General features: G+C 37.2%; 3 protein-coding genes, 1 non-coding gene and 2 pseudogenes across 5 annotated transcripts; 2 read left to right on the plus strand and 4 right to left on the minus strand.

The window, feature by feature from the left end:
- Positions 1-231: 231 nt before the first annotated feature.
- On the plus strand, positions 232-125,429 carry PAWR (pro-apoptotic WT1 regulator). Its single transcript, XM_066257598.1, has 7 exons — positions 232-371; positions 850-1,469; positions 80,200-80,331; positions 93,669-93,703; positions 115,286-115,433; positions 119,051-119,155; positions 121,874-125,429. Exons 2-7 carry the CDS (start codon positions 954-956, stop codon positions 121,958-121,960), a joined length of 1,023 nt encoding a protein of 340 aa, XP_066113695.1. The 5' UTR covers positions 232-371; positions 850-953; the 3' UTR covers positions 121,961-125,429.
- On the minus strand, positions 37,647-37,782 carry LOC136327738 (U2 spliceosomal RNA; annotated as a pseudogene).
- A 20,514-nt stretch (positions 125,430-145,943) lies between the features above and the next one.
- LOC136322291 (uncharacterized) lies at positions 145,944-148,451 on the plus strand. Its single transcript, XM_066254378.1, has one exon. It carries the CDS (start codon positions 145,944-145,946, stop codon positions 148,449-148,451), a length of 2,508 nt encoding a protein of 835 aa, XP_066110475.1.
- A 104,443-nt stretch (positions 148,452-252,894) lies between these two features.
- SYT1 (synaptotagmin 1) lies at positions 252,895-839,391 on the minus strand. 2 transcript variants are annotated; one of them, XM_066257602.1, is made up of 11 exons: positions 839,063-839,391; positions 732,919-733,026; positions 662,737-662,801; positions 468,861-469,043; positions 412,254-412,438; positions 406,334-406,447; positions 402,705-402,872; positions 397,626-397,793; positions 357,895-358,012; positions 260,527-260,660; positions 252,895-256,025 (listed from the first exon to the last, which is right to left on the minus strand). In XM_066257602.1, exons 4-11 carry the CDS (start codon positions 469,024-469,026, stop codon positions 255,819-255,821), a joined length of 1,260 nt encoding a protein of 419 aa, XP_066113699.1. In that variant the 5' UTR covers positions 469,027-469,043; positions 662,737-662,801; positions 732,919-733,026; positions 839,063-839,391; the 3' UTR covers positions 252,895-255,818. The 2 variants fall into 2 exon arrangements, with proteins under 2 accessions (XP_066113699.1, XP_066113697.1); XM_066257600.1 differs by having other exon boundaries at positions 406,334-406,456.
- On the minus strand, positions 827,101-827,176 carry TRNAP-AGG (transfer RNA proline (anticodon AGG)). The gene has a single exon. It is a non-coding gene; the product is annotated as a tRNA-Pro (tRNA).
- Positions 839,392-1,091,332: 251,941 nt separating the features above from the next.
- LOC136327441 (small nucleolar RNA SNORA57) lies at positions 1,091,333-1,091,464 on the minus strand (annotated as a pseudogene).
- Between the last annotated feature and the right edge of the window lie 61,969 nt (positions 1,091,465-1,153,433).

Here is a 1,153,433-nt window from a genome sequence, read left to right on the forward strand (position 1 = left end):
CCCCGGGACTGAGGCGCCGAGGCCCGACGCCGCGCGGCCGCGAGCCCAGGAATGCGCCGTCCGACCGGCGGGCTGGCCGCGGCGCCGCGCACCTGAGCGCCGGGGGCGGGGCAGCGACGGGCGCGACCCCCCCTCCCAACACCGCCGCGCCCCTCCGCGCCTTCTCGGCCCTTTCCGCCCCGCTTCGGCGTCGCTCGGCTCCCCTCCCGCCCCGCGCTCCCTCCCTCTTTTCCCGCTTTCCTCCCTCCGGGCCGGGTAGAGTTGAGCTCCGGCCGGGGAGCTGGCAGCGGCTCCTTTGGTGCGGCCGCTCGGGTTTACCTGTGCGCTCGGCCCAGCCCCGCGCCGCGCCGCGTCCCCCAGGCTTCTCCCAGGTAAGGGGCCGTCCGCACCCCGGTCCCTCCCCGCATCGACCGGACCGTTGGGGTCTGCGCGTCCCCCTCCTCCGCGAGCGGCTGGGGCCCCGCGGCGAGCCCGGGAATGGGAGTGTCGGTGGCGGGGACCAGGGACCGGCAGTGGCCGGAGCGAGGGGCAGGAGATGCGGCGGGCCGACAGGTGGCGGGGTCCGGCCGATCCCCCGACCGCCGCAGGCGCGACCCCGGTGTGGATGGGCGGGGGCCGGGGGTGGGGACAGTCCCTCTCTCCTCCCCTCGAGGGGCGGCGATCGTCCGGCCGCTGTGTAGGTGCGCCGGAGAAACTTTGCAGGTTGGGGACTCGGCAGCTACTCGCCGGCCGGGACGGTGGTCGCACTCCGGGTGCGGGGCTCCGCGGGGCGCGGCCGCGGGGCAGACCTCCAGGCCGGGCGAGGACCTCACGCTTCCCTTCCCCGCCCCCTTTTGTGTTTCCCCGCAGACCGCGGGCGGCTGGGCAGCCGCCGTGCGCCCGTCTCCTCGGGGCCGGAGAAGGAGGAGCCGGTGGACGGCCTGAGGTGAGAGCCCGACCGGCCCGCTGGGAATATGGCGACCGGTGGCTACCGGACCGGCGGCGGCGGCGGCGGCAGCACCACCGACTTCCTGGAGGAGTGGAAGGCGAAGCGCGAGAAGCTGCGCGCCAAGCAGAACCCCCCGGGCTCGGCCGCCCCGAGCGCGGGCGGGAGCGACGCGGCCGGAAAGCCCCCGCCCGGGGCTCTGGGCACCTCGGCGACCGCCGCGGCCAACGAGCTCAACAACAACCTCCCGGGCGTCGCGGCCGCACCTGCCGCCCCCGGGGGCGTGAACTGCGCGGCGGGCCCCGCGGCGCTGACCCGGGCGGCCCCCGGCCCGCGGCGGTCGGAGGAAGAGCCCCCCGCCGGCGCCGCCGCCGGCGCCTCGGGGCCACCGCCGGCCCGGGGCGACGAGGAGGAGCCGGACGGCGCTCCGGAGAAGGGCAAGAGCTCGGGCCCCAGTGCCAGGAAGGGCAAGGGACAGATCGAGAAGAGGAAGCTGCGGGAGAAGCGGCGCTCCACCGGCGTGGTCAACATCCCCGCGGCAGAGGTGAGCTGGGCGGGCGGCGGCGGGACCTGGGGGTGGGGCTGCTGCCTCCGGTGTCTGCCTCCTTCCCGTGTCTGCCTCCCGGCCGCTCTCGAGCCCAGAGTTTGCCCACAGTAGCCTCGTACTCCTTATCCTTTCAGGCAGGCGGAGCGTGATGGAGTTTTACTCCTAACAAATGCTTTCTGGGAAGTTCCCCAAACCCAAAGCCGGACACGTGCTTTTCAGGCTTCCTGGCTAAGGTTTCAGATCCAGGATACATATTTGCAGTGGTGGAAAGGCAGCTCCTGGCTCCAGAACTTGCTCACTGACTTGTTTTTCTATGCTTGATCAGTTAGGAAAATTGATTAATGGTGATGACGACATACTCTATTTAGTTTCCCACGTGTCCATTTCAAGTTATCAGATTGTTTATCTCCTCTTCTCTCTTAACAGTGTTTAATAGCACCTGCAAAGGAAACGTGGTTAGAGCACTGTCCAGGGCAGTTTTATCTTTCAGTGAACCCAAGATAAATATATCCAAATGAATGTGTGTCCTATTTCATATATGAACCAACTTTTGGAAATAACGCTCCCCAACACACACACACACACACACACACACACGCACGCACGCTTTTTTCTGAGTCATATTTAGGACAATAGGAACGCTGTGGCAGCTCACAATTTTTGCCAAGACAACTTTTCCTCATATATAAATATTTGGTTCTGTGTATTCTGGAAAAACATTTGTGGTAGGGTTTTTTGTTTGTTTGTTTGTTTGTTTTAGTAGTTTCAAAACATTTCTGCAGCCAGTAGTACCTTCTTGTTAGAGTGATCCGTGAAACATATTTGCTTAGTGTATAACTGCAACCACTTTACCCACAACAGAACAAAACAATCCTAAACAAGCTTTGGTTACTTTAATAGTAGCTCACCGGTTTTGGGAAGTGATTCAACAACCTTGTTTCACCCAAAGTAGTTGCATCTTTTTTTCATTGGCTCTTTATGTTTGCCCTTTTTTTTTCTGCCTCCTGGTCTTTAGTTTATTCAACTTTGACACCAAGAAAATGATAAGAATTTGCTAATGTTAATTGTGGGTCAAGTAAAAGCATTGGCAATAAGTTAGTGTGTATGTCAAACATTCCCAAAATTTTAAGTATTAACATGATTTCCGTACCTGGGAAATCAGTTTGTCTTTGAAGGATGTATTTTTATGAGTGTTTCAGAGAGATTTTTATCAGCCAGCAAAACTGTCTGCTGTGGTTTGCTACTTGCACAAAAGATCTGTTATTCATTAAACTGCTTTAGAAGGGATTCTTAAGAGTGGTAATCGAATTTCTAGGTTTTTTTTTGTTGTTGTTGTTTGGTTAAAAAATATGAAGATTAAGGGAAAACAAGGCTTTGTAAAAACTACATTTCTCAACTTAATTTTTAAATGTTGCTAGTGGTCCAAATAAAAGAATTTGTCATTTTTCAGTCTTTTCCTCATTATTCATCTGACAGGGCTCTTATTTTGGGAGGTATTTTGGCAGATGTTAAGCTTCATTATTTGGCTGCTTGTGCTGAAGTTGTTATTTCTAAAATACCTTTTTGTTTTTATTTTTTAGTAAGGGTAATGTTTACTGGGGGAAATAAGTAGGGTGTATCTTGTGAGAGCCTAAGAAACATCCTTTGTTAATCCTTCTGCTCTGGGTAAGGAACATAGTGCTGAGAATGTAGATGACTCCCCACTACAATTGAGTTTAATACTCTGGAATGTTTTTCATTTGGGTGTTGGCAACTCCTAAATTTAATCTTCCTCAAAAACAAACAACCCAGGGTACCATTTTTGTCTGTGGAATTTGAACCCTTTTTATTGAATAGGGAATTGAGAACTGCTTTCTTTTTGTGGTTACAATGGCTCTGTTTCATGCTGTAGGACCCAACAAAACATGGTAATGTTTTACCATAGTATCTAATTAGCAGTCATGCTTCTTGCGTGCCTCCTCCCAATGTTTTGTTTTTTAAAAAACAATTTACATCTTAGATTATTTTATTTCATTTATTTATTATTTATTTATTTTGGGTGACAGAGACAGAGAGAGGGACAGATTGGGATAGACAGACAGGAAGGGAGAGAGATGAGAAACATCAATTCTTCGTTGCGGCACCATATCTGTTCATTGATTGCTTTCTCATATGTGCCTTGACCCCGGTGCGGGGGGCTGGGGGCGCTACAGCAGACTGAGTAACCCCTTGCTCAAGCCAGCGACCTTGGGCTCAAGCTGGTGAACCTTGATCAGACCAGATGAGCCCGTGCCGAAGCTGGTGACCTCGGGATTTCAAACTTGGGTCCTCCACGTCCCAATTTGATACTCTCTTCACTGTGCCACTGCCTGTTCAGGCTCGGATTATTTTAGTAGTGGTAAAATATATGACTCAGAACTTTGAAGGTGAACCATTTTCATATCTTTTGGTTGTTGCTTTTATAGGATTGCGTGTCATTCATTGCTATTAGTAGTTCGACATTGAGAATGGCAGTTGCTGTGGGGCTTCTTGTGTAATACTACTGGTAATACTATTTAGCATTCCTGTTTTAAAAAGTCATGTAATATTTTACAGACTTTTCAGGTAGAAAATATTATGAAAGCAGAAAATCACCAACCTGTCAATATTAAAAAGTTGACTTGTGTTGTATTTCTTGTTGAATAAGGCTTATTTTCAGACCCTATTCCCAACCAGATTTATATTAGATTAGCATGTAATTTGTATGCAAAGAGCCTGTTTTAGTGGTTGATAAACAGTAAGTTCCTTGAAGAATTATTCATATGTATGATACATGCATTGTGACTTTTCATTAACTTATTATACTAATTACCAAGTATTATAAAATTGTTATAACGGTACCTGACAGCAGCTAAGATATCAAAAGTAGCTAGAAGGTAGTTTTAGGAAGGAAGCAGGTCAAAAACTAAAAGTGGTGGAAGAGGGTAAAATACTTTGTGGATACAGATGCAAATATACAGATGCTTATTAGTGAGATAAACTTTAATTCTCATTTACAAAGTTAGTCTTTTTTAAAGCTTTTTTTCTAAATGTTTATTTTTTTACATTTTTTTGGGGGAAATAGCTCAAATTGGATATTGGATAAAACATACTTTCTGCCAGTAATTACTGTGTGTTTATTAGTTGAGTTAAATATTTACTGTGTGTTTGAATTGAAGGTACTATGGTAAGTGCTGTGAAGAAAACAAGAAGAATAGGAGCAAGACTGGAATCTAGGAAGAAAGCTAAGACATAATTATTGATACATGAAAAAACTTAAGTTAACAGTTTAAAAGCCATCCTAACAGCTTGTAATTAATTGTTTACTAGGAATATTGTTGTATTTAAAGGGGGCAGATGATTGGGCTGAGAGAGATTGTTGAAGATTAGGGTCTTGAGCTAAGGCTTATCTTTCTATACCTATATATTCACACATACATGTATACATACCTATTTGTATAGTATTTTTTTCTTTTTTTCTTTTTCCCTTTTTCCGAAGTTAGAAGCGAGGAAGCAGTCAGACTCCCGCATGTGCCCTGACCGGGATCCACATGGCATGCCCACCAGGGGGCGATGCTCTGCCCTTCTGGGGCATTGTTCCATTGTGGCCGGTTCTATTAAGGCTGGAGCCATTCTAGCACCAGAGGCGGAGGCCATGGAGCCATCCTCAGCTCCCGGGCCAACCACCTTTGCTCCAGTGGAGCCTTGGCTGCAGGAGGGGAAGAGAGAGATAGAAAGGGGGAAGGGTGGAGAAGCAGGGACACTTCTCCTGTGTGCCCTGGCCAGGAATCCAACCCTGGACTTCCACACATGGGGCTGACGCTTTACTGCTGAGCCAATCAGTCAAGGCTGTATAGTATTTTATTATTATTATTATTATTATTATTTTTTACAGAGACAGAGACAGAGACAGAGAGAGTCAGAGTGAGGGATAGACAGGGACAGAGAGATGAGAAGCATCAATCATTAGTTTTTCGTTGCGCATTGCGACACCTTAGTTGTTCATTGATTGCTTTCTCATATGTGCCTTGACCGTGGGCCTTCAGCAGACTGAATAACCCCTTGCTGGAGCCAGTGACCTTGGGTCCAAGCTGGCGAGCCTTTTTTTTTTTTTTGCTCAAGCCAGATGAGTCCGCGCTCAAACTGGCGACCTCGGGGTCTCAAACCTGGGTCCTTCCGCATCCCAGTCTGACGCTGTATCCACTGCGCCACCGCCTGGTCAGGCGGCTGTATAGTATTTTAAATGTCAGAGTATAGTGGTTTTAACTGTGGTGGCACATTATTATCATGTGAGGATCTTTTTTTTTTTTTCTTCCATTTTTCCGAAGCTGGAAATGGGGAGGCAGTCAGACAGACTCCCGCATGCGCCCCAGTGGGTTCCACCCGGCATGCCCACCAGGGGGTGATGTTCTGCCCCTCTGGGGCGTCGCTCTGTTGCATCCAGAGCCATTGTAGCGCCTGAGGCAGAGGCCACAGAGCCATCCCCAGCGCCCAGGCCATCTTTGCTCCAATGGAGCCTCGCTGCGGGAGGGGAAGAGAGAGACAGAGAGGAAGGAGAGGGGGAGGGGTGGAGAAGCAGATGGGCGCTTCTCCTGTGTGCCCTGGCCGGGAATTGAACCCGGGACTCCTGCACGCCAGGCCGGTGCTCTACCGCTGAGCCAACTGGCCAGGGCTCATGTGAGGATCTTAAAAAAATACTTCCCCATGCTGAAGTATTTTTATACTTGTTGTCTTCCTCCCTGACCCCCTTATGATTTAGTGGGTTTGGGATGGCTCCCAGGCAATAATATTTTGACAAGCTCCTCATGTGATTCTAATGTGAGTCAGGGTTAAGAATTATTGAGCTGCAGTCTGGGGTACAGAAGTGAATAGGACACAGGCCTTGCCCACAGTGGGCTCTCAGGTAATATAGGCAATTATGCTAAGTAGAGTGTTGAAATACAGCCTATCCTCTGCCCACCAACAGGATACCTAACTCAAGGAGGAGGGGATAGTTGAGGAGGCTTGTAGATACTCTAGTTATATACTCCTGTTTTCAGAGTGCTTGTAAAGTCACTGCTATTTAGTAGGTTTGCATGAATGGGTTAACAGAAATGGTTAATAAACAGATGGAAAATAACCTCTTTCAATAGGTAGAACTCAAATGACACTGTGGTTTTAATTTAAATAGAAAAGTTAATTCACTGATTATTAAACTTACTGATTTTATAGTGGTTGGCTCAAGTACTTGACGTGTTGTCTTAATTAGTTGCTTACAGCAAACCCATGTGGTAGTTATGTTTACTCTTTTTTTACATATATATAATGCTTGGGTATTTTTTAAAATAATTGTTATTTATTGATTTTAGAGAGGAAGAGAGAGAGACAGAGAGATAGGAGCATTGATCTATTACTATGTTTGCCCTGACCAGGTATTGAACTGGCAGCTTCTGTGCTTTGGGATAACGCTCTAAGCCAGTAGTTCTCAAAGTGTGTGCCAGGGTGCACTGGTGTGCCCTAGAAGATTTCCAGGTGCACCCTGTGGTATTCCAGAGAAATATGTGCCTGTTAGGGACCAAAAAACCAACAGGGTTTTTGGAGTTTAGATTTTTGAGGGACAGAGATGTGGGGAATTGGCTGTAAGCTGACAGTCTGCCCAACCCCCCACCTCACTTGCCTGATTAGGTTGCAAAAGGCTGTTAAGCTGTGGTGCTGGATTGTTTACACTACCCCCCATGTTCCCCGGAAAGACTGGAGGCAAGTTTCTTCTATCCTTTGTTTGATGTAAAGTTATGATGATATGTATGGTGGGGGTTTTGGATTGATGATTAAACATAAGGAATTGCCTCTTGAAGCCTTTTGGATTTCTATAAAAGAAGAATATGTGGCAATATCTAAAAAAGCTTTGAACATTTTACTACAATTTTCGACATCCTATTTATGTGAGTTAGGATTTTCTACCCCTCAACACAATTAAGAGTAAAAAGAGAAGAATTTTTCAATGTATTGATGAGGAAATGAGAATTTGCCTTTCAAATACATATATGCCCAAACATTGAAGAAATCACTAGGACACATCAGGCTCATGTTTCTCATAAACACAAGAATAAAAAAAACTTAACACATTCATGCTGGAACCTGCCGAATTTACTAAATCTTACTAAGAATGCGTCTATATATATAAAAAGATAACTTTTTTGTCATTTTTTTATTTTTTAATCCCTCTTTTTTACAAATTCTAAAAAGCATAATTCAAAAAATGTAACAAAAATGTTTTTTAATGTCAGAATAAATTTAATTTTGTCATATTTATTTTGTTTACCATAAAAGCACGCTTGGACTTGATATTTTTTTCTTTACTATTTGACTTAATTATTATAACATATTTCTCAGAAATTTGTATATAGTGCGCCTACAATTATTTGTAGGATTTTAAATGTGCCCCAACTTCAAAAAGTTTGAGAACGGCCCTGGCCGGTTGGCTCAGTGGTAGAGCATCGGCCTGGCGTGCGGGAGTTTCGGGTTCGATTCCCGGCCAGGACACACAGGAGAGGCGCCCATCTGCTTCTCCACCCCTCCCCCTCTCCTTCCTCTCTGTCTCTCTCTTCCCCTCCTGCAGCCAAGGCTCCATTGGAGCAAAGTTGGCCTGGGCGCTGAGGATGGCTCTATGGCCTCTGCCTCAGGCGCTAGAATGGCTCTGGTTGTAGCAGAGCAATGCCTCAGATGGGCAGAGCATCACCCCTTGGTGGGCGTGCCAGGTGGATCCCGGTCGGGCGCATGTAGGAGTCTGTCTGACTGCCTCCTCGTTTCCAACTTCAGAAAAATACAAAAAAAAAAAAGTTTGAGAACCATTCCTCTAAGGAACTGAGCTGTCCTGCTTTTTTTTTTAATCCCCATTTCCAGAGGAGAAAATGGAGGTTTAGAGAGTTTAAAATGACTCAAGATCACACGGACAGTGAATCGGTGATAGAACAATATTTTAAATGTTTTTGTGTGTGTGTCTTTGTGTGTGTGTGTGTGTGTGTGTGTGTGTGTGTGTGTCTAGGGAAGGGGAGTTTTAAAGGAGTAACATACTTGGCGTTATTTAGCTTATTTCCCTAGATCAGGGGTTCTCAACCTATGGGTCGCGACGAGTCGCGACCCACAGGTTGAGAACAGCTCGCTGCCCTAGATGTTTAAAATAACTTTTTACTACAGGGTATCTTCAATAATTTACATCTAAATGGGGAAAATAGTGGAAGTATGAAACTGAATGGAATTTAAAGTCATGTTGGTAGGTTTAGAGATTGCTTCTGACTCTCTAATCTAGATTTTGCTTAACAAAATTTTGAATACTAGGCCATCAGCAAAAAGGTAAATCTACTTTTGGCTATTAGTCAGGAAATGTGAGTCTTTGATTTTAATTTAGTGATGTCTTGTTTTTCTGTCAAGATGGGGTTTTAAGACCTACTCCATAGTTTGAAGGAACACGTGATACATAGAAAGCATTTTTAAGTGAACAAAATTTAAGTCATAATTATTCAGCATACTTGTTGGACATGATATAGGACAAGTTCCACTTAGTAAACCTTGTAAATCCAGGTAGATTAAGAAATGCCTTTTGGTATGCCCATTATATTCCAGACTGTCTACCTTTCTGTGTGATGACTCAGGGAAGGAACAAACAAGTAGTGACTCAAGAGTTGGAAAAATTGGATGTGTGGATAGGGTGATAAGCCTAAGCTCAGCTCTGAAGCTGCTTAATAAGGTATTAAGTCAGAATTTCCTAAATGTTTGAGTTCATTGATAAAGTAAATAAAAACTTTAATATTATCATGATTTGTGATGAGTTGTCTAAGGTGAGATGCTTTTTTCCATAAAAATAATGATTATATAATTAAAGTAGATGACATATATGGCATGCTTAGTAGGTGGCAGGCCACTATTCTAAGCACTTCACATAAGTTGGTGCAGTATCCCTATGGGAAAATGGGTCAGGGAGGGTCAGTTACTTACTTGTCTGAGGTTATGTATGCCTATGGTAGGTAGCAGAGTAGAGATAGTTGGCCTTCACAGCCTGGTGCTTAATACCTATCTTACTATATTTTAGTGTATTACATAATATATACCCAATTTAAGAAATGCAGTGATACAGGTAAAATATAGGATACTAATACATTGCTGTAGAATATGAAAATAGCCTGTTGTAAAAGGCAGATGAAGTGAGACTCCATTAGAAAGATTTGAGCAAATAAACATAAAAACATTGGCATTAAAATTCTTATTTAAAATTATTAGTAAGCTAGTGGCCTTATTTGTGCTTTTTAAAATTATTTCTACATTGTTTTTACCATCTGTGAAATAGGCTGGAAAGTAATTACGTTACCTAATAGTAATGCTGATGCCCTGGCCGGATAGCTTGGATGGTTGGAGTTTGGTTCCGAAATGCAGAGATTGCTGGTTCGATCCTCAGTGAGGGCACATAGAGGAGCAGGTTGGTGTCCCTGTATCTCTCCCTCTTTCTCCCTTCCTGTCTCTAAAATTAATAAAATAAACAAAAAAATACTTTAAAAAATAGTAATGCTGATGGAATGTCTTAGAAGTTTAAAAGTATAAAATTTGGGGGAAATTAACTAGAGTTTGAAATTTCCTAAGTGCTTATTTTCCTTTTTAAAAGTAAGATATTTAATTAACATACCATTTTAAATATTTTATTTTAAATATTTTACTTATTGGTTTTTTAGAGAAAGAGAGAGAGAGAGAGAGAGAGAGAGAGAGAGAGAGAGAAGGGGGGTGGGGAAGGAGCAGGAAGCAGTAGTCACTCCTTGTATGTGCCCTGACCAGGCAAGCCTGGGGTTTTGGACTGGGGATCTCAGCCCTCCAGGTTGACGCTTCATTCACTGTGCCACCACAGGCCAGGCTTTTAAAGTGTTTGATGGTTTTTAGTATAGTCACAGATTTGTTCTCTAAGTGCTTTTGTACTTTCATCTTAATTTTTTATTACGTTCCTAGAACCTAAGGTACTTAAGTTATTGCTCCCCACTCAGTAAAGAGCAACAGTTTTCAAACTATGAAAAGCTATTAAAATAATTTAATTAGATTTTCACAGAGAAAATCAGCATTTTACAGAGAAAATGAAATTAATGGTAGAATCTACTTAGTTTTAAGTTATTCATAACTTGGTCACCTACTATCATTTGTTTGTACTGTAGTTTAGTGTAAGGTATTTAATTCAACTGAGTGTAATATTTTATTTAAAATTTTATACATCTTTCATGGAGATTTGCAAAGCTCTGTTGTCTAAACCAGCGATTTTCAACCTTTTTCATCTCATGGCACATATTAATTAATAAAATTCTGTGGCATGACAAAAATATATTTTTTGCTGATATGACCAAAAAAAATAGATATAATTTGATCTGAGTTACAAAAAATAATACTAATAGTAATTTCCTCCTTTTTATTTTTATTTTTTATTCCAAAGTGACTTTTTTTTTTTTTTTATTAAAATTTTTGTATTTTTCTGAAGCTGGAAACGGGGAAGAGACAATCAGACAGACTCCCGCATGCGCCAGACCGGGATCCACCCGGCACGCCCACCAGGGGCGATGCTCTGCCCCTCCAGGGCGTCGCTCTGCCCCCGACCAGAGCCACTCCAGCGCCTGGGGCAGAGGCCAAGGAGCCATCCCCAGTGCCCGGGCCATCTTTGCTCCAATGGAGCCTTGGCTGCGGGAGGGGAAGAGAGAGACAGAGAGGAAGGAGGGGGTGGGGGTGGAGAAGCAAATGGGCGCTTCTCCTATGTGCCCTGGCCGGGAATCGAACCCGGGTCCCCCCACACGCCAGGCCAGTGCTCTACCACTGAGCCAACTGGCCAGGGCCTATTCCAAAGTGACTTTTTAAGAAATCAGGTACCTGTACTTGTACTACTGGTACCAAGATTTAACCAATCAGACACAATCTTATCCTGTGATGTGACCAATACGGTGAAACTCTATATATATATTGATATATATATATATATATATATCAATCACACACATGATTCAAGACAGGGCTGTCACATGGGAAGGCTGTTGTTGTGTTGGCTGTTACCATTTTTTTACTTGATAATCAAAGAGAAAAGAGGTCAGTGCCCCTGACCAAATAGTCAGGTATTGCGTGTTTAAAAAATTCTTATGGCACACTGGTTGAAAATTGCTGATCTAAACGTTTGGGAACTGTAATTCAGTGTACAAATGGCGTTTCAGACCACTTACAGCGTTAGTGTGTTACTTAGCTCATTGTCCTAAAAGCTGTGTCTGGGTGGGGAGGAAACCACCTGTACCAGTATTTAAATATTGGCTGTTTACTTAAAATGCTGATTTCTGAGATTCGTCTCAGTCTAGTGATGGGTAGTGTTTACTTGAGACTGCATTTTAACATATTCTCAAGTAATTCTTGTACACACTAAGTTTTGGGAAGAACTGACTTAAATGCTCTATACTCGTTTACTGATATCTCAAATGAAATTGATACTGATTCTCTAACAGGATTGTCATATGAATCAAATAAAATAATATTTGTAAAATGTTCTAAATGACCAAATGATAAAGTATAGTTACTGTATAGGTTACATTGATAGCTGGTTCTTGATTAATGGAAATTTCTTATTGGGATATTAAGCATTCTCATATTTTTCCTTCTAATTAAACCTTTATAGATATATATTTTTTAATTTATAAAGTAAATTTAATGGGGTGACATTGATCAATAAGAGGACAGTACATATGTTTTAGTAAACATTTCTATGGCATGTGAACTGTTGATCGCATTGTGTGCCCATCCCCAAAGTCAGATCATTTTCCATCACCATATACTTGTTCCTCTTTACTTCCCTCGACCACTTCACTTTTATCTATGCCCATGTGTCTCAGTTTTATATAGATATTTTATAATATTTTAAAATATAGATATTTAAACAGGCAACTTGATCTACTTGGAAATTCCAACTCCCTTATAAGCATTTATATAATGTCATATATTTCGTGTAAAATGTTAAGTTTACCTTGTTTCTTGTCTAGAATTTGTTAGAAGCTTTGACTACTGAAAAAAGCCTCTAACACTTAATGTGTAATTTGAACTTTATTTTCACTTTTATATATCTTTAAGAGAAAGTGTATAATTATATTTATAAAATTATTTGTTGGGTAAACAAATGTTTTTTAAATTTGCTCACTCTATTGGGGCAGTGCCTTGTGTATATACTAACTAGTCTATGGAAATGTGTGGGTGCTTGCCCTCAGGGCGGCAGATTGCAAATTGTGGATTGCCTTCCTGCTTGGGAGGGGCGGTTATTTGCTGGAGAAAGGGTTTTGTACCCCAGCCGGTTTTGCTGGGAGAGCAGAGAGAGAAGGAAAGAGAGCTTAGGGGCTTGGGAACCCTGCAGAGGACCTGTGAGTCCATCTGAGTCTGGCTAAGTCCAGAGTGCTGAGGAGCTTGGGAGCCCTAAGAGAAAGAGAAGTGGTCTTCCCTGCCTGTTTGTCCGCCATTAGGAGACTAATAAACGGAATGGCTCACCATTTTCTGGTTCCACAGTTCCTTTACTGTCTGCCTGAATCCAATGTGCACCTGCACGGCCATGGTGGTGGCCCCTGGCCCTACAGCATTTACTAATTAGAAGTTCAAAATCTTAAGACAAGTTTTGTTCATCTTATCAGAATATGTATTTTTAAGTGCAAGAGTTTTTCTGTATTTTTTTTTTTTTTTAAGATTTTACTTATTGACTTTACATAGAGAAGAGAGAGATGGTGGGGGGGACGGGAAGTATCAACTTATAGTTGCTTTACTTTAGTTGTTCATTGATTGCTTGTCCTACGTGCCTTGACCAGGCAAGCCCAGGATTTTGAACTAGTGGCCTCAGGGTTCCAAGTCAGTGTTCTATCTACTGCGCGCTACCACAGGTCATGCTTAAGTGCAAGAGTTTTTTTCCTTTTGTTTACTGTCACATATTAGATCTACAGCTGTCCTTGACAAGCCAATTGATTTTTTTTTTTTTTTTTTTTAGAGAGAGACAGTGAGAGGGACAGATAGGGACAGGTAGACAGGAAGGGAGAGAGATGAGAAGCACCAGCTCTTTGTTGCAGCACCTTAATTGTTCATGGATTGCTTCCTCCTATGTGCCTTGACCAGGGGCTATAGCAGACCGAGTGACCCTCGCTCAAACCAGTGATCTTGGGCTCAGGCGCAGTGACCTTGGGCTTTAAGCCAGTGACCTTTGGGCTCAAGCCAGCAATGCAGCCTCATGTCTATGATCCCTCACTCAAGCTGGTGAGCCTGCACTCAAGCCAGATGAGCCCATGCTCAAACCCGTGATCTTGGAGTTTTGAACCTGGGTTTTCTGAGTCCCAGGAAGACGCTCTATCCACTGTGCCACTGCCTGGTCAGGATTGACTAGCCAATTGATTCTTAACATGTTTGATTTCTGCTGAGGCAACTTTCAGTTTGAATCCTAGACATTTGTGTTTATAGTCATACCTGCTGGTATAGAGTCAAACCTCAGCCCAATTCTCCTTAGGTTACTTAATTCACTAAGCACCATGAAATGTAATGAAATTGTAAGAATATGTAATTTCTAAAAGCAGTAAGAGTATTTTCTTCCAAGGTAGAGATAGCTCCAATAAGATCAAAACTTAGCTTGTGATTGGCTGATATTTATTTTGTGATAGTCTTTAGAAATTTTCTTTAACAAATTTTTATTGGTCACGATGTATGCTTTTTAAAAATATTTTCAAAAAAATTTTAATTATTGTCATACAGTTTTGTATTAGTTTCCGATGTACAACGTAGTGATTAGACATTTATGTAACTTATGAAGTGATCACCCCAATAAGTCTAGAACCTATCCTACACCATACATACTTACTACAGTGTTATTGACGATGTTCCCTATGCTGCTCTTTATATCCGTGTGACTATTTTTATAACTGGCAATTTGTATACCTTAAATCTTCTTACTTTTTACCCCTCTCTCTATCTGGCAGCCATAAAAATGTTCTTAGTACCTGTGAGCTTGTTTCTGTTTTGTTTGCTTGTTTGTTTTGTTTTTGTTTTGGATTCCACATACATGTGAAATCATATGGTATTTATTTTTCTCTGATTTATTTCACTTAGCATACTTCCTTCTAGGTTCATCACTGTTGTTACCAATGGCAAGATTTCATACTTTTTTTTTATCACTAATATTTTTTTGTATATATGCAGCATTTCTTTATTCATTTGTTTATCAATAGATACTTAGATTGCTTCCCTATCTTGGCTATTGTAAATAATGCTTAAGTGAACCTAGGGGTGCATATACCGGTATTCTTTTGAATTTCTGTTTTGGGTTTCTTTGGACATACACCCAGAAGTGGAATCACTGGGCCATAGGCAGTTCCATTTTTAGTTTTTTGAGGACTCTCCATACTGTTTTTCACAGTTACTGCATGAGTCTGCAGTCCCACCAGCAGTGTATCTTGAAGGATTCTTCAAGAAAATTATTTGGGTCATTCATAATATCTCACAGGTATTAGGTCCTTCAGATAATTGTGAAAAACTCCCAGAGGTTATTTTTGGTCCTTTTATTACCTCTCCCCACCCTTTTTTTAACATGAGAGAGAGATGGGGCAGGACAGACAGGAAGGAGAGAAATGAGAGGCATCAGTTCTTCGTTGTGGCACCTTAGTTGTTCATTGATTGCTTTCTCATATGTGCCTTGACTAGGGGGCTCCAGCTGAGCCAATGACCCTGCGCTCAAGCCAATGACCCTGCGCTCAAGCCACTGACCCCATGCTCAAGCTGGTGACCCTGCGCTCAAGCCACTGACCCCATGCTCAAGCTGGTGACCCTGCGCTCAAGCCACTGACCCCATGCTCAAGCTGGCAACCCTGCACTCAAGCCAGAGGCCTTGGGGTTTCGAACCTGGGTCCTCAGTGTCCCAGGTAGATGCTCTTTCCACTGCACCACCGCCTGGGCAGGCTGTCCTTTATACCTTTGATTTTGGTAGAAAATTGGTCATCAGAGTTTCAATAAATAAAAGTATAGGTAAGCTATAACTCAACATCAAGTTTCTAAAACTCACTGTGGCATGCAGAATCACACAGTAAAAACCGTAGGGTACCCTGGCCAGTTAGCTAAGTGGATTAAGAGCATGATCCCAAAACAAAAAGATTGCAAGTCTGATCTCCAGTCAGATCACACAAGGGAAGCAACCAAAAAATGCACAACTGAGTGAAACAACAAATGCTTCCCTTCCCTTCCTCCTCCCCTTTCTCTTCCTTCCTCCCCTCTCTCTCCCTTCCTCCCCCCCCTCCCTTCCTCTCTTTATCTCTCTAATAATTAATAAAATCTAAGCCCTGGCTGGATAGCTTGGTTGGTTGGAGTGTCATCTTGGAGTACAGAGGTTGCCGGTTTGATTCCCCGGTCAGGGCACATACAGGAGCAGCTCTATGTGTCTCTCAAAAACAAACAAAGCAAACAAACAAACACAAAAACCATAGGACCTATGGAAAAATAGGGCTTAGGTGCATAACACTGGAAAAACTTTGACATGTAAAAAGGATAGATACCTAACAAAGACCAATACAATTTTACACATTAAATTGTGAAGAAATATGTAAATACTGTAATAAATATGACGACCTCAAAAAAGACATAAAATTTGCTTGTAGAAGTGTGTGTCAAAAGAGTTTCAACTTGTGATGTGGTTGAGAAAGGGTTATCTGAAATTGGATGGAAAGTGGAGCACCGGATATGGATGGGTGTGGCTCACAACACATGCAGTGAACTGTGCTACCTGGCAGATACTTGAGGCATGTGCATTTTGTATCTTTCTGTGTGGCTGGATTGCATTTTCTGTGCTTACTTACTATTTCTTGCACTTGTGCATGAGCAAATAAGAAATATGTCTTAGGCTCAGCATGCTTCCTAATATATTAGTTGCCTTGAAACAAACCCAGTTTTCTAAACAAGTTAAAGTATTACAAATATATACCCACATATATACATCTCATATGCACATCTATATTCATTTATCTGAAATACATGAAACAGTGGCTTGGGAGAGGTCAGTTCAGGTAATGAAATGGTAAAAGGGCTAGGGAGCAGACAGTGATTAGAGATGACAATACTGTTTATTTAAGAGTGTATTAATCCTGATGGCTTGGGCAGTGGCAGTTGGAAAGGGAAGGAATAGGTAGATTTGAGAGGTATTTCATTGGTAATAGAAGGTTATGTAACTGCATGTTTTGAGCTGGAAAGATCTTTAGAAATCATTTAGTTCATTATAAAAAAGTATTAACTTGGTTTTCTCAGACTACGTCTATCTCAAAATTTAAGTTGTATCTCTTCAACCTTCTTACCTTTAGCTAAGTGTAGTATACCCCCCGCGACTCCCAACCCTAGCCAACTTGCCTGAGTCCTACCAGGAATCTTTGTTATTTTATTCCTTCTTTTAAAAATATTTGTCCTTTCCTTTTTGGTTCATCTTGCATAAATAAATGTTCCCTTAATTCTGCCTCACTTTCAACTTACTCTTTTCCTTAATTGCTCAATTTAGAGGCACTGTTTTCACCTGCTAACTCCCATGTCACTGCTCAGTTCCTGCTACTTATTGAAATTGATTTCTCCAGGGCTGCTTTTGACTTAAATGCCAAATGTGACAGCATCTTTTGTATTTTCATCCTAGTTGACTTTCCTGTGCCATTTGCTCTTCTCTCTCTTGGACATGATAACAGTTTTGTTAGTTTTTTTTTATTGTGATTGGTTTATTCAGAAACATTTGAGTGCTCTAATCTTAGTGCTAGATGATAATACAAAAATGAATTACAGGCCCTGGCCGGTTGGCTCAGCGGTAGAGCGTCGGCCTAGCGTGCGGAGGACCCGGGTTCGATTCCCGGCCAGGGCACACAGGAGAAGCGCCCATTTGCTTCTCCACCCCTCCGCCGTGCTTTCCTCTCTGTCTCTCTCTTCCCCTCCCAAAGCCAAGGCTCCATTGGAGCAAAGATGGCCCAGGCGCTGGGGATGGCTCTGTGGCCGCTGCCTCAGGCGCTAGAGTGGCTCTGGTCGCAACATGGCGACGCCCAGGATGGGCAGAGCATCGCCCCATGGTGGGCGTGCCGGGTGCATCCCGGTCGGGCGCATGCGGGAGTCTGTCTGACTGTCTCTCCCTGTTTCCAGCTTCAGAAAAATGGAAAAAAAAAAAAAAAATGAATTACAAACTCGCCAGTCTTTAAGGAACTTCCAGTCTACATTCAGAGAAGATAATCTTTCTAGTTCAGGCTACTATAACAGAATCCCATAGACTGGGTGTTCATCAACAGCAGCAGTTTATTTCTTAGTGTTCTGGAGAATGGGAAGTTGAAGATGAAGGCAGCAGCAGAATTGCTGTCCAGTGAGGGTTTGCTTCCTAGTTCACTGTGTGTCCTTCCGTGGTGGAAGGTGTGAAGATCTCTGGGCTCTTGTTTATCAGGGCAGTATCCCATTCATGAGGACACCACCCTTGTGTCCTAACCTTCTCCCAAAGGCCCAACCTTCTCTAATACTGTCACACAGGAATGTGTGGGAGGCACAAATATTCAGGCCATAATGGGTAACAAATAGAATTTAGTGTAATAAGTACTATGGTGGAGAAAAGAACAACATGCTGAACTAACTCAGAAAAGGAAGCTACCAGTAACATAAGGGAGTCAAGGAAGGTTTATATAAGAGAAAGTACTAAGCCCTGCATCTTGACTAATAAGTATTTCCCTAGTGGAGAGGGGGCACAGTAACATCCTAGATAGAACAGAAAGCATGTGTGAGGGCACAGAGCCAGGAGATAATAGATTCTATTGCATGCCAGCTGTAGGCTTTCCATGCCTTATTTCTATTCTCATTAACTCACAAGGTAGATTTTTTTATTCTTCATTTTACAGCATGAGGAAGTTGAGCCTCAAAGAAGTTGTAACTTGCCCAAAAGCCATACTGGCAGAACTTCGATTTGACTACAGATTTGTGTGGCTGCCAGTTGGTGCCCCGACATTGGTTATCATCGTTGGAAAGAGGGAGGGATATTGTAACAGGAAACTTTGATGTGCAGAGACTTTATAGTGGAAATGAATGGAGAACAGCTAAAGAGGAATGATACAAACCAGCTGTGATGGATCTAAATGTTATGCCAAAGAATTCAGACTTTGTTCTACTGTTCTTTGTTAGTGTTGTTGGCTGGGCATTTCCTTCTGTCCATACCTGTTTATACAGTAACTTTGACAGCTTCTGGAATAGAAACAGTTTTGCCTGCCTAACTTGAAATCATTAAGAGGATTTTCTTATTCAGAATCAGGTATCTCTTCAAGAATAGTAAATAATACAAAATCCTGTAAAAATAAAATACATAGAATAAATAAATCTGAAATTCCACCTGAGTTAAAATGGATCGAGAGAATTAGCCTTTAAACAAAGTTGTATCAAGTGATTCTTTTTATTACAAACGTAATTCTGTATTGAAGATCAGTTTGGAAATGACTTTTTTGGAGGAGCAGGAGCGTGTAGAGATGGTGATATTAACTTGCCAGATTCTGTTCTGGGAGTAACCATGGAGAAATCTGTAGCTCAATGTTATCCCTGGGTTTAGATTTTGCCCTGTACTTGATATAAAAGCAAGTGTTTATTCCATTTCCAGATTCTCTCAGTTCATCTTGGAATACAGGTGCTGAAAGATTGGCATTGCCTTTGAACCTTTTTCCACATACTTGTTTAACTTCCCCACAGGTTCCACCCCTCCCTTCTTTCTGCTCTCTATTATCTTAGAGAAAGTCAAGTGCTTCTCCAAAGCATGTTTTAGAAATGGCATTTGTTTATGTTTGATCATATAAAGGTAATGCTTCTTACTGTAGAAAATTTAAAACAAATACCAAAAATAGGATTGTGCAAAAAAAAAAAAAAGGGTTGTACAAAGATCAGCTATAGATTTTATCAATTGAAATACATGCTTCCATTTTTTAAACTTTTTATTTATTTATTTAAAGTGGGAAGAGGGTAAATAGAGAGATTCCTGCATACACCCTGAGCCCCGACCAGGATCCATCTGGCAACCCTCGTCTGGGGCTGATGCTTGAATCAACCAAGCTATCTTCAGCACCTGAAGCCAGTGCTCAGACCAACTGAGCTGCCAGAGGGAAAGAGAGAGAGATGGGGGAGAGGCAGGGGAAGAGAGCATTTGATCACCTCTCATGTGTGCCCTGACCGGGGATCGAACCTGGGATGTCTACATACTGGGCCGATGTTCCAGCCACTGAACCAATCTGCCAGGGCCAATTTTTATGCATGGGGATTATATTCTCTGCATTTTTAAAATCTCCCTTTTAACTTGATGTTATGATAAATATTATTTCCTTTTAAACCTTTTTTGAAAGTAGAGCTGTTAATTGCTGCATATTTTTGTTTCATTAACATAATTCTCATTATTCAGTGATATAACTATTGTAGTTTCAATATGCAACTCTTTTTGTTTTTTCTAAGTGGGAGGCAGGAGGCAGATAGACTACCGCTAGTGCCCTGACTGGGACCCACCCAGCAAGCCTTCTATGGGGCATGCTCTGCCAATCTGGGGCTTGCTCAGCAACTGAGCTGTTTTAGCTCCTGAGGTGAGGCCATGGAGCTACCCTTCGTGCTCAAGGCCAACATGCTCAAACCATTGGAGCCATGGCTGTGGGAGAGGAATAGAGAGAGTGAGAGAGAAGTGGGAGGGGTGGAGAAGCAGGTGGCCACTTCTCCTGTGTGCTCTGATTGGGAATCAAACTTGGGACTTCCACATCCCAGGCCAATACTATACCATTGAGCCATCCGGCCAGGGCCTCGGCATAGAATTCTTAAGGATATTTCTTGACACATAGATATACAATAAGTATATTTACATCCAGAAATTTAATTGTCTTACAAATATTATAACCTTTTTGTTGTTAATATCTTATGAACATCTTTATATATCAGTAAATATAGTTGTGTTGTAATTTTTAATGACTACAGAATATTCATAATTTGGATATTCCAGTAATATTACAATACATTTACTAGCTTCTTATTAGTACATGTTGGATGTTAGACACTGAACTGGGCCTTTTAGGCATTGGAGTTGCTATATCTGTTCTGGTACCAGCACTGTCAGGATTTGGACAAACTCATATTTTTGTCTTTGAGCAATTTATAACCTAATTTGGGGAAGTAAGACAATTTTAAAAATTTAATAAATGTATAATAATGTGTTAAATGTTATGCCATACTGTGAGTACAGTGAGAGATCCTTGGACTACTGAATAGTCCAGGAAATTTTGTGGAGAGATTGTGAGGTTTGAGCTGATCATGAAAGACTGATAAATGGACAGATGAATAAGAGACTCATATTGCAGACTGAGAGAGCAGAGTGGTCAGTGACACAAATGTGAGAGCAACCTGATTGGGATAGAGGGTTTATATTAGGAAATAATCGTAATAGGTAGACTTGGGGAGCAGAATTGTGAAGGACCTTAAAAACTAGGTTGAGATTGTAGGCTTGATGTGACAGCCTTTAGGAGGACTTGAGCAGAATATTTGTGAAATCATAATTTTAGCGAGATCAGCATTTTGGCAGTGGTGTGCAGAATAGGATAGAGGAAGGAGAGAACAGAGGCAGAGATGAGTTGGGAGGTTGTCACACACTAGTTAGGGAGACATATAAAGTCATTAGAACACCATGGTAGAATATAGTTCATTAGCATGTTTTTGGTTTTCTGTCTTGTTTAATTGACTTTGTGTCCTCACTTGCAATGCTTTGGGGATCTTATCTGAATGACATAATTTCAAAGACCAGAAATCACTTATACTATAAGCTGGCTTTTAGAATATTTTATTATTTTGATTATGGGTGAAAAAGGGTTGTCTTTCAGGATAAGCAAGCCATATTCATAAATAGATAACATCTGCATGCTTACTTGGCCTGGCACTCTCCTAATATCTTTACGGGTATTAACACATTACATTTTAGAAAAACTCTTAAGGAGGCCAGTGCTCTTCCTACTTCCTTCACAGATGAGAAGAGTGAGGCACAGAGAGGATAAGCCATATTGAATATCTGATCTGAGCAATTAGCTATCAATTTTGCTCTTGCTTCTTGATATTTTCCCCTTATGCTTCTAACTTCACATTGGGAAACTAGTACCACATTGTCTTGATTACTGTAGCTTTAAAGTCCTGAAGTTGGATAGTATCTTCCAGCATTGTTTTCCTTCAGTATTATGTGGGCTCTTCTGGGTCTCTTGCCTCTCCATGTAGATTTTAGAATCAGTTTGTCAATATCCACCAAATAACTTGCTGGGATTTTGGTTGGGTTTTCATTGAATCCTAAAATTGGGAACTATTGACATCTTGACAGTCTTCCTAGCCATGAACAGGTAATGTTTATTTTTTAGTTCTTCTGTGTTATCTTCAAAGTTTTATATATTCCCTCACATAAATGTTTTACATATTTTGTTAGATTTAAAACCAAGTGTTTCATTTTTGGAGGGTGGTAATGTAAATATATTTTGTTTTTAATTTTAAATTCCACTTGTTTATTCTTGTATTATAGATAGGAAAACGATTGATTTTTAAAAATTAATCATGTAGCCTGACCAGGTGGTGGCGCAGTGGATAGAGCGTCGGACTGGGATACGGAAGCACCCAGGTTCGAGACCCCAAGGTTGCCAGCTTGAGCGCGGGCTCATCTGGCTTGAGCAAAAAAGCTCACCAGCTTAGACCCAAGGTCACTGGCTCGAGCGGGGGGTTACTCGGTCTGCTGAAGGCCCGTGGTCATGGCACATATGAGAAAGCAATCAATGAACAACTATGGTGTCGCAAGGAAAAACTGATGATTGATGCTTCTCATCTCTCTCCGTTCCTGTCTGTCTGTCCCTGTCTATCCCTCTCTCTGTCTCTGTAAAAAAACAAACAAAAAAACCCCCCAAAAAACTATCTACTTTATAATTTAGGAACCTTACCTATATTTTTCTTTTAGTTCTTACTTAATTCTTTAAAACATTTTGTTGCTGTTAAAACAGTTTACATTATTATTATTTTTTTTTTTCTTTTCCATTTTTCTGAAGCTGGAAACAGGGAGAGACAGTCAGACAGACTCCCGCATGCGCCCGACCGGGATCCACCCGGCACGCCCACCAGGGGCGATGCTCTACCCACCAGGGGGCGATGCTCTGCCCATCCTGGGCGTCGCCATGTTGCGACCCTCCTGGGCGTCGCCATGTTGCGACCAGAGCCACTCTAGCGCCTGAGGCAGAGGCCACAGAGCCATCCCCAGCGCCCGGGCCATCTTTGCTCCAATGGAGCCTTGGCTGCGGGAGGGGAAGAGAGAGACAGAGAGGAAAGCGCGGCGGAGGGATGGAGAAGCAAATGGGCGCTTCTCCTGTGTGCCCTGGCCGGGAATCGAACCCGGGTCCTCCGCACGCTAGGCCGACGCTCTACCGCTGAGCCAACCGGCCAGGGCAGTTTACATTATTAAAATGGGGAAAAATTATAATTTGCTCTGGTGCAGGGAATGAAACAATGTGATTAACAACCTTATTTCTTTCCTATTTGAACAAATACCCATCCATAGTTTCTCTGTGTACCTGTAAGTTAAAAATAATTAACTTTTTTCCTTAGAGAAGTAATCTATTAAAAACAAAGAATAACTGCTAACAATATAGAATAACATTTAATAGCATCAGTATATTTCCATTTATTATTATTTTTAAAAGAACATGAGATTTACTTAACTAAGTATAGATTATCAAGGTTTTTATTTGTTAGAGTTGTTCCATTTTGAGGACTTGAATAATGTATACTTGAAGTATAATTTAAGATGAATATTAGGTGGGAAGATATTATTATACTTAAATATGTTTCTTAGGCCTGACCAGGCGGTGGCGCAGTGGATAGAGCGTCAGACTGGGATGCAGAGGACCCAGGTTCGAGACCCCGAGGTCGCCAGCTTGAGCGCGGGCTCATCTGGTTTGAGCAAAGCTCACCAGATTGGACCACAGGTCACTGGCTTGAGCAAGGGGTTACTTGGTCTGCTGAAGGCCCATGGTCAAGGCACATATGAGAAAGCAATCAATGAACAACTAAAGTGTCGCAATGAAAAACTGATGATTGATGCTTCTCATCTTTCTCTGTCCCTGTCTGTCCCTCTGTCTGACTCTCAGTCTCTGTAAAAAAAAAAAAAAAAAAGTTTCTTAGTTGCTTCAATTTTATGCATATGATAACTATATTTCCCAAACCAATAGATATTTGGCTAATAGATGATCCTGGGAGAATAGACATGGCCCCACTGTAGTGTATAGCTTACCCTTTCCTGCCATGCAGGGATAATTCTGAGACCTCTGTGATTCATAAATCTGTTATGCAAGTTACTTAAAAATTCTATTAAGATCATTTTGCAAGAAATTTTCAATTTAAGTTTATAGGTTTTATATCCTTAATCTTTTCATAGCCTTTATTTGATGGGGAATCCTGTATAAGCTCAGGACATAAATTTTAGGGCTAGTCTTTCAACATCAAACTGAAATGTGAGGACCAAAGTCTTTGATGTATCTGAAATAGGACAAGACAGGAGTGAAATTATTTTAGTTTTTTAATTTATTGATTGAATTTTAAGGGAGAGGAAGGGGAGAGACGAGAGAGAAAAAGAAAGATTGACTTGTTTCATTTATTTATTTCTTCATTGATTGATTCTTGTGTGTACACTGACTGGATAGTGAACCCACAACCGTGGCATATTGGGATGACACTCTAACCAAATGAGCTACCCAGCCAGAGCCAGGAGCGAAATTATTTTAAGATGCAGTCATTCCTTCCTTCTCTCAACTTGTTTTGAACTTTTCCTTCATTTCAGGGTCTGGGCCAGATCACACACTCAAAAGTGCATGTGTGGAAGCATGCTGTTTGCTCTATTGGAATGAGACTATATTTCCTTCTAGTGTGAAGTCCCCAACTTGTCATGATTTCTCTCCTTATGTTTGACCTTTCTATAACCTTCCTTTGTTACTGGTTTTTCTGCCCCCCCCCCCCCTTTTTTTTTAACATTCTTGGAGGCGAAGAGTTTAGAAGTAAGATGCTGGAATAACCAAAGACATATTGCTCAGGCCTGCCTTGTGAAGCAGAAATAACACATCGTGAGTTAGCTTAATCGAAGGAAACATGGTAATAATGCCCTTTGGCATTATATGAACTGGCTGGGCAGCTTAATTGGTTAGAGCGTCCTCCTGATACACCAAGGTTATGGGTTTGATCCCCTGTCAGGGCACATACAAGAATCAACCAATAAATGCATAAATAAGTGAAACAGCAAATCAGTGTCCCTTTTTTTCTCTCTTCCTCTCTCTGTAATATATAAATAAACATTTAAAAAACTTTAATTACAGAAAAATCAAAAGAACAAAGGTGAAATAGTATAATGAATCCTGTATTACCAGTGTTCAGTCATCATCAATTGTGGCCAATCTTATTTCATCTAGTTCCCCCAATCCCTATTATTTGAGGTAATCCTAGAATTATATAGGTTTGTTTGTAAATAGTATAAATTTATAAAAAATAAGGGAGCTTTTAATGATAACCATACCACTATTACATGTAAATCATAATTCCTTAATATCAAATATCCAGTGTTTGGGTTTCCTTGATTGTCTCATACGTGTTTTTTCTATTTAACCCAAATAAATTCTGTTCACTGTATTTGGTTGCTCTGTCTCTTTAACCTTTACATTAATCTTTTTCTCTCTTTTTTATTTGTAATTTGTTTGTTAAATAAAGCTGACTGCTTGTTGTCTACTTTCCTATAGTCTGGCTTTTGCTGATTGGATCCCAGTGGTGGTGTTTAATATAGTCCTCTGATTTCTGTATTTCCTGTAACTTGATAGAATTTGCTTTAATCTAGAAGTTTCATCAGATTAATGTTCCATTTGGGGGGAGAGTAAGAATACTTCATATGGAGAAATACTTCCACTAGGAGAAAGAAATGTCTGGACAGCTTTTTCTACGGTTTTAGCAGTTATTGATAATTGCCTAGATTAGCTATCCTCAAATTTTTTAGTATATCTATTGGTGTTTACCTTATGAGAAAATAAAACTAAGAAATTTTAGAAATATTTATTTTAAAATAGTGATAAACCCATTGCATGTTTATATAAATGACATTTTTGTGAAAACTATTTTTTATTTTATTTATTTATTTTTAACTGAGAAGAGGGGAGATAGTGAGACAAAGTCCCGCATGCACCCTAACTGGGATCCACCCAGCAACTCTGTCTGGGGCTGGTGCTCAAATCAGCCAAGCTGTCCTCAGAGCCCAGGGCCAATGCTCTAACCAGTTGAGCCACTGGCTGTGAGAGGAGGAGGAGAGAAGGGGAAGAGAAGCAGATGGTCACTTCTCATGTGTCCCTTGACTGGGATTGAACCCTGACTCCACACGCTGGGCCTACGCTCTATCCACCAAGTTAGCTGACCAGGGTGAAAACTGTTTTTCAAAAGAAAAACTTAGATATAAGATTGCATGGTTTTATGTCTTTGTAAATCTTTTTATTGTCCAGCTTAAAGGAGGACAGCTGGATTATCTGTCTGCTTTATCATTTAGTTTGTTAAAATGTTGTATGTCATGTAGCCTCTGGAAACTTCATGGACTCTCATGAAAACATGAGAGGGAAATAAAAAGCAAAATGCTTTTTGTAAAATAGTTTTGACTTTGCAAATTCTCTAAAGGGTTTTTGGGGACTCAGGGGTGCCTGGACCATGCTTTGGGAACTGGTAGTCTTGATGCATTTTATTAGGGGTTACATAATGATGATATTCTAATTCTGTCATTCTCTTGTAATTTATTAGCCAGTGTGTTTTATAAAGACAACTTTTCTTTTATCAACTATTTAGTTACTCTGAGATATGGTTTGTACCAACAAGGTAGGCTAAACACTTGATTCTTTCCCTTTAGGGAGATAGAAGAGAGGACAGGGGAAGGGGGGGAAGCCCCTTTGTACTAATTGAAACCACTTCCTGTTAGAGACTGCTACAAAGAAAAGGAAGCTCTCTGCTAATATGCTTGAGTTGCCTTCTTAAATTATTAAGATGCAGTTTGTATCTTACAGGTTGCTTATTTTAGTAGTATATCAAATAACATTGCAATCTCTTTAAGAAACTGTTGAGGAGCGTAAAAAGGATTGGAAGCTTCTTGGTTATCAGATGCTTTTACCTGTCTACTTCCTCATAGAAATTTTGTGAAGATTAACAAGATAATGTCTGCTGGTAGTTTCAAGCTCTTTTATGTTGTGAGATACATTTTTGTTTACTCCATAGAAAGAAAACTCTGGCTCTGTTGTGGGTTGTTAAGTTTTGCTGCGTTTGATTTTAGAAAACAACTGTCTAATCTACTTCCAGAATTGCTTCCAAATTTGAATATTCTTGAAGCAAGACTGGAAGTTGTAAGCTGTCATAAATGATAAAACCCAGAGACTTAAACTTGGAATGGAATGAAGTCTGGAGAGAGGAGATGTGTGTCAGAGTAGTGTAAGCAATAGATTAATTAGGCATAATAAAAATTTAAGTCTTGTTCCTAAACACCAACAGAACGAGGAGGTCGAAATAATTCCTTACTTGTGTATACTTGAGATGAAATGTTGAATCAATATTCCTGTTCTTAACAGTTTTTATTTTAAATGACTTTTGGAATTTTTATGATACAATAGAAATATGTTGAGATGAGTTTATTGAGCCAACTATCTATAGATCTTAAACTATTTGACAGTTTAAATAGTTATTTAATGTGAGTTAGAAGTGAGAAGGATATGAGTTGAAAGATGGAAGGAAGCTGAACCAGATAGAATAATCTGTCAGCAAAATAAATCTTTTCCAGTTAGACTTAATCTCTTATTGTTTTTGGACCTGATGAAAATTATTTTGGAGATTAGAATTTAATAGCATAGTTATAGTTTGACAGTATCTGTTTTAGTGTTGTATTTGTAGACTATAAGAACAACAAAAAATTTAAATAATTACTGCCTTTATAAAATTTCTTTTAAAAATATATTTTTGCCTGACCTGTGGGGGCGCAGTGGGTAGAGCATTCACTTGGAACGCTGAGGTCGCTTCTTTGAAGCCCTGGGCTTGCCCAGTCAAGGCACATATGAGAAACAATCAATTAAGAACTAAAGTGAAGCAGTTAAGAATTGATGCTTCTCACCTTCTCACTCTCCCTCCTTGTCTTTCTCAATATCAGTCAATAAAGTCTTTTAAAAATATCGTTATTTTTTGAGAATTTTATGAGTAACCACCATCATTCTTTCTTTTTATTTTTTTTCAGATTTATTTAGGGGTATATATCAACCCTTTACAGTTGAAGCTTAAAATATAAGTATTGTCGATTTTTGGAAAATTTAGTGAACTACCTCTTCTTCCTTAACCCTCTATGAGCTGATTTTTTTCCCCATGACTATAAAAAAATTTATATAACATGATATCAACAAATATCAACCTATAAATACAAATTAGTGAATTCAGCAGTTTCAACGATTTATTATGACGAATATGTTTTGTAACTTTGAACAGCTTACAACATTTGGACTTGTGTGTATAAAAGCTAAAGGGTAAAATTCCATAAAACAGTTTGTACTTGGAGGTAAACATCTCTTTTCTGAGGTTGATGAAAAAAACTATTTTTTTCATGCGGGATATTAATGGCCAAGAAATTTTTTTGTGGTCCTGAATTTTCCCAACCTGATGATGATTTACCATTAGATTCATTATCGCTGTCAATAATATTAATGTATCGTCGGGTAGATACTATTGGATGATCTTTGTCCAAGTCAGATTCTAATGAAGAATCTTTGGATCTGTTACCGCTAATGCTTTTTATTCTTACTGCTCTTTTATTTTTGTAGGCTTTTGTTTTCATATCGTAGGACTCTGTATGTAAAACTAAAGAGCAAAGAAAACATAAGCGTTAATGTTAACGCAAATACACTGACCCCTACCATTATAGCTCATTGTGACTTCAAAGTCACAAAGCTATATTGAATGAAAATAATAACAAAATGACCATTGAAATGCAATAAAAAAGAGATTATTGATATATAAACCAAGAGCTATTATGTAGGCTTTTTCTTGTTTACCAAATACCAATAGAAGAAAAAATAATGACAATTGCACAAGATGGTTCCTGTGGCCTCTATCTACAGACAGCTTGCAAAAGCACTCACTTTGATGCCTTTTGGTAGTTGAAAAATACCAAAGTATTATTAGTTACTAAGAAGACATTATATTACAAGGTGTATACACCATCTTGTGGTAAAAAATAAATAAATTAATAAGGCCCTGGCTGGTTGGCTCAGTGCTAGAGCATCAGCCCTGCGTGTGGTTGTCCCGGGTTTGATTCCCAGTCAGGGCAAGTACAGGAGAAGGGATCACCTGCTTCTCCACCCTCCTTTCTCTCTCTTTGTTTTTCTTTTCCCCTCCTGCAGCCATGGCTCAAAAAGTTCGAGCAAGTTGGCCCGGGGGCTGAGGATGGCTCCATGGCCTTGCTTCAGGTGTTGAAATAGCTCGGTTGCTGAGCAACAGAGCAGTGGCTATAGGTAGGTAGAGCATCACGCTGTAGGGGGCTTGCCGGGTAGATCCTGGTCAGGGCGCATGTGGTAGTCTGTCTGCCTCCCTGCCTCTCACTTAATTAAAAAAAAATAATAAAATATTGATATATTAGTATGTGACTTGAAAGTTATACAGGCTCATAGAGGGTTAAATTGAAGAGAATCTGTCTACTTGTAAATGATGAATGTAGTGACTGAAAGTTCACTACAGAGTTAAAAATTGGTTTATTTAAGTAATAACGGCTACATATTAACTATGCTTACATAGTTATCAGCAAGCTTTCAGATAAAAATGTCTTGAAATAATTTGGTATCACATTTAGGACTCCTTTTTAATGTTTCATTTAAAAATGTTGACTTTTGCCTGACCAGGCAGGCGGTGGCACAGTGGATAGAGCGTCAGACTGGGATGTGGAGGACCCAGGTTCGAGACCCCGAGGTCGCCAGCTTGTGCGTGGGCTCATCTGGTTTGAGCAAAGCTCACCAGCTTGGACCCAAGGTCACTGGCTTGAGCAAGGGGTTACTCAGTCTGCTGAAGGCCCCGCAGTCAAGGCACATATGAGAAAGCAATCAATGAACAACTAAAGTGTCGCAATGAAAAACTGATGATTGATGCTTCTCATCTCTCTCCGTTCCTGTCTGTCTGTCCCTATCTGTCCCTCTCTCTGACTCTCTGTCTCTGTAAAAAAAGTAAATAAATAAAAAAATGTTGACTTTCCAGAAAATAATATATGACCAGGCTAATGCCATTGACTTAAAAACATAAAAAAAAAAAATACTCCCAGGGCATGTTCTAGTACATATGGTTTAGTGTTAAACTTGGTTATTGTCGTTTATGGTAATTAATATAAAAGCATGATATGATTCTAGCCCTGGCCAGTTAGCTCAGTGGTAGAACGTCAGCCTGGTGTGCAGGAGTCCTGGGTTCGATTCCTGGCCAGGGCACACAGGAGAAGCGCCCATCTGCTTTTCCACCCCTCCCCCTCTCCTTCCTCTCAGTCTCTCTCTTCCCCTCCTGCAGCCAAGGCTCCATTGGAGCAAAGTTGACCCGGACGCTGGGGATGGCTCTATGGCCTCTGCCTCAGGCGCTAGAATGGCTCTGGTTGCAGCAGAGCGATGCCCCAGATGGGTGGGGCATTGCCCCCTGGTGGGCATGCCGGGTGGATCCCGATCAGACACATGGCGGGAGTCTGTCTAAACAGCCAAAATTTAGAGAACACAATAGAGAAATCTTTTTTTGGATTGCTTAATTTATTACATAATTTTTTTTTAATTGAGGAAGGGTTTTGCAGAGGTGTAGTGAAAGAAAAGAGCATTCTGATCTTCCCGTCCTTTTTTTAATCTTTCAATTTTTTTTAGCAATGAAAACCAAAAAAGGAGGGATGTTGCTAGTGGCAGCCCCCAACTCTTGAAATGGGGGGGTCTCTGGAACTGTTTTAAGGAGACTGGCTTTATATAGCTCTTTAGAAAATAATTTATGAAAAGTAGGTAAATAGTTCTAACTTTTCCACTAAGTCTGGTTATTTTATTTATTTTTAAACTTGGGAACAATTGAAGATAAAGTGTTTTATTTTTCATTTAACTTTTTTAGCGAGAGAGAGAGAAGAGAGAGACTGACAGACACGTAGGGAGATGAGAAGCATCAACTCATAGTTGCACCTTAGTTGTTCATTGATTGCTTTTCATATGTGCCTTGATGGAAGGGGGGCTCAGCTGAACAAGTGACTCCTTGCTCAGGCCTGCAACCTTGGGGTCATGTCTATGATCCCATGCTCAAGTTAGTGACCCTGAGCTCAAGATAGCAACTTTCGGGTTTTGAGCCAGCGTCCAAAGCTGAAGCTCTATCCACTGTGCCACTGCTGGTCAGACAGGTGTGGTATTTTTAATGAGCAATTTTTTGTTTAGAACATAAAATGAACTACTTTATTAAAAGCTGCTGTAAAGTAAATGTTGAAACCCGATCCCCAGTGTGTTGGTATTTGGAGGTAGGGGGTCTTTGGGAGGTAATTAGGTCATGAGGGAGAAGCCTAAGGAATGAGATTAATGCCCTTATAAGTGGGTCTCAGTGAGCAGAGCAAGACTTCCATCAGTGAACCAGGAAGTGGGCTCTCACCAGATTCCCAGTCTCTCATTGATCTTGGACTTCTAGACTCCAGAACTGTGAGAAATAAATTCCTGTTGCTTATAAGCCATGTAGCCTGTGGTGTTTTGTTAAAGAAGACCAATGGGACTAAGACATGAGCTGTTACTCCAGTTGACAATTTCATGTTTGCCAATGCTTAGTACTTTAACTGGGATGTGTTTTGCATATGTTTTGTCGTTAGATTTATTTTTGTCAATTACTACATTATAAACACAAAGCCTAGTTAATCATAATATTCTTAAGTTAACTAGGATGTTAGTAAATCACTACATGTAGTATAACTTTTATTTCTTGTAAATAAGTTGCTATATCAGAACTTCACAGCAGTCTATTTAAAGCAAATGTTATTAAACTTTAATTGCCAAAGAATCACAAATGGAGATTTAGTAAGTCTAGGATAGGACCCATGAATTTGTATTTTAAAGAGATCAGTAGATGATTGATGAAAGTGGACCATCAACAGTACCTTTCAGAAACATTGATTTCAGAGAATTTATTAATAGCTTTCTTTGTTTTAGCTAAAAAAAGATAACTCAAATTAAGGCTGGCTTATTTCTCTTGACTTTCATTTTAAAAATTCTATTTTCTCTTAGAGTTTTTAAGCTTTTGGTATTTGACATGTGATGGATGGAATGAGAAAGCATTGAGAAAATACTATTTAAAAAACGCTTATCACTAATCATGAGTAAGTAATGAAATAAAAATGTGTTGTCATTGTTAAGTAAAAATAGCTACCACTTTTCTTAGATTGCTGAAATGACAGGTAATTTGAAGAAGCCCTTTTAATTTATTTAATCCTGAATCTAAAGATAGGTGCATGAGTGTCATTTTACTAATGAGAAACCTGTGCACCTGTTCCATTTGCACACCTAATAACTGATGATGCTGAGAGGGAGATCCCGGTGTATTGCACTCCCAAGCCCATCCTTCTTAATAATTCAGATCATGAGTAATTAAGAATATTTAATAATAATTAATAATGTAAAGGATAAAATGAGAATGAATAATTCTTAATGACATTAAATTAACAGTAATTTGTGTAATGGGCACATGAGGAGTGGATAGGTGTTTAGTAATGTGAGGCTTGCCTCCTGGTGTTGCCAGGACCCCAGTCACTCTGTATTTACTGTTTTTTTCACGTGGAATATAGAGATCTTCTGAGACTCTTGGACTATTTTTCTTAACTCTCTTATGTTTTTAAGTGTTGATTCACTCATTTTAGAACTATTTCTGTATCTTTTCTTCTCTCCCCTGTAGGAATAGACTGATGAGTATGGGTGCCATTTTATGACTTAAGAGTTGGCAGATGTGTTAATGTACTTTATGTGATTTGGTTTAAACCTTTGTGGGTTTCATAGTCTGGAATCCATAAGAGCTGGGAACTTCCTTTGGTCTTTATGTGTGAATGATACTTTTACCTTGCAGAAGGGATAAAGGGAAGCAAGCTGACCTAAATTTTACTTCCAACTTGGCAGCGTGGTCCATTAGTGAGTGGCAGAAAAAGGATGTGAATGGAAATGAGAGAGATGTAATCTAAGGCTGTCTGTGTGTGTTACATGCCCACTGAACTGGCTCTGACTCCTAGCAATCCTGTAAATGAGTGATGTCCACAATGTCCTGTCTTGTCCTCAGCAGCTCTGCTCATATGCTGTAGACTCAAGCCTCTACTTCTTTTATGGGGTTAATCTGTTTCACTTGGTCTTCCTCTGTTCCTGCCTTCTATTTTTCTCACAGTTGTTTTTCCAAGGAACCCTGCCTTCTCATGATGTAGGATATGATGAAGTAGGATAGCTTTAGTTTTGTCATTTTTGCCTTCAATGATGTTTTGGGTCTTAATTTTCTCTAGGACCTATCTTTCTGGTGGTCTCTGGGGTATACGTAGAGTACCTCCCCAACACTGTGTTGCAAACGAATCTTTTTTTTTCCTTTTAACCTTCTTTACTGTCCAACTTTTTGTGCATAGTATTTGGGACTACAAGGGTGTGGATGATCTTAGCCTTGGTCCCTAACGACACATCTTTGCTCTTGATAATCTTTCCTCATTCTTCCACTGATGCCCTTCGGAGTCTCAGCCTTTTCTTCTTGGCCAGAGTCTCCATTGAACTGATAACAGAATTAATGTAAGCAAAATCTTTAATAGGCTATCTAGGTTTCCGCATATGGAGATACAAAATCTTGTACAGGCTCTCTGTATTTCTCCATACAGAGCTACAGTAGAAAGTCAGAGGCTAAGTTTTATTTAACATTCTAATCTTTAATTTATTTGTTAGAATATGTCATAGTCCAGTTGTTCTGATATCACACCCTATTTATAGGATGTGAGAATCAAATGTAAGCTTATCTTTTAAAACTGTTTTGTCAATGAAAAGTATTATCCCTATAAATGATTTTTTATCACTATTCCTTTCCTGAATGTCTGGATCTTTTAAACTTTACTATACTTATTGAGATTTTTCTGTAATTCACGTAACATTTCCTGCATTACAATAGGGTTTTTCTGTGAATCTTTTTTTGCTTTTTCTTTTCAAGTGTCAACTTTGAAATGTTGTTTGAGGTGCTTTTATTTTATTTTATTTTTTTTACTTAAATTGCTTTTTTCTATTTTACTTTCTGAATATGATTAAACAGGTTGTAATTCTCTATTATAATTCCCAGAGTCTCATAGTCTTTGAGCCCTGCTTAAGGTATGGCACTACCTGATCATACTAATTTTTACTGATGACAGATGGGCTTTTCATAGATACTTATGAAAAGAGTGTTTATAAGGGTGAGGGGAACATGGTCATGGGGAGGAGGCTTTGGTTTAACCTACATGATTATGCAAAGGCAGGATCAAGCTTTGGAGTTGACAACTTTTACAATTTTAATAGGACTTGAAATTAATATTACTAAAATAAAAAGATTTTAGGCAGTAAATAAGAAAACTGTGTTTTTATAACTAGAAGTGAAATAGTATGTAATATTACATTAACTGTAATACATTAACTTTTATAAGTTATATGCCTATGATAAAATTTCAGATGGTAGAGATGACCTCTGATATTTTCTTTTTTTTTCTTTCAGGGACAGAGAGAGAGTCAGAGAGAGGGGTAGATAGGGACAGACAGACAGGAACGGAGAGAGATGAGAAGCATCAATTATCAGTTTTTTGTTGTAACACCTTAGTTGTTCATTGATTGCTTTCTCATATGTGCCTTGATCGTGGGCCTTCAGCAGACCGAGTAACCCCTTGCTCAAGCCAGCGACCTTGGATCTAAGCTGGTGAGCTTTTTGCTTAAGCCAGATGAGCCTGTGCTCAAGCTGGCGATCTTGGGGTCTCGAACCTGGGTCCTCTGCATCCCAGATCGATGCTCTTATCCAGTGCGCCACCGCCTGGTCAGGCTGATATTTTCTTGTGTACCTTCTACAGGTATTCTCTGCTTTTACCAGCAGATACTTATGGCTATCCCTCCAGATCCTTTTAAGGCTGTCAATGAACACTAATGAATTTGATATCTTTTGTTAATAAGTTTCCTAGTTCAAAATGTATTATGGTTGAGAGTTTAAAATATAGCCTGACCTGTGGTGGTGCAGTGGATAAAGCATCAACCTGGAATGCTGAGGTTGCCAGTTCAAAACCCTGGGCTTGCCTGGTCAAAGCACATATGGGAGTTGATGCTTCCTGCTCCTCCACTTTCTCTCTCTCTCTCAAAATGAAATAAAAAATCTTTTTTAAAAAGTTCATTAAGTGCTGATAAAAATATTTTTTCCATTGATGGAAGGAGAAGGGGAGAAGGAAGCATCAACTTGTTCCACTTAGTTGTACCATTTAGTTGTACACTCATTGATTGCTTCTTGAGCCCTGACTGGGGATCAAACCCGTGACTTTGGTGCATTGGGACGATGCTTAATCCACTGAGCACCTGACCATGGCCTTAAAGGGAAGATTTTTTCATTAAGTATAAGTATATATTTACTATTTACATTCTTTTATTGTTTGATTTTATCCCTTTTTTTCATGTACAATAAAATGCTTTTTGGTTGTCCTGTTAGAGAGGCTGAGTCTGGATTTTAGCAAAGAGTTCTGGTCTAGAGACAACAGTTTACAAGTCAGTCTATGGTAATGGTTCTCAAACTTGAGCACACATCACCATCACTTGAAGGGCTTGTTATGACACACATTGCTGGGGTTCACCCGGTTTTTGATTCAGTAGGTCTGGGTTAGTGTCTAAGAATTTGCATTTCTAATAATGTTCCCAAGTGATGCTGATGCTATTCTGGGGACCACATTTTGTGAACTAATGGGCTGTGCTTTTCTAAAACCATGTGAAAGTAGTTATATCACCTGGGGAGGTAGCTTAGCTGTAAAAGAGCAGAGGTCGGAGGATTGAGCACGTTTAGCTAATGGAGGCAAAGGGTTAGTTAGGTAGGGTGAGGCCCTTGCCAGGAGGAGAAAAGTTCATATAGTCAGATAAAATGATTTGGAAAACTTTTCATTTTATGTCTTTTTCTTGGAAGTTTCAGAATCTACACAAACATGATAAAAGCTTTAAGAAATTACTGAGAAAAAGGATGATGTATTTTAAAGAAAAGTTCTGTGTGCATGCCTTTAGGGCAGGAAGGAAGGGGTTGCATTGGAGACCACACAGACCTCCCCGGCCTGCCTGGAAAGGGACAGGCTCCGGTGTAACCCCTTCTTTCTTTGAAGTCTCCTGTTCTGTCTTCAGCACTGCTCTCCTGCCCGTCTCTGAGTACATTGTGTGCTCTAAGAGTAGGCGTGTCTGTACTGGGCACCCGCCTGCTGCAGTATAGTCTGTATTTTCAGGAAGGGTATATGTATGCTGAAATGAGAAGTACAGCTTTTAAGAAAGTGGAAACTTATCAGATCAAATATATATATTTTTTGTTTTTTTTAAAAAAATACTATTGAATTTATTGGGGTAACATTGACTAATAAAATTACATAGGTTTTAGGTGTACGATTCTATAATACACCATCTGTATAATATTTTATTGTGTGTTTGCCACCTGCAGTCAAATCTCCTTTCATCACTTTATCCCCCCTTTACTCTCTATCTCCTTTCCCCTCACCCCCTTCCCTCCTGTAATCACCATACTGTTGTCTGTGTCTTTGAATTGTTTTCTTTTTTTCCCTTAATCCCTTAACCTTTTCCACCCAGCCCCCCCATTCCTCTTCCCTCTGACAGCTGTCACTGATCTCTGTATCTATGAGTCAGTTTCTGTTTTGTTTGTTTATTTTGTTGGTTAGATTCCACAATCAGTGATATCATGGGACTTGTCTGTCTTTGACTGGCTTATTTCACTTAGGATTCCTAATACTCTTCAGGTCTATCCATGCTGTTGGGAAAGGTAAGGTTTTCTTTTTATGGCTGAGTAGTATTCCATTGTGTAAATGTATCACAGCTTTTTTTTTTTTATCCACTTACCTACTCATGAGCACTTGGACTGCTCCCAAATCTTTTTTTTTTTTTTTTGTATTTTTCTGAAGCTGGAAACGGGGAGGCAGACAAACTCCCGCATGCGCCTGACCGGGATCCACCCGGCATGCCCACCAGGGGGCGATGCTCTGCCCATCTGGGGCGTCACTCTGCTGCAATCAGAGCCACTCTAGTGCCTGAGGAAGAGGCCACAGAGCCATCCTCAGTGCCCGGACCAACTTGGCTCCAATGGAGCCTTGGCTGCGGGAGGGGAAGAGAGAGACAGAGAGGAAGGAGAGGGGGAGGGGTGGAGAAGCAGATGGGCGCTTCTCCTGTGTGCCCTGGTTGGGAATCGAACCCGGACTCTCGCACGCCAGGCCGATGCTCTACCACTGAGCCAACCGGCCAGGGTCCCAAATCTTGACTATTGTAAATAATGCTGCTATGAATGTTGGGGTTCATACATTCTTTTGAATTAGTACTTAAGGTTTCTTTGGATATATTCCTAGAAGTGAAATCGCTGGGCCATAAGGCAGTTCCATTTTTAATTTTTTGAGGAGTCTCCGTACTGTTTCGTACAGAGGCTGCACCAGTCTGCATTCCTACCAGCAGTGCAGGAGGGTTCACTTTTCTCCACATCCTTGTCAGCACTTGTTGTTTGTTGATTTATTGATTATAGTCCTTTCGACAGGTGTGAGGTGATATCTCATTGTGGTTTTAATTTGCAGTTCTTTGATGATTGGTGACATTGAACATCCTTTCATATATCTACTGGCCATCTGTTTGACCTCTTTGGAGAAGTGTCTATTCAGGACCTTTGCCAATTTTTAAATTGGATTTTTGTTATTTTGGTGTTCAGTTATATAAGTTCTTTATAAGTTTTAGATATTAAACTCCTTATCAGATGTATCATTGGCAAATATATTCTTCCATTCAGGGAATTGTCCTTTTATTTTGTTGATGGTTTCCTTTGCTTTGCAATAAGTATTTGGTTTGTTAAACCCTCACCTTTATGATCAATTAATATTTGGCAAAGGAGACAAGAATATGCAGTAGGGTAAAGACAGTCTGTCTGCTCAATAAATGATGTTGGTACAATTCAACAGATACATGCGAAAAAAAGAAACCTTCTACACTTGATCTTAGCCAAAAGGCCAAGAAGTGATCTCTAAACTACTTTCTTACACCGTACACAAGAATAAACTCAAAATGGATTATAAAGACTTAAATATAAGACTTGGAGCATAAAAATTCTGGAAGGTAACATAGGTAGTAAAATCTTGGACATTTCTCATAGCAGTATGTTTTATGATACATCTCCTCAGGCAAGGGAAACAAAAGAAACAAATGAGATCAGATCAAGTATATCTTGAGGGCCTATTTTATGAGTTCTGGACATAACATAGGAGCCATTGCCCTTTGCTTTCTTTTCTCCTTTACACTGCCTATCTAACTGTAATTCTGCGGAGGTTAATTCTGTTGATGTCTCTCCCCTTGCCCTCCATCACATATACACAGTCTTTTCTTATAAATGAGAAGACTCAATACTGTAAGGTTTATATATAAATTGCCACTGTCATAAACAAAATTTTAATTAACAAAACTTTGAGTATAGATAAAATAACCAAATTCAATAAATATTTAAACTCAATAGATTAGTTAATTACAGATATCAGGCCCTAATCTATTTTAGCTTCAATTTCCTCACTGGTCAAATGGTAATAATATTCATCTCTGTGTTTGGTATATGGGTTAGTAGGAGTAATGATGGTAATGAATAGAAGCTAGGTTTTATTGCTAGCCTGAATGCCCTTGACTACTATGTTACTTAGCACACAGGGTACTCATTAAATTGTAGGTTAAAAATAAACACAAAACAAAACAACTATAACAAAAGGCTGACTTACTGGAAAGAGTAATAATAGTTAAGCAAGAGATTAAAAAGCTGAAATATTTGCTTAAGGTCATTCTACTACAAGATGAGGTAGGAAAAACTAGGATTCAAGCCTAGCTAGCTCCATCATACTTCAAAGGCAAATGATTGCAACACTTATAGCCCAGTTTACTTATTTGTAAAATGTAGAGAATAGCTATCTGGGGTGGTTGACTAAATGTAACTGCTTAATGTAACATCTAACTCATAGATATTTATTTCATGAATTTTAGTGATGATGATGATAAGTATGATAGATGGTAGTATATTCATAACAAATTCTCTTCTCCACTTGAATTTACTATGCTATTTTTAAAATATCCTTTTAATGATATAAAATACTCTTTTTTTTTTTTTCCTGAAGCTGGAAACGGGGAGGCAGACAGACTCCCGCATGTGCCCGACCGGGATCCACCCGGCATGCCCACCAGGGGGCGATGCTCTGTCCATCCGGGGTGTCGCTCTGTCGCATCCAGAGCCATTCCAGCGCCTGGGGCAGAGGCCATAGAGCCATCCTCAGTGCCCGGGCCATCTCTTGCTCCAAAGGAGCCTCAGCTGCGGGAGAGGAAGAGAGAGACAGAGAGGAAGGAGATGGGGAGGGGTGGAGAAGCAGATGGACGCCTCTCCTGTGTGCCCTGGCCGGGAATCGAACCCAGACCTCCGCACGCCAGGCCAACGCTCTACCAGGCTGACGCTCTACCACTGAGCCAACCAGCCAGGGCCCATTTTTTTTTTTTTTTCATTTATTTCTAACTTTTTTTGTTTTTGGTACCTCATTGTTCCTGGGTTTTGTACACACATTTCCCTGGTTTATGACCTCCTTGTGAAATTATATTATATCCGGTTACTGTCATTCTAATTAAGATCCAGGCAGTTCCTGTAAATACTTATAAATTTATATTGTGCTTCTCTTTTATGTCTCTGTACTTTTGTTTCTTTTTTTAGTGCCCCTCCCCTCCCTCACCACATTCACTGCTGCTCTGTGTATATTCCATGTTTTTCACAGGTCTTTATTCAGTAACTGTTCAGAGACTATGATGTATCAGGCAGTGTGCTTGCTAGGTGATAGGCATACAGGTATTTTCCCCGCTGAGGAAGAAGGAAGGGGCGTAGCCACGAAATGTGGATAAGCAAAAGCTTTATTGAGTACAGAACGCTTCCTGGACGATGTTCCCTGGTCCGGAGGACACGGGCCAGGGAAGTCGCATGGGGTGATCCGCGTGGGGGTATTTAAAGGGTCTCTAGGGTGGTTGAGCTAATATGACGTGGTGAAATCTCACTGGCTGGCAAATAATTGCTCTTTTCCAAAGGACTCCTGGGAAGTTTCTTTTGGCACTCATGGATGTGGGCGGCTCCAGCCAAAGTTCCTGGGTCTGGGTTCCTCACGTGACCTTCCCCCATTGCTGACCACCTTACACAAATAGTGATGGATCTAACAGCGTCTTTCCCCTCCTAGACAACAGATATCATGTAAGTGGTCATGAGTGTGATGAGTGTTATAAAAGGGATAAGTACTGAGCATTGCTTCTTAAAGTGTGGCTTTGAGTTTAGCAGTATTATCACCTAGTCCTAGTACTTTATTAGAAGTGCAAAATCTTGGTCTTCACCCCTGACCTACTGTTTTATCAAGTTCTCCAGGTAATGTTGAATGAATGCTAGAGCTTGAGGAGTTTTGGTATAGGCTACAATGAAAGTATGTAACAGAGACAAGTATTTTTGTCTTGTGAAGTGGTGATGGTGGTGGTTGTGGTGTGTGTATGTGAAGGTTATCCCCAGGAAATGTTTTTAAAGCTTATTCTTTCTCTTTCCTCCTTTTCTCAAGGCATCCTCCTAGCACTTCTGATCTTGAGTTGTCCTGTGGTATTTAATAACTGCTTGTATTCTCTGTCTCATAACATGTTCAGTTGATCAGTAAAGGACCACGTTCCTGTCAAAGACACTTTTAAGTTTACCCTAGGAATAAACATTTTATCTGTGTTGTTTCCTATTTGCCTCATTTCATTTCCCCTGGCTGCTGGCTGCTTCTGATCAGGGTGAATTCATTGGAGACTTTGGGCTGCTAAACTGGAGCTGATTGTAAAGCTGCAAGCACTTGTATTTATAATCCACTGTGTCTGTGATAGACTTACTTTTAATGCCCACTTATGTCTGCCAAACTGTTAACCTGGGTTTAGCACTAAACATAAGGAGGAATAGCTTGTTTTCAGCATTTTAAAAAAACTTATTTCTTGCAGCTTTGTCTAATAAGTTAGTTGGTAAAGAAGAGTGGATCTGTTTGAAATTTCCATGTCTTATCCTGACCCTCCCCATCCCCCACTTGAATGTTTCTTTTGAATAATTTGTAAAACTGCTTTTGGGAGTATGCAGTTTTTTAAACACAAATATTTTTATTTGATAAATGTCAGAAAGGAAAATGGAAACAGGCTGGGCCACAGAAGTAATCCTTTCTAAGTATTACAAAAAACGAGTTTTAAAAAGTTTCGATATTTGTCTTTATCATTGACAAGTTTTAAATCAATGTCTAGCCTCAAGCTATGATACCTTATTTTCCTCTGTAACGAATATTGTGAGTGATTGCAGACAGAAAGTACTCATGATTGTAAGATGGAATTTACTTTAGTCTTATTTTGGGGTTGGTTGGTCTGGACAGTACGTGAACTGATGGGCTTTCTCCAGTTATGAATTATTACTGTGGTATGGAGATGTAATGGAGATGAGATTTCTAAGAGGAAGGAAGTGTTTTTAATCACAAGAACAAATAAAGCCTGTCCATATTTGTGAATATACATGCCTGTATTTGGCTTACTTTATCTACTATATCTAAAATGCCCCTACTAAAAAATATTGTAAGATTTTAGGTTTAGATATATATTTTAAAATGTGTGTCGAGTCAAGAGACTTAACAAATAGAAACTATTTCATAACTTCTTAAAAAAATTGGAATATTTAGTTAATTGAATGTGTAAATATTTAGAAGAGGCATTTAAACATAACTGCTTTTTGGTATTTACGTTGAAGGATAGCTAGTTTATTCTTTTGGAATTTTAGTGTTATATAACAGATAAATCTGCATTTGTTTTGAATATTCACTAAATTTGCTGAATTAAATTCTTATGAGTACTGATGATGTGTATCTGTATGTAAACAAATTTTCTAAGATGAGGCAAAAACAATTTATCATTTGGCTGGCTGGTAGAAAGAACATAAATAACTCTAGTACTCATTAAAAAAGAAAAACTGGAAGAATTTCAAGTATTTAGTTTCCTATTAAATTTAGATTAGAAGATAGACCTCCAAATTGGAGTTTTCCTCATGCTTAATGAGTATGTGTATTCATAGTTCTTAGCTTGATTCTGATTTAGTTTCCTTTAAAGACTCAGTTAAGGACATTATTGTCATTATGTTGAATATAGCTTTTTAGTTAAAAGGGTGCCAATGTCAGATGCAAGAATCTGTTGGCATGTAGGTGTAGGAGTCATGGTTTTTCTCCACTGACAAATGTTAAGTAAAAATTTCACTGTATGTATTTTAATCTTTCTGGTTAAAAATAATACAAATTATTGGATAAAGAGTGACTGTCATGGTACCCTTTCTGCTACAACATACTTATTTCCTGCCTCATAATCTTCCTCTTTTGTACACTGCACGTTTTTCAGGCCTTATTTTAGATTTGAAAATGTAGACTGCTTCTTTCCTTGAAAGAGTCTATGAAAGCAAACACTCTTTCCTTCGCATTAATAATGACACGCTTTCCAGTTTTTATCCTTTGATTCTCTGGACACTCCTTCAGAATCTCTCTGCTTTATAACTTCTTTAAGTGTTAGTACTCTTTATGGTCCTATCCTAGGCCACCTTCTGGACCTCTGTGTGATTGCTCAGCAATCTCTACCACTCCCATAGCTTCCCTTTCTGTGTGTATGCCAGTAGTCTATTTTACTGAGATATAACTGACGTACAATAAACTGCATAAGTTTGAAGAGTACAATTTGACATGTATACACCCACAAAACTGTCACAGCACTCAGGATATTGAACCTCTTACCCTCAAAGGTTCACCTATACTCCTTTGTAATTTCACCCCCAATCAGGGCAACCCCTGATCTGTTCTCTGTGACAATAGATTATTTGGCATTTTCTAGAATTTTACATAAATGTAATCATACAGTACGGACTCTTTAAAATCTGGCTTCTTTCAGCACATTGTGTTGCCTGTATCACCTTTATATAGATTTGTTTCGCGTAACCCTTTCAAATGGTTCACACCCCAGCTTTGAGGTGCTTCCTTATATGCATGCAGTGGGCAATGCTTAGTTTAAATCTAGGGAGGGGACCCTTTCACATCTGGGGAGAGCTCTGTGCGGTGTTCTGTTCAGAATTCTGCCCTGCAGACTCTAGCTCCGCTGGCCTTCCTGGACTTCCACATCAATTTGATCAATTCAGGGAGATTTCTGGGCCCTGCCAACGTTCTGCATTTGGGAATGACTGTTGGCAGTAGTTGTAGAGCTCACCTTGTTTTCTGTCTCTCGGGTCGTTATTGTGTGCTGCCTTCTGTTCATTGTCTGAAAACCATTATTTCATATGTTTGATCTATTCTGTTGTTTCAGGCACTAAGGTAAATCTGGTCCCTATTACTCTAATTGGCCTGAAGTGGGATGTCATTATTGTTATTTATGAGTCTCTGTTTCTAGTGTCTGCTTTCCTCTTGAGCTTGAGACTTGTGTGCCAGACTGCCTACTGAACATGTTTTTTTCTAAAAATCATAATTTTTTCATGCTAAACTTCATTGTTCTTGTATTCGCTAACTTGTGACTAGTGCAGCCTAGTTTTTCCAAGTTATTGATATAAATGTTTTTGGTTTTTTTTAAATTTTTTTATTTATTTATTCATTTTTAGAGAGGAGAGAGACAGAGAGGGAGAGAGAGGAGAGAGAGACAGAGAGAGAGAAGGGGGAGGAGCTGGAAGCATCAACTCCCATATGTGCCTTGACCAGGCAAGCCCAGGGTTTCGAACTGGCAACCTCAGCATTTCCAGGTCGACACTTTATCCACTGCGCCACCACAGGTCAGGCTAAATGTTCTGAATTGAAGTATTTTCCATGCTTCAGTTCTGTCTCCATATTACATCCATTCATTCACACGTTACCAACTTTAGTTCCTAGATATTGCTTAGATTCATCTATGTACTTCTTTCCCATCCTTATTATTACTTCACTAGTTCAGACTCCCAATATTACTTTCTTGGATCACTGTAGTAGCTCCTCATTAATTTACCTGCTTCCAGTATGCTCTCCATCTTGTAGTCAGAGCTGGATATCAAAACATACCTATTCATACAATTTTCCTGTTGGAAAGGAGTTGGAAAAGTCCAAACTCCTTAAGGCAGTTAGTTACAAGATTCTTTATATTTTGGCCTTTGCTCACTTGCCCCCTCAGGCTCATCTCTCAGATCCACTGTCCTTCACACTGGGCCCCTGACTGATGATGGTTTTTCAACTTAGGATTTTTCAACTTTACAGTGGTGCAAAGGATATTCATTAAGTAGAAACTGTACTTCAGATTTTTAATTCTGCTCTTTCCCCGGGCCAGCAGTGAGCTGTCCGACGCTCTCGTGATGCCAGGCTGCTGCAGCCCGTGGCAGCTCCCCGTCAGCCCCCCGTCACATTCTCTGCACTGTGTTGCCAAGTGTTTTCTGGGTATTGTGTTCTGAGCATGTTTAAAGTAGGCTAGGCTAAGCTATGGTGTTTGGTAGGTTAGATGTATTAAATGCTTTGTCAATTTAGGGTGGATTTTTCGGGATGGAATTGCACAAGTTGAGGAGCATCTCTAGTGAATACTGGGTTCCTCAACTGTGGAATGCTGTCCACCTTCAGACCTTCACATATTGCCTTCCGCTTCTGAAGGAATTCCATCCCAAATGTGCTCACCTCTTTTATATGTTACTTAAGAAAACTTCCTCTGTCTCAGGTCTAGGTTAGGTAGTTCCATTAGCATTCTATTTTAATTACTGGTCTCCTTCATATATTAGATGGTATGTTCCATGGGGTGGGAGTTTTATGTATTTTGTTAATATTTGGATTGGCTTTTTCTCAGAAAACATCTGATCTGTGTGAATATTCTGAATTGGAGACCATATTCACATTTGACTATTGAGAAAAAGTCAAGAGCAAAATACTCAAACTCTGTTTCTGACAACCTGTTCCTCTGTTTTTAGATCAGGCGGACAGAAATGCAGTGTTTTAGGCCTCAGTTCAGACTTACTGAGACTCTGCGTTTTCACATACCCACAGGTGATGTACATGGGCGCATTAACCTGTGAGAAGTCAAGCTCTAGTTTATTGATGATCTTTTTCAGCATATGTTAGAATGACATAGGGAACTCTGATGCTCAGTGTTTAATCATGTGACGTGGGTGCTAGGCATAGGTATTTTGTCACACCACCTAGAGATCCTAAGGAGAGCCAGGAAAACAACTTACACTTTCAGTTCATGTCCTCTCTTATTTTGGTTTAATACAGGAAAAAGTGTCAGTTCACATTTAGGTTTTGAGCTGCTTTCAAAATTTTAATTTAAAGCTTAAAAAACGTGTAATTATGTCCTGGAACAAAGAAAGGAAAGTAGGAAAACACTGAGGAAATCTGAATCAGGTATGGACTTTAGTAGACAGTAGTGCGTCTCTACTGGTTCATTAACTGTGACAATTGCACGATTCTAATGTAAGACATGAAGAAGAGTAAACTGGTTGTGGGGTGATTCAAGTACTCTATTGTCTTCCTAATTCTGTAATCCAAAACTGCTGTAAAGTTTCTAAAGATTAAATGTAGGTTATTTAACTATCTCATATTAAAAATGATTAAAGGGTTTAAATTATTTTCTTTACTCATTGGGGTGCATTATTGTGGATTTCTTCTCACTGATCAGTTAGCTAGAAAATGTTACTGATTTTTCTGAGTTCACAGAGAGGAAACTCTCCCTGCTTCTCCATCCCTCTCCCCTGCCTCTCTCTCTCTTCCCCTGCCTCTCCCTTCCCCTTCCTCTTTCTCTCTCTCTCTCTCTCTCTCTCTCACTCACTCAATCATTGGAAAATTTTTTAAAAAAAGTTTGGAGACTAGTGATAGGTAATTAGGCCTAGAGCTAATCAGGGCTGTAAGGTTGGCAGATGTGGTTGACCTGTCTACCAAAGACTTTAATATGCATGCCAATCCCCTGAGGCTTTTGTAAGATGCAGATTTTTGTTGAAAGAATCTGGGATGAGGCCTGAGATTCTGCATTTTTAGCAAGATGAAATGCATTAGAAAACTAATAGAGATGTTAAGTAACTTTAATAAGAACAATCTCTTCAAAACCTGGGCTTTGTTCAGTCAAGGCACATATGAGAAGCAACGACTTAAGAGTTAGTTGATGCTCCTCCTCCCCATCTGTCCTCTCTCTAAAATCAGTAAATCAAAAAATTAAAAAAAAAAAAAAAAGGAACAAACTCATACTTCTACTTCCTTAGGATTTCCGTCAGGATATAGTAGCAGGACTTTACAAACTGAAAGATTCCTTGATTGTTATTGAACGGAAGAAAGGGCATTTAAGTGCCAGCCATTCCCAGTACCCCAGCGGTAACTGCTCCTCCTGAGAGGTGGGAAAGACCACCCGAGCTAGGCTTCTGCAGTAGCTTTCCAAGTTAAGAGGAGAAGCAAACTCTCCCAGAGCCTCCCTTCCTTTGTTGGTTGATTTATGGGAAGGAGAAACACAAACACAATGATGTTGCACAGAGGTTTATTTTTTGAGCTATTGTCTTAGAATTGATGCAAAACTTAATTACATGGTAACATATCCCCTCCTTTCAATATATTGATCACAGATGCAACATTATAATATTATTGGTTGTACTATGGAGTTGACTAGTTCATGTCTCTTCCCCTATGCACACACATTTTGCTGGTGCTTTAGTGGAACAGTATTTGTAATTAAGATTACAGTCATTTTTAACCAACTATGTTATTTATACAAATGAAGTGTGCTGTTACTGTGAGTAGACTTTCATCCAATTCTAATCAATTTTGTCGTGCCAGTAAGGATGCTACATTCTTGAGTCAAGGACCTGGAATGTTTTTCCAGTGTTGTCACAAGGACGTTTCGGTTTTTCCCTTGTCCTGTAAGAACTGTTGGTTCATTTTTGTTAATCGTTTTATCTCGTTTAGTCAGGTTTACAGCAGTTGTTGTAACATGTTTGGCTGCTTAAATTAAGCTGATCTGTCAATTTGGCTTTTAAAGGAAGATGTCAGATCCTTCAGATAGTTCTACTACTTGATTTTCTATAATTTACAGCACTACAAATAATGATCATTTAGAGCAGTTTAAATTCTTTAGGCCTAAACTAAAAGTTGCAGAATTAAATGGGTGGCTATTGTCTACAAACATAATTTGTTAAACTAACTTTTTTAACAAATAAGAATTTGAAATTTCGAGGGTGAATTTATTTTTAATGAGCATTGATATATTCCAATGGAAAGAGTTTAAGGAGATTGAACATTTCATCAATGAAAAAAGTTATCCTGCTTTCTAGTAGAGAATATCTGTTCTCTCTACTTCAAAAATAGATCAGTTTAGAGTTTTTAAATTATGCGATTGACACAGGATTTCCTGCAGTTGGAATATTTAATTTCGGTGTTTTGTTTTTGTGTGTGTGTGTGTGTGTGTGTGTTTTGTTTTTTTGTTTTTGCTTATAATAAAAATATGGTTTTAAATACTGCAGTATTGTAGACAGAAAAAGCTAGTACACTAATGTGGAGAAAACTATAAAATATAATTTTAATTAAAATTTTATATTTTATTTCTTTATTAGTGATGGAGAACATAAATGGGAAAACTCACAACAGAACATTTTAACTTCTTCAGAAAAGAAACTCTTTGTCAAGTGCTAAATCCAGTGCTTTGCTTTAAAGCCAGGTTTCACACTCTCTCTCACTAATTTAAATCCTCTCAAGAATGCACAGTGTCCCTGCCAAAGGTTTTCACACGGTGATTGATGAAAAGATTTCCAGCAGAATATGCATTCTTTGTAAATACACATTAGGAACAGGTTAATAGAGAGTTTGGAAACTGAAGTGCATGGTAGTCCATTTTTTTTATCTTATTTTATAATTGAACTTTTTCCAAAGAGCTTTTGAAAAGATGTTCTCTCCAGCATCACAAATCTGAAGCTTTGTCATGTGAAAGATTGAAAGTGACTTGTATTGAAAGCCTTTCTTTAATCAGCTGAAATCCTCACATTCACCAGGTTGTGGTTGAGATATATTTAGCTAATGAGTATCTTTGTATTACTTCAGTAAGTTAAATATTTCAATTCCATGAATGCTGTTGAAAGTCTTTTAGGGTCTTTGCAATTGTGAACTTAATTGTTTTTCATCTTTTCCTATCCCTTTTTTTTTAATTGTGGTAAAATGTACATAATGTAAAATTTACCATTTTAATTACCTTAAAGTGTACAGTTCATTGGCATTAAGTACATTTACATTGTTGAGAAACCACTTTTTCATTTTACCAAACTAAAATGCCATTAAACAGTAATTCCCTGCCTCCTTCCCCGCCAGCTACCACCATTCTAGTTTCTCTCTCTCTGAATTAGACAAGTAGGTACTTCATAGAAGTGGAATCATACTACTGTGTATTTGTCCTCTTGTTATTGGCTTATTTCATTTAGCATAATGTATTCAGAGGTTTATCTATGTCAGTAGTGTGTGTCAGAGAATTTTATTTTTAGGGCTGATACATAGTGTGTGCACACACACAACCGACTTGTTTAACCATTTATTGATCAAATGACACTGAGTTGCTTTTTTTTAATGGCATACATTTTAAATACTGATTTTATTAGTATCTTCTAGTGTTTTACAAATGGTTCAGAAATCCACTGTAGTAGAAGGTACTAAGGGACTTGAGCCTTAGGACTATTTCTTGATTTTCCTCGTTGTTATTTAAGTCTTCGTTAGACCACTAGGCTCTGAGACTAGCCTGATCCTCTGGTCAGTTCTAACCTGAGATACCACATGAGGCAGCTATATTGACAGACTGAGCCAAGTTATGGAAGACTGTAATCTGGGATCCAGGTTTCAAGTTCGTAAGGGAAAGCTTCAAAAGCAAATTATGTGCCACAATTTCTGTAGCCAGTTCTCCCTTTTGGTTATAATTTGCTTTTCTTAGAGATTGTACATATTTATACTGGGTGTTTTATTTTTATTTTTTTGAATTACCTGTTCATGTTTATGTTGTATCTTCTGTTTAGTCACTTAAGAGTAAAAATTTAAGTGTGAAGAAAAAAATACAGTAAATTGGACTGGCTAGGTAGCTCAGTTTGTTAGAGCATTGTCCACATACGCCGATGTTGTGGGTTCAATCCCTGGTTAGGCCACATACAAGAATCAGCTAACGAATGGATAAACAAGTGAACAAAAAAATCGTTTCTCTCTCTCTCTTCCTCTCTCTAAATCAATCAATAAAAAAATTATGTTAAATTTCAGAAATGTAGTATTTATATATTTCCTAGACACCTAGTTCCTTTTGTTCTAGATTATTTATTCCAGCATCCAAGTAGATTTACTGATTGCAGATCTATTTATTACTACATACGGGGTTTGTATAGAGTTACTCCTGCCCATCTCACTGGCCTTATTCATACTGCTGTTCTGCAATCCAGTGAAAGATTGATATGACATTCAAGTTTTGGATTGGGTCTCAATTGTCATCAGCATAGAAAACAGCTTTTTGTAGTACTCACACTAGAGAACTAACATCTAAGCCTGTTGACTACTACTAGTTCAGCTAAATCTTAATTCTGAGTAGGGACTCAGTTGGAAACAGTAAAAAAGGAGCTGATGGTGATGTTTAAAGTATTAGTTCAATCCTTGAGTTGTATGTGAAAGGATAACTGAGATAGCAGTCTCTCATTGCTCTATGTAACAAGGGGATTTTTAAAGTTAGATTGTGATTGCCTTCTAGTTAGGAAGAATGTTCATAGAGCCAGTGGTATTTACCAACTGCGCCTGTGAAAACATTCCTTTTTACCCTCAGATACTTACTCAGCCTTCTGTTTTCCAAGTGACATTATTATAGTCTTTAGTAGTCAGGGAAATTAAAAGCACATTTTAAAAGGATGAATAGCAGTCTTCCTTCAGTTGCACAAAATTACTACTTTTTATGATCATATGAATATGGAGGATTTCTGAAACTTAGAGAATTTTAAGTTTAACTGCTAAACATCCTTTGACATTTTAAGGGTACAATCATTGAAGGAGAAAATATATGACAAGTTTTTTGTTGTTGTTTATTGAGCTGCTTAATATCTTCTGACTTTGTTATGTGGAAATGTGACTATTTAAAGAAGTTTGGGGCATTCTTTTTGCTATGACTCTTCATTGGCTGAGCCAGCAATGTAATTAAGTCCTCAGCCAGGATAAGATACATTTAAAATTGCATTGAATTACCTTTTTACTTATTGCCTAAAGGAGCCCTGAGGATGATAATCTAACCTCTAAAAATAATTCCCCTTTTTTCTCCTTTTCTCTTTTTTGTGTAAACTTGAACATAATAAAATCTTTTTTTTAATAGTGAAATATGGCTTTTTTTGTTGTTGTTGTTTTTTTTGTATTTTTCTGAAGCTGGAAATGGGGAGAGAGACAGATTCCCGCATGCGCCCGACCGGGATCCACCCGGCGAAATATGGCTTTTTTATGAATAAGAACCATTATTGTATGTAGCATATCTGATGTTTCAAAAATATGGGGAATACTTATTTGTTACACGTTTCTTCATTTTAATGTTTGGGATTGTGTGGGGTCAAGAGACTAAGAATACCGTGATTTTATATGTAGACGTTCACTTCTTGTTCCTTACCTCATATTCAGGCACCTTTTTGTTTCAATATTTGTAGAGAATAAATCTTGTCTGTGGGTATAAAATATACTGCTTACAAAAATTAGGGGATATTCCATCACTTTATATTCATTTTGAAATATCCCCTAATTTTTGTGAGCAGTATAGTTGCCTGACTGAGGAGGGTAGGAAGTCAGATGTTAATAACTTTCTTTTCTATATACTCTTCATTATTCCTCCTTTGTTCTTGCCTTTAGGGATTTCTGATACTTTCAATTCCTAAGCCTTTCCTCCAATTCCTTGGTATACTTTTTTTTTCTTTTTTCTTTTTTCTGGTTAACATGTAGCTTTCAACTTTCTCTGGTCTGCTAAATCAGCAATTGTCCATCTGCTTTCTATATTCTAAAGTTTTGTTGCCATCTCCTATTCTGTTACTTCAGTTTTTTTTGGGGGGGGGTTATTATGTGCTAGTTTCTTTTTAACATTTCTTCATTTTTATTTTAATGGAAGAGGACTGAGATTAAATATAATAATTATTTCCCCAATTAGAATTGAAGTACCATGAGGGGAGAGATGATGTCTGTCTTGTTTATTGGGGTGTAACTCCATTTACTCATGCAGTGCTTGGCAGATAAATATAAATATTTGAAAGAATGATGTAGCTATTAAGTTGTGTAACAAGTAACATAGTTTCATTGGAACATCACTAAATGTGGTTATATAAAAATGACCCTTTTTATGGTTAGGATACTGGGAGTCAGAGCACTAGCTTCATGTTAAGACTTAGCAGAACTTGACTGCAACCCACATGTTTTTACTGAGATCATGGGCTTGGTTCTGAAAGCTGCTGCCTCTTTGAATTGCTATAACAAAATCAACATTGAGCTGGTTCTGTGGGCCTTCCAATCATACAAAGAAACTTTATAGGTGGGATAACGAGGATAGTGATATTTTCGGATACGGCTCTGAAAGTATTTTGGAGAAGTTCTGTATAATTAATATTAACGTTACCACTATTCTTGTATATGTTGTTACCAATACCTGTGTTCATTTGTTGAAGAATTTTGGTCTGGCCTGACCTGTGGTGGCGCAGTGGATAAAGCGTCGACCTGGAAATGCTGAGGTCGCCGGTTCGAAACCCTGGGCTTGCCTGGTCAAGGCACATATGGGAATTGATGCTTCCTGCTCCTCCCCCCTTCTCTCTCTCTCTCTGTCTCTCTCTCCTTTCTAAAATGAATAAATAAAATAAAAATAAGATATATTCTTTAAAAAAAAAAAGAATTTTGGTCTGTATCATAAGAATGCTGGTTGTTTTACCTAAGTACCGAAAGAGGAAGATGAATTTGTGCAAGCCCAAATAATGACAGAGAAGTGTTTTCCCCTGCAAGAGGGAGGAGGGATGGAGAATGTTCTCTGAAAAGGTGAGGACTTCACACGTTTCTCTACAGGGGGTCCTCAGGCTAGGACACAGTTCTGTTTCTACAACAGTGACGTAATCAGAGTGTTGGTGTAAGTCAAAACACCCTAGCCTAAGTCACTTACTAATCATAACTCAGTTGTAAAATCATAATCTAGAATGTAAAAACACAAACAGGTCGCGTTACTGTGTATTCCACCACGCACAACCAAACTAGTTGGCTCATGTAGTCCATAGTAAGTATAGCGCTAATGCCGTAAGCTGACACATTCATGTCTCAGTTTTTTAAAGTTTTTATGGGAGGGAGCATCATAAACTCAAAACATTGTATGTAGAGACTGTGTCGTAACCCAAAGACCCCCTGTACAGAGTATGTCGGAGCTTACACAGTAACTTGAGTGTATGTGGTCTTTTGATGATAATGTAAGCCAAAGTGACCAAAGTGGTTAGTTAATGTTTTACTAAGTTTAGTGACAGCCCCTTTGGTATTTTAGTTTATACTCATATCCAAAGGTTCCCAAACTTTCTCAATTCACCAAACTCTTAGTGTGCCACTAATTTTTTCATGACAGCCTTAGATCCAAAGAAACTAAATAATTCCCTTTTCTTAGCAGTTAGGGCCAGACAATTTAAGTATTTATGTTCTAACAACTTGAATAAATAATGCATATGAATTCTTTGACTTCTCTTCTTGAAAACTATTATATTTTGTCCTTAAGTGACTACATTTTTTTTTCTAATGGAATATGTGCATCTCTTGGGTACTGCACAACTTCTTTAATCTTGGAATCAGATGGGAACTTCTTACTGTCATTTTGTATTCCACACTGATTTTTTGACCTTTTAAAAAATTACAGACTTAGTTTTACAAAGATATGATGGCCTAAAAAAGAATTCAGCAGAGTCTAAATTTGAAACTGACCTACCGTGAGCTGTAGTGGCTTATGCAGTGTCTGCAGGTGTCAGAAGTCACTTGTGGCCCTGAGGTCAGTGCACCTGGGTGCATTGTTTGGGAACTATTGTCCTTATTTTAGAAGTGTTATGGATAGAATGTATAAATTCAAATCTATTTGAAGTCTAAGAGAATTTTAATCCTAGTTTTAGTTTAGACTTCAAGTAAGTTGTTTTTTCACCTGTGTTTTTAATCTTTAAAGTGACAGTATTTTTACAAATAAAATAAAAATACGAGCTTCCTTTCTTTGTATATAGAGCTCACAGACTTCTAAAAAGTGAATCATTGATTTAAATAAAAGTGTTTTTTTAAACTCTCTGAAGAAAAGCATTGTCTCAGTGCCAGTTATTTGATAAAGGGAATAGAAAAACAACTAAGGTATGGAGAAGTGGAATCTTTGTTACCTAGTGTCCTATTTAAATCTTTCACGTAAGCAATTTAGTCAACAGTAAACATGTTCTAAACACGGAAGGAAGGTATGTAAATGAATGTTTCATGCTTGTAATTGTTAGGCATATAATTTGATCTGAACTATGTAATGGGAAAGGCATATTATTATCATTCTTTAAATTTTTTTTTAATTGAATTTATTGCGGTGACATTGGTTTGCAAAGCCATACAGGTTTTAAGTGTACAATTATCATCATTCCTTAAAAGGCGGTGAAAAGTATGCTACTCGATTGAGCATTTTTCAGTAAATGTCAGAATTAAGACACAATTAACTTGCCATTTTCTGTAGATATTTTATTTTTGCCTTCATTATGAAAGTCTTGTACAGTTCTTCTGACACATGAGATCAAGAACTTTGGATCCTTTTCAGTTAAAGTAAAACTTAATAAGGGATTTTGGAAATTTCAACAAATCTTAAATTTCAATCACAAAGAAAAGAAACCACATCATAAGCACATTTGTACGGAAGGAATGTTTTCCTTTCTAAGTATCTATTTTGCATTAACGTTCATTGGTTCAGATGTGTCACATCAGAGTAGTGTTACTTATCCTACCATTTGCTTTTATATTGTATTGTCTCAATGTATAGAGAAGCATGGACGCAAATCAAATATTAGGCCAAAAATTGCCCACTTTTATTCATGTACTGTTAATCAGTACAGTGCCATTGAAATATTTTTCATGTGTTTGAGACCGCAGTCAGATATTTAGACCTTGCCTAGTTTTTGCTGTGTCCTGACACTCCTTGACAGCTGAGAAAAGCAGACGCCTATTTAGCTTACTCAGTGCTTCCACTTTTCTCTCTGGAGATTGCAGCCACAAAGATGATAAACCCTGAATGAGTTGACCACCTGGATGATTTTTGAATATGTAGGGGTTAGAAGACGTATTCATATAAATGCTGTTTTTTATGAAGCCTTTTTTGGGGGAGGGAGATAGAATTTTATAAAAATTTGTTTTAATAGTAGAATCAGCTGGCTTCAAAAGCCTGTTTTTGAACTATTAGACTTCCTGGCAATTACACAGGCCCCATAAGCTTTGAAAGGTTTTTAAAACTATGTCGGTTTTCTGCTTTCGAGGACCATTTAAGTGCTTCTTCAGGGGGAGCTAGACATTTTGTTTATAAGATATCCTTGCTTTCTACTTTTATGAGCTGTGACATGAAGCTAAGAACCAGGCAAACTCTATGTTAGTTCTTAAACTTGCTGTGTATATCTTTATACCTTCTTTGAATGTTAAGTATTTTGGTTCAAATAATCTGCAGGGTATCAAACTAAAAGCAGATAAGAGTTTGGAGTGCTATATCCTGAACTAATAAATATCTAACTTACTCTTTCCTTCTTCTCTCCCTCCACTGTCTCCCTCTCATATTTGTTGAGCAGCCACTATATGCCAGATACTGTGAGGTGCCGGTGAGTCAGGTGAACAGTGGTGGTTCTTATTCTTAAGTAATACAGAGAATAATGTGCAAAAATTGCCTGAAAACAAAACTTCCCTTTATAATATAAAATGTGTATTGATTCTAGTATAAGAATATAGCAAGAGCCTGATCTTTGGTGGCGCAGTGGATAAGGGCATGGACCTGGAACACTGGGGTCGCCAGTTCGAAACTCATAGGCACATGTGGGAGTTGATGCTCTTTGCTCCTTCCCCTTTTCTCTCTTTCTGTCTCCTCTCTCCCTAAAAATGAATAAGTAAAATTAAAAAAATAAAGAATATAGCAAGAGCTAAAAAATAAGGGTTTTCTTGAGCCTTAAACAACTTTTAAAAATTCCATAGAGTAATTTCATGTTAGTCTCAAGTGAAGACTTTTTTTTGGAGTTGTTGATCCTAATGTAGAGATGACTGTATTGAATACTTTTAACTCAGTAGTAGCTTACTGTAACAAGATATGATGTTTTTGTATTCTAGGAATTGGTGCTAGTAAGATCAGCTAGTGTATGATTGTATTTGGAGATAGGACCTTTAAGGAGATAATTAAAGTTAAATGATATCCTAAGAGTGGGACACTAATCCGACATGCGTGGTGTCCTTATAAAACAGTGATGGGCAATCTTTTGAGCTTGGTGTGTCAGAATTCACCAAAAAACTGAGCATAACTCGGGTGGTGTGTCACTTCAAGAAAAAAACCCATAATTTCGCAATATTTATAGTTTAAATAACAAAAATGAATAATTGTAATATATAACTGTATTTAATAAACCAAAAACTAATTATTTAATTTACCTGCTTAGTGACTTTGTTCATCTGTCAGTCCGTTTCTTTTGTTGGTCTTGATATTATTTAACTTGTGTGGGGAGCCGTGAACTAAGATAAGTGAGGGGGAGGGGGAATTCTTTAACTAACCTGCCTATTAGTGACTTTTTTGTTGCTGAATTTCACTGGCTAAATTCTTCAATGGAAGGTTGGTATTTTGTACACTTCAAGCCCAAGCAAGCGCTACTAACTTCATCTGTCCATCTGTTTCTTTTGTTGGTTTTGATATTATTTAGCACTGAGAATAAGGTCTCACAAAAGTACGTAGAGGGAAAAATTGTGAGTAAAGCCATTGCTATATTTTTCAGGGTGCTAAAAGTGTCTGGTAATCGGTTCCAGGCACTCCAAATTTCCTGTTTGTAGTGGCACTCCTCTGGATTCTCCAAGCGGCACCTTTCCACCTTTCCGGATTCTCAAGCTTTGACCTCAAGTCGACAAACACCTGAGCCCAGATGCTTTCTTGAAATTCTGCAAGTTGCATCTAATGTAAATTAAGATGGCTGCCACTATTTCTAATGGTGGGAAATGGCACCCATAGCACAGGCCCTCGCCTCTCCCAGCCTCCCCCTCACTTATCTTAGTAATGATGCTCAATTAGAAATCCATGACACCCAGAACAGTAGATTGGATGATGGTTGCTGTGGTTATGTGGTTGCTGGTAATGGTGATCACAGGGCCCTCAGAGATGCATCCCCCACAGCATTCCACTACTCCCTGCTCCGCCAGCTGGAAGTGAGGTCAAAGATCCCCTAACGGCCTAGCCGGAAATCCCAGAACTAGACGTTCTGTGCTGGAGTTCTGTTGTTTTGGCCTATAGACCTCTGGCACAGTGTCTACACTACAGCAAATGTTTTATCCTCGGCTACTGCACCTGGCCATGCAGGAGCCGAGGATGAAACGTACTTCTCGGCATGCAGCCCCATACCTCTCTGGTATGCGGCCGTGTGTCATTGAAAATGGCTACGCATGTCAGTGTCATAGGCTCGCCATCATGGTTATAAGAAGAAAGAGACACCAGGGATGTGCACACCTGGAGAAAAGGTCTGTGAGGGCACAGTGCGAAGGCAGCTGCCTGCAAAGCAAGGACAGAGGCCTCAGTAGAAACTAAACCTGCTGTCACCGTGGTTGTCGACTTCTAACCTTTAGAACTGTGAGAAAATAAATTTCTGTAGTTTAAGTTGCCCAGTCTGTGGTGTTTGTTATGGCAGCCCCAGCAAACTAATGCACGTGCCCTAAGCTAGGTGTGTGTTTGGTAAACCAATTTCTAGTGTTGTATTGAAGTTCTCTACAACCAAGATTTTTAAACCCCAGTCTTAGGTTCTCAAGTGTTTACTTTTTTCCGAATACACAGATTTCCAGAATTGTATAGCAGATTTCAAGAAAGGCTAATTTTCTTTTACTTGGTCTCATCTATTAAGCAGCCATATATTGAAGGGATCCTTGATAAGTGACTATAGTTCATTGACTTAGTTTTACTTTTGTTTATTATTTTACTTCAGTTCTGTTTTAAAATGAGACAGTATTTTCTTTATCAGTAGCACATGAAATAATTATGTTTTCAATCCGTGGCATCTTAGATTCAATGAGATATCTTTTCTCATTATTACTATGCCCTCCCCTATGCTGTTTGGCATCTTGGGTATTTATGATTCTTCAAAATGCTTAGGAAAGGAGTTTAATATGCCTTTTCCCTTGGTAAGTCATTAGACTTTCTTAATCCTGTTAATAAATATTGCATAAAACATCCACACTATTTAAGACCCTTCTTATATCAACAAAAGCAGAGGACAGACTAATCACCGCAGAGTAGTAAACGTGGCCTCTTAACCATGGGCTGTGTAACCAGATTGTCAGAATTCAACTTATAGTCCCATCACTTGTTAGCTGTATGACATTAGGCAGGTTGCTTATTTTTAAGTTTGTAAAGTAGGGATAATAATAGTACCTATAAGTAGGGTTATTGTGAAGGTTAAAAGAATTATGCTCTAAAAAGCACATAGAACAGTGTCTGGCACATAAATGCTATTATATATTGTTAGCTGCTGTTGTTACTATATTTGCGTTAACATGAGTAGTGTTCGCTCTAAATTTTTCTTTTAAATACCAGTTAACTATCTTTGTGTAATCAAAAAAACCCCTGAGAATTAGGGGCACACATATATTTTAATGTTATCTAATAAAAGTTAAAGTAAAATGAATCTACCATTTAGATAGGTATTACATAGTAGATAAAATGGAGATTAAATTTAGTTATCTTTACTTTCTATACTGTCTAGCCACCACCAGTACAGTTGCTTATTCCCTTTAACCTCAGACTCTCGGATACCCATGTACATGCCATTAAGATCTTACCAAAATCCCTTCCCTTCAGACTATTCTGCCGTTGAGTTCCTTTAAGCTGCATTCCTGTGCTCTGAACTAATCCATTTTCTTCTAGGTTCTTTCTCTTTCATACCCAAGATGTGCGTATCCAGATTATTAGCTTGAGAAGCAGACTGTCTCTTGGTCATCCAGATTGAATTGCCTACTTGGGTCACACTGTGAAGCATGTCCAGATAGACGAAGAAGGTACAGCATATAGGAACGCGTCACGGAATTTTGGAACTGAGAAGTGGAGGATTTAGGACTAAGGGAGTGCTAAGGAAAGATCCTTGGTGGGTGGGAACATGCTAGGCTAAAGTAGATTAAGTAGTTTACTTGTTAAATTATTCATTCATTTCCTTAATATTTAGGTACCTTTAGTGTGCCAGCCTCTGTGCTAAATGCTAGCTTATATTCGAAAGCGGGTTTAGTTTGTTTTATGTAACTAAAAAATTTTTATTTTTTGTGAGAGGAACTATTCTTAAAAATGAAAGTCTGTATTAATATGAATGATTTTTTTTTTTTTTTTGAGAGAGAGAGAGAGAGAGAGACAGGAACATGGAGGGCCCTGACCAGGAGATTGAACTGGTAGCCTCCATGCTCTGGGATGACGCTCCAGCCGACTGAGCTATCTGGCCAGGGCTTATTTTATTTTATTTTATTTTTTTTGAGAGAGGGGAAGGGATAGAGAAGGGGAAGCATTCATCTGTTGTTCCACTCAACGAGTCGTGTACTCGTTGGCTGCTTCCCATGTGTGCAGCGATCGGGAATTGAACTGCAACCTTGTTGTTTCGGGAAGATGCTCTTAACTGACTGAGCTAACTGACCAGAGCCTAATACGAACTTTTATGATAAGTTCAAAATAAATTATTTTTGGAATGACTGTATGAGGTGTAGGGGAAAAGATGTGCATGAGGACAAGGAAGTTTAAACAGAAATGTAGCCTGACTATGGTGGCACAGTGGATAAAGCGTTGACCTGGAACGCTGAGGTTGCCAATTCGAAACCGTGGACTTGCCTGGTCAAGGCACATATGGGATTTGATGCTTCTTGCTCCTACTCCCTTCTCCCCCCCCCCACACCTTTATTCCTCCTCTCTAAAATGAATAAATAAAAAATAAATCTTTAAAACAGAATGTAAAGTTTTTTGAGAAGGGCTAGATGGATGTTTCTAAGGGGGAAAAGCAATGAAGATGAACTTTTCAGCCACTAAACCAAAAAAGGTAGTGCTCTGCTGAACCTCTACAGACCTTTGGGCTGTGCTGGTGGAAACCTTAGCGGAACTCTGACTCATACTGCTCTTCTCTGGGATCCCATTTCCTGTAACCCTCCCTAATTTAGTACTTTCTTTGTAGTACTGGTGACCATGTCCTTTGGCCAGAATTTTCAATAGAGAGTGATACTCTCTATTGAAAATTCTGGCCAAAGGACACAGAAACTGTTTGGTGGTTTTGTTTCTCCAAGTATAAAACAGATTCCAGAATAACTTCTCAGTTCCAAAGGATTCGTTGCTACCATAGCTTTTGTTCAAGTATGCACATAAATCATTCTGTCATTGTGTTTATCCCTATATTTCTGAATTCTCAAAAAAAAGTATATTGCATTGGAGAAATTTAAACGTACAGTCGATTGCTGTTTGTTCTAGAGTCTTCTCTCTCCCTGCCACCTCTAATCTCAATAGGTAGTTTGAATACATATAGGAAAGTCTGTGTTTTTATAAACAGGTATTTCCACAAAAAAATGGCAAGACATAACTTATTTAAGGAGGCCCTGGCTGGTTGGCTCAGTGGTAGAGCGTCAGTTTGGCGTGTGGATGTCCCAGGTTCGATTCCCGGCCAGAGCACACAGGAGAAGTGTCCATCTGCTTCTCCACCCCTCCCACTCTCCTTTCTATCTCTCTCTTCCCCTCCTGCTGCCAAGGCTCCATTGGAGCAAAGTTGGCCTGAGCACTGAGGATGGCTCTATGGCCTCTGCCTCAGGCACTAGAATGGCTCCGATTGCAATGGAATATCCCCCCAGATGGGTAGAGTGTCGCCTCCTTGTTGGCTTGCCCTGTGGATTCTGGTAGGGCACATGCAGGAGTGTGCCTCCCTGCTTCTCACTTCAGAAAATACCAAAAAAAAAGAAAAAGTTTCCGGGCTTTTGCCTGCAATCCTTGTAGTCTTGACTTAATTTCAGATTTTCTGGATTTATTAATTATGGCTTTTCATTATTTGGGGGGGGGATTTTGGAATTGAGGGTCATCTACGTCAATTACTTAAGACATAGAAAAGTTTTATTTGTTTAGTACTGAAGAAACGAGACCTTACTGCATTTATAGAGTGTTTCTGAAAACATGCTACATGTGCGAGTTCAAAATCCTCTGTTTCTCACCCTGGCCAGATAGCTCAATTGGGTAGAGCTTTGCTAAAGCTCAGTGCTTGCCAGTGGTTGCCAGTTTGGTCCCCCAGTCAGGGCACATACAGGAGCAGGTGGATGTTGCTACCTCTCTCCCTCCCACCCTCTCTCCCTCCCACCCTCTCTCCCTCACTCTCCCTCCCTCACTCTCTCTCCCTCTCTCCTTCTCTCTCTTCCTCCCTCTCTCTCACTCTCACTCTCTCTCCCTCACTCCCCCTCTCCTTCCCTCTTCCTCTCCTATTTGAAACCAATTTTTTTTCCTGTATTTTTCTGAAGCTGGAAACGGGGAGAGACAGTCAGACAGACTCCCACATGCGCCCGACCGGGACCCACCCGGCACGCCCACCAGGGGGCGATGCTCTGCCCCTCCGGGGCGTCGTTCTGTTGTGACCAGAGCCACTCTAGCGCCTGGGGCAGAGGCCAAGGAGCCATCCCCAGTGCCCGGGCCATCTTTGCTCCAGTGGAGCCTTGGCTGCAGGAGGGGAAGAGAGAGACAGAGAGGAAGGAGAGGGGGAGGGGTGGAGAAGCAGACGGGCACTTCTCCTGTGTGCCCTGGCCGGGAATCGAACCTGGGACTTCTGCACGCCAGGCTGACGCTCTACCACTGAGCCAACTGGCCAGGGCTTGAAAACAATTTTTAAAAATCCACATTTCTCATTTAGAAACTATAGTGAAATCGGGATAAAATAGGAAATAGGAGTTAACAGAAGTTATTTCTATGTATGAGAGGAATTTTTTTTCAGCTTCAAATTTTTTGCTTAAATATTTGATTTTCTTTTTGTTTTTCCTATCTTTAAAAAGAAATGTATTTTTCAATTACAGTTTATATTTAATATCATTTTGTATTAGTTTCAGGTGTACTGTGTAGTGGTTAGACAATCATATATGATACTTTACAGATTATTCTCTTGATATCCCCAGTACCCATTTAGCACCATGCCTGGTTATTACAATATGATTGACTATATTCCCTATGCTGTACTTTATATTTTCATGACTATTTTCTAACTACCAATCTTGTTTTCTTAATCCTTTCACCTTTTCCACCCAATCCCCCAACACTTCTTTTCTTTATCAACCATCAGTCTGTTCTCTATATCTGTGAGTTGGTTTCAGTTTGTTCCTTCATTTATTTTTCTCTTTAAATTTCACTTAGCATAATTCCCAGAGGTGTCTTTTTGTTCTGTTTTATCATCAATAACTGTCTTTCAAATGGTGGGCAACAGAGTTTGCCACTCCAGAAATTTGCTTCTTTGGGGATATTGATTATTTTAGGGTGGTTATATTTAAGAAAGAGCAGATGAGCCTGACCAGGCAGTGGGGAAGTGGATAGCATGTCAGCTCGGGATGCTGAGAACCCAGGTTCAAAACCCTGAGGTTGCTGACTAAAGCATGGGCTCAAAACAACTAAGGTGCTGCAATGAAGAACTGATGCTTCTCATCTCTCTCTTCCTGTCTTTCTGTCTCTGTCTCTGTCTCTCTCGTGCTTAAAAAAAATAGATGAGGGAGAAGCTCTCTGAAAGTCAAGTAGTAATTATGCTTTGTAAAAGGATGTTTACATTCTTTTTATTACATTTATTTTATTTTTAATTTCTTATTTTTATTATTACTCAAATGCATCCCATAAAAGACTGAGAATTGTGTTTGCTCCTGTGCTTTTGTACTGGGATAAGCTCACTCAAAAATATTTGCAGTGTGTAGGCTAGACCAGTGCTTCTCAAACTTTAATTATCAATTATCACTTTTTATTTCAATTATAGTTGACATACATTATTCTGTTAGTTTCAGCTATATACCCCAGTGATTAGACATTACATAACTTACTAAGTGATCATCCTGATAATTCTTGCACCCATCTGACATAGTTATAGTTATTAAAGGATTATTGACTATATTCCCTATGCTGTACTTTACATCCCTATGACTGTTCTGTAATGACCAATTTGTGCTCCTTAATCCCTTCTTTTTCACCCAGCCATGTTCCGCAGAACCATCAAAACATCCTATGTATGAGTCTATTTCTGTTCTGCTTGCTTATTTTGTTTTTTTAGATTCATTGTTGATGGCTATATATTTATTGCCATTTTATTGTTCATTTTTTTCTTCTTTTTTCTTTTTCCTTCCTTCTTCTTTTTTCTTCATCCTTTAACATTTTACATAATACTGGTTTGGTTTTGAAGAATTCTTTCAGGTTTTCCTTGACTGGGAAGCTCTTTATATGTCCTTCAATTCTGAATGATAGCTTTGCTGGGTAGAGTAATCTTAAGCTTTTTACCAGTTTGAATATTTCTTGCCAGTTTCTTGTGGCCTGCAGAGTTTCTGTTGAGAAATCAGCTGACAGTCTTATGGGAGCTTCTTTGATTGCTGTTGGCATGTCAGTGGAAGGGGTTTACCCTCAGGCTGATCAGCTGCAAGGACTGGCTTGGAACACTGACCACTGACCATCGACCTCTGAGCAATGTGGAAGATCAGCTGTGCAGGGCCCACCCCACAGTAGAGGGTTCACTTCAGCAAGGCTCTGGTTCCTGCTCCATCCACCCTGCTCCGACACCTGAGTGTGTCGTTTGTGAAGGTGGTTGAGTTGTGGTGCTTTGACATGGTCTGAAGCTGTCCACTGGGTATGCTGGCTCTGGGGCCTTCTGCGAGGTGTAGGCCAAGGTCAGCTGCCACCTGCGTTTTTACCTGGGGCCAGTTCGCATGAGTTACAAAGTAATCTGCAAATGGCTGCTGCTAGTGCTGGGTTTGAGCACACTTAGTGAGACGTACAGGGCGCGCTGAGGCCAGGTGCTGCTTGTTTGAGAGATTTTAGGAAAATCTGAAACATGAGCCAAGGCAGACCATTCGTGTGGAAAAGCCACTTGAAACAGCTTGGGTGGGGCCACAAGGTGATTGGAGCCGGGCCTCGGAATCACCAGGGTGGGACAAACAGTGTGAACCAGGTTGATGTAGTCTCAGGTGTGGCGCCTGTCCGCTGACTCTGGGGTGGGGAGGCCTCGTCAGTGGAACAGTGGCCTCTGCCAGCCCTCTGGGAGAAAGCTGCCCCTCCAAGTTCTTGTGCCGATGCTCTACAGTCCAGTTCCTCCCCATATGTCTTGGGTGCCTTTTGAGCTGCTGCCCCAGTGCAGTAACTTAGACTAGAGAATGGGCCCGAATAAATCTGTGCATCGACTTTTCAAGAGGAACTGCTTGCGACTCTAGCATTCCTGTGTCTCACTCAGCCTCAGTACCTGCTTGTTTTACAGCTGAAAGTTATGGTGACTTCTCTTCCTGGCACTGGAACCCTGAGCTGGGGGCCTGGTGTGGGCCTGGGACCCCTCACTCCTCAGGGGGGACCTCTGCAGCCAAGATTGTCCTCCCGATTTTTACCCACCAAACTTGGGTGTAGACCAGCTTGTCCCCATCTCTGCTCCTTTTACCAGTCCTGATGTGGCTTCTTCTTTAATTCCCTAGTTGTAGGACATTCGTTCAGCCAGATTTCAGGAGACTGAATGACAGTTGTCCTGTAGCTGTAATTTTGATGTTGTGGGAGGAGGTGAGGACTGCGTTTAGCCACGCTGCCATCTTGACCGGAAGTCCTGATTATATTTCAAGTTGTATTTTTAAGCAGAAGGAATGTTTTTGATTAAGTGAATAAATTTGGTTTTGAAATTGTTTAACTGACCTGTGGTGGCGCAGTAGATAAAGCGTCGACCTGGAAATGCTGAGGTCGCCGGTTCGAAACCCTGGGCTTGCCTGGTCAAGGCACATATGGGAGTTGATGCTTCCAGCTCCTCACCCCCTGTCTCTCTCTCCTCTCTCTCTGTCTCTCTCTCTCCTTCTCTCCCTCTCTCTCTCCTCTCTAAAGTGAATAAATAAAATAAAATAAAAATAAAATAAAAAATAAAAAAAAGAAATTGTTTAAAATTTTACAGCTTTAGGAAATGTTAAATTAGGGAGCATTCATTTGTATTTATTAAGTTTGCTTTGTGTAGGTATTACTGATAAAAAATGGAAGGATACATGAGCACTGGTGGATGAGGTTTCTGCCTTTGGGAACCATAAAATCTAATTAAGTAGGTGAGATTTGCAGACATAAAAGAGGGAGGCAATGCTATGTACTGTGTAAAAATGAGAATGAATTAAAGATTAAAAAATTGAGAATTTATAGTCTGAGTTTTATATTTGAAATAATCAAATAAGGTTTCATTCAATAAATAGTCAATAAATTCAGAGTAGCTACTATGTGGAAGAATTGGATACTTGTGTTTGGATTTATATAGAGAAGTAAGGAAAAAATTATTCCACTTGAAACATTGACCAAATTATCTATAGACGTACCTATGTGTGGATTAAATGAAATAATCCAAATAAGGTATTAGAATAATGCCTAGTACATAGCATGTAGTAGAAGTTAGCTGTTATTAGCATGCCTATATGTGCATGTGAATGTTCTTTGATGTAATAATGATAATACACCATTTACTAAGTGCTGTGTGCACCAGTGTTATTTTTGCATATGCTTCTTAGAATTTTATGGAGCCATAACTATTATCCTCATTTTACAGATGAGAAAAGTGAAGTATAGAGTGGTTAAATAAATAAATAAATTTTATTTTATTCATTTTTTAGAGAGGGGGAGGGGGGGAGGAGCTAGAAGCATCAGATCCCACATGTGCTGTGACCAGGCAAGCCCAGGATTTCAAACCGGTTATCTAGTGTTCCAGGTCAATGTTTTATCCACTGTGCCACCGCAGGTCAGGTGAGTGGTTAAATATATTTATTGCCCAAGCATCTAGTTGAAGAATAATTATCATCAAATTGATTGTATCATGGGTGTAGCTAAAGAAAGGCTTTAAATACTGGATTGTTTAAATCTGATAGCAGTTGAAAGCTACTAAATGTAGATAGTTCGGGTGGTTTGCATTGATTATTTATATCATTGCATTTCTAGGAGTATATAATAAATAATTTGTGAAGTATTGAGCTGAAGGGGGGGTGATGTTTATATTTATAACTTCAATACCTTATGCTTAAGAGTCATCATTGATAACATTGAAGATAGAATATATTTGTCTATTTTGATAGTTCTTTCTGAAGATAGTCTTTACCCTTATACTGATGCTTAGTTTGTTTCCCTAGCACTAATTTTGTGATTCATGTTGAGGAATTTTTATGTTATAAATACCCCGGCCTACTACTACCAAATGCTTAAGTGTAAAAACAAGTCTAATTAGTTGGAACCTGGCTTGTACTTAATAAAGTATAATATATAAAACTGTGGAAAGAATGTTCATCTAAAACTAGTATGATCCTGGAACCTTTCTTAGGAAGTTTTTAGTAATTTAAAAATTCCAGAAGGAGAATAATTTTAACATAGTTATTATGATCAAGTATAATTGCACAATTAAAATCCTGCTGGTCAGGACTTGCTTCTGAGTTACCTGTTTGAACAATTAAGTAAGGTGTATGGGAAAACCCTCCTCCACACTCATTCCAAAAATAGGCAGCTTGATGGAAATATTAATGAATTAGTTTTCATAGTAGAATTGGACTCACGCAATAATGAACTCTAAATTAGTAACAGCTGTTATTTCAGATTGGCATCATTTTGAAGTTAGGGTCTTAATTCTTAGCGAGATCCTTAGCACTTGTCTGGAAATCCTTTACATTTTCACTCACTTTTATATTTCCTGAAATATGTAATTGAAACTTTTAATCTGCCTTACACCCATTAGCTCGTCCTAAATTTCTACTCAGAATTGGCAGTAGAAGAGCACAATTATTTCTCAGAAAAACTAAAACCCTTAGAACTCTCAATTTCTGTTTGCCTGTAGACTGAGGGTGGGGCAACAGTAGGTTTACAGTGAGTAAGTGAAACATAGTTTACTCTTGTATTATTTATTTACTACTATATTTTTTCATATGAACAACTGTAAACCTACTTTTGTTCCTCCCCAAACTTACCTGTATTTTGAGCCATCCTCAGAACCTCCCTACAGTGTTAGGAAAAGAGATTTAGCCTTTGATCTGTATGTAGGTCCTTTCTTTCCTCTTGTATTCTCGCAAGTAATTTAAATGCTTAACACGAAATTCCTCATTATTTTTATTCTTTTTAAACTGTCTGTGTATGTGAATTATACCATGAGCTAGAAAACTAGGAATCGTTGTAACTGCTGTTGCCTTACTATATAGTTGGCTCTCCCCAATCCAATTAGATTCCACCTCTGTTTGCTGTCTATTCACAGTCCATGCCAACTTTCCTTTTCTTAGTTCTGCCTCATTGCTAACCTGTATATCAACAGTTCTTTTATGTGGGTACTGCTGTTGTCCCCATGTTGCAAAGCCATACAGCTAATAAATGTCAGTAGTTTTTCTCCAAAAAATTTATACATTAATTTAAATTTTCTGAAATAATTAGTCTTGACTGGGAATGGCCAAGAGAGCTTTAAAAATGAATAATATTGAAGGGAACTGTGGATATTACTGAATCTACTGTTAACTTATAATGATGAAAATAATATGATTTGGGCATTATATGGATAGATGAGTAGAACATAAAGCTAAAAATGTAGCCATATACTATAATAAAGAGCATTTTGGATTGGTGGTGGGAAGCTTTGCTCAGACCCCTGGATACTGCTCCTAGAAAAGGGTGCTGACCTCCCGGGAGCCGACCCTCCCACAACCCAGTGCCGGGGTTGCAGTTCTGAATTTTTTCCTTGTATGTTGCTAGAACATGTGGCTATTTTTTAAAGAAATCATCAGATTCGAACCTTAATATACAATAAATTAAATATGAAATGAGTTACAAAGTTATCAATGAGATAGTAAAAATTAGAAAGTCTATATGTTTATTAGATCTTAGAGTAGAAAAGATATTTTCTTAACATAAAACCACAGGGAGAAAAATCTCAAAAAGAAGACATTTTTAAATAGAATTAAAAGAAAAAAATGGCAATATATGATAACAAAAGTTACCATCTTACTTTATAAAGAGCTTTTAGAAATACTAAGGAAACCATTATAAAAATTGAGAGAGGACATCAGTGAAGAAAATGAAGATAGAAAGAAACCCTACCCCCAATAAAAAAGTAACACAAGTTTATTCTGATGCTAGGATTCAGTGAAATCATATTTGTCTAATATGGTTAAGGAGAGCTAGAAAGTAATTAATAAGGGTAGAACAACCTTTTTGGAGGAAAACGTGGCAGTGTTTTTAAAGAGCATTAAAAATAGAGGTGTATACAAAAATTTATAGTATATGAAAGACTATTTTATTTAGCTTATAATATGTATATGTCCCCCACAAAGATCCAATTAAATAAATTATGCTTTATTAAGCTGATACCATACTGTACAGCCACTAAAAGTTTTGTTGAAAACAAAGAGATGATACAAGTTGAAACTCAAAACAGGATGCCTGCAATTACCTGAATTAAAGTTCTAGCAGAAGGTTTTTGTACCAAACTGGTAACAGTTGTTTAAGATTAGGAGGCTTTCTTATTTTTCTTTCTCTATTTTAAAAGTTTTTTTTCATGTACATTAATTTTGTAATTAGGGAAAAATACCATTTTCTGTTTAAATAAAAAATTCTGTCCCTGGACAGTTGGCTCAGCTATAGAGCATCAACCCGGTGTGTGGAAGTTGTGGGTTCTATTCCCAGTCAGGGCACACAGGAGAGGTGACTATATGCTTCTCCTCTCTCTCTCTTCTCTCTTCTACTTCTCTCTCTCTCTTCTACTTCTCTCTCTCTCTCTCTCTCTCTCTCTCTCTCTCTCTCTCATCCCCTTCTTTCTCTCATCCCCTTTTCTATTTCTCTTCCTCTCCTGCAGCCATGGCTCGATTTATTTGAGCATGTTGGCCCCTAGAGCTGAGGATGGCTCCCTCAAACTTCTGCCTCAGGTGCTAAAAAGAAAAAGAGCTCAGTTGCAAGTGGTTGTGGTGGCCCCAGATGGCCAGAGCATCAGGTCCACATCAGCCTCAGACGGGGGGTGCTGGGTGGATCTTGGTCAGGCACATGCAGGAGTCTGTCTCTATTTTCCCTGCTCTCACTTAAAAAAAAATTCCAGACTAGTTTGTAAATTATTATATTGTTTGAAATGGCTGAAATAAGAGTGCTTGACTTTTGCTTGAGAATTTGACACCACTTAGCTCTCAAATCTGATGGGATCCTTACACAAGGTTGTATGGTTGGACCTGACCATGATTGAGCTATTTCTTATTGTATTGGTGTAGAATTTTAATGGTGGGAAGGTGCTATAAAATTGTGGGGAAAAAATGAAATTCTGTTTTTATTTCCTGTCTTTGGAGGGTTATCTTTTCAGATTCTTTAAAAATAAGATACTTTTTGCGATCTAAAATGCTAATTTTATTGCAGACTCAGCTTTTGAAACCATGAAATCAGAGTACTTACACTAGTACGTTACCAAGTTGTTAGTAGGTGTAATTTATTCAGTATGATAGCCAGACCAAGCGGAGGTGCAATTTATTCAGTATGATAGCCAGACCAAGCGGAGGTGCAGTGGATAGAGCGTTGGACTGGGATGTAGAAGGACTCAGGTTCAAGATCCCGAAGTCGCCAGCTTGAGCGTGGGCTCATCTGGTTTGAGCAAAGCTCACCAGCTTGGACCCAAGGTCGATGGCTCGAGCAAGGGGTTACTCAGTCTGCTGAAGGCCCACAGTCAAGGCACATATGAAAAAACAATCAATGAACAACTAAGGTGTAGCAACGGAAAAACTAATGATTGATCCTTCTCATCTCTCTCCATTCCTCTCTGTCTATCCCTCTCTCTGACTCTGTCTCTGTTAAAAAAGAACCCCAAAAAACTTGTCAGTACAAATTGTGTTTAAATTGGCAAATGGTATGTTGATTGCTTTTACTGAACTAAGTGTAATTCTTTATAAAATTAATAGGGAAAAGCAATCATTAAATGGATCCTTTTTAATGATATCAGTAAACTTGTTAATTGTTGATATATTAGAAACCTTTGAACTGTAGTAATAGAAATTTTAGTAGTAGGAAACTACTACTATATGATTTCCAAGCCATGTTTATTTGCATATATATATTTTAATATATATTTTATTGATTTGAGCGTGGGGGGCATTAATCTGTTTCTGCATGTGTCCTGACCAGGATTGGGGATCAAACCGGTAACTTTTGTATTTGGAAACAGTGCTCTAACCATCTTAGCTATACGGCCATGGCTATTTTTATATCTTACATGCATATCACCCTAAGCCTAGTCTTTCAGAAGCAGTATGTTATGTCTCTCATTTTTTTCAAAAAATTAAATGGTTGGATTTTTTTCTTTGTATGTAGGACATCCAGTCCCAATTCCTTCTTAGCCTCAGTGTTCTTTGGAGTCTGGTCCAGTCAGTCTAGTCTCTCCGTTGTACATCCCAGTATTTAGTTCAGCATCCATTTATTGACTGTGTACTGTGGAGGCCATGTTTTGTAATAAAAGTATGGTGTACTGTGGTAATGCTACTGTTGTGTTGTGCAGCCTGTTGCTTCAAGCAAGGTCTTAGACTATGAAACAGAGTACAGTGACTTTCAAACTTTATTTGGATTGATAAAAGTGCGCTCAAATAACATGAATAGTTTTGCTATTAGTGACACATTCTTCAAAATGTTGAGCAACATTTTATGCAATTACTAACAACCAAAATATTGTAGTATTTCCTGGAATTACAGGATAGTTGTCTTCTTAGAAAAATCTGTGTATATTTAAAAACCCTGGAACCAGCCCTCCCCTTATGTTCGTTAACTGTAATATGTGTTTAGGCTCAGATAAGTATAGATTTTTCATCTGCATGACTATTTAGTGTTACAATTTATATTTGAATAGGGTGTGAGTAAGTTCTTTCTTAAGGGGATTAATTTTTCATGTTGCAAGATATCCATTCATGCTTTTGATCCATAAACCAGTAGCATCCTTTAGTCAGCGGTGTTACCAAAAGTGCGTCCAGAAATCCCACGCCTTGTAGAGAGTGGCATTTGACTGAATGGGAGTCATTGGGCTGGAGCATAGTGGCCAGAAGAGAAAGTAGGTAGCCAGAGAAGACATTAACCTTACCACCAGGCTCTAAGGTTTGGGAGAAATTTAAAAACAACTTCCTGTTGAGGGGACTACAGGGGAAAAAGCTTTTTCTAGGTGCTAGCTAGGTTTCATTTTGTCGCTGAGGAGAACAAAAATGTTAATCAGCAAGGAATTCCAGGGGGCAGCATGGAATGATTAGGAAGGGAGAGAGAAAGTGTGCAGGATTGGGTCACACTAGGAAATGTACAGAGCTATATGGAAGTGAGGGTGTGCACAGTGATGGCTGAGACTGGGAAATCGTGGTCTGCTGTCAGAGACAGAAAACATGGAAATAAGACCTGATAGAATCCCTGTGGAAAATCTCTTTAAAAAAGAAAGAAGTAAAAATGTTAACATACACAGAACTACAGTGCAGATGAACCCTTACATAACTGTTCTCTAGCCACAAGTCATCACCTCATGGTCACTCTTCTCTTCCTGCAACTTCCAGTAATTCTGTGTCCGACAAAGTGACTCAGTACACTCAACATAATGTGAAACAAAAGTGCTCACTGGTATTTTCTTTTGTTTCTTTTCTTTTTTCTTTTTTAATTTATTGATGTGTGTGTGTGTGTGTGAGAGAGAGAGAGAGAGAGAGAGAGAGAGAGAGAAACAGACATCGATTTGTTGTTCCACTTTCTTATACATTCATTGATTGATTCTTGTGTGTGTTCCCTGACCAGTGATTGAACCCACAACCTTGGGGTATTGGGATGATGCTCTAACCAACTGACCTACCTGGCCAGAGTTGTTTTTTTTTTTTGTTTGTTTGTTTTTTATAAAAATTTAGTGTACTAAAGAATTCAAACAACTTTAACACCAGAAAACACAACCCAATTAAAAAGAGGGTAGAAGATCTGAATAGGCACTTCTCCAAGACATACAGATGGTCAATAGACAAGAAAAGTTGCTCAACATTTCTAATTCTCAGAGAAATGCAAATCAAAACCACATTGAGAGAACACCTCTCACCTGTCAGAATGGCTATCAACAATAAATCAACAAGTGTTGGCAAGGATGTGTAGAAAAGAGAACCCTTGTGTACTTTTTGTTGGTGGGAATGCAGACTGGTGCAGAATGGAGCTTCCTCAGAAAATTGAAAATGGAATTGTCTTAAGACCCAGTGATTCTACTTCTGGTAATGTATCTGAGGAAACCCAAAACTAATTCAGAAGACTATATGCACCTCCATCTTCATTGCAGTGTTATTTACAATAGCCAAGATTTGAAAGCCACCCAAGAGCCCATCAGTAGATGAGTAGCTAAAATAGCTGTGTACTTTTACACAATGGTGGAATACTACTTAGCTGTAAAAGAGAAGGAAATTTCACCCTTTGCCACAGCATGGGTGGACCTGGAGAGCATTATGCTAAGTGAAATAAGCAAGTCAGAGAAAGACAGTACCATATGATTTTACTTATGTGTGGAATCTAATGAACAAAATAGAAACAGACTCTCAGATACAGAGAACAGACTGACAGCTGTCAGGGGAAGGGCTTGGAGGTCTGGGTGAAAAAGGTGATGGGATTAAGCAATACAAATTGGTAGTTGCAGAATAGCTACAGAGATGTGTATCGCAACATAGAAAACATAGTCCATAGTGTCAAGATAACAGTGTATGGGGCCAGAGGGGTGCTTGGTCTTCCAGCCAGTTTGCGGGTGCACAGGAAGCTGGTGCAGAGTGGTATTGAATGTAAAGTGTGGTTGAGAAAAAAAAATTGTTGCACACGGATCTCATGACTGATGACTGTGTTGTACCTGGCAGTTGGGAAATTGAATTTAGGATTTGTCGTTACACTCCTTAGGTTGTAGTGCTGACTTTGCCCCTCAACAACTTTGTATCCTTAAATTAAGCCTGTTACTTAAATCTAATCCTCAAATCCCTCTCTATGAAGTAGGTAGCGCTTAAGGTTTTTATGAGAATTATATGGAGTACTAGGTGTTAGTGCTTAGCAGTGCCCTACCCTCCTAGAAAACAATTAATCGTAGTTGCTATTACTATTTTAAGTGACAGAACTGGGGTTTGACTCTTTGATTCCAAAGTCTGAGTTTTTAGCTTTTAATTTTCTAATATAATGCACACAGGTATGAAGAAAAAAAGAAATCAGTCTAGAGATATTTAATTTGCATTTTCTGTCATTCATACATAGTTTTTTTTTTCACTTTACATGAAATTACAAACATTTCCTATTTCTTTGAAAACAGTTTTCAAATAATATTCCAACACTTTGTTCTCTAGAGTTAGAAGTGTCAGGCTACTTAGAATAAGATACATATCTAGTTCTAGATTTAGTCAATACACAGTTAAATTTTATTGCTATTTTAAAAACTTTATGACGGGAATTTCAGTCATGTACAAAGGAGAAGAGTGTGCTGAAGTTCCCCATGGGGCCCATCCATTATGTCCAACAGCTGACGACAACTATCCAGTTTTGTCCGTGGCAGCAAACGCTGCCCATTCTGTGTCATTTTGAAGCAAATCTCAGATGACATACTATTCATTCTTAAATATTTCAGTATATATCTCTGAAAGAGGAGGAACCTTTTTTTTTTTAACTAAAGGACAGTATAACTGTCACACCTAAAAAAGTTAAAAGTAATTTCTTAATCTCATGAAACTCTTAAGGGCTTAATTTCATCATATATTCATTGTTCAAACTGTCTCTTAAATTTTAAAAAAAGTTTTAAAGTAGTTTCATTGACTAAGGACACAAATGAGGTCAGTATGTCGGTATTAGTACCCTTGTCCTCTTAAGTTTCAGATTTGTTAGTTGTATAAGCTAGCTGTTTGTCTTTTATAGCAGAAGCTTGGTTCTATATGAAGGAGAACTAAAAACTGTTCTTATATCTTAAAAGGCAGTCCTACGTAGCTTCAGAAGACTAAATATTTGCTCCATGGTCTTTTACAGTTTTTTGAGCCAGGCTTATAGTTTCTCAGTCTGGGTCTCCGTGCTTACACGCCATGGTGTTGTCTCAGACCTTCTTCCCTGCCCTCTGTTTCCTATGATCAGTAGTTGCAGCTAGAGGCCTAATCCGTTTTAGAGTTAGTTGTCTTTTTTCTTTTTTTTAACTCATTTCATTTGTTCAGTATCTCCATTATATTTTTTTCATATTTATTGTGATGTTATTTACATATAGAACATGCTACTGTTTGAAGAATACAGTTTGATAAATTTTGACAAATGTGCACAACTGGGGAAACTGTGAGAATCAGGATTAAATTTCCATCGCTCCTTCCATCCGTTTCCAGTCGGTTCCCCCCTCACACCCAGCTCCTGAGAACCAGTGGTCTGCTTTCTGGCATTGGGATTTCACTTGCTTTAGAATTTTATATAAGTGGGCTTATATAGTAGATAGACTTCATTTTCTGGTGTTTTTCTTGTAGCATAACACTTTCAAGATTCATTCATTTTGTTACTGAGTAGTAGTACTCCACTACATGGCTATACTAATATTTGTTAATCTGTTTACCAAATGATGGACATTTGGACTATTTCTAGTTTTTGACTATTAGGAAAAAGCAGAATTTTTTTTTTTTTGGTACAAGTTTTCAGTGAACATATTTCATTTCTCTTGTAATAATAGGAGTAGAATGCTGGGCCATGTGCTAAGTGTATACATATTTAAAAGTATAAGAAAGTGCCAAACTCTTCTCCTACACGGTTGTGCCATTTTTACTTCCCACCAGCAGTCGATTCTAATCTTCGTTCCCACTTAGTATTCCAGTACCTGTGTAGTGATAGCTCATTATGATTTTAATTTGCATTTCCCTAATAACTAATGATAATGAGCCTCTTTTCTGGTATATTTTTGCCATTCCTATATTTTCTTTGGTGGAATGTCTTCAAACTTCTGGTTATTTTTAATGACACACTGACATTTTTTCTGGTAAGTGGTGTGTGGAATAAATCCAATGTCATTTTTTTAATACAGCTATCCAGTTATCCCCAAACCACATATTAAAAAAGTCCATCTTTTCCCACTGATGTGAGTTTCCACTTTTACTGTAAACTCAGTTTGTCTGTGTATTTGGATATATTTCTAAAATTTTTATCCTATTCCTATGAATTAATAGTTTTTTCAGTCCTAACTGATAGGACCTTAACAATATCCTAATTTCCTTTTTATTTGGTTACTTTCTCAGATCTATAGCAGTGATCTGAATAATTTTTGTAGCGTATCTATTTTCTCCAACATTAGTTATTAGCAATCAAAATCTTTTTCTTGGGTCAGGGGTTTTACTTCTTAGAATATTAATGCTCTAGAATACAATTTTGGGCAAAGCAGAGCTTAGTGAAATTCTGATGCTTATTACCATCTCTGTCTAAAAGATGTTACTTCATAACTTCTGACTGCATTTCTTTTTCAAATACATGTTAACCTAGTTCTCATGCAATTTTCTAATCCATGTGAAAGGAGAGAAAAACTTTTAGATGTTTACATTTATTTAGAAATGAGAGCAGGGAAGAGAAGAAATTCATTCTCACGTCATTGATATCAGTATAATATAAAATCAGTATCTGTTTTCATTTTTTCCCCTTAGATATAAAAAAGTTTTCAATTCATTAAAAGAAATTTTAGAAAATATTTAGATTTCTTTATTGCTAGTACTTATTTAAAAACAATTCTCTCTTCCTTAAGGATACCTATCAGCTATGTGCATAGAGAATTATTAACCTTTGACAGAAACAGAAGTAGAAAATGTCTGCTCACCTTTGTCCATTAATTCAATTTCTTTTTGCTTTCATTCTTTTCTTATTTCTCACTTTTTCTACCAAATCATTTATCGAGGTGTATTTATAGCTTTAAAGAGTTTTAGAATGCTTGTTGGTGAAAAGAACTGTACTGGTTGCTGGAGAATCTTCAGAGGGAAGTTGTGACTTATCAAGTAATTCCTACTCGGAAGGCTGCCTGGAACGTAAGATGCACCCTCTCTGCAGAGATAGTGTGTATGATGAATAGCTTCCAGGTCAGTGGGTAGTGGTGTTGCCATGGAAAAGGACATTCAGAATTTTAACTTGGGGTGCCACAATCCATCTCCCTTGATTTCTCTCATCTTAGTCACTTATTCATTCATTTATCAAACATTTACTGAAGAGTTTTTTTCTTTCTTTAAATGTGCTGGTAAGGGAGTCTGCATTTACTGAAGGTGTGAAGAGGGAAGGTTACTTTTGAAGGGCTGGAAATTAATTTCTGAGGAGATGAAAACAAAGATAAACAACATCCCAATTCTCTGGGAGTTCATGGCTACCTGCCTCAACTTATTTTTAAAAAATTTAATTTAGAAAATTTAATTGAATGGGGTGACATTGATCAATAAGGGTACATAGTTTCAGGTGAACATCTCTATAGCATTTGAACTGTTGATTGTGTTGCATACCCAGTACCCAAAGTCAAATCATTTTCCGTCACCGTATATTTGTCTCTCTTTACTCCCCCTTGCCCACAACCTCCTCTCCCTGGTAACCACTTCATTTTTAGCTATGTCCATGAGTCTCGGTTTTATATCCTACCTATGTGTGAAATCATATAGTTCTTAGCTTTTTCTGATTTACTTATTTCCCTCAATATAATGTTCTCAAGATCCATCCATGTTGTTTTAAGTGGTGATATGTCATCATTTCTTAGGGCTGAGTAGTATTCCATTGTATAAATGTACCACATCTTCTTTATCCAGTCTTCTATTGAAGGACATTTTGATTATTTCCATGTCTTGGCCACTGTGAACTTTTCTTTTTATCAATACTATTCCATGATTTAAGAATTCTGGCTTTATGCTACTGACATGCGATCCTGCAGTCAGAGATTTCGGCAGTCCTGGTGTTGAAGGAAGAGGGATGATTGCTTTCATAGAGTAGAAGACTGGAGCTGAGACCACTCTTTACTTTTTCTAGGTTTTGTACTCTTGCACCTCAGCCCCTACTGTACATTGAATGGCTCTCATCTTCATACAATGTACTTAAGAACTTTGTTACTTAATTTTGTTTTCTATTCTAGGACCTCTGTCCTACCATATTCATTATTGTGGTTTTATACATTTTAATGTTAACCAGTGAGTGTTCTGCCACAACTCCTTTTTTTTAAGTGATTTTTTTGAATGTCTTATGCATTTGTGCATTCAGTTAATCCATCCTGCCTTCCAAATAAGTTTCCTTAAGATTTTGATTGACATTTTAATTTAATTTATAAATTGATTTACAGATTACTGACACCTTCACAATATTAAGTTCTCAATATAAGAATAGGTTTTAATTTCTATTTTTCAGTAAGGTTTTATAGTTCTTTTCATAAAGTGTTTTATGAAAGTTTATTTTATTTTATTTATTTATTTTTTAATAAATTTTTATTAATGGTAATGGGATGACATTAATAAATCAGGGTACATATATTCAAAGAAAACATGTCTAGGTTATTTTGTCATCAAATTATGTTGCAAACCCCTCGCCCAAAGTCAGATTGTCCTCCGTCACCCTCTATCTAGTTCTCTGTGCCCCTCCCCCTCTCCCTAACTCTCTCCCTCCCTCCCTCCCTCCCTCCCATGTCCTCCCTCCCCCCCCACCCTTGGTAACCACCACACTCTTGTCCATGTCTCTTAGTCTCATTTTTATGTTCCACCAATGTATGGAATCATGTAGTTCTTGTTTTTTTCTGATTTACTTATTTCACTCCTTATAATGTTATCAAGATCCCACCATTTTGCTGTAAATGATCTGATGTCATCATTTCTTATGGCTGAGTAGTATTCCATAGTGTATATGTGCCACATCTTCTTTATCCAGTCTTCTATCGAAGGGCTTTTTGGTTGTTTCCATGTCTTGGCCACTGTGAACAGTGCTGCAATGAACATGGGGCTACATGTGTCTTCACGTATCAATGTTTCTGAGGTTTTGGTGTATATACCCAGTAGAGGGATTGCTGGGTCATAAGGTAGTTCTATTTGCAGTTTTTTGAGGAACCACCATACTTTCCTCCATAATGGTTGTACTACTTTACAGTCCCACCAACAGTGAATGAGGGTTCCTTTTTCTCCACAGCCTCTCCAACATTTGCTATTACCCGTCTTGTTGATAATAGCTAATCTAACAGGGGTGAGGTGGTATCTCATTGTAGTTTTGATTTGCATTTCTCTAATAACTAATGAAGCTGAGCATCTTTTCATATATCTGTTGGCCATTTGTATCTCTTCCTGGGAGAAGTGTCTGTTCATGTCCTCTTCCCATTTTTTTATTGGATTGTTTGTTTGTTTGTTGTTGAGTTTTATGAGTTCTTTGTAAATTTTGGATATTAGGCCCTTATCTGAGCTGTCGTTTGAAAATATCAGTTCCCATATAGTTGGCTGTCTGTTTATTTTGATATCAGTTTCTCTTGCTGAGCAAAAACTTTTAATTCTGATGTAGTCCCATTCATTTATCTTTGCCTTCACTTCTCTTGCCATTGGAGTCAAGTTCATAAAATGTTCTTTAAAACCCAGGTCCATGATTTTAGTACCTATGTCTTCTTCTATGTACTTTATTGTTTCAGGTCTTATATTTAGGTCTTTGATCCATTTTGAATTAATTTTAGTACACGGGGACAGGCTGTAGTCGAGTTTCATTCTTTTGCATGTGGCTTTCCAGTTTTCCCAACACCATTTGTTGAAGAGGCTTTCTTTTCTCCATTGTGTGTTGTTGGCCCCTTTATCAAAGATTATTTGACCATATATATGTGGTTTTATTTCTGGGCTTTCTATTCTGTTCCATTGGTCTGAGTGTCTATTTTTCTGCCAATACCATGCTGTTTTGATTATCGTGGCCCTATAATATAGTTTAAAGTCAGGTATTGTAATGCCCCCAGCTTCATTCTTTTTCCTTAGGATTGTTTTGGCTGAAAGTTTATTTTAAATGCTTAGTTTTAAAATTATATAATCAAATTGGCTATTGATGTTCCTTTGGGAAGCTATTTTTTTTTCTTATTGAAAAACCATCTTAAGGAACTCTTGATTTCTAAAATAGTTTTGGGTTATATTATTGACAAAATCATGTTATCTGAAGAGATGGAGTTTTGCATTCTTTCTATTGATAATATGGAAATCTTTTATTTTTCTTAACTAGTTTAACAACTATTGATTGTGTGACATTTGTGTCTTAAATCTGATTTGGTTTTTAAATTTTGTTGGTACTTTACCATTAAACATGATACTTGATTGGTTTGAAAAGGTTTTTAAAGAAGTCCCAAGAGAGTTTCTTTGACTAATCAGGACTGATTTCCTAAACTGTCTTTTATTGATTCTGTTCTCCACCTGGGAAATACCACTTTCATAGGATCAAATTAACTACTATGTTGTTTGACTGGTCTCTCCACCTTTGGTCCTTGTCTCTGTTAATCTGGATTGTGAGTTGCTGTATACAGGTTGTATTTTCAAAGTCAGTTTGATCATGTTTTACTTGTATTCCAGGAAATTGTAGCCCTATTACATCTTTCCATATTAGGTAGTGAAAAGTCCAGACTTCTCAGACTACTTATCCTATTATTTATGCTTTTGGGCTCAGAGCACATGCCTTTCCAGTCTTCACCTTTGTCAAAAACTGTGAAGGATCTGAGATCTTACCCTTCTGCAGGCGAACAAGTTAGCCTGCTCTACAGTTTTATGGATCTTGGCAGAAGATGTGAGTTGCCTGCGTCAGTCAAGGACATTACTCATAGCAATTGCAGTAGCCACAGTGTCATTTTTCTTGAACTGGTTACCCTAGCCCCAGTTCCCACAAGGTTACACGACTAGGGCCAGGTGACACCAGTACACACAGCTTCATTACAGCAGAGGACCCTGAACATTCTCTGGAATCTCAGCCTTCTTGTTTCTTTAATTTGCCCTTCCTGTTATTTCCTGACTCCTCCCCCCCCCCCCCAATCATCCCTATTTAAGACTCTATCTAAGCTTCTATACCCCTCATCGTGGACCTTGTGTCTTTGAATGTACTGCGTGTGTACTAGGTTTCTCCTATTCCAGACACTCCAGTGATTCTTCTTGGTTTGCACAGTGGCCTCAGTGCCTCTCTCTCTCTCTCTCACTCGCTCTCTCTCTCTCTTTGGAGAATTTGTAAGGTCTGCTGTCTTTCCTGCCATTCTTTGCTTTGGTCAGTGTTTTAGTGTTTGCAGAGTGCCTGCAGGGACATTTTAAATTTATTTTTTGTCTCACAGAACCCTTTAGGGTCGTGTATTGGTTGGGAATGCGATCAGCTTCAAGGAACAGATAACCCGTTTTTACAGTGGGTGTAATGGATAGAGTTTTGTTTCTGGGTATGGATGGTTTGTTTTGTTGTGTTTTTAATGTAAAAAGTCTGGAGATAGATAATGCTGGTGTTGATTCAGCTTTTTGCAACACCCTTTCCTGTAAGTTTTTCCATGTGCTTTTTCCGCCATCTGAAATTCTCTCTTTACTGTATCTGCAGTTCCAAATTCTATCTTTCCTTTAAGTTATAATCTCTTCTACGGAGTCTTTGTAGAAGAGTTACTCCAAAGAGGAAAAAACTCTTCTTGTATATACTCACAGGTACTAATAAGCTAGAAAAATGGCCTTTATCATAGTTTTATATGCTGCGTCTTTTGTTACCCTATAAAAGGTGCCTTGTTTAAGGCAGACACAGTTGTCACTTGAATGAATGAGAATGAGTAAACCCTATCTTTAAGGACACCTTGAGGGAAGATACTGGCAGGGGTGTGAATGTGGGCATTTGGGTTTTATTTATGCAGGTGATTTAATTTATAGGAATTGAATATGTTTGTTCCTGAAAAGAACACCCTTATTGTGTAAATTAGTTTCTGAATGAACAAATGTATACTTAATATCAAATATATCTTCATATACTATCAAAACATTGTCATATTACATGAGATAAAATGCAGACTGTCCTTTCTCCAGTGCTTAGATGAGTACGAGGACGATGAAGCGGGGCAGAAGGAGCGCCAGCGCGAGGATGCAGTGACCCAGCAGAACACCATGCAGAACGAGGCCGCCAGCGTGCCCGAGCCAGGCGGCTCCTATCTGCAGCAAGTGAGTGTTTACAAGTGCTTGGCTGTCACTAGCTATTTTAATGATAATTTGTAAGTTACTCTTAATCATTTTTTTTAGTATCACTTTGGCTCCATCAGCTGCACTGAAATATTTTCAATGGATTTTACCACTGATTTTCCTTATACCTAAATGTTTTTGACTTAGCAGTGTTTGGTCTTTATTTCCTGATTGATGACTATTTCCTGACTGACTAATCAGGTGTAAGAAGTATCAAGTGTAAAGACAACAAAGAACGATAATTACCTATTTGCTTTTAAAAAGTAAGAAGCTTAAGTGTAGAGTTCAGTTTTATGTTGATACTTGTTTTAGAATTCCTATAGCAAATAAAGAGTTGAACAAGTTTCTATGAAGTCAAATGCTTCAACATTTTATTACTAAAATAATAGAAAAGTTATGAATTACTAGAAACATCTGTATTTCTGTGTAATTATAAATACTTTTTAAAATAAAATTTAACTCAGTTTTAAATTGTTATTTTTAATTCTTATGATACCGAAAATTGAGTTGATTATATTGGGATGCCTCAGTATAAAGCAGATCACTTCGCAGAATCATTTAATATAAGCTGTAATTTGGGAATGACCTTGATATAATCTAATCTTAAATTAATTTGATAACATTTTGAGATCTTAAGCTACTGAGTTGTATTTTCAAAGTTTCAGTTTTAAGTTTTTAAATGAATTTTTTAACGATACCGCTTTAAAAGGAGTTTCCAAGCAGTACTACACAGCTCCCCATTTTATTAATGGAAAAAATGAAATATAACTTGTGTATTAATTTACAAGGTTATGCTATAAAGGCATTTGGCAGAGAGAGGCCAAATTTTGAAGTGGTGGAATGCTGTTACAAAACTTCTTTCTCCTCTGCTCTTTGAGGCAAGTATATTGACATGAAGAATTGTAGAGTGACACTGGTTTTTCTGTTCCCCTGCACCCAAATTGCTGCTACTAGACAAATAGCACTCATTATAAATAAAATGGTGTAAACAAACAGCAGTGTTTCTGCATCTCTGTGACTGTTGGTAATCTAAAATATCTTTGTATCCTTTGTCTAATAAAATTAAATCTGGGCCTGTTCCACCTGGAGAGTATTATGCTAAGTGAAATAAGCCAGTCAGAGAAAGACATGTACCATATGCTCTCACTTATATGTGGAATCTAATGAACCAAATTAACAAACAAACAAAATAGAAACAGACTCATAGATGCAGAGAACAGATTGACAGTTGTCAGGGGGTGGGGTGGGAGTTGGATGAAAAAAGTGAAGGGATTAAGGAAAAATAAAAGAAAAAACGTGTAGATACAGCCAATAGTGTGGAGATTACCACAGGGAAGGGAGTTGGGGGAGGTAGATGGGTAAAGCGGGAATAAATGGTAATGGAGTCAGACTTGACTTAAATGGTAAACACCCAGTTTTTAGAATGGAGCAGTGATGAAAAAATACATGAAACATGAGGTGAGGATGAGAACACTAATCTGGGAACAAAAAAGCTTCATTTGTTGGGATAGAGACAATATAGCATTTTAAGACCCAGTTTGATTTCTTGGTTATGCCACTTACTCTGGCATATTCAGATAACATCAGGCAGCAGCTTATAGAAAGAGAGTTGATGTCTTTCTGCAGAATGAAGCCCTTAGCCCATCAAAGCTGGGGTGCCTTGTGTTAGAACACAGAGCTTGTTCCCAGCTATATAACCTCATATGGAACGGTCTCAGCTTTCCACCTCACACAGTTTGTCTTTTTTTCCTGTAGCTATTCTAATCTCTTCTCAGGCCCACTCTTTATTTTTTTCATTTTTCTTTGCGTATTTCATTAGCAGTTAGGATGTGACTCGCTTTTTACCTTGGTTCCAAGTGTCTGTTTTGCCAGTCTGGGTGCTGAGGATGAAAGAAGGCGGGTCTCTCTTTCATGAAGCCCAGATTGCCTCCGTGAAGCTGGAGGGGGACAGGACTTCTGACGACCACATGGTTGACTTCTCTCTGAGTTACTACCTAAAGTCACATGTTTTGCTACTTATAGAAGATATTTATTTGCAACTCCAACTTGAAAAAACAAAACAAATGTTTTGATTGGTTGGCATCATTGGTTGATTTAAGGTTCTTTTGATGGGACAGAGAGACTTTGTTTCTTAGCTTTTTTCTGTGAGTCTGAGCTATTCAGTGAAACAAATCTTCAAACATGAAGAATAAAATAGGGCCAGCAATGTGGCTTATTAATATGCTTTGGAAAAGTTTAGAGTATTTTAATTTTCTATTTGACACTTTTCAGATAATGTGTAGTAGTGGTAATAAAAATAATTTTAATAGTTTTAGTTATGATTTTACACATACTTAACCATATTGACTTCTATAATCATACCAGTTTTTGTGTTTTTTTAAAAAAAGATTTTATTTATTAGAGAGAGGAAAGAGAGAGAGAAAAGGAGTAGGGGAGGAACAGGAAGCATCGACTCGTAGTAGTTGCTTCTGTATGTGCCTTGACTGGGGCAAGCTGGGGTTTTGAACTAGCGACCTCAGCATTCCAGGTTGAGGTTTTATCCACTGTGCCACCACAGATTAGGCCAGTTTTTAAAGTAATATAATTATTTGATTAAATAATACATGATCAATGGAAAATTTGAAAAGTAATAAAAATGTAAAGAAAGGAAAAATTACTTAATTGGTTTGTTTCGTTACTCGGCATGTTTTTATGAACTTGTTTATTAAATTTTAAACTTTAAGCTCTATTTATTTTAAAAATACGGTACAGGGTAAAAAAATATAGAAGGGTATATGGAAAAAATCTCCCTTAGCTACCTGGTTACCTTCCTTGGAGGCAACTAGTGCATTCTTTTCTTGTCTATTCTTCCAGAGGTATCCATATGTGTATATGTGTACACGTGCTTCTGACTTTAAGCACACTGTTCTGCATCTTGCCCTTTTCACTTACTACTGTGGAGAGACCTCCATAATAGGATGTAATAAAGAGCTGCCCTGTCATATTTAGCAAATGCAGAATATTCTACTTTATATGTGTACCACAATTTTTCTGATTTTTCTAATTTCTGTTGATGGTCGTAAAATCTTTGCTATTATAAACTGTGGTAGTGAAAAACTTTCAGTACGTTGTTTTGCTTACAAAAGAAAATCCAAGCACTTAATATTCTGGGTGCAAAGGAAAGGTACATTTGCAATTTTGATATTTCCAAGATATTCTTTGTAGATGTTGCCACATGAACTTTTTTTCATGTTATTTAAAAACGCTTTGTACTATTTTCAGAGGTATAGAAGTTTCTTTTTTAATATGTATAATAGCTAACAAATTTCCCATTAATAAAAATTCTGGGTGGTTAAAGTTTTTTATTAATTGTAAATAATACTGAAATTAACATCTGTATAGAGTAAACATTTTGTGTTTGAATTATTTTTTTTGGTCATACTTTCAGAAGTAAATTTATTGGGCCAAAAAACAAAGCATTGTAAGGATTTTTAAAAGTTTCTGATATGTATTATCTAAATTACTTATGAAAAATGTTTGTCAGTTTATATAATCAATGTCATTTTGTGAGAGGGCATTTATGAGTTTTATGTTCCTTCTCTGAAACAGTCTCAAGCTTACTGAAAAGTGGCAAGTACTGCACAGAGAACTTTCCTCCCCAGAACCTTGAGAATAAGTGCTTATCTGATGTCCTGGTAACCCCCATACTTTTACTGTGTGTTTTCTCCAAACATGATCTAAAAAAATTTCTTTTAAAAATGGGAAATTAAAATTGACACATTTTTACCATCTAATATTCAAGTTGTTATTTGAGTTTTGCCAATTTTCCCAATCATGTCCTAATTATAGCAAGAGGATCTAATTCAGAAATGTGAATTGCATTTTGTTGCCATATCTCTTTGGTTTCTTCAATATGAAACAGCTCCACAGTTTTTCCTTAACTTTCTTAATCTTAACACTTTCAAAGATTACAGGTCAGTTATTTGTGATTTGTCCTTCTATTTGGGTTATCTAGGGTTTACTTATATTAGATTAAGGTTATAATATTTGTCAGGAATGTCAAGGAATAGATGCTATGTTCTTCTCATTGCTTGTCCTATAAGGCAGCACTTGATTTTAATTTGCCCCATTGCTGATGATGGTCATCCTGGTCATGTGATTAAGGTGGTATTTATCAGGCTTCACTTCCTCTTTTTTTTTTTTTTTTTTTTCTTCCATTTTTCTGAAGCTAGAAACGGGGAGGCAGGCAGACAGACTCCCGCATGCGCCCGACCGGGATCCACCCGGCATGCCCACCAGGAGGTGATGCTCTGCCCCTCTGGGGCATCGCTCTGTTGCATCCAGAGCCATTGTAGTGCCTGAGGTAGAGGCCACAGAGCCATCCTCAGCGCCCGGGCCATCTTTGCTCCAATGGAGCCTTGGCTGCGGGAGGGGAAGAGAGAGACAGAGAGGAAGGAGAGGGGGAGGGGTGGAGAAGCAGATGGGCGCTTCTCCTGTGTGCCCTGGCCTGGAATCCTGCACGCCAGGCTGACACTCTACCACTGCGCCAACCATCCAGGGCTGGCTTCACTTCCTCTTAATAAGCATTTTGTGAAATTAAAAATGGATCTGCCAATGACCTAGCTATCTTTTGGAGATTTATCTGAAGAAACCCAAAACATTAATATGAAAGAATATATGTACCCCTGTGTTCATTACAGTGTTTACAATAGCCAAGCTATGGCAGCACCCCAAGTGCCCTTCAGTGATAAAAATGTCATGGTACATTTACACAATGGAATATTAGTTGGCCGTAAAAGAGAAAGATCTGGCCCTGGCTGGAGACTCAATAGATAGAGCATTGACCCAGTGCACCAATTAAATGGAACAACTAAGTGAAACGATAAGTTGATGCTTCTCTTTCTGTCTCTCTCAAATTCGGGGGGAGGGAGAATGAGATCTTACCTCCTGTGACAGCACGGATGGACCTAGAGAGCATTATGCTCAGTGAAATAGCAGTCAGAGAATGACAAATTCCATATGATTTCACATATATCTAGAATCTACAGAACAAAGTAAATGAACAAACAAAATTAAAGCAGATTTCATAAATACAGAAAATGGACTGGTGGTTGCCAGAGGGGAAGGAGATTGGGGGACTGTGTGAAAGAGGTGAAGGGATTAAGAATTACCCCCATCAAAGTTTTCATTTATCTATTATATGTCTATTGATATCTATATATCTTGATCAAGTCACTGTTGCCTAGTTTATCTGATGGGTCATACCCTGTTACCATCTGTATTAGTTTTTATTGCTACTGTAACAAATTACCACAAACTTGGTTTCCTAAAACAACACATTTATCATCTTTTGGTTGTATAAGTTGTAAGTACTATGAGGGTCTCATTGGGCTAAAATCAAGTAATGAAATCATAGTCTAATGTCAAGGCTGAATTCATTTTTGGAGGCTCTAGGGGAGAATCTATTTGCTTTCCAGCTCTTAGTGGCTGGCTACCCCGTATTCTCTGGGCAGTTGTCCTCTTGGTCAGCAGTGCTGAGTTTTTACATCATGTCATTCTGACCTTTCTTCTTCATCATATCTACCTGTGTCTCTCTCCCAGTTTTTTTTTTCTGAAGCTGGAGACGGGGAGAGACAGTCAGACAGACTCCGCATGCGCCCGACCGGGATTCACCCGGCACGCCCACCAGGGGCGATGCTCTGCCCACCAGGGGGCGATGCTCTGCCCCTCCAGGGCGTCACTCTGCTGCGACCAGAGCCACTCTAGCGCCTGGGGCAGAGGCCAAGGAGCCATCCCCAGCGCCCGGGCCATCTTCGCTCCAATGGAGCCTTGGCTGCTGGAGGGGAAGAGAGAGACAGAGAGGAAGGGGGGGTGGTGGAGAAGCAAATGTGCGCTTCTCCTATGTGCCCTGGCCGGGAATCGAACCCGGGTCCCCCGCACGCCAGGCCGACGCTCTACTGCTGAGCTCTCTCCCACTTTTAATAACCATTTTGGTTTCATTGGACCTATCAAATAATCCAAGATAATCTCCGTATTTAGTTGTTGTTTACAACCTTAACTTCCCTTTGCCATGTAACCTAACGTGGTTGAAGGTTTTAGGGATTAGGATGTGGACAATCTTTGAAGGTTATTTTGCCTACTACCACACTATCATTATTTACTCTGATATTCAAATTATCTGAGATTTGGCCAGTGGAAACCCCTTTAAACTTTTGTATACTTTGGTACATTTCCATTATTCTTGTAATAATTCTTTATATTCTGGTATAATAAGATGTTACAGGCTCATCTTTAACTTTCTTACTTACAGCTGTTTCTCTAAGGAGACTTGATTCCTTTTACTGGAAAGTGATATTTGAAGCCAAGATCAGGGCTGTAGGTAACACATACATCTTGTTATTGAGATGTCACTTCCTCTCTATTTGCAGACTACATATAGACATACATATATATCTATCTGTCTGACTCCCTGTCTACATCTATACCCAGCTACATCCACTATGCATAGATATTGAAACTAATTTATACTGATACTTCCAATTCTAATTCTAGCATTTGTAACTCCCTTTTATGGCACTGAGAAACCTGTTTCCATTATTCTTAGTATGTTTTATTATTTAATCCCCCTGTATGTAAGCTCTCTCATTGCCAGTCTTTCCCCACACTTATGCCCTCCTCACCCCAACTGGGTCTGACACCCCCGTTCACTCTCCCTGTGAACACTTTCCTCCCTGTCCTCAGGCGTGGACAGCCCATGAGAGCCTGCAGTATTCTCTCCTTACCCTGCTTGGAGTATGACTCCTCACATCAAGTCACCCTGCTGTGGGGATTCCTGTACCCTGCTTAGCTTCTGTTTCCCTGTGACAGACAGGCTGCTCTTCCCTAGGGTCTTTTTCTTTGTTTCTTCTCAGACTCAGACCTCATGCTGGGTTCCATGGTGACTTCTTGTCAGCCTGATTGGGTTTTGATACCCCCTAGGCCAGGGTGCCACTCTGTGGGCACTCTTTACCTTGGTCGGGTTCTGGCACGTCACTGTGGTCCTCCCTCTGCAGAGATGTTCTCTGCACCCAGCAGGGGCTGTGAATTCCCCACACCAGGCTGCCTCTTAGAGGGTATGCCCTTCTCGGGCTCTAGCACTCTATTCTGGGCCACCTTCCTAAATGGGTGACCATCACACTCTGCTTGGGGTTCTTGATGTCCCTTCATGTGACTCCCTCTCAGGCTGAAAACCTGCCTTCCCTTTCCGGCTTTGTAGACACCCTCCTTTTTGATCAGCCTATGATTTCTCAGGCCAGGCACGTGTACCCTGCTGTGCGACACCCCTCAGTGAGCTCGGACCCGACTCTGCCAGGCACTCTTCCTCACAAAGGATTTCAGCACGCCGATGCCTAGGTTGGGGTCACTGTGCTTCCTCCCCACCTTGCTCGGCCCCTCCTCATGGCTTTAACTCTGAATTGTTCAGGAAAGGAAGGGGAATTAAACGTTTTTTCCTATTTAATCCTTGTTAATTTGATAATAAAGTTATTGTTTTACTTTTCATTTTCTTTTTTTTAAAGATTTTATTTATTGATTTTAGAGAGAGAAGAGAGAGACAGGGTGGGCGGAGGAGTGGGAAACATCCATTTGTAGTAGTTGCTTTTCAGTTGTGCCTCAACCAGGCAGGCCCGGGGTTTTGAACCAGTGACCCCAGCATTCCAGTCAACATTCCATGTGCTGCACCACTACAGGTCAGGCAATAAATGTTCCTTAATCTGAATTTCTCTGCAGACTTCTTGACCAGATGTTACTGTGAAGGGGCACTCAAATAATAATTCCTTTTTGTAAAACTTTGGGGGAGACACATCCCCTCCCTGAGCCTCTCTGTAAAGTTACTGTGTTAGATTAGACTAGAGCAACTCTTCAGATTAGACTAGAGCAACTCGACGGTGTAATTAAGAGCCTAGAACAGGGGTCCCCAAACTACGGCCCCACGGGCTGCATGCGGCCCCCTGAGGCCATTTATCCGGCCCCCGCCGCACTTCCAGAGGGGGCACCTCTTTCATTGGTGGTCAGTGAGAGGAGCATAGTTCCCATTGAAATACGGGTCAGTTTGTTGATTTAAATTTACTTGTTCTTTATTTTAAATATTGTATTTGTTTCCGTTTTGTTTTTTTTACTTTAAAATAAGATATGTGCAGTGTGCACAGGGATTTGTTCATAGTTTTTTTTATAGTCTGGCCCTCCAACGGTCTGAGGGATAGTGAACTGGCCCCCTGTGTAAAAAGTTTGGGGACCCCTGGCCTAGAGCATTGACTTTGGCCTCAGGAGTCCTGGCTCCTGACCTTTATGTCCTTGCAAGTTTTCACCTTTGTCTCCTCTACAAAATAGGGATAACCCTCCACTCCCCCATGGGGCTTCTATGAGGATTAAATGAGATAATACAGACAAAGTATCTGTCCCAACACCCATGCAGAGTAAGTTTTAAGAAACATTTTCTGCTTTTAACTGCCATTATCTGTATCCCTCAGTCTTTATCTGTGATGGCCTGGGATTCTATGATTCTGATCTCAGACCCCCACTTCTTTATGTCTGGGCTCAACCACCAAAGCTCTTTTTTCTACATGTCTCAGACTGTACTTTGTGTAGTATTTTTCATTTGACTTTCTAATCTGTCATATTCAGGAAAAGGCAGGCTCTTTGTTTTTGTTATTTTTAAAATTTATTTTAGAAATAAAGAAAGGGAGAGAGAGAAACATTGATATGTTGTTCCACTTATCTACACATTTATTGGTTGATTCCTCTATGTGCCCTGACCAGGGATCTAACCTGCAACCTTGGCATATAGGGACAAAGCTGTAACCAAATGAACTCCCGGCCAGGGCAGGGCAGGCTCTTTGAGGCATTCTGTACACACCACTTGGAGGCTGAAGGAGCTACCCAATTAATGAGTGTCCTCCAAGTGCTGATGCCAACATTATGAGATTTACATACTTACTACTTTTCATTTTCTTAGTTATTTTATCAGTTACGTACCTCACAGATATTTGTTCTGTATTTCTCTTCAAAAATCTGTCTTGCTACCTTTGTATAACAGTATATGTATTTTAAATTCGTCTGGAGGGCCAGTTAGCATGTTACCCTATAATTTTGCTAAGGGCTCTGGCTTTGTTGCTGATTAGTTCATTTTAATAACTTAAGTACTATTTGGTTACATTCTGTTGAGCCTTTATTTGTCTGATGTTATGTCACATGTGCTTTTGTATTTGTTTATACTTGACTTGTTCTGATCAGCCACTGCACCTGTAAAGACAGTGTTTATGGGATTTTCTTACTGACCATTCTCAGCTTGAATATAATGGAATGTTTTGTTTCAACTTACACAAAACAGCCTGTACTTCGCCAACATCTTCTAAGCCCTACATATGTCTTTTCCCTCTCCTGTTAGTAATATAAACCATTCTACTGCAAGGAAGATTGTTTCAGGAAAAGTATATTTTAAATCAATTGTATAACAGGCTTTGGGGTTATTTGAAGGTCTAATAGTCTTTGAAACAAAATTTTAAGACCAATATCAGTCTTAGCAATTGTATTTTTTACAAAGAGTTTCAGCAATTCTGGCACCACCACCCCCACTCCCATTTAGAATCAGATTAACTTGAATAGTAATTATAAGTTGTCACTCTTTGCTTGGAAATCTTTGTGGCCACAGAAATATAGAGGCTTCTAGTTTTAAAATATAGTGTTATATTTCTATAGAATTGTGTAGAAACCATGCATTTTCCTTCTTAAAATTATAAATAAGGACTTTTTTGCTGCACTTAGAGATTGATTTTGTTTTTATTTAACATTTCTTATTCAAGATGTGCCCAGCTTTCTCTTTTTAGAAAGGGTATAGAGATCATTTTAAACTTCAGCTGTAATTGTTGATTTTGAAAACACATGATAAACAAACTACTACCCCTTTCAATCTCTACTAATATTAATAAATACTTATATTAATACTAATATAGTCTATACAATTTAGTGAACATTTCATTGTTAATGTAATTTAATTATAAGAATCACTGAAGTAACATTGAACTGTAAAATGGATAATTTAATGGAAGATTATATTCAAATCTGCCAATAAAGAAGAAACTCTGTTGTCTGCTTGCATCAAAATTTTAACTATTGAAGTATTAGTTATATAGAAATAAGCTTAAATTCTAATTGTTTTCACATCTTGGACATGGGCATGGAGTGACTTGATTAAGCGTGTTAGAGTTCTAACTTGTAGGTCTATAGAAAATACAGTATAAAATTTAATTGAAATATGTTGTAAGTGACCAGTTTTTTGTTTGTTTTTGTTTTTTAAGCTGTAGGAAATGTAGAAAACTGATATATCTAACTTTCTATTGGTATACTTAACTGGAAATCTGTCTGATAAAGACTTTCATTCACAATTGTGCCAAAGTATAACATTAGTACAATGCCACTATAGTTTAAATGTTGCTGAAAATGCCCTCCATTTCACATTTCTATATTTGTTAAAATTCTACTCTAAAACTGTATCCGTCCAAGTTTTACCACATTAGGGACAATACCTATACTTCAGTAACCCACAAGTCAGTACGTCCAAGAAGGCTATTTTCATCAGCAGCTCTGCTTCCTACATTTCAGTAAGATGTGATCAGGGTAGTCAGGGTGATACCGTGCTTTGAAATATTTCAGTTGTAATTAAAACGAGATATATACAGTGTTTTGGAATTTAGGGCATTAGTAGCATTTTTTTCTAATGCTTATTTAGACAAGTATCAGTTAAGGTATATGCCCTTGTTTTAGTTTATACAGAAGAAGATTAGGGAGTTTTATCAAAGAAAATTTTTATAAAATGTTAGTTGAACTACTGTTTGTGAAACTTTAGGGAAGTAAGTTCCACATGAAATCATTGTCATCAGTGTTCTGTGAAATTTTGAGTGGATACACTTAAGCTCAGCTCAGTATTTCTTTCTGCTTTATCTGAATAACCAGTGGTTAAACATTTTAATCTAGTTACTATGGTTTCAAAATAATTTGAAAATTAAATTTTATAAAGTATATTCTTTGTTGGTATTCACTAGAGATTTTATATTTTCAGAAATAGGAGATCTACTTTACATGTTTGGTATACAAAGCTCCAGGATTCATCTGCCTTACCTTTAGGGGCTGCCACATCAATGACGGGCAGAGAAAGCAACTCTGACACAGCAATTTTCAACCTTGTTCATCTCATGGCACATATAATCTAATTACTGTGATTCTGTGGCACACCAAAAAATATGTAAATATCTTTTGCCGATCTAACAAAAACAGATAGGTGTAGTTTTGATTGATTCACACTGGACAGCTATTGTTGTGTTGGCTTTGTCATATTTTTATTTGACAATCTAAGGGAAAGGCGATCAGTGCCCTTGACTAAATATACTGCTCACAAAAATTAAGGGATATTTCAAAATGAATATGAAGCTATGAAATATCTGGTCACCTGGCTACTTCCCATAATTGGTTCATTACAAAGGAGTTGTGCTAATTGTTTTACTTAGGTAATTTAATTTTCATAACAATACAGTAAAATAGACACGGCTGTTACTCATTTTTGAAAATGAGGAAACTGAGACTGATAGGAATCAGATAACTTACCCGTAGTACTGGAACTTGGGGCTGAGTCTTACTCTTAGCCACAAGGTTTGCTGTACTGTTTCCCCACATTGGTATGTCTTTTATTGCCCCAGGGAGTCATTATTTTCTGTGACAGTCTGTAACCTGATGATTTTATAAAGGTAGATTATTCTCTGACTTTAATCATATCAGAAATTCTTTAATTGTAGGGTCTCTCTTGCAGGCGTCTAATGATAAACTAGGAAGAAAAGTTATTAGTGTTTAAAAGGACTCACTGGCCTGACCAGGCGGTGGCACAGTGGATAGAGCGTTGGACTGGGATGTGGAAGGACCCAGGTTCTAGACCCCAGGGTTGCCAGCTTGAGCGCGGGCTCATCTGGCTTGAGCAAAAAGCTCGCCAGCTTGGACCCAAGGTCACTGGCTTGAGCAAGGGGTTACTCAGTCTGCTGAAGGCCCGTGGTTATGGCACATATGAGAAAGCAATCAATGAACAACTAAGGTGTTGCAATGAAAAACTGATGGTTGATGCTTCTCATCTCTCTCCGTTCCTGTCTGTCTGTCCCTATCTATCTATCCCTCTATCTGACTCTCTCTCTGTCTGTTGGGCAGATAAAATGTATTATGCTCACTTTGTTAAAGATGACACAGGGAGGCCGTCGCCCAGGTGATATTAATGTGTGTTGGGGGCAGGCAGGATTGTTGTAGCCTGGGGCTTGGTTTTGGGATTAAGCCTTTCCCACCCTTTTTGATGTGGGGCGGTACAATCCAATCATGCCTCAGAGAAGTGACTTTGTATTAGAGACTTCCCTATTTTGTATATTGGATTAGAGGTTGTGAAGCTACAGTATAAAGTGGGGGCAAAACGGGAGTTTGGGCTCTTGGTTCCTGAGATTAGCATGAGAGAGCAGAGAAAGTAGAGCCAGCAGCAGAAGGAGGCCACGTGGAGTAGGCCAGGAGAGGCAGCCAAGATGGTGGAGTGCTGAGTGAGATGCTAGTTTGTGTAGAGTTTGTATCTGGGATAAGGAAGGAGATGGGGAACTGAGGAGAATAAGGCTTGTGAGCTAGAAACCTTTGATTCTAGGAAACTCGGATAAGTCAGTGGCTTTGTGAGCACTGAATGTGATTGGGTTTGGAGCCCAGTGTGTATTTTTACTTGCCCGCCGAGTGCAAGCTAGAATTAAAGACTATGGCCCACCAGTTTTTGGCTCCGCTTTTTTCTTTACCGACTGTCCGAATCCAATGCGAACCTGCATGGGCCGGGTGGCTGCTGTGATAGTGGCCCTGGCCGTGCCTCCTGGCTTTACAGCTATCCTGAACAATAAACAATGTTTATTTTTGTATATGTGCTAAATTGTTGGGAGTTTTTTAAATTGAGGGCATTAAAAGGACTGGAAGGGATTATACTTGTTGTGTATTTTAATGTTCATTGACTATCAAAAATATATAAGGCTGATGGTTGATTAACAGTGCTTCCTTTGTCCATTTTCTTAGCTTTAAATATACTTTTAAAAATACAGTTTTTAAAAAGTGATTGGTTTTGTCTGAAATATTAGATGTAGGTTTGTTTTGTTTGACCAGCAGAGCGAAATTGTAAAAGTGTAGTGGTAATTATTCCAAATTATTTCTTTCAAAATTAGATATTCTGTATGAACTGTTTTATATAATCTGGAATTATGTACTTGCACACACTCCCAAGCTGATATGTCATTATCTTTACTTCACAGGAGCCATCTAGAACAGTTTCAGGCAGATACAAAAGGTAAGAATCCTTAAGTTATGACTTATATTGTAGATATGAATGTAATGTCTGTCTCCATGGCTTAACTAACTAGAACTGTTTCCAGCAGCTTTTTGAAAAATAAGAAACCTTTATATTGTGTTCTTAAAAAGAAATTACACTGTAGGCAGGAGTGTAATGTCTTTCTATCCGTGACATAGTCTGACGTACCTTTCAGTTTTTGAAACTGCACATGCACACCGTGAATTTGTAGGGGCCTGATGAACATAGCAAAATAAAAATTTAGACTCTTTTTCCTTTATATATTTAAACGTTGAAAATACCAGCAGCTTGGGCTGCCATAATAAAATACTACAGACCAGATGACTTAACCAGAAATTTATTTTCTTACAGTTGTGGAGGGCTGTAGTGTCCCAAGATCAGAATGCCAGCATGGTCAGGTTCTGATGAGGGTTTTCTTCCTGACTTTCAGATAGCTGCCTTCTTTCTGTGTCCTGTTACAGAGGGGTTGGGGGGGTTCTCCTGACTCTCTTTTGATAAGGGCACTAATCCATTGTGAGGGCCCCACCCTAAAGACCTTACCTAAACTTAATTACCTCCCAAAGGCTTTGCTTTCAAATACACCATTACATCGAGGGTTATGGCCTCAGCATATAAACTTTGGGGTTGCAAAGCTCAGTTAGTTTGTTCACGCCCCTCTAACAGAAGTACCACAGACTGGTTAGCTTACAGACAACAAATTTATTTCTTGTAGTTTGGAGGCAGGAAGTTAGAGATCGGAGTGCTATTTTGGTCAGGTTCTGGTCAAGGCCCTTTTCTGGGTTGCTGACTGACAACTTCTTGCTCTGTCTACACATGGTGGAAAGGGCTTGAAGAGCTCTGTATGGTCTCTTTTATAAGAGCACTAATTCCCATTCATGAGGACTCCACCTTCATGACCTAAATACCTCCCAAAGACCCTACCTCCTAACACCATCACACTGGGTATTAGGATTTTGACATACGAATTTTGGGCGGAGGATGGGAACACATATTCAGACCATACAAATTCATAGCCCCACCTCTGCACAATGAGTAATGCTTTTACCAGAAAATATGTTTGAGTGCATGTGCACATGTATAGGAAGAAAATCAGAATTAGGTATGTGAAGTTTAATGGTGATGCCTAGGATATTAGCTTCCTTTTGCCCTGCTGAAGCTGTAAAGGTTGTAGAACCATGTGATCATATTTGTGCTAATAATTACAGAATAATCGTAAATCTTATCAAGTACTTATAATGCCCAAAGTAATTTAGATAGAGATCTCATTCAATTCTCATGATTATCTTATAAGGTGCAATATTTACTTTCACGGATGAGGGGTTAAAGAGGTAGAATAATTTTCCTGGGATTACAAAGCTAGTCAGCAGGAGAATATAGATTTGAACTCAGGCAACCTGACTCCAAACCCTCATGCTTTACACCATCTCTCTAGATTTATACACGTGACACCTTGGTTTTCCTCTATTTGCATGTTAACATTTTTTAAAATGTTTGGTAAAAGTTTTAATTATTATACTCCATCTAAAATTGAAACAATGGTTAAAAGGAACTCTAATTTTAATACTAAGTTATATATAAGTAAAATATAATTTTGAATTTTTACCATGGACCATACATAATATCTATTAGTGGTAGAAAGATATAAGAAGACCAAGGTAACTAAATAACTAGGTCTGAAACCATTGCCATTGAACACTTAATATGCTTGTTTCTGCTACCACTTTTTATTTTCATTTCTGAGTAATTTTGATTTAGGTATAACTAAACCTGGGGCACTTTTAAGCTTCTCACATTGATTTGATACATTGCTTGGTAATTTTTACATAACATGAATAGTTTTAAATTGGAAAGAATCTCTTTCCTTTTGCAAGGTATTATTGCCAATCAAATAGCTTTGATTTGTCCTTTTTGCAGTCATATTCTCTCAGAAATTTTTATCAGTTTTGTTTTGAGGAAGAAAGAATAAATTTCAGTAACTTACCGAGTTTGTTATATGAATTGTATACATATTTAGTTCTTATCAAATAATAAATTTTAAGTTGTGATTGGCACTCTTCAGATTTGTATTCTCTTTATAAAAAATTTATTTTTCAATTAAGTTGACATATTAATATATAGTGTGTGTATATAATATATATATATATATTTCCCCCCCTTCTGTATTTTTCTGAAGCCGGAAATGGGGAGAGACAGATTCCCGCATGCGCCCGACTGGGATCCACCCGTCACGCCCACCAGGGGGCGACGCTCTGCCGCGACCAGAGCCACTCTAGCTCCTGGGGCAGAGGCCAAGGAGCCATCCCCAGCGCCCCGGCCATCTTTGCTCCAGTGGAGCCTCGGCCGGAGGGGAAGAGAGAGACGGAGAGGAAGGAGAGGGGGAGGGGTGGAGAAGCAGATGGGCGCTTCTCCTGTGTGCCCTGGCCGGGAATCGAACCCAGGACTTCTGCATGCCAGGCCGACACTCTACCACTGAGCCAACCGGCCAGGACCAATATATAGTATATTTTTAATTGAAAAATTTATTTTTCAATTAAGTTGTCATATAATATATTAGTTTCAGTGTATACTACAGTGATTAGACATTTGTCTACCTAACAGAGTGATCTGACACTAAACATCAGATTTGTGTTTGTTAGTTGGAATCAGTACGGGAATAATTTTCTTATAAATCTCATCAGAATCTTTATTTATATATTAAGGTATCAAATCAGGAAGAAAATTGGTTTCCAGTGGTGTATGTTTTTGTTTTTAAGCTTTTTTTTTTTTTTTTTTTTTAAAGACCATCATTTTACTTGTGACCTGTTTGTATACCCTTTTTTTAAAGATTTTATTTATTTATTTTAGAGAGGGGAGAGAAGGGAGGGGGAGGAGCAGGAAGCATCAACTCCCATATGTGCCTTGACCAGGCAAGCCCAGAATTCAAACCGGCAACCTCAGCATGCCAGGTTGGTGCTTTATCCACTGTGCCACCACAGGTCAGGCCCTGTTTGTATACTTTTGCTTTATATTTTTGTAGCTTAGAGTATATGGTTACTTTTCAGCTTTCAAAGGTTTAGCCCTATTTAATACTGTTAAAAAAACAAAAGAATTTTTAAAGTTTCTAGTCAGTGTTCATATGATTCACAGCAACTCATAGTTGGAATACTGTCTAAAAAGAAAAAAAGGACGCTGAAAAAAAGATAAAACCTAGAATCTAGATCTGAAATGATCAATTCCTTATCCGAAGAATTTGTTATATCGTATATCCAGTAGCTTATTATTTTTATTAATCCCTCAGCAAGTTGTAGCAATGACTAACACATGGATATTTTTTGGTGAGGTGTATACTGAGTAATGAGGATCAAAAAATGGAGAAATGGGCTAAAGAATTAGAAATTTGGCATTTTATGTTAGAAAATATTATCATTAAACCAAATAGCATATATACAACTAAACTAAGTTAAAAACTCATTAGAAGGGTACAAACATCCAAAGACTAGTTTGTGTGTGTGCTGTTATGAATTAAATATTTAATATTTCTTACAAATACTAAGAATGTACTTTTTGAGCATTGAGTCTGTTAAGCACTCACTCTAGTTATGCTGTTCAGTCGCTCATTCCCCGCCTCTCTGGCTGCAGGGGTTATATTCCAGGGCCCCCAGTGGATGCCTGAAACCATGGGTACTGAATCTTATATGTACTGTGTTCCTCCTATACTTACATACCTGTGATACAGTTTAACTTGTAAATTAGGCACAATAAGAGACTAACAGTAATAAACTGGAACAACTAATGTACTATAATAAAAGTTATGTGAATATAGTCTCTCAAAATATCTTACAGTTTTATACTTATCCTTCTGTGATAATGTGAGATTACATTGTTTATATTACATGTTGAGATGGGTGAATGATGTAGGTATTATGACATAATATTAGGCTGCTATTGACCTTCTGACGATTGGTAACAATTACTCTAGAGCTTCTCTTTGGTACATCTGAATTGTCATTCTCACTTCTCTTGCACTTTGGGGCCATTATTAGGTAAAACAAGAGTTACTAGAACACAAGTGCTGTGATACCTCAGTAGTCAATCTGATAACTGAGATGACTACTAAGTGACAGGGCAGGTAGTGTGAATACACAGGACAAAGGGATGAGTCACATCCTGGAGGGCGCAAGATTTCATCACAGTACTAGGAATGGCTTGAAATTTAAAACTTATGAACTGTTTATTTCTAGAGTTTTCCATTTAATATTTTCAGAACACGGTTGACTGTGGGTAACTGAAACTGGAAGTGAAATGTTAGAGGTAAAATCCTGTATTTTATTGAATCTACTTTTCTCCAGAGCATCTCTCACATTCACTTTTTAAAATATGTTTAAATAACTTTGAGGAACTACAGTCATCTCTCGGTATACTCAGTGGATTGATGCCAGGACCCTACTCAAATACCAATATTTGGAATGCTCAACTCCCTTATACAAACCTGTGTACATTTTGCTGAATACATTAAATCATCTTTAGATTATTTATAATGGCTAATATACAATGTAAATGCTATGTAAGTAGTTGTTATCCTGTATCATTTAGGGAATATTGACAAGAAGTCTATACATATTTAGTATAGATAAAACCAGCATGGATCTAACTATGGTACCTAGTACACATCAGCAACAGCATAACATGTTTTTCCTGAATATTTTCTACCCATGGTTGGTTGAATTTGCGGATGTGGAACCCTTGGATGTGGAAGGCCCCTCTGTATTTTGAAGTGTGGTGGTGGTGGTGGCAGCGGGGGTGGGGGTGGGGGTGGGGGTGTTGTGAAATTTCTGAAGCTTCAAGGCTTAGGAAAGATGGATTAATGTTATATAATTGTAGTATTTTTTTCCAATGTGTAATTTTCTTAATAGATTGTTTACTTGCTTAAGTTTATAATGCATTGGTTGGTTAAATTTTAAAAAAAATATTTAAAGGCCAACACAGATTGTTAAATGTGTGGCTATGGATATCCTGCTTGATGTAGTACCTAAGTAAAACCTTCATACATTTATAAAAAAAAAAAAAGGCAAGACCGTCTGAATGACTTGCAAAAGGGTAGAATTAGCCAGGGTGTATAATTTACAGTTCTCATTTAAGTATGTAATTTAACCGTTAGGAATGGCACTGATTAAAACACAGGGGGAGCAAGTTATGACAGATACTGAGTTTTATCGTTCTCACATAGTAATTACGGGCCCTTTTGTTTTCACAAATATTTTTAATGCAGTATTAATTATTTTATTAAGTAACATGTTTGCAAAGTCGTAAGTGTGCTTCTAAGTCATCTTCCGCCCTGGCCGGTTGGCTCAGCGGTAGAGCGTCGGCCTAGCGTGCGGAGGACCCGGGTTCGATTCCCGGCCAGGGCACACAGGAGAAGCGCCCATTTGCTTCTCCACCCCTCCGCCGCACCTTCCTCTCTGTCTCTCTCTTCCCCTCCCGCAGCCAAGGCTCCATTGGAGCAAAGATGGCCCGGGCGCTGGGGATGGCTCTGTGGCCTCTGCCCCAGGCGCTAGAGTGACTCTGGTCGCAACATGGCGACGCCCAGGATGGGCAGAGCATTGCCCCCTGGTGGGCAGAGTGTCGCCCCATGGTGGGCGTGCCGGGTGGATCCCGGTCGGGCGCATGCGGGAGTCTGTCTGACTGTCTCTCCCTGTTTCCAGCTTCAGAAAAATGAAAAAAAAAAAAACAAAAAAAAAACTAAGTCATCCTCCCCTCCAGTTACATTAATAGGTAACATTTATGTAGCTTTTAATGACATGTAGAGCACCTTCATGTACCTTATGCAACAATAACCTCATCAAGGAGCCGGGATAGGCATCTTCTTTCTAAAATGAGGAAAAAGGTGTTCCATGAATTCTTTATTATGCAGCATTCCCTCTGAGCAGAAATTAGTTAAGTTACAAGAGAGGAAATTTTTTTAAGCTATAAAAAAGGGAAATTTTTGTTTGTATAAAGAGCATTGGACACATCAGGCTATAATGTTAGGAAAAATTAACATCTTAACTAAAATTTAGGTGCAAAATTCTGTTTTATATCTGTAATGTTTCATATTATTACTGTGTTTCTATAGCAATAATTCATGTAGCTTTTTCAGGACTTTTGTTCCCTTATAACTTTTTTGCAATTATTGAAAATGATCAGGGCTAGAATTTTTATACAACTTAAAAATTGTTTATTTTAAAAGCAACTCTCACTATTGAATATCTGGATTAGAAAAATCCACTCAAAACCCTACTACCCAAATTAATCACTATTAACATTTTTATTTTTTACTTTTAATTTATTTCATAGGCTTTTTCTTTGTACAACTGGACATAATGGACAATTTTGCATTCTGTTTTGCTCCTTAGTTAATATAAGACAGGTATCTTCAATTTTCATTTTAAATTGTATATAGAGTGACTGTTATCAACTGAGGAGTCTCTGCTTCTCTCCTTTTCAAATGAAGAGTAGCAAAAATCTACCAGAGACCCTCACTGTAACTCTTTGGGGGACCTGTACTTTTTTTTTTTTTTGGTCTGATTTTGTTTTTCCATAATTTCTTTATTTTGATATAATGTGATGATGAATCTTTTCCTTAAGGGTCAGCATTCCCTTTCAAAGTCAATTCTGCTAAAATGTTTATTTTGATAACTTGAATTTGTCCCAATTGCTATATTAGGAATTTGTCCCAATTGAATAATGTGACCATAACACAAATTTTGAGTTTGCTAATGCAGTTATGTTCATGAGAGAGAGTTGGTACACCTGGAAAGCTGCACCTAGCTCAGCCAAGCCGCACAGATGTTTGAGGCGTGCATTTTGTATACTTTCCGCCACCTTACCTCAGTGTGAACCACAGCTGTCTACATGTGGTACTAAAAGAAATTCCTGTCCAATATCAGATAACCTTCCTTTTTATGCTTAACTGAGTATGTAAGAAAAAGACAAGAGTCTTTTAAAAGATACTGTATATCTTGAATTATGTCAGATTATTGTTTTTTTTTTTTTTTTTTTCTGAAGCTGGAAACAGGGAGAGACAGTCAGACAGACTCCCGCATGCGCCCGACCGGGATCCACCCGGCACGCCCACCATGGGGCGACGCTCTGCCCACCAGGGGGCGATGCTCTGCCCATCCTGGGCGTCGCCATGTTGCGACCAGAGCCACTCTAGCGCCTGGGGCGGAGGCCACAGAGCCATCCCCAGCGCCCGGGCCATCTTTGCTCCAATGGAGCCTTGGCTGCGGGAGGGGAAGAGAGAGACAGAGAGGAAGGCGCGGCGGAGGGGTGGAGAAGCAAATGGGCGCTTCTCCTGTGTGCCCTGGCCGGGAATCGAACCCGGGTCCTCCGCACGCTAGGCCGACGCTCTACCGCTGAGCCAACCGGCCAGGGCCAGATTATTGTTTTTAATATACAGAGAAGTTTAGACCTTTAATTGTCACTTGTTTCTTAAGCTCTTTCTTAGGTAATTGAGTAGACTCTATTTAAGTTTGGGAAGTGAATATTTTATTTAGAAGCATAATCATACCTACATTTAAGATGTTGTAACATGACTATTAGCTTTTTTTCGAAATTGACGTTTCTTTATAACTACAGTTTTAAAAACAGTCATTCTTATTTTATTTGCACATGTGTTTAGGGAACCGCTTAGTCACAAGAAGCTTCCTTGACTTGTAGGTCAGGGGTCAAACAGAAAAAATCATCCAAATTCTTGAAAGGCAAGAAATGTCAAACTAAAGACCAATGTATCTTCCAGTTTTTTGGGCTGTGACTTTTCTAAAAAGGTCTATTTCTTCTCAAGATATTTTATGTATATATTAGCATACTCTGTATTATCAAATGCTATAATGCATGCAATAGCTGTGGCTCTTCCGGTTAATGGATTTTGCAGATTGACATGAAAGTCACAAAAGGATAATTTAAAAATTATCCTGGTACATATGTGGACTGAATTCTTCTTTGGTGGCTTTGTGAATTTTTTTCTGTGTTGTAAATATTAGCTAAGATTTATATGGTACTTATTATGAACCAGACACTATTCAAACTACTTGCCATATATGTTAATTCAGTCAAATTCTCCTATAAGAACTTCATGAGGGTGGTGTCTTATTATCTCCATTTTACAGTTGAGGAAACTGAAGCACAGTGAAGTTTAACAACTTATGTGAGATTGACAGATACTAATTGGCTGATTTTGTCAGCATCTTTCTTTACTCAAAGTAATAGTAATTTGCCTGGTATGGGTAGGATGTAGAATGTTTGATTTACAGTTTAATTCAGCTTATTTTGACTTCACGTATCTTGGAAAGTACCAGTAACTGGATTTGTTTGTTTAAAATGGAGTTTTTTGTTTTTTTGTTTTTTGTTGGTTTTTTGGGGGGGGGAACCAACCACAAAAACTAATATGTGGCCATAGAGTCTACTCATCTGTCTTTCCTTTGCTTTAGCTACAGTACAGTATCAGAAAATAACTTTTGTTTTTGTGATCTTGAGGTCCAACAGATTAAAGTATCTTCATAATTATGAAAAAAGAATTTATATTAATATTTGGTATAATTATTTTTAAGTACATTTTATGTATTTTCTTGGAAATTAACCACTGATCTGAACATGCAATTGTATATTCTTTTTTAAAGAACATTATTGAGATGTAATACAGATATCATAAAATTAATCCTTTGAAAATGTATAATTCACCAGTTTATAGTACATTGACAGTGTTATGCAACCGTCACCACTGTCTAGATCCAGAACTACCCCTGCCCCCAGCCCTTGAGCAACCTGTCTTTATGGATTTGCCTGTGTTGGATAATTCATATAAATGGAGTCATACAATTTGTGGCCTTTTGATCTGGCTTGTTTCATGTAGCGTAATGTTTTCAAGGTTTATCCATTGTAAGGCCAGAGGCTGCTGCCGTGGCCATGCAGGCTCTCATTGGATTCGGGCAGATGGTGAAGAACAGTGGAGCCAGAAAATGGCGGGCCATTCCATTTATTAAAGTCTCTTAATGGCAGATGAGCAAACAGGCAGGGAAGACCACTTCCCTTTCACTCAAGGCTTCCAAAACCCTGCCTCATTCTCCGGTTCCACAACCTGGACTCATTTACCTACTCACTCTCAGGACTGACTTGACTCTCTCTGCACGCTCCAGCAAAAACAGGCTGGAGAGAAAAACCCTTCTCCAGCAAACAATAGCAAACAACGGCCCCTCCCAGCAGGAAGGCAATCCACAATTTGCAATCTGCCGCCCTGAGGGCAAGCACCCACAGCCATAGACTGTACACATGTGGCGCTGCCCCGTGCCAAAGCAACAATTAGGCAAAATATAAGCGAGCAACCCTAACATACATGTTTTATACTTGAAACACATTGGTTTGCCCAACATCCATGTTTTACCATTCCTGGATATACCACATTGTGTTCAGTCATTCACCAGTTGATGGACATTGGGTTGTTTCCACCTTTTGGCTAATATGAATTATTATATTAGAATACAGAACATAATATGCTATGAATATGCATGTGTAAATTTTTATGTGATTCCTATTTTTATATTGCTTAGGTGAAGGTCTTTCTGAAAAAAGAAAATGGATGTTTTATGTTAAATATTTATTGAATAGTTCTGAGGCGCAGGGTACTATGTTTGACTGTCTAAGAGATGCATGTTAAGACAATAATGAGGTGTGTATAATTTTGGCTCTTTTTACCAAATACAGTGACCTAAATCTGGAAGAATGTTTTGTTTTCTGCATTTGTTTTGTCTAGGTTTCAGGTAGTGAAATTTGAAGAACTGGATATACAGTGTGTTTGTAAAGTCATGGTGCACTTTTGACCGGCCACAGGAAAGCAACAAAAGACGATAGAAATGTGAAATCTGCACCAAATAAAAGGAAAACTCTCCCAGTTTCATACCTATTCAGTGCAGTTTGATGTGGGCTCATGCACAGATTTTTTAGGGCTCCTTAGGTAGCTATCCCATAAAGCCTCTACACACTCGTCACTGACTGATGGCCTACCAGAACGGGGTTTCTCCACCAAACTGCCAGTTTCCTTCAACTGCTTATCCCACCGAGTAATGTTATTCCTATGTGGTGGCGCTTCGTTATAAACGTGCCGATATTCACGTTGCACTTTGGTCACGGATTCGAATTTAGCGAGCCACAGAACACGCTGAACTTTCCTCTGTACCGTTCATATCTCCACTGGCATGGCCGTGGGCTGCTCCGCTGTATACACGGTGTCATGTCATCATCTGCGCATGCGCACATGCTGCCACATCATCCTACAGAAACTGGGAAGGTTTTCCTTTTATTTGGTGCAGATTTCACATTTCTATCATCTTTTGTTGCTTTCCTGTGACTAGTCAAAAGTGAACCAGGACTTTATGGACACACTGTATTTGAAGAGATAACTATGGTATTTGATCTCTTTAGGATAATTTACTATACTGTATTCATTATACCAGAAATGACCATATACGATAGCCCCTAACTGGAAAAACTTAAATTCTTAATGAGATAAGCTGTAAACTATAACATTAATATAAACTGTTCTGGTGCAGACATTAAACTATAATTTTTACAGTAGAAAATCATTAATTATATAGGAAAATTGTTACCTATTTATGTTAAGTGGGGATGAAGGAAAGCATATTACAAAAAATATAATATTGAAACAAGGTCTAACTTAATATCCTAAAGTGTTCTTAACTTGAAATCTATTGATGACCTGTGAAAATTCTATTTAAAGGAATATAATTATCTTGGAAAAGAGCTGTATTTTTCATTTTTAAAAAGGTCTGCAATCCAAAAAGGTGAAGAACTGCTAAAATTTTACAGTAAAATGTATTGGCAGTTATCTCTGGGTTGGTGGGATTAATGATGATATTGATTCATATTTTTTGTTTCTTAAACAAGAATTGCAATTTTAATAAAGACTCAGCTGATTTTAATCTTTAGTTCTTGCTCTTTGTGGGGGGGGGATTGTGTGTGCATTTAAAGGAAGAAGAGAAAGAAGGCTTATGCTGAGTTAGGGACCGTTTTGAGGAGTGGGAGTGGTTGTGGCAAACAAGGTAATAAAACATTAAAATTATGACTGACCATTATGTACTTGTCGGTTACTTAGGAATTTCATGATTCATCCAGCACTCCTAAATATTTGATATTTATTCTAAAAGTAGGACTTTACTCATGAGTCTTGTATTTCTTCTAATTGCTAAGCTTTAAAATATCTATTTTAGTGGAAAATTCCTCTAGCTGTAATCTCATAATGCTGCCAATCTTGTTCTTATGATAGCTTTAGAAGAACAGTGTTTTATTCCCACACACAACACCTCCTCTTTCCACAGAAGATGTGAAAATTCCCAGGGAGGGAAAACTTTCAGTAAATGGTAGTATTTATCGTTAATGATACTGTTTATTCTTTTTCTTTTCCCTGACATTATAGTTAATATTTTGTAGCCACGGGCAGGGTGGTGGTTCTTTTTTGGGATAGTATTATACTTTTTTGTTAACGTTCCTGAATAGAATGTTATAAACTTTTTGGAATAATGAAACAATCATTTATTCTAAATATTTTGTAATGAACTGGCCCTCAAAATAGGTTAAAAACATTTCTGTTTCTAGAATAAACAAAGCTAAATTTAGCAAATAAAATTAAGTAACACAATTATTCACAATTCTGACAGTATTCTCTACAAACCTAATCTGGAAGGGGGTAGAGCACTAATTTGGTTTTCCAATAATGATTATTCTTTATTTTTTAGTTTGTATATAGTATCATTTATGTATCAGCAAACTTAATATGAAAAAATTTTAAATTAATATTCTAAATTTTAAAAGATACTGTTTTCAGCTGGAACGTGAAGCAAATACAACACTGTTAAGGATATCCATATTTCTATATCTTTGTTTGCATTGTCAACATTGTGGTTTTTAGTTGACTGATCTTGTGGTTGATGCATATAATTGGGCTTTTTTTTTTTTAAGTGAAAAGAGATCCTTTAAAATGATTCTAATACTCTTACATGTAGTACTCAGCTCTCTTGGTTTTTTTCCTGCCATTTGGTTGGCATTTCCCAGTCTCGTTTGTGCTTCTTCCTTTCCTGTACTTGTTCTTTCTGTGTTGGTATAAGCTCTCTTGGAGGTTATTCTCTCTTTTTCTATATAGCTTTGTACATTTTATTTTCTTTAGTCTTTTACTGTATTATATTTAATAGCAACAAAGTATGTACCAAAATTAATTGAGCAGTCTTAACTTGTATTACACATGTAGATTTTCCCCAGTTTTTGATTTAAAAATGCTGGATCATAATCTTTGTAGGTAAGTAATTGTACAGTCTTGATTATTTCTTTTTTTTTCTAATTTAGAAAATTAAATTTAACAGGGTGACATTGGTCAACAAGAGTATTGATTATTTCTTTAGAATAAGTTCAACATTGGCCAGTTTCATAGTTGGAAACAAGCAAAATGACTTCCCTTTTTGTTCTGTATTTCTGCCAGAAGTGTCATTTACTCCAATGACGTCATTGATTATCTATAAATACTCTAATGGTTTGAAATTATTAGCTCTGTATAACCAACAACTTTCTTAATTATATTAAACTCAGCATGTTCTAAAAAATAAGTTTGTGAAATTTGATGGATATCAGTAGTTGGCATGAAAATCCACTCTTGCTCAAGCCAGAAACCTGGATGTTCATTATGACCCCTTTTTTCACTACTTCACCTGTATCTAGGACACCATCATCTTTTACATAGATGATACCATAGCCTCCAAACTGTCCTCTCTGCCTCCAGATTGCTCATCCCCAGTGCATTTTGTTAAATGATTGTCACTTTTCTTGCTTTAATGGCTCTCATGACCTTTAAAAGATTTCATGTCTCCAAAGCATGTCTCCACTGCTCTCCAAAGTACGGTGATACACAAGATAATGTATAAAACTTCTATTTGTATTTACCATTTAATCTAAAAAAACTCTTAAGACATTAATAGCTAGTACTGTGCACTAGTGTACTGTGTACTAGTTATTTATTCATTACCCTTGCTCTGTATGTAAGATGGTCATTTGGTCCTGGAGGTATCCTAAGGGAAGCATGCTTTGTTCACTTTCTGAATGTTGCACCGTACTGTAATTCGAAAGTTAAATGGATTTGTGAATTCTTTCGTTTAACTAATAGCGGAAAATTGGTAAGTATGAGGGGAATTTAAGGAGAATATCAACCAAGTATATAAAGACAGAGATGATCACATGGTTGTTAGCTGACAAGATATACAAAATTAGATCTCTTCTTAAAAATTAGCAGAAAAGCCTGACCGTGCGGTGGTGCAGTGGATAGAGTCAGACTGGGATGTGGAGGACCCAGGTTCGAGACCCTGAGGTCTCCAGCTTGAGCGCGGGTTCATCTGGTTTGAGAAAAGCTCACCAGTTTGGACCCAAGGTCGCTGGCTCAAGCAAGGGGTTACTCAGTCTGCTGTAGCCCCACGGTCAAGGCACATATGAGAAAGCAATCAATGAGCAACTAAGGTGTCGCAACGAAAAACTAATGATAGATGCTTCTCATCTCTCTCTGTTCCTGTCTGTCTGTTCCTATCTGTCCCTCTCTCTGACTCTCTGTCACTGTAAAAAAAAAAAAATGTCTAGTCAATTTTTTGTGAAAACAAAATTTTTTTACCATAAATAATTAAAACATAAGCTTTAAGTTCTTTGTATCCCTTTATATTCTATTTTTGTGATACAGATATTTATTACTTTACTAATATGATTATTATATTATAAAATTGATTTATATGTATGAAATATATATTACATATATTTGTATAATAATGTGTATATAATATATAGTCATATAATATGGTGTATAATATACATATGGTTATATTGTAAGTCATAATAATAGTGGATAAATAAACATGCATTCAATATGGGAATGTATGCATAAAATTTGAAGACTATTTAAATTCTTTTATAACAGAACTTTCAAGTTTCTCGCTTGCTTTTCCAGTTTCATGTCATATCACTTCTGTTTCTCAAATACGCCACATGCTCTTTGTTAGATGTTTGCACATTCGTATTTCTCTTCTGAGTATAAATGTTCTCTAGCAGAACTGCTGTTCAAATGGTCCTTGAACTGTTGTTGGTTATTACCAATCCATAACTGGATAAAAACTAGAGAGTAAATATTTAGATGGTTGAATTGCATTTTGATATTGTCATCACCACATCCAGCTGCATGACCAGTGGATTCTTTTCTGAACACAGTATTTACTAGACCAAGTACATGGTACATGTGCAAATTTTTATAAGTTTAATTTTTAGAGCAGTTTAAAGTTCATAGCAAAATTGAGGGGAAAGGTATAAAGAATTTTCACATATCCCTTGTTCCCATTCATGCATAGCCTCCCCCATTATTAACATTCCCCGACAGAGAGGCATGTTTGTTACAGTTGATGAACTTACACTGACACATTATCACCCAAAAGTCCATAGTGTTCACTATGGTTTACTCTTTTTTTTGTATTTTTGTATTTTTCTGAAGTTGGAAACCGGGAGGCAGTCAGACAGACTCCCGCATGCACCCGACCGGGATCCACCCGGCATGCCCACCAGGGGGTGATGCTCTGCCCATCTGGGGCGTTGCTCTGTTGCAACCAGAGCCATTCTAGCACCTGAGGCAGAGGCCACAGAGCCATCCTCAGCGCCCAAGCCAACTTTGCTCCAGTGGAGCCTTGGCTGCGGGAGGGGAAGAGAGAGACAGAGAGGAAGCAGAGAGGGAAGGGTGGAGAAACAGATGGGCACTTCTCCTGTGTGCCCTGGCCTGGAATCGAGCCCAGGACTCCTGCACACCAGGCCAATGCTCTACCACTGAGCCAACTGGCCAGGGCCTGGTTTACTCTTACTGTGGTACATTCTATGGGTTTAGATGAATGTATAACGGTGTGCATCTATCTCTATAGTATCATACAGAGTAGTTTCACTGCCCTAGACATCCTCTTTGCTCCACCTATTTATTCCTCCCCCCATTATCTCACACTCTAACCCCTGGCAACTACTGATCTTTTTATTCTCTCCATAGTTCTTTTTCTACCATGTCTTGCTGTTGAAATCTGTGTCCTTTTTTTTTCTTAGTTAGCCTGGGTAGGGGCCTGTTGATTTTATTCTTCTTTCCAAAGAAATAGCTTTTGGTTTTACTGATTTAGATATATAAATATAAAGTTTATCAACTACATACTTAAATCAATGAAACCAAAAACTTTTATATATAAATGTATTTATGTATATGTTTCCTATTTCCAATTTCATTGATTTCTGTTCTCATTCTTTTTCTTTTTTGTTTTCTTGCTTTGGATTTAATTTGCTTTTCCTTTTTTAATTTTAAAAGGTTGAAACTTAGAATATTGACTTTAGATCTTTTGTCTTTTCTGATACATACATTCTGTGCTATAAATTTCCCTCTAATCACTGCTTTCACTGCATCCCACAAATTTTAAGTTGTGGATTCATTTTCATTTAGTTCAAAATATTTAAAAATTTCTCTTGAGATTTCTTCTGTGATCCACAAGTAATTTAGAAGTGTGTTGTTTAATCTCTATGTATTTTAAGATTTTCCAATTATCCTGTTACTGATTTCCAGTTTAATCCTGTTGTGGTCTGAGAGTAGGCATTGAATGATTTTTCTTTTAAATTGTGAAGATGTGTTTTATGGCCAAGAATTTGCTCTCTGTTGGTGATTGTACCACCTGGGCTTGAGAAGAGTTCACATTCTGGTGTGCATGTGTTACTTTTATATTAGTCATTTGTAACCCAAAATGTTTAAGAACTGAAGAAAGTGTAAAAATTTATTTACTTTAAAAATATTGTGTCAGATTTAATGAGATTTAGTCTTGTTTCATGAGTAAAATAATTTAAAAACAAATATATAATTAAATAAAACAAAAAGTTTAAAAAAAAAAACCACACCTGTTTTCAATTTTTGCTTTTGTTAGTATTATCTAAACTCAGGGAGTAAATTTTATGTTTTTTATTTTAACCTTAATTTATTTAAGATAAAACAAGCATTGCCTGACCAGGCGGTGGTGCAGTGGATAGAGCATCGGACTGTGATGTGGAAGACCCAGGTTCGAGACCCCGAGGTCACCAGCTTGAGTATGGGCTCATCTGGTTGGAGCAAAAGCTCACCAGCTTGGACCCAAGGTCGCTGGCTTGAGCAAGGGGTTACTCAGTCTGCTGAAGGCCTGCGGTCAAGGCACATATGAGAAAGCAATCAGTGAACAATTAAGGTGTCACAACGAAAAACTGAGGATTGATGCTTCTCATTTCTCTCCGTTCCCATCTGTCTGTCCCTATCTATCTCTTTCTCTGACTCTCTCTCTGTCTCTGTAAAACAAAAACAAAAACAAAAAACAAAAAAAACCACCAAGCATTAATGGACTTAAAATTTTTTTTTATTGATTGATTTTAGAGAAAGAAAAGGAGACACACACACATATAACACACACACAGACAGAAACATTGATCTCTTCCTATATGTATGTGCCCTGATCAGGAATTGAACAGTCAACCTTCATATTTTGGGATGATGTTCTAACCAACTGAGTTATCCAGCCAGGGCTAATAAAGTTTTTTTGATAAGAAAAGATATACTTTTTTTGAATGTGACAGGACTAGTAAACCAAGTAATGATGATGGAAGTCATTTCAAAGAGATACAGAACAAAAAACTTTGTGCTGGTTTTGTTGGGAAGTATTACTTTTCCTATACTGAGTTCAGTTTTTAGTTTGTAATTGACAGAGAAGTGCTAAAACCACAGTGGATTTTTGCAGTGATGTCCTGTCTACTAAAACAATAAAACCATCAAAATTTCAGTGGCATTTATAATAGGCATAATCTAACTCACAACCACAAATGGATTATTATTATTAATTTTAAGTGAGATGAGGGGAGATAGTGAGACAGACTCCCACATGCGCCCCAACCGGGATCCATCCAGCAACCCCATCTGGGGTGGATGTTTGAATAAACTGAACTATGTATTTTTAGTGCCTGAGGCTGATGCTTGGACAAACTGAGCTATCTCAGCCACTGGCTGCAGGAAGGGAACAGGGAGAGAGAGGGGAGACAAATGCATTTTTTGAAAGACTATTACATTTAAGAAGCTGACAGAGGCAGATCTTCAGGATTTCATATGTAGTCATTAATGCTTTGTTAATTTCTTTTAAAGTCTCACTCCAGGTGGCTAATATTTAAAAACTACACACAAATGACAAGACAAAAGATATTTGCTTGGAGATGTTAGATGAATCTGTAGCAAATAAGGTAGTTTATGTAATACTTCCCAGCAACACCGAACTTGGTATATTTAGGAATAGTGTAGTGCTATAGAAAACTAATTCTTCAACAAATAAGATAGCAAAGGAATTTTTGTTAATATTTGATGGACACATGTACTTTTCCTAACATGACAGTGATATGAAAGAATAATTTATTTTTTACCTTCCTTGCTGACTTAACAACTTGCTCTGAAGTATATAAAACTTTAAAGGGTTAACAAACCAAATGTAGTTTGGAGTTTAGCTTTTATTTTGTAGGAGTATATTCTAATTATATGACACAGTGACAGGGGAAACATGCTGGAACTTGTATCAGAATAGAAATTAATGTCCAGCTTCTTTCTTTGAAAAAATCTTGCTACCTCAGCTGAATTAAATAGTATATTTGTTATATCAGCTAAATTAACAGTGGGTCACTAAAAGTGTGAATTACTTAAACACTAATGCATTAAATTTGAGATTAAGGCCCTGGCCGGTTGGCTCAGTGGTAGAGCGTTGGCCTGGCGTGCAAGGGGCCCCGGGTTCGATTCCCGGCCAGGGCACACAGGAGAAGCGCCCATCTGCTTCACCACCCCTCCCCCTCTCCTTCCTCTCTGTCTCTCTCTTCCCCTCCCGCAGCGAGGCTCCCTTGGAGCAAAGATGGCCGGGGTGCTGGGGATGGCTCCTTGGCCTCTGCCCCAGGCGCTAGAGTCTAGGCTCTGGTTGCGACAGAGCGATGCCCCGGAGGGGCAAAGCATCGCCCCCTGGTGGGCAGAGCATCGCCCCCTGGTGGGCGTGCCAGGTGGATCCTGGTGGGGCGCATGCGGGAGTCTGTCTGACTGTCTCTCCCCTTTTCCAGCTTCGGAAAAAAAAAATACAAAAAAAAAATTTTGAGATTAAAAAACAGCAAATGATAATTGGAAAGCTGAACCAATCAACTGTTAATCATATGGTTAGGTAAACAATAATTTTCAAAGGGAAATTTTTAGACAAAAATATTTGAACTTTGAGATGAACTCGGTGTTTTTGCAACCAGGTTGGTCCTCAGGTTTTGTTTTTTAGATTTTACAGGGGTTGGGGGAAGTGGGAAGTATTAACTCATAGTTGGTTCACTTTAATTGTTCATTGGTTGCTTGTTGTATGTCTTGACCTAGCAAACCCAGGGTTTTGAACCATGACCTCAGCATTCCAGGTCGATGCTCCATCTACTGCACGACCACAGGTCAGGTGGGTCACCGTTTTTTATATAGTGTGTCCGTAAAGTCATGGTGCACTTTTGACCGGTCACAGGAAAGCAACAAAAGACGATAGAAATGTGAAATCTGCACCAAATAAAAGGAAAACTCTCCCAGTTTCATACCTATTCAGTGCAGTTTGATGTGGGCTCATGCACAGATTTTTTAGGGCTCCTTAGGTAGCTATCCCGTATAGCCTCTACAGACTCGTCACTGACTGATGGCCTACCAGAACGGGGTTTCTTCACCAAACTGCCAGTTTCCTTCAATTGCTTATCCCACCAAGTAATGTTATTCCTATGTGGTGGCGCTTTGTTATAAACGCGCTGATATTTATGTTGCACTTTGGTCACGGATTCGAATTTATTTATTTATTTTTATTTTTATTTTTTTGTATTTTTGTATTTTTCTGAAGCTGGAAACGGGGAGAGACAGTCAGACAGACTCCCGCATGCACCCGACGGATTCGAATTTAGCGAGCCCAGAACACACTGAACTTGCCTCTGTATAGTCCACATCTCGACTGGCATGGCTGTGGGCTGCTCCACTGTATACACAGTGTTATGTCATCATCTGCGCATGCGCACATGCTGCCACATCATCCTACAGAAACTGGGAGGGTTTTCTTTTTATTTGGTGCAGATTTCACATTTCTATCGTCTTTTGTTGCTTTCCTGTGACTGGTCAAAAGTGCACCATGACTTTAAGGACACACTGTATATGTGAATTATGCCCTGGCCAGATAGCTCGGTTAGTTAGAGTGTCATCCCAAAACGCCGAGGTTGCTGGTTCGATCCTTGGTATGGGCATATACAGGAACAGATTAATGTTCCTCTTATTTTCTCTCTCCCTTCCCTCCTTCCCTCCCTACCTTCCCCTCTTCTTCTCTTTGTAAAATTAATATATATATATATATATATGTAAATTAGACTTATTTCTTTGATAGATTTGTATATGTGTGAGATCTCAGTCTTCCATGCAGGGGAGGAATGTAAAATGGTTTCACTGTTATATGAGACCAAAGGACAAAAATGAATGTAGAAATTCTGGGGGAAAGTTCTACAAATTATGAGTTCCACCGTATAAGTAATAATTATCCACAAAGTTAGTGATTTTAGTATTGTACATTTGCATAATGTAATCGAATACCATTTGCTAAGACACGCTTTAAGTTTTATTTTCTATCAGAAGAAAACCCATGTGTAAGAAATTACTAGATCAGGAATCCTTTTTCTTTTTTTTTTCCATCAAAAACTACTTCAGATTAAACTGTAATTTTGATGAATAAATGATTGGAACTGACTACTAATGAAGGATCTGAAGACCTTTTGAAAAGCATCGTTCTCTGGCCTGATCTGTGGTGGCACAGCGGATAAAGCGTGGACCTGGAACACTGAGGTCGCCGGTTCAGAACCCTGGGCTTACCTGGTTAAGGCACCTGTGGGAGTTGATGCTTCCTGCTCCTCCTTCCTCTCTCTCACTCACTCACTCACTCACTCACTCACTCTCCTCTCTAAAATGAATATCCCGAGCTTGCTGGAATTGCTTTAAAATATCTTCTGTTCCTGTCAGCATACTTCTATGAAACTAAGTTTCTCTGTTATGAGTACTATTTAAACAAAACATACATGTAGTTTAGAGATCCCTTATCTCTTGTGAGCAGCTTAATCATCAGTCCAACCTAGTATAGGTAAATTAACATTTAAGGGAGCCAGCCTCCAAGAGAGCCTTCAGGAAGCTCTACCTCCTGGTATTCACACCTATGTAATCCCCTTCCCCATTGCAACCCAGGTTGGTGTGATAGTACGTCATTTCTGAGATTGGGGCAGAACAGCTCCTTGGTTGCTATGTCACTTTCTCTCTGGAAGACAGCTACCATATGGTGAACAGCCCAGTGGAGAGGCCCACATACTGAGGAGCTGAGGCTTCTGGCCAGCAGACATGTGAGTGAGCTTAGAGGCAAGGTGTCCAGTCCAGTCAAGCCTTCAGGTGACTCACTAATGCGATGGCCTATTATTGCCTATGTGCATGCTTCCAATGAAAAACATGGGATTTTATATAATTCTTTCCTTTTTGTTCTAATTATATTATTGAAATATAATTTTATGAGTCTGAATCTAATAAAACATTTGGATTTGGATTTTTATGGCCTTTTTATTTTTATTTTTCTAATAGTTATTTATATTATAAAATATTCATCTAAGCCTGACCAGGCAGGCGGTGGCACAGTGGATAGAGCATCAGACTGGGATGCCCAGGACCCAGGTTTGAGACCCCGAGGTCGTCAGCTTGAGCGTGGGCTCAGCTGGTTTGAGCAAAAGCTCACTGGCTTGGACCCAAGGTCACTGGCTCGAGCAAGGGGTTACTCAGTCTGCTGAAGGCCCATGGTCAAGGCACATATGAGAAAGCAATCAATGAACAACTAAGGTGTTGCAATGCGCAACAAAAAGCTAATGATTGATGCTTCTCATCTCTCCGTTCCTGTCTGTCTGTCCCTGTTTATCCCTCTCTCTAACTCTCTCTGTCTCTGTAAAAAAAAAAAAAAAAATCATCTAAGATGAATTAGATTTTTTTTTTAAATATATAAAGGGGGGGGAGGTGATTCTTCAGCATTGATAGTCTATATTTGGTCCCTGTCACAGTACCCTATACTTACCTTACTGTAATGATTGTCTTGCTTGGTTATGATTACTTATACTTTCTTTTCAGTCGAAGGGCAGAGGCCATATCTGTATTTGCTGTTACATTTTTCAGTACCCAGAACAGTGTCTGGTGCTTAGCAGCTACCCTTTATATATTAGTCAAAGGAATTAACTAGTGTTTCTCATTGTGTTGAATGAAAAGTTTTTTATTATGTTGGAATAATGGTTACCTTCTTGAGTTATGAATAAGTTCATTACTATGACCATGTGTCCTCAGGGGAATGGTAATTGTTTATGGTGAATAGAAATTATTTTTGGAATTCTTGCTGAATATATCAGGTATTTTAAAAAATGCATTTTTTTTTATTTCCACAGCACAACCACTGCCTCTGAAGAAGATATCTCAAGTAGATATCCCCGAACAGATCGAAGTGGGTTCAGCAGATATACTAGGGATGCAAATGCTTCAGGTAATTTGGCCTCAAGTAGCACATTGGAAAAGAAAATTGAAGAACTTGAAAAGGTATGAATTACAAATTATTTAAGATTGATAAAATTTCCTTTTTACTTGCATAGCAGCTGAGAGAAAATAAACTGAAATTTATAGAGAGAGACGGTGCCAAAAAAGGGAAAAGAATGAGGCACTAAATGGAAGATATCATTAGTGTTAATTGCTATTTCCATATGGAGTCAAATAGCAGCTTTGAAGCACTGTCTTAAGTATATTGTCTAGCTGTATAGTGGCTAGGCATTTTCTGATTTTCTTAATACTTTCTGTATCCAGTTCTATTGATGTTAAAACTTTTAGAAGTAGAGCCAATTCTTGTGTTTTTCTTTTTTAAATTTTATTTAGACAGTTAATTTTAATGTCTAGCTGACATTGGTCAGCTAGAGTACATAGATTTAGATAAAACATCCTCAGAATTGTATTTCTTAATATTTAATATTCTCCCATTCTGCCAAGTGCTTTAATATATTGAAAATAGTCCTTGCCTTTGAAATAGTTAGAAGTGTGTACTATTCGGTGTTTATCATATCACTTATACAGATTGTCACTTGTAGACTTTCTTCTGGGTTCTGAGTTAGAGCCCAGAGCCATCCTTGCTGTTTGAAACAACTTTCTAAAATTCTTTAAATTATATTTATTGAGGTGACATTGGTTAATAAGTACAATGCAATACACAGATGATGCTTGAAATAATTTTAAGAATACTGTAAATCTATTTAGTAGTATCTTTGAGAACAACTCAGAGGATATTGGCATAAATTATTAACTATAGCAGTGGTAGTCAACCTGGTCCCTACCACCCACAAGTGAGCGTTCCAGCTTTCATGGTGGGCAGTAGTGGAACAACCAAAGTATAAATAAAAAGATAGATTTAACTATAGTAAGTTGTCTCATAAAGATTTATTCTGCCAAACTTAGCAAAAATCTGACATAAAGCACTTAGTAAGTAATTATTATTATATGCTTTAACTTGCTGCTTTATAAATTTTATAAAGTAAAGTTACTTCCCTACTTTATAAATCACCATTACTGTGGAACCGGTGGGTGGTTAGAAAATTTTACTACTAACAGAGATACAAAAGTGGGCGGTAGGTATAAAAAGGTTGACTACCCCTGAACTATAGGGTTTCAGGTTTGTTCTGTAGACATTCAACCTCTAAAATTGATTATGGTACTAAATTACTATCTTATTGTTGCAAAAATGTTTTGTTTTGCTGAACTGAAATTATTACCCCTGATATAAAGTGCTTTTAGTAAAGATTTACTTTTTAAATGTGTTTATAACATTATCATGACTTTTAGTTTACATCTGAGTTTTCACACTTGTTTCTGTAGTTCTAAATTAAAAACTTGAAGGAATATATATATATATATATATATAGTCTACCAGAAAGTTCTCTCCGTTTCTATCACAACAAGTTTCGACACGTAAGCACGTTTATTTGATGCATGTGTGCCTCTCTATTTTTATCACTTAATGTATACATACTGACATAGCAAATTAACTAAAACAAAGTTGATTCACGTTAGTCTTATGTGTGAAGCCATAGTGTACCCATGGCTACTGATAAAGTTCATTTACGCCACTGTATTGTATACGAATTTCAACAAGGAAGAAATGCTACAGAAGCATGTAGAAATTTATCAAAAGTGTTTGGTGAAGGTACAGTTTCTGATAGGACATGCAGAAGATGTTTCGAAAAATTCGAAACAGATGATTTCGACCTTTCTGATAAGCCACGTTCTGGGCAACCATCTTTGATCGATGACGATGTTGTTAAGACCATGTTGGAGTAAGATTCTTTTCTGACAACATCGGAGATCGCAGAAAGGCTTAATTCAGCTCAGCAAACCATTTTGGACTATATTCGGAAGATAGGATTGGTGTGGAAATATATTACTTAATAATAAAGTTTATTGATGGTAAGAAAAATTTGTATTTTGTTTTATTCCAAAAACGGACAGAACTTTCCGGTAGACCTTATATATATATATACACATACTTCTGTAGGTTTAAATGGGGATCTTCCGAAAGGCTTTTGGAGTACCATAAGAGTCTAGATTGGCTTGCTGGCTGACAGCAGCTGGTTAATGATACTGAGGTTAGGAGGGAAGAAGCCTCATTCTGAGTAAGACCTTTCCATTCTGCTTCTCTTTTTGCTACTGGGTCCCTTGATTTTAAATGTTTTCTTTGAAAAAGGTGTTGCATCATTTTTTGTGTGTGTATGTGTTTTGTTTGTTTGTTTTTTATTCAGTGAGAGGAGGCAGACAGACTCCTGCATGCGGCCTATTGGGATCCCCTAGCAAGCCCATTAGGAGGCGATGCTCGGCCCATCTGGAGTGTTGCTCCATTGCTTGGCAACCAAACTCCTCTTAGCACCTGAGGCATAGGCCATGGAGACATCCTCAGTGCCTGGGGCCAACTTGTTCCAATCAAGCCATGGCTGCAAGAGGAAAAGATAGAGAGAGAAGGAAGAAGGGGAGGGATGGAGAAGCAGATGGGCGCTTCTCCTGTGTGCCCTGACTAGGAATCAAACCTAGGACATCCACACACTGAGTTGACTCTCTACCACTAAGCCAAGTGGCCAGGGCTGGTTTTTTGTTTGTTTGTTTTTTAAAGCTTAAAAACCAATAATCTATTTTAGTTCTTTTATTTTATCCATTGTCAGTCAACTAACAGAGCCAGAAGTAAAACTGAGAGGGCTGGTCTTTATTTTTCTGTTTATACATTTTCATAGAATTATTTCCTTTCCTTTTTTATTAAAAAATATTATTTTTTTAATTTTTCTTTTTTTTTCTTTTGTATTTTTCTGAAGCTGGAAACAGGGAGAGACAGTCAGACTCCTTCATGCGCCCGACCGGGATCCACCTGGCACGCCCACCAGGGGTGATGCTCTGCTCACCAGGGGGTGATGCTCTGCCCCTCCAGGGCGTCGCTCTGCCGTGACCAGAGCCACTCTAGCGCCTGGGGCAGAGGCCAAGGAGCCATCCCCAGCGCCTGGGCCATCCCTGCTCTAATGGAGCCTCAGCTGCGGGAGGGGAAGAGAGAGACAGAGAGGAAGGAGGGGGGGAGTGGAGAAGCAAATGGGTGCCTCTCCTATGTGCCCTGGCCGGGAATTGAACCCGGGTCCCCCGCATGCCAGGCCAACGCTCTACCGCTGAGCCAACGGCCAGGGCCTAAAAAATATTATTTAAAAATCAATTTATTTTTCAGTTACAGTTGACGTACAACATTATATTAATTTCAGGTACACAACAAAGTAAATTTCTTAAACTTTGTATTTTTAATAAATTTGAATTTCCTCAAACAGATATTACCATTAAAAGTATTTTATTACTAACTGGTGATAAGCTAAAGAGGGACTTCATTGCATTGAATATTAGTATTTGTCAAAGATTTGTATAAATTTAGAGTTAATCAGGTACATACCTTGTAACTCCTGTATTCTTCTGATTCTCTGGTTCTTTTCTGGGATGGGAAAAAACCCATCCCAGAAAAGTGGCATAAGAAAATTAATTGGAAAGCTTTATATATCTAAGGTTCTTCAACAAATTTGGTAGATATATGCCACTAAAGTTTATAAGCCACCAATTATTTTCCAATTAATAAACTTTGTAATTCTGTTTACCAGGAAGTATTAAGAGAAAGGCAAGAAAACTTACGACTTGTGAGACTAATGCAAGATAAAGAGGAAATGATTGGAAAACTCAAAGAAGAAATTGATTTGTTAAATAGAGTGAGTATTTATATAGTTCAGTTTTATGGTTTCCTTTTTTCTGGCAATTGGATGAAATATATAAATATGCAGAAATTATTTAATTTGATTCTTTAGTTCATTTTTTTGTTAATGGGATAGTAATTTGTGGTAGTAAGAACTATCATTTCATTCTGTAAATTGATTTCCTCTGCCCAGTTATCAGTTGTATTCACTTAATATTATTCTTTTGGAAATAGACTGAGGAATGGGTTTGCTTGTGTTTTGTTAGTCCAGAGGTGAGAAGCAACTTAATCACCTCTACATAAAAAAGGAACGTAATTTCCTCAGTGAAGACCAACAGTTGCTGCTTTCTTGCCATAGGAAATTCCAAATTTCTTTGTATTTTCACTCCTTCTTTTTCTTCAATTGTATATATGTATCCTCCACTTTAGATTTAACCTTATCCCAAGAAATTATTTGTAGCAACTTTTTACCCCCTGTGTGTTTAGTCCTTGAATTTACTTCCTGCTTAAGAAACAGGTCTTAATGCTAGACCATACTTAGGTAATGGTGATGAGCAGAGATTCCATAGTTTTGCTTTTTAGATGACTTTAGATAAAAGACAGAGGAAGGAAATGTTTGCCTCGGGGACAAATGGAACAGATTTCTAAACAATCTTAACTCTTAAGAAAGAAGAGAAAATGGAGTCTTGATTTTGTGCAGAATACTAAAACGGTAGGGCATAACTACAGGTTACAGATGTGGACTCTGAAACTCAGAGTTTATCTTGTTCAAGGTCATATTAGTAATCACATAGTAACCCCCTGAGCCAGTATTTGACCTCAGGTATTCGAGAATCCTAATTCTAAGTAAGTTCTTTCATTCCTGTAAACTGTCTTTCATCTTTGTTTAGAAACAAGCATTATCTATTGAATCTGGACTATGCTTTAATAAAATCTGCCAACATTTTTGGTGTTTTTTTTTCTTTCTCTTCTCTGAAGCTAGAAACGGGGAGAGACAGTCAGACTCCCACATGAGCCCGACCAGGATCCACCCGGCACGCCCACCAGGGGCGATGCTCTGCCCCTCCGGGGTGTCGCTTTGTCATGACCAGAGCCACTCTAGCGCCTGGGGCAGAGGCCAAGGAGCCATCCCCAGCGCCCGGGCCATCTTTGCTCCAATGGAGCCTTGGCTGCGGGAGGGGAAGAGAGAGACAGAGAGGAAAGAGAGGGGGAGGGGTGGAGAAGCAGATGGGCGCTTCTCCTATGTGCCCTGGCCGGGAATTGAACCCGGGACTTCTGCACACCAGGCCGACGCTTTACCACTGAGCAAACCAGCCAGGGCACATTTTTGGTGTTGATGATGTATTAGCATTTTCTTAGGCACTGTGAGCATTAAAGAGAATAAGACACTTGCACTTACAGAGTTCATAATCTAGTGATGATATATAATATATAAATCATTTACTTCTAAATCTTAGGTAAGTCTCAGTTACAGTAATTTAGGAATCATGTATATTTATTTATTGTTCTCAACAGATTAGTTTTTTAACATCATTCAGTTTGTGAGTAAATATAAATTTTGTTTTTGTAGATTTTTAAATCATGTACCTAATTGTCCAGATACACAGTACAGTATATTGAATTTATCCAAATGCTGCTATCCAATAGCACACATAATATATATATTGACTGCTCCAAATTTTAAGTATTTTGAATTTCAAGGATAAACCTGTAAATATTTGCTTTCCAACCACTAGTAAATAGTCTGCCTTGAAATAGTATTTCTTCTAACTAAAATTTAGAGTAGATGGTCTTCATATTTACGGAATGGTTGTATGTAAGGCACTAGGGTTAATGTAGGGAACATAGAGCCAGAATCACATAACTTGAAAGTTGGATGCTGATTACCTAGTTTAGTGACTTTCATTTTTTACTTTTAAGCTGTGAAGTCTTTCACTCAAACAAAATGTCACAAAGAAGCCTAACGTATAAATTGCCCCAGATCCACTCTTCTGTAAGCCTCTGTCTGTCAGCCCCTCAGATTGCCACTCCACTACATGCACACTGGCAAAGATCACATGGTCGTAGGAGTCTGTCTGGAACTGGACCTGGATCTATTGATGCCTAATTTTACACAGGTTTTAATCTGAACCCCTGAACCGCATATTGCCCCCAGGTGTATTGTTTTGGGGGAAAGAGGGATTTGTTTTTAAATAAAAAATTAAGTTATCCTGACCAGTAGTGCCAGAATGGATAGAGATGTTTGAAATCCCGAAGCTGCTGGCTTGAGGGCGGGCTCATCCGGCTTGAGCACAGGCCCATCAGCTTGAGTCTGGGATCATTGACATGACCCCAAGGTCTCTGGCTTGAGCAAGGGGTCACTGGCTTGGCTGGAGTCTCCTTGTTCTAAGCACGTATGAGAAAGCAATCTATGAACAGCTAAAGTGCTGCAATTGTGAGTTGATGCTTCCCTTCTCTCTCCATTCCTGTCTGTCTTGCTTGCTAAAATAATGTAATCTCTGTAAAAACAGAAAGATCTGGCAAGAGTTGACTCAGATTATTGTGTTAACAATGAGAAGGAGCTGAGAAGTGGAGCTCCATTCAGGAAGGACATATTCTATGTAAAGCTGGTTTCAAAACTTGCTCTTATTTCCAAATTAATTGCTTGTATGAACTAATTGCTTGTATGTATAAATTAGAATAACTTAAAGTATTTTAAAAACTCACACATTATTTTCCTTTTTGTTTTCTTAAGGACCTAGATGACATAGAAGATGAAAATGAACAACTAAAGCAGGAGAATAAAACTCTTTTGAAAGTTGTTGGGCAGCTAACAAGGTAGAAGATTCAAGGCTCAGTTGGAAAAATACTTTAAAACTACTGATTGAATGTTACGGTTAATGCTAGGACAATATTCCTATGCTGCAATACATTAAGTATGTATATTTATTTCTAGGAAACAGTGGATGTTTATTTTAAAAACATTTCTTTTTCATTATTGGTTTCTAAAAGTATCTACTTTTTATTTCACAAATAAGTAACATTTTTCAGTTATTAAAAAGATAGGATATGTCTCTTTGGTTTTGTGTGGTATTCAAATAATATATGGTTTAAAGTCATAACCGTTTGAATATATTTTATCTATGGTAGTGTATTTTCTCCCTAAAGGAATATACATATGCTTTGTTTACATGAATTCAGATACTTTTGGGGAGTTACCTGCAAATGCCTTGTTACTGAGGTGTGCAGCCTTCATGTGTAGATGATTTAATCTTAAAGGTCTTTGTCTGCTGTCACTTGTTCTTTCAACTTAATCTAAGCAATTCAGAGTAATACAGAGTCACACTATTTTGTATAAGTCTTCTTTAAAAAGGAAAGCTATTATATAAAGTCATAAAGTCACTTAATATCATGTTCTAGTTGGCTAATTACAGAATTTAAGAGAATACTTGAACTGTGCTATAATAAATTAAAATGTACTATTTTGTATTTGAATATTGAAAAGCATTTAAAATCACTTTAGCTTCTGAAGAGCATACATTTGTAATTTTAATATAAAATTTCTTATGTAGGTACTACCTTTTAAGGTTTATAAGTGAACATGGGATATTTAAAAAGTTGCTTATTCATTAAGCCTGGAGACAGTGTACGATATAGTGTGTAAGAAAAAAAAAATTCATATTTTTAATTATCATATACATTAAAATGAAAATCAAAATATTTATCCACACTTAAAACATTTATTACTTACATTACAAAAGCATACATAAATAGAGCTAGTACTGAAATGCTTTGCTTATTTTCTAACTTGGAGAATAACACTGACACAGTTATTTCACTAGAGAGAATTACTGCCCTACCTCAAATTTAAGGGATTTTCCTCCTAACATTGGATTTTTAAAATAGAATTATTTTGAAGAATTATACAAATTTCATTTTGTCATTATTAGTGACAAACATTATTAGTGTTTAGGGTTGTTTTATATTACATTTGTGTGTTGAATAGGAAACCCCTTTCTTTAAAATAATACTAAGAAATGTCTACTTGATAGCTGAATCCCAACAGTATACTGATACCCATTTATCTGGTTAATATACTAAGTGGTTTGAACATTGTAAAATGTATTTTGGGTACCCCGCTCGTTCTTTTTTCTTCACTTGCCAAGCCCCTTCATTATTCACTGTTAGAAAAAATAGGAAGGGTGGGACAGTTGGAAAAAATGTAGACTAAATGATAAAAATCAGATGCTGAATTCTAAAACTATCTGTATGACTTAGATTGCCCCTCTCCACCCACCACTTTGTGCTTCAGAAGTTTCAACCTTAGTTGATCATCAGAATCACTTGGGTTGCTTAAAAAGAATTCCATGGCTATAGATTCTAGAGGGGTTTCTATTGAGACCCTGGACAGAATTTTTAAAGCTCTCCATCGATGTTTCTGATCATAACGTAAGTTTGGAAACAGCTGCTGTTGCCTCTTTTCCTTCTACATCTTCCATTGGAGACTCTGGACTTAACATAATTTAGCTAATAGCATTTCCCCCCTCTTAGTCTATTTAATACTCTGGTCTCCGGGAAAGTTTTCATATGTCCATATATACCTACCAACAAGTTCAGTGTTAGGTTACCAAAATTGATTCAGTTGCGTAAAGACTGCATAAGGGCATCCTTTTTTGGAGACTATTCCCAGCATGAGAACAGTGATCCACTACCCACACGGTGGGTGATTTGCTGGGTTCAGTTTCTGCCTTTGGCTGGGAGGTATGCATCTCCCTTTAGTTACCCTTAGGTATGTGGCAAAAAAATCAGTATTGCCTTGTTTCCCATTCACACTTTGGATGTTATGAAAAAGCTGTCATAGGTATCTAGATTTAAAATGTATGATTGTATTGGTTTTTCAGTAAAAAGGTATTTTGAATTTTCTATTTAATCTGAATGTAAGTAAAGGAATATTCCATTTCCCTTTTTAAAATTATACCAGTTTTTAATACTTTTAAAGATTCAGCTGTTTTAAATTGCTTTCTTTTGTTTAGTTTATCAGAACATTTCTAACAATGATATTTTATATAATAGTACCTAGAGCAAATGCAGCGCCTGAGAACTTGGCAAAGCCTTCACATGCAGTTCTTTAAAATACAAATTTATATCACATATAGATTTTTACACTGAATATTAAATATAAAGTAGGATCTCCAACATCCCTTTAAAATTTGTAAAAAAAACCCCAGTATTTTTGAAAAAATAGCTTAAATATATGTATCCCACCTTAGAAAACCTGGCTATTGTCAATAAAGTCCTAGTATTTGTGAAAGTATTAGTTCTCCTCAGAAGTAATATTTCTTATTGTTCCTGAGAATTTGTGGCATAATAAAACACATCCAAATTTGTTATGTGTATATGATATTATTTTCAAAACAATAGGTTATGAACTTTAAAACGAACATGACTTAACTCCCTGATTTTTGACATGTATTAATGAATTAATGACATGTAGAATTAATGAAGTAATCTTTTTCATTTTTCTAGACTTGTTATTAATTTTATTGCACTACAGTTACCTTTAGAGAGGAAAAGGAAGGTGTTAGGGTGTTTATTTCTAAGGGAATTTACTAAATATAGTAGGTTAGCATTGTCACACTTGATCAAGTAGTTTAAAACATAGAAAATTTAAGTTTCAGGGGCAGATACATGAAACAATGTATTCTTTTTTAAAATAACTAATTGTGGTAGAAACAATGCATTCTTAAGGTAAAACCTACCTCAATTATATGTGTTTTATGTTTTCTGGATTAATCTGGATTTTTATAATTAGATTTTAAAAAGCAAGACTTTGCATCCACTAATATTTTGTTAAATATAATACAAGTCAGTGTATTAGCCATGTCCATATATATGTTCAACACCATGAGTCAAAATTGGAAGGACCTTGCATTTGATAATTGATCTGATGTTCTTGACAATACTCACATATACAGTGATAGTCTTTCATCCTGTTTGTAGATTTATGGTCTTGAGTCTGTGTCCAGTAAGTTTCATGCAATGTTGGCACTCACATGTTTTTGTTAATAATCTGTTACAAGATTCAGGCAGATATTTTTATTTTGTAATATTAGACACCAAATATACCAGGATTTCATTGGGGGGAGTATGTGAAGTGAGAAAGAACTAGCATTCAGGAGTCTGAACTAAAAACATTTTTAGCGTCAGTTCTAAACATTCTGTTATTGTATCTAAACCATTCCTAATATGTAACAGTAAACTTCTTCTGTATTGGAATTATGCTTGGTCTCAAATAAAGGACATCCCATCAACTAAGATTGTGATTTAAATTACTTAGAACTTAGTGACACTTTTTCTTTTGTTGTTCCATTAAAGTGAAAGCATAATACTAATAAACTGAACATTTTGCTCATCATCAACAAAGGCACTTCCACCATGCCAATAACTTTCTCAGTGATGTTTCTAAGTTGGTTGTTTGGTGGTTTTATTAAGGCCTTAGCTGGGTGGTCCAGTGGATAAAGCGCCGACCTGGTACACCAGAGGTTGCAGGTTTGACCCTAGTCAGGGCACATAGGAGAGCAGTCAATGAGTCAGTACCCAACTGAGTGGAACAATGAAGTGAAATGAGTTGATGCTTCTCTTTCTCTCGCCCTACTACTTCTCCCCCTCTTATTTTCTCTCTCAAATCAATAGAAAAAATTTAAAAGGACTTAAATGATTACCCAAGAAAACCTTAGCCCATAGTTTTGTTTTTTTCTTTTTGGTTTTTTTTTTTAGGTAGAATCTCATATCATGTTAAGGTCATATCCTCATCCCCAAAATGCTTATGAGTAGTGAATGTGTGAGAAGAATATTGATAAGAGGGTTGCATTAAATCGTCATACCCATTTTTTCAGCAACTGTTTGTTAGTCAACTGGATTTACAGTTAGAGATACTACAAAAGTTTTTTAAAAAATGGTCATGGACCAGCCCTTTCATCCAGCAGTGTACAAGCTATGCAGTGTGGGTCAGCACAAAGTGCAGTCTTAAGTAGCTATAACTAGTCTTACCTGAATAGGTCATTCAGAAGTATTTTTTGTACTTCTTACTCAGTCATTGTCTTTTAGGTCTAGTTAATAGGTATGGTTTAATGTGTGCAGCATTTGCTGAATGTTGGAGCAGAAGGCCTGCTGCATATTGAGAAGGATCTTACCATATTTCTTTCAGATAATTACATATTGTGAAAAGAACATTTTAAAGGAACTTATAGCAATAATGAAGTAAAAGACTTCCATGTATGTCAGATACATCAAACTGTTGATGTATTCAAACATAATTTTAAGTTAGTTTTTCTTTTATGATATTATTGATTACTGGTTTATTTTAGGTATTTAAGTCTAAGAAACAGTTGTCGTATGGGCAGTCAACTGTGGTAATAATAAAATGTTAGTGATGATCAACTGATGGACTTTTACTGTATGTGTTTTGTTTCCTTCCTGACTCTGGATCCCAAATATGTGTTTAGTACTTCTTTTGGGTGAACTTTTTTCTTGAAAGATTTAGCTATGCTATTTAGTTATTTTATTATTTTTTTTCTAAATTTAAGTGTCAGATATCTGCTGCTACCAGCAAAGACCATGTGAACGCTAAAATTTACTGTTGAAAAATCAGCTAATTTAGGTAATCCAAATATTTGTAGGAAAACATCTGGATAATTTATTGATCACATTAGTATTGTATAGACAACTTTCACAATTTCCATTCCATAAATTTTCATTGTGGAGTAGTCAACTTAATTCACTTTAATATGCTTTGCATGTAAAATAAATACTCAATAAAAAAGTAAATTTTCATTTATTATACACTGGTTAATTATTTTTTTTCTGTACTGTCAGTAAAAACCTTGACCATGAATTTTACTTTTGAAATTAAAAGCTAATATTTTAATTAACTTACATGCTTCTTACTGAAACAGTATATAGTACATTATAATATTTAGTATATTACTGTAGAAGGAATAATGTTTAAAAAACAGAAATATAGTGGGCATAAAATTTGAATAGATTAATGGTAAGGCTTCTTGAATAAGTGAGGAAGTATACACATATTTAACCTGACTGAAATTTTTAATTATTATTTTTTAAACTACACAGTAATTTCTTAATTCAAAATTAGAACTGTTATCAACTTAATCTGATGTGTTCAAAGAATTTCAGGCCTTTTATAATCTGAAAAAGATAAGGAGAGGTCTGAGAATGTTAAAATCCAGTCTTTGTTTTTTTAGTAAATGGTTGACATAACTTTTTGCTAGTGTGCTGTTCCTCATACACCTGTACAAGCTAATTGGTCTACTTGTAGAACTCTAAATTAATCTTTTCAGTAATTTCATACATGTCTAACAAGTGAACAAGCGTCCTTCAGTCAGAATGTTTAGATAATGTCTCAAGTCCTTTCATAAGAACATACTCCATTACTGGAGCAAACTTACTAAAAAATTTGCAAGGTCTCTTAGTCTTAATTGACACTGGAGCCATTTGTCTTAGACTTCATCAAATAACTTTTATTAATTCTAGATTTACTCTGTGTGTACACACAATCCTATCATAGGCTGTAAGATACCCACATATTTTCTTAATCTCATGCTTCAAGTTTCTGTCTTTTCCTCTACAAGAGGTTTTATTTCTGGTGAGTTTCTTGGAAAGAATTTATGTAATGTTGGACCTTCATGTAAAGAGATAAAAAGATATGTTTTACAATCCATTCATTTTATTTTGATGTCTAACCTGATAAAGTTAAAAAGGAAGCCAGAGACCGACACTTTCCTCTTAACACTGGGCCAAAGGTACAATTTTACCTTTCAAAAAACATTTGTAACTGAAAAAAGATGCTTTTAAAAGGAAAAAAGCTCTTGATTTGGTGTCAGATAGTTGAGCAATTGAAGAAAATTAAGATGAGCCATCTGGAAAGGTAGATTGGACTTTGACTTTATATATGTAAAAGAATAAAAAAGACTTTTGCCTACTATATATTTTTTTTCACATTAAAGTATGCAATATTATTCAGTATAAGTTACGGTAATAATTCATATATCATTGGTTGCTATCCTTGTTTAGATATATCATTGGCCATGAAATTCACAATCTTTATATAATGTTGCAGACTTATCCAGAGAAATATTTGTATTCCTTTAAAGTGTGAACTATCACTGTGGTTATCATCAACAGACATTTTAGTTTTATGGAAGCAAATTTAAAATCACTTTTTGATAAGGATACTTTCATTTGATAATGTGCTAAAAAAATTGGCCAATTATTGGCTTTCCATAGCAGATTGAAAGTTTCATGTACAAATGATTCAGGACAGTGAACAACATCACTAAATCTATAGTAAAATTATGCCAGTAATTTTTATATTAGCTGTGTTATTTACTGTTTTAAGTAAACTAGAGGATCAACAAAAATTGTAATGGGATGAGTAAATGGGAGATTTCAGAAATGCTCATTGATGATCATAGGAGGCTGATAAGTGCCTCTTATTTCTTGTAACACTTTAAAGACCAATATATCTTAAGAGGTAGAGCTAAGCATAGCGACTCGTTTGGTTAACTATTTGAGTATAATAACTCTAACCCTACTTTGGCATAGCATCAAAACATTCAATAGTGCCAGCACTGTTAAGTGCTTTAAATACGGTTTTTATTTGATTCTTTAGAACTTATGCGAGGTACAGATTGGGAAGGGTAATTTGCTCAGTAATTTGTTACGCTATGACATACTTCTGTGACATAGTCATTGTCCTAATAAATACTTTGCCAATGGTTCTCAAAGTGTGGTCCCCATACTAGTAACTTTGGCTTCTCTTACAAACCTGTTAGAAATACAAATTCCTGTGAACAACCCAACACCTGAAGGAAGTGAGGCCCAGCTATCACCGTTTGAACAAGCTTGTAATTGATCCTGATGCAGGACCAAGCCTGCAGATTTGCATTATGCATTTTTATTTTTTTTAAGCAAAGATTTTGGTTTTTCTTTTTGGACATCATATGAATAATATAACATGAACTTGTAAAAAAAAAAAGATAAGTGATCTTTTTATTGTTGCTTACATTGCAAAAGATTGTATCAGGAAAATCCTCAGCATGGATACTGGCAATTTGACATAAACCCATTAGTTTAGTATTATCTCTGGAACGCAAATGAATTCTTAAGTCCAAGAGGCTATGAAATGAAATCTTTGTTTTTCTGTTGAGGTCGATCTCTGTTATTGTCTGAAGGCTTTTGCTAACAAGAATGCATTTTGTTAAAATTTAAAACTATTAAAACAAATAAATATGTTTCATCGGAGTTATAGTTTTGTTTATTTGTTTGTATTTGCATGTATGGACACTGGGTGGTCCATGGATAGATTGAATCTTCATAGTTTACTCTCTGTGAACTCAGAAAATCAATAACCTTTTCTAGCTAATTAATCAGTGAGGAGAAATCCACAGTAATGCATCCCAATGAGTAAAGAAAAAATTTAAGTCTTTTTGTCACTTTTGTAATAAAATGAAAAAATAAGGTGATTTTTAGTCTTTAAAAACTTTAGAACAGTTTTAGATTATATAATTATTATGGACATAACACAGAGTACTTGAATAACCCCACAACCAGTTTACTATTATTAGCATCTTACATTACAGTCGTGCATTTGTCATAATTAACCAATATAGATACACTATTATCTACTGAAAACCATACTTGATTCACATTTCCTCATTGTTTTCCTACTGTCCTTTCTCTGTTCCATGATTCAATCAAAGGTACCACATTACATTTAGAAGGGATATCTCCTCCTAGTGATGACCTATGTCAAGATCATCAAAGACCTTGACAGTTTTGAAGATTACTTGTCAGGTATTTTCCACTCATGAACATTTTCAGATGTGCAAAAATTAGAAAAAAATATCCTTATCTTGCTAATCTTATTTTATCCCTCCTTTTTCTTTCTTTTTTTCAAATCCTCTCCCCCCCTTTTTTGGGCTGGAATATTTTAAAGTTAAATTCCAACTATTCTACCATTTAATTTGTAAATACTTGTTTATGTATCTCTAATAAAGACTTAAAAATAACCACAATATTATCATACCTAACAAACTAATGCCAATTTCTTAATATCTGTTTAGTTCAGTTTCTCCTGAGAGGCAGGCGTGCCTGAGATTTATTGGGAGAGAGCACCTGTGAGGAAAAATGAGGCAGGAGCTGGGGGAGGTGGGAGACCTCAATACAGGTCTGGTGATTGGAAAGACAGGGGAGGGGAGGTTGCACAGCAGTCTGCATTCACAGAACAGTTCAAAGAAGGTTTTAGCAAGGCTGTCAAAGTCCTCACACCAAAAGTGCCAGTTCCCAAGAGACACCCACATCTTGCAGAAGTGGGCGTCTTTGTATTCCTGCTCTCTCCTTGGTTGGCAGGAGCAGCCAGTGGGTAGTAGCGCCTCCGCTGGACACTGGTGGTGGATTCAGACCCCAGCAGCCGCACTGTCGGCTGAACGACAGAGAATAGAGGGGCTCATTTTTATGACTGCCACATCATGTAATCCTTTGTATTCGAATTCTCTTGCATACCTCAAAGATGCCCTTTTACTGTAAGTTTACTTGAGTAAACATCCAAATAAGAGTCATTTATTACATTTGGTTAACATGCCCCTTAAGTCTTTTATTAAGCCTATAAGTCAGTGTTTTCCAGCTGCCGGGAACATTGCTATAAGTGTCAGGCACCCTAGTTTTAATGCCATTTTTCAAATTGAAGAAATTAGATTATTTGCTCTGTAGAATTTCCTATATTTTGCATGTGACTGATTGCATCTTTATGGTTTAACTTATCCCTCTACAGCCCCCCCCCCCAATATTTTGTGTAAGTTGTTCATTTCATATAAAGGCTATTAGATTCAATATTTCGTAGTTGGTTTGTATGTACTTTCAGTTGAATCACATCAGAAGGTACATAATGTCTGGTTGTCTAATGATACGATTGATTAACAGATTCGGTGCTATTAGCTTGATTGCTCTATTCTAAAGTTTCCCTTCAGCCATTGTAATGGTGTTAGCAAACATTGATAATTATTGCCCAGATTCAATACATCATTAGGTATTGAAAGTGATAGTTTTCTAATTCTATCATTCTCTTTACACTGGTAGTTGGAATTCTTTCAAGAGAAACTTTCCTTCATCGATTACTTGGTTTCCTTAAGATACAAGGAATCATAAGATCATGCTGATTCTTTCCCTTTATTTACCAATTTTGCAATAATGAACCAGAGCCCAAGCAGCCTCCAAATGTAAGTCATACATTTGTTTTATGTATTTAATTTGTTTCTCTTTGCAGTCACTATTTTTTTATGCACAAATTGTCACAGGTTTTGGCCAGTGGAAGCACCCTCCAAGTTGGCTCTTGTGTCCTTCCATTCATAGATAGCATCCTTGTTTTCTGGCATCAGGTGTTTCAGCCTCATCTCGTGTATTTCCTTTTCAGGACCCGGAATCAAGAGTTACCTTCCTTTGTAGAAAGTTAAAGCTTTGACAGCCATCTAAATGATCAGATGCCATAAAAACCAGACGGCGGTTATAGAGTTCTCTTTAACTGTGAAAGCTAATAACATTTTCCAGCTAGTAGCTTTACCAGAAGTTTTTAAGGAGATGACAGAAATCTGCTTGTTTCTTTGCTACTTCTCGTTTATTTTCTGACTCGTTTTCTGTGCAAATGGTAGACAGAGCTTAGATGTATCCACATATTTTGGGGGGAGGGGGAATTTTAACTATGTATGCTAATTGAGAAACTCAGGAGGTTGGTTATACAAGTCAAGATTTTTCTTTTGAGGGATTAAATCGCTTTAACGCGGTGTTCAAATTAGAACGCAGCCACTTGAACTATGGGAAATGTGTAGGCATTCCTGGGTTGGATGTGAACAGATATCAGAGCTCATGTAATAAGGTAATTAAGCTAAATTCATAATACAAAAAATAAAAAGAGGTTCCCAAATTATCTCTGCCCCTACCCATTAAAATTTGACCCAAACTCACAGTATGGATTTTAATAGAGATGAGACACTTCCACTTCCAGTCACACCTGAATGAGGGTCGATGCAGAGGCACCAGCCACTGGTAAGTTTTCACAGCTGCTTGCGAGGCAGTCCAGGACTGCACGCAGACCTGGGTGTGAGGAGGAGGAGGAGTGCTCAGTGACAGCACATTGTGAAGTTGCCCTGTGACTAAACCACCAAGAGTTCTTGCGGTGGTTAGTATAAAGCCCAATTGCTGGTAGCCTTTACTTAGGTCAGTGGTCGGCAAACTCATTAGTCAACGGAGCCAAATATCAACAGTACTAGGATTGAAATTTCTTTTGAAAGCCAAAGTTTTTAAACTTATACAGGTAGGTGCATTCCTTATCGAGGTAGCACCCGCATGTGGTATTTTGTGGAAGAGCTACACTCAAGGGGCCAAAGAGCCGCATGTGGCTCACGAGCCACAGTTTGCCGACCAATGGTAGGGGACCACCTGATGATTAATATTGGCAACAACTGTTCCTCTACTCCTGCCAATACCTCCATGTGGAAGGAATACCAGCCCTTTTCTCCTAGAATATAAAAACCAGCTTTAGCTTAGAATTCTTGTGTTTTGTGTCTTGTATTGGTTTACAAATACTTGTTATATATTATTTTGTGCTGGGCTTTGTTCTAGGTACTGGGGACATAGGGAATGAAAAGACAATTCTATAATACACCCCTTTTATTCTTTGTTGCCCCATAAAAGAGTGTTGACATAGAGTTGAGGCGTGGTAGCTGTTCACACTGCCCTTTGGACCTATCCAAAAGATGAAAAGTGAAATTCACTTAGCTTTTGACAGAGATAGTAACCTCAATACATATCATAGGCTATAGTTTGTGTTATAAAAGTCATGCTGATAGGTCTAGTGTTTGAAAAAAGTCTATTTTTCTTACTCTTTTTTTTCTTTTAGTGAAAGGAAGGGAGGCAGAGAGACTCCCACATGTGCCCCAACCGGGATCTACCGGGAAAACCCACTAGAGGGCGATGCTCTGCCTACCTGGGGCTGTTGCTTCATTGCTCAGCAATGGAGCCATTTTAGCGCCTGATGTGAGGCCATGGAGCCATTGTCAGCGTGAGGCCAACTTGCTTAAACTAGTCAAGCCATGGCTGTGACAGAGGAAGAGAGAGAGAAGGGAGAGGGGTGGAGAGAAGCAGATGGTCACTTCTGTGTGCCCTGATCAGGAATCGAACCCGGGACATCCACAGGCCAGGCCAACACTACCTCTGAGCTACCTGGCCAGGACCAGGTCTATTTTTCTTTTTTTTTTTCTTTTTTCTTTTTTTCATTTTTTCAAAGCTGGAAACGGGGAGGCAGTCAGACAGACTCCCGCATGCGCCTGACTGGGATCCACCTGGCATGCCCACCAGGGGGTGATGCTCTGCCCCTCTGGGGCGTCACTCTGTTGCATCCAGAGCCATTCTAGCACCTGAGGCAGAGGCCACAGAGCCATTCCTAGCGCCCGGGCCATCTTTGCTCCAATGGAGCCTTGGCTGCGGGAGGGGAAGAGAGAGAGAGGAAGGAGAGGGGGGTGGAGAAGCAGATGGGCGCTTCTCCTGTGTGCCCTGGCCGGAAATCGAACCCGGGACTCCTGCACGCCAGGCTGACGCTCTACTGCTGAGCCAACCGGCCAGGGCCTATTTTTCTAATCTTGAGAAATTGGGAGGAATTGGCGATTTAGAGCATAAATTATTTTCATTAGTTTGTAACATGATTTTTTTTTTTTTGCCCCAAAATATATTCTTCTGGGCAGTGCTACTATATCCTCAATAGGGGTCAGGGCCTCAGATGCTTAGTAGTTTCTGATAATTAGAAGCATTTGTGATTATTCACAGTATCAATGCTTATTTGTAAAATGGATCTCCAAATATCTGTATTTCTATAGCTCATAAAATTCTCAGTCTTCCATGGTTAAATAAAACTATTCCTGTGTTTTTCTTTGCTCTGTCTCTGCAGTTGAGGTGGAACTAGGCACAGCGTGCTGTACAAGCTCCTGGTGTGACTTACTTGAGAGACACTCCCCTGTGGGGAGAGTGTCGTCCATTCACTTTTCTTTTTCTGTGTAATTGAGTCATCAGAACACTTCTTTCTTTTCTTGTGATTCTTGCCTAAAGATTTATTTTGTTTGGGAAGGATATATGTGGAAGAATTCGATCCAGTTTTGAGGCTTTACCCCTTATAAACTTAAGAGTAGCATTTAGCCTTTTATACTTAGTTGAAAGACACTCTTAAGTTGGTAAAAGCTGTCTCCCCTCCCCAGGATACTTGAGAAGGTTCTCTTGGCCTCAGATGGGTTTATAACATCTTTCTAACTTTTAAAAAGTTGCCTGTCTCTATTTAGATGGGGAAATAAGAATGGGAGGGTGTCTTATTTACTCAGAGGTCTCATGGCAATATAAATGGAATCTGATCTCTTGCCAGTACCTGAAAATTGAAGTGTTCAACCACTAATGACATTGGTCTGTAATAGGTTTGATTAGAGGGAAGGTTACGGATTACCAAATTCCATGAAACCATAAGATGTAGGATGTTATAAAATTATTTTTTGAGCCTGAGCAGGTGGTGGCGCAGTGGATAGAACATCAGACTGGGACATGGAGGACCCAGGTTTGAACCCAAGGTTGCCAGCTTGAGCGCGGGCTCATCTGGTTTGAGCAAGGCTCACCAGCTTGAGCCCAAGGTCACTGGCTTGAGAAAGGGGTCACTCGGTCTGCTGTAGCCCCCCAGTCAAGGCACATATGAGAAAGCAAGCAATGAACAACTAAGGAGCTGCAGCGAAGAATTGATGCTTCTCATCTCTCTCCCTTCCTGTCTGTCCCTATCTGTTTTTCTTTCTGTCTCTCTTATGTACACACAAAAAATTATTTTTTGAATGGAGCATGGAAATTTTCACTTTTATTCTTGCCTTTCTAGAACATGGTTTCAGTTCAGTGTTGCAGTTGGGGCAGTGTTTCTTTAAGGGTGTGAGCCCTTCTACCCCTAAGTCAGAACCACCCAGATCCAGAGCAGCACTCAGGTGAGCCAGGCTGTTTCTGCTCCCAAACAGCTTACATATGGTTAAAGAATAGACAGAATGTGCAAAGAGGAGAGAGATTAATTCCTTAAAGGACGGAGGAAGTCTCTAGGACCTATCTTTTAAGGCAAGCTTTGAAGGAATTGCGGAAGAAGGGTTGGTATCCGTCATAGTCAGAAATATTTAGGAAAATCTATTCAATGTCTGATGAACTATGGTATTTCGCCTGAGGGCTACAGGCTCTTCTACACATCACAGCCTGATGGTGTGGTGGCTTCCAGGTTAGACTCACCTGAGCCTCGAGTCCCAAGCTAGACCAATGTGAGTTCAGATCCTGGCTGTACCACTCACTATAAGCTCTCTGACCCTGGACAAGTTGCTTTATACTTTCCTCATCTGCATCAAGGACAAACCAGTGCCTAACTGTGTTGGATTATTGTGGAGAATAAATGAGATAACGCATGTAAAATGTGTGACACAGTGTCGGTTTTTAGCTGTGATGGGAGGAGAATTGAAAAGATGGACCTTTTATACTGTGATTTGTACCAACGAAGAACTTGAGAAAATTATAATGGTTTTCTTTTCTTCCCTGAAATTAAAAAGAAAGTTATCAGGAAGCTCTGTATACATCATAAAACCACCATCCTGTCTTATATTCCCACTTTTCTGGTGAGGCTCTGTCCTTCGAAGTCTGGCTGCAGCAAGTCAGAGCTCTGGCTTAAAAATAACGCAGTGTCTGTACAAATGCCATGTTATGGCTGTAGCCCCTGCTAAATTGTGGCTATTCAAGAAACATTGAACAGCCGTGGCCAGGTAGCTCAGTAAGAGCAGGATCCTGATATGCCAAGGTTTTGGGTTCAATCCCTGGTTAGGGCACATACAGGAATCAACCAATGAAAGCCTAAGTAAGCGGAACAACAACATCAGTCTCCTCACGCTCTTACCCTCCCCCAATCAATAAGTAAAAAAATTTTAAAAAGAAACATTGAACAAAGCTTTGGGTAAAGGAAAACATCTTTTACAAAGAAAGAGCTTCTTGAGTTAGTTTACTTGAGAAGCTCAAAATACTTCCCTGTGAGGTCTCTCTTCCTCTCAAATCACTGGGCTCAACCTGGGCCTGTTTTCCAACCAAGAAATGTCTGTGCCTGAACTCCTGAGCAAATATATTCCATGGCAGTATCATTAACCAAGGTGATACGGGAGCTAAACAAACACGGTGAATCAGCTTGAATTCATGAAGGTTGGCAGCCAGTCAATTTCTTTCTCTACTTCTCCATTTGTTTTTTCAGTGTACCTGATTTCTAGTGACCCGTATGTCCTGATAGCAGAGAACAGGAAGCGTATCAAAGCAAGAGGTTGTTTGTCTACTGACCTGTTCCTGTGTAACAAGAAGCAGTTCTTGTTGATTCAGATACTATAAGGCAGCAAAACAGAGGATGGCAATTGTAGGTGTTGGTAGCAGGGGATGATTTTTCTATTACTGGGACAGAATGCCACAGTAGTACTTCAAAGGCTAGAACAAAACATTTTTACTCTTGAATTGCGCAAGTTTTAAAGTAATGTTTGTTTTTTGACCGAGAAAAAGAATATTAACTAGAATGTGGACTTTTATTTGTCCAATTACATGTATTAGTTGAAATTGCACACACAGTCTAACTCTTTTTGTTGTATTGTCTCAGATAGCATACTGAATCATATATTAGTTCATTCCTAGACCTTACATATCAGCTTGAATGTGGGATTTACTTGTAACTATATAGAATTTGTAGAATATAAGAAAGAACGTTTAATTTCTCTTTTAAATAAGGTTAGCAATAGTAGCATCCTTTTCTCCCATGAGTGAGATTGATGAGAAAGGTTAAAGTAGATAATAGACTCTTCAACTAAAAATATTTGGGGCCTCAATTTAAATTGGTGGGGGGATACCAATAGTAATATAGACTTAAGGAGATATATGTATTTTCTTAACATCTAAAAGATGGTAAGTTGAGCCACTGAATAGAGAAGAAGAGATGAAATGATACCTTTTAAAATATATTCCTCTGGCCCTGGCTGGTTGGCTAAGTGGATAGAGCATTGGCCTGGCGTATGGATGTCCCAGGTTTGATTCCCAGTCAGGGCAAACAGGTGAAACAACCATCTGCCTCTTTCTCTCTTCTCCTTCTGCAGCCAGTGGCTCAATTGGTTCGAGCATGGCCTCGGTGCTGAGGATAGCTCTGTTGGTCTGAGCACTTGAGTCTCATGTGCTAAAAAGAGGGTGTTTGGTTCGAGCATGGACCTCAGCCCCAGACGGGGTTGCCAGGTGGATCCCAGTTGTAGCACATGTAGGAGTTTGTCTCACTCCTGTCACTTAAAAATATTTAGTGTACAGAGAAAAGAGCTATTTCTAAAATAAATACTATCTCTAGAAATAAAACTAGAGCAACCCCTTTCTAGATAGGCACCCTTTATGATGGCTATTTCAGGACTACATTGATTGGAGGAAGCTTTTCCATGCAGAATAATTGGCATTTGGTGTCTTGTGCGTTTCCTTTTGAAAGCCCATAGGAGGTTTTCAAATACCTGTTGAATATAAGAATGAATGAGTGAATGGAAGACACTGGTTGCTACTTTGGCCTAACCCTGACTCTTACTTACTATAACTTACTCCATACACACACACACACACACACACACACACACACTCTCTCTCTCTCTTATTTATTAGTGTGTGTGTGTATATATACATAAACTCTTATTTATTATTGTGACCTTTAGCGGGCTACCTCGGCTCTGTTTCTTTGTAAAGTGGATTTAATAACACCTATCACATAAAGTACTTAATACATGTTTGTTGAATATCTGAATTAATCACTAAATTTAAATCAAATAGAATGAGTCAAATTTTCTAGGGTCTGGGGATTTGCCCTTTTGACTCTTAACCCAAAGTTTGAAAAACACTCATTTAAACTCTACTATTTATTGGGCAGGGCCGAAGGCAGTAATAATAACCTTTGAAGGATAGACATAATGTAAATGGGCACAGAGAAAGGAGAGATTAATGCCCTTAAAGGACTGGTGAAATTCTGAAGGATCTAGCATTTGTAAGAATTAAGATTTTTTAAATACTCAGATCAATATGTGTTACATGGTAAATGCAGAACTGTTGGCCTTGTTATTTCCACATATTCTTTGCCCACTCCATACATTTCTTCCTAATCTGTAAGGACTGTGTCTATATTTTTCAGAGATCTCCAGCCAATTTAGAAAATTCTTTGGGTCAGTCCTGGCCAGTTGACTCAGGGATAGAGAATCTGCCCAGCATGTGGAAGTCCTGGGTTCAATTCCTGGTCAAGGCACAAAGGAGAAGTGACCGTCTGCTTCTCCACCCCTCCCCATCCCCATCTTTCTCTCTCTCTCTCTCTCTCTCTCTCTCTCTCTCTCTTTCTTTCTCTCTCTCTCCCCCCCCCTCCTCCCTCTCCTTTTCCCTCTCCTCTTCCCACAGCCATGGCTCAAATGGTTGGAACAGATTGGCCCCGGGTGCTGAGGATGGCTATGGCCTCACCTCAGGTGCTAAAATAGCTCAGTTGCCGAGCAACAGCAGTGGTCCAGACTGGCAGATCTCTCATAGGAGGTTTGCCAGGTGGATCCCAGTCAGGGCTCACGCAGGAGTCTGTCTCTCTGCCTCCCTGCCTCTCACTTAATAAAAAAAATTTTTTTTTCTTTGACTATCTTTTCTGATAACAGGCTTCCAGCAGGTGCTTCTTCTTTCCTTTTATTTAAATAAATTTATGCATTTTCTCATTTCCATTTTGTGACTCCATGAAAAAATTTTTATGAAAATAAAATTTTATTTCAAACTCATATTGTACCTTTTTCTGTATACCCTGAGACTCATTATATGATTTAAGAAAATTTACTTTCTAAACTGTAGGAAAACCCATTTGATTAACTCTCAGGTTTTTCTGGTTTGTGGGTTATTCAGGTTCTTTGCTCTACACTTACAGCTTTCTTTATAGCCGTTTCTTTGCTTTTTAGGCATAAGTAGAGAAAGAGAAAGTCTGGTAAAAAGACTTAGGATGGGAATTGAAAGGAACCGATGGCCAAAGTCAGTCTTGGTTTCGAGAATTCGGATGATACTGAGAGAGGGTTACAATTCTATCTGGTTAGCGGAGGTATAACCTAATGATCTTGGCATGGCTAGGGCATCGACCAGAGATTTTTGACCCTTGATCACTAGTATAATATGTACTTATACAAACCAGTCTGTCTATTCCTGCAATCAAGAGAATGCCTACATAACTTTATATTCATGGTCCAAAGGGATATCAGTAGAAGGAATTTAAAGAATTCACTGAATGTGAAAACAATATTCTAGATACTAAACAAGAAACCTCAGAAGAAGGGATCTTTTTCTCTTTAAGGGGCTGCATGAGATGAAAATGGAAATGACTTTTTTTTCTCTTTTCGGAATTTGTATACCGGTAGCATTGAGTAATGTACAAAATATTTTAGACAGTAGTAGAATATTTATGTACACAGTAGTGTACATAACTGTGGCCAGAGTGTGAGGTACTTGCCCACGGTTAACTAGGTAAATAATGCTAAAATGGGTACGAAAATAGTTTTTCTGGTTTTTCTATTCACCAAAATGACCTGCTCTAAGAAGTGAACATTTTTGTTTTATTGATGGAAGTCTGATATATCTATAGTCGGCTATTATCATGTGTTTAAGTTTTGTTTTTAAACAATGTGGACAAATGTTATATTATCCAAGCAAAACTGAAGCTTTAGGAATGAGGCAGGAATGCTTTGAATAATGAGGAGAAATTTTCAGTGTGTTTGTAACCAAACGGAGTACCACTCCCTGACGTAAAGGAGATGGAAGCTTTACACTGGACGCAAAATTTAAATTGAGGGAAAGTACAAAAGAACACTAATCAGATAGTGATAATATCTCTCTTCCTATAACATCAAGGTGATTTTGAGGAACGAAGATATTGTGGAAGTTTGCAACATTAACTATGACAATATTTAGTACCCTGTCACTAGTATAAAACCCTATATATAGCTATTATAGGATTACCTCTTATACTGTTAGCAAATGAAATTGATTTTATCCTTTAGAGGTAAATTTTGACTTTAAAAGAAGGTTTAAAATCAAGGGCCAAAATTTTTTTGGATTAAAAGAATCCCAAAACTGTTGGTGGTCAGAATCAAAAGGGGAGGGGGGAGGTTATTTCAGCTTCTAAATTATCAAAAGATAAAAGTAGATAAAAAGTAAAGTTTATGGGCACAGATTGCACAATACACAAAAAATCCCGGAGGCCAAGGGGAGACAGGCTTTTGTGCAGAACTGGGGACCGGAAAAGCAAATCCTCTCCCGAAGTCCATCCTACTTTTCTGGTGTCTGAATGCGCCAGGTCTGATTGTAAAATAGGTGGTCAGTAGCTGTTTGTTGAACGAATGAATGATGAGCAAACACAAATGCATCTGCTTCTCTGCTAGCTGCTTTTCCAGTGGGAAGACTTGATCTTTTATCACTTGAATTCCACAAGAAACATTTTAACCAAGTCATGTCTTTGAGCCAATCTGTTTCCAAGCTTGTTTGTGTTTTTCACATTCTTTTTTTGACCTGCTGTATTATTCTGTGACCTCTTTCATGAATTCCAGTAGGTCATTCAGTTGGGACCCAAGGAAGTCAGTAAATTAAACTTGATTTGGAATGGAATACATAGGGTGGGTGGCTTGGATTCAAATCAAATTAGGTCTGGTTAATCTTATTTTGGTTTAATCTATGTGGGAAAAAATAGAAATAGAAGAAAAACAAATAAACAAGAAATAGGGGAAACTATTCTTGTATGATGATAAACAGTTTCTGTAAAAAATAGTTCTAAGGGCCAAAACCTAAATTATTTTTTAAAATTATTTTTATAAGAATTTGGGGACAAGACTCAAGGAAAAATTAACTTCCCCACTCATCACAGTTGCTGTTTACTTTTCCAGCTTTCCCAAGGCAGACTCTGTCAGCTTTTAAACTGTGGGTGCTTCACAAACAAGTCGTGTTACTTAATGAAGGTTATGTGTTGTCATCTTCTCCAGGGCTCTGGAAATGGCTAAACCCAATCTTTGAGAAGCCTCAGCTACTAGGGAGACAAAACAAGTTTCTGACACTGAGTTTATAGGCAAGTCATCTAGTTTTCAGTTTCTTATGAAGTCCTGTGGAGGAGAAATGCTGAAGGTCAGTTAATTTCTTTAAGCTGATATTTTCCCCTCTTCAATTCCAATATGCAATGTATTGACCACCGAAGACTTAACCTTGGTGCTCAGAGTTCAGGAAATCCCCTTTTTGAGCTGTCTGAGAGCATTTGAATAAAATGGGGAGTTTCTGCAAAGCTAGAAGGAAGGAGCAAGTGAAGCCATCAGAGTGAGCCCTTCTATTCGGAGTTTTGACTGGGACCTGGGGCATTGTGAATGGGATTGTTTCTTGAAGAGAATTTCGTGCAATTACCTACTACGTTCTTACAAAGAAGAGAACCAACCAAGACTTACCATTCTGGAGTTTATGGAATGTAATAATGTTTATTCCTGACAAATCCTCCCATGGGAGAGTACTCTGCTCATTTAATTGAGCAGATTAAGCTGAATAGCTCAGTTGGTTAGAGCAGTGGTCCCCATCCCCTGGGCCGCGGACCGGTACCGGTTCGTGGGCCATTTGGTACCGGTCCGCAGAGAAAGAATAAATAACTTACATTATTTCCGTTTTATTTATATTTGAGTCTGAACGATGTTTTATTTTTAAGAAATGACCAGATTCCCTCTGTTACATCCGTCTAAGACTCACTCTTGACGCTCGTCTCGGTCACGTGATACATTTATCCATCCCACCCTAAAGGCCAGTCCATGAAAATATTTTCTGACATTAAACCGGTCCGTGGCCCAAAAAAGGTTGGGGACCACTGGGTTAGAGCATTGTCATGAGGTGCAGAGGTTGCCTGTTTGATCCCCAGTCAGGGCACATACAGGAGCAGATCCATGTTTCTGTCTCTCCTCATCCCCCTCTCTCTAAAATTAATACATTAAAAACTTTTTTAAACAGGAAGAGTCTTCATATTTCTAATTTCTCATATTTGACCTGTGGATATAAGGTATAAATTACGGTACTGAATCATGGGACAATCTGGAGTTTCCCACTGCTTGCTGCAGGAATCGAAGTGTCCTGTCTTCCACGCGATCTCTCCCCTGGTGTTGGTGCAGGCTTCACCTGCCGGAACAGAGGGGAACAGTAATGTTTGTTTGGACCAAATGATTTTGTTCAGTTCTTTTTAGCATTCAGATTAATGATTCCAAAACAGCAAATGAATTTTGGCTTTGGTTAATTTTCCAGAAGCAAATCTAGTTAGTGGTGATTTTCTAAAAATATAAATGACTTTTGCCTGCTTTAGCAATACTTAAGTATTTAAAAAATAATTTGTCATGTAATGTTTTCTTTTTTTTTTTTAAAGAATGACATGTCTTTTTATTTATTTATTTTTTACAGAGACAGAGAGTGAGTCAGAGAGAGGGATAGACAGGGACAGACAGACGGGAATGGAGAGAGATGAGAAGCATCAATTATTAGTTTTTCATTGTGTGGTACAACACCTTAGTTGTTCATTGATTACTTTCTCATATGGGCCTTGACTATAGGCCTTCAGCAGACTGAGTAACCCCTTGCTGGAGCCAGCGACCTTGGGTCCAAGCTGGTGGGCTTTTGCTCAAACCAGATGAGCCTGCGCTCAAGCTGGTGACCTGGGGGTCTTGAACCTGGGTCTTCCGCATTCCAGTCCGACGCTCTATCCACTGCGCCACCGCATGGTCAGGCTGTAATGTTTTCTATGTATTATATAAAATGATATATATATATGTATACAATTATACACAAACGAAATATATACTATAATACATACACATGTATTATATACATCATACATATAGTATAGGTACAGGTTTGGAAAATGAGAAAATGAAGATCCCAAGTATATGCTCAAGGAATATATTCTGTTTTTTAAATTTTATTTGAGTTGCAAAAGGCTTAGAGTGAATGCTCTTTGAACAGAAAGGACGTCTTCATTTTGTTCTGTATTAGAAAAAAGGGGAAAATGGTTACCATTTCATTGTTCAGTTCTGATTCTCTTTGATAAATGGCTTTTTTGTTTCTATTTTTGGAAGTGGCATCTTAAAAACATAAATTTACTGCTTTAGACACTATTGATAATGTTTCACCTAATGTAAGTGTTGCTAAAAGAAAAATCTCTAGATTAAATAAGCCATATTCCAATAAATGATCTTTTTAAAGGTTTTATAAAACTATGGACACCTGTAAATGCCTGAAATGTGTTTTGAAACAAGAAGATGTATGTATAAACAATGTAAATTTTGGGAGTGGGGACAGTACTTTGAAGGTGCTCCCAATTTGCTAAAGTTTAAATTTTTCTTTAATTGATTTTAGAGAGAAAGGAAGGGAGATTTGCTGTTTCACTTATTTATACATTCATTGCTGTATCAAGACAATGTTCTAAGCAATTGAGCTACCTGGCCGGGGCTCAGCTTATTAAAGTTTAAAAAGGAGGATATAAAGTTGCAATCTAGTATAATCACAACCACTAATCATGGAAGAAAATGAGCAACATTTCCCCAAATCTATGGGGAATAGAATTCTCTTTCCTGTTTCTACTGTTCTATTTTCTTAACTTCATTAAGCATATCTGTTCTTATCATGGAAAAGTCTCTCTTATTCTTATTTAAGAAAAAAAAAATAGATTGTCCCTGCAGTTTCCACACTGGCCACTAGCTTATTTCAGTTTCATTTCTAGCATGCTTCTGCCACCGTGTGCTTTCTGAAACCCATTACAGAGACCAGCGAAGAACAGCCTGTAGGAAGGTGGTTTTTCTTTTGGAGAGAAATTCTCATCGTGTAGGAGCAGGGTGAGAGGGAGACACATTTCAGATGCATGGAAGATACGTGTGTGTGTGTGTGTGTGTGTGAGAGAGAGAGAGAGAGAGAGAGAGAGAGAGAGAGAGGGAGAGAGGGAGAGAGGGAGAAGAGGAAGAGAACTTTTCCAAAGGTTTGGGGCTGACATGTTGACTAGATTACATCAGAATTAAAATGACGCTTTATCATTGGGAGAGAGAAAGACCTTGGTTTTAGTGCTGGTAGCAATAGGCTCCTGAGGTAAAATTTTAAAACCCCTTGATACTGTCTATCCTTGCCTGTGCTTTAAATGTGTTCTTTTCTGCATTAAAATCCTCGACCAGATCCTTGTGCCTAGAAGGCTGTAGGGGGCTTGTTAAATGTGTTTCTTTAAATTAAATTGCCTGCTGTGTTTACAGGAACTGTTTTTCTCTTTCCACATTATCATTCCAGACAACATTCCGATTGTTCAGTGCCTCGAACTATTTCTCCGGTCTGCTGCCTGGGAGTTATGTGAGCTCCGGAAAGGAGGGTTTTTACCTGGGACTTCGGCCTTCCCCTCCCGCTTGAGCGTACATAGGCTTCATTTGATGACTTGTCTGAGCAGCTCCTCGGGTCTTTCTCTTTAGGAATTAATTTAAATACATTTGACTTCGAAGTGGTATTTGGGGAGCCTTGTTTGTCATCTGGGCAAATGCCTGTTTCCAGGCTGGTAGTGGAAGCTCTTCCCCAGCTTGCTGAAATGTTGACAGCCCGGGCCAGAGGCATACTTACCTGTCCTTTGGCATGCCCTGAAGAATTGTGACTGTGACTTTTAACTACAGACTTACAACCTTGGAGGGCTTGAATAGTACAGAAACCACATTTATGGAGTACCCACTACAGGGCAGGCCTGTTACAAGGCTTTTTTTTTTTTTTCCAAGTGAGAGGAGGGAAGATAGTGAGGGAAGATCCCCCACATGCACCCTGACTGGGATCCACCTGGCAACCCCATCTGGGGCCGGTGCTTTAATCAGCCGAGTCATCCTCAGGTCCCGGGAATGGAGATGCCTGGACCAGCCAAGCCTCTGGCTGTGGGACAGGAAGAAGGAGGGGAGAGGAAGGGGAGAGAAGAAGATGGGCCCTTCTCTTGTGTGCCCTGACTGGGAATCTTAACGGGGGACATCCATACAGGTGACATGCCATGCACCAAGCCAACTGGCCAGGGCCTTTTTTTTCTTTTTTTTAAACATCCATAGTCACATGTAGCCCCTCAGTAAAAACTGAGATCCGTACTTTCTGCCTTATTTCATCTCTGAGAAAACTGAGATCAGAGATTAAATGGCTCACCCAAGCAAGGTCACATATCTTGGAAATGGCAGAGGAGAAATTTGAACTCCTGAGCTCTGAAAAGGGAAGCCGATTCTAGAGGGAACTGATAATAAAGTTCAGACAAAAGGCAGGAGGAGGGCCTGCGGGACGGTGTGCTGGCCCCTCAGCACTGGGACCACCTCCTCACTAGCTGTGCCTGGTTTCCGGTGGTGCTGGGTGGGCGCTGTGAGGGCTGGCAGAGCGCACACGGAGCCGGGAGGCACTTCCCTGTGCCGGCCCATCCTCCCTGTTTGAGCAGTTCTGACTTGAATGAGTGAAGTAAACTCCTAATTAATCTCCAGACTTCTATTTTTGATCCACTTCCAGTCCGTTCTTCACACTGCATTTGGAACAACCTTTGTGAAGAACAAGTCAGGTTTTGTTGCTCCTGAGTGTTAACCCTTTCAAGGGTTTCCTGTTATTATTGGGATAAAGTCCAAATTATTTCGCCTAGCTGATTAGCCTCTGACATGCCCACAGCAGACACTGCGTTAGCTCAGCAGGACTCCTCCGGTGCCCCAGTGTCCCGGTGTCCACTCCTCTCAGCAGGACTCCTCCGGGTGGGTGCCCCAGTGTCCCGGTGTCCACTCCTCTCAGCAGGACTCCTCCGGTGCCCCAGTGTACCGATGTCCACTCCTCTCAGCAGGACTCCTCCGGTGCCCCAGTGTACCGATGTCCACTCCTCTCAGCAGGACTCCTCCGGTGCCCCAGTGTACCGATGTCCACTCCTCTCAGCAGGACTCCTCCGGTGCCCCAGTGTCCCGGTGTCCACTCCTCTCAGCAGGACTCCTCCGGGTGGGTGCCCCAGTGTCCCGGTGTCCACTCCTCTCAGCAGGACTCCTCCGGTGCCCCAGTGTACCGATGTCCACTCCTCTCAGCAGGACTCCTCCGGTGCCCCAGTGTACCGATGTCCACTCCTCTCAGCAGGACTCCTCCGGTGCCCCAGTGTACCGGTGTCCACTCCTCTCAGCAGGACCCCTCCAGGTGGGTGCCCCAGTGTCCCGGTGTCCACTCCTCTCAGCAGGACTCCTCCGGTGCCCCAGTGTACCGATGTCCACTCCTCTCAGCAGGACTCCTCCGGTGCCCCAGTGTACCGATGTCCACTCCTCTCAGCAGGACTCTTCCGGTGCCCAGTGTACCGGTGTCCACTCCTCTCAGCAGGACTCCTCCGGTGCCCCAGTGTACCGATGTCCACTCCTCTCAGCAGGACCCCTCCAGGTGCCCCAGTGTACCGATGTCCACTCCTCTCAGCAGGACTCCTCCGGTGCCCCAGTGTACCGGTGTCCACTCCTCTCAGCAGGACTCCTCCGGGTGGGTGCCCCAGTGTCCCGGTGTCCACTCCTCTCAGCAGGACTCCTCCGGTGCCCCAGTGTACCGGTGTCCACTCCTCTCAGCAGGACTCCTCCGGTGCCCCAGTGTACCGATGTCCACTCCTCTCAGCAGGACTCCTCTGGGTGGGTGCCCCAGTGTCCCGGTGTCCACTCCTCTCAGCAGGACCCCTCCCAGTGCCCCAGTGTCCCGGTGTCCACTCCTCTCAGCAGGACCCCTCCCGGTGCCCCAGTGTCCCGGTGTCCACTCCTCTCAGCAGGACCCCTCCCGGTGCCCCAGTGTCCCGGTGTCCACTCCTCTCAGCAGGACCCCTCCCGGTGCCCCAGTGTCCCGGTGTCCACTCCTCTCAGCAGGACCCCTCCCGGTGCCCCAGTGTCCCGGTGTCCTCTCCTCTCAGCAGGACTCCTCCAGGTGGGTGCCCCAGTGTCCCGGTGTCCACTCCTCTCAGCAGGACCCCTCCGGTGCCCCAGTGTACCGGTGTCCTCTCCTCTCAGCAGGACTCCTCCGGTGCCCCAGTGTCCCGGTGTCCACTCCTCTCAGCAGGACTCCTCCGGTGCCCCAGTGTACCGATGTCCACTCCTCTCAGCAGGACTCCTCCAGGTGGGTGCCCCAGTGTCCCAGTGTGCACTCCTCTCAGCAGGACTCCTCCGGTGCCCCAGTGTACCGATGTCCACTCCTCTCAGCAGGACTCCTCCGGTGCCCCAGTGTACCGATGTCCATTCCTCTCAGCAGGACTCCTCCGGTGCCCCAGTGTACCGATGTCCACTCCTCTCTGCAGGACTCCTCCGGGTGGGTGCCCCAGTGTCCCGGTGTCCACTCCTCTCAGCAGGACTCCTCCGGTGCCCCAGTGTACCGATGTCCACTCCTCTCAGCAGGACTCCTCCGGGTGGGTGCCCCAGTGTCCCGGTGTCCACTCCTCTCAGCAGGACTCCTCCGGTGCCCCAGTGTACCAATGTCCACTCCTCTCAGCAGGACCCCTCCCGGTGCCCCAGTGTCCCGGTGTCCACTCCTCTCAGCAGGACCCCTCCCAGTGCCCCAGTGTCCCGGTGTCCACTCCTCTCAGCAGGACTCCTCCCGGTGCCCCAGTGTACCGATGTCCACTCCTCTCAGCAGGACCCCTCCAGGTGCCCCAGTGTACCGATGTCCACTCCTCTCAGCAGGACCCCTCCGGTGCCCCAGTGTACCGATGTCCACTCCTCTCAGCAGGACTCCTCCGGTGCCCCAGTGTACCGGTGTCCACTCCTCTCAGCAGGACCCCTCCGGTGCCCCAGTGTACCGGTGTCCACTCCTCTCAGCAGGACCCCTCCGGTGCCCCAGTGTACCGGTGTCCACTCCTCTCAGCAGGACCCCTCCGGTGCCCCAGTGTACCGGTGTCCACTCCTCTCAGCAGGACCCCTCCAGGTGCCCCAGTGTACCGATGTCCACTCCTCTCAGCAGGACTCCTCCGGTGCCCCAGTGTACCGGTGTCCACTCCTCTCAGCAGGACTCCTCCGGTGCCCCAGTGTACCGGTGTCCACTCCTCTCAGCAGGAGTCCTCCGGGTGGGTGTCCCAGTGTACCGGTGCCCACTCCTCTCAGCACCTGCTTTTAGCACTGGGCATTCTCCCCCATTTGTTCTTCTTACTCTTTTATTTTATGGGATCTGCTTAAAGGTCACTTCTTTCAGAAGGCCTTTCTGAACCCCTTCTTCATCCAGCTCCCAATGTGTCAAACAGCTCTCTGTTCTAAACTGGCACTTATTCCACTGACTTATAATGACCTCATTTTATTGAGGTACACATCACATGCCATTAAATTCACCCCTTTAAAGTGCATCATCCAGTGGTTTTCAGTAGACTCACAAAGCTATGCAGCCATTGTCACTAGATAATTTCAGCACATTTTCATTGCCCCCCAAAAACCACACGCCCATTAATAGCCCACGCCCCTATACCCCCATCCACTGGCAACTGCTAATTTAATTACTACCTCCATGGATCTCCCTATTCTGGGCGTTTACTATAAGTGGACTCACAGTTTTTGTCCTTTTGTGTTTGACTTCTTTAAGCATAATGTTTTCAAGGTTTATCCACGGTTTAGCATGTATCAGCACCCTATTTCTTTTCATGACTGACTGATATTCCATTGAATGTATATACCACATTTTGTTTATCCATGCATCAGATGATGGACATTTGAGTTGTTAGTTGCTGTTGGTTTTTGCTACTACGAGTAATGCTTCTATGAACATTTGTGGACAAGTTTCTGAATGATTATGTGTTTTCAGTGCTCTTGGATATGGATGTAAGAACAGAATTGCTGGGTCATATGGCAACTGTTTTCCACAGCAGCCTCACCATTTTACATTCTCACCAATAGTGTCTGAGGGTTCTAAATGCTCCGCATCTTGCCAACACTTACTACTTTCTGAAAGTTTCATTTTTATGATAACCATCCTAGTGGATGTGAAGTTGTAATTGTCTTACAACTGGCCCTCATGACACTAAACTCGGCGAAGGCAAAGACTTTGCTAGATCTTGTTGATTATTTTACTCCAGCGCCATGTACATTGAGTAGGTGCTCAATTAACATCTGCAAAAAACAAACAAAAACCAAAAAACAATGCCTCACCTTTCTTATTACCTTTGCTTCTGTAAATCCAGGAGATAACAGGGGCTGGAGTGTGGGAAGGTGTTCTGGCGGCCAGTCCACACTGCTCTGCAGCGTGCCGCAGGATTTTAATAACCACACTAAGTGGATGGCCCCGTGGCTTTAATAGTCTCACCTGAGAAGTTTCCTGCACGGACACCGGCATGCGTTCTCACTTAGCTTGCTCAGAACAGGGAAGACTGGGCTCATCTCGGCTGGCATTTTAATCTGCGATTCCAGGGAGTCTTTCTATTCTAAACACATTTTCTCAGGGCATGTGAACATTGCCTAATGAGAAAGCCATTCATTCTGAGTGAAAGTGGGGAAGAAAAAAAAGCAAAACAACAAGTTCCTTTGCTGGAAACAGACGGGCCACATAGATTATTCATTCGGAATAATACGGATGGAAGCCAAGTTGTCATGTTCTGAAACAACTCTGTTTAGCCAAGTTCTAGCTGGGCTCTGTCTCATCTGCTCTCTCTCCTTTCCTGGCTCTCTGTTTTTATCTGCCCCGCTGTGCCTAGAGCTTGTCTTTGTGAAGGTGAACTGGATGGGAAGAGGTGCTTCTTTCCCGATTTCCTGGGCACCGAGTCCAGTAAAGGAGGTGCCCATACAAGGAGAGGCCGCGACGCCTCTGGGCGTGACGCCCTCCTGGGGCTGGGAGGTGGGTGGATGTCATGAGCGCCATCTGCTGAGCTCCTGTCCATCTCCGCCCTTTGTCAACACTCCCCCTAGTCAGAGTCTGCTCCGGCAGGAGTATAATCTGTCTTTGTGTTTCTGTACTTTTTTCTCTCTTCACCTGCTGTGAAACACACTGTTGGCCCAGCCCTGGGAGCCTCCTGTTGAAACGGAATCGTTAGGCCTCGGAACTCATTTTCCGTCCGTCGTAGCCTCAGTGAAGGTGGGTTTGCTGAGCTACCACAGACTCATTTCAGTGAGCTCTTCCGCTCTTTTATCTTTCCCCTTAAAAGGATAGTGTGTCCTCCTGCCTGACCTGTGGTGGCACAGTGGGTAAAGTATTCAACCTGGAATGCTGAGGTCACTGGTTCAAGGCCCTGGGCTTGCCCAGTTGAGGCACATGTGGGAAGCAGCTGCTACCAGTTGATGCTTCCTGTTTCTCCCCCCCCCCTTCTCCCTATCTCTCGCCCCTCTCTCTAAAAATCTATAAATAAAATATTTTTTAAAAAAATAAAAGCATAGTGTGTACTCCTGATTCTTGAGGGGAGTAGATAGGAAAGGAGGAGAGGCCTGTGGGAAAGCCTTAGGTAAATAATACGGACCTTGTGTAAAGAGCTCTAATGTTATATCTAATGTTATATACCAGTGAAAATGCAAAAGATAGGAAAAATAACGTAGCAGTCTTTGTCCAAATACGGCCCACTTGAACTCAGGATAGTGTGGCACTGTAGGAAAATTCCAGAAATCTCTGGCTGCAAATGTTTCCCTCGCCTTATCTGCCTCTGCTGATAAACAGAGGATGAGCTTGCTATCAGCAGGTGTCAGCGGTTTGAAGAAGGCCAGCACCAGAGTTGTGGGGGCAGCAATATCCATGCCTGTGTTCTGTCCTTGACCTGATTTCTTTAATACTCCCTGATGTATAATTTCACCCAGGCCTTGAGTCAGTAGGTGAGTTTGCATGGCTTCTTAAAATACCAATCTTTGAGAAATCGCGTACCAGCCTGCCTCTGGACAAGGGGCAAGATCTCTGCCTAGGAACGCTAGTTGAACTCACAGGAAGAGGACTTAAGCCAAAATGTGCCCAAAGCTTCTAGTAACTTTGCTTTCTTTGGCATACTAACGAGGACCAAGTTTACACTCCCAGTCCTCCAGTGGACAGAAATATGGGGCTTTGGGTCCCCGTGTTTGCACACATAACTCATCTACTGATAGCTTTTGACCAGTCGGTTCACCCTGCATTTGAGCAAGCCAAACATTTGTAAGTTGAACATGGAAACAAAACAAAACAGAATCTGTACAAACAGGCTATACTGGATTATTTACCTCCTGGAAAAGATCCTTTAGCTTTTGAGGATAGCATATGAGAGAATTTCCAAAATTCAGGCAGAAAGACAAAAATGCAGGTTTAAAAACTCTGGATTCTGAACTGTGCTACAAAACTGAGCAAGATTGTTATACCAGAAACTTGGCCTGGGCAATTCATGCTGCTCTGTGATGTGCATCTGGCTGTACCCACCTTGGGTTTGTTTATTGACAATGAGAACTGAAGGGGAAATTATGAGACATCCTGCCACTGAACGTGCAGATGGGCCTGCCTGAACACAAAGCCAGCAGAAATCAGTTTACATGATTAGTGATGACGCTGCCCTCTAGTGGTTAGTCTGAGGCTTAAATCAATTAATTGCAGGTGTCCCAGTTCTCCTAAACACTTGGATAAAATTCCCAGATTGTGTGTGGGAAGGAGAAATGGAGAAGGATGGAGGGAGAGAGGGAGAGAGGAAAAAGAAAGAGGATTCTTGCTGACCGACGTAGCTCATCTCAGACTCAGACAATAGTGATGAGGCTTTCTAGACAGGGTCCCTGAGATCCAGTTAGGGCCTCAGTGAAAAGCCCCCCCACACACACCACCATCCCAGGATTCCGGCGAGTGATGCTAGCTACAAGGCTCCATTGAGCACTTGTACAAAGCTCTGTACCAGCTTCCCCTGGCCCACAGTCCTTTTTGAGGTAAGTCACTGACGGTGCTGAGTGGGGGAACCATGTGTTGCAAGTTTTTCTTGCACCTCCACGTTTTTTGTGTTCCCAAGAGGCCTTGTTGTTATTTTTTCAAACAGTGTTGCTGCCCTTTGCACTTTACTTCCCCCTGCCTTCCTGCTAAGAACGCTGGGCCTAATTCCTCAGGTGTTTGTGGGCAAGAATGTTTAGAGAGCTGCCTCAGCCCTTAGGGAATGACAGGAATGCTGAGAATTCCAGGCGCTACTTTGCAGACCAAGGGAAAGAAAGTTTTAGCGGGGGTGGGGGGTTGGGGGGGGGTGGACCTTTAAAATGCCTCAGATCAGGGTTCCCTCAGGCTAAGGAGCTGGCCCTGGAGCCAGAGTCTCATCTGGCAGTCCTTCCTTGCCCCTGACCTGGGTACAGAGGCCTCTGGGAAAGGTAGTTGTTGTGTAGCAAACTACAGATGTGCAGAATGTGAGTCATTTGTTTAGTTGTATTCAACATAACTGGCAAACAAAGTAAGGCAATTTTGTAGCCGTATCAGTCCTTTCAGGGTTGAATTGGACATCAGTTCCTGGGTTTGCTGTATCCTGGAGCTTCTGGAGTCTTATGTCACTGCAGGAAACAAGGGGAAATGGCAAGGATTTGACTCAGGACTGTCACCCGAGTCCCTCTGGCTTTGTCCACATTAACTTTTTCATTTGGTTATTTTTTAATTTTTGCATTTCACTCACATGATTATAAGGGTGACCACTGAACCCCCCCCCCCCCACACACACACATATAACCCTTGTGACATTTAGGGGAATCTCACATGGTGACATTTAGAATAATCTCACATGGGGAACATTATTTAATTGGTTCAGTTAATGTGAGGCTCCTGTTTTGGATCATTTATCTGTTACCTGAAGCACGTCTATGTAGAAATATGCTGTAAAGACTTGCAGAGTCTTAAGACTCAGTAATGTCACCAAAGGAACGTCCAGCCTAAGAAAAAGTCTTAGAGTTTATTTGAGCCAGAATTGTCAAATTCTGGGAAGCAGAATCTCAATAGATTGAGAAAATGCCCTGGAGAAGGACAGTCTTATAGCTTCTTTTATAAACCAGACGCAGAGGAGAAGACGTAAGGGGGTTACATGAAACCCACTGGTGGCAGGTCAGGGAGGTGGGAGAGCAACACGGGGAGATCTCTGGATTGAATTAAGGTGAGACAGCCACACCCTCTTTCACATGGGTGGGTGCAGGAGCGTGCCCAGATACAGCTCCTAGAGGTGGTACACAGGGGACACGCTAACAAGGATGGGTTCTGCGCTCTCTCCAGTACTGATTTCATATTGATTCAGCTGCTCCAGTGGGAGAGTGTGCCCTGAGAAGTCTGGAAAAAGGAGATTACTCTGACGTTCATTCCAAAGGTACACTATCTTAGATGCAAAAAGACAATAGACAAGTTCACTTAAAGATTGACCTTTGCCTGACCAGGCAGTGGTGCAGTGGATAGAGCGTTAGACTGGGATGCGGAGGACCCAGGTTTGAGACCCCGAGGTCGCCAGCTTGAGCGCAGGCTCATCTGGTTTGAGCAAAGCTCACCAGCTTGAACCCAAGGTCGCTGGCTTGAGCAAGGGGTTACTCGGTCTGCTGAAGGCCCGCGGTCAAGGCACATATGAGAAAGCAATCAATGAACAACTAAGGTGTTGCAACAAAAAACTGATGATTGATGCTTCTCATCTTTCTCTGTCCCTGTCTGTCCCTCTGGCTGACTCTCTGTCTCTGTAAAAAAAAAAAAAAAAAAAAAAAAGATTGAGCTTTGTCAAGAAAGCTGCTGACCTAGGACGTGACTGCCATGACTCGTTTTTAGGTCCAAATTTTTATGTTCAGATCCTATGTTGTTATTTTTGGTCTCTGAGTTTGTAAGACCTACCATGCAGGCTTCCCCTGGGCTTGTCATGTGCATTTTTTATTTTAAAAAATATATTTTTTAAATTTATCAATTGATTTTAGAGAGAGAGGAATGGAGAGAGAGAGAGAGAGAAACATCGATCTGTTGTTTCACGTATTTATGCATTCACTGGTTGATTCTTGTATGTGCCCTGACCAGGGATGGAACCCGCAACCTTGGCGTATCGGGATGATATTCTAGCCAGCTGAGCTACCCAGTCAGGACCTTTGTCAGGTTCAGTATATGCCCCCCCCCCTTTTTTTTTGCCCACGGTAGTGTTTGCTTTAGTTTAAAAACTATTTTCTATTCAAAGGTCTTCTTCCTTCTCTTGTGCACCCCCAGAAAAACGAGCAGTTGTAGGTGCTGGAGGGTGGGATGGGGGTCTTTTTTTAAAGCGGGTGTGTGTGGGGGCAGACAGACAAGAAGGGAGAGAGATGAGAAGCATCAATTCTTCATTGTGGCATCTTAGTTGTTCATGGATTCCTTTCTCATATGTGCCTTGACTGGGGGGCTACAGCTGAGCCAGTGACCCCTTGCTTAAGACAGTGACCCCACGCTCAAGCTGCTGAACCCGCACTCAAGCAGGCGACCTCAGGTTTTTGAACCTGGGCCCTTAGCTCCCCAGGCTATCCACTGTGCCAATGCCTCGTCAGATGGGATGGGGGGTCTTGATGTATTCCCTCTCATCCCACCCCCTCTCTCCATGCTTACCCTCTGATGTAGGGGATGAAGCCAGCACTGACTTCTGTTACTTGCCTGCTTCTAATGAGGGTCTTATACTCAACTCTTTTTTTCTGTGGCTGCTTATCTGGCCAACACTATCCTTTGCTTACTTCTCTGTGGAAGGAACCTGGATGCCGTTGTGGGGGCACACACGCTGGGTCTTCAGGGGGCTCTCCGGGGGGCTCCTGGCCGGGCTCCAGGTGGCGCTCTCTCAGTGCTGCATTCCCCTTATGCTGTGGCACTCACTGCTCCGCGGGAGGCACGGTGGCTGCTGCCCAGCACCTTCCTTGCAGAGCCCTGTGACAGCCTGTGTTCTTGCTACTCCAAAGAGTGCCGATGTGACCTGCCTTCTAGCACTTCTACCAGTTCTGCAGCTCTGCTCCCATGGCCCTCGGGGCTGTGCCGGACCTGGGAGGGGCTGCCATCCAGCCAGAGTTCCTCTCTAATCCTCCACGGGGCTGCTGCTGGGAACAACATTGTAGTCTCAGTCTTCCTGTGTAGGGGGCCCTGCTCGGATTCTCACCTACACAGTGAGGGCCAGTGCCAGGGAGAGTTCCCACTCTGCAGAAGGCTCCCCGCCACGAGGTGAGACAGCCCTTCCATCCTGCCTCTCCTGAGAGGAGTGAGCCCGCTGACACATGGACCCTCTCCGAGTCCTGCATGAAGGTGCCTGTCTCCTGCACCTGTACCTTGTCCAGATGTGGAATGTGGAGCTTCGTTCTCAGCCTTGGCCTTCCTCAACAATCCTTGACATTTAGCACCCAGCGGATTCCTATTATTTAGTGATGTCATGGTCAACAATCCTTGACATTTGGCACCCAGTGGATTCCTATTATTTAGTGATGTCATGGTCCTCGGCCCTGGCTTCATGTTAGGTCCAGTCTAGAAGTGAGGCCTGGGCCTTGGTAGCTAAAAAAACATCTAGTGGTTTTGGTACACAGCCGGGGTTAATAAGTTTACATGACTAGTGGAGGGCTGAATGTAGCCCTGAAGGGACAGCTGTTAGAAGGAATTCTGCGGTGAGCGGCAAGTTAGTACAAGAGAACTGTGGCCCCTGGCACGCAGCCAGCCAATGCTGCGTGGACGGTCTGAGGAATGAAGACTTGGTGTAGGGGACCCTGGAATAGTTCTAGGCCCCCAACCCAACTTTCCTTTGTAATCATTTTATTTTTCTCACCATCAAATACCCAATCTCCTTGAGATAGATTTACTGGGATTTTTGCTCTTGGACTAAAAATAATTTTTTTTTTAAAACTGACGTTAGAGAGAGAAAGAAAGGGAGAGAAAAAAAAAAAGAGACAGAAATATTGGTCTGTTCCTGTGTGGACCCCAACCGGGGATTGAACCTGCAACCCTTTGCACTTTGGGACGATGCTCTAACCAACTGAACCACCACATGGCTAGGGTTTGGAGTTTTTCTTTACACTGCTTGTTGGGCTACACATGGGCACTGTGCCCGAGCCCTTGTTTAAGATGTAGTCCTTGTCCCAGAACCTCGTAGAGACCAGAGGGGTAGGATGAGCTCTCCACAAATAGTTATCATGCAAAGCAGCTGACTGGTTTAAGAGGCTTAGCTCTTGGCTGTGAGGAACAATGCCCGAGTACTTAAGTCTCTCTACTCAGATATCTAGCTTTTTTTTTCTTTCCAGCCTTCTTTTCACCTGTTAACATAGTGCCTAGTGCCTGAAGGTAAGCCCACTGGGTAGAGGGTTGACCCCCCAACGCCCAGAGGAGGAAAAGGAGCATCTCTTTTTCTGTTTCTTTTTTAAGAGTGAGAAAACTTTTCACTTCTTTCTGTGGCTCGGTGACTAAGATTGATCTCATGTCTATTTTAAAACCAATGACCAGTGAGGTCATTGGGATTCTCATGGGTGGATGAGATTATTTAACGGAGTAGAATCAATATCAGAGAGTCGGCCACCCAGGGCCTGCACGCTGCTTGTTCCTCTCCTAGGACTGCTCTCGCTCTTCTCAGTGTTCCCTTCACCTGGCTGTTTTCTCTAAGGGGCCAGAAGCTTGTCTTCTTTTATTTTTTTGTTTTGTTTTTTAGATTTTATTTATTCATTTTAGAGAGTAGAGACAGAGAGACAGAGACAGAGAGAGAGAAGGGGGGAGGAGCAGGAAGCATCAACTCCTGTGTGTGCCCTATGACCAAGCAAGCCCGGGGTTTTGAACCGGAACCTCAGCATTTCCAGGTTGACGCTTTACCCACTGCACCACCACAGGTCAGGCTCTTCTTTTAACCTTAAAAAAAAAATTTTCCCATTGATTTGAGAGAGAAAGAGGTAGGGAAGGAGGGAGGGAGTGAGCAAGAGGGAGAGGTAAGGAGGTAAGAGGGTGAAAGTGAGAGACAGGGGAAGGGAAAGACAGAGAGAGAGAGAGAGAGAGAGAGAGAGAAGCATCAACTTGTTGTTCCACTTAGTTGTGCACTTATTGATTGCTTCTTGTGTGTGCCCTGACCAGGGATCGAACCTATGATCTCGGTGCTCTGGGGTGAGGCTTTATCCATTGTTGTCAAATAAGTTTGTAAATATGATATATCTGTTTGCTTGCTTATAGTTTGCATTGGGTGTGGGGGACAGGCTGTAAGCAGGCAGGGTGGTTATAGCCTAAGGCTTAGGTTTAAGACTAAACTTTTCCCTACATCCTTGACTGTTGCATGATGTGGGTGGTGCACTCTCATGAGGGATCCCATTATGCCTCAGATAAGTGACTTTGTATCAGAGACTTCCTTGTTTGTATATTGGATTAAAGGTTTTGATTTCTACACTATAAAATGGGGCAGAGGAGCCCATGCTGTAGGAGAGCAGAGAAAAGCCATGTGGAGGAGAGGAGAAGCAGCCAAGATGGCGGAATGCTGAAGGAGAAGCCAGTTTGTGCAGAGAGAAGGAGATGAAAAACAGAGGTGAATAAAGCTGGTGAGGTACAAACCTTTAATTCTAGGAAAACTCGGATAAGTCAGTGGCTTTGGGAGCCTTGAATGGAAAGGGAAGTATTTTCCCTTTGTGTATTTCTTGCCCACCGGGTGCAAGCTAGGATTAAAGATAATGGCCCACCAGTTCTTGGCTCTGTTGTTTCATTACCGTCTGTCCGAATCAAATGCGAACCTGCACGGGCCAGGCGGCTGTGACGATGGCCATGGCTACTGGTTCTACATCCACTTTGCTACCCAGCCAGGACAAGGAGCTTGTCTCATTCATCTTTTCTTTCTATGTCCTCCAGAAGTTTATAATCTGGTTAGAGATATGATATTACCCCACAAATGAAACATATACACACATACATATTTTAAGATGTATACCATGGCCCTGGCTGGTTGGCTCAGCAGTAGAGCACTGGACTGGCATGTGGAAGTCCCAGGTTCAATTCAGGGCACACAAGAGAAGCTACCATCTGCTTCTCCACTCCTCCCCCTTCCCTTCTCTCTCTCCCCCACCCCATCTCCCCTACCACAGCCATGGATTGAAAGGTTTGAGCAAGTTGGCCCCTGATGCTGGCACTAAAATAGCTTGATTGCAAAGCAATAGAGCAGATGGGAAGAACATTGCCTGGTAGGGGGTTTGTCCGCTCCCTCAGACACATGAAGGAGTCTGTCTCTGCCTCCCAGCCTCTCACTTAAAGAAAAATAAAAAATAAAAAGGGATGCATACTGCACTTAGTGATATCATTGTGTTCTTGAATTTGGGTGCTCTCACTGAATCAGCATTATAAAAGGCTGTTATAGGAAAGTCCCCTGGAAATGCAATTCTACTTAGTAGATTATCAATAACTTTTTTTGGTCCCTTTAGACCCCTTGAAGTCCAGCTGTGTCTTTTATTGTTGATCAATCTGCTCTAGATGCAGTAATGCTTATGAGGCTTTTTATAGAGTCAAAGGATTTCTATGAGTCTCCTACTGCTTCTAAGGGACTTTATTTTGTTTCCTAGAAGGTGCCTAGAGCTGCAATAAAACAGACATTTGCAGGTTTCCTGCGGCCCTCTTCCTTGTTCCTCTGGCAGGTACAGCACCACCATTTGAACAGCTTTTGTCAGGCATCATTGATCAGAACTGTTTACAGATCACAAGATAAATGGAGAGAGACCACATTGGAATAAACAAGACACTTCACTCAGGGCAGCGTGGCCGAGCTCTCAGTGGCTGAATGTGTGGTGCACACGGCTGCACTCAGGGCCGAGGGGAAAATAGATGCCCATTAGTTATGGGGAAAACACACATAGGCAATCATAAGATGCTTTCAGCAAATTATTCGGAGAAATACTCTAAAAGGGAGTAGATGCTCCATGGAATGATGTGTGAAAAGGCATCTGTGTGCTGATACATTAAATGGGCATACGGTGAACTAGCTTGGGGCTCCTGCTCTGCCTGTATTTCTCTTTTCAGAGGGAACCCTACAGTCCCTGCTAAAAGGCTGGGTCTAGGTGGCCAGGCTTAAACCATGGGACCCATATATGCAACCCTGTCCTCACAGATTGTGCTGCGGATATGGAAACCTGATCTCAGCTAAAATATATTCTCTTTCTTAGCTCCTAATGACCCCAAAACAACGGCCATGTGATGTTGAGTTAGGCCCAGTGCCCCAGATGGATGTTAGTTAGGATTAGGTTTGGCTTTGAGAGGTGTAAAGTAAAAATTAGGATGCCAAAACAAAATGGAAACTCATTTTCTCTCCTATAAACTTGGGCAGTGCAGGGTTTGCATGGCAGGCTGTTTTACGGCCACTGGGGATACAGACCCAATGTACTGTTGCTCTGCCATTTTCTTTTCTTTTTTTTCTTTTTACGGGGGGGGGGGGGGGAGAGGAGAGAGAGACAGAGAGAGAAGGGGGAGAGGAGCAGGAAGCATCAACTCCCATATGTGCCTTGACCAGGCAAGCCCCGGGTTTCGAACCGGTGACCTCAGCATTTCCAGGTCAATGCTTTATCCACTGCGCCACCACAGGTCAGGCCTGCTCTGCCATTTTCAACATGTACTTCCATCTAGTAGTGTGCTGGTAAACTGACTGTCTGTGGTGGGGGTGGGGGTCGGGTGGGATTTGCCTGATTCCTACAGTGAAAATATTCCCACTAGGGCCAATTTCAAGCTACCAGTGGTTGAATAACCAGCTTGCAAAATTCCTGAACATTTAACAATCTGCTGCCCTGAGCCTTTAGGAGCCGGCTCCGTCTAGCATACCCTGCTTCTGCGTCATGGTCCAAAATGGCTGCCGCAGCTCCAGACATTCGAACTGTATTTCAGCTACTAGGAAGGAGGAGAGTGAAAGAGAACTGCAAACTCCTCCCCTTTTCGGATATCTTCTAGAAGTTGTGCATAGCGACTTAAACTCCACTGGACATAGAACTTAATCACATGACCACATCTATTTGGGAAATATATTTTTTCTTCTGGGCTCCCTTTACCCAACTAAGATTTGGGTCTTCTTTTGCTAAAAAAAAAAAGAAAAAAAAAAGAAAGGGGGGTTGTGTGTGGAGTACACTTGGGGAAAAATTAGCAGTCTCTGTAACTAACGGTAAAAGCCAGTTCCACATAAATGCCCACATTAATGAGGAGGCAGAGCCCAAATTAAAAAGAAGTTTTCAGAGTGAGAAGACTTGGAGTGGATTTCTAGCATGGATGATAAATATGCAGCCTCAGACAAAGAGAGAGATGAGCTGCCAATTATTTAAATTTTAGGGTGACTAATGATAATACCCCTTCTTTCTCTCCTGAGTTGGAACGAACTGCGGGACAGAGAAATAAGTCAGGCAGACGGAGATCAAAGTGTCAACCTGATTGCTGCTTCATCTGTTGGGGGGAGAGGGGGAAACTTCAACCCTGCATAACAAGGGACTCACTAACTTCAGTCCTGAAAGGAACTTACCCGCCCAGGGAGGGCAGAATTGGAAACTGCAGCTGCCCCTCCCACCCCTGTCTTTCCCTGCCATGGGCACTGCCCTTTAATGCTTCCACAGAAGGAAACTGGTGCATAATCTTCTTCCAAGCTCACTAATATTCCTGATCAAAATTAACTGAGGCCTAGAAGGTGAGGCCAGGCTATGTCCATCCATATTGAAACATGCAAAATGGGTGTTTATTTCTAATGGACTTGTGACCTTTCACACCTGTTGAGGTTAGCTAGTCATGCTGCAGCTATGTTATAGGAGATGCCTCTGAATCCTTACAGCTCTCCATTTGTTTAAATGGACGCTGATGGTTTGTCTTACAACTGAAGGGTCTCTGACTCAGAAATGAAATGAAGGGCTGTGTTGTATGAGTCAGGCACTGGATGCTGTAGGATCGCAGAAAAGTTTGTAAGAGGTTTGTTGGAGACAACGGAGTTTTCACAGAATTGGTAAAACTTGAGCTTGATCTTAAAGTCTAGGCAGTATTTTTGATGGGCTGAGGGAATAAAAGTGTTTAATCAAGGGGAACTTGATGGGTGTAATGAGAATGGGGGCTGGGCATGGTAGGGGCACGGCACACAGAGGCGGCCACAAAGACTAGCTGAGCTGCCTATTGAGCAGTAGAAAGGGAAGTTAGACAGACAGGTGGTTTGAGACACCGTATGGATAACCCTAACAGAGTTGTATGTGGTTAGCAGAGATGGAAATTTGTAGCCATTAGAGAAAAGCAAAACGTGTTTTCACAGATTATTCTGGAGAAAGTATCACTCCCTGGACTTTTCAGTTGCAAGGACCCACAGATCCCCTTTTGTGTTTAATTTAGTTAAAATAAATAGCCCTAACTCATACATTCCACTTATCGGCTGTAGAAATATGATTTTCAAGCTTTTGCATGCATTAGAACAACCTGGAAGGCTTGTTAAAATACAGATTGCTGGGATCTGCCTCAGAAAGTTCCTGATGCTGTAGGTTTGTGATGGGACTCAAGAGTTTCCTATTTAGAAGATCCCTGGTGAGGCTGTTGTTGTTGGTCCTGAGACCACACTTAGAAGATCATGGGAATTAATGCTGGCTTGGGATCAATCCTCTGCAGTTCTGAATGAACGAGTAAATGAGAATGAATTCACCGAATCATAAAATGAGAGAGGAGATGAGACGGGCACTGACGTCTTCTTGAGTCTACGCTTCTATGCCTCTAAACTGCCAGAAACCTCATTCATTTCTTTATCTGTATAATAAGGCTCTCAGTGCTTACTGAGGTTGCTTTCATATCCCATCCGTGCATTCCTTGTACCTTGAGGGCTCATGTCATTAGGTGGGAATCTGAAGGCGTGTGTTTGGACTTGAGATGCTTTCTCAAGGGGCAAGACCCTCTTAGCATGGGCCTTCCATACTCACTCCAGAAAAAAAAAAGCCCATTCAAGTACAAAGAAAAGGGATGAGACATTTTCTTCAAAGCAAGAGTGCTGCTGGCCCAGCACCTGAAACTTTGGAGAGCATCCACTTAAACTGTTCAAAATGTTCAGCCTTAAGAAAATATTTACCCAATTCATAACTGTCTAAAAACAATCAGCTGGATGTCTGGCCACAGGGATCAGAGGCCTCCTAGTGACCTCACGCTCGGCACAGAGGACAGGGCAGGCTGACCTAGTCACGGGGAGAGCTGAGTCAGAGCCTGCGCCGTCAGCAGCCTCTCTTTGCCCCAGGTGGCCTGTGGACTGTGGGCCACGTGAAGGCTGGCCTCGGCAGAGATGGCGTCTGGCAGCTGTACAGAGAGCTGTGCTTGAGACTGGGGTTTCCGGAATTTCATTCTGAGTGATCTCTAGATGCAGTTCCACACCACGGAGACGAGGCAGGGAGGTGATGCGTCCAAGGCAGCCAGGTGACAGGGACATGCAGCCCTTAGCAGCGGAGGCAAGGTTTTGAAGTATCAGCAGGATGTTGAGGTTTCATCTCTTTCTTCAAGTAAATGGGTTTTGTGGTTAAAGCAAGCAAGGAAGTGGTTGCCCTCTTCACTGAGTTCACTGAGAACACTCGCGCATGATATGTGCCATCGGTGAATTCTCCCACGATCAAGAGTTCTTCCACGATAAGTTACTAGATATGGAAAATGCAAACTCTTCAGTCTCTGTCCTTAGCTGAGATAACTTGATCTTTGGAAGTCAGGTTTATCCAACAAACTGGAAAAACAAGGCAGTGGAGCAGAAAGCAACCATTTCCACCTACCCCGTCTCTCCAACTCAGGCTGGCTTTGTAACATTCACTTCACCACTTGATAGGATTTTATTTTATTTTTTATTTTTTTTTACAGAGACAGAGAGAGAGGGAAAGGGATAGATAGGGACAGACAGACAGGAACGAAGAGAGATGAGAAGCATCAATCATCAGTTTTTCGTTGCAACACAGTTGTTCATTGATTGCTTTCTCATATGTGCCTTGACCGCGGGCCTTCAGCAGACCGAGTAACCCCTTGCTTGAGCCAGCGACCTTGGGTCCAAGCTGGTGAGCTTTGCTCAAACCAGATGAACCCATGCTCAAGCTGGCGACCTCGGGGTCTCGAACCTGGGTCCTCCGCATCCCAGTCTAACGCTCTATCCACTGCGCCACCACCTGGTCAGGCTCAATAGGATTTTAAATGATCTATGCATCTATGCACCATTATTCCTGATTTGGAAGCTACTGAATGATAAACTTTATATCCAGTTCATGCTACATTCTCTCTTCCTCCTGGTCAGTCTTTATTGTCTTATGTTACATGCATACATTTCTATCTAAACCCATGATATTGTAAATTGGTTGGTAATTGGTCAGTGTCTCTCTCATCATTATATTCCACATAGGGAATATCCATCAATAATAATCTCAGTACCTATCTTTTTTTTAAGACTGAGTGCCGATAATTGTGAATAGAGTTCATAATCCCTAAAGTTAGGTCTTCTGGAGGTGAGAGAGGTGTTTAGAAACTACACTACTCCTCTAGTGCTTTAACTCGCTCATTGCTTACAGTGTCCTTTGACTTCAACTGCTGACAAATTCTTACTCATCCTTGAGAACCAAACTCAGTCACTGTGCAACTTTGCAACTGTGAAATGGTCCTTGATGGAACTTTCCATTTTATGTATAATCCTATCCTTCAGGTATTCTTGTAATTATTTCATGAATGAAAATGAATTATTTGCATATTTGTTAGCTATGAACTAATGGAAGGAAGGGTCTATTTTTGACATTTTTAACTAAAATCGATATAGGCAAAGTGGGCAGCTGCTGTGTGGTCCAATTTCATGAATTCAGAAAGAGCTCCGTAGCCTCCCTACCTGTTCCCTGGAACAGGTCATGAAAACAGTGTAATTCAAAGCTTTGATTCCTGTTTCTTCCCTTAGTTCCTTGATAAAGGTTATCCTTGAAGCTTCTAGCAGTGGTTTCCTTAGAGGACAACCTCTGATAAGGAAAGAACTAAGGAGAGACAGGAGGATGGGGAGAGTGGAGATGAAGTGTGTATCTTGAGTCACTAAAGAGAAACTGTGCCCAGTTTCTAATTTCAGTGAAGCTTGAAGCCTCCTAATGAGTTAGCCCAATGAAAAAAGCCCAGTGTGTAGCAAAGCTCGAATTCAACTCATTGAAGGCAGAGAAGGGGAGATTAATGCTGTAGACATCTATCATATATGGAAAATGGGTCTGAAATGGTTTTAAATTTTTAGAGAGTAAAGTGGTGGGATGGGTGTGGCTCCTGTTTGAGTGTTGCTGTGTCACTAAAAATCAGACTGCTTTGATGCCTTGGACAGTTCAAGTTGCAATGTCTTAAATGCTAAGAAATATTAAAAATATTTCTGATTTTTTTTCTAGGAGAGATCATTAACTCATTTCTGCATCTGGTCTAAAAGCTGAGCCAGTTGGATGTGGATTTGGTCTTGCTTCTATGTTGCTTATAAGTACTGGCAGCTTCATAAAAGACCTTTTTCCTACACAAGGGTCAAGGGATGCTAGTTAGTGAATAACATTTTCATTTTAACAACAAGCAGTGCTGCGTTTGCTAGTTTCCATGGCTCCATCTCTGGACATCCGGATAAAGGAAATCATTTGCTTTTAATTCTCTCATTTCTCCTTCTGACCAGAATAAACTTTGTGTTGTGGACCTGTGTTTTTCTACATGTCACAGAGTCTACTGACAGAGACGCATCACCTTGAAGAGAAAGTTAGGAGCAGTTTCAAGCCCGATCTGGAAATCAAAGGTTGGAAGATGGGGAAGAGAGCAAGTCAATCATCGAATATCAATAGGTCATGATTCCTATTCAATTTCTAGAGATTGCCATATCCAATCTAAAATAAGAATAAAATACACTTTATCATTCTGATATTTTGTGCATGCTTTTACATGCTGTAGCATAGCTCCCCAGACTTCCTCGGTGGTCCTGGAGGGTAACGTACCTGTGTTGATGGCTTGTCTTCCCTGTTTTTCCACAGAGTGGAGCTGTGACTGCACAGAGAGGAAGCACACAGCATCCCAAAGATCAGACAGAGATTGAGTACATGACAGGGAGAATGACCAGAAGTTTCTGTTTAGCAATTGACAGGCGAGGGGAAATAACTCATCAGGTTTCATTGAAAGATCTCAGGCTGTTGAAATCAGACTTTTAGATCTTAATCCAATGAGAATGAAAGATGAACTTACCTCTAGTGTCTGCTCCTGACAAGTTATTCCTTTACTCCAAGATATGAATCTCATCGCATAGTGGTCTGAAATATTCCTTTCAATGTTGTTTGTTTTTTCAAACTGTAGTGCTTTCCAGGTGTGCTAATTCTGGCAGAACACCAGCATCTGGTATGTGGACAAGATTATCCTGTGTGTGTGTGTGTGTGTGTGTGTGTGTGTGTGTGTGTGTGTGTGTGACTCATATTTATTAATGCATACTGTGAGGCAGGAACTGTTCAAGGGAGATCTGTCCTCGAGGATACAGCAGAGAGCAAAGCAGGAGGGTCTCTGTCCTAAGGAGCTTCCGCTTTAGCGGAAGGACACCGATAATAAAAGTCTAACCATGAAAGAAATGCGAAGGTTGGAGATTGGCGAGGGAGATGGGGAGGCAGAGGAGGCAGAGGAGGCAGAGGCTGGGTCCCTGGAAGCTTTGTGGGCCTTCGTTGGGAGTTTGGAGTTTACTCGTGTTGTAGTGAGAGGCCACGGAGAGAGTTTCATGCTGGGAAGGGATGAGGGCTGATGGAACTAGAAAGGTGAACTTGGCTGCTGTGGAGAGAATGGACAGATGGGGCGCGTGCGGTGGCGATGGACACCTGTAAGTGCGCTCACACTAGGGGGTAGCAGTGAAGGGATAGGTGGTCAGTTTAGAGCTATTTACTGTCCTCAGAGCTATCAGGGCTGTGGTCGGACTGGGTGTGGAATATGAGAGAGGCGCATCAGGGGTGGCTACCATGTTCTCATCCTGAGCAATGAGTAAGGATTGGTGCTGCTGACTAGGGCCTCTGGCGTTGGGAGGGGGGATTGGATGGAAAAAATTAGGTTCCGAGAGGGGACCATTCAGATTGGTATGAAGGAATCAGGCATTCTGTGCCACACTGCTCTCTGGGTGTATTATGGAAGCTGCAGTAACACTTCTAGCTAGTGATGTCCACAGGGAACGTTCTTAGGTGACAGTGTGCTTCCCAATATGCAGTGGCCTGTGATTTGTGTCCTGGGTGAAGCAGTAATCCCAGTAACCTGTGATTTCTTTAGTTAGGTTTTCCTCCAGACTAACAGGGTACTGAGGAAGTGAGTTGGGAGTCTAATTAAAGCTCCAGGCAATAGAGAACCAGGTTATAATTTTATTTTCAATCAGATGGTTTGCTTATTAGCTTCATGGGCTTTTGGAATGTTAAGGGAGTGATAAAAATTAGCTTTGAAGATAAAGAAGTGAAGGAACATAAGTAAATCCCTCCCTTTGTTGGGCTCAACAACCCCCACTGAAGAGTGCAACCATACTTCACCTAAAATGCCTAATTTTGTTGGGCTATCAAATATATATGGATATATGGATATGTATGCATGTATATTTATATATACACATGTACAAAAAACACCAACACTTCACTCATTGCTCAGGACAAAAATGTAGTGGCATGTTTGTACACACACATGTACATATAAACATGCATGCATGTGTATACATGTGTGTGTGTATGTAGAATGAGAGAGATCTTTCTTTTTGTGCCAATATTCACAGAAAAAATAATTTCTCTACCCCCGCCATCTGCAACCTTTAATATTGAAGGCAGGAACATTCACAATTTTGGATCAAAACATCTGGACAGAATCTTATAAGAATTATATCTAATTTGTTCATTTGTTTCTTCTTTTATTCATTAATTCATCCATTAGTCAACAAGCATCTACTATAGTCTAAGCATTATCTTAGACTGTGTAGATAGATACAAAGACTTTTTATTTATTGGCAATTAATGTTAACCATTTTTTATAGTTAAAATGAGTAATAGCCACAAGTTTAGTTTGATTAGGTCCTAGATGAATAATCTGTGCCGGGTCCTGAAAGGCTGTGTATGTCATGTGAAGGGAGATCTCTTGAGGGCAATGGGGAGCCATTGATGAATGTTATATGTGGGAGTGCCTTCGGCTAGCTTTGCATATTAGAAAGCAACAGCCTGGAAATGAAATGTAAATAAACAGGAGTACCCTTCACCTGTCCCCCAGACCTCTGCCTTCCCTCCCAGGCCCCTCCGTACACATAGGCTTGTTACTAAGCCACCACTGATGTATTCAGTGCTTCTTAAAAAAAAATAGATTCAAAATATGTGCCTTCTTGAAATTTCATAAGCAAATACTTCTAGACCACAGTAGGAAAAATACAAAACCAGTTAATCCTAGTAGGTTTTTAATCTCATCGTAATGTACTTGCTTTACTATATGTGATCACTATGTTGTTTTCCAATTCAAGGACATTCCAACGAAGTACATGGCTGACCTTTCACCTCACCAGCCAGCCTCTTCTTTTCATTCCTCTAAACCCTTTCTTATGAAGTCAAGCAAATGAGGTAAGCTAGGGAGGGCTTATCCCTCTAAGTAGTACAAACATTCATGTACATCTTTGTGCCTCCTGACCATCCAGAGTATGATTGATTTATTTTAAAAATGTGTAAGGCAGCCTGACCTGTGGTGGCGCAGTGGATAAAGCGTGAACCTGGAACTCTGAGGTTGCTGGTTTGAAACCCTGGCTTCCCTGGTCAAGGCACGTATAGGAGTTGATGTTTCCTGCTCCTCCCCCCTTCTCTCTCTCTCTCTCTCTCTCTCTCTTCTCTAAAAAAAAAAAATGAATAAATAAAATTATTTTTTAAAATGTGTAAGGCAACATTAAAAAAAGGCAAATGTGTGTTCTTTTTGTTTCCATAACTTGGTTATCAAACAAACATGATTTTAAGTTAATAAAACTGTAACTGGAACTAATTTTATTTTTTGAAAAAAAAAAACTCACTCCCAGGGGTCAGTGAGCATGAAGAAAACTCACTACTCAAAGGGTTATTACCATTGCAACTGTGAAGACTTGTAATAGAATTCAAGTGAGATTTCTCCCATGGTTTAAAAAATTCTTTCTAAATTAACTGTATCTATACTTTGGGGTGCACCTCTTGGTTTTTGTTTTGTTTTGTTTGTTTGTTTGTTTGTTATATTTTTGTTCTTTTTTGGAAATATCTTAGAAGCAGCCCACTGAATTTTCTCTCCAATGGGTTATGTATCCTTCTATTTGTAGGCTGTATAAACACTATGACTCAGGTAGTAGTGGGTCCAGGCAGATAAATTAAAAAGTTAATAAAGAGAGCAGGTATAAGTTTGCAACTTGTATTCCATGGAACTTATATAATACCATCAGGAAAAAGAATGAGATACCAAGAAAGTGAATGAGAATAACTCATTATGGTAATCCAGCTTGACATTCATTTCCTCAGCAGATTTTATAGGAGTGCTATATGCCAGGCAATGCCAGATACGGCTCCTCCCCTCATGGTTATTTTTGGCACAGGCTTGGGAAAAGTTAGTTGTGCTATCAACAGTTCAAATGCTATAGAAATGTTTACCTGAAGCTTATGTCCTCTTATTAATCAATGTCACCCCATTAAACTTAATTTTCTAAATAAAACAAAACACAAATTAATTTCTTAAAACCTTAAAATCATTAGCTTTTTACTTTGCTAGTTTATTTAAAAATGTATTTATTAATTTATTCAGCAGATACATTTCTTTTGGTTAATTATGGTAAGAAAGACTATGCTAGATTTTAGGATTCATGGAAAAAACAAATAGAGATGCAATTTTCAAAGAGCTACGGAGACCACTGCATTACGGGGGTGCCTGTGCATCAGGAGAGTTAAATCCAATATACTAACCAGCAGTGGATTGAAACACTCGTTTGAGATATCCTGGGGCTAGAATAAATAATGAGTCATTATTATGAAGTGCGAGGTCCCTGGGGAGTATGATCTTTGGGCCAGCCGGAGATGGGAAGAAAGAACTTTCAGGTCACTGAGACTGGGTGAGAATATGTAATCAGAGATAAACCCAGCTGTGTGTTGGGGTACACAACAGGAGACAGAGCCACTGCTCTCCAATGTCTATTGTATTTGCCCATTTTCTATTTACTATGCCTTGCGTTATCTAAACCCCACCGAGCTTTCCTCTCTGGCTCTAATGAACATTTCCCTCTAAAAGTTGTTGACCACCATCCCTCCCACAGAGCTAACAAATAGTCCAAATTCAAGGCCAGGAACAGCAACCCATGTGCAAGTAGAGCTGAAAAAGGTATATGAGTCAAGTGATTGTGAGTCTGCAGTATCTTTGTTTTTGTTAATGTAGAAAACATAAGACCAGGCCTGCACGTTATGGGGATTTATGAGTAAAATCTTAGCTTTTAGAAGCTGTGAGATAATCTTCAGCATTGAAGATATCTTGTTCAGATTTCAGTTCTAGAGAAAATTAGAGAATTTGGAGAGCTCTCACTGAGAATTAATTTGCAAAATCGGCTAACAGTAGAAGATAGAGCTAGGAGGGGTTTTGAGTACCAGTAGACATAGTGGCTTGCGAACCACAGTTTTTTTTTAGGAGGGAATTGTTGGGCCTCTCTCCTTTGATTCTTTTGGAACAACTCTAAGAGGTAGGTTTTTAAACTCCCATAGTATCAGTAGTCCCCCTTATCCTTGGGGAATATGTTTCAAGACCCCCAGTAGATGCCCTCAACTGCGGAGAATACCAAACCCTATATACAGGATGAGGCAAAAGTAGATTTACAGTCGTTTCTATGGAAAAGACAAAATGAATAGACAATAATACACAAATAAGCTGTTTCATGTACTCATAACTGTAAACCTGCTTTTGCACAGCCAGTGTACTATGTTTTCTCCTATACATACAAACTTTGGTAAAGTTTAATTTGTATATTAGGCAAGTCCATGCATAGATTTGTTTTTATTGTAGACCTTAGCAACCTCAGTATATGATTTTTTTTTTCTTGCCTTATTGAGAACTTTCACCTTTTCATTTAAAGGAAGCACTTTATGGCTTCTCCGTGGCATGCCTGAGTTGCCAGCATCACTGCTCCTGCACTTCGGGGCTGTTAAGTAAAAGAAGGGTTATCTGCACACAAACCCTGCAGTATTGCAACAGTAGACCCGATAATCAAGACAGCTAAGGGGTGGGTAACGTACACAACACAGAGCTGGGCGAAGGGATGATTTACAGCCTGGCTGGGTCAGAGCAGGACTCACTCATCACGCTAATCAGAACGCTGTGTAGTTTAAAACTTATCAGTTGTTCATTTCCGGAATTTTTGATTAAATATTTTTAGACCATGGTTAACTGCAGGTAGCTGAAACCGCAGATAAAGGAGGACTACTGGGTACTTTGTCCATTTACGAAAGTAGCTGAATTTGAAGTAAGGTAATTTAACTAAGATGCACGTGCTTAATAAATATGGTGCAGTAGTAGGAAGAAAACAAACTCTCCAGTTGGATCTGCTCTGGGATCCTAAGGAGGCTGCTTATTGCATTTGCATGATCTTGTTTAGTTATTTTGTTTTCTCACCTGTAGAATGGGCCTAACAAAGCTCATCTTGTTACTGAAAGATTAGGTAAGTACGTATCTTGTGAACTTGCTACCATATCAGGTATGTCTTTCAATAAGTGGGAACTACTGTTATGTCAAAGTTGTAGAAGAAGGTTACAAAATCTCTGTTCCTGAAGGTATTGACAAGCTGGAAAGATTGTCATTAAAGTGTTATATCAGGTGTGGTCCTGGAAAAGGGAGTTTGATAACTAACCCTCCCCATTCCCAAGGAAGAAATTTTATGTTGTTTTTCCCTCAATACAAAAGAATGCATGGCTGATAGGACAATTCAAAATATTTACTAGTATATAAAGTAAAACTCTCTTCTCTAATTCCAAGACCTGGAGGATCCCCATGAAGAGTTTGATGTATACCCTTTCCTATTCTTCCCGTTACATGGAAAAAAACAAATGCATACCTATAAATATATACACACACCTTTTTTGGGGGATAAATATGGCATTATATTGTGCCTATATTTCTGCAACGTGCTTTTTTATATAACAGTGCATCATGGACATCTCCCTATGAAAATTCACAGAGTTCTATTTAATTGCTATTTTTGTTATAATAGCTATATGATATTCCACAGAATGGATATGGCATGATTATTCCATCCTGCTGTTTGACTTTTAGATTTTTTTTTCTGTTACAAACAGTGCTGCAGTACACAACCTTCTGTGTTTTATTTCTGTAGGATATAGTCCTAGAAATATGCATGGCCAGGTCAATGCATATTTAATATTGCAATAGGTTAGTTTTAAAAAGACTACTAGACTCAGGTTAGAATCTATTTTAATCAATTTCAAAATAATATGTATGGCTTATATTCCTAAGAAACAGCTTTTTAAAAAAGTGGCCTATTGACCACCAGTTCAGTGAGACATTAGGTGAATAAGATTAAAAACAAATGTTTATTTCTCTCGGACTCTGGAAATGATAAGATTGTAGTCTTCCTAAAATTTAACTCTTATCCCCTGGAATAAAATTGTAGCTTTGAAGTTTTGTGATTTGTTGGAAAGGAATGTCCGTAGCTGTTAAAGCCATGTGGTTCAAGTTGTGTCATTGGGCCCTTTTAGTCAACAGCGTCCAAGAAGTGTGGGAGACGGCAGTTTGAAGCGCGTGACCCTTGTTCATATCCGTGAGGAGGCTGTCAGGATAACCAAGGCAATTTTCTTGGGGACTTTTAAGAGTAGAATCAGCATGGAGAAAACTTGTCTTAACTATTGTGGGAGGAATTCAGCATGCTGAGTGATCCAAGTCATATAGCTGCTCCTAGGTTTAACAAGATGGCATGGGGGCATCTACGTTGTTCTGTCATCGTCATTTGCATTGTTTGGAGGCAGAGGAGAGCTGGCTGCCCTGTGGCTGGAGGATTTGTCCCTTTCTTCACCCTCCAGGCAATCTTATTGTCTCCTATTTCAAACACTTTTGCTGCCAAAAGCCTAATCCACACCTGCAGAAAGAGAACACCCCTCGCAGACAGCACACGGAGAACACTAGGGCCTTGGGAACCCTCCCTGGGCGGAAAGTGTGCTATTAACTTGCTGATTTGTCTCCAAGAAAAAATCTTATTTTTTCTTCAGTGCCTCCAAAAGAAGAAATTAATTTCTAGTTTTGATTTTGAATTCATTTTCTCTTTTATGTAAATTTTTAAACTTTTAATAAAAAATAACACATGCATATAGTTTAAAAATAATGCACATGGATGTATAATGAAAAGTAGTATTTACCTACCTCTTTCCTCCTCAGCTCAGTTCCTTTTTTTTTTTTTTTTTTTAGTGAGAGGAGGGGAGGCAGGACAGACTCCCACATGTGCCCCGCTGGGATCAACCCAGTATGCCCATTAGGAGGGATGCTCTGCCCATCTGGGGAGTTGCTCTGTTGCCCAGCAACAGAGCTATTTTAGTACCTGAGGTAGAGGCCATGGAGCCATCCTCAGTGCTGGGGACTAACTCCCTTCAATCAAGCCACGGATGCAAAAGGGGAAAAGAGAAAGAGAAAGAGAGAGAGAGAGAGAGAGAGAGAGAGAGAGAGAAGAGGTAGGGATGGAGAAGCAGATGGGTACTTCTCCTGTGTGCCCTGGCCAGAAATTGAATCTGGAACATCCACACACTGAGCCAACATTCTACCACTGAGCCAACTGGCCAGGGCCTCAGTTCCCATTTTTAACTTGTTTCTTCTGATGATTACCTCCAGCTGTCTAAAGAGAATTCTTATGTTGCTACTTCCTTTCTGCTTTAAAAAAATTAATTTTATACATATATATAATCTATTGACCTGCTATTATATGTGAGAACTATTTCACTTATATTTCCTCCTCCCTTCCTTTTTCCTTCCATCCAGAACAGTTAAATCATCATTTTAAATTCCTTAGTGGGTGGCCTGACCAGGCAGTGGTGCAGTGGATAGAGCATCGGACTGGGATGCAGAAGACCCAGGTTCAAAGCTCCGAGGTCACCGGCTTGAGCACAGGCTCATCTGGTTTGAGCAAGGCTCACCAGCTTGGATCCAAGGTCCTTGGCTTGAGCAAGGAGTCACTCGGTCTGCTATTGCCCCCCGGTCGAGGTACATATGAGAAAGCAATCAATGAACAACTAAGGTGCCACAATGAAGAATTGATGCTTCTCATCTCTCTCCCTTCCTGTCTGTCTGTCCCTATCTGCCTCTCTCTGTGTCTCTGTCACACACACACAAAATTCCTTAATGGGTAATTGCACATTAGGTTGTTTTTACTTCTAGTAGGAGAAAATCAATTCCAAATATTTGAGCAGTAAGAAAAATGTATTTTCCCACAATAAGATGTCCTAAGATAGATCAGCTATAAGGTTAATTAATTCAGATAATGTCTAAAATAATGTGGGAGGCTGTTCTTCCTTTATATCTCTCCCTGGAGTCCAGTGCAGACCTCTCCCCATGCCTCCTTGGCTAAAACCAGCCACAAACCTACTACTAATGACTGACAGGGGGTGTAGTTACCACAATTTAGATTAATCGTGATTTACCCTTGATCGTTCCTGAGCACATGGTTCCAAAGAATAATGTGGACAAGGAAATATAATCTGGGCTCTGCTAACAAGTAAAAGCAGGGGGGCGGGGAGGTTAGGGGAGGTGGCTGCAGGTGAGACCCCAGGGATGTTCACTATAATAACTCGGTAGCTTTAGTTTATTTATACTTTTTAAAGTCTTCTACAGACTCTATTATTTCTTGAGTCCTCAATTCTTCCCCTCAGCAATCTTCCTTCCCTTTCATTGCCCAATATTTGTCATCTGTGCTTTTACATCATCTCTTTGTCCTCCATTCACATTCTGCTCTGTTCATCAACAGTCAGTGTTTATATTTTGTGGGTATATGGTCAGTGGCCGCCACTGTCATGGCCATGCAGGTTCACAGTGAAGTCGGACAGATGGTAAAGAAACAGTGGAGACAAAAAATGATGGGCCATTTCTTTATTAAAGTCTTGCACTGGCCGATGAGCAAACAGGCAGGGAAAACATTTCCCTTTCATTCAGGACTCCCAAAGCCCTAACACATTCTCTGGTTCTACAACCTGGAGAATCTTCTCTGGTTCCTCCCAGAATCAAAGGCCCCACCAGTCTCAGAGGAGCTTGCAAAGCCCCTCAGCTCTGGTTCCCCATCTGCATACCTTCTTTCTCTCTGCAAAACTGTCTTCTTCTTCAGCATTCTGCATTCTTTCCACTCTCTCTGTAAAACTGTCTGGGGCCACAAAGACCCCTCCTCTAGCTAACAATGGTGTTGGGCAAATGAGTTTGTAAAATATGATTTTTGAGTTTGCTCACTTTTATTGTTAAAAATGGTGCTGGAGAGAGTGGACAACCCTGTCTTGTTCCTGATTTAAGGGGGAAAGCCTTCAGTTTAGTGCCATTTAATATGATGTTAGCTGATGGTTTATCATATATGGCCTTTATCATGTTGAGATATTTTCCTTCTATACCCATTTTGTTGAGAGTCTTAAACATAAAATTGTGTTGTATTTTATCGAAAGCCTTTTCTGCGTCTATTGATAAGATCATGTGGTTTTTGTTCTTTGTTTTGTTGATATGGTGTATTACATTAACCGTTTTACGTATGTTGAACCATCCTTGAGAATCTGGGATGAATCCCACTTGATCATGATGTATTATTTTTTTAATATGTTGTTGTATTCGATTTGCTAGTATTTTGTTTAGTATTTTAGCATCTGTATTCATTAGAGATATTGGTCTGTAGTTTTCTTTTTTTGTGCCATCCTTGCCTGGTTTTGGTATGAGGGTTATGTTGGCCTCATAAAATGTGTTTGGAAGTATTGCTTCTTCTTCAATTTTTTTGAAGACTTTGAGTAGAATAGGAACCAAGTCTTCTTTGAATGTTTGATAAAATTCGCTGGTATAGCCGTCAGGGCCTGGACTTTTATTTTTGGGGAGGTTTTTAATGGTTTTTTCTATTTCTTCTCTACTGATAGATCTGTTTAGGCTTTCTGCTTCTTCTTGACTCAGTCTAGGAAGGTTGTATTGTTCTAGGAATTTATCCATTTCTTCTAGGTTGTTGAATTTAGTGGCATAAAGTTTTTCATAGTATTCTACAATAATTCTTTGTATATCTACGGTGTCCGTGGTGATTTCTCCTCTTTCATTTTGGATTTTGTTTATATGAGTTCTTTCTCTTTTTTCCTTGGTAAGTCTTGCCAAGGGTTTGTCAATTTTGTTGATCTTTTCAAAGAACCAGCTCCTTGTTCTATTAATTTTTTCTATAGTTTTTCTGTTCTCTAATTCATTTATTTCTGCTCTGATTTTTATTATCTCCTTTCTTCGGCTGGTTTTGGGTTGTCTTTGTTCTTCTTTTTCTAGTTCCTTAAGGTGTGAAGTTAAGTGGTTCACTTGGGCTCTCTCTTGTTTGTTCATATATGCCTGAAGAGATATGAACTTCCCTCTTATCACTGCTTTTGCTGCATCCCATAGATTCTGATATGTCGTATTGTCATTTTCATTAGTCTGTATATATCTTTTGATCTCTGCACTTATTTCTTCTTTGACCCATTCATTTTTTAAAAGTATGTTGTTTAGTTTCCACATTTTTGTGGGATTTTTTTCCTCTTTTTTGCAGTTGAATTCTAGTTTCAAGGCTTTATGATCAGAAAATATGCTTGGTACAACTTCAATATTTCTGAATTTGCTGATATTGTTTTTGTGGCCCAACATATGGTCAATTCTTGAGAATGATCCATGTACACTGGAGAAAAATGTATACTCAGTCACTTTGGGATGAAATGTCCTGTAGATGTCTATCATATCCAGGTGCTCTAGTGTTTTGTTTAAGGCCACTATGTCTTTGTTGATTCTCTGTTTGGATGACAGATCTAGAGCCGTCAGCGGTGTATTGAGGTCTCCAAGTATGATTGTATTTTTGTCAGTTTTTGTTTTAAGATCAATAAGTAGCTGTCTTATATATTTTGGTGCTCCTTGGTTTGGTGCATATATATTAAGAATTGTTATGTCTTCTTGATTCAGTGTCCCCTTAGCCATTATGAAATGGCCATTTTTGTCTCTAAGTACTTTTCCTGTCTTGTAGTCAGCATTATCCGATATGAGTATTGCTACACCTGCTTTTTTTTGGATGTTATTTGCTTGGAGTATTGTTTTCCAGCCTTTCACTTTGAATTTGTTTTTATCCTTGTTATTTAATGTGGTACTAGAGGTTCTAGCCAGAGCAATCAGACAAGACAAAGAAATAAAAGGCATCCATATCGGAAAAGAAGAAGTAAAGGTATCACTTTTTGCAGATGATATGATCCTATACATCGAAAACCCCAAAGAATCCACAAAAAGACTACTAGAAACAATAAGCCAATACAGTAAGGTCGCAGGATACAAAATTAACATACAGAAGTCAATAGCCTTTCTATATGCCAACAATGAAACAACTGAGAAGGAACTCAAAAGAATAATCCCCTTCACGATTGCAACAAAAAAAATAAAATACTTAGGAATAAACATAACAAAGAATGTAAAGGACTTATATAATGAAAACTATAAACCATTGTTAAGGGAAATCAAAAAAGATATAATGAGATGGAAGAATATACCTTGTTCTTGGCTAGGAAGAATAAATATAATCAAGATGGCTATATTACCCAAAGCAATATACAAATTTAATGCAATTCCCATCAAAATTCCAATGACATTTTTTAAAGAAATAGAGCAAAAAATCATCAGATTTATATGGAACTATAAAAAACCCCGAATAGCCAAAGCAATCCTAAAGAAAAAGAATGAAGCTGGGGGCATAACAATACCTGACTTCAAACTCTATTATAGGGCCACGACAATCAAAACAGCATGGTATTGGCAGAAAAATAGACACTCAGACCAATGGAACAGAATAGAAAGTCCAGAAATAAAACCACATATATATAGTCAAATAATTTTTGATAAAGGGGCCAACAACACACAATGGAGAAAAGAAAGCCTCTTCAATAAATGGTGCTGGGAAAACTGGAAAGCCACATGCAAAAGAATGAAACTGGACTACAGTCTCTCCCCCTGTACAAAAATTAACTCAAAATGGATCAAAGATCTAAACATAAGACCTGAAACAATTAAGTACATAGAAGAAGACATAGGTACTCAACTCATGGACCTGGGTTTTAAAGAGCATTTTATGAATTTGACTCCAATGGCAAGAGAAGTGAAGGCAAAAATTAATGAATGGGACTACATCAGACTAAGAAGTTTTTGCTCAGCAAGGGAAACTGATAACAAAATAAACAGAAAGCCAACTAAATGGGAAATGATATTTTCAAACAACAGCTCAGATAAGGGCCTAATATCCAAAATATACAAAGAACTCATAAAACTCAACAACAAACAAACAAACAATCCAATAAAAAAAATGGGAAGAGGATATGAATAGACACTTCTCCCAGGAAGAAATACAAATGGCCAACAGATATATGAAAAGATGCTCATCTTCTTTAGCTATTAGAGAAATGCAAATCAAAACGGCAATGAGATACCACCTCACACCTGTTCGATTAGCTGTTATTAGCAAGTCAGGTAATAGCAAATGTTGGAGAGGCTGTGAAGAAAAAGGAACCCTCATACACTGTTGGTGGGAATGTAAAGTAGTACAACCATTATGGAAGAAAGTATGGTGGTTCCTCAAAAAACTGAAAATAGAACTACCTTATGACCCAGCAATCCCTCTACTGGGTATATATCCCCAAAACTCAGAAACATTGATACGTAAAGACACATGCAGCCCCATGTTTATTGCAGCATTGTTCACAGTGGCCAGGACATGGAAACAACCAAAAAGCCCATCAATAGATGACTGGATAAAGAAGATGTGGCACATATACACTATGGAATACTACTCAGCCATAAGAAATGATGACATCGGAACATTTACAGCAAAATGGTGGGATCTTGATAACATGATACGAAGCGAAATAAGTAAATCAGAAAAAAACAGGAACTGTATTATTCCATACGTAGGTGGGACATAATACTGAAACTAAGAGACATTGATAAGAGTGTGGTGGTTACGGGGGGGAGGGGGGAATGGGAGAGGGATAGGGGGTGGGAGGGGCACAAAGAAAACAAGATAGAAGGTGACAGAGGACAATCTGACTTTGGGTGGTGGGTATGCAACATAATTGAAAGACAAGATAACCTGGACTTGTTATCTTTGAATATATGTATCCTGATTTATTGATGTCACCCCATTAAAAAAATAAAATTATAAAAAAAAAAAAAAAATGGTGCTGGTCTGTGAAATTGCTAATTACCTTCCTGCTTGGGAAGGGCCACTGTTATGCTAATGTTGCTGGAGGAGGGGTTTTTGGCACCAAAGAAATTTTAAAAGGAGGAAGGAAAGAAGCCAGTTTTTGCAGAGTGAGGAAGGAGGAGAGAAGCCAAGATGGCAGGGTGTTGAAGAAGAAGCCAGTTTGTGCAGAGAGGAGAAAGGAGAAGGTGTGCAGCTGGGGAACCAGAGGTGACTAAGACTGGTGGGGTCCTTTGATTCTAGGAAAAACCAAAGAAGATTCTCCTGGTTGTAGAACTGAAGAATGTGTCAGGGTTTTGGAGCCCTGTGTGTTTGCTTGTTGGTCGGTACAAGAGTAGAACAAAGGAATGGCCCACCATTTTTTGGCTCCACTGTTTCTTTACTGTCTGCCCGAATCCAGTGAGAACCTGCATGTGAATGGCCACGATGGTGGCGGGTACTGGCCATACAGTTAGCAAAAACAATGGTCCCTCCCAAGCAGGAATGCAATCCATAATTTGTAATCAACTGCCCTGCTCTGAGGGAAAGCACACATGTGGCTGCCCAGTACCATTTTCTAACAATAAAAGTGAGCAAACAAAAAATACAAATTTTACAAACTCATTTGCCCAACAGTGGGGTATAATTCGTTTTCAAAATGAAAATTCTGTCTTCCTCCAGTGATTTGAATATGCCTACCATGGTGCCTGTTGAGCAACAGGCACTTGTGTTTGCTCAAGGAATGAATGTGCCTCATGTTCTTATAAATGGATTCTACATGTAATGTCAAGTCTAACAGGGTGGAGAGAGGGTGGGGGCAGAGTGAGGAAATGGATGTGGGTAAGGAAGGAAGCCCTCCTGAACCAGGAAGCTCTTCTTCCTGTTGGAGAGAAGCTTCAAGGACATTTTAATGTACCTCATTCTCTGCACAGGAATGCCTGTGGTGTGAATTGCAAACCAAGCAAAAGGGGTAGAATGTTGGCCAAGTAAGTTTGTAAAATATGATGTTTATGTTTGCTCGCTTATAGTTTGCAATGGGGGCTGAACAGCACCAGTTAAATGTCATCTGTGAAATTGCAAATTACATTCCTGCTTGAGAAGGGACATTCTTTTGCTAATGGAGAGGTTTTCACACCAAGAAAGTTTTGAAGAGAGAAAGGAAGATGAACTTATCTAAAAACCCCTTCCTCTTCTATTTTCTTAAACAAATTCCAATGCTTATTCTCTGACCTCACCTAAGCTCACCCTTCCACCCATTTGTGTGACTGATGTGTACCTCTAGACAAAGGAATCACGAGCCCCTTGCATGTAAACCTGTGTTCTGTAAAGGGTATATAAGATGTAAGAAATATAACTTTGGCGAGCACGTGTTTGGCTTGCCTCTTTTGGAGTCATGCTGCTCTGCTGGCTAAATAAATTCTACTTTCTTCATCAAGTTGTCTGGGCGTTTTTGTCCTCCTCTGATTCCTGCAATATGGGAACACACCCATATTTAGAACCAACCTTTTCCTGTTGGGTTCTGATATTAAGGTAGTTAAAGATACAATGGAAACAAAGTCCTTGGCATGAGAGAAATCTCAGATTGCATATTGTAATGCAGGAGGCCCAGACCTGAAAAATGAATCTAGTGTTGTTGCAAGATCCCAAAGAAACCACAAAGAGAACCAGATGGAGTGGACATAGCCTTTATTGTACATACAGGAGCAGCACCAATGGCAGCCAGTTGGTAAAGTTCTGTGTTCTGATGGGTGGGGTCACAGTTTAAATAACTAACCCCTGGTCAGTTAAGCTCATTGCCTGTGTGTAGGCAAGCTGGTGAGTAGGGGGTAGGTGGAAGGGTACACATCATTCTGTGTTGTCCCTCATTGATACATATCTGGTGATTCAGTTCCATTGTTCTTACTAAAACCTTAGTTACAGTTTTATTACTCTTTATCTCATGGCCCACTATCAGGATCTGTGACCATGGTGCCATGTGGCGAGGGTGGGGGAAGGGCCATGTCCAATATTGACCCTATATATGTAAATTGCAATACTATATAATTACTCTTCTCTAAGAATTAGAAGACTCTTCCAAAGACAGTGCTAGGGCATATTATTGCTGGCTTGCAGGGCTTTGCCCGGTTCTATACTGGCGCACCTCTCTGCAGGGTGCAAAGCAATTCATTTTGCTTGATGCTGGCATCCAGGTTGCACACAGGAGAACACACAGGCTTTCAATTAGGATTTACTGCAACAGGCCACCTCCCTGTGACAAATGACCCATGGGGAAAGACAAATGAAGCCTGGCACTAGGCAAGCTGTTCTCTGAGAATAACTCTGGTCTCCTGGTATTGTCAGTGAGAATTCCTGGTGAGGGGAAATGGATGGTGTCCCAGGGAGGAAAAAAACACACAGGAGTAAGTACTGTTGCGAGGATGGTGGGTGAGGTGGCTCCAAAGAAGAGTCAATAACACGCGAGAGTTAGAAATGTGAGCTTTTATAGAGGAAGTCTTTGTAGCTCTAATTAGAAGCAGAATATGGATTCAGCTCGGAAGGCAGATCTGAAAGACTTACCACTCTGTTTCCCTATTCATGCGATTCACATAATTTAGCATATTGGTGGGCAGAAACCCTGGTTACAGTGTCACTAATTAGAATGTCTGTACTTGCACTTAGTGGACCATTTCCTGGCTTTGCATCTCAAGTAGTGAATGGAAGAGGGAATTTTAATGATGCCCCATTAAGGCAACTAAACAGTGTAACAAACAGTTCACAGTTCCTGAGCTGGCATTGTTGAGAAAATGACTTGTTCTGGTGGAATTCCAGTTCTTTAACAATTGGCCGTTATGGCTGGTTCTCAGAGGACCACTGATTCAGGTGCCTCTCTGGATGGGTGCAGGGGAAAAGGTAGGAAATGTTTTATTGGTTTGCATGAAAGAGAGAACTAATTTTATTCCTCCCATTTAAATTTTTTTTAAATGATAATTATCTTGGAATAGTTTTCTCGCAGCACGGCCAACTTAAGAGTAACTGTAGAAATTGAACTTCAGAGAAGTGGTGAGTTGAGATTCCTCATCATTAAATGTAGTATTGGATAATATTATAGCATGGGTTCTGATAGTGAGTAGCCATTTAAGCAGCCTGCTGCTGTTCAAACCAAAATGGTTGGCTCAGGTTTGAACTGACACTGGAGATTCGGTTCAATAGGGGACCTATTGAATCTAGGTCTTGTAACTTCTCTAAAATAAACACAGCTCCTGCGCATCTCTCCTCCCTCCCCCACCTTTACTTCAGGCTGAGCACATATTAACCCCTCAGGTTACTAACTTCAACTTGGTCCAGATCACCTGCCTTTCCTAAACTGGAGACCTGAGACTGTGAATAAATTTTGCTGGAATCTGATTGGAGTTTGTGGTGGAGCAGGAGAGCTGAGAGTGAATGGTATAATCCACTCCATGCCAGACTCTTTTTTTAAAAAATATGAATTTATTGGGCTGACATTGGTTCGCAAAACCATACTGGTTTTACGCATACAACTCAATATAACACCATCTGCACACTGCATTGTGCACCCTCCAACCCAAGCAAAGTCCCTTTCCAGCCCCTTCTCCCTCCCTCTGCCGTCCTGCACCCATCCCCGGCCCCTTTCCCTGGGCTGTTGCCACTCTGTATCTATGTGTTATGTATATATACATATTTGGCTAATCCCTTCACCTTTCATTCAATCTCCTCACCACCCTGCCCTCTAACAGCTGTCCATCTGTTCCAGGTGTCCTTGCTCTGTATCTATTTTGTTCATCAGTTTATTGAGTTCATTTGATTCTGTTATATCTGGACAGCGAGGCAACAAACGTTTTGCCACACACAATTTTTTTTTTTTTACAATTCTTATTTATTTATTTATTTATTTATTACAGAGACAGAGAGTCAGAGAGAGGGATAGTTAGGGACAGACAGACAGGAAGAAAGAGAGATGAGAAGCATCAATCATTAGTTTTTTGTTACGACATCTTTTTGGGCATTGATTGCTTTCTCATATGTGCCTTGACCGCGGGCCTTCAGCAGACCAAGTAACCCCTTGCTCGAGCCAGCGACCTTGGGTCCAAGCTGGTGAGCTTTGCTAAATCCAGATGAGCCCACGCTCAAGCTGGCGACCTCGGGGTCTTGAACCTATATCTTCCACATCCCAGTCCGATGCTCTATCCACTGAGCCATCGCCTGGTCAGGCTTGCCACACAAAATTAAATAGCCAAATTAAGGAGTCTTTAATTTAATGCCGGCAACCACGAGTGGATTCACATCCTAAAGAACTCATGGCCCCAGATGAACTTAGTGGTTTGCTTTTACAGGCCTAAAGAAGAGGGGAGGGGGTGAGCACCTAGCCAAAGCAATTTTACAGAAGTGAAACAGGCTTTCGGTTATTGTTGGGACAATCTAGGGAGAGTGCTCAGCAAAACATTTAACAAAAAGCAAAAGAACGTGCTCGGTCATCTTGGCCTTTTACTGAGGTTGTTAAGGCAGCATCCTGAGGGCTTTCCAGAATCTAGACATTAGTGAACATTTATGGCCTTTACAGAACTCTTCATTTACTCATCTGCATTTTGCCAAACTCATTGTAGGTCAGAGATATGGTGTTTCTACATTTCATTCTCTACTGGTTTTACTTAATTTTTTTTTTTTTTCATTTTTCCGAAGCTGGAAACAGGGAGGCAGTCAGACGGACTCCCGCATGTGCCCGATTGGGATCCACCTGGCATGCCCACTAGGGGGCGATGCTCTGCTCCTCTGCGGCGTCACTCTGTTGCGTCCAAAGCCATTCTAGTGCCCGAGGCAGAGGCCACAGAGCCATCCCCAGCGCCCGGGCCATCCTTGCTCCAATGGAGCCTTGGCTGCTGGAGGGGAAGAGAGAGACAGAGAGGAAGGAGAGGGGGAGGGGTGGAGAAGCAAATGGGCACCTCTCCTGTGTGCCCTGGCTGGGAATCGAACCCGGGACTCCCACACGCCAGGCCGACGCTCCACCGCTGAGCCAACCGGCCAGGGCCTTTACTTAATTTTTAATCAAATCTTTGATTCAGTTTCATCGCTATTGTCTTAGATAATCGTATGTTAGCCTCTGATTGTTATTAATTTAATAAAGTTTACCTTTTCTTGAACAAACCTTGCTATAAAATTGATTAAACATGGTACAAGACAATATTAAAGTAAGAAGACTAATTGCCACGGACAACAGGATTTTTAGCCAGAGTGACTAATTAAACATTCTTTGAAACCAGTTTTCTGACTGTTCAAATTCTTTTTTCTCTTTTTTATATTTTCCCTGACTAAAGATAAACTTTTAATAATTCTAGAGTTATTAGCATAAAAGCAAGAAGTCTCTCCTAGGTCTGTACATAGACCACCCTGTTGGAGGAACAGTAGATCTGAACCTTTTCTATTTTGTAAAACTATTTCTTCTATACAAATAAATTTGAGTTATAACATATACTAGAATATGCAATAGAGGCTTATTTTGTTCTCTAAACCTTTTTTTTTTCTTTGTACAAACCTCCTATAACCTGCACAAACCTTCTGCAACTTACATAAACCTTCAACTTTAACAACCTACTTTCTCCCTTTTTTTTTCATAGGTATCTCTGTACCTATACCTTTCATTATTAAAACTATAGAATTCATTTCTAATTAGACCTCTTAATTTTAAAGATCTTAACCTTCAGTGACAACTTAAGTTAGTAATAAGCATTTTTCTTTTAAAATATACCTCTTTCTTAGCAAGGGATTTATATCCCCCTTCTTTATGACTTATAGCAGCACATACATTAAATCTTAAGATGACTCGCTCTGGCTTTCCCTCGACCCAAGCTCTCCCCCCTTCCCAAATTTTAATTATAAAGGAGTCCCATGCGGTGAGGGTGCTCAAGTTTCTGCTGTGCATAGACCAGCAAGCTTCTGGATTGTGGCTGGAGCAGGGCATGTCATCCTTCTCAGGGTCAATTTACAGGGGTTGGTGGGATCCGTTTACATCATCTCTGTCTCTGAGGGGGTCTTCAAGTGAGCCTAGGGCAGGGGTCAGGAACCTATGGCTCGCGAGCCAGATGTGGCTCTTTTGATGGCTGCATCTGGCTTGCAGACAAATCTTTAATAAAAAAAATAATAACGTTAAAAATATAAAACATTCTCATGTATTACAATCCATTCATTTCCTACCGCTCATGTTCATGGTTGCGGGTGGCTGGAGCCAATCACAGCTGTCCTCTGGGACAACACCAAATTTTTATTGGATAAGGCATAATGTACACGGGTCATTGTATGGCTCTTACGGAATTACATTTTAAAATATGTGGCGTTCATGGCTCTCTCAGGCTAGGGAGAAGGGGCGTTGCCCTCCCTAATACAATTCTATGTGGGGTGAATTTTTTTCCCAGTAGGGGGTATATTTAGCCTCTAGCAAAACTAGGGGGAGTTAGTCCAGCTCTCACCAGTTTCTAAAATGAATTTAGTTAGGACTTCAGAGCTCAGGACAGGTTGAAAGAATGAACCAAACTGTGAGGCCTGTAAACACAATGTAATTTCCAATTAATATTGAGTGCCTTTCCTACTACCTGTGAGATCTTGGATACAAGTGCAGGCCCATTATCAGACCCAATATTAATGGGCCAGCTAAATCTAGGAACAATTTCTTTTAAAGATTTTATTTATTCATTTTAGAGAGGGGAGAGAGAGAGAGAGAGAGAGAGAGAGAGAAGCGGGGAGGAGCAGGAAGCATCAACTCCCATATGTGCCTTGACCAGGCAAGTCCAGAGTTTCAAGCCAGCAACCTCAGCATTCCAGGTCCACGCTTTACCCACTGAACCACCACAGGTCAGGCTAAATCTGGGAATAATTTCATACATCAATTTCTTAACAATAGTTACTGCAGTCTCATTTCTAGTAGGAAAAGCTTCTACCGATCCTGAAAAGGTGTCAATAAAAACTAATAGGTACTTACATCTCTGTACTAATGTTCTCCTGGGAAAACTCCTCTTTCCCCATTTCTTTTTACGTCTCTACTTTGCTTAGCATTTACTTGAGTACAGACTAAACACTTGAATACTATGTTTCTATAATAGAGTCTAAGCCTGGCAAATAGTAATTTTTCTTAAATAATTCTATTAGCTTAGTTTGGCCTAGATTAGTTGCTGGCTGATAATCCTAAAGCACTGGTCGGCTAACCGCGGCTTGCGAGCCCCATGAGGCTCTTCGGCCTTTTGAGTGTGGCTCTTCCACAAAATACCACGTGCGCGCGCTACCTCAATAAGGAATATACCTACCTATATAGTTTAAGTTTAAAAGATTTGGCTCTCAAAAGGAATTTCAATCGTTGTACTGTTGATATTTGGCTCTGTTGACTAATGAGTTTGCCGACCACTGTCCTAGAGGCTTCAGATAAGAAAGTCCTTTTATCTGGTAGTTCTAGCTATTCTCCCTTAATTTTAGACATTCCTTTCTTGTTAGCAAAATCTTCTTCTAGTTGGTTATAAAAAGGAGCCTCTGGCAACAAGGTTTAGGCCCTACTGGTTTCAGGGCTCCTTCTCATCAGCTGCCCGATTTCCTCTCACCTCTAGTGAGTTTCCTTTCTTGTGCCCCGGGCAATGAATGAGAGCTACAGACTGGTAAGCAAATGGCTTCTAGTAAGGCTAAAATATCTTCTTTATTTTTAATGTCCTTACTAGCAGATGGCAGAAATCTTCTCTCCTTATAGATTGCTGCATGAACATGAGCAGTAGCAAAAGCATACCTACTGTCAGTATAAATGTTGACCTTCTTTCCCTTGGCCCAACTTAACACCTAGGTGAGAGCGGTAAGTTCTGCTCGCTGAGCCGAGGTCCCATGGGGCAAGGCTTGGGCCCAGATGACCTTATCAAGAGTCACTATAGCTGCACCTGCATGTCGTTCCTGTCCAAGACAAAACTGCTATCATCTGTGAATAGTTGTTTGTAAGGCCAGGAGCCACCATCGTGGCCATTCACATGCAGGTTCGCATTTGATTCGGACAGATGGTAATGAAACAACGGAGCCAAGAACTGGTGGGCCAGGCCCTGGCCGGTTGGCTCAGCGGTAGAGCATCGGCCTGGTGTGCAGGGGACCCGGGTTCGATTCCCGGCCAGGGCACATAGGAGAAGTGCCCATCTGCTTCTCCACCCCCCCCCCCCCCATCCTTCCTCTCTGTCTCTCTCTTCCCCTCCTGCAGCCAAGGCTCCATTGGAGCAAGGATGGCCTGGGGCTGGGGATGGCTCCTTGGCCTCTGCCCCAGGCGCTAGAGTGGCTCTGGTCTCGGCAGAGTGACCCCTGGAGGGGCAGAGCATCGCCCCCTGGTGGGCAGAGCGTTGCCCCTGGTGGGCGTGCCGGGTGGATCCCGGTTGGGTGCATGCGGGAGTCTGTCTGATTGTCTCTCCTCGTTTCCAGCTTCAGAAAAATACAAAAAAAAAAAAAAAAAAAAGAACTGGTGGGCCATTGTCTTTATCCTAGTTTGCACCCAGTGGGCAAGTAAAAACACACACTGGGCTCCAAAACCTACTGTTGGGCAGATAAAATATATTATGCTCACTTTGTTAAAGATGGCGCTGCCCATGTGGAAGCCCATCGCTCAGGTGATGATGTTGGTTGCCCTTTTTGCTTGGGATGGGCGTGATTGTATTAATGTGTGTTGAGGGCAGGCTGTGGGCAGGCAGGATCCTTGTATCCTGGGGCTTGGTTTTAGGACTAAGCCTGTCCCACCCTTTTTGATGTGGGGTGGTGCACTCTCATGAGGAATCCCATCATGCCTCAGATAAGTGACTTTGTATTAGAGACTTCCCTATTTCTATATTGGATTTCTATACTATAAAGTGGGGCTGACCGGGAGCTTGCTCTCTCTCGGTTCCTGAGATTAGCATTAGAGAGGAGAGCAGAGGAAGGCCACGTGGAGGAATCCAGGAGAAGCAGCCAAGATGGTGGAGTGCTGAATGAGAGGCTAGTTTGTGCAAAGTTTGTGCAGGGAGAATGAAGGAGATGGAGGACAGAGATGAATAAGGCTGGTGAGCTAGAAACCTTTGATTCTAGGAAACTCGAATAAGTCAGTAGCTTTGTGAGCACTGAATGAGTGGGTTTTGGAGCCCAGTGTGTGTTTTTACTTGTCTACCGGGTGCAAGCTAGGATTAAAAGTAGTGGCCCACCAGTTTTTGGCTCCACTGTTTCTTTACCGACTGTTCGAATCCAATGCAAAGCTGCATGGCCAGGCAACTGTGATGGTGGCTGCGGCTACTGGCTTTATACCTACTCATTCAGTGCTCACAAAGCTACTGACTTATCCTAGGAAGACACTTCCCTTTCCATTTAGGGCTCCCAAAGCCACTGACTTATCTGAGTTTCCTAGAATCAAAGGTTTCTAGGTCACCAGACTTATTCACCTCTGTTCCCCATCTCCTTCCTTCTCCCTGCACAAACTCTGCATAAACTGGCTTCTTCCTCAGCACTCCACCATCTTGGCTGCTTCTCCTGGCCTCCTCCACGTGGCCTTCTCTTCTTCTTTCCTCTAATGCTAATCTCAGGAACCAAGAGAGAGCAAGCTCCGGGTCAGCCCTATTTTATAGTATAGAAATCAAAACCTTTGATCCAATATACAAATGAGGAAGTCTCTGATACAAAGTTACTTATCTGAGGCATAATGGGATTCCTCCTGAGATTGCACCAACCCACATCAAAAAAGGTGGGAAAGGCTTAGTCCTAAAACCAAGCCCTAGGATACAAGGATCCTGCCTGCCCACAGCTCACCCCCAACACACATTAATATAATCATGCCCATCCCAAGAAGAAGGGCAAATAATATCACCTGGGTGATGGGCTTCCCCATGGGCAGTGCCATCTTTAACAAAGTGAGCATAATATATTTTATCTGCCCAACACTGTTCTTTTACCTCAGCTAGGGGTTTATCAGTGAGGTCCGGCCTTGCAGTTTGAACAGAGCCTAGTACCTCAGAGCAGTCATGCAAGGGGATGCTAGGATCCTTGTCAGGCATCAGGCTAGCAGAGTTGATGGCCTTATTCTGAACAAACTTGATGCGAGGCTGATCAATGAGCAGCCACTTGGGTGACCATCAATGAGTCTAGCCACTTGGAAAGGTAAGCAATAGGCCTGTGCCATGGCCTTAGCATCTGGGTCAAGACCCCTTTTGCGATTCCTTTACTCTCATGAACAAAGAGCTGGAAAGGCTGTGTAATATCAGAGCCAGGGCAGGAACCTTAGTGAGGGCTTTTTTTGAGGATTTCGAAAGCCTCTTCTTTCTTATCTGTCCAAATTAATTCTTGGTTTTGTGCTATGCAGGAGTACAAAGGCTTGGCTATCTCTGCAAACCTAGGGATTCACAACCTGCAGTATCCAACTGCTTCTAGAAATTCTTGGAATTGTCTCTTGGTGGTGGGGGTTGGGACCTGAAGGATTGCCTCTGTATGGCTAGAGGAGAGAGTACGCTTCCCCACCTCAATGTGGTAGCCTAGACAGGTCACCTTGGAGGTGCAGAGTTGTGGCTTTTTAGCTGACACTTGGTACCCCAGAGTCTGCAGTGTCTGTAAAAGGCCCTCAGTGGCCATCCGGCAGCTTACCTCTGTTTCCACAGCTGGAAGCAAATCATCTACATACTGCAGCAGCGTGCACTCTGGATGTTCCTGGTGGAAGGCAAGCAGGTCCTGATGTACTGCCTCATCAAAGAGGGTCGGTGAATTCTGAAACCCTGTGGTAATCTGGTCCAGGTTAGTTGTCCTAAGATGCCTGCTTTTGGGTCACTTTACTCAAAGGCAAAGATGGACTGAGTTACAGGTGCCAGGGAAATACTGAAGAAAGCATTCTTTACTAGTCTCCAGTGCCTGGCTTCTGAACAGGCAGAAAAGAGGTATTCCATGGGGATTGACAAAGAACAAGAATACCAGCTTCTAGAAATCTCTTAATATGGGGAGTTAATCCCCTTTTAACTTCCCTTTCTTTTTATTCTGGTGTTCTAGAACAGCTACAACTACCTTAGTCATTTTCTCAGTTTGTTTCTTCTCTAAGGTGTCTCTATTATTGTAAAGTTTCTGAGCTATCTCTAACAGTTGGGAAATTACTATCCCCAGGAAGCCTTCTAATTTTTGTAGCTTCCTCCTACCATCTGGAGCTGCCTGGGACATGAAAGCTAAATTAACTGCCCTAGCATTTTCTGATGCCTCTGGGTCTAGAGGCGTATAGACCTCTAGGCTTCCTGCAGTCTTTCCAAGAAAGCCACGGGAATCTCCTGAGGATCTCCAATAACTTCTGACACCTTAGACAAATTCACGTGTTCCTTAGTAGCCCCCCTAATCCTGGCTAACATAAACTGGCAAAAAGTGTTCAGCATTTCCCGTCCGGCTGTGGTGTTAGGGTGCCATTCAGGCCAGACAGCCGGAAACACCTCTTGAGGTGGTCTCCGTTATCCTCCTCAGACCTATTTATTCCTAACATAGCAGCTTTTCTCGCCTCTGATGTTATCCTTTTTCTCTCCTCAGCAGTAAATAAGGTGACTAGGAGTTGTTGACAATCATCCCAAGTGGGGCGATGTGTATACAGTACAGATTCTAACAGTCCTGTTAGGGCCTGAGGCTTCCCTGAGAAAGGAGGTTCTGAGCCTTCTAATTGCACAAGTCACTAGAAGAGAAAGGGATTTAAACTATGAAAAGTGGCTTCCCTCAGGGGCAAAATGGGTTTAGAAGGGGCAGTATTTCCTAACTCTTCTCCTCAGGTCTGGCTCTAGGTATGAGGCGATAATTCCCCGGAGCCAAAGCAGAGGAGGTGGGGGTGGGGGGCCATAGCAAGGGGTGGCAGCCCCGAATTCCTCTAGCACTCTCTTAGGTCTCTAGTTAGTTTTAGCTTTAAGCAATATAATATTTCTATGATTTTTTGCTTTGCAATTTTGCTATTTTTAAAATCATTTGTGGGCTTTAAAATGGTTTTCTCAGAGTTGCCTTTTAAAAGTGACAACCATCTGCTGAGTTCACCTTGGGATATTCGCTCTTCTTAGTATAGGCCAGTCAGTATACACCCCTGACTAGGTCAGACCCAGAGGTGGAAGAGGTTTCCCTCAGCTTCTGGTGGACAGCCACTAAACTATATGGAGTTTATGAATTTCCCTTCATTTTTGCCCTCTGGTTTTAAGCCAGAAATTTCCAATTAAAATTACACTAGAGATTTTCCTGACAAACAAAGGGAACCTACAAAACAGACAATTCACTATTTACATTTACACTTGACTTTTCAACACAGTTTAATGAACAAGAAACGGGAGTACCCGTCAGGAGCTGCTCAGGTGCTCGCCTGATGGCGTAAACTCAGGCGCCGGCACCAAAGATCCCCATTCACACACCATTCACTCAGGGGTTTTCAGTGCAAAAATAATAAAGCAAGAGCAAAGAACGAGATGTCGGCAAGAACAGACAGCACAAATAGATGTGTCCTGGGAAGCCCGAGGTGGGACTTAACTTAGTCCCTGCAATGTCTTCCCTGAGCGCACACTTACTCTCCGCCAAGGTCTTGGCCCTGGAGAGCCCATTGTGTGAGTGCGATCGCGTCTGATCCTCGATCACAACAGCTGCAAGACGGCTAGCCACAAGCAAGTTGTGAATTTGAGCAAGTTGCAAATTTGCTCTATTCACCTCTGGAGGCTTTCTAGATGACTCCAAATGGGTGGATGGACATGCTGATTGTCTACAGCTTACGGTTGGCCAGACAAAAAAGACTGGCAGGGCCCTGGAACGTCTCAGGTGGCGCCTCCCCTGCTGGGTTTCCTTCCGGCAGTCAGGCCCAGGAGGCCAGTTGCCCGTGTGTGGCAAGACCAAAGGTGTCCAGCGGACACGACCCGGATGAGCCCCCAAATGTTATATCTGAACAGTGAGGAAACAAACGTTTTGCCACACAAAATTAAGTAGCCAAATTAATGCCAGCTACCACAAGTAGATTCACATCCTAAAGAACTCGCGACCCCGAACAAACTTAAGGGTTTGCTTTTACAGGCCTAAAGAAGAGAGGGGAGGGGGTGAGCACCTAGCCAGAGCAGTTGTACAGAAGTGAAACAGGCTTCTGGTTATCGGTGGGACAATTTAGGGAGAGAGTGCTCAGCAAAGCATTTTACAAATAGCAAAAGAATGTGCTCGGTCATCCTGGCCTTTTACTGAGGTTGTTAAGGCAGCACCCTGAGGGCTTTCCGGAATCTAGACGTTAGTGAACATTTATGGCCTTTACAGAACTCTTTTCATTTACTCATCTGCAAATCTTGCCAAACTCGTCGTATGGTCAGAGCTATGGTGTTTCTACATTTCAATTCCACGTATGATATAAGTGAGACCATATAGTATCTGTCTTTCTCTGACTGGCTTAGGTTCTTTTCAACATTGGGTTTTTCACTCTGAGTAGCTCTCCTGCTTGTTCTTTGCACCTGTTTCTCACCGGCCTTTGCTTCCTTTTTGGTGGTAGCCTGTGTGCCCTCCAGTGTCGGGCTTTCCATCCAAATAGCTCCATCCCAGCTTTGAAGGTGGTACCTGCTGTCTTCCTGACACCAGTGGGAGCCTGGCCCTGTGGGAGAGCTGTGGGTTTTGCTCCATCTGACGTGGCTTTGAAAGTAGTTTCTTTCTCTCTTGTTGATGACTAAATCGCCTTTCCTCCTCAGACCCCTGCCTGCCATCTGGAATTTCAATCTATCATCTCTTCTCTTTTACTTTTTCATCTTGCTCTCTCCACTGGCTTCTTCATTTAGACCCCAAAATGTATTTAGATTTCCCTTATAATTAGCCAAATCACATTTATTTCTGTATATATCTATGTAGTTATCTCTACCTGATACTCCACTGAGCTTGACCAAAATTCTCGAGTCGAGCTATACTCCTTGCCTTCATATTTCATCACCCATCTATGCTTTGACCCTTTCCAATCTGTCTTCTCCCCATGACATTTATCTGAAACAGCTTTCTTCAAATCACTAGTGACATTTGAAAAAGTTAAATTTATTGGGGTGATGCTGGCTAACATAATCATACAAGGCCAGGTGCCCAATTCTACAACATATTTCTGTAGATCGTGTTGTGTGTTCACCCCTCTCCCCCAAGTCAAGTCTTTATTCATCACCATTTATTCCTCCTATACCCTCCTCCGCCTCTCTGCCAACCTGGCCATCACCTCACTGTTGTCCATGTTCATGAGTTATGGAAAATGTCAAACATACATAAAAGTAGAGATGAGATTACTCTTATTGAATTCCTGGTGATTTCTTTCTTATGACACTTTCTCTTATAATTATCACACCATCACCCCCATCCCGTTCCCATTGTAGGCCACTTGTGTAAGTTAAGGTAACTATGGCAATTTAACTCTATATATCTTACCAGAGAAGAAGGACACTATATATATATATCAGGTCTACCGGAAAGTTCTGTCCGTTTCTATCACAACAAGTTTCGACACGTTAAGCACATGTTTATTTGGCGCATGTGTGCCTCTCTATTTTTATCACTTAATGTATATATACTGATGTAGCAAATTAACTAAAACAAAGTTGATTCACGTTAGTCTTATGTGTGAAGCGATAGTGTACCCATGGCTACTGATAAAGTTCATTTACGCCATTGTAATTTTTATGAATTTCAACAAGGAAGAAATGCTACAGAAGCATGTAGAAATTCATTGAAAGTATTGGGTGAAGGTACAGTTTCTGATAGGACATGCAGAAGATGGTTCAAAAACTTCGAAACGGGTGATTTCGACCTTTCTGATAAGCCACGTTCTGGGCGACCATCTTTGATCGATGACAATGTTGTTAAGACCATGTTGGAGCAAGATCCTTTTCTGACAAATCAGAGATCACAGAAAGGCTTAATTCAGCTCAGCAAACCATTTTGGACCATATTCGGAAGATAGGGTTGGTGTGGAAATATTCAAGATGGGTGCCACATGAATTAAGTCAGAAGAATTTGGATGATCGAGTCGTCATATGCATATCTCTGCTTGCTCAGAACAAAATTGAGCCCTTCTTGAACTGGATGATAACTGGGGATGAAAAGTGGATTACCTATGAAAACATTGTGAGGAAAAGGGCAAATTGTGAACCCAGAAAACCTAGCCCTTCCACCTCTAAACCAGATTTGACTCTGAATAAGAGAATGTTGTGTATATGGTGGGACATTCGAGGACCAATACATTATGAGCTTTTAAAACTGAACGAAAAGCTCAATTTGGAGAAGTATTGTCAGCAACTGGATAATTTAAAGACAGCAGTCCAAGAAAAGAGGCCAGTGATGTTCAATAGGAAGAACATCATACTGCATCATGATAATGCCAGGCCACATGCTGCTTTGGGGACTCATCAAAAAATTGCAGAACTAGGCTGGGAAATTCTGTTGCATCCACCATATTCCCCGGACTATAGCACCCTCCGACTATCACTTGTTTTTGTCCTTACAAAATTTTTTGAAGGGCAAAAAATTCAAAAATGAAGAAGATATCAAACAAGCACTGGTTCAATTTTTCACATCAAAAGCTAAAACATTTTTCAAAAATGGGATATACAAATTGCCCTCACGCTGGCAAGAAATCATTAATAATAATAGCAATTATATTATTTAATAAAGTTTGTTGATGGTAAGAAAAATTTGTATTTTGTTTTATTCCAAAGATGGACAGAACTTGCCAATAGACCATATATATATATATCTCCACCATATCATACCTAACAAACTTAACAATTCCTTGATATCATCTAATTCTCAGTACATATTCTAGTTATCTTCTAAACTTTTGAACTAACTTTTAGAGAGAGAAAGGAAGGGAGAGAGAGAAAGAGAGAGAGAGAACATTGATTTGTCATCCCACTTATTTATGCACTCATTGGTTGATTTTTATATGTGTCCTGACTGGAAATCGAACTCGCAAGCTCGGCATAATACTCTTTATCTTTTAATTACCGAAATTAATGACTTTTGTCTTTAATCTTTTGATTTGTTTTAACAGTCACTGTTGAACTTTTTAGCAGAGTAGTATTAAACTCAAAGTATGGAGATATCCTTGCCTTAACTTCAATATCATCATTTTTCCTTTTCTCGGGTGAGGTCAAGGACATGGGCTGGACATAATCTCATAGACTCTTTTGCAAGCCAAATATATATCTCTGAGGAATGCCTCCTTAAGCAAGCCTGCCCCAGCTGCCTTGCCAGGCCCAATCCAAGTGTTCTTCCTTTCTGTTCTCATAGCATCACATGTAAACATATACCTCCACCATTTCCATAGGTTCCTAAAGTTAATTGTTCCTGCTGGACAGTGAGCTCTTACTCATTCTTGTATGTGTAATACCTAGATAAAAAATATTGCACTCAACTACCTAATTAATCCTTACTATTAACATTGCTATTATTGATACATGACAGGTATTATTCCCTAGGAACTAGGTTATATAGTAAATTGCTTTCCATGTTTTATTTCACTTAACCCTTTGAGTAGTGAGTTTTTTTTCATGCTTGCTGACCCCTGGGAGTGAGTTTTCTTTTTTTTCAAAAAATGAAATTAGTTTCAGTTTCAGTTATATTAACTTAAAATCATGTTTGTTTGGTAACCAATTTATGGAAATAAGAAGAACATACATTTGCCTTTTTTTAATGTTGCCTTATGCGTTTTAAAAATAATTGTTGTACGATCATACGGTAGATGGTCAGAAGGCATGAGGACGTACATGGACGTTCATACTACTGAAAGGGTCAATCCTGGTAATTTTAAGCAGTGCCCCATCATCACTGTTATGTTACAGATGAAGAAACTGAGGCTTAGCGAGACTGGCACTTGCCTGAGGTAAAAGAAAAGGGTGGCACAGAGAGGTATGGCGTGGAGGTGTGAGTCCCTGGTTCACTGTCTCTTGACTATGAAATGATGGGCAAGCTTTGTTAAATTACTCTAAGCCTTTGTCTCTCCATCTACAATATGAGGTTTGTGAAACTCTTTGCTGCACATAATGGTGGATACTAAATGAGATAGTACACTTGAAGTCATTTAAAAACTGTTGGGTTTGTGAGAAAACCATGCATAATATCTTAACTGTGATTTACTGTTCTCATTTGGGTATAACTGACACATACACCCCACCCTCCTGCCTGCTAATGTAACGCACCTGGTTGTATCATAGCATGCATTCATTTCTATGGCCCACTTTTCCAATTATGAAAATTACTATGTTGCTATCTTTATTGTTGCCATTAGGAAGTATATTACACACATAGAAGATAGTATAAAATAATGTATATGTACATTTTAAAGAGCAATTATACAATGAAAAGTTGTAAATACACCAACTATATCAAAACATTACCAACACTTTAGCAATGGCTATGTCCCCCTGTGAGTGTACCCTCCTTTGACCCTTCTAGAGGAACTGCTGTACTAGTTCTGTGTTCACGGTGGTGCTTCTCTTTACAGCTTTATTACCTGTGTACATATCCTTCAATAATAATGGTTTAATTTAGAAAAACTGAGTAGCAAGCACAGGCCTAGCTGTGTACGGAAAAGACAACATTGCCAGTGTTAGATGAAGCAAAAACAGAACCCTATAGTGACACTGGGTCATAGCCTACACTCAGCTTTCCTAAAGTTTTCAGAAGCCCCTTTTGAGGAAGTTGGGGCTTTACATAGTCAGTAGTAAATCCTGGGAAGCAGGTCTTACCTCCATTGGTGCTTCTGGTGCAAGTATAGATGTATGTCTAGTAGGAATAGAATGAAGGGGAAAGACTGCTTTGTATTTTCCACTTTTGAGCTTACCACAGCCTACCTCAAACTTCTAGGAATAGATCAAAGCTAAACATATCTCTAGAGCAGCAGTTCTCAACCTGTGGGTCGAGACCCCGGCGGGGTTGAAAGACCAAAACACATGGGTCGCCTAAAGCCATCGGAAATACATATTTTATTTTAAAATGTATTGTATAATAAATACATATTTTATTTAAAAATGTATTGTATAATAAATATGTATTTTCTGATGGCTTTAGGCGACCCCTGTGTTTTGGTTGTTCAACCCCCGCGGGGGTCGCGACCCATAGGTTGAGAACCACTGCTCTAGAGAGAAATGATTATTGACAGCTGATCCAAGAGTCAGGGTATAACCTTGGCTGGTTTGCTCAGTGGTAGAGCGTCGGCCTGGTGTGCAGGAGTCCCGGGTTCGATTCCCGGCCAGGGCACACAGGAGAAGCACCCAACTGCTTCTCCACCCCTCCCCCTCTCCTTTCTCTCTATCTCTCTCTTCCCCTCCCGCAGCCAAGGCTCCACTGGAGCAAAGTTGGCCTGGGCACTGGGGACAGCTCCATGGCCTCCACCTCAGGCACTAGAATGGCTCCGGGCACAATGGAGCAGTATCCAGATGGGCAGAGCATCACCCCCTGGTGGGCATGCCAGGTGGATCCCAGTTGGGCACATGTGGGAGGCTGTCTCTCTGCCTCCCTGCTTCTCACTTCGAAAAAAACAAACAAACAAAAAAACGAGTCAGCATATAGAGTGGAGAAGAAAATCATCAGGTTTATCATCATATGGTTTTGTTTTTTTTAAAATTTTTTTTATTTATTCATTTTTTTAGAGAGGAGAGGGAGAGACAGAGAGATAAAGAGGAGAGAGAGAGAGAGAGAGAGAGAGAGAAGAGGGGGAGGAGCTGGAAGCATCAACTCCCATATGTGCCTTGACCAGGCAAGCCCAGGGTTTCGAACCTGCAACCTCAGCATTTCCAAGTCGACGCTTTATCCACTGCGCCACCACAGGTCAGTCTCATCATATGGTTTTGATAAGCCAGGCACATCTGAGAATCTAGACCAGATTTCATTTGGGCATTCTATCCTCAGATGAAAATGATGACAAAGTTGAAAGGATCTTGCTAATGGTGCTTCTCAGTGTGTCAGTTTTAAGACTATTCTAGTTTCTCTCTAAGCTTGTTATATAACTACCATCACCTGACCTTTTTAAACTCTTCTTTTGGACATTCCATTTGCTTTTCTTTGTGTTGGGGCCTCCTGTTTCCCTATATCTCATGCTTGTCTCTTTCTTGGTTTACTTCTTTATTTTGATGGAACACATTAATCAGCTTTAGTTAAGAATGAATTAATGGGAGGTAGATTTTTTTTTTTTTTTTACAGGGACAGACAGATAGTCAGAGAGAGCGATAGATAGGGACAGACAGACAGGAACAGAGAGAGATGGGAAGCATCAATCATCAGTTTTTCATTGGACACCTTAGTTGTTTATTGATTGCTTTCTCATATGAGCCTTGACCGAGGGCCTTCAGCAGACCGAGTAACCCCTTTCTCGAGCCAGCGACCTTGGGTCCAAGCTGTTGAGCTTTTGCTCAAACCAGATGAGCCCACGCTTAAGCTGGCAACCCCAGGGTCTCAAACCTGGGTCCTCCGCATCCCAGTTTGTCGCTCTATCCACTGCGCCACTACCTGGTCAGGTGAATTTTTTTTTTTAAGATCATGAATGTCTTAAAATGACTGTATTTGATTTGTACTTGACTGATGGTTGCTTGTGTATAGAATTGTAGATTGGATATCATTTGAAGCCATTTCTTGATTGTGATCCTCTCTCTCTCTCTCAAAATTTTTAGAATCTTTTCTTTGTCCCACTGTTTTGAAATTTCATGATACTGTGCCTCATAATAGGTTTATTTTAATCATTGTACTGGGCGCTTAGTGGACCCATTCAACTTAGCATCTCAGTTTTGGGAAAAGTTCTTTGATTATTTTGTAGATTATTTTCTCCTCTATATTTCTCTGTTTCTGGAGCCTGCACTACATAAGCATTGGATTTCCTGGATTGGTTATCTTGTTCTTCTTATCTTCTTCTCCTATTTGCCATAGCTTCGTCTTTTTCTATGTGTCGGTGTGCCACCTGTGGGAAATTTCCTCAACCCTTCTATTTTTTTCACTTTTGTAAACATATTTTCACTTTTGTGAGCATTTTTATTTTGTTTTTATAATTTTTAAGTGAGAGGAGGAGAGATAGTGAAACAGAGTCCCCATGCTCCCCGACCGGGATCCACCCAGCAACCTCGATGGGATTCAGTCGGTTTGCACAGTTTGGCAGAATCAATACCTAATTTTTTGTTGAGTTCAGCAAATGGGTTGTTAAAAATGGCACTTGTAATCAGGGTTCTTGCTAAGGTGGGTGCCTGGGCAGCCACCCAATGTGGAAATCACAAATTTACATTGCTCACTTTTTTATTTTTTAACATGAAATTTATTTTAATTTATTGTATTTACATAGATTCTAGTGTCCCCCTGAATGCATCCTCCCCTCCCCCATGTTCCCCAGTACATACCCCTTGTCCCTCTCCTTGTAACATCCTCCTCCCCCTTCCCTCCAGGATTTGTTTTTCTGCTCTCATCCCATTCCATCATCCTCTTTCCCTCTGTCAGCTTTCCCTCTGGATCCCTTGATCCCGCCTCTGTTCCTATTCCGCTCCTCAGTTCATATTGTTCGTCGAATTCCTCAGATGAGTGAGGTCATATGATATTTTTCTTTCTCTGCCTGGCTTATTTCACTTAACATAATAGTTTCCAGGTCCATCCATTTTGTCGCAAAAAGTAATATTTTCTTCTTTTTCATGGCCCCATAGTATTCCATTGTGTGAATGTACTATAGCTTTTTAATCCACTCGTCTACTGATGGACAAATGCACCCCCATGTTTATGGCAGCATTGTTTACAATAGCCAAGATCTGGAAACAGTCCTCATTCTTTTTTTTTAAATTTATTTATTAAATTTAATGCAGTGACATTGATAAATCAGGGTACATATGTTGAGAGAAAACATCTTCAGATTATTTTGACATTTGATTGTGCTGTATACCCCTCCCCCAAAGTCAAATTGTCTTCTGTCACATTCTATCTGGTTTTCTTTGTGCCCCTCCTCTCCCCCAACCCCTCTCTCCTTCCTTGCTCCATCCCCCCCACCCCCGTTGCCATCACATTCTTGTTCATGTCTCTGAGTCTCATTTTTATGTCCCTTCTATGTATGGATTCATATAGTTCTTAGTTTTTTTCTGATTTACTTATTTCACTCCGTATAATGTTATCAAGGTCCATCCATGTTATTGTAAATGATCCGATGTCATCATTTCTTATGGCTGAGTAGTATTCCATAGTATATATGTACCAAAGCTTTTTAATCCACTCGTCCTCTGACGGACACTTGGGCTGTTTCCAGAACTTCGCTATTGTGAACAATGCTGCCATAAACATGGGGGTGCATTTCTTCTTTTCATACAGTGCTATGGTGATCTTGGGGTATATTCCTAACAGTGGGATAGCTGGGTCAAACGGCAGTTCGATTTTCAATTTTTTGAGGAATCTCCATACTGTTTTCCACAGTGGCTGCACCAGTCTGCATTCCCACCAGCAGTGCAGGAGGGTTCCCTTTTCTCCATATCCTCGCCAGCACTTATTCTGTGTTGTTTTGTTGATGAGTGCCATTCTGACTGGTGTGAGGTGATATCTCATTGTGGTTTTAATTTGCATTTCTCTAATGATTAGTGATGTTGAGCATTTTTTCATATGCCTATTGGCCATCTGTATGTCCTCTCTGGAGAAGTGTCTATTCATTTCTTTTGCCCATTTTTGGATTGGATTGTTTGTCTTCCTGGTATTAAGTTTTACAAGTTCTTTATAAATTTTGGTTATTAACCCCTTATCAGATGTATTGTCAAATATGTTCTCCCATTGTGTAGTTTGTCTTTTTATTCTGTTCTTGTTGTCTTTAGCTGTGCAAAGCTTTTTAGTTTGATATAGTCCCATTTGTTTATCCTGTCTTTTATTTCACTTCCCCATGGAGATAAATCAGCAAATATATTGCTCCGAGAGATGTCGGAGAGCTTACTGCCTATGTTTTCTTCTAATATGCCTATAGTTTTAAGGCTTACATTTAAGTCTTTTATCCATTTTGAGTTTATTTTTGTGAGTGGTGTAAGCTGGTGATCTAGTTTCATTTTTTTGCAGGTAGCTGTCCAATCTTCCCAACACCATTTGTTAAAGAGGCTGTCTTTACTCCATTGTATTTCCTTACCTCCTTTGTCAAATATCAGTTGTCCATAGAACTGTGGGTTTATTTCTGGGTTCCTTGTTCTGTTCCATTGATCTATATGCCTGTTCTTATGCCAGTACCAGGCTGTTTTGAGTACAATGGCCTTGTAGTATAACTTGATATCAGGAAGTGTGATACCTCCCTCTTTATTCTTCTTTTTTAAGATTGCTGAGGCTATTCGTGTTCTCTTTTGGTTCCATATAAATTTTTGGAATATGTGATCTATATCTTTGAAGTATGTCATTGGTATTTTAATTGGTATTGCATTGAATTTATAGATTGCTTTGGGTAATATAGACATTTTACTTTTTTTTTTTTGTATTTTTTTTCTGAAGCTGGAAACGGGGAGAGACAGTCAGACAGACTCCCGCATGCACCCGACCGGGATCCACCCGGCACGCCCACCAGGGGCGACGCTCTGCCCACCAGGGGGTGATGCTCTGCCCCTCCGGGGCGTCGCTCTGCCGTGACCAGAGCCACTCTAGCACCTGGGGCAGAGGCCAAGGAGCCATCCCCAGCGCCCGGGCCATCTCTGCTCCAATGGAGCCTTGGCTACGGGAAAGGAAGAGAGAGACAGAGAGGAAGGGGGGGGTGGAGAGGCAAATGGGCACTCCTCCTATGTGCCCTGGCCGGGAATCGAACCCGGGTCCCCCGCACGCCAGGCCGACGCTCTACTGCTGAGCCAACCGGCCAGGGCTATAGACATTTTAATGATGTTTATTCTTCCTAACCATGAGCACGGTATATGCTTCCACTTCTTTGTATCTTCCTTGATTTCTTTTATCAATGCTTTGTAATTTTCCGAGTATAAGTCTTTAGTCTCCTTGGTTAAGTTTACTCCTAGGTACTTTATTTTTTTGGTTGTAATTGTGAAGGGGATTGTTTCCTTAATTTCTCTTTCTGACTGTTTGTTGGCGTATAAAAATGCCTCTGATTTCTGAGTATTGATTTTATATCCTGTCACTTTGCTGAATTCATTTATCAGGTCTAGTAGTTTTTTGACTGAGACTTTAGGGTTTTCTATATACAATATTATATCATCTGCAAATAATGATAGTTTTACTTCTTCTTTTCCAACTTGAATGCCTTTTATTTCTTCTTCTTGTCTGATTGCTGTGGCTAGGACTTCCAGAACTATGTTAAATAAGAGTGGTGAAAGGGGCACCCCTGCCTTGTTCCTGATCTTAAGGGGATTGCTTTTAATTTTTGCCCATTGAGTATGATGTTGGCTGTGGGTTTCTCATAGATGGCTTTTATCATGTTGAGGTATGTTCCCTGTATTCCCACTTTGCTGAGAGTTTTGATCATGAAAGGGTGCTGGATTTTATCAAATGCTTTTTCTGCATCTATTGAAATTATCATATGGTTTTTCTCCTTCTTTTTGTTTATGTGATGAATCACATTGATTGATTTACAAATATTGTACCAGTCTTACCTCCCCAGAATAAATCCCACTTAATCATGGTGTATGATTTTTTCCATATATTGTTGGATCCAGTTTGCTAATATTTTGTTGAGGATTTTAGCATCTATATTTATCAGAGATATTGGCCTATAATTTTCTTTCTTTGTGTTGTCTTTGCCTGGTTTTGGAATCAGAATTATGCTTGCCTCATAAAAGGAGCTTGGAAGTCTTCCTTCCTCTTGAATTTTTTGAAATAGTTTGAGAAGGATAGGAGTTAGTTCTTCTTTGAATATTTGGTAGAATTCCGTTGTGAAGCCATCAGGCCCCGGACTTTTCTCTGTTAGGAGTTTTTTTTTGATAACTGTTTCGATCTCATTTGGTGTGATCGGTCTGTTTAAGTTTTCTGATTCTTCCAGATTGATTTTTGGAAGATTGTATATTTCAAGGAATTTGTCCATTTCATCTAGGTTGTCTAGTTTTTTGGCATACAGTTCTTAATAGTATTTTCTTACAATATTTTGCATTTCTGTTGTGTCAGTTGTTATTTCTCCACTCTCATTTCTAATTTTATTTATTTGAGTCCTCTCTCTCTTTTTCTTGGTGAGTCTAGTTAAAGGTTCATCAATCTTGTTTACCTTTTCAAAGAACCAGCTCTTATTTTCATTGATCCTCTGTATTGTTCCTTTAGCCTCTATGTCATTTATTTCTGCTCTGATCTTTATTATTCCCTTCCTTCTACTACATTTGGGCTTTACTTGCTGTTCTTTTAGATGCTGGGTTAAGTTGTTTATTTGAGCTTTTTCTAGCTTCTTAAAGTATGCCTGTAGGGCTATGAACTTCCCTCTCAGTACTGCTTTTGCTGTGTCCCATAAATTTTGAGTTGTTGTATGCTCATTGTCATTCATTTCTAGGATTTTTTTTATTTCTTCTTTGATCTCATTCTTAATCCATTTGTTATTTAACAACCTGCTATTTAGTTTCCATGTGTTTGAGATTTTTTGAGCTTTTCTGTTGTGGTTCATTTCTAGTTTCATGCTGTTGTGATCAGAGAAAGTGCTTGATATGATTTCAATCTTCTTAAATTTGTGGAGAGCACTTTTGTGCCCTAACATGTGGTCCATCCTAGAGAATATACCATGAGCACTTGAAAAGAATGTATATTCTCCTGCTTTAGGGTGAAAGGTTCTGAAGATGTAGTGTTTCCAATAAGTCTGCTGTTTCTTTGTTAATTTTCTTTCTTGAGGATCTACCTAGTGATGTTAGTGGAGTATTGAAATCCTCTACTATTATAGTGTTGCTGTTAATCTTGCCCTTTAAATCCACCAAAGTCTGCTTTATATATTTAGGTGCTCCTATATTAGGTGCATAGATATTTATAATAGTTATATCTTCTTGTTGGATTACTCCTTTTATCATTATGTAGTGGCCTTCTTAATCTCTTACTATATCCTTTGTTTTAAAGTCCAGTTTGTCTGATATAAGTATTGCTACCCCAGCTTTTTTTTCATTTCCATTTGCATGAAATGGTTTTTTCCATCCTTTTACCTTCAATCTATGTGTATCTTTTGTTCTAAGGTGTGTTTCTTGTAGACAGCATATGTACGAGTCCTGTTTTCTTATCCACACAGCTACCCTATGTCTTTTGATTGGATCATTTAATCCATTTACATTTAAGGTTATTATTGATATGTAGTTGTTTATTTCCATTTTATTCTTTAAAGCTGTATTCCTCTTTTGCTATATTCTTTTCCCACTTTGATCTGTTTACAACAGGCCCCTTAACATTTCCTGCAGCATTGGTTTGGTTGTAATGAATTCCTTGAGTTGTTTTTTGTCTGGGAAGCTTTTTATTTCTCCTTCAATTTTAAATGATAGCCTTGCTGGATAAAGTAGTCTTGGTTGTAGGTTCTTGTTCTGCATTACTTTGAATATTTCTTGCCATTCCCTTCTGGCCTCAAGTGTTTCTGTTGAGAAGTTGACTGTCATCCTTATGGGGGCTCCTTTGTAGGTGATAGCTTTTTTTCTCTTGCAGCTTTTAATATTTTCTCTTTATCACTTAGCTTTGGTATTTTAATTATGATGTGTCTTGGTGTAGGTCTCTTTGGGTTTCTCTTTAGTGGAGTCCTCTGTGCTTCTTGAACTTGTGAGAGTTTCTCCTGCTTTAATTTAGGTAAGTTTTTAGCTATGATATGATTGAACAAAGTCTCTAACCCTTGTTCTTTTTCTTCTTCTTCAGGAACCCCTATGATGTGGATGTTATTTCTCTTCATGTTGTCACAGAGCTCTCTAAGAGTTTCCTCAGACTTTTTGAGTCTCTTTTCTTTTTTCTTCTCTGCTTTCATGCCTTCATTCCAGTTGTTCTCCAACTCACTGATTCGATCCTCAGCTCTACCTATCCTGTTTTTAATTCCTTCCATTGTGGTCTTTATTTCTGATATTGTATTTGTCATCTCCGTCTGATTCTTTTTTATACTTGCCATTTCTTTATTTAGGTGTTCATAATGACCGTCCATTGTTGTTCTAAGATCCCTAAGCATCCTTACAATCATTATTTTGAACTCCCCATCTGGAAGTTTGATTATTTCCATATCACTCAGTTCATCTCCTGAAGGTATCTCTTGTGGTTTCATTTGGATTGCACTTTTTTGTTTTCTCATTGTGTTTGAGTGTTTTATTTGTAGAATTGGTTGAGTCTAGGCTTGGTGTTGTCTGCCTCCAGTTTTCGGTTGTGTTATTTCTAGGTCTTCTTGGGTTAGTATCAGCTATTATTTGTAATCCACTTTTGGATTTGGGCAGCTTTGAAGTCTTGATTTGTTTGTTTTCTTAACAGGTGATAGTCTTGTTTATTGATCTCAGCAGGGGGCTTCCTTGAAAGTGTATCCAGGAATGCGATGGGTGTAACCTGAGACTCTGAAGGCCTCTTCAGCCAACTAATCTCTCTGGGGGCAGGGTGTTTTCTCAGCTTCAGTAGGGGGAGGTGTATCTCAGATCTCCATGGAGACCTGAGTTACTGCCCCTCCTCCCCACTTTTGTTTTCAGCTGTGTCTTGTTGCGCTGATTGGAGCTGGAGAGATGTCCAGAGATCTCTGATCCGGAAGCAATTTAGTACTGTTTTGTTGAAGGTTCAGTCCCTCCCCCAGCTATGGCCGCCTCCAGCATGGATGAGTCAGCTTTTTTAGTTCGTTTCCTGCATTCCTTAGCCCCTCACAGTCTGTCCCTCTCCCTGTCCTTTCCACTTGGGAGATAAGCTGGTCTTTTCAACACACCTCGCTCCCTGGTCACCAGGCAAGTGGTTGTGAGCAGTATTTTCTGCTCTTTTCCCTTGGGTGAGATCCCCTCTGGGCTCTCAGCCTCCTCCTCCCCTCTGTTCCTGTAAGCAGAGGAGATTCAGGCACTCTCTACCAGGTTTGTTGTGGCTTCTTTGCTCCTTGGTTGTTGAGGGCTGTTTTTGTAGCCCAGAGTTGGTTTTTCACACTGATTTTTCCTAAATTGATTTGTATTCCAGTTTGGTGGTGAGAGCTGGGCATCTGTGCATCCGCCTACTCCACTGCCATCTTCCCATCTCTCCCTCACTCTTTTTTAACATTCAAATACGTAACAGTGAATTCTAAGTGCCTGTAGTAATGTTCATCCATAGATGAAAAATATTGCAAGTGAGGATGACAATCAAGAATATGGAAATATCTTAAATAACAGTTTTATTGTTTTTTGTCAAGTATTTAATATTTTTTCATTAATATTTTTAAACTTTTTTTGTGTGTGACAGAGACAGAGAGACAGACAGATAGGACAGATAGGGACAGACAGGAAGGGAGAGAGATGAGAAGCATCAATTCTTTGTTGTGGCTCCTTAGTTGTTCATTGATTGCTTTCTCATATGTATCTTGACCAGGAAGCTACAGCAGACCAAGTGACCCCTTGCTCAAGCCAGCTACCTTGAGCTTTAAGCCAGCAACCTTTGGGCTCAAGCCAGCATCATGAGGTCATGTCTATGATCCCATGCTCAAGCCAGGAACCCTGTGCTCAAGCTGGAGAGCCTGCACTCAAATTGGATGAACCTGCACTCAAGACGGCAACCTCAGGGTTTCAAACATCCTCCATGTCTCAGTCTGACGCTGTATCCATTGCACTCTGCCTGGGCAGGCTAAAACTTTTTCTTAAAGTCTAGTTTTGTGTACCTCTTTTATTGTTCTTATTTAAGTATTACTGCAAATGCATGAAATAATGAACTACCTTTCATTATATCATTTTTTTATACTTTATAAACAGTCATTAGGGCAGAGAACTAGATTTTAAATTATTTGAATCCCATCACTGCTTGCAACCCCGGTCTGGGGCCAATCCTCTAATCAACTGAGCTATCCCTAGTGCCCAGGGCCAATGCTGAAACCAGTCAAGCCACTGGCTGCGAGAGGGGAAGAGAGAATGGTAGAGAAGCAGATGGTCACTTCTCATGTGCGCCCTGACCAGGGATTGAACCCGGGACATCTGCATGCTGGGCCAATGCTCTACCACTGAGCCAACCAGCCAGGGCCTATGAGCCTTTTTTTGTTTTCTGAAAATCTCTTTTAAAATAAGGTGCTGTGAAGCCTTGACCTGATAGCTCGTTGGTTAGAGCATCAGCTGGAAGCACAGAGGTTGCTGGTTTGATCCCCAGTCAGGGCTCATATAGGAGCAGATTGATGGTATTTCTGTTTCTCTCTCTCTCTTTCTCCCTTGCCCTCTGGCTAAAGTCAATAAATAAAAATTAAAAAAAAATAGGATGTTGTTTTTATTTTAATGATTGTAATATCTTCTCTAATTAAATGATATTGTTTGATGCTTTATCTTTAAAATAGTCTCTGTTTCTACTAAGTTTATTTTTTCCTTCCTTTTTTTTTTCCTTTATTTAGGTCTCTGTGTTCTACACAGGATTGAGCATATTTTTATATGTTTAGAAGCATTTGTGTTTACTATTCTGGTTACTGTCTCTTGATGACCAATGTTTTTGTTTGTTTGTTTTAGCAAGCAAGAGAGAGAGCAGACAAGGACACACAGAGAGGGAGAGAAATGAGAAGCATCAACTTGTAGTTGAAGCACTTTAGTTGTTCATTGATTGCTTCTCATATGTGCTTTGACCAGGGGGCTCCATCCAGTCAAGCCTCTGACCCCTTTCTTGCTCAAGCCAGAGACCTTTGGGCTGAAGCCAGCGACCATGGGGTCATGTCTATGACTCCATGCTCAAGCTGCGATCCTGCGCTCTAGCTGGTGAGCCCATGTTCAAGCCAGCAACCTCGGGGTTTCAAACCTGGGTTCTCAGCAGCCTAGGTTGATGCTCTAGTAGTCACTGTGCCTCCACCTGGTCAGGTATCCTCAGCCAATGTTTAAGATTGGCGACCATTAGTATTGGCATGAATGGAGAAAAATAGGCACTCTCAAAAACTCTTGGTGGAATATAAATTTATAACACCATTTTAGGAGAGCAAGTAGTCAGTATTTCTCAAAATTTGAGAGGGAAAAAAGAAAGAGGGCAAGCAAGCTGTCAAGGGCACTCCTGAGCTTTTAGCCCAGTACTGATTTGTGCATGTGTGAGAGGAAAACTGAGAACAGAAAACAATCATCAGAAAGTACTGGTTAGAACAATTACTGAAATTCAAACAAGGCTGGGAATAGTTCATGTTCTCACCAACTTCGTTATATGAAACACATTGGGTAGAAATCCCCAAAGAATATTGCTGTAGTAGAAGACAGACTGGAAATAAAATAGCTCTTGACTAATGATTGCTCTGAACGCATTATAATCAAGCTTTAAAGTAACTCTTGAAAGCATTCAACTGACTCCCTGCAAATCTAATCTTATTTCAAGGAATACAACAAACTCTAGAGATGATAGAACTAGCAGAAAACAAAAGCTTCTACTATAAATATACTCCATATCTTCATGAAGATAGAAGAAAAGATGAGCACGTTGAGAAAATAAATGAAAGATATACATATATACACCTCCCAGAATAACTTCTAAAGAGGAAAAATACCTTATCTGTCATGAAAAACAGTGTGGATGAGATGAACAGCAAATTCGGCACTGGAGAAGACAGGGTCAGTCTACTTCCAGGCAGTAACAGAAACCACATAAACCAAAGCAGAGAGCAGGAAGCCTAAACACCTTACATAGAGCACCATGCCCTGGGGGACAACATCAAGCAGCCTCTTCAAGTAATTATGGACTCCCAGAGGAAAGAGGGGAAGAGGAACAAAGAATGTTCCTAGAGCCCAGCCATTCCCAGTCACTGGAGAAAGCTTGGTAAATTTCAGAAAGGGGCTTTTGGTGACTGTGACCCACGCTGGACCAGGTCTAAGTTTGTGCTCTGCGTGGATGACACAGCTGTCTTTGAGCAGTTCCAGACACCAGACTTAGGAAATTTGAAGGGAGATGCTCTGAAGCACAGGAACATCTGAGGGACTTGACATAGGACAGAGGCCCCACTTGCCTCCAGTTTAAGGGTGTGATCGCATCCACCCTCTTTCTTATCCCAGGAAATATTTCAAGTTGTAGTTGGACGATGGTAAAGCTTCCGTTGCCCTGAAGGACAGACTGCAGCAGCCTCTTTCCCCAGAACGCCCTCTCCCATCCCCGCTGCTGATGGCACAGGATGAGAGAGGGAAAAGATCTCCTGGGTGACACCAGTGAGGTCGCAGGATGTATCTGTTACAGCAGCTGCCTGATTATTCCCCCAGTTAATCATCTCACCTCCTCCGTGTTCTAATTACCTGTGAACTTGGCTAACCTCCAGAATGGCTAGCATCACTGTGGTAATCTTTATTTTTTATTTTTATGTTTTGCACTCTTTTGGGTTTGCTCCATCACTCTAGTACAGTGTGATATTTTGTAGTTCAAGAATTCCACATTTTTAGCCTTCTGATGATACTTTGTTCTCTTTTCTTTATAACATTCTTGTCATTTTGGGGATTTGTGGTTAAGAGAGCAATTAGATTTGTGTGCTTAATCATCTTCTTGAGTCAGTTTCCCTCTCATTGTTTTAATTTGCATTTTTTGATTCCTAGTAAGACTAAATATTTTCCCATATATTTGTTTACTAATTATTAATAATATGTGAATTTGCTGCTCATGTTTGTTGCTTTTTTACTGATTTCAATATTAATTTTTTAAAAGTTAAGAACTAGTGTTCAGCTGCATTTAAATTTGATTCCAAACTGGGCCCTGTGCGCGCTGTTTCCCTGTGTTTCGTCATGTTGATCTGTGCTTTGCGTTGTTCTCTCCCCTGTCCTCTGTTTGTTTAAACTGGGTCCTTCAGAACATTCCTAGAAAGACTTTTAGTTCAGTTCCGGAGCCAGTCGTCAGCAATCATTTCTCCAATAATTATTTATAATTGCTCTTATTTATTATGTACTTATTTTTGCTAGACTTTATACTTAGCACTTTACATGTTATAGTTAATCCTTAAAGCAACCTTGTGCAGTAGGTACAGTGATAAAATCCACTTTGCAAATAGGAAACAGGTTTACAGATGAGGTTACATAACATGCCTAGAGTCACAGAGGTGGAGTGTGGTAGAACAGGGATTCAAGCCCATTCTGCCAGCTTACAGAACCCCTTAAATCGTGACATTCTTGTTATCCCTTGGAATTCCTGTAGACTGTTGGCTGTGTCAGTTGGGTGTAGCATACTTAGTCTAGATATCTTTTTTTTTGTGTGTGTGTGTGTGTGTGTGTGTGTGTAAATATATATCTTATATTTCCTATTCAGTTGTAAACCATTTAAGGTTATGTACTTTTAATATATGAATGCTATTTGTATCCTCAGTGTAAATCTCTGTGTTAACCAATGATAAACCTTCAATAAAGTTTGTTAAATGTATCAATTGTTTGGAGTCTTTTTTGGGTTAACTAATTACTTACCTAAGGGAAAAATTTTTTGCATGCAAAGCCGAGTGTATTTTCTTTGTAATCTATCTCGGTTAGCTCTCGCCACAGATTAAGTATATCCTCCTTGGTATATCTTTCTTATGGCAGGTTGTGTAGAAGGTCTTTAAGTGACAGCCTCAGCACTCCATAGAATTCCATTTGTAATTATGAAGAACTAATATACATGGGAAGTTCTGGAAGAAGGCTAAATTTCTTTGGCTCTTTTGCAATCAGGTGAGACTTCCTAAATAAGCCTTGATTCTGCCTCATCACTTTTTTCACAGATAAAAATTTCAAGTCTCCATAGTTACCTTTGAGATTTGCAATTTGCAACAACGGCAAAGCAGCCCATCTTCAATAGAACAGTGAGAGTGGTTAGGGTTACTGCCTTTTTTCATTCTTGTGTCGAGTTGCCAAGTTCAATTGTATCTCTCTTCCCAGTCCCTGAATTAAAGAAGAGAGAAAAAAACTACAATGCCATCCAGATGATGATAATCTTGAGCATTTTATGTTCCCTTCATCTTCCCCACATATTTCAGAGCTATTCATTTCTTAGCATTGTGAAATGCAGTTGAGCTGGGAGCTGAGGTGATGTCAAATTCTCTAGAGGCAAAGAGAACAAGGTCAAGTCAAAGATACATAACTGGGTACCAAACTGAGATCGTAATACTTAAAGGCATTTGTAATTTTTACAAAGAATGAAGTAAAAAATATCTCATCACAAAAAATTTATTTTCACTTACTTAACCTATGAATAGAACTATATGACAAACAGAATTTATAGAAGGTGATTGCTATGATATTAAACAAAACTAATGGTTTTAGAGTCTTTGATTAACAGTCAGGTTTAGAAAAAATCTTTGCAGACCCCTTATGTCTTCATTGCTGACCTACTGAAGTTTTCAAGGCAGAGCTTGCAGTCGTTACAAACACACATCTTTTTATTGATTCATAAAAAGATGTCAGGGAGGGTTTGAGGTGATTTACAATAAAGGTACAAGAACAATAGCCTAAAACACAACTTATTTGCAAGATATGTGAATTGTGACCATGTGGCTGGTTCAAATTCAAAGAAAATGTGGCAGACAATGGCTTAAACAAGAAAGTTTATTTTTTAAAACAAAAAGCAGATATAGAGCTTATGGCAGCCCAATCATTCCGTCAGGAACCCAGGCTGCTCCTGTGTTCCTGCTCTATTCTCCTTAGAGTGTGGCTTCAGTGTCATGGTAGCAAGATGCTGGCTACACCTCGGGTGTCATGACTGCTCTAGGCAGGATATAGGGACGGAGCCAAAAGGCAGATGGGCACATGGCAGAATGTGTGCCTCTTAAAGAGCCTCCTTCTGCTTAGATCTCATTTGCTACAATTTGGTCACAGGGCCAAGGGGATGTAGATTGAGTGTTTTTAGCTGAGCACATTGGCAGATTGAATAAAAGAGGTTTGTTTTGTAAAGGTAGAGGGGAAAAGTGGATATAAAAATATAACATGTTTGCTATAGTAACTGATTTTAAAAATAGATATATGTTTAAAATCTATATAGGTCCAAGTGTTTTTAGAAAAAAAAATTAAACTGGCCCAAGATAATAGCCATTTTCTTTGGTGTGAAGCGATATCTCATTATGGGTTTTTTTTTTCCATTTTAAAATCATTTTTATTTTTCAATTATAGATGACATACATTATTTTATTAGTTTCAGGTGTACACCCCAGTGATGAGACAGTTCATAACTTACCAGGTGATCATCTTGATAATTCTCGCACCCATCTGACACCATGCATAGTCATTTGAATATTACTGACTGTACTCCCTGTGCTGTACTTTACATCCCCGTGACTATTCTGTGACTACCAATCTGTCAACGTTTACACCCAGCCCCCCAACTGCCCTCCCATCTGGACCCATCAAAATGTTCTCTGTACCTATGAGTCTGTTTCTGTTCTGCTTGTTTATTTTGATTTTTAGATTCAATTGTCAATTGATATATGTTTATTGCCATATTATTGTTTATATTTTTTATCTCCTCCCCTACTTCTTCTTAAAGAAGGCCCTTTAATATTTCATATAATATTGATTTGGTGGTGATGGACTCCTTCAGCTTTTTCTTGTCTGGAAAACTCTACCTGTTCTTCAATTCTAAATGATAGTTTTGCTGGGTAGAGCAGTCTTAGTTGTGGATCCTTGCTTTTCATCACTTTGAATACTTCTTGCCAGTTCCTTCTGGCCTGCAAAGCTTCTGCTAAGAAGTCAGCCTTATGGGAGTTCCCTTGTAGGTAACTAACTGCTTTTCTCTTGCTGCTTTTAAGAGTCTCTCTTTTTCTTTAAACTTTTGCATTTTAATTATAATTTAATTATTAAAATGACTTATTGATTTTTTTTTGAGAGAGAAACATCAATTTGTTTTTTCACTTATTTATGCATTCATTGGTTGATTCTAATATGTGCCCTGACTGGGAATCAAACCTGCAACCTTGGCATCTAGGGACAAGGCTCTAACCAACTGAGCTACCCAGCCAGGGCAAATGATGAAGTGTCTTGGTGTGGTACTTTTTGGGTTTATCTTGTTTGGGACTCTGTTCTTCCTGGGCTTGTATGTCTGTTTCCTTCACCAGGTTAGGGAATGTTTCAGTCATTATATTTTCAAATAGGTTTTCAATTTCTTGCTCTCTCTCTTCTCCTTCCAGCATCCCCATCATGCAAATTTTGGTATGCTTGAAGTTGTCCTAGAGCAGCGGTTCTCAACCTGTGGGTCGCGACCCCGGCAGGGGTTGAACGAACAAAACACAGGGGTCGCCTAAAGCCATCGGAAATACATATTTTATTTAAAAATGTATAAGAATGTATAAGAAATATGTATCTTCCGATGGCTTTAGGCGACCCCTGTGTTTTGGTCGTTCAACCCCCGCCGGGGTCGTGACCCACAGGTTGAGAACCGCTGTCCTAGAGGCTCCTTATACTACTTTTTTTTTTTTTTTTTTTTTACAGAGACAGAGAGAGGTATAGACAGGGACAGACAGACAGGAATGGAGAGATGAGAAGCATCAATCATTAGTTTCTCCTTGAGCATTGTGACACCTTAGTTGTTCATTGATTGCTGTCTCATATGTGCCTTGACCGCAGGCCTTCAGCAGACTGAGTGACCCTTTGCTTAAGCCAGCGACCTTGGGTCTAAGCTGGTGAGCTTTGCTCAAACCAAATGAGCCCGCGCTCAAGCTGGCGACCTCAGGGTCTCGAACCTGGGTCCTCAGCATCCTAGTCCGATGCTCTATCCTCTGCGCCACCTGCCTGGTCAGGCTGACTGAGTGGTTTTTGCTTCTTTATATTCTAAACCACTGATTTGATTCTTGGCTTGATTTAATTTACTGTTGATTTCCTGTGAATTATTTTTTATTTCAGTTAGTGTAGCTTTCATTTCTGATTGGTCCTTTTTAATGCTGTTGATGTTCTCACTAAGTTCATTGAGCATCCTTATAACCAGTGTTTGAACTCTGCATCTGCTAGATTGTTTGTCTCTATTTTGTTTAGTTCTTTTTCTGGAGTTTTATTCTGTTCTTTCATTTGGAACAGGTTTCTTTGACTCCTCATTTTGGCAGCCTCCCTCTGTTTGTTTCTATGTATTAGGTGGAGCTGCTATGTCTCCCAGGCTTGGTAGATAGGATGTGTTGTCTAGGATCCAGTGACACATCCTCCCGATCACCCAAGCTGGACACTCAAGGTGCACCCCCCACACCTCTGTGTGGGCTGTGTACACCCCCCTGTTGTAGTTGAGCCTTGATTGCTGTTGGCATGTCAATGGGAGAGATTTACTCCCAGGCCAATCAGCTGCAAGGACTGGCTGTAGCTCCTGACCATCAACCTCTGACCACTGTGCAGGATCAGCTGTGCAGGGCCCACCCCATGAAGCAGAGCTTACTTCAGTGGGGCTCTGGTGCCTGCTTCCTCTGCTCCTTGAGTGTGTTCTTGTGGAGGAGGTTGGGTGGTGCTTTAACATGGTCTGAAGCTGTCCACTGGGTGCACTGGCTCTGGCCTCCCAGAAGGTACAAACCAGTGGTCGGCAAACTGCAACTCGCGAGCCACATGCGGCTCTTTGGCCCCTTGAGTGTGGCTCTTCCACAAAATACCACGTGTGGGCGCTACCTCGATAAGGAATGTACCTGCCTGTATAGTTTAAGTTTAAAAGAACTTAAACTCTCTCAAAAGAAATTTCAATCGTTGTACTGTTGATATTTGGCTCTGTTGACTAATGAGTTTGCCGACCACTGGTATAGACCAAGGTCAGTCACTGCCTCTGTTCTTCCCAGAGTCACCTGGCATGAGCTACGAAGCGATCTGCGATGGCCGCTACTTGTTCTGGGCTTGGAGGTGCCCAGGCAAGGCAAGCTGTGAACCAAGGCTGGCCGCTGCTAGGGCTGGGCCTGGGGCTACTTAGCAAGAGGTGTGGGAATAAATACCAAGGCCAGAAGCAGCTTGTCAGAAACATGAGCAAAGACAGGACGTTTGTATGGAAAAGTCACTGGAAATAGCTTGGATGGGACCACAAGTTGGGTGGGGCTGGGTCTCAGGGAATCACCTGGGTGGAGCAAACAGTGTGAGCCAGGTTGATGGAGTCTCAGGTGTGGTGCCTGCCTGCTGGCTCTGTGGGGAACAATGGCTTCTGCCAACACTTCTGTCTGGGAGAAAGCTGTCCCCCCAGTTCTCACTTTGATGCTAGGCAATTCATTTCCTCCTCTCTGGTGCCTTTCAAGCTGCTGCACCAGCACTGGAGTTTACAGGGAGTCAGAGTAAGTCTGTGTGTGGGCCCTTAAGGAGAGGAACTGCCGGGGACTCCAGCAGCCCTCTGTCTCACTCTGCCTTAATCCCCGCTGGTTCTTATATAAGGTGACCAACTTTTTACAGTGAAAAGAAAGACAAAAATAAATGGAAGAAAACAATATCATAAATAAAAGAAACATTTTATTCATTACAACAATAATACACTATAATATGATAAATGCATAATAAAAACATTTGGAATATTTTATATTGTAATTATGCTTACATGCCTATTAATTTTTAATAATAATTGTAAGAAAAAAATACTCATTTAGTAAAATTAAATATCAAACAAAACCACTAATTTGGAGTGATATTCAGGTATATTTATCACTTTCTAATTAAAAAACATCTGTTTTATGCAACTATTTAATCAAAATGGGTTGTTAATAGATAAGGTTTGAGGTTAGATTTCCACTTTAAAATTTGAATTTTGGAGATGACGTCAGAGTAATGGCAGGGTAGGAAGCGATATCGATAAATCTCCCCCAAAACTCAACAAGATCTTCAACCAGAAACAGAAAAACCTATACTTGGAGCCTCCAGATGCTTCGCAATACACCCGAAGGTATGGTCGAGTGAAAAACCAAACCCCAAAGGAAAAAGGGAGTAAGAAATGCTCCGCCTTCCTCACTAACCTAAACAGGGCGGCTTTCCCTGGTAACTGTGAATATAGAAATTGAGGCGGGCAAAGGGGGTGAATAGATCCAGGCTGCGGCACAAACGGCTGAACCAGGCTGTGGCACGGAGATCCAAGCCAAGGAAAAACTGATCCTGTGGCACCCCGGGCAATACAAGCTAACACTCATGCCAAACCCAAACAAAGAAAGACAAGCGGGGCAGCCATTTTACCCGATCTCCTGGTCGGTTCACGCGCAGTTAGTGGGCGAGAGATTTCTTGCTAAGCCCCAGGAGTGGGTGCCCGTGTTACCTCACAGAGAGGCAGAGTCAGAGGCCTTTCTATGGGCCGAAAGCAGAATCTCTGGGCAGCCCCAGCGCCCTGGGAAAGCCACGCAAGGGAGGGAGAGAGAACTAATTCCAACGGTGGAAATTTTCCGTGCTGGTGGGGGTTGCACTCAGAGGGAAACGCGGCCGGCCTCATATCCTGGTCTGCGTGCGCAGATAGTGAATGAGAGATTCCTCCGAGTGCCTCGGCAGTGTGCGCCCGTGTTATTGCACAGAGGGGAAGAGTCAGGGGCCTTTGTGTGGGCCAAAGTGGAATCTCGGGCCGCCCCAGCGCCTTGCAAAAGCCACGCATGGGGATGGAGCGAGAGCCAATTCCAACGCTGCAACTTTTCCATGTGGTTGGGGGTTTCACTCAGAGCGTGAGACTGCTGGCCGGATATCCTGGTCTGCACGCGCAGATATTGAGCGAGAGTTTCCTCCAAGCGCCCCGGAAGTGGGCGCCCGCCTGTGTAACCGGACAGAGTGGCAGAGCCAGAGGTCTTTGAGTGGGCGGAAACCCCGCCTGATTATGCTAGCAGCTCTGACTGACTGAGCCTTACCCAGAGCCCTGTGCTGAGTGGAAATAGAGTGGGGAGTTGCCAGCTCTTTGAGCCTCTTACTATCCAGGCAGAGGCAGCAGCAACCCCATAGCTGGATTATCAGGCTACTAATTGAGGAAGGAAAGACTAGGAGAAAGGCTCCAGGAACATGGACTCTCTCACTGTCGGAGCCTATAAATGCTAATGAGCCTCGACTGCCAACGAGACTAAAGCACAATACATGACATTGCCATAGAGACTTATCAACTGCAAACCTCTACCTGAGCGTGCCAAAGGGGCAGAACCCGGAGTACAGAGTCACCAACCAGGAAGAGGGAGAGAAAAGAAAAAGCAAGAAGATAACCTCTCAAAATCAAGAATAATCTGCAGACTTTATAAGCTATCCCATTTTATTATATTTGTTCGTTTGTTTCTCTTATCTTCATTCTTGATATTTTTTTTCCTCCTCCAATTTGGCCAATTAACTCTCTGCCGGTCTTACTCTCTCCTCTCCTTGGACTACACTACCCATAAGTGTTACATCTCCCATTATCTTTTCTCTCCTCTTCCTTTCTCTCTATGAGGGTTGCACTCCAAAACCCTTAACTCTCTCTCTCTCTCCTCTTTTTTCTTTTTTCTTCTTTTAGTGGTTCCCTCTTTTTTTCTCTCTCTCTCTTTCTTTTCTCCCTCTATATTAGTTTCTTCCTTTCTCCTTTACATCTCCTCTCATTCAAACCTCAATAACAAACAAATTATCTTATCTGGGACTCAAACTTATGTTTGTGGCATTTTGGGGGGTTTTTACTTCACCTTTTTAACTCACTAGCAGTGCTCCCATCCCTGGCTCTCCATTTTATCTAGCTCTTGCTCCACTAAATACAATAGTAATTTTTTAATTTGTCCCCCCATTTTTCTGTTTTCCTCTTATTCCTCTCATCATAACTCTTAGACAACCAACACCTAAAAGCAAATAATTTTATTCTTTTTTTTTTTTTTTTTTTTTTACAGAGGAGAGGGAGAGACAGAGAGAGGAGAGACAGGGAGAGAGAAGGGGGGAGGAGCTGGAAGCATCAACTCCCATATGTGCCTTGACCAGGCAAGCCCAGGGTTTCGAACCGGTGACCTCAGCATTCCAGGTCGACGCTTTATCCACTGCGCCACCACAGGTCAGGCCAATAATTTTATTCTCGACCCAAATTTTTTCCTTATTTGCTTTTTGTGGGTCCATACCCCTTTCTTTTTTCTTTTTTTCTTCTTTTTTTTGCCCCTTTATTACTTTTCCCTAATTCAGGCCCTCCATTACAGGCATTGTTTGTTATAATTCACAGTTCACCACAAGATTTTCTCAAGAAAGAGGGGAGAGGAGAGGAGAGGAAAAAAGGAGGGGGGGAATAATTTCCTTTTTTAAAAATTTTTATTTTATTTTATTTTTCTTTATTTCATTATTAATTTTTATTTAAAAAAACTTCGATTTTTTATTTTTTTAACTTTTTATTCTTTTTTTTTTCTTTTCACTTTTTTTTTTATTAAATTTAATGCAGTGACATTGATAAATCAGGGTACATATGTTGAGAGAAAATATCTCTAGATTATTTTGACATTTGATTGTGCTGTATACCCTTCCCGCAAAGTTAAATTGTCTTCTGTCACCTTCTATCTGGTTTTCTTTGTGCCCCTCCCCTCCCCTAACCCCTCTCTCCTTCTTCACCCCACCCCCCCTCCCCCAACCCCCCGCCCCTGTTGCCATCACATTCTTGTTCATGTCTCTGAGTCTCATTTTTATGTCCCTTCTATGTATGGATTCATCTCAGTTTTTTTTTCTGATTTACTTATTTCACTCCGTATAATGTTATCAAGGTCCATCCATGTTATTGTAAATGATCCGATGTCATCATTTCTTATGGCTGAGTAGTATTCCATAGTATATATGTACCAAAGTTTTTTAATCCACTCGTCCTCTGACGGACACTTGGGCTGTTTCCAGATCTTCGCTATTGTGAACAATGCTGCCACAATCATGCGGGTGCATTTCTCCTTTTCGAGCTGTTCTATGGTGTCCTTGGGGTATATTCCTAAAAGTGGGATAGCTGGGTCAAAAGGCAGTTCGATTTTCAGTTTTTTGAGGAATCTCCATACTGTTTTCCACAGTGGCTGCACCAGTCTGCATTCCCACCAGCAGTGCAGGAGGGTTCCCTTTTCTCCACATCCTCGCCAGCACTTATTCTGTGTTGTTTTGTTGATAAGCGCCATTCTGACTGGTGTAAGGTGATATCTCATTGTGGTTTTAATTTGCATTTCTCTAATGATTAGTGATGTTGAGCATTTTTTCATATGCCTATTGGCCATCTGTATGTCCTCTTTGGAGAAGTGTCTATTCATCTCTTTTGCCCATTTTTGGATTGGGTTGTTTGTCTTCCTGGTGTTGAGTTTTACAAGTTCTTTATAAATTTTGGTTATTAACCCCTTATCAGACGTATTGTCAAATATGTTCTCCCATTGTGTAGTTTGTCTTTTTATTCTGTTCTTGTTGTCTTTAGCTGTGCAAAAGCTTTTTAGTTTGATATAGTCCCATTTGTTTATCCTGTCTTTTATTTCACTTCCCCGTGGATATAAATCAGCAAATATATTGCTCCGAGAGATGTCGGAGAGCTTACTGCCTATGTTTTCTTCTAAGATGCTTATGGTTTCACGGCCTACATTCAAGTCTTTTATCCATTTTGAGTTTATTTTTGTGAGTGGTGTAAGCTGGTGATCTAGTTTCATTTTTTTGCAGGTAGCTGTCCAATTTTCCCAACACCATTTGTTAAAGAGGCTGTCTTTACTCCATTGTATTTCCTTACCTCCTTTGTCAAATATCAGTTGTCCATAGAACTGTGGGTTTATTTCTGGGTTCTCTGTTCTGTTCCATTGATCTATATGCCTGTTCTTATGCCAGTACCAGGCTGTTTTGAGTACAATGGCCTTGTAGTATAACTTGATATCAGGAAGTGTGATACCTCCCTCTTTATTCTTCTTTTTTAAGATTGCTGAGGCTATTCGTGTCCTTTTTTGGTTCCATATAAATTTTTGGAATATGTGTTCTATATCTTTGAAGTATGTCATTGGTATTTTAATTGGTATTGCATTGAATTTATAAATTGCTTTGGGTAATATAGACATTTTAATGATGTTTATTCTTCCTAACCATGAGCACGGTATATGCTTCCACTTCTTTGTATCTTCCTTGATTTCTTTTATCCATGTTTTGTAATTTTCCGAGTACAAGTCTTTAGTCTCCTTGGTTAAGTTTACTCCTAGGTACTTTATTTTTTTGGTTGTAATTGTGAAGGGGATTGTTTCCTTAATTTCTCTTTCTGACTGTTCATTGTTGGTGTATAAAAATGCTTCTGATTTCTGAGTATTGATTTTATATCCTGCCACTTTGCTGAATTTATTTATCAGGTTCAGTAGTTTTTTGACTGAGACTTTAGGGTTTTCTATATACAATATCATATCATCTGCAAATAATGATAGTTTTACTTCTTCTTTTCCAACTTGAATGCCTTTTATTTCTTCTTCTTGTCTGATTGCTGTGGCTAGGACTTCCAGGACTATGTTAAATAAGAGTGGTGAAAGGGGGCACCCCTGCCTTGTTCCTGATCTTAAGGGTATTGCTTTTAATTTTTTCCCATTGAGTATGATGTTGGCTGTGGGTTTGTCATAGATGGCTTTTATCATGTTGAGGTATGTTCCCTGTATTCCCACTTTGCTGAGAGTTTTGATCATGAAAGGGTGCTGGTTTTTATCAAATGCTTTTTCTGCATCTATTGAAATTATCATATGGTTTTTCTCCTTCTTTTTGTTTATGTGATGAATCACATTGATTGATTTACAAATATTGTACCAGCCTTGCCTCCCCAGAATAAATCCCACTTGATCATGGTGTATGATTTTTTCCATATATTGTTGGATCTGGTTTGTTAATATTTTGTTGAAGATTTTAGCATCTATATTTATCAGAGATATTGGCCTATAATTTTCTTTCTTTGTGTTGTCTTTGCCTGGTTTTGGAATCAGAATTATGCTCGCCTCATAAAAGGAGTTTGGAAGTCTTCCTTCCTCTTGAATTTTTTGAAATAGTTTGAGAAGGATAGGAGTTAGTTCTTCTTTGAATATTTGGTAGAATTTCGTTGTGAAGCCGTCGGGCCCCGGACTTTTCTTTGTTGGGAGTTTTTTGATAATTGTTTCGATCTCCTTTGGTGTAATCGGTCTGTTTAAGTTTTCTGATTCTTCCAGATTGATTTTTGGAAGATTGTATGTTTCAAGGAATTTGTCCATTTCATCTAGGTTGTCTAGTTTTTTGGCATACAGTTCTTAATAGTATTTTCTTACAATATTTTGTATTTCTGTTGTGTCAGTTGTTATTTCTCCTCTCTCATTTCTAATTTTATTTATTTGAGTTCTCTCTCTCTTTTTCTTGGTGAGTCTACTTAAAGGTTCATCAATCTTGTTTACCTTTTCAAAGAACCAGCTCCTAGTTTTATTGATCCTCTGTATTGTTTCTTTAGCCTCTATGTCATTTATTTCTGCTCTGATCTTTATTATTTCCTTCCTTCTACTACATTTGGGCTTTACTTGCTGTTCTTTTTCTAATTCTTTTAGATGCAGGGTTAAGTTGTTTATTTGAGCTTTTTCTAGTTTCTGAAAGTGTGCCTGTAGTGCTATGAACTTCCCTCTCAGCACTGCTTTCGCTGTGTCCCATAAATTTTGAGTTGTTGTATGCTCATTGTCATTCGTTTCTAGGAATTTCTTTATTTCTTCTTTGATCTCATTCTTAATCCATTCATTGTTTAACACCCTGCTATTTAGTTTCCATGTGTTTGAGAATTTTTGAGCTTTTCTGCTGTGATTCATTTCTAGTTTCATGCCGTTGTGATCGGAGAAAGTGCTTGATATGATTTCAGTATTCTTAAATTTGTTGAGAGCACTTTTGTGCCCTAACATGTGGTCTATTCTAGAGAATGTACCATGAGCACTTGAAAAGAATGTATATTCTGCTGCTTTAGGATGAAAGGTTCTGAAGATATCTATTAAATCAAGTTGATCTAGTGTTTCCAATAAGTCTGCTGTTTCTTTGTTAATTTTCTTTCTTGAGGATCTATCTAGTGATGTTAGTGGGGTATTGAAATCCCCTACTATTATAGTATTGCTGTTGATCTTGCCCTTTAAATCCATCAAAGTCTGTTTTATATATTTGGGTGCTCCTATATTAGGTGCATAGATATTTATAATAGTTATATCTTCCTGTTGGATTACTCCCTTTATCATTATGTAGTGGCCTTCTTTATCTCTTACTATATCCTTTGTTTTAAAGTCCAACTTGTCTGATATAAGTATTGCTACCCCAGCTTTTTTTTCATTTCCGTTTGCATGAAACGTTTTTTTCCATCCTTTTACCTTCAATCTGTGTGTGTCTTTTGTTCTAAGGTGTGTTTCTTGTAGACAACATATGTATGGGTCCTGTTTTCTTATCCATGCAGCTACCCTATGTCTTTTGATTGGATCATTTAATCCATTTACATTTAAGGTTATTATTGATATGTAGTTGTTTATTGCCATTTTCTTCTTTAAAGGTGTATTCCTTTTTTTTTTTTTTTTTCTGTATTCTTTTCCCACTTTATCTGTTTACACCAGGCCCCTTAATATTTCCTGCAGCATTGGTTTGGTTGTAATGAATTCCTTGAGTTGTTTTTTGTCTGGGAAGCTTTTTATTTCTCCTTCAATTTTAAACGATAGCCTTGCTGGATAAAGTAGTCTTGGTTGTAGGTTCTTGTTCTGCATTACTTTGAATATTTCTTGCCATTCCCTTCTGGCCTCAAGTGTTTCTGTTGAGAAGTCAGATGTCATCCTTATGGGGGCTCCTTTGTAGGTGATAACTTTTTTTTCTCTTGCAGCTTTTAATATTTTCTCTTTATTGCTTAGCTTTGGTATTTTAATTATGATGTGTCTTGGTGTAGGTTTCTTTGGGTTTCTTTTTAATGGAGTCCTCTGTGCTTCTTGGATTTGTGAGAGTTTCTCTTGCATTAATTTAGGGAAGTTTTCAGCTATGATATGATTGAACAAAGTCTCTATCCCTTGTTCTTTTTCTTCTTCTTCAGGAACCCCTATGATGCGGATGTTATTTCTCTTCATGTTGTCACAGAGCTCTCTAAGAGTTTCCTCTGACTTTTTGAGTCTTTTTTTCTCTTTTCTTCTCTGCTTTCATGCCTTCATTCCAGTTGTCTTCTAACTCACTGATTCGATCCTCTGCTCTATCTATCCTGTTTTTAATTCCTTCCATTGTGGTCTTTATTTCTGATATTGTATTTGTTGTCTCCAACTGATTCTTTTTTATACTTGCTATTTCTTTATTTAGGTTTTCAAACTGCCCCTCCATTGTTGTTCTAAGATCCCTAAGCATCCTTACAATCATTATTTTGAACTCCGCATCTGGAAGTTTGATTATTTCCATATCACTCAGTTCATCTCTCGAAGGTGTCTCTTCTGGTTTCATTTGGATTGCACTCCTTTGTCTTCTCATCTTCTTTTTTATTTATTTATTTATTTATTTTTATTTGTAGAGTTGGTTGAGTCTAGGCTTGGTGTTGTCTGCCTCCAGTTTTCAGTTGTGTTATTTTTAGGTCTTCGTGGGTTGGTATCAGCTATTATTTGTAATCCACTTTTGGATTTGGGCAGCTTTGAAGTCTTGATTTGTTTGTTTTCTTAACAGGTGATAGTCTTGTTAACTGATCTCAGCAGGGGGCTTCCTTGAAACTGTATCCAGGAATGCTGTGGGTGTAACCTGAGACACTGAAGGTCTCTTCCACCAACTAATCTCACTGGGGACAGGGTTTTTTCTCAGCTTCAGTAGGGGGAGGTGTATCTCAGATCTCCATGGAGACCTGAGTTACTGCCCCTCCTCCCCACTTCTTGTTTTCAGCTGTGTCTTGTTGTGCTGATTGGAGCTGGATAGATGTCCGGAGATCTCTGATCCGGAAGCACTTCAGCTCTGTTTTGTAAAAGGTTCAGTCCCTCCCCCAGCTATGGCCGCCTCCAGCACGAATGAGTCAGCTTTTTTATTTCGTTTCTTGCATACCTTAGCCCCTCACAGTCTGTCCCTCTCCCTGTCTTTTCCACTTGGGAGATAAGCTGGTCTTTTCAACCCACCTTGCTCCCTGGTCGCCAGGTAAGTGGCTGTGAGCAGTAGTTTCTGCTCTTTTTCCTCTGTGAAATCCTCTCTGGGCTCTCAGCCTCACCCCCCTCCTTCCGTTCCTGTAAGCAGAGGAGATTCAGGCACTCCTTACCAGGATTATTGTGGCTTCCTCTTTGCTCCTTGGTTTTTGAGAGCTGTTCTTGCAGTTCAGTGTTGGTTTTTCATGCTGATTTTTTCTAAATTGATTTGTATTCCAGTTTGGTGTTGAGAGCTGGGCGTCTGAGCATCCGCCTACTCCGCTGCCATCTTCTCTGTCCTAACTTTTTATTCTTATTAAATCTCAATAATACTATCAACAAAACCACGCTTAGATGCCATTAAGGAAGAGAAAATCGAATATCATGGATACAAAAGAAAGAGAGGTAACACAGCTAGATGAGGAAAAATCTATGGAGAAAAAATTTAATGTATTGGAAACCTTGGAGCTAAATGACAGAGAATTCAAGATAGAAATCCTAAAAATCCTCTGAGATATACAAGAAAACACAGAAAGGCAATTTAGGGAGCTCAGAAAACAACTCAATGAACACAAAGAATATATGTCCAAGGAAATTGAAACTATAAAAACAAATCAAAGAGATGAAAAACTCAATTCACGAGCTGAGAAACGAAGTAACAAGCTTAGCTAATAGAACAGGTCAGATAGAAGAGAGGATTAGTGAAATAGAAGACAAGCAACTTGAGGCACAACAGAGAGAAGAAGAAAGAGACTCAAAAATTTAAAAAAATAAGATAGCCCTACAAGAATTATCTGACTCCATCAAAAAGAATAACATAAGAATAATAGGTATATCAGAGGGAGAAGAGAGAGAATATGGAATGGAGAACATACTCAAACAAATAATAGATGAGAACTTCCCAAGCCTGTGGAAAGAACTAAAGCCTCAAGTTCAAGAAGCAAACAGAACTCCGAGTTTTCTTAATCCCAACAAACCTACTCCAAGGCATATTATAATGAAATTGACACAAACCAACAGCAAAGAAAAAATTCTCAAGGCATCCAGGGAAAAGAAGAATACAACATATAAAGGAAGGCCCATTAGATTATCATCAGATTTCTCAGCAGAAACTCTACAAGCTAGAAGAGAGTGGACCCCAATATTTAAAGTCCTGAAAGAGAGGAACTTTCAGCCACGAATACTATACCCATCAAAGCTATCCTTCAAATATGAAGGAGAAATAAAAACATTCACAGATACAGAAAAGATGAGGGAATTTATCATCAGAAAACCCCCACTCCAGGAATTACTAAAGGGGGTTCTCCAATCAGATACAAAGAACAAAAAAAAAACAGAGCCACAAGTAAAAGCTCCAAGAAGAACACAATAAAACCAAATTTAAACTGTGACAACAACAAAAAGAAAGAGGGGGAGAAGATGGAGATTAACAGTAGCAAAGGACGATGGAGTGCAAAAGTACTCACAAAATAGTTCACTACAATGAACAGGGTAGGGACCCTTTTCATTACTCAGAGGTAACCACCATTGAAAAAACCACCACAGAAGCACATGAGATAAAAAAGATAGCAACAGAGGAAAGATGTATGGAATACAACCAAATAAAAACAAAAGATAGAAAAACGAAAGAGAAGGATCAAACAAGACACAAAACTAACAGAAAGCAAGATATAAAATGGCAATAGGGAACTCACCAGTGTCAATAATTACACTAAATGTAAACAGATTAAACTCACCAATAAAAAGGCACAGAGTAGCAGAATGGATTAAAAAAGAAAATCCAACTGTATGCTGCCTACAGGAAACTCATCTAAGTAACAAGGATAAAAACAAATTCAAAGTGAAAGGCTGGAAAACAATACTCCAAGCAAATAACATCCAAAAAAAAGCAGGTGTAGCAATACTCCTATCGGATAATGTTGACTACAAGACAGCAAAAGTACTCAGAGACAAAAATGGCCATTTCATAATGGCTAAGGGGACACTGAATCAAGAAGACATAACAATTCTTAATATATATGCACCAAACCAAGGAGCACCAAAATATATAAGACAGCTACTTATTGATCTTAAAACAAAAACTGACAAAAATACAATCATACTTGGAGACCTCAATACACCGCTGACGGCTCTAGATCTGTCATCCAAACAAAGAATCAACAAAGACATAGTGGCCTTAAACAAAACACTAGAGCACCTGGATATGATAGACATCTACAGGACATTTCATCCCAAAGTGACTGAGTATACATTTTTCTCCAGTGTACATGGATCATTCTCAAGAATTGACCATATGTTGGGCCACAAAAACAACATCAGCAAATTCAGAAAAATAGAAGTTGTACCAAGCATATTTTCTGATCATAAAGCCTTGAAACTAGAATTCAACTGCAAAAAAGAGGAAAAAAATCCCACAAAAATGTGGAAACTAAACAACATACTTTTAAAAAATGAACGGGTCAAAGAAGAAATAAATGCAGAGATCAAAAGATATATACAGACTAATGAAAATGACAATACGACATATCAGAATCTATGGGATGCAGCAAAAGCAGTGATAAGAGGGAAGTTCATATCACTCCAGGCATATATGAACAAACAAGAGAGAGCCCAAGTGAACCACTTAACTTCCCACCTTAAGGAACTAGAAAAAGAAGAACAAAGACAACCCAAAACCAGCCGAAGAAAGGAGATAATAAAAATCAGAGCAGAGATAAATGAATTAGAGAACAGAAAAACTATAGAAAAAATTAATAGAACAAGGAGCTGGTTCTTTGAAAAGATCAACAAAATTGACAAACCCTTGGCAAGACTTACCAAGGAAAAAAGAGAAAGAACTCATATAAACAAAATCCAAAATGAAAGAGGAGAAATCACCACGGACACCGTAGATATATAAAGAATTATTGTAGAATACTATGAAAAACTTTATGCCACTAAATTCAACAACCTAGAAGAAATGGATAAATTCCTAGAACAATACAACCTTCCTAGACTGAGTCAAGAAGAAGCAGAAAGCCTAAACAGACCTATTAGTAGAGAAAAAATAGAAAAAACCATTAAAAACCTCCCCCAAAATAAAAGTCCAGGCCCTGACGGCTATACCAGCGAATTTTATCAAACATTCAAAGAAGACTTGGTTCCTATTCTACTCAAAGTCTTCAAAAAAATTGAAGAAGAAGCAATACTTCCAAACACATTTTATGAGGCCAACATAACCCTCATATCAAAACCAGGCAAGGATAGCACAAAAAAAGAAAACTACAGACCAATATCTCTAATGAATATAGATGCTAAAATACTAAACAAAATACTAGCAAATTGAATACAACAACATATTAAAAAAATAATACATCATGATCAAGTGGGATTCATCCCAGAATCTCAAGGATGGTTCAACATATGTAAAACAGTTAATGTAATACACCATATCAACAAAACAAAGAACAAAAACCACATGATCTTATCAATAGATGCAGAAAAGGCTTTCGATAAAATACAACACAATTTTATGTTTAAGACTCTCAACAAAATGGGTATAGAAGGAAAATATCTCAACATGATAAAGGCCATATATGATAAACCATCAGCTAACATCATATTAAATGGCACTAAACTGAAGTCTTTCCCCCTTAAATCAGGAACAAGACAGGGTTGTCCACTCTCTCCACTCTTATTTAATGTGGTACTAGAGGTTCTAGCCAGAGCAATCAGACAAGACAAAGAAATAAAAGGCATCCATATCGGAAAAGAAGAAGTCAAGGTATCACTTTTTGCAGATGATATGATCCTATACATTGAAAACCCCAAAGAATCCACAAAAAGACTACTAGAAACAATAAGCCAATACAGTAAGGTCGCAGGATACAAAATTAACATACAGAAGTCAATAGCCTTTCTATATGCCAACAATGAAACAATTGAGAACAAACTCAAAAGAATAATCCCCTTCACAATTGCAACAAAAAAAAATAAAATACTTAGGAATAAACATAACAAAGGATGTAAAGGACTTATATAATGAAAACTATAAACCATTGTTAAGGGAAATCGAAAAAGATATAATGAGATGGAAGAATATACCTTGTTCTTGGCTAGGAAGAATAAATATAATCAAGATGGCTATATTACCCAAAGCAATATACAAATTTAATGCAATTCCCATCAAACTTCCAATGACATTTTTTAAAGAAATAGAGCAAAAAATCATCAGATTTATATGGAACTATAAAAAACCCCGAATAGCCAAAGCAATCCTAAAGAAAAAGAATGAAGCTGGGGGCATAACAATACCTGACTTCAAACTCTATTATAGGGCCACGACAATCAAAACAGCATGGTATTGGCAGAAAAATAGACACTCAGACTAATGGAACAGAATAGAAAGTCCAGAAATAAAACCACATATATATAGTCAAATAATTTTTGATAAAGGGGCCAACAACACACAATGGAGAAAAGAAAGCCTCTTCAATAAATGGTGCTGGGAAAACTGGAAAGCCACATGCAAAAGAATGAAACTGGACTACAGTTTGTCCCCCTGTACAAAAATTAACTCAAAATGAATCAAAGATCTAAACATAAGACCTGAAACAATTAAGTACATAGAAGAAGACATAGGTACTCAACTCATGGACCTGGGTTTTAAAGAGCATTTTATGAATTTGACTCCACAGGCAAGAGAAGTGAAGACAAAAATTAATGAATGGGACTACATCAGACTAAGAAGTTTTTGCTCTGCAAGAGAAACTGATAACAAAATAAACAGAAAGTCAACTAAATGGGAAATGATATTTTCAAACAACAGCTCAGATAAGGGCCTAATATCCAAAATATACAAAGAACTCATAAAACTCAACAAACAAACAAACAATCCCATAAAAAAATGGGAAGAGGATATGAACAGACACTTCTCCCAGGAAGAAATACAAATGGCCAACAGATATATGAAAAGATGCTCATCTTCTTTAGCTATTAGAGAAATGCAAATCAAAACAGCAATGAGATACCACCTCACACCTGTTCGATTAGCTATTATTAGCAAGACAGGTAATAGCAAATGTTGGAGAGGCTGTGGAGAAAAAGGAACCCTCATACACTGTTGGTGGGAATGTAAAGTAGTACAACCATTATGGAAGAAAGTATGGTGGTTCCTCAAAAAACTGAAAATAGAACTACCTTATGACCCAGCAATCCCTCTACTGGGTATATACCCCAAAAACTCAGAAACAATGATACGTAAAGATACATGCAGCCCCATATTTATTGCAGCATTGTTCACAGTGGCCAGGACATGGAAACAACCTAAAATCCCGTCAATAGATGACTGGATAAAGAAGATGTGGCACATATACACTATGGAATACTACTCAGCCATAAGAAATGATGACATCGGAACATTTACAGCAAAATGGTGGGATCTTGATAACATGATACGAAGCGAAATAAGTAAATCAGAAAAAACCAGGAACTGCATTATTCCATACGTAGGTGGGACATAAAAGTGAAACTAAGAGACATTGATAAGAGTGTGGTGGTTATGGGGGGGGGGGGGGGAGGGACGAATGGGAGAGGGAAAGGGGGAGGGGGAGGGGCACAAAGAGAACAAGATAGAAGGTGACAGAGGACAATTTGACTTTGGGTGATGGGTATGCAACATAATTGAACAACAAGATAACCTGGACTTGTTATCTTTGAATATATGTATCCTGATTTATTGATGTCACCCCATTAAAAAAATAAAATTATAAAAAAAATACTTGAATTTTGGGAAAATACTTGTAAATAAAATGATATGTATTTGGAAATTATTAAATAGATAATGAATTAATAAAACATGAATTGTGCTTACCTGTCTATCATTGAATATTCACTTAGAAAGAAACAATCGTGAGTCTACAACAGGGTTCCCCAAACTTTTTACACAGGGGACCAGTTCACTGTCCCTCAGACCATTGGAGGGCCAGACTATAAAAAAAACTATGAACAAATCCCTATGCACACTGCACATATCTTATTTTTAAGTAAAAAAACAAAACGGAAACAAATACAATATTTAAAATAAAGAACAAGTAAATTTAAGTCAACAAACTGACCAGTATTTCAATGGGAACTACGCTCCTCTCACTGACCACCAATGAAAGAGGTGCCTCTTCTGGAAGTGTGGTGGGGGCCGGATAGATGGCCTCAGGGGGCCGCCATAGTTTGGGAACCCCTGGTCTACAACGTCGTATGTGCTGTGTCGTGTTTCAGTAAGAAGTACACAAACCCATTTGCGCGCTCTCTCAAGGTCTCCTGTGCGGAGCGCATGCATCTCATGATTGTGTCTCGCTGTACTGTACTGATCCTTGAGGAATTGTCGTGTCAAATACAAATACATCACATCACATGCAATGGATTGACTCTGCATTGATCAAATACGGACATTTACAGATTAGTCTTCCAATATCAAAAAGGAGGACATGTAGGAAGACAGTTTTCGAGGGAGGATGGGACTTAACAAAAGATGGGCTATCCTCCCTAAAGGAGGACAATTGGTTACCTTATTCTTACAGCCAGCAGTTATGGGGACTTCTTCTCCAGGAAATGGAACCCTGGACTGGGGAGCCTACTGTGGGACTGAGACTCCTTAGTCCTCAGGAGAAACCTCTCTCTCAATTTTTATCCACCACATTTAGGTGTGGGACCAGTCCGTTCTGTGTCTCCCTCCCTCCCACCAGTCTCGATGTAGTTCCTCTTTAATTTTTTAGTTGTAGGACTGTCACTCAGCCAGATTTCAGATGATTCTAAATGATCTGAATCAGTTTAGTTGTAATTTTGATATGGTTGTGGGAAGAGGCATGTACTATATTTACCTGCACTTTTATATTGCCCAGAAGTGCTCCATGGTGGTTTTGATTTGCATTTCCCTGATAAGTAGTTATGTTGCGCCTCTTTCATGTGCCTGCTGACTATCTGTATTCCTTCTGTGGAAAAATTTTTAAGTCCTATGCTCATTTTTAAATCAGCTTTTTTTTTTTTTTTTTTTTTAGCTATTAGGTTGTGTAAGTTATTTATATATTTTAGTTATCAACTCCTTATTAGATCTATGATTTGCAAATATTTTCTCCCATTCAGTAGGTTGCCTTTACCTTTGTGTTGATGATTTACTTAACTGTGCAAAAACTTTTTTAGTTTGATGGAATCACTTTTATTTTATTTTAATATTTTTATTCAGCAAGTGGAGGAGAGGCAGCAAGCCCACTGGGGGTGGTGGTGATGCTCTGCCCGTCTGGAGCATTGCTCCATTGCTCAGCAACTGAGCTCTTCTTAGTGCCTGAGGTGGAGGCCATGGAGCCATCCTCAGTGCCCAGGGCCAACTTGCTCCAACTGAGCCATGGCTGCAGGAGAGGAGAGGTAGAGAATCAGATGGGTGCTTCTCCTGTGTGCCCTGATCGGGAATTGAAACCAGGACATCCACATATTGGATTGACGCTCTACCACTAAGCCAACCAGCCAGGGTCAGTCACATTTATTTATTCTTGTGGTTGTTGACCTTGATTGAGGAGATTTATCAAAAAAAATATTGCTAATACTGATGAGCCAACTGCCTATGTTTTCTTCTAGTAGCTTTATAGTTTCAGGTCTTATATTCAAATCTTTAATCTGTTCTAAATTTATTTTTGTATATGATGTAAGATAGTGGCCCAGTTTCATTCTTTTGCATATAGCTGACCATTTATCCCAACATATTTTATAAAGAAACTTTCTTTTCTCCATTGTATATTCTTGCCTCCTTTGCAATAGATTAATTAACCATTAAGCATAGGTTTATTTCTGGGCTTTCAATTCTGGCTGTAATCAAAAAGACAAAAACAAAACAAGACAAAAACAAAAACAGGTGTTGGCAAGGACGTGGAGAAAAGGGAACCCTTGTGCACTGTTGGTGAAAATGTAAAATGGTGCAGCCACTATGGAAAACAGTATGAGGTTTCTCAAAAAGTTAAGAATAGAACTACTATATGACCCAGCAATTTTATTTCTGGGTATTTATCCAAAGAAAACAAAAACACTAATTAAAAGACTATGCACTTATATGTTCACTGCAGCGTTATTTATAATAGCCAAGATATGGAAGTAACCAAAGTGTTTATCAACAGATAAATATATTAAGATGTGATATATATATATATTCAATGGAGTATGACTTAGCCATAAAAATAAATACAATCTTGCCGTTTGTGACAACATGAATAGGCATAGAGGGTATTATGCTACGTGAAGTTAGACTGAGAAAGACAAATACCATATGATTTCACCTATATGTGAAATCTAAAAAACAAAACAAAATGCAAACAGACTTATAGACACTGGAAACAAACTGGTGGGAACCTGGGGTTGGTGGGGTGAAATAGTTGAAGGGGATTAATAGGTACAAACTTTCAGTTATGACATAAATAAGTCATGGGGATGTAATATAAAACATAGGGAATATATTCTGCTAACAGAATGTAGGAGATATTTCAAAAATGAATATGAAGTGATAAAATATCCCCTAATTTGTGTGAGCAGTATAGTTAACGATATTGTAATTACTTTGTTTAGTGACAGATAGTAACTAGACATTATGAGATCATTTTGCAATGTATATAAATAGCAAATCACTATAATATACACCTGAAACTCATACGATAATGTATTATATATTATACATCAATAGAAATGCTTTAAGAGATAATACTCCTATGAACCAAAAAAATAACAACCCCCCCAAAAAACCAAAAAAACAAGGAAATTATGCACTGCCGACCAAGTAGTGGTGCAGTGGATAGAGCATCGACTTGGGACACTGAGGACCCAGGTTTGAAACCCCAAGGTCATGCCCTGGCTGGTTGGCTCAGTGGTAGAGCGTCGGCTGGGCATGTGGAAGTCCCAGGTTTGATTCCCAGTCAGGGTGCACAGGAGAATGCCCATCTGCTTTTCCACCCTTCCCCCTCTCCTTTCTCTTTATCTCTCTCTTCCCCTCCTGCAGCCAAGGCTCCATTGGAGCAAACAAAGTTGGCCCGGGCACTGAGGATGCCTCCATGGCCTCCACCTCAGGCGCTAATGGCTCTAGCCGCACTGGAGCAATGCCCCAGATGGGCAGAGCATTTCCCCTGGTGGGCATGCTGGGTGTATCCTGGTCTGGTGCATGCGGGAGTCTGTCTGACTGCCTCCTCACTTCTAACTTTGGGGAAAAAGAAACAACAAAAAACAAACAACCCCCCCCCCCCAAGGTGCCAGCTTGAATGCGAGGTTGCTGACTTGAGTGTGGGTTGTTGGCTTGAGCATGGGATCATAGACATGACCCCATGGTTGCTGGCTTGAGCCCAACCATTGCTGGCTTGAACCCAAAGTCACTGGCTTGAGCAACGGGTTACTGGCTCAGCTGAAGCCCTGCAGTCAAGGCAGATATAAGAAAGCAATCAATAAACAACTAAAGTGACTCAACTATGAGTTGATGCTTCTCATCTCTCTCTCTTCTTGTCTGTCTGTCCCTGTCTGTTCCTTTCTCTGTCTCTCTGTCTCTGTCTCTTGCACAAAAAAGAAGAAAACCATGCATTACTTTAAAATAAGACTTCCCAGTATGCATTTTATGAAATATTAAATGCATTATTTTTTTTTAAATATGTCTAAGTCAAATTAGTTTGAAAATCTAAAATTATGCCACAGGAACCAATAATATGAAAGAAATATGCTTTGTAAATCTCCAAGGGGGAAAATAAAATAAAATTGTTTCTCAACTTTTTGACTATTTTTATTGATTATTTATGTATTTATTTAGTATGTATTTATTTATTTATTTTCCTGAGAGTGGAAGGAAAAGAGAAAGAGAATCACACACACACGCGCACACACATTGATTTGTTGTTCCACTTATGTATTCATTGGTTGATTCTTATACGTTACCTGATCAGGAATCAAACCTTGAACCTTGGTGTATCGGGAGGATCAACTGAACTAGCTGGCCAGGGCCAACTTATTTTTGAAACTAGTATAAAAGGGATTCCAATTTGAGAAATGATGAGTAGAATTTTATCTTATCATTGACCAAAAGAATTTTTTTTTAATCTTAGCTGTTTCCAAAACTCTAACCCAGGATATTTTTAATGAATATTGTTACCAAAAGAAATTTCAAAAATGTTTTAGCAGTAGCAAAATTATTAATATTCTTCCTCTGTTCACACACACACACACACACACACACACACACTGATTTTCTTTTTTTTAAAGAACAAAGCATATTAATTTCTATCTTCTTGTTGCATATTATTTTTTCATAGCACATATCTACTCATTAACTCTTTCATCCAAGATGAAAAGTCTCTATGTATTGGGCTCCTACAGTGGTCATAAACAGAGTAATAATAATAATGATTCTGTCTTACCGGAGACAGTGATTTGTGGACCCATCTGGATCACTCCATTTGTTTCTCTCCTCCTCCACCTCAATTTTGCAGGGTTGTTAATGTGGTTTATGTTTCCTGTCTTGTGCAGCAGCGTGTCTGCAAAAGTACAGCTGAGATTGAAACACTGAAGAAGAAGGATGGTTGAATGTACAATGCCTCAGGGATTTGGGGGGATTAGAATAAAGACGTGCCAAAAGCAGTTAGCAACAGTTAAGGCAACATTTATCCAAAGTCCCTTTCATTGCTGGCATTTGTGAGGCCCCTGAATACAAAGAGACAAACCACAATCCCTTCACCTAAAATTCTTTTTGGAACAAATTGTATCTCTTTTGTTCCGGTTATAAACTCAGTGCAAAACCCAGTGTCTGGCATTTTAAAGCACTCAGTAATTGCTTTTGTTAAATAAAAGAATGACTGGGAAAAAGTCCCTGTTCTCAGTAGGCTCAAATTACAAACTTTTTTCCTGGATATAGACTATTTGGAATGTAGTTTGGTAGAGATGAGGAAGGAGTATGTCAAGAATAAATTTAATACAAGGTAAAAATATAAAAAGAGCATTTAAGTGCTCATTCAGAACCTCACTGGAGTGGTTTCCACTGCTGCTTTCCCGTAGGGTTATCTTTTTCTCTTTTCACCTCATTCCTTTTAAATTTCAAAACATAGTAATATTTATTTATTTTTTTTAAACTCTAAACAAAAGGTTAAAAAGGTATTCATGATCCTACTATCTCCAAAAATTAAGTTGAGTAAAAATCTGTTAATAAACAATAGTATTGGTAAACTGACTTTATGAAAAAGTAAAGTCAGTTTATAAAAAGTATATATACATATATATACACTTTAAAAAGTATGATCGGTAAAAGCAATAACTGAATGTCCTTCAGAGAAAGAAGACAAACAAGTAAGGGGGGGGGAATTTAGAAACCAGGTTAGAGAAGTTAAATTCTCCAGTGTTTTGGACTCCAGACCAGAAGTGGATTGGACTAGGCTATTAGTCAAAGAGAAGATAATTTTGAAGGTGGATTTTATTCCCACACATCACTTCTTGCTGGATATGTTCACTAGAAAACTCAAATCCCCTTAATCTTGCTTCTAATTACTCTTGCTTCCTTCTTGACCCCCCAGTCCTCTCACATGAGTATTTCTGGAAGGATCTATGAGTACATTTTATGTGACACAAATTCCATGCTGGCCTCTGCTGCTCTGAAGCCAACCTTTCTAGCTGGCTCTCTGTCCTTGACCTTCATGGTTCTGTAGCCGAGGTCGGGAACCTACGGCTCATGAGCCAGATGTGGCTTTTTTGATGGCTGCATCTGGCTCACAGACAAATCTTTAAATAAAAAAACAATAACGTTAAAAATATAAAACATTCTCATGTATTACAACCCATTCATTTCCTACCGCTCATGTTCATGGTTGCAAGTGGCTGGAGACAATCATAGCTGTCCTCCGGGACAACACCAAATTTTTATTGGATAATGCGTAAAGTACACGGTCGTTGTATGGCTCTCACAGAATTACATTTTAAAATATGTGGCTCTCTCAGCCAAAAAGTTTCCTGACCCCTGCTATAGCCTCAGCAAGCTTGTTCCTCAGTGTCCCGTCAGTTAGGGATGGCTATGGGAAGGGTTTCTTGGGCCCTACAGTATGGCAGAGGTAAGTGAGATGGAGCATGTACTTGTCACCTACAGGCCTTTTGTCTCCTTAGCTCTTACATGCATGGCCAGGGTAGCCCGGATAGTGAGGGTTCAAAGGTCTGCTGCCATTTTGTCCTTAGAAGCCACTGCTTGCTCTAAACCACCCTGTGATGCACATCTTCATAGAAATTTCCTGGGCACTTATCTAGGTATATAGCCTATATTCTGATATTCTTAGGCTATATTCCTAGGAGTAGAATTGCAAGATTGGATATGATAAAATTTTTTCAGCTGTCGATAAATGCTACCAAATTAACCTTTTATAATGGACCCATGTCCTCTTCCTCATTAGCGGTGAATAAAGTTTCCCTTTACCATTGTTAGCAAGATAGTAGACTGTTTGATCTTCACCACTCTATTATGTGAAATAAATCTTTGGTCCTGAAATGCATTTTATTTTATTATTAATGAAGACAAACATTTTTATGTTTATTGACCATCAGTGTTTTTATAGCCGTTGCTTTCTAAAAATTGTAAATCATTCTTTTTTCTTATTACTCTGAAAAGCCTTTGTATATTAGTCATTTTAGCCATTTTCCATAAAAGTTTTGTTCTCCCAGTTTTCTGCTTATTTTAACATAGTTCATGAAGAGTTTTGTTGTTGATTCACAGGTGTTTCAAGTTCATAGGTAATTAAATTTAGCAATCATTTTATTTAAACTTTTACTTTTAGTGTAGAGCTTGGAAATTTCCACCTGCATCTTCTTCTGTCACATTTGTATTTTTTATTTTGCCTTTAAATAAATTTTAATCATACAAATTTAATTTTGTATCTTTTTATTTTTTATTTTATTTTATTTATTCATTTCAGAGAAGAGAAACAGAGAGAGAGAGAAAAGGTGGAGAGGAGCGGGAAGCATCAACTCGCATATGTGCCTTGACTGGGCAAACCAGGGTTTCAAACCAGCGACCTCAGAATTCCAGGTCAAGGCTTTATCCACTGTGCCACCACAGGTCGGCTAATTTTGTATCTAAATGACTGATTTTCTCTTGGTCATCGGTCATACTTTTCTTTCTTATAATTTAGTAATTGTTGCTTGTATATATGAATGTGATGAATACTATGTAATTGGTTGTCCAGAATTATTTTCTTCTATAATAGTGAATTTTGTTAAGCAGGTAGTTAATGTCCTTGTATATCAGCATGATTCTCTCCAGGTTTGTTTCAGCTTTGTTAGGGCGGGTCTAAGAGTAGTAGCTATCAAGGTTACCTTAACCATATGTTAAACACAGCCTTCCTGGAAAATGCCCAGGGTGTTGAACAAGGTCTGCTCTCCATGACTGGTGGAACCCAGATGTCTCCCAGGCCATGCGGGCTCTGGTTGTTCAGCTCTCGGTATCCTGGTAGCTGTTCCTCCCCTCACAGTTCTTTCTGGCCCAGCCTCCAGAACCTCAGTTTGTACACACACAATGAATATTTCGCCAAAGATTCAAGGGGATTTCTATGCAGATTTTGGATTTCCTTCTCTGCAGAGCTCCCTTTTTTTCTGGTACCCTGCCCCCCAAATTCTGTCCACCTTAGCTGTGTGCTTCCATCTCTGCTTCTTCAGCTCAGCAAGCCCCCCCCCGCCCCATACCTTGTGTGGGGTCTACTTCTGTCTTCAGTATGAAAGTTTCTCTGGGAAGAAAACTGGGATGCTCATCAGATTTACCTCATTTGTTTCCCTTTCTCAGTGAATTGGGTTCTGTTCATCCTGTTGTCCAACATCTGAAAACAGTCTCTTCACACAGTTCTTTAGCTTTGTAGCTGTATGTTAGGGAAGGACCAGTCCAGCAGCATTTACTCTCATAATGGCCAGAAGCATGTAGTTGATGTGCATTGTGGAGGGTCGGATTGGCTGCCCAATATCCATTTCCAACCCACTTTCCCCTTGTCTACCTCCCAACTGCAGAGGCTGAGAAAGTCAGATACGGGTCTTACCTATGTCCTGTTCTGGACCTAGTTTAGCCAGTGGGTACAGAAGAGAAATTCTTCTGGGAGTGTTCTGCAGACAATATCACTTTCTGATAAAAGGAGAAAAGACACTGAAGTAGTGCTCTCTCATTAGCCTGGCCTGCGTTTACTTCTTGCCTTGGGTATGTGAGCACCTGATGTCCTAAGTTAGGATTGCCATCTTAGATCATGAAGTAACATGTCCAAGGACAAAAACTTGACCTACTGAGGATGGTGAAGAGAAAAGATAAAAAGAGTCTGGGTACTTAAAAACAACCTAAGGTACTAAACCAATCCTGAGACTGCCTCCCTTTGGTTTTCATGTTATGTCAAACTCAACATATTTGTTTTGTAAGTCTCTTTTTGTTTTTGTTGTTTTGTTACTTATAGCCAGAGCATTCCTAATCTATGTAGAGTTAAATCTGTTTTCCAAATGATTGAACAGTCATAAGACGTTCTATTTTTAAAATATTGAAACAACTGCTTTCTCATATACTAAATTCTTATATATATTTTGGTTTCTCTGTGGACTTTCTACTCTATTCTGTTGGTATATCTATGTAAGGCAAGAGTTTCTCCTGCCCTTAACTTATGAAATATATTTCTTTTTTTTTCTTTTTTTGTATTTTTCTGAAGTTGGAAACAGGGAAGCAGTCAGACAGACTCCTGCATGCGCCCGACGGGTTCCACCCAGCATGCCCATCAGGGGGTGATGCTCTGCCCATCTGGGGCATTGCTCTGTTGCAACCAGGGCCATTCTAGCACCTGAGGCAGAGGCCATGGAGCCATCCTCAGTGCCTGGACCAACTTTGCTCCAGTGGAGCCTCGGCTGCAGGAGGGGAAGAGAGAAACAGAGAGGAAGGAGAGGGGGAGGGGGTGGAGAAGCAGATGGGTGCTTCTCCTGTGTGCCCTGGCCGGGAATCGAACCCAGGACTCCTGCATGCCAGGCCGATGCTCCACCACTGAGCCAACCGGCCAGGGCCAAAATATATTTCTTTTCAACTTTATAATACTCTTATTAGGTTCAATTTTCTAGTAATTGTTAAAGTGATTTAGCAGAACAACCATTTCTATTTTTTAAGGATCATGAGATTAGTAAAGATTGGGAGCGGCCCTGGCAGGGTAGCTCAGTTGTTTAGAGCATTCCCCTGATACACTAAGGTTGTAGGTTTGATCCCAGGTCAGGGCTCATACAAGAATTAACCAATAAGACCCTGGCCAGTTGGTTCAGTGGTAGAGCATCAACCTGGCATATGAAGTCTTGGGTTCAATTACCGGTCAGGGCACACAGGGAAAGTGACCATCTGTTTCTCCACCCCTCCCCTCTCTGACTCTATCTCTCTTCCCCTCCCACATCCATGGCTCAGTTGATTGGAGCTCATTGGACCTGGGGCGCTGAGGATGGCTCTGTGGAGCCTTCACCTTAGGAGCTAAAAATAGCTTGGTGTAAGCATTGGCCCCAGACGGGGTCGCCAAGTGGATCCTGTTTGGGGTGCAGGTGAAAGTCAGTCTCTCTATTTCCTCTCCTATCACTTAAAATTAAACAAAAATTAACTAATAAATGCATAAATAAGTGGAACAACAAATAGATGTTTCTTTCTCTTTCCCTTCCCCTCTCTCTCCCCCTTCTTCTTCTCTGTCTAAAATCAATAAATAAAATAATAAAAAAAAATGAGGGCATTGTAGACATTCCCTCAAAGTTTTAAGAGAAGAAGATGAAGGCCGTTGGCATTTTGGAAGTTTCTTTAAAACATGACAGTGTTGCATGTAAGCAATTTCACGTGAAGCATGATTTTAAGCAAAAATAAAGCAGAGGAAAAATTTACTTTAAAGTTATACATAGCTGCTTTCTTTATGGGCTGAGAAAAAAAATTCACCTTGAAAGATGAGATCAACAGTACCAAAAGCATTAGCAAATAAAGAAATTAGTTGTACAGTAACAAGAAAATATAATGCCCCTGTTCTCTCTCTGCTTAAGTGATAAGCAATTAGTTGGTTTTCTAAGACATGTGATGTGATAGGAGCTGAGAAATGCAGTCCCTTTAGTTTGCAAACTGAAGCTGTCAGTGGGAAGAATGTTTTGCTTGACAGTTGATTAGGGATTAAATGAACTGAAAATATCAGTAATTTTTGCTCCTTTTCCATTTATTGTAATAGCAAGTATCTGCACTTTTTTCTTCTGCCATTCTAAAGGTTAGATTTGAACAATTATCCGTGTAAGAAAAACTAATTTTGATGGCAAAAGGGCAATAGGTTTTGAAACCATTTGCTTTTTTTTTTTTAAAAAAGATTTTATTTATTTATTTTAGAGAAGGGGGGAGAGAGGGAGGGGAGGAGCAGGAAGCTTCAACTCCCATATGTGCCTTGACTGGGCAAGCCCAGGGTTTCGAACCGGCGACCTCAGCATTCCAGGTCGATGCTTTATCCACTGCGCCACCACAGGTCAGGCACCATTTGCTTTTGAATAATAAGATTCTCATTTAGAAATTGGCTAATGTGGTTGCTAAGTCTTGAAAGATGTCTTTAAAGAGCTGCTAGAACAGTTCTGGAAGAATATTATTAAAAACACAGTTTTCTACCTTATTCTTTTAAAAATTTATTGGTTTTAGAGACAGAGGAAGAGAGAGAAACATTGATTTTCTGTCCTACTTATTTATGCACTCATTGGTTGATTTTTGTATGTGCCCTGACCTGGGGTTGAACCTGCAACCTTGGCATATAAGGAACATGCTCCAACCATCTGAGCTACCCAGCCAGGGTCTTTTTTAGCTTGTTCTTAGTCAGTCAGCTTAACATTGCTAATCATTTCTGAGTCAATTAGTTTATATATATATATATCAGTATTTATTGAGTGGCTACTATGTGCTAGGCACTGTTCTAGATGCTAGAGGAACAGGAATAAACAAAGCAGATGAAAATCTCAGTCCTTATGGATACATTTCATTTAGGGGAAGTAGCCAATATACAGATAAACTAGTAAACAGTATGTCAGATACTGATGTTTTATGAAAAAAAATAATGCAGTGTAGGGAGAATAGAGAGAGAGAGAGAGTAATGGCATGAGAATTCTGAAAGAAAATGAAGAAATGAGACATGGAGATCTCTGGAGAATGACTGTTGAAGGAGTGGGAACAGCAGGAGCAAAGGCCCTGAGGTGGGAGCATGTGAGGCGTAACTGAAGAACAGCAGGGTGGTAAGTACGAATGAGTGGAGTAGGCTAAGAGAGTGGTGGGTGATGAGGCCAGGCAGTAGCTAGAGGCAAGGTCATGGAAGGCCTTGGAGAACATGGTAAGGGATTTAGTTTTTCTTTTGAGTGAGATGGAAAACCATTGGAAAATTTTAAGCTGAGGAATGACATGAATAACATGTTTTAGTATGACAACTTTGGCTGCTCTACTAAAAGTAAACAGAGAGAGAGAAGGATTAAAGCATAGAAGCCAATTATGGGGCTCTTGAGTTAACCAAGGTGAAAGGCAATGGTGTCTTAGATCAGGTTGTAGGATGTTGAGAATAATTAGATACTGAATGTATTTTAAAGGTAAAACTAAGAATTTGCTGATATATTGGGTGTGTGTCAGAAAAGAAAAGAATAGCCAAGGTTACCTTGGAGGTTTTGGGCCTTAATGAGATGGGGAGGCCCTGGCCAGTGGCTCAGTGGGTGAAGTGTTGGCCCAGCATATGGACATCCTACATTCAATTCCTGGTCAGGGTACACAGGAGAACCGACCATCTTCTTCTTTCCACCTCTCTCTCCCCCTCTCTCCCTCTTCTCCTCCCACAGCCAGTGGCTTGATTGTTTTGAGTGTGGTCCCAGGTGCTAAGGATAGTTCCTTTGGAGAGAATTGGCCTCAGGTGCTGAACATAGCTCAGTACTAGAGCATCAGCCTCAGGTGGGGTTGCTAGGTGGATCCTGGTTGGGGTGCATGCGGGAGTCTGCCTCACTATTTCCCCTCCTCTCACCTAAAAAAAAAAAGTGAGTTGGGGAAAATGACATTCTCCTTCCTAGGCTGGGAAGGAGAATGGGATTGGAGCTGGAGAAGAGCAAGGGTTTAGTCTGAGACATTACATTTGAGATGCCTATTAGACATCCAAATGGAAATACTGGTACTGAGTAGGCAGTTGGATATATGCATTCAAAGGTGAGATCTGGTCTGGAGACAAAAAGTTTGGAGTTAATCAGCACATAAATAGCATGAAAGTCATTAGACAGGATGAGATCACTTAGGATGATTGTGGAAAGAGGTCTAAGCCCTGAGGCACTTCACAGTTCTTGGCATCATAATTGACTTGATCTATAACTTTTGACAAGTTCCTTGATCTCTGTTCTCAATTTTTAATACAGTGTTGGAAAATAAAACTGTGAGCCACAAGTGAGAGCCATAAATGTAATTTAAATCTTTCAGTAAGCACTTTAAGTAAAAAAAAAAAAAAAAAAAAAAAAAAAAGATAAAAAATGTGGAATTAATTCTAATGATATTTATTTAACACAATGTGATTAGGCAGATCCCTAAAATGTGATTATATTTTTTACACGGCAAAGGGACTTCGCAGATGTGATTAAAGTTAGGGAACTTGGGATCAGATTATGCTGAATTATTCAGGTGGGCCCAACCTAATCAACGAGTCCTGAAACATGGAGGCTCTTTCCCAGGCTGTGGCCAGAGAGATATGTGGAAGGAAGGGTAAGAGAGCAGATACTCCTGGCTCTTGAAGGTGGAGCAAGGGAGCCACTAGCCAAGGAATGCGGGTAACCTACAGCAGTGGTCCCCAACCCCTGGGCTGCAGACCGGTACCAGTCCGTGGGCCATTTGGTACCAGTCTGCAGAGAAAGAATAAATAACTTACATTATTTCCGTTTTATTTATATTTAAGTCTGAACGATGTTTTATTTTTTAAAAATGACCAGATTCCTTCTGTTACATCTGTCAAAGACTCACTCTTGACATTTGTCTCGGTCATGTGATACATTTATCCGTCCCACCCTAAAGGCCGGTCCGTGAAAATATTTTCTGACATTAAACCGGTTCATGGCCCAAAAAAGGTTTGGGACTACTGACCTACAGAATTAAAAAAGGCAGGATACAGAACCTCATCTAGAGCCTCCAGAAGGAACCCAGGCCTATGGAAACCTTGATTTGAGCCCATTGAGACCTGGGCCAAGCTCCTGAACTACAGAAATGAGAGATAACGAATTTGTTTTGTTTTAAGCCACAAAGTTTGCAACAATGTGCATGGCATCTATAGGAAAGGCACTTAATGCACCCCCAATGTGAGCATTTCCTGGTGAAATCAATATAAAAATTAGCAAGCTATTCTATATTATTTTTATTATACTTAGTCTTTGAAACTTGCTGTGAATGTTACAGCTACAGTACGTGTCAAGGTGGATGAGCCTTTTATGGCTAGTGGCTGCTATTTTGGACATAGAAAAAGATGTGAACTGGAGCAGATACACGGGGCAGGAGGGTCGTTGCTGAATGTCAAGGAAGACGAGAGGAGGGGAGTGTGGGGGGAAGGGCTGTGTCGGGACAGACTTTGAAAAGAGAGAGCATATTCTTGTCCACGTCAGAGAGAGGACTGGAGGTCTGCCCCGCCGTCCTGGGAAGGCTGGCTTCACTTGGGCGGGAGCGCTTTGAGTCCTGTGTGGAGCCGATGTCAGTCTGGTGAGGCGGCTGTAGTAAAATACCACAGACTGGGAGCTTAAACAATAGAAATTGATTTTCTCACAGTTTTGAGGGTGCTGGAAATCCAAGATCAAGGTGCCAACAGGGTTGGTTTCCTCCGAGGCCTCGCTCTTTGGTTGGCACATCTGCCCCTCTTGCTGCCTCTTTATATTTTTCCTGTAGGTGTGTGCACCCCTGGTGTCTCTCCGTGGGTCCTAATCTCCTCTTCTCAGAAGGACACCATCAGTGCCGGTGAGGGAGTGGGGAAAAGGGAATGCAGACTGGTGCAGCCACTGTGGAAAGCAGTGTGGCGTTTCCTCAAAAAATTAAAAGTGGAACTCTCTTATGATACAGCAATCCCACTTCTGGGAATTTATCTTAAGAAACCTGAAACACTAATTCAAAAGAATATACTCACCCCATCTTCACTGCAGTGTTATTTACAATACCCAAGATTTGGAAAGAGCCCAGTGCCCATCAGTAGGTGAGGGGATAGAAAAGCTGTGGTACATTGACACAATGGAATACAACTTGGCCATAAAACATAAGGGCACCTTACCCTTTGCAACAGCATGGATGGACTTGGAGAGCATTATGCTGAATGAAATAAGCCAGAGAAAGACAAGTATCATATGGTTTCATTCATATGTGCACTGTAATGAATAAATGAATAAATAAGAAAAATAGAGACAGACTCATAGAGAGCAGGCTGACAACTGTGTGTGTGTGTGTGTGTGTGTGGGGGGGGGGGGTAGTGCTGGGGGGATGGAGGAATTGAACAGAAAAGAAAAAAGAGAAAACTCATGTGCATGGACAACAGTGTGTTGACTGCCCCTGGGGAGGAATGAGGGAGGTGAAGGAGGGTAGAGGGGAGATAAATGGTGATGGACAGAGAATTGGCTTGGGGTGGTGAGCACACATGCAATGTACAGATGTGTGGTAGAATTGTGCACCTGAAAATGGAAAATTTTGTTAACCAGTGTCATCCCAATGAATACAATAAAAAGGGCAAAGAGGATTAAAAAAAAAAAAACTACAAAAAGGATACCTGTCTGGCGTGCAGAGGTCCCGGGTCCGATTCCCGGCAAGGGCACACAGGAGAAGTGCCCATCTGCTTCTCCACCCCTCCCCCTCTCCTTCCTCTCTGTCTCTCTCTTCCCCTCCCGCAGCCAAGGCTCCATTGGAGCAAAGATGGCCCGGGCGCTGGGGATGGCTCCTTGGCTTCTGCCCCAGGCGCTGGAGTGGCTCTGGTCGCGGCAGAGCGAAGCCCCGGAGGGGCAGAGCATCGCCCCCTGGTGGGCAGAGCGTTGCCCCTGGTGGGCGTGCCGGGTGGATCCCGGTCGGGCGCATGCAGGAGTCTGTCTGACTGTCTCTCCCCATTTCCAGCTTCAGAAAAAAAAAAAAAAGAAAAGGATACCTGTCAGATTAGATTAAGGCCCACCCACCCAAAGGAGCTCATTTTATCTGGATCACCTGTAGGCTTTATCTCCAGATAGAGTGACATTCTGAGAAGCTAGGGTTTCCACATATGAATTTGGGGGAGATACGATTCAGCCTGTAGTGTGATCCCACCTCAGTCTGCCTCACAGACTCCTAACTGTAAGATTAGTGCTCAGTTCACAGGAAGTACTGAATAAATATGTAGTGATGGTACACATCTTCTTAAAGAACTCTCGATGAAGTAGGAAATATTTTGGGATAGAAATGCAGGTCAGGGTGGGTCTGAAGTCACAGTGGGTGTCAGGGTTGGGGAGGCAACAGAGACCCCAAGGTTCCTTCCTAGCTATCTGACACAAGCAGTGATCATCTAGGCTAGAGGCAAAGCAGAAGTTAATGAGTCACCCAGCTCATAAATTACAGTCCTGAGCCTGTCTAATTTGAGTCACCTGGGTCTGAGTCCTGGCTGTGAAAAACCAGCCTAGCGGCATATATTTTAGGGGAATGTGAGAAAATGAAGCAACTATGACATGACAGGAAATCAATCAGGGACCTATCTTTCAATTCCTCTTTATAATTTATAAATCATCGTACTCTCTCACATTTGCTGGAGTAAGCATTGCTTTAATATTCTGAAATGTGGTTTTATCCCCCCATGAATTAAAATAAAATTCTTCAATATGTTCAAGAAAACTGGTGAGTCAGGCAGTCCTACTCTACAGAGCGTTGTCGTTTGCTGAGAGCCAGAGGCATTTGGGGATAGAACGGGCCACATGTGGTCTAGAAGCACACAGCAATAATGAACTAAGCCTGAAAATTTAGATTGTGCTTCAGAGAGGAGAGAGTGACAGTGGACTCCATTTGGAAATAAATGTCACCTCTCTCTGTCCCTGAATTGCCTGTCTACAAACCCATTCTCCCCTTCCCACTTCACACACCAACCTGCAGTATTTTGTCAGGAAATTTCAGGGGGAGGGAATGGCCTCAGTGAAGGCATAGAAAGGTGAGCGTACACAGATTGGGTCAAGAATTGTGTGATTAGCATATGGGGTGGGGCTTGAAGGAGTATGAGGGAGGTGGTTAATATCTGGGGATCTTGGGAGACTGGTGAATGGGACGCTAAGAAATTTTTAAAATTTTTATTTCTCTTAGAGATGGAGAGAGAGAGAAATATCAATTTGTTTTCCCACTTATTTATGCATTTGTTGGTTGATTCTTCTATGTGTCCTGACCCAGGATCGAACCCACAGCCTTGGCATATCAGGACGATGCTCCAAATAAATGAGCTAACCAGCTAGGGCTTGAATTTAAATGTTACTCTGTAAGGAGGAAGAAACATGGGAGGTTTTGAGGAAGCAGAGTGAGGTGACTTGAATCTAGTCCACACATTATTGCTGCCTGTATTTGTAAGAGCTGTGGGCTACAAGAGCCTTTTCATTTTCAGTGTATGCGCTGCGGAAGCAAGCATAACGGTAGCAATGCCCGCGGTCGAGGCAAGGCAGGTTCACACTGAATTTGGGCAGACGGTAGAGAAACTGCAGAGCCAGAAAGGGTTGAGCCATTCTGTTTAATAAAGTCTTACAACAGTGGACAAGCACAAAGGCAGAGGAAACTGCCTCTCAGGGAAACAAACAGCAAAATGTCCCCTCACAGTGGCAGGCAGGCAATCCGCGCATCTGCAACCCCCCTGGGCACAGGCACCCATAGCCTTCCCTAGGCCGTACACATGTGGGGCTCACGCACTAACCAGGCAAAGGGCTTGCCGCCGGTAAACCAGCGAGCAAGCCTAACACAGCTGCCCCACAATGGTTTTTACATACTCAGAAAAAAGGAAGGATGGATGGCTGTGGGATAGTAGAAAGAAGATGTGATAGAGAACGCATTGTCAACAAAGCCCCTAATATTTCACTTGATGGATCAAGTTTGCAGAGCCTCGGCTAGATTTAGAAGAAAAAACCTGCCAGTTGTTGACTCATTATTTTATAGTAGGTCTTACTATCTATTATCTTAATACACAAAGTTAAGGGGCTTGTCCTGGGCCCTATAGCTAAGTGAATGAAGCAGGACCGGAACGCAGGCTGTCAGCTCTCAAGTGGGAGCTCTTTCCACGCCAAGGTGAGAGCCAGAGCCATAAGGCGGGGTGTTGGGAGGCAGTCCTGAGGCGTCTGTGGCACCAGACGTGTCAAGTCTTAGAGAGCAGGGACGGACCGGAGCAACCCTTCACTCAGCCTGCTGGTCTTGACGTGAAGGTGAGGGAGAAGGAGAGCAAATTGCCTCGTCTGGACACACTCCTTCCATGAGTCTCCCCTGCCACGCCCCTTACTCAGACTCGCTGCTGGCGCTTGTCTCACGTCATTTATTTCTAATCAGGCGGCCTGGGTTAGCGAAGAGGACAGTGGAGGGACAGACTCACGTTCCACTCTGGACCTGTAGTTGCCGAGGCCCATGGCCTCTACAGTTGTCAGAAAGCAAAGGCATGGTGCCCACGCGGGGGGAGGCTGTGGGAAAACCGGAACACATTCCACCAACAGCAGTGTTTTTTGGTGAAAACTTCCAAGAAACCAAATTGGAAAGTTCTGGAAACTTATCTTAAAAAAATAGATAAAATTTATTTAATAATGGATAGTAATAGAGCAATAGAATAATAAATCTTCATAGCAATGTTATTTGTGTAAGAAATAAATTCATAATAACTATCTGATATTAGGGAAATAGTTGAGTAAGTTTTTGTTTATCTACCTGAAGAAAAGTCAGATGGCCATTAAAAATAAAAATTATAAAGACTATGACGCAACAACAACAGAAAAGGCTTGTTTTCTTTGGAAGTTGTATAAATGTCTAATCTCAGGGCTGTATACCCAAAATTAATATAATATTGTATATCAACTGCAATTTTTAAAAATGTTAAAAAGACACACACAAAAAAGTGATGGTTTACTGGACCAAGACTGTCAGGCCATCTGGCAAAACAGAAAGGGTATATAGAGTGATTTTTTTTCTCCCCTTTTCCTTTTCTTCCTTTTAAGCTCCTGTGACAACTTTTTATGAATTCGGGAATTTAAAATTGTGTTAATGTCTCAGTGCTTTTGCATAAAGATCGCTTAAAATATATAGCAGACAATTGGTTTTCCTGGAAATAAATAGGAAGGTGAATGGATGTTTTCAGATAATTGAAAGGTGGCACATACTTTTAATATTTCTCTTCCAATAGTGTTTTTGGTCAAGGAGAAGAATGACCAGGCTACTGCTGTGATCTGAGTTTGTGCCTTCAACGCCCTTCCTGTTAGGGCTGAGGTGGACCAGGGGGCTGGATAGTAGACACTTGTTGGTTCTGTTCGCCCAGTATTCACTTCTTTCCCTTGGTAATTGCATTTCTACTTTCCTTTGAGGAACTATCTTTACCTCACTTCTGTGGGTCTAGGGCTGGGGACATGACCTAGGCTTGGCCAAAGCAAATACTGCATCATCTGGCCATTGTGATTATTTTAAGGAGGGCATGCGAGACAAGCATGTATATTAGGTTTGGGAATTTTGGTGACATAACTGGGAAAGCAGTGCTCTCTGCAAGCATGTTAAGCTGGAAGAATACAAGTCTGGAGGGGCTAGGGTCCCCCTGCGCTGTCACGTGGAGACACTGGGGAAGAGAAAGTGAGAGAGAATGACTGGGAGTGGTGACAGTGTGTGAGGTCCTTGAGCAGTCTCTTCCTGAATGTAATCATACCTTGAACATCCTGCTTAGATGAGCCAGTAGTTTGTTCCTCTCTCTCACCTTACCCTCCCCTACCCTTCCTTTTCCCCTTTCTCTTTCTTTTCCTAATTCAGCTGGAATTGAGTTCCTTCCACAGGCAACTCAGTAATCTTTCTGTAAAGAACAGCGCTTGGCTGCACTCCCAGTCAGAGGAGGCAGGTAAAGGTCAGAGTAAAGTGGACAGTGGAGAAGGAAGTGAGTCCTGATTTGGTCAGCACAGAATCTTATTTGATCTTGCATGCACCCTGCTGGGGGGCAGGGGCATTTTGCACAGGGGAAAAGGTTTGCTGGCAGGAGGGTTCCTGTTCAAGAAGAAGGATCAGTGTGGGAACTTTAGGCGTGTGCGTTGGTGGGGATGGTGGAGTCATCAGCACGGCTGAAATGCAAGTAACTTTCAGCTGACCTCAGGCGTTAGATCACACAAATCATCAGCAGGTGCGCATGGTGTTTTTATTTTTATTGCTGTTCCTTCTTGATGGTTCCTCCTGAATAATCATTACTGCAGGCTTTGGAAAATTTCTTTGTACATTTAGTATCAGGCTATATCTCATTTTTATTTTCCTGATTCTTTACCTTTTTATTTCAAAGTTGCCTTCTGACTGTTGAACGGTAAAGATGTGTATGCAGCCAAAATCAGTTGCTAAACATCAGATAGCCCAGTGCACCTGTAACAAAGACGTGTTGCAGTGAGGGGGTACCTGCATCAGGGCTGGAATCTTCAAATCTGCAACAGTAAACTCAGCAGAAGTAGAGTAAGAGTGTGATGTCTGTGCAGGTTCCGTCAGGTGTGTGACGGCTCAGATACAGTGCACCCAAATCCTTCGAGGAAGAAACGGAGTATTCAGAAAGTCTGTGCAGCTGCTAAAAAGCTTGTGACCCCCCAATTTTTATGCTGAAATCCTAACACCCTCATGAGGAGGTGGGGCCTTTGTGAGGTGATGATGTGACGAGGGTGAAGTCCTCGTGCCGGGATCGGGGCCCTGATAAAGAGGCCCCAGCGAGCTCTCTTGCCTCTTTTACCTTGTGAGGACGGAGAAAGAAGACTGCCCGCCACCCCCACCAGCCATGGAATCTGCTGGTGCCTTGATCTTGGACTTCTCAGCCTCCGGAACAGAGAGAAATAAATATGTGTGTTTGAGTTATACTGTCTACGGTATTTTTGCTAGAACAGCCTGAAAGGACTAAGACACCTCGTGCATTTGGGGCAGGATAGGAAGAAGAAGCTAGGAGAATTCCTTGTCAAATAGAATGGGGAAACTGAGGCAGAGAGCTGAATAAACTGTAAATGAGCAGTTTACAGCCAGATGCAGAGTGTTACCCCCTTAGAGATGATATTTAGGCCTCAGTTGTGTTTTGGCTCCAGGCCCAGGTGGGCGACTACCAGGCTGATGGAACCCTGGGGTCACACCTGGTAAAGCTGGTGAATATTCTATTGAAACCCTCTTCTAAACTCCCAGTCTTTAAAATCCCTCAAAGCAAAGATCCCAGTGTGAGTACATCCAAGCCTTCCCCTTCCCCCACCCTGCCTCTCCCTGCCCCCACCCCCTCCAGGCATGCATCTCCTAAAGTCTAAGGGTCCTTATTGGACTTGCAACCCAGGAGCAGTGGGCAGCAGCAGCTTGTCCAGGGCTATCCCCCTGAGCCTGCCTCCAAGGCCCCCTTTTCTCTACTTATTTCTTTCCCGTAAGGTTTTTAGAGAGCTGAGGCAGCCCTGTCTAGGCACCCTACTGTTCCTTCTTTTATTCTAGGCTCTTCCTTGTTTCAGGACCACCTGGATGTGAATTTTTTTCTGCACAGAGTCAAGAACCCATGCACTACCGGCTGGCCCTAGGCAGACCCGAAGAGCCAGGTCTCCTGTCCAGGATCACACTGGTCATTGCCTGCATATTGGCTGCCCTCATTCCCACCTGTCTGTGCTCTACTATGTGCTTGGGGGGGACTCTAAGACCCAGCAGGCTGTTTCCTAGGCTCCTGTTCCGGCTGACTCAGATTAGGGTCTGTCCATGCGAGGATCCCGCTGAGTTGGGTTAGGAGGAAAGGAGAAGGCACCCTGACCCTGTTTCCAGCTCTGCCAGCTCTCCTCTAGCCACAGGGAGCTGCTCCCGGATCTGGGTTTTCTGGTGGTCCCAGATCGTCAGGGGGAGCCCCCTCCAGCAACAGAAAACCCTTAGTGGTCCCAGAAAAATGGAGCTCACACAGGTTCTAGCCCCTCCCCTGAAGTTCTGGGCAGTGTCAATGCTCTGTTCTCAGTTTTGTTTTCCCAGACTTAGCAGTGGTGTTATGGGCTGATGTGCTCTACATCCACCTGCCCATTCATCTGCTGATGTCCTAACCCCCAATCAATACCTCAGAATGTGAATACATTTGGAGACAGAGTCCTTAAAGGGTAATTAAGTTAAAGTTAATTACCATAATGACTTAAGCCTGTAACGTGAAGAGGAGGCTAAGGCACAGGCACAGAGGGAACATCGTCTTCAAACAGGAGAGGCCTCGGAAGAAACCCACTCTGCCAACACCTTGACCTTGAACTTCCGACCACCAGAACTGTGAGAAAACAAATTTTTGTTGTTAAGCCACCCAGAGGGTGGCATTTTGTTAGGGTAGCCCTTGCATCCAATCACAGGTGGTATATACTACTCTCGGGGTTAACCCACTGTCTCTGTCGTGCTTTCTCAGCCCTCTCTTTGTGGCCAATTTCCTATAAAATTCCCTCTTTGAAACAACTGAGGTGGTTTTGTTTTTCTGACTAGAACACCTAAAAAAAATCTAAGTATATATGTGTTTAGACCTAAACATATTTTGGGAAATAGAAGGATGAGATAATTTTTTTCCTAGTAATTCATTAAGAAATATTCTAGTTTTGTACATAATGCCAAGAGCTAGTTGTGGGGCAGCTGTGTTAGGCTTGCTCGCTGGTTTATGGGTGGCAAGCCCTTTGCCTGACTAGTGCGTGAGCACGTGGCAGCCCCATGTGTGTGTGGCCTATGGAAGGCTATGGGAGCCTGCGCTCAGGGGGACTAGGAACAGCGGATTGCCTGCTCGCCACTGTGAGAGGCCATTATTGCTGTTTGTTGGCCTGAGAGGCCGTTTCCCCTGCCTGTGTGCTTGTCCACCATTTGGAATGGCCCAACCTTTTCTGGCTCCGTAGTTTCTCTACCGTCTGCCCAAATCCAATGTGGACCTGCCTGGCCTCAGCCACCGGAATTACACTAGTTAAGAAGAATAAAATGCTCACTGTTGGAAGACTAAACCAACATACTAAGAACACTGATTGTTTATGTATTTTTTGCACCTAACCTTAGTGGGCCTCACGTCTCTTCTTCTCAGCTTACATTTAGAACCCCGCCTGTCGCTTCCTCAGAGTGAACGGTGACTGCACGGTCCCTCCCTGGCTGTCTAAGCAGTTTTAGCTCAGCCCTGTCTTTAGTTGGCAGTGCCCAGTACAAGCTGGCTGAGGAGAGTTTGAGGTAGCCAGCTGTCAAAGACCTTGCAACAGGTTAAATCCCAAACATTGGTAAATGAGGTAGATTTTGTCAGTCTTGCCTACCCACTGGGAAGCCTCCTACCAGTTTCTTTAGGACATCCTCTAGTGTTGTCTTCTCTAGAAAACTTTTCTTGATATCTCTCCTTCACCCCAAAGACCGTGTTATGGGCTGGGTTTCCCAGGATGCAGATTCTAAGAAGAAGAGATTTAACCGGGGAGCGCTCTGGGAATAACGCAAGGAAAACTGCTGGGGCAGAGGAAGACTTTGAACTGCATGACAAAGTGTTCTCAACTAACCCTGGGGCTGTGAAACTGAGATAGCATCTCAGAGCAGAGCGATGCAGCCAGGGCCTGGGGTGTGGGCTGCCCGGGAGAGTGCAGGATCTCTGAGGTAAGGCAGCTTCCTCAGTAAAGGTCAGAAGGCCACAGCTGGGAGCCTTCAGTGGGCACGGCTTCTGGCCGCTGCAGGTTGGGCGCCTCAGCGCACACCGTGATGTCCACTGTGAGTGGCCTAGTGAAAGTTCTCAGGGATCCAAGGGGCACATTGTAGTGTATCGTGATAGCACATTTACACAGCTGGCTGAGACTGTGGGCTCCGGGGCCGGGTGCACATTATTACATCACTCATTGTCCCTCCAGTATCCAGTTAAAAACATGGTACACAGTAGGCACCTGTTAAATGTTGAAATTAGTGAAGGAAAGATGGTTACTTGTTTCTCTAGCAATACAGTAGGTAAGAAATTTAATGTCATGCTGCCCTCCTAAAATGGGGTTTAAAAATCATTTTCAGTCCCATTGTGGAGACTTAGGCTGTAGAGTGAAAACCCTGGAGGACCTATTTTGGGCAAAGCAGGGGTCCTAAAATTCCGCTAGGTGAAATTGCTCATAAGCAGGAACAGAGAAACATCCGTTGACAATGATTCTGCCCAGGAACGCTGGGCAGTGACGGCCAGCGGTGCCGTGGGCAGTGTTCTCCCTCCAGCCGTTCTGCACACAGGACATGGTCAGCCTGGCACCCAGGGCAAGCTCTTCCTTACTGCCTCTGCTTCCAGCGCGCCCCAAGGTCACCAGGCCGGTGACCCCCCCCGCCAGAGTCACGTAAGAAAAAGAGCTGAACACTGGCAACATCAACAGGAAATAAAACATTTTTATTGAATATCCGTGTACTATGTTAAGTTATTTTTAACAACAATCAGAAAACTACTGTGGAATTCACTACACGAAGTGAAACAAAATTTAAACCACCTCATCAAAAATGAAGGTAAAATACAGCTAAAGTAGTTGGCTCGCGGGCCACGAGCCATATGGCAGAAGAGAACACCCCAACAGTTCTACAGGATACAGGGAAAACCCACACAGAGAAACACTCAAGCAGGCAGTAAATATACACAAAGGCAACTAGGATCTTTCTAGAGCGTCAGGTTCTAGTACTTCACACAGCTTTGTCAGAAAGGTACACGTGGCTTGTCTGAGGATGAATCTTGGTCTTAACGCAGGTTCGGTCACTGACTCGTGACAGATGGTATAGTACCAACTACTTCTATGGTGACAATATCCCATGTCTGGCAGTGTTGCAAGAGGATGCATTAATAGTACTTTAATGCAAGAAATAATGTGTCTTCGGCAGCTCGAACCTGCTCGTTCTAAAGTGTTGTTTCAGTGTAAACAACTCAAAGCTGAATACAGTAAAATTAAATGTCAGCTTCTGGTATTTCAGGACCTTTTACATGTCAATCAACTCCCTCTTTTTAGTAGGCTTTAGTCCTTGACAATGGAAAGATTCTGATATGACTTTTGTTCAAACTCATGTCTAATCTTATGTCATGATTTGCGCATTTTCTACTCTTTTTTTTTTTTTTTTTTTTTTTTAAGTATAGACCATCCTCAGAGGAGGGAGATGTTATTCTTCTTTTGTCCTTTTGGTCTGTCCCAGTTCTCGAGTTTACTATCACTGGGCTGAAACGTCAAAGGGCATGCCTTTTCTTTGACGAGGAAAGAATAATGACAGGAATTCTCATTTTATCAGGAAACAGGTAACCCCATGCTCGAAGCCTCCACCAGCCCTTTTTGAATTCTCTTTGAGTTGTTAGAAAAGTGTGGCATGACACCCTAAAGTCTGAACATGAGGCCAGTGCTCCGTTTCCCTCTCTTTTATCTTGGCATTTGTGAAGATCAACTTCCACCTCAGAGCACCCCTGCTCTCTGGGCCTGGGAGTGAACCACAGATGCAAGTGGGCCACAGACGCAAGTGGGGGAAAGCCCGGCTGTGGAATGGTAACAGGCTGCTTTTCCAGAGTGGTCGTCTGCCATCGTGGGGGAAAATATGGAATATTGCACAGTGTTTGACAAGATGCTGTGTGTCCCACCCCATTCTATGTATCTTCCTTGTCCTATGCATAGCTTTTCAGTTCTGAATTGGTCCTTTGTAATGAGAACTGTTTGTGCTACACACATGTGGGCAGTGCAGTAGAAGGGAATGGCAGTATTGTTTACAATATCACTACGGAATAAATTGAGTGCTATCCACTGAGGAAACTACGTGTCTAAGCACACACGGCAGTCACAGTGTTACACAGAGCAGTCCTTGAAGACTCTTATGGAATGACTAGTAGCTTTATAATAGTGCCATTTACTACATAATAACATTGAAAACATTTAAAAACTCCTCCTAAATCAAGCATCTAGAATACGTTAAGAGGTTGCTTCAGTTTTCTAGAACTTGTTCTTGGTTTTGTTTCACCTTTTTTTTTAAAGGACAAATTAAAACTTATTTAAGTAAAAAGAGCATATATAAAAAGATCACTAGCTGTCTGTTTTGGCTTAATTGAAGTGCATTCAGAACTATGGCTAATTGTTTACTTTTCATCTTTTGATGGGACTACAATACTGTCTGTTTACCACAAAGTATTTTGCGTAATAAACACAGATTGCTGTGTTAAAAATATTCTGCATTCCTTCTAATCTGGTTTTGTATAATAAAATATTTTGTTACAAAGTCTAGTGTGCAAACGTTTTGGGATTATTAGAGTTGTGAAATCTGGAACAGAATTCACAGGATGCACATTTTGTATAAAGGTGGTAACGGAGAGCTACTTTTTTCTTTTTAAATAGTCAGGCAATATTTCAGAAATGCTGACTTCTCCCCTTGCTTCTTCCCACCCACCCCCATCCCTAAACAAATGCACATACGCATGCATGCATGCATGCACACACACACACACACACACACGGACACTCAGACACAGACACACACACACGGAACACCATCAAGTTGTTACTCTATATGGAGTAATATGAAATCATTGATTCCTGTTCAGTTGCTCCTTCAAATGTAAGAGTGAAGCCCTGATTTTAGCTCTGTAGATATGTACAGACAGATGCTATTCTGTTTTGTGGCTATGCTTCCTGGAGGTCAACCTGGATGCTGCTCAGATCATGCTAATTTGCCTGTGAAGAAATTCTACAAAATTGGATTCACTCACCAAATACGTGGTGTAAGTGTATCTTGGTACTCAAATGATTCAATAGAAAGCTCAGGTTTAAGTTGTCCTTTAAGATGTCAGTTTCACTGTACTAGTGCCTTGCAAGTTAATATTTTTGCTGGAATGCAGACGATACTATATTGACCATATAATATATTATCAGCTCTCCTATATCTCAGTCAATTTACATAATTTAAAATAGAACATCTTATTAAAAACATCTAGATATACACAGATTAGGAAACGCTTACAACATACAAATACACAAACTAGAAATAAATCTTTAGCATACTGCTATGTACAACTGTTGTGATACAATAAATAATTTCCATCATGCTCTATCTACACATCATATTGCTTAAAAGAAGAGGAGATTTGGAGGGCAATGGTAGAATGAAGGACTCGGGCTCTCTACGTTTACATTTGTGCAAATTAAAACAGGATCTGAAGTACCACTGACTTGTGTTAGGAACGCATGGCTGGAAAAATGAAAGGACCCATATTACTGAGGTATTTACAGATAACTGGCTAAAGAGCACTATGTGGGCAAATGCAGAAAGGCTTCTTTCCTTTACTTCTTGACTGCCAGCATGGCGTCAACTTCCTCCTCGACCTGTAGGGTGTGCCACTGGGCAATGGGTCGCCTGGGGTTGGCCAGCATGTCTGACCAGTGTCGCAGCTCTGCCCCGGTGCTGTTGTAGCCCACAAAGACTTTGCCGATGGCATCGTTCTTGCCAATCTTGTCATAGTCCAAAACAGTTACCACCACTTGCACTTTCTGAAAGAGGACACAAAATAAACATGAATCCAACTCTAGAGAGGCCTCCCTGTTACAAGGCTTCCTTGAGATCTAAGGATTTGGAAATGGGAAGAATCCATCTCCATACTCAAGGATGAGGCTGCAAATGACTTGACTATGGAAACATGTCATTCCTGTTTTGCCATTATTGCACCATCATTGCCACCATTACTGTTGTTGTCATTATCTTCTTCAAAATACTCAGTAAGTGTCCATTTATATTCTGTATTTGGCACTATTCTAAGTCTTTTACATACACTGTTCGGTTGCTGCTCACAATAGATCCTATTTATATCGTCATTTTACAGGTAAGACAATGAGGTGCAGAGAAGTTCAGAAACCTGCCCGAGGTCATGTAAGGAATGAGTCTTCTGGTTTCCAGAGTGCATGCTGTAAACCACTGCTCTGCTGCCTGTGTCCACTTGCGTTCATCTTTAAATCCATCTGTTTCAAGTCTCATCAGGGAAGTTTCTGACACTGGTACCCAGACCATTCTTTTATGGGTTACAATTCACTAAGCAACCATGCACCACAATCCCACTTGGTGGTGGTGGGGCAACATTTTCATAAAGTGAATATAGAATTTCAGCTAATCACAAAATTGTTGTGAATATAAAATGTGACAGTAGAATAAAAGTCTTTAAAAAATAGTCACAGAGCAAAGATAATTTTATTTTTTTCACTCATGCACACTCTCAATAAACATTAATTGAGCAACTGCTACTATGAATCTGGCATTGACATCAAATGCAAATAACCTTCTTAGGCTACACGTGATTTATTTCAGCAATTCTGTTAGATTTTGAGGGTTTCTTTAATAACTTACTTTTTTTGCACTGACCAAACTGATGAAAGCCAATCCATGCCATTATCATGTGAAAGAAATACTTTTTAAAAGAAGATTTTAGTTCTGCTTCTTAAGGCATGAATTTGTTTAGTCAAAATATGTACTGGCTCTCATCTAGAAGCTGAGTGCAAAGATAAAGGAAGAGTTTAGAGTGAAGTGGAATGTATAACATTTGGTGGCCAGAGTTAAAAAGAGGAGAAAATATAAAGTTGAAAGTCGGGAACACATGGTGCTTTAGAGGGGCTGTGGCCCTTCAGTAGACTTCATACTGTGAGGACGGCGTTCTTGCACCAATGTGTGGGAGTAGGCACCTGGCTACAGCTTCAGATCTGAGTGAATGATCACTTCTCAAAGTGAGATTTAGAATATAAAATGAAACACAGTGTCAAGAAAAAAAACAAACTTGTCTTCCCTTGGGTAGCCTTGGTTGTTCCCCTTGTCAAGGGAATTACCTGTCCTCTGGATGATGTTTGGAACTGAGCTTGGGTGTGAGAATTTTTCCCACAAATTCATCAGAATGCAGTCATATTGCAGGGAAGAGGGGCAGGGCATTGGGGACATTGTGCACAAAGGTAACAGGGTTTTTGGAGGTTGGAGTGAATGGTTGGAATGAGTTTTGATGATGCACTAGGAATGTATTGATTAGTAAAACTCAAGACAAAAATATCCTATTTATTTATTTATTTTTATTTAGTGAGTGGAGGGGAGGCAGAGACAGACTCCTGCATGTGCCCCTACTAAGATCCACCAGGCAAGCCCAGTAGGGGGTGATGCTCTGCCCATGTAGGGTGGTGCTCTGTTGCTCGGCAACTGAGATATTTTAGTGCCTGAGGCAGACAGAGGCAATGGAGCCATTCTCAGTAACCAGGGCCAACTTGCTCAAACCATTCAAGTTATGGGTGTGGGAGAGGAAGAGAAAAAGAGAAGTGAGAGGGGGAGGAGTGGAGAAGCAGATGGGCACTTCTTCTGTGTGCCCTGACCAGAAATCGAACCCAGGATGTCTGCATGCTGAGCCAACTGGCCAGGGCCCAAAATACTCTTATGAAGGCCTTGAATTAATTTTTCCAGCTGTGTATATAGTTTATACATATGGGGAGGGAGACTAGGAGAAGGAATGCAACATTTTCATGGGCATTTGGAAATCAGCATAATTTTTTCCTCTCATATCTCATATGAATAAAAACAGAAGCACAGATAACTTTATAACCTTGGGGTAGAGTAAAACTAAACCCCTATTATAGCATATGAAATGCTTGATTACTTTTTTAGAGAAATGCAAAGACTTGGCAAAGAGCCTCCTGGGAGGGATAGAAAGAAAAGAATACATTGACTTCAGGAGCAAAGGAGAGGGCTGTAGTCAAAGGCATGCCCATCATTTCCCTGCCTCAGGTACTCTACACGGGGCTCAGGCTCTCTCTGTCCTGACAAAATGTCATCTCCAACATGCTGCCCCAGAAGCCCAGCAAACACTTTGTTTTCCATGTGCTTCATTTTTACTCTATCTGCATTTGCTGCAATTTATAGTTGAAAAGGAACTGTTTTTTTTTTTTTTTTTTTTTTTTTTTTAAAAAAAACAGGTATAGGATTATAGTTTAAAGCGGAAGGTTTTCAATCAAATTTTTTTTTTATCTCAGTGCCTGGACTTGTGTTGTAGAGTGAAAAACAACATGCCAGGAGTTGTTAGTTTCCATAGGAAGAAGGTCTTAGAAATCAGAAGAGTTCACTGAATAAATATTGCAAAATAAAGTGTTGAAGAAAATTGGATGTCTTAGGGGTTTGCCAGTGGGTCCAAAGCACAGAGCTCACTGGTTTGGACCAGTGAGCAAGTAACTGGGGGCAGGGAATCAGTGTTCTTTGCAATGTCGTTTACTTATATAACAGCTGTTGAAAGTAAATAAGTAGGGACAATTTGCTGCCATGTGAAGATGTGTATGAGAGAGGTTATATAAAACCCTTAAGTCAATGGAAACATGGAGGGATTATTAATTTAAAAAAACAGCCCTATATAATATACTAGCTACTAGCTACATAAATTTAAACATATAGGTGTTTAAATTTAAGTAAATTAAAATGAAATAAATAAAGGTGATCATCCTGGTGACTAAAGTGCTTACTACCCACCTGTGGCTGGTGATTACCATATTGGACAACACAGATGATCAAATATTTCCATCCTCACAGAGAGTTCTATTGGATAGTACTGATTTATATATTGCTTTAATTTTATTGTCAGGTCTATTTTATAATAAAATGTTAATTTGAAAAAGAGACAACACTGGCTTTATGAATAATAATAATGGTAGGAACCACTTACTGAGTGGTCCTATGTGCTTGGCACTGTTACAAGTGCTTTTATATGCATAATTTCACTTTGGTATGGATTCTGTTATTACTCTTATTTTACATATAAAAAATACTAAGCCTCAGTTTCTCTATATATAAAATTGGGATAATAGAATCTCTTTTATATAGTTATTGTAAGGATTAAATGAGATTATGCATTTAAAGTGCTTAATTTAGGCCTAGGCACTCAATAAGTATACAATAAATATAGCTATTTTCTTAGCTTTCTTTATAGAAGAAAGGTGTGATTTATTCATAAGATTCTGCATTTTAAAAATGTATTAATAGTAAAAATATGCAACTGAAGAATAATAGCTGACTTGTTATTGTGGTTGTGTATAGAGCTCTAACTTGTTTTGATGCCTACCCTTCATTTCTTCTTCAAATTATGGGATAACTTTTATATTATGAAAAGATGGACTCACATCAATTATTAAATAAAGAGTAGTGTTGCTTTAAGTATCCTGACTCTCTGATACCCATTAAAAATTAGCAAGAAATTACCCATAATTATTGGATGTGAGCTTTGGATTCTAAAAACCTAACTATGGATATGAAATAAGAAAACCTTAGATAAAAATTAAGGTTAAACCTTATTTAAAAATGGCTAAGTAATAAGATCATATGCTATAATTTTGGCTACATATAGCATTCTATTTCAAACATGTTAACCACAAAGTCGTCTAATAGAGTACTTTCCTATCATAACAATTATTATCTAGCAAATTAAGGTTCCAGTTTTACAAAACTACCTGTCCATTCAGGCTCAGAAACAAGAAGCTATCATTAAACAATTAAAAATACAATGTGGCCTAATTTTTCTACTGTTAACTGTCTTTTGATAATAAAGCTCAAAGATACCGTGTATTTAGCATCAACCAATATACTTCTCTTACCTCTATTGCTTTTTATTTTTGCTATTAGATGTGATGAGAAGAATTACATAGTATGGTCCAGGAGTAAATAGTGAAAGGTCATTTGTTCTTGGCCTTTTTAATCTTTATAGATGTACTTTTTGGGTTAGTAGAGTTGTTCTGTTGACGTTCTTTATCCTACTGTATTTCTGCTTAACAGAGTACCCACTGCTTTTGGCTGATGACTCAGCACATCCTGTGCTGTGTATTTTCTCCTTCCCTTCTTGATGTACTTGAACATCAAATGTGCATGGGAATAAGAATGGCAGTTCTAATGAAGGCATGTGCTTTGATAATCTACAACATCTGCATGTTTAATTTGTGTGGTCTGAAGAAGTGAAATTGAATGGGAAGACAATATTATGTTTGACATTACCTGGATTTGCTCAAAGGGTACTTCAAAGCTGAATGACTCATTGTAGTAGGGGTTGAGTGTATTCTTTTTAATTGTTGTCTTTTTCTTCTTCAGCCTCTTGCCATTCTGCATCAGGTGAATCTTCACATAAGGGTCTGAAAAACAGAAACAAAAAGTGCAGGTAATCAGAGACACGTATTTTAGATTATAATTTAGCTTATAAAATGACCAAGTAGCCTGACCAAGCAGTGGCACAGTGGATAGAGCATTGGACTGGGATGCAGAGGACCCAAGTTTGAAACCCCAAGGTCGCCAACTTGAGCGCAGGCTCATCTGGTTTGAATGCAGGCTCATCAGGCTTGACCATGGGCTCACTTGCTTGAGCACGGGTTGCTGGCTTGAGCATGGAATTATAGACATGACCCCATGGCCACTGGTTTGAGCCCAAAGGTCACTGGCTTGAAGCCCAAAGTTGCTGGCTTGAGCAAGGGGTCATTTTGCTCTGCTGTAGCCCCCATCAAGGCACATGTGAGAAAGCAGTGAATAAGGTGCTGCAACGAAAACTTGATACTTCTCATCTCTCTCCCTTTCTGTCTGTCTGTTCCTATCTGTCCCTCTCTCTGTCTCTGTCACACACACACACACACACACAAAAGAAGAAAAATGACCAAGTATTCCCAGCAGGAAAAATAATTGTATAACCATATATTTAGTATTTTTATTTTATTTTATTTATTCATTTTTAGAGAGGAGAGAGAGAGGGAGAGAGAGAGACAGAAAAAGAGAAGGGGGGAGGAGCTGGAAGCATCAACTCCCATATGTGCCTTGACCAGGCAAGCCCAGGGTTTCGAATCAGCGACCTCAGCATTTCCAGGTTGACGCTTTATCCACTGCGCCACCACAGGTCAGGCCATATATTTAGTATTTTTAAAAATTTCATTTTTTACTGAAATATTTTAAGCAACATGCAGGCTGTGTTTTTTTGCTATGGTATCATCAATATTTATAGTTGGATTTAGGAGATTAGAGCCATGGTGTGCTGGTAAACCAGGTCTTTGGATTAAAAAAATGACTTGATATATAACTTTTGCTATGTCTGTGATATAAATACTCTTAACATAGCTGATTTCAAGCTATAAACAATCTAACAACTAAATTTCTGAATATTTAGTAAATGGCTTTGGGAGCTGGCTGCAGCATCCTACTTTATGGGAATAACTCTTGAAAAGGAGAGGACAAAAGAGCCACCTCACTCATGGAGTTTTTATTTACTCAGCCAGTGTTAGTTAGGCGTGAGGGGTAGCAGAGTGAACAAAACAGATGTTCCTGTTTTCACGAAGGAGCTTGGGATTTGTGAGGGGAATAGACAACAGGTTTTTTTTTTTTTGTATTTTTCTGAAGCTGGAAACAGGGAGAGACAGTCAGACAGACTCCCGCATGCGCCCGACCGGGATCCACCCGGCACGCCCACCAGGGGGCAATGCTCTGCCCCTCCAGGGTGTCGCCCTGCCATGACCAGAGCCACTCTAGCGCCTGGGGCAGAGGCCAAGGAGCCATCCCCAGTGCCCGGGCCATCTTTGCTTCAATGGAGCCTTGGCTGCGGGAGGGGAAGAGAGAGACAGAGAGGAAGGAGGGAGGGGGTGGAGAAGCAAATGGGCGCTTCTCCTATGTGCCCTGGCCGGGAATCGAACCCGGGTCCCCCACACGCCAGGCCGATGCTCTACCGCTGAGCCAATCGGCCAGGGCCGACAACAGGTTTTAAAGAAAAGAAATGCATATGAAAGTACAAGTGGAGAAGAGTGTTCTGGAGGAAAGAGTAGAACAGAGATCTGTTAGGGAGACCAGGGTTAGTATGGTGAGGCTAAGGCAGGAATGAAATTCTTAGATCACTAGCGTAGGGCCTCTCTGTGGAGATAACATTTAAACTGAGATATAAAGGTTGAAGGATAAGAAGAGTCTCTATGTGTGAGTAAACGTGTGTGTGTGTGTGTGTGTGTGTGTGTGTGTGAGAGAGAGAGAGAGAGAGAGAGAGAGAGAGAGAAAGAGACAGGGACCCAGCAGCTGAGCCTGCACATCCCTGGGCAGAGAAGAGCTCTCAGGGTTTAGGGAGCGGTAAATAAGCCAGTGCACACAGAGGTAACGAGGAAAGGAGCAGAAAGATTCCCTTAGCAGTTTTCCCCAGGCCTCATGAGGTAAAGGTAAGACTAAAAGTAAGTCACTGAAGAGTACAATGATTCCTATTTGCAGTTCTTATTGGTAATGGGTAAATGACATACCTTCAAGTCACCGAGAACCAATGTCCACGTTTGATAGGAAAATCTACTCTCTTCTTAATCATTTTCTACTTCATATATAACACATGTTCATTTTAGAAAAAACATCAGATAGCAATGATAAAAAAAGAAAAGGGAAACAAATCATCCATGATTACTCCTCTAAAGTAACCACTGCTAAACCTTCTAAAAATTTCTTTCCTCTCTTTAAAACATGTACAGCTGGGAGGAACTTTATAGATGATCTAGTCTACCCACATATTTTTAGCAGATAAAACTGCAGACCAGAAAATATTCTTATCTCCCTCTTCCTATTCCTAGTAGAACATAATAACTCTTGCAGGACAGAAAAACTTGGTTCTCCACATTCACTAACTGAATTTTCTAAACAGTACCTGGCACTATTTAATTTTTATTGAATGAATAAGTGGAACTTCTTTAGGGCCTCATACTCTGGGTCTTCTTACTGTCAGTCCTGCTTTCTTCCCATTGCCTCAAAGCTCAGGTTACTTGGGTGGCTTTTTGGGTTTGTTTTTGTTATTCATACTACATCCAGTCAAGGGACTGTGGGAGGAAGATTTTCATCAAAATGAATATCTTTAAAAACCAGACCTAGAGATAAGAAACCAGCTCTGCCAACTAACTAGTTGGTAAGTTAAAGATATTCACTGTAAACTGTTGCAAAGAAAAGGGAAAATGTGGCTTTTTAATGATAATCTATCTTGCTATTCACAGCCAAGATTGATTTTTGGTTCAGAAACTTTGTTTGCTTATGAAGTTTCCTGGCTTCCCATCCCAACCCTTTGTACTTCTATAAAATGGTTGAGTCTCCTGTTGCTCCTTGGCACGGCTGATACCCAATTACTAAGTGCCCCCAAATCAATGTTTATGCATTCTATGTTTGTGTGCTAAAACTTCAACCTAAGGCATAGGTTTTCTCAAGAAAAGCACAATGACTGTTTATTTATTCATTGAACACGGTAAATGACAAGAAAATTCCTTGTGCGTTTGAATAAGCAAATTAAAAACCCAACAAGATCATTTCAGATTTCAATATGAGCTCTGATATTATGTGATTAATGCCTCGGGGAGAACAAGATAATTTAGAAAGGGTGATCAGCAGCATCCTCGTGGAGGAGGCCAGGCCTGAGCTAAGAACGGAAAGATGGGGGGGGGCAGGTCACACTTGAGGCTGTGGCGGGAGCTGTGCCAGCCAGGCAGAGCGGCACGTGTGAAGGCCCTAAGGGGCACGTGCTTCCACCTGCGCGTGGAACAAAAACGTGGGGGACAAAAAGAAGGCAGTAGGAGGGAGGTAGGTTGTGAGACCAGAGAGCTAAATCTGCTGATCTGAGACTTTCATAAGCGAAATCGGATGGTTCTGACAGTGATTCAGAGTATTCCGTAATTTCATGATACATTTAAAAGGCCAGAGGGCTGGAAGAGGAGCGGGTGTGGACCCGTTCTGAATAGGCAGTGTCAGTCTTTGCAAGTTCATTCTGAGACAGGGACCAAAGCAACTTACACTGCAGGCAAAACTCCTGCTTTGATCGTGACCAAGACTGGCCATAATGCAGAGGCCCTGTTCTTTTTCACCCCGCTTTGTTGAGCTATAACTGACATACACTGTATAAGTTTCCGATGTACAATGTGTTGATTTGAAAGCATATGTATTGTGATGTGACTATCACAATAACGTTAACACATCCATCATCTCACGTAATTACAATTTTTTCTGTGTGTGGTGAGAACATTCAAGGTCTCCTCTCTTACTCGCTGTCAAGTATAAAATACAGCATTGCTGACTCAGATCCCCAAACCTTATTTGTCTTATAACTGGAAGTTTATACCCTTTGATCAACATCTCATTTTCCTCACTCCCCCCAGCTCTTGGCAACCACCATTACACTATCTTTCTATGAGTTTGGCTTTTTTTAAATTTTATTATAGAGTCTACATATAAGTGAGATAATGCAGTATTTGTCTTTTTCTGTCTAATTTTACATCACATAAAAGCCTCCACGTCCATCCATGTTGCTGCAAATGGCTGGATTGCCTTATTTTTTTCAGTCTGAATAATATATTGTGTATGTGTTTGTGTGTGTATATATCACATTTTCTTTATTTGTTTATTCACTGATAGACACTTAGGTTTTTTCCCCCTGTCTTGGCTATTGTGAATAGTGCTGCAATAAACATGGGGATATCTTTTCAAAATAGTGATTTCATTTTCCTTGGATAAATACCCAGAAGTGGAATTGCTGGGTCATATGGTAGTTCTGTTGTTAATTTTTGAGGGACTTCCATAATGTTTTCCCTAGTGGCTGTACCAATTTATATTCTTACCAATAGTGCACAAGGGTTCCCTTTTCTCCACATCCTTGCTAGTACTCATTATCTCTTGTCTTTCTGAAGACTGCCATTCTAACAGGTTTGAGGTGATATCTCATATGGTGTTGATTTGCATTCCCCTGATGATTAGTGATTTTAAGTATCTTTTCATGTGCTTGTTGGCCATTTGCATGTCTTTTCCAGAAAACAATCTATTGAAATCTGTTTATTTAAAAAAATTGATTGTTTGGTTTTTGTTCCCCCTTCTTTTCTGTTCTTTTCTTTTTCCTTTCCTTTCCTTTTCCCTCCCCTCTCCCTCCCTACCTTAGTCTCTCCTTCTCTCCCTCCCTTCCTTCCTTCCTTGCTATTGAAATGTATGAGTTACTTGTATACTTTGGATATTAACTTCTTATCTGAAATATGGCTTGCAAATATTCCCTCCCATTCCATAGGTTGTTATAGGTTTTACTCTTTATCAACTTCTGTGCCTGGATAAGTCTTGACTGTCTAAGTCTGATTTGGTATAAATGTGAGGTGGGCATATTTGAGTATCTTCTTGGTCCAGGTGTCTGAAGTATTTGATTGCTTCTCTGTCTTCTCCAGTCTTTTATATTTTCATCCACTCCTTGATTGGCTTGACTTCCTAAGTGTTTTCTGGTTCTTTCATTGTACTGAAGTCTTGTCCTTAATTCTGTTCCTTTTGGAGATGGTACTAAAACTTTGATTAGCTCATTAGTAACTTCTTTTGGGATCTAGATCTTGTTCCTGTCTCCCTAACTATTGCAGAGTCTTCCAAATGGAAATATACTCACCTAACTATGTGTCACACCCATGATTGAATGATGCACATTTACAGTAAGGATCACCTCTCCTGCAAAGTAGGACTCTGTATAATCAAGTTTGTTCTGGTTTAGGGGCTCATCAGTTTGGAGTTTCACAGTGGCATAGGAGTCCTGGTCATTGCCTAACTGGATATAATTTTATGGAAATGATAAAACAGGCTGTAATGAGCCTCATTAATGCTGTTCTTGCTTTTCCTGAGTACAAATGCTGGACACCAGGTGCGGCATCTAACTTCCATTAGGTTTTTGTAAACATGTAAATAGCATGGGGAATGATGGAAGCTATTATGCTGGGCCACTGTCCTCAGGGATGCCCTCTCTATGGCTGAATTGCTTTAGTCTCATCCCGGAAGAAGCACTCATGGACTCTATCATCAAAATACCCACAGCCTTGTTCACAGCTTTTAGATAATTCCTGTTGCCATCGAAACAGGTGCAAATGTTGGGACACTTTGCTTCTTTAATTTGTTTAATTTGTCTTTAAAAAGGATAGGGCCTTTTTGATTTTTCTAAGTTGGTAGAGAGGAAGGTCTCTCTCTTGCTGTCTGCCTATTCTATAACAGTGGTTGGCTGCAACTTTTCACTTCTGGAGAATGATGAACTGGAGTCAGAAAGAAGATTCTTCATTCCCAGTAATAAACTGCGGGTACAATGAGTTCAGATTCTGCATCCCATTTTCGATGATTTTCAGGTCTATCATGTGGTTTTGTTCTCAAGATGGCATGGTACCCTTCACTCGCCATCTGTCAGACTTCCTTTTTATCTGCAATTAGCTTCATTGGACATTGTTCCTTTCTGTCATAACAGCTGTTATGACTTGGAGGTTTCTCAGGACACTGTAATAAAGTAATCCCCAGGCCCTGGCTGGTTGACTCAAGTGGTAGAGCATCGGCCCAGCGTATGCAAGTCCTGGATTGGATTCCCAGTCAGAGCACACAGGAGAAGTGACCATCTGCTTCTCCAAACTCCCCATCTCCCTTCTCTCTCTCTCTCTCTCTCTCTCTTCCCCTCCCATAGCCATGGCTTGATTGGAGCAAGTTGGCCATGGGCACTGAGGAGGCACTGAGGAGGGCTCCATGGCCTTACCTCAAGTGTTGAAATAGGTTAGTTGCCTAACAACGGAGTAGTGGCCCTAGATGGGCAGAGCATCGCCCTGTAGGGGGCTTGCCAGGTGGATCCTGGTTGGTAGAGCATGCAGGAGTCTTTCTCTGACTCCCCGCCTGTCACTTAATATAAAAATAAATAAAGTAACCCTCTATATGTTGACAAGTCTTTTTAATATACAAAACTGTGGGCTTTGTTTCTAATGTTCACAATTGGGGTAGGAAGAATAATAGCTGTTCTAAAAGATGTCCACATTCTCTTCCTTAGAACTTGTGAACATGTTACCTTCTGTGGCAAAAGAGACTTTTAAAATGTGATTAAGGTTAACCGTTTGAGTAGTGAGTTTTTTTCATACCCACTGACCCCTGGGAGTGAGTTTTTTGTTTTGTTTTTTGTTATATATATATATATATATATATATATATATATATATATATATATATATAATTATATCATCTCCTATAATTCTTACAACAAGCCCAGTGAGGAACCGGACTCAGAAAGTCTGTTCCCCTCCCACCCTTTCCAAGCAGTCAAATCAGGGTCTTCTGACTCTTAATCTGTTGCTCTTTGTGATATGTTAGAGTAACACTTTAGTATGGTGTTGACAAGTACAGACTCCAGAGCCAGACTAACTTGAATCTTGGCTCTGCCACTAGCTGTGTGGTCCTGGATAAGTTTTTGAACTTCTTTGTGCTGTATTCCTTTGACTTTAAATGGTAAGCATGTTACTTGGGCAGCTCTAGCAGAGGAGCAACTTTGAAGATGGAAGGGCAGTTCTCTAGCTCTGCCAAGCTGGGCAGCTCCTTTGGAATATTATTCATGGAGTAGACAGCCTATGATCTGGCACCAATATTTTTGTTTATTTGGTCCCTATCTCAGCATTCATGTTCATGGAAGACCTCTCACATAAATCTCCTATAGGAATTGGTAAGAGTTTCCTTTCTGGAGGGTTTCTTCCAGTGGCCAATCCTTAGCAGCCTGATCTGGATCTGATGCTTCAATATTTATCTCTAGGAATCTTTTAAACATATATGCCATCCCATTCACCTACATCTGATAGTCCCTGGATACACTGAATCTGTCCTCTTTCAGTAGGAGTGTAAAAGGGTGATGACATATAGATGGCCCTATTTTTCTGCAGCTTCAATTAGCACCCTTCTCTACCCTGCTGCACTAAAGCTTAGTTGATTTGATGACTGTGTCTATGGAGGGGAATGGGGATTTTGGGTATGGCAAAATTTCAAAAGAAATCCCAGAAGTTCTTTCTTTTCCAGATAGATAATTGTAATACCACCTTAGCTGGCATTGTCTACTTGTTGTGGAGTAAATGTGTGCTCCCAAAGATATTTTATATATATTATAATCCTAAACCCCCACGTGATGATATTAGGAGGTGGGGTGTTTGGGAAGTAGGTAGGTCATGACACTGGAGACTTGTAGGAAGAAATTGAAGAGAGCTTGTGTTTCTCTTCACTGTGTGAGGATACAATGAGAAGAAGGCTGTGAACCAGCAGGGGAGCCATCACCAAGACCCTGACCCGGCCGGCTCTCTGTCCTCTCGCTTCCAGCCTCAAGAACTCTGAGAAACGTTTGTTGTTTAAGCCAGTAGTCCTTGGTGATCTGTTACTGCAGCCTCAGCAGACTAAGACAGCACTCTCCCTGCCAAACTTTCCTGGGTCCCTCTTTTTCTCTCTGAGCATGAGCTGACCTTTCTTTATTTTCTCTTTTCCCTTCATCTGCCTCAAGACTCTCAAAGACAGATTTTATGAGCTTAATCACATTTGATATTATTTTAGTACACATTTAGTGGGATTTTTCTCTCCACTACTTTTCTCAGACATCCCACAATGCAACATTATGCATCCTGTATCATTGCTACTGTTACTAAGCAAAGTTTCTGACCACAGAGTCTGGCGCTGGAAGGCACTGTCTGCACCAACACTGGTCACTGGCATGGCTTTAGCAATGCAGAGATTCAGTCTCCCTTTCAACAGTATAGAGCAGTGGTAGTCAACCTGGTCCCTACCGCCCACTAGTGGGCGTTCCAGCTTTCATGGTGGGCGGTAACGGCGCAACCAAAGTATAAATAAAAGGATAGATTTAACTATAGTAAGTTGTTTTATAAAGATTTATTCTGCCAAACTTAGCGAAAATCTGACATAAAGTACTTGATAAGTAATTATTATATGCTTTAACTTGCTGTAACTCTGCTTTATAAATTTTATAAAGTAAAGTTACTTCCCTACTTTATAAATCACCATTACTGTGGAACCAGTGGGTGGTTAGAAAATTTTACTACTAACAGAGATACAAAAATGGGCGGTAGGTATAACAAGGTTGACTACCCCTGGTCTAGAGTAACCTTGGAAGAAGACTTTGGAACTAAGTATAACATTCAATAAGTGGGTTTCCTTCAGTTATAGGAACAGAGTGAAAAAACTTTGCAGAAATGTTAAGTACAACCCTGATGCTGTACTGTAAGGTTATAACCCTCTCAGCTCTTATCCTAAAGACAATAAACCTACTGAGCACACTATCCCTCCCCCCCTTTAAGCCTGGCCTTGTGCCATGATTACAGCCTCTTGGACCAAAAGGTTAGAAAATCTGGGGCCACCTCTGATTCCTTCTTCTCTACCTCTCATGAGCTTATGGCCACCACAGTCTTCCCTTTACCTTCATATTATCTCTGGTTGGTTCCCTTTTTCTAACTTGTTGGCACATCTCAAGATCAGAAATCCAATCTCTCTTATGTCTATGCCCTCAAACTCTTTTGCAGATAATCGTTAAAACTATACTGTTCACACCATTGCCCTCATTAAAAAATTTTAGTGGCTTTCCCACTAAAAAAAAAAATCCAGACTCTACTGTGGCATTCACAGCTCCAATGTATTGATGATGAGACTAAGACCCTAAGACGGATAAGAATTATTTGTCTCATTTTAAAATAATGTTTCCATTGATTTGAGGAAGGGGGTGGAGAGAGAGAGAGAGAGAGAGAGAGAGAGAGAGATATGTATCAACTCGTTGTTTCATTAGTTATTTCACTTAGTTGCGCACTCATTGGTAGCCTCTTATATGTAATGTGACCGGGGATTGAACCTGTGACCTTGGTGTGCAGGGAGGACACTCTATCCATTGAGCCACCTGGGCAGGGCCTTGTTTTCCACAAACCATATGCTCCACACTTAGTCTCATGGTCAATACTCACTATTCTTCACAAATAATTATTTTTATTTACTTTTTATTTTTTTAAAGGAACATAACCCTTTTATTGTCCAGCACCTATCCAGTCTTGTGTCTCTAAAGGAAACGGAAAGTTTGGAGCATTATTATTGGCCCTTTTAAAAGAAAAGAAGAATTGGCAGGCACACCCAGAGGTGAGTGAATATTTTACCACATGGGATTGAGTTGCTAGAACAGCCAGGCCCACCCCTGACATGCTCCCAGCACAGTCTGCTCCTCACAGAGAATTTAAAATGCCGTGTCCTTTAGTCTAAAATGCCATTTCTTCCTCTCCCCATCTTAGGTGTGGTTTAAAAATCACTGCTTCTCTGAAAATTTTATTGATGATTTCCTCAGTTAGAAACTTTCTTTCTCTGTGAAAGCCCAGCCTTCCTTTGCCCGGCAGCATTTTCTCTTGTGCGACTGCCAAGCACGCATCTTTATTTTCTGGTATTGGAGGCCTTCGGCAGTAACATAATAACATAAAAGCAATATTCCTGTGGGAAAAGGTTTTGAATTCAGAACTATTGGCCTCAAGATGAATCTCGGGAAGACCGCGCTGGTTAACACGAGAGCTTCTTCCATTCCTGTTTCATACTCCAATGCCCCCGCACATTGTCCCCCTTCTTCCCGGAGGCAGTTCCAATGTCAAATGATGCTAACTTTACAGGAATAGAATTGCAAAACAGCTGGAGGTAAGCAATGATCCTTTTGTGTGAGAGATAAAGGAACCTCTAAAGGCTTTTTGCATTTGCCACGACAGCGGCAGTTCAAAGCCGGATAATGCAAGATGCCTGCAGTGTTCATTTTGACAATTTTTCATAATTATTCTGTCTTCTTTCTTAACTATCACAATGACCGGGGGCCCTTAGAACCATGGCCTTTCCATTTCAACCAAACACTTCCCTTGATACAAAATAGCCTCATTTTAGCTGTTTTGTTCAATCCTTCTGAGCCAGTACCCAGCTTCTGAGTAACTTCAAGTGTTATTCCTTTCATCCTTTTTCCTTTATATAATATTCACTAAATTTCAATTTACGCTGTTGATGAGGAAAGTAATACTTGTATCAGTGAGGGTTCTGAATTCCAAGTGACTGAAAGAAAACCCCTTTCAAAATGATGTATATTATAAAGGTAACTGAAATTGGAAAAGTCCAGAAGTAGGGCAGTGTGGAAAAGATTAATTGTCCCCTAAAATCAATTTTCCCCCTTCTTTTTAGCAATAAAACCCCTGGAATTTTACCTGGGCACCAGCTATAAATATTTCTCCCAGGCTCTCTATGGCTCAGAACTGCAGGCATTGGAGGTGAGTGGAAGTGATGTGTGTTCTCGCCACAGCAGACTCATAAGACAGTGGTTCTCACGTGGGGCTCTTTGCCTCCCACCCCAAGACATTTGACAGCGTCTGGAAACCTTTTTGATTGCCATAACTTGCAGGGGAGTGGTATGAGCATTCAGAGGGTAGAAGCCAGGGATTCTGCTAAACATCCTACAATGTATAGGACAGTCCTCAGTAGTAAAGAATTCTCAGGCCCACAATGTCAATAGAGCTGAAATTGATAAACTCTGCCTTAAAATAAGCTTTATGCCCTCTATGCTTTCTATCATTTTTCTTGCAACTGAATGTGAAGAGAGAGTACAGCGACCCAGCCTTTACTTAGAACATGAAGACAATTACTCCAGGACAGCAATTTTCAACTGGTACACCACAAGAATTTTTAAAACATGCAACACCTGACTAGTTAGTCAGGGGCACTGACTTCTTTTCCCTTAGATTTTCACATTAAAAAATGACAACAGCCAACACAACAATAGCCATCTGGTGTGAGTGAATCAAAATTATACCTATTTTTTCTTTTGTCAGATCGGTGAAAAATATACTGTATTTTTTAGTGTGCCACAGAATATTGGCATTTAGCTTATGTATGTCATGAGATGAAAAGGTTGAAAATCACTGCTCTTGGGGAAAGAACAAGATAGGAAGACCTTGGGTCCCTCGGTGACCTCACAGCCCTAGCTATCTGCTGGTTTTGCTCACTCACACACCTAAACTCAGACATGGCGGTGATAAAGAATTTCAAACAGACACTCGATCTTTCTGAGCCACTATACTCTTTGTTACAGCAGCTCAGTCTGTTCCCTATCTGGTACAGATTCAATAGTATCAGCAAGGCCCCAGGTTTGCCTGTGTCTCTGTTTTGTTTACTAGGAAGTCCTCCTCAAATTATACATGGTGGCCTCCCCAGGACACCCCAAGCTTTTCTCCTAGGGATGTAAATACTGTACCAGCTATAAGTCTCATATATTCATACAACACCATCGAAGAGAAAAAATGGTCTACATAAGAGTTCCCAGGAAAAGCACATGTTCAGTCTGGTTGGACTGACATGGATGAAACATTTACTCTACACTAATCTATCTATGTGGTGAAGAGAATGGGATGAGCTAGGCTGGTTTAGTCCTGGGTCACGTGCTCATCCCCAAACCAATCAGTAGGGCCAGGAACCTACCTTTGGAGTTGGAAGTAGGTTCAATTCTATTCTAAGCACAAGGCTAAGAATAAAAATGGTGATTCCTCAAGCAGGAATTAGAGAGTGGGGAACGGAAGTTGGGAGACCACCAAGGAATGATTATAGAGTTTCTCAGCCTAGGGTCTCTAGGGCCCTACCTCTGTCTAAACTTGGAAGTGTGCATTCCCTTATTTGTGGAGAGAATTCCCTCCCCCTTGAGATCAAATTTCCAGTAACGAGCCACCGAGCACTTGTATAATATAAAGTGGTCCAGCAGCGGCAGAGTCAGCTGAGTTACAGCACAGTGAATTTAGGATTCAGAGTTTCTTTGCCACTGCAACGTTTTCTTGGGCACTTATTAAGTCTATTTCATCAGCAAGTCAATCATCGAACAGTGTACAGATAATTAAATAGTAATAGAGTTCACAGAACAAACAATTTCCATTTCCATTCCTGGCACTTACAACACATTTACTTGAGTTTTTTTTTTTAAATAGGTCATTTACAAGTACTTACAGAAGACTACATTGCAGAGCCTATGTGTCTTTATAGTTTAAAATGCTCCCTGAAATGTTATAGTAAGGATGTAGCATTAAAAATACATTCTGGGAAAATTTTCTATGTGAGCACACAATTTGAAAATGAATTTACATTAGTTAAGTGCAGTGTTTGCTAAAAGGAAACAACATTACATAAGTGACTGCTACAGAAAAAATTAACCCCATTTTAATGAGACATCATAATATAGCAAAGGCTGATTTAGTTCATTAATGGTAGCAGAGTGCTTTGAGAAGACAAAAACATAAAGGCAAAATGCTATTATTATGAATTAAATGGAAAACATTTCTGGTCATTGTAGAGGAAGACGCTGAGTTCCAGAAATCATTTCAAACATTGCTAAATGGACTGTATGTGACTGCCATCCTCTTGACTAAAAATGTAGGGGCCCTGGCTGGTTGGCTCAGCAGTAGAGCATCAGCCTGGTGTGTGAAAGTCCCGGTTCGATTCCCGGCCAGGGCACACAGAAGCACCTGCTTCTCTACCCTTCCCCCTCTCCTTCCTCTCTATCTCTCTCTTCCCCTCCTGCAGCCAAGGCTCCATTGGAGCAAAGTTGGCCCTTGTGCTGAGGATGGCTTCATGGCCTCTGCCTTAGGTGCTAGAATGGTTCCGGGTGCAATGGAGCAACGGCCAGATGTGCAGAGCATCGCCCCTGGTGGGCATGCTGGGTTGATCCCGGTTGGGCACATGCGGGAGTCTTGTCTGACTGCCTCCTGGCTTCTAACTTCAGAAAAATACCCCCCCCCCCCCAAAAAAAATGTAGGAATGCATGTGCAAAAACTCAGGAACCGGGTACGGCCAGGAAAGAGGTCACAGAGGCAGTATGTTTTTGGGCAAGTCAAAGACTCTGTGAGAAGAGCTCCACGCTTAGTAGAGGAAGGAGTATATTTTGTTTGCAAAATCCCAGTCTTTTCTATACAGTTTTCAAGGTGACATTCTTTGTCTGTAATTCAGCCCTCTATTTCCTGTACTTTGGAAAATCATTCAGGAAGGGCAAATTTGTGAGGGCAGCAGCGGTAGTAATTAATTTTGCTTCTTTCCTGATGACTACAAAGAGTTTGGTGGAATGACCAAGCTTCAACTGTTTGTATGAGCTGCTTGACAAAAAAAAAAAAAAACAGTCAAAGGATTTAGTAAAGCAGACAAAATTGCAAATGGCAAATTTTGACTTCATTTTTCCTGGAGATTTGGGCTTAGCCTTTTATTCAGGCCAAGTGAAGGGTCAGTAGTCAGATATTTCCCTTTCTAAAATGTAATGAGACATTTCTACTTGATGAAATAACATTGGTATCATTGTTACTTGGTAACATTTCTAGGACTTTCAAGCCATGTAATATAACAAATGGATGCTACTTCTTATCGACAAAGATAGTTTCCAGGCACTTCAACTTGAGTACAAAATAAAAACAATGTGAGAACCCAGATGCTCTCACACATAATATGACTAGTAGGTCTTTAGTATTCTCTAGTGGCGTTAGCTCAGGCACACCCAGTTCTCTGCTTGGTTTTATCCAGAATCAACTTTACTCTCAGTAACTCCCTATTCCTTGCAGGTATTTCCTTGAGGGTGTCTGTGTCTTCTAAACAATTAGCCACCTAAACACGAAGTTTATGGAATCAGACTGTCTTAGAATAAGTGAAGGGAAGATTTTGAAATGTTTCCAGATGGACTGGAGGAATCCCTCTCCATGACCTCATTTTGAATCGTTTCTAGAACTTGTCAAAGGTCTGAATATGTCCCCTCGGGAGTGAGGGAATGGCCCCTCAGTTTTCTTATCTGGAAACATGTCAGTGCTTCTTTTTCTGCTTGAAAAGAAACTTCTTTAACTGTTTTCAGGAAGGCGTCTTTTTCTTTGCTGTCTTCCCTACCTTTAGGTGACACTGCTGAGTCTGTGAACCTAGACAAGGGTGAATGCTGCGGCTTTCATTTCCCCTTTGGGAAAAGAGAGAGACATTTTAAGAATAATAATATTGTGGATAACCCATTCTTTCTACTTTTGGCTTGAGATCTTATCATATGAATAATGCATGTCCTATTTAAAAAGAAGACAACAAAAACTCTGAACAGCCTGGTCAGCTTGTTATTAAGTTTCTTTATTTGAATGTTGATTTTCCTTATCCTTCCAGGGAGAGATTTCATTTTAATTCATTGATGACCAAATATAATTGTCTTTCATAAAGCTATGAAACCCTGCTTGAAATCAGCTGGTGCTCTGCACGTCAAGAAGATAAGTAGCTTTGCAGGAGAGATCAACTTCAAGCTTGGTAATTTGGTTTTCTTATAATATTGTAAGGAGAAAATCAAAATAAAATATGGATTCACTATTATACTGCATATAGGAAAATGACATGGAGTAACACTCTGGTGATTTCAACACTTTTTATGAAGCAAATTTGTGATTAAAATCAATCACTGCATATCAGTATTTCGGGTATCAGTACTGTGAATAAAAACTCACAATAATGTATACACTGATTTCTTTGGAATTAACATCACCCAAGATAAATCCTCCCTCCCTAAACTTGGGAGAAATGAGAGTTAGGGTGTTAGAGTTAGTCAAATTCTTTAGACAGGAAATTTGGTTTCATGAAATGGTTTGATTCTTTGCAAGATTCCATAATGACTTACTAAATGGCCATAGAGATGGGGCAGAGGTACAACTTAGGGCTGGCCTTATTTGCCCTCCAATTTTCCACTTTCTTGAATCACGGACATTCTATAGGCTGGCATCTTTCTTTTACCTTGATGATTTTAGTCTACGATAACTTAAATGGTTATTCCATTTTTCTTGGTATTACTGTGTCATACAGAATCCATCCATCCATCCATCCATCCATCCATCCATCCATCCATCCATCCATTAAACCATCTGTCTGTCCATCCATCCTTCTGTCTATCCATCTGTCTGTCCATTCATCCATTCGTCTATCTGTCCATTCATCTACGTAATCACTCATTTACTGAGTGCCTACTCGGTGCTAGGTATTTATCTTTCAGCCAGTGTCCTGTTCAGTCCTGTCTTCTTATGCTTGACACAGAGCCTGGAACGTGGTAGCCATTCAGGAAACATTTGCTACATGACTGAATGAATCAGTGAGTATAAATATATATTGAGCAACTCTTAGGGAAGAGAGGGAGGAGATACAGAAAACTACCTCTCACAAAAATTAGAGGATATTTTATGACTTCATATTTATTTTGAAATATTCCCTAATTTTTGTGAGCAGTATATATAGAAACCAGTTTTTGTTCTTCAAAGAGCTTACTGTTCAGTTGGGAAGAGCAGACATAAGTTCCCAAAGAATTAAGTTTAAGTCAATCCACATATTTTTGTAGGAGGAAAGATAGCATGAGGCAGCCTGTGTTTTCTTGCTAAGTGATTTGTATGGCAATGACTATGAGAGGGATTCCCAGCAGACAGACACCCTTCACTCAGCTGGAAATGTTTAGTTTGAATTCAAGGCTCTACTTTAAGGAGTCCAAACAAGTGTCATAAAGAGAGAACTAACCTTCTGTTAATTAAAAAAAATCATCAACTCTCACGTCTTCTCCCACTTCCCCAGATAGATGTGCGATTTCATAGAGCAAATACAGTGATATCTGCGTAGTGTGTACGCTTGTGTAGAGAGGGAAGCAGTCACTAGATGGACTGTCTGTCTTTGAACTTGTTCTTTCCTTTGGCCTTTCTGGTCTTCCTGCACATAATGGAACTTCATGGCTACCCTAATGAGACTTTCATAAATAGGTGATCCAAGCATTTTAAGATGGTTTAAGTAAAATGGAATTTTGTGTGCTATGCAGAAATTTATGACCCTGTCTGGAACAGTTTTAGGACCCAAGGTAAGACTACAAAAGCACGTCCATATACCATATGGCTAAATTTTATTTTTTAGTCTCATATTGTCACAAACAGACATTCATAATGACAAGGACATCCAGTTGTAAACTGAGAACTCTCAGACTCCTTGAGGTTCCACAGTGGAAACCGGCAGTATGGGCGAGTTTGCTCCCAGCCCTGCCCTGTCTCCCCTTCCTTCTCACTGTCAGCTCCAGTGTGACGGTCAGAAGTTACATGTGTGCAAACGGGGATGCCCCAGCTTGCACATCCAGTCCCCAAAAGGTGCTCCTTCGCCACCCCTCAGCCCTGGGGGTATGCACCTGCCCTCGGGTGGGTCAGATTTAGAGAAAAGAACTTCAAAGACCTTGTGGGTCAACTTGGGATCATTTTGGCAGGGAACCTTGGGTCTCGGGCCCAGAGCCTGCTCTAGAATGGAGTTGGGCGCAGCCTCCGGGTGAGTATATCCTTTGGCCTTGTGGACCATTCATCCCCTGGAAGTGTAGTTAGAGGAGGACCAGAATGGGGCCCTCTAAACTCTGGGTTCCAGGGCAGGGTCCCTTCTTGCCCACATCTAAAGGCTGTACTGCATATTCTTTACAATTTCTGAAACGCTCTTAGCAGGCACTGCACCGTTCACTCTCTGTAGTTTGTCTCATTAATTCCTCATGACCACCTGAGAAGTAGATACTATCACCTTTGTTCTACAGCGGAGGAACCTGAGATTAACTACTTAGTTCATGGTCACACAGTTAATATTATGACAGAGGTCCTATGACTTTGAACATTTATCCTAATTCAGCATTCATAAACTTTATCAATTTTAGTCTATATACATTATAGAAGAAAGGATGATTAAAACATGATATAACTTTATATTATTTTCTACCCAATAATGATACTATGACTTCAATATTCACATTTCTGAACTAGACTACCAGACCCTGAACAATCTGGCTCACACCTACCTCTCAGGATGCTCCCCGTTGCTATCCCTGCTATGGCCACCCTGTCCCTTTAGTGCCTTGAATAGACTGTGTTTCATGCCCTTTTGGGGTCACATATCACCACTTCAGACCTCTCTTATTAAGCTCAGCTCCGATACCACTTCTTCACAGAAACTCTGACTCTCCACCGGAAGGCAGCATCTCCTACAATCCTTGCAGAGGGAGGCTACACTCCACCAACAGGATGGTGAACGGGGCTCAGTGAGAGCAGCTGATTTACCCAACAACCCTTCCCTGAGCTTCTCATCAGAAATACTCAACAGGTGCTGCTCCAGTGTGAACAGAAATTAGCAGCTGGAATAATTGTTCTGAGTTCATATAAAGATTTGCATTGGATCGCTAGCAGTTAAGGACAGGAGTTTGCTTAGAGCAGAGAGAAGGAAGCCATGGAATCTTTGTGGAGAAAAGGTATTCCACATCATTTTTCAGAGGATTGTGCCCTATTTGTAAAGCAAGTTTATCTAGCAAAAGGCTCTGAAATATGTTTTTTTTTCCCCCCTGTCGAATTACCGCCTGTGGTATGGTTGAAGTTAGAACATTCTCTTCTCATTCTTCACAGTTTAGCTCCAGGGTGGGAAGGGTGGCTAGTGCCAAATGCAAAGTGCTGTCCTCTCCAGGAGTGAAGATTAGGCACAGAGAGAATATTCTAAAGCAAGCTCATGGTTTGCCGCGGAAGTCCATCCAAGAGAGTGCAGAGGGAATTCATTGAGAGTCGGAGGTCTGGTTTTGAATCTTTCTAGAAAAAATCTGGATGATTAGGATTCCAAGTCTAGTTTCACAAGGGTTAATTCTTACCAAGTCATGCTAGATGTGAATTAACTTCAAAAACCTCACAACTTAGCCCTGGCCGGTTTGCTCAGTGGTAGAACGTCGGCCTGGCGTGCAGAAGTCCCAGGTTCGATTCCCGGCCAGGGCACACAGGAGAGGCGTCCATCTGCTTCTCCACCCCTCCTCCTCTCCTTCCTCTCTCTCTCTTCCCCTCCCGCAGCAAGGCTCCATTGGAGCAAAGATGGCCTGGGCGCTGGGGATGGCTCCTTGGCCTCTGCCCCAGGCGCTAGAGTGGCTCTGGTCGCGACAGAGCGACGCCCCGGAGGGGCAGAGCATCGCCCCCTGGTGGGCGTGCCGGGTGGATCCCGGTCGGGCGCATGCGGGAGTCTGTCTGACTGTCTCTCCCCGTTTCCAGCTTCAGAAAAATAAACAAACAAACAAACAAACAAACAAAAACCCCCCCAAAACCCCTCACAACTTGCTACTTAATCTGGAAGCCATTTTAAAGAGACAGTTAAATATCTTTATTGAACAAATGAATAAGAGAGCGACGTTACGTTCTAAGAGATACTACCTGCATTAAATAGCAAAGCTGTCTGTGTTTTCAAATGAGTCAAAGGCTACATTAATGCTTGATAGGTACAACCATTCCTATACAACTCTGTTAGATGGAGAGAAGTCAACATTTTACAAGGTCAATTTTTGCTAGACTTTCTGGAGTTAAAATTTAGCTAATAAATGGTTAATTAAATATCCGTGTATTTCCTTCTCAAAAATATTGAAAGAATTATATTTTAGTCAAATGAAATAAAAATTTCTCACAATAGCATTTTTAACATGGCAGCAAGACTAAAGGAGTTAGTGAGGTCACTAACATGAATTTGATATTTGTCCTCAGTTCAGAGCAATGTGATTCCAGGCCTAAGCATGGGTCTGGAGTATAGAAATAAAAAATAGAGCCCAAATGAATTAACTGACCTTGATTCAAGGTGCTCTGTGGAACATCAACTCACTGTACATGGTTTTGAAAAAGAGATTTCGACATGATTTCAGTGCAAGGCCATTGTGATCATGAACAGATAAAAACTGAGTTGGAAAACATGGCTAAAGAGGTTTTAAAAGTTCTTGGAGGGGATATTATGTGTCAAATCAGATTTATTGAACATTCATTCTATGCCAACACTTTGCTAGATGATATGAGAAGATGGTAGAAAATACAGATCCCTTGCTCTTACCTAAGGGGAAGTCACAATGAGCGATGAGAGTAGAAAAAGGAATTCACCTAAAAACATTAGAACAAATATAAAAATGACATAACATATGACCTTGTTGGGTTAGAAGGAGGAGAGTAGGTCTGTTTTATTTTATTTGGAATAATGCTGGCTTATGTGGTTACTGCTTCTTTGATTCTAAAAAAAGTTGAATATTTATTACTGGAATTTTTACATGTGCATATTAGAATAGTATATATAAATATAAAAAAAGGAAGCTGTATCAGTAGACAGCACAATGGTCAATGAAAAACATTTAAACTTAAAAACTCAAGCCAGATCTGCATATAATCACAAATAGAAGTTTTAGAAAACGAGAAACCAAAACAGCTTAGAGTACAGACTTGGTGGCCTAATTCTGAAGAAATAAAAATAGCCATCTAAGTAGTCACAGTTTTATTTAGGAACTTTTTTTTTTTTTAATTCAGTTAGAGGGGCGAGGCAGAGACAGACTCCTGCATGTGCCCTGACCGGGATCCACCTGGCAAGCCTACTAGGGGGGATGCTCTGCCCACCTGGGGCGTTGCTTTGTTGCTCAGTAACTGAGCTCTTCTTAGCACCTGAGGAGGAGACCATGAAGCCATCCTCAGCACCTGGGGCCAACTTGCTCCAATTACGCCATGGCTGCAGGAGGGAAGAGGAAGATAGGGAAAGAGAAGGGAGGAGGAGTAGAGAAGCAGATGGGTGCTTCTCCTGTTTGCCCTGACTGGGAATTGAACCTGGGACATCCACACGCCAGGCCGATGCTCTACCACTGAACCAACCAGCCAGGGCTTATTTAGAAACTATTAATGGCCAATTAATTGGTTTGTAAAAGTCAATCCTCACCAACTACCTGTCAACCACAGTCCAGCATCCCTAGAAAATCCTCAAGAAATGGACTGAGCAAGAAAAAAGAACTGTGCTATCTTAATGCTGCTGAGAAATCAAAGCAGCCATGGCCATGCATCTCAAATTGCAGGAAGCGGAGGAGTCTATATGCTTATACCTGCTGTTGTTTGTACTGCCTTCCTTACTCTTGGAGTGCCTGAGGACAACTGTCACTTTTCAAAAACATTTGCAAGTCCTAATTATGAACAAATAGACACACACACACACAGATACACACACACTACATCTGTGGTATTTGTTTGTAAAGGCACTTTTGGGGAAAGCATTGTTCATTTGCAAGGTGCTCTCTATGGTTATTTGTTTTCTGGCAATGCAGAAATTCCTCTAAATAGGTCATCATAATACTGATAATCATCTCCATGGTAACCAGCGTTCAAGGCAACTGGCTAAGGATTACATTTCTGGATGGGGAAATGTATTATATTAGAGGCATGATAGTGACACAAGGAGATACAATCTAGTGACATTCAAATTCCCTTATAAGCACCACATTTAGCAGCTATTCTCTTCATAATCTGAATTAAGTATGATTTATTTGGGAGATTTTTGTAGGTAATGCTAAATATGGTAAACCATACTTTTGTATGGTTTGCAATAAAAGGCACAAGTATTGGATTATTTTTACTGTTCCAGGTAAGCAAATAGATCTAGGTGCTTGATGTTTCTAATGCTAACTCAGATTTCATACCATGGTGAAAGTCTAGGAATAGGTACTTATTCTCACTTCCTGTTTTTGCCTGTCACTACCTGTACAGGTCTGACAGATTCTGGAGAGCGCTCAGAGTCTTACAGGATTGTGTAAGGACAATCTTGAACCCTGGCCAGATAGCTCAGTTGGTTAGTGTCATCTGAAGGCACAAAGGATGCCAGTTTGATCCCCAGTCAGGGCACATACAGGAAAAGATAGATATCCCTGTCTCTTTCTCTCTTCCTTCCTTTCTCTAAAATAAATAAAATAAACATAAAAAATTTCATTAAAAAAAACAATCTTGAACATAAAGTATGAAACGGAAGAACTCTTCTAACTGTATTTTGCAGATATAAGGAAATGCAATCTTCAGTGTCTAGGGATAAGACTAACCAATTCATTTTTCTTTCTTTTTTATTTTTTCTTTTTGGCGAGAGAGAGAGAGAGAGACAGACAGACAGACAAGAACAGACCAACAAGAAGGGAAAGAGATGAGAAGCATCAGTTCTTTGTTGTGGCACCTCAGTTGTTCATTGATTGTTTTCTCATATGTGCCTTGACCAGGAGGCTACAGCTGAGTCAGTGACACCTTGCTAAAGCCAGCAACCCTTTGGCCCAAGCCAGTAACCACAGGGTCATGTCCATGATCCCATGCTCAAGACGGCGACCTCAGGGTTTCGAATCTGGGTCCTCTATGTCCCAGGCCAACATTCTATCCACTGTGCCACTGCCTGTTCAGGCCCAATTTCTTAGAAGCACTTGGAAGTTCAAGTTCTTGAAATGTTTTTTAACCAAGAGGAGATGGCCCATATTGTAACCAGACCACTTCAGCTTTATGTTTATTTGTTTGTCTTTTTGTAATCTCTGTCTTAAAATACTTGGGAAATTTCAACAAAGGAGTTGTTTCATGGCGATCTTATATTTGAGACCAAAAGAACTAGCTAAGAGAACGAGTTGGGTCCTCAAGGTGATGGAGTGACAATAGATCATAGAACCTTCCTTTCTCTCTCATATAACTAAAAATATGAATGCCAACAGTAAGAAACACTAGCTCCATCCTCCCCAGCAATAATTCAATCACCAAGTACAATTAGGGGTACAACTTAATAATATGGACACCAAAGCTTAATAATCATGTACACCTTCATGCATGCATGCATGCAAACTGCTGGTCAAGAAAAGAGCCCTGGCAGGTTGGCTCAGTGGTAGAGCATCAGCCTGGCGTGCAGGAGTCCGGGGTTCGATTCCTGGCCAGGGCACACAGGAGAAGCGCCCATCTGCTTCTCCACTCCTCCCCCTCTCCTCCCTCTCTGTCTCTCTCTTCTCTTCCTGCAGCCAAGGCTCCATTGGAGCAAAGTTGGCCCGGGCACTGAAGATGGCTCCATGGCCTCTGTCTCAGGTGCTAGAATGGCCCTGGTTGCAACAGAGCAACGCCCCAGTGGGCAGAGCATTGCCCCCTGGTGGGCATGCTGGGTGGATCCCAGTCGGGCGCATGCGGGAGTCTGTCTGACTGCCTCCAGCTTCAGAAAAATACAAAAAAAAAAAAAAAAAAAAAAAAAAAAAAGAAAAGAAAAGAAAAGAAAAGAAAAAACTCTGGAGTGACAGTGCAGTTCCTCACCCTGACCTCCCTCTCTGCCCCTCTGAAGCTTTGTTGGTGGATTGATGGATCTTAAGTCTTCACTATTGCCCTCAAATTTAGAGACAAACTGAATGACTATCCTTATTTCTTCCCCTCTCTTATAGAGGCAGTGGAATGGCTATTATGTAGAAGTTGGCTGGTTCTTTCTGATGCCACATTGTATTAGTGAAGATGCCAACCATAACAAATACCAGAGTGAAACCTATTTGAAAACATTAGTAACTCCCAAAGGAGAACGTGGAACCAAGAGTCCTAATGGACACAGATATCACACAGCTTCCAAAGAGTTCTTCCCTTTGCTTGTCAACCCTCTTCATTAACCTCCAGTCAAATGGATGGTGTTCATTACCAAATGCTCAACTGTATCAGGGGGAAACAAGTTAGAGTCAATGGGAATGGAGTCAAGGTTAAGTCATCTACGCTAGATCAGAAAAAAAAGAAGGTCTGGATATAGCTATTCGGGGAATAATGAGATAGGAGGGAGAAAACAGTGACAAATATCTGAACATGCTAAGGTAATGCTCTCAAATAAAAACAGACAGAAGCACTCAACCCTTAAAAATAGGAACATAGCATGCAAAATAATGATAAAACCTCCACTCTTTAAGAAAACATAATCCAAAGAACAAAACAAAATTCCTCAGATGTGCTTTATACTATGAATCAAGTTAATGGGAACATGAACTCAGAAAAATATGAGCTCAAAGATAAGATGATAGAACAACAGGAAGTTTGCAGAATTAAGGAGGTGGAGGACAGAAACAATATTATAGAACAAATAAGGGTGACATAGCAAGGAATAAAATAAATATGGCTGCCAAATAAAATGACTGATCTAGAGGGAAGGATTGTAAATGCAAGGGGAACAAAGGAATTAATTAGATTATAATAGGTTGGAGTTCCAAAGGAATTAACATAGGCAAAATGAATGTTTCTGAAGAAGAGGATCCAATAAATGGAACAGGAAAAGCATCCACAAGTATCATATAAGGGTAAAGAATAGTCTTATCTACAGATTGAAAGAGTATACCATGTTCTAGAAAATATTGATAACAGAATGCTCAACACTACAAACATTGCTGATTGAATCACTGAAATTCAAGAATATAGACATTTCTCAGGCATGAAGTAGGAAAAAGGTCAGTAAAGAGGAAGCAAATATCTTCACAATAACACCCAACACAGAAGCAATGTGTCTAGCAACCAACATATCAAGATAGACATCCTATCATGAAAGAATTTCAGTCAATGGGAGACATATAATTGGGTCTTATGAATTTCTGGTCTTAAGGATTAGGGAAGACGGTATAACCAACCTTAGACTATATACCCTAGCATTTTCCAAAGTGTGCCATTGGAATTGTAATCCTGTCAGATGATTCGTGAAAAAGGGAACTGTGGTCAACCACTGAGAAACACAAAATCTCTCCAAGTCTCCACTTTAGAGATTTATACTACATATCAGTATGTAAATACCTTTAAGACATTTTACAATAGAAAAATCTGATTTTCCTTTAAAAAACATTCTTTAATCCAACGTTTTCATTGAAATGAATTTTACTCCCTAGAATGCCTCATACCATCTTGCTGAAAGAATGTTTGAAAGATTCCATTTGGAGAAAATTTGATTGATTGTTAAGAGAGGAGAAGAGACTTAGTAACTCAAAACAGTAATCAATCCAAAAGCAAATTATATTTGTCTAATTTCCCCTCAAGGACAACAATATAATCTTATCATTCATTCATTCATTTTAAAGTATTAAAATCTTAAAATCCCATTTAGCTAAGAAAAAGTACTCCTAGTCCAATGGTGGTTGTAGCACCACTTTGAAAGTCCTGTCAAACTCGCTCTTAGAGCAGCCATTTTAAATCTGTAAGCACAGCTCAGTTCCACATTTGCTTTATTGAAAAGAATGCATCTTTGAAGGCTGCATTTCCACCATGGAAGTCTGGACGTGGCAGGACTTTTCAGCTCAGTACAGAATGAAAGAAACTGGAGGAGGTGTATTGAAACTGAACACTGCTTTTCTTCTTTAGGGAACCAGAAACAATGTAGCTAAGAGGGCAAAGGAATATTTACCTTCTATTACACAAGAAAAACAAAGCTACCACGCTTCACAATACCTTTCTCTACGTCTCAGTATTTCTTCATTTACATAAATGGTTTCTGACAGTGTGCAGTGCCTTCTAATTAGCTCACGTGCCACTGCTTCAGAACAGCTGAAGACTTTGCTGTCTACTCACATCCTCTTTTCTGCGTCTTTGAACTGGAAAAAGTGTTTTAATTCAATGCTGACTTGTCCCTCTTCTCCTCCCATCTTGTCAGAAGACAGAAATATGCCAGAAATGTGGAGGGAAAAATAGGAGGGAGCTTCAGCTTTCAGATAGTGTTATATTTGTCTGTCCTTGGAAGATAGTGCCAAGGACCTGACTGAGGTAAGAGAGTGGGCTGAGGAGTAATTGACTCAAAGGTCAATTTGTTTCAGGAGTAAAGAAGGAAGGAACCCATAAACTGGGATGAATTAGAAAGAACTGTAATCGCCAGGATATGCTGCCCTCTACAGGACTTTTAGGGGAAAACACACTAGTTAAAATCGGCTAAGCATTTAAAAAGTTAACAATATCATGTTAACAAGAATGTGAATGAGAGGATCACTCATATTCTTTTGGTCGGGGCTTCAGGAATGTCTAGAAAACCTTTCACTATGACACAGAAATCCCACTCTTATGTAAACATTCTAGAAATGTTCTCTCACATGTTGGAGTGAGCATGACAGCAAGAAATTGAAAACAACCCAAATATCCATCAACAGAAAAAGATAAACGTCAATTGAGTTGTATTCCTACTATGAAATGTTATACAGCAATTAAAAAGTAACAAGTTTATATTAATCAACATGGGTGCATCTCAAGAATATAAAACAGAAGACAAGCTGCATAATATACTATATTTATAAAGTTTGAAAACATACAATACATGGAGTTAATACCATTTATGTAACTGAAAATGTGCCGAAACAGAACTCTGTGTATCTGTAATAAAGACACACATAGAAATGATGAACAGAAAACACAAAAATTGTCCTGAGAATCGTAAATTCAAATTTGAGCTAACAGATACCTCTTAGGGAGAATGAGAAAAAGGGATGGGGGGAGGGGGATACACAGGGTGTCTTGATTATATTACATTGATTATACATATACATATATATATAATATTTTATTTCTTTTGTGTACTGGGTACATAACTATTCACTATATTAGACATATTATTGTAAGGCCTGAAGTATTTCATTTAAAAAAATTCAGGAGTTCTGATTCAGATTCAACAAAACAAATATAAAGTTCCTGCCATTTACCTAGCAAGTGACCTTTCACATTTGCCAGTAAGATAGCCAGCTCCAAAGGGTCTGTGCTTAAAAGTGTAACTAAGTCCCATTATCTTGAAACTTCAGATCCAGACAGTGTGACCCCCTCCCCACCCGCCAATCAGACTCCCGCCTGACCTCCTGCCCAGTGCTGTGAGCCCAGCCTCACCCCCGTGACTGACGGATTCCTGGAGACAGGGTGCAGGTGGCAGGGGGATGAGAAAGCAGGGTAGCTTAAGACAGAAGAAAGGGAATCAAGCTGACTTGGCATTTTCTTTTTCAAATGAGTTCAGCTTCCTTCTTTCTGTGGTTCACATTCTCTATCAACTTTCTATTTTTTTTAATTGATTTTTTTTTTTTTAGAGACACAGAGAGAGGAAGGGAGGGAGGTGTGTGTGTGGGAGCATCCATTTGTTGTTCCACTTAGTTGTGCATCACTGGTTGCTTCCTGTATGTGCCCTGACTGGGGATCAAACCCTAAACCTTGTTGTTTCAGGTCAAGGTTCTACCAACTGAGCTACCTGGCCAGGGCTAAGCTTACCAATTTCTTAACAGAAACTGTGACAGGAGGTATGGTGCAAATGAAGAAATTCTCCGTTATAATTCATTGGTGCATGCTGCATGAGGAAAAGGGTAAAGGTTTTCTTTGGGCTATAATGGATGAGGCTAAAAGGCCAGTTAGTTGGGGTGCTATGCTGAGGCTAGATGTGCGCTTCTGAGGCAACTATAGGGGACTTCAAGCATCCAATGAGGTGATACCCTCTCTCAGTGGTTGTCAGCTCTGGCTTTACACGATAATCACCTGGAGAATTTTAAAAACACTGCCCCCTTGGTCTTGCTCCAGAGATTCTGACTTAGATGGTGTGGGGACGGGCTCAGGTGTTCATATTTGATAAATATCACCACCCCGGAGACTCTAATATACAGCTGGCCTTGAGAACCACTGTGCTGCAGATGTTATCTGTGCGGCGCTGGTATACTGTTGATCAGCTTAGGGGGCCATAGGTTACTGCTGTAGGGACACTTACTGCTGGCTCTCCTGTCATGCTTGTGACAGGATGAAAAAAATCTTGGAAAGATGTTTGTTTCGGCTAACTCTCTACGCAGACCTGCAAAGGCCTTTGATGTGCCGCCTCTTGCGGGGACGCTGGGCTGGAGGTGGCTCACGGTGCCCTGGGTGTCCTCTGCACGGTGTGTGAGGCAGCCGGCTGGGGCTGAGCCTGCCGCGAAGGCGGGCAGTGGGAGGGCGAAAGCTGCCCACAAGGTCACAGAGATCATTAGTGTGTTCTACTGTCTAACAGGTCTGGGCTCTTCCAACTTTCAACCAGCCTCTAGACTTAATACTAGTTCAAAAACTAGAAACCAAGTACAGCCGATCCTCGAAAAATGTTTCAGTCGATGTGTTTTTAGTAGTAACATGGATAAGAAAAAAACCCAGTTCCTGGCTAGGGCCACTGTCTGTGAGGAGTAAATGCCTTCTCCGCATGCCTGGACGGCTTCCTCCCACTCCCAAAGGCACGCACGTGAGGTGAATCAGCCTGTCTGAACTGTCCTAATGTGAGTGTGTGTGTGTGTGAGTGTGTGTGTGAGTGAGTGTGTGAGTGAGTGTGTGTGTGTGTGTGTGTGTGTGTGAGAGAGAGAGAGAGAGAGAGAGAGAGAGAGAGAGAGAGACATGCCCTGCGAAGGAAGGGTGTCCTGTCCAAGGTGGTCCTGCCTTGTGCCCTGAGCTGCCAGGAGAGGCTTGAGTCACTCTCTACCCTGAACTGAAATCACTAGGTTGTAAAATAATTCTCTTATTTGTTTTTATTAATCTTTCTTAAATGTATGTATAATAAATATATGTATTAAACATTTATTTCAATAGTTAATATTAGAAGTTTTGGGGGCCTTTGTTTAGAAGTTTGATGTTTATGTCAATTAGCCTAGAGCAGTGTGCGCCAGGGTACACTGGTGCGCCCTAGAAGATTTCCAGGTGCGCCCTATGGTATTCCAGAGAAATATGTGCCTGTTGGGGACCAAAAAAACCAATGGGGTTTTTGGAGTTTTGATTTTTGGGGGACAGAGGTATGGGGAAATGGCTGTAAACTGACAGTCTGCCCAACCCCCCACCTCACTTGCCTGATTAGGTTGCAAAAAGCTGTTAAACTGTGGTGCTGGATTGTTTACACTACCCCCCATGTTCCCCAGAAAGACTGGAGGCAAGCTTCTTCTATCCTTTGTTTGGTGTAAAGTTAAGATGATACGTATGGTGGGGGTTTTGGATTGATGATTAAACATAAGGAATTGTCTCTTGAAGCCTTTTGGATTTCTATAAAAGAAGAATATGTGGCAATATCTAAAAAAAGCTTTGACCATTTTACTATAATTTTTAACATCCTATTTATGTGAATTAGGATTTTCAACCCTCAGCACAATTAAGAGTAAAAAGAGAGAAATTCTTTGATGTATTGACGAGGAAATGAGAGTTATCCTTTCAAATATATGCCCAAACATTGAAGAAATTGCTAGGACACATCAGGCTCATGTTTCTCATAAACACAAGAATAAAAAAACTTAACACATTTGCCAAATTTAGTAAATCTTTATAAGAATATATCTATATATATAAAAAATAACTTTTTTGTCATATTTTTTTATTTTTTAACTCCTCTTTTTTACAAATTCTAAAAAGCATAACTCAAAAAATGTAACAAAAATGTTTTTTAATGTCAGAATAAATTTAATTTTGTCATATTTATTTTGTTTAATTACCATAAAAGCATGCTTGGACTTTATATTTTTTTCTTTAATATTTGACTTAACTATTATAACATATTTCTCAGAAATTTGTATATAGTGCGCCTACAATTATTTGTAGGATTTTAAATGCACCCCGACTTCAAAAAGTTTGAGAACCACTGGTCTAGAGTAAGACTGGTTTACTTCTATGTTGTTTTACTTAAAGTTGTCATTTCCAAGAACCTGCCAACAACATTAAGTGAGGACTTACTATGGTTCTAGACTTCCCCTACTCCCATTGGAGATAATGGTAGTAACATAAAAAAATATATGATATGATATGGAAGTTAAGAATTCAGTTCAGTCTTTCAATCCAGCCTAGATTTCTTTAGCAACTCCTTGTCAGATGGTGATTTAGGCACTACTTCAAACATCTTTGCTAATTTCTTTTCAAAATATTTGACATGCCTATACATTCGGCCTGATGTTAGCGTTGTGAATACAAGGAAGAAGCCCTTAGAGGATTCACAGGTGGATATATTACTAAGCCATGACCAGAGTGTGACATAGAAGATAATGTGCGCATATTCTGCACACACATTATTAGATTAAGAAGGATGAAGCTTTGTAGGGGAGTTTTCTGCGAGGGAGGGATGACAGTGATGGTTGAGAGCTTTGTTGTCAACCTGTGTTTTGAGCAGCCTCAGCATCACCTGGGAACTTGTTAGAAATGCAGACCCTTAGGCCTATCCTAGATCTGCAGATTAGAAATCTCCCTAGATTCATAGGGACACGAAGGCCCGAGAAGCATCATTTTAGGGGGTTCTCAGGTTGGAAGCTGGGGGTGACCTTCAAAGCTGAGTGATGACACCCCCAAAGCTCCCATGTATGAGATGGTGTGATGCTTTTATGGCCTTAGCATAAGGTGAGTGAGGAGCAAGGGATGCTGTTTGGAGAGGCAGGCCTGTGCCTTCTCATGAAAGGGCTTGTGGAACATTCTAAGGAATTTGGATTTCATCATGAAGGAAGTGGGAAGCTAATTAAACCAATTAAGGATTTTAAATAGGGGAGTGGTGCAAGGAGATTTTTGCTTTAGGAAGACGCCTTTGAGAATAGTGTGGAGGGTGGAAGTAAGGTCAGGGCAGGAGCCAGGGGGGCTGGCTTTGGGAGGCTGTTTCCATCACTGGGGAAGTGGTGAGGACCCAACCCCAGGCCGGCCTGGGAGAGGAGGCAGAGATGGAGACAGGAGGTCTGAGCAACAGGACTTATTACTACAAGACATTTCCTTGAATATCCTTTAAGGAATACGTTGTATGTAAGAAGAAAAACCAACACATGACGCTCCCCCCCCCCACCATGTTCAAATACTAATACCAAATAAAAGTAAAATGTAAAAAAATGTGATTAGGAAGAAAACACAAATTGGTATCTGTCAGAAATTTTAGAAGCAAGAAAGACAATGAAAATGTGGATTGTCCCATTGTTTTTGTGCTTCCACAAATTGTACTGAACAGACACTCTTGATGATTGACAACTGATACATGATTTACAATTTAGATTAAGTTAAAAATATCAAATTTGAAGAATAGAGAAAACATATATATATATGTGTGTGTGTGTATATATATATATCTACACGCACACACACATAATAGGATTTTGTCATTTGTGACTATGGGAGATTTCAAATATGTTTTCTGACCAATAAAGGAGCTATTCTTTTTGTGTTTCATTGAAGGTATAATCATTTCCTAGAGCATGTTGTATCTTTCATACCTCTTTTCTTCATCAATAGCACAGTATAATAGAATTTATTAATCCCAAATGTTTTTTTAAGAGCAGAAACATTTCCAATACTTTGCTGTTTGAAATATTAACACAGCTAATTATTATAGCCAAAAAAAAAAATAAATTCAGTCTTTTCCATTTTACTTTTAGATTTTCATCAATAATATAAATTATGTATGAGAAAGCTTAGCATATTATTAACTACATGTAAAAAAGATATTTGACAAAAGCCTGAGATTGAATTACCAGTGCTATCATTTTTCTGTCACATTTTTTATATCTTTGAAAACAGTGATCATCTGTTATTTTACCACAAAAGGCATGACTATAAACCCAAAATCTCTTTAGAAGGGGATTTATACACCTAAATATCAAAATGATAAGAAAGATGAAGTTGTATGTTTCTGAAAAGCATTTGAACCTGAGACAGAAATAGCCAAGGAGCTGAACTTTTGGTCGCTGCCATTCAGCCAGCTGTCACCCCCTCTTCAAGGCACTTTCAGGCAATAGCTACTGTACCTTCTCTTTTGTGAGACCAGAATGGTCACGTGACTGCCATCTAGCTCCTTATTCAATTTCCTGAACCTCTCTGCCTCGATTCTTTTTTTTTTTTTTTTTTTTTTTGTATTTTTCTGAAGCTGGAAAGGGGGAGAGACAGTCAGACAGACTCCTGCATGCGCCCGACTGGGATCCACCGGGCACGCCCACCAGGGGGCGACGCTCTGCCCACCAGGGGGTGATGCTCTGCCCCTCCGGGGCATCGCTCTGTTGCGACCAGAGCCACTCTAGTGCCTGCGGCAGAGGCCAAGGAGCCATCCCCAGCGCCCGGGTCATCTTTGTTCCAATGGAGCTGCGGGAGGGGAAGAGAGAGACAGAGAGGAAGGAGAGGGGGAGGGGTGGAGAAGCAGATGGGCGCTTCTCCTGTGTGCCCTGGCCGGGAATTGAACCCTGGGACCCCTGCACGCCAGGCCGATGCTCTACCACTGAGCCAACCGGCCAGGGCCTCTCTGCCTCGATTCTTTGTCTGCCTTCCTGAGGACTGGCAGCTCAGACCTGGCGTTCACAACTTCCTCTCTCTCATTAGTTTGCTTTTGCAATAGGTTTGAAACGGAATGCTCTAATAGCTATTCACACACTAGAAAGTTAAAGTATAAATGGTTCTTAATGTGGATGGGACTATGCTACTCCATAATTTATCTGTACTACTAATGCAAACGGCTTTGACACAGTAAAATGTCAGACAGAGAAAGCTGAGCTCCCATACATGGCTGGGATCCTAGGTGCAGAGAGGTAGGTCAATTTGGAATCTTGCAGAACTCGTTCTGTATCAGCATAGCTCACATCTTTTACAAGGAAAGCCTGAAATATAAAGTGTCTCTCCCACTGACTGTCAACTGAAGACAGTTGTCTTGGGAGAGCAATTTGGCAATATTTTATCAATACTTAAAGTGCACATTCCCTTCTACTGAGGGATGCTATAGGTTCCCTTGTTCAAGTATCCAAAGACAAATGTATATCATGATTCAAAAGAGGATTGTTCATGAAAGAGAAATCCTACATATAATCCTTAGATCTACTACTGGGGAATGATTAAAAAATTATGGTACAGTCACACAATGGAATGGTAGGCAACCATTTATGTGTTCTTACACAAAGATGTCCAGGTGATGAAAGCCTAGGAATTGACTGGGGGGACTTTAGTGTTCCCTTCTTCCCAGAACCCCCTCATTTTGATGTAGACAGTTGATGTTCTATTTTACATAAAGTGTATTACAACAGAGCTTCAGCATCTTTTTACCAACTAGACTGCTGTCATCCAGTGCCGTCTATATCAAACTTAAAGAGCCATAGCGATAACATAGTTACATTTAAAAAGTAAAATAGGTTCATATTTATACACAATACACAACCTATGCATATATATGCATGGAAAAGTTCTGAAAGGATAGTCCTGAAACAGTGGTTCTTTCTGGATGGAAGGGTTAGGGGTGGGAGTGGAGAGAAAGACTTTGTACTTCTGTTTTTACTGCTTTGCCATAACACATATTACTTTTATAATTAAAAGATAAATTTTGAACAAGTAATTTTACATAAATAAGTAAAATGAAAAAATAAATAAAGGCCAATAAAAAGGGGCTGTTATCTAAGATCTTTGGGCGCAGGCACTCAGACAAGGTCCTGCAAAACATACAGGTCTCCATGGTTTCTGTGCTGGTCCACAAGACCAGAGACGTCTATTTAGCATATTCCTACTGAAGAAATGGTTCCCTGGAGTCATACTGCCATTTGTTTCTTCAGGACCCTAAAGGTTATGCTTTAAGTCTAACAGGGGTAGGGAACATCACCTCCTCCAAGAAGCCTTCGGTGATTCCTGCAACCCTCATTGGTCTCTGCTTTTTTTCTATTCCTATTACAAAAAATTCATTGCTTTGGGGGTTGGGGCCTGTCTGCCCTATATTGACTGTTTCTTTTATCTGCCTGAAGTTGATGGCAGGAAGAGGTCTTCAGCTCAGTTACAGCTGCCCTCATCATAGTGTTCCCTTTGCTTACCATGTAGATCTGTTGATAAGGGAAAAAGGCTTCACTTTTCTACCAGAATTACAGGCACATGGCTTCTTTGTGCAGCAAATGGGAGAACATTACACAGAATGCACCAAATTGCACATAATGATAGTAGCTGCAAGTCTCCTGGGAAATTCCTGCTTCAGGACAAAATCCCAACTTCTTAGCATAAACCACAGCGGTCTATATGCGTTTTCCCTCAGCCAACACACACACACACACACACACACACACACACACACACACATGCGTGCATGCACGCACGTGCACACAGAATCCTCATCTGAGTTCCCTTCTTAGTACAGACCCATACTCCAGCTTCACCAAATTATTTGCCTTCCTGGAATGCACAATGAATTTTTATACCACAATACTAATTTGTACCAACTGTGTGTGGTTCAGTGGCATCCAGAATGCAATGAACCCATATTCATTTTCTCCTTCCTTTGCATTCTGACTTAATGATGCCTGACTCTAAATAGCTTCTCCCACAGAGGAAGAAAAGAAGACTGCAGAAAGACAGTTGGAGGAGGGGCGCATCCCAATGGCATCTTACGTTCCTGCGGGCTTGTACTGTTCCATGTTATTGCCCACTAAATCTTCATCAGGGTGTGCTCCCTGTGAATCACTATACAAGACTCCACTTAAATGGTAAACAATGCATATTTGCCTTTCTTACATATGTGGAAAAGAATTTTTAGGCCTACGGAGAAAAAGAGATAGTTCTGGTTCAATGTTTAATTTTCGGTTTTGCTGGTGGAGGATGACCTTAATTTTAATCCCTCCTATATTTATTTGCACCTCAGTATTTATGTATTCAGTTATCTGAAGTTTTGTCCTTGTGGCCTAATTAGAAATTATCCTGTAGTGTTCAAACTATCTCTTATATTAATTCTTGATTTACTAATTGGCTTTTGGGTACAAGATGATTAAAAAGCTACAGAGGTAAACCACTCCACAGTAATTTATACAACACACAAGCAAAAAAATATATTAATCCCATTCATAGGTAGCATGTGCCTAAGGCATTTGAAGTTCTCTACTTAGCCAACATGAAGAAATGATGCAGACAGACAGCTGTTTAACTGGCAAATTGTGGTCTGACTACTCTCTGGACATCACCCTGGCTTCAGCTGAAGTGAAATGTGACCCGTGGTGGGATTCAGCCAGTTTGCACCGGTTCAGCAGAACTGATACCTAATTTTTTGTTGAGTTCTGTGAACCTGTTGTTAAAATGACACTTGTAATCAGGCTTTTCTCGAAGGTGGGCGCCTGGGCAGTTGCCCAATGTGGAAATCACAAATTTACATTCCTCACTCTTTTTAAATGTTCATCTGCACAACAGCATATTCTAATTTGACGTAGTAATGTTCATTCTGTTCATAGGTAAAGGAATGGGATCCTACTCCTACAGTGGAAAGATGGTTAAGGATAAATCACACAGCTGATGATGCTCAGATAAAAGTGAAGAAAGTTGCAAGTGAGGATGCCGATCAAGAAGCAATATGGAAATATCTTCAATAACAGTTTTATTGTTTTCTTGACAGGCATTATTTAATATTTTTTCACTAATGTTTTAAAACTCTTATAATCTAGTTTTGTGTACTTCTTTTATTGTTCTTATTTAAGTATTAAATGCATGAAATAATAAACTGCCATTTGGTATATCTTTTTTTTACACTTAAAACGGTCATTAGGGCAGAGAACTGGTTGTTAAATTATTTGAATCCCACCACTGAATGTGACACATCATTCGATATTTAAAGGCACAAAGTTTTAGCTCAGTTACAGATTTAGATAAAAGATACCCTATTTGGTATGGAAATGGTTGAGTAGACAGATCTTGTGGTTCATTGACTACCTGAATTCGATTTGAGCCCCGCTAAATATTTTGCTACTCTGATGAGACAAGAACTTGACAGTAAACTTGAAGGAATCAATGGGCTGGGAAAAAACCCATAAATCACATATGAAGCATTGTCCTTCAGGCTCAACACAACTCGAACCAAGATTGCAGTAGCTTCTTTCTTAAACAACAAAGGAACAAATTGGGGTGCCTTACTTGAAGTGATTAGGTGGTATCTTTGTTGAGTGCCACATAAAATGAAAGGCTCACTTCTTCTCTTATGCGGCCATTCATGAGTCAGCATCCATAACATCCAACAACCAGGGACTGTTTCCTTCCTGTCTGAAGTTAGTATTTCCAAATACGAGCCTGTGAACCTCTTTCTCTCTTGCCATATCTTTTCAAAATAATAGAAAAGGCTAACTCTAAGGCAGAAAGAAATGCTCAACCTCAACAGTAATCAAAGAAATACAAATAAATTGAGACTTCACCTTTTGGTCTATCACATTGGCCACAACTTAAAAAAAAGGATATAACACTCATTGTTGTTCAAAGAGCACCATCATATATTCAGATGAGAGGGTAACAATGTAAAATGTCAAGTCTTTCTGGAGAGGAATTTGGCATGAATTTGGCTATACGGTACGCATATTCTTCAATCAGAAAATCTACCTCCTAAGGAAGCTAAATGAAGATATGAGCAAAGACTTAGTAACAAAGATGTTAATTGCAGTGTGGTTTATGATACAGAAAAACTTGAAATAACTAAAGTGTTCAACAATTAAACATTGGTTAAGTAATTATGGTATGATCATATGAAATAACCTATAGCCATTTAAAACAATGTTGAATGTGGAAAGATTACTGATGCAGATAGATGTTCATAATATTGTGTTGCTAAAAAAGCTTAAAAATGGAAATGCTTTGTCTATTCCATCTTTATTATGGAAAGTACTGTATATAAGTACACAGGGGCATAAAGACAGGTCTAAAAGTATGGACCAAAAAAAAAAAAAAAGCCAACCTCAGTTATTTCTGAGTGGTAAATTTTAAAGTTGTTTATCATTTTTTTCTAATTGTCTGAATTTTTATACTTTTTATGATTTACATATTTATGTTAGTGAAACAAACAAAACCCCCCACAATTTCTACTTTAATTAAGTAAAGATGAATATACATGGAGAAGCTAAATCACTGTATGACCCTGATAATGACAGCATATCAAGAAGCGCACGAACCTAAAAATGGTGGGGACTGTGTTGCCTACTTTCATACCTACCTAGTTTAGGATCCCAATTTTTAGCTGGGCACACTGTTACCTAGAAGAAAAGGCTTCATTTCCCAGCTTTCTTTGTAGGAAAGGCAGTCAAGACTAGATTCTGTATATTGAAATGTAAGTGAAAATACTGTGTGGGACTTTAAGAACTTGCATGAAAAAAATTTTTTTACTCTATTTTGATGGTTTTATACCAGTGCAAATGTGACTTATTGAGTATAGAGACCTTTTATAAATACACTTAGGAGAAAAGGAGCCCATTCCTAAAGGAAAGTTTGTCACCTGGGATGTTTGGTTTAAAAATTTTTTTTTACCAAATCAACATTGCTGTGCACTAACTTATGACTTTGAGAGAAAAACTGTATTGAAGTCTGAAACAATCAATACATGGATTCTTGAGCATGAATTCAGACCGTAACGGGCATGAAGAAGGGTCGTGTAATCTGCATCCTGAGGAGACAGCTTGCTCCACTGCTCTCTTTTAGAGACATGAAACTTAATTCTCTCAGATATCATAATTATGTGGCCAATTTACAGAGTTGTGTGAGTGGATGCTTTAAAGAGGCAAACCTTGATAATGATGACAAGTGTATTTTGTTAATATTGCTTCTGTAAGAAACACTCAGGCATTTCAAAATGATTTTGAAATGGTCCTGAAAATACAGGCGATTAAAGAACAGAACATTAACATTAATTGTTCCTCCCCTCCCCCAAGTGAAAGACATTAAGAAATGAAAGTGGTCAGAGGGGGAAAAAAGATTTTTTTTTTTAAAAAGAGAGAGACATATCTTTCTTTCTTTCTTTCTTTCTTTCTTTCTTTCTTTCTTTCTTTCTTTCTTTCTTTCTTTCTTTCTCTTTCATTTTTTTCTTCATCAATGCAAATGTCCATGTTTCCATCTCTGTAGGATTCTTTCCTCACTGCATTCCACAAGCCTGGAGAAACTTGCTGGAACTCATACAAAACCCTCTCCTGCTACCATATTAGGAATCAAAATGTGTAGCAGAAACCCACTGCCAAGTCAAGATAATCAACAGGGAATGTCTGTGCCTTCAAGCCAAATGAGCACAGAAAAATTATCAAGGCAGCAAAATAAATAATAAAACCGAGGACTGGCTTTAGATTATGGGCTTCTTATATCCTACTCGCTGATAAAGTTGTGCTGGAAATTTCTATCCCTTTTGGCCATGCAGATACCAACGCCTCGTTGGGTCTAATTTTACTGTGGCTATACCTCACAGTAAAGTCACAAGTGGGGCACAGGGAACTCTGCCTTATTAACTACATCAAAGATTTTATGCGGTTGCATGCCTCATAGATCTTCTACCAGAATACCAAACTGACTCTGCAATACTTTAAATGTTAGCTACTTCTCCTAACTTTTGCAAAGCGTCTGTAAATATATGAAATTTACCAGAAAACTTTCTGGTTACGTTGTTCTCCAAGAGAAATTGGTTATGATTAGTTATAGCTTCTTTATTTATATTACAGCACTTGATCTATTACATATGGGACTAGAAATAAAATTTTAATTAATACATGAGCCAAATTAATAGATGTTTCAAGCCACAACACAGCGGTTCTGGAATCCTAGCGAGGGACAGGACGGGGGTTACCCAGTGAAGGGTGAGCAATTGTCTAGTGAATTAAACAGACTGTTTCGGCGCTGCAGCTTTATTGAGACAGGAATGATTATACCTGAGAGCGTCCTGCTGTAACGAGGAGAAGTCTGACCTTGCCGCCACATCTTGTAAGTTTTAAAGGAGGCAGAGGTAAGAAATGAGGAGATCAGAGGACAGAAGGTTTCATAAATCAAGACAGCAGATGACAGGAGCCTGGGTGGGAGCATAATTGTAGACTCAGGATGAAGCAGAGAATTTAGAGCTATTACCGAGTAATTTGTGTGCCATAACTCTCTGGGAATTATAATTATCAGAGAAATAATAGACCCATGCATGGCCAAACTGCTTCTGGCCATATTACCTAGGCAAAAAAAAAGAAGAAAAGGGAAAAAAAACAACAGAAAAGAAAGTGGTCTAGGACATTTGGAAGTGCAGAGAGAAACCGGCAAAATGCCTTCCTTGTACGTTTACTGAGTCACCTCTGTTACATAACTTGCTTAAAGTCTTAGTAAGAATGTAAATTAGATCTCAGATCCTGTGTTCCCCCTAACCCCACCAACGCCAGTCTCAGGGGAATATCTGCCTTGGGGAGGGCTCCTGCTTTCCTTCTCAGTGAGACTTGGTAACGGCTCTCCAACGTGTTCATTTGGTTGTTCAGTCTTCAATCTGAGTTGTTTTTAGTTCTGAAACAGTTGTGGAATTCCCCACAGTCTGGGACCTTGGGCATGTTATTCAGCCACTTTGGCTTTGGTGAGGCAGAATTATGCCCAGACTTGACAAGCGACAGATAGGAAATCCCCTTTGTTAGAAGTGGGACAGGGTGCCTAAATACCGCGGTCGCTACTGCCATCTCCTGTTCAGAGCACCTCACCGGAATTGCATTTACGTGCATGTGCTTTGAATTCAAGTGCAGTACCCAGTCCAAACTGATTGCAGGTGAGTCAGGAAGATTCCCCATGCATTTGAGGCTCCCCATTCAACCTGTTCTGGAAGCAACACCCTTTGGCAGCAGTGTTAGGAGACAGTATGAACGGCATTAAGGGCCTGAAGACTATTGTTTGTGGGAGGAGGGAGCTGGGAAGAAGAGGTCTCTGCAAGGAGAAGACGTGGTCAGAGGCGGAGGGAAAGAAGACAGCAGTGTACTCCGAGTATACAGAATGGATAAACTCTTCCGCCATGAAACTGAAACCTCTGCCTGGCCGTGACCAGAAAGAGTAGAAAATCGGATCCTATTCTGACGTAAGGAAGGGCCCTCAAAGGAGCTTTGATGCACCTCAGAATCACAGCTGTGCCATAGATACATCCCACCTACAAGTGGGGCCAACATTTGGCATGGCGGTGTATGCGCAGAGGGCTCAGCTTAGTGTTGGCATTCCTGAGAGTGTGACAGCCAGAGCCATCCCAGTGGCCCAGCACAGAGGGATGCCTATTCCAGGACTCAATCTTTCCCAGCTAATATTTGGCAAGCAGCTCTAGGGAGCAGCCAGGTCGCTGGGCTGTGGGAGGGGAAGTGGAACAAGGAGGTGGCAGTGCCACTACCTTGTGCTAAAGAGTGGTGACAGGTAACAATACCCTACCTCTCCCATCATCAAGTCCCTTATATTTGTGGCACGGCCTCTTCTCAAAACCATAAGAAGCATTCTTTTTTTGTAAGATTATTATTTTTTACTTTTGCATTGAATTTATTGGGGTGACATCAGTTAAAAAAATAATATAGGTTTCAGGTGTACAATTCTATAATACCTCATCCGTATACTGTACTGTGTGCTCACCACCCCAGGTCAAGCCTCCCTCCATCACCAGTATCCCCCTCTACCCTCTTCTACCTCCCCATCCGTCCCCCTAGTAATCCCCAGACTGTTGTCTGTGCCCATGATTTTTTGTTTTTCTTAGGCTACTATTATAAATCTATTTGCCTTTCAAGATAGTTCCTGATGCTAAATTTAAGTTGATATAAATGGGAGTGACCCACACAGTGTGATTAGTCACAGGTAACAAGTCACCCCAAGGGGAGTTCTAGTGATAAACCCAGAGGAGAGTGAGTCGCGGAGGAGTGAAAAAGAGTACAGATTGTTGACGATTTGTCTGGAACATGAGCTTCCAGCAGAGAGACGGCCCTTATTCTGAGGCGCCAGACAAACATCAGCTTCTCAATCAGCGAGTGGCTGGTGTTACCGCTCCGTGTGGACACAGTTCTCTATTCCACCTAGACACAGTTAAATACTGCGACTTCTACGTAGTCCTAACGCTTACTCACACCGGTCCTGCCCAAATATATCAAGCTCACAGTTGTCATTCTGTGACAGAATGTCACCAAGAGGGTAGAGTTAGATCCACGTCCAATCAAAAGGACCATTCAACACCTTTTTCTTGATAGCCAACATAAAACAGGCTCTACAAATGATCTTTCATTTTTCCTGAAGGCCCGGGAAATTCTTGCTCCATAAATTATGCAATAATTATGAGGGTTGCATCTGGTTGTTATTATGCAGTGTGATGCAGCATCTTATGTTTGTTCTGAGCACTGTGCTAGACAAGGCAAGGACGCTGCCTGGATATAAGCTCCACCTTCAGCGGCATGCACCCGACTTCCACATAGCATATAAGCCTCAGATAAAGCTGACTTCTTCAGGTAAATTGGTTCTATGCATCCTGATTTGTAGATCTGACTATCCACTGAGGCTTGGAAATACCTCACTGGTGAATTCAATCATTTTGCTCCTGATGCTCAGCGTAGATCCTCAAAGGGCCTGGTGAGAGGCATGGCCAGGGTTCTACTGGCTAGTGTGCTTGCTAAAGGTTGTGAGGGTGTAGAAGGTATTTTGTGGCCAACTGTAGCATGGTCTATGTAATGCTGGCGGCCAAGACCAGGCAGGTCCCCACTGGATTCGAGCAGATGGTGGAGGAACTGTGGAGCCGGAAAGCATTGGGCCATTCCCGTTTATTGGAGTCTTGCAAAGGCAGACAGGCAAAGAGGCAGGGGAAACCGTTTCTCATGGCAGCAGGTGAATGAACAGCAAAATGCCCCCTCACAGTGGCAGGCGGGCAATCCCCAATCCGCCAAAGGAAAGCACCTGTAGCCTTTCATAGGCTATACAAACATGGCTCTGCCATGTGCTCATGCACTAATCAGGCAAAGTACAAGCAAGCCTAAGTCAGCTGTTTTCCCCACAGTATAAATTTGATTCTTGCTCAGAAGTGACCACTTAACAGATCCATTTCTAGTTTTTCATTTTTAAGGAAAGTAGATGTTGAACCATTATAATTTAGTCTGCTCTTCATGGGAATTGCATAAGGGTAATTGAGGTCTCCAACCAGACACAGCAATTAAACTGCTCTGGTATTTGATAAATTAGTTTTACTGGGTACCCACAGCTTTGCCTTTACCCTGTCAGAAATCCGTACTCAGGGGCCAAGGTCCTCCGCAGTGTTGTTATCATGCTTATCCTTGGAGCTCTGGCTCCAGTTCCAATTTATGAGTAAAATGGAGGCCAAGGCCCATTTATAAAATATAATTCAGCTTAAATATTTAAATAAAACACAGCAATTAAACAACACTTAGATCCACATTTGTTGGAAAATTTCTCAGGTGGCATTGCTCTTGTAATCAATCAACTTCTAAGCAAGTTGTTCTAAAATTTCAGCCTTCATCGGAAACACCTGGACAGCTTGTTAACCACATTGCTGAGCCCCACTCACAGCTGCGAGAGCTCTTGGGTGGGGTCTGAGAATTTGCAAGTCTAACAACTTCCCAGATGTTGTTGAGGCTGCTGGGTCTGGACCACACTTAGAGAATCACTATACCAAGAAACATGTTTTTTTTTTTTACCAAAGAGATGGGGAGAGCCCCATCTCTTTCTTTCTCTTTTTAAATCTCTAGATGATTATAATACTCATTCAGGCCTGTCATGAGCTGAATCATGCCCTCCCTCATTCATATGTTGAAGACTTAAGCCCTAGTACACAGGAATGTGTATGTATTCAGAGATACATCATTAAGTAGGTAATTAAGGCCAACTGAAGGCCTTAATGTAAAAGGAACGACCTCCCTTGGGGAAGACTGACTGCCACCAGCGGACGGTCTTTGGGCTTAACCGACAAAACCAACTCTTCCCTGGGTCTCCGGCCTCCTTTCCTGCCCTGCCAACCTCTTTTAGACTTGCCAATCTCTACAAATTCATGTGTCAATGGCTTAAAATCTCTCTCTCTCCCTACATACACACATATACATTCTATTGGTTCTGTTTCTCCGGAGAATAGAATAATACAAGGTCTCATTTCCATTCAGTTTCTGGTTAAAGCCTGAGGATGAACCTTATGAATATTTTCCAGTAAGTAAAGCACTGGAAATACATACCTAATTGGCTTTCCTCCTATACACCTGATCTTTAATGCCTTTCATCATTCATGCCGATATATTGAGTATGCGTGGTACGTGGGGGCTACTCTTTGCTCTTGAAGAGGACCTGACTGGCTCTCCATCATGGAGGCCATTCTTCGAATTGCTTTCTCAGTGGCTCTGTTTGTGGTCAATGTTCTAACAAAACAAACTGTATCTCCCTAGTATGTGATTGTTTATCTGGACTGTGGTTTATCTAGCAGAGCTATTTCAGGCCCTTAATAGGCTGGAGAGTCATGTGAAATTTCCTTGCAGTATTTTGAATGCTTTATAAATATGTCAGTACGGGTAGATAGGATGTCTCAGTATCATCATTTTAACTTTTGCCAGAGTCCCGCCTCACACACTGAGGATTTAATGAGCATTCACAGAGATCTCGACATCAAAACAGCTCTGGGGGAGCCATGAGCTTTAACTGAGCTTGCTGTCTTTTCATCTTTTGTTGCAGTGTTTTTCTGCCTCCGGCATGGATGTGATTGAACTTAGGGGGCTCTTTTGGTTTGCAGCACAGAGGAAACACCTGTGAAAATCTGCTGCTTAAGCTGCCCGTCCCACAGGTGTGTTTCTCAGGCTGCCTTGTTTTAAGTGAGCTTGCACAGAAATTAGAGCCTTCAGAAGTGATCAATCCTAGGTGATGACTGTAAAAAAGACTTGATCAAACTTGAAACCCTGATTTTTATCTCCCAACACTTGAAACCTTGAACTTGAGTTCAGACTGGAAGGCAAGTCACCCGTGTTTGGATGGCAGCACCTACTGGCCAAGTGAGATATGGCAGCTCTAGAGAGGCGTGTACACTTCCAGGAGAGAGGAGCTATTCCCAGGGTTCGTGTGTAGTATTACGGAGGCGTTTTGTGGGAGGAATTCTGATTATGTCAGCCTGTGAAGGGTGGTGTGTAGACTGACTTAAGCTGGAGGGTCAACTCCAGGGTCAGAAGGTTCTGTGAAGGGCCCACCATTCTGAGAGTGTGAATGTACTCACTCTGCAGACAGGGCTGAGCATACACCAGCGTTATGACAAGAGGCCAGAAAGCCTACCTGCTTATTCTCTTTCTTCCTAAAAATTCTGTTATTTAAGTATTTTTAAATATCTATCTACCATGTGGTAATCTTCTGTTAACACATGAAATAAATTGAAAAGTAAATTTTTTTTTTACAGGAATAACCTACCCAACAAAAAATATTCAGAGAAGACATTTATTCCAAACTGGAAGAAGTGGCAAACCTGGATTTTTGTCACAGGCTCTATCTTTAGGGGGGTTATGGTACTAGCTTTGTGAATGCTGAGTGAAAATACTGCTAGACAATAGCACACTCTTTAAAAAATTTTCTTTTAATGTTTATTTTATTTATTTTAGAGAGAGAGGAAAGGAGAGAGAGAGAGACAAAGACAACAGGAACATTGATCTGTTCCTGTATGTGCCCAACCGGGGATTAAACCGACAACCTCTGTGCTTCAGCATGACGCTCTAGCCAACCAAGCTATCCGGTCAGGGCAATAGCACACTCTTGAGACATGGTATAGATGAACGTTGAGGATTGATTTGATTCTAATTAATATACATAGTTCAGCTTAGCACCAGCATTACGCTTACTCTTGTTTGACTTTCAAAGCACTTGATGTGTACTTTTCATCACAATGAAAAGTAGATGAGCCATGTTTCATAATGTTCATCTGACAGGTGAGAAACTGCAGAGCTGTATTCAAGGTCACATTGTTTATTAGAGACGGCACCCGGGTGGCATGTCTCAAACTTATTGGGCTGATTACTTGAATCCATAAATTAGTGATATTGTCTATAGGGGTGAATGAAAATCCAAGAAAGACATTTGTTCCACTTATGGATTAGAAGTGTGATTCTTCTAGGTTCAGGCATGGACTTCGTGGAAACCGAACACACTAGCGTGTTCTTTGGGTACACAGTGCTAGTATGAACAACAGTGAGTTAAAACGAGGTGAACCAAGGAATGCCTGCCTTTCAGCAATGGACTCTTGGTCCCACCTGTTGGGTTCTGTCAGATGGCACCATTGCCTGTAATGAAAGCTGTTCAGCCAGAGGTGATCAAGATGGCTACAAGTTCTACAGCTCTGACTTCTGGTCCTTGGCTTGCTTCCAAGCAACCAACCATCCATTATGTTTGTGTTTCCCTTATTTTGAAAAACTGAAAACCCTGAGTAGCATCTCCCTCACTTTTTGCCTGGTACAGTCTGGGATACTGGGGAGAGTGTAAGTGCCATTGACAGGGAGAATAATGTAATGACACGTAGAGGCTGGAAGTTCTGAAAAGATGGAAACTCATATTGCAGGCAGTGGAAGAGAGGCCTCCTGTGTGCTGGGCATGATAGCTGTATCATTTCATCTAATCATTAATGATAGTTGGCAGGAGTGGGTATTTATTTCAGTGGAGAAATTGTGGCTGAACTCAACCTACTTCTTTCTATAATGTCACCCTGTCTATAAATAGATAAGGGATATGTTAGGCACGGAGGAGTGGAAGTATGACTAGTATTCTTGGAGGAAAAGTAGAGATCTAAAAATAGAAAAAAAGTGGTACTAGGTATGTTTTAGTCATCTTGGCTTTAAAGAGAAAGATACTCGAATAAACTCTTTAGCTCCATTAAAGTTAATTTGATTTGTCTAGTGGAGCTGCACATGAATGTGATGAAAGGTTGATAAAGGCCTTTCTTAAGACATTGTTCTTGTGAATGTAACAAATTAAAAAATTTCTCATAAAAAGCAGGGGATGGCTAAGCATCCTCTATTCCAGTGGTTGTCAGTAGCATCAACACCAGTATCCCCTGGGGACTTGTGAGGAATGCCCTATATAATCCCCTATCTTTGAAATAATAGGATTCTAAGATTACAGAATATCAAAGGAGACCAGGCCCAGCAATATGGGACTATGTATTAATGTTGTCAACATTGGCTAAGCAGGTGGAAATACAGAGAAGACTTTCTGAAATGACATGATTTGATCCAGTGTGCTGGTTATTTGTATGCTCATGTTATCAGTGATTTGAAGTGGTGGTCTGGAGAAAGCTTAGCTAGAAGGGCAGTGACAAAAATATTGTTAAAGAAATCACTGTTAAACAGAAAAAAATTATGTTTTTGTCTCCTAATATCAAGCTCTCCCTTCTATTCAAACTTCATTGTTTATAAAATATGCTCATTTCATATAATTAAACATTTTCTTTTGAGATAGTAATTTGGATGAGTTTTCCCAGAAAAATATTCCTCATCAATAAATCCTGTTTGAAAATATGTTAACGTTAATTCAATAACATTTAATTTTTAAATTTTTTATTTATTGATTTTGAGAGAGAGAAACATCAATTTGTTGTTCCATTTATTTATGCCTCCATTGGCTGATTCTTATATATGCCCTGATTGGGAATCAAACCTAAAATCCTGGCATATGGGGATGACACTCTACCCAATTGAGCTACCTGGTCAGGGACTAATTCAATTATATATATATATATATATATATATATATGGTCTACGGGAAAGTTCTGTCCGTTTCTATCACAACAAGTTTCGACACGTAAGCACATGTTTATTTGGCGCATATGTGCCTCTCTATTTTTAGCACTTAATGTATACATACTGATGTAGCAAATTAAAACAAAGTTGATTCACGTTAGTCTTACGTGTGAAGCGATAGTGTACCCATGGCTACTGATAAAGTTCATTTATGCCATTGTAGTTTTTACGAATTTCAACAAGGAAGAAATGCTACAGAAGCATGTCTGTCGCATCCACCATATTCCCCGGACTTAGCACCCTCCGACTATCACTTGTTTTTGTCCTTACAAAATTTTTTGAAGGGCAAAAAATTCAAAAATGAAGAAGATATCAAATAAGCACTAGTTCAATTTTTCACATCAAAATATAAAACATTTTTCAAAAATGGGATATACAAATTGCCCTCACGCTGGCAAGAAATCATTAATAATAATGGCAATTATATTATTTAATAAAGTTTATTGTCGGTAAGAAAAATTTATATTTTGTTTTATTCCAAAAATGGACAGAACTTTCCAGTAGACCATATATATATGTGAGAAGGGGGGCAGGGCAGACAAACAGATTCCTGCATGTGCCCGACCGAGATCCACCTGGCATGCCCACCAGGGAGTGATGCTCTGTCCACCTGGGGTTTTGCTCCATTGCAACTGGAGCCATTCTAGCACCTGAGGTGAGGCCAGGGAGCCATCCTCAGTGCCCAGGCCAACTTTGCTCCAATGGAGCCTTGGCTGTGGGAGGGGAAGAGAGAGACAGAGAGAAAGGAGAGGGGGAAGAGTGGAGAAGCAGATGGGCACTTCTCCTGCTTCTCCTGTGTACCCTGGCCAGGAATCAAACCCGGAACTTCCACACGCCGGGCCAACGCTCTACTGCTGAGCCAACCAACCAGGGCCAATTCAATAATATTTTAAAGCCTACCAGTACTTTATTTTATTCTTGGCTTCTGGAGTAGAGGGCTATATTCTATTAACTGTTTATTTTGTTCAGCAGATATTTAATGACTTCCTATTACATATTTCCCAACATAATAGACATTAAGACACATGTGCCATGTGTAACACCTGGTCCCTGTTCATCAGGAAAATTAAGTTGGCTGACAGTACACAGCCAGAGCAAGTTAAGAACTGAACACAATAATTCAAAAGATTTCTTGACAGTACTTTCTTAAAAGCCAAATCAATTATTAAAATACCAGATAACAATTGCCATGAACTCAGAGCACAGTCCTTAGCATTCTACCTAAAACATGACATTCCTTCAGTAGTGTTTGGACAGATTTCCCCAGGTAGTTCAGAGAAGCTCAGCCTATGTTGTAACAGGGGCCCTCCTATCCCAATGTTCTCTTTGTTCTCAGGGTCAGACCAACCTTGTATACTGATCGCTTTCCAAATAAGTGACAGACGGAATATAGTTCATAGTAACAGGAGAAGTATTTTATATTGAGAAATTAATCAGAAAATCGAGTTTCAGCTTGGAACAGCATTTGGGATCTAATGTTTATAGTATTAACATTAACCTAACTTCATTCAGTTACAAGACTAAAAATTCACCAAGATTTCTAAGACATAAAAACCTCAGAGATTTAAATTTTGTATAATAACATAGAATGTACGGGAGCTAGGAGAAAACACGGTGTAAGCTTTTCCTAGATGGGAAGCTGTCGGGATTCAAACATCAGATACACTTATAAAAAGGAACTGTCTATGAATCACATCGTCCCACTCCACTTCATCTTTAAGACTTATACTATGGAGTTTTTGACCTAAAAGAATGATAAAAAAAGTCATTATTTGTGATGTGTAGAGGCAAGATTCAGTTAGAATCTTGCCAGACCAGGCCACTGTCATCTTGCGGCAGTGTGAGTCCTACCTCTGGTGTTGACACACTCTCAGGCCACCTTCTACCCAGCAACCAGCATCACATTTCAGGCGCAGGCAGAGCTCCTTATCATTTAAAAACATGTAACGCTTAGTTCTCCAATGCAACTGAAATGCAAACAAACTCCTTCCCATGAACTCCAAGCCCCTGCAAGAGCTGACTCCTGCCTGCCTGCCTCTCAGACCTAACTCCCTCACCCCTCCCACTGGTGCACCAATGTCTAGCTAGCCATGTCAGCCTCCGAGATAGCCCTCACGTGTACAAAGTTTCTTCCCATCTCTTAGCACTCACTTTTCTTGTCTCTTGAAACACCTCCCACCCAGGTTTTCAAATGTCTCTGTTCACCAGAGCCAGCAAAGTTTTTGCATTCATCTTATAAGTTATTTATTCTATCTGCCATCTTCATGGTGCTTGCCAGTACCGAAGTAATAGCAAACTCTTCTTGTTTTTATTATTTTTTAAAATTCTTATGATCTCTCTCTCCCTACTATAAATTCCTTAAGATGATGGTAACTTCTCTATTCCCAGTATCTATATGATAGAGCCTGGCACTGTAGGGAATCACCATCTAATCTTGAATTCTCTATGACTTGGATCAAGGAACTTTATTTAGTTAAAAGCCCTGAGTGAGTGTCTCTGGGATGCAAACACCAAGAAGCTGTGTGAGTGAGTGACCTTTGTGCAGACACAAAGGAATGCATGTGAACAGGCTTTAGAAAATTAGCCTAGAGGTTCTGGATTGCCCCTTTTTTTTGTGCTTGTTAATTTGCAAAAGAAAAAGAATGTACTGACCCAAATTAGCCCTTTCTCCATGTCAGCAAAATAGCCATTAATCATTCTTTCCCTTTATCACCTGACCTCCTCCCCTGTAATCTTATTACCTCTGTTCTACTTCTGATAACAAAAGATCAGGGAGAGAGAGATTCGGGAGGTCTTCTTTGCCTCCCTTGTCAGGCCTCCCCCTTTCTTCCTCTTGACATAAGTGTTTGTGTCGAGTAGGTTTCTTCCACATGACACTGGTAGTTCCCAGCGAGCTGGAGTGCTATGTGGCACTAAATAAATCCTCAAATATTTGTTGACAGACTGTCTGAAAATATCCTCAGACAGTTCCACACAAAGTATTTGAGCCACACTCTCTCCGTTTACCTTGTGATAGCCTCTCTTTGCTGCATATATGATTTATAAAATTTCCATGGAGCTCTGTTCTTTCTTTTTTAATCATAAAAACAAGGATGACTTCATTTAATCTACTTTTGTACTAGATTAGTATCACCTGAGAAAATTTAAAAAATAGTTGCTTCCTGTGATCTTTAACCAACTGTCTCTCTTGGGCTAGAGCCGGGGTATCTGTATTTTTAAAATCTCCTAAGGTGACTCTAACACATTGAGAGGGTTGAGAAAAACGACTAAGACTTAAATTAATATTTCAATATTAATAATTTACTTTAAGTAGGCTACAAAATTATCAAATATATTCTTATATGCATTCAAGTGAAATGCAAAGTGTCAATTTAGGGCAGAAAACACATCAGTCTTCCTGTGGTGAGGTGATCTCAGATGTCCACTAGCCATTATTCTAGAGACCCCTTACAGTTAACCTGAAATCTGTAGCATACTCTGGAACAGGGGTCCCCAAACTTTTTACACAGGGGGCCAGTTCACTGTCCCTCAGACCATTGGAGGGCCGGACTATAAAAAAAACTATGAACAAATCCCTATGCACACTGCACATATCTTATTTTAAAGTAAAAAAACAAAACGGGAACAAATACAATATTTAAAATAAAGAACAAGTAAATTTAAATCAACAAACTGACCAGTATTTCAATGGGAACTATGCTCCTCTCACTGACCACCAATGAAAGAAGTGCCCCTTTCAGAAGTGCCGCGGGGGCCGCATAAATGGCCTAAGGGGGCCGCATGTGGCCCGCGGGCCGTAGTTTGGGGACCCCTGCTCTGGAACCTATAAGACAGTCAACATAATAAATACCTCACTTTCTAAACCATTAAAACACTTAGTTTAGAAATGGTTATAGATAACTTTATATATGAGCATGAATTAATTAAGAATTATATTCCTAGATGTAGTAACGAATTCAGTATACGAAGTATTGAGTATTTTGCAGCCATAATATAACAAAAATAGTTCAAGCCTGTCTTGTGGACTATAAGAATACATCTTCCTAAATGTATTACTGACGATTATCTTAGGGAAATCTGAATACTCACTTTCTTTACTGAGTGTGGAATGGTGACATTTTAAGTTTACTGTTATACTTTATTTTTGATATGATAACATCTCAACTTAAATTGTTTTTTTCTCCCCCTTGATAAAATTCTTCCTGCACTTTTTACTCCTTCCATTACAGATTTTCAATAAAGTATATACTACATATAGACCAGGAGAAGGAACATTTCTACTTCATGAATCAAAGATGACTACCAAAGTCTGTAACGCATGTTGAGCTCTCTATTTTGCTAATCTACGACTGAATCAGTCAGGAATTTTTGTAAGGCAGACATGAGTAAGTCTCTTCTATAACTAACCAGCCGTCCTCTCTACCTTCTTTTCCTTTCTTTCCCCTTATTTATTTGGCAAATGCATTTAATGCCTATTATTTATCAGGTTCTTAAAAATCATCTAGGCATTTAAAAATGATATTATAAACTTGTGTGTGTGGCATGTAAAATGTTTTCAAGTATTAGGATTCTCATGATATTCATCTATTTAACCTTAATTCTGTTGATAATTATGAAGATAATTTTATGTACACAGGGTAATTCATTTAGGGATTCATACAGTCGATAGCAAAACCAATTTCGTGTAGATATGTCATTGGTAAAATAAATTTATGGTCCAGATGTTTTAGCATTTGAATGATAAGAGGAGAACATATCTATATTTTTTTAAATGATGCTGTGGAAATGTTTTGATAAATTTTAGTTAGGTATTAGTTTATTCATGTGTGTTGAAACAAGTTCTTTTTTTAAAATATAAAATAAACCAAATAGATCAATTCTTATCCCAATAGTTAAGCATCTAAAATGTATGAAATTCTGAAATGTCAACCTTTAAGATGAGACATAAGAATAAAGGCTAGATTGTGTATCAATTTCTGATTGGTATTGATCATTGAGTTTAAATGAATTCATATCTGATACTGAATCATTCTGTAGACTTTGATATATGGTTGCAGGAATCTATCTTTATCAGTGTGTTTCAATTGCCTATACAAGTTAAACCTGACACACTGTTTGAATTTCTCTCTGTAATTTTTTTTAGCTATATTTTCACTGTTTTCAATTTTTTCTTTCCAGTAAAAGCAATATTATTTCCATTTTGATAACCGCTTCTGTGATATCCCAAATCATATATCTGTGGGTCTATTGCAATTCAAGTTAATACCCAGCCCTATTCCCCTAGCATTTACCAGGTGTTTATCACCCAGCTATCTGGGCTACATGAACAGGTTATGTATTTGTCTGATTTTAAATAATAACGTGACCAGATGCTAAAGCATTAGAGCACATTACAGCCAAATAATATATCACCTCTTCAGTGCAGTCCCTGCTATAGCTTTCAGGGTAGTCAGAAACCAGGTATACATTAAAATGGCAGCTGTTTCTGGTCCTCACTCTCCCAGAATGGAACAGCATAAAGATGTTAGGGTTTGGCGGAGGGGTAAATATTGGTGAAGTTGTTCAGTCTGTTCCTGCCCCAAAGGTCAGAGGCAAGTAGAGAGGTGTAGGGTCGGGACAATTGGAAGGAGGCTGACAGAGAAGTCTAAAAATATGCTTTCAGAATCATCTGTCCAGACTTGGTTAGACTAGATTTACTCAGATTTCTTTATTAACTAGACCATATTAATCTTGCTTAAACTGTCTGAATCATCTCTATTTTATGTATATCAGACATATATTTAAATTTTTTTTTTTGCTTCAGCTTAAATTGGTTTATCTCTCTTGATATTCTTTTTGTACTCTTTGTCCCTTATACTCCAAGTAAATTATATGTCAAAGGTGAGGTGAGGTGGGGAGCAAAGGCTTATCCTCCATTCTTCTGTTCTAATTTGCTGTAAATAGTGTATATCCTCACTTATGTATTCAAGAATTTGTATTTTTTGTGTGTGTGCGTGTGTGTGTGTGTATGACAGAGACAGAGAGAGAGAGAGGGTCAGGGATAGACAGACAGGAAAGGAGAGAGATGAGAAGCATCAAGTCTTCGTTGCGGCTCCTTAGTTGTTCATTGATTGGTTTCTTTTTTTTTTTTAAAGATTTTATTTATTCAGTTTTCAGAGAGGAGAGAGAGAGAGAGAGAGAGAGAGAGAGAGAGAGAGAAAGGGGAGGAGCAGGAAGCATCAACTCCCATATGTGCCTTGACCAGGCAAGCCCAGGGTATCGAACAGGCAACTTCAGCGTTCCAGGTTGACGCTTTATCCCACTACGCCACCACAGATCAGGCCTGATTGGTTTATTATCATTGATTGCTTTCTTATATGTGCCTTGACTGGGGGACTACGGCAGTGCGAATGACCCCTTGCTTGAGCCAGCAACCTTGGGCTTCAAGCTAGTGACCTTTGGGCTCAATCCAGCAACCATGAGGTCATGTCTATGACGATGCTCAAACCAGTGACCCTGCGCTCAAGCTGGTGATCCCGCACTCAAGCCTGATGAGCTCATGCTCAATCCAGCGACCTCGGGGTTTTAAACCTGGGTCCTCCATGTCCCAGTCTGACACTCTATCCACTGTGCCACTGCCTGGTCAGGCAACAATCTGTATTATTTGTTGTATTCTTTTTCTCTTTTTCTTTGAGAAAGAGGAAGGAAGGGGGAGAGAGAGCATCAACTCATTTTTCCTCTTATTGGGCACTCACTGATTGCTTCTCATATGTGCCCTGACCAGTGGCTTGAGCCAGTGACCCCGGCACTCTGGGATGATACTCTATCCACTATGCCACCAGCCTGGGCTTATTTGCTATATTCTTATATAATCTTTGTACAGCTAACAGTTTTACTGTAAATCATGAAATCTATGTACATGACTTATTTATCCTATAACATGTAATTTTTCACAGTGCAAAAGGTTGATGTGATTTTTGTAGGTATGCTAGGGAATGAAAACATCTTTTAGAAAACGGTTTGTGATTGTTTTCAAATAGTCCAGAGTATTCCCATGGAAACTTGACTATTTAGTGGATTTCAAACATAGATTTTAAAAGAATGAAATGTGGCAGCCATGGAGATTCTGTCGCAGAACAATATCGAAATCGTTTCTGCTTCGGAGAAACTAGATTCATAGCAGGTTGTCCTATCTCTTGCATCATCTATTGGTAACTACTCTTCAAAGAGCATTTCTTTTTGTGGTGTTGTGTGTTGTCCATGTGGTGTGGATGTGACACACTTTGAGTAAGAGTTTAGAATGTATACAAATTGGAAAGCTTTCAACAACGGATTGATATTTACTATCTAGCTTGCAAGACTGGCTGTATCTATGGCCTCATTTTTTAGCGGTGACATCTTGCATTCTGCCCATTGTCTCCCAGACCTCACATGCAGGGTTAAATACCACTCTTTGGTATTTAAAAACTCTTTACAACAAATCAGCCATCCTGAATAAAGATAAATTCATCTGTTTCTCTCACTTTCATAAGTGGTGCAATCATGTGTGATTCTTACTGTCTACTCATAGCTGTTGGGGGATCAACTAAGGATTCTATTACAATGATTACGAAAGATAATGTCCTCTTTTCGTTGCTCTTGGCAGCATCTTTTCCACATTCAGAAAATAATGAAAATGGGCCACTTTAGCTCTTGGCTATCTCCTGAAAACACACTTTGGAGTTAATGATCTATAGACTGTGTCATTCTTTATTAAATTAGTTAAAAACAATTTTTTTTATTTCCAGGGGCTTTTAAATTTTTGAGCGAAATGATTCTGTCATCCTCAGATATATATAGTTCAGAACAGGGAAGGAATTTTTGAAAGCTGCTGTTTCTGTGTTCCAAAACCATCGTTGCCCTTTGTGTTTCTTTTGGCTGGTGTTTTTTTTTAAGGCGGATTCCTCCAGCAGCAGAATAACCAAGGACTGTTAATCGGAAGATATCTGAGTTCCTCCCATCCCAGAACATAGAGCCAGAATCACTGGGGTGGGTCTGGGCACCTGCATTTTTTTAACTGATTAATTTTAGAGAGACAGGAACAGAGGGAGGAGGGGGTGATGGTGGAAGCATTCGTTTATTGTTCCACTTAGCTGTGTATTCTTCAATTGCTTCCTGTATGTGCCTTAACTGGGGATTGAACCCACAACCTTGGTGTTTTGGAATGATGCTCCAACCAACTCAGCTAACCGGCCAGGGCTGTATTTTTAACATGTATCCCAGGAAATTCTAATACATGCTAGTGACTGAGAACAATCGTTTAACCACTGAGCCTGGTGACTGTGTCTGATCTCGAAAGTACTGATTATTGCCTTGCTTCTAGTGACATGATTTGCACTGAGTAGTTAGACTGAAGCACATTAAAGACTTTGAATTCATGTAAAGAGCTTGGAAATTGAGCAAAATATTCTTGGACACTTCCAGAGTTACATTTAAAATTTTGTGCTATTACATGTGCTAGAAATTAGAGTTGAATTACTTCAACCATTAGGATGGGTGACAGTCTTTTATGGTAAGAGAGCAAAGAAAATCTGAATAAAAATATACCATGAGATTGCAGTGTAGACTAGTGACTCAGGAGCCAGATAAGCTTGATTTGAATTCTAGCTCCACCTCTATAATTATGAACAATTATTTAAGTTTTTATAGTTTCAGTTTCCTTATCTGCAGAATGATGGTAATTATAATACTGACCTCATAGGGTGAAATGGGCTATTCTCTGTGAAACGCTTAATGCCTGATTCACATCAAGCACTTGGTTAATGGCAGTATCTTAAACTAAAAATGTACTTAGTTTTCATGGGCTGACTTATTTAATTTAGAGTTTATTAGGTCCATTGAAGGACACAGTATTGGGAAAAGTATAGGTAGCTTGTATCAGAATTTAACAATGTGATAGATTCAGTGTCTTTATACAAAAACTATGGCTGACATTTGTGTTGCTAAAAGATAATCTATAGTTTATTCAAAATGTGCCCTGAGTCAGAAAACTGATATTTTCACATTTTTATTGTCAGGGTTTATAAATGTGAATGAGAATAACTTGATTGCGTGCAATTCTGTTGGAAGTAGATAGTCATGGAGAGTAATGGAGGAGGAGTAGGCTAAATCTACTTCCAAAGCATGTTTTCCCTAACATTGTGAAATAATTAGTTCTCTTGCATTGTAGATACATATCCTTAAAGGCATTCACAGATGAATTCCTTTAGAGTTTGTTAAATGATAGCACTTAGATACGTCACAGGCTTAGCAAAAGAGGGCCGAAATCATGTATGTATGTATCACATCCTTGTTTAGTAGCTTCTATAATATATGTAGCTCCAGAAATTGGGATTTAAAATATTTGCTTCTTCCATAAAGTTTTCCTGTGAATAGGACAGAGAAACCCTCCTTAAAAGTTTCCACAATTACAAAATTCATACTGTTTCAAGCATAGAATCCTTCCTTGAAATCATTAGGTGTTTTGTTTTGAAAGAAGATTCAGTGTGTATGTATATATGTTGAAGAGAAAAAGGACACAGGGAAAGGTCCTGGTGTTGAAAGACAGTGACCAAGGAGTTGAAAAATATTACATGGTCCTCGCAGCTATTTTCTGACCCAGCTCCCTCTACAGCTGTACACACATGTTTACATACTGGTATGACGTAGAAGAAAAACTGAGTGTGCAAGGAATGTAGAGGTTCTTTCATGTTAACGTGACAATGAAATTAAGTGTTTGAAAACTTCATGGTCTTCACGACATGTCAAAGATTTTGGATTAAATATATCACTTAAAAATGCTCATAATAAAAAGCTACTTCCTAAAGGTTAAAGCATGTCTGCTTAACAGACATATTGGTCAAACCATTCTAATTTTCACTGGTTACTTGTGTGACAAATGTGAATTTTCTAGATCTATACATAATTAGATATTACAGAAATTTCCAAGATCATCTATTAGCATTTTAGCCTCTTTCCTAGCTATTATCTGGGCATTTCTTAAGAATGTATTGACATTATAAATAACTTTTAAAGTAAATAATTTAAATCTTAATTGGCATTGCCAATAGAATGCATATAAAAGAATTTTATGTATCATCTTTAATCAATTGCACATAGAAAATAAAAAGAAAGCAGTGGTTATGGCTGGCTAGAAATATTCCAAAAATGTCCACACAGCTGACATTTAAAATAGCTTCATATTTGAAATATTTCACTATAATTTTTATCTTTCACAGTGACTTCCTTTGATAGGACAGCCTTCTAAATCTTACTTAATTAAAAAAAAAGAGAGTATAGCATCATTGATTTTTGAAGAAGGAAGCGGCCTTAGATGTCAGATATACTGCTCACAAAATTAGGGGATATTTCAAAATGAATATGAAGTGATATAATATCCCCTAATTTTTGTGACTATAGTTTGATTTTTTTCATCAGATAGATGCCTGTACAAATTATGTGAACTGCCTATGGTTATAGTTCTCAATTTGATTTAACTGCAGTAGAAAAAAGAGGCATATCTTTACTTATGAATTACCACTAGATTCCTAGTTGCTTCTCTGGGCCGCTGCTGTCCCTGAAAATTACTGTCTCTTCAAGCAAAAGTGCATAATATGTGCAGAAATATTTCTCTTATGAGGAATACCAGTTAGATAACATATTCAAATATTTATAAGGTGGATAGGAGAGTGGAGACAACAGAAGTGCTGAAAATAAGCATAAATTAAGATAAGATAAAGACAGGTTACTCAGTGGTAGAGTGTCAGCCTGGCGTGCGGAAGTCCCGGGTTCGATTTCTGGCCAGGGCACACAGAAGAGGCACCCATCTGCTTCTCCACCCCTCCCCCTCTCCTTCCTCTCTGTCTCTCTCTTCCCTTCCCACAGCCAAGGCTCCATTGGAGCAAAGTTGGCCCGGGCGCTGAGGATGGCTCTGTGGCCTCTGCCTCAGGTGCTAGAACGGCTCTGGTTGCAACAGAGCGATGCCCCAGATGGGCAGAGCATCACCTCCTGGTGGGCATGCCGGGTGGATCCCAGTCGGGTGCATGTGGGAATCTGTCTGACTGCCTCCCCATTTCCAACTTAAGAAAAATACCAAAAAAAAAAAAAAAAAAAAAGACAGGTTAAGATATTAGCCATGATTGTGACTTGCAATAATACATATGCCTTTGCTCTCAAACTTATTTCCTTTAATCCCTACAGGCAGGTGAGTAGGCAGACATCTTTATGTCAAGTGTGTTTAGAATGACTTTATACAATACCACAGTAGTTACTCTCCGAGTAGAATGTCTTTAACACGTGTGAGATTAGTGCTGCGAGAGAAAGTCAGAAGGATGAGAAGAGTGCAGAACTACAGAAACATTGGCGGCGTACGAGGCGGCAGGAGAAGAGAGGTAAAGACTGAGCAGCCGTGAGGACGTAGCAGGTGCATACAGACCCAGGGACGGGTAAGACTCTTTCACGGATGCCCGGAAACTACTAACTTCAAGAAAAGGGGCCCTGGCCGGTTGGCTCAGTGGTAGAGCGTCGGCCTAGCGTGCGGAGGACCCGGGTTCGATTCCCGGCCAGGGCACACAGGAGAAGCGCCCATTTGCTTCTCCACCCCTCCGCTGCGCTTTCCTCACTGTCTCTCTCTTCCCCTCCCGCAGCCAAGGCTCCATTGGAGCAAAGATGGCCCGGGCGCTGGGCATGGCTCTGTGGCCTCTGCCTCAGGTGCTAGAGTGGCTCTGGTCGCAATATGGCGACGCCCAGGATGGGCAGAGCACCGCCCCTGGTGGGCGTGCCGGGTGGATCCCGGTCGGGCGCATGCGGGAGTCTGTCTGACTGTCTCTCCCTGTTTCCAGCTTCAGAAAAATGAAAAAAAAAAAAAAAACAAACAACAAAAAAAAGGGCACTGAGAATTTTTGTGAGTCATTAATAGGTTACAAAGATTATGTTTGTAATAGATATTTAAAGACCCAAACACTGCCTGACCTGTGGTGGCGCAGTGGATAAAGCGTCGACCTGGAAATGCTGAGGTCGCTGGTTCAAAACCCTGGGCTTGCCTGGTCAAGGCACATATGGGAGTTGATGCTTCCTGCTCTTCCCTCCCCCTTCTCTCTCTTACTTTCTCTCCTCTCTAAAAATTAATAAAAAAAATAAAATAAAAAAAAAAGACCCAAACACTAAGGAATTCTAGGAATGCAGAGTAGTTATTAATATTTTTATTAAAAGCACGATGGATATGGAGGATTGCTCATCTGATAGAAAACACAAGAATAAAATGGGAAGAAGAAAAACCCCAAATACATATTTTGGGGGAAAGTGTGTCTATTTCCAAAAGAATCTTATATTTGTGAATTTTTTTTCCATTGAAAATTTATCATTTCCAAACACTTGTCACGTTTTATACACATATCAGATATCTATAACAACATATATGTATAACAAATATAAATATATATTTTTGTTAAGAATCAAATTTCTTTTCTGAAGAGAAATGTGGTATCTGAATGATTTAAAGCAATTTTATCTAATAGCAAGATGAAATGACCCCTAAGGTACAACCCTTAGGGATTATTTTGAGGCTAGTATTTGACATTGTCATGTAAAGTAGCAGTTTTGACACTGTCAGAACAGGATTAGAGACCACAGGCAACAATATTCACCTGCACTACCATAAGCTCGAACTTATCTGAGTTGCCCATAACAAAGTTTGTTTCCCTTTCAACTGAAGCTTTTTCTAGCTTGTTCACTTACAGAAAGACAACTTTATCCAGCTAACTGACAAAAGCAGGAAAAAAAAGTTATCTTCGGAGAGTTATGTATCACTGTGTATGTCTTCACCTACAGTACCAGGTGGCACATTCTATGCATGGCTTTATTTCCTTCACTTAGTATGTTCATATACAATTCCGTTCCCTGAATTAAAAAACAGGTAATCAAATTTCTGCCCACAGTTGATTGATGCTTACCTCAAATTGTTATCTTTGGTCGAATACACCAATTTATTCTAAAAGTCATAATCACCTGCATATGTAGACTAGTTTACAATTTTGTCCTGAAACTATTTGAATTGTAAATCCTGGCTCTGCCACCAGTAATTTTGGTATCAGGATTTTAATTTTAATTGTGGGTGACATTTTTTTGAGGAGGGAGCATAAAGACTCAAGTTGCTCTTAAAGCTAATCAGACTTGAAAAATCAATAAATATACATAAATCTTGATTGAGCATTCATAAATAGCTAGAAAACAAAAAAGTACACAATTTTGAGAATTCATTTCTGATAACTGATTATATATAGTACTTGTCTCTGTAGAGTTCAGAAAACTCTCTCTCTCTCTCTCTTTCTCTCTCTGACCCCCCACTGTATCCATTTATTACAAATTGTTTGGTGAGAATAACCATTATTAGAAAAGAGGAAACAACCAACAATAATTTAAAGATGTGGGTATTAAACATCTATATATAAACAGATTAGAAACATGTCTGTGTGATTCAGGCAAAAGCCAATTAAGCCTATTGTATAAAGTGATGCTATTTTCTCCCATCTACCAACAATACTGAACTAACTTTTTTTCTTGTTTATTGCCACACTTCTATTCAAAACTGGAAAGGATGAAACTATAAATTAAAATCATCATCTTGGCTCTAAGTATATTGTGCTTCAGGTCCCCCAGGATAGTGTCAAAAATGTTTGTCAAGATAGCCATTCACCTCTGTGCCATACCATTTTTGTCTATAACCATATGTTCAAGTGATATAAAGCCACTTACATTTTTTTTCTGTTGAACTCATAAATTTTATATGCCAATGCCAAGCTGAATATGAAACAATTTTTATACATAATTTAGATATAGGCTACTTTAGTTACAGGTTCCTGTAGATGATACATTTCTACTTATTTTAATACTCAACTGCTCAATAAATCTTGCTTGATAGCTAAGCATTAGGAACTATAGACATGGAAGAGGTTGTCCAAAGATTATTTTGGGTTGGGGAAAGAGGCAAATAGGGTGAAAAGGATTAAAATGTACAAGTTGCCAGTTATAATAATAGGGGAACGTAAAGTACAGCATAGGAAATATAGACAACAATATTGTAATAACTTTGTATGGTGCAGGATGGGTACTAGACTTACATGGTGATCCCTTCATAAAATATGCAAATATCGAATCACTGTTCTACACCTGAAAGTAATAATATTGTATGTTGGCTGTAATTGACAACTAATATAAAATTTGGTTTCTATTTTGTGTATAAGATAAATTTTTTAAAAACTTACACAAAAGATTTTATATTAACAATCGCAGTGAGTATATGTTTAAGAGTTCAGCAGGGTATAAACAATAGTACTTAAATCTGCTGGGTAATTTCAAAGCTGGAAACTTTTCTTCAGTTGCTCTTTACTGTATAGTTCAGTGCTTATTGAAATTTAAAAAAAGACATGATGCATATGAAAAATTTGCTTCAATTACTGAAACTCAGTTTCCTTTATCTATGAAAACTCTCCCAGACTACATTGATCAGCTCTCAGCCTGCTCTCAATATTAAGTTCTCCTGAAAAGGCTAAACCCTCTAGTTGAATAACCAGGCCACAAATAATACTTCTGTAAGATTCCGGCTTTCCTCAGAGAATTCTAAATAATAGGTGTGATGCAGGACAGGTGATAGTCTTAGGGCCATTTATCACACTTTAGTTTTTATAGTGTTCTAGAGGTGACTTCATCTTGTTAGCTCAACATAATAAGACAAAGAAGGATTTGCAGCTTTGAGAAAAGCACAGGCGCTTTACATGATTAACTCAGAAGCGCAAATAAAAATTCCTCTCTGTAGTAGTTTCTTTTCTTTTAATTTTCTTGTGTCTGTGAGGAATCTAGGGATTTCACTCCTTCATAAGTGGAAAGAATTTAAAAGCTGTTGCAACAACAAATAAACCTGATTAAATTCTGTTCATTCCACTGTGTGTTTTGTCTAACTTTGTAAATTCTGTAAGGGCAACAGCAAACTGTTTCTAAAAGATAAAAAAGCAAAGGGTTTTTTCTTTTTTGTGGGGGTGAGTTGGGGAGTGGTTTGAAAAGGCCTAAAAAAACCCCTGTATTTAATAGCCATCTGTACCATATGAATTTGTTTTGCTATTATACCATATTGAACAGGATAAAGGTATCTATTTGTCAGGGGCAAAATGGAAATGCAGTCTGTTCAACAAAGCACATAAAGACCTCTGTCAGCATGCCAAGAATGAATGTTTCAGTAGCTGTATTTGATATGGATAAATTTCCCTCAGAGCATTTATAGAAGACATGGCAGATGATCCTAGATTATCCATAGGACTGAACATCACAGACTACTTGGAGAAAATCTTATTTTTGAAGAGTACCTGATTTTGTTTAGTAATTGGAAGAGGAAACTACATGGTGTGTGATATTTGTATTTCATCAAAACCTAGGAATTTCTACTTAATATTTGGAGTACAAATAATTTACCATAGTATTAAAGAGATAAACCTATTTTATTTTTTTCTCTGAATCTCTATACTTGTAGTGGGGATAGGAGGAAAGTGTTGAAATCATATTTTTTAAAAAATTGAACTTACTGGGGAGACATTAAAACTATTATTTTAATAAATGTAACATTTCCAGAAGGACAGTGCATGTGTACATTTTCAAATTTTTGATAAAGCTTTCTGTTTTACTTTTTTCTCTTCTCTGAATTCTCTAACTTGCTGGGCTTTTTATTTCCCACATATAGATGCCTTGCTATCTATGTATAAACAAGGGGAGAGAATTACCACCCTGTTTTCCTGGCAAAGTCAGTTAGGAAGTGAGGAAAGGAATGATTTCTTCAAGGGTATGTGGCATGTGTGTTTGTTACTTTTGATAATAAATTTCCTGGGTGATAAAAGTAATGGGATTAAGAAGTACAAATTGGTAGTTACAGAATAGTCATGAGGATGTAGAGTACAGCACAGGAAATACAGTCAATAATATTGTAATAACTATGTACGGTGTCAGATGGGTCTAGATTTATTGGGGTGATCACTCTGTAAGTTGGTGTAATTTCTAATCACTGGGTTGTACTCCCGAAACAAATACTATTTTACATGTACTGTAAAAAAATATGTTTAAAATGCTACTGAAAATAAATTCCTTGGGGTCAGAGTATCTTCTATATTATCTAGAATTCTATAGGATTTCAAATTTGAATTAGTAGGGGGAAAATAACCTCTCAAGGAATATCAGTGTAATAAAAACCTGGCCCTCTCTTTTGTACTAGGAATAAACTTTAGAGCACTCTAGACAGTCATATTTTTTAAGAAATGTGAACTCCACTTCAACCTGAGAACAATCTCTTATCACTTAGTCACTTCCCTGAAGTAACAGACTCCCACCACTGAGCATCACAGTGTCATTTCCATAAAGTACATCTTTAAACCGGGAGGGGAGGGTACCTTGACAACTGATTGAAAACCGCATTGACTAAAATGGTCTTAATAAGCATGCCTCATGACCTTCCTCCCCCGTGGTCTCATCAGCAGGCAATAAACCAGACTCATCAGTCCTCAATTCTCATGTAAAAACCTATCTGTCAGAGAAGTAATTACCTCGCCAGATATACGCCCCTCTGAGGCGCAGCCCAGAAATCATTATAATACTCTATAATTAGTGTTTATTATTTTATCTGGGCATGTCAGTGGAAGTACAAAAAAAAAGTGCCCCTCAGCTGGACAATCCTATCATAACAGGACTTAGAAAATATTAATGTAAAATCTTTTCATTGTCCGCTTACCTTTGCCATGGCAACCTTAAATCAGCTTGCTTCCAAGCAATTTGTAGCTCAGCCATGCTCCCTAACCCACTCGCAGCAGCCCTGGCATTTCATGCAGGAGTGTCTAAATCTTTAGCCTGACAACAGGTGTAGTTATTACCTTAACAAAGACCTGCATGATAAGCTCCTCATTTTTCTCTACAGGGACGCATAGTACATTCAGGGTTTGTTCTTGGCAGTTGTTATTCTAACAGAAATTCAGAATTCAAATCCTTGCACCCCCTGCCATGCCGTGCGCTACGATGGGGAGTAAGTCTATAGAAACGCTCCCGCATGTCAATGGGGTGCTGTCACCTGGACCTGGGCTTTGGTTGTTCTGCACGTTATAACCGCGGAGGTCCTTTTATCTTCAAGGAAATTTGTTAAGAACTATCTGATTCAATGGGGACTTGAATCTCAAGTCTCAACTACAGAGTTTTATAAAGTTTAGGGATACAGTTTTACCTTTGAGCAAAGAATAGTTTCTTTTGGGGAGAGCAAAAGAAATGCAGGTATAATCCTTGAAAAGATCAAAGCTGCTGTTTTAGAGAGGAATTTAGGGACATCAGAATAACACTATTGTAGCTTATTAAGGCCACAGATCTTGAACTGTTTAAGAAATAGAAACTGTTAAATCCTCAGAGAAAATATGTACACTATGTACACCTAAGAGACCCTTAGGTCTCTAAGCCATAGTTATCTTGACTGAAAACTGTTGATATCGATAGATATATTCCCTAGAAATGTCATGGTAATTAATTGAGGCAAAACTTGTTAAGTATTTATCACAGTGCCCAGCACAAGGTAAGCTCTGAATAAGGTAACAGTTATTTCTACTTTACAATATTGCACACTGGTGATAATCCCTTTCTGTGTATTTGGCTTTCTGGAACACACGCTACCCTCTTCACTCTGTGGGATCCTATATATAGGATTGCTCAACGAGGACCAGGAAATTTGGGGTTTCAAGATGGAAGAAGGCACTAACTAGCAGGTGTTTCTAGGAGATACTGAGGTTGAGGGGAGAGCCAACGGGCTAGTGCACGGAAAGCTTCTTCCAATCTGCTTGAGCCCTTTTCATTTACAGAAAGGCGCTTTCTTGACCCCAGGCACAGAAAGAGGAGTGATAGATATTTGCTCATGGGCTGACTGAATAAGGTATGAATGTGAACACGCTCCAGGAACACATTGCAAATTGGATGTTTGCCAAAGAGTCTCTCTGAACTCCCAGCCCTGTCTGTCTTTCAGAGTATGCTAATTAGTTCCTGCTGTTAATATTTTCTCCAAAGATCTACATGACAGGTGTGTTACTTCCTCTTTTTTAGGGGGAGATGGAGTGTTGAAGGCCAAGATTTGAGTTAAAATCTTAGATTAACTTTCACAGCAAGAGGAATCTTAAAAAAATAGGTCAAGTCTTAAAGAAGTTTTCCAAAGAGGTCAACATGTTTTTGGAAAGGGGTTTTAGATTTCCAAATCGCATACATGATGCTGGTGGAGTGAGCAGGCATGATGTGGATTGTGGGGAGAGTCATTTAGTCTCTGGCAGGATCTTGGCAAGTTATTTTAATTTCCTCAGGTCTGTTTCCCCATCCTTTCAATGGGAGTAAATATATAATACCCATCTCAGGTTTGTTGTGGCAATAAGATGCCATAATGCATGTAAAGTATTGAGCACAATGAGTGGAAGATAGACACCCCCAATAATAGCTTTTTTTTTAATATTCCCTTTTGGGTAGGTTTAGTTTCTTCTTGGTAAACATATTTGTCAAAGTTAGAGTTCTATTAGCCAGTGTTTCTGTATACAAACATATTTATGATTACTATATTAAGAGGCAAAAGACACAACAGAGAAGTTTATTTGAAATCTCATCTTTCCAGGGGTTCCAAGATACTGAGGTTTGAAATAAAGATTTCAACCAATCCAAAAGTTAGGGTTAATTAGGACTTTCCCTAAAACCCAGGAAACTTTATGTGGATTCAGTGTATTATAGTAGTCTCTCTTGTCCAAAGGAATATGTTCCAAGACCCCCAGTGGATGCCTGAAACCATGGACAGTAGCAAACCCTATCTATTATACAGGGTTTTTTCTTATACATACTTACACTTACATTACAGTTTCTCTTTGGCATGTCAGAATTGCCAGCATTATTACTCTTGTGCTTTGGGGACCGTTAAGTAAAATAAGTGTTTGTTACTTGAATACAAGTATTGGAACAGTTGATCTTTTAACCTAATGGTTATTAGTGACTAATGTGCTGGTAGTATACACAGTGTAGAGACTCTGGACAAAGAAATAATTCATGTCTTGAGTGGGATGGAGTGGGATGGTGTGAGATTTCATCAGGCTACTCCAAATGTCATGATTTAAAACATCAATTATTTCTAGAAATTTCCACTGAATATTTTTAGACCGTTGGCCATAGGTAACTGAAATCTTGGAAAGCAAAACCTCACACAAGGGGAAGACCACTGTATTGTGGAGCTTAGACTGCTCTTTGAGATTTTAAGGTGATTAACAGAACCCATATGTGTTTTTAGGGTCCTCAGAGGACTCTTGGGAGTTGTCCCCTTTGGTAACCTTCAAAGGTCAGTCTTCTTTGTTTCCTGAAAATGTACATGCCATTACCCAGAAATATTTTTTACTGAGGTTTTTAAAATGACAGGGCTTTGTTTTGTGGTGGCCTTGCTAACCTAATTAAACAATCAAGTGATCTGTTAATTCAAGCATTGCCTATTGTCTTGCCTGCTAAAAAATTCCCTGCTGATAATGTTTTTTGGGTCTGAGAACCATTTGCTAAACTGTAATCTCAAACCTGAAAATAAGGATGTAAGTTGTTAGAAATACAACAGGAACACTAGAGTTAAATGCATTTTTTTTCTTAGGAGGAGATTACCATGGAAGCAAGTAGAAGGTCCCTGATTCCTACACCCATTTCAAAAAGAAGTACTTGGACTAGAGCCCTGTTTTCAAGGACACACTCATTTTTGTAATAACTTAGGAAGTCACTGGTATGACTTCCACAAATTTTCTAGGTTCTGTATGCAAGTAATTGATAGATGAGCTTTCCTAATTTGGGCTGTAAATTCATCTGATGACCATTTTTAGTTATGCTATTTAGATCTTCCTCAGTGAGGTCTTAGGTTGAATCTGTGTGTGGGCATTCCAGCATGTTAGTTGGTTAATCACTCTTGATCTGGATTCCAATCTTTATACTTTTGTTCTTGGTATGAGTTCATGATTTTTTTAAAATATTTTTTATTTATTCATTTTAGAGAGGAGACAGACAGACAGACAGAAAGGAAGAGCAGGAAGCATCAACTCCCATATGTGCCTTGACCAGGCAAGCCCAGGGCTCTGAACCGGCGACCTCAGTGTTTCCAGGTCAACACTTTATCCACTGCGCCACCACAGGTCAGGCCAGTTCATGATTTAATGCTAGTGTCTTATCAAAAACATTTGCCCAACTGGGGGTCATGTTTTGTTTGTTTTTATAGTGAGTGAGGTTGGAAAATTGGGCTTTTGACCTTCACAAGTGGTTCTTAGATCAGAGTGGTGTGAAAACCACCACAAATCAGAAACCAGACTTGCTTTTTAAAAAGTATTATTTTTAATTAATTTATTGCGGTGACTTTGGTTAATAAAATCATACAGGTTTCAAGTGTACATTTTTTTTTGTATTTTTCTGGAATGAGAAGTGAGGAGGCAGAGAGACAGACTCCCACATGCTCCTGACCAGGATCCAGCTGGCAAGACCACCAGGGGGCGATGCTCTGCCAACCTAGGGCATTGCTCTGTTGCAACTGGAGCCATTCTAGTGTCTGAGGTGGAGGTCATGGAGCCATCCCCAGTGCCTGGGTCAACTTTGCTCCAATGGAGCCTTGGCTGTGGAAGGGGAAGAGAGAGATAAAAAGGAGAGGGGGAAGGGTGGAGAAGCAGATGGGCGCTTCTCCTGTGTGCCCTGGCTGGGAATCGAACCCAGGACTTCTGCATGTTGGGCCAGTGCTCTACTACTGAGCCAACCAGCCAGGGCCTCAAGTGTACAATTCTATCATAAATTATCTGCACACTGCCTCATGCACTCACCACCCAAAGTCAGCTGTCTTTCTGCTACTGTCTATCCCCTCTTTGTCCTTTCTCACTCCCCTACCTATCACTGCACTGTCAGACTTGCTTTTAATGAAATCTGTGAGCCCATTAAACTTCTTATCAGTTGATTCTTTAAAGACATTTTTTTTTTTTTACAAATCTATTTCTGTAAATTGATGCAGGAGGCTATGTAATTCAGCCTGTGTAGTAGTAAGAAGGACCAGAAAAGATGGTTTCCAATAGACTATTTTTTGATGTGTTAAGAGTTAGTACCATATACACTATGGAATACTACTCAGCCATAAGAAATGATGACATCGGATCATTTACAGCAAAATGGTGGGATCTTGATAACATTATACGAAGTGAAATAAGTAAATCAGAAAAAAACAGGAACTGCATTATTCCATACGTAGGTGGGACATAAAAGTGAGACTAAGAGACATTGATAAGAGTGTGGTGGTTATGGGAGAAGGGGGGAGAGGGAAAGGGAAAGGGGCACAAAGAAAACTAGATAGAAGGTGACAGAGGACAATCTGACTTTGGGTGATGGGTATGCAACATAATTGAACGACAAGATAACCTGGACATGTTATCTTTGAATATATGTATCCTGATTTATTGATGTTACCCCATTAAAAAAATAAAATTATTAAAAAAAAGAGTTGGTACTTATATGTCATGATTACATAACAAAAAGAGAACATTTTCTAAAATAGGTCATACTCATGATATTTTTAAAGGTTTCCAGATCTGTCCCAAAGAAATGCATGCATCAGGAAATGAGGGCTGAGTTGGAAGGATTTCATAAAGGATTAAAGCCTTGAGCATCTTCAAGTTAGTGAAGGAAAGACTTATAAGAGAAGGAAGATATGAGTTTGATAATCTGAGAGACAAGTATTTTCAGTATGGTGTGTGGTATCAATAAGAAATGCAAATCCAGGCTGAGGATTAAGTATGAGAATGGGGATAAGTTCTATGGTGTATGGTCCCTATTTTATATAATTAATGGCTTTAAGAATTAGACATCTGAAGAAAATGAGAAAGATACCATAGCTTTCAAGTACACTTGGTATAATAACCACCAAAGCTTAACTATCTATTAGACATCTCTATTTGTTTTTCTAATTGGCATATAAATACATTCTAAAGGGACCCCATCCTGCCCGCTCTCCTGAACCAGACTTGTTCAGGTTTCCGCGTCCCAGTGATAGGAGCTCCATTCTTCCAGTTAACTTGGGCCAAAATCAAGGCACCCATCCTTGGCTCCTTACTCTCTCATTCACAGTCAGAAGTAAATCCTGTTGGCTTTTTCTTCAAAATATATTCAGAATTTGACCATTTTCCATAAACATTCTCAGTTCCATTTTTGTTATAAACATTTACCTAAAACATGTTTTAGTTTACTTACTGGTGATGTTTAGTATTTTCCCCCCAACTCTAGAATGTTGGCCTCCTGAAGAAGAATTGCCTATTTTTTTCACTTCTATATACTTAGCTTCCAGAACTGCCTAGCACTTGGCTGGTGTGGTATATTTTTGAATTAATGAGTGAATAAAACTATTAAGGAAGAAGAGGAAGGGGAAACAAACACTAAATTAGATCTACTCTTATTAGACTGAACAGCTATTTTTAGATACTTACTATGTGCCTGCTTGAATATGAAGCCTTTAAAACTGTATATTATATATATTTCAGTAAAATTCTAAGCTATCCTTAGGATTTTAGATAAAATAATAATGCCAGTATACACACACATATATACATATATATATGAATATATCTAGTCAGAATATATGTTTATGACACAATGAATCTATGTTCCCTTATTTATTTCAGCTAACTAATTAGTAATTGAAAATTAAAGTAAAAAAATCCCAGGGATCTTATCACATTTGGACAGAGTTTTCTTGGAAAAAACTCATTTTTAGAAATATATTAAACTGTTGTCTCACATATACTGTCTCCTGTTCAATCTTATTCAGGGCTAGAGTGATGACAACATATGTGTTGGAATACAGTTATAAAGCACTCGTAGAGAATGACAGGGTTTTTCTACATTACAGATAAGGAATTTTGAATGGATTGTGTATCACTTGAGCATTCTGGATATCCTTGATTTCTAGTCACTCCTAGAGGACTGTAGAACCAGAAGGGAGAAAAGAAACTAAGTGGTTTATGCAGGAATGGCAATATGGCCAGTGTCTGAATTTTCAAAAGCAACTCTTTCAGATGTAAGTGAAAAAGTTCCATATGTTAGTTCTCAGAATGCAGACATAATTTTTTGGAAAATAGAAGGACCACAGAAACTGAAGGTAGTGCTTTTTAAAATCTCTATAATTTAAATAGTCTTTTGAATTTTTGTATATTTTTTCTATCACTAGAATTATTAGGATTTTTCCAAGTAAATCTTTATTGCCCATACATATAATAGGAAAAATTAGTCAAGAGGTAAGCTGTTTAGAAAGTAAGCATGTTAACATGTGCCATAAATATCTCTAAAAGTAAAAATTTAACAGTGCATAGTACATAGACATTTATTAAATGAATGAATAAAATCGAGTAATAAGAAGTAATTTGACATAAAAATCAACATGTTGCTTTCTGGTATGCCTTGGAACAAGAGTCCTAGAAGTCTTGTGATCAGATAAATCATATTGGTACAACTTACAATGTGATATGATATTGGGTAGTAAAATATGATGTTCTTTTGGGAACTTACACAAGGTGGAATACAGATATTTGTGGATCATTCATGAAATAGGCTACTTGTTATCCTATCTCTTAGTTTAAATTTAAAAATCAAATGAATTGTGCAGTAAAAAAAAATTTACTTCATGTCCAATGCAATATAAACTAGAAAACTGCCTATTTAGAATAAGAGAATTTCTGAAGAAAATGCATTTCAGTGGAAGAGGGGGAAAATAAAAGAACCATGTAACAAAATATAATGAAGTTAGAACTCTTTCAGAAAAACTTATTATTAATCAGATAGTTGAATAGAGAATGATTAATCCTTTTTCTCTCCTTGCCTTTGTGCCAAGTTTTAAATGGTGCAACATATTTATACTTTCAAAATTCATCAGCATAGGGGACTAGTAGAAAGAGAAGGTGGGAGAATATTGGCTTTATGGCTTTTCTTGTTTATTCATTAATTACTTTTGAGCACCTGCTCTATCAGACACAATGCTAGGTACTTGGTGTACATTGATAATGAACACTTTTCTGTGATCTGGAAGGGATGTCAGTCAAACAAGTTAGCAATGAAACTCATTTACTTGTGACAGTATGTGCAATGAGAGAAGCACAGGGTGCACTAATAAATAAACACTAAGATATAGGTATTATCTTGATTTTCAAATGAGGGAATTGAGATTTAGAGAGCACTGATTTGAGGTCAAATGCTCGGCAAGTGGCAGAGCTGGGATCCTGACCCAAGTCAGGCTGACTTCACACACGCAGCTGGAAATGCGGCGCTAGACCCACCACCGCTGACCGTTCCAGCACATACTCCCTGCTTAAACCCCGCAGGGGCTACTCGTCACCTCCTCACCTCCGCAGCATCCAGTTCAGTTTCTCTGACTGAACTGCCTATCTGTCCAACTTCATTTCTCATGCTCCTCTGCTGAGCAACATTGCTTGCGGTTTATAATCACTGCCCAGTCTGGTCCATACAGCCAGGCCTTTGCTCACATGGTGCTGTGAGCCTGTCTCCTTGAACTGCAAACTCCCTTAACTCAGTTCTTTCTCTGGGAAGCCTCCAAGACACCCCCTACCCCAGTTGGGGTGACCTACCCTTCCTCTGAGTTTCTGTAAACTTCCGTTAAGCTTTTTTAGGGTTCAGTTAATTACTACCATGGACCAAATGTGGCTGCTGCCTGCCTTTGTAGGCCACGAGGCAAGAAGGATTTTACCTTTTTAAAGGTTGAAAAATAAAAGAATAATATTTCATGAGATGTGAATTTATACGAAATTCAAATGTCAGTGTCCACAGATAAAGTTTTATTAGAACGCAGCCACGTCCATTCTTTGCATATTGATTGTCGCTGTTTTTGTGTGGCATGGGCGCAGTTCAATAGTTGCAAGAGACCACATGACCTACAGAGCCTAAAATATTTACTAGCTGTCACTTACAGGGAAAGTTTGTGGACTCCTAATCTAAATCTCACACAATATTTCTTTCTAAGAGGCTTTCTGAAGCCAGCTCGAAGCTTGAGGGCAGGTATCACATTTTACTCAGCTCTTGTCTCTCCTGCTCCTAGCGCACCATGATGCTTGGCAGGTAGCTGTTTAATGCATATTTGAATGCATGATTTTATACTTCTGTCCCTAGGATGATTCTTCAAATACTTGCCATCAGCCATCCTGTGACCAGCCAGTTTTCCTTTCTATAGGTGAAACATCGTATTGCTTGTATGACATCACAAGTCCTGAAACTAATCTGGCTTCACGCTCCTTTAGATGTGTTTTTCTTTACAGATTATGATATCTCCAAAGTTTATGAAGAGTTTACCATTTACCAAATGGTAAAAAAATTTTCACGTAAAAATTGTACATTGCATTGATAAATGATAAAGCATTGTTCTTCTTAGTTCATGAAGAATTGATTTTTAAAGGAAGAAAAATTGAAACAGAGACCTGAAGATGGCAGTGGAGTAGGCAGATACACAGACTCCTAGCTCACACCACCGAACTGGATTATAAACTAATTTATGAACAATCAGAGTGAAAAACCAAATCTGGACTACAAGAACAACTTTCAAAAACCAAGGAGCAAAGAAGAAGCCACAACAAACCTGGTAGAGAGCGCCTGAATCTCCCCTGCTTACAGGAACAGAGGGGTGGGGGTGAGGCTGGGCTCTCATTCCAAGGAAAAGAGCAGTAAATACTGTTCACAGCCACTTGCCCCTGGCAACCAGGGAACGAGGTGTGTTGAAAGGGCCCACTTACTTGTCTTTCAAAAATAAAGGAGAGAGAGAGAGAGATGGATGGTGAGGGGGAGAGGAATGCAGGTGATGACATGAAAAGTGGACTCATTCAGTGCTGGAGGCAGCCATAACTGGGGGAGGGGTTGATCCTTCCACAAAGCAAAGTACAAAAGTACTTCCAGGTCACAGAGATACAGACATCTCTCCAGCTCCAATCAGCGCAACAAGACACAGCTGAAAACAAGAAGTGGTGAGGAGGGGCAGTAACTCAGGTCTCCATGGAGATCTGAGATACACCTCCCCCTACTGAAGCTGAGAAAGCAACCCGCTCCCAGAGAGATTAACTGGCAGAAGAGAACTTCAGAGCCTCAGGTCACACCCACCACATTCCTGGATACAGTTTCAAATAAGCCCCCTGCTGAGATCAGCAAACAAGACAATCACCTGTTAAGAAAACAAACAAATCAAGACTTCAAAGTGGCCCAAATCCAAAAGTGGATTACAAATAATAGCTGAAGCCAACCAAAGAAGACCTAGAAACAACACAAGTGAAAACTGAAGCAGACAACACCAAGCCTAGACTCAACCAGCTCTACAAAGAAAACACCCAAACACACAGACACAATGAGAAGACAAAGAAGTGCAATCCAAATGAAACCACAAGAGAAACCTTCAGGAGATGAACTGAGTGATATGGAAATAATCAAACTTCCGGATGCAGAGTTTAAAATAATGATTGTAAAGATGCTTAGGGATCTTAGAACAACAATGGATGGTCATCACGAACACCCAAATAAAGAAATAGCAAGTATAAAAAAAGATATTGAAATATTAAAAAAGAATCAGTCGGAGATGACAAATACAATATCAGAAATGAAGACCACAATGGAAGGAATTAGAAACAGGATGGATAAAGGTGAGGATTGAATCAGTGAGTTGGAGGACAACTGGGATGAAGGCATGAAAGCAGAGAAGAAAAAAAGAAAAGAGACTCAAAAAGTCTGAGGAAACTCTTAGAGAGCTCTGTGACAACATGAAGAGAAATAACATCCACATCATAGGGGTTCCTGAAGAAGAAGAAAAAGAACAAGGGATAGAGGCTTTGTTCAATCATATCATAGCTGAAAACTTCCCTAAATTAATGCAGGAGAAACTCTCACAAATTCAAGAAGTACAAAGAACTCCACTAAAAAGAAACCCAAAGAAACCTATACCAAGACACATCATAATTAAAATACCAAAGTTAAGTGATAAAGAGAAAATATTAAAAGCTGCAAGAGAAAAAAAGGCTATCACCTACAAAGGAGCCCCCATAAGGATGATATCAGACTTCTCAACAGAAACACTTGAAGCCAGAAAGGAATGGCAAGAAATATTCAAAGTAATGCAGAACAAGAACCTACAACCAAGACTACTTTATCCAGCAAAGCTATCATTTAAAATTGAAGGAGAAATAAAAAGTTTCCCAGACCAAAAAAAAAAACACAACAAAAAACCAAACTCAAGGAATTCATTACAACCAAACCAATGCTACAGGAAATGTTAAGGGGCATGGTGTAAACAGATCAAAGTGGGAAAAGAATATAGCAAAAGAGGAATACAGCTTTAAAGAATAAAATGGCAATAAACAACTACATTTCAATAATAACCTTAAATGTAAATGGATTAAATGATCCAATCAAAAGACATAGGGTAGCTGCATGGATAAGAAAACAGGACCTGTACCTATGCTATCTACAAGAGATACACCTTAAAACAAAAGATACACATAGGTTGAAGGTAAAAGGATGAAAAAACACATTTCCTACAAATGGAAATGAAAAAAAAGCTGAAGTAGCAATACTTATATCAGACAAAATGGACTTTAAAACAAAGAATATAGTAAGAAATAAAGAAGGCCACTATATAATGATAAAGGGAGCAATCCAACAGGAAGATATAACTATTATAAATATCTACACACCTAATATTGGAGCACCTAAATATATAAAGCAGACTTTGCTGGATATCAAGAGCAAGATCAACAGCAACACTATAAAAGTAGGGGATTTTAATACCCCACTAACATCACTAGATAAATCCTCAAGAAAGAAAATTAACAAAGAAACATCAGACTTAAAGGACACACTAGATCAACTCAATTTAATAGATATCTTCAGAACCTTTCACCCTAAAGCAGCAGAATATACATTCTTTTCAAGTGCTCATGGTACATTCTCTAGGATAGACCCCATGTTAGGGTACAAAAGTGGTCTCAACAAATTTAAGAAGATTGAAATCATATCAAGCACCTTCTCTGATCAAAATGGCATGAAACTAGAAATCAACCACAACAGAAAAGCTCAAAAATTCTCAAACACATGGAAACTAAATAGCAGGTTGTTAAATAACAAATGGATTAAGAATGAGATCAAAGAAGAAATAAAAAAATTCCTAGAAACGAATGACAATGAGCATACAACAACTCAAAATTTATGGGACACAGCAAAAGCAGTACAGAGGGAAGTTCATAGCACTACAGGCACACTTTAAGAAGCTAGAAAAAGCTCAGATAAACAACTTAACCCTGCATCTAAAAGAACTAGAAAAAGAACAGCAAGTAAAGCCTAAATGTAGTAGAAGGAAGGAAATAATAAAGATCAGAGCAGAAATAAATGACATAGAGACTAAAGAAACAACACAAAGGATCAATGAAACTAGGAGCTGTTTTTTTGAAAAGGTAAACAAGATTGATGAACCTTTAACTAGACTCACCAAGAAAAAGAGAGAGAGGACTCAAATAAATAAAATTAGAAATGAGAGGGGAGAAATAACAACTGACACAACAGAAATACAAAGTATTGTAAGAAAATAATATGAAGGACTGTATGCCAAAAAACTAGACAACCTAGATAAAATGGACAAATTCCTTGAAACATACAATCTTCCAAAAATCAATCTGGAAGAATCAGAAAACCTAAACAGACCGATTACACCGAATGACATCAAAACAGTTATAAAAAAACTCCCAACAAAGAAAAGTCCTGGGCCAGATGGCTTCACAAGTGTATTCTACCAAATATTCAAAGAAGAACTAACTCCTATCCTTCTCAAGCTATTTCAAAAAATTCAAGAGGAAAAAAGACTTCCAAGCTCCTTTTATGAGGTAAGCATAATTCTGATTCCAAAACCAGGCAAAGACAACACAAAGAAAGAAAATTATAGGCCAATATCCCTGATGAGTATAGATGCTAAAATCCTCAACAAAATATTAGCAAACCGATCCAACAATATGTGGAAAAAATCATACACCATGATCAAGTGGGATTTATTCTGGGGAGGCAAGGCTGGTACAATATTTGCAAATCTATCAATGTGATTCATCACATAAACAAAAGGAAGGAGAAAAACCACATGATAATTTCAACAGATGCAGAAAAAGCACTTGATAAAATCCAGGACCCACTGATGATCAAAACTCTCAACAAAGTGGGAATACAGGGAACATACCTCAACATGATAAAAGCCATCTAGGAGAAACCCACAGCCAACATCATACTCAATGGGCAAAAATTAAAAGCAATCCCCTTAAGATCAGGAACAAGGCAAGGGTGCCCCCTTTCACCACTCTTATTCAACATAGTCCTGGAAGTCCTAGGCACAGCAATCAGACAAGAAGAAGAAATAAAAGGTATCCAAGTTGGAAAAGAAGAAGTAAAACTATCATTATTTGCAGATGATATGATATTGTATATAGAAAATCCTAAAGTCTCAGTCAAAAAACCACTGGACCTGATAAATGAATTCAGCAAGGTGGCAGGATATAAAATTAATACTCAGAAATCAGAGGCATTTTTATACACCAACAATGAACAGTCAGAAAGAGAAATTAAGGAATCAATCCCCTTCACTATTACCACCAAAAAAATAAAGTACCTAGGAGAATATTTAACCAAGGAGACTAAAGACTTGTACTCGGAAAATTATAAAACATTGATAAAAGAAATCAAGGAAGATACAAACAAGTGGAAGCATATACCATGCTCATGGTTAGGAAGAATAAACATCATTAAAATGTCTATATTACCCAAAGTAATTTATAAATTCAATGCAATACCAATTAAAATACCAATGACATACTTTAAAGATATAGATCACATATTCCAAAAATTTATATGGAACCGAAAGAGAACACGAATAGCCTCAGTAATCTTGAAAAGGAAGAATAAAGTGGGAGGTATCACACTTCCTGATATCAAGCTATACTACAAGACCATTGTACTCAATACAGCCTGGTACTGGCATAAGAGCAGGCACATAGATCAATGGAACAGAACGGAGAACCCAGAAATAAACCCACAGCTCTATGGACAACTGATATTTGACAAAGGAGGTAAGGGCATACAATGGAGGAAAGACAGCCTCTTCAACAAATGGTGTTGGAAAAATTGGACAGCAACCTGCAAAAAAATGAAACTAGACCACCAACTTACACCATTCACAAAAATAAACTCAAAATAGATAAAAGACTTAAATGTAAGGCGCGAAACCATAAGCATCTTAGAAGAAAACATAGGCAGTAAGCTCTCCGACATCTCTCGCAGCGATATATTCAATATTTTCTGATTTATCTCCACAGGCAAGGGAAATAAAAGACAGGATAAACAAATGGGACTATATCAAACTAAAAAGCTTTTGCACAGCCAAAGACAATAAGAACGGAATAAAAAGACAAACTACACAATGGGAGAACATATTTGACAGTACGTCTGATAAGGGGTTAATAACCAAAATTTATAAAGAACTTGTAAATCCCAATACCAGAAAGACAAACAACCCAATCAAAAAATGGGCAAAAGAAATGAATAGACCCTTCTCCAAAGAGGACACACAGATGGCCAATAGGCAGATGAAAGAATGCTTAACATCACTAATAATTAGAGAAATACAAATTAAAACCACAATGAGATATCACCTCACACCAGTCAGAATGGTGCTCATCAACAAAACAACACAGAATAAGTGCTGGCAAGGATATGGAGAAAAGGGAACCCTCCTGCATTGCTGGTGGGAATGCAGACTGGTGCAGCCTCTGTGGAAAACAGTATGGAGATTCCTCAAAAAATTAAAAATCGAACTGCCTTTTGACCCAGCCATCCCACTTTTAGGAATATACCCCGAGAACACCATAGAACGGTTCCAGAAGGAGAAATGCACCCCCATGTTTATAGCAGCATTGTTCACAATAGTGAAGATCTGGAAACAGCCCAAGTGTCCGTCAGAGGACGAGTGGATTAAATAGCTTTGGTACATATATACTATGGAATACTACTCAGCCATAAGAAAGGATGACATTGGATCATTTACAACAACATGGATGGACCTTGATAACATTATACGGAGGAAATAAGTAAATCAGAAAAAACTAAGAACTATATGAACCCATGCATAGATGGGACATAAAAATGAGACTCAGAGACATGGACAAGAATGTGATGGTAACAGGGAGTGGGGTGGAGGGGTAGGGAGGTGGTGAGAAAGGAGAGGGAGGGGGTAGAGGGAGGGTAGGGGCACAAAGAAAACCAGATAGAAGGTGACAGAAGACAATTTGACTTTAGGTGAGGGGTATGCAGCATAATCAAAGGTCAAAATAATCTGAAGATGTTTTCTCGGAACATACGTACCCTGATTTATCAATGTCACTGCATTAAAATTAATAAAAATAAGATTAAAAAAATTGAAACAACATATTTTTGCAGCCTGCAGTATAAGAAAAGAATAAAAATGGAGTGTCTGGCAGATTTGGGGTTTAGAAACTAGAAACATACAGCCTTCTGTAGTCTCTAGTGAGAAATTAGTTCTTTCCCACAGGGAAGAAAATATTAGAATTTCTACTTTATATATTTTGTCTTCTAAAAAATAATAAAGGATTTCAGATTTACTAAGATTTGAAGTCTAGAAGCACAGTAGCACTCTTGTTTGGACTGATTCACACCCAGGACTCAGGGATTGTGAAGGAGGCCAGGAAGCACCACCAGTGGGGAGGGGTATGCAGGGATCCTCACTAATTTATTTGATTTTGCTGGTTTGCTATGTTCTCAGTTCACATGAGCCATGTTAGTACTGATTTTTGGATTATATGACTTAATTGTAACAAGCTAATGCTTACAAAATGAGCATGTTCCTTGAAATGATTCCAGAAAAACAATGGTAGCTTACTAATTTAATAATGCAAATATATTCCACATGAGTGAGAAACAAGACCAAGAGTTGGCCCTTCTTTGACATCTAGAGTGAGAGGTGTTTGTCATGATTAGAGCTAAAAAAAATAATGATCTATTTTAGGTGTGAGAAGTTGGCTAAAAATCTTTTTGAGAACATTAGAAACTTCAGTCAGTGTGATATACTGGTTTGTATTTACTATGAATCTCAAACTAAGTGCCTATTAAATATCAATATTGTGCCCTGTGAAGTATTTTCGCAGATGTGACACAAGCCAAGGGAAAAGCAGAATCATGTATTTGAGAGTTCCTGTAAAGTTAAAACTATGTCTTCAAATATAATGAGGTGTATTTGCTAACAATAGACATAGCAACCCTTTTAAAGAGAGAATAACATTTTTATCATTCATGAAATAAAAACATTGTGAAATAAGTATTTTATATTTGATTTAGCCTTTATAATTTTCTACTTCTAAATAACTTAATAATGTCCATTTTATATTACTGTAATAGTCAATGTACAAAATTTACCAACCTACAAATAAACGTATAAGGTAGAATGTGCTCCAAAAGCTTTACTGGTAGGTGAACATCATCAAAATTTGAAGAATACAATCTCATCAGTATATAACATTATGCTACTTTAGCAGAGATTGTAAAGAAAGGATAGCTTTCCACCCCCCCACCTGCCATCACTTTGATATTTATAAAATGTTTTTTTTAAATCTGCTTTACAGCCTGACCTGTGGTGGCGCAGTGGGTAAAGCGTCCCCTTGGAACACTGAGGTCATCGGTTTGAAACCCTGGGCTTTCCTGGTCAAGGGACATATGGGAGTTGATGTTTCCTGCCCCTCCCCCTTTCTCTCTCTCTCTCTCTCTCTCTCTCTCTTCTCTCTAAAATGAATAAAATCTTAAGAAAAATTTAAATCTGCTTTACAGATAGTTTTTTGATAAAAAGGAATGTAATTTTGAGAAAAGAATTATCTATAACTCCTAAATCAGTTTACTACATTTTTTGGATGAGGAAAACTTCATTTCATATTCTGTTGATTTTTTTAACATAGGATTTATAATTATTTATATTTGTACTTGTGTATTGTTGAGACTGTGGGCTCTTTGAGACTGTGGGATCTATAGGCAGAAGGGCAATGATCACCTCATTGACTGAATCTCAAGCAACTAACTCAGGGTTTAGCCTGGACAGTGACTGACTTGCTGACTGACTCGTTTCTAGACGCCAGAGCTCATAAGAAAGGTGCAGGGTTGAGGGGCAGATGGTGATTGGATTCCTCTCTCTCTGAGATCACAGCAAACCTTGGACCAAGAAGGTGACTTAGCCTGGGAAATGAAATTTGAGATCGACATGCTTTGGGGATCCTCCCATTATAAACAACAGTGTCCGTTCCTGTTACTTTATACATCATTTGCCTTTTTTGAAATACTGTCAACCTTCCAGAGGTTTGTTTCACATTTCCTAGCTACTCTCTAAAAACACAGTGGATTTGGTCTGTGTCTACGCCCATTTTGGTCTCAGTTTAAAGAACTAGCTACAATAGTATGCTTAAGGGTTATACTGCATTTCCTGCAGTAACATAATAGGGGACACTAGGAGTATCAGTCATTAGAATCACATCATAGCTAGGCTGTGCTAATCAATTTGTCTATAAATATAATCTGGATAAATTTATTGTGATATCATAATCTCTTAATACATTCAATTCATTTCAATTTGATTTGTTCTGATTCAATTCAGTTCATACTGTAAATCCAAAGCTGGGCAAAAAACTTTCTCATTTTTATTTATATTTCAACCCTTATAGAAATCTAACTATAGGCTAGGTAATGCTAGATAATGGCCATGTAAAAAACGAATTCAGTCAGGTTTCAGGCAAAAGCAATTCACAGAGAAAGAGCCACTGACACCTATAGTGTGTGATAAGTTGCGGGAAGAAATAACCCCAGGGGGCCATGGAAATGCAGAAACGGGAGATGCGGGGTGCATGGCAACCCTGATGATGAAAGAACTTCACAGCCTCATGAATGAGAAAAGGCCTTCATAGGACACAAAGGATGTCAAGCCTGTGATCAAGTGAACTATGTGAACAGTAAAGGACAAAGCATCATGAAGATGGGGCTAGGCTACATAATTTCCCAGAAGCAAATACTTAAATTGGTTCTACCCAGTTTTTTGTTGTTTTGTTTTAGCACTTTTTTGCTAAACTAAAAAGAAAGAATAAGAAAGGAAAAAAAAAAAAAACATGGCGAGATTCTATGAAACTTTTCAGCTCATACCTCTTAAGCATGACTTCTGAAATGATTAAAAGTAAATTAAAACTGCCCAGGAACTCTCTGGCTGCCTATGATTGCACCCACTGGGAAGCCCAGTCGCTGTCTCAGGGCTGCCCTTTCTGTATTATGTAAACTTGTAAACACTACCTTTCCTCTTTTTTTTTTTTTAGGCTTTGAAAAGAACACAGTTTCCTTCCGGACATCATTTTCCAGCAGAAATAAGAAATACACAGGAAAAAAATGGATAGAGCAGTTGTTTTTTTGCTCATTGGGGTATTTGCTGTTTATCTGTGAAATCACAGGGATTTGCATGTGTTGGCATTTGCAGGCACCGTTGGATATTGTTGCTTTGTAAAAATAATCTATAGAGGGTATTAATTGTGAGTCAATGGATGGTCGTTTTGCAGTTTAAAAAACACTTATTATCTTCTGGGGTTGAGGTTTCTATGGTTTGGGGATTATGGCCAATTGACATTAGAGTGTGCACAGTCTAGACAGTAGAAGGTGGTGGGTAAGCAGACAGGCTCAGGTGACAGACTTTGGAGTGAGGCTCTGGGACATGCCATTTATTCACTCTGTGACCTTGAGCAAGTCACTGTACTTTCCCAAGCCCTAGTTTCTTCATTTGCAGATGGCAATAATATCAACCTCATGAGGTTATGATTAGGATTAAACAAGACCAAAAGCATCGAGTAGATTATAACTATTTATTATTATTACTACCATCACTAGTAGTCTTTCATTCTTATTTTGAGAGAAAACGAGACAGGAACATCGAGCTGTTCCTGTATGTGCCCTGACCGGAGATTGAACTGGCAACCTCTGTGCTTTGGGATGACGCTCCAACCAACTGAGCTCTCCAGTTAGGGCGTTTTTCATTCTTATTTAAGGAAAAGAACTGGCTCTTGGTGAGAGTAAATTTGTTTTTAATAGACATGTTCTTCCATGTGTTAATACTAGCTTCTAGTTGGGCATGATGTTTTAGAGCTTTAGTTCTCACTTAGAATGAGACAGTTTTGGGAGACAGGAGGGATTTTACAGATTAACTCTCTAACCATGGAGATGGGGAGGGCATCACCCCTACCCAGTATTTCCACTAAGCTCGCTTCTAGCCTTTGCTTAGCTACGGAAATGGAAAGAACCGAGTATGCATCTTCATTGCTTATACCCATTGATCCCAGTTCAGATCTTTTTAGTTAACAAGAGTAAATTCAATCCCTTTCTCACATATTTGCAGGCAGTTACTGTGCCCTCCCTAACCTTTTCTTTTGCAGCTTTAACATCTCTAATTCCTTGAATACTCCCTTAACTGAGACTGTGGTTACCCTCTGCCTGACCTTGATTTCCCTCTGGATTTGCTTTAGGAAGTCAACATCTCTCCTCTTAAGTGCTTTTCCAGAAGGGAGTGCGGTGCTCCATACCTCCAGTGTACAGTATAGGAGCTCTGTTGGTACTCTCACCTTTGAAATGAAGAATCTCAGTTGGTAATAAGATTGCTTGCTGTTTTACATGTCAGATTAAATTATTTTGAAATTGAAATGGAAAGTTGGAGAGGCAATGACAAAAACACCACCCATAACAAGAGCAGTCAAACAAATAAAATGAAACATCCTTTTGTTCATTGACCCACCCAAGATGAAAAAAAAATCCCATTCCTGTATCTTTCTTGCAAGCAAATATTGAGTTCTAGTAGCTTTAATAACTAGTTCCCTTTACAGCATTAAGGAGGACTGAACTGCTTTACACTTAAAAAAAAATTCATGTGGCAGTTATAAGAATCAAAATCGGTGCTATAATTGTGTACGGGCAAGTTGATTTTAAAAGGTACATCTATCAAAATTTCTATCTATATAATTTGGCTAGAAGATAATCTTTCTCTTTAGCTTTGGGCTAAACTTATGTAATATGATAATTCTATTTTCTTGAATTTTATTGCAGAAATACTAAAGACACTTTATTAAAAATAAAAGCAGCCCTGACTGCAATATATGTTTGTGAAGAAATTTTTTAAAAAAAATTTGAGGATTGGCTTGAATGTACACACTAATGTCATGGTTATCTCTCCCTTAGCATCTTGTGACACTCTGACACTTTTTTTTTAAATCCCTGGAGTCTGGAATAGAGACAGTCTCCAGGTTCTCAGTTTCAACAAAAAATGTTTCCTAATCTATTGGGTTAACCTTGGGTCAGACTGGCTGGTTATTTGAGAGAATCCCAGTTCAACATTAATGAGGCGGGAAAATTTAGCAATTAGCAATTATATAAGTAACAAATCGAAGTGGCATTGAGGAATCATCTCTGCTGTAGGACTCATACACAACCATTTCTCCCATTTCTTACCTAGTTTCTTAATATTTTAACTGAGCTGCTTTTCCTATTGGCAAGTGGAGCAATCCACTTGATTCAAGATGAAGGTTGTAGTGTAGGTGCATAATCCAGCCAGAGTTTTTTCATTAAAAAAAAAACAAACAAAACCAAAAGACTTTCAGGATGAACACAGTTTGGGAATATGATTCATATAGAAAAGGAAATCATCTGGAGGAAAACAAGCTGAAGACAGTTGAAGTTCTGTGATAATGTGCAAGTCTACGTGAGAACCGCTCTTGTTTCGGCGTTATCACTTGTCAAGATTTGAGAATTTGTATAGCTAGCTAAATGAAAGTTGAAATCTTTTTTTTCTTTCTGTATTTTTCTGAAGCCAGAAACGGGGAGAGACAGACAGACTCCTGCATGCGCCCGACCAGGATCCACCCCGCACGCCCACCAGGGGGCGACACTCTGCCCACCAGGGGGCGATGCTCTGCCCCTCCGGGGCTTTGCTCTGTTGCGACCAGAGCCACTCTAGCGCCTGGGGCAGAGGCCGAGTAGCTATCCCCAGCGCCCGGGCCATCTTTGCTCCAGTGGAGCCTTGGCTGCGGGAGGGGAAGAGAGAGACAGAGAGGAAGGAGAGGGGGAGGGGTGGAGAAGCAGATGGGCGCTTCCTCTGTGTGCCCTGGCCGGGAATCGAACCGGGGACCCCTGCACGCCAGGCCGACACTCTACCACTGAGCCAACCAGCCAGGGCCGAAAGTTGAAATCTTGACCACTCAGTTAGGCATCTACAATGGACGAGTGCTGGCTCATATTGTGTCCAATTGGGTATTCATTTGCTGGGATACCATTATTTGGAGAAAACAAATGGTGGTTGCTTTGGGAGCAGACGCTGCCACTTCCAGTCAAATTCACATAGCAACAGCAGGTTCCATATCCTGTGATTCACTTAGAGAGAGGCAGGGTTTGTCTAGCAGCCAGGCACCAACTTGATAACTCGGGTGACAGAGCTCTGTTCCTCTTTATCCCTATTTGTTGGCCTGATGAGCTACTTTAGTCTTGGGCCTGCTGTCATAAAAAAACAACAACAACGCTTCGAAAAGAAGTCTGGTATCTTAGAAAGTTCAAATAGATAATAAGTTGAAAGTGGTAAAAATATAGTATTTCAGACATATACTACTGATCTTATTTTTAATAAAATATGCTGAGTGTTGTGACCAAATAGTAACAGAAGAGGGGAGCAGAATTTGCTGGTGAACCTTCACGTGTTCTCCTAGGACAGGTGAATCTAAGCAGATGATTGCCATCCAAATAATGAAAGCGAATTCTTTAGACACATGCATACACATGTGCATTATTTATAATAGCCACGTAGGAACATATTTTCTAGGAACCGGGAAATGGGCTTGAATGTACACACTAATGTCATGCTTATCTCTCCCTTAGCATCTTGTGACACTCTGACACTTAACCAAGAGCTGTCCTGTGCTTAGAAACAAGCATCTTTTATGCAGTGCTGGTTATCTTTGGGTTTCCATCTGACATTCCAGTTCAGTCTGTGACTTTAAGTGCAACGAAGTATAACTAACAAAATCAATTTTTGTATATGCTGATTTGTTATAAACCCCTTAAGTTCCCAGAGCCTCTCATTAACATTACAATGGAAATGACATTACTCGAGGACTGGCTGTACTTCATTTGCTAACCCAGCTATGTCATCATTAACACCCTAATTATATAAGTGAACAGACTGAGGAGCAGAAAGGTTAAAGGCTTCAGATCTAGGGTTTCCAGTGTCAGTTGCTATTTCTTTTCCCATGCATCCTGCTGTCTCTCAGGAGAGGGCCTGTTTATGGCTGAGTTGCAACTCTGTTGAAGATCGTGCAGACAAGGACAAACGCTGACCTTTCCAGATAGGTCTTTATTATTAGGCTTTGCCCTGTAATAACTGTCAAATCATGCTCTAGGCAGGCCTTTTGGCAAGGTTAGGGCACATATAAAGCTTTTCTATAGAGTTAAATTCTTGTGGAGAGGCTTTTAAGGTTTTATATTTTAATGAAGTTATTAAAATGGAAGTTCAAACTTATATAATTCATAAGCATTTACTGCTTCCTCTAAAATCTCTGTCACTAAACTGTTTTTAAAAAATTTTCAGTGAAATTCTTATATAAAACATGAACACATCTTTCAGTTAAGATTAAATTAGTTTTCCAATTAAAAAGTAAACTGAAGCTTCGCTATAACATAGCTCTTTAGGCTAGCCTCATTTTTAATGTTATCACTGCATATAAAGAAGGTGCTATGCCACTCGAATATTTTTTAGATGAATTGACAACTTTTAGCATAAGCAGCTTTCAAATGTTTAAGTAGTTTTGCAAAGTCTAGAAATTGAGAAGTTCTCTTAAAAAGGTTCGTCTTTACTTTTGTAAAGGTGTGTATTTTTACATTGACTCTTAGTGACTGTCATAGAAATCTTCAACTTGCTATCACAACAATGCTGCTGGATTGAGTGTTTTAATGGATTTAAACTCCTGCAAATATAGCTGATGAAAGCCTACACGCTAATGACCAGATCTCTTTTTTCTTTGCAATCAATTGCAGTTGTCTTTCTAAACGAACACATTTTTAGGTTTTGAACTTAGGGTAATTGCATCTTACTTTAAAATCCTTCCTTATTTAGAGGCATGATGAGACTCTATAAATGTAATACCTTTCATTTCATCAACAGGAACCAACAGTAGAAGCAGCAGCAAAACATTTTTAGAAACATTAAAAAAATGGGACATTTCTTCCAATTGTTTTTCTTTCTCTTATTGAAATGTAGGAACTCTTTGTATTATAGGGACATTAAGTCTTATCTGCATTCTTTCAATCTGTTACTTGTCTTTTAACTTCATTTATAGCATTTTCTTTTTTTTTTCCTTTTATTCATTTTACTAGGGTGACATCAATAAATCAGGGTACATATGTTCAAAGAAAACATGTCCAGGTTATCTTGTCAATCAATTATGTTGTTTACCCATCACCCAAACTCAGATTGTCCTCTGTCACCTTCTATCTAGTTTTCTTTGTGCCCCTCCCCCCCTTTTTTGTATTTTTCTGAAGCTGGAAACGGGGAGGCAGTCAGACTCCCGCATGTGCCCGACCGGGATCCACCCGGCATGCCCACCAGGGGGCGATGCTCTGCCCACTGGGGCATTGCTCTGTTGCAACCAGGGCCATTCTAGCACCTGAGGCAGAGGCCACGGAGCCATCCTTAGTGCCCGGGCCAACTTTGCTCCAATGGAGCCTTGGCTGTGGAAGGGTAAGAAAGAGACAAAGAGGAAGGAGAGGGGGAGGGGTGGAGAAGCAGATGGGCGCTTCTCTTGTGTGCCCTGGCTGGGAATCGAACCCGGGACTCCCACATGCCAGGCCAATGCTCTACCACTGAACAAACTGGCCAGGGCCCATTTATAGCATTTTCTATTAATTTGGGAGGAACTGGCATCTTTACAACATTATATTCCTATCCAGGAGCACATTATTCTATTTATTTAGGTGTTGCTTTAAGTCCTTTGGTGCAGTTAGTTTTCCTCAGAGTTTTATATTTATAAGGGACTTAATAAATATATGATGATACATCCCAACAAATGCAATGAGTATAAAAATGACATCTATATATACTGGGCAGGAAGGATTTCTATGTAGCTAGGTGAAAAAATATTAAAGTAATATCTTTGATATAACTTCACTTTTATAAAATGCATATGTGTGTGTATAAAGCAGACAAGAAAACCTTGGTATGAAATTTCAAATTGTTTTCTTGAGACAATGAACTATGTCTGAATACGAAGGGATTAGAGCAGTGATCCCCAACCTTTTTTGGGCCACGGACCGGTTTAATGTCAGAAAATATTATCATGGACTGGCCTTTAGGGTGGGACAGATAAATGTATCACATGACTGAGACAAGCGTCAAGAGTGAGTCTTAGATGGATGTAACAGAGGAAATCTGGTCATTTTTAAAAAATAAAACATCGTTCAGACTTAAATATAAATAAAATGGAAATAATGTAAGTTATTTATTCTTTCTCTGCAGACCGGTACCAAATGGCCCACAGACTGGTACCGGTCTGCGGCCCGGAGGTTGGGGACCACTGGATTAGAGGAACCAGTTTGGGGCATTAACTTCTTCCTTACATATTAAAATGAGCGATGGAGTTATAGGTTATTTTAATTTCTTAAGCTTCTCTAACGTTTTGAAACTAAAAAATTCTGGGGAAATATTGTAAAAGCATTTGTTTCCTTAATTAGTATATGAGAGTCCATTACATTCACAAATGCCAGCTGTAGGATCAGGAGATAACTGTGACATCTGACAGTTCCACAGGGATTAGTTCTATAGGATTAGTTCTGCAGATATACTATCACTAACAGTGCATGCAGCAAATCTAGTTCACAGTGGACAAGTTATTACACTATCCTGTTGTTGACCAAAATTAGTAGTTTGAAATCAATGAATTTCTTGTCAGTCAACCATATATTACTTTCATTATGGGTAAGAGCAGTTTTGTGTTCCTGAGAATATAAAAATTATCCTTATTTCATACTTTTACATTAAAAAATTAATTTCCTAAGTAAATGCTTAAAATTATTTATTCCTAGAAAAAAATTATAGGAAGCCTCCTACTTTTCCAGGGATCGTGTAAATGATGAATAGAAAAAGTTAGGTCATTAGTAATTCAAAAATGCAATCAGCTACAAAAAGGCAATCAGCTACAATGGTTCCTGGACTCCCTTTCTTAAGGAGTTAGTCTACAAAGCAGTGAACAAACAGGATGCTGAATTATTGCCTGATTTTAGAGAGACACAGAGAAGTGGGGGGAGAGGGAAGCATTCATTTGTTGTTCCACTTAGTTGTGCATTCACTGGTTGTTTCCTGTATGTGCCCTGATTGGGGATTGAACGCACAACCTTGGCATTTCAGGATGACGCTCTGACTGAGTTAAGCAGCCAGGGCATATACATTTCTTGGTCAGACCCTTCATTCTTTATCTCCTGGAGGTACTCTGGTGGTTTGTTTGTTTTTGTTTGTTTCTCTACTAAAGAGAATGAGGAAGGAATAAAGGAAGGAAGAAAAGTCTGAAAATGACAGCTAAATAACCAGTTCACTTCAAGAATGACATTTATGTTATTTTGACTCCACTTATTTTTGAGACTGCTATTTCTATTATAATATGGTTACTATATGATGCCAAAGAATTTCATTAAGTGGAAAAATAAAGTCAGAGCAATTGGAAGATGAAGACAAAAATAACCGGTTAGACTGGCAGAATTTTAAAATTGATAACTGTTTGCTTAGTCAGGGACCATTGAGGTCTGTTCCCCTGATGTATGTATGTGTTGGGGGCTCTGAGAAGGCAAACATAAGGTGACACAGCCCTGCTCTCAGAAGCTCCTGGTGCAGCAGTGCAAGACTCTGGAAGAGAGGGGCAAGAGTGGTAGTTTATAACAGACACTGGGAATAAGGGTTCCGGGGATCAAATACAACCCAGCTATCCTTTTGAAAGTGGAGGTGACTATAAGAAAGTACAATTTCTTTAAAAGGTCATTTTTAATGTTTCCATTTCTCTGGGCATTTTGACAGTGTTTGAGACTCACTGGTATTTCCTACTGTTGTCTCCTGTGGCAGGGCTAATAGGAATCTTGTAGTTTCATAAAAGGAAGAGAAAAACGGCATATTCACTTGCTATAAAATTTTAATAGTTTTATTAGAGGGAAAAGACCTCATTATCAAATGTGGATAGTATCTCTTAAGAACCTCACCAAATTTAGGTCTAAAAACAGAATTGTTTGGGGGCTTTAATCCTGCCCACACAATTACCTCTTAGAAAATCTGACTGTCTATACTCCTTTCCTTATAGGAATGGAGAGCAGAGGATGGACTGGTCAATTCAAGGATGGGAATGTACCTGTTCTGGGTTGGATTTCTGAGGGTGCCACTATGGGGTCTGTTTCTGATAGTTACTCATGGAAAGGCATGGCAGTCCTACAATATAACACAAAGTAGAGGTTTAGAGCTATGTCCTCTGATAAGCCTATACATTTCTCTCTACATGTTCCATCTTTTACAGTAACACATGTTTACTCACCCGACTGTAAAGTAGCAATATATGAAAGAGAATTTTCAGTAGGAAGGTGGCTTTGAGATCCTTCTGAACGACCCTCCCTTTTATCTCTGTTCTTTCAAACATCAAGGTCACTTCCTAGTTCTGGTATTGTGGGATGCGATACACAGAGAGGTATTACTCTAGCTAACCTTTCATGATTTCTCACACTTTTAGCATTTCTCTGCTCAGCCTTCCTTTTCCAGACTACAGAGTCCCAGTCTTGGCCAGTCCTCACACACAGTGCCTTTATCCTGGTCATAGCCACCCTTCTCTGATCATCTGATACCACAAAATCTTTTGTGAGGTACGTAACTATAACTACATATACTCTACATGTGGATGAGCTTTGGACTAGGACAAAGGTAGGACATGTCCCCCTCTTGTATGTGTTTATAAAATCTTCTATGACAACCCTTTTTTTGGTTGTAGCAGCTCACTTGGTAAATGTCTTCAGTGTGACCCTTTTCTTGGTTTATAATTGGCCCTATTTTATACTCTTGGTTTTTTTTTCTCTTTTAATGGATTGTTTCTAAGCTTGCCCACACTGCAGCTCGTCTGCTACATTTTGGCTCCCTCAGCCTAGCAAGTTATTTTCATTTATCCTCTGAACTTGCCACTTCAATGGCTGAAAGCATTTGTCACCTTCAAAATTAGGAATTTCATGGGAACTAGATTTAAAAATGCCTTAGCCCAGACCTCCTTGGCATTCCATGCCTTCATCTGTGAATTTCTCTTGTTAATATTTTCCAGCTGAGCTCTATTTTCCTGATAAGTTGTTTATTGCAATTTCAATTTCTTCAATTTTAATATTTAAATATCTAATTTTGACCCACAGAGGCCCGTAGCATTTTATGGTGGTAGTAACACCTTTGTGCTATTACACCTACTGCCCACCCCGACCTCACAATATCACACATTGTCTTCCAAAGTTAGCCCTTGATAAAACTGTACAGTATATAAGGTTTGTCTCTAGTTTTTTCTCTACCAACTAGTAGGCATTAATCCCTTAGACTTGGACTTGCTTCCACAATGTTCTGGCAACATCCCTTCACCTCTGTCACTGATACACTGTTTTGTGCCTCATCCTCTTTAGTGTACAAAGAATCAGTCACTGAAATAACATGCCAATCTCTACACAAGGAAGAATCTGGGGTGGTCCTTTCAGCCTAGAAATCTAATAATTTTTTTTTGTGTGTGACAGAGACAGAGAGAGTCAGAGAGAGGGACAGATAAGGATAGACAGATAGGAAGGAAGATAAGAAGCATCAATTCTTCATTGTGGCTCTTTAGTTGTTCATTGATTGCTTTCTCATATGTGCCTTTACTGGGGGGGCTACAGCAGAACGAGTGACCTCTTGCTCAAGCCAGCTATGTTGGGCTCAAGCCAGCAACCTTGGGTTTCAAGCTAGTGACCCCGCACTCAAGCCAGTGACCTGGCGCTCAAGATGGATGAGCCCATGCTCAAGCTGGTGACCTTGGGGTTTTGAATCTGGGTCCTCCACATCCTAGTCTGATGCTCTGTCCACTGCACCACTGCCTGGTCAGGCAAAATCTAATAATTTTTGATGTCTGATTTAATGGACCCATTAATCTTATCTTTGCTGTCTATGTAGTCAAAAACTAATTAAATAATCAATAAACTAATATATATTAATGACTTCCATGATAGAATTTTAGTTTGGGTATAAAGGACTTTTGGAATAGGTCAGAATCTTTGGCCATCTCTCAAACTGTAACTGTATAGTTAGCCATCTGCTCTCCAGGTTGAACCTGCTGAGAAAGGATAAGGGCTTAGAAGTTATATGTTTTATTCATGGAGTTTGAAGACAGACTGGGTTGACATCCTACCTCTGCAAATACTAATTCTGTGACTTTGGGAAATTTATTTACCTCTTTGTGCTTTAGTTCCATTTGTACAATAGCATTAAAAATAGTATCTACCTCATAGGGCTGTGATAGGGATTAAATCGTTTAACATATGTAAAGCATTTGGACCGGTGTTCAGGCTCACGCCGTGCTGCGCCAATGTCTGCTGTGACTTATACTTGTGTGCCCAAGGACTGGCACAGTGCCTGACCCAGAGTGTGTATTCAAATGATGTCTGCTGAACGATTGGACATGGACCTGACAGCTAAAGGACTAATTTAGAAATTTTTGTGCTAACTGTTCTAACACATTTCAGCCTATCGCTCATTTCTCTTGATTTCAAATGTAGCCTGTACCCCACATCTTCTTTATTCATTTTCTTAAAACCATTATTAATGCTGAAGCATAACATTCTATCCATTCTGTGGTCTCAACTTGCATAGGGTTTGGTGATAACCATTCCTAGTAACTCAATTTCTAGGATGCTCCAGTTTAAAGATTTGTCATTTTCTTTAGATCAATTTATTCACATCTTAGGGATTCAGAATATTTTATTAACATTGTACTTAAACACTTTGAAGTGTCAGAGTATTTTAAATTCCAACATTCAAGCCTTAAATCGTGATGAAGCCTTCTGACATCACAGCCAACTTATTATGCATATTCCTATCCTGTTAGCTCAGTAAGATGCCAGTTTATTTGCATATTATTGTTTGACCCTGATATCACAGCCAATTAATTTACATATCCATATCTAATTGGCTCATATAAGATTTTTGCCACTTTATTTATTGGCCCAGCTCCCAGACTAGTGGCTTTTAGCTCCAATCAATTGAATCTGGAGTGGGTTGTCATGCTTTCAGCACCAATGGGAGGACAGATGAGTGGTTGGTGGTTACAACTGTATAAAGAAACCATCTATTGCTTTTATCTTCTCTTTCAGTGGAATCGATTGAAGAAAAAAAGACAATAATTTAGACATGTAGGGAAGGTAATTTTCAGGAAAGAGGATACAGGGCTGATAAAAGAAAAAGAATTGTTTAAAGAAAACTCCAGTTTATAAGGCAAAGGATGTGTTCTACATCACTGACCAAAAAAGCTCTGGTTTGGCATTTGGCTGTCTAGGTCGTCCGCTCAAATTATGAGGAAGCATTTAAGCCTCTAAAATGTAGGGTGGATTTTTTTGGTAATTTAAAAAATAAGATATAATATAAAATGTAATTGACATATAGCATTGTGTAAGTTTAAGGCATAAAATGGGATTTGATAAATTTATATATTATGAGATGATTACATTGTAGTTTCAGAAAACACTCTCTATGAAGTATAGTTTTCAAAATTAAAATGCATAAGAATAACATGAGCGGATTTAACAATATAAAGTATTTAGCTTCCCACTCTGAGATACTTAGTTATAGTTCAGTTTGAGGCTGTCCCTGGAATCTTAAATTTTAACATGGGCTCTAATCTTGCTAAAAATCACATCTTGATAAGTCATGCCTAGAAGAATAATCTGTCTCAGCTGATTCCTGGTTTCTCATGGAATCTCGTGGTCCCCTAAGGTTGGTTGTGTTGCTCCTTCCTAGATGAATTCAAATATTTAAATTAGCTGTATTTCCCAAGTTATAATTCTAGGACAGTAGAAATGAGAAAATACAAACCCATGAACAATTAAAAAAAATTTTTTTTATAGAGACAGAGAGAGTCAGAGAGAGGGATAGATAGGGACAGACAGACAGGAAAGGAGAGAGATGAGAAGCATCAATCATTAGTTTTTCATTGCAACACCTTAGTTTTTCATTGATTGCTTTCTCATATGTGCCTTGACCATGGGCCTTCAGCAGACTGAGTAACCCCTGGCTTGAGCCAGTAACCTTGAGTCCAAGCTGGTGAGCTTTGCTCAAACCAGATGAGCCTGCGCTCAAGTTGGCGACCTCGGGGTCTTAAACCTGGGTCCTCTGCATCCCAGTCGGACGCTCTATCCACTGCACCACCACCTGGTCAGGCCCCATGAACAATTTTTAACAACTACATCTAATAGTAAGGAGAGAATATGTGTGTGGGGGTAGTAGGGTTGGGCAGGTGGGCGAAGTCAATCCTACTGCTGTAGGCCGTAGAGGCCCATCTATTCTCTGGCAGTCTGATGTATCAGATGGTGCTGAGTCCTTGACTACAGTGAGCCCACTTCTTTATTCATCCATCATCTCCCTCAAGCAGTTGCTGCCATTTCTAAATTTCATTGCCCCCCCCCCCTTTTGGGACATTTAGGTGCTCTTGGGGACCTCTCCTACAGCCTTACCCTTTGTTCTTCATTGTACAGGTTTCACAGAGAAAAGACAGGACTGGGGATGGCCAAGAAGACTGAAGGTGGGACTGAATGGGGAGTAAAAGGGAGGAGATGATGAGGGAGAAGTCTGAACCACACTTTTCCAACCAGCCTTGGGGCCATTCCTGACCTGGCTCTACCTCCTGGCCACCTCTCTAGCTCCTTGGTGTCCAGGAGACTGCTGGATCAAGTGCATATAGTTTTAGTTTCTTGTGTAGGTTTTCCCAGGCTTGACATTCTGCTGCTGTTCTCTTTACAACTTAAGCAGCAGGCTACAAACATTTCACCCTTGCTGATTTGCCATTGTTCCTATCAGTAGGAACACTTAGAAGCATTTCAAAAGGACTATGTGCTAGCTTGGGGGAAAAAGGAACACTGAATTGTTTATGAGGCTACATTTTGTTTCATATGGGTTATGCAAGAAGAGAAATCTGCTAGAAGCCACAAGTGAAGTGACTTTGTGATTCTGGGGGTATTCATAGGGATTTATACATGTGAAAATTTCCGCAGTTTTCAAGAAATCCTTGAAGCCTCATTTCTAGCTTTATGAACTCTGAGGACCTCATCTGGTATTTCAGCTCCAGGCAGGGAAGCCACCTCTAGTATGTTAGAGCTGGGGAACCCCTGTTCTCCCACCTTGAAGGTGGTGCGTTTGGGGAAGACTGAATGGTGTATTGGAAAGTGTTCTGCCTTGGAATCAGAGGGCCTGGGTTTCCATCTCAGCTATAGCACCTACAGATCAGGTGACTTTATTCATACTAACAAACAAAAGCAATGGCCAATATTGAATGCCTCCTATATGCCAGATCTGAAACAAGATGATTTACATACATTATCTAATGTCTCTAAACTTCAATTTTCTGAGGCCATGACCATCAGAAACTACCTCACAGGTCTATCATGAGGGCCACATAAAGAAACCAAGTTAGGAAAAGATTTCTAGATTTTAAAGTAAGAAGGGTTGGAATTTGCGGGGTTTGCTATGTGGGTATACGATAGAGACCAAATCTTGATGCAATGTATTTTGAGTCGACACAGAAAGGAAGAAATAAACAGACCCCACGGGAGAATGGAGAAAAGAAATTATCTTTAAAATGTTTTCCATTTCTTATTTTCTTTAGTTTTGTTTGTTGATTAATTCCATACCTTGTCTTAATTCACTTTTGGGTTTATGTAAAACATGGTCTACTGATATGTTTTCTGAATGGTCAGGCAACCCCAGCCAACAAACTGATGAACTTCCTTTTTCCATTGAATCAAACAATTGGTTAAACTGTCCATTGGTTGCTTTCACACTTTGCATATTTAACCCAAGATTTGATCAAGTTACTCATAGAAAAATATTACAGTGATATTCAGTGAGATCTTGGGTGTGACAGACCCAGTGCTTTTATTTATTTCTCACAAGAACCTTATAAACAAGGCTCTCTCATTACTCCTACTTTACAGACAATGCAACTGAGGCTTAGAAAGCTTAAATAAGTTGTCCAATGTCAAGTTGCTAGTAGTGGCCGAGTGGGATTTACACCTGGGTGCAACAATCCACTTCGGTTCCAGTTAACCAGCCATTTTCAGCAAATGTAGTCTGACATTTGAATCACCTGGAATGCTCTCATTATGTAATTTTGGTCTCATAGGACCTGCATAGGTCAACTTACTTGAGACAGACCATCCAAGTGCTTAAAGTTAGTGTGATGGTAAGTAGGTTAAACACATTTGAAATGCAGGACTTATGTTTTCAGGCCACAGCTCCTTTGTAAATAATTCATCATTCATTCAGCAGCTCTGCTGCGAGCCACCAGCCCATGAGGGCATGGTGGGGGATACAAACACAGAAACACAGGCACATCCCAGTGGGAGAGGCGCAGCAGGCTCTCCCAGACACCCCAGGGCTCACTTCCTCCTCTCCTTCCGGTCCTTGCTGAAATGACACCTACTCCAGAGTCGATCTCTGACTGCCCCCTGCCAACCCCGCCCCGACATTCCCTATCCGACCTCCTGCTCTGCTTTCTAGGTAGCACTTCTCACCTCTTGACAGACTCTGTGCTTTTCTTATTTATTGACTTCCTGTCCATCTCCCGCATTAAACTGTAAGCTGCATGAGGGTAGGGTGTTTTGTCTGTTGCGTCTACTGATGCAAATCTATTTTCAGAAATACCTAACACCAAGTAGGGACACAATACACATTTGTTTAATGAGTGGAGAAAATAACACTTGAGCTGGGCTTGAAGAATGGATAGGCTTTAGCTAGGCATGTTTGGGAGGACAGAATTCCAGGTGAAGGAAAATGCCTTAAGTAAGAAATGATGGTAGCATCAAAGGAATAAGATGAACTGGAAGGCAGGCTAGGGGAATGGCAGACACAAGTGAAGACGATGTTGGCATGAGAGTTTCGAATGGAGACTGAGAGGGTACAATGGACGATGTAATAGTATCTGGCTATTGAACCAAAGGAAGGGTAAAGGTCAGAGGTGTCTGAAATCATACTTCAGGATACTAGGTAGCGATCTGGTATTGAACTCTTCTTGTAGTTAAACATTTCTCTGAATCTTTTCACATACAGACATTCTATATTATTGTTATGTTTTTAGGTTTAAATGCATCACAGCTATTAACACTCTGAAACTCAAATGATCACATCTTTATCATTGGAAGCCTCTTCTAGTTGTCTTCTTAGTGTTTTGACATGATGCCACTAGTCTTTGATAGCTTCCTTGCTTGCTGGTATGACAGAATGGTCTCTAGGCTTTTGTCTTAAATACTTTCTGTGGCACACCTGGAATCTCCCATTCCTCTCATATGGCCCAGATTCTTCTGGTGAGAAATTATATTTTCAAACCAGATCTGGTACGAGGGGTACTCATGGATAGTTGATTGGTCTGTTTCTAGGCCTTTTCAGTGGACAGCGCTAGAAAAGGTGTGTGTGTAGAGACACATACATACACATATATGCATACATTTTGCATCTTAGGCCCATTAAGTACTCTACATTTTCAGAGGAAACTGCTCATTGCTTTAAATCTTCTCTGTTATAATATTAGGCAATGCAAGCAGGAAGTTATTCAATGAGGTCTCAGTGTCATGAAAGAATTAGTGCAGCTTCCTCAGGCGACTTGTAAAGAGAAAGAAACTTAGGCATCAGGAGAATTTCATTAACAAATTAGTGGTTAATGACATTTGGCTTCAGCATTTTTTTTTTAGCTGTTACATTTTAGAAGAGTGACTTTCAACCATTTTCATTTCATGGTACACATAAAACAATTACTAAAATTCTGTGGCACACCTAAAAATATATATTTTGCCGATCTGACAAAAATATAGGTAATATTAATTTATTCACACAGGATGACTATTGTTGTGTTGGCTTTTGTCATTTTATTTATTTGACAACTTAAGGAAAAAGAAGTTAGTGTCCCTGACTAAATAGTTAGGTATTACATGTTTTAAAATTTCTTGTGGCACACCGGTTGAAAATGGCTGCTTTAAAATATATAAAATCACTAGGTTGCTGTAGGGTGACCTTTTGAAGCTTGCAATATTTTTATTAGAGAAAGCACTGAATAACCAGTAATGTTAATTCTAGTGTCGTAGCCACAGACAATGACAGCTATAGTCTATTTATGATGACCTTGTGGCATATCAAGAAAATTTCTCACACTGTAATAATTTACTGGAAAATTAAATATAATTGATTTAATCGCACAGAGAAGAATAAAATTACATTCAACTGTGGAAATGACAAGTCCTTGAGTTGACTTTGCTTTTGAGCCAGAGTATACTACTTTATTCACATAAAAAAAACAACAGCTAAGGTTGTGCTTTATTGAACTTTAAATCCAAGAGTCCTTCCCATCCCCAATATAAGCTATAGAAAATAAATGCATTACCATGGGGATTCATCCTCAAACAGATTTTATCATTCACATACATTTGAAATGCAGAATCTTTAACAAAACAGTATCTTTAAAAACTATGTTCAGGCTATCAAATACCTAACAAGTCTTAGATAAAAACCATTTTTTATATGATGAGAGAATTTTGACCAATCCCCCACCCACACCCAAACTGCAAAACTCAACAAAATTATAATTGGCCATAAGCATTGCCTTTTAGAAGAGAAGCAAACTTTTTCAGCTTTCAGAGTTATAGAACTGACAACTGATACTTTTGCTCTGAAACAGGAAAATAGATTTTATCTTCTGTGCCAACTCCAATAAATTGAGAGTGGCTTCCTGGGGCAACTGTTGGGATAAATTCTGAGACTGCTTCCAGTCTCCGCAGGACAGAGAACAGTGATCAATTAAGAACCGAGGAGTCACAGCATGTGTGCTGTGCCCTTGGTAACCATGATGTAACAGTATTTAAAAACAACAAAAAGAAAATCACAGACTTACCAGATAAGCCACCCACATCCATCTTCTTCAGGTTCTTGGCCTCCAGAATGACAACGGTCAGTTTGCCAGCGGTAGGTACATAGCGAAGGGAGAAGCAGATATCGCCCAATTTCTCTTGCTACAAAAACCAATATGAAAATATAAGTAAGTTTTCAGAGAAAGATGAATAGAGTTTGTACAGATACCTTGCAAATTCCGTAGGAGGAGGGTTAGGACAGCCAGAACTAGAAACCTCTTGAGTTCATTGGCACTTACCCAGTGCTTCTTCATTCACATCTAGAGTGACTGCAACCCACATTAGTTTTTAATCTGCTCATTTACAGTTTAACATTCATCAAACTAGATTCCTTATTCAGTGATTCAGGAAATGAGACCAAGATGAGTTTTTTAGAGCCTCCACTCTGAATAGCACCACAATACTCTCGGCAGACTTTTGTAACTTTATTACATACCTTTGAAAGGAGACGAAATTTTTTTTTAGTAAAATCACTCCTAACTAAATTTTGGTCTCTTTATACCTCCAATAGGATTATGTCTAATACTGTATATTTAGGTTTTTGGAAAGAATACTTTGATTTGTATTCCACTAAATTCTATCTATTGATGAGGAATTCTGAATTTCTATTTGTTGAAAGGCAACAGGTGTTTGCACTTTCAGCTTTACTTCTTTCAAGTGAGATCTAATTTTCTGTTTCCTTATCCTAATATTGGTAAAAATTAAAGTGGCAGGTTGGAAGACAGAGCCACAGTGATATAAAACAAAGCACCCTATAGCCCATCATGGTGTTTCATGGATAGATACCACATTGTAAGCCCAAAGCTCATCCACCAATCTTGGACCCAGGCATTTCTGAACAAGTGAGTCAGAGTTTAGGTTGATGGTGTAGGAAACTTTATTTCTTTATTTATTTCAGAAAGGACTGCTGGGTTCTCCCACTTTAAGTGTTTTCCTCTTTGCTATACCTAGTTAAGAACCATGGTATTAGAACTTTTGCATTCATATGTATAACCATGAGAGAGATGGAATGGGACCTATTTTCTGACATTGGGAATTAGGTAAATGACAAATTAGGGTTTAGTTCTTATTGCCTCCCTACCCCTCAAAAGTGAATCTTGATTACAAAGAAGGTTAATTGTTGTGTCAGACTTATGCAGATAGACTTTTAACACAGGAATGAGGTACAGGCAGCCATATCCTCAAGTCCTCTCATTTGTGTTCTTATAATGATTGTGTTCAGCTTTATCTATAGCTTCATGAATATTCAATCAGCCTGAGTCTCCAGTGTGGAAATGACTGTCTAGATGTAAGTTAACAATATAAGGAAATGTAATTCCTTTTTAGGGCACTCATTCTATCTATCTTTAAAAGACAAAAGCGTATCTACTTGTTCTGTGATGCATCTGTAGGTGAGAATTAACGTATTTAGTGTGTGCATGTGCGTGTGAGGAGTGGTGCTCTCCTTGCTTAAGTAACATTTTTATTGAGAATATCAACATGTGTATTTATAGCTCCAATTCTTTCCTTTCTTGAGTCCCCCTAGCATCTTACTCATAATTTCTTATGTTACTAAGGACTTATTTTATGTCTTATTGTGCACATATATTAAGTTTTCCCACATGACTGTCAACTCCTTGAAAACAGGGTCCTTGCCTGAATGATTACTTCCCATGCATTTCCAAAAAGCAAATAAAAGCCAATTTTAGATAATACTAGCATTCTGAGTTATCTAGGTCAAAGCTCACTTCCATTAGTGTAGGTAATAGTTACTCCTAATGTGCTATATTCACCTGAAGTGCCTACTCACCCCTACAAATTAATTGACACATCAGGAGAATCTAGTGGAATAAATTACTTTTCATAGTCTTTGAAAATACAGAATGGGAGTCAATATTATAGAAATTAATACGAAGTGTAGACGAATTCATCTGAACCTTATGAAATAAGAGAAATGTAAATGAACAAAATTGCTGTTCAAAAATGCTCATTAGGAGGACGGTTCTTTTTGCCAGATTGTCTTTTTGCTACAATACCCTCTCTTGGGAACTCTGTTGCAGACCCAGGTTACTGTAACAGTTCTAATTAGACATTTTAGACAGGACAGTTCTCTCTTAAATGACACGTCTCTTTATGGCCCATAATTTAATTCTACAGTTAATTTATGGGCATCTCCATGGTTTTAAGGAAATGTCACAACTTATCTATCTTCTAGTATCTTTTTGTTATTCAATCTTATGGTACATAGGGAATTTTAAAGATTGTACATAATATTTAGCTCTAGAAGGGAGCAGTTACAGAGTTTGAAAAACCATAACTCAAGTAGGAGAAATATGTGAAGTTTTCTGTAATTTTAAAGCTATGGAATGGAAAAAGAATGAGTATTTAAAAGGAAGAAAATGTAAAAATGAAAACTTTTGGAGAAAAAAATAAGGAAAAGTATTTTAGCACCCTTTGCAAATCTATATTTAACTAATATAGGGATTTGAACATAAAATTTCATTTGCTCATAAAATTATCATGATTGGTATGACAATTTAAGCATGTATTTTGATATTAAACCAACTGAATTTACTTTTCAGTGTTTTAAAATTTTAATACTCCTGGATCCAAAAGCCATCTGAAAGCTAGTCCTTGTTTATTCTGGATTTCATGATCTTATGGCACCAAGCAGATAGATAGAGAAAAACTCATTTTCTAGAAAGAGATGAGATAAACATTCTATTCATATGAAACTTTATCTTGTTTATTAAATTTTCTGAGTTGTGGCCCTGGCCAGTTGGCTCAGTGGTAGAGCAGTGGACTGGCATGTGGATGTCCCGGGTTTGATTCCTAGTCAGGGCACACAGGAGAAACAGCCATATACTTCTCCACCTCTCTCTCTCTCTCTCTCTTTCTCTCTTGCTCTCACTTTCTCTCTTCCCCTCCTGCAGCCATGGCTTGATTGGAGTGAGGTGACCCAAGGCATTGAGGATGGCTCCCTGGCCTCCATCTCAGGTGCTAAGAAGAGCTCAGTTGCTAAGCAACAGAGCAACACCTCACATGGGCAGAGCATCAACATCTAATGGGCTTGCCAGGTGGATCATGGTCACGGTGCATGTGGGAGTTTGTTTCTGCCTCCTCTCCTCTCACTGAATAAAAAAAAAATTTTTTTTCTGAGTTGTAACTACCTAAGGTATAAATACATTCTTTCCCCCCCCCCTTTTTTTTTGGTATTTTTTCAAAGTGAGAAGCAGGCGGGAGGCAGACAGACCGACTACCGCATCATGCGCTCAATCAGGATACACCTGGCATGCCCACCAGGGGGCGATGCTCGGCCCCTCTAGGGCACTTCTCCGCTGCAATCTGAGCCATTCTAGCACCTGAGGTGGAGGCCATGGACCCATTATCAGCGCCTGGGCCAACTTTGCTCCAATGGAGCCGTGGCTGCTGAAGGGGAAGAGAGAGATAGAGAGAAAGAAGAGGGGGAGGGGTGGAGAAGAAGATGGGCACTTCTCCTGTGTGCCCTAGCTGGGAATCGAATCCGGGACTTCCAAATGCTGGGCGGATGCTCTACCGCTAAGCCAACTGGCCAGAGCCTCTTTTTCTAATTAAAAAAAAAAAGAGTTTTAATAATTTTCTAAAATGAAGAGTTTGAGAATGGGGGCAACTTTCTTCTATTACATTCTGGTTTTACCCTTGATTAATTGATTTGGGACATTTGATTAAATAGAAATGCACTCCTGTCCCTAGAGCCTGGTTCCAGTGTGTGAAGGTTTTACTGTAGCTCTTGTTATCTACATAAAAGAATTGGAATGATCTGGTAGTTTTATGTGGATATTTTCACATCAAACTATTATAGCTTTCGCATGTCAGTTTGGAAGAAAAGATAATCGGGTAGTATATATACAGATTTAATATTAAACATTTTATATATCACTCTAAAGTTCTAGAAACTAAAATTTTTTAAATTTTAAAAATATTTTCTAAATGGAGTTATGGCAATGGGAAAGAAAAGTGGTCTTGGAAAATTTATGCAGACAGATGACACTCAGATTTACATCTCAGATCCTTACTGCTCCTTGATGATTCTGTCTAGTCTTCTCCACAACAGCCCTGTGAAGTAGGTAGGTACTGTTATATCCATTTTATAAATGAGAACTTTGATCCTCAGAGGTTACAAAAGGTTATGTAGGTGCCTCCATGTGAAGCTGAAGCAAGACGTTTGACTCAAAGTCATGCAGTGTCTTTACCATCAGCTTGCCATCTGGAATGACAAACCAATATTCCACCTGACCACCCATTGGATAGTCCATTCTCACACCACTTTAGCCAATCATGAAACCAGAAATGAGAACTTTTCTAGAAGTATAGTTCTTAAGAAATCATTTCAAGACCCTGTAGAGTTGCAGCAGACAGATGAATGCTTTTGCTGCTGTGATTATCTCACGAAGGGGCCTTATTACTATTAGGAATTGCAGCTTTATGTATAATTTATTTTAGTCAATTGCCTTGATCACTAGGTGGAAACTACCAGTTAGTGTTAGAAAGTTCCAACTGTGAGAGTTAGAGAAATTAACCTGCTTTTTTAGAATGGGGAGCTGAAAATCAGAAAGTGCCTTTGTTTTGAGCTGTGTGATAGTCCCATTATTTTTTTTTAATGCAGCCACTAAATAGAGTAGACATGAATTATTGATTTAATAGACAACTCTAATATCATTTTTTTTGTAAAGCACGATAGATATCAGAACAGAGGTCATATCTAATGGATCAGTACAAAGTTTGATTTAAAACGAACATTTATTGGATCGCTTCTATAATACCATGCATCATTTTGTATGTAAAAAGAGGGGTTTGTTTAATGACCTTTGCAAATGGGGCTAAGTTCACACGTTTATTGGAAATGCTGTACTTTTGAGTGAGTTTTGAAGGTACATGAATTGACTTAATGCTGTGACATTTAAAAAAGACATGCTCTATTTATATTCATCTTCGGATTTTTCTGTGTGTTAAGTTGTTGATAGGTTCTCTGAGTAAAGGATTTTTCTCTGAGGTTGGGAATCTATTTGGAGGTGACAAGTACTAAATGGCAGTCGCATAATCTCTCAAAATGAAAATTCAGACTATGCATAGTCTCTACTTGTAAAAATACCAAGACTTTATTCATTTATAAGAAAGACAATGTCAGGTTATTAATTTTAATAACTAAATGGGTGGCTTTAAATATACCCTTCATGTGGTAGTATCTTCAAATTCACTCTATTCCCACAACTACTTTCATTGCCCTGAAGTATCTGCCAAATCGGTATTTACATCAAATGGTCCAGATGGTCACAGTATGAAATGTTGCTGTGGATGGACCCAGGCTAAAAAGGCTGTATTTGGCCTAGTATACAAATGTACAGTATTTTTTCTTTCAGTTGAATAAGATAATGTATCTTTGAATATTTATTTTTACTATATAAGCCATTAACTTTATATATTTGTTCAATTATTCATTATTATTATTAAGCAACTCTTGAGTTCCACCATAGACTTTTTCCAGATTCTAGTCTAGACTCCATTATACCTAGGTAAATAAGATGACTTTAAGATTTTCAGAATATAGTGGACAGATTTAGATAGAGAAATAACAACATAATGTGCTCTAACTGCACTGTACAGACAGCACAGATGCTATGGAAGCCAACAGGAGAAGGTTGAAACATCGCAGGGTCTGGTAATCAGACTGAAAGGAGCAGGGCTTAATAGGAGATTTATAACCCCAATAGTTATCGACTTCTCCAGCTACCTCAAATACATGTTCTTTGTAAAAGTAACATGCTTTCCATGTAAATGAAGCTTTGAGATAGTCTCTAGCTCTCCTCTTTCAATCACAACTGGCATGTATGGAGGGAGGTTGGATACATGATGTGGGTCATGGAGGAGCTGATAGCTGAGATGCGAAGGTTCAGAGGGCGGAGTCACTGTGAGCTCAGTGAAGAAGACAGCAAGAATGTTCTAGGCACAGGAATGCATATGCAAAGTCCTGAAGAGCTTAAACCAAATTAGTCATCTATAAGCATAACATTTATGTAATTAAATGAAATATAAATTTCTATTTATGATTTAGGCATTTAAAACTTCTTCATTTCTTTAACTTCTGTTTTGATTAAAAGATACACTTGTAGTCCTATTAGAAATAATAACTAACATCAGAAAAGTGGATATTCTGAAATGGTCAAAATAAGAATAATGAAAGTAGACAAACAAAATGCTTATTAAGAAGTAACAGTCATGAGGTAATAGCAAATGTTGGAGAGGCTGTGGAGAAAAAGGAACCCTCATCCACTGTTGGTGGGAATGTAAAGTAGTACAACCATTTTGGAAGAAAGTATGGTGGCTCCTCAAAAAACTGAAAATAGAACTACCTTATGACCCAGCAATTCCTCTACTGGGTATATATCCCCAAAACTCAGAAACATTGATACGTAAAGACACATGCAGCCCCATGTTTATTGCAGCATTGTTCACAGTGGCCAGGACATGGAAACAACCAAAAAGCCCATCAATAGATGACTGGATAAAGAAGATGTGGCACATATACACTATGGAATACTACTCAGCCATAAGAAATGATGACATCGGAACATTTACAGCAAAATGGTGGGATCTTGATAACATGATACGAAGCGAAATAAGTAAATCAGAAAAAAACAGGAACTGTATAATTCCATACGTAGGTGGGACATAATAGTGAAACTAAGAGACATTGATAAGAGTGTGGTGGTTACGGGGGGGAGGGGGGAATGGGTGAGGGAAAGGGGGAGGGGGAGGGGCACAGAGAGAACAAGATAGAGGGTGACGGAGGACAATCTGACTTTGGGTGGTGGGTATGCAACATAATTGAACGACAAGATAACCTGGACTTGTTATCTTTGAATATATGTATCCTGATTTATTGATGTCACCCCATTAAAAAAATAAAATTATATAAAAAAAAAAAAAAAAAAAGAAGTAACAGTCATGTACAGAACACTGGAGTGAGAAGAACACTGGAATGATGCATGGACATTAACTCACTCTTTGTTTATTAAAGGTATTTATTGGGCATTTCCTATGTGCCAGGCACTGTTTTAGGCACTGGAACACAATAGAACATGCCAAAATCAATGAACAAAATAAACATAGTAAATTATAAGACAAAGTAAAGTAGTTAGAAGAGTGCCTGGCATATAAAAGGTACTATATGAGTGTTTGCTATTATTATAACAGAAATCCTATTTGATCTACCCTCTCTAGATAGTTCAAATTTCTCTGTTCCTTTTCAGTCAAACTTCTTGAATGAAGTGGCTACAGTCATTGCCCCTATTATATATGTTCCACTGATTTCCCACCATCATTTTATTGAAATGGTTTCTGTTAAGGTTTCAAATGATATCCATCTTAGCAAGACAAATATTTTTCAGGTTTCATTGACCTGAACTCTCAGCAGAATTTGTTGCCTTCCCTCTCTTTTTTGGATTCTTTAATCAATGCTTTCTAGAATTATCTGCCTCTGTCCACTCACTCTTGATCTCTTTTTTCAAGGGTTAGGCCTAGCCCATTTCCGTTTTTCATTAACTAATATCTTTGTCTATGGCTTTAGTTATAACCTAGAAGGAAATCTCAGGTTTATATCTTCAGTTTAGATCTTTTATCTGAGATCCAGACGCATATATCTAACTGCCTACTTGTCATTTCCACATTAGAATATTTCATACACATCTTAGACTCAAATGACCCAATCTGAATTAATTATCTTTCTCAGAAATCTGCTTTACTCTATTTCAGCGAATAGCACCAGCCTCCAGCTAGTTCTCAGGCTAGAAAACTGGGAATTACCACTTACTTTTGAGTTCTGTAGAGCTCTTATATATAATCTATTAGAAATCTCTCAAGTAGGTTTACTTGTTTCCATCCCTATTCAATAAATCTCTAATATTCCAATATTAGAACATTTACCACCCTAATTTAGTAATCTGTCATCTGGATTATTTCACTTGTCTCTTAGTTGGATTCCTTAAATTTACTCTTGAAATAGAGGGGGCAGTCACTTTTGAAGTAACAAATCTACTTACTATCCTCAAGTAGGTCTCTTGTCTCTCTTGAGATAAAGACCCAAGTAATTACCATCAGCTACAATATTCTTCAACATTTGGTTCCAGCTTACTCCTCAGCCTCATCTCATGCAACTTGACCCACTGTGCTCTACCCCTATCAGTTTTTTTATATCATTAAATATGTCATGTTAATTCTACTCATTTTTAATACCTTACCTCAAACATAATATATTTAGAGAAGCCTTACCTGAATCACCAGATTAAACAAGGTCCTTCTTTTTTTTTTAATTTTTTTTATTTTTCTGAAGCTGGAAACGGGGAGAGACAGTCAGACAGACTCCCACACGCGCCCGACCGGGATCCACCCGGCATGCCCACCAGGGGGCGATGCTCTGCCCCTCCGGGGTGTCGCTCTGCCGCGACCAGAGCCACTCGAGCACCTGGGGCAGAGGCCAAGGAGCCATCCCCAGCGCCCGGGCCATCTTTGCTCCAATGGAGCCTTGGCTGCGGGAGGGGAAGAGAGAGACAGAGAGGAAGGAGGGGGTGGGGGTGGAGAAGCAAATGGGCGCTTCTCCTATGTGCCCTGACCGGGAATCGAACCCGGGTCCCCCGCACACCAGGCCGACGCTCTACCGCTGAGCCAACCGGCCAGGGCCAACAAGATCCTTCTTGTATATTCTTTAGTAACTCCCTATACTCTTCTTTTGAAGTATTGATTACATTAATAATGTATTATAATCATGTACAATAATTGTAATAATGTACAGGACCAATATATTGGCTTTTGTGATTACTGGATTGTATCTCACTTCTATGAGTTTGATCATCTGTATATAGTACCCTTTATCTGTAAGCATAGTACCTAGCACAAAAGAGATGAGTAATATACTGTTTTTGAGCCGAAGAATCAATACTGAACTCTAGTAGAGTCTACTAGAGAAGTGAAATGTACCGCTTCCAAATTTAATTCCCCCCAAAGTCCTTCTCTCTTCTATGACTGTGGCAGTGATCTTAGAGTGAGCTCATAAGTCACAAGCTGGAGATGGTAGAGGTTCAATCACCCAGGATCCATGAATGGTTCCAGAGGAAAAGCAAAACCGTACCTAGCAACATGGAAGCACTTCGTAATATTGAGTGAGCAAGAAATAAATTTCTCTTTTACTAAACCATCACTATTGGGTCTGTTTGCTACTATAGCATAGTCTGACATATTTAACACAAATAAGTGAATGAATTCTAAATGGTGTTTTCAAATGTATGATTAGTGATCTATTTCATTTTGTGTGATTTGTAGAAAATGGGCAATGCTTAGTCTTATACTTCATTAATTCAGTTTACCAAACCCTTAATTTTTTGTTATAAATATGTCATGATGCAAGGTACTGTACTGGGAACAAAGGGTGATTCAAACTTGTTCTTGCCCTTAAGAAACTTATTCTGTGCTGGGAATAACAGATAAAAGAAAAAGTTCAATATAAAATGGTGTCACTATAGAAACATATATTATGGAGGATCACTAGAGAGAAGCTAGAGAAATTTGTTGTGGTTAATTCCATATATGTACATTTTGAGTGGAGGTTAAGGGAATGTCAACAGAATGTGAACTGGAAAGTGAGTCCCAGAAGTGCCCTTGTCAATATTTCTTATGCTCTAGTTTGCTGTGGGTGTTTGAAATTCCACTATTCATTCCCTTTCTCTAAAGCTCTAGATCTCTAGGAGGCCTTTAAAATAACATAAAGTACTATTTTGTCCCCTAGTGGACAGCATGGCAATCCGTCATGGTACTCAGTTTTAGTTGACAGTTTCTTGAGTTATGAAAAATTTATCTAAATGGGTGGAGATGGGCAAAAAAGGGGAAGATGGAGGGTATTCCCCAAAGCTTGGGATGCTGCTTCAGTTAATAGAGGGCCTAAGTGGGACATGGGAAATGACCAATTTTACGAGCACTTGTGAAGAGGAAGGGAAATAATGGAGAACAGTCCATGGAAGATTTCCAAAGACAAGCCTTTACCAAGTTACTTTGTTCCTTTAACATTCTCCCTCCGTTAACTACATGTCCTTGACATTTCTGGGTCAAATCCAATTTTAAATATTCTATTTTCTTGTCCTCATGTGACTTGAAGGCTCTGAGGTAAAAGTCACCATTCCCAAATAGTTATTTGGATTATAGGAAACCAGTGTTATCTTCTTTTAAAATGGAAATATGGAAACCAAATAATTTTGAAATACGGGCAACATATACTTCTAAATAAAATGTGGGTTCAACCTATACAGTTATAAAGGAAGCATTGTAAAAAATATATATATTATGCCAGATGTGGGCCATTGGTCTTGGAGCATCTGTGCCAAACAATGCCAAGTGATACTTGGAAGGCACTTTTAACCCTTAAACATGTTATCTCTAGTGGCAGAGATGTGCATTTGAATGATTTACACATAGCCTTCCTGATAGAGCAGAATTAAAATTTTTCTTATTGTAGTCAACCACTGCAAAGAGTTAATACATTGACTTATCACTTTGTAGCTACACTTACTGGTGCATCCTATCTTGAGAGGAAACTGGGGGAATAGGGTCCTGACAGAGAAGCTCAGACGCCAGGGTGCTGTTCTTGCTGTTCTCCCTTTTTTCATTCTGGGATGATGGCAATTAAGAGGAAATCCAGAATGAAGGGCATTGCCACACAACATGCCATGTGCCTGGGATGGTTTTCCTTCTAGGGAGGGCTGGGTAAACACTGAGAGGGTGAATGCTCAGCAGACCTGAGTTCTGCCACCAACCAGCTCATGGGGGAACTCTAAGAAAGTTCCTCCTGCACCATTAAACTAGGTAAGTAATACCTTCTCTATCTTTAGGTGAGGGTTACATGAGATCCATCTGTGAGCCAAGGGGAGCTCAAAATCATGGACTGAAAACCAAAAAAAGGTGATAAAGAGAGTATGTTGTAGACTGGGTCAAGTCACACACCAGCTGGTGAGGAGAGAAAAGCTACTGAAAAACAAGGTTAGAGAGGTCAGAGGGGCCAAACCCGGCTTCTCCTTCTGGCTTCCACTGACCATGGGGTGGGTCCACTGCAAATGGGAGCCTTTACCAAAGAGATAAGACAGGAAACAAATGAAGCCCTGAAGAACTGGAGTCGGGGCTGGGAAAGTGAGGCAGCGGGAAAACACAGGAAAGAGAATAGAGGAGAGGAAAGAAATGAGGAGAGAGAAAAAAAAAAGCCAGTCTGTCTATTTTATCTTCCTTTAGAAAGAGGGCAGAAGAAGACAGATGCAAAAATCGAACAACTGGGAACAGCAAGGGAAGCAGTGGGAGGATTTTGAAAGAGGATTTTATGTGAATTTACTTTATAAGAGACGAGAGCTGTTGCCTGGAGAGGGACTATGTAGTGGAACCCTAATTATTAGTTGAATTGGGAAGAGCCCAGGAGATGCATCTGCAGTGATTCAAACCCACAGAAATAAAGAGTTTGATGTGAACCTCCACTGACAGAGAAAATGGATATATTTTGTGGACTGTATCGGAAGGAAAAGCACAAGGCACTGTGGTGATTTCCCTAAGCTAAAGCTCAACACTGTTCATCCTCTTCGGGATTGAGAAGGCAGATATAGGTCATATGGAAATTTCATTGAAAAAAAATACTATAATGTGTTGAAGTTCCATTAACATCAGCAGAGACATCTGGCATTAGGATAGGGAAATGTATGATATAAAAAGCTGTGGCGAGGAACATGAGCCCTGTGCAATGTCTGCTTTTAATCCAGAACAGAGACAACTTCTGGCTGCTGTTGGAACAGCCAGAGATGTCCTTCCCTTGAGTGTCAACAAATCCTATGAGCAAAAGAATGCCCGAAGAAAAAAAGTCTTATATAAGTGCAAAATAGCATGAGGAGTTTAGCAAGAAGGGAAGGTATGTGTTTTTGGATAGATAGCCCCTCAAAAAAGTTGCCCTAGTCTACTCTCGGGGAAGATGGAGAACACAATTATTATTATTATTATTTTTTTAAAGGGCGTGTTCTTTTTTTATTTTTTATTTATTCATTTTAGAGAGGAGAGAGAGAGGGAGAGACAGAGAGAGAGAGAAAGAGAGAGAGAGAGAGAGAAAGAGAGAGAGAGAGAGAGAGAGAGAGAGAGACAGGGGGGAGGAGCTGGAAGCATCAACTCTCATATGTGCCTTGACCAGGCAAGCCCAGGGTTTTGAACTGGCGACCTCAGCATTTCCAGGTCGACGCTTTATCCACTACGCCACCACAGGTCAGGCCGAGAACACAATTATTGATTGAATAGAAGACAGTATCATCAGTGTCACATATTATTATTTATAGTTCTTTAAAAATAGATTTGAAGGTGAAGCAGAAATTTAGGTAAGCTTGCCAGAAAGAGGAAGAGCTATGATAAAAATGGCTGGAGAAGATGACTCTTGCTGAGGAAAGACATGGCTACCAAAGAGGAGAGGCCTGTGTTTGAGGGCCACAGGGGAATAAGGAAAGAATTGTGAGTAAAGGAGAGCCCCCAGAGAGCCTGATTCAAGGGAAGATTAAAAAAAAGCGAGACAAAAATAACAGGTTTTATACAGATGAGATTCAAGTTCCAGAAAAAGAATACAGGAGAGTCTAAGGCAAGAGGAGGAATTAGAAAGTGGATAGTCAGTTATATCAATAAAACTGGAAAACAAAAGTGGCTAATTTAGAGAGATTTGGAAGCCCAAAACTACCCACACAGGTATAGAGAAATCACTGCTTATGGTAGGACTATGTAATATAAGAGACAGTGTAAAAGTTTATAAGCGCAATGAAATTTTACAACAAAATACAAGTATTTTACAGGAGTGGTTTTCAAACTTTTTACACTTGGGGATTGGTGAAAATAGGAGAATTATTTGGGGGACTGCTAAGGCAGAAATCACCCTGGGCATAAGTGAATTCTACTAAAAGAATTGGATTGGGTCTGTGATCTTCATACAGCCTCAAGGTGGTTAACTCTTTCATGGACCAGCATGGAATTTCTGGCAGACCAGTCTGTGGACAGGCAGTTGAAAAACTCTGCTTTACAGCAAATTAGAGTGAAGTTAACACCCCTGAAGGAGTTAACTTGGGGTTCTTGATACTTATGGATATGGGAAGAACACCACACAGTGGTGTGTGGATTGTTGGAAAGGGAAAACCTGAGTTAGATTGTGAATGGGGACCTCCCCCCAGCTTTGTGAATGGTACTTGCTCTCCTTATCTTTACAAGCAGGAGGAATTAAGGCAGCAGAAATGGGAGGACCCAGGTTAAACATGACAGCCCTTTTGACAGATTGGAAAGGGTGGTCTCACTTGAAAAGATGTTTGAAAATATAAGGGCAAGCTATAAAGATGATGCCAGAGTAGAGGATCAAGGCCATAGACATGAAAAAGAAAATGGTAAAATTATTATACAAAGAAATATCAAAGGAGATATATATATTTATACAGCAGAGACATTACTACATGAAAACAAAGTTTTGGAGAGTTGCAAGAAATGGAACAAGAACGACTCCATGCACTACTTGTGTGTTCTTGACTGTACCATGTTCTACTGTAGCTTCCAGTCTTGAAACATGGTGCTTCCTTTGCCTGGTATCACCCCCTCTGTTTGTTTTTCTCCTGGACTTCTACTTATTTCTCAACTGTCACCTCAACTGAGTCTTTCCATGACCATTCTCATGAGTCTGGCCCTTCTTCCCTCTTGGTGTTTCCATAAGACCTTTCCAAACTCTCAGTACAGCATTTGCAATGTTATACTCCAGGTATCTGTTCACTCAGCCTCTTTCATTAAACAAGTCCTATATGTTAATCAGTTTTGCCAAGCCCCATGTCAACCATGTAGCTAAAGGTCAATATAAAGTTACAGATCAAGAGAGACTATATCATACTTTATGAAAGGCATAGGACAGAGGAAAATGCAATTCTTGTTTTTTGTGCTAAAGTAAGAAAAGTTTGAAATTCGTTGCTCAACACTATGAGAAAAAGTCATCTGCTGTGATGGGGAATGTGGGTTAAATGACAGAGGTCAAAAGTTTTGCCTTCTGAGAGGTTTACAGCAGTGTACAGGAGGAAACCCCTGGTTCTTTGATAGGTCCTGCCTCTTATGCCGTAAAGCACCCCTACAAGGTGGAGGAGAAAAAAAAATCTATGAGAGGAAAAAATGGAAAGCTATAGTATATGGACTAGTGATACAAAAAATAAATAAAGAACTATGTCTAGCACAGAGCTGATAATACTTTTTAAAAAAGAGTTATCTGGGCTCTTGCCCATAGGCTCAGTGGTATGTTGGCCTGGCGTATGGATGTCCCTGGTTTGAGTCCTAGTCAGAGCACACAGGAAAAGTGCCCATCTGCTTCTCCACCCCTCCCCCTCTCACTTCTCTCTCTCTCTCTTCTCCTCCTGCAGCCATGGCTTCATTAGAGTGAGTTGGTCTGGGTGCTGAGTATGGCTCTATGGGTACAGCCTCAGGCACCAAGAAGAGCTTTGTTGCTGAGCAATGGAGCAACACCCCAGATGTGCAGAGCATCACCCCCTAGTGGGCTTGCCGGTTGGATCCTGGTCAGGGGGCATGCGGGAGTCTGGCTTTGCCTCCCTTCCTCTCACTAAATAAAAAAACAACAACAAATAAACAAAAAACCAAAACAAAACAAAAATGAGTTATTTGCTTGACCTGTGGTGATGCAGTGGATAAAGTATTGACCTGGAATGCTGACGTCACTGGTTTGAAACCCACGGCTTGCGTGGTCAAGGTACATATGGGAGTTGATGCTTCCTGTTCTTCCCCCTTTCTCTCTCTTTTCTGTCTCTCTCTCCCCCCTACTCTCTCTAAAATGAATAAATAAAGTCTTAAAAATAAAAAAGTTATCTAAAGAGTTATTTAGAGATATCATTTGAGTTTCTTATTAAAAGCAAAAATAATGAAAATAGGATTTGGGGGGTTCAAGCTTTCTGGGAGAGTAAGCATGGCAAAGACAATGTATAAAGATCATTGGGAGAATAACTAGATAGAATAAAAATATAAAAGAGGCAAAGAAAATCACAATTTGGGAGGACTGAGTAGGTTGTAAAAATGATTTGAGTAACACTGGGAATTTGGCTGGTTTGGTGGTTGGAGAGAAATTGAAACTAGATCTGTATGTAATAATGCAACTACCTTTTAAAATAAAGAACTAGCAAGAATAAAATAAAATCAAAGATAGGAAAGGACTTTGAAATACTAAACCTGTATTTCAGGTGAATAGAAGGTACTAATATTTTTCTTGCTGGCTTAATGTCAGTACAGTAACAATTTTTAAACAGTTTCCCCTTTTGCTTCATTATTTCTTTTTCAGACATTGAGGGCTGGGTTTTGTAAAGATGCAAACAAACCCTCTTTAAGCTCAGATAAGAGCCTAATATCCAAAATTTACAAAGAACTCATAAAACTCAACAACAAACAAACAATCCAATAAAAAAATGGGAAGAGGACATGAACAGACACTTCTCCCAGGAAAAAATACAAATGGCCAACAGATATATGAAAAGATGCTCATCTTCATTAGTTATTAGAGAAATGCAAATCAAAACTACACCTCACACCTGTTAGATTAGCTATTATCAACAAGACAGGTAATAGCAAATACTGGAGAGGCTGTAGAGAAAAAGGAACCCTCATTCACTGTTGGTGGGACTGTAAAGTAGTACAACCATTATGGAAGAAAGTATGGTGGTTCCTCAAAAAACTGAAAATAGAACTACCTTATGACCCAGTAATCCCTCTACTGGGTATATACCCCCCAAACTCAGAAACATTGATACGTAAAGACACATGTAGCCCCATGTTCATTGCAGCATTGTTCACAGTGACCAAGACATGGAAACAACCAAAAAGCCCTTCAATAGAAGACTGGATAAAGAAGATGTGGTACATATACACTATGGAATACTACTCAGCCATAAGAAATGATGACATCAGATCATTTACAGCAAAATGGTGGAATCTTGATAACATTATATGGAGTGAAATAAGTAAATCAGAAAAAACCAATAACTACAAGATTCTATACATTGGTGGGACATAAAATCAGACTAAGAGACAAGGACAAAAGGGTGGTGGTTACCAGGAGTGGGGGGGGTGGGAGGGAAGGAGAAAGAGGGGGAGGGGGAGGGGCACAAAGAAAACTAGATAGAGGGTGACAGAGGACAATCTGACTTTGGGTGATGGGTATGCAACATAATTGAATGACAAGATAACCTGGACATATTTTCTTTGAAAATATGTACCCTGATTTATTTCTGTCACCCCATTAACATTAATAAAATTTTATTTATAAAAAAAACAAAAACAAAACCAAAAATAAATAAATAACCCCCCCCCAAAAAAAAACCCTCCTCTTTAAATTTAGATTTAGATATTGCTGAATCTTGTAAACATGCAAATGAACCTCATTACTTGATGACATAAGCTGGGGTGGAATATTTGAATTTCTGAATAGGTATAAATCCCAGTTATGACTATGGCCATTTTAGTTATTTCCAGAAGAACTATAACCCTCTTTAGATGTCATGCTAGAAGAATTGTAAGAATTCTTTACTTGAAATAAAAAAGAAAGTAAATCTATCTTTTGTGCCACAAGCATGGTGTATCTGCTTGAGAGCTTCTTGGTGTCACTGTGAAAATACTATAATCATACTGTGGGTAATAGAAACAAATCTTTCTCATGTACAATCCATTTAATTTGTTTTCTGATATAGAGTATATGGAGCAGCAAATTATAAGCATATAGGTTAGGAATGTGATTTAGATTTCCATCTTGATTATATAACTGACTTGAAGCAATATGAAGAAATTTGCCTAACTTTGGTTTCCTCTTGCACAAAACACATCACCAATTCAAAAGTAATTAGCCCTGGCCATTTGGCTCAGTGGTAGAGCGTCGGCCTGGCGTGCAGAAGTCCTGGGTTGGATTCCCGGCCAGGGCACACAGGAGAAGCGCCCATCTGCTTCTCCACCCCTTCCCCTCTCCTTCCTCTCTGTCTCTCTCTTCCCCTCCCGCAGCCAAGGCTCCATTGGAGAGCAAAGATGGCCCGGGTGCTGGGGATGGCTCCTTGGCTTCTGCCCCAGGCGCTAGAGTGGCTCTGGTCGCAACAGAGCGATGCCCCGGAGGGGCAGAGCATCGCCCCCTGGTGGGCGTGCCGGGTGGATCCCCATCGGGTGCATGCGGAAGTCTGTCTGACTGTCTCTCCCCGTTTCCAGCTTCAGAAAAATACCAAAAAAAAAAAAAAAAAAAAAAAAGAAAGTAATTAGGGGACAACTCTAACAACACCTACATTAATCTCCATTTCTTAGTGAAGCTGTCCCATCTGTGTAGTACTTCTTTTTCAGTTTTTGACTTTTATCTCTTCCGTGGTGATCTTCAGTTCTCATTCATTTCTTGCATACTTAAAGGTTATGCAACTAATCAGTGTATTTCTCACATAGGTCTTAAACATATTACACATGTGGCTGACTTACAGGGGAAGTCAAGATCATCTCTAAGTAGACTGGGAAATCAGTTTGCCAAGAGTTCACAAATTGCTCTTTTCTCAGAAACAATTTAGTTTCCATCTGGTTTGCCTAGGGGAAAGTTCACTGGTGTTTATTGTTAAGAAAAGCAGAACATCATTAGGGAATTCAACAGCCCTTTGCGTGGAAATATGGATGTCACTGAATCACAAGGTGCAAAAATATAGTTTATCCTCAAATCAGTATGATGTGAATTTGAATAGACAGCAATTTCTTCAGACAAAGAAAGCACACAGGTATCTCTTATTTGCTTCATTTTTGCATGCATTCACATAGACAACAGAATGACCCTGCTGAGTTATGTAAGATTTTTTTTTTAAAGACATGTGTTATGCAATTGTATCTCAATGTACTTTAATTTTCCTCTTTATTTATAGTGACATTCTGGCTTTCAACTTTTGAGCATCATATTTTTTTGAAGGAAATTTAGTTTCTAGAAAATGTGAGAACTGATCCATAAATTTCTGGTCGATTTCACCAGATGGCTTTTTATCATTTTACTAGGGTTTTGTTATTATATATAATTTTAGTATATGATACCTTATTAATGGAGACCAATACTAAAATTTGTTTAAAAAGAGATGTTTTTACATGTGAAATTCCATACAAGTATGTTTGCAGATTTCCATAAAATCAATCTCAGAAAACTAGTAACCATTGTTGTTCAATAAATTCTGCAAATGGACAAATTAAGAGCCTGAAGTAATCCATATTTCCTCTGCTTTGAAATGCATATTAATTCTTGGCCAATAAATATAAAAAATAATAAATTTTAAAACCACAAATTTCAGTTGATCCCCCCTTAAAATCTTTCAACTAGGAGTGAGATGAGAAATCTGAGGGATAGCATTTTGAATTTGAAGTTGAAAAGAAGAAGTATAAAGCTGTTATTGAAAAAGACTTTAGGCAGTTAGAGTCCTTGAATATTTAAACATTTGGCTGAAGGAGGTGAATCAGAGATACACGTGACTACTTTTGGGAGATGCTAACACAGAGGAATCTCGTAGACTTAAGCTTATGAGGAAAACCAGAATAATGTACAGAAAATATGTACTATTGGAAACAATCAGTGTATCCAGAATGAACTTACAGGAGAGAAATGAGCCAGTGATGTTGCTTATGGTTGAGAATGGTACAGAGTTAGCTGGGATAGCGTTCTGAAAGAAGCCGTTTCTATTAAACTTAAGAATACTCTTCAATTATGCACAAAGGCAAAATTGAACAGCTTATAGAAGTAAGTTGGGCCAATTTTTCCTGGGGTCATTGAGAAAGTTTAATGCTTACCGATAAGGACATCCAGAAAGAAAAAAAATGGACTGGAGTTTAAAGCCTGTATTCCTAAAAGGAATGTTAGGCTCTGAAAAATAATTTTAGTGACAGTTAATGTCTTGGTTAAGATTGCAGTTAGACTGCTGTATTCAAATCTTGGCTTATCATTTACTAGCTGTGTGATCTGGGAATATTCTTTTATTTACTTTTTATTACTTTTCCCCAAATTTTTCAATTATAGTTTGCATTCACCTTATTTTGTATTAGCTTCAGGTGTACAGCATAGCGATTAGATAATCATATACTTTACTCCGTGTTCCCCCTGGTGTTTAAGTACCCACCTGGCACCATACGCAGTGATTATAACACCGTTGACTATATTCTATCTGGGAATATTTCTATCCTCTTTGGGACTTTGTATCTTCATCAGTAAAATGAGGATGACAACAAATAAAGCTAAATCAAAGAACTGTTGGGAAGATTGCAAAATTAATACATGTCAAGTGTATACAATAGAACCTGGCACATAGTAAGTGCTCAATAAATATTACCTATTAATAACAGGCTATTATTTATGGGTCAGCCTATATGTGTTGATACTTCATGTAACTTATTTGATACCTTTGCAGCCATGAAGTAGAGGTTATCACTTTCTCCATCTCATCGATGGACAAATTGTGGCTCTGTCTTGTGAAGTAACTCTCTTACAGTAAAACGGTTATTCATACCAGAACCAAGGTCTGTTAAGTATCAAAGTTTTTTTTTGTCTTTTTTTCTAGGTGGTGAAACTTCTGAATTTTTAACTTTTTTAAAACACTGGATCATCATTCAATAGTATTTAGCACTATGTCAGTAAGGTCCTTTTAGCACAAGGTGCTGAAGTGGAAAAAGAAAATCACACAGCAGGATTTCCCTGGTGCAAGTTTCACGGCCAGATTTCTTCATCTCTAATATTATGCATCATCTGTTAAGCAATTTGTAATTGCTTTCATGTCTTCATGAATGCACAGGCATCAGCAGGCTCCAGTTCCTGAATGACCGTCTCAAGGTCTTCCACGGGTGCTGCGGACTATGGGGGTGAAAAGGGTTTCTCATAGGAGCAGAAACATATCCGAATACAAGCTCCCAACTTTGCTTTATGTTTCTGAGGTTGCCTGAGTTAAATACACGGACTAAAAGGAGATGCATTACATCACTTTGACTCGAAAGGGATAATAAACTGTATTTCTCTCTCCTCTTTGGCTTTTTGTGAGGTCAAATAAGGAAAACCAGAACAAGAACCTTTCTGCAAATGAGGAGATAAATGCAAGAAAGGGGATATTTTAAGCAGATAATTAGACAAACAGGAAAGCAAGTCACCTTCTCCAAACAGCTGATAGGTGCTTACTTTTTGTCCTCAGGTGGCCAGCGGTCAGTGGACATAGAGCAGAGATTGGCTGAAACACCTATGGGGCCACATGTAGAGCTGAAGTGAAAAGTCAGAGGGACCTAGACTAGAAACGCTGAATTGCCACTTACTAGTTAGGTGACCTTGAGCAGAGTGGTTCATCTCCCTAAGCTTCAGTTTCCTATTGTATAAAATGAGGATAATGATAGTACTGATCTCAACTAATTGTGAGGATAAAATGAGGTGAGCTATGGAAAATGCTTAGAACAGTGCCGAGAATACAGTAAGTGCACAATGCATGCTAGTTATTTTATTGTTGTAGGCATAGAACTATTTCTGTTTATAAACAAGACATTCTACAAAAGGATATTTTCTCCATTTTGTGTGTTTCCTACTCAGCTAGTGCCAGGTACAGTGTCTGGCACATAACAGACGCTCATATTTTTGTGGTATTAATGAGTGGAAGAATGCCACGTAAAAGTTTATACAGTCACATCACTCTAAGTCTTTTACTAGTTTTTACTTGGACGCACAGGGGAGCGCACTAACAGCCAGGTGTGAGCCTGGTGAGACGTCCATGTGGAGGGGTGCATCTCAACACCTGGACCCATCCTAGCTTCTCCTTTTGCAGGGATTCTCAGGCTGTCCTCACATATGGGCCTCTCAGGGTTGAAGTCCACTGAATCTTACCCTTGCATAAACAGTTTGGGTCCTGTCCTCCATTCAACCCTTCAGTGGCCCTGAGCTTGGGTCAGGGTTGTTGTGGTTTATTACACCTTGCTGCTAACTGGGATGAGTTGAAACAAAAATCAGGAAGTTCATGAGGAAGCCTGACATTATACCAGCTTACATTGTAAGAATGAAGAATATTTTCTGTTCTTCAAGACAGTTTTTCCTTTGGAGATTTCTTTTAAAGTATATGGCTTTCAGCTTTATGTATGAGTCATTTAGAACAACCCTAGGTTAGTAAGGAGATAATGGAATCAACAAGAATTAAGCCAGGCTAGTTGATTGTGGGTATGATACTATTTAGGAGAACATTACATAATACATACAAAGCATTTAAATTAGACAAGTTGTGTGTGTGTGTGTGTGTGTGGGGTGGGTGGGTGTAAATATGATCTTAAATGAAAATGAACATTTTAATCAACACATCCAAAACAGAACTTACTCTTTTTATTTTAAAATTAACGCATCTTTCTGTAATTCCATGTATTACCCTGTATGTTCACTTCTCAGGCACCCAAGCTAGAGCTGGAATAATTTCCAATGGTTCTCTACCCTTCAGTCCTCTATCTAATTGCTAACAAAGTTCTATTTGATATCTATGTCCTAAAATATTTTTCAAATTTATTTTCACTGCCATACAGTTTCATAGACCCTATAAACACCCTCTGACATGGAGGCACAAGCCTGCCACTCACCTGTGTACCGCTGAAGTATGTTTTTAAATCCCACCTGGCCGCCACTGGCAGCTTGCCATCCCACTGGCTCCCAACTGTGTGCCCACAGTCAAGGCCCTAAAATGTGACCCTTATTTGTTTTTCTGCCCCTCCCCACTCAGGCAACCATGTTCCTCAGACATATAGTAGACCCTAATCAGATCTGGATATCTTGTTATTCCTTAAATGTTCCAAACGCTCACCCTCTGTGTATAAGTTCTTATGATCAAGCTCTTAAATTCTTAATCATCCTTTACAACCTGCTTCAAATTCACTTTCTGATCATGCTTTTTGAACTTCCTTCTTCCAGAGAGCATTATCCCTTCCTCGTCAGCTCTGAATTCCTTAAATGGAGAAACAACGTCTAATTCATCTTTCTATCAGCAGGGCCCAGCAGAGGGTATTCTGTAGATGTATGTCTGTTGAATCGAATCATCAGATGAACAAAAATCTTTCCACAAAGGAGCCATTTCCTTTGCTGGTGTATCTTCATTTGAGATAGTTAGGTGTAGAATGTACAGAACTTACAGCTACTTACACGAGCAATTAGTACATACAGTAGATTGACTGCTGGGCAGATGCAGGACAAGGGGCTTTGTGGTTGTGTCACCTGAAGCACAGGCTTTGAGGCCAGATGGACCTGAGTTAAAATACTTGTAGAGTCTGGAACTGAACAATCGTATGACAGGTGGAGTCTCCCCTTCCCCTGTGTACAATGAAGATAGCAGTGCTTCCATGTTGGCTGGGATGCCTGTGGGGACTGAACAGTGTGCATAGCCCAGACTACAATGCTCTTAATTTTATTAAAATAGAGGCACTTTATAGACAAATTAAAAAATTGGTGGTATATCCACAGTACTCCTGAATGAAAAAAACAAAACAAAACATGCTAACAGATCCAGAGGCTTATCACTACATGAGGCAGCCTGGACTAAACTGTCAAGCTTATAGTATGAGGAGGTACACAGCCTTGTTAAACTACTATGATGTAGTTCCTGTCTATATAATATAATGTAGTAGAATGTAATAGTCCTATAGAATATAAGCTATTCTATAGTTCTTATCTACAGTGACCAACTTCATCAGGAAATCTTAATTTTCTTCATATTTTTATTTCAGGCTGCAACAGTGAATTATTAGAGTTCCAATGTGGGGGCAGGGGACAAGATGTTTTCTTAAGATATTTTCCTTCTAGGTCCAACATGTATCTTTTCATTGTATACAGACAGCACATTTATCTGTGCCACTGGCACGGTGTGTGTGTGTGTGTGTGTGTGTGTGTGGTTTAGGAAGCAGTTTCTGAAAGAAACACCACCATTAGGACTTTAAAATGCCACTCGATGGTTAACCACTTAAAAGCTATTACCAATCAGCTGCCTCTTGCAGGCAGAGACAAAAAAAAATGTGGGTGGGAGACACTTGAAATCAGAGATGAGCAGGGAGATGCTCTTTCATTTCCAAACAGGGAGCTGAGATGTCAAACATCTCTAGTTTCTCTAAAGACAGAATCTCTCCTCAGGGTATTTTTTTAAAGGGCAAAAGGAGCTAAAACAATTCCCCCAATTATGTTCCCAGCACCCGGCTTCCTGCGCCCCCACAGCTCGCCCTGCTGTAGGGAGTGCGTTTCAGTCCGCCGGGCCATTTGGCTCCATCTCGGGCTCCATCTCGGGCTCCTGCCTCATCACATTTCGAAATGTCAGGCCCGTTTCTGCAGGCCAGTGCACAAAACAAAATTAATTTAACTCACAACGGCATGTTAATATTATTACTTTTGACACCACAGAAAACTTATTAACTGTAGCTTGTCACAGGCCTCCCAGACTAAACAGCCCAACTAGAGCACGGAGACGGAGACGGAGAGGGAAGGCGGTTGACCGTTTTGGGGACTGCCAGACATTGTAAAGAGTCAAAGCAATCGGTTTTTTTAAAAAAAATAATTATGTTAAAATTAACTGTCTATGAATGGCCAGAAAATCTGTCCCATTTTGTTGGACTACTCTATAAGAAAATATTATTTGGTGCATGATTTAAGCGTTATATGGTTTTTCTCTACGAACACATTTTAGTTTTTGTCTTTTAAAGAGGTAATAGCAAATTTAAGTAATATAATTAATTAGTTATTGTGAGTGGAAGAATGAGAAAGAGAAAAGGAAGTGAGTATTCGTTGCCTGCTAATTAGTTCCGGATGTCTTCACGTACTACATTTTATTATAATAGTATGTGATGAGGTTTTTAAACTTAATTGAGACGTAATTAACACTACGATGGGGCTTTGCATTCTCCATCTTCTGCATAAGGAAATTGACACAAGGAAAGGTCAGCTGACTTCTCCAAGTCTGCACAATTTACGAATGGCAGAGGCAGTCTGACCCAGGCCCACCTGTCGACAAAGACCCCTCATGTTCCACGAGTCCCCTCTGCAGCCACACCAACTCAGCATGGAAAAAAGGAAACCGTAGGCCTTACATGAAATGGCCAACCCTTTCCCTGCTTTCTGTAAGCTGTAAGTTTCATGAAAATGACTTTATATACATTTTCTTTTTAATTATTCAAAGCTGGTATTTATAAATAGACCTGAATTCGGTGCTAAAAAGGCAACAGCAAGCTCATAAGTAAGTTCCTGTATTTTTGGTATGAAATTAGTGCGTAACAATATTTATTTTTCTTGTTCAGTATCTAATGGGTTGTTTTTCCATATCTACCAAGAAGGAGGTTTATATGATATTTTTCTTTTCAGCCATAACACAGCATTTCCCCACCAAGTAGGTGAACTCTGTCACATGCTGAAACTATGACTTAGAATAGTGACACAGGAAATACTGTGAAGTCTCAGTTCCGAGCTTCTAATAAGTCAGCCACGACGTCAAGTCTCCTTGGCTGTCAGAAGCAGGCCAAAGGTTGTGCAGAAATGAGCGGATGGTTTTGTCTTCCCAAGGCCTCGTGATCCCCCGGGGGATACTCACTTAAGTGGGAGTCAGATATTACAGCAAAACATCCAAAGGTTACTAGGTTTTATTTCAGTGGAGCAAAGCCGCCAACCACCAGAGTTCCTGCGGTGGCCAGGAGAAGGGAATGGAAATCTGATGACCACTCATAAGAGAATTTTGCTGGCATTAAAAATGCAAGTGTTTCAAAATCCACACTTCGGGGAAATATTTGGATCAATATGATTGTTTGATGGTATCTCAAAAAGGGTTGACATCCCTTCAACAATATATTTTCTGCTGCAATAATCCAAGGGATCAGTTGTTATCTTTTTATATAAATTTCCCCACTTCCTTGTAAGGCATGAAAACATTCACCACTTCTTTTTGCCAGTCAAGGTTTTATTTCAGCCACACAGCTTTTCTTAGCTCTCCAGATTTCTTGCATTCCCAGTGATGTAAGACATGTGTGAAAGTGCACGTCTCAGCCCCCAGAGGAGCACTGCAGGGGTGTTCTTGGTCTTATTTTTAAATGTTAATCTGTTTTGACCTTCATATTTTCTAATTTCTTAAAAGGAAAATACTAAATACTTTTTTTGGAATAATGTATGTGGAAATTCTAGGGCCAGCTATTCTGGAAAAAGGAAAAAAAAAACATCAGCCGAATATAAGTTAAAATGGAAACTCATTCAATATAGATGTATCGTGGCTGGCAGAGAGCGTAGGGGCAGAGAAGGGAATGGGGAAGGACTCATGTGGGTTTAGCCCCACTTTCTTATAACTCATGGTAGAGAACCTAAGAAAGCAAACCTATTCTGAAACCAGAAAATACTACACTGAATTTTAGAAAGCGGTAATTTTTTACGTCAAGTGTGTGTGTGTGTGTGTGTTAAAAATGGAACCAAACATATCATCTTAGCATCCTAAGACAATATTCTAATTTTCATAGATCCCCAAGTTATCTTTGTCCATATGCAGCCATTTTATAACCTACAATAAAACATGCATGTGTATAAAATATACTTTGGTTTTTTTTTCTGCTTAACATACTAAAGCACTTTCCATCTAATGGTGTCTAAAGGCTAGTATTTCCCTAAGTGGTAATATAAGTAATCATTTAATCATTTTCTTACTGCCGAACATGGAGCCCACTTTAACGTGTGAAAACAGAAGTTAGAGCAAGTTGGTATCCATGAATGTTTTGTGTAGTGTAGATATGAAGGTCAGAGGCTCCACTTGTCAGTCCTTTTGTTTGTAAGGATTCTTCACCATGTGAAATTTCTTATCTCTGGATAGAATATTTCTTTTTGCTGTAAGTATCCCTCATTAAAAAAAATGCTTTTAAATCTGGTATTTTTTTTAGAAGGTATCTCAACATGATATAATTATTGTTTTATTAAATTTATCTGCCTTTTCCACTGAGACTTTGCTGCCTGTGGGCAGTTGCTCAAGAAAGTTAGCCAGGGGCTGCTATATGGAAACCCTCTCAGCTAAATCCACTCCCCACATCTATCACTGTAGTCCAGAGCTTTGGGAATCAGTTTCTGTTCTTTTTTACTGTCAGAAAATTGATTACTTTGAAAGGAGACTAAAAACCGAAGTACTGATACCGTTGTTTGTCAGAGTAATTGGAGAGGGTATATCCTACTGTGATAGGTCCTGTGAAAATGCAGGGAGAGATTAGAAGTTAAAAAAAATGAGAAAGTACACATAAACCTTGATTTAGATGGATGCTGCAGCTCTTTTTCTTTTATGGCTTTGCTTTTTAAACACCTTTGATGAATCACAGGGCAGCTTGATCCCACGAGAGATCACCTTGGCTATTCCCTTCCCCTGAAGCAGGACTACACATCCATGCCCCAGATCTTATTTTTTAAAAACTCTCTAGAGAGGTAGGCTCTTTTAGATATCTGTTTCAACATTTAACACTGACAGGAAGGTCATCTTTGGTGTCCATGCCCAATTTGAACACCTTTCTATTTGTTTCGACCTCAGTGACTTCAGAAGGTCATTCTAAGCCGATTCAAATGAATATTTTGCCCCTAACTAAGAAAATTCAACACCCAGTTTTCTTATTCAGAGAACACGATTCTGGTTTTTCTATCATGAGAACTCAAAGCAGGTTTGCAATGATCATAGATGCCACAGCCCTGAGATTAGAGGAATGATTGGAGGGAAGAGAGGAGTTGGTTTAGGAGCCAGGGGTCTCTGGAGCACGTGCAAGTGTCATGAAAATGTGAGGCAATGTTACATTCATAAAAACAGAGAAAATGCAAATCTTTTTTTTTTTTTTTTTGACAGAGAGAGAGAGAGAGTCAGAGGGGCAGATAGGAACAGACAGACTGGAAGGGAGAGAGATGAGAAGCTTCAATTCTTTGTTGAGGCACCCTAGTTGTTCATTGATTGCTTTTTCATATGTGCCTTGACTGGGGGGCTCCAGCATAGTAAGTGATCCCTTGCTCAAGACAGGGACCTTGGGCTCAAGTCAGTGACCTTGGGCTTCAAGCCAGTGACCTTTGGGCTCAAACCAGTGACCATCGGGTCATGTGTATGATCCCACACTCAAGCCAGCAACCCTGTACTCAATTTGGTGAGCCTGTGCTCAAGCCAGATGATCCTGTGCTCAGGCGGGGCAACTTCTGGTTTTGAACCTGGGTCTTCCATGTCCCAATCTGACACTCTATCCACTGTGCTACTGCCTGGTCAGACAAGAGAATGCAAATCTTAAACATCACTTTGTTAATGATCTACATTTTGGGGGATAAATATGAACAAATGAACATTGAAATATACTGCTCACAAAAACTAGGTAATATTTCAAAATGAACATGAAGTGATAAAAAAAGAAGCATTTGATTTTTTTAATATACAAGAAAATCAGAAAAGCAAATGACAAGTCAAAGAAAGTTGTTTGATTATGCAAATGAGATGCAAAACCAACTTTTATTTTATCGGTGAAAATGCACTATACAAAAAGCTGAAAATACTGGAGTATCTGCATATTCCTCGATCCCCTAATTTTTGTGAGCACTATATATGGAAAATGAAAGATAATCCGAACAGATTGGGCCTTTTAAGGAAGAAAGAAAGTAATCTCAGAGCTTTTGCATAGGAAGGATGAAGCATAAAAGATGATGTCAGTTTCCCCATTCTCAGAATATGTTTGAATAACTGATTTTCTTAAACTCTTTGGGAGATTCGCTTACTGTTTACAAATTTTTGTTTAGGTATGCCAGAACTTGCATTTAGGAAATGAATCATTCCCATTCTCAGTTCTGAAATCAAGTGCATGTAATTTTATCTGGAATGGAGGCATCCTGAAGTGTTTTCTTAGAGGACATTAGCAGGGCTGACATTCTGAGAACAGAGACGCAGTGGGACACAGCCGGTCGCTGCATCAGCCCCAGGAGAGATCAGTCCGCTGCACTCTCCCTGTTCCGCTCCCACCTCCGCTTCCCGCCGTCCATCCTGGCACTGGAACTAATGGCGGGGACATGTGGCTCTATGCTCCACTTAGAGGAAATCACACGTAGACTCAAGCATTATCCTCCTGTAGAAATTACACATGATGAGCTGGTTTTTGTTCCTAGTTACTAAGTTCTAGCCCAGGGCACTGAATTCATTATGTGAATTATTATACACCAGGATCTGAAAGAAGGTTTGATCCTTGCTTTCGTGTACTGGGGTTCTCTGTAAAATCATCCCTTGGTGCCTTGCACAATACATCCTAGTAAATATGTAGCTCAGACTCAAACCAGATGCCCCCAAACAGCTTCACTGGCCTAACTCACTCTCGTTAAAATTCAGCTATGTCCATTTCTTTCCTGTCTTCAGATTCAGCACTTGTGTATGGAGTAACAGTCACTGGGATAAACAATTTCCTTTCCTACGCCACACCAACAGAAGAAGAACAAGAGTTCACAATTCTTGTATGCCATTTAAGACATCTTTCTGATCCTGACCATTTCTTCAGGAAAAACCCCAATCCATTTGGTAAAAGGTCACTGTCGTCACATGGTACATTTCTTTCATAAGTAAATTACCAGGGTCTCCTATACTTTTCTTGAACAATTCCTAATTCCCAATGCTCAGTATCTGATGTCAAGTCCCTGCTGTACAGGAATTTAAAGATTAAATGAATAGTAATTAATGTGGACTTTGGAATGAAGCAAACGATTGATTTAAATGTCCGGTCATTACTTCCTAGTTATGTGATTTCAGACAAGTTGCTTAACCTTTGTGTGCCTCAGTTTCCTCATTTTCCAATTTGGCTTAATACCATCTATAACACAGGTTGTGAGATTTAATTGAGCTATGTATTTAATTATTTAAGATTTAAATTAAATTTATAACTTGTTTTTTTCTCTTAAGGAAATTTACTACCATTTAGAATTACAAGATTGGGAAATTTTTGAAAAGGGAACATAACCAGCAGGTGAAAGAGGTGGACCTTGTTGAAGTCATGGTGACACTAAAGGTCTCCGTAAGTCACACTAGAGAGGCTGTCAGTCCCGGAAAGCCGATCTAGCACCAAGACTTTGAAAGTCATTGAAAATTACAACTGCTCATTTAATAAAGCCTAGTTATCCTGCTAAAAATTCAGACCTGACATAAAAAGTGTTTAACAATTTGGCTAAGCTGTTGAAATAGTTCATATAAAGATGAAACAAAAATCACCAGGCAGGAATGCTGTAATTTATTCAAAATATTAAATATTTGGATTTGAAGAAAGGATGAGTTAAGGACCAGATGACATGCATTTAGTTATCATCTGGTTTTATCAGATGTAGCTCAAGCTTTCTCTCTCCTTCTTTCTCTCTTTTTCTTGCAGACTTTTGGAATGGCCGTCTGTGAGGGTGGTCATTGCATATTTCATGGTGCAGTATTTTATAAGGGGATCATCCATTTATGGCAGATTAATTGTTTAAAATTATTTTAGTAATGACAAACATTGTATAATTCTGCAGAACTCAACATCTTATTCTTCCAATAGGGTGTTGATAGTTTTATGAAACACAGGTGCTTAGAAAACTCTAAGCATACTAGAGATATTTTGTTTGGTATAGAAATTACTCTTACGTTCAAGTATACCTAATTAAATACTGTCTGGAGAACATTAAAATGTTTCAAGGATCTTTGGTGTTTTATCTTGATATAATTACAAGGTAGGATGTCCTACTCTATGTTTATCATCATACCTGATATAAAGAAAGGTGATGAGAGAGATGGAAGTGTTATTTCCTCCTTCCAGAAACTTATAATAAACAGGACAAATCAGAGGATGGGGAATAGAGAGAATTGGAAACAGAGACATGTGAATCTTATTTGGGCTTTTCCACAGGTATATCCATGTCATAGAAAGCCTGACCCAGGAAGCTTGGAAGCAATGAAGAGACTTGGGAATCGGGAGAGGTATCAAATCGAGGCAGGCTGTGGAAGCCCTCCACGTGCACAGCGTGGCGGCGGCCTTGGAGTTGGAAGAACTGAGAGTAAGGGAAACAAAACATAGGGCGTGTGCAAAGTATGTATTTGATGACAAAAATGCTGTTCCTAGCACAGGCCCTGTAACCTCCCTTTCAGAGGAATCTAGAGTAATGGTTGTGTCTTTGGAGTCAGACTAAAGTCTGAGCTTTAGCCCTGCCATTAGCCACGTGGCTTTGTGTTATTTTCATTTTCTCTGAGTTTTCTTTTGTCTAAAACAGTGCAATAATAACAGGTTAGTACAAGAAGTAAATGGGACACCACACTTGGCACAGGGCCTACTCATACAAACACTCAACAGACATGAGTTAAAACAAAGTTAAAGGCAAATTTTGTGCCCTACTTGATTTTTCTAATTAACAGAGCTTTGGAAACTGTCTACCAAAAAGAAACAAAAGTGGCGTTCCCTTCCCCCCTAAAATTACTGAGTGTCCTCTGGTGACATTCAGGTTCCATAGCCTTTTGTCATTTTCAAACATGGCCTCGCTATAAACAAAGTGACAGTATGATAGTGCTGGGGAAGTCAGTGACCTCAAAAGAGCAGCATCCATCTTTCCTCAGAGTCTAAGTTAAACATTGATGTTGATTTTATATCAAGCAGGCATTTCAGAAGTGGTCTGTATTCCCTCTTTATAGCCTAAGCCATCCAAAATTACATTCTAAAATAACAAAAACTCCAGGCTCTTGACCTATTTAAATATTCTAATCTCACTCTGATTTTGTTTTTTGACACTGAGATACAATTAAGAACAAACTATTTCTGACGCTATGCTGGCTCCTTAAAGGCATTTCCCCCAACGCTGCTCTTGAACACTAGCCAAAAGTATCAATTCAGGGAGGGACCTTCTCAGAATATTGATTTATTTTTGTAGAAGTAACACCTTAAAGTGAAGAGCAGTTGGTTAACTTTGGTAAACCACAACGTCTCACCACATTCCAGAGTGTTCTGCAGCTTAGAGAATGAGAAGACTTGACTAGAGTATGTATTTTTCCCCCTTTCTTATAAATTGTTCCTGAGGACTACTGATTTACTCACAAATGCTCATCTCTACTCTCTACTGTTATCTGAAGTCCACAAATTGTTCTTGCATATGAACTAATCATGTTCCATATGAAGAGAAAAATCCTGACTGAGTAGTACTTTCAAAAAGGATGTTGAGCCTGACTAGGTGGTGGCGCAGTGGATAGAGCGTCAGACTGGGATGCAGAAGACCCAGGTTCGAGACCCCAAGGTCCCCAGCTTGAGTGCGGACTCATCTGGTTTGAGCAAAGCTCACCAGCTTGGACCCAAAGTCACTGGCTTGAGCAAGGGGTTACTCAGTCTGCTGAAGGCCCGCGGTCAAAGCACATATGAGAAAGCAATCAATGAACAACTAAAGCTCCACAACAAAAAACTGATGATTGATGCTTCTCATCTCTCTCTGTTCCTGTCTGTCTGTCCCTATCTATCCCTCTCTCTGACTCTTTCTCTGTCTCTGTAAAAAAAAAAAAAAAAAGGATGTTGAAAGCAGGGGCTCACCCTAGGATGAAATCCAGCGCCCTGATGAGCACTGCCCTCTAAGCATTGTAAAGGTGTAGGTGGGTGGTGTGCCCCAGGCAGGATTTGCTGTGTGCTGGGCTTCCTACTGCCTAAGTCTCTCCTGCTTTCCAAGCCAGAAGTCTGCCACCAGGGAGCCCAGAGGACACCCCAGGGAGCATCCTGACAGACATCCCTGACTCACAGTCTTGCTGTTGTCCATCTCAGGGAGAAAATAATTGCACGGTATTAGCAACTTGGAGGACATCTGATCTGGAGCAAAGGAATAAGCTAAATGGTTTATTTGTTCCCTGAGTTCCTCTTCTGAAGAGGTAGAGAGGAGAGCAGATAAGGTGAGCCAGAGATGGCGAGTGCCAGAGGTTGTTCTGTTTTGAAGTATTTTCCTATCAGCTTTCTCTAAAGCTTTGGTGCTCTTACTCTTTGTCTTCAGGCACTTGAAATCCCGAAAGGGGGACGGGAGTGGAGGGAAGATAGGGACCAGGACCAGCAAGAGGAAAAGACTCCTGAAGCTATTAAATGGCACTGGAAGCAGTGGATATCCCCCTAAACCTCTGGCCCCAGGCACAAAATAGGAATTCATCTGGCTTCTGGTAAACCTGTGTTTTAAATATAACATTTTGCATCATAAAATTTTGCTACCATTACTATATCCCATATGTGAATCCTAATCTTCCATTTTATACACTTTACAGTGCTAATTTCACAGATATTCAATATATGTTTTGAATAAATAAATAAAAATTTATATTCTATTTAATGAAGTTTTTTTTAATGGAAAGCAAAATCCATCTGCTTTTATTAAATTTCTCAGCACTCATAAGTGAATAATAACATGTTTGTATTAATGAATACCTTTAAATTTTAGGGCTTTGTATCATGGGCAGAAATTCATGCTGAGTATTTATGAAATACTATTAAGAAGAAACAAAAATGTCACAGCTAGTCCTGCTTTTCTTTGCTATGTTGCATATATTTGCAATGTGTGATAATATTTGGAATGGAAAATGTATATGTAGATGTAGATGTTAACCAGTTGCAAGTTGTCAAAGCAAGCAGACCAAATGTTAAGCTTCCTATCCCCCAACCAGAAAAAGAAAAAAAAAAGCCCAAATTAAGAGGAACTAGCTTGTCTCAGGTGTTTGTTTGTTTGTTTGTGGTTAGAAAGACTGAGAAAGACTGTGTAAGAAGATGCTGTGATGAAACAGAGTGTGGGCTGCAGACCTGGATTTGAATTTTAGCCCTGGCATTGGCTCCATGAACTTGCACAAATTACTTGGACTTTCCTGGGCTTCTCTTCGTCTGTATCCCCCTCATTCTCTAAAACAGATTTAATCATGCCAATTTTAAAGAATGTTAGGAGAATTCCTTTTGTTGGCACACAGTAGACTCTTAGACATTGGTAGCTTTTATTTGTGTTTATAGCTTAGGTAGAAAAACTAAAGTTTAATGAAAATTAATTTTGGAAACAAGGAAGCAGGGCTGGAAACACAGTCCTTTGGGTGCTTCAATTTGTGAAAGGAAGTTGTTGTAGCAGGTTCAGATATGACAATGGGAAACGACCGAGTGCTTGTCAAAGGGCACTTTGAAAATGCCCAAGGTCTCTCCTCTCACTTAACTCTGTAAACTGGAGTCTTAACTTATATTACTTTTTTAGGGAAGTCACAACAAAACATAAAATGATATGAAATTTTCATTTAGAAACTCAGTGAAGTAAGACTTTGGTTTCATCCATTTGTCCCTGAAAAGTCTTTTTAACGAGAAAGGCAATCTAATTACAGTCCTGTACTCTAGAGGGATATTTTAGGTTATTTGCTTTCTCCTATGATGTTCTTAGAAACTGCGTCATGAAGCAGGCAATACTTATGCATAACAGTAGCTATAATTGATGATTGAAATTCCAACCAAACACTCAGAATCAAGTAAACCATAGTTATGGTTAAAGACACATCAAAAAAATCAAATGCAACTTCTATAATAGTTGACAGGAAAGTCATTATGTTCCAGTTCCACAAAATGGACATATAGCTAGTGAGTTCACTAACATATATCATGAACTTAATATGTTTTAAAACAATTCAATCCTACTCTAGGGTGTCCTCGGGTTACGACTCACTTCCGTTTGTACAACAGTGATGTAACTAAAATTTGGGTGTAAGTCAAAACACACCCTAGCTTAAGTCACTTACATATCCTAACACAACTGTAAAATTATAATCAGAACATAAAAACACAACTAAGCCACAGAAAAAGGAGAAGGACATAAATATACTGTACAGTACACTGTACTGCGTATTCTTCCACTGTATGCAACCAAACTAGTGCGCCCACTTCTGTAAGTATGATACTAACAGCATTAACCAAAACACATCTCAGTTTTTTAAAATTGTTATGGGAGTGAGCATCGTAAACTCTAAATGTCATATACGTTGAGACTGTCGTCATCTGAGGACCCCTGGTATATCATATCTACTATATAATAAATCTGCCTGGGTATGATAAATTTAGATTTTGTTCAGATTATTTGAAGTTTCCTTGTAATTGATTCTTTCTCATTTCCCTCTGGGTACAGTTCCATGATGCAAGCAGAGACTTACATCATCACCTCTTTAAAGCTTAACTTTAAATAAAAGTTAATTTAGACCCTGGCCGGTTGGCTCAGTGGTAGAGCATCTGCCTGGCGTGTGGGGGACCCGGGTTCGATTCCCGGCCAGGGCACATAGGAGAAGCGCCCATTTGCTTCTCCACTGCCCCCCTTCCTCTCTGTCTCTCTCTTCCCCTCCTGCAGCCAAGGCTCCATTGGAGCAAAGATGGCCCGGGTGCTGGGGATGGCTCCTTGGCCTCTGCCCCAGGCGCTAGAGTGGCTCTGGTCGTGGCAGAGCGACGCCCCCTGGTGGGCAGAGCGTCGCCCCTGGTGGGCGTGCCGGGTGGATCCCGGTGGGGCGCATGCGGGAGTCTGTCTGACTGTCTCTCCCTGTTTCCAGCTTCAGAAAAATACCAAAAAAAAAAAAAAAAAAATTAATTTAAGCCCCAAGCACTCTGTGCATCATGGAAATAGGATGAAAAAAGAGTTACACAGAGGAGATACTGAGTAAGCCTTTACAATAATAATAATAATAAAAAGTTAGAGAACTATCATTTTCATGACTGTCAAAAAAACCCAAAAAACAATAGCAATGATTTTGCTAAGCATCTACATACTGCTTTATTTTCTTTTTCTTTTTCTTTTTTTTTTAAAGAAATAGGCCAAAACCCAAAAAGGCTAAACCATTTTTATATTTTGGGTGCTAAGTTATTTTTGTTGACAGGCTTTCAGAATACTTTAGACTTCATCTGTAAAACAATACAATTACTATCATTAATATGAACTTTAAAAAGGAAGTTTTGAAATATCACTCACAGGATAATAATCACTTTTCCTCTTTCATTCAAAAATATTTTTGCATACCTATTGCATGCTTGCCTCTGTGATCAAACTTAGTTTCACAGTGAGAAACTATAGACATGGGACCCTGCCGAGATGGAGCCTTCTTGCAATTCTATGGATCAAAATCAGCATCTTTGTTGCATTTCTCTTATGTGATAGATTGTGAATTAAAGGAAGGTTCTTACTGCATTCATGTTTAATGGTCCAGCAGTTAACCTTTTATAAGGATTTCTATTCAGAGTATTGATTTGTTTGCAGATTCTTGGAGGGCATGAGTTACCATCTGATTGCTGAGTACACTTAGAAATAACATCAGTTCTTTCATGATCCTTGGACAAAAAAGATGCTATAAGAAATAATGAGTTTAACTCATTCTAAAGAAGTATCAAGTAATTGACCAGTGGAAGCTAAAAAACTTTTGCCATTTGTTTGAATATGTATTTTCCAAACACTTTTCTGTAAAATAAATGTTTTTCTAATTAGGCTTAAAAATGTGAAATTTTCTTGCAAAATTGATTTTCTATTAAGGCACTAAAGTAGTTTCTCTTCCCTTCTGCTTGGGTACTAATTAAATTATGTCCCAACCTGTTTTAATTCAGCCATCATTTTTTTTTTCCATTTGCACTAGATTACAGAATCTCATTTAAAAATTAGTCTTTAATGAATTCTACACAAAGCAGAAGTGATTGGCATATTTTCTCATAGAGACAAAACAGTATTGGACAGGGTATGAGACAGACTTTCTCAGAAAATAAAAAATTTAAAAAAAAAAGAAAGAAAAAGAGGACCCAAGCTGTATTCTGGTGGTATCTATTTCTTATGCTGGTTTTTTTTTGTTGTTTTAGTTTGTTTTTTAAACTAAGGAGTAGTACTGGAAGGCATGGAGGTAGAAAATAGGAACAAAATACTAAAATAAAAAAAAACAAAAATAGGAACATAATACTAAAAAAACACTAAATTAAAAATACTAAGATAAGTAGTACTGAAGGGGATAAAAATAGAAACAGTATCCTAATGCTCTGACGAGGTGCTTGATGTAGGAGTGCAGAACTGAGACACTTTCAAATGATTATAAATAAAATTTACAAATAAAGAAAAATAGAGCATAACTACTGATTGTAAGATTTAAAGTAATTAAGAGAATATATTAAGTGAATGGATTATTCTAAAAGTCTGAAGGTTGGTTCCAGGTTTGACTTGTGGATGGAGGATGGAAGAACTATATATAGTGATTATAAAGGATGATTTGTGAGGGCCTTTAGTGAGAAGGGAAAAATTAGGAAAACAGTTTTACATGTAACTATCTCTCAAAACTCAGAGAATATGCATTTCTGTTTTAAAGAAACAGGAAGAGACAGGTATAACTGTAAGGTCCAATTCCATGTTCATCTGCTGGGAGATGGGGAGGTAGAAGGAGAGAAAGTGGTTAACCAAGCAACATAAAAATGGCAAGTGAACTGCAGCTGGGAAGATGGCTTTGATTATGTTTCACAGAGAAATGTTATTAAGTCAGAATGCAAACCTCACCAGAGATGTTTTCGCCAGGGGCTAGAACTGTGAGCTTATTAGGGCAGTTTCTGGCATAGCTTATCTCTTCAACAACCCGTTTTAACTTTCAGGTAAGGTTTCTTCCTGTTGTTTTTTTTTTTCTAAATTGCTTATATTTAATTGACCATTAAAATAACACACACTTCTTTTACTTACATAATTGCTTTATCATCTTATGAAAGTTGATATTTTTCAACATTCTGGCAACAGAACCCTACTTACCCCATTCTATCATAATCATAGGATTGGAGCTTACTGCATCGGATTTAACCATTTAAATCCAAATCCACTTGAGTAGACTGCTATGGTTAGTGGTTCAGTTTCTATATTCCAAAACTGTTTCTTGAATTCCTTTTTTAAAATTTCTTTAATATCTTTCACTCATTGTAATGTTAAAAATAAAATTTAACATTATTAGATGGAAGCCAAATAACAGAATTGCTTATATAAAATGAAAAAAATTCTTTAAAACTATGAGAATTAAAGTCAATCCAAGACTTCATTTTTTCATACAACTATTATTTTCTGCAGTTAATGGTCGTATGAAAAGTTAGCAGACGTATCAGTGAGAATAAGTAGTTTTCCAGCTATAAAATGTAATTGGAATCTTACTTAATTTATTATGAGAAAGTTTATACCTGGCTCTAGTCATCCAAAGATACTTAGGAAGCGAGACATTTATTTCAGGAGGTTTTCCAAATCGTGATAAAAAGGAAATAGTCATTCAAGTGAAAACCAAAATTATTATTCCCAAGTAGATAGCAATGGGGAGAAACTCCAGTTTAAAAATGTGTAGAATGACTTCCCATTAAAAACTGAGAGATAGTCAATAAGTACAGAGGTGATAAGATAAAGACTAGAGAAGCAGATCTTGAAATATAAAGGGAAAATGGGAGAATGAACAGGGGAATAAACAGCGAGAGAAAGAGAACAATAAGGTGGGCCCAGAAGAAAGAATAGGCGCTTCCTTGTTTACTGAGCACTAACAACATACGGGAACCTAGCCAGCTTAATCTGTAAAATAAGTCCACTTTCTAGATTAAAAAAACTGAATTTTAGAGAGCTTCAGTGATTTATCTAATGTCTCTGAGCCTGTAAATAGATTGGTCAGGCTCGAAAGCCAGGAGTGTTTGTTTTTAAAGACAGGACTTTTTTTCCAGAAACCAGTCTAGCTGTCAATAAGGAAGGCCAAGATTGGAGTGAGGGAAAAATGAGACAACACTAAACTCCGCAAAATAGAAGCAATGTCGATGACCCTTTTCATTTTTATTTTAAACACCTAGTACAGTTCTAGGAATATAGCAGGTATAGAAAATGTTTGCTAATGAATATTTTTGAATTGAGCTGGGCGACAAATGTCTTAGGGAGATAAGACATGGAAGAAAGAGAAGAGGGCAACTAAAGGGATGAGAATAAAATGTGATTCTTTTTGGGCAGTCGGCCTATTTCTAGATTCTAGAGTCTTACCAAACCTGTCAGCTTAGCGTCAAGCCTCAAACTCTGCCCATAGTCAAAGAACTTTTGAAAGAGGAAACTTGCTTGATGGCATACATCCCCTTCACTCAAGCAAAAATAACAACTTTTCAGGAACCCAGTGGTGTGCAATGTTGGAATTTCAGGCCTCTGATAGTTACAAGGTCAAGGTCAGTAGCAGGAGCCACTCAGGCTGGCCGGGTGGGCATTGTGAAGCACAAGTCAATCGTATTCTGATATTCAACCAACAAGCCAACCAAAAACCAGCCAATGAAAAAAAACCAATTAGTTGGTAAATATTAGTTGTCCTACTTTGCGCCATCTCCCTAAGCTGCAAGGAATTTACACAGAGCCAAACATTTCAGTAAAATATGAAAGTTCAGTGAAACAGCTCACTGCTTTGTTAAACAATTAGAAACATTACAATCGAATTATTAAATCTTCTCTTTTCATACAGACATTCGACTTAAAGTGGATACTAGTTTACTCATAGGGAAGGACTACTTATAAAACTCGTAAAATTTAAAAATTCAATATGGGTTCAATTCATTGGGTTGTTCTTAAAAGTCCATAGTAGAACTAAATCTAACTCAATATCCCAGGATCTAATTTTGACTAACCTATTTGGTTGTTATATATATTTTTCTTCCAGAAAGAAAGCAGAGCTTAACTCCAATAATTTGGGTTCCTTTTGTATGACCAAATAATTTTAGGCTACTATTAAAATTCCACTTTGGTACCACAATCACAAGTCTGTTCTAAAACCTCACATCATTATACTGGTCACAGAAAACCTCGGACTGAGAGAGTTTCCAGGTGATGAACTTGGGACAGTTTCTCTGAGGCTTGGGTAATTATAAATGTATGTCAGGATCCAAAAAAATGACTGCATAAGGCATTGCTTTAAGAGTTCAGAGAAGCTGATATCAGCCTCTTGAGACATTCTCGAAGGAAAACGCAGATGCCATGCGGGCATCTCATAGTCAAATAGAATTATGATGCAGTTTAAATGCACTAAGGATAGTGGGCTTCCCTTTTTAAGTCACAGAAAAATCCTGGGTTGAACTATTAAATCTGGGAGAAAACAATATGAAGACTATGATGAAAATGTGAGTTATTTAAGAAGTGGATTTAATATCAGACTCTGTGAGTTATATGTGATGTTTCACCCATCATGCTTTGATTTCTTCAGGGGAAACAATAAACTGTCTGTTATACACAGAAATAATCAAGAAAAGACTGCCATTTTATTCTATTTAATGGATATAAAACCTATGTAGGAGTATAGAACGATTGTGGCGAAATACAAAGAATAGAATGATATTTTTATTTTCCTTTCAAAGAAGCAGGTGTGTGTATGGCATTTGGCAAGCTTTTAGAAACATTATTTTTTCTCTTTTTCTGTCTCTTCAGGGAGTTGTCCATAGACCTGATACACAAACTTTTCTCTTTTCTTTCAAATAACACCCAGAACACCTATATACTTTTTAAAGAGGTTGTGCAGGCCCCTGACCCTATTTTGCCAGCTGTCAGCAGCTGGGGGACATATCACTCTTTGTAAAGAGCATCTCTCAACAGTCTGTTCCATGAGTCGAACTGGCGAGTAGTTTGTTATATTAGTAATACTAATGTTTTTCTTACCTCTTCCTTCTCGGCGCTTTGCAGATCACGCCACTCCTCAGTTACGTGACCGAAATCCACTGTGTTCATGGGGACTTTAAATTCTCCAATGATGTCATGCTTAGAGAAACGATCAAAATCATACACGGCCATCACCAGGGTTTTGCCTCCCAGTTCCGAGTATGGCACCTTAAATGAAAAAAGATGAGGATAAAAATCTAGTTACAAAAATACCTAGAACATGCTACTTGTGTGCAGTATTTAATCTTAGTTTTATAGTGGATAAACAGATCAGGGAGGTAATTATGCTTTGGGTATTTCTTCAAATTGAATCATTTGCCTGGCCTGTGGTGGCGCAGTGGGTAGAGCATTGACATGGGATACTGAGGTTGCTGGTTGGAAACCCTGGGCTTGCCTGTGAAGACACATATGACAAGCAAGCAATGAGCAACTATGACTTGATACTTCTTGCTACTCTCCTCTTTGTCCTCTCTCTGTAAAATCAATAAATAAAATATTAAAAAAAAATTGAATCATTTGACTTACTGCTTGCGGCTTAAATAACTTGGGAGAAAGTGGGGACTTCCCTTAGTAATTTGTCACTTCATCCCAAAGTTCTATAAGCTGTTAGTATTATTAGTAATAGATCCTACTATTAGTCATGAAATAAGTACTTTAAGATTAATATAAGAACAAACCAAGCCAATCTGATTATATAAATAAGTTTTTCTTGTAGGCTATTTGACTAAGTTATATTGTTAGGGTGTTACTTACTCAGGGTTAGGTAACGTTCAAGCCTCTTGGATGCCATATTTTAATGTAGCAATGACTAATTAAATGCTATTCTAGGAGTTTAAAAGGATTTAAATGAAATTCAAAAGGTACCTCATGTACTCCCTAAAATAATTTAGTGATTAACAAGGGCTAACTAGAATATTGATGTTTTGAATATCAGGGATAACGATACTATAGATCTTGAATTTCATTCTTAGGTGTGACATACTTTAGGATGAGTGGTGGCAAAGGGTCAAGAACTGATGAAGTCTCCAGCTGTTCAAATATATGTGGGACAGATGCTATGGGTTGGGAGGTTTATTAGTGACATTTTTAATATTCAGAGAAAGCAGTGCAATCCAAGTGAGATACACTTCAGTAACTAGATAGAAATGCCAAATTAAGAAATTGTTTAGACTTGTATTGAAGGTTTGATCAATTTCATACACTTTCTATTTTATCAGTGTAAATGGTTATCTTACGCTCCAGCAAACATTTGTCAACTCTGTATATTAAGAAAGAAAGGAGAAGGAAGAATATTCGATGATATATGTATAAGAAATTTTATCTTTTCAAAAAAATTTTATTTTCTGTCATTTGTTATCTATTTAGAATCAGATTAAAATACTACAGTAAAGAAGTAGGCATGATGCTTTTTCCATTTTAGAAGGAAAAAAAGGAAGGAAGAAAGATATTTGAGAGTAGGGATAAACTCTTGAACATTTAATCTTGTTCCTGAAATCTCAGAGTTTTTTTTAAAAAAGTATTCATTTTAGATAGAAGGGAGAGAGAGAGAAAGATAATGTGGGGAGGAACAGGAATCATCAACTCCCATATGTGCTTTGAGGTTTTGAACTGGTGACCTCAGCATTCCAAGTTGACGCTTTTATCCACTGCACCACCAGAGGTCAGTTGTTTTTTTGTTTTTGTTTTTTGTATTTTTCCAAAGCTAGAAGCGGGGAGGCAGTCAGACAGACTCCCGCATGCGCCTGACTGGGATCCACTTGGCAAGCCCACCAGGGGGCGATGCTCTGCCCATCTGGGGTGTTGCTCTGTTGCGACCAGAGCCATTCTAGTGCCTGAGGTGGAGGCCATGGAGCCATCCTCAGCGCCCAGGCTAACTTTGCTCCAATAGAGCCTTGGCTGCGGGAGGGGAAGAGAGAGAGATAGAGAGAAAGGAGAGGGAGAAGGGTAGAGAAGCAGATGGATGCTTATCCTTTGTGCTTTGGCCAGGAATTGAACCCAGGACTTCCACACACTGGGCTGCTGCTCTACCGCTGAGCCAACTGGCCAGTGCCCACAGTTTTTTAATTTATTTTTTCATTTTTATTTTTTTTGTGATTGTACTGAGGTAACATCAGTAAACACTTGAGGTTAGGGTCACATAGGGCTTGGCCTGGGTCTCCCCACTTACCAGCTGAAGGGACTGAGGCAAGTGAATAAACCTCAGCTTTTTCTTTGTCTGTGAGTGATAATAATTGTGCCTAAATCACAGGGCTGTTTGAGGCTGAGTGAAGATATGTAAGGTATTTAGCACAGTGTTGTCACACAGTAGGCATCTAATATTTGTTTGAATGATTAGTAACTTCCTCATATGGGAGTTTTTTTTTGGGGGGGGGAAGAATAAGCATTTAGTTTGGGGCAGGAGAGTTCATGTTAAGTGGATTTAAATTCACTTTGAGAAGCCAATTCTCTTTAAACTCTAATATGCCTCTATTTCTATTTCATCTTGCCTACTGGCATTTCAAGATGCATAATCCATAATAACTAATGGATAAATTAGTCAGTTATCTAGAAACAGTGGCATATTTCTTAAATGTAGCAAAATATATTATATTTTGGATGGACTTATTATTTAATCAACCTTCTTGAAATAAAATAGAACCTGATAAGATTTTATAGATGATTTTAAAATTTCAATAATCATGTTTCTTGAAGTCGGAGAAATTCATAATAAAATTATTAGCAATCTATTATTAAGAAGAAATAACATATAGATAATTTAAAACAAGAACAAAGCCCCCTACCATATTCTTTCAAATAATGGAAGAATTTGCTCACTAAATTGTGGTTAGAAATGACTGACCTGAATTAAGATTTGTAGTCAAATAAAATGATTATCGTTATGACTTGCTGTTATAGTGAACATAAAATCAAGTTAATATAAAATGTAAAAAAGGAAACTAAGAGTGACTTAGGTGTAACCAGTTTACATATGTCTTAACTGCATACCAACACCATGTGTGAATTAATGTGATTAACTATATTTTACGTAAAAGCCCACTATGTAAGGCCCGATTACCAAGGTGTAATGGGTTTACTCCCTTTTCTGGTAACTCCATCTGTCAACCTTATCAAGCCCATATGTGACTTATTTTTGAAGTGTGATGATATAACTCTATGACATGATGAATGGCCAAACCCTATGTAAGTAGCTGGGGTGAAGATCAAGTCAGTCTCCTGGTACTTCAACCCAGACTCCACATTGCCTACCATGACCATTTGGCAACTGCCATGAAGCACTCTGCCTCTCCAAGCAAGTTCATTCGGGGCCCACTGAAGTGAGAACCTAGACTTAGCCGGCCACTCATCTTAACTGTGAGTGAATTCAAGTCTATGTTGTTTAGCTTGTTATGAGTGTCTTTTCTCTTCAGTTGACTCCTAATTCCTTTCATTTTACATTGTGAACTAATGAACCCAGCTATAAATTATAACCAACTAAATAAATAGTTTTTCACGACACTTGGAATATTTTTTAGTTTTTATTTTATGTTCTGTGGTACAACAACTGTACTGATTAGCTCTTCATAAGGTATGTCCAGAATGTTTACACTGCTATTGTCAATCTACTATTCTAGGTATAGAAAACTGGACTTTTAATAGGATTACTTACATTAGGGAATTCTGTCTTAAAAACTCAAAAGTTTCAGTGAGTAGAGACACTGCTCTTTATAAAATTGGAAACATAGTTCTAGGAAATGACTCATGGCCTCAGTTTCACTCATTTCTTTCATACCAGACTGTTTGCTACCATGAGGCACATACTTTCTCTCCTGCTGGCCTTTGGAAAGGACACTTTGAATAGACCTACTGTTGTAGTCACATACATGTCATTTTTCAGAAATGTATTGTTTCAAGTAATGCATTGAAAACTTTTCACATATTGCCTGATCAGGTGGTGGTGCAGTGGATAGAGCATCAGACTAGGATGCAGAGGACCCAGGTTTGAAACCTCAAAGTTGCCGGCTTGAGCGCGGGCTCACCAGCTTGAGTGCGAGGTCGCTGGCTTGAGCGTGAGATCATAGACATGACCTCATGGTTGCTGGCTTGAGCCCAAAGGTCACTGGCTTGAAGCCCAAGGTTGCTGGTTTAAGCAAGGGGTCGCTCACTCTACTGGAGCCTCTGGCCAAGGCACATATAAGAAAGCAATCAATGAACAACAAAGGAGCTGCAACAAACAATTGATGCTTCTCATCTCTCTCCCTCTTGCCTGTCTGTCCCTATCAGTTCTTCTCCCTGCCTCTCTCTCTGTCACAAAAACAAAACAAGACAAAACAAAAACTTTTCACATATTCAATATATCCACAAAAGCACTATTTTTATGCATGACTTCTAGATAAGAGCTCCAGAACTTGTGGACGTAGAGATGCCTCCGGCCTGCAGAGCATAATTTCCTGTCAAGTTATTGTATTTCCAGAATCCTTCTTTGTTACTGTTTGTCCACTGAGGTGTCTCAACAAGATAAAGGACACCAGGGAAGAACCTAGAGTATAAATGCATAAAGACAGTATGTTCATTGTCTTTTTATTGATAGGTTAAGAGGAATGGTTTTAGAACAGAGTGCTCCACTGGCCTCTGTGGATACAGAAGTTTGCAATGAGTAATACCCATTTGCACCATTTGAACAATGAATAGAGCTCACTTTCCTTTGTGATTGCAACAGGGTTTGTCTGTTTTCAGGAACTTTGCAACTTAAAAAAATAATTTCATTATTTCTTTGACTTTATTTTATAGAGGGGAAAATACTCAAGCCTATTGGCACATTCTTGAAGCTGAACTTGCTTTTTAGATGTGCATATGACATCTGAGTCATATTCCAGTCCATAGTTCTATTCTGAAATGGCCGAGCTGAATTCTCCTTTTACCAAATCTAAATGCACTGTGAAATCCTCAGTGGATGGAGTATAAGAACTGTAAAAATTCTGAATAGAATCACTTGAACCTCTGAATAAGTGGTCATGTGTACGTCCGTGTATGTGTCAGGATGAGATCAGTCTTTTATCGAAAACAACAGAGGAAAAAGTATCAGAAAGTATAAAACAATACCTTGAAAGTAAATTGCTCATTGAAGACAGGATTAAGGGTCTTCCGGTGGACTTTTGTCTCAAATTTCTTCTTTTTATCGGGCAGCAGAAACACTTTCACATAGGGGTCAGATGTACCCCCCATGTCTAAGGCGGGCAGCTCAGCAGCCTGGATGATCCCTACCAGCAGCTGAAATAAACAGCATACAGCAAACACAAACATTGGTGGGCATTTTGGAAAAGATTTATTTGTTCACATTGCTGCATATTGTGATTTCTCCCTCTTTCTCTTTGCTTATAATAAACCTTTTTTTTCTCTTATGCATCTGAACAGAGAAGGCAAATGAAGTGAGCTATATAGACTTCAGAAAACCAGATATGACAGATGCAGGCTCTAGAGAGCCTGATTTTAAACACAAAAGAGGTTTTCAAAAGGTTGCTGATTACAGTTAACTATGGAATTCATATTTGCAAAAGACTTGCAATCAAATAACTTTCCATTTGCTAAAAGCACTTGTGCATTATTTTTCTTTCTAGGGCATGATTTGTAAGTAGAAATAAATTGTTAAACAATCCCAAGTGTATAATTATAAAGCAGGAAAATTTTATTCTGAACCAAAGCCTTAGACCAACTAAATAAAAATTCCTTAGAGATTAGCTACCATTTTGAGATAAAAATAAGATCTTCAATTTAAAAAAAAAAAAAAATCATATCTAGCTTTTACTTGTGTGCTGACTACTTTTGTTTTAACTGTCAGTAAAATGATTACTATATATTAAATTCTGTGTGCTATGATAAGACATGGAGTCAAAGAAGTGTAGTTCAAAAAAAGGAGGGAGTATTAACAGATACGGTTTTTAAAGGTGTGACTAAGTTTCTGTTTTTTATTTCAAATACAAAAATATCAGCATGTTTTAAAGTCTGTTTTCTTAGTGATACCTTCCTATGTCTTGCTATGAATGAGAACATAGGTTGGCATTTTTAATATTTTTGCAACAAAACAAAACAAAGCTGTGAGTGACTTTTCTAGATGTTCTGCCGCTAGACATTTCCTGTCAACAGACTGCTTTCGACCCATATGGGAAACAAAGGTAGACTCTATTATTGTTATTCAAGATATACACTAATAGTAACTGCAGTCACACCATAGATTTTTACATCAGATCCTGAAAACCTGAGTTTGTGACTTATTAGCCAACGTAGTAGAAAAGCAAACAATTCACCCCTCGCCCCAGTCAGCTATTTTCTGTAAAACTGACCCACCATGTTTTTAAATGCATTTCGCTTGGTTGACTCTATTTTTTTTTTTTACCTGAATTAATACCCTGAATGATTATGTTTTCATTTTTAAGCTTCAGCATCTTTGGAATATCATTATACAACAATAGCAATAAGAGTACTAGATTGTAGGTATACAAAACAGAGACAGACGATCAAAGACCAGCTAAAACAGGGATCAGATAATACAGGCATGTTTAGTAAATCAAATAGTTTGTCTCTTGCTTTGCCAAATTAGAAATTAGTATCTGCCTTTAGATTTCATGTGAATAAGCAAGATTCTATTTTCTCCTCACTTTTGAAAAAAAACTTCTTTTGGGCAGGGAAAGCTCTAGAAATATACCTGAACTCTTTAAAACTAGATCATCTACATTTTCAGATTTTGGGATATTTTGTTGATAAGGGTTGGAATCCCTTCTTCCAACCCCCTCTGACTTCTGTCTGAGAGATATGTACTGCAGTTCCCTCCATCATGGAAGGGTCTGAATTAGAGTACTTCCGGGTTGTCTTTCAGTTTTGGTAACAGATGTATATATTTGATTACATCCTTATCTGGGAAGATCCTCACTCTTTATCTTCCATGATTCATAGAAATCATTTTATAAGTAGGATTAGTTGAGAACATTTTGAAAATTAGTGTATAATATTAAAGTTTCACCAGCTAGAATCTTCTAGATCCTCAAAATGAAATGCCTTTTTGAATTTTATGTTTGCTAGAAAAGGAACAGTAAACATGCTCATATATTTGGGTGATAAAAAAAAATCAGTGTATTATTTTCTTAAAAACATTTTATAAAATGTTTATAGTACTCAAAGTCAACTTAGAAATTTCAAAATTACTACTAACCAGGATGAGATACCACCAGATTTCTACTGGAAAATGTAAAATTAGAATAAACTGGCAGAAAAATATTGGATACATATGGAAGGGCAGGTTAAATTTCGGGACAACATGTAACATGCTAAGATAATATAAGTTGACCTTGACCATCCCTAGAATATATAAAAAGAAGTTTTGCTTTCAACCAAGTCCTGATGATCAAATTTTGGTACAAGTGATAGAAATGACGTCAAATGTCCTATTTAATTGACTATAAAAGTTGTACTTATAAATCTATATCAATCCATTGCTATAAACCTGTATCTGTAACCAATATGCAGCTTTCTAAAATGTATTATGAATTAACTAGCCAGGACTGTAATGAAGCTGATCAAATAAAATTATTTTTAATATGTTAGAACATATCAGCATATTCTTTATGAGAAGTCTCCTGGAAACTTCAGAAAGTGAAGACATTATCTGAACTGTCACTGTCTAAATAAAGCCCAGAATTTCTGCAACTGTTGAGAGCTCTCAAAGCTTTATGGAGTTTGGACATTAGCTACCAAAACTGAACCTTGGAATTTGATTTATTGTTGGCAATTTCTCATCACACTGGAAATAATTAACACATGCTAATTAGTAGCAATTGTATTTATCTCATGTTTATTAGTTCTTCCTCACCCAAAATGATGAGGGAAGCAAAACAAATTGGAGAATTAGAGTCAGATCTCTAACTCAGCCAGTTCCACCAATTCTTGCCTAGTTTTTAAATTTCTTTGAACAGTTCAGGAGGCCAAGGAATATATTCATCAATGCCATAGAATTTATCCTTGTGCGACCGCTGTAAAATGCAGTCAATAAAAGGCAGATAATGTTGTTAATCTGGATGTTACTTCATGGTTCCTTGAGAAATTGAAGCCAAAATGCCTATCTTGTTACGTTCTTTAGTTTTTTGTCACTCTTTGGGCAGCAATCATAGGCACTAGAAATTAAGTTTCTGGTCTTTCTACTCTTTTAGAACTGTTATCTCATTAGCATCAGGAATTAGACCTTATCTAGTGCTATTAGATAAGTCATTCATTCCTGCCTTTGAAATTCACGGACTACAATTTTCCACCTTTAATTCCTTATCAAACTGTTACATTATGTTTTAAAACTTTGGCTTGAATGGGTCAAAGAGCCCTTCACCCTGTTTGGATCTAAATTCATGGAGGGCAAGGAAGTGTTCTGGCTCAGACTGAGGGACCTGTTGCGGACAAGCTGTGGCTGGGAGCTTTCAGAATGAGTCTGACTGCTTCAAGTTAATTTGTATTCTGCCTGCCGATCATAAATTAGATGTGATCAGTTGAATACTATGAATGCTAATTACCAGAAGTTAAATTAGCAAGTAGGGAACTGCCTGTACTTAGAAATTCTCATCAATAGTTTTGATAATTGCATTTCCCCCTTGCAGCCAACAGAATGTTTTAAGAAGTATCTTGCTTTGATTTCTACTTACTAATTTCAGAAAATGTAATGGAATTAGAAAACATTCCCTCCCCCCTCAGACCTGGTTATTCTGGAAATCATAATCCAATGAATATTGAAGTTTTCCCAATTTCTCCTCTTCTTTGGGTTCTTCTTTTTCTTCCCCATCAGTCAATCCAGTTTCAGCATCATCGTCCTTTAGGGCCTATGAGCAGGGAAACGGATTGTATTTGAATTCAAGAGAATTTTCATCAAAATCCAAATTAAAGTAGGCCTGTGGTCATACTTCCAAGCTGTCAGAAGCAAGCACTAAGATGCTGGAAATCTCAGTTTGTCTGACACACATTCACATTTGCTGCTTACATATTTTGTTAAATTCCATTTGTGCACGGAATTCCCCCCCATCAGCAAGCAACATGAAAGCAATGGAAGAAGCCCCTGAGAATATTGCAAGCAAAAAATGTAAAGTTGTTGCAAAGAAAATGTCAACTTGGTATTATATTTGGCTCTTCTAAAACTACTTATCTTAGATGTATGAAAAACATGCTATTAACCAGGCAAGATTTCACATTCATGTACGTTAAAGCGATTTAAGCTAACCATCATGTAAAACACCATTGTTACATGCAGTGGAGTAATTCATATGAAATGTGTGGCATTTTCTTGCCTTGTTTCCTGTGAAAAAAATAGTTGAATAAGTGATTCTCAGAAAATTCTAATTTCCTGTGTTTTGCATATACATTTATATGATTTTTGGAAAAGAAGAAAAACATGCTACCAGCAAATGCATGTTTAGAGAAAAATCTACCCATTTCCATTTAAATTGACCATTTTATTTTCATAACAGCTCCAAAGAAAGCTAGGCTGAATTAAATTGATTTATGGGTCCATTTGATATCAAAAGACAAAAAGAGTTATGTGTACAATTTTGCCAAACTGAAATTGGTATAAAATTTTATTTTGCATCAATAAACAAAAATCATGGGGCTGAACTCGAAGCTCAGATCATATATATCAGTTGAATATATTTTTTATAACCTAAAACTTAAGTTTAATATAAACTGAAATACTAGAAAGCTCCTTATTTCATAAAATATATTCAAATGTCCCTCTTTTAAAAAAATTAAAAAATATATTATCCCAATATGTGCAAAAATTTGCTAAATAATCAAAGGTTATAAAGATTATAAATATTAAAATCTTTATTTCCAAGGATATGTGTTTTTATTGCTTTAAAGGATTGATAAAAGAATTAGAAATCAATGTACAGTTATTATTCAAAATTAAAAATGATAATTATATATTCCTAACCACTAGTGAGGTTTTCAAACATTTTAAATCTTCATATAAACCATTTTTATTTTTTTCTTCTGGAGACTACTAGTATATAGCCATTGCTAATTTTTCTATTGTATTGTTTGCCTCTTACCAATTTGTAGACTCTTTGTATTTTAGTGGTTTCAACCTTTCTGTTGCATTAATATGTAGAAAATATTCTCTCCTAGTTTTTGGTTATGGCATTTTCATTGCTGTGTATTACTCTAGAACTGAACAGGAATCAAGTTAAGACATATGAATGGTAACTGCTTTCTTTATATCTCTGTCAAAGTAAGGGAATCTTAACTCCTGTCAGCAATCAAATGAAATCTGACTGTTCTTGTAGAACATGAATGCAGGAAGAATAACCAGCCTTCAGAAAGAGATCAGAATCATCAGACCACAGCTCCACGGCCCCCTCCTCCCAGAATACACGGTCTTTTTTCTCTGCTGAGAGATTTTTCTCTTCTTCATTAATAGAGACTCTCAGTGGCGCTTCATACTGGCACCCTCGGGCCCTCAACTGACAAGTATTTCCAATTTCACCCCCCAATACTGAGACTCAGTGGCACCACATTAATAGACCTGGTTTAGGTGGAAAGATCACATAAACAGAAAGTTGAGCTGTAGTCAGAGATGCTCCTTTTTTGTGCTTCTTCAGAGTATTTCAGGAGCCTACAATGAGTAGGGAAAATGGAAAAGTACCATGAATGTTTCAGTGTAGAAACTTTAAAAGGTCTGGTTAGCTGCATATCATTTAATTTGGAAATTGTAATTTATACTTGGATGTTGACTTACTGACAGCCAAAGGCAGGAAACAATATAATTATTTAAAATTTTGTATTACTTTTTTTAACTTGAGGGGGTATCCCTGAAAGAAATATGGTAGTAGAGTGACGAGACAAGACTCCTGAGCTGAGTTCGAGGACTTGGGGCTGGGAAGCCACCTTGCCCTCTCAGTGTCTGAGCTGTGTGGGAGTCTGCACTGCTCTTATAGAGGATGTGCTTAGAAAACTGAAGCTTAAGGAATTTTCCTTCCTGCCAGATTTTAATTTTTTGAAAGTGATAGCAAACGAATACACTTCTGTCTGAAAAGTCTGCATGTTACTCTACCATAATGGAAAATTTCATGGACTAAAGTACTTTTTTCAAAAGTCTCTTTCAGAACTGACAATTTACATATCATGTTTCAGCCCAGTGCAATTTGAAATAGCTGAGATATTAAATCTCCTTCTCCCTAAGTGGTTTTTGCCCTAATAAAAGGTGCAGGACCATCTCGGCAATTATTCTGCATGAAATAGGGCTAGATTTTTGATAATTTCTTGGTGCCACTGTTCATCACTGAAGTGATTATGTCTATTCTTGTCCCAAAGGCCGAGTCTAACCAAGACATTTTCTGTACTATCACATTAAATTCAGGCCTATTAAATCAGTAGCTATTATAATATCTTGAAAGCAGTACCACTTTCCTCGCAACGGAACAAAACGCAGAGGAAAAAGCTTGTAAACTCAGTTCTTCGAGTTTGATAAATTGCTGTAGAAAAAGCTGTAGTGGGAACATCGACCTTGTTTTAAATTTCAAAGATTTAGTGCACACGCTTCCCACTTGCTTCAACATTCAAAAGGTGCTTAGTTCACAACCATCAAAAGGAGCGCTTGCTCATTCTAAATTAAATTGTTCAGATTTGGATTTGATGAGGCACAGGAAAAAGACAGCAACAAAGGACTGAATTATCTTTCTGTGCCCATCAATTTAAAATGTGAGCTTTCTAATAATACTTATTTAATCAGTTAGTAGTATTTAATATGAGAACCCTTCATCTTAAAAAAAAAATCAATTTAGTTCAGCCTCTTGATGTGTGTCAGAATGGTACACCCTCCGATGGAGAGTCCCAGCGGCCAGGCCACTAAATATATATATCCGAGCATGGACTTAGGTGTATCTAAGTAGCAGAGGAAACCTACCGCCAGGGACAGTCCAGACAGTCATGAGACACAACACAGATATGGAGGACATAGAAGGAAGAAATAAAAATTAAAGTATCTACACACATTAGTAAAAATGGTGGAGAAATGACCTTTCCAGTCCTACGACTTTCTGAGTTGATATTGTTCGTCTGTATTTTTAGTATTCTCAAGTTTTTAGGCATTCAAAAAATCTTATACATCTTTTGCTGTGGACAGACACTATTTATAGTTAATTTTTTATTGTCATTGCAGAGTATTTAAAAACTCTTCTTTAGTTATAAAAATCTTACCATAGTGACATGTATGCATGAACACTAAAATTGAATTTCTGTGAGTTTTATATGAATTGAAATAGTATAAACTTATTGGTTTTCCTAGAGCCTAGGTCTCTTAAGTAGTCATATCTAAAACGCCTCTCACATCTGTTTTTAAATGAGAGGCACATTGTCTTCCCATATTCATATCAATATTCTGTTTAAAATATTCTGAAAATATAAATATTTAAGAATAATTTTACTTTGTGTTGAGGCTATGTTAATTTGTATGATCAAATGATATTTGAATTTTGATGATCAAAAGTGATATACATCTTAAACTCTTTGAATTACATTTTGCTTCCTTATTTTTTCTCTTCACAAAATGATAAGAACCCACTATTAGCTACTTTGCCTGCCTGATTAAAAGTATCATAGTTACTGTTGTGTAATTCCTTACTCAGGGGGCCTAATTTTACTTGTCCAAACATTTAATTTAATTGTTCATAAATCAAAATAAGACACATAAAATCCTACATAGACAAACTGATCTACTTAAAGTAATTAATACCTTTTGGGGGTAGAGATCCTAAATGCTATGTTCTGACAGTAGATCAGTACAAACTGTCACTGACTTCTTAGTATTTCCTTATTTGACTCACTTTTTCTTCTGTTCCGTTTCAAAGGAATAGGTGATCAATGAAAAATGAACTATAATCAATTCCTATATTTATAACTTTTGAGATCATGGTCATTTATCCAGTTCAGAACAAGGATAATAACCACTCCTCTTCTACAAATGATAGTCTTATATCATACAGAACAAATTTCACAATGTAAAATATAAATCTGTTGTCTTAGAAATAGTATAGTTATTTAATATTATTTCATGCTTTTTTAAATTTGAGGATACTAGAATTTAAATCTTATCATAGTTATGAGAATGATAGTATTGTATTTTCAACATATTGTTTTACATAGCTTAAACTCATGTAGAAGTTATTCATTTCATGTATGTTCAGAAGATTGTTTTGTTTCTTCACTTATTCCAATAAGTTGTTTAGTTGTTGGGTTTTTTTTTAAAGTTGTTTAGTTTTTTAAAGGAATCTGTATGAAGTCCTGCTTGCTACGGAAACATTAAAAGAAAGCAAGACAAGATTTAAAATTTCATTTTCTATGTAACAAAGAGTAAAGTCCTTATTAGACATGTGTGGGTGAATGTTTGTGCATCGGCTTTTGCTGCTGTAATTAAAAACTTTTAGAAAAAATATAGCCCTTCTTACTCCAAGCTCAGTACACAGCTCTCTGAGTGTGAGCACTAGCTTTATATTTATTCTCTAACTCTGAAACCAAACAACAGTTCAGCGAGTGAAAAATGAGCCTTCATGAAATAGGTTTTGATAGACACAATTGTGTCTTTGAGAAAAAGTGTTTAAAATTTAAGCTGGGGAGAGAGGTTATTGCCCTGAGTGAGTGATTAACCAGGAAACTATGTAAATACACTAAAATGACTTTGTTGATTAAATTGTTCCTGAGGCTCACATATTTAAAAGTTTACTCAATAGAAAGTAATACTATAAGAGGAATTTACAAAACTGTCTATATATGTTGCTATTTGGGACTAGAGCTTTTGAATTACTTTAAGGGAAATATTGATAATTAAAATGTTATTTCTTTGAAAAGTCTTTCTAGATTTTTAAATATACAGAATAGTATTCAGAAATATGATTCCAAAAAATAAAGAGGAATTTAGTCATTATAATTATTAATAGTAAGCTATTCTGAACCAAATCATTCAGGTAATTTAACAAAAATAGATAATACATCTTCCTTAGGCTTGGGTAAATAACCCAGCCAGATAGATTTTATAATCTGTGTTATGGTTTTAATTATCTCTATGAGAGGAAGTAAGAATTTTGCCTTTAAATTTTGTGCTGTTCTTTAGGGCCAGCTCATACTTTCCTACCTTTCCCTGTATAACTCATTATTCCTGAGCACTAGTTATTGAGCCTGATAGATACATATGATGGGTAGTTTTCATCAAGTGTGATAAACACCTTTAGACTCAGTTAATTAACAATGATCAAGAACAGTGATAATGTTAGAGAGGTGATCTACCTAAGAAGGATGACACTCAGACATTCTTTATTATATTTCTCAAACTCTAAACACAATTAAGACTAGCTAAGTAGATGCAATCAGACCATTCAGTTCTCATTCTAGGATGGGTCCATCATGGATGCCCTTTTTTGGTTTATATGCTTAGAAGACTCTAAAGCCCTGTCACATGTGTTCATTGCACTTGGGATATTGAAAAAATGACTGAAAGGATTGCAAAGTATGTCTACAACAATGAGGTATGTGCCAAAATTGTTTATTTCTATACTTATCTGGCATAAAAATAATAAACCACTTGTTAATTTCCAATATAACCTAAGAGGAAATATAGAATGAATACATTACCTGATCTTTCATGGTCTTCCCTAAGTCTTTCACGTCTTTCATATTAATGGCATTCTTCCCTCCCTTTTCCTTCCCCTTCTTCTTGTTTTTCTTTTTGAACAAACATTTCTTACAGATACAAAAGCAGCAGGTCAGGACTAAAAGGACCGCAACTATGGCTATGGCAATTAAGGCCCACGGTGGCACTGAAAGAAAAAAAAAAAAAAACACGTGCAGAAAACATGAGCAGTAAAACGCTTACATATGCAAAACTTTTACCTCCTGGACTATATAGATAGTCACCCAGTCATTCCTATTTATTGAGCACCTGTTATGCTCTAGAAGCTCTATTTTGCATTATTTTATCCAAGTTGCTTCTTCTGCCTAGGGTTTTTATTTTTTATATTTTTTTATGTTGCCCTTCCAGATATGTCAAATGTCATTTCTTCATTATGGCATTCCCTGCCCCTCCAAGCTGTTATGTTCATTAACTCCTTCCTTCACTCATTCAAAGCATAGCTCTGGAGTATGACCTTTATTTTAAATCCTGGCTCCCCCATTTTCTAGCTATGTGGCCTTGAGCAAGTTGTCTAACATCTTTCTGCCTCAGTTTCTTTATCTCTAAAGTGGATATAAATTGGTAGGTAGCTCACAGTCTTTTTGAAGTTTAAAATAAGAAGCAATGCCTGGTACATAGTAAAAGTTTAATAAATATTGGCTGTTGTTACTCATCTATTAAATGCTAGGGGTTCTATTATGTTTGGGCACAATGGGAGGGGCAGATATTAAACATGAAAACAAATGTAATATCATTATGGTAGTGAAGGCTAGGAAGAAATGCTTGGTGCTCCAAAGGTCAGTCCTGTGGAAAGGTACCCATTTGGGCTCTCCGGAGGCAGGGCAGCAGTTATGTGGTCAGTGCCTCTAAACCAGGGTTGAATTCAGGCTCGGACACATACAGGCTGTGTAAATCTGGCCAGATTTTTTACCTGTCCTGAGTTTCTGTTTCTTTCTCTATAAAGTGAAGATAATAGTGGGACCCCTTTTATCTTTTTTTTTTCTTTCAAATTATAAGCGAAAGTTTATTTAGAAAATCACAGAGGTAAAAGAAGTGAGCCACTGAAGAAACAGACGCAGGAAAAAATTACAGCAAAAACCAAACCAAAATGAAAAAGGCCCTTAGAGTATGGGAGGTAGAGAAACACCCCTTGAGAGACAAAAGAGGGAGAGGTTCAGGAGAAAAGGTTTGGCCATGCTGGGGTGGGGGAGAGGTGGGGAGAAGTGGGGGAGAGAGAGGAAGAGAGGGGGAGAAGTAAGTAGAGAGAGGTAGGGAGAGAGAGAGGAAGAGAGGGAGAGCACCCAGAGAAAAGCTCTCCCATAGAGAGCCACCCCCATTTCATCTCTTTTGAAGAAGAAAGGAGTTAACATAGTAACAAGTTTAGAATGGCATCCAGCACCCAGCCAGAACTCAATGTTAGCTAATTCTTTATATTCAAGACATGGAACTAAGTGTTGTGGAGAGAGCTAGAGTAAATATGGAACATGAAACATGCACACAGAAAGACATATAAAAAGAAAGAGATGAATACACTGGGAGTTCAGGGGGTGTGCGAGTGGGAATGAGGGAGGGAAGAGATGATTTTTAGATGAAGAAAGGCTTCAGATTTACAGGCTCTGTTTCAAACAGTAGAGCCCATCAAACATTTTTAATACAAGTTGTCTACCAAAAGTTAATGCATTTTCTTATTTGGCACCCCCTACACATATGCTTATGAAAAATAAGTTCTTGTGGAAATATTTAAGACTTTACTTTGTCTGGAAAGGAATTATTCAACTATTGAGATTAATCTGAAGAAATAATTAGATTTTCTTGTTGTAATCTGAAAGGACATTGTGTGCCAGCTAGACACAAGTCAGGAGTATGTTGATAAATTAACAAAGTAATACAAATATTAACTTCTTTCAAAACTGAGAAAACGCACTCTTTTTGCTGTCTCTGTATTTAGCTTCATAGAATAGAATGAGAACTGTGCAGATTATTATTCTAGTTTATAATTGACTACTAGATGTTAACTTAAGGATGTATAAAATCACAACTTCCAAAATTGTGTTTCAGCCAAAGAAATATTTGTGTGAATGTTATAGATAAGCTTAGACAAAAAATATATTTTCTTATCATTCTGTAATCTCAACAATAATTTTTTAAAAGAAAATGTAAATTAAATTAAGTTTATGTAATCAATGATATCATTCAAAGTACCTCAGTTAAAAGCTTCTTACCTCTTTTGATTTAGTTAAAATCCTAGCAAGCAGTATGAGCGCCTAAGCATTTATTGCAGGTGAGATAGTATTTTAATAATGATCATTCATTTTGAAACTTGTAAATTATTCTCTAGTTAGGATTACAGCAAGAAATATAAAATAGTGCCACTTGAAGGTAAATTATAACCACTGGAAAGCTTATTTTGTGGCATTTTTAAAGTTCTATTGCCTTTGGCTTACCAGGCAGTGGCACAGTAGATAGAGCATTGGCCTGGGATGCAGAGGATCAAGGTTTGAAACAACCAAGGTCACCAGCTTGAGAACGGGCTCACCAGCTTGAGTGTGCAGTTGCTGGCTTGAGCATGGGGTCGCTGGCTTGAGCATGGAATCATAGACATGACCCCATGATTACTGGCTTGAGCACAAAGGTTACTGGCTTGAAGCCTAAGGTCGCTGGTTTGAGCCTGAGGTCACTGGCTTGAGCAAGAGATCACTCGCTCTGCTGTAGCCCCCCTGGTCAAGGCACATATGAGAAAGAAATCAATGAACAACTAAGGGGCCACAATGAACAATTGATGTTTCTTATCTCTTCATCTCTCTCTGCCTTCCTGCCTGTCTGTTCCTATCTGTCTGTCTCTCAGTGCTTCTGTTTTCTATATTTTCTTTCAGTCAATACTCATAACCTCTTGGCACCTTTAGATAGAATTAATTTAAAAAATGTTATTTTGTGTACCCATATGAAAATCTGACCGAATAGTCAATTATAATATAAATCACCATTTTTAATTAAAAGAAGTTATTTGAATTGAATTCTCATATTAAAAATTGATTCTATAGACCCTGGCTGTTTCGCTCATTGATAGAGTTTTGACCTAGCATGTGGAAGTCCTGGGTTTGACTCCCAGTCAGGGCACACAGGAGAAGTGACCATCTATCTGCTTCTCCACCTTTCCCCCTCTTCACTGAGAATGGCTTCATGACCTTACTGCAGGTGCTAAAACGGCTCCGGTTACAATGGAGCAACAGCCCCAGATGGGCAGAGCATCGCCCCCTAGTGGGCTTACTGGGTGGATTCCGGTTGGGCACATGTGGGAGTCTGTCTCTCTGCCTCCCTGCTTCTTATTTAAGAAAAAAGTAATTTTATTCTACAGTAGAGTAACCAAATAAAATGATGTTTAATAAGAAACACCACCTATATTATTATTCATTTGTAGTAATTATAGAAATATGTTTGAATATTAGTGAGCCAATCTCATGAGATATATTTTGGATTAGGCTAAAAATTTATTGTAGACTTACTTTCATGGTGACTGTTTTACATACATAATCTGATTTAATCTTATAGCTATTTCACCCATTATTCCTTCATTTTTGTACAGAAAATAACTATATATAGAGGAAAAAACTATAGATTGAATAATTTGAGAAATGCAAATACATCTTTACATTATCAGATTAAAACAAACATATTTTAAACGTATACAAAGGAAAACATCCTTATCGAGCTTTGAAGCCTCTTTAATAGAACATTTTATATTTAAAAATACATTAAGCAAATAATAGCACAAGATGCTGCCAAGAGTGATTTTTATAATATAGAATACTGCTTCAACAAAAAGAACCTTATCAAAATAGTGCTACTGGAAGAGAGCTATCAGCTTATAGTTACTGCTACCAACTATTACTAAATGGAGTTTTGTAACAAGAATTTTAACGTTTAACTTAAAACTTTCAGCAGAAACTAATAGACTAGTGTAAAAACTCTTTGTTGAAAATGTTATTTTTTAGTTAATAAATTAATTTCATATTATTTAACCCAAACGTAAACTGATGGATGAAAATGAAGGCAAAGTCAATTTAAAACTGTGTCTGATATTTTAACTTAGATTTTGTGGTAGGCAATATAATGACACCTCAAAAATGTCCATATTTTATTCATTGAAAAGTGTGAATGTGTTACCTAACAAGGCAAAAAGGACTTTGCAAATGTGATTAAGGCTCTTGAGATAGGGAGATTTTTCTGGGTTATCCAGATAAATCCAAGAACAAATAGTGGAATGGTGGTTACCAGGGGTGGTACAAAAGTATCAGAGGTGATGTGGTTGTGTGTGTGTCGTGAGAACATTAAAGATATACTATTTTAGTAAATTTCAAGCACATGTATTAAATCATCACATTGTATACTTTAAATTTACAAAATGTTATTATATCTCAAAGTTGAAAAATAAAAAAATCAGCCCTGCTGATACTTTGATTTTAATTTATTAAAATCTTTTGACCTCCAAAACTAGAAAATAAATTTGTTTTATTCAGTGCCCATAAATTTGTAGTGATTCATTATGGCAGCAATAGGAAATTCAAGACCCACAAAGCAGACATTGGAAGGTCTGTAATATTTGCTACATATAGATGATTATACAACTGGAATATTAGTTTGGGCTATTTCTGTATTTTCCATGATCTTTTCCTCTTACCTGACCTTTCACCATTCCTTCTGCAACCTTTCTCACAATACCAACATTGTGCCAAAAACTCGCAAAGATAACCGGTGGTCAAAGATAACCCAAACAACATTGTCTGTGGTATGAAAAAATCTTGATCATACATTCCCTCTTAAAATTTTATTCTGGTTTTGTTTCTACTACCCTTATCAGCCTCTCCTAAATCTCTGATTTCTTTTCCCTTTCCTTCCCATTCCCAACTCTTAAATGGAGTTATTCCAAGTTCTTAGCCCCTTGCTCACCTTCCCATTCACTCATTGTTGAGCATGTCCTTTCCCATGCCTTAACCTTTTAGGTCAATTATTCAATTCTGTTTCCTCTTCTACACATTCAGACTGTATTCTTCACCACTTCTAGAATGTTTCTTAAGAACCCTTCATCTTCTCAAACCAGTTCTCCAAACCAACTATATGGCTTTTGGCTGTGCTTCTATCATCTTCTGCCTCTTAGACACTGAAACTACGTAAAAATTTTTATTCCTGAATCCAACTGATTGGCAAGTTGAGCCATTTCTTCTTTGATGTGTTTTATATTTCTTTTACACCTATTTCCATTTGTAAGGGGTGGGCCTGACATTGCCTCCTACCTAATCTCCCTTCCCATCAATTTGACTTCTTTTTATTTTACCCATTCATGGTCATCAGACAAATTTCTAACATAATTTCCAATTATTTGTACAGAGCTTTTAAAGTGTCATTTTTTTACCCTACTTGTCAATCTTTTTTTTTTTTTTTTTCTCATGGCCTCCTACACCCATCTCCAGTGTCATTAGACGAAATTGCTTGTTCTTTGCTCAAGTCTATCCCCTGGTTTTCCTCAAGTATACTTCTTTCTTTTATTTCTTCCTTTTTTAATTTTAATGGTATTCTTCACTTGGAATATTTCCAGGTCTTGGCTATTGTAAATAATGCTGCAATGAATATAGGAATGCATATATTCTTTTGGATTAGTGTTTGTTTCTTAGAATATATTACCAGAAGTGGGATTGCTGGGTCAAATGGCAGCTCCATTTTTAATATTTTTTTGAGGAAACTCTATACTTTTTTCCACAGTGACTGGACCAGAGTGTCTCCCCACCTTTTCTCCACATTCTCACTAGCCTTGTTTGTTGATATATTGGTAGTAGCCATTCTGACAGGTGTGAGGTTACATCTCACTGTGGTTTTAATTTGCATCTCTCTAATAATTAGTGACGTTGAGCATTTTTTCATGTGTTTATTGGCCATCTGTATGTCCTCTTTGGAGAAGTGTCCAGTCAGGTCCTTTGCCCATTCTTTAATTGGGTTGTTTGTCTTCCTAGTGTTGAGTTGTATAAGTTCTTTATATATTTTGGAAATTAACTCCTTATCAGATGTATCATTTTTGTTGATGGTTTCTTTTGCTATGTAAAGGCTTTTTAGTTTCATGTAGTCCCATTTGTTTTTTTTTCCTTTGTTTTCCTTGACTGAGAAGATATATTGGCAAAAATATTGTTATAAGAGATATCTGAGGTTCTCCTGCTTATGTTTTTATCTAGGATTTTTATAGTTTTTCAACTTACATTTAAATCTTTTATCCATTTTGTGTTTATTATTCTGTAGGGTTAAATTGGTGGTCTAGTTTAATTTTTTTGTATGTACCTGCCCAATTTCCTTAACACCATTTATTGAAGAGATTGTCTTTACTACATTGCATGCTCTTGCCTCCTTTTCAAATATTAATTGCTCATAAAGGTATGGACTTATTTCTGGGTTTCTGTTTTGTTCCATTGATCTATATGCCTATTCTTATGCCAGTGCTAGGCTGTTTTGATTACAATGGCTCTGTAGTATAGTTTGATGTCAGGTATTGTGATTTCTCCAACTTTTTTCTTCTTTCTTAATATTGCTGAGGCTATTCAGAGATTTTTTTGTGGTGCCATAGAAATTTTTGAAATATTTTTTTATAGATCTGTGATATATGTAATCAATAGTTCAACAGGAATTGCATTGACTTCATAAATTGTTTTGGGTAGTATGATGTTAATTATTTTGATCCATGAACATGGTATACTACTTATTTGTATTTCTCTACTTATTTTTATTCCTCAGTTTCTTTCTTCAGTTTTTTTAAATTATTGAGTACAGGTCTTTTGCCTCTTGATTTGTTCCTAAGTATTATTATTATTTTTTTGCAATAGTAAGTAAAATTGTTTCCTTAATTTCTCTTTTTGGAAGTTCATTATTGGTGTACAAAAATGCAACTGATTTCTGGATATTAATTTTGTATACTGCTACTTTGCTGAATTTATTTATTAAATCTAGTAGTTTTTTGGTGGATTCTCTAGGGTTTTCTATGTCTATTATTATGTCATCTGTGAATAATGACAGTTTTACTTCCTCCTTTCCAATTTGGATGTTATTTCTTCTTCTTGTCTGATTGCTGTGGCTGGACTCCTAGAACTATATTGAATAAGAGTGGTGAAAGCAGACATCCTGTCTTGTTCCTGATCTTAAGGAAAATGCTTTTAATTTTGCCCACTGGAAATGATGTTGTCTGTAGGTTTTTCATATATAGCATTTATTATGTTGAGGTATGAGCCCTCTATTCTGACCTTACTGAGAGTTTTTATTATAAATGGGTACTGAATTTATTTTATCAATGCTTTTACTGCATTTATTGATATGACCATGAAATTTTTGTCCTTCATTTTGTTTAGGTGATATAGCACATTTATTGATTTGTGAATATTGTACCAATTTTGCATTCCTTGTTGATTATGGTATATGATCTTTTTAATGTGTTGCTAGATCTGGGTTGCTAATATTTTGTTGAGTATTTTAGCATCTATGTTCATCAAGGATATTGGCCTATAGTTTTCTTTTTTTGTACTGTCTTTAATTGGTTATTCAGGTTGATTGCTCTTTAAATTAGCTGTAAATCCAGTTTCAAACCAGGAGCAGGTGCATGTAGCTTCTACCTACCCTGCAGCCATCTTGAAATCTTTTTTAAAAGAAGTAAATTTCTTATATTTGCCAAACTCAGTGCTCAGAACATAATGTGTCACATTTTCAAATGGAAACTACCATGGCTTAATATGCTCTTATCTATAAATTTAATGTTCTAGAGGTACATTTATTGATCAAATCAACTAGTAAATATTCTTTATACAATAAAAATGTAAGACTCAGATTGAAAAACACCATTATTTTTTCTCCCAGGCCATTTTGGTACTAAGCAATTTTTTAAAAAAAATTATAGACTGAAGGAGCTCTGACACATTTTATTAAAAATGTACACACTGAAAATATCTTTTTCCATGTGTGTGTGTTTGTCTGATAGAGAGAGAGATAGAGAGAGGGACAGATTGGGACAGACAGACAGGAAGGGATGAGAAGCATCAATTTTTGCTGTGGCTCCTTAGTTGTTCATTGATTGCTTTCTCATATGTGCCTTGACCAAGGGGCTACAGCAGACAGAGTGATCCCTTGCTCGAGCCAGCAACCTTAGGCTCAAGCTAGCGACCTTGGCTTTCAAGCCAGTGACCTTTGGGCTCAAGCCATGACCCCACACTCAAGCTGGTGAGCCTGCGCTCAGGCTGGTGCCCTCGGGGTTTCAAACTTGGGTTCTCTGTGTCCCAGTCCGATGCCCTATCTATGCGCCACTTCCTGGTCAGGCCAAATATCTTTCTCTTTAATAGAGCATTCTGAAGTCCAAGATAAAAGTATCACATAGAACAAAGGTATTTGTGAGTATATCTTATAAAAGGGAAAATTTTAATATTACTGAATAGCAGACCTGTGTGTCAAGTTTTGTTCCCAAATCCAATACACATCAAATACACATTGTATCCAGATCTACAGAATGTGCAGTTGGAGAGAGGAGTTTTTGGAAATTCATGCTAAGTGCCTTATGGCTGAGGGGAGCCCTGCTCGGGTTCTCATGATTCTAAGCTTTCACTTCTAAATAGGTTTTTCTTTCCCATTTTCTAAAATGCCTGACTGAGTACTATCAGCTTAACAGTGCTCAGTAACTGTTAGGTGGCTCAAGAGAAACCCACATGGCCACATTTTGAAGACCATTTTGAGGTCAAGTGGAAGTAGAGTGGACAGTCTAAGGTACACCACTCTCTCAAGTGTGTTTTCCTTAGGTCTGCTCTCAATCCCACTTCCTTAGCTCTAACTCTCTCCTGCCTTATTCCCACTTCCCTATTTCAGTCTCCTAGGCTGGCAACCTTCTGGTAAATTTACTCATGGGGCTCAGGGTTTAATCCAGGACAGAACTCACTGGTTTTGTAGTTCCTGTCTTGACTTCACTTCCAAGGGCAGCTCTGTGTTATCTATCAGTTCCGTTACCATTCATCATGTTATGAAACAACCTTAAGTCTGTGTCTCTTACATAAGACAAGCTGCATTTTCTTCTCTGAGAAATATAAGCTCGTTCATTTACATCTGTCCTAGATATTTTAGCCAAGAACCTCAAGATAACACAGGTAAGAAACTCTTGCTCTAGCCACTGCAGAAATCCAGCAATAACATCAAGCATTTTCTACCTTTGACATATCTGTTTTGTCATAGGTGTGCTCACCACGGCACTAATGTCTATTACTCATTTGACAAATGAGCTCTATAGTCTTCATTCTTATATTACTGAACTTTTTGCCAACTTCTAGTTTTATTCAAAAACAATCTACCATCTCTCTAGATCACTATGCATTGATGTAATAAAATATAAAAATAATTTTCAATTAATAGGAGGGAAAATAATCTGTATTTCAAAGTTTTGCTTTTAAATTATTAGTGATTTTTTTAAATGAGGATAATTATTTTTCAAATAATGGTTAAAAAATAATCCTTGCATTTTAAAGCTTTGTCAAATGTAAATAGGGAAAAAAAGCTTAGGAAACATGTGGATTAGCCTGACCAGGCGGTGGCGCAGTGGAAATATGTGGATTAATATATTCATTAACCACCATTGGTGACAGAACATAGAGGCAAGATTTAAAACAATGCACAAAGTCATACAGAATGTGGTTAAACAAACCAGTTAAAAGTCAGGAGGAAGAATTTCTCATTATAGACTGAAATGGCTTCAAAGACCATGCATTTCTAGCTCCTGAGTATTAAACAAATTTACTTTTCCTCTCTCTTTAGAATGGTAGTTCTAAGCCTCCTTTGAATTGCATGCCCTTTACAATAGGGCATGCTATGGGCTGTTGATGGGAAGGATGTATGTGTGTATGCTGTGTGTGTATGTGTGTTTAAATTTTCACACACTTGGGAGTGTGTGTTACCTTGTGAAGATTACAGTTTCCAAGCCTAGAACTCCACTGAACTCCAAATTAGAAACTCCTTTCCCAGAGCATCAAAATTCACCAAGATTATTGAATTAGAGAAAACTTCTGCCTGCATTTGGTCACTTAACCTTTCATTTATTTCTTCTTGCTGTGTCCTCATACTGTGCTGGAGGTTGTGGGGAAGTAGTACAGAGAAGACTAGTCTTTCTCTAGCTTTTGAAGACTAACTCCCAGGATAAAAACTAGAAAGAGTCAGGAGGCAATACAAAATTAAGCACAAATTTCAGGGGAGTAGGTGGGTTATGTAGGTAGAAGGTTGAAGAAGGACAAAATAAAGGGTCCTAGAGTTTAAGGAAGGCCTTCTTGGAGGAGGTGAGCTTCGCAGCCTGGCTGGTTAGCACAGTGAATATAGCCTTTTGGGGACTCTGGTTCTTTCCTCCCTCTTTTCCTCCTACTTTCCTCCCTCCTCCTTTCTGTCTGTTACCTTCCCTCCCTTCTTTCCTCTCTTCCTTCCTTCCTTCCTTCCTTCCTTCCTTCCTTCCTTCCTTCCTTCCTTCCTTCCTTCCTTCCTTCCTTCCTTCCTTCCTTCTTCTTTCTTTCTTTCTTTCTTTCTTTCTTTCTTTCTTTCTTTCTTTCTTTCTTTCTTTCCTTCTTTCCTTTTCTTTCCCTCCCTCCCTTCCTCCCTTCCTGCCTCCCTCCTCTATCCCTCTCTTTCTCCCTTTCTTTCTTTCTTTCTTTCTTTCTTTCTTTCTTTCTTTCTTTCTTTCTTTCTTTCTTTCTTTCTTTTTCTTTCTTCTTCCTTCCCATCTTTCCTTAGTTTTAAGATTCCCTTTAATCAAACCTAATCATAGTAACTACCTGTTAAATAAAGCTCTCAATAAGACCTAGACTTAAGAAAATCTACTTAGATTTTTTTAAATCATAGTCAATGAAGACATTTGCTTGTAGTAAACATATATAGTCTTCTTTTAATAATCTTTAAAATTACCCGCTTAAGAATCTATTTAACATTTTCCTTTTACATAGTTCTGGTTAGCTTTTCCATATGTGCCTCTGACGAAAAACCAAACTGGAAGATGTTTCTGTATAAATATGCCATAAAAATAATCCAAGCGATTGACTTGAGTCAGTTACCTGTGGCTTTTTAAGGTGGATAGACTGTATAGACAACAGTACAGGAGAAAGGCTCACTCACTCACTTGTTCAGTCATTCCTATGAGTGTCTATTTAATACATTAATGCTCAGCACATCAGAAGAAGAGTGAACAAGTATGAAATAACTTACTTACTTAAACAGTTTATAGTCCAGCTGAGAAGATTTAATTAACATACACGAAGCAAATTGTGAATAACATCAGAAAGCATGTTAAATACCAAATTAAGTGGTTTTTTTTGCTAGATTCTGATTCTACTACATAGTCAGAATTCTTGTTTTTCTTGTCAAATGACCTCTTGTTCAGAATTCTTTTTAAAAACTTTAAACTTTAATAAAATGGGAAATCTGCCTCTCTTTGTTCATAAACTCTTAAACTTGTTAATACATAGACTTCAGTAAAATATATTGGTTTGATATACACAGAATCACAACCTATGTACTGATAAATTTTTACCAGAACCTGTCTGTTGATCTGATTTCAATATGTACTGCACTATTAAACAAATTTACAGCTTCAGATGAATAACTTACTAAGGTTATTGATGTTTCTTGATGAATGCAACGATCAGTCTTGATAACAAAAGTTAGTTGACCGAAGGCCATTTTATTTGCACAGGTATAAGTCCAATAATTAACTTTATAAAGTGTCTTTAATAGCCTGCTTTCAATGATAAGGCAAAGTCATCCATATCTTCACAATATTGAATGTCTAAAATTTGACGCGGAAAACGATGATGGGTCTCCAGGCAGAGATAAGCCCCAGCACAACTTCCAGAGGATTTAGATAAGGCTGCTCAGTCCGCCCGGAGCTGGCTGTGTGTAGGCTCCAGGGAGAGCGCGATGGTAAATATAAAGGGATGCCAGGTAGGTTGGCAGAGGCGAAGGCTGTTCACAGGCTAATCAGTTCTGAAGCCTTTGGATGTTTGTAACAGTTTTCAATCATGCTGTGGACAGCACAATTTCGTGGTTAAAAGGAAATTCATTTATCCTATAAAATTTGCAGTATGTCTCTCCTGAGTTCTGATTTCAAAGTTCAAAACTAAAAAAAATAAATAAAAAGAAAAAAAAAAGATTTATACCTGAGGTTTGGCTTCCATGTTAGAGATCTTCAAAATAATCATCTCTTGATTTCTGAACCAATTAGTATTTGGTTGCATTTGGTTAGCAATTTCTTTCATCTGTTTTCTTTCTCTCTTTTTTTTTTTTTGGTCTTATTTTATTGATTTGAGAGAGAGGGGTAGAGAGAGAGAGAGAAACATCGACTTGTTATTCCACTTATTTATGTATTCATTGGTTGATTCTTGTGTGTGCCCTGCCTGGGGATCAAACCCGCAACCTTGGCATATGGAACAATGCTCTAACCGACTGAGATACTTGGCCAGGGCTCTTCTAATCTGTTTTCTATCAAAGATGCCCAAGGGGAACAATCTATTCTAATAATTAAACATAGCACCTGTTGGTGACTTTTGGATAATTTAATATTTCAGTATATACTTGTGTCTTTGCTAAGTAATTTAATGTTACTGTGATTCAATCAAATGGTGGACGCCTATCAGTTAAAGGGGCAGATATATTCCTGGATTCTCTTGGCTATTTTACAGCTTTAGGCCAATAGCTATAAGAAACAAACAAACAAAAATGTCACTTAGTCTTATTACCTGCTTTCTAAAAATATTTTTTCCACATACTTTCTGTTTAGTATTCTAGGAGCAGGTGGCACATTTTAAAAATTCCCTGTAACTTGGAGAGATTTGATTGTTCTGACAGGATTGCTGTGTGGTTGCTATGCATGAGTGAGGAAGAGCAGGGTGTTTGAGTCTTTCCAGTCATAAAGGGAAAGAGTCAGGCTCATTAATTTCATTACTATACAAAGTGACAGGTAGGCAACAGTGAAAACAAAATCCCTTACTTGTCAAGCTATCCACAGGACATTTTTCCTTGATTATCCAATGGATTCCTGCAGCTACAGACTCAACATTAATTTTCTTCTCTGTTGTTTTTTTCTGTTTCTCTCAATCTGTTTCTCTCCATGGCACTTTTATCTGTCCAGTTTCCAATTTGTTGCATCATTTCTTCTTTTGGTTTCCTGGTTCTTGAATTTGAACTTTCATCTTTATTCTTCTGTAGCTCCCACGATTCTGATTCATTTTCTGTTCTTGTTTTTGAAGGGGCTTCCTTATGCTGGTCAACTTTGTGCATAGTGGCCTTTTCTTTCTTCCTTTCTTTTAAATCCTATCCCTCTTCTGTTTACAGCTTATACTTCTAAGCACTGCAACTGTGAACATATGATCTCAAGGCCCTGCATGAATCTCACTTGTTTTTGTAGATTCTCACAGATCTCCACTAAGAATATAGAATTTCCTTTATTCTCATTTGTTTGGCAAACTCAGTCATTTCTTCCTTTAAAAAATTCCCAGTAGCCTGACCAGGTGGTGGCGCAGTGGATAGAGCGTCGGACTGGGATACGGAAGGACCCAGGTTCGAGACCCCGAGGTCGCCAGCTTGAGCGCGGGCTCATCTAGCATGAGCAAAGAGCTCACCAGCTTGGACCCAAGGTCCCTGGCTCCAGCAGGGGGTTGCTCGGTCTGCTGAAGGCCCACGGTCAAGGCACATGTGAGAAAGCAATCAATGAACAACTAAGAAGTCGCAACGCGCAACAAGAAACTGATGATTGATGCTTCTCATCTCTCTCCGTTCCTGTCTGTCTGTCCCTGTCTATCTCTGCCTCTGTAAAAAAAAAAAAAAAAAAAAAAAAATTCCCAGTTGACTTCCTCTCAATATCTACCCAAGGAATAACATACATGAGCCCTTTCTTTTGTCTGTTACCCATATTTGTTTATGTCCTCTGACTTGTATAATCATATAGATCCTTGTTTCCTATAAGTGGCTTTGTGATTTGTCTCACAGGGGAAAGATACCTGAAGAAGAATAATGTTATCTTCTTTTCCTTTGTCTCTTTTGCATGAAGTCTCAGTTGGGTTGGATTGGGTACATAGTAAGTCATAAGTAAATGCTTATTGCATAAATAAAATGATAAGTCAAGGCAGATAAAACCTTCTTCAAATATTGATCACACATAAGTGAAGACATGACCCCATTAAAAACGTTATTAAAACTGAATGACACTTTTTTTTGGTAACACTACAGATCAAATCCTGATAAAACTTCAGTAATATATCAACTATCCAGATTGTTTAGAAAATCTATGCAAGTATTCCTTATTTTTTATTACAGCCAGACTATAGAAGAAGCAGCAGGCTCGTTGTTCCCCCTATCTGTTATTTTTTCTAAATAATTTGTGTTATATATAGTAGTTTCTTGAAAAGATTCTCTTAGAATTGTTTCAGTAATGCTGACATAGTTTTCCCTCTCTTACATCCAGCATCTTCCCTATAGTAGTCACTCTTTTCCCTAGGGAGATATGTTCTAAGACCTGCCCTGGATGTTTAAAACCGCAAATAGTATGGAACCTGATATATACTATGACTTTTCCTATACATGCATAATTTATGATACATTTCAAATTATAACTTGGGCACATAAGAGATCAACAATGGTACCTAATAATAGAACAAACTATAATGATCTTATAATAAAAGTTATGTAAATGTGATCTCTCCATTTATTTATTTGTTTGTTTGTATATTTATTTGTTTAATTGGTGGTAGGGAGAGAAACATCAATTTGTTGCTCCACTTATTTATGCATTCCTTGGTTAATTCCTGTATGTGTCCTGACTGGAGATTGAACCCACAACCTTGGCATATTGTAATGATGCTCTAACCAACTGAGCAACTGGGCCAGGGCTCTCCAGTTATTTTTATATTTTCCATTTCAAACCTATTCCTGAGTCTGTGTAACCATCCCGTGTCACTTGTTTGAGGGGATCCCTTGCTGAAGTCTTCCCAGCGGCTCAATGCTTTGTAGTGCAACATGTTGCTGTCAGTTGAACACCTTTTCTGTTCATGACTTCCACCCACAAAATTAATGCTTTTTCCATATTAGCTAAGTACTTATTATGCATTGTGGATTAACTCTTGTAGTTTGAGGTACAACAACAAAATGAGAACACATTTCTTTTTCCTTCTTCACAATTTCACAGATAGAAGATATGTTCTTACTTGTAGGTCTTAGAAACCTTAGTGTGTGATGTTTTTTTCTTATGAAAGGGAGAACTTTTACCTTTTCACTTAAAGAAAGCACTTTACCCCTCCTTTTTGGCATATCCAAATTGCCAGCATCACTACTCTTGTGCTTTGGGGCCATTAGTAAGTAAAATAGGGTTACTTTAATATAAGCACTATGATACTATGGTAACTAGGAGAGGGAACACACTGGACAAAGATATGATTTATTTCCTGGGTGGGACTGAGTGGGATAGCATGCAACTCAGAACGATGCACAATTTTTTTTTCTTTTTCTTTTTTTTTTGTATTTTTCCAAAGCTGGAAACGGGGAGAGACAGACAGACTCCCGCATGCGCCGGCACGCCCACCAGGGGGCGACGCTCTGCCCACCAGGGGGCGATGCTGTGCCCCTCCTGGGCGTTGCTCTGCTGCCACCAGAGCCACTCCAGCGCCTGGGGCAGAGGCCAAGGAGCCATCCCCAGCGCCCGGGCCATCTTTGCTCCAATGGAGCCTTGCTGTGGGAGGGGAAGAGAGAGACAGAGAGGAAGGAGAGGGGGAGGGGTGGAGAAGCAGATGGGTGCCTCTCCTGTGTGCCCTGGCCAGGAATCGAACCCAGGACCCCTTGCACGCCAGGCTGACGCTCTACCACTGAGCCAACCGGCTAGGGCCCACAATGTAAAATTTATGAATTGTTTATTTCTAGAAATTTCTATTTAATATTTTTGGACTGCAGCTGACCACAGGTAACTGAAGCTAAAGAAAGTGAAGAACCACAGATAAGGGGGGCTACTGTATTTAATATTTCAATTTCTCATTTATATAATTCTATGACTTTGAGACCTCTTCACATTCTGATTTGATTCTAAAATCAAATTCTATTATAGCAAAGGTAGATATTATAGCCTTCCCTTTATAGACCGGAACACTGAGAATCTGAAATGTTCTCTTCTGTAATGTGGTTTTTGTTGAGGTCAAGATCAGACCTAGGTCTTTGGGGTTCAGTTTTCATGTTCTTTTCATATATTCTGGCATTTTTTTTTTTTTTGGTGTCCACACTGAAACTTGAGCACATACTAATTATATTACTGCTAAGAAGAGTTTAGTTTTGTGAACATGATTGTGTGTTAGTATTAGACTTTCTTTAACTAAAATAATTTTTAATTGTTTATGACTAATGAATAAAGTTATTGCTCAAAGAAAGATTGATAAAAAGCATAACACTGGGAAACAAAATTTTTGTTGCATCCACAAAAACACTGTTCTTACCTAATTCGAGTGTGCTAATCTCAAATCTGACATTAGTTTTCTCTGTAAGCTGCAGTTCTTTTTTGCAATTCAAGATTTTAGGTTTTCATCTTATTGTAAAATTTTCAATATTTAGTTTAACATAATGAAGTAGAATGTCTTCTTGGGCATCATCTTTGTGAAAATATAATAATTTATATAATGCAGTTAATACACTAATACACTAAAAGATATGATTCCATCAGAATTTGTCTACAATTTCTAAATAGAACATATTAAAACACTTATTTTAATCATAAAATTTGCGCAAAACTTAGTTAAATTCTATTCAGGCAAAAATTTGCGTTTGTAGGTCTTGTGTTTGTGTACTTGTTGAGGACAATCTCAATTGATTCTCCAGCAGTAGTCTGCTTATCACTAACAGCTCCAAGATTTTCGGGAAACTTATCAAGGTGACTGACTGTTCAGGAAGTGAATCTTAATGCTCATGTTATATCCAATGTCGCGGAAAGCCAACAGCATCCTTTGAACCAGAAGTTTATAGTTTTCTGCTCTTTTGTTGCCAACAAAGTTCTTTGTAACTGCCACAAAAGACTGCCATGCTGCTGCTTTCTCCTCCTTATTCACTTTCCTGGCAAATTCTTCATCACGTATGAGAGTTCAAATTTGAGGTCCATCGAATACATCTGCTATTATCTTCTCGAAGGACAAGGCAGGAAAAGCAGAAATAATATGCTGAAAGCATTCACTTTCTCTATTCAAAGTCTGAACAAACTGCTTCATTAAGCCAAGTTTGATGTGAAGTGGGGGAAAAATGATCCTGTCTCAATTAACTATAGGTTCATTGACAATATTTTACATCCCTACTTCCAGAGCTTCATGTTTCAGCCACTCCTTCTATGTCCAGTGTTTCTCCCGAGCTCGGCTATTCCACAAACACAGAAAGCAAGGATACTTTGTGAAGCCTCTCTGTTGTCCTAACAGGAAATTTACCATTTTGAGATCCACACAAATGATCCAGTTATGCTCCTCATACTTCAGAAAGTCAAGGACAATTTTTATGTCATTATAATCTTTTTGCAGAGGAGTTGAATAACCAATTGGAACTGCTGCATAAACATTACTGTTGTGTAGGAGAACACATTTCAGACTCTGTTTAGAGCTATCAAGAAATAGCCGCCATTCTGTTGGACTGTAAGTGGTAACACTTAGCTGGCTGAGAAGACTACTGATATCATGACAGTAAACAAAGTGTTTGTCTTTAGGAAAAAAGTCCACAAAAATTTGTTCATGCTTCCTGAAATGGGATACTTTAGCTGACCAGTGAAGTACATTCTTTTCTTAAAGCCTGGAGGCTAATAACTCAGCTGCTTTCTTTGATAAGCCCAAATCTCTTCCTAAGTCATTCAATTTGAGTTGGCTAAACTGCTGAGGGGTTAATGACAACTTGGCATCAGAAGAAGAGCCTTCAGATTCTACAACCATTTCCTCATGCATCTTATCAAAATACACTTGATCACCATGTTCACTTTCTTCATCCTTAGAAGAAATAAAACCATTGAAAACTGGAACCGGGAGTGTCTCAGAGTGTGGGATATGTTGTATTGCTGAAGGAATATTAGAATATGCGATCATATGTTGTTTTTTCTTGCCGATGCCCTTTGTATGGATCAGACAGAAATAACAGTCACTGCTGTGGTCCTTAGGTTCACGCCAAACCATGGGAATACCAAAAGGCATTCTTGTGTGTTTTCCTTTTGTCCTGTTAGGAAGCATTTCCTCACAATTATGACACACAATATGAGGAGTCCAATTCTTGTCTTGATTGCCAAGGGGAACTTGAAAATAGGCAATATAAGCACGTATTAGAAATGATGAAATATTGTGCCTATGATGTTGAAGTGTGTAACAGCCACATATATAACAGAAGGTGTCAGGACTATTCTTACATTTACGCCTACTTGAAGAAGCCATGATTCAATCTTAAAACAAAATAAGAGGGTGTTTTTATCAGATAATAATTTTTTACATTTAAAAACAACTACAATTATGTAAAATTGATGTTTGTAAAACATTAATTGCCATGTGGTTATGTTCAATCCAAGAGTCATTGCCCTTTAACTCCAATTTAAAAACCAATGCATGCCATTAAGTGTAACAAAAAGAAATTAAAATTGCATAAAAACTAGAGCATGCACCAAAAAACAGATTTTATATTTGGAATCATCAATGCAGCAATATATAGAAACAGTTCTAAAACCTCATGCAACAGAAAATAAAAAAATTGTTCCCCAGTAATACTGCCATATCAGATATTAGATAGATCATAGATCTTTCCTTTAAATTTTATTTATTTATTTATTTATTTATTTATTTATTTATTTATTTATTTTTTGCATTTTTCTGAAGCTGGAAACAGGGAGAGACAGTCAGACAGACTCCCGCATGCGCCCGACCGGGATCCACCCGGCACGCCCACCATGGGGCCACGCTCTGCGCACCAGGGGGTGATGCTCTGCCCATCCTGGGCGTCGCCATGTTGCGACCAGAGCCACTCTAGCGCCTGGGGCAGAGGCCACAGAGCCATCCCCAGCGCCCGGGCCATCCTTGCTCCAATGGAGCCTTGGCTGCGGGAGGGGAAGGGAGAGACAGAGAGGAAGGCGCGGCGGAGGGGTGGAGAAGCAAATGGGCGCTTCTCCTATGTGCCCTGGCCGGGAATCCTTTAAATTTTGACACAAGTAAAGTTATTTAAACTTTCTGGACCTCAGTTTCATTCACCATCTGTAACAAAGGAGGTAAATGAAAAGAGGAGAGACTGGTATAAACTCTGTAATTTGTGATATGTAAATTTATAGCCTGACCAGGCGGTGGCGTAGTGGATAGAGTGTTGGACTGAGATGCGGAAGGACCTAGGTTCGAGACCCCGAGGTCACCAGCTTGAGTGCAGGCTCATCTGGTGTGAGCAAAAAGCTCATCAGCTTGGACCCAAGGTCGCGAGCAAGGGGTTACTCAGTCTGCTGAAGGCCCATGGTCAAGGCACATATAATAAAGCAATCAATGAACAACTAAGGTGTTGCAATGAAAAACTGATGATTGATGCTTCTCATCTCTTTCCATTCCTGTCTATCCATCCCTATCTATCCCTCTCTCTGAATCTCCCTCTGTCTCTGAAATAAATAAATAAATAAATAAATAAATAAAATTAAATTTATAATATGCAAAACACTTAGCAGGGTTGGTAACAATGAAGGAGGATTTTAAATACCATTTACTATGATTTGCTAAAAATTCCTATTAAATTTCATAACTTGAAAATGCTTAAAACTTGACTGAAAGAACAAACTCTAGAAGTTACGTAGATAAAAGATAAAATGCATGCAATTTTGTATGTATAATGCAACTCCCACTATGCTCAACATGTTCTGCCTTAACAATATATCAGAGTGTCAGGGTAACATTCTAAAAGAGATTGCTGTCAGAAAACTGAAAGGAAAAGCATGTTCGTGGTGCTCAAGCTATTCATGGGTAAAGACTAGCATGAATAAATCAAACTTTCGGGGAGAATAAATAATAGACCTTTAAAATCACAGTGGCCAAAAATGATTTGTTATTCAAATAATCCAAGTAGCATTAAAATAATATTAAATATATTCTAATGGAAATAAACATAATATGCACTACTTGGTATTTTAAATAATTAGTCGTCCTAGCTAACACTTCCTCCAGTAAATGTTTTCACACAGCAGCAAAGATAATAGTGGTAAGATTTTCATTCTCTTTCCACTGGCAGAATGGTAGGTTTTGCTTGAACGCGTACTCTGCTCTGTAGCACTTATGCATTACAACAACACGCTCTTGGATGTGGCTGCTTTTTTCCTTTCAGAGTTTCCAAATTTTTGAAGTGCCTAAAATAGCTGCTTCAAATTCAGTATTTATTATTTGATAATTATTTACGTATACATTTAAGTTATAATGATCTTTTTTTTTAATTTAAGAACTACCTTTAACTTTATATCATCTGTTTCTACTGAATAATTGATGAAATAGTTGGGTTTATTATTTCATTTATATAATAGTATCTTCATTCACAGATAATAAATTTAAGGTATCAAAAATGTGACTATACAAAGATTCTAGAGAAAAATCATGACCCAAGTTTGGGGTCAAGCTTATTCATTTGAATTTTCAAACTCTTTCTGTTAATCTAATCTCTGAAAAATCCCTGTTGCAAATCAAGCAATGTTGATAGGATTTAAATTTACCTAGGATCACAATTTTTGGTCCTTTCTATTTAGATCATGTCAATGCCATATTCATTTAATATGTCATATTCATTTTCTGCTGTCTCTGCTCATAATTTTTAAGAAAAAAAGATTAGGAAGCTATAGTTTTCTTTTGGTGGTTTTAACTAGAATTATAATGTTAGCTGAAAATTATCTTTTTAATATGATTTAGTAAAATAGTGAAATAGCTGGAGGATTTTTCCTTAAGGATTAAAAGCTATATAAAACTTAACAGAAAGGATAGTTGTGATTTTTGTTTTCCTTCAGTATTTTATTTACATGTAACCATCAATGTCAAGGATCTGGTCACTGTGCAAATTTTGTAATGCTTATTACATTCTTTTAGGATCATTACATCCAGATATTGCCTGGAAGAAATAGAGTTATCTTACTATACTAGTAGTCTCAAGATTCTCTGAAGAGCTAAGTAATGTATCTACCTATGAGCATTTAAGCAAATGCTTTTCAAGCAATGTAAAATTTTATATTTGAGGTTCATCTTAATGCTTTTAAGTGAGAATAAAAAATAGATAATTCAGTGGATGGAAATGGGTAAATCTTTTTGACTAAGGGTTAAACTAATATCTTCTCCCAAATATGTTTACTTTAAATTAAATATTGATGGACAGAAAGAAAGAAAGTTTAGCAGAAGCGCTTGGCAAAACAAATCATGAGAATGATCTTGAGAAATAAAACAAGAAATGAATGGAAAGTGCTATGTTCTATTGACAGTAGGAGCTGGCATCAGAGGGAGAGCTCATTGACTTGTAAGTGGTGACTGATTGCACTAAAGCAGTTCTTTAATCAGTGCTCTTTGAAGTCTTATCATGTATTTGAGCCAAATGGAAGGAAACAGAGAAAGGCATTCAATGGGCATTGTAAAGGGACAATAAATAAGTGACCCTATGAATATGTGAACCTGGACCTGCTCTCTCCTTGAACCCTCTTGTTTCAAACTTCACTCTTGATCCTCCCTGAAGTACATAGTGCTGCCTCATGCCTGGGTTTTTTGTTTACCTCCTCTGTGGGCTGCTTTATGCCTAGTTGACATGTGAAGGAGTCAAGAGGGGGAGGAATAGAGTATGGAGTTGGAGAAGCTATTTGGAGCTATTTTGTTCTTTGGCACTTTTTCTGATTGTCTTTAAACAACCATCTAATTTGTGAAATGGGGAGGAGAGGTGGTAAATGGTATGAGCGTCACAGTACATTTCCAGGGGAAGAAGCAAAGAGCTCTCTCAGCTTCCACAGTGCTCAGTAGGTGGCCGAGGAAGCAGCTGGCATCTCCATGTCCCTATATGGTGAGAGGGGTGTCAATTGTTTTATTTTAAGGGCTGTATAGGTGAGAATCTCAGGTACAACCTCAAAAATACAAACTAGCATATGATTAAAATGAGTTTAAAGATGCACACCCTTTCCGAAAGTTCTAGCAATCTGTGAAGTTGGACATGTGGCATAATTATATAATATTTAACATAAAAGCTAGCTTGGCTATAGTCCTCACCCCAGCCCCCCCAATCAAACCAAACATTTTATAACAGCAGATGCTAACACCTACGGCTGGAAAAATACCAGACAAGAGTCATGAGGTTGTAATTATATAGGAAAAGTTTCTTTTTCTTCAGAAAGTTTGGATAAATATTGTTTGTTTTGAGTGATTTTGTAATTTTTTAGGCAAAGATCCAGCTATGGTATAAAACAGAATAGGCTTCTTGGAAAAAAGCAAAGTATAAGCAGGAAAAGTCTTATTAGCACAATTTATCAGACTCATAATCAACACACAGTATGGAAAATAAGTTTCTGAAATGGCTGAAACATAATGATTATTTTGTAATTGTTATAAAGTAATACACAAGTGTTTGCCTTTCTAGATCAGAGTAGATTTAGATTATTTGGCCTCATAGAGCAGGTATTTTGTCATGATGTTAATATAATTTGATTTTTAGTTAAAATGAATGTTTATAAATGTTAATAATTGTGGAACTTAATAATGAAAGCAGTATAATCATAGAAAACCAGTTATAATGTTACATACTATTTTAACTCAGCATGCTATACTTAAAGGTACTAGAGGTTTAGAGTCAAAGAACCCTGATTTTCTAACTCAGTGAATCTTTTTCTACATTGAGCCTTTATTTCTCTCCTTGAAAAGTGGGAAAAGTATTACTGTGATAACAAGTGTGAGAACTACATGAGTTGACACATCTGAACACCTGGCATAGATGGAGTTTAATAAATGCTAATTCTCTTTCTCATTGTAAGTAATAAGAAATATGTATCAAATTCTCTTCCAAAATTGAATATTTTCTTTATTTTACAAGCATTTCCTAGTATCATATTTAAAATGATCAGATTGAAACAATAACATGACACAAAACCTGCTGGGTTTCCTCCAAAGACTTGGCTCTATCTATTTGCCTTTCTTAAAATTAAAGGAAGCCCTGGCCAGTCAGCTCAGCGGTAGAGTGTTGGCCTGGTGTATGGAAGTCCCAGGTTTGATTCCTGGCCAGGGCACACAGGAGAAGCACTCATCTGCTTCTCTACCCTTCCCCTTCTCCTTCCTCTCTATCTCTCTCTTCTCCTCCTGCAGCCGAGGCTCCATGGGAGCAAAACTGTCCCGGGCACTGAGGATGGCTCCATGGCCTCCGCCTCAGGTGCTAGAATGGCTCCAGTTGTAGCAGAGCAACGCCCCAGATGGGCAGAACATCAGCCCCTGGTGGGCATGCTGGGTGGATCCAGTTGGGCACATGCAGGAATCTGCCTGCTGCCCCCCTTCTCATTTCGGGAAAACAAAAAAGAAATTAAAGAAAGAAAAAATTGGGCCAGTGTAATTTCTACAACTGGAAGGAATATAGACAATTTGGAGCTAGTCCAGCATAAAGTTAAAAAGATAGCCCCTGGCTGGTTAGCTCAGTTGGTTAAAGCATTGTCCTGAAGCGCAGAGGTTGCCAGTTCAATCCCTGGTCAGGGTACATAGAAGAACAACTCAATGTTCATGTCTCTCTCTCTCCCTCTCTCCCTTCCTTTCTCACTAAAATCAATCAATAAATGCTAAAAAAAAAAATGAATAAGTGAAGAAGATATTAATGTTCTTAGACAATGGGATCTTCTAGGTCTATAAGGGAATTAAAGACCTATTCTCCATTTTCTGAGGAGAGTGAGAGGAAATAAACATATGGTATGTTGCAGAAAACAATAAAAATATTAGGAGCAGAGAAGTAGAAATTTCTTCATTTTAAGAATTGATACATACTGAAGCAATTTAAAAAAAAGTAGGGCTCAGTCTGTCATATATCATTAATTCTTACAGGCAATTAAAGCTAGCAGGCAGTTTTGTTTTTAAGCACTCGGCAATCACTTATAGTGCCTTACTGGGTTTTAAGCCTATGTATGGCTCTACAGTATACTAACTCCTGTTTGAGAAACCTGAATCTTAGTCTGAGACTACTAAGCACTCAAAGAATATGACAGGTAGGGGAGAGGTTGGACTTGAGATGGCTCAGGTCCCCAAAATGAGGTGACCGCTGGTTCATCCTCAGAAGTTCACAACGATTTAGGTACGCAGAGTGTCTGAAGGAAGAGGGAATCACTGTACGATCTGCAAGAGGAGTCTACCCTTTGATTTCATAATATGCTTAGATATTTTTATATAATAAAATGATGACCCCTCTTTCCCTTTAACAAAATGTCTTGAGACCTAGGAATATGGAGGGGAAAGGAAAAAACAAGATATTTTTTATAAAGTCAAAATTGTAAAATGTTCTCTTAGGAAAAAATATAATTCAACACTGTGATATAAACTGAAGGATTCTTAATCACAGTTTTTGAATAGATTTGATCATTGGATAAAAACTATGGAGTAGAGAGCCATAAAATTAGAAGCTACAAGACAAATCTCAGCCACACGAGGAAGTTCAGAGCTGGGAATATGAGACCCTCTTTCCTCATCGCGCCCTGAAACAAGACACAGTCTTAGTGCAGAAAGGTGGGACTGCCAGAGCACGGTGGCATTTTATCTCCCAGCGCCTTTTAACTGGCCCAGAGCTGATAAAGCCTGGGTATAAGGGTCGATTTGAAAACACTTGTTATTATAATTATTTTGATAATATAAATCTGAATTTCTTGTAAAAGTAGAATTGCATCAAAATGAAACTTTTTGGTGTTTGTGGTTCTCTTCGAAAGTAAGTACCTTGTGTGTATCTGAAGGCATTTTGGTGTGCGTGCGTGTAAAGTAACCCATGAACAAAAATTTCTTCTCAGACAGAAGAGTTCTTTAATATTGTGACTGCCTGCATTCTTAAGGACCAGAGAACAAAAGTAGTATTTAAAGATTTTTTTTGAAGTTTAATAAAATAGCTTTTTCACTATTTACTTCAACCGATCATAACGAGATAGTCATTTCAGGTACTTTTCAATTTCAAAGCTACCATGAGAACTTTACTGAAATGTATCAAAAGAAAGTCAATCCAACAGAACAACAGTATATAAATTAGAGGTTCTACTCTAGGTTTTATCAAAAGAGTGCTATATTTGAATTTACCCAAGGCCATGGGAAATAAGGAGCAGTGAAATTAAATCTTTTTGCGAATTAGTCTCAGCAAGTTTTGCTTTTTCTGACCATGACTGCCTGTAGGAAATAGGTTTTCTCAGTTTTTCTGAGATGCGTTTGTCCTTTGCTATACAAGTCTCTCTGTAATCAAGTCCTTTAGGAAAAAGCTTTATTTATTTATTATTATTTTTTTGATAAATTTTTATTAATGTTAATGGGATGACATTAATAATTCAGGGTACATATATTCAAAGAAAACATGTCTAGGTTATCTTCTCATTAAATTATGTTGCATACCCCTCGCCCAGAGTCAGATTGTCCTCTGTCACCCTCTATCTAGTTTTCTCTGTGCCCCTCCCCCTCCCCCTAAATCTCTCCCTCCCTCCCTCCTCATCCTCCCTCCCCCCACCCCTGGTAACCACCACACTCTTGTCCATGTCTCTTAGTCTCGTTTTTATGTTCCACCAATGTATGGAATCATGTAGTTCTTGTTTAAAAAAAAAAAAAAAGCTTTATTTTTTAATGACATAGTTATAAAAGAAAAGAGAATTTTTCCTTCTTTAATCATTGTCTTATTTTACATGTCTAATTTAAGCTCTAAATTCAGAATGCACAGTAAGTAGGAAATTCAACTTAATGCCAGTTATTGTTTGTAATATTTGAAAACGGTAAACGTAATTTGACCTTGCTTTAAATTTAGAGGTTTGCATTCTATTTTTTTGTGAGACTATAAATATTAACTCTAGATATTCATACAGAGGAAGTGTTTTTAATTGGAAGAATGTCACGTGGTTTGGTGAGTACAGAGGAGGAAGAAAAAGCTGAGGTTCAAATTGGTTATCTACTTAATATTTAAATTGATTTATACTGAACATTTCCTTTGTTTTGTGTGAAAGAAGCTTCAATTTTCCTCAGGTTATAGTCCCCTTGTTTTGATCAGCGAACTTTAAATCACCTCTCTCATTAATTTCTGTCACAGTGTCTCATAGCTCTTTAACACGTCACTCTAAACAGTTTCACTTCGTGTCCTCGTCTATCCACAGATAGAGTTGCCTTCACAACACATAGGATTTTCCGTTCAGCTTGTTTCATTATGAATTTCTACATGTTACTCCATGGACCTCTTTAATTCTTTCAAACATTATTCTAAAATAAAGTCAAGCAAAAAGGAATAAAGTGTGGTATCCATTAACCCCACACCGAGATGCAGAACTAAAGGTTTCCCTGGGTACTTCTGAGGCCTCATAGGATTGCATTGCATTCTCTCTTTCCAGGAGACAACCACTGCACAAAGTCAGGCATTTTATTTTCCTGCATAGTTCTTTATGCTTTGACCTGATTGTCTTCTTAGCATCTTTTTAGACCTAACTTTTTGTTCCTAGGAGAACCACAGCACACATCACAGCAAAATCTTAACAGGTCTTTGAACTTCCATGTGTCAGGAGTAAAATAGCCTAACTTCAAAGCCACAGCAGAGTAGTAAATGTACCACACATGACTAGTCTCTCAAATTACCCGAAGACATCTCATGTGCCCAGAGATCCATGGTCTGTGTGTTCTGTGTAGTGAGGCAGTCACATTTGTCCACGGAAGGACTATCACAGCTTACACAGGTGAGCTGTTCAGGCAGCCTCCCATCCCCACACGTGTTTCCTTGGCATTCTATTTCATTGAGAGTGTTTGGAAGTTAGAGAGGTTGCTAAGGCAGAAAAACAGAAGAAAAGGCACATAAAACCCTGACTTCCAGGACCCTCACAATCATTTTGAACCAAATAAATCAGAATAATTATTCTTTAGCATTCTTAAATGTGCAATCCACAGGGACATGCAAAATAAAGATATACTTTAACTTGGTCTTTTTCTGAGAATGAACTATCTTGTTTATTTTCAGAGCAAAAGAAAATAATCTTTTATTACATTAACTGCTTAATTTGCTTCCCAGGCTTAGAAGTTGATCTTATTCTCCTTTTAGTAGCCTTGCCCTGAGGGAATTAAGATGCTAAACATCACAGGAAAAGATTGAGATGTCATTGTGGTGCATCTTAATATGTTTGAGTTAGTTTTCTTCCTTCTTTTGTATTCACTCTGTACAGCAAGAGATTCTCACTTCCAAAGCAATATGTAACCAAGGACTGTATCAGAGGAGATTCTGATGCAAACATCCATTTCCAAAAGTACTTGACATTAATAGTGAGAGGCTTCTCTTTCTTTCTTGGTTCACTTAACAGTAATGTTCCAGTGGGTTGATGAGGTTAAATTCCTGGTTTCTGTTTGTTCTGCATGAAGAGTGTGACCCCACTGCAGTATCCACTGTCAAGATGATAGATTGTTAGTATTAGCCATCAGATAAACACATCATTTAACCTCACAACACATGATTGTTAATCATCCAAATCAAGCTTCCAGCTATCAAAAATGCTGATCTACAGTTTTAGGAGGATATGGGTTGACTTCTTTACCACATCTTAATTTATCTATTTTTTTTTTACCCTTTGAATACAAGGTTAAAAGTGAGTTGTTGTCTTATTCTAACTTCTAATACATTTTTTCAGTTTCAGGTAAGATTGAATTTTGATACATGCTGCTAAATAATCTGCTAAGGTAAAATTCAACAAGATTGTCTTTGTTGCTCTAAATCTTTATGGTCATTTATCTTGCCTAGGGCCACACAGAGACTCTCATAACAAGTTGCTAGAAGCTATTTTTGTTAGTAAGATGGTATTCACTGGATAGGGCATTGAAGTTTATATTAGTAAGCTTTGATTCGAGATTTCTTCATTTAAAGGTGATTTATATATAAGGAAGAATACAATATCCTCATATTATACAATAAGTTTTGTAATGTTGCTACTCAAAACTCGGCCCTGGCCGGTTGCCTCAGTGGTAGCACGTTGACCTGGTATGTGGATGTCCCAGGTTTGATTTCTGGTCAGGGTACACAGGAGAAGTGACCATCTGCTTCACCTTTCCCCCTCCCCTTCTCTCACTCTCTTCCCTGCCTGCAGTCATGGCTTGATTGGAGCGAGTTGTCCTCGGGCACTGAGGATGGCTCCATGGACTCTGCCTCAGGCACTAAAAAAAAGGCTCGGTTGCTAAGCAGCAGAGCAATGGCCTCAGATATGCAGAGCATCACCCCCTAGTGGGCTTGCTGGCTAGATCCTGGTCAGAGCGCATGCAAGAGTCTGTCTGTCTGCCTCCCCTTTTCTCTCTAAAAAAAAAAAAAAAAAATTTAAAAAAAGAGATAAAACTCAAGTGAAAGATAGTAAGTGTGGATCAATAAATTTGGGTGGGCAGCATTTTTTCTTTTGAATCAGGCATTACATTTTTTGATGGATTCCTACTATTAGTAAACTTTTGAAAGGGTGCCTACTATTAATAGTAGCGTAGCTCTCTTGGCTAGAAACACGATTTGGGCTTATTGATCAATGCCTTTTAAAGATCTTGGAACTACAGAATGAGAAAAAAAATTTTTATCATTAGACTCGATCAAAATGTTCAGTAGAACTCTTGTAATTTTAGTGCAAATAACTCAGAAATCACAAGTGTTGGCCAGACATTTCTGCTTGCGAGGCTAATGGTTTGATAATTATATGCCATCCTAAAGCAAGGACAATAGCAAGGAATTTAACACAACCACAGTTCCCTGAATAATTGAAAATCAATCTGCAGCTCTAGGTTAACAAAGCCTGAGAATCCTTTCTGAGCTATTTTCAACTCTGAATGGTTCACATTCTAATATTCAGAGGCAGTTCAATACACCCATGCTATTAAAAGTTGGAGCTGCAAATATTGGTAAGGACAATGTGCACCATAAGGTAGAATTTCTTTTGTGGTGTCTTGCACCATCCTACATGTTATGAAAGTCATGGTAGTCATTTGACATTTGGCTTTTAACTGAAATCCAGGCTTCCAAACTATAAATTGTGCCATTTTACAAGCCATGAGGGGGTTGTTAGAGCAGATCACAACCATTCTCTGGTAAACGCTTCCCACATCTCTCACTTTGGAAGAGAGCAAACCACTATTGATTTTATATTCCAGGTAGATATTTTAATTCAAGAACTGCTTAAAGTTGAGATCATTATAACCTAGGCAATTAATTTATATAACACATTCTCTCTATTAGCATACTGAAGTGTACAACAAATTATCAAGTGCCTAATAACGTGGCTGAGCAAATCTATTTAGAAATCTATATTATCTACTGTAAAATGCAAGCAGACAGACCTAATAGTATATTTCAGTGTCTTATGAGTGAACCTAAAATGCTCTCCTGGGACAACGGCATATATTATAATTACATGGGAACCTCATTTTTAAAAGTTCTTTTTAAACCAGGAACTCTTATAGAAGACCATTGCCCTTGTGAAAGATACTCTTGATTTCTTAGACAAACAACCATTCTTCTTCCTTACTTTTTGCTATGAGAACACTGATTTGTTCAGATATCACACAGGGATTAGAATGCTCAGAAACAGGAGGCCCCTTCTCCAGATCAACAAGATGAATGATATTTGACTTAAATCTTTAATAATTCCTTTCTTTTTGTCACTGATTGGTTGTAAGTTGGGCATAAAAACCAAGATTGCCAATAGCGTCTAAGTGAAATCTATAGAAGACTACTGGAATATATATGTATATATATATTTTTTCCCTTCCTGATAAAATAGCACTGAGGGGGAAATCCCTTTTGCCTTTTCTTCCTTACCCCTCCACTACCTGATTGGATTGCTATATACAGGGTGGGGCAAAAGTAGGTTTACTATTGTGAGTACACAAAACAAAGTTTATTCTTGCATTATTATTTATTGATTATTGTATTATTTTCCATACAAACAATTGTAAACCTACTTTTGCCCCACCCTCTATACGATGCTTAGAGGGGCCAAAGCTATCTTACAGTCATGCAGAGAGGGCCAAGGGAAGCTCAGTTACTTACTGGCTCAAAACTGTAGACTAGCTCTGGGACTGCCTAGCCAAGATTTAATTTTATGTGAGACAATTAAATCCTTTATTGTGTATGTTAGCTGTGTTAGCCAGGATAAGTTAGATTAGGCAGCAGTAACAATCCAAAGTCTCAGGATCTTAAAAAACACAAGCTTATTCTCGTGCATACTGCACAGGTCTTTATGGGTCAACAGGGCCCCTGCTTATTGTTGTCATTCAAGAATATGGGTTGATGGAGAAGGCACATTCCCAAAATTGCTGGGTTTTGTTCCAGAAGAAAGAGTATGTTCTGAGTAGTCTCTTATCAGCAGACAAATGTTATAGCCCAGAAGTGACACATGCAATGTCTACTCACAACTAACTTCCTGGAGCTGGTCACACAGCAACACCCACAAGAGGGTAAGGAAGTGCAGTTATGCTGTGTGCCCCAAAGGAGACATGATCAGAAATACTTCTTAAACACTACTAATAATTACTGTATCAGCTTATGATAAGAATCTTACTACAGGCATCAAAGGCATCCAAACTATGATGATGGTAATTAAAATGAATGGATGTTAACTATATACCAGCCATTGTTCTAAGTTGTTGTTTTTTTTTTTGTTTTTTTGTTTTTTTTGTTTTTGTTTTTTTTTACAGAGACAGAGAGTGAGATAGACACACAGGAATGGAGAGAGATGAGAAGCATCAGTCATTAGTTTTTCATTGCGCATTGCAACACCTTAGTTGTTCATTGATTGTTTTCTCATATGTTCCTTGACTGCGGGCCTTCAGCAAACTGAGTAGCCCCTTGTTGGAGCCAGTGACCTTGGGTTCAAGCTGGCGGGCTTTTGCTCAAACCAGATGAGCCTAGGCTCAAGCTGGCGACCTCAGGGTCTCGAACCTGGGTCCTTTGCATCCCAGTCCGACGCTCTTTCCACTGCGCCACTGCCTGGTCAGGCTGTTCTAAGTTTTGATACGTTAATATATTTCATATATGCAAGTCTTACAATATGAGTACTACTATGCTCATTTTCGAATGAAAAACTGTGTCTCAGAGTTTCTTACTCAAGATCATTTAGTAAGTTAATGTCAGACTCATGATGTTAACTTAGGAAGCTTAGTTGCAAAATCTACATTCTTAACTTCCATATCATTAATTGCTAATAATTTTTCTTTTCAAATATGTACTGCACACACACACACCTATCTATTATCTATTAATGATCTGTCTTTGGTATGTCTACTGCCTGTCTGTCTATCAAGTTAAGGAAAAATATAAATAGGCAGTGAATATAACACAGTTGTTTGAAAAAATAAAACTTTTATAGAAAATACCTATCAGTTACTACTGAGTAAGCTGGAGCAAGCATATTAGATGAACAAATTTTGAATCAATTTTCCCAATACACAAGAAGTAGTTTTTCTTTTATGTCGCAGAAGAGCAAAGTAAATTTTATATATCACTAAGCCTGAGGCCTCAATCACTAATAGCTTGAGTTCTACTCACCTGGAGCGAGACAAGATTGAGTATACCTTTCAATATCTATGGAAAGAAGTAAATACCTATAGCCCAGAGCTATTCGCTTGGTAGATGTTAAATTCTATACATAAATAAATCATATATTTGGAAATGACTGCAGATAGCTATTATCCATAGAAGTGTGACTATACCTAACATATTCTGTATGGAATGACTATTTTCTTACTTGTGTTCTAGAAGCTTATTTAACTCACGTGTTTATTTTCTCTTATCTGAAAAAGTTGTATTTGTTTCCTGGGGAAAGTGACCCCTTGCTCAAAACAGCGATCTTCAGCTTCAAGCCAGTGACCTTTGGGCTCAAGCCATTGACCATGGTTGCGCGATCAAGCCAGCAACCCTTCGCTCAAGCTGAATGAACCTGTGCTCAAGCCACTGAGCCCGCACTCAAGCTGGATGAGCCCACGCTCAAACCGAAGACCTCGGGATTTCGAACCTGGGTTCTCCACATTCCAATCTGATGCTTTATGCACTGTGCCACTGCCTGGCCCAGCAAGTTTTGGAGTTTTAATTTAAAAATATCCCCCTTGGGTTCACATCTACTGTTTGGCAAAGTCACAGCAACTCCTCTTTGAAAAACTATTGCTTTGTCATTCTTCATCAAGGTGATTTTGTGTTATTGATCTTGTCTTCCCTTCCTTAAGGAGCCAAAGTGTCAGGTCTGGGAAATAACAACGTTCCATTCCCCCAGGTAATAAGGATTGGTCCATAAAGTGGGCATGGGAATGAAGTCAGTGTAATAGTAGTCAGACTTGGGACTATGACAAATGCTGGATCTAGGAAAGGCAACAGAAGGGCAGGATATTTCTATCTTTTTTACTGATACATCTTAACATTTAGAGCAAGGCTGTACACAGTAGGCACTCAATGTGTATTTTTGTTGAATGAGAGAAACCACTTTATGCTGAGCTTCTTACAGTGGTTAAATGTGGTCCTTGAGCTTCCAGACAGACACCAAGTAGAAATGCCTGCCTGAGAGAGAAGTCAAAATAGAAGAAATCTAAACTAATGGTTGCAAAGGAAAAGGACACTGAAAACGAAGATTTCTAGTACTTAGATCTGTGGATGCCAGGGTATGCAGGTATTTATTTGTTAGTTTCAAGAACTAAAAATTTTACTTACTGTACTTACATAAATTAGAGTTTGGTTTCACCAAAAGATTACTGATAAACATATCAGGCATTTTATTGTATGAAGACTCTTAGCTCTGGGTTGTCATAACAGAATGACCAAAATTGTATTACCCTAAGTCACTGATTTGAATATTTCATTCATGAATATTGTATTAGAAACTATTGCACCAATAAAAACATCTCCAGAGATATACCACAGTTATGTATGAGAATTACTCTCATTTAAAGTATGTTAAATGACAAAGGAGTTGATATATCTGAGAGTGCTTCAACTTGAGTATTTCAGGGAAGCCCTTGATGGGAGCATTAGGAATATATTTATATACTGGGATTTTACTTATTAATAAAAGTATTGTGAGAACAGAAGCTAATAGTTAAAGGTAATAAGTGCCTGTCAATGGAAGACATGAGAATGTATGTGTTTATTAAATAGTTATACAAAGATGCCTGACTGCCCTTGACTTTGAAACACCTCCCTAAAATCTTAATAACTTATCTATAAAAACCATACACTGGAAAGTCACAGGTGATAAAATAATCAGTAAATTTAATTAGTGTCTTTACTTTCCCTGACCCCTAATGACACTTTGAATTAGAGATTTTAGATTTTTAATTAAGTAAAATCTCTCCTCTTTTGAAACTCTTGCTGTTATTCTTTGACTTCACAGCTAGAGTACATTGCTGGTTCTGTCACTTTACCCATGTAATGCCCCTAACAAATGAATACTATGTCACCTTTTACTGAATGCTGATGTTCTAGCCAATGGCCTGGGAAAAGGTGATAGAAACTAAAACTTCATCTTAGTCTTCTAGGAACTCACAGTAGTTGAGGTAAGAGGGAAGAACATTAATGATATGATACAAGGAACAATTAATAATAATTGCTTCTTAGAGGCAAAGGTTAAAAAAAAAAGGAAATTCTGAGAAAGAATCGAATAATTGGCAATGGCCTCATGAAGGTAGTATCACGGAAGATGTGCAGAATTCACCATGCAGAGCTGATGAAAGAATGACAGCAATACAAACAAAAGAACAAAGGCAGAAATATGTACAAGGTTGGAAAAGGAAAGAATATTTTTATGTAGATCTTCTTCTTTCAATTTCTATTTCCATTACCCAAGCAAGGCTCTTCTTACATCTTGCCCAGAATATTTGCGTTACCTCTTAGATGATTGCCTTTCTCCGCTTCTCCCTTCCCTAATTTATTCTGAAATGCATGCCCAGAGAGTCATTGTCAGAAGCTCTGGTCAGGCTGCTTCCCTGCTCAGGTCCCCAGGGAAGCCTGGCATTCCAAACCATTCGTGATCATTCTCTTTTTACGGACTTACTCTATATTGCTTTATGAAAAACATGCTCTAAACTTTCCTGTGTTTTTTTTATCACTGCTCCTCCATTTTCTCAACTTTCTCTAGGCTTAATGTTATAATCATTTTTGATTGTCATCTTTAACTTTCATACTCAAAACAGTCCTCATGTTCTAAAATATCTATTGTGTCCAGTACTTTCAAGAAGACCCTCGTCTTTATTTTACTTACTTTTTTTTTTTTTTTTTTCAGAGAGAAGCAGGGAGAGAGAGACAGGAACATCAAGCTGCTCCTGTTTGTGCCCTGACTGGGGATCCAATCAGCAAGCTTGTTTCTGGGTAATATTCTTAACTAACTGAGCTAACTGGCCGGGGCCAACCCTCATCTTTTGCAATGGGCCACTAATATGTGTTCTGGTCCCTAGAATCTATCCCCTATTAAGACTTTTGCATAATTTCTGTGAAAGATCATTGTCGGTGAAACTGGGAACCAGTAGAAGGTTTTCTCCTGAATTGCTCCTTAGGAAAACTTGTCTTAGTCTTGGTAAGAATTAACTAAATGGCAAAAGATTAGTTTTTATTTTCAGAATCTTTTTCTTTTGTCTTTGAAGTTATATATTTCTTGCCATAAATGTTACCTCTCATAAAATTATGCACAAGAATAAGATGTTCCACTTAAGAAGTCAAAGCAAGGTTAAAAGTTATTTATTTATACTTATGAGTCTTCAAATAGCAAGGTGGTATTTTTTAAGGCCTGGCTTCTATCCAGATATAACAATTTCAGAGCCATTTCTTTGGTGAAAAAATTCATTGCTCATAGGAGATTTTGCAGTCATAGTAACTGTCACTCAGCAGAAACAATTTTTAGGAAGTGCATTCACTTGCTAAGGCTGCCGCCTACTTCATCGGACCAAGTTATAGAATGACACTTCAAAGTGCTCTCTCCTTTTTTTGTCACTGAAAAAACTAAAATGAGAAATCTCAGTTTAGAAATAAAGCTGTTGAAAGTGAAATGAGATGCCCAATTTCACGAGCTCAACAAGTACTAAAGTTGGCCTGGGAGCAAACTTGTGGGGAAAGGTTATTATAGTATAGATCTCTTTCATTTGAGGATCAAATGTTGGTATTTCCTGCATACGTGTACAGGAGATGAAAGTTCCCATGAGGGAAAAATGTTTAAGAGGACTGTGAGGAAAATCATGTATAACAGGGGTCCCCAAACTTTTTACACAGGGGCCAGTTCACTGTCCCTCAGACCGTTGGAGGGCCGGACTATAAAAAAACTATGAACAAATCCCTATGTGTGGGTGGAGTGCAGAGCGCATTCCTAGCAGCTGCGGCTGATGCAATGCTGTGAGAATACTCCAGCTCCCAGAAGCCTCCTGGGCACACCCAGGAAGGAAGCTCACCTGCTAGCATCTTTATTAGTGATTATCCCATTTTGACTCCCCCAAACAAACGCATATACAGAGCAAAGATTCATGATCCTTGAGTTTAGAAGTGGGAAAAAGGATGAGATTTTCTGCTCCTAAGTAAGGTTCTTGAATTCATTCTTGCTGCACTGATGTTGTTTAGAATATTCTAATAAATAGAGACACAAGGATCTAACGGGTGCTCTTATCTAATTCACCACAATGTTGTATCAATGTGGAATAAAATGCCCTCTGCCTGATGTTTTGCTCGATACTGAAATGTGAGAAAGCATGTGGTTATACTTGAGTAATTTAAGAAACTGTCTTTAGCAAGTTATAAGAGAAAATAAAGTCATGGAAAATTGAGAAAATGGGGAAAGAATTCTTTTCAATTGTGTAGACAGTTTTAGGAGAAAAGTGGCAAACACCCTGTTTTAGTCAGTTAAGATTGCTATAACAAAATACCACAGACAGAGTGATTTGTCCAACAACAGTAATTTATTTCTCACAGGAGGCAAGATCAGGGAACAGGCAGATTCTGTGTCTGGTGAGAGCCTGCCTCCTGGTTGTCTTCACTGTGTCCTTACATGGCAGAAGGCACAAGGGAGCTCTCTGGGGCCTTTATAAGGGCAGCAATCTTTCTCATGAGTGCTCCACCCTCGTAACCTACTCACTTCCCAAAGGCCTCACTTTCAAATGCCATCATATTAGGACTAGGTTTCAGCACATCAACTGTGTGAAGGCCCAGGTGTTCAGTCTATAGCACTCTCACATACAAGTTACAAATAAGGACAACACACAGTTCATCTATTAATATTTTGGGAGGAGAGAGCAACTTGTGGTAGTAAAAAGCTTGGATAGATTTGGGACCACCAGGGTTAGGTTGGCATCTTCAGCTGCTATTTAGCAGTTGAATGATGTTGGTTACTAAATTTCCTTAACTTTGACTCCCTTATCTGTAAACTGGGGGTAATATTAGCATCTGTTTCATAGGACTGTTGTAAGGAATAAATGAGACAATGCACAGTGCCTATGGAATTCTGAGCACATACTCAGCAAGTGCTGGCAGTTAAGACAATTAAGGCACGGTGCAGAAAGCAGTGCTTGTATAAGTTTAGCACATGGGGAAGGTCTGGCTGGGCAAAAATGCCACTGGTTCAAGTCTTCTGTTTCCTCACATACAGCCATGCCCTGCTTATGGCAGGGACACATCCTAAGAAGTATGTCTCAAGGCAAAGAGTTGTGAATCATTGATTTTGCTTGCTCTACTTTTCATTATACTCTATATATCCCAGCAGTGGTATGCTAGTTCTAAGCCAAGAATGTTTCAAAACAATATTGTAAAGTCTGATGATGAGAAAAGCCATTGCTACCTCATAAGTTGTACTGCATAAGTCGTTGGCTTGCATCTTCTGACATATTTTTAACAGCAGTGTGCTGGCTAAAACACCCAAAGAACTGATATATGGAAGAAATGAGAATGTATCTGTTATATGGCTATATGAACAAGCCTGATTGTCCTTGACTTTGGAACAGCCTGAGGGAAGATGATGGAGTGGATAAAGTCTCCGACTTTCTTTGCCTCTCAGCACTCTTCTCCTGTCAAGTGAATCTCTCTCCTTGAGGAGTGACCTTGTGCAGAGAAGGAAAGGTGATCTGAGCACTTACTCACGAGGACCCAGGTGATTCTCATGCAATGTGCCCACCATATTCATTTCCAGGAGCTGCTGAAACAAATGATCACAGATGGGGTGGCTTAGTGAAACAGATTTATTCTCTCAGCTTTGGAAGCCAAAAGTCCAAAATCAAGGGGTTGGCAGGACATGCGCTCCTTGAAGGCTGTGGGAAGGAATCTGTTCCAGGCCTTTCTTCTAGCTTCCTGTGTTGCTCATAATCCTCAGTGTTTCTGGGTTTGTATATATGTCACTCCAATCTCTGCCTCTGTTGCCAAGTGATGTTTTCCCAGTTTGTCTCTGCCTCTCTTCTTCTTATTAAGGACATCAGTCATATCAAATTAAGAACTACCCTGCTCCAGAATGGCATTATCTTAACTTGTCAGATGTTTGAAGACCTTATTTCCAAATAAGGTTATATTCTCAGGTACCAGGAATCAGGACTTAAATCTATCTTTCCAGGAGATGCAATTCAATGCACTCTACCTGCTCTGTACTTTTGCAATTTAAAACATATATTTTTCATTCCTTAATGTAGGTATATTGGTCTTTGAACCAACACCACTTCTTTACTCTCTCAGAGAAAATAGAGATGAGAAGCATCAACTCGTAGTTGTGGCTCTTTAGTTGTTCATTGACTGCTTCTCCTACATGCTTTGACGGGGGGGGGGCTCCAGCCAAGCCAGTCACCCCTTGCTCAAGCCAATAACCTTGGTCTTAAGCCAGTGACCTTGTGCTTCAAGCCAGTGACCTTTGGGCTTAAGCCAAAGACCACAGGACCATGTCTATGATTCCACACTCAAGCCAGCAACCCCATGCTCACACTAGTGAGCCTTTGTTCAAGCTGATGACCTTGGGGCTTGAACCTGGGACCTCAGGTCCCAGGTCAACCCTTTATCCACTGTGCTACCACTGGCCAGGCCAACATCACTTATTTTCTATTTAGTTATTTTCTTTTGCTTTCTCAAAACATCAATTATGTTTTGGGAAAAAAAATTCTGCCAATGTGAAAAATCCTCATTAAACAATTCTCCCCTCTGGATTCTGTCCTCATGAGAATTTTCTTACCAATCAAGAGTAGGAAAAACCTAAACGCCTTATAGGACTATGAAGCATAGTAATAGACATGGCTACTGTGTATCAGTGTATAAACCATAGTTACTTGGCTGACATTAATTGTAGTTTAGGATTAAATTGCTTTTCTTTTTTAACATTTTATTCCTTTTTTGATTTTTGTTATTTTTTTATTTTTATTTATTGAGTTTAGCAGGAGAGGAAGGGAGAGAGAGACAGGAACATGTATCTATTTCTGTGTGTGTCCTGACCAGGGATCAAACCGGCAACCTCTGCACTTTAGGATGATGCTCTAACATACTGAACTATCTGGCCAGGGCACTTTTCAAAACAAGTAAACAATGAGTTTTCCCTCTCAGTTTATAGTTAAAATGAAGTTTTCATTGCTAGGATCTAAAAAATAATTTGTTTTTATAGTAAGATTCTGAATATTTTTGAAAAGTCACATTAGCCGGAGAGATACTAGTTTCAGGAATTATGAGAGGCTAATCTCACTTGTGCTTGAAACAACTTTTAGAATGTGAGGTATACTTTAAGTCTTTTGGAGGTTTTTATCAATACATGCTCCGCCCTCATTTTAAGTATTCTCCTTCATACTTTTATTCATATGCGTATTTCTTACAAAGGAGGCATCAGAAATGTGTAATACATAATCATTTTAAAACATGGTATGTCAAACTTACTAATTCTAATCATATTGAGTATAGCTTATTGTAGCTCACAATTCAACTGTATTATCTGAGTTCATACTAAGAAGAGACACTCCACTTCTTCTTACCCAATTTTTTTAAAGTAAATGTTTAAAATTGGAACAGCATCTCCCACCTAGGACCTATTGTATTTTCATACACATCTGAAATTCATTGAATAGTACTAATTACCATTACCAAAATATAACCTTGGAAGGATTTGCTAGGCTGAATTATAATAGGTGGCTTTAGCATTCACAGTCTCTCTGACATTGCTCAGACGCCAAAGAATCAGACGTGTAATATCTCACCACTAAAACTGAGCTGCTGCTAACCCTGTGAAAATATACGCTATTAGGGGTTATGATAAAGTGGCACCCAAAATAGGAACAAAATGAGAATGAGTGGTGCTGCTTTTCAGGACAAATGCTCTCGATTTTGTTAAAAAAAAATAACCATACATAGTACAAATTGGCATTAGTTAGAGAAAAGAACATCTGTATTGCCTTTTAAGTAAGAATTTTTTGGCTCTCTCCAACAAGCTCTCTTTGCCTTTCCATGTCTGGAGTAGGCAGAATTCTAAGATGGCTCCCAGGACCCCCCACCCCCTCAGCATCCCTCGTGTACACATCCCACGTAATCCCGTCCTTGAGCGTGAGCAGAACCTAAGGTACGGTTACTTTATATTGCAAGGGTGAAGGGGATCTTGACAATATGTGAAAAGTTTCAAATCAGTAAATTCTGAATTAATCAAAAAGTGAGATTATTCTGGGTATGACTGACTTAATCAGGTGAAAGCCCTCCAAGAGGGAATTGGCTTTTCCTGGGTTGACAGAGAGGTTCTCCTGGGAGTCCTAAGGAAGCGAACTGCCACGTTGTGGAAAACAGTCAATGACAGCGGTGCCTCTAGGAACTGAGGCTCCCAGTCCTGCAAATGCAAGGAACTGAATTTCTGCCCAGAAGCTGAAGGAACTGGGAAGAGGTTCCCGAGTCCCTCCTCCAGTCCAGCTGACACATTAACTGCAATCTTGTGAGTCCCTGACCAGAGGACTCAGCTAAACTCTGTCTGGATCCTTGACATGCAGAAACTGTGAGGTGATAAATGGGTATTGTTTTAAGCCACTGTGTTTGTTGTAAGCTTCTGTGCAGCAGTAAAATTCTAGTATCTCTCCACAAAGCAATGTTTGGCATGTTTACATAACAGTGAAACAGTTTCCAAAGTTAATTCAGTAAGTAATTATTTAGTGTGTACTCCAAAGGAGCAATATATAGCATATGAGAATGTCCATCTCTGTTTCTAAATAATTTAGGCTAATCTGGAAGGATAAGATGAATAGTTCTAACATGAAGTTGGCGAGCACCATAAGCATGAGGCCTGTGGAAGGTCCAAGGACAGGGAGACCAATCATGGAAGCAGGAAAAATAGTGAAATTATATTGTTTTATAAGATTTTTTTATTTGTTTAGTTTTTTTAGAGAGGGGGAGAGAGAGAGTGAGTGAGTGAGAGAGAGAGAGAGAGAAGGGGAGAAGAGCAGGAAGCATCAACTACCATATGTGCCTTGACTGGGCAAGCCCAGGGTTTTTCAAACTGGCGACCTCAGCGTTCCAGGTCAACGCTATCCACTGTGCCACCACCACAGGTCAGGCTACAACAATATTGTTATGTGGTCTCAGCACCACTTTAGAGTCAAAGTGAATCAGTCCTTTGTGTCTGAAAGAGTTTCTAACATTCAGGTTCTCAGTGGACTGTCAGCAACTTTCTCTGTCCCAGGTTCTCAACTAAGTTCTGTTGTAAAAGGTAGGAGAGAACTGTGATGTGGATAGGTGGTGGCAGTCAGAAGTAGCCAGGAAAGAGTTAGCTTTGCCTGTGGTAATGACAACTTATTTCCCTTTCATCTCATCCTGTAACTACCTCAACACTTATCCAATTTCCCTTCATCCTGTTAAGTGCTTGAGCTATAATTCTGTTTGTACTCTCAGGGGAAAGAACAGTTAACACTCACTGCCTTCACTTTCTCATTCCGTTTTCAATTCCTCAGTCCTCACCTCACAGCCTGTAAGAGGGCTTTGGATTCCATCTCTCTATAAAACAAGGCTTTCCAAGGTCAATAAAGAGCGCTAAATCCACTGGCCTTTCCTCGGGCACAATTTTTCACGATTTACTTGCAGCACTTGCCATTCTTGGATGCTTATATTGATAATTATTTCCTCTCATAGGTCAAAGAAAGAAAAAAAATTAGCTGTATCACACTCTGTTCCTTAAGTCCTATAAAGGCTCATTACATTTTACAGAACAAAGTATGACCTGTTTAGCAAAGTATTAAATGTTCTCAAAATTGGGGTCACATACTTTCTCTTCCAACCATGTCATTAAATGTAACCTGCAATCCAATCACACCAACCAAATTGTTAACCATAAAACTCTGGGATGGTATTCACAGTTCATGTTCAACAGCTCATGTTATTCAGTATGGAAGGCCTTCCTATCAATTCTTTGTTTAGGCAAATCCTTCTCTGCTTCAAAGCATAACTCAATGCCACCTGCTTCTCAGCTCCTTTTGTAATCCACTTCCGCCTCTTTTGTGCTTTGATTACTTGTACCTCTCTCTAATACTTATTTCATTATGTCCTATACTGAAGTATATTTTGCTTAACATGTTTGAGATGCTCTACTCCCTATAAAATTGGGTTCATAACTATAATATATGTCAAACAGGATTCTTATGAGGGGTAAATGATGAAATCATAATTCAATATATAGTACTAATCACTCAGAAAATATTAATAATGGTGATGATGATATCTGCTCTCTCCCACTAGACTGGAAATACCCTAAAGACAGATTATATACTTTAACTATTTTTCCCAAACTTCAAACAGGACATTCAATCATTTTTTTAATCAAATTGGCTATTGTTTCTCAAATACTCCTTTTACTTAGCTTCCATGACACTGTCTCCTGCTTTACCCACTGTTCTCTGAGAGCTCATATATCTTTTCATCCATTAGTCATTCATGAATTAATTTAAAGAGTTTATCATTGATGCTTTCTCCCCCTGCCCCCATATATTCTTATTAATGACAGTTGTCCACATTCACAATCTAAATTTACATGTGGTCAATTCCCAAACCTCAGTGTCCAAAGCTGAACTTTCTTTTGCATTCCCCATTCCTGATAAGGCATAACCCTGAACTGGTTACCCAGCTTCTCTGGAATTATTTCTTATTTTCTTTTTTCCTAAACACCTTCAGATCCAGCTGAGTGCTTGTCAACTGCATGTTCACAGAGCCTGTCTCATCAGTGCTTTCCTTTCCAAGAAATTTAGGCTTTCATTATCTCCATGGTTCCTTCAATTACCTCTTTCATGCTCTGTCCCTCACTCCTGGCTCTCCCATTGCTATCTATCCTACAAACACACTTCTGCCAAACTATAATTAGGTTACTTCCATGTTTAAATATTCTGAATGGTTCCTGGCTCCTCTTTAACTATTAAATAAAGTCTAAACTCCTTAGCTTGATATTGATGGCCCTCTCTAACCTAATTCCAAATTACATTTTCAGTCTCATCCTTGATGACTCTTCTATATATTTGAATCTCAGCATGCATCACTGTTTTATATTATTATTGTTTCTCTGCATATCTCCTCTCTCCTATTAGATTATAATAATGATAACTTACTTTATTTTCTATTCTATCACTAAGCCATTAATCCATGCCACATACATTTATTGACTGCCCACTCTTTGTAAGGCATATAGCATGTGTCTGAGGTATGAAAGAATGGGTCAAACTCCAAGGCTATCTTCTAAGACCTTAAAGTCTAGTAAGGGTAATGAGATATGAGCATCATAACACTATGTGGTAGAAGATAAGTATATTAAAAGAGAAATAATGGATATTTGGGAGAACATTATAGAAGAGCTAATATTTGAGTTGAGCCTTAATCATTCAGGATAGGAAGGCTTGGATAGAAAGAGATGGGGTAATGGCATTTCAGATGTAGGAAAACCATGAACAAAATTATAAAGGCAGAAATAGGTGTCTCTCTGGAACAGTGAATAGTTCACATCAGAGAAGCAGAAATGAGAGAGGAAAGGTAGATCAGGGCTAGACTAAAGAAGGTCTTGGATGACAAAAAAAAGAAGTTCAAAAGTCAACTGGAAGGGTACTGAAAGTTTTTGACCAAGGGACTTGCATGTTCAGAGCTGAGTTTCAGGAAGAATCATCTGAAAGATTTGTACATAATGGACTGACCAACAGTGGAAAATGTTTGTGGGAAGGCCTCTCAGGGGGCTATAATAGATGTAATATAGATAAGAGCCCAAATAGAGCAGTGGCACTGGGGATAAAAAGCAGAGGGGGGACCAAGAGTGAGGTGATAGTTCTTTTTAACTAGTTGAGCAATGGGGACAAAAATTGGGAAGAATCAAATATTATGCGACGGTGTCAAGCTTTAGGGTAGAGAAGTGTGTGTTTGGGGAAAAAGAAGGTGAGTTTAGTTTTGAATATGTGGAATTTCAATCATAAATGGCATATACAGTTGAATTCATCTTAAAAAGAGCTTTCAAATGGAATTTATTGTAGGGAAATTTGCATTTCCCTAATGACTAAAAATGTTGAACATCTTTATGTGAATTTGTTAGACTTGTGTTTATTCTTTTATTCAGTGTCTGTTCAAAGTTTTTGGTCATTTTTGTATATGTTTGTAAGTTGTTTTATATACATATTCTAGAAATAATTTATTTGTCAAATATATGTCTTGCATGTATTCTCTCCCAATTGGCAAGTTGCATTTTTTATTTTCATTTTTTTATTTTACTATTATTTTTTATTTTTATTTTTATTTTTATTTTTATTTATTTTTTATTTTTTTATTTTTTCTGAAGCTGGAAACAGGGAGAGACAGTCAGACAGACTCCCGCATGCGCCCGACCGGGATCCACCCGGCACGCCCACCAGGGGGCGACGCTCTGCCCACCAGGGGGCGATGCTCTGCCCATCCTGGGCGTCGCCATGTTGCGACCCTCCTGGGTGTCGCCATGTTGCGACCAGAGCCACTCTAGCGCCTGGGGCAGAGGCCACAGAGCCATCCCCAGCGCCCGGGCCATCTTTGCTCCAATGGAGCCTTGGCTGCGGGAGGGGAAGAGAGAGACAGAGAGGAAGGCGCGGCGGAGGGGTGGAGAAGCAAATGGGCACTTCTCCTATGTGCCCTGGCCGGGAATCGAACCCGGGTCCTCCGCACGCTAGGCCGACGCTCTACCGCTGAGCCAACCGGCCAGGGCCTTACTATTATTTTTTAAAGATTTTATTTATCCCATTTAGTGAGAGAAGAAAGAGAGAGAGAGAATAGAGAGAGAGAAAAGGCAGGGGAGAGGAACGGGAAGCACTAATTTGCTATTGCTTCCTTACGTGCCTTGACCAGGCAAGCCTGCGGTTTTGAACCAATGACCTCTGCATTCCAGGTGGATGCCTTATCCATTGTGCCACCCCAGGTCAGGCTGCATTTTTTTATTTTCTTAAAGTAGCATTTTAAAAGTATAAATCTTTACTTTTGAAAAAGTCTAATTTATCAACTTTTCTCTTTAGAGTTAATTTTTTAAATGTCCTTTTAAGAAAACTTTTGCCTACATCAAGGTTATGAAATTACTCCTGTGCTTTCTGCTAGACAGTTTACAGCTTTAACATGGCAGAAACATGAAAGAACTAGAAGTCTCCTACACATTGCTGGTGTGATATAATAATATGAATGGCTTAGAAAATCAGCTTGATAGTTTTTAAATATAAAATTAAAAAAGAAAAATACCACCTAGCAGTTCTACACTTTGGTACTTCCCAAGAAAAATGAAAACATCTATATCAATCAAAAACTTGTACACAAATATTTATAGCAGCTTTAATCTTAAGAGCCTCAAACTGAAAACAACTTAATTGTCCAACAGATAAGCAAACTGTGAGTATCCATACAATGCAATATTAATTAGCTAAAAGAAGGAATGAACTATTGATATATATAAGAACATGAATGGATTTCAGAAATGTTATGTTTAATGAAAGAAACCAGACAAAAAAAATGACATATGCATGATTCCACGTTTATGCAATGCTAGGGCAGTCAAAAGTGATTTATAGTGACAGAAAACAGATCAGTCACTGCCTAAAACTGTGCAGGGACCCAGGAAAAAGAACTATAGACAAATTTTTGGAGTGATGATTACATTGTATACATTTGTTGAAATGCACAGAACTATACATTTACAATGGGTGCATCTTATTGTATATAAACTATTCCTTAATAAAGTTAATCTAACAAGATAGGGTTGGGAGCTCAATAGAGACATCAAGGCTAGAGATTGAGTTTTCAGTATGTTTTACATAAAGATAGGATGGGATTTTCTGAAATTATAAGGAAATAGAGGAAGAAGAATGTCCAGAAACAAAGCCTTAGAAAATACCTGCCTGTCAGTGATTGGAGGAGGCAGAGAGAAAGAGGAGGAACACTCAGAAAGAAAGGAAGGCAATTAGAGTTCAGAGTAGCAGAAAGTAAGGGAGAAGAGAGTATTAATAAGGGTAAGGTACATGGCATTGCCGGTGCATAAGGATCCCAGCGTCCCTGACTGAGTGAACGGCCAGGTAATCCAGATAGAATCAAAGGTGCATAAGCTCCCAAGGAAAGTAAAAGCAGCAGAACTTTGGGAAACTGTATGTTTCCTATAACTGAAAACTAGTACATTGTGGACATCCTCAACTTTCAGAAAGATGATTCAACTCAAGCTCCTCTGAAGGTAACTGTCAGTAGCATTGCTGTTAGAGCTGAAGGCTACTTAATGCAAAAGAGGAAAATAGATTTCTACTGATGAGGACGAGAAAGGCAGCCAGGTAAATCACATTAGAGCCACATTAGCAGTTATGGAAAAGAAAGATGCATGGATGACAGCAGTTGTGGAAGGGTGCGGTGACATGGAACAGTTTCAATTAGAGTGGGCAGATGATTGCTGGTCAGGGCATTTTGAGGCAGCACTTCAAATGACAGTCACAGTGGTGGCATTATCGGCAACAATAGCCCCTGAAAGACTAAACTGTCGCCCTTGGTGTGGCTGATAAGGCAAAATAGAGAAATTCATACAAGTTTTCTATAAACATCCACTCACTAAAGAAAACCTCACAAAAGTGCCCATTGAGGGAAAATCAACTGGGACACAATGCACCCAGGGGACTGAACTCTCTCAGTGACAGCACAGGAAACTGGCCTGTGCTATGCAGCAGTTGTCATAAGAGTTCATCTTGTTTCCTGGGCATTCTAATAAAATACATTATTTTTAAAACTAAAAGATGAAACTGGTACTAAGTCCCAGTTCTCCACCTGCAGAAAAATGCTTGTGGGGAGAACTGTTTGCCCCGAGGACCAGTTTGGTCGCTGCTTGTATCTCTGTGAGTCAGACTGAGAATCAAACAAACAAGGAAAATTTTTGTTCAACACTGGCAACGAGGAAAGAAACAGAACAGAAGATGACAGAGCTCAAGAAAGGGCAAGAGAAAAATAAAAGGAGAGGGGAAAAGGGAAAAGGTTGGCTGTGTAACCCCGAGTGGCTGAGGGGGAGCCAGATGGCTGTAGAAGGTGCTCACCCGAGCCCAGTGTGATTTCTCCTAGATTATTATTTTCACCTGTTTCCAGGAGGATCCATTTGGGAGCTAGCTTGCTTTCTTTTCTTTCTTTCTTTCTTTCTTTCTTTCTTTCTTTCTTTCTTTCTTTCTTTCTTCCTTCCTTCCTTCCTTCCTTCCTTCCTTCCTTCCTTCCTTCCTTCCTTCCTTCCTTTCTTTCTTTCTTTCTTTCTTTCTTTCTTTCTTTCTTTTTTCTTTCTTTCTTTCTTTCTTAACTGAGATATAATTGACATATAATTACAGGGGTGGGCAAAAGTAGGTTTATAGTTGTTTGCATGGAAAATCATAATTAATAAAATATAATACAATAATAAACTGTTTTTGTGTAATCACAACTGTCAACCTGCTTTTACCCACACCTATATATTAGTTTCAGGTCTATAACAATGATTTCATATTTGTATACGCTGCAAAATGATCATCATAATAAGTCCAGTTAACATTCATCACCCCATGTAGTTAAAATATATATTTTTTTGTGATGAGAAATTTTTAAGATCTACTTACTCTCTTAGCAACATTGAAATATACAAGACAGTGTCAACTGTAGTCACATGCTACAACCCCAAGACTTACGTATGACTGGAAGTTTGCTCCTTATGAACCCCTACACCTCTCTCTCTCTCTCTCTCTCTCTCTCTCTCTCACACACACACACACACACACACACACACACACACACACACACTCCCTGCTGCTGGCAACCTGCAATCTGTTTTCTATATCTAAGAGTGGAAGCCTTTTCTTGGTAATACGATTATTAGGATCTTTTGAGGAAAAGTATAATAATAATTCTGCCCACTATGAGCCAGATTTTGTGCTGGGGTTGGAGACACAGAGATGAAAAAGACAGTGTTCTGATCTTGTGTTGATTGGGTGGTATTAGGAGAGAAAATACAAACAGATAAGTAAAATAAAAGGTAAAAATTATAAACATTGGTCAACTAGAGACTTACTACAGAGAGACAGTTCCTGATTAGTAGATTAGGAGGTTATTAACAGGAGGACAGGAAGACCTTTTAAAAAGAGAGTTCTGAAGGATAATTAGAGACTGTCTGAATAGACAAGCGGTGGCGAGCAAGAAGTCCCAGGCACAGGAGAGAGTTTGTGCAAGACTTGGAAACACGGGACACTTTGGATAACAAATTCAGTAACTTCTAGAGTTTTTGTCCCGCTGAAGCAGACTGTAGGAGGGCAAATAGTTGTAGGTGAGGCTGTGACTCATAAAAGAACCATACCAAATAATCTCATCAAAAGCCACTGGTGTCCTTCTAAGATGTTTTAATTTAAAGGCTCTTCTGGCAGAAAAATTCTTGAGTCTGTGATGCGATTGAGGCCCAGAAACAAGTTAAAAGTATGCGCTTTGGTTTAATACCTAAGCGTGGTGTGCACAGCCTAGCACATAGTAGGTGCTAGATATATGCATTGGAAGCTTGAACTTTGAACATAGCCAACATTATATTCCAGACATTATTTTGATCACTTTATACATATCAGTACTTTACTGCTTATACCTTTCCAGAGGTAGAGTACTATTATGACTCTTGTTTTACAGAGAGAGCAAATAGGTCATACAATACTGATGGCGTGAGTAATTAACAGAGCATTCTGGACAAAGGACAGGGCTACTGATGTGCACCAGAGAATTTAGGCATTAATATTTACATGTTATAGCAGGAATGTGTTTAATCCACTGGAACAGTTTACTGATTTTAAAGAATCTTATCCCAGTCTTACGAAAAGCAAATTATTACAATAGAATTTTACTTTCGAAGCACTGAGCAATATAACTCAGTGAATTAAAGTTGATTACCCTGCGATCTGGGATCTCTTCTAAGTTTCTGTGGACAGGTACACAATAGTCTCAGGTAATGAAATATTTAACAGTCAAATCTATCTCTATTATTTGTAGTACCATTTCCCTTTGTTTTGTTTTTACTTGTATGTGTTAAAAGCTTGAATGAGAAAAGGGAAAGGGCTCAAGCACTTCTGCAATTCCTCCAGGACAGCAATTTCAATGAAACTGTGGCTGGGTGAGGAAACCTTTAAATGGGCCTAATCTTTATTTCAAAGTTCTCTAAATTCCCTTAAAAGTTGGACTGAAGAGCCATAGATTCAGAAGGTATCCAGTTCAATCCCTTTGTTATAATACTCTCAAATGAAAATCAAAACAAAGAAAAATAAAGCCGGGTGCTAAAAATATAATAATACCTCACATAATTTCCCTCTGGTTTCCACTTCTAAATTCTTTATCCAATTTAATAGAAACTGGCACAAACCTGACAGGTTGGCAATGCGATAAAAGGTCTACAGAGTCATTAGAGTGAAGAGAAAACAGCTTTTTAAAATTCTGCTTTCTTTATAGATTTGCATTTTCAGTTAGTTAAAAGGTAGCCTATATTTTGACCTGCAGCTGTGGTGAGGAATACAGGTTTAATATAATTTTAAAATATATTTATATGTCTGTACAGTTTTAGCCAGGTAATTCCTGAACTATTTTTTTAATACTTGTCTAAAATATGCTTCACTCCTTTGTTTTTCTCAGGTGTGTTTGCTTAGTATCTTTGAAATGCTAAGGGAGTGCAGCTAAATAAGGTTTAGAAACTTCCCTGAGATCTTAATTCACTTGGTGGCTTTATGTGTTTACCGTTACTCAGTATTACCAATGCTTTAGAAGTTTATAAAATCTCTCAACACTAGTTCATTTTACAAGCATGGATCTTGGGGGAATTTTCTGCATAATAGTGTTTCAAGAAGGAAACAAAATTCAAGGACACATTTAAACAACCTTCTTGAGTAACATGTACTTTTTCTTAGATTCTCACATTGAATATAAAATGTTGATAGGTCATATTGCACACTTGTTCTTTAAAATCAGTATTATCCACAGTGCCTCAGTTTACAACAAATATGTTTTATATTCCCCTAACTCTCTCATAGTATAATAAATAATACAACATACTTGCATGTGTAAGTTTCACAAATCAACAAAATGTGCTAACTATAATATAAAAGAATAAAAACTTATAATAAAATTATTTGTATTTCAGTATAGAAATTTTCAGGTACAATTATACAAAAGACAATGAAGTAATCAAATGCTTGGAACCACTAAAAGGGATATTTAGATTTAGAGAAGTAAGACAATTAGAAGAGTTTCAAAAAGTAAGGGGAAAAATGAAAGATCAGAGGTTAAATAAACATTAGAATCAAAGCTAGAATATTCAGTTCATGTCAGAGACATGCAAAAATATTTTGTGTTTATATGACAAATACTTTTAGGTTCAGATGATTATTTATAGGGTTTCTCTCTACATGCATGTTCCATGAGATTTTGAAATTCATGCAGAATGTGGGGCAATATTTCATAGTGTGGGCCAATGGCTTCTAAAGGCCAGTAGCTGCCTCTCATGCCCTTAGGTTAGCATACTAAAAATGGCCCAGCAAATACAACATACTATTTTGAGCAGTGTCAGTTCTATTAAGAACGAAACTGATTTTCTGCCATAGAAGTTTTTAATTATAACTCTTAACCACACACACACACACACACACATGTACACACATGCACGTACACACAACACACAGTGTTCACATACACGCACATATATTTCCCTATATTTTAAATCAAAATTAAACTTGAATAGAAGATGAAAGAAATAAGCTAAAATAGAATGTTTACTGAATGTAAGCATGAATCACTACACTGTGCTGTGATGAACTGCACCTTATCTCTAAGTGTCCTTGTCCCAAATAGGTTCCTTCAGCATTGCATTTATGAAGTCACTCAATACTTCTAAGCACTTGTTCTGAAGATAAAACTTATTAGTATTGCAACTTTTTCTTCTTAAAGTATTTCAACTTGAAGAGGTTAACAATGAATAATGTCACTTAACATTTTAGCCAATGTTTCTTGAAGTGAGAAGAACTGAGTCAACAGGTGATCGCTGGAGATGAGTCATACACAGAGTCCATTTATATAAAGAAACAAAATGTAGCTCTTGGTATTTAGGTAGTAATGGGCTATTCACATGCCAGTCTAACAGAGAGAGTGCAAATGCAGAAACATAAAGTGAGTAAGTACTTGTCCTTAAAGCAGATAATGCAATGACAGATTCTGAATTAGTATTAAACTTGTGTTCTGAGTATTCAGTAATTTGAAAGAAATATCAAAAGATGAATATTACATAACAAACAATCCTCTGAATGGACACATAGAACTCTGTTTCAAGCCAGGAATGATAAGGAAAGGTAGAGGTCATTCTCAGCCTCTGGGATATTCTGCAAAGGCATAATTAAAAAAAAAAAAGTGAAGTATTTCCTGAAATACTCCTGAACCTACAACCTAACCATGTGTAACTTCCTTGGACAAGTCATTTACCTTACTAAGCTTTAGCCTTCTTTTCTGTAAAATGGGGATAATAATTGTTCTCATCTAATAGAGTTTTTGTAAGGCAGAACTGAGGTTGATTTTAAAGAATGCACAGTATATACTTCCATTACAATAATCATTGTAATTATTTACATGCTATGGATTACTGTATGTTCTGAAGGGCTCTCTTCATATGTTTCTTGACATATGAGAATGACTTTATGCTCATTCTGCAGCCACATGAGGGAAAACAGAGTTATTGGACTGTATTATTCCTCACCACTGAATATTGCTTGTGCCATATTTAACAAACTATATTACTACTGGCTGTTGAATTTCATTGGCAGTTGTTGGGAGAGAGGATACAGATATATTTCCTACTTCTTCAGACCACTGCTTTCAAATTGTGTTCCATACTGTCAGGTGTCTTTAGAGCTGCTCATGGGGGTATCTAGGAAGAGTGAGTGAGAAAGACACCTTTAACTTACCACAGTGGCTCTGTTTTGTTTTATATAGGTTTTTTTTTTTTTCATTTGAATAAATAGAGCCTTGGATGAAAAGATTTGAAGACTGTTGATTTGGAGATCCATTTATCTAAGCATGGCACAAGAAATATAATATTTGGTCTAATGTTAACATTTCTAATATGGTATTATCTGTTCAGTTGTTTCTACCATGGTGTTAGAGACTTTCAAATATAAAGGATACAATATGTATAAGAAATATGTATAAGAAATTGTTCCTGCCTGTAAGGAATTTATATCTTGGTGAGAAGGGCAGGTAAAACCAGACCAAAAAAAAAAAAAAAGTAAAACCTGATATGCAAGATATTTAAAAAAGAGCTATGAAAGGTTGGAGGAAGGCTCGAGTAATTCTGACTTTGGAAATGATGGAACTTCTCTTCTAGGTGAACATTTGAACTGTTTCTTAAATCAAAACAAAAAAAAAGGAAAAGAAAGTGCCAGGGATAATGGGAAAGGGGATTCGGAAAGAGAGAGGCACGAGAGAGGACACTGGAGTGTGCAAGTGCTGGCTGGTTTTGAGAAGTTTTTCAGGAGGAGAATGAACAGGACTTCCATGAGGGCAGTAATGGAACTGGAGATGAGATGTATGAAAAATAATAGTGAGCATTCTCATCCAAATGGCTAGGTGAATAAGAGCTCCTAGGGAGAGCACACAGGATACAAATGGAAAAGGATTAAAAATGTGACCTTGTTAACAAGGACTTCTACCACTTCAGGGAAGGACCGACAATGAAAAGGGAGGGCCAGTCATAAAAGAGAATATGGAGGAAAGGAAAGAGGATGAGGAAATGGGAGGATAGTCCTGGAAATCAAGAGTTTTCAGATGGTGGCATCTGACAGTGATGACAATGCAGCAATATCTGAACAAATGAACATTGATAATAACCCCTATAACTGTGCATCAAGAAGTACCTGGTGACTTAAAGCAATTTGAACAGTACTTGAAGGATAAACATCAGAATGGAAGGAGCTGAGTTGTCAATGGCAGTTGAAGAAACAGATATCAGGATATAGGTTATGTTTTTCAATCACTTTGTGTAGATACGAAGGAGGAAGAGATGGTAGTTGACAGAGGAGGTAGGGTAAGAAGAAAAGTTTAGAGAATGAAAGAGGAAAACTGACATATCTTAAGCACTTAGTGTATATGGAATTTCATTAGGCATTTTTCAGCGATGTGAACCTTGAGATGTGAACCTTGTGTGTGAGCAAAAGGAATAGTTAAGGTAAGGCAATAAAATTACAGGAGTTTGTTTTTCTTCTTAAGGGAAATTAGAGGAGATGATGGGAATAGGAAAACATGGAGAGGGAATTTGTCTTTAGTCTTTCCTAAAACAAGCATTGTTGGAATGGGTTATGGGTTTAAAGAATGCAATGCATGTGTATTTGGCATAAAAATTTCTGAGATTTTCTTAGTTTGGGTGTCTGTCTGACCTGTATAGAGGGCTTTTATACAATAGAAATAGACTTGTTAAAAATGACAGCTTAAGTTTAATAATAGCTAACATTTATAAAATGCTTTCTCTGTGCCAGACACTCTGCTAAGCACTTTATATGCATTGATGTCTCTACACAAGAAGCCTATGATGAAGATATATTTGTCCCCATTTTATACAGGAATAAACTGATACACAGAAAGATTAAGTAACATTCCTGAGGTCACAGAGCTTGTGCGTGGTGAAGTTAAGATTTGAACCCATGCAGTCTATGACTAGAATTTGTGGTTTTAATCCCTATGTGAAACTGTCTGTTCAATAGTATTTTTGCATAAATTATGTAATTACCTCTAGTCCACATGCTTTTTTTTGGACTAAGAGTCAGTTCTGGCTACCTGGTGTTCTGCTGTGTTTAAGGAAAGGGTGCATTCAACTTCAAGAAGCTCATGAATATCAAAACCTAATCACAGCTATTTGGATGACATGAGTTCATGCTTTACAAATCAACCATGACCCTACTCATATTAAAATCAAAGTTGCAAAATAAAGGAACATTCTGAGAAACCTTGTCTGCTTCATTTAGATAACAGTGTGCAGAATGAATTGAAAGATAAAAATGCTCAGCATTTACCATTTCCTTTTCCTTTTCTTTATTTTAAGCCCCATGGTGTTATGGATAATATCATCAGGCAGTTTGGTTTGAATGTGTTCCATGCTGGACTGTGCAGATTACCCAACTAATGACTACACACTCCTTGCCATTGTGACACCGCTCTTCTCACAAGTGGGAATTTCAAGTGACAGACTAAAGCTGTTTGCTATCAATTTTGCAAAAAAGCACATCTGCCAGATAACTAAGATTTAGTTCACAGACTGAAATCGATTAATATTCTAATTTGTTACCTGTCATTAGCGCAGCGCTATATTATGCCAAGTCAAAAGTGTCCACCTTTATATAACATATGCTCCTAAAGGAATTTGATTTTAGGGATATATTTATGTTTAGTGTTGTTCTCTGTATATAAATCCCATTAGAAACTTTAGTTACACCGGCAGTAAAATTGAAGTCGATTAAAATGAAAGTGTGAAATATGCAGTTCCATATTTTTAATGCAAATGCATGGCTGTACCTTGGATACAGTTTTATTAACACTTATTTACCTTTCCCCTTAAAAAGTTTAGGTGTTTCGTTTGCTTTTTCCTATTAAATTAAAGCCTAAGCTAGCAATATAATATCTCTATAAGGTGTTACCCAGATCCTCTGACTGTTATTTTAGGTTGCTGACAAAAGCAAATCTCCCTAGAGGAGAAGACTGATTACCGTGGTCTCATTTCCAGTGCTCACAGAAGGGACACAAGAATGGGACAATGACTTGGGGAGGAATGAAATAAAGTCAGGCAAGGGAAAGAAAAGAAAGAAGGGAGAGTTTCATAGATAATAATTTTTCCAGCTAATTACTTTCTTACAAGGAAGAAAACATAAATACCTGGCTCTGAGTGGGAAAGGCTAAAAATGATTGTCACTATAGTTAAGGAAAAAATGACAATCGAAATGATGTTTTTCTTAGTATTATAAATTTTAAAGATTTAATATGCTTTAATTTTTCAGCATCTTAAGGCCTCACAGACTAAGAGGGGTATTTCAGGATATAAGCTAAATGGAAATTTATTCATTTATTCAACAACAGATACGGAATACCTCCTATATAACAAGTACCACTAAGGATATAACTATGCAGAAGGCAGACCCATCTTTTTGCCTTCATAGAGCTTACATTATTTTGGAGAGGACCAAAATGATTTTAAAACAAAAAATAAAATACATAGCATTACATATGGTACTAAGAAATATGGTGAGAAATAAAAAGCCAGAAAAGGGCAGGGAATGCTGGCTAAGACAGGGCGAAATCGATGGGTCATAATTTTAAATGGCATGGTTGGAGAAGTTCTAGTTTGGGCAAAGGCCTAAAGGGGTTGAGAGAATGATTTATGTGGGTACATGGGGGACATTCAATCCGTGGTAGTTATCAACATTGCCATACCTCTCATATTGTTTACTCCTCCAAAGAACGAGATGGTACTGAAGACAAGACAGAATATGTATTTGATCTGGTTGTTCATTGCTTTCTCTGCTACCCTATGACACATTTTTTAAAGCAAACATCTCAAAATATTCAAGTGAGACTTTGCTTCTGTGATATATGTATTTGGTTTCTGCTATATACTATAGTATGAGCTCTGAGTTTTATTGAAAGTATCTGGATCAGCCCATGAGCTCAGCAGCAGAGAAAGGAAGAGAACTGGGAGCCTGCAGTTCCCAGTGTAGGGCTCTGACTATGGGACTGTCTCCATCTCCATCTATACCGGGTTATGGGTCTATTTACTAAACATGATAACTACTGACAACTGTGCTAAGAGTGTCTCTCAGATGAACTTGAATTTGTTAAAAGAGGACAGACAGGTCAACAAATTGTTAATTAAGGGATAAGAAGTTGATTCTTTGTATTTTTTTCATTCAGTTGCTCAATGTCCTTATAGAATAATTCTCTACAAATCTCTCATTTGGTTTATTGCTATAGCCTGCTTTACCTTCTGGCCTTGACCCTCTAAGCACATTTTTTGACAAAATAGCAAGAGTGATTTTAAAGAAAAACCTAAGTCAGATCCTGGGACACCTCTGCTCAAAATCATCAAAAATCATTTTATTTCACTCAGCGTAAAATTCAGGTTCCTTAGAACACTACGGAAGGCCCCATATGATACAGCCTCTGCTACAGTCCAGCTTCATCTGCCCCTCCCCCGCTGGCTCATTGGACCTAAGGCACACAGAGCTCTTGGCTCTTCCAGGCAGATTCTTGCCTAAGAGCCCTGTCTGTATTTCCTAGGTTATGACTGTCTTTCCTAAATCTCCCAGGTTTCTTTACAAATCAGCTTGTTGTATTATTCTTTTCTCTACTAAAATATAAGCTTTGTGAGGGCCAAAACATGTTTTCCTAACACCTAGAAAAGTATTTAGTTCATAGTGTTCAGATCTGAAGAAAAAAATAAACCTGTAGTTTAAAATTTAAATTAAACACCACTGACTGGACTTAGTGTTATATTCATACAAATAAATGGGTAAAAATTATTTCCTAATGAAAAGTTTAAAAACTGTGCAAAAGCTTTTGAACTACTAACAAGTGAATAAAATAATATCAAACATACAATTGTGATAGTGTATTTAAGCTATTGCTTAGAAATAATCTTTACAATGGAATAATTTTATAAATGCAAATCTAAAATGTAGTACAACTCATAAACATTAATATTCTTAAGAGAAACAGAGGATAAAGAAGGTAAAAAAGAACTCCCATTAAACACAAGATACAGACTTTTAGGAGAACTCCTATTCCAATAATAAAAAAAAATCAAATGTATGTTTTTAATATGTTACAAGGAGTTCTGCTTTCTATCCGACAAGTAAGGTGATTTTCAACCATTTGTTTTAACTGAAGTAATAATATGGAGTACTCACGTGGAATTTTATGTAACTCATTCATGAACTTCTCCTTCAGTTTCGAAAAGGCATCTTCCTTTCCTTCTCCAGGGCTGGCTGGCTCGGTGGCATTATTTGGTATAACAGTCGCAACAGTGGTGACAGGTGGGGCCGCCAGGGCCTCATGATGACTCTCGCTCACCATTTTCGGTTCAGGTGAAACTGTGGTGGGAGGGAAGCAAAAAAGAATAATTCAAAATGGCTTAACTGATCCCACATCAAAGGTAGACCAGAGTTGAAAAAACATCAGAGGGTGCACCTGCTCACTGGGTAAATGGCCTATCATTAGCATATGACTTTGTGTTGCTTCATGAAATATTTATGGAACCACAGTGGGAATTCGCCCCCAGAAGGTAAGACTAGACATAGTTACTGAAAGTGCTCTTTCCCAACAATACTATGTAAATTCTCAATCTATTAGTTATTTATATAGACTATTATTTACTGTGTAGATTTGAGTTTGTAAACCCACTTTTCATGGAAAGGAATACAAAACAATTGCTGACAACATAACATGCTCCACACTCAAAACATTTCATATTTTCTTAAAGGAAAAGAGAGATCAAATATTTACATTGCAAATGTTGATAAGTGATAGCATACATTCAAAATGTTAATGAATCTTAAAGTGGTTATAAGGAATAGTATTATAACCTTGCTACTTGAAGATATCACGAATGTTATACAGAAATTACTGCTTGAATATCGTCTAGTGATAGTGTATTTTCCTCCCAGTTATTTTTTTGACATTTACTATAAACAATACTCTGTTTAATAATTTACTTGTCTTGCTGGGTTAATTTCTGAAGCCACTGTACATGTGTCATGATTGACTCTATATATCAAGGCACTGATGATGAAACATAACTTGTTTAATTACTTCAGTTTATTTAGTTTGAATATATTATTAAATTATTAATTCATTACATTATTTTACATGTTTATCTCCAAAATGCTAAACAAATTAATTCCTAAGATAGTCAATGAAAAAAATCTTAGCCTTGAGTACAGAAGACATCAGTTCTAGCCCTCTTCACTAGCTAAGTGTATTTTAAAAAGGCATTTGACCTCAACTAATCTGCCTTTTGAAATTTGAAGACATGAAACCTTCCCTGCCTAGTTTTGTCTTAGTATACATTAATAGAAATATATATAATGATATAAATATATATATTTATATTCCTCAATATAAGGAAGGTATTCTAAAGGGGTTGAATTAAAGTCATATTTTCCAATTTCAACATATTCTGGACTTTAATAATTTTACTGTGTGACTTAAAATTTCAGGCTGTGCTAGTGAGAGAGGAGACATAACTTTGGGCTGAAATAGACAAATACAAACAGGCCTGGGCATGAATAACTACACTGTCTCAGCAGGAAGGTTTGTGAAACTATAAAGCTCTTTCTTGATTTATAAAATAATAGAGATAATCAGTGAACGGATAATGGAATTTTATAGAATTCAAAAAGCTTTTGTGAATTAATTATGCATAGTTAGGTATCTGGTGGAAGGATACCCAAAAGAAAAGCCATCTCAAATGTATGGGGTTATTTTATTTTATTGACAGAAAGAGAGAGTGAGAGAGAGGGACAGACAGGAACAGACAGACAGGAAGGGAGAGAGATGAGAAGCATCAATTCTTCATTGCAGCTCCTTAGTTGTTCAGTGATTGCTTTCTCATATGTGCCTTGTCTGGGGGGCTACAGCAGAGCGAGTGACCCCTTACTCAAGCCAGCAACCTTTGGGCACAAGCCAGTGACCCCTCGCTCAAGCTGGTGAGCCTGTGCTCAAACCAGAGACCTTGGGGTTTTGAACCTGGGCCCTCAGTGTCCCAGTCTGATAATCTATCCATTGTGCCACCACCTGGTCAGGTGTATGGGGTTATTATTAAAGTCTTACACAAATCCAGAGAGTTTGGATCTCCTGCAAGGAGATGATAGCTAAGGTTAATACAGATACATAGATAATCAATGCTTATTTTATAGTAGGTTAGTTATCTCTTTTAAGCTTTTGATTTTCCAAGAATAGCTACTAATATAATCCTAAAGGGTATGGGTTCAGATCTTGTTCTTTAGTTTCTTCATTTGTAAATGAGAATAATCATGCCAAATACATAAGGTTTTAATGAGTATGAAATGTGATCATTTATGCAAAATACTTAGTACAATGTCTAACATGTAAGTTTGTTTTATCCTTTGATCAATTAATCAATCAATCAATTGATTACTCCCCCATTTCCTCCGTAATAGCATTTGGCAGCCCAGAATTTTCCAGACTGTCAGAAAATTTTATTTTTTTTCCAGCTCAAGGTCACTTTCCAAAAGGTTTTTCTGGTTTTGTTTAGCTTAGGCTCTTGTCTTCCTGCAAAAATGTGGAGTACTGTTTTTACGGTTGGCATAACTTATATAAAGCTATTGATATTGATGATACCTTAACTTTCATGTTTCATGTGAGTCAGCAAGACTAAAATAACAGACACAAATTAATACACATGTATGGAATATTAAAATGTATATATTAAAAAATCTAAATTATTCCTCGATCGTGAGAATCATCTGATATGATTGGCATTATTACTTAACTCCATAGGATAGTTGAGGATATCTGAGGAATTATGGTTTACAGTGGGATTTAAAGGAAAAGATGTGTTAGATTTGTTAGATACAAATAGCTAACGACAGCAGTGCCATCATTAAATTAAAGGCATACTGTCTGTGTCTCAGCTCAATGTTTGTCATGTTCTAGAAGTGGGCTATTGTTGCTAGTCATCCAGACTGATGTTCATTTGCACCTCCAAGTGGCTACTCAATTGTTTACATTTTTGTGCATGTATAGATTTGGGTTCTTTGCCGCCCTATTGTTAAATATTTTCATATTATACCAATCTATTATGAAATGTCAAATATTCTACATATAAGTAGAATGATCTAAAAGACTGTACAAAAAATAAGTTGTTAAATAGAGTCAACATTTTGTAAATAACACTTGAAGTTTACTCAGTATTTTCTTAAGAGAAGAATGTTTCTATAACTTCGAAAAGCAATCTTTTTAGATATAATATATGCTTGAAAGATGTTTCATCAGAAAAGATTCAAGTTATAAACTTTCAGTTCTTACTAGCTGATATTATTATCCCTATCATTTTTTTTAAATCAAGAAGATGAAAAGAAATATAGATATGTTATTTTTACTTAATATATCCCACTGTGAAATTTTTCAAAACGTCTTTTATAAAATACACAAACATAATGGGCAACTAAGAATCTAACATACTGACAAAGACGGACTAACTGATTGCTTAATATTTAATTTTTTTCTTCATATTTTGAGAGAAATATTGTTTTTTAGTAGCAAAACTAAGATGAGTTGCATGGCTCTTGAAAATTTCTATTTGTGGATATACTCAAGAAGCATCGTTTTGTAGGTGAAAAGAACTTGCTAATTATTTAGTCCTAACTAATGTGATGACTTTATATTCTTATTTATTTATTTATTTATTTATTTATTTATTTATTTATTATTTTTCCGACGTTGGAAACAGGGAGGCAGTCAGCCAGACTCCCGCATGCGCCTGACCGGGATCCACCCGGCACGCCCACCAGGGGGCAATGCTCTGCCCATCTTGGGGCATCGCTCTGCCGCAATCAGAGCCATTCTAGCACCTGAGGCAGAGGCCACAAAGCCACCCTCAGCACCCGGGCAAACTTTGCTCCAATGGAGCCTTGGCTGCGGGAGGGGAAGAGAGAGACAGAGAGGAAGGAGAGGGGTAGAAGTAGAGAAGCAGATGGGCGCTTCTCCTGTGTGCCCTGGCCTGGAATCGAACTCGGGACTCCCGCACACCAGGCCAACGCTCTACCACTTAGCAAACCGGCCAGGGCCAACTTTATATTCTCTTATGCACTTTCGTGCATGTGGCATTACACACTTAAGTCAGAAAAAATTTCTGTTTTACTCAAGTCTTGATAAAATACCAGCTAACAGTTATTGAGTACCTACTAAGTATTTTAGATATAAGAAATTATATATTTTTCATGCCACTCCCATAAGAAAAGTATAATTGTTATCCATTTTACGGGTGAAGGCATACAGAGATCATGTGATTAGTTCAGAAGAGTATTATAGTGCTTGATGGATCTGGGATTTAAATCTAGGTGTCTTCCCCTGGTGGGCAGAGCGTTGCCCCTGGTGGGCATGCCGGGTGGATCCCGGTTGGGCGCATGCAGGAGTCTGCCTGACTGTCTCTCTCCATTTCCAGCTTCAGAAAAATACAAAAAAAAAAAAAAAAAAATCTAGGTGTCTTAACCACTAACGTATAAGGGACTTGTATACGTTGTGATTGGTATCTAATAAAATTGTGTTTTTTGAAAGAATTTTTTACGACAATCCATAGTAAGAAGTACATTTTATACTGTGCTCCAGTTTATCCATTCCCTCTAATGTAGTTATACATTGAATAAAAGTTTCACATAAAAAAACTTGCTCTTATAATGTGTGAAATATTCTGATATATTCAATTCTGTTCTTTTTACTAAAAAATTTTAGTTGTGCCTGAAAATTGTGTTAATAAATTTCCTAATCCACTAATTGAGACCTTCAGTTTGGAAAGCCATTCTAGTAAGGGACATGTTAAGATATAATAACATTAAAGGGGGCTAATAAAAACTAAAGATGCCATTTATTAGGAACCTACTATGTACCAAAATGCTAGCACCAATATGTAACTAGAATATCCTCAATTCTCATTACAACCCTGAAAGGTAACTCAGCCTTATTTTACAAAAGAAGATGGATATGAAGAGGTTAAGTATGTGCCCTATATAGAACTAGCCTGATTCAAGGTTCTTTCCACTAGTCTACACTAGAAACAACATTTAAGCATTATTAAACAATTGAATCAGTGCTGTGAAGTTATTTATGATTCTCTTTGAATTGGTTTACCAGTAAATGAAAAACACAAATCATCTTACTAGTAGGTAACAGCTTGCTTAATTTTAGAGGCATAGTCATTTAGTTAAAGTGGAATTTAGCATCCTGGAATATGCCAAGAGAATTATTATTGAGTAGAAAAATAATTTCCTTTTAGAAGAAAGTTCAGGACAAAAACATGAGCAAGCAATGCTCAAAGAAAGAAACACAAATCCTTCCTGACCAAAAAAAGCATTTAATTTCCAAATAGTCAAAGAAATGGAAGTTCAAATAATAATAAGATAATATATATTAATTTGTAGATATGGCTAAATATAGATATGCAGGTGAGGGTACATAAAACTGGGTGATTGGGAAAGACAGTAGGTTAGAAGAATACTTAATAGAGGCAAAAGCAACAGAACAAACCAAAAGCTGTATAGACGCTCATTCTTTGTCTAGGAATCTGCAATAAAGAATTAACCTTTGGCGTAGAAACAATATAATATAATTGACTTGGGATAGTGAACACACAATACAATAACAGATGATGTATTCTAAAACTGTATACCTGAAATCTATATAATTTTATTAACCAGTGTCAACCCAATAAATTCAATAAAAATTAAAAATCTATATAATGTAAAAAGCTAAATTACAAAAAAGAATGATTTAGCTCCATATATGGCAAACATAGTATGCAAAATAGCCAGTGATTAAAATAAAATAGAGAAAAACTATTAAGGCATTTTAAAGGTTAGTACTTCTGTGGTGTAAAGGAAGACAGTCGGGATATTTTGGTTGCCATGACAACTTCCTTTAGTCCCTTATATTTATTCTACTAAGTAGGACTTTAATTATGTGCATCGTGAGGTCTACAAATTGATAAAGATTTCCCGGATTATATAGTGAGATAGCCTACCACTCTGCATAATCATAATGATTTCCAGAGAAAGCATTATTTCCATCTCTATTGAAATATTGTATTTTATAATAATAGCATGCAAAATAAAGAGCAAACAGAAGTTCAAAAGATATTGAAAAAATATTACTAAAAATAAAATAAGTATAAGTTAACGCTTAGAGTAATGGTTATAGAGGCTGGGAGAGATCACAGCATGTGTTAGAATGTATTTTTGAGGTGGAAGGCAGAATGTGGTGATTTTACTCCTTCAGAATTTCCCTGTATCTTCTGCAGGTGTAGATGAAAACCATACAATGCCATATGCATCCCTTCCTGTTGGGAGTGAGGCTCTTAGATTTAGGGAGTAGTGACATCTCATAGCTGAGGAATCTCTCCTAAAAATTTTGCCTGACCTGTGGTGGTACAGTGGATAAAGCACCGACCTGGAATGCTGAGGTCACAGGTTCAAAACCCTGGGCTTGCCTGATCAAGGCACTCATGGGAATTGATGCTTCCCGCTCCTCCCTCCTTCTCTCTCTCTCTTCTCTAAAATAAATAAATAAAATCTTTAAAAAAATGATTTTCTCGGCCCTGGCTGGTTGGCTCAGCAGTAGAGCGTCAGCCTGGCGTGTGGGGGACCCGGGTTTGATTCCCGGCCAGGGCACATAGGAGAAGCGCCCATTTGCTTCTCCACCCCCTCCTCCTTCCTCTCTGTCTCTCTCTTCCCTTCCCGCAGCCAAGGCTCCATTGGAGCAAAGATGGCCCGGGCGCTGGGGATGGCTCCTTGGCCTCTGCCCCAGGCGCTAGAGTGGCTCTGGTTGCAGCAGAGCGACGCCCCGGAGGGGCAGAGCATCGCCCCCTGGTGGGCAGAGCTTTGCCCCTGGTGGGCGTGCCGGGTGGATCCCAGTCGGGCGCATGCGGGAGTCTGTCTGACTGTCTCTCCCTGTTTCCAGCTTCAGAAAAATACAAAAAAAAAAAAAAAAAGATTTTCTCTTGGTCAAAGGGCACTGCCTTGCTCAAGGTTAAACCCACTTTTCCAAGGACATTCCATATTCAGTGAATTTGTTTCATTTCTGAAGGGCCTTGTTGAATCAGCTTAATCCTGCGCTAATTGCACCTCAGTTTAACCAACTGTCTTTGCCCAGACCTAGTTCCTCCACCCCCTCACATGGAAAGCATCCCCATAAGCGACCTCTGACTCTGAGGAGCTTCCTAGGAAATCTGATGCATGGCACCCATTACTCTGAAAGACTTTTTTGGGAAAAAAACACATTAGAAATTTCATTCAAATTCTTTCCAAACCAAAGGCTCCTTAAGCAGTAAGTAAAGCATGGCAGCATTATCAAAATCTTCTACAAGTTTGTGGATGTTTGAATGTTAGGCTTGAGGTTTATCTTCTCCTCAGCTTAGATTCTGTTTCTTGAAAGCAGTAAGAGGAATACATACAGAGATCATGTGGTCCCATGACAGTGGAAGAGAACTGATTTCTGGAGATAGAGCCAATAGAATGGTGAGAGAAGAACAGTGGTTTTTCAGACCTTAGAGCAACTGCAAGCAAAACAGGCATCTTATCTTCCTAAAACCATAAAATGTGGCCCTGGCCGGTTGGCTCAGTGGTAGAGCATAGGCCTGGTATATGAATGTCCCAGGTCTGATTCCCAGTCAGGGCACAAAGGAGAAGCAACCATCTACTTCTCCACCCCTCCTCCTTTCACTTCTCTCTCTCTCTCTCCCTTTCTCTTCCTCTCCTGCAGCCATGGCTTGATTGGAGTGAGTTGGCACCAGGTGCTGAGGATGGCTCCATGGCCTTCACCTCAGGTGCTAAGAAGAGCTTGGTTGCTGAGCAATGGAGCAATGCCTCAGATGAGCAGAGCATTGCCCTCTAGTGGGCTTGCCAGGTGGATCCCAGACATGGAGCATGTGGGAGTCTGTCTCTGCCTCCTCTCTTCTAACTGAATAAAACAAGTAAACAAACAAACAAACAAACCACAAAATGTACATCCTCCTGGATTTCCTTTTCTTCTTTAAATAGATCCAGGTACCTCTAGATTTTACCCATTTATTTGGTCACAAAGTCTCCTAAGAAGTGCAGGGAGAATTTTCCTTAGAGTATGATTCTCACTCAGTATCTCTCATCAATGCTTGTGCAAATTAAATGCAAATGTGCCTGCTTAGATTTACTTTAAGAATCAACATTCCTCCTTAATCCTACAAATACCTCACTATCAATATTGAAGAGGTGTATAGATTATTATGCTGAGGGTACCTTAGGAAGACTGTGATGAGAAAGGAAATATTGGACACTCTTCAGCTGTGTCCAATATTTCTAAGAACTCCTTATTTACATATGTATGTATGTAGTTATGATTGACATACCAAAAGCCATCTATATTTAATGTACACAGTTGATGAGCTTGTAGATAAGTGTACACATGAAACCATCACCACAGTCTCCAGTTTCTGGCTCTTTGAAGGTGTGATGTGTGTTTTCTCTCTGTTTTAACCTGTCTCTTTGCTAGTCTCCTACAGTCATGTCGGATTTCCTTCTCCTATCTTCTTCCCTCTTCATCTTTCACTCTGATCAAAATCCTCCTGTTTTTCTCTCTCACTCTCTCTCTTCTTGCTTTATAATTTTAAAAATTTCTTCCAAAAGGGAAGACAATACTCATTTCTTGTTAGCTCTCATTTATCATGTGCTGGGTACGTGACGCATGTTATCTGTGTTCACTGAGCCTGTGTTTTGTGTGGAGTCAGAGAGAAAGAGAATTAGATACCAATTCATGTCATCGAGATGGCCCGTGAGTTTCTCATGGCTGCCTCTTCCTGCCATTACAGAAACTCAGATATGCCCCTGGATGGCATCTGTTGATAAGACTAGTGGTAGATTACAAGTCGCAGGTATCTTCTTGACATAGCTAGACAATTGGGGACACAACACTGATGTCTAGGAAGCAGATGAAAAGCATTAATACAAAGTAGCAAACAGGGCAAGCAAATGGGAAATTTGAGTCTGAAGGGAATAAGCAGAGAGAAGTACAGATGTGAGGTGTTCAAAACAGAATAGCTTCAAAGGCAAACATTTTTATTAAAAACCAGAGGCCAGCCTGACCTGTGGTGGCGCAGTGGATGAAGCGTCAACCTGGAAATGCTGAGGTCGCCGGTTCGAAACCCTGGGCTTGCCTGGTCAAGGCACATATGGGAGTTGATGCTTCCAGCTCCTCCCCCCTTCTCTCTTTCTGTCTCTCCTCTCTCTCTCTCCTTCTGTCTCTCCCTCTCCTCTCTAAAATGAATAAATAAGTAAAAAAAAAAAATTAAAAAAAACAAAAAGAAAAACCAGAGGCCAAATTTTTAAAATGGCAAGCTACTCTTTCTAGAGGTAGAAAAACTTTGACTTTCAGTTTTCATATTTTTTATGTGAATTATTTCCTATCTCTAAGAATTCTCCAGTGTTCATCCCCTTCCATCCCTGTCTCCTCAAGACAATCAAAATCAATTTTTCAAGATTCATCTCCTTAGAGGTAGAAGGACACTGCTGCTAAGCAGAGTTTAGTTATGTTCCCATCCTGCTCTAATTTTTATTGTTAAAAAAAATAAAAGAATAATGTCTTATGCCAGAAAGTATCACTGTTTCCAAGGTTTATTTCCAAGGTGGCCCCACTTGTTCAAAGTCTTAATATCTTTTTTTTTTTTTTTAACACATCTGAGGGAAAAAAGATCTGACTCTGGACCCTGCAGATGGTGGGTGAAAGACACACTTGAGATGTGAATCCCATTGCTTACCCAGCCATAGCTTCTTTTCAATGAAATTATCTTGTTCACAGGCTCTAATGATGAGAAAGTCTCTGTGGATTGCATGAGCACCTCCTACAGCCATAATCATATGGACTTAAGGAGGGATGAACACCTGATTCAATGACAGCTAGCTCACTTAGATGCTGGCCGAAGTCCAGTGACACTGTGTGGCATGGAGAGGTGAATGAGGCCAATTAGATTCTCTTCCTTGGGAATTTACGCTGTGGCATACTCTGAAGAAACTGATGCATAGAGAGGAAACATGCTCATCATCAAAGAGTCAAAGATGGAGACAAGATTCCCAACACAGCTAATCTCAGGGCTCACATCAGTGACCCCTGTGCAATGCCATTGCTCTGATTGTTCTGTTTTGTTTGACCTGGTTTTCAGCTCTGAGGTGCAGTATTCTGAAAATACTAATATTGATAATAATCTGAATATCTGTACATTATTCTCAAGAAAGCATAATGAGAAGTTAAACCTGCGTAGGTTCATTAGGTTTCATCGTTTCTAGAATATTTGCGTTACTAGCCAGTGGTAGTGAGTTTGTTACTAGACCTGCTCTGCACTCATAACTAGCCATGCATGGAAGAGTGATAGAACCAATGTTCTAGAGCGACATGGGGCTCCTCTGCATAGGCTTAGAAAAATGCCATGGAGACTAACTGGCAGTTGAGTGACTAAAACATTCAATTCCATCCTCCCCCCTTTTTCTTTCACAATTTTAGTTTCCCATATTTTTATATGTCTGAGATTTGGATTTTCCTTATACTCTGTGACATCTTACTATCATTTTCTACCACTTTCATTGTGCACACTTTCCCTGCTTGCTATTTTTATTGATGCTCCTGGTTGTGGTCTGAAGCTTTCCACTGTCAACTTCTACCATCAAAACTAGCAGAATGAGAGTCAACTAGTTTGAAAGATTTCGGAGGCAATAGTGGACGAATATTTAAAGAAATGATTTATCCAACAGGATGGCACAAAGGAAAATGAATGGTGTGTAAAAAAAAAGATAGGCATCACCAATCCTGAGCTGAGAACAGATTTAGGAATCTAAATAATTAACTAACCAATTTACTTTGCTTTAATTTCCCTCATTGTGTATAAGAGTGATAAAAAAAATAAAATCTGTTTAACTTTGAATGATCTTTCAGTAAATGCAAAATAAAAATTCAAGTGACATTAAATAGCTTTTGACATAATGATATATAAAATAATGGTGTATTTTATGTATAATTTTTTTTGAGTACATGAAACACAGAGTTTCTAAAGAACAAAGAGAAAACAGGAGCACTGTTGACAAATAATGTGCTATAAAGGAATAAATGTTATAAAATTTTAAACACTTTTTCATTCCCAGAAGATCAATCACTATTAAATTTAGCAATTGTAGTCAATATAAATTTCAGAAGAAATAACTAAAATAACAATAAATCTATGAGCCAAATAAAAATATTTTCGTACCTTATTTTTCCCCTCATACCTATAATATACAGAGTAAAAGAATGGTAGCAAATGCACCATATCTAAGCCAAAACCCAAGTGATTATTTACTCTAATAATGATACCAAAAATCAAAAAGTATTATACAAAATTGAAAAATTCCCACCTACAATAGGGAAACAAGTCTTGAAAACTATGGTACAAAGGTTGTTTCTAAAAGCATTTAACAATGAATTTGCAATTGTTTTTCTAATTTATTTATTGTGCACCCACTTATTTGTTTAATGAAATATTTTACCATTGCAGCTTCAAAAATTGTCAGTTTTAAAAAAAGCACCACTCAGTGAAGAACTTTTATGGTTTTAAAGGACCTCCCAAGATTTTAGTAAGAACAGAAGGGACATGGTCAAGAAAAAATATAAAAATAACCTTTTCAAATTTATTATAAAAATTTCAAGTGTATTGCAGTGTTTTAGAAATGGTACTGTAAGGGTCAGTCTCTCCTCTTCTTCTTCCCTTTTTATTATTACTATTTTTTGATACAAAAGGTAGACACGAAAGCCTAGAGATGGAATGAAACTCTTGCATGGATCCATTTAACAAGTTTTCATAACAATGCTCATCGCGTATGTATTAACTGAAGTTACTTCTCTTGAACTTTTGTGTAGGAAGATGAAACTAGACACTTTTGGCAGTTCTAAAGAGATACAGCTGCTGAATCAAGCCAGTTGGCTCTTAGAATGTTTTCTATAGAAGTAACAGACAAATACATTGATATTTTCATTCTCCATTGCTTTGTAGATACTCAGCTCTGAACTCTTGCTGTTTCTGAACTGCAGGCACTTGAGAGGAAATCTAAGCTTCCGATTCAAAACCATTCTTTATCAAACTGTATTCACACTGTCATTGCTTTGTCACACAGAGAAGCAAAGCTTTTAAATCGATCTATACACGGTTCAGATGTGGTATATATGATGGGAAATTCTGCAGTGTTCAGTTAGAGTATATTAATAACTAAAAATAGTTAACATTTAATAAACCCATACAATTAGGCAGACATTTTTATAAGAGCTTTAAACATATAAGATCATTTAATGCTCACAACCTGATTGGTGGTGGCACAGTGGGTAGAGCATTGACCTGGAACGTGGAGGTCCTGGTTCAAAACCCTGAGCTTGCCGATTTGAGCACACTTCATCTGGCTTGAGCGCAGGCTCACCAGCTTGAGTGCAGGATCATAGACAAGACCCCATGGTTGCTGGCTTGAGCCCCAAGGTCGCTGGCTTGAAGCCCATGGTCACTGGCTTAAGCCCAAGGTTGCTGGTTTGAGCAAGAGGTGACTGACTTGGTTGGAGCCTCCCAGTCAGGCACATATGAGAAGCAATCAATGAACAACTAAAGTTATGCCACTACAAGTTGAGGCTGCTCATCTTTCTCCCTTCCTGACTCTATCCCTCTCTCTTTCTAGCAAAAAACAAACAAAAAAGATCATTTAATGTTGACAAAATAAACCCCATGAGTCAGGCAATACTATTATCTCTCTACTACAGATAAGTAGTTTATTCACCATTTGTATGCATAAAGATACATAAAAATAGTTAAAATCTAATGTGATATATGTTCTAGTAGAAATGATTATGAGAGGCTGTTCTGAGATAATATTTTATATATCATGTAGAAAACCATTGAGATTTAAAATATTTGAATGTAGTTGGACCTGAAGTCTAAAAATATATCAGCTATAAAGTATAAAAAGTGGTGATTTGGCTTATTCTTCTTGAAGTCTATCTCCTATTGTGTGCTAATGAATTAATTTGAGGACAAGACGTGAATGAACAATATCCAAAATTTACAAAGTAATAAATAAAACAATGTTGCTTACCAAGTAGCTGTTCCTTCCTTTTGATTTAAGATAATATCTATTTTTTTTTTCTTCAGGCAACTACTGCTTTCACCCCCCACTTATAGGTACATTTTATTAGTCTATTTTCTCAGTCATGGCAATCTTACTCTTTTTGCCAGTGGTTGGTTCAGGCAAGGTCGTATGATCTAGTTTGGGCCTATTGTGATATAAAAGGAAGCCTATCAGGTAACTTCCAGGGAAGTTCTTCTAACTCTGAAAAAGTATGTATATATACAGGCAAGAATGTCTCTTCTGCAGGTAGTGGTGTTTGTGTGTGCTACTTGGAATTGCTTGTGGTCTTGGTAAGATCATGAGAGAAGCTGGTGAGGCGGAAGGCTGAGCCTTTATGGATGACAGAATTGAAAGTTTAAAGTTATATGACTCTCATGATGACATCAAGCTGCTGTATTTACCAACGCTATGAACAACACACTTTGGAACTACTTGCAAGGAAATAATACATTTTTCCTATGTTTTAATCCATTTTGTGTTGCATTTGCTGTTGCTGTTGTTTGCAGCCAAAAAGCTAATCACTTGCAAATACTTCATAATTAGATTTCCACAGTAACAACAACAATAAAAAAATAGACTTTTCTGTAGGCTATGTCTGCTATGTCAACTTGGTTTCTTGCTAATACCATTTACCTGTGTATGCTTTTGACCCCTAGTTTTTAACTCTTAGTAAATATAAGAAACATTACATCTCCTCTTGTTCAGAATAGCACTGTCTCTTCTCTACATCCTTTGAGTTACGGTGAAGATCACTGCCCTGTATCCTGTGGTGCTAGATAAATATGATTTGAAATACAAGAAGATTAGTTTTGTATTGGTGTGCCCTAATTTAAAAGATCATAAAGGTTAGGTAAGATTCCAGTTTTGTACCTTATATTCAAATTGAATGCCCTACCTTCTAATATACTGCTCACACAAATTAGGGGATATTTCAAAATGAATATGAAGTGATAAAAAAAGAAGCATTTGATTTTTTTTTTTTTTTTATTAAATCCAACACTCTACCCACTGCGTCACTGCCTGGTCAGATGGAATCTGTATTATTATTATTATTATTATTATTATTATTATTTTTACAGAGACAGAGAGTCAGAGAGAGAGAGGGATAGATAGGGACAGACAGACAGGAATGGAGAGAGATGAGAAGCATCAATTATCAGTTTTTTGTTGCGACACCTTAGTTGTTCATTGATTGCTTTCTCATATGTACCTTGACCGTGGGCCTTCAGCAGACCAAGTGACCCCTTGCTCAAGCCAGCGACCTTGGGTCCAAGCTGGTGAGCTTTGCTCAAACCAGACAAGCCCACGCTCAAGCTGGCGACCTTGGGGTCTTGAACCTGGGTCCTCTGCATCCCAGTCCGATGCTCTATCCACTGTGCCACCACCTGGTTAGGCAGAATTCTGTTTCTTGATGGAGGTGGTTCATCTTTCTGTATAGAATAGGATCTAAATATATTTTCAGATTTATCTAATCTTAAATAAAATGGCAGCTGTCACCAAAGGAATTTTTCAAGATTCTGTGTGAAACAGACTAGAGTTTCTGAAACTCTTGGGCTCTGGAAAGGCTTTGCAGGACAGTCAGATGCAGTCAACCATTCAGGAGTCCTGACTTCCAGATAGTGCACACATGGGAATCACCCTTTCTAGCACTAGCGGTTCCAGTGCAGTGGTGCAAACATCAGCCCCAAATCTATGCATTTCTAGAGGCCCTGTGGCATCAGAAAAGAACAAGTTCTGAGAATCAGAGACAGCCAGGGACGGATCTAAGGATGACTCCACAGAGTGACTGGCTGACCCATGTAGTAATGCTGTGGTCCCAAAATACATTTCCTTGACTTTTTAACTTTTCATTGTTTATACATATAATGGTTCACCAGTATTTGACTTACAAAAAAAAATCTTCTTTAGTAAATGCAAATATAACACAGGTTGGAGGGCAGGTTTGTTACTAAGTTATGTGGCCAATACATATTTACAATAGTCACATACTAGGTAAGAGCAGGGGCTCTGAAACCATCTATGTTTGACTCTTATGTTGATAAATACAAGGATTAGGGGATATTTTCTCGCTTCATATTCATTTTGAAATAGCCCCTAATTTTTGTGAGTGGTATATTAGTGACCGATATGGATTTCCTCAAAATTGGACAAACCTCTTTTACCTATCTATGAGCTTCTTCTTTGAATGAAAGTGTCGACCTGGTGTGCCTCGTTAGAGTGTGTTGATGAGCAGATGCTCCTTCTAGATGCCTGGTCAGGTTGCAATAGGTAGGCTAGGAATTACCTCGATTATCAAGGTAAAGAGGACATTTCTCTGGCAGTGGATTGTACTTTCGTTCTGGCAAAGGAGCTATCTTTACACTCTCTCTAATCCTTTAGGATTCAGAGTACCCTGTTTTGCTCCTCTTTTGGTCCTAGACGCTTTCCAGTATTCTCCTCATATTACACAAAGTACTCTCAGAGTGGCTCTTAGTACTTCTGTGTAAATTGGAGCCAGCTGCCCAGCTGTGAGGAGGTAGTTCTCCATTAAAAAATTACTTCAGGGCAATTACTCTCCAGGCAAAAATCCTGATCAATTTGTTAGACTGTCCAGGTCCAGCTGGGGGAAAGAGTTTCTCTCTTGGGAGTACATTTTTGCCAGGAATATCTGGATTTTGGTTTTGTCAATTCTGGTTTCTTTACCAATTATTATAAGATGTTATTGATCCTTTGGCAGTGGCTCCAAATTTTGTGTTTATTAAGGTACCTTTGTGTTGCCTGGAGTTTTAGGTGCTTCACCCCTTTCTTTCCATATCTTTTCTACTTTTTCAAATAGCTTTTGGAAGGAAATATAAACTCTCTCTCGTGGCTAATAGGCCACCAGGCACAGAAGTCCTAACTGCGTACCTCTGAAGAAAGCATGTCATGCCCTTTTCTTTGATATGTAAGCAGACTCCTTTCCTTCATGTTGGGAAAGGGAAAAGAGGAGGACTTTTATGCATTTTTTACTGCATATGATATAACTTCTAGAATTGTATCATAATTATCTGCTTATGTATCTACTTTGCCCACCAGCCTCTAAACCCCTTCCTATTTGTATTTGTAACACTCAGCACAACATCTCAATCCACACCACAATATGGTAGGAATTTGATAGCTGAAGATAATATATTCATAATATTTGTATAAATATTGCATTTCTATGTTACGACAGAGTGAAACATATACATTTAGGTACACTTAGGCAAATTTTCCCATGGTTCTTTTTTCTTGGGTGTTGTGATTAGGTTCTGGATGCATTTCTAAGGTTTGCATGTTAGATCAGATTAAGTTTAATTCTGGAGAGCATTGGTACTTGGAGAGGTGACAGGACATTTCAATGGTAAAAGTGGAGGCCTGCTTCAAATTCTGAGTGAATCTGAAGCCTACGCAACATTGGGCACCCATTGCTACTCAGTCTTTTCATCCCCGAATGCTGACAGTGAAGAGAGAGAAAGCAGCTGGTCCAGAGAGAATGGATGTGGAGCATTTAGTGTGGAAAGAGGGGAACATGGAGCTGCAAAATCATGCTATGATTTATAGCAAGGAAAAAATCCAGCCAGCATTTTGCAGAGGGTGTTTGTTATAAGAAAAGTCTCTTAGAAATCAGCTCATTAAGATGGCACTTTGAAGAAGCCCATCATCAGAGACTGAATAGGGTTCTGAATGAGAAATAGCATTTCAGATGATGTAAGAATGGTGTGGCATTGAAGTGGATTGGAAGAGCTGAGACAACAACCTCCCGTGTCTCTGTTGCCCTTGAGACTCTTCGCTTGGCTATGCTAGTTAAATACTTTATAATTTTTTTTTGTTTGTCTTTGGAGAAAGAGAGAGAGAGAGAGAGAGAGAGAGAGAAGAGACAGAGAGACAGGAAGGAAGAGAGATGAGAAGCATCAACTTGTAGTTGTGTCACTTTAGTTGTTCGTTGATTGCTTTCTCATTTGTGCCTTGTCCACAGGGTTACAGCCAAGCCAGTGACCCCTGGCTCAACACAGTCACCTTGGGCTCAAGCCAGCAGTTTCTGGGCTCAATACAGTGACCATGGGGTCATGTCTAGGATCCCGTGCTCAAGCCAGCGACCCTGCACTCAAGCTGATGAGCCCGCCCTCAAGCCAGAGACCTTGGGGTTTCAAACTTGGGACCTCAGCATCCCAGGTTCAGGGTCTACCCACTGTACCACCACTGGTCAGGCAGAGATTTTTAAACACTTTCTTTGAAAAGGAAATCTGGAATCAGTATCAGAATGTCAATATACAAGGTCTCAGCATGTCACTATACAAGGTTTGTAGCTCTAAAATTCCATGCAAGCTTTCCCCGTGTTTAATTTGGCCTGTCTTCATGACGTCTGGGCACGGACTTTGTTACCTGTATAAGTTAGGCCCAAGTCTTCTGCTAGTATCAACTAGATTGAAAGGAAATGACTGCTCTTAAAATTTTTTTCTTTTTGAATAGAAATGAAAGAGAGAAAAGCTATAGCACCCCCCACTCCCAATTGTTCTGTCACCTTTCTCACATCTTATTTCTCAAAGCTTTTATCTACATCTCTGCTCCCCGGAGGCTTCCAACCATAGATAAGTATGCTACTACATAAGCCCCACCCCCAGTAAATCGTGTGAAAAACCGAGTTAGGCATGAAATTCTAATACTGTCCAGAGAGCAATCATGCTATTTCAACATAAATTTTAGTGTAACCATTTATATCAATAAAATACTTGTTTTCTGAGTACTGCAGAAAATGAATTTATATTCAGGTATTTGGCTACTGCCAAATCAATGTCTTTCAGCATTTAGAAACACAAGTACTGCAGAGATGTACTGTGGGACATTTCACACTATGAGGAACAATAAAACAGAAATTACAGTAGTAACAAGACAGCAACGCCGAGCTGGCAGCATGACTTTGAGAGCAGTGGGTCACTTCTGAGTTCGCAATGTTATACCATTGTTCCTGAAAAAGCTGATGGATTTCCCCCGGGTTCTCACTTACTCATTCATTAACTAAAGAGGTTAGTAAAATTACTTAGAGGACAGAGGTTGATATAAGTACTCAAACACCACAGACAAGGAATGAGAGTATCAGTTTGCTTTTCCTCATGGTTTATTCCTAGAATTAAATTACAAAATGCTATTTTGTAACAAATTTCTACAAAATTTTTATTTACTTATTTTTTAAAAGATATATTTTTTATTTTTTAAACATTAGTTATTCAGTTTTTTTAAAGAGAGGAGACAGAGAAAGAGAGGGAGAGAGAGAAGGGGGAGGAACAGAAAGCAACAACTCTCATATATGCCTTGACCAGGCAAGCCCAGGATTTCAAACCGGTGACCTCAGTGTTCCCAGGTCAACACTTTATTCACTGCACCACCACAGATCAGGCTATAAAATTTTTAATTAAAGTTTGGGAAAACTTGCATGAAATGAGATGATTTTTTTTTGTTATTGTTGTATTTTTCTGAAGTGAGAAGTGGGGAGGCAGAGAGACAGACTCCCACATGTGCCCAACTGAGATCCACCTGGCATCCCCACCAGGGGGCGATGCTCACCCATCTGGGGCGTTGCTTCGTTGCAACCAGAGCCATTCTAGCGCCTGAGGTGGAGGCCATGGAGTCATCCTCAGTGCCTGGGCCAACTTTGCTCCAATGGAGCCTTGGCTGCAGGAGAGGAAGAGAAAGACAGAGAGAAAGGAGAGAGGGAAGGAGAGGGGGAAGGGTAGAGAAGCAGATGGGCGCTTCTCCTGTGTGCCCTGACGGGGAATCAAACCTGGGACTTCCACATGCCTGGCTGATGCTCTACCACTGAGCCAACTGGCCAGGGCCAAGATGAATTTTTTTTCTGTTTTGGTCTAGAAGTGAATTTCATATTTAGAATTAATTTTCTCTGTTAGTAATACCTTGTTTCTCTGGGTAATAATGTTTTATTTTCCTTCTTTATTTCTAAGCTGCCTTAATTGTATCTTTCAGAGCTTTTTTTTTAAGCTGGAAATTATTTATTCATCAAAATAACAGTGCTACCTTTTAAAAAAATAAATTTTCTCTGAGGGATTAAGTTTGAGTAACTCTAGTATGATTATTCTCAGAATGTGTTTGGGTTTTAATTATTATACAGACACACATATTAACATTAGCATTTTATTTATTCCTTTACTGAAATCTGGCCATACTAGTAGATAATGTGAAACTGATTGGGGATTTACATTCTGGGCTGAAGTAGCTTTGATCATTAATTAAGTGGAGGCTAATCTCCAGGCTTAAAACTCCTTCTATCTTGCTTAAAAGAATTAGAATTTGTATTAAAGTTCTTGAACATTTTGTGTTTTTTTTCCCCTCACTGTTATAAATGAAATGTTCTTGACCATTTTTTTCCCTTTCTTTCAGCTTTCTCATTTCCTGGCCCCAGGGACCTTAATGTCTTGTTAGGCTCCGACTTCCAGATTATTCTGCATAGGCTATGACTTTGAGTTCACCTAGAGCCAGGCCATTACCTTTGGACCACCCTGGTTTGTATCCCTACCTGAATTTTATACTGTGATATTGTAGCATAAACTAAATCTAGAATTCTATGTGACCTCAGGATATCCACAAAGTCTTTCACTTCAAATTTGATCCATATTTTCTTGGTTGTAGTTTCATCCATCTCACAAATCTTCAAATATTCCTACATATTGCATTTTTCTATGTACAAGTATAAATTAAGTATAGATCCCAGGTAAATTAAGAAGATGTAGGGAGTGTTTGATTCCAAGAATTTCCCAACCTAAGACCCATTAAAAGGGGACTCATGGAATTGCATCTTCTAAATTAATTAATAATGTTGAGCTTTTCAGGAACACTTCAGCCACATCATCTCAAAGCTAAAATCAGCAGCCTTCCAAAACCATGAACACAACTTGACTGTTTTTGATAGTCTATTAATTGCTGCCAAAATGTAATTGTGATTGCATTAGCGTTGCCTATCTGTGGAAGAGCAGTGGCAACTAAGCATCTGCCTCTAAAATTTGAATATAAATTTGTTTCTTTAGTTTTTATCACTGAACTTTAATGTTCTTGATATTTTCAGGCAATTTCATCTACAAGCTCAAATAAATTGTAGAAACTGGAACTAATTGTTTCCCTAATTGATTGACTTCTTACCTCCTGATGTGTGTGCAATGCATGTCATCAGGCTGTATGTAGCAACAGGAGGGAAAGTATTAATCAATCATAGAACAATTAGTTCTGATCTGAAGCTTCCCCCTCTCTGTTGAAAGGGAAAGTAACCTCTTCAAAGGTTAAAGGAATACATTTCTTCTCTGTAGTTGTTGCTAAAGAAAAAGATATATAGATGAGACTGATTTTTTTTTTACATATAGTTTAAATTAAATTCTAAATTGGAGTTCCTTAAATTTTGCAGCTGCATCCAGACATAGGATTACAACTAGGACTCTTTGATACATTGTGTCATAGCTCCATGTGCTTCTACTTTTTCCATAGCCAATAGTGTTATTGTTATGAGTTGTTTATTAGTATGTTTTAACCACCAGGCTGAGCAAGGGAGGCGTGTTCACAACTGGATTTCCTTCACCTAATACTTGGCACATAGAAGTTGCATAATAATATTTGTTGAATAAATGAATAGACTTTTTAGTCTTCAAATACAAACCCTGCAAACAGTATTAGGTGATTCATGCCACAGAAGGCAGCTCTGTACAAGAAATATAGTTACAACAATTAAAATAAGATATATACCGGCCCTGGCCGGTTGGCTCAGTGGTAGAGCGTCGGCCTGTCATATGGCAGTCCCAGGTTCAATTCCTGGCCAGGGCACACAGGAGAAGCGCCCATCTGCTTCTCCACCCCTCCCCCTTTCCTTCCTCTCTGTCTCTCTCTTCCCCTCCCGCAGCCAAGGCTCCATTGGAGCAGCATTTGCCCAGGCGCTGAGGATGGCTCTGTGGCCTCTGCCTCAGGCACTAGATGGGCAGAACATCACCCCCTGGTGGGCGTGCTGGGTGGATCCCCGTCGAGTGCATGTGGGAGTCTGTCTGACTGCCTCCCCATTTCCAACTTCAGAGAAATACAAAAAAGAAAAAAATATGAGATATATAGCTTTAACCCTGTTTTCTATAACTTTACATAGCCTTATAAAATGAGGAAAAGTAGATAATTTAATTTTTATTTTTTAAATTAAATTTATTGGGGTGACATTGATTAACAGGATCATATAGGTTTTGAGAATACATTTCTGTGACACATCATCTGTATATTGCATTGTGTGTCCACCACCCAAGGTCAGACCATCTTCTGTCATCATATATTTAGCCCACTTTACCTCCCAATCCCACTGTCTTCCCTCTGGTAACCACCATACTGTTGTTTGTGTCTATGAGTTCCAGTTTGATATCCCACATATGAATTAATTTATATTTATATATTATCTACCCTAGTTCCTCCTCAGTTGGACCTCAAAAGAAGTAGATCATGTGATAAAATTATAAAGTTAGCATATGTTCATTTGTTATACCTACATCTTTACTTTCAGTCTTTCCTTATCCTACTTTAGGCATGTTCTTGCCTCTCCATAATCAGTACCAAAGTCTGATATCTTCTTGGTTAAATAGTTTGCATGTTTCTGAAGTTCTATGTTCTCACACTCCCCACCTTTAGCTTGTTAATGTTGTGTTATCTTTATTCCAGGTTATCTCTTTAATGTAGGTATATGACTGTGTGAGGGATAATTTTGGACTGAAAGACTTGGGAGATGGAATGCATTATTTAAACCAACAAAATACAGCATTTAAAAAAATCAATAGTTAGCCTGACCAGGTGGTGGTGCAGTGGATAAAGCATCAGACTGGGATGCGGAAGGACCCAGGTTCGAGACCCCGAGGTCGTCAGCTTGAGCGTGAGGTCATCTGGCTTGAGCAAAAAGCTCACCAGCTTGAACCCAAGGTCACTGGCTCGAGCAAGGGGTTACTCAGTCTGCTGAAGGCCCGCGGTCATGGCACATATGAGAAAGCAATCAATGAACAACTAAGGTGTCACAACGAAAAACTGATAATTGATGCTTCTCATCTCTCTCCGTTCTTGTCTGTCCCTATCTATCCCTCTATCTGACTCTCTCTCTGTCCCTGTAAAAAAAAAATTAATTAATTAATTAATTAAAAAATTAATAGTTAAATAAGTGTAGATATGATTTTCATTTTGGTGGAGTAAAAAGTCAAGTTAGAATTATTGGACTCTAAAAACAGTTATAAACAATATAGGAAAACATTAGAAAGTTAAGAAATAACAGACAGCACTTTTTTAAATTGTTCACATTTTCCTGCAAATGAAGGTAAGCTGCTCTTAAAGTAACATCAGGCATCTAGATCTAATGTAACATGTAGGAAAGGCAACATCAAAGACCTAGCAAGTAGAAAATAGATTTCATTACACAGTCTGACATGCCTTTACAAATGAAAAGGGATAGCAATAAATATGCAAAATGGCTTAGTTAACAATAGCGATTTCCTCACTTATTTGTGTTTTAATCAGGACTCAAAGGTTAACAGAAACTGTGTTATTAAAGCTTAGCAAAGTAGCTTATTGAAATGCCAATTGTACATCCGTCTTCCTGGCATTAAATCCTCCCGGGCAGGATGCTATTGACAGTTTGACTTCAGCATTAAAAGCTTCCCAGTGGATGAGAATTGGTTTTGCCAGCTTTGCACATCAAAACAGCTCTGTGGGACAGAGGAGATTATAAACACAACAAAAAACTAAGAAAGGACTGATAGATTTAAATGATTGAATGATGCATGTGCCTGCAGGTATCTTTATAAAAACACTCTTCATAATCAATAATTTCTTTTAAAAAGTAGGTATGTATGTTTGCATATGTGTTTATATGTGTATATATGTACGTATGGCATATATTTATATATATTTATGTATATATGTGTGTGTATATATATCTATATTTGCTTAGATACATACACAGACATATACAACCATTTCCAAAATGATGTCCTTGGACTAGTAGCATCAGCATTCTAGTAACTCGTTGGAAATGCAAATTTTCAAGCCCCACTCCAGACCTGAGGGTGGAATTCTGCTGTCTGGTTTAAGAAGCCCTTCCAGGTGATTCTGATGCATGCTTATCTTTCAGAAACACTGTAGTCATTTATGTTTAAATGTTGGTGACATCAAATATACCCACTCAGGAAAATAATAATAACAATGACAAATTCTTTATACAACATGGCATTGAACTCAAGGAGATTATTTCATTTAGATCTCACACTAAGAATCATTATTTCTTTCCAAGTACTGCTAGATTTACTGAGACAGAAATTTTTAGCTTACTGAGTTTTATGGTGGGCTTATTTTCAAAGGTTATGTAGACTACAGGTAACTTTTGCTTCAGATGCTCACTATTCATAAGATACTGCTATTCTGAATTAATTTAAATAAGTCTCAGTATTTACCAGGGACTTGAAATGTGGGGTTCAACGTAAGTTAGAGGATTACCATAATAAGAGTCTGAATTTTATAGCCAATTACATTTTTACTTAAGTTTCCATTTTAAAACTAATCTGCGGGCTCTGATAATTCAAAAGTGCTCTATGATGATTACTTGTTAGAGCATATTGGGACTTTAAAATGTATAAAATGTAGGGAAAAATAAAACAAAAATGAATTAAGAAAAGCAAAATTGTGAAATTTAAAGAAATAAGAAAATTATTTAAAGTTAACTTTATCCATTTTTTTATGTATTACAGAAAATAAGATATTTTGATCATGATGTCTTGATGGATCTTAGTAATAGTAAAAAATTAAAATATGGAAATAAGTAATTTAAATTCTTTTAAGTAAATTCTTAATGTAAATTCACCCCTGAATTTCTACTCTGTTAACTAATTCACGGTAGAGAAAGGAGCCTAATTTCGCCCAGTTTTGGGAAACTTTCTTTCCAAACTCTGCCCTCACCTAATTATTTACTATTCTAATCTTTGTAATGCTTCACATGCTGTGTTAACTATTTCTTTCTTCTCTGAGCAAGGCCACTCAGAATATTTTCTGGTAGGCTTCTTATGTCCTACTGCTTAGCATGATAGTTCTTTTTATTACACATATTTTTCTTATGTTAGATTGTAAACATTTTGAGAGTCTGGTAGTGGTATCATTGCATCCCCTTAGATCTGGAACAATCTCTGGTGTAAAGATGATGTTTAGAAAGTCATTTTTTGGACTTATTTCATTATCCTATGTGTTTTTTCCTGAAGTTTGTTGAAAAGTTATAGGAACTCTTTCAAGCTATTAAAAAATAGTTTCGGGTCTAGATGGTAGTCTACTGACTACATTGGGGAACAAATTTTATTTTCTTTTTCTGTTGCATGAGGTTTTAGAACTGTTTCTATATATTTCTGCATTGTTGATTCTGATTCAAAATCTGAAATCCGTTTTTTGGTGCATGCTCTAGTTTTTATGCAATTTTAATTTTTTTGTTACAGTTAATGGCATGCATTGATTTTTAAGTTGGAGTTAAAGACAAAGTCTCTTGAATTGAACATAACCACAAGATAATTAGTGTTTTACAAACATCACTTTTACATAATTGTAGTTGTTTTTAAATGTAAAAAATTATTATCTGATAAAATGGCATATGAACGCATATCCTAATATTCCTGAACAGTCACCTTGATAAGTTTCCCCCAAATCTTGGTGCTATTAGTAATGAGCATACTACTGCTGGAGCATCAAATGAGATTTTCCTCAGCAAGTACACAAACATAAGAGCTACAAATGCAAATTTTTGCCTGAATAGAATTTAAATAAGTTTTGTGAAAATTTTATAATTAAAATAAGTGTTTTAATATGTTCTATTTTGAAATTGTAGACAAATTCTGATGCAATCATATCTTTTAGTGTATTAGTGTATTTACTGCATTATATAAATTATTATATTTTCACAAAGATGATGCCCAAGAAGACATTCTACTTCATTATGTTAAACTAAATGTTGAAAATTTTACAATAAGATGAAAACCTAAAATCTTGAATTGCAAAAAAGACTGTAGCTTTTTACAGTCACCTAATTATTTACTATTCTAATCTTTGTAATGATTAGAGAAAAATTAATGTCAAATTTGAAATCAGCACACTTGAATTAGGTAAGAACAAGTGTTTTTGTGGATGCAACAAAAATTTTGTTCCCCAGTGTTATGTATTGCATAGAATGGAATGTAACGTCACTTTAATAGAACTGACCTTAGTTCAGATATGACTTGACACAGTTTTGAAAGCAATCCCCTGATTCTGGAGAATCCATTTATAAGAAGTGTAGATATTGATATCGACTTATTGGGAAGAATGAAGTAAAATATGTTTACTTTGATTCTACCACAGGTCAATCTTAATATTTGAACAAGTGATAACTACTGAATATATTCATATAAATCAATGCTTAGATGCTGAGGGCTGATGGTGGTGGCATTTACAAAAATGGTGAGAGACAGTCAATAGGCTGGCCCCTGTGCAAGTCAGAATGACTTCACAAGATATTCAATACTTCACTTTTGTAAGTATCACTCAGTGTGGCTATGAGCGGAACTATCAAAACGGCTGCCTTTTCCAGACTATCAATAGATGAAGTGCTTCTTACTTAATCCTCATAATTATTTAATTATTTCTTCAGTAATGGGCATTTGAGCCTCAAATGTGCTATACTAATGGTCAGGAGACAGATCCCCCTCTGACACTAGTTAGGTCAACTCAGGCAACAAATAAACTAAACTGACTTGGTGGTATCAATTGGTGGTCCTACCAAGGGAGCTTTAAAGAATAACTTTCCTACTCCCATACCCCTTTATTTTTTACTCATTAGGAAGAAGATCTTGGTTCTTTTTACCTTTCATTATCTCTTTTTTCACGAAATCACACACCACTCTTTTTTTCTCACTCATATTCCTTGCTAGGTACTTCAGGTGTTTTCTGTCCTTCTATCTCTTCCTGGTTTTCTTTCACCCTTATCTTCATTTTACAATTGGCAAGGTATCCTTATCTTGTTTATTTAACTCAAGAATAATGCTACCATCTGGCCTGTGGTGGTGCAGTGAATAAAGGGTTGACCTGGGATGCTGAGGTTGCTGGTTTGAGGCCCTGGACTTGCCCGGTCAATGCACCTGTGAGAAGCAACTCTGAGTAGGTTCTCCTACCTTTCTCTCTCCCTCTCTCTCTCTACTCTCTCTAAATATCAATAGATAAAATATTTTTTTAAAAGGATCATGCAAGTAATACACAACTAAAGGGAAGAGAAAGTCAGGATTTGAATTGAAATTAGAAATACCTTTTTTTCCCTTCATATTTAACCCTAATGTTACTTTATATTGGAGCTTTTAAAAAAAATTCCTCAGGTAGAAGGGAATTTTTTTTTATAGCTCTTGTTATTTAGCTCTGTCGCTTGCTTATGATAGTCATCAGTTTATGTCTTAAGTTGCGGTCATTCAGTATAGGTCTCATCTTCCATACTGAATCAGCAAGGATCTTACAAGTTGTTGTCAGGATTCAATGAGATGTTATGTAGGTGTGAAGAAGTTCCTGGGACATATAATGTCCAATATACATTTGTTGACAGCAAGAAACAAATAACTTATCACTCATTTTTTTTTCAGAGATGTTTCTCATATTATCTTTTATAATTTTTTTGTTTTTCTTTTTTTATAATTTTTTATCTTTCAATTACAGCTTATGTACAATATTATGTTATTTTCAGGTATACAACCTAAAGATTAGACATTTATGTAACTTATGAAGTGATCACTCCCATAAATCTAGTTTCATCTTATATCATACATAGTTATTACAATACCATTAACTATATTCCTTATGCTATACTTTATACCCCCATGACTATTCAGTAACTACCAATTTGTACTTTTGAATCTCTTCACTTTTTTCATGCCCCACCTACCCCCAATCCCTCAGCCATCTGGCAGCCATCAAAATGTTCTCTGTATCTATGAGTCTGTTTCTCTTCTGCTTGCTCATTCATTTTGTTTTTTAGATTCCACATTTAAGTGAAATCATATGGCATTTGTCTTTCTCTGTCTATTTCACTCAACACAATACCCTCCAAATCCACCCATGTTGTTACAGATGGTTGAATCATATTCCATTGTATGTATGTACCACTTCTTTATTCATTCACTATTGATGGACACTTAGATTGCTTCCACATCTTGACTATTGTTAATAACACTGCAACAAATATATGGATGATAGATATGTATTTATTGCCATTTTACTATATTTTAAATATTTTTTTCTTCCTCTTCTTAAAGAAGACCCTTTAACATTTCTTGCAATACTGGTTTGGTCATGATGAACTCCTATATCTTTTTATTGTTTGGGAAGCCCTTTATCTGTTCTTTGATTCTAAATGATAGCTTTGCTGGGTAGAGTAATTTTGGTTGTAGGTTCTTGTTTTCAACACTGAATATTTTGTACCAATCCCTTCTGGCCTGCAAAGTTTCTGGTGGGAAATCAGATGATGGTCTTAAGGTAGTCCCTTGTAGGTAACTGCTTTTCTCTTACTGCTCTTAAGATCTCTTTGTCTTTTACCTTTTGCTTCTTAATTATGTGTCTTCATGTGGGTCTCTTTGGGTTCATCTTGTTTGGGACTCTGTGCTTTCTGGACTTGTATGTCTATGTCCTTTACTAGGTTAGGGAAGTTTTCAGTCATTATTTTTTAAATGTTTTCAATTCCTTGCTCCCTTCTCCTTCTGACACCCCCATGATACAAATGTTGGTATGCTTGATGTTGTCTTACAGGTTCCTTATACTGTCCTCATTTTTTTGGATTATTTTTTCTCCTTGCTGTTCTAATTGTATATTTTCTGCTTGTTTGTCTTCCAAATTACTGGTGTAATCTTCTTTTTCAGCTACTCTACTGTTGATTCCCAATAATGTATTCATTTCTGACTCATTCTTTTTATGTTTTCTATCTCTGTTTTTATATTTCCTATTTCTTTGTTGAAGTTTTCATTAAGTTCACCTTCTTTTCCCTTACGTCCTTTGAGCATCCTATAATGTGTTTTGAACTTGACATTGGGTAGATTGCTTGTCTCTGTTTGTTTAGTCCTTTTTCCTGAGTTCTGTTCTTTCATTTGGAACATATTCATATTTCTCTGTCTCCTCATTTTGGCTGCCTCCCTTTGTTTCTATGTATTATGTAAAGCTGTGCTATCTCCTGGTTTTGAGAGAGTGAGTGGTCTTCTATAGTAAGTGTCCGGTAGGGCCCAGTGGCAGAGCCTCCCTGGTCACACAGGCTGAGTGCTCCAGGTGAATGAACCCTCTGGCTGGACTATGTGCACTCTCCTGTTGCAGTTGAGCCTTGATTATTGGCAATGGGAGGGATTTATCCCCAGGCCTATTGGCTGTGAGACCTGCAGTAATCACAGCAGAGGATCTGCTGTGCAGGGGCCAACCTCATGGAGCAGGACTCATTTCATCAGGGCTCTAGTGCCGCCAAGTCTGACCCTTAAGTGTGTAAGTCTTGGAGGTAATTGGGTGGTGCTTCCACAAGGTCTGAAGCTGCCACTGGGTGAGCTGGCTCTGAGGCCTCCCAGGAGATGCAGGCCAAATTTAGTTATCACTTATGCCATGCTCAGAGCCACCTGGCATGAGCTACAAAGTGATATGCAGATGACTGCTACTGTGCTGGGCTTGGGGGTTTCTGAAGAGACAACCTGTGAACCAAGGCCGCCTGTTACTAGGGCCAGGCCAGGGGATACTTAGCAAGATGTATGGGGCAGGCAAGGCCAGATGCTACCTGTTTGGAGTTTGTGACCCTTTGAGAGATTTTAGAAGCATCTGAGGCATGAGCCAATACACCCATTTGTGGAGAAAAGCCACTGGAAAGGGCTGGGGTGAGGTCTCAGGGAATCACCAGGGCAGGGAAAACAGTGTTAGCCAGGTTATAGAGAATCAGATACATTGTTGCCTATTAGCTCCATGGTGGGAGGGCTTAACAAAGAAACAGTAGACTCTGCCAGCAGTTCTATCTGGGAGAAAGCTGCCCCTCTAGCCTTTGGGCTAAAGCCAAACAATTCAGTTCCTTCCATTAAGTTCCTGGTGCTTTTTGAACTGCTCTCCCATTGCTGTAGTTCAGTGAGTGAATTCAAGTAAGTTTGTGCATAAGGTCCTTTAAATGGAATCCCTGAGATGCCAGCAGCCCTTTGTCTTACTCAACTACCATCCCTCTGGTTTTCACAGCCAGAAATTATGAAGACTTCTCTTCCTGACACTGGAATCCTGGGCTAGTGGGGTTTGATGTGAGGCTTGGATCTCTTGCTCCTCAGGGAGATCTTTACAGCTGAGATGTTCCTCCTGCATATTAAAAATCATTATTACAAGGAATTCTTTATTCCCAAGGCTTCTCATGTACTAGAATCTACTGCATCAAAAAAAAAAAAAAAAGAAAGAAAAGAAAAGAAAAATTTATGGGCCTGGCCTGTGGTGGCACAGTGGATAAAGCACAGACCTGGAATGCTGAGGTTGCTGGTTTGAAACCCTGGGCTTGCCTGGTCAAGGTACATATGGGAGTTGATGCTTCTTGCTCCTCCCCCACTTCTCTCTCTCTCTCTAAAATGGATAAATAAAATCTTTAAAAAATGCTTAACAAATTCATGAAGAAATTTTGCAGTGTGAAGAGCAAAATACATTTTTTACACATATTCTTGATAAGTACAATTTAACAAGATAAAAAATGTATGTACATTATATATGTGGATGTAGAGATCAGGGATATATCTATATATCTACATCCATATCTATCATCAAGTCATTCCTTATTTTCATAGTTGGCCTTTAGTAACGAGATAGTGGTTTTATCTTGACAGATTCTGTGACTAATTTGAATTTAGTAATGATAATAATGAAATAGTAAACAAGTAATAGGATACTTGAGAAATAGAGTGAAGAGTTTACATATATTCAGTGCAAATTAGAAGCCAATCATATATTTGTTATACAAGCAACTAAGCTCCTGATCATCTCTGTTTCAAGACAGACATTCTAATCATCTCATTGTAGTACATGCTGTGCATAATTAGCACAAGAAACATGAACTTTTTTGCTTTTGTAAGTACCTGCTCTCATTAGTAGGTGCATACAGACATCTTTGTAGATAGAAACATATAACAGATTGCTCTATCAAAAGAATGATTGTGAGATGCAACATCCTAGAAAAAGGAGCAACTGAAAGTGAAATGATCACATACTATAGAAATTAGCCTTGTAAATAGAACTAATGAAAATTTAGGCATTTTAAGTCCATCAGCTCATGATATTAGTGAATGATGACTGTGAATGTATGAATATAAACTGCTTCCTAAATGAAGGACATATACTATAAAGTAGCTGAAAATTATTTCTCTGAAAGAAGAGAATTAACCTGGAGAATGAAACACAGATGTTTTCTCCCAGTGCAGAGGAGCATTGCACCTTGAGAACTGGGTAATTGAAATATATTAATTTCAAATGTCATAATTTCCACCATATGTGGAAAACAATGGCGTTAAAACTCTGACTTTGTATATTTGAAATGAAGGCTATGTGCATGTACATAATGTTGTCATTTCTTCTATGGGGCTCTGATAGGCCTTTCAAATCTGTTTTTTTCTAATTTTAGGTGAATTCAAGGCTAAATCTAAACTAGACTCTGAGCTTCCCAAGAAACTTGATCCTTCAAAACTTGATTTTGAAAGGACAGGAGTGAGGTAAATAGCAAGTGGTAATGTGAGAACACACTCTGACTTTATGGGTTTGCATGCTCAAAAAATATATAGCTATTATGCTCAAAGTTCACTGAGAAATTTGAAAAAGAATTAATGTAAGTCTGACATGAAGCATAAAAATGATTTGGAAAGGTAGACTTTTATTAGGATATAGCATTGCATTTAATTAGACATTAGTCATCTAAACTGAAGGCAGAATACTCTAGAATGGAATGCAATATACATAGCAATAACAGATCCTGGGGGGGAAAAACTGCTTTACCACCACCTAAGCACTTTTTTATTTGTGTGACTATGTGATTAACTAAGCTTTAGTTTTCTCTTAAGTAGACCAAGGATAATTGTATCTTCTACACTGTGTTATTGAGAGGATTAAACATGATTTACAAGTGAAGGACTTATGCAATGTTTGGCCCACAGTGAGCTATTATATAAATATTTAAAATTATATTGCTTCCACATTTTTTCATTATGCCAGCTGTTTAATATATCTGTTATGACTTGAACATAGCTCTTGAATCAAATACGTCTAAAAATTATTTGAACCTAACTAAACACTTACCTCAGTTAAGTACTAAATACTAAACAAGGTAGATACTACAATGATCCCCATTTTACAGATGAGAAAAGTAGTCTTAAAAGATTAAATAGCTTGTATAAGACCGCACAGATAGTAGAGTGGTAAAGCCCTAACTTAAACCAAAGAGGATTGTTACAAAATCATTTTTAAAAATATACTTTAGCTTTCTGATTTTAGAGGAGGAAAATAACGTTCAGAAAGGCACAGTTGCTTCCAAAGTCAGAAAGCTAGGTAGCAGCCAATCAGATTAGACTTGGAATTTAGATTCCAATCTAATCATTTTGTTATTCGGTTAGATTTTTATTCCATTACCTATACTAAAAACTAGTAGAAGTTGATGGTTGATGTGACCTTCATAGAAGTAAGAAGTCTGAGAGAGAACTACTTTTAGAGTTTGAGAATCAAGATTTTAAGAACTAACTGGGTTACTGATTTAATACTCAGATTTTTGGTTTTCAATAGAATAATGACGTGGGATTCACCCTAGTTTCTACGTATTTTCATAGACTTGAAAACTTTCCATTTCTATCTTCCACACCTATCTCACTCATTTGGGTTGATTATTTTCTCTCTTTACTCTTTGTGGGAGAAAACAAATTTTCTCTCCAGGTGATTATATAAGATAATAAGATCCTTCCTATAAGATAGCAGAAAGATGATTAGCTGGAAAACCACACTACATCTATAATAGAAGATGTGAAACTAAAAAAGTTAAAGTGAAACAAAGGAAAAGGAAGCCTTCATTACAGCTTTACTTAAGGTCAACCCTCGTAAAGGAGTTGTGATAACACACGCTTTCCCTACTCTGTGAGGATGCAATTGGAATAAAAAAAGCCAACGAAAGTGAAAAGAATACAAATCCTTAGAAAAGGGTTCAAAATCCAAATTATACCCTTTCTTTCTCCTTAAAAATCAATTCAGCACGGCCACTTTCAGGAAGGGAAAAATTGCTTTAAATCATAGATCTGAATTCTAAAATCCAATAAAAAAATCTTGCACTCAGATGTTCCAGATACATTTTTTATAAGTTTCAAATCCATTTTTCATAAGGCGTAAAATGGAAAGAAATCTGTCATTTGTAGAATGTCTCCATTCTAAAAATATTTTCCGGTATTTTGGGCTTTTCACTATATGTCACGCTATATAATTTTATAAAAATCTCTGGATGAATAAGAAAAATAGAACAGGTAATTCTTTTAAAAACAATACAATAATATATAAAAGTCACAAGACACCAATATGGTATGAATAAATTATTTACAATTGAAAAGGAGTAAAATGTTGTATATGTAGGACATTTATTTTAAAAAATGTATCTGTTTCCCAGTGGGGTCTTGATATCTCACAGAAAGAAATGTGGAAATAATAAAAGATGACATATTATTTAAATAACACAAATGGGAAGAATTGTGGGGAAAGAGACAAAATGTAAAGATTAGCTGGTGCCTTATATAGCTAAGCAGAGGCATTGGGGTAGGCTCTCCTGGGGGAATTAAATTTAGATAGTCTCACATATCAAGAAGATTCTTGGTGATATTGCGGTTTTCTGTTGTTTCCTATCAAATATAACTTCCTTAAAAATATTTTTTTTATGCCCTTTCAAGAAAAGAAAAAAACCCATCAACAAGAACAGAGAGAAAGCTATTTGCAGGGTTCCTACAAATTTTTCATGAAGCTGTATCTGGTCTCGCTATTATAAACTAAAACATCAAACTAAAAAGTTTTTGCAGAGCAAGGAAACCATCAACAAAATGAAAAGATACCCCACTGAATGGGAGAACATATTTGCCAATGATACATCTGAAAAGAGGTTAATATCCAAAATTTATAAAGAACTTATACAACTCAACACCAAGAACACAAATAATTCAATTAAAAAGTGGACAAAAGACCTCAATAATACTTACCTAAAGAGAGCATACAGATGGCCAATAGAAGTATGAAAAGATGCTCAATGTCACTAATCATCGGAGAAATTAAAATTAAAATCACAGTGAGACATCACCTGACACCTGTCAGAATGCCTATCATCAACAAATCCACAAACAAGTGTTGGAGAGGGTGTGGAGAAAAGAAAACCCTTGTGTAATGTTGGTGAGAATGCAGATTAAAAATGGAACTGCCTTATGATCCAGTGATTCTACTTCTGAAGATATATCTAAAGAAACCCAAAACACTAATTTGAAAGAACATATGCAGCCCTATGTTCATTGCAGCATTGTTTACAATAGCCAAGCTTTGGAAGCTGCCAAGTGCCCATCATTAGATATGTGGATAAAAAGCTGTGGTACATTTACACAATGGAATATTACTTGGCTGTATAAAAGAAAATCATACCTTTGTGATAGCCTGGATGAAACTGGAGATTGTAATTATGCTCAGTGAAATAAGCCAATCAGAGAAAGACAAGTACTATATTAGTGGTCCCCAACCTTTTTTGGGCCACGGACCGGTTTAATGTCAGAAAATATTTTCACGGACCGGCCTTTAGGGTGGGACGGTTAAATGTATCGCGTGACTGAGACAAGCGTCAAGAGTGAGTCTTAGACGGATGTAATAGAGGGAATCTAGTCATTTTAAAAAAAAACAAAAAACATTGTTCAGACTTAAATATAAATAAAACGGAAATAATGTAAGTTATTTATTCTTTCTCTGCGGACCAGTACCAAATGGCCCACGGACCGGTACCGGTCTGTGGCCCGGGGGTTGGGGACCACTGTACTATATGATTTCACTTACATGTGGAAATTAATGAACAAAATAAGCTAACAAACATAGAAACAGACTCTCAGATACAGAGAACAGAATGACAACTGTTATAGGTTAAGGGGGTTGGGAGGCTAGGTGAAAAAGGTGAAGGACTTAAGCAAAAAAGAAAAATTTAAAAAACCCCTCATAAACAACAGTATGGTGATTACCAGAGAGAAAGGAGGTGGGGGGAGGTAGAAGAAGGTGAAGGGGGGATAAATAATTATGGTAGAAGACTTGACTTCGGGTGGTGAACACACAACACAGATGGTGTATTAGAGAATTGTACATCTGAAACCTATATGACTTTATTAACTAATGTCACCTCAATAAATTCAATAAAAATTTTTAAAAATGACCAGGAAAAAAAATTAAAATAACACGGGGTAATACATGAATATGCAATGAAATATTGAAGCTGCTTGCCCAATTTGGGGGAAAGTTCTCACTGTTACATTGGGGAAATTACTAAAATTAATGTGAATTTATGAAATCCTGCAGGAACTGAATCCCAGGTGCTGGTCAGCTGTTGGTGGACAGGCATACAAACTAAGGGAGGAAGTGGAGGTGCTGAGAACACAGCTTTCTGGACTCTACCTGCAGCGCCATGATGGGAGAATTATTCCAGCGCTCCCCAAGCAGCTGCTGCTGTGACCTCCCTGTTATTCCCACTGTTATGCTCAATGACTTTTAAAAAGCTATTTTGGGTGCAGTTCCTGGGACCCATCCAACATGTATTTTTTATTCTTCACTGGTTTATTGCCACTTGAATGGGCTTAGAGAGTTATGTAAAATGAGACAGATGGCAGCTGCTTGGGGTTTGAGATACCTTGTGATATAAATCAGGGTTGTAGGAAAAAAAAAGAAACAATAAAAAATCTAAAACCAATTATAAATAGAAGAATGTTTGGAATTGGTGACTGTATTTCTTGTATCTAATTAGCAAAATCACTCCTAAAGTTATATATATAGAAGACAAATAATAATTAAACTTTAAATGAGACCGTCTTAGATGATCATTTAAAGAGGAAAACAATAATATTTATGTTCTTCATCTCCAAAATTGGTATATCATCACAGCTAAAAGCCTGGTAAATATTTTAACATGACTATTTCTGTCTTTTACATAAACTGAAAGAATAAGGAATTGACATCACTACTCTGGGGAACAATTTTTTTTCATTTTCTGTTGCATAATGTTTTAGAACTTTTTCTATATATTTCTGCATCGCACATTTCAAATCTGAAATCCGTTTTTTGGTGCATTCTCTAGCTTTTATGCAATTTTAATTTCTTTTTGTTACAGTTAATGACATGCATTGGTTTCTAAATTGGAGTTAAAGGGCAACGAATCTTGGATTGAACATAATTACAAGGCAATTAATGTTTTACAAACATCACTTTTACATAAGTGTAGTTGTTTTTAAAGATTTTATTTATTCATTATAGAGAGGAGAGAGAGAGAGAGAGAGAGAGAGAGAGAGAGAACGGGGGGAGGAGCAGGAAGTATCAACTCCCATATGTGCCTTGACCAGGCAAGCCCAGGGTTTTGAACCGGCAACCTCAGCGTTTCCAGGTTGACGCTTTATCCACTGCGCTACCACAGGTCAGGCCAAATAGTTGTTTTTAAATGTACACAATTATTATCTGATAAAAAACACCCTCTTATTTTGTTTTAAGATTAAATCATGGCTTCTTTGAGTAGTCATAAATGTAAAAATAGTCCTGACACCTTCTGTTATATATGTGGCTGTTACACACTTCAACGTCAAAGGTGCAATATTTCATCATTTGTGACACATGCATATATTGCCTATTTTCAAGTTCCCCTTGGCAATCAAGACAAGAATTGGACTCCTCATATTGTGTGTCAAAATTGTGAGAAAATGCTTCATGACTAGAAAAAAGGAAAATGCAAAGAAATGCCTTTCGGTATTCCCATGGTTTGGCGTGAACCTAAGAACCACAGCAGTGACTGTTATTTCTGTCTGATCCATACAAAGGGCAACAGCAAGAAAAAATGACATATGATCTTATATCCTAATATTCCTTCAGCAATACGACCTATCCCACACTCTGAGACACTCCAGGTTCCAGTTTTCAATGGTTTTATTTCTTCTAAGGATGAAGAAAGTGAACATGGTGATCAAGTGTATTTTGATAAGATGCATGAGGAAATGGTTGTAGAATCTGAAGGGTCTTCTTCTGATGCCAAGCAGTCTTAACCCCTCAGCAGTTTAGCCAACTCAAATTGAATGACTTAGGAAGAGATTTGGGCCTATCAAAGAAAGCAGCTGAGTTATTAGCCTTCAGGCTTCAAAGAATATACTTCACCGGTCAGCTAAAGTATCCCATTTCAGAAAGCATGAACAAATTTTTGTGGACTTTTTTTCCAAAGACAAACACTTTGTTTACTGTCATGATATCAGTAGTCTTCTCAGCCAGCTAGGTGTTACCACTTACAGTCCAACAGAATGGCGGCTATTTCTTGACAGCTCAAAACGAAGTCTGAAATGTGTGCTCCTACACAACGGTAATGTTTATGCAGTAGTTCCAATTGGTTATTCAACTCATCTGCATGAAGATTAGGATGACATAAAAATTGTCCTCAACTTTCTGAAGTATGAGGAGCATAACTGGATCATTTGTGTGGATCTTAAAATGGTAAATTTCCTGCTACGACAACAGAGAGATTTTTACAAAGTATCCTTGCTTTCTCTGTTTTTGACACAGCCGAGCTCAGGAGAAACACTGCACACAGAAGGAGTGGCCGAAACATGAAACTCTGGAAGTAGGGATGCAAAATATTGTGAATGAACCTGTAGTTAATCAACAGGATCATTCCTCCCCCCCACACACACTTCACATCAAACTTGGCTTAATGAAGCAGTTTCAACATATTATTTCTGCTTTTCCTGCCTTGTCTTTTGAGAAGATAAAAGCAGGTGTATTTGATGGACCTCAAATTCGAACCCTCATACATGATGAAGAATTTGCCAGGAAGATGAATAAGGAGAAGAAAGCAGCATGGCAGTCTTTGTAGCAGTTACAAAGAACTTTGTTGGCAACAAAAAAGCAGAAAACTATGAACTTCTGGTTCAAAGGATGCTGTTGGTTTTCCACGACATTGAGTGTAACAAGAGCATTAAGATTCACTTTCTGTACAGTCACCTTGATAAGTTTCCCCCAAATCTTGGAGCTTTTAGTGATAAGCAGACTACTGCTGGAGCATCAAATGAGATTGTCCTCAACAAGTACACAAATGTAAGAGCTACAAACGCAAATTTTTGCCTGAATAGAATTTAAATAAGTTTTGCACAAATTTTATGATTAAAATAAGTGTTTTAATATCAAATATGTTCTACTTTAAATTTGTAGACAAATTCTAATGCAATCATATATTTTAGTGTATTAGTGTATTTACTGCATTATATAAATTATTATATTTTCACAAAGATGATGCCCAAGAAAACATTCTACTTCATTATGTTAAACTAAATGTTGAAATTTTTACAATAAGATGAAAACCTAAACTCTTGAATTGCAAAAAAACTGCAGCTTACAGAGAAATACTAATGTCAGATTTGAGATCAGCACACTCAAATTAGGTAAGAACAAGTGTTTTTGTGGATGCAACAAAAATTTTGTTCCCCAGTGTTACTCATTTGCAATGAAAGTGAATCTCAGACTGTAATTGTCTACTACCTAGAAAATGAGAAATTACAATTTCCGGGGAAATGTGGTACAAGGAATTACATCCCACAGCTGTGCCAGTGTGGGAAATCAGGAGTCTGGGGTCCCCTTTTGACTTGACCACTTATAGAGCTTTTAGTCTTTGGAGAATCAGTCGCTCAGGGAAGTTTTTTGCTAACTGAAATAGAATTCATGAATAAAATTACTTCCTTTCTCTCAAAGTAAAAAATTCTAATAGTCCAATTTCTTTTCTAGACCTAGGAAGAGAAAGAAAATTGAGGGCCCATGAAAAAACATACACATTGTAGAAAGTGATGAGGAAAGGAATGCCATCAATGCCAATATGCCTGTTTTACACTTGAGAAAAGAAAAGTGCTGAGACCTGTACTGCTAAAACCAAGTCGCCTACACTCTCTCCACTAGACTGTAAGAATCATTTTTTCAAAGTAATGGTTTTTGTGCAACAAATATAAGTAAGGTGCAAAATATAGGTTATCATGCATAAAACATGGAATCAATCACAAGAGGTTTGAGGGTATAGAATTGATAAAGTGAGTAGAAGTATTTTATGGTGTGTCATTTACAATTAGTTTACATTTGATGGGTAAATCAAGGGATACTAGAAAATTATAGACAAAGAAAGAAATGAAAGGTTTTAGAAGATGTGAATATGTGTGGATCCTTGAGCCCCAAGAAAGTCCTGTAGTTTCAAGGAAAGGGAGATGGAAATATCGTATTAAACACAGGAAGATGACACACAACATGATATAATAGCAAAAGATACACTTTTAGAGAACTAAAATGTTAGGTTAAAACACTTCAATTACTAACATGCTGATGGATTGCACTTAAATTGTGGTCAATTGAAATTTTTGAAGATTTAAAAAAATAAGAACATCTCTTAAGTTTTTTAATGGAAATTAATGAAAACTTAAGATGTTCTTTATAGAAAAACCATGGATAGTTAACTTAGCTATAAAATATCTAATCATTAAATGATAAATTACTTGCTTTTTTTTAATCTTTAGTTTGTACTGCTTGAAAATAGCTGGTACTCTAATAATTTGCTGTAAATCATCACGGTATTTATTTTTTTGAATCCATTTTTTTTTATGTTTTTGTCTTTTACCTTCAATAAAGGTGTTGGAACCTTGTTTACCTCTATAACAAGATGTAGTGTGCCCACGTATTATCTAGTTACTCTTAAAAAAAAAAGTAGCACAGAAGGGATATTTGAAAGGTGGGGTGATCATTATGTAAAATATCACACTATAATTACTCAATGTGTGTCCAACCTCAGAAGTGCCTGATGGAGGTAGAGACTTGACCATACTAGACAGGATTGCCTAGAAAAATATCTGGATAAATTGAAATGCAGGTGGACAGGTGAAGTATAAATGAAATCACATTTAATTTTATTGTAACATTCCCTCAGCACCTAGTTAATATTCATTGTAATAGGTGACTCTTTTAAGTATTGGTGATTGACACTTGGGAACAAAGGTAACAAGATGATGTCAGAATCTGGAAATAATGGCCCACTTCTGAGTGTAACCAGTGCTCTTGAAGCAACTGACCAAAATGTCAGTTCTTAGTGAAAATGACCTGGCTCCCAATGTCTCCTTTTTGCTATGTGACATTTTGGTTTGTCAGTGAAGATATTCTTGCTGTAAGAACAGAATTCATGCAATTTTGGAACTCAGGAAAGAAAAGAAATTCTGAGATAGAATTTTCAGGGAAAATGTTTAACCTTTGATCATCTAATGAGAAGTATTCAATTTCTAAATTACTAGTAGTTTCCCATTGAATCTAAAATAGAGTGTGTGTGTTAAGAAAGATGACTTTTGGAACCATTGGGGTACACATTAAATTGCTACTCCTATATTTCTCTTCCTAGATAGAAAGTATAATTATTTTACTGGAGAAAGATAGCGTTTAAAAGCCTACCTGATTTTGGTCAATTTAAACAGCCTGAATATTGGATATCATGTCTTAGATGCAGTTTAGGATAAAAAGTTGTGTTTGTAGAACTAGAAGACAATTCAAGATAATCATCTGGTGGTGACAACAAGTGATATAATGCTTAAATTAATCTCATCTCTTTTTAATCTCTCTAAATACTGGGGTGACTTGCTTATGGTCATGTGGCTAAAAACTGGTGACACGGAATTCCAATCCAGTGGTCTCCTGCCAGATAATGCATTTACTTAATGCATTACTAAATCCAGCCCTTAAAGGGTTAAATGAGCTACTAATGTTACATAAGTAGCAAAGATATATATGCCATCTGGAGCTTGACTGTTATAAAGTGACTTAGTTCATATCTCGCCATAGAGTTATACAGGGGAATGAATGATATTATAACCTAGAAGGTTTAGATAGCCTTTAAGAGAAAGGAAAAATGACAAGGGAATTTTGGACTAACAACCAAGACTCCTTTGAGTTTTCTACCATTTTTTTATAATAATACTAATAATGATTAACATGGCTAATTTTCTCCTATTTATGAATTAAATGTTAATATATTGACTATTTCATAGCAACATAACTATTATATGGGGAAAATATTGGTCATGTATGCAACACTGAAGACAGTCTCCTCACCCTGGGAGGTTTGTTGCTTCTAATATTATAGGAAGGTGGCTAAAAAAATAGTGGCTGGCAGAGGCTGCTATTTGGTCCTGCTGTGAGCTGCTAAGAGCACAAACACACTTGAATAGAATTGTAATTTGTGGATTGTAATTGTGCTTCTTGTTATGAGGTTTTAAAAATGAAGTTATTTCCTATAATTACACCCAGCAGGCACAGAACTTGCTACTGTAGTGCTTACTCAGAAACTTTAGTAAGCATTGACTGACCCTTGAGAACAGCCCAGAAAACAAATAGAAGGTACTGATCTCAGCTGAACATCATATGCTTACCCAGGGAACAAAACAGATGGCAGACATGAACTTGAAAGGGGAGATCTAGACAGTCTGAGGTGAAGAGAGGCTGTGGGAGAACAAGGTCCTATTCTGAAAGGGAACCCAAGCCACAAGGGCCCATTAGCATAGAGCAGGATTTCTTAGCCTTGGCACTATTGACATTGCAGATCAAATAATTCTTTGTTTGTGAGTCTGTCCTATACATTGTAGGATGTTTAGCAGCACTGGTCTGACAGAGAGCAGAATCTCTTTCTGCCAGCTGGGGCAACCAAAAATGCTTCCACAGATCGTCAAAAACTCCCTGGGTAAAGACCGTCCTTAGTTTTTACCATTGTTCAAGACAAACCTTTTTTTTTTTTTTTTTTTTTTTGCCAATATCTTATTATTTATAAAAACCATCCTAACAAGTGTGACACAATATCTCATGTGGTTTTGATTTGTATTTCTCTTAAGTGACGTTGAGCACCTGTGTATATATCTGTTGGCCCCTTGTATATTTTCTGTTCAGGTCTTTTACTCATTTTTATTTTATTTTTTTAATTTCATATATTTGAAATTTGTTACTTACAGTTGACACACATTATTATTTTATATTCGTTTCAGGTGTACATCATAGAGGTCAGAAAATTACATAATTTACTGTTCCCCCTGATAATTCAAGTATGCACCTGGTACCATACATAATTATTACAATATTATTGACTTTATTTGCCTTGTTGTGCTACATCCCCATGACTTTTCTGTAACTACCATTTATATTTCTTAATCCCTTCAGCTTTTTCACCCAGTCCCCTAACCCCTCTGTCATCTGGCAACCCTCAGTTTGTTCTTTGTATCTATGAGTTGTACAGTTCCTCTTTATAGAAGACAAATACCTTCTTATCTCTCTAATTCAATGTGTTCACTAATAGGCGATATATTCTCCTATACAGCACCATACAATGTAGGAAGAGAGAGGTATAAGCTACATATACATATCATGCAAGCCAGTCTAATTCATTCGTATGAAATGTGTATGCTCTGCCAACAAAGATTTTGTTTGGCTTAAATCTTTAATGCCCAGAACAGTGACTTGCATATAACTGATGTAGAATAACTACTTGTTATAACTTGGGCAAAGATTGTATAATTAACTGTTTCCTAAATTCCTAACTTAACAAATAATACATTTGGTTCTTATTCTGAATGATTACTAAAAAATCAGGTCACATTAACATTGCCTTACATCAATCGAAGCTATAAAAATATTGTTATTGTAGAAAATATTTAAATATTTAAAACTATTAGGCCATTACAAATAGACAAACAGAGCTGGTTTCTAATACAAGTAACATGATTATTAATGACACTGTAGTTCAAACTTCTGCTTTCAGTCAGTTAAAAATTGTTGCTCTAATATGTATTGGCCCAAGAAATATTAGTCTGTAACTACTGTGATACGTATTGGCCCAAGAAATAAAGTCCTAGAAATACATGGCAATAGAATACGAACCTTTCTATATGTCTTACCAATCTATTATCTGTCACCATATAATCCAAATACATGCATGTACCTGTTACTCTTAGACATTACACAATAAACTTCCCAATATGCATTATGCTATTTTCACAATCCAGGATATATGTTCTTAAATTAGGTCTTCCAACTTGTTTACTTGGTGAACTACTCAAATAGGGCTTATAGATGAACTTTCAAGAAGTACCTAAGTTATAATTTGGGACACACTAGTTAACAGGAAAGAGAAAGAATGCTCATGGGAAAAACTGTGACAGCGAAGTTAATCACAGAAAGGGAGTCCAAGGAAGAAAACAATCAGTAGTGCCAAATATCACCATAAGATTAAGGAGAATAGAAACCAGTAAGAGACTAGTGGTATTGGAGCGTAGAGGTTACTAGTAACTTTTATGAATACAGATTTTATGAAGTGGAAGCCAGATTATAAGGGCTTGGCAAGAGAGTAAACAGAGCTGTGATTTTAAAATAGTGACTTTTAGAATTTTGCAGTAAAAATGTAATGTAATAATGTTAGAAGATGAAAGAAGCTGTCTGTAGGGTGTGAGACAAGGAAGCAAGTGTGTAGACAGAGAAGTAGATAGAAGAAAAAATGGTTGAAAAGATTAGAAGCTAAAATGGAGATGATCTCTGGAGAACAGCTCCAGAAGAAAAATGCAAATATGTGTGTGTTTGTGTTTTTGCACATGTGTGTCTGTATGTGTATGTGTGTGCAGGCTGGGGTTGGGGTGAGCTGTAGAATTAGCCTGAAGGAAGAGACACAAGAGTGAAGATAAAGATGTTATATGGAAGGGAGGATAGAATTTGTAGAAACACTAACTGGTTGCTCTTAGTCTTCACAGAAAGTAAAAACCAAGGTCACCAGCTAAAAGACAAGGGCGTACAGCAGAGTGGCTATAAAAGCCCACTAAGTCTCCTGAAGGGAACCTGTAGTGGTTCCCGTCACATAAGCTGGTCTTTCATACCCAGTGACTTGGGAATAGGAAATAAGAAATCAGATTGCGATGCCTTAGAACTGTTTAAATAAAAATATTAAAAATCTAAGATGATATAAGGTTGTTAGGGAGATTAAAAAGAGCCCCAGAAAAATAATACAAAGAAGATTGAATTGAGTGGAAATCAGCATATGTGCCATATATATATGGCGCATATATATGACATATATATATATAGTCATACTCTAAGAAATGATGTAATATGCACTCAGTCATTTTCATTTTGCTAGTACTTCCCTTCTAAGTAATCCACAAAGATAAATCTCTGAGATTGCTTCCTATTCTAAACTTCTACTGTAGGATTATTTTACATTTTTAATTAGTCCAGTAGAAGAAACAATCATAAAGGATAAAGCTTCAAGATATTCCACTTATTCAGGTTTGTGCAGTGTTACAGTCCTGCTCTATTTCTGTAGTGGCATCTGCCATCTACATAATCTAAATTAGAGTTTAGAATCGGGAAGTAGAATAAGGAAAAAGGAATTCTTAACACTTGCTCGATGAAAGTTTTTATTGTTTAATATTATTTAAACAACTACCATTGATAATGTATTCAGAGAGAAATAATTTGGTTATCTTCAGAAGTACAATGGTGCCCTGACTGATAGCTCGGTTGAGCATTGTCCCAAAGCACAGAGGTTGCTGGTTTAATCCACAGTCAGGGCACACACAGGAACAGCTCGATGTTCCTGTCTCTCTCTCTCTCCCTCTCTCCCCTTTTTCTCTCGCTGAAATCAATAAATAAAACTTTTTTTTAAAAGCAGTACAATGGCAGAAGTGATAAATGGTGTTATTTCTTTGGAGATAAACTCGGTGACATCTGACAAACTATACATCTCAGGTAACACTTGGTGCTGCAATCCTACTTCTAGAAATTTACCCTGAAAATACAAAACAATGTATACAAACTTAGTCACTGTGACACAATAGTTTTTAAAACCCTAAACAACAAAGTAGAGAAAATCAGTTGAATAAATTCTGATATATCCATAAGATGGAGTACAACAAAGCCATAAGAAATAAAGGATATCTCTTTGAACTGATACGCAGTGAGTTTCAGAATACACTGTTAAGTGAAATACCTTAGTGGTACATAGTCTACGAGTAGTTAAGAATTTCTTAAACTTGACACAGTAGGTTTGTTGTTAGTACTATCAATACCATTGGTGTAGAACTCTGAAACTAATGTATTGTATATTGTAGGCTAGAGCAAATAAATGTTGTTAGAAACCAGATATATGTATGGAATGGGGAAAAATGGGGGAAAACCCTATAGTGTTGGATTTGACTTAGAGGTATAAGTGTGAACACATTGTTTAAGAAAAAAATAACCTAGCTTTGTCTATCAAAAGAATCCAGAAAATGATATCCCAGTAAAACTGAGTATATTTTGGTTTCTAAATACAATTACTAATAGAAAAGAAACAGACTTGTTTCTAATCTGGGATAGAAGGTGCAAGAAGGAGCACCTTATTGTATAAGAAAGTAAGTGTATCCCCAAATCTTTTGGGATGTGTCAGAAAGCATAGAAGCTGGTTGAAAATTTGGGACAATTTTTAGACCCTAGCCAAATTTGGGACAATGTGAGCATGAAAAATAAAAATAATGGTAATAGATAATATGAAGTTAGATAACAAGAAGAATTTATAAACCCAGCGCAATACTATTATATCAAAGGAGAAGAACCTTCTTTATAGCAGAAGACTGTCTCCATGTGGAAGTAATGATAAAAATTAGAAAATCATTATTTTTTTTCTAATAGCCAATAAAATAAGTGATTGAGACAAGTATCCATAGATCTCCAAACCACAGGTAAAAGGTATTTGAGAGGGAAAAAGAAGGTCTTGAGGAACATGATATTAGTTGTAAAGGTAGAAGTATACCTTTACAATGGAGCTGTCAATGACATGTTTTAGACAATTGGGGAAATTTAAATTTAGACAATATACTTGATAATATTGCACCAATGTTCAATTTTGGGGCATGTGATATTGGTATTGTGGTTATGTGGACAGTATTGTTGTTCTTACTCCTAACAGACATACTGAAGTTCTTAGAGGTGAAGTATCTACTCTTTGTTTTCATATAATTCAGCTAAAAAAAGTAAACCGATATATAGAAAAGGCAAATGTGGCAAAAAGTTACCCCTTGGTTTAAACAAAGGATATACGTGTGTCCGTTGTATTATTCTATTCAATATATTTTTGTGATTAAGGAATTTTCTCAAAGGTAAGTTAAAAAAATTTAAAACTCAATAACAACAATGAAACAATTAAAAATGCATTTTATGAAGCAGACTGTCGAGTGGCAGTTTAGTGAAAAAATTCAGTGTTAATGTAATACGAATAAATAATATTGAGTATTTAATTGTGTGCATTCAGATCAAATGCAGTAAATTATGTATTTCTATTCCGGTCATCGTCATCAGCTTTGCCACTCAGGCTGGGTAGCATTAGATCTCTTGCTCCCGCACCCTGAAAATCTCCAGTGTCCTCTATATATTGATACTGCCTTCTTCTCCATATCAAGTCTATATTTTCTGAACTGAATTTAAGCAGTCTAAGGACACAGTGTGAAAATAATCAAATGACAAATGGCTCTAATCTTTTTCAAATAGAAATGATTTTTGAAAACTATGTCAGTTTAACATAGTTGACTGTGGTGACACTACCCCTCTAGGTCTTATGAAACAATATGAGACACTAATGTATATTTTTCTAGGGTGCTTTGGACATGTTTATGCCTGGTGGTAAAGGGCTAAATGAAAAGGCCTTCACAGGTTCTCTGTGGGTGAACTGTTTAGTGATTCCACACACAAATGGTGGCAAAGATGATGAAATTGTCTCTACTCTTGCCTTTGCTTCATAGAAAAATAAAGTAGCTACCTCATAAAGTTAATTTACCATGGAGAGTCAAATAATAAATTTTCTTGGCAACTGAGAATTTCATTGCCAAAGGTTTCAATGTCCCAAATGTGATGTCTCTAAAAATTACTGTTAAATATATTTTTAAAGAGATATGCCATAATTTGAAAGCTGTGCTTTTATAAAATTTTGAGAAGGTTTCCTTCTAATGGCGCCTTGATTTATCCTACTTTGTCAGCCGCCAAATTAAAGTCTCCTAGCTAAATGTACCCATGTGACCTTATAGAGAAGGTGACATAAATATAAGTCCAGTCAAAGTATGTACGACATTATTACTGTATTGATGAGCACACCATGAAGGGTAAAACCCACAGCATCAATAAAATCGCAGCAGAAAATGTCCATTATTTTCCTATGATCAACCAGCCCTATGTCGCAGATGTTATTTTTCATTGTGTTTCTATTAGGACTAAAATTGAATACAGTGTAAGGCCCATTATTTCATGGTTCCTTATTGTATTAATTTCGATAGAAGACAGGCTAAATCATGTTTCCCAGAGCATAACACATATAGAAAACAAGCTGGATGTAATAACTCTATTAGCTTAGAGTGGAAAGCAAATCAAATTCCTCCTATGTGATTTTTGAAGAGACATTGAAACGGTTTTTATAGAAGCTTGCTGAAACTTGGATGAATAGTCATTATAAAACAAAACATATCCTTAAAGAGCAACAGAAAGTAGCTGTAAAAGCAACCAGACTAACCACTGGATGGCATTGTGACTACATTAGAATGTGCTGCTAACATCACGAATTTGTCTCTAAAAACCCCCACAGCATTAGCAGCAAGCTCCAATAGGATGATGCCAGTTCCTGTTCCTAATTATAAAGTGTTGAAAGAATATAATTATTCAACATGCCATAATGACTTGGTAATACCATTCCAAAGGACTGAAAAAAGATTAAATCTTGCCACCTTCTGCATTGTCAACAGCTCCCTGGAGCTTTTCTTCCAGATCCCTGTTTCCTTAATCCTCACTATTGGTAATCCCCACAGCCTTTTTCCTAACTAGACTGCCCTTCTCCAGGCCACTTGTACTTTGCCCGTTCCCTTATTAGTATATCATGCATCAGATGTTTTTGACTACCTGTATTTTACTGCACCTTGTAATAAATCCTCAAACTTTTCTTCTAAACTCTTTTTACCTTTTATTAACTAAAACCTGATTTCACCACGATGTCTCCTAGCCTCTTATTTTCTTTCCTATAATGCCTGGAGACTAAGTCGGTATTTGTTACTCAGTACTCCTCCCAGACCACTAAACAACAGCTCTCGCTTAAACCACTCATATTTTCTGTACCTATACTATTCAATTTTTCATCAGTGTCACCAACAATTTATGAGGTGGGTGTCTATCTTCTCTCATTGGCTTGGACTGTTTTCTGCCAACATCCTTAGAGCCATCTTTAGTGATTTCAACACCCATCAATGACCTTCTGCCATTTAGCCTTCAAAATTCCTCTCTTTCTTTGATTCTAACAATTTTCATAATTATTGTTTGGGTTTTATCTCTGGACATTGCTTAATTTCCCATATCATATATTGTAACATTTTTCTCTATCACTATAGCATTCTTTTTCTTTTCCCTATAAATATGTTCATTATTGGCCCTGGCCGGTTGGCCCAGTGGTAGAGTGTCGGCCTGGCATGCAGAAGTCCTGGGTTCGATTCCCGGCCAGGGCACACAGGAGAAGCGCCCATCTGCTTCTCCACCCCTCCCCCTCTCCTTCCTCTCTGTCTCTCTCTTTCCCTCCCGCAGCCAGGGCTCCATTAGAGCAAAGATGGCCCGGGTGCTGGGGATGGCTCCTTGGCCTCTGCCCCAGGCGCTGGAGTGGCTCTGGTCGCAGCAGAGCGACGCCCCGGAGGGGTAGAGCATTGCCCCCTGGTGGGCGTACCGGGTAGATCCTGGTCGGGCGCATGGGGGAGTCTGTCTGACTGTCTCTCCCCGTTTCTAGCTTCAGAAAAAAAAATGTTCATTATTTTCTTCATTCTTACATATTCTAGTGTGTGACAGATATCACTTCCATCTGACCAGCCAATGAGCATAAACCCCACACATCTTTTTAATAATAATACTATTTCCATAGAATATCATATCTACATAAGTCTACACCATATGTGCTTGCTCATCTTAAACACCTTACAATGACTGGCTATTTTGTGCCTTTTAAATATTAATAAAGATGGCCTCAAATTATTCTGACTTGGTCAATTAAAAACTCACTTCAGTGTTAAGTGGGCCCCTCTGGATGCTTGGCAATTCTTGTTATTTCTTCTGGACTTTCTCTCAGGCTTCTTGTGGTAGACCTGTTCTTCTCTCTCACCTGTCTGATTTATATTTCTCTTTTAAGCCTATCTCAGATGCTGTCGCCTTTCTGAAGTATTTCCTCATCATTGTAACCATCTGGACTCTTTCTTCTTTAAACCCCTTGTATATTATCTTTTTTTGGACAAGAATATATATTTTTACTTCTCATATATTCTCATATATTTGGACAAGAATATATATTTTTACTAAGTAGGAGAAATTTCCACTGCCTTCTTAAAGGGAAAAATAAGGAATAAGAAGTGACAATTCTATTTTTTGGCTCCCTTACTCCCTCCACCCTCCCCTGGGATGGGTGGAATGCCTGGTCTGACTGAGGAATTCTGGAGAAGAAATTGTGCATGTCTGACCCAGGGCACATGAGCTTCTTACTATCCATCCGCCTACCCACGGAGAGAGTGCCTGCTCTTGGGTGGCAGTGAACTTACAGGGCCACACTCAGCACTTTCCAGGGTGCATTGCAGACTTAGATTGTAAACTCAATTCAAGGGACAAAACTGAGGCCACAGTTTAAGCTCCATGATGCAATTACTTCAGTATCCCCTTATCCAAGGCTTTGCTTTCTGTGGTTTCAGTTACCCATAGTTAACCAGAGTCCGAAAATATTAAAAGGAGAATTGAGGACTAACCAGGGGTCTCAAACTCAACTCAGCATGTGGGCCGCAGAGCAAGATTACAGCTGTTGGGCGGGCTGCACTAGGTCTATAAAAGGCAACTGTTACGCAACACTTTTCAGTGTCACAAAACGACCCGAAACTGTAGTTCGTGGATTAGTCTGTGGGCCGCAAAAAATTGTTCAGCGGGCCACATGCGGCCTGCGGGCCACGAGTTTGAGACCTCTGGAACAGTCCATAAGTTTTAAATTGGATACTATTCCAAGTAGCATTCAAATCTCTCCCGCTGCCATACTTCCTGCCCAGAATGCGAACCATCCCTTTGTCCAGCGTCTTCACGTTGCCCGCCCTCCCCCCCATTAGTCAGTAGCGTCTCAGTTATTAGATCAACTGTCGTGGTATCACGGTGATTTTGTTCAGGTAACCATTACTTTACTTAATTAACAGCTCCAAAGTATAATAGTAGTGATGCTGGCAATTTAGATATGCCAAAGGGAAGCCACAAAGTGCTCTTTCTAAGTAAAAAGTCAGTACAATAAAATATTCTGAGAGGTAGCACATTCACATAGCTTTTATTTTAGTATATTATTATGATTGCTCCATCTTATTATTACTTATTGTTTTAAATCTCTTATTGTACCTAATTTATAAATTAAACTCTATCATAGGTATGTATATATAGGAAGACACATCGCCTGTATGGGATTTTGTACTATCCACATGTTCAGGCATCCACTGGAGGGTCTTGGAACGTATCCCCCGAGCATGAGGAGGAACTGCTGAAATATGCTCCAAAAGGCTATTATTTTACTGTGATGAAGCTTAATTCCTCAGTCTAACTTTCATATGATTTTGGACATTGGAAGAAAAAGTTAGGAGTGCTATTAATCAGTCTGATAAAATCCCAAGAGTTTGTATACCCTTTATGCCATATTGTTTTATTTCTTGAGCATCTTGTTATTAGTTGCAAAACTACCTTTCAAGGGCAGAGATTTTCACTGGTCTGTACTGTATATGGTAGCATCTCGACACACACTCATTGATGTTACCATGCTGCTAATGTGAGAAAGGCATCTAGAGTTCACAACCCTGTATTGTTGTCAATAAATACAGCCGTATTTTCAAGTGAAGATGCTTCTTCCATAGGTGTAAGAGAAAATGCATTACTCTGTAAAGACATGTGAAGTTGCAGAATAAATCCTCAAAGTTTCAGAACCAAAACTGATTAAAATGAAGAACTCTTGTTCACTAGAAAGTTTACAAATCCTAAATGGTATGAATATTTTTAGCTCATAAATTTAATCCAGAGCATTATAAACACCATCATATTAGATTTTCTATACATAACTCCCCACCTAGAAAAAATTTTAAGAGCAGAGGAAGGAAAACAAATGAAATACCAAAACCAATGATAACAGCAAAATCTCTCCAAAAAGATCTAACTAATCTTATCCATTTACAAAGGCCTGATTTTAAATAGACATTAAAGTTATCTTAACTTCATCATACAGATATTGTCTTCATGATTTTTCACAATGATTTTATTGTGTTCTTAAAAATGTCTTAAGACTTTAAAAACACATTTAAAGATAAGTGCCAATATATCTAGATTATCCAATCTGTAAATTTTATGCTTGAAAAAACCAATTTAGCAGACACAAGTTGATACATTTAGACCCAAGCATCTAGAAACATTTTTCAAGGAATAGTAAAATTTCAGTGAATTAAAATGTCATGAATTTAAAAGTGTTTACATCTCTATTTATAGATTACTTAGGTACTTGGATAATTCACTTTGAGTTTTTGCTTTGACAGTACTTTTTCTCTATTACAGAAATCAAGAAAAGAAATACAGATTTCTATGATGTAGTGGTAAAAATACCTTACAAAGAATGGCTTCTAAATAATTAGCTTTATTGAGCATTTATAATAGGCTAAATACTGTGTGAGCACAGCCAGTCCTTGAATAATGTGATTTTGTTCAACATTGTTATAGTGTTGATGAGACAAACAAAAAATCAATTTCTAGCTAGAATCACTTATTGTGTGGAGTTCGCCTTTTCTCCCCATGTCTGGGTGGGTTTTCTCCGAGCTCTTGGTCTCCCCCCACATCCCAAAGATGTGCTCATGAGATGAACTGGCATGCCTAACTTGTCCATGTCCGAGTGATGGTGTATGTGAGTGTGCCCTGGGATGTAAGGGTGTCCTATTTAGGGTGACCACACTGAGGTGCCAGGAGAGGCTCCAGCCACCTGAGACCCTGAACTGGAATAAGCACATTAGAAAATAATTAACTTATTTGTTCTTATTAATCTTTTTTAAATGCATGTCTAACTCACATCTTTTTTTTTCTTCCAATTTTTAATATTAGAAATGTTTTGGGTCTTCATTTAGAAGTTTGGTGATGTTTTTGTGACCAGAAATGAGCTATAGGAATTCAACTTTTAAAAAAATGTAATGTAGACTATGGAAGAAATGGTTTCCTTTTGCTTAAAGTAGGTTTCCAAGAACGTATCTTCGACATTGAGAATTTACAGTATTTCCTTGATACTTAATTTTTAATTGTCTCATTAAAACAAAAAGGGAGACATTATTATCCCCATCTTACAGGTAAGAAGACTGAGGTTAGTAGAGACTAAGTAGTTTATCCAAGTCCCACAACTGGTAAGGAGAACTAAGATCTGACCCTAGGTAGCCCAGCTCCAGAGCCTGCCCTTCTCATCACTCTACAATCTCACCCTTCTCCTGAGAAATCATGCAGTAGTTTTGACAGATTTACACTGTATGAATGAATAATTGAATTCTGGAGGGACTATATGAAAATAGTGAGTGGGAATTAATTTGAAAGACCTATTTTATGTATGAAATGTAACTAATAAGATGAAGTGATTCTTTCTCTTCCACAGTTATCTGGTAACAGGAAGAATCACCTTTATATGCTGATCTCCTGCCACACTCCTCAGAAGCATACGCAGCAAATTCCAACAGTCTCCTTTCAAACACACTTGCTTCATCTCAAACCACCAATAGGTAAAATCTGTTGCAGCCTTTGCGGGATAAATTTCTCCCACTTTTGAACCTTACCTGACTCCATCTTAATCCAGAGAGGGCTTTAAAATACAGTAGTTTATCTCACCACAATCCAGTAAACCTCTAAATCATTTTCCCTACAGATTCATATTATAATAATAAGCAGGTGGCTAAATAAGACCATATATGCAGGGTCTAATAAAGTAGGTTTATAGTTGTATGTGAAAAACAGCATATTCTTATATTATTGTTTATTAATTATTATATTATTTATTATTAACCTACTTCTGCCCACCCTTATTTATATTTTTACCTGCATAAATTCTTATATTCTCTTGAGATTTAAAAAATATTTAAAAATATTATTTATACTTTTAGACTTTTAGAAATTAGGGATATAAATATTTTGTAGGCATCCTCTGTTGACCAGGTATATTTTGTCCTTTATACAACTTGATAACTGTAGCTGGTTCCTTTTCTAAACTGTTCTTGTATGAATTTTTGGAGCCATGAAAAGAAAGAGAATAAGAATCATCTAAAAAGCAGAGGCACTGGCCATTAATGGGTTATTATCTGTAGTTCTGAGGATGGTATTTTTTTAGAAAGACATTTGCAAATGCAGATAATCACAGACTTCCCGCTGTCCCTTGATTTATCCATAATTTCACTGGGACTCATTTAAAAGTATCTACATTGTTGCGAATCCATTTAATTTCCCATTCAAAAAAGCATTCAACTGGTGATTGCTGCAAACAGGAAAAATTGCTGCTCAAGTATTCAAGATGCCTTAAAAAGAATATTGAAGACTTTAAAGATGAGGGAACTAATGGCCCAAAAGGATATGAGAAAGTTGTTTAGATACTTGACTTTTGATGATTGTCGTTAAGGCCCAGTTAAATTAGAAAACATCTGCTAATTGAGGCAACACTATAGATAATTAGCCTTTCTCATTTCATTTTATCTTATACACATTTTGGAAACAGTTGCTAGTTGTGACCTCAAAAATCACATTCTTAACCTCAAATAACATGATGCTATAACTAAGCTAAAACATTATTGAGGACAAAGCTCTAGTTTAAAACAATATTTTCAATGAAAAGAGTTTAGGAAATTGTGTTATTTTCTAACCATAACAAACAGTACCCCTTTCTTCCTAGTGACTATATTGAAAAAAATTTAAATGTAAATTTAAATGTAAAATAGATATTTCTTTATTCTATAAATATTAATAACTCACCAGTCAGAACTAGCAATATTCTGTGGGAAAAAGAAAAAGTATTAAATTTAGTGCAAGGTGGCCTGTTATTGCCAGACTGAAATATCTCCTGGTGGGTTTATTAAAATGAAAGATTCTTGACTTATTAAATATATTTACTTACCTATTGAGCTCCAAGCATTTGCCTGGCATGGTTTGGATCATTTTGGTTCATTATAACCAAATCAATTAGAACTTTTCTAATTTACAGATGAGGAAATTGGCTCAGTGAGGTAATTTGACAAGTGTCATTCAAATAAGACTTTTTGCCAGATTTGGTTGACTCAGCTAAGCTCCCTGTCTCTTTGTATGTCTAAAGAAATTACTGAAAGACTAAGAAGTTAAGTGTATACCTGTGTGTTAGACCTTAACATAATGTATTCTTTTTTTTTTTGTATTTTCTGAAGTTGGAAACGGGGAGGCAGTCTCAGACTCCCACATGCACCCGACCGGGATCCACCCAGCATGCCTACCAAGGGGTGACGCTCCACCCATCTGGGGCGTTGCTCTGTTGCAACCAGAGCCATTCTAGCGCCTGAGTCAAAGGCCATGGAGCCATCCTCAGCGCCCGGGCCAACTTTGCTCCAATGGAGCCTTGGCTGCGGGAGGGGAAGAGAGAGACAGAGGGGAAGGAGAGGGGGAGGGGTGGAGAAGCATATGGGCACTTCTCCTGTATGCCCTGGCTGGGAATCAAACCCAGGACTCCTGCGCGCCAGGCTGACACTCTGCCACTGAGCCAACCGGCCAGGGCCAACATAATGTATTCTTAATTCTTAGTTTTAATTCTAATTTATTGGACTTTCAGGAAAGTATAGATACAAATATTTAGTCCCTGAGATTTTAGGCTTTATTTTATTTTATTTTTTTGAGAGACAGACAGACATCCAGTAAGAGAGAGAGATGAGAAGCATCAACTTGTAGTTACAGCACTTTAGTTGTTCATTGATTACTTTCTCAGATGTACCTTGATGGAGGGGCTCCAGCTGAGCCAGTGACCCTTGCTCAAGCCAGAAGCCAAGGAGTCATGTCTATGTTCCCATGCTCAAGGCAGAATCTCTGTGTCGGTTAACCCATGCTCAAGCTGGAGACCTCAGAGTTTTGAACCTGGGTCCTCAGCATCCCAGGTTGATGCTCTATCCACTGCACCACTGCTTGATTAGGTAAATTTAGTCTTTTAATATTTATTTTTCTGTAAAAATAAAGACCAGCTTCTACAAAGAAGGCTCAATATGTTTCAATTGTACATCCTTGTAGAAGTCATTTGACATAATTTTATGCTTTTTTATATTATAATATTTTGTAAATTCATAAATTTATAAGCTTATTGAAGGAAAGGAAGGAAACATAGATTCATACTTTACTGTAGTATACTTTAATTTGATTCCCACCCCTTGCATACTCACACATATACCCACAGCCATGAATCAGGGCATAGGACAGTGTTCAGTACACAAGTACTACTGGTGCTGGTGACAAGTTTAATCATTAAAGTGATAGCTAACATGAATACATTTTCTTTTTTTGTTTATTTTCTTTATATCTTGTGGAGACCCAAAGTATACCCTACTTTTTCTTAAAATGATAAGATATTTAATGCCAGAACTTGTCCACCATTTCTCTGCCGTCTCCATAGGGAGAGGTTAATTGATAAGTAACCTCTGAGATGGTTATTTGATAAGATGTTTAATTAAGAAATTATTTATTTTGTTATAAATGCCACTCCTTTACATTACATTTTCTTAAATAATTACTCTAATAGCAACATTATATTAATATTGTGTTTCATTGTTTACAAATCACTTTCATTATAGATCTCATTTTGTTTGAGGTGATTTACAAACAGCACTGTGGTAAAAATTATGGTACTTGTTTTACATATAGAAAAGTGAGACTCAGAGAATTAAATGGTTTGCTCAAGACAACACACAGATGATGAAACTAGTATTTTTTTAAAATACTAAATCCATGTGTATCTCCCCTGTACCAAAGCTTTCTCTAAAATACCTTCCCCTTGAAATGAACTAACACTCAAATAATATCCCTAGTGCTTTTATGAACATTATCTCATTTGATCCTCACAAGACTGGGAGAGGCATTTTTATACCTATTTTGATGTCAATTTTATTTCTAAAAATGGACAAAGAACAGTTATCAACTATGGTCTGAGACCATTACTAAGACCTCACGAAAATAAAAATAAGTAACATTTAGATTAAATAAATGACCTAGATAGGTATTCAGTACCCTAGTTTTTCCCCTAAAATATTTCCTTTAGAAGTTCATCTTTGCCTCCCAGTTACCCTCTGCAGTTTATACATCAGCATAGAGATTGGTCTCTCCTGCATAGAATGCAAAGTGACCACTATTAAAATTAACCATTGAGTTCTATTCTATGTATTGAATTAAACTTTTATGTTCAGTATTGATATAGTCTATTGCAATTATTATAGTAGAATTAACCATAATTGAATTTTGAAAAATTAATTACCAGCAGAATTTTTTTTTTTTAATAAATTTTTATTAATGGTAATGGGATGACATTAATAAATCAGGGTACATATATTCAAAGAAAACATGTCTAGGTTATTTTGTCATCAAATTATGTTGCAAACCCCTCGCCCAAAGTCAGATTGTCCTCCGTCACCCTCTATCTAGTTCTCTGTGCCCCTCCCCCTCCCCCTAACTCTCTCCCTCCCTCCCTCCCTCCCATGTCCTCCCTCCCCCCCACCCTTGGTAACCACCACACTCTTGTCCATGTCTCTTAGTCTCATTTTTATGTTCCACCAATGTATGGAATCATGTAGTTCTTGTTTTTTTCTGATTTACCAGCAGAATTTTTTACAGACTCTGATAACTAGTATGTATTTCAGAATTCTGAGTTGCCTTCTGAAAAATCAAAGTGAGGTTTTGCAAAGACAGATCTCATGCTACTTAAGTTCCAGGTAACAGAAAAGGTAAAAATTGTTTATGTACTGTTCTATGTTTTGTATAATAATATCTTGCAATTGTCTAGTTGATTAATCTGTCATAGTATTCAATTTTAATAATTATCTAATAGTTTTTATTTCCATTGGAAAAGAAAGGCTAATCATTTGTTGTAAACAGTAATATGTTTTTATGTAAGAAGTCAGTCAAAATGAGAAATGGTAAGGATGGCTTAATTAAGTGGATAAACTTTCAGTCAACAGATTTTATCCTGAAACAGCTAAAGAAGGTTTTCTATAATTATTTAATAGCCTTGGCTGGGAAGCTCAGCTGGTTAGAGTGTTGTCCTGATAGCCAAGGTTGCAGGTTCTATCCCCATTCAGGGCACATACTGGAAGCAACAAATGAATGCACAACTAAGTGGAACAACAAGTGAATGCTTCTCTCGCTCTCTCTCCCCCTCTCTGTGTCTCTAAAAGCAATCAATAAATTAAAAAATATATTATTATTTAAAATAAATTGTGCTTTAGTGCTCATTCTGTTATGTATGACTAATATATATCTTTATAAACTATGGAGAAGGTTGACAATTCAGTTCCCATTTAATATGTACTCATTAGCTCATAGAATAGACCAGCAGAAGATTAACTTGTGTTACAAGAATTAAAAGCAAGCTGATTAATATTCACTTATTTAGGGATGAGAGTCAGGTCTTCAAATAGCAAATGCTTATGATAAAAACTCTTGAGTTATTATAAGGATAAATAATTGTTCCAAATTGCTATCTTCTATTGCAGTCAAGATAAATTTCTTAGACATTAGCTCAAAGGATAAATTTTCATCGAAACACATTTTAATAGAAGAATCTTCACAGCACAACCCATCATATAAAATCAGCAACCATATCTTACTTAAGGAATATAGAACATCGACATTTTGGAATAAGATTAATGAGTAAAAACATTCTAGTGCTACTCTAACTCTGAGTTGGAATCGTGCCCAGTCTACAAAAGAAAAAAAGCTTTTATTTGTAAAGAATCCTCTCAAGCTACAAATATGTATTAAATGTGGCTATTTAAATATTATACCATGTAAACTATGTAATTAATCAATGGAGTTTTTCCCTTTACATTTCAATTACAACTTACAACCAAAAATGACATAAAAAATAGTTTCTAAAGATAAATGCAGCAAAAATGTCACCCAGAAAAAAAATCCCTTAAATAATCTTAGATAATATTTGTCTAAGGAAAGTTACATTTCTAAACACAAATGCAACATCTGTAAGCAAAAATTTTGAAGGTGATGAGAGAACAATCCTCTCCTACTTCTACATAAATTCAGGTACGAGATTTCTCATTTCCTAATTCTTATAAAAACTGTGCCCAACTATTTATAAAAGACAAATGATAGCAAAAGGTTTCTTCTCTAATTGCTCTTTACTTTATATCAAAGTCTTAGCTGAAGGGGTAAATCTCCACCAATAAGAATTTAGGTATCCAAGAGGGTTCTGGCTGTAGCATCATTTCCTTTTGTCTTTTTGGCATTTTCCTTGATTAAATGTAAAAAGTGTGCAAAGCAAACAGTACCTGCTACTGCATATCCCTTCTTATAAGAAACTAATATTTTGACATATTAAATGATGGCTAAACATTACCTTCCCAGAGATAAAACTAAAGTCATCCAACAGAGATTACAGCCACTGAGAAAAGCCATTACTAAGGATTTCTCTTAAAATTGTGATGCTCTGGGCATGCTTCTAAGCCAGAAAACTGATGTGGGTCCTTCCCATTAGTCTCATCTAGTTTATGACAGCTAGTCATCATGTGGTTGGATTATTTTATGCATATTTCATACACATGCAAATTGTAATTAAGTGAGGCATTTTACACAAATTCTTGTGATGTTCTTTCCCCTCCCTTTTTTATTAAATTTACTGGGGTGACAATAAATAACAAAATCATGCAAATTTCAGATATAAAATTCTACAACATATCACCTGTACACTGTATTATGTGTTCTTGTGATCTTTTTGCAAAATAAATGGAAAAATGAAGACTGAAATAACAGTTTAGTTTAGATGAATCAATAGTTGGAAAATAGAAAGCCGAGAGAGAGAGAGAAAGAGAGAGACAGAGAGAAAGAGAAATAAAAGGGTAAAACACACACTAAATTCTCCATGAAAACCATGAACTAAGTCATTCCCTACAACAGTGCCTTGGCACTCTAAAAGACATGGATTTCTATATCTGCAGGCTTTGCATCCACAGATTCAAGCAACTGCGAATTAAAAACAGAATTTGATCTGTGGTTGGGAATCTATGGATGTGGAGAGCTGACTGTGTGCATTGATCTGTTTTATATAAAGAACCTGAGCATCTGTAGATTTTGGTATCACGGAGGACCTGGAACCAATACCCCACGGATATGGAGGGATTGATGTAAAAATTCATCACTGATACTAATGTACCAAAATTTCTTAATTACCTACTTTAAAAAAACATATCTGATTTGATGTTATCCTTGTGATAATTTATTTGTTTATTTTTTATTTGCTATGGAAAAAGTTGCAGATTAGGATGCAGTGGGCATTGTGAGTGTGGTCCAGGTGTGTATGTCATCATTATCAACGTTTTTTTTTTAAGTGAGAGGAAGGAATATAGTGAGACAGACTCCTGCCTGCACCCTGACCAGGATTCACTTGGCAATGCCCATCTGGGGCTGATGCTCAAATCAACTGAGCTAGTCTCTGTGCCCAGGACTGATGCTTGAACCAATCAAGCTGGCTGTGGGAGGAAAAAAGGGGAGAAAGGGGAGAGGGAGGGGTGGAGAAGCAGCCCTGTGTGCCCTGACCGGGAATCCAACCCAAGACTTCCATGCTCCAGGCCAATCCTCTATTCACTGAGCCAATTGGCCAGGGCCCCAATAATTCAATTAAAAAAATGAAGGTGTGTTTTGTGCACTTAAGCACATACCTAACATGTCGTTAAGAACTTATGTTCTAATACCATGTTTCCCTGAAAATAAGACAGTGTCTTATATTAATTTTTGCTCCTAAAGATGTACTAGGTCTTATTTTGGGGGGATGTCTTATTTTTTCCATGAACAAAAATTCACATTTATTGTTGAACAAAAAATTCAACATTTATTAATATACTGTAGTCATGTCATCACAAACATCAGCATAACCAGCCAAACTCTGAATTCCATCAAGAATTTCTTGTGACTCTATTTCCATGTACAACAGTCTACCCTGTTTCCCCGAAAATAAGACAGTGTCTTATATTAATTTTTGCTCCTAAAGATGTGCTAGGTCTTATTTTCAGGGGAGGCCTTATATTTCTAAGCTTGAAAAAAATTGCACTAGGTCTTATTTTCGGGGGCTATCTTATTTTCGGGGAAACAGGGTAAGTTTTTCCCGTTTTCCTCTTGATGTGAGAAGGTTATAAAGCATAGGCTTAATAGTAGACTACCAGGGATTACAACTTGGGGGTTTGTTACACACCTACCAAATAAGCCTAGTTCTTCCACAGAACTCAGGGCTCTGTAGTAATTTTGGGTGTCACTTTTCATCAATAATTTATTTGTCTAATTCAAAGGAAAGGCCAGATAGCCTGCCTAGGACCGAGAACAACAGCTGGGAACAAGAATTTCAGTGCAAACACAAGTTGAAAAATTGACACCAGCAACTACTGACTGTTTGAGACTATTCAAGTTCTTTATGTCTTAGTTTCTTGACTGTTAAAAATGTGTAAGTCTTTCTTTAAGCTTTGCTATTAAGAAATATGGGAGATAACATACATAAGTTGCATGGCATAATGTTGACCCTACCCTTACGAAACATGAGCTGCCATTGTTGTTGATATTATATATAGCCTTCAGAGTTCACTGAAGGAAACCATGTGGACCGCAAGGTTCCCATCAGTCAGATAACTTCATACTCATGGATTTGTCCTCTTCAAAGCAGAGGAACAAGAAAAGAAGAGAATGTTCTTAAATGTATGATCAAAGGTATATTTGCAGTTATCAGCAAGGCACTTTTTTTTTTTGTATTTTTGTATTTTTCTGAAGCTGGAAATGGGGAAGCAGTCAGACAGACTCCCGCATGCACCCGACCGGGATCCACCCGGCACACCCACCAGGGGGCGATGCTCTGCCCATCCAGGGCGTCACTATGTTGCGACCAGAGCCACTCTAGCGCCTGAGGCAGAGGCCACAGAGCCATCCCCAGCACCCGGGCCATCTTTGCTCCAATGGAGCCTTGGCTGCAGGAGGGGAAGAGAGAGACAGAGAGGAAGGAGGGTGGGGGTGGAGAAGCAGATGGGCGCTTATCCTGTGTGCCCTAGCCGGGAATCGAACCTGGGACTTCTGCACGCCAGGCCGACGCTCTACCACTGAGCCAACCAGCCAGAGCCAGCAAGGCACTTTTTAATCAAAATAAATGTAGGACATAATTTACAAGGTAGAATTCTGGACAATGGCAGAAGAAGCCAAATAGCTGAAATCACTGAAATCTCACCCTATGTGTAAGCAGGTGTGTCCATGTGTGCAGTAGCTCTTGGCATATAGGAGTAATTCAGGCAAATGCAAATGATGCTATGGGTATTTATGGGAAATTGCATGGATGGCATCCTGAAGGTGAATAGTCTAGTTACGGATCAGTTCTGCTTTGGACCTTTTGAAATGGTGTACATGCTGATGGACAAGACTTCTCGAACATTCACTGTGTCTGAGAATAGTCCATGGAGGGAATTGTAGGTCTTTAGACCTGAAGCTGTGGGAAGAGATAGATGATTGAAAACCACACCTAAAATCTAAAATATTGCCCTTCTTCCCAAATTAAACTTAATAGGAAAAGTATAAAGTCTTGCATTTAGTTTCAAAATAAAATTATTGTAAATATTGGATGTGTAAAATTTATCGTGAAAGTTAAAAAATAACTGCAGGTTTTTATTGACTGACACTCATTGGACAACAATAAGATGATGTAAATGAGGAGAAAAAAGCTCACACAGTACTAGATTGCATTAGCATATGCTTCCAGGACAAAGACAGTAACAGAACTATTGAGTTGTGAACGAACAGTTCAGGGAGAAGCTGCATGACTGTTTAGCTCTTGTTTTCATAATTGAAGAGGAACACTGACAGAATGAATTCTGTTCAAAGGAGAGGAAAGTTTTGTAAATCGAGCAACACTGGAAAGAACTAGAAATACTAAAATTAAAAAATATAAGGCATGGTGCTGTCTTCCATATTAAAGGTTGTCATGTGGAAGCACATTATGGTCATAAACCAGCACCATTCCATGTTCCATTTATTCATAGTTTTTCTCTAATCTGTGTGGTGTTTCAAATAATGAATCACATTAAAAATAAAAGATTTCACATAACATTTGATGTTTCTTACCTATCTTGCAAAATCTGAAGATTTGGCCACACAGGACTTTGTGGGGTAGTCAGCTGTTTAGAATGGGGCTCTTCTCCCCATTGTGCCACACAGTCCGCACCATCGCCTATTGTTTTCAGTACTGAATTCAAGCATCTTATCACATTACATTCTGATTTCTTATGGCGGAGAACTATCTTTCTGTTTCCATGTTTAAATCAAAAGTTAGAAAAATGAAACTAGAGTAAGAAGGTCACAATGTCTTAAAAATTTTTGGGGGGGGATAGAAGTGAAGAATACATCTTCATAGGCAGAAGAAGGGGTTTGTTGCAAAAGCATACAGTTCCAGGTACCATTAGAGACAGACCCAGGTCAGGTCTCTCACACACTTCCCTACTTGTGTCCTCAGTAAGCACTTAGATTTACTACATGTGCTCTGTGAAGAAGAGGAGCATTGAATGACAATTACAGGAGGATGGGTTGTGTGGAGGCTGGCAGTGCGTTGTGAAGCTCCAGGATTTTCAAGCCTTAGGTTGTAAATCCCTACTCAGCCATTTACTAGTTGTGTGGCCCTGAGAAAGTGACTAAGCCTCAGATTTTTCTCATTTGAAAAATAAATATTTGAGTACTATCATGAAGTTATTTTTAAGTTATAACTATCAGGTGTAAAATATCTCACACACATAAGCATTCAATAAATCATATTTGCTTTAGAGATCCTTATTAAATAGTATTATTTGGTATAAGCCTCTTCCACCTACATAGAACTTACTTTAAAGTTATATATGCTTGAATCATTTTCTGTCCCTTTATATCAACATTTTATGCCCCAGGAGCAACTGTCACTACAAATAGACAACTCTCAAATTTATATCTTAGATCTGACCCCTCTTCAGAAAAATGGTTTATATATTTTCAGCTACACTTGGGCCATTTTTACATGCATATCCTCACAGCACTTTCAAAACAGCACATCCAGAATTGACACTTTTACTCCTCAGCTCCATTGCTGTATTTCACAACTTCCCATCTCTTTTAGTGAAGTCATCTTTCTCCCAATCTTTAAGGATCACCAATATCAAAACTGAGAAATTTTATCTTTTTTTTGTATGCCTTGAATCCAACTTCTTTCATTTATTCCTAATACTTAACCTGGTTCAAGCCAACATCTTTCAGCCACACTTTTTATTGTAGGTGGCTGTATGATCAGTAGTCACGGCCGTCACGGCCACCTGGCCAGTGCAGGTTCACATTAGATTCGGATAGATTGTAGATAAACAACAGAGCCAAGAAATGGTGGGCCATTTTCTTTATTTCTAGCCTCGTACTTGGCTGGTGAGTAAAAATAACCACACGGGCACCAAAACCCATTCACACATTCTCCAGTTCCACAATCAGGAGAATCTGTTCCGAGTTTTCCTAGAATCAAAGGCCCCACCAATTCAGCAGAGCTCACAAAGCCCCTCACCTCTGTTCCCCATCTTCCTTCTCCCCTCTCCACAAACTGGCTTCTCCTTCAGCATTTCGCCATATTGGCTGTCTGCCTCCTCTCTCAGCAACCACAGTGGCCACTCTGCCAAAATGGCCTCCTAGCTCCTCCTTTTAAAACCTTTCTGCTGGGACAACCCCTTCTCCAGCACACATTAGCATAACCAAGCCCCTTCCCAAGCAGGAAGGTAATTAGCTGTATTACATGGAAGCATCATCATGTGAGCAGTGGCCATTTTTAACAATAAAAGTGAGCAAAACCAGAAAATTCAGATTTTACAAACTCATTTGCCCAACAGTGGCTCAATCCACCTTCATGATTCCATTGACCATATGGATGCTTGGATGCTTCCTAAATCAATTATCTCTAGCCCTTGTCCTCTTTTCTGATCAGGGGCCTGGCCCGTATTCCAGCTACCTGCTGACAGCTGTACATCTAAGTCTTACCTTCATTTTATTTCAGCATGTCCAAAGCCAAGCTCATGATGTCACAGGCCAATATATGTTTCTTTTTGTGCTTTTGGTCTCAAAGACATTATTACCATGTCAGTTATCTTAGACATTTAAAGGTTATCTTTAAAGCTTTCTTCCTCACCATTTATATTCAATAGCACAACAAAGATCCCCAATTCTATTTTCTGAATATCCATGATCATTTCTTACCTCTGTCTCTACTGTCATATATTCTCAATATCTTCATTATTTTTCTATATACCCACGTTCAATAAGTATTAGTTTGTCAACCTAAGAAACATCCAAACATGTAAGAATTTTTACATGTTTGTTGACAGCCAAACTGTCAACAATCGCCAGAATGCAAAGTCTCAATGGATTGAGAAAATGCTCCAGAAAATGGCAGTTTTACTGCTTATTTTATACATTAGAATCAAAGGGGAAAATTTAAGAGGGTCACATAAAATTGACTGGTCATGGATTCGGGAGGTGGGAGAAAGCAAAGGGGGTAGGTATCTTTGGGATTGAATAAAAAGTAAAAGTATGAAAAAAAGTGAAAGTGTATATGCTATAACTTCTTTTAAGTAGGCAGGCATAAGCTGGTTAATTAACATGATGATAATGGCAATGAGGGGGTTTGTTGGTTTCTGCTCTGGTGAGACATTTGCCCTAAGGGGGGCAGGAAGAGAAGATGACCCTTACATTTCAAAGGCATGTTATCAGGTATGTTATTGTAGATGCAAAAGACAATAGGCAGGCTTGATTAAGGTAAATATTGACCTTTCTTAGAGAAAAATACCTCCCTAGGACAAGATTACTCACCTTGAACTGCTCTCAGAATGTTTTCATCTCAGACCATCCTGTGTGGATATTTTAGGTTTCTGTATTGGTAAGGCCACCATGCAGGTTTTCCCTGAGCTTGTTGGGTTCGCATGTGGCCCCTTTTTTGTCCACAAATTTAAGTTCTAAATTATTCTCAGTGATTGGGACCAGTAATTGGGACCAGTAATTAAATCTACTTTTGCTTAAGTTATTATACCATATAGCATAGATTCTAAGGTTACTCACTCCTACATTTTTACATCTATGAAGTTAGAATGCATTTTATGATATACTGAATTTAATTGGAGCATTTTTTCTTCATAGTGTTTCTTAATATCATGAACTTTAGAATAGAGGATACCCTGAATTTTGAATAAAATGCTAATAGTTTGCTAAGTGCTTTCTTAGCCTCTATGGCTTCCTTTTCCTCTCTGTATCATCATCACATCCCAGTGGTTATTTCCTTTCTTTCTTTCTTTCTTTCTTTCTTTCTTTCTTTCTTTCTTTCTTTCTTTCTTTCTTTCTTTCTTTCTTTCTTTCTTTCTCCTTCCTTCCCTCCCTCCCCCTTTCCTTCCTCTTTCTTTCTTTCTTTCTTTCTTTCTTTCTTTCTTTCTTTCTTTCTTTCTTTCTTTCTTTCTTTCTTTCTTTCTTCTTTCTTTCTCCTTCCTTCCCTCCCTCCCCCTTTCCTTCCTCTTTCTTTCTTTCTTTCTTTCTTTCTTTCTTTCTTTCTTTCTTTCTTTCTTTCTTTCTTTCTCTCTCCTTCCTTCCCTCCCTCCCCCTTTCCTTCCTCTTTCTTTCTTTCTTTCTTTCTTTCTTTCTTTCTTTCTTTCTTTCTTTCTTTCTTTCTTTCTTTCTTTCTTTCTTTCTTTCTTTCTTTTTTTCTTTCTTTCTTTCTCCTTCCTTCCCTCCCTCCCCCTTTCCTTCCTCTTTCTTTCTTTCTTTCTTTCTTTCTTTCTTTCTTTCTTTCTTTTTTCTTTCTTTCTTTCTCCTTCCTTCCCTCCCTCCCCCTTTCCTTCCTCTTTCTTTCTTTCTTTCTTTCTTTCTTTCTTTCTTTCTTTCTTTCTTTCTCCTTCCTTCCCTCCTTCCCCCTTTCCTTCCTCTTTCTTTCTTTCTTTCTCTTTCTTTCTTTCTTTCTTTCTTTCTTTCTTTCTTTCTCCTTCCTTCCTTCCCTCCCTCTTCCTTCCTTCCTTCCTTCCTTCCTTCCTTCCTTCCTTCCTTCCTTCCTTCCTTCCTTCCTTCCATCAGTAGCCAGAACAAGTCTTAGATAACAAAATGCTGAATTTGATATGTCTGCTTAATATGGAAGCTTCCCTAATGTCCATGGTTTACTTTTTCCATTTTTAGATCATAATCCACCAGCCTAACTTAACAGTTACCTTTCTTTACCTGCTCAGGAAGTCTTTGTTGTTTCTCTTTTGTTTGTAGGTTAAAAATCCAAACTTCTTCAGTTTAACATAAGAGGCCCTTCCCCATCTGGTCCTAATGTAATTCCCATGCCTTTCTTCATTTCTCCCACACACTTAAAAAACCATTTTCACAGACTTTATCATTATTCCTTCAATAAACTGTCATGTATCAGTACATGCTGTCTTGAAAGACTTTGACTAAAACATATGCTTTAGAGTTCAGTTCTAACATCATTTCTCAGAAGTGTTTCTTGAATCACCCCTGAGAGCCACTCTCTATTTTTTAATTTTTTTATAGCAAGGTGATTAAAATCAAGGTGATTAAAAAGCCAGACTGCATGAGTTTGAGTCCCAGCACCAGCACTTACTAACTCGATAAATTAGTAGTCACTTAACCTCTCTTTGCCCCATTTTCTCCATTAGTAAATGAGGATAATAATAGCAACTACCTGAAAGGTTGTTGAAAGATTTATATGAGCTAATACATTTAAATCACTTAGGAGAGTTCCTGGTGCACAGCAAAGGTACAGTTCTTAGTATAACGTCCTATAATTGCTTGCCTCTTCAATTAAAGAGCAAGTTCTTTCTTGACAGAGACAAGAAAGCCCCAGTCTAGTTCCTGACACATACCCACACTCCATAAGTGTACTTAATGAATGACACTTCAGGTAAATATTGAATAGAAGCACAAATCTATTATGTATGGTCCAACAGGTAAGTAATTTTTGTTAGGTTCTATGTACACAGAAAGTTAAACACGTTTGGAACTCTATTTAAAGTAGGGTTTTTAAACAAATGTTTATTTTATTGAGAGGAGAGAGTGAGAAGGAGAGAGAAAGAGAGAGAAAGAGAGAGGGGAACATCAGTCTACTCCTGTATATTTCCTGTCCGGGGATTAAACCAGCAACCTCTGCACTTCAGGACGATGCTCTAACCAACCAAGCTGTCTGGCCAGGGCAAAGTAGGTTTTTTGTCTGTCTGTTTGTTTTGATTTTATTTTTGGTCCCCTACTACTTTGAAGAAGAAGTCTTAAAAATAGTGCTGGGACTACAGCTGTGTGTGAGGTAGCTTTTTTTTTTTTTAAATCTGTCTTTTGCAGTTTTAATTGCTCAAGGAGCAAAACTTAGTGTCACAGCTCCAGCCAGCTACATCAGTGCAAAGGGTGAATGATAGTCATGCCTATAGAATATTGTGCTTCTAAAGGTCACAGCTAAAATGTTCTCTTGCAATAAGTTGCACGCGGTTCACTCTGTCTTGTAGAACAAGCTTGCCTGACAGTGGAGAGGACAGGGTCCTGAGCTCACTGGGGTGCAGAGATGGCAGAAAGAATGATGACTGAGCCCCACGGTCTGGCTGGTGATCCTACTAGAATGCTTCATTTCCCTTTTCTCAGCCTTTCTCTCACACCACTCCCTTTGCTTCCTCCCCGTCTATCTGTCTGTCCTTCCTGATCCAATCCAAGAGGTGACACACTAGATACCTCCTGCCTGTCTTAGTGAGGGGAAGGTCACCTGGAAGCATTGGCTTGTGCAATCGGCAGAAATGCTTGTCAGGTAGGACCTTTTTCTGTGTCATGTCACTGACTGTATCTAATCAGACTTTAAGTTGTGTTAAATTATCTTTTTTTTTTTTTACTAATTTTTATTAAATAAATGTACATATAAATTAAAAAATCTGAACAGCTTGCATTTTTCATGTAGTTTGGGATAAGCATAGCCTCTGAAGACCAACTGTCTCAAAAGATTGAACACACACACACACAAGTAATTACCCTGTAAGAGTAAACTGTGTCAAAGTGGGACCTAGTGATTTTCCTAATAAAAATGAGGTCGTATGGCCTTTTGTACTGGTCAAGGGCTTTATAGTCAGATGGACCTACCTAAATTAGCCTCACATTTCTGCTACTTCATTTTGTAAAGTCTTACTGAGTCTTGATTTTTGTCATTTATATAAGGAGTAATAATAGTACCCATCTTGCCAAAGTTGTTCTTGGTATGAGGTCACATATATAACATACTTGGCACCTAATACTTAGAGGTGAATAATGACCAAATGTTAAACTCAAATTAATTTTAATAGGTGGTTCTTTTAGGAATATTGGTTCAAAACTGAGTATATGATTTAGTAATGTACTTTATATATATAACAATGGTGATTAGACAACCAGATCATATACTTAAGTTATATAATATTCATCAGATTCCCATAGAATGTTAGTAAAAATACTTATCAAGTTCTATTCTGTAAAGAAGATGTATTCAAAAGGGACATAAAGGCAACAGAAGAATTCTTTTCTCTTTCCCCTTCTGAAATGGATTTACCACTAAAAGTTGACAGAGAAAAGTATATTTCATTTTAATATCTATTTTAAAAGTTACACTGGATATTCTAATTTTTCAAAAGAGTATATTAATGAAATTGTAATTCTCAGAGGCTTGTTTCTGATAAAATGCATTAAAACATAATTTGTATTATTTAGGGGAATCACCCTGTGAATCTAGCATTACTACATAATTATTCACAGATTTTCAACAAAATGTGTACAGTTGATTTGGTGTCTATATGAAAATAATAGTTTTATTCTATTTAAAAAAGAATATACAATCAACAAAGAAATTCAAGTATGGTTGGTTTTCTGATGCCGCAGGGACAAGGGTTATAGCTGAAAATGAATTTATATATTAAATAATGAGATTCTAGGGCATCCCTTCTTTTAGATACCTGAATTGTTTTAATTAATAAGTATGCACAGCATCACTTCTGATATTCAGCAACAGAAGCTATATAATCCCTCTTGACAGCTAATTCTAATATTATATATTTTAAGCTTTTTAAAAAATTGCATTTGTTGCCAGTGGATAATGTAATCACACAGGTTTTAGGTGCCTTTTTCTATGACACATCATCTGTACACGGTATCACGTGTTCACCACCCCTAATTCAAGTCTGCAGCCCTCACCATTCAGCCCCCCTCTACCCTCCTCCACTAATTTTTTTCTATAAAAATTTACAGTCTTTATTTTCATCTCTCTTGTTTAGTCCTCCATGGAAATGGATGTAGTTTTTCTGTATGTCTCTCAGCAAGATATCATATATTTTAAGTTGTGCCATCTCAATTTTCCATTAAGTTAATGTTGACATACTTTCAAATTCTAAACTTGGCTCATGAAGTTAGTCAAATATTTATCTTTTTCTTGCTCATCAGGTCCTGAGTGTTAGTGCTCAGAGGCGTGGAATGGTGGTGCCATGGCCACATGGCTGTTTTACGTGGGAGCAGAGAGAGTTTCCTGGCTCTTTTGTAAGTTTGTTGGTAGGTGGATGCAGTGCTAAGTACCTCTAAGCAGCCAGTGTACCTTCTGTGGCACAGAAGCAGTAATTATCCCCCTATGCCTTGGTTTTCACTATGTGGTCACCAGGCTCTAACAGCAGGACTTGCTCAATGCTTCACTCTCTGGACTTTTTCCTGTCTCCCACCAAAGTGAGCTAGATAAGTCCTCCCTGGATGAAATGATATGATCCCTCCCCGCACCTGGGAATAGTGGAGAGCATGGCCTCTGGATCAGACCTCTTAACTCTGTGGCTTATTGCCAAAACAGACTAGCTGTGTGCCCTTGCATTTTGTTTCTCCATCCTGCTGATTCCTCTTGTTGAAAACTGAGAAAAAAAAAAAATATATATATACCTATGACAGAGTTGTTTTGAGGACTGAATAAATTTCTCCTTGTAAAGTTTTCAGGGCAATGCTGTAAGCACTCAAGAAGTGTTAACTATTATTTATAGTAATGCTGAAGTAATCTAAAATAACAGTTTTGGGGGGTAATTTCTCAAATCTCAGCTTTTCAGTGACTCCTTAACATGTTTCTGAATATTTTAACTGGTTTACAGCATAGAAATTTAACCATGAATCAGATTAGTATTAACATGAGCTCATAAATCTCAGTCAAGTATGTAATGGTTAACAGAAGGTGGTTAAAGACTGTATAATCCAGGGAGGACATCACTGGGCTTGAAGTTGAAAATGCAAGTGGCTCACTTCTCAGGTTTGCCATTCTGCTTGGCTTTCTAAGTTCTTCAACCTCTCTGAATATCAGTTTCTCTAACAGTAAAACGGAGACAATATATTTAGCAGCAGTCATTTATAAGTGGTACATATTTTACAGTCAATTGATATGAATTCCACTTGACTTTGTTTTGGAACAGTCTAATTGAATACATGGGTAGACAGACTAGAGTCAAATAGCACCATCATAATGAATCATTTTAAACAAAGACCCCCAAATTTTTAGATTTCCTAAGAGACTCTGTGGTAGCAATGAAATAAAAATAATCTTTTATAAAATGTATTGATTTTAGTGAGAGAGGCAGGGAGAGGGGGGAGAGAGAGAGAAAGAGAAAGAGACAGAAACAGGAGCATCAGTCTGTCCTTGTGTGCTCTGACCTGGGATCAACCCAGCAACCTCTGTGCTTCGTGACGATGCTTTTAACCAACTGAGCTATCCGGTCAGGAAAAAACAAAATTTTTTTGCCAGCAGTTTTATCATTTGTGATAGTTTTTATCATTTGTGAAGTAAAATTAAGTAAAAGCATTTGAAAACACCATATTGGTTAAAGAAGGATTACCAGTATTACAAAATTTGTATCAACCTTCTCTTATGGTAAGATAATTTGTATATAAAATGTATTATCTTTGCTTATGTTTGCTTTTCTAGCCATAATTAATGTGTCTCTATTGTTCACAAATTGAGTTTTTAATCATAGCCATTCTATAACATGGATGCATTAGGGTAGCCTATAAACCATTAAAAATTATAGCTCAATTTTTCTTTTAGACAGTAAAACAGAACAGAATTTTCCTGCATGTTCAGTGGATATTCCTCTACCCATATTTCTGTAGTAAGTTAGGTAGAGGCATAGGTTTATTAAATTAGAATTAAGGTGAATTTAGGCTGATTGGCATTCTGCTGATGGTAGAGATAATAAAGACCCTCTAGTTTAAAGTTTTCTTTTCTCCACATGACAATAACTGAGAAGTTGGGGTTAGGCTCCAGCCCAGGGTCTGGGATTAGCCACATTACTTAATTTCCCAGGCTTCTCAGTTATTGGGATTAGTGGCTAATCCCAGACCCTGGGCTGGAGCCTAACCCAACTCCTCAACTTCCCACAGTAAGGCTTCCTCTTGCTCTTGATGCATGATCATTCATGTTTTGTGCTGAACCATAGATCAAGATTGGGGGAATAGTCCAAATAAATGTAGCTGTACCTTTCAAATCATATATATATATATATATATATATATATATATATATATATATATATGGAGAGAGAGAGAGAGAGGGAGAGGAGAGAGAGTAGTAAATCTGAATGAAGCTAAGTATTTCTTCAATCATTAAAAAAAGCTTTATTATTCTTTTGGAATTAATCCCATTACATTGATCTACCAAAAGACTTCTCTCTTCCCTACAGGCAAGCTTTCTGTGGGCTTTGCTATTTTGAACTTTCAGAGATTCAATAGTATTTCTGAAATCCTGGGTTCTTCCTTTCGATAAGTGGATGTGAACTGGAAAACACGCTGATACTCTTTTAAGCTTTACACATATACAGTGTGATCTTTTGCCTAAAAGCAGCAAAATTTTTTCCTTTTAGAAGGTTTAAAAAATGGGGTGCACCAGGATTACTTATAGGGTAGACTAGGGATTAAAAAAAGGCATTTTATACTCATTAGAAAAAAAAAAGAGAACACAAACAAACCTATAATTCAATTTGGGACATTAATTTCATGCCAGAAATTAAATGAGGAAGTTGTTTTTCGACAGACAATTTCAGGCAAAATTTTCCCTGAGAAAATGTAGTCTAAAAGTATTCAAAGGCAGTGATATCATCCTGTGCTCCAAAAGCTAAATAAGCTGTTCATGAAATGATGTTTATTTGTTGAAAACAGAATAATGATTGGAGTAAAAAAATTCCCCAGAATCTGTTTACTAAGGTTTATTCATTTATTTTTTTTTTAAGGAATAAGTCATGAGATTTCACTAGTTAAATTAAGTTTCTGTATACTCAGTAACTAGGGTGCTCGAAGCCACAGTTTCTAGTTCATGAAAACTGAGCAGAGGTAAAGATTCCGAGAAAATGATGGTTTTAAAAGTCTGTACACATGGCTGGCAGGCTCTGTGCGCTCTACTGATCTTGCAAAATTGGCCTCCTGTTCCATCTTTCCATGGAGATGAAGGCGGTTTATCAAGAGGCAGTTACAGGATGGAAAGTTGAGGTATGGCGGTGAGGGGACGGGAGTCATGCCACTGCCGAGCTTTAGGTTTAGTCTCCGTCTGTGCCAGGTTCCGAGTTACCTTATATATAAATGAAGACAGCAGTATGGCTGCATGAAAACTAAGGTTTCTCCTAGGGCTAAATTGGCCACATTTCTTTGCTGCATTTTTTCCTGTTTTTTTTTTCTTTTTTATAAACCACCACCAGTAAATTAACTTCCATAGTTTAGGCCCAACGGAGAGCTTTTAGCTGTTAGCAAAAATTACTGTAATCATTCCACTTATCCTGTCAGCCTTTCCTCCCACTCTTCTTCAAATATTTACTATGCTCACCCATAAACTCTGTCTCCCTGACTGTCCTCACTCTCAGCAGACAATGCCTCTTTCAAGTAATGGTGATTTCTCCACACAATTCCCCGTAGAAGGGACACAATTGGTATTTAAGTAATATGAGAGTATATGAAAATAGATAATGCCTCCCATAACAGTCTTCACATAATAGACCATTTCTCTCTGTTTTCTTTCAGAAAAATAATGGCAAACAGACAATAATTTCCTTGACATTTTGTAGTTTTCAGCCACTTCTTCCTGTAAAGACATGAAATGATTCTGGTTTCATAAAGATTCTAACTTCCTTCCCTTCATGTCTATCTGCATTTTGACCCTTTCTGCCTTGTTGCTGCCACTGAATACCATTCCTATGTCCTTTCTTTACTGTATTTCCCCATGTATAAGACACACCTTAATTTTGGGGCCTGAAATTTGAAAAAAAAAATGTATTACATAAAGTTATTGAGCTCAAGTTTTATTCATCATGAAATTCTTACAACTCCTCATCACTGTCAAAACTCCCACCCATTAGCTTGTTCTCATCTGTGTCTGATGACGAATCACTGTCTCCATATATTGCCTCGTCCTCAGTTCCATGTATGGCAGTTGAAATGCCTCACTTCTTAAATGACTTGACAACCACTGTATAAGACGCACTCAGTTTTTAGACCCCAAATTTTTTGAAAAAGGGTGTGTCTTATACATGGGAAATATGGTGTTTTCTCTTCAAACGCTCTTCCTCTCTTTTTCCTCTTTGCTCTTTCCGTGCTCTCCACCACGGAAACTGCTCAAGTCCTCTGCCCATAAAGCAGTATCAAGCACAAGATTACCAAGCTTCCGTGATCTGAAACCCATGTACCTCCTGCACGTCTCTCTCCCATCTGGTCAAATTTCATTATGTATCTATCTCATCACATAGAATTTGCTTCTCAATTCATTGAAATCTGGTTGCACACCCTTTCTCACATTGTAACATTTTCATAGGTTATCTAAGATCTCATATTCAACATTTTCCAAAATTGACTCTCCTGAGTTTTTTCCCTTCTAATTTCTTCTGTGAAATCCTTCTCTACTGTTCTTCTAGCTTTCTGCTCTCTTTCACAGTCATCTTTCTCAGGCCTTCTACTCTACTCATTTCCTGGGCTGTGTCTCAGATCTGTGCCTCGACCTTCCACTTGGCTGGTGAGCCCCCACTTCCTCTGTCCTGAGCTCCAGGTCATTTTCTCCCCTCTTCCCACAGTGCCCCTGCCCCACTGTTCTGTACAGATGGTAACATTATGCTCCTTCTTGTATCATCCTTCCTCTCTGCCCCCAGTCTAACCAGAAACCTGGGAGTCATCTGAGACTCCTTTTTCTTTCACCAAAAACATCTAGTCAGGATGATTTTACATCCTAAATCTCTCTCAACTCATTAGTTCCTTTGTATTTTATAATCTTAGGGGTCAGCTCATCATCTCTCGACTGCGTTATTGTCCATACTGGGTCAACTTCCCACTAGTCTTTTCCTGATATGCAGTCCAAACTTCCATTGCCATTAGGGTTTTATTGATAACATTTCTATCTATAACTCTAATTTCCCTGGTGGAAAACCACACATGGCTGATTCTCTTCAGAACCAAGTTCAAATTTATTAGTTTCATATATGACAACTGTCATTGTGAGTTGGAGGCACAGAGAGAGATCAGCAGACGAAATCATCAAGGACTAGCAAAGGACCACCGCTCGCTCAGGCAAATGGCTCCTGAGTTCACACTGTGTCCTAATTTTATTCACAAGACTTCAAAAAGCTTGTTTACTGAGAAATTGGCATAACATCAAGTGTAACTTTTACTTAAAGATACATGGAGTGCACCTGCAAAATAGCTTAGTAACAACATAATATCAGAAGGCATTAATTGCTATTGCTTCTATGGATCCCACAACATTCCTCTCCTTATCTCAAGGGATAACCTTGAAAAGTACAGAAATCTTATGAGAATGTTTTACTGAGAAAAGCCCAGCAACTGTCTTCAGTCACATAGACCTGTTTCAGTAACCCACCTTCAAGTCACAAAACAATTTTCTTGGCAAAACATTCTTTTCTTGTTGGCTGTGTTCCCATCCAAGGCCATGCAATGGGTTATTCCACTACAGACAACTTTCATTAAGTGGCTTTAGCCTAATTCTCTTGGTTAGGTAGAACATATGAATCTAAAGTTAAAAACGCAAATGACAAGAAATATTGTATTTTTCTTATTTTAATAAAACATTTTTATTAAAGTAGGCAAAGTTTTACTGCCAATGAATAACAGGGTTTTCTTTAATATCTCTTTTTAAGTTGAATTTAATGGGGTGACATTGATTAATAAGATTATACAGGTTTTAAGTATACATTTCTGTAATACATGATCAGTATATCGCATTGTGTGCCCACCACCCAAAGTAGAATCATCTTCTATCACCATATATTTGGCCCTCTTTTCCCTTTACTACACTTCCTTACTTCTGTTAGTAAGCAAATTATTGTCTGTGTCTATGAGTTTCCATTTTTTATACCACATATGAGTGAAATCATATGGTTCTTAGCTTTTTCTGACTGACTTATTTATTTTACATAGCCTGATAGTCTCAAGCTCCATCCATGTTGTTACAAATGGCAGTATTTCATCTTTTCTTAAGGCTGAGATTACAATGTATATATGTTCCAAATCTTCTTTATCCAATCATCTATCAAAGGACACTTCAGTTATGTCCATGTCTTGGCCATGGTGAATGATGCTTCAATGAACCTAGGAATACATGTATCATTGTGAATAAATATTTTCAAAATTTTGGGGTAGATACCCAGAAGAAGGATTGCTGGGTCATATTGATTATTCTTAATTTTTTGAGGAACCTCTATACTGCTTTCCATAGTGGCTGTACCAGTTATATTTCCACCAGTAGTGAATGAGGGTTCCTTTTTCCACAATCTTTTCAACCCTTGTTATTACTTGTCTTGTTGATAATTGCCATTCTAACAGTTGTGAGAAGGTATCTCATAGTTTTTATTTGCATTTCCCTAATAGCTAGTGAAGTTGAGCATCTTTTCATGGATCTGTTCGCCATTTGGATGTTTCTTGGGGGAAGTGTCTGTTCAGGCTCTCTGCCCATTTTAAAATTATTTATTTGTTTGATGTTGAATTGTATGAGTTTTTTTTACATATTTTGTATATTAACACTTGTCAAAGATGTTGTTTACAAATATCTTCTCCATTCAGTTGGTTTCCTTTTTGTTTTGTTAGCAATCTCTTTTACTGTGAAGAAGCCTTTTAAATCTTATATAGTCCTATTTATTTATTTTTGCCTTTACTTTCCTCACTTTTGAGGTCAAATTCATAAAATCTTTTTTAAGACCAAGGTCCAAATGTTTAGTACCTATGTTTTGCTCTATATAATGTACTGTTTCAGATCTTATATTTAGGTCTTTGATTCATTTTGAATTGACTTTTGTACATGGAGACAATCTGTAGTCTAGTTTCATTCTTTTGTTTGTGGCTTTTTAATTTGCCCAGCACCATATATTGAAGAGATTTTCTTTACTCCATTGTTTTTGGCTCCTTTGTCAAAAATTATTTGCCCATATACATATGGTCTTAATTTTGGACTCTGCGCTGTTCTATTGGTTTGTTTTCTGTTTTTTACAATATCATGCTGTTTTGATTGTTGTTACTCTGTAGTATAATTTGAAGTCATATTGTATGATGCTCCTGGCTTCAATGTTTGGTCCCTGGATTGCTTTGGCTATTTGGGGTCTTTTGTGGATCCATACAAATCTGATAATTTCTTTTTTTCTATTTCTTTAAAATATTTCATTGGGATTTTGATGGGGATTGCATTAAATCTGTATATTGCTTTGGAAAATGTAAATATGTTAACTATGTTGATTCTTTCAATCCATGAACATGAAATACTTTTTCATTTTATTGTGTCTTTTTCAATCTCTTTTAATAACGTTTTGTAGTTTCAGTAAATAGGTCCTTCACTAACTTGGTTAAGTTTATTTTAGGTATTTTATGCTTTCTGTTGCAATTGCTAAAAATTTTTTTTCTCATTTTTTTTTCTTTGTGACAGAGACAGAGAGAGACAGATAGGGACAGACAGACAGGAAGGGAGAGAGATGAGAAGCATCAACTCTTTGCTGCAGGACCTTAGTTGTTCAATGATTGCTTTCTTATATATGCCTTGACCTGTGGGCTACAGCAGAGCAAGTGACGCCTTGCTCAAGCCAGTGACCTTGGGCTTCAAGCCAGTGACCTTTGGGCTCAAGCCAGTGACCCCGTGCTCAAGCTGGATGAGCCCGCACTCAAGCCAGTGACCTCGGGGCTTGGAACCTGGGTCCTCTGTTTCTGAGTATGATGCTCTACCCACTGCACCACCACCTGGTCAGACTCTCATTTCCTTTTCTGAAATATAATTGTTAGTATATAGGATTGCAGTGGATTCTTGTACAATGATTTTATGCACTGAAACTTTACTGTATTTGTGTATTGTTTCTAACAATTTTTTGGTGGAGTTTTTAGGTTTTCTATATAAAGATCATGTCATCTGCAAATAGTGACACTTTTCTCTTTCATTCCCTATTTGGACAACTTTTATTTTTTTCTCTTGCTTGATTGCTCTGGCTAGGACTTGCAGTATTATGTGGAATAAGAGTGGTTAGAGTGAACATTCTTGTTCTGAAACTTTTAAGGGAAAAACTTTCAGTTTTTCACCATTGGATTTGATATTGCCTGAGGGTTTGTGTTATATGGCCTTTATTATGTTGAATTAGTTTCCTTCTATATCTACTTTATTGAGTGTTTTAATTATAAATGGATGTTGTAACTTATCAAATGCTTTTCTGCATCTACTGATAATAAGATCATATGATTTTTTATTCTTTATTTTGTTATTGTGGTGGGTTACATTGATTGATTTGAGTACGTTGAACCATCCTTGTGTTCCTGGAATAAACTTCACTTGATTGTGGTATATTATTTTTTTAATGTACTATATTTGTTTTACTAGTACTAAGACTGTACTTTTAGGGATCATTTCTATAGTTCACTTGTTTTGCTAATATTTTGTTTAGGCTTTTTGCATCTGTTTTCATCAGAGATACTGGCCTGTAGTTTTCTTGTTTTATGTTATCCTTGCCAAGTTTTGGTATCAAGGTTATGTTGGCCTCATGAAATGTGTTAGGAAGTATTGCCTCTTCTGTAATTTTTTTAAAAAAGTTTGAGAAGGATAAGTGTTAAATCTTTAAATGTTTGGTAGAATTCATTAATGAAGCTATCTGGTCCAGACTTACTTTTTGATAATTCTTTGATGGTTGTTTCAATTTCCTAATTGTCTGTCAGCCTATTTTGATTTTTCAGTTCTTCATGATTCAGTCTAGGAAGGTTATATATTTCTAGAAAATTATCCATATTTTTTAGTTAATTAAATTTGGTGGCACTATAGTCTTTCATATTACTTTAATATGATCCTTTGTATTTCTATGATGTGGTAACTTTTCTTTCCCATCTGATTTTATTTAAGTGAGCTTTTCTCTTTTTTCCTTAGTCTAACCAGGGGTTTATCAAATTTATTAATCTTTTCATAGAACAATTTCTTTGTTTATTAATGTTTGTATAGTCCCTTTGTTCTCTAATTTAGTGGTTTTTGACTGCTGGTCTGTGGACCACTACTAATCTGAGAAAAAATTAACCACCCTGATCTTGTATGGAGATTATAGACCCATTATAATTTTCATACAACATCAGGGTGTTGTATAACTTTCAAAAACCTCAGGGTGGTTAACTTTTTTATGGATCAGCACAAAATTTCTGGTGGACTAGCACCAATCAGCAGACTGGCAATTGAAAACCACTGCATTTTATTTTATTCTTTAATTTTTATTACTTTCTTTCTTCTGTTGACTTTGGGCTGTTTTTGTTCTTTTCTTTTTTTCTAGTTCTGTAAGATATAATGTTATATTATTTACTTGAGTTTTGTTTGTTTGTTTCTTGAGATAGGACTGTGATGATAAACTTCCTTTTTCTCACAGCTTTTGCTAAATCCTAGAAATTTTGATACATTGTATTGTCATTCTCATTTGTCTTGATATAACTTTTTGACTTCACCTTTTATTTGTTCTTTAACCCAGTGGTTGTTTTAGTAGTGTGTTATTTACTATCCATACATTTTTGGTAATTTTAGTTCCTTTTTGCAGTTTATTTCTGATATAAAAGCACCGTGATCAGAGAATATGCTTGGTATTTCAATCTTAAATTTGTTGAAGTTAGTTTTGTGACCAAACATTTGGTCTATCCTTGAGAATGTTCCATTTGCACTGGAGAAGAAAGTATAATCTGATATACTGGGATGAGAGGCTTTGTAAATATGGATGATATCCATTTTACTAATGTGTCACTTAAGGCTAAAATTTTTAAAATTTCTTTGTTGATTTTCTGTTTGGATTATCTATATAGAGCCGTCAATGGAGTATTTAGATCCCTATGATGACTGTGTTTTTGTCAGTTTATGAGTTTCTCACCTCAGTGGCTTTCTTTTCTCCATTCCATGCTTGAGCCACAAAAATCTTTGGTGAAGCTGGTGGCTTCTATGTGTTTGGCACAATCATTACTTTATTCCTAAGGTTCTGATAAACCAGCTCTTTTGATCTGTCTCAAGAAGTCTCTCTTCTTGCTCTTTCTTTGCCCTCAAAAGCATGCTCTCCTTTATGCTTCTTTTCCTGGATACTCAGCCTATGTCATCAATGTTTTCATCTTATCAAAATCAGGAAGTGCCATTAACTTATGCCTGTTTCTCTTTTCTTCTCTGAAAAGAAAATCTTTCTAGGCAAGACATAGGTTACTTGCTCGACATGAGAAGTGTCAAGACGAAAATAAAATATCTCAACAAATATTCTGCATCACTGATATTTCACAACTTCTAGGTATGCTCCAGCCATTCTAGATTACTTGCTGTTGATCTTAACCTGCTCTGTGCTCTTTCTCACATCTTTCCCTTTGTATATGTTGTATACTGTCTTTCATGCCTTTCCTCACCATTTTCATTGGACTTTCCTTTATAATTTAGCTGAGCTTTCACATAAAAATGGTCTGGGTTATGTAACAGAACATCCCATTCATAACTTCCTTTCATTCATTCATTCTAATTTTTAACTGATTCAACAAGAATGCATAAAGCAATTATATCAGAAATGGTGCTGGCACTGAAAATACTATGGTAAATATGGGAAATATGTGGGTCTTTATAAACTTATTATGGTCTACCAGGAAGACAGATTTGAAAAGGTAATATATGAGATGCATAGGGTTTTTTTGTTTGTTTGTTTGTTTTTACAGGGTAACAGAGACAGTTCAGTGTGCTAAAGCAGTATTTTATAAGGGGATATAACTCAATTTAGAGTCTCTGAGGCAGGTATGTTTAAGTATCTCCCTTATATCACTGATCATATTATTTGATAACTCGCTACTTGTCTATCTTTTTTCATTGATTGCTACTTATTGATCTTTTTCAAGGGCCAGGGCAAGGATTTCCCTATCTTACAGATTTAAAAGTGCTGTTGTATGTTGCAGTGATCCAAGAAAAAGTTTAGTTAGAAAATTGTTTTATGCTACTTAACTTGAATAGAGATGCTTTAAAAAAATTATTATGAAAGCCTTAAAAGTATCATTAAGATGAGTCATTTTCCTCACTGAAATTATATATGGCTAACAAGTCTTTGTAAAAAATTTCTTCACTTATAGTTGAATTAAAAACCTCTGATAGGAAGAAAATAACATATTTTAGTCCTTTCACTTGAATTTCACACCTGTACCTTTTAAGTATTACTTTCAATAAGAATAAAATCAATACTCATTTTCAAAGATATAAAACAAACAGACTTTTTTTCATAATATCTTTCGAGGTTCAAAGTGGTCTATAACTCAAAAGGTCAAATAGAAAATGTTAATAAAAATGGAATGTAGTCAAGTCAAATAAAATAAGGAAATAAATCAAGACATTGCTTCGGGCATGGCAAATTTGATTTAAACAGCCTTCTTAGAAGATTAGAGTTGCTATTCACTTAAATGTAAAGAGTAATGTTCTTATACTTATTTACCAATAATTTTCCTTTTTAACATCATGCTGTAACAGTCTCTTAAAGATAATTATCTAAAATGATTTCATATGTAAAAATGAATTTAAATGATTACTGAGTAGCTAATTTAAAAACCTGGATTTAACAAAATAGGTCAAAAAACCTTATGAAACAAGTAATTGCCAGTATTTAATAAGGAAAGCCAATGAGTAATTTTGATATTAATGTCTTACAATAAAATTACAGACATTTTAATAGTGATTGAACAAGTCTATGATCATTATTGTTTCAAAGCGGTAGGAATTAATTTAAGTTTCTGCAAATACAGACCTAGCACTGCATGTCTTTGGAAACTATAGTGGCTCATTTATAATAGCCAGAAGATCTATTTCTGGAGAATAATACCCACTTATTTTCAAAGGTGTGCATTGTTATTCATAGAATGCTTCTTGGACCCATGATATTCTCAATGATATAACACTGAGAACATTAAAATACTCTTCCCCCCCATGAAATCTTGTCATCTGTTATTTACCATGAAATATGTGCTTATTAGCTGATCTATATAGTTGAGGAGGTCAAGGACAATTCAGGAAAGAATTTCTCCCAAAATTAAAAGTGTCAATGGCAAAATCTGATAGCAATTTAACACTAGAATTAATTTTGCACAGTTGTATGGGGAAAAAAAAGGTTATCACTGAAAAATATTTCCATTGTCCGTGTTGAAATGATTATTTCTACCTCAGGGTCTTCAGGCTTTCATAAAGGCTTTAACAGGAGAGTGGAAGGAGTTTACTGCCCACTCATGATGGTGCTTCAAAAAAAAGGTTCTTCAGAAAGGATCAAAGGCTGTAATTTCCATGCCATTTCTGTCCAATTTTCTTTTCTCTTAATGTTTCATTTTTTGAAATGGCTATGATTGCAATCCAATTTTGCCCACACAGCACTGCATGCCTAAATTAACCATTTATCACAAACTTTTTGTCTTTTTGATACTTGAGATTTTATTTGCTTAGAAATCTGTTTTTTTCTTTAATGTTTACCACTCAAGCTGCATTACAATTACCTTCAGTAATTACTACCTGTAGTGGCTTGTATTATTCTATTTTCAGATGTGGCACCAAAAGTTCCTATTTCAAACTGATTATATATTTGTGCTAGAATTCACTGCACTACCGCTTCACCAAATAAAGGTTTCCTTAGCCATCCTTGAGTTTTATTTTCATCCTGACTCACAAATACTAGAACCTCAAAATTCCTAGGGTCAATCTCATAGAGTTTCATGAGCTCCTTGGGTAAAACCACTCCTTTGTATCAGTTCACATATTTTAAATCACTGTGATGGGGCTGTGCAAGTTAGATAATGTAGCTTCTAGAATATGGTATTGAGACACAAATTTTAAGAAATTAAAAGTTGGCAAACCTTTGAATTTGGGGTGTTCTAATGTTGTTTAACTTCACAAAGGCACTTAAAATCATCCAAACCTATGTTTTAATCATTGCAGTGAACAATATGATAAACTATTTTTCCACTTTCAGTCCTGACAAAGATATAAGAAAATCAGTTTATTAAAACAAAACAGATGTAGACCTTAAAGTAAACATACCTCGGCTTTTTCCTTTCTTTTAATTTTTATACTTTTAAAAGTATATTTGCTAAAGACCTTTGTTTTCTTTTTATGTACTTGGGGAAAAAAGAAGAAGATAAATTGTTAAAAATAAGTATGATATTAGCTAAGAGTTGCAGGAGGGCACCAAATAGTTAAATAGTAATTTTTGGTGATTCATTTTATAAATTATATTTATATTCTAGAAATGTATGCATTTAAAAAAATAGATATATATAGATATACTACTTAGTCTTTCTTACTTCATCAACCTATATCACAATTTTTTTTTCAAAAACTCAGGTCAGATCTAAAAACTCTCAGAAAATATTCCCGGATGAATTTCAACAGGCTCTGTCCCTTCTTTTCTATATCACTCCATGAGACCGTATTTTAAAGATTATTACTTTCCAGAGTCGCTAAAGTGAATACACTGGTCTTTTTCTTGTTACTATCTCCTGTGGGGTTGTGTGTTGAGTCTCTGGGGTGGATGCACATTTCATCCTTCTCAAAGCATTGTCTCTTCTGTGCTGTGGGGTAGTGGTGGCTGTCTTGTACTCAGAACTCGGTTTATTGCCCCTTTAAGCCTCAGTTTTATCTTCTATAGAGTGATGAAGATTGCATAACATAATACAGGAAAAAAGGCCTGGCATATAGTTTACAGTCTCTCCACAGTATGTTAGCTCAGTGCCATATAATTAAGTGTCCTACACAAAGGTTAGTACACATTCCCTTGTAAACTTGCTTTCTGCTTTACATTGTGTATATGGGTATAGGTACAAAGTATATTGGCTGTGAGGGTGCACATTTTTACACTCTGTTAGAATATGTATGGAACCAGGAGGGTGGTTAATATATTGGGCTGTAAGAAGCAGTTTTTATTTAATGTGGTGGTAATTTGCTTTTTGGGTTTTTTTGTAAGTTCCCTTTCTTTTTCTCCATAAAACCAAAAATATATGTATAAAGAGAGGCAGTGTAGATATTATAATTGTTTAAAGCTTGCAATCTGGAGTCTAAACAGGGTGGGGCAAGTGTAAGTTTACAGTTTTTCATATGGAAAATAATACAATAATGAATCAGTAATAATAGAAGAATCAACTCCGTGTTGGTGTACTCAAAACTGTAAACCTACGTTGTGCCCATCCTGTATTTGAATTTAAATCATTGGCTGTGTGATGTGGAAGTTATTTAAAATTTTTATGCCTCTTGACTTGTTTGCAAAACTGGTCTGTTGATTATGATGCCTATCTCACTGGGTTTTTGCCATGAGGGTAAATTTTTTTTCTAAGAGATTTATTTATGGATTTTAGAGAGAGGACAGAGAGAAAGAAGGGGAGGAGCAGGAAGCATCAACTCATAGTAATTGCTTCTTCATGTGCCTTGACTGGACAACCCTGAGGTTTTGAACCAGCAACCTCAGTGTTCCAGGTAAATGCTTTATCCACTGTGCCACCACAGGTAAGGCAAGGAGTAAATTTTAATACATAAATATTAAGACTGCATCTTGCACACTGTGAGCACATATGCCTATTAACTCTTCCCAATTCTTGAATGACTTATATTCAGTATGGCTAAATAGTTCTTGTTATAGACAAAATGATTTTGTTTAAAAGAATTCAATGAATCAGATAAAAGCAAACATTAAGTATTTTTGATGAGTTATGTGAGATTATACTCTTTAAAATTTATCTATAATAATTATAAAGTATTATAAACATATTTTTAAATGCTAACATTTTAAATATAGTTAGAAAAACAGGTATTTAATAAAGATGAGTCAAAGCTATATAGATTTAGAAAATTGGGTATGTATATTAGGCATGTATAGTATATATTCTATAATACTAAGTGAATTTGTTACTATTTAAAACATTTGAGGTAGAAAAAATGAACAGAGAAAATTATGATATGTTTTAATGAGGAGATTGTTTTGGAAATTCTAAAAATAATTAGTAAATTGACAAAATAATTATTGAGTAAAAACTCTCAAAAATTCATGGGGCAGGAGCCATAAGCAACTTGAACATTGGAATAAAGGCAGAAAAAACAGTTGCTTTTAGTGTTGAATTTATTATAGTACAGGCACTAACGCTAAACAAAGACATGTAACAAGTCACATAGTAAACATTATGTGTGTTTACCAGGTGATGACTATGACTAGAATTTTTGTATTTAATTAAGAAATCTCCTATGAAACTTAAAATGTAAGGAACTAAGTCACTTGGTCTTTTATCCTCTGTACATTAACAGGTACAATAATGTTTAACCAAAATGACTGATATTTGGGTTAGTTGACCTGTTGTTTAATTATTATTGTAGAAATGGTCTGGCTATTATTTTATCCAGTCCCCCTCCACTTTTTTTTACAGGGACAGAGAGAGAGAGTGAGAGAGAGGGATAGACAAGGACAGAGAGACGGGAACAGAGAGAGATGAGAAGCATAATCATTAGTTTTTTGTTGCGACACCATAGTTGTTCTTTGATTGCTTTCTCATATGTGCCTTGACTGTGGACCTTCAGCAGACCAAGAAACCCCTTGCTTGAGCCAGCGACCTTGGGTCCAAGCTGGTGAGCTTTTGCTCAAACCAGATGAGCCCGTGCTCAAGCTGGCAACCTCAGGATCTCGAACCTGGGTCCTCTGCATCCCAGTCCGACGCTCTATCCACCGCACCACCGCCTGGTCAGGCAAGAGAGTTCCCTTGTTGAGGTACAATTCAATACACTCTAGTAGTCTCTATTTCCTTTCTGTGTATTTCTCCTTTAGGAGAATGTAGAACAATGGTGAGAAATGACTCAGCAGGAAATGCAATAGATTCTGTCCCACTAATATCTTGTTAAGGGCATTATGGGAAATATCACTAGCTAGCTATTTTTTATACATAAATTACCTAAAGGTAAGTTCATATTTGTATTCCTAGATAATTCATAACCACCCAAGGAATACTAAAATATAATGATGTATATAGATTAATTGATCAGTTGCTTAAGCTAATAGATATTTTATTAAAATAAAATTGTATCCATCCCTACATTCATTTCTTCACTAGTTTAATAAGTATTGGTTATTTAACTATTAAATGCCAGATATTATGCTAGACACAGAGCAGTAGTGAGTTCAGATAGATATGGTCGTGAGCAAGATAAAGCCATTCCCTTCATGGAGCCTGCAATTTAGCTGAAGACTCAGATGTTAAATAAATTACTGCATAATTACCTTCATAATAGATTATAAGAAGGATATCCATAAGGTCTTATTAAAGTATTAAAAGCGGTGAAATCTATGCAAAAACAATTTATAGGAGTACTCTTTAAGTAGACTTATTTAAAAGACTAAAATATTTATCTAGAAGTTGACATGGGAAGTTTGCTAAGAGATATTAAACTGACACTACAGTGCAATGCCAGGGCACTTGCAAGACTGGTTATGACAAGTGGTTTCAAGCAGGTTAAAAAAAAGAGTAAGAAAAAAAAAGTATTTGAAATGAAGAAATAAATACCAATAAAGGAATAATCTCTATGGGATGACTTATAGAAATATTTCTTTCAGATGTGATTAAAATAACTTCTGGGGATTCCATGGGGACTTATGTTGTTTTATTGCTTTTAATTTTGTGTAGCAACCCCCAAATGGAATTTAATTGAATCTTACTTGTTCATTGTCTCAGATAATTTTTTGAATTAAAGAGTTTCTCTAAAATAATTTTCCTCATTATATTCTTTCTAATTTAGTAAAATTTATTAGTTTACCTTCAAGTCCCAAGAAACTTGCTGCTTTTATTTCAACTTGCCATGTTGCTGTGTGAGAAGAGAATTCAGTATAACATTCATTAACTACTATGTGCAAGACGCGCAGCTCTGCGATTTTAGGCACAAAATAAGACTTATGTGACATGGTTTCTACTCCAAAGGAGCTCTGACACAGGGTGCAGTGTGTATGTCCATTTGTGTGCAAGGGTCCTTTTCTGCACATCTGTGAGGAGCTATGAAGGTGTATCTACAATTGAGAATTATGGACTTGACCAGGCAGTTCTGCAGTGGATGAAAGCATCAGCCTGGGATGCAGAGGACCGAGATTCAGAACCCTGAGGCTGTAGGCTAGAGTGGGCGGTCAGCAGCTTAAGTGTGGGAACATTGACATAACCCTGTGGTCACTGGCCTGAGCTAAGGGTCACTGGCTCAGCTGGAGCCCCCCAGTCAAGGCATACATGAGAAAGCAATCAATAAAAAAACTAAAGTGCCACAACTATGAGTTGATGCTTCTCATCTCTCTCCCTTTCTATTTGTCTGTCTCGATCTGTCCTTCTCTCTCTGTCATTGTCTCTGTCTCTCTTGCTAAAATAAATAAATAAATAAATAAAAGAAAAAAAGCTATCTTAGGTCCCAAGGGTGGAAAACATAGAGAATTATGGACAATAGCTAAAACAAAGAGGTGCCAACACAATAAAATGGATAAGGTCAGTGGTGGGATTTAAATAATTTAACAACCCGTTCTCTGCCTTAATGACTTTTAAGTCTAAAAAAGTGATATACTGAAAGGTAGTTTATTATTTCATGCATTTAATACTCAATAGGATAATAAAAGAGGTACACAAAACTAGATTAAATAATAAGAGTTTTAAAATATTAATAAAAATATTAAATACCTGAAAAAAACAATAAAACTGTTATTTAAGATATTTCTGATGACAACTTGTCACCCCTTGGCTGTTTAGCACTTTTTCTCTTTACATTATATGTTTGTTTACTGAAGAAACAAACGTGAGGGAATTACAATGTAGTATTTCATCAAAGGTATAATGAGTTTTTTGAAATGAATAAATAAATAATACAATTATAGTTCTGTCAATTTTTTTCACCTATGGACAGAATGACCATTACTAAAGGCACTTAGAATATGCTGTTGTGCAGATGAACATTAAGAAATATTAAGGAATGTAAATTTGTGATTTCCATATTGGGCGGCGGTCCAGGCACACTTACCTTAGAGAGAACCTTGATTACAAGTGCCATTTTAACAACTGGTTCGCCAAACTCAACAAAAAGTTAGGTATCGGTTCTGCTGAATCAGTGTGAACTGGCTGAATCCTATCACTGGGTAAGGTGAAATTAAATTGTTTTTTGAGGCAATCTAATGGAAAGTAGGAGTTGTAAAGCCTTACTGTCATAAACAGTAGGAATTGCAAAGTTACATTATGAAAGACTAGAAAGCCCGGCGGTCATACGAAATGACCGCTGTCCTAGATATTATAAATTGTAATTAAAATGATTTGTGCAAAGGTGTCTGCTAATTCAAACTGAATTACCCAGGGCAGACGGCGAGGACGCCCCTTTGCTTAGTGCCCCACGGGGTTTCCCCCTTCTACTTGCTTAATTGCTTGACGCATTTGCTCTGCGACTGAAGCAAGCCTTGTCTTTCTCTGCTCAGTGGTTTCTTTTTGTCGAGAAAGCCGTTTTTGTGCAGCTTTAGCTCCTTTTCTCTCCTCTTCAGTGCTGTATTTTCTAGGAGGCATTCTTAAAAGAAATTACGTTAAGACGTAGTTTTTATGTAAAACAGATGATTGCCAATGCAAACAAATGTTCACCTTCCCCCTGACACGCTCAATTTGCGTTCAGCCGTGGCAACTTCACCCCATTGGCTAGTACAGTTACGTAAGCAACCAATAAGCTATCGGCGACAAACAGACACTTAAGCTGCATATAATAAAGATGTAAATAAGCATTGGTGTTTTTATCAAAGGAGAAAAATAAGTGAGGGAAAATTTATAGAAAATTATGAAAATATAGTGACTAGGTTGGTCATCCAAAATATGGAAGTCTGAGAGGCAGAATTATAAAGCGTGGGAATACTCTGGGTCTTAACTAAAAGTCAAAACCAAAACAAAAAAAAAAAACACAAAAAACCCCAAAGAAAATGGAATGAATGAATATATAAAATTTGGTCAGCATTTCAGTAAAGGTCTTTGACAGTGAAATTTATTGATTATGAGAAAGTTTCCCAAGGGAAATAGAAGCAGCTTCATCATCTGGGACATTAGCAATGAAGACGACCAAAAAAGCTAAAGGGCAGAGAGTGGACAAGCAGAACTGACTGCTTGTTAGGCTTCTCACATCTCTGGTTTCTATGACTTTGTGATTTTCTACATTGCAATACTTGAATTATAAAAAATAAATGTTACTTTTTCTTACAGCAGGATTTCCCTTTCTCTCTCTCTCTCTCTCTCTCTCTCTCTCTTTTTCACCAATGTATTTGTGGTCTCATTAGATTTTTTTTTTTCTTTTCTGAAGCCGGAAACGGGGAGAGACAGTCAGACAGACTCCCGCATGCGCCCGACCGGGATCCACCCGGCTCGCCCACCAGGGGCGACACTCTGCCCACCAGGGGGCGATGCTCTGCCCCTCCGGGGCGTCGCTTTGGCGTGACCAGAGCCACTCTAGCGCCTGGGGCAGAGGCCAAGGAGCCATCCCCAGCGCCCGGGCCATCTTTGCTCCAGTGGAGCCTTGGCTGCGGGAGGGGAAGAGAGAGACAGAGAGGAAGGAGGGGGGTGGGGGTAGAGAAGCAAATGGGCGCTTCTCCTATGTGCCCTGGCCGGGAATCGAACCCGGGTCCCCCGCACGCCAGGCCAACGCTCTACCGCTGAGCCAACTGGCCAGGGCCTCATTAGATTTTTTTTTTTATGTAGTTCGGAAAACACCATTCTAGAACGTGAATTAATTTTACATTTCAAAGTAAAAAATTCCATGAGTGATAGTTACAAGAGCAGTGAATTGTAAAATAAACCCAAGTAAAACAGATCGCATTTGGGCCATTTTAGTTCAATTCCCTTCTCAATCAGTTCTGCAGATAATGCCTGGGTAGAAGCTCTCATCCATTCAGGAGTTTTATTCCCGATACTGTGATAACTCCCTTTATATGCACTATTTACTGTAGTCCTCATTAGTACTCCAATACTGTGGAGTCAGGTTATGCTCCTCCTTTTCTCTATATGAAATCAGGCTTAAAGAATTGCTGATACCAATGTTCATGCTTTTCTATGATGACTGTAGGGAGAGCAAATTGTCCAGGACAAGGTCAGACTCCGATACACTTGATTACTAAGGATACTGAGCCATGATTATGATGGAGAACACTGACATGATACAAAATTGAGAAAGTGCCCTCAGGTTGGAACTAAATGGAATAGAAATGCTTTTTGTTTTTGGTGATGCAGGTAGATAACAAGGCTATTTTAACCCAGAAAAGGTAAAACAGAAATATTGCTAGCTTAAAATAAAAGCTTATTGCAAGCTTACTGCATGGCTATTTTCTTGGGAGACAGGATTCTCAAAACGAAAATAAGCCAGGATATACATAAAAAAGGTTAAGATATATTCTGGTGTTCCCAGTTCTGGGGCAGCAGTTGTTATGTCTGACCCAGGTGAAGGGCTTTGGTTGAAAGGGCACCTCCTGGTATTATCCACCTCAGTCATTTGTAAGTGGAAGTTGTGTCACCTGTGTTGTAGATATTTGATTCTGGGTGCTCTTGGAAAAGGTCCTTACCCACAGTCAAAAGCTCCCTTCCCTCATCCTAATATGGGCTGTTGAGATTGTTAAAAGCAGCCCTCCTGGCCAGTGGGAAAGAGAGTCTCACTGAGTACTGTTAGAGAAGAGATTCATGTCCTAGGGCCCAAGTCTCTTCTCAGTCTCATAAAGGCAGCATTTTATGGATGTTGCTAGAGGCATAATCCTTGTGAACAGGTGTTACTGACGGCTTTCCTGTCTGCCTTTGGAATTCAGGGGAAATAACTTGGTGCTGTGACAGTGTATTGTATAGCTGCAGTAATTGATAGCATATTTTATAAAAATTAAAAAGTAATTCATCTATATTAAACAACTGAGCTAATTTTGGAGAAAATGGTAGTTCAAAGAGGTGATGATGAATGTGACATGAGCAGAAGCTTATGTAGTCAAGTGCAATGTGCTCTACCTTCGCCAGTACCCTTCTAGAACTCTCCAGATGCAGAATTTCAGGAAATCCACTGGCATTGCACACATTCATGCCCATGACATGGAATGCTTCTCCCAATTTCTTTTCCCACAGTGTGCTAACACTTTAAGTCCTAAATTGAGACCTTACGATGTGGGTTTTAGAGAGGTCCGTGACCTGAGTGACCTAGCATCTTTGAACAGTAAACCACGGGCCCGTAATCAGCACTGGTACCAATATAATGTAGTTTTACTAACTATTCTTTTAAAATGGCAAGGAGAGGATAATTTCCCAAAGTAGCTTGAGTTGAACTGTTTCATTTGATCAGAGCTTGTGATTTTTAGTGAAAATTCATAAAACGCATGTTTTAAAATTTTTAGGATGACTACTTATTCTGATTTTGTTTTTTCAAATAATAATCAAGATAAAATGACTGGGTTATTGGGTGAAGCATGACTTAAATGTGCAATGGCACCAATATGGCTCAGTGTTCCAAATAAAAATGACAGTTGATCTCAGAAAATATTTTTTCTTACATGTAGAAGACAAAGCTTCAGTTTAACAAAATGAATGAGGATTTATACCAATAAAAGCTAGCCATGGGCAAATTTACACGTTTGCCGAAGAGGGCTTAATAAGTTGTACTATACACACAAATGCTGCAAAAACAACAATATAAAATTCTGAAGATATTTTAATTAAATTACTCTCCAGTTTATGTGCTATGTATGCATAAGTGATGCTTACTAGTACCATCGTTTCTATGGTAACAACTCTCCTAGCAACATAAAAAGATCTTAACAAAATTGTTAAGAATCTATTTTTTGGAGTATCATCAGAGAAAACTATATATTACTTACTCTCTAGACCTTTTTCATCCATCTTTTTTTTTAACATAAGATTTTCTCAAAATTACAGACCTACATGGTTATATCAAAACAATCTAGGGTTTGAAGTTTTGTTATTTTCGCTTCTCAATTTTCCAAGGGCTATTTGAGTTTGACCTGTCTTAAAATGGACTCGAGGCATAAGAATACATCACGTCTATTTCCATCTTCTGTAAGCAAATGTGATATTGCTCAAGCTTTTAGAGGCTGACACAAATCTGGATTCTTTGATTTAGAACCCTGCATCCTGGTCTCACACACAGATATTCAACAATGAGTGATAGAACTCAAAAGAATTCTGGTTCTCAAATGATTTAAAGCAGTGACAGTTGTTTTAGTCTGCTGCTTAAAAGACAAGTGAAAGTTCATTTGAAACTGTGATACACTTTTATTTAGCACTTACAGCGTCTTATTTCACCTCATTTTACTAATGGTCACATTTGATTGATTAAATTGTTCTCGACCTCCAAGCATTTTGCCTAATGGAAACATTCTATTCTATCTGTCTTAGAAAGTGACGGTTTCCTGACATGTGAGATTGATAAAAAGTCTTATTGCTAAGTTTCTCATAGTTGGTCTACATGAAAGTTGATTTATTTCCATCTTTAATAACTTCCAGAACATACATATACTTAAGCCCCCTCATAAAAAGATGAGTGATGTGGATTTTCAAGTAGTAGCAGAGAAGGATCTTAAATTCTCAATGATCTTTCTGTAGCAACTTCAGACTGTTTAGAATTAAAGGTGAGATGCTTACTGGGCACCACAGGGGCCACTTTGGAATTCTGCATAGGTGTTCTGTAATGTGAATGAGCAGAGTCCCTATGTGCAGCACTGCCCTGCACTGTCTCTGTGTTAATCACTCATTGATGATTCTGACATTTCCTAAGTATCTTTCCTGAGATACCAGAGGAGGCAGAGCCACACAGGATTACTGCATGGTGCCCAGACCTGGCCTCCTCCCTGGCTCTCAGCAACCCTGCTCAGGCCTTACACAAGACAGCTAATCAGGCACATCCAAGGGCATTCCCTGAGAAAGAGTGTGCTAATTCTGCATCTTGTTAACTAAACTGGGTCCTAACGTGCTTGTGGAGCTCCCTGAAGAAACCCAAGTCAATGACATATGCTGTCTAATTTAATGAATTATGCATCCTAATATGATGTGTCCTTAGAATATATGGGATCAATAAACTAAAATAGATCATGAAATCAGTAGAAGCAATGAATGTCACATCCTGGACTCAACTTAATTATATCAGGTAAAATATTTCTGAACAGTGTGTGTGTGTGTGTGTGTGTGTGTGTGTGTGTATATATATTTAAAACACTTATTTTAGAGCAATTTTTGGTTCACATGTATTTCTTAAATAAATAATATCTAGTCTTCACATACAAATCATCATTAATCTAAATATTTTTAATCTTTGTTGCAATTATGCCATGATCTCTTTTCATTGTCAATACTAAAACAGTGGTTTTACTTGTCCTATAAAATCCAAATAATTTATCTAGCATTTCCTCAGGTTCTTCATGTGTCAGCCCATAGAACCACAACAGCATTAAACTATAAAACAGTATAAACAAATTGCTTATTTTACTTAAGCAATTCAGTGTAGCATGTTTATTTCATGTAATATTTCATGTGCCTAATTAATAAACTTAAGAAACAGCAAAAATACAAATATACACTCTTTGTACATTTTCAAAGTAGTATATTTTTTGAAGAAATAAGAAATCCATAGAATGTCATAAGGTATGAAAATATAAAATTTCTTAGGCCTAAATTGGGAATAAAATGAAGCTTAAGAGTAAATTACTGTATCAATGGATAGGTTAAGTCTGACTTGAGAAAGCTGATGGAAGGGGAGATGAAGCTGAATAAACATCAGAAGGAGGGGTGAAATAAGTCTTGTTGCTGAATGAAAAACATCATAGAACTCTGATGTCTGAAAAGAAACAGATGGCATTAATGGCTCTACAGATAAATATAGTCTTTGTTTTAATTGAACTGAAAGATAGAAGATGAGGGAGAAAAGCTAGCTTAAGTTTTTCAAGATGGCCACTGAGGCAGTTTACTCGCTGGCTTCCATGTGGCCTTACCGTGTGTTCTCTCTGAAGTGGGCAGGCTGAGCTCAGGTTGGAACAGTGACTGGAGTATACTGAAGCCAAGCAGCCATGTGGTGTTTCTGAGTGAGGTAAAGAGCAGTTGTCACAGGGATGCTGACAATATGTTTACCTATGCGCATCTCCCTCTATAATAATTAAATCCTAAAGGAGTCCATGCAATCGGGATGCAAACCAGTGATGCCCAAGCTTTTGTGTGCATGAGTCAACTGGGAGCTTCTAAAAATAACAATTCTTGGGCTCCATCTCCAAAGGTTAAGGTTTAGTAAATCCAGGGAGATGCCCAGAAATTGTGCACTTGGTAAACATTTCAGGTGACTGTGATGCATGGTCGTGAGGGACACTGTCTCCTGTCAGTCAGGTGGCTGGGGTTCAAACCCAGTCCTGTGCTCTGAGAAATCAACAGGAATTGAAGCTTGCATATAGTAAGAATTAAATGTATTTCAGAGAAGTTAATTTGTTGTTATTTTCAGACCAGACTGTGTATTGACACCATCAAGTAAAACTTGACTGAATCTATATGAAGGGGTGTTACACTAGAAAGTGGTTTTTGGAGACCCCAGAATGCTATTTGCGGTTATACTGTAAAGGGAATCCTGACTATGCTTTCTGTACTAGACACGATGTTGGCTTTGTGATGAGAATTTGTAGAAGAACCCGTAGAGTCTGAAGTTTGTAAATGTTCCCTTAATGGAAACAGAGGTTGCTAGCCTCTGGACTGGTGTCCTATGCCCCATGTTTTGGAAGACTGAGGCATAGCAAATAGCTGCCTATGTTTTCAAAGCTAGCAGATTCTTCCCTAGATGAAGTGAGTTTTCAGCAGCTCTGTGCTCCTCGGGGAACCCTGGGGCAAGAGGAAAGGCGTGTGCTGCCTATCTCCTCCAACTAAGGGGAGCCACTGTGTGTCTATTGATTTCAGCATACTTATTAGATAAATCAAGGACTTTCTGGATGTTTGTATCATCTTTTCCTGCCAATCCATAGCCCATAATACATGGCAACCCTAACTGCAGATAGTTTTGTGCATAATTTGGTAACTGAGGGGTAGAAACCCTGTCACCCACTCCTGCTCCACTGCCTGGTAATTCTGTTTACTGGGTTAACCTACTGCTGATAGAGTTTTTTCTCCTGGGGTAATCAAAGAGGACAGTGGGTCTTGTCTCAGTGAGAGGACCAATCAAAACCAAGTAATCTCAAGCACTCTAACTTGTTCTACAATTTGATTTTAGTAGAGGCCTATTTAAATATTTGGGAATAGGTGCAACAGGAAATAATAGGAAAATATTATCAAAACAGAATGTAATTATTCCAATTTCTCAAAAGCACTGTTAAAATGAACTCTATACATATATATGTTAAATACATAGATAACTATAATCACCAAGGTCTCTTTTTACAAGTCCAAATGAAAGAAAAATAACTATAGAGAGCTTATATGCCAGGTTTTGTTTATATATATATATATTATATACTTGCTGATATATAGCATATAATATATATTTCCTCATGTATATGTTATATTCATAGAACTAAGATGAACCAGAAATTTATTTTGTGCTTTTCAAAATCATTACAAAAACATGGATGTTGATTCTTTGTTATATCAGAAATAAATCTGGGGTGAGGAGACTGAAGTAGAAAGGGCAAAGGGACAGTGTTGTGGCCTTTCAGCCTTGGCAAGTTCTAGAACTGAAGCACTCTTATCACTAGACTTCTGTGGCTCCTTGGGTTTGCTCATTTCTGCATTCTCAAGTTCTCAGACATTTCTTCAACCTTTATTCCTATCTCTAAGTTCAGGCCTTAACCCTGTCAGACTCACACTGGGAAAAAAGAATGTGTCTATGCTACCTCAGGTAAGAGTCCCAGGACTAAGGACATAGACATGTTGAATATTGTTTCTTCTCCGAAGCTAAGAGCTGTGGAATGTGCTTATGTAATTGTGGTGTAAGCAGTATGGGGAGGGGCCATGTGAGGGGAAGAACCAGTAATACTAAACTTACTTTTTATTAATATGTTGATATTTTTTCATCATGGAATTTCATATAAATTCTGATTTTTAAAAAATTTTATTAAAACAATTACCTGATTACTGAATTTTTTGCACCAAATCTTAAATTTTGTGGACTTGCCTCATTTTGGTCACATCCTAAATGAAAGCACTGCAAATATAATGTATTTAACATATGTGTAAATAGCATGTGGTACACAGGTGATAAAGTATGTGAGGAAGTAAGATGTTTGCTTAGATGTTATACTTTATATATGTATGTACTGTATAGTATGTGATAAAGTATAATGCATATAACAGATATGTACATAGTATGTGATACATATAAAAAGGAAAAGAAGGAAACTGCACTTATTGTGAGACTACTACACATACAATGAGACAGTATGTGTTTATGTGTATTTCCATACATATATAGTGTCATATAATATTATTGTATTTGCTGATATGTTATATAGCACATAATATGTCTGCTTATGCCTATATCTACAAATATGCTATATAATATAAGCACATATTCTCATTTAATCTGTGGGTTTTTATTTTACATGTTAAAGATGAGGAAAGAAATTTGGAAAGTTCATTAACTTGTCCAAAGTTGCAGAGCTACAGTCAAAAGAAGGAGGTGAATGGAAGTCAGAGGGCATGGTCTGCTTGTAAATTAAGAATTTAGAATCGAAGCATATATAAACAGCTTCCCAGATGATAAAAAAGCTAAAGGAGTTCATCATTACCAAACCAGTATTACATGAAATGTTAAATGGTCTTTAAGGAGAAGGAGAAAAAAAGATGAAAAAATATAAACAATAAAATGGCAATATATGCATATCTATCAACAATTGAATCTAAAAATCAAAATAAATGAATAAGCAGAACAGAAACAGACTCATTGATGGAAAGAACATTTTGATGGTTGACAGATGGAAGAAGGGTTGGGGGATATATGGGTAAAAAGGTGAAGGGATTAAGAAGTACAATATGGTAGTTACAGAATAGTCATGAGGATGTACAGTACAGCATAGGGACTATAGTCAATAATTAATAACTATGTGTGATGTCAGATGGGTGTGAGATTTATCACTTAGTAAGTTGCATAATGTTTAATCACTGGGTGTACACCTGAAACTAATATAAAATATATGTCAACTGTAATTGAAAAATAAAAATGATTTAAAAAAGAGATTAAGTCATAAATACTAATTATTGGCATTATTATTGGCATTTGGGAAATACAATAAAATAGCATTAGCACTTTTATTAAAGAGCAATAATGTTTTTCATTCACTGATACTGAAAATATAAAGTTGATACTGAGCATATAAATTTCTGGTGATATCTTTTCAAAATCTACAGATGTTTTGTTTCAGTTTATTTTTCAAGTTTATAGTTTAAATTACTGGTTTTTAGCAATTCTTTTTGTGTACTCTAGTAATATTTAGTGTGCTATAAAATGGAAACTAAACATTTAAATGTCAGAGATTCAGAGATAAAATATTTCTCTATAGTCAGTACTAGTGAAAGCTGTATGGCTTAGAAGCAAGATTGGGAAAATCAATATTAATTATTTATGTTGGTCTTCTGGTCATGATGAAATAAATATCTATGAATGTTATGATGGTTGAATCAGAACATGTTGGGGCTTGCGAAAGGACACGAATACCTAAGATCATATTTTTATGCATTACTGCTTGTAGAGTGCAATAAATATCTGCAAACAATATGTCAACAAAGAGATTTGTGCAGATAGAAATAAAGAACGTTCCATAGTCAATACAAAAGCAGGATCATGTATATAAACACCAGTGCTGGGAAAAGTCAGCAATGCTAACAAAGGGTTGATAGGATCCAAAATATCCAAAGAAACAAATTATAGAACTACAGCAAAATGTATTCTGTATTCTGACGTACAAAACCAAACATTAAATGAGCTCAAGATCTTATTTTTACACTAATGATTTAATTTTCAATACTGTGGAGGCAGCCTTAATGAGAGGTCAAAAATTTAGTGTTAGGACGTAGGCAATTTAGATTATGGAAATGGCTTTTGTCACTTCTTATTTATGACTTAGGAGAGTTATTTCACTTCTCTGAACCACTTTGCTTTTGTATAACAGTGGGTAAACATAGCTTCTTTTTGAGATGGTTTTGAATAATAATGACATAGTGGATATAAAGTACCAAGTACAAAATTATTCAAAGTACAGTCTCTGAAACATATCAATCAGTCAAGAAATGGTAGACCTAACTGTTGTTATTCATGTTTTTGACTGAAAAGGAATAATACTTTGGAACAAATATTTGATATGACTTACAGAAATGACTACCCATACCTTGCATACATGGAATAATGAAAATAATTGATAATTTTCCTTGCTTCTCAGATAAATAATACCTGCAGAATTAAAAATGAAGAGGGAGAGAGAAGATGGCAGCGGAGTAGGCAGATGCACAGACACCCAGCTCTCAACACCAAACTGGAATACAAATCAATTTAGAAAAAATCAGCATGAAAAACCAACACTGAACTGCAAGAACAGCTCTCAAAAACCAAGGAGCAAAGAGGAAGCCACAATAATCCTGGTAAGGAGTGCCTGAATCTCCTCTGCTTACAGGAAGGGAAGGAGGGGGGTGAGGCTGAGAGCCCAGAGAGGATTTCACAGAGGAAAAAGAGCAGAAACTACTGTTCACAGCCACTTACCTGGCGACCAGGGAGCAAGGTGGGTTGAAAAGACCAGCTTATCTCCCAAGTGGAAAAGACAGGGAGAGGGACAGACTGTGAGGGGCTAAGGTATGCAAGAAACAAAATAAAAAAGCTGACTCATTCGTGCTAGAGGCGGCCATAGCTGGGGGAGGGACTGAACCTTTCACAAAACAGAGCTGAAGTGCTTCGGGATCAGAGATCTCCAGACATCTATCCAGCTCCAATCAGCACAACAAGACACAGCTGAAAACAAGAAGTGGGGAGGAGGGGCAGTAACTCAGGTCTCCATGGAGATCTGAGATACACCTCCCCCTACTGAAGCTGAGAGAAAAAACCCTGCCCCCAGTGAGATTAGTTGGAGGAAGAGACCTTCAGCGTCTCAGGTTACACCCACAGCATTCCTGGATACAGTTTCAAGGAAGCCCCCTGCTGAGATCAGTTAACAAGACTATCACCTGTTAAGAAAACAAACAAATCAAGACTTCAAAGCTGCCCAAATCCGAAAGTGGATTACAAATAATAGCTGATACCAACCCACGAAGACCTAAAAATAACACAACTGAAAACTGGAGGCAGACAACACCAAGCCTAGACTCAATCAACTCTACAAATAAAAAAAAAAAAAAAAAAAAGAAGAAGAAGATGAGAAAACAAAGGAGTGCAATCCAAATGAAACCACAAGAGACACTTTCGAGAGATGAACTGAGTGATATGGAAATAATCAAACTTCCAGATGCGGAGTTCAAAATAATGATTGTAAGGATGCTTAGGGATCTTAGAACAATGGAGGGGGAGTTTGAAAACCTAAATAAAGAAATAGCAAGTATAAAAAAGAATCAGTTGGAGACGACAAATACAATATCAGAAATAAAGACCACAATGGAAGGAATTAAAAACAGGATAGATAGAGCAGAGGATCGAATCAGCGAGTTAGAAGACAACTGGAATGAAGGCATGAAAGCAGAGAAGAAAAGAGAAAAAAGACTCAAAAAGTCAGAGGAAACTCTTAGAGAGCTCTGTGACAACATGAAGAGAAATAACATCCGCGTCATAGGGGTTCCTGAAGAAGAAGAAAAAGAACAAGGGATAGAGACTTTGTTCAATCATATCATAGCTGAAAACTTCCCTAAATTAATGCAAGAGAAACTCTCACAAATCCAAGAAGCACAGAGGACTCCATTAAAGAAAAACCCAAAGAAACCTACACCAAGACACATCATAATTAAAATACCAAAGCTAAGCGATAAAGAGAAAATATTAAAAGCTGCAAGAGAAAAAAAAGTTATCACCTACAAAGGAGCCCCCATAAGGATGACATCTGACTTCTCAACAGAAACACTTGAGGCCAGAAGGGAATGGCAAGAAATATTCAAAGTAATGCAGAACAAGAACCTACAACCAAGACTACTTTATCCAGCAAGGCTATCGTTTAAAATTGAAGGAGAAATAAAAAGCTTCCCAGACAAAAAACAACTCAAGGAATTCATTACAACCAAACCAATGCTGCAGGAAATATTAAGGGGCCTGGTGTAAACAGATAAAGTGGGAAAAGAATACAGAAAAAAAGAAAAAGAAAAAGGAATACACCTTTAAAGAAGAAAATGGCAATAAACAACTACATATCAATAATAACCTTAAATGTAAATGGTTTAAATGATCCAATCAAATGACATAGGGTAGCTGCGTGGATAAGAAAACAGGACCCATACATATGTTGTCTACAAGAGACACACCTTAGAACAAAAGACACACACAGATTGAAGGTAAAAGGATGGAAAAAAATGTTTCATGCAAACGGAAATGAAAAAAAAGCTGGGGTAGCAATACTTATATCAGACAAATTGGACTTTAAAACAAAGGATATAGTAAGAGATAAAGAAGGCCACTACATAATGATAAAGGGAGTAATCCAACAGGAAGATATAACTATTATAAATATCTATGCACCTAATATAGGAGCACCCAAATATATAAAACAGACTTTGATGGATTTAAAGGGCGAGATCAACAGCAATACTATAATAGTAGGGGATTTCAATACCCCACTAACATCACTAGATAGATCCTCAAGAAAGAAAATTAACAAAGAAACAGCAGACTTATTGGAAACACTAGATCAACTCGATTTAATAGATATCTTCAGAACCTTTCACCCTAAAGCAGCAGAATATACATTCTTTTCAAGTGCTCATGGTACATTCTCTAGGATAGACCACATGTTAGGGCACAAAAGTGCTCTCAACAAATTTAAGAAGACTGAAATCATATCAAGCACTTTCTCCGATCACAACGGCATGAAACTAGAAATGAATCACAGCAGAAAAGCTCAAAAATTCTCAAACACATGGAAACTAAATAGCAGGGTGTTAAATAATGAATGGATTAAGAATGAGATCAAAGAAGAAATAAAGAAATTCCTAGAAACAAATGACAATGAGCATACAACAACTCAAAATTTATGGGACACAGCGAAAGCAGTGCTGAGAGGGAAGTTCATAGCACTACAGGCACACTTTCAGAAGCTAGAAAAAGCTCAAATAAACAACTTAACCCTGCATCTAAAAGAATTAGAAAAAGAACAGCAAGTAAAGCCCAGAGCTAGTAGAAGGAAGGAAATAATAAAGATCAGAGCAGAAATAAATGACATAGAGGCTAAAGAAACAATACAGAGGATCAATGAAACTAGGAGCTGGTTCTTTGAAAAGGTAAACAAGATTGATGCACCTTTAAGTAGACTCACCAAGAAAAAGAGAGAGAGGACTCAAATAAATAAAATTAGAAATGAGAGAGGTGAAATAACAACTGACACAACAGAAATACAAAATATTGTAAGAAAATACTATGAAGAACTGTATGCCAAAAGACTAGACAACCTAGATGAAATGGACAAATTCCTTGAAACGTACAATCTTCCAAAAATCAATCTGGAAGAATCAGAAAACTTAAACAGACCAATTACACCAAAGGAGATCGAAACAGTTATCAAAAAACTCCCAACATAGAAAAGTCCGGGGCCTGATGGCTTCACAACGGAATTCTACCAAATATTCAAAGAAGAACTAACTCCTATCCTTCTCAAACTATTTCAAAAAATTCAAGAGGAAGGAAGACTTCCAAACTCCTTTTATGAGGCGAGCATAATTCTGATTCCAAAACCAGGCAAAGACCACACAAAGAAAGAAAATTATAGGCCAATATCTCTGATGAATATAGATGCTAAAATCCTCAACAAAATATTAGCAAACCGGATCCAACAATATATGGAAAAAATCATACACCATGATCAAGTGGGATTTATTCTGGGGAGGCAAGGCTGGTACAATATTCGTAAATCAATCAATGTGATTCATCACATAAACAAAAAGAAGGAGAAAAACCATATGATAATTTCAATAGATGCAGAAAAAGCATTTGATAAAATCCAGCACCCATTCATGATCAAAACTCTCAGCAAAGTGGGAATACAGGGAACATACCTCAACATGATAAAAGCCATCTATGAGAAACCCACAGCCAACATCATACTCAATGGGCAAAAATTAAAAGCAATACCCTTAAGATCAGGAACAAGGCAGGGGTGCCCCCTTTCACCACTCTTATTTAACATAGTCCTGGAAGTCCTAGCCACAGCAATCAGACAAGAAGAAGAAATAAAAGGCATTCAAGTTGGAAAAGAAGAAGTAAAACTATCATTATTTGCAGATGATATGATATTGTATATAGAAAACCCTAAAGTCTCAGTCAAAAAACTACTGGACCTGATAAATAAATTCAGCAAAGTGGCAGGATATAAAATCAATACTCAGAAATCAGAAGCATTTTTATACACCAACAATGAAGTCAGAAAGAGAAATTAAGGAAACAATCCCCTTCACAATTACAACCAAAAAAATAAAGTACCTAGGAGTAAACTTAACCAAGGAGACTAAAGACTTGTACTCGGAAAATTACAAAACATTGATAAAAGAAATCAAGGAAGATACTAACAAGTGGAAGCATATACCGTGCTCATGGTTAGGAAGAATAAACATCATTAAAATGTCTATATTACCCAAAGCAATTTATAAATTCAATGCAATACCAATTAAAATACCAATGACATACTTCAAAGATATAGAACACATATTCCAAAAATTTATATGGAACCAAAAAAGGACACGAATAGCCTCAGCAATCTTAAAAAAGAAGAATAAAGTGGGAGGTATCACACTTCCTGATATCAAGTTATACTACAAGGCCATTGTACTCAAAACAGCCTGGTACTGGCATAAGAACAGGCATATAGATCAATGGAATAGAACAGAGAACCCAGAAATAAACCCACAGTTCTATGGACAACTGATATTTGACAAAGGAGGTAAGGAAATACAATGGAGTAAAGACAGCCTCTTTAACAAATGGTGTTGGGAAAATTGGACAGCTACCTGCAAAAAAATGAAACTAGATCACCAGCTTACACCACTCACAAAAATAAACTCAAAATGGATAAAAGACTTGAATGTAGGCCATGAAACCATAAGCATCTTAGAAGAAAACATAGGCAGTAAGCTCTCCGACATCTCTCGGAGCAATATATTTGCTGATTTATCTCCACGGAAAAGTGAAATAAAAGACAGGATAAACAAATGGGACTATATCAAACTAAAAAGCTTTTGCACAGCTAAAGACAACAAGAACAGAATAAAAAGACAAACTACACAATGGGAGAACATATTTGACAATACGTCTGATAAGGGGTTAATAACCAAAATTTATAAAGAACTTGTAAAACTCAACACCAGGAAGACAAACAACCCAATCCAAAAATGGGCAAAAGAGATGAATAGACACTTCTCCAAAGAGGACATACAGATGGCCAATAGGCATATGAAAAAATGCTCAACATCAGTAATCATTAGAGAAATGCAAATTAAAACCACAATGAGATATCACCTTACACCAGTCAGAATGGCGCTTATCAACAAAACAACACAGAATAAGTGCTGGCGAGGATGTGGAGAAAAGGGGACCCTCCTGCACTGCTGGTGGGAATGCAGACTGGTGCAGCCACTGTGGAAAACAGTATGGAGATTCCTCAAAAAACTGAAAATCGAACCGCCTTTTGACCCAGCTATCCCACTTTTAGGAATATACCCCAAGGACACCATAGAACGGCTCGAAAAGGAGAAATGCACCCGCATGTTTGTGGCAGCATTGTTCACAATAGCGAAGACCTGGAAACAGCCCAAGTGTCCGTCAGAGGACGAGTGGATTAAAAAACTTTGGTACATATATACTATGGAATACTACTCAGCCATAAGAAATGATGACATCGGATCATTTACAATAACATGGATGGACCTTGACAACATTATACGGAGTGAAATAAGTAAATCAGAAAAAAAACTGAGATGAATCCATACATAGAAGGGACATAAAAATGAGACTCAGAGACATGAACAAGAATGTGATGGCAACAGGGGCGGGGGGGTTGGGGGAGGGGGGAGGGGGTGAAGAAGGAGAGAGGGGTTAGGGGAGGGGAGGGGCACAAAGAAAACCAGATAGAAGGTGACAGAAGACAATTTAACTTTGCGGGAGGGGTATACAGCACAATCAAATGTCAAAATAATCTAGAGATATTTTCTCTCAACATATGTACCCTGATTTATCAATGTCACTGCATTAAATTTAATAAAAAAATATTAATATTAAAAAAAAAATGAAGAGGAAAATCAATTTTAATATGCAGATGGAGCCCATATTTAAAATTGATCAGTTGCCATTATAATTAATGAAAAACACAAAAAAACATGATTTTTTCCCTCTAACTATAAGGGATTTACCATTTACCCATATTGACCTCATTTTTCTCTTGGTTTAACAAAAGCAATAAATTATTGGCCAAGAAGAAATGTTTAAGCAAAAAAAGAAAATTCATTAGGTAACATGTTAAAAATGAAATTACATAGATACACTAGCCAACTTCAATAATAATTATCATTACTAGGGTTTTATATATTATTTTTAGCTATGGCAAGTAGTATAAAAAGAATATGTAGACTAGATATCTGTTTGCAGTCAGAACCAATTAATGCAGCACGTTCCACTGTGATGGCTGAAGTTTACTACTGGTCAAGGCCAGCAGTCTAGAGTGGTGATTAACAAGAAGATTTCAGGTCAGTAAGTTTGAGTTCCAATCCCAACCTCTTGTGAGATGATGAATCTTGACAAGTTCCTTGACTTCTTCATGTCTTTGTGTTTTTTTATAAAATGGGATAATTAAAGTAAGAACCTCATGATATTGTATTAGGTTTAACTGAGATAATGTTATTAGCAGATGTCTGACTGTTAATAGAAGCTCAATAGATAAAAGCTGAAAGGATCTCTACTAACTAGAATGCTACCTTTATTTATTCTTTTTTTGGACAGAGACAGAGAGAGTCAGAAAGAGAAACAGATAGGGACAGACAGGAAGGAAGAGAGATGAGAAACATCAATTCTTTGTTATGGTATCTTACTTGTTCATTGATTGCCTTCTCATATGTGCCTTGACCGGGGAGCTACAGCAGACCGAGTGACCTCTTGCTCAAGCCAGTGACCTTGGGATTTAAGCCTGTGACCATTGGGTCATGTCTATGATCCCCCAATCAAGCCGGCAACCCCTTGCTCAAGCTGGTGAGCCCACGCTCATGCCAGAGACCTCAGGGTTTCAAACCTGGGTCCTCCGCATTCCAGTCCGATGCTCTATCTACTGCACCACCATCTGTTAAGGCCCTTTATTTTTATAATAAGGATATATTAAGTGATTTTCTGTCTAAATATTAAATTTAAAATTTCATGGTTATTCTATACATAGATATGTCTTCTAGATTAAGCTAAACTCAACCCAACTCTTTTCGGGTATTCAGGAAGATTGGGGGGAGTGTTGTCTCAAGCTATTCTCCCGGGCTTCACAGTAATAACATGACTTGGTGTGAGAGCTTGCCACTTTGATCTCCTCCCCCCCAGGTCAAATAGCAAAAGCTTTTAATTAACAGCTTATTTTAATTACTCTTGCTAGGATCTCATTTGTTTAGAAATTTAACCATGCCAGAGGACACTTGAATTCCTCAACCTTTCTACCAAGAAGCTAGGCATCTACTTACCACTGCGCATCCATCTCCTGGGGCCCTGAAAGTAAATGCCTGGATCTGGACAAATTGATGTTCCCATAAGTACCTTTTTCAATCAAAAGCAAGACATTCATGTTAACCAAGTGGGTATTTCCACCCAACTCTTTCTCTTCATTACAAAATGAAATGTTGAATATTATTTTATAAGTATCCAATCTTGCCTGCCTGATAGACTGTAATTTTTTCAACTTAAACTTCCATAATGCCCACATTTGTGGTAGGCATGAGATAGATGTTTACAGAACTTTGTCACTTATTTATTAATATTGGAGAAAAGCTTTCAATAATTTTATATAAGTCTGTCAATTCAAGGGATGATATAGATAAATGAGCCATATACTACATTAGTCAAAGAACATACGATTAAAAGAAGTACCTATTAAAAAAAGAAACTAGGATGCAAAATAAAAAAGCATCCTAGTATATTCTAGTATAGATGGTCTTTGAAAGTTTGATTTCCTCCTTTCATGAAGTCACAGTCAAATCTTGCTATGTTCCCATCATTTGAGTGTGTTAACATGAGACATCTTTCCTGTTACCCTGATATTTTCATATAGTTTCTGCTGAAGACCCAGGCAATTTTTCCAACATTTAGAAAAATGTTCCCCAGCATTTACCTTGTCATTTTCATTATGATCTACACTTCACAATCAAACAGAAATCCTCAGGTCTCCTTTTCTTTAATAGTAATTCAAATATGCCTTTGTCAACCTGAATTGCTTGCATTGATTGGGGAAAATGATTTATGTTATTCACACTTCTATATTACTCAGGTAAGGGAAGATGTAATTATTCACTTTACATATACACAACAATTTTTAAACTTTTACATCTAAAATGGAGGCAAATTGGGTTTGTCACCTGCACTAAGGAAAATGGTGTTTGAAATTTCATGCAATTTACTGAGTCACAGTGAAATCAGAATGTGAACATTTTACTGGAAAGAGTGGCAGAAAATTGCCAGCATGACTGGCACATCCAGATTCAAGAAGAACAGATAATTTGTGATAGCTGAAGCCTGCAATCTACAGACACGGATGGCTACCAAATCCATAATTCTAGCCAGGCCTCTTTCCTGAATTCTGGTCTGTTTTTTTGGAGATTTATACCAAGGATTGATAGCCTGCTGTCTCTTCAAACTCTAACTTCCTGAAATTATGCTCATAATTTTTTTTCTTTCAAAATTGCCACTTTCCTATTTCTGTCAAAGTTGTCATCATTTTCCCAGTTACTAGGATGGAAGAGCAATGTTTAAATCTTTCTGTACACGAATCAGCTATTGAATTCTGTGCTGCTTCTTCCATATTGCCTTTAACACATATCTCTTTTCCATTCTGACTGCTTAATTTCAAGTTCGGGTCCATCATCTCATCCATGGGGGTTGCAATGCCAAGCCAGACACACAAAAAATTCTTTTGTTCAAGGAAACTTTGATAACAGTTTTCTAGTAGAAACAAAATCACTATAGTAAACCTAAACTCCAAATTACTGCAACATTCGACTACCTGACCTCAAAAGAAACAAAATGGGGTCCTTATCTCAAAAGAGAACAAAGCTTCAATTAAATCATAATAGCTCTGTATAAACATACTGAGCTCCTGTCTCTACTTCCTTTCCTCTTTATCCCAGTTCACTATACTCCCTTTCAGCAGACTAGTCTTCCTACAATCCATCAGTGTCTCATATCTCTGATTGATAAAATCATTCTTTCAGAGTGATTTGTTGTTCTTAACTCTCATATACATAAAGCTGAAGGAAATATTTCATCAGTGTAGGTTTCTTTTAGAAATTGGATTGTATGACATTTGCATTTTGTAAGGTCAGTGAAGACACGTTAGCTCATTCCTGGTCTTTGTGTTAGTATTTAGCTTATAACACATTGAAGAGTTCCCACTGTTGTTCTGATATAAAAATATAAAAAATTATCTTAGTTAAGATTTACATGAACATGAACTCAATCAAGCATTTTGGAGTCCTCAGATCTTCTTTGAAGAATGCTGGGGTTTATCAGTATGTAGTTATGAAAATCTTTAGAGTAGATCACCTCTGAAGGAGTGTCTGCATTTCATTACTCTGATTAAGTTACCACATGCAGCTATACATATATATATAAATTATGCTGTAGGAATGAGAGACAGTCATGAGAGATACTGAAAGAATCACACATCCAATGAATTTAGAGTCATAAGGCTACTTCTCTTCCCTGGCTAGTTTATGGATGAGGAAATTGAAGACCAAAGTAATTTGTGAAGTAACTTGTTCAGTGTCACTCAAAATGTTGTAGGCCAGTAGGATTACAATTTATCTCTGGACCCCTGTCCAATGCCCTTTCTAGGACTAAGCTCATTATCACTACAACAATTTGTTCTGCTCTTGCCCTATGCATGCATGTTAACAGACATGAGGATGCTAAGATTTTGCCTTACTTGTTAAGTTAGCCTGCTATAAACTCATGGATGCAGGCAGAAGACATGAGGCTCCTGGCCCAAAGACAAAGGAATCTTATTCATGGCACAGCAAAAAACATGAACTTTATATCTGTGTTAGTTCCTTCTCACCATCCGAAGTCTCACGAGGCATGAGGCATGGCCCGGGTGGATAATGTGTATATACATAATGGGTTTGAATCACAGCTGAAGAATCCTGAGCTTTGAAAACCTAAATCTTTTTTTTTTAAGTGAAAGGAGGGGAGATAGTGAGACAGACATCCCTCATTCTTCCTGACCGGGAGCCACCTGGCAATACCTGTCTGGGGCTGATGCTTGAATCAACCCAACTATCCTTGGTGCCCAGGGCCACATTTAGACCAACTGAGTCACTGGCTATGGGAGGGGAAGAGGGAGAGAAGGGAGAGAGAGAGGGGAAGAGAAGCAGGTGATTGCTTTTTCTTTCTTTTTTCTTTTTTTGTATTTTTTCCGAAGCTGGAAACGGGGAGAGACAGTCAGACAGACTTCCTCATGCGCCCGACCGGGATCCACCCAGCATGCCCACCAGGGGGCGATGCTCTGCCCCTCTGGGGCGTCGCTCTGCAGCGACCAGAGCCACTCTAGCGCCTGGGGCAGAGGCCAAGGAGCCATTCCCAGCACCTGGGCCATCTTTGCTTCAATGGAGCCTCAGCTGTGGGAGGGGAAGAGAGAGACAGAGAGGAAGGAGAGGGGGAGGGGTGGAGAAGCAGATGGGCGCTTCTCCTGTGTGCCCTGGCCGGGAATCGAACCCGGGACTTCTGCACGCCAGACCAACGCTCTACCACTGAGCCAACCGGTCAGGGCCTAATTACTTTTTCTGTGTGCCCTAACCAGGTATTGAACCGAGGATGTCTTCACGCCAGGTCTACGTTTTATCCACTGAGCCAAATGGCCAAGGCTAATTGAATCTTGTATAATGGGTTGTAAGCATAAAGCTTGCCTTCTGCTCTAGATCTCTAGCTTCTAAAGCTGCTTGCCGTACAAACAAGATGTGCAGAAACATACTCATGAACTGTCTCTTAGCACTGTGATGATGAATCTCTGTGAGTTTAGAGATGGTGCACATACAACACATGGGATGACAGGTGATGTTCTGGTAATAGCTGTTATTCCTAAAGTAACTATGCATTCCAGTTTACCCATGGCAAAGCCTGGTGCATTTCAACTGGAACTTGTTTGTTTTAGCATCTTCTCTGTCAAAAGTGTCTCACTTTAGTACATGCTAAATTATAGCACTTAGTTATAAACTCACTGTGATACAACTCAATTTTTAAAAAAGAATTATTTCTTGATAATCATAAAAATTCTTCTTTGGTGGTTATGACTGCATACGCAAGAATTCCTGGACCTTTTTTCATAAATATTTCACTGGAGTTACTTAAGTGACAATTCTAGTGTTATATTCTCTCTCCCTCTCCTATTCTCTACATATGCATGCATATGCACATACACACACATACAAGGATTACAAAATAAAGATATAGGCTATTTATTGCTGATGTGCTGATACTAATTTTTGCTAGTCTCTGAGAGCTAATCCGTGCTTTGCTCTTCTACAAAGGTCTAGTTCTTCAACACTCACTCATTTAACAAATAATTACGGACTTCCCCCTTTATGCCCTACAGTAGTGAACAGAAGAGAGTCTTTGGTCTCCTGGAGCTTACGTTCTAAAGGGCTGAGAATGATAGACAGACTTCGCATGGTGACCAGTGCTCTGAAACAAAGAACAAGCTGGATCAGGAGGGTAGGGATTGACAGGAAGCCTCTGAGGAAGTTAGGAAAGGCATAGTTAGACTTCGATCAGAGACCAGAAGGGTCCTGGAGACCTCCTGTTCCAGGAACAGTGAATGTACCTGATTCAGGAATGTGATCACTGGTGGGATTCAGCCGGTTTGCTCCGGTTTGGCAAAACCGATCCCTAATTTTTTGTTGAGTTTGGCAAACTGGTTGTTAAAATGGCACTTGTAACACTTGTAATCAGGGTTCTCTCTAAGGTGGGCACCTGGACAGTCACCCAATGTGGAAACCACAAATTTACATTCCTCACTCTTTTTAACATTCATCTGCGCAACAGTGTATTCTAAGCTGCCATAGTAATGTTCATTCCATCCATAGGTGAAAAAAATTGCAAATGAGGATACCAATCAAAAAGTAATATGGAAATATCTTAAATAACAGTCTTACTGTTTTTTGTAAGGTATTATTTAATATTTTTTCATTAACATTTTAAAACTTTTTCTTATAACAGCATCTAGTTTTGTGTACCTCTTTTGTTATTCTTATTTAAGTATTACATGCATAAAATAATAAGCTACCCTTTGGTAGATCATTTTTTTATACTTAACATAGTTATTAGGGCAGAGAACTGGTTGTCAAATTATTTGAATCCCACCACTGAATGTGACCTATCTATTAACAAAGTGCTATTAATATTTAGCAATTGAGAGAATAATATGGTGTACAGAGATGTGTTGTATAATTGAGCACTTGAAACCTATATAAGTATATTAACTAGTCTTATCCTAATAAATTCAATAAAAAAGTGAAAAAGTAAATATTACATAAATAAGCCAAGAACTTTAAACATTCTTGTTACTTTACAATATCTGCCAAAGAAGAATGCAGTCCTGGGCTAAGCAGAAAAAATTATGTTATACTTATGCAGTTTTTAATAGTGTCTACCTTTTTTTCTTGAGGGTTCTGTGGTTTGACTTTCTGAGGTAAAGCAATCTGCTAAGCCCTAAGACACGTATTAATGAAGGGATGGATTACTCTTTATTAGGAATAGCAAGAATCAAGTATGCATATGTAAAATGCCATATTCTCTAGAAAAAAACCCCACGAGGGCAGAGAATGGAAAAGAGACATCTACCATATTTTCTTTTCCTTTTTTCCTCTCAATAATCGCTTCTTTCACCTTTTTTCCCCCCTGGAGTAACCACTAATGTTTTTTTCCCCTTCAGCTTCATTTGAAATGATTTAAGAACTTTAATTTTATTTAGACTACTCTGTATTTAACTTTTCAAACCTTTATGAGCTGGACAGTTGGTTGATAATCTGAAAAAAAAAAAGAAGTGTGACTTTCTAGTCACCAAATACAAAAAGACAATAATATATAGTTGTATATACACAGTGTATACAACTATTACATGAAGGATTCCCATTTTTTTATTCATTTTCTACTCATATTCTTTCCTAAGAACCTAAGAATGTACCATTTAATAAAGATGATGGCGATGATAAAAACAATATTAATTTATTATGCCTCTTATTTCCAGGTTATCTATAGGTTATCTGAATTCTTCCTTATGATAATCTCTTGGGTTTGGCCTACTCCTTCAGATGAAAGGATGAAAGTACTGAGAAGAGGTTGGGTGTTGTTTCCAAGATCATAGAAAAAGACAATTACAAACAGTATTCCTACACTGGGTATCTATGCTAGTCCCATTATCATGGTGTTGCAGAATTATTCCTTAAGGCAGGCCACATAACTATGAAAGGCAATCTACTTCCAGCTATGCTTAGGGTAGAGTCAAAGTGTGAATCAGAGATGATTGGCTTTTAGAGACTGAATCCTGGCAATTTAGCTGTGACTCAGTACATAAAACCTCATGGAGTTGTGGCAAGCCTTGAATACAAAGATGCAGTTCTTGTCATAGTGTCTGGTGCATAGTATGTGCTTGGTAAATGTTAGCTAAAAATATGGCAAGAGCAACAACAAAAAAGGAGCAGGGGAGGGAAAGACATTTCTCCCATTGGCATCTGAAAAATACTTGGTCTCCTCTTAAGGGGAAGAGGATAGCTATTCTGGAGACATTTTTTCCCCATTTTTATTAATTTACTGGTCAAAACTTAAAAAACTTTAATTTACTAACTTCCATAAAGCATTTCTGTTTATTTGTTTCAGATTTATCAGGAATCACTAATTTGAGCCATTGAGTTCTGACACCAAAAATAGGAAGCTAAACCTTTAGATACTAGCTGGCAATTAAAGAAATGTAAAGTGCTTCAATTTTATTTCAGCCAGAGGAGGATAACATTATAAGGAGTGAAATAAGTAAATCAGAAAAAAACAAGAACTACATGATTCCATACATTGGTGGAACATAAAAATGAGACTAAGAGACATGGACAAGAGTGTGGTGGTTACCAGGGGTGGGGGGAGGGAGGACATGGGAAGGAGGGAGGGAGAGAGTTAGGGGGAGGGGGAGGGGCACAGAGAACTAGATAGAGGGTGGCGGAGGACAATCTGACTTTGGGCGAGGGGTACGCAACATAATTTAATGACAAAATAACCTAGACATGTTTTCTTTGAATATATGTACCCTGATTTATTAATGTCATCCCATTACCATTAATAAAAATTTATTTTAAAAAAAAAGAAAAAAAAAAGAATGTGCACAAAAGAGCTGGATTTATGCAGTAAACACATTTCTAAAATGTTAGTAAGTAAAATGTTTCTAATATAATAATGCAGTGCTGTATTTACAAGCACAGACTTGAACGAGTCACTCAATTCCCATGAGCCTCAGCTTTTGTATCTGTAGAATGGAAATAATGTTCTACAGGCATACATCATTTTATTGTGCTTCACTTTATTGCCTTTCACAGGTGTTAGCATTTTTTTAAAGAAGTTAAGGCAACGTACTCCATTATATTTCGCTATACTGAAATACTTGCTTTACTGCTATATTCGCTTTACTATGGAGGTCTAGAACTGAACCCCGGACACCTTAAAGGTATGCCTGTATCTAGAGGATCAGATGAAATAAACATTAGGTGTTGTTATTTGTACTGTAATTATGTATTTTGTTTTCTCTAAGATTCTATTCCTTTCTAATTTCTGAAGTGACTGCTATAGAATCAAAGTCAATTCTGTGAATTTGTTAATGGAACATTTGTCCTTTTTTCTTTCTGCCCTGTAAACACTCTCTCTCTCTCTCTCTCTCTCTCTCTCTCTCTCTCTCACACACACACACACACACACACACACACACACACACACACACTGATTTGAGATAAATGCTTTTAGAAACAATGGAGTGACTCTGAGGATTGAACCTGATGATCAGGATTGCAATGCTGAGGCAGCTGGCATAAGACACATTTTTTTTTTTTGATAGATGGAAACTTAAGTTTTGCCTAGGAATCTGGGAGCGTCCGTCTTGCTTAGTGTTAGTGCCTATTAGGAACATGTGGATTAAATGGCAAACTAATTCGAAGCTTTTAAAATATATTTCAAGGTCGCCGGTTCAAGATCCTGAGCTTGCCCACTCAAGGCACAGACAAGAAGCAACTCTATGAGTTGAGGCTTCCTGCTTCTCCCCCTTTTCTCTCTTTTTCCTCTCTCTCCCTCCTCTCTCTATAATCAATAAAATCCAAAATAACTGCAAATCAGTAAATAAAAAATTTTTAAAAAGAAAGCTATTTTATTCTTTCCCTCATGACTGGATTAAACACACAGCTTTATAGCTGGGGCAGCTACAGAACTGGTCTCCACCAGGCAGGGCACAATCTCTTTCGTAAAACCAGGCTTTCCTCTCATCATAGTTCTTCATTTTTAGTCGAACTGCCTTTACAAATGAGAGATGGCAATGATCGTCTTATTTTGAAGGTGTCATCATTTATTAAAAATGTAGAATGAGTTAGATTAATAGTTAGAATGATAACTTTGAGGCTTAAGCAATATGATCGAAATAAACCATCACCTTAAGTATCATTATGCTTCAAATATTTTCGTATCTCTCACTCAAACTTACCAGACTTAATTGATAGGGAATAAAACGAATGGAACTTATAAAAAACAAGAAAATTTGCTTTACTTATCACATTTGGAATCTGAATTAGATATATTCAAGTTCATAATAGCTCAAATGATAGAACACTTTTAACAGCTAGTTTAAAATTCGCACACTTATTGGAGTGTGAATCTGTTTCACCTTTTTCAAAGGAACTTCATCTCATTCCTACAGTCTTTTATGTCTAATTATATGAGTGATGATGAGTTTGAGAAAAAGAAAGTGTGCTTAAGACACGTGCTATAGTTCTATAATTTGAAGGCTCTTATAAATCTTGCCGGGAAATGTGATAGATATCTACTTCAGAAAGTGGTGACAAGTAATGGAGAGAGAGGAACAGTTTCATTAAAATGTGTGGCTTTTTTAGTTCCCTTTTACCAGGAGGAGTAGGACTTTTCATTTTGGTATATGTCTGGCTATCATGTATTAAGAATTTGATAAACGCTACTTGTCTTGAATGGCATCTACTATGTTGTATTCAGTACCTTGACAGGTTATTGATAATCAAGCAAAAACAAGGTTGGGGTTTTCTTCTATATAAGGTCTGCCCTTAGGGCCATTAAAAACAATATGTGGGCTTCAGAAAAAAATGTTTGAAAGCAGCCAACTAAAAATTTCTTTTCTAGTTGCATCTCAGGTAGCTCATTACACAAGGTTAGCAGGATCACTGCTTGTTAGTAGTCACTGGACTAACCTTACACCTACCTACCCATGGCATAGGTAGCCAGGGATGGCCACCACTGGATTAGCTTGTGGGTATTGCTGGAGGTTGGGGCTGGGGTCTGTGTGTGGCTAATGAGCCCTGAATGGGGAAAGGAAGGAAGGGTAAAGTTGAATATCATTACAGAGGCTCTACGTCTAAAATCAACACGAGGCTACCAATATAAAATAGCAGTCTATCTTCCCTTATAGGTCTATTTGATGTCACTTGAAACTGTTCTCTACCTTTTATTTCAAATTGTTATAATATGTTAGAGAAACGCAATAGACAAAGTTTTCACCTTCAATTAGCATATTAGGCTGCCTGCTACTACAAACCATAAACATTTATATAACAGTCCAGGAATGCTTGGGAAAGAGGTGGCTTTAAACCCCTGTCTTATGGTAGCTCAACTCAGCCCCCACATTCTGGGAGTCAGGTGATACAGTGGGCGATGTGAAAGTGAACAGTGGGATTCTCAGGTCTGGGAAGTGGGTTTCCCAGAAGAGAAGGCAAGGAAAAGACAAGCTAGGAGTAATTTCAGGGAAGAAAACCAGACCCCAACCATGGGACATGTAAGGAAGACAACGCGTCATTATGAACCAAGGCACCACTCTTCTTTAAAGGATAATCGGCGTCACTACACAGATAATTTCTGCTGGTTGGAAACATTATAGCTCACTACTCTGAATACTGGCACACACTCACAAATAATTAATTTTTGAAAAAAGGAGGCATTTTCAAGTGTAGTGGAACTTCCTCCCAGGTCGGGGAACTTGGATTCAAGACTGATCTTGTCCATAGAGTCATCACAGAATCATTGAACTGCTAAATGCATCGGGTTCTCAGTTGCAAAGTGAGGGCTCTGAATCAGAGGATGACTGTACTACCTACATCCAAGCTATAAGAATGAACCATTTAAAGAAGTTCTCTTAGAATTTAATCCCCTATTTAATCATACGAAACACAGAACTTTTTGATGAGCAAATTTTTCATAGAGTCCTTTTTTCTCACTCAGTTAATATGTGTGGAGGGACAGAGTGTCTTAGAAGATACTGTAAGGACATATCATATCATGTAAGTACAAGTTCTACCAATAGGTTATTTTGGACAAATTATATACTTTGACTATAAAACTCTGGCTGCTGAACTGAAATCCAAGAAAAATAAGCACCATGAAGCTGTTATAAGCAGCTCTCTTGCTCTCAAATTTTGCAATTCATATTTTAAAAATATATATAGAAATTAATTGCTCCATTCTCCTGAATTGACTGGGTTCACATCACCACATTAGACATAAGGATGTTCTGACTGGGAAAATGTTCTTCTCAACCCAATGCACAGGCCCGTTTCTTTGTGTGGTAATATTTCCCATAGGCAGTAAGATGGGGAGCTGAATTTATACTTCTGGAGAGGCCTCGGTTGCAAATGTTAAGCTTGGTTGGCTCATCCAGTCTCTTGGATCCTACTGCTCCCCAGCAGGTCTTTAAGAGGCAGCTGGGATTTTCACGACATCTGGTTATACTAGGGATTAAGAAAAGAGGAGGGGAGATAGTGTTCTGCCCATCTGTGCCTTGGAGAATTCCTAATTAGTTTCTGTCCTTACTCAAGGGGAGAATAAAGCTACTTAAGTAATTTAGCTTAAAAAAATATATCTTCCAAGTTAATTCAGAAAGGAGGGGAATCTTCCAAAATTATTTGAAGTGCTTCTCTGTATTTTTTTCTGCAAGTCTTCGGCTTGTCAAGTTCATGTGCAAGCACACAGTTCTGCTCTCTAAGGTCAAACACATGGTTTCAGTTCAACTCTGAAGACACTCGGTTCACAACTTTCAAATATAAACCTATCATTCTGATTTTTGTGAGACAAGATCAGAGAAAGATTTCTGGTTATGGTGACCTTCACTGAATCTTAAAGTGTAAAGAAGGGTCAGATAGAGGGGGAAGAAAAAGGGAACTTCTAGGCTGAAGGAATATTATGATAAAAAAAATCATGTTATGTGAGAAAAAAATCTAATGAGCTGATGTTTCTGGAGAATAAAATAAGGATGAAGGATGAAGAGGCTGAAGCTCTATGGAGGGAAGTATGGACAGAGCAAGGAGGGTCTTGTTAGAGGGCTCAGCCTCCTCCCCACTGAAGTGGAGAGCCACTGAAGGCTTTCTAAAAGGAAAAATGGGGCATAGTTGCATTATTGAGACAGCTTTCTCCAGCAGTGCTGAGGGTGTTCAGATGGAAGGCAGGAGAACCAGACCAGATATCAGGCAAGAGAGGATAAGAGACACAATGAGGAGAGGTTAGTAAGGATAGAGAGGACAGACGTAAGTCCTGGAGTTGAGTTTACATGGTTATTGGGGAGGTAAAATTTCTAAGAGGATGTCAGGGGTCATAGAGGGAAATAAGATGACCAGGTCCTCACCCACCCTGGCTGCACAGTAGTACCAGCAAACACAGAAGAACATGCAGGACAGAGGAGAGAGAACAAGGAAATCAATAATGGATATTTGGAGGAGAGGGTGACTAGGGACGGGAAGGGGAGATACGCAGCAGGCAGTTGGGTATATGGGTCTGAGGTTTGAGAGAAAGGTTACAATGAAAAGGAATGGATTTGAGAGTGATGGGAGTATATAAGTAGCAATTGAAACCACATGAAGAGATGAGAGCACCCAGGGCAATTAGGTAGCATAGGAAAACACTGCTCAGGATGGATGCCTGTGGAGTTGCCCCATTTAAAGAGCCAGCAGGATACATTTAGTAATTACTTCATACCCCTGAAATGCAGACGGGAACTACTTCAAATTTGTGTTGTGAAACTTAGATAACAGGTTTGGCTCAACTTTGAAGTTCACTAAATTCTCCTTTTTCCTCCTAATTTCTACACTAGTGCTGTTTGCTTTGTTACATAGTAAAGATGGTAAACTTGGTTATCATTTTAAACGAACAGTATGCCATTTGTTTTTGCACTACAACTAGCACATGGAAATTGCATGGTGCCCTCAATGAAATGGCTTCTCTATTCAAATTGTGTGAAAATATTTTGTGTAATATTACACTGGAAAAATGCTTAACCTTATGAAAACATACAACCCAAATTTGAAAAAGCTACTCCAATAGACTGTTGTGCATACATTTCTAGAAATATCTAATTCTAGAATAAAACCCTTCTTTTAGCTAGAGTGTGACAATGCATATCTGATAATTTATGAGGACACATGTTAAATAGCAAAGTGGCTTGTTCTGCTATGCTATTCACAAATGCAAGGTGAAGGGTGAATGAAAATGTCACTCAATAAAAGATCTTGTCAAATAACAGGCTAGATCATTTCTATAAAAGATGAAATTATTTAATGTAATCAGCATGTAGAGAAAATCAGAGACATGATCAGGTAGGGCAGATGGACAAAGGACACCTTTATTGGCTACTAATATCCTACCCTATGTGTCTAGCTCAGTGCAAATTTATTTAGTAAATACTAGCCATTTTAAGTTGATGATAGATACTTGAGGAAAATTCCATGAACATTTAGGCCTTCATTCCTTACATGTGAAAATTATGAGTTTTAAGCTGTTACTCTAAGAATTCTATAATTGTTTTTCCAAGAGTAAACATAAGCATTTATGAGACCTGGCCATCATCAGCTATGTTGTAAATATGGCCTTTTACATGGGACAATGACTGGTTTGCAACCTATTTCTTTCCCCTTATATTTTCCATAGTATTTTTTAAAATATAAAAATCCAGTCCTGTGCTAGAGGCAAGCGAGCTGTCCGCAGCTCTGCATCCCCCCCCCCCCCCCCCGTCGTGTACAGAAACCAGGATTGGAGCTGCCACCAGCGCCAGGGGACCGGTCACATCCACGCTCACTCGGGACGCTTTTTGCTTGGTATGAGTTTACCCCCGAAGAGTGATAGTGTAGAACTGCAGTCAGCAGTCATCCACCATGGAGTTGGTTGCTCCTTCTGAAATTGAAATAAATTGGCTGAGGGAATGTGCAGAACAGCAGTGGGTGAATGTGACATGGAGCACTGTGGGTCCACACAGATAATGACTGAATCACAGTAACACAGAGAAAGGCAAAGGGAAAACTCACTCAAAAATGCTGGATTTCTCAACATGTATCAAGGCAGCAAGAATGGAACAGATCTTTTATATTTTAATTGTAGTAAGACCAAGTGAAGAGAAAGTTAATTAGCCAATGAAAGACTTTACTGAAACCCCGTTCTCTTGCTAATCTGCCCTTATATATTGCTGGTAATTTCTCTAATAACAAGAGTTTTGAGGAGCAACTCCTTAGCTGAAGAATTTATCCTTAGCCCAGATCTGAATGGCTTTAAATATTGTACCCTGACTTCCTCATCAATCCTTAGATTCATCAGTCTCTACATCGCTGCTTACCTATTTGCAGAGATGCTTGTGGATTCCAAAGAAGTCCAGATAGAGCCCTGACAACCCTCCCCACTGGGCCACTCAGCCCTTTAGAGGTGGCTCTTGGAATGATTAAGGCCTTGAGATACAAAGATGAATAAGAAATTCTTTTTGAGCTGTTGGCACTCACAATTTAGTAGAAAGAGAAAATGTATTAAATTATGCTATAATAAAATGAGTATAACATACAATGGAAATTCAAAATAGGCAAGGACTAAGGGGTTGACTAGTTGGGGAAGAACGTGGCGAGGATTGCTGTCCTAAAAGCGGAGGTACAAGTAAAGAATGGTACAAGTGGGAAAAACATTGACTTTGGACTCGGAAATGCTCGTTCAATCATGTTGGGAATTTGACATTAATACTGTAAGCTTTCTGCTCCCCATCTATAAATTCAGATACTAATAAGAGGTTTTCTTGCTTTATTAAAGGTTTTGTGTGCATTCTAAGCTAATACCTCATATAGGAAGTATTTTGTCTTAATAGTCATGACAGTCTGACTCCATTGGGCATCATGGACGTCCCTGCCAATATAAAATTCCGACCACTTCTCCCAGTGAGTATTAATGACAATCCTAAATTTCTTCACTGGCCTTTTGGGGCCTCCACACTTTGGCATTCTCAATAGAAATGGCAATACTACTTATAATAAGAATAGCAACAAAAATAGAATCAGTACTTCAAACATGGACTGACTGCCAATCTGGCCACACAGAATTTGTTTTCCGTAAATTATTTCCACTTCACTCTTATTCTACCCAATGAGGGAGGCATCATTATTCAATTTAAATGACAAGGGACCTGAAACTCAGGGAAGATAAATGATACTCCCAAGGTCATCTAGCTAGTTAGTGACAGAACTAAGTATCAAACAGAGACCTTTATAACTCCAAAGGTTGTATGCTATCCTTTTCTTCTCATTAGACTCTGGCCCTTTCCCCTGTAGCTTTCAGAATGTGGGGAAGAGGCAGACAGTGTAGGAACCTGATACATGTTTGGTGGACAGACTGGCGTGTGACGCCAAAACTGTTCGAGGAAGGCTCCGAGCAGCCCTAAGGTGTGGAAAGGCAGATTTTGGAAGGGCATCCAGACGGTACACTGTGATAAAAATGGAGACGGAGCCTGTGCACAAACTTCACAGAGGTGGGCTTGTGTGTGCCTGATTCCCAACACAAACCTGTAATGCTAAATTTAAAATATTACTAACATGTCCACGGAGGAAGCCATGCTTACTTTATCTCTGGATTTCTGTGGGAGGCTAGATAACCTACCACTCTTAAAACACTTGTTTGCTCCTTCACCCAGAAGTGATTAAACTGCTGTCTAGGTAGTGCTGTCTCTTAGACAGAAACAATGATAAAGGCAAAGAAATGAAAGGGTTTTTCTTCATAGAGTAACTCTGTCATGGACAGAGTTAATTAATTAATTGTTGTTGTTCAGCGACAATTGTGTTGAGGTGGTAGAATATAAACTTTGAGCCCTGGCTGGATAGCTTGGTTGGTTAGAGCATTGTCCAAATATACAAAAATTGTGGGTTCAATTCCCAGTCAGGGCACATATATGAATAGATCAATGTTTCTCTCATTCTTTCTACCCCCTCCCCTCTTTCTAAGATAAATAAATAAATTAAAAATATTTTTATATTTAGCTGAATATGAATATAAGGAAACATTAAGAAATGTGCCATATGGGAAAAAAGTATTTGTGTCTATATAAATGTAATGGAACCCTGTAGCTAACAAGAATAATTATTGTATTTTTCTTTAGATAGTTATTTTTTCTGGAATTATTTTGCAACCCAGGCATGCCCAGAGGCAAGAAATATGAGCTAGACATGTTTTTGAAACTCTTTCAACGTTGTAATTTTATAATACTGTAATACATTTCAAGATGACCATAGGGATTGTGCTGGTCTACATAAGCATTTTATTGCTACTATCAATTTACATAATTGGAGATAATTTACTATTTTATGAAGCATAACATAATAATTGCATCATTTTTGACTTTAAAGAGAAAAGAGTGGGAGTGGGCTGGTCTGGATGATAAATTATTCACACTCTCCTGCAAATGTTTTCTTTAAAAAACATAGAATCATTGCATATCATAGCATATTCCAGCCTTTCAATTTTAAAACATTTTAATCTTCATTTTATTAGAATGTCGCCAATTTAGTGCTTTTGAGTTTGTGTGAATAATGCTGACATTTTCAATTTTCGAAACTCTTTGTTTTGGCTTATAGATGCCATACACAATCAGTGGACCGTTTCCACAAAGACAAATCAATGTTTTGATAAGAAGTTAACAGATCCACATATGCCAGGCCACCAGTGTCCTAACATATCCCATATTTTGCAACACACTTCAAATAGCTATATTTTGTGTCAGTAAAGTAGTGTTTCTGGCCATGACTTACGGTTGAAATCATACAGTTGAATGCTGCAGGAAGGAACTTTTCTAGAGTGGGATGAAACTGGAGGAAACCTGGAGGAGGAGTTGGGGGTCAGGTGTGTAGCCCTTTGTAGCTGTAGACTTAAATCATGGGGGAGAGGAGAGAGTCCAGCCTCAGCCCCTTACTGTGAAGTAATAGCAGCTACCTAATTAAGGAACAAAGGGTCAAACTTTTAAAACACAGAGAGCCACCTCCCTTCATCTTTGGATTATCCTACAGGTATCAGGGTTTGAATAGGGTTCCTAAGCTTTCCTGAGAAGGGACATACAACAGTAAGGAAACAATTTTCCCTTAGGGTCCATACTACATGGATGGAATAAAGCTCTGTACTTACTTTTCCCCTAAAAGCCATATTTGGCCACATCAAGACCTGGTCTGAATTATTATTTTTTTTAAACTTTCACCTACTCAGTCTTCAGATTTCAGTTATTCACAGAACTACCTTAATCCACCAAGGCAGTGTGCAGGCTCTTGGTCTGGGTTCCCACAGGGTGAGGTATCTTCCTCAGCAAAGATATACCAGGCTTTCTCCTTGTTTCTTTTCTCCACTACACACTACGTGTTTAGTGAAGGTCAGAACCATGGGGTTCTGCTCACTATCTATCTCCTGAATACATCCTGCTTCCTCACAAAGTCAGAACACAGAAAACATTAACTGGACAAATGGATGGAGGCAGCAAAGATGGGGAGACAAAATAATCAGAAATATTGTTTTCATTTATGAGGCAGAACTAAAGAGGACTGTGGGAATCCCATGACCATCTATGTCAAATTTGAGCACTCCATGGGTTGACTCAGAAGCAGTTTTATTGGGAAGTGGGGCTAATGTTGAGCAAATCTTTTATTAAAACTCCTTGTTCTCTGGTAATATGTCCTAAAGTCAGCACGGAATATGCATAGATGATAAAAGAAACTAAACAAATTATGTAGTCTAATAAGTTTGGGAAGCACTGGGTTGAATAAAGGTAAATAGGTTTGTTTTTTTTAAAGGCAGAAGATATCAGACTTTAATATGCTAATGTACAGACATAGTTCCAAAGGAAAGAGACAAAAAATTTATAAAATAATTGACAATGAAAATTTTTTTTTGGTAAATTATCTCAAAATTTATAACCCAGAGGAAGTTGTTTGGCCACCTAATACAATATTGTTTGAAAGCCTTATCTCTTTATAACATATCTATCATTGAACAACAAGGTATAAGTGCCAGATTCAATGGCACAGCACCATGACAAGTATCTTCTTATTTGATTAAAAAAAAAAAAACCAAGCAAACAGAAAGGTAAATCACTGAAGTTCATCACTAAGACATGTAGGGACATCAATTGTTAAAAACATATTTAGCGGTATATACTTAATATCAATACAATTAAAACGGACACATATAACATAAAAAATATTTTGGCTAACTTATGTGTGGGACACAATTATTCTAAAAGTGACTCCTTTTGAAAACAGCAATCCAAAGTGACATCACTCTTTCTGTGGAATAAGTTTCAGAACTGAAAGCTCTCTGGGCTAGCTCATTCAGCAGCAGCCGCTCCAGACAAGTTCATTATCTCGTTATATACCTGTGTCCATGTTGGAGGATGAGTCTGAAGAAAGTCTCTTATTTGTCTAATTTAAAATGCCTTTCCTTTGTCTGCCCTCTGACAGTGTAGCTGTCACCGGGAATAACTATGAAAAACTGCTGTGCACTTCATGTTCTTCTGTTTCTTTTCTAGTCTGCAATAGAAGTTCTCTACAACTACCAAAGGGACTTTAGTGCCAAGAAACAACAAATCTAATTTAACTGTACTGAGTTGCAATCTCTCACCCTAATAGGCATTTTGTTTGGTATGAAAACTCATCAGTGGGGACTCTCTTAAAATGGTTTTATCTATTTTTAGAGGGGGAACAAAACTAAAGGAATGTGTTTATTTTAAAACACCTAAATATTTTCTGTAATAAAATGGCATAATTAAACGATGCTACTTCATCATAGTTAGCTTGGAAAACTTGAGTGTCTTGCTGCATCCTGCATGTACCCAACAGATAAATCTTTACAGATCCCAGATCTGATAATGCCATTCTGCTTCTTAAAACTCACAATGGCTCCCTGTTGCTTTCCAAATTATGAATTAATTCCTTAGCTTGACATTTAAGGTCCTAACATGTCATTCTTATTTACCCATTTTTTCCCCCCTTATCACTCTAATTAACCTGGTTCTCTCCAAAACATGCCCCACACGTTTCTACCTTGTAGTCTCAGTCTCTTTCCAGCACGACCACCTTTATCCTTGTCCTTTGAAGGTCAACCTTTCAAGCTTCCTCTCAGATGCCTCCACTACATGAGTCTGTTTTTAGTTCAGCCCTCTCAACGGCATTTCTCTCTTTTGAGAGCCCACCCTGGTTTTCAGTCCTTATGTACCCAGCACATGGCACCAAGCTTGGCACGTAGAATAATTATTTAGTAATGATTCATCCAATAAACTATTGATTCTTTTGCAGTCTCTCTTTCTTGCCTTGAGTTAAAGTTATTTGTATTTTTCTCTGATCTTCTCTACTAAACTTTAAGTTCTCTCAAGGGCAAAGACTGTACATATTATTTACTACCACTATGCTCTGCGATAAGTAGTTACTGAATTGAAAAACACTCTTATTTTGTCCATTTAACTTGAAATGGATCGTTAAAAACTTTCTCTGGCATGCTAGCACATCAGTGTAGTAAAAATTTTCAGAGCATGAAATCTGGTATACTAGAGGTATGTCCTGCAGTTTTCTAAATCAATTTCTCAGCTGAGTTGTAAGAGAAACGACACTGGACATAGAGTCCAAAGATAGGAGTTTGAGACTCAGGTATTTTTGTTGTTGTTGTCACAGCACTTGTGACCTTGGATAAGTTTCTTTATTTTTCTATGTCTTGAGTTTCTCATTATTTAAACATAAGAACACTACACTCACTGTGCAAGCTTAATATAAAAATTAAATGATATAACACATGGAAAATTCATCACAAACCATGAGATACATTGAAATACATTCATTCAGTAAGGACTTTTTGAATGTTGAGTCTGTGGTAGGCATTATGGTGGTCACTGGAGATAAAAACAATAGCCATCTTTTATTTTTATCACTTATTACTACATTAATATGAATGAAAAACTTATTATCTCTGGAAGGCTCTGCCTGTCTAGGAGGGACCAAGCTATAAATAAACAAGGAGAAAACTGTGTTTGTGAGTGACAGGCTATGATAGGAAGGAGGGGGGCAGGGTGTTAATAGCAAAATGAACACAGTCACCTAACAAAGAAGTGTGGGTATAGGAAGACTTTCTGGGGAAGGTGACAGCTGTGTGGAGACCTGTGGAATAATAATCTTAGCCACCAAGTGGGGTTGAGGCAGGAAGGGTATTCCAGGAAGAGGACGAGTTTGAAATGAGAAAGAATGGTAAGAATTTCAGGAATTAGGAGCTGGGTAAGTGTAAGGTTTTCCTTTCTTTGCTCCATTGCCTTCTATCTTAAACTTCATTAGAAATACTATACTAGAACATGAAAACAGGTATAAATTTTTTTTTTGCAGTGAAACTAGATATTTTACATTATAAGTGAGGATGATTTAGATGAAGAACATCCTTCATATCATTGCTATACTATATTTAGTGACTATACCCACATGAATGGCGAGGAGTACTGTTTGTAGAGTTAGACCAATGGGTGCAGAGTTCAACTTCATCACTTTTTTGTTGCATATCTTTGGCAAGTCATATAATCATTTGATTTTAAAATGACAATGATACTTAATTATAAGATTATTTGTGGACATTAATGTAAGTAATAACTAAGTGCACCATTTGGCACATGGAAAGAGTTTCAAAATTGTTAGCCTTTATTATTGAAGAACTAATAAGAAGCAATTACTTTTTCCTGTGCACTTCTATTTCTAATTCAATTTCTGACTATACACATTTAATTAGAGAGCTGACTGGATGAGCTGATATATTTTTTTATGTGGTACATTTACACAGTGGAATAATACTCAGCCATAAAAAAGAAGGAAATCTTACCTTTTATGATGACATGGATGGACATGGAGATTATTATGCTAAGTGAAATAACCCAGTGAGGAAGAGATGGGTACCATAAGGCTGAACTTATGTGTAGAATCTAATAAACAAAATAAGCTAACAAAATAGAAAAAGATACATAGATACAGAGAAAGACTGACAGTTGTTAGAAGAGAGGGAGGTTGAAGTCTAGGTGAAAGAGGTAAAGGGATTAAGCAGAAAAAAATATCATAGACACAGATAATAGTATGGTGGTTACCAGAGAGAAAAGAAGATGGGGGAGATAGAATAGCACAGAGGGGGATAAATGGTGATAGAAGGAGGCTTGACTTGGGGTGGTGAACACACAATAAAATATACAAATGATGTATTATAGAATTGTACACCTGAAACCTATATAATCTTATTAACCAATATCACCACAATAAATTCAATAAAAATTTTTAAAATATTATTTCTTAAAACAGACTGCTAGATCAAGTATTAACATTTAAAAATTAAATATCTGTTTTATTAGTCAATGATGTAGCTAAATGCAAACCTCTGATATCCATAATTATGGAACTGAATAAGCGGATTCTTTTTCTCAGTTAATTTTTATTCCTCACTGTTTCTTATTACAGAGAAAACCCCCCCAAAAATATTGAAGGTCAGCCCACTTATTTTTTTCCATTTGAAAAAAAAAAAAGGACCTACATCTCTATTACTTGCATAGGACTCTGTTGCTTTTGATAATTTATAGTTTTCTAGATATTTATTTTATATTTATATTCAATCTAATTAATATGTATTATGTTATAGTATTTCAATATTTTATATCAGTTGTACTACTTTTAAAATCTTATTTATAATTTTATGTATATAAGCAAGACTGCTTGTTTGAAGAAGAACTTTTTTTTTAAACCTATATTCTGGTCTATAGGTTTACAAAGTGAGATACAAGGCTATACTTCTACAATGAAACTTCGTATCACTTTTATTTATACTTGCTGATTTTCTTTCTATTTTGTGTCCAATATGATTTAAGTAGGGGCAGTAAAGAAAAAAAAGGCTTTTGTAATGCCACTGAATTTAATATGCATTCCTAAATGCTACTACAGAACTAGAGTTATTTAAAAATTAAATAATTTCATCACCTTTAGCTATTATGTCAAAGGAAAAGTTTTTTCATGCTGTTAACAGGACCTATTTTCTAGGCAGCTATTCAGGGTCTGAATATTTCACTTTTTTAGAAATTTATTCTCTATTTTAGAGATGGGACATTAAAATATACCTTTACCAGGACTTTGCAAATAGATATATGGATGAAAGACAAAAGACACAGAACTTGAGAATTTTTACATTGTTTTCATGATGACTGAAAAGCATTATTAACCATTTTTAAATTACTTGTTCAGCATCCTGTAAACTGAATAAAGGTTGTTAAATTAATTATTTAGAAAGCATTTATATAGAGCAGTTGCCATATAGAATCCGTTCATTTTGTTCTCCTGGCTCTTTTGATCACAGGGACCACTCCCTTCTTAGACTCACTCTTCTGATCTTGTCAGTGAAGAACATTTGGATGTTGAGACTATCCCCTTAGCATTCTTTTCTTCTACCTCCATTATCTCCTGGCAACAATATTCACCAACAATGAAGGCTTCAGTAATAACCTGAATGTTGATGATATTCCAACCTACATTGTCAACCTGTACTTTTCCTCTATTTTAGTTCTACATTTTCTACTGCTGGCTGGATATCAGATGGAATCTAATACAAGCGTGTCCACAGCTGAGTCATTTTCTTCTGACTCAAATCGGGTTCTTCTATCACCATTTCTATATCATTATTGTCTCAGGCTCCCAGCTTTGATGCCTGTATGTATTCACTTAGTCACCTAGTTCTGTGAATTTAACCTCCATAATATCTGCACTCCATTTCCTCTTTTTGGTCCCTATGGTAGAACACATTAAATTGCTTCCTAATTCATTTTTCTACTTCTGTATCTTTAGTGATCAAAATATTTTGTAAGCAACTGCTATATTTATCCTTTCAAAGCCTAGCACAAATACATCACTTCCTTGATAAAAATTTTTGTGACTCTCTCCTGCTCATGGAAGTCTATTGTACCATATTCTACTTATATTTGTAGACTCATCTTCCATTATTCTTCTCCATTCATAACAGTCAAACTGAATTAAATTGTTTCCCCTCAGATGCTCTAAAATAGTCACTTTCATTAGTGTTATACACGTGACTAAGCCCTTTACATGCCTTATATGGATAAGCACTCATCATGGACTGCAGAGTGGGCATCATTGTTATTTTTTCATAAAGATGTAGAAAATGAGACTTGAAGAAATAGATAACTTTGGCAAATTCTATAAACCATAAGGAAGCAGAAGAGCTAGAACTTGAAGCCAAGCCATTTGCTGCCAGTGCCCATGTGTGTTCCACCATTCTGTCACTGTGTTTCTGAATTATTCTTGGGCTCTTGCTATTCTTGCTGGAACATCTGTCCTCTGTGATTCTTCATGATTTGTCTTCTGTTTCCCTCTATGACCTGAACTCATGCTGCACCACCCTTGTCTACTCTATTCCAGCCACAATGGCCTTTTTGTTTCCTGAACTCAAGGCATGGTTCAAAAGTTCAACCTGTTGACCCTCAAAGAGCTACTATTTCCTCTTTATGGGATGTTCTAAGCACTGGATTTTTGAAGACCAGCTTTTAGTAATATAAGTTTTTATTTATTGTACCATTTTACATTTTAATGTATATTCAAATTAAAGGATTCAGTATTTGTTAAAATTTATTTTAATATTATTTTCAGTTTGATTATTATTTCTTTTTTTTCTTTTTTCTTTTTTACAAGGACAGAGAGAGTCAGAGAGAGGGATAGATAGGGACAGACAGACAGGAATGAAGAGAGATGAGAAGCATCAATCATCAGTTTTTTGTTACAACACCTTAGTTCATTGATTGCTTTCTCATATGTGCCTTGACCGTGGGCCTTCAGCAGACCAAGTAACCCCTTGCTCGAGCCAGTGACCTTGGGTCCAAGCTGGTGAGCTTTTTTGCTCAAGCCAGATGAGCCTGTACTCAAGCTGGCGACTTTGGGGTCTCGAACCTGGGTCCTCTGCATCCCAGTATGATGCTCTAACCACTGCGCCACCACCTGGTCAGGCTTTTTTTGTATTTTTCGAAGTGAGAAGCAGGGAGGCAGAGAGACAGACTCCCGCATGCGCCTGACCAAGATCCACCTGGCAAGCCCACTAGTGGGGGTGCTCTGCCCATCTGGGGCATTGCTCTGTTGCAATGGAGCCATTCTAGCCCCTAAGGCAGAGGCCATGAAGCCATCCTCAGGACCCAGGACAACTTTGCTCCAATGGAGACTTGGCTTCAGGAGAGGAAGAGAGAGATAGAGAGAAAGGAGAGGGGGAAAGATGGAGAAGCAGATGGGTGCTTCTTCTCTGTGCCCTGGCTGGGAATCGAACCCGGGACTTCCACACTCTGGGCCAATGCTCTATCACTGAGCCAGCTGGCCAGGGCTTCAGTTTGATTATTTAACATTTATTTAGATGCCATATTTTCAGAAAGTCCTATTTTCCAAAGAAGTTCTTTCTCCCCTATTTTAGCCAACTCACTCACTGTGATATTATCCTATTTTAGTGTTATAAAAATTTTATCAGCATCTAAATTTACCTAATTCACTTATTTGTTGATTAGAATGAATGAGAGTTGAGTTTAGTCAGTTTTACTCAACCATTTTGCCCATCCCTAGAAAAAGTACACAATAGAATACTAAATTAATATTTGTTAATAGACAAAGAGATCTTTATTAAAATCCTACCAGTCTTTTAGGATCTAAATTAAAGCCATTCCTTAAGAAACAGTTATTGCTGTATCTTCCTCATCCCCCAATCATATTGCCTATTACTCTTTTCTCTGCATTGCTTTAGTATTTTGCACTACTGAGGAATATGCCCTTTATGCATTGTAAATATTGTATGCTGTGTTTTTTAAAATCCCACTCTCTCCTAGTTTGAAAGTTCCTTGAGGGCAAGTATAGTCTCCTCATTCAGTTTTGTCAGCACCATAAACAATTATTTATATGTTTTCTGCAGTTTCTCAATAAATCTCTATTAAACTTGAAAAATACAATTTTTAAAATTTTGACACACATTTAGAAATGAATGTTGTCTAGTGAAGTGGAACAAACTACAAAAATTTGTTTTGATTCCATTGAATGATGGCAACATAGCATTTTTTTTTTAATAAATTTTTATTAATGGTCATGGGATGACATTAATAAATCAGGGTACATATATTCAAAGAAAACATGTCTAGGTTATTTTGTCATCAAATTATTTTGCAAACCCCTCGCCCAAAGTCAGATTGTCCTCCGTCACCCTCTATCTAGTTCTCTGTGCCCCTCCCCCTCCCCCTAACTCTCTCCCTCCCTCCCTCCCATGTCCTCCCTCCCCCCCCACCCTTGGTAACCACCACACTCTTGTCCATGTCTCTTAGTCTCATTTTTATGTTCCACCAATGCATGGAATCATGTAGTTCTTGTTTTTTTCTGATTTACTTATTTCACTCCTTATAATGTTATCAAGATCCCACCATTTTGCTGTAAATGATCTGATGTCATCATTTCTTATGGCTGAGTAGTATTCCATAGTGTATATGTGCCACATCTTCTTTATCCAGTCTTCTATTGAAGGGCTTTTTGGTTGTTTCCATGTCTTGGCCACTGTGAACAGTGCTGCAATGAACATGGGGCTACATGTGTCTTCACATATCAATGTTTCTGAGGTTTTGGGGTATATACCCAGTAGAGGGATTGCTGGGTCATAAGGTAGTTCTATTTGCAGTTTTTTGAGGAACCACCATACTTTCCTCCATAATGGTTGTACTACTTTACAGTCCCACCAACAGTGAATGAGGGTTCCTTTTTCTCCACAGCCTCTCCAACATTTGCTACTACCCGTCTTGTTGATAATAGCTAATCTAACAGGAGTGAGGTGGTATCTCATTGTAGTTTTGATTTGCATTTCTCTAATAACTAATGAAGCTGAGCATCTTTTCATATATCTGTTGGCCATTTGTATCTCTTCCTGGGAGAAGTGTCTGTTCATGTCCTCTTCCCATTTTTTTATTGGATTGTTTGTTTGTTTGTTGTTGAGTTTTATGAGTTCTTTGTAAATTTTGGATATTAGGCCCTTATCTGAGCTGTCGTTTGAAAATATCAGTTCCCATATAGTTGGCTGTCTGTTTATTTTGATATCAGTTTCTCTTGCTGAGCAAAAACTTTTAATTCTGATGTAGTCCCATTCATTTATCTTTGCCTTCACTTCTCTTGACATTGGAGTCAAGTTCATAAAATGTTCTTTAAAACCCAGGTCCATGATTTTAGTACCTATGTTTTCTTCTATGTACTTTATTGTTTCAGGTCTTATATTTAGGTCTTTGATCCATTTTGAATTAATTTTAGTACACGGGGACAGGCTGTAGTTGAGTTTCATTCTTTTGCATGTGGCTTTCCAGTTTTCCCAACACCATTTGTTGAAGAGGCTTTCTTTTCTCCATTGTGTGTTGTTGGCCCCTTTATCAAAGATTATTTGACCATATATATGTGGTTTTATTTCTGGGCTTTCTATTCTGTTCCATTGGTCTGAGTGTCTATTTTTTTGCCAATACCATGCTGTTTTGATTATCGTGGCCCTATAATATAGTTTAAAGTCAGGTATTGTAATGCCCCCAGCTTCATTCTTTTTCCTTAGGATTGTTTTGGCTATTCAGGGTTTTTTATAGTTCCATATAAATCTGATGATTTTTTGTTCCATTTCTTTAAAAAATCTCATAGGGATTTTGATGGGAATTGCATTAAATTTGTATATTGCTTTGGGTAATATGGCCATTTTGATTATATTTATTCTTCCTATCCAAGAACAAGGAATATTTTTCCATCTCATTGTATCTTTTTCGATTTCCCTTAACAATGCTTTGTAATTTTCATTATATAGGTCCTTTACGTTCTTTGTTATGTTTATTCCTAGGTATTTTATTTTTTTTGTTGCAATCGTGAAGGGGATTATTTTTTTGAGTTCGTTTTCTAATATTTCATTGTTGGCATATAGAAAGGCTATGGACTTTTGTATGTTAATTTTGTATCCTGCGACCTTACTGTATTGGTTTATTGTTTCTAATAATCTTTTTGTGGAGTCCTTCGGGTTTTCGATGTATAGGATCATATCATCAGCAAAAAGTGATACCTTTACTTCTTCTTTTCCGATATGGATGCCTTTTATTTCTTTGTCTTGTCTGATTGCTCTGGCCAGAACTTCTAGCACCACGTTGAATAAGAGTGGAGAGAGTGGACAACCCTGTCTTGTTCCTGATTTAAGGTAGAAAGTCCTCAGTTTTATGCCATTTAATAGGATGTTGGCTGATGGTTTATCATATATAGCCTTTATCATGTTGAGATATTTTCCTTCTATACCCATTTTGTTGAGAGTCGTAAACATAAAATTGTGTTGTATTTTATCAAAAGCCTTTTCTGCATCTATTGATAAGATCATGTGGTTTTTGTTCTTTGTTTTGTTGATATGGTGTATTACGTTAACCGTTTTGCGTATGTTGAACCATCCTTGAGATTCTGGGATGATTCCCACTTGAACATGATGTATTATTTTTTTAATATGTTGTTGTATTCGGTTTGCCAGTATTTTGTTTAGTATTTTAGCATCTGTATTCATTAGAGATATTGGTCTGTAGTTTTCTTTCTTTGTGCCATCCTTGCCAGGTTTTGGTATGAGGGTTATGTTGGCCTCATAAAATGTGTTTGGAAGTATTGCTTCTTCTTCAATTTTTTGGAAGACTTTGAGTAGAATAGGAACCAAGTCTTCTTTGAATGTTTGATAGAATTCACTAGTATAACCATCTGGGCCTGGACTTTTATTTTTGGGGAGATTTTTAATAGTGTTTTCTATTTCCTCCCTGCTGATTGGTCTGTTTAGGCTTTCTGCTTCTTCATGACTCAGTCTAGGAAGGTTGTATTCTACGAATTTATCCATTTCTTCTAGATTGTTGTATTTGGTGGCATATAATTTTTCATAGTATTCTACAATAATTCTTTGTATATCTATGATGTCTGTGGTGATCTCTCCTCTTTCATTTTGGATTTTATTTATTTGAGTCCTGTGTCTTTTTTCCTTGGTGAGTCTTGCCAAGGGTTTGTCAATTTTGTTGATCTTTTCAAAGAACCAGCTCCTTGTTTTATTGATTTTTTTCTATAGTTTTTCTGTTCTCTATTTCATTTATTTCTGCTCTGATTTTTATTATCTCCTTTCTTCGGCTGGTTTTGGGTTGTCTTTGTTCTTCTTTTTCTAGTTCCTTAAGGTGTGAAGTTAAGTGGTTTACTTCGGCTCTCTCTTGTTTGTTCATATAGGCCTGAAGTGATATGAGCTTTCCTCTTATTACTGCTTTTGCTGCATCCCAGAGATTCTGATATGTCGTATTTTCATTTTCATTTGTCTGTATATATCTTTTAATCTCTGCGCTTATTTCTTCTTTGACCCATTCATTTTTTAGAAGTATGTTGTTTAGTTTCCACATTTTTGTGGGTTTTTCCCCCTCTTTTTTGCAGTTGAATTCTAGTTTCAAGGCTTTATGATCAGAAAATATGCTTGGTACAATTTCAATTTTTCTAAATTTGCTGATATTGTCTTTGTGGCCCAACATATGGTCAATTCTTGAGAATGTTCCATGTACACTAGAGAAAAATGTATACTCTGTCGCTTTGGGATGAAGTGTCCTGTAGATGTCTATCATATCCAGGTGTTCTAGTATTTCGTTTAAGGCCACTATATCTTTATTGATTCTCTGTTTGGATGACCGATCTAGAGCCGTCAGCGGTGTATTGAGGTCTCCAAGTATGATTGTATTTTTGTTAGTTTTTGTTTTAAGGTCAATAAGTAGCTGTCTTATATATTTTGGTGCTCCTTGGTTTGGTGCATATATATTAAGGATTGTTATGTCTTCTTGATTCAACTTCCCCTTAATCATTATGAAATGACCATTTTTGTCTCTGAGTACTTTTTCTGTCTTGTAGTCAGCATTATTAGATATGAGTATTGCTACGCCTGCTTTTTTTTGGGTGTTGTTTGCTTGGAGTATTGTTTTCCAGCCTTTCACTTTGAATTTGTTTTTATCCTTGTTGCTTAGATGTGTTTCTTGTATGCAGCATATAGTTGGATTTTCTTTTTTAATCCATTCTGCTACTCTGTGTCTTTTTATTGGTAAGTTTAATCCATTTACATTTGGTGTAATTATTGACACTTGTGGGTTCCCTACTGCCATTTTATAAATTGCTTTCTGTTAGTTTTGTATCTAGTTTGATTCTTCTCTTTTGTTTTTCTATCATTTGTTTTTGTTTGTTTGTGTTCCATACTTCTTTCCTCTGTTGCTACCTTTTTTAAGTCAAGTGTTTTTGTGGTGGTTTTTTTAAGGGTGGTTACCATTAAGTAATGAAAAGGGTACCTACCATATTCATTGTAGTACCCTATCTTATAAGTATTTCTGCACTTCATCATCCTTTGCTACTGTTAATCTCCATCCTCTCCCCCCTTTTTTTCCTTTGTTGTCACAGTTTAAGTTTGGTTTTATTGTGTTCTTGGTGGAGCTGTTACTTGTGGTGTTGTTTTCTTTTGTTCTTTGAATCTGGTTGGAAAACCCCCTTTAGTATTTCCTGGAGTGGGGGCTTTCTGTTGATAAATTCTCTCATCTTTTCTGTATTTGTGAATGTTTTTATATCTCCTTCATACTTGAAGGATAGCTTTGATGGGTATAGTATTCTTGGCTGAAAGTTCCTCTCTTTCAGGGCTTTAAATATTGGGGTCCACTCTCTTCTAGCTTGTAGAGTTTCTGCTGAGAAATCTGATGATAATCTAATAGGCCTTCCTTTATATGTTGTACTCTTCTTTTCCCTGGCTGCCTTGAGAATTTTTTCTTTGTCATTGGTTTGTGTCATCTTTATTATGATGTGCCTTGGAGTGGGTTTGTTGGGGTTAAGAAAACTCGGTGTTCTGTTTGCTTCTTGAATTTGAGGCTTTAGTTCCTTCCACAGGCTTGGGAAGTTCTCGTCTATTATTTGTTTGAGTATATTCTCCATTCCATTTTCTTTCTCTTCTCCCTCTGATATACCTATTATTCTTATGTTATTCTTTCTGATGGAGTCAGACAATTCCTGTAGGGCTTTCTCGTTTTTTATTATTTTTGAGTCTCTTTCTTCTTCTCTCTGTTGTGCTTCAAGTTGTTTGTCTTCTATTTCACTAATCCTATCTTCAATCTGGGCTGTTCTGTTAGCTAAGCTTGTTACCTCGTTTTTCAGCTCGTGAATTGAGTTTTTCATTTCTGTTTGATTTGTTTTTATAGTTTCAATTTCCTTGGTAATATATTCTTTGTGTTCATTGAGTTGTTTTCTGATCTCCCTATATTGCCTTTCTGTGTTTTCTTGTATATCTCTGAGTATTTTTAAGATTTCTATTTTAAATTCTCTGTCATTTAGCTCCAAGTCTTCCAATATGTTAAGTCTTTTCTCCATAGATTTTTCCACATCTATTTGTGTTACCTCTCTTTCTTTTGTATCCATAATATTCAATTTTCTCTTTCTTATCGGCATCTGAGGGTGGTCTTATTGATAGCACTAATTAGAATTAATAAAGGGTAAAAAGTAAAAAAAAAAAAAAAAAAAAAAAAGGTAAAACACCCCACAAAAAAAACAGTAATAATTTATTATTTCCCCCTTTTTTTCTCTCTTCTCTTTCCCTTCTCTCCCCTCCTCAGGGAAATATCGTGCCTATAATGGAGGGCCTGATTTGGGGTGAAGAGTTCAAGGGGCAAAAAAAAGGGAGTAGGGACCTACTAAATGCAAAAAAAAAAAAAAAAAAAAAAAAAAAGGAAGAAAATCTTAGACAAGCATAAGATGATTTGCTTGTAAGTGATGGTCGACTAAGAGATATAATGAGAGGGATAAGAGGGAACCAGAGAAAAGGACCAAAAAAGAATAATAAAGAAGAAAAAATAAAAATAATAAGTAAAAATCTGTTGTATTAAGTGGAGCGAAGATTAAATACAATAGAGACCTTGGGTTGGGAGGACCCAAAATGCCACAAAAATAAACAAACAAGAAAAAAAAATAAAAACAAAAGCAAAAAAGAGAAATAAAGCCAAAAAAAAGCCTTGAGTCCCAAATTAACTAATTTGTTCGTGATTGAGGATTATATGGGAGGAAAGTAAAATGAGAAAAGAAAAAACGAATAGAAAGGAAAAAATAAGAAAAAGAGAAAAACGAAGGAAGAAATAAAATAGGAAGAGAAAAAAACAAAATAAAGCAAGACAAAAAAAGAAAAAAAAAACAAAAGAGGAGAGAGTGAAAGTTAAGTGTTTTGGAGTATAACCTTAAAGGAGGGTGAGGATGAAGAAGAAAAATAAAATGCAACACTCATGGGTAGTGTAGTTCAAGAAAGGGGAAGCATAAGATGGGCATAGAATAGAAGGACCGAGGTGGAGGAAATAAAGGCAAAAAGATAGAAGAAACAAACAACAACAACAACAAAAAAATTAGTGGATCAAGTTGTAAAGTCTGTGGGTTTTTCTTGATTTTGAGAGGTTAACTTCTTCCTTTTTCTTTTCTCTCCCTCTTCCTGGTCGGTGACTCTGTACCCCAGGCTCTGCCCCTGTGTCACTCTTAGGTAGGGATTTGCAGTTGATGGGATTCTATGGCAATATCATATAATTGGCTTTAGTCTTGCTGGAAGTAAAGGCTTGTTGGTGTTTGCAGGGTCCAACGATGAGAGAGTTTGCTTTCCTGGATTCTCTCTCCTAGTCCCCCCTTTCTGAATTAGCAGCCTGGTGATCCAGCTATAAGGCTGCAACTGCTTCTGCCTGGGGAGTAAGAGGCTCAAAGAGCTGGGAAATCCCCACTCTATCCTCACTCAGTGCAAGGCTTTGGGAAAGGCTCTGAGAGTCAGGGCCTCCAGTGTAATCAGGCGGGGGTGGGAGTCAATTGTTGTCAAGGTGACTGTTCAGCGCCTATCATTTAGTTGGACCTCTCAACCCAGGCTTTCCACGCTTTGTAGCCTGTTTTTGCAGGGAAGAAGAGGCACTAGTCTCTGCTTACGACTAGTGTAGTATAGACCTTATTATCTGCCAAGTCCTTCTTGTTAGCATTTATCTCTGAATATGGAGGTTCTATCAATCAGAAGTTGCCCCCGCCCCTTTAGCGAGAGGCACTAAAAAATATCACGCCTCTTGTCTTGGATCACTGAACTGAGAGAGATCTTATCAATTAGAACCGAGGGTGCGCAGATTTTATGGGTTAAGCTAATTTCAGTGATTGGGTCGCAGCTGTGCTTCCGAAGGTATTTTAGGCTGCCTGAGCGCGCCCCTCCCCCAATGCTTGATTGTTAGCTTGAATGGCTGGGTGAGGTGCCCCGCCCACGGAGAGAATCTCCCAAGCCTCTCCCGCTCGCCCCGCCGGCGGCTGGACCGCACCAGGCGCAGGATAATGGAGCCCCCTGGGTGTGCGGGCCAGCAGGGCGCCCTGGGCGCATGGAATGCCCAAGGCACGCGTGCGAATGGGGCGCTCCGGGCACCGGTGGCCGGCGACCCCCACTCGCAGTGTGCAGGCCGCTGGGAACGTCAGCGGTGCTCAACCGGACCGGGCGCGCGCGGTGGCTCGTGGCGGCCGCTCGCGGCGGCGGCTCGCGGGGGCTCGCAGCGGCTCGCGGTGGCGGCTCACGTCGGCCGCTCGCGGCGGCTCGCGGTTCCCAAGTATATGGGCTGACTCACCACAGGCGCACTTCCTTGCAGTTTGAAAGAAAGTCCCTGTGGTAGATTCCTCCACACCCTCGTCTCTCAGATTCAAGTGATAACAGTCCTTTCGCTATCAGTTTGTGTGGAACTCCGGAATGCTCTGAGGATAAATTTTTCTGTTTCTAGTTGATAAATTTGTTGTGATTTAGGGGAGAGCTGTCGGACGCGCTGCTCACGGCGCCATTTCCGTGACGTCACTCAGCATTTTTAATAATAAACGATTGCACAATATTGCACTATATTACAAAACAAAAACTATTTTCATGTGATAATAGCTCATAATACTGTAGTTGTAATGTGACCAAAAGCCATAAAAAGAGTCCAAGAAAGCAGAGATATATTATGGTCAAGGATGAATTCAGAGAAGATAAATTCAAGACTACTATTTCTAAAAAAGATGTCAATGTCAAAGCATTTTTACGTGTCCTACCCTTATGAATAGGTCATTTCATGATGTTAAGAATGTGATCTTTCTTGAAGGCAATAACAAATGAAAGAAATAATATTTAACATCTTTCCATTTCTTTCTTTATTGTGGTAGATGATACAGAATATAGAATTTACCATTTTAGCTATCTAAAGTGTACAGCTCTGTGGCATTAAGTACTTTTACATTGTTGTACAACCATCACCACCATTCATTTCCTGAACTTTTTCATCTTCCCCAATTGAAACTCTGTACCCATCATTCTTCCCTTCCTTCAACATCTGGCAACCCTCGTTATATTTTCTGTCTCTATGAATTTGATTGCCCTACATGGCTCCAATAATGTGGAACTGTATAATATTTGCACTTTTGTAACTGGCTTATTTCACTTTACATAACATCTTCAAGATTCATCTATATTGTAGCATGTGTCAGAATTTCCTTCTGCTTTAAGGCTGAGAAATATTCCATTGTATATATGTATATACCACATGTTGTTTATCTACTTATTCATTAATGAGATGGATACTTGGGTTGCTTCTGCCTTTTGGCTATTGTGAATAATGTTGCCATGAACACGAGTGTGTGTGTATGTATCTCTCTCTCTCTCTCTCTCTCTCTCTCTTTATCTTTATCCTTTTAAGATATAATTTTTCTATATTCTAACATTAGAAATTACTGTTGGCAATAAAAAATACCTACTGACAAGGAATCTTATTTATTCCTTGATGAACATAATAAATTGGAGAACAAAATAAGATATGATTGTTTTCCACTGCAGTGAGATAGAAGTAGCATACTTATTTTCAATGCCACAATGTGTTTTGAATTTCTTTCAAGAGTTACTAAAAATACATAAAAACACAGGATTAAGCTGTTCTTCAAAGGAATAACAAACCCAGCTACAATAGGTATATACATATATTTGTGTAGTTCTAAAAGAGGCTAATTTAGGTATTAAAATTGTGTAATTAAAAATCTAAATCAATTGATAATTTAATGAAATAGGACAATCACTATTATATGTAATCATTCTGGAAAGTGACTCAATTTTTGTTTTCTAATTATAACAGTGATTCATTTTTTTCACTACCTTATTACAGGGAATTCAGGAACTAGAGAAAACAAAATAAATCCCTGCAACTCCATTATCAGATAACAAGTATTTTGGTTTCTCCATTTTCAGTCTTTTTTTTTTTTCCCTAGGCATATTTTCACAAATGTTTGCAAAACATTTCTGACTTTTCCTCCTCCTCTACCTCTTCTTCTTCTTCCTCCTCCTCCTCCTTCTGGTTTACAACAAACGGTGTGTTGGGAGCATTTCTCCTTTATTATTATGACTTTCTAAGCAGTCCAGTTTTCAGTGACCAACACTGAAGACATGGCATCATCTAGTAGTTAAAATGAGGCTTTGGGATGCTGATTGCATGAGGTCAAAGTTAGCTCTGCCACTTATAGCTGTGTGACCTTAGGCAAACTTTTCAACCTCTCTGTGCTTTTATTTTCTTAAAAGGGAGATAAACATCATTATTCACACAGTGGCTGTGAATACTTGACAAATTAAGCTGAATGAATTACTACTTAAAAGAGTACCTGGCACAACATAAAATAAACCCCCCAAAACAGCACTTCAAGTGTTTTTATGTAACATAAATTCTATTTTTAAAATTCCATTCTATATCACCTATAAATACTATACTATTAACTTAACATTGGAAAATCTTGCAAATTATTTATATTTAATAATTGGATAAAACATGGGTTTGTATGGTACTATATGAATTATATAATTCTAAAACCTAATGACATGTAAGAATCACTGGGATGTTGAATGAGAATGCACTCCTTGAGATTTTGAGCAGGAGGATCTGGAGTAAGAACAGGGAGGCTCAGTGCTGTGCCTTTAAAAAGCTTAACTTAATACATCTCCAACTGAATTCAGTAAGCAAACCACTGTCACCATTAGAGACTAGTGTTTTTTAAGATTTCAACAAAATGATACAGTACAAAACTGATATTTTAAAGTGTCTGAGTGTTCCTAGAGACACAGATTTACAAAAAAGTGCTCAATCTTTTAAAGATATTTACCAATACTTTTCTTTTTTTTTACTTTTTTTATTTAAAATTTTTTTTAAGTATCCATTAAAATTATTTATTTATTTATTCATGTTTAGAGAGAGAGGAGAGAGAGAGAGAGAGAGAGAAATAGAGAGTGAAAAAGGGGGGAGGAGCAGGAAGCATCAACTTCCATATGTGCCTTGATCAGGCAAGTTGGGGTTTTGAACTGGCAACCTCAGCGTTCCAGGTTGATGCTTTATCCACTGCACCACTACAAGTCAGGCAACATTTTTCTTTACATTATTAATAATTATAACCTATGTAGGTTTTTAAAACCTACTTTTGATTTACAGAGGATGACAACCATCCAAGAGGCTGTGATTCTTTTAATATTTATGATCTTTGAGTAATTCTTCACTCTTCTATCTCAAGTACATCACTCTCAAACCAGATGCCTACCAACTATAGCTTTATATTATTAATCTTTTGTTCCTCTCTAAAATCTAACATTAACTAGGCATATGTTTATTCCAAATTGCATTGTTTTAAAACTCCCAGTGGCAATGAATAAATAATGTTGTGCCAAAAAGAACTTTATTGTGCTATAGCTTCTCTTTTGTGGGAAAAAGATGGGATATTTTGAATTAATATATTTCCTTTTTGATGAGGACTAAATGACATCATAGAGGAATTAAAATTTTTCTCAGGATCAGCAACATAATGGAGTGTGAGCCAAGTAGAAAAAATTGACCTCCTGGCTGCACTGCCTTTATTTAGGAAAGTTTATGAATTGGTTTGTCATTGCCAAGACTTGGTAGAGCTACTAAGGGATAGCACTCAGGTAGAATGTTCATCTTTTATTTCCTCTTTGTTGTGTCCACAAGGTAAAAAGTTAACATTTGCTACATTAAAAAAATTATTTTCTCATTTGTCCTCGAGTCGCCACAGTTAATGCTCTAAAGGACAAAAAGAAATCAATACTCGTACATTGCACCAGTTAAAATTACTCTTCAACTACTTTATTTATTGCACTATTCACGTGTTCTGAAATAACATGTGGAGAGGCAACACTTTGGAGGAGAATGTTCTGCTTAAATCAGATTTATTTGAGGAGTTGCCTAGAAGTTCACAAAGAGATTCAGCCCTTCAGGGGGTCCTGGCAGGCGCTTTTGCTGGTGTGTGAGTTTCTCCTACTGTGCTACCGCAGAGTGTCACATGGGTAAGATGGCAGTGGCCAAGAGTGCACAAATAGGAACACTACCATGAGTCACCATTAGACAGGACTTCAAATATTGTCACTTGTGATAAATTGGACTCTTTGGAACATAATTTCTTTTTGAAGATTATTTTTAAGCTCTGTAAATGAAACCACATCATCACAACCTGAACTTCTAGTATATCCTTTGAGATGGGGTAACATCAATAATACTGTTTGACTGAGACAGGTCTGGGTCCAGCCAACATTAATGGAAACTACTGCAGAGTGTTTTATTTTCATCTTGCTCTGTCTGGTTGCCCATACTTTGGGATTTTCTTTTTTCTTTTTTTCATTAAGTGAGAGGCAAGGAGGCAGAGAGACAAGATTCCTGCATGTGTTCTGACTGGGATTCAACTGGTAAGCCCCCTAACTGGCAGTGCTTTGCCCAGCTGGGGCCTCTGCTCCATTGCTTGGCAACCATCGAACTATTTTAGCTCCTGAGGTAAGGCCATGGTGCCATCCTCAGTGCCCAGGGTCACCTCAAACCATTTGAGCCATGGCTGCAGGAGGAGGAGAGAGAGAAAGAGAAAGAGAGAGAAGGGGAAAGGGTAGAGAAGCTTCTCCTGTGTGCCCTGACCGGGAATCAAACCCAGGACTTCCACACACCAGGTTGATGCTCTATCAGACACAATCAGCCAGGGCTGGGATTTTCCATTCTTGTATTTTATTATTGGGGTACACAAATTTTATTATTAAATACTGAGGTCTGAAATTAACTGATTCAACTTAGAATTAGTGGGGACTACCTCCTACCCACCTTATTTGGAGGCGACAGTGTTGTAGAAGAAGTAGGGGCTTTAGTGACAGAAAGACTTAGTTTCAGACACTGGCTGTGCCTCTTTGTAGATATGTGACCTTGGACAAGTTGCTTACCCTTCTGCAGATTAAGACTTATATGTAAAACCGGATGTTAACATCTGATTTAAGTAAGTATTGAAAGAGGAAATGAAATAAAGAGCAGGAAACTCCTATGATTTGGCACAGCATTTAGAAACTCATTTGTTAGTTAAGATGAATCATTAAGCCAGAGAGGGTAAGTAAAAACATAACTGAAATAACTGGGGAGGATAATAGAACAAATTTCAAAAGACTGTGGAATGTCTATTGGATTTCAGGTGAGCATGTGCTTGTGCCGCATGTGCATGTGCCACATGTGCATGCGTGTAATTCCATGTGCACATACACACACACTTAAATGCCTAGCCTTCTGGTCTCCCCCTGAAGAAGGTGATGAGGGCAAGGGTCTCCTCTAGTTAGTAACTAGCAATGCACCTTTGGAAATCCTGCTTTATCAATTTCTCAGCAAGATTCATAAAAGTTATAAATTTCTATCATTATTAAATATACATATAGAGTTGTGATAGTTTTTCAACTGTTCTTTAGAGGAGAAGGCAAGTAAGTCATTTTTCAGAGATCAAAGGACTGCTTCCCTCCTCGAAAAGGGCTGTGTAAGGCTATGTTTGACAAGATCTTAGCTTCATTATATGAGTGTTCAGATTTTCCAGAGGGACTTTTAAAGATTGCAGTATCTTATAGTGATACCAGCTCCTATGGGTATTCATAAGAAAAGAAAAAGATTTGTTTTTATAGCTTCTCCAAAAACTAAGTCCTCAGAGGTTTAAATCTTGTGGATAGATAGCAAATGACTTCTGGCTAATGGATCATTTTGGCAGTCTCCTGCTTCATTAGAGAATGAGAATATTTTATTTTAATTTTGCAAACCAGCTAATATATATAGCTGAGACCTCTCAGAAGAATGGCTAATATTGCTTAGACTAACTTAGAGAGGACAGGCTGGGTTAGGGTCTTATGGACTTTGAGTAGAGCAGTCATGGAATAAACCTAGACTCTTGGGACAGTACCAAGTATTGTTTTTGCTTTATCCCATGTTCCTTAATACTCAACATTTTCTACCTTGAGTAATTGCATCCACAACTGTGACTTCAACCTTTCTGCCTATGTAAATTTCCATATATATATATATATATATATATATATATATATCCATAACCCAGCTCATATTACAGGCTTTTTACACTAATTCAGCCCCAGCCAATATCTCTTTCATTTTCTATTTTGGTTAATGGCAGCTGAGAATTATTTGTCACTTCCCCTTCCTCACTCATTTTACCCTTCTGCACTCTGTCATTAAGTGATGTGGGTTCTGAGTTATGAAAATATCTGCATTCTGTCTCAGACTCTTAATCCCATTGACTCTGTTCCACCTCATTGCAAATGTGGTGATAGACTTTCACCTGAGCTTGGTACCTAAGTCCATTCATCCTCCATGTTGTTTCCACTGTGGTTTTGAGCTCCTCCTCTCAAAGTCCTTTAATATCTGCTGAGCCAGCAGCTGGCTCCTTCTTTCCAGTCACTTCAAACTTTTTTTTTTTCCGAATGAGTCATATCATGAATTCCTTTGTTTCTTTAACATACTACTTTTTAAATTTAATAGCTAAAAATGCCTCATCTGATTGGCAAACTCCTGAACAACATCTTTTGTATTGAAATATTCCTTGACTGACCCAGAAAGAGTCCAAGCTTTCTCCTCTGGACAACATCCATTGAAGCATGAATCACACTTAGCCAAGTGTGTTGACCTGTCCTGTCTCTCAGCAGATTGGAAGATCCTTGTGAGCAGGAACACTGTTCCAAATGATCCACTTCTTGGCACCAGAAAATATTATTTTCATAAGCCTCAATAATGCTTATAGGTCTTCAGTGTTCTCAAATATTCAATTATGAGGGAATATTGAGTTGACAGGTAATGCAGGAGTGAGTGTGGGAGTTGTTATGGGAGATCATAATTATTGTGGAGAGTAAGAAATAAGATGGAGACAGATATTTGGGAACAATGTGCACTTGGCTGGTAAGTGGAGCCAGAGGGGAAAAAACCAGTACAATCCTATAAAACTTTAGTCTGATTTATTATCAAAATTTGAATAGTTTGTACCAACTTAAAATGACATTCTCGCATCTTCAAAAACTTTTTCATGGGAAAGTTTACTACAATAAAAATTGCGTTTTCAAGTGAAAAAGACAAAATTGGTTCTGTTTTCAAGAAATACATCACTCAGTGAAGGCAAGCAGGAGGTATAGTAAATAAACTCTTATTGAAAAGACAAGTCCCAGAGAAGAGCGGCGATGCATCTGAGGTTATTGGTCCATCTCACTGGGGCGTCAGCCCACACAGGACCAGCTGCAGAGATGATTTTTCCCCTAGTGCTGCCACGCAGTTGTTGTTGGAATAATTGCATGGGGAGCAATCAATGGTATACAAATGTCTCCATACAGATATTTTTCTCTGAGTTTTGAGTGAATTAGAGTGCAGACAAATGAACCTGCAAAGGGGAGGAGCAGCTAACTCCGTCTCTGTATTTTCTTCGAGTCGACCTGGGTTCAGTCAGATCTGAAATATAGTAAATTAAATGGAAGAGAAAGAGAAACATCCAAACTTGCTCTGGACACCAGTGTGAGGTAAAATGAGGCAATAGCAGGAAACTCAGTGCTGTTTTTCAGGCTGTGGGAAGGGAGTGTTTCCTTTCTTTGTGGTGCTAAAGCAGATTATCTAAAACTTTCTCAGCTACCCTTAATGTTCCCAAAGCCGGAGTGGTTTGAATTTAGACTAAGGCAGACCCAGGGAGCCTAAAATCTCAATTAGCATTCACATTCGGGCAGAAGACATTTCTTTTCAATTTATTTCCATTAAATAATCATGAAGTACAGACCATGTTCCAGGCACAGTGCTAGTGAATGGTAGCACAAAAGTGAGTAAATGAAGGGGACTTTACAGTCTGGTGAGAGAGGAAAGCACAGAAAAATAAAATATAATTTTGTATTGTGATAAATGCTAAGATCCTTAGCTCAAATCAACTTGCTTTGAAATTTTTAACTGTTGTCAATCAGAAATGTAGCTCAAACTGTTCATCCAAATAGTTGAAAAACAACAACAAAACAAAACAAAAAACCTCTATTCATCCTAGCTTTCCAACTCCAGTCACTTATTTTCCTGTTTTAATTCTCATTTCTATTTCATTTGATTCTTTCCATTCAGATCCAAACACTATTTCTCTTTTAGGAACCTTATTGTCTGTCTCCCATCTCTCACTTTTGATCTGCAAGCTGCAATATCTTCCTCCTTTCACTTCTATTCATTTTTCCTAAACCAAGTCAATTCCTTGGTCATTTTGCAACACCATACACACCATACAATATGCCTCAGTTTATTTAGTACTAACTTGTCTGAAATGGAAATTTTGATTTCTAATGCTATTTTTTTTTCTCATAAATCTTCCCCTATCTATAGAAATGGCAGCTTCAATCCATCTGCTTAAGCCAAAATTCTAGAATTTCTCTTCTTGAACACCACATATCTAATCCATTCGTGATTTGTGCTTGTTAAACCTTCAAAGACATCCAGATTTTAACCATTTTTCTCTGCCGTGTTCCCTCACTCCCCCATGCTGGCCCAAAGCCACACTTATCTGAATAATCTACCTGGTTTACTCTCTCCATCTTTGTCCTTCTTCACTCTATTTGGTGTGTAAACAATTCTTTCAAAGCACACATTAGCTCATGTTCTTTTTTCCTTAAAATTTTAAATTGTTAAAGTGATTATAAATTCCCACATAATGTGTGCCTTTTTCTCCTCCAGCAAAGCTTTCGACGTCACTTCCTTTCACTCTTTTCCCTCTGTCACTCCGATATCCAGCCACACTGTGAACCCATGAAAGCCAGCTTCTGTTGTGCCCAAAATCAGTGTTTAAAACAACACCTGGCATACCACGATTAGCGAACCATGGATTTTGAGTCCAACAATATTCTATGTGAATATCATATCTTATTTATTCCTAAGAGAGAGATAGGATTATTATGCTAATTTTGTAGATAAAGTATTGAAGCACAGAGAGGTAGGATGCACTTAATAAATGTTTACTGAGTTATCTCATTTAAATCAGTCTTTGAGTGGGAACACTGAAAGCCAGTTCCCTAACTTGAGAATTAGAGAGGTATTACTTTGCATATCTCAAGTGGCTTATATAAAAAGAAGGCAGGAAGAAGTGGGTAAATACATAAAGTGCTACTTAAATATAAGGCCACACACGAACTGTTCAATTGCCAGTGCTGGAGGAGATTTCATTCTTCTTTACTTTTAATGCTTCTGGTTAACAAACGATAAAACTCTGACTTCCATTCACTGAGGGTCATTTTACCTCCTTTCTGTCCAGCTCAGGAAGCTGCCCTTCAATTTCCATTCTCTCCCCCTGCCCCTATGCCCAGGACATGTTACAACCACTGGGCTTGACACACTTGACACATTCTTTGCAGCTCGTCTTTCTCCCCCACCAGACTAGAAACCACCTGAGGACAGGAATATTGTTCCATTCACCTCTGAATTCTAAAAGCCAGACACAAAGGAGGTGCCAAATACATGATTATTAGATGACGGATAACCCAACAACGCATGTTGTGACTAATGATTTAAACAAATAGAACACTGAACCTAAACAGGCATGAAACCATACATCCAGGATGAAAAAGTTGAGTTTGATTTGCGTAGATGGATGGAAATAAGCGTCTCTTCAGATTAATTATCACATGCTAATGTCTTCCATAAAGACACTGGTAATAGTTCCCCTTCTGTTGTTTTAGTAGCTCTCCCATCAACCAGACACTGCATTCCATTTGCAATAAAGTCAGAGAACGACCAGGAGCATTACAAATTTTAGAGATGGATTGACTGCTCTGTAAACATAATTCCCACAATTTAATTCAAAACAAAGACATAATTCAGAGGCGTAAAACTAGAAAAGGCCCAAATTGCACACTAACACAGCTGTGAAGGTAACTCTGCAAACTTGGTTATTGGTTTTTCATTTATTTCTGACTGTTGTAACTCTGGTTTTTTATTCTTCAGTTCAATCCTATCAGGTTATTTCAAGCTTGTCAGATTATAAAGTCAAAAGAATATCACAATGGTGATTGGAAAGAACATAAGATTAATTTGAAGTAGAAAAAAGGCATTCTATAAATGAATGTGAAAGGCCTGGAGGCCTACCAAGAATACCGGCCGTGCACTAGTCCTTCAGCTTGGATTCCGCTGCACACAGCACGCCATGGCCTTGGGAGAAAGCCCCACATCAAATGTCAGTAGAAGCTGCTCAGCCAGGCACACAGACAGGCACACTGCACCGATGATATCTGACAACCCTGGCGGTGACGGTTCTGCTTCAGTGGCTAACTTGTTCAAAGTCAGGGAAGCCAACACACAAATAGTTCATAAAGAACTAGGCTGTCACAGTCAGAGAAGGACAAATGGGATATGATCTCATTTATATGTGGAATCTAATAAATAAAGGAAACTCATGAACAAAATAGAAACAGAGACATGGACACATAGAACAGAAGGACGGCTGTCAGAGGTGAGGGGTGCTAGGGGGCTGGGTGAGAGAAGGCGAGGGGATTTTAAAACACACATACACACACACGTATTTATGCAACACATAGACACAGACAACAGTGTGTTGATAGATAGGGAAAGGGGTTGGGGATAGGTAGAGCTGGGCAAAGAAGGATAATTGGAGAGAGAGAAAGACTTTGCTTGGGGCAATGGACACATGATGCAGTGTGCAGATGATGTGTTGTTGAGTTGTACACTTGAAACCTGTGTGGTTGTGTGAACCAGTGTCACCCCTGTAAAAACAAACAAACAAACAAATAAAACACCTAGGCTATCAGAATCATATTTATAAGGGAATGACCAAGAAGCTTCTTCAATTTTTTATTTTTAAAGATTTTATTTATTCATTTTAGAAAGGGGAGAGAGAGAGAGAAAGGGAGCAGGAAGCATCTACTCCCATATGGGCCATGACCAGACAAGCCCTGGGTTTCGAACCAGTGATCTCAGCATTCCAGGTCGAGGCTTTATCCACTGCACCACCACAGGTCAGGACTGGCTTTTTTTTTTTTTTTTTTACAGAGACAGAGAAAGAGTCAGAGAGAGGGATAGATAGGGACAGACAGACAGGAACACAGAGAGATGAGAAGCATCAATTATCAGTTTTTCGTTGTGGCACTTTAGTTGTTCATTGATTGCTTTCTCATATGTGCCTTGACCGGGGGGCTACAGCAGACTGAGTAACCCCTTGCTCAAGCCAGCGACCTTGGGTCCAAGCTGGCGACCTTGGGTCCAAGCTGGTGAGCTTTGCTCAAACCAGATGAGCCTGCCCTCAAGCTGGCGACCGCAGAGTCTCGAACCTGGGTCCTCCGCATCCCAGTCCTATGCTCTATCCACTGCGCCACCGCCTGGTCAGGCTTATTTATTTATTTATTTATTTATTTATTTTATACAAGTAATTTACAAGTTATTTTTTCTCCTCTAATCCTAGTGGAGTCACCTATAACAATCATTTCTTTTATTGTGTTAGCTTTCTTGTTTCTTGATTTAAAAAAATCATTTTTTCATGGGGAAGCTGCTCAAGGCCTGGGGAGAGTGGTAGGCCCAACAAAGGATCACTCTGAGGGCTGGCTTTACTCACTCACCACTCACGCTTTTGCCAGGACCTTCCAGACGTACCCTCACTGGTCCTCGCCTCTCTGGCTTATGAAGCAAAAATTCCTGTGTGCAGTCTTACTTTCAAGACCCTTGCAGCACACGCAGCCTCAGCAGCTGCTTGATTCTAACATAGTAACAGAGGTCTATTCAAGCCACCCTCTTGTCATAATTCCCTAATTGTTATTCTCTATCACTGCTCAATTTCTTTCATAGCATTTATTATGAGGTACGTGTTTATATGGTTATTATTTTTTACTTGTCTTCCCAGAACTCTCTGGTAGTGATCTCTGTCACTGCAGAAGTGGTTTTCTTTTGAGGTGCATGTAATATATTTTACACATTTATTGTATGACATCTGCTCTTTTTCTGCTAGCTCCTTAAGAACAGGCATCACATATGTTTAGAATTATGCTCCTGTGGTTAGCATACTGCCTGGAACAAAATGGGGATATGAAAATTTGTTAAATTAATTAATAAGTGAATGATTGCATCTCCTCGTCATACCTGAAGAGATGCTATTCTGTGATCCTAGCTGAGCTACATTGTGCAGACTGAGTTGGACATGGGTTTAGAAGTCTTTGTGAAAATAGAATAACCAAAGGAACACATGTCTGGATAAAAGGCCACATGACTTCCTCTCTTAGGTGGTGTCTACAGACAGATTAAAATTCCCCTCAAAATCTATGTTGAATCGGCACCTCTATTCCAAGATGTATATATACGAGGCCCAATTTACTATGCTATTAATTTTGGCCACAATAGTTTTAAAAGGAAAAAAATTAAATCCAATGTATATATTTTGTTTTGTAGAAAAAATTGAGATTCAAAGAAATTAAGGTTTTAGGTCACATAATCATTCAGCTATTGTGTAAGACAATAAGAAACTTGTAATGAGAAAATACTCCTTCATAGCAGAATGAGTTCAATGGTAAAGCAGTCAGTGAGGTCTCAGAAGCTCCCAAGGAAAACTGGCAAAATCCATGAATTGACAAAAGATTAGAGACACAAATTATAGAAGGCAATTTATAATTTGATAGAATAAACTGGAATAAAGAGAGAAATAAGGCCAATTATTAGGTAGAGGTGAAAAGGCCTGTGTGTTACTTGGACAAAAAAGTGAATTTATGAGGTATAATGTCTATATTACATTGTAAAGGTAAAACATGTAGTAATATAATTTTTTCTTTCCTTTGTAGATTTTATAAACAAGCTTTTAATTATTTGTAGGTCTATGGCCTTTCCTGGGAGAAAAAAATGAGGGATTGTGAAGTGTACAGATTTGCACAAATACACACACACACATATACACAATTTTTTTTTGCATTCACTCACTCAGTGTGGACAAGTCCTGCCAAAGGTGAGGACGGAGGAGACGCAAAGACCCGACTCCAGGGACCAGGTTCAGTGACACAGATCCACTTTATTCAGGAAGTAAGCTAGCTTATATACATGGGTTCAGCCTATAGGGTGTTACAGCATGTCCTTCATAGCCAATGGCTGGAAAGATAAGGGAATTGTGTGGTTGGCGCTAAGTCACTTTCTTATAGCGGGCGAGCCATCATCTTTAATCCTAGCTTGCACCCAGCGGGCAAGTAAAAACACACACTGGGCTCCAAAACCCACTCATTCAGTGCTCACAAAGCCACTGACTTATCCGAGTTTCCTAGAATCAAAGGTTTCTACCTCACCAGTCTCATTCATCTCTGCTCCTCATCTCCTCTCTGCACAAACTGCACAAACGGGCTTCTCCTTCAACACTCCACCATCTTGGCTGCTTCTCCTGGCCTCCTCCATGTGGCCTTTCTCTGCTCTCCTCTCTAATGCTAATCTCAGGAACCGAGAGAGCAAGTTCCTGGTCTGCCCCACATTGGGCGCTAGTTGTGGACAAGTCCTGCAGGGGGTGAGGACGGTGGAGACGCAAAGACCCGACTCCAGGGGCCAGGTTCAGTGACGCAGATCCACTTTATTCAGGAAGTAAGCTAGCTTATATACATGGGTTCAGCCTATAGGGTGTTACAGCGTGTCCTTCATAGCCAATGGCTGAAAAGATAAGGGAGCTGCATGGTTGGCGCTAAGTCACTTCCTTATAGTGGGTGAGCTTCCTTCCTGGGTGTGCCCAGGAGGGTTCCGGGAGCTGGAGTATTCTCACAGCATTGCATCAGCCACAGCTGCTAGGAATGCACTCTGTGCTCCACCCACAACTCAGCAGACATTTGTAGCAGATATTAGCAGGCACTTAGGATACATAAATGTCTATGTGCTGTCACAAATGTGTACACAGTGCTTTGGAGACTTAGAATAGAAAGTAGCAAACTGCCTGAGGGAGTGGAAGGATTGAAGGGGTCAGCGATGGCTTCCTGGTGGAGGAAGCATTTTTGATAATGGGAACAAATAGCTTTTCCAATCTGTCTCTTATTATTTAAATCTGTTCAGTCCCAAACTTTGTTAGGTTCATTAGAGATCCATTCCCACTACATTCAGCCTCTTGACTGCTCAAATATACTACTCAAAAAAATTAGAGGATATTTCAAAATGAATATGAAGCAATAAAATACCCCCCCCCTTTTTTTTACAGAGACAGAGAGAGAGAGTCAGAGAGAGGGATAGATAGGGACAGACAGACAAGAATAGAGAGAGATGAGAAGCATCAATCATCAGTTTTTCATTGTGACACCTTAGTTGTTCATTGATTGCTTTCTCATATGTGCGTTGACCGTGGGCCTTCAGCAGATGGAGTAACCCCTTGCTCAATCCAGTGACCTTGGGTCCAAGCTGGTGAGCTTTTGCTCAAACCATATGAGCCCGTGCTCAAGCTGGAGACCTCGGGGTCTCGAACCTGGGTCCTTTGCATCCCAGTCCAACACTCTATCCACTGTGCCACCATCTGGTCAGGCAAAATATCCCCTAATTTTTCTGAGCAGTATACAGTGTGTCCATAAAGTCATGGTGCACTTTTGACCAGTCACAGGAAAGCAACAAAAGATAGAAATGTGAAATCTGCACCAAATAAAAGGAAAACTCTCCCAGTTTCATACCTATGCAGTACAGTTTGATGTGGGTTTATGCACAGATTTTTTAGGCCTCCTTAGGTAGCTACCCCGTATAGCCTCTACAGACTCGTCACTGACTGATGGCTTACCAGAACGGGGTTTCTCCACCAAACTGCCGGTTTCCTTCAACTGCTTATACCACTGAGTAATGTTATTCCTATGTGGTGGCAGTTTATTATAAATGCGCCGATATTCATGTTGCACTTTGGTCACGGATTCGAATTTAGCAAGCCACAGAACACACTGAACTTTTCTCTACCTTCCATATCTCGACTGGCATGGCTGTGGGCTGCTCCACTGTATACACGGTGTTACATCATCATCTGCACATGCGCACATGCTACAGAAACTGGGAGGGTTTCCCTTTTATTTGGTGCAGATTTCACATTTCTGTCATCTTTTGTTGCTTTCCTGTGACCCGTCAAAAGTGCACCATGACTTTACGGACACACTGTATATACCACTATATTATCTAAGTAAATTTACAGCATGATTTTAACACCCCTTCCCCCATTTTGTTGCTATAGCTTTCCCTCAATCTGCTCTTACTGTAAAGCTACAACTTGTCAGTAGTCACATTCTTGTCTCATGTCCATTGTCAAGACTCCTCAATTCCCTGACCCATCTGTCATCTTAAAAGTACTTGACAAGATATTGACAGTGGAAGTGACCAACTCTGTTAGTCTAACATCATCCTTGTAGCTGCTGGGTTGCCTCTCCTTGGAGCTGTGGCAAGCAAGCAGAAGGCTTGAGTGGCATTGTTTAGATCTTAGTTTCTTTAAAATAATAGTCTAAATATTCCTTGGCGTACTACTTACTAATTTATATGTAAATTTTTCTCATCAAGTTTCACTAGCGACATAACATAAATATTCAATCCTGCCATCTTTTTGTGATTACTTTTGTCTTAAAGATCCAAGAGAATGTATTTATATGTATATCCACCAGCATCAGTTGTGGTTTCTTTTGATTCAGATTTAGGCACATGGTTTTAGTGTAGTGAATGCCTTCTATTTCACAATAGAAAATTTCCTAACTCTCTTTGGACCTGAAGGTTAATTAACAATCATTAAATCTGCTTTTTCTTGGTGTCAAATCATTTAGATAAAAAAATGAAATGCTCAGTTAATCATATTGAGATTGGTGGTTGTCAAACATCCAGATGTCCCATGATAGCCTAATGTTTGGTACAATGTAAAAAGAAATAAGCAATCTGCATAATTCTCATTTTTTTGTTCAAATACATGTTGTTATATACATGATGCTTTGGTCCAAATATTTATACAATGATTTTATGTGTATGCCAATACATATATGTACATATACACAGACCCACACACAGAGTGATATTATATATGTCATCTGGGATTAAACAAACACTTGAGTCACTGCGGTACCTCCAGGACCATGGGAGCTGAGCTGATGGCAGGAGAACGGTGGATGATAGATGCAGTGCTCTGGAATGTCTGCATACTCAATGTATGTAAATGTCTACTTACTAAATCTTCAGTCTGCTTTCCTATAAGGCTCAATGATACAATATTAAATTCAAAATGAGTATTATTGACATGCTTGATCTTATTGAAAGAACGGATTTATTTTTGAAGATGGGAAGGTTTTCTTTTCTAAATAGTGTATTGTGATTTTAAAGTTCTTTTCATCCATAACAATCAGCACTCATCTGAAAGTACTGATCTTGTTTCTAAAATATTCTCATTGAGTTAGCACAAAGGACAGATGGCCCGTTTTTCATGACTGTGGATCTGTTCAATATTAATAAGAGCCACCACAACCTTAAGACCTAAAGTCTATTTTATCACTTCCATGTATTATGTCAACTGCAAATGGTTCTTTGAAATTATTGTAACCTTTCAAAAGAATGAGATTATTTATTTTTATGTTTCCAACATAACATACATATTCCACAGTTTCTGTGGCTGATAGAGAACATTGATATGGTTTAAAAAGATAAAAACAAATAATTAAACTATCTTAAAATATCACTTAAACCAGGGGTAGTCAACCTTTTTATACCTACTGCCCACTTTTGTATCTCTGTTAGTAGTAAAATTTTCTAACCACCCACTGGTTCCACAGTAATGGTGATTTATAAAGTAGGGAAGTGACAGCAAGTTAAAGCATATAATAATAATTACTTACCAAGTACTTTATGTCGGATTTTCACTAAGTTTGGCAGAATAAATCTTTATAAAACAACTTACTATAGTTAAATCTATCTTTTTATTTATACTTTGGTTGCTCCACTACCGCCCACCATGAAAGCTGAAACGCCCACTAGTGGGCGGTAGGGACCAGGTTGACTACCACTTACTTAAACCATCATACTCTGATATATTAAGCTTATTTGATATATCTATGTATAAAATCAGTAGTTAATACAAATAACATGTATATCTTAATTTAAATAATATATATTAATGGGAATTTAAATTTAGCTAGATAAAATTTCCTATTCTACAACTCTTAAAAAATAATCCCACAGCCTGACTGGGTGGAGGCGCAGTGGATAGAGCGTCAGACTGGGACGCGGAAAGGACCCATGTTGGAGACCCTGAGGTCACCAGCTTGAGCACGGGCTCATCTGGCTTGAGCAAAAAGCTCACCAGCTCGGACCCAAGGTCTCTGGCTTGAGCAAGGGGTTACTCCATCTGCTGAAGGCCCACAGTCAAGGCACATATGAGAAAGCAATCAATGAACAACTAAGGTGTCACAACGAAAAACTGATGATTGATGCTTCTCATCTCTCTGTGTTCCTGTCTGTCTGTCCCTATCTATCCCTCTCTCTGACTCTCTCTGTCTCTGTAAAAACAAAACAAAACAAAAATTCCACAAATACATCACAATTGTCTTCTAAAGGTCTTAAGGTTTTTATAGCCTGGACTCAGAGTCCTTTGATATATCTTCAGATGGTCCATTTAAGTCACTGTCTTTAATAATGATTATATATCAAAGTAAAAAATTATTATTCTCTTAATCTCTTAACATCTTTAAGGAGATGTTAAAATCAGTTGGGATATTCTTCTTATGTTTTTTACAGTTTATGACCATTGTTTCCATATCAGTCTTATGTTTCACTTTGGTTATATGTTAAATATTTTCTATTCATTCTTTATTTTCAAATTTTGTAGGGTATTCCATATTGCTCTAACTCAGAAGTACTAAATGTGTTGGGGGGTCTGGGTTGTAGCCTAATTCAAGCCTACATTAGAAAAGAATTTTGGCTCTAGCCAGATCACTCAGAGGATAGAGTGTTTTCCCACTCAACGAGATTGTGGGTTCAATCCCAGGTAAGGGCACATAGGAGAAGCTATCAATGAGTGTATAACTAAACAGAACAACTAAGTGGAACAATGAGTTGATGCTTCTCTCTCCCTCTTCCCACCTCAAAACAATGAAAAAACCCTATAAAGAAAGAAAAAAGAATTTTAGGAAGATCTTGTTCCTCCTTTTAATTTTAATTTGTATAACACTTTAATTTTACCCTTTAATATAGCTGAGTTTATTTATCACTTATCATTAAGTACAACTGACTCTCCACGAAGTTGCACCATGCAGGTTAAGTATTCATTAACATCACTTTGTGCATGCATAGCTATTTCATATATCATATATTTATATAACATTCATATAATAATATATAAATATATATCAAATTCTGAAAAAAAGTGATTCTGGCATAAAATAGAATCTTACAGGATATTTTGTACCTTAGAAAGTAGCCATGGCTTCTACATTTAAGTCAATTTATGGCCCTGGCTGGGTATCCATTCGGTTAGAGTGTTGTTCAGAAATGTCAAGATTGCGGGTTCAATCCCCAGTCAGGGCAAATACAGGAAGCAACCAATTAATGCACAGCTATGTGGAACAACAAATGAATGCTTCTCTTTCTCAATTCAATCAGTAAAAAAAAAAGGCAATTTATTAGTGTGAGATAAAATAATGAAAAATATAAAAGGCTTTTAATAAAAACATCTGAAATTTGTCAGGATTGAATTTAAAAGTAAGAGTATAGAGAAGACAGCCCCCACTGCTGATCTATGAAAACTTACACAGAAAAACTCAGAAATCATTACAATTAATTTAAAAAACATTCATTCCAATTACTTGCAATCTACCAGATAATGTGACTGGCTGAGTCATTTGTAAGTATGTTCTTTAAATATTATTAATTTATAGCTAATCCTTTAATGTAAGCTTTATGATTCAACTATTTCTCATACTTATATTTTTATAAAGAAACACACACAATGGTTTATAATTGTAGCACCCACTATGAAGAGTAAGAACAGAGGAACAGAAATCAGTGATGTTTCATCTGTGCTGCTTAATCCTGAGAAATTTTAAATTATGTATTCACTTCCAAATGAGGCAGGAAAGAATGAACAGAAAGTAAAATCTAACAATATATACAATGTCACAGAACTTTCTTTTAGGAAATTGTAGTAATATTCTCTCTAGTCTGATTTTTATTTGTACTTTATCTCTAGTCTTAAAAATGATATAATTTGTAATTTATAATCCTCTATTATATATTTATCTGTAATTTGCATGATTACCTCTTCTTATGGTTTTCTAAAAAATATAAGTCCATGACTATGAAGATAGAAATCCTTATAGAACATAGCCATGCCTGGGCTCATTTTCATTCTCTCTGGTTTCAACGATTTGAGCTTTTTTATAAAGAGGAGAGGATCTGCCAAATGTGATGAATAGCTGCTCACAGACTGTAGGGGTGTAGGTGACCTTGGAGATCAAATAGCCAATATCCTTCTTTTACAAATGAAAAAAGACCTAGTAGAAATTTTAGGTCTAGAACATAAATATTAAAGCATCAGAAGCCTTTCCTCACAGCGTAAAGAACAATTACGTGTTTCATCTTGAGACTAGTCAATCATGGATCTGTTTATTTACATTGGGAAAGGGTTCTTTGGCTAAACTATGCCTCTGACTTCAAAGACAGACACTTGCTGAGAAGAAAGAGCTAATGTCTGCCAGAATCAGAGAGAAAAGGCTGCTTGGATTAGTACAAAAAAAGGAAGCACTCTAGTGGGTGTAAATAAGGTGAGAAACTCAAAAGAGATGTAACAAAGTTGGAGAGCGGGTCAAGAGATCAAAAAGGGGAATTCACTGTGAAATTCTGTGGCCTTGATGGTTCTGGCTAGGAAGCAAGGGATTGGATAAACAGAAAGCGAGGAATTCATGTTATCTCTCCTTTTTTTTTTTTTTTTTTTTTTTTGAGACAGAGAGAGAGTCAGAGAGAGGGATAGATAGGGACAAACAGGAAAGGAGAGAGATGAGAAGCATCAATCATTAGTTTTTCGTTGTGACACCTTAGTTCATTGATTGCTTTCTCATATGTGCCTTGACCTTGGGGCTACAGCAGACCGAGTAACTCCTTGCTCGAGCCAGCGACCTTGGGTCCAAGCTGGTGAGCTTTGCTCAAACCAGATGAGCCTGCGCTCAAGCTTGGGACCTTGGGGTCTCGGACCTGGGTCCTCCGCATCCCAGTCCAACACTCTATCCACTGCACCACCGCCTGGTCAGGCATGTTATCTCTTTTCTAAAACTATGAAACAGTGAAGAGATTAGAAATGTTTTAGTTAAACAATTAAGGGCTCTTCTACTGCCTGGTTCTGAGGTCTGTAAAAATATGTATGTGTATGGTGCCTCAAAGTGGAGATCCTTGAGATGTAGGATCTTTATAATGATATTTTTGATTTGGGGCTTTAGAGTAAAGGGTGTAGTCATTTTGGTTTAATTCCCACTATTTGGAAAATATGAAGTGAGTAGCAATATCTAAGCAATCAATCCCATTATTGGGAAAAGGGACGACCTTACCTTATGCCCATGTGTCCTGTCCCTGTCAGGTTCCTGCAGGGCAGCTGAGGATAGTGAGATCTGGAATCACACTCATGAATTGAGCTTGAGTACACACTAACAGTAGATCCACATGCTAATGCTCAAAGGAAGCTCAGTCTATCAGACATGCCATGACTCCCGTCAAGAAGCACGACCATAGGGAGACACAGGTCTAAGTGACAAGTCAGAAACAGGAGTCTAAGAAATTGATTTGGTATGTCCTAGCTCAGGATTGAGTAAAAAGGGATCAAGACTGACTAATATTCTAACATTTAATTCAGAAAATGTCATCAGTAGGTAAATTTCTCTCACCAACCAGACCAGATATTAGAGAATGAGTGGGTTTTTAGAAGAGTTAATAATGAGATAAAGGCAGAGTTCTGAGTTTCCAGGACTGTAGTACTGGGAAGTTACGAGGTCAGTGATTTAGTCACGAGGATGGAGGCAGAATCTGAACACATGTTGAACAAGTGCCCCTAGACACTTTGGGATAGAGAGCTGTTTATATCCCTAATGTATTAAATTGGAGACAGTAATGAATTCACATGCTGGGGCCACACAGACCACAGCTGTGTGGAGAGAAGGGCTGCGAGGGCAGGAGCTAGGTGTGGCACAATGTCCAAATGGCGGCTGATTTCCAAAACAAAGAATGAATTGAACAAATGTAGGCACTCGAGTCCTGATATCTGGTGTGATTTTGAAGGTTAAACAGTTGCTACTAAATTCACAGGATTTGATTAGTAGTTTCATTAAATAAAAATACTTTCTGTACCTTGGTCTTTGCTGCAAAATGAAAAATGCGTAGAACCCTAATGAACTTGCAGAATGTAAAAGCATTATTATTTATAGATGGAAGTTAATGACTACCGAAAGCAGAATATTTCAGTTAAATAAGCAAATAATTAAAATTGACAACACAAATGTAAATAAGGCCCAGAATAATTAAGTTGCTCATTATTTTTTCTTGTAACAGACATGACTTTGTGTTTGGTCTATAAGTAAGATACACACACACACACACACACACACATCTATGCATTTGCTGAGTGGCAGAGATAAAGAGAAAGACTAAGAGAGGCAGACAGAGAGATAACAGGCATACAATTAAAGATCATATTTTGAGTAATGCCAGAAATGATTTCTATCTAATAACAAATTCTGCAAGGGTGATAATTAGCCTGCCCCCTGCTCCCACACGCTGGACTCTCTTTGTTCCCTCGGGACCTTATAATTTTCATGCCTTGGGAATTTTCACTTGTCTCCTTAGCCAGGAGCGCTCTTCCCACTGATGGGGCTGGGGCTCACCCCCTCTCATCCTTCTGGTCTGTGTCAGATGCCTCTTTTATGGATAGTTCTTCTCTCGGATGTATGTAATGGTGACCCCCCTCTCGCAGCATCCCCAGTTCCACTAACCCTACTTTATTTTTCACCATAGCATTTATAACCAGGTACAGACTGCTTCTTTTGGTTTGTTTGTGTTTTTCTTTGTCTTCCTACCTTAGGAGTGTCACATTTAGAAAAAAAAAATACAGGGAATCCAGTGTTTGAATTTCAGATTAATAACAAAATACTCTCTAGTATGAATGTGTCTCCTAAATATCCCATCAGATGTACTAAAATATTACTTTTCATTAAATATACTGAAAATATATTCATTGTATAAATATTTAAGCATTCCAAATACTGTTTTAAATACTTGCACTAAAAACGTATTTGTTTTTTGTCCTGCAATTCAAATGTAACAAAGCATCTTGTATTTTATCTGGTGATACCTCTATGATCTCCTCCCCAGCCCCACAGAATTTAAGCCCTGAGGGCAGGAAGTTAGCACAGTGTGTTCACAGCTGAATTTTAAGTCTTTACCAGTGCCTGGCATACAGCAGGCTCTCAGTATATACTAGTTGAAAGAATAAATTAATCATTCCATTTTCCTGAAATGTCATTTCCATCCTGCAATTTTTACCCTGGTGAAATCTCTTAGGGCCCATTTTTACACAAATATAACACTTGCAGTAATATTATGTTCCAGGTGTCAGGGGAAATGTCTTGTTTCTCTGCAGGGTCTAGCACAGGCATGGCCAACATATGGCCCGCGGGCTGGATCCGGCTTGTGTAATGAGTTTATGTAGCCCACGATTAAATTTTTAATATTCTCCGCTACTTTAAAATCTCAGCTACTCAGAAGCAGAAGTGTCTTTGATTATTGGAAATCAAGATATTTAAGAAGATAGTGATATGCGGAAAAGAATTCCGCGTGTGACTAATCTAGGGTTAACTTCCAATAATTGGTTGAATGGATTTGCGATACTTATTTTAAAAAAAATTCCATTATAAAGATTTACAACTTTCGTACTTGTCTATACTCAATATGAACTGTTTGATTTTTAGCGGTAATGTGAAACCCACATTCTTTTAGGTGGAGTTTGCCAGTGTGCACCCAAGGTCAAACAATTCATTATTTTTGTAGTCAACTGTGCTGAATCAAGTGGCATTATAGCATAGACAATAGCTGCAGTTGATAATTGAAAACGTGTCCAGGCTGTTTGTAAAACAAAATAATTGTTTTATTTGCAATATAACCCCTTCGAGCTCATTCAATTATTAAATATTGTTTTGATTAATTGTGATACAATTTGGATATTAATACAGTATGTAATTAAATTTTTATTAAAAATATTTTATTAAAATAATATTGTATATTAAAAGTTTTTTCACTAACATTTATTCATAAATTACAAAATAAAATTTTGTTTACTTAAATGAATCATTTTTGTATTTAACATTTTTTAATTTTCATCCATCCTATGAAAAAAGTTTTCTTTCTAATCTGGCCTGGGGGCAAAAGCTGTTGGCCATGCCTGGTCTAGCATATAGTTTGAAATTTGCAGAGTACAGTAAATTTGCAACATTCAATTAAAACAAACATTTGAAAAAATTTCTATGTATCATTTATGCAGAGAACATAAAGAAACTCAAATTTTAAAGAATGTTTTCAGGTTGAACAGGCATTATTAATTTAAATACCTATTACAGATAAAATGTCAGTCTTACAAAAACATTCCTGCTTATGTTTCACGCTATTTTCAAAAATTTCAAATTTTATTATATACAAATTATTGCCATTAAATTACTCCAAGGGGTCATTTAATACTCTTCCGCATTTCTGGACACGATTTTTTTTAGTTAATCTATTTAAACAAATCACTAGAGAGAGTGATTCCACATTATCCATGATTAGTCTGTTTTAAAGGGTTGTTGCTCCTTTTCATCGCTGTCTTTAATTACTAATTAAACCTAGTTTACCTTTTGTCTTATTCAGAAAAGATAATCTTTTCCAGATTTATAAACAGAGCAATAAATGCTACAGACACTGAAATACTGAGAATTATATCTATGAAAGCATATATAGAGAACTGCCATAAAAATGATAAACTATTTTATTGTCTGATTTTTAAATGAGATCACTATTACCTTTTAAACCAAGAAGGTCAGAAATCTAGTGTTTTAATAAGTATCTAGTGGTGTGTGTTGAATTGTGTCCCTTAGAGAGATATGTTGACGTCTTACCCCCTGGTACCTTTGACTGTTACCTTAGTTGGGAATAGCATCTTTACAGGTGTAATGAAGTGAAGAGGAGGTCATACTGGAGTAGGAGGGGTTCTAAGTTCAGTATGACAGGTGAACTTATAAGAAGGGAAAAACAGACCCAGACCCAGAGAGAAGACAGCCATGTGAATTCAGGCAGGGGCAGAGACGCAGGCTGCCACCCAGCGAGGACTGCCTCGGGCCACCAGAAGCTGGGACATCGGGGAGGCTCTTCCCTAGAGGGAGCAGGGCCCAGCTGACACCTTGATTTTGGATATCTAGCTTCTAGAACTGACAGAATAAGTGTCTGTGTTTTATTTACAATTAAAAAATTATTTATTGATTTTAGAAAGAGAGGAAGGGAGAGAAACAGAAATATTGATCTGTTTCTGTATATGCCTTGACTGGGGACTGAACTGGCAACTTTGCATATTGGGATGATGCTCTCACCACCTGAGCTACCCAACCAGGGCAAGTTTCTGTTGTTTTAAGCCACCTAAATCTGTGATTATTTGTTACAGCAGTTCTACGAAAGAAATACAGTAGGAATTTAATAAACATTCATTCTTTGGGGTTCAATTTTTCAATCTAAAATATTAACTGTCCACAAAAGTAATTACTTCTTTTGTACTCTCTTAGCACAAATATAACAGAGATTTAAAAAAATTATTTTTCCTCTTTCTTCTTTTTTTTTCTCAGAACAAACTTTTTAAAGGCAAAGTCCATATCATTTATTATTGTAACTGCAATGCTTATAATATTGTCTGACATAAAAGATAGTAGTAAATAAAATGTTGAGAATTAATCAATAAATAACTTTTAAAATAAACTGGTATTGATTTGCAAAAGCTTTTCTACACTTTAGCCCAGTAATATACTGACTAAGAAGAGTCTGTTCTCAAACACCAGCACAGTTGAATATAGGCTGAATTCCCTATTTTTATGTTGTTTTTCTAGTAAGAATTCAGAAAAATTCCTTCAAAAAAGAAGTTCAGGATTATAAGTCACTTATTTTTTCTTTCATCCACACATCCTCACTTTCGAAAGGCAGAACTTTCTTCCTGTGTTCAGACTGTGCTTTGAGGGGAACCTAGGTGTGAGATTGGCAGCTGTTATTTTTGTCAACATTTGACTAATGAAAAAAAAAAGACTCTGCGCTTTTAAATGCAACTTTCTAGTTTAATTTTCTGGAATAAAATCAAGCTTGAAATAAAAAGAGGATAAAAACTTTAAAAAAGCTGTTAGTGACAGAAATAGTGATTTAAAATAGAAGTGTAATCTCAGGTATAAGTATAGCTACAGTATAGTTTTGCAGTAACACATGATGCCACATTCCTAAAATTAAAAAAATTAGAAGTTAAAAAAATGTTAGTGCATGTCCAACAATCAACTGGACTTAAAAACTCAGGGCTAAAAACTCTAATCATACTTTCTTTGGCTTTGGGTAAATTACTTAGCCATCAGTTTCTTTATTAAAAATTTTTCAATTAGAATTTCATGAGGCCTTTTAAACAATTTGGAGATAGAAGTCCTAAAACTAGACAAACTGCTATTCTTTCATAAATATATATATATATTTAGTAGATCATTCATTCCGTATATTGGTAGATCCATTATAAAAAATAGCAGGAATTTGTGATAAACAGGTTTTCTAAGATAGGCTATAGTTATAATGGAGGCATAAATTTTGGTGACATCCTAAGTGGCTTGTAAAAATTTTAAAAGATGAACATGGAAGGTATTCTGAAAGTTTGTACAACCCTGCAAAGCATTATGTTCAAGGTTATATTTGAACATCTTTTTATATTTATTTTTCTTATTTATTATTTATTGAATATGTTGGGATATGACATATTTAGTTCAATTCTATTTAAGTTTGCCATTTTGTATCTCAAAACAGCAGTATCTATTTTTGGAAAGAGACAACAGTAAAAATGATCCTTTATCCAAGTGCTTTTCTCCAATTAAAATATAAAGAGTTTACACAATACTTAGGTTTGCCAAGAAGACTTAATTCCAAAAGGAAATTTTATTGTCTGACTGTATCCATAGTCCATATTCCAAATATTTGTATATTTTTCATCAATGATGTTACATATAAAGGGTATTTAATAGCCATCATTCTATAGAACAGGAATTCTTGGATTCCTTTCTATATTTTATCTTAATTTTTAATTACTACAATGTTATAATATCCATAAATAAAATGTTAAGAAAAAACTCATTGTCTCAATACTCAAACACAATTGTGGAAAAATAGAAATGTATAAAAACAAATATAAAAAATATTATGTGGGAAAATGAAAAGTTTCTTCATGCTTTTTCAAAAATATATTTTATGTAAGAACTTAAATCAGCATAACAGCTTCATTATCTGTAGTTATATGTAGTATATTGTGTGAAGCCCAAAAAAGCAGTAGAAGAGCCTGACCAGGTGGTGGCGCAGTGGATAGAGCGTCGGACTGGGATGCGGAAGGACCCAGGTTCGAGACCCCGAGGTCGCCAGCTTGAGCTTGGGCTCATCTGGTTTGAGCAAAAATTCACCAGCTTGGACCCAAGGTCACTGGCTCAAGCAAGGGGTTACTTGGTCCGCTGAAGGCCCATGGTCAAGGCACATATGAGAAAGCAATCAATGAACAACTAAGGTGTCTCAATGCGCAACGAAAAACTAATGATTGATGCTTCTCATCTCTTCGATCCTGTCTGTCTGTCTGTCTGTCTGTCCCTGTCTATCCCTCACTCTGACTCTCTCTCTGTCTCTGTAAAAAAAAAAAAAAAAAAAAAGGCAGTAGAAGAAACAGTGCTTAAAAGATGTTCTTGATTACTTGTCTATTTACAGTCCTAAGATTTTTTTTTAGCTGTTGTGGTTTATACGGTTGTGAAACCCTTAGTAGGTCAATCACCTGTTCTTGGCTCATGTTACGTATTGCCATTTATAGATAAGCATCTCCTATCTCTTTCTGCTTCTGAGAAATACATTAATTCACTATAACAGCTTACCCATAAAAGTATAATTATTAACTGCCTTTGATTTACTGAACTCTATAGCTTGGGTTTTATAATCCGTTTTGGCCTAAATACACAGGAAAGGTATTAAAGTGGGTCCACATTTATATATTCTTTCTGACATGAATGGGTACAGATAAGCTATGGTGATCTCAAGTGTTATTACTATTTATAATAAGTTGAATTTTTATTTGATTTACTATATCCTAAAAGAAACATTAAAAATAAATGAGTAGGAACTTTAAAAATATTAACATTTTCCCTCTTGCCATTTTTCTTCATAGTCAATGAAATAGAAAATTTGGAAAATTAATCTTCATATAACTTAAGAGCCTTTATATTAAAGACAGTAACATTTAGGAAAAGAATACACACACACACACACACACACACACACACACACACACACACACACACAAGCATGCACAAAACCTGTCACTCCATGGAGAAATTTTAGGTTAATTTGTAGAGCGAATTTCTATTATTGAGTCTTAATAAAATTGAGAATCAGTCTCTAGAGGATGACATAATGTTGCCTCTAAAAGAAGAAATATTTTTTCTATTTGCAATTGGTAAGAAGTTATATTGTTTTTGTAAATGTTAGGATGTGAGGTAATTATCTATATTTCCCAATCTTTCATGTATTATCTCTTTTATGTAGTTTTTATGATGGAGCGCTCTTTAAAACCCCATCTCACTGACAAAACAAATTGTATTTAGCATTTCTGCTTGATTTCTTGTGAATGTGACATTAAAATGTCTGTTTAAAAAAAGCCATCTGTCAGATAAAAGCACGCTGTACTAGCATATGAAAGGGACACAGATATCACATGAGGCTTCAGGGAACTCATGAAACTGTACGTGAGCTAGGAGCAAACAATATATAAAACAACTCAATGGTGTAGTTAAAATTAAGTAATAATATTATTAAATGCATAAAACAGCAAGAATGACCTTCTCCAAGAATCATTGCATCAAATAACTGCTTTTGCTTCAGATGCTTTAGTGACTCCTAATGGTTGGTCAAATAAGATTTCTCTTAATGCACAATGCTATATCTCAAACTCAAGAATTTGTCACTAGGTGTTTCTTTACATTGGTTGACATTGTAATGTGTGGGCCTTGAAAAACATTAGTGCTTGTGAAAGTAAATACAAACTGGAATTTGAAAAGTTAGTTAAGAAGAGTCAGGCAGCCATAAAAAATATTCTGTGGCCACGCAGGACACAATTTAACAATCACGTGTCCTATGCAAACATCTTTCAAAAAATAAATCCTTGAGGATCACTCAGGGATCTTGAGGGAGGGTTTAAGCAAACATGACTTAATAACTGAAGTTGTTTTCAACTGAAATGTTTATCATTTTTGAATGATCACTTCCAAGGAGCTGTGTTACATTCATAGATGTTAAAATATACACACTTTTAGATTATTATTGAAATGAAAAGACAGAGTTTTTAAAAATCATCTCTTACTACTCCCGGACTCTAGAGAAAATGTGCGACTAGGGCTCCCAATGTGACAAACACCAAGACATCAGAAACCAGGTGATATGTGGAATTAGGCCTGAATTAAATTCCCAGATCTTGCCTTTGTTAAGTCCACGAAAAACCATTCGGTCTCCCTGAAGCTCTACTACTCGCTCTGTAAAAATTACGCATCTCTCACAGGATTATATAATATTTTATATTATTATATGAAATAGGATGTGGGAAAAACCCCTTAACGTAGGGGTTGTTAGAAGACGTGTACTCTCCTTGTCTTTTATTGTATCAATGTACTGATCAGTGAAAATGTTGAAGGTAGAGTAGAAGGAGTATCAGCTGTCCACATGTGATAAACCTGTTCAGATAGACAGCCCTTTTTTCCTATGAGGCATTTGTTGGGTGATGTTTATAAGGTTTTAAAAAGAAATAATACCATAAGCATAACATAACTCCAGAGCACATCTAGGACCCTTGAGCTCAGAAAGAATTTATCTCCTTCATATATATGAAATGTTTTCCCTGGAGTTCTTTTTTTTTTCTATCTTCCATCTCCCAAGGATTAGGCTCAATTATAATTAATTCTTTAATAATGAAACTGATACCCTTCTCAAGCATTTAGACCAGATACCAGATTACAGTACACTATAAAATATGCTTCTGAGTGATTATGACCTAATTAATTATTTTAGACAGCTTTTTAAAGTTTGATTTACTAATTGGACTCCCTGAAATTGAAAGCAGGAAAGAGAGCTGTCCAGCCCACCAGAGGCTTCACTCTGATTGGCACAAAACCAGAGTGAAAGTTGACTTAATTTGTCCTGCTTTGCATGGTTGGGTTTGACAAGTGTGTTTGGGTTTTATACAATAATCAAAGGTCATTTCTGGCCTGGCTTTTTGCAACTACAACCCGAATTAGTAAAAACAAAATCCAAAGCATGGCAGGAGCTCTGGGTAGGACAGACTCCCGCCTGCCTTCCTGTGGCAGGCTTGCAGCACGGCTGTGCACTTGTAGAAATGAAGAGTGTAGAGGTGATGCTGCCAAACGATCCCACTCAACCCTGAGGTGTGGAAGTATATGGCATATTTTACACCAGTTCCCGCTTGGTGTGTGTGGCCTTGACCAGCTATATTCTCTGACTCTCTGTTTGTAGCCCAGGGCAGTTTGATCTTAGGAGAGGCTGTAAGCTAGGATAAAGAATTGGGAAAGTTTAGGTGGACCTTTCAAGTTCAGAGAGTGCTGCCATAGCCTGACTTCTCCACTCTGCCTTCCTGCTCGACCGAGCTTGAAAGTACAGTTGGTATTGATGTTTTACCTGGAAACCCCAACAAGTTACATTACAAGGTCTCTTTACAAACTAACTGAAACAAAGAATCACCCATGGCCTTGCTTGAGTTCCTATCTTGTTAGCTATTTGCTTCAAAGTTCATATCAAGCCATTTGGAGGGCTATGGTTTTCATCTACACTTAGCTTTATAAAAATCTTTTCTCTTAGGGACTCCAAGTAAAGCAGCTTAAAGGTTAAAAAAAGAGAAAGACCTAGAACTAACTTTCAAAAATGCCTGTATAGCAATATAGTTTTCTAATACCTTTAATATTTAAATGGCATTGAAGTACATAGCTTCAAATTCCAATTCCACTGTTCCATAGCTCTATTTTTCTGCTTAATACAGGAAGCAGGATTTAAAGTCCACTATACAAATTCAATACACATAAGGACTGTATTTTTTGTATGAGAAACATCTGAAAGAAGGGACAGGCAAGAGTTATATGCTTTTAATAACATAACGTAACGTAACATAACATAACATAACACAACATAACATACAACATAACACTACTTTCACCAACATCTTTCACGTTATTCTCTTCTTAACATGTTTTTAAATCTCTGTACTTAAACAAAACATGTTTAGTTTTATAGGTTGGGGTGAATTACAACTTAAGGGCTTGTCAGAGAAGGAAGGATTCTGTGAATGAATAGATCATTGAAAGGCACATTATACTGACTGCCTTGAGGCATCAGATAAGTACAACTTATGTAAGGTGTATTTCTAATTCATCCTTGAAATTTCAAAGTTTTATTACAATTTCAGAGATATATTAATGTAAACTCAGTAGCCCTTAATATTTCTTAGGGCATTAAAAGGTAATTAAATTGGAAAATGCAATTGTTTATTTAGGATCTAAATTACTGGATTATGTGAAGGAAATCAAACCAAGAAACGGGGGAAATCATCAATTTTATTTATTTACTTATTTATTATTTATTATTATTATTATTTTTAATTTATTCATTTTAGAGAGGAGAGGGAGAGACAGAGAGAGAGAGAGAGGAGAGACAGAGAGAGAGAAGGGGGGGAGGAGCTGGAAGTATCAACTCCCATATGTGCCTTGACCAGGCAAGCCCAGGGTTTTGAACCGGCGACCTCAGCATTTCCAGGTCGATGCTTTATCCACTGCGCCACCACAGGTCAGGCGGAAATCATCAATTTTAACAGAGATAAAAATATGCTTCAGCTTTTTATGTTTTTTGAGCATTCTGTATGTACCCTTATATTAGGTGTGTTACAAACATTATTTCATTTGTTCTTCATCAGCAAGGCTTATTATTCCTATTATATAAATTCAGTATTAGACTAAATATACTGGTATTTAGTGCCTGGAAATGCAATATAACTCATGTCTCCTGAGCACTGCCTTGGCTCTCTCTCCCTAGGTGACACGTTATCTAAATGCCACTGAGTTTAGTTTGAGATGTCACTGAGTTTGGTTTGAGAACTAAAAGATGTTAATAAGAAGTATGCAGATAATAAATTTAAGATTTCCTAGAATGATACCATGCACTGGTATATAAGAAATGCAGTGTTGCAAAAGTGACTGAGTTTCACAGGTCTGGTTGCGTGCCCATTCTTAGGCAGCTGTGAGCCCCCTCTAGGGTGTTGGTGATCAAGAGAAGCTACTGTGGGATACCTAGCTTCTGATTAAATCTTCTATCCTTAGTTAACTAAGTTGAGAGCATAAATTTCATGTATCTGTGTTTGTGAGTGTATGAGCACATGTGTAGTCTGTACTTCCGTGTGTGTTTGATGCGTGTGTGGTGGAGTCTGTGCACATGATTTTGTGGGCGCGTGTGATCAGTCGTCATGTGTGGGTGATATGCACATGCACGTGGTTGTGTATGTGTCTTTTCCTCCCTCTCTGTAACCAAATTCATTTTTGTTGAATATCTCCTCTGCTAGCTTGTGCATAATCACTTGGCTCTTTTGTAATTTTTGCAACCCTTCATCGAGAGCACTACCTTTTGCCCTTTCTCTCCTTTATTTTCTCATCCTTTTTAATTTTCTGCTTATTGTCAATTAAACTGTAAAATAATGAAAAGAAGGAAAGTTCAAACCAATTCATAGAGCATCTTCTATGCACATAAACACACAAAGAATGAAAAAATGTTCCTTTCTCGTACACTTCTGACTGTCCTTAAGGTTTCAACAGAGTAGTTGGTCAGATTGATTCAGAAATTGGGCAGTAATTATGATACATTTTAAGGTATTACAATTGAACCTGGAACAACATGGGATTGAACTGCATGGGTCCACTTATATGTAAATTTTTTCAATAAATACAGTGGAAAATTTTTAGAGCTCCCCTTACTAACACAAAGCTACTGCAGCTTACCAAGCAATCATATTGCTGTTTCTCCATTGTCAGGGCACGATTTATTACACGTACAAATAAATATGAATTTCTTTTTCACATTATCTTTTCACTTCTGATGTCTTAGAATAACATATACAGTGTTTTGTGTCATATGAGACAATATTTATGTAGCTGCTGACAGACAATCCATCTTAAACAGATGATGAGATGATGTACACTTGCGGTATTGGTAAATATTATTAGTGCAACATTGTAAATGTATTTTCTCTTAAGATTTTCTTAACATTTTCTTTTCTCTAGCTTACTTTGTTGTAAGAATTCAGTATATAATGCATATAACATACAAAATATATGTTAATAGATATTTATATTATTGGTGAGGCTTTCAGTCAGTAGGCTATTAGTAGTTTAGTTTGGGGGGGAGTCAAAAATTATATGTGGATATTTGACTGTGCAGCAGGGGTGGGGGGGGTCAGTGCTCATAATATCCAGGTTGTTCAAGGGTAAAGTGTAAAATAAATATTTAAAAATCATCTGTAACTTTATTTCTCAAAATGTTTTATTTTCCGGTTTATCTTCTTGACTTTAGGGATTGCTAATTGTTAATGGGATATATGCTTTTCAGTAGCAATGAGATAGAAGAAACATAAAATAGCAACTCTATTTGATATGTTGTATGCCAGAGGTATGGTAAGAATGGGAAACAAGTCTCAGTCATTAACAGAGCAAGGAAATCTCCTCGGATACACGCTCTCTGCTTGAGTTTCTATTTGGAATGCATGAGGAACAGCAGATTGGCAGCATGAAACCCCTGGAAGCTCTAGAAGTGACAGAAAAATCAAGGGTTTTCTTAGGATTGACGAGGGCAGGGCTAAGAGTAAAAACAATGGGAAACTAAAACTCCAGAATACCTTAGCAGGAGAGTGAATAGTAAACGGTATTTACATGACGGAGTAGTTAGTTCCTATTAGGAGCACTATTATAAATTAGCATAATCAGTCTCACAGAGATGAAAAAGAAAACATACACACACATACATACACACACACACATCACCCACTCTCATACTCACACATGTATGTGGTAAATTTGCATTAATTAGGACTATTTTAATGTACTAACTTATAGATTGGCAGATAAAATTTTTTGGTCTTCTGACTTCGTTACATTATAAAAACATATAAAAAGAGTATTTCTAAAATTTGTTAGCGAAACAGTGAACAAAGCTCTTTCATATGTGAATGTGAAAATATTTTAGTAATAAGAAAATAATTTCCAAATTAGTGTAAATATAAACATCTAAGATTAGATTTCTAGTCTTATATAAAACTCAGTTCCATTATATCACTGCGATTTCTGAAGCACTCTGAAATATATTTTTCAAATAAATTTCTTTGCTAAAAGAAAACAACTGAGTGACGTCACGGAAATGGCGCCGTGAGAAGCGCGTCCGACAGCTCTCCCCTAAATCACAACAAATTTATCAACTAGAAACAGAAAAATTTATCCTCGGAGCATTCCGGAGTTCCACACAAACTGAAAGCAAAAGGACTGTTATCACTTGAATCTGAGAGACGAGGGTGTGGAGGAAGCTACTGCAGCGTCGCTCATTCAAGCCGCGAGGGAGTGCGCCTGCGGTGAGTCAGCCCATATACTTGGGAACCGCGAGCCGCGGCGAGCCGCTGCCGCGACCCTCCGCGAGCAGCCGAGCGCGCGCCCGGTCCAGTTGAGCACCGCTGACGTTCCCAGCAGCCCGCACACTGCGAGTGGGGTCGCCGGCCACCGGTGCCCGGAGCGCCCCATTCGCGCGCGTGCCTTGGGCATTCCACGCGCCCAGGGCGCCCTGCTGGCCCGCACACCCAGGGGGCTCCATTATCCTGCGCCTGGTGTGGTCCAGCCGCCAGCAGCGGGGCAAGCGGGAGAGGCTTGGGAGATTCTCTCCGTGGGCGGGGCACCTCACCCAGCCATTCAAGCTAACAATCAAGCGTTGGGGGAGGGGCGCGCGCAGGCAGCCTAAAATACCTTCGGAAGCACAGCTGCGACCCAATCACTGAAATTAGCTTAACCCATAAAATCTGCGCACCCTCGGTTCTAATTGATAAGATCTCTCTCAGTTCAGTGATCCAAGACAAGAGGCGTGATATTTTTTAAGTGCCTCTCGCTAAAGGGGCGGGGGCAACTTCTGATTGATAGAGCCTCCATATTCAGGGATAAACGCTAACAAGAAGGACTTGGCAGATAATAAGGTCTATACTACACTAGTCGTAAGCAGAGACTAGTGCCTCTTCTTCCCTGCAAAAACAGGCTACAAAGTGTGGAAAGCCTGGGTTGAGAGGTCCAACTAAATGATAGGCACTGAACAGTCACCTTGACAACAATTGACTCCCACCCCCGCCTGATTACACTGGAAGCCCTGACTCTCAGAGCCTTTCCCAAAGCCTTGCACTGAGTGGGGATAGAGTGGGGATTTCCCCGCTCTTTGAGCCTCTTACTCCCCAGGCAGAAGCAGTTGCAGCCTTATAGCTGGATCACCAGGCTGCTAATTCAGAAGGGGGGACTAGGAGAGAGAATCCAGGAAAGCAAACTCTCTCATCGTTGGACCCTGCAAACGCCAACAAGCCTTTACTTCCAGCAAGACTAAAGCCAATTATATGACATTGCCATAGAATCCCATCAACTGCAAATCCCTACCTAAGAGTGACACAGGGGCAGAGCCTGGGGTACAGAGTTACTGACCAGGAAGAGGGAGAGAAAAGAAAAAGGAAGAAGTTAACCTCTCAAAATCAAGAAAAACCCACAGACTTTACAACTTGATCCACTAATTTTTTTGTTGTTGTTGTTGTTTGTTTCTTCTATCTTTTTGCCTTTATTTCCTCCACCTCGGTCCTTCTATTCTCTGCCCATCTTATGCTTCCCCTTTCTTGAACTACACTACCCATGAGTGTTGCATTTTATTTTTCTTCTTCATCCTCACCCTCCTTTAAGGTTATACTCCAAAACACTTAACTCTCACTCTCTCCTCTTTTGTTTTTTTTTTGTTTTTTTTTTTTTGTCTTGCTTTATTTTGTTTTTTTCTCCTCCTATTTTATTTCTTCCTTCGTTTTTCTCTTTTTCTTATTTTTTCCTTTCTATTCGTTTTTTCTTTTCTCATTTTACTTTCCTCCCATATAATCCTCAATCACGAACAAATTAGTTAATTTGGGACTCAAGGCTTTTTTTTGGCTTTATTTCTCTTTTTTGCTTTTGTTTTTATTTTTTTTTCTCTTGTTTGTTTATTTTTGTGGCATTTTGTGTCCTCCCAACCCAAGGTCTCCATTGTATTTAGTCTTCGCTCCACTTAATACAACAGATTTTTACTTATTATTTTTATTTTTTCTTCTTTATTATTCTTTTTTGGTCCTTTTTTCTGATTCCCTCTTATCCCTCTCATTATATCTCTTAGTTGACCATCACTTACAAGCAAATCATCTTATGCTTGTCTAAGATTTTCTTCCTTTTTTTTTTTTTTTTTTTTTGCATTTAGTAGGTCCCTACTCCCTTTTTTTTGCCCCTTGAACTCTTCACCCCAAATCAGGCCCTCCATTATAGGCACGATATTTCCCTGAGGAGGGGAGAGGAGGGAAAGAGAAGAGAGAAAAAAAGGGGGAAATAATAAATTATTACTGTTTTTTTTTGTGGGGTGTTTTACCCTTTTTTTTTTTCTTTCTTTTTACTCTTCATTAATTCTAATTAGTGCTATCAATAAGACCACCCTCAGATGCCGATAAGAAAGAGGAAATCGAATATTATGGATACAAAAGAAAGAGAGGTAACACAAATAGATGTGGAAAAATCTATGGAGAAAAGACTTAACATATTGGAAGCCTTGGAGCTAAATGACAGAGAATTTAAAATAGAAATCTTAAAAATACTCAGAGATATACAAGAAAACACAGAAAGGCAATATAGGGAGATCAGAAAACAACTCAATGAACACAAAGAATATGTTACCAAGGAAATTGAAACTATAAAAACAAATCAAACAGAAATGAAAAACTCAATTCACGAGCTGAAAAACGAGGTAACAAGCTGAGCTAACAGAACAGCCCAGATTGAAGATAGGATTAGTGAAATAGAAGACAAACAACTTGAGGCACAACAGAGAGAAGAAGGAAGAGACTCAAAAATAATAAAAAATGAGAAAGCCCTACAGGAATTGTCTGACTCCATCAGAAAGAATAACATAAGAATAATAGGTATATCAGAGGGAGAAGAGAAAGAAAATGGAATGGAGAATATACTCAAACAAATTATAGACGAGAACTTCCCAAGCCTGTGGAAGGAACTAAAGCCTCAAATTCAAGAAGCAAACAGAACACCGAGTTTTCTTAACCCCAACAAACCCACTCCAAGGCACATCATAATAAAGATGACACAAACCAATGACAAAGAAAAAATTCTCAAGGCAGCCAGGGAAAAGAAGAGTACAACATATAAAGGAAGGCCTATTAGATTATCATCAGATTTCTCAGCAGAAACTCTACAAGCTAGAAGAGAGTGGACCCCAATATTTAAAGCCCTGAAAGAGAGGAACTTTCAGCCAAGAATACTATACCCATCAAAGCTATCCTTCAAGTATGAAGGAGATATAAAAACATTCACAAATACAGAAAAGATGAGAGAATTTATCAACAGAAAGCCCCCACTCCAGGAAATACTAAGGGGGGTTTTCCAACCAGATTCAAAGAACAAAAGAAAACAACACCACAAGTAACAGCTCCACCAAGAACACAATAAAACCAAACTTAAACTGTGACAACAAAGGAAAAAAAGGGGGGAGAGGATGGAGATTAACAGTAGCAAAGGATGATGAAGTGCAGAAATACTTATAAGATAGGGTACTACAATGAATATGGTAGGTACCCTTTTCATTACTTAATGGTAACCACCCTTAAAAAAACCACCACAAAAACACTTGACTTAAAAAAGGTAGCAACAGAGGAAAGAAGTATGGAACACAAACAAACAAAAACAAATGATAGAAAAACAAAAGAGAAGAATCAAACTAGATACAAAACTAACAGAAAGCAATTTATAAAATGGCAGTAGGGAACCCACAAGTGTCAATAATTACACTAAATGTAAATGGATTAAACTTACCAATAAAAAGACACAGAGTAGCAGAATGGATTAAAAAAGAAAATCCAACTATATGCTGCCTACAAGAAACACATCTAAGCAACAAGGATAAAAACAAATTCAAAGTGAAAGGCTGGAAAAAAAAAAAAAAAAAAAAAAAAAAAAGAAAACAACTAATGTTTCATAAGAAATGCTGTTATAGATTAAATCATTATATTTTTACTTACATCTTTGGCCTCCCAAATCACAACAAATTTATCAACTAGAAACAGAAAAATTTATCCTCGGAGCATTCCGGAGTTCCACACAAACTGAAAGCAAAAGGACTGTTATCACTTGAATCTGAGAGACGAGGGTGTGGAGGAAGCTACTGCAGCGTCGCTCATTCAAGCCGCGAGGGAGTGCGCCTGCGGTGAGTCAGCCCATATACTTGGGAACCGCGAGCCGCGGCGAGCCGCTGCCGCGACCCTCCGCGAGCAGCCGAGCGCGCGCCCGGTCCAGTTGAGCACCGCTGACGTTCCCAGCAGCCCGCACACTGCGAGTGGGGTCGCCGGCCACCGGTGCCCGGAGCGCCCCATTCGCGCGCGTGCCTTGGGCATTCCACGCGCCCAGGGCGCCCTGCTGGCCCGCACACCCAGGGGGCTCCATTATCCTGCGCCTGGTGTGGTCCAGCCGCCAGCAGCGGGGCAAGCGGGAGAGGCTTGGGAGATTCTCTCCGTGGGCGGGGCACCTCACCCAGCCATTCAAGCTAACAATCAAGCGTTGGGGGAGGGAGCGCGCGCAGGCAGCCTAAAATACCTTCGGAAGCACAGCTGCGACCCAATCACTGAAATTAGCTTAACCCATAAAATCTGCGCACCCTCGGTTCTAATTGATAAGATCTCTCTCAGTTCAGTGATCCAAGACAAGAGGCGTGATATTTTTTAAGTGCCTCTCGCTAAGGGGCGGGGGCAACTTCTGATTGATAGAGCCTCCATATTCAGGGATAAACGCTAACAAGAAGGACTTGGCAGATAATAAGGTCTATACTACACTAGTCGTAAGCAGAGACTAGTGCCTCTTCTTCCCTGCAAAAACAGGCTACAAAGTGTGGAAAGCCTGGGTTGAGAGGTCCAACTAAATGATAGGCACTGAACAGTCACCTTGACAACAATTGACTCCCACCCCCGCCTGATTACACTGGAAGCCCTGACTCTCAGAGCCTTTCCCAAAGCCTTGCACTGAGTGGGGATAGAGTGGGGATTTCCCAGCTCTTTGAGCCTCTTACTCCCCAGGCAGAAGCAGTTGCAGCCTTATAGCTGGATCACCAGGCTGCTAATTCAGAAGGGGGGACTAGGAGAGAGAATCCAGGAAAGCAAACTCTCTCATCGTTGGACCCTGCAAACGCCAACAAGCCTTTACTTCCAGCAAGACTAAAGCCAATTATATGACATTGCCATAGAATCCCATCAACTGCAAATCCCTACCTAAGAGTGACACAGGGGCAGAGCCTGGGGTACAGAGTCACCGACCAGGAAGAGGGAGAGAAAAGAAAAAGGAAGAAGTTAACCTCTCAAAATCAAGAAAAACCCACAGACTTTACAACTTGATCCACTAATTTTTTTGTTGTTGTTGTTGTTTGTTTCTTCTATCTTTTTGCCTTTATTTCCTCCACCTCGGTCCTTCTATTCTCTGCCCATCTTATGCTTCCCCTTTCTTGAACTACACTACCCATGAGTGTTGCATTTTATTTTTCTTCTTCATCCTCACCCTCCTTTAAGGTTATACTCCAAAACACTTAACTCTCACTCTCTCCTCTTTTGTTTTTTTTTTGTTTTTTTTTTTTTGTCTTGCTTTATTTTGTTTTTTTCTCCTCCTATTTTATTTCTTCCTTCGTTTTTCTCTTTTTCTTATTTTTTCCTTTCTATTCGTTTTTTCTTTTCTCATTTTACTTTCCTCCCATATAATCCTCAATCACGAACAAATTAGTTAATTTGGGACTCAAGGCTTTTTTTTGGCTTTATTTCTCTTTTTTGCTTTTGTTTTTATTTTTTTTTCTCTTGTTTGTTTATTTTTGTGGCATTTTGTGTCCTCCCAACCCAAGGTCTCCATTGTATTTAGTCTTCGCTCCACTTAATACAACAGATTTTTACTTATTATTTTTATTTTTTCTTCTTTATTATTCTTTTTTGGTCCTTTTTTCTGATTCCCTCTTATCCCTCTCATTATATCTCTTAGTTGACCATCACTTACAAGCAAATCATCTTATGCTTGTCTAAGATTTTCTTCCTTTTTTTTTTTTTTTTTTTTTTGCATTTAGTAGGTCCCTACTCCCTTTTTTTTGCCCCTTGAACTCTTCACCCCAAATCAGGCCCTCCATTATAGGCACGATATTTCCCTGAGGAGGGGAGAGGAGGGAAAGAGAAGAGAGAAAAAAAGGGGGAAATAATAAATTATTACTGTTTTTTTTTTGTGGGGTGTTTTACCCTTTTTTTTTTCTTTCTTTTTACTCTTCATTAATTCTAATTAGTGCTATCAATAAGACCACCCTCAGATGCCGATAAGAAAGAGGAAATCGAATATTATGGATACAAAAGAAAGAGAGGTAACACAAATAGATGTGGAAAAATCTATGGAGAAAAGACTTAACATATTGGAAGCCTTGGAGCTAAATGACAGAGAATTTAAAATAGAAATCTTAAAAATACTCAGAGATATACAAGAAAACACAGAAAGGCAATATAGGGAGATCAGAAAACAACTCAATGAACACAAAGAATATGTTACCAAGGAAATTGAAACTATAAAAACAAATCAAACAGAAATGAAAAACTCAATTCACGAGCTGAAAAACGAGGTAACAAGCTTAGCTAACAGAACAGCCCAGATTGAAGATAGGATTAGTGAAATAGAAGACAAACAACTTGAGGCACAACAGAGAGAAGAAGGAAGAGACTCAAAAATAATAAAAAATGAGAAAGCCCTACAGGAATTGTCTGACTCCATCAGAAAGAATAACATAAGAATAATAGGTATATCAGAGGGAGAAGAGAAAGAAAATGGAATGGAGAATATACTCAAACAAATTATAGACGAGAACTTCCCAAGCCTGTGGAAGGAACTAAAGCCTCAAATTCAAGAAGCAAACAGAACACCGAGTTTTCTTAACCCCAACAAACCCACCCGAGGCACATCATAATAAAGATGACACAAACCAATGACAAAGAAAAAATTCTCAAGGCAGCCAGGGAAAAGAAGAGTACAACATATAAAGGAAGGCCTATTAGATTATCATCAGATTTCTCAGCAGAAACTCTACAAGCTAGAAGAGAGTGGACCCCAATATTTAAAGCCCTGAAAGAGAGGAACTTTCAGCCAAGAATACTATACCCATCAAAGCTATCCTTCAAGTATGAAGGAGATATAAAAACATTCACAAATACAGAAAAGATGAGAGAATTTATCAACAGAAAGCCCCCACTCCAGGAAATACTAAGGGGGGTTTTCCAACCAGATTCAAAGAACAAAAGAAAACAACACCACAAGTAACAGCTCCACCAAGAACACAATAAAACCAAACTTAAACTGTGACAACAAAGGAAAAAAAGGGGGGAGAGGATGGAGATTAACAGTAGCAAAGGATGATGAAGTGCAGAAATACTTATAAGATAGGGTACTACAATGAATATGGTAGGTACCCTTTTCATTACTTAATGGTAACCACCCTTAAAAAAACCACCACAAAAACACTTGACTTAAAAAAGGTAGCAACAGAGGAAAGAAGTATGGAACACAAACAAACAAAAACAAATGATAGAAAAACAAAAGAGAAGAATCAAACTAGATACAAAACTAACAGAAAGCAATTTATAAAATGGCAGTAGGGAACCCACAAGTGTCAATAATTACACCAAATGTAAATGGATTAAACTTACCAATAAAAAGACACAGAGTAGCAGAATGGATTAAAAAAGAAAATCCAACTATATGCTGCCTACAAGAAACACATCTAAGCAACAAGGATAAAAACAAATTCAAAGTGAAAGGCTGGAAAAAAAAAAAAAAAAAAAAAAAAAAAAGAAAACAACTAATGTTTCATAAGAAATGCTGTTATAGATTAAATCATTATATTTTTACTTACATCTTTGGCCTCCCTTACTTCCTCCCACCCTCCCTCCCTCCCTTTCTTCCTTCTTCCCTCTTTCCTCCCTTTGTCTTTTTATGTCTCTTTAACTCCTCTATTCCTTAATTTCATCATTCCCTTTCTTCTTTCCTCCTTTCTTCAAACATCGATTAGAGCCCTCAGCACTAGCACAGGGTTTGGTACTGTTGAATGGCTGAATACAATTATCTACTCGTGTGCAAGACATAGTGCTCAAAGTGCTGCGTTGTTCTCAGGAGTGGTGGGGCTGAGAGAGTGGCTAGGTTACTCGACTGCTGGCTGACTTTGCTCATATCCAGTAGATCAGATGGATGCTACAGTACAGGTATGTCCTAGATGCTCTGCAAATATAGAAGAGAGGAAAAAACTAACTCAGCCTAGGAGGAGGTCAGGTCAGGAAAAGTGGGGTCAAACTCTTAAACCCAAACTCTGGTGTTTGAAAGAACATGGTACAATACTTTCTGAAATAGTGAGTAGGGTATTTTTATGTTCTGATGGGGATTGGAGGGTAGCATACCTGTGACTTTATCTGTTTGCTTGTTTTTAATATTTTCTCTACTTAATCTCTCATATTTTCATTTGTTCTTCCCATTGCCCAATTGGTACTTTTATCTATAAGTTATTTCAGACAATCTAAGGTTATTGAATTTCGGAACTAATCATAAGAAACATACTTACTACTCATTTTCATGTTACTCTATCTTTGTGTAATACTGTAAGGTGTTCCTTATGTCTGTGTCTTTTTCCTCCTTATTCCCCATGTTTATTTATTCATATTGAAGGATAGGACGCTCTGATTTATATGGAGATATGACAACAGGCTGCATTGACTAAAATGTCTTTACAGGGCAAGGATGCTGTGGGCTGGGATCCTGGTAGAAGATAGCAGAAAATAGTAGTATGCGTATATTTTCTACATAGTTTTCTGGGGTATAGAAATTTGGTCTCAAGAGGTTATTATACTTCTACTTTTTACTATTGCCTAGGTAAGCATAATCCCCAAAGTTGTTTAATGGCATTGATAATCAAATTCTCCAGCCACCTCTCCCCTCATAAACTAGTAGTGGTAAAAAGTAAGCCATTATTACAATTAATGCTAACTTAACAAAGAGCAATATTTCTGCACAGGGAAATTCATAATCAATTTCTGAATCTAGATTTTCAAGATGGTCTCACAAAGAGTAAGATGGGTACAAGGTATAGTTAGCATTTCTGTGAGGTTAATACAAGTACCCTATGTGAAAATGCAATACACACTGTGAAATGATCTGTAAAGCCAAGTGATATTATTGCCAGGTTAGTTAACTAAAAGTCGAACATGATTAGAAAGATAGAAGTAATTTTTATGAACTTGTGCAAATGACTTAACCTCTCAGAGTCTTAGTTTTCTCATCTGTAAAATGGAGTGTGATACCTACCTTGTAGAGTTGTCAGAATTAAAGATAATATGTGCAAATGCTTATAACAGACATTTCTAATTGTCCAAACTTTAAAAAAATCAGACAAGTAAGATTTCTTTTAAATTGGATTAATAAAGCAAGTATTTATATTATTTGTAATTCACACTATCTTGAATTTTAGATGTTAAAAATAATAAATAAATAATAATACAACACCTATGACTTTATATTTCAAGTTTTAGTATGGGGGATTTCTAAGAATAATGTTTAAACCTTCAAAGAATAATAGGTGCATTGAAACATAGAAAAATAAAATGGGGAGGAATAAAAGCAGGAAAAGGCAAGTCTTTCACAACAACAGCTCAGGACTAGAAGGTGATTTTCAGAATGATAATGAGCACTCACCACCCCACAGCTCAGGGCTGCCCCAACTTCATGTGCAGTAGGGAACCTTCCATGTCTTTCAATATCAAATTGTACATGCAATTTATTTCTAACAGAACATTGAAAAGTCAATGAAGGCAAACCTGCTAGGCAGCTACTGTCAGAAAACATCTAAATCAATAGGATACTATCAGTATTGTCTCTCCCAAGCAAAACACAAAACAATTAACCAAAAGTGTAACAATACTGTGAAATTCCCTCAAAGCTACAAAGACCTTGGGAAGCAGCTAGAGTCTCGCCCAACAGGTAAGAAAATAACAAATGTTATTATGAACCACGCTATAAAGGTAGAGCTAGTGTCTTGTACTGCATGTAACACCACGCACGGCACGTAGAGGGCAGTATGAGGTGGCAGAGAGCACCGGCCCTGTTTCTGGAAGTACTGATCTCAATTGCAGCTCAGTCATTTATTAACTGTAAAACTCACTTTCTGATCCTCAGCTTTCTTGTCTGTAATGCAATGATAAAGTGGGTGTATTACAAGATATATACAGATACATATGTGTGTGTATCTTGCATTAAAAAATGCTAGCTATAAAATTAATAATAAGCACATAAGTAATGTTTGTTGAAAATATAAAGGAATGAATAAATATTTTCTTTTTGTTTAAGGTTTATCTGGTAATTCTTCAATAATAATATTGCCTAATACATAGATTAGAAGTTAAATAGTAGCAGTAGAATCAACAACACCCTCCCCCCATTATTCTATTTTTTTAGAGAAGCGGCAATTTAAAAATACCCTAATGGCAAATCTTGTAAGGAACACTCAATGTGTAAAACATATAAGAACATATGATAATCAAATAAAGATTGGCTAATTCTAGCCTGAGCAATTAAAATGTGGTATATTTATGACTTAGAAACCCTAAGTTATCTTAAACTCATCTATTTAATCTACTGATTGCCTATACAAAACTAGTTTTCTGGGATTAATTTTAGGGTTTATGTAATAAAAGGAGACATCCTCAAAGTCACAAATGTATGGCATGGTTATATTTGCATTTTAGTTTGGGAACTGGCAAAAATATTCCACTTCAGACAACTAAACTATTCAATTACAGGATAGATGGATAAACAGAAGAATGTCGTAGAGACATACAATGGAATAATGTTCAGGCTTAAAGAGAATGGAAATTCTGACATGTGCTGCAAAACAGAAAATCCTGAAGACACTATGCTAAGTGAAATAAGTCAGACACAGGACGGATACTGCATCATTCCACTTACAGAGTGTTCAGGTAGACAAAAAGCGGAACAGTGGCCTCCAGGGACTGTGAGGAGAGGGAATGGGGGTGATTGTTTAATGGATGTGGAAATTTGGAGGTGATGACTGAACCACAGTGTGAATGTACTCACACCTCTTAAAAATGGTTAAAACAGTGAATTTTATGTTCTGTATATTTTACCACAATTCTAAACAGGTAAAAATAAATTGTAGGTTTGTATAAGGCTAAGGATATAGCTCTTGAAAATGAAAGCTTATTGTAATGGAGTGTTTGAAGATGTAGATTAATATAGGTTAGTGAGGAAAAATAAGAGAAAAGAGAATTTTATAAAGCCACCATGGTGGCAGATCTGGGTAAAAAATGTCACTTTCATTCAGCTAGCATTGAGCACCTACTCTGTGCCAGGTCCTGAGATACAGAGACCATTTGCCTGCCACACTCAGGGGATTCCCCCTCTCATGCAGAGTGCAGCTCTTCCAACATCACTGCAGTGTTAGTCCGTGAAATCTGTGTGTCTAAGAGTACAGGGGTTAGCTTTATTTGGCAAAAACAAATGAACAAAACCCAGAAAACGATAAGCTTGTACCTCGAGAAGGTTTCCCTCTCAGAATCTCAGTCTCCACATTTATACAATATGAATATAAATATAAACTTCACAGAGAAATGACATGTAAAGCTCTCCAAAGGAAGTGATTTTCAGTCGCTGGTGGCTGCGGTTGCCTTGGGACCGAGGACAGAGGCCGGCCACTGTGCAGCCCGGCCATACCCAGGACGGGGCGCCGCAGGCTGTCCTGGTCTCACCGAGCCGGCCCCACAGCACAGAAGGAGCCTAGCATTTGTTTGAGCACATCTAACAAGGTTATTACTGAAAATATATTAATTATATTTACATCCAGAATTATGCTAAATATTAAAAGTTAAAATTTGATCTGAGTTATGTAATAGTATGAGTGGTATAAACCGTTGCAATGGACTGAATGTTTGTGCACCCTCTCCACAATTAACATGTTAAAATCTTAACACTCAATGTAATGGTGTTAGGAGGTGGGGTCTTGGGGAGGTCATTAGGTCATGAGAGGGCAGCCCTTAGGATTATAAAAAGTGACCCCAAGGGTTCTCCCGCCCTCTCTGTAGTGTGAGGATAAAATGAGAAGTCTGTAGCCTGTAGGAGAGCTCTCCAGAACACCGGGGCCTCAGCCCCAGCCTCCAGAACGGTGAGAAGTAAGCTCCTGTTGTCCACACGTCACCCAGCCTATGGTCGTTTCTTAGCACAGCCTGAAATAAGGCAATGGTGCAAATAAAGTAATTTTCTTCATATTAAGGGGACCCAAATATTTACTTTATGAATTGATGCTTTCATCATTTGGTGCTTAAAAGAAATTAAAAAAAAATAAAATGTAGATAAATAATATTATTTAGTCACATACTTATATAAGTTACATTTCAGGAGAAAAAAGCAAAATAATTTCTAGCCTACTGCACCTCACTGACACAGCTTCTATCACAAGCCTCACAAGCATCACTGGGGAAACTTGCAGGTGTTAAAATAAGAAAATTCTGGTTCCTAAGTAGACGATTGGGAGGAACTCTACCACACACACCTCAGGAGCGGTTTAGGAACGCTGCCTCCAGGGCCTGTGGTTCCTGTCCCCAAGTATCTTCACACACACCACCCGAAGCTCCCCACCTCAGGACCTCACTCCGCCTGCAGGCCCTTCTGTCATTTGCTCATTTGGGTTAGCAGTTGCGCCAGCGGGTGATCGAGCGGAGAGAGTGCAGGGCTGGTCTGAATACTTGACCCAGTTCCTTTATTCCTCGATGTTTTCTCATACCAGCTGTATTGAGGCATTTCGGTCAAGAGTAAAAGTAGGAAATTTGAAGCCAAAACCACTTTAAAGAGACAGCTACTTGAGAATATTAGATGGGAAGCTGAATTACTTAAGAAAAAAGTCAAGGTTAGAAAGAGAGTGAGCAGTCTGGAAAGCCAGCTTTATTTGCTTTTCAAATGTGGGGCTGGTTGATGGAGTGGCAGGAAGAATGGAGCAACACTGTGCTCCTGTCCCTGGGTCATCCTCCAGTCCCATTTCCAGTGCTGTAAACACTGCGCCTGAGCAGCATCTGGGGGTTTTCACGGGTTTATTTGTGCAATTACACTGAGCCAATTTCCATCTTATGAAATGGAAAGAAAACATCTTAAGATGATTTTTTTTTTTACACAACTCTTCCCTTGGTTGAGGACTGCCTATATTCATTCCATTATTTCAGCTGTTTCACTTAATGACAAATTTGGCTTGGCTTTTTGTGAAACATTGATAATTGTTTAAATCTCATCATTGAAAACAATAGATATATTAATGATTAACCAAGTATGTAAACCATTTCTTTTCTAGCATTATGTTAATAGGCATAATTCAGACAAAGAAAAAACCTTGTATTCCATAATAAAATGGTATTATAAAAACTATCAAATACATAAAATTCTAAGACATAATTTGGGGGACATTAAGAAAAGGTTCTTGACCCTGTCTGGTTGGCTTAGTGGTAGAGTGTCGCCTGACATGCAGACGTAAGGGGTGCAAATCCTGGTCTGCACACAGGGCACACAGGAGAAGCAACCCTCTGCTTCTCCACCCACCCTTCCCCTTTCTCTCTCCTTCTCTTTCTCTCTCTTACCCTCCTGCAGCCATTGCTGAATTAGATTGAGAGCACTGGCCCTGGCCCTGAGGATGGCTTCGTGGAGCCTCTGCCTCAGGTGCTAAAAACAGCTTGGTTGTAAGCATGAGCCCAGATGGGCAAAGCATCAGCCAGATGGGGGTTGTTGGGTGGATCCTCATCAGGGCTCATTTGAGAGTCTATCTCTCTATCTCCCTACCTTTCATTGGAAAAGAAGAAAGAAAGAAAGAGAGAAAGAAAGAAAGAAAGAAAGAAAGAAAGAAAGAAAGAAAGAAAAGCTTCTCTGAAGTAAAAAAAAAAAAATCTTAAAGTACAAAAGGAAAGGAAAAGCCAAGATTAAATTCTTCATAGTTCAAATATCACATACCTAATAAAAAATAAATAAGTTCCCAGGAGATGTTATAGCAAATCATATCAATGCTAAACTCAAACATAAAATGGATAAGCAAAAACCTTGAGCAACTTACAAAGCAGCTGCTAAGAATTAGTTTTAAAATTATTTTAGACTACTGTAAATTTATACAATAACACTTTGGGGGTCCCTGAATTAGAAAATCAATGCAATTTGGTTACTTGTTTGGAGGCATTATTTCCTCACTCTCAAACATTTTGTACTAGTTCACAAACATAGGCTCTTCCAGGATTCTTTTGAAAGTGGAAAATGAAAACAATAGCAGTGTAAAGGAATTCATATTAATCACAGAAATGAGGCATGGTGTTAGTATTGCTATTCCACCTCAGTATTATAAAGGTATTTTTACAGTATTTGCAAAAGAACAACTCAAATGATAGAGCCAAATGAAAGCGGTGGATATGAAATCTACTAACAGAAAATAAAGTACAAAAAGGAGAAAAATCAAAATATTCTTTATCATGAGGAACAAAGCAGCAAAATAAGCTTTTTTTGTTGTTGTTGTTAGAGACATTCTTGGTAAGAAAATAGTTTTGTGATTTAAATTTCTGATTTCACATACTAAATTTTATTTAATTTTCTTGATGGAGAGTATACTATTTATCATAAACTGATATAAAACTGTCCTTTAAAATGGTGCATGTAATAACACGCATTAGATGTAATTTATTTCTGAAAACTTGCTCAGTTTTCAGTGTGATTAGGTGTTGATTTTATTTAATAAAAATACAGTAACTCCATTTTTTATTCCAAAGGAAATACTTTTCTGGAAGAGTAGAAGACTTTTTCGGTACCAGTCCCACCAAAATGCATACTGAATCAGCTTACTTAAAGGCCTATGAAGACGGTCAAAATGTCTCAAGTGTTCCTTTTGAACATTTTAAAAATCAAATTTATGTGATAACATTGGTCAATACAATTATGTTGGTTTCAAGTGCACATTTCTATGATGCATCATCTGTATATTGCATTGAGTTTATCACCTAAAGTGAAATATTTTCTGTCATCATATATTTGACCCCTTTACCCTTTATTATGTCCCTTTCCCCCTTTTCTTCTGGTAACCACCATACTGTTTTTGTGCTTATAAATTTTTGTTTATCTTGTTTGTTCATTTGTTGCTCTCAGTTGTATATAACACATAACACATGAGTGAAATCATATGGTTCTTGACTTTTTTTGTCTGACTTATTTTGCTTAGCATGATATTCTGAAAATCTATCCATGTTGTTGCAAATAGCAGTATTTCATCTTAAAAATGAATAGTATTCTATTGTATATATGTACCATATCTTTAATCAATCATCATGGGAAACAGACATAAAAATGGTTAAGAGATATGTGAAAAGATGTTCAACTTCACTAGCTATTAGGGAAATGCAAATCAAAACCATGAGATACCACCTCATACCTGTTAAAATGGCTATTATCAACAAGTAATAACAAGTGTTGGAAAGGTTGTGTAGAAAAAGGAACCCTCATTCACTGCTGGTAGAACAGCCACTATGAAAAAGAGTATAGAGTTTCCTCAAAAAATTAGGACTAGAGTTATCATATAACCCAGCAACCTTTCTTCTGGGTATCTACTCCAAAATTTAAAAACTGTTATTTGCAAATATATATATATATATATATATATATATATCCCTATGCTCATTGCAGCATTATTCACAATGGCCAAGACATGGAAATGACTCGTGTCCTTTAGTAGATAATTGGTTATGTCTTACTTTTGACCTCTTTGAAAGAGTCATACTATTGACCTTGACTAATTTTAGTAGTTACTTTCAGGAGGAAGAGGCCTCCAAGGAGATAGCTCATCGTAGAATCCTCCTAGAGCATGCCTACATACATCCTATTGTATCAAAACACAGATTTCATGTTGCATTCAAGATTTCTAAACATCCTTCACACTTTTCTTCCTCTTTATTCCTTACACACTTTAATCTGTTTTATAGTTTTAAAAGAATGCCCCTTTATATTGTAAAGGAGTTATCTTTAATAGCAAATATAACAACAGAATTACTATTTGCTGATGTTATTTTATTAACTTCTGTAATAAACACCTAATAAACATGGACAGTTGACCTTTGAGCAATGCTAAAATTAGGGCACTGACCTCCTCTGCAGAGTAGAAAATCCACATATAACTTTTGATTCCCAAAAAACTTAACTGTAGTTGTTCCTCAGAATCCACAGGAGACTGATATCTGCAGATACCAGAATCCATGAGTGCTTAAGTTCCTTCAATAAAACAGCATGGAACAATGGATACAGCCAGCCACTTGCATCCATGGATTTCCAAATGCGGTTAGAAAATACTGTATTTGACCTGCGGCTGGTTAAATTCATGGATGTGAAACTCAGAGATGTGAAGGACCAACTGTAAGTATATTGGAAAATAAGTAGACTCATGCAGTTCAAACCTGTGTTGTTCAAAGGTCAACTGTATTGGAAATCTATGAAACCTTTACCTAGGATTTATTTTCTTTTTTTTTTAGAGATGAGATATTGAGGCAAAGAGGTTAAACTGTTTTCCCAAGGTCATACAGCAAGTAAGTGGCCGAAACAGAACCTGAACACAGCTAATTGCTAATTCAGCCATTGCCAACAATCTTAGTTATAAAACCGAATGATGCAAGCCCAAAATAAGGCTCCAGTGAAGGTAATTAAGTAAATCAACCAGAATGTTAGAGTAAATCAAAATTAGTTAATTGTTCAGATAGCTGACTCATTTGTTTTAAAATCTTATTAATTTTAGATCTTACATGATATCTTTAAAACAATATTGTTGGTTGCTTAAAGGCTTTTAATCACTGTAAAAAAATAGAAGACTGGATAAAGAAGATGGGGCACATATACACCATGGTATACTATTCAGCTAGAAGAAATGATGACATCGGATCACTTACAGCAGAAGGGTGGAATCTTGATAACATTATGTGGAGTGAAATAAGTGAATCAGAAAAAAACAAGAACTGCAGGATTCCATACATTGGTGGGACATAAAAACGAGACTAAGAGACATGGACAGGAGTGGGGTGGTTACGGGGTGGGGGGGGGAGGAGGGAGAGGGAGAGGGGGAGAGGCACAAAGAAAACTGGATAGAGGGTGACGGAGGACGATATCTCTTTGGGTGATGAGTATGCAACAGAACTAAATGACAAGATAACCTGGAAATATTTTATTTGAATATATGTACCCTGATTTATTGATGTCACCCCATTAAAATAAAAATTTATTTATAAAAAAAAATTTAAGAGGAAAAAAAATATTGTTGGTTTAAAGCATTTTCATTTCATCTTTTCCAAACTCAACATACTTTAGTCATGAAAGATGATAGTTTCCAAAACAAAAAATAATATCAATGAGAGTTTCCAAATTAAAGATTTATGTTTCTAGAAGTAATAGACTAATTTTTTTCCAATAATTATAATAGTTAACTTTAATATAGCACCTATTACCAACATGATACTGTTATGTAAAAAATAAAAATAAAAATCACTGCATATCTTTAACTCATTTGATTATTACAAATACTCAATGAAGAAATTAAAACATATAGAGGTCCACTAAATTGCCCTATTTCTTGTTGTTCTAATTAGTAGTAGAGCTGGAATTTGAACAGAGAGTGAATTTTCAAAGACAGATCTAAGATTAAAGGAGACTCCTTCTTTAGTGTTTTAAAAATACCAGTAGTCATGAAATAGCTTAGCTTTATCATGAATAATAATTATTATGGGAACCTCATCTTATCCAATGTTCCATAGAAAGTGACAAAATTCTCAATCATTTGGTATATAAAAACATAAAGTGTTTCTGACCATAATAAATCAGATGAGTAACTTAAACATTAGTCTATTACTTTACAGTAAGTCAAAGTAGTACTATTTTCTTTATCAAGTAAGTAGTCTAATATTTGTAATTACTCTAACTAAAAGCTACTCGATGACAGAGGGTGTTCTTTATTCATTCCCATACTGAGCTATTGAACAAAGAATGAGGAATATATAAAGGAATGAATTTCCAAAGTTGTACCAAAACTTTTAAAGGGAATAAGTCCAGATAATGGAGTAAGCATAAAAATCTAAGAACATATCATGAATGTCCTGTTTATTGTTACTTACATTACAAACCAAATAAATGCAATTTTTTCTTTCCTTTAGAAGACCTTTGATACTTAACGGCTCCCCATTTCAATTTCGGTTCTACTTGTTCTATCTAAAGATAGCTGTCTTGTAATAATTAAGTTGTCCTATCTTGGTTTAATTTTAGCATCTGAAGGACAAATACACATGATGTAATCTAATATTTACTGGCAATAAGTAAAGTAATAGCATATGTATATCACATGCATTTTGCATAGACAAATGACATTTTAAAAGTGCTATATTCCTTGTTTCCACCTCCCCTCACCATGCCATCATTCATACAGCAAAGTGGAATATGTCTTGCCTTTACCGGTTGTAATGTGTTTTTTTTTGTGTGTGTTTTTTTTTTACCGGGACAGAGAGAAGGATAGACAGGGACAGACACACAGGAATGGAGAGAGATGAGAAGCATCAATCATCAGTTTTTTGTTGCGACACCTTAGTTGCTCATTGATTGCTTTCTCATATGTGCCTTGACCGTGGGGCTACAGTAGAGCAAGTAAATCCTTGCTTGAGCCAGCGACCTTGAGTCCAAGCTGGTGAGCTTTTGCTCAAACCAGATGAGCCTGCGCTCATGCTGGATACCTCAGGGTCTCGAACCTGGGTCCTCTGCATCCCAGTCTGATGCTCTGCGCCACCGCCTGGTCAGGCTGTAATGTGTTTAGTTAAGAATGACAACTTGGAAAGGAAGGGGTAATCAGGGGACCTGAGTTCAAACGGTAGCTCTGCTGTTTACTAATTAGGCTAATTTTCTAAAGCTTTCAGTTCTTATTTTCACCACCTGTAAAACTGTAATAATATAGAAGGACTTCTTTTGACACCTAAAATTTAATCCTATAATTATTAGAGCATCTGACAGAAGCTTAGAACCCTATAAATATTCCCCTTTCCTTTCCTAATTCTCTTCCTTTTATATAAGAACTCACTTGGGCCCATGCTTAAGAAAGTTGATTAGGATTAAGGGTAGATTATAAATTCAAAGAAAAGGGAATTTTTTTTTCCTGGAGCATTGTATGGCTAGCAGCCATGGCCCCCACAGCCATTCACTTACAGGTTCTCGCTGAATTCAGGTAGACGGTAAAGAAACAGTGGAGCCAAAAAATGGTGGGCCATTCCTTCATTCTAGCCTCACAGCTGGTTGGCGAGTAAACGCACAGCAGGAAAAGACTTCCCTTTCCATTCAGGGCTCCCAAAGCTATTGACTCATCCGGTTTTTCCTAGAATCAAAGGCCTCCACCAGTCTCAGTCACCTCTGGTTCCCCATCTGCCAAGATGGCTTCTTACTCTGCAAAACTGGCTTTTCTCTCCTTCCTTCCATCTTGGATTCTTCTTCTTCTCCTTCTTCTTCCTTCTACAAAACTAACTGGGCCCAGAAGACCCCTCCTCCAGCAGACATTAGCATAACAATGGCCCTTCCTAAGCAGAAATGCAATCGCAATCAACTGCCCTGCTCTGAAGGCTAGCACACATGTGGTTGCTTGGTGCCATTTTTAACAATAAAAGTGAGCAAACTCAAAAAACACAAATTTTACAAACTTATTTGCCGAACAATGACCATTATTGTCTAAAACAGAAATCAATCAGCAACACTTGTAACTGATATATTGTATTGCCAAAATTGTAAAGGCAAATTTTCACACAAAAATGTTCTCACTATACTGATATAATGTAAGGTTTTATATAACAAGGCAATAGCTAAATTTTATAATTAAACATCACTGCAGTGATCCCTATACATCTAATTTGATCTAAGAGAGTCTAGGAAGGTTTCTTTTTTTTAAATTACCCAGATAAGAAAACAGATAATCAAAGAAGTAATTGCTTAACTGTTGTTGATGGCAGACTATATGTATGTATTATGATCATCCCACAGTTTTATAGGTGTGTGATCTTGAATGTCATTACCTTTGCTTATGATATCAGAGTCTTCACTATGGGAAGGGGAGTTGGATGAAGCCAAGACTCAGATTCCCTAACTCGTGTGTGTGTGTGTGTGTGTGTGTGTGTGTGTGTGTGTGTATGTACATAATTCTTTCCACTTAAACATCATCCAAATGAGCTATCAAAATAAAGTTTGGGGAAGGTAATAGAGACTAGGCAGAGTTAGTCATATAAAATTTCTTTTTTTTTTTTTTTTTTTTTAAATTTAAGAGTTTCAACTTTTTATTTTATTTTATTTTATTTAAAATTTTATTTATTCATTTTTAGAGAGGAGAGAGAGACAGAGAGAGAGAAGGGGGGAGGAGCTGGAAGCATCAACTCCCATATGTGCCTTGACCAGGCAAGCCCAGGGTTTCGAACCGGCGACCTCAGCATTTCCAGATTGACGCTTTATCCACTGCGCCACCACAGGTCAGGCAGTCATATAAAATTTCATTAGAGTTTTGGTTGAAAGAAGTTTAAATTTTAAGGGACTTCTTGAACCAATTCAAGAACCTTGTTTTTAATATGTATAAATTAATATGATAGAGAGAACATATAGAGAGTGATTAATTGAGCCAGAATTTTTCTTGATTCTGCCACTAGCAATTCAGAGGTAGCATAAGTGACTTGACTTAATCTATCTCTCTATAAATAAGGATATTAAAGGAGATAATGTATATAAAATGAGGTTATTAGACTATTTTCCTAGCTCTATGCTACTATATATTATACATACATCTATACTTTTTGATTACAAGGACTTGCTACTTCAAACAGAAAAAGGTTTGACTAAGTTAAACTTCTGAGGGGCATTTGCAAATAATTATTCTCTAATGAACCACAAAAACACTTTCCTACTTAAAATCTGTTTTCCAATGGTACCTTTCTTACTGTACACTTCTGGTTCTATTAGGTATGCCAGGAAAGAGAGATTGTCAATAATAGTCATGCTTTGTAGTAGAACATAACCCTCCAGCAGTATTTTAAAAGGTTTAACAAGTCTCAAATATGAATATTTTCCAAGAAGTATTACTGAGCTTCTGAATGCATTTTAAATGAATTATCTTTGTTATTATTATTATTATCTAGTGTATTCAGAGTCTATAGAGAGACCATCCATGAAGTTCTTAAAAGTAAGTACCACTGAGAGAAGCAATTGAGAGAACAATTGTTTTAAAGTACAATTCCAATGTTTCTTTTTTTGTATCTTTCCTTATTTTCCTTAACTTTCTTAAGCATAAAAGTTTTTGTGTAATACAAGGTCAATGCACTCTAAAGATCTTTAGTAATATTTTAATCATTACCTAATTGTTTTTGAGCTATGGGCTTTGAGAAAAAATTAAAGGAGATATGTATGGCTTTCAATACTATCAACCTCTCATAAGTTTGGTTCAAATACAAATAGTAAAACTCATTTATTATTTATGGGCTTACAACACATACATATTCTATAGATAAAGGCAAGAAAAATAGTCACTATATTAGTCAATGTTCTCACTTTATATCATGTTTTATTCAATGTACTGATTCCTCTAACTCATGAACTCTTTGGAATTCTAGATATATGATATATATATACACACACACACACACACACACACTTATGACTTGACAATATCATTTTAATTCAGCATAGCTCTCTTCAACAACATTTTATAAAAATGTTAAAGAATAAATAACACTTTTTCATTATTTGGGTTTGGTTTGGGAGTCCTTACTCTTTGTAGTTATTTATGAGTGACTTAGCATGTAATTGATAAATAGATGACAATTAAAGACTGGAAAGATAAACTGCCTCAAACTATCAATGCACCAAGAGAAGGCATGGTTCCTTTCTTGAAGACATGTACAGTATTATCTCTAGGGTTATTCCAGGCAGCAGGTCTCATCACCGGAATCCATTCCCTCCAAAGTTTGCAAGATTAAATCAAATTTAAATACAATTATGAAAATTACAATTCAAATAAAATAACTTATAAGTCATACCTGACAAATAGACCAAATCACTTACTGCTAAATCATCAGAAAAATAGCCACTGATGGCTTTTCACAGTGAAATTATCATAAGATACTAAGAAATTGTGAGGGGGTAAGGTAGATATTATTTGGCTCTTGTATAAAGAGCTTAAAAATTCTGTCATTTACAAATTCACTATTTTACAATGAGTAATGTACAGAATTGAAATTGTTTGACAACTGAATGACACACACAAAAATGAAACTTTAAAGAGTGCCTAGTCTTCTTGTGGGATAATTGCTAGGTATTGAGAAATGTTTATTATTTTGGCTGAGTGTCACACTTGACTCTTTCTGGTCAGTAAGATGTTGAAAAAAAATGTTAAAAAATTGCTAATTTATTTCATATCTTGCAATTTATTCAAACTGGGAGAGCTTGCTTTTATTTTTTTACAAGATAAATAACTCTGAGTATTAAAATATCTTTCTTATACCCAGAATATGTATGAACTTATTCATATTTTGCTCTGTTGCTCTGTCACCTCAAAACACTATTTCACATCTCTGGAATTTAATTTTCAAATGAAGAAGCAGTTTTTTAAAATTTTTGGCTTTATAAATCTCAGATTTAAGTATTTAAAGTGTATGATCATCCATAACTACAGCAAAAAGTGAGGTTAATTGCTTTGTGTAAGGTGAAGCTGGACATGATTAATAGGGAAGTAAAGAAGCATTCTTCTCTCACTATTTTTCTCAATATAAATAAAGTAGATTTAAGGTAAGTTATAGTTGCAGCATTATAAACATAATTAATTATGTTTAATCATTTAAATTAAATGTAATTTATATATTAAAGTTTTTTAGAGGCTACAAAAATTACTTAGAAATTTTTCTGTATCACATATCCTTAACACTTATATTTCTATCATTTTGTTAATTCACTACATTTTGTATTAATGTTTATTTAAAAATTTTAGCGAACTGCATTTGCAAACTTATTTCAAAATAACTGTGCCATTAAAAGTGATATAAAATAGGTCATCAATGTGGATTTTTCTATCCATCTTATAAAAAAATTATTTTGATATTCACATATCAAAACTTATAATATTTACATCTAGGAAATCATTACAATATTATAAATTTTACCATAAAAATGATACTAAGAATGCATTTAACTTGTTCAATAAAAATATATTTAGGAAAATAATTATTACTATCAAATAATAACTATATTAGAAAATACACATCATAGTTAGGTTGTAAGATAAAAAAGAAATGTACTAATGAGATGAAGTTATAAATTTTAAGACTGCAGATGGTTGCCATTGTTTTATAAGTTTATGTTAATGCCTATAAAAACACCAAGCGTATTGATTATGTTTCAAATTTTGTTCAAAATGAATAAATGTATCCCATACAGAAAATGTGAGGCACTCTGATTAAATTTTATTACTTATTTTTCTTCTTTAGACTTTAAAATGATATGATGCTAGTGAAAAGATAGGATGGAATCAACATAAACATCTCCCGCCATATAGATGTATCACCAGGATTACCTTGGCTTCTTATCTAAGGGGATTACAGGATAAGTAATTTTCAGTTTACTCCAGTAAACTGAAATTGAGTTGTACAAAGCTCTGTTTGCTTAGTTTGTTAATTTATTTTCTTAGAAAATAGAAAGGTAAATATTTTTATAAGAGAAATTTGTAAGATCTAATTGTTAGAAACTCTAGTATAATTATTGTGTCATTAAAGTACTTACTGTTCTGTCAGAAATTCTGGGGTATTTTCGTTTTCTGTTTTCTCTCTTTCAGTTACTTTTTTTCTCTAAAAGGGAAACAATATGCACAATGGTTAGGTGACTACACATAGTTCAAAATCACTTCAGATTGTCATAAATATAATTGATAAATTTTATGATTTAATATTTTACTTGAAAGCCTTTCAATGCATACATCTAAATACAGTAAAATATCACATATGTATACTTAGTATTAGATTGATAGATAAGAATTTTAAAGGCAGCTTGAAGAGCTAGAGACCAAGAATCTATGAGAAGTTTACACGCTGATTTAACCATGCTGTCAACACTATAGGTTTTCAGTTGGAAAACTAAAATGATACTAATCTAGTCAGACATTATTAGAGAACACTACATTATTAAATTTATTAAAGAAGACTCTTAGAATTATTAGTCAATTTAATGTCTAGTGCTATATTGGGTATCAATATGATTACTATAAATCAATCTTATACATGTTACTTTTATATTTACATTTTCACTAAATTTAGGAGCCCTTTAATTTATTACACATATTTGCCTATTTTCAGAGCCAAATCAGTGTCCAGATACAACCAAAAACTATTTATTTAGCAGATAGATAGATAGATAGATAGTTAGATAGATAGATGATAGATAGGTAGATAGATAGATAGATCTACATAAATCTAGATAGGTAGTAGATTATATATCAAAGAAGCCCATCAAGGGTAAGGGGAAAAACAATCTCCTATCATTGCAGAAAAAAGTATAACTTTCATTTTATAGAGTTAGAAAATTAAGTCTTTACAAGAGTCAATATGAGGAATTTCTTTAATGTACTAAAGATGTCAAAAATATCTGATTCAGTTTGACAAGTTAGCAACTCACAAATGAAACATTTTCACAGTGCTAGAGATAGGTACCATTTTATATATAAGTTCTCATTATTTTTACTTGAAAAAATTTAGGTATAATGGAAACCAAGAAAGAATAAAATATATAAAAATAGATTCATAATAGGCATGCTACTTTGTTGTAAGGGTTCTTACAATGTCTATCTTCCACAGAATCAACAAAGATGCTATGATGCCAGCAGCTCTGGCAATGGGCTGACGTAGGTACCCAGCGGAAAAGATCTGAAGTGACAGCTTTAGTTTCCGAGCTGTATTTACTGCATCTGTTCAATGGTTAAGCCTCCAAGGTCTGCTCTCATTTTAATTCCTGCTTGAAACTCAACAGTTTTCTAGTAAAATCCATTAGGAAAAGCAATATTAAAATATACTTAGATTTGTCTGGCTTCCTTTTAAAATATGACATTGAGTCACAATCTATTTTAGATAAGATTTTTGTATATAGTTTCTGTCTACTGACACCTTTCTTTCATTAAAACAAAAACTACAGCAGAATTCTATAAATGTAGATATTAAGGTATCAGAGTGACACAGAGGTTTTTGCAAGAAATATGGGGGGAGGACCCATTAGAGAAAACAAAGGTGTTCTACTAAAGAATTAAGAGATCACTTGACATTTTATATATTGTACATTATTACTTACCAAGGGGCAGGCTTCCCTAGCGGATGCATTGAAAGGATTAAACAATTTTTTTGACTTATGAGCCATCTGCAGGGATTTGATTTCCTTTTGGTTTTGCATGCATATCTATCACAAGGATGAATGAGCAAGCCTGTTCTGTAAGGGACAAACAATGATTTTATTTTTAATCTGCGTGCTGAATATAGATGTGCCTAGTATTTTTCTGGTAGCTAATTTCTCTCTCTTGCACGTATAAACATCTCTGTTTATTTTAGAGGGAAACAGTGAAAAAAAAAGCACAGTATGATTTCACACCTTCTTTCATCTATCTGGCTTTTCAGTAATGTAATGGGCATTGGTATGTCTGACTTGGACCAAGTTCCAGTATTGAGACCTGGTACTTCTATGTGTTTATACAAATCTTTAAAAAAATTGCATGTGTTTAGGTAGGTCTGCATAGTTTTCATAGAACATTTTATGCATTCATAGTCAATAAAGCTCTTTCATGTTCTTTTTACCCAGTTTTTGAAGATGGCCTGGCACGGAGAAAAAATACAAAACAAAACAAGACGATGAGATTCAGAGATTACTACTGCTCAACAGTGGCCAGAAATAAACTACTGAAATCTTAATCACAATTCTATTTTTAATATAATCAGAACACTGCCTGGTTTAGGCATCATGAATACTACAAACTGTTGACTCTTCTTGTTATTATTATTATTTTTTTTTTTTTGCAGGGGTGCTATTTGTATTCATTTAATGTTGGCATTAACAATTGCAAAACTGTGTTTTTTTAACGGGGACTTACTTTCAAGAATGACAAATAACTAATAGTTTCTTTCAAACTTTGTCTTAAATATCTCAAATATTTTATTTTGATGAAAATAAATTGATTTTTAGTTCTCACTAACATCACACTGAGGTAAACATTTATATAGGGTTGGATTTAATGTGTGCACTGTGAATCCTTGTGGACATGGTCCCTTGTAAACACTATTCTATTAGCCACAGCAGGCTGAAATGGCAACAGAATCTGTTTCCAAAGTTTTAAATTTCAAAACTGCTGTGTTGACCAACTCTAGTTTTCTCTTTCCTAGAGTCCCTCCTACTGAAATGCCAAAACTGGGTTAACACATAGTTACAGAGTTGATGTGCCATTTCCTCCACACAGATATCACTAATCCTAATGGATTTTTTTTAGACATCTTTTGGCTTAAAGTCTTATTCTTGGAGCAACAGTCAGCAAGCAGAAGTTGCTTTAAAAAGGGACAACATCTAGGTTATTAGTGACTGAATGTAAGCTTTTAAACAAACAAAAAATAAAACATTGCATGACAACTAAATGCATCACATGATTCTAGATTAAACCCTGAACCAATAGAAACAAGTAGCTATTAATAAGAGTATAGTAACAATAGATGAAGTTGAGTATGGAGTATACATTATATAATGGGATTATAGCTATGATAAATTTTCTATGTTTGATAACTGTTCTGTGTAAATGTGAGATAATGTCCTGTTCTTTTTCTTAGCGAGTGAGAGAGAGAGAGAGTGAGAGAGAGAGAAAGAGACAGCTAGGGACAGACAGACAGGAAGGGAGAGAGATGAGAAGCATCAACTCATAGTTGAAGTGCCTTAGTTGTTCATTGATTGCTTTCTCATATGTGCCTTGATTTAGGGGATCCAGCTGAGCCAGTGACCTCTTGCTCAAATCAGCAACCTTGGGCTCAAGCCAGTGACCTCTGGGCTCAAGCCAGTGACCATGGGGTCATGTCTGTGATCCCACACTAAAGATGGCAACCCCTTGCCTAAGCTGGTGAGTCTGCACTCAAGCCAGATGAACCCATTCCTAAGCCAGTGACCTCAAGGTTTCCTACCTAGGTCCTCAGCATCCCAGGCCAATGTTCTATCCACTGCACCACTGCCTATTCAGGTGAGAATGCCCTGTTCTTAGGAAATACACTGAAATGCATACTAGAGTGTTTAGGATAAGGAACATCATGTCTCCCAACTATTCTCAAAATTGTTCAGAAAATATTTGAATTGTGTATATACATGCACATAATTAAGTATTATATGTAATATATATATATATAGTGTGTGTGTGTATATATATAGTATATAATAAGAGAGAAAATAACAGAGGACTAAATATAAATAATTGGTTAATCTAGATAAAGGGCATATGACAACTTCTTATATAATTTGCAGTTTTTGTGAGTTTGAAACAGCAAAATAAACATTACCAAAAACAGACTATTAAACTGTCTTTTAAATATTAAAAATAAACTGCTATTTTTTAGTATCTGCACAAGATTGTTTCATTCTGTCTATAGCAATAAAAGATAATGACATTTATATGGATGACTATTGGATGGCATTAGGCAGTAAAAGGAACAGAATTCATCAAGTACTAGAGTAAACATATAAATGTTCCACAAACAAATGTTTTATAAATAAATGCAATCAGTGCAGGTACCTGTGACGTTGTGGTAGGAAGGTGATAATGCAGAATATGGATTTTCTTTGATAAGAATGTAGAAGGCCAAAAAGATATGCCTCATACTTAAGGCATAAGACATTTTTTTATTTCTTCTCTTTTGTGTATAACCATTGAGAGCCATTTAGGAGGCTTAAGTCTACAAGCCTGTCCTCACTCTAACAGAATCAAATATTTACCAACCAAAATTGAAAATGGGAGGGCAAGATGGAAGGTCTACTCATTTTTCTGTTGTGACACTTTATTATCCAAGTCAATACATTCTAAAACATTTGTTAGCAGTCAGAGTTACCATAACCACATGCTGGGTTCAACCATGTTTAACATTTTCATTATACTCACGATAATTATTTTTCAATGGGGTGGCGGAGATTGAGGCAGAATGGCATTAAATCAAAAGAGCCAGTTTGTTTCTTGAAAAGGATGATGGGAATTAAATGAGAAGCTCGGGGAAGTTAATTGGGACTGAGTGAAGATAAGGACACCATCAAAACGTGAAGAAATAAAACTACTGAAATAAAAAGGTATAATAGGAAGTCACGGTGAGCACACCTAAGGGAGAAGAACCCTGCAGAAACGTTTGTGACAGGAGCAGAATTATGCTCTAGGGACCTCTCCTAGCCTCCAGCCCCTAGAACAGTGTCTGCCATATCAATGAATATTGAATGAATAGTATTAGATATTGACAAAAGTAAAATTTAGTGTCATATAATCCCAGTTGGCATGTGCGTCTATCTATTGTATGACTTTAGGCAAATCATTTAATCTATTTTGACCTCAATTATGTCAGCTGTGAAATGAGAGAGAGAAAAGGTGATTCTCTAAGGTGCCCTTCAGCTCTAAGTATTTCTATAATGGTTCTGTTTATTAAAATGGGCACTGGGAACGTTTTTATAGAAGAGAATAACCTGAAATGAGTTCTAAATGAAGAGAAATGGGGAAAAGTAGAAAAGATGAATAAAAGAGCAATATACTGATGCAAGTAATGGGCAGTAAATCCTATTGAAAGAGGCTTTACTATAGAAGAGAGAATGCAAAGCGTGATTTATGGTTTTTGTATGTATTAAGTGACAATTACATGTACCATTGATAGAGGCATTCAGATGTATATAGAAATCTTTATCTGTTCTTTTATTAGGATCAAAGTGACTCTCCACACTCACTGCTTCCACCTCTAGTATCCCCAGGTAAATGGTACTGAAGAGTATTCAAAAGAAGCCACAAAATGGCAGGAATTTATGTAATTATTCTTTTACAAGGGCACTGCCCAACTTAGAGGAAAGAAAGCTGAAGAAACTCATAGGTTCCATAGTTAGTTCCATGAACTAAATTCATGTAACTTAATTCAAGACCCTGCAGGGACAATAGCTGACACCTCCAGGAAGACTGTGATAATCAACATGGGCTTCCTCATGTTTTCTCTCCCACAAGCTTGTCGAGTACTTACATTCTATTACACATCAGTTATCCCTCACTTCACATGATCTCATTAGTTTTCCCAGATACATCTATGCCAATTTTATATTGACAACTAGAGGAGCCCATGCTCTGTGTGATCCCTTATGATAAGATGCTACTTAAAATGAGTAAACACTCAGTAAATGTTCATCTGTCCATGGAGCTCAGAAAATGAACCAGAATGCTGACTGGCAGCTACCCAAAGTGACTTCTTGGCCATCAAGCATGGCTGGTTATCCTGGGACTTCTTGAAAGCCCTTACTTTGCTTTCTTCTCATCATCCTATTTCCCTAGGCAGATACTATTTTATTATTTTTTAAACTAGAAAGTTCTAGTCAGGGATCCTTAAAAGCATTTAAAACTATAACTTGAAATAAGCTTGCCATTTCAATCTGATTCATTGCAGAAATTACCAAAGACCACTTTTTCTAGCTTTGTCAGAACAGAACACAGTATTTCTTAAAATTCTGTGTTCATATCAAGACTACTTGTGGTAATATCCCTATAAGAAAGTTGGAGGGTGAGAGGAGGCAGAATTAGTGTCTCTGTGGGCACCAAGGGGTGATTTATTTTTATTTATTTATTTATTTTTTGCCAGGAAGAGAGAACACAAATGAACAGGACTATTTTCAAAAGGCTTTGATTTTGATTTAGATTCTAGTGCCACAACAATTAGAGACTGTGGAGAATATTTGGATAAAATAAATGCTTGCATAATTTCTGGCTTTATAAAAAGAAAGCCAAACAAGTACCTTTAGAAGGGCTCCAAGGTAGCTGTGAAAACTGACATTCCTAATAGGACAGAAGTTGTTGGTAAATGACAAGCAATAAAAATAAGTTGACTCAGCCTTCCCAATTTTTCTAGGTTGAGTGAGGAGAGTGGGGCAGCAAGCTTATACATAGATTTAAGATTGAAAGAAAAAAAATAATTTATTTAAGTTTTGTTATGCTGTAAATTCAAGCACAGCAAAGTGCCATGGAGCAAATAAGTATGATGTTGGGATATGGCATGAGATCTTTAACGTTTGATGCTGATTGGTTCAACTTTAGGGCTTTGCTATCTTTCAAGTTTAGTTCAGCACTAGCAGAAGGCTGGAAGTTCAGGGCCAGCCATGACAAAAGCCATAGCTTAGAAGAAGTGGTCTTCAGTTTTCTCTATTTGACATCTATTTGGGGAACAATTATGAGATACAATAGAAAATTAGCGATTTCTTGCATTAAACTCACTCTGAAGACATCATCTCTGTTTTTCTTACTAGCAAATAAAAAGAATATACAAATATAAACATCAGTACAAATTGGCTCATTGGTGTCTTGGACATTTATGTTGATGTGAAAACTGCCCTCTTCCAAGCTTCACTATGGGAGGTTAAGTAAGGATTTTGGAGAAGCAGCATGGTTTTAAAAAAGTCATCAGAACAGCTATTTAATAAGCTGAAATAGATTGCATATATTTATGACATTCAACTATATGAGGACATGATGAAGTAAGTGATAAATCTCTATTTACATATCAGCAAACTCAGTTCACAATTTCTACTGAGTTAGTAAATGGTGGCACCAGGATCTAGATTCAGCTCTGTCTGTATTTGAGTTCTGTTTTTTCTTGCAACAAAGTCTCTGTAGCATTTGAACTGACTCCAATGAGGTAAAAAAAAAAAAAAAGCTATTTCCTAAACATTCTTTTATACTTATTAGATATGTATTACCTGAAGCAATTCAAATAAGTTTTCTGTATCTTAATTGTTTTATCTGTAAATGGGATAACAATACTAACCTAAGGGAAAAGACTAGATAGACTGATTTATTAAGATATCTTTGATTTCTAAAAGTAATTTAATGTATTTACTCTTAGAGGAACAAAGAGTCTTTAAAAATAGAATTCTTTTTAAAAAATGTTCAACATGCAACCTTTTAAAAATTCATCAGTACTCCTGGAACTTTTATCAGAATATCATCATTCCTATATTAAGCCAAGATTCCAAAATCAACAGAATAGTTTCATCTACATAAGAGGATTTAATATTGGGGGATTACCTTCAGGATATATTTGTAAAAAGCATAAGACATTTGTCATATTATTTTTCACTCTGAACATCTACATAGTTCATATAGAATGAGGCAGAAAATAAAATGGCATGGTCATGGAAATCCAGAGATAAATTTAGATTTAAATTTTCTTTTAATTAGAGTCAACAAAATTTGAATGAATAGCTAAATTAAGTTAATACTATCAGGGGGATGGCTAAAAGATGTCATGTGGTGACTTGAAAACATAAAAGTCCATGTTAACTCAAACAGCCATTCTTAACTCTTTAAACAGATAGCCCTTCTTCAATTGCTAAAAGCTTTAGAAGTAAAAACAAAGAAGCAAACCATCAGCTTTGGAGAAAACACATTTTAAAAGCAAGTTCTTAGATTTAGATGTGTGGGAGTTGGAAATGATAAGAATTTCAAAGAATACAATATGATTTTCCTTCTGAAAGTGAGTATGCATGAAGTCATAGTTTCAGAACACTAGACTCGAGATTACCCCACCAATAGATAAAAACAAACTGATAAGGAGAAAAGACCACAGGGGAAAAGATACTAAAAGATGCTTTCCAGAAGTAATGAGCAACCACCTAATTCTGATAAAATAATTATTTTTCTGAAAATAACCATAAGTGCAATACTATAAAATTCTAAATTAATGGTTTATTTAAAGAATTCAAAGATGCTTTAAAAACCTAAATATATTTGAAAGAATTGGAGACTACACATCAAATTACATGGGGGATGTATAGTTCTCATACTAAATTTTTCAGGAGAGAAAGTAGTTGGGTGTTCTAGATTTAGAGATTTGGGGGAGATTTCAATAAAAATTCATTAAAATCTGACATTTTGCTTGTGTTTTCAAAAGACCCTCATTTCACCCATGATATGATACAATGATTAGAGTAACTGCAGCTAAAGTGGGGCAATATCATGGGTGACCTGTTTTCTCAGCTTCTACTCTTTGATCCTTTTGATATCTAATGTGAACAGCAACTAATTTTCACTGACAAAAAGAATACAATCAAGATTAATTCCTTAGGACTAATTCTTTAGAACAGACACGTTTCCTTGGAGGTAGGACTCTATGCAGGGGTTAAAAGCGCTTGTGTTTTTGGCCCTCTGCTAGGAGACTCAACTGAAGAGACCAAACTTCAATTTGAAATTAAAATTATTTTGTAATTATACACTGTAGCAAGTTAATTTTCACTATTTCTTAATGGTAGCATTGGAGTATTTGACATAGAATCCCCTAGCATTGTCATTTTCTCTTTAGTTATAGTTTAAGGTCATGTCACTTTTGAAAAGAGACTGATATTATTAGTCACTTCCATATCCTTGGTATAAGGGAAAATCAGAAAATACTCATATAAACATTCACTTTAACAGACTTTTTTGGAGACATGTAATATCTACCATGTCGATTTCCAATTTTACTAACAATCATAACATGGACTATAATGTCAACATAATAAAATCATTCAAATGTTAAGAATAGTAAACTTGATAACAGAAGTTGATGGGAAGCACCGACCATTTTCTAGTTGAATACAAATCAGTCTTACTGTCCATACACTAGAGGTCACCCCAAGTAAAGTCAGTTTCATCTCTCTAATCAAGCAAATCTCAAAAAAATGTGTTCATGTTTCTGTAGCACTACTCTTTTTTTTTCCAGTGTGAGAGAGACAGAGACAGACATAAAATGAAAGAGATGAGAAGCATTAACTAGTAGTCTTATAGTTGCACACTTTACTTGTTCACTGATTGCTTCTCATACATGCTTTGACTGGGGAGCAACAGCTGCGCTAGTGACCCTTTGCTCAAGCCAGTGACTTTGGGCTTCAGGTCAGCGACTATAGGGTCATGTCTATAATCTCACACTCAAGCTGGTGAGCCTACAGTCAAGCCAGCAACCTTGAGTTTTGAATCTCAGTCCTCAGCATCCCAGGCTGATGCTCTATCTAATAATGCACCATCACCTGGTCAGGCTTTGCAGTACTGTTCTTGAAGTTATGTGGAATAAAAAGAAGAAATAAAGGAAGTCCCTGTCTATAAAATGCCAATTCATACCTCTTTCACAATAGTTAGTGCATTATGTTAAAGTCTGTTTTTGTTGTTTAACCCCATGATAGTGGAAGTTCTACAAGATACTCACAAGTAGTACATTGTCTAGCATACATGAAATTTTAAATAAATATTTGTTAAAAAACAACTCTTGAAGGACCTAGTCAGTCTCCTTTCTCTGCACAGTATCCTGACTATAAGTCTACGTACTTTCCCAGTCTGGTAGCACAGTTGAATCAGAGCTACAATTACTCATAGATAGACTTAAATACTAGCTAATTTTGCTCTTTGTTTTTAAGTGCACATTAAAAAGTGCAATCCAATTAAAAATGGGGAGAGAACCTGAACAGACATTTCCCCATGAAGACAAACAACAAATAGATATATGAAAATATGCTCATCTTCACTAGCTATTAGATAAATGAAAATCAAAATTACAATGAGATACCACTTCACACCTGTAAGACTTTTACCATATAATAAGTGCTGGAGAGGCTGTAGGGGAAAAGGAACCCTTATTCACTGCTGGTGGGAATATAAACTAGCACAGCCATTATGGAAGACAGTATGGCAGCTCCTTAAAAATCTAAGACCAGAGCTACCATATGACCCAGCAATCCATCTACTGGGTGTCCACCTGGAAAACTCAAAAACACTGGTATGCAAAGACACATGCATCCCCATGTTCATTGCAGCATTGCTCACAGTGGCCAAGACATGGAAACAACTAAAGTGTCCCTTGATAGAGGATTGGATAAAGAAGATGTGGTACATATATACAATGAAATACTATTCAGTCATAAAAATGATGATATATTGCCACATAGGACAATGTGGATAGACCTTAAGGACATACTAAGTAAAATAAATAAAACAGAAAAAGCAAATGGCTATATGACTTCATACATAGGTGGGATATAAAACTGAGACTCATGGACATAGATAAAAGTGAAGTGGTTACCAGAGGGGTAGGGAGGGAAAGTAAAGAGGGACAAATATACGGTGATGGAAAATGATTTGACTTTAGGTGATGAGCACACAATCAACCGTTCAAATGCTATAGAAATGTTTACCTACAACTTATGTATTCTTCTTGATCAATGTCACCCCATTAAATTCAATTTCTAAATTTTGAAAAATGAAAAATAAGGCTGAGAATCTATCTAATAAACTAGGCACAAAAAATAAAAAATAAAAATAATAAAATAAAATTATTCTCCTTTTTCCTCAAGTAAAAGAAATTACTTGGCTTCTATAAGATTTTTAGCTATTATATAGAACATGGAAATAATTTTCAATGATCTCCCATGCCATTTATTTATATTTATTATTTATTTTTACAAAGCTTTATATGAAGCTTACATAATTAGATATATATTATGATCCTCAATAAAAAGGAAAGGAGTACAAGACACACTTGCCATGTATGGGCATAGACTCTAGTATTTACCATGGGTAGAAATTTCAATAGCAGAATAATAGTCTTATTCTGTACTATCCCATTTTTTCTCTTTCCCAGGTAGATCAGTGCTACACCTCATAACTTAGACTCTTGCCCATTACACACACTCATTCACTTTCAAGTTCTAAGAGAGAGAGAACCAGGGTTGTGTGATGTATTTAATATGAAAGTTACATGACAGGGAACAAGTAAGGATCAGCACCTTAACAGGGAGTAAGAACTGACTGACTTTGGTGAATTAAGGATATTCAAGCCCAAAACATAAAATTCTCCTGAATGTTCCGATAAACTACAAAAGATTACCCATGATTATAAGAATTTGTTTCTATGTCACATAGACTTCATGTTCCTTTATTAAAAAGAAGTGTCAACAAAATAAGATAATACGAAAGATCCAATCAATCCATTAAGCACAAAAGATCAATAGAGCAAAGCAATTTTGTAGTATTCCTTTGGTTAGATAATGCTTTAGCTTTGTGCAATAAAATATTTTAAGGTAAAATTTGAAAAGTATATTAAGTATATAACATTTTTGTGTCCTTCATGAAAGTGTTTTTAACACTGAAATTTATGACACATTGAAGAGAAAGACATTGCTTGATTTAAAATCACAAAATTTCCTAAAGTTTCTTTTAGGTGACACTGACAATCTAGACTCCAGAGGAAAAGAGAAAAGTATAGACAGTGAAGCCAGCCTGACCTAAAAACTAACACAATAGCACTTAAACATATTGGAGTTTAAACTATGCAGTGGTTAGAAAATTGTAACATGCAGTTAAGGTTACTGTTTTACACATGGCTGAGTAAAGAAGATCATTATTTTGATAATACAGTTGGATATAAAATTATCTTTCCTTACAAAATGTTACTTCTTAAAGAAAATTTTATTATAACTATGATTAACTAACCAACTTGCAATTACCATATTAATTGTCATTGTTTCTACTTAGCACATCTATATAAATAAACCTCATTCAAGGTTCATTAGCTAGAGAATAGCATTACATACATGGAAAAGACTTTAATTTCACTAATTTTACAAGTGACACTAAATTAATCGCCAAGTCAAAAGTTGTAAATGTTTTTGAACCTGGCGGGTAGGAAGAAGGCAGTGTATATTTGGTTTCATATTCTATTTTATTAACTTTACTGTTGCTCCGTTTTGGGAAGCTTTCAAAAAATATATTTTCTTCAACCTCACAACTTTCCAGAACCAACATTAGTCACATTAATTTTTTTTTTTTTTTACTGATTTGTGCAACATAGTATTCTAGCACAGTGCATAGATAAAAAAGGAAAGAAAGAAAAAACAATTTGTACTGTTGATGCTGATGTATGGAGTAATTTTCTCAGACTCTTTCAATGCAATCTGCAAATGCATTAACAAAGGCTATAAAACAAAACCAATCTGTGCTACCCATGACACACAAGGGCGAGATAGTGGAAAGTTTGAAAGCATAATTGATATCTGCATTAGTAGAAATTACCTATAAATGAGCAAGTATCCTACTATCATGTAGGACTTCAAAAGCCAAATATATCTTGAGCAGCTTCCTGAATAAGAAAGTAATGTTCCAACCACTGAATAGAGAAAAAGAAAACATTTGTGTTACTACTGTTAATATAAAAGTGTCTTCTGAAGTCACGCTGTTAGAAAAACCTATTACTATGATTATATCATGCTGGATGGCAGGAACCCCAACATACATTTTCTATTTCTTATTCCCATTTCAACTACTCTATTGCTCTTGAGACAAGGTCAGGGGTAAAGTGTAGTTTTTACTTAAGGAAAGCATAAAATCTTCAACCAACTATACCATCAACATGCTGATATAGTTCATTACTTCCCAACACCATGTTCAGTAAAACAAGCATATTTTAGACCAAAAGTAAGATTGGTCTTAAATGTAAATAAATAAACTATTTATCAATAATACATATATATCTAATACTGCATTATAATTCTTTTTATTTTGGGGGAGAGTTCATTAATATAGCATCATCTAAAAAATTCTAACAAAGAAGTATTGAGTATCAATTATGTGTCTTTCACATGTGCTGTGGAAGCAAAGGCTCACTGAATACACTGAATTTTACTCTCATAGAGCATAGAAGCTCTGAAATAAACATGCATGCTCTAATTTTCTCTCTGGAAAAAGCTCTGAACAGCAATCAGCTCTGCCCAGATTAGCTTAATTCTGTATATTTGGATTTCGAATCTCTAATGCATTAGGCTTGTTAGCAACATGCTAAATTATATTGTAGCATTTAAATTTAAAATTTCAGAAAAAGAACAATAACATGAGAAGACTATGTTTAAAGTATATTTTTCTACTGGAGTAAAGAATTATCTGATAAGGTCTGACAGGGCTAGTGGAACACTAATAACTCTACAGAAAGGAAATTTAGTGGCTTGTTAACAAAAAGTGCATCATTTTTCCAAAGCTTTCTGAAATATTTTTTCATGGAGACATCTTTGAGATGATAAAAGTAACCATGTATTTCTGCAATAGTACTTGAGCAAGGAATCAATTATCTCATGATATAGGTTTGGTGATATTCAATATGCCCCTTTTGGTTTTTTATCCTGATGAACTGGAGATCTGTATCAATTCATATTATACCTACACAGTGAGATGGACAAGCTCAAATGTCTAAGACTGTACATATCCATCCACAGATAGGAAACTGACCATGACAGCTCAGCCAATGGCTGATGTGAATTCCAATGTCAACCTGGTCTCTATTTATTTAAAGCAAATACAAAATAATTGATGTGATGCTATACCCTAAAATTAATTGTTACAAATAGAATTTATATTAATATAGCTTAACTTTATATTTTTAAATAACTTATTTCTATTTTTCCAAGTTAAAATATTTATAACATATTATATTTTAGTTGAGTATTTCTGAGAAAAAGAGGAATTCATTTGTCCAGATACATGGTGTTAAATTATTTAATCATAAATTGGCTTTAAATGACTGTAGTTTTCATTTGTCTAAATCTTTTGGTTTCCAACTTTCCACTGCATTCATTCAACAGAGGCTTGATGTATTCATACATCTGTATCTGTATGTGTATATATATATCCCCATATCTATATATTTTTTATTTTACTTAAAAAAATTTTTAAGCAGCTCCAATGGGACAGGCACTGTTAGTAGAGGCTAATATAGCCAACAAGGTCCTTATCCTCATGGAATAGATGAGAATGTGAATCAATATAACTCCAGGTAGTAAGAAATAATGTCTATGAAGGTAAGACTTAAAAGAATTAAGCAGGAAGCACACAGGAGAATAGGGTGGTCAGGAAAGGCCACTCTGGAAAGATATCTAAGTAGAGATAAGAGAAAACTGAGGAAGACAGCTGAGTGAGGGTCCAGGGAAGACCTTCCAGGTGAAGGGAGCTGGAGTCACAGGACCTGAGACAAAGAAAGTGGGTTTTGCTCAAGAAATAGCAAAAGAGCAAGAACTTAAGTTCCTTTACAGCAGTAGAATAAACCATTTTCTAAGTTATTTTCTGAACAATTTCAAGGGATCTATAAAAATATGTAAAAGGAATACAAAAGTATTTAATGTTGTGTAGATTTTCAAATAGCTTTAAATGTATTCTAATAAAGACAAATAAACAAGCAAGTAAACCAACCTATTTAATAAAATGAAAGCACACTGGTTTATTTAATATGCCTTTTTGTTTTTCCTAACAGCAGAATGGTGTTTTCTTTTTAGAAAAAAACATGTTAAATGGATAAGAATGAGCTTTTTTTTTTCCATTGATCAATATGCAAACACATTAAATGCCTACAGAATACAACCACTTATTTGAGTCTTCACTTACTAATTTCAATAACCAGCAATTAAAGTTTCTTTAATCAGGAAACAGTAATAATTCTACTTGAAAAATATTTATGGAACAGATATAAATCTTATCCTTAATGAGGTAATAAATTTCTTTTTATCTTGAAAGTATTTAACAGAAGCATACATTGCTCTAACCAATACGGTAACTTAGAATTAGAAATCAATCTAAAATGTTTGAATAGTAATATTTCCTTTAAAAAGTATAAGAAACTGCCTGACCAGGCAGTGGCGCGGTGGATGGAGCGTCGGACTGGGATACGGAGGACCCAGGTTCAAGACCCCGAGGTCGCCGGCTTGAGCGCGGGCTCATCTGGTTTGAGCAGGGGCCCACCAGCTTGGACCCAGGGTCACTGGCTCCAGCAAGGGGTTACTCGGTCTGTTTGAGGGCCCGTGGTCAAGGCACATATGAGAAAGCAATCAATGAACAACTAAGGTGTTGCAACACGGAATGAAAAACTAATGATTGATGCTTCTCATCTCCCTCCGTTCCTGTCTGTCCCTGTCTATCCCTCTCTCTGACTCACTCTGTCTCTATAAAAAAAATAAAATAAAATTAAAAAAAAGTATAAGAAACTAAAGTAAATGATGCATAAAATTAACCAATCAAGCTTTAAAGTATAATTCTTCACTATAATATGCTAAAGGCATTTATATTTCAAGGGTCTCTTTAAATATTTATTTTCAGTATCTCATATCTAGTACTGAGAGGAAGATTTATTTTGAAGTAGTTGTATACTCATATATAAACATAAATTACTTCTCTTTGGCAAAATTAAAATAAGCTTCACAGCATATATGTATATATCAATATTATGAATCTTTTCAATGTCACTTATACAAATATTATGGTATTAAAAAATAAAATAAAGCTCTGGAGTGTATCAGACACACACACATATATAAACATATGTATATGTTTACAATGCATTCCTTTAGGAATAAAATACATGTCTATATATACATGTATGTACTCTATATCTATGCATGCATATACAAATATATATGTATACAAGGACTGGCAAACTAGTTTATAGTTGTAATACAAATAAATAATACAGTAATTAATAAACAATAATTCAAAAATGAATTGTTTCATGCATTCAAAACTATAAACCTACGTTTTCCCCTCTCCTGTGTATACATATATGTTATGTCTGTTTATGTGTGTATGTAAGAAGTCAAGAATCAATAACATTTTTATTCTACAATGTAAAAATAATAGCTGACACAAAGTGATTTGAATTTTCTCTCTAGATTTGTGAGGCTAGAGTGACATTTCCAAAGCAAGCTATTAAATAGATTCTGGAGATTTAAAAATAGTTATTAGAAACTCTGAGGTTCAATATAATTTAAGCATCATTTCAAGGCTTCCCAATGCTTTTATAAAGCTTGAAAAGCAAATACCATTATATTTTGGCTGTGAATTTAAGAGTTTTTAAAGTCAATTTAGAGGAAATGAAGTCATGCTGATGAGACTCATGACTCACATTGTAGTAAAAAAAATTATGTATATATTTGCCCCTAAGAGAAAATTATTATGGTTTGGGTTTGCGTGTTTAATACATGTGTCATGTCAAAATACTTAAGGTCAAATCAGAGCTACCTAAATGGTAAAACTATGCATAGTACTTTAGACTAAAAATCAATACTCACATCTAGAATTCATAGTAATTAATTAGTATACACATACATGGGCTTTAGCTTCTGAATGTATGAATTCTATCAGCCTAAAGACACATTTTATAAGCATATTTTAAATAAGTGTGTTATGTTTTGCAATTGACACAATAAATGCAGGACTAAGTACTCAATATCTAGAGCTAATAAAAAATAACATATGTAGGTAACAAGAAGGACTTGAAGAAATAATACATCATTAAAGAGAATAAAGCTGGACTAAATTCTCCTTTAGCTTCATTTTCTGATCTTAATCCTTCCTGAATCCCTGCAGCATAAAAACTAGAGCGTGTGACATAACAAAACATCATTGCAGCATCCCCGTTGCAAAGATCATAGTCAAGCTCAACAAAGACAACAGAAATGTAGCCTAGAAAGTAACTTCCACAAGAGCAGGGGTCTTGCCCATTTTAGTCAAATACTGTTCTCCTAGCACACAGAAAGTATGGCACGTTATACTTCTCATTAAAATATTTTGAACGATTGTAAGAATGAATTAGTTGATGAGACAGTTCAGGAATTTATTCCTACTCCAGGATTTGACATGTAGACATTCAGTTACTAATATTCCATTATTAGATGAATACCTCTATGTTCAAGAATGATAAAGATACCTTACAGATTACATTAATATACTATATACTGTCAAATAAAATTCTGGATTTGGATAATATAGCAACTCATCTTGGCTACTGAGCATGAATGATCTCTACTTGTTGAAGCAACATAGCCCTGAATTCTGCAATCAATTCTGACACCAGGCAGAAGGCAAAAGATTGGGGTAGGTGTTTCCCAATCCATCCTTGAATTTGCCTTGCTGGCTAGGTACCTCTTTCAACCCCATTTTCCAGCAGATAAATTCTTTAATTGTTGTTTAGTGAAATGAGTCCTTTCTATCACCAACATTCATTTCCTATAATTCTTGCTAGTTACCCACTACTGGGTTAGAGACCTATGTGTTTTCATCTGTTGCCCTTAATACTTCCTCTATTGACTTTTTAGAAATCAGAAGTCTTCCAGTACATGGGGTTAGGATACCATTTCAGGAAGTCTTCTTGGATAGAGTTTGAAATAATTCAAGCTAGATTAGGTAATACTATTTTATCAGTGAAAAATTGTCTTATATTGACAACTATACTATAATCACAGTACTGGTTATATAAAAAAATGCACTTATGCTTAGGAAATATACAGCAAAGTATTTATTTAGGGGTAAAGAGGCATGATGCCTCCAACCCACAGGCAGATGGTTCAGGAATAAAACAGTGTATGTTCTCGGAGAGGGACTGATAGACAGAAATTGAGAAAGAGAACGATAGAGCAGATGGCACAACATATAAACAACTGATGATGAATCTTGGCGAGAAGTATATGGGAGTTCTTTGCATTATCCTTGTAACTTTTCTGTGTAAATGAAGAAACATAATTATGTAAAAATAAATATATTAGTATAAACTATAAAATATATAATAAAAGATTTAAGAGTTATTAGAATTCACAAATCTAGGCTGTTTCTTCAATATCTGGTCCCTGAGTAAATGCTCACCCCCATCCTTGGCCCTGTGAACCTCTCTGAGTTTAGACTGCTCTCAACAAAGCCTCCTCTTCATGTTCCTCTATTTGAGGGCTGAGACAGTCACAACATCCTGCTGTTTGGTTTTTCCTGCTTTGAGTCAGACATAAACTGTGAGGCCCCACAGGCTCTTTAAGCCACAGATGAGAATTTTCAGATGATCTCTCTAAAACCCCTTTCTCTAGGTTTCATGGAGAGGGAAACTTTCTTCTTCTCTCCCCCATAAAGACTCAGCATACCAACAAGTCTACTTAAAGAAATTATTCAACTTCCAGCGACCTGGCTTTTCCCACTTCTACTCTTTTATTTCACTTAATTCAGGTAGGTGTTGTGAAACAAATTTTAAAAATTGCCTTTGAAAGGTCTACATAATTCCAACTCCTTACTTATAATGGAACATGTAGGCTTTATCATTTCCTCCTTGGGCTTTTGAGATCTTTGCTAACACTAAGCAAAAGGAGTTAGATTTACCGTAAATACCTGGGTATAGTGACAATCCATAACGCATGACCTTCAAGAAAAGAACAATAATTACCAATTTATTTCATGAATAAATTAAATTTTTTAAAAAAGGAAAAGACATGGCAGCAAGGTTTTATCTAAAGGTCATTTCTAGCACTTAGACTGATGTCCACATAGATTTTCTTGTTATTTGAAAGATAGGTCCTAGGCTGTTTGCTGTATAATGTATTGTAGTTTCCAATTTTACTTAGTGAGGAAGCTTTATGTAGCATACTGGGTTTCAAATAGTTTTGGTCTTAGAACTCTTTACACTTTTAATTGAGGATCTCAGAGAACGTTTTTGACTGTGAGTTACATCTACAGATATATATATATATATGTATATATATATAATCTATTAAGAAATTAAAAATAAAAAATGTTAAATATTACTAATTTATTAGAATAACAATGACCATAAACCTATAACATGTTAATATAATTAATGTGTTATTAAAAAATACCTATATCCTCACTCCAAAAATTAGAAGTGTTATTATTTAACATATTCTCAAATATTTTTAAATGTCTGGTGTAATAGAAGGTAGTTGAACTCTCATTTCTTTTTCTTTAGTCAAGTTTGTCTATTTGTTATATATCATGCATCCTGTAACCTCTGGAAAACTCCATTGTACAATCATTAGAAGATAAAAATGTTTAAAAGGTACTATTATAAAAAATAGTCTTGCTCTCTTACAGTTCCTGGGAAGGTCCCTGCGCTTGCAGTGCTCCTCAGACCGCACCTGGAGAACCACTAACCTAAAAGACCCGGCATTTGTTTTGGGGCGACAGACTTAAGTTTGAACTTCACTTTTGCCTCTATATGGTTTTAAAGCCTCAGCTGAAGTAGAAGCCTGGTCTGAGATGCATGATATCATTCAGGGAATTAAAGTAATGCTTCTTCATAGAAAATTAAAATAAATAACATATATAAAGCTACTCCCAATAGTTGAGCACAAATCAGCTAACAGTTGGTAGAAATAAGTTTTCCCTCTTTCCCTTCTACAAATTCATTAGCACTCATAATTATATTTTCAAAGTGTGTATCAATTGTTCTGTGAACTTGGTAAGGTTATATTTTACCCCCCCTTTTATTCCCAGTGTTCTCTGTTGGGAAAATAAACAAAATGAAGTAGAAATATGAATAGCTTCCTTATAGGTTGGCTGTGCTGACAAAATAATAAATTTTAACATGCTTTGAAAAAGTAAAAGGGATAATAATATGTAAGAAATGCACTTATTATGACACTAGAATAAAAATATTAATGAATGTTTGCTACTTAGACCAAATTTAACCACAATGAGATACCACTTCACACCTGTCAGAATGGCGCTCATCAACAAATCAACACAGAATAAGTGCTGGAGAGGGTGTGGAGAAAAGGGAACCCTCCTGCACTGCTGGTGGGAATGCAGACTTGTGCAGCCACTGTGGAAAACAGTATGGATTTTCCTCAAAAAATTAAAAATGGAACTGCCTTTTGACCCAGCTATCCCACTTTTAGGAATATATCCTAAGAATACCAAATCACTGATTCAAAAGAAGATATGCATTCCCATGTTTATTGCAGCATTGTTTACAATAGCCAAGATCTGGAAACAGCCCAAGTGTCTGTCAGTGAACCAGTGGATTAAAAACCTGTGCTACATATACACAATGGAATATTACATGGCTGTGAAAAAGAAAAAAAATCTTACCTTTTGCAATGGCATGGGTGGACCTGGAGATTATTATGCTAAGTGAAATAAGCCAGGCAGAGAAAGACAAATATCATATGATCTCACTTATATGTGGAATCTAACGAACAAAAGTGAACTGAGGAACGGAATAGAGGCAGAGGCAGGATCACAGGGAGCAGAGGGACAGCTGTCAGAGGGAAGACGGATGAGGGGATGGGATCAGAGAAGGCGAAGGGATTAGTGAAATTATATATACATGACACAGCAATACAGATAACAGGACAGTAAATCCCAAAGGGAAGAGTAAAGGGGCAGGCAATGCAGGACCAGGGCATGGGGGTGAGGGAATTATATTGAGTAGGACACTTGAATTCATGTTAACATAATAAATTAAAATTAATAAAAAAATTATATATATATATATATATATATATATATATATATATATATATATATATATATATCCTGATCAGGCAGTGGTTCAGTGGATGGAATGTTGGACAGGGACGCCAAGGACCCAGGTTAGAAATCCCGAGTTCGCTGGCTTAAGCGTGGGCTCATCTGGTTTGAGCACAGCTCACCAGCTTGAACCCAAGGTTGGTGGCTTGAGCAAGGGGTCACTCAGTCTGCTGTAGCCCCCCGGTCAAGGCACATATGAGAAAGCATTCAATGTAAATCTAAGGTGCCTCAACAAAGAATTGATGCTTCTCATCTCTCTCCCTTCCTGTCTGTCACTCTCTCTGTCTCTGTCACTCTCTCTCTCTCTCTCTCTCTCTCTCTCTCTATATATATATATATATATATATATATATATATATGGCACCTTGACTCAACAATGTGCTAAAAACATTTATTAAAAATATATATTGTTAAATTAAGTCTGCTGTCTGGACAATGACTGTTTTGTTTTCTTGTAGTGGAGTTTAAAAGAGACTATTTTATTTTACTCAACCTATTATATATATATTTATATATATGTTATGATAAATTATTTCCTTAGAAAGCTTAGGTTTGGCCATTATAAATTTTTAAGTTCCTGATTCTGTTCTGAAGTTGTACCACACACTGAAGGGTAAAATGTGCTTGGGGCAGATGATAGCACTCTGTTCTCCCAGCACTAGCTAACTTTCTCATTTGGAGCAAACCAACCTCTTTGGACAGTCATTTCCTCTTTAAAATGATGTTTGGAGGAGTCAGATACTCATCTTTTCAGCTCCAAAATTTGTATAATGCCATTTTTCTTTTATTTTAAAGTAACTATTGGATTTTTTAAAGAAACGTTATTCAAAAAGAGGTTAGGCTCACATCAGCACTACATAAACATGCATGATTTTAATTGAGAGGCACTGTTCATAAAGAAAAAGTATGAGGTGTCTTGATAATGACTGTTCTCTATATAAAGGGAGATAAATCAGTATTTGGAAAAGAAATTTACCAGAAGAAAAAGTTCCTATTTTATGGGATCATGATAGGATCTCTACCCTTTAGCTTCATTTCTTTTCTCAGTAGTCCAAAACCAATTTTATAACTCAGTTGTCTCCCAGTTAAATGTGAAGCCTGCTGCAGAGATGAGTTTGTGAAGCTTAACCATACAAAATAGTGTATCTAAAGACTGCCAGAATATATTTATAGGGATGTTTTTATAGTTTAAAGGTGCTTTGCTTCTGTTTATTTTCCTTTTTGTCCCTCTTTTTTCTGATGTAGGTTTACAAAAACTATTAACAGAAAAAGTTACATCAAGAACTAAATAATTAAAAGAGATAAAAAAAAGAATAGAACATAGAGAAACTGAATAGAAAAACAAAAGCTATGGTTTACGTGTATGACTATATTAAGAGTTCAGGCCCTGGGCAGTTGGCTCAGTGGTAGAGTGGCCCAGAGTTTAGATATCCCATGTTTGATTTTCAGTCAAAGCACACAGGAGGAGTGCTCATCAGCTTCTTCACCATTCCCCTCTCACTTCTCTCTTTCTCTCTCTCTCTCTCTTCCTCTCCTGCAGCCATGGTTCGATTGGAACGAGCTGGCCCCAGGCACTGAGGATGGCTCCATGGCCTCTGCCTCAGGCACTAAGAAGAGCTCAGTTGCTGAACAATAGAGCAAGGGCCCCAGATAGGCAAAGCATCACCCCATAGTGGGCTTTCTGGGTGGATCCTTGTCAGGATGTATGTGGGAGTCTGTCTCTACCTCTCCTCCCCCAACTGAATAAAAAAGAAAAAAGAGTTCAGCATTCATCGACATTGACTAAGTGTCAGACAAAGTCAGAGTTCTAATCTCATCAAAGTATTTTTGAAAAGCTGCATCAATTCTTCATGAAGCCATTTGGAGTCTTCATCACACTGTGTTTAACTTTATCAACATTTTGTAGCCTGGCTTAGCACTGACCTAGGAAGAATTAAATACTGCAGGTTTCTTCAAAGTGTTCATAAAGTAAACAATAAAAAACATTAGAATGATGCATTTTCTTCAAAGTTTTTCCTTTCCAAAGCAGTGGAAACCTAGATCTATTGCTATGGCCAGGTAACAGGAGGTAACATCAGTAATATAAAGCCATGAATGTGCCATCTATGTTTCTACAGGATTGAAAGACTTAATAAAGGCACTCCTGACATATATACTATAATGTGGAAGATAAAACAAATTTCTCTAAGTTCTAGCATATATCTGTTACGTTCCATTTTTGAATATCCATTTCTTGCTAAGACATTATGTTGTATTCCAAAAGAAAAAAGAAAAAGAAATTTGACTTAATATCTTCTTCTTTTTCTGAGATGAGGCAAAAGAGAGCAAGCTTTTATTATCACGACAGGGAAATGTCCTGGGTGTCCTGTTAATTGAAATGGACAACTTCCTAGGCTTAAAAATCTGTCCAGTGGTCTTATTGCAGCAACATAATGCGAACCAGAAGCACAGATGAAATGAGTCACACTTGCAACATGCTACTGGTTAAATTGATTTAGGGAGATAGAAATTACACATTGGAAAAGAAACCGGTGATTGCAGAAACATGCGTTAAAATACTGCTAATTCGTACCGATGAAGAACATCTTTAGTATTACACTTCATTTGCAGTCAAGGTCACAAATGCTGTTAAAGCCAAGGTCAGGGGGAAAAAAGATAGTGGGTCTTCCAGGCAATTTATTTTAGATTTAAAGTGTTAGATCCTATATCAACTTGGAATGTAGTATTCATTATCTTACTATATAAATTGACACTACCTTCGTTTCTCAAAATGAGGTTTTGCATCAGCTCTCTGAGTAGGTATACTATGATGCAGTTTATTACACAAAAGCAATTTGTAGAGAAGTATTGAAAGAAACAAAAAGTTAATGTATTTTTGCATCACAGGAACACATACTTGTTAAATGGGATATAAAAATGAAAGGACTTTAATACATATTACAAGAATTAATTAGTGTTTTGTTTGACTTTACTTGAAAATTTTGCTTCTGGTTTCTTTGGCCAGCAATTTTTCTTTGACATTGAAAGAGTATAGTAGGGAAAAAAATGCTGTTTTCTCTGCTTCTAAAAAAGAAAAGCAATAAAAAATAACCGCAAATTGCATTTTGCCTAGCATATTTAAAAGCAACTAGCATAGGAGCAACCTGGCAGATGAGTCATGGAAAAATGTCTCTCATCTTGACTATTCTTGATTATTTCACCTATACAAGTATCAAATATGTTAGGTAGACACTTCAAGTTACAATATTTGTGTTTGTTATAATTATGATATTAATCATTTCTTTGGAATTTATTTATGTAGCTATGTCCTCTGGAAGTTTTAAAATATAATTGTGGGACTGCTGATAGTAATAATTGGGCTTCAAATTTCTGCAATAGTTTTAAAAAATCACTCCTAGCCAATTAAATTATTTACACATGAATAACAATACACATGAATGAAATATGATGCCCATATATTTATAAACTATGAGATCATATAATACTGTCCTCATTTGACTGAATGTCTCCTCCCATTAAACCATCAGACCATAACCAGCAATCCTATATCCCCACATGTTTGATATACAGAAGAAATGCTCAAAATCACGTTCTGAATGAATAAAGAAGTAAAACAAGCATTAAAGAAACATAAAATTGAGATACAGCAACTCCTTAATTAATGGATATACATCCTACTTTCAACAGGAATTTGACAAATAGCTACCATTCACAAAGTGGTTATTATGTGCTAAGAAAACACAAAACACATTCCTTACAGTATTTCATTTAGTCCTAGAAATATGAAGCAGTACTACTCTCCCATTTTAATGATAGTAAAATTGAGTGAGTGTCAAAAAGAGCCCATAAAGTTCTATACCTACTAATTCATGGAACTAGGATTAACACGTATCTTTTCCAAATTAGTCTAAAGAAATGCATAACTATAAAAAAAAACACCCAGTCCTGCTTATTGAACCTAAATGATGACATAAGAAGCAGCTTTTTTTCTTAGTAAAGACCTCCTGCTCAGCTCTAGACATCTCTCACCCTCAAAAGCAAGCGTTTTTCTCTAGGTTTTCATATGACTTCTGCTAGCCCCATCCAAAAAAGGAGATCCATTTCTAATACCTCTTTCATCTCTCGCACTTGGCTTCCACTCACATTTGTATCGTATGACATAAATAATTTAATGGTTATATTAAACTTTGAAAAGCCGTATCTTTTTGCTCCAAACTTAGACTTCCTCCTACTGATAAAAGAAACCTTGGCCTCCTCTTTCTCCCTCATTACCCACAGCCACCCATGCCACGCTATCTTTCTAATAAAAGTAATTTTCTTTCAAATCAATTACTTTTTAACCATTACCACGGGCTGCTTCACTCCTCTGCCTGGAGCATCACCTTACTAGATTCTCCACCAGTAGTTTCTAATTTCTGATGCCTCACATTACTCCTTCTCTCCCTTTATTACTAGATGGATAGTTATTTTATCAAAGAATGACCTAATCATGTCCATTTTCAGATTAAACAATTTTAAGGTCTGAAGTTCCTTAGCAGAGCTTACAGGGCCTTTAGCAGCCTAATCTCTTTTATATTTTAAACCTGTTTTTCCAACATTGGCCTCCGACTCTCATAACATGTTCTGACTATGTTGAACTCCTTTACTGACAACGTGTCAGGCTCCGTTGTGTTTCCAGTAGAGTCCCACAACATTGCTCACAACCCCTGATCCTCTATCAGTCAGTCCTGTAATTTAAAGAAAATACTTTGAAAAACCGTTAAACCATTATCTCTTTAATAAAACTTTCACTTTCAAACTGTCTACATCAGTGGTCCCCAACCTTTTTTGGGCCACAGACCGGTTTAATGTCAGAAAATATTTTCACAGACCGGCCATTAGGATGGGACGGATAAATGTATCACGTGACTGAGACAAGCGTCAAGAGTGAGTCTTAGATGGATGTAACAGAGGGAACCTGGTCATTTAAAAAAAATAAAACATCGTTCAGACTTAAATATAAATAAAATGGAAATAATGTAAATTATTTATTCTTTCTCTGAGGACTGGTACCAAATGGCCCACGAACCGGTAGCGGTCCGCGGCCCTGGGGTTGGGGACCACTGGTCTATGTGATGTATCTTGGTTTATGAACCTGCCTCAGAGACTCTACTGCTTTACTGTGGAACTCACTGAAGACAAGGGCTACAATTAGTCACTTCTGTATTTTTAACATTTAGCTCCTAAATAAGCACCTAACACAAATGTGAAATATACATACTACTATTATTAATATTATTTCCTGATCTAAAGTCCTATTTTTCTTAATGTAGACAAATACTTATGATAAAGCATAATACTTCCCAGGTCTCATGCTAGCTGTCTGAGCTTGTCCTCTTTAACACTTCCTTTGGAAATCTTGTAAAATATTAGTCACTTCATTATACTTTCTCCTCAATTCCAATCATAAATTTTAACTAGGTCAACAAATCTTTAGAACTGGTAACTTCAAAAGTAAGCAATGGAAATAAGAGGACTAATATGAACACAATAAGCCTTTTGTCACTATCTGGGAGTACATAATTAAAGACCAGCTCTGTGTCTTTAAATGTCCAAAGCGATTTTACTTAGTGTATGATGAAATTTGAATCTATGGTGAATTTTAACCATCATACTAGCCTGATAATAATTAATAATTTTTTAAGTTATTACTAGTTGTGCATTATTTATTTACCTGTTACAAACTGGATAGGAGACCAAATACAGATATTTAAATCCTAAGCTTATATAGGAACTTAACATAATCACTGCTTGCTCCTTACATGATTAGAAACAACTTTTCCTCTGTTTAAAAATCCATTTTAAATTAAGTTGCAGAAAGCATTGCTACTCATATAATGCACATAGATTCTGTAATTGATATTTTCCCCTTTAAATTTATAAATATCTACGAGATAATATTTCTGACACCGGTGCACTTAGTAAATAATTTAATTGATCCCAGTTCTGAAAAACTGATCTCTATGTAGTATAAGTTGCTCTCCTTTGCCAAGTTATAAATAAAAATGCAACAATGGTTTTTAGTAGAAATATAATTACAACCTGTATGAGAGCAGTAGAACTGAGGACAGCTGTTTAAATAGGAACAATGTGACTTGAAAAGAACATAACACTATGGAAACACAGGTGATGCAGCCTTCATTCTAGAAACAACAAGTATGGGATTAAAGCATCAAAGAGCTATAAACCTATTCTTTTTAGCTTTTATCTGGACATAATATGTGAAAAAATACACTCTAAATGCCCTACTTCACACAGATGTGATGGTGAAAGGATATGAACTCTTTGATGTTAATTACAGAAAAAGAGCTGCCGTTTTTAACTCTAGTTTTTTCAATTACACACTCTATTTAGAATGGTAACACACAAATAACAGCCCTCAGGTATATTAGTTAAATGTGCTTCAATGAAGTAAGAGCTATCATCTGACCCAATTAATCTTGATTTGGGATAAGGGCTTGATAAATGATTTCCCAGGAAGGGAGCCACAATGGCTCAATGCACTTGGTTCTCATTTTCGATCTGCTGTGTTCTCACTTTGTGACCTTGGCAAAGTCATTTAACCTCTCATCTCCTTTCATTTGTAAAGTGGAGGTAATCTTGGCTTATCTCACTTGGCAAAAATAAACTCTAACATGATATAGTCTTTTTTTTTTTTTTTTTTTTTTAGGTGAGAAGAGGGGAGATAATGAGGCAGACTCCTGCATGCACCACAACCAAGATCCACCCGGCAACCTGGACTGGGGCCGATACTCGAGTACCAAGCTATTTTTAATGTCTGAGGCTGATGCACTAGGACCAACCCAGCTATCTTCAGCACCTGGGGCCACACTCAAATCAATCAAGCTTCCCCTTTCACTGGCTGTGGGAGGGGAGAAGGGAGAGAAAGGGAAGAGGGGAGGATAGAAGCAGATGGTTGCTTCTCCTGTGTGCCCTGACCTGGAATCAAACCCAGGATGTTCCTATGCTGGGCTAATGCTCTATCCACTGAGACACAGGCCAGGGCCTGACACCATATATTCAATAGGTATGAACATGGAAAATTATTGGTATAATCCATGATGGAATAAGAATATTGTTATGCCACTGACAAGTCTCTGAACAAATTGTTTTCATGTAGAACTGTTTCCAACAACCATATACTTTGAATTCATAGACAAACAGGTGCTAGGATATTAACTTTGGTCCATTAGACATAAATTTATTTACTGGCTGCATAAAACTGGGGTAATGTAATCCTTATGGGCTAAGTCTATTGAATGCATACACTTTTATTTTTTTGGCTATTTAGGCTCAGACTCTTGTAGTCTACTATTAGCCAGGTAGTCAGTGATAGAAGGAGCAAAAACCATAACCAGGTGATATATTATAGAACTGTTCATCTGAAACCTGTATAATTTTATTAACAAATGTTACTCCAATAAATTCAATTAAAATTTTTAAAAAATGAAATGAAGTATACCAACAATACAGGAAAATTTTGTTCTTTTTGCAGAGACATAACATGAAATTTTGACTTTACGTAAATAAGACATGTTTATTAACAGACCTAAACATCTTTAGTTTCTTTGTATTAAAAAGGCAAAAGTAGGTAAACTCAAATTCATTTAGTAATTAATAGTTCAGTATTTCATCCTATTGTAACAGAGATAGTAACGAACTTATTTTTGTAAATGCACATAAAATCCAAAACACTTAAATCAGTTTTCATATTAATTTTTTAGACCATGTAAAGAAACCTTAAACTAAAGAGGGGGAACCATTTAATTTGTTTCTGTCTAGTTTTTATCTTGTGACCTTCTCTTTGCAATCTTAATTCTATTGATTTTTCAGTATCTTTCTTCATTATTAGAAAAATATTAAAATTAACAAGGTAAAGAAACATTAACCTACAGTAATAAGAATGCCATAGTGTTTATCTAGCAATATAAAGAAACCCATAGAACCTCTGGTACAGACCTCAGACTCCCCACACAGCAGTATTCCGTTCATAGATACTGAAACGCAAGTTCAAAAATCTTTGAAATATTATTAGAGCTCAGTATTGTGAATCCAGGAGTGGCACTGTGGCAGCAATGAGGGCAAAATGTAGTGAGACATAGAGATCAACTTTTCTGGGCTGAGCTTTATGTACTTACAGGGCAAAGCACCAGCTCAGGGTCAGAGGGGAAAGAGGAGAGTGAAAGAAAGAATGGGAGAATAGTCAGACAAACAGAATGCTACTGGTGGGAGGACAACAAAGAACATTATGGAAATTAATAATGTCAAAAAATCTAAATATTTAAAATTACCCAAATTATAAAATAACCAAAGGATTAACTGGATTGACTTTTTAAAGTTAATAAGCAATTTACTTTACAGTTGAGTTTGAATTGTAGATTTGCATTTCAGTTCTTCTGATGGACAGGTGATCTTGGGCACAGTATTTCCTTTCTGAGTCTCAGTCTTTATCAGTATAATGGGGATAATTATGCTATTTACTTCATAGAGTATTTACATTGATTAAGTGAACAAGAACATACAAGTATTTATCACAGTGCCAAGAAGCAAGCAAGAACATCGTACACATAATTTAGTCCTAATACTGTGGTTTGCTCTGATGCCCTTTGCTAATATTCAGCAATAATAAAGTGCAAGGAAAATCAAAGATTATTCTGGATGTCCTGGGAAAACTGAAAATAGGCTTGCCTACTGCTTTAGACAATCCACAAAGTGAATGATCTTGCAGAAATAATTGGAAGCCCCAAGCAAAACAAAAGAAAATCAAAGGGATCTTTATCTAAATCAGGGGTCCCCAAACTTTTTACACAGGGGGCCAGTTCACTGTCCCTCAGACCGTTGGAGGGCCAGACTATAAAAAAAACTATGAACAAATCCCTATGCACACTGCACATATCTTATTTTAAAGTAAAAAAACAAAACAGGAACAAAAACAATATTTAAAATAAAGAACAAGTAAATTTAGATCAACAAACTGACCAGTATTTCAATGGGAACTATAGGCCTGCTTTTGGCTAATGAGATGGTCAATGTCCGGGTCCATATTTGTCACTGCTAGTCATAACAAGTGATATGACGCGCTTCCGGAGCCATGACGCGTGTGTCCCGCGTCACTGGAAGTAGTACTGTACGTGAGTGATGCCATGCTTTGTGGCGCCACCACATACAGTACTCCAGGAGCACAGGATGCATCCACATCCTCTCACTGACCACCAGTGAAAGAGGTGCCCCTTCTGGAAGTGCAGCGGGGTCTGGATAAATGGTCTCAGGGGGCCACATGCGGCCCGTGAACCGTAGTTTGGGGGCCCCTGATAAACGGTAAAGAGAAAGCCACTGAGATTTAAAATATTCATTTAAGAATACACAAGTGTTGATAAAGATTTGTTTTATTATGAAAGAATTGAACACTCATAGAACTTTTAAAATACTATCTTGTGTCCAACACAACATCTACAACAGAAGTTGTCACATGGTAACAAAAAAGGGTATCTTCATCAAGTTAAACATAAAATAAAAGTGAACAATGCAGATTTAAAATGAAATGCATAGCTTCCACATGGAGTAATAATATTCTAAGTAATCTTGGAAGCATAAATATATTTACAGAAAATCTAAAGTTTCTAAAAATTTCTCTGAAACGTTTTTCCTCTGGGGGAAAAATTGTTCTTGAATAGCACTTTCTTGTACAAACAGTAAAAGAAAAAAATGATAGGCGTTTTATAAAACCGTTGCTCTATACTCTAAACTGTGATGAACACTATGGATAGAGAAGACATTGAGGCAGTTTCCCATGAAAGACTTTAGTTGCAGAAATAAGGCAGACAAAAAACAATAGTGAACAGTAGAAGATGACACAGGAATCGTTTCCAGCACCTTAAACATCCAACCTGCTGCTGAGACTAGGATCCTGGGTATCACATGATTCCTTTCATTCCCCGAATCTCCATATTATCAAAATCTACCTAGTGTACTGCCTCAAAATGGTCCCAATCTAACCACCACTTACTGATCCTATAGTCACTATCATTGTCCAAAACACCATCTTTCCTTGGATAAAGCATTTATCTAACAGTAAATTTAACTATATTTTTTTATACTAATAGTCAGTGTTCTATGCAATAGCCTAAGTGAGCACCTCAAATATAAATTTGGTCATATTATGTCATATCTATGATTAAAACATATCAGTGGCTTCCTATCACAATTAAAATGAAATCTAACCATTTCTCATGGCTTTTAGGACCTACAAGTTTGTAGCTCTCTACTTTATCTGACACTTTCCTTTGCCTTGCACCAAACTCCTCGTGCTCTCTCCTCTCTGCCCCTAAAACAAACCAAGGCCATTTCTGCATCAGGACTCTTGCATATGCTGAAGCCTTCATTTAGATCCTCCTTCCCCCAGATATTCCAGGATTGTTGTTACTTTTTATGTTTCAACGCAGAGGTTACCATTTCAAAAAGGCCTGTGACCATTCTATATAAATGGCCTTCCACTCTTAATTCCCTACTCATTACTTCATTTATATTTTTATGGGCTTCCCCCCCCCCCAGTATAACTTTCTGTATGTGGTTCTATTTTCTTTTTATTTCACGAGAGTGTAAATTTTTTGACGGCAGTGATTTTGGTTAATATATTTATGGCTGTATCCTAAAGTACCTCCTAAATATCAGTGCCTGATATTTAGGAAGCGTTTGTTAGCTGAAGGTTGAATGAATGAAGTCTCATCCGTATACATTTCCTTTCTCTAAAGCCATCTATTACCAGAATTCTTCTCTATTTTTGATGAGATTTTACAAAGAAACCTTTCTAATGGGAACTGAGTCACTAAATCTTTTATTCATCTGCTGTTCCCAAAGCCTTTTCCTGAAATCACCAGGAAATGCAAGTTGACATATGGTTAAAAAAAAGCAGTGTTACTATTACCTAGGGTCTCCCCTCCACTCCCAACGTGACCTTCCTTAACCTTCTCAGTTCAGATGATCCATTAGTTTAGGAGGAAGAGAACTTCAGATATTGGGACATAAAGGTCCTTAAGATGTCAAGTTCCAACTGTATTGTCACTGCTGCTGTGTAATGGATAGTGGCTCTGCGAACAGATCCAGGCAATATTGTCCTCCAATAATAACAATAAAGCTGACTAAATAATCATGTAAATAAAACAACCACATAAAACATGTTTGCACCGCCCCCCCCCTCCTGGGAAAAGAGATTCATGTGCCAAATGACTAACTTACATATAAGCTTATAAAATATATCTTAATTTTAAAAACTACCTGAATGAACTGTGAGCTGTAGAAGTCCAGAGACAAGAAGTCATCACTATACTTAGTCGCATTATTTCCCCTTACCTAATTTTAAGGGAAAATTTGCATCTCCTCTATGTCCAGCTTCTCTTGGCTACCTGCCACAGCTGTCAAAGGCAGCGGCCCTTTTGCTAAAAAATGACCAACAAGCTAACTGTGAATAATTTGAGGCTTAATATTTCCAGAAACTGAAATGTTAATGGGTAGACAAACTTAAAAGCATATTTCTATAGACACAAACCTTTTTTGTTTTAGATTTCTCCTAGCAGCTTTGAAAATGTACAAAACAACAAAATAGCAGAAGCTATATATTAACTGAAGTCAATAACCAATGCAAAACATCTTAATCACTTGCAACTAAACTGTGCTTCAAAGGAATTAATGAAGATAATAATGTGTTTCGCCATATGCTTTAACAGGACACCACGAAGAAAGTAGGACGTGTTACAGGAGCCTTCTCTTATCTTCCACTATAATGAATCTAAGTAAAGCTCTGAAGCTTTCTGAGAATATCTTTCCGTGACTATCTAAATAATTCTACATTGTACGTTTTAGATAACTGGGGGGGGGGGAATGAAAGAAAAAAACCCCACACAAATGAATAAAATAGGCCAGACATCGTCTCAGGGACTTTCATAAGATGGGACTAAATATTCCTGCTTACTGACTGCAAAAAACAAACAAATAAAAAAGCCAAATATCCAAGCCTGCAATGTCAACATTGTTAGTAACAGGACTAGTTTTCCAAAAAGAGCATCTGTTGCCTGCAGCTCTTTCATGGTCACTGTCACTGCCTTTTCCCCCTCATTGTACACTCCTTACAATTCACTATGGAGTCCCCTCCTTGTAAAATAGCCACCCTTTGGCCTTGGCTACTTTGGTCACAGAGGTGCCAACAGTTGGCAAAATGCTTCATTGGCTGGTCATAACCATGTGTTCCCTTGATGGCACAAAATCTAATACTTTAATTTCAGTGCCTTATATAAGTGATCTTCATATGTGGTCCCACATGAACAGACCCATCCAAGTTAGAAAAATCCAAAAGTAATGAATGTCATGACTTCCAGCTAAAATGAAAATGGGTATTTTCCAGTCAATTTTAAGATTTCGCTTGTTCCTAAAAGAAAATTTTGAGTTAAAAAATGCTTCTAGGTTTTTTGGTTTTTTTTTTACCTACAGTCACATTCTGGCAGCTCCAAAGGCATATCATCAACCTTCCTTGCAAACCAATTACAGAAAAGAAAGGTAGGCATGCTGAATACCCATCCAGACCACAGCACTCCCCTGGGGGTCTGATACCCATCTCTGAGAGCTCAGGTGTTGCATGGTGGTTAGGAGGATTCGACAATATGGGATTAAATAAGGAGCATCATGAAATATACACCTTCAGTAGATCCAGTTCTCAATATGAAATGGCTTTTTAACCTAAGTGAAAGCTTTTGAGACTCTCCTTTAAAATAACTTTTTTAAATTTTCACCTACAGCTGATACACAATATTATATTACTTTCAGGTATACAGCATAGTGAGTGGACATTTATATAATTTATAAAGTGATTACCTCATAAGTCTCGTACTCATCTGACACCATATGTGGTTACTATAATATTATGGAGTATATTCCCTATGGAACTGCTCATGATTTTAATCCTCTTCTAACATAGCCATTTGTAAACTGAATTGCCATGCTTGTTTTACTGCCTATCTCTTTAGACCATAACCTCTATGACTACGTAGGAGCCACCTCTATTTGCTCTTAAAGATCTTTTATGCTACCTGACATATATTAATAACAATACTCATATATAAACAAAATAATAGTGATCATTTCTGAAATGCTTCCTATTTGTCAGATACTCCATGTTTTATATGTATTGTCTCATTTAATATATGATTGATGCACATCAGCCCTATGAGACACTATTATTGGCTCTATTTTTGCTAGAAAGAAACTAAGGGTTAGTGAATTGAAATGACTTGCCCTACATACAGAGCTAGTAGAAGAAAACTGGGATTTCAATCTAGGTTTGTGTGACTTTTAATTCCATGTTCTTTATCTCCATGGTATATTTGAATTATCAATTATCATCTATTTAATAGATTTTTATGATAGGAATACAATTAGTCATGCTGAAACATTATTAAATGGGTTCAGATATATTGTGGGTTTATTCATGCTCCCTTTCAAAAGTGTATAGTTGTTCAGTAACATATAATATTGGTTCTGACCTTGAAACAAAGTATTCTGCTGCTGACTTCACTGTGCATGCTAAGGTGAGCAAAATTAGCATAGTCACATAAGAGGCTTGTTATTTGCTAAAATAGCGCTACGAGAAAGTTAGGTTGTGCCCACACAGTAAGGATTCCAGACTCTTTCTGAAATGCCACTTATCAGAGTTTCCAAGTTATGTTCCAGGGAAGCCTTCTTTGCATGGAGGTATTTATTATATATGCTGAGTTAAGCTTCATGATTTTGTGTAAGTTCCCCTTTGAAAGTTTGAAGTTATATGAGCATATTATTTACCAAACCAGTGAAATGGTTTTAGAGTCAGCTATATTGATCTACCACTTACAACCATGTGGCCAAAATTACTGAGCCCCTTTCTGCTACATTTTCTTTATCTAAATATGGAAGTAATAATATTTTTCTCATAATGTTGTTGTGAAATAAAATGAGATAAGGCACTTGAAGGAAATTGTGACAAATTAGATACTTGAAAAATTCTTACCTCTTGTATCCAAATTGTATTTTCCTTTTTGCCTTGTAAGTATTAATTAAAATTCTATTAGCGAAATGCTCCAAAACCATCAGCAATACCAAGTATCTTAATCTTTAGTCCCAAGCCAACAAAATGATTTAGTTTAAATAGAAGGTATTATTATAATTTTATTGAAATACAACCACTTAAGCTAACTGAAAACAATAGTGGTAAAATTCATATGGAGCTTAATATTTCCCAGCAATGTCCTAAGTACTGTAAGTCCAAATTCTGTAATTTACTAGGCAGATCAGTGAGTCAGAATTAGCAGAATTAGGTACATGCTATAATTATTTGAGAGAAATTACAATTGTCATTACTTTATATTTATGATCCGATTTATTTATTTTTAATAAATATGTAACACTTTTTAATGTAAAAATGTATTACTTTATGAAATTTAGAGAACTGGTAACTTTTACCACTAATAACTATAAATCAAACAAAAATGTAATAGATATAAATATATTTTCTTCATTTTGCCTATATAGACATAACCTACATGTGATTATCTTCTCTTGATCAGAGTATTAGGTTTTAAAAAAAGCAAGGTTATTAGATATTTTAAAATAGAGAAAATTAAATTTTTAGTAGTATCATAGTTACTCGAAAGACAAAGGTTAACTATTTTATTATGGTTTCTGCTCATGGCAGTTTTTCTTCATAATGAAGCTTTTCAAGACACTGGCAATTGTTACTATAAAATAAGAACAAATGAAATTAGTTCTTTTAGAGGGAGTTATGATTCAAACCTGCCAGGTAGGGGAAAAAATAATAAACAAGCTCTAATCTGATTTCAAAGCCTACATTCTTCTTTGTAAAACGGGTTTCTATAGAATATAATTATGAAAAATGAAAATGAACTGTCCAACATACTTATAAATTGAGAAGATAGGCTATTATATATTTTTTTAATATAAATTTGCCTTTAGAGTAATCACTATCATTCAGGACTTTGGAAGGATGCTCAGAGTAACATAAATTAAAGTGACAAAGAAAAAGATCCCTTACTGACATCTATCAGATCCAGTTTGCTAATACATTGTTCACTTGACTTCATTATATTTCTCAAAATTCTAAGTGTGTGTCTTTTCATATTACAAGAAATTAGAAAAATCTATCCTATAACCTGTTACTTTGCCCCTTTTGATTTTGAATAACTTCTATCTGCTTTGCAATATTACTAACATTGAGTAGAGCTGGTGGCATTTGGCCAGGAAGCATGAAGGTGGGAACGCAGGTGAATTAAACGAGTGAAAACTGAAAATTATTAAGTGGAATTTTTCTTTCTGGGTCAGTTCTGGACCAGTAATTATTAAGGGACTAGATCCAGAAGAAGTCATGAGATAGAAACACTAAAATGTCAAGACACTGATCATTGGGTCAAAGGCACTATCATGTTTAAGGGAAAAACTGAGATAGAGTGCAGAGTTGGGTCTGGAAGCCCTGGCCAATTTCAAGTTGAGAAATTATAGTCCGCTCTTCTTAAATACCCCCTGTAGTTTCCTTTGGAGACTGTATTCTCATTCAATTTCTTATTACAATGATTTTGCAGTATTATTGTGTTCTATTAAACAACTGCTGTGCTCCACTTCAGTGGTGGGTGAAGTACTTCTGTGCTCTATGCAGTTTTAACTCACTTCCTAGGAGGGTAAAAGGTGCAGCATGAGTGTAAGATCCTGCTACTCATTTTAAAAGAAATCTCCATACTGATCTTCACCGAATATATATATATATATATATATATATATATATATATATATATATATATGAAGCCAATACTGTAGGTTTCATAAAACCATTTCCCAAACAAAGTGAAGAAGAGTACAAGCTCACTCTCCCACCCCTCACATTGCCTCCTATCCTCTTTTTTTTTTTTTGCCTTATTTTACCTTTTAGCCTAGTATAACAATACAAGGATCCCAGAGGAGTTACTCAGTAAATTTGAGATTAAAGAAATATGCAGTCATTAAGCAAATGTAATGTGTTTAGTGATGCTAAACTATATCCACAGTTTGAAAAGACATGGAATATAAATGAAATAAACTGGGGGCAAGAGGGCAAGGCAGGTCATTAACCACAGCCTGAGAGCATTTTCTGTGTCACTTGTTACCTGGATACCGAACTAGTGGTTCAAAAGCCAAATTTCATTTATTTAAAAAAAAAAAACCCCAACTTTTAAAACTGTGAAATGATGAGATAACATTATTCTATGCAAAATCACTCTCATAATAATAATAAAAAGAAACATAACAATGAGGGGGGGGGAAGCCAAGCAAGGTTTCATTTTGCAGTCCCAAATACATTGCTGTTTCTCTTACCAAGGAGAGTTTAGCTGAAAGCAAATACATTGTTCATATATAAAAAATGTAATAAATGAGCAGTAAGCATACGCCATGAGGAGTCTTAGTGTATACTGACAGCCTTCGAGGGAGCACGCTGCACTGAGTGCTTCTTCCTCCCTACCTTTACTTTATCCAAGCGATTCTGCCATTCTTTTTTAACCAGAGAAGAATTATAGTATAGATTCTAGTCCAATTGTTTTAACTCTTTTTGAAAAGTGTTTGAAGAAACAATAGGTATATCTCTATCTATTTTTTAAGAAAATGATCTGTATCCCACAACAGTAGTTTTTTTTTTTCCTTAAATATTAGTCGTTTCATATTGCATATGATTAAAGCAAAGAACACTCAAGGTAGAATTAAAAAACTTTGAACTTGTACCAAAAGTGAAACTGCTCAATCAATTCAACCACTGAAATTTTTCTGTAGACTCTGTTCATCTTCCCTACCTCCACCCCAAGTAAGTCTATTTGGATGATGAGGTTGAAGATAACGTGAACACTCAAATCATGAACTTCATACTGCAAAGATGATCACTTTACAGCTTTCAGTAAGAGAGTATTTTAAAATCCACATCACTTTGATAAAAATATTTTTATCTGAAAAAAGAGACTTTACAATGTGCTGTTCTCTTGGGCATCATTGACACTAAGAATAGACCACAAATTGGTAGTGCTTTTCAGTTCCAGTTTTTCTAAAAGCACTTCACAAAGCAATTAGACAGATAATGGCGGTGTGCTGACTTCTTGCAGCCTCTCTCTTGTCACTAATAGCACACAGTCTTACCAACCAACAGAATGGATTGTATAACATCTTGTCTTTTCAACCCTAACTGCATTATTCCTGTAAATAATGTGTTCGGACTGTCTTCCTATTTATAAAATAGCTTAGAGTTACAATTTTTACTAATTAAAAAAACAACAACCCTTAAGCATTGATTTTTGAATCCAATTAGTCATAGGATCTACAGTTGATATTCTCTAAATCATTTGTAAGTAATGAGATTCCAGAATGTTCACCATCGCTCTAAATGTGGCTTCCTTAGTGAGAATGGGAACTTAAAAAAAAACAAAAACAAAAAACTGAAGTGAACTTCATCATGTGCAAAGAATTTATAAAATATCACCATTTTAGTCTATCTTCTATAATGTGGGAAATAGAGAAACTGATTATAATGCTGGTGGTTTTTTAGCTACTGCAAAGGTTTTATAAATGGAAATTATCCTAGAACTTACTGTGAGTTTTATACTAGAATAGTATATGAATTAAGGTATATACAATAGTGGTACTTTGCTTAGAGGAAGTATTCCATGGGCAAATACATAAAAAGTCTGAACTTACAGAATTCTGTAAAAGCTAATGTTCAGTTATTTAATTTCTCTGAAACAATTTATGTTGAAAATTTGGCTAAGATGATTTTCAATTTGCTTATTATTTTCAAGTAAGACATCTTTGGGACTATAAGCTGTTACTTCTTGGAGTGTCTCTGTACAGAGATATTTGACGAACAGAGATCGATATGAAAGGGTAAACTACTTGGACCATCAACAATATTTAATTTATGATAAGATGATGATAATACAGTTATCTGTGGAAAACGAAATACTGATTTGAATCTTTTGGCCCCAGGACTTATAAGTAAGGCATTACTAGAAACTCCAATGTCATCCTTGGTGGCTTCAACTGTAGAGATAAAATATATAATTTTTCTTTAAGGACAGAGAGTTTTATATATTCAAAATGAAGAAGTTGTTACAACAGTTTTAAAAAGAGATTATTTATAATATTATGTTTAAAAACAAGGGAGGTATTTAGTTTCCAAAGAGTAAATTTACATTTTTAATTTCAGTGGTTGAATTGATTGAGCAGTTTCACTTTTGGTACTGCTTACCTGAAAAATAAAAACAGCACTCTAAGTTCCATTTTGCTTGCATCTGAATCCCATTGTAGCCACAGTAAATTAGATTGAATTACTTTTGAAATATACTCTGTCCTACATTTTAACATATCCAAATCCAATTTAATATAATCATATCGAACACCATACTTGCATTTATTTCACATTCCAAACATGTGGTATATTTTCACTAACCTCACTGATACATTGGAATAGTCAGCATTTTTCGATATGAAATACCCAGCTGTATAATCAAAACTCTGGCACCTATTACGTATAACTGCTTATTTAAAGTATGTGGTAATTAGAACCTTTACTCTCAAATCACGTCTTGTTGAAGTTAGCAAATCCTTTGTAGAAATATTAATCAGCGTCTACATTTCATTGAAGATACCCCACCACCAGTAGGTTGAATACATTAACTACTGACAGTGACTGATTCCTGAATTATCTCCAATATGGTGGAGAAAAGGAATACATCAGACCCTACATTGTACATATCTTTCAGCTCTGTAACGTTTAAATTTTGGGTGTGGGAATATATTAATTCTAGTTGCTATTAAGCACATATGTTCTGACAGACATTAATTTAATCCAAGATAAACTAGTCCTGCTAAGCTGAAAGGAATGGAAAAAGAAGGGTGTTAAAATTTAGAATTGAACTTGTCACTAGAAGGGCTGTTAGAGCAGTTATACGATGGTTATTCTAGTTTAGATAGACAATGCTAATCTTCCATTTCTAGATGAAAATATATAAAAACAATCAAAGAGCCAGACTTTTGAAAATTAACCCCCACTAAATGAAACTGCAGGTACACAAAAGAACCTCTCTTTAGCAATCACCCTATCTCGTTGCCCCCAAATCACTTGCTGCCCTTCTAGACTAGAGGGTGTTTGTCAAACATTAAGGCTCCAAAGCACAATCATAGCCAGGCGCATGCTTCTGTTCTTGAACCATGCTAACATTAGAAGGAAAACAGCAAACATAAACTTCCGAAAGTACTTGGTGGGTGAGACCTTCCTACGCAGATATTTTATAATTTATCTATTGGTTATTTGACAGAATAGAGAACTGTACAGAGCCATGTTTGGTCACATTGTCACAGAGCATTGCTGCTCTGAGGCTTAGTGCTATTGTATAAACCCAGGACCTTCTTACCACTCTCAACTCTATTGATTTCTTGAGTGTGATACAGTGAAAATTTTGATGAATACTAAAACCCACGGTATTTACAAATTTTTATTGAATTTTGCATATAACTCCGCGTGACAACTCATTATGCTTAATATTTCTTTCTGTGTGTTCCCTGTGTGGCAGATGTGCTAACTGCTTTCTGTCTGATAGCTGATTTATTTTTAAGAACTATTTCAGGAGGAAGCTTGTATTATTTCCCCAATTTTCCAGAGAAGGAAACCAAGTTCAGAGATATTAAATAAATCACCAGAGATTACAAAGCGAGAAAATGGAGATCATGATTTGAATCAGTGCAGCCTCACTGGGGGGTTTCCACTCTCAACCACTGCACCAGTTCTACCTTGACCCCTCACATTTCCCAAAGGTCACAGTGTTGTTTAGACACTGCTCCATGATTTAATATCCTTTCAGCAAATGTTACTCAGCGCTTCTATGTGCAGGCCCTATGCTAGGTGCTGGGTATGCAGTTTTTCCAGAGAAGACATGGTGGCTGTCCCTACAGAGTTTACATTACAGCACAGGGGCATGGACAGAGCACACAGCATTTTCCTTGTCAGAAAGATGTGACCTCAGAAAAAGGATAAGGTTACACTGAAGTCACACATTGAGGTCCTTCCCAGGAGGGTGATTGATATTCATGTCTAGTGAAATCCTGAGTCTGTGGTCTTGTTCTCCTACCTCTCCCATCAGCTAATTTGAAAGTTGATACACACACACACACACACACACACACACACACACACACACACACACCCGTATTTTTTGCTTCATAAGACACTCCTGACCATAAGACACACCTAGGGTTTTAAGGAGGAAAATAAGAAAAAAAATATTCTGAACCAAATAGTGTGTTAAAATATTTAATAAAATACCATAGTTTTCACTCCATAAGACGTATGGGCATTTCCCATTTCCCCCTCCACTTTTGGGGGGGAAAAAGTGTGTCTTATGGAGTGAAAAATACAGTGTGTGTGTGTGTGTGTGTGTGTGTGTGCGTGTGTATGCATGTATGTATGTGTATATATATAAATATCTTCATGCTTGGTCTTAATTTCAGTATTTTTATTTTTATAGGCAAATGAAATACAAATATCTTTTAATCAAAGATAGCACCAGGCAAACTGAAGAGAGCAAAGGTTTTGGGGTTGGGGACTCTCAGGTGCTGTTTGTTTTCCCCTTTCCTTTTTGGGTTATTTTATTCTCTTTTTTTTAAAAAATCGTATTATTAAGTGGAAGATGGGGAGGCAGAGACAGACTCCTGCATGCACCCTGACCAGGATACCCCTGGCAAGCCCTCTACCAGGCGATGCTCTGCCCGTCTGGGCCACTGTACTGCTCTGTTGCTCGGCAACTGAGGTATTTTAGCATCTGAGGCAGAGGCCATAGAAACCATCCTCTGCACTGGGCCAACTTGCTTCAGTGGAGCCTTGGCTGCAGAAGAGAGAGGGAGAGAAAGAGAGAGAGAGAGAGAGAGAGAGATAAAGAGGGGGGAAGGGGGATAAGCAGATGGTCACTTCTCCTATGTGCCCTGATTGGGAATTGAACCCAGGACTTCTACATGCTGGGCTGATGGTCTACCACTGAGCCAACTGGCCAGGGCCTAGGTTATTTAAATTCTTCTGTTCTGTTTCTCTCCAAGTCCTTAAAAACTTGGTCTTGGGCAAAATTTTAATATGAGTCAATTTGAATCAGTTTTTGAATTTAAATTAACTTGATCCTTCCTCCTTAAAGATCTGGGTGCTTGGAAAGTCATTCAGGATATTAGGATCAATGAGGGACAGAGGCGACTGTAAGGGTCTGTCTCAATTGTCTAAAATGACTCCTTGAAGCAGTTAGCTCCCCCAACTTTCTCCTCAGTTATTGGATATAGGAATACACTCTTTGAACTTAGTATCCTCTGAAGAACAGCCTGTCTTATTCTCCATGTATTTTTTCCTCATTCTCTCTTTACCATTTTTACCCAGCCCCCTACTCCCTCTCCTCTAACAGCTGTCAGCCTGCCTATTCCTAATTAATATGGGGGGGCTTCACCCTAAATGGGAAAATCAAATCACTTTGCTGCTACTTTGGAATTTGAACTGAGAGATATAGGGAGTTAAGCTGCTGGTTCTTCAAGAAGCCTGAAGAACATATTCCTGTCCTTAAGATGTCTGCCTGTACATTGGATCCTACTCTCCATGAACAGTGAAAGCTTAATGCTTCCTTGGGTTCTGCAGATAATCCAGGATCTTTCTAATAATGTCACTGAGATTCATACAAGTTCAAACAACTTCTTTAACTTGCCATTCAAAGACTCTGACTTATTACTGTAACCAGGCCTATATTTATCTTGTGAATAACCCAGTCCCTAATTCTCTTTCTCTAATTCATTCATTTTCTGTATTTGCCAAACTAGACTTGGGTGGGTAGAGTAAAGCAGGTAGATGATGTTGTAGAGTGAGATATAAGACTTGATAATATCCTCAAATCATACTATACTTTGGGGCCATTCTTACATATGCAGCTTAATGTAATATAGTATTTAAAAACCAATCTCTGGACCATCCAAGAGTGTTAATGTGGTCTTCTGACATTTGAGGACCTACAAGAATACGTTTTACTATGAGCATAAAAAGCACCCACTAAGAGAAGTTTAAAGCTCTTCCTCAAGGTTTTAACCAAGCTCAGTAAAACAGAACTTTCAAAACCCTGGAAGAGTTCTCATTTCATGCTTTCCTCTTAATTGGTATCAATAGAGCATTGATTGCTTTTACTCAAAAAGAAATGTAATTCTGCAAGGTTTTTCTATAAAATCCTGGAACCAACCTTCCTCTTAGGTGAAAACCAGTGCTTAGTAATGTTTTTCCTAAGCCAATATCATAGCTGTATAGTTAATCAAGGGATTTCTTTAGAGTAGCTGGACTTTGATATGGAATAGAAATGTCATATTTATTGAAAATTACTGCCTGACCAGGTGGTGGCACAGTGGATAGAGTGTCAGATTGAGATGCAATGGACCCAGGTTCGAAACCCTGAGATCACTGGCTTGAGTGTGGGATCATAAACATGACTCCATGGTTGCTGGCTTGAGCCCAAAGGTCACACTGACTTGAAGCCCAAGGTCACTGGCTTGAACAAGGGGTCAGCTGTTCTGCTACAGCCTCCCAGTCAAGGCACATATGAGAAAGTAAACAATGATCAACTGAGGTGCTGCAACAAAGAATTGATGCTTCTCATCTTTCTCCCTTCCTGTCTGTCTGTCCCTATGTGTCCCTCTTTGTCTCTCTCTCTGTCACACACACACACACAAAGAAAATTATTATTAATGCCTGTTTTTTATAACAATGAATGTACATGAAGCACGGAGACAAAAGTTCCAGCAAAAGCTGACAAAGATCTTTCAATGCTTTTAAGATAAATGGTATGAAGGTGAAAAGAAACTGGTAAAAATATACCTCTAGTTACATTTGTAGACTTGCTATAATAATAACAACGAATGAAGATAAACCTAGATCATTAGAAAAACAATAAGTTCAGTTCAGAAACTTCAGGCAAGTGTTCACTTCTAAGTGTATAATGTTACATAGTTAAAGAAATCTTGCCTGACCTGTGGTGGCACAGTGGATAAAGCGTTGACCTGGAAATGCTGAGGTCGCTGGTTCGAAACCCTGGGCTTGCCTGGTCAAGGCACATATGGGAGTTGATGCTTCTAGCTCCTCCCCCCTTCTCTCTCTCTCTCTCTCTCTCTCTCTCTGTCTTTCCCTCTCTTCTCTAAAAATGAATAAATAAAATAAATAAATAAATTAAAAAAAAAAAAAAGAGAAAGAGAGAAAAGAAATCTTTCTTCCTAGACCAAAGTCGATGTAAAATAAGACTGAACCCAAATAACAGCACATTTTATTCAAACAGCAGTTAATCTGGGAACTGGTTACATGTGTAAGGCTACTTTGTACTTCATTTCTTTCTGGTGAACCTCAGCAGCAACTCTAGGAATTGTGCCCAGACTCAAAGGTAATTGGGTAAAATCCTCCATTAGTTTTCCCAGCCTAATCTACTTAGGCGAATCGATAGATGTAGATACTTAATAGAAATTAATCTCTTTCTGTTATTCTGTCTTACACTGCTTCATTCTGATACTGATTACACAGATACTCTAAAATATGCTGGAAAAAATGCTGCTGTAATACAATTTCTTTGCTGTTAGCAGAGAAAGCCCCTGGGATTGCTCTTGCTTACAAAGCTGCTTCAGGTGATTACAGCTTTACACAGATGTTAATTACCCTCAGGAGAGAACCGCCCAGATTGTACAGATCGTCAGGTGAGTATAATAATCTTGCAGTGGATACCAAAGAGTGATTTAAGGGCTATGATGGCTATTGTTTCTCACCTTTGTTGAGATCTGAACTCCACTCTGATGACTTTAGGGCAAAGGACAAGAATTTTATAAATGGTAGCCAGCTAATCACCAAAATGGGTCACATTTTGGATATAGACATTAGCTTTCAGCCTACCCCAAAGTTGGGGCCTGGCTTCAATGAGACCAAAAGACACTCAGCTATACCTGGGGATTCTTATTAAAACTTCCCTCTGTGGTTCTTAAAACTTCTCTGTGCCTTACAGTTCCTTTGGGAAAGTTGACAACCTTAATGCCTAGATCTCCATTCGTACTCATTGCATCAGAATCGCAGGAGCAGAACCCAGGTATTCATATTTCTACCCCGCTGGAGATTCCAATGTGAGGCTAAGGCTAAAAGTCGCTGGTATAATCGCCTTGCCCCATAGTGCTCCGTCTATAGTCACACAATATATTGGTGCCACAGTGGAGGTGGAAGGTCAGCCTGAATAAAGAAGACGAGGGCTCTCTGAAGAAAACAAAGGCCCTGCAACACTGGGTGTTGACAGTGGGAGGCATTAGTTTCAAAAATATCAGCCACAGGACAAAGGACTCCCTCCAAACAAAACAGAAAACTATGGCACTTCTAAAGTAAATGTGAAAGAGCTAGGAACAGCAGCAGAGGGGCCATTGTGTAATTCTCTAATTATTGTAGGGAAGGGCAAAGTACACAGACACTTACTTACTACTCTTCTTGGAGATGAAGAAACAGTAATCTAGCAACACCTATATTTCTTATAGACTGTAGCTGATGGAATTAAAATGTTAGAGACTGAGCATGGTGCTCTGTCAGTGCTTCAAGACATAGGCAGACATTAGAGGGTTAAATTCTTGCAGCAGATCATCAATATTAAGGATTGGGGACAATATTTGGGAAAGGCTAAAATGACACTGCCTGGTTGATTGTAGAGAGCATCTCCTCAACAGGAAGTATATAGAGGGACAACAGAGGGAGAATTTGATGATAGTGATATCCATCTAAGGAACTATTTAAGAAAAAAATGCATTTTAATTGGTTATCAAGTTCTGTGTTGCTTAGTAAGTGAAAAGGAGCATTTACCTATTGTTTTGCCACCAGCCTACTGTCAATCAGAAAAAATATTCCATGACTGTGAAGTCTGTCAGCTTTTTCTCTGTCTTTATCTCACACCTGGTGTTCTGAACAAAGGAGGAACTAACAGATTATTTGTTAAATACAAGAATGAAGAAAAGCATTAGATCACATTTAATCCTCGTTGAACTCAGGTACTCTGGGTATTTAAAATGAAATACATGTTAGATACAGGATATTGTTTTACTTCTTCAAAAGAAGTAATCAGTTGTGCTATGTGAAATCGCCATCTTTATAGGTAAAAAAGAATCAAATAGCAATTTCATATGGTTCCACATACATGCTTTTAAATATTGTTGGCTTCTTCTTTTCTTAAAAAAAAATTGATGGACAATAAATGTGCTTTTGTTTAGTTTAAAAGATTTTCTTTTTAGAAGCTGGATGCTATGAATGTGCAACTGTTTTTAGAAAAATAAATGTGGGGTCCTGGTGAAATGGCAGAGTCTCTGACTGGCCATCCACGCAAGTAAGCAAAATGTAAAACTGTTTTATAGGACCTAACGCCACAGGCGTTAGATGTGCAAGGATGGCTGCTTTGATGCATCTACCTCATTTCATCAAGAATGTAGAATATGATTATTCTGAAATAAAGATACCAAGAAAATAAAAACACAAGTATTGAACATTCCTGTGCTTCAGTGCAGTAGTATGCCCCAAAGATTATGCAGCTCCATCAATATTTTGAGCACATCTGCTTGTTCTAATAACAAATACATTTTTTCCTATGATTATGTGCCCTTTTACAGATTGGGGTTCAAATGATAATTTAAACCTGACAGTTTCATAATATGTTGTAGAAAATAGAGATATACGGGAGTCCTCTGGTTACAGCAGTCTTGACATACGACATTTCAAGTTTATAATGCTCATTTCCATAAAAACTCAAAAAAATTGAGATGTGAGTGTTTTGGTTTACCCTGTTAACATCGTACATACGGACCATGTGGGCGATCTGTTTTGGCTGTGTGCGGCAGAAGACTACGCAGAAATGTGGCATATGAGGCAGTTGGTGTCCCCAGTACACTTAACTCTGCCATTTTGGACTGTTAAAGTACAACTATTCCATTTGTGTTAGGCTAGGGTGTGTTTCGACTTACATCGAAATTTGGATTATGCCTCTATTGTAGGAACAGAACTGTGTCACAATCTGAGGACACCCAGTATATATAGGCTTTAAGTCATTAGATACAGAGCTATCGGAATGGATGAGATGTGGGTTGATGCGCAAGGACTTTATTGGCATAAAGTAGCCGTCTTGTTGCTCACAAAATATCAGAGAACAAATATCAAAGTATGTAGAGGAAATGAATAGAGAATTCTCTGTACAGTAGTCTTAACATTAGAATTTTGAGGAAAGATGCCTAAAAACAGTTCTCAAACTAAATAAGGATGCACTATTTGCTTTCTTTCTGTAAGTGTTAAACTGAATGGACATTGTGAATTTTTATATAACACCTGCAAATGAACATAAAGTAATTCAACTAGTTTACTTAATGTAACAACATCTGCAAGAAATACAGTCTACAGGACAACTAAGTACACTTAGAGCATATATATAACTGAAACAAAAGTTTCACAAAGCAATACTAATCCTCACTGTATTTGACACCTATTTTTTATTTCATTATTCTATTCTATTCTATTTAAAAATGCTAGACACAAACTACTAGTTTGATTACATGACCCACTAGTTTAATAAGCACTATTTTAAGTTATATCTTAACAGAACCTCATGCCACTAATAAATTAGAAGACAAAATAGTTTGGAAAACCATATCTACCATCACTGCTTGTTTTGAGATGATGTTGGGAGGATCTTTTGAATTATGTATAAATGACAAGATGGTGGAGAGTCACTCATGTTGCCTGGAGTTATACATAGGCAGGCAACTGGCAGAGATAGGAGTCATGTCTAGGCATAAAACTCTTTTTTTTTTTAATTTTTTTTAATTTATTCATTTTTTAGAGAGGAGAGGGAGAGAGAGAGAGAGAGAGGAGAGACAGAGAGAGAGAAGGGGGGAGGAGCTGGAAGCATCAACTCCCATATGTGCCTTGACCAGGCAAGCCCAGGGTTTTGAACTGGCGACCTCAGCGTTTCCAGGTTGACGCTTTATCCACTGCGCCACCACAGGTCAGGCGCATAAAACTCTTGAATATTCCATTCTTCCAAGGTGATTTCCACATGGCTTTTGTTGTTTGTGGCTCTCAAGGCATAGGTAAAGAAAGAGCTATTATTATTATTTTTTTTCTCAATGAGTGAATTTTCCTAACTCCCAGGGTGATTTTGAGTTGGGGAGAGGGCAATAATATGAGAAGATGATGATCTTCGTGAATAGTTTGATCCTCAACTTTCCCAGGGCCTCCAATCTACAGTTGGTGACCCCAAAATAATGGTTCTTCATGTAATGACCTTCACTACAAAATTATCAGCTTTCCCTAAAGCAGTAATTCACACAAATCAAAAATAGAACCAAATTATCTTGGCACAAACACACTAATCCGCAAAGCAATTCAGCATGATTTTATAAAATCTATAAATAGAGTTAGTGCTTATATACAACTCTCGATTTTATAAATGGCATTAAAAATGATGAGATCAAGAAAACTTGTTAATCTAAGAAAGAGTTTGTAGAAAGGGCACAGCTGAATGTTTGAGCTTTTCTAATTATATTTGAAAAACAAAATTTTTCCCCTAGAATTTTTTTGGATAAGAATGTCTGATCTATGGTTTTAAATCAATGATGAAAAATGTTCTTTTACATAAAATAGTTCCATATGATTAATTCTTACCCTTATTTAAATTACAAATCAAATTTTACTTTCATCCATGAAATCCAAAGGAAACAAAATTAATTATTTGGGGCCTACAATTTTTAAACATCTTTATCAATTACCTGCAATATTTCTGGCATGATTATTGGCCAAATACTCTATTACAAATTTTCTTAAAAAATAAACAACTGCAGAGGTTATTATAGAATATTAAGAATTTGTTCAATCCCTGGTCAGGGCACACATGAGAAGCAACCATCTGCTTCTACCCCCCCACTTCCCCTTCTCTTCCTCTTCTCCTCTCTTAGCCAGTGGCTTGATTGGTTCAAGCGTCAGCACAGGCATTGAGGATAGCTTGGCTAATTTGAGCATCAGCCCCAGATGGGATTGCTAGGTGGATCCTGGTCAGAGTGTATGCAGAAATCTGTCTCATTATAAGATGTAATTTCTAGGGAGATACCAAGATGGCTGCGGAGTAGGCAGACACATGGACTCGCAGATCATACCACTAAACTGGATTACAAATTAATTTAGGAACAATCAGCGTGAAAAACCACCTTTGGACTACAAGAACAGCTCTCAAAAACCAAGAAGCAAAGAAGAAGCCACACTGAGCTTGGTAGGGAGCACTGAGGCATGGTGGGTCTTCCCTGCTTCCAGAAATGAAGGGGGGGGGTGAGCTGAAAGCCCAGAAGGGCTCTCATTCCAAGGAGAAGAGAAGAAAATATTGCTTACAGCCACCTGCCTGTAGACCTGAGAATGAGGTGTGCTGAGAGGGACTGGCTTGTCTTCCAAAAGGAAAGTGGGGAGAGAGAGACAGACTGACGGGCAGAGGAATGCATGGATGACCTGAGAAGCTGATTCATCCAGTGCGGAGGTGGCCATAGTTGGGGGAGGGATTGATCCTTCCACATAACACAAGCCTAAAGTGGTTCCAGGTGAGCCACCTCCAGAAATCTCTCCAGTTCCAATCAGCGCAAGAAGACACAGCTGAAAACAGAAAGTGTGGAGGAGGGGCAGTAACTCAGGTCTCCATGGAGATCTGAGATACACCTCCCCCTACAGAAGCGGAGAAAGTACCCTGCTCCTGGAGAGTAGCTAGCAGATCAGGCCTTCAGAGTCTCAGGTTACACCCACCACATTCCTGGATACAGTTACAAATAAGCCCCCTGCTGAGAGCAGTAAACAAGACTACCACCGAGTTAAGAATACTGAGAAGAAAACGAACAAATCAAGACTTCAATGCGGCTCTACTAGAAAAGCCAAATCCGACAGTGGATTACAAACAACAGCTAATGCCAACCCAACAATACCTGGAAATAACACAACTGAAAATTGGAGGCAGACAACACCAACCCTAGACTCAACCAGCTCTACAAATAACACACCCAAACAAACTTCCCAAATAATGGGAAGACAGAGAAATGCAATCTAAATAAATCAACAAGAGAAACCTCCAGAAAATGAACTGAATAATATAGAAATAACCAAACTACTGGATGAAGAGTTTAAAACAAGGGTTATTAGAATGCTCAAAGATCATAGAACAACAATGGATGGACATAATGAGCACATAAATAAAGAGATTACAAGCATCAAAAAGGACATTGAAATAATAAAGAAAAACCAGTCAGAAATGACAACTACAATATCAGAAATGAAGACTACACTAGAAGCAATTAATAGCAGGCTGGAAGAAGCAGAGAATTGAACCAGTGATTTATTTGTTTTTTTTTTTAATTTTTATTTTTCATACTTTTCTGAAGTTGGAAACAGGGAGGCAGTCAGACAGACTCCCGCATGCACCCGACCGGGATCCACCCGACATGCCCACCAGGGGGCATTGCTCTGCCCATCTGGGGCTTCACTCTGCTGCAACCAGAGTCATTCCAGTGCCTGAGGAAGAGGCCACAGAGCCATCCTCAGCGCCTGGGCCAACCCTGCTCCAATGGAGCCCTGGCTGTGGAAGGGGAAGAGAGAGACAGAGAGGAAGGAGAGGGGAAGGGGTGGAGAAGCAGATGGGCACTTCTCCTGTGTGCCCTGGCTGGGAATCAAACCTGGGACTTCTGCACGCCAGGCCGACACTTTACCACTGAGCAAACTGGCCAGGGCTATGAACCAGCGATTTAGAAGACAAAAATAAAAGAAAACAGAGAAGCAGAGCAGCAAAAAGAAAAGAGGCTGAAAAAAATTTGATGAAATTCTAAGAGAGCTCTGTGACAATCAAAAGAGAAACAACATCTGCATCATAGAGGTTCCTGAAGAAGAAGAGAAAGAACAAGGGATAGAGACCTTGTTCAATGAAATCATAGCTTAAAACTTCCTTAAAGTATGCAGAAAAAGTTATAAAGTTCAAGAAGCACAGAGAACTCCATTAAAGAGAAACCCAAAGAAATCTATACCAAGATACATCAATTAAAATACCAAAACTAAGAGATAAAGAGAAAATATTAAAAGCTTCAAGAGAGAAAAAGGTTATCACCTACAAAGGAGCCCCATAAGAATGACATCCAACTTCTCAACAGAAACACTTAGGCCAGAAAGGAATGAAAAGAAATATTCAAAGTAATGCAGAACAAGAGCCTATAACCAAGACTTCTTTATCCAGCAAGGCTATCATTTAAAATTGAAGGAGAAATAAAAAACTTCTCAGACAAAAAAAAAAAAAAAACCCTCAAGGAATTCATTACAACCAAACCAATGCTGCAAGAAATGTTAAGGGACCTGTTGTAAACAGAACAAAAAGGGAAAAGAATATAGTAAAAGAGGAATAAAGCTTTAAAGAATAAAATGGCAACAAACAACTACATATCAATAATAACCTTAAAGGAAATGGATTAAATGATCTAATCAAAAGACATAGAGTAGCAGCATGAATAGAAAACAGGACCCATACATATGCTGTCTACAAGAGACTCACCTCAAAACAAAGGATAAACATAGACTGAAGGTAAAAGGATAAAAAAAAATTTATGCAAATGGAAATTTAAAAAAGCCTGGGGTAGCAATACTTATATCAGACAAAATGGACTTTAAAACAAAGGCTATAGTAAGATATAAAAAAGGTCACTACATAATGATAAAGGTGGCAATCCAACAGGAAGATATAACCATTGTAAATATCTATGCACCTAATATAGGAGCACCTAAATGTATAAAGCAGACTTTGATGGATATAAAGGGCAAAATCAACAGCAATACTATAATAGTAGGGGATTTCAATACCCTAGTAACATCACTAGATAGATCCTCAAGAAAGAAAATTAATAAGGAAACAGCAGACTTAAAGGACACACTAGATCAACTGGATTTAATAGATATCTTCAGAACCTTTCACCCTAAAGCAGCAGAATATACATTCTTTTCAAGTGCTCATAGTATGTTCTCTAAGATAGACCACCTGTTTGGGCACAAAAGCTGTCTCAACTAGAACACTGAAATCGTATCAAGCACTTTCTCTGATCACAATGGCTTAAAACTAGAAATCAACCACAACAGAAAAACTAAAAAATTCTCTAACACACGGAAACTAAGTAGTATGTTATTTAATAACAAATGGATTAACAATGAGATCAAAGAAGAAATAAAAAAATTCCTAGAAACGAATGATAATGAGCATACAACAACCTAAAATTTATGGGACACAGCAAAAGCAATACTGAGAGGGAAGTTCATAGTACTACAGGCATACTTTAAGAAGCTAGAAAAAGCTCAAATAAACAATTTAACCTTGCATTTAAAAGAACTAGAAAGAGAACAGCAAGTAAAGCCCAAATGTAGTAGCAGGAAGGAAATAATAAAGATCAGAGAGAAATAAATGACACAGAAGCTAAAGAAACAATATAGAGGATCAATGAAACCAAGAGCTGGTTCTTTGAAAGGGTAAACAAGATCGATGAACTCTTAACCAGACTCACAAAAAAAAAAAAAAAAAAAAGAGGACTCAAATTAATAAAAGTAAAAATGAGAGTGGAGAAATAACAATTGACACAACCTAAATACAAAGGATCATAAGAAAATACTATGAAGAACTGTATGCCAAAAATTAGATAACCTAGGTGAAATGGACAAATTCCTTGAAACATATAATCTTCCAAAAATCAATCTGGAAGAATCAGAAAACCTAAGCAGACCAATTACAACAAAGGAGATTGAAACAGTTATCAAAAACTCCCAACAAACAAAAGCCCTGGGCTGGATGGCTTCACAAGGGAATTCTTCCAAATATTCAAAGAAGAACTAACTCCTATTCTTCTCAAGCTATTTCAAAAAGTTCACGAGGAAGGAAGAGTTGCAAGCTCCTTTTATGAGATGAGCATAATTCTGATTCCAAAACCAGGCAAGGACAACCCAAAAAAAGAAAATTATACGCCAATATCCCTGATAAATCTGGATGCTAAAATTCTCAACAAAATATTAGCCAACCAGATCCAGCAATATATGAAAAAAATCACACATCATGAACAAGTAGGATTTATTCTGGGAAGGCAAGGCTGGTACAATATTCGTGAATCAATCAATGTGATTCATCACATAAACAAAAGGAAGGAGAAAAACCACATGATAATTTCAATAGATGCAGAAAAAACATTTGATAAAATCTAGCACCCATTTATGATCAAAACTCTCAGCAAAGTGGGAATACAGGGAACATACCTCAACATGATAAAGGCCATCTATGACAAACCCACAGCCAACATCATAATCAATGGGCAAAAATTAAACGCAACCCCCTTAAAATCAGGAACAAGGAAGGGGTGCTCCCTTTCACCACTCTTATTCAACATAGTTCTGGAAGTCCTAACTACAGCAATCAGACAAGGAGAAATAAAAGGCATCCAAATTGGAAAAGAAGAAGTAAAACTATCATTATTTGCAGATGATTTGATACTGTTTATAGAAAACCCTAATGTCTCAGTCAAAAAACTACTCAACCTGATAAATGAATTCAGCAAAGTGGCAGAGTATATAATTAATACACAGAAATCAGATGCATTTTTATATACCAACAAAGAACTGTCAGAAAGAGAAATAAAGGAAACAATCCCCCTCACTATTGCAACAACAAAATAAAAAATAAAGTACCTAGGAGTAAATTTAACCAAAGAGGTTAAAGACTTGTACTTGAAAAATTATAAAACATTAATAAAAGAAATAAAGGAAGGTACAAACAAGTGAAAGCATATACCATGTTTATGGTTAGGAAGAATAAATATCATTAAAATGTCTATTTTACCCAAAGCAATCTATAAATTCAATGCAATACCAATTAAAATACCATACTTCAAAGATATAGAACACATATTCCAAAAATTTATTTATATATGAAACCAAAAAAGAACATGAATAGTCTCAGCAATCTTGAAAAAAAAGAATAAAGTGGGAGGTATCACACTTCATGATATCAAGTTATACTGTAAGGCCACTGTATTCAAAACAGCTTGGTACTGGCATAAGAACAGGCATATAGATCAATGAAACAATATACTGAACTTAGAAATAAACCCACACCTTTATGGACAATTTATATTTGATAAAAGAGGTAAGAGCATACAATGGAGTAAAGACAGCCTCTTTAACAAATGGTGTTGCAAAAATTGGACAGCTTCCTGCAAAAAAATGAAACTAGACCACCAACTTACACCACTAACTAAAATAAACTCAAAATGGAGAAAAGACTTAAATGTAAGTCGTGAAACCATAAGCATCTTAGAAGAAAACATAGGCAGTAAGCTCTCCGACATCTCTTGCAGTGATATATTTGCTGATTTATCTCCATGGGCAAGTGAAATAAAAGACAGGATAAACAAATGGGACTATATCAAACTGAAAAGCTTTTGCACAGCTAAAGACAATATGAACAGAATAAAAAGACTAACCACATGATGGGAGAATATATTTGACAATACATCTGATAAGGGGTTAATAATCAAAATTTATAAAGAACGTGTAAAACTCAATACCAGGAAGACAAACAATCCAATCCAAAAATGGGAAAAAAAAATGAATAGACACTTCTCCAAAGAGGACATAGAGATGTCCAATAGATGAAAAAATGTTCAACATCACTAATCATTAGAGAAATGCAAATTAAAACTGAAATGAGATACTTCCTCACACCAGTCAGAATGGTGCTCATTAACAAAACAACACATTATAGGTGCTGGTGAGGATGTGGAGAAATGAAAACCTTCCTGCACTGCTGGTGGGAATGCAGACTGGTGCAGCCACTGTGGAGATTCCTCAAAAAATTAAAAATGGATTTGCATTTTGACCCAGTCATCCCACTTTTAGGAATATATCCCAAGAACACCATATCACTGACTGAAAAAAAGAAATGCACCCTCATGTTTATGGCAGCATTGTTCCCAATAGTGAAGATCTGGAAACAGCCCAATTGTTCATCAGTGGACGAGTGGATTAAAAAGCTGTGGTACATATATACAACGGAATACTATGGGGCCATGAAAAAGAAGGAAATATTACCTTTTGCAACAACATGAATGGACCTGAAAACTATTATGTTAAGTGAAATAAGCAAGGCAGAGAAAGAAAAATATCATATGACCTCACTCATTTGAGGAACCCCAGGAATAATGAGAACTGAGGAACGGAATTGAGACAGAGGAGGGATCAAAGGGACCAGAGGAAAAGAGGACAGAGGGAAAGGGGATGATAGAATGGGATAAGACTGGAGGGAAGGGGGGAAGGTGCTATGGGGAGGGGGGCAAGGGAGGTGTTGAGGGGAATAAGGGGGGTGGGGGGATGTATTCGGGGCAACTCTAGAATCTATGTAAACACAATTAATTAAATAAATAAAAATTTAAAAAAAGATGTAATTTCTATAAGATATAATTTTCCCTTTTTAGAAGTCCTTTACAAATTAAAATCTTCCTGGGTCAGACAAGAACTGCATAACTTAGAATTTCTTTAATATTATGTTTTCTCTCAAATATCCATTTACTTTTGATATTTAAGATATATTTGAATGGAGTAAATGGTGGAGTGAAAAACCAAAATGGAATAAAGAGTACAATTTCTCCTAAATTTAAATCATTTCAATTTATAAACTGTTAGGTAAGAAAAAGAATGGTGATGTTCTAAAATAAAAAAGAGTAATGAGCCTGACCTGTGTTGGCGCAGTGGATAATGAGTCAACCTGGAAACGCTGAGGTTGCCGGTTCAAAACCCTGGGCTTGCCTGGTCAAGGCACATATGGGAGTTGATGCTACCTGCTCCCCCCCTTCTCTCTCTCTCTCTCTCTCTCTCTCTCCCCTTTCTATAATAAATAAAATCTTTAAAAAAAGAGTAATGAAATACAAAGGGCAACATTTATGAAATTATTGTCCCTTGAATATAAAACAAAGTCTTGGCTTGTTTTGTTTCAACAATTTATTCCTTCATGTATTTGTGAAAGAGGTGCTATCTCTTGTTCTGGGTGTTTGTCTCTGATACCAGCTAGACTGAGTTGCAGCATGCATATCAGATCCCTCAAATATTGATACAGAAGCTGAATAGCTGCTTAAAGAACTAGTACATGGGGCTGTTACTGTGTATTTTCCCTCTTTATTACATTTTCCAAATCAAAAGCAGATAAGCTCTGACACCAGCCACTGTTATCAATATGAAGGAGACACACACAAAAGATATGTGAACAAAATGAAATCTGACATGTCAATAGGAGACAGACTGTTGTAGGAAAGTACCAGATAATTAAATTTAAGAAAGAACCTAAATTTTGGATTTCTCATAATACAGTGTGATATGGCAGACGCAGATAAGAATTTGTACTTAAAAGCATATGCAGATATCAACTCACATTGTTTTCTCTGTAATAGAGCAAAGAGAACTAGAGAGCAAAGTAACTGAATGGAAGAAGAGTGTGAACCAGAGAGCCATGATTTAAATGCCAGTAGGTTGCTTAGCTTAGTTTTTAAAATTGAAAAAACAAAACAAAACAAAACAAAACAGCAATAATAGGAGAGTTGTGGCAAATATATTTTATCTCATCGCTTATTTACTTTCTCTTGCCATTACAAATTATGACCGTTTTGAAGACAGATGCCTCACTGTCTTTTATTTGCTTCTGCGCAGTGCTTGGCACATGGGAGATTCTCAGTAAACAAATAAACAGTTAATACTTATTACCCTACTCATAGAGGTGGCCGATGTATGGCAACACCTGCAGACCACCTAACATATTCTCATACACAAGGTCATGTTTAAATATTATGACCCTTCTACTAAGCATGCACAAACTCAGACTCATTTCTGGAACATGGTTTCTTCTCATTCTCCACGCAGAATGGACAGCAAGGGTGAAAGCCCTGAGGTGTTATGAAGATGAGAAAAATACGGCTTATAGAGGTAAAATGGCAATTATAAAGATTTGATGAATTTAAGTTCACAATAAATTATTTAAGATTATTACAGTCTAGGCTGCATTTTTCCCTCAGCTACATTAAAAACATGATATGACTAGAAATCAAGGAGGGAGGGAAAGATAGAGAGAGAGCCAGAGACAGAGAAAGAATTCTCTTTATTGACAGTTTAGGATTGTTGGGTTATGGTTTTCTTTCCTCTAGACTAGGTGAATATACATTTCTGTCCTTCCAGTGACCATATAAAACTGGTATTATTGAGAGACAGTGAAAATATTTTGGGTGTACAGTGGACACATTTGGGGTCATCCTCCCATTCTGATTTTCTGTACCATCTATAAGTCAATGCCTTCTGCAGCAACATGGATGGCCACCTTTCCCATGCACCCTTGTTTTTCATTAATGACATAATCTCAGCCATAAGAATGAGTCACACTTGTCTTATCAAATTTAGATAATACTCTTTTGAACACATTGAAAAAGTTTGTTAGTAATTTTCTGGAAAAGATTTTACTTCTTGATCAGAAGAGAGAGCTAACAACAATGACAATGACAACCACATAATCCTTTTCTGCTACACATTCTCTTTTCATCTGCCTTGTTTCTCTGTTTTCATGTAAAGACATGATGCTTGGATTTCTGCACCAATACTGCCAACCTGGGAGATAAGCCCAGAAACACTTAAACAGGCTGACTCGGGTTTTCTGCATCCATTCTGTCACATTAACCCTGGCATTCCGTAAAGTTAGACTTATTAAATACAGATAAAATCGAGGGACATAACAAATGTCACTAATATTTAAGCAACTTAGTAAGGTGAGATCCAGCCTTTTATATCTGAATGCCTCTTAGACAGCTAGTGGGTTGTGTCTTGTTGAAGACGTTTGCCTCTATGTTACTGACCTGCGGTTTTCTTGAAAGGTCTTTGTCGAGCTTTGGTATTCAGGTATTCCTGGCCTCATAAACTCAGTCAGAAAGTATTTCCCCTGCTTCTATCTCCTGGAAGAGATTGTAGAGGATAGCAGAGGCAGGTCATGTATAGTTTTATATGTTCTAGTAAGGACCTTATATACTTGTCTGAAATAAGAATATAAGTAAATGATATAATATAATAAGAGGTGAATAAATCAGTAAGCCCACACTCATTGAGCTAGCCTGAAACTTTGTGTTTCCTGTTGTGTTTTTAAAGAATCTTCAAAGAGTCTAAATGTAATAATCTGGACATAGTCAATAAAGCCCTTTACTCAACATTTGACCCCATGAGCCCATCAGCCTCGGAACTCTCCATTTTTGTGATAGATACATTTTTCTGTCTAGAAAAAAGGCACCATGTGAAATAAAAATACACTTGATGGATACCTATTCCACTTGAAAAATATAAACTCATTAAAAAAAAAGTCTCAACCTAATCAGGCAGTAGCACAGTGGATAGAGTGTCGGACCGGGGCACGGAGAATCCAGGTTCCAAACCCCGAGTTCGCTGGCTTGAGCACAGGCTCACCTGCTTGAGCATGAGATCATAGACATGATTGTGAGCATGGGATCATAGACATGATTGTGAGCATGGGATCATAGACATGACTGTATAGTCGCTGGCATAAGCAAGGGATCACTCTGCTCTGCTGTAGCCCCTTGTTTAAGGCACATTTGAGAAAGTAATCAATGAACAACAAAGGAGCCGCATTGAATTGATGCTTCTCATATCTCTCTCTTCCTGCCTGTCTGTCCCTATCTGTCTCTCTCTCTATCTCTCTCTCTGTTTCTGTCACACACACACACACACACACAAATAAAAAGAAAAGAAATGTCTCAGAAAGGCTACTCCCACATTTTCACTTGTCAGAATAACACAATGTCTTCCCAGTGTTTGTTGAGAAATGCTTTCTGGTATATAAACTGGCTCTACAGACAGTTCCCCAAAATGTGTTAAAATATTCTGAACAATGGCAGCATTTCTGAAATCCAAGGTGAACACAGTGAAGGGCAACTCTCATTTGGACAGAAGTTTCAGCATATGAATTTTTTTTAAAGGAGTTTGTTATTTCATGGTCATGCTTCATAAAATTTTAGTATTTTTCCATTCTGCTTTGTGACTATATTTTCATTAGAAATATCAGAAACACTGAGGCAGTTCTCCACCTATATTCAGAGGCTGATAATACTGATGTCATTTCTGGCAAGAAAAAATATATGTATCTAATCCTTTATGTGTATATGAAAAACCAGTAATCATGGTCTAAAATCCTATTATAGAGAGACATATAAACAGATAGATATTCTGTTTCACGAACTAAATTTTTGTGTCCATGTGGAATAAATGAATAATTTATATTTCACAAGTGAAAAAAGTGTAGTTTCAGGCCATAAATGAAAAGACTTTTTTAATGTGGAAGAATAATCTTTCTCTTTTTGGCAGAAATCTATATTTTATTCTATATAAATAGGAATTGTTAGTACAAGAAACCAAATAACCTTTACTCTACAGATATAATTGTTAATATATAGCTTTTACTTTCTGAATAATAAATAATAGGCAATGGCAATTTTCAGTCACTGCATTATGATAGCTAAAACTTAGCAAAAATTGTTGTAACCATGAATGGAATTTGTTTGTTTCATAAATAAAGAAAAACTACCAAATAAAAACTATTTTTAAACACATAATAGATTTATTTAAACTGTTATAAATTCTAAAGTATCAGATGTCTAAAACTAAATGGTATATCAGAGATACACAAAAAGGAAACTATAAATAATGATAGAGCAATATAAATTCAACTTTATGAAAAACACAGGTTATTTTTTATGAGGTCAGGTATATGCACATAAATCATCTTTCCTGTTCACCGGAGATATTTATTTCAGTAGAAAGATACAAAATTAGGTATTTGGTTTGAATGCCCTTACATATATAGAAGAAACTAGTGGGAAAACACTATCCAGCCTGTTCATAACATAATGGAATCAGAGAAGACAAGATAAGTATTGAACACTATGCTACATAAAAAGCAGGCAAAATTGAATATAATTTTTAAAGTTGCATATAATTTTTCCTCCCCTTTGTTTTCTTTTAATGTCCTCCCCTCTTCCAAAGTACTTTTATAAAGAAAAGAAGGAAAAGGATGTTGGTAAATAAAAATAGATTAATATACATTTTCTAACTACAGAAAACTTTTACTGAATGAATACTTTTTGAAATTATCTCCTTTGTTGATTTCAGTAGATTCTACATAAAGATGATTTTTCCAAAATAAACTTGAGGCATGTGACCTAACCTGTGGTGGTGCAGTGGATGAAGTGTTGACCTGGAACACTGAGGTTGCTGATTTGAAACCCTGGGCTTGCCTGGTCAAATGGGAGTTGATGCTTCCTGCTCATCCCCCTTCTCTCTCTCTCTCCTCTCTAAGTGAACAAATAAAATCTTAAAAAACAAACAAACAAACAAAAAACAACCCTAAGGCATACAAACCTTTAATCAGTTTAATACAGTCTTATTCAAGAGTCTAAATTATGAAACAGAATTCCCTTAAATTTATACTCAGACGTAAACAGCACAGATAGGAACATCCAATATTTTTAGAATTAAAAGTTCTAAAAAACATAAAGAATTCACGACCATGTTGTTTACCTAGAATATGCCCAGTAGTATGTAGGAGGTTTGTGAGAGAAAGTAAGCACAATGGCTCTGTTCTCTACCTAGAGGAGTGCTTTCTTGTATGCCATAGATGTTCATTTTCCTTATCTCTAACATCTAACAACCACTAAATCCAAAGGCTTATATTCTCTGTACTCAGCTGCCATCTTGACAGAAAGCCATTTTGGAAAGAAATGTTTTTTTCCTAACAGATTTTTCTCCCCAGACTCCCTTGTTCATTCAGAGTGTAATAAAACAACTCCAAAATAAATTATCACCTAAAAAACTGATATTGAGCTCATATTTCAGAAGACTTTCTAATTTATTACACTAAGCCTTCTAAGTACAGTTTCAATACTTATCTATAAATACAGGGTGGGGCAAAAGTAGGTTTACAGTTTTTTTATATAGAAAATCATGCAATAATTAATAAATAATAATAAAAGAATAAGCTGTGTTTTGTGTACTCAGAACTATAAACCTACTTTTGCCCCACCCTGTATATGAGAGTTAGGGATTATCAAAAAATGTATTTCTCTATCATCGGGCAGAATTGTATTAAACTGTGTCACAAAAGATAATTATCTTTAAAACTTTTTCAAGACTAGAATTCTAATTTTCTCTTCTGCAGAACATTACATCATCTCATCGATCACTCTTTCCAATAATTTAAAAAGAAATTTTCTCTCTCTTTAAGTCCTTGGTTTACAATGTTTCTTGCAATGGCATATATTTACTTTAAATACACATTTAAGTGTTTCTTTTTATCCCATTTAACATCTCAAAATTTCTTTATTTTTTTTACAAGGTTATGTCACAAACTTTAAATAAACTTGGTTTCATTGCTCTATCTTTCTTTTAACTCTTGATATAATTTTTTCAATTATAAACCTAAGTTTGAACTCAGGACTCTAATAAAGTAATCATACCCAGAACTATTGTTGAATAATTACTTGAATACCTAATGAGAATGCTTGTTTTTAACAGCATATTGCCAACTTATCAGCTATTGAAAACCAAGAACTCATTCTAATTATCTACATATTTAGAAGGAAATCTAATTCACCTTTATACAATGCATTTCTTCCATGAATTTTTTTTTTAATTTAGAAATTAAATTTAATGGAGTGATATTGATCAATAAGATTACACAGCTTTCAAGTGAACATCTCTATAGCATTTGAACTGGGTTTTTTTGTTGTTTGTTTTTAATAAGAGACAGACAGAGATAGACAGAGACAGGAAGGGAGTAGGTTGAGAAACGTTAACTCATAGTTGAAATACTTTAGTTGTTCATTGATTGCTTTCTCATATGTGCCTTGACCAGGGGTCTCCAGCTGAGCCAGTGACCCCTTGTTCAAGCTAATGACCTTAGGCTCAAGCCAGTGTCCTTGGGCTTCAAGCCAGAGAGCATGGGGTCATATCTATGATCCTACATTCAAGCTTGTGACCCTGAGCTCAAGCTGGATGAGCCCATGCTCAAGCCAGCAACCTCAGGGTTTCAAAACCTGAGTCCTCAATGTTCCAGGTTGATGCTCTATCCACTGTGCCACTGCTTGGTCAGGCTATAGCATTTGAACTGTTGATTGCATTGTGTGCCCATCACCCAAGGTTACTGTATATTTGTCCCTCCTTACTTCCCTCCCCACTCTCCCCCTACTCCTGGTAACCACTTCACTTTTATCTATGTCCTTGTATCTCAGTTTTATATCTCACCTATGTGGGATATATATTTGTCCCACATAAATATATTTTAATATTTTTTCTATTAAATTCTATTCTTTACTATTTCCTAATTAATGATTATCTAATAAACACATTGGCTTCAAGAATTAAACAGAATGGAAATAATCTAATGGATATATACTGTTGTATTGCTAGATGCTCTGAAATTATAATTATCTTGCTAAACTCTGTCCAGAAGATAAGAAAACATCACAAGTATATGAAAGGTTATAATTGTTTTGTAAATGTTCAAACTTAAGATTATAGAAGTTACTTATGCAAATTTCTTTCTCTTAGTAATTGGTCTGTCTCTAGCAGTACTTAAGTTTCTGTCCACTGCGTCACTGGTAGGTCTGTCTCTATCTGAGCCTTCTCAGGTGCCCTTCTGCTCTTCAAAGAATCACTTTCCAGTATGGAATTGTTAATGATCATAAGCTCTCTAGCAAGAGCTTACTTCAATTATCCCTAAAACCTTTTCCTGTGTCTTTAGCTATTTTCTATTTACTAAGTGGGCATGGCACAGAGATGGTATGAAGGTTTAGCCACCAAATGATTTATATATTTTTCACACTATTTCAGAATATTTGAGCAAGATAGGCATTTACATGGTTTACACATCTAAACATCTGGATGTGCATTCTGAAATGCAATAGACTGTATTTTCTGACAGTTCAAGAACTAGAAGAATGATCTTAGGAGAACATAAGATTGCATATTGAAGCTGCTGTTAAGAAGACTGACAATGCTACAGCTTACAAACCTTAGAGGAGTGAAGAAGTAAAGTGATCAGGATATACAGGGTCTATTCCAGGCCACTTTACTAGCTGTCAAAAGGGTATCTCCCTGATGCCTTTACATTTTAAATATTTAACATATAAAAAAATATGTCAGCAATAAATTTGGTTTTTAACAATACTATTCTAATGATAATTTCTTTTTAGTTTGGTGAATCCTAGAATGACCCAAGTTTTTAAGCCTGAGAAACATTTATAACCAGGTTTCACCAAAGTGCAGAGAATATATATTTTGTTACTCAAAATTAGTTATGAGCAGTGAACTTTAGTCATTTTCTTTAAAAAAAAAATGCATTTATTGTATTCTCATTGTTAGTTGTTTTCCTTCAACACCTGAAATTATTTTCTTTCACTTGTCACTTTGTCAATTTTAGGTGACACAATATTTTTTTTTCCTGTTCCTTTATATTATATGTTGTCTGTTCTTTCTGATTTTAAATATCTTTGCCTTGTTTTTGGAGTCTGTGGCTTTGTTAAAATGTCTATGTATCTCAGTATGTTTTATTTGTCTGGGAATAATTCTATATAGTACTCACATTTTTCTTCAAATATGAAAAATCTTCAGCTATCACCTTTTAATTCCATCCACCTGGAATTCTTGGTAGACATTTGATGTCATTTCTCATTTTATTCTTTATGTCTCTTAAATTTTCCATCTCAACACTCTATGCTCATTCTAGAGAATTTCTACAGATACAATTCACACTCCATTAATATTCTCTAAGGACATTTCTCCTTTCCTCCTAAAAGTTTTCATTGAGATTTAAATTTGTATATTACATATATTTTTCCTGAAATTATTTGGTTCTTTTACAAATCTGATAATTTGTTTTCATAGTGTCCTATTGTTGGTTTTTATATCTTTTTTAAAAAATAATTTAAAGTGGTTAGTTTATGCTTTTCCATATTGTTAAGCTCTCTCAAATTTTTAGGATTTTAATTCTCCTGCTTTTGGTGCTTGCTTATTCTTTATTATGTTGGCTAATTCTCATGTGGGAGTTTGTCATTATTTAATTAAGAACTCTTTTTTTTTTCCCTAAGGGTCCTGCATGCCTTGACCAAAACATGTCTTAGTTTTAGACATAAATTATATTATGTTTTACATACATTATATTATGGGGGATTTATGTACTGTGGATAACATAAATTTAAGCCTCGGGCTAGTACATGCAAAGGTCTAGCATTTTGATTTGTTAGAGTAGAGCTATTTTTTTCCCATTTCATCTAGGTTCCTAGTAAGACAAGCTCTTGTCACTTCCCTGGATCAGTGGGTACAATTTTCTTGCTGCTTCATCAAGGAGAAAACAGCTTTTCCAGGGTCCTGAATTTATGTGAAATCTTCAGTTCCAGATTTCTAACCTGATTGGATCCTAGTTATTTAGCCACAAGAGACTAGATAAGGCCTCTCCGTTTTTAGTCATGACATCAGCTCCGAGTCTTTCTCCTCTGCCTTTGAATTCTTCCTTTCTGACCCTTGAGGATTTTTAGTTTTTATTTTTTGCTGATCTATATATTTACAAATATTAATAATAATATTACTGTTAAGATACATGTGTACATACACACAAATGTACATGTACACACATACAGACACAAACACACACACACATAAATAGGAGGTGGGTGAGTGCCTCATCTCAGTCCACCAGATTTGTTGATGTGAAACAAATTAGCTTAATTTGTTGATTAAATTAATCAGTGAGTAATCTACAATAAATGCAGATAGTGAAGTTAGACTATATTTCAAGTAGTTTAATATGAATTTTACAATATTATGAAAGAACAGCTGTCCACTTTATTACTGTAGCACCAGAAACAATTTTCTGTCCTTCAACATATCGCTTTGTTGCCTCCCATTCTTACTGGGTTTTTGAAAACATCTTTTCATCTCTTTTATCCATTTCCTACTTTGCTCTGTTTCTCTATAGGATTATATCAAGTTTTCATGTTTGTGTGAACTTTATTCTCCTGGGTATATGTTTAACATATGTTTAACTACACAGAACTTAAGGCATAAATGTCTAGCAAATGAAGACTCTTTTAAATGCCTAACAATTGACAAAAAGTACATTCAAATAAAATATAAATTATTACTAAATCAACTTTAAAGTAACACTAGATAAACTTTTAGTTGCTACGTATATTTAATCTATTTTGTGCTTCATAGACAGTAACTTCAATTAAATAATTTCCCCCCTATTTATTACCACAATGATTGTCCTTTTTATGTTGACTAGATACATACAAACCTTACTGAATTTAGGAGTGGCAAGTCCAACTTAATTCATACCAAAGTTACTGTGCCAGACGGGCAAAGCAACAGAGAAGATTTATTTTGATGTGTCCCAGAAAAAGACACTTAGTCACTGGAAAATGTAATTAAGAAAAATCTAAGGCTCAGAAAAGATGTCATTTGAAGCGTGGGCTGTAGGTATTTGATTCTGCAATGGTCATAGTGTGGCTCTCCCCAACCAGACTCTATTTCTTTGGCCTAGGTCAGTGGTTGGCAAACTCATTAGTCAACAGAGTCAAATATCAACAGTACAACGATTGAAATTTCTTTTGAGAGCCAAATTTTTTAAACTTAAACTATATAGGTAGGTACATTCCTTATCGAGGTAGCACCCACACACGGTATTTTGTGGAAGAGCCATGCTCAAGGCGCCAAAGAGCTGCATGTGGCTTGTGAGCCACAGTTTGCCGACCAGGGGCCTAGGTAGATGGGTTAGATATCTCAGGCAATTCAGTTTTATCTAATATATAAATTTATGCATATCTCATTCTTTCCATTTAAGAAAATAAAAACCCTTTAAAAATTTAAAGTGGATCAGACTGACTTTAGTGCATGGTTGACAACAGTAGTAATCAATGAGATGAAAATAAAGAGGAAGATCACTAAGCAAAACTTGGAGGAAAAGGGCAGAAAAAATGTGAGTAGAGTTATTGGATGACCAAATTTTTAGGGGGTCTAAATATTTATGTAATTGTTCCTGGTCAGTAGTTGGCCTCTTTACTAAAATAAAATCTTCATGTGAACAACGGCCTACACAGAGGGCTTGGAAGAGTAACTGGCATAGATGGCACTTAACTCAATCACTGTTGAATACATAAATGTGTGAAATCAGGCTCCTCAAGGAACAAGGGTTGTCATGTCAACAGAGGAGAGGAAACAAAAGATAGTGACTGAAAACCTAGCTCTATGGAACTTCTAACACAGTTTATATGGAAAGATAACTGATGATATAACATTGGTCAGGGAATTTTAAAGTATCACTTCAAATGGATGGCAGAGCACAATGATTTAGGAAATTCACACAAAGTTAGGTGGTGATACCATTGTGGTATCACTAAGCCCAGGTTTTTATAGTAGTTTTTTGAGAACTGAAAAATTTATTTTGAGATAACTCAACATAGCATTGACCATTCCTGTTCTAAGACTCCCGTTTGAATATTGTCAACACCTCATTTTATCCCTTGCTCTTGTGTCTTGAGAATAGAATAGAAAATAGGTATTTTACATTTAAAAATCCTTCTATTATCTCAATGAAAAAAAAAAGTTTCCCTAGTGGAATTTCCAGGGTAAAAAGGGACTTTACTTTAGGAAATTATAAAATTACTTGTGCTGTGCTTCAACCTAAAGAATAATAGAGATTTTGGAAACTTTTCTTTTAGATATTCTATTTTACTGGATATTAGATTTGATAAAGCATTATGGGCCCTTTTTCCAGAATGAGTTTCTAACTATTTTTTCTTATACTGCAGATTAGCCTACTATTGTGGCTTATATTAAATTAGGAGATGATATATTTAGTGCCCTTTATTTTAAAATTAATTTTTCTTTGGAGAATTTTAGTCTTAAGGAAATAGTTCTATTTGCTTTTCCACTGTAACAGTTGCTTTTTAGGTTAAACAGGTGTATGCAGGTCTCTACTTTGAGATGTTAGACCTTTTGAAATCCAAAGACTAGAGAAGGAATAAGACAGATGTGTTTGTATTTGGGCTTACTACCTGAGTTATGCATACTCCTGTTCTTCCATCCCCAGGCACAGATGCTGCCTGTTCTCACAAACCATTCAAATTTAATGAACAGAAAATAGAGAGAAATTGTAAAACATAAAATACTAAAATTCAAATAGAATAAACTGTTCTTTGTGGTCTAATGTCCATGGCAAAAGTAACAAATTTAACATAGTATCTAATACACAATAAGTATTCAATAAATATATTTATATGGTAAATTAAAGAAATATAACTATATGGATATACGCAGCAATTTGGTAAATTTGGAATACTAAAATACTTGATGCTAATCATTTTAAAATACAGTGAGTAGAATTCTTTAGGAAATAAAGTTGAATAAAGTCTTGAGTATTGAGTTGAGTAACTCGGAGGAAAAGCCATTGGTAGAAGACTATGAGACCCATCAGTTCTGTCTTCACACCATTCCCTGATATCAGCTCACTGAATTAGCATTCATGCTCATTGCCTCTGTTTCAGTACTTTCTCCATTCACACGATTTCTCAATAGATATGTAATTACTATATGTATCCATTAATTTTACAATAATTGAATATACCCGTTCTCCCCTGAATTAGAAACATAAGTATTTACGAGCATCCCCTCTATTTAAGAGCTAGCTTATTACTGCATGGCTATTGCTACTTGAAACCATTTTGTCACTTATACTATAGCTTGACCCAGAATTTCTCCCTTCCATTTCCCTGTCCTCTGATCAGGAGACTATTGCTCATGTTATAACCACTTTCTCTGTGTTTTAGAGAAAAGTCCTACTCTCTCTTTAAATTTCTAAGTTACTTGCCCTGCCGGTTGGCTCAGCGGTAGAGCATCGGCCTGGCGTGCGGGGGACCCGGGTTCGATTCCCGGCCAGGGCACATAGGAGAAGCGCCCATTTGCTTCTCCACCGCCCCCTCCTTCCTCTCTGTCTCTCTCTTCCCCTCCCACAGCCAAGGCTCCATTGGAGCAAAGATGGCCCGGGCACTGGGGATGGCTCCTTGGCCTCTGCCCCAGGCGCTAGAGTGGCTCTGGTCGCGGCAGAGCGACGCCCCGGAGGGGCAGAGCAGCGTCGCCCCCTGGTGGGCGTGCCGGGTGGATCCCGGTCGGGCGCATGCGGGAGTCTGTCTGACTGTCTCTCCCCGTTTCCAGCTTCAGAAAAATACAAAAAAAAAACAAAAAAAAAACACAAAAAACAAACAAACAAACAAAAAATTTCTAAGTTACTTATAATCAAATCTGCTTTCTTTTAGCACTGATATTCAAAATAAACAGGATTTTAAATTTGTCTAATTTTTAGAATCATGTAGTATTGTTTTCTTCCATTTTTCACTTCAAAGATCTATTTTTATACATCATGATTTGATGATAATCTTGTGGATTTTGAAAAACTGAATCTGAGCATCAAACACCACTTCTAGCATTGTTTCTGTATGAAAATATGTTTTTAGTTCTAAATACTTACAAAATAAAATTTTGAAACACAACCCAATTTAAGTTAGTACCTAACTGTATATAAATATGACTTTTAGAATTAGCTGAAAATCAAAGATTTTTAGTTTATAAAGAATTTTTATGGTTTTAAAAACAATTTAAATTATTCCAATCATTTCAGGACATAATTATTTCATAAAGTAAGTATAACTTGAAAACCTAAAAATTTTGACCTTTTAAAAAGCCCTTGTCTCAGTGAAGTCTACCTTGTAGAAAGCAAGAATTAATTTTATGGGTTCCACATTCTCTGTCGTTCTCCTACTAGACAGTCAGAACATCAGCACATGCCCTTCATTATAAAATGATTGAAACAGCCATTAGCGCTGTGATAATTATTTCCTGCAAAACTATTGTACTTTTGATTTTGACTATGTGCATTTTTAGACTACTTTGTTTGTTTTAATAATCCACACAAAGAAATTATGAAAAAAAGAAAGCACGTGTTTCAACAGTAACAACTGTGATCCTATTCTGTAGTACCATTGTGCATGAGAAATAGGAGAAAATTCTAGTATTAAAATAGTTCATTACCAAATGATGAAGAAAATAAAATATAACACAAGCCTACTGGACAGGTTGATTAATAAGTTGGTAAGTTTGTAGGTGTAGATGTATAGTTGCTTTATTTCTAAATGACTTTAATGTTGGAGACCAACGTAGCCAACTTCCTCAGAAAAAACAAACAAACAACTAAGATGCAAACTGTGAAATAAAGTTTTTAAGATACAGGCTCATACTGTAACATTATTTCTCCTGGATACATTGAGAATACTATGAAAGACAATTCTTTAGAAATGCAAAACTTCGATAACACTTGACTTCAAATAATGATCAGTAAGATCATTTAATCACCTCCAACTTACTTGATAGAACAGTATTTGTGTCTAGTGAAAATATGCTAGAAAGGACTTAGACCAAAGAAGCAATTTGATTGGTTAATGAAGAGTCTAAGAATGATAATTGAATTTGATGGAATTCATTAGTTAAGACATTCAAGCAGACACTTTACAACTTCAATTATGTACGATAACATATGTAATATTCACAGTGTGATATATGTATTTCATTGTCGATTAGGCATATATGAGAGTCAGACATAATATGGAAGAAAGTAACATCAGTCTGAGACAAATTCCGCCTCCATTCCCACTGCTATACCCAAATATTATCTGTACAACAGGGCACACAAGCACAGAGGCAGATGTCCTGGCATATTCTTTTAGAATGCAAGGCTGCTCAAGATCATCTACAGATAATGAACCATGACAACTTTGAATGTGAAGAAGTATAAAATGAAAGTCGGAGAGAGCAAAACTGTTATATAAATGACCAGTACCCCATCCACTAAACTAGCACTTCAAAGGCATTAATACTAGGAATAATTGCAAAAGATGTTTATTTTAATATCATAAAAGCACTTTAAAGTAAGAGATATAAACCTCTAACCTTCTATACAAATGCTTCCCCCCTCCACATACCACAAAATACGGGGTGGGGGTGGTTATCAACAAAACCTATTAAAGTTTCTGCTTTTTCCAAGTACCTTAATCAGTTGCAGTGCAATTTCCAGGAATGATGTGATCAGTCTTTCTTATCTGAATCCAGGCGTTTGTCACTCAAGTTCTTGCTAATTCTTGTTTTCCTGTTTTCCCTTGAAAGAGAATAAAAGAAATAATCCATCACAATGCTAGTCGGCAACTACTCACTGGGCATAGAGAACCCTGCTTATGCAGCCCATTCATTATTCACGTCCTGCTCTAGCTTCCTTAATTCCTGATTGTGCTAGGTGCTCCAGGCTAAGAATCAATACCTGCGAATCATGCTGACATACAGAAAAATCTAGACGAATAAATGTTTTTAAAGAGCAAGTTTTTCACATTTCATCTGACACAGCCTGTTCAATGGAGAAATAGCATGTGCTGCCACACAAGGAGCCCAGTGGAATGACCCATCAGGGGAATTATCTCTAAGCAATTCACACTTTGTTTTGCTAACAAGACTACTTGTTAGGATGCTGAAGTGCTATCCTTCTCAGGCAATGTTCTCCACCTTTTAGAATTATTGAAAAGCTAACCGAGTCTATTTTGATTTGTGAATCTCTTTGTAAGCAACAGCAGCTGCCACAGTGCTAATAAAAAGAAAAGGTATTACTATTTACTTAGGAAGGGCTTTGAAATACGGCCCATACAAAAGCACTGGAATTGCAGAGACGCACTGTCACATGTTGTCACAGTTCCTTCCTTTCTTGTTTTTGTCCTTTCCTCCTCTCTCCCTCTCCCCTTTCTTTCTCATTCTTTTCTTTCCTGCTTCCTTTTTATTCTGTATTCTTTAATGTGCTCCTTATTGCATTTATCTACGCTTTGATTTAGAGCAAACTACTTTGTCCTATTTGAGGCTTTTAAGAAATGTTTTTAGAATATAAAGTCCCAAAACTTTACAATACAAGGGCATAATTCTTTCACAAATGTAGTAACACAAGTCAGGAGATTTATGTTATCAGCTGAATCTTGTAGTACCAATTAAGAATGGAGGCTCTGCATCTTCCAGTGGCTCTTAGACTAATCAGTCCATTCTGCTCTCTTACCAGTTTCAGTTTCAATTCTCCGGAGGAAGCTAACATAGCAACACCCTGTTATTTGAGGATTCAGGTTTGCCTACTACAGAATAAATGCACACACAATCCCTTGCAGCCTTCATTCTATTCTGAATAGGATTTTAGAGTCTCTTTGCAGTTATGAAGGAGTCCTATTTGCCCACTAATGGACCCGAATCATCATGGCACCAATCCATGTAGGGAAATCTGAGGATTTGGGAAAACCTTAGTTGTTGCTTTTAAGAAGTAGGTGCTGCATAAGGGAACATTGTTCCCCAAGTGGCTTCTGAGCTATACTTTGCCTGGCTGATAAACCAAGGAGGGCTGGTTTCAGCTCAGGCCTTTTCCATTACAAGTACTTATTTATTATCAGTGAGTCAATCAATGAACTTTAATTGAGTGCTTATATGAACTTTTATTTCCATGTTTTGGCCAGATCTTGGGGATAAAAAAGGGGAAAGGTAGTTTCTTATCTCTGAAAAAAAGAGTTGTGGAGATAGCTATAGAAATAAAATAGAGTACTACAAATGGATAAGCACTGAAGGAGAGGATTCTGTTCTTTCTGTCCTCAAGGAGAATTCTAATTTCTCATCTCAAAAGAAGTAGGAAACATCACTAACACTGTGCTTATGTGAATAACTATGTGTGTCCTTCAGAGTATTGTGCATTAGGTGATTAAATGATAAAGTCCTGAAATTAATTAATGATTTACACAACAGTAGCTTTTTCACAATTTAATTCTTTCCAACAATGTTTCCAAGCATAAAGTAGATTTTCCCGCCAGAAAGCATTTTAAACTTTTTCCCATGGCTACAAGTACTAAAAAGTATTTGATTACTCAGAAAGCACAGCCAACCAGAGTCATTTTCTACATGTTGGAAGGAATACAGGAGTTAGAAATATACTACCATTCTGGAAGCCAAATAGCAAAGATTAAAAACCATCTGTCATTGGGACTATGAGCCTACAAACAAGCACTAGACTTCCAGCAGAGTCTGGGGCAGGAACAGTGTGAGGACAGATCTGAAAACACAAGATTCAATGAGACTCATTTGCTCAGTCACATGGTTGACAGGCTATTACTAGTTCCCACCAGAACCCACTTTGCCATGAGTTGCATAAAACCATGTTTTGCACACTGAAGATATTTTTAATGGAAATTCAATATTTTTTCTCAGAATCAATTTTTTAAATGCCTGTGTGTCAGGTGGGGTGCAAGACACTGAAAGTTCACAGGTGAAAGAAAGCATCAGCTACCTCGGCGCCCCCTCACTGTATCCCACAGAACCTGCGGGCTAGTGAAAGCTATAGATAGATGTTAAACACACACACAAAGAGCACATGTGATTATACAATTTAAATTGTAATAAGTTCCAAAAAGGACAGATAAAGAGATTAGTAAATTGAAAGCTGGAACCCTCATCCAGAATGTAGAAATCACATTTATAATTATCTGGGTTTCAAGATGGGTTGGGGGCAGGTGAAGACAGTGGTGGGATTTAGCTGGTTTGCACCGGTTTGGCAGAACTGATACCTAGTTTTTTGTTAGGTTTAGTGAACCAGTTGTTAAAATGGCACTTGTAATCAGGGTTCTCTCTAAGGTGAGCACCTGGACAGCCGCACAATGTGGAAATCACAAATTTATATTCCTTACTCTTTTTTAATGTTCATTTATGCAACAGTGTATTCTAAGCATTCATAGTAGTCATCATTCCGTCCATAGGTGAAAACAAATTGCAAGTGAGGACTCCAATCAAAAAGCAATAGGGAAATATCTTAAATAACAGTTTTATTGTTTTTTGTCAGGTATTATTTAATATTTTTTCATTAATATTTTAAAACTCTTATAATCTAGTTTTGTGTACCTCTTTTATTGTTCTTATTTAAGTACTAAATGCGTGAAATAGTTTGATTAGGCAGTGACGCAGTGGATAGAGCATCGGACTGGGACGTGGAGGACCCAGGTTCGAAACTCTGAGGTTGCCAGCTTGAGCACGGGCTCATCTGGTTTGAGCAAGGCTCACCAGCTTGAGCCCAAGGTCACTGGCTTGAGCAAGGGGTCACTCGGTCTGCTATAGCACCCCAGTCAAGGCACATAAGAGAAAGCAATCAATGAACAACTAAGGTGCCACAATGAAGAATTGATGCTTCTCATTTCTCTCCCTTCCTGTCTGTCTGTCCCTATTTGTTCCTCTGTCTCTGTCATAAATAAATAAATAAATAAATAAATAAATAAATAAATAAATAAAATGCATGAAATAATAAACTACCTTTTGGTTTTTCATACTTAAAAATGGTCATTAGGGCAGAGAACTGGTTGTTAAATTATTTGAATCCCATCACTGGGTAAAGAGGTAGATTCCAGGTAGAACAATATGTGTTTGAAGTCCAGAGACAGAAAGAAGCTTTATAGGTTTAAGAAACAACAACAAAAGTGGTCAATGCAGTTATAATCCAGTGAGCATGGAGAAACACGGAGAATGTCAAGGCAGGAGACAGGCCTGGCTCAGCCTCTGCTGAGGGTCCTAGGTGAGGGAGCCAGGAGAAGCCACTGCACAGTCCAGTCCCTTTAGTTACTCTTTCAATAATGGATTTGGGTTGGGGGTGGGTGAGATATTTACCATGATTCCACCCCCCCAAAATATAACTCTTTTATCTATTCTCAGGAGTAAGAGTTACAAATGATTGCAAAATTAAATTTTTGGCTCCTGGATGTTTAGTCAGCTTATAACTTATAAGTAGCACTGTACTTTTCTTCATAGGACTTATCATCATTCCTCATTTATGCTTGTTTCCTCTTCTCTCCTCCACCACTTCTTCAAAAATCTGTAACAGCTAAAATTTTTTCATTTTGGTTGACTGATGCATAATGAGGGCGTAGAACATCATTTGGCACAGAATAGTAGCAGCTCAACAAATACATTTGAATGTATAAATGAATGGATAATTAAGAAAACGGTCTCTTGATGCTAGCAATCATTTAATGTGATTCTCCCTCCTAAGTTATTCTCATAAGAGGTCAACTTGACATGGTAAAATACAGCTAATTAGACTGATAAAATGTGTTCCTGCTGATTTGTCATAAAAAAAAATGGTATTTACTATCTGACTAGGCAGTGGTGAAATGGATAGAGCATTGGCCTGGGATGCTGAGGACCCAGGTTTAAAACCCTGAGGTCACTGGCTTGAACACAGGCTCACAAGCTTGAGCAAGGGGTCACTGTCTTGAACGCGGGGTGATAGATATGAGTCCATGGTCTCTGGCTTGAGCCCAAATGTTGCTAGCTTAAGCCAAAGGTCACTTGCTTTAGCAAGGGGTCACTCAGTCTGCTATAGCTCCCGTCAAGGCACATATGAGAAAGCAATCAATGAACAACTAAGGTGCCACATGAAGAATTGATGATCCTCATCTCTCTCCTTTCCTGTCTGTCCTTATTAGTCTTTCTCTCTCTCTCACAAACAAACAAATGAACAAACAAAAACAAATAAACAAAAGCAAACCCTCCCAAAACAGTATTTAGAGTTGCCCCTAGTGGAAAAGGCATACATAAACCAATCTGGCAAAGCAAAGTATAAAAAAATAAAAGATGAAAACAAAATACATTTTGTCTTAATTAGCTTACTTTTCTTAGCCTTTGGGTTCAATCATTATAGAATAAGATCTAATAATTTTTAGTAAATATTTAATATTTTTCATAAACTATAGTTTCTGTTGCTATTATCAGTTTAGAGTTTGATACAGATACAGAACTCTCTGACACCCTTTATTTGATAAGGAACTTATAGAAATATACTAAAACCAAATGCATTTTCTTCAAATTTTGTGATACTAATATCTAAGTTAGAAATTTTAATGTACTGTTTCTTCAGAGTAAGATGTTTGTAATTTACCAATTGTTATCTTTCATTGAACATATGACTACAAATTTGATTGAGTTATATAAAAATTGTTTTAATATACCAAAAAGCTTAAATAATCTAGAGGATGTGCTTAAGCTATGCTTTTCCAAGAAAAACTGCCAAAGATTATTTGCTTATTATGCCTTATGCATTTTTCCTTATGTATCTTCATTTTTTATGGTGTAAAATTTAAAGGGCTAATTTGAGTAATCTTCAAATATGGAAAATTAACTTTATAGGAATCAGTGTAGGTTAAAATATTCAGTGAACCTTGGTAAAGAAAATATAAATGATTAGTTTATGATAAATTACCTCAGGTTTTTGACCTTCTGTATAAGTAAATCAGATGATATAACAGTAAATTACCCAAGACATGAATATTTAAAGATAATTACATTAGAATATTCCTTGGGCCAAGATACCCACAGGGTATTGCAGAAGGATGAATCTTGTTTGCAATTGGCAAAAGCAAGAAGTGGGGGGAAAAGGAGCAGAGCTAGGCTTTTACTCACTACATTCAAAATTTTTCTCAGCTAAAAGAGTCTTTTAGGACAAAATGTTTACAAAGTGTATTAGAAGCATAGAATGCAAAAGCCCTTTAGGAAGTATCTAGTTCTTGGTTTCATTATCTATTGGCAGGAGCTGTAGCTTCAAGTCTGCATACTCATGAAACATTATGTAGAATTGTATGCATTTATGTATTTGTGTATCTTTACCAGATTCTCAAAATGAATCAATAATTTCCCTCCCTGATAAAATGTTCAAAAACAGAAATTTACTTGATCAAATTCTTACATTCTTATCTTTTGATTCTCAATCCAGTGTGTGAAAAGCGATATTTTTATCATGGACTTTCAAGTTCTTTGCTATAGTGCATGGTACAAGTCAAATCGCCATCGCATTTGCTTCTCTCTAAGAATATAACATTAAACTATAAAATACTCAGGAAATCAAGTTCTGCTTTATTACTACACTAAGATTTGTTCCGATTTCTTTAAAGCAAACATGTCAAGGAGAAAGAAATCCTTGACCATAACTAGTCCATGTGAGATGAGAGCCTTTAGAATTTTATATCAATATAATTTTTCTTTGTGAATTTTATATAATTTTTCTTTGTGAATGGATCAGAAAAAGTGAGTTTGAAAAGCTTGGCTCTCTTGTCTGATTTAATCCACAAAACAATGCATCTACTTTCATTTTTTCTTTTTATTTCTAAAAATCTCAGCATAGACTACACTGTGAATTTAATCATCCTATTATTGTTCAACTAATTGTTTTTCAGATTCTCTATCCCTCTGTTAGGACAAATGAATATATTTCTTTTTTCTTTTCTAAATTTATTTTCAGGTTTGATTTTAAATTATTGAAAAGAGGTTTAGATTTTTCTGTGAGATAAATTTAGTCATGAATGAAATCTAGTCCAGAGATTTACTAAAAGTAGCCGTAGCCATCATGCACATAAGCTATTGACTGTTATTTTCACATGATCTATTTTTATATTGACCATTGTTACTGGTATATTAATGACTAGCTAACAAATAAAAGCAACACTAGCAACCAATAGCTGACCACTATGGACCTTAATTAAGAATCTTTACTCTTTTCCTTCTTTATTTCTGTTTTCTACCAGTTTACAGAAAGGTTTAAATTTCTCCATCCTAAACCAAAATATTCATTCCACATCACTTACCCTTTTAATCTATACTGACCTTCCTCATTTTTAGTATGAAATGTTCATTGTAAACTTTTATGCATTTACTTTCATATATCTATTAAATCTTGACTAATCTAGCTTTCCCTTTCATTTTACTAGTCATCATAAACCTCAGAACTGTCAAATTCAACACCTAAAACTCAATTTTCAATTTCTGTACGTCAGTGTGATTAAGTACCACTTCACTGTCTTGAAACTTTGGTTGTGTGTCAATACCTACACTTTATGGATATTGTAGTTCTGCATTTTATTTTAGTATCTTTTTCTGCTTATTCTTCCTTTATCATAACTGCTTTTAAACCCCCAAGGTTTTATGCTCAGCTTTCTATCCATATATTTTTCTATGTACTCTACTAGTGTCAATATTATTGCAATGCAGATTATTCCTAATTCTACCTCTTTATAATAATCTAGACCCAAATTTTCTCCTGATGGTTATCTACTTACAGATGTCCTCTGGTATATTAAACTCATAAACCTTAAATGAAATGTGGCTTGCTTGTCTGAGCTTGTTCTTATTTTGTGCTCCCTAGTTCAATTACAAAATAACATTTTAAATTCTAAAGGGAAAACTATGGCAGATCCTTCTTTTAAAATTTTAGCTAGCCTGCTTTTTCTCAATTGAAATTCTTTAAAATAAAGAAGATGTGGCACATATACACTATGGAATACTACTCAGCCATAAGAAATGATGACATCGGATCATTTACAGCAAAATGGTGGGATCTTGATAACATTATACAAAGTGAAATAAGTAAATCAGAAAAAACCAGGAACGTATTATTATTCCATACGTAGGTGGGACATAAAAGTGAGACTAAGAGACATTGATAAGAGTGTGGTGGTAAAAAAAAAAAAAAAAAAAAAAAAAGAGTGTGGTGGTTACGGGGGGAGGGGGAGAGGGAGAGGGAAAGGGGGAGGGGGAGGGCACAAAGAAAACTAGATAGAAGGTGACAGAGGACAATCTGACTCTGGGTGATGGGTATGCAACATAATTGAACGACAAGATAACCTGGACATGTTATCTTTGAATATATGTATCCTGATTTATTGATGTCGCCCCATTAAAAAAATAAAATTATAAAAAAAAAGAAAAAAAAGAAATTCTTTAAAAGTGCTCTTCATTGCAAACCTCACCTCCCAGAGCCATCCTTCACTCCACTGATCTGAGTGAGGGACGCTCCTTCGTACCCCAGAGCATCCTGGTTCCTCTATGAATGGGACACTAACCCTGCTCTTCTGCACTGCTTGCTGTTTTTATCCAATAGACTGTGATGTTCCAGAGGCAGGGAGCATGTGTCTATTACACCTACCTCATCAAATTACTTAATTCATTGCTATAGGAACTTGCTTTTTTATTTTTAATGAAGAACTAGGTGAGAAAAATTGATTAAGAAGGTGTTTCTATTTTCCAAACTATTAAGTACATTATTTACTAAAGAAGATGGAAGGGGTTTGTTTGGAGGGCTGGATGAAAGAAAGTAAAGGGATTAATCAAAAAACCCAAAACATATATCTATATAGCACACAGACACGGACAAGTGTGTTGATTGCCAGAGAAAAAAGGGGGTTGGGTAGGTGAAGGTCACCAAACTATATATCTATATAACACACAGACACAGAGAAGTGTGGTGATAGCCAGAGGGAAAAGGGGGTTGGGTAGGTGAAGGTCAGCAAAGGGGGGGGGTAAGGGGACAAAAGAGAGTTTGCTTGAGGTGATGGGCACATGATGCAGTGTGCAGATGTTTTGTTGAGTTGTACACTTGAAAAATTTATGGTCTTGTGAACCAATGTCACTCCAATAAATTTAATTTAAAAAAATGAGCATTGACTTTGCAGATCACTGTACCTCCAGGTTCTGTATATATTTAAATTATAACAGAAAATATTTTTTAATTCCTAAAATTCATGGCATTACTTAAACAAGAAAATCTGGAAAAGCTAAAGATTAGAAAGCAATTGAACGTAGTAGATTTGAATTGAGGTAAAATACAAATTATTAAGATTTCCTCTTTTACCCGTTTTTCTTTTATAATAAGCAAAACTACTCACAAATCATTGCAAGTGGTAAAGTTGCTATTTTGGGTTTCTTTACTGACACATTGACTATTAGAGTGTAAAATAAAGTATACACAAGAGTTATAATCATTTAAATTAAATTACTTTGAAATCATGTGACTGTTTTTTAAATCACTCTAGAATGCAGTTCTTCCAAACTTGGACTTGAGTTTTTCTTTCTTTCTTTTTTTTTTTTTTTGTATTTTTCTGAAGCTGGAAACGGGGAGAGACAGTCAGACAGACTCCCCGCATGTGCCCGACGGGGATCCACCTGGCACACCCACCAGTGGGCGACGCTCTGCCCACCAGGGGGCGATGCTCTGCCCCTCCAGGACCAGAGCCACTCTAGCGCCTGGGGCACAGGCCAAGGAGCCATCCCCAGCGCCTGGGCCATCTTTGCTCCAATGGAGCCTCGACTGCGGGAAAGGAAGAGAGAGACAGAGAGGAAGGAGAGGGGGGTGGTGGAGAAGCAGATGGGCGCTTCTCCTGTGTGCTCTGGCCGGGAATCAAACCCGGGACCTCTGCACGCCAGGCCGATGCTCTACCACTGAGCCAACCGGCCAGGGCCACTTAAGTTTTTCAAAATCATCAGTATTCTTTGTTTCTTGACTTTCGAATCTCATCATTCAAACTTTTTAGAACTGCATGCCTCAGAAACAAAAATGATTTCAGTGCCCTCCCCGATCATGGCATAATATTCAAATACACTGACTGTTCCAAAGGACATGAAAGCTTTTCCTACTGTTATCTCACTCTTCCACTTGGTTCCTCCCTGGCTGATGTAGCTGGCACAGCCACTATGTTTGTCTTCGTTTGAAACGGGGTAGAACTCAGCAGCATTTTGTGATGGGTACACAATTTCTTAAGAAGCCCTGATATCTACTGTTTCATAATAAGAATTAAACCTATATGTTTGAAAAAAAAGTATATGTTTGATTGATTGTTTCTTTTTAGGTGCTTCTTGTAAGATTATTCATCAGAATTATTACAACTCCTTAGGGTTCATATAGAAAAGTCTCTCTAGTGGAATACACCCTCATTTTCATTTGAAGGCAGCAGCATCAATTCATAAATGTGTTTGTAGTAGCTAAGTGCAGAAGGATTTAAGGCCATTTGAAGTACAACAAAAAAATAAAATGAATGTTTTATGGAAGTTATTTTTTACTATATTTACTCAAATAAGATTATATTTTCAATAACTCTAAGCAAACATCTTAAATATTGCATTTGAAGTTACATATGATCCCTAGCTGGTTGGCTCAGTGGATAGAGTGTAGGCCCAACATATGGGCATTTCAGACTCAATTCCTGGTTAGGGCACACAAGAGATGTGACCACTTGCTTCTACCCTTTCTCTCTCCCCCTTCTCTCCCTCTTTCCCCCTCACAGCCAATGAATGGACTGATTCAAGCATCCGCCCTAGGTACTAAGGATAGCTCATTGGTCGGAGGTCAGCCTCAAGTGCTAAAAATAGCTCAGTTGATTTGAGCATTGGCTCCAGATGGAGTTGCCAGGTGGATCCCGTTTGGGTACATGGGGGAGTCTGTCTCCCTATCTCCCCTCCTCTCACTAAGAAAAAAAGTTACATATGATTTTATTTTAAATAAATTTATAATGTATGTATTAAATAAGAAACCTTTTTTCCAACTGATTCAATTCTTTGGAACACTGCCTAAGGTCCACAAAATAGAACTTATACTAGTTAATATATATATAGCTTCCTATCCTTTTATTAAAATGGTAACTAAATAAATGAATTAAATATTTGCTGAAAAATAAAGAATAAAATTTAAAATTGACATTTATAAGAATAAGTGTTGGCCCTGGCCGGTTGGCTCAGCGGTAGAGCCTCGGCCTGGCGTGCGGGGGACCCAGGTTCGATTCCCGGCCAGGGCACATAAGGAAAAGCGCCCATCTGCTTCTCCACCCCCCCCTCCTTCCTCTCTGTCTCTCTCTTCCCCTCCCGCAGCCGAGGCTCCGTTGGAGCGAGGATGGCCCGGGCGCTGGGGATGGCTCCTTGGCCGCTGCCCCAGGTGCTAGAGTGGCTCTGGTCGCCGCAGAACAATCCCCTGGAGGGGCAGAGCATCGCCCCCTGGTGGGCAGAGCGTCACCCTCTGGTGGGCGTGCCGGGCGGATCCCCATCGGGCGCATGCGGGAGTCTGTCTGGCTGTCTCTCCCCGTTTCCAGCTTCAGAGAGGTGCAAAAAAAAAAAAAAAAAAAAAAAATTAAGAAAAAGAAATCTCACAAAATTTAAAAAAAAGAATAAGTGTTTACATACAAACTAGTTTCACATCTATTATATAGAATAGACTTTTAAGCTTTGCAAATATACTTCTAAATTGATATTAAATAGATCTTGAATGTTTTTAACATTTGCACAGTTGATACAAAATGAGATAAAAGCATAGTGCTCTTTCCTTTATTTAAATGATAGCTTCAAGTAATAAAAGTCAATCACTAGAAAGAATAATATATACTCTTCTAAAAGATCTTTGATATATACCTAAACTTGCCTGGTAGAGAGTAGGCAAGAATTATAACATTGGAATAAATAAGGAGAAAAAAGAAACATGGCAAAGAAGTGATCAACAAACTTCTGTATTTGGGTTTGTAAAATAAATTTTAAAAAGAAATTTAAATTGTCCATTGATTCCTTGGCTTTTAAGTGACAGCTCTTGTATGTAGTATTTTTGTTATGGTTTGGAAATTCCTGGGCCTTGAAAACATAATCCATTTGTTAAAGGATAATAATAATCCATTTATCAAAGGGTACTTGGAGAAGAGAGATAAACCTTAATCTCTAACTACAATTTTCTTCACAAGGAAAGATGAAAAGTACACTTAATATGGCCTTAATTTTTCTTAAAAATTATAATTTGAACAGATTTAGAAGACAGTATGATCTCAAGTGATGATGCTATATAAGGATTTAGAATTTAGAGGATATAGAGGGGGAATTGAGGGAAATAAAATTTCTAAGTTGTTTCTAATGATGTTAAAAATTTATCTGAATGCTGTAATGTAAATAAAAATGCAGGTTGGGTAAATTAACTCAGAATCTTAAATGATTTCTTAACCAAATAATATGCTACAATGTCACTGCTTCTCCACATTTTTTCAGGGTTTTTATTTATATTTATTTATTTATTTAGGGAGTATTATTTTAAAATACCTTACAAGATTAAGATTTTTGGTGTTTTATTATTTTTTCCAAATGTAAATGTGACCTTTCATGCTCATTTTAGTCCAAGAAAGAGTGTAGTCTCTTATGACTCGTTTTTGACTCTCAAAGAAAAACATAGAATGCAGACTTTTCACGTAGAAAGACACAGAATCCAATTCTTATTTTACCCACCTACTTAATCCATGTGAGTCCTTGTAGTTGCAAAATACAATCAATAAAGTTAACCCAATAGTGTTTTTGTATTCATTGAAATAAGAGTAAAGCTCAATACTTAAATATAGTAAGTGCTTCATCAAGTGGTAGAATGAGAGAGTAGAAGAGTTTGCTCAAAAATGCTTAGGAAACATTTTCCTTTAAATAGAAAATACTTAATTAGGTATTCGGCCCAATAATCAAGGTATATGCATATATTCTCTATCAAGTTAACAATTGATAGATAAATAAGTAGATATTAATCCATTGCTTTCCTTCAATTAGTAGATACCTGGTGAATTGAGCACAGGCAACCTTTAGTTCCAAGTCTTTCCTGCCATTATCCTTCTAGTCTTCTGATATAGTGGCCCAAAGATAGAATCCATGTTCACTCTAACGGATACTTGCATTGAAAAATCACTGGTTTGGGACTTCTATTTGATAATTCTCTTTTTAGTTCAGAAAGGTTTTGGGGCTTTGAGGGTTTTCAGGCATATTTTTAAAAATAGGCTAAATGTGTTCTAGCAAAAGAATGCCTGCTAGTAGAAAACCATCAAATATCCTGAGAATAGAGGCAGATCATGCAGACACGAGAAGGGACACCCTTAGGAAGTATAAAATATATCCGGAATGGATTTCAGAATAACTCCATAATTCTAGGATTTTTATATCTGAATACCAAAGTCATCAACAGAAGACTTGTTTATCAATGAAATATGGTACAATCTTAAGTAGAAATTCCATATATCTTGAAATGTATGGTTATCTCATACATAGCTTACTGCAAAATGTGTTTTTCCTCACTTTTTACTTATTTCATGTTACTTATTTTTCTAATTTTATTCTAGCTATGTTCTTTACTTACTCTTTTTATTTTCTAATTTAACTACTAAGTTGTCAGTAATTAGTGATTTTCTCAAGGTAAAAACCCGATTGGTGATAAATTTGAAATCATATTTACCATGTGTAAGTAAATGGCACTGGTGCATAATTCTCCACAATAGCTGTCTGTTTCCACAGACCACACCATGCCTAAGGGATGACGGTCCTGGACCGCCTTTTAATTCTTCAATCATACCTCAGCTCCTAGGTTTTCCACCACTGTTCCTTTAGTGAAAGAGTCTGAATATTAATTTTATTACTTTTTAAAATTAAGCACAGTATAGTAGAATTAAAACGCACTAACATTTTTCATTCCTTATAATGTCCATCCAACTACCATTTATTTATCGCATACCATGCGCCAGGCACTGTGTTAGCTATGAAGGCACAGCTATGAAGAGAGTTACCTCCTGCTGGTCTACAAGCAGATGACAAGAGAATGAAGACAGACTTTGATTAAGGAAATATATCAGAAACAAAGTACAAAATGGATGTACTGTTAGCAGGAGAGTAAGGACTTTGAATGTTATGGAGTCAATGTTGAATAAAGCTAACTATCCAGCTTACATAAACTGACATTAGTATTTATCAAAACATTATTCAAGGAATGATTAGCTTTGTATTATAATGGACTTCATTGTCCCAAACAATGAAATCTTTTAAATTGCCATTAAAAAAACAAACAAATCTCAAACTTTTTAAACCAGTAAACTGTGATGCTAAGATAATGTTCCATCTCTAGTTTCAAAATTGATGTTTTCTGTATGAAAGAAAAAGGAAATTCACCACAATAGGCAAAATTTAATTAGGATGATAATCTGTAGTTATATTTTACTAGTTAATTTTTCAACTAACTAGAAGGTCAAATCTCAGTAAGTAACAGAGCAATATTGGACTAAAATGCTACTAGAACACAGAGCCCATACATAAATGTTTTTGTCATTAGTTAAGTACAAGAAACACTTTACTCAATTTGGATAGGAATTTTAAGTTTAAAATGACGGCCACCATTGTTCCAGGTATTTAGGATACATCCTTTAAAAACATACACACACAAAAAAACCCTCCTGAAGATTCCTTTCTAACAAAGGGAGGAATCAGGATATTAACTCACTTAATTCTCAAAACAATTTAATGATGTAGATGCTGTTATTATCCCGATTTTACTGACAGGAACACTAAGACGCAGGAGGTTAAATAAATTGCTCATCATAGATAAAACAAATAGAAGAGTCAGGATTCAAACTCAAATGGTTTGTCTCCAGCTTATTTATGGACTTTGTATTAATCTGTTATGTTAAATTGTTCTAGAGATTTCTCAGGATATTACTTTACTTGTATATTTATTAAACACACATAAACACAACACCTGTCATTCTAGCAATGTTTGTATAGTACTCCATTAGGTATTCCTTTCCAAGTCACTATATACCATGTATTCATTAAGAAAAATAAGACCTAAGTTCAATATAGAGAAAAGCAACCTTATTTTGTTGTTATTTCTAATATTATGGGAGTTTCTATCCTTAACCACACACCTTGACCTTATACTATGCATTCTACAATGAAAAAATCATTCATTTCCATAAAAAAATATATGAGTTTGACCTGGAAATTCTGAAACACAAGAAAATGCATTTGAAGATGACCAGAAAGCAAACAGACACTACATTTGAGTATCTCTCTCTCACACACACACACTCCTTATCTTTATATACATATATATAATATCATAATATCTTGTCAAAAAATAAATGTATGTTCCCATAAAATATTTAGGTAAAGGGCATAGAAAGACTATTTTCTTCCAGGTCATTATAAAGGTGTAGTTCAAGGACACTAAGGCTACCAATGAGACCAACTGAACACCTACATAACAAACATTTATTACTCCCTGTGGTCCAACCATTATTTCCTCACTTGAGATATACTGACAAAGCCTAAATAAGTGTGTTTGGGAATTACTCAAGCAACAATTTCCTCATCTTTTGAATTCTGATTCTGCCTATAACCAGACATCACCTTAAAATAACATATTGTATAGCAGCTGAACAAGACTAAATGGAATGCTTAAATTATTGTTAAACCTCAAAGATAATGTTTTCCTCTTTTAAGCTATTTCAAAATATCTTAAAAAATGTTTAACTACCACTTTAAGTTGAAGCAACATTTAAAGCTATCAAAAAATACTGCTTTCATAGGAGAATGAATAAAAAACCAGAAATGTGAAATTATAAAATTGAAAAGAAAAATCTCAAAAGACATATGAACTCAGCACATGCATTCACAGTTTTCCCATCTTCAAGGTTCAGATAAAGATTTTAATTAGCTCCCTTGAAAACTGTTGTTAATGCTAAAATAGAAATTCCATCATCACTTTCTTTTCAGATAGTACTCAGGATACCATGCCCAAAATAGAATTTAAATTCCTGATTAATAATGCAATGAAAGAGTACAGAATATTGCATTAGTTTAAGTGAACTTTAGCAAATAAATCTTTAACATTTAGCATTTATTACTATACACATATGGGTGAATTACATATTTTATGTTTCCCACACATGCTAATATTTAGCAAAATCCTAAACAAAAAATCCATTTTTAAAGTTATTTATAATAATTAACAAGCATACTATCATTGAAAAAAATGCTCTAGGGTAATTATTACATGTAGTAGTTAAATTAAATTGGGTTTAATATTAAAATATTTACTTATATTTACTAATATTCTTTCTATCTGCTTGTGTGTTATCTATTTCCACGTATATTTCTACCATAATGAAGGGTGGACAGGGTACAATAGCATTCATTATCTGCTAATTATTTTAAATTTTTAATTATTATGGTATCTTTAAATATAAAATTTATGTTAAATAAAAGGAAAATTGATTTATCAAATTAATCACACTGGAGCACACAAATAATGTAAGATCGTATTTCATTTAATTCTGAAGCTGTAATTTGCAATAGCCTTATTTCATGGTCAAGGTGACTTCTAGATATATGGAGTGAATCCTTACTCAGAACTGTAGCAAAGAGAAAACAACATGTGTCAACCCTGTGGGTGGAGGTGACATGCAATTTAAAATGTCTAATTACACATTTCACCTTAGCTAAACATCCTGAAAGATGACATGATCTAATTGCAGATTAATGCATTATTTCTCTAAGGCCGCAAATGAAATAGCTAGAGGAAATCTCTGTCTACATATCTACATAGCTGAAAAATTCTGTTAAGTGCCTTTGTTTGCCATACACATCCTAATAATTCTCCTGCATATCACTGACCCTAAAATATAACTGTCTGAAATATTAGTGGCTATTGAAATATCATTAAGGATTATTTTTGAAATTTGACTAAAGATCATAGCTGGCTAAGAGCACACAATCTTCTGGGCTGGAGCTAATGTGAAATCTGATTGGCTGTCTTCACCCTTTCCAGTCCCTCCCACATTCCTTCTTCTTACTCTTCCTTTCCATGCTCCACTGTCCTTTCTTCTAATTTTTTTTTTTATGAAAAATTTCGAAAACCTTTCTCCTTGGCAAAGTATTATTTACATTTTCTTATCCTCAGACTGTGGTGTGAATTTTCAATTTTATTAAAATTTGTTGGCTGGATGTCTAAATTCTTTGAGACATTTCTTCTGGTAGATTATACAATTTGTATAAATTCTCAACAGAAAACTAAACCAGACAAGTCTTGAGGCTGTAACGACAATGATATTGTGTGGACACTGGTTCAGTCCATCCATAAATGCTCTCTAAGTATTTATTAACGTACCACACTCTGTGCTGGAAATGAAAAGAACAAATTCCATCTAAATACCACCAGGAACTATAACAAAGAAATGTACTGGGAGCAATAGCAGCACAAGAACAATATGTGCTTTGAGTAGAAGGTGCTTATTTTATTTATTTATTTATTTATTTATTTATTTATTTATTTTAGTGTGAAAGAGAGTGAGAGAGAGAAGGAGGGGGAGAGAGAAAGACAGGGAGACAGATGAGATACATCAACTCATAGTTGTGTCACTTCAGTTGTTCACTGATTGCTTCTCATATGTGCCTTGACCAGGGGGTTCCAACCAAGCCAGTAACCTTGGACTTTCAGCTGGATGAGCTCTCACTCAAGCCGGTGACCTCAGGGTTTTGCTCCTGGGACCTCAGCATCCCAGGTTGATGTTCTACCCACTGTGCCACCACTGGTCAGGTGAGAAGATGATCATGTTAACATTAAAATAGGTTGAATGTTTGTGCCTCTCAAAATTCATATTTTGAAAACCTAACCACCAATATGATGGTATCGGAGGTGGGCTCTTTGGAGTAGATCCCACGTGCATGAGATTAGTGCCCTTCTAAAAGAGACCCCATGGAGCTCCCTAGCCCATCCAACATGTGAGGACACAGCAAGATAGTTCTTCATTTGGTGCTTTGTTATGGCAGCCCAAATGGACGAAGATAGAGATGCAATCTTAGGGTACATATAGATCCTTTCCAGATTGTCTCAATATCCTCAGACATATTCTCATATTTACTAGTTTTTCTAACTTTTTCCAGCTTTCAGATGATCTAACCACATAATGTATCTTCCAGAGTCATTCATTCATGCATCAATTTCTGCTATAATCTAAAGATTGATGTCCCTACTAGTGCATAAATGCTGAGAACACAGTAGTGAAGACAGACTATTCCACTTTTAGGGAGCCTATGTGTTAAATTAAATATCTATTACATTGTAATTATTAAATGCTAAGCATGACAAGTAAAAAAGATCCATCCTCATGGTTTTGTCATTTGAGGCTAACTTTTCCTTTCTATAATCCAATTATGATTTGCTTTGTATTTAATAGTTGCTTTTAAAAAAAGCCCTCAGAATGTAGACTGTGGTATAATAAGTACATGCAGTCTAAACTTAGGATACCATATATGTTGGTCTCCATTCATGTGGAGAAAGGGTTGTGTCATCCTGAGCAATCTCAAACAGCAAGGGCTGTTTTAGGGGACCAGAATCTACAGTATCTAATTAAGCCATTTACTGAATTTACCCTGTTAAAAGAAAAAAAAAAAGAACCTAAGAAAGTAGAAGAGCATGACTTTATGGTCCTAAAACTTGACAAAACTGTAGTCTAGTAATATTTCGGAATTACCAGTGAATTAGTAATGACAACAGTGCTTTTTGGTATAACTAGTATACAGTATTCATCTGAACGGAACATGAGTCATGGCATCCTGACAGTCCATGCTGCATTTAAAACAAATGGGAGCTATAATTTATAGCACAATAGAACACAAGACAGAGGCACATGTAGTCCAGGCTCTTTAAATATTCTGTAAAGAATAGCTCAGAGAAGCACAAGTGACAATGAGCAGAGGCTGGATGATGAATCATCAAGCAGTTTAAGTAAAAACACTGCCTGATTAAATGCTTTGTTTTTAAACCACCTGCCTCTATGTCTGCTGTAGCAAGACGGATCAAATTGTTCTCGGTCTTTTTTCAAAAAATTAGACGGGCTTACAAATGCTAACTTTTATTATATTATAAAACTCATGCCAAACTGAAGCGCTGAGCATTATGTAATTCCAATTATCTACATTTGGGCCCGGGATTCAGTGCCAAGCAATGTTAAAGACACAGCTCATGTAAATGACCAGGCTTCTTGTGGCTTTGGGTTGTATGCTGGTAATTTCATTTTGGTCTCTGCGGCCTGGAGAATTCATTTTTTCCATCAGTCACTTCAGGAGTCTTTTTTGTTTATCCCACCAACCAGTTACCAGATGCTACATTGACTGAGCTAATTAGCGGAGTCTCCTTCCAAAGCTGGGGTTTGCTGAGTGTGGTCATTAGAACAGACAGAAAAGTATGGAGGCTAGAAACATCCTGAGTGACACGTGAGTTTCTGCAAGCACTCTCGTAGCCAAATCCCTGGGAACTGCATTGCCTTTACGACCAGACTACAACAAAGCATCCACTCAGGTGGGCAAAAATCTGCTCATTCATCTGGCTTTTAAAACATGATGCTGAATGGTGGGTTGACTCACTTGTTCATTGCACTGATTTGTACAGACTGAGTCTTTTTTAATGTTAACCAGACATTTTATTTGTTTATATAGTTACAAATTGATATCACATATTAAACAAGATATTTTAAACTACCGTGTTTCTCTCTTATAGAATCCTATTTACTCTAAAATTTTTATATTATTAAATCTCATATTATTGTCCTGAAACCTAAATAACAGCATTGCTCACGTCTTCTGTATTAAAACACAAAATTATCACTGGGCTGTCATTTTAATCTTGTTATCACATTTTCTATCCATTCCCTACCCATGTACCTTTCCTACCTACTACATTAGTACCTACAGTATTTCTCCATGTATAAGGCGCACCTTAATTTTGGGACCCGAAATTTGAAAAAAAAAATGTATTACATAAAGTTATTAAACTCAAGTTTTATTCACTATAAAATTCATACAACTCCTCATTATTGTCATAACTTTCCTCCATTAGCTTGTCCTCATCTCTGTCTGATGACGAATCACTGTCTTCAACAATGAGCACAAGAACAAGCATGAAAAAAGCAGGAAATGCAAGTGAAAAGACTCTACAACCACTGTATGAGATGCACCCAGTTTTAAGACCCCAAATTTTTTGGATTAAAAGTGCATCTTAAAATGGGGAAATACAGTACTTGAGGACATGGGTCTTATGGTTAATTTGTTTTTATATTCCTAGAGTTCTGCATAAACCCAGTAAGTAATATAAATTTTTGTTTAACAAATAGATGAATAAAGTTCCTGGTTCCACAACTTTTTATCCAAAGTAAAAACTATTTTGTAAAAAAGGTAAATGTGAGGCTTTATTGTAAAAACAATGGGATTATACTAAACTATGGGAAAGAGTCAATCTGTATACTAAGAGTCTGGTTTTAACTATTATACTGGAGGAAACATTGTCCACTTACATAGAAGATACCTCATTTCCCATAAAAACCAAACACCTCCAAAATAATATAAAGATGGACGTAAAACATTCTCTGTCAATATCCATGTGTGTGATGTTACTTTGTATTTAAAAGGTAAAGATATAGAAACCCATCATTCCTCCTAAAATTATTCATAAGTTGGTACTTTGATGATAGTGCCATGGCTACTCCATTTTGATCTGAGCATCAAGGTTTCCTTTTATGAATATTAGGGGGAAAATAGAATGGCAGAATTTTGTTCAATAATTGTCTTAAAAATGAAGCCAAGTGTTTGCGGTTAAAGAAAACGATTTGAGAGTCAAACCATATGACTAAAAGGGCAGATCTAATTAAACCATGCACACACTTGAAGTGACTTTCTCACAGCTTGTTGGCATTGCAAGATCAAGGAGGCATTCAAATCACTGATTTTGGATAAGCTTTGTCATTCACTAGCTATGTGTATCCCAATGAACTTTTTAAACTTTTTGAAATATATATCCTGTGCTGTAAAAGGATGCCCACAATTTCTACTTCCAAATGTGATTGTGACAACAGGAAGCGCTATGTTAAAAGGTACCTGGCATCTTGTGTATATATATTTAAACTTCAGTGAAATTGCTCCATTATCATCACTGGGGCTTATCAGAAACTGTGTCAAAATGTAAACTACACTAGAAATATGTGCATAACATGATTGTGTTTTTAAATTTTATTTATTCATTTTTATAGAGAGAGGAGAAAGGAGAATGAGAGAGAAGGAGGGAGAGCAGAAAGCATCAACTCCAATATGTGCCTTGACCCGGCAAGCCAGGGTTTCGAACTGGCAACCTCAGCGTTACAGGTTGACACTATATTCATTGTGCCACCACAGGTCAGTCTTGATTATTTATATCATCATCATAAGAATATACATGCATTTAATGAAACAATATGGAGACAAAAAATTTAAAGTAGGTTTGTATAATTGATATATTATTTTATATTTTATATGATTGAGTAAAATGTAATCTTCAGAACAGTATTACAGAAAAACCCATCAATGTAGAAGTATATCTTTATATACTATCAGTAGTCTAAAAGGAGTTACACCAAACTAAAATTATAGTTACTTTTAATGGGGTATAACTCCATCAAGGCTTCTATTTTCTTTGTGTTTGAATTTTTTTTTTGAGAATTATAATGTAACAGAAAAATGCTAAGTTAATTGTAATTATTGAAAAAATATCATGTTGCTGTTATGTACAAACATTGATTATAGTATTAATTTACATCTACTCTGTTCTTATTTAATTAGAGGCAGATTCATCTGTAAAGGATTTTTATAGTTCAGGTAATTCCATGTAATTTAGGTTGCCCAGTTTCATCTTTGAAACTAATGAGAGAAAACTAACTAAACTATTCCCTCTAGCTCCTCTATTTTTCTCATATGCGTCCTTTTCAATGTGAGACGTATGCCAAAAAGTAATATTTTAAAATCTGTTGTATTTTCTCACAAATTGCCAAGATCTGGAAACAGCTCAAGTGCCCATCAGTAGATGAGTGGGAAAAAATGCTGTGGTACAGTTACACAATGGAATACTATGCAGCCATAACCAAGAAGGAGATCTAACCTTTTGCATCAGCATGAATGGACCTAGAGAGCATCATGCTAAATGAAATAAGCCAGTCAGAGAAAGACAAGTACTATATGATTTCAATCATATGTGAATCTAATGACAAAATGAATTAACAAGCAAAATAGAGACAGACTCATACATAGAAAGCAGGATGACAGCTGTCAGGCTGGGGGGCTAGCTGAGGGGGGTGGAGGCATTGAGCAAAAAAGGACAAAAAAGAAAAACCTCATGGACAAGGATAACAGTGTGGTGATTGCCAGGGTGGGGGGTTGGGTTGAGGAGGGTATGGGGGGATAGATAAATGGAGATGGATGAAGATTTGCAATGGGGATGAACAAACTACACGGTGCACAGAGATGTGTTGTAGAATTAGGCACCTGAAATCTGAACAATTATGTTATCCAGTGTCACTTCAATAAATTCAATTAAAATGAATTTCCAATGATGGCTCTTATTAATACTTTTCTTTTAGAGGAACTTTTGTCTGTTATATCTTATCTTAGATATTTTCTCTAGCAATGACTCAGAAACATCCACTGCTGACAATCAATCTCTGGAACATAGACACTTAAAAGTGATTTATAAATGAAATTGTGTTGTGATTGAAGTCTCTCAAACTGGGTATTATTTAAGGTTTTTAAAACTCAACTATCTTATTTTGTGACAACTCACACCTTCTAAACTCAGAAGTATCTTGAAACCAGTACACATTTTACTTTTTTTTTTTATTAAGTGAGAGGCAGGGAGGCTGAGAGACAGGCTGCTGCATGCACCCCAACCAGGATCCACCCGGCAAACCCACTAGGGGACAATGTTCTGCTGATGTCAAGCTGTTGCTCTGTTGCTCAGCAATGAAGCTATTTCAGTGCCTGAGGCAGGCCATGGCAGCAACAACCTCAGTACCCGGGGCCAACTTGTTTGAACCATTTGAGCCATGGCTAAGGGAAGGGAAGAGAGATAGAGTAAAAGAGAGGGAGGGGAGGGGTGAAGAAACAGATTGTTGTGTCTCTTGTGTGCCCTGATAGGGAATCAAACCTGGGACTTTCTCATGCCAGGCTTATACTCTACCACTGAGCCAACTGACCAGGGCCACATTTTACTCATTATTATAGCCATGCAGATACATAAAAATAATGAACTTTATTTATATTAGTTATTAATGTATATATCTTGACTATTCATATATTATCAATATTCCTGAAAATATTCTATAGCAAATCCATATTTCCAAAACTATTATGACAATCTTACTGATATTTTATATTTATGGTTCCAAAAATAACTGGTTCCATGTTAGCCCAGGCATATACATGACTTTCCTGTTAACTCTAGTTCTTGGTTTGGAGAAGTCCTAACCAAACACTAGCCACTGGTATAAAGACCACCACTGAATTCAGTGGGACTGAGGCAAGAAAGAAGTGACCCTATTTGAGAATTTGGGATTTTATGATTAAGGTACTATACTGTAAGAGATGCTGCTTTTTAGTGCAGTAAGAAGGGATTTTAACTTAGTGTGTATAACAAACTTATGTTTGAGACACTGGAACCGGAGATATCATGCATTTAACCATCAGTGCATGCTATGGTAGTATCTCTCCATGGACAATATGCAAGAACTTTCTCCCTTTTGGCACAGTGGGCATGAATGGAATGGATACTACTTAAAATGTAAAAGTGTTGTCTAATTAAAGATGCCTATATATCTTTGATAAAACAAAAGGAAAACAAATTTTTGACCAGATTAGAATATTGAAAAACTGTAAGTCAAACACCTCTTGTCATGCCTTGGTTTGATTAAATTCAGGTTATCCTATACAATATGAATATAGTAAATGCATATTTATAAATAAAATGAATCTGGCTTTATTTAATAGAATTACACAAACAGACATAAAAGGATCAGAAATTGATGTATTCCTTCAGGTTGTGTATCACTAATAACAGTATATATTTTCATTAAAATATAGGTTATGAACTATGCTAAATACCGTGTGCATCATTAAGCACTTGTCGCAGTATATTATAAAAATTAAAAAGGCAGTAATTAGCCTGACATGAGTGTTTTTGCAAGCCAGCTGTTGATTTCTAGATCAAATAATATATTCTCTAAATTATATTTTGATTAGGAGTAAAGATAGATATATGACTAAATATTAAATATATCATTAATTGTAGAAAATATTCCATGACTAATTCTCTTATCTCCAGAGCTTTTAATATCATGAGTTATAATAATATTGACTTTAAAAAATCATGTGAAAACTAGTGCTCTTTGTATTTTTAATTAAATGGTTAAAATAATCTGCAGGATGTTTAGGCATTTTATTTGTGTCATTTTCTATCATTACAGTTAAATGTATCCACTTTTTCCATAGAACTTTATTTCTATGGTTCTTTAAAAAATATGAAAAGAAATAAATTTGAAAATTTAGAACTAATATTTTAAAACATTGCTGGACTACGGGGATATTTTATTAGATTAAAACAAAATACTGATGAACATTTTTAAGAGATCAGTTTATATAAAAAACCTACCTAACTTAGTTAATATAGAGACTCAATTTTAAATTTTATCATTTTTTAAGTTGTATCCCTTGAAAAAAGGTTCAAGTTTTTTTTTTTCTTTGTTTTTTTTTTTTGTATTTTTCTGAAGCTGGAAACTGGGAGAGACAGTCAGACAGACTCCCGCATGTGCCGGATCGGGATCCACCCGGCACGCCCACCAGGGGCGACGCTCTGCCCACCAGGGGGCGATGCTCTGCCCCTCCAGGGCATCGCTCTGTTGCGACCAGAGCCACTCTAGCGCCTGGGGCAGAGGCCAAGGAGCCATCCCCAGCGCCTGGGCCATCTTTGCTCCAATGGAGCCTTGGCTGCGGGAGGGGAAGAGAGAGACAGAGAGGAAGGAGAGGGGGAGGGGTGGAGAAGCAGATGGGCGCTTCTCCTGTGTGCCCTGGCCGGGAATCGAACCCAGGACTCCTGCACGCCAGGCCGACACTCTACCACTGAGCCAACTGGCCAGGGCCAAAAGGTTCAAGTTTTACTAAACCAATAAAAACAACCCAAGTGGTTCTATAACAGAACAACAACAAAAACCCCCCACAATAATTTGAATAAACTACAGAAACATAAACCAATCAAACAAAATCTTCGTCATTCTCCAAAGAGACTCCAGCTTTTTCTAGCTTTTCTATAGTCTGTCGCCACTGAGAAAATTAATAGCATGAAAGCAGCAGTTTCAGTGCATATTTAAATTTTGTAATCTCTTATCAGCCATTTTCTCAGAAGTAAACCTGTTTTTCTTTTCTAGATTCAACTGTTATCAGGCCCTGTTTCATCCCACTGAATTTGATATCCTGTGTGAAGAGGCCATGCTCTACCTTAAATTGTTTGGCTTCTCTGTCAGAAAATCCCCAATTCACCAGCTGCTGGATTCCCAATTCCAGGTTATGATGGATAATCTGGCCTAAATGTGAGTGATGTTTCTTTTAAGAGAAGGGCTTCACCAGTGAAAAATTTCCAAAGCAAAAATACCCTCCCTCTTTCTATCTTTTAATGTGTTTTCAGGTTGCTCATTTGTGCCCAGCGAGAGGCTAAAGTGTTGGTCAGCACACAGAAACATCACCGTCTAAAGCACCATCATGAAGGCTAATTCCTAAATCCATAACATCCGTTCTATCTGCCAGGAAAGTAGGGCTCCAGGGAGAAGAGGATGAAACCAAGCTGGTGGAGGCAAGTAACTACAAATTTTTCAGGAACAGCAAAATGAAAAACAAAGAAACAAAAAAAGCGTTAGGTGCTAATCCATAAAATACATTAATGAACTATACTTATTTAACATCATTTAAAAATTTGTTAAACAAAACTTGTCAAGTTGGGTTTTTTTGGAAAATAGGTGTAAAATAATTCTTATGTCCTTTATACTAAGAGGCAGACTCATACCAAGTGTTTTTATGCTGCATTCTGATTAAATCCAGTGCTTTGGATTGTTTACTCCAAAGCTGAGACATTTTAGGTAAAGGGTTTCTTCATGGGCCTTCCAGTCTGGTGACTAAATGCATTACCAAGCCCGACCAGGCAGTGGCGCAGTGAATAGAGCGTCGGGCTGGGATGCGGAAGGACCCAGGTTCGAGACCCCGAGGTCGCCAGCTTGAGCGTGGGCTCATCTGGCTTGAGCAAAAGCTCACCAGCTTGGACCCAAGGTTGCTGGCTCGAGCAAGAGGATACTCAATCTGCTGAAGGCCCACGGTCAAGGCACATATGAGAAAGCAATCAATGAACAACTAAGGTGTTGCAACAAAAAACTGATGATTGATGCTTCTCATCTCTCTCCATTTCTGCCTGTCTGTCCCTATCTATCCCTCTCTCTGTCTCTGTAAAAAAAAGAAAAAAGAAAAAAAAACAACTAAAAGTGATGCAGCTACGAGTTGATGCTTCTCATCTCTTTCTCTCTCTCTCTCTCTCTCTCTCAAAAAAAAAAAACCTAAATGCATCACCAAACAAGCATTTATTATGTAATCAATTAAAGATGTTATGGGCACTACGGAATTACTGAGTCTGGTGCAGTGGTTCTCAAACTTTTGAAGTCAGGGCACATTTAAAATCCTACAAATAGGCCCTGGCCGGTTGGCTCAGCGGTAGAGCATCGGCCTGGCGTGTGGGGGACCTGGGTTCGATTCCCGGCCAGGGCACATAGGAGAAGCACCCATTTGCTTCTCCACCCCCACCCTCCTTCCTCTCTGTCTCTGTCTTCCCCTCCCGCAGCCAAGGCTCCATTGGAGCAAAGATGGCCCGGGCGCTGGGGATGGCTCCTTGGCCTCTGCCCCAGGCACTAGAGTGGCTCTGGTCGCGGCAGAGCAATGCCCCGGAGGGGCAGAGCATCACCCCCTGGTGGGCAGAGCATCGCCCCTGGTGGGCATGCCGGGTGGATCCTGGTCGGGTGCATGTGGGAGTCTGTCTGACTGTCTCTCCCAGTTTCCAGCTTCAGAATAATACAAAAAAAAATAATAATAATACAAATAATTGTAGGTGCACTATATACAAATTTCTGAGAAATATGTTATAATAATTAAGTCAAATATTAAAGAAAAAAAGTCTAAGTGTGCTTTTACGGTAATTAAATGAAATAAATATGACAAAATTAAATTTATTTTGACATTAAAAACATTTTTATGTTATATTTTTTGTTATGCTTTTTAGAATTCGTAAAAAAGAGGAGTCAAAAAGTAAAAAAATAAAAAAGAAGTTATCTTTTTATATATATAGACACATTCTTAGTAAGATTAAGTAAATTTAGCAGGTCCCAGCACAAATGTGTTAAGTTTTTTCATTTTTGTGTTTATGAGAAACATGAGCCTGATGTGTCCTAGAGATTTCTTTAATGTTTGGGCATCTATTTGAAAGGCAAATTCTCATTTCTTTGTCAATACATTGAAGAATTATTCTCTTTTTACTCTTAATTGTGTTGAGTACAGAAAACCCCCACCATACATATCATCTTAACTTTACACCAAAGAATAGAAGAAACTTGCCTCCAGTCTTTCTGGGGAACATGGAGGGAGGGTAGTGTAAACAATCCAGCTTAACAGCCTTTTGCAACCTAATCAGGCAAGTGAGGTGGGGGGTTGGGCAGACTGTCCTCTTACAACCAATTCCCCACACCCCTGTCCCCCAAAAATCTAAACTCCAAAAACTCTGTTGGTTTTTTGGTCCCCAACAGGCACATATTTCTCTGGAATACCATAGGGAGCACCTGGAAATCTTTTAGGGCGCACCAGTGCACCCTGGCACATGCTTTGAGAACCACTGGTCTAGTGGTGTGAAGAGTATCTCCTGCTTTAATAAATGCTTTTATTCGTTAAGTATTATTGAATTATAAGCTCCAAGGGCAGAAACCTTGCCCTTCATGTTTCCTGCTGCATCTCCAGTTAGGAGATGATTTGCATATACCAGATGCTCAGCAAATTATTACGAAAGAAATAAATTTGTTCCCTCCTTGTAAGAAAGATAATTATTGGGAAAAACATACATTTTTATTTTTAAAAGAACATTTTGCTGAAATAAAAATAAATGAGTTTTCAATGTTAGCAGCCTCTAACACACAAATATATAGACTTCTTTACTATAATATGTACATATAAATCTACTGTAACATTATCTACCAGAGTTCTAGCCTAAACTATCTCATGGGTATTATTTTTTAGAAAAAAGGATCTAAATTTTTTTTCTTTGAACAATGTTAAGGAGATAGGGACATTAAAGAGGAAGCTGGGTATTTTGAAATTCTTTTAGTGCTCCTCAGATCTTCCTCCACGAGGCTAAGGAATATTAGAAAAATTGGAGGTATGCTGGCAGTGAAAGAGTAGGCAGAGGACTGAGTAAGGGCAGACTGAGCAAAACTACATGCCCTTTACTCTCTCTATACAAAGAGAAGTGATTTGCCATTCATATCGTTAGATCTGTGTTATTTGACTTACACTGCCCAAACCCTCATTATTAGTGAAGCACAACACTAATGCGACAATATTAGCACCAAAGACTGATGATGCCATGTGTGTTTCATGTGCACACTGCTGGTCTCATTTCCTAAACAGAGCAGAGAGCTTTGATTTGGTAACATTTGCCTAAGTACATCATTATGTAACCAGAAATTGTACAATTCTACAAAGAAAGAAAACATATAATAATATATAGGTTAGATATGTATAAATACATATGTATATACACATATGGATAATATGTACATATTATATGAAGTAGTCTTTGATTCTGAAACAAATCCAACAGCTAGATTGCTGTATTATTTCCAAATGCCTTTCTGTTCCACACATATCTGTGGCTATGCATTCATTTTAACTTGTTTTAGTAAGAAATTATCAAGGAAGGAGAAGTAACGTGGGGGTGAGGTGAGTGAAGTCATCACTTCCTGCAAACATTTCTGGACTGTGGCATTTAAAACAGAAATTGCTCTGAAATTTTCATTTTATATTTGAGTACAATTTGTCTCTGCAATATCTTTAGGGAAATTGTTCAGTTTCAAATGTTGAAACATGTGCCAAATCTAAGGGAGAAATAACCACTTTTGCTTCAAAATTATTATATTTTAATCCCCAAAACTTCTGCTACTAGAAATTAATCTCAGTTATGATGAGGACCATATTGTCAAGAACATATGGTTTTGTTTATTGAAATAAAATTTTAGCCAAAAAACACAATTTCTCCAAAGAAATGTGGTTTGTTTTTTTTGTTTTTGTTTTTTTTGACAGAGACAGAGAAAGACAGAGAGAGAGACAGATAGGGAAAGACAGACAGGAAGGGAGAGAGATGAGAAGCATTAATTCTTTTTTGTGGCACCTCAGTTGTTCATTGATTGCCTTCTCATATGTGCCTTGACCCCCCGGGTGGGGGGCTACAGCAGACCAAATGGTCCCTTGCTCAAGCCAGTGACCTTAGGCTTAAACTGGTGAGCCTTGCTTAAACCAGATAAGCCCATGCTCAAGCTGGCGACCTTGGTGTTTCGAACTTGGGTCCTCTGCGTCCCAGTCTGATGCTCTATCCACTGTGCTACCACCTGGTCAGGCTCTCCAAATAAATCTTTAAAAAAATCAAATACTGATATAAATAAGGTAAGCTAATTATAAATACAGTATATTTGTTTTGAATATTACAAGTTAATTTTATTTTCTTTGTATATTGAGTACAAATTATCTTCATTTACCTCACATTTTGATCATAATTTTTATTTATTGCTATAAAGAAAATAATCTATCTTTTAAATAATTCTTTAGTAGGTTTGAATCTGCTAAAACATTTTCAGGAATTTTGTTGTTATGTTTGCATTCTGAACTCCTAAGATAAACAAGCCTAAAGTGAAGTTTACTTATAAATAGTACATGATAGATTAATAAAATTAAAGCCCCGAGGCTGAATTAGTGCTTATTTTTACTTTTTTTTCCCTTTTACTTGAGGCAAGGAGGCAGAGAGACAGATTCCTGCATGTACTCCGATCAGGATTTACCCAGTAAGCCCCCTATAGGGCGATGCTTTGCCCATCTGGGGCAGCTGCCCCATTGTTCAACAACTCAGCTATTTCAGTGCCTGAGGCGAAGGCCATGGAGCCATCCTCAGCAACTGGGGTTATCTTGCTTAAACTATTTGAGCCATGACTGTGGGAACAAGTTGGGGGGGGGAGAGAAGGGGGAAGAGTAGAGAAGTAGATGATTGCCTGTCCTGTGTGTCTTGACCAGGAATTGAACCCAGAACATCCACATGCCAGGCTGAAGCTCTACTGCTGAGCAAACTGGCCAGGACTTATTTTTACTTTTTAAATAAAAACTATGCTGTTTGTAATAACTTATTTATTAAAAATATTACTTTTTTATTTAGTCTTAAAGACAAATGAAAATAATCTCTTTAATAGTAAACAAAAGCATTACTGTACTATACATTGGAGGTGGGGGAGTGAAAGGTTGGCATTTGCTAAGATAACTGTTATTTAATTTTTAAAAAACTGTTCTCTGGGCATAATATATATTTGGGCTATACTGAAAATTAACCATCTTTTGACATACATTGTTTCTCAGAGATTCTCAAAATTATGAAGTCTCTATAAAAATAACTGTTTTTCAATGTTTCTCATTAATGTATGAACTCCAAAAGATACAAGTTTCTGCAGGATATAACTTGCCATGTTTATAAGATACCATTATTTGAAGAAAAATCTATGTAATTATGCAAAATTCTATAGGCAGTCAATTCAACAGGAAGAAGTTATAATGTCTGATTTATTATGAGGTTCAAACAAGATAAACCATGTGATGGGACTTTGTTGGTGATGAATAACAAGGTCAACTTCATCCAGTTTTATTAGAAAAATATCCAAGAAGGCACAAGAATCATAATGATGAGGTGTAATTGTGAGATTTTGAAATTTTTTTAAAGAAACGCGTGAACTGTAACATTGTACAACTTGTCACTAAAACTTAAAATCTGTTTTTCTAAACCTGGCATGCTATGTTTTTTATATTAGTTTTAATATTTGCCATAGGCTAAAAGTATGATCAAGAAGGTAGAACTCATGGGGGAAATTTAGTCACAGATATGATGAAAAGAAGTGGTAGATGACAGAGAACTTTATCCTTAAGTATATTACTAACTCTTTAAATAGATTGTGCTCTGTACAAAAAGAGTAAATTCTTTCTTTCTAAAATATTTAGTAAGTATTCATCTCTTTCTTATTCAATGAATATTAGTGATTATATATTGAATATATATTATTTTTAGGCCAATATACAAAGAATAATGTGGGAATAAAATAACCCACAGATGATCCTGGTCAGTTTTTCTGATAATTTCACAGAATGCATATAAATTTTAAGACATTTTAACTGCCATTCTTGTAATACATATTTTACAACTATAGTTCAGTGTAATAAAAAGTTGGAGTTAATTAGGGGCAGACACTGAACTAAAAATATCTTATTTTACTAACACAGTAATCTGATTTCATTTATTAAGTAGTTAAGGGGACTTAGATAAAATATAGACTTAACCACAAAACTGAAAAGGTTGGTTTCAAATAGTAGGACACAAGTCTGTGTAACTTCCAAGATGCTATGGCCACTTTCATATTTAGAGCTCACAGATAATTTGAATCCTAAAGGAAAGGGTTATTTTTTGGAGGGGAGGGGAGGGGGAAGAGTAGGAAAAAGGCCATGAGAGTATCTTGGAGTTTGAAAAATTAGACATATTTGGAGAACTGTTAGATTAAATATAATCTTGTATAAGTAATATAAAATATCTAGAGACATAGGTTAAGAACCAATTTTTATGGTCTTTGAATACCAGAATAAGACTAGACATGTGACAATGGGAATCATGACGGCATAAATTCTTGTAGTGTTTTGGGAAGATCAAATTAGTAATGATAGGATTGAAGGGCATGAGTACTGAAAGAAAAGATTCTAATAGGACTCCAATGAAAATTAATTTTTTTCTTTGAACCTGAACTTTGCTGATGTTTGATGAGTGGAGTGTCATTGAAGGGTGTTGGGATAAATGATGGATCCTCTGTAAAGAAGACAAAGTTGTACAAAAGGGTGCTTAAGACTGGGGTCAAAAGGAAGGTAACAAACTGGATCCCAGTGACAGTGCTTAGATGTGTGTCCAGAAGAAGAGTTTTGCATGAGAAGAAATCGATGGTCTTCAAGTGGCAATGGGAATTTAGAATGTAATCCTCACTTGCAGACCTCCCCTCCTTACCTCCCTACTCTCCCCCAGGCATGATGGAATGAACAGCTGCCACTTGGGTTGCCTTTCTCTCTTGTCAAGTGAAGTAACTGGGATATTTATTAGCTCAAGGAGAAAGAAGGAATTGTTTTGGAAGATATTTAGGATGTAGGTCACAGAATATACAAAAGAGATTGTGAAGACAGTTGGTTGTAGTTAATTATTGAAAATATTTCCTGTAATAGAAACCTTGTATTTTATTCAATAGTCAAAGATGACAGGATTAAATAAAATGTTATGAGCTGGAATGAGATGCAGTTCCTTATAGTATCCCAATGTTGAATACTGATTAAAGTTCTCTTCTTTTGGTTTTTCAAAGAAAGTTTGACTTAAACTTTCAAATATCCTGACTAATCCACCAATCTAACTTGACACATTACTTTAGGGTCTTTGAATTCTACTATGTTACAAAAACTTAAAGAATCATTTATACCCCCCTCTCTTTGTTTTAAGGAAAAGTGTTACTAAGAAGTACAATTGAATTTCAATGGACATCCAAATTCTTTTGTTGTATACTAATTTTGTCATATTAAATTTTATTTGAAAAGGGGGAAAATTAATGATACTTAGAAATACTTGTTTTACTTTGTTTTTATGATATTTGACCTTAAATAAAAATGAGGCCTTAGGATAAAATAAATCAATTAAGACATTATGTTGGAATAGAGAATTGGAATCAGCCAGGAAACTCAACACTTCTCATGATTGTACTCATCTCTCCTGTGGACAGAACCATAAAAAAAATTAGTTTCAATTAGATTTAGAAAAAATATTATGAACCAGCGTTTGCTGATTAATGACTAAGTAGAGAGTGTTGTGCTGGGCTTTGGGGGCTTCTCAAGGTACAGAGGTAGCAAATGCTGCTTTATATGGTAACTTGTATCTGTATTATAGAGTTATGTATATATCCTAAAGTCTTACTGAGTAAAGAAATAAAATATAAAAATAATTACTTGGTATTGATATTAGAAAGATTTCATGGAGAAAGTTGCACTTGATATGGTCTCTTAAGATATGACATGAGACACTAAAAATGGCAAAACCACTTAACTGATGAGACATTGCCAAAAATCCTAAAAATCTCTGTCAATGTAATATGAAAAATGAGGACGATGTTGGGCATCACTGCCTCCCATTGCTAATCTTGGGAATCTATGATGTTACATCACACTTACAAAACCAATAATCTTTTTATAAACACCTGTTAGCTACCAAGAGATATTTGTATGCAATGTTCTTAGTAAGTGCAGGAAGTGAGTCCAGGGTTCCCATTCTTCACGTATAACCTGAATGCCCATGCAGAGGTAGAGTACAGTGAGTTTCTCTTGGAGGTAAGGGACTGGATTAAGTATCAGAAGATCCTTCTAACTGTGTCATTATCTTGTATCGATTTTAATTATCCGCAAAACATGAAAGCACTGAGAGCTTTGATTCCAAAGCCATGGCCTAAATGTTCCAGAGTCTTCCCCTTTCCCCGTTAATTCAGTGTCCCTGTCTTTATAGGAAAATGATGTTGCAGATAAAGCTTTAGGTAGCATTTGGCAGGGGAAAAAAAAGAACTTAAATTTTCCTAATAGTAAGATTTAAGTTTAGAAGCTTACTTTGCAAGTTCAAAAGGTGACTTTGATCCTAGGTGTTAGAACAACAAGAATATGAAAAGCCACATTATTTTTTAATAACTTATAGCTCACATTTACATTTAAATAAAATACCATTTGAAATGCTTTGTCTTACATTAAACTATTCAACAGTTTATTTTAAAGACTAGGTTTATTTACTTTAAAAGGAAAAAAAGCCTGACCAGGCGGTGGTGTAGTGGATAGAGCATCAGCCTGGGATGCTTGAGGACCCAGGTTCAAAACCCCGAGGTCGCCAGCTTGAGTGTAGGATCATAGATATGACTCTATGGTCTCTGGCTTGAGCAACAGCTGGAGCCCCCCTGGGCAATGCACATATGACAAGGCAATAAATGAACAACTAAGGTGCCACCACTACAAATTGATGCTTCTCATCTCTCGCCCTTCCTGTCTGTCCATGTCTGCCCTCCCCCCCACCTCTCTCTCTAAAAACAAAATAAAGCAAACACCTGATTAAAAGTTTTCATCCATGTCTGGAAATTCAGCAGTGCTACAGATCTTAAAGTCTTCCCAGATGTACAAAGTGCCCACTGCCCATATCATTTGGCAACTGAGTGATGGTACTCTCCTGAAGCAGATGTTTACACACAAAACACTCTTAGTCTATAAACACTTAAATGAACAAAGAATACAATTAGCTAAAATACTATTTATTTTTAGTGATTCTTAAGCAAGTTACCTCTGATTTCTGGCAATTTCTAAACTGCTAATTGGTTTTGTCATTAGTGTTTATAAAGGCAACCTACGTGTGAGCGACACGAAGCTGGCAGCTGTCCCCACAATGTTGCCACACAGAGTACAGCTCCTGGATGGCTTAGATTTATGCCTCTGGTCCAATCTGTCAACTGACTTCAAAATTACTTTTTAATTTATGCTATGAGTAAATCATGAATGATAAGTCACAGGACCTCATAACATTTACTTTAGTATGCATTATTCTTTTTCTATGACTTAGTATGCTTGGGCATTTTTACGTCTATGTGTGAGTCCGTGTGTACACTTTAGGCCCTTTTTTTTCTCTTGCACCTGTGCAAATAGATGGAGGTTCATGATCGTAGGTGATAGGTCCATAGAAGCCAAAGAATAAAGTAGGCACTATAATAGCAATGAAACACTCCAGAAGTAAATCTGGTGAAATGCTGCTAATTCATACTTTATGAGAAGGTTTCCTTATCAGCTGAGCCACATTTTGCAATTCCTATTCCATCATTTGCTTTATCCTGTTAAACCCAGAGGAAAAGCTGAGTCTTCAGACATGGCTTACTGAGTACTTGAATTATTAGTACTTACCACTGATGGCTGTTTGAAGATATATTTTTTTTCAGAGTCCTATTAGTTTAGAGAAGAGCAGTATAAAGGAGAAAGAAAAAGAAGGAAAGATTGGAAAGGAAGAGAGAGGAGAGAACCCAAGAATTCAGCCGGAAGAAAAGAAAAAAGAAAAAAGAAAAAGAGGAATGCTAAAATAAATGTATTTTTAGCCTTTACTATAATTCTCTCAAATATAGTTTAAAGACTCCCAGTACCAAATCTTTATATATTCTGTTAACATATTCCCTCGTATCGTCAGCATCATGTTAGTACATGAAATTGTGATCACAGGAATACCAGGCACTCTGCTCTTCCCCAAGTAACTGGAAAACAATGCTTAATTACCCTGAACAGCATTAAAAAAGATAATAATAGAGAGCTCTATCTTTCAGAGACGAAGAATTATCTGGGTACAACTCATCAACTTTTTTATGAGCTATTTTATTCTGAATAATGTTTCAGCATTACAGCACTACAGAATTTTCCAAAAAGTAAGGCTTTTTTTTAAAGGTACTGAAAGAGGAAGAGAATTTATGATTATTGCTGTCTCCTTACAAAAATGACATACAAACACTACCTTTCTTTTAATTCAAGTTTGAAGGTAGAAAGCAGCTAGCCCAAGAATTTGAGTATCTATTTTAATTGTTCATCACGGCTTACTTTATTTAATCTTTATAATAAAACCACACCCCTTTTTATACATCATGGTGAATATGTTCAATAAAAGTACTAAAAATATTCCTACTAATTGAGTTTCTATGACAATACTCTTTGGGGTAATTTCAGTAATTTAAGATACAATTTCATTTTCAATTCTTACCAGGTTAAATACCTAATTTCTTTTCAACTTATAAAATTTAAAGTTTACAAAGGCAACTCCCCAAGAAATGAACAGTAGGTAATGGAGAATAAAGAAGAGCACCAAAAGCACTGTCCCCCTTTTTAAAGGTCAAATGAGTCATGCCACTCAGAGGTCTACAGTCAAAGAACCTTGTGAAAGAAGTCAATATTATAACACAATTACACCATAATATATTTCTTCAGGCCTCAGCTCCTCATGCTTCTCAGCTTGACTAAACTTTACAGTCTGCTTCCCAATTCTAGGCCCTGGATTCCTCTTTTCTTAGATCATTTACATTAGAAAAGTTGTCATCTTTCTTTCTTTTCCTCTTTGCTCCTTTGAAATGTAAATCTCTCAAAAGCTTCTTGCCAGTTTTACAACCCAGAAATGTCTTTCTTAAGGACCTGAAAGCCATCCCTTTGACTATAAACATCAAGAAAGATAGCACCTCTATTTTTCAAATGTTTGTGTGAGGCTAGGAGACAAACTGATTGGTGCCTCGCTCCAAGCTGTGAAACAATTTCCAGTCCTGAAGATAGGAGGAAGTTACCTTTTCTTCTTGGTAAAGCCAATCAGCAAACAGAGGGCATGAGAGACACAAACCCACCTTTAACAATTCTTCTGCCCTTTGATCCAGAGGTGTACAGCTCAGAATGACTTCTGGCTTCTTTCTCCTGTTGCAATAACCTCACATCAAGGCCTCTTTGTTTGTTCATGCAGAGTTTTCAGATTAAGTGATATTCAGAGAAAATTATTGTTCTACATATACTAATAAATAATTTACCTGACCAGGCGGTGGCGCAGTGGATAGAACGTTGGACTGGGATGCGGAAAACCCAAGTTCGAGACCCCGAGGTCGCCAGCTTGAGCACGGGCTCATCTGGTTTGAGCAAAGCTCACCAGCTTGGACCCAAGGTTGCTGATTTGAGAAAGGGTCACTGGCTCTGCTGTAGCCCCCCATCAAGGCACATATAAGAAAGTAATCAATGAACAACTAAGGAACTGCAATGAAGAATTGATGTTTCTCATCTTCTCCCTTCCAATCTGTTTGTCCCTGTCTGTCCCTCTCCCTGAGTCTCCCTGTCTTTGCCACAAAATAATAATAATAATAATTTACATTTTTTGTTATTTAGTGAAATGAAAGTTTGGCTTCTTTGTAAGAAAAAACTGTAATTAAACATATCTCCTAATGCTACCTACAAATACTCTATCAATATATATCTGCATATCTGCAAAGCCAATTCATAAGAACTATACTAAAAGCTCTTTAAAAGGTGTAACATATATGTAATGATGTAATAAGCCATAAATGACCAAGGTCTAATTTTCTAATTATATAGTAGCAAGCCTACAAGTCATTATTTAAACTTGATATTTTAGGGTTTAAGTTCAAATCATAGTGTTCAAGTTACTAGGAAACTTAGAGATAATGCTGATTCAACTATGATTACAGACAAAGAAGCATGAATACTATATCCTTATCTAAGTGAACATTTCCAAATAAGATATGTTCTGTTCATCAGTTGAACTCATCTACACTGAAAATTTCCTTTTAATTTGTACATTCTCTAAAGACAAAGATTAATTTTTCTCTTCTCAAAGCAGTGACAAAAATATAGGAGAACTCAATAATTAATTTTGATATAATAAAATAATTTTCTACAACTTTTTTTCAGTCATGTATCCAAAGTCTTGACTACTTATTATATCTTTATTTACTTCAAAGGAAATTTTAATTTTTATACTTTGAATAATTTTATGAGGCTACCAAAATACTGGTGTCTAGGTAATAAGATCAAGATGGGCTTACTCTGCTCTGAGATACATATAGCTAAGGTGGTTACAGATAAGTACACCCATTTCAAAGGGATTTAGAATAAATTTATTTTTATTTTTATTTTATTTATTTATTTATTTTTTTACAGAGGCAGTGAGAGAGTCAGATAGAAGGATAGGCAGGGATAAACAGAGAGGGATGGAGAGATGAGAAGCATCAATCATTAGTTTTTCGTTGCACGTTGCAACACCTTAGTAGTTGTTCATTGATTGCTTTCTCATATGTGCCTTGACCGTGGGCCTTCAGCAGACCAAGTAACCTCTTGCTTGAGCCAGTGACTTGGGTCCAAGCTGGTGAGCTTTTGCTCAAGCCAGATGAGCCCACGCTGAAGCTGGCGAACTCGGGGTCTCAAACCTGGGTCCTCCGCATCCCAGTCTGATGCTCTATCCACTGCGCCACCGCCTGGTGGGCTAGGCTAGAGCAAGTTTCTTAGTCTATGTATTTTCTTAGCTCTAACAATTTGATATACTAGGAAGGATTGCCTCTTTTTTATTTTGATTTATACAGATTTCTCTTAACTGTTATCTAATAGCCCTCAGTGTCAAATGACAAACGGAAAACAGAATAAATGTATGTTAGTCTTAGAAAAGATTAACAATGTAGAGGTTCCCTCTCACCTTCATTCTCAACATAAGAGCTAATTAATTTCATATTTACCCAACCTGAAACCACATTTTATTTTCTGTTCTTGTGTATTTGCCTCCTTTTATGGACCTTTTTTTTTTCTATAATATGTAGCCTGCCTTCTCATGAGTATTGTTATCTTTACCAGATCAATAAAACCTAGGTAGTTGTTAGACATGAGCCATGCCTGTACTGCCGCTGCATGGCCTAGCATAGTGACTGGTTCATGGCAAGAGCTCAGATATCTATTCATTGAATAAATAATTCAGTGAATCAATGAGACTCAAAACTTGCCTTTTAAAACTGTGTTAGGAGAGTCTGCTTCAGACTTGAGAGCAACCTTTATGAGAAATGCACCCAGTTCTATCCTGGGGATAAGATATCTCTGATGTCACCACAACAGGCCTAATTGTTCCCCATGGTTGCCTTTCTGTTCAAAGGCAGATTCCAAATGATCTAGGCCTTGACACTACCATTTTAGGACTTAATTTTTAAAAAGTTGTTAGAGATTCAATTTTAGGACTTTTTAGACTTCTATGTTCATTCATTGGAAATGGAACCAACCAAATCTAAACTTCCTAAGCAAGGCATGACTTCTGTGGAGTACAAGCCAGAGTATGGTCCTTTGGTATATCACACGTCATTTAGCTGGTATGACTTGTTAGAATCTATAAATTGAAGGAACTCTTCTTTACTGCCAGAGAATCCGAGGTTCCTGCAGCGGCTCCCTGTGCTTATACTACTTTCTAAAAACAAGGGCTGTAACACAACTTCTTTCTATTGTAAATTTCAGTGTGTTTAAAAAAAAATAAATAAAGCTCACATTTAATTTTAATCTATATATTTATCTCTTTAGATTTTCACTTCAATTTCTAGTGCCTTTGTTTGTTTGTTTTACCGCACCGGCAATTAATCCATGTTTTGACTGGTTGATGGGCCTTCTGAATTTCAGATGTGCAATAAAACCAGTGGTCCTGTATCTCAATTTCTGCTTGTTCAGCTGCCTCTTAGGTTTTGCATGAGTAGAATAGATTGGCACTAACTGTGAGTCAGGAAACCAGGTTAGAAGCAACACAAAAAAGAAACATAATAATATTGCTTTCACTCATTCCAAAGGATTGTCATAAGAATCAAAGAAAATATTTTATAAAATATATACATTTTAAAATATCTATTTACTTAAAAATGATGTATTAGAATGAATTAGATGCTCTTTCTTTGACCAATAAACCATTTAAACTGCATCTCTTAAATATAGATTATTCTTCATTTCTTCTAATGAATTTCCTGTTTCTGGAAAGAAACACACAGACCAGGCATGATTGTTTCATTAAATTTCAACCTTATGGGATTCTTCTCTCTTCTCTCTCCTTTTCTTTTCTCTTCTCTCTTGAAGAGGCAAAACAAGGATATATAAAGAAAATCTTTCCTCAAGACTTTTTGGTGAATTTCTCTCATGGAACTATATTACAAGTATTCAAAAAGTATTAAATGATTTCTAAATGGATAGTCTCCAGGATGATCCAAAACATAAAGTTGAGGATTTTGAGCCATATATCTATTTATCAAACAGATGAATTTCATAAACTGTCTTATAAAAATGCTAATATTCTTTCTCATGGTCTCAACTTGACAAGTAGTTTCAGTTAGAAAATAATGATATCATAAGAAACAGGACATTTAAATTTATAATAAATTTTTTACTTTTATATTGCTAGATTCAAGGGCTTAGAAGTCATAAGACTGGTTTTGCTGGACTACTCTAGATAATACATAACAAATTTTTTATTTAGCAAATAATAGGAATTCTTTTTTACCTCTTCACTTTAATTTTCCTTTTTCAAGTTAGGGTTTTTAGAGACTTTATAACTTATAGCCAGTAAATATTTATACAGATATTCAGGCTTAAAGGAGTTAATATACTGGGGTCAAGATTGCTCTGCTATTAGTCATAGGAATTCATCTAACCATATGCATCCCAGCCCACAGAGTATAAAACAAGATGGGAGAAGAGAGATGAGTTTATTATCTGTGACCTAGATATTTCTTTACAAGTGTACCCTTTTCAAGCAGAGGGAACTAAGTTAAAAATATTACTCAACTTGCCTGTTTAGAGGCTTTTCTCATAACCCAACAAATAATTTCTAAGGATACCAAAAGTAAAGCCTAATAACCTTTCTAATTTTGGACATCTTAATGTAACAGAGATTTGCTTTATGCAGAACTTTTAAAAATGTTTCTTACACTGTAAGGGTAAATCTTAGATGAGCAAGACTTTGAGTTTTTGTGATTCAGAAAGCTGTAAGAGTTTATTAGCCTATAATTGAAGTGATGAAATGAAATGAATAATTGTTTTAATATAAGAACCGGTTTAGCAATTGAACAGGCTGCCTCTTATCCAAGTGAATAAAATGTTTATATAAATTTTTATAATCTTTGACTTTTATTGGTAAGAATTGATAGGAGTTAAATTAGCTCTAGAAGAGTTTGCATATTGTTCCCTAAAGGCAACTAAAATGAAAATTACAAGGACAGTCAGCTAAAAAAGTAAATGATGGCTGTAAAATGGAACAAAATGCGATTTCTATGTGATGGTAATATTTACACAAAGTCTAAACACTTCATATAACAAACTTAAATTGAAGTGGATTATACTTTTTAAGTAAAATTTAAATCAAAATATGACAACTAAACTAAATCTCATTACCATAGGGATCCTTTTAAAATTAGTACTTCTGTAAAATTAGGTAATTTTGGAGGAACAAATAGCTTTGTAGATATTTTTAAAACAAACATAATTGACATTCAATAGAATCTTATGAGACAATTAAAAAATACTGATGTCTCTCCTACTAACACATATAAAGAAGCAGAGGTAAAAAAAAAAAAAAAGCACAAAAGCAGCAGGCATAAATTCTCCTACTTGTCACTCTCAGGCTACTAGTGCACAAGCTACAAGTACTCTCTCATTCAGAAACCATTATGGTAATGAATGAATGATGAAACAAAACAGAATCAAAACCTAAATTTATATATTCAGATTATATTCTGAAGATATAGATTTAGAAGAAAAACCCAATTAAGCCTTTCATAACTTCCAAAACAAGGGCAGATTTCATATACTACAATACCACTGGGAATCAAAGGCAACACACCTCACAGTGAGAGGACGTGCTTGTCCAAACACACAGACAGATTTAGCCACACACAGACTCATGATCTTATCTATGAAAGGCATCCTTCTTGAGTCATGACAAATATTAGGAATTCTTGTAAAAAGTGGCTCTTGTGTGGCTATTCCTCCATGGATGGGAGAGGTGCGGACAGAAAAGACTGCTTTTACCTGCAACTACTTTTCCTCTTGGACTACTCAGTTCTCTACCTCAATAGATTAGGGAAGTCATCTGTGTGACAGGTACACTTTGCATCCAAAGGGGCTCTTTCTCTTACAGAGGCAACATCAAATAAATTGTTCCATCTCTACTGGGAGGAAGGAGATGGCAGCAAGAGGCACAGAACAATTGAAGCTGGTAGGAAATCTACAGAAAGTCTGTTAGAATTCTTAGAAGAAAATCCTTTAAGTAACCCCTAAGAGAAAATATTAATCTACATCACGCCCACATACTGGTTCACTCATTTCTAAGCAACCTATTTGAATTCTCAAGATGTAAATTGATTTCTCAGTTCTACAGATAGAAGCAATCTCTCTGAATATCCAATTTCTTGACCATTTCGTAGGTTATCTACTCAATCCTAAGTATTACAACACTTTTTTTTGTCCTGACAGCAAGCTGAAATGGATATTATTTTTATTCTCCTTTAAAAGATGAGAGAAATGAGACTCAAGAAGATAAGTAATTTGCATAAGGTTACATAGCTTTGAAAGTGCTAGAACTGGAATCCAAGGTTTAATCTGTCTCACTCTAAATCTTATAACCTGGTTTTATCTGCTGCTCATTTTAACCTGAAGATATAAATTGGAGATATAAATTGTGTTTAGTAGATCAAATTTTAGTTAAGTAATATAATTATGTTTAAGGTGTAACCACTCTCCAACTTCTAGCTATAGAACATATACATCAACAGTCTTAGACATCATTTTCATGCTATTCTTTAGTCATTATCAGAAAGTAACACCTAAACCATCCTTCCCAAATCTAATGACCATTTTAGGTTTCACAATTTACTGCTATTTCCAAGTCTCTCCAATCAGTAGGACTACATTTTTCTCCCTCACTTCTGGCTTTTTTGTTTATGTGTTAATTTTTTTCTTAGTTTCTCCCCTCCCTATTTCCAGGATTGCATAGCTATGTCTTGTTTGAAAATGTGTTCCGATACATTTTCTTCATATTTTCCATTCCATCTCTGCTTTTTGTCAGTCTCAACTTTCTTTATAGGATTTTAGTCTTTTTTACAAATAGGTCTACCTAATCTCTCTCTTTCTTTTGAATTATGCTTGAATTAAAGTACTTTAAGTTAGTATACAATCTTACATATTCATATAACTACTAAATGCATTTTGCTATTTAGAATATTTCTCATATATTGCATTTTGATCTTCTCAACAACCTCTCAGCTTGAAAACTTAATTATTAAACTTATCTTACAGATAATATTACGGCTCAGAAAGGATACATGACATCTCCTAAGTCACATGACTAGATAGTGGTCATGTTTTCTGACAGTAAGTTCTATGACTTTACCTTATAGCATTGCATTTTTATATAAAATCTATCTTTTGAAAAACTATCTTATTTTAATCAGATAAGTAGCAACTGTTAATTGATAATTATTCAAACACCACAATGTTGTTGAATTAGAAACTAAAATTACTAAATATCTTTATATCTTCCCCCAAATAATTGCTAATAACTTTCCTATAATTGTTAATAATTAATCTCCTGACATTGTGATTATCTCAGACATAGGATAAAACGATGTAATTTCTGCAACCATTTTTTTTTTTTTTAGTTAAAATCTAAGTTCCACCTTAAACTAGCCGATGCTCTCTTAAATCATGCTCAGAATAGAACTGAATTAGAGATGAGTTGGGGTGTAATATCAAATGATCCCTCTTTGTTGGTCCCTTATATAGGCATAAAAGGCAGTAACACAAAGTACAATGTTTATATTATGGATAAATCAATTGGAACTATTCTAAGAAAATAATACCAGTTTATTTGACAGAATCCAAATGATAACATTTCATTTTATAGCTCTGAGGTTCTGAAGGACATCTCTGTTGTCTGTTAGGTTCCTGATTCAGGCTGGTGGTATTTGAGCCTCAGTTTCATGAGCATTACTTCCATTTTAGTCCATTCTTCTACAGAAAATTTTGGATTAAAACTATCTGCCATATTTCCAGATGATCACAAGAGAAATTAAACACTGGATTTTATATATACTATGTTCTCAAAATGGAAGTGTGCTACATTAGGGTACTTCTTATACAGTGTGTCTGAAAAGTCATGGTGCAGTTTTGACCTGTCACAGGAAAGCAACAAAAGACGATAGAAATGTGAAATCTGCACCAAATAAAAGGAAAACTCTCCCAGTTTCATACCTATTCAGTGCAGTTTGATGTGGGCTCATGCACAGATTTTTTAGGGCTCCTTAGGTAGCTATCCCATATAGCCTCTACAGACTTATCACTATCACTGACTGATGGCCTACCAGACGAGGTTTTTCCACCAAACTGCCGGTGTCCTTTAACTGCTTATCCTGCCGAGTAATGTTATTCCTATGTGGTGGCACTTTGTTATAAATGCGCCGATATTCACGTTGCACTTGGGTCACGGATTCAAATCTAGCAAGCCACAGAACACACTGAACTTTCCTCTGTACTGTCTACATCTCAACTGGCATGGCCGTGGGCTGCTCCGCTGTATACACAGTGTTACGTGATCATCTGCGCATGTGCACATGCTGCCACATCATCCTACAGAAACTGGGAGGGTTTTCCTTTTATTTGGTGCAGATTTCCCTTTTCTATAGTCTTTTGTTGCTTTCCTGTGACCGGTCAAAAGTGCACCATGACTTTACGGACACACTGTAGATAACCCCATGTGATTGGATTTATGATTCAGAATGTGTTAGAATCCACTGTATATTTTTTTTTTAATTTTTTATTTATTCATTTTAGAAAGGAGAGGGAGAGACAGAGAGAGAAGGGGGGAGGAGCTAGAAGCATCAACTCCCATATGTGCCTTGAGCAGGCAAGCCCAGGGTTTCGAACCAGCGACCTCAGCATTTCCAGGTCGACGCTTTATCCACTGCGCCACCACAGGTCAGGCTCCACTGTATATTTTAGTACAACAATAATAATATGACATGTCCTAAGACATTCTCAGATTTCCTGAGATTGCTGTCTCACAAATTCAGTTTTTTCAAAATTTATGTTTCCTCTATTTATTTGGCTTTGTTTTGAAGCCACAAACTTTTTCTTTAAAATTTTTTAAAATGTATTTATTTTAGAGAGGTGGGGGGAGGATGAGAGAGAGAGAGAGAAAGAGGGAGCAGGAAGCATCAACTCCCCTATGTGTCTTGACTGGGCAAGCTCAGGGTTTCGAACCGGCGACCTCGGCTTTCCAGGTCGTTTTATCCACTGCGCCACCACAGGTCAGGCAACTTTTAAGATTTTGGTTTATAATCTTTCACTTCTCCTGTCTTCACATTTCAGTCTCAATTACTACCTTCCTCCAATTGTATCACTTATGTATTTTAATGAGATATTACTATATATTGTACATCGAAAATTTATTTTTGACTTAGTATCTCATTAATATTTTATGTAAATATTGAAGATTTTTCTTTGATATCATCATGCATAGATGCCTATTTTTTGTATGGCTGTACTATAATTAACAATATAATTGCTGTCCATTAAAATTATATCAGGTTTTCTTCCCTTTATAAATACTTCTATAAGAATTATCCTTTATATAAAATTTGGTTTCAACTGATCTCTCTATGTATAGTTTGTTTTGTCTAGGTGGTATTCTAAGAAATACTGTTTATTGAGTAATGCACTTGTGAGTGGGTCGTTTGCACTATTCAGGAGAGCACTGCTAGTATGGCCGGCACAGCCTTTTCTTTCTTGCCAAGAGCTTTATCTCCCTAGCTTGAAAAAGGACCAACATGTAGCTAGCTCACATGCCTCCCGGGCAGCCCTCTTGTCCCAGAGTCTGTAGCTTTCAGCTCTCTCAATCAGTCAACCCAGCCCTGATATAACACCCAGCAAAGGAAATTACACGTGCATACTGCATGAACGGAAGTTGGCAGTTTTACAGGCAGGTTGGAGGCTTTGGCAGGCAACCTGCTTGGAAAGGAGAGGAGAGCAGGGAAAGGCTCTTCTCAAATCAATGCTTTCCTGGTCTCTTCTGTGCAAGAGTCCAGCCCAATCAGAGCATGTCTGGGTGCACTGTCTTATTAAAGAAAAAAAAAATCTGTAAGCATTAATGGTACATTTTTGGCTCAATTATTTTATATAGAATATGAGATGAGTACTTAAAAACCTTACAGAAGATTTAAAAGTCTCTTAATACATAGTTTTAAAAATTACTAAACGATTTGTTCAATATAAACAGGCATTCTTAAGATTTAATTATTTTTTGTTTATACAACTACTGATGCTTGAGTTATATCTCAGGCTAAAATTCTAGTGAACTTCAAATTTACTACATAAGCCAATATTATGAAGCAATCATCTTAAAAGCTCATCTGATCAGGTTAGTTTCTGTGTGGCTGGGCGACAAGGGGTGTTATTGGAACTATATGCTCAAGAACAAGGTTAGTTAGTGTAGGTCTTACTTTATTCTGTGTTATTCAGACTAATGCCAAGGTCCTGCAGCAAACTCTGGGTTTACCTACTAATTGGAATTATACTCAGAAGACAGGATGATAAAGAAATCAAAGCCATGACTTATGAAAAACTACCTGGAGCACAGATGATGTAGGAGTATGAAAATAACCATCTTCAAGTACTTGAAAGGCTGTTATGTGGAGTAAGATTTGTTTTGTATAGCCACAAGGGATTGCACAATATGTGGAGATCTAAGAAAACATTTCAACTCAATATAAGAAAGAACTTTCTAACAAAGCCCAGGGTCAGTTGCAACTTCTTTGAGCATTTATGCTGAAACTGTATAAAGATTTTCTAGTTTACATTTTTTGAAAAGAAATATGGTAGCAAAGCAGTAATTGAAAATTATTTTTTCATAAATATTAAGACCAGAGATTTGGACAGAGAAATTAGTTCTAAATGAAAAAGGAGTTTTACTAGTTTTATTGGTGCTACTAACCTAGGTCCTATGCCCATTTTCTATGCACATCAATGGAAAAAGAAAACTATCGTTTAAGAGAATAGATTAATAGTAAGCAATAAACAAATACATTTTCGGAGGACCCGGGTTCGATTCCCGGCCAGGGCACACAGGAGAAGCGCCCATTTGCTTCTCCACCCCTCCGCCGCGCCTTCCTCTCTGTCTCTCTCTTCCCCTCCCGCAGCCAAGGCTCCATTGGAGCAAAGATGGCCCGGGCGCTGGGGATGGCTCTGTGGCCTCTACCTCACGCGCTAGAGTGGCTCTGGTCGCAACATGGCGACGCCCAGGATGGGCAGAGCATCGCCCCCTGGTGGGCAGAGCGTCGCCCCTGGTGGGCGTGCCGGGTGGATCCCGGTCGGGCGCATGTGGGAGTCTGTCTGACTGTCTCTCCCCGTTTCCAGCTTCAGAAAAATGAAAAAACAAAACAAAACAAAACAAAAAAAAACAAATACATTTTGTTGCCAGTAAATGAAAAGTTAAGATAAAAGGGAAATAAATAGATTTAGCTTGACTAATTTTGGAATAAAAAAGGAAAGTATCATAAAAGGAATATTGATTTCAACCACATCTGAGCCCTCCTCAAATATTCTTTAGTTAAAAAAAAGTTTTGAATAACCTTAATGGCAATTACCTTTATCATTTCTATCATATAAGAATTTTGGTTTTGGCATGATTATGATATTATTTAATAGAAAAACATATATATGGCTGAGTGATTTATTCATATTTCAATAAAATTAAAAGAAAATTCTGGCTCAAAAAATGGGTCCTGTAATGATTTCAAATCTTGTCTGATCGGCTCATGTAGAAAGCTGAGTTACTTTACATTTACAAACATCAAACTCTGAAACCTGAATCTTCAATTGAGATTCCTTCTTTTTTAGCTTTTCTCATAATTCTTAGCATAGTTTACCAATTAATTAATTTAGACCCACAAACATCTGATTAAACTCTACAAGAAAACATCCTTATAAACATAGCATAATTAAATACCAATGTTAAATGTACATTTAAAAATAAATCACAGTTTCTATCTTTATGCCTTTGAGAGTCTTAATAAAAATATATAAAATTTGAGATGCTAAGTGAATAACAAGCCCTAAAACTATTTCAGAAATAATGGTTTCTTTCCTTAATCAGCTGAGATTATTTTTTCTGAAAAAATATCGTAGGAAGCAATTCTAAATATTCAATAAAATTATAAAATGTCTTTTTTTAATTTTTAATTTTATTTTTATTTATTCATTTTTAGAGAGGAAAGAGAGAGAGAGAGAGAGAGAGAGAGAGAGAGAGAGAAGGGGGAGGAGCTGGAAGCATCAACTCCCATATGTGCCTTGACCAGGCAAGCCCAGGGTTTCGATCCGGCGACCTCAGCATTTCCAGGTCAACACTTTATCCACTGCACCACCACAGGTCAGGCCCAAATGTCTTAATATCTTAAAATAACTTCAGAATTATAATCAGCAATTTAATAAGTAGGTATAGTAGGACCAGTGGAAGGGAGAAACACTTTTGAAACACATTCTGACAAAATTTGTTGTAAAATGATAAAAACTGTGACAGGAAACATATTAAATGCACTATCAATATAGCAATAAAACAAGAAAAAAATTTTTTCATAAGTGCATTTTGCAAAATACAAATAGGAAAAATTTTCATCTTGATTTTTGGGCAATTAATAGGAACTATAATACCTTCTACGTCATTGCTACAATTCTTTCTTTACTGCCCCATTATCTTATCTTAGTTACAATTTCTAACGAGGCCAGAAACTTTATTATTGCAACCTACGGTTCATAAGCTCATCTTGGATAAAAGCCACTAGGAGGGTTTTCAATATGGTTTCTGGGTTTCTACCCAGAATCAGAGTCTCAGGGAACCTGGACATTTGTTTAAAAAAAAAAATCTCTGCAGCCTCTTCTGTAGCAGGAGGCTCAGTGCTTGGGAACTACTGACCTATTATTAAAATAGTGCCCTAGCTGCATTTTTATCTGCAGAATCACTCCTTGCTTTCTAAGAATTTTGGCTCAAGCCACCAGTTTAATCTTTTTTTTTTACCTTTTTTTTTAAGATCTGATTTTTTTTATTTTAGAGAGAAGAGTGAGAGAGAGAAGGGGAGGAGCAGTAGGACGCATCAATTCCCATATGTGCCTTGACCAGGCAAGCACAGGGTTTTGAACTAGCGACCTCGGCATTCCAGGTCAACGATTTATCCACTGTGTCATCACAGGTCGGGCCAGTTTAATCTTTTTAATGTTTGTCTCTGATGATATTTCCTCCATACTCTAAAATTTTCAGTAGTGCATGAATTGTTTCTATTCTATCTTTTTCAAATCAATAACATTGTAATAACTATATATGGTGCCACTTGGGTACTAGAAATATCAGGCAGAACACTTTGTAAAGTATATGATTATATAACCACTATGTTGTACACCTAAAAATAATATAAGATACTATTGAATACAAACTGTAATTTAAAATGTTATTTTACTTTATTTTATTCATTTTTAGAGAGGATAGAGACAGAGAGGGAGAGAGAGGAGAGAGAGACAGAGAGAGTGAAGGGGGGAGGAGCTGGAAGCATCAACTCCCATATGTGCCTTGACCAGGCAAGCCCAGGGTTTCGAACCGGCGACCTCAGCATTTCCAGGTCAACGCTTTATCCACTGCACCACCACAGGTCAGGCCTAAAATGTTATTTAAAAATTCAGAAAACAATCAAACAAGAGATTGCCAGTTATCTTTTGGGGGAGGGCTCAAAATACACTTCCTCCAAGATGCGCACTTTCACTCTCCCCATGCGGACTATCATCACTCCTTGTTTGGAACCCCCATACATTCTGTATTCCCTACGTAGTACTTAAAACCTTCATTTGTGTATTATAAATGATATGTGCACATGTTCTATTTTTGCATTAGATTGCATGTAAATTGAGGATATATGTACAAATCTCATACTACATCATAGCTCGCAAAAGTAGATAATCATTTGTAAGAATTAATGCATGAAAAGATGCAGAAAACAAAACAGCAATCTTAATTCTTAGTTATGTTCCACGATTTTATAAGAAGAAAACTAAGAAACGTTTCTAATCAGCATTTGAGCTTTATGTGTGTGTAAGCAGGTATCACCACGTGTAGGGACCCATAAACTACTGCACATTAGCCTCAGAGCTGTAATTCATATGCCTATTTAAACTTATGCAAATGAGGACATTAAAGTGGAAACGTATATAACATGTGCATCAATAGAAGAAAACAAATCACTCCCTAAATTATTGCTATTAAGGTAGGCTTAACTCATTAAACTACTTCGTGGTTAAGACATGAACACATCTGGTGCAGAAGATCGGAGGTTATGATCAGAATAGATTCCAGGGACAAAACCAGAAAATAGAAGTTTCTTTTTATTTTGTTTCTAGTCCCTAGGTATGTACCTCACTCTTCAATATAAGCACAGCTTTCTTTTTTTTTTCCATCCACAGAAATACTTTCCAGGATATCTTTACTACAGCCCCCATTACTCCTGTGTCAAACTTCCACAATCATTACCCCAAAACCCCTTTGAAATTTTAATTTTATAACTATTTTCTCAGAATTTTACTATGGGGCGGATTTGGTAGGTGATCATAAGAATAATTCATTGAAGGTTAATGTCAATGTACTAGTTCAAAATAGTCACGTATGTTATCTTGAGTCAGAACATCTATGTGATAAGTAAAAATTACCTGCATTTTGCAAATAAAAAAACTTAGCAAGATTAATTTATTTTCCCAAGGCAAATCCATTCAGTGCTGTTTCCAAGGCACATGATTTTTACAAAGATACATACATTTTTAGGGGACTCCTAGAGTCACAATCAATATTTTAGATAGGAAGATACTTTTATACACCTTCAATATCCTTATGTATATGACTAGCAATGCAAAAGGCTAGTTTGTTCATCTAGATCATTGTTTAATAATTAAACTTCAATTATTGTGAGTTTAACCACATCCTATGTACACCACTGTGAGGCAAGTAAATAATACATTTAACTAAATCGAGTAAATATTGCAAAAGATTTGATTAATCAAGCAAAGTAAAAAAAAAAAACTAAACAAAACAAAAACCCAATAAGAACAACAAAAGAAACCTAACAACTCACATTCTAGGAAAATCTACATAAAGACCTTTTCAGAGCAAGAAATAAAGGAGAAATTCTGCATTTTATAAACATATTAATTACCACCACTTGAGGATATTTTTCAGATAAACAATCCAGAAAATGATCATAATATAATAGTTTTCAAGCATGTATGAATTTTAAATCATTGTAAGAGCTACAGAAAAAATACATAAAGTTCCTTAAATATAAATGATCTATAATATATAACATTAAATAGAAATTTAATAATTTTTTGAAGAAATATTATTCTTCAAACTTTAAGTTTCTACTCAAGCATTTACTCAACTAATATGAGAAAAAAATTGTATTTGGCTTAGTTTAAAATTACATAATAACTTTTGGTTACTGTTAATCCAAAACAAAAACCCTTAAACTCTTTTTTTTTAAATAAAAGAAAAGAATACATATATCAGACATCTTTTAAAAGTAAAGAAATAAATTTTGGTTCCTTAAAAATAAGGCTTCTTTCATAAGAGCTTATATAAGAAATCAAAATATTGTGTACACTTTCTGAAGACAAAGATGAGATGTTTTACTTATGTTACCTAAGAACAACAGACTCTACAACACATACTAGAAACTAATAAACTTAAAATGATTTTCCTAACAAGTACAACTAAAATTTAACTTTCTAGTCTCATCTAAGTAAATATAACTAAGTAGAGTTGTAATATATTTTCAATCAATGGATTCTCTCACTTGTGTTTATCAATCTAGGGCATGCTAGAAAATGTTGGTTACTGATTTTAGAGAGAGAAAAAGGGGAAGAGGGAGAGAAAGAGTAAAAGGAGAGAGAGTGAGAAACATCAATTTGTTGCTCCACCCATTTATGCATTTAGTGGTTAAATCTTTTATGTGTCAGGGCCAGAATTTGAGAAAATGTATAGATAGTGGTTCAGTATGTCAAATTCTAAATATTTTTGAATTTTCTTCTTTCTTTGTGTATATATGCATGAATGTTCTAATAACACATGATGCCTAATAAACCAAAAATATTACTTTATTAAATTACCTCCTTTTTAAGGTATGTTGTATATAGAGCTTTTTTTGACTCCAAATTGACTGCTTTCCCCTTGACATGTTCCCAGTAACTACTCAGTCTTGAGAGACTTCCATTACATAATGCCTTTCATTTATACTCAACCCTTAAAATGGATATCTAGATTATTACAGTAACCATTGTCTCTTTATTTTTAGGCCTGTTCAGAGCTTCTAGAATAATCTCTGTTAAGTTATATTTTCTTATTAAAGAAATTTAATGTTTATTTATTGATTTTAGAGAGAGGAAGGGAGAACCAGGAACACCTGTTCCTGTATGCACCTTTAATGGGGATCAAACCGGCAATCTCTGTGCTTTGGGATGATACTCCAACCAACCAAACTATCTGGCCAGGGCAAGTTATATTTTCTTAATAGTGTTCTATTCATCACCACACTTCATGTACCCTTACAGCAAAAATATCTATCACACTCATTCTCTTAATATTTCTCTTTTAAAATTAATCTTTGTTTATTTTGACATAGACTTTGTTTTAGCAATTTCAGTGTATCATTTACCTTTTCCATTAATCAGCTGGTGACTTGTATAGTATAGACTAATCACTAGGTGTTCACTTCTTAAAGGGAAGAAGGAAAGAAAAGAGTAAAAAAAGAAGGAAAAGAAGGAGGGCAGGAGGGAAGAAGTGAATGAAGTGAAGGTATAATAATAAATCCATTTTTATTTTCTGAGATATCAACCAGTGATTCATACCTAATATTTCCACCATGATATTACCTTTTGTATGTAACAGAATTCTAAATTCTTTTTCACAAATGATACAGAGGAAACTTATAGAAATATCCTAGAAACTCACCCAGGAAGTCATGGAAATAAGAAGTCAGGTAAATATCATCAATTACCCTGTACTTTGGGCCTTATTAAAGACTTTATAATTCTATTAATACAATTAGTATAGTGAGCAAATATTAATCGTGTTTAGTAATTTAACAAAATGGCCAGTCCCAGTGAGAAGACACTAGAGGATTCTATCAGTAGGTTGTTTAGAATAAAAAAACAAAACAAAACAAAAACAAAAAAGAACAAGAAATAAGACAATGGCAAAAGGGTTTCCAGGAATTAAGTCACCTCACTTCCTCAGGAAGTCACACACATTATAACAGAGCCTTCAAGAGGCTAGAGTTTTCTATATCTCCATTTTAACTTCTACTTGCTCCTCATGTATTACCCGGGGGTTTCTGTTCTTTTTTTTTTTTTTTTTTTTTTTAAGATTTATTATTTTTTTATTATTATTATTTTTTAATTTATTTATTCATTTTTAGAGAGGAGAGAGACAGAGAGGGAGAGAGAGGAGAGAGAGACAGAGAGAGAGAAGGGGGGAGGAGCTGGAAGCATCAACTCCCATATGTGCCTTGACCAGGCAAGCCCAGGGTTTCGAACCGGCAACCTCAGCATTTCCAGGTCGACACTTTATCCACTGCGCCACCACAGGTCAGGCCGGGGTTTCTGTTCTAATGAGTCTATTGAAACAACTCTTAGTGAGATTTCCAATTATTTTCATATGATAAACATTTTTCAAATTTCAGGTGATATCCCAGTATTGGTGTTTTTTTGTTTTTGTTTCTTTTTTACACTTAACAATGTTTTCTCTCTGCTGAAACATATTCCTTCCTCCCTGGTCTCTGTCACACACTTGCTGTATTACATACACCCTCCTTTGCGCCAGCTCTTTGTCACTACAGGTTTGTTCTTGTGCACATAGACATTGAACAGTGGAGTCCCTCAAAGTTCATATTTGGCCTTTTCCTCTTTTTATTATATATATTTATTCTTTTCCACATCTAGAGCTTGAATTACTATCTAAACACAAATGATTTCTTCTGAGCCCTAAGCCAATATATTCAATTTCCTGTAAGACATCTCTCCTAGGATTTATTTCCAAATACACATTCATGTCCAAAATAAAATTAATGATCTTCCCACATACTCGATGTATTTTCTATCTCAGTGAATAACACCCACATTCTTCTAGTTGTACCAGCCAGAAAACTCATCTTGACGACAAACTAATCTATCCACATCCAACTTAGTGCCTCTTTAGTTCGCTCATAACACTGAAGCTTTGGTGATCATTTACAATTGAAAATCTGATCACTTCCCTCCCTTATTTAACACATTTCAGTGACCTTTCATCACTCTTAGATAGATCCCAACATGACCTAAAACCCCTACATAATCTAACTATCCCTACTTTTTAAATGTTTTTCTTACACCATGCTTTTCTGCCTTCCCTGTACTTGAGCATAGTGGCCTTTTCAGGTCCTTTTCTGCTCAAGAATTTGCCTGTATTCTCATCTCCATACTCATCGTGTGATTTCCCATTTGTTGTCAGATATCAGCTCATATGTTCCTTATTCAGGAAAGCCTCGCTTACTCAATAAGGTAAAATTCCCTTACTTTGAGTTCTCAGAACACTGTAGACCTTACTCTTTTCTGTAGTATTTTACAGACTTGTAACTACATTTTTTTTTTGCAGTAATGATCATTACTCCCTTTCTGCTTTACTAGACTCTAGTTTTCATGAAGGCAAAGCCTGTGATTTTTTGGTCTCCTCCTTGTATCTAATATGCTCAGCACATAGGAGGAAATCAATAAACACCAACTGAATAAACAAAAAAATGAATGTGGCATAAGGTACACAGGAGTAAATATACAGGGATTTAAGCTGGGGTAAAGAATGAATTAAGATGGGTGGAAAAAATCCCTGAGGAGTTTACTGTATGACATCTAGAATCTAAGAAAATTTATCCAGGCTTAATGTTAGGTATTAGGCAGAGATCAAATATTTGGGAACTGAGACCCTGAGGGAACTAGCTAGCACTAGAAAAGGAAGTCAGGTTTTGTTTGTTCAATTAGTTATTCATCCATTTACTTTAAAAAAAACATTGATTAAATACCTATTATGTTCTGTGGATTATAGTAAGCATTATGACTACAAAGATAATGTGAACCTTGCCCTTAGGAAGCTTTCACTTTAGTAGATAAATTGCTCTGAGGACTACCTACTGGTGAAGAAGCAGCTTCTAATCCATTTCTAGATCTGAATTGCGATAATTCTGGGACACATAACGAAAGCAGAAAATGGCAGAGCTGAGGATGGTAATCTCTCGCTGGGTATACGTAAACAGCAGAGGAAAGAGGGGCTCAACCAGCAACACTGGAGATGGTCCTAGTGTATCAGCAGTGCTGGATGACTCTATGAAATGACTATGGTTTGAAGAGAGAACACATTTATTAAAAACTACAATAACAACCTATTATATGTGTTGTTTGATACTTTGGATATTACTAAATTAAAAATGTCATACTATCAGATTAGAGAAGAATCAAAAGTAACATGAATTATACTGAAGTACGTGTTATTTAATTGCATTTTGTTGATAACAATATTTAAGAAAACAAATATTATATTCATTACAGTCATTATCTATATTTTTCCTTTATGGAAGAAAACAAAGACCAAGTCTAGCCTGACCAGGCGGTGGTGCAGAGGATAGAGCATCGGTCTGGGATGTGGAGGACCCAGGTTCAAGACCCCGAGGTTGCCAGCTTGAGCGCATGCTCATTTGGTTTGAGCAAGGCTCACCAGCTTGAGCCCAAGTTCGCTGGCTCAAGCAAAGAGTCACTCGGTCTGCTGTAGCCCCCCAGTCAAGGCACATATGAGAAACCAATCAATGAACAACTAAGGAACCGCATGAAGAATTGATGTTTCTCATCTCTCTCCTTTCCTGTCTGTCTGTCCCTCTCTCTGACTCTCTCTGTCTCTGCCACAAAACAAAAAGATCAAGTCTATTTATATCTATGTCTATAACATCTATAGCTATATCTATAAACTACATCTAATTGGTTTAACTTACATAAGAAAAATATGGCAGCAAATAAACCTGGTTAGAATGGTTTTGAATGATTCTCTGGGGATACAAGAATGAAATATATATATATAAATATATTATATTATATTATATATATATAATTTGTCTCTGAATTCTCTTTCTTATGTGTAAAACAAGTTCTTGTATTTGTGATTTTTCTTGTAGTCAGAGCTTAATTAGAATTTTTTAAAAAATTTTTATTAATTTATTTTAGAAAGGAGGGAGACAGAGAGAAGGGAGGAGGAGCAGGAAGCAAGCAACAACTCCTATATGTGCCTTGACAAGGCAAGCCCAGGGCTTCGAACCAGTGACCTCTGCATTCTAGGTCGACGCTTTATCCATTGTGTCACCACAGGTCAGGTTTAGAATGACATATTCTGAAAAAATTTGAAGGCAATATTGGAAAAAAAAATCTTTTCTACTTGAAAAATAAGGAAAAAAATAGATGAAATAATAACAATTTAGAAATAACTCACACTGAGAGATATTCTATATAAATGAATAGCTGATAGGAAATAATAATATACTCACTAAACCAATCACACATCTATATAAAATAATCACTCACTTTGGAAATACTTAAAATGAGTTCATAAAAATGCAAATGGGATGATGAAATCCACATAAAAGCTAAAAAAAATGAAATACCTGTATTTATTGAGTGTTATACCAATAAGATAATCTTTTTGAATGAAAACATTCTGTATCTGCATGAAGGAGAAACATGGAGTGTGCCATAAAATATCTTTTGTCCTGCAGAGATTATGAATCTTTGGTTGACAGAAATGGCCTTAGTTATACATTGATATATTGTGTTTTCACTTTTAAATCAATTCTTCATGAAAATGTATAATATAGATCAATGTCGTCCCAGAACTTGATCATCCTAAGTGAAGTAATGAAATTGACTTCTTGGAAATGCCAAATAAAAGATTCAACCTAGATAAGTAGAAATTGTCCAAGAGGCCAAAAGAGTGGACTCTGCCCTCAACCTGCCCATGCATACTTCTTTATTCATTTTAATTACAACATTTTATTGATCCTATTTTATTTACAGAAATAAAGAGTGTTATACCACAGGTAAATTAGGAACATTATCAAAGAACCATAGGGACATGGTACAATTGTGCTTTAGTGATTAGGGGGAAATATCATGGCTTCTGATGATTGGCAGATTCTGGTCTGAGTGAATTGTTCAGTTTTATATTGTAGAGATATAGAATTATTAAACTGCCCACGTTTATGGTATCTCTGAAAATGAACCAGGTGCCCTTAAGGTAGCATTATATTTAGAAATTATATTTACCAATACTCTAAAAATAAAAAATCTACTTTGTTAATCATCAGACTGCTAGTTTAAATATAGTATTTCAACTAGAATGATGGAATGAGAAAAATCGCATGGGCCTGGAAAATATAAATTTCATGCATATTAGTTGAATGAGTAAACAGAATTTCCAAATTTACAATTTGGAGATTGTAAATATGAGGACACTGAGGCTAAGGGAGTTGAAGTAATTGGCTCCAGAATGAACAGCTAGCTGGTGAATGCTAATTGTTAAATCCAGAGAATCTTTGACAGATTCTTTTCCTTCTGTTTCTGAAGATTCCTTCTCTCTGTCATTTGCCAGGTGCACAATGACTTCACATATGAGAGAGAATGACTTAAGCAAAAATACATTTCTTTGTATAAACAAGGAGATGACAAAAAAACACACAAAAAAACCCAAATAAGACTATAATGTCTGAAAATTTCTATTTCTAAGAAGCTCAACTATTTATACCTTTGGGTGTAAAAAGTGATTTGCACGTTTTCCATGGAACAACATGGCTGCTGACTAAGCAATTATAGGTATCCTGAAATGTAGGAAATGGTGGGGGGAAACCTTTCTTCCCTTTATACCTAACAAGCAATTTAAATTACTTCTTTTCTTTGAACTGTACAGTAGAGACTGGACCAGTGTTGTATCAGCAGCCATCTTGATCCTTTTGCTTTTGTTAATTCCTAAGAACTTGCCGTTTTGATGGCGTTTTTCTGGTTGTAAGGCATAGACAAGCTCACATTTTTATTTCATTTGACAAAATAAAAAGTAGCTTCATGACAGTAATAACTGGGAGGCAGATCAGAGTGTTTGACCTAACTGCACATGGCATTTTATATTTTGGCATCAGACAGCTCAACTTTTGAGACTTCCATCAGTACATAAAAGGAGAATTTAGTAGTTAATGCTCTAATAGGAATGCTTTTCTTGGAAAGAACTGCTCTGAGAATGTAAATCTCTAAGCATCATCATCTAAACTTGATTACTTTGCTTAGAGGAGCATGATCCCTTGGTCTTTCCTTAAAGAATTGTTATACACACGCACACACACACACACACACACACACACACAGTCAACACAATAGTCTTATTTTTTTTGTTTTTCTCATCTCTGTTCACAAAGACACACACACACGTGCATATATATACATATATTATCTTTTGATTTAACACATTTTCACATAATTTATTGATTTTTCCATATTGTCTACACAATAATGATTATATCACCGAGCTATAAAAAGGAATCTCATTCAAGTGGTGGTTTTATGCACATATTTTGATAGAAAAAACAACTTTGGATTTAGTTGTCTGCTCTGCTACTTGCCTGCCACATGAACAGGGATACCTCTCTTTCTTATCATAAAATAACGATCATAATACCGAAGTCCTGGGAATATTTTATTGATTTTCTAAAGTAATGTATGTATATGAAGCCTCTACCCCCCAACCTGAATAAAAGAAGGTGCTCAATATGTGTTAAATTCCCTTTCTGATAACACTTTACCATAATTCAGGTTTTAATGAATCAAAACATGAACATCTAATCTCGAAATAATTTACATCAAATAGTTATACCAGTAGGTATTAAAATGCAGGAATTTAAGCTTTTCATGTGCAGTTATGAAGTTTTAATCATCTTTGTATTCACAAAATCTAGCATAATGCCTGGTATTATAGGCACTAAAATTTGTGTTTTAGTGATGAGATGAAATAAAATATAACCCAGGGATACTGTGTGCTTTGGCAGAGTGAAGATGGAGCTCAGAGTACTCCTACTCTCATCATTACCTACATCAAGACAGACAGAACTGACTGCTCTAATTTCACTTTTGTCATTCCTCTTTGATGTTAATGACTGTCTGAGTGAGTGGTCAGGGACACCTCACACTCCTGCTGCTGGCATGCCCCCCCCCCACCCTCTTTTTTCCTCCATAGCACTTCTGTCATCTCACATGATAAATATTTTACTTTTTGGTCTGTCTTTCTGCCCCCCCCATTAGAATATAAACTTTATGAGGGCAGACATTTTTATCTGTTTTGTCCACTGCGATATGTTCAGCACTACTAGCATGGCACTTAGTAAGTACGCATAGCTATTTGTTGAATGTCTGAACATCACTTATCATGGGGAAATACATTTTTACATTATAACTATTTTCTATTCTCTTGGATGTATGTATAAACGTCTAGAATAAAATCAGTCATTAGCACTTAGTATGACTCATTTTTTTTCTAAATTATAAAAGACTTTCTTAACTTATTAAAAATAATTTAATCATCCCATTCTTTTATTAAAAGAAATAGCTATAAATATACTTAATAAATATACAAAATTTTAATAAGCAAATATGCTTATTAGATATACAAATTTTATTCACTGACTTGATTGGGAGTATGCCAACAATAGCCTTTAATTTCTTCAGATTCCTTAAAATACATAACAAGAAGGAGTACTTCTAAGTTACAAATATTATTTTAAATTTTACCTTAGGGAAAAAAATCATCAGTGTTTATAAAATATGAGAAACTTTCTAAAAAATACTTTCATGATGCAACATAACATATAATTAGAACTATTTTTCTCTATATTAGAAATTTAACTAGGTTTTACATTATTTACAATTTTTTAAAATTTATTTATTTTAGCGAGAGAGAGAGAGAGAGAAGGGGGAGGAGTGGGAAGCATCAACTCCCATATGTGCCTTGACCAGGCAAGCCCGGAGTTTCGAACCAGCAACCTCAGTGTACTAGGTCGACGCTCCATCCACTGCACCACCACAGGTCAGGCTATTTACGACATTTTTAATAGCACTGTAATGTGCTATAATTTTTAAATTGTTTAAATAGGTGAAGAAGTTTATCTTTCCTTTTCCAAGGTCATTTCCCTTATAAAGAATAACACTACTATTTCAGGTATTTCTGCTTATTTTACTAAAACTGAACTTAAAATAAACAAGAATAAGCAAAGCAAAATCTAATATATTGTAGAAGACATATTTCAAAAGATGAGATATTCACTAATCATCAAGGAAATGCAAATGAAAACCACACTGAGATATCACCTCACACCGGTTAGAATGGCTGTTATCAAAAAGACAGGAAATAACAAGTGTTGGTGAGGATTTGAAGAAAGAAGAATTCTTGTGCACTTTTGGTCAGATGTAAATTGGTGTAGCTACTATGAAAAATAGTATGGGGTTCCTCAAAAAATTAAAATAATAGAACTACCACATGATCCAGCAATTCTACTTCTCCTTATTTCTCCAAAACAAACCCCAAAACACTAAATAAAAAAAGACATATGCAACTCCACGTTCATTGCAGCATTTTTATAATAGCAAAGACATAAAAACAACCTAAGTGTCCATCAATGGCACACACACACACACACACACAAATATTATTAAGCCATAAAAAGCTATTTTTATTTATGATAATATGTGTGGAACTTTAGGGCATTATTCTAGGTAAAATAATCTAGAGGACAAATAGTGTATGATCCCACATCTGTGAAATCCAAAAAAAATAAATACATATATTTTTTAAATTAAAAAAAAAAACACAAGCTCATAGATACAGAGAACAGATTGATAGAAATAAAAAAGTAAGCCATGGAATATAACATACAGCATGGTGCTACAATTAATAATACTGCATTTTGTATTTGAAAGTCCTCATCACAAGAAAAAGGAATTTTTTGTCTTTTTTTGGTGACAGAGACAGAGAGAGGGATAGACAAGAAGAGAGAGAGCTGAGAAGCATCAATTCTTCATTGGGCTACCTTAGTTGTTCATTGATTGCTTTTTCATATGTGCCTTGACCAGGGGCTACAGCAGAGCAAGTGACCCCTTGCTCAAGCCAGTGACCTTGGGTTTCAAGCCAGCAACATGTGGGCTCAAGCCAGTGACCATGGGGTCATGTTTATGATCCCATGCTCAAGCCAGCAACCCCATGCTCAAGCTGGTGAGCCTGTGCTCAGCTTGAGACCTCATTCGAGCCAGCAACCTCAGGATATCAAACTTGGGTCCTCTGTGTCCCAGTCCCATGCTCTATCCACTGTGCCACCAGCTGGTCAGGCAGAAAATAAAATTTTAACTATATATGGTGAAGGATGTTAACTAGACTTACTGTGATGATTATTTCGCAATATCTAAAAATATTGAATCGTGTTTTACATCTGAAACTAGTATAATGTTACATGTCAATTGTACCTCAATAAAAGAAAAGGTACCTGTGCCCCATACCACCGCAACATAGTTGACAGTGCTGAAAACAACCTAAGTGTCCATTGATGGGTAAATGGATAAAGAAAATGTGGTGTATAAAAATACATACATGCAGCCCTGGCCGAATGGCTCAGCGATAAAGCGTCGACTTGGCATGTGGATGTCCCAGATTTGATTCCCAGCCAGGGCACACAGGAGAAGTGCCCATCTGCTTCTCCACCCTTCCCCTTCTCCTTTCTCTTTGTCTCTCTCTTCCCCTCCTGCATCCAGGGCTCCATGGGAGCAAAGTTGGCCCAGACACTGAGGATGGCTCCAAGGCCTCCACCTCAGGACTAGAATGGCTCCAGTTGAAATGGAGCAATGGCCCAAATGGGCAGAGCATTATCCCCTAGTGGGTTTGCCGGGTGGATCCCAGTCAGACATATGCAGGAGTCTGTCTCTCTGCCTCCCTGCTTCCCATTGCAGAAAAATACAAAAAAAAAATACAAACATGCATAATGGAGTATTATTCAGCCATAAAAATGATGGAAATACTGCCATTTCTGACAACAGAGATGGACCTGGAGAGTATTATGCTAACTGAAGCTACAGAGAAGACAAAACTATATGATCTCACTTATATGTGCAATCTAAACATCTTGAACTCATGGATGCAGAAAAGAGATTGGTGGTTTCCAGAGGCTAGGCATAGGTAAAATAAATAAAGAGGATGAAAAGGGACAAGCTTCCAGTTATAAGATACATAATTTCTGAATATGTAATGTACAGCTTGGTGACTAGAGTTTAATACCTCATTTTTAATACAACACTCTTTAGTCTAATATACACTTTCAGTCTTTTTGTGTTTTGGAACACTTTCATAGCTTAACCATTTGATTATATATAATTTCTCCATTTGCCCTCAAATTATTTTGGTCCTTTTATCAATACTGGGAGGGAAGTGAATAATGTGTCTATCCACTCCTCATGACCTTAATCATTTTATAAATATTCATTATATCTCTTTTCAACTTTTACACCTCCAGGATGGATCCCAAATTTTGTAGTGTCTCAACTGATATTTTAATGTGCCATAATTTTAACTGAATTTCCTGCACTGGAGAATCTGTTCTTTGTCTTTTAAAGAATACCTTAGGTTCACTTAGAGAGGGATAATTCTCTGAGAGCACAACTGCAATATAGGGACCCCACTGTCAATTTCCCATCAGAGAAGTGCCCCTTCTGAATCCTACTCTATTATTTTCAAGCCAGTTCTTTGGGAGCAAGGCCATCTACTCCAATACAATGGCAACTTGTCTTTTATTTTTGAATTAAAAAAGTTTGTTGTAAAACCATATGTAGGCTTTGTAAAAGTTAACTTAACAAGTAGGTTAACTTACTTTAGATTTCATTCCAGATCAGAATGTCACCTGTGGAAGCATGTTTAAACAATAAAAATTAAAATTAATGAATAACACAGATATACTTTTTTTTGTGCCAATTATAATTTCAAGAAACCAGACTTTCAAAGAACTTGACGATAAAAGCTGATCTGCTCAGCAGTTTCCCAGAGGCCATGTGATGGTTACAGAATTTATTGCTTCATATAACAAAGTTGCTTGTGCAATATTTCATGTTAAATAAAATGTACCTCACACTATTATCATCATCAGCTAAAATCTAACTTTTTATTTTTCTAATTAAGGGAAGCAGAGGACCCTGCTGATGATTCCCCCAGGAGAAGCTAAACAACTATTTGGGATACTTAAAGGGAAACCGCCTTTGAGAAAACTGTGATTCATGTTTTATATAGATGAAAGGGTAAAGTTCTCATGAAGTTCAAAATACAGAAAAAGAAATGTAATACCTAGCTGATAGATATAAAGACATCCTTAACCTAAATCACTATAAGTGAGTGATAGCAAATTTCTTTGAAAATCCCCATTATATTATGGTATGTTTTACTTTTAAGTATTGAAAGTAGTTTTAATTATTTTATTATACCTATAATTAACAGTATATTTAGTCTGTTTTATAATTGAAAATTGAGAGCAATTGCTTCCTCACTTTGAAGTTCTTAATCACTTTAAAGAGAAATAAGAAAATAACCACAGGTTTTTTTATGATTGTCATTTTGCTACATTACTTACTGTATTACATTATTCAATATATTATTAGGCTCCAAAGGGTTTTAGAAAAAGAATAACAAAAATTAATCTATTAGTTATTACATTCCAGAAATGTAAAAACATCTGAATAACCTGTAATCTTCTCTTAATAAAATATATACTTATTATACTATGATTTGCAAGATTTCATTAGTATCCAAAGGACTTTACAAAAAGCTGGAAAAAATGATTTATTAATCATTCCAAATGTAAATAACTTTTAAATGTATAAAAAGAAACTATTTATAAAACATTTTACCAATTTGGAGGAAATAAAAGATTGTTCTTTAGATTACCATATACAAATTGAATTAATTGCAATGCATAATGGCATCCTAATTTTGAAAACTGCTTCAACTTTTCCTAAACTCTGCATGCTCTATATGCTTCCTGATAGACATCTATCTTATAAAGTGTCCTGAACAACAATGAGTTTAGAGCAGCCACTGGCTTATATAAAGTACTCAGAGAGCCAGAAATATATAGTCATATTCTTATCTTTATTATTTAAATTAAACAAATAAGAAATAAATGGTTAAAATGAGGTTTTCTTAAAGTCAATACTCTTCTCTCATCAGCCCCAAAATATTTATGGAATTCTGGAAGCATCTTTAGTTGCTTACAGTATCAGACACATCTACTACCTTCCTTTCATCACTTATCTTTAGAGTAACGCATACCATTAAATAAGTGCAGCATACCAATAATTACATTCATTGATTCTCTTTACCATAGATGCAATAAATTGAGTTGCCCTGATGAATGTGCATTAAATAGTGACTAAACAATTAAAATTGTATATTTTCATGTAGTTAATGTTGACTCTCTATAATGCACTTTCGTTTTGCATTTTCTTTCTAAAGGATGAAACACAAATGCAAATTAACACACAATTATCTTCAGGACTCAGTCACCTGCAGATAGTGATTTATTTAAAATCTTACAATATTTATAGGCAAACTTCTCTAAGATTAATTAAGATTTAATATACACTAGTGTTTATAGTCTGCTTTTCAAATTGTAATTCTATTGTAAAAGAGAAATTTATAAATTTGATAACTAAATTTTAGTTAATTGGAAACCTGATAGACAAATGATACATAGCTATTTAAATAATTTTAACATAATACAATAGGTATTTGATTCTATTATTTAGAGAGAATATTTTATGTCATATATAATGAGAGGATGTAATGTATTTTTTGTAATTTTTTTTTTCTTTCTGAAGCTGGAAACGGGGAGAGACAGTCAGACAGACTCCCGCATGTGCCCGACCAGGATCCACCCCGCACGCCCACCAGGGGTGACGCTCTGCCCACCAGGGGGCGTCGCTCTGCCTTGACCAGAGCCACTCTAGCGCCTGGGGCAGAGGCCAAGGAGCCTTCCCCAGCGCCCAGGCCATCTTTGCTCCAATGGAGCCTTGGCTGCGGGAGGGGAAGAGAGAGATAGAGAGGAAGGAGGGGGGGTGGAGAAGCAAATGGGTGCTTCTCCTATGTGCCCTGGCCGGGAATCGAACCCGGGTCCCCCGCACGCCAGGCCAATGCTCTACCGCTGAGCCAACCGGCCAGGGCTATTTTTTGTAATTTTTTATAGAAAACAAATGAGGTATTATTATCTCTTATGTTAAAAATGCAAAGAATTCGTTATATAAAATATGGTTAGGAGACTAAACAATTTCTTGACATATCTATATGTAAATTTATGTATTATTATCTGTTATGTATTTTATTTAATTTTTACTTACTGCTTTTAGAGAGAGAGGAAGGGGAGAAGAAAGGGAGGGGAAAGAGGAATGGGAGGGGGAGAGAAGGGAAGAGGGAGGAGAGGGGTGAGAAGGCAGAATGGGGAGAGGAGAGAGGGAGGAAGAGAGGGAGAAAAAGGGGGAGAACATTATGGAGGCAACTCCGTGCTTCAGAAGAATGCTGTAACCAAATAAAAGAGGGAGAGGGAGAGAGAGAGAGAGAGAAACATTGAGGATCAAACCGGCAATCTCTGTGCTTCCAAAAGATGCTCTAACCAATTGAGAGAGGGTGGGGGAACATTGAGGATCAAACTTGCAACCTCTGTGCTTTGGAATGATACTCTACTGAGCTATCTGGCCAGGGCTTATTTGTTATATATTTTCAACTGAATTAACTTCTGAAATGAGGGGCTATTTATCATTCAAGATTATGAAAATTTTAAATATATGTGTTTATATAAACATATACCTGTACTCTAAGTATTCAGAATATTCCAAAATATCATCTTCATTCAGCAATTTCTGAAATTGTTATATATGTGCTTGTCTTTAACCAATATAAAAATTTAACATATGTAGAAAGAATTAAAAATCTATTATATTTATATACAATTATAATACAGGTATTACATATAAAATATTAAATATTTTTAAATTTCCCTACTTTTTTGATATAAAATGCAAAAGATGTATCCATGTTTACCTTGAAAGATAAATTTAAGATTTAACAATTTTATATATCACTTCCAACTTTGAACTACCATATTACTTTAATAATAGGTATAATATAAATGTCGTGAATTCTCTGAGTTTAAGATCGATTCTGCACAATTGTGGCTAAATTCAGTTGATTACTTTAACACCAATTTACCTCCCAGAGAGTATGTTACTAGGGTTTAAATAGTAAAATCTGAATTTCAAGGTCCTTGTCTTATGACATAATCCTACAAACTACTTTCAAAAATTGGATACATCAGATACTATATACTGGTTACATCCAATGTTTATTTGAGACTTCAAATTGTTAATAGTGTCTTATGATAAGAATTTTTCTGAGCAGACTACGAATCCCATGACCATTAGAGAAAATAATACTATTTCCCTAAAAATTCAAAAGCAAGCAAAACAAATACAGTCATCCCTCTCCATATTGTGGTTTATTTTTCATGGTCTCACTATATCGTGGAATTTTAAATTGTATATATCTAATTTTGTAACATGGATTTTTCACTATATTGTGAGGATTTTGCAGTACATAGGTATTTTTATATATTTATTATTTTAATTATTTTATTGTAAAATAAGCATTTTATAGCCTAAAGAATGAAAACAATATTAAAAATATTAATTAAAACATATTAAAAGAATGTTAAAATAAAATATGTAGCATACAGCAGATGAGTAGACAAAGACTTGCATGTATTGAAAACGCAGCTACAGCTGCTTCCGCTTAAGCTAGTTTACCAACATGAGATGGTACATGGCACACTGTTGGCTGATGGATGGGAGGCGACCAACCAGAGCACTATGTTCTGTATCCTGGGTACTGACTGGCTCAGTGACAGTAGCATCAGTCTCCTCTGTCTCCCGTGTATAGCATGAATTTAGCATCTCGCCTTGTCCATTTCATATCTACCTCTGATTGCTGCATGTAGTGTTTGTTTTGCAGTGTTGTGTTTTTGTGAAATTTTTGTAAAAAATTGAATTTATTTCAAGCCCTATGATGTCACCCAAATGTTCTGCGCCTTCCAAGAATTCTGGCACTGAAACCAAGAGCCAGAGGAAGATGCTTACCATCACAGAAAAGTTAGAAATCTTCAACATGCTAAAGGAAAGGAGAAGCTACGCGGCTGTAGGTCACCATTAAGGGATCAATGAATCTTTGGTTTGCTACATAAAGAAGGATGAAAAGAATATAAGGATGACAGCAGCAGTGTCTTTTAACAAGACTGTGAAGAGGGAGGTAACTTCCCACAATAAGGCCATTGTGAGGATGGCGTCTGCATTGGCCCTGTGGATCAGTGACTGAAGGAAGAAGAATATCTCTCTGGATACCAACACCATCCATACGAAGGCCAAGAAGCTTTACAAAACTTTTGCTGAAAGCGATGGCTTTTGCGACGGTGACAAGGACAAGGACAAAGACATAGAAGCAGGACCAATGAGTGCTTCTCCCACCAGACTGACCCCATTTAATGCCAGCAAGGTCTGGTTTGACAGTTTCAGAAATGCTTTGGACTTAAGAGCATTTCTCTGCATGGAGAAGCTGCCTCTGTGGATAAAGCTGGAGCCAAGGAGTACGTGAACTACACTTTCAAAACCATTATTGAGGAAGGGGGCTAATAAGCCTGAAGAGGAAGAGGAATAAGAGGAACTAGAGGTTGAAGAAGAGGAGGTTGGCCTAACACTCAATCGTTTCACAACCATGGTCAGAATGGCCAAAGAACTTCAGCGAGTGGCTCAAGAATGAGACCCTGTGGGTGGAGCGCAGAGCGCATTCCTAGCAGCTGTGGCTGATGCAATGCTGTGAGTATACTCCAGCTCCCAGAACCCTCTTGGGCATACCCAGGAAGAGAGCTTGCTCACAATAAGAAAGTGACTTAGTGCCAACCACGCAGCTCCCTGATCTTTTCCACCATTGGCTATGAAGGACATGCTGTAACATCCTATTGGCTGAACCCATGTATATAAGCTAGTTTACTTCCTGAATAAAGTGGATCTGCATCACCAAACCTGGTCCCCGGAGTCGGATCTTTGTGTCTCTGTCGTTCTCACCCCCTGGCAGGAGTTGTCCACAGGACCCCCAGATGCTTCGTTCGTTGCAGTACTCAAATACAATCGAGGGTGGCATGTCGGTTTATAAACACCTTCTCACCCAGAAGAAAAAGCAGTGCCAGCAACTCCCCATAACTATGTTCCTTGCTTGGAAGAAGATACCAATTATGCTTATGCCTATAGCAAAAACAGAAGTTACAGATGAGGGTGAAGATACTGCACCATCTGATGAAGTGGCACCTTCAGAAGAGCTGTAATGCTCTTTTTGGCTGTGCAGTACATTCATCTCATCATCATCACCTTCATCGTCATCAGTACTGCACAGCTAATTCATCATCACCTTCATCACTCAAGTTGTAGTATATTCACAGGTGAGTACCTATATAGAATTTTATGTTGTTAAAATTACATAGGCTTAAGAGTACATAAAGTGTTTAAGAGCATAGGAAGTGTTTATAAGAGTGTGGAAAAGGTTAATAACAGTGTGGGAAAAGTTTATAAGAGTGTGGGTAGGGTTTATAAAGCTTTAAAAATATATATATATAAATAATAAAATAAATATAAGGTCTCTACTTCACAGATTTTCACCTGTCGCGGGGAGTTCTGGAACCTAACCACCGCGATAGACGAGGGACCACTGTAATTATAACAGTCAGCTATCATTTATTTTGTTATGGTTAATGTGTATGTGCCTACATAAGTGAAAAGTAAATTTAAATTTTATACTAACTTTTATTTTATTGCTAACAAACTCACAATTTTCCACTTTCTAGAAAAACAGAAAATTCATTAATAGTATGGCTAAATTTCAGTGAGTAACAGGTATTATAACTAATAAGTTTTTTCTTACTATTCCAAAATTTTAGGTAGTCTACCAGTTTATATTACTTGTGCCACTTTGCTTCATAATTTATAAATAAATAACACTCTGGTAGACAGTTTATATAAAGGCTTACAAATTACTTGCCAGGTATAGAGGGCACAGGGCGGTCCCGAAAGTACCCTTTATGTTTTGACTACTGTTACAGGTCAAATATGACTTCAGACAGGTCCTTAAAATCTATATAAGAAAATAAATCGTCTTTTTCCAAGAAACAGTGGGCACAGTTACACACCTAATGTTAAGATTGTGTCTTTTTATGATCAGAGTTTCTTAGTGAAAGCATATTGCTTGAATACTTTTTAAGATATAGAGGTAAAGAAGCATCATCCCCATTTCTTACATTAAGACTATTGTTCCTTTGAAAAATGCTGTCTCAAGCATGTATGATAGCATGTAATCACAGGATTATAGTGAAGGCCAAACACTCAACAGCAACCAGTTGGTGCCTGCAAAGGAGAATCGGTTTGGCCTGACGATCACCATTTTGTCGACAACTACAGGGACAAATATTTGGACATGGTTAATAACAGCAAATTATCTTTTCCAATTACTTTCCAATTTACACTTGTTACTTTTAACAGCGAGATTGTCCTTTAGCACAAATAATAATGGCCTCAACCACTAACATGAAAATCTGAAGCAGGCACAAGCTTTAATACAGAGACAGAAATGTTAATTACAGAGGATATTGAAATATAAAAGGACTCCCTTTGTTGTCTCCAAACCCTTTTGAACTTCTCAGGGGTTTAAATAGAGCATTTGCTTGGCAGATATTCACATCTAGAAAATAAAGAAAAGGAAAAACACTACACCAAAATAAAATCTCAAGCACTCATAATCAATTCTAATCTTCATTAATCAAGGAAGAAGACTATCTCTTTTTTTGGAAAAATTATTTTAAGAGGGCCAAATTAACTTCAAAGTTTGTTTCTGTAAAAGATGTGATTTTATCTTTATGGAAAAAAATGTTGATGGTTAAATAGTTGGACTGAAAAACATTTTTTATCACTATTCCTTCTAGTTAGGAAAGCAGTGAATTAGTATCAAGTCAGCCAGACAGACACATATACATACACCTTTAAAAATAACAGGTGAAGATTTTATGTAGGAAGGCTATAACTAAATGAATGGGTTAGGTAATGTTTACTTGAAATACTTTATTATATAAAGAACGTAAAAATGCATTTGTGCAAATACACGAAAAGAAAAATATACTGAACGGTTTTGTTCTGATGAACCACATTACATTAAAAATGATCTGCATTTTGACACTGTTGAGTATTTAAACTAAGAAGAATGTATCACCAACATGGATCCAAATCCATGTAGAGATCAAATATTCTTTCATATAAAAGAGTTGTCTTCTGAAATTATAAATAAGAGTGTGACACTATGCTATTTCTAATTCTTCATTGCGCTTGGAGTATAGTCCAAGTCTTCCCATGAACTACCAGATTCTATAGGTGTTACTTGTTTAAACTGTCTAAGCCTCTGATCCTCTCCTTCCTCTAGTTCTATATGTTCAAGTCAAATGTGCCTTCTTTCCATCTCAAATACACCAAGTTCAAGTGTCTTCCCTTGGGGCCTTCAGCTCTTTTCTGTGTCTAGATTATCGGACACAGATCTGGTATACTTTTGTCATGTAGGTATTCGTTCAAACCAGACTTCCTTGACTATTCAATCAAAATTGGTCATATTTCTCCATAGTTAGTCTCTAGCTTGTTTGATTTTCTTCACACAATTAAATCTGGCTGATTTTACCATATTTATTTGCTTATATACTTATTAATCTGTCTTCTTCTGAATATAAGTTCAAAGAAAGCAGTGGATTATATAGCTTGTTCACCAGTCTAGCCCTAGTAATAAACAGGAGCATGCCTGACCAAATGTCTAAATTAATACTGGTTGAATGAAAAAATTAAATAAGCATATAAACATCTGTTCAGTAATTCACTTCCCATCAAAACAATTATTTTACCAATAAACTATGGGACATCTAGCTATCTTTATCCACTGCCTCACTTACCACAAATGGGCCTTTTAACAACTGTCAATGATCATTTATTTGATTAACTTGTTTTGTCACATTTGCATTTAATATTACTATACTATAATTATAAGATAATGATATTTTTAATTGAGATAAGGATTTCTTCTATTCATACAATTTTTATAATTTGTGTTTCTAAAGGTATCTTAGCTTAAAAAAAAAACAAGGAGCTAAATTCAATTGTATAAAAAAGTGAATGCCTTCCTTCAAAAAAGGTCTTCATATTGGAAGAGTAGTCTGTCTTGGTTATAAAATAATCTAGGTATAAAACTATTTTGGAGTTTCATTAAAAAGTATTGATAAAACCATAAAGCATATTGAACTAACTATATTAGGGGGAAAGTATTCATAGTGTTTTAAGAGGCAATTTCAAAAAATCCAATTATTTTAAGTTTGCAGACTAAACAGAGAACAGAATATTTTTAGGAGTTATATTAAAGTTCAAAGAAAGAAAATGTTCTTGAATTTTTCCAAGAAGAAAATAAAACCCACTGTACTTGGAAAACAATTTTAATATTTAATTAGTATATTTTTAAAGATTTAAATGATGTACTGTATCCACCTGCTCACACATATTTTACAATATACTACATTAACATATGTTTAATATATAAAATGGTTTTAAATATAAAGAAAATTATATCTGAAGACTATCAGATAGCTTTTAAAATAAAATTTCTCTAGGATTTGCAACTTTTCATCATTGCTTAATTCTATTTGACATTCTGTATTACTTAGATTTCCATATGTATTCATTCAATTATTTATTGCATTGTTCTTTTTTCCTTGTGCCAGGCTGTTCTGACTCCAGAAATATACTAGAGGTCAAGGCAAAGTTCTACGACTAGAGATACTCATGAAGAATTCATCAACAACCTCAAATATCAAGAGAGTTAGATGAGAACTTAACTCAAATTTTATTAGGAATGTTAATAGCGAACTTTATTTTCTAGTATTAGCCTAGGATAATTACCAATATCATAGCAGAATTTGCCAAATCATAGCCATTTATTGATGAGAAGCAAATGCAATCTTATGCTAGGTGCTGGGCACATAGTAGGCACTATGTATTGAAGAGATGAATAATACAGTGTGTCCGTAAAGTCATGGTGCACTTTTGACTGGTCACAGGAAAGCAACAAAAGACGATAGAAATGTGAAATCTGCACCAAATAAAAGGAAATCCCTCCCAGTTCTGTAGGATGATGTGGCAGCATGTGCACATGCACAGATGATGACAGAACACTGTGTATACAGTGGAGCAGCCCACGGCCATGCCAGATGTATACGAATACGATACAGAGGAAAGTTCAGTGTGTTCTGTGGCTCGCTAAATTCGAATCCTTGACCAAAGTGCAATGTGAATATCGGTGTGTTTATAACAAAATGCCACCACATAGGAATAACATTACTTGGTGGGATAAGCAATTGAAGGAAACCGGCAGTTTGGTGGAGAACCCCTGTTCTGGTAGGCCATCAGTCAGTGACAAGTCAGTAGAGGCTATACGGGATAGCTACCTAAGGAGCCCTAAAAAATCTGTGTGTGAGCCCACATTGAATTGCACTGAATGGGTATGAAACTGGGAAAGTTTTCCATTTACTTGGTGCAGATTTCACATTTCTATAGTCTTTTATTGCTTTCCTGTGACCGGTCAAAAGTGCACCATGACTTTATGGACACACAAGGAATGAATGAAAAATTTCATTATCAACAGTTATATCATTTTGTATCATTCCTGATCATGGTATTAATTGTTGGAAAACATTCTTTTCTACCCATGTTCATTTTAGCTGATAATTGACCAGTGTCCATTTCAAAAGTATAACTATCTATAAAAAATTGCATTTTTTTAATGCTCAAACCCTAACTTCAGTGCATGTACAATTACTGTTAAAGGTTTTCTTCCTCATTGTAAGTTGTGCTTGAATTGGCCTGCAGATCACACATATCTGTGCTTCTGTTCTCTGATACCCAGAGCGCAGCGGCGAGCCAGCTGGCGGGGCCTGCTGGCAGCCTGCCACTGTCATCTGTGCTTGCAATGCAGTCCTGGGGGAGAGAACAATCATGGATTCTGTTTAACTAGGGCCATAGAATGGCATTTGTTTCTTGATGGACTGTGGGTGTATTACTAAGACAAACTAGATGAAAGCCATTCAAATCCTACTTTCCATGACTCCAGGAAGATCAGAAGGCTGAATAAGTTTTGAGAATAGAGATTATGCTGTTTGTTAGTCTTTAACACAATGATAAAACAACCAAATGGAAAGTAAATATTCTAGCACCAACTCATTATTTTGACAGATATTTCCCCCCTCAAGTTTATTGAGTTGTCTTGGCATGGTATAGGGTCAGCCTATATATAAGAGCAAAAAAACCAAATAAACAAAACAAAACAAAACAAAAAAACTCCAATAACAATAATGATAATTATCCATTTATTGTTAGCTTTTCTCAGGCATTGTTCCAAGAACACTGACATTTATTAAGTCATTTAAATCATCCAAACAAGTCTATGAGGCAGTAGTATTTTTACTCCAATTTTACAGGTAAGAAATGTGAGATAGCAAGGTTAAGTAATTTGCTCAGCGTTGTACAGTTATTAAAAGTGCCATGTTACTGTAAGAACCAGACTCCAAATAATCTGACCATATAGATAGAGTAAAAGATTTAGAAACTGTAATCATTGACGTTCAAGCATTCATACATGCCTTAAAGAAATTTTTGGCCACTAAGATTAGAAGCTGTGGTTAGTGGGACATTTTATTTTTATTTTTTTTGGTCTAATAGTATTTTCAACTTGTGTGCTGCAAGAATATTTTAAACACTCAATACCTGACTATTTAGTCAGGGGCACTGACCCTTGTTCCCCTAGGTTGTTAAATAAAAACATGACAACAGCCAAGACAACACTAATTGTTCAGTGTCAATGAATCAAAATAATACCTAATTTTTGGTCAGATCAACAAAAAACATATTATTTGGTGCACCGCAGTATTTTAGTAATTAATATATATGTAACATGAGATGAAAAAGGTTGGAAATCGCTGGTCTGAGATGTTCTATCCATTTGGGAGCTGAAGATGGGGGCTGCCTCTGCACAAGCTCCAAATGGGTACTTTTTTGGTAATTTCAGTTCCACTCAGGCAGAAGACATATGTGGACTAATTCCATAAAATAAAAACCATTGAGAATGCCAGAGTCTTGGCACTATAGTCCCTGATCAAGATAATATTCCAAAAACATTGGGAACAAAAATTCCCCCCTACCTACTAAAGTAAAAATATTTAGTATACTTCTATCAAAAGATCCAGTGTGATCTCTGTGAGATGACTGATGTCACACCCTACCACAGGATCTGCTCTATAGCACTTAATCGTATAAACTCTTATTGGCTGTACAGGGTAAATCAATGGATGGATCTAATTTGAATCAGAGTCAAAGCCTCATCTGTCCATTCTTTTTAAGGGATAAGACAAACTGCCACATATGCCTCTTTACAACTTGTACTGTCATTGTTCAGTATTATAGTTATATGCAATGATGATGATTCACCCTCCAGGATTGGGACAGCATCCAAGCCCCGGTCTAATAAAAAGCAGTTTAACTTCTGGTCACCAAATACTCAGTGATATCCAAAGCACTCTAAGGAGTTTATTAAGCAGAATTTCTATATTGATATCATTGAACTTCATAGAAAGAAAGGTCACATTCCTGTAAAACTCAGAAATCATCAATAATATCTTAATATTTGGCATCTGATTAATTATATAATTTTATGTAATTTATGTAATTATGTATACTTTTATATAATACATATATATTATATATATATATATATATATATATATATATAAATTGAGCCTAAATATTTTTCAAATAATATTTCAAAAATACAAAGTACAGCCAGACCGGGCAGTGGCATGTGGATAGAGCATTGACTTGTGATGCTGACAACCCAGGTTCAAAACCCCGAGGTTGCCAGCTTGACTGTGGGGTTGCAGGCTTGAGTGTGGGATCATAGATATGACCCCATGGTCACTGGCTTGATCCAAAGGTCACTGGCCTGAGCCTAAGGTCGCTGGCTTGAGCAAGGGGTCAATGACTTGGCTGCAGCTCCCCAGTCAATGCACATATGAGAATGCAATCAATGAACAACTAAGGTGCCTCAACAAAGAACTGATGCTTCTCATCTCTCTCCCTTCCTGTCTGTCTGTTCCTGTCTGACCCTCTATCTCTTGTTAAAAAAAAAAAGTACAAAAACTACTCTATGGTACATTTAATTTAATCAATGTGAAGTTATAGGTGAAAAGTATATAAAAATATAAAATAAAATTTTAAACATGTTGCCTATGAGTTGATTGCTGACATTGTCATAGATCTATTTAGATGCTACATATAGGTCAAAAGAACTTAAATACCTTCTTGTGAGATTCTGAGATTTAAGGGAGGTAAATTTACTAATTATACTTTTCTGGTAGTTGAAATTAATCTAATTTTTATGTAGAAAATAATTTTTTAGACATTGACCTTTAAAATGTATATTATTCTTGGCCCTGGTCGGTTGGCTCAGCGGTAGAGCGTTGGCCTGGCGTGCGGGGGGACCCGGGTTCGATTCCAGGCCAGGGCACATAGGAGAAGCGCCCATTTGCTTCTCCACCCCCCCCCTCCTTCCTCTCTGTCTCTCTCTTCCCCTCCCGCAGCCAAGGCTCCATTGGAGCAAAGATGGCCCGGGTGCTGGGGATGGCTCCTTGGCCTCTGCCCCAGGCGCTAGAGTGGCTCTGATCTTGGCAGAGCGACGCCCCGGAGGGGCAGAGCATCACCCCCTGGTGGGCAGAGCATCGCCCCTGGTGGGCGTGCCAGGTGGATCCCGGTCAGGCGCATGCGGGAGTCTGTCTGACTGTCTCTCCCCGTTTCCAGCTTCAGAAAAATACAAAAAAATTAAAAAATAAAAAAAATGTATATTATTCTTTGTAAAATACATAAAATTACTTACTTTTATCTTTTTGTATTTCTCAAAGAGAATTAAAGCTAATTCAGAGATAGCTTCTTTGCCCATAATTTTTAGTACCTTAATATTTATTTATACTGTTTAAAAAAATTAAATGGCTTTGGTATTCATATTATAAGCAATTAATAGAAATACCTTTGACGTCCAAATAGAGTACTGCAAAGTCTTTGTTTACATGAGAATATCTAGTTTGGAGCTATTATTTTTGTTGAGGAGGCTGGTTGCTGTTCATTTCAAATTAAGCTCATTTCATCTTTGTTTCCGAATGTTTGTTCTCTCTCATATTAAGAACAAGTTCCAGATAAAATTTTGGGTTTCTCAAATGAATTTATTTTTCTAAGAGATTTATATTTGTTCCAGTGACATTTTCTTGTTTATTTAACAGAAAATGATAGGGACAATATGACCTTCATAATTAATCCTTAGGCATTATCCTAGTTACTTATCACATATTTCCATATCTCTTTTCTTTCAACTACATTTTCCAACAAATTTTCTTATGATTCCCATCAAGACACTACTCACTATTTAGCACAACTGTAGAGATATCCAGTTCTTCATCCAAACAGGGTTGGGCAATTTAAGTTAGTAGAAAAGAATAAATACAGTTCTAACTTTAAACTAAATGCTTAGGAAAAAAAGAGAATAACAAAGGGATTTTGTGATACATACAACTAAGTTTCTAGAAACAAATTCTTTTATTCATTTACTGACTATATGCCAGTAAGTGACCTAGGTGTCTTATGCACCATCTATCTTTGAAGTCAGTATAATTACGTATTTTCATTTTACATTAGAGAAAAAGGCTCAAAAGTAAGAGTAACTGCCCATCGCATGATAACTAAATAGCTGAGCTTGGCTCCTGTCCATAAGATAATTTGTGCATTTTCTTTATCACATACCATTACATATTTCATAAGGTTCCTTGTATAGTAAGAGGCCAGATTTCTCTAGCTTAGAATTCTAAATAGTCAAAGAGGCTATAACCTGCAATGTAGTCCATAGACTCAAATTTAGGAAACCATTTGCCACAGTTACTGTTACTCTTACATCTTTTATGTCCTTAGTAGACTAGAATTACTTTTCATTGCTCAAATACTTTGCAGATATTACAATCATACATTATTGTGTCCTCTGACCTGAAATATATGCTCTTACCAAAAATATTTTGGATTTAGCAAAAAGTTACCAACAAAAACAAATGGAGTGTTTTTATAGAATACTTCAAAAATATTTTAAGTAAATATTAATTACAGAGAAGTGAAAAGATTTGTATGATAACATATTTTATTTTTCATATTAAAATGTCATAGTGCAAGCCACCAAATGTGTTTTTTTAGAGTCCGTTTATTATGTGGGAATGCCAACATTTTAGAAATAGCTAGAACAAATATTATTTTACATTAAGCATTTAACAATAAAATTATAAAGAATTTTTAGTATTGTATTTAAAGTGTTGATTAATTAATCATATAATCCTTAATGTCATAAATTAGTTTTACAAGAAATTTTTGTTTTTTTTCCTCATTTTGCATTTCAAAATGATGCTGTTTCAAAATAATCAATTCTCTTATGAATAATTCACTTGAGTATATATTTATTCTTCAGGTATTCTATAGAATGTTACAGAAAGTTAAATAGAAGGTACCTAATAAATTCTGACTTAAATAGTCATAATTTTAAGAATTTATAAGGTTTTACTGTTGTCCAAGTTTTCTCATCAGCACTTAACAATAATACATCATCTCATTTACTCTTGACAATAAATCTATGATGAGAACACTACTATTTGATACCCATTTACAGTGAGAGAATGAGACTCCGAGGGAATAAGAGAGTAAGTGACTTGCCTGATGTCATGCAACTAGGGAGTCATGAAGCTTGGGAAGAAGTCTGATGAACACAATAAACTGAGGAACAAAATAGAAACAGAGGCAGGGTCACAGGGAGCAAATGGACAGCTGTCAGAAGGAAGGGGGGGAGAGGGGATGAAATCAAAGAAGGTGAAGGGATTTGTTAAATCATACATACATAACACATAGATACAGACAAAAGGGTGGCAATAGCCAGAGGGAACAGGGGGGTGAATGTAGGGAAAGGGGGCAAAAGGAGTGACACGGGGGTGGAAAGAGGCTTAGCATGGGGAGGGGTGGCATGGTGTAGTATGTAGGGTGTTATATTGAGGGGGACACTTGAAACCATGCCAACACTATAAGTTAAAAATAAAAACATTACATTAAAGAAAAGAAGTGTAGAGCTCAAAATGTATTATAATTTGAAAAATAATCAAGTTATTGTTCTTAAAATTAGTGGTAGGCAGTAGGTAGGTTGTTTTCCTGTTAAAAATACAGAAAAGTGGTGTTTTCCATATTAGCAAATTCAAGAAGTTAAGGATTCCACTTCATTTCAATCAAATCATGCAAAGTATTGTCCAATGTAAACCACTTAGCATAGTTGAAGTTCAGTCAAAATTCACCATCTCTAGAGCTCAGGTACATCACCAAAGGTAAGAAAAAATACCTTACAGACTTCAACCTTTATTCACAAGCACTAGGACAAAATAATACGTATATAGAGGAATAAAAAAATAATAGATAAAATTATAACATTAACTTATTTAAAGTTGTCTTAGATCTATCATTTCTTGAAAATCTGTCACATATAGATTACCTGAATAACTCTAAGCATTTAAGCTTAGCTGCGGTGTCTTTGTGGATCTATGAAAACACATATGAGATGACATGCATGTCATTTTGAGGTTTGTTTATTTTGGTACTCAATAATTAGCGTTTAAAGAGAGGAACGATGACTTAATGGATTATCACTATAGTGATTTGTGACCTTCCTCCTGAGCGTAACTCAAATTGCCACAGGCTTCCAGGGACTTTTCTGACCAAGTTTCCTCTCATCCTACATGTTCTGAGACCAAGTAGTTCCCCCTTTTGCATGCAGAATACGTTCCAAAGATCCCCACTGGATGCCTAAACCCGTGGATAGTACTGAACCCTACATATACTATGTTTCTTTCTATATATACATAAAGTTTAATTTATAAATTAGGCACATTAAGAGATTAACAACAACTAAGAACAATTATAACAATATACTATAATAAGTAAGTTATATGAATGAGGTCACACAGGCCAGGGATACTTTGCAGAAGTCTTCCTACAGGCTCAGTGCTTTCTGGCACAACAGGTCGCCAACAGTTGGAATGTATTTTCTGTTCATGACTTCCACTCACGTATTTAATGACTTTACCATCTAAACAGAACACTTATCCATGCACTGTGGCTCTCACTTTCGCATTTTGATGTGTAACAGCAAAACTAGTACAATATTTTTTTCTTTACCATTTCATGGATATAAGATTCATTCTTTCTGTAGATCTGAGTGACCTCATCATACAATTTTTTTTCAAGTACAGAACGTTTACCTTTTCACTTAAAAATAGAAGCATTTTACAGCTTTTCTTTGGCATAACTGAATTGTCAACATTGCTACCTTTGTGTTTTGGAGCTATCACTAAGTAAAATAAGGGTTACTTGAACATAAGCACGGTGTACAGAGACGGTAGATCTGACAATCCAGACAACTACTAGGTGACTAATGAGTGGGGAACATAGACAGGGACAGAACAGGTCATCCCACTACTCAGAATGGTATGCGATTTAAAACTTACTAATTGTTTATTTCCTTTTTTATTTCCACAACTTTCTACTTAATATTTTCAGACTATGGTTGACCATGTACAACTGTGGAAAGTGAAACTGTGGATAAGGAAGGTCTACTGTACCTTTACACTTTATACCTTAAAAAAACTGCTGAAAATGCCTTCTTCCATATATAAGTATCAAATAACTGTCATTTCATAGTGAGTTATTTAAAATTTAGTAACATCCAGAACTTCTGTTAGCTCTCTTGACAAATTTGTTCCAGATCCATTTCCCTTTGATCAAACAGATATTAGAAAGTATTCAGTCTTTAGCTTTTCTTTCTTTTCCTTCCCTCCTTCCTTCCTTCCTTCCTTCCTCCCTTCCTTCCTTTCTTTCATCTTTCTTTTTTCTTTTTTTAATGAAATGCAACCTTAGAAGGCAGCTATGGTACCATGAAAAGCTGGGTATGGGAAAAAACAGTGAGTTTAATGCTCAGCCTAGCCATTTATACTTTCCCATTCTTGACCAAATCTGCTATGTTATATGCAAAATAAAAAGATATATAATAGTGTTGCTATGAATAATGAAAAAGAGAAAGCATGAAAAAATGCTTTGTACACTGTAAATTAAAATGTATGTTGGTATTGATTTTGTGTCATTCTCTGCCTAACGTTTTGACAATGTTTTAACAACTACATAGTAAGAACCCAGTCTGTGCTTAATCTGGTGGATTAAAACAAAACAAAGCAAACATACAAAAAACAACATTAAGAGACTTGATTCTTTCAGTAGGAAAATTATAGTTTGGGGGCAAAAACCAGTAACAGATGCACTTATACATGAAAGATCAGTAGGATCAATTCTAAAGAAATCCATAAGAAAAAGATAAAATATACTGCTCACAAAAATTAGAGGATATTTCAAAATTAATATGAAGCAATAAAAAAAGAAGCATTTGAACATCAGAAAAGCAAACGACAAGTCAGAGTTGTTCGATTATGCAAATGCGATACAAAACCCACTTTTATTTCATTGGCGAAAATGCACTATACAAAAGGCTGAAAGTACTGGAGTATCTGCACGTTCCCTGATCACCTAATTTTTGTGAGTCCTAAAATCTAGAAGTATTCATGTTTAGAGCATTATTACCACTGCTTAGTTCTTACTTAGATAATGTTCTAGCTCAGTGGTTTTCAACCAGTGTTCTGCAAGAATTTTTAAAACATGCAATACTTGATTACTTAGGTACATTGACTTCTTTCCCTTTAGACTGTCAAATTTAAAAAAGGACAACAGCAAACACAACATTGGCTGTTGGTGTGAATGAATCAGTTTTACCTATTTCATTTTGTCAGATAGGCAAAAATTATTTTTTTGGTGTGCCATAGAACTTTAGTAATTAGTTTTGTGTATCATGAGATGAAAAAGGTTGAAAACCGCTGTTCTCGCTGATAGTTTTTCAGCTAAGCTTGAAGGTAGGGCAATATTTAAATTGATGGAAAGGAAAGGGAGTCTGACTCTGGATAGGAGATCAGAGTAATGAAAACGCAAGTAGAAAGGGGAGTAAAGACTAAAATTATGCCATAAGGAGAAGATGAAGAAAGATTTCCAGGGATAAGGGCTCAATTTTGAGAAGAATGAGTTGGAGAACAATTGATTGCAATTGATAAAAACTACGAAGCTCAGAAAAGAAGGGAAAAAAAAGGAAGGTAACAAAAGTAGAAAAATAAGACGGTCGTGAACAGTCCAGTTTAAGCTGTATTTATTTTCTGAATATACTGTGATATCAAGTGGATATGTCCACCTTAAGTCACAAAATTTTGAATATTTTTTTTCTGTCTAATTGAACAAATAGAAGCTTAGCAACAAAAAGCCCTGGATATATCTAAGAAAACTGAAATATAAATATTCACTCTCGGTCAGCATAAATTGCTATAATGTAATTTGCTATTCAAGAACTGTACTTAGTGTCTTTGTGAAATGAATCGCAGTATCTATCATTTCTTAATGATAGATATGCTGATTATGTGCTATTGAGTTATTTTACAAAAAAAAAATTCTTGAAGAGGAATTAAGGTTTTCAGAGTCTAAATGCCTTTAAATCTACAGAAGATTAACTGAAAGATGATCAACCATGAGTCATTTTACTATTCAACATTGTAAACCATGAAAATTATTATCTCATGCACTCAATAATTTTTTTAATAAACCAATAATATTAAAAACACAGGCTCTTCATTATCTTCTCAAACAAGGCCTTGACCATGCTCTTTTCCCCAGAAGATGGAAGTCCCATGAAATTTTACTTATTTTTAAACCCAGATCAAGTCCCAGTTCTTCCCTCTAATTTATTGCCAAGTGATTTTTTTTCTTCTTACCTATTTATTGTATTGTATCCCACTTCATCCTTATTTTTATACTGCCATTTACTGTGTCAGTTTCACTTATATTGCAAGTCCCTCCACCAGAGGAATATGTTCTATGGTTTTTCACCTCTCTTTGGAGTCTTCACCCTTTAACAATGTAATGGAAGCTATGAGCTCATTTCCCAGAAAATGCATATGCAAACATACTTACTACATTTTTGCATATAATTTCAGGTAAAATGTTCTCAAACCCTTGAATAAACATGGATACCAGGATAAAACATCCTGAGCTAGTGTTTAACATACATCCTTGGATAAAGTAGGAATTCCATATATGCTTGTCAACAGATTATCTACAGGTATTCAAATTATTTTTGAATTGTTTAACAAAATTAACTGGACCAGGAGCTCTGAGAGAAGTGGGGCAGAAAATGGGGAGTAAAGAGGGACAAATATAATGTGATGGAGGATGATTTGACTTTCAATGATGGGCATATAACACAATCAATAGTTTAAATGCTATAGAGATGTTTACCTGAAACTATATATTCTTTTTTTTTTAAAGATTTTATTTATTGAATTTACAGAGGGAGGAGAGATGTAGGGTTGGGAGCGAGAAGTAGCAACTCACAGTTGTTTTACTTTAGTTATTCATTTATCACCTGTCATGATGTGTGTTGACCTGGCAAGCCCAGGGTTTCAAACTGGTGACCTAAGCATTCCAGGTTGACACTTTATCCACTGTGCCACCACAGGTCAGGCTGAAATCTATGTATTCTTATTGACCAATGTCACTCCATTAAATTTAATTTCTAAATTAAAAAAATGAAAAAAGAAACGGAAAATGGATAATATTCCAAGGAGGGCAAAGAGTAGGGACTTTAGGAGAAAATAAAAACTTTGGCCTTAGGTATTAATCCAGCTACAGTTTTCTTTTTCTAGTAAAGATTTGCTACCAAGTACATATTTGTTTTAGAAAAGCAAGTTGTAAAATCTGCAGATGTGGATGCCTCAGAATACAAGATGTCTTAAAGAACTTTGCGTTCCAAAGCAAAAAAAAAAGTGACAGTGAGCAGGAGGAAGGAGGAGGATATGCCAGAATGCAAATCACAGCCTTGATTTCCTGATGAAGCCTGACTCAGAAGCTACCGGAGATATTAACCATTCACCAGGCAGAGGTATGCTGAATTGCGTGAAGTAGGATTCAGAAGGTGGCTGGAAAAGTGACGTCTGATGCATTCAAAACATGCACAATTCCAACAAGGTAAGTAATAATAATAGATCTAATTATCATTTATTAAACACACCTGTGTCATGTACCGTACTAATCACTTTATATGCAGCAGCTCTCAGTAGGGTGAATATCTCTTATTATCTCAGCAGCTTAACTATATGTCATTAAAGCTTAAAAAATAGAAATGAGCCTATCAACCTACCAAGGGTATTATATACAAGAATTTCCAGAAAGGGGAAGTAAAATGGAAATAAGCAACCTCCTTACACCTGTGATACACAGTCAAATGCGTGGTCTTCTAGAAAGGGCAATACTTAACCTTCTCAACTCACAAAGGTTGAAAACAAAAAACCATTTAAAAATACTTTTATATTTGAGGTTCTAATTTAGACTTTCTATTACTACTACTGATTCTAATTAACTTTTCACTTTTATCATGTAATAAATTTGATTGCCAACTATATTCTCAACGTAACCGTTTAAATTCATTAACAATAATTTCAGTAGAAAACTTGAGCAATCTTCTTTGGAAATAAAGCTTATTTAGTTTTAAACATTTCTGCTTCAAAAAGTTAAGCTTTCTTTCAATAAGCCTAGAATATCACATGTAAGAAATATAACCAGTGTTCTCAAACAAGTAGTAATAATCTGTTTCTCCTAACAAACGGTCTACGCCCAAGGAGCTCACGGTGTAATAGGGAAGGTTAACAATATATGCAACTATTTATAAGTGCAAAGTGCATGTGTCATAGGAGATCAATTTTCTTAATTCCATCTACTGGCATTCTATCCTCCTGACGTGTGAGGTTCCTAGATCATATGACTAAATACACTTACAGAACATAAAATCTTATTGAATGACTTAAACTTACACAGTTTATATCTGTTTATCCAACCAGTCTTTATTTAAATATTGCCTTTCTTTACTTTAGCAACAAATAATACACTGTCTTATGCTTTTCATGGAAAGTATTTTGTGTGTTTTTCTTAAGACTTTAACGAGAGTATAGTCTTCTTGAAAAACAAAGCCCTTAAAAAAAAATTAGGCTATCCAGCTGAATGCTCATCTCAGAGTAAGCAACAGAATAATAGCTGCGGACTGTGGAGCTAAAACAGCAGTATGTACTAACTAAAATATTTATTATCACAGCTATAAAGGCTACACATATCTTTTAATTCTTAAATTGTTGCTATGCATTTGACTATGACCAACAACATTTAGGTGATGATTAATTTTAGGGAATTACACAAAATATACTGCTCACAAAAATTAGGGGATATTTCAAAATGGATATGAAGCCATAAAATATCCTCTATTTTTTTGTGGGCAGTATATTTTATCACTTTCAAAATCAGTCTCCAACTGAATGTGTATCATTTGTAATGTTGACATTTACATGTTTTGATTTCAACTGAAATTAAAATACTGAAAAGCAAAAGCATGTTGTCTGAAAACAATTTCCTTAAAAAGCAATGCCAATCCAGGTATTTTATGGAGGAAGGCTTTTAGAATCAATTGCACTCATTCTATATTCATGAACTCTTAATGCTTCTTTCCCTCTGACATTTGCGAGTGCATTATTATTAAGTCTTTCAAGCACAGAAAGAAAAAGGAAAAAATTTCTCTGTCACTTTCCCAGATGTCTTGAAGTTAGCTCAACTTGTATCTGCTTGTTTCCAGACAATGCATTACCTGGCGATGTGGCTGGGAAATGCACGCATAACGTCCTAAAAACGTAACATAAAATTAGTGTTATGATAAACTTTTGCTTGAATGATAGAGGTTTCACCCATTTTTTTATAAATACTTTATGGTAACATATTTCTGAGTTTTCGCTGCTCTTTTAATGTACCTAAGGCCACAAAACTTTAAGAAACACAGAGAGAGGTTTGCTTAATATATACCTACAAAGAGCAAAATGTTTTATTTCTATCCTTACCTCACTTGGGCTATTCTAGCAAGAACATTTATTCAAAATGACCCTTTAGAAACTCTAAGGAGAACATGGTGCCATCCTGCTCAAAACACTCCCATGGGTCCTCATCTCATTCAGAACAAAAGCCAAAGTCATCTCAAGGTCCTGCACCATTTACTCCCATGTCATTGCTCAGAAATAAGCTGTTGGTATTGTTAGCCCAGTTCACTGGTCCACGATGGCTTCCTTGCTCTCTTTAAATCACCAGGCAAGATCTCACCTCTTACTAAAGCTCAATTTTAACCTCCTCCATATCTGCACTCAAAGGTAATGTTCACTCACCAGCCTTATTTAAAAATGCATTTTACATTCATTCCTGTCCCACCAACCTAGAACTATATACTCTTTTCTTGTTTTGACATTTTTACACATTTGATAGCACTTGACAAAATAAAGCAAAGTTTCTTCCCCTTCTTACCTTCTTTTCTCCTTCTCTCTTTTCTTTAGTGTCCCCACTAAAAGGAAAGTTCTTTGAGATCTGGAAGTTATTGAAAGTGAGTAATTTAGAACTAATGCTCACTTTTTTGAACTTTGAGACAATTAATGTAGACCCCTTGGCTCTAAAACCAACCAACATCCACTCAACCCTGGCCTCTGCATTGAGACCCAGTTGTAACACTTAATACTGTAAGCCAGTGGTTCTCAAAGTGTGCGCCAGGGCGCACTGGTATACCTAGAAGATTTCCAGGTGTGCCCTATGGTATTCCAGAGAAATATGTGCCTGTTAGGAACCAAAAAACCAATGGGATTTTTGGAGTTTAGATTTTTGGGAAACAGAGGTGTGGGGAATTGGCTGTAAGTTGACAGTCTGACCAACCCCCCACCTCACTTGACTGATTAGGTTGCATAGGGCTGTTATGCTGTGGTGCTGGATTGCACTCTCAAGTTTCCCGGAAAGACTGGAGGCAAGTTTCTTCCATCCTTTGTTTGGTGTAAAGTTAAGATGATATGTGTGGTAGGGGTTTTCTGCACTCAATACAATTAAGAGGAATTCTTCAATGTATTAATGAGGAAATAAGAGTTTACTTTTCAAATACAGTGTGTCTGTAAAGTCATGGTGCACTTTTGACCAGTCACAGGAAAGCAACAAAAGACAATAGAAATGTGAAATCTGCACCAAATAAAAGAAAAACTCTCCCAGTTTCATACCTATTCAGTGGAGTTTGATGTGGGCTCATGCACAGAGTTTTTAGGGCTCCTTAGGTAGCTATCCCGTATAGCCTCTTCAGAGTCATCACTGACTGATGGCCTACCAGAACGGCGTTTCTCCACCAAACTGTTGGTTTCCTTCAACTGCTTATCCCACTGAGTAATGTTATTCCTATATGGTGGTGCTTCGTTATAAACGCGCTGATATTCACGTTGTACTTTGGCCACGGATTTGAATTTAGCGAGCCACAGAACACACTGAACTTTCCTCTGTACCATCCACATCTTGACTGGCATGGCCGTGGGCTGCTCCACTGTATACATGGTGTTACGTCATCATCTGCGCATGTGCACATGCTGCCACATCATCCTACAGAAACTGGGAGGGATTTCCTTTTATTTGGTGCAGATTTCACATTTCTATCGTCTTTTGTTGCTTTCCTGTGACCAGTCAAAAGTGCACCATAACTTTACGGACACACTGTATATGCCCAAACATTGAAGAAATTGCTAGGACACATCAGGCTCACATTTCTCATAAACACAAGAATGAAAAAACTTAACACTTTCGCTCCAGGACCTGCCGAATTTACTAAATCTTACTAAGAATGTCTCTCTCTCTCTCTCTCTCTCTCTCTATATATATATATATATATATATAAAGATAACTTTTTTGTCATTTTTAAAAAATTTTAACCCATCTTTTTTACAAATTCTAAAAAGCATAACAAAAAATATAACATAAAATGTTTTTTAATGTCAGAATAAATTTAATTTTGTTGTATTTATTTTGTTTACCATAAAAGCATGCTTGGACTTCATATTTTTTCTTTAATGTTTGAATTAATTATTATAACATATTTCTTAGAAATTTGTATATAGTGCACCTACAATTATTTGTTGGATTTTAAATGCGCCCCGACTTCAAAAAGTTTGAGAACCACTGCTATAAGCACATAGCATCATTTCTCTGACTAGTTTTGTTTCCAAAATTAGTCATGGTACAAAGCTCACAGAGAATTTGAAGTAGAATTAAGTGAGTAAAGAACAAAAATACTTATAATACCACCTGACATCTCTACATGTAAGCTACTATTAAATAAATATTGTAAAGAACCTTAAATCTTCATATTCTTGACACATCTTCCATATCTTTTATTTTAGTTTTAAAATATTTGTTATGTAGCAAAAATATGCAAGAGTATTCTTAACAATTTTAAATTTGAAATACTTTAAAATTCTTAAATTTAACATATTACAGCCAAAACCAAGTACTTATTAAATATGATTATAAATTTCTATTTATAATTGTGTCTGAACTTATACAGGAACTCAAACATTAAAAATACTATAAAATATCATGACCTCTAATAATAATTATTAATGAAAATATTTTTAAATAAGATACTGTAATAATCTATATCTGATAAGCTGAGAATGCAATATAAAGAAAGTAAAACTTTACAAAAATATATAGAATAATTTAGTATAGCTTATGTATATTGTCACAACCATCACAAATTATACAAAAAAATACTTAAAATCATAAAACTAAATTAGCTAAAAGTTAAAGTAAACAATCACTTGCAATTAATATATATTATAAATTATTTTATGTTAACTAAAAGTAATAGATATTTCCTTAATAGGTAAAATGCATATATTACAAAATAACTACAGTTTGTATGAAATAAAATATTCAATATAAATACAGTTATCTAATAGTTTAAAATATATAGAACATTGTATGTATAACTGAGCTTTAATTTTAAATACGATGTATCTTCGCATTTACTCATAATATTTCTGCTCATGGGTATTAGATGCTGTTGAGTGGTTGCCTCTGTGAAGATATCAAGGGTTCTGAAAGAAGACTTATTTTTCAATTTACATATTTTTTAGATTATCTGAATATTTTAAGTATTTTTAAGAAATACTTTTTCATTTAAAAATCGAGTAAAACATTTCTTTAAAAACACTACTCTTTAAGCAATATACTATATTTTTCTTTTATCCCTTGTATAAGAATGAGTCATCCATAACTAATTCCAGGCCATGAACTCTTAATATCAAGGCCACGCATTAAGTTACTATGTTAGTGTGAAGAAAAATAGAAATGAGTGAAACCAAATTGAAAAAAAATTAAAAAAGAATAGTTCATCCAGCAATATTCATTGAAGATTTTAAGTGCTTGCTGAGAAACTGTGAAGCATGGCCAAGTCAGTCGACACTGAGGATATAATTGGAAACAATACTGAAATGATTTCCGCATGCACAGAGCATTTAAGTTCAATATGAATGTAAAAAAAAAATTATTTGCAATGTAAAAAAAATTAATTCTTCATTGCTATAGTTTTATAATTTAATGCATATTGTTTGAAGTATAAAAATATAAATCTCAGAGATTTAAAAAAATAATTTCAGTTTGTATTGCTGTTATAGTCTTACTATTTTAGCTTTAGGAAGATTACTTTTTGCTGCATTTTTTTCAGACATTTTCTGAAAATGTGTTTTCACACCTACAGGATGCAAGATCACAGTGTTCTCATTACAAGGAAAAAGAAAAAACAAATAACAGCAACAAAGATCTATGATGCCATGATTCAGAGAAGACACGATGCCAAAATAATTTGCAAAATATCCTAAGGTTAAAAATTTAGCAATATATACAGTGTGTCTGTAAAGTGATGGTGCACTTTTGACTGGTCACAAGAAAGCAACAAAAGATGATAGAAATGTGAAATCTGCACCAAATAAAAGGAAAACCCTCCCAGTTTCTGTAGGATGATGTGGCAGCATGTGCACATGCGCAGATGATGACATAACACCGTGTATACAGCGGAGCAACCCACAGCCATGCCAGTCGAGATGTGGATGGTACAGAGGAAAGTTCAGTGTGTTCTGTGGCTCGCTAAATTCAAATCCATGACCAAAGTGCAACGTGAATATCGGCACGTTTATAACAAAGCGCCAACACATAGGAATAACATTACTCAGTGGGATAAGCAGTTGAAGGAAACCGGCAGTTTGGTGGAGAAACCCCGTTCTGGTAGGCCATCAGTCAGTGATGAGTCTGTAGAGGCTATACGGGATAGCTACCTAAGGAGCCCTAAAAAATCTGTGCGTGAGCCCACATCAAACTGCACTAAACAGGTATGAAACTGGGAGAGTTTTTCTTTTATTTGGTGCAGATTTCACATTTCTATCATCTTTTGTTGCTTTCCTGTGACCGGTCAAAAGTGCACCATGACTTTATGGACACACTGTAGTTAAAAAGTACTTCTCTGCATCACGCTTAAGATGTCCTTCTACTTAGCCTCATCATTATTCTCAACTGTAAACTGTGAATTTATAAATAAAATTCTTCTTTAAAAGCAGGTAAGTGTTCAATATCTTAAACTGAAACTCTGCTTAGAATTTCTCAAAATATGAAAAAAGTTTCAATCACACCTCAACTCCCTCCTTGAATACAGAGTTTGCTAATTCTTGATATTTCTGCAGACATTTTCAAAAGTGACATATTCATACTCTTATAATATGGAAAAACTGAACATTGACTCTCATACATAATAGAAATTTATTTTTAAACAGCCAGCCATGTTACAAAACTGAATTTACAATGTCATTGTATGCCAGTAGTACATACATTCCATGGTACTCCAAGCATAGGGAACAGATTGTGCTAGAGCCCTGAGGCAGGAAGGCGTTTGGAATATTAAAAACTTGGAAGAAGCCCAATGTGGCCAGAACAGGAGAATGAGAGGACTGATCTGAGATACTAGGATGGTGAATAAGAGGAGCCAATGTTACCTGGATTTAAGAGTCAAGTTAAAAACCGCAGAATTAGGAAGACAAGTTGATTTGATTATGTTATGGTAATAGAGGTCTAAAAAATTAGATATTTGTGATAAAAATGATTAAAACATTATATATTTGGAATGTGGGGTTAAAGATGAGAGATATGTGAAAACAGATGACTCCCAGATTTTTAGATAACACAACTAGACAAATGGCAGAATCATTCATTAGGATCAAAGATATTGGGGAAGGACTCGATTTGTTGGTGAAGAGAATGAGTTCAGTTTTGGACGAGGTAAATTTAAGGAATCTTTAAGACATCCAAATAGATCTATTAAACAGGCAGTTGTATTACTTGTTAGGTTCCTAGTCAGACACAAATGATTTAGTTTACCCTAAACACATTGTTTGAGATTCAGAAAGAAAAAGAAAAGTTTTATTAAAGAATGTACTAAGCATTTCTCATAATAATACAAAGGTTTCTCAAAGTGTAACACATGAATCACCTTCTCTGTGAAGCCATCACTGTCTTGACTAATTGGTCATTCACTCTCATGTGCTTTTAAAAAGCTTTGCACTTTCCTGTTGCGACCTATAGAAGAGGCTTCAAGAACTTGGTTATATTCTCTCCTTCCAAGGCTAGGGTTGGGGTAGAGTGTGCTCTACTTTCTATGTCCTTGTAGTCAGGCAATGTAGATTGGGCCTGGCTAATGGTCTATGATCAGGGTTGTAGTAGTTAATTGCCAGTGAGAAAACTTCCAGTACTTTCCTCCCTACTGCGAATCTTAAACATTATGTTGAAATGACAGTGTTATAAGTCCTTGAAGCCCTAGTATGAGAAAGAAGTAAGACTTAGGTGTTGAATCCATTGAGGTGTTTGTACTGTTTGTTAGCACATGTCCTACCCTACCCTGACTATTTCACAGATCACATCTGAGTATATTATCATTACCTGCTTACAGTACTTCTTAACTAAACTATACTTTATTCTGCTTGATCCGTGGTGGTGCAGTGGATAAAAGCGTTGACCTGGAATGCTAAGGTTGCTGGTTCAAAACCCTGGGCCTACCTGATCAGCACATATGGAAGTTGATGCTTCCTGCTCCTCCCCACTTTCCCTCCCTCCCTTTCTCACTCTCTCTCCCCCTCTCTAAAATGAATAAATAAAATAAAATAAAATAAAAACTATGCTTTATTCTTTTATAGGTGGTTGATGTTGGGAATTTATACTCTTTAAATATTTTTGAGCTGGTTAATGAATGATTGAAAGATTGAAGACATAATCTCCAACCTTATCCACCATTATGAGAAAACTCATGGATAGTAGGAAAGTCAAAGGAGCATTTCTGGTGCTGAGCCACTTGTATATCTAATTAACTTGCTTGAAAATGCCATGATCAGTCACAGATCTTTACATGTTAGCACAGAATGGTGTCAGAGATACAGTATCTAATAAAATCTCCACATTGCGAAATTAGTGACAGGTTGAGAGTTTTTGTATTATTTGTTTCTTAGTTAGGACACAAAATTCTAAACACTTATACTCAGTCTTCATTGTCTATTGGTTCCATAGACTGGCTCTCTACTCATTACTTTAAAGGCAAAAAAATAATTTATCTATCTGTGTACAGTGTGTCCGTAAAGTCATGGTGCACTTTTGACTGGTCACAGGGAAGAAACAAAAGACGATAGAAATGTAAAATCTGCAACAAATAAAAGGAAAACTCTCCCAGTTTCTGTAGGATGATGTGGCAGCATGTGCACATGCACAGATGATGACATAACACCGTATATACAGTGGATTAGCCCACGGCCATGCCAGTCGAGATGTGAATGGTACAGAGGAAAGTTCAGTGTGTTCTGTGGCTCGCTAAATTCAAATCTGAATATCAGCGCGTTTATAACAAAGTGCCACCACATAGGAATAACATTACTCGATGGGATAAGCAGTTGAAGGAAACCAGCAGTTTGGTGGAGAAACCCCGTTCTGATAGGCCATCAGTCAGTGATGAGTTGTAGAGGCTATACGGGATAGCTACCTAAGGAGCCCTAAAAAGTCTGTGCGTGAGCCCACATCGAACTGCACTGAATAGGTATGAAACTGGGAGAGTTTTCCTTTTATTTGGTGCAGATTTCACATTTCTATCGTCTTTGTTGCTTTCCTGTTACCAGTCAAAACTGCACCATGACTTCATGGACACACTGTATATTCCTCTACTCTACAAGAACATTTATCCATAACCAAAAATAGAAATGCAATATATTGACACCATTTCAACAAAAAGAAAATGTAATATCTTTTCATTGATAGCTATTATAACTAATGGCTATTAACTGAATTCCTCAGAAGGTAGCAGGCCAACATCAATCTTCTTGGTTCAGAATGGCCAGTACGAACGAGTGTTGGTGCCAGATTCATTGTGGGCTTTAAAGAAAAATTCGGTGCAAATTTACACAAATCACTAACATGTCAATATGGCAAGAACATTATAATTTTGATGTGGAAATTCTATTAAATATTATGCATTTACAGTATAACAACTTATATTCAAAATAATACACTGCAAATTTCTATATGTCCACTGGTTTTACTTACGTATGCTTAGTGGCATTTTAAATGTACTGTAGTTCTTTAAAAACTGTTAATAATTTTTAGAGAAGTATTTTTAAAGCTACAGATTGTTACCCATTAGTAGGTTATTACATTAACTTGATTGGTTATGACTAGTATGTTTCAATGAATTCGAAAAAAAAGTAAAATGGAAAAAATATTGATATAACGGTAAGAAATATTTCATATAACTTCTCTTCATCTTGTGTATGTGTACTTGACTGTGGATTGAATCTGGATGTCATTGAAAACACTAGAAAATATAGACTTAGTAGATTCATTCACTCATGCAATTAACATTTTACAGAATGCTCTCTTCCTACTATCTCTCAAGCACTGGAGAGTCAGAGATATAAAAAATAGCATTGCAAAATCCTGAAACTTGCATTTAGTGAAGTGATCAGATACATTAAAAATTTCAAATACACTATATGTGCAAATGTGTATGTCAGTATGTCTAAAACAAGATATTTAGGATAGAAAAGAGGCTGGATCCTACAGATATGAAAAATATTGAGCATATCACTATTGACCAAAATAGTCCATTATTACACTCTTGCTATATTCACTTATAGGTGGTTTTGTCTGAACTCAGCAAAGAAAACTCTATTTTTAAAATATATTATTATCAGAGTATAATATCTATAGGAGCCTTAGGGGGGGAAAGAGGGCCATTTAAGATTGACGCTTTAATTATTGCTTCATTACTGCTGTAGCATACTGAGTGGTACTGCAGCCTCACAAAAGTTAATATGCCTCGGAAAGCACTTAGTTTACTATCACAGAGTGACCTGGGTAGACTTGGGTTATTGAGTTCTTGAAACCAGGATATGAAACTAGATAGAGGAAAAATAATTTCCTGTTAATGCTCTGAGACTTGTGTTGTCCAAATAATAATCAACACAAAATGATTTGTTTTGTTATGTTTTCAGTGTTTATTTAGTTTTGTTTTGAAATCTAAATTAGAGTGTAGGATACTATCAAATATATATTCAAAAGGAAATTACAGGGAAAAAAATCAAGATGTTCACGTAATTCAGAGAAATAATAAAAATTGGGATAGGTGGTGTGTTCCACTTCCTTAGAAATGAGGGCAAAAGGAGAAAGGTTATTAAGATTTAACAAAAGGTATACAATATGGGTTTATGGGATATATACCATAAAAGAAAAGGAGTTACTCTTCTATAGGTGAAAATGGAGGATGAAAAATGTATACCTATAAGACACCTGAGAATACACATTGAAAGTCATGGTAGAAATAGTATGCATTCCATGACTGTAACCATGAAAACAATGTAAACATATGAACAGTCTGAAAACATATTAGGCAGAAATGAGACATCATATATATATATATATATATATATATATATATATATATTTTTTTTTTTTTTTTTTTTTTTTTTTTTTTTGCATTTTTCTCTAGCTGGAAACGGGGAGAGACAGTCAGACAGACTCCCGCACGCACCCCACCGGGATCCACCCAGCACGCCCACCATGGGGCGACGCTCTGCCCACCAGGGGGCAATGCTCTGCCCATCCTGGGCATCGCCATGTTGCGACCAGAGCCACTCTAGCGCCTGAGGCAGAGACCACAGAACCATCCCCAGTGCCCGGGCCATCCTCGCTCCAATGGAGCCTCGGCTGCGGGAGGGGAAGAGAGAGACAGAGAAGAAGGCACGGCGGAGGGGTGGAGAAGCAAATGGGCGCTTCTCCTGTGTGCCCTGGCCGGGAATGGAACCCGGGTCCTCCGCACCCTAGGCCGACGCTCTACCACTGAGCCAACCGGCCAGGGCTACATATATTTTTAAATGTTATGCTTAAATATGAGCATATTGTTTTGAAAGTTTCCTTAAAAATATTTGTAGATTATTTTTAATTAAAATATTAAAGCAGAGTCAAATTCATGAAACCAGTACCTTTACAATCAGCTAACTTGCCCTTTGTCTCTTCTGTAAGTATGAGATACGTTCCAAGACCACCCAATGGATGCCTAAAACTACAGATAGTACCAAACCTAAAATATTCTGTTTTTTCCTAAGCATGCATACCTGTACACTTAAAGGAAGCACGTTACAGTTGCTCTTTGGCATATTGAATTGCCAGCATCACTACTTATTCACTTTGGGGCCATTAAGTAAAATAAAGGTTACTTGAGCACAACCACTGTAATACCTTCACAGTGGATATGATCATCCACGTGGCTACAAAGTAACACACAAGCAGGCAGTGTGGATATGCTAGACAAGGGGATGATTCATATCCTGAGTGAGAGGGAGTGGGATAGCACGAGACTTCATTATGTTACACAGAATGGCACTCATTTAAGACTTACGAATTGTATATTCTGGAATTTGACAGTTAATATTTTCGGACTGCAGTTGACCTTGGGTAATTGAAACCATGCAAAGCAAAGCCGTGGACTGATGCAGGACCAAATTCATTCCCACTGCAGTTACCACACTGGGGGTTTCCTCTATCTGTAATACATTCCCCCTGATATTTACATTGCTGGCTTCTTTTCCTTTTACGTCTCAACTTATATATTATTGGTTAGCCAGAGTCCCTAGTATCACTTTATTTATTAACCTGTTTTATTATTTTATAGTGTATCTCAATGTTTGACATTACCTTAGTTGTTTTTTGTTGTTGTTGTTGTTGTTTTTAATCGTCTGTCTCCTCCCCTACAATGCAAGTGCCATAAAAGCAAAGAAGTTTTCTGTTATGTTTGCTTCTGTATTCTCAGCATTCAAGACAGCGCCTTCCATATAATAGGCACATCATGGCCCCTATTGAAAAAATACATTACTTCTAAATTACTCTTTTTTGGTTTGGGGCATGGCAAAGAGAAAATGAATAGTGTTTTTGTGCAAATTTATTTTGTTGCATCTATACAATGCATATGTACTTAAGGCCATTATAAAATAAAACTTTATAAACTCCTTGAAATAATACTCCCTACACAAAACTAACAAAATACTGGTGGCCCTATATATATGTGTGTGTGTATTTTTAGTTGGCTGTTCTCAGCTCTCTGAGCTGAGCAACTAAAAATACTCAAGTCCTAATATTCTCCTTGTCAAAGCAGTAAGGCAAAGACTCAACTAGAGTTAAATGACACTCAACATGGCCCTCATGCTCTCATATTCATCCTTTTCACACCAGTAGAGTCATATTGGGTATAGATTATTGAGTATTTCCACACTTGTTTGTAAACAGCCATTACTTTAAGTGTTAGGAATGCCACTTCTATCCACATCTTCAATTTCTATGGACCTCCCTAGAATTCCCAGAATCTTCCTCTGAGCTATCTTGTTTTAATATTAACGCTAGTCAGCATCCTTTCTGATGGGTCAGGGCTTGTACCTTATGAGCGAGTAGTCATTGGTTGATTTGCCTGTCCTAAATCTAATCATTTTCCTTCTTGTAACAGCAGGACTCACCATATAGTTGAGTCATGTTATGTCCAACTTTCAAATCCAGAGACCACACAGGGCCTGGCTTAGAAAAAAATTGTACTTCACAGCCCTCACCATAGGGATGAGTCTCCATGGGAAGTGATCCAATTTGTTCCAATCAAACTTATCCTAGAGAATTTTGGGAAAAAGTTATTAACTTTACACAATTTTGTGTTTAAACCTACAGTCACTGGAAATATTCTCACACATTTTTGGAAAGAATGTGACTCTAAATAAAGCAATGGTAGAGAAAAGAAGAACTAAATTGTAGTAGAATGTGGATTTAAACCCAAGTAGTCAACCATAAGTAATCATATAACTATTAAGCTCATCATAGGAGGTGAGGACAAGGTGGGGGTGAGAAACGATAGGCCCGGTTCTGATCAGATGCTTTGATTTCCCATTTCCCGCTATGATCAAATACAGAATATTCCTGAACTTTATGGTAACATGACCTCTAAAATCTCCTCTCCAATTTTTTTAACCATTTTGAGTTAAATAGTATTTTTATAAATAAAAAGCTTTTTAATTAATTAAAAATGGGGGAAGCCAGAGTAGTAATAGCGGCCATTTAACAGAGTACGAGACAATTTGAAAACATTTCATTTCCCTTTCTGGTGAAATGAAACATTTAGTTGTGAACTATCTTACCAATGCTTACCATGCCAGAGTAGGTCTTTATACTCAAGTCTATAAGAATACAAATTTAATGTTTTGATCACATTGCTATAGAGTGGATAAAGTTTGCTTATCACTTTTCACTCTCTTTAAGTCACCTCTATCTGAAACCATCTGTTCCTCTTCTTCTGCCAGAGAGGAGCTTAATATGATTACTTATGGTTGGTTAATAGCTTTATAAATATAGACTGTTTGGGTTTGACACCACATCCAACTTCATAACATTTGTGTGACCCCGGCAAGTTACTTCTTTTATATGATTTTCTCATTTAAATATCTAAGGTCAATTAATATCAATCTCATAGCATTATTGGGAATATTAATGGACTGAAGCATGGGAAGTACACAGAAAAGTACCTGACACACAGGAAAAACAGATCATGATTTCTACATTGCAATGTGTATAACAACTAGCAATCACTCCCAACTGTGTCTGAATAATAACACACAAAAAATGACAATTGATGGATGTCACACAGCGCTAATAATTTGAGCTTGGATATACTTCTTGTTTACCCCTTTTTACCTTGGAATAGAGAAGAGAAAAAAGCTTCAATAGTTTCAACAACTCCAACATTAATGTTAGGTTTGGAAAACAGAAATTACGTGTGGCAGTACCAATACCAATGAGAAAAATAGTGAGAGATAAGGTTGGAGACCTTGTAGTAAAGCTACAACACACATTATTCCAACCACATCTGTGTCTACTCAAGGAAATGGCTTAGAACCACGTACTTTATACATAAGGAAACTAATGAGATACTATCTAATATCACAGTGATATAGAAATTATTGAAGGGCAACTGAGCCTGGTGACTCAGGCTTGGTGACTTCTTTTATAGATTTGAGAACTGTTTCTTGAATCATTTTAAAATGCAAATATAATTAATTTCAAAATTAGGGTAACATGTGATGACTGCATAATAAAATTTTATCTTTTCAATGAGAAAAATAAAGACTATATTCAGTATTCAGTGATGTTAGATATTTCTTTTTCTTTTGGTAAGAAATAGAAAACTAGTTTTTATATATTGAGAGAATTAAAAGACAACTTTTCCCCCATTATTAAATATTAAGACACTATGATTCTATAGATAAAAAATATAAAAAGTGTGTAAATACAGGCAGGTAACTGCTGAGTCATCTTTATTGCATTTGTAAAATGGTAACGCTCTTGATTATCAAAATCAATTAAAGCAACTTAATTTTTAAAAAATATAGGGGGAGCCCTGGCCAGTTGGCTCAGCGGTAGAGCGTTGGCCTGGCATGTGGGGGACCCGGGTTCGATTCCCGGCCAGGGCACATAGGAGAAGCGCCCATTTGCTTCTCCACCCCCCCACTCCTTCCTCTCTGTCTCTCTCTTCCCCTCCCGCAGCCAAGGCTCCATTGGAGCAAAGATGGCCCGGGCGCTGGGGATGGCTCCTTGGCCTCTGCCCCAGGCGCTAGAGTGGCTCTGGTTGCGGCAGAGCGATGCCCTGGAGGGGCAGAGCATCGCCCCCTGGTGGGCAGAGCCTCGCCCCTGGTGGGCATGCCGGGTGGATCCCGGTCGGGCACATGCGGGAGTCTGTCTGTCTGTCTCTCCCCGTTTCCAGCTTCAGAAAAATACAAAAAAAAATATATATATATAGGGGGAGGGCGCTGTGGGGAGGGGGGACAAGGGAGATGTTGAAGGGCATATGGGGGAGGGGGGATGCATTCAGGGTGACACTAGAATCTACGTAAACACAATAAATTAAAATCAATATTATATATATATATATATATATATAGAGAGAGAGAGAGAGAGAGAGAGAGAGAGATTCAACTGCCATGAAAACAATGGTTTCATTGTCATTGGAAGGATAAAACAGAAAAAAAAAAAAAAGGTACCAAATAGTACATGCCAGTTATTTGGACTTTTAAACATATTTTACTATCTATCTGTGATAAATTTTGTTCCAGAAATGATTGGCAGGCAAGTCTTTATACTTAAAACCTTAAAAAACATTCAAATTATGGCACCTTCCCTTTAAATATACCAATTATATAAACTAAGTAAGAAGTTTCTCCATTATTTATCTATAGCTGTGTGTTTCATAGAGCTAACCTAAAATGTACAAACACTAAGAATTAAATTTCTTTGTTATTGACAAAAAAAAAATCTTACTGATAAGGATTAGTATGGGGCCTGGAATACTAGGGTCCCAGTCAGTGATTAGAGGAAGATAATTCATTAAGAGAATTTAAATAAAGGAAAGAGTAATAAGAAGGTAGGAGAGAGTAGGAGAGGGTAGGAAAGAAAGAAATTAAGAAGCAAATGCAATGAAAGAAAGGGGGAGAAAGAAAATTGCTGTATTACTCTTTTTAGGAGAGCAAACAAATCAGCTCTGGCAGTGAGTAGTAACATGCTTCAATGCATACAGGTTTAAAAGTCCAGAAGTCAAGAGAAATAAAACTATTGCTGTGCATTCAATATATAAATGATGAATCCGATTCTCAAAGGCATCATGGAACTTGTTGCCACCACTTGTCAACACCAAGGAATTGGCTTTCTCTGATCATCAATATTCATTTTGTGGTGTCTACGCATGATTCAAAAACTGTCTATGATTAGCTTGAAAAAAAATAATTGAAAACTTGTATATCAAGTACTTTTTGTTTTGTGGGGGGTTCCCCACACTTGAGAAGCAGGGCTGTTTTGGTTTTAACTTAGGAGTATGGTAGCTTTCTGTTGAAATGTCATTTTCTTGAATTATTAAACTCAGATGTATCTCAAGGAGATGGCTTGGTTTTTAAATTTTAACATTATAATTTAATAAAAAACACTCAAAATAGATGTGTAACTTGTAACATCATGTTCTTATCTCAGCTTTCAATATACGAATTTCCTGAACACAGATAAAACTCAAGCACTGTTAGGCATATAACAGTCTGGTTTATTTATATTTAAATACAAAACCTGTGGCCTTGGATTTTGGATATTGGTGAAAATAGGATAGTTATGTTATTTTATTTATAGAAGAGATTCTGGTGCTCTAGAAATAGTCTCTAATGCCCAATGGCTCACACTCTTTTCAATTCCTCAAGTCTGATAAAAACGCTATGCTTTAGGCAAAAAGCCAGCCATGTAAACCAGGATCTGGCTGACGCTCAAAGTCAGAAACAGATTCAATGCTCCATTACCTTGTCATTTTTCTGAGAGATTGTGTCAGTTTTTCTTATTATTAATCTTGCTAACTCAAAGCACAATCGCTGGAGGAGCTCGCTGGGCTTCAGTAACCTGTCATACCACTGTCCTTGTTTCAAAGGCCATTGAGTAGTTTTTCTAAAAAAGCATTTTTTTTATTATTTTTTCCTCATAAGTAAGTAATTTCCATATTACATGGTTGGTGAACAAGGACCCATCCACTGGTTATATTGCATAGAATACTGGGGTGTAGGACATCATGAAAAAAATACACTCAATTGTTTTTTTTTTCCTTTTCAAGAAAGAGCAAACAATTCTAAATGGACACTTGACTGATACAAATGGATTTGGGAAGTACTAAAGCCAATCCAAAGATTTGAAGTTCTCTTTAACAATTATTGCAGTTTTATTCTCTAGTGTAAATTAGTTTTTTTAAAAAAAGTTATACTGAGTCTTGGCTTAACAACCTCAATTTTTTGAATCAAAAAGCTATTTTATCAATTATTCTAAACTTTTATAGGATTCCACATCCCATTTTGTAAGTATTAATACTAAGTTTGATGTAACTGTATACATTTTGTCCGAGTATTTTCATGTGCTTTTTGCCTTCCTGATGATGAATCTCAATTATAGCAATTAGTAAATCCAATGACCTGCTTCCAAACTCCAATGGGGTCTAGGGTGACAAGCAAGGAGGCTGGCCCAGAAAGGAGAGAGGAAATGGGTCTCAGGTAAAAAGAGGAAGCTGTCCCCAGGAGGCCAAACCTAGGCAACTCCCAATTGAAGTGCGAAGTGAGTTTGACTGATTTTCCTTCTATTGCCATATGACTGAAGAGATGGTTGAAATCTGGGAGGGTGTGGGAAGAGGACGAGATAATATGTCTTGTCTCATTTGAGCACCTGCAGTATAAGAATGTTTCACTTTCAAATAACTCTGTTTGTGTTTAAGTGCACTTTATCTCTGAGTATCTCCAAATTATCTAGAAAGAAATAAAAACATTTATCTATTTCAGGAAACAACAACTACTTTTACTTATATAATACCCTTTGACAAATACAATAGTTAATTATATGAACTCTAAGCACATTAAAATAAGTAAAGCTACATAGAAAAACAGGTTCACTGGGATAAGACCAAGTATCAGTACCATTCCTAGATTTGATTCAATGGATATTTCAACCCAAAATTAATTCCTGACTGAAGCACTTAGCTAACTGTTTTAGGAACAGAATTTGAGGTTGCTGTACCAGGTTTGTAATCTGGTATGTGTGATGAAATATTCTCTGACAGGACTGTTAGGAAATTTTAAAAAATATATCTTAACCAAATAGTTTCACCAGATTTTTATACTATCTGGAAAAAAAGCCATTCTTATTCTACATGGAAAATTTCCAGCACCCATTTTGTACAAACAACTAAGAAATAGATGTATTTATTATCTTCATTGGCTTTATAATTTTCCAAAGCACCTCTTTAACAAAATGACTCCCTATGTTGGACATACTATATGTGAGACCAATACAAGAATCCCCAGTATTTTTTCTTTGTGTCTTCACAACATCAGTAACCAAAAAAGATGAACTCTGACTTCCCCTCATTTACACTACTGCTAAATTACGGAGACCGATATGCCACATCCATTCCAAGAACTGAATGTATTTGTAGAGATAAAACAAACCCAAAGAGAATCAGAACTAGTTCTAAACAACCTGAACTTGTGGTTTAATTAAATACTAAAGTTATAAAAGTTGCAAAAAAATTTTAAAAACCTGCTTTGCATTTTTTAAAGACATGGCAGAAAATTGTTTTTAACACTATTATACATGTGCTATTTTATTCTAAATTATGTTTTAAAACCTTCTTAAATATTGTTTTTAAATTAAGGAGACTGATATTTTAAAATGAGGCTTCTTTGCAATAGAACCTCTGAAGTTATATTTAAAATAAAAAAAAAACATCTCTGGTTGCATTTTCTTTCTACAACATAGCAATATTTCTACCTGTTCACTTTAAAGTTTTTTTAAAAAAATAAAACAGCAAAGGTTCAATTTCTATTCACGTATACAGAAAGAACAGCATGCTGTCTTACTTGCAATAGATAGCATGAATATATTAGCAATATATTTTAGAATAAGTTTATCTTTTAATACTATCACATATGAGTAGAATGAACTGGCTACCACAGTTTATCTTAAAATAAATATAAAGGTAGCTTTTCGAGAACCCTCTTAAAATGACAGAGAAGCTGAAGGAGAGCTTGTTTTCTTCAAATTGGAAAGAGTAAATTCCTGTTTTAAAAAATGACCATATTTAATAAAGATGTTTGAATCAAGTTTACCATAATACTATGAAAAAATATTAATCATTCCTAGAGGAATTATTAAAGATCTAATCCACCCCCCTTACTTGAAAAATCAATGATAACCATATCATTCAATTATTTAAAAGATTAAGTTTACTTTTATGCAAACATGAAAACATCTAATACATCTTAGAAAGACAGAAACTTTATCACCTCATTATGATCATATCATATAAAAATATGATTTCATCTTATTTGTTACTCATATATAAAAGTACATTTTCTGTTACTTAGAGGGTTTTACCATCCATAACTCAAATAAAAATCATTTCTTCTCGAAGCCATAGAAGAGCTGTTTAAAGGGAAAGAACTAGAACCCATCAATTTTGCCTCTGGGTATTCCTAGTCTTTCAACCAAAAAACTATTAAAAGCAATTCAAGACACTGTCATCTTTTTTTGATTGGTATTTTGTTCAGGAGTACCCCTTAGGTTCAGTAGGTTATATCCTACTGTCCATTAGTCTATAATCCTTTTATAAAATTTTTAAAATTTTAATATATATACATATATACATATATATACATACTCACATGTGTATAAATAAATATATATGTACATACACACACATATGCATATATCCTTAAATGTTAGTTGATTACAGCTTATTCATTTAGACTGTCACTTACTTAATCCCTGCCTAAATAGCTCTGATGAACTTCTATGGAAAACAAATTCAGCTAGAAAGCATCTCTTATATCCTTAACTTTTGATACAAATACACTTACGGCAAGCAAATAATTTTAAAAATATTTTAATTACAAGTGAAGTAGATATTTAGTTCTGAAAAAGCATTATTTGTTTTAAAAAATGTTTCAGGACCCACATCATCATTGCCCTATGACAGAAAGTCTAACTTTGGTCTTGGTTTTCTTTAATAGTGGACCAAATTTGCTCCCTTATGTAATCAACCAATTTTATTCTTCTTTTCCCATCCCCAAATTATTTAATCACTGCCATTAGGAAAAGAAATATTATGTTCCAATTTGGTATTAATGCTATCTCTTCCCGGCTGTTGCACACACTGGAAATCACAAGAGCTACAAGTATTGCAGGCTCATGTAAATGTCTATCTCAAGTGTGCGTTCTTTAAGATCAGATGGCTCAAACTTGTTTGGGGAATTCACTCTACATTGATTTAATATACTGATCTCAAAGAGATGAATTGATATTATGTTGATGGTGTCATTAGGCTAACGGAAAGTTCAGATTACATTTCTAACACATTCTGCATCTATTCATCTTCCAGTTCATTTTGCAAATATAATTAAGTCAAGCCCTATATTCCAGTTTTGTTTTTAAGTTAGCACCATGTTATATGTTATATGTATATCTGATAATGTAAATACCAATTTATCCATTTTCACATTTCTTGATTAGAACTATCTGATAATTTGACCAAAGAGAATAACTAATATTCTTTGTTATGCAATGAGGTTCAAAACTAGTCTGAAACAACTCTCCACCGTGTGCTATTTTCTGGAATTAAGGTTTTAGGATGTCTCCTGTATATTCACAATATTTTTTGACAAAAATATCTTTAAAAATTAATGATCATATATGCTCTTAAATAATTATTAGATTTTACAACTATTCTTTTAAACAGAAAAGATGAAAATTGTATGAAGTTGTTCCATTATAACATTTTGTGAGATAACCAGTAATAATTTCAAGTCCCTCCTCAATCCACTCACTACATATTGGAATTAGTTCTGGCTTCCAGTATCTATATAGACTTAATTTTTCAGAAGCATGTTAAAACTTAATATTCAGATGCAGCTCTTTTACATACCATTTGCTATAAATAACATTCATAAGGAGTCATCAAAATAAGTGTCACAAGCCAAGAAGCCTAAACTTTTACCAGTGGAGAAATAAATAAGCAAACAAAATCTTCTTTTGCTTACATAGAAAATAGTTGGTTTCCTTTTTATACATCTTTTTATGTCTAAACTTGTTAATTTAGTTGTATACCCATGAGGCAATTAAGCGACTTGTCCTTTTGTCCTTGTAACCAAGAGGTGGCACCTCTAAAAATTAGAGTTAGCTTTCAACAGAAATACTTCATTAAAAAGGAAAAAAGGCATTCAAGTGTCAAAGCCCTAGAAAGAAGATCTTGTTTTTGTGACTCTGGGTAATTCTATTTAGATAGAAGAGATAAGTGCCTCAAATGGAAAATTAGACAATAATATTCATTACATTGATGGTAAATGAAACCAGCTCTTATCTAAGTTGGTGTATAAACTTATACACTAAGATATGAGGTGAAAAATAAATACTTTCTGGGATGCATACATTAGTGTGGACAATCAGACAGAGTTGAGACTGGAGATTCCTTCTTCTTATCCCAAATGGACATGTAGAAAAATGTAAGACTTGGTATTTCCTCTGACCAATAATATAAGGAAAGAATTTATCTGGTCACTAGCATCTGCTGGCTTCTCTGCACTCACGTAGGACCTACTTGGAATGCTTTTCCATCACATTCAACTAGGCACTTCTGTCCCTCCTCTCAACTGACAGTAATCACTTAGCCGTCTCTGATGCATAACAGGAAAAGAAGGCTTATATCATTGAAGATGGAGTTAGAAATTGCTGAAGCTGCCGACAAGGTCTGTTCAACAAGTACCTTTTATTTGACCTATTATGCAGGCAGCCAAGGCACATAGTTGTTTTATACCTTTCTCTTTTTGAGATCAAAAACATTTTCCCTTTGAGATTTTTAAAATTTGAGGCTATCTTCCTTCCATTACTTTCTAAACTTTGTTCCAGTAAAAGAGGATTCTTGGCCAACTGAGCTTCCATATGCCTTCTAACTGGAGCACTGAAATTGTATAAACATACAATTTTAATAGATGTTTACATCTATTAAATATTCTTATTATAAGAAAATAAGGCAATGTATTAATTTGATATCCAGGCAATAAAACACAAACAGCAGAAAAGTAGAATGAAATGGTTAAATCATACACAAATGTAGTTTTAATAGAAGAGTTAAATGGTGGTTTTATTTCACCCAAGGGTTAATATCCACGGAAGTGAAAATCAACATGTATGAAAAGCTAACTAGATAAGCTTTTTCAAAGTACAAACTCATGCCTTCTGATAATACTGGTGTCCCTTACAAATGTTTGAAACTTTACATTTATTTATTTATTTTTTTTTTTTTTGCCCTCTAACATAAAGGCCATACCAGAGAACCTCAGGAAAGTAATAACCTGTTTAAATTTTTTTTTCTTTACACAAGAAACACCTCAAAGTTCAGACATTACCACTGGTGGGCAAATACTGAAGAGCCCACAAGACAGATGGAAACAGGAGAAGTTAGGGGGTTGGCACTTAAAGACAACAGCAATTAAGCGGTTGAAAGTGGGTTGGATCAGTGGTTTATTTTTGTTCCATTGGAATGAATCAAGTGAGAGATACATAGTCTCTTGCAAAGAGGAGGTCGAGTCAAACTTGATGCTTCCCCTCTCTGACAGCAGAGGCTGGAATAACTTGTTTAATTGCTTTCTGTACTCCTATTTTCACAGAGATTGCATTCTATCTTGCCCCTCTGCCTCCGCAGAAAGAAATCCTTCTCCTTTCTTCACTATCCCCTTCTTTCCTCTGAGAACAGGCATGTCCTCTCCAGGAGGAGAACGAAATCCTGTGTGTGCTTAGGATGGCAGGAGGGCGAAGACGAAAAAGAGACTGAGAAAGGGGCGAGTGGAGGTGAGGGGTTGAGATTAGGGTGGAAGATGAAGAAGAGAGAATGAGAGAAAGAAAGACGGAGCCAGAAGATGGGGGATGCCCAACATCAACTCCAGGCTCTAAATCCCGGGTGCTGTGCAAAGTGCTTTTCGAGGAGATGCACATGTGGTCTCATTATATTTCTCACAATAGGCCACCCGGGGCTCCCTCCCCAGGTCTCATCTCCCACCACCGAAACCCAAAGGTACCCAGAACAAAATCTTGCAAACAGATTCGAGCAAAAAGGTACCACTGAGGTGGCCGCACCGCCACTCTCGCTGCCTTACCTGCAGGGAAGACCAGGAGGTGGTGCCGGTTTCCGTTCCCACTGCTCTCCCCGGGGCAGCCTGCAACACAAAAGGGGTGTGTGGGTGTGGGTGTGTGGGAGGTTTTCCAGGGCCACCAGCTGGTCCCAGCTGGCTGCCCCACCCTACACACACCCCTTCAGGGCGCTGAGCCCCCCTCTCAGCTGAGCACCACCCTGGGGGGCTGGCCCGGCTGCAGTCTTAAGTTGTCGCTGCTAAGTACTGCCGCTGCCGCTGCAGAAGGAGGAGGTGGAAAGACACTGGGAACAGTACTCGGGCTGGAGCATCCCCACACTGCAGCTTCTCCAGGAATCCCTCCAGTGAGGAGGCGGCCGCCCATCATCTCCCAGCCCCGGCTACCTGATTGGTTCCACCTCGGGTACGCTGTGCCAAGGAGCCAATCCGGGCGCACTAATAATAGGTGGATCCGCTCAGCCAACAGCGCCCATCCCAGTTCTGTTAGTGTCTCTCCATCCCCACAGCGGACAGGGACCAGGGGAGGGGGGCTGAGGAGGGTTGGGGGAGGGAGGCAACTAGGAGGGGGGCATATCTCAAGGAGACGCAATCAAGGGCATCCGATAAACCCTTTGGGTGCGCACTGGGATGCCCCGCAACCTGTTCAGCAAGCCCTATGCACAGGAGGAGGCAGCGTAATACAAAGCTATTTTTTTCTTTTCTTTTTTTCTTTACTTTCAGTCAAAACCTGCCCTGATACTGAGCATGCCCAGACTGCAACAGCGCCCTAGGAGTTCCGATGTGTGTGGGTTCTCGGGCAGTAGGTTTTTTAAAAGCTGAGATCAGGGAAGAAGAGCCAGAAGTTTTGTCTTTGGCCGTTTGACCCGACGGAGTTGTGAAAGCAGAGCAGGGAGGGGATGTGCAAGGATTCCCCACGAGCGAGCATCCACAACCCGAGCCACAGGGAGGTGGCCCTCCGAGCTATCAAAGGTTAACGATTTAATCCGGTAGGGGTTCGAGGGTGGAAGTGAGGGTAAAGTAATCTGAGCCTTGCTAGATGCTTGGAGACTTTTTGTGAAGGGCGCTGTGGACCAGAGATGCAAGGGAAGCTGCATCCCATAGGTGGGGCCGGGGAGCGCGACTCCACCCAGTAGTGGAGGCTGCCAGGCAGTGGAGAGTGCACTGGGAGTTTCCACTGCAGCGACCAATAAGTTTGTAGACTTAGGTCAAGTGCGACATTGTTGGGCATGCAGTTTCTGCCAGCTTCTCTCCTCCCCACCTCTCTCCACCCATTGCCAGCACAGTGACGACTAAAGGCTGGGTTCCCTCCTCCCCTCCCTCCCACCTCTCTTTCGCCTGAACGATTCTGCTGGGAAGTAAGAAGCTTTTCCCTTGTGAGAGCGGTGCTGACCTGATTGTCTCTAAGCTCTAGAGCAATTTATAGCTTGGTAATACGGAGACACACAAAACTGGGAGGTTCAGCGGGTGGGGGAAGGGGCTGCGCGCTAGGCAAGGGGCGGAGCCGAACCTAGCTAGCTTTGGAGCAAGTCCATTCTCTGCTCCACAGGTGAAAGGCTTTCGAAATGCAAAGAAGTATTCCCCTTTCTCATTCACTGACTTTATTTAATGGACCTTGAACTTCTGGTTTGTTTTGCTTAGAAATCTAGCAGTTTGTGTAAACTTGACCAATAACTATAAATGAGAGTTCTCTTAATTGTGTTCTTTATTTTACTGAGAACATTATCATGGCATCTCAGGTAAGGAAATAAATAGCTATCTCAATTCCCCAAACCCATCCACTTTGAACTGGAGTTTCATTAACATTGGTTTGCAAAGGTAACTGTAGCAAAAATTCAATTAACAGTAACACATTTCTTCAAGTTTTAATTAAATCTCTCCTATTTATGTAATGTTTAAGATTAAAATCCTTATAAGTATAAAGGAAAAGAGAGCGACCTTAATTATAAACTAACACTTTTAATGACAAATAATTGTGTATTTGCTAAAATTGTAACTTAATGTAATCGTGTTCTAAAATGTTCCTCAAATTTTATTTTAGAATAGTTTCAAAATAAATTATTGGAGAAAGATGATAATAGATGCTAGTTTAAGATAAATTTTAAGTATTTGATGAAGAACAAAAATGAGAGGTGAAGGAGAAAAAACAATTGTTTCTCTAATATTGTTTTCCAATAAATGTCTTTGTATGAGAAGTTGATTATAATATCCACCCAATAGACGTCTTTATTCTACATATATTTCTAGTACACTCTGTAAATTCCAATAACTAAAAGCTGGTGTTTTTAAAAGTTACATCCAGTGGCAGCATGCAGAAACAATTAACCTTATTTTAGAAGAAATAAGTAAGTAGAATATGGATTCAGTTTAGTTATCTATGTTCCAGACTTTGATCCTGTCATCAATATTTTAGCCAATTTTTTTTCCTGTCTCCCTCACCTCTTACACAACAATCACTCTCTGTCAGTGGTTAGAATCCTACACATGAGTGATGGTAGACGTTCACATCCCAAAGTTACTTGAGGGAGACTACTGGCTAACATAAGAAATGAGGTTTACATATATATTGTAAGTAATTTAGAATTAATAACATTTCTGTTCATGAATATTAAGAAGACTCTACTTATGTACTAGACGTAGAAATACTCTTTATTTTTATCAGACTAAGATTTTTATTCTTCCTATGTTGTGTACTACCCAAGTTTAATTAATGGGCAGGATACCTCCACCTGGTCCTACTGGGTTGCCACATCAGACTTTTGTTTTAGAGAGTGTATACCATCTCTCTGCCCTTGATAACAGACTCCCCTTGATTAAAAGAAAGATCAGGTCAATTGTCCTTCCTTTTCTTTTTTTAAAATTAAATTTATTGGGGTGACACTGGTCAATAGAATCATATAGGTTTCAAGTATATATGATACATGGTCTGTATATTGCATTGTGTGCCTACCACCCAAAGTCAAATCACCTTTATCTCATTTCTCAGGTACATTTAAATCTAGAATCTTTATGTCTAATGCTATGAAGATTTAACTCACTCCCTGGATGTGTGGTATTTTAAAAAATTATTTGTTCTTTTCAGAATTCTTTTCATCTGCTTTATTGTTTAATATTTTGCTTTCTCATTTTTTGATTAAAGAAAAACACTTTTGTCAGTTTTTCCTTCACATTTTGCTGATTGAAATCCCATTGTCATCATTTTCTTTATTCCTTTTCCAATGGATTCATCTATTTACAACTTTAATGTTCCCTTTGCCATCTATTTTAGGCTACAGGATCAGAATAGAAACTAAATTGGGTTGGGACACTGAGGAGAAAAGTGTGTCTTATGGCAAGAGTGGGAATTAGAGACTTTAGAAACAAGAAATTCATTAAGTGCAAATTTAGCCAAGGTTTTCTGTAGACCACAGAAAGAATACATGAGAGAGGTACCAAGAAAATTCTCCATGTTGGTGAAAAAGCTTTCCTATTCTAGTTGCTCAATGGTATTAAAAAGTTCCATTTAATCAAGATGCTCATACGTCATTAAACCTTATATCTTCAATAACATCCCTAGTGCTCTGGTAAAATCTAACCATAAGTTTCATTACCCAGGGTTATAAAAAAATAAAAACAATAATCAACTTTTATAAATATTGCTTATTGTTTATATAGATTCATGACTTATTATTTTTTATACCTATACATTTTCTGCTATTGCTTTTCAAAATACAGTTTTTGCAACAGACAGAAGATTAATTAAATGTTTGTTTTTGGGAAAAGAATTTGGAGAAAACTCTAGCTTGACCACTAATTTTCTATGTGATCTTGAAAAGTGTACAATACCACCCAGTTTTTTCATTTGTACTAAGGACAGAAGGACACAACATATATTCTTAGGTTTTTTGTTTTGTTTTGTTTTTGAGAGGATTAAGTGCACATGTGTTATTTCTAAGCACATAGCAAGGAATGATATTAATCATTATTATTATTTTGTCATTATAATTGCTGTTACAACTGCTAATATTTTGTTCGGGTTTCTAGGAGATGAAATTTCTTCTTATTACATAATCCATTTAAGCCAATAGTGAGGTATATTCACAATATACTCTTAACCTATGAGCAATGAAGTTAGAAGAGTTAATCTATAAGAACTTGTTTATACATAAAATGTCAAGTCATTTGTTGTGTTGGACTACACACTTCTAAGAGATGAATAATTTGACTTTTAGAGAATTTGCATTTATATTGTTGTTTTATCATTGAGGTTGAGTTTCTATTACTTTTGAACATTAGAAAAATCAAATTCTAGTGCTAAAAAAATCATAAGCACTGATATATTTGTTTTCTAACAAACAAGTGGGGCCATCCACTTGTTTTAAAGACACTTAAAGACAGGGGAGCCATCCATTTTGGTTTTCCTTACCCTTAATTCTCTCAAGATCATTTGGCCTGGCAGTACTACTAATCATTTTCTAGCTAACTGGTAAAGAAAAAAATCAGGGCTCTTGATATCAGAATTAGGTAAAGGGAAATTAACCACATGAACTTTTAAACTGAACACCCACACTGGAAAATAAAGAGAATCTAGACTTGAGAGAGAGAAAAAAAGAAAATGAATACAGATGGGAGTCAAGTCTCTGGGGCAGAGAGTAAGAGCACCATAATTGAACTACAATACTTTACAATTTTCAAAGAAAAGAAAATAAAGAGCCAGCAGTATTCAATGTAGCTTGACAAAAAGCACTTTTGTAAAGTTATGGCTAAGAAAATATTGGAAATGAAAAGGAGGACAGTGACTCAAAAAGTAATATACTGTGTCAGGCTGTTGAGGTTAGCAAGGAAAATATGCTTTAGGTGAATCTATCTCAAGGGCAAAATAAAAGTAGTTTGAGCTAATGTTAGCCAAAGGTCTTAGAAAGAAAACAAATGATATATCTTTCAAATACTCTATTGTATAAAGAATGTATAGTGGCAAAAAAAAGTCTAATAATAGAGCTAGAGCAACTTTAAATTTTGTGTTAATTTCCTTTAAAATCAGAGAGGATTTCTATTTCACTGAACATATAGAGAATCATAGTTCAACTGTTTCATATAATGTAAGTGGGGAGAAATGTGTTTCCAGAGAGATTAATCCACTTACTGAAAGACAGATTATTAAGGTACAGAGGAATGGGAGAGGGAGGATATTGTCTTTTCAAAAAGCTAAAATGTTCTAATAATATTTTTTGGGAGAAAAGCATATCAGATACTCAAGACTACTACTTCAAAATTTGATTCTGTAATGTTCTTCAGTGTTCTGATTGTGGACAGGAAAAACGTAACTAGGTCTGGTTTATTCTAAGACATTCCTAGAAGGCTTTTTTGCAGAAAGGATTACATGAGTTTGACTCAATAATTTATATGCATCCTGGTCTCTTTGTCCCCAATTCACCTAATATTAAATTAAGCATAAAAAATTATGCTTCTGAAGGAAAGAAGTTCACTTATTGGATCTTGAACCAAAAGGGAGATAAAGACACCAGATTTTCTACATCTAGCCCCAGCATAGAAGTCTCTCTTGGATCTCATGCTTTTCTTTTGGGTATTTAAGAATTTTGACAGATGATAGGGGTAGAGTAATTGGTCTTTTTGTCTGTGAGCATGCTCCCACTCCAGGTAGTTGTAGCAGATTGTGGGTACAATGATAATGACATCTCCTAGAACAGCATTGTCATTTATATGTGTTCCCATACTTTCTATCTTAAGCAGGAATAGAAGAAGAGATTTGGGTATCAAGAAGTTAATGGTATATAGATAATAACATTTTTGAGAAACAGAAATGTTAAATAACTTAAATATCACACAGCAGGTGTTTCTCCTTTCACGTCTCAACTCCCAAGACTTGACAATCTTAATACTAATATAATTGTCTCATCATCACCAAGGGAAATGCATGAAACCAGAACAGGGTTATTTTGCTTGCCACTCTTCCTAATGAATGAGGTTACTAAATTTTAGGTGTCAGCCTTAGAACTCATAGAAATTTTCATTATGAAATAGTATGAATGGCTTAAAGTTCATTAATAAAACCATATGAATAGCCACCATCCAGTTTCAGAAATTAAGTATTAAAAACTACCTTTGCCCTCATTCCTTCGCTCTTCCGCATCTGATACTCCTTCCTACCTGTACCACGAAGGTAATCACTATTCGGTGTTTTATGTTTACCATTAACTAACTATTCTTTATAGTTTTACCACATAACTATATGTCACTAAAAATATTATTTTCAGCTTTTCCTGTTCTTTAAGTTTTTATAAATATAATTGTGCTATATTTCTTTAACTCACTTTCTTAAAAGGTTTGTGATTTGTCCATGCAGCTATAGTTTATTCATTACCCATTATATTCAAGTGTATGCATATATCATTGTTTTTACCCGTTCTTCTGTCTGTAGATATTTGCATTGTTTCGAGTGTCTGCTCTTACGTACAGCACTGCTGTGATCATTCTCATACAGGTCGCTGTTCTGCACGTGCACAAGTTCCTCTTGAGTACACACCTAGGGTAGAAAATGGCTCCAGGTATTGTAGCTTTAATTTAAGAATCTTATTTTTAAAAAATAGTCCAAATTAAGAATGGAAGTGTATATTTGTTGAGACTAAGAAAAGAAATCCCAACAAATTGTGATAATAAAATTTTAATAATTTTTTTTAGTTTGGTGGATATCAGTGATATATTATAAATTAATATTTTTCTGATTACTGACACATTTTAGAATCATATCTGTTGATTGGCTGTTGATGTTACCTGTTTTGTGAAATGACCTTTTACAAATCTTTTGCCCATGCATTATTTCTTTTTGGTCTTCTGATTCATTTGAGTTCATTCTATATTCTTTGTATGAATACTTTGTTGGCTATATGTATTGCAGATATCTTCTCTCAGCCTGTGGCTTGTGTTTCACTTTATTTTTTGTTTTCTTTTTATGAAAAAATGCTTAATTTCAGTGTTATTCAAGCATATCTTTTACTTTATATTCTCAATATTGATAAAATTTATAAAGTTTGATGTTTTTTATGTTTGAATCTTTAATCTATCTAAAATTATTTTTTGTGTACATGCCCTGAGATAGGATTTAGTTCCATTTTTTTCCTACAGAGCTGACCAGATTTACCAGCATAGTTGCTGAGAGCCTGTCCTTTTCCCCATCAATCTGTAACACTAGCTCTGTCTAGATCACTCCTTCATATATGCACATATCTGTTTCTGAAGTCTCTATTGTATTCCACTGGCCTCTTCATCTATCCCTGCATCAACAGTACACTGTCTTAATTATGTAACTTTATAATAGATATTGATATATAAAACAACATTTCCCACTCCTCCTCCACTGCTTCTTCCTTCTTATACTCCCCAAATATCTTGACTGCTCTTTATCTTAGCATGCTCATCTGTAATTTAGAATCCTTTTGTATATTTCTAGCAAAAAAACCCCAAAACAAAACAAAAAACCTCTGTTAATTTTATTATTGACATTTCATATATATATATATATATATGTGTGTGTGTGTGTGTTTTACATTTCTTATATTTTTAAAATTAATTTTGGGGTTTGAAAGTTGGTATCATTATGATTTTGACTCTTTATCAAGGCAATGTATGTTTTTCCTTAGACTTAATTTAAATACCAGTTTTTATTGTTGATGTCAGTTCTATTATTTTAAAGCTTTTATTTCTAATAAAACTGAAGTTGACTTTTATAGTAATCCTGCCAAACTACACTGCTCACAATAATTAGGGGATATTTTATCACTTCATATTTATTTTGAAATATCCCCTAATTTTTGTAAGCAGTATATTTGATAATAATGATAATTTACAGATTATTTAGGTTTTCTCTGGAGACAAATATATAAACTATGAATAATGACTTAGTTTTGCCAACAGCTATCATCTTTATTTTTTACTTTTTGCTAGATTGGTACATTGGGTAGAACATCCACTTAAAATAAAGGCCTTTATTATATATTTTTACTTTAAGGAAAACACTTTTAATATGATACCAATAAGTATATTGTTTACTGTAGACTTTGTGACCAAGTCCTCTATAAAGGCAGGAAAATTCTCTCTTATTTCTGGTTTACATCTTTATTTCTTAATTAGGGATGGATCTTAAATTTTCTTCTAGGTTTTCTTTTTTTTTAAATCTGTTGAGGACAGTTTTTTTTTTTTTCATTTTTAATGTGGTGCTGTATATTGATGTGTATTTCAATGTTGAATTAACCTTGTACTTTTAATCTAAATTAACTCATACTTTAAGAATAAGTTGCTGGATTTTGTTTGATGATACTCTGATAAGACATTTGCATTCCTTTTGTTGACTAACAACTATAATTTCCTCTTGAGCTGTACTTGCTTGTTTTGATATCAAGGTCACTGTAGCATTAAATAAAATACTTTGGGCCTGTGTTCTTTTTTCTGTGTAGTACAACTTTTTACATCTTCCCTTATGAAAAATAGGTTTATGTCCCATGTAAGAAATCTTAGCTGACTCCAAAGTTATAATGACAATTTTCTATGTTTTAATCTGAAAGCTTTGCTTGTCACTTTTAACATTTAAATACATAATCTATCTGGAACTGATTTTTATATATAATGTTAGGTTGGGGGTCAAGATTCATTTTTTTTCTCATATGGATAACTAGTTAACTCATCCATTATTTTTGCTATTCTTTTAGTGATTGCTTTACAGAACACATATCCTTTACTCATTACTATCTAATTCACATTATTATATTTACCACTTTGTCAGTAAGGCTATAAACTAGGAACACTTAAGTCCATTTATTCCCATGCCATCAATAGCATAACTCTAGCAATTCATTTTAATTATCCAAATATTTTAAATCTATATTTTATCATGAGCTTTGTACAATATTCTTTTATCTTTACCCACAAACTTTTGTTTTTCTGCATTATTCCTTGCAGTTTTAGGTTTATCTTGGTTTATTTTCTTCAGCCTAAAAAACATAATATTTATTGGAGTATCAGTTGGCTATTCACAAATTATCTGAGTTTAATTTTTTTTAAAAAAAATCTAAGTTTTGAAGGTTGTTTTCACTGAACATAGAATTCTAGGCTGATAATATGTGTGTTTTTTCTAGGACTTAGAAAAACTTCATACCAGTATCTTCTAGTTTGGATTTGTTTTGATGAGAAGAGAGTGATAATTTTTTTCTTTCTTGGCCTATACAAAATGTGTTCATTTTCTCTGACTGCTTTTAGGACTTCTACTCATTGTTTAGTTTGTTTTAATAATTTCATTAATTTATTTGGGTACAAGTTTCTTTGTGTTTATCTTACTAGGGATTTTTTAGATGATTTAATTTGTGGATTTAGAGTTTTGATCAAATTTGGAAATATTCTGACCACTAATTTTTAAAATATTTCTTCTGCTTATTCTAATTTCCTTTACTTTTTTCCAGGGTTTTGCTGTTAGACTGCCTAATATTTTTTCACGGTGTTCAATACTCAGGTCATCCCCTCCCTTTTACTCTGTTTACTTCTGTATCAATAGTTTCATTGCGACACTCTGAGGAGATGACGTCAGAGTAATGGCGGAGTAGGAAGCGATACCGATAAATCTCCCCCAAAACTCAACAAGATCTTCAACCAGAAACAGAAAAACCTATACTTGGAGCCTCCAGATGCTTCACAATACACCCGAAGGTATGGTCGAGTGAAAAATTGGCTAAATATATAACCAAATCCTGAAGGAAATAGGGAGTAAGAAATGCTCCGCCTTCCTCACTAACCTAAACAGGGCGGCTTTCTCTGGTAACTGTGAATATAGAAACTGAGGCGGGCAAAGGGGGTGAATACATCCAGGCCGCGCACAAAAGGCCGAACCAGGCTGTGGCACGGCGATCCTAGCGGAGGAAAAACTGTTCCTGTGGCAAGCCGGGCAATACAAGCTAACACTCGCGCCAAACCCAAACAAAGAAAGACAAGCGGGGCAGCCATTTTACCCGTTCTCCTGGTTGGTGCGCAGTTAGTGGGCGAGAGATCTCTTCCTAAGCCCCAGAAGTGGGTGTCTGTGTTGCCCCACAGAGAGGCAGGGTCAGAGGCCTTTCTGTGGGCCGAAAGCAGAATATCTGGGCAGCCCCAGCGCCCTGGGAAAGCCGCGCACGGGAGGGAGCGAGAACTAATTCCAACGGTGGAAATTTTCCGTGCTGGTGAGGGTTTCACTCAGGGAAACGCGGCCGGCCTCATATCCTGGTGTGCGCGCGCAGATAGGTAGTGAGCGATTCCTCCGAGTGCCTCGGCAGTGCGCGCCCGTGTTATCGCACCGAGGGGCAGAGTCAGGGGCCTTTGTGTGGGCAAAAGCGGAATCTCGGGCCGCCCCAGCGCCTTGCAAAAGCCGCGCACGGGGACGGAGCGAGAGCGAATTCCAGTGCTGCAAATTTCCATGCAGTTGGGGGTTTCACTCAGAGCGTGAGACTACTGGCCAGATATCCTGGTCTGCGCGAGCAGATAGTGAATGAGAGATTCCTCCAAGCACCCCGGAAGTGGGTGCCCGCCTGTGTTACCAGAGAGAGTGGCAGAGCCAGAGGTCTTTGAGTGGGCGGAAAGCCCGCCTGATTATGCTAGCAGCTCTGACTGACTGAGCCTTACCCAGAGCCCTGTGCTGAGTGGAAATAGACTGGGGAGTTGCCAGCTCTTTGAACTTCTTACTATCCAGGCAGAGGCAGCAACAACCCCATAGCTGGATTATCAGGCTACTAATTGAGGAAGGAAAGACTAGGAGAAAGGCTCCAGGAACACGGACTCTCTCACTGTCGGAGCCTATGAAAGCTAATGAGCCTTGACTCCCAACGAGACTAAAGCACAATACATGACATTGCCATAGAGACTTATCAACTGCAAACCTCTACCTGAGCGTGCCAAAGGGGCAGAACCCGGGGTACAGAGTCACCGACCAGGAAGAGGGAGAGAAAAGAAAAAACAAGAAGATAACCTCTCAAAATCAAGAATAATCTGCAGACTTTATAACCTATCCCATTTTATTATATTTGTTCGTTTGTTTCTCTTATCTTCATTCTTGATACTTTTTTTCCTCCTCCAATTTGGCCGATTAACTCTCTGCCGGTCTTACTCTCTCCTCTCCTTGAACTACACTACCCATAAGTGTTACATCTCCCATTATCTTTTTTCTCCTCTTCCTTTCTCTCTATGAGGGTTGCACTCCAAAACCCTTAACTCTCTCTCTCTCCTTTCTTTTTTCTTCTTTTACTGGTTCCCTCTTTTTTTCTCTCTCTGTCTTTCTTTTCTCCCTCTATATTAGTTTCTTCCTTTCTCCTTTACATCTCCTCTCATTCAAACCTCAATAACAAACAAATTATCTTATCTGGGACTCAAACTTATGTTTGTGGCATTTTGGGGGATTTTTACTTCACCTTTTTAACTCACTAGCAGTGCTCCCATCCCTGGCTCTCCATTTTATCTAGTTCTTGTTCCACTAAATACAATAGTATTTTTTTAATTTGTCCCCCCATTTTTCTGTTCTCTTATTCCTCTCATCATAACTCTTAGACAACACCAACACCTAAAAGCAAATCATTTTATTCTTGACCCAAATTTTTTCCTTATTTGCTTTTTGTGGGTCCATACCGCCCCCCCCCCTTTTTTTTTTTCCTTTTTTTTTTCTTTTTTTTTTTTTTGCCCCTTTATTACTTTTCCCCAATTCAGGACCTCCATCACAGGCATTGTTTGTTATAATTCACAGTTCACCACAAGATTTTCTCAAGAAAAAGGGGAGAGGAGAGGAAAAAAGGAGGGGGGGAATAATTTCCTTTTTTTAAAAATTATTATTTTATTTTTCTTTATTTCATTATTAATTTTTTTTAAAAAACAACTCTTTTTGATTTTTTATTTTTTTTAACTTTTTATTCTTTATTAAATCTCATTAATACTATCAACAAAACCACCCTCAGATGCCATTAAGGAAGAGAAAATCGAATATCATGGATACAAAAGAAAGAGAGGTAACACAGCTAGATGAGGAAAAATCTATGGAGAAAAAATTTAATATATTGGAAACCTTGGAGCTAAATGACAGAGAATTCAAGATAGAAATCCTAAAAATCCTCCGAGATATACAAGAAAACACAGAAAGGCAATTTAGGGAGCTCAGAAAACAACTCAATGAACACAAAGAATATATGTCCAAAGAAATTGAAACTATAAAAACAAAACAAACAGAGATGAAAAACTCAATTCATGAGCTGAAAAACGAAGTAACAAGCTTAGCTAATAGAACAGGTCAGATAGAAGAGAGGATTAGTGAAATAGAAGACAAGCAACTTGAGGCACAACAGAGAGAAGAAGAAAGAGACTCAAAAATTAAAAAAAATGAGATAGCCCTACAAGAATTATCTGACTCCATCAAAAAGAATAACATAAGAATAATAGGTATATCAGAGGGAGAAGAGAGAGAAAATGGAATGGAGAACATACTCAAACAAATAATAGATGAGAACTTCCCAAGCCTGTGGAAAGAACTAAAGCCTCAAATTCAAGAAGCAAACAGAACACCGAGTTTTCTTAACCCCAACAAACCTACTCCAAGGCATATCATAATGAAATTGACACAAACCAACAGCAAAGAAAAAATTCTCAAGGCAGCCAGGGAAAAGAAGAATACAACATATAAAGGAAGGCCCATTAGATTATCATCAGATTTCTCAGCAGAAACTCTACAAGCTAGAAGAGAGTGGACCCCAATATTTAAAGTCCTGAAAGAGAGAAACTTTCAGCCACAAATACTATACCCATCAAAGCTATCCTTCAAATATGAAGGAGAAATAAAAACATTCACAGATACAGAAAAGATGAGGGAATTTATCATCAGAAAACCCCCACTCCAGGAATTACTAAAGGGGGTTCTCCAATCAGATACAAAGAACAAAAAAAAAACAGAGCCACAAGTAAAAGCTCCAAGAAGAACACAATAAAACCAAATTTAAACTGTGACAACAACAAAAAGAAAGAGGGGGAGAAGATGGAGATTAACAGTAGCAAAGGACGATGGAGTGCAAAAGTACTCACAAAATAGTTTGCTACAATGAACAGGGTAGGGACCCTTTTCATTACTCAAAGGTAACCACCATTGAAAAAACCACCACAGAAGCACATGAGATAAAAAAGATAGCAACAGAGGAAAGATGTATGGAATACAACCAAATAAAAACAAAAGATAGAAAAACGAAAGAGAAGGATCAAACAAGACACAAAACTAACAGGAAGCAAGATATAAAATGGCAATAGGGAACTCACAAGTATCAATAATTACACTAAATGTAAATGGATTAAACTCACCAATAAAAAGGCACAGAGTAGCAGAATGGATTAAAAAAGAAAATCCAACTATATGCTGCCTACAGGAAACTCATCTAAGTAACAAGGATAAAAACAAATTCAAAGTGAAAGGCTGGAAAACAATACTCCAAGCAAATAACATCCAAAAAAAAAAGCAGGTGTAGCAATACTCATATCGGATAATGCTGACTACAAGACAGGAAAAGTACTCAGAGATAAAAATGGCCATTTCATAATGGCTAAGGGGACACTGAATCAAGAAGACATAACAATTCTTAATATATATGCACCAAACCAAGGAGCACCAAAATATATAAGACAGCTACTTATTGACCTTAAAACAAAAACTGACAAAAATACAATCATACTTGGAGACCTCAATACACCACTGACGGCTCTAGATTGGTCATCCAAACAGAGAACCAACAAAGACATAGTGGCCTTAAACAAAACACTAGAGCACCTGGATATGATAGACATCTACAGGACATTTCATCCCAAAGTGACTGAGTATACATTTTTCTCCAGTGTACATGGATCATTCTCAAGAATTGACTATATGTTGGGCCACAAAAACAACATCAGCAAATTCAGAAAAATTGAAGTTGTACCAAGCATATTTCCTTGAAACTAGAATTCAACTGCAAAAAAGAGGAAAAAAATCCCACAAAAATGTGGAAACTAAACAACATACTTTTAAATAATGAATGGGTCAAAGAAGAAATAAGTGCAGAGATCAAAAGATTTATACAGACTAATGAAAATGACAATACGACATATCAGAATCTATGGGATGCAGCAAAAGCAGTGATAAGAGGGAAGTTCATATCACTTCAGGCATATATGAACAAACAAGAGAGAGCCCAAGTGAACCACTTAACTTCCCACCTTAAGGAACTAGAAAAAGAAGAACAAAGACAACCCAAAAGCAGCCGAAGAAAGAAGATAATAAAAATCAGAGCAGAAATAAATGAAATAGAGAACAGAAAAACTATAGAAAAAATTAATAGAACAAGGAGCTGGTTCTTTGAAAAGATCAATAAAATTGATAAACCCTTGGCAAGACTTACCAAGGAAAAAAGAGAAAGAACTCATATAAACAAAATCCAAAATGAAAGAGGAGAAATCACCACGGACACCGTAGATATACAAAGAATTATTGTAGAATACTATGAAAAACTTTATGCCACTAAATTCAACAACCTAGAAGAAATGGATAAATTCCTAGAACAATACAACCTTCCTAGACTGAGTCAAGAAGAAGCAGAAAGCCTAAACAGACCTATCAGTAGAGAAGAAATAGAAAAAAACATTAAAAACCTCCCCAAAAATAAAAGTCCAGGCCCTGACGGCTATACCAGCGAATTTTATCAAACATTCAAAGAAGACTTGGTTCCTATTCTACTCAAAGTCTTCCAAAAAATTGAAGAAGAAGCAATACTTCCAAACACATTTTATGAGGCCAACATAACCCTCATACCAAAACCAGGCAAGGATGGCACAAAAAAAGAAAACTACAGACCAATATCTCTAATGAATACAGATGCTAAAATACTAAACAAAATACTAGCAAATCGAATACAACAACATATTAAAAAAATAGTACATCATGATCAAGTGGGATTCATCCCAGAATCTCAAGGATGGTTCAACATACGTAAAACGGTTAACGTAATACACCATATCAACAAAACAAAGAACAAAAACCACATGATCTTATCAATAGATGTAGAAAAGGCTTTCGATAAAATACAACACAATTTTATGTTTAAGACTCTCAACAAAATGGGTATAGAAGGAAAATATCTCAACATGTTAAAGGCCATATATGATAAACCATCAGCTAACATCATATTAAATGGCACTAAACTGAAGGCTTTCCCCCTTAAATCAGGAACAAGACAGGGTTGTCCACTCTCTCCACTCTTATTTAATGTGGTACTAGAGGTTCTCGCCACAGCAATCAGACAAGACAAAGAAATAAAAGGCATCCATATCAGAAAAGAAGAAGTAAAGGTATCACTTTTTGCAGATGATATGATCCTATACATCGAAAACCCCAAAGAATCCACAAAAAGACTACTAGAAACAATAAGCCAATACAGTAAGGTCGCAGGATACAAAATTAACATTCAGAAGTCAATAGCCTTTCTATATGCCAACAATGAAACAACTTAGAAGGAACTCAAAAGAATAATCCCCTTCACGATTGCAACAAAAAAAATAAAATACTTAGGAATAAACATAACAAAGAATGTAAAGGACTTATATAATGAAAACTATAAACCATTGTTAAGGGAAATTGAAAAAGATATAATGAGATGGAAGAATATACCTTGTTCTTGGCTAGGAAGAATAAATATAATCAAGATGGCTATATTACCCAAAGCAATATACAAATTCAATGCAATTCCCATCAAACTTCCAATGACGTTTTTTAAAGAAATAGAGCAAAAAATCATCAGATTTATATGGAACTATAAAAAACCCCGAATAGCCAAAGCAATCCTAAAGAAAAAGAATGAAGCTGGGGGCATTACAATACCTGACTTCAAACTCTATTATAGGGCCACGACAATCAAAACAGCATGGTATTGGCAGAAAAATAGACACTCAGACCAATGGAACAGAATAGAAAGTCCAGAAATAAAACCACATATATATAGTCAAATAATTTTTGATAAAGGGGCCAACAACACACAATGGAGAAAAGAAAGCCTCTTCAATAAATGGTGCTGGGAAAACTGGAAAGCCACATGCAAAAGAATGAAACTGGACTACAGTTTGTCCCCCTGTACTAAAATTAACTCAAAATGGATCAAAGATCTAAACATAAGACCTGAAACAATTAAGTACATAGAAGAAGACATAGGTACTCAACTCATGGACCTGGGTTTTAAAGAGCATTTTATGAATTTGACTCCAATGGCAAGAGAAGTGAAGGCAAAAATTAATGAATGGGACTACATCAGACTAAGAAGTTTTTGCTCAGCAAGAGAAACTGATAACAAAATAAACAGAAAGCCAACTAAATGGGAAATGATATTTTCAAACAACAGCTCAGATAAGGGCCTAATATCTAAAATATACAAAGAACTCATAAAACTCAACAACAAACAAACAAACAATCCCATAAAAAAATGGGAAGAGGATATGAACAGACACTTCTCCCAGGAAGAAATACAAATGGCCAACAGATATATGAAAAGATGCTCATCTTCTTTAGCTATTAGAGAAATGCAAATCAAAACAGCAATGAGATACCACCTCACACCTGTTCGATTAGCTATTATTAGCAAGACAGGTAATAGCAAATGTTGGAGAGGCTGTGGAGAAAAAGGAACCCTCATACACTGTTGGTGGGAATGTAAAGTAGTACAACCATTATGGAAGAAAGTATGGTGGTTCCTCAAAAAACTGAAAATAGAACTACCTTATGACCCAGCAATCCCTCTACTGGGTATATACCCCAAAAACTCAGAAACATTGATACGTAAAGACACATGCAGCCCCATGTTTATTGCAGCATTGTTCACAGTGGCCAGGACATGGAAACAACCAAAAAGCCCATCAATAGATGACTGGATAAAGAAGATGTGGCACATATACACTATGGAATACTACTCAGCCATAAGAAATGATGACATCGGAACATTTACAGCAAAATGGTGGGATCTAGATAACATGATACGAAGCGAAATAAGTAAATCAGAAAAAACCAGGAACTGCATTATTCCATACGTAGGTGGGACATAAAAGTGAAACTAAGAGACATTGATAAGAGTGTGGTGGTTACGGGGGGGAGGGGGGAATGGGAGAGGGAAAGGGGGAGGGGGAGGGGCACAAAGAAAACAAGATAGAAGGTGACAGAGGAAAATCTGACTTTGGGTGACGGGTATGCATCATAATTGAACGACAAGATATCATGGTCTTGTTATCTTTGAATATATGTATCCTGATTTATTGATGTCACCCCATTAAAAAAATAAAATTATTTAAAAAAAAAAAAACTACATAAGCAACAAAAGATAATAGTAAATCAGACTTCATCAAATTTAATGATTTGTATATCAGAGGTCACTATCAAAAGAGTTAACTACAACTACCAGATTGGTAGAAAGTATTTGCAAATCATATATCTAATCAGGCTGTTTTGTGTCCAAATATATAAAAAACATATACAACTCATCAAAAGACAAACAACCCGATTAAAATATCAGCAAAATAATCAATGAACATTTATCCAAAAGAGAAATGCGAACTGACATAAAGCACATATGATGTATTAAATATCACCCATCAATAGGGTTTTTAATTAATCAAAGCTGCAAAACTCACACCCACTAGGATAGTTATAATAATTTTTAAATCAAAAATAAGTGTTGACAAAAAATGTAGAGAAACTTTAACCTTCATACATTGCTGGTGAGAATGTCAAACAGTGCAACTGCTGTGGAACACAGATTGGCAGTCCTCAATAAGTAAAAAATGAAAAAACTATAAAACCCAGCAAATGTACACTGAAATGAACACAGACATTCAAACAAAAACTGTACACAAATATTCATAGCAGTACTATCCACAATAGCCATAATGCAGATACAATCTAAATTTCCATCAACTGATGAATGGATAAACAAGCTGTGGTATCAACACACAATGGTATACTGTTCATCAGAAAAAAGTACTGAAGTACTGATACATGCTACAACATAGATCAGTTTTGAAAACATACACTAAGTGAAAGAAGCCGGACAGTAAAGGCCACACATTCTACAACCCTATTTACCTAAAATATTCACAATAGGTAAATCTGTAGAGACAAAGCACATTAGGCAGGAGCTGAGAAGAGGGATGAATGGAGACTTGCTACTTAATGGATACAAGAATGTCTTTTGGAGTGATGAAGTTGTTCTGGAACTAGATAGTGGGAATAATTGAACAACATGGGAAATGTACTGCCAATGAACTATATACTTTAAAAATGTTTAAGGGTAAATTTATGTTATGTTTTATATATTTTATTACAATGAAACCATCGATAAGATAAAGACATTATCCCCGGTGTGCCCAGAAGGCAAGAGTAGGTCAAGAGAATGACATTATATGTTTTATGTGTTACAATATTGATTTTGACAGCCATTTGTACTATGGTTAAGAGAAATCAATGGAATAGTTATGAGACTATAGGAATATGTATTCTAAGTGAATGTTGATTGGGTGCTGGACAGAAGTTTCTTCTTTAAGAGAGCTGATTGCAGTGTAGCATTTACTTGTGAAATTTATGGAAACATTTTTATACTGAATTTAGCTTCTATGATCCCCTATTGAATCTGAGATGTTTTCAAGACATCACAATAAAGATGCCCTGACTCAGTAACATATCTGTGAACTCCCTCATTTACAACATTAGACAAATTAAGGCTAAGGAAGAACTACAAGATCATTTTTAATCTGGGGTGTTTCATTATATTTTATTTTTTATTATATATATATAATAAAAATATATATTATTACAGGGACAGAGAGAGAGTCAGAGGGATAGATAAGGACAGACAGGAACAGAGAGAGATGAGAAACATCAATCATCAGTTTTTCATTGTTAATTGATTGCTTTTTCATATGTGCCTTGACCACGGGCCTTCAGCAGACCAAGTAACCCCTTGCTGGAGCCAGCGACATTGAATCGAAGCTGATGAACTTTTTATGCTCAAGCCAGATGAGCCCGTGCTGAAGCTGGCGAGCTCGGGGTCTCGAACCTGGGTTGTCTGCATCCCAGTCCGACGCTCTATCCACTGCGCCACCACCTTGTCAGGCTCTTTTTTATTAACATAATAACCCTGTTCCTTTAGCCTCCTCTTATAATCTCTTAATCACCCTCAGACCTCTAAATTTTCTATGTGCTTTAAACAGTGAACTGTCCATCAACTGTGGAAGCTAAGTAGCTTAAATCCAAGTCAGAGTAGAACATTCATTTCTGGGCTATTTAAACGTTATTTTTAGTTCAAACAATTGCAACCCTCTGCATTTACAAGTTCCAGCTTTCCAGGATTATACAGATGGAGTATTTTTTATTTGGTAAGAGTCAAGAAAAGATGGAGCAGCACATATATGATGCTAATTTTGCTGTGTAACAAGCTCATTTTTAAAGCGTGCTAATACTGTCTTCTTATATAATCTTTCAAAATCATACTAATGCTTATACTGATGAGATTGCATCGTTCTCAAACTTCTAATATTGTAGGAGTTCACTTCTTTTGTTTATATTCCAATGGATTGTTGGAAGGTTTTTTGATTCAAACTTTTTTTTTTTTTAAGACTTGATTCATTTTATTTTATTTTATTTTTTGTTAATTTTTTATTTATTCATTTTAGAGAGGAGAGGGAGAGACAGAGAGAGAGAAGGGGGAGAGGAGCTGGAAGCATCAACTCCCATATGTGCCTTGACCAGGCAAGCCCAGGGTTTTGAACCAGCGACCTCAGCATTTCCAGGTCGACGCTTTATCCACTGCTCCACCACAGGTCAGGCTGATTCAAACTTAATACGAAGCATTTTCTACAGTAAGAGCTTTCGGTGTCTTCTTGAACAAGCTTAGTTTTATACACCAGAATACCTTTAGTTGTTAAAAGCATAAAAATATTTCATTTGTTCACTGTACTTGTGACTTAAAAGCCCTTCCTACATTTTTCAGAGTGTAAAATTGATATAAATGATATGATTAATTTATATTTCCCTCTCATTCTATAAAATACTGTATTATGCATTATGATACTTGAAACTTTGTACTTCTTATTTAGGCTTTCAAATAAACAAACCTCCACTATTTAATCATCTGGAAGCAATAGTCGAATTACGACTATTGAGCATCTTAAGTGATGATACTATACACATCATACTTTATTTCACTTAATAAAATATCACTGTAAAATAAAAGTAAATTTTTATACTGATATTTTATAAAATTAATTATCATTATGACCTAAAGTGGAAATATTGATAGTATAATTTTAAATAATTATAGAAAAATGTAATAAAACCATGATCTTGAGTTAGTACTTTTACTTGTACTTGGAAAACTATCTCTTTATATTTGAAAAATAGATACAAATTTTAGAAATTGGTATTAATTGCCAAAACCGGAAGTCTGACAGTTTAAAAAACCTTTGATACACTTGTTTTTCTATTTAAGAAAAGATACACTGGTAAAGTTCTATGAAAAATGGGAAATGCAGCAAAATGAAGAAAAGGGAAAAAAGCATTTTCAAGAAAAAGAGTAATAATGAAAACATTTCAATCAAATTTTAGGTTTTAGGGCATATAGCCCTCTTAACATTTCAATAAATGTTTAAATGAGCTCATTGTAGGAAAACAAAAAATTAATAATTTCATATAGCAATTGGAATAATGAATTTTTCTCATATACTATTTTTTAAACTTTTAAACAAAAGAAATTTAGACTGTTTAATCATTTTGGAAGTGCACAAATCATCAAACAAAATGATTCCTCATGAAATCAAGACTTGCTTTTCTCTATTTTTAAGATGAGGAATTCACTAGTAGTTAATGAAAACTATTCCTGTGGTCATGAATGCAATCCAAAAAGGAACTATTATTAAGGTTCTTAAATGTCAATAAAGTTTTTGTTTTTATATTAAAAAATAAGACATTAATTATCAGGAATAGAATTATGGACGCATTACTGTTACTTTTAGTATTAAGTTTGATAATTTTTTTTTTCTGTGTATATAACCACAGTTTTTTTTATTTAATTAATTGTGTTTACATAGATTATAGGGTCACTCCGAATGCATCCCCTTCCCCCTATTTCCCTCAACATCTCTCTTGCCCCCCTCCCTACAGCACCTTCCCCCCTTTCCCTTCAGGTTTATTCCATCCTATCATCCCCTTTCCCTCTGGTCCTTTTGATTCCTCCTCTGTCTCAATTCCGTTCCTCAGTTCTCATTATTCCTTGGATTCCTCAAATGAGTGAGGTCATATGATATTTTTCTTTCTTTGCCTGACTTATTTCACTCAACATAATAGTTTTTAGGTTCCTCCATATTGTTGCAAAAGGTAATATTTCCTTCTTTTTTATAGCCCCATAGTATTCCATTGTATATATGTACCACTGCTTTTTAATCCACTTGTCCACTGATGGACACTTGGGCTGTTTCCAGATCTTAGCTATTGTGAACAATGCTCCCATAAACATGGGAGTGCATTTCTTTTTTTCAGTCGGTGTTAATGTGTCCTCGGGATATATTCCTATAAGTGGGATGGCTTGGTCAAAGGGCAGTTCCAAGTTTGATAATTTTTATGGTATAATTCAGAAAACAGTAACACTATAACAATAGTAATTTTCTAAAATTCTCTGGAATTGAAACTAAGCAAGAAGTTATATGTTAGTTCATAACATATAAGAAGACTAAAATGATACCAAACATCTTTCCAACCACAACAGTATGAAACTAGAAGTGTTACAAAAATAAAAACTAGAAAATTTACAACTATATGGAAATTAAACAACATGCTAGTATACAATCATGAGTCAATGAAGAAATAAAAAGAACAGTTGTTTTTTTATTTCTTGTGATTAATAAAAATGGAAATATAACACACCAAAACTTATGGGGTGCAGTTCTAAGAGGGATGGTAACAGCAATAAATACCTACATTAAAAAACAAAATGATCTCAAATAAACAATATAACGTTACCCCTCAAGAAACTAGAATAAAAAGTACAAAATCCAAAGTTAGCAGAAAGAAGAACATAAATATCAGTGGAAATAAGTGAAACAGACTAATGAGATTTAAATTTGTAACCAGAAAAAAATCAATAAAACTGAAAAATTGTTTTTTTGACTTAATAGAAAAACTTTTACCTAGACACCAATAAAAAAGAGAAAGTACTTAAATAAATAAAATTATAAATGAAAGGGAAGACATCACAACTGATATTACCAAAATACAAAGAATCATAAGAAACTATTATTAATAATAAAATGCTAACAAATTGGACAAATCCTTTTGTTCTTCATTGCAAGTTGAAATAATAGCATCTTTGCCTTAACTTCCCATATCATGCAATGTTTCTAAAAAATAATTTTACAAATATATAAAGATATATTCATAAGGATTTTCATGGCAGACATTATTTTTCATAGTCATAAGTTGGAAATGTGATGAAAGTCCCTTAAAAGAGTTAAATAGACCCTGGGCAGTTGGCTGAGTGGTAGAGTATCAGCCTGCTGTGAGTCCCAGGTTGGATTCCTGGTCAAGGCACACAGGAGAAGCAATCATTTGCTTCTCCATCCCTCCTCCTCTCACTTCTCTTTCTCTCTCTTCCCCTTCTGCAGCCATGGCTCAATTGGAACATGCTGTCCACAGGCTCAGAGGATGACTCCATGTCTGGCCCCAGGCGCTGAGGATGGCTCCTTGGCCTCGCCTCAGGTGCTAAGAAGAATACAGTTGCTGAGAAATGGAGCAAAGTCCAGCATGGGCAGAGCATCACACCCTAGTGGGTTTGTTGGGTGGATCCAGTTAGGGACGCATGTGGGAGTCTATCTCTGCTTCCCCTCATCTCACTGAATTAAAAAAAAAATCAAAAACATGTTAAAATAGTCTCTGGTTAGCTACTCACTTTGTCAAACTATACAGTAATAGTATAAAATGCAATTATAAGATTTTATATAATGTTATGTTACATAAAATGCTTTGTAGTAGCTGCTTTAAAACAGCCATATGAGATAGGTGGTACTGTTAATCCCCAGTAAAGAGATGCAGTTTAATAGAGTTAAGCAATCTGCCATGTGTTCCACAACAGCAACGTGGAAGCATAGATTGGAAGGTCAGGCAATCTGATTCAAGAGACAATGCTTTTGATCAATGTGTTACTGATGTCTCTTCACATTTATTGACATGGAATATGTTCCTAATATATTACTTAATTATGCCAATTATTCAGTATACAAATTAGAAAAATAAATAGCCATATCTCAAAATATTGCCAGCAGTTGCATCTGGGAACAAGGATTTGTAGTATTTCCAATTTATTATATGTATCTTCCACTTTTTCATAATTTTCTATTTTTGTGTTCAATTATAAAATACAAAATTAATGCATATAAAATATTCTTAAAATATTGTTGACTATATGCATAAATATTTGAGGGAAAAGCAAACACGCTCACATAAATATATCTGAATAGTTATTAATTAATATATTAATAGTATTTATATTTAAGTGCTAGATTACAAGAAAATCGGTCTGTTCCTTTTTATCTTTTTATGTATATTTACTTTTTAAAAAATGACAATATGTTACATAAGCAATGAAAATATAATACAAGTTTAAGATAAAAAAATATGGCTACAATTTGCTTTGCTTGCATTGAATGCTCAATGTTTATAGGCAATGATGATGGTGGGACAAAAATGTAACTGCAAGCCTTCCTATCACTACTTCAATGTACACTATATAACTAGTGCCCAATAATGTAAGGATGATAGAGTCAGTGTTCCCAGAGTAAACAATTTTTATTCTGCTACCATAGCAGCATAAAGAACAACTCTCAACTGCTTGCAGATATGTCTTTATAATATGTCCTAGGAAAATTTAGCCCTTTTTAAAAATACAACCAGATTAAATTATTAAAATTTTCTTACTTTCACTAATTCAAGGAGTCTAGAGGTGTGTTTGTTTCCACAGATCAAACAATTCACAAATATAAAGGTTCAAAGAATTCAGAGGAAATGCCACTTGGAAATTAAGTTGAACTCAAGATTTACCTTTGTAGGTGATCTAAACACATGACCCAAAGACTTGCAGTTCATGATATAAATAGATGTCCCATCCTATTACTCTTTTAATTCCAAATCAAATCTCATATCCTAAATCTGTATTTTACTAAAAAATATAACAGAGCTAGAGAATCACAATAAAATAAAACTTTACATTAGCTAATTATTTTATTTTAAAAACTTTTTATATGTTCATTTTGTCACTTTTCTTGCTAATGGTAGAGAAATATATTAGTAATACATTTTGAGTTATTTCTCAGAGGACCAGAATCAATGACTGAGCACTGTTTCTACATAAAGTCAAAAATATAATTGAGAGTAATTTTGATTTTGCAATATTCTCGATCAACATAATGTTTATTAAAAGATCTATTAAACTACTCAGCCATAAGAAATGATGACATGGGATCATTTACGACAACATAGATGAATCTTGATAATATTATACTGAGTGAAATAAGTATATCTGAAAAAACTAAGAACTATATGATTTCATATATAGGTGGGACACAAAATTGAGACTCATGGACATAGATAAGAGTACAGTGGTTACCAGGGGGAGGGGAAGGGAGAAGAGAGAGGGGGTTGGGGGGAGCAGCATAAAGAAAACCAAATAAAAGGTGACGGAGGAAAATTTAACTTTGGGTGATAGTTATACAACATAATCAAATGTCAAAATGATCTAGAGATGTTTTCTCTGAATCTATGTACTCTAACTGATCAATGTCACCCCGTTAAAATTAATTGTCTAAACAAAATTTTAAAAAATCTATTAAAAGTCTATCATGCTAATTTAACTGGGAAAAGTATAATAAGTTGCCACTGAAAGCTTCCTCTGAATTGACATAGAAGAATTATAACCAAAGCCTTAGCTGTTGTCATTAAAAATTAAAAATTGTGATAATAAATTAATTATAAGCAGAAATTGATGACATCATGAATTGAAATGAAATCTTCATAACATGAAATGAAATCTTCATAACAAATTTAGTAAAACTTTGGTTTTTATTTTTTTATAATTCATTGATTTTTTGGTCTTATAGTTAATGCATCTCACTCATTACAATTTAAATTTGTGTACACTAATTTGGAAAGCTTTAGGGGTAAATCATTCCTGTTTTTTTTCTCTTTGATGGTGCTCAAAAATACCATATTTTCTCTTTTTTCTCTGGTGGGAATTTCTTTTGTAAGGGAGGCTGGTCCAATGCAAAAGAGCAGTTTAGTAGCCAGTCGATTTCTTTGGGTCTCTGAAAAAAGCAATTTTGATTTTTCCATTAATGAAGTAGATATTTTGTTTTTCCATCTGCTGATCTTTTGACTCTCAATTTGTCCAGGATCCAGGTAAAAAAAGACATGTTTTATTTGGCTTTCTCAAGAAAAAATTAATTCAAACTATGTTGTGCACCAGATAGGTCAAACTGGCCATTCTATCTTTATATTGCCTATGGATAATCTTACATATTTAGAAAAAAAGAACTTAGTAATTAGAAGAGACTCAATTAGTATTTGAATAAATACATGATTCAGTGATTCAATTAATAGCACAAATATCTCACTTGCGTGATTTCTTATCAATTCATAAGCATTGATTAAGTGCCTGACAGTCTGTGAATTGCTGACATAAAAACAAATAAGACTTGTGTGACATTAGCAAGCTGGCAGACCAGGAAGACTGGGACTTTCTTTCCTCTGATTGGACAAATTGAATCAACAGCAATACACAGTTCAATTCCCTTTGTGAGGTTTCCAGAAACTATATTGCTCACAAAAATTAGGGGATATTTTATCGCTTCATATTCATTTTGAAATATCCCCTAATTCTTGTGAGGAGTATAGTTGAGAGGCTCCTTTAATCGAGGAAAATGTGAAACCACCCATATGGCAGTGATAGAAAAATTGGAGATAAGTTCTTGCCACAAATCTCATTCATGATAAGTGCCACACAGTCAGAAGGAAACCCACAGCTCCTACTTTATCCCAGAGGAAGGAGTTATACGATATACATACGATATCCCACTGTTTTGGTGCTGCTTGAGGGACTGCTTTCTATCTGGACTGTTGCAGGATAACTATAGGAACAATGTATACTAGGTTCCTAGGACTACAGAAAACAAAAGCAGAAGTTTGTACTACAATTCAGGCATTCATTCACCAGGGGCTCCTCCTTTAAGTCAACACAGAGCAAGTCAATGGAGAGAAACCAAAACACCCAGTTCCCAACTTCTGTCTAGAGAAGAAAAAAAGTTAGACCACACATTCAAAATTTCAGCTTCTTGGGGTGCCATCCAAGGGAATGGTTGCTTTTTCATCAGATTTGTAGCACTGACAGGACCTGGTATACTCTAGACCGGTAGGGCTGCCAAGAACAAAGGTAGTGTTTTCAACTAGTGTGTAGGCTGCTTCTCTCAGCTCAGCATAGAGCAAGCACAAGAAAACAAAAGCAAAACCAGATCCAAGCTTTTCCTAAGGAAGGAAAAGAGTTGAACCACTCAATCAACATTTCAACTTCTCTGAGTACTACCTGAGGGAATTGACTTTTGCCTTGCACGTCTGAGAGTGCTGATGGGGCCCAGCATATGTCAACCCTTGGATACTGCAGAAAGCAAAGGCAATGAAAGGTTACTTGCTACAGCTCATCTCGGTTTCACAACAAACAAGCAAGCAAAAACCCCAGCTCATAGCTTTTGTTTGAAGAGAGAAATAATTGAATGGTGCATCAGAAATTTTAGTTTCTTGGGTTTGCCCAAGATTAGCCTGTCCTGCATGAATCAGAGCACAATGGGACCTGGCATATTTTAAACTAGAAAGCCAGGTGGTCATATGAAATGACCGCTGTTCTAGATATTATAAATTGTAGTTAAAATGATTTGTGCAAAGGTGTCTGCTAATTCAAACTGAATTACCCAGGGCAGGCGGCGAGGACGCCCCTTTGCTTAGTGCCCCACGGGGTTTCCCCCTTCTACTTGCTTAATTGCTTAAAGTAGAGTGCAATGAAAGAAACCACTGGCGGTACATTTCTTAAGAGCCACCGCCAGCTCAATAAATAAAGGTGATTTAAATAATAAAATGTTAATTCACATGTCAAAGATCTCTTTGTACACAATATTTCAATTAGTGGAACTACAATGTTTCCGTACTTGCAACATTGAGAAAATCCTTTCTTGCCACGGTCAAATCAATTAGTTTCTAACTTGAAGTTTAAGGACTGACAGTGTTCACATTTAATATTCATGTCACCAGAGGAATGCTCAAAAATTAAAGTTTCTCCATTTGAAGCTGTTTTAATCCTTTTTGCGTTTCGGTCAGCATTACTCTGTCATTTTTTTTTTGCATTTTTCTCCTGCCTTTGTTCAAGGGACTCATTTTGTAGAGACAGGCTTTTTTGTCATGCATCTGAGGCAAGCCTTGTTTCTCTATGCTCATCAGTCTCATTTTGCCGAGAAAGATGCATTTGCTCTGCAACTGAAGCAAGCCTTGTCTTTCTCTGCTCAGTGGTTTCTTCTTGTCGAGAAAGCCGTTTTTGTGCAGCTTTAGCTCCTTTTCTCTCCTCTTCAGTGCTGTATTTTCTAGGAGGCATTCTTAAAAGAAATTACGTTAAGACGTAGTTTTTATGTAAAACAGATGATTGCCAATGCAAACAAATGTTCACCTTCCCTCTGACACGCTCAATTTGTGTTCAGCCTTAAATTGTTTCAAAAGCAGATGATTGCCAATGCAAACAAATGTTCACTTTCCCCCTGACCCGCTCAATTTGTGTTCAGCTGTGGCAACTTCACCCCATTGGCTAGTACAGTTATGCAAGCAACCAATAAGCTATCAGCGACAAACAGACACTTAAGCCGCATGTAATAAAGATACTTCAGCTACTGAGAATAAAGAAAGTACTTTCAGCCAGTGGTGGGATTCAGTCGGTTTGCAAAGGTTTGGCAGAACTGATACCTAATTTTTTGTTGAGTTTGGTGAACTGGTTGTTAAAATGGCACTTGTAATCAGGGTTCTCTCTAAGGTGGGCACCTGGGCAACTGTCCAATGTGGAAATCAGAAATTTACATTCCTTACTCCTTTTTTTTTACTTTTTTATTTTTTATTTTTCCAAAGCTGGAAATGGGGAGGCAGTCAGACAGCATCCCGCATGCGCCTGACCGGGATCCACCCGGCTTGCCCACCAGGGGGCGATGCTCCACCCCTCTGGGGTGTAGCTGTAGGAGGGGAAGAGACAGAGAGGAAGGAGAGGGGGAGGGGTGGAGAAGCAAATGGGTGCCTCTCCTGTGTGCCCTGGCCAGGAATCAAACTTGGGACTCCTGCACGCCAGGCCGATGCTCCACCACTGAGCCAACTGGACAGGGCCTCCTTACTCCTTTTTAATGTTCATTTGCACAACAGTGTATTCTAAGTGCCCGTAGGAATGTTCATTCCGTCCATAGGTGAAAAAAAGTGCAAGTGAGGATGCCAATAATATGTTAAATAATAGTTTTGTTGGTTTTTTTTTTTTGTCAGGCATTTAATATTTTTGTTAATATTTTAAAGCTCTTTCTTATAATCTAGTTTTGTGTACCTCTTTTATTGTTCATATTTAAGTATTAAATGCACAAAATAATAAACCACCTTTAAGTATATATATTTTTTTAACTTAAAATGGTCATTAGGACAGATAATCGGTTGTTACATTATTTGAATCCCACCACTGGTTTCAGCTATCACACAGTCACTCACCACATCTCTTCTCTCTGGTCTAGCTAAGAGTAAGCAAGTGAAAAACTTTAGCTCCAAAGTTCTCCCTGGGGAGGAATAAAGTTGGACTGCACATTAATGTTCAAGTCGCCAAAGGATTAGCTTCTATCATCCCTGTCTAGGTGCCATTCAAAACAAAAATAGTGATATAGACTTGCAAAAGTGTTAAAAGGCTTAAAGAAGCTCTGGCTTGCTTGACTGGTAATGTCATCTCCTGTTTAAGGTCAATCTGTGAAGACAGAGAGGTGGCATTGTTTTAAAATGTGTATATACTGACACAGAGAGTGAAGAAAAATGAAGAACCATGTAAACATGATCTAAAAAATAATTGGAAAAAAATCTAGAATCCAGAACACCTGGTGAAATGGAGATACACAAATTACTTAAAAGAAAATGAAAAGTAACTGGCATAACAGTACTGAGTATGCTTAGGGGAATAATGCATAAACAAGGTGAGAATTTCAACTAAGAGATATAAATTCTAAAAGAGAACAAAATATTAATATTGGAGTTAAAGGATAAAATAACTGAACTGAAAAATTCAATAAAGAAACTTCAACAGCAGAATACATCAAGCAGGAAAAAAATAGCAAATACAAAGATAAGTAATTTGAAATTATCCAGTTGGAGGAGCAAAAAAGAAAAAAAAGTTAAAAAATGTTTTAGGGACTTATTGAATATCAACAAAAATACCAATATATATATATATATATATATATATATTATAGGATTTTCAAAAGAAGAATAAATAAAGGGCCAAAGATTACTTAAAGAAATAAAGACTAAAAGTTCCCAAATCTGGGAAATATATGGACATCTAGATCCAGGAAATCCAAGGGTTCCAATTAAGATGAACTCAGATAATTCCACAGAGACATTTTAGATGGTCTCTGACTTTTTATATTTTGACTTAATGCTCCTATGTTTTACTTTATGATGGTACAAATGTGATATGCACTCCATAGAGATTGTCCTTTGAATTTTGATCTTTTTCTGGACTAGTAAAATGTGGTATAATGCTCTTTCATGATGCTAGGAAGTGGCACTGTGTCATAGCTCCAATTTAGGCATGCAATCACAAGAGTAGACAACTCATACTCTACAGCAGGGGTCGGGAAACTTTTTGGCTGAGAGAGCCATGAATGCCACATATTTTAAAATGTAATTCCATGAGAGCCGTACAACAACCCATGTACGTTACGCATTATCCAATAAAAATTTGGTGTTGTCCAGGAAGACAGCTGTGATTGGCTCCAGCCACCTGCAATCATGAACATGAGCAGTAGAAAATGAATGGATTGTAATACATGAGAATGTTTTATATTTTTAATGTTATTTTTTTATTAAAGATTTGTCTGCCTGACCAGGCGGTGGCGCAGTGGATAGAGTGTTGGATGCGGATGCAGAAGACCCAGGTTCGAGACCCCGAGGTCACCAGCTTGAGCGCAGGCTCATCTGGTTTGAGCAAAGCTCATCAGCTTGGACCCAAGGTCGCTGGCTCGAGCAAGGGGTTACTCATTCTGCTGAAGGCCCACAGTCAAGGCACATATGAGAAAACAATCAATGAACAACTAAGGTGTCACAATGAAAAACTGATAATTGATGCTTCTCATCTTTCTATGTTCCTGTCTGTCTGTCTCTATCTATCCCTCTCTCTGACTCTCTTTTTGTCTCTGAAAAAAAAAAAAGATTTGTCTGTGAGCCTGATGCAGCCATCAAAAGAGCCACATCTGGCTCATGAGCCATAGGTTCCCGACCCCTGCTCTACAGTGTACCATGTTGCCAGCGTTCTTGGATATTGTGTTCTGAGTATGCTTAAGGTAGGCTAGCCTAAGCCATGCTGTTTGGTAGGTTAAGTGAATTAAATACATTTTGACATGATATACTCAATTTAGGATTGGGTTATCAAAATATAACCACCATCATAAGCTGAGGGCATCTCTATAATCAAATTATCAAAAGTCAAAGATAGAAAATTTTGAAAGAAGCAAGAGAAAAATAACTTGTCATGTATAAGGACTTCCCTATAATAGTATTAACAGATCTTAAAGCAGAAATCTTGTAGAGCAGAAGGGCATAGAATGATTTATTCAAAGTGCTGGGAACAAAAAGGACTGCCAACCCAAAACAGTATATTGGCAAAACCGTTCATAAAAATTGAAGGAAAGATACAGATTTTTGGCAGATAAAAAGAAGCTAAAGAAGTTCATGTCTACTCGATCTACCTAACATGAGATGCAATAGGAGTTCTCCAAGTTGAAACAAACAAAAAAGCTAAACAACAACACAGTAATATAAAATATAAAAATGAAATGAGTAAAACATTTAAAATTCTAGTATAAAAGTTAAAAACAAAAGAATTAAAATAACTATAACTAAAATATGTTAATAGATATACATAATAAATATATGTAAATTGTAACAACAATAAAAAATTTATGTCAGGGAAAATAAAAGTATAGAGACTTTGTATGAGATTAAAGTTGTTCTCATAGTAAAATACACTGTTATAACTATAAGATATTTTATGTGAGTTCCATGTTTACCACAAATAAAATACTTATAAAATTTACTGAGGGCAAGACATATCAATACAAAAATATCAATGAAACCCAAAGAAAGACCGTAGGAGAGGAGAGTATTGACAAAAGAACTACAAGATAAAACAGAAAAAAATTAAAAATAGCAACTTTAATTTGCTTTGCTTTCCTATGAATGATTAGTTTAAACATAAATGGATTAAACTCTCCAATCAAAGTACATAGAGGAGCTAAAGATCCAAAATTATGCTACACTATAGATTTATGAATACACATAGACTGAAAGTCAGAGGGTAGAAAACTACGCCATGTAAATGGTAACTAAAAGAGAGCCAGGAGTGGCTGCACTTATATTACATAAAACAGACTTATAGTCAAAATCGTCATAAGAAATAAAGAAGTATGTAAAATAGTAACATTAAACAGGATGATATAACAATTACAAATATAATGTGCCCAACATCAGAGCACCTAAAATCAGGGTTGGCAAAAGTAGATTCACAGTTGTGAGTACACAAAATATAGAATTTATTCTTGAATTATTATTTATTCATTATTGTATTTTACATGTGAACAACTGTAAATTTACATTTGCAACCCTGTATGTAAAGCAAACATTGACAGAATTAAAGAAAGAAATACAGGGCAATACAGTAAACAGTAAAATTCAACACTGCATTTTCAAGAATGAATAGAAAAATCACAAAAAAAATTAATAGAGAAATAGCAGATTTGAACACTATACATCAATTAACAGATTCCATTCAAAAGCAGTGGAGCAACAATCTTTTCAAGTACACATGGTACATTCTGCAAGATACATCACATGCTGTGTCACAAGTCTCATCAAATTTAAAAAGATGAAAATCATATCAAGTACTTTTTTCAAACACAGGAATGAAACTAGAAGTTAATATCAGAAGAAATAAGTTCAAATATATGTGAAAATTTAAAAGTATTTTACACAGCCAATGGCTCAAAGAATTAAATCAAAAGGGATATTAGAAAATACCTTGAGGAAATGAAAGTAAAATCACAACATACTAAAATTTATGAGGTACAGCAAAAGGAGTAGTAGAGGGAGGCTTTAAATAATAAATATTAAAAAGAGAAAGAAAAAAAATTAAAAAATTAAATAAACCTTCAAACTCTACACCTTAAAGAACTAGAAAAACAAAACAAACACAGCTCAAATTAGAAGAAAGAAGGAAATATTAAGATCAGAGCAGGAATAAAAAGATAGACTAAAAAAAAGTAGAAAAATACCAATGAAACTGAGCTGATTTTTTGAAAAGAAAAATAAAACTGACAAAATTTATCTAGACTATTCAATAAATAAAAAAAAATACTCAAAAAAATCAGAAATTAAATGTGAGACATTCAATAAAATCACAGAAGTAAAAAGGGTTATATACTACTATGAAAATAAAAGCCCAATAAATTGTATAACTTAGAATAAATAGATTTTTAGAAAAATACAATGTACAAAAAACTTATCATGAAGAAATAGAAAGTGTGAAAAGATCTTTAAACAGTAAGGAGAATGAATCAGTTATTAAAATCCTCCCAACAAGAAAAGCCAAAGTCTAGATAACTCCACTTTTACAAGTCTTATCAAATTTAAGATTAAAATCACATGTAGTACTTGTCTTCAAATACAGGAATAAAACTAGAAGTTAATACTAGAAAAAATAAATTCAAATACATGTGAAAATTAAACAACGTATCTTGAACAGCCATTTATAAAAGAATTAATGCTAATCCTTTTTAAACTTTTCAAAAAATTTGAAGAAGGCAGAAAACTTTCAAACCCATATTACCAAAGCCAGATAAAGTCACCACAAGAAAAGAAACTACAGGCTAATCTGTCTAATAAATACACTGGCAATAATTCTTAACAAAATTGCACCAATTCAAATTTAATAGACCGTTAAAAGTTTCATACACCATGAACAATGGACACCAGGAGCATGGGATGCAAAGGATACTATCACTATACACAAAATAAAAGGACACAAGAGATACAATTGTACCATATGCAAAATTCAGGGATGGTTCTACATATAAATATTGATTAATGTGATATACCATAACAATAGAATGAAGGATAAAATTTACAAGGTCATCCCTATAGATGCAGAAAAGCATTAAATAAAATGCAACACTCTCATCATAAAAACTCTCAACAGGCCCTGGCCGGTTGGCTCAGTGGTAGAGCGTTGGCCTGGCGTGCAGAAGTCCCGGGTTTGATTCCCGGCCAGGGCACACAGGAGAAGCGCCCATCTGCTTCTCCACCCCTTCCCCTCTCCTTCCTTTCTGTCTCTCTCTTCCCCTCCTGCAGCGAGGCTCCATTGGAGCAAAGAGGGCCCGGGTGCTGGGGATGGCTCCTTGGCCTCTGCCCCAGGCGCTGGAGTGGTTCTAGTCGCAACAAAGCGACGCCCCGGAGGGGCAGAGCATCGCCCCCTGGTGGGCGTGCTGGGTGGATCCCAGTCGGGCACATGCGGGAGTCTGTCTGACTGTCTCTCCCCGTTTCCAGCTTCAGAAAAATACAAAACAAACAAACAAACAAACAAAAAAAACTCTCAACAAACTGCAGATAGTAGGATATTACTTCAATATATTAAAGGCCATCTATAAAAAACCCATATTAAATATTATACTCAGTGGTGAAAATAAAGATTTTCTTCTAAAACCTGGAACAAAGTAAGTGTAACACTTCAGACACTTCTATTGGACATGGTACTAGAAGTCCTATCCAGAGCAATTAGGTAAGAAGAAAAAATAAAAAGCATCCAAAGTGGGTAAAAAGAAGTAAAATTGTTTCTGTTTGCAGATTACAATTTTACATAATAAAATGCTAGGTAGACTTCACAAAAAAAAAATCCTAGAAATAATAAATGCATTTAATATAGTTGAAGGATACAAAAGAAACATACAAAAAGGATTCGGGTTTCCACTCACTCAAAGGTATAGGCAACAAGAGCAAAATAAAGAAATGGGACTTCATCAAACTGAAAAGCTTTTCAAAATGAAACAATTAATAAAATAAAAGACCACCCATAGAAAAGGAGAAAATATACGCAAACTGTGTATGTGATAAGGGGTTAATTTCCAAAAAATATAATGACCTCCTACAGCTCAATAGCAAAATCATTCCTAAAAACCTGATTTAAGAAGTAGGTTAAGGACAGCCTGACTAGGCAGTGGCACAACAGATAGACTATTGGGCTGGGATGCAGAGGACCCAGGGTTTGTATCTATCTATCTATCTATCTATCTATCTATCTATCATTTTAAATTAATTTTACTAGGGTGACATCAATAAATCAGACAGCCAACTAAATGGGAAATGATATTTTCAAACAACAGCTAAGATAAGGGTCTAATATCCAAAATATACAAAGAACTCATAAAACTTAACAACAAACAAACAATCCAATAAAAAAATGGGAAGAGGACATGAACAGACACTTCTCTCAGGAAGAAATACAAATGGCCAACAGATATATGAAAAGATGTTCATCTTCATTAGTTATTAGAGAAATGCAAATCAAAACTGCAATGAGATACCACCTCACACCTGTTAGATTGGCTATTATTAACAGGACCCAGGTTTAAAGCCCCTAGGTTGCGGCCTGAGCACGGGCTCACCTGGCTTTAGCTTGGGGTTGCTGGCTTGAACATGAGATCATAGATATGACCCCATTGTTGCTGGCTTGAGCTCAAAGGGTGCTGGCTTGAACCCAAGGTCACTGGCTTGCATGAAGGGTCACTTGCTCTGCTGTAGCCTCCCCCCAGTGAAGGCACATATGAGAAAGCAATCAATGAACAACTAATGTGCGGCTACTAAGAGCTGATGCTTCTCATCTCTCTTCTTTCCTGTTCATCTGTCCCTATCTGTTCTTCTCTCTGACTCTCCCTCTATCTCTATCAAAAAAAAATATATATATATATATATTAAGGACTTAATAAACACTTCTCCAAAGAAGACATATAAATGATCAACAGGTATATGAAAAAGATTTCAACATCACTAATTATCAAGAAAATGTAAATCAAAATAATGATTAGATACTACCTCATATCCATGAGAACATCTACTATCAAAAAGAAAAAAGAACACTGACCAGGCGAGGGCACAGTGAATAGAGCATCGGACTGGTATGCAGAGGACCCAGGTTCGAGACCCCGAGGTCGGCCAGCTTGAGCTCAGGCTCATCTGGTTTGAGCAAGGCTCACCAGCTTGAGTCCAAGATCACTAGCTTTGAGCAAGGGGTCATTCAGTCTGCTGGAGTCTCTGGGTCAAGGCACATATGAGAGCAAGCAATGAACAACTAAGGTGCCGCAACAAAGAATTGATGCTTCTTATCTCTCTCTCTCTTCCTGTCTGTCTGTCTCTCTCTGTCTCTGTCACAAAAAAAAAAAAGAACAAATATTGGTGAGGATGTGGAGATATTTGAGCTCTTCTACGCTGTTGATAGGGATTCAAGTGGGGTAGCCTTTATGAAAAACTTAAAAATAAAACTACCATATGATGCAGCAATTACACCTCTGAGTATTATTCTAAAAAATTAATATCAGGATCTTAAAAAGATATTAACACTCCCATGTTCATTATAACACTATCGATATTGATTGATTTTAGAGAGACAAAGAAGGGAGAGAAAGAGAAGGAGGGAAGCATTTATTTATTTATTTTTATTGTTGTACCTAATTGTGCATTCATTGGTTGCTTCTTATATGTGCCCTGACCATGTGTCTACCTCGGCATTTCAGGATGACACCTTTTACCATCTGAGCTAACAGACTGGAGCCTGTAGCACTACTTGTAAGAGGCAACATATGAAACAACCTAAATGTCCAGCAAGTATGAATAGATAAGAAAACATGGCATGAATACATACAGTGTAATGTTATTTAGCCTTAAAATCCTACCATATGTAAACCATGGATAATCCTTGAGGACATTATGCTAAATGAAATGAACCCATTACGGAAGGACAAAAACAGCATGATTCCATTTGTATGAGGTATTTAAAATAGTCAAACTCATAAAAGCAGAGAGTAGAATAGTGGTTGCCAGGAGGAAGAATTGGGCATTGCTAATCAGGGGCATATTGTTTTAATCATTCAAGATACAGATGTTCTAGAGAATAGATGTACAACATTATGCTAGTAGTTAATAGTACTGTATTGTACCTGTAAAAATCTGTTAAGATGGTAGATCTTGTGTTAATTGTTCTTTACATCCACAGAGACAATCTCAAGTCTTTGACCCAAGGGATGTCCCTTGTAGAGGATTAAGTTTATATGAATTATGAGCAAATATTTCATTCTCCCTAAAAATGTAAGTCTAGAAACCATTTTTTGTGGTGCTATAGGGTTTTTACAAGTGCAAATGTCAATATGAAGCATGATGGTTGAAACTGGGTACATTTCTTTTTAACATATTATTTACTCTACTACATTCTCCCTCACCCCTCTTTTTTTCCCTTTAACAATCTTTTTTACTTTACTAACCTACAGGTATTCTTCTCTCATTACTCTCATTAAATAAGTCTTGACTTCTAAGGAGTTGGTATCTTTGAAATTTTCTACTTATTCCATGACTTCCTTCCCTAAGAACTGTCCCACAATACATAGGTGGAAGACTCATCTCCATGATCACTTTTTGGTGAAAGCTGATTAAACCTATTGTCATGGATGAATCCTTTATCCAACTGGATCACATAAAGTCTTTTGATAATTAGTGACTGAAATTCAGAAATTCTACTCAGTCTCTCATATGGACTGTACTAAGTAGATGAAAAACTAGCAACTGTAAGGAAACCAGACTTCCAACCAGAAGCCAGTCGGCTAAAAGGGAAGATGTGAGTAAACACTACATTCTGACACTGTCAGCTTTCCAGCACCTAGTGCTAGTCTTTGGAAAGACAGTCAAACTTCCATGGCTGCTTCTCTGAGACACCTGTATATCCTTATGAGATATTTTCTTCTTAATTAATTAATTTCAACATCATTGTAGTGGGATTGTGTAACTTTCAGTTATAAGAATCGATTTAAGCCGGACCAGGCGGTGGCGCAGTGGATAGAGCTACAGACTGAGATGCGGAAGACCCAGGTTTGAGACACCGAGGTCACCAGCTTGAGCACAGGCTAATCTTGTTTGAGCAAAAGTTCACCAGCTTGAGCCCAAGGTCGCTGGTTTGAGCAAGGGGTTACTCGGTCTGCTGAAGGCCCACGGTCAAGGCACATATGAGAAAGCAATCAATGAACAACTAAGGTGTCGCAATGAAAAACTGATGATTGATGCTTCTTATCTCTCTCCGTTCCCATCTGTCTGTCCCTATCTATCCCTCTCTCTGACTCTCTGTCTCTGTAAAAAATAAAAAAAATCTTGACTTAAGATTTATTTCTTTTGCCTCTTTATATATACTATTTTATATATACTATTACTATTACTTTATATATACTATTACTATTTCTCTGCCCTTTCTGATATCACTCATCTTTCCTTTTTTCTTTTCCTTTTTCTTTTTTCTTTTTTTTTTTTTGAGTCCTGACATAATCCTCTGTGACACTTGCTCTTCCTTTCCCTTTTGTGTCTTTATTTCTACCCAGGCTTTATGTCTCTTTCATTACTAGCTTTTTCTTTCTCATGGTAGATTTTACCCATATTTTCCTATTCTTAATGTCATTCTCCCCTAAAATTTCTAGGTCTGTTTTCATTTTGCTGTTCTTCTTTTCTTTACTCACTATTTATGCTCTTGAATTTAATGTGTCTCCAATTTGAGTCTTGTACAAGTACCTAATTCTTTGTTTAGGTTTTTAAAATTCTGCAACTTCCAATCTGTGTGAAATAGAAGCCTATATTGCATTATACTTATGCTATATTATACCTATGCTATGTAATAAAAAAAGAAAATTAAAGAAAAATGCTGGTTTTCCTCTAAATATATAAATATATAATAAAAGAACAGATATATAAATATTGCATAATTTTTTTCTCACCAAGATAACTCCTCAAAATCCATTTCCTTTTTCTTTTAGTCAAAGGAAATTGAACAACCCTCAAAATGCTTTGAGGTCATTATGTCATGATTTTACTGTAGCAAATAGACTCAAATGATTAGCTTACACTATGTGAGAATCTGATAAGTAAGGTTTGATCTTGTCCTCAATTAAAAGTACCACTACTACCTAATTGTCATTCAGTGTTCTTCTTACAGGAGCTGAAAATATGCATATAAGTAAAATTTCCATGATGGTAATGTTTATAGTCATTTCTAGGTTAAAGAACAAGATATTTCACTTTATGGGAATGTATTTCCTGACATTTGTCCTACTATATTATGATCAAAGGGCCGTAGTGCTGAATGCGGGAACTTCTGCAGGAAGGCTGACTGTAAGTAATTATGTAAACTAAGTAAAGGCAACTTCTGTCATGCACTCGAAGTATCAGGAATCCTTTGCAGGTTTCATATGGCTAAATATAACAGGTTTCTATCTACTGGGATTGCAAAGGTGATTTTGAGTTGTTTTAAAAGTATAAAATACATAGGTATGCTGATTCCAATAATTTGAACTCAAAGAGGCCTGTTCAAATCATACCCATAGATGTTGATCATATTTTCTTTTAAAAATAGATGAAGAGGGATTTTCTGGTAAATATCAAATCAAAGTAGGTGTTCAGATCTATGACTTCACAGACACAAAAACTGGCATGAATAATAATGTAACTGTCTAAGTGATACTTCGAACTCCTCACATTATCTACTGAATCAAATTAGCTTATTTTACTATTGTTACTATGGTATATTACTTTTCAATGCTAAATGCTTGCTGGGGAGTCACTTTAGAATATGCCATGAAATTATTTAGGTTTTTTTGCATTTACTGATTTTCATCCATTTATAAACATACAAATATTCAGAAATATTTGCAATAAATTCTGTGCACTAAAATTTTATGATTTAATCATCATTTCATTCTGGTCTCTATTGAAATATCTCTTCCTCAGAAAGGCTTCCCAAATCCAGCTTTCCAAAAAAAAATCTTTCCTATCACCTTTTATACCCATAACTTGCCTTAGTGTTATATAGCACATGTCATTTCTTTATATGTATGTAGAGGTTATCTGTTTATTGCTCCTTCCCCAGCTAGAACATTAGCTCTACAAAGAGATTCTGCCTCTATTGTTTCATACTGTATCCTCTGGCCAAACAAAACTCTTACTTGGTGAAAGAATGAATCATAGCATTAGCTATAATGATGAAAAAATAAAAAAAGAGAGATGAAAGTAAACTGAATGATCCACAATAAGAAAGTTGTTGTATAACCTAGTAAATATTTATAACTTAAATCATTAAAATGATGTCTGTTTTGAAGTAAAGAGATTTTTTTCTGTAACATTATGTGAATAAAGCAAGACCTAGATTAAATATGCAATATGACCATAGCAGTCTATATAGATGTATACCTAAAGGAAAAAAAATGCCTGACCAGGCGGTGGCGCAGTGTATAAAGCATTGGACTGGGATGTGGAGGACCCAGGTTCGAGACCCCAAGGTCACCAGCTTGAGCCCAAGGTCACTGGCTCCAGCAAGGGGTTACTCAGTCTGCTGAAGGCCCACGGTCAAGGCACATATGAAAAGCAATCAATGAACAACTAAGGTGTCGCAACAAAAAACTGATGATTGATGCTTTTCATCTCTCTCCATTCCTGTCTGTCTGTCCCTATCTATCCCTCTCTCTGGCTCTCTCTCTGTCTCTGTAAAAGAATAAATAAATAAAAATAAAAAAATAAAGGGAAAAAATGACAGAAGAAAAAGTATTTTAGTCCACATGCTTGGGTGGACAAATCATGTATTTTCTTGGTTTCTAAATACTTTGCAATTATTATTTTTTACCTGTGTTCAGAAGAAATGACGCTAACAGGAAGGAAAGCAGGAATAAAGTACAGTAGTATTAGAAAGATCAGCTATCATGCTAAGGTACTGTATATAGGAAGACTTTAATAATTAATAACAGTACACAATGTTTTTGAGTATTCACTGTGTAGTACTATTTAAAGAGCTTTACAAAAATTAATTTGTACAATTCTCAAAATTACTTAAATATGGTCATTATTATTATTTCCATTATATAAATATAGCCCAGAGAGGTCACATTACTTCCTTAAGTTAGCCAGCTAATAGGTAGTGGACCTGAAATTTGAAGCCCTGTTTGATAAGAGTTTGTACTTATCAAAACTATACTTTCAAAACTTCTGATGTAGAATAAGAAAGAAAATAACTTTCTGAAACAAGAAAATGGGAGAAAATATTACTTCATTCATAAATTTATATTTTTGAAACAAAGCAGCATAAACGGTATTGTTTTGTATTTAAAGTGGCTCATTCTGGGATTAGTCAGATATGTAGAGCGATCTTGAATATTTGGACATAAATGGGCACGTTGCTGCTAGAATGTAAACTGGTGAGTTGCAGAAACACATATTATAATTATAGTATTTTGGTGACATACCAGAATACATTGGAAAGACTTAGACCTTAATAACTCAGAACTTGGTATATACAGAGCCTTTTTCAGTCTTAAATATTTAGAGATATGTGTGTGTGTGTGTGTGTGTGTGTGTGTGTGTGTAAATATAAATAAAATATTAGGGCTTTGTGTCTAAATACCATTTTGAAGTGGTCTAAAACTTCTTTCTATATTTAATTTTATACTATTCATGCTTTTCATAAAAATTTACAAAACATCTGTAACTCTACCATTACGTAGTAGAGAGAATATGAGCTTTGAAATTAAATTGGCTTGGGTTTGAATTTCCAATCAACCTTTCACTGTGATAGTATGAATGCATGGGGCACAATATCCAGGATACAATTTGTAATGGAAGTTCAAGTAAGAGGCTTTAACATTTCCTTAATGTTCAGAGTATAAGCTATTACAGTACCATTAACTAAATAACCTAATTGTCTGTTTCAAAATAAAAAATCCAGGATATTTATTAGTTATTAATGATAACAAATGGGTAATCATATAACTATAAAAATGATTGGAGTCACAGCTGATCGCTGAAAATGCCTTCACCAAAATAATATACCTGATTCTGTCCCCGGTGAAAACAGTTCAGGAAATTTAATTTAGGATGCCAGGTGGCACAATAGGTTAAACATTAACTTGTCTTCTCCTGAAAATTAAATTTGAATTTGGCTCTGATCACAAATGAAATGAGTCATTTGGTACATGCCACTAAGGATACTCACAAAGCCAAAATGACATCTCATTGAAAAATTACCTGTTAAGAAAAATGTGTGCAGTCCCTGGGGAGTTTTCAAAAAATAAAAATAAATAAACAGGTGCACAAGGCAAAGAGAAAGGGATCTAAGTGGTTATTATAAAGATTGGGCTTGCTGAAAACGCAGAGGAGGGAAAGTGCTAAGGGACTTGTGAGCTCATATTCAGCCAGAAAGCCTTACATTTTAGCCTGGACTTCCTATTTTCCCCATTTCAGGATCCTAGGAGCTATTCACTCATTTTCCAAAGGAAATTTGCTTTTTTCCTTGTCACAGGTTTAACCAAATGTCAGTTTGTATCAAATTATCATGGATTACTGAGCTCTCTGCAAGGAACCATCTAATTGTGATTTTGAACCATATGTTTAGATCTTCCTGTTCTTTCAGGTAAATAAATACTACAGTGATAAATCATATTTTCCCTCATGTTGGGATTAGCAGAATGTTCAGTAGACAGACTTCAGAGATAAACTTATTTTGGAATTAATGCTCATTATTTTCATTGCTACATTCGTGTCCAAATAACAATCACAAGTGAATATTTAGACAGATAATGAGGTTAATAAGAGAAGAGTCATTCAGAACACAAACAAGACAAGCCTAGTTCTTTCATATTCATGATTGGAGAAATATTGTACACAAATGTTGAAATCATCCTAATCCTTATATTTCATATACTTTTTACCTGGATTCTAAATAGATACTTTCAATTCATTGTTTCGGGCCTCCAAATTTGAGGAGGCTCTGCTTCTATGAGTCAGGCCATGACAATTTTATACTTTACATTTTATCTGTGAAATGTACGATCCAGACAGTACCTAACTGTTCCATGGTGACTTTTATGTCTCTGCCTGTTAGTTGACACCTTCAAGGTCTAAATGGTTCTGGGCATCTAAGCTGTCAGGGTTGTCTCATGCTGGGGCAAACTGAGGTAGTTTGTAGCCTACAGTTTTGCTTAAACAGTCAAATTCTAGACCATTATACTCCACCACTGGAGAGAGGTTCTGATAAAAATGTATAGCATGATTAAGTAATGTTAAAGACAAAGATTTATTCACAGCATCCCTGGATTTTATTTCCAACAGAATTTACTAGGCAAAGGTCCTTGCTTAGCAATCTTATTCGACCTTTAATGAAGGAACAAACTTCCAAGTAGATTGAGACAACAGGGTCATGCAGCAAGATCTACAATATAAAAAACAAATGATAGGATGTGCATATGTATTTTCACAGAAAAGAATGAATTGACCTTCTGACAAACCTTACTTAGAAAGAATGGCCCTAAATTTATTAATATTCTCTGTTCACATAGAATTCCTTACAATTGGGATTATGGGGAAAAAATTACCCATGATAGCAAATCACAACAAACACATACATATAAATGAATACACCCAACTCTTTAATAAAAAAGGGGAACAAAAAAGTGAAATGACCTTTATCTTTTATACAGCCTATAAAATTACCTTTCTTGCATTCTATTAGTTGTTTTTAATCTTATGAACCCTAAAAACTAAAAATTATAGTTGGTTTTGTGTTATAATAGGTAGCCCAATATTCTTTTTTGTTTTTTTTAACAGAGACAGAGTCAGAGAGAGGGATAGACAGGGACAGACAGACAGGAACAGAGAGATGAGAAGCATCAATTATTAGTTTTTCATTGTGCTTTGAGACACCTTAGTTGTTCATTGATTGCTTTCTCATATGTGCCTTGACTGTGGGCCTTCAGCAGACTGAGTAACCCCTAGCTCAAGCCAGGGGGACCTTGGGTCCAAGCTGGTGAGCTTTTTGCTCAAACTAAATGAGCCTGCGCTCAAGCTGGCGACCTCAGGGTCTCGAACCTAGGTCCTTCCGTATCCCAGTTCAACGCTCTATCCACTGCGCCACCACCTGCTCAGGTGTAGTCCAATATTCTTAAGAAAGAGCTCAATATATAAACAATAAAAAAAACTCTTCTGCAGTTCTCAAGTGTAATATGTGATATGATCATTTTGCTTTGTTTTTTGATTTTTAAAATTTGACTCGAGTCTAGAAACTACAGAAACAATGTAAGACCAAGTTGGCAAAATGTATTGTCTCACTTCTAGGTGATAGGTATTGAGTTTGAGTCATTGTAAATAAGAATGTTCTCAGACCTCTGCCTGATCACATATTATTATTTTAGACATCCTGGAGTCCAATACTACTTTTCAATAATAGGTATAAAAATTTTCAATTTACTGTTTAAATATTTTTCAACTACTAAATTGAAAAGCAATGGGCAGTTTTATTAAACATTAAATCCAGGCTTAGTTTTTTCAGAGCTTCTTTTGCTACCTTTAAAATGGATTTCCAAATGTTTAACTAGAATTTTTGAAAACATTTTAAAACCAATATTTTAGAAAAATAACTCTGTGGGATTTTCAGAATATATTTCTTGGCTATCCATTATAGAAGTCATTGCTAAGGATGGGGAAAAATGTGTTGTATCTGAGTTGAGATTTATTTAAGGTTAGCATCATAATGAGAATACAATATGACTTTATTATATTTTCTAATAGTTAAGTTTCTGAGATTCATTGATCAATTTAATTAAAAATATTCTACAAATATTTCTATTTTAATCCATTTGTTTTAATATGTTTATAATTTATAAAATATACTTCTAATTTTATAAAACAAAATAAATAAAAATATTTGACATTTTAACACAATTGGATCAGGTAATTCTCTTGCCTAAACTGCCTTAGGAAATACTTATTGCTTTTAAGATAAACAATTATGTATGCATTTATATTTGTTTCTTTCAGGGTTCTTAGTTATAAGCACCAAAACAATTCTGGCTATTTTACTGGAGGACCCACACTAATAATGAGTACTTAATGGAGAATCTTAGAAAACACATAGGAACAAGGCAAGTCTGGAAGTGCAAAAATTAGAGAAGACAGAAATCCTTTATAAATGACTGTCAATAGTGGCAGCACAGCCTATCAGTTATGAATGTGAACTGTGAAGACAAATTAAGTGGTTTTGAATCCTGGAATTTCTGTTTCTACTATGTGGCCTTGTGTAAGTTACTTAACTTCTCTGTGGCTCAGAATCCTTTGTAAATGGGAATAACATACCTTCTTCATAAGGGTTTGTATTATTGAACTAGAGATACCTGTGGTCTGGTAACAAACAACTCCCCAAATCTCATTCTCTTTAAAATATAGATTCATTTAATGCACATGGTACATGTTCATTATGGATTGGTTGAATAATAGCTCTATGTTATTGATATCCTTACTTATATATCCAGGCTGAAGGAGGAGTCATTCTCTGGAGTATTGACAATGGCCATAACAAAAGGACCAAAGGCTATCATCTTGGCAACTAGTCAGTAGGACTAAAAATGACATACATGACTTGTATTGACAGCTCACTGGCCAAAACTGATCACTTGATTACACCAACAAAAGGACATCAGGAAATGCAACCCTACTATGAATCCAGAATATTTGCCAAGAGCATCAATGAATAATAAACGTTTTTAAATGAGTTAATATTTGTAAAACACTTAGGCCTGAACTTGGCACATAGAAAGACCTATGTTCTTCCTAAATAATAAGATTAATAGCCAGTGTATATCTTTGTCTGGACATAGTTACAGTTAACTGTAATAACTCAACAATCTTTATATTATTTAAAAGGCATTTTTAAATGATATATAAAGGCATTAATATTGCCTTTATATCATTTATTTCAGATACAATATTCAAGGCTGAGCTTTTAACACTTGCATATACCTTTGCTGCCATTAGATATCATTTTCTTCAGTATGCATAGTGAGAAATGGAACAAATATTCTATATGTTATTTCCTCTTTTATTAGTGGAAAGAGAGTTCAAGGTTAACAGTATCCAAATCATAAAATGGTTATACAGATACTCTTTTGGATGCCTTTGATTTCCTCAGACATCATTCTACCTATACTATATTTCTAAAAATAACATTCCACTGTAATAACAAAATCAACCTTAAAACTGCAAACATATCTAATTTTCTCAACAAAAGCAAACAATCCAAAATCTTATTAATTTTTGCCCACAGCTGCAAGACTCTGGTGTCTAAGCCTAAGACTTCAAGGTGACAACTTTTATTTCTTTAAGTCTATTATTATCCCATCTCAATAAAAATGATCTATAAATGCTAGAGGAAGAAAGAGAGAACAAAAGAAAAAAATCAAGCACAAACAATTATCCTCTTTTTCTTTAGGCATAGTCCCCTTCAGTCATGAAGCCATAGTTGTATTTATGACTTTGAACTCTATTGCCAGTTCATTATTACTTTTGCCTTTAGCCAGAACCTTGATTATGTTTGCTTTGTTTGGTTGTTTCAACTTGGAAGGATGTCTCAGAATATTCTTTTGGGATCTGAGTCATATGGTCATTCTACTTGTAATAGTCCTCTATTATCTTTTGTCACTGAACAGGTGATACTAGAGGAGTCTCTGGTTCCTTTCAGGCTTCAGTTCACTCAATTTATATTTGTTACATAACTGATATATTCCAGGCGCTGTTCGATACAGTGGAATACATTTATGAACAAAACAAATATCTTTGTCCTTGAGTCACTTACATGCAAGCATGAGGTGATGTATAATAAACATTACACATAAATAAATATATTTTATATAATATCAAAGTAAGTAAGTATGAAAGAGAGAATATGTAGAGTAGCACAAAGAGGGTTAGGATTCTTGGAATAGGGACATTAAACCCAGGATTCTTTAAAACAGGTCCATAGAAACCCTGTAATCTTCAGTTTGGGATTATTTACTAACTTTTTATCTACAAAGAACCCCAAATATGCAAGTAGCTCTATCAGTTTTTAATTGGTGCAGATATTGTTTTCCAGTTAAGATTTTTTTAAGTGAATCATTTGGTTTCCTAAGGGCAGACACCATGTCAAATTCTACACTAGGGTACCGGCCACATGAGTTCTAGCTGGGAGACAAAGACTACATATTTATATAGAGAGACCATTTACCATGTCTCTAGGTATAAAATAGTATCCAAACTTAAAATTTATTTGACTCTTTGTGCTGGATAGATTAAATTTAACAGAAATTTAACCATTGTATAATACCAGCTCCTTTTTCATCATCAGTAAACTGATCAGACCAACAAGTCACAGTTTTGAATTTTTCTTTTTCCATGGCATGTTTCCTTTAAAGCAATGATATCATACCAGGAAGGTGGACAAGACATTTAGAAAATCCATGATTATATGTTCTGCCACAAAATTATGAGCAGAAAAAAAAATCTGGCCTGACCTTTGGTGGCGCAGTGGATCAAGCGTCGACCTGGAACACTGAGGTTGCCGGTTCAAAACCCTGAGTTTGCCTGGTCAAGGCACATATGGGAGGTGATGCTTCCTGCTCCTTCCTCCTTCTCTTTCTCTCTCTCTCTCTCTTCTATAAAATGAATAAACAAATAAAAATTAAAAAAAAAATGTTTAAAAAAAATCTAAAATAGACTATATGTCTCTTCCATTCCTTCTCCTTAATGGATGGTGTCCAATGCCATAAGCTTAAAACCAGGTGTTTAGTTAGCTGCACCCCTTGTGGTATATTATCGAATTGGGGATGGAGGAGAGAGTTGTTACTGAAAAATTGGATTCTTATATGTGATAGAGCTATGTCAGCCCTGATTGAGTGGAGAACTGTGATGATGAAGTGATGAAGATTGTTCCTTACTATCAAATGACAACTTTGTTTAGTAGGCCATAAGATAAACAGTCAGGTGACTAGAATGAGACTGAATGATATACAAATACCAGGTGAACTGGTGCCCTGGATTAAGATTTTCTTCAGTAAGAAGAAGTTTTTATTAATCATTCACATAGAACAAAAACATTTCTGCACATTAGGCCTACTCTAAAAGATACAGAAATATCCTTTTCCCCCCAACAGTCTCTTAAAAATAATCTAGCTCCTTCTAAGTCTTTGAAGGAGTTCAGTACTTTCCAATTGATCTTGCTGTGATAATGAAAATATATTACACAATTATTGTCTGATATGATGGCCACTGGACATGTGGAACTACTGAGCACTTAAAATACATGTGACTAAAGATTTAAATTTTTAAACTTTAATTTACGCATGAATAGCCAATATAACTTGTGGCTACTGCATTGGGCAGTGCAGCAGCCAAACCATTAATCACACACATTGTTTAGATTTTGACCTCAAGCTTTTTAATATATTATAAAAAGTTTTACTCTAGGAATACATATCTACTTCACTGAGCTTCAAATGTCCCCTATTCCACCCAGGCATAGTCCTAGTAAGTGGAGTTGCTACTTAAGTTATGTCAGTTACAGAATGAAGCCAGGATTTGACCCAAATAGCCTTTTCTCCAGATACCATGCCCTGCATCTAGTGCTGTGCTGCCTCAAATCCACCTAGATGCATCAATCAGAAGCCTGAGAATCATCAGACCCTTCTCTGTCTCTCATATTCTCCATCCATTTGGTCACATATTCTTATCAGTTATACCCCCAAAGTTGTCCCAAATCCATTGTTCACTCATTACCTCTGCTTCCACCATTTCAAGCCTCGTAATTTCTCCCCTGGATTTAAAAATAGGCATCTCTTTATTTACTAATCAATATTACCTATCCTTGTGCTTTGCATTTGATCTCTCTAACTGCAATATTACTCCACTCCAATTTACCCTCCAGTGGCCACCAAATATTTTTCTGTAACAATAATCTGATTATGTATCATTTCTTTGTACATGACACAAATCCTTCATTATCTACCACTTTACCTCTCTGGAGTCATTCTCCACTAATCTGTTTACTACTCAGTACACTTCCTACCAGCTTCTGAACTGTTACCTGGAGACCGACTATAAAGTCATTCCACTATCCTAGCCTATGCTATTTGTGCTTTTATTTCTCTGGACCATCCTTGAGTAATCTTACTGAATTTAAGACTTCATAAATAACCTTAACATTAATTTCCATTTACATAAGATCTCATATGCACCAGACCCTTTGCCTATATTTTAAATTTTTCCAACAACCCTTGACATGTATGAGGCAATTGAGGATCAGAGAATTGATGTCATGTGGCCAAGGTCACACAGTAAGCTGCCAGGTTTGAATCATTAGTCAAAATATAGCCCCTATTTTGTACCATTCTGTTTTAGACAATGAACTCCTGGAAATTTTTTCTTACAAGTGCAGGTTCTCCTAAATCAAGAAGTATGTTCATTTGTATTAAGTGACCCTTATATATTCTTTATAGCACTGTGATACTTTTTATAGTTCTATTGTACCATATTATAATTATTTATTTCTTGTCTAGAGGTTATATTACCTTTGTATGTTGTGCTCATAACAAGAACTAAATAAGTATTTTCAGAATAAATAAATAAAGTTCACAATATACCCCTTCCAAATTAGTTTCTATTTTTACATCTGTAATATTGTTTTCTACTATTTCCATACCATCTTAGACACTAAAAGGAAGAGGAAAGAGGATGTAAACTCACCAATACCTCACTTATTTTTTATATGTAACTAATCTTTTCTTTACATTAATTTTCCTTTTCTACTGTTTTGCTTTTCTATAATTAGTGAATGCCAAACTATCTACTTCTTTCACTCAACCCAGTATTGTAAATGTGGGGTTTATTATTGGGAATTATACATTTCATGAGGGCAGGTGCTATGTGTCTTTATCTTTCTAGCATATACAGTGAATTAGAGCTATGCTTTACCCATGAAAATACTTGATAAATATTTGTTGAAGATGGAACTATAAAAAACCCAAATAGCAAAAGCAATCCAAAGAAAGAAAAACAATGTTTATGGCATCACACTCCCAGTTTTCAAACTACATACAAAGTCATAATAATAAAAACAGTATGGCATTGGCATAAAAACAGACACATAGAGCAATGGATTAGAATAGAGAGCCCAGAAATAAACCCTTCAATATATGGTCAATTAATTTATGACAAAGCAACCAGGAATATACATTCGGGAAATGACAGTTTCTTAAATAAATTGTGCGGGTGAAATTGGAAACCCACATGCAAAAGAATGAAACTGGACCGCTATCTTACACCATACACAAAAATTAATTCAAAATGAATTAAAGACCTGAACATAAGACCTAACACCAGGAAAGTCTTGGAAGGAAACATATAAAGTAATCTCCATGAGATAGGTCTTGGTGATGACTTTTTGCATTTGACACTAAAGCAAAAGCCCCGAAGTAAAAATAAATGAGTGGGACTTCATCAAACTAAAAAGCTTCTGCACAGTAGAGAAAATCCTCAACAAAGAAAAAGGCAATCTACTGAACAGGAGAAGATATTTGCAAATCATATATATTCATCAGAAAGACAAGAAATAACAAGTACTGGTGAAAATGTGGAGAAAAGGAGCCATATGCATTGTTGGAAATGTAGTAAATTGGCGCAACCACTATGGAAAACAGTATGGCATTTTCTCAAAAAATTAAAAATAGAACTATCATATGATCCATTACTCTCACTTCTGGATATTATTCAAAAAATACTAACTTGAAAAAAATATTTGTACTCTCATGTTCACTGTACCATTATTTATAATGAGTAAGATATGGAAACAACATAAAACCACTGACAAATAAATGGATAAAAGAAAATGTGGCATTTACCTATAAATATAAGTAGATCTCTCCCATAAGTCCTAGAGAAATGAAAATTCTCTTCTAAATTGGTGGAGGAGCAGGGTGATAGTTGTATTCAACAATATGAAAGGACCAAATCTGTTCATTGTACCACAGTGTTGTGAAGCTTTCTGCCAGCTTCAGAATCTAAATCCATTCATATTTTCTTTATTACATTCCTTCTCCAGTTCTTTCCCTTAGGAAATTCCTTCCAGAATATCAATCCTGGTATATAAATTGCTATGGAAAAAGCAGTCTTTTTCATATGATCTGCATAACATCTATGCACTTACCAGTCCCCGTTGTAGAATTACAATTTTAGATTTTTACTAGAGTTAGTTTAATTATTAGACCAATTAAAATTTCATTTACAACATGCTCTAAAAAAAAAGAGCATTGCATTTAAGTGTTAAGTGTTACAGTACTCTTTTCTTATGTATATTTTATTTATTTTTTCAATTAACCATAAAAATCTATAGAGTAAGAAATATTTTTGTCACCAATTCAGATTGAGTTAAATTTCATTTTCATTCATGTCATCCATTTATTGATTCAGCTAACATTTATTGAATATCTACAATGTGCCAGATATAATGGTTTTAGGATGTAATAGTGAAAAAATATGTACTTTTTAAAGACCATAACTAAAATCAACTGGTATGGAATATAGCTACTGACTTCTGCTTTAATTATTAGAAAAAGAATAGCTTAACTCTGATATGTAATAAAAGTCATCTGTATAAACCCTAATATTCATCTCGGAAAGTGTTCTTCACCTTTTAATTTGCTGGAATTTCATACATTAAGTTATACTCAATTCATCAGAAACTGTCAAAGTATAATTATAGCATTTTTGAGCTGTAGCTAATCTTAGAGATAATCCAATTGCAAAACTCCTCAAAATGGAGTTTTACTGAACCTTAATGATTTGATTTGCTCAGTTGTTAAAGGTGGAGACAGCATAGGAGCCAAGTAAAATGACTGTTAATTTGTCACATTATTACACCATGCTATCTATTTTTAACCTTAAGAACTCTACTATCTTAGGTAACAGCGTTCATATGTTAATACAAATATAACATAGAATTAATTATATTAGAGATTGCAGTTTACTAAAGTCTATTTGCTCTTCTTCCTGGGCACACAAATTGACTACATGTCTTAGCCTTTCATACAGTTAGGTATGAACACATAGTTGGGTTCTAGCCAACAGGATACAGCGGAAGTGTTATGTGCTATATCTGAAAAAGGATTAAAAAGATGGATAGGCCAACTCCACTTTTCCCCTCTCCAATGGCTGAATGCAAATAATAATGAGAATTTACAGTATAGTAGAACATTAGATGGATGTTCCTGGGTTTCATAATTAGGACTTCAAGAAGAGCTTCCCCAAGTACAGGATTCACACCTTGATCTGATAAGTGAGCAAGGAATGAATGTCTCTTAACCTTGAGTCACTAGAATATTGTTGATGGATTTGTTTCCACAGTTTTGCATAACATCTCATTTGGTATTCTTATTGTCAGAATCTGAATACTTAAGTGACTATTCCAATGGAAATTCATGCAGATGCATTTTTAAGAAAAGGCTAAATGAGAGAGGAAACTGATTTTCATTTAAAAAATGAGGACAAAATTGTAATTTTAAGTATGAAGACAGTTCTATTTAGTCATCTGCTATTCCATGACTAATTGATAACCAAAAAAGTTCTAGAGCAATATTTCTATAAAAGAAGTGCCAACTAGTATTGGCCTATGAAGTTCATTTTTTGTTGTTATTGTGGTTTTTCTTTTGGCTCTTCTCAGCTCTTATGAAACTGTCAATAAATGTCTGACAATAAAAGAAGGGGTTTAATTACATTTCTCAAAGAATAAAAGATGCAATAACATTAGGTTTTTGGTTTTGTAATCACATACATTAAAAAAAAAACTAATGAGCTAACACTGATGTTCTCCAGTGAATTTACCTTATTAATATTTTAGTCTATATATTCTCATAAACTGTACAAAGCCTGAATATGCCATATTTTTCTATAGTGGTAGAAATGAGTACTCACATCAGTCAGTTTTTTAAAATTTATTTACTACTATTATTCTGAGCATTGAAGGTATAAAAATACATATGTACATTTATATATAATATATCATAAGATATATAGCACATAAAATATAACACATAGATGTCTATTTATGTATGCATATGTGCTACAAGGCACTTTCTAGACAGTACCTATTTATAATCACATACACATTCACATTACTTATTTTCAGTTGTATACAAATATACATCATGTTTCATTTTTATTTTTCAAAAATTCAATGAAAGTTTTAAAATTTAGTATGATTAATAATTTTAATATTTCCTTAAAAAGATATTCTCTAGAAAATTTAACTGGACAGTTCAACGTAGAAAACTCAAATATATAATATCATCTTGAAATATACACATAGCTAAAAAGTAATGTTAGGTTATAATTATTATTTGAGTTTGTTAAGGAAAAGCATGAAGGCAGATGAACAATAAGTCCTGTTCATTGGACATATCCATTATTGTCAGTCCTTGGCACATTTTTGTTTGGTTACTTATCTGATAATTTTAATAAATTTAATAGTGTAATAAGTGCCAACAAGTTCATTATGGAAAACCTGGTTTATCTTGCCATGTTTGCCTATGTTTAGTTTTTAGCTGTTTTAATGTCTTTTTCATATGTTTGTTTTTGTATTGTGATTTTTGTTTTTCTTTTATTATCTCTACTGTTCCACTTCTTTCGGGTATATTTCATAGTAATTTCTAACATTTTTTTTTAGGTGCATGTTAAACTCATTCATTTTGACGCTGCCTAGCTTTCTCCTATTAATATTAAATGCTTTAAACCTGGCCTGTGGTGGCACAGTAGTTAGAGTGCTGCTCTGGAATGCTGAGGTCTCCGGTTTGAATCCCTGGGCTTCTCTGGTCACGGCATATATGATAAACAACCAATGAACAGCTAGAGTGAATCAACTATTTCTTCTCCCCCTTGCTCTTCCTAATAAAATTAGTCAATCAATCAATCAATAAATAAATATTAAATGCTTTAAGGTATTCACAAGGTATGGGTTTTGCTGAATACTACAGATTTTTCTAAGTACAATTTTTATTATCATTCATTTCTGTAATATTACAATCAACTTAACTGAAGTATACTAAACACACAGTAAAACAGATCAATTTTACGTATACTGGAAATTTTGAGACAAATCTATATATTCATATAACTTACCACTGCACTCACGATAAAGAATATTTCCACCGTCCCCAAAAGTTACATCAAGTCCTTTTGCAGTAAATCCCCTCAACACACCCAATACAACAATGATGATTATTATTAAAATCCCTTTTGTGGAATTTTGTATAAGTGAGATTAGGCAGTATATAATTTTTGTTTTAGGCTTCTTTTACTGAACCTAATACTTTTTTTAAAAGATTTTATTTATTTTAGAGAGGAGAGAGAGAGAAGGGGGAGGAGCAGGAAGCATCAGTTTCCATATGTGCCTTGACTGGACAAACCCAGGGTTTCGAAATGGCAACCTTAGCATTCCAGGTCAACGCTTTACTCACTGCACCCCTGCAGGCCAGGCAATATAATATTTTTAACATTCATCCTTATTCTTGTGAATAAGCAATTTGTTCCATTTTTATAGACTTGCCATATTTGTTTAACCAGATGATGGACATTTGTCTTGTTTACAGTTAGTGGATATTATAAGTAAAACTTAACAAATATTCTTGTACAAATCACTGAGTAGACATAAGTTTTCTTTTGGGTAAATATCTGAAAGTAGGATGGCTGGGTTATATGGTAAGTGAAATTTCCTTTTATAAGACACTGCCAAAGTATATATATTTTTTCACATTGTATTAATTTTTAAAATTTATTTCAATTACAGTTTACATTAATATTATTTTATATTAGTTTCAGGTGTACAGCATAGTGGTTAGTCAATATACTTTATAAATTGTTGCTCCTGTTAGTCCCGTACCACCTGGCACCATATATTGTTATTATATCATTATTGACTACATTTTCTGTGCTGTACTTTACATCCCTATGGCTATTTTATAACTGCCAATCTGTATTTCTCAATCCCTTCACCTTTTCCATCCAGTCCCTCAACTCCCCTCTCCTCTGGCAACTATCAGTCTGTTCCTCTGTATCTATGAGTCTATTTCTGTTTTGTTTATGTTGTGATTTAAATTCCCCATCTAAGTGAAATCATATGGTATTTGTCTTTCTCTGAATGATTTATTTCACTTAGCGTAATACCATTAAGGTCCACTTGTGCTATAGCAAATGGTAAAATTAAGTTCTTTTTATGGGTAATATTTCACTATATACAGTATGTACCACAACTTTTTTATCCACTTGTCTACTAATGGGCACTTGGGTTGCTTCTATAACTTGGCTATGGTGAATAATGTTACAATGAACATAGGGGCTCATATAGTCTTTCAAATTAGTGTTTTGGGTTTCTTCAGATATATACCCAGAAGTGAAATCTATAGGTCATAAGAAACTGCCCAAGTTTATTGTAAAGTGAAATTCATACTAGCAAGATATGAGGTTTCCAGTTATTCTACTTTCTTACAGGCACTTGATATTGCCAATGTCTTTTATTTTAGCCATTCTAATGTGTTTATAGCAGTATCTAAATGTATTTTATTTGCATTTTTCAAATGATGAATGTGTTGAATACATTTTCATGTGCTGATTGGGCATTCATGTGTCTTCTTTTGTTTATTTGTAATTAAATTAAGCTTAAATAATATTTTTAAATTAAATTCCCTAGTTACACTTGCCACATTTCAACTACTTAATAGTCGCATGTGAAAATGTAAGCAATATAGAAGATAACATTTGAAAACATATATCTGATAAAATACTTTAACAAAAAACTCTTCACTCAATATTGAGAGAACAGTCCTACTTTACACAATAGAAATGGCTTTGAAAAGACATTTCAAAAAGATGTTTTATTCATACAAATGCCTAAATGCCTTCTTTATATAAATGACTTAGGGTTTTTAATTTTGTCTGGAGGCACAGATTTTCTAATAATTTCACTCAGATATATTTTGGTCTTAACCTATCCAAGTTAATTTTTCTAGGTACAGAGATGGAGCCTTTCAACAAAAACAACCAGGTTTGCTTTAATTTCAGGAAGTTTAAAATATTTAGCTCTGCTCTGTTGTCATGTTTTGTTTTGTTTTAAGCCTTTAATTCTAATTGTGTATATGTTAGATCTCCTGTGTCTGTCTTTTATATCATTATTTTCATATTTAATCTACTTTTCAGATTTTATTTTTGTTCCTTTTATTTTATTTATGTTTTTACTTATATTGTCTCTATCATTGCACTTCCAGTCATATTTATTCTACCTTTGGCATTTTTATCTTGATATTTATTTAAGAGTTGATTTTCTATTTTTCTTTAATAAAATCTCTGAATCATGTTTTTTTCCATTATTATTTTCAGTTTTTAAATGTCTAATTCATTGTGACATACTTTATCTTCAATAGTCATTTAAATAGGTTCTCTAATTTATATTGATGTTATTTTATATACCAGTTTTTCTCTGTTTCATGCTTTAAAGTATTTCTTTGGCTAAAAACTTGTAATTTTACTTATCTTTCTTCTTTCAATAGCTTTTTATAAACAATGAGCTTCTTTTATTTTTTTTTAATTTTTAATTTAAAAAATTGAATTTGTTGAATTTATTGGGGTGATGCTGGTTAACAAAAGTATGCAGGTTTCAGGTGCACAACTCCACAACACATCATCTGTACCCTGTATTGTGTGTTTACCACCCTAAGTCTCCTTCCATCACATTCATCCCCCTTACCCTCCTCCACCTCCCCCAAGTGCCCCAGCCCGGCTCCTTTTACTGTTGTTGATAAATGTTATAATATTTTTCTGGACAGCAATAATAGATTATGTTCTGGATGGAATATATAAGCGTTTGGGTGATTTAGTCTATTTAGTTCAAAATTACCTTTTTCAAACTGAAAGTTTATTTAATAAATGGTGTGTTGGGAGAGTTTATTTTTTATTTTATATAACCCAGTGAACTCATTTGCTCTTAGTATATGAGTTATTTATCAGACACTGTGGGAAGACCATGACAGCTTCCAAGAGCTAAAGGAACAGAGAGCAAATGAGCCCTAGGATGAAGATATAGAATCACTAGAAAACACGGATAGTTCACTCTTCATTACCTACAATCAGAAAAGGCTTTGTCCCCACCCTCTTCTCTGTAAAACATGAGGAGGAAACCCACTCTAGATTATAATTTATTAGTTTAGTAAATTTGGAAAGAAAACAGGTTGGGGAAGCACTGCCTAAATTAAGTTATTTTCACTTATATTAACCAGATTCTTAAACACATAGGGCTTCATATTTCATCCCTGACCAGCGCTCTAAATCATTACCAGGGTCAGGCAGGCACTGTTTGCCCCAAGGCTGTGGCAGGGAGAAGCAAGAACACAATGCCAAGGTTTTTGTTTTCTTTCTTTCTTTTTTCCATTTTATCATTCTGTAATATTGCCTTGTCCCCAGTCCAAAATTCTATTCCCTGCCCATTCATCCAACCCTCTGACACAAGATGAACACACTAGTTCAAACAGATTCCTCCAGGCTTTGTGGGATTTTCTCACCTGTTTTTGTTTACTATTCCACATGAATATTCAGGAAAGAATCTGCCTCCCGGAGAGTTCTGAAATGGTGCTTTCATAGAATAAAGACATTAAGTCTCTATAACATTTATGAAGGATTGCAGCAACTAACATATTCCTGAAACTTTTAGGAGAGCAATGTTTTAACATTTAGTTTAATGAAAGAAATTAATGATAGAGATAAATTATATACATTTTGGAAAATTTATTTTTCAGTTGATTTCAAATTAAAAAATGTTTATTTTACAAATGTATTTGCTTTAGTAGGGAATCTTGGTATTAAATTGAATTTTCTAACAAAAGGGTAATTTATGCACTGAATTTTTATAAGTACAATTAGAAATATCAATAGAAAAACCAATGCTTCCTGAAAACTCTGAAGCCAAATTTTGTTTTACCAAAGCACTAAATAAACTGCAAAGCAACTGCGCTTACTCTTCATATAACATTTTGCATAGCAAATAATTTTAAATTTGGTTCAAATTTTCAAATAAAATAAGAGTATATTAGGCTTAAAGACATACAGTTATTCAATTTCAGATTTGTTTTTGGCTTCTTAAGATAAAACTAGAGTTTTGTGATCCTCCTCTGGTTTTTGATGCAATTTAAAGGGCTTGAGTCCTTTGTTTTACAAATTAAACACTTAGTGATGTAAATATAATAAAGGCTGGCAGCAATTTAATATATGTAAATATACATCATTTTCCTCTTATAACCATACATTCTGAATAAATAATACTATGATAGCAGTAAATTGAAAGACAGAAATCTGGACTAATGCATAAAATGGACTAGAAAATGTACCTTAATATATAGGAAAATCATGTATACCACAGGGATAAAACCATCTCTAAAACTCCAGGGTAGAATTTTTAAATGTAAGATTTCATTAGAAAAAAATAGTAACCATTCTCTAAGAAATCTCTTCAAGGTCAGTTTAAGATAAATTTTACAGGATTGGTTGAAGCTTTTCAATATAGTGAAGATAATTTTTTTCATACTTCTATTCTGAACTAGAGAACCACGATATGTTAAAAGACTAGAGCTTTTATAGACCATAGAACAATGTCTGCTACCTTGCACAGAGCCATACATCTCTCTTTAATAATCCATTCTTAATGGCCTTGGGGTTTCAGATACATTTAAATAAATCAGTTTTGATTTTTCAGAAAGAATTAGAGAACCTCTGATTTATGGACCACTCAAACTTGTACCTGTAATAGTGTAATGACAAAATAGGAGACAATTTTAGATAAATGTCAGCTAAGATTACAGTTAAAGCTCACACTCAATTGGGTCTTGTCTGCGCGATATGCTCTTTGTAGCTCTGTTTTATCAACATATCAAGCAGCACTTGTATTTTACAGAAACTTTCAACATTTATTACTTTTACAACAGAAAAAATATATAAAAAATTGAAAAAGTTATGTGCACTGATTTAAAGTCCACACTAAAAGTTCAAAAGACATAATCAAAACACAATTCTACCTTGTGCTCTCTCAACTCTGTTTTAAAAAAACAAAAACAACAACAACAAAAAATTATTTTTCTTGGCTACAGAACTGGAAACCAGTAACTTGTTCTAGGATAAAATTTCATTGACATTATCTTCATGCTGAAATGCTTTGAAGTTGACAGGCTAGTTCTTTTCCACTATAGTTTTCCTATTCAGAATACATGATTTTTAAATTGGAGAGCAATCAAAAGAGAATAGAGTAATTAACTAATTAACTGTTTCTTACTTAGTAATACTAAACAAGGAACTTAGCTGAACTTGGTAGAGTAATAAAGAGCACATTATTGTCTCTGGGAATAGATTCCAGCAGAATATGAATTAAAGTAAGGCAATGACCTTCAAAAACTGTACACTAAATCTGTTAGGTTTTTTAAAAAATATATATATTATTGAAAATTGTGGACAAGTCCTGCCAGGGGTGAGGACGACAGAGATGCAAAGATTCGACTCCGGGACCAGGTTCAGTGATGCAGATCCACTTTATTCAGGAAGTAAGCAAGCCTATATATACATGGGTTCAGCCTATAGGGTGTTACAGCATGTCCTTCATAGCCAATGGCTGAAAAGATCAGGGAGCTGTGTGGTTGGCACTAAGTCACTTCCTTAAAGCAGGCAAGCTCCCTTCCTGGGTATGCCCAGGAGGGTTCTGGGAGCTAGAGTATTCTCACAGAATTGCATTAGCCACAGCTGCTAGGAATGCACTCTGTGCTCCACCCACACTTTCCTCTTCTCTTTTAATTAAGGCCAATTGGACTTGATGAATGACAGCTTGTTGCTGTTGTAGCTTCTGAATGCTAAGCATTATGCAGTGGAACCCTAGTAAAACTAAAACAACTATAATATCTATTATACTATATGCTAATAGATTAGCTGGATTAAATAATGAGGCAAGCTTCTTCTGTAATGTTTGACTAGTTAGGAAATAGAATGGGGGTCTTAAACAGGGGATTCCTCCTAGGGGTTGGGATGTCATTTCCCTCCCATTGTGTTACAGAGACCTTCCAGGTGCCGTTAAACACAGTTCCATTTTGATTGTAAAAAATGGACGTATGTCCATGCACGCCCCCTTCCCACAAAGGTCCCAGCATCCAAACACAGAATGGATGGCTTGCCTGGGCTGCATACTGCACATGGTTGCAAGGCACGTTATACAAATTACAACAACATGACAAATCATACAATTTCAACAATTACAAAGGTACATTTTACCAGTCTCTGAGTACTTTGCCAAAAGCACAAAATGTCCTTGGCCTTCATTATAGCCATGGGAAAAGCTTCCCAGGGCAAGGAGAGAGTTTCCAGCAAAGCCGCCCCCCACCCCCATCAGGGTATTTCACATTGTCCAAAATCCATAAGTCTATGCAACAAAGTAGCCGGTGTCCACTCCCGTCATAGTCCAGGAATTCAGTCCACGCAAATGGAGCATCAGCCACCCCCCTCATCCCTGCCATCCTGGCAGGTCTTACACTGTCCCAAATAAGAGCATGTGGTAATGGCAGTCAGCATTTCCATCTCTGCTCTGGAGAGCATGATGGGGCCCACCCCTATGTCCTAAAATGTCAGCAAACCCACCATCAGCTTAGCAGGCACTCCCTGTCATTCCAGTGGCCACTTGGCAATGCAAGCCTGGTTTCTGTTCATCCTCCCACCACAACTGCGGCTGTTTACCTTCTGGAGTCTGTGAATCGCAACTCCGGCCCAATTCTCCTCATCCTCCAAAGATGAACTGAAAACACCAGCTTGCACTGCTGGGCTTGAGCCCCGGGCTGCTGCCGCCTGCATCTGGGAGTCAGCTGTTACTATAGCACACATAAGCAAGAACAGAGCACCAGGGCCTGGGGGCCTGTCAGGGGCAATTCTCTGTGCCTGCCTCACCAAAGCCTCCTCATCCCCCTGGGTGATGGGGCATGCACGCTAGCCACGAGGTCTTCTTCTGGAGCGCTGAGGACCTCCTCTCCTCAGGTGTAGTCAGTGTGGAGAAGGTCAGGGCTGTGGCTTTGGACGGGTGAAGACTGAACCACTTAGTGGATGCCCAAGAAACCCTGTGAAGCAGGTTGGGGGTTCCTGGGATCCAAATTGGCTGAAAAACACAAGCATAACCTCTCCCTTGCATTAGAAGAGGGTGTGATCCCCACCACTGTACCATGGCTGGGTCCTTCCAGCGTCATTTCAGAGAGAGGGGAGGGGAGAGAAAGAGAGTGAGAGATACAGAAAAATAGACATGACAGACAGACAGAAAGAAAAAAGATACATGGGGGTGTATAGGCTGGCCCATGGGTCTGCAGCAGGAACACATGTTGGAGTTAAAGCTGGGGTAGAAAATGGCATCTGAGAGGCTGGGGTGGGGCACTGAGCCCCAGCAGGGAATGCGGAAGTAGCAACTTCCACTTTTTCTGGTGGCAGAGCTGATGGCTCAGTTAGCAATTCAGTTGGTTTCATTTCTGCGCACTCAGCTGCAAGTCCATCAAACTTGGTGGCTAAACTACTTTCCTCCTCAATGTAGGGGGGTGAATAGGAAGGTGGGGGCTCCTCAGAGAGAGAGGCAGCCTGCAATATCTTTGGCACTGGCGGAGGGTCCCCAGGAGGAGCACTGGTCAGGCAGACATGTATTGCTAGCAGGGCAGGAATGAGGCTGAGAGGGAAGGTTTGTCTCCCATGTACTTCAGCTGAACGGATATGCTGAAAAGCTCGGGCCCAAGTATTTGGGTCCCAGAGAGGCACATCCCAGAGCCAAGGATTGAAACCAGAGAGGATCTCCCAGTAAGTACAAAGATCATTTTCACAAACTTTAACTCGCCTACTCTGCAATAGGGCATGCGGGGCTCGAGCCTGCGGGGTTCGAGAGTGGGGGAGAAGATTTCTCATTGCAGAGGGTCACTCACCTGTCCCTTGGATGCCGGTTAGGTCCCTGCCCAACGCTGAGCACCAGTTGTGGACAAATCCTGCTGGGGCTGAGGACAATGGAGACACAAAGACCCACTCCAGGGACCATACTAATCATAAAATTAATGCATAGTCACTGTAGAAATTTTGAAAAATAAAGAAATATACAAGGAAGTAATATTATCTCTAATCTCATGTTCTATCTCTCAGCACTCTCAATATATAAAGCAATATTATCTCTAATTTCACATTCTAGTTCCCAACACCTCAGCAATTATTATTTTTGTATTAACTTAACTCCAGGATTCTTCTATGTATTTGTATATATTTCTTTATAACATTAAAATTATCTTTATGATTGATTTTGGCTTTTTTAGATTATTTAAAATATATTTTTCCACATTCTTTAAAATCTACATAATAGGCTATGATATACCTATAGTATTACTTATTTAACTTTGTTCATTTTAATGAGCAAGATTCTCCTACACTATGTGAAGCACAAAATAGTGAGCTAAATAGGAATACCAATTGAGAAAGACATGACTTTTGTTGGAGAGTCATACATCTGAACAAATAGGAGAACAGTAAAGAGAAATATAATATGGAAACAAGAACTAGAAATCAATAGTGACTATAAAAATAAATTAAAAATTCCCAAATTTAAGAAGTTAATGTATCTATATTGCATTATTTTACTGAATTGAGTTAAAGTTCATTTTTTGTATTCTTTTTATGTCTCAAACTAAGTTATTTATTAAGTGCAAGTCATAGATACGCAGTTTTAGAATTTTAATTTATTAGTGTATTTAATTTAAATGATAAATCTTCCATATGGGTGCAATTTGTATTATATTCCAAATTGATGTGCAAATTATCATTATTTACACTTTGTACTATTTGATTAGACATAAACAAAAATAAAGTTTGTTTCCTAATTTGTAGCTCTCATAAAAGGCTGAAAAATTTAGGAAAATATTTAATAAAACCTTTCAATAAATAAATTTCTACCAATTAACATGGCCTTTTCAGTTAAATAGCATAAGAATATAGAAATTGTAATTAATCTAAAGCATGAAAATTCACTTGTAAAAGTGATTTGCAATATCCTATATGTGACAGAAAAGAATTGATGCAGTACTGAATGACGTAAGTAAGCAGTAGAGAAAAAAATCTGTGAATTTTATTGAAAATTCCATTAGGTGTTACTACTTATTTTTTAGGGTTTGAGATTGTAAATACGTATATTTATCACAAAAAATACAATGATAGTTATAAAATTTTAAAAGCTTTATATAAATACACTAGAGGAATAAAAAATCTACCATTTCTGTTAACTGCTGAAGTACTTTATTCCTTTAAGATGTCTTACCAATATGTTATATGTTGAACTCTTCACATTAGCCAGTTATTTAATACCCACTTTTGATTTTTAAAGGTATTCACAAGTTTAAGAGCTACTTTTAAAATTTAAATATGTAGCTTAATATAGTAAAAATAAATAATCTCTTTTTTATATCAGTGGATAAATAATCTAACAGAAAGTTAATAAGGAAGCATTGGCTTTAAATGACACAGATCTGATAGATTTAACAGATATATACAGAACAATTCATCTAAAAGGAGCACACCATACATTCTTTACAAGTGCATATAGAACATTCTCCAGAATAGATCATTATGTAAGACCAAAAAACAGCCCTTAATACATTTAAGAAGATTGGAATCATGTCAAGTACCTTTTCCAAACAATAGAGTGAAAGAAGAAATCAACTGGAAGAAGAAAACTGGAGAATTCACTAAAATGTCATTAAACTATATGCTAGTGAACAACCAAAGGTCAACAACAACTACAACAAAATCAAAACAATATTTTAAAAAATCTAGTTTAAAAAGTTAAATATTTGTAAAATAAATATTTTATTTTACAAATAAAAATAAAACGTGACACAATTAGGTGATGCAGCAAAAACAGTTTGAAGACGGAAGTTTAGAGCAATAAATGCCTACCTCAAAAAGCAAGAAAAGTCTCAAATATACTTTATACCTCAAAGAACTAAAGGAGAACAAAGAAAGCCCAAAGTTAGTAAAAGGAAAAAAAATAATAAAATCAGAGTGGAAATAAATAGAGACTAAAAAGACAATAGATAAGATCAATGAAACAGATGAAAAAGTAAACAAAATTTACAAACCATTAACTATCAGACTCACCAAGAAAAAGGAGCTCAAATAGGTCAAATCAAAAATGAAAGAGCAGGCCCTGGCCAGTTGGCTCAGCGGTAGAGCGTTGGCCTGGCCTGCGGGGGACCCGGGTTCGATTCCTGGCCAGGGCACATAGGAGAAGTGCCCATTTGCTTCTCCACCTGCCCTTCCTTCCTCTCTGTCTCTCTCTTCCCCTCCCACAGCCAAGGCTCCATTGGAGCAAAGATGGCCCGGGCGCTGGGGATGGCTCCTTGGCCTCTGCCCCAGGCGCTAGAATGGCTCTGGTGGAGGCAGAGCGACGCCCCGGAAGGGCAGAGCATTGCCCCCTGGTGGGCAGAGCGTTGCCCCTGGTGGGCGTGCCGGGTGGATCCCAGTCGGGCGCATGCGGAAGTCTGTCTGACTGTCTCTCCCCATTTCCAGCTTCAGAAAAATGCAAGAAAAAAAAAAATTTAAAAAAAATTAAAAAAATTAAAAATAAAAGAGCAGAAATTTCACGTGATACCACAGAAATATGAAAGACCATAAGAGACTACTATGAACAACCATGCACAAAAAATATAGAACAATCTAAAAGAAATAGATAAAATTTTAAAACATACCTCCTACCAAGACTGACTCATACAGAAATAGAAAACTTGAATAGACCAATGACTCATAAGGAGGTCGAATCAATAATCAAAAACTTCCCCACAAGCAAAAATCCTGTACCGGATTATTTCACTGGCAAATTCTACTAAGAATCTAAGAAAAATTAACACCAACTCTTCTCAAACTTTTCCAAAACTAAAAGAGAAGGGAATACTTCCCATTATTTTACAAGGTCATTATTACCTTGATACAAATAGCAGACAAATACAACACAAGAAAAGAAAATCACAGGCCAATATCCCTGATGACCATATATGCAAAAACCCTAAACAAAATATTAACAAACTGAATTCAACAATTCATTAAAAGGACCAGGCATAATAATCAAGAGGAGTTTTTCACATGAACAAAATAATGGTCAACATTCCCAAATCAATTAATGTGATAAAACCACAAATATAAAAATCATATGATCATTTTAATAGATGCAGGAAAAAGCAAATGGCCAAATTCAACATCCATTGATAATAAAAACTCTCGATGAAGTGAGTATAGGGGAACAACCTCAACATAATAAAGGCCATGATAAGCCCACAGTTAATATCATATTCAATGATGAAAAGCTGAACATTTTTTCTCTAAGATCAGGAACAAAACAAGGATGACTGCTCTCAACATTTTAAGCCAACATAGTATTAGAAGTCCTAGCCAGAACAATTAGGCAAGAAAAAGAAATAAAATACATCCAAATTGAAAAGGAAGAAGTAAAACTGTCACTATTTTCGTAACTCATGATACTAGATATAGAAAATCCTAAAAACCCCTTCAAAAAACAGAACTAATCAACAAATCCAGTAAAGTTGCAAAATACAAAATCAGTGAAAAGAAAATTTGTTGTATTTTTATACACTAATAACCATCAGACGAATTAAGAAAAGAATCCCATTTACAATCACATCAAAAAGAATACCATGCCTAGAAATAAATTTAATTAAGAAAGTGAGAGACCTATACATTGAAAAGTATAACACATTAAAGAAATTGAATAAGATAAAAATAAATGAAAATATATTTTGTGCTTATGAATAGGAAATTTAATATTGTTAACATGTTCATACAATCCAAAATTTCAATTGCAGTTTTTACAGAAATAGAACAAAGAATCCTAAAATTTGTAGGGAACCACAAAAAACCTAAGTAATCTAAAGAAAGAACAATTTAAACTGTATTACAAAGCAATAGTAATCAACACATTATGGTACTGGCATAAAAACAGACACATAGCTCAATACAAGAGAATAGAAAACCCAGAAATAAAGTTATGCATATCTGGTCAAAGCAACCAAGAATATACAATTGAAAACACAGTATTTTAACACTTTACCCACTGCGCCACCACAGGTTAGGCCAACAGTATTTTAAATAGTGCTGGAAAAATTGGACATTCACATAGAAGAATGAAACTGGACTACTATCCTACACCATCCACAAAAATTAAACCAAAATGTATTAAAGACTTGAATGTATGACCTGAAACCATAAAATTCCTAGAAGAAAACATAGATGGTTAACTCCTGACATCAGTCTTAGCGAGGATTTTTTTTTTGTATTTGACACCAAAAGCAAAGGCAACAAAAAGCAAACATAAATAAGTGAAACTACATCAAACTAAAAACCTTCTGCGCAGCAAAGCAGATCATCAATAAAATTAAAAGCCTAGTAAATAGGAGAAAATATTTAGAAATTGCATATCTGATAAAAAGCTAATATTCAAAAATAGATTTAAAAAACTCATACAACTCAATAACAACAAAAAAATTAATCCAACTAAAAAGTGAGAATATATGAATAGACATCTTTCTAAAGAAGACAAGAGATGGCCACTAGGTCCATAACAACATGATTCCATATCACTAATCAGCAGGGAAATATATATATATAAACCACAATGAAATATCACCTCACACATGTTAGAATGTCAGTTATCAAAAAGTCAAGAAACAACAGGTGCTGCAAAGGATGTGGAGAAAAGGGAAATCATGTGCACTATTAGTGGGGATGTAAATACCAGTGTGTCTGTAAAGTCATGGTGCACTTTTGAGAGTTTTCCTTTTATTTGGTGCAGATTTCACATTTCTATTGTCTTTTGTTGCTTTCCTGTGACCGGTCAAAAGTGCACCATGACTTTACGGACACACTGTAAAACTTAGTAATTTGAGTAAAGAAATGTTTTTGTATCTTTAGTTGCTCAATTGTTGCAGACCACTTAGAATGTAATTTAACTGAAATTCACTTAATACAGTTAACTTTTAAAGTACAATTAATAATTTATATTTGAAAACATTCATCTTATGTGAAAAAGAAATTAGCCCAAGAGCTCCTCAGCCTGCACTGCACCGTTCAGGGGTGAGCCTATTGGCCACTGTTCCTGTGGATGGTTTTGCAGAAGACCATCCTCCTAAATTCCTAGCAATCACAGGATATCCTCCAGAATCAGCCTTAATTTAAGCATAAAAGACAATTAATGCAGAAGTTCCCTCCAACTCCAAAGTCCTGAGCTATTTAATCACTGCTTTAGCTCTGCCCAGGGCAATCATTGCGTCAGAGCTGTGACTCATTCCAGGGTGAATCTTCGGAGTCTGATGTGGACCTGAGTAGAATGAGAGTTTAATTACACCCTTTTCCACAGAAGAAACAACCGGTACATTTAGAGACTTTTTGTACTGCCTGAGATAATAGTTGATCTATTGACTTGAAGAATGAAAACTTCTGATATGAAATTCTGAATCATGTAATACCTAGTCTGTCCTTTTCTCTCCATCTCTTTATATTTTCTGTTGGTGGAGGGTAAGACATTTCAAATACCTGTGACATTTTTTATTTTCATTTCATGAAAATAAGACTATTTTTTCTCTTGATTGGTTTACTTTATATTTTAGATTGCTTTCATTGCTTTTTTGAATATAAACTGATTAAACTTGCTGTTTTAAGTCAATACCACTGTCTAACAAAAACTAGTTCAAGTCATGTACTTGTCAGTTAAATCTGTGCCTTCAAGTTTAATAATGCTACCTGGCCACCCTGAAAATTAGAAGCATAGATTATTAAGAGGCATATGTTAACTTCTTTACATTTTACAATGATATCCTATATTTAGTTTGAAAACAGTCTCATGTTTTCTAATTATATTGCAATTTAATCCTTTGTTATTTAAACTTTACTTTTGATTTCTAATAACAGCAGGACTTCATATGTACTAGGAACTGTCATGAACTACTTAGATTTTTTTAAGTCCTCCCAAAAATTCCTAGGAGGTAAAATTTTCTCATCTTCATTTAATACATTTCGAAAACCAAGACTTTGTAACTTTATGAGGTTGGTTTGGCACAAAAGGCAAGTAAGTGGTAGACCATAGTATGAAATTCAGGTCAATCTAAATCCATCTCTCATGATATTAACCAACAGGTTATGTGGCTGACTTCACAAAAATTCCTGCTGAACTAAAGCTATAAAAGTGTATAGATAGATTGTCTTCGAAATAGGAAACTTCTCTGAAAATCAAAATACATTATTTTGTGTGTGTGTGAATCTGAAGTAATCCTTCAAGAGTTTTATGAAAGTTTCGATCAACTACAATCTTTATTTTAAGAGCCAGATCTGTAACTGAATCAACTTTTGTAAAAATCGATGATGATCTGGTGATGGTCAATACATTCAAAATAATGAAGTGTTCCAAAGTTGTTTAGAGGTACTTGGAAAATTCTTTGTCAAATATGACACTAAAATTTTGTAACAACTATGATCTTGGCTTCCATTGTTTCACACTTTGTCAAATATAGAATTCCAGGTGAATGTTTTATTCATGAGATTTCTCAACATAAGTTTTTAAGATATTAAGCAGTCTAATTATTCTCAAAAGTAGATACATGCTGTAATAGCAACAGGAGGATAATTTTAGAATTAGGCTATTTTTACATGAACTGTGTAGCAGACATTAGCACACACTTGAAATGTGGAACTTGTAAAAACACTCACCAAAACCAACTAAAATGGTGTCTATGCCTATACTTGTACTGGAGAATGCTCAAAAGCATTTTGAAATGTCCACATAGTCGGACATGTTCTTCCATGAATAATTATTTTTTAGGTCCATCAATTTTACACTCTGATTTTATTCCATAGCTAAGTATTATGAAAGAATTAGCTGTATATTCAATTTAACTATTTTTTATGTTTATATTTTCCTGACCTCTTTTTTGTATAGCTCTTTTTCTCTCTCTCTCTCTCTCCATATAGATATATGTAAGCCTTCACATACACCTCAGGGAAAGGGGGGACATGAAGTGGGTAGTTCTGATTCATGGTATGGGCCATATGCATAGCCCTTGCTGAGTGACCACTTGGAGACTGTCTTCAGGTCCCAAAAGAAATGGAACCTTAAAGCTTTCACACCTCATCTTATTTCATGTTTAGACTCAACTGAAATAATGATTAAGAATAGTGTACTACTCTATGAAGACTATAGCTAGAGTCAGAAATTAGTATTGTTGCATGTCTTGTGTGGGAGGGCTTATAGTCCCTGATATGAACAATAACCTATCTGATTGTATCTAAGAAATACTAAGGACAGCCTTTCTACACAGCCTTAATTAATCTATCTTGTGAATTCTATATTTACCACTAATTTCAACCAGGAATAAAACTGGTGGTTGGGTTAAATTCACATGAACAGCCACTAAAGATTTAAACATTTGTATTGTTGAAAAAAAATGGCATGCTGATATATTGATACAATGAAAATTTCAATATTTCACCAAACCAATAGGAAATATATGTGTAATTGAGGTACTCATGTGATCCTAAACAATGCTGTAATTTATATCTTTTCCCACCTTTTGAGGAAGAAAAACTGAAAGCATAACATGTTGTGATAATCCATTGTTTCATTTTAGTTATTTATAGAGTTAATCAAGACCTGTGCTAACAATACAATTCTTAAAACTGTTACTTTGAGAAAGTAGATGATAAATTTCCTTATTTTCTTATTCTTGCCATCACTCCTTTATTATACCAATGCTTGAAATTCTGATAAGAAGATGTACTTTAAGTGTTCTTGTCCTTGGAAAAATATCAGTTGGCTCCCAGTGAATCTCTTAAAGCAGTGAAACTGCATTTATATTTTGCATTAAAATGACAGATGAAAGGAGACAGACACGGATGCGGTCTAGGAGCAAGGCAGCCAAGTGCTTAGTAAGGATTATGTTTGCTAATTTAAAAAAGGAGGGGAAAAAAAGCTATACACATCATCAGTCTAAAAACAGGAACAGAAGCACTGCTGAATACAAGCTGTGTCATTTATCCCATTACTGCCTTGTGTGTGCCACCTCCTCCTCCACTTTATTCTTCCATTTCCTCAGTTTCCACCCACATGGATTGTTGCTACCACCTATTCTCCTCCCAGTGAGATAGGAGGGTGGAATGGCAACTTCAGCTCCCTGGAAAGCTGGTGCAGCCACATTCTAGAAATCAGCTCACTGTGAGTGCTGGATACCTTCTGAGCACAGAGGTTACCACTGTGTTAACATGCCTGAGGTTCCATATTTTAATCTCAGTGTGATTACAAATATTTAATAGGCTAGTAAGGTCACTCATAGGAAGACATTTGTAGAAACTGTATTTCAGAACAATTTCTTTTTTTTTTTTCCTTTTTGAAAATCAGGGCAAGACTGAGAGGCTGTTCACTTGTAATAGGATAATGGTAGAGAGCTGTTTACATCCAAGGTTTTTGGATCAAGCTTTTAAGAAATGCAATTAAAATTGTATCCATGATAGGATAAGGTTATACACTGATAGGAAAAGGAATGGGATTTATTTTTTTTTCAACACTCTTCAAATATAAAAACAGCTCCTTGCACCCACTCCAGGGGCCTTTGAATGATTTATTACAGAGTTGTACCTCTGAAACCTATAAAATTTTATTAACCAATATCACCCCAATAAATTCAATAAAAATTTTAAAAGGTATTTTTCCAGCTGTAAAGTACCTTACTCCATTGTAAAAGGTGCGACAACAAAATAACAAGGATGATTGCTAACAAATACTACATGAGTGTTGACCTTCTAAAATTGCCCTTGGGGACCTTAGGCTGATTACAGTGATGCTGTCAGGATTAGAAACAGTTTGGAAATCTTTTGGAATTGTGTTCAGAGAGGACGTTTGACAGACCACCCAAGAAAATGAATTGTATTACCTTGTGGTCACAACCTGTTTATTCAGTTTTGAAACTGAGATGTTTCAGAACCAGTTTGAATTGGATGGGATAGCATTTGTCACTGATGGAACTTATCAGTTTCTGATTTTCTTAAAACAGAATCTCTCAATGCAAGTATTCATGAATGGCTTATTGAAATTCAACAGGCAGTTCATGAATTGTTCAGCATCTAGCAAGATTGATTAAATAACATCTAGACCATTTCCATAGAAATGGGCTTATTATTATTACTAACTTCTAATATTTACACATGACAGGTCAAAAGAAAATAATGTTTCAAAAACTCATGAAGAAGTATGGTTCATGAGTTTTCAGAAGTTCTAGAAAATGAGACTGTCACCCTGGGGTGAAAACTGACATAGTGAGCTGTATATACATCAAAAGAAATAGAATGCAGAAAACTGAAAAGACTATAATTAAGAAGAAAATAATGGCTTTGTGGTTTTGACTATAATAATCAGTGAAGGAAAATAAATTTAATTTTTTAGTTGCATGTGAATAACTCAATCAGAAAAATTATAAATAAAGTTCTTAATTTAAAAACAATCTAAACACTGTTTTTTTCTTTCAAAAATATTTTCAAATTCATATATACTTCTTAAAAACCTTAATTATATTTATTGTTAAGTAACTATTGAAAGCAACTAAACATAACTTTTAAAAGCTAGGTTTACTGAAGCACCAATATAATGTAGAATATCATAAAATTAGTAGTGAGTTGTACTAAAGAACACTCTTAAATACTGCATCATTAGCTACTGTCAAATGAATATTCTTCAAATTAAGAAAAAATAATTTAACAAAAACAAAATTTTGGTGTGTGTTTTTCTGACGTGAGAAGCGGGAGGCAGAGAGACAGATTCTCACGTGCACCCGGCCAGGATTCACCCAGCATGCCCACTAGGGGGTGATGCTTTGGCCATCTGAACCATTGCTCTGCTGCAACCAGAGCCACTCTAGAGCCTGAGGCAGAGGCAGTGGAGCCATCCAAAGTGCCCAGGGCCAAGTTTGCTCCAATGGAGCCTTGGCTACGGGAGGGGAAGAGAGAGACAGAGAGAAAGGAGAGGGGGAAGGGTGGAGAAGCAGTTGAGTGCTTCCCCTGTGTACCCTGGCTGGGAATCAAACTGGGACTTCCACACACTTGGCCGACACTCTACCACTGGGCCAACTGGCCAGGGCCATAATTTAACAAAATTTTAAAGCACCTGGTCACGAATGGATTATATTCCAAATATTGATATACTCAAGTTGCAACATGGTATCTTGGTCTGTGGAGAAGATAAATGGCCAAACCCTAAAAAATGGAGCTTAATTTTCCTTTTAAAAATGATTCCAAGTGTTCAAACAGGCTAATGTTGCATTTATCACCCTTTTAATATCTCGGATTTGAACTTTAGGATCTTGTTACTCAAAATATAGAATATAATCTGTAGTGGCGGTATCACCCATGACTTTAGAAACAAAGAAACCAAGTCACATTTGGAGCTGTGAAATCAAAACCTGAATTTTAACACTAAAGCCAAATTCATCTCCTAACCTGTTTTCACTGGGAGACAGAAATCTGGGTATCTGAAATTATTTTTTTAAAATTTTGTGGCCTTGTGACTTTGACCATCTCATCATTATATTTATCCTCCATAAAATGAGAATAATAATATGTTTGTAGTTTTTTTATGCATACATTTTGGCATTTAATATTGTTTCTTCCACCCTTTCCCTTAGGTAAACAAAGTAGACCTTAATGTATTATTGGGATATACCCTGTGTTCTATTGGGATAACTACCTACACAATCTTTCATAACATTATATCTGACAATATTCTCTGTGCTCCATAATCAAGCAGACCTGAATTTCAACCCTGGTGCTGCCTCTTAGAAGATTTCTTTGAAGATTAAATGACATAATTTAAGTAAAAATGTCTAGTATTTCTTCTGGAATATATAATAATTCAATGTTTCCCTAATGAATATAAATTTTCTCTGTGACAGCTGAGAAAGATGAATGTCATATTGTTTTATCTGTCTAAAACCAATACAATCTGGTTTTAAGATTTAATTCAAATTAATTTACAGATTCAATACAAGACCTTTCAAAATTCCAATGGCATTATTAACAAAAATAGATAAAACAATCCTAAAATTTGTATGGAACCACAAAAGGCCTTGAATAACCAAAACATTCTTGAAAAAACAGAACAAAGCTGAAGGCATCAGGCTCCCTGATTTCAAACCATATTACAAAGCTATAGTAATCAAAACCATATACTATTGACATAAAAACAGATACATAAATTAATGCAACAGAATAGAGAGCCCAGAAATAAAGTCATACATCTATGGCCAAGAATATACAATGGGAAACACAGTCCCTTGATTAAATAGTACTGGGAAAACTAGATAGCCACATTTAAAAGAATGAAACCATATCATCATCTTATACCATACACAGAAATCAAATCAGAGTGGATTAAAGACTTCAATATAAGATTAAAACTATAGAAGCCCTAGAAGAAAACATAGATGGCAAGCTCTTTAACATCAGTCTTGGGGATGACTTTTTTTTTTTTATCTGACATCAAAAGCAAAGGCAACAAAAGGTGAATAAAAATAACTGAACTACATCAAACTAAAAGCCTCTGCACAAGAAATAAGATAATCAGTAAAAGGAAAAGGCAGCCTACTGGACGGCAGAAAGTATTTGCAAGGCATGTATCTGATAAGGAATAAATATCAGAAACTTAAAAAAACAAATACAATTCAATAGCAAAATAAAACCAATTAGAAAATGGGCAGATGATCTGACTAGATATTTTTTTCAAAGAAGACATAAAGATAGTCAACAATGACATAAAAAGATGCTCAACAGCACTGTACAGGGAAATGAAAATCAAAATCACCACATGCCTATTAGTATGGCTGCTATAAAAAAGACAAGAAGTAAGTGTTGGCAAGAATCTGGAAAAGTGAATCCTTGTGAACTGTTGGTGGGAATTAATTGGTATATCTAACTATGGAAAAAAGTATACAGAAGTCTGACCATGTGGTGGTTCAGTGGATAGAGCTTTGGACTGGGATGTGGAGAACCCAGGTTGAAACCTCAAGGTCACTGGCGTGAGTTCAGGCTCAGCAACTTGAGCGTGGGGTCACTAGCTTGAGCGTGGGATCATAGACATGGTCCCATGGTCACTGGGTTGAGTCCAAAGGTCACTGACTTGAAGCCCAGGGTCTCTGGCTTGAGCTCAAGGTTGCTGGCTTGAGCAAGGGGTCACTCAGGTCACTGTAAACCCCCCCAGCCACCAGTCAAGGCACATATGAGAAAGCAATCAATGAACAACTAAGGTGTCACAACAAATAATTGACACTTCTCATCTCTCTCCTTTTCTGTCTGTCTGTCCCTCTCTCTGTCTCTCTCTCTTTTTCTCTGACTCAGTCACAAACAAAAAAATATACAGGTTCCTCAAAAAATTAAAAGTAGAACTACCATATGTTCCAGCAATTCCACTTTTGCATATGTATTTTTTTTAAAAAAGATACTAACCTGAAATGATATTTGCACCTTTGTGTTCACTGCAGCATTATTTATAATAGCCAAGACATGGAAAATAGCTAAGTGTCCACTGATGGATGAATGGATTAAGAAAATTAAGCAAATGTAAGAAACACACACACACATGCACGCTGAAATATTTTGACATAAAAAAAGAATGAAATCCTGCCTTTTACAAGAATATGGATAGATCTGAGAACGTTATACTAGGTAAAATAAGTCAGACAGAAAGACAGATATTGTATAATCTCCTCACACCCCCGTACCCCCTGCCCAGAGAATAGATTAGTGGCTGCCAGAGGTAGGGAATGGGGTGGGGTTAGAGCAGGGGTCCCCAAACTATGACCCGCAGGCCACATGCGGCCCCCTGAGGCCATTTATCCAGCCCCCGCCGCACTTCCAGAAGGGGCACCTCTTTCATTGGTGGTCAGTGAGAGGTGCACAGGATGCATCTGCACATATCTTATATATGCTCCTGGAGTACTGCATGTGACAGCACCACAAAGCACTGCATCGCTCATGTACAGCACTACTTCCAGTGACGCGGGACGCACGTGTCACGGCTCCAGAAGTGCGTTATATCTCTGTTATGGCTAGCAGTGACAAATATGGAACCAGACATTGACCATCTCATTAGCCAAAAGCAGGCCCATAGTTCCCATTGATATAATGGTCAGTTTGTTGATTTAAATTTACTTGTTCTTTATTTTAAATATTGTATTTGTTCTCATTTTGTTTTGTTTTTTTACTTTAAAATAAGATATATGCAGTGTGCATAGGGATTTGTTCATAGTTTTTTTATAGTCCGGCCCTCCAATGGTCTGAGGGACAGTGAACTGGCCCCCTGTGTAAAAAGTTTGGGGACCCCTGGGTTAGAGGGGTAAAATGTGTGAAGATGTCAAAAGCTACAAACCTCCAATAACATAAGTCATGGAGATGTAATATACAGCATGGTGACCGTAGTTAAAAATACTGTTATATAGGAAAGCTGCTAAGAGAGTAAATCTTAAAACTTCTTACCATAAGAAAAAATACTGTGTAATACTATGGAGAAAGATGCTAAATAGATTTATTATGGCAATCCTTTCACAATATATACAAATATTAAATCATTATGTTGCACACCTGAGACTAATATATGTCATTATAACTCAATACAAAAATAATAAGAGAGTAACTGAAAAAAGTTTTGCAAAAGATCTTCACATTGCTGAAAGGCAATGACAGGAGGAGCCCATTGCCTTGCAGCCTTCAGTACCTTGATCCCTTATGCTTTGATTACAGGGGCCAATATAGGATTTATTTCCTTTAATCTGCTTATTTGTCTTCTTCTTATTTTTCCTCCTTCAAATACCAACCCAAGTACTCCTGTATGCACATGTGCTTCATGCCGAACTAATAAAACATTACACAGTCTGATATTTTTATCTTATATATGTGCAGTAATGATAGGGGAGCCCCAAAGTGAAAAATCTGGTTTCAGTAATAAGTAGACTTTTAGTTGTAATGAATAGGTGATATGTAAGAATTAATAAATAGTGGCCCTGGCCGGTTGGCTCAGTGGTAGAGCGTCAGCTTGGAGTGCAGGGGACCCGGGTTCAATTGCCAGCCAGGGCACATAGGAGAAGCGCCCATTTGGTTCTCCACCGCCCCCTCCTTCCTCTCTCTCTCTTCCCCTCCCGCAGCCAAGGCTCCATTGGAGCAAAGATGGCCCCGGCGCTGGAGCGAAGCCCCGGAGGGGCAGAGTATCGCCCCCTGGTGGGCAGAGCATCGCTCCTGGTGGGCGTGCCGGGTGGATCCCGGGTCGGGCGCATGTGGGAGTCTGTCTGACTGTCTCTCTCCGTTTCCAGCTTCAGAAAAAAAATAAAAATAAGAATTAATAAATAAGTTAATCTGTTTGCTAGTCTCTCTTATTGGCTCCCTGGCCTTTACTTTGAAATGTAGCAAAACATTTACCTTTGTAGGAATGTCAGGGAAAGCTTACTCTGGGGAGGGACCTGACAATTAGGGGAGTTTAAATCACAATAGTTGTTTGTAAAAGCCTAGCCACAGGACTTATTGTGAAAAGTTAAGGCCTAGAAATTAATTAAAATTTAGTTCACCAATCTTAAATCTTTACTTTATATCCTAAGAAAACAGGGAGGGTTTTTTTGTTTTTTTGTTTTTGTTTTTGCAGATAATTTCCAAAGGCAGATGGTCCTGAGGCACCAGGTCCCAGCTATTCCTGGAAGTCACCTGATCCCGTTGTCTTGAAGATTTACCAAGTACACCAGAGAGGACCCTTTTGATTAAGCCTGTCCTACATCAGAAGAACTTGCAGAGGAGATGTTTCTGCAGCTGCCACCCAGGACTACATGGAGTTTTTCTTTTTTTCAATGAACCCTATAAAAACTGCCTGCCCCAGGAGAGTGTAAAGGCAGCTTTGTGGACAGGACTCCCCTGCCTTACAGCATACTGGCATTTCTAAATTAAAGACACTCCTATATACTCAGTCCAGTTAATCTCTTTTGATTGGCTGAATGTGAGGAACTGCCCCAAACCTGCCTTGGCCCAGTAACATTAGAAACAGAGAAACACCAACTCAGCTGAACAGTTCCCAATGGAGTCACTGGCCATTTTTTAAAAGTCCAACCAACTCAATTAATGCCTCTGAGAGCAGTATCATTCATGCCCTATTTTTCAGTTCTAGAATTTCACTTTAATTTATCTCTTCATAAATTCCAACAATCTCAGAACTTTTTGCAAACATTTCCTCTATTTTCTCAAACAATGAGTCATAGTTATTTGCAAGTTCTGTTGGCCAATTCCAAAGTTAATGTAACTCATTGGTTCATTTCTATTATCTAATTTTTCTCTTTGGTTTGGCCAAAGTTCTACCCTTTTTTTAATGCATAATTTTTAAAACTGAATATCAGATGTTACACATGAAAAATTATAGAGAATCCGGAGGTTCTTTAAAAAGTATTTAATCTTTCTATTGCTAGGCATATGGAGTGTAGATGGCTATGATGACTCAATCAGAGCTCTGTTTAAGGCTGGATGTCAGGACTATTAAGGCTTTGTCTACTTTAGACTTATCCACAATCCTTAGATATAGCCCTCCAACTGCATCTGTGGTGTCCAATGGTGAGTCGTGAATCCTAATTCTGGTCGCAACATGTGGAGACTACTGAAATAGTTTCTTGATTTTTTCAAGAGTTTGTGCCTGGTTTATCAATCTTGTGTTCCATGAAGACTTAAATTTTGGCAAATATCTTGATAAAACTGACATAATACTGATATCATTTACCTGTACCACTTATCTTACTGAAATCCTATTTCCGTATGTTTTTATATTTTGCCTTTCTATCCCCATAGGTGCCAAAAGCTCTTTTTTTTTCTTCTATTAGTAGGTGCCTTTTCTCTGGGTCCTGTCCTGTGTTTAGAATCCTGATGGAAAAAAATAACTTGAAAATATTGTTTTACTTAGACTTACAACTGCTTTCTCCAATGCCTATAATATTGTAAACATTTTTTTAAAGGCTTCTCTTTTTATTTTCTGATAGAGCATTTGTCTGTTATAACCTACCCCATTTTTAGGCTAGTTTTTAAATACAAATTTAGAAGTCTATTTACATAACACTTTTTCTAGTTTATTTGTTAATTTTTTGTCCATTGTAAGGCCAGGAGCTGCCATCGTGGCCATTCACATGCAGGTTCCCATTGGATTCGGGCAGACGGTAAAGAAATGGCGGAGCTGGAGGATGGTGGGCCATCCTATTTATTGGTGTCTCACCAAGATAGGCAAACCACAAAAGAAGACAAGGGAAAAGCAGAAAACCAGCTTTTCCCATGAAGGGCAAGGGATCAGGGAAGCCCCTGAAATCGTGATAGCAGGAACTGTGTGAACCAGTTCCTGGTCTGTCCTACTTTTATAGTGTAGAAAACCAAAAACCCTTAATCTAATATACAAATAAGGAAGTCTCTGATACAAAGTCACTTATCTGAGGCATAATTGGATTCCTCATGAGAGTGCACCACCCAGATCATACAATCAGTCAAGGGTGTGGGGAAAAGCTTAGTCTTAAAACTAAACCTTAGGCTACAATGACCCTGCCTGCTTATAGCCCATCCCCCACACCCAATATAAATCACAAGTGAGCAAACATATATATCATATTTACAAACTTATTTGACCAAAATCCTCTTTCTAGGAATAAGCCCCAATGGGAGCGAGAAGTTTACCTTTGTTGTTCATTACTGTATCCCATACATATTATCAGTAATTATCACATAATAGGAACTCAATACATTTGCATTGAATAAATAAGTATACAGAGCCCATCTAAAATTCATATGTTCCAGATAAAAGTCATTTACCCTTTTCTTTCCTTCTATTGCTAGATGTAGGTAAGGCTTGGAGAATAAAGCTCTCTGTTTTGGGAATTAGAATAACCATGTTAAATTTCTCCTCTCTGACTACTAGATTTCATTACTCATAAATGTCTTTACTGTCTCATTTGTGTGCTCCAAAAATTAAATGGCGCAGTATTTGTGAAGATGCTTTTGAACCTCAAAGCACAGCAACCATCAGTTGAATTATATTTCCCAATAACATTCAATAGCAAATTCACTAACAACTCTATTACAATCCATTTTCATTGAAAAGTCTAAGTTAATTTGAAGAATAAAAAGCAAAGGTAATGAATAAAATATCTCTGGTTTTTACTAATGATATCCCTAATTCATGTTATATTTCAACTCGATTTTGTTTAGGCCAAGCAACACTGGAAGAATTGTTTTATAATGACCGAGTTAGACCACTTGTTGGGCAGATAAAATGTATTATGCTCACTTTGTTAAAGATGACGCTGCCCATGTGGAGGCCATTGTCCAGGTGATATTAATGTGTGTTGGGGGCAGGCTATGGGCAGGTAGGGTCATTGTAGCCTGGGGCTTGGTTTTGGGATTAAGCCTTTCCTACCCTTTTTGATGTGGGGTGGTACAATCCAATCATGCCTCAGAGAAGTGACTGTATTAGAGACTTCCCTATTTTGTATATTGGATTAAAGGTTTTGAATCTACACTATAAAATGGGGCAGAACAAGAGCTTGCTTTTGGTTCCTGAGATTAGTAGAGGAGAGAGCAGAGAGCAGAGAAAGGCCACATGGAGGAGGCCAGGAGAAACAGCCAAGATGGCGGAATGTTGAGTGAGAAGCCAGTTTGTGCAGTTTATGCAGGGAGAAGGAAGGAGATGGGGAACAGAGGTGAATAAGTCTGGTGAGCTAGAAACCTTTGATTCTAGGAAACTTGGATAAGTCAGTAGCTTTGTGAGCACTGAATGTGAGTGGGTTTTGGAGCCCAGTGTGTGTTTTTTGCTTGCCCGCCAGGTGCAAGCTAGGATTAAAGATGTTGGCCCATCAGTTTTTGGCTCTGTTGTTTCTTTACCGACCATCCGAATCCAGTGAGAACTTGTATGGGCCGGGCGGCTGCTGTGATAGCAGCCCTGGCTTCTGGCTTTACACCACTGGTGCAATGGTAAGGGCAAAAAGTTAATTCAGCCATTCCTGAATGGTCCATCAGATTTTATAAGATAACAAAATATGATTTAAATTAGTGACACGTGAGAGATTTCTACTTTAATCATGATAGGTAATCATAGTAGACTCAGTGTTTAGAAGTTCAAAACCTTAGGTAATTGGCAATCTATGAAGAAGAAATAGTTGTCCTTCACAGACCTCGACCCAGGGAAAGTTGTGTTAGTATAGGATAAAAGTTTATATTTCTACTGACAAATATAGTTCTTGAAGCACCATAGCCATATCTGAAAGACTATCAAGATAAAAAAGTCTTTTTATTCATTAAGTATAACTGAAAATTATAGTTATAAATTCCAGGAATTCATAATTTATATTTCTTCAAGAAACAAATCAGTCAATTTTGAAATAAACAAAAAAAATTAATGTGAAACAATCTTTCATTGATAGTTTGATTCAGAAACTTCTCTCATAAAAAATACTCAGCTAATTTTAATAAATGGATATACTTTTTTTTAGAGAGAGAGAGAGAGAGAGAGAGAGTGGGAAGAACAGACATGGACAGACATGCAGGAAGGGAGAGAGATGAGAAGCATCAATACTTCATAACGGCACCTTAGTTGTTCATTGATTGCTTTCTCATATGTGCCTTGACCCAGGGGACTCCAGCTGAGCCAGTGACCTATTACTCAAGCCAGCAATCTTTGGGCTCAAGCCTGGGACCATGGGGTTATGCCTATGATCCTACGCTCAAGCCAGCGACTCTACACTCAAGCCAGTCACCTCCGGGTTTCGAGACTGAGTCCTCTGCTCTATCCACTGTACCACCACCTGGTCAGGTAGATGCACTTATTCTTTAATTCAACAAACTTTTATTTAGAATCTATTATGCCACAGTAAAAGTAGCAATCAATTAAAATAGAAGTATATATTTGTCTCAAATCTTGACACTTACTTCCAAAAGCAATGTTCCAAGTGTATATAATAATAATAATAATAATATCAATGACATCCTCATTTTTAATATTCGTTGTGCTACCCAATTTTTAACTAGTAAAATAGTGCTCTTTTAAAACAAAAACTTTTCCTTTTATTATCTAAAGTCAAATTTCAAACCATATAGTCTTGGATGTAAGTTGAAAAGCCTTTTACATTATAAATATTTTTATTGCCTTGCAATACATTTAAAAACTGACATTATATATTTGTCAAAGTGCCTTCTAATTCATATATACTTTCCAGTATTCATATTTACCTCTGACTAATCACCTAACATTATTTACTAGTCTGTTATCTAAACTTCATGAAAACTGATGGTTGGAAAATATAACCTTGGAAAATGCAAAATGCTTAAAAAATTCTATATATCTAAATTAGTTTTATAAGTATATTTACTTTGATCAGAAATCTCATTTTTTCTTTATCTAATAATTGTTTAGAGTAGAATTAGAATAATCTCTTGATGAAATTTTTTTCTGAGCAATAAGGTTAAAAATTACTTCTAAACAATTTAAAGCATCAAGCCAAGGGCCACTTGAAACATTTTCAGAATTGATAAATAAGGTCATAAAAAGGAATTGGAAGTAATAGCAGTAATTGAAATGTATCCCATGATTTTATATATATATATATAAAATATATAATATATTTAAATATTTTATAATATAAAATATATAATATATATAAAATATAATATATATATTCAGATGATCATAGACATCATTGAATATTTTAAAGCATATATGAGAATTGAAATAGAAGCAATAATTTTGATAGAAGAAAAATGAGCACAGAACTATAACAAAACATTGATAATGAACTACCTCAATTCATGAGGGATAGTATAAGTAGTTGATTTGAATTAAAGCACAAGGGATTTAAGTGAGGTATAAAGGTATTTCCTGATAATGAGAGTAATTATTAGAATGAATTCCTAAGAGATATACAGAATTCCCACTTTTTAATGTGTGTATTAATAATAGTATATCAGAGAAAATCCCCAATATAAATTAAGAATAGGTCACTTACTATGAAGAACAGTTGTCATCATATTTAAATGCAAATCTGAAATTAATTTCACTATAATTTAAGAAAATTATGAACTAAGAAGCAAAATAAAGACAGTTGTATAGTGTAAAATGCTTTGCCAGTCTTATTTTGTTGTTTTTTTATTTACTATTGTTTTGCACATGAGCTCTTTGGTTACTTTCTCAATTATTCCTATGATATTGTTCTGTTTCAATTTTTCTCTCTATTGGTGTCATTTTTGATAATTACAACTTTTAATAAAATTATATACTTCATCCATGTTTTAAGTTTACCTACAAATAACTATTCAATGTTAGCTGACATGATTTTCACTCTATTAATGTTTCACTAATATTTTTCTTTTCCCATATATTTTTTAATTTTTATACATTTATCTTTTGTTAAAAATAAATATACTGGCCCTGGCCTGTTGGCTCAGTGGTAGAGCATTGGCCTGGCGTGCAGGAGTCCCAGGTTCAATTCCCGGCCAGGGCACACAGGCGAGGCGCCCATCTGCTTCTCCACTCCTCCCCCTCTCCTTCCTCTCTGTCTCTCTCTCTTCCCCTCCCGCAGGGAGGCTCCATTGGAGCAAAGATGGCCCGGGCGCTGGGGATGGCTCTGTGGCCTCTGCCTCAGGCGCTGGAATGGCTCTGGATGCAACAGAGCGACGCCCCAGAGGGGCAGAGCATTGCCCCCTGGTGGGCATGCCAGGTGGATCCCGGTTGGGCGCATGCAGGAGTCTGTCTGACTGCCTTCCCATTTCCAGCTTCGGAAATAAATAAATAAATAAATAAATATACTGTTTTATATTTATATTGCTTATTTAAGAAAATGTATTTATTTATTTTACTATTCTATTTTAGCACTTTTCTGTTTGTTTTTATTCATCTATGGAGTTATCTTTTTTACTTCTTTACTTTTACATTTTTCTATTAGTTATTACTCTATTTCCTAAATTTTTAATGAAAATTTTAATTTATGTATTATCACCTTAGTTGATATAGGCATTTAGTGCTATAAATTTTACTCTGAGTACTGCTCTAGCAACTTCCCACAGATACTGATAATCTTTATTATGATTTTAAGAAGTTTTCAATTTAATTTTGCATTTTTTCTTGGCATAAGAGGTGCTTTTATTGTCCAGTGACAGAAACTTGTTGCTTTTCCTCCTCCTTTTTTTTCTAATTATTATTATTTATTATTATGTATATTATTAAAGAAAATCTAACAAGTGAAAATGACAAGGGACAAAGTAGTAGTAGATATAAAAGAATAAAAATGGAGATTAAAGAATTATAAATATGAGTAAAGAATAAATGAGAACAAAAACAATATTTAAAAACAAATTGTAAGGGGTTAAATTTCAATAATTTCTTATAAGGGCTGAGTCACAGAATTTTCTGTAAGGAGTTAAGGCACTGTAGCTTAGTTCACAAATCTTTATCTTCATTTTGTTACTGAAGAAACACAGGGTGTTATTTTGTAGAAGTTCCCCGAGGCATTGCAACACTGATTGTTCTGGAGCAACATCAAGGATACCAGACAAACTTGTGTCAGCATCAAGGGACATTCCAGGAAGGCACTGCCCACACACAGTGCTACGTGACCAACTGCATACATTATGATAAATCATTAGCCTCTCCCAAAAAATATTTACAGGCGATTCTTTTGGACATGAGTCCCCTGCCTTCTCAGGTTGCTGGCAATCTATGAAAAAAAAAAAAAAACACTTTTGAACCACTTAAACCCTGGTTCCATGACTCAGCAGTGATGAGCAATTTGAACCCCAGCTTGTTCTGGTAATAAAATGAGGAAAATTGTTTTTGGTAAAATAGGAACTATATAGATAGAAGAGAACCACTATGGTCCTCCCCAAATCAGTCAAGTAAGATCCATATCAAGACATGTCTTGGTAAAAATCTTCAATTTCAAAAAGAGATGAGGATCAAGACTATAAACTTTGGACAAAAGGAAACACTTTTAATTTTATATTAATATATAATAAAATAACAAAAGCAGTGGTATTTTATTGACCACAAGTTTAAAGCTAAAGAATTTTATAGAAAATCAAAATTTCTTCCATGTTAGAAGATAATGAAATGTCCAGGTATATAAGGTTCAAAAACCAATACCACCTTTGTACTCTTATTGAATATACTATTAATGCACAAATACAAACAGAGAGCACACATTCACATACAACTTTGAGATTTTCTTGTTATATAGTCAATAAATATTTTAAGGTTACAATATGTGTCAGATACTCTGCCAAGCACTGGGGTAAGTTGGTGGTTAAAAATAGAGGTATACCCTTATCTTCATGGAGCTTTACAGAGAAAAAACACAAGAAAGATCATAGCCTAATAAAAAGAACTTGAATTAAAAAAGAACCTTTTAAGTTTTAATACTTAAATGACTGCAAATTCATGTCACTTGTTCAGATTTTCTTATGTGGATTGGATAAATTTCGATCCTAAATTTTTATACTCTGTAAGGGAAAATATGACTTTTGAGTCACATCTACAATTCTACATTTTCCATGAAATTTCTTGTCCTATTTTATAAAACTATTGAAATTATTGTGCTGAATGAAAAACTAAACAAAAATTGATGATTTATCCTCTCCAAAAAAGGGATCATTGACAAAGATAAAACCTGTAAATATTCTTATATTGATCATCGTTAATAATATCATACGTAAAATAATCTCAACTGTATAAAGTAAAAAATGGCATAAGAGTGGATCAAGATAGCAGCAGAGTAGATGGAAGCTACACTCACCATCTCCCAGGACCAAACTGGAATTATAGCCAAATTATAGAACAATCATCCTAAATAACAGACTGAAGCTAGCTGAAGAGAAGTCCTATAATGCAAGATTTACAGAAGAAGGCACATTAATACACTAAACAGGTCGCTGAGGGCCAGTCATAGGCAGCACCACTGTATTGGCCTGCAGGAAGATTCACTCCCAAGAGGCCCAGAACCAAAACACCCAGTGGCCAGCTTCAGACAGCATATGAGCAGGATCAAATAAGCTTCATAAGCAGTTTATCCAAAAGGAGATAGTGGCAGGCACCATACCCTGCGGAGGCAAATTCTGCTTTGTGTGATCAGCATCAGCTCAGCAGCTCACATGCATGGTCGGGATTTAGCTTCACAGTCAGCCAGCCTGAGGGTTGATCCCATGCACAAATGGGTCAATATCAATCAAACGTCAAGTTTACCAGAAGGGCCACATAACCCACACAAGGAACATTCCTGAAGCACCCTGCTCAGATGATCAAGGAGACTGCACCACTGGACCCCACAGGACATCTATTACATAAGGCCACCTGATAAAGACTGAGAGTCATAGCAATAAGAGTATTCTTTTAAGGGCCTATTCATTATAGTGGTGAGCCTATAACAAATATATAAATATATTAATATATGTTTTTTAGTACAGTAACTCTTTTATAGTGGTTACTGTAATATAATCTGACAGAATACTTAATATACAGAAAACTATTTCAAATTATATGTGACCTATATTGGTACCCACTTTTAAAAAGATGAGAATCCTGAAAAGACAATTTTTAAAACGGTATTTTGTGAAATCATATTCAATCTCATTGGAAGAAAACCTAAATTTACTTAAATAGTGAGATGTGATTTTTAGTTTATCGAAAGAGAAAAGTGAAAACATTTGTCATCTATTATTAGAAGACTTATCAGTTGACAGTACATTCCTGGAAAATACTTCAATAATATGCAACAAAATATTTTAATGTTCATAATTTTGAGTCAATAATTCTACTTATATAAATTTATCTTAGACACCACATTTAGTAATATGAATACAGACATTTCTATAAGGATGCAACCTGTTACATTGCATAAAGCAAGTGCTTTGGCTGTCTGGAAAAGCTTGTTATTAGAATACAAGCGGATGTACCTTTCTACCAAATTTTCACATAAATGGCCAAAAAAAAAGAAACAGTGAAGGAAAAACCTGTATCAGTGCTGAAAACTAGAAAAAGAATCATCAGCTTTTTGAAGCTTTGATGAATCAATGTTGGTTAGTATGCAGACAGAATGAGCTTCCTTCACAAAAGCAGAAATGCTGCCAAAGCAAGTAGGGAAGATGCTGACATCACTATGACTGCAGATTTGAAGCAGCAGATGCTTGTTCCTGGGACCACTAATATAAGATAGGAGTTTGAACTTGCAGAGATGGATTAGAAGCAGTGATCAAGTAAATGAAAAGAAAACATTTTGACCTGAAAATAAAAGTTTTTGAACTTCTTCCTAAAGCAATTTATCTAAAGAAAAGAGACCTTATTCCAAACAAAGTCTGGTAATAAAAAGGATAAGAAAAACAAAGCAAAACTGTGCAAATACTCTTAGAACCCAAATTAAATTTTCTGCAGACATTTGTGCAATATTGAATATGAGTAAAAAAGATTTAAAGGTAAAACAACTGCACAATTAGAAAATATCCAACCAAATTGTCATCTTAAACAAAAGCAATACAAAGTCATTCTCAGACATAAAGGCCAATATGCTTTCTTTAAAAATATTAATCAAAGGAATACTCCAATCAAAGATGACAGAGATACATAACATGAAGAAAGGAATAACAAAGACATCATGATTTTAAAATGATTTAAGTTGAGACAGAATCACTTGGTTTAAAGAGTAATTCCTATGGCTAAAAGTAAGGTAAACATTAAACATTATTCCTAATAGGAAGGTAAATAATTTAAAAATATTAATATGATGTATTTCTCAGATAACATCAATAATAATAGATATATATATGCAGAAATTAAGATGATAAGCGGATCTAGATTAAAAATATATGTATCTATACCAAATCTCTGGCAGTCAATTTATTGAACAAAATAAACTTGTAGGAATGTAATTATTAAAATAAACTTTTTGCATACAATCTAGAATTCATAGATTTTTGGCCACTCTCAGACATTGACTGAAAACCACATTTTTTAGTTTAAAAAGTCCAAATTTATAAACTTTGATCTAAAACAAAAGTTGATTTGCTCTTTCCTTTACAAAGCTTCTTTCCTTCTATCCTCATTGCTTGGCACAACCCTCCAACGGGAAAGGGCATGGCTTCCCAGTCTGGCCTCCCCTCTCTCACTCCCCTTAAGCCTGCAGCCTCAACAGAAGAAATCACCAGAGTGCTCAACCTTATGTAGCAGGTGCTACTGTAGTCTAGCAACCAGAACCATTTTTGTGTGATATTTAAACACCCACTTGTTTCTGTGTTTGGGGTGCTCTTGTAGACTCTTTTGTGTGTGTATGGGGGGGGGGCTGTCACCAGCACCTCTCACCTGTATCTCCCTGATGCTGGCATTAATTCTCTGGTGAACATATTGGCCCTCCTCTGTCCAGCCTTCAGAAGATCCTTGCCACACAGGCCCAGGTGACTGTGTTGTTCCTCTTCAGGCTGACTCTCATGTAGCTAACTTCCTCAGATGTGTTCCCCAGGAAAACCTCCACAGCATCCTCACCCGCCCAAATCCGAACTTCACTGTTTCCCGTACCTCTCTCTCACCTCTGCCGTGCCAGGCCCTCCTCCAGCCCCGGCCCTTCAGGGACTCCCCAGGATCCGCACAGGCACCAATCGCGGTGCCTTTCCAATCCTGGGGCACGCATCCACCTATCTCTGCGTGCAGCTGTAGGCTTTTTATCAGGGCAGAAAGAGAATGACAGGTCTGCCTGTGAGGAGGGAGGGGGAAATGAGCGTTTTCTTCATAAAGTTCCTTATTCTCTCCATAGAAATTGCCCTAAGAAAATCTTAGCCTGTGTTCATATAATAATGTGGTGGGAGATGGTTTAACAGGGCAGGGCCAGTTTTGGTTACCTTTCCACATTCAGCATAAAAGTTCTATTATCTAGAATGATGGGTTACTTAGCACTGGTTGTTTCTGGGATGGAGGGGAGACGACAATGGAAGCAGTCTTATTTTGACATTCTGTTAAATACTCAATCTACAAAACCAGAAGCCTGGCTCCTGCATACCATCTAACCTCAATCCCACTTGCTCCATGCACCATATCTACAATGTCTTTCAATGCCAAAATCTTATGAATGTTTTCTTTCTTCTCCCCAGAACACTATGCTCTTAAACCCTTCTAGGACAGACCTTCATGTGGAAATTAGCAAATACAAACCACTGAGAGAAACCTTCTCAGCATCCTTACCAAGATTATCTCACGCCTCCTTTATCTCATTCAAGTGCTTTCTTATCTTATTAGCACTTATTAATATCTAAAATGGCATCTGTCTCTCCCACTTGGAGAAAGATTCTAGTAAAGTGGTAACCTTGAATATGTTTCACGATGCTCTATCCTGAGAAACGAGAAAGCTGACTACTCTGGGCTGAGTACCAATAAATAGTGATGGAGAATAAACAGATAAAATTAGAACAATTAATACTATCTGGGGCATAAAAGAATGCCATGTTCTCCATAAATGAGATAAACAACAAGGAAATAAAAGAAGAAATGAAAAATCAAAGTATTAGTAAAATTTTGCCAGGCAGTACACACTTGAAGCAGAAGTATAAATATTACAAGATGACAACTTATACTTAATGGGTTTACTAATAAAAAGAAGCCAAAATGAATATATATCATTCATTATGTTTTATTTTGTTTTGTTTTTGAGATGAGGTGAGATAGACAGACTCCTGCATGCACCCCAACCGGGATCTACCTGGCAACCCCGGTTTGGGGCCATGCTCATATCAACTGAGTTATTTTTAGTGCCTGAGCCTGACATGCTGGGACCAACCGAGCTATCCTCAGTGCCTGGGGCTGATGATCAAAGAAACTGAGCCACTGTCTATAGGAAGGGAAGAGGGAGAGAAGGGGGAGAGGGAGAGAGAAAGAAGCAGATGGTTGCTTATCTTAAGTGCTCTGACCAGGAATTGAACCCCTGGAGGGCCTATGATCTATCCAATGAGCCAACCAGCCAGGGCACATTATGTTTTAATGTCAAATATTCAAGCATCAAAGATGATACTGTGAATCTAAAAGATGAACTCAATAAGGTCAGGGACTTTTGAGTTTTTGTATTTTTTTTAATAACTAGTATATCCACAGCACCCACAGAAATGTGTGGTATATGACAGTAAACATTTGTTGAATGAACGAATGAGTCAATCATTCTAAAGTGAAAATCATTATCAATTCAACAAAAATTGAAGGAAAAGTGACTGTAGTTGAAGTGCTCAAAATATACAAATTTAGGCAGACCAATCAGGCAAAATAAGTAAGTCGACGGAAGTTTAAAATGATGTAATTAACAATGATAATATTTCTTTGCAAATTTTTAATTCTTTCATGCCTCTCTTTTTAAATATATTTACCTAGAACAACCACAACTTTGACATTTTCATGGGCTCATTTGAATTAATGTTGTGTGATTTTTGTGTAATGAATAAATTATTAATATAATAAACTGATATTATTTGAAATGAAAGCCCAGACACTATTCCAGGAAATAGAAAATATAGGTTGTTTCCCAGTTAACTTTTAGGAGTATTGCCTACCAGTGATATAAAAAATAATAAAGAAACCAAAATCTATTTACTGCCTTACAGATATCTAATACTAAATAAATATTCAGGAGGATAGTAAAAAATAATCATTGACAAAAAAGGGTTATTTATCATACACTCAAATATTGCTTAGATTTTATGAAATATATTCATATAAATTATCCTATCAATCAGCCAGAGAAAAAATGGTTCAACAATCACATTTATTTAATCCAACCAGGAATAATATCAATGGTAGTGTCAAATTATAACTCCTACTAAGAGACATGGACAAGAGTGTGGTGGTTACCAAGGGTGGGGGGGGAGGGAGGACATGGGAGGGAGGGAGGGAGAGAGTTAGGGGGAGGGGGAGGGGCACAGAGAACTAGATAGAGGGTGACGGAGGACAATCTGACTTTGGGCGAGGGGTTTGCAACATAATTTGATGACAAAATAACCTAGACATGTTTTCTTTGAATATATGTACCCTGATTTATTAATGTCATCCCATTACCATTAATAAAAATTTATTAAAAAAAAAAAAATTATAACTCCTGTCTCTCTCCCATGTTTTTTGTCTAGTCACTTTGTCATGACAGCTTTGTAGGGTTTTTTTTATATATAAAGGGTATATCTAGTTTATAGAATTATGAGCATTAGGTCATTTGAAGCACATTTTTAATAGAAAGTTGTACATAAAATTGTAGATTAAAACCTTTCTTCAGTTACTAAAATCCTCCATTTCCTTTTTTACCTGATTTTTTTAATAGTATTGCTAACTCAGGTTGTCATTTAATTTTTCCTCATAAACTACACTAATTTATACTCATGTGTGAGAGATAATAAAAGAAATAAGGACATGCATGCACAAATAATTAAAATTAATGTTCATTACTATTTCCTAGTGTACGATTACCAATTTAGGAATCATAATCAAGAGATATTGAATGAAAAGTTTTGGAACTTATTTTGTTCTACCAACATGATGCCTTTTAAGTTTAGAACTAGTGAGTATAGAATTTTTCTTTAATTTTTCATCTCAGTTTTGTGAGATGGATTTTATTCATTTTTAAATATATCAAAGACATCTGAGGAAATACAAGATTTTCTATAAAGTTCATGGTATGCAAATACGCTTTTATATCTGGGCGAGCTAAAGCTCTAAAGTTCCTGTTGAGATTAGCCTCGTCCCAACATTTCAGAGTTTAAAGAAAGCTAGGAAGCGAGAAGACTGAACTATAATAAATATCAAAAAGGTCAATTTTAAGCCATGAGACAGTATTTTTCTGGAAGATTACTCCTCCTAAATCTCCCATTTGGCCAATTGGCACACTGGTAACTAATGCTTGTCATTGCAAAAAATAGATTTTGTAGGCATCATAGGAAGTTATTTTGTTAGATTTGGGTGTTTTTCTTCCTCCTAAATCACCGATGCTTCTAATCACTCAGTTAGCCAATCATATATCTTCATGATATATAGATTTAAACAGACAGAGTAAATATTGCTGAATATGTAATTTATAAAAACAAACAAAACTGGAGTATTAACAAGAAATATTAAGACAAAATACAGCAGATCAAGGATAACAGTGTTTTATAAGTAAACATATATGTCAATATATTTTTGTTAGAAGAGATAAGCAGTATGAAGGAAAGAAAACTATATTTGAACAGCTAGAGATGTAATTAGATTACTTGGAGAAGCTGAATCCTTGTTTTTAACATAACGGTGCCATCAGAGAACATGTGCTCTCTCTCTAAGGATCCATCAGAGACATCTCTTTGCTGCTGGGACCAAGACATTAACTAATTAACCAACGATGTTTTTCTAAACATCTACATTTTCTTTCAGCATAACAAATACTATGTTCATTTTTCTTCTTTCCCTTGTGTACTGGGAATCTCACAAATTCGTGGCTGCTTTAACATGGTCTTCGATTTTAATGTTTGACCTCACTTTTATGTTTCCATAACCACTATGTAAAAGAGATTTTAGCAATGAAGTATAGTAAGTAAATAAATAAAAACATTGAGCCAGCAGATCCTTCCTGTCTCTCACCATCTAATTTTCTCTATTCCCACATCATTATGTTATTTAGACCTTGCCATAACCTCCACACTTTAATGTCCCCCTCAGTAGGTTTTCGATGTATCATTTCCCTTCACATTACTTCCCCTGTTATCATCCATTTTTTAACTTACCACTCCAATATTTAATATCTTTTTATGATTCTATTGCTACCAAATATAATTACTGCCCTTCAAGGAGTTTCTAAGTTACTTTCTAAATTGATTTCTAGCCAACAATATGCTACATAGGAAAATATAAAAAATACACAACAAAGCTTAAAATGTTTATGCATTTCACTTGAACAAAAGTATTGCAAGGATAGAGAAAACAGTATTTTATGAATATCAATTTTATTTTATAATACAGTGTGATTGTTAAATAATAAAAGCTTCTCTTACCCATTATGTACAACTAATGCTAGGCTTGCCATTCCTCTGCCAATAACTATGAAACTAAACAGAATATTTGAGGAAACTGTGTACAGATATCAGACACAAGCAGTGATACTTGATTCTCAAGAGAAGATAAACATGCCAGGTGAACTGTACATTTACCCTGTTTTCTGCCTGTGTCTCTTTCTGGACTATGCTACAAAAACATGGAGTCCAAGCAGAGCACCAAGTCTTTCTACACAAAGGAGACAAAGTCCCAAGATGCTGCTGAAGTGACTGGAATTTACTGGACAGGGCACCAAGGAGGAGAAAGCTACCCAGAGAGGTGGGCACAGAACTCACTATATGTTCCCCATGTGTCCTTGGCTGACATGTACAAACATGTAAAAACAACACGCACACTTAATGTGTGACAAGTTAAAATTAATTACAATTAATTATCTTGGAGCAATTGATCTACCTGACTAAATAAAATCTGATATCCTTTAAGGAAGACAACATGGAGATTCCCTAGAGCATCAACACAATGTCCAGATTATAATTTAAAAATATCATAAATATAAAGAAGCAAGAAAGACAGCAAGAAATTAGGATAAAAGCAGTTAATAGAAATGGATCTTCAAGATGACCTAGACGTGGGAATTAGCAGAATAAGCCTTTAATATATATATTACCTAGGGTAAATGTACAGTTCAAGAATTTAAATAAAAGATAGACACAGTCAGTATATTGATAGGAAATCTCAGCAGAGGAATAATATAAAAAAGGAATTAAATGAAAATCCTAGTACTAATAATTATGGTGTCTGAAAAATGTTTAAGTACTAAATTGAGCTTAACAGCCGATGACAGACTAAATAAAAAGGGTCTTATACAAATAAATAAAAATAATTCTATCAGACAATCCAGGATAACTAAAGGTTGAAAAACAGGAATAGACCTTGGCCAGTTGGCTCAGTGGTACAGCGTCAGCCCAGCGTGTTCATGTCCCAGGTTCAACTCCCAGTCAGGGCACACAGAAGAAGCAACCTTCTGCTTTTCCACCCCTCTCCTTCTCTCTCTCTCTCTTTTTCTTTCTCTCTCTCTCTTCCCCTTCTGCAGCCATGGCTTGATTGGTTTAAGTGAGTTGGCTTCAGGCACTGAGAATGGCTCCATGACCTCCGCTTCAGGTGCTAAAAAATGGCTCACTGCTGAGCAAGAGAGCAATGGCCCCTGATGGGGAGAGCATCACCCCCTAGTGGGCTGGCTGGGTAGATCCCAGTTGAGGTAGGTGCATGTGGGAGTCTGTTGCTCTGCCTCCCCTCCTCTCACTAAAATAAAAATAAATAAATAAAAATTTAAAAAGAAGAAAAACAAGAATAAAGCCTCATCAGCTTTTAAGAAAATGTCAGGCCTGACCTGTGGTGGTGCAGTGGATAAAGCATCGACCTGGAAATGCTGAGGTCGCCGGTTCGAAACCCTGGGCTTGCCTGATCAAGGCATATATGGGAGTTGATGCTTCCAGCTCCTCCCCCCTTCTCTCTCTCTCTGTCTCTCTCTCCTCTTTCTCCCTCTCTGTCTCCCTCTCTCCCTCTCTCTCTCCTCTCTAAAAATGAATAAATAAAATAAAATAAAATAAAATAAAAAAAGAAAATGATGTCAGAAAGTTTGTCATTGCATACTTGGAGTCCAAGAAAGAGAACAGAGAGAGATTAAAAAAATAAAAAAGGGTATTTTGGGAGGGAGACAAAGAATCAGATGCAACTGCTTAATGGGATTGGGGTTTCCTGTTGGGACGAGGAAAATATTCTCAAATGTGGGAAACCAGATGGTCTGTAACAGGTTGCCGTAAGCCTGTGAAAGTCAGAGAGCTATGGGAACACAGAGGGAATATTTCAAAATTCACAGAACCACTGCATTAAAGAAATGACATTGTGGTTGGTGTTTTAAATGTTCTTTACCTTGTTTTAATATTATTGAACAAAAAATAATCAACTAAATATTTCTGAATATTATAACTGTATTTTACAAATACATTCTAAATTCTCAATTCTGACATTCAAATGTCCATAGCTTTCTCTCCAATCTTACTTACTCTGTACTTTCCCATATCCCTAAACATCACTCAATGAGTCCTATTTACATAATTACCAAAAAAAATAATTTGTGAATTTTTACCTCTTGCAACTAACTCATATTGTTGTCCTAAACTGGAAGCTGGTAAACTAGATCCACTGGCCAAATGTGGTCTATTGTCTGTTTTCATAAGTCAGCTTCATAATTTTATCAGAATTCATTTATTTCCCTATTGTTTATGGCTGTTTTGAGTAAGAACAGCAGAGATGAGTAGCTGTGACAGAGATTATCTGATCAGCAAAACCAGAAGTGTTTGCTATCTGGCCCTTTACAGAAAAAGTTTGCTAATTAATCCCTATCCTAGAATACTGTGCAAGATTATAATGTTCTCCTTAGTTGTAGTGATACTGTGTTTCTTCCTTCCCCAGTATGAAGATGAAAAAATAAGAGAAGGAAACCAGCATTAATTGAACACTAACTGCATGTTCCAGGCACCATAGTAGGCTTTTCATATATGGCATGACACACAATTATCACAGCACCATGATTTAAATTGTAACACCAGCTTGTATAATAGTTTAGAAAATAGGTGGTCTAGAGAGGTGAAGTCATTTACTCAAGTTGGCACAGCAGCTGTGAAAAATAAATTATAACCTAATCTTCCTTCTCAATAACTCACTATGTCTGTGCTATACAAAGCCTTCCTAAATTATTTCCTCTTGAAAATTCCCATTCTATTTATTATCTTTTCATAAATTGTGGACTTTAATTATGCTCCCTCAGCTATTCTGTTATGTATGCAGTGCCACTCTAGTTAGTAGAAAGTCATTGAGGATGGTCTGTTACATCTTCACTTTGCTGTCATAGAACTCTACAGGTGAATGGCTGTACTGATGATAATAATACAATTGATTAAGAGAATACTGCTTATCTTTCTTCGCTGGAAGAGTTCTTGTATAAAAATTATTCTACTATAATTGTATTTGAGAGATTGTTCTGGAGCAATGTTAGCTAAAGAATCTTGTCTCACAGTAACACGGTTGAGAAACTAGCTCACCACCAAGTCAAGGAATTAGTATGCATTATAAGTTTATTTTGGGGGGAAGAGTGACGGGACTCGAGAATGCATAGTTGGTACCAGAATTCAAATTTCCCAAGGAGCTTTCCTTGGTCCCTGACTTTTTCTCCTGTTCTTTGATTATCCTGCATCCTTCTCCAGCATTTTCACTTCCTAGGGTTGTGCCCTGTGTATGGTCTTGAGCACATCTGATTTGAAGCAAATGAACAGAGCCTAACTCAGACACATGTGCTAAGAGGCCTCAGAGGCACAATTAAAATTAGACCATGACTAGTCTATTCTAGAGTAGTCAATATTTTCATTCCTTAGAAAGTACTAACACTAATGTTTCCACTTTTGTGCTGAGACATTGTGGAGATTTTAAAAAGATTTTCACAGATTCATTGATGCTTTTACTATTAACGATGGAGTTTAATCTCTTTTTCCTTGGTTATGAACTGACTTTAGTGACTTACTTATTATATACTGAATGCAATGAAAATAATACTGCATGCGTTCTGAAGCCACATAGGTTGAGACAGCTTACACCACTTTCTTGTTTAGGCTGCTCGTTTTTATAAACCAGCAAACAAAATGTGAGAAAACCCAGGACACATGGAGAGGTCACATGTATGTTCTCCTGTGGCAGTCCTTAGTTCAAATCTCAATCAACAGGTTTCATCCAACAGACATGTTAATAAAATAAACAAACAAAAACCTGTGACAAACTATAAATAGAAGAAAACTTCCTCATTTATATTCCTTACAAAATGAATTTATATAAAAAACTTATACCTAATGTCATAGCTGTTGATAAGAAACTGGACATTTCCTTCCTAAGACCGAAAAATGCAAGGATGTTTTCTCTCCTCCCTGTATTACTAGGTAATATAGATTGTTAAAAAATCATTTCTGTACAATTTGATCTATAGAGTCAATGAAATCCCAGTTAAATTTCCCCACAGGCAGTACCTTAAAGAGCAGCAAACTTATTCTAAAGTTTATATGAAAAGGAGAAGGAACTAGATTAGCTGACATAAAGCTGAAAAAGAACAAAGTTGAAGGACTGATACTACTCTATTTTAAGATTTATTATAAAGTTATAGTAATCAAGATGGCAATGCTTTGGAAGAAAAAAAAGACATACAGATCAATGGAACAGATAGAAGACCCAGAAATAGATACAAATATAGTCAACTGACCTTTGATAAAGGTATAAGTGCAATTCAATAGAGTAATAATGGTCTTATTCAACAAATGATGCTAGAATAGAGATCCATATGCAAAAAAGTTTTTACCTAAACACAGACTTATACCTCACACAAACTCAAAGTAGATCACAGAGCTAAATGTGAAATTGAAATTTCTGATGGGCACATAAAATTTTTTCATCAAGGTTCTGATGGAAACATAAGACAAAACCTATATAACCTTGCATTGGCATTGAATTTTTAAATACAGTATCAATAGCATGATTCATAAAATAAAAGTTAAAAAGTTGTAATTTGTTAAAATAAAAAAAACCAAAACTTTTTCTCTGCAAATGATACTTTACACAGAATAAAAAGACAAGCCATAGACTAGGAGAAAATATTTGCAAATCACGTATCTGCCAAAGACCTTGTATCCAAAATATACAAAGAACTAGAAAACTCAACAAGAAAACAGATGACTCAATTAAAAAAATGAGCAAAGGTCTGAACAGACACCTCATCAAAGAAGATATTAAAATGGCAATATACACATATAAAAAAACAACAACAAAGCTTACTATCATTTGCTATTAGAGAACCACAAATGAAAAGGTCTGTGAGGTAATACTACATATCTGTTAGAATGGCCAAAATTTAATACTATTGATAACATCAATATTTTCAAAGGTCTAGAAAAACAGAAACTCTTATTTATTACTGCTGGGGATCTAAAATCATATGATGAATTTATAAAATGGTTTGACAGTTTCTCAGAAAGGTGAACATAGCCATGCCATACAACCCTGCAGTCATACTGCGAAGTATTTACCCCGTGGACAGGAAGACCTGTGCCTACACAAAAACCTGAAGGTTGATGCTTGGAGTAAACTTATTCATAATTTCCCAAACCGGAAGCAGCCAAGATGTCTTTTCATAGGTGAATGGATAAACAAACTGTGGTACATCTATACAATGAAATATCATTTAGCAATACAAATGAATGAGCTGTCAAACCATATCAGATATAGATGAATCTTAGATGCATATTGCTAATAAATAAACCAGTCTGAGAAAGCTACATACTGTATGACATCAATTATATAACATTATGAAAAGGCAAAACTAGAGAAAGTAAACATATTATTGGTTGTCTAGAGCTCAAGGGGCAGCAATTAGAACAGGTAAAGCACAGGAAACTTTTTAGGGTATGCAAACATTCTCTGTGACTCTGAAATGTGAAGACAGGATATTAAACACTTGTCAATTCAGACCAAAGCTTACAATACCAACAGTGAACCTGAACATATGCAGATGTTTGTGAAATTAGTCAATGGTTAGGTGGAATCACAGGATAAAATGTTGCATGTGATCAAAAATGCCTATTACAAATATAAAAAACCTCACTGGATGGGGTGGGAGAACAAATTGCTGACCTAGGTAACTTTGGAAATGAGTGGAGTGTGTTAGACTAAAAGCAATAGGAACTACCCACAACTTCTGTACTCTATAGTTGATAAAGTTATTTCCCATGCTAATGGGTTAACAATTCTGAACTTAATTTATATGAATTACTGGGATTAAACAATTAAGGAAGTGAATGGGGCTGGTACGCATAAGGTTTCTCAATGTTGAAGTGACCAAGCAAAGAGAGGGAGTTAGAATGATCAAATCAGGTAGTAACTGATCAGTCTTGGAGACATCAGTATCAGCTCAGCTTAATATAGATATAGGTTGTTAAATATAAAAATATTTGTAAATAAGTGTATATGCATAGATTAGTATACACATATATGTATATCTCCATGATCTGTCAGCTGAGAGGCCCTATAAGAAATGACGCCCAAAGAGTAACAAGCAGACCAGCTCCTAGATTTTGAACTTCAATAAGAGGATCAAAAGCTCCTTAGAGAAGTGGCTGATTCTTGGAATGGAGCAGAAAGTACAATATATGGGTGAGCATAAGTAGGCTGACAGTTGTATGTGAATGTTTATTCTTGCACTATTTTAAAAATTAATTATTGTATCATTTTCATATGAAAAACTATAAAGCTACTTTTTGTTTATTCCTGTATCAAATCAGGCTGGACTGTCTTGTATTTCCAGAAAATAAAAAAAAGTTTTTTAAAGAAAAATAAATCCAAAAAACAAAACAAAACATACAACAAAAAGCACACAATTATAAGAATATGTCAAAGGGATCCAGGAGCCACCTGAAAATGCTCCCAATTGTCAAGCTGGAAAAACTTGAAGAACAAAGTAAACTAAGTAGTATTGGATTATAGTCTAAAGTATAAAATAAAAAGTCATAAGTCAATAGTGATAAGCAATAATGAATAATAAATGAAAGAAAACAAAAACTTCTAAATAACCTACACAGATACTATGCCTTATGAAGGTATAGTGTCATTTCCCACTCCATAAGTGTGGACTGCACATGGTGACTTTCTTCCAGAGCATATATTATGGAAAGTAAGAAAAAAAATAAGGTCCTTAAGCCCGTGATCAAGGTTATTATGGTAAGCAGAGTAATAGCTTCAAAAATCTAAGTCCAGGCCCTGGAACATGTGAATCTATTATGTTACATAACAAAGGGGAATTAAGGTTGCAGATGTAATTAAGGTTGCTAAGCAGTTGACCTTAAGACAGGCTGATTATCCCGTATTATCCAGATGGGCCTGGTATAATTACAAGGGTCCTTAATAACAAAAGAGGGAAACAGAAAAGTCAAAGGGGTATGTATGCCCATGAAAGAAAGGCACAGAGAGATGCATCAATACTGACTTTAAAGTCAGAGGCAAGGAACCAGTAGTCAAGGACTGTGGGAAGCTGGAAAGGCAAGAAAACAGATGCTATTCCAGAGCCCCTAGAAAAGAACACAGCTCATCTGATATCTTAATTGTAGCCTCGAGAGATCCACGTTGGATCTGTAACCTACAGAAATGTAAGATAATAATGTTTTGTTGTTTAAACTTCTAAGTTTGTTGTAATGTTACAGCAGTAGTAGAAATGGAATACAGGAAACATCAGTTATGAGAGGTCATATTAATAATATATGTGTATCTGACATTTTGTGATGAGAATGACATCTGATCTCTGTGGTCTTTTCCCAAAAAACATATTATCTCAATCTAATCATGGCAAATACATCAAGCAAATCCTAGTTGCGGTATAGTATTCAAAATATCTGACCAACAATTCTTAAAACTGACCAGGTCATCAAAAACAAAGAAAATTTGAAAACTGTAGTAGCCAAGAAGATTTTAGGAGATGTGATTATATATGTAATGCGATATTATCCAGAATAAAATCCTGAGAGGAAAAAAAGGACATTAGGGTAAAAATGAGACTATTTCAATGAATTACATATTTTAGTTAATAATTTATATTAATATTGGTTCATTTTTGTGACAAATGTATCATACTAATGTAAGGTGTTAATAGCAATGGAAACTGAGTATGGAGTATATGGAAACTTTCTACTTTCTTTGTAAAAATTTTGTAAATATAAAACTGCTGTAAAAAAGAAAAGAAAAAAAGCTTTTGAGATTACTTCAGTTTCAGCCACTGTATGACCTCAGTTACCCGAGGAACCCTAAAGGAGAGAAGCCTGACTGATACCAGTCAACACGAGAACTCTGAGAGAGAACATTTTTTAAAGATTTATTTTAATTAAGTGGGAGGTGGGGAGGCCGAGCAACAAACTCCCACCCCAACCAGGATCCACTGGGCAAGCCTTTTATGAAAGGTTGCTCTGTTGCTTGGAAACAGAGCTATTTTAGTGCTTGAGGTGAAGCCATGGAACCATCCTCAGCACTTGGGGCCAACATGCTCGAACCATTTAAGCGATGGCTGTGGGAGGAGAAGAGAGAGAAAGAGAGAAAAAAGGATAGAAAGGGGAGGGGTGGAGAAGTAGACGGTTGCTTCTGTGTGCCCTGACCAGGAATCAAACCTGAGACTCCCATACACCGGGCCAACACTCTGCCACTGAGCCAACTGGCCAAGGCCTAAAGATGTTTTTAATGCTACTAAATTTAGTTTGTTTTGTAGCATCAGACAAGGAAAACAGTCTTGGAAACTAATAATTCTTCTTTGTACCCCCTCACTCTCCCTAAGTTGCTTTCCTAGGCAAACGTGGACAGTCTGCACCAAGATTGGCTCTACAAAGGACCTGAAGTCTCTTACTGAACAATCTCCTAATTCTTCTTTTTTGAAGTGAGAGTTCTAAAAACAATTAAAACTAATATTGCTGTTTAAGAATGAGAAATTAAAACTTCAAAACTTTTTACTAAGTGTTCTGTTTTAAACCATAAATAAAAGCCATTATCTTATGCATACAAAATAGTGATAGTAAAAACAATGCACAATGTTTAGTGAGTGCTTATTTTGTGCTATGTTCAAACCTCAATACTTCACAATTTACCTTGTTCAACTCTACAAATTTTGGACCATCTAATAGATGATAAAACCAGGACTTGGAGAGGTTAAGTAAGTTACTAAAGTTGCACTTCAGTAAGATTTGTAACTAAGTGATTTGACTCCACAATCCAATCATCTAATACTTCCTGTCAATAAGCAAGCCACTTGAACCACTAGAACTTCAGAAATACAGAAAGAAATTAAACCAGAATTCTGTTGGGATCTTGGAGATCAATGCATCCAACAATACCTATATTCCTCATCATTAGATCATCTTTCAAATGCCTCTTTTCTGGATGCCTATCTTCTCTCGTGATCTCTTCATCACACTTTTCTGTGCAACTGCTCCTTAACTCTATTTTTTTCACTATTCCTTTTTCTTCTAACTCTTCCCTCTGAAATGTTCTTTACATGGTGAACAAACTTTCCTACATACTTAAACTATCTCAGTTTACTTATTCCAGTATCTGTCCTTGTCTGTTAATCATGTATATCCATGATAACCTTGTTATCTCTCTGTGATACCATTATTTGCCAAATTGATTATATCTATAACTATTGATGGCTATAGCAAGTTGACCCAGAGTGTGTCCCTTCACTGCCAGCCTCGACACAATCTTGGGTGACTTGGACATCTATGTGAATTAATAATTAGCCTTCTTGCTTTCCCTTAGAATTTCTTGATTCAAGTCAACCACACCTATGGTCAAATATTGAAAATTGCTCATTTTTCCTCAATAGTTCTACCTCCAAATTGTCTCTCTTAGAAATATTTAATTTTTAAAAAATTGAACTTATTGAAATGACGTTGAATGATAAATTTTATAGGTTTCAGATGTACAATTCTATAATACCTCATATGTACATTTTATTGTGTGTTCACCACCCAAGTCAAGTCTCCTTACAACACCATTTATCCACCCTTTACCCTTTCTACTTCCCCTACTCCCTTTCTCTTTTCTAATCACCATACTGTTGGTTGTGTCTAGGAGATGTTATTATTATTTTTTTTTGCTTAATCCCTTCACATTTTTTTACCCAGCCTTACAATCCCCTTGCCCCTGACAGCTGTCAGTCAGTTCTCCATATCTATGAATCTATTTCTATTTTATTTGTTACTTTCTTTAGTTCATTAGATTCCCCATATAAGTAAAATCATATGGCAGTAGTCTTTTTCTGACTGACTTATTTTACTTAGCATAATACTCTCCAGGTCAATCCATACTGTTCCAAAAGGTAAGATTTCTTTCTTTTTTACAGCTGACTAGTATTCCACTGTGTAAATGTGCCACAGCTTTTTTATCCACTCTCCTACTGATGGACACTTGAGCTGCTTAAATAAATAAGCAAGTGCCAAGTGTCCTTGGCTATTATAAATAACACTGCAACAAACATAGTGGTGCATTTTTTTAAATTAGTGTTTCAGGTTTTGTTGGATATATTCCCAAAAGTGGAATTGCTAGAGCATAAGGCAGTTTCATTTTTAATTTTTTGAGGTAACTCCATACTGCTTTCACAGTGGTTGCACCAATCTGCATTCTCACCAACAGTATGTAAGTGTACCTTTTTCTTCACACCCTTGCCAGCACTTGTTGTTTGTGGATTTATTGATGATAGACATTCTCACAAATGAGAATTGATATCTCACTGTGGTTTTAATTTGTATTTCTCTGATGATTAGTGATGTGGAATATCTTTTTATACATCTATTGACCATCTGTATGTTCTCTTTAAAGAAGTATCTATTCAGGCCCTTTGCCCATTATTAATTGGATATCTTGGTGTTGAGTTTTATAAGTTTCTTATAAATTTGGCTATTAAGCCATTATAAGATGTATTGGCAAATACTGTGTTTCCCCATGTATAAGGTACACCTTAATTTTGGGGCTCAAAATTTGAAAAAAATGTACTACATAAAGTTATTAAACTCAAGTTTTATTAATCATAAAATTCATACAACTCTTCATCACTATCAAAACTCCCATCCATTAGCTGGTCCTCACCTGTGTCTGATGACGAATCACTGTCTTCAACAATGAGTGCAAAAAAAGTGGGAAATGCAAGTAAAAAAATCTACAATCACTGTTAAGATGCACCAAGTTTTTAGATCCCAAATTTTTTGAAAAAGGGTGCATCTTATATATGGGGAAATACAATATGTTCTTCTGTTTTCCCATTCAGTGGGTTGTCTTTTCATTTTGTTGATGGTTTACATTTGCTGTGCAAAATCTTTTTAGTTTTATGCAGTCCCCAAATTTTATTTTTTCTTTTGTTTCCCTTGCCTGAAGTGATATATCAAAAAAAAAAATCATGGCTACAGGAAATGTTTGAGATTTTACTGCCTATGTTCTCTTCTAGGATTTTTATGGTTTCAAGACTAACATTTAAGTGTTTAATCAATTTTGAGCTTATTCTTGTGTATAATATAAGAAGGTTATCTAGTTTCATTGTTGCATGTACCCTTCCAAATTTTCCATCACCATTAATTGAAAAGGCTATCATTGCTCCATTATATGTTCTTGCTTCCATTGTTAAATATTAATTACCTATAAAGGCATGGGTTTATTTCTCTGCTCTCTATTCTGTTCCATTGATCTATAAGTCTGTTTTTATGTCAGCACCATGCTACTTTGATTACCATGGCCTTGTATTATAACTTGATATCAAGTAGGGTGATTCCTCCAACTTTGTTCTTCTTTCTAAAGATTGTTTTTCCTTCTGCTATGCTCTTGCAATACTATCAAAGACCTTGTTTACTTTTATTTTATACCTGCCTTGAAAAACAAACCAAACAATCATTTTCTAATCCTGAATAATTCTAACATTTTATCATCTCTATTTTCTTTGGGATTCTCAGTACAATTAAGAAAGTGACTTAATTGTGTCATCTTTAGCTACTGTAAAGTTACAGTTCATCAAAAATGACTTGGAAATCTTTGCATATGAAACAGTTTGGTTCCCTTTCCCAATCCTCCCTTAATACTTAATTATACCTAAATATGAATTATAGGCACTCTAGGTCCCTTTAAATTGCTTCTCAAATATTTACAGGTGCTCACAAACAATTTTGATATAATCTGTCACCCATATTACACAAAGGAGGTAATCACTAACTATATATTGACTGAATCATTTTGGCTACATATTTCTTTATTCATAGATACTATTTCTAAACAGTTTTCAGTACTTTATGTGAATTACAATAGTCATCACAAGACTCCATCAAGATACATATTGCCACCATTTTCTGATGTGGATAATGCTAACTAATGTCAGATGAGACAATAGCTAAGGCCACATACAGAATGAGTACTAGCGTCAGAAACTGACCCCAGTTTTAACAAGGACCTGGTGCTTTGGCCCACTGTGCTTCCTTTCTCAGCAGTCTCAGATGCATCATCTATAGTGTTTTTCTTCTGGCCACTCTAATACAAACACAGGGCTGGCTGCATTTCACTGTTATAGTCATAGAATATGCAGGCCTGAGGGAAATCATTCTGACATTTAAAAATTTTAGCAAAGTTTCAGACTCCATATTTTGTTCCTGTGCCCTCTGAAAGTTATCCACTGTATTTGTTTGAGAGTTGTACAACTGAATATGAAGAGCAGAGGCTGGAAGTTTGCAATAGCCCCAGGGAGGCACACATCCACAAAAATTTGACAGGATACTGCCTTTTCTAGAGAGCCGAGCAGGAGTTAGCTGTGGAATGCTTGCCTTCCAGTCCCTCATGTCCCCCTTCTATTCTGCAATGCCCTGAAGGTTCAACTAGAATTATGTAAACCTCATCAGTTTAAAGGGATAGGCTCACTGCATTTATGGCCTCCTTAAGCATACCAACTATCACAGGTTAATGCATATTTTTCTTAAAATAGATTCTTAGTTATTTAATTTTATGGACTATTTATGAGGAGACAGGTGAAAATATCACAGTGTGACCAAGAAAAGTTTAAATAAGGGGACAGAACCCTTTCCATAAACACTGAATTACATATACAATCAATGTTAAATATCTGAATTACACTGACAGAGATATTTTTTTTACTCAAAACTTAAAGTACGTGCTTGATTTGCGTAGAATTGTTTCTTTCATTTTATACAAGTTTTTTTAAAAAAAGAAAAACTACCAATGGTTTCAGAAAATTGAAGTACAGGAAAAACCTATTCACATGATTTTGATACCTTTTTTTTACATACTTGCCAAATATATTACTCCAATATACATATCCTTTATTTATATATATATATAAACTTACTATTTTCAGAGCACTGCACAGCCATAATCTCATTTCCTTCACAACAGGCATATTTTGATTTGCACTTGGCATTCTTATAAAAGACAACAGTAATTTTTACTTTTCATTAACTTCACCCTTATTGTTTCGAGTCTTTAAAATATTTTAGTTACTATCAGTTCATCTTTGTGAACTGTCATCTAGATGACATGTGTCCTTGAACAGACAATTTATCATTTTAGAAATTTTTATCTTTAAGTATGCAGCAAAGAGGCATTCTTGTTCTTGCTATAAAATTTAAAATCAGTTTTCCATATGGATGCAGGAAGGTTTTTGTTATCTACTCACCCTGATTCTCAAACTTTGGGTGCACCAGAAATGTCCATAGAGGTTGTTAAAAATGTATGTTTCCTTCCCTCTTGAGACCAGCAGAGCTGGAGATTGGAACATTTATATGTTAAACTATCATAATAAATGATTCCATGGCACATAAAATCTGAGATCCAGTGCATTGTCACATTTTGTCAAATTATCTTTCTTCTCAACACCTTTGAGTTTATTATGTGACACTTTCACTATACTTTTTGGCAAATGAGTAAGAGCATTACATCCTATGAGACTGCTTAGAAAACTTTTGCCTAAGAACAAAACTTTTAATGTGAGCCTGTCTAGATCATTGGGAGGGTTAGTCACTCAACAGGAACCCACAGAAGGAAAGTGACTGACAAAATTAATAGGAAAAGTTTTTATTAAAATTATTACTCTTTTGCCTAAACTGATGACAACATGTAATTTTCTTCTTTACAGCCCTTGCTATAATTTGCTTCATTTAGTTCATGAAAAGGAAAAGTTATATTTTCCTGTGATCACTGTAGCAACATGAAAGGAAGGTGTTCTCTTGCATTATTTCATGTGGCATTTTATAATGCCAACAAAAAGGCACATTTTAACAAGAAACCAGAAGGTTAATCTCAATTACGATTATCCCTTTCTTGTGACCACTTAAGTGATCCTGATCGGATTGGGCAGAGTATACAAAATATACTCTTCCTACACATGTTACCCTGTTAGAGATATATCTTGCTCTTTAAATGTTACAGCCCTTAAAATAGACATTTCTAAAGATCAGCCTCAAGAACTCAGATTTCACAGTCCCAACTTCCTTGTTAAAAAAGAAGAATAAGAAATTACTAAGATGACTCTCACTGTATTTATTTATTTTTCTTGAGCTCTTGGTATCTCTCAATGGCATTATTATGATGTCAAACATTTCTTTATTTATCCCTAAACTCCGGGTTTCTTCAAGAACTAAAATCAATGCATATCTGATGAAGAAAAACTTGATTCTGCAGCCTTGTGATTCTTAAAGAGAAGAGCAGATCTCACTTCTAAATCTGACTGCATCATTTTTCATCTAAAAATCCAGGTGCTGTCCTCATAGGAAACAAATTAAAATTCCATAGCATAGTTTAAACTTCTCTAATTCTGCCTCACCTCCTAACAGTCCTGCCTCCTCTCAGAAGGTAACGCATGCATCCTCCTGCATATTCCATTTTGTTTCTTTGCTCACTGCTCATGTGCTTTCTGCAGTGTATTGCCTCACATCCTATATTCTTCGTGCCTGCTTCTGGAGGCTACCTACCTGCTCAAACTTTGTCTTACAGCTCAGAAAAGGCATATAACAAGAACCCCCTTAGTTATTACATTAGGTGATACATCCTATAGTTCCAAATTTCTTTGTGTACATCTGCCAGAGAGTAATAATTATTTTTTTTACTTCTACTTCTCTTCCATTATACTGACCTATTTAAGAAAAAGAAGTATGACTAATTCATCTTGGAAATTTCTGGAGATAGTCTCATAGTTTCCCTTCAGTAAATGATAAAGAAGAAGATAAACAGATATTTCTTGCTCCTAAATAGGATATACATAGCATATTAAATGTCACCAAGTATTTGTTAAATTGCATGTATAATTGAATGAACAAAGACATTGCAGCCGTCCAGCTACGTATCATCTACTGCAGGCAGATGTCAAATAGCAAGCTAAAGAACTGAAGATTTTTCTTGCTCTAAAATTTTGCTCCAAGTTAATATTTTCTTGTTACTTGTTTTAGAAGTATTTCAATATACCGAAGACAGATATACATACTCCTCCTCAGAGACAGTCTGTCTTGAGTTCTCTCAGTTCTGCCTTATTATTATTACAATGGAGTTCTGTTGGTATGGCAGAAAGTGTGGGGAGAGAGATATTACCAAAATCTAATGGCTGAAGATCAGTCTTTCAGTAGGCTGTGTGGATTGTGACCTTCACAAGTGTTTTTTTCAGAAGTATACCTCTAGAAACACTTCTAATTTATTTTTTGAAACCATAATTCTTTTTGCCTGTTCTCTCTTCCCACCCCTAAGGTGAAACAGAGAGAGTATGGAGGCTGGAATGGGAGAAAAGACCTTTTAGATAAGATAAGGCTCACAAAGTACTGTTCCTTGGACAGCAGGGCTGAATGTATTTCATAAAGATTACTCTTCCCTCCCCCCACACAGGCCCAGGAGAGGACCTTTCTCAGACTGTCAACATGAGAACTGACGAGAAAAGAAATTTTGGTATGCCCCAAATAAAATTACAGCAGGCAGAGGAAGGAAGGGACAGGAGAGGCGAGCAGCTGCAGAGCAAAACCAACCAAAGACTGCTTAAATTCCTGAGTGCATGTTGAATGAAGCTTTGAGTTAACTTCCACGAGGCTATTCTTGTAATTATCGAAAGAGAACATAATCAACAGTTCAAGTGCTGTAGAAATGTTTACCTGAAACCTATGTACTCTTATTGATCAATGTCACCCATTAAATTTAATTTTCTAAAAAAAAAAAATGAAATAAATAAAATAAAGAGGATAGGCAAGCACCACTAACCACCAGGTGCCTCTGCTTCTTGCTGATGGCATGAGCTTTGTGAACTCTTGCCCACCACCAACCAACCCAAAGGACCAAAGACCTTGAAGAACTCTGCACCTATCCTAGAACTAGCCCTGCTTCAACTTCTCCTGTCCTTTATCTATGGCCAATGTAAATTGTTTCAAAACAACTTACATCTTTCTTTCCAAAGCTGTTTCCATAAAAGAGGCTATTAACTCATGGACAGGGGACATGTTTGTTTTTACTACCTAACCCCACTGCTGGTAGTTCATATTTTATGCCCAGGGGCTGGTGCTTTTCTGGCTAGCATATGACTCAATAAACTTTCTTTTAAAATTTTTTTGTTTAATAGAACCTAATGGGATTCCTGGAGGTAAAGCCAACAATGGAGTGGAGGACCCTTGAGATTGGAATCCTAGGAATTTCTCACCCCTATGCTGTCCAACTGAGTCTCTAACAATGTCAAAATTATGATTTATGTTCTACCAGTTAGTATACAACTCTAATCTTTTGCTCCAAGTTGGCATATCTCAAATATGACTCTCAAAATTCTTCTATGTCTCCAGATTTCAGTGTTCGTTCTGCCTGCAACTTTACTTCTGTGATGGGGCTAAAAAAGTCACTGGTTTTCTGTTTGCTTTTTTGTTGTTGTTGCTTGTTTTTCTTTTTTCTTTTTTCATTAAGTGAGAGGCTGAGAAATGGGGAGGCAGAGGCAGATTCTTGAATATGCCCTGGGATCCACCCGACAAGTCTCCTACCGAGTAATGCTCTGCCCATCTGGAGCTACTGCTCTGTTGCTCAGCAACTGAGCTATTTTAGCATCTGAGGTGAACCATGAAGCCATCCTCAGCACCTAGGGCCAACTTTCTCAAACTGTTGGAGCCATAGCTATGGGAAGAGAGAGAGAGAGAGAGAGAGAGGGAGAAGGGGGAGGGCTGGAGAAGCAGATGGTTGCTTCTTCTGTGCCCTGATCAGGAATTGAACCTGGGATTTCCACATGCCAGCTGACACTCTACCATTGAGCTAATGGGGCAGGGCCATTGTTGCTTGTTTTTAAAACGACAAGAGTAAGGACTTCTAAGCTCTATACGTGTTGGCACTGAAACAACGGAAACAACCCTCTCCAGACCATTGTATTCTGATTTTTCTTCTTATTTCTGTGATTTGCATTCTGTTAAAGCAGAAGCTATATCTTCATTCTCTTCTCTATTAGCTCTTTATGTCATGTTCCCTGGATTTCTGAGTGAGGCCTCAATTCTCATTTCTGTGTTGAAGAAGTAATTTATGTCCTCAATGGTCTGTGTGTCATCTGATTGTTCCCTAGTACTTAAAAGAACAAAAAACAAACAAGCAAGCTAAACTCCCCATTAATTATAGGTGCCTTTTAAATCTAGGTAGATATAAAAGTTGTCTCTGCTGATGTAAAGACAAAGATTTATGCACATGATAGGTGAATTATAGATGCATACCTCTTTTTGGAATAGGTTAAAAAAAAAAAGACTGTGTTCTATTCTAGTCGTTGTTTGTCCAAATGTGGTCCTAAAACCATCTGTAACAAAATAACCTGGAGATTGATTCAAAATGCACATTCCTTGGCCCAAATCTTGCCTACTAAAACTGAACATAAGGGAGTAGGGCATAGAAATATAAATTTTATAAGATCTCCAGATGATTGCTATATATACCACATTTTGAGAACTACTGTTTCTGTTTAACATTCATCAACTTTTGCTACCAGCTATATTAAGATAAGAAATACTGCAACCTACCTTTCTCCAAGGAAGGAATTGTTCACTCAAGTATTACTTTGCATAACTAAATGATAAATGTGACCCACATTATCAGGGGCTGCATGAATCACCAATGCAACACTTATTTCCTAAATCCTTTAATGTTTTAAAGATTTATCCCATGAAGCTATTTATTTCTTCAACCAGGGAAGAGGTGTGAAAGCTTTCTTTACAGTTCTTCTAATTATACAACCACATTATCAACCATGTAGAATGAATCAATACTGCAATGCTGTTTTTGTATTCTGCTTTTAGAAGAAATACACAGGGAAGTTAAACCATATTTTCAATCTTAAAACAAAACTGAGTCTAGAATAAAATCAAACAGAACATCTCATAATCAAATATAGAAAATATTCTATTTTTTCTCTCCTGTCAACCTCAGAGCATGCGTGCATGCATGCTCAAGAGAGAACCAAAAACAAAAACAAAAAAACTTACAAGGGGCCATTCAGTATCACTCTTAATATTCACATTTACTTTCTTTACATCTTAGTAAAATGTTACTCACAAAGTACTTTCATTATTCCATTAAAATCTATTAAAAATGAATCTCTGGCATGTCACAGTTTTAACTTCATTTTTGAAACAGGAGCGTAAGTAAAAATTGGGCCGAAATGTTCTCTTTGAACTACTTCATCTCTCATTTTTCTGTCCCCAACCTACTTTTCTCTGTGATCAATCAAGAATTGTGTGGGAATAATGCAAGAGTCAGTCAGAGTCAAAAATGAAAATTCTTCAAAAGGAGTGAGTGTAAATAGAACTTTGCTGATAAATAATATTTATGAATGAACATAGTTCCTTTATTTTACGGAAGGACAAGAGATGTGGGTTACATGAAAAGATTTCCTCTGATTACATTGAAAAAGTTCCATCAAACTAGATATGATCTGGTTTGTAACTTATCCATAACCAACCTTTGAAGGGCAAAAAATATTCTCACTTTCACTGGCTAGAATTTCAAGAAAAGAAGAAACTTTTTATAACAAATGGTTTTAAGACACTGAAAAGACTAATATGTTAGCAAATATAATGTTCCTATGAAAATTATCACCTGTTTTCAATGTGCTACTAGTGAAATTTGGGGTATATGTGAGAAAACAACTGTCCTGGCATAGCAATGCAAAATGCTATATAAACATAGAGTAAACCACTTTTCAAAATGTCTAGGAATTCTCAAAAAATAAATAAACAAACAACTAAAGTGAAGCAACTGCAAGTAGATGCTTCTCTCCTGCCACTCTCTTACCTCCCTCCTTGTCTTTCTCTATCTCTCAAAAATAAATAAACAAACAAACAAAAAAACCCCACTACCACTACAAACAACAGAACCCCCCACAGAAAGTATAGGGAGACACTAGTTAGGCAAAGTTGATATCCATGTTGGAATTTGCACTTAAGAGCACTGAATACGTGTTAAACTCAAAGCCAGTGTTCTGTATCAATATTTTACTTAACAACTATGCTATTATGGTAAATTATTATTATCATGAAAATTTATATATGATGAATCTAAAGGTTACAAAAAGGATTGGAACGCAGATCAACCTAACTCTAAAACACAGCCTTTCTCCTTGTACTGTGCCTTAGGGATCATGAATCTGCACTCACTCACGGTGTCTTCAAGAAGAACCAACCTCCTCAACTAAGTTGTTAATTTGTCTTTCCATTTTCTTTTTCCCTAATTAAGTATTTAGTGATCTTATTGAATGAACATAAATCTCTTTCAATTCTAACTACAATAATATTTAATATATTATCATTCCCTTTGATTTGCAAATTACTTTGGCTAGAGTAACATAAAATTGGTAATTAATAGCAATAGGGAGTCCTAAAATATATTGCTTTTGTGAAAATGTTAAAAGGTTCTTTAACATCTATAGCACACCTTATTAAATGTATGGAGCAATCTCGTGAGATTAACTGACGTAGTCTTATATGTAATTCAGGGGTAAGGAAATCTTATTATATCTGTTCTTACATTATTTATCTTATCAGTATAATCATATAATTTAGTATCAGTATCATAATCCACCATTATGAGTTATGAAAGAAAAAACATTACTTCTCCATCTGTTTGTATTTTTGGGGAAAGGGCATAGGGGTGTAATAGGAGTCACAGGTGCGGGGGTCAGGGTGTTATATTGAGTGGGACACTTGAATCCATGTTAAAACAATACATTAAATATAATAAAAATTAAAAAATAAAATAAATTAATGAAAATGGAAATAATTTTAAAGTATACTGTAAAAAAAACATGTCTGGAATTGCACTTTCTATTATAGTAGCCACCAGCTACTCGTGATACTTAAATTTATAGTTAAATTCATAGAAATTAAATAAAATTAAATATTCAGTTCTGCAGTATCATTAGTCACATTTCAACTGATCAATAGTCACATTTGGCTACCATACAGGATAGTGCAGAATACATGTTAATGTCTTTTATTTAACTTTGGAACTGAGTGCTTAGTTTATTTGTTTCTATTTTTTTATGTTTGATAATACAAGCATTTTTCACTGTGAATTTTCTTCATAAACTTCAATTTCATTGTACATTAGTCAGATTTCTAATACTCATTAGCTACATGTGGCTACAATATTGAACAATAAAGAGATTCTTCCCTGCAGAAAGTTCAATTGGACAGCATTACTAAAAAATGTCATTTTTGCCCTTGATGTCTACTATGGTCTAAATAGATAATGTTAATGGCACCTCATAAATTTTACATGTAGTATTCTAAAACTAAATTTCAGTTTGTCACCATAATTTGAGTTCTTTTAAAGACTATTTTAAAAGTTTTTATAATTACTTGTTATTTAAATTTAAAGATTGTACTCGAGCTAGTCAAATTTCTGCTTTGGGTAAGTTTCTAAACTGTTCTTTCTAGCTCAGTATGAGATCTTGTTTTGTAATTGTTGTATCAGCCTTTAAAAACATTCTATGAATATTTGAAAAAGTTATATATAATCTTTGTGAGTGCAATGTTAAATATTTTACTGATATATTTTCAAAATTGTAGTAGTATATCAAAGTTCCTGATTATATCATTTAAAGACTCTATTACTCTTTCAGATTTTTTTCTTAGAGTGTCTAAAGCTGCCTACAGCTATGTGTAAAAAACACACTTTCTCTTTAAGAATTGACCCTTGTTAGTATCCTGCGGGATCTCCCAACATTGGTGGGGAGGGGTATGTATTCTGTTCCCTTGCACACTAATGAGAAGTGGCCAAGAGTAAACTAAAGGCATTTACAGATCTCATTGCTCAGATATTTCTAATCTCCCATATAACACACAATTTGAGAAAAGTTTCTCAGTCTTCTACATTTTTCTTTTATACTAAAAGCTCTTTTCAAAGTCCTCAGCCACTTTTAAGCCTAAGGCTAGAGATGCTGTTTGATTTGAAAAGGAGTAAGTTCCTAAAATCTAGTTTATAGATTTTCTGCTTAAAAATAGAACGTATCTTCCTGGGTGGAAGCTGTCTGGCCATCTCTCTATGATGATATGGTAAGCAGTCCTGCATTAGGAGAGGAAAGGGACACTAAGATCCATTGTAATTCTATTGATTCTGTTGGTAATTCCAGGATAACCTGCTCACGTGGCAATGTAAGAATAGGATAGAAGTAGAGCAATTCTTCATGGGGAATTTGGCATATAGCTGGTACCTATTCCTTCTGGTAAGTGGATAGATGAATATAATCAGGGAATTTGGGGGCCAAAAAAACAATATGCAAGTGAATAAATGAAGAGTATCTCAAGGTGGAGAAAAAAAAATAGTGTAGAGATGGGTGTCTGAAGAAAATGTCGGGGAATTCGATACGCGTATTTTCCATGTCCATTCATATGGACAGTAGTAGCTAATACACTTTTTATTATAAATACTTAAATTATACAATTCAAATATTCTAAAGCAACCTTTTTTTTAATGTAGCCAAAATGCTAGTATGTTCTATGTGCATTGATTCCTATAGTGTAAAAAGGTACTTATATACATTTCTAAGTCTGGGATATTCTTCATTTTCTTCTCTGCCCTTTCCTCATAGTAAAAAGAAATGGGAAAACACAGGAGGTAATATGTAGGAACAGCCATTAATAAAATTATCATAAGTATAGATCATTAATGTGTAACTCTAATAAAATTGAAGTCCCACATGGTCCAGAGTTTATGAAAAATTCCATTAAAATAAATAATAACATTCCATCAGAAAAAAATTAAAACTTCGCTTGGGCTTTAAAGATATCCAAAAGTCAATTAACTATGAAGACAGTATTTAACATGTCATCATTAGATATTCTCTATCTCTCCCCTGTGCCATACAGTAACTCCAGGAAAACATTTTTCCTCCCCTCTTCTGGAACTTCAACCTGTCCTCCCCACATTCCTCATCTTCTCCATTGTATAGTTTCTCTCTCTCTCTCTCTCTCTCTCTCTCTCTCTCTCTCTCGTGTTCTTTTGCACCCATATATTCTCCACATCACCTCTTCCCCTTCTACACATACTCCATAAAATGCTCTTCATTCCTTAAACAAAAATTCTCCCTTGCTTCTGCACCTGCAGACCACTTGGCACAAAGCAGTGGGAAAAGCTCAACTATCCTATAGGTATATCTGAATGTGGCTCCTGAATTTACTTATAATCTAGTGTGTTATACATACAATTTTCCCTCCTTGTGCTTTCCTTTTCTTATATGTAAAGAAAATATATACCCATCTTAGAGCATTGATAAAAATAATTTATGTGCAAATACCTAGTTCAACAGTAATTTTTCTTCTCCCTTACCCTACCCCTCCATAATTCTAATAGAGGCTCAATGTCTACAGAGAATATCATGGTAGAAAATTTCACAAAACATCAACTGTTTTAAATTCAATTTATTCAAAATTCCTTTCTATGCACCTTTGCAGCAACAAAAAATGATATTTAAATGAAAGGCTTAAAAAAACGCAGGGTAGAATGTGTTTCAAATAGTATATTATGATAAACTTGTAATGAGGCCATTTTGGACTCTATGATTTTACCACTTTCTTACTATAAAAAGGAATGAAATTACCAGACTGGAACTTTTATTGAATTAAATTATTTTACTACTCAAGGCTTTTAGGAAATTCTGTGCTGACTTGACACTTGGCTCAATTGTCATAGCAACAAGAATTCTTCTGAAAAACATAAAGTTGTCCATCTGTTTAGAGGTAAATATGTTAAATTAAGTTTCGGGGATGTTTTTTGACTAAAGTTACATAATAATTTCTTATATTTTAACAATAAAAATATCCTTGAAAATGTTTAAATTAATTCTCATTAACAGACTAAACTATACATATTTTTATATAACATAAAATTAATATATATAAGTAATTAGAAAAAGGACAGCACTGTCAGGGTTAGCTGTTTTGAGAGCCTGTCTAAAAAGGCAGCAGGGTATTTTGGTTAACTGTACAGAAGCAGAACTTGAACTTCATGGATTGAAATATAGTTCTACTCTTTTGGGGGGCAAAGTATTAATTATACCTCAGGTTTTTTATCTGTAAAAATGAGATAATAAGAGTGACCAAACATGGGAGTTACCATCCAGGAATGTATACAGTATCTAGAAAGTGTTCAATGCAGTGATGTTGGGAACCCACATTGGTAGAGAAGCAGTGTGTAGTACAGGAGACCAAGCAGTGGTTGGGACCCGGCAGCCCCAATGCGAGCTCTGCTCTACTGGGAACTTCCCGTGTGATTATGTGAGTCTGGCTGCAACTCTTGGGCCTTGATTTTCTCATCTGAAATTAGCTCTAATTTTTAAAATTTTATGAGTTTTGTATTTTTAACACTGTGGAGGATAAGACGATTGAATCAAAATCTGACGTGTTTTCAACATCTGTTCTTAGAATCCACACTTAAGGAACTAAAATAAATTTGGAAAGACATGGGGCTATAATAGCATTATGTTCAGAAGAACATACTAATGAATACATTATCTTCTGACAGAAGCTGAAATCTATCAAATATGAAATAGAAATATATAATGAATACATTATCTTCTGACAGAAGCTGAAATCTATCAAATATGAAATAGAGATACATATTTCTCATGTTTTATATATCAATTATCAAAAATATTAAAAATGAGAATTGTATAGAAATGCAGTTTGGGATATGCAAGGATAGTTTTTTTGTTATGGTTTTCTTTAGAAACAAACAACTTCGTAGCCAAATATGAAGACTAACTAGTTCTTTGTTTTGTTGTTAAGTGGAAATGGTCTTCTCTGGTTGAAGTTATGTTGGGAGATGAGGTCAAGAAACTGATTACAGTCAACTGACCACATTTTCCAGGAAGGCTATTTAGGAATAATGTAAAGAAAAACACATTTAGCATAGATTTTTATACTTGATCTTAGCCTAAGACCGAGAAGCGATTAGCATAGATTTTTAAAAGGACAACTTTGTTCTTGCATATATGTTTACAAAGTCTGTTTCCATTCTGCTAACAAATTAACAATTACATAAGCTAAAAGAAATCACCTAATTAAAGAACAGAATGTAGTCTGTGCTGTTACACTTCCCTTGGTATATTATAAAATTATCTGTGAAGATGATAAAATACTGTTCACTACTAAGTGATTTATGCTTTTATAGCCATTTATCAATAGTGGTAATTGTTGCTTAGTTTAGAGTAAAGTTGCATTAGCAGTGAATCTTTGAATAGTCCAAAGATAAGATAACCTCTTTCATCACCACCATCCTTCTAGTCCACCTTTCTGGTGTTTTTCATCCAGAAATAAAAATCTGAGTCATTCTTGACACCACACTTCCTTTCACCATCCCTCCCATATCCAGTTTATCCCTAATCTTTTACATTTTATCTCTTAAATATTTTTGAATAGTTCCATTTCTACCAATCTTCAACACTACCAAACCCAAGCTGATACTGTTTGTTTTCTGCTCTACTTCACTACTCACCAGCAACTACTTTTGATTCATTTATACTTTTCCCTCTTCAAACCATTCTCCACCTTTAAATTACTTTCTTTTTTTTCTTGTTTTTTTTGTTTTGTCTTTTTATTAAGTGAGAGGTGGAGAAGCAGATGATCACTTATCCTGTGTGCCCAGACCAGGAATCAAACCCGGGATTTCCACATGACACATTGGCCCAACACTCTATCGATGAGCCAACAGGCCAGGGCCAAAATTACTTTCTTTGCTCTTAGGCTAAGGCACAGTTACTTTAACATGATGGATTCCCTCTACTAAAATATTCCTTCCATCACTCATGCTTCAGATAGATCATTCTCAGGAATGTCTTCACTCATTTCATAACTTCCCTTTATAGTATTTCCCTCATAATGTATATATTCATATATTCATTTATGTAATTATTTGATTATTGTCTGTCTCTGCTGAGAGCAGCCACTGTGTCTGGTTTTGCCAGCCATTGTTTGTCCAGCACAAAGCCCAGTGCTTGGGGCACGACAGGTATTGAGTATATTTTGAATGAATGAATGAAGAAATGAAGAAATGATTATCAACATTATAAACAGCTTTCTGGTTCACAGCTCAGGCTTTGACTAAGATAGGTATTTTATGTTAACTAATTTAGGGTGAAAAAATAAGATACAATTGTACACTTATTTAAGCAATCTAGCAAATTTATTTTATGTCAACAGATTATCTTTATTTTAGTGGTGCCCTGGGTGAATATCATTAATTAGTATCCCAATATAAACATTTTTCTCATAACTGGTGATTTATGATTTAAACCTCCATTTGGCTATAATGAGGTTATTTCATTGTATATTACAAAGTGTGGAGTAATCATACATAATTTTTACTTAGACCTCAAATAACTTATTTTTATTTCATCTTTCAGTGTATTCAAGCTTTTATTTCTTTTTTTTCTTAAGCTATAAACCAAAATTAAGGGAGCCAAATAATGAATTTTCACTAGATACTTCACATATGTTCCTCACATAGTGTTACTCAAAAACAAACTTTCAAGTAGGCATCTATTCTTTGGAGGCAGAATCCTAGCAGATTATTCAGCCAAACAAAAAGATTTATATTTTGCTCAGTGTTCCTTTCCCTTCATCCTCATCTTTCTCTTATTCCTTCTTCTCCCTTCCCTCTCCTGGCTTCACTTCTGCCCCTTCTTCCCCAACTGCCCTCAGAGCATCTCCTCATTAATCTTTACATTTCTGCCAGGCCCCTCTCCACCCATCAACCTCCTCAGTACACAAAGACATGCCCCATCTGAGCTGCAAATATGTGTAAGCTATTTTTATTTTATTTTTCTCCATCATATTGGACATTTGACCTGGTTCCCCTGGGTTCCTTATGCTTTTGAAACCCTTGCATTTCTCATCACATCTAACACATTGATTTTTCCCTCACTAGCTTTGGGACTTTAAGCTTTGTGCATCAGTTTACTCCACTATCAACCAAATATAGTATAGCAACAGTATTCAAAGAGAGATCCCCAAAGCAATTTACAGGGCACTGTTAAAAACAAAATACAAAATTGAGAGTAAAAATTGGTGCAGCAGGGTTATATATTGAGAATAAGAAAATGAAATAAAGTATAATTTATTAAAAGCTGATTGAGCCCACAAATATCACAAAAATGAGAAAATAAAGATAGTTGTGTTTCTTTTCTTTTCTTTTTTTTTTTTTTCTATTTTTCTGAAGTTGGAAATGGGGAGGCAGTCAGATAGACTCCCGCATGCGCCCAACTGGGATCCACCTGGCATGCCCACCAGGGGGTGATGCTCTGCCCATCTGGGGCATCTCTCTGTTACAACCAGAGCCATTCTAGCACCTGAGGCAGAGGCCATAGAGCCATCCCCAGTGCCTGGGCCAACTTGGCTCCAATGGAGTCTTGGCTGTGGGAGGGGAAGAGAGAGACAGAGAGGAAGGAGAGGGGGAGGGGTGGAGAAGCAGATGGGCGCTTCTCCTGTGTGCCCTGGCCGGGAATTGTAGTTGTGTTTCTTAACTGGCACTTCCTTTTATAATGCTTCTTTCCTACGATGTAGGCTGTCAACTTCTTGATTGCATTTTTCTGTCATAGTAATTTTGTAAATCATTTTCTATAGAGAATAAAACAAATTTAGTTCTACCAGAGTAAATTGAAGCTTTTTATTGATAGTCTAGAAATGATGGATTTAGATTTATAATTCATGATTGGCCATGTCACATAGATTTTTAGAATCATATTCTAATTTGGGAAATATTTGTCTTTTTTTCATGCATGGACTGTAATACTGGAAGGACTTCACGTATTGAAGAACATTTCTTCAATAGCATATTTCAATCCATATTTCTCCTCTACTTTCCCATGCTACCAGCACTGGAAGTCATAGGAGCCGTTGTTGTTCCGACACCTTTGGCTTTTTATGCAGGATGTGATAGGTTAATTACAAAGTATCTCAGACCACCTTAAATTAACCCATAAGTAATATGTTTCAAAAACAATTTATCAACTATTTATGGTGAATAACTATTATTGTACTTTTCTATATTGATGTAGGGAAACTCACTATAGAGATGCAATATGGCGCCAGCAGCAGAGGTGTCTGGGAAGTGCTGTGCTCTCTGTGCCTCTCTGCAACTTCATGCTGGGCTGATTGCTCAAAAGCCAAAAGCTGGAATGCTTTTGCCCAAAGACAAATATCATGTCCCAGGAGGAAGTTAATGAACATATAGAATGTAATACCTACCTGATATCTTTTAACTTAGAAATGTGCTGTTCTTTCTGGTGGTCTATGTGACTACCCGCCATATGGTTTTTCTATCAACCTTCTATAAAAAGGGCCCCTGTTCTTGGAGGAGATGGATTTTGCCCAGCCCACCGCCACTGGGAAGCAGCAGCTGCTTTGCCAGGGCGTATGTAACTTTCCCTATTGAAGTTCTTATGGATTTGAATAAGGCTACATGTCAGTTCTTCAGAATCAATTCTAAATTTAGACTTTTGGAACTTTCCCCAACCATAAAGAACACAAGAAATATAATAAAAGTAACATAACATAAAAATTACTGTCAGTGTATCCTGTCTCATTTAAAGAGTCATTGAAAAAATACATACGATTGTTCAGAATATTTTGATGATGGTGATGATGATGGTGGTGATAACATTTCTTAAGATTTACTGTCTGATAGGCTTTCTTATAAATACTTTACATATATAATAATTCTTTCATAACCCTATAAAGTATGCGGTATATTCCTAATTTACAGATGAAGAAACTGAGGCCTTGATAATTTATTTTCTATATTTAATCTGTACAGTACATAAATTTTTCTCCTTTAAACTATAAACTGTGAGAATTTTACAACCCATTTTATGGTGAAGTACAATGGTGTAAACCTATTTGAGATAGCATTGAGAACATTTTCCCACCCTGGCCTGTTGTCTCAGTGGTAGAGCATTGGCCCAGCATGTGAATGTCCTGGGTTTGATTCCTGGTCAGGGCACACAGGAGAAGTGCCCATCTGCTTCTCCACCACTCCCTTTCCCTTCTCTTTCTCTCTCCTCCCCTTCAGCAGACATAGCTCATTTGGTTCGAGTGCTAAGGATGGCTCATGGAGCCTTCACCTCAGACATTAAAAATAGCTCAGTTGAGAGCATAGCCCCAGATGGGTAGAGCATCAGTCCCAGATGAGAGTTGCTGAGTGGATCCCTGTCAGGGCTCGTGCTAGAGTCTGTCTCTCAATATTCCTTCCTCTCACTTGGAAAAAAAACCAACACTTTTCCAGAGACAACTATATAGGTAAAATGGCTAGATACATTTTTCTTCTTTTTGAAATATCTCTAAACTTCTAGTGATAGACTTAACTAAGCTTGAAATCTCATGCCAGAGAAATGTTATTACATTGAATGTATTGCATAAAAGTGACATTTATATTAAGCATCAAGTAAAGAGTTATAGTCCTATAGAGGGCCAGTCCCTAGTTTTCAGTGATCTGTCAATCAACATCTCTTTTAAAAAACTTGTCTTTGAACAGACTGACAGTGGTCAGAGGGAAGGCGTTTAGGAGCTGGGTAAGAAAGGTAAAGAGATTAAGCAAAAAAAATAAAATAAAAAGAAGAAGAAAAGAAATAAAGAAACCTCATAGACACAGATAACAGTATGATGATTACCAGAGGGAAAGGGGGTGGGGGAAATAGAACAGGGTACAGGGTGAATAGACATGATGGAAGGAGACTTGAGTTGGGGTGGTGAACACACAATACAGTATACAGATGATGTATTATAGAATTGTACACCTGAAACCCTTAAAATTTTATTAACCAATGTCATCCCAATAAATTTAATAAAAAAAAAAAGAACTTCCTTAGTTTGAAAATTTAGGGCAAAAATTTAGTTTTTGCACACTTTCTCTCTACTCATGTAAAGAGGGTTAGTTAAGATTCCTTTAAACCACATTGTATCTTGTATAAACAAAACTCTGCAGTCAGTTTTACTGATAGAATTATTTGTTCATATTTTTTCCTATACAACCATATAAATTACATAATTGGTCAAGGATATTTTCTATTTATTTCTATATGAGCACCAAGCACAGAGTTTGATACATAATATGGACTCAAACATTAGATGTTAAATAACTGAACATATACTGCAGGATAGCTTTGGAATTTGACCTTTATAAGACATAAAATGTTGCAGATATTAGAAAGCTGTATATGGTTAAAAAGGATTAAAAATTTCATAAAAGAACTTTTCTAGATTTTTTTCTGGGACTGATTTATGAATTCTTAAATTTACAAATGAATCTAACTTGACTCAAACATATTTCACTAGAATGGGCATGTAAATTTGCACATTTGGAAGATCAGTTACTATTTTTGTTCTTTTCTCCTTCCTTTTAAAATACTGTGCCTTTCGGACTCTTTTGTATGAGTGACAATACCTTTATGAACATCAGAATAACACAGACCTATTTGGGAATCATTATAATATACTTTAAATAAATCTAATGAAATGTTTTAAAAGAATCTTTGAAAATTTCTTTGGAAGTCTTTTTATGTATTATAGTCTATTAATTAATAATTTGTCCCTCTTTAGCACAGTCCTGCCTTTGTAACATAATTTATTATAACATTGTATTTTAATTTTTAGCTATTATTTATATTTATTTACAGATGTTACCTCAAAATTTTAAAGTCAGGTATTTACATTACCCACTTAAATTCAACAAAGCCACAGCATTATAATCAAGCTAATGAAAAATATTAAGCAGCACATAATATGATCAGGTTTATGTTTGAGGTCATTTTGTCAACTGTTTGAAAAGCAAAACTGAAAGGGGAGAATCCAGTAACAAGCCTATCTTAAAAGTTAAGGCTAGAGATGATGAGTCTTAAACCACAGTAATTGTGGCGAGGGTAAAAAAAATACAGGGTGAATCCTAGAGATGTTAAAAAAAAATACCAGAAAAAAAGAGAGATTTGGGGATTGACCAAGAAAAAAGACATAATCATGAGATGCTAGTAGGACAAAGTTTATTGGATGGTGCTTGGACGGAGCCACATGACAGGAAAAGTCCCTCAGTGTGAAAGACCATTTAGAAGCTCATGAACCTCAGGGGGCCATCATCTGGAAGGTAAGAACAAGCAAACTCTCAGGGAGGAGAGTAATGAGAGAGGGGGCTTATGTGTCTAGGTAAAGTTGCTCAGCAACACGGAGGTAGAGTCTTTAATTAAGAGAACTCCGAAGGAACATAGCAGCTTGGCGTCTTTGAAATACAAAGCTCTATCAGCAGATATGGGGTTAGGTTTTGTGAAATATGCAAAACAGATAGATGGCTAAAAAGTACTTGGTTGGGTTATTTTAAAATAATTGGATATATGAAAATTTGAATTTGGTGCTGGGAGGCTTTTGAGCCAGTGGGTCTCAGTCTGCTGTGAAGAAACAAACAAGCTAATAATCATGCACAGAGGCCACTTCAGTTCATTTGCATAACTCTCTGTGACTGGTTAGATACACACATATATACTTATTTAAAATATTCAAAACACATGCATACCTTTATTCATCTACTTAGATCTAACCCCTTTGTGGAGCTTCAGTAAAATTCAAGTGTGCAAAATGCATTTATAAGATGTAATGAAAGCAAAACTTTTTACTATACACCAATAAACTGGCAGAAAATAAAACTAACTAGTCACATTAGGGAGACTTCAGATTTTCTTTTTTTTAATGACAAGAACTGCAGTTTTCAAACATGTTTACTTTGGTATGAAAAGCTTTTCTTTTTTGTCCTTGTTATTGAATTGGGGTGGCACAGTTAACAAAATTATACAGAATTCAGGTGCACAATTGCACAACACATCACCTGTACACGTATTGTGTGTTCATCACCCCAAGTCAAGTTTTGCATAGTTCATTATTTTGAGACAGTTGTATAGACATATGTGCTTAAAATATTCCAATAAAGGTGCTATAACAATAAAAAAAAAATAGGTTGAAAAGAGTCAATAACTTGAGTCAGTTACTTGGCTCATAACTCACATAGAATTCCAAATTCTATGTTCATGCCATTATCTCCCTAGATTTTGCAAACATTCTTTTTATAACACTACAGGAGATAGCAAACTAAATCTTTTTTCAAAGCACACAGGCAATATATGTGTGTATGTATGTGTGTGTAAATAGTTCAGTGACAGCATTTATAGCATTTTTCAAGAATTGTGACATTTATTTTATGTATCTTCTTTACCTAAACTATAGCAAAATGGGAATTACAATTTTATATATTTGTTTACTTGGATTAGGACAGTATGTCAACATATCTCATTCTCTAGGGTCTCAACTGAGCCCAATATTGCTAAGATTATATTCTATTCCTTCATAAAATAATAGCCATAGAAAATGAGTATTAATTTTATTTTCTTATGATAAAAAATGCTCTCAACAACTAGTTTTTATACCTCTAGAATATAGTTAACTTGATATTGGTTTATTTATAATCTATACTTCGTCTGCTACAAAAATAAGGATCTAGTAACTTCAAATAAATGTCTCTAGAGCAACAGCTAATATTATTGAGTGATTACCAAATATTTGGCATTGCTCTAAACCAATTTGATGTAGCAACTGATTTAATTCTCAAAACATGTCCATGAAATAGGTGCTACTATAATCCCAATTTATGTATGAGAAAGCTGTGGAACAGAGAAGTTAACATATAGTAACTTGAGGATATAGGTTTTGAACCCCAGCAGCATAATCCATTCATTACAAGTCTACCATGTCCATGCACAGGGCAGTTAGAGTACTAATAATAGAGATGACTGCAATCAGGAGTAAGATGGGACACTTACTGTGGTGAAGTACTATCAGCAATGGGCTTCATTACACTATTCAGAATATCAAAATGCCCAGGTACTATGCTACACATGGAGACCTGAGAGCTATGAAAAAGATGGTGCTTACCACATATATTCTATTTTATGGGGTAATTCTGACTTAAAAATTTAGTGAAATGGTATAGTCAAAATTTTCAAATGCCTACCATGACTGACTAATTATAAAAATTTCTTTTTACAAGGCTGCCCACTCTCTCCACTATTATTCAATAGGGTTCTGAAGTTTTAGCCATAGCAACCAGGCAAGCGAAAGAAATAAAAGGCATCCATATTGGAAAAGAAGAAGTAAACATATCACTTTTTGCAGATGACATGATCCTGTGTATAGAAAACCCCAAAGAGTCCAGCAAAAAACTATTAGAAACAATAAACCAAAACCCAGTTAAGTTGAAGGATACAAAATCAATATACAAAAGTCTAGCCTGACCAGGCAGTGGTGTAGTGGATAGAGCATTGGCCTGGGATGCTGAGGACCTAGGTTTGAAACCCCAAGATCAGCACCTTGAGCACAGGCTCACAAGCTTAAGCACAGGGTTGCTGGCTTAAGTGTAGGATCATAGACATGATCCCATGGTTACTGGCTTGAGCACAAAGGTCACTGACTTGAAGCCCAAGGTCACTGGCTGAGCAAGGGGTCACTGGCTCAGCTGAAGCCCCTGGTCAAGGCACATATGAGAAAGCAATCAGTGAACAACTAAAATGCCCCAACAATTTTACGCTTCTTATCTATCCCTTTCTGTCTGTCTGTCCTGTCTGTCCCTCTGTCTCTTTCTCACACTTGTTAAAATATACACAAACACACAAAAGTTTACTATTTTTATATGTCCATGATAAAACTTCAAAAAATGAACTAAAAAAATTCTTTATATAATTGCAAAAAGAAACAGAAAAAAATACTTAAGAATAAACTTAACAAAGGATGTGAAGAACCTATATTATGAAAACTACAAAGCATTATTGAAAGAAATTAAAAAAGATACAATGAAATAGAAAAATATTCTATGTTCATGAATTAGAAGAATCAACATAGTTAAAATGGTCATATTACCCAAAGCAATATACAAACTTAATATAATCTCCATCAAAATCTCAATGTCTTTTTTTTAAAGAAATAGAACAAAAAAATCACCAGGTTTGAATGGAATCATAAAAATCTTTGAGTAGCCAAAGCAATCCTGGAAAAAAAAAAAAAAAGGAATGAAGCCAGAATCACACTACCTGGCTTCAAATTGTACTATAGAGCCACGATAATCACAACAGTACGATATTGGTGGAAAAACAGACATACAGACCAATAGAACAGAAGTGAGAGCCCAGAAATAAAACCAAATATGTATGGACAAATAATCTTTGACAAAAGAGCACAAAATACACAATGGAGAAAAGAAAGCCTCTTCAATAAATGGTGCTAAGAAAATTAGAAAGCCAGTCCCTGGCTAGTTGGCTCAGTGGTAGTGCATTAGCCTGGCATATGGATGTTCCAGATTCAATTCCAGGTAAGGGTACACAGGAGAAGCACCCATCTGCTTCTCCATCCCTCCCTTTCTCACTTCTCTCCCTCTCTCTCTCTCTCTCTCTCTCTCTCTCTCTCTCTCTCTCTCTTCCCCTTCTGTAGCCATAGCTCAATTGGAACAAGTTGGCCCTGGGCACTGAGGATGGTTCATGGCCTCTGCCTCAGGCACTAAGAAGAGCTTGGACTGCTGAGCAACAGAGCAACTCCCCAGATGGGCAGAGCATTGCCCCATAGTGAGCTTACCAAGTAGATCCCATGGTAGTTGGGGCACATGCAGGAGTCTATCTCTCTGTCTCCCCTCCTCTCACTGAACTAAAAAAAAAATTGTAAAGCCACATGCAAAAGAATAAAGATTGATTTATTTGTGCCCATGTACAAAAATTAATTCAAAATGGATCAAAGACCTAAATATAAGATCTGAAACAATAAATCACATAGAAGAAAATATAGGTACTAAATTCATGGACCTTGGCCATAGAGAACAATTTATGAATTTGACCCCAAAGGCAAGGGAAGTAATGGTAACAATAAATGAATGGGACTGTTTCAAACTAAAAAGGCTTCTTCACAGAAAAAGAAACCGACAACAAAACAAAAAGACATCCAACCAAAGGGGAGATGATACTTACAAACAACAGCTTTGATAAAGGGTTAATATCTAAATTATATAAAGAACTCACAAAGCTCAGCAACAAACAAGCAAACAATCCACTTAAAAAATGGTGAGAGGACGTGAACAGACACTTCTCCTAAGAAGACATACAAACGGTCAACAGATATATGAAAAAATGTTCATCTTCACTAGCTATTGAAGAAATGCAAATCAAAACTATAATGACATACCACCTCACACCTGTTGGATTGGCTATTATCAACAAAACTGGAAATAAGGATTGGAGAGGCTGTGGAGAAAAAGGAACCCTCATTCACTACTGGTGGGAATGTAAACTAGTACAACCAGTATGGTGGTTCCTCAAAAAATTAAGAACTACCATATGACACAGCAATCTCTCTACTGAGAATCTTCACAAAAGCTCGAAAACATTGATATGTAAAGACACATGTACCCCCATGTTCATCCTAGCATTATTCACAGTGGCCAAGACATGGAAACAACCAAAGTGTCCCTAGACAGAGGATTAGATAAAGAAGATGTGGTACATATGTACAATAGAATACTACTCAGCATAAGAAATGATGACATATAAACGTTTATGACAACATGGATAGAACTTGAGAACATTATGCTGAGTGAAATAAGTAAATCAGAGAAAGCTAAGAATTATATGATTTCACACATAGGTGGGATATAAAACTGAGATACATGGACATAGATAACAGTGAAGTTGTTAACAGGGGAGGGGGATGTGAAGGAGGGATGGGGGAAGGGAGTAAAGAGGAACAAATATAAGGTGACTGACAATTATTTGACTTTGGGTGATGGGTACACAACATAATCAACAATTCAAATGCTATAGAAATGTTTACCTGAAACCTATGTACTTTTATTGATCAATGTCACCCTGTTAAATTTAATTTTCTAAATAAAAATTTTAAAATAAGAAAAAGAAACTTTATTACATGTATCCTTTACTTATCATTCATTAAAGACAAATTAATTGAATTATCCACTATGAGCCAAACAATCTATTGGATGTTGGGGACTCTAAGGTATACAGGAAAAAGTCCTTTGAATCAGTTTTTTGCAAGGAACCAGAAATGAATAAAAACAATTTCTACTTTTCTTTTTTTTAGACTAGTTCACTGAAGATCAGAAATGGTAGAAAAATTTCCCAGGATCACAGTCCTTTTAACTGGAAAAGCTAGAACATGAATGAAGGTCACCTGTTTTGAAAAGTCCATCTTCACTGAGTCACTATGTGGAGAGCTTCACTCTGTTTCAGACCATGAGTGCAGCAGTAAATAGAGTATAAAAGATAGACCCGGCTCCTGTCATCATGCCACATATGGCTCTATCTGATGCACTGTGCTCTCAACACCAGTTTAGGTCTAGACAAAACATTGGAAGCTACAACGAGGAATTTAATGTTGGGAAATGGCTGAAAAGGGGGTAGTTTTGAAAGAATCTGGCACCACCTGCTAGGTCAAAGTGTGATCGCTAGACAGTGTTCCTGGATCAACAACAAAGGAACCCTAGAAAGGGCCAAGTTCTGTATCACTCCTTCAGCCACGCAGTCTCCCTTTAGTGCCATCTACAGTCAGTATCTAACAGGAAATCTGGTGGCAAAAGAGAAACATGGTTTGCAGAGTCCCAGTTCTGAGCATCACAAAGCAAGGGTAGAGAGCAGTGGGTTTGGAGCTGAGAGACAGCAGGTAAGTGACTGATACATGCCATCACCCTATATCTGAGAGAATGTCATTAGAAATTTATGGAGATCTGGAGCTAAGAAAGGAGGTAGAAACTACCTGGTCCAGCATGCTATTTTTCAAATGAGATAACAGAGACCCAGAGGGATTAAGTTATAGCACTTGTATGCATCAAAGCCAAGACAAGGATCTAAACTTTCTTATTCTGCATTTCACAGAAATTTCTGATATTCAATGCTATCTCTAACAATGAACAAATTAATGGACAATGTTTTCAAAAAATAAAAATGTCAATCTATAAAGTTCACCAGAAATGAGAACTTTATATAATGGGCAATTCTTATGTCCTCCATGAATCCAAATAAAACAAATCATTGCCTAATGATTTTATTTAATGTGAGAATAAATTTTAAAAATTTAGGGAACAAATGATAGCATGTTTCTTAGTCTGTTTCTCAAATTTCATTTTTTGACATGAAGTTGAATACCACTCAGTTTCAGACTAAGCTCCTGTCAGAATTGATTAAAAAATCTAGTGCAATTTTAAATTATTTGAGGCTATCTATTTGATAATTTAGTTCTACCCACTGAATCTCAGATATGTGATTACAGAGGGAAGAGAGAGAGAGAGAGAGAGAGAGAGAGAGAGAGAGAGAGACTGCCTAGTGCAAAGAATGTTAAAGCAACATACCCTGTTTCTTCAGTCCTTCATCTGAGAAGGCTAATTGTATTGCCATGGACACACCAGTGTGAGGGCAAGGAGTGCTGGATGAGCAACCATGCCACAGCAATAACTCATCTACAGTGCAGTCAAGCCAAACCAAGGGTCTCTGTGCCCTACAATCTGTTTGAGGTGCCTAGATTTGTATAATCTTGAAGGTCTGCAAAAAGGCAAGTTTTACAAAGATTTATAAGACTTCCATTGGTTGTTTTTGTAAACTATTAAATAAAGACACCTACACTTGGAACCCATTTTAATCCAGTTTATGTAAATTGAAAAAAAAATCCCACTATTATTAAATACTACAAGATGATTTGTCTTTGGTCAGGGCTTTTCAAGGATTTACTGATGAACAGTGCACATGCTTTTGTTCAGGGATTTTTCTCAGTGATCTTGAAGTCAAAGCCTTTTATTTAATTCATTGAATAAGAGCGGGCTTTTCTTTTTAATTGTTTAAAATGAGAATGGCATTTAATTTTAGCACTTTACTGTCTTGGTATAAAGCTGAACTTTGGCAATTGTGAGAATGTTTTATCTTCAAAAAGCAAAAGATTTCAGAAATTTAAGTGATTACGCCAGCTAATTTCATAAAGAAAATTATAAAGTTGCAGACCAATTAATTTTTTTTTAGAGATCAGTTGTTCTGAAGCAACAATTAATAGTCCCAATTTGGGAAGATGCCCTGTTTCACAAGGTGGACTGTTTCCGTGAATAACAATCCTTCATAAATGATGTGCTAAATATTCATGTTAAGCTAAAGAAGAAATCATATAATTTTACCCCATCACAAGAATAGGTATATGATGCTGGTTATTTATAGAGAATACACAGCATTAGTGGACCAGCTCAAATGTTACATTTAGGTTTGATTAAATGACTTATTTACCTCTTTTGTTTATGTTTATTTGAAAAGCAACATCAAAGTCAAATCAAATGGTAGAATTGTTTATATAACACAGTGGCTCTCTCATTGTACTGTCTCTGGACTTTTTAAAAACAAAACAAAAAACTAAGCCTCAGAATCAGAAAAAAAAAATCATTTTCACCTTGACATTTAAATCTTTTCCCCTTGGATATATTCTCTTGCTTCTAATTAAATCTTATATTTATCACAGAGAGATGAATTATTTTCAGCATCATCAGAAATCCCTCGGTTGTGAAGCTTATTCCAAAGATAGACTAGGGCAACAGCTAGACTAGAGTACCAGTAAGTATTCAGGAATGGGAGGCAAAGGGGAATTGTGGAAATGAGTAATAAAAGAGAGTAGGGAAAATAAAGCAAAGTAGATAAATAATTATAGATGGTAGAGACAGTTATATGCTAGGTAAGAATCAGGTGAATTGTCACAATTTAATAAATGAGCTGTTTAATATCAAATAAATATAGTATAAATATTTATAGTATGAGCGATATTAATTTAAAATAATTTTCATAAGGAGTAGAACATCTATGTTGGGTGTGATTAGTTTTGTTTTGTTTTTTATTTTGAAAATAAAACATTCTATTCCTCTTTCAAGCTTTTGGATCAGTTTAATGAAAGAATAGCCTGAGATTACAAAATCTACTCTAAATCATTTCCATAGGCAGAACTTATAAATATGCAACAAGGTTTTTATTTTTATTGTGAATGCAAGACATCATAAGGAAAAATGATTTGATGCTTTGGCTGAGGAATGTAAGTGGGGCCCATAACTCCTCTGCTGAAAAAGTTATTTTATACAAAACTGCTTCATTTTCCTCACTAATTGAGTCTGAAAATATATTACTGAAAGTACAAAATAGGGTTATATTGATAATCCTCTTCTTTAGCTACTAAGTAAATAGTTGTTACAGAAGAGTTAATTTCCGTAAAAAAAAAAAAGAAGCTTCAGTGTCTAAAATAATAATTTAAAAAAATGCAGCCTAAGATTATAAAAATATACTGAATCAGAATCACTACAGATCTTTCCATTTATATCTTATGCTGAGTATTTATTTATTGAACACTCTTACCTATGGCTTAATAATCTGAGCTTGGATTTTGGAATACATCTATGTAATGTATTAGTCCTGTCATCTCAGAAAAGTTATTTAGCTTTTCTGCTCATTTGTTTCTTTATCTATAAAATGGGGATATTGATAGCTGCTGTTAAAGAGCGCTATAGGGAATCAAGAATTATATACATGGCATTAAGTAAGTAGTGATTTTGATTGTTGCTACGTCCTACTTATGTTGAATGCAAAAAGCTCACCAAATACCTTCTCTTTTCTCCAGGTGCAGGAAAGGAGGAGGAGTGTACAGGTGTGGAGTCGGAATTGTAATTAAGTTAATACAATACCAGATACTAGTAGCACAGTTTAATTTTTAAGAAGGTGATTTGATAGTGAGTACTGTTTTTTTTTTGTTTTTTTTTTTTTTTGAAGCTGGAAACGGGGCGAGACAGTCAGACTCCCGCATGTGCCCGACCGGGATCCACCCGGCACACCTACCAGGGGGCAACGCTCTGCCCACCAGGGGGCGATGTTCTGCCCCTCCGGGGCGTCGCTCTGTTGCTACCAGAGCCACTCTAGCGCCTGGGGCAGAGGCCAAGGAGCCATTCCCAGCGCCCGGGCCATCTTTGCTCCAATGGAGCCTCGGCTGCGGGAGGGGAAGAGAGAGACAGAGAGGAAGGAGAGGGGGAGGGGTGGAGAAGCAGATGGGCGCTTCTCCTGTGTGCCCTGGCTGGGAATCGAACCCCGGACTTCTGCATGCCAGGCCGACGCTCTACCACTGAGCTAACCAGCCAGGGCCGGGTGAGTACTGTTTTTTGCAGAAAGACTTTCGTAGACTGAAGGATAACTTTTACTTTGGGGGAGTGCTTTTGTTTTATTTTATTTTTTTTACCAGATCAGAAAGATTCATATATATTCAAATATCTGGAACTCTGGCATGTTTGGAAATTGTGCATATGGCCTGAATAACTGTCTCACTTTGAGGATGTATCATTTAGTCATAATATATGAGAATAAAAAGCTCATTTATAATTTTACATAATAAAGAGTAACAATGACATTGTTTTGTGAATGCAGTTATTGCTGCTTTTGAAAATTTAAAAAAACAGGAAGAAGAAAACTGTAATAAAAAAATTGCATAGGTAAGCTTGCCATGAAGAAAATCTATTTTTTAAGGCTCCTTGGAGATCACAAAACTGCAATATGTTATGATACACATTGCACCTTAAATCTTTTTGTTACTATAGTAGCAAGTTTACAATGCCTCTTTGGACTCATAGGAACTACAAAGAGGGTAGTGTGGGATCAATTATTTGTTTATGACTAACATGTGATCTAAATAAAAAAATCATTGCTATATTAGGCTTGTCACTACTATGGTAAACATTATTCACTACAGATGCAGTATTGTCTTTTCTTTTTCTTTTTCAAATAATAATCTTTCTGGTGATAGGTGTAAAATCAATATTCTAAATAAAACAGATAGAGGCATAACGTAATAACCTAAAATAATGTCAAATGATGTTGTGTCCTGAATGCAAAAATGATATTATTCCTTAATTTATTTTAAAGGTGACTTGAGTTAAGAGGCTGATTAGCAAACATCAAAAGGAAAAAACATACAATATGTATGAAATTAGCAGATATTTCATTCATATATCAAAGTTAATTTTTATAATATTTATTGAGAGCAAACAGTGACCTAGTATTTTTCATACATACATCTCAGCAGCCTCTACAAACTAGTCCTAAATTACAATGATGAAACCAAGGCTTGGAGAGCCTGGTGACTTTCTCAAGTTTGTATACATAATTAGTGGGAAAACCTTATTTTGAGTTTCAAGTTATCTAATTCCTAAGTCTATACTGTTTCCTTTAAAATATATCACTTCCCTTTTAATTTTAAAAGAAATAATTAGAAAACTATTAAAAATTAACAAATTAGGTCAAGGTAAAAGCATGTAAAAATTTTGCATTAAGTAATCTTCAGCTGAGATCTAACAAGTACATAGTGCTAATGTTGACATCACACTTTCACTTTCATTTTAAATATAGCAAAGTCATTTCTATCACTGTAGATTTGTTCTTATTTTCCTCCTTCTTCCAAGACATCTACAGAAGAATTCGCAGCTAAAATTTTACCTTAATGTACAAAATTAAAAAAAATATATAGACTACCCATCAAAAGATTTTTTTTTTTTCTTATTCAGTGAGAAGAGGGGAGGCAGAGACAGACACCTACATGCATCCTGACTGGATCCACATGGCACGCCCACTAGGGTGTGATGCTCTGCCCAACTTGAGTGTTGCTCCATTGCTCAGCAAGGGAGCTCTTCTTAGTGCTTGAGGCAGAGGCCATGGAGCCAATTTCAGCACCCAGGGCCAACTTGCTCCAATTGAGCCATGGCTGCAGGAAAGAGAGAGAGAGAGAGAGAGAGAGAGAGAGGAGAGAGGGAGGGGAAGAGAAGCAGATGGGTGCTTCTTTTGTGTGCCTTGACTAGGAATTGAACCTGGAACATTCCCACACTGGGCTGATGCTATACCACTGAGCCAACCATCCAGGGCCCAGAGGTCTTAAACTAATTAAACAATAAAACCAATACTGTGAAGGTGAGGAATGATTGCTAAAATTAGGAAAAAATGTAAAATATTGCAATATACAGGATATCAAAGTTTTGTGCACATGGTGAGAATTTTCAAGTTGGGCCTATGTGAGATTATCTCTCCTTAAAAATATCGAGAGAAGAAACACCCAGATTCCCACTTCCACACCCCTCTGTCTAGCATTTCTGTGATGTTATGCATTCCACCCAGTCAGGTCTGTTTCGGTTATCAGAACGACTGTCCTGACATTGCAGTGCTTGTGTTCAAGTAACCCTTATTATACTTTAAAATTATCCCAAAGCCACTCATAACTTTTTATAGTATATTATTGCAACTCTTCTATTTCATTATTAGTTATTATTATTAATCTCTTGCCATTTCTAACTTATAAGTTAAACTTGATCATAGGTATGTATGTACAGGAGAAAACATAGAACATACAGGAGCTCATACCAGCCACAATTTTAGGCATTAACTAGGAGCCCTGGAACATAGATAGCCCCTACAGATAAAGAGGGGGTGGTTACTATATATTAAAATATGCTTGGTTTTACTGTCATTTCTTTGTAGTTACATATTTTCTTAATGCATAGCTGCTGCTCCACTTTATCTTAAAATTAATAAAATATTCTCCTGAAGATCTACATTTAAGAGACCTTAATCAGCTTAAAGGATTTTCAGCAGACCCTTTAAGAAGTGTAGCTCATCAACAGAGTGACAGATGGTTATAGATTATTGAATTGATCTTTCTCCATACATTGTTTTTACTACTTTTAAAGTCTCAGTATTCTAACACAAAAATGTGCATTAATCACAGCTTTAATACAAAAGAAATTAACTAGATTTAAGGAAGAAACTTGGTAATAGAAACCAGAATTATTAAACTAAAGAAAGATTACTGATTAGTTTATGTACTATTCAGAATAAACTTTCTCTTGATGTAGGAATCTGAAAAATTTTACATAAAATGCTTGAATTGTGGTAAATGAATTAGCTTACTTTTGTAGGCCTCAATATGCTGAGCCTTTTAAAAAAATGTCATCAGTCATATGATCAATACCCATTAGAGGAGTTTATTAAGTTACATATGTAAGACAATACCACTGGGAAACAAGCATCCATGGGTTTTTCATGTTTTTGCATGTCTTGAGATAAGAGGCACTGCCTCCCCTTTGGACTATATATTCCATTGTCAAGAACAACCTTAAAAGATAGTGTCTCCTTCCAGAGCAAATGTCAGGCACACTTACTGCCCATCATCAAATATTGGAGTTCTCCACTCACGGTTCCTCTCGTAATGCAACCCAAGGTATAAACAGGTGTCAACCCTCTTCATGCTGCCTGTGGAGACCAAGGCTTAGGGCACCAAAGTGAAAATTATATGCTGTCTACTGCTATTGTTATGAGAAGTAATTTATCTTGTGTCTTCTACCACACTTATAAAACCGTGGTAGGCTAACTTATTACCTTGAAGGAAGATAAAATCTCAACCCTTTATAATTTTTGATAAACCCACTATTCTTATTCAAGTTTCTAGTGAATACTCTTTTGGCCTACTTGTCCCAGAACTTTCTTGAAATGTTTTTTATTACATTTATATTATCATGGCTCGTTTAAGAGCAGTAAAACAATGATCATATTACTGCTCATAAATAATTTACAAATATATCTAGTAAAATATTTAAATTTTACAAAATGTTGATTAGTCATTAAAATACTAAGAGATGGGACTTTAAAAAGTTTAATTTGAAGGACCTAAGATAGATGTAACATTTGCTTCCAGCGCTTTTCATGGGGAAATAATTAGTACCATTAAATACTTATTTTCAAGCAAAGCTGTTTGTTCTACAAAAGGTTTTTAAAACAATATCTAAATATGATATACATAGATGACTTGGAAAAACAGAAAGATAGAATAATTTGTCTAATTTAGCTTAATTCCTATTACTTTCTCTGGAAAGTCCCAAGAACTAATAAGTGCTTTAAGAAAGACTTAGCTACATCATGATAAAGGTTCTCAGCTACTGAGTATCTCAAATAACTGATAATTCACACTTTGATTGTAGCCTGCTGCTTGAAAAAAAATTGTTATTCTCCAGTCCCATGATAATTAGTTCCTGTTGTCAGAGCTTCAGTTACAATTTGATAAAAAAAATATCTTAAATGTCAAGAACCATGTGGTCTGATAAATATGGATGACATTTTAAAAGCAAAGTAGGTAGTCTACAAAAGGAGAGGAAAGTGTTTTGTGCTGCATTTATTAATAAAAATGCCTTATATCTCATTCACACAATTATTTGCCCTTCTCTATGAGTGGCAGCTTCTGTTCATAAAGAACAGTGTAACCCCTTGTATCCCTTTACTAGGTAGGTGTATAACTTAAATGCTAACAAGTTTACATCTAATACCTTAGACCTAAAAGTAGCCGATTCAAAGAAAAATTAGTGTGTATAAAAAATCCTGTTTATTGTTTGTAGTCAGAAGCAGAGAGTTCCCCAAATTATGAATTATTTTAGAAATTTATTGTATGTATTAATTGAATCCTTAAGAATATGTCCATACATTTTCATTAATTACTGTATTATATAATTCTGACCTACCATTTGGGTAAGCAACCACTTCATATAAAATCAAAGGCTTACTAACAGTTGGGAAGTATATTGCTAAATTGAGTCAAAAGCCACAGGAGGAGAGCATATGTAAAATAGTTTGGCAAAAACTGCAAGTCATGAATTTTTAAAATATCATGGAATCTAACAACTTAATTCTCAAAGATATTCACTAACTCTATTTTGCATTGCATTTTGATCTGTGGTACTTGATGTGAGCTTCTTTCTGTATTAATTTTGCTACCTCTTGTTAGAAAGTTAGATGTAAAATCACCAGTTGTGTAAACCAAATAGAAACCATTCAGACATAAAGCACAATTTTTCATGGCTTTAGATTAGCATAGAAAATGAACATATAAATTTAGTTAAAATAGACCTACAGCTATGAGCTAATAGTGCACCATTTCTGCTTTTTGTTTGTTGGGTTTCGGGTGTTTCCTTTGATAACACATGCCATTTGACAAAAAAATAAAAACAAAGGTAGATGCAAACTTGTTGATGTTTCCTTGTAGTAGGTCCCTACTCATTAGGTGACTCTGCTGATGATATAGAAACTTATTATACCCCTATTTCTGATTAATCCTGTTTGCTGACAATGTGCTTCCCCCCTTAAAGATATCACCTGAGATAGATCTTGATCAATAAATTAGGATTATCACACATTGCAAATAAAAAAGTCTTATCTTTTGTTTCTCAGTAATATTTTAATAGCTTTATTGAGTACATTTGAAATAAAATAAACTGAAAATATTTAAAGTATGCTCATTGTTATGATATTTACATATACCTATGACACTATCCCACAATTAAGATAATACAAATAATCTAACCTTGAGATGGTTATCTCAAATTGAGAGTGCTTTGAATTATTATAGATTAACATTTAAATTGATGAATTTTGGGTAAAGTAGATTTCTCTCCATGATGTGGGTGGGTCTCGTCCAATCAGTTGGAAGCCTTCATTAAGAACAAAAAGACAGCCTGAGCTGCGGTGGCGGAGCAGTGGGTAAAGCATCTACCGGGAACGCTGAGGTTGCTGGTTTGAAACCCCAGGCTTCCCAGGTCAAGAAACATATGGAAGTTGATGCTTTCTGCTCCTCTCCCACTTCTCTCTCTCTCTCTGTCTCTCTCTGTTCCTTCTCTCTAAAATGAATAAATAAAATCTAAAATAAATAAATAAATAAATTTAAAGAACAAAAAGACTACGTTTCCTGAGCAAGTCCAAGTTCAGCAAATGCCATCTGACTCTATCTGCATCATCAGCTTTTCTGGGTCTTGCTTGAGTCTGTCAGCTTAAGTACAAAATTTTGACTTGCTAGCCCCATAATCACATGAGCCAATTTCCTAAAATAAATCTCTCTTTCTTTTTGTCTCTCTATATATACACATACACACACACATACACACACAACACACACACACACCCAATTGGTTCTGTTTCTCTTGAGAACCCTGATTAATATAGTTTAGAGTGATAAATAGTGGCATGCTGATGGAACAAATATTTAAATATGTGAATGTGAATGTAACTTTGAACTGGGTAATGCACAGAGGTTGCAACAATTTTGCAGTGCCTGTTGAAAAAAGCCTAGATTGACTTAAAGAGATAGTTGATAGGAATATGGATATTAAAGGTGCTGCTAGTGATGTCTCAGATGCAAATGAGGAACAAATTATCAGCAATGGGAGGAAAACTAATCCTTATTTAAAAGTGGAAAGGACTTGACTAAATTGTGTTCTAGCAATTTGTGAAAAGCAGTTAGAAGTGATACACATGATATACTTTTAAGTTTTTGAATATTTCACTGAGGCTATTTCTAAGCAAAGTGTCCGAGTGCAGCCTGATTTCTCTCCTGTACAGAGAGAGTTAAATTGAAGGAATTGTTAAGTAAAAAGGAATGAGAACGGGAAGATTGGAAAATTTCCCAGGAGAAAGTGTGTTCTGGAGAGAATACCTAGGATGAGGCTGGGAAATCATTTGATAAAGAGATTCTAGATGTTACTTATGGATCTAATCAGTCATCTCAGCAGAAACCAGGAATAGAGATAGAATTACACCAGTAGACACACCGGCAGCTGGGATTAAAGGGAACTGAGCTGGGACAAAAGTGAAAACTGGCTATCAGACATTTTGGATTTTACAGGATGGAACAATAAAGCTGGTCCAGTGTGAATGTGCATTATCTTTCAAGGAAAAAGAAGAACCTTAAAGGTGATTCAGATATCAGCAGGGTTGCCCTCTCACCTCAGGTCTACAGTACAAAAGCCTGAGTTTGGGGAGGGGTATGAGGCTATCTACTCCTTGATTTCAAAAGGCTAGGCTGTTTTGCTCTTTTTCTGCAGGCCAGAGCCTCAGGGACCAGGCTGCTGCCCAAACTCTTGGGGGTAGGACTACCACCTAGTACCATGGGGGTAAGGCTTTCTCCTCACCAGAGCCTGAGGGTTGACCATTAAGACAAAGAGGATTATTTTTGACCCCTAAGCACTAATGGAAAATACAGTGTTAAGTTTTGGACTTGACTGGGGTTTGTCACCCCTTTCTTTTTTCTGATTTCTCCCTTTTATTTATAATATATTATTGTTTTTTGTGTAAACATAATTTTTAGTGTTTCCTTTTCATTAAATTTATTGGGTGACACTGGTTAACCAAATTATATAGCTTTCAGGTAGAAATTTCTCCCCTTTACACTGGGAATGTCTATTTCATCCCTGTCCCACTACTATATTTGGGAAGCACATAACTTGTCTAGTTTCACAGGTATCCAGCTAGAGAGGAATTTTGCCTCAGTATGAAAAATAGCTCAAGTCTCACTCATATCTAATTGGTATATTCAGATGAAACTTTCAGTTTAAAGTTGATACTCGAGTAAGTTAATACTTTTAGGGTTGTTGAGAGGGGGCAGATGAATTTTGCATGAGAGAAGGACATAAATTGTATCCCTCTCCAAATTCATATGTTGCATACCTACTCCCCCAACGTGACTGAGTTTAGAGTTAGGGCCACAGGAGATGATTAAGGGTAATGAACTCATAAGGGTGAGGCTCTAATTTAATATAACTGGTGTCCATATGTCTTATAAGAAGAGATACAGGGATGCTGGAGGACTCAGAGGAAAGGCCATACAAAGATAGAAAGAAGTCAGCCATCTGCAAGCCATGTGGAAGGAACTCAGAAAACCAAATCTGTCCACACCCTGATCTTAAACTTCTAGCCTCCAGAACTTTGAGAAAATAAATTTGTGTTAAGCCACCCAGACTCTTGTAATGAAAAACCTAGCAAACCAATAAACTCCCCCAAAGTTTCCTTTTGTCTCTTTGTAATCTTTCCCTTATCCATCACCCCATTCCTAGCCAACCAATGATATGTTTTATGCCAATATGGATGTGTTTGAATTGATAGAATTTTATATAAATGAAATCATACAGATTGTCCTACTTTTTTGTTTGACTTCTTTCACTTGATATAATTATTTTTAGATTCCTTTATGTTGTATCTGTGAATTAATAGCTCATTCCTTCCAACCTTTAAATGTTATTTTATTGTATGTATATACCACAGTTGGTCCACTCATTCACCATTTGATGGAGATTTAATTTTTTTCCAGCTTTTGGTTATGACAAAACTCCTGTGAATACTTGCCTACAAGTTTCTTTATGGATATATATATATATGTTTTTATTATCTTTGGTAAATATCTGACAGATAAATGGATGGACCATATGCCAGAATATGTTTAATTTTTTAAAAACTGCCAAACTGATTTCTAAAATGGTTGAAATATTTAAAGGAATACCATTTAAAATAGCATAAAGATGAATACCTAAGGCTAAAACTGCCAAAAGAGATAAAAGATGTAAAAACTTCAAAAGATTGCTGGGAAAATTTAAAGACCTACATAGATATACTTTCTAACTGGGTTTGAAGACTCAGCACTTTAATGCTTGTAGTATTCTTGCATAGTATTCTAATATCATCCTTTATATTTCTGTGATGTCTGTGGTAACTTTTAGTTCTGGTTTTGTTTATTTAAGTTTTTTTCTCTTTTTCCTTAGTGGGTCTGTTTAGGGGTTTGTCAATTTCACTAATTTTTTCAAAGAACCAGCTCTTTGTTGTATTAATTTTTTGTATAGTTTTCTTTTCTATTCCATTAAGTTCTGTTCTAATTTTTATTTCTTTTCTTCTACTGACTTGGGACTGCTTTTTCCTTTTTCTAGTTCTTTTAGGTGTGATATTAGGTTACTTACTTGAGATTTTTCTTATTTCTTGATATGGGGCTATAATGGTACAAACTTCCCTCTTATTAGTGCTTTCCCTGTATCCCAAAAGTTGTGCTATATTGTATTTTCATTTTCATATGTCTCTTTATATTTTTCTATCTCACCTATTATTTCTTCTTTGACCAGTCATCTTTTAATAGCATGTTGTTTAATCTACATATATTTGTAAGTTTTTTTTACTCGCTTTCTGTAGTTGATTTCTAAGCTCAAAGTATTGTGGTCAGAGAATATGCTTAGTATGATTTCCATCTTAAATGTATTAGAGCTAGTTTGTGTTCCAACAAATAGTCTGCATTGGTAATGTATACAGGAGAAGAATGTAATAATAAAACACATATATATATGGGCAAATAGTTTTTGACAAAGGAGCCAAAAATATAAAATGGAGAAAAGAAAGCCAGTTCAATAAATGGTGCTAGAAATTTTGGAAAGTCCCATTCAAAAGAATGAAACTAGTAGGCTATAATTTGCCCCCATGCACAAAAATTAACTCAAATGAATTAAAGACTTAAATATAAGACCTGAAACAATAAATTACATAGAGGAAAACATAGGTAACAAACTTAAGGACCATGATCATAGAGAATATTTTATGAATTTGACCCTAAAGTAAAGGCAAAAAAAAAAAAAATGAATGGGACTATATCAAAGTAAAAAGTTTCTGCACAGTAAAAGAAACTGCCAGAAAAAAAGGGCCACCAACTGAATGGGAGAAGATGTTTGCAAACAACATCTTCAACAAGGGGTTAATATCCAAAATACATAATGAACTCATAGAACTCAACACCTAACAAACAATCCAATTAGAAAAGTGGGCGGAGAAGCTGAACAGACATTACTTTAAAGAAGACATACAAATGGCCAAAAGATATATGAAAAGATTTTCAATTTCACTAGATCTTGGGGAAGAGCAAATCAAAACTACAATGAGATACCACTTCGCACTATTATCAACAAGACAAGTTATAACACGTGTTAGAGAGGTTGTGTAGAAAAAGGAATCCATGTTCACTCCTGGTGGGAATGAAAACTGGTATAGTCAGTATGAGAAACAAAATGGAGGTTCCTCAAAATATTAAGAATAGAATTACCTTGTGAATCAGCAATCTATTTACAAAGATATACGCCCCTCTATATTCATTGTAGCAACTACCCAAGTATCCTGCAATAGATAATTAGATAAAGAAGATATATACATATTTGCAATGGAATACTACTCAGCAGTAAGAAAAGATGAAATAATGTCATATGCAACAACATGAGTGCATGCTGAGAATTTCATGCCAAGCAGAATAAGTCAGTCAAAAAATGATAAGAACATATGATTTTACTCATATATGAAATATAAAACTAAAACTTAGCCTGACTGGGCAGAGGTGCAGTTGATAGAGCATTGGACTGGGATGCGGAGGACCCAGGTTCAAGACTCCGAGGTTGCCAGCTTGAGCACAGGCTCATCTCATTTGAGCAAGGCTCACCAGCTTGAGCCCAAGGTCACTGGCTTGAGCAAGGGGTCACTTGGTCTGCTGTAGCCCTTCGGTCAAGGCACATATGAGAAAACAATCAGTGAACAATTAAGGTGCTGCACCAAAGAGTTCATGCTTCTCATTTCTCTCCCTTCTTGTCTGTCTGTTCCTATCTGTCCCTCTCTCTGACTCTCTCTGTCTCTGTCACACACACACAAAAAAACCCCACAAAAACTGAAACTTATAGATACAGACCCAGTATGGTGGTTATCAGAGGAAAAGAAGGTGGGAAGTGGGTATTAAATAGTAAAGGGGGCCAAATATATGGTGACAGATTATTTGACTTTCAGTGGTTGGTACACAATGCAATATACAAATCATGTATCACAGAAATATACATTTTAAACTTATATAATCTAATTTTAAAAATGTCACCCCAATAAATTTAATTAAAAAAAAAAGATTCAATACTTTAAAGATGCCAGTTCTCCTCAAATTGATCTCAATCCTAATTAAAACTAAAGATGAAAATTTTGCATATTGGCAAACTTTAAAACTTATATAGAAATTCAAAGAACCTAAAACAGCAAGTAATTTTGAAAACATTGGAGTACTAATGTTACCTAATTTTTTTATAGAGCTACATTAAGCAAGTCAATGTGATATTTGTGCAAAGGATCAATGGAACAAAATGAGAAGTCAGAAATAGTCCCAAATGTATGTGGACCACTGTTGTCAACAAACGTACAAAAGCAATTCAGTGAGATAAAATTCTTTCAATAAATTATGTGGGATCAACTGATTATTCATATGCAAAAGAACGAACTACAATCTACACCTTGCAGCTGTTAAAATATTAAGTAAAGATGAAAACATAAACCTAAATGGGAAACCTAAAACTATAAGAATTCTATGAAAGAACATAGGAAAAAAGCGTGGTGGCTTTGGACTATTTAAACACTTTCATTTTTTTGTGGCTTTGGACTATGTAAACACTTTCTTTTTTTCATGAAAATTCAGTTAAAATCATTATGAGGCCTATGATATATCCTTTCAACATGGAATGAATAATTCAGTGAAGTCAAATTTTTATTGTCTTAAATATAACTAAAACTAATGGTCCTAAAAATAATTTAGATGTTTTATTTCTCTGTTAACCAAAAGTAATTTTTGCTTAAACACCTCCTAATACCTTATAATAAATTATACAATTAGAAAAATAGAACCTATTTGCTTTACTGTTTACAACTATTATCTCATGGGCCGCATAGCAATCCTCTGGGGAAAATGCTATTATTTTCAAAATATGAAGCTATCCATGGACAGTTAAAGAGTGATTTGCCTGAGATCATTTTGCTAGCAAAACAAAAGCTGTGATTCAAACCAAATGGAGTCAATGACGTCAATGACACCAGGGCTCACACTCCATTACTAAAGCACATGTGACATTTTCATTTCAACTTTTTACTCTTCACAAGCAAGAATCTAAGAAAATGCTGTATCAATACTTTCTCCATAGAAACTTATTTTTTTAAAGGCTAAGTAGGCAACCTAAATGCTTACTTTGAATTCATTTCTGTCTGCTTTGGAGAAAATATGTATACCAACTTTTTACTTCCAAACAAGCTCTATCACTAAATAGATTTGGCTATTTTCTCAGTTAGATTACTTGACATTGAAATATAATAAATTTAAAAGCACTTTACAAATATAATTTCCTATCAATTTAACTGTATGTATACATTCCTTTAAAGTTTACATTTTTGGAGACTAAAAAGTTACCTTGCCATGAGAAAGTATTTTATTCCATTCCATTTCTCTCCAATAGAGACAAAACGTTTTATTAAAATTCATAGCCTTTTAACCAAATAATAGAAAATCAAGGAAGTAGAATATTAAAACCTAACCAATTATTACTTATCTTGTACCTAACACAATAGATTCATAGGTCCATAGTTGGTGCAGAGGGGATGCCAAGCAAAGATCTAAGAGAGGATTCCCTCCATAGCATCAGTTACAATAAAGATGAGTAGGAAGAATAAGTATACTCAGTGGTAGGATTCAAATCATTTAACAACTGGTTCTCTGCCCTAATGGCCTTTTTAAGTATAAAAAATGACATACCATAAGGTAATTATTTCATGCATTTAATACTTAAGTAAGAACAATAATAGAGGTATACAAAACTAGATTATAAGAAAGATTTTTAAGATACTAATGAAAAAATATCAAATAATTCTCATAATATCTCAGGGGAATTTTGGGCATAACACAATGCTGAAACATATGACAGCTTGTCACCCCCTGGTTGTTTGGTACTTTTTCTCTTTACGTTATATGTTTGTTTACTGAAGTAACAAACATGAGAAAATTAAAATATAATATTTTATCATAGGCGTGATGAATTTTATGAAATGAATAAATAAATATTACAAGCATAGTTCTGTTAAATTTTTTTCACCTATGGACAGAATGAACATTACTACTGGCATTTAGAATATGCTGTTGCACAGTTGAACGTTAAAAAAGAGGAAGAAATGTAAATTTGTAATTTCCACATTGAGCGGCTGCTGCTCAGGCACCCGCCTTAGAGAAAACCCTGATAACAAGTGACAATTTAGCAACCGGTTCGCTGAACTCAACAAAAAAAACTAGGTATCGGTTCCACCGAACTAGTGCAAACCAGCTGAATGCCACCATTGAATATACAGAAGAACAAATTAGACAGAATATATTACAGAAATATAGCAAAAAAATTCCAAAATAATTCAGAGACCATAGTTTTACTATATGAGTGCATGGTTTATAAATTCTTTGTGAGGAAGTTGGATTTAACCCAGGTTATAAAACAAATAATAATTTTAGGTATGGCATATGGAAATGATGCTTATAACACTGATTTTTAATATTTATAAATTGATATGTACATTTTAACTAGATAATCTGTTGGTAATAAACTGTGCTGTCAACTCAAATAAAGAAAGTGAGAAGATTGCAAATCACAAGGAGGAAATAGTGATTGTAATTTGTTAAGTAGTAAATACAACAACCATGTTCTCCTTGTTATTCGAACAAAAGCAATTCTTTACAATCCATGTTGGAAAGGAGGGCATTTCAGGCAAAGGGAAGTCAGCAAGGCATTTCATCAATTTTTTCTGTACAACTCTCTGGGCTCTCATTCCTCCTGTCTGGCTTATTGCAATAGCTTCAATGGCCTTCTTGTTGGTAAGCTCTCCTGGCTTCCAATCCATTCTATTCACAATAACTGTGTTAGTCTCCCCCAAACACCCATTTATTGATGCCATTCTTTTCATCAAATGGCTGAAGGCAGCAATTTTAGGGACTATTACTATAGTTTGGGCAACATTAAAAGTTGTTCCTCAAATAAGTTTTTGCAGTTAAATATATACAGGAAATGTACGAAAAAAACTACACGTTTGTGTGAATCTTAATATTTTAATGCACTAATATACAAAGTAAATCATCAAAGTGGGGATAAGATATAGCATGCATTGATTTTAGAACATTCATTTGGGAAAGGTGACATAAAATACAGATGGTGGTGAATATTTCAAAATGTATACATGTATCAAATCATTTCATTGTATACCTTAAATATGATACATTCAATTTTTAATTGGCAACTATATTTCAGTAAAGCTAGAAAAAAAGGAATGGGTGAGAAATGCACAAAAAAGCAAAGTTCCAAGGTATAAGGTAAATATAAAAACTTTACTTTGTGTCTATATACTAGTAACAAACAATTGATACCTTACATTTTAAAATGAATGCAATTAAAATATAACTAATAATATTAATATATGAAATACTAATGGATAAATTTGATAAAATTTTGCAATTCTTTTATAATGAAAACATAAAACATTGCTGGGAGAAATTTAAAATATTAAAAAATGCAGCATATACCATGATCCCAGACTGAAAGACTCATTATTGTTGAGAGGCTGATTCTTTACCATTTGATTTATAATTCAACACAATTCTTGTCAAGATATCAGATTTTTTTAAAATAGAAATTGACAGGATGATTTTAAAATTTATATGACAATGCAAAAGTCCTGTAACAAACAATATTTTTCAAAAAAGAAAAGAATAGTGTTGGGGGAGTTATACTACCAGATTTAAAGACTTACAATTAAACTACAGTAATTTAGATAATATAGTCTTAGTACAAAAATAGATGACTAAAACAATAAAACAGAATAGAAAGTCTAAAAAAATATTCATCTATACATTGCTAATTGATTTTTAACAAATGTGTAAATATAATTTTCAATAAAGGAAGAAAAATTTTTTCAAAAAATAGTGCTGGGGTAACCAATTATTTATATACAAAATAATAAACTTGGGCTCTTAACTTATACCATATGCTATAATTTACTTGAATGGATCATAGATCTAAATATAAAGATTAACACTATAAAATGTCTATTGGAAAACACTAGAAAAAAATTTTTGTGGTTTTATATTATAAAAAGTTTTTTTAGAGAAAAAGCATTAAAATGAGCCATAAATAATTGATAGATGAGACTTTATCAAAATTATAAACTTCTAATTCTTTAATACTCATTGTTAAGGCAAGTAAGAGGCAAGCCACAGACAAGGAGACAATGTTGGCAGATGTATAACTGATGAAGAATTTGAATTCAAAATATATAAAGAACTCCTACAACTCAATAAAAGGATACACACCCCAATTATAAAAACAGACAAAAGATTTGAACAGACACTTCACCAAAGAAGATTTACAAATGGAAAGTAAAGACAAGAAAAAAAGTTCAAGATCATTAGTCATCAGTGAAGTGCAAATTCCAACATGATGTGATACCATCAAATCCCCACTTGAATTACTCAAATGTAAAAGACTAGCAATGACAAGTGTTTGTATGCATTGTTGTAGAGCAACTGGCACTCCCCTATATACTACTGATGGCAACAGTCTTAAAAAATTAAATATACAACTACCTTATGACACAGCATTTCCATAGGTAAATAAATTAAAGCCTAGTCTACACAATGACTTACTTGCACACAAATGTTCATGGGAGATTTATGTGTTTGGGATTCTTTATTAAAAGCTAGAGTCTTTTAATGAAAAGCTAGAAACAACCCAAATGACAATGAGCCGATACATCAAATTGTGGTATAATCACACAGTGGGATATTGCTCAGTAATTAAAAAAAAAAGAACCATTGGTTCATATAAGATTTCAAAGCAAACATGCTATATTAAGAAACCATATTCTCTTATCCTATAAAAGTGTGTAAAAATATAATTTCATTTTTGTAAAATTCTATAAAATGCAAATTCACATATACAGCTGGCCAGAAGGCAGATCAGTGGGTGTTCAGGTGGGTGGTGGAAGAGTCCGAAAGCTGGATCTCAGAAGAGCACTGGGGAATTCAGGAGTTCAGAGAAATGTTTAGTATTTTAACTGTGCTACTCATTTTACAGGTGTTTGTGTACACACACACACACACACACACACACATGTATATACACAGACATATACATATATTGAAATTGATTACATTTCAATACATGTAGTTTATTGGATATCAGTTATACCTCAAAAAGCTGTAAAAAAAAAAAAAAAGTACATGGGAGAAAAGAATAAAGACAAACTTTCTTAGCTAAAAATTTATTGCTCTCGGCAATCTGACCAGTCTCTGAAAATACTCAAATTACAATGGATCACATTTGCTCATCTCTGAAGGCTGAAGATCGCCTGGCTAAATATACCTCTTCCTTTGGAACTCTATTATGGTTTTATTTTCCTGGAACTTATGAGATATTCTTTTATCCTTGAAGTTCGTTTATTTTATCAAGATAAGCCTATGTGTGAAATTGTCCTAGAAAATGATCTGAACATGCACTGATCCAGGTGTTAATTTATTTCAGGAATTATTCTTTTACTATGGCTTTTAAAGCCTTGTCTAGACATGGTGGGGCAAAAGTGAGTTTACAGTTGTGAGTATACAAATGTTTATTCTTGTAATGTTATTTATTACTTATTGTATTATTTTCCATATAAATAGCTACATTCCCCTCCCCCTGTGTTTACCTGTGCGTGCACCTTTATTGTCTGGCCTTCTATATCAACTATATTATCATCTCCATTGGCCAAGACAACCTGCCCTGTTCCCTCAGGCTCCTTCCTTGCCTAGGACCTCCCTCTTATCTGTCTTATAAAATGCAAATGTCTAACAACAGAGGTCCCGCCCCTCCTTTTCCTTAGAGCACTTGCTTTAGAAAACTTGTCATTATAAATTGTTTCTCTTTTCTTGAGATTGCAATCATTTTAGAAACATTTTTGCTAGTTTAGAAGCTAGGAGGGTTTTTCTTCAGGACCTGGGAGTCATCCCTTTGTAATGTAGTCTTCAAGGGAGAGAGTTCCCTAGTTTCTGTGGGAGAGTAGGAGCCTAACTGCCTCACTCCCAAGATGTAAAACTATCTCTGGTAACAAAGATACAAACTTAAAAACTCCCCCTTTTATCTAGGAGAGTTGAGTTCAGACTTCATTCTGATTTTTCTTTCCTATGGTAACAGCCTTGAATTAAGTCTTGTTTGTCTGGTACAATTTTTGTTTTGCCTGGCCAGGCGGTGGCGCAGTAGATAGAGCGTCAGACTGGGATGCAGAAGATCCAGGTTCGAGACCCCAAGGTCTCCAGCTTGAGCGCGGACTCATCTGGTTTGAGCAAAGCTCACCAGCTTGGACCCAAGGTCATTGGCTCAAGCAAGGGGTTACTCGGTCTGCTGAAGGCCCACAGTCAAGGCACATATGAGAAAGCAATCAATGAACAACTAAGGCGTTGAAACAAAAAACTGATGATTGATGCTTCTCATCTCTCTCTGTTCCTGTCTGTATGTTCCTCCTATCTATCCCTCTCTCTGTCTCTTTAAAAAAAAAAAAAAAAAAAAAAAAAAAAAAAAAATTATTTTGACAATATTCTTTATTCCTTTTCTCTTTTTCTCAGTACTTTCTTATACTCCTCAAGTCTGTCTGGGATAGCATGGAATAAATTCTAGTAATATAATTTTTCACCTTTTCAATATAACAATATTTGATATTATCTATTTTATTAATTCTGGTAGCTCCTTTTCTAATTGATAATTTATTTTATATTTTGCATCTTACCTTTGATGTCTTTACCTGAGAGTATAAAGCAATTCTTTTCTCTCAAAATCCAAAATCCATACTTACTTACGCTTTGCACAGAACTTTATCTTCTTCCATTTTGATGGAGAGTTTTTGCATCGATTTAATGCTGCCCTTATTTTTAATTTTGCCTTTACTATGACTTACTGAGGCCAATATTTGTCCCTAAATATTGTGCAGAGATTCTCTTATACTTTCTTACCTCTTATTACCACATCCTTTTGATATGTTAAATTGAAAAGGTTCAATGTTATTAATGATTTTATTTTTTGTCCAATTGTTCAGCTTATTCAGCTGCTCGAAGGGGTGGTTACTAAGGGAAACAAGGCATTAGACAGTCAATTTCTTGTCAACTTTTCCTACAGATTTATTGATTTCCATTTCCTCCTGGCATGTGTAGTCAAATAAATATTAGGTCAGAATGAAATCTCCATTTCTAGACTTCCTAAAGCAAATATCACCTTGGAAAACTTTTATCCCACGTAAATCTTTATGGCTCATAAGATTTTGCTATTGAACCTAGACAAAGAATGTCTTTGTTGACCCCAAATATTCCTGCACTGTCGTTCCCTTATTTCTTCTTTGACTAGCTATAGCTACAATCTGCCCTCTTTCCTGTTAAATTATAAATCATGGTTATTTAAGGGATGTGTGGTGATAAAATCCCTTCCTGTTCTATGGAATGAGATTCAGTCCACAAACATCACCCACTATTAGCCCCCGCACTGGAGAATTTATCTTCTAAACTTTTGGTCATATTAGGATATTAAGCAGTATTATTTGAGTTGAGAAGTGCTTTATGTAGGTTTAAATTGTATATTATCTAGCAGTTAACTTTTAGAATTTGAAGTATGGGCTGTTGCCACTGCTCAATTTTAGTATATTTGTAGTTTATATCCAATTTGGGTTGTTTTTCTTCTTTTGAAAGAGATTAATGCATTGTGCACTTTGCTAACATTCTTGGAAGTCTTCCCAAATTAGCATTAAAATCACATTCAAATTTTCTCTGTGCAGCTAACAAAACATTTGATCAATTCAGATGAGACATGATTAGCACCCATTTGCCTAATCTCTTTTAATAATTTGACAGGTAATAGCCTCCTAACTGGTCTCTCTGCTTCAGCTCTTGTTCCCCTCTTCAGTTTATTTTCAGCAGAGCAGCCAGAATTATTCTGTACAAATGAAAGTCAGATCAGGTCACACCTCCTCTAGAAAATCCTCCAGAGGCTTTCATCTCATTCAGAATAAGATCTGAGGTCAGCTCTATGAATTACAAGAATGTTCATGATCTGGGCCTCACCTTCTCTGAGCTCATCTCTCACACTTAGTCCCATAGTCACACCAGTTGAGGCACCCTGCCTTGTCTTGTACAGGCCATCTATTCTCCACCTCAAACCCTTTACCTTGGCTCTTCCCCCAGCTTGGTTCATTCAGATGAAGAGCCAATTTCTCTGACTTTCTCAATCATCCTATCTAAAATTTCAACATCCTATATAACCTAGCTTTCTTTCCTGTGTTTTTTCTCACTTAGCACTTACTATCTATTTATTTTATTTATTTTTCTTTCTTATTATTATCTGTCTCCCCCCCCCCCCCCCAATAAGACTATAAATTCCACATGGGCAAGGTTTTTTTGTTTGCTTTGCTCATTACTTTATTCCCCAGAGATTAAAGCAATAACTGGCTGTTAGGAATGTAATGTTGGAGTCCCTCCAAACTCTTGTGTTGAAACCCTAACCCTCTATGTGATGGTATTAGGAAGGGAGGCCTTTGGGAAGCAATTAAATTTAGATGAGGTGGCCCTGGCCAGTTGGCTCAATGATAGAGCATCCACCCATTGTGTGGATGTCTCGGGTTTGATTTCCCATCAGAGCACGTAGGAGAAGCACCAATCTGCTTCCAACCCTTCCTCCCCTCTCTCTTCCCCTCCTGTAGCCATGATTGGAATGAGCTGGCCTCAGGCAATGAGAATGGCTCCCTGTCCTCAGCCTCAGGCACTGGGAAGAGCTTGGTTGCTGAGCAACAGAGAAATGACCCAGATGGGCAGAATGTGCCCCCTAGTGGGCTTGTGAGATGGATCCTAGTTAGGGTGCATGCAGAAGTCTGTCTCTCTTCCTCCCCTCCTCTCACTGAATAAAATAATTTTAGACAAGTTCAGGAGATTAAAGCCTCCATGATGGGATGAGTGCCCTTCTAAGAAGGGAAGACACAGCAGAGCTTTATCTCTTTGCCATGTGAGGATACAGTGAGAAGGCAGCCATATTCAAGCCAGAAAGAGGGTTCTCACCAGACACAACCATGCTGGCTCTTTGATTTTGGACTGCTAACCTACAGATCTGTGAAAAAACAAATGTCTGTTGTTTAAGCCATCATATCTATGGTATTCTACAGCAATCCAAACTCACTAAGAGCCCATTATAGAAAATCAATACAGTAGTTGCCCATTATAGAAAATCAATACAGTAGTTCAATGAATACATAAATAGTTCAGCATCTGGAAAGGAAAGGCCCTGATAATTGCATCAAAGGAACTTCTAAGCAAAACTCTGCTGCCATAGACCACTAAGATGATCCATGTCACCCAATTTGGTGATAAAAAAAAATGAAAGCAATAACCATGAACTTATTGTTGACAGTGTCCAACTCAACCCTTTCAATTTTATAAAAACGCTATAGTGTTGAGAAATGCAGGTTGTGAAGCCATAACACATGGGCGAAATCTTCAGTTTGACTTCTTACTAGTGTCTAGTAACTAGTGCAAGTTACTTACTCTCTTGTGAGTATAAAATAATAAGATATAAAATAATAATACTGCCTCAGAAATTATTTAATTTATTATATAAATTCATCTAGTAGAGCATTTAGAATTTTTGGCATATATCTAGTACTCAATACATATTATATATTGTTAACTGTGAAGTTGCTTAGCTTTATTTTAGGAGCCACAATTAAGTAAAGATGTGTCTTTCAGCCACATAGCTACCATTGGCAATTCACCTAGTTTTATAGTTCATTTTCAAATGACTAAATCTGTAGAGAATGTCAAAATTCATTCTTTACAAAGAATGATCAATGCATTTTAACCTTCAAAAGTAAATTGTTCCTCATGCTCCTAAATCTCTCAAAGGTCACAACTGCATAGGGACAAAACCAGCAATCTGAAAACTTTTGGAGAGAACTTTCTTGGAGAAAGAAACTATGCCTATTTTTACCCTTTGTAATAAGTAATGACTATAATCACACAATCATAGAATATTAAAACTATTAGAGATATAAGAGATCATGTAGATTATACTCATTTTTCTCTTGATCAAACTGAAGCCCTTGGAGAGAGCTTTCATAAAAAGTGTTCAATAAGTAATATAACTCTTAGGGTTTAATATATGTCCTAATATACTAAAAAGAAAAACATAACGGTGCACTATTTGCTTAGACCAAAACTAAAATTGTTTTAGCATAAGTAGACTGTTAAATATTCAACATATATAAGAACACTCAAATGATAGATCAGGGGTCGGGAACATTTTTGGCTGAGAGAGATATGAACACCACATATTTTAAAATGTAATTCCATGAGAGCCATACAATGTGTTTAACACTAAATACAAGTAAATGTGTGCATTTTATGTAAGACCAACACTTTTAAAGTACAATATGTCTCTGAATTCTTTTAACAATGTTGTTATGTTGTTGCTAACCAATGATGAATAAAGTACTTCTTACCATTAATGCGACTTCTGGTGCTGCATGGTTTTGCTGATGGCTTTGTAGTCTGGTTGATACATGGTGAGGTTATGCTTCATGCAAGCATTGAGACTTCCATCCATTAACCGTGATCATAGGTTGGTCTTAATGTTTTTTAGATGTGAGAAAAACTGCTCACATGCATATGTAGAGCCAAACATTGACAGTACAGCAATACTCACACACTGCAGTGTGTGGTATGTTATGCGAGCACGTTCCAAGTTTTGACAATCAGCTGGTCTGTGGGTTGAAGTTTTTTTATTTCTCCCCACTTGTGTTTGCTCGCCAACTCTGCTTGCTGTCATGCAAGTCTTTCCAAATCTTCATTCAGTGACTTAAACTTATTCACCCATGTGTCTGAGTTCCTCAGGTCAGCAGCTTGTAGATCAAAATCTCTGACGGAGACACTGGGGATGTAACTCAGGTCGGCTCTGTCCACTGCACACTCGTGTGGATGGGTGATGAACTTAAAAAGATGAGTGCACTCATGAAATTCTCCAAAGCGCACTTTGAATGACTGCAGATTAGATATGTAGCCAGCGGGAGATCAAGATGTTGAGCAGGGTCACTTGCTGTGAATGCATCTTTAAACTCTCCCAGTTTTTCAAAGTGTAGTAAATGACCTGTTTCAATGTTGGTGATGAAGAGTTCCAGCTTGTTTTCAAATTCAAACACTGCTTGTTGAAGGGATAAGACTGTATTTCCAATGCCTTGCATTTTCACATTGAGCTGGTTCAGATGTTCAGTCATGTCCATGAGATAGTAGAACTTCAGGAGCCACTCAGTGTTAGCTAACTCAGGATGCTTGATGTTTTTCATTTCAAGAAAAGTCTTGAATTTCGTTCAGACAAGCTGCAAAATGGCTGAGCACCTTCCCTCTTGACAACCAACGCACGTTGATGGATATTTCAATGCAAATGTAGTATGGCATGTGTCAAAGTGGCGCTTTATATTTGACCATTTCATTGATGCAATTTTATCATTGCATATTAGACACAGTGTAGAACCTGCTCTCTCTACAAAGGTGAATTCCTCTGTCCATTCCTGCTGAAAAGTACGATACTCCTCGTCTTTTTTTCTTTTAGCCATCTTCTTTGTCAAAAGGGTTTCTGCAATTAGCTAGCTGACTACTTGATTAAAAGGAGGGAAGTTGACTTTCTGACCTCACAACAACCCGTGTACTATGCATTATCCAATAAAAATTTGGTGTTGTCCAAGAGGACAGCTGTGATTGGCTCCAGCCACCCACAACCATGAACATGAGCGGCAGGAAATGAATGGATTGTAATACATGAGAATGTTTTATATTTTTAATGTTACTATTTTTTTTATTAATGATTTGTCTGCGAGCCAGATACAGCCATCAAAAGAGCCACATCTGGCTCGTGAGCCATAGGTTCCCGACTGCTATGCTAGATAATACACATTTGTGAATAAGATGTTAAGTGAATATATATCTAGTGAAGCATGATTTTTACATAAAGCCCCACATGCTTACCCATAAACAAGGTTACATTTAACACATCATGAAGAGAGTGCATCCCTTTTACAAATTAACTTTTTGCCTTTAGATTCAAAATATCATTTCAAATAATACTGAAAGCTGATACTGTTGAGTTGGAAATGATAAAAACAGTAGCATATAATTTTAAATTATGAGTATTTGGTAAATCAAAATTATTTTCAAACTTCAATATCTTCATAAAATTGCAAGCAATTTAACATTATGGTTTCTTTTAAATAACTAAAATGAATCATCAAAAGAAATGGTATGTAATTAAGTGAAGAGAGATATTTTAGAGGTCTTTCTTTTTGCATTGATTACATTGCTCATACTGACGGCATGCTATGCCCAGCTGAGACACTGAATCTAACCAAAGCCACTGTGCTTTTTACCTATAAAAGAAGAACTTTAATTATCCCCAATTTTATGCTGCTTATTCCTCTCATTCGCTTTCTTTCTCTAATCATGATCCTTTCTCCGCTTACAAGACTTGATATACAGAGGATGGCAATGCCTTTAGATAACAAACTACTCATATGAAAGAGAAATTGCTTTTACCCTTGGGAATGTTGGGCAAAAACATCTTACATAGGAAAGCTTATTTCTTTTATTAAAATGTCTGAAGACTAAAGAGCAGTCACTGTGTTATTTAAATGACATCACTTAAATATTGTTAATTCTTCAAAGAACCTTGGGGATACAAGGCTGATTTCCAGGTCAGAGATTTTACTTATTTTCTTTCAGCTGAAATCATCATCTGCCACAATGCTCAAACTGATATTCAGGAGCACCTCATCCAAAACTTATCACATTTACAAAAATCTATGTGATATTGACAAGTCTAAACGATTAATTCTTTTAATCTAGTCATCTTTTATATCAAGTAGATGTAATTGTATTTTTATGTTCAATGAGGCACTCATGAATAATCCTCGTTTGAATACTAGTTCCCAAGCATCAACTTCTTTTTTGAATGGCTGAGTGCATTGGGCCTACCGAGCCCTTAGCTTTTACAGAAGGATAGACAAGGATCAGTCCTTACAGAATAGGTAATTAGCTCTTGCCTACAGCCAAGCTTTTACCTGGTTCTCTTCACAATAGGACTCTTTGCCATGCCTTTTCTAAAGCAACTAGGGAGTAAAATGGCAATTTTGAAAAAGAAAATGAAATCTATTGAAATAATATTATCAAGTGGGCATGGATTTAGCTTCTCACAGCAGGGTAATGTGACATGATGAATCTATAATACTAACGGTGGGCATTTGGGGGTCCATGGCAATTTCTCTGAGTAATGAAGTATACATGTTCTAGAAGTAATAGCTGTTATTCATGGAAAGATTTTCTTTTACCTAAAAACATGTAATATCTGATAGATAAATTTTATAACAAAAATGTTTTTTCCTTTTGCAACTTCTCAAAGCATAATATTAAAACTTTTAAAAACAGAAATAAAGAAATGTGAAAGATATATTGTATAACTTTATCTTGGAATTTAACAGCTCGGCAACTCATTTAAAGAATTAAAATAATTAGCTAGTTTTTTTTCTTGCCTAGAAATGCTAAACCTCTTATATTCACCTACCAGTTCACTTTTTAAAGTAATTGTTTTCTGAAATCTTTTAGAATTAGTATGTCAGGATTTTACTTAGGGGTAATTAGGAAAATGGGAAAAAGATGGTAAAGATATATGAATAGTTTTAAAACAATATCAGAATCTCAGTATGTTCAGGATATCTACTCTAAAAAGCCATTAAATAGATTCTACTACCAGGGAAGGTGCAGAGAATTTGAAAAACTTTACTTTCCATAATAAAAATAAGAGAAATAAAAACAAAATGGAAATCATATTTCTTTGTTGGCTTAAGAAAGAGTAGCATTTGCAAGGAAAATAAGTCCCAGGGAGAAAGCAGCTTTCATTATTGAGCATAATATAGTGACAGCTTCTACACCATTTCTAGAGTAAATGTATAGACATAGAAAAAAATTTCTAAAATATTTGATCCAAGTTTCCACTTGTAGAAGGTAAAAAGAAGATAATCAAATTAAACCCAAAGAAAAAATAAAATTTAAAAATAAGAATAGTAATTTATTAAGTAGAAAATAGAAAAAGAGAAAATCAGAAAAACTAAAAACCAGTCTTGGAAAAGAGAAACAAAAGTGATCAAACTATAGCTATGATAAGTAGTGGCAAAAACAAAAGAAAGAAAATGCCTAGTGTCAATATCAGGAATGAAGAGAAAGAATTATTACAGGCATTCAGTGAGTTATGTGAAAATATTATAAAAAATTTAATGCAAATAAATTTGACTACTCAGAAAAAAATAAATTCCTTTAAAGACACAAATTATCATATTAAAACTAATCCAATAATAAATAGAGATGTTGAAGAGCATTATATAATTAACTTGAAGTCATAATTTAAAACTCTTTTACCAATAAAACATTAGACCCAAGTGACTAAACTGATGAATTTTATAAAATTTTAAGAATTTGTACAGGTATTTCAATAAAAACAAAAATAGCATATGGTCAAATTTCAGGCCCATTTATGATAAAAAAAATTCTCAATAAAACAGGAACATGAGAAAAATTCTTCAGTCTGATAAAGGTCATCTATGAGAAAATATCCATAGTTAGAATCATTACTTACTGATTGAATTCTTCCTAACAGAGCCAGGAAAGATTATCTGTTCTCACTGCTTCTAACAACACTGTAATGGAGTTTCCATACAGTGCAATAAGACAAATAAAAGAAATAAAAATAATAAAGATTGAAAAGGAAATGTGGAATGCATATTTTTTTATAGACAACATTGTTCATAATTGATTTTAAAAATCTACCTCCTCCCTAAAAGAAGCAAAATACTAAAATTACTAAGCAAATTAATCCAGGATATAGTTCATAAAACAATATACAAATATCAACTGCATTATTATAAACTAAGGACAGTTAGATTATGAAAATTAGAAACAAATATCATTTATAATACTATAAAAAAAGGATATATTTAGTAAAAATTATTTAAGATCTGTACAATGGAAAATGTTAAACCACGGTAGGGGAAACAAAAGAAAAATAGAATTAAGATATATACCAGTGTATTAATTGTATGATTCAACCTTATATTTAAGATGTTAATTCTACCCAAAGAGATTAATCTCAATCAAAATCTCAGCAAGTCTCCTTTGACCCTTTTTCCATCCTCCTCCTCTACTTCCCTCTCTCCTACTTTATTCTCTCATGAAAATAAAGCAAACTGATTTAAAAATATATCTAAAATTATTCAATTCATAGGACATCTAATAAAGAAAATATTCTTGAAAGAACAGACTTATGCTAGTTAATTTTACAAATTACTATTAAGCTACAGCAAATCAAAATGGTATGCTATGGTATAAGGATCAATAAGTTTATCAGTGGAACAAAGTTAGAAATAAATCAACTCATGGGGTTTTGGATTTTTCACAAAGTGACAAAGCAATTTAATGAGAAAAAAAAATTTTCAACAAATTATCTGAAACCCTAGACACCCACTTTAAAAATGATAAACCTTAATTCAGATCTCATGTATGCACAAAAGTTCAAAAATAGAAAAATGCTTTCATAATTTTGGGTAGACAAAGATTCTTAAAATTAAAAGAAAAGGCAATAAACACAATATATAATAGTAATAAATTGGATTTCATAAAATTAAAAAATAACTCCTATTCTTCAAAAGACAATATTAGGAAAATAAAAGCATAAGCCACAGACTCAGGAAATATATATATACTCCCTGTAGAATTATATAAAGTAGTTGTCTCACTTATAACTCATGAAAGTCACAAACAACTCAGAAAAAAATAAGCAAAATATTTGAACAGATACTTCACAAAAAATGTTATATAATGGAAATAAGCACCTAAATAAAAGCTAATTATCAGTAGTAGTTAGGGGAAATCAAGTTGAAACCATTAATTAAAATTCACTGGAATAGCTAAAATTATAACATCATCAATTCCAAGTGTTATGAAAATGTGGAGCAACTAGAATTCTCACTCACTGCTAGTAGAGGTATAAAAGCTAATGATTATTTTGGAAAACATTTTGACAATATCTTATAAATTTAAACATGTACTTACTATGTGAGCAAGCAGTCTACTCCTAAGTTTCTACCCAAGAGAAATGAAAGACATGCCCACAGAAAGATTTGTATAAAAATTTCAACATAAGGCCCTTGCCAGTTGGCTCAGTGGTAGAGTGTCAGCCCATGGGAGTCCCAGGTTTGATTTCCAGCCAGGGCACACAGGAGAAGCACCTATCTGCTTCTCCATGCCCCCATTCTTGCTTCTCTCTCTCTTATCTATCTCTCTCTTCTCCTTCTCTCCTACAGTCATGAATCAATGGTGAATTGGCCCTGGGCATTGAGGAGGGCTCCATGGCCTATGCCTCAGGTGCTAAAAAAAAAAAATACTGGCTTGGGTTGCAACAGAGTGAGGGCCCCAGATGGGCAGAGCATTACCCTCTAGTAAGCTTGCGGGTGGATCCTGATCGGGGCACATGCAGGAGTCTGTCTCTACCTCCTCTCCTCTCACTTAAAAAAAAATCCACTTATATTTATTTATAATAGCCAAAAATGTAGGAGTGGGAGGGGGAAACACTCATTGACAAGTAAATGTATAAATAAATTTTGGTATATTTATATTCATCCCATAAAATGCTGTTCGATTAAAAATAAGAATGTTGATACTGCCAACATCATAAATGAATCTTAAAAACATGATGAGCAAAAGAAATCAAACATAAAAATATGTTCATTGCATGATTCCACTTCCATGAAGCTCAAGAATGGGCAAACTAATTCATGGTGTTAGAAATAAGTGGTTGTTCGTGTGGGAATGGGGAATCGCCTGCAAGAGATCATGAAATACTAGGGTGATGGTGGAAATTTTCTGTATCTTGATTGAGACAATGTTTATATTGGTGTCTATGTTGGTCAAAGTACAGCATACTATACAGTTAAGAAATGTGAATTTACTGTATGTCAATCTGTCTCCATAAAAATATTTTAAATTTCTGGTAATATTCTCCTTTCTTTTCATCATTTAACACATTGAATTAATTATCATAAAGAAGTATAGGAAGTGAGTTCAGGGTCAGATACATGCTCATGGTGTCCTCCTCCATGCTTTCTCTCATAGTCCCTAAATGTCATTTAATTAGTACTTGATATGTGCTGACATGATATTAAACACAAGGTATAAAAAGTCCATTAACATATGATTCCTACACCCAGAGTGTTTAAAGTTTAAAAGATACACCATAGCCTCTACTCTACATGATTTTGCAGATTCCAACTAACATTATTTGAATAGTGTGTAACCAAATCCAAATCTCCTGGGTCCTCAACAACTCCCAAATCATGGGAAGCCAGTTCTAATTTATTTCTTTGTTTCTGAAAGTAATTTTGTGTGATAGAGGGAGTGTCTCAAATGTAATTTTTTTGATTCTTTGTACTGCCTGAACCTCACTGCTGTTTTTGATGTCTCTGTTAGACTGACCTGTAACTTCAGGGTAATAAATGTGAATACTACATGCACATTCCAGGGAGGAGATAAAAAAACAAGGGTAGAAGGTGAAATACCCATGGACTAGCCCAGGTATTTTAAATTACATCCTAAAATCTGTGGGAGGCCATTACAATAGAGGGGATTAAGTCATGATCAATTATTGTTTTTAAGCAGGAAGAGAAAGACAAGTTCAGTTTTGCCTTAAGAAATATTACTATGATCACAATTTAAGGAAAGATTTGCAGATAAAACATTACACATAGGGAGACTATTATACTCAGTCAGGAAACCATGGATTAAAACAAGGGAGAGGTATGGAGATGTGAGAAATATTAAGGAAGAAGAATATGTAAGAGGTGAGAGCAAATTGCAGAGCAATTTGCTAAGTTGTTTTTCAGGTTTCTGGTTTGAATGACCAGGTGAGTAGCTGTGCCATTTTTTTGAAATGTATGCAAATACTTTTAAAATGCCTGGGGTCAGTGTTTAGTACTGGACTATTGATTTTCAAATGACTTTGGGATATCTGTGGGGCAGCTGTGTTAGGCTGTCTCACTGGTGTGCCAGCTGCAAGCATTTTGCTTGATTAATGTGTAAGCACCTGGCAGAAGCACGTGTGCATAGCCTCATTAAGGCTAAGGGTGCATGCGCTCAAGAGAGATGGGGGATTGTGGATGGTGGGTTGCTTGCCTGCCACTGTGAGGGGCCATTCTTGCTGTGTGTGTACCAGAGAAGAGGTTTTTCCCTGCCTGTGTGCTTGTCTGCTGTTGTGAGACATTATTACATGGAATGGTCCAACACTTTCTGGCTCCGCAGTTTCTCTACTGTCTGCCTGAATCCAATGTGGACCATCTGGCATCAGCCACCAGCAGGCACAGTCAGCAGGAATTGTCAGAGCAGACTGGTATGGAGCCACCGACACCCTTGAGGGTTAGGGTAGAGGAGTGGCTGTTCCCAGTGACTCTCCTAGTGGGGACTGTGGGCTGGGTGTTTTTTACAATCCTGTGAGAAGAAACCAGGAGCTCTGTGTGGGAAGCTGAGAAAGGTCAAAAGCTCCAGGATGAGCTGCATACTGAGTGCCAACAATGGTATAAACTGGAGCAAGTGCTGGAGAGGGAGGCTGACTAAGAGTTGCATTGTGATTTTCAGGCTGAGCACCAACAGCACCTGGAACTGGTCTCTGGAGAAGGAATTGCAGGTTCATGAGTTGCAGTTTGCCTTGGAAGCCAAATGTTGACAGTGACAGCTGTTGGAGAAACAACTGTGGGGTCAGGAGCTCAAGAGTCACCTTTAAGCCTAGAGCCAGCAGCCACAGGAGCCGAGGCCGGGTGCAGAAGACAGAGCTGCATTCCTGCCATTGGAATGGCTCTGAGTGGGTGGGAGTAGGCATTTCCAATTTCTCTTCTGAGGGGGAGGCTCAGGCTGCACCTGCCGTCCACAGACTCAGAGCCCGGCTGGTGGTCACCAAGAAGGGAAAGACCCAGCAGCCAAGAGTCCCTCTGGGGCAGCCACAACCTCCTCCACAGATAGTGGAGCACTCTGTGGTCCGGCCCTACACCCAGGCAGAGCTGATGGAGTTGGGGGTGAAATTCAGGCAGAAATCCACTGAGCTTCTGGCAGCCTGCTTGGTGCAGCTGCGGGACATAGGAGTGGATTGCATCATGTGCTCCAGAACACAGGTGGACTGTAAGTCTGTGAGGGCTACTGCTCATGCTGTCCCCTGACCAGCAGGAGAAATGGGCCTGTAAAGGTCACCCAAACACAGATGTGGATAGATCTGACTGCAACCATGCAGATAGGGAGAAATTAGATGGCAAGACTAATAGAGTCTCATTAAAGCTTTGCTGGCAGCTTAAGTCAGAACAGAGGTTCCAGCTGCTGACAAAGCAAGGGATGCAGTGGCCCTGGCATCTGCCAGGTAGCAGAGAACTGTCAAGGCAGCACAGGCCTCAAATGTGTTTGACCTTTCCAGGTCCTGAAAGCTGCTGGGGGGTTGGGTGGGGCTTGTGGCAATGGACAGCACACTTATGAAAAGGCACTGAGGTCTGTTAATAAAGAGCTAAATGGCTAGTTGCCTGCAATGAACTTTTTCCTTGGTGATTTACACAGACAACTGGGTTGTCTACCATGGACTGATCTTGGACTATGACTATTAGAGACCCTGATGGGGTGCAGGGCATGGCACCTGTGGAAGCCTTCCTGCACCAGGAAGCTGTTCTAACCCCATTGTAGAGACACACCAAGGACACCTTTTGGTTTCAATGGACATGGCCCTGGACTGTACAGTCCTCCCCCCTATGATATGATGGGTGGCCTTGTTGGCACTGTGGGGTGGGGAGTTGGAAGTGGACCTCCAGTTAACTCCCTGGGCAGAGTGCTCAGGGAGACATTGTGAAGGGCACCTTTGTAATTGTCATTTTTGGTATGTATGTAATGTACCTATTTTGAGGCGAGAAACCTTAAAGGGGTGGAATGTGGAGCAGCTGTGTTAGGCTTGTTCACTGGTGTACCAGCTACAAGCACTTTGATTAGTGAGTAAGCACCTGGCAGAGGCACGTGTGCATGGCCTATATAAGGCTAGGGGTACTTGCGCTCGAGAGAGAGATGGGGGATTGTGAATGGCGGGTTGACTGCCATGGTGAAGGGCCATTTTTGCTATTTGTGTGTCAGAGAAGAGGTTTTCCTCTGCCTGTGTGCTTGTCAGCTGTTGCAAGACTTTATTAAACAGAATGGCCTAACCCTTTCTGGCTCTGCAATTTCTCTACTCTCTGGACCTGCATGGCTTCAGTCACCAGCATTACAATATTTCATGGGGGGTTACATAAGTAGCTAGTTAGTCCAAAGTACAGCAGACAAGGCTGACCTAGAGATAGGTATGCATGGTGGGTAATCAGCTGATAAATGGTAGTTAAAGCTGTTAAGATCATCCAAAATAAATAGAATGAGACGTGGAAAGAACATTGAATAACCTGGACTTTTGAATGGAGGAGTTATAAAGAAATACTCCCACAATAACCATCCCAAAAAGCACAGCCAATAAAATAAGAGAAAAATAAACATATTTTAAAAGCCAAGAGAAAAACATGTAGAGCAGGGGTCTGGAACCTATGGCTCACAAGCAAGATGTGGCTCTTTTGATGGCTGCATCTGGCTCATAGACAAATCTTTAATAAAAAAAAATAACGTTAAAAATATAAAACATTCTCATGTATTACAATACATTCATTTCCTACTGTTCATGTTCATGGTTGCAGATGGCTGGAGCCAATCACAGCTGTCCTCCGGGACAACACCAAATTTTTATTGGATAATGCATAACGTACAGGGTTGTTGTATGGCTCTCATGGAATTACATTTTAAAATATGTGGCATCCATGGCTCTCTCAGCCTAAAAGTTTCCCGACCCCTGATGTAGAGAATGTTAGTCAATGCTGCAGACTGGCAGATTGGCTTTCGCAAAGGACATTAAAAAAGCAGCGGCCATTCAGCTAGATTAACATTAGGGGATCACTTGATATTTGGTATAAAGTAGAAATGGAGGGACATAATTCTTACCATGAGTGACCTATATCCCACAGCAGGCCACCTTCTTTCCATTCTTTAATATTCCATTTTGTTAAGTATGGAGAAGTGTTAGCCTTGATAAACAACCGTGACCCAACCTCCATTTTACAGAGGACTAAGTTAGACTAGAAAAATTTAAGTGGTTGGGCAAGGGTTTGAAATAAGTTTTGTAAGCCCAAGCTTTTTTCTACGCTATCCTGAGACAACAGCTCTCCTGCCTCTATAAACAGTAAGACAGTAAGTCTGGCAGATGAAATTGCAAATAATTGAACCCACAAATCATAAATTAAAATGTCAACATATATTCTTACCAGAGGAGGATTTAACGGCGGGCACACCGGGCATGCACCCTGGGCCCTGACTTCTGAAGGGCCCTGCAAAACCCCAACTTTACACTTTTTTTTTAATGACAAGGGGCCCAATATTTTCTTCTGTGCCCAGGGCCTTAACGGACCTTAATCTGCCTCTGATTCTTAGTTCATATTAATAATGAGTCTTGGGAAATAATATCAAAATTAATGCCAAGCATCTTTTATTTTTCTTTAAAAAAATGAGAAAATGTAAAAATGAGTAACAGCTAAAAATGATTGAATATTTGCTGTTGCTGAAATAGTTTTAAGCACTTTACATGCAGTAACTCCTTTAATCCTCCCACAATCCTATAAAGTAAGCACTCTTACTATCATTTCAGCTGTAGAGATGAGGAAACTAAAACCAGAAATGATGCACTGTGCCCAAGTATATTTCCACAGGTGCATCGAATGTATATACACAGTGAACCTGGGATTCAAGTTCAGGCAGTCTAGATCCAGTGACTGTGTTTTGAAGAGCATAATCATGTTGCACTGTTATTAAGATTCTGTGAGAAACAATAGAATCAATACACTCATTTGCCTCAAAACAGTGTGGGAATATGTTGTAGTAACTATGTACTGTGACAAAAGGTATATAAATGTTTAATCATTATGTTGTACACCTAAAGTAAACATACTATTGTATGCCAACTATAATTTAATTTTGTTTTTTAAATTAAGTATACTGATTCAGGGATTATACTGCCTGAAGTTCATTATTAGAGACTTGTTCATTTAGGTTAAGCTTTTCTTGTTCTAGACATCATCTGGCAATATCAATTCACTGTTACTTGTATGTGGATTAGATTAAAAAGGAACAGCTGATGATGGCAGGGTGCTGTGTAGACAAATAAGTTGAGATACTTGCGTAGGGCATTTCTGGCTGAAACAGGTAAGAAGGGAGTGGCAGACAGAGTTCGGCCCTAAATTTCAAGCCTCAATTCTAGCTCTTAATCTACCAAGTAGAGCAAAATTTCTTTTCGTTTTTAAGATTCATTCTGCTGCTGAGGTTTCCTAACTCAGGGTAAGGGGGAGATATTTATTCACCTTAATTCAATAGTCTGCTTTCAGACTGAATTTTTGGCAAACCATAACTAATTACCTTTGGCCTGTAGGAAGCAGAAGAGCAGAGTCTATATAGCTCTGCAAATTTCAGCTGCAAAATAAAAGGAAGCTCATAAAGTTTGGCTGGTTGTTAATAGTTAACTAAGAAAGAAAATTGCCTAATTTGCTAAATAAGAAAACATGATCTGTCCCTTTAATGGCTATCTGCTAAAATAGAGCATGAACAAATTCTATTAGTACCAGTGTTCTGAAATGACTCAGCTCTATCCTTTATGCCTTTTTTCTTCACATCTTTTAGTCATTTTGGTTTTCTCTGGCACTCCTAATTGGAAAGAGAAAAGAAAAATCAAGATCTAAAGCTTCAACCAAGTCTCTTTAACACTTCATAGAGCTAGGAAAAGAGTTATTTGAGGTAGAAAGTGCAATACCAATTTAAAATAAGTAAGTCTGTGATCTATCTCCTAAACACTCGTTCTTTATGCTAGCTAATACAATGGAAACCAAAAGACCGATTCCCAAGTAGATAAACAGTATTTTTCAGGTTTGGAAAATGACAACTTATATCTGCGATTTGAAGTTCTATTATGTCTTTTTAGTAAAATGATTGTGTATCCCACAAGGAGTGAAGATGAAGTCAAAGAATGTACTTGCAGTCATAAAAGAGTAAAGAGTGACTAGTACAGACACCAGAAAAGTCCCTAATCAGAGGTATTATCTCCAGTAGTAAATTTACACTCCTTCACTTAATCAGTGGTATCTACTTAACCTTTAATGCTAGTGCCTCATTGACCTGCACCTTCTATGGTTTCTACAGTATAACCAAGGCTATCTGAGAAACACAAGAGACAGGAAGATTGACCTTCCAGCTGGTGGCAAAAGCTCTGAATTCATTTCATTATACCTAGACAAAGATGCATAGTACCTATCTTAACATTTTCCCAATTTCCCTGTGGAGTTAGGCTCAGAATTTCATGCTCCATCTAAGCTGTTATTACTGTGAATGTTCTTGGTGATATCTTTGTCCCTTTAAAAACAAGTTAAAAATATAATGATGTGAAATAAAGCAATTATCAAGTGATTTCTATCTTTAAAATTGGTGATGCCAATTCTACAGATTGGAAGTCTACACAGAAACCATGTCTTGCTCCTGCTTAAAATCCTTCAGTGGCTCCCTGTTGCTTACAGAACAAGGTCCAAATTCCTTAACATGACTTTAAATGTTATTTACAATCTATTTGCAAACTACTCTTCCATGTTATCACTTTCATTACCTTATAATAATCCTCTACTACAACTAGGGAAAATATCTGACTTTTCCTTGAGTAGATTGTGGACTTTTATTGTCTTTTCTTTCTACATACCTTCTGCTAAATAAGACCCTGCTGGTGAAAGGAAATAGCATCACCTGATGATTAAGAAAGATGTCTCTGCCATAAGAGTGTTAGGTCTCATCCCATATTATCTGTGTGGCTTCAGACAAGTTATTAATCATCTGTGTCTCAGTTTAATTATCTATACAATTAGGAAAATAATTAGGCTTCTTTCCTAGGATTGTCAGTTCCTATGAAGACCCAAGAAGGATACTTTCCCGTCATGCTTCTTCTGAATTAATCATTTGTTTTTTCTATTATTTTATTTATACCTCTTGTTTTTTGAATCATACCTTATTAACTTGTACACACGCAACACACACACACACACACACACACACACACATATCGGTAGCCTAAGTACCTACAGGGCTTGAAACAAATTTACAATGCCTGACTTAATTTTATGTCAACTATAACTGTAGTAACATGTCATTTTTTTTTCTCACTTTTTTTTTGTATTTTTTTTTTTTCCCTGAAGCAGGAAACGGGGAGAGACAGTCAGACTCCCGCATGTGCCCGACCGGGATCCACCCGGCATGTCCACCAGGGGCCACGCTCTGCCCACCAGGGAGTGATGCTCTGCCCACCAGGGGACGATGCTTTGCCCCTCTGGGGTGTCGCTCTGTCGTGACCAGAGCCACTCCAGCACCTGGGGCAGAGGCCAAGGAGCCATCCCCAGCGCCCGGGCCATCCTTGCTCCAATGGAGCCTTGGCTACGGGAGGGGAAGAGAGAGACAGAGAGGAAGGAGGGGGTGGGGGTGGAGAAGCAAATGGGCGCTTCCCCTATGTGCCCTGGCCGGGAATCGAACCAGGGTCCCCCGCATGCCAGGCCGACGCTCTACCGCTGAGCCAACCGGCCAGGGCCAACATGTCACTTTTAAGAAAAAGCAAAATAGCCTGACCAGACAGTGGCACAGTGGATAGAACATTGGACTGGGACACTGAGGACCCAGTTTTGACACCCCAAGGTTGCTGGCTTGAGCGTGGGTTCATCTGGTTTGAGCAAAGCTCACCAGCTTGAGCCTGAGGTCACTGTCATGAGCAAGAGATTACTTGGTCTGCTGTAGGCCCCCGTCAAGGCACATAAGAGAAAACAATCAATGAACAACTAAGGTGCTGCAGTGAAGAATTGATGCTTCTCATCTCTCTTTTTCTGTCTTCCTGTTCCTATCTGTCCTCTCTCTCTCTCTCTCTGTCACACACACAAAAAGAAAAAGAAAAATAATCCATATTACTATGATTGAGATATTTAAATTATCAGCATGTGCTGCCAAACAAATACTAGTAGGCTAAGTATAATGTTACTTGGAACTATCTCAAAGTAATGGGATCCTGATTTTTTTTTTTTTAATTTTTGGTAGTTTGCAAATTATTTACAATACTATTAATATGAAAATGGGATACATATTTTAAAATTGAATTTTATTATTGAATATGTGTGTGTGTGTGACAGAGACAAACCATTACTAAAGTAAAATTGAGGCTCATGAATAGAACAAAGAAAGCAGAAACTACCTTGACCAAAAAGAAAGAGTAAAGTATTTTCTGGCAGTAACTACAGAAGTCATGGGGAGTTGTGAAAAATTTACTCTGCAATGAAATGATCTGTCAATGGTGCAACATGTGGGCAAACGGTATAGGGTGACCTGCACTTGTTTCTAGTGACTGACCAGGTCTGGTATTTTTTTTCTTTTTTTTTTGTATTTTTCTGAAGCTGTAAACGGGGAGAGACAGTCAGACAGACTCCCGCATGCGCCCCACCAGGATCCACCCGGCATGCCCACCAGGGGGCGATGCTCTGCCCCTCCAGGGCATCGCTCTGTTGCGACCAGAGCCACTCTAGCGCCTGGGGCAGAGGCCAAGGAGCCATCCCCAGCGCCCAGGCCATCTTTGCTCCAATGGAGCCTTGCTGCGGGAGGGGAAGAGAGAGACAGAGAGGAAGGAGAGGGGGAGGGGTGGAGAAGCAGATGGGCGCTTCTCCTGTGTGCCCTGGCCGGGAATCGAACCCCGGACTTCCGCATGCCAGGCCGACGCTCTACCACTGAGCCAACTGGCCAGAGCCAGGTCTGTTTTTTTAAGAACTCCTTTTCTTTGCTTTCTACTCTTAATTTTTTTATTATTAATTTGTTTTCTTCATGGAATATCTTTGTTTTTCTTTCTTTTCTTCTTCAATATTCTTATTCTTCCCGTTGATTACTCTATACTTCTTTACCCTAGTCAAATCTCTGAATTCCCCTCCTTACCCTTACTCTCAACTGATGCTATTAAATGGGAACTACCTCAACTTGTGTTTATTAAACCTTCCTTTGCCTGGCCTGTGCTGGTGCAGTGGATAAAATGTCAACCTGGAATGCTGAGGTTGCTGGTTTGAAACCCTGGGCTTGCCTGGTCAAAGCACCTACAGGAGTTGATGCTTCCTGCTCCTCCCTACCTTCTCTAAAATGAATAAATAAAATATTAAGAAAAAAAATTCCTTTGACCATAGGTATCATCTTTCTACATTCTAGTTACAATGAAAGAAATAAGAACAGTTCCTCTTCCATTATTTGGAATCCCACCTATTTGTTCTCTCAAAAACATTATTGTTTTGCTCACTTCTTTCCTATAGTATTTTCAAACCTTACTTTTCTACCAGCTCCTTCCAATTATCATTTTAATATAATTGCATTTCACCTATATTTGAAAACAGATAAGCAGACAAAACATCCCTTATTTATCAGCATGGTCTTTTCCACTCACTGCTCTATCTGATGGATGGAGACTAGACTTAGGGTGGTGATCACACAATACAGTGTACAGACAATATGGTATAGAATTCTGGTCCTGCAACCTGTTTACTTTTGTTAAGTTACACCAATAAACTCAATACAAAGGGGAAAAGGTTCAAATGTAGCAATGAAAAAACAAAGTTGGTTATACTTAGTGCCTCAGCATCTTCACTTCTCACTTCTGACTAGGTGCTAATTTAGTTTCCCCTCCCCTTTCACAGAAACTGCTCTTACTAAGTTCACCAAGGCACTCCATGTTACTAAATCAAATGGATGACTCTAAGGACTTGTCATTTTCAGGACTCAGTTACATTTGGTACAGTGGACCACTCCCTTTTCCTAGAAATACTACTTTATGCTCTTGGCTCTCACAGTACCACCTCTCCAGCTTTTGCTCCAGTATCTGTCATCTATTGATTGACCTTGTTTATTGATCCTTCCTTATGAACTATATATACCATGATATGTGAGAAAATGTCAGGATCCTTTTCTAGATTTTCTCATTCTATTCTGTTTCATCTCAGAAATGTCATACACTTCCATGAATTTGCTTATAATCTGGCTACCCCTTTCTAGAGCTCTCACATTGCTTCTGATTTCAAGATTTTCATATCCAGCCATCTGTTTGACATTTGAATTGTTCACAGTCACTCAGATTTAATATGTACAAACCTCTACTCATGTTGTAAATGACACCATCTTCTACCCAATTCAAACCAAAAATCTGGCAGACTCTACTTTTTCCCTTCCAGTCACATACATGTAATCACCTACTACTACTGCTGCTGATTCTACCTTGCAAATGTCTTTCAAGTGTACCCATATAATTCTATCTTCCCTGCTAATAATATATTCTAAGTTGATAACATTTGTCTTGCATTACTATAGTAGCCTTCTAACAGGTCAAATTGAATTTTTCTGAACTTATTTCTTCTTGGGTATCTGCAAAACTCCGTGATTTCCACCAAACATGAAGCCCTACAATGGGCTAAGTACAGTGCCAAACACTGTAGGCACTACATACATTTAATTATGAGCATAAGCTTTGCTCCAGATTAATTTAAAGTCTCATTAGGGATAATGAAGAGTATGGGGGAAATGAAGAAGACAGAAATTATTTGACTGTTAACAGCTTTACTTCTGGTGAAACTGCTCTCATAGTTTTAGACCAGAATAACTAATGGCTATGGGAAATTCTATCTAAACGTCAAAATCAGACTCATTTTCTTCTTCCCAGATATACTAGCACCAGAATATGTCTTATCTAAAGGAATCTTTATAACAACTCTGAAAAAAGAACACAATTATCTTATCTTTTATTGATTGATTGATTGTTTTTTATTTGTTTGTTTTATTGTTTTATTAAGTGAGCAGCAGGGAGGCAGACAGACTCCCACACGTGCCCCCACTGGGATCCACCTGGCAAGACCCCAACAGGCTATGCTCTGCCAATCTGGGGCTACTGCGCCACTATTTGGCAAATGAGCTCTTTTTCACACCTGATGCAAGGCCATGGAGCCATCCTCAGCAGCCTGGGGTCAACTTGCTTGGACCCTTCAAGCTATGAATGTGGAAGAGGAAGAGAGAGAGAGGAGAGAAACAGGAGAGAGAGATAGGAGAGAGAGATAGGAGAGAGAGAGAATGAGAGAGAGAGAGAGAGAGAGAGAAGAGAGAGAGAGAGAGAGAGAGAGAGAGAGAGAGGAGAAGGGGTAGAGAAGTTGTCACTTCTGTGCGCCTTGACCAGAATCGAACTTGGGACTTCCATATACCAGGATGACTTCCATATACCACTGATCCAACCGGATAGGGCCTAGCATACCTTTTAAAGGTGAGAAATTAATATGTATAAAGCAGTAGATTGGAAAACTAACCAATGTTTAATTTGACATGAGCTACAATTGTCTTCATACAGAAAAAGAGCCTCTTATTTTTGTGTGGGTGGTGTGTGCGGTGACAGACCTAGTTCACAGGCTGAATTGGAGACTGCTGTCTGTAATGGGTCATTTGTGTTGACAATTATGTAGAGGCTGGATACTCATAATTCAGGTAGTGATTTAAAACATAATTTAGCAAAATTTTAAAGCTAATGAGAACATAAAGATTAGCTGTCCTCCAGGGAAAGACACAGTATTAAAGCTGAAAGGTTAGATGTTTCAATTGCCTGAGATCGCACAGTCAGCCTGCGTGAGAGCTGGTACCCAAATGTCTACCTCCCAGTCCAATGCTCATTATTCTACACACAGTCCTCCCTCTTTTCTTTCTGGCCGCTTTGCCTTACAGAAGTACTCCCTTCACACATTTCTTTTAAATTGCAAGCTTGTCAAGTGAGCTTTTAATGGATTTCAATATAAAATCCAACTTGAAGTGACTTATTTAAATTTATTTTGGAATTTAAATGTATATGTATGAAGAACATGAAAATTGACAAAGTCTTTCCAGAGTGTCACGGACACACACTAGTGATATTAATAAAACAAAGAGCCAGGAAGTTATTTTGAATGACAAGAATCTGGCTGGGGCTTCTTGTCTAACTAAATCAGGTCCAGGCTCCAGGCAGACAAACAAAAGGCCAGGCCTGGACACAGAGTGCTAAGTGGGTTAGCAGCTCCGACAGAAGATGCAGTGCCCTGGCTTGCTCCCGAGAGATGCATTTGGCCATTTGGCCACACTGAGAAGCTCCGCAGAGTGCCTGGGTGACTCAGTGGGCCTGTCTTCTCTGATATACTCCATGATGAAAAAAAACTTCACCCCTTTTGTGCCAGATGGAATGTTTTCTTAATAATTCTGGTAAACAAGCACAGAGAATGCAGCCCTTCATTTTGGTCATTGCATTGTGAATGTTAGACAATGCAAAGGTCCGATTAGCTATTACTTACCCAACCTTTCTCATTCCCCATGGCATCCCCTGAAGGACCTCCCTTTCACAGAACTGAAGCCAGAATTCAGCCTAATTTGAGGGTCCTTATTCCTCCTTCATACCATTTCCTCCTTTGAACAGGGAAAGGAGTGGACTAGGGACCTAACAATGGTTATAGTCAACAAAGGACAAAAGAACCAATCCGGCCTGCCTTTGAGTCTAAACCTTTTTCATTCCACCAGTTGCCTCATGTTCCATAATTCTGCAGGGTGTACATTTTATATGCATAGTTTACATGACCTGAGATTAGGAGTGTACGGTTTCCATGTGTAGAGGTGATTAATCATGTCTGACAAACAGTTGAGGAAATAATGGGACTATGTTATTGAGTACCACCAGATTTAAAGCTTAAGGGCCTTGAGATTGATTGCTTTCTCAGTGAGGGCAGGCACGGCAAATCACTGATGTGGTTTAAGCCAGAGTAACACTTTTCAGAGGATCATATAGGTAGACATGATCTTAGATGCTGAGGCTTTCGTGCATCTAAAGTAATGGCCATTTTCCTTTGTATGTGACTTATGTCTGAGTTAATTAATAATGGTTTCGGTAAAAGCAATGTTGGGTGGCCAGCATTTTAGCCATATGCTAACTTATCATTCCAGGTGGATAGACTTTCTCCCTGAGAGCAGCTTTGTGGGGTGGGGGTGGAGGTGACAAGAACACAGACAACTAACCCACCCTGCAGGGTTAGGGAAGACTTCCATGAAGAGGTAGCACCTGAGATGTTTTGGTTTTGAAAAAATAGCAAGTAAATGTGCATTTTTAGTAGGTAAGTGAATTGAACCACTGTTAACAGTAGAAAGATCTGAGTTTAATTTTTGTTATGTCAAATAACAATAGAATGCCATTATTAGAGAGAAATCTGGCTTGCTCTTTTGTTGATATCAGAATTGAAAAAAGGGTTTGACTAACACAAGATGTAAATTAGGAACCTGATATAATAATTTATTTAAGAGGTGATGGAAATAAACAATGTGGGGGTCAAATAGTCAGGATCCCATAGCATACTTTGAAATTAGCTTCTCTTATCAAGGCTTTTTCAGGGTGGAGGTGGCAGTTAAGTTAAAAAGTAACAAAACCAGATGTAAATGCAGAGTGGTTCATGGGATAAGTATTGTTAAAATGAGTAATGGTGTTGCAGTCCTTCAAACAGGTACATCTTTTCCTGTAAAACATTATATTCTGCCCTCCTTTTAGAATGAGTTGACCAAAGATTTGTATGAAACTTCTGAACACAAATTCTCAACGACAGCTCATCAAATATGTAAAAGTATATCTGAAGTCTTTGAATTTATTAGGATTCTACTCTGGAACAGCATGTGTAGATTTTCTGAGTATGTTAAATATCTAAAGTGAGATAATGACAATAGGGATGATAATGATGGTAATGATGATGTCCTATAATAATTTAAAATCTCAGAACTTTACTTTTCTGTATAGGAAAAACTAATGAACTAGTTTTAAGTGAAATACAGTGTGTATAGAACTACATATTCTGATGGGGTTTCAGGAGCTACTTAGCATATCATCGACATTTATGATTGTGTATTTGTTGAGCAGGTCGTGGAAGGTGTTATGCCCAGAGTGCTGATTGCAGATGATAATTGCATTAATCACTCTTACTTTTACAAATATAATTCTCTGCTGTACTCATTAGAATAAAAGGTCAGATCTTTTCTTTTATGATAAAATTCATCCATGCAAGAGACTGTGAGGGAAAAGACACCCAATTAAAAAAATAAAGATAAATGCAACTATTTCCAATCACATAAAATAACCACAATTAATATTTGTGTGTATTCTAGTTTTCTATACATTATGTTTTGTTTTTAATTTGCTATATAAGAGTTATGCTCATATTAGATAGAATATAGGATAGTATTTTCATTTATATAGCAACATAAGCATTTTCTACATTATTAAAGTATTTTGAATGATTATGAACATTAATTTTTTGTGTTAGATTACATTAAAAGGATGTTTATCCATTTGGTATTGCTAAATTATGTATGTTTCTTCCTATTTTTCATTTGTGAAAGAAAGCTAGAAAACATCATGTATTCAGTGTTACTTCTGTACTTAATTATTTTGGCTTAGTAGAGCTTTCTAAAAATAACTGATCAGGTGAAAAGAATTACTTTCCAAAATATTTCTATTTAAATTTATATCAGTAAAATATGAGACAGAATTTTTTTTCTAACAATATATAGAAAGGCTATTGCATTTCATTTAGAACTCCCTTCTTCTCTGTCACCACTTGGTTTTTACTTGGGTCAGACGATACCATGTTATTGTCTTAGCCCTAAGACTCTAGGATTTATCTGTCACACTTCTAGTGTTTAGTTATATTGATAGAGAAATTGGTATCAGATGTGATGAAGTGTCATTAAAAAATCTAAACTAAACTATGTGGCATTGGTTTAGTAGTTGGGTGGGAGGTTAAAGGATAACCGATATTGGTTTTTGGAAAGCTGTTGATCCATGTGATGTAGTGAAAGCTCATTTGGAAGGCAGACTACCCCTTGTCTATAACTCTTAGAAAGGAGAAAGGAAATAGTTTAGGAATTCCTATAGGCTGAATTTAGCAAACATTAGACAAATTCAGTTCATCAAGAATTGGACAGTTTGTAAACTTCATAAATTTCAAATGTTGCCAGCGGTTGAGGTAGAGATTTCTACTCCACTGAAACAGAAATTCAGCTGAAAGAAGGTTGGCATTTTTTGTACATGGTTTCTGCTCTCCCTGGACCTTGCCATGTTGTTAAGGAGGAAACATGGAGGTACATTGTATTTGTGAGGTAGGTAGGTTGTCTGCTTTTCAAAGGATTGGCCTAATAGTGTGGTAAGTCTCTTCTACCAATATTCCATTAGACAGGACTCAGTCATATGCCTCCTCACTTGATTTCATGCAGATTAAAATAAAACTTTTGCTTGAAGAGTTGCTTCTCAGCAACAACTTTATTCTAAGGATGTAAAGTCAATATTTTCAATGAACAGATAACTAAATTCCATCACAGCTATTTGATTAATCCTCTAATATTTCTGGATTAATTTATTAATAAAGTAGTGCTTACTTTAAGCAGTATACAGTGTATATTGGGATTGTTTTTTTTCAGCAAGTCTATAATGGAGGTGACTAACTGAAAAGGCAGCTATCTGTCCTAACACACCCTTACAGTATCAAAGGGCACAGGATTGTGTTTTGTAAAGGCTATGCAGGTCCCTGGTTCCTAATGATCAGTTTTTCATCTGTGGTCATAACGGTCATATTTGGTTTCTTCACAAACTGTGATTGAGAGTCTCTCTCTGGCTATGCTGTCTTCCATCGACCCTCAGTAATCTCAGAGCTTGTTCATACTAGACTTCTATTGCTTCTCTATTTAAGGAGTTTCTTGTAGATGGTGCTCTCAGTGGGTTTGCCCCACTTGTACTCAGATTTCTTCAGGATTGTGTAGTCAGATTTGACGAAGGCAATAATGAAAGGTCTAAGTTCAGAATGCATAAAGAAAACTAGACTTTTTTAAAGTAAGAATTTTCTGTGAACTAAAGAATCCTGTTTCAACATTGTCAAGTAAGTGCCCTTTCACTGGAGAAAAAATTAAGCTCCAGTAGGTACTGTTGCTTGGACAGATTTAATTGTAATAGGCCTTCAGACATGAGACAGATACTCCCATACTTGAAACACGCAGCTGGTGTGCCAGAACTAACATCTCCCATCTCTACTACCCTTGGTTTCATGAACCGTCAGGACTCCCTTTATTTTCTGTCCCCAAAACTAATCTCATTCCCTTAAGAGTCTAGCATGAGCAACGGAACATGAACAATATCAATAATTGTGTTAACCAATTAGGTTAACATTTAATGGAGGCCTAAAATTTACCCCAACTCTTACACATGTGTGGAGATAAAAACTGAAGGATCTCATTTTATGTGATATAGTTTCCTAATGTATCTTTTTCTCAAGTCTAGATAATTTTGGTCAACCATTCTAAAGCCTACTGCTGTACTTCCTAATGATGCTGCATATTTGAGCTCTCCTAAAAGCACATTGAAAAAAATGGAATGGGAGTTTCCATTGTAATAATATAAGCTCTTCTTTACAATATTATATTATTATTGAGGCTTAAAACATAACTTATTTTAATATTTTATATTTGATCATGGGAGAGATTTTGAATATGAATATTATAAATATAGTACATTATTAGAAAGTGGGATATTCAAATATACAGAGAAACCTCTGAGTGCTCTATTTACCCTGCTCAATATTCTACTCCTAATCTTGCTTCAAGTGCTTTGTCTAAGGATTTTAAATATTCTGTTCTTCCACTAAGTTCATTTGAATAAGTGGATGTATCTCAATGGTGATTAATATTACAGTATATAATTAAATAGAGGTAATGTCATCAAATCAACAGGCATAATCCTTAAGCAGAAATTTTGTGTGTCCATGGAGAAACTGCTCTGTGGGTGCCTCTCTTTCTCCTCCAGTGTCTCTGTCTCATCTTGTCATATGGCAACAGCTTGCAAACTGTTTTGCTCAAGAATGTGAGTTTCTTTTTGGAAGGCTCATACTTTTCACAATGCAAAGTCTATATCTCACTGAGACTAGGTCAGGAAACATCTTTAAATATAAAAATCATAATCAATTTTCTTCACTTTTCCCACTACAGAAACAGAATTGCTGGAACATTTTTATTACTTCCTTTTATTTAATTTTTATTTCTTATATTACTTCCTTTAATTTTATTAATTCCTTTCCTTTCATTTTATTTTTCTGGTCTCTACTTGCTTTTTCCTACCTGTCATAATCATAGCATTTCCCAGTGTAGCAACAGCTACTTTTCTCATTTTCCGTTTCATAAAAACATTCCTTTTGTGATGGATATGCATGCCTCCATAATATACTGTCATAATCAATGAGTACTCCACTTTTTCAGGCCAGAAGTTCATTTTAATTCGTAAGGCTTATCATTTATTAGGAAGTAATCTAGATCCCCTGAGTCTATGTTTTCTTTCCTGAAAAAGGTAGAAAAAAAAGTGCTTTGCATAATTTAAAGTTGTTAAGGATAAACTAATGTATAAACAACTAATGCACAGTGATCATATATTTTTTGGTATTATTGGGATAAAGGAAATCCTTGCTTTATAGGCAACCAGATCAATATAGTCTCAGTTTTGGGACCAGACTTACATAGAACTGGATAAGTCATCTGTTCGTGTTGTATGATATTTTTAGGTGTTGAACAGGGACCTATGCCCTAAAATATACTTCTCCCTCCAGCTCACTGGTGCCTCAGGGTAATTCCCTAGAGTGTCATTATTTTTACTTAAGGTTTCTTGGTTTCTATTAACATGCAAAATCCTGGGAGCACAGACATATTTATGTCATAACAGTATGCATGATATTTTCAGCACCTTGCTTTTGCCTGGGTTTTGTTATTCAAGAATCAAGACCTTGAGGATTTGGGAAAATTTAAAGCAGTGTTAAGTACAACAACACTGCTATATTTTAACAAGGTTGTTTGCTTCTGAAGTTCAGGATCCTGTTCTTATGACTTATGATTTTTTATATTCGTAACTAGTCATTGTACCCTCTTGCCACTAACAAACATAACAATTAAATGCAAGAAAAAATGATAGTAGGAAGTTGAAGCATTTTACCATTTCTTTAAGCTGGAAAGCAAGCATGAGATTCAAATGCTAACTTGTGACAGACGTATTTCTAGTGGCATATGGCTCTTTGGAAAGCTTCCCTGGCTGGGAAGCTGGCAGGTCTAAGTCACCTCTGGTTTGTCACATGGCCAGCTTGCTGATGGGCTGTCTGGAATGCCCAGCAAATTCTCAGAATCATCAAAACATATTTGACTCACATTGAATCTTTGGTGTCACTATAAGCAATGAAATCACCTTCTATCAGAAGAACCTAAAATTTTCATGTGAGACTTAGTTGAATACTTAGCATGCTAGCTATTAGGGCCCACCTCACTCATTGCCATAAAGTATCAGATAGCCAAATATTCTTCCCTTAGATAGAGGCATCAAGACAAGATTTCCCAACTCAGCTGGTGGTAATCAGGCTGAAATTTACTTCTGTCCTGAATCATCTTTTATATGGGCTTAAATAAACCTTTCTATGTCAGCTCAACTCACTTCAAGAGAAGAGCTTTTCATAGCTGTGTGGCTTGGGAGGCCCTAGGGACTCAACTGTACAATAGGTTTAGTTTCTCTGTAACAAGGTTTGTCTGAGGGATAGAAAATTCTGAAGGTGTAATGTTGATAACAGTCAAAATCTTAATGATGTGGAATGTTTCTCTGAGAGTAATATGTAAGCAGGTCAATAGCCTTACCTTTGGAAGCAAAATATGTCTGCTCTCATTTGCACTAAATATTTGTTTTATAATTTACTTTATGGCTAAATATTGGGCTAAAAGGATTAAACTAATGAGTAAAGGTTAGTAGTGCATATAAACCAGTGTAGCCATAGCTGAAGATTTTGTTTTAAAAAGACTACCCATTTTCTTGTATGCATATTTCCATCCACAAAAGTTTAAATAGCTTTGTCATCCTAACATGGGTATAGACCACTAAGTCTGATTTTGTTGGTAAGTTTTAGGCTACATAAATATTTATAAAAAGTGATTCTAATGGAAAGGGTCATTCTGGGGAATCAGAAGGACTATTTTCTGGTTTTGTCACAATGTAATTAGTAATTTGGGATGCATGCTGGAACTTCACTAGACCTCTGTTGACTCACTTGTCAATTAGGTGTTAAAATATTAACTCACAGACTTCGTAGAAGGCTAAAATGAGAATAAAGCAGTAAAAGTATCGTCAATGTTTAAAGTGATATCCAAATGGTCAGTTAGTATGTTAGCAAATCATTTTCTTTGATGATATAATCATAGATATGACCAGTCCTAAACATAATTATGCCTCTCATACCAGATCTTATCTGGATCTAGGCTGTATATAAAGGAAAAAGCACACCAGAATCTAGAATCAGAAAACACAAGTTTTAGTTTCCAACAGATTGATTTCTGTATATGAGCTTTTATTCTTCTGAGTCTCAATTCCCATCTCAATAAATGTTATCATAATAGTAGTACCTGTCTCCTGGGGGTATTGTAAGGTTTGAATGGCTTTTGAACTGTTGTATAAGCATATATACATTCACTATATTTTGTAATTTATGAAGGGTTATGATAATCATAATAATTATATTACCACTTGTATTTTTAAAGCACCCACTTTTCCACATATTTCATAATATTATGGTGAGGAGAAGAACAGATATAAATTAACAGGAGCAGTGGAAAAATATTAGCCTCTAACCAACCATACAGTATAGTTTATTTTCTGGCAATGTTTTTAGATCTTATCATATTTTAAGCCTCTGTGTTTGAAAAATCAGAGCGAGTTTGCACAAATGTTCAGAAGTATTCTGATCTTGTATATGTTTTATTTTTAAAATCCCATTGTAAACTACAAAAAAATCCCTACTTGAAATTGATTGTATTCAAGGGTATTATGTTTATTTGAAGCTCACTGCTTAAATATTACCCAATTTGTAGACAGACTGCAGATTAAAATCTTTAATCCTACGATGGACAAATACATATGCGGAAATCTTTTCTGAAAATTTTCAGATTAACTGTAAATTTTCAGTGGCCTACATATATGTTTAACCATCTTTATCCAGAAAATCTTCAGTTATGCTTCAATAAAGCATACTGATTTTTAATGTAAATGCTCTCTTTGAAGCTTTATTAAGAAAGTGAGGAAGTAGATCTCAGCAATAATTCTAAGTGAGAGGAAAAAGTGTTTTTAGTTTCTGTTCTCCATACTTTTCCCAGCTCTCTCTATTCCTAACCAGTGATCAAGGTCCACTATTTCATTGCCTTGAGGGATTTAACAGAGCTTAAAGCAGCACTGTTTTAAAAGACAAACAATGTTCCTGTCCCTGATGAAAGTCTATACTCAGCCTACCTACAGAGGTGAGGGGAGCTTTAGGCACATATATAAGAGTTTCTTCATCTTTCAGTCCTGCTGTGACTCTGCTGTGGGGCCCCAGGATAGAGAGGGGACATGTCTTTGCAGTTGGAAAGGCAGAATCCCCTGCATGGGGAAGGCCAGGCCTTGGAAAGATGTCAGGGCCAACTGTCAAGGTGTACTTGTTGCTGATGTGGCACATTTTCATTAAGACTTCTGTGCTTTTATAACTTCCAAAGAGAATCACAAGAAGAAGAAAAGCAAAAGAGAAATAAGAAAAATATATCCACTACCACCACCAAACACAGCTACCTGTTTTACATATACATGGTTCACCAAAATATACGCTGTAAAATACATGATTCCTTTTCTAGTAACAATTCTGGTTATTTTATATGTGTGTGTAGATAGGTAAGTAGATATGATCATAGTAGTATACTTAAATAAGTGCACTTAAATAAAATCCTTTTGAAGATTATAGAGATATAACTCATTGTTCTAACAACTGGTAAATAAAGGTAAAGATTCAAGAGCTTTATCCTGAATAACTTGTCTGTAGTATGGCTTGGACCTGAAGATTTTAAAAAGTTGCTCCATGATGCTATGGTGTAGCCAAGGTTGAAAAGCATAGTTCTGGAATTAACTAACAGTTTATAGAACATCACAAAATATAGAGGAACATGGCAGATGGCATCATGCAGATGAAATTAGCAAAGCCAGAATATGAGATATTCCGCTCTTGTTTCTAAAGTGTACCCGTGGACCAACAGCTTTGACATTAGGTAGAAACTGATTAGTCATGCAGACTTACAGGCTTCAACCAATACTGCTGACTCAGAACCTGCATTTTAAACAAGATTCTCAGTTGATTCATAGGTTCATCAATACCTGAGATGCACTGCTCTCCAGATAACAAGAAACTGGTTTCTTCAACAGCAAAAAAGTGGGAGAAAATAAAGAGAAAGAGGAAACATTAAATTTCAAACATTTATCAATATATAGTACGTGGAAATTATTTGGATATTAATTCACACAAACTAGCTGTTAAGACAATAAATATGCTTACCGGTACATATATAGATAGAGATAAAATTTAAACTGGATATTTGATATTAAGACGTTATTACTTTTTTAGATGTTACAAGATCTTTTAAAAATAGAGTCCTTGTCTTTTAATGATAGACAATAAATTATTTATGAATTTAAGTGATGAAGTTTGGAATTTGCTTCAAAAATGTTCAGAAGAAGAGGGAAAAAGTACACAGGATATAGTTGAAGCAAGAGTAGACATATGTTGATAATAGCTATAATGGGTGATGATTCCACAAGGTGAGGTTCATAATACAATGCCCTGATTATGTATACACTTAAAAATTTCTATAATAATAATAAATATATATATTAAATGACTTGTTCAAGTTCTGCTGCAACAACAAAATAAACTAATGACTTAATTCAAATTAGGTGTGTTTCCCTCCAAAATCTGTGCTTGTAACCCTCTCTTGACCTTATCCTGTCTCCAGAGTATTCAAGTATTTTCCAGTACTGCTTATTATTCACTCAGTGTAGACAACATGTCAGGCATTGTATTATGCTTTAGGCATACACATTTTTACAGGAAGTCACAATAAAGGGAGAAGAGAAAGAGAAACATGGTAAGTATTATAACCAGAACATAAGCAGAATCCTAAGATAGGTAAAAGAAAGTATCCTGGTCATTGGCATACACATATTTTATAGAAGAAATGGCATTTGAGAAGTTTTTGACTTGGTTACAGGTAGGTAATATGTTCTAGATAGTAGCATCAGCATGTACAAAGACAATAAATTATGAAAAGGGCCAGAATACTCTTCTTGCATGTTAAGAACCTAGTGTGGAAGAAAGAGATGGCATGGGGAGGAAATGCTTGTAGATGAGCATGAAGAAAGAAGGGAAAGTCAGGATAGGAAGGGTAATCACAACTGCCCTGCTCATCATTGTACCCCAGGAATCTGGCATGGTGAGTAGTGCATAATGAATGAATGAATGGTTTTATCCTGTGGTTAATTAGGAACCATCAAATATCTTGAATTGTGGTGACATGATTATAGTTTTAGAAAAATAGCAGTGACGATAGTGTGGATGGAGAATGGCCTAGATGTCTAAGGAGCTGATGAGCGAAACCAAAGGTTGCACTAATAGGTTAGGAGAGTAATGGTGGGTGCCTAAATTAGAAAGGCTGCAATTTGGATGATTGAAGATAAGGTTTTAGAAACATTCTAAATGAGAATTGGCAGGATGTGGTGACTGAATGTGACTGATTGAAAGGAAATGGTAATTAATGATTGTAATATTTTAACATGTACAACTAAATGTGTGATGTAATTTACTGAGGCACAGGAAAAGAAAAAAGCTTTTTCTTATAAAGGATTGCTAACTTCTATTTTGAATGGGTTAAATCTGAGTTGCTTGGATCAGCATTGGAACAGCATACTTGGAGCTTTGGAGGGAAGTCAGAAACTTGTGTGCATATAAGCAAATAATAACACAAAAAAGGCAATAGCTAATTTTCATTGATTTCTTCTTTAGAGCCAATGGTCAAGATATTTCATTTAGTAGTAGAGTCTTAGGAGTGGATAGAAAATATATAAATTACTGAAGGAGAGAAAAATATGAACTAATGCAGGATCTTGAATTTAACATTGCTTGTTTTTTACTACAACCTCCACAATGTCTCCTCTGTCACGTCTTCATGCTTGCAAAATACTAATAAATACTCTTCTTTTTCTCCAAAACTATAATCCCCTCTAGCCTTACTTGCCTCTTAGTTGGGTTTATTGACCCATCATTTCAACAATGGCTATGATAGCTCCTAAGAATTCCTTCATCCAGAATCCCGAGTGACCCTAAGTAAACCATTGTTTTCGGCATTTACAAATGCTCGAATGCTCAGTATTGCTAGAAAATGTCTATGTCATTTGGGCTTATGCCTTCATTTTTATTGAGCTATTTTAACAAAGATCTATTAAAATCCTTCCATGTGCCAAGCACTATTCTAGGAGCAGAAATAAAATGGAAATGAAACAAAGTCTCAGACCTAATGAGGGGAAATATATTATATACATTAGAGGGATTTTTCTCTAGTAAGATACTTCTCTTCCTGGGTGCATCTTATACCCACTTACTAATTGTACACATTATTAAATATTCAATAAATCTTTGCCATCTTTCTTTCTATATAATTTCCTTGTCAATTTCAATTACCTGTATGGCTTCCACTTTCATCATTATGGCTAAAATGATCAAAGTTGAATTTCTCAATCTACTTTTACTCGCAGCTGAGTTCTGCACCCCATCTCACAACTGCACATGGGAAGTTTTTACCAGATAATTGTGCAAGTCTCATACTCAACAAGAAGAAATGCAAAATGATTCTCTCTCTTTCCTAACTAATCCAGCCATCTTTCTTCTTGTTTAACTTTTTTAAATGATTACCACCATTTTACGAGTCACTCAAGATAGTCAACAACAATATCCTTTCCTTATATTACGTTTACTTAAACCAGGTTTTACATTTTACATTTTACAATTCTCTTCAGTTTCTCACAGAAATATATTTTTTACTTTTCCTGTGGAGAATGCTAGAACATTACACTAAAGCAGAGGCAGACTCCCAGGCATGGAGGATCTGGGAAGTCACATGGAACCATGTTTCCTTTATCCCATAAGAATCAAAGAGCCATTGACGGGTTTGGACAGGGCATGGTTCATCTTCTGTCATGTTGCAATCACTCTGGGAGTTGTATTGACAGATTTAAGGGCAAACAAGGTAGCCCTTTAAATGAACAGAGAGGATGTGTGTTTGGCCTGGGAAGAAGTAGCAAGCATAACATTATCAAATGAACCACTGCATCATTAATTGAATCCCTGTTCCAAAACCCAGTGTAGACCCTCATTTTCTTCAGAATAAATTGCGAAGACCTCAGGTTAGTATTCATATTCTTCAATGATCTGATCCCATTTCAATTTTGAGTTATAATTTTAACAGTTGTGTTAAGTATGCTCAGAAAAATTTAAAAGACTGTAGTTTTTGAGTATACCAGTCATTTTTCAACTTCTGCCTTTTCTCTGTCATTCTCATTACAAGAAATAAGCATTAGAAATGAACTTCACTATTGGCATTCCCCTAATTCATCAATACCCTGCTTACAGTTTTCTATGAAAAGTTCCTTAATAACCGAAAAGAAAAAAATCTTGTCAGAGAGACTAAGGTTTTAGGTGGTTTTTTTTGTTCTGATGATACTTATTAGTACTTTTTTACTTTACTTTTTATTTATTTATTTATTTATTTATTTATTTAATCTGCCCAATTAGATTATAACTTGATTATGGGCAGGATTATATTATATTCTCTTGGAACTTAATTCAGTATTCTGCTTATATGAGTTAGATAATGTTAGTAGATTGGAATAATACTTATAAACAATATCAAATTAAAGATAGCTCAATATAAGTGTCTAAGACAAATATCATCATATGAAAACTAAAATTAAGTTATACCATTTAGACTTATTCTAGATCAACCACACTTCTACTTCAGGTTCCCAAGAAAAAAAATAGTCATGGGGAAAGTATGTATAGAGTGGTGTTTATTCCAAGCTGGGGCTCTATCTTTAAATTTCAAAACTAATGAACAAACTTAAGAAAGTGAACTTGTTAATCAGAGCACTTTTTCCCAAGGCCAAGAGAAAACTTCCAAGAGCCATTCTATTTAGGAGGGAGTGTGAAAGTCAAGGGAGAGAGGAGAGATAAACAACAAAATAGCTAGACTTATGAAAAGAAAATCAATACCCTTTATTCTCATTTTAGTTCTCCACCATCTATTTAGCAATTGTACCAGAGAAGAGAGAAGAGAGAGCAGCCTCTTACGCATAGAATTTTTTACCCCTTTGCTGACAAAGCTCAACAATTAGCATAACTGCTAACACAATATCAAGGTCTTGGTTCATAGTAGTGCCACTTTTCCTGAGGTTGTGTGAAAAGGATAGGATGGAAAAGGGCTACTCCTCTCAACGTGCCTTAACTAACTTAGATTCTTCACTTTCCCTTTAACTATTTTGGAGGAGACTGCAAACCTGCAATGATCTCCAAAAATTTGTTTTTTCTAGGGTGAGACCCTGGACAATTTAGGAAGGCATTAGTGACCCGTATAAAGCAATGTCCTTGTAGTCCTCAGAGTGACAGAGGAGTTCAGGTTATAAAGTAATAAGGTGAGCTTGAGGCCAAGCAGAGAATGACTATAGTAAGAGTTAGCCTTCACTTAAGATTTGGGACAGTTGGCCCTGGCCGGTTGGCTCAGTGGTACAGCATCAGCCTGGCGTGCAGAAGTCCCGGGTTTGATTCCCGGCCAGGGCACACAGGAGAAGCGCCCATCTGCTTCTTCACCCCTCCCCCTCTCCTTCCTCTCTGTCTCTTTCTTCCTCTCCCGCAGCCGAGGCTCCATTGGAGCAAAGATGGCCCGGGTGCTGGGGATGGCTCCTTGGCCTCTGCCCCAGGCGCTAGAGTGGCTCTGGTCTCGGCAGAGCATCGCCCCCTGGTAGGCAGAGCGTCCCCCCCTGGTGGGCATGCCGGGTGGATCCCAGTCCAGCGCATGCGGGAGTCTGTCTGACTATCTCTCCCTGTTTCCAGCTTCAGAAAAATACACACACACACACACACACAAAAAAAAAAAAAAAAAAAAAAGAAGATTTGGGACAGTTAAGGATGGGAGAAAGAATAGTCTGATCTTTGCTTTACTGTGAGCTTGTCATTCCACTCTTCTTGGTGATGAGACAATCTGAAATTTTCTGGGGAAAAATGTCAATGTAGCCTTTTGTAATAACACATTTGGTAAATACAGAGGGTCCTCGGGTTACGACAGTCTTGACATATGACATTTTAAGTTGATGACACTCACTCCTATAAAATCTTTCTTTTATTTTTTTTTAACAGAGACAGAGAGAGAGTGAGAGAGAGGGATAGATAGGGACAGACAGACAGGAATGGAGAGAGATGAGAAGCATCAACCATTAGTTTTTCGTTGTGACACCTTAGTTGTTCATTGATTGCTTTCTCATATGTGCCTTGACTGTGGGGCTACAGCAGACCGAGTAACCCCTTGCTTGAGCTAGCGGCTTTGGGTCCAAGCTGGTGAGCTGTGCTCAAACCAGATGAGCCCATGCTCAAGCTGGCTACCTCCACTTCATCCCAGTCCGATGCTCTATCCACTGCGCCACCGCCTGGTCAGGCAACTCTCATAAAATCTTTAAAAAATTGAGACCTGAGTGTTTCGGCTTATGCCACTAGCATTGTACTTATGGACTAGATGGGCAAACTAGTTTGGCTGCGCATGGTGGAAGAATACACAGTACAGTGTACAGCACAGTATATTTATGTCCTGTTCCTTTTTCTGTGTCTTAGTAGTGTTTTTCTGTTCTGGATCAGGGGTAGTCAACCTTTTTATACCTACCGCCCACTTTTGTATCTCTGTTAGTAGAAAAAATTTCTAACCGCCCACTGGTTGCACAGTAATGGTGATTTATAAAGTAGGGAAATTACTTTACTTTATAAAATTTATAAAGCAGAGTTACAGCAAGTTAAAGCATATAATAATTACTTACCAAGTACTTTATGTCAGATTTTTACTAAGTTTGGCAGAATATATCTTTATAAAACAACCTACTATTATTAAATCTATCCTTGTATTTATACTTTGGTTGCTCCACTACTGCCCACCATGAAAGCTGGAATGCCCTCTAGTGGGTGGTAGGGACCAGGTTGACTACCACTGCTCTAGATTATGATTTTACAACTGTGTTAGGTTAGGTAAGTGACTCAGGCTAGGGTGTGTTTTGACTTACACCAAAATTTGGGTTACATCACTGTCATAGGAATGGAACTGTGTCATAACCCAAGGACACCCAGTATTCAATAGTCGTACCTCAAGCATATGGATTAATTATTTCAACCTCAACACCAGTGTTTACTTTTTTTTTTTTAATAAATTTTTATTAATGGTAATGGGATGACATTAATAAATCAGGGTACATATATTCAAAGAAAACATGTCTAGGTTATTTTGTCATTAAATTATGTTGCATACCCCTCACCCAAAGTCAGATTGTCCTCCGCCACCCTCTATCTAGTTCTCTGTGCCCCTCCCCCTCCCCCTAACTCTCTCCCTCCCTCCCTCCCATGTCTTCCCTCCCCCCACTCCTGGTAACCACCACACTTTTGTCCATGTCTCTTAGTCTCATTTTTATGTTCCACCAATGTATGGAATCATGTAGTTCTTGTTTTTTTCTTATTTACTTATTTCACTCCTTATAATGTTATCAAGATCCCACCATTTTGCTGTAAATGATCTGATGTCATCATTTCTTATGGCTGAGTAGTATTCCATAGTGTATATGTGCCACATCTTCTTTATCCATTCTTCTATTGAAGGGCTTTTTGGTTGTTTCCATGTCTTGGCCACTGTGAACAGTGCTGCAATGAACATGGGGCTACATGTGTCTTCACGTATCAATGTTTCTGAGGTTTTGGGGTATATACCCAGTAGAGGGATTGCTGGGTCATAAGGTAGTTCTATTGGCAGTTTTTTGAGGAACCACCATACTTTCCTCCATAATGGTTGTACTACTTTACAGTTCCACCAACAGTGAATGAGGGTTCCTTTTTCTCCACAGCCTCTCCAACATTTGCTATTACCCGTCTTGTTGATAATAGCTAATCTAACAGGAGTGAGGTGGTATCTCATTGTAGTTTTGATTTGCATTTATCTAATAACTAATGAAGCTGAGCATCTTTTCATATATCTGTTGGCCATTTGTATCTCTTCCTGGGAGAAGTGTCTGTTCATGTCTTCTTCCCATTTTTTTATTGGATTGTTTGTTTGTTTGTTGTTGAGTTTTATGAGTTCTTTGTAAATTTTGGATATTAGGCCCTTATCTGAGCTGTTGTTTGAAAATATCATTTCCCATTTAGTTGGCTGTCTGTTTATTTTTATATCAGTTTCTCTTGCTGAGCAAAAACTTTTTATTCTGATGTAGTCCCATTCATTTATCTTTGCTTTCACTTCTCTTGCCATTGGAGTCAAGTTCATAAAATGTTCTTTAAAACCCAGGTCCATGATTTTAGTACCTATGTCTTCTTCTATGTACTTTATTGTTTCAAGTCTTATATTTAGGTCTTTGATCCATTTTGAATTAATTTTAGTACACGGGGACAGGCTGTAGTCGAGTTTCATTCTTTTGCATGTGGCTTTCCAGTTTTCCCAACACCATTTGTTGAAGAGGCTTTCTTTTCTCCATTGTGTGTTGTTGGCCCCTTTATCAAAGATTATTTGACCATATATATATGTGGTTTTATTTCTGGGCTTTCTATTCTGTTCCATTGGTCTGAGTGTCTATTTTTCTGCCAATACCATGCTGTTTTGATTATCGTGGCCCTATAATATAGTTTAAAGTCAGGTATTGTAATGCCCCCAGCTTCATTCTTTTTCCTTAGGATTGTTTTGGCTATTCGGGGTTTTTTATAGTTCCATATAAATCTGATGATTTTTTGTTTCATTTCTTTAAAAAATCTCATAGGCATTTTGATGGGAATTGCATTAAATTTGTATATTGCTTTGGGTAATATGACCATTTTGATTATATTTATTCTTCCTATCCAAGAACAAGGAATATTTTTCCATCTCATTGTATCTTTTTCGATTTCCCTTAACAATGCTTTGTAATTTTCATTATATAGGTCCTTTACATTCTTTGTTATGTTTATTCCTAGGTATTTTATTTTTTTTGTTGCAATCGTGAAGGGGATTATTTTTTTGAGTTCGTTTTCTAATATTCCAGTGTTTACTTTTAATCCTGCTTCCCATAGTTGTGAAACACGGTGCTTCTGACTCTATGGGAATATTTTATTTGTTTAATTTTCCAGTTCTGACCGCCTGCCCCAATTTTTCAAATACAAAGTATACCAGCAAGTCTTTTGCCATATTGGAAATTTTAAAGAATTATTTGCAGAAAATTTACCGTAGAAACTTTCTCCTATTGTTATTCTTTTTCTCTTTTCGAAATTTAGGACATATGCTAATAAAATCAGTAATATAAAAGAAATAATAGAGCAAAAGTTTTTCACACATTCTAATGTTTTTTGTTTTTGTTTGTTTTTTTGTTATTTTTCTGAAGCTGGAAACGGGGAGAGACAGTCAGACAGACTCCCGCATGCGCCCAACAGGGATCCACCCGGCACGCCCACCAGGGGCCACGCTCTGCCCACCAGGGGGCGATGCTCTGCCCATCCTGGGCGTCGCCATGTTGCGACCAGAGCCACTATAGCGCCTGGGGCAGAGGCCGCAGAGCCATCCCCAGTGCCCGGGCCATCTTTGCTCCAATGGAGCCTCGGCTGCGGGAGGGGAAGAGAGAGACAGAGAGGAAGGAGAGGGGGGTGGAGAAGCAGATGGGCACTTCTCCTATGTGCCCTGGCCGGGAATCGAACCCGGGTTCCCCGCACGCCAGGCCGACGCTCTACCGCTGAGCCAACCGGCCATGGCCCACACGTTCTAATGTTTAACTAGTTAGCCCCTATAGTTTTAGGTTTGCTCAGAAGCCATGCAGCTTTGAGCTGTATAAGTAAAACATTTAAGAGAAATAAAAAATATTTTTTTTCAATGAAAAAATACTAGATTATTTTTCTTTTAGCAAAAAGCAGCTATCCAACAACCTTATATTCTCTCCAACATAGTTGACCTTTAAAACTTTATTTCTTGGAAATTAAGACGAAATATGTTTGCTATGTAAATCAAAAGGGAAAAAAAAAACAACGTTTGGGGACATGTGGGAGACCAGTGAAACATCAAGACTCTTATTAGAAGCTGCAGGGCAGAGCGTTCCAAAGTCCATAAGGGGCCAGTACAGCTTTCTTCCTCACTCCCTCCATCCAGATGGCTTCCTTGTTATGAGAAAATAATTTAACCTTTGGCTTGACTAAAAGTAGAATTTGTTAGACATTACCTTCTCCAAGTAAGGTGTGAGGAAGATGGCTCCTTAGCTCCTCTGTGACATCCCTTTCAAAGTAGTGGCCCATTAAACACCAAGGAAATGGATTATTCCTGAGAGGACCATCTGTGATGGGAAGTCAGAAGGTACCAGCACAGAGCAGAGTCCATGTGAATCATTCAGATCTCACAGCCACTGAGTACTTACAGGAACAGTAGTTAGTATGTAAAGAACTCATGTAACTAAGGAAGAAAAACCCAATTAAAATAAAGGTAAAGGATCTCCACAGACATTTCTCCAAAGAAAACATACAGATGGCCAACAAGTACATGAAAAGATGTTTAACAACACTAATCATCAGGGAAATGCAAATCAAAATAACAATGAGGCTCTAGCCAGTTGGCTCAATGGTAGAGTGTTGACCCGGCATATAGAAGTCCCAGGTTTGATTCCCAGTCAGGGCACACAAGAGAAGTGACCACCCTTTTATCCTCCCCTCCCCTACCCCTTCTCTAACTTCCTCTCTCTCTCTTCCTCTCCTGCAGCCATGGCTCAAATGGTTTGAGCAAGTTGGCCCTGGGGCACTGAGGATGGCTCCATGGCCTCCACCTCAGTTGCTGAAATAGCTCATTTGCTGAGCAACCAAGCAGCGGCCCCAGATGGGTAGAGTATCAGCCCCTAGTGAGCTTGCCAGGTGGATCCTGGTCAGGGCACATGCAGGAGTTAGTCTCTCTGCCTCCCTGCCTCCCTCCGCTCACTTAATAAAAAAATAAAAAAATAAAAATAAAATTGACAATGAGATATGACTTCATACCCGTTAGTATGACTATTACCAAAAAGATAAGAAATAACAAGTTTTGCTGAGGATGTGGAGAAAAAGGAACTCGTGTACAGTGTTAGTGGGAATGTAAGTTGGTGCAAATATTTTGGAAATTAGTATGGAAGTTGCTCAAAATATTAAAAATTAAACTACCATATGATCTAGTAATTCCATTTCTGGGTATTTATTCAAAGAAAATACAAACCGGTAATTTAGAAAAGTACATGCACTATGCTGTACACCTGAAATTAATACAATGTAATACCAAATGTAAACTACAATCCAAAAACTATTTAATTAAAATTTAAAAGAAAAGAAAAAGATTTAGTTATACTAAATGTGTATTAAAAAAAGGATATATGCAGCTGCCTGTTTATTGCAGCAGTGTTTACAATAGCCAAGTTATGAAAGCAGCATAGGTATCCAAATGAATGGATAAAAAAGATGTGGTATATATGTATAATGAAATGTCATTTAGCCATAAAAAAAAATCTTGCCACTTGTGACACCATGGGTGAACTATGATGGCATTATGCTCAGTGAAATAAGTCAGACAGAAAAAGACAAATACCACATGATTTCACTTACATGTGGAATCTAAAATACAAACAATCTGAGCTCCTGGATACAGAGAACAGATTAGTGGTTGCCAGGGGCACAGGGAAGGAGGTGAGTAAAATGAATGAAGGGTTCAAAAGCACAAACTTCTAGTTATAAAATAAATGGCATGAAGATGTAATGGTAACTGCCACTCATAGTACTGTATTACATATTGAAAGCTGCTAAGAAAACAAATCTTAAAATTCTCATCACAAGAAAAATTTTGTAACTCCATACTATTAGGATGTTGACTAGACTCATTATGATGATCATTCTCAATGTGTACAAATATTAAATAAAGTTGTATACCTGAAACTAATATATGCTAAATGTCAAGTCCACCTCAATTAAAAGAAAAGTTTCTGTGTCCAGGCATCTGTCTCTTCACTTAACAACAATGAAAATAAATTGATGGGTTTTTGTTTGTTTTTCTTGTCTGTTCATTTGTTGTTTTCAATTTTATATCCCACAGGAGTGAAATCATATGGTTCTTGACTTTTTCTGACTTATTTTGCTTAGCATGACATCCTCAAGATCTACCCATGTTATTGCAAAGAAAAACTCACAGGCACAGACAACAGCATGGTGGGTACCAAAGAGACGGGGAGCTGGGGGTAGGAAAGAGTAAAGGGGTCAGCCTGACCAGGTGGTGGCGCAGTGGATAGAGCATCAGACTGGGATGTAGAGGACCCAGGTTTGAAACTCCAAGGTTGCCAGCTTGAGCATGGGCTCATCTGGTTTGAGCAAAGCTCACCAGCTTGGACCCAAGGTCAATAGCTTGAGCAAGGGGTCACTTGGTCTGTTGTAGCCCCTCAGATCAAGGCACATATGAGAAAACAATCAATGAACAACTAAGGAGCTGCAACAAAGAATTGATGCTTCTCATCTCTCTCCCTTCCCATGTCTGTCCCTATCTGTCCCTCTCTCTGACTCTCTCCCTGTCTCTGTCACACACACACACACACACACACACACACACACACACACAAAAAAAAAAGAGTAAAGGGGGTTAAAAATATGGTGATGGAAGATTTGACTTTGGTGGTGGACACACAATGCAATATACAGATGATGTATCATAGAATTGTATACCTGAAACCTATATAATCTTATTATCCAATTTCAGCCCAATACATACATACAAATAAAAAAAATTGAATGTAAAAATAAATAGGTGGATAGAGGTTTAATTAAAATTATTAATAAGGATTATTTTGTCTTAGTTTTCAACATTTTTCAAATGTGATCTTACTACAGAAATCTTTAGTTCATGTTTTTACAATTTCTCTCAAAATATAGGCAATCATCTAATTTACTGAATCACCGATGCTTGCTTGTGTGGAAGCAAATGACCAATAATTAAACAGTGTATTGTATAGTTTGATAGTTCAAAGACAAATACACAGAAGGAGATGGATCAAAACTGGCATTATTATTATATGTGAATTGCAGCCTTCCTGGTAAATCTCTGGCTTTTGTTTTAGGAAGAAAGAGGTTTATAAAGCCTATCAACAAGAAGTCACAGAGTGAGAGAGCTTTGTTTAACATTTGTCTTCAGCTAAATCCACTACTGTGGGGAGATTAGCAGAGTCTGTTGGCATTTAACCAGGAATCTTTGTGTTTGTCAAAAGTAGCTTTCAGTCTTAGACAATATTCCATGCAAGTAGGGATGTACATACTACTCAATTGAGAAGGAAATTCTCCCTGTATTTTTAGATTTTTAATTTAAGAAAATTGGACAGAAATCCTGAGTTATGTAGTCTGTAGAATTCAGTTTTCCATTGTATATTTTGTTTTTTTAAATATTCCAATATTACAGTGTTTCAGTGTCTTTCTTTTTTTAAAGGACACAGTCTTCTGTAAAACAGAAGAAAAAATAGACAAGTGTTTGTTCAACTAGAAAAGATCTAGGCATATAATTTTCAGGGTAGGCATGAAAATGAGTACAGAAAAGATATTTCTGTTTGAGTTACCTTAAAAGTAATATGTTCAGTTGCTTTTGGTTGTTTTATTTTTAAAAGATGTATATTTGAGAGTTTATGAAATTCTACCATATTCAAGTATTACATGAAATCAGTTATTTCATTGTTCCTCATTAAAATGATCAGCACATTCCGAGGAGCAGCTTTTAACTGGAGATTAATTTGTAAGGGATAAAATGCTCAGCACTTCATCTAGATCAAAGGCACAGATGGAAGAATGGTGAAAATGATACTTTTTGAATAATCAGAATGACTTCAGATTAAAACAACACTGCTGCCATTTAATTTCATTTATACTGAAATGAAATTTACAAAGTATTATCTGTATATCTGTGTTCTCTGTAAATTTGCTAAAATTTGTATGTAATTATAGCCATTTTACAAGAGATGAATTTTTAAATTAAATTTATTAGGGTGACACTGGTTAATAAAATTATATAGGAAGAGATGAATTTTACCCATTTTAAACATACCGATACACAAAATTAGTATGTGGTTTTGGAAAGCAGATCATGAATAATCACAGGAGAGTTCTATGCTTGAGCAGCAAACACACATGATAGAAACTCATTTATTAAATTTTCTTCCTAAAATGATTATCTTCAGTTCCAGTTCAAGATGGTGACATAGAAAGATCCTGAGCTTGCCTCCTTTCAAGGAAACACTGAATCTACATCAACCTGTGGAGCCATTTCCTCTGAGGGGGAAAAACTCCTAAAAATTAGCAAAGCAACTCCTCTGTACTGGGCAAATGAGAACACAACCACATCCAAGCAGTTAGGAAAGGCTGAAACATCATCATGCCTCTAAAAGTCCTCTCTACCCTCACAACTGGGAGGACACAACACCCAGTGCTTCTTCCTGAGAAGCTAAGAGTTCGTATCTCATCCACATTTAGCACTGCAACTTTTAAGACAAACCCCAGAGCATCTAGCTTGAAAACCAACAGGATTGTGCCCACGACAAGCACAGGGTCAGGAACAACTGAGAAAAGACTCTTCACTGACTTATTCCCAGACTCACACTCACCCCAGGGCCCAAGGCAGAAGCAGCCATTTGAAAGGACCCAGGTTTTACATGAACAAAGCTCATTTGCTGTGTGTTGGGATTGATGTTAACTAGATTTATGACGGTGATCGTTTCACAACTGGTACTAACAATTGCATCATTATGTTGCATACCTAAAACTAATATATGTCAATTATATCTCAATTTTTAAAAAATTACACTGAGGATTTGGTCCTGAGCAACAGGGTAAATGGTAGTCATTTGATGAAAGAAACAACATTTGATGAGAAGAAGCAGGCAGGAGAATGGAATTAAGACTTCTTCTTTAAGATGCCCACTAGGCACTCATGCGGTAGGCAGTTAAATGAGTTCAAACTTTAAGAAGGTCAGAGTTATAAGTTTGAACCCATCATCTTATTGATAGCATTTTAGAGTCATGAAGTTGAATGACACTAGCCAGGGAGTGAGCAGGGTAAAGTGTGTGCAGACGGCTGTTTTAAGGAGTTTTTCTGTAAGAGAAGCTCTCAGAGAGTAGCTGCCTAGCTGCACTCATTGAGCACCTGTGATGCGTGATGACCTGGATAGAATAAAATAGGCCTCAGGTAATAAGAAAAGTCATTTTTGCAAATATGGTAAAGGCTCTTTTTTCCTCCTAAATAAAATAACAAAAGCCAGCATCTGCAATGCTAATTTTTCAACCAATCCTGTAGAAGAATTTTCTAAAAGAAATAAAATAAAATAATACTTTTTAATTCAAAATGGTCCCTAACTAAAAGATTCTAATACAACTTCTCTCAATCTATTACTAAGTTATTCATAGGCACAATTTTTGAAAAACTCAGAAAACCAAGTCTGTCAGAAAACATAACAGTATATGAGAGGAAGTAACATTATTACGTAAATAGAACCAATGCAGAGAAAACTCACACATCACAGGCTTGACTTTGTTTCAGGTGTTAAAAATAAATACAAAATGCAGACCAAACTTGGGAATTCCTTGAGCAGACAAAACCATTCAAGCCATGTAAGCAAAACTAAATCTTGCTTATTTTATAAACATAACCAAATTTAGGTTATTTCTTGTAAATACTTCTGACAACCATAAAAATAGTGTGAGATAATCCCTTCTAACCTATCTTTTTACCCCAGTGGTCTCCAACCTTTTTTGGGCCACGGACTGGTTTAATGTCAGAAAATAATTTCACGGACCGGCCTTTAGGGTGGGATGGATAAATGTATCAAGTGACCAAGACAAGCATCAAGAGTGAGTCTTAGATGGATGTAACAGAGGGAATCTGGTCATTTTTTAAAAATAAAACATTGTTCAGACTTAAATATAAATAAAACGGAAATAATGTAAGTTATTTATTCTTTCTCTGTGGACCGGTACCAGTCCGTGGCCCGGGGGTTGGGGACCACTGCTTTACCTTACTGTCTGGAAATCTACATTATAGTAATCAACCATTTTTAAGATTAAACAGCCTCTTCATTTCTACTTTATAATCCATTTTGTAACTTCATGACCCTGAGCTTCATGTCAATTTTTACTTTCCTAGTTTCTCAGTTCACAAACTGTTTTTGTATGTGCAATAAACACTAACTACTGTTTATTTATTTATTCGGTGACTTAAATTTTGCTGTTTCTGGATTTTTGACACAGGAATCAGATAACTTGATAAAAACACATCTTCCAACTTCTAGGTAAAGATAGCAGAATACAGGCATTTACTTTTTCCTGCTTTCGAATTCTTACTGAAACTACAGGGTGGGTTTGACATAAGACCAACATCAAGGAAAGACTAAAACAAAGCACAGTTTTTAAAATGGAAAATTAAATAGAAAAGAGCCAATTTACCAGACATTAGGGTTCTGGATCCCAAAACTATTGTGAGGAAAGCTCAGGAACAGCCCAACCTGAAGCAGAGACATCACCACCTGATCATCGTAATTAAGTACTGGTGGCACCTGGAACCTCTGAGGTAGGGGTGGAGGGAGGGCTGAAAAGACAATCATTTGTTAAAAATTTCCCAAGACACTATTGGTGCCTCAATCCCATCCCCTACTTCATGCAGTTTGTTGCCTTTCCCTCTCCAATTCTGGCAGAAGAGGCAAGACTTATTCTCTAAAGGTTGCAGAACAGATGTTCTTCAGATGAGGAAAGTCGAGCACAGTTAATGGTAGGCATGTCATACTGAGAAGAAGTGAATTAAGTGCATATGTATGTCCAGAATGCTGGGTTCACTTCAAGTGCCTAAGTGCACCTACCTATCTACCTGTAAGAACTAAACATATAGAACTCTTAGATGGAAATTTAGGCATATATATTCATACTTTTAAATTAGAGGATTTCTGAAATATGACACCAAATCACAAGCAAGGAAAACAAAACAGATAAACTGTATTGAATCAAAGTTAAAAACTTTGGGCTTCAAAAAGACACTATTAAAAAAGTGAAAATATAACTCAGAAAGGAAGGAAATATTTGAAAAGCACATATCTGATTAGATTCTAGTATTAAGAATATACAAAGAACTATTACCATTCAACAACAAAAAAAGAAAACATCTCAATTTTAAAATGGGCAGAAGATTTGAAGAAACATTTTCTCAAAGATATTCAAATGGCCATTAAGCACACACAAAAATGCTCAACATCATTTAGTCACCAGGGAAATGCTGATCAAAACCATATCTCTGTCAGTGGGTGTTCTGTCCTTGGAGCTTGGGGCTACATACCTTTTGCTTTGTGAAGCTCCTGGGCCTGGGGCAGAAAGGTGGATTGCTTGCAGCCTCAGCCTCCTAAAGTCACTCAGGCCTCCTTCTGGTATCCAGCACCTAAAGCAAAGCTTTTTACTTGCATTAATCTTTAAGCCTATTGATTATAACTAAAAGCTACTATTACTAAAGCTGAATTTCTAACTCTTGAGTTCCCCTATCAGTTTTAATTCCTGATTATTTCTTTAGACTGGATGAAGAAATGGATTGAGTGCAGAAATAAGAAATTGAAGGTTTTTGATAAATATTGCAAATTAATTTTCCTCAGAGTATTTAATAACTGTTTTGATCTCATTTATTGTAATCGGTCTGTTTAGGTTTTCTGATTCTTCCAGATTGATTTTTGGACGATTGTATGCTTCAAGGAATTTGTACATTTCATCTAGGTTGTCTAGTTTTTTGGCATACACTTCTTCATAGTATTTTCTTATAATATTTTGTATTTCTGTTGTGTCCGTTGTTATTTCTTCACTCTCATTTCTAATTTTATTTATTTGAGTCCTCTCACTCTTTTTCTTGGTGAGTCTAGTTAAAGGTTCATCGATCTTGTTTACCTTTACAAAGAACCAGCTCCTAGTTTCATTGATCCTCTGTATTGTTTCTTTAGCCTCTATGTCATTTATTTCTGCTCTGATCTTTATTATTTCCTTTCTTCTACTACATTTGGGCTTTACTTGCTGTTCTTTTTCTAGTTCTTGTAGATGCAGGGTTAAGTTGTTTATTTGAGCTTTTTCTAGTTTCTTAAGGTATGCCTGTAGTGCTATGAACTTCCCTCTCAGTATTGCTTTTGCTGTGTCCCATAAATTTTGAGTTGTTGTATGCTCATTGTCATTCGTTTCTAGAATTTTTTTTTATTTCTTCTTTGATCTCATTCTTAATCCATTCATTATTTAACATCCTGCTATTTAGTTTCCATGTGTTTGAGAATTTTTGAGCTTTCTGTTGTGGTTCATTTCTAGTTTCATGCCATTGTGATCAGAGAAAGTGCTTGATATAATTTCAATCTTCTTAAATTTGTTGAGACCACTTTTGTACCCTAACATGTGGTCTATCCTAGAGACTGTATCATGAGCACTTGAAAAGAATGTATATTCTGCTGCTTTAGGGTGAAAGGTTCTGAAGATATCTATTAAATCGAGTTGATCTAGTGTGTCCTGTAAGTCTGCTGTTTCTTTGTTAGTTTTCTTTCTTGAGGATCTATCTAGTGATGTTTGTGGGGTATTGAAATCCCCTACTATTATAGTATTGCTGTTGATCTTGTCCTTTAAGTCCATCAAAGTCTGCTTTATATATTTAGGTGCTCCTATATTAGGTGCGTAGATATTTATAATAGTTATATCTCCTGTTTTGCTCCCTTTATCATTACGTAGTGGCCTTCTTTATCTCTTACTATAGCCTTTGTTTTAAAGTCCATTTTGTCTGATATAAGTATTGCTACCCCAGCTTTTTTTCATTTCCATTTGCATGAAATGTTTTTCTTTATCCTTTTACCTTCAATCTATGTGCATCTTTTGTTTTAAGGTGTGTCTCTTGTAGACAGCATATGTCCGGGTCCTGTTTTCTTATCCATGCAGCTACTCTATGTCTTTTGATTGGATGATTTAATCTATTTAAATTTAAGGTTATTATTGATATATAGTTGTTTATTGCCATTTTTTTGATTAAAGCTGTATTCCTCTTTTGCTATATTCTTTTTCCCACTTTGATCTGTTTACAACAGGCCCTTTAACATTTCCTGCAGCATTGGTTTGGTTGTAATGAATTCTTGAGTTGTTTTTTGTCTGGGAAGCTTTTTATTTCTCCTTCAATTTTAAATGATAGCCTTGCTGGATAATGTAGTTTTGGTTGTAGGTTCTTGTTCTGCATTACTTTGAATATTTCTTGCCATTTCCTTCTGGCCTCCAGTATTTCTGTTGAGAAGTCAGATGTCATCCTTATGGGAACTCCTTTGTAGGTAATAGCTTTTTTTTCTCTTGCAGCTTTTTTCTCTTTATTGCTTAGCTTTGGTATTTTAATTATGATGTGTCTTGGTGTAGGTTTCTTTGGGTTTCTCTTTAATAGAGTTCTCTGTGCATCTTGAACTTGTGAGAGTTTCTCCTGCATTAATTTAGGGAAGTTTTCAGGTGTGATATGATTGAACAAAGTCTCTATCCCTTGTTCTTTCTCTTCTTCTTCAGGGACCCCTATGATGTGGATGTTATTTCTCTTCATGTTGTCACAGAGCTATCTAAGAGTTTCCTCAGACTTTTTGAGTCTCTTTTCTTTTTTCTTTTCTGCTTTCTTGCCTTTGTTGAAGTTGTCCTCCAACTCACTGATTCGATCCTCAGCTCTATCCATCCTGTTTTTAATTTCTTCTGTTGTGGTCTTTATTTTTGATATTGTATTTGTCATCTCTGACTGATTCTGTTTTAATATTTCAATATACTTTTTTATACTTGGTATTTCTTTATTTAGGTGTTTATAATGACCATCCATTGTTTTTCTAAGATCCCTAAGCATCCTTACAATCATTATTTTGAACTTCGCATTTGGAAGTTTGATTATTTCCATATCACTCAGTTCATCTCCTGAAGGTTTCGCTTGTGGTTTCATTTGGACTGCACTTCTTTGTCTTCTCATTATCTGTGTGTGGGTGTTTTGTTTGTAGAGTTGATTGAGTCTAGGATTGGTGTTGTCTGCCTGCAGTTTTCAGTTGTGTTATTTCTAGGTCTTCTTGGGTTGGTATCAGCTATTACTTGTAATCTACTTTCGGATTTGGGCCACTTTGAAGTCTTGATTTCTTTGTTTTCTTAACAGGTGATAGTTTTGTTTACTGATCTCAGCAGGGGGCTTCCTTGAAACTGTATCCAGGAATGCGGTGGGTGTAACCTGAGACTCTGAAGGCCTCTTCCACCAACTAATCTCTCTGGGGGCAAGGTGTTTTCTCAGCTTCAGTAGGGGGAGGTGTATCTCAGATCTCCATGGAGACCTGAGTTAGTGCCCCTCCTCCCCACTTCTTGTTTTCAGCTGTGTCTTGTTGCACTGATTGGAACTGGAGAGATGTCTGGAGATCTGTGACCTGGAAGTAATTCAGTTGTTTTGTGGAAGGATCAGTCCTTCCCCCAGCTATGGCCACCTCCAGCATGGATGAGTCATCTTGTTTAGGTCGTCTCCTGCATTCCTTAACCCTTCACAGTCTGTACCTCTCTCTCCTTTCCACTTGGGAGATAAGCCGGTCCTTTCAACACACCTCGCTCCCTGGTCACCAGGCAAGTGGCTGTGAGCAGTATTTTCTGCTCTTTTTTCTGGAGTGAGATCCCCTCTGGGCTCTCAGCCTCACCCCCTGCCAGGGTTCCTGTAAGCAGGGGGGATTCAGGTGCTCCCTACCAGGTTTTTTGTGGCTTCTTCTTTGCTCCTTGGTTTTTGAGAGCTGTTCTTGTAGTCCAAAGTTGGTTTTTCATGCTGATTATTTCTAAATTGATTTGTATTCCAGTCTGGTGCTGAGAGCTGGGTGTCTGTGTGTCTGCTTACTCCACTGCCATTTTCCCCAACCTCTCCTCAGAGTATTTAATGCTAAGGTGACCAACTTTTTTACAATGAAAAGGACAATAATAAATGGAAGAAAACAATATTGTAAATAAAAGAAACATTTTATTCATTGCAACAATAATATACTATAATATAATAAATGTATAATAAAAACATTTGTAATATTTTATACTGTAATTATGCTTGCATGCCTATTAATTTTTAATAATAATTGTAAAAAAATTGAATAAATATTTTTTGTTAATATATCATCTTAAAACAATGTATTGGAAATATCTGAACAAGAAATATCTTTCGGCCCTGGCTGGTTGGCTCAGCGGTAGAACATCAGCCTGGCGTGTGGGGAACCCGGGTTCGATTCCCGGCCAGGGCACATAGGAGAAGAGCCCATTTGCTTCTCCACCCCTCCTCCTTCCTCTCTGTCTCTCTCTTCCCCTCTCGCAGCCAAGGCTCCATTGGAGCAAAGATGGCCCGGGCGCTGGGGATGGCTCCTTGGCCTCTGCCCCAGGCACTAGAGTGGCTCTGGTCACGGCAGAGCAATGCCCCGGAGGGGCAGAGCATCGCCCCCTGGTGGGTAGAGCGTCGCCCCTGGTGGGCGTGCCAGGTGAATCCCGGTTGGGCACATGCGGGAGTCTGTCTGACTGTCTCTCCCCGTTTCCAGCTTCAGAAAAAAAAAAAAAAGAAATATCTTTCATATTGTATTTTACAGCAAGTGCTGCAGCTAGAGTATCAACATTCAATCTCAATTTCTCACTTGTCCAAAAATCATTAGCAATTGAAAAAACCCTTTCAACTGCTGCATTAGTTCCAAGGCAGCACAATGTAAATTGAACAAGAATAAATATTCACATGGAATATGTTCATTTTTGAAATGGCTAAATATTTCCACCCATCTTTTATCAATATTGACATATTTATTTTCCCATTGTATTAATTTTTTAGAATTTATACATATTTAAAAATTATTAAATAGATAATGAGTTAATAAAACATGAATTGTGCTTACTTATCTATGATTGACTATTCACTGAAAATAAAACAGTCGTGAGTCTACAATGTCATTTGTGCCATGTTGTATCTTAGTAAGAAGTACACAAAGCCATTTATGTGCTCAGTATATCACACTCTCTCTTAAGGTCTCCCGTGTAGAGCACATGTGTCTCATAATCGTGTCTCCACACACAGTATTGATCCTTGACAAATCATCATTTCAAATACAAATACGTCACATTACATGCAATGGATCGACTCTGCATTGATCAAACATGGACATTTAAAGATTAGTCTTCCAATATTAAATATGAGGACATGTAGGAGGACACTTTTCGAGGGAGGATGAAACTTAAAAAGAAGGACTTTCCTCCCTAAAGGAGGACAATTGGTCACCTTATAATAATGTTCATTTTTCCCAACTGTGTAACAAGTTTGCTTTTTATCTTAAAACTGCAAGCATTATGCATTCTAATTTATATATGTATATATGATTTTTCTTAACTGCCAAGGATTATGAAAGCATAAACTTCCCAAATCCTTGCATTGAAGATACGTTAAATCTAGTGGGAAAAATAGGTAAAGGGATATATACAGAAAAATGCAAAAAGGATGTTTTCAGTCATGTTTCTACTTTTGAGTGTCAAAATCCTCTATCACCTCTCATTTCCTTCAGTGATAATTGTGACTGCAGTATTTAAACTAATCCAGCATGCTCTTAAGCTGGCCACCAGGTGCACTGGTTCTGGGGCCTCCCCTGAGGTGCATGGTCAGCCATGCCTGTGTCCTGCCTGGGACCACTGGCATGTGCAACAGGGCAATGTGCAGATGGCTGCCACTTACGCTGGGCTTGGAGGTGCTCAAGAAAGGCCAAGCTGTGAACCAAGGCCAGCTTCTACTAGTGCTGGGCCTGGGGCCATTTAGACAAAGGTACAGGGTACACAGAGACCAGATGCTGCTTGTTTGAGAGATTTTAGGAAGGTCAGAAGCATATGGCAAGAAAAGGCATTTGTATGGAAAAGCCACCTGAAAAGACTTGAGTGGCCCTGCAATTTGGGTGAAGCGGGCCCTCAGGGAATCACCCGGGTGGGGGCAACAGTGTGAGTCAGGTTGATAGAGGCTCAGCTGTTTAGTGCCTGCCTGCTGGCTCAATGCAGAGGGAGGGTAGTTTCAAAGAAAGGGCAATGGCCTCTGCCATCTTTTGTCTGGCAAAAGCTGCCTTCTCAGCTCTTTTCCTCATGGCAGACACTCTATTCCTTTCTGTATGTCCCTGGTTCCTTTCAAACTACTTCCCCAGCGCTGGAGTTCAGAGGGATTAAGTCTTAGTAACTCTGTGAGCCCTTGAAGAGGAAGTGCCTGGGACTCCAGCCCTCCTTCTCTCTCAACCACAATCCCCACTGGATTTTACAGCTAGGAGAAATGGGGACTTCTCATCCTGGCACTGGAACCCTGGGCTGGGAGCCTGATGTGGGGTTAGGATTGTTTACTCCTTAGGGAAGACCTCTGCAGTTGAAACATCCCTCCAGATTTTTACCTGTCACATGTGGGTTTGGGATCCAACTTTCCATGTCTCGTTCCCTCCTACCAGTCTCCTTGTGACTTCTTTAAATCCCTAGTTGTAGGACTTCCATTCAGCTAGATGTCAGGCCATTCTGAAAGATGATGGTTCTATAATTTAGTTGTAATTTTGATGTCATTCTAGGATTATTCCAGTACCACATTTACTTCTATCGCCATCTTGACTGGAAGTCTCTCAGAGTGATGTGATTTATTAAGGTGACCAATTGCCCTTTAGGGAGGATAGTCCTTCTTTTGTAAGAACCTTCCTCCCTCAAAAAGTGTCCTCCTACATGTCCTCCTTTTTGATATTGGAAGACTAATCTGTAAATGTCTGTATTTGATTGATGCACTCGATCCATTGCATGTGATGTGACATATTGGTATCTAAATGAGTACTTTTTTCTTACAATTATTATTAAAAATTAATAGGCATGTAAGCATAATTATAATATATTACAAATGTTTTTATTATGCATTTATCATATTATAGTGTATTATTGTTGCAATGAATAAAATGTTTCTTTTATTTATGATATTGTTTTCTTTGATTTATTTTTCTCCTATTTTCATTGTAAAAAATTTGGTCACCTTTGATTCATAGTTTTTTAAAAATTATTTTCTCTCTGAAGGTATTTAAATTGATTAGTATATAAGTTTGCTAATTATTATTCTTTTAAAAGTTGTCTCTGTATATATTGAAATAATCCATGTCTTCCTTACATATTTTCTGCTCATAAATCTTTATTCATAATTGGATTTTGCAGTTTTGTGTTTTAAGTTTAATGAATAATTTTCTGAACTGTACTAACTTTTAGTTTACTAACTCAGATTTACTCCTATTTAGTATTTTCTCTTCCTGTTCATGAGTCGAATTGTCTTTAATACTCGCATTCTAGCTTCCTTAGTTGAATATCTTTTATTTTATTTTATTATGTCTTTGATGATTGGAATTTTATTTTATTTTCTTAAAATCATTACATTTTCAAGTTTAGAGATAAGCACAGAAAAAAATATGACAGCCTACATGTAATTATCATCCAATTTTATCAGTTTAAAATTTTTTGCAGTACTTGATGTAGATAATTTTTAAGTTAAAAAAAATTGGCTGAATTAGTTTGCTAAGGCTGTCTCACAAGGAACCACAAACTGAGGGACTTAAACAACAGAAATTTGTCATCTCACATTTGGGGGCCAGAAGTGTGAAGTTAAGGTATCAGAAGAGTCAGACTCCCTTTGAATGTGCACAGAAAGATATGTTTCCAGCTTCCTAGCTTCTAATAGTTCCTTGGGGTATAGTAGCATAACTCTGATCTTTACAAGGGATTCTCCATGTCTGTATGTTTCTCTGTCCAGATTTTTCTTTCTTTTAGGGACACTACTTATATTGAATAAAGAACCATAATATTCAGTATGAATTAATTTTAATTTAACTGCTTACATTTGAGGAAACCCCATTTCCAAATAAGATCATATTATGGGATACACAGGGAATGGAAATTCAACCATATGAATGTGGGGGGAACAAAGTACAAACCAAAACAATAACAAATATCCTTGAAACTTTTTACTCATTTTTTGCATGATGTTTCTCCCTCTATTGGAATTTTTGAAATCTTTTCTAGTATTTCATGTTATTTTATATATGAATGGATCCATAAACAGCAAATATTGTTTGGCACATTCTCGATTTTTATATAAATATTACATTATATTTACAACATTGTAACTTGTGCCTTTTGTACAATATTATGTTTTTAAAATGTATTCATATGTTTATAATTTGTCCTCTACATTCATTCTGTATATTATTATTTTATAAATATTGTGCAAATATCTTCCCACTTTCATGGCTTTTCTTAACTCTCTATTCCTGGTGTGTGTGTGTGTGTGTGTGTGTGTGTGTGTGTGTGTGTGTAGTATAAAAGTCTTTCATTTTAATGAAGTAGCATGTACAGCTTTAAAAATTATGTGTACTATTGGGGCATTTTATTTAAAAAATTTTATATTAAAAACTTTATAGACCTGAAGGTCTGGGGGACCTGAAGAAGGCAGCAGAGTAGGCAGATGCACAGACTCCCAGCTTACAACACCAAACTGGATTACAAACTAATTTATGAACTATCAGCATAAAAAACCAACTCTGGACTATAAGAACAGCTCTCAAAAACCAAGGAGCAAAAAAGAAGCCACAACAAACTTGGTAGGGAGCACCTGAATCTCCCCTGCTTACAGGAACAAAGGGGGGGGGTGAGGCTGAGACCAAGAAGGGCTCTCACTCCAAGGAAAGAGCAGAAAATACTGCTCACAGCCACTTGCCTGGTGACCAGGGAGCGAGGTCTGTTGAAAGGGCTGGCTTGTCTTCCAATAGGAAAAGGGAGAGAGACAGACAGACAGTGAGGGGCAGAGGAATGCAGGGGACGAACTGAAAAGCTGACTCATCCAGTGCTGGATGTGGCCATAGCTGGGGGAGGGACTGATCTTTCCACAGAACAAAAGACTTAAGTGCTTTTGGGTAACAGATCTTCAGACATCTCTCCAGTTCCAATCAGCTCAAAAAGACACAGCTAAAAACAAGAAGTGGGGAGGAGGGTCAGTAACTCAGGTCTCCATGGAGATCTGAGATACACCTCCCATATTGAAGTTGAGAAATCACCCTACCCCCAGAGAGTAACTGGTAGAAGAGGTCTTCAGAATCTCAGGTTACACCCACCGCATTCCTGGATACAGTTTTGAATAAGCTCCCTACTGAGATCAGTAAACAAGACTATCACCTGTTAAGAAAGCAAACAAATCAAGACTTCAAAGTGGCCCAAATCCAAAAGTGGATTACAAATATTAGCTGACAACCCAAGAAGACTTAGAAATAACACAACTGAAAACTGGAGGCAGACAACACCAAGCCTAGACTCAACCAGCTCTACAAACAAAACAACCAAACACACAGACATAATGAGAAGACAGAGAAGTGCAATCCAAATTAAACTACAGGAGAAACCTTCAGGAGATGAACTGAGTGATATAAAAATACCCAAACTTCCGGATGTGGTGTTCAAAATAATGATTGTAAGTATAATTAGACATCTTAGCATAACAATGAATCGTAACTACAAACACCTAAATAAAGAAATAGTAAGTATAAGGGATAGTTGGAGATGGCAGCGGAGTAGGCGGGTGCACAGATGCTCAGCTCCCACCACCAAACTGGAATACAAATCAATTTGGAAAAATCAGCATGAAAAACCAACTCTGAACTGCAAGAACAGCTCTCAAAAACCAAGGTGCAAAGAAGAAGCTACAATCCTGGTAGGGAACGCCTGAATCCCCTCTGCTTAGAGGAACGGAGGGGGGAGGGGGAGGCTGAGAGCCCAGAGAGGACCTCACATAGGGAAAAGAGCAGAAACTACTGCTCACAGCCACCTACCTGGTGACCAGGGAGCGAGGTGTGTTGAAAAGACCAGCTTATCTCCCAAGTGGAAAGGACAGAAAGAGGGACAGACTGTGAGGGGCTAAGGAATGCAGGAAACGAACTAAAAAAGCTGACTCATCCATGCTGGAGGCCGCCATAGCTGGGGGAGGGACTGAACCTTTCACAAAACAGAGCTGAACTGCTTCCGGATCAGAGATCTCTAGACATCTATCCAGCTCCAATCAACGCAACAAGACAGAGCTGAAAACAAGAAGTGGGGAGGAGGGGCAGTAACTCAGGTCTCCATGGAGATCTGAGATACACCTCCCCCTACTGAAGCTGAGAAAACACCCTGCCTCCAGTGAGATTAGCTGGCTAAAGAGGCCTTCAGAGTCTCAGGTTACACCCACCGCATTCCTGGATACAGTTTCAAGGAAGCCCCCTGCTGAGATCAGTAAACAAGACTATCACCTGTTAAGAGAACAAACAAATCAAGACTTCAAAGCTGCCCAAATCCGAAAGTGGATTACATATAACAGCTGATACCAACCCAAGAAGACCTAGAAATAACAAAACTGAAAACTGGAGGCAGACAACACCACGCCTAGACTCAACCAACTCTACAAATAAAACACCCAAACACCATGAGAAGACAAAAAAGTGCAATCCAAATGAAACCACAAGTGACACCTTCAGGAGATGAACTGAGTGATATGGAAATAATAAAACTTCCAGATGCGGAGTTCAAAATAATGATTGTAAGGATGCTTAGGGATCTTAGAACAACAATGGATGGTCACTATGAACACCTAAATAAAGAAATAGCAAGTACAAAAATGAATCAGTCGGAGATGACAAATACAATATCAGAAATAAAGACCACAATGGAAGGCATTAAAAAACAGGATAGATAGAGCAGAGGATCGAATCAGCGAATTAGAGGACAACTGGGATGAAGGCATGAAAACAGAGAAGAAAAGAGAAAAGAGATTCAAAATGTCAGAGGAAACCCTTAGACAGCTCTGTGACAACATGAAGAAAAATAACATCCGCAGCATAGGGGTTCCTGAAGAAGAAGAAAAAGAACAAAAAATACAGATGTTGTTCAGTCATATCGTAGCTGAAAACTTCCCTAAATTAATGCAAGAGAAACTCTCACAAATCCAAGAAGCACAGAGAACTCCATTAAAGAGAAACCCAAAGAAACTTACACCAAGACACATCGTAATTAAAATACCAAAGCTAAGCAATAAAGAGAAAATATTAAAAGCTGCAAGAGAAAAAAAAGTTATAAAGGAGCCCCCATAAGGATGACATCTGACTTCTCAACAGAAACACTTGAGGCCAGAAGGGAATGGCAAGAAATATTCAAAGTAATGCAGAACAAGAACCTACAACCAAGACTACTTTATCCAGCAAGGCTATCGCTTAAAATCGAAGGAGAAATAAAAAGCTTCCCAGACAAAAAACAACTCAAGGAATTCATTACAACCAAACCAATGCTGCAGGAAATGTTAAGGGGCCTGTTGTAAACAGATCAAAGTGGGAAAAGAATATAACAAAAAACAAATACACCTTTAAAGAAGAAAATGGCAATAAACAACTACATATCAATAATAACCTTAAATGTAAATGGATTAAATGATCCAATCAAATGACATAGGGTAGCTGCGTGGATAAGAAAACAGGACCCATACATATGTTGTCTACAAGAGACACACCTTAGAACAAAAGACACACATAGATTGAAGGTAAAAGGATGGAAAAAAACATTTCTTGCCAACAGAAATGAAAAAAAAGCTGGGATAACAATACTTATATCAGACAAATTGGACTTTAAAACAAAGGCTATAGTAAGAGATAAAGAAGGCCACTACATAATGATAAAGGGAGCAAAACAGGGAGATATAACTATTATAAATATCTATGCACCTAATATAGGAGCACCTAAATATATAAAGCAGACTTTGATGGATTTAAAGGGCGAGATCAACAGCAATACTATAATAGTAGGGGATATCAATATCCCACTAACATCACTAGATAGATCCTCAAGAAAGAAAATTAACAAAGAAACAGTAGACATATTGAAAGCACTAGATCAACTCGATTTAATAGATATCTTCAGAACCTTTCACCCTAAAGCAGCAGAATATACATTCTTTTCAAGTGCTCATGGTACATTCTCTAGGATAGACCACATGTTAGGGCACAAAAGTGGTCTCAACAAATTTAAGAAGACTGAAATCATATCAAGCACTATCTCCAATCACAATGGCATGAAACTAGAAATGTACCACAACAGAAAAGCTCAAAATTCTCAAACACATGGAAACTAAATAGCAGGATGTTAAATAATGAATGGATTAAGAATGAGATCAAAGAAGAAATAAAAAAAAATTCCTAGAAACGAATGACAATGAGCATACAACTCAAAATTTATGGGTCACAGCAAAAGCAGTGCTGAGAGGGAAGTTCATAGCACTACAGGCACACTTTCAGAAGCTAGAAAAAGCTCAAATAAACAACTTAACACTGCATCTAAAAGAATTAGAAAAAGAACAGCAAGTAAACCCCAAATGTAGTAGAAGAAAGGAAATAATAAAGATCAGAGCAGAAATAAATGACATAGAGGCTAAAGAAACAATACAGAGGATCAATGAAACTAGGAGCTGTTTCTTTGAAAAGGTAAAGAAGATTGATGAACCTTTAAGTAGACTCACCAAGAAAAAGAGAGAGAGGACTCAAATAAATAAAATTAGAAATGAGAGAGGAGAAATAACAACGGACACAACAGAAATACAAAATATTATAAGAAAATACTATGAAGAAGTGTATGCCAAAAAACTAGACAACCTAGATGAAATGGACAAATTCCTTGAAGCATACAATCGTCCAAAAATCAATCTGGAAGAATCAGAAAACCTAAACAGACCAATTACAACAAATGAGATCAAAACAGTTATCAAAAAACTTCCAACAAAGAAGAGTCCGGGGCTCAATGGCTTCACAACGGAATTCTACCAAATATTCAAAGAAGAACTAACTCCTAACCTTCTCAAACTATTTCAAAAAATTCAAGAGGAAGGAAGACTCCCAAGCTCCTTTTATGAGGCAAGCATAAATCTGATTCCAAAACCAGGCAAAGACAACACAAAGAAAGAAAATTATAGGCCAATATCTCTGATGAATATAGATGCTAAAATCCTCAACAAAATATTAGCAAACCAGATCCAACATATATGGAAAAAATCATACAACATGATCAAGTGGGACTTATTCTGGGGAGGCAAGGCTGGTACAATATTCTTAAATCAATCAATGTGATTCATCACATAAACAAAAAGAAGGAGAAAAACCATATGATAATTTCAATAGATGCAGAAAAAGCATTTGATAAAATCCAGCACCCATTCATGATCAAAACTCTCAGCAAAGTGGGAATACAGGGAACATACCTCAACATGATAAGAGCCATCTATAACAAACCCACAACCAACATCATACTCAATGGGCAAAAATTAAAAGCAATACCCTTAAGATCAGGAACAAGACAGGGGTGCCCCCTTTCACCACTCTTATTTAACATGGTCCTGGAAGTCCTAGCCACAGCAATCAGACAAGAAGAAGAAATAAAAGGCATTCAAGTTGGAAAAGAAGAAGTAAAACTATCATTATTTGCAGATGATATGATATTGTATATAGAAAACCCTAAAGTCTCAGTCAAAAAACTACTGGACCTGATAAATGAATTCAGCAAAGTGGCAGGATATAAAATTAATACTCAGAAATCAGAGGCATTTTTATACACCAACAATGAACAGTCAGAAAGAGAAATTAAGGAAACAATCCCCTTCACAATTACAACCAAAAACATAAAGTACCTAGGAGTAAATTTAACCAAGGAAACTAAAGACTTGTATTCGGAAAATTACAAAGCATTGATAAAAGAAATCAAGGAAGATACAAAGAAGTGGAAGCATATACCGTGCTCATGGTTAGGAAGAATAAACATCATTAAAATGTCTATATTACACAAAGCAATCTATAAATTCAATGCAATACCAATTAAAATACCAATGACATACTTCAAAGATATAGATCACATATTCCAAAAATTTATATGGAACCAAAAGAGAACACGAATAGCCTCAGCAATCTTAAAAAAGAATAAAGTGGGAGGTATCACACTTCCTGATATCAAGTTATACTACAATGCTGTTGTACTCAAAACAGCCTGGTACTGGCATAAGACCAGGCATATACATCAATGGAACAGAACAGAGAACCCAGAAATAAACCCACAGTTCTATGGACAACTGATATTTGACAAAGGAGGTAAGGAAATACAATGGAGTAAAGACAGCCTCTTTAACAAATGGTGTTGGGGAAATGGACAGCTACCTGCAAAAAATTGAAACTAGATCACCAGCTTACACCACTCACAAAAATAAACTGAAAATGGATAAAAGACTTAAATGTAGGCCGTGAAACCATATGCATCTTAGAAGAAAACATAGGCAGTAAGTTCTCAGTATATATATATGAATAGTATTCCATAGTATATATGTACCAAAGCTTTTTAATCCACTTGTCCTCTGACGGACACTTGGGCTGTTTCCAGATCTTTGCTATTGTGAACAATGCTGCCACAAACATGGGGGTGCATTTCTCCTTTTGGAGCCGTTCTATGGTGTCCTTGGGATATATTCCTAAAAGTGGGATAGCTGGGTCAAAAGGCAGTTCGATTTTCAGTTTTTTGAGGAATCTCCATACAGTTTTCCAATATATTTGCTGATTTATCTCTCGGAGCAATATATTTGCTGATTTATCTCCACGGGGAAGTGAAATAATAGACAGGATAAACAAATGGGACTATATCAAAATAAAAAGCTTTTGCACAGTTAAAGACAACAAGAACAGAATAAAAAGACAAACTACACATTGGGAAAAACATATTTGACAATATGTCTGATAAGGGGTTAATAACCAAAATTTATAAAGAACTTGTAAAACTCAACACCAGGAAGACAAACAACCCAATCCAAAAATGGGCAAAAGAGATGAATAGACACTTCTCCAAAGAGGACATACAGATGGCCAATAGGCATATGAAAAAATGCGCAACATCACTAATCATTAGAGAAATGCAAATTAAAACCACAATGAGGTATCACCTCACACAAGTCAGAATGGCGCTTATCAACAAAACAACACAGAATAAGTGCTGGCGAGGATGTGGAGAAAAGGGAACCCTCCTGCACTGCTGGTGGGAATGCAGACTGGTGTAGCCACTTTGGAAAACTGTATGGAGATTCCTCAAAAAACTGAAAATCGAACTGCCTTTTGACCCAGCTATCCCACTTTTAGGAATATATCCCAAGGACACCATAGAACGGCTCCAAAAGGAGAAATGCACCACCATGTTTGTGGCAGCATTGTTCACAATAGCGAAGATCTGGAAACAGCCCAAGTGTCCGTCAGAGGACAAGTGGATTAAAAAGCTTTGGTACATATATACTATGGAATACTATTCAGCCATAAGAAATGATGACATCGGATCATTTACAATAACATGGATGGACCTTGACAACATTATACGGAGTGAAATGAGTAAATCAGAAAAAAAAAACTGAGAACTATATGAATCCATACATAGAAGAAACATAAAAATGAGACTCAGAGACATGAACAAGAATGTGATGGCAACAGGGGTGGGGGGTGGGGGGAGGGGGGATGGGATGAAGAAGGAGACAGGGGTTGGGTGAGGGGAGGTGCACAAAGAAAACCAGATAGAAGGTGACAGAAGACAATTTAACTTTGGGGGAGAGGTATACAGCACAATCAAATGTCAAAATAATCTAGAGATGTTTTCTCTCAACATATGTACCCTGATTTATAAATGTCACTGCATTAAATTTAATAAAAAAAAGAAATAGTAAGTATAAAAAATGATATTGAAATATTAAAAAAGGATCCGTTGGAGATAACAATCACAATATCAGAAATGAAGACCACAATAAAAGGAATTAAATACAGGATGGATGGAACTGAGGATCGAATCAGCGAGTTGAAGGACAAGTTGAGTGAAGGCATGAATGCAGAGAAGAAAAAAGAAGAGAGATTCAAAAAGTCTGAGGAAACTATTAGAAAGCTCTGTGACAACATGAAGAGAAATAATGTCCACATCATAGGGGTTCCTGAAGAAGAAGAGAAAGAACAAGGGATAGAGACTTTGTTCAATTATATCATAGATGAAAACATCCCTAAATTAATGTAGGAGAAACTCTCACAAGTTCAAAATGCACAGAGAACTCCATTAAAGAAAAACCCAAAGAAACCTACACCAAGACACATCATAATTAAAATACCAAAGCTAAAAGATAAAGAGAAAATATTAAAAGCAGCAAGAATAAAAAGAGCTATTACCTACAAAGGAGTCCCCAAAAGGATGACATCCAACTTCTCAACAGAAATACGTGAGGCCAGAAGGGAATGGCAAGAAATATTCAAAGTAATGCAGAATAAGAACCTACTACCAAAACTACATTATCCAGCAAGGCTATCCTTTAAAATTGAAGGAGAAATAAAAAGCTTCCCAGACAAAATAAAAAACTCAAAAAATTCATTACAACCAAACCAATGCTGCAGGAAATATTAAAGGGCTTGTTGTAAACAGATCAAAGTGGGAAAAGAATATAGTACAAGAGGAATACAGCTTTAAACAATAAAATGGCAATTAACAACTACATATCAATAATAACTTTAAATGTAATGGATTAAATCATCCAGTCAAAAGACATAGGGTACCAGCATAGATAAAAAAATAGGACCAATACATATGCTGTCTACAAGAGACACACCTTAAAACTAAAGATGCACATAGATTGAAGGTAAAAGGATGAAGAAAAACATTTCATGCAAATGGAAATGAAAAAAAAGCTGGGGTAGCAATTCTTATATCAGAAAAAATGGACTTTAAAACAAAGGCTATAGTAAGAGATAAAGAAGGCCACTATGTAATGATAAAGGGAGCAAAACAGGGAGATATAACTATTATAAATATCTACGCACCTAATATAGGAGCACCTAAATATATAAAGCAGACTTTGATAGATTTAAAGGACAAGATCAACAGCAATACTATAATAGTAAGGGATTTCAATACCCCACAAACATCACTAGATAGATCCTCAAGAAAGAAAATTAACAAAGAAACAGCAGACATATTGGAAACACTAGATCAACTCGATTTAATAGATATCTTCAGAACCTTTCACCCTAAAGCAGCAGAATATACATTCTTTTCAAATGCTCATGGTACATTCTCTAGGATAGACCACATGTTAGGGCACAAAAGTGGTCTCAACAAATTTAAGAAGATTGAAATCATATCAAGCACTTTCTCTGATCACAATGGCATAAAACTAGAAAGAACTACAACAGAAAAGCTCAAAAATTCACAAACACATAGAAACTAAATAGCACGTTGTTAAATAGTGAATGGATTAAGAATGAGATCAAAGAAGAAATAAAAAAATTCCTAGAAACAAATGGTAATGAGCATACAACAACTCAAAATTTATGGGACACAGCAAAAGCAGTACTGAGAGGGAAGTTCATAGCACTACAGGCACAGTTGAAGAAGCTAGAAAAAGCTCAAATAAACAACTTAACCCTGCATCTAAAAGAACTAGAAAAAAAACAGCAAGTACAGCCCAGATATAGTAGAAGAAAGGAAATAATAAAGATCAGAGCAGAAATAAATGACATAGATGCTAAAGAAACAATACAGAGGATCATTGACTAGGAGCTGGTTCTTTGAAAAGGTAAACAAGATCGATGAACCTTTAACAAGGCTTACCAAGAAAAAAAGAGAGAGGAATCAAATAAATAAAATTAGAAATTAGAGTGGAGAAATAACAATGGACACAACAGAAATACAAAATATTGTAAGTAAACACTATGAAGAATTGTTGGCCCCCAAACTAGGAAACCTAGATGAAATGGACAAATTCCTTGAAACATTCAATCTTCCAAAAATCAATCTGGAAGAATCAGAAAACCTTTTTAGGTTTTCAAATCATATCGAAACACTTCTGAAAAAACTCATGACAAAGAAAAGTGTGGGGCCTCATGGCTTCACAAGTGAATTCTACCAAATATTCAAAGAAGAACTAACTCCTATCCTTCTCAAGCTATTTCTAAAAATTCACGAGAAAGGAATACTTCCAAGCTTTTATGAGGCAAACATAATTCTGATTCTAAAACCAGGCAAAGACAACAAAAAGAAAGAAAATTATAGGCCAATATCTCTGATAAATATAGATGCTAAAATACTCAACAAAATATTAGCAAACCAGATCCAACAATATATGAAAAAAATGATACACCATGATCAAGTGGGATTTATTCTGGGGAGGCAAGGCTGGTAAACTATTTGCAAATCAATCAATGTGATTCATCACATAAACTAAAGGAAGGAGAAAAACCATATGATAATTTCATTAGATGCAGAAAAAGCATTCAATAAAATCCAGCACCCATTCATTATCAAAACTCTCAGCAGAATGGGAATACAGGGAACATACCTCAACATGATAAGAGCCATCTATGAGAAACCCACAGCCAACATCATACTCAATGGGCAAAAATTAAAGGCAATCCCCTTAATATCAGTAACAAGACAGGTATGCCCCCTTTCACCACTCTTATTCAACATAGTCCTGGAAGTCCTAGCCACAGCAATCAGAGAAGAAGAAAAAATAAAAGGCATTCAAGTTAGAAAAGAAGACGTAAAACTATCATTATTTGCAGATGATATGATATTGTATATAGAAAACCCTAAAGTCTCAGTCAAAAAACTACTGGACCTGATAAATGAATTCAGCAAAGTGACAGGATATAAAATAAATACTCAGAAATCAGAGGCATTTTTATACACCAACAATGAACAGTCAGAAAGAGAAATTAAGGAAACAATCCCCTTCACTATTACAACCGAAAACATAAAGTACCTAGGAGTAAATTTAACCAAGGAAACTAAAGACTTGTATTCGGAAAATTACAAAGCATTGATAAAAGAAATCAAGGAAGATACAAAGAAGTGGAAGCATATATCGTGCTCATGGTTAGGAAGAATAAACATCACTAAAATGTGTATATTACCCAAAGCAATCTATAAATTCAATGCAATACCAATTAAAAAACCAATGACATACTTTAAAGATATAGATTACATATTCCAAAAATTTATATGGAACCAAAAAAGAACACGAATATTCTCAGCCATCTCAAAAGAAGAATGAAGTGGGAGGTATCACACTTCCTGATATCAAGTTATACTACAAGGCCGTTGTACTCAAAACAGCCTGGTACTGGCATAAGAACAGGCATATAGATCAATGGAACAGAACAGAGAACCCAGAAATAAACCCACAGCTCTATAGACAACTGATATTTGACAAAGGAGGTAAGTGCATACAATGGAGTAAAAACAGCCTCTTTAATAAATAGTGTTGGGAAAATTGGACAGCTACCTGCAAAAAAAATGAAACTAGACCACCAACTTAACCATTCAAAAAAATAAACTCAAAATGTTAAAAGACTTAAATGTAAGCCGTGAAACCTTAAGCATCTTAGAAGAAAACATAGGCAGTAAGCTCTCTGACATCTCTCACAGCGATATATTTGCTGATTTATCTCCATGAGCAAGTGAAATAAAAGACAGGATAAACAAATGGGACTATATCAAACTAAAAAGCTTTTGCAGCCCTGGCCGGTTGGCTCAGTGGTAGAGCGTCGGCGTGGCGTGCAGAAGTCCCGGGTTCGATTTCCGGCCAGGGCACACAGGAGAAGCGCCCATCTGTGTCTCCACCCCTTCCCCTCTCCTTCCTCTTTGTCTCTCTCTTCCCCTCCCGCAGCGAGGCTCCATTGGAGTAAGGATGGCCCGGGTGCTGGGGATGGCTCCTTGGCCTTTGCCCCAGGCGCTAGAGTGGCTCTGATCGCAACAGAGCAACACGCCAGAGGGGCAGACATCGCCCCCTGGTGGGCAGAGCGTCTACCCCTGGTGGGCGTGATGGGTGGATCCCGGTCGGGCGCATGGGGGAGTCTGTCTGACTGTCTCTCCCCGTTTCCAGCCTCAGAAACCACCCCCCCCCCCCAAAAAATAGCTTTCACACAGCTAAAGAGAATAAGAACAGAATAAAAAGAGAAACTACACAATGGGAGTATATATTTGACAATATCTCTGATAAGGGATTAATAAACAAAATTTATAAAAAACTTACAAATCTCAGCACGAGGAAGACAAACAATCCAATCAAAAAATGGGAAAAAGAAATGAATAGACACTTTTCCAAAGAGGACATACAGATGGCCAATACACATATGAAAAAATGCTCAACATCACTAATCATTAGAAAAATGCAAATTAAAACCACAATGAGATATCACCTCACACCAGTCAAAATGGTGCTCATCAACAGAACAACACAGAATAAGTGCTGGCAAGGATGTGGAGAAAAGGGAACCCTCCTGCACTGCTGGTGGGAATGCAGACTGGTGCAGCCACTTTGGAAAACAGTATGGAGATTCCTCAAAAAATTAATAATTGAACTGCCTTTTGACTCAGCTATCCCACTTTTAGGAATTTACCCTAAGAACACCATAGAACTGCTCCAAAAGGAGAAATGCACCCCCATGTGTATGGCAGCATTGTTCACAATAGCGAAGATCTGGAAACAGCCCAAGTGTTTTTCAGTGGACGAGTGGATTAAATAGCTTTGGTACATATATACTATGGAATACTACTCAGCCATAAGAAATGATGACATCGGATCTTGTACAACAACATGGATGGGCCTTGTTAACATTATATGGAGTGAAATAAGTAAATCAGAAAAAACTAGAACTATATGAATCCATACATAGATGGGACATAAAAATGAGACTCAGAGACATGGATAAGAACGTGATGGTAACTGGGGGGTGGGGTGGGGGAGATGGGGTGAGGAAGGAGAGAGATGGGGGGGGGGAGCAGAGGGGTACAAAGAAAACCAGATAGAAGGTGATGGAAGACTATTTGACTTTGGGTGAGGGGTATGCAACATAATCAAATGTCAAAATAATCTGGAGATGTTTTTTCTGAACATATGTACCCTGATTTATCAATTTTACTGCATTAAAATTAATAAAAATAAGATAAAAAAACCTTATATTGAAATTATAAATGTGTTGTTTTCTAAAATCATTGTTGTCAAAGTTTTGAAACATACTTTCCAATTAGAAAGTGTGTGTTGTGTGTGTATTAAAAGGTTTAAATTTGTTTTAATGTTTTCCCATTTGATTAAAATATTGGTGCTGTTTTTGAGTGATCTATTCTTTCCACGCAGCATTGTATTTTATTCATACTTTAACTTTTCTTTTTTTTTTATTCATTGAGAGGAGGCGAGACAGAGACAGACTCCCACATGTGCCTTGACCAGGATCCACCCAACAAGCCCGCTAGGTAGCAGTGCTCTGCCCTTCTGGAGATTGCTCCATTGATCAGCAACCAATCTCTTCTTAGTGCTTGAGGAAAAGCATGGATCCTTCCTCAGCACCCAGGGCCAACTTGGTCCAATCGAGCCATAGCTGCAGGAGGGAAAGAAAGAGAGAAAGAGAGAGAGAAAGAAACAAGAGTGGAAGAGGTGGAGAAGTAGTTGGGAGCTTCTTCTGTGCGCCTTGACTGGGAATAGAACCTGGGACATCCACACACCAGGCAATACTGTACCACTGAACCTACTGGCCAGGGCCAACTTTTCATATATAGTATATGAAAATCTGTTGCAGGGCTCACTATTCTGTTTCTTCTCTATGTTTATCTAAACCAGATTTTCTTAATTAGTATGACATTATGATAGTAAAACTTGCTATTTTGTAAAGAATATCAGTAATTAGCCATTTCTCAAAATAACCTTAGCTGGGGTTTTTTTTGTACATGTCTATGCTTTTTTTAATGTCAGATTGTCCTGTTCCATGAAAACCCTTCTTATAATTTTGATTATAGTTGTTATGAATTTATAGAATAATTAAAAACAATTTGAACATATTTAAGGTACTGAGTCTTTTTATTCATAAACACTTGATTTAAAATTCCCACTTATTATGGTGCTATTTTATGTTCGTCAATGTTTTAAAACATTTCCATTATGTTATGATATTGCATATATTAGTTATTCCTATAGTAGTTATTCTGAAAACTATATTTTTTCCATTGAATTTCCCAATTTGATCTTTGTTAGTATAGAAATCATTAATTTTTTATGTTCTATTCTTTTTTTCTATCTGAAAAATATCTGGCTGAAGATTTAACATACTTTTAATACTTATATAAATTCTCCAGGATTTTGTATAACCTCAAATTCAGCTATAATAAAGTACAGCTGAATTTTAATTTTAATCTAATAAATGAGTTATAGCTATAATATTTTTGTTCCATAATTATTGTCCTTTACTTTTTTAAGATGTTTTATTTTCATTTCTGATGAAATATCTGTTTATCCTCTAATATTTTTAATTTGTTGGTAATTTAAACTCACTGTGTTACTTTTCTAAAATTTGTCTCTGTGTCACCAATGTTCTCTGGTTTCAGTACATGTTTAGATGTGGCTTTCTCTTTATGAATTTTGCTTGAAACTTATATATATTAAAACTTTGTATCTGAGATCCTGTGCCTTTAATTTGGAAAAATTTGCAGTATTTAGACAGTTAAATATTGCTTTTCTACTATCCTCAATTTTTTTATTCAAACATTTCTGTTAGATATTTGTTTGAGTTTTTCAAATTATTATTCAAATCACTTAAGTTTTCTGCCCCTTTGTGCTGAGTGTCTGGTACTATACTCTTCATTCTCCTCTAGTATTGAGTCTGATGGAACATTTATTTCAGTGAATGGTATTTTCATTTTCATTATGTCTTACTGCTTCTTCACCTACACTTAATCTTGTTTCATTTCTACATTTGCTTTGTTCATTTTAATGACCACTATGACTTTATATGTGTCTTTCAGAATACTAAACACACATATTTAAAGCTGTTATTGAATAGTCTATAAAATTAATTTTACCTGCAGTAGGATAGAGTAGGTATTGAGAGCAGTCTACATGAGGTACAAGCAATAAGGGGAAATATTGACTCTAAAGAATTTAAAACCAATTTTCAAAATGAACTTAAATTTAATCTTTTTATCATCACCATAGAATAGTGTTTCCAAACGACATCAGTGAGAATGACCAAGAGGTCCTTAATGATCCTGTCAACTTGACTAAACTTTAGACAAGTTTCCTTCTGACTATAGGCCTCTGAACCCTCTTTCCTCAGAGTTACCCCTTTAAGATATAAATCTTCTCTTAACCTCTTTCCATTTTTACAACCCAGAACTGTCTTACTTGAGAACTTGGGAGTCATGACTTTAAAATGTAATTGTCAAGAAAGCTAGGGCTCATATCTCCTGGTCTTTGTAGGAGGGTTGGGGTCTCATCTTGGTAAATGCCAATCAGCAAACACAGAAGGCACAATCACACTGACCAACGTCCCCTCAAACCAGTGTTTTCTGGTACTGTTCCATTAGCTCATTCTGTGCTTAAAACCTCTTCCATCTTTTGTTTCAACTGAGTTTGGTTCTATCTTTCTCACCTATTGTAATCCTGTTGAATAAAGTCTTTCCTGCCTATTTAACTCCATATGGTATAGTTGAGGGGTCCCCAAACTTTTTACACAGGGGGCCAGTTTACTGTCTCTCAGACCGTTGGAGGGCCGGACTATAAAAAAAAAAACTATGAACAAATCCCTATGCACACTGCACAAATCTTATTTTAAAGTAAAAAAAACCCCCCAAAAACAAAAAATGGGAACAAATACAATATTTAAAATAAAGAACAAGTAAATTTAAATCAACAAACTGACCAGTATTTCAATGGGAACTATGGGCCTCCTTTTGGCTAATGAGATGGTCAATGTGCTCCTCTCACCGACCACCAATGAAAGAGGTGCCCCTTCCAGAAGTGCGGCAGGGGCCGGATAAATGGCCTCAGGGGGCCGCATGTGGCCCACGGGTCGTAGTTTGGGGACCCCTGGTATAGTTAGTCCTTCAAAGTTAAAAATGCTCTGCAGCCATAGTCATCTGGTTACTCTACTGTTCTTGTGAAATGAAATTATATTTCAGTTCCTGGTTGTTTTTGTCTTTATTAACATAAAATATTCTATTACCATTAGTTTTCAGGATTATTTTTCTTATTATTATTAAATTTAATGCAGTGACATTGATAAATCAGGGTACATATGTTGAGAGAAAATACCTCCAGATTATTTTGACATTTGATTATGCTGCATACCCCTCACCCAAAGTCAAATTGTCTTCAGTCACATTCTATCTGGTTTTCTTTGGGCCCCTCCAATCCCCCCACCACCCTTCTCCCCATCCTCGCCCTATCCTCCCCACCCCCCCACCCCCGTTACCATCACATTCTTGTCCATGTCTCTGAGTCTCATTTTTAAGTCCCTTCTATGTATGGATTCATATAGTTCTTAGTTTTTTCTGATTTACTTATTTCACTCCGTATAATGTTATCAAGATCCATCCATGTTATTGTAAATGATCCGATGTCATCATTTCTTATGGCTGAGTAGTATTCCATAGTATACTATGGAATACTTATGGTACATACATAGTATATGTACCAAAGCTATTTATCCACTCATCCACTGAAAAACACTTGGGCTGTTTCCAGATCTTTGCTACTGTGAACAATGCTGCCATACACATGGGGGTGCATTTCTCCTTTTGGAGCAGTTCTATGGTGTTCTTAGGGTAAATTCCTAAAAGTGGGATAGCTGAGTCAAAAGGCAGTTCAATTATTAATTTTTTGAGGAATCTCCATACTGTTTTCCAAAGTGGCTGCACCAGTCTGCATTCCCACCAGCAGTGCAGGAGGGTTCCCTTTTCTCCACATCCTTGCCAGCACTTATTCTGTGTTGTTCTGTTGAAGAGCACCATTTTGACTGGTGTGAGGTGATATCTCATTGTGGTTTTAATTTGCATTTTTCTAATGATTAGTGATGTTGAGCATTTTTTCATATGCCTATTGGCCATCTGTATGTCCTCTTTGGAGAAGTGTCTATTCATTTCTTTTTCCCATTTTTTGATTGGATTGTTTGTCTTCCTCATGTTGAGATTTTGCAAGTTCTTTATAAATTTTGTTTATTAATCCCTTATCAGAGATATTGTCAAATATATACTCCCATTATGTAGTTTGCCTTTTTATTCTATTCTTATTGTCTTTAGCTGTGCAAAAGCTTTTTATTTTGATATAGTCCCATTTGTTTATCCTGTCTTTTATTTCACTTGCCTTGTTCCTGATCTTAAAGGGATTGCTTTTAATTTTTGCCCATTGAGTATGATGTTGGCTGTGGGTTTGTCATAGATGGCTCTTTCATGTTGAGGTATGTTTCCTGTATTCCCACTCTGCTGAGAGTTTTGATCATGAATGGGTGCTAAATTTTATTGAATGCTTTTTCTGCATCTATTCAAAATATCATGTGGTTTTTCTCCTTCCTTTTGTTTATGTAAATGAATCACATTGATTGATTTGTGAATATTGTACCAGCCTTGCCTCCCCAGAATAAATCCCACTTGATTATGGTGTATGATTTTTTCCATATATTGTTAGATCCGGTCTGCTAATATTTTGTTGAGGATTTTAGCATCTATATTTATCAGGTATATTGGCCTATAATTTTTTTTCTTTGTGTTGTCTTTGCCTGGTTTTGGAATCAGAATTATTGTAGCCTCATAAAAGGAGCTTGGAAATGTTCCTTCCCCTTGAATTTTTTGAAATAGCTTGAGAAGGATAGGAGTTAGTTCTTCTTTGAATATTTGGTAGAATTCAGTTGTGAAGCCATCAGTCCCTGGACATTTCTTTGTTGGGAATTTTTTTGATAACTGTTTTGATCTCATTTGGTGTAATCGGTCTGTTTAGGTTTTCTGATTCTTCCACATTGATTTTTGGAAGATTGAATGTTTCAAGGAATTTGTCCATTTTATCTAGGTTGTGTAGTTTTTTAGCATACAGTTCTTCATAGTATTTTCTTATAATATTTTGTATTTCTGTTGTGTCAGTTGTTATTTCTTTACTCTCATTTCTAATTTTATTTGAGTCCTTTCACTCTTTTTCTTTTTGAGTCTATTTAAAGGCCATTGATCTTGTTTACCTTTTCAAAGAACCAGCTCTTAGTTTCAATGATCCTCTGTATTGTTTCTTTAGCCTCTATATCATTTATTTCTGCTCTGATCTTTATTATTTCCTTCTTTCTACTACTTCTGGGCTATACTTGGTGTTATTTTTCTAGTTCTTTTAGATGCAGTGTTAAGTTGTTTATTTGAGCTTTTTTTAACTTCTTAAAGTGTGCCTGTAGTGCTATGAACTTCCCTCTCAGTATTGCTTTTGCTGTATCCCACAAGTTTTCATTTGTTATATGCTCATTATCATTTGTTTCTAAAAATTTTTTTATTTCTTCTTTGATCTCATTCTTAATCCATTCATTATTTAACAACCTGCTATTTAGTTTTCATGTGTTTGAGAATTTTGAGCTTTCCTGTTGTGGTTCATTTCTAATTTCATGCCATTGTGATCAGAGAAAGCGCTTGATAAGATTAATCTTCTTAAATTTGTTGAGACCACTTTTGTGCCCTAACATATGGTCTATCCTAGAGAATGTACCATAAGCACTTGAAAAGAATGTATATTCTGCTGCTTTAGGGTGAAAGGTTCTGAAGATATCTATTAAATCGAGTTGCTCTAGTGTGTCCTTTAAGTCTGCTGTTTCTTTGTTAGTTTTCTTTCTTGAGTATCTATCTAGTGATGTTAGTGGGATATTGAAATCCCCTACTATTATAATATTGTTGTTGATCTCGCCCTTTAAATCCTTCGAAGTCTGCTTTATATATTTAGGTGCTCCTATATTAGGTGCATAGATATTTATAATAGTTATATCTTCCTGTTGGATTGCTCACTTTATCATTATGTAGTGGCCTTCTTTATCTCTTACTATAGCCTTTGTTTTAAAGTCCATTTTGTCTGATATAGGTATTGCTACCCCAGCTCTTTTTTCATTTCCATTTGTATGAAATGTTTTTCTCCATCCTTTTATCTTCAATCTATGTTTTAATGTGTGTCTCTTGTAGACAGTATATGTACTGGTCCTGTTTTCTTATCCATGCACCTACCCTATGTCTTTTGATTGGATCATTTAATCCATTACATTTAAAGTTATTATTGATATGTAGTTGTATATTGCCATTTTATTCTTTAAATCTGTATTCCTCTTTTGCTATATTCTTTTCCCACTTTGATCTGTTTACAACAGGCCCCTTAACATTTCCTACAGCAATGGTTTGGTTGTAATGAATTCCTTGAGTTTTTTATTTTTTTGTCTGGGAAGATTTTTATTTCTCCTTCAATTTTAAATGATAGCCTTGCTGGATAAAGTAGTCTTGGTTGTAGGTTCTTGTTCTGCATTACTTTGAATATTTCTTGCCATTTTCTTCTGGTCTCAAGTGTTTCAGTTGAGAAGTCGGATGTCATTTTTATAGGAGCTCCTTTGTAGGTGATAGCTTTTTTTTCTCTTGCAGCTTTTAATATTTTCTTTTTATCACTTAACTTTGGTATTTTAATTATGTTGTGTCTTCGTGTAGGTTTCTTTGGGTTTCTCTTTAATGGAGTTCTCTGTGCTTAACTAGTGAGAGTTTCTTCTGATTAATTTAGTGATGTTTTCAGCTATGATATGAATGAGCAAAGTGTCTATCCCTTGTTCTTTCTCTTCCTCTTCAGGAACCCCTATTATGCAGATATTATTTCTCTTTATGTTGTCACAGAGCTCTCTAATAGTTTCCTCAGACTTTTTGAGTCTGTTTTCTTTTTTCTTCTTTGCTTTTTTGCCTTTATTCAAGTTGTCCTCAAACTCACTGATTTGATCCTTAACTCTATCCATCCTGTTTCTAATTCCTTCCATTGTGGTCTTCATTTTGATATTGTGTTTGTCATCTCCGATTGTTTCTTTTTTAATATTTCAATACCTTATTTTATACTTTATATTTCTTTATTTAGGTTTTTATAATGACCATCCATATTATTCTAAGATCCCTAAGCATCCTTACAATCATTATTTTGAATTCCACATCCAGAAGTTTGATTATTTCCATATCACTCAGTTCATCTCCTGAAGGTTTCTCTTGTGGTTTCTTTTGGATTGCACTTCTTTGTCTTTTCATTATGTCTGTGTTTTTGGGTGTTTTGTTTGTAGAGCTGGTTGAGTCTAGGCTTGGTTTTGTCTGCCTCAAGTTTTCAATTGTGTTATTTCTAGGTATCCTTGGGTTGGCATCAACTATTATTTGTAATCTACTTTCGAATTTGGGCTGATTTGAAGTCTTGATTTGTTTGTTTTCTTAACAGGTGATAGTCTTGTTTACTGATTGCAGCAGGGACCTTATATGAAACTGTATCCAGGAATGCGGTGGGTGTAGCCTGAGACTCTGAAGACCTCTTCTACCAGTTACTCTCTCTGTGGGCAGGGTGTTTTCTCAGCTTTAGTAAGGGGAGGTGTATCTCAGATCTCCATGGAGACCTGAGTAACTGCCCCTCCTCCCCACTTCTTGTTTTCAGTTGTGTCTTGTTGCGCTGATTGGAACTGGAGAGTTGTCTGGAGATCTGTGACCTGGAAGCTACTTAGTCTTTTGTTTTGTGGAAGGATCAGTCCTTCCCCCAGCTATGGCCACCTCCAGCACTGGATGAGTCAACTTCTCAGGTTGTTCCCTGCATTCTTCTGCCCCTCACTGTCAGTCACTCTCTCTCCCCTTTTCTCTTGGAAGATATGCCAGCCCTTTCAGCACACCTTGTTCCCTGGTTGCCAGGCAAGTGACTGTGAGCAGTATTTTCTGCTCTTTTCCCTGGATTGAGAGCCCCTCTGGGCTCTCAGCCTCATCCCCCCACTTTTGTTCCTGTAAGCAGGGGAGATTCAGGAGCTCCCTACCAAGTTTTTTGTGGCTTCCTCTTTGCTCCTTGATTTTTGAGAGCTGTTCTTATAGTCCAGAGTTGGTTTTTCATACTGATTGTTCATAAAGTAGTTTGTAATCCAGTTTGGTGTTGTGAGCTGGGAGTCTGTTCATCTGCCTATTCTGCTGCCATCTTCAGGTCCCCCCAACCTTCAGGTCTATAAGGTTTTTAATATAGGTTTATCTAAATAAAATGCCCCAATAGTACACATAATTTTTAAAGCTGTACATGCTACTTCATTAAAATGAAAGACTTTTGTACTACACACACACACCTGGAATAAAGAGTTAAGAAAAGCCATGAAAGTGAGAAGATATTTGAAATGCACAATACTAATAAAACAATAATATACAGAATGAATATAGAGGACAAATTATAAACATATAAATACATTTTAAAAGCATAATGTTGAACATAAGACATAAGTTACAATGTATTAAATATAATGTAATATTTATATAAAAATTGAGAATGTGCCAAACAATGTTTGCTGTTTATGGATCCATTCATATATAAAATAACATAAAATACCAGAAAAGATTTTAAAATTTCAAATAGAGGGAGAAACATCATTCAAAAAAGAGTAAAAGTTTTCAAGGATATTTGTTATTGTTTTGGGTTGTACTTTGTTTCCCCCACATTCATATGTTGAAATTCCATCTCCTGTGTACCCCAGAATATGATCTTATTTGGAAATGTGGTTTAGTAAAATGTAATCAGTTTTCAGGATTTTTGTTGTTGGTTAGGTATGTGACTATGTGTGCTACTATTCTACTATATATCCTTTATCTTTTCTTCCTTACTATTTAGTTTAATGTGGCAATATTTCTTTCTTTTTATTTGTTCATTTTAGAGAGGAGAGAGAGTGAGGGAGAGAAAGAGAGAGAATGGGGCAGGGGAGGAGCAGGAAGCCTCAACTCCCATATGTGCCTTTACCAGACAAGTACAGGGTTTTGAACTGGCGACTTCAGTGTTTCAGGTCGATGCTTTATCCACTGCACCACCACAGGTCAGGCATTATTTTCAATAAAAAAATAATAGTGCTTTGCAGGTAGCATTGGTCAAGTGGTTAAATTCTTGATAATGAGAGTGGAAGTTGGGAGAGTCTACTCCCCAACCTGTTTTTCTTGACAAAATAATAAACCCCACCTTTTAAAATCTGCTATACATAGATTTTATATAGTTATACATAGTTCCATTCAACTGATAAGCTAACTGATACAGCTTCCATGGAACATATATCCTACCACAAAAAAAAAAAAAAAATGAATTGCAGTTTGAAGAAGCTGTTCTGTTTTGTTGCAAATGAGGACAAGCATGTAGGTTACTGACTATATCTCTACTGACTATGCATCAGTGATGCATCTCCCTATTAGGTGGTCAAAATTCTTTGCTGGAGTTTACAAAGCATTGATTTGTTTTTTACTTACTTTTCAGATACCTGATACCAACTTAGAGCAGCATTCACCAAGTTTCTCTTTTAGAAAAAGATTAAATATACAAAGTAGAAGTAAATCTTCACACTAACAGTAAAGGGAAGGAGACAAAATAGTAGCAGAGTGTCATCTGGGGTGAGAGAAGAGGGACACCAGACTGACCCCAGAATGGTACTGTGGATGTAATGGGGTCTATCAGCTAATGGGGTCTATCAGATCAGCTCGTTATCTTGCATTACAAAGTATTTTAAAATGCCATTTTTTTTTTGGATAGACAGTAGTGCTTTCCCTCAATTCCCTCTCATAGTCACAGATGTGCAGGTGCATTACTCTGCATGCTCCAATTTCTAACCATAAGGGAAAGCACTGAGAATAATTCACAGTGACTGATCATCAGGCATATATGTTTTTCTCTCACATGATGGAAATTTTCTTCATCCCAGGACTTGGTTTCCATATTTTCTTGTTAACTAGCATTCTTTTGATGTTTAATATACATTGTCTACCCTCAAGTGAAAAAGCACTATTTTAAATATTAAGCCTTAATACTAATTAATGGTAATATTAAATACCAGCTACATATTTAGCAATCCAGATAATTATGACATTTATGTAAAATATAGTTACTGCTAACTGTTTGAAACTCAACTCAATTATTTAATTTTATAAGGTAAGTATTTGGAAACACCCTCCCCTACAAAATTTGTTTTCTAATTGGGGGGTAAAAAGCAATTAGAAAATGATTTGACTTTGGGTGATGGGCACACAACGCAATCCACAGTTCAAATGCTACAGAGATATTTACCTGAATCTATGTATTCTTATTGACCAATGTTACCCCATTAATTTTAGTTTCTAAATAGAAAAAGCAATTAGAAATAATACATATCATTACTTCCAATTCATTATTCTGAAAGTATTTTGGTGAAAATCTTGAAGTAAAAGATTATAAACCAGGAATTTGGAATGAAAATACCTGAAATACTATCCTAATAAAGATGATACACATTACTTTTAAATTATATGTCTTAAAATCTTGCCCTATGCAATAATCAATGTTTTCTATAACAAAATGTTTGATAGGACAGTGTATAGTAGAAAATAATTTATTAATCAGAATTTGGATTTACTAAGTTATAGGGTAGGTTGTTGCTCCTGATGTCATGTGAGAACATTTTTATACCCACTCTCCCAACCGCCCATATGATGTTATGTTAATGGAAATGTCACTGCTGAAGCATTCATGTAGCTCACAAAATCAATAAAACTGTAGAATAACTCTCCATCAGGAACAAATGAAATTAAGGTTCAACCAAGATTCAGCCACAGAACAATATGCTTGCGATATGAAACAGAGTGTGTTATTTTCTCCCTTCTCTATTCCCTTATAATTACACTGTAGATTCACACCCCTGCCATTGTCTCTTGGGTAAAAAAAATGGGGGGGGGGAGTATTTTCTAGCCTCTTGACTTTGGGCTTGGCCAAGTGACTTTCTGTGCCCAGTGGGATATGGGTGGACATGATATAGCTAGGGCCTGGAATGTGCACGCACTAGGTATCCTGCTGTCCCAGAAAAACGTGAGCCACAGGGAAGAGACCTAAACATGAGGCATGGCCTGCAGCCACGTCCAGCTGAGCCCCAGTTAACATGGGGCACATGAGTGAGAACCATTGAATGCCACCGCGGTTTTTGTTTGTTGAGCACCAAAGGCTGAGTGGCACAGGGAAGCAATGTCCCCAGTACTACTGGACACTGAGAGCCAGAGATGTTGCTAAAAAATAATTGTTATAAATATGCTATACTTCCTTGATTTTCTTAAGTGTCAAATTCCCAGGTAAAACTAAGTATGTATTAGGTTCCAAAAGGTAATACAGCTTCTTCTGCTTTCATATTGGTGGGTGAAGCTCAGTTTTCCAAGTATTTAAGGATTGTTACAAACCAAGAAGAGCATTCCACCACTGGATATCCAAAACACGTATCCACTACAATATTCAAATGAAAGGTGTAGGCATAGAAAGTAATTCTAACATAGGAAAAGAAATGCTAACAGTGTAGCATTTTCAAAGAGATTCCTTAATACAATAATCATCACATCAAAATGCTTCCATGCTTATGTTTCAAATCTGGAAAACAAAAGAAAAATTGCCACCTTTCCTTCAGGTCTTCTCTGAGCCTTTAAAATGTCAATATACTTTCTTATTTTCCTAAGTAAAAGAAGGCATAGTGGATAACATTCCAAACACTTGATCATAGTGACCTATTTTTTGGCATCTCCTGAGACTATAGTTTCCTATAACACAAATGGAAAAATTCTGTTAGAGGAAATCACAAAGCACTTTCAGAGTACAAGGAAATGGTAATTAATTCTGTCTGTTAGGAGTTGCATTTAGAAAGGGATGCCTGTATGAAGAATCTAGAATGATATGTAGGACTTTTTCCAGGAAACCTTTTAAGAGATCAACTTTTCAAGTACAGGAAAACCAATCTAATGCAAAAGATATTTATAACAATGGAGTCGGAAATTTCAGTAAGTGATGCACAGGACATGAGTGGCAGTGATGGATCTGGCTGGCTATGGTGATGGTTACAGCAAAGTGACAAAGGCAGTGTGGCCTGGTGCTGGAGAGCTGAGCTCTGGTTTTCAGCACAGCAGAGGAACTGCTCTGTGAACTTGGGCAAAGTCTGTTACTCCTCTCAGTCTCAGTTTCTTCAGTAATTTCTTTAGTAAGTGCTAAAATTGATGGTACATTCAGAGAATGTTCATTCAAATAGGCTGTAGTGAAGTATGGGAGATAGGGGCGGTTCAGTAACGTAAGGCTACAGGACTTGATTAGGGCTCTGGCTGGTTGGCTCAGTGGATAGAGTCAGCACAGAGTGCCAATGTCCCTGTTAGATTCCTGATCAGGGCACACAGGACAAGCAACCATCTGCTTCTCTCCCCCTCCCTCTCCCCTTTCTCTTCCTCTTCCCCTCTTGCAGCTAATGGCTTGATTGGTACCAGCATCTACAGTGGGCACTAAAAATAGCTCAGTTGATTTGAGAATCAGCCCCAGACAGGGGTCACTGTCTGGATTCCAGTTAAGGTGCATTTGGGAGTCTGTCTCATTATCTCCCCTCTTATCACTTAAAAAAAAAAAACTTGATTAGGAGCCAAATTTTATTTATTTATCTTTTTTACTATTGATTTTAGAGAGTGAGGAAAAGTGAGAGATAGAGTGAGACACAGAGAGAGAAAGAGCAGGATGAAGAGAGAGAGAGAAACATTGACTTGTTGCCCCACTTATTTATGCATTCATTGGTTAATTCTGTATGTGCCCTGACCAGGAATCAAACTTGCAACCTTGGCATATTGGGATGATGCTCTAACAAACTGAGCTACCTGGCCTTGGCTAGGAGCCAGAATTTATTTTTAAACACTACTAAAACAAATTAACCTCCAAAAATCTTAACATTTATCAAATATATACTTTCAGTCAAGTATTTTTCTCACATATATATAACTAATTTATCTTCAAAATAATCCCAAAAGTAGAATATTCTTTGCCTTGTTACAAACAAGGACACTGGAACACAGAGATATTAAGTAACTACTTGAAGTTACACAATTAATAAATACAAGATGAAGCTGGCTTTCTTGCTCCAGAGTTTATGCTCTTAACCAGTATGCCAGTGACTTTAAAGTAAATTTTTGTTAACTGCAATCTACCATAAGAAATGTATTTTATGTCATAAGTTAGTGTGTGTGCTCGCGCATGTTTCAAGTATCCTAAAATTTTAGTTATTCTTATTATGTGTGGTTTATCTGGATCAGGGGTCCCCAAACTACGGCCCGCGGGCCGCATGCGGCCCCCTGAGGCCATTTATCCAGCCCCCTCCGCACTTCTGGAAGGGGCACCTCTTTCATTGGTGGTCAGTGAGAGGAGCATAGTTCCCATTGAAATACTGGTCAGTTTGTTGATTTAAATTTACTTGTTCTTTATTTTAAATACTGTATTTGTTCCTGTTTTGTTTTTTTACTTTAAAATAAGGTATGTGCAGTGTTCATAGGGATTTGGTCATAGTTTTTTTTTATAGTCCGGCCCTTCAACGGTCTGAGGGACAGTGAACTGGCCCCCTGTGTAAAAAGTTTGGGGACCCCTGATCTGGATATTTCCATTCAGATATAGTCTATTTAAATTTTTTAGAAATGTTGGTCAAAAAAGAGTAAATTACTTTTGCAACCACATAATTTACTGTTCTAATAATAATGTGCTATGCCATAATTTGTATGTCTCTCTGAGGAATTTAAAATTTAACTTACAAATAAATAGACTGTAGGTAAAGAACTTCAAATGAGAGACTAACTTAATTAAGTTGTATGTTTTAGAAATGTTATCCCAGCAGTGTGGAGGTTAAGTTGGAGAGAGTTGGCACTGGAAGAAACAGCTTACTTCAGGGACAAATATAATACTGCAGAAGAAAATAAATCCTGGGGAGCAGTAAACAGAAAATATAATCAAAGAACACAGTGATAAAATATAGGATAAATAAAAATATAAATTCAACTTTATATAAATTTTAATAAAATATAGAATCAATAAAAATACAAATATAGAATATAAAATATTGATTTTTACATAAATCTTTAATAAAATATAGAAGGTAAAACAGATGAATGAATCAACAACGCCCACATATTAAGTTGTGAGACTAGATAGACAGTGAAGTCATGAATCAGGCTAGAGATTACATAAGAAATTGGTTATAAAAGAAAGAAAATAAATATAGTTAGTTTGAAATTCGTTGATTGTTAAAAAATAAGTAGAATCACATTTTGACATGTCAGGCCTTGTAAACAACTAATTACTTGAATTTGATCTACTATCACTGTACAGGTTAAAAATAGAATAACTTGATTATATTTTTTACATGGTTGGTTTAAATTGAGTTCGCAGTCTACTAATGTCCCTATTTTCTTTTCATCTGAACATTGGACAATTATTTTGTCTCTTCATTACAGCTTATTAAAAGACTTGTTAAGCTTAATAATTTTGTCTACTCCATTTCTGTCCACCTTAGCCTTCTTAGGTCATGAACTTATTTGATAATTATGCCAACTATGCCGACTTACTAATGAATTTATGTTCACTCCTAGCTATCACCACTTGCTTTCAGGGGGGTTCATAAACCATCTGCCTAATTATCTCTTCCAGAGTTTTACAAAAAATTTATATATTTGCCAGTTTGATTCATTTAGAATTTGTCTTTTGTACCATGTTAAACACATAATTTGAAAAAACATTTCTCAACTCAATTCTTTTGGCATCACTCCTATTTTTTCAAAATGTAACTGTTATTACTCTTACTAATTCTATAGTTAAACATGTAAATCCCTTATTTATGATAATTGATTAGTTTGGGCTGTGGACTTGAACTGACTTAAAATGGCTATCTACTTTGAGTATTGTGTCAAAGACTGTCTAATGTTTTTCCCAAAGTAATTCTTCTTGGGTACTGGGGAACATTTCCCAAGCTCCCTTGCAGTTACATTTGAACCACATGACTGAATTTTGACCAGTAAGATATAGAGGAACATCTATCTATCATCTATCTATCTATCTATCTATCTATCTATCTATCTATCTATCTATCTAATCTTCCAGCTTGAGCCATAAAACCCTTGTATAATTCCCTCTCTTCCTTTCCGCAATGAATTTAGGAACCATGTAGTTAAAATAAAAACACAAGATAGCACTGTATGAAAAGAAGAAATGCACCCCCATGTTTGTTTTGCAGCATTGTTCACAATAGCGAAGATCTGGAAACAGCCCAAGTGTCCATCAGTGGATGAATGGATTAAAAAGCAGTGCTACATATATACTATGGAATACTACTCAGCCATAAGAAATGATGACATCGGATCATTTACAATAACATGGATGGACCTTGATAACATTATACGGAGTAAAATAAGTAAATCAGAAAAAAACTAAGAACTATATGAATCCATACATAGATGGGACATAAAAATGAGACTCATAGACATGAACAAGAATGTGATGGCAACAGGGATGGGAGGGTGGGGGGAGGGGGGAGGGGGCGAGGAAGGAGAGAGGGGTTGGGGGAGGGGAGGGGCACAAAGAAAACCAGATAGAAGGTGACAGAAGACAATTTGACTTTGGGGGAGGGGTATACAGCACAATCAAATGTCAAAATAATCTGGAGATGTTTTCTCTCAACATATTACCCTGATTTATCAATGTCACTGCATTAAATTTAATAAATAAATTTAAAAAAATAAAAATAAAATTAATTTAAAAACAAACAAAAAAAACCTATACATCAAAATTCTTAAGTATTCTTTCTTGGTCTGAACCATACTTGTGTATTTTGGGGTTAAAATGTTTTTCTTTATATACAATGATATATAAATAAATGGTGCTTAGTTTAAAAAAAAAACTAGATAGAAGGTGACGGAGGACAATCTCTCTTTGGGTGATGGGTATGCAACAGAATTGACTGACAAGATAACCTGGACATATTTTCTTTGAATATATGTACCCTGATTTATTGATGTCACCCCATTAAAATAAAAATTTATTTATAAAAAAAAAACAAAAGCCCTGGCTGGTTGGCTCAGGGGTAGAGCGTCGGCCTGGCGTGTGGGGGACCCGGGTTCGATTCCCGGCCAGGGCACATAGGAGAAGAGCCCATTTGCTTCTCCACCCCCGCCCCCTCCTTCCTCTCTGTCTCTCTCTTCCCCTCCTGCAGCCGAGGCTCCATTGGAGCAGGGATGGCCCGGGCGCTGGGGATGGCTCCTTGGCCTCTGCCCCAGGCGCTAGAGTGGCTCTGGTCGCAGCAGAGCGACTCCCCGGAGGGGAAGAGCATCACCCCCTGGTGGGCAGAGCATTGCCCCTGGTGGGCGTGCTGGGTGGATCCTGGTCGGGCACATGCGGGAGTCTGTCTGACTGTCTCTCCCCGTTTCCAGCTTCAGAAAAATACAAAAACAAGACAAAACAAAACAAAAACACAAGATAAAAGAGCCCACAAGCTGTGTCCTGGTGAGAAGAACACCAGACCTATAGTGGACTATAAAACTGGGCATTGTTTTAATTCCAGCATAGACTGGTCTATCCTGATGTGGAAGGATTATTTCCTTTTTAATATGTGCTCTTTCTCTTTTACTTTGAAAAGATTTTCATTATGAAGGAAGGTGAATGTGAAGATAACCAGTGGGCTATTTTTCCTGTTATCAATTAAGTTTATATCACACTTCCTAAGCAATGAGTTTATTTTATCTTTGTTGTACTTAATCTATAATTCATTTATTTATTCAACAAATATTAGCACCTACTATGGGGCAAGAACTGGCCTAGGTGCTAGATAGAAACAAAATAAGAAAGATGATAAAATAGAGAGTGTGGGGATAGGGTGGGATTCAAAATCTTAAATCCACTGGGGAGAGGGGCCTCCCTAAGAAGGTGTGACTTGAACAGTGACCTGTAGGATGTGAGGTTTTGGACCTTTTATTTTCTTTATAATATTTTCTATGTTTTACCATATTGGATGCTTCAGTTTCTTTAATTTTATCATGCTAATTTTTATATTTCTTTTTTTTAGATAACACTTGTACTTCTTTCTGATGAATCATGTGACTTGTCACAAAGAGAAGGAAGCAGACTTTTTAAAAATCAGTATTGAGTATTGAATACTTATTCACCAGCCATGAAGATAATTGCTTTATAAATATCATCTAAATCAATCATCAAACCCCCTTTGAGATAGGTAAATATTATTATTCCCATTTACAGATGAGGAAGCAGGTGTCAGGCTGCTTAAGTAACTTGCTCAAAGTTACAGAGCTGGTGAGAGAAAAATTTCAAATCGAAACTCCAAAAATTTAACCATTACAGACCTTAACCACTATTCTATATATACTAACTTGTTTATACACATCTACTTAAAATTTTTATTTTATCTGTGAATTTCATCTTAGTTTAATTGGATAACAGTCCAGGTCTTCCTCATTGAGAATATTTGTAATGGTACAGTCAAAATTTCATATTTTGATCATCTGCTACTTCTCAAGCTCTATTTCTTTAAAGATTATCCAAGCAGAAGAATTATGAAAACTCTTATCAAAATATTATATTGCTAAAGTCTAACGCACATTTATGACTATCTGATTTGCTATTATAAATTTCAAAATGATGTAGTCGTTTTCCCCTGAGGGAATCTGTATGCCAGTAGCATAGAGATAAGTGTTATGGACCACTCTTTAGTGACCCTGGCTGAGATTGCAGCTAGTACTAAAACAGACTGGTGAGAAGCCTGCTGGAAACAGAAATCTCTACGCATTCCCAATGCGTGTGCTTGGGAATGTGTTGCGAGAATATTGCTTAAAGGTACAACAGGCAGAGAGCAGAGATTCAACAGAGAACGCTGCTCTGGAGTTCTATCTCAGGTGTTCAAGATGAATCCTTGCATCTTGTCAAAAAAAGAAACCTGAAAGAATGTGATGAAAGGCGCTGGAGAGTATGGTCACCACTTGGTAGTCAAGTAACAAAAGTAAATTAATGTAAAAAAAATCACAAAGATAAGGAAGCAGACTTTTTGAAAAGACGAACTTTCCAGTCTGGCAAAGCTGTCTGCAATAGCTCAGGCATATATACTTATCCTAAACATGAATGGCACATTGAGAAAAACTCTCCAATAGCGAGCAAACTAGATATTAACCAGAGAGTTTGTAATGCATGAGTGTTTGAATTTATGTGCACAATATTCATTGAACAATTACAGTAATCCATTTTTCAGTCTTGAAGCTGAACCACTGCATATACAGCAACTGAGACCATTAGATTCTCTTACAAAGGAGGTAACTTTAAATTATATATTATGTTTATACACATACATATGCATACACACACACACACACATACATACATACACATACAACTAGAATCAGGGCCTGGCTATAAATTCCTGAGGGCAAACACCAGAATATTTTGTTCACCCCTCTATCTAAGCATAGTAAACCCTTCAGAAATGCAATAACTGACTTACCAAATCAGGCAGCATTTTGTCTACATTTATTGTCAAAATACTTATTTTAATTGCCTATTCACATTGTTTGTTTGTTTTACAGAACATATTTCTTTATTATTTTTTATTAAATTTATTGGACTGACATTGGTTAATAGAATTGTATAGATTTCAAGTGTACATATTAACAGAGACAGAGAGAGAGAGTCAGAGAGAAGGATAGATAGGGACAGACAGATAGGAACAGAGAGAGATGAGAAGCATCAATTATCAATTTTTCATTGAGACACCTTAGTTGTTCATTGATTGTTTTCTCATATGTGCCTTGACCATGGGCCTTCAGCAGACCGAGTAACCCCTTGCTCAAGCCAGCGACCTTGGGTTCAAGCTGGTGAGCTTTTTGCTCTAACCAGATGAGCCCATGCTCCAGCTGGCAACCTTGAGGTCTTGAACCTGGGTCTTCCGCATCCTAGTCCAATGCTCTATCCACTGCGCCACGCCTGGTCAGGCTGTTTGGTTTTTTTTTGTTTTTTTTTGTATTATACTGTTAGAAGCTTAGCCTGACATCAGTGTCTTATTCCGAAGAGTATGCCTAGTACTTAAGTATGCCTTACACATAATAAATTCTCAAAAAGTTTGCCACTGCTACTCAAGGCCAGCCATAGCTAGTCATAGATGGTATAGTTATCTGACAGAGTTCTTCTTGTGGTTTATGACCTACCTTAATGATTTGGCACTGTCATATGCACACTAGCTTTCTTAATCAATTTTAATGATGATTATTTTCTATGATATTATTTTATTAATAAGTTATTTTAAATTAAATGTCATCGACTGTGAAATTTGTCCACCTTCTATCTCTTTAATTCCAAAAAGAGGATGTATTCACTCTTTTCCCCTGTAGAAATACATTTTATGAAATATGAAGCAATACTGTTGAATTTTTCCTAATCTTAGATTCCTTCATCAAATGTTTCCCTTATGCATATATACAAGTCTTCCTGCTGACTCGGATACCAAGGGAAGTTCAGGAAATTTCCTCAGCTGGTGCTAATGGCATTATAAGACATGCCACGTGAATATTTTTTCTTAAATTAAGTTTTAAATGAATGTCAGCTCAAAAGTAATTGCTATATGCACAAATAAAAATGTTATGCTAATGTAAAAATTCCAAATCTCTTAGGCTTTCTAATAATATCACATGTCATTACAGTGACTTATAGTCTTTAATTCCTTTCTCCTGTTCACAATAATTTGTGATAAGAATCCTTAGGTATACCCATATCCCAGTATAAGCAGAAATTTTGAAATATAAGGTACAAATTAATAAATATATAACAATAAAAAATGCAGAATGTTCTGTGCTAATGTATGAAAAATAATTTTGGCTAAAAGCTCAACATACAGGAGAAGTTAATGAGAGTGATTTCACAATCTTTCTCCGTGAACAGGGATATATTACACTTATTATTCAAGCAACCATGTGATTCCATTTACATTTTACTATATGTAGTTCTTGTATATTGCTTTTGCTTGGTAAAAAGTCATATTCTTACAATTCTGGGATTGTTTAAAATCACTGTTTGTGATATATTCCATAATGAATAATATACTAATATAATGAAATGGTTTATAAAACTATACTGCTCACAAAAATTAGGGGATATTTTATTGCTTCATATTCATTTTGAAATATCCCTTAAATAAATGGACATGGCTGTGTTCCAACAGACTTTATTGAAAAATAAGAACATGACTAATTGCCAGAGATTTATTAAGCAAAATAGACACTGATAATAAGAAAAGACTGAGTCAAAATCCATACCTTATACTGCACAGATGTATGCTTGAATGTGATAAAGTCAATGAAACATACTAAGAATGTCAAATGAAATAATTTGTTAACTCATTTTCAAAAGATCTGTTGTCTCTTTTAAATGAAGTACATCCACTTTTTAGTTGTTTAAGGTTATGTTATAAAAGAATAAAAATACTATTTTTCAATGTTATATCTTTAGAATTTGTTGTAAATTAGTAATTTAATATGTCAGTTTGGGATGTATTACTATGTTAATATAATTCAAATCCTAAGTCAGTAGAATGAACCTTGAAATTGATATGTTACTATGAAATGGTGTATATAACTCTATTCCCACAGGCTTTCTAAACATCTATAATACATTAAATTGTAGTTAAATTGCAGTTCCATCTTACTGGCCTTTTTTTAAAAAAAATAGAAATTTGCTTAAAAGCCTTGATTGTGCATCTGTATTGATGAGTATGCAACATCTCCACTATCAGTGAGGCAGAGCTGCTTGTCTCCACAGTGGAATAGACCTGTTCCTGTAAAAGTCAGAAGTAGCAGCTGCAGGGAACATAAATTGTGCAATTGATTTGATTTTGCAAACCAAACACATTCTTCCTGTTATGATTTAGAATGCTAATTAGGCCTTGCATAATCAAAGGAACTTTGGAAGAAAATAATTCCGCATTAAGCTCAACTTCTACACCTTCTGAGCTCTTCTTATAACATTTTCTACATTTTTCAAGACCAGTATGTATCAAACTGAATGTTTGGAACAACAAAAGGATGATTTGCAAAATAATGTCCCCTTGGGTAAATGTTTCTGATGTCAGGTGTCAGTTTCCTATTATACCTGACTAAAGAAAGAAGTCAAAAAGAAGATTATCAATCCACCTAGGACAGCTGGGTCTCAAGAACTATGCAAACAAAAAGCTTTACATTTTTTATTTTGTATCAGGTGCCAGCAAACTGTTTTTGTACAGGGCCACAGTAAATATTATGCACTTCACATGCCACATACTCTGTGACACAACTACTCAACTTTCCTTTTAAGGGGAAAGCAATAGGCAATATGTAAATAAATAGGCATGTCTGTGTTTCAATAGACTTTACTGACAAAAACAAGTAATAGGTTTGGTTTGCCACCCTTTGGTTTATTTAATCTTAGAAACAAAATTTAATGTTAACCTAAGTTGTAGCAGTTAATGTGACTTAACGTTGTCAAACCAACACTGTGTCATATGTATGTTATATCTGATACATGTTATGTATAGACAGATTCTGCACTTGTGGTATGTATAGATGTATAATACAAATGTGTGTGTGTGTGTATATATATATATATATATGTATATATCAAATATAGACAGGACCCATTTTATAAAGAATGGGAGAGATAACAGGGAAAAATGGAAAAGTATTACGAAACAAGCCAAACCTTGACTGATAATGAAATATGAGCAAGTGTATTAAAAAATTCATGAATTGTGTTTATTTATAGTAATTTATATGTATGTGTTTAATCAGTCAACATACATGTCAAGTATTTGTTATGAGGCAACTACCCTTCTGGTATTAACAGAAATAAAAGAAGTAATTTGTTTTGCTTTTTAGAAACTTACAATATAATTGCCATGCCTGTATATATCACATTAGTATTATAGACAACAAATGTCATTGAAATTAGGAAAGAAGAAAGAGAATTGAGAGCCGTGTGGTGGTAATAAAAAGTCTTTAAAAGAAAATACGCTTTGAAATGGCCTTTGAAAATATGAATCACATGACTTAGATTTATATTGGGGGAGGGGAATATTATTTAAGGTGGTACAGAGCACTGAGCATGGTTAATGAACAAGATATTTCAAGCTGGACTAATGTAGGAAATATTTTCAAAGTTGGCTGGGGTGCAGTTGGAAAGAGCCTTGAATATCAAGTAAGAACGTTTTAACTTTATTCTGTAACCAATGTAGAACGAGTTGTTGATCAGAGAGACAACTAGATGAAACTGCTTTTCAAGTGGATTACTTCAGCGGGAGCTCTGAACAGTGATGGACCCAGAAGGTGGCAGACGACAGTGAGACTGATTGGCAAAGTGGCTGCCAGAAGGGTTGAGAATGATTGAAATAGTGTGGTGTCGATGCCTGTGGAACTAAAAGAAATATGTATCAGTGACCTAGTCTAAAGGAACTCTCACAACACCTGGCATTTCATTTACTAAATGCAAACTTACTGTTATGAACCAGGGAATATGCTAAGCAGTGACATTGATTGGGACTCTGACGTGAAACATCTAACATACCACACCAGTAAGTGTTTAAGAAAAGCAGCCCTGACAATAACACACAGGTTTTGAAATTTTTAAAAAAAGGAAGAAATACTAAAAATTCTTTTTAAAGATTCTTTGAAGCTGGGCTTGTCAGAGTTTCTCCTGTGTGTAGTGGATCTCCACGCCAGAGTGCTTCTGGCTTAGTGCCTTTGTATTATTTCCAGGATGTTCTTTGCTCAGGATCATTTCTTACTTCATTCAAGACCCAGCCTAGGCAACCTCCTCCGAGGCCTCCCTCAGGATTAGAGGAGTGCATGATTTCTTGTCCCCAAGTTAAACGGCCTAAGAAATATTTCTTTGCAAAGTTCCCCATTCAGAGTGCACTCAATCACAGCTGCTTCTGTTTACGGGGCCAACTTGATTTCGTGTTTCTAGAAGCAAACTGGTTGGTATGCTCTTCTGAGCTACCCTATGGCTCCGTCTTCTCATGCTCCCTTGCACCACAGCATGCTTCATCCTTTCCTTGCTTCTGCTTCTCCAGCAGGAAGATGTCTCATTTCTTCCTGTCGCAGCTGTTTGACAATTTTATGACAATCTAGCCTGTGCACACACACGGCATAGTTGAGTTGTACCAAGTCCTACTGCAGTGATTACACACTGAATGAATTCTTTAATCCCATGCTGAGCCCTATGTTGCTATTTTATTGCACACAAGCCTTAGAATTCTTTTGAATGTTGTGTTTCAAAGAAGAAATTTTATCAACATCTTCTGAGAGTCACACACTATGGATAGCATCTTCCCACTACATCTTGAGTTTGTCCCCCTACTTTATCAAAGATGCTGATTTAAGGTTTCTTCTTGCTAGTTTTTTGTAATAAATCTATTCATCTGTGTAGCAACATTTACTGTACTGCCATTTTTACTAGTAAAATATCAGTGCCAAATTCCTCTGTTTAGCCTATATATGTCTTATTCCTACTTGCGTGATTTGTGGTTGCTTGTATTTTTTACATGCATATTTTAAAAGGAAATCATATCACATTTCCTAAACCCCTACACCAACAAAGTTTCATTCCTTGCTTACATCACTGAATATACTTATGATCTCAACTAAAGAGGGCAGATATTGCAGCACACACATGCTTTAATTCACTTACAAACAGAGAATGATTAAACAGGTGTTCACTAGTTCTGCGCTCATGGACTACTGAGGTTCAGAATATTTCTCTAAAGAGCTCAAGTGCTTCTAGAGCTGGGAACACAGACTTTTCTTGATATCAAACACTTTTGGAACTTATGGACATACTTGAGAGATTTTTACAGTGTTGTTTATCTTATTGTAAAGTAAGTACTATACTATCTCTTTCACAATATTTGCTCAAGAAGTATTGCGAATTTGGAACAACATAAGAATTAGAAAGTAAAGACAGAGATATATGAACATCCATTCAGATATCATTTATATATAGACATATTATATTACTTCTACAAAATATCAGTCAACATTTTTCTGGGGTGGGGGTGGGGGAACGGTGTCCTAGACTGGTAAGCCACATCATAATAAAAAAAAGGAGATTAAATTATTTAAGCAGGTTTTTTTCTTTTCTTTATACAAACTACTTGTAAATTTTTCAGACGAGAGAAAATGTATAAGCAATATACTTAACATACCAGTCAGTCTACATATAATGTGTACTCCTTTCTCCTTCAGAAGGGAAACAACCTAAACTTTTTTATCTGTAATTCTCAGACACATTTTATTCTCTTTACTATCCCTAAGTAACAAATTTTTATTCAGTATAGTTTGTGGAATTCATTAATGTTAATACATGTGGCTGGAGGTCATTTACTTGCACCACATGAACACATGAACTAATTACTAAAATAATGCAGCACTCCTCAAAATTTATTTTTTGCTGATCTGACAAAAAAATAGGTATAGTTTTGATTCATTTGTATTGGATGGCTTTGTTGCATTGGCTGTTGTTACTTTTTAATTTGACAATCTAAGAGAAAATAAATTAGTGCCCCTGACTAACAGTCAAGTATTGCATGTCTTAAAAATTCTTGTAGCACAACAGCTAAAAATTGCTACTGTAAACTATATACCTAAATTTAATTTTATAGTCTCTATTCATTTTTGATTTATCAGGTTGTATATAGTCTCTCACAGAAAGTTATACTAGTGATGTCCTTGTCAGCAGGGTAGTGTTCATTTATCCACCTTTTTGAATCAGGAGACCAGTATTTTGGGGGCCAATTTAGTGTAAAATGATATGTGATTGTGGTTTCATTTTGGATTCAAAGGAATCCATTACTAAGAAAGCTTAGTAATATAATTAATAATATTGTCATAATATTTTAGAGATTTGGTATTATCTCCTCCATTAAAATGTATCTCCTGTTCACATTTCCATTAAAATTTGTCTTTTGTTATTAATTTGGAAATGGTTTTCATATAGTTTATACACTAATTTTTTTTTAGTTACAGATATTACTACATTTTTTTCCCTGTGTCTACCTTGCATTTGTCACATTTCATGAACAGAAGTTTCTAATCTTAAGCAATAAAGTTTAACTGTCTTTTCTTTCCTGGTTACTACTTCTTGTTTCCTAAGAAATTATTTTCTAACAAAAATCATTGCATTATTTTTCTACCAATTTCGGTTTTCATATTTATATTTTAATTAATCTGCAGTGTGTGTGTGTCTGTGTGTGTGTATGCACGCACATACGTGTGCATTTTTCAAGGTAAGAAGCCACTATTATTTTCCATCTGATGAACCAACAGTTAACCACAACTTTTATTAAACAATTGATTCTTTCTTATAATCTATATAGTGTTTCTGCTGTCATCAATCAAATTTCCATAGATGAATGTCTATGGTTTACTTATAATAAATCTTGATAGCTTATAATAAATATACAATAAATCTTGGTAACTGAAAATTCAATTTTTATTCATTTTAATATTGAGTTGTCTATTCTTGGCCATTTACTCTTCCAAAAAAATTTCATTTTTAATTTAGCTTGTCAAGGTCATGATAAAAAACCAACTCAGGATTATAGCTCCTGCAATGAGGAAGGTATTATTACCTCTAAGATATGAGTTGTGCTACCACTCATGTGATGTATCTCTAATTTTTAAGTGTATATTTATATACATATATACCTATACATGTATAACTATGTATTTTATATTTCTGTTAATTTTGTAAGTTATCTTTTAAAAATATATTTTCCAAAAATTGTGTAGGAAAGCCATTTATTCTTTTTTACCAAATGTACATCCAGCCACCTTGCTAGAGTCCTATTTTTCTAATATTTTTTCTTGATTGCTTTTAACCTTTTAAGTGAATAACAAATAATCTCTGGATGATTATAATTTGTCTTCACTTATAATCTTTATTCTCCTCTTGAATCCACCTTTATTTTAATATTCACGAAGCTTTCAGTCCCAGGGGGAATTAATGTAGCAGCAACAGGCCTCACTGCTCTTTTGACTTTAAAGGAACTGCTCATAAATTTTGCCAATGACACATTAATTCTAAATTATTTTCCTTTATCACAGTAAGGATTTTACAATATCTTCCTAGTTTTACAGAATTTCATTATTTTATTTTTATCATTAATGATTAGCATTAATAAATCAATTTTATCAAATGATTTTCATCAGTCCATTGAACATGTCATATTGTTATTTGCTTCAATATCAATGTGGAAAAGTACATTTACAGATTTTTTAATGTTAAACTACTTTCACTTTATTTGATACATTAATCTTTTGTATATTGTTAGGATGAATTTAATACTACTTGTTTCAGATTTCTGTATTTTTTTGCAAATTAGATTTACTGATAATTTTATTCTTTCATCCTTGGCCAGTTAAGTCATCAAGATCACACTAGTTTGTACACTAGAAGAATGTGGAAAAATTTCCTTTTCTAATCTATACTATTAGGTTTCTTTGCATTTTGAACATCTATTAAAATTCATTTGTAAGAAAATAAAGGCCTAGTAGTTTAATAGTTATAGTATTTGATAAGTAGATTTATAACTACGAATTAATCTGATTAAATTTGGTTAATAATAAAAAAAATCCAGATTTTCTGTTTCTTTTGGAGTTACTGTTATATAAGTTACTTTTTGATTTTAGGAAGTTCACTATTTTAAATGTTTTCAAATTTAATGATCTAGAGTTTTTCCTGTTTGCTTTAGTACTTTTAATCCTTATTCTATCTCTAACTATACTACTTTCCTTTTCATTTTTAGTAACATTTACTAACATCTTTTCTCTTTTTTCTTGATTACTCATGTCAAAATTTGTTATATCAATCTTTTATTTTTAAACTAACATGGCTTATTGATCTCTAATATTTGCTTTTATCTTTATTTTTTCAGTTCTTCCACTTTATTTGAATTTATTCTGTTTTGTTTTATTTCTAAGTTATTTGGTTAGATTCTTAGCTTGATGCAACTATACAACACAAAAGTTTAGGTGTTTATTTTCTTCTTTGCAACACTCAGCTATTTTTCATAGATTTGATATATAATGCTATAGAATTAAAATTATTTTCCAAATGTTATAAAACTACTTGTTTGTAGTGTGTTTTAAACTTTCCAGTTGCTCTTTTTAATTTCTTTTGCTATTAGTGTCCAAAGTGATGCATTCTGTTCAGTTAATAATAGTTTTTCATCATTTCATATGTACTGAGAAGAATATAATTTCTTAACTGTTAAATATGTTTAATTTTTTTTGTTATATTCTGTGTGATTTTTTCAGATTAGTTTTTTACATTTCACTAATTCTGTTCTGTTAGGTCTCGTGTATTTTAATTTACCCATTGAGCTTTAATTTAAAATTTTTTTATTTTTATTGCTACAAATTCTCTTTTGTTCTTTTCTTAAATTTTTTATTGACTCCAGAGAGAGAGAGAGAGAGAGAGAGAGAGAGAGAAAGAGAAATGGGGAGAGATAGAGAGAAATGGGGAGAGAACATCAACCTGCTGTTCTCCTTATCCATGCATTCATTGGTTGATTATTTTATGTGCCCTGACTGGGAATGGAACCTTTGGCATATGGGGATGATGTTTCAACCAACTAAACTACCCAGCCAGGTCTTGCTTATATTTGCAGTTACTTTTTTTCCATATATATGTGTGTGTGTGTGTGTGTGTGTGTGTGTATTACATGTTTTGTACTCCTTTTTGATATTATAATTATATATTATCTTAGAATTTTAATAATATTGTCTGCTGTTTCTGATGATCCTCATACATAGTGCCTGACAAGAAAGAATTCACTTTTACTTCTGAAATATATCGCTGCAGGCTACCAACTGTGAACACCACAATTTTATTAATTTTTAAAAAATTTTCTGTACTTTGGAGGAAATACAAATACATACCTCAAACTTCCAGAAGACCAGTACTATAGATTTTAATTCTCGGGAACTCTCTTTTTTTCGTGTTGCTGATGAACATAGACTTGTTTCCTTGTCATTTCCTTATGGAGATAAATAGATTTTTTTTCAGCCCTTAGAACAATATATTTTTCTCCAATCTTCCTTTCACTGTTAGCAGTATTCTAGCTAGGGTGCCAGGTTTGTATGGAAACCTGAGTTCTTGGTCCTTGCATAGTCCTAAGGTGGGTTTTGTTGTTGTTTTTTTGTTTTTTTTGTTTTTAATTCTGAGTGGCTTTTATAGTCCCAGGTTCTTGGTTTCTGCGATTTACAAAGGCCATAGGCGCAGATATTGCTTCAGTTCTATTGATGATTCTGGTTTCCTGTCTTTTCTTTCATTTTGGACCCTGGGGATATTTTCCTTTCCTTTCATGTAAACTCAGCTGTGCATCTGAAAGACTGTTTGTTATATTTTAGAGTACTTCTAAGCTTTAATGGAGGAAAGAATATATTTTTAGTCTGCCACAGTACTACAGAAAGAAAACCTCTAGACTAACATCTATTTCTATGAATAAAATCACAACAAAACCCACAAAACTTCCAGCCTAATAGGTACCCCCTCTTTACAAATAAATAACTTGTTAATTCATTACATTTGCCTTATTACTTTTTTTCTCTATCTGAAATCAAGGATAAGCTACTATTAGCATATTATAAATTTACTTTCTGAGGAAATAATCACCTCCGATAATCTGTTTACATATTATTTTGATGATTGACTCTCTGATTACCTTAACCTGTTTGCTATATTTCTGAGATAATTCTACTCTAACATTCACCAAGATATGTGATATACAGATCTAATTTGAGTCATACCCTGAAAATCAATTAATCAAATTTATTACTTGATTTATTTATAATCATTTATATAACTACAATTGGTCTATGCAGTGTTTTCCATAAGCTGATAATAATGCAGCAGTATCTCATTAGATTTCTTTTTATTGATTTTAATTTATTGTCTTTATATAGATTTTAGTATCCCCCCAATTATGCCTAATATTTAATAAATGAATAAAACTAAGACAAGCAATGTTACAAATACAAGAATTAAATTTATTTCTCATGCTTATATTTTTAAAGACCACTGGTACAATTACATCTATTTCTTTGATGTTAGACAGTTTATTCAATGTGACAAAGTACTTGAAGTGAAACTTCTACTCTTCAGGCATATAAAGATTTTACTGGACACAGCTATTTTTTCTAGCCTTTTATCTACTTACTAGATTATAAACATGCATGGAGCTATTATATCTATCAACTGATCCACTAGGATTGTTTACACTAGAAATCTAGAGGTTCATTGATCTGGAGGTGTATTATTGATTCAAAAGCAAATTGTTTCATTTTATTGGAGTAGGGAGCAATATCAAGTGTAGTAAAAAAAATTCAAATATATAAAATTATAAAGAGTCACCCAAATATTATAGAGAAGAGGCAAAATGAAGTAATTATAGAAAGTTTGAAATCTTGTACTTGAAGTAATGAGGCAAAAAAAAGCAGTTTAGACAAGTAGAGTTAATTAAGCCTTCAGTTACTGCAAGAGTAAGTAGTAATGGCTTTTAGTTGTCTTAGCAATTGGACTACTCACTGTTTAAAGGATAACATAATGAGAATACTAACAAAACTGAGGAATAAAGTCGTTTCCACCACTTAGGGCAAGCATCGGCAAACCATGACTCAGGAGACAAATCCCCCCTGCTGCCTGTTTCTGTAAATAAGGGCCTGTTGGAACATAGCCTCTCCCAGTCATTTAGGTGTTGTCTCTTAAGGCAATCAAACTAAAAATGGCAGCGTTGTAATGCTGTGACAGAAACCATCTGGCTTGCAGATTTGTAAAACAGTTATTATTTAGCCCTTTACAGAAAGAAAGTTTATCAACTTCTGGCTTAAAAAAATGTCTATGGGCGAGTGTGGGAGAATTGTTACCTTCAGACAAAGAAGTTATGTATGAAGGAGATAAATTGTACTGGTTGGATCCAGAGATGATTAAACAACCACCAACATTTCTTGAAGTTATTACTGATTTAAAAAATACACAGTTTTGTGTATTCTGTCCATCAACATCATTGTCATGAAGGAAGGGCGCACTTCTTCAGGCTGGGGAATAGAAAGCGGGGCTGGTAAGGGGGCAGTGAAAACCGGACTTGAATGCTGGTTCATAAGCTGGTATCAAGTTCTATGAGCTGGGCCAATTTAAACTGACTTTCTCATATGAAACATTTTTGCATGTTCTCCAGAACTCTGCCTTCACTGGGGCCATCTTATCTAAATTTCTTTTGATACATGTTCTATCAGATTGTTTTTAGTATTTCTATGGTCAGTAGGTATCTAGCATAGTTTATTTTCCTCCTGTTTGTATAGGACCAATATAGCCTGTGATGCTGTGCTTATTTGCATAACTTCAACTGGTCTATGCACTGTTTTCTGTAACTGAATAATAATACAGCAGCAACTTTTACTTATCTTCTGCCCTCACATCAGCTATCTCTGGCTTTTGAAATTTTCCCAATGGGATTTAGGAGACAAATGTTTCCTGAGTTTATCCTACAGAAGTCATTCTTTCTTCCTAGGCTTTTGGTTGTTGAGCCAATATCCCTACCCCTTAATCTTCCAGAAGTAGGGTGCATAGGATGGCTAACAAGAATGAAATCCTTATTTTAAAAAAAATACCGTCTTACTCTTAATTATCTTATAACCTTGGTAGATGTTAGGAGTTAAGAGTAACTAGTTCTCGGGGAACAATTTTTAAACTTTCAAGGATCTGTCTCTGATAAGTGACAGATCACATTCTGCTGGCTCAGACTAAACCGAATGAGTCCCAGGTAAACATATCATGTCACTGACTTAACTGTGTGACAGAACATGCATCAATCCAGACTGCCAGCATATTGCCAGTGTTGCTGCTGATTTTTGTAAGTTAGAAACTACCTTCTGACAAAGCTATATTATTCTTGGAAAATTACCTATAATTGTGAGGATTTAATGAGATAATACATGTGAAAGCTATTTTTAAAATGTCTAGCATGGAAAAGAGATGCAATAAATGCAAGTTCTTTACATTAAACCACATAATGATCAATGTACCAAACTATTTTATCAGAAGTCTCAAATTTATAATTTGCAAGCTGAATTCCCTTCATCATGATAACTAGCTGAAACTTGGTACCAGTAACCCCCTTTGATAAGACTTCTACTCTCCAGTTCTCCATAGTTCCACCAACAGGTTTCACACATTTTTGCTATGTGGCCAGCCCAGCTATACATTTACATTGGAAAACTTTGTCCTATAAAGTAAGATTCAAAATTACTTTTCTCTCTAGTCACTAATAAAATTGCCACAGCAATGTACTTAAATATATAGCTTGGATCCCTGAAATCACCAGCTACAGCCTGCTCCTGGCTGCATCTGGCCTTATTTCTTACCTCTCCTCTCTCTCTTACTCAGCTCTTTCCACATTGACCTCTACTATTTCTGAACACAGAATGTGAGAACCATCTCAGGACTTCTCAAATGCTAGTCCCTCTGAATAGAACACACTTTTCTCAAACATATGGCTAGTTTGTTCCAACACTTCTTTTTTTTCCCCCACACTTCTTTAGGTTCATGCTGAAACAGAAGCATCACCTTCACAGAGAGGCTTCTCTAACCACACTGTGTAAAAGAGTTCTCTCAGCGTTTCCTGTCAAGATGGCAGCATAGGTAAACTCCATATTAGTATCCTCCAATAACTACATCAAAATTACAACTAAACTACAGAACAACTATCATTCAGAACTGCCTGAAATCTAGCTGAACAGAAGTCCCATAACAAAGGATGTAAAGTAGAAGCCACATCAAGACTGGTAAGAGAGGAGGAGATACAGACCAGGCTAGTCTCCACTCCCAACTCTGAGTTCCAACTTAGGGGCAGCAGCTTGAAGGGCACCAGGGACCTATGGGGAAACTGAATTATCTGGCATCAAGTGACAGTGTGAGAGCAACTTCCTCTCAGACAGAACCACTGGCAGAGAGGCCATTATTTCTTTGCCTGGACCTCTGCCCACAGAGCCGGCAGGCAGGTGCCATATCTGAGTCTCCATTAACCTGACTCACACTGTCCTGCCCTGGTGATTAACTAAGAGTCTGCCATACCCAACATTCAGTCCCTACCCAAACTATTTTCAGTAGCTTTTCCATACAAATAACCTGAACTTTCCATACAAATACTTTGAACTTTCTGAAAATTTCTCAAACAAGCAACATCTGGCCTTGGTATACTCTGTACCACTCACTAAATGGCCTGAGGCTCGGCACTAGCAGCAGCCAGCTTTGGTTCACAGCTTGGCTTCATGTAAGCACCTCTGTGCCCAGCACAAGTAGCATCTCACTTTGTAGCTCATGTCCAGGCAAGGCACAGGGTGTGGCTGACCTTGGTTTGCTCCTCCTAGGAGGCCCCATGGCCAGAGCACATGGTAGACAACCTCAGACCATATTAAAGCACCATCCAACTTCCTTGACGAGAGGCATACTTAAAGAGAAGACTCAGGAGAAACCAGAGTCCTGCTGAAGTAAGTCCTGCTCCATAGGGTCAACTCCTGCATGACTGATCTCTACAGTGATCACAGTCAGTTCTTCCCTGCCAATTGTCCTGGGAGTAAATCCCTCCCATTGAGGTGCCAATAGCAATCAGGCTCAACTACAATAGGAGGGTATGCACAGCCCACATGGGGGGCACACCTGGAGTACCCAGCTTGGGTGAATGTGTAGACTGTGTCACTGAGCCCTATAGGACATCTACTACATAAGGCTAGACTACCAAGTCTGAGAGACATAGCAGTTCTACCTAACAAACACAGGAATGTAACCAAAATATGAAGACAAAGAAATGTATCCCAAGACACAAAACAGAACAGAACTTCAAAAAAACAACTAAACAAAATAGAGACAAGCAATCTACTAGAAGCAGAGTTCAAAACACTGTATATAAGTATACTCAATAAGCTAAGTGCAAAGAGGTAGGAAATATAAAAACAGAGATACAAAAACATTAAAACAAAATCCCTGGCCAGTTGGCTCAGTAGATAACAGCATTGTTGCAGCATATGAACATTCTGGGTTCAATTCCTAGCCAGGACACACAAGAGAAGTGACCGTCTGCTTTTCTCTCCCTCCTCCTCCCCCTTCTCTCCCTCTTTCCCTCCCACAGCCAGTGGCAAAATTGGTTCAAGCATCAGTCCAGGTGCTAAGGATAGCTCAGTTGGTCTGAGCACATCAGCCTCAGGCACTAAAAATAGCTCGGTTGGTATGAGCATTGGCCCAAGACAGGGTTTGCTGTGTAGATTCCAGTTGGAGTGCATGCGGGAGTCTGTCTGTCTATCTCCCATCCTCTCACTTAAAAAATAAAAAAGAAAGAAAACATAAAAAGAGCCAGCCAGAAATGAAGAATATGCTAACTTAATTAAAGAATACATTACAGGGAATCAACAGCAGAATAGATGAAACAGAGAATCAAATCAGAGATTTGGAAGATAAGGAAGCAGAAAACACCCAATTAGAACTGCAAAAATTAATAAATAAATAAGAATAAATAAATAAGAGGTTAATATAAGGCGCCTCCTCTGGGACATCATCAAGTATAACAACATTCACATCATGGAGGTGCCAGAAGAAGAGAGAGAGCAAGGAATTGAAAAACTTTTTCAATTTGAAAAATTAATGACATAAAACTTTCCTAACTCAGTGAAGTGAATAGACATACACGACGTGAAGGTACAGAGTCCCATACAAGACAAACCTAAAGAGGCCCACACCAAGACACATCAGTATTAAAATGCCAAATTTTAAAGACAAAGAGAGAATCTTAAAATTAGCAAAAGAGAAGCGGGTACTAGTAGTTACCTACAAGGAAACTCCCAAAACTGTCAGCTGATTTCTCAACAGAAAATTTTCAGGCCAGATTAGATTGGCAAGAAATATTCAAAGAGATGAAAAGCGAGGGCCTGCAACCAAGATTAGTCTAACCAGCAAAGCTATCATTTAAAATCAAAAGACAAATAAAGAGTTCCCCAGACAAGAACAAGTTAAAATAGTTCATCACCACCAAACCAGTATTACAAGATATTTTAAAGAGTCTTCTTTAAAATGTGAGGGGAGTTGGGGAAATAGGTGGAAAAGGTGAAGGGATTAAGAAGTAAAAATTGGTAGTTAAAGAACAGTCACAAAAATGCAAAGTACAGCATAGGGAATATAGTCAGTAATACTTTAATAACTATGTATGGTGTCAGATTTATCAGGATCATTACTTAGTAAATCACATAATGCCTAATCCCTGGTCTGTACTTTTGAAATTTATATAATAATATATGGCAGCTGTAGTTGAGAAATAAAAAAAATTATTTAAAGAAAAACATGATTATTTAATCATCATAATTATAACAGTAAAAAGAATATTAATAACATTTAAATTCAGTGATAATTTAAAAAGATGTCTAAATGTTTTCACTTGTCAATATCTAACTAGAAAGCAGAGAAATTGATTTGTTGGGACACTTAGTCTTAGGAGTGATGGAAGGGTCAGATAAAATTTAAACTAGCATTGCTTTTTCAAGTTAATGTCTGACAATGTGAGAAGTGGATTTCATCAGATTAAGAACAGCTCACAGAGACTGTACAATTACAATTAGCAGAAGCATACACTTTGAATAAGCTTTTGTTCTTCTAAGGATACAGCAGTGAAGTTATCCAAGCCTTCCACGTATCACTCATGGGACGTCTTAGACATCCATATGGCCACACTGTCCTGGCTGTGCTCTGTGCAGATAATTCTTACCCTCTGCACAAGTCATTGACTGTATTTCATCAGTGGGTTTTATTACTGTAAAGAAAAACCTTTCATTTCTCCATGATCTGACAGTAAAATTATTTAAAAGTACTTAAAACCAAAGCCATGACAAAAAACCAATGTATTGTGTATGTATCATTTTTATGCTTGGAACCAGTTTTATTATTTTTGGAACTATTACAAGACTTCTGTTAAACATATTGAATGTTAAGAGGGAACAGACTCTTGGCAAATGTGGAAAACCTGTTAGCTCAGCTAAAAATCACCATGGAGGCAGAGAAACTTGTGTTCCTACACTCCCCCATGCCCAGCCCTGCCCCAACTTCTCTAACTGCTGAAAACACAGACAGAGGAGGTGCCTTGAAGAAAAATACGACTGTTACTTTGTTGTCTTTTTTTTTAAAATATTTATACACAAAAGACCATACAATGATGCTTCTCCAATAACTTTACTTATAATGTAGTAGTGTGCAACATAGAATTACTTTTCTTTCTTTCTGTCAAATCCTGGCACTTTAGGATAGAGTCAAGGTCTGGTAACCTTGGGCACAGAAGACTGAGGGGTCCAAAGCCCTTTCCCCCTGTCTCTCTGCATCATCCAGACCAGGCCTCATGCCTGACCCTCAGCATACAGAGGATGGTAGAGTAACTTTCCTTCAGACAAATCTGATGTGAGGAAAGTAATATCTTTAAAATGAATAAATAAATAGGTCTTTTTACTGTTCTCTATTCAAATACCCAGTTTTGTTTCTTCATAGCAGCTATTACTACTTTATCTTCTATCTATCTATCTATCTATCTATCTATCTATCTATCTATCTATCTATCATCATCTATCATCTATTTATCTATTTACCTATCTATCTATCATCATCATCATCTTTTTATTGTTGTCTATGGCCTTTGAAAGGATTTAAGCTCTACAAAAATAAGTTATGGACACTACCTGGGATAGTGCATGAAACCTACTAACCACTCATTAGAAATAGGTTATTATTCCAATAAAAAATGGGAAGAGGACATGAACAGACACTTCTCCCAGAAAGAAATACAAATGGCCAACAGATATATGAAAAGATGCTCATCTTCATTAGTTATTAGAGAAATGCAAATCAAAACTGCAATGAGATACCACCTCATACCTGTTAGATTAGCTATTATTAACAAGACAGGTAATAGCAAATGTTGGAGAGGCTGTAGAGAAAAAGGAACTCTCATTCACTGTTGGTGGGAATGTAAAGTAGTACAACAATTCTGGAAGAAAGTATGGTGATTCCTCAAAAAACTGAAAATAGAACTACCTTATGACCCAGCAATCCCTCTACTGGGTATATACCCCCAAAACTCAGAAACATTGATACATAAAGACACATGCAGCCCCATGTTCATTGCAGCATTGTTCACAGTGGCCAAGACATGGAAACAACCAAAAAGCCCTTCAATAGAAGACTGGATAAAGAAGATGTGGTACATATACACTATGCAATACTACTCAGCCATAAGAAATGATGACATTGGATTATTTACAACAAAATGGTGGGATCTTGATAATATTATACAAAGTGAAATAAGTAAATCAGAAAAAAACAAGAACTGCATTATTCCATACATAGGTGAGACATAAAAAATGAGACTAAGAGACATAAACAAGAGTGTGGTGGTTACGGGGGGGGGGGGGGAGGAGAAAGGGGAGGGGGAGGGACACAAAGAAAACTAGATAGAGGGTGATGGAGGACAATCTAACTTTGGGTGATGGGTATGCAACATAATTGATTGACAAGATAACCTGGACATGTTTTCTTTGAACATATGTGCCCTGATTTATTGATGTCACCCCATTAAAATTAATAAAAAATTTAAAAAATTGGTTATTATTGTTGTTTATTGAGATATAATTGACATATACCATTTTAGTATTAGGCATACAACATAATGTTTGAATAGATGTGTATACTGTAAAATGACCACCAGCATAAGTCTAGTTAATATCCATCACAACATGTATTTAGAATTTTATTGTAATGAAAATTTAAGACTAATTTTTTAGCAACTTTCAAATCTATAATAAATTATTATTAACTATAATCACCATGCTGTATATTATATCCCCAAGTCTTACTTATTTTATAACTGGAAATTTGCATCTTTTGACCATTTTCACCCATTTCATCTCCCCCCACCTCAAGCAACCACCAATTTGTTCTCTGTATCTATGAACTTGTCTTTGTTTGCTTGTTTTTTTAAGATTCCATATATAAATGAGATTATATGTCTGATGTCTGATACTTCATTAGCACAATACTTTCAAGGTCCATCATGTTATCACAAATGGCAAGATTTCATTCTTTTTCATGGATCAATTATATATATATATAAACACACACACACACATACACTTACATACACAAGTACATTCAAAATTTTCTTTATCTATTTGTCCATCAAGGGATACTTAATTGTTTTATTTGTTGATTAACCAGAAGTAAGAATACTTTAGTGAATAATACAGAGCCAATGTTAGAGTTTATGGTAGCTGTGATGGGGTGGCAGTGATAAATTGTGATTCATGAGTCCATGGTTAAGTCAGGTGAATTCAAAAGGTGAGCCTTGGACTGTTCCCTTCTTAACTTTTTTTGGATTTTGTAAGTTTTCCTCTTCTTTTTTTAAATTTTTATTTATGATTTTAATTTGTGTTTACATAGATTCAAGTGTTCCACCGAATATATCTCCCCCACCCCCTTACACCCCTCAGCTCCCCCATGCCCCCTTCCCCCAATACCTTCCCCCCTTCCCTCCAGGATTTGCTGTTCTGTTCTGTATAATGCTCTGTTATGTATATATAATTTCATTAATCTCTTTCCCTTCTCTGATCCCATCTTCTCTTCTATTTTCTCTCTTATCACTTTCCCTTCTTAACTTTTAATGAGGTCTAAAGTAAGACAAAGTTGAAACCTTTTGGTTTCTGTGATGACTAATTTTATATATTCACTTGGCTGGGACACAGTGCTCAGATATTTTGTCAAGAATTATTCTAGATGTTTTTGTGAGACTGTTTTATGGATGAGATTAACATTTAAATTGGTGACATTCAGTAAAGCAGATTGCCCTCTGTAATATGGATAGGGTTCACCAATTAGCTGAACACTATAATAGAACAAAGAATTCTCTTTTCCCAATAAGAAGGAATTCTTCCAGCACACTGCCTTTGGACTTGAACTTCATATTGGTTGTTTCCTGGGCCTCCAGCCTGCAAGACTGCTCTGTAAATTTTGGACACATACACACACATAAACACACACACACACACACACATACACATCTATTGGATCTGTTGATTCTGTTTCTCTGGAGAACTTTGACCAATATCAATATAGCTTCCAAGGTGTGGCTGTCAACTTAAATTCCTATAACTAACATTTAAGCCTAAAAGTGAATATATTTATACTCTGTAGCTCTTGTGAGACTTAACTTGTTTCAAAGTTGACCTGCTGATGATAAAACAAGTTAAAGGGGAAGAAATAATATAAGTATCAAACTATTTAATAAAAATAAATCTATCTATCCAAACAGATAAAAATCTGACTTTTCAAAAAAACCTATTTTTTGTCTTAAACAATTTTTCAATAATATAGGAATAATAGCACATGCACATCAGTATTATATATTACCTGGTCTAGGACTCTGGTCCTAATTTGGCCTTATTAGTTTGCCATGCAGAAGAAAAGAAGAGAGGCAAGTGCCTCCTCCAGTTGAAGACAGCATCGGCAGGAATCTAGGTGCTGAAGAAGATCAAGGTCACGGAAGCCCTGGGAAGCAAGATGGCTTGATCTGAACAGTGAATGCTGGGTTAATTTATCCATCTCCTTTCATTCTCAGAGGAGGTAGAAATGTGCAAGATGAATATCTTCCCTAAAGGTCTAGGGTTCTTAGTGCTCCTCATCCCATCCAGGCAGGCAGTTGGCAGTGCAAAGAGAAAGAAGCACATGGGTTTACCTAATCAATATCTCAAATTCTCATCAGTTACATGAAATAGTTTCTCCTTTCTTGAGGATAAGCTAGTAAAAAAAAATACCCTCTTCCACAGAACATACATGGGTGAAAATATAAATAAGAAGGAAACGAGCAAGTTCTAAAACATGGAAATTTACCATATTTACAAGGGGAAAAAAAGACATTAAGTTGTTGGGAGGTAAAGGATGAAACAGAACCTTGTGCCTGAAAAAATGATTAATAGTTAGGAATAGTTGTTGAAAGGTTAAGGACAATGAATAAAGGTAATTTGGGGTGATTATATATCTAAATGTTATGACCTATGTAGGGTCATAATACTTTTTAATTTCTGCAACCACTAGGTAAGTTATAAATAATTCTGTAACATGATACTTAGCATGGCATTTATTTAGAGGAATCAAATTTTTTCATTGACTTTATTACAGTGACACTAGTTAGCATAATTATACTTGTTTCAGGTGCCCAATTCTACAACACATCTCTGTACACTGTATTGTGTGTTCACTCCACCAAGCCAAGTCTTCATCTATGACCATTTATCCCCTAATACACTCCTCCACCTCCCCTCCACCAGCAATCACCACAGTGTTGTCCACGAGATTTTTTGGGTACTTTCTGTCCTTCTTTGCTCTATCCCTCCTCCTCCCTTGCTAAGCCCTTACCCCCATTTGGCATATCGGCCCATGACAGAGAAAATGATTGTGCTAACATGAAGTTAAACTCAAGGTTTTCAAGAATCATATTTATATTCTAACTTTCCACAAATTTTTATTACTAACCCTTTGTGTAGTGAGGTTTTATTCATGCTCACTGACCCCCAGAAGTGAATTAAAAAAAAAAATTAGTTCCAGTTACAGTTTTATTAACTTAAAATCGTGTTTGTTTAATAACTAATTTATGGAAACAGGAAGAACATATATTTGCCTTTTTTAATGTTGCCTTACATATTTTTAAAATAAAAACTTTTGTACGATTGTACTCTGGATGTTCAGGAGGCACAGGGACATACATGAATGTTCACACTACTCAAACAGTTAATATTAGTGAGATTCTTAATCCTGTTTTCTCCTTTCCAGAAATCCCTAGTTTATCCCTGTGTGCTCACATATAGATTAAGAGGTGGCTGCTGCTTCAGAAATCTTTGCCTGACTTTTCATACTCACAGAACACTTTCTTCTTAAATCAACTAGAATATAAGTATTCCCTATTTCCCCCAACTGGAAAATGTTATTGTCCATTTTTGGACTCAGAATTTAGCAATGTCTCTTACATATAGTAATTAACTAACAAACAACTATTGAATAAATAAGGGAATGAATGTCAATCAAGTCATTGGGAAAACAAAAGAAAACATGCTACCATTGTTGTATTTTGACTCTAGTTTGGGTTACTAGACTTACAGAAGTCAAATTCATAGTGCAGAATAAATAAAGTATGAATTGAACATAGAGATTCTAGATCAAAATTAATAAAATAGGACTCTGGTTAGTCAGGGAAGACTCCCCAAGGGAAACCAATTTCAAAGCTAATCTTAGAGAATTCAACAGGCATGGAATAGAAACAGATGCAAGAGTGCCCAGCTTTGAGAATAAGAACATTCAAGGCTAAAGGAGAATGAGGAGTAAATCTTAAAGCCCATTTCTATTAAAAAAAAAAAATCATGCGGAGAAAAGCAAGCCAATCTATTCAAATGGACTGAAGAGGGACAATTTGCTGGTGCAATAGAGGCAAGGATCAGTTTGAGAGGACCACTGGGGATACCAGGCTGAAGGGTTTAGATTTAATATGGTAGGCACCAGGGCGCTCTTGCCTAAGGGTCCTTGAGCAGGAATGACATGATGAAAATGGTGCTTGAAGAATATTATGTTTGCAGCAGGGGGTCAACGGACTAATACTATAAAGGGGACCATTTTTACACCTACCACATTCACCAAATCATTACTCTGCTGCCCTAACATGCCTCAGTGATTACAAAAGACTATTTTTGAAAGGCCTTGCACTTTTGTGGCATATTTCATTCACACTCTTTGCCAGAGGATTTCTTGTCCCTTTCTCTCTTCTTATCTTTGTACTTTAACAAATGCCCTGCCCCTGGCTGAGACAGGAACCACAGTCATTTGTTTTCTGCTGCCTGTGGCAGATTGATGAAAACAGTTGCATTTTAAGCTACTTGTCCTTGTTTCCTTGACAGTGACTTTAGCTGTGACGGGGGCATTCACCTTAGGGGTGAGGAAACAATTCTTACCTTATGCTTTCTCAGCTCAGACCTTCTCCTCAGCAGGGAGAAAGCAAATCACGTACATGATTTGAAGCTATTTTGTGATTTATCCACTGGGTATTGACCTATAATCAAGTGAACTTTGCTTAAAACCTCCGAATGGATTTTTAACTGCTGCTGTGGGGCGAAGGGAGACACTTTCTTGCAGCCACCTTCTGAAAAATAAACCCTTTAAAAAAAGAAGAAGAAGACTGTCCTAAAGCCTAAGGAGTGTGTGGCATCCTTAACCTTTAACGGGCTTGTATCCAGTTTCAAAAAGAAAGCCAAATATCATCTTTCTTGAAAACATGATAAACACAACAAACTCCGTGAATTCAGTTTTTTTGAAATTTATGTCACAGACTTAAACATCAGTGTGATTTTATAAATGAAGACTCAAAAATATATAAACATATTTTTGGTACCTGCCCACTGCAATTTTCCTAGAGAATTTGAAGTAGAGATATTTTAAGAAACTCACACCTGATTGTAGATTAAGTTATCTGATAACGATAGATATAATTCTGCTTTACTAACTACTTATTTGTTTGAAAATTGATGATACATATTGATAAATTTAATGGTTATCATTTTTATTAATAAATTTTCAATGAGAATACATGTCATCATATTCTGTTCTCCAAAGTAATGGTTGATTGCCTTTTAGGATTATACCAATCCAACACTCTTTGATCTCATGTTAAATTTTTTCTCTCTCTGCCTGTTGGGATGTGATCTCTATTTTCTGGTTTTGCTCACTCTTATTGTTAAAGATGTCTGCTGCTCACATGATGATGCTCTCACGTGATACAGCTAATTGCCTTTCATGCTTGGGAAGGGGCTTGGTTATGTTAATGTGTGCAGGAGGAGGGGCTTTTTCGCCAAAATAGTTTTAAAAGGAGGAGCTAGGAGGCCATTTTTGAAGAGAGACCACATTGTTGTAGAGAAGGAGAGGCCACGTGGTTGAAGAGGGAGGTAGCCAAAAATGGTGGAGTGCTGAAGGAGAAGCCAGTTTGTGCAGGAGAAGGAGATGAGGAACAGAGGTGAATAAAACTAGTGAGGGCCTTTGATTCTCAGAAAACTCAGACGTATCAATAGATTTGTGAGTGTTGAATGAGTGGGTTTTGGTGCCTGTGTGTTTGTTTTTCACTTGCCAGACGAGTGTGAGGCTAGAAATAAAAGAAAATGGCCCACCAGTTCTTGGCTGAATTGTTTCATTACTGTCTGTCCGAATCCAATGCGAACCTGCAAAAGCCAGGCGGCTGTGATAGCGGCTGCAGCTACTAGACTTGCGCTGCCAAAAAAAACCCCACAAAAAAAAAACCTAACTGAATTAAAAACAAATTTTTTGAACTTAAGAATTTTTTTTTAGCTCCTTGGCTGTTTGGCTCAGTGGTAGAATGTTAATCTGGTGTGTGGATGTCCTGGGTTCGATTCCTGATCAGGGCATACTGGAGAAGCACCCATCTGCTTTTCTGACACACCCCTTCTCCTCCTACAGCCATGGCTTGATCATTTGAGTGAGCAGGCTCCAGGTGCTAAGTATGGCTTTTTGGCCTCTGCCTTAGGTGCTAAAAAGTAGATTGGTTGCTGAGCAATGGAACAACGAGCCCAGATGTGCAGAGCATTGCCTTTAGGGAGCTTGCCGGGTGGATTCCAGTCTGGCAGATGCGGGAGTCTGTTTCTCTGCCTCCCCTACTCTCACTTAATAATAAAAATAATAATAATAAATTAAAAAAATTTTTAAAGAATATTTTGCTGCTTCGAGGATGAAATTTTTCTGGTATGTCATATTACAAGGTTGATTATGAGGGCCACTGAGAAGGGCACAGATACTTTACAGCAAGATGTTTCTGGGCAGACTGACAGAGGCTGTCAGGTAGAGGGTGCCGTGTGGAAGGGGGCCTGGCAGGCAGTGGATGGAGAGGAAACCTGCTAGGATAGTGGAAGTGACAATTATGTAATCCAGGGTGTGACTGCCTTTCTACATTGTCAGTGGTCAATTTTGTGATCAGCTGAGTGACTGGCTATACCACAGGCTAAATGGGAACTTAAAAGCAGAGAGACTACTCATAGAAGGAACACCTCATTCTTAACATTGTTAAAAGAAACTGTTTGTGTCCAGGAGTTCTGGTCACAGGCATAAGAACTGGCATGGAGCCTGACCTGTGGTGGCGCAGTGGATAAAGCGTCGACCTGGAAATGCTGAGGTCGCCGGGTTCGAAACCCTGGGCTTGCCTGGTCAAGGCACATATGGGAGTTGATGCTTCCATCTCCTCCCCCCTTCTCTCTCTCTCTCTCTCTCTCTCTCTCTCTCTCTCTTCCTCTCCTCTCTAAAAATGAATAAATAAAATAAAAAATAAAAATTGTAAAAAAAAAAAAAAGAACTGGCATGGAATCTTGGAAATAATAATAATAGGTAACAATTAGTGCTTACTATCTGCTAGATAGTGTTCTAATGGCTTCACATGGGTTATAACTCAATTCTTATAACCAACCTATGAGATAAATATTTTATCAGCATCAGTTGTGTTTTGTTTTGTTTTAGATGAGGAAGCAGCAGTAGAGAAAAATTAAGTAATTTGCCCTAAAACAACTTTTAAGAAATGGATAAGAACATGAAACTAAAAATTATAATAACATCTAAACGTTAAAAATAATTATATATGTGTGTATGTTTATGCATGTATGAGAATCAAAATAGGATAATATTTTAAATATACACTGGTACCTTGAGAAACAAACAGACTAACATATGAGTTTTTTTAAGATAAGAGCTGTGACTCGGTTCATATTTTTGTTCTGAGCGAAATTCCGAGATACAAGTTGTGATTCCGGAAGCTGCCACTAATTGGCACATTGGCGCATGGGTCCAGTATCTGCAGTTTGATATACAAGTTGACTGACTTATGAGCTTGGTTACAGAATGAATTAAATTCGTATCTCAAGGTACCACTGTATTAGCAAAGGAAAAAAAATTAAGATAAATTTGTATACATGATGATGACACTTATGTACAAAATACCTATAGTTAACACATAAAAAGATATATAGTCTCTTGTGAAGTAGCAAACATCTTCGCTGAATTGTTTTCTTCTGTTGGGTACAAAGTGGACCTTTAAGGGATGCACTTGGATAATAAGCTGAGGAGACTTTCCATCCAAGTGTTGAAGATGTAGTCTATTTGCTTCTTTCCGCTTATAGTAAATGTGAGAGAAAAGAGATACATTTAAAAAGCAATTGTTAAACAGAACAAACAAGAACTTGATGATTTAGAAAATTAACAGTCTATCCAGAGAGTTTGACCACAGTGAGATACCACTATGAATTTACTAGCATTGCTAGTAAACTAAAAAGACTGACCACACAAAAAGTTGGTGAGGATGTGAATGAACTGGAAATTCATAAACTATTAGTGGGAATATAAAATGTAACCACTTTGAAAAGCCATTTGAAAAATTTCACTTAAAGAGCTATACATAACACCTTACATATGATCTAGCCCTCCCACTTCTAGATATTTACTCGACAATAAAAAGCACAAGTAAATAAAATAGAGACAAGACAATAAAAAGCACAAGTCCATATAAGGACTTATACATGAATGTTCAGAGCACCTTTATTTGTAATAGTCCAAAATTTGAAATAAGGCAGATGTCTATCAATAGATGAATAGAGAAATTGATTATTGTATATCCATATAAAGGACTCCTACTTGACATTAAAAAAAAAACAAAAAAAAACTTTTAGACATAGATTAATCTAAGAATAATTATACTGAGTAAAAGGAAGCAAAGAGCATACATCTGTATCATTTCACTTGTATAAAAATATATAAACAAGAACTGAGGTGACAAAAGCTAATAGCTGGATGCTTGGAGATGGGCAGCAGTAGACAAGAATTATAAATGAGTAAGAAAAATGTTTCAAGATGATAGATTTATTTTCTTGATAATTTCACAGATACATACAAATGTATAAATTTATCAATCTGTAAATTTTAAATATATGTAGTGTCCTATATATCAGTTATACTCAATAAAACTATGAAAAATACATAATAATTTCTTCATCTTGTTAAACATTTTAAAAAATATTTTGTTTTAACGTATAGTATATTATCACATAGATAAATCATAATTTATATAACTATTCTAGCTATTTAAAAACTATTTAATATTTAATCTTCTGTTTTCATTAACATAATGAAAAACAAAATACAAAGGTATTTGCTTTTCATATTTAGAGAAAATAGCAGTTGTTTTACAAAAATATAAAAAAATAGCTATATGTTCTTTGTTCTTCTTTCTTGATAAATTTTTAAAATTTTTGTTAGTCCTGGTTAAAAATTGTAGGGAATCACCTATCTGATCTTGGACCCTCTATAACAGGGGTCCCCAAACTTTTTACACAGGGGGCCAGTTCACTGTCCCTCAGACCATTGGAGGGCCAGACTATAAAAAAAACTATGAACAAATCCCTATGCACACTGCACAGATCTTATTTTAAAGTAAAAAAAAACAAAATGGGAACAAATACAATATTTAAAATAAAGAACAAGTAAATTTAAATCAACCAACTGACCAGTATTTCAATGGGAACTATGCTCCTCTCACTGACCACTAATGAAAGAGGTGCCCCTTCCGGAAGTGCGGCGGGGCCGGATAAATGGCCTCAGGGGGCCACATGTGGCCTACGGGCTGTAGTTTGGGGACCCCTGATCTATAAACTGGACTGGGAACTTTAGTTAAAAAGCCCTGAGTGTGAATGGCACGTGAATGTGATCCTTGCTGCAACACAGAGAAGCAGGTTTCTTGGATGCAAACACCAAGAATCTGTGTGAATGAGTAACCTTTGTGCAAACACAATGGAACACATGTGAATGGACTTTAGGATATAAGTCTAGAGGTGTATAGATTGCTCCTCCCTTTGTGCTTGTTAATTAGCAAAAGAAAAAGAATTTACTGACCCTAGCCCTTTTTCTATATCAACAAGAAGTATATCAGTTCTTCTTATCACCTCTTCTCCCTCCCTGCAGTTCTGTTACCTTTGTTCCACTTTTGATCAATAAAAGCTCTGGGAGAAGGAGAGTCAGGAGGTTAGTCTCTCATGACTGCCTCTCCCTCTTCTCTTGACAACAGTCTGTGTCTTGAGCAGTTTTTCCACCTGACACTGGTAGTTCTCAGCAGACTGGTGGACTACAAAAAGTAAAGCTTAATTATGGGTAGTAAAGATTGCTAGTACAAAATTAGGTCTATGTTCTGGCTTCCTCCTTTAAAAACTATACTTCTAGCCTGGCCAGGCAGTGGTGAAGTGAAGAGAGCATCAAACTGGGACACAGAGGACCCAGTTTCGAAGCCCCGAGATCACTGGCTTGAGTGTAGGCTCATCCAGATTAGGTGGAGGTTCACCAGCTTGAGTGCAGGGTTGCTGGCTTGAGCATGGGATCATAGACATGATCCCATGGCCTCTGGCTTGAGCCCAAGGTCACTGGCTTGGGCCCAAGGTTGCTGGCTTGAGCAAGAGGTCACTCCCTCTGCTGTAGCCCTCCCCCCCCCCCCAGTCAAGACACATATGAGAAAGCAATCAATGAATAAGTAAGCAGACTAAGGAGCCTCAATGAAGAATTGATGCGTTTCATCTCTCTCCCTTCCTGTCTGCCTGTCCCTATCTGTCCCTCTCTCTGTCTCTCTCTCTGTCTCTGTCACACACACATAAAAAACAAACTATATTTCTAAATGTTCTCTAAATATTAAGTGAGACCACATGATTAGGTTTTGTGGCCCATCGATTGCCACATATAAAGCAATGTATACCATTATCACACCTGGTCCACAAGCATCTCCTAATGTGATCCTCCAAGTTATCTTTCCTAGTCTGCTGCCTGGATACAATGTAACTTCTGGAGGACAGGCAAGCCTCACGGGATGATGCAGCTATAACTATAAAGAACCCAGATCCCTAAATGACTGCAGGGAGCATTGCCTTTCCTCTTCTAATTCACAATCATCTATGCACAGTGTGGGAGACGGGCTGTAGGCTGGCAGGGTCATTGTAGCCTAAGGCTTGGTTTGGGACTGAGCCTTTCCCACTCTCTTAATACTAAGATCTCTTAATACTAAGATCTTTTTATACTAAGATCTTTTCAACACTAAGCTTTTCTCCACAGCCTTGGCTGTTGCATGATGTAGGGTGGTGTACTCTTAGGAGGAATCCAATTTATGCCATAGGTGAGTGGCTTTGCAGCAGAGACTTCGCTATTTGTATATTGGATTAAAGGCTTTAATTGTCTATGCTATATAATAAAGCAAAGACTGGGGGCTTGCTCTCTTATATTGCCATCAGCATTGAAGAGGCCTCCTGATCCCATCCTCTTTTCTTGGTGAGTCTATTTTCTTAATTTCCCACATTCTTCCTCAAGACCCAGAATTACTAGCCGCACTGGTTTATGGCAACACAGGAAAGAAATTGCCAGTTTATTCTGTTGTCAGTGAGATTTTGGGATGGTTTGTTATAGCAGTTAGCATATGGTGACTAAATATACTTACAGAGTCTGTATTAAATTGTAAATGAGTGTATGTTTAAAAATAAATGAGGCTGTCCTTAAAGAGAATTACATAGCAAGTCATAGACAAATGAAATACATTTTTATTCTGCTTTTCTAATTCACTTCAAGTATTGGCTGCTGCTTCTTATTTCAGTGAAATAGAAAGATATGATGTACATGTGGCTGGATAGGAGGATAGGGTGATATGAGTGCATCTGATAAGCAATAATGCTGATTTTATAGATGTCAGGGGTAATAGGAATGTATCTGATAAGAAATCATGTTCATTTTGTAAATGTTGGGAAAACAACAGTTTAAACTTACTTGTAAAACTAAAATAAACAGTTTGGTGCATTTGTTGAGATGATACAAGTCAGCTTAAACATGTTTAAAGTTATTTAAATTTTTACAATTTAAGTATTGGTCATTTTTATTGAGCTGGTTAGATTTTATTTTATTTTTACTGCCCATGAAAAATACTAACTCCAGTGAATCCTACTTACAAAATTTTATAACTGCCCTTTTAAAGGACTATGACATTCTCAGATATATATTGTCACTTTTGCATTTCAAGTAACTTGGTTGTTATTTCTCACTTTCCACAGGAATATACAGTTTAAATGTTGAGTCCTTACTATTTGTAGCTTGTTTTTACTGGTTGCTAATGCTGCATAACACTCCAGTTCCTGTACTGAGGCCATGCATTACCCTGAAAGGTCCTGAGTCATAGGTACCCCCATAGGGATAGAAACTGAGCCACTTAGACCTTTTAGTATTCGAATGCTTAAACGCACAACTCAGAGTAGTTTGAGACCTGGTCTGGGATTCACCAAAGAATTTTACTGTAGAAATCAGTTCAGGTACGCACAGGAGTAATTGCTATCTTAAAAAAAGAGAAAGAGCCTGACCGGGCGGTGGCGCAGTAGATAGAGCGTCGGACTGGGATGCGGAAGGACCCAGGTTCAAGACCCCGAGGTCGCCAGCTTGAGCATGGGCTCATCTGGTTTGAGCAAAAATTCACCAGCTTGGACCCAAGGTCACTGGCTCAAGCAAGGGGTTACTCGGTCTGCTGAAGGCCCATGGTGAAGGCACATATGAGAGAGCAATCAATGAACAACTAAGGTGTTGCAATGTGCAACGAAAAACTAACGATAGATGCTTCTCATCTCTCTGTTCCTGTCTGTCTGTCCCTGTCTATCCCTCACTCTGACTCTCTCTGTCTTTGTAAAAAAAATAAAATTAAAAATTAAAAAAAAATCTTTAAAAAAAAAAAGAAAGAAAGAAAGAGCACTACCTCTGTAGTTAAATGTAAGTTGGAGGCTTATTGTGCCATTTACTTGCATGTAAATTTGGAGTATGTTACTTATCTGGGCCTCTTCAATTTCTGATCTATAAAATGTCAATAATAATTTATCAAGGGTTTATAAAATTTAACTGATTTATACATTTTTTTCATTATTTTTTAGTAAAACTGTTTTATAAATATAGTTATGGAGGACAAGCAGTAGGTGTTCAGAGGGGATCCAAATGCCCTTCTGTAGACACTGAATGAGTCCTCTAGACCCTTCTTCTTCTCTAGTAGCCAAGGGTCTCCCAGGTCAGAGATATGGTGTGAATCATCCGTTCAGACCCAGTTTGGAACTCAGGCATTAGCATTAGGAACCAAGTCAAAACTAGCATTGTTCTAGTAGAATCTGCCCCACAGATGTGCTACGTTGGATGTGCATAACTTAAAAACATATACAGTACTGAGTAGCATTGAATTTGAAATATTAATATGAAAATTACTATAAAATAAAATTTGAATGCTCCTGCTATGTTAGGTATATGTTCTTCCTGTTCAGAATATCAATTGTATCAAACATGACCAACTTTGCATATTTTTATTACCTTCTTGTCCCCTAGACATATGTGGGTTTGTTGTTCCTGTTACCGTTATCGTACCTGCACTACACAACTCAATTGCAATCAGCCCAACTCTGACAATGAACATGAATATTTTAGTGGAGTCAGGAGATAGGACTGAAGGAGAAAACTAGTCTGGATTATTTTCACTACAGGATATATTTGTTCATTGGTACAGATTTTACATAGCAAACATTATTTTTAATATTTAAAATAAAAGTTATGCTTGGAACTTAAATTCATATTAGTCCAAATAGCAATGAGCAAAGAAATTGTGCTTGAGTTACTTTATATGTTTGCTTGTTTATTTGCAGAAAGTTCATATTGCCACTGTCTGCTTGAGGAACAACTTGGCAATAACTAACAAAATTTTAAATGAGTATAGTCTCTGACTAAAAAATTTGTCTCACAAATTATACACACCTATGCACAAAGATATTCCTATAAGAATGTGCAATGTAGCATCATTACTAAATATGAAAAAAAAATTGCATACAACTTAAGAGCCCATTAGTAGTTGTATGGTAAAGATAATTATTCTACATTGTATTATGTAATATTATACATGGCTGTTAATAATAATAAGAAAGATGTACATGTACTAAAAATGATAAATTTCCCATTATATACAGTATTGTGAAGGGTAAAGAGCAAATTCCAATATGAACAAATATATACATTTTTGTTGCTTATAAAATGTCTAAAAATATACATATAAAACATTCATAGTAATTTACTTTTTAATATTTATTGTATACTTTCTCTGCATATTTTTTTACAATAAGCATATATTATAACTCTAATTATAAGGGGAAAAATCACCAAAAACAAAAAGAACAAGGTAATTATTCCACCATAAATTATTGACTTTTGACCTATTTAATTCAAATATCTTTACATATTTATTGAACAACTACTATGTCCAATAAAGAGTCCTACTCTTACCTGACCAGGCAGTGGCACAGTGGATAGAGTGTCAGACTGGGATGCGGAGGACCCAGGTTCGAAACCCTGAGGTTACCAGCTTAAGGGAGGGCTCATCTGGTTTGAGCAAGGCTCAATTCTCAAGCCAGCTTGAGCCCAAGGTCACTGGCTTGAGAAAGGGGTCATAGGCTCGGCTGTAGCCCCCCTCCCCCAGTCAAGGCACATATGAAAAAGCAAATCAATGAATAACTAAAGTGCTACAATGAAGAATTGATGCTTCTCGTCTTGCTCCCTTCCTGTCTGTCCCTCTCTCTGTCTCTCTCTGTCACACACACACAAAAAAAGAGTGCTACTCTTGTGGACTTGCATTCTGGTGCTTAAGCTTGAGTTTGGATTTTTCTTTTCTTGGTCTGGAAGAAGTTCAACTGTAGTCCTGTTACTTCTGCTTGCTATTCTCTCATTAATTTCTAATACTGTCATTTCACAAAATAGTTTATTGAAATCATGTCTACAAAAATGTCTTCAGGTAGCAATCAGTGGACAACTAAAGTGCTACAACTATGAGTTGTTACTTCTCATCTCTCTTTCTTCCTGTCTCTCTCTTGCTAAAAAAAAAAAAGAAAAAAGAAAAAAAGAAAAGAAAGAAAGAAAGAAAAATATGCCTTTCAGGTTTTTTTCAAATTTCTTTAAATAAAGATTTCTTCAAAACTTGCCCTTGGCTCTCATCTTCTACTTAAGTCTCTTCTTTCTCAATTCCATGATTCAAAATACCTCTGTGGTATTCACCTCTAGCCCTTACCTTATATGCCAAAGTCAGGCTCACCTAAATACTCATTATTAAACATATAAAAGATATCTGTCACCTTAAACACGTGTTCAAAACTAAACTTTTTTTGTGTGTGTGACAGAGATAGAGACAAAGTGGGGGATGGATAGGGACAGACAGGAAGGGAGAGAGATGGGAAGCATTAACTCTTCATGGAGGCACCTTAGTTGTTCATTGTTTTCTTTCTCATACGTGCCTTGAGCAGAGGGCTACAGCAGACCAAGTAGCCTCTTGCTCAAGCCAGCAACCTTGGGTTTCAAGCCAGTGACCTTAGGGCTCAAGCCAGTGACTGTAGGGTCATGTCTATGATCCCATGCTCAAGCCTGTGATCTAGCACTCAAGCTGATGAGTCCGCGCTCAAGCCAGATAAGCCCGTGCTCAAGCCAGCGACTTTGGGGTTTCAAACCTGGGTCTTCTGTGTTCTAGTTTGATGCTCTATCCACTGTGACACTGCTTGGTCAGGCTAAACTTTTTTTTTTTGTATTTTTCTGAAGCTGGAAATGGGGAGAGACAGTCAGAGGGACTCCCGCATGCACCCGACCGGGATCCACCTGGCACGCCCACCAGGGGCGAAGCTCTGCCCACCAGGGGGCGATGCTCTGCCCATCCTGGGCATCGCTCTGCCGCGACCAGAGCCACTCTAGCGCCTGGGGCAGAGGCCAAGGAGCCATCCCCAGCACCTGGGCCATCTTTGCTCCAATGGAGCCTTGGCTGCGGGAGGGGAAGAGAGAGGCAGAGAGGAAGGAGGGGGTGGGGTTGGAGAAGCAAATGGGCGCTTCTCCTGTGTGCCCTGGCCGGGAATCGAACCCGGGTCCCCCACACGCCAGGCCGATGCTCTACTGCTGAGCCAACCAGCCAGGGCCCAGGCTAAACTTTTTATCTTACTTCAAAATATTCTTTTTGCTTTCCTCATGTTTGTTTGTTCTTTTTTTCACCAAATTCACAAAATCCAGGTTCAAAATTAGGAATCAACTTTCATCTTTTCCATCAGTTTTCAAAACCAGTCAGTTCTTCCTTTGAACTATTTACTGCTTATAGCCTCTCCCTATTGCCAACCTCACTGCCCTTAGCCAAGGCCCAGTTAGGTTCAATACTGGTCTCTTGCAACCCTTCTAAATCATTTTTCCAGTTACCTGTACCATTTTTTTTTCCCATTCACTACATGCTATCCATTGATATATCCAAGAACTCAAAATATACTGCTCATGGAAATTAGGGGATATTTCAAAATGAATATGAAGCAATAATAAAATATCCCCTAATTTTTTTGAGTAGTATAAAAACTTTCAGTAAGCTTCTGGTTTTTATAGGGCTATACTTAGATACTGATGAATTAAAGGCAAATGAATTATAACCCTAACATTTCAGAAATCTGAACATGTTTAATCCCTTTCCCCAGACCATTTAACACTGAGCTGATTTTTTCCTAAGTAGTCCCATTTCATTTTTTTTTTAATCAAATGAAAGGCAGAAAGGTGGAAAGACAGACTCCCGCATGTGCCCCAGCTGGGATCCACCCTGGTAGCTCCCATCTGGGGCTGATGTTCTGCTTATCTTGGGCCTCTGCTCTGCTGCTCAACAACTGAGCTATTTTAGTGCCTGAGGTAAGCCATCCTCAGAGCTTGGGGTCATTCCAGCACTGGCTGTTGGAGGGGAAGAGAGGGAATGGTTCAGAAGCAGATGGTCTCTTCTCCTGTGTGCCCTGACTAGGAGTTGAACCAAAGGACTTCTTCACACAGGGCGGACACTCTACCACTGAGCCAGCTGGCCAGGGCCAGTAGTCCCAATTCTTTTATAGGATATTCAAGGTCCACTCATTTAGCTATACAGAGCTTTCTTTCTTTCTTTCTTTCTTTCTTTCTTTCTTTCTTTCTTTCTTTCTTTCTTTTTTTCTTTCTTTCTTTCTTTTTTCTTTTTTTCCTCAAATGACCTTTATTTTCAAATTCAATGTTTGAAAATATTAGGAAGATAGTGTAAATAGAATCCACTACAAGACAGACATACAGACTTTCAGAAACAGCATGGCCAGATCTCCTCCTCACTCCCCACCAAACTCTCTCACTTTTACCCCCCCCCAATAAAACAACTGAGCCCACTTCATCAGCTGGTCCCCAGCTCAGCTTCACTGCTACCCTGAACATTCCTTTCATGTTTCAGACAAAAAGTTTACGTTGATTTTGTCCCTGGATCTGAGGGAGGGAAAACTCAAGATTAGAAACATAATTCACTACCTCTTAAGCCCTAGATGAGAAGAATTTTAATTTTAGATAAGATCAGGCTCCTCCTCTAAGAAAAAAACAAGGACCCGCACACTGCCCTGCAGGATCTTCCTCCGTTTAAATTAATCTGCCCGCCCACAGATATCCACACTTCATGCTTTCCCATTTTGATCATCGTAATGATCCTACTCTGTAAATATCCCTCATTTTATTTCCTGCAAGTCCAAGTCCTCAAATTCGGCTCAAGGCCTAGCAAATCTTTCCTGATTATTCAATTAAGTGTAATATTTTTTTCCACTGGCAACATCATTACTTTTTTTTTTTTGGTATTTTTCCAAAGAGAAAAGCCGGGTTGGGGGAGGAGGGGAAGGCAAACAGACTCCTGCATGCACCCGGAGCCATTCTAGCGCCTGAGCCAACCAACTAGAGTCATATGTCATTTATTGATAGTTTTTTTTCTAGATGAGAGAGAACTATGAAGAAAATTAAACCAAAGGCTTCATCTTAAGATGCATATTATATTCTAATTTAATACTGGTTAAGATGGTCTTCACATTACCTGATCAAAAGTCCATATAACAAAAATTGATTATAATTTTAATTGCATATTAGATAAATTAGGAGGTGATAGTTCAGATAATTAGAACTGCTAAGTATTTATAGAATTCTTTTTATTTTATTTTATTTTATTTATTTATTTATTTTTTCATTTTTCTGAAGCTGGAAACAGGGAGAGACAGTCAGACAGACTCCCGCATGCGCCCGACCGGGATCCACCCGGCACGCCCACCAGGGGCGACGCTCTGCCCACCAGGGGGCGATGCTCTGCCCATCCTGGGCATTGCCATGTTGCGACCAGAGCCACTCTAGCGCCTGGGGCAGAGGCCACAGAGCCATCCCCAGCGCCCGGGCCATCTTTGCTCCAATGGAGCCTTGGCTGCGGGAGGGGAAGAGAGAGACAGAGAGGGAAAGCGCGGCGGAGGGGTGGAGAAGCAAATGGGCGCTTCTCCTGTGTGCCCTGGCCGGGAATCGAACCCGGGTCCTCCGCACGCTAGGCCGACGCTCTACCGCTGAGCCAACTGGCCAGGGCAGTATTTATAGAATTCTTGATTGGGAAAATGTAAAATCCAAGACAAATGTTGGAGAGGAAGACAATAAATTCTTTTCTTGTTTAAGAAGCTATTTCAATATAATATATTTTCTAATAGAAACAATTTTTATTTATTTACTTTAAAAACATATTTGTACAGGCAAGGACTCTCCATAGAATGAGGTGTGAATCCTACCATATAGTAGCTGATTGTGAAATAGGAAAATAAGATTTGTATTTAAGTAACTAAAATATAATATAAATCTCATAAGTGCCCTCAAAAGTGATGGTGTTATGGTCCTGGCCTGTGGGCTCAGCAGTAGAGTGTTGGCCCAGCATATGGAAGTCCTGGGTTCAATTCCAAGCCAGGGCACACAGGAGAAGTGCCCATCAGCTCCACCCCTCCCCCTCTCCTTCCTCTCTGTCTCTCTCTTCCCCTCCTGCAGCCAAGGCTCCATTGGACAAAGTTGGCCCTGGTGCTGAGGATGGCTCCATGGCCTCTGCCTAAGGCACTAGAATGACTCCAATTGCAGGGGAGCAATGCCCCAGATTTGAAGAGCATCGCCCCCTGGTGGGCATGCCTGGTGGATCTTGGTCAGGTGCTTGTGGGAATCTGTTTGATTCCCTGCTTCTAACTTTGGAAAAATACAAAAATAAATAAATGACACATGCTTAACAAAAGAAACTCTACATCCACATTTTCCAGTTCAGATATAAAAGGAAAATTTTTTACTTTGCCTAATGTATTATAGCCAGTGAAGGAAAATAACATTTTGCTGCTATCTCCTGACCTTTAAAAGGCTGGACTCCCCAAGCAGCTTTTCTAAACTAGAAGACATGCTTTCATGAAGCAGCCTAAGTTTAAATTCAAATCCACACTGCTAGTTCTAATTTGTTATATAAATGGATTTCCAATAGAAAGCTCTAGCCTTGTTCCTCTTTCTGAGCACCACAATAAAGCAGGAGCTGTGAAGGAATTCTTTTCATGCCTATGTCTTAGCATAACTGCTGCATAGATCTTGTTGCACACAAGAGTCTACAGGAATAACATTGTTTTTGAGCATGCAACTTGAAGATATTTTCCTGGACCTCAAGGATGGAGGATGGAAAGGGGTCACAATAGGAAAGATATTTCTTATATGAGTGACATTTCTCAGACACCTAATGATTTCAGGTCACCAAGCAGGCCTTGGTCAATTGTTTGGAAAGAAACTATACATAATATATATATAATCTATATATAATTTTATATTATATACTATATTAGATTTTATTCATTCATTTTTTAGAGAGAGGAGTGGGGGAGAGTGAGAAGAGGGGAGGAGCAGGAAGCATCCATTCCTATATGTGCATTGACCAGGCAAGCCCAGTATTTCAAACCAGCAACCTCAGCATTCCATCCAGATCGAAGCTTTATTGACTGCACCACCACAGGTAAGGCCAAGGAACAGTATATTTATCAACAAAAGGGAAATGAGGCAGAAATATAAAGAGTTCTCCTTGAGATGGAATGAAATGTCCTTGCAAATAGCTTGGGGGGCAGACAAAGCTGGAATCCAGACCTGCATTTGTTAGGCTACAAGTAAATTATGCAGTCTCTAGGAACTACCATTTCTTCAGCTGCAATATGTATGTAATCATGCCACTTAACTAGTGTCATGACAAGTATATGTGATAATTCATATAAAATACCTAGCACTTTTCCTGATACATTTCTCTAAAACTATTAGCGTTATGAATGTGAATAATATAGAACTGAAGCATCTTGCAGCCAACATTGCTGACACTGACCCACATAGAAAACCACTTCATGCTTTCCAAACAGATCTTCAATTTTGTATATGTTTCTACCTTCTCTCACAAAACTCTATATGGCTGAGGGAACTTGACTTCACCTCTCAATTTTAGGAGTACATCTGACTTGTGTGAAAAGAATTCCCATCAAATTGTACAATGCTGGCCAATGATACTAACCTCTCCTCAGAGGATAGTCAGAGGCTTCTTAAACTGATCTCTCTCATTCATAAATGAAAGGTTTAGAAAGCCTCTCTTTTTACACTGCTGATGTGAGCATGGGCACATGTAACTTTGCTACTGACTGCCATCCTACCACCATGAGGAATCATGTTGGCAACCAGCATTAGGATAAAGCCAATGACAGAGGATATAGATGGAAACACATGGCCTTTGGTGATGTCACTATATCACTGGGTCAATAAGCATTCCCCACCATTAATTTTCTGGTGATGTAAGCCAATGCTTTTTTTTTATTGTTTAAACTACTTTGACTCTAGTTTTCTATTCATTGTAGCTAGAAGAGTACTAACTCATCTGTGTAGAAAATGAAGAGTATAATTCTTAAGCAAATATAAAAGAATTAAATAAATGTTTAAACCTTTTCACCTTTTAAATTCACTCCCAATTTGAAGCCAGAGTTAATATACATTCATATCTATTGATTGATTGATTGATCAACAGATATCCTTGGTTTCTGTTTAAAATTACACTGTAGTAAGGAGGGAATCTGAAGGGATGAGACAACTGCATGCCATTTTTGTGCACAGATATCTCTAAGTTCCTCTGCATCATAACCCTCTACAAACCCATACAGATTTCTTAAGTAGTTTTCTTGAGCACTCCTAATATTTGAGGCACATAACTCTCTTAAAATGTGACCCTTACATGATTTTTCTTGACATTTTTTCCCACAAAAACAAAAACATGAACATCCTTTCATCATTCTCCCAGTATAACCTCCTATGTCCCAGAGCTTTGGTTATTATTTATGCTGACCATTTTCAAATGTGATCCCTAGCCCAGACTTTTCTTAAATTCTAAAGCTACATATTTATCTGCCTCCTGGACATTTTTACTCAGGATTTGGCAACTTAAACCTAGGGTCCAGAGTGGATATCATTTTTCTTCTCCAAATCTCCATCTCTCTTCTGTTGTCCCCTTCTTAGTGAAGGCTACTGTTATTCATTCAGTCTTCCAAGTTGTTTTATATTCCTTTCAGACTATTCCTTGTCACCAGCCTTCCATGATGAGTAAGTGCTGTCGATTATATCAGCTTATCAGCTCTCTTGGTTATCTTCCTTTCTGCTTTCCCATGGCTTCTCCTTCAGTCAGGCTTTCATCATTTTGGCTTATCTATCAGAATATGCTTCTAGTTTGTCAAATTGTCTCTAGTCTCTTTGCTTTTGCTCCATCCACAGTATTGCCTGAGAAAACTTTTCTTTCATCAAACCAGTTGTCACGTCCTTTTCCTGCACACTATTGCCTGTTGAAAATATCTAAACATAAAAAGTTTTGTTGTTTTTATTTTTTAAATTATGTATGCCTGGTTAGCTTTATGACTTCAAACTTATAGGCCCTTACCACCCACCTTTTGCACCCTTCTTTCTTAGGCCACATGTCTCTGGTCAGGATCCTAGTATGCCCCCTTTACGTGTTATTGCCTGCTTACTCCAAGTGGGTCATGAGATCTTAAGCATCTTAAATATGTATCCTCGAGTTGAGTGATGGCACAGAAGACATGGTCTATACATGTTTATTAAACAAATAAGGAAAATATTTCTCAAACTGTTAGAAATGATAGCAAAACCCACAGCTAATGAACTGTAAATAATAAAAAAAATTAAGTGTTCCGATATTGGTAAAATAAATTGAGAAACTAACCCCAAAATTCTGGCTGTAAAGGCATTCTGAAAGGGTATTTGCTTTCCTGAACATCAAAATCTTGACTCCAACTCAGACATGTGATTTTAAGAATATATCTTGATGCTTTCTGTAGGAAGATATCAAAGAAACAAAAGGGATTTGTTTTGAACAACAGGACTGTTGAGTAGGTAATCTTCTTGATTGTTGCTAGATCACTTCTTTTTCCTTCAGTCAGGGATTTAGAAATTCCTTTTCAAGCTCAGGACTTTAAAGACTAACTAAATGTGTGAATATAAATGGGACATGATTTTTATAGAATGCACTTATGAGAGTCTACATAACCAAATGATATTGATCTGTCCATATATGCAACTAGGTTATTTTGCCTAAAACAACTATGGAATTCCATTTTAAAATTATTTTTTAAATGATTTTTTAAATAATTCCCCAAAGGAACCAGGACTATTACTTATTCCAGAAATATATTTTTTTATTAAACACTTTTTTTTTCATTCACTATAAAGATATCTTGTATGAATCTATTCTGTCTCTCACTGGGAATTTAAAAAAAAGTGATCAAAGTGAATAGAAACCTCTGCCTACAAGGTGTTCATCCTCTAGAGATGCTCAATTTCTGCCTTATCTCCTCTGCTCTGAGTCAACAGATAAGACACACACACACACACACACACGTACACACATGCACACACACAGAACAGAATACAGAGAACACTCTGTGATATATTGATACTGGCACCTTTAAGTAAAGAAAATCAATCCATTTACATTGATTGATAAAAGTTTTTTTTACTAATTAGTCATAAAATTTGAATTACTACTCTTATTCAACTTTAGTAATGAGTTTGTTTATACATCATAGTGCTTACTATGACTAAGACTGGTAAAAGAATAGTAATTTTTGTAAATTACTATAATTTTTGTCAGTTACTATTAATTCTGTATACAAAATACATTTAAAACAGAATAAATTAATATTTTATAACTTTTACTCTATATTATAAATTCAAACATTTTTCTACCTTATGATAAGAAATTACTTGCAGTTCTGGTGACCCTAGTATGTTGATGTTATGTGGGTAATACTATCAAAGTATTTCCTGACACATAATAATAAGAAAGTATGCAAACCACTTGGCTCTTCTGTGGTGGTTATTAATTGCCTGTGTAACACAGTATTTGTTCTTTAACTGAAGCTGATTCAGTTAATAATTGAATGTTTGGCATAGTGATTCACAGCTGGCTTTCTCTATGTCTTTGAATTTACGATGGTAACCATGAATTGGTTTTGTTAACTGTGTTATATATTGCTTTAAATTAAACTGAGGGGATTAATAATTAATAGCAATTATAAAAGCTGTAAGGCTGATGTTTTGTAATCTTGGTTATTTTCTGTCTATTATGCTCATATACAGACTCTATAACTTCCCAACTACTCATCACCATCAATAAAGCAATGCCTGATAGACCTGAAGATGGCAGCAGAGTAGGCAGACACACAGACACCCAGCTCTCACCACCAAACTGGAATACAAATCAATTTAGGAAAAATCAGTTTGAAAAACCAACACTGGACTACAAGAACAGCTCTCAAAAACCAATGAGCAAAGAAAAACCACAACAAACCTAGTAGGGAGTGCCTCAATCTCTCCAGCTCACAGGAACGGAGGGGCGGGGTGAGGCAGAGAGCTCAGAGGAAATCTCACACCATGGAAGGAGCAGAAAATACTGCTCACAGCCACTTGCCTGGTGACCAGGGAGTGAGGTGTGTTGAAAAGACCAGCTTATCTCCCAAGTGGAAAGGAAAGAGAGAAGGATAGACTGTGAGGGGCTAAAAAATGCAGGAGACGACCTAAAAAAAGCTGATTAATCCATGCTGGAGAAAGCCATAGCTGGGGGAGGGACTGATCCTTCCCCACAAAACAGTACTGAATTGCTTCCAGACCAGAGATATCCAGACATCTCTCCAGCTCCAATCAGTGCAACAAGACACAGCTGAAAACAACAAGTGGGGAGGAGGGGCAGTAACTCAGGTCTCCATGGAGATCTGAGATACACCTCCCCCTACTGAAGCTGAGAAAACACCATGCCCCCAGAGAGATTAGTTGGTGGAAGAGGCCTTCAGAGTCTCAGGTTACACCCACCACATTCCTGGATACAGTTTCAAAGAAGCCCCCTGCTGAGATCAGTAAACAAGACTATCACCTGTTAAGAAAACAAACAAATCAAGATTTCAAAGGGGCCCAAATCCAAAAGTGGATTACAAGTAATAGCTGATACCAACCCAGGAATACCTAGAAATAACACAACTGAAAACTGGAGGCAGACAACACCAAGCCTAGACTCAACCAACTCTACAAACAAAACACCCACACACAGATAATGAGAAGACAAAGAAGTGCAGTCCAAATGAAACCACAAGCGAAACCTTCAGGAGATGAACTGAGTGATATGGAAATAATCAAACTTCCAAATGTGGAGTTCAAAATAATGATTGTAAGGATGCTTAGAGATCTTAGAAAAACAATGGATGGTCATTATAAACACCTAAATAAAGAAATAGCAAGTATAAAAAAGGATATTGAAATATTAAAACAGATTCAGTCAGAGATGACAAATATAATATCAGAAATAAAGACCACAATGGAAGAAATTAAAAACAGGATGGATAATGCTGAGGATCGAATCAGCGAGTTGGAACACAACTTCAATGAAGGAAAGAAAGCAGAAAAGAAAAAAGAAAAGAGATTCAAAAAGTCTGAGGAAATTCTTAGAGAGCTCTGTGACAACATGAAGAGAAATAACATCCGCATCATAGGGGTTCCTGAAGAAGAAGAAGAGAAAGAACAAGGGATAGAGACTTTGTTCAATCATATCATAGCTGAAAACTTCCCTAAATTAATGCAGGAGAAACTCTCACAAGTTCAAAAAGCACAGAGAACTCCAATAAAGAGAAACCCAAAGAAACCTACACCAAGACACATCATAATAAAATACTAAAGCTAAGTGATAAAGAGAAAATATTAAAAGCTGCAAGAGAAAAAAAAGCTATTACCTGCAAAAGAGCCCCCATAAGGATGACTTCCGACTTCTCAACAGAAACACTTGAGGCCAGAAGGGAATGGCAAGAAATATTCAAAGTAATGCAGAACAAGAACCTACAACCAAGACTACTTTATCCAGCAAGACTATCATTTAAAATTGAAGGAGAAATAAAAAGCTTCCCAGACAAAAAACAACTCAAGAAATTCATTACAAACAAACCAATGCTGCAGGAAATGATAAGGGGCCTGTTGTAAACAGATCAAAGTGGGAAAAAGAATATAGCAAAAGAGGAATACAGCTTTAAAGAATAAAATGGCAATAAACAACTACATATCAATAATAACTTTAAATGTAAATGGATTAAATGACCCAATCAAAAGACAAAGGGTAGCTGCATGGATAAGAAAACAGGACCCGTCCATATGCTGTCTACAAGAGACCCACTTTAAAACAAAAGATGCACATATATTGAAGGTAAAAGGATGAAGAAAAACATTTCATGCAAATGGAAATGAAAAAAAAGCTGGGGTAGCAATACCTATATCAGACAAATTAGACTTTAAAACAAAGGGTATAGTAAGAGATAAAGAAGGCCACTATATAATGATAAAGGAAGCAATCCAACAGGAAGATATAACTATTATAAATACCTATGCACCTAATATAGGAGCACCTAAATATATAAAGCAGACTTTGATGGATTTAAAGGGCGAGATCAACAGCAAAACTATAATAGTAGGGGATTTCAATACCCCAATAACATCATTAGATAGATCCTCAAGAAAGAAAACTAACAAAGAAACGGCAGACTTATTGGACACACTAGATCAACTCAATTTAATAGATATCTTCAGAACCTTTCACCCTAAAGCAGCAGAATATACATTCTTTTCAAGTGCTCATGATACATTCTCTAGGGTAAACCACATGTTAGGGCACTAAAGTGATCTCAACAAATTTACGAAGATTGAAATCATATCAAGCACTTTCTCTGATCACAATGGCATGAAACTAGAAATGAACCACAACAAAAAAGCTAAAAAACTCTCAAACACATGGAAAATAAATAGCTGGTTGTTAAATAACGAATGGATTAAGAATGAGATCAAAGAAGAAATAAAGAAATTCCTAGAAACGAATGACAATGAGCATACAACCACTCAAAATTTATGGGACACAGCAAAAGCAGTGCTGAGAGGGAAGTTCATAGCACTACAGGCACACTTTAAGAAGCTAGAAAAAGCTCAAATAAACAACCTAACCCCGCATCTAAAAGAACTAGAAAAAGAACAGCAAGTAAAGCCCAAATGTAGCAGAAGGAAGGAAATAATAAAGATCAGAGCAGAAATAAATGACATAGAGGCTAAAGAAAGAATACAGAGGATCAATGAAACTAGGAGCTGGTTCTTTGAAAAGGTAAACAGGATTGGTGAACCTTTAACTAGAATCATCACCAAGAAAAAGAGAGAGAGGATTCAAATAAATAAAATTAGAAATGAGAGTGGAGAAATAACAGCTGACAAAACAGATATACAAAATATTGTTAGAAAATACTATGAAGAACTGTATGCCAAAAAACTAGACAACCTAGCGAAATGGACAAATTCCTTGAAGCATACAATCTTCCAAAAATCAATCTGGAAGAATCAGAAAACCTAAACAGACTGATTACACCAAATGAGATGGAAACCGTTATCAAAGAACTCCCAACAAAGAAAAGTCCGGGCCTGATGGCTTCACAACTGAATTCTACCAAATATTCAAAGAAGAACTAACTCCTATCCTTCTCAAACTATTTCAAAAAATTCAAGAGGAAGGAAGACTTCCAAAGTCTTTTTATGAAGCGAGCATAATTCTGATTCCAAAACCAGGCAAAGACAACACAAAGAAAAAAAATTATAGGCCAATATCTCTGACGAATATAGATGTTAAAATCCTCAACAAAATATTAGCAAACCGGATCCAACAATATATGGAAAAAATCATACACCATGATCAAGTGGGATTTATTCTGGGGAGGCAAGGCTGGTACAATATTCGTAAATCAATCAATGTGATTCATCACATAAACAAAAAGAAGGAGAAAAACCATATGATAATTACAATAGATGCAGAAAAAGCATTTGATAATATCCAGCACCCATTCATGATCAAATCTCTCAGCAAAGGGGGAATACAGGGAATAAACCTCAACATGATAAAAGCCATCTATGACAAACCCACAGCCAACATCATACTCAATAGGCAAAAATTAAAAGCAATCATTTCAGATCAGGAACAAGCAGGGGTGCCCCCTTTCACCACTCTTATTTAACATAGTCCTGGAAGTTCTAGGCACAACAATCAGACAAGAAGAAGAATTAAAAGGCATTCAAGTTGGAAAAGAAGAAGTAAAACTATCATTATTTGCAGATGATATAATATTGTATATAGAAAATGCTAAAGTCTCAGTAAAAAAACTACTGGAACTGATAAATGAATTCAGCAAAATGGCAGGATATAAAATCAATACTCAGAAACCAGAGGCATTTTTATACACCAACAATGAACAGTCAGAAAGAGAAATTAAGGAAACAATACCCTTCACTATTACAACCAAAAAAATGAAGTACCTAGGAGTAACCTTAACCAAGGAGACTAAAGACTTGTACTCGGAAAATTACAAAGCATTGATAAAAGAAATCAAGAAAGGTACAAACAAGTGGAAGCATATACCGTGTTCATGGTTAGGAAGAATAAACATCATTAAAATGTCTATATTACCCAAAGCAATGTATAAATTCAATGCAATACCAATTAAAATACCAATGACATACTTCAAAGATATAGAACACATATTCCAAAAATTTATATGAACCAAAAGAGAACACGAATAGCCTCAGCAATCTTAAAAAAAAAGAAGAAGAAAGTGGGAGGTATCACACTTCTTGATATCAAGTTATACTACAAGGCCATTGTACTCAAAACAGCCTGGTACTGGCATTAGAACAGGCATATAGATCAATGGAACAGTACAGAGAACCCAAAAATAAACCCACAGTGCTATGGACAACTGATATTTGACAAAGGAGGTAAGGAAATACAATGGAGTAAAGACAGCCTCTTTAACAAATGGTGTTGGGAAAATTGGACAGCTAACTGCAAAAAAATGAAACTAGATCACCAGCTTACACCACTCACAAAAATAAACTCAAAATGGATAAAAGACTTAAATGTAGGCCGTGAAACCATAAGCATCTTAGAAGAAAACATAGGCAGTAAGCTCTTTGACATCTCTCGGAGCAAGATATTTGCTGATTTATCTCCACGGGGAAATGAAATAAAAGACAGGATAAACAAATGGGACTATAAAACTAAAAAGCTTTTGCACAGCTAAAGACAATAAGAACAGAATAAAAAGACAAGCTACACAATGGGAAAACATATTTGACAATACGTCTGATAAGGGGTTAATAACCAAAATTTATAAAGAACTTGTAAATCTCAACAATAGGAAGACAAACAATTGAATCAAAAAATGGGAAAAAGAAATGAATAGACACTTTTCCAAAGAGAACATACAGATGGCCAATAGGCATATGAAAAAATGCTCAACTTCACTAATCATTAGAGAAATGCAAATTAAAACCACAATGAGGCCCTGGCCGTTTGGCTCAGTGGTAGAGCGTCGGCCTGGCGTGCGGGGGACCCGGGTTCGATTCTCAGCCAGGGCACATAGGAGAAGCGCCCATTTGCTTCTCCACCCCTCCCTCCTTCCTCTCTGTCTCTCTCTTCCCCTCCCGCAGCCGAGGCTCCATTGGAGCAAAGATGGCCCAGGCGCTGGGGATGGCTCCTTGGCCTCTGCCCCAGGCGCCACTGTTGAGCGTGCCGGGTGGATCCCGGTCGGGCGCATGCGGGAGTCTGTCTGACTGTCTCTCCCCATTTCCAGCTTCAGAAAAATACAAAAAAAAAATTAAAAAAAAAAAAAAAAACCACAATGAGATATCACCTCACACCAGCCAGAATGGCGCTCATCAACAAAACAACACAGAATAAGTGCTGGCGAGGATGTGGAGAAAAGGGAACACTCCTGCACTGCTGGTGGGAACGCAGACTAGTGCAGCCATTGTGGAAAACAGTATGGAAATTCCTCAAAAAACTGAAAATCGAACTGCTTTTTGACCCAGCTATCCCACTTTTAGGAATATACCCCAAGAACACCATAGAACGGCTCCAAAAGAAGAAATGCACCCCCATGTTTGTGGCAGCATTGTTCACAATAGTGAAGACCTGGAAACAGCCCAAGTGTCCATCAGAGGACGAGTGGATTAAAAAGCTTTGGTACATATATACTATGGAATACTACTCAGCCAAAGAAATGATGACATCAGATCATTTACAATAACATGGATGGACCTTGATAACATTTTACGGAGTGAAATAAGTAAATCAGAAAAAACTAAGAACTATATGAATCCATATATAGATGGGACATAAAAATGAGACTCCGAGACATGAACAAGAATGTGATGGCAACGGGGGTGGGGCTTGGGGGTTGGGGGAGGGGGCGAGAAAGGAGAGAAGGGGTGGGGGAGAGGAGGGGCACAAAGAAAACCAGATAGAAGGTGACAGAAGACAATTTGACTTTGGGAGAGGGGTATACAGCACAATCAAATGTCAAAATAATCTGGAGATGTTTTCTTTCATCACATGTACCCTGATTTGTCAATGTCTCTGCATTAAATTTAATAATAAAAAAATTTTTTTTTCTACCATAAAAAAAAAATAAAATAAAGCAATGCCTTTCCTGACCTGTGGTGGCACAGTGGATAAAGCATCAACCTGGAAACGCTGAGTTTGCCTTTTCAAAATCCTGGGCTTGCCTGGTCAAGGCACATATGGGAGTTGATGCTTCTTGTTCCTCCCCCTTCTCTCTCTTTCTCTCTCTCTCTCACTCTCTCTCTCTCTCCCCTTTCTATAATGAATAAATAAAATCTTAAAAAAAAAAAGAAAAGCAAATGTTTAAAAAAAATAAAGCAATGCCTGCTAAATATCATATTCTTAATCAATGAACTAAAATGGACATAATTCTTACATTTTCATTATTTTTAATTCTAAAAAATTTGATAAGCTATAATGTTGAAGGTACTGCCTGTGCATATTTATGTAATGATATTACAAATTTGAGTAGTTCATTATATTTTCACCATAATTTTTGTTTATCTTTCCTTTATAGGTGTAACACATTTATATCGAACTATCACATAAATGCATATTTTTGCTTCTTGTACAATAGTAGAATCACCCATTTCATAGGCTAGCAAGAAGAGGGTTAAATTTCTTATATTATTTTCCCTAGCCTGTCAGAAAGAGAGCAAAAATCAAGTGTAAATTTTATGTGTGATTTACTTCCAGTTTACATCTTGTGATTTTTTTTTCCCTTCCAGATAATACTAGAACAATCTTCTTGGCTCAATTTTTATTTTAGGAAGTTTTTTTTTTCCTTTTTTTTTCTGGCAGAGACAGAGAGAGTCAATGAGAGGGACAGATAGGGACAGACAGACAGGAAGGGAGATGAGAAACATCAATTCTTCATTGTGGTTCCTTAGTTGTTCATTGATTGAGTTCTCACATGTGCCTTGATGGGGGGGGGAGCTACAGCAGACCAGTGACCCCTTGCTCAAGCCAGCGACCTTGGGTCCAAGCTGGTGAGCTTTGCTCAAACCAGATGAGCCCATGCTCAAGCTGGTGACCTCGGTGTCTCGAATCTGGGTCCTTCACATCCCAGTCTGATGCTTCATCCACTGCGCCACCGCCTGGTCAGATGGCTCAAAATTTTTGTTTTATGTTCTAAAACTTTTAATGACTCTATTACTTATATGATTTTCTATGACCTAATGGACAAGGCCCTATATAATAAGGCCAATTTTCTAAGTTTTATTTTTTTAAGTAAGCCCAAGTTCTACCTATAGCCAAAATAAAAAGTGCATATTTTAAAATTGACCCTATTATCAATATGAGAAGTGAACTGGGGAAGCAACTTGAGGCAAGCAAGCTGTTTTGGTGCTAAGATTAGTTCATGTGAGAAATAATAAACTGGGATTACAGAAGAAAAATAGAGACCGGCAACCCCCTGTAAGCCATGCCTCTTAGCATGGTCTTCAACTTTAGGGTGTTTTCAATGTAATAAACATTAAGAAGTATCAGATATAATTTAGCTCATGAATTTAAGGGAGACATAATACTGTTGTTACTTCATAGCTGCAACCTCTATGTCCTAGGCCAAAGGACCATCTCTGCAAACAAGTCATCTGACAAATGTACATTAATGGCCACAAAGATATTAGGTAAGAAGAGCATTTATAAAACTTAATACAAAACTAAGTACACTTAACATTTTACTATCCTTTAATTGGTCAAACTGTATTATAATTTTGTTTGCTTTTATGTATATTCTGTAGGTTTCTTTTGGTTGTTTTAGGTGAGAAATTTCTGTTGGGCAATTATAAAGAATTATACTCAAGAAATCATGGTGAGAGCTATAAATAACTCAATTCATATAAATTCATTACAGCTGGCTTTCCTTGAGGGCCTATTGCATGCCAGGGATAAAGAATGACTGACAGCACTGTGTAGTTGATAGGGGTGAAGATGTTATAAAAGCTGATTTTTATTGTTTGAAAGAAGTACATGTTCTTTTTTATACTACATCATAAATGCAGAAGCAATGAATCAAAGTTGTGCAAAAACAACTGTCAGCTTAATATTATTAAGAACTTAGTTTATAACTATCTAAAAATGAAATGAGTGATAGTATGCTGAAGCTACTATATAATCTGGATTGATATAGCGAGTAAAAGATAGGTTTAAATTATTTCTAGGCCCATCCTATGCCTGGTGACATGTGCTAGAGAAGTGTACAGAAAAACTAGTGATCTGACTAACTGGCCCTGGTTATATCTACTAATTGGTTAAATTAGGCCAGGTACTTCAACTTTGAGCCTTTAGATTTTTCATTTATCTCTGGGTAGTAAAGAAACGATTTTCTTAACAATAACTTCATGGCGTTGTATTCATACCTGAGGGGAAAAAATAGTTCAATTATCAAAAAAGGGGGGTAGGGGGCATAATTTGGGCATATCAGCTTCACAATGAATATTTTGTAGAATATGTTTTAAATTATAATAACTGTTGATAAACAGGTATAGGCATTCTGTATATGCGACAAGCTATGTTATTGTTACAAAATTAGTTTAAGCAATACATTACTTGGTAATATAAAGATATTCATTTCTGTATAGTTAAAATTTTAGAAGTTTCTCACTCTGATAAAATATGGAATACCTGACCTGTGGTGGCACAGTGAATACAAGTGTCGACCTGGAATGGTGGTGGTGCTGGTTTGAATCCCTGGGCTTGCCTGGTCAAGGAACATAAGGGAGTTGACACTTCCTGCTCCTCCCCTTTTCTCTCTCTCCCCTATCTAAAATGAATAAATTTAAAAATATAGAATAAATTTATTTTATTTATTTGCATACAACCACACAAATTTTAGTTGGATATATGCTTCAGAGTTCTCATCAAAGATCAGTCATAAGGATTAAGCCTTGACTGAATGTTGTCAACTGAGGAACATGAAATTGGCCTTTTCTCAGGTTCTTCATTTAATATTTTATAATTCATTTATCTCTATGGATTTAGCCAGTTAAAATCTGTGTGTTACCTCTGCAAAGAACTCAAACCAGTTCAAAAGGCAATTTGATATTAAGATCATAATTGTTTTCAACAACCATCGCACCATCTGCAGTTTTGTTCAGTGGAAAGATGAGATCTTTTAAGAATATTAGTGGTTGCTCTAATCCCTTACCATTCTCTGGGACCTGAGTATTTGTCACAGTTCATTTCCTTGTTGTCCGTTAGGGAAATGAATATAACATTTCAATGCCAGAAAAGGAAAAGGTATGTGTAGAAAAACAAAGTTAAATTTTCAAAAGTCAATGGACCCATCTGGCATCTGACCTAGGAACCAGTTCTTAACTACAATAAGTCTCCCTGCCCTGCTTCACCAGTGGGCACTGACCTCCTGCGGCCCTTCCTGCTCTGTAGGACAGAGTGCTTTTATGCACCTTGAATGGAATTTTTTGCATTGAAAATATAATATCATTGCATCTTAAACATCTAGAACTACTAAGTGAATACTTGAGTCAGATTAAGGGGAACAGATAGTTTCCAGATAAGAGGGATAGTTAAGGCGACTATTTGTTAACTACTTTTACAAACTCTTCTACGTAAAATATAATCTTTCATCCATTTTCGAATGTGTGTTAGCAAGAGTGACAGCTCTGTATTACTAATCAATGAGAGCTCTGTAGTACTAATCAACAGATAATATTACTACTTCATACTTGTATATTATTTGTCCATGTGACTCAATATACGCACTCTTGATTCAGACCCATTAGAATGTTTTCAGTTACATAACAGAGCCTCAATAGCCTCATTTTTGAGATCAAGAAATTGAGGCACATCGTTATTAAGTAAATTAGTCAAAGTCAAGCAGTTATTGAATGAACAAACAAGGACAATCACTGTGTCAACAGTAACCAGTATGTACCGTTTTCCTACCACATTTTCCTACCATGTGAAGCACTGGCCATATATCCTCATCTTCAGTCTTTATCAGGATGTAACAACGAGATTTTGGACCACATATTGCAAAATATGTAATCATTAAAAATATTAGGACCTGCTGGTTTTGAGTTTCTGTAAATCTTCTAAAAGTTCCAGAGTGTCTGTACACGCTATGCCTGCTTAGGAACTAGGGGTGGGGGAATGTTAAAAAAGTGATGAACGATTTTCTGGATTGCATGTAATATAACATTTTATATTCTTTTTTTTCTATAAAAGAAGGACCATAAAACCAAGTCTTCAAAAAGTAGTGCCTTTATTTCCCCACCTACACAGTTAGCACAGCTTGTATTATTTGATGTTTAATGGAATGCAAGGTATGATGAAAAGAATGGATCTTGGCTGCCTCCTCAGCTTTCATGGGTTCCTCATTCCACCAGGAGTACTCCTGTTAACTTCTAGGGATCTCCCTTCCTTGCTGTGGTGCCTTGCATTTTCCTGGAATTGACACAACAGTGGGTGAGTATTTGACTAGACTCAGATTGCTAAGAAATACGAAGATTGATCAGGGCATCTGAAAAAGTTTCTCTCTTCTCTGGATGTGTAATGTGTTGTTCTGAGTCCGGCAACAGATACAGCATGAGGGATGCCTGCAAGGGCTGAGGCAGAGATGTGAGCCTTGACAGAATCATACCTGCCCCATTGACATCTGATTATGAAGGTAATGGAACTCTGTGTGTTTTTTTTAAAAGGCAAATGGACTCAAATTTTCTCTTAGTTGCAAACTAAGCTATACAAATGGAGAACTCATGTTTAGAGAGTACTGGTGGATTATCTTGGCAGCTGTAACTTGTGTAATTTGTGATATGAATTTGCCTCTATAATGGAATTGGAGAATTATAGCTGCATCTCATCATAAATTTTTACTTGGTATCTTCTGTGCTATAAATTTCAAGAAGGTTAAACTCTTTTTGGCTTATTGCAGATGACCCCATATCTACCAGGGTTTGTGGCACAGAGCAGGTATTCACTAAATCTCATTAAAAAGAAAGGAAGTAAAAAGGGATAATGGTAGGAAAAAAATACTTTCAACATTGTCCCTATTTCAGAGACAGGGAATTAGTACAGGAGACTAGTGTATGGTGAATGCCTTAAAAGGTTATAAAAATTATACAACAGCCCAAATAACACCCATTATTATTTTCTTAAATGTTACTTTAGAATACATTTTTTTCAAATAAAAACAAAAGGTTTGTAGAACTTTAATATAAAATAAAAGTCACTTTAAAAATTCTTAAAAAACAAATTCTACATACTCAACCTGAATGTTTAAAGTATATATACAAGTTTTCCCTTTTAGGTTTTTGAATATGTATTGTAATCTAGTGAACATACCAATTATAAGAGCTGCATTCAACACTAAAAATTGTATCTGATTTAGTATGATCTTATTAACAACTAATGCAGATTTCAAACTATCAGAACAAGCAGGACCACATTCTTAACATTCAGGTTTGGAGTATTATTCTGCTTTAATTTATCTTTTTTCTTTTACAGAAAGAAAACCTCACTCAAATCTGTCATTTTTCTATTAGTGATCCTTGAAATGATATTCATCTCAGTAACTTAGGACAAATATTGCTTAACTTGATCTCCAACAACTCCCTGCAAAAAAGAACAAGTGTTTCAAATACCCAATGGCCTGAATATGAACACTTTATTAACATATATTCAAATCTCATTTTCTAAGTAAGATGAGAATCCTTTGGGAATGTTTGGACATTTGCTATGGTCCAAGATTTGAGTTATTCTTATCAAAATGATTGCCTCCCATAACAACTTAGATTTCTATAACGAATGCCCACTCTTTTTTTTTTTTTTTTGTAGTTTTCTGAAGTTGGAAACGGGGAGGCAAACAGACTCCCGCATGTGCCCAACCGGGATCCACCCGGCATGCCCACCAGGGGGCGATGCTCTGCCCATCTGGGGCGTCGCCCTGCCGCAATCAGAGCCATTCTAGCGCCTGAGGCAGAGACCACAGAGCCATCCTCAGCGCCCAGGCAAACTTTGCTCCAATGGAGCCTTGGCTGCGGGAGGGGAAGAGAGAGACAGAGAGGAAGGAGAGGGGGAGGGGTGGAGAAGCAGATGGGTGCTTCTCCTGTGTGCCCCGGCCAGGAATCGAACTTGGGACTCCCGCACGCCAGGCCAACGCTCTACCACTGAGCCAACTCGCCAGGGCCAATGAATGCCCACTCTTAAGCATGGTATTAGCTTTAGATATATCAGGAAATAAAAATATTGGCTTAGTGAATACCTGCCTTAATATATATAAATGTTTTCTACAAAGTTCTTATAAGATTTAATAGTTTTATCTCTTTTCTATTTGCATTCACAATCATCATGGTACCTTAAACAGACTTTCAACTTTTTACCTTTCATTTGTTTATAGATAGATTATTCTGATGGGTTAAATATCCACTTTAATAGAATGAATTTGAAACTTGCAGTGTATGTCAGAGATCTGTTACCCTAAAATATTAACTTTATGTTTAAGGTATATTAGATTTCATATAGCCAAGTACCTTTTAAACATAAATGGTTATAAATGATTATTGACTAAGAATCCTCTTTGGGCCATCAGACCTTTAGTAAACCAAAGTAGGTATATTCATGAAGGGGGGTATGCAACTGGCTAGAAAGTAAGTCTATGTTAATAAAATGTGGCTTTCCATTGTGAAAAGAATAGTTGAGTAGTTACCACAAATACAGGGTTAACTTAACACATATTAAGCTTTTCTTCTGTATAGGATTCCTTTATGACAGTACTTGAAACTCTAATATTTTTATTCTAATACTTTAAAAAATATCTAAAGTTTTCTTATAGTTGGGGGATATTTCTAAACTTAAGAACAGCATTCATTGCATATTATGTCTCAGCACTGACCAAGAGAATTTTTTTCCAATAATAAAATGATCTCATTTCCCAGGACTGAAGCCACTAGTCACATATAGATAGCAACGGCATAGACTGTAGCTAGTTTAGCTGAGGAACTGAATTTTATTTAATTTCTTAATTAACTTTATATTGAAGTATCCACATGCAATGAGTAGCACTGGTAGTGTCCAGTGCATGCAGCTATAGCAGTTACAGTCTCAATCTTTGGAGCCAAACATCATCCTCTCTCCCTCTCACCTTTGTTCTTTACTATTCTTTCCTTTCTCTTTCTTGCCTTTTTTTTCTCTTTCTTGCCTTTTGATTTGACTCTCTAATATGTGTATCATGCACGTTCATACTGGTTTCGCATGTTATCCCTTGGGTCAGGACAAAGAATGAATCTAAGATATAAGATTTATTTTTCTAAGCATTTGAAACCTAGTTGTGGAATCAAAAATCTTATATACACAATGCACATACATTTTATATATACATATATATCCTCATTGTATCAAATAATTTTGTCCATGACTAAGTTTAGAGGAAGAGAAGATTATTGCAGATTATTGCAAGCATAGTAGGTTGATTTGGCGAAGGCATGGACTGTTAAAATGGTTCTTTAAGAATAAGTTTAGAAAAGTATTCAGGGTCTAGATCACAGAAGACCTAACTAATATATAACAGTTTGACTGTTATGCATTAAACAATGGAAAAATATTCAAGGATTTAAAACTGGAGTACAATATGCCTAGATTTTTAAAGATTGTTCTGGAAGCATTTATTTGCATTATAAGATAATGGACTTCAATTTTCTATACACTGTATTATCATCATCTATGTATATGTCTGTTTCATCAACTAGAATCCAAAGATTGTTGAGAGAAGAAATTAATCTTATTTTAGTAATTAAAGTACCTACAATAATGTTAGGCTCATAAGTACTCATAAAGTATTAATTTTTTCTTTAATGCATGTAGCATATCTAAAACTACAAATGTCTATTTAATCCTCAGATAGCATCAAAAGATGCTCAAGTGAAAACTTTAATTTTCTTTTTACTTTTGTAAAGTAGGAGAATGCAAGTCTTATTTTTTGCATTAACTGTATTATCCTTTGCTCAACAGCTGTAGACTGAGCTTTTAAATGCGTGGTCCCAAAAGAGCGATCATAGTCTCTGTCTGGCAACCATAGGGGGTGGTCTTCCTAGTTATGCTCTCTATTCCTTCCTGCTTCAAATCACAGGGGCAGAAGAAAGTGTTCATTTTTTATGCCTAGGTATTAGGGACCTAAAAATTCTTTTTGAAAACATAGAGATGATGGAAATATACAAGTTAGGGTAAGCTGGACAAAGGAAGGCCAGTGAGGTCAGAAGAAACAGAACCAGGATGTACCTTCTAAAATCACTATTCATTTTGACAAGCAGCAGAAAACAGGATGTTACTAAGCACAGATATTCAACATGTTTTTTCTGCCATGATCTTAAAAAGATATTATTCAAATAGACAACCTGCTACCTCCATTAATGCTTACTCATTCTCCCAGTTTTTATGGAAAGTTCTGTGCTAACTGAAATAGGACCATCCTTTCTTTTTATCTTCTCACTCCTACGCCCTGCCCAGGGAAACTAGACTTACCAGTGAGCCTCAGAACCACGGGAAGACCTCAGATATCAGGCCTGTCATTCAGCCGCAGGAGTAAAAGTAGGAACATATAACACAAGGGGAATACCTTGGGTAGCATAAAGCAGCGGGAAAATGTAGTCTCAAAGAATTCAATTCAGAAATACCAAGTGAGTCAATTTAGAAAAACAAATAGGGGTTTCCATGACTAAATAGAGACAAGTGTCTCTCAACAGCAGATGGTGCAATGCACAAAACGTACAAAATTCAATTATTGCCAAAGTATATTTCTTATACTTTGATTATAATGTGTCAGAATTACTTAAAATTACTCTTATAAAATGCATAATAAATAATTTATAATAACTGCCCTAGTGAAATCAGGGTCTAAAATTTGAGTCACATATGCAAACCTTCATCATTAATGAGATAACCCAGATGCTATAATAGAGTTCTGTGCAGGATTCACTGAAGGTAGTAAAGGAAGATAATTGCCTAAATGCCTCTAGGCAGTAAGGATAGCAGGGAGGGCTTCAGAGAAAAAGGAGTGCCCTAGTTGTCTGATGAATGAATAATGACTTTGCAAGTGATCAAGGAGAGAGAGTGTTTCAGACAGAGAGAGCAAACTGCACAAAGACATAGTGGTATATAAGAGAATCATCTGGGAACTCCAAATAGATTCATCTGGCTGAGGTATAAGTTATGTAAGTTATGACCACAGAGGAAAGAATATGAACTCTGAAGTCAGACAATGTCACAGCCCTGACCCACTCCAAAGTAGCTGTGCGACTTGGAGCATATGAAATAACTAATCTGAGTCTCATTTGTTAGAAGGAGAGAATGTTAATTACCTTGTTGGAATTCTTTGATGATTAAATGAAACAGGAATCTAAGCTATCTTTATAGTGTCTAGATAAATAAGGTGCTCAATAGATGATTGCTGTTTTCCTCCTCCCCCACATCCTGCTCATCATCACGGAGAAATAGGCTCCTGGAAGGTTCCATACCGACTGCGCGTATGCAGGAGATATTTAAAGAAAAAAGTAAAGCAGAGGAAAACAAACCAGATTTATGTTTTAGGAAAATCACTGACAGCATCATGGAGGATGGGAAGAGCTGAGCATGGAATCAGCAAAGACAGTGGCAATAGCCCTGGGAAAATGCATGCAGAACAAAGGCACTAGGTGTTGAGATGGAGAGAGAGGATGCTACTGTGTCCACTTTTCTTCCCCTCTCTTTTTTCCCTATGCGAAGCTTAAGTTGTTTTTGAAAGGCTTCAAATACAGTCACAATTGAGGTTGCTGTGGTTACAGTGGGAAAGAAGAATATACTGTGGATCTTTTCTGTCTCATTCTTAAAACAGCAATTTTATCACACTGTATTTCAGAATATTGTGTTATAGCTAATTTTCTGCCAGAAAACTTTTCTGTTCTGGCTTTCAAAGTAAATATAAGCTAAAACTGGAAGTCTATTGCTCAACACTTACTACTTGCACTCATCCAAGGTAATTACGATTCTGTACACAATGTCTGATAAGAAGAGTTTAGAGATATGTAACAGCAGATAGGACATAGTCAGTTAAAAATATGAATATGAGACCTGGCTGGGTAGCTCAGTTGGTTAGGGCACCATCCTGATATGCCCGGGTTGTTTTGTAGGTTTGATCCCAGCTCAGGGCACATGCAAGAATCAACCAATGAATGTATAAAATCAGTATTTCCCTCTCTCTGTCTCTAACATCTATAAATAAAAATTAAAAAAAAATATGAATGTGGTTGCTAGTATCATCCTAAGTAATGTCCAAACCTGCAGAAAAATTTAAAAAAGGTTTGAGCCAAACTGATGACATATGCCAGGGACAAGATTTCAAATGCTCCAGAGAATAGCAGTTTGCAGCTGGATTTAATATTAAGGAGGAAACAGAAATATTACATGGAGGTGTGAATAGCAAGGTGGGGTGAGAATGACCACAGAATGAACAATAGGACGTGCTTTTTTGAGGGTGGTTATGGGTTATTTCAAAGATGTGTTAAACTAGATGCACAGAAACAATGGGCAGGGCTTGCTTGCTTTAGGCAAAGATAAACCTTGTACTAAATATTATACGCCTGGGGCATGACTGCCCGCATGCCCAGCCCATTAGGAATTTAGGATCAGATCACTCAGTGAGGTTACTTTCTATGGAACTTTTTTTCTTCTGTTCACACTGGGCACTTCCATTAACATGCAGACTACTGTCATCACAAAAACCCTCTGTCATAACCAATGCTGTTTCAGGTCAAAGAGGTTTAGTGTTCATAAAGGAGCAATTTAAGTCAGACTTCTAAGGAAACACACCCATATCTTTCTCGAAACCTGCTTCCGGAATTAAGTTGATTCTTCAAATCCTTGTTTTAATTTCTGAGCGCTTTTGTTACTATATCCTACTCAGTGGGGCACAACAGCTAAATCCAACACCTCACCACACTGTCACATCACATTAACCTGGCCTCTTTTTTATCATCCTTGTTCTCAGAATGCTTATACTCTAAAAAAAAGGGCAGACTGATAATAATTGAGTGCCAATATAGTAGACAAGATAGTTAATATATGTATTCTATGTACTAATTGAGTATAAATGTAGTAGACAAGAATAATTTCATCCCTGATACCTGTTTATCCTTCAGAGTGAACCTATGACACGCATAGCCATATTCGATGACATGTGGCTGCATACCAGAGAAGTATGGGGCCGCATGCCAAGGAGGATGCATCATCTTTGGCTCCTGCATGGCCAGGTGCAGTAGCCGAGGATAAAATATTTGCTGTAGTGTAGACACTCTGTGCCGGAGATCTGTAGGCCAAAACAACAGAACTCCAGCACAGAGCGTCTAGTTCTGGGACTTCCAGTTAGGCCATTAGGGGATCTTTTACCTCACTTCTGGCTGGCGGAGCAGGGAGCAGTGGAATGCCGCAGGGTACACATCTCTGGGGGCCCTGTGATCGCCATTACCAGCAACCACATAACCACAGCAACCATCATCCAGTCTACTGTTCTGGGGTGTTGTGGATTTCTAATTGACTATTATTACTGAGATAAGTGAGGGAGAGGCTAGGAGAGGCGAGGGCCTGTGCTATGGGTGCTGTTTCCCGCCATTAGAAATAGCAGCAGCCATCTTAATTTACATAAGATGCAACTTGCAGAATTTCAAGACAGCATCTGGGCTCAGGTGTTTGTCGACTTGAGGTCAAAGCTTGAGAATCTGGAAAGGTGCCACTTGGAGAATCAAGAGGAGTGCCACAACGAATAGGAAGTTTAGAGTGCCTGGAACCGATTACCAGACACTTTAGCACCCTGAAAAATATAGCAATGGCTTTACTCACAATTTTTCCCTCTATGTACTTTTGTGAGACCTTATTCTCAGTGTTAAATAATATCAAAACCAACAAAAAAAACAGACTGACAGATGAAGTTAGTAGCGCTTGCTGGGGCTTGAAGTGTACAAAATACCAACCTTCAATTGAAGATTTAGCCAATGAAATTCAGCAACAAAAAAGTCAGTAATAGGCAGGTCAGTTAAAGAATTCCCCCTCTCCTTCACTTATCTTAGTTCTAGGCTCCCCATATAAGGTAAATAATATCAAGACCAACAAAAGAAACCAACTGACAGATGAACAAAGAAGTCACTAAGCAGGTAAGTTAAATAATTAGTTTTTGGTTTGTTAAATATAGTTATATATTATGATTATACATTTTTGTTATTTAAACTATAAATACCACAAAATTATGGGGTTTTTTTTCAAAATGACACACCACCTGAGTTATGCTTGGTCTTTTGGTGAATTTTGACACACCAAGCTCAAAAGATTGCCCATCACTGATTTAGATGAATGTTTAGTCATTTTAAGAATATTTCCTATAATACCAGGGAAAACATAATAACCTTTGTTTTTAAAGTGCTTTATATTTCACTAAGTGCTTTCTTATACATTTACTCATTCAATGATTCCATTAATATTTATTTATTACTCATTATATGACAGATACTGTTCTGGGAATATAGCAGTGAACAAAACCGACCCAAATCCTTATCCTGACTGAGTTTACAGTCAGTCTCCTTGGGGAAGTAAATGATGCAGTGTATAACAAGGTGATGAGTGTACCAAAATAAATCAAGTAGAGAAAGAAAGATGTGTTGAGAATTTGCATTTTAAAGAGGAAAGTCAGGGAAAAGATGTTAAGAAGACAAAGCAACAAGCTATACTGATACTTGGAAGAAAAGTATTCCAGAGAATAAAAACAAGATTATGAAGGTTTTAGGTAACAATATGCCAGAAATGCTCTCTAAACAGCAAGGAAGCCAGCATAGCTAAAGGCGTATGAGAAAGGGGAAGAGTGGTTGCAAAGTCAGCCCAACCACTAATGCCAGAACATAATGTGGGGCTTGAAGACCATTTTAAGAACGACTTTTTTACTTTGAGTGACCTGGAAGTCATTGGAGGGATCAGAGATGATCAAAAACATCATCTGCTATAGTTTGTTTGTTTGTTTATTTATTTTTAATTACTATATTTTGGGTTGAGAAGAAACAAGACAAAAGTAGGAAAAGAAAACCTGCTTAGGAAGATGTAGCCATTATCCAACAGAGAAAGATGGTGGCTTGGACCAGAGTGATAGCAGCAGAGGTAATGATATGTCTAACATGGCTATTTTTAAAGTTGAACTGACTTTCAATTGATTGACTATGTCAGTGATCACTTCAAGGTTTTGGTCCTGAACATCTGGATGGCTGCTGTGACTAGTAACTGAGATGGAGGAAATATTGGAAAATGAAGGTATGGGAAGGAATATTAGAAGTTCAATTTTGGCCTAATTAACTTTAAGACATATATTAAATACCCACTAGCGATGTCCAAAGGGCAATGGATATGCAAATTTGGAGTGTTTAGAAGGAAACACATACTAGAAAGAAAATATTTGGAAAGGATGAGCATATAAACTATGTTTAAAACCATGTCTTAGCAGGGGTCCCCAAACTACGGCCCGCGGGCCGCATGCGGTCCCCTGAGGCCATTTATCCGGCCCCCGCTGCACTTCCAAAAGGGGCACCTCTTTCATTGGTGGTCAGTGAGAGGAGCACATTGACCATCATTAGCCAAAAGCAGGCCCATAGTTCCCATTGAAATACTGGTCAGTTAGTTTATTTAAATTAACTTGTTCTTTATTTTAAATATTGTATTTGTTCCCCTTTTTTTTTTTTTTACTTTAAAATAAGATATGTGCAGTGTGCATAGGGATTTGTTCATAGTTTTTGTTATAGTCCAGCCCTCCAACAGTCTGAGGGACAGTAAACTGGCCCCCTGTGTAAAAAGTTTGGGGACCCCTGTCTTAGAGTGTGGTCATCAAGTGGTTAGGAGAACGCAGAAGAGGTCCAAGAACTGAGCTTGGAGGCACTTCAAAAGTAAGAGATTGAGTAGATAAAAAGAAATAGCAAAAGATATTGAGAAGAAGCAGCCTGTACTATAGGAAAGAAGTGATAAGAACTTGGTGTCACAGAAGCTACATAAGTAAACATATTGCCAGAAGCAATATGATACCTACTGTGACAATATGAAGATTGAACAATGTGGCTATGGCTGCAGATATGATAGGAGCAGTTTCTGTGGAGGAATGCAAGCCTTATTAGAGTTGAAGAGAAAGTGGATTATAAATGAACATTAGAAATCTCTTTCCAGGGGTTTACTGTAAATGCAGAACTTGTAGAAGTGGAAATGGAGGAGAGAAAGGGCTTCATTAAGATGGAAAAATAACAGGTTTATGTGCAGATACATGATATTGTTTAATAATTCTTACAACCATGTGAGGTGGATGTTATTTACTCCCACTCTGAAGGCAAGCAAAAAAAAAAAAATGCTACTGAATCAGATTATGAAACTTGACCAAGAGTCTTACGATTGAATGAATGTCAACAAAGATTCACTGTTGGGTACTCTGCTTCCTAAGCCCCTTTTTATTTCACTACACCAGGGAGCCTTTTCCTCTATAAGCAAGCACTGGAAAACAAAAGCACTGGTTGGAAAATTCTCCCTGTGAGGAGAGGCCAAGAATCCCCAGTATATATGGGATACTAATTACCTAATCAGAAATTCTCCATTTACATTACTATTGATACATGTTTCATTTCTAGGACTGTCTTGTGTACCTTTATTTAAGATCCTCTCTTAATACAGTGCCATGTACATAGCATTGCTATCATTTCTTTTTCATGATAGCTACTGTCTGAAAGGCTAAAATTTGAAAAATTAATTATATTAATTTATAGAAACAATTGCTTGTTCCTTGATTTAAAAAAATCTAGTTTTACAGTATTATACATAATAAGGTAATACAATGTACCTCAACTTCTGAACATTTTTATTTTTAATGTTTTTATTTAAATATAAATTTATTTTAATGAGCTATATTCTTTTTAGGAGTTATATATTTAGTCTTTACTGGTAACTCAAGTTCATATACTTTTACAAAATAAAATAATAAGTTTTAGTTATAAAAATATGAAGATTTGTATGTTAAAATATCTAACAATTTATATACTCTTACTTATAAAAATTGTTATTTATAAGTATTCCTTGGTTGAAATTAGTCAGCATATATTTATTTTGGTGTGATAATATCTACAGGTCTTACATAAGTATTTATAGAAAGAGAAATAATACTATAGGTAGGTAATATTTTTCATTCTCACCATTGATATCTGAGATTTTATATATTGTTTTAAAAATTAAATATACTGGTCACAAAATTAGGGGATATTTTAAAATGAATATGAAGCTATAAAATATCCCCTAATTTTTGTGAGCAGTATGTTGTTACTGTATTTACTCAAAAACTAATTAATTCAGTTTCTTCTGCCAACATCATCAAATTAGGCTACCCTGCTGGTAAGGAGTGTGAAATTTCAAAAGAAAATAATTTTAAGATGGTTTAAAAATTCATACTTGTGAAAATTAATGACTATGTAAGGAGAAAACATGCTTCCAGCAAAGAAGCGAACACAGAGATAATTAGAGTGCATTCAATAATATAATACTAATATTTTATGACATATTCATGTTCTTGCACTTGATGATCTGTTCAAAACTTGGTAAAGAATATGTTACCAATTAGTTTCTTTGAAATGTACATCCAACTGAAATGAGATTATTAAACAACTAAAAAAGATTATAGGTGATACAAGAAATGTTCATGTGATAATGAGTATTCTTTATGATATAGATATGATTTCCTTTGGTTTTAAAATTACATTACCCTAAAATGAAATCAGTTCTAAGTTTATGTACTCGTTGCATAAAAAAAATGCTTAGAAAAAGTAATTATCTCCAGCTCCTCTTGTGATTGCATAAATGATGCATTTATAAAGAATTTTTTAAAATTAATTTTCAAATTTATTGCATTGACATGGTTTTAAGTGTATAACTCAATATAACACTATCTGTCTACACCTTCTACCATATATAATATCTTGATTTAAATAATATACATGAAATGATTCAAAGGCAAAGCTAAATATTACCTTACACATATATCCCTTATATCCCATAAAACTGAGACCATTGTTAAATATTTTTATGTGCTAATATTCTCACATCTGTTTTCTTACTAGCCAGTAGATACAAACATAACTTTTTATACCTTTGTTATCTCCCAATATATACTGATACACATATAAAGTGTTACATAAATGTATTCATATATGTACATAATTTTAATACTATTTTCTTTTATGTAGTTGCCTCTTCTTCCTTATTACTTCTCTTCTTTCCAACCCTCCACCCCCACCCCACAATTTCTCCACTTTAACCACAATCGTACCAGAAGTCCTATGTACTGTTTCTAAATCATTTGAGCATAAGAATCTGTATACTTCACACTCTAAGTGGCATACACACATAGGTAAACTTTCATGATATGATATTTTTTACATTATTTATAAGAGTCTACTCAAAACGATTATCCTACCTCTCTGTGTGTTATTTTCAATCAGCAACAACTTGTGAAAACTGCAAATCACTCCAGGTCATTGAGTCAGTTTCCTTCTTTTAAGTGGCTACATAATGATCTTTGTTGTAAATGCATCATTATTTATTCAACCAAACTTGCACAATTCTAATTTTATAGAAGGATTATATAGTTTTAATTTTTAATAGTTTTTAAGATATTTAGCAAAGCATTTGGCGAGGTGCTTGTATTTAAACAATTTAGTACTTTGGTTTGATCTCTCAGAAAGGACCCCCTATCACCAGGCCTGGACCCCATCTGGGAGTGAAAGGAAAGTGACTGTATGGAATTTTAAAAGTAAAAACATTTGCAGATAAACTAGAACTGACTGCAATCAAATTTCATCTCAAAAATTTAATAACCCAATTCAAAATAAGACTGATGTACAATGGGGAAAAAAAAACAACAGTCTAGAATCCATTTCAAAAAATTCCAATAGCTCTTTAAATTTTTGAAGTTTCTCCATTGGTTTTTTAGAAGGTGCCAGCAAGTCCTGTACGAAATTCCTCTCTTCCCTATTTTAGATTCTGTGTTCATTTTCACTTAACTTTTTAACTACCATCACATTAATTGAGGAAATTGAGCATATAGTCATATCAGAATTCATTAAAATGAAGAGTTAATAAGATTCTAGTCATTTTATTAACTGCTGAAGTAATAATTTTAATGTAAAAAGTATACTTTTAAATTTTAATAAAATTTCAAAATAATTTTTTCATGGATTACATAATTAAAAGTGTGTGTGAAGAGCATGAAAGAGAAGTCATTTGGCTCTATAATTGTGCCCATGTCTTTAACTATTTGAATGAATTAAAGAAAGCATTTGTTCTCCATTTATAAGGTGAATCATTGCTACTCAGTTGTGGCATAAAATGAGGTAGTATATATGGATTGGCTTCATATAGCTGCAGTAAATTAGAAACCATTACCATAATGTCAAAGATTTTGTTTATTCTGTGTTGTATATTCTAGGTAGATATATGCATGGCAATAGTTTACAAGCTTGAATTTTGTTAAAAGCATTGGTTTAAATATATAATCACTGGCTCTCTTGTAAGAGGAATGCCCTATTGGAAAGCATTTGCTAATTTTTACTTCCACATGGCTGACTTCAAGATGACAACATGATGCCATTGAACACAGAGTTGGGTTGGGAATAGAAACTACTAACAGCAAGGTCATAAGCACTGGTGTAAGCCAACTCCAGCACACCAATGACCTTTTCTAAACTTAATGATTTTCCAAAGGTTCCACCTCCTAATACTATCACCTTGGAGGTGAGGGCTTCAACATATGGATTTGGAGGAAACATAATCATTCATCTCATAGCAATACAATACTGTAAAAATAATATGTTTATTGTCTAAACTTTGGAAAACAACCCTCCAAAAGTTGAAGTAATAAACAAAAATCATCCAGAACATTACTATTCTTTGCTAGCCAGTGCTATTCGTAGTTAGATAATAAAACTAAGTTAAGGAAGACCCTTACACCTTTTTACCTTAATACTCATGTTCCTTATTTCTCATTTTTGGTTCTTCATTCAGATTCTTGAAATAAAGTCTAAAATCTCCTTACTGATAGTATATTCATGGCATATTTTTTTTTGTTTCATTTGACTTTCATAACTGGGTGATCATTAGGATAGGTAATATATTCATGGATTGCACTCCCAAGCCCTAACCAAACACACACAAACACACACACACACACACACACACACACACACACACACACACCTCTGGGCACTTATGTCTTTAATCTTTTTATTAGAAGAAATTTGAGAGCCTAATTATATTCACTTGACAATGTAGTTAACTGTATTGCTTAATTGCAAAACTTTTTTATGTTTCTTGGTGTATGACTTTTACAAAGGAATGGAAAAAAAAAAAACCTCACTGACACCTTGATTTGACCTAGTGAGATCCGGTTTGGACTCCTGACCTCCAGAAATGTAAGAAAAGATATATTTTGGATGTATGAAGCCACTAAGTTTGTGGCAATATGTTACCAAAGATATAGGAAACTAATACCTAGAGTGACCACCAAAAGAACCCCATGGGAGCATCAGGACAGAAGAATTTAGAGACCTGGCAGTAACTCCTGAGAGGGAATCCTGCTTCCATACTGGAGGCTTGTCCATGGGTGAGGTACTCAACTGTCCTAGACAACCTCACTTTTCATTTTTGTTTTTTTTTGTTTTGTTTTTTTCTTCCAGGTTAGAAAGAACGTAAAACTCTCTGTTACCATTCTGATCCAATCGGATACTACTACAAGGTATTTTCCCCCATTTGTATCTATGTTTACTACTTGCTACCATGGCAACCAACCACTGTTAGCAAAATCCTTAATACAAAATTTCATATTTTTCATAAATAATCTGCATTGTGCATCCACCACTTCCCCCATTTCAGGCCCCTAAATCTCAGTATAATCCAACTCATAAAGTCCATTTTTTTTAAAGCCATTTTGAGCAATTGTAAATTTATTTATAAAATAGCATCAAATATTTAAACAAAATTAAGAAAAGTGATTTCTAAACACTTCCACTGTTTGATTCTAAAGAGCCAGTTTGGTGGCCAAAGGATTCCTTTTATTTCTAGATCAAACATTTTGTAGCTTTTAGAAATTATATAATTGGTTTTATATCCAGTAACATGCTGATTTTTAAAACTACCATCATGACTCATTTTTAGTTTAGAGTTCTCAAATTTTATTCTTCTGCTGTGTTGATGTAAAAACAGACCACTTAAAGATAGAATTTAGTTTTCATCCTCACAGAACAATTTATATAATTTTTTCCAAAAGTTTAATGACATTCAGTGGCTTGTTATTTGGGGTTTTATTTCAATTTTCCAAATTCTGTATACCCTATCTAATCAGGTATGCTGAAGTTATGACTCAGGATGAAGAGTCATTGTGTCCTGCTATTTGACTTACAAGCTAAAATTTCAAGAGGTACAACAGTTTATCTTAACCACAAGGAAGAAACAAGCAGAGTTTTTCAAGAATGATGGGAGCTCTCAAAGCAAAATAGCCTCTTCTGAGAAAATGGTTTATATGGACGCATGAGATGATTGGATTTTTACAAAGAAGTATGAAGTCACTTACCAGAAAAGAGGAAAAAGTAGAAGCACAAGGCATTTGTAATTTAGGCTTATGTAATACAATATAAAGAACAGTGAAATAATAGATTGAACTTACACAAAAATGCCAAAAGCATATCCTATATAACTAGAATATGTAAACTTCACAATCTTTAATGCTTTCTAAAGTTTCAGACAATTTTTTTTTAAATTAAGTGAGAGGCAGACAGACAGACTCCCACATGCACACTGACTGGGATCCACCCAGCAAGCCCCATACCAGGGTATGCTCTGCCCATCTGAGGCCACTGTTCTGTTGCTCAGCAATCAAGCTATTTTAGCATGTGAGTCAAGGCCATGGAGCCATTCTCAGTGCCCAGGGCTAAACTTGTTCAAACTATTCGTGCCATGGCTGTGGGAGAGGAAGAGAGAGAGAGAGAAGGTGGAGGGATGGAGAAGCAAATGATTGCTTTTCTTCTGTGCCCTGATCAGGAATCGAACCCAGGACTTCCACATCCAGGCCAACACTCTGTTACAGAGTCAACCAGCCAGGGCCTCTGACAACTTTTAAAAAGTAGAAAGAGATTATAAATTTATAAATATTTCATCAGAAAAACTATAGCACTATTTCTGTAAAGTTAAAATATAGAGTTAGACAAAATAATGCCTAGTCATGTAGATTTCTTTTTCAAATCAATATTTTAGATGTTTTGCTGCATAATGCCACACTGAAGTTTCTAATAATCATCAGATATGAAATATCTGAACATGGAAGCTTCCTGGGGTCCCAAACAGGAAACAGTGTGATTTGGAACACTTAAGTGGTTTGTTTTTTTTAAACTCAATGTTCTTTTTTTTTTTTTTTTTTTTTTTTTTTTACAGAGGCAGAGATAGACAGGGACAGACAGACAGACAGGAATGGAGAGAGATGAGTAGCATCAATCATCATTTTCTCGTTGCGCATTGCGAGTTCTTAGTTGTTCATTGATTGCTTTCTCACATGTGCCTTGACCGCGGGCCTTCAGCAGACCGAGTAACCCCCTGCTGGAGCCAGCAACCTTGGGTCTAAGCTGGTGAGCTCTTTGCTCAAGCCAGATGAGCCCGCGCTCAAGCTGGCGACCTCGGGGTCTCGAACCTGGGTCCTTCCGCATCCCAGTCCGACGCTCTATCCACTGTGCCACCATCTGGTCAGGCTTTATTTTAAATTTTTTAAGACTTTATTCATTTTAGAGAGTGAGAAAGAGAGAAAGAAGGAGGAGAGGAGCAGGAAGCATCAACTCCTGTGTGTGCCTAGACCAGGCAAGCCCAGGGTTTTGAATCAGTGATCTCAGCATTCCAGGCCAACATTTTATCCACTGCGCCACCACACATCAGGCAGAACACTTAGTGTTTATTTCTGTCTAGGCTGAGAGGAGAAGAAGAAGAGGAAGAAGAAGAGGAGGAGGAGGAGAAAGAAACAGACAGGTAGCCTTCAAAGATAAGGGGGTGGAAGAACACCGCAGTGTGGCTGTGCTACTCACTCTAGGGTGAAGGATGAGAGAGTCATGCAGAAAGCAGGGCAGGAGTGGTGCAGGCAGAGGAAGGAACCTTGTCAAAAAGCTGAAAGACCTATGCAGTTGCAGCAAAGTAGTCAAAAGAAAAAGTGTAGGAATTTGAGAGAGAAAGGCCATGTCAAGGAGTTTCAACTCTTCTAAATGCAATGAAGAGCCCTTTATAATTTTTTGTTTGTTTGTTTGTTTGTTTGGGGTTTTTTGTTTGTTGTTGTTGTTTATTATTATTATTTTTTTACAGAGACAGAAAGAGTCAGAGAGAGGGATAGATAGGGACAGACAGGAACAGAGAGAGATGAGAAGCATCAATCATCAGTTTTTCGTTGCGACACCTTAGTTGTTCATTGATTGCTTTCTCATATGTGCCTTGATCGTGGGCCTTCAGCAGACCGAGTAACCCCTTGCTTGAGCCAGCGACCTTGGGTCCAAGCTGATGAGCTTTACTCAAACCAGATGAGCCCAGGCTCAAGCTGGTGACCTTGGAGTCTTGAACCTGGGTCCTCCACATCCCAGTCTGATGCTCTATCCACTGCGCCACTGCCTGGTCAGGCTCCTTCATCATTTTTGAAAGAGCTCTCCTTTCTCTGACTATGCTGGGTACTTATTTCAGTACTAATAACATAGTTGTATAACTTCCACAATGTATTCCACCTTTCTTAGCAAGCATAAGCCCCTTTAAGCGATCTTATTCATCTTTAAATCCTAAGGGTTGATATGCTGCTTGACAGTAGGATCTCTATTAGACATTTTTTGAATAAATGCATGATTGAATGAATGTATGACTGAGTGAAATACCAGGTAAATGCCAAGTGTTATCATCAAGGAGAATGACTTCCTTAGGGTATATAGTAGATTTTTTAAATTTTCTGCACCAATGTGATGCTCCATAGTGGCAAGCACAAATAAATCAATATTTATATGTATAATGTCTGATATAGAAATATTTAAATTATTGACAATATTTTTACTTCTCAGCTGTATGGGTCTAAAACTTTTTGCATATAGGTTTTTATAGTCTTCCTCCTTGTTCAAGGCTCCTTAGTAATTTCCAGAATGTTAATCAGGACTACAAATAAATATTCTAATCCTGATTACCATATTTTTCAGGATAGTATACATTGTAACAATAATTATTAAAAGCAGTTATCATAGTTTAAGTCTTTCTAAAGGTAATACAATAAATAAAACCTTTTAAACTTCTTAAACCATAATTTCTTGGAAACATTTTGTTTATCCACAAAATGTTGAATCAAAAAACAATAAATTAGACTTTCCATAATTTTTCCCTAGAATGAAAAGTGAAAAAACTTTTAAATTTATTGGAAATATCAGGTGAAATCCTCCTAGGAAAGAGCTGATATAATATGTCTCAGTATGGTGAATATGTAATAAGAAGTGTTAAATAAAATTTAATAATATTTTAATAATAAAATATTATTAAAATAAAAAGTAAGAAAAGTATGAACTTGGAGTAAGAATCAATATAACCCTATTTTTATTGCTACCATCTGATCACATTTCCCAAAGAGTATGAAAAACATGAGATACTTGAGCTTCTCACTGCAACGTTAATAAATGATGTTCTAAACCTTGTCTCCTGAGAGGTTATTCAATCTTTTGCATTAAATAGTTTTGCTTTTGTCAAATAAAAGCAAATGGTTAGATGATTAAATGAATGTATGTGCATGCACCCATGTGGGTGGTTTATATATATTTTGTTTCCAGCTCTCCCTGAATCCTTTTACATAACAGAGGCAGAATAAAACACATAGTCTCACTGGACCATCCACTGCATGCAATACCTATACTTTCTTTTTCTAAGAAACCAGGATGCCACGAGACTGATTTGAACCATGTATTTGACTCTACACGGAACAACATGTTCTCTCAGCCTCCTCTTCATGTATAGTTTGTGCTTGGCTTCTATTTAACATTTAGCTAGGGTAGGTCTAACCTGCTGAGAAATGGACAGAAAGCATTGATTTTTAGAGCCCTATAAAAGACTGCCATAAGACTGAAGACTGCCATAAGAGCCTCACCTCGGCTTTGACATTTAGACCTTAGAAAAGAAGCAAATTCTGTATCTTTAGACATATTGTGCATCATTGATACACATCCCTTTAGATCTGGTTCTAAAGAAGCCCTTTGAATTAAAGTCAAAGACATATGCATTTCTAACATCTCTTGGCTGCTTAAAAATTTTATTTCACACAAAATATTGTTCAGTTGAAACAGATAGATAAGCAAAGGCATAATATCTATCTTCCTCTTTGGCCAAATTGCTAAAATAATTTGCATGAAGAACTTAACAATCCTTCAGATACTTTTTGTTTTTGCTTTAGAGGTTAAAAGAGAAGTATAAGTATATGAAAACCTTTAGCATGGGTATGTGTGCTAGAGAAAGACAAACAGACATCAACTCATAGTTGTAGCACCTTGTTGTTCATTGATTGCTTTCTCATATGTGCCTTGACGGGAGACTCCAGCCAAGCCAGTGGCACCTTGCTCAAGTCAGCAACTTTGGGCTCAAGCCAGTGAAGATGGGGTCATGTCTATGATCCCACTTTCAAGCTGGTGATTCTGTGCTCAAGCTGGGGACTTCAGGGTTTTGAACCTGAGTCCTCAGTGTCCCAGGCCAACACTCTTTCCACTGCGCCACTGCCTGGTCAGGTGGTAAAGTCTTTTTTTTGTGGTGAGTTGACACCAAAGTTCATCAAAGTTAACTGACAAAGATGGCACTGTGAAGCTATGCAGAATCCCTTTTCACCTTCTAGACTAAAAATATATGTGAGAAGGGAACAAGACCTGCTGCCTTATGAAGACAATAGCAAAGTAAGGCAGCCCATCCAAGAAGGTGTTTGGATGGAAGATCAGAATTGAAAAAGTAGAGGGGTCATGCTGGTGGAAAATGTGTCTATGCTATACAATTACTGGCTCTTGCCTCTGAGAGTTTCCATAAGATTTTCCAGCAAACCCAGGCACCCTATGTGGGCAAAATGTATAGAAGTCATAATAAAATTGAAGCTTGGAATCTAAATGCATTTTTTCTCTTAGTAGGTCTAGAGGTTGTTTAAATTGCCTCCTCTGATTTCTAACAACCAGAAACTGGTGAGGGACTCAATGAACAATTACCAGCTCCAAAAGAACTTGATTTGCTTCTGTTGGTGTTCAAAGTTATTATTCTATCCCCAAATAAGATAATTACATAACTCTCCTTCTAATTTTAACCATATAGAATATATTTTGTCCATAATCTCTTCATAAACTGTTAGAAGAGCTACTTATGAGGATGACACAGTAAAATACTGGTATATTTATATTTTTATTCAATATCTTGCCCGTGAGTGCCTGATACATAGGGGGTACAAAGGCAGGCACCCAAGATTCAAAAATGAGATCTTATATAAAAATCATAGTCTAATGGAGAGTTCTAACTGAACTCATCAAGTAGCAAGGATCAGTGATTCAGGAAATTCACTCAACAAAACTGGAATAAAAACAGGTTTATTGTAAGGCTATATCTATTATTATATCTCTATTATATAACTACTCACAAAAATTAAGGGATATTTTATAGCTTCATATTTATTTTGAAATATCCCCTAATTTTTTGTTTTATATATATATTGTATATTATATATATACTATATAAACTCTAATTTTAATACTATAATATATATTTATATATACATTATAATACTTTCTAATATATATTATATGCATGCTCTAATACTTTCTTTTAGTATGTATATATATAGCATATATATACACATGTGCACACACACACACACATACATGAGAAAATAGTAGCTGTAGTCTAGAGATGATCTTGGCTTCACTCTCTGTCCCCCTCCTTCTTTCCTCATATCTACTCTTCAAATGTATATTCTTTCATTCTCCCTTTATCTACTAGATTCTTTATCATCTATACTTCATTCCTACCCTTTCAAAGTTATAGGTGTTCTGAGTCTTTGAATACATTTTTTTTCATTCAACAAACATTTCTTAAACATACACGTTGTGTAGGCACAGTGGACAGGATGTTAAAGAGAAATTGCACTGACATTCAAACTGGTAAGATAGATTCTTCAAGTTACTGCAGTAGGGGAGAGGACTTCTATATAACAGAATTCCATTTTATTGAAACAAAGAGCAGGAGAGCTTTACTCACTGGAGTGAGCTAGTGGAAAAGTACTAGGGAAGATGGTCAATGTGATTAGGCCATTTGTGTTTGCTAATTGGTACTTATTGAAGTTAGACTCCTGCCCTCCCACTGAGATGGGGAGATAATTTAATTTTTTTTTTTTTTTGATGCTTCCATTTCAAAGGCATGGCTCACAGGTCTTTGAGAAAGACATTTTTGTGTTGTAAACCTGGCAAGAAGCTGCGAGATAATTTACATCTCAAAGGGTTAGAGAAAGAATTTATAATTGCAAGTTTTATAAAATAAATGCTCTAAGAAAACAGAGGTCAAGGGCCCTATACTCAGAAATATGCTAGTCTACAGTTTAGTCAAGCTAAAGGAAATGTTAAAGTTCTATGGTCAGAGATATAGCAGGGGGAAAAAAAATAAACAAAAATCCCTGCCCTCAGAAAGCTTATATTCTAGGATCCTATACTTGTAGGACATAAACAAATAAATACAGTTTCAGTAAACAGACATAAGAGTGTATCTGAATGAGTCAGTGTTATAGGAAAAAGAAAGGAGAATGAAGGCATGGACCTTTGAGCTAAATTCTGAAGGGAGTAAAATTAAGCCAAGGAAATACTTATGGGAAGAGCATTCCCGATGGAGGTAAGGACAAGTGCTAAACCTCTGAGTCAGGAACATTGCTTGATGGGAGTCCAGAGACCAAAGAGAAGGGTAGTAGGAGTTGAAGTCCAGGAGATAACAGGGAGGAGTCAGACTGGGTCATGTAGAGACCTTACGTTAAAGCAAGAACTCTGACTTCTATTTTGTATGGCTACAGAGGAAGGGTAATATCCATTGACTAACCTTATAAAAAGATTACTCTAGCTTCAGCATTACTAAAAGTATTGTTGGGAGAGGTAGATGAAGAAGCTGGGAGACATACAGGTGTGTATATACACAGGGCGCATTTGGAACATGAAGTTGAGGGAGTAGTGTGAACTAGAGACTGAAGTCTGTGAACCCTCAATATTTAGGTGCTATATAAAACCATCTGACTAGATAAATATCTTATGGGAACAGTATAAAGAGAGAGAGAGAGAGAGAAAAGAATTGCCTTAATGAATAAAAACAAAGGAAAAACAGCTAAGGAAGTTCCAAAGGAGGATTAGTGAGGCAGAACACCCAGGCAAGTGGGAGTTCCTGCAGGACAGGTAGAGAAAGTGGTTTAAGGGAGAGGACTTGATGACCAGGGTGAAACTGTGATTTTTCAAGAAAGAGGAAGCCAAAAAAAGTCACCTCTGCCATGAAGTTAAAGCTTCATGAAAACAGATTCAGGGAATTAGAGGACTCTATATGTCATGTGTTATAGATGATTGTATTCCAGAAATTCTGTCCTGGAAAAGAGATGAGAAAAAGGGCGTTTGCCAGAGGAGAATGTGGAGTGAAGAAAACTTTTTTTAAAATAAAAGGAATTACAGCATATTTATGTGTTGATAAGAATGGTTTGTTAGCAGAAGGAGAGAGTAAGATAGGAGAAAGAGAAAATAATTGCTGGATTGAGGTTCTCGACTGAATGCGAATGGCTAGGATCAAGTCCACCAGTGGGAATAGCCTTAGGTGAGCGAGGTGGGTAAGCACGTCTGTAGTAAAGGCAGGGAGCCAGAGGATACAGGCACGATGTAGGTGGGAGAGCAGACAGGGAGGTAGGGACTAGTGACAAGACTGCTAGAAGTTCTTTTACATTCAAGTTATGATTTAGTTATTTTCAATTCCATTTGCCAAAGAGAATCTAGTCAGCCTCGCTCAAATATTCCTGCTTGGTTGCCACTGGTCATAAGTCATAGGTCAATGAGCCTCCTTTGGATTAGCTACGTTCTTGTCAGTGGGACATTACTGGTCAGAAAACCTTACCAGGAGAACAGAATTATGTGGTCCGAGTCATGGACCTTTATACAGCAGGGATTGAGGGAGAACATTTTCCTCTGTAAAAGTTTATGACTGGTAGGTTCTGTAAATATGCCTTAGAACATGAAGAGAGACAGATAGGAACACAAACAGAGATAACAAAGTGCTGCGAGCTATGGCATAAATCATCAGAGGACACAGAGCTAATCTACCTCAGGAGAGGAGCAAGTCAGAGGAGAATGACATCAGAGCAGAAAAAAAGCTTAGTCTGAAAAGCTCGATGGCACTTTTTAGAAAGGCATCTCAGGAAGAGAATAAAAAAGACTGGTGCCATAAAATACAGATATCTCACACTTTAGGAATTTCAGTTGCTCAATATAGCAGGTGCAAGAGAGGGGTGGGACAGATGGAATGAGGAGAGAAGCTTATATGAAAGAAATAAAGAGAAGACAGCATATGGAGCCTGAACATCCCTTGCAGAAGTTTTGACTTCACTTTGTGCATGACAAGGAGCTAATAAAGTCTTAACTATATTCAAATTTATAAAGATCTTTCTGGAATCAGAATGGAGATTGAATTGTGGATAGGAGAGACGGGACATTATTTGGAATAGTCTAGGTGAGAAAGGATATGAGTCTAAACTGAAATGGCAGCATTAGAAATAAGAGCTGAAGGATTTCATGAGAGACAACAGGATGTGGTTAATGGGCTTCCTGGTCAGACAAAGGACAGAGTCAGTTGTATGACATCAGTGACAGCCTGAAACACAGATATGTGCCTAAAATGTGGGGCTCCGTGGAATAAACACATTGGCAGGAGTATGAAATCTGAAAGTGTTTGCTTACCAAAGAGGGGTTCATAAAAACATAAAAATTACCCAAATATATTACTGCCAGAGTGTATGCCCTAGATAGAAAATTATAATACAAGAAACCCTTATTAGCCTGACTAGGCGGTAGCACAGTGGATAGAGCATCAGACTGGGACACGGAGGACCCAGGTTTGAAACTCTGAGGTCATCAGCTTGAGCGCAGGCTCATCTGGTTTGAGCAAGGCTCACCAGCTTGAGCCCAAGGTCACTGGCTTGACCAAAGGGTCACTCAGTCTGATGTAGCCCCCTAGTCAAGGCACATGTAAGAAAGCAATCAATGAACAAATAAGGTGACACAACGAAGAATTGATGCTTCTCATCTCTTTCCCTTCCTTTTTGTCTGTCTGTCTGTCCATATCTGTTCCTCTCTCTGTCTCTCTGTATCTGTCACAAAAATAAAAAAGAAAGAAAAAGAAAAGAGAAAAAGAAACCCTTATAGATTCAGTTTTGTAGACTCAATTCAGGTTAATTATTTTTGTATTGAAAGAGAACTCTCTCATCAATGGGGTAATCCCTCAAAACATTTTGTAATAATAATTATAGTTCTATTTTAGGATAATATGTGCATTTTCTCATTCAGTCCTCACAATATTTCTCTAGAGTAAATGACAGTACTCCATTTTACTGATGAGAAATCAGAGACAGAGTGATTAAGAAACTTGTTCAAGTTAATAATAGAGTTAGGTGTCAGTTCTGATATGTATAGATAATAAGAGTTGCAGTACTTGAGTTAACTAATGTGCAAAGGTAAAATATAGGTATATAAACAAATGAAATTTTGTGAGGTCAGTGCTAAAAGTAACTACAAGGTAAACAGTAAAGATTCAAGAGGCAGCAGTTAATAATATTTCAATAATACATGAAACAATGCAAAAGAGATTTCATGAATCTTGGCCAGAAAAAGGAGTCTTTAGCGTAGTGTAACAGGCAGAGAAGTATGAGAGAACCCCAGGGTATTCAGGAAACTAAGAGCATTCAGGAGTTCTAGAGAACAGGTATATGGGAAGGCCAGAGCAGATTAGAGACAAGCTGGGGGGCAAGGGGAGAGGCAGGCTGCAAGTTGTAGTGAAACTTATTAAAGACCAAGAGAGCAGTTCTTAAAGTGTGATCTGGGGACCCCTGTAGTTGCCAACACTCTATCAGACATCCTATAATTTCATAGCAAGTTTTATAATACTAAGGCGAATTTGGCAGATAGTTTATTGAAGACGAGTGCAGTGAACTTGTCAGTGTAAGGTAAACAACTGACAATATATATTGCCAATGACAAAATTGAAGTTTTAGAGAAAATTAAAATTTTGACAAACTTGTATCTGCCACCCTGAGTTTGAAATCTTTCCCATAGTTACAACTTTTTAAAATGAGATTTAGGGTGATATGAATGATGTGATTTTTTTGATAGTATATAATGAAATGCATCAACCTTTGAAATATCTGTATAACTCAATCAACCAGTATTTTCCATATAACCAATACATGACATTACAAAATCATGCATAAGTAAATGTTTTTTTTAAAATGCAAGTTAGACCGCCTGACCTGTGGTGGTGCAGTGGATAAAGTGTTAACCTGGAAACACTGAGGTTGCTGGTTCAAAACCCTGGCTTGTCTGGTCAAGGCACATATGGGAGTTGATGCTTCCTGCTCCTTCTCCTTCTCTCTCTCTCCCCTCCTAAAATAAATAAAAATTAAAAAAATAAACACCTTTAAAATGCAAGTTAGACCAATTTATTTATTTATTTATTTATTTATTTATTTATTTATTTACAGTGACAGAGAGAGGGATAGATAGGGACAGACTAACGGGAACAAAGAGAGATGAGAAGCATCAATCATCAGTTTTTCGTTGCGACACCTTAGTTGTTCATTGATTGCTTTCTCATATGTGCCTTGACCGCGGGCCTTCAGCAGACCGAGTAACCCCTTGCTCAAGCCAGCGACCTTGGGTCCAAGCTGCTGAGCTTTGCTCAAACCAGATGAGCCTGCGCTCAAGCTGGTGACCTTGGGGTCTCGAACCTGGGTCCTCCACATCCCAGATTGATGCTCTATTCACTGTGCCACTGCCTGGTCAGGCTAGACCAATATATTTTAATTTAGCAGAATAAAAAAGGTCATTAATATCATTTGAGATTAGACATTTCAAATACCCTATAAGAATCTATCATTTGTAGAGAGTTGATACAGTAACAAAGAAGAATATTCACTGTTACTTGAAAAATCCTATTAAAATATTCTATTTTCCAAGAACATATCTATGTTAGATATTATATTTATCACATACCTCCACCAAAACAACATATTACAACAGACTAAATGAAGAAGCAGATACAAAATGTCAGTTGATTTTTATTAAGCTAAACATTGAATATTTATTTGCAAGAATATTAACCAATGCCACTCTGCTCACAATTTCTTTTTGTTTTGGAAATGTATTATTTTACATAAAATATGTTATCTGGCCTGATCAGGTGGTGGCACAGTGGATAGAGCGTCGGACTGGGATGTGGAAGATCCAGGTTCGAGACCCCGAGGTTGCCAGCCTGAGCTAGGGCTCATCTGGTTTGAGCAAAAGCTCACCAGCTTGGACCCAACGTCACTAGCTCAAGCAAGGGGTACTCTGTCTGCTGAAGGCTCGCGGTCAAGGCACATAAAAAAAAATGTTATCTGTGTTAATATATCATAGAGCTGTTATTTTTGTTATTTTAAGTAAATTAATAAATATTTATCCCAGTTTTAGTTCCTAGAACAGTATATACACATAAATTTAACCAATATAAACAAAAGCTTTTGGAAGTCATCAATAAATTTTAAGGCTATAAAGGGGTCAGGCCACCATAAAGTTTGAAAACCACTCTACTAAGTAAGCTGAGGTTTCACTTAGGGCAATGAGTAGAAAAGCAGATTTGTATTTAGAACATGGCTTAGTAAGCTAGAAATGGGCTAGAAGCCACCAAGTCAGTGAGAGCTATCTTCTTTTAAGTGAAACTCGGGGAGAGACTTTTCTAATTTCAATTATTAAGCAAATCTAAGTTAGGTAATAAAATGTTCTATCCTATATTGATCCTCACTTTAGCATAAATGATTTTTGAAGGTCTTAATATATTCATTATACTTAAGAAAAAATAGCTAGTTAACAATACATATTTGCTGCCGATGCTCAACTGGGAAAAATAAAATAGGTGGAAGCTCTATTCCAACATCTTAAGGTGTTCATGTGGAAGAGAGCATTAAGCTTATCTGTTCCAATGAGCATAATGAGTTCCAGGAGTTGGAACTTACAGGAAGGTGGATTTCAGAATTTTGTGACAATTAGAACTGTTGTAAAAAAGAATAAGCTGCCTTATTTGGATGTTAATTCCTT

This window comes from Saccopteryx bilineata, chromosome 2, assembly GCF_036850765.1.
Source record: "Saccopteryx bilineata isolate mSacBil1 chromosome 2, mSacBil1_pri_phased_curated, whole genome shotgun sequence".
Taxonomy (NCBI): Eukaryota; Metazoa; Chordata; class Mammalia; order Chiroptera; family Emballonuridae; genus Saccopteryx; species Saccopteryx bilineata.

Bases quoted from the DNA above. Each gene is read 5' to 3' on its own strand.
- PAWR (XM_066257598.1), top strand. From the start codon at position 954: ATGGCGACCGGTGGCTACCGGACCGGCGGCGGCGGCGGCGGCAGCACC. The intron at 1,470-80,199 runs GTGAGCTGGGCG...TCCTTTCTCCAG, and splicing joins TCAACATCCCCGCGGCAGAG to TGCTTAGATGAGTACGAGGA. The intron at 80,332-93,668 runs GTGAGTGTTTAC...TTTACTTCACAG, and splicing joins GCGGCTCCTATCTGCAGCAA to GAGCCATCTAGAACAGTTTC.
- LOC136322291 (XM_066254378.1), top strand. From the start codon at position 145,944: ATGCCCACAGCAGACACTGCGTTAGCTCAGCAGGACTCCTCCGGTGCC.
- SYT1 (XM_066257600.1), bottom strand. From the start codon at position 469,026: ATGGTGAGCGAGAGTCATCATGAGGCCCTGGCGGCCCCACCTGTCACC. The intron at 397,794-402,704 runs GTATTGTTTTAT...TTTTCATTTAAG, and splicing joins ATGAGCAATTTACTTTCAAG to GTGCCATACTCGGAACTGGG. The intron at 358,013-397,625 runs GTAAGAAAAACA...TGGTTTTTGTAG, and splicing joins AAAGCGCCGAGAAGGAAGAG to CAAGAGAAATTGGGCGATAT.